Source organism: Ochotona curzoniae, unplaced genomic scaffold, assembly GCF_017591425.1.
Source record: "Ochotona curzoniae isolate NIBS_2020 unplaced genomic scaffold, NIBS_Ocur_1.0 contig_66, whole genome shotgun sequence".
Lineage (NCBI taxonomy): Eukaryota > Metazoa > Chordata > Mammalia > Lagomorpha > Ochotonidae > Ochotona > Ochotona curzoniae.
Genome location: NW_024466512.1, coordinates 18235628 through 19389060, shown reverse-complemented (window position 1 = coordinate 19389060; position 1153433 = coordinate 18235628). Strand labels below are relative to the sequence as shown.

General features: G+C 41.8%; 2 protein-coding genes, 1 non-coding gene and 1 pseudogene across 3 annotated transcripts in view; 2 read left to right on the top strand and 2 right to left on the bottom strand.

The window, feature by feature from the left end:
- Nucleotides 1–31991, top strand: part of CFAP58 (cilia and flagella associated protein 58) — a 115129-nt gene extending 83138 nt beyond the window's left edge. The window contains exons 16-20 of the mRNA XM_040992500.1: nucleotides 3995–4114; nucleotides 6297–6430; nucleotides 10853–10952; nucleotides 15221–15279; nucleotides 31850–31991. Coding sequence (XP_040848434.1) covers nucleotides 3995–4114; nucleotides 6297–6430; nucleotides 10853–10952; nucleotides 15221–15279; nucleotides 31850–31991 — 555 coding nt within the window. The remainder of the gene's footprint in view (nucleotides 1–3994; nucleotides 4115–6296; nucleotides 6431–10852; nucleotides 10953–15220; nucleotides 15280–31849) is intronic.
- A 155970-nt stretch (nucleotides 31992–187961) lies between these two features.
- SORCS3 (sortilin related VPS10 domain containing receptor 3) lies at nucleotides 187962–734033 on the top strand. Its single transcript, XM_040991786.1, has 27 exons — nucleotides 187962–188730; nucleotides 366958–367025; nucleotides 430002–430101; nucleotides 482416–482574; nucleotides 540646–540719; nucleotides 586819–586883; nucleotides 597277–597395; nucleotides 625015–625104; nucleotides 633332–633511; nucleotides 643779–643925; nucleotides 645346–645448; nucleotides 651252–651328; nucleotides 653402–653493; nucleotides 663590–663697; nucleotides 686042–686159; nucleotides 687128–687261; nucleotides 696091–696204; nucleotides 698172–698343; nucleotides 700756–700942; nucleotides 707638–707771; nucleotides 719035–719158; nucleotides 720485–720597; nucleotides 724446–724577; nucleotides 726565–726664; nucleotides 727831–727936; nucleotides 732697–732857; nucleotides 733956–734033. The coding sequence occupies exons 1-27, from the start codon at nucleotides 188098–188100 to the stop codon at nucleotides 734018–734020; spliced, it is 3675 nt and encodes a 1224-aa protein (XP_040847720.1). The 5' UTR covers nucleotides 187962–188097; the 3' UTR covers nucleotides 734021–734033.
- A 28442-nt stretch (nucleotides 734034–762475) lies between these two features.
- LOC121164413 lies at nucleotides 762476–762576 on the bottom strand (annotated as a pseudogene).
- A 287032-nt stretch (nucleotides 762577–1049608) lies between these two features.
- LOC121164405 lies at nucleotides 1049609–1049714 on the bottom strand. The gene has a single exon (XR_005885080.1). It is a non-coding gene; the product is annotated as a U6 spliceosomal RNA (small nuclear RNA).
- Between the last annotated feature and the right edge of the window lie 103719 nt (nucleotides 1049715–1153433).

Genomic DNA, 1153433 nt, shown 5'->3' with positions numbered 1-1153433 from the left:
TGTAGTTAGCATGGTTAGTGCTCTCAAGACATGCCCAGAAGAAGGCCAGTCTCTCAGTATTAATAATCTAGCTGTGTTCTGGCATAGCAAGGTAAAGAAAGAGACATTCTACAAAGTAATATTGATGGGCATTATGAACATGCTCTGAATAAGTAAGACATGCTAACCTGAAGATGCAATCTTCTGTTGGTGGGGAAGTAATAAACTCTTTATGATGTCCTTATGATGTTTCGTTGACATATGGCGCCTCTAACCAAGTGACAAATTAATTGTCTGGGTTTAACGAGAAATGGATGTGGCTTAATGAAGAAGGACAGGATATGTATTATAAGGCAGCTGGTTCTGCCACTGCTGGCTTATGGAGACAATATACATTGGGCAGCTAATGAGTCTCTGTTGCATAAGATAGATTCTCTTTATAATAGAATTGCATGCTTTGTCTCTAAATGGTGTTATTATACACACCATTGCACAATGTTTGAAGAGCTTGGTTGGCCCTTGTGGACGGTTAGAAGAGAAATAACTTGGAAGACAATCGTACTCAAGACCTTCAATCCATCAAACACTCCATATTTATCTAAATTTCTAGCACGTTTCCCCAAAATACAAATCTGTATGATACACATGATGGGAATGTTAATGCTGGCTACGCTTCACTTAGGTTTTTATCGTTTCAGGGTTTGCACTTTAGACCAAAAATCATGATTGTGGAAGCCTGGTGATATAATTTAACTCCTCTCCCCTAATCCTGTTGCCTCTATTCTTTGTGCATCTCATACTCTTTGTGCCTGAGTCCCTGAAGCTGCATTTGATACTCCTTGTGCCCAAAATTCATAAACACACAGACATCACTTGTCCTGGCTTATTTAACTTCCAGAACTTTTTGACTTTGAGTACTCAGACTGTTTTAATGGTAATGCATTCATTTTCTTCACTTTTCTCCACATTTGTGGGCCCTCGTTGTTCAATTTCTCAGTTATTCTTTAGAATAAATCCATTTCAATTCATTTTACAGCCTGGGGAAAATAACTGGAAGTGATAGAAGAAGACAGGATAAATGGCAACGTCGTTCACCATGTCAGTGAATTGTGCTTCCCATTAGAGGACGTGGGTAGGCTTGTTCAGGTGGTAGAGATCAGGAGGAGAGAGTCAAGGCATGCTCTTACTGTTAATATCCTTTATCCTAGCTTTTAAAATATTATTTATTTATTTGAAAATCAGTATTACAGCGAGTAAGTGAGCAAGAGATGGAGAGACAAAAAAATTTTTTCCCAACTGCTCATTCATCCCCTAAATGGCCACAACAGCCTGGGATTGGGCCATACCAAACCAGAATTCAGGAGCTTCTTTTCAGATCTCCCACATAGGTGTGGGGACCCAAGCATTTGGCCTATCCTCTGCTATTTTTCCAGGCATGTTAGATGGGAACTAGTTTAGAGGTAGAGCAGCTGGGATACAAACCCTTGCTCAAATGGGATGCTGGCACAGCAGACTGCTATTTAGCGCACTAGGCCACAATGCCTGCTCCCTCCCTAGCTTTGAATTCAATTTTACCTCTGTCTTAATTCTTATATTATGCTTATTAAATGTGTTCAGGAGTTTTGTAGTCCAATTTGGTTCAGATTTTTTCAGTGTGATAACAGGTCTTCAAGCCTCACAGGAAGTGTTGCATGGGAAAAAGTAATTCTTGGGGCTATCCTAATCAGATTCTTAGGTCATACCATTGATTCCTGTTGACCTTGGGATTCTTACCTATGAGATGGCAATATTTGCTTCTCCAGAACTTTTTACCCTGTATCTCTCTCCTCCTTCCCTAACAAGAGTAATCGAAAAGAACAGCACCTATGTCACATTTCCATGCTCTTGGTGTAAGGTGGTCTTTTCAGTTTAAGACATTATTATATCTCAGACCAGACTGCTTCCTCTTCATCACTGTGTTACTTTTCAAGTTGATCCCTACTCTGCTGTAGAGAAAGGTGAGTTGAAAGAAATGGACAGAACAGTTTCTGTGGGCTTCTCCACATATGTATTACCCTCTTCAAATTGAATCTTGAAGCCTGTCAGAGTGTTATTTCTCCAACAGCACAGGCGTTAAGTGGCTATAGAAAATAAACTCACCTCCTGAAATCCCTCTCATTGCTTGCTACATCCATTTACTGTCAAGATTATGTTGTATAGTATGACAGGAGGTGTTGTACAGCAAAGGAAAATCATCACTTTGTAATTCTATTTGTTCAGGCTTTTGGGTTTCTTTGTCATTTCTGGAATTATTTTTCTTAAGTGGGGAGCATTACTTTTCCATGTGTTTCTCCAGGTACTCATCCCATCTCACTCATGTGTAAGCTGCACACACTCCTCTGTAAGCGGAGATGTGTTATTTGTAATAAAGTTTCTATAATTTGACTAGGTGAAAGGAAGAATCTAAAACAAATGCCAACCATGACTAGTTAATGAATTTTCCTTTACAGATTTTTAAAAATGACTTTTTATGTTCTCTAATAAAAATAAATTATTTCCTGACAAGGCTAAGAATTCTTAGCTTCAGGTAAAATTTAGTTTCCTTTTTGCTGGCTGTTTCATCAAATGAGAGGGCTTATATTCATCCTTTTTTAAAACGTAATTTGCACAAGGAAATAAATATATAGAGAGATGAAGTAGACACCCAGTCTTTATCAGTGTTGGCACAAAGTATTGCACTTTAGAGACAGGGATATCTATAGTCTAGGTACACAGAGATAAATCTTTGCCTGTGGGTAGGATCTTTAGTTTAAGGATATGAGAAGACATTATAAGCAATTAGATGCTAGGATACAAGTGGAAATGCAAGTTATAGGATTTACTTTGCTTTGGATCCCTAGGGACTTCTCTACAAATTTATATATTACTGTTTCCCTGGATTTCCACCAGTTCTCTTAACTCACTTTCAGATCTCTTCCCCTGTCGTCATATGTCTTAGAAGACTCATTTTCTTCACTTTCTTCTGATTTCTTTTGCTGCTTGCCAGCTTCTATGACTTAGCTCACTGAAGCTGTCCTGATAGCCTAGTTTTTTCTTACCCCATTTGATGTCCCTGATCACTGCACTCATTCCTGCCCTTTCAAGTGCTTGCCTTTTCTTTATATCCTTATTCTCCCAAACATCTAGTTGTCCCAGCTCAAATTGCCCTTTGCTTCCTCACACTGAGCCCCCATTTTCAGCTCCTCTTCTGGATGATCCACAGGGCCTCAGGTTTAGGGTGACCGGCCCTCCCCATCCCTAGCACCTGCTCCTCTTTGAGCCTCTCCCATCTATCAGCATGACTCCTCCCTCTCTTCCCCCATCATTGCCCACATTAGACATCTTTGGCTCCTGATTCTGCCTCAGTGATGCCTTCCCCTCTCCCTGCCTTCCTCCTCAAGTGCCCTAGGTCTAACTTTTTCATCTCTTCCTTGTTCTAGGGCTTTAGGTGATTCTCTCTCTCTCTTTCTCTCTCAGTCTCTCTCTCTCCACTACTGCCAGTCGGTCCTCTAAACACAGACCTAGGAATGGCTCACTCCCAGCTCCCAACTGCCTATTGGAGATGATCCCATACCACAGCCTCTGTGACACATACATTCTAATTTCAGCCTAAGAGTCTGGCCTTACCTCTATACCTCTCTTCTTGCTTCCTGTGTTTCTGCTGGGCTGGACTCACTATGTCCATGTCCTATCATTGGAGTTTGGTCTGCAAAGCTCTTCTCTCTCTTTCCTTGGAGGAAACTCCTACGCTTTGTTGAGATCTCCATCACTGAACTTATCTCACACAGTCATATTCAGGGGAGAGGGACTTTCTCCCACTCATTTGTCTTGAGCAGGGGTCACATCCCTGCTCAGGGTTGGTTGGATGGGTGGTTGAGTGAATTCACAAATGAATGTGATGAGGTTGAAGTTAAACTCTCCTGGCCATGCTACTGAAGGCATTTTCCTTGCTTGGACTAGGCTATTGATCTCTGCTCCTGGGTTTTCTGTCCACCAGGAAAAGGAGAAACTGTATGTGGAACTAAAGCATATCTTGGCTCGGCAGCCTGGCCCAGAGGCCGCAGAACAGCTGCACATCTACCGGCACACGCTGCGGGAGAAGACCAAGCAGTTGAAAGTAAGTGGTGGCTTCTGCTCTCTCCTGTCCCAAAGGAGACCACACTTCGGTGCAATGTACTGGACAATTCTGCTGCCTTAAGCTGCTTTCCTAAATATTGCTCTCCAACCAGGTTAGCCTCCTTGGCACTTTGCTGTCAGAGGAATAAGCTGCAGCTCCAAGCTACGCTTCTCTCAGTAGACTTTTAGGCACCAAAGTTCCCCATGGTTAGAAAGGGGCAGGAGAACACATGAGGAAAGCATTGGCGAGAGGCTGATGGCAATAACATGGACATTTTGGGGATAAGATTTATGTGCAGGATTTCAAGATGCTCAGAGGATGTGGGTGGTAGAGAGGAACAGAGGAGATCTTTGAGCTCCCTGCCCCAGTGGAAGCAGAACACTGCCTAAACCGGTGTCTGCCAATCCGTTCCAGCTGAGATAAATGTACAGTCATCTCAAGCTACACACGCTCCAGTCCCCAGGGCTTGCCTCATGACCACATGTCAAATAAATGGCCAAGGAAGGGAAATAAGATCTTGCAAGAGTTTTGTAAGTTTAATACCCTTGTAAGTGATGTAAGAGCTTCAGTTGGGAAGATGGAGTGTTTTACTATTGTGTATAAAAAGTTTTCTCCAAAATTCTGTGTTCACTCTTTGTGCTTTGAACATTACCTCAGCAAATATTATATATTCTTGGCATGCATGGAAAGTTTTACACATGCATTTGACTACAAAATGCAGTACATGCCAGCTGAACTCTGGCATTTCCCTAGTCAATGAGAATAGCCATCACTGCCCCTCTCTTGCATAGCACTAACCCTTTTGAAAATGGGACATTGAAAAATCATATTCTTTGACTCCAGAGGAAATCTAATTAGAAAATTAATTTCCAACTTATCATTCTGAATGTTCATTTCATAGGAGAATCCTGAGATATAATTTGGGTTTTGCATAGACATAATCTTTTGATTAGTTTTCGCTCCCTTAGACAGTTGAATATTTCAAACAGAGGATTATTTTCTTGTTTTCAGGGATAGGAACTGAAGAGAAAACACATGTCTGCCTTAACCACACTTAACACTGGGCTGCTTTAATCGGTGCTCACAGGGGCCATTTATTTCTTTGACTTGAGGAAACTCAGATATTTTTCCTGGATTGAAATGTGAGACTTAAAGGAAGAGGGTCCAAGGTGGATGGCACTGAGTGTGCTCCCAGTTGGTCTTCAATGTCTGGGTGAAATTCCACTTAAACCCATTGTCTGAAAACAGGGTTTTTGTTCTTATTTAGACAGTTTCCCCCCAATATGAAAATCACATTCTTTAGCTATAATCACATACTCAGAATTATTTCCACAGCAATTAAAAGAGTTTGGAAGCAGATGAATGCTCAAAAGGCGAAGGTCTCTTTTTATGCAGATCTTCACAATGGAGAGCAAAAGGAAACAATGAACCAGGGCTATTGCAAGCCCCTTAGAACCAAAGGCTTCCTTGGCTCCTGTCCTTGGGTTGGATGGGGAGCATTCCCTGATATTGGCAAGCTTTATGTCTGATTTGCATAAGAAAATTCCTACTCTTATCCAGCCTGAGACCAAGAGCCTGGGAGAGTGGGAGCCTCAGGCTCTCCTGTGCGTATGTTACAGCTGCCTGCTTCTTCCCTGGAAGATGCCCAGGGCTGGGATAAAGAGTGAATCCATGAATAGTCTCAAAGAACACAACAAGAAAGTGATAGACGTTTAGCAGAACAACAACCTTGGCAAACACATCAATTGGAATGTCTGGTTAGTGGTGGCAGCAGGCTGTTTTCAGAATCATTTTTACCAAAATCCTCAGATGAATTCCACCTCTCGTGATGTTTTTCTTGAATGCTCTTTTTTTTTTTAAGGAAAAAAGGGGGGTGTTGAAAACAATTTGAGATGGTGTGTCTGGGAGTTTTCTTGGCTTTACTCAAAATATCTCTGGAAACACTTGACCATGTTCATCTGTTTGAGTGTTTCCTGAGAGAGTTCTTCTTTAGGTCATACTTGGTTATAAGCCCACATCCCTTCTTTAGCCAGGAAGCATGCAATGAATTGCCCAAGCTGGGCATAGTTTTGCACTCCAGGCCCCACGAACGTAAATAATAGCAGACTGAAAAAGATCTTTTGGGAAAGTATATTGTCTCGCTGCACATCTTTTGTTAGCACTGCCTTATTTTCCTCGCTAGGTTTTGTCTTCAGAATTGAATATGTATGAATCACAGAGCCAAGAATATAAGTACGAGATTGAGAAACTTACCAATGAACTCATGAATTTAAAGAAGAAGTATCTTGCTCAGAAACGGAAAGAGCTCATTCAAAAGTAAGACTTGGTCACATATTCTGACTTGCATATGCCTCTTACTTGCTCATGAGAAAATTGGATGAGCAGTTGGAGCATGGCAGTTTTCACAATGGTAAACTGAGTTACTAAGTGAGCAACAGATAGCCTGCCAGGTCACTAACTGGGTTTGAATCAGAGTGGGAGCCCATGTGTCATCTGACATTGAGGTACTCTTTAGGATACTAACAGGATCTCAGTGCTTGATAAGCATTGCCCCCAACAGCTGTCCTCATGAGTTGAAAATAGCCATGCGGTAACTATGTTTGCAAATTTGGATCAAGATTGGCCTTTCCAGGCTGAAGCATGTTCACACTGAGAACTCTGCAAGGGAGCCAGGGCTGAGTATGATTGTGCTCTATCAAGGTAGCTGTGCCCCAGGAATTATGCACAGACACCCGTGTTTTAGATACATTATCCCAGAACCATCTTTTATGTCTTGTGCCTGACTTCATGGCATCTGTGTGAAGGGTTGACAGGAGCTATCAGTATCCTGCGAGACGGTGACGTACACAGCAGGTTAACATTTGCAGTCTCAGGGTGTTGTCATATTGAAAAGCAAAAAGTGTGTTCACTTGGTGGGGGGTAAGGAGGCTGGAACGAATCAGCAGTTTTAAAACTTGGCTTGGTTGTGTGGTGGTGCCAAAACCATCTAGTTCTTTGTGCAGTGACTCACATCATAGATTGGAAGTCATTTCTGGTATTTCATCCACTCGGCCATCTCAGGGTTGGTAAACTATGACTTGAGTGTATCTGCTCATGATTCCTTGTGGCAAACAGCAGCATAAAGTAACTGGATGCAAATTCACTTGTCAGGAAAAATTTACCCTTCTTATAAATCAGAATATTCCCCTGTTCCACACTTAGAGAGATTCTCTTCTCGGTAGAGTAAAATATCACTCTAATTTAGGTAAGTCTATGTTAATGTGAACATCTAGCAACTGACTCAAAGTCATCAGTGAGATTTATCAAACATGCAGGTTGCCAGATGTCTGAAATTCAGGTGGCTCTGGATGGACCTTACAACTCTAATTTTTGTTAAATTTCTTTTTAATTGTTTGAGAGGCAAGAGAAAAAGAGCAAGAGAAAGCATACACTCCCATTTGCTGTTTCATGCCCCCAAAGAGGCCAAAGCTCTAAGTAGGATGCTGTAGTCAGGCTCTAGGCCTTGAGCCCTACGATTTCTTTTAAGATTTATTTGTTTTTATGGGAAAGTTAGATATAAAGAGAGGAGAAGAGACAGAGAGGAAGATCTTCCATCTGTTGATTCACTCCCGAAGCAGCTGCAATGGCCGGAGCTCAGCTGATCCGAAGCCAGGGTCCCAAGGCTTTGGGCTGTACTCCTCTGCTTTCCCAGGCCGCAAACAGGGAGCTGGATGGGAAGTGGAGCTGCTGGGATTAGAACCGGTAACCATATGGGATCCTGGCACATTCAAGGTGAGGATTTAAGCCACTAGGCTATGGCACTGGGCCCAAGCCCTAGTATTCTGATGTGGGATGCAGACATCTTACCTGCTAGACCAGGTACCTACCTCAGAAATCTATGGTTTAACAACTCTCTTGGCTGATTTTCATGTACATTAAAATTTGATAAAAAGTATTGTTAATGGTGTGAATTAAATGACTATTGGAATAAAAGCACTGTATGTGAGGTCCTCAAGCTGTTGATCATACTTGTTTACCAGTAATATGAGTTGAGCTTGTCACTTCCCCTTTCAGAAATACACATTTAGTTTCAAAGTAAAATTTTTTATTTTAGAATGGTTTAAAAAAATTTTTTTTTTACCAATATAGTTTTACAAGATTACTTGTACCTACTACTGTCAGTTTATAACTATTAGCAAAGCATAATTTATGCTTTTTAAAAAAGATTCACTTTAGTTTTTTTGGGAAAGTATATTTACAGAAAGGAAGACAGAGAAGAAAAGATCTTCTACTTACTGGTTCACTTCCCAAATGGTACGACGGTGGGAGATGAACTGAACAGAATCTGGGAGCCAGGAGCTTCCGATGGGCCTGCTACCTGGATGCTGCGTCCCAAGGACTTAGACCACCCTCTGCTACTTTCTCAGGCCAGAAGCAGGGAGGTGATGGAAAGTGCAACAGCCAGGATACAAATCTGATGCCCACATGGGATGCTGGTGCCAAGGCAGAGGCTTAGCTCAATATGCCGTGGTGCCAGCCACAATAATTTACATTTTTTAAAGATAAAAGTATAAGTAGAATTTCTAATGTCTTCTTCACCTTCAGCAGATCAGATTATACATCTAGAGGTGTTTGCTTGTTTGTTTTTCATTTTGAGACCAGTGGTATAATTTTCACAGCTCTAAACAGCTAGATTGGCTAAATAGTTAATCATCTTTCTGGAGCTGGTTGACTTTCTTGATTTGGCTATGGATTTGGCTCAATCTTCTTGGAACTCCTGGACAACACCATAGCTTTGTGAACACACAGAGTGTGAGGAGCTGCTGTTCTGTTGGTTAAACCCTTCTCTGTGGCCTCCACTAGCACTAGCACTGTGCTGCCCTGGCCACATGCCACTTGTGACTGTTCAAATTTAAACGAATTTCAATTAAATTCTACTTAGAAATTCAGCTCCCCAATTGTGCTAGCACATTTTAGTTGTATATTGGTCACACACAGAGAACTTTTTCAGTATCATAGCATTGAGTCCTCTTGGGTTGCACTGCAATATAGCCATTTTGGGGGGTGAACCAGCAGATGGAAGACCTCTGCAGCTCTTCCTCTCTCTGTGTTGGTCTTTCTTTCAAATAAATAAGTAATCCAAACATTAAACAGCTTCAGTTTAGATTACCAGCTTCAGTTTTACCCAGCCTCCTTTTGTTCTTAAATGCTCCTTACTTGCAGCCATTTTGACCTGGTTAGTCTTTTGTTGGTTCCATTTAATTAAGGATCTGTAAACTGGTAGAGAGATGAGTTCACAAGAGAACTGCAAAAAAAGATGCAGAGGCTCAAGGAAAATAAGCAGAGGCAAGAGCAAAAATGCTGAGGTATTAAGGGATGGAAGGAAGAAGGCTGTGGGGAGTCACTATAATGGTCTATAAATATATTAGGAAGATAATGTAAAGGATACAGTATTCCCATTAGTCAGCTTAGCCCAAGCCAGAAGCATTAAGCTGAAATTCCTTCAGAAGGCGAATTTTGGGTTATTTAAGGTGAGAGGGCTGAGGAAGGGAGAGCTCTGCCTGCCTTGTAGCAGTCCAGAGCCGGAGGAGTTGCCAAAGTGTGGAAGCAGCCCTGTTTGCTGATTCACTCAGGGATGAAGCTTCTGTCTTATTTATGGGGACAATTTCTCACATAATGAAATCAATTCTGCTAAGAGACAGCTGAGTTGGTTAACCAGTTCTCTACAGATTCTTTGCAAGTAGAATAATTTGGAATGCTTTCTGTGGATGTTCTTGTGAAACAGCCACTCCTATCATTTGGAATATTTTAGCCTCCTTTGTCTTCCTAAAACACTCGTTCCTCGTGCTTTAGTCCACACAAGCACTCTGCCTGCCCCTGCCTCCTCCCCCTTATTTGCCAGTCTTGGTTGGTCTAGAGTTTGTAGCACCTGTCAGCTTCTTTTCCAAAGGGCAAAATTCATTCCCTAGGGTAAATAATTCATTGTAGTTTAATCTGATTGGTTTTGGCCTCAGTAGTTTGCTTAGTTTTTAATTGTATAAAAGGAATTCTTCAGGTATTTTCTATAGAATCCTTAATTATACTATAGTACCCTATGTAAAACTAAGTTCTGTTGGAAACCTTAATGTCCTCATTTATGTGTGTTCGTTTGAAAGGGAATCTATATAGAAAATATGTTACAGATTTTAGGGTAGAATTCTCTTTATTTGTTGCCACAAATGCTATCTTATTTACTTCTACTAGTTTTTCTTGTATTTTAAACAATTTATAGTAATGACTGCAACTTACTAAGAGTCACAAGATTTGCCTATTATCCGTGTTTAAATGTGATGAAGATACCTCATGTGTAATAAATGTTTATAAGTTTCCACCCAAAGTTGGAAATGTGAAATTTATACATGATAAAATGAGTCATTGTAATTGAGCTAAGAGAGATTCTTTTGACTGACCTTGGGAATTAAGCAAATGTTTTTGAAAACAGAAAGATGATTATAGGTTGGAAGCTCAGTGTCTGAGCTATAATGAGGTCTTCTGATCATGTTTAGATCAGCATCAGGAGAACACGTGTTTAATTGTACCCCTGGTCCTATTTATTATTAATGGACACCTAATTAGATTTTAACAATCAGCTTGTTAAAGACTAGATGCTACAGTCAAAGTAGTTTGCAGTAACTCACTCACCCTAGCGACTTAGTGAACATCAGACTTAGAAGAGGCAAAGGATGCTAAGGTTGCTAACTGTCACCTCCTTTCTTACAGAAACAGAGACAGGATACACGCAGACAACACCTTCTCACTGGCCAAACCACCTGGCCCTCGCTTCACAGGGGGTGGATTTCCTCTCGACAAGTTTTCCAAGGTGAAATCTTAACTTGCAGCTGCTGGCTGAGTTTGGTTCAGCCGTTCATGAACTTGCTTTGGAACATTTTGGAGCAATCTCATAATTCTTTGGATCACAAATATCTAGGAAAATCAGGTGTTCAGATTCCAGGATGGAAAGAAATGCCAAACTACCATAGATGTGAACCTGTAAGAGAGATGATGTTTTACCCTGTCCACATGGATATCAATGGAGTGTAATTCTATTCATTAAGGCTGACCCATTGCATGAAGAAAATCTTCTATTTTCATTAAGTTGATTGATTTGAAAAGCACCAGTTCCAGACACTCCTTATGCATTTTAATTTGTCTATTATAGACATTGGTGAACTTGAAGATATCATCTTTAAATAATATTTTTTGAAATGCAATTCATTCCCTCACACTTTATTAATAATAATCTGTTTTAATTATTCTTCATTAACAAGTCATTGCATATGATGAGAAAGAAGGATGAACTCTCAAGTATTTTTTAATAAAATGTTATGAGAATAATTTCTATGTGGAATTTATATTTTAGGCCACAGGTAGGAAAATCCATCCCAAAGAAACATGAATACTTTATCATAAAAAATAAAAAAGGAATTTTTATAGAGATGCTTATCTTTGATACAGAATGTAATTAAAGTTTAAAAACTATGGTGAGAAATGTTTGAGAATTTGAGTGAGAGGAACCGTGGCAGTAAAATGTGTGGTTTGGGGTTGCAGCTTTCAAAAGATCCTCCTTTCTAAGACCTCATCCTTAACACGAGGTTAGGGAGTGCAAGGTTGGGCTCCCAGGCTGCCAGCCAGCCGTTTCAACCATGAAATCCATAATGTCTCCTTTTTGTTAAAGCCACAAGCATTTCAGCATTGGTACACTCTCTCCTCCTTAAAAGTTATCCGTTCGATAGTATTGTCTGAGGACTCTCTGGCCATCATTCTCACAATAACTTGACCTCTGTAGCTTTACAAGTTGTTGAGGAGTAAGTAGCTCAGAGATATACGAGAAGAATGGAAGTGAGTCACCAGAACATGCCCTTTGTGTAAAGATGTGAAGAGTCTCACGGTGGAGAGCACGAGTGTGGCTGACCCATTGTGTCTGTGCAGACTATAGAGGGATGTGTGACTGCAGTGGGCTGCTCTGGCCATCCCGTGGTACTCTTGAGTTGGCCATGTTCCAGTCTCCTCTTTGAGTAAGGGTTCTTCAGAAGTAGACCAAAGACAGTAACAGCCATGAACGTGATTTGTTAGGAAGTAATGTCAAGAAAACTATAAGAGGTGGGGGAGTGAGACAGTGAAGGGAAGGAGGCCAAGAAACATTGCAATACAAACATGATGGGACATTTTGGCTGCATCTTCCAGGGAAGCTTGAAAACCGTGTCATCACATCTGAGAACTGGGGGAGCTGGCCTGTTTACATCCCATGCTGGAAGCTGTTGGCCTGGGTCAGCTCTAGAGGGCTCCTTCAGGTTTTTCCATCAAGCCTAGGGACAAAGAGAATGCAGGTGTGACCATTAGGAGTGAAGTGGTTAAGGAACCGGGTGGGGGGGGGGGGTCGGGAAGTATTGTTCTCTGCTCCAGTGAGACAGTTTCCAGAGACGGAAATTCACCTCTTGTGTAGCAGGTGAGGTATGATTATCAGCTCTTCAGGCATGGTGGATGAAAAGGTACCCTAAAGTATTTACCAGGAGCACTTTAAAGAATCACAGGGAGTCTCATCCATCTTGGGAAATCATTCATAATATCCTAATCCAGAGGGAGTCATGTTGATTTAGACAAAAAAACTTGGGCAAGTTGTGGTACGTCTATAACAGCAGGGGTTTTCCCCATCCACTTAGAGATGTTTTGCAGTATAACCAATGGCCAATTTTATTCCATGTCCTTGGATGGCTTCATAAGAGGTTCACCTCTCTAAGGGAATGAAGTCTGTGGCTGTTGACCAATTTGATCAGGTCTCTGGAGACATGCTAGGTTTAAATCCTGGCTTATCTTGATGCTGGGTTGCTTTGAGGTTAAGATGAGTTCATGTATGCAGCTTAGAACAACATCAGACACATAGTAATTATTCACTAAGTATACCTTGAGGTATCATTATTACATAAGAGATGCTTAATATTTTTAAAGCAGAGAAGGAAAGTTGTACACGATACCTATCAACTGTAAAAGTGAGTTCAATCCTCGTTAAGAGGGTGGATCACATGGAAATGTCTGGATGAAGCTGTAATCCCATAATGTGATTTTCTAAATTATCTAAGTGTCTTCTAGAAATGCTGCATTGTATGCCTGACGATGTCTGTGCATTTTGCTTGTGGTTGTGATGTGGGGATAAGCTGACCTTCACCTGTGGAAGCCAGAGCTCTCAGCATTCCTACACTTACTGGAAAGAAAGGGGTGCTGCCCCCTTCCTGTTTCTCTCGGGTTGGCCTCTGCTGATGACGGAAGAGGCTGTGGAAGCCCACCCAGTGGCTCTTGTGGACACGCGGCACCTACATCCAAACGGAAGAGCAGTGAATTCAGGCTGGAACAGGTGGGAGACACTGTCATTTCCTCTCACCCCCTTCAGTTACTGACCGCTCAGGTATTGTAAGCAACAACTCTTCAGGTTCAGGTGTTGCCACTGCGGACTCAGCCCCAAAATGAGCTGCTACAAACACTGAGATTTGCAAATCATTAGAGAGAACTGTGAACTTGCATTGGGCTGAGGTGGTTTTTTGGTTTTGTTTTGTTTTGTTTTTAAGGTTTATTTATTTTCATCGGAAAGGCAGATATACAGAGAGGAGGAGAGATAGAGAGGAAGACCTCTGTCTGATGATTCACTCCCCAAGTGCCTGCAACGGCCGGAGCTGAGACGATCCGTAGCGAGAAGCCAGGAACTTCATCCGGGTCTCCTGCAAGGGTGCAGGGTCCCAAGGCTTTGGGCCATCCTATACCGCTTTTCCAGGCCATAAGTAGGGAGCTGAATAGGAAGTGGGGCTACCAGGATTAGAACTGGTGCCCTTATTGGGATCCTGGCACATGCAAGGTGAGGACTTCAGCCACTAGGCTACTGCACTGGGTCCCTGGGATGGTTTTTTAAATCACAAATTTGAGCTGCATTGTGAAGCAGCATGAAGAGATTGTATATAGCATAATATCACCCTGGTGGTTTCAGAGTTTTACAAAGGCATCCTGTTGCTGCTGAACTGTCCGTGGATTGTCAGCTGGGCTGGTGGAAGCTGGTATGGCTTCTCTGTTAACACAGAGAGATGTGATCAAGGAAACTTCTGGTCATTATTTACTGATCACAGCTTCGCAGGGACTGCTCTTAGAGCCAGGCTCTCATTGTGCTTGCCTCTGAAGAATTGCTCAGAGCAAAGGTTTGTTGCTGTGATAAGCTGAGTTGATGGTAGCAGTGCTAGGGAGAGGTGGCAGCAATTCTCTGTGTTACAGGCTGCAATTTTGCTATAAAAATGTATCCAGGGTTGATTATTCGATTCCTAGACTTGCTCAGCAGATTTCCAAGTTTGACCGAAGGCTTGATACCCATAGTAAAATGTTAGATAACAGATTTTAAGCCAAATGACGCTACAGATCTTGGACATTGGAGGAAAGGTACTATTTCTTAAACATAAGCAATTACATGGAGATTTAGCTAAGATGGGAGCAAAGGAGGGGATTTTAAAATATTAATATAGCAAAATAATTTAAAAATGTATTGCACTATTTTCTTTGCAGTAGATGGAAAATATAGCATTATCCATTTTTAACTTCTAATTCAATGCTGTTTTAGTACACCATTTCTCATATCCATTATTTAAAAGATCCATTAGGGTTTTGAAATCCATTAGAATTTTCTAACAGTATGAAATGTGATATCAACAAAGTGCCATTTTTCTTTCATTATAATTAAAATAGATTTTTTTAAACGTTAAAGTACCCAATTGTTATAGAAAATTCAGATAAACAAGAGAACAAAAGACATGAAGGGACCGCAGCAGTCATTGATGCCCATTGTTCTCGGGAAATAACCCTGGCCCCATTCACACACCTGGGCTGTTCTGATTGCTTGCGCCCACCATTTGTTCTCACAGGTCAGTGTTTATCTTTCCAATTGTTATGCATTTTGAGTTATCCTTTTTGAAATATTGTTTCACACTTTCAAATGTATGTTTCTGTACCATTAAAATAAGTATACATATATATTTTGAGATGTAATTTATACTTCAAATGATACATTGTAAGTGATAAGATTGGTTAAGGGTTTTTTTTTCTTTTTCTTTTTGACAGATGCACGTGGCTGAACAAGTGGCACCCTACAGTCTAGCAAAATGCCTTAATGCCCTTTGGTAAGTCAATATCCCTCTTTCCACATTCAGCCCAGGCAACAATGGATCTGTTTTCCATCAATATAGATTCATTTTATCTTGAAATTCATTATAAATGGAATCATATATTTTGTTCTTTTTGTGCGTGTTTTTTTCATGTTTTATGGAGTTTATAGAGATTCATTTGTATTGTATGCTTTAGTAATTCATTTCTATTGCAGCAATATTCTATTACATGGAATTAACACAATGTGTTACATGTTGGTGGGAATTCAAATTATTTCCAGTTTTCAGCTATTATGGAATAAATTGCTATGACCATTCACGTGCAAGCACTTACATAGACATTCACAATCCTTTCCCTTGGATAAATACCAAGGAATAGAATTGTTGGATTGAAGAGTAAATATAGGTTTAACTTGATAAACAAACCTGCCAAGCTGTTTCCTGATTGTACAATTTGACAATAATTTGGTGGCCTCAGCCTTTCCACACTCTTGTCAGTATTTAATTGTCAGTGCTTTTATTTTTACCCATTCTATTGCATCTCTAGATGATTAATAACGCTAAGCATCTTTTCATATTAATTTGGCCATTTGTAAGTATAATTTTACAAATAATCTCCAAGTTTTTAAGCTTTTTTTTTTGTAAGTTCCTTATTAGGTTGTGTAGAAGCTCTTTGTATACTGTGGACACAAACCTTTGTCAGATGTATGCCTTGTCAATATTTTTGTTCAAGTAAATATTTTTCTCAATCTCTGACTTACCTGTTTCTTAACAGTGTGTTTTTAAGAGCAGACCTTTTGAATGTTGACAAGGTATCTTTAATTGTCATACATAGCTTCTCCTCGTCTGTCCTAGGTCGTTTTTTGCCTATTTTAAGACTAATCTTAGGTTTGAATTTTTGTAGTTTTATGATAGTTTCAGCATTTACTTTTATATTTATGATCGTTTTAGAGTTAATTTGATGTGCAGAGGATGTTAGAGATTCATTTACATTTTTAAATTGAAAATATTGAGATATAGATTTTTATCGACTGTAGTCACCCTGCTGTGCAATGGCATGAACACTTTGTCTTTTTTGATAACTCCTGGTTCTCCTCCTGCTCTTCACCGCCATCCTCCAGCAGTGACAATTATTCTGCTCTGTAGAGAGGTTCACTTTTTTCCCTGTATGGATGATCTAGTTGTTCAGTATCATTTGCTGAAGAGACTGTGGTTTTCCTGGTGAACTACTTTTGAAACTTTGTAGAAAGTCAGCCAGCTACCATATTTTAATATTTATCTTTGTAACTTTTTTGTGATGTGGTGTGTTTTCTCTTTGTCTTAAAAGCAATAGCTTCATGGGTATACAATTTCCAACTTGGTCTTTCTTCTGCAGCATTTTATTTTTGGTTATGCTGCATTTTTGGCTATACACACAGTTCAGAATTGGCATGTCAGCTTATACTGCGAAGCCTTTTAGGAATTTGGGAGTCGTTTCGAATCTGTAGATCAGTTGAGACAGAACTGGTATTACCAATGTTGAGGATTTCATTCTAGAACCATGACATATATCCTCCTCTACTTAGATATTTTAAAATTTTGGCAACTTTCTACAGTTTTCAGTGTACAGATGATATACATAGATCTTGTTAAATTAGCATAGGTCATACAGTAGCATCATTTTCTTCAAGAAGGTTCTCGATTTTCTTTTTCATTTCTTCAGCGACACATTAATCATTCAGTAGCATGTTATTTAACTTTATGGTGTTGTTAATTTCTTTTTTCTCCCTGGTGTTGATTTTGTTTTGTGGCTTTTCATCTGAGGGGATGTATAATAGCTGTGTAATGGAGACTGTCATATCTAGTAACATGTCATTTAACTTCACGGCATTGTAAATTTCTATTTTTCTTCCTATTGTTGATTTGGTATTGTGACTTTTCACTTAAGGGATATACAGTAACTGTGAAATGGAGACTAACATATCCAGATGTGAGGATACAATGTAGTATGCATCTCTACTTTCAAAGATGGACTTACAATGAAACTGTTTACTATATCTTGGCAATAGGATGCTGGACTCTCTGCCATTGTCCATGCCCGCAATGATGGACGTATGATTGTGTGTGAAGAACTATACTTTGGTAATGATATAGAGGAACTAGGTAGAGGAGGGAAGTTGGGGAGGGAATAAGGGGATCTGAGGAGCCTATGGAACTATATCATAAAATGATAATAATAATAAAAATAGTAAAAAATTAGTACCTAAACATTTTTTTTAGTTTTTGATATTATCATAAATTACATTTCACATTTTATTTTTGGTTAGTGAATAGAAATACAATTGATATTTGAATTTTCATATCCCATGACATTAATAAATTCGGGTTTTACTTCTACTGTTGTGTTGATTCCTAAGGATTTTCTATGAACATTATCATATTTTATATAAAGACAACGTTTGCTTCTAATCAGTATGTTTCTTATTGCTGTTTGTTTCTTTGTTTATAATTACCTTATTTGTACCAGCCAGGGAAAAATATGAAATCTTCCATCATGAAATAAAATATTTGCTATAGGATTTCCATTGATGCTTTTTGTTGAGTTGAGAAATCCTCTCTATCTCTTGTCTGATGAGAGTGTTTAATCATATGTTGCTATTTAACTGTGATTAATGCAATTTCTGCTTGTGTTGGGATAATTGTATGCTTTTTCTATTTCATTTTGTTGACCTCATGAATTACTTCAATTTTAAAATACAAATCCATTCACATTATTTGTGTAAATTGCACTTTCTCATAATATATTACTACTCTCATATTATTGGATTTGATTTATTAATGTATCTGGCTAAGGATTTTTGAAAGCTATTTTCATATTGATCTGTAGTTTCCTCTTAATATTTCTGTTGGATTTGATATTAAGATTTTGCTGATCTAATAAATTGGGTTAGCAAATGCTTTTTTTTTCTCTTGGGATAATTTGTACAGAACTGACACTGCTTTCTTAATTTTTTGATGTATGTTTCTGGCAAACAATCAAATTACATTTTTTTCTAGCAGAAAAGTTTTAAATGGATTTAGAGCTCTTCAGATTTTTCATTTTATCTTTTGTGATTTTTGATCATGTGACTCTTTTAGTGCATTTGTCTTCTTAATGTTTATATTGTTGGATTTGTTGACATAAAGATGTTCAGAACATTATACTGTTTTAAGGCTTAACACTGATAGGATCTGAACAGATGGGTTCCCTTTTCTTTTGTATGAATACTGGTAGTTTCAATCTTCTCTCTCTTTTTTTTTAATGAATCCAGCCAGGGGGTTATCAATGTAATATTTATTAATATTTCTGAAGAACCAGGCTTTTGTTTCATTTTATTTATCTATTGTTTATCAGTTCTTTTCTTGTCCTTTCTGCTTTAAAACTCAATATTTTTCTTTTCCTATTTTTCTTGGTCTTTCATCTTTGTAAGGTAGTCGAATGCAGACCCCTTCCCTTCATACGAATTAAGCCTTTACAGATATACTTTCCTCTACCCATGCATTGAAATGTGTTTTTATCCAGTCTGTGGGTTACCTTTTTCAGTTTCTTAATAGTGTATTTGAACGAGCAGAAGCTTTACATTTGAAAAAAGGTATCCTGATTTTCTAGTGGGATTTGTACTTTTCTTGACCTGTTTAAGAAACTTTCGCCCACTCTAAGAGGTTAATGGTTAATGATTTCCACCCTTCCCCCCACTTTCTCTAGAAGTTATGTCACAGTTTTAGCTTTCATATTTATGATTCATTTAAAATGTTTTGGTCTTACGTATTTATTTAGTATAAGGAGAACAAATTTTCTATGTTTCCTAAGATAGGAAGATAACCATTATCTCCCTCCCACTGTACCTCCCTCATTCCCCGTTTCCTTCTTTTACCTTTTGTTTATTTTTTACAAAAACATTCTTTCAGTCTGTCATCACAGACTTAATTCACCACTGCTCATTATGGTCAAGAAGTGTAAATGGGAAGGCCGCAGTTCCATAGGAATATAAACAAGGGCTAAAAACTATCATATTAGAAGATGTCCATTTCATCTCTGTCTTTCTTTATTCTATAATAACTGTTACAAATCAAAGAAAATATACTTTCCCTTTTGGGATTGGCTTATTTCACTAAGCATAATGGTTTCCAGTTGTATCCATTTTGTTGCAAAAGACAAGATTTGATTCTTTTGTTTTTTAAAAGGATTTATTTTTATTGGAAAGTTAGATTTACAGAGAGAAGGAAGTCTAGAGAGAATCTTCCATCTGCTGGTTCACTCCTAAAGTGGCTGCAACAGCTGGAGCTGAGCCGATCTGAAGCCAGGAGCCAGGAACTTCTTCCAGGTCTCCTATGTGGGTACAGGGTCCCAAGGCTCTGGGCCATCCTCTAGTGCTTTCCCAGGTTAGAAGCAGGGAGCTGGATGGGAAGTGGTGCAGGGGGACATGATCCAGCACCCACATTGATTCCAGCCCATGCAAGACACTGAGCTGTTGTGCTGGGCCCAAAATTTGATTGTGTTAGCACATTCCATAGTGCATATTGATTTTTGCCATGGTTATTGGAGGAGTCAGGGGGAGCTTGCTTTGAGCTAAGTCACTCTGACCCCTCAGGCAATGGGAGTCATTGCTGTACCAATGATGGACACCAGCCATTATTCCCCACCAAATAAGGGCTAATGTGACCCCTGGTTCAGTTTCTGCATCAAGCGGGGGTTTAAAACTCCCTTGCACATTTCTTCCTAGTACTTCTTTCCTCTGTAGCTCTCTCCTTCATGTCTGTCTTTCTACTACATGGGAAAGGGAACCCTGTGACTGTGGTTCCCTGGATAAAGGCCATCTAAATTCTTTTCTTTACGTGGAAGATGTGTTCCTTTCCTGGTGGTTAGCAAATTTATACATATGCACCATATTTCCTTTATCCAGTCATCAGTTGGTGGGCATCAGGTTGATTAAATATCATAGCTGTTATGGATTGAGCTTCAGTAAACACAGGGATACAGATAACTCTTTGATATGCTGATTTCATTTCCTCTGGGTGAATTCCCAGAAATAGAATTTACCCAGGTGTGAATGGGTCGTATGTTAGGTCTATTTTCAGATTTCTGAAGGTTCTCCATGGTGGTTGTCCCATCAACAATGTGTTAAGGTACCATTCCCCCCTGTGTCCTTGGCACTATCTATTGTCTTAATTTAATGTATGGTGTGAAGTTAGAGGTATATTTAATTTTTTTTTAAGTTTGAGGCATATGTTATATTGACAGTGTTATATTATACAATAGGTCTTGAAAATATATTTTTCTATCAAGTTAAAACTGTGTACCAGGGATGTCCAACCACCAAGCCTTGTGATACCTACCATCCACTTCCCTACTTTCATAAGTTCAACTCTGTTAGATTCACATATGTTGAAACGATGCTGTATTTGCATTTTGGTACTTTGCTTATTAACACAGTGTCCTCCAAATTCATGTATGTTGTTGCAAATGGCAGAATTTCCTTTGAGACTGAATAATATCCAAAGCATATATCATATATTTCATTATTATATTCTCTTTATTCATTCATCTGTTGGTAAACACTTCAAACTGATTCTGTATCTTGGAATTGGAAATAACGCTGCAGCCAACACAGGGATATAGATTCTCTTTTCAGTTTTGACCCACTCCTTTTTGAGCTAGCCATTTGATCTCAGTAACTTTTCCAGCTTTCAGAATCTCTTTTGTAAAATGGGGGAAAATAATAATCTCCACTTCATAGAATTGTTATGAGGGTTACAGGAGAGTGCGTGTGATATTTGGGTAAAGCATGAAGCATAGTAAGTGCCCAATATAGGAAGTGCTTTATTATTGTCTAAAAGCTGTAGCCTGGGAAGTTCTGAATTCTCATTCTGGGTAATCAGATAAATGGCTAATAGGCATCAGAGAGATTGCTTAACTGCCATCTGAATGGAACTGGTCAAGGATCTTGTCTAGAGTATGAGGTCTTCTATTATGCTCTTTGAATTGATTTTAAAGACTGAATGGTTGTTAAAATATATTGTGTCAATTGTCTTTCACATAAATGAAAGTCTCTCTTTACACTTACTGTGAGACACGATGCCAGGAATTCTTACTTTTCATTCCAGCTATTACACTGTTTTATGTTGTGGCTTAAACAAAGACTGTGTCTTTTTTTTTTTTTTTCTGTTCCGCTGTGATGACATAGCAGAATTTATTAATATTTTTACATTTATTAGAGTGTTTTTTGATATTCCCTATATCTCCACTACCACCCTATCTGGGCTGGGCCAAAGCTGGTAGCTGAGAACTCAAGCCAGGTTTCCTACATGTTGGCAACAACTGATCTACTGGAGCCTTTGCTTGCTGTATCCTAGGGGTCTGCATTAGTGGGAAACTGAGTCAGCAGCTGGAACCAGAACTTTGAGCCCAGTTACTCCCATATGGGATACAAGCATCCAAACTGGTTTGGGTTAAGGATTTGGGGCAGGTGTCATCCCTACTCTAAGCTACTGCTTTCATTCTTACTCTTCTCTTGAAAATATCAGTGTCTTTGAATGTGACCATCCAGCCTTACTTCTCTCCTCAATTCTTTAGGTTTCATTCCTCTCCCTAACTACTTCCTAGATACTCTCCTCATGCCCCAAAGCCTTGCCTTTTGGCTCAGTGTACGCTTTTCCATGCCTGCTTCTCTCACTGCTTCTGGTGACTTCACCAACAACATGGCTGACTCATGCAATTCCCTGGGTTCTCCTTCAGTTCTTTAGTTTCAACAACCTTTCTCCCTTCTATTTCAGATAATCATCCAATTATTTCACTCATATTGATTTTGTTCTCCGACGGTGGCTGCCTATTTTTCCACATAGGTTCTAGAATACCTAATGCAGCCATTTTCCAATGTAGTTGAACCTATCACAATATTACCTTGGAGACTGATGTTTAGCAAGTAAGGCTACTGCTCCCTGTGATGCCAGCATCTCCTGTGGTCACTGGTTTATATCCAGGCTGCTCCACTTCTGATCAAGTTCTCTGTTAATGGCCTGGTAAAGCAATGGAAAATGGCTCAAGTGCTTGTGCCCCTGTATCCATGTTGGATAGCTGTGGCTTTGGTCTGGCCCAGCCTGAGTGTTGTGGCCATCAAGGGAGTAAATCAGTGCATAGAAGATGTTCTCTCTGTACACTTAATCTTAGCCAAAAGGCCAAGAACCAGTAAAATTATCTCTTTTTCTTATTCTCTAACTCTTTCAAATAAATAAATGAATCTTTGAGAAGCCCATTATTTTGTTCTTCTTTCCTTCCTTTATGTGGTTTACCTTTTAGTCCCCTATTGTGATTGTTTCCTGGCAAACAAGTTCACTCCTTTGACTTCCTACTGTAATGCCTTATAATGGCAAGACTTCGACTACCTTTTTTGTTCCACCCATTCTGACTTTTGACTTTTATTCTTTTTGGCTCTTGCCTGCTTCATACCTAGTTAAGAATGTGGAAGTCAAAATCCTCCCACCAACACATTTGTCGGTCTGCATGTATCTATGTCTGTCTTTTCTAATTTCTTCCCCTTAAGAAGAAGAATATAGGGGTGGGCACTGCTTGGGACACCAATTCCATTTTAGTGTGCCTGATTTGAGTCATTAGTTCCCCACCTTTGATCCATCTTCCTGCTCATGTGAAGTACTTGAGTCAACTGGGGTAGTTGACCAATTTGTTTTGTCCTCTGTCATGGTACCAGGTGTCCTCCACAGACTCCAGTGTACTGCCATACCCTTCATGTGCACTTGGATATGCTGTCCACTGCTCCAACTGAGCCACTGAGGAACAAAGTACTCTTTTCGAAAAGTATTTATTTATTTATTTGAAAGACAGAGATACAGAGAGAGGCAGTGAGGGTTGAAGGGAGAGAGACAGAGAATGAACTATTCATTGACTGGTTCATTTCCTGAATGGCCACAACAGCCAGGCTATAGCCTGGAGGAACATCCTTCAACTCTTCCACATAGGTAGCAGGGGTCCAAGTACCTGGGCTTTCTTTTATTGCTTTCCTAGGTGAACTTGCAGGAAGTTGGATTAGAAGTGGAGCAGCCAGGACACAAGCCAGGCTGTAGCTTAACCTGTGGTATGACAATGCTGGTCCCCTCGAAGTATATTTACTATTATTAGTTGATTCTTGAAGGGAGTGTTTGTAAGGTTTCCCCACCTACTCGCTTTACTCTATTCCTTAGAAATGAGTCATAATTCTAAAGCAGTCTCACCCCAGAAAGGAGGGGTAATGGTTAAATTCCACCAAATAAGATAATCCTATTTTCAAATGGGCGAAACTGAGAGGCTCTGAGAAATTAAATAAATTCCTTAAGTCCATATATAAGATATGACTAATGATGATGGGTTATTACCTAAACAGCATAGAAGCATCTAGCTTGTTATGTGAGCAACCTACATGACAGACAGGTTTAGTTGAAATGAAAAAGGAAAACCTTCAGGCAAATGTAAATGTATGTTGTCAGCAAAATACTCATTTCTGCAGGCCAGTGCATAATCCAATAAAAATAAAAAGGTATCCCAAGCAGCAAGTGTCATGTCACAGAAATCATTGCATTTCCAATTTGGAAAAGAGAAAGCATCCAAGAAGTGGATTTCAGTTTGTATTCTGTGTTTGGATCTGACTGGCACATGTGTTTCACTTGGCCTACATGGTGTTTAAAATTATTTTCTGATTTGGTTGTCAACTTTTCAAAAACTGAGAAATCTCAAAGAGAAATCCAGATTGAATATTCTTCTTGGAGACTAGAAAGTTCCAGCAGTTCTGGTCCTTCATTTACCTGTGACAGTTGTGCAGTGCCAATGCACTGCTGCTGGCTGCTCTCTGCTCTCCCTCAGTTGCCTGCCTGCTGTGATGTTTGGATCCTGTAGCTGTCTGAGTCAGACACTAGTGTGGAAAGGGACAAAACTGCTATTGGGTATGGGGTTACCAAATCTGAAGAGGAGCTGGTGTGAAGTGTAGAGTCTCTGAGAGTGGAACCAGCATCAGAGACTCAGGTCACAGGAGATAATCTCCAGTGGCTATCTTGTGGAATGTTCCACAGACATTTACAGTCTGACAATGCAGCAGGCTATCTCAAATATGGTGACCTGGTCACACAAAGTGATTGTGTGGAGGGAGAAGAAAACACACACACATCAGGGCCCTCAAAAAATGAGATTTGTGCATTGAAGAAGGCTCACAGCAGAGACATTGGAGGGAGTTTTGCAACGCCAAAATTATGTGTTGTCTTGCAGAATTAATAAAATTGATAGGGTATTAATTCTACACAGAAAGAAGATTTTATCTAAGAAATGATTATATGAAAGCTTCTGGTTTAAAATATTGTGGGGAACAATAAGTTCCAGAAGTTTGTATTGTCAGGAAGTGATATGAAATTAGAGACATGGGGTGGAAATTGGGCCTAGGGAGAAGGTAAGAGGAAGATACGCAGCTGTGTTTTGTTTTGGGTGGAGAGAGACATGGAGGAGCGACGAATGATGGTGTTAAAGAGGCACTGTGCGTACCATCAGGCAAACTGCATGGCTGGATTAGATTTTTAGATGAAACAACTTTGGCTTTCTTGCCCTAGAAGGAAAGAGTAGTCAAAGCAGTCTGCACAACTTGATGCAAACACAGGCTACTGGAGATGCGTCTTCATCTTTTTGTTCTGGTGTGTTGTGTAGGCTTGTGCCAGTGTGGTGTTTGACTTAGCTGGTCAACTACCTGAGTACTATCTTGTTGGTTGCAGTTGAGATTGCTCTGCCTTGCCCTGCAGGTCAGGTACAGCTTTTGGCCGTGTTTTTGGTACTACCCATATTCATGCTGTGTAACAGAAGGTGAAGTGATTTCTTAGAAGGCTGTTTACATTTACAGACTTTAGAGTTACCAAAGGAGGTCTTTTGCTTCTGTGACTCCTCTTATCTATGAAGACATTTGGGAAATCATTCAGAATTAATTTAGGACATCCTCTTATTACCACCTCAAGACAGGTGGAACACACCTATCCATCAGGTGGGCTTATTACTCAAACAGCAATAAAGATGTTAATCTCCTCTGCTTCAGTGATGCGTGAGACAAGAAAGGAATGCTTGTAGCAGCTAATTTTATCTCCCTGTATTAATTACCATGTTAAGTGACAGTTTTGTTCACACCTTGTTGTTTTTGTTAAAAGAAAAGGAAAGGAACAATTTTGTGCAGTCTTCAGAATATTTGGCACCGGAATCTTGGCTCTTGTCCTTAACAGATTTTAGGTCGAAAGGAAGAAAGCAGAGAACTATTCCACTTGTACTTGGTGGCTTAATAGAAAAAAAAAAAAATAATGACTTTCTTCTTGTTTGGACTCAGACGCCTACCTGAGATGTGATGTGAATTGAGTTTGCTATTCTCGACTCCTCTAGCTGAAGACCTGGAGATTTGTCAATATCTCACAAAGAGAGGGAACATTGCTCAGTGCAATTTGAGTCAGGTGCCGCTTGCTTCTCTAAAGAACCATCACCTGTCTTCTTAACATCTATAGATTTAAGCAAGATTTGTATTTCATAAACCCAGGTGTGTATCCAAATCCTCTTGTTATTGTAAAGAACAATAACAAAAAGCCACACTCTCGCTAAGTCAGCCTCATTTCCTATAAAATGCTGAAGAAAGATTTGTACTTTCCCCAGCCCAGACGTTAGAGGAAATAAACCTGGTTAGGTGAGTACCCTTCCCAGAAGGCAGAGTCTGTGGACGGGACCCTGGACCTGGACTTTTCCAGGCACTCACATGAGGGACTCGGCAAAGCAGTGGAACTGAACTTTGACATTACGGCTTCTGCTTTAAATTCGGCAACAGCTTCAGTTTCATTTGTCTTCCTGGAACATCAGTGCATCCTGCTGTCATCAGACAGGGATTTTTTTTTTTTTGAACATTTTTAAAATGAGATTTATAACCATGGGCTTTATTTCCCTGGTGACCCTTACTGTGCCGTTTGCCTTATGCCCCCAGATACTTTAGGACATTCCTTCTGGAGAGGTTGGGCTTAGACTAGAAAGGGCCATAATTGCTCCAAAGCTTATGTTCCAATTGTCACTTTCCTTCTTTTGAAAACTTTATTTTTAAAAAGTGAGAGAGAACAAGAGAGCGAGAGCATGCACGAGAGAGCAAGAGAGCACGTTCAACTGCTGATTTACTCGCTAGATGCCTGCGACAGACACACCAAAGTCAGGAGCCTGGAACTTAGTGTGGGTCTGCCAAGTGAGGGGCAGGAACTCAAGGCCTGGAGCCAGCATCCACTGCCTCCCAGGGTGTGCATCAGCAGGGAGCTGGAACTGGAAGCAGAACTTGGCCTTAAACGCAGGCTGTTCCAATGTAAGATGTGAGTGTCACAAATGGCATCTTAAACTGGTATGCCAAACACCTATCCCCCAGCTGCCACTTACTATGCAGTGGAAGAAGATAAAGTTAGATTGATTTGGTTTCTTTAGAATTAACTCTCTTTCTCATTTCCATTTAACATTCCTTTTCATTACCTGTGAATTAAAAGATGCGAGAAAATGTAGCACCCAGATGTTACCCGAAATTATCATCTATGAATCACCTATGGGTGTGTTTTCTTCATGCAGATATAGCTGGGATGCTGTTGACAGGGGCCTTTAGATGTCCTGAAGGGAAACATAGGACAGAATCAAGACAGGCTTGAAAGTAATCTGTTTCTCATTACTTATTTTGTTCATTAAATTTCTGTCTCAAAAACTTGTAGGGTTGGTTGTTGCAAGGGCCTAGATGAAATTATGTGTATGAATCACGGGAGAAGAATGGTAAACATTAGTTCATTTTCAGTAAATAGTTGTTTTCCTTGGGAAATAAATCCATTTTGGAGTCCATGTGAATGTTGTCTGTGTAACTTGTTCAGTCACTGAGCAGTTTCACATTTAAGCATCATCAGCGTTGTAATTTTATTCCTTAGTTAGCTGGCAATGTTCCATTTTCCCAGATGAGACTAAGGATAAAATTTGGGAGCTTTGGCTGACATGTGTGGATCTTTGTACTCATGTGTCCAGGGACCCTCTAGGAAGATCTGTGCCTAGTCAATATTCTTTCATTGAAAATCTTAGGATCCAGGTTTAAGCTATTTTTTCCCTCAGGATTTATTGACTTATTTGAAAAGTAGAATTACAAAGAGGGAAAGATAAAGAGAACTTCTACCCACTGATTTTACTTTCTTTTTTTTTTTAAATGTTATTTTTTAAATGATGCAAGTATTTCCTTTTTAAAAAGATTTATTCATTTATTTACTCATTGGAAAATCAAATATACAGAGAGGAGGAGAGACAGAGAGGAAGATCTTTCATCCGCTGATTCACTCTCCAAGTGACAGCAACGGCTGGAACTGTGCCGATCTGAAGCCAGGATCCAGGAGCCTCTGCTGGGTCTCCCACATGGGTGCAGGATTCCAAGGTCTTGAGCCATTCTAGACTGCCTTCCCAGGCCTCAAGCAGAGAGCTAGATGAGAAGTGAGGCCACTGGGATTAGAACTGACACCCATATGGGATCTTGGTGCATGCAAGGTGAGGACTTTAGCCGCTAGGCTATCATGTTGGGCCCTGATTTTGCTTTCCAAATGGCCCAAACAGGCAAAGTTGAACAAGCCCAAAGTCAGGACTCAGGATCTTCATCCAGTCTCTCATGTGGGTGCAGGGCCGAAGCACTTGAGTCATACTTTGTTGATTTTCCCAGGCAATTAGCAGAGAGCTTGATCAGAAGTGTAGCAGCCGGAGCTTGAATCAGAACCCATATGGGATGACAGCACTGAAGGAAGTGGCTCAACTCACTATACCATGACACTGGACCCTAGGCTATTTCTAAGGCCAAATAATTTCCACTTTTATTCTCAGCCCAGAAATGACTCTTGATGGCATCCCTGACCCTGACTAGAACTGGGTTATTGCAGAAAGTAAATTTCTTCATCCTCCATAGTCTTGTGATGCTCCATCAACTTGAGCCCAGAAGAGGTCATGGCTATTGGTCTGTTAGCTTGTGAACAGGCTGTTTCTATGTTGAAGATCCAAACAGACAGGATCAACTAGCTGGATAATTAATTTAATTCCCCAAAGGATTGTTTGGTGCTTATAGAATCACAGTAATGAGATTTCAGAGGTTTTTTTTTTTTCCAAATTACACAAGCAATAAATTTTCATTGCATAAAGTTTGGAAATTCAGATATGCAGCAATGAAAAAAGAAAAGCTACACATATGTCAGAAATAGCCATTGCTAATACTTTGGTGTATATTTCCTTTTTTTTTTCTTTTTTTTTTTTATTGTTGCTTACATTGTATTATGTAGTACAGTTTTATAGGCGCTGGGGATTCCCCCCACCCCTCCCATACCCCTCCCCCCATGGTGGATTCCTCCACCTTGTTGCATAACCATAGTTCAAGTTCAGTTGAGATTCATTGCTTGCAAACACATGCCTAGCATAAAGTTCAGCGTCTTATTGTCCAGATAAGTTCAGTGGCCTCTTGGGGAGACCTTCTATGGTCTGAAGATAGGTCTAACAGAGTAAAGATCCGGTCAGTTAAAAGCCCCAACAAGGCCTCAGTATCAATATACAACATTATGGAATTAATTGACATAGTATTGGGTAAACAATATGTTAAAAATAATGCAAGTTCCATTCTTCGAAACATCTGGGTTGAGACAGTATCAATGACAGGTTCAAAAAATAATAAACAACCAAACGAAAAATTACAGGTTAAATCAAGGCAAACATGTGGTATCTAACCTTTTGGGATTTGCTCATTTCCCTTAGTATTATAGTTTCCAGTTGTGCCCATTTAGCCACAAAGAACTGCTTTTTGTTTTTTTTAATAGCTGAGTAGTATTCCAAGGTGTATATTTCCATACATAAAAATATTTATTAGTTTATTTGAGAGGCAGACGGAAGAGAGAGACGGAGGGAGGAAAAGAGAGAGAGGAAAAGAAATTCCTTCTGCTTTTTCAATCTCCAAATAATTAATAGTCAGGGCTGGGTCAGGCCAGAGCCAGGAACCAGAAAGCAATTCAGTCCAAGTCTCCCATGTGGTGGTTGGGGCTCTAGTCCTGGAGCCATCATCTGCTGCCTCCCAAAGTGTACATTAACAGGGAGTTGAAACTGGACATGGAGCTGAACCTCGAACCCAAGTATTCCAATATGTGTTGCAGGTTTCCCAAGTTATTTCTTATTTGGTGTGCCAAATGTCCTCCCTCTTTCACATTTTTTTATGCGTGCTTATTGAAACTTACAAACTCTTAGACTTGTTGATGATTTATTCCTTTAGAAACTTAGGGTTCTGAAAAGAGCAATGATTTTTTTTCTCTTGAATATTTAAAATCAGAGCTACAGAGAGGGTGATGGGAAATGGAGAGAAAAGGAGGGAGAAGGGGAGGGGGAAGAGAGAGGAAGGGAGCCGGAGGAGGAAGTAACTGAAACTTGGAACAGTGAACTTATAAAATACTGACACTGGAGATAGTGGATTAACCTGCCAATGTGGGCCCCAGAATAGTTATTTTTCAAATTTTACTTTAAGCAAGGGCAAAAAAAAAAAAGGCAGAAAATCTTGCTTCTGAAACCAACTCTTTGGCTGAATATGTGGATGGATGGATGGGTGGGTAGATGGTTATATAAATGGGTGAATAGGTGGGTGGATGGATGGAAGAAAAAGGGAGTGACTGATAAATGGAATATTTGTAATCCAAACAAGCTGATAGGGTGTGTGTTGGAATAAGATAACTCTCATTAGGTGGGCAAGTATTGTTGGTCATCATGCAGTCTTTAGGGGAAACTTCTTTCTCCTTATTTGTTGTGGCCTTAGTTTTACTTGCCAGATTTCTTGTATACCTCCCCATACCTTCTCATATCAGAGTTATGCATGCCACTCAAACAGGGGACTCAGAGGCTTTGCTTGGGATGGATATATGAACACTAGAAGAAGAAGTCTCTCTTTGTACTGAGGTAGCTCAACGAAGAAGATGGGCCTTGGCATCTTGCCTGCCATTTGACACTTTAGAGCTGGTGTGAGATCAGAGCCCAGTAGTAGAGGGGCTAAAAGGGAGGTAGTGGACACGGTTTTAGCCCCTGGACTCATGCAGCCTTAATGTTCTCAGCTACTGATATGCTCTCATAGAGATGGAGTAGAAAAGTTGCCAAGAATGTCAAATCCAGATCCTGTCACACTATTTCAAATCCTGACTGTACCATTCATCAGCTGTGCTGTGTGGGTAAATGGTTTAGTATCTTTTTGTCTCAGTTACATCATCTGAAAATTGAGATGCTGAGGACTCACAGGGCTGCTGAACAACCTAAAGGAGTTAATACATATGTGTAACCCAGAGGAAACCCAACCAGCACTGCATTATGTACTGCTGTTTGGTGGCTGTTTAAATCCATATGGAGGTAGACAGGAAAACTTTTTAAAAGTCTTCCCATTAAGGGAAGCTCATATTATCTCATGCTTTCACTCTATAAAAGTGTTTCTTTTTTAAGTTTATATTAAAAACTCATATAAAGGGAATACATTTCATATGTACAGCTTTAAGATCGTGAAGCTGTTTCCTACCCTATCTCCCCTCCTTCCTTTTCACCATTTCTCCTCCTCTTTCCTTCCTTTAAATTTTTGCAATGCTATGCTTTCAATTTACTTTATGATCACAGGCTTAGTCCGCCAGCAAATAAGAATTCAACAAGTAGTAAGTAGCTAACCTACTGTTGCTCAGGAGTATAGACGAAAGTATAAACAACAATCTAATCTCAAAATGTCAATTGCACTCAGACATCATACCTCTTGTGCTCTGTATATCAGTTACCACAAATCAAGGAAAACCTCATATTTATCTTTTTTGGCTTATTTTACCAATAGTAATAATCTCTAATTGCAATCATTTTGTAGCAAAAGACAGGATTTCTCTTTTCTTTTCTTTCTTTCTTTCTTTCTTCCTTCCTTTCCTTCTTTCTTTCTTTCTTTCTTTCTTTCTTTCTTTCTTTCTTTCTTTCTTTCTTTCTTTCTTTCTAAGCAGTTGAGAAGTGTTTCCTGGTACCAATTTTTAAAAATTGAATCAGATTTTCACTTATGGTAGTCAACAAAACGTAACATTTGCTTAAAGCTAGTTTAAGTTGATTTGAGTGATGAGTAACTCAGCTTGGTGGCTACTGCACATCTCCAATCTTGGGAAACAGCTGTGTCCTACAGTCTCCCGGCATACACGGCTTGGCCTTGGGTTGCTTGACTCAGCCTCATCTCAGTACTCCAGTTGTAGCTTCTCTGCCTTTTAATTGGCCTAGGGGATTTCTGCCCCTGGCTGTGCATTCCTGTCAGTGACAATGGGTCCATCTTATCCTGGGAAAGAGGAGCCCAGAACACCTTCCCTGCCCTCGGTGGAAGGCTGGAGCCCTGGCTTACCTCCAATTGATGGGGTCAGATGGGGAGGGCAGGCCCAGTATTTTGATTAATATGCCTATAAAATGGAATTCTGGGACTGACCTCCACTCAACTCAAGCAACACAAAGATAATTGACCTTTGGAAACTGCCTCTGGCAGTCTTTTTATTATTTTTATAGGAAAGTCCTGCAAACCAATTACATCCCACAATGGGCCTTTTATGGTGCTATTAGTTTAATGCAGCTTTCAGAGAAATTAGCCCTCAGGGAGCCTGAAATTCTAGAGGAAGAAAAGCCCTCCGTGGACTTACTTGACTTCTAGACTAGCAGGAAAGATGGATGGGCAGCACCATATTCCCTATGGTAACTCCTGGTATTTTGAGCCATCTGACCAAGGTACCAAATGCCCATTTGGGGTCCATGGTGTCTGCCCCAGGCAATACGAAAAAATAAATTTGGAAAAGAACAAGCTGTGTCTTTAAAGAATTCAGTCTATAAATCCAAAAGCATTTATTCCCGCCTTGGTCTTAGAGTAAAGAAGAACGGGAGTGAGAAAATTGAAATAGCACTTCTCTTTAAAGGTTTACGCCTTTCTGAAGGTGAGATAACAAGTGTCTGTCTCTGATCCTCAAGTTGACTGGGACACCTCTCATCCTAGTCACAATTACTTGAAGAATGATGGCCCTAGGGCCACTGTCCCAAGTCAGACCAAGGGTTTGTGCTGGAGAGACAGGAGCCCTCATCTCAGCAATCACCCTGCCCTGGGTCAGGAAACAAGTGCATGGGCAGTCAGCAGAGTAGATGGAAGGCAACTGGAGACACTTGAGGTGCCCTGCCACTTCCTAGGATCCAATCCACAGGTTGCTTGGCCAGATCCACCATAGAACTGGGAAGGGACCACAGAGCAGATCCCGAAGGGGCAGAGAGCCCAACCATTTGTCCATAGGTCTGGCTTCCCCTTTAGCCCAGCCCCATTCTTAAACTTCAGCCCCACTGGTGCTCCTGTAGGATGTCAGTCCAGTTTCCTTTGCAGCAGAAAGGGCTTTCACTGTGACCTCACACTTTTTCCCTCCCATGACTGTGTGCTCTGGCTCTGACCTTGTCAGTTCCGGAGCATGCCCAACCAGGGCTTGTCTGAAAATGCCTAGGACTGTCTGCCTGTAGGCCTCCTCTGGCTGCCACAAGGCCTGGATTTGCTGAGCTGCTGAGGGGAGCTGAAACACTGAGTTGGGCAGCCCTCAACTATTCATGCAAAGAAGTTAGGTAGGGACATACCCCAAATACCCAGCTCCCTAATTAAGTAGGGAAACTTGAGCTATGTTCTACGAAGGCTCCTAGAGTCCCCACAGTGTGACAAGTCCCCAACTGTTCCAAATGGTCAAGTTATTATCAGTACCCCTGTATTCATTCCTGCTTTTCCCTATTCCTATTCCCTACTCCGCTATTGCTGGTTCTCAGAACCTTCCAAATCAACCAGTCACCCCAAGGCCTTATCTCTGAGCCTGTTTTAGGGCACCCAGTCCAACTTGCCAACCCACCCTGGACACATTGTGCCATGTTTCCTGATGGTGCCATGATACTCTCAAGCTTGGGTGCAAGTCTGTAGGTGCCTTGTTTTGTACTGTCATATGCTCTTTTAGTTCCCTTTCTTCCTTGAATTTTTCTGACTTCTGGGGTGACATCTGCCTTGGGATCCTCTGGGTTATGACCTGGTTACATTTTCAGGACCCTGCTCTGGCCCACATGGCTGAATTTCAGATAGTTTGGGCCTAGTTCTTGGTAGAAGAAATGGAATCTCATTTTTAAGGGAGAAAGCAAAGAGAGAGAAAGCCTCCTGCTGTGGTTTGGATCAGAGTTGGCTCTGAGCTCATGCCGATATTTTGTTCCCAAAGTCATAAATTAACAGTACTGAGAGTGTGGAAACTTACTCTGATTATGGGCCTGGTGGGAGGTCGTTGGGTCACTTGGGGTCCTCCTGCCAGAGGGTTATGCTCAAAGCTGAGTTGCACCCACTCTTTCCCTCCCTTTGTTCCATACAATCCTTCCTCTACATGGACTCTTGCTGCTGCCATCCACTTGATCTTGGACTATGAACCTCTGAAAGTATAAGCTGAACTAAGCCTCCTTTCTTCCGAAGTAGCCTGTGTCAGATGTTCTGTGATAATGCTGCAAAGCTGACAAATCCCTCTGGAGAGAAAGGAGAAGAGAATCCCAAAGGAGGATGTGTCCCTGGGCAGGTGGTGAGCCATGTCCTCCATGTGCTGCTGAGCATCCTCTTGCTGGTCCTGGCTTCTGGAAGGAGCAAGACATTGACTTTATCAGAGAGCCAGGCTCTATTCCCTTTCCATTTAGTAACTGCTCCCTCTGGCAGCAGCAGCATCTGGCTTACAAAGCAGAGTACTCCAGCCATGGATACTGTGTGTGTGCTGTCAGGCAGTTGTTTAATTTCCCCACAAGCTCAGTGCTCCTCCTCTGAAACATGAAGCTCATTGTGTACTGGCTCACAGCATAGTTAGGAAGAGTAAACAAACAAGTATTAAGAAGCACGTTATAGCATGTGTGGCACATAGTAAGAGCTCAGTAAATGCTGGCCGTTACTGTTAGCCTGGTGGGTCCTGTCTGGTTGTGCTCATAATATTTGATGTTTTATTTCCTTGTATGTAGGAAACATGCAAAAGCATCTTTCTTCCTTTCACGTCTAAGGGCAGGCCTGTAGTAAGTGCGTAGAGACACTCCTGTGGGAGAGATCAGGCAGGTTAATCTCCTGGCTGTCGGATCCTGCTCTCTTTCTTGACCTCTCAGGCATGCTGCAGCTTTGGTCATGGCAGAATAATTCCAGATGCAAAGCAGCCACCCTCGAACTGGAAGGTTGTTAACACAGCCTGCTAGGCCACAGAGGTCAGCACAGGGTCTGCAGGTATATGAAGGGACGGCTCTGATTAGAGCCACAGATTCCTCAACCAGCGCTGCAGCCTTCAGGAATGCAGCCTTGGTGAGACTGAACCATTTCATTGGCATCCCTCCCCCACCAACCTGTCACACTTAAACCCCCAGGGCAGTGGAATAGATGCCCCCCACCCCCCAGCAAAGACCTATGCAACAGTGGGGACATTTTCTGCTCAGGAGGTGCAAAAGTATTCAAGCTGAACAAGTCACTTAAATAACAGCATTATCTGCTGCTTCCCCTTCAGTGTTCCAGACAGATAAAGATAAAATAGCTGAGGTAATTGTGGAGATGGAGTGTGGCTGGCAAATGATCTGAGCACAAAGACCATTTCCAGAGACAGATGGAGTGGAGGCTCCGGTGATTTTTCTTGAATCATGTTTAAAGTGGCACAGTCGGAAAACCAATTTGGCAACAGTGCTGCCCAGGGGATGTGGGGCCACCTGAACTTGAAATGTTGAGGCCTAGGGGAGCTTACTGGTGACAAAAAAAAGGAAGTTATTTTTCCAAATAACTGACTAGCAATGGTTTGGAGAGTAGAGCCAGAAGATAGTTCCCCTGGAGAACACTGTCTTTGCAGTGCTGGGCACCCATTACCCATGTGCCATTCCGTATGAATTGCGCAAAACTGCCATCTGGGCTGGGTAGAATTCCATGGCCCCAGGATGGGATTTCATAAATAAGGATGGGCACAGCAGGTGCCTCTCTCTGAGACTTCCTCATTCATAATTGGATGTACTAGGGGTGCTGGGAACTGGGCACTTGGGATTTGGAATGTGCTGGTAGCATCCTTGGACACAGTGGTGGGAGGGAAAGTAGCTAGGGAACATCCCTGGGCTCACTCTCAAGCTGCTGCTGAAAGAGGTAGAAGGCTTTGAATGTGAAATAACAACGGCCTGTGGGGCACTTCGCAGCTATTGGAAGCCAGGTGGTAGGACAGTGAGCTAATGGAGAGGTTTGTGATACATTGTCAAGGGGACAAACAGATGACCAGACAGCAGGTATACTGGTATTTATTTTAAAAATTGCAAAATTATAGACACACATTCACATGTGAGGGTACTTTGAAAAGTTCATGGAAAAATTTGCAATTAAACGAAGTTTATTTTGGTGCAAAAAGGTTGAAATCCATACATATTTTCATAATACACATTTGCATGAATGTTTTGAAGATCTATCATATGCAAAAAAGATGACTGAAGATATAGCTAAAGTGTTATATACACATGCACACACTTTTGACTCTAAATTGTCTGGCTTCTGATTTTTCTACAATGGGCATGTGCTTCTTTTATAATGACAGTTATTATACAATATTGACAAATTTCATGACCTTTCATCTGGTGCTTGTACCATTTCTATGTTTCTTGTAGAACTGGTTGTCATTCTCCTTTTATGAATGGGGCAAATTCAGGTTCTGAGTCTATCGAGGGCTTAAATAACACCTGGCTTGGTTTGTAGACCTCAAGCTGGGCTAAAATCCAAATGTTACTTCCTTGGGTTAACACTTGCTCTCTTCTATGTGTTGGGGTGTTGAGATGAGCCCACAAAGAGGAGCTACCCTCTCATAACTGAAGTCCTAACTTGGGTCACTTCCCTCAGGAATACTTTTTCCCATCCCAGAGTTAAGGCACGCTTTCTTGGTTATGTGATCCTGGTGTTGTCCAATATGGTTGCTACAGGCTATTCAGATTGGAGTTTTAACTGATATGGATTAAACACAGTGAACATTTGGTTCTTCAATCACCTTGGTCCCATTTCAAGTACCCTCCAGCCCCATGTGTCTGTAGCGACAGTGCAGATGTGGGGCATTCTTGTCAGAAGCACTAGGCAAGGCTGTTTCAGAGGTTGTATCCCTATGTTGACTTGATCAGAGGTTGATTCTACATTGACTTGATCAGTTACTATTGAAGCATGCATGCTCCCTGCCCTAGACTGTGAAGCCTATAGGGCAAGAAGGGTTTATATGTCTTAGATGTCTTCCCAGTGCCTGTATCAGGTGGCATGGCCTCTCACCAAGCACCTGCCACCATTCTTCCTTGACTCCAACCATCCTGTTGTATTTCTGTTTCCCACTTTGTCTGGCCACTGAGCCTTTACATGTGTTTCCATCCTTCCGTAGTGCCCTTTCCCTATCAGGAGTCTCCTGGACAACTCATCTTTCATGTGTAAGAATTACCGGCTGCACCTCCCTTCTTCCAGGCAGCCTTCCCTGTTGCCCCAAGTCTGGGCCAGATGCTCCTCTTCTGTGCTCTCAGTACTCTGTACTTCCCCTGTCCTCTGCTTTGATACAGTGGTAAGTCATGGCCTCTTAAGGGCTTGTCCCTCCAACTAGATTGTCAGCCTGATCTTGCATGGCCCAGCAGTTTGAGATGATGCTAAGAATCCTGTATTCAGTCTTGGAGAACCTGAGCTAAATTTGCAGCTTTGGCTCTTTTCTGCCGCTTCCTACCAATGCACACATTGAGGGGCTGTGCCGATGGTTTGAGAAATTGAGTCCCTGCCACCCATGTGGGAGACCTGGTTTTATTTTCATTTCTCTTTTTGATTTCTCACTGTTCTTGCTGTTGGGGGGCATCTGGAGGATTAGCCAGTAGTTGGAAGCTCTCTGCCAGGCCCCTACCATGTGTTTTATCTATATATATGTCTACCTTTCCAATAGACAATTTAAAACATTTGGTGGGAACTCCCCAGGTAATGGGATCGCACAGGGCACTGGCTGATATTAGTAGACAGATTAGTGGACCTTGTTAGTGGTCCCTGACATTGAGAACTCTCTTGGTTTTCAGAGTCCCATAGAATGTTTGTTGAGTGAATAAAACACTGATGAGATAGACCTGTGCCAGGTAAGGTCATTTCCCTGACCCTCAGGCTGTAGGAGCAAAGCTGGGGAAGATGATGGTGAGCTCTCTGGACTGATGAGACCGGGGTCACTAGTGGAGTCCATGGTCACTAGTGTCCATGGTGATGTACAGCTGAGGCTGGGAGAATCCTCTCCTAGGACATGTGTGTTTGAATGCATTGGGGCTACTTAGAGTCCGTCCATCTGAGAGTGACCGCTGACATGTTCTAATGATCATCATCTGTCTTTACAGTATACCTCCTATGTGTTGGGTCCTATTTTAATGCTTGGTGCACAGTAACTTATCTGCTTAATGCCCTCAAGGATGATGCAGGTGTCCTCCTGAGTTTATAGATGTGGACTTTGAGAGGTAGAATTACTTACCTAAGACCACCCAGCAAATGAGAAATAGAGCCAGGACTTGAATACAGGCAATTTGTCTCGTGATACATGTCCCTCATCACGGAACCCTTAATCAGTGCCCTTAATCTGCAGGGAGGGAGGGTGCACATCTTAGGGGAGGTAAAAAGGCAATTGGGACCCACTCCAGCGAAGAGTCAGACTACCCTGGGGACTCCCCGGACCTCTGAGACTTGAGCTTTCATAATAGGGGAGACATGGTAGCTACTGCTTGAGTCTGGGACAGACAGAGCATAGGCCAATGGTGACTCAGACAGAAGGTACATGTGTGCTGGAAGAGCCCAGGATGGGATGGCAAGCAAGGAGCTCCAGATCAGAGCAGCACAGGGACCTAGAGTTGGGTCCAGAGCTGGGGAGTTGAGTATAACGTGAGTTTCTCTGCATATTCCCCAAATGGCTTGGGCCTGTTTTCAGTAAATGTTTGTGAGGTTGTTGGGCACCCACTGTATTCAGGCCCTAGCCCTTGTCCTCCCAGAGGTCACAGTCTGGTACAGGGAAACAGACAGCAATGAGATCATTGCACAACTAAATAATAAAGGATGTAAAAGCAAGGAACATATTTCTTTGGGAGCATGTAACAGAGGATCTTCTTGGAGCTGGCTGCTCCAGGACTTCCCAGGCAGAGGGTCTGGCATGTGCCAAGATCCTAAGGTGGGACATTGAGGAGCTGTGGGGAGCAAAAGAAATCCAGCCTGGCTGAAATGCAGAACATAGCAGGAAAGCAGTTCAGACAGCTGGAGAGAATTCACATTTGCCAGATCTCTCTAACTTCTGTTGATATCTCTCTCCCTCTGCCCCAAACCTCCCTCTCTCCCAAGCTTTCTCCCAGCATTAAGTCTGGGTTAAGGCCCTTGCTAAGAATCTCCTCTTTCTGTCCTCTCTGCCTCCTCTTCATTCTCTACTTAAAACCATGGAAGCAGGCTACCTTCTCACAGCATCGAGTTTCTTCTCCTCTTTGGTGAAGTACAAGCAGAATTATTCCAATGGAAGGAACACTGTATGAGATGCAATCTAAGAAAATGGCTTATGCAATCTAAGAAAATGGCTTACAGAAACCATGGCTTCTCAGGAGGTGGCCTGGACTGGCAGGGATAGTGAGCAAGATCACCCTCCCAGCAAGGCCTTGGTGGGCTTGGGTGGCTCCAGAACAAGCCACCACATGCATGGATAATGCTTTTTAATGTTTTCCACCCCCTGAGGTACATTCACTGCATTTGGGGCCAGAACCATGCAGCTCTCCAGTGAGGCACCTTTCTCTGTCATCTCTGTTCTTCCAGCCATTGACGGTTTCACTTTCTAAGGTGTATAACTTTCCCAGCTCCTATCTCCTCCTGAGAAGGGACAAAAATCATGCACCAGGTGACTGCTGTGGGGTTTCTGTCTTCAGAGTGCAGGCTATGTTTAATGCTAGTAGAGCTGTTAGCAGGCTGAAAGGAGAGATCTTGTGACAGGACCCAGTGGGACTCCCTATGTCCAGCTTAATATTTTTTATTTTCTTCAGCCCCAAATGCCCAACAGATGCTGGCTAGAAGAGAGGTTTTTATGAGTTTTATGTACAGCAAACTCAGCAGTGCACAGCTATCACTGCTTTATGCTGAGTTCTTTGCCGTTGGTAGCTCAGCAGTGCAAGCCACAGAGTTTGCACTGGGATATTGCCTCCCCAGTAGTGCCAGATCTTGTCCTGTTAGTGTAGTTGACCCTGATGGACTCAACCAGCTTAGCCAGAGTGCCTTTGTCTTCTAAGGTCAGTTGCATGAAGGCTATGGTGGTGCAGCTCTTCCTGGGGACCAGGTATCTGGCCTTCCACATACAGCAGGCAGGCAGATGGCCGCTGTGATGGGATCCACTGCAGGTGCAATTACCACCAGTTCCTTGTTCTCCCTGGAGGCAGTGATAGTACTGATCTTTGTGTCTATGTTCATCAGGGATATCGGTCTGTAATTCTCATTTTCTGTTGCATCTCTATCTGGCTTTAGTATTAAGGTGACATTGACTTCATAGAAAGAATTTGGAAGGATGTCTCCCTTCCTATTATTTGGAATACCGTGTGGAGGATTGAGGCAAGTTCTCCTTGAAACATTTGGTAGAATTCTGCAGTGAAGCCATCTGGTCCAGGGCTTTTCTTGGTTGAGAGGGATTTAATTACTGATCCAATCTCAGTCCCTATTATAGGTCTATCTAGATTATTTATATTATTAATTGCTTCATGATTTAGTTTTGGTAGGTTGTATGTGTCCAAAAGTCTATCCTTTTCTTCTAGGTCTTCTGATTTGTTTGCATGTAGTTGCTTGTAATAGTTTGCAATAATTCTATGTATGTCCGAGGTGTCTGTTGTTATATTTCCTTTTTCATCTCTGATCCTATTGATTTATATCTTATCCCTCCTTCTTTTGATTAGTTGGGCTAGTGGAATGTCTATTTTGTTGATTTCTCTAAGAGCCAGCTCTCTGATTCATTGATCTTATGTATTGTTCTTTTGGTCTCTATTTGGTCTATATTGTTATTTTGGTTATTTTTTTTTCCTGTTAATCTTTGGATCTGTTTGCTGTTATTTCCCTTGGTCCTTCAAATGTATGGTTATCTTATTTAATTGTCACTTTTCTAATTTCTTAATGTAAGCATTGATTGAGATGAACTTTCCTCTTAACACTGCCTTGATTGTGTGATTGTGTGTCCCATAAGTTTTGATATGTTGTGTTGATGCCTTCATTTGTTTTAAGCAAATTTTTATTTCCTCTTTTATTTCTTCCATAACCCATTATTCATTCAGTAGATATTATTCAGTCTCCAGGTATTTATGTTTTTTCTGGGGGTATTTTGACTTATTGGTCTCCAGTTTCACCCCATGATGTCCTGAGAAGATGCACGGTATAATGTCAATTTTTAAAAATTTGCCGAGAATTGTTTTGTGACCTATAATATGGTCAATCCTGGAGAAAGTTCCATATATTGATGAAAAAAGTGTATTCTCTGCAGGATAAAATGTTCTGTAGTTACCGATTAAATCCATTTGCTCTAGTGTCTGGGTGAACTGTGTTATTTCCTTGCTGAGTTTCTGTCCTGCCGATCTGTCCATTGATGTTAACAGGATATTAAGGTCCCCCACTATCATTGTATTGGAGTCTGTTTATCCCTTTAAGTCCATTAATATTTGTCTCATATAACTAGGTGACATGGCATTTTGTGTGTAGACGTTTATCATGGTGATCTCTTCTTACTGAATGGATCCTTTGATCACTATGTGGTGTCCTTCTTCATCTCTTTTAATGATTTTCATGTCAAAGTCTATAATTACCTGATATAAGAATGACTATGCCAGCTTATTTTTCCTTTCCATTAGCCTGGAAAATATTTTTCCATCCTTTAACTTCAGTTTGTTGATGAGATGTGTCTCCTATAGGTAACAGATAGATGGGTTTTGTTTTTTGATACAGTCCCCCATCTATGTTTGACTGATGAGTTTAGCCATTTACTTTCAAGGTTAATATGGATAGGTAGTAATTTGGTCCTGTCATTTTAGCAATGGGTTGTTCATTGTTTGATTTAGTCTTCTGTTGTCCTATTACTGGGATGTTCTCCATGTTTGCCTTTGGTTTTGGTAGGTGCTATTACTTTTCTCTGTCAAGAGAACATTTTTAAGCATCATTTGTAGGGCAGGTCTGGAAGAGGCTAATTCTTTGAGGTTTTCTTTACTGTGGAAGAATTTTATTTCATTTTCAAAGACAAAGGAAAGTTTTGCTGGGTAAGTTATTCTGGGTCTGCTGGCTGCTGGATCTGCCGGTCTCCCAGACCTATTTTGGTTGGGCCTCATAGGATGCCAAGTTGATTTCCCTATGGGATCAATGCAATGCCCTGAGCCAGAATTGATTTCACTCCTGGCTTAGTGCATGTGCAGCTCATTGTTGTCCCTCCAGTCCTGTAACCTTTGCCGCAGTGTACAAAATGGTGCCGAATGTGCAATATGGCACTGATAGGGGTGTGAAATCTACCCTGTTCCTGTACCACTGCTTGGGGTCTGAGACTGCATCTCTGCTTATGGTCAGATCAAATAAATCAGCAGGATGAAAAGTTATTTGCCTTGGTTTACCTCCCGATCTCCTGGTGAACTCCTCTTCCTACTTGGTTGTCGGCAGAGCTCCGATCACCAGTCGCCAATAGCTGACCCCCGCTGGCGTATCTGTTCACTACAACACCACACTGTTGTCTCTGCTGCTTCCCTGTGTCCATCAGTCTCTCAAACTCCCCTGCCACTGGCTGTTGGCCTGTCCTCTCCTATTTTCTGAAATCTGTTCTCTCTGCTTCACCCTGGCTAATGATTCTCCGTCAGTTTAAACTTGTTCTCTCACCTTATACCACCATGGCTTTTTTACTCCACATTATCTTCTTTAGTTGAAATGTACAGTTTTGAAAAGCTGCTCTGTCTTGGTACCTAAATCTTCTATAAAAAAGTGCTTTTCTTGTCGTTGACAGTTTCACAGTAGTGGCAACCATCTTTGGATGAGCTCACCTTTCTCACCTTGGCAGAGGTGTCAGTCGGTTTTCTGTGGCTTTATTCTCTTCCCAAGTTCCCAGAGAAGACTCAGCTCGGAAACCACCCAGGCCAACAGCACTTGATACTAACTGAGCTATCTGTATCCTGGTCTTGTGACCACCCAGGCTAGGTGTCTTTGTGGCAGCCGGAAGGCCGGCAGCAGGGATGGAATGAGCTTTGGATGACTGTCCGTGCCTTTTCCTTTCTGCCCTTGCGGTGTGAGCCAGGCTTTGTGTGCTCATCCCTCACCCTTCCTTCCACGATAGGAAGGAACTCTGCACCTTCTTCAGCCTCAGTCACAAGCCCTGACCCAGGGGCAGATATGTGTGAGGTAAGACATCTGTGCTCATCTGTTGGGGCATCTGATTATATATCTTATGTGATCTGGAACCCAGGAGAGAATGTTAATCATGTTTTTGCATAAAAAGTACATTTTAATTTTTCAAGCAAGATCAGTGGAGACCATTTATTTGCTAGGAGCAGAAGTCCCCTGGAGTTTTCCTCATGTAAACTAAGTGAGGAAGAATGAGGCTGTGGACTTACGGGAATGCAAGTAAACTCCTGACAGACCATAGCAAAGGTGGGAATTGGGCTACTCCCAGGCAATGGCAGTGGCAGGGTTCCTGACCTTGGCATTAGTGCTTTGCCCTTAACTTGGCAGCTAAATGCCACATGTCAGCGTTTGATCTGATCTGCTCCCAAATGGGTTTGCATCTCAAAGCTCTCATTTCTATTTCTTGGGAGAGGCCACCACGTTGGCCTAGATGGCCATTGTAATTGGATCAGTTGGGGACCTCATGTCTCAGTGTTCAATGTTCCCTATGATTTTGCTGTAATTTGATGACTACAGTTAAGATTAGCTCAGAATGTCCAGAAGAGGTGAAGTCACTCAGAAACATGAGGTATTTTCCCTTGATAAAGCCTGAATATCTTGGATTTTTCCTTTTCAATGTTGGACACAAATGCCTATGGACTTTTAAAATGTATTATAATTTAAATTCAACTTTATTTAACATCATTAATGTATTAATTAGCATTTTATTTGAAAGGTAAAGAGGCAGAGAGAGCCAGAGACAGAGAACTTCCATCCTCTGGGTTACTCCCTAAATGCTCGCAACAGCTGAAACCAGGAGCCTAGAACTCTGTCTGGTCTTCCACATGCATGATAGGAGCCTAGAAACTCTAGCCACCATCGCTGCCTCTTTGGTAGGAAACTGGATTGATTAGGAGTAGAAAATCAGAATGGAAATGAAGCTAATATTTGAACTCAGAAACTCAAATATGGAGTTACATCTCAATTACTGTCATAGTTGGTGTCCCATTTGTCTACCCATCAGCTTAAGTTTCAAAATTGTGATATTCTGGGGCTAGTATTGTGTTGCTGCAGGTTAAACTGCAGACGACAATGCCAGTATCATATAGGAGTGCTAATTTGAGTCCTGGCTACTCTGCTTCCACTTACTGATCCAGCTCTCTCCAATGCACCTGGGAAAGCAGTGGAAGATGGACCAGCACCTGGGCTCCTGGCTCCTGGCCTTTTTGCCAGACTCTTCCCTAGTTATTGCAGTAATCTGGGGGATGAACCAGCAATGGAAGGTTGTCTCTCTCTCATTTCCATTCCTCTTCCCTCTATCCTTCTCTCTGTAATATGATCTTTTAAATAAATACATACAATTTCAAAAATAATAATAACATGCCCTGATGGTGCTGAAACCAAGTGATATCAGCTCCATGGGACATTTTTTCTAATGAACTTAAGTGGCAATCAGGGGGCAGAGAGTGAGGTTCTTAGGCTGTGTAGAGGAGAAGAGACATCAGGGTTCAGATGATGATCATGAGGAGCTGGCGGTGCAGACATCTTTTTCTCTGGAACAGTAATGCCTACAAAGCCATAGTTGAGACCATGAAGGCAGTGACAGGCATGTGTCAGAGGCTCAGGAAATGTTGGTGGTGGGCACCAACTCCTAAAGGCAGGGATCACCACTCACCTAGAGATGCATGAAAAATAAAACTGCCCACTGGGAAAGCAGGCATTTGTGTGCAAGGGATGTGGTAAAAGAGGAATAGACATAACCTGGATGAGCAGAGAAGAGCTGGAAAGGAACAACTCGGCAGCTTTTGAAAGGCACCATGACCTTGTCACAACATAATTAAGAAGAATCTTGTGGTTTGGGCACCTGTCTGTTTTTTTTTCTAATGATCTTTAATGAATTTTAAAATACAGCCAGGCTTGAGAGCTTCTGTTTAAAAAAAAGAAAAAAAAATCCCATTCTGGAACTGCACTAATTATCTTCTGGTGCAAACCAGTGAATTTGCACAGGTCTGTGACTTTCTGGAACTTGGAGACTACTCTAATATGATTTACAGTGGATACTTTCTTACTGATTTTTCATAATGATCAATTATCAGAAGCTGTTTGGGGTGTGCCTGTCTGTGCCCCTTCTGCTTCTGAACCAGCTTCCTGCTAATTCATTCCCGGGGAAGTAGCATACCAAAAATAGTACATTCAATCACTGGCAACCCACTTACCCACAAGGAAACTCAGATTGAATTCTTGGCTCCTGGCTTTGGCCTGGTCCAGCTTCAGCTGTTGGAGACATTTTGGAGTGAACTGAAGTGGGTGGGAGATCTCTGCCTTTCAAATGAGGACCTGTGCTGAGTATCCAGGCTCTGTGGCCACTGTCTGCCTTGTGAGTGGGCTCCATGGCACAACGGAGATTATTTATAGCTGAAGACATGCAGGCTACAATGATAAAGTATACCGTGAGCATTGGTTAAGATCAGGTCATTAATCTGGCTTCTAGGAGGGGTGATTTGGGCAGTGTTTTGGAGTAATTTGTGAATTGAAAAAACTTCCACATGGCTCTAAGCTCAGAACTTGTGAACAGCCTCAGAAAGTGCAAAATGCCTTTTTTCTGCCCAGAAGTTCAAAATCACAGCTTCCTGGAAAACTTTCATGCTATACAGTTTTGTCTCTTAGGAAGGTAAATAATGTGTTTGTGAGGATTGAACAGGCTGGACAAGGATTCCAAGGCAGACCTAAGTATAGTTCAAAGTCGGGGGGAGAGGGTCAGAGACCTCCACAGATTTGCTCCCTATCCTAGGGGCTTGTAGCAGACGGATTCCTGTTGCAAGTCTTGCTGGGAATCCTGTGTCCTCCAGTTGCTAGGACTGCATTGGCAGGAGCCAGGGGCTGAAGCCCAAGGTTTTGCTTTATTCTCCACATGGAGCTTAGGGAACCAAAGATGGAAACAGGGCCATGCTGCTCCTTAGGCCTTCTTTGTGTTCTAAAACGATTTCCCTTGTTCTTGCATCCTCAGTAGGTTTATTAAAGACCTGTTGTGTGCCTAGGACTGTGGAATCTAAGAGGAGGGTGCAAGACATGCATGTCTCACGTCCCAAAAAGTGCTAAGCTCTGGTTTTCCCACTTGCTCATTTCTTGCCTTGCACAGTTATGGACTGAAGGGTGTCCTTGTAAGAGACGGTGTTGTTCTAGTGCCTAGCACCTACACTTGTGACCTTATCTACAAGTAAAGTCTTTGCAGATGATTAAGACACCATCAATAGGACAGGCCTTTTCCACTATGACTGTGTCCTTCTGCAAAGGAAATGTGGGTGCTATCACACAAAAGCCTGGAGTCCAAGAGAGTTCATGCATAACAACCATTAATTCCAAAGAAACCCACGCAAATCCACAGGACTGCTGGTGACCTGCACAGCAGTAAGTAGTACATACATAAACAGCACAATTGGTTCCTGATTAAAGTAGCTGCCATGTTCCCCTGTGTGTGCTGTAGGAGGCTTGCCTTCCCCCCGCCCACCAGTTTCTGCTTAAGATGTTTACTCTGGGGGGGGGGGTTGTGTGGTGAGACATCTGACCCAAGGGCCACCCTAAGAGCCTAGAATGCTCTTTCTCATGGAGGAAGGCAGCATGATGAGCCTCCTTATATGTATGCACACACTGCTGGTGGGAGAGATGGAGGAGTTGTAGCTATAGCTAGAGCAAAGGAACATGGAGGATTACTGGAAACTCATTGGCAGCTGAGGGAGGAATGGGGCAGATATCCCTCACGGCTGACAGAAGGATCCAATCCTGCTGATGTGCTTGGAATTCCAGCCTTTGACATGATGCCTTCCTGTTGTTTGAGTGGCCTGTTCAGTGGCACTTGCTGTAGCAGTCTCAGTGATTTCATGCTTGCTGGCAGGTGTATAACTTTTATGTGTTTAGGTTGCTTCTCCATCTAGGTGGTGAGCTCTTTGAAGACTGTGTCTTATATGCTAACAGTTTTCTCTTTCTTCCCCCACCCTCCTCTGGAGGTCAGTCTTCTAGCTACCTCATCCACTCAAAACAGTGCCTGCATGGGAGCAGTGTTTGACAAACGAATGTGATAATTAAACACAGAAGCCAACCTTATTAGACAGGCTTCTGTGGACAATCGATTTCATGTAGTGAAATGAGAGGGCTTAGTAAGTTGGATCTTGTCACTGCCTGTTCTTTCCTTTTGGTCTTAGCAGCATTGTCAACATCCCATAGCTGAATTTTCAAAGCTAAAATGGGATGCAAGTATTCATTCTGGGAGAGTAATTGTGGGGGTGACATAACAGAGAGGTATGAGGGCCTGAGCTGATTAGTTAAGGTGATACCCACATCTCACAGATGATTCAGAAGATGCCTTATACGTCCCATTGGGTAGTGACGTAGCCATGGCTGTGGTGGCAGTGGTGGGGAAGAAGTGATTAACTCTGGAGGTGGGAGATGGCTACATTATTGAGCAGTTATAAAAACCACCGAAACACAGTAGCCTGGTGGAAAAAAAAGTCCCAGTATGCCCAGGTAGCCCCAGGATGCAACACCACAGGTTCAGCGTGATAATTAGGCTTGAATTTTGATGAATACATATTCAATTACATTCTAAGTGCCCCTAAGAAGACAGGGAAATTATAAAATATTTTAGAACGAGTGCCATCAAAATACATGAACATATTGGCATTCAAACGAAGAGGAAGTACATGGGGAATGCTTATTATCTTCACATTTGATAGGTGACTGTGATGCTGTTCCACGGATTCAGTCTGAGCTTGTGCCCTGGAGGTGCCATTGGCATTTGATGGCCTTCTAGCAAGTTAACTCCTGGAAGGTTTCCCCATGCCATGGGCCAGTGAGGCTGAGGGATCCCAGGGCTCCTGTGACGTGTTTCTGAATCCATGCACCTGCTAGCAGAGAGGAAATCTGCCTGAATCTTAGAGCTCTTCCACACAAGCATGGGGCATCTTAAATATCTACAACCATAAATGTATTTAAATTCTCATTTTAAAAATGTATTAAAAGGCTGAATACATTTGATTTATTTAGATTTAAATATTTATTTGGATTGATAGCACATTTAAATATTTAGATATGATTGAGATTTAGATTGATTTAGATTTAAAATGTATTAAAAATACAATTCTATTAAATTCAAAGTAGCCATTTGCCCTAAAGTGTTTTTCTTAGTCAATGAACAAAGCAGTAAGGGGCTTATAAAGACCAGCTTAGAGGTTAGGAACTCTGTCTTGTATAAAATTCTCCGTGTTAATGATAGTAACGGAAATGTGAATTCCACCTGTGGGGGCAATTTGTGAAGCATTGGCCAAGTATTATGTTACCAGTTCCTATCATAGTCCTATAACATAGGAAATAAATTGTCCACTTTTTCCAGATGAGGAAAAACAGCCCTGAGAGGCTTAGAAGGGATCCTGAGGTCTTTCAGCTGGCCAGGGATGGGGCAGATGTACTCTCAAGCTTTTCAAAGTCTCCCTAATACCACACCAGGTAGATGTATGGGGACCAGCATTTCTGAGAGTACTTCAAAAGGTTCATAGAAGATGGCGCTAAAAGAAAAGTTTGTTTTGTTTTGTTTTTTGGTGCAACATTTGTTGAAATCCAAGCCTAGGAGGGGTTTTCCAAAAGCTCATGAAACATGCATATCAGAAAAAAAAATCTGTGCATAATTGTAGTTTTTGTCTGTACTTGACAATAAACCCATTTTTAATTGCATTTTCCTGCACATGTTTTTCATGAAGTGTTCTCAGAGATTGAGAACTAACAGGTTTGGGCTCTGTGCCAAGTGTTTTTACTTACTAAACTCTGTTAATCTCCCTGCCCTTCCCCTCTCACGACTACAGCTTGGTAGGGTCCCAAAGTGGCGGATAAGGTCCAGCATCTGGTGCTCTTGTTGGAAGGCTGGCTGCAGCCCTGAATCCCAAGCGAGGCCCACCAGCTGCCTAGTCTAAGTTCTTGCAGCTCGGGCAGAGCTGGAGAGCAGGGAGGGTCTGGAGGCACCTCGCAAGGGAGCCCAGGCGTGTGCTTGGGACTTCAGAATCCCATCCAGGTGTGAGGCAGCACAGTTGGCTCATTAAGCTGAAAGCAGCATTAAGGAGCCCAGGGAGGAAATCAAGACATCTGTTCCCCTCACATACTCCATTGGCCCCCTTGGTGTTGCTTCTGAATAAGAATGGGCCCCCTTCCTGCAGTTGAGGCCCAGTGGGAAGGCAGCTGTGAGAGCTGTGAGCCACAGCTTTCTCCTACCTTCCCCATCGTGATTTTCACTTCCTGTCTACATTAGGTATCCCCACCTAGTTCCGGTTCTGTTGGGGTATAGCATGCAGAAATTATTTTCTTTTCATCCAGTTGGCAAATAGACAGCATCCCCTGAACTGCTTCCTTTGCTTGTTTATCATGTTTAAATGCCCCAATCCAAGTGGGACTAAAGGCATGGTTTGGATTATTGAAGGAACAAAAAGAAAAATACATTTTTCACATTTAAAAAAATTTTATCTTTGGTGATGTTTTCATAGTTGGTTAGGATAGGAAGGGTCGAGGATTAGAGGAAAGTGGATGAGACCATTGTTTCCAAGTTTTCTTTTTCTTTCTCCTGTATCTGGGCAAAGGGAAGAGAAAAAGCGAGAAGCCACACTCAGCCTCCCAACCATCTTGGTACCCAGGGAATGGGAAATGGCTACCCAATGCCATCCCAGAGTCCTCGATGTGGAGCATGTTTTGAGGGTTCTGCTTAAGTGATTTTGGTAGTTCTGAAATGCTGTTGATCTTACTGATCCAAGGATGAGGAAATCCTTCCAAGGTCCATTGGCTGACATAGCCGGCCCAGGTATTTGCTGTCAATTCTTAGCTGAGGTAGTTTTCCAATTTATTCTGCTTTCCTTCCTCTGTGGTGGTACCAGATATTCTCTGCAGACCCCAATAGGCTGCCATATCCTTTCTGTACATCTGGTATTCCAGCCCCTGCTCCATTTTAGCCACTGAGGAGGCCCAATTCTGACACATGCACTCCACATGCAGTTCACAGGGCCTGCGATTTTCCCCATGGTTGGAGTTCTGAGTCCAGCAGTTCAGTTTGGGTTTTCACCAAAGAAATCTTGTCTGAGGTGATCCCAGACCTGACTCTTGGGTGTGCTTGCCAGTACAGGGTCTGTCTCTATCTGTCACCCACTTCAGCCTAAGCATACACTGGTAGTTGAAACTGCTGGGTAAGTTCTTTCTCTAGCCTCATCTCTTATGCAAACTAAGGGGTGCTATATGGCCCAGCCCAACCCAGCCCACTACATACGCGGCCTTCATGTACACCAACAGGAACTGCAGCCTAGTCAGAGGGACTCCCAGTAACCTCCACCAGGCCTGCTCCTAGCCGTGGTTTCTGTGCTTGCAATATGTGCTGGTCCAGTCTGTCCCACATTCTATTCAGCTGTCATGCACATCAATGGTCATTGAAGCCTAGCTCAATCTAACCAACCCCACTATCCAGCACACACTCATGCTGGCGGGTGCCACTGCCTATCTAGCCAGACTTATCCCCAGCCTTGGTTCTTAAGCTCACCTGTGGGAGCTGCAGCCCATCAGAGAGGTGCCCATAGTTTCCTTAATGAACCCACTCCCAGGCCCGGATCGTGTACTGTACAGTTGGCTCTGCAGTCTAGCTTGACAGGACTTACCCCCAGTCCCAGCACTTGCCAGCTGATGCTGCAGCAAAGCCCAACCAGCCTGCACTTATTCTGGCTCATGCATGTACCAGTGGATGCAGGTTAGCCCAGCATGACTCTTCCCCTATCCCAGTTCACATGCAGGCCAACAGGTATTATAGCCCTGCCTGATTTGGTCTGTCCCCAGTCCCAGTTTTCATGCTTACCAGTTGGTGCAGTGACCCAGTAAGGGAGTCCTTACTGCCCTGCTACCAGGCTTGCACCCCTCTACCCTGGGTTTCATGTGTGCTGGTGGGTGCTGCACCCCGATCTGGCATGGTCCGTCTCACCTTAGCCTTTGCCTGGTCTTTCCCTAGTTCCAGCTCATGCAGGTAAGTGCTGCAGCCTAGTCTAGCCTAGCCAGACCCTGGTCCTGGCCCTAATATGAACCAGCTGGTGGTTCGGCCCAACCAAGCCTGTCCTGCACTCTGTCCTGGTTCTCACATCTGCCAGTAGCTGTTATGAAATGGCCCAGCCTGGCCTACCACCAGAGCTGACCCACATGTATACCAGCAGGTACTGTAACTGGCCTCATCTGGGCTGCTCTTAACCTTGGTTCTTGTCCTAACCTGCAGGGACTGCTTCATGACATAGGAGTTCCCTAAGCTCTTCTATCAGGTCTCTTTCCAGTGGCTGATCTCATGTACTCTGGTGGGTCCTTGGCCTACACTGACTTAGTCTGCCTCCTGTGCTGGCAGGAAAGTGGCCTTATACCACCAGCTCATACCCATTCTGGTTATTATTGTTGGGTGTTACAGCCCTGCCACATCTGGTCCACTCCCAGACACAGATTTCATGTGGTTCAGTTAGTGCCAAGACCCATCCCAGCCTATTCTATACCAACTCTGGCTCTCAGGAGCACCACTGGGTGCTGGGGTCTAGCCCAGTCTGGCACACACCAGATCCAGTCCATATCCATGCTGAGGGACACTGCAGTCATGTCCAGCCTAGATTGCCAACCCTGTTCCAGCTCTTGCACTCACTAGTGGGAACCACAACCCAGCCAGAACATCCCCCTTAGTTCTCTAGCTGGGCGAGTTCCCAGCCACAGATCTTGCATGTGCCAGTGGTTGCTCCAGCCCTGCTTGGCATTAGCCCATCCCCTGTCTTGGCCTTTGACATTGGATCTTTCAGCCTGGCCTGTCCTGACCTGTCCCCAGTCTCAGCTCTCACTATTGGTTGCTACAGCCAAGCACCGTCTAGTCTGTTCCCATCCCTGGCTCATACAAACCAGTAGATGTGGTAGCTTAGTTTAGCATGACCTGCACTCCATCCTGGTTCCTGCATGTGCCAATGTACTAAGGTTTGGCCAGGCTCTGCCTGACCCTGCCAGGTCCAACCCCTTCTAGAATTAACCTACACACTTGCTGATGGTAGAGCTACCTTACCGATTCTAACCAACAGCCAGGCCTCACATGCTAACCACTGGGAGCTATGGTCCACCAGGGGAGTTTTCCAGGTTTCCCCAACAAGTCAACTCCCAGACCCAAATCTCACATCTCACACTTGCCAGCAGGTTCTAGGGCTTATCCATCATTGTCTTCCCTTCCATCCCAGGCTTTGTATGAGTTGGTGGATGTTTCAGTTTGGCCCATTCCACACCCTATACTTGTGTGTGCCTATAGGTGCTGCAGCCTAGACCAGCCAGATCTGTTCCTAACCCCAGCAGCCATGAGTGTTAGCAGGTTCCATGGTCATGCTTAGTTTAGCCTGTCACTACCCCAAGCTTTTAAGCAAACCAGCAGAAATTACAGTTCCACAGGGGTAGGCCTACATATCCCACACAGAATCTGCTCCCAGACCTGGTTCTTTTGCATGCTGGTTAGTGTTATGATGTAGTCGAACATTACCCATCCTCTGTTCTGACTCTTGCTGGTGGGTGCTGTGATCTAGTCCTACCAAGTAGGCCCCCAGGTTTAGCTTTAGTGAGTGGTGGTCAGTAGTGATCCAGGCCAACTAGCCCAGCTCAGGTCTTCCACATGGGATGGTATATCACTCTGACCCTTAAATGTCCTGCAGTTCCCCCCTCCAAACCACTTGGTCTCAGCCCCCATGCTTACAAGCAAGTACAGGGTCCTTGTTGATGGCAGTCCCTCAAAAGTCATTCCTCATCTGCAACATACTTCCTCAGTGGTCCTCCCCTCCCTCCCATACATCTCCTTACCCTCTTCCCTGGCCAACCCACAGTCCCTGTGCCTGGGAACATATGAGTTCCCCAGCCCAGTGTTCCAAACCCCAGTCTTCCGGTGAGGTGGTATGCTGGCCTGAAGCTCTGCCTGGCCATTAGGGTACCAAGCTCCTGGCATGTATGCTGGCCTGGGACCTTACCCCTCTGCCCACTCAAGATCCAAGCCCATTCAATGTTCCCCAAGCCTGTTCCACCAGCACACTATGCCAGAATTTCAACCTGGGCTTCTCCTTTCCCTTCCTCTGCCCCTCCCAGGAAATCCCCACGCTCAATTTGCCTGCCTTGGCATGAGCCCCAAGATCCCCACATGTCTTGCCAGTGCTATCCCTTAGGTTCCCTGCAAGCCTGCACCCTCAGGTCCCCACAAGCCAATGTGCCCATGGCAGTGGCTGGCTCTCGCTTTGGGCAGCAGGCACAATCAAACAGAACAACATTTTAGCAACACTCTTAAAATTAACCTCAGGTGCCTGGATAATTCACATCTGCATGATGCTGACGCAAACTTTACAGAGCACTACTTTGACCCCAGATTGAAGGAAACTCAAAATTATTTTTGTCTTTGGTTTATGGGGAAGCCTGAGATTGGTTGTACCTCTTCATTGCCATTCATCCTGGTCCCTCGTCGCCTGGATGGGGACAGGAAGGGGAGCTGGGAGGGAAGTCCAGGAGATTCATGCCCTGAGCACTTACTGGCTTCCTTCAGTAACTTGTCTGCTCTTTATCTTCTTTTTTAAAAACTATTTGTTGTGCAGAAGCTGATGTTTACAGAATGCATGTCCTGCCAGGCATTGTTCCAGGGACCTTTTAATTCTCCTTTACTTTTTTACTTTGTTCAGTTCACAGGCTAACTGATGTCAAGATCACATCCTCAAACTCTGTTCTGAATCCTGATCCCATGTCATTAAGACAGCACTCAATGCTGTGTCCTATGTTACATACTTTGTGCTAAACCCCATGATAGTCTACTCACTGCTCAGCCTCCAAACCTAACAGTATATTTTTTTCAATTTGGCAGATATGCAAGGAAATAAAGATATGCCAATGAAACAAAGATTCATCCAAGTTTTATATATTTTAGTTTTCAGAAATAGTTGGAAACCACTGTAATTTAATGTTTCCGCCAAGGTCTAGGAAGCGTGTGAATGCATTTATTAAATCGAAATCAGATTTTCACACCTGGTGTGCTCCTGTGATGTCCTGAGTCACAACACATCAGAAAGAAGGTGTGTTTCAAGGAATGAAAAATTAAGGAACATTTTATTCTCTGTGTAGCCTAGTGTCCACTGGTCCTGCTTTCCAAGGGTTTTCTTGTATTGTGTTAGTGGGATTGACTCACACTGCTCCCTGTGCCCTGGCTCTCGGGACACCAAGGTGACCTGACGCCCTGTGTGCCTGTGTGGGCCTTTCTCAAGACAGTGATCTCACCATCAGTGGGGGAAGCTTCTTTGTTCTCAGAAAAACCTGGGAAATGATCAAGGAGCCTAAATGCTTTCTCTCTCTCTCTCTCTCTCTCTCTCTCTGTGTGTTTTACAGATGTCTTAATTGACAAAAACTGTATCTATTGGGCCCAGTGTGATGGCTCAGTGGCTAAATCTTTGTCTTGCATGTGCCGGGATCCCATATGGGTATAAGTTCATGTCCAGGCTGCCCCACTTCTCATCCAGCTTTCTGCCTGTGGTCTAGAAAGGCAGTAGAAGATGGCTCAAAGTCTTGGGACCCTGTGCCTGTGTGGCAGACCCAGAAGAAGCTCTTGGCTCCTGGCTTTGGAAAAGTTTAGCTCTGGCCATTATTTCCAGCTGGGGAGTGAACCAGCAGACAGAAGATCTTTTTCTCTGCATCTGCTCTCTGTAAATCTGCCTCTCAAATGAAAAAAAAAATCTTTAAAAAATTATATATACTTGTGGTTTATAATATGGTTTAAAATACATGAAAAATGGTATTAAACTACTTAACATGCATATTATTTTGTAGTTATCTGTTTTGGTGACAAGAATATTTAAAAATCTAACTGTTTGTGGTTTTTAAACATAAAACATTCTGTCATTAATTGTAGGCACCATGTTGTACAGTTGATCTCTTGAATTTACTTCTCTTAACTAAAATATTGTGTCATTTGACCAAAATCTCCCAATCACTGCCCTTCTCCCCAACCCCTAGAAACTACAAGGCTTTTCCGTTTCTTAAATACTTTCAATGCAAGTGAGCTTATGTGGTCTGTGTCTTTCTGTGCCTAATTGCATTTTGCATCATGCTCATTCTCCTCCATGTTGTGGCAGGTGATAGGATTTCTTTATTATGGTTGTATAATATTCCATTGTGTTTATTGTTTTTTACATATTTTCTATATCTATTCATTTGTTGATGGACACTTGGGTTGATGCCATAGTTTGGCTGCTTTGAAGCTTCGGCTGCAATGGTAACAAGAGTACAGATGTTCCTCCCATATACCAATCTCATTTTCTTTGGATATGTGGCTAGTGGTGGGGTTGCCACATTATAGGAACAGGGCTTTAAGTTTTCCCAGTACCTTATTGGACAGGATGTTAGAATCAGATACACTTCATCTATGCTTCCTACTCCTTCGTGAGCTGAGAGTGAGTGGCCTTGAGCAAGTCATCATTTGCTGCTGATGTTGATAAGGAGTTGCCCTTGGAGTTGCCTATTGAAGATAAGGAGTACAGAGTACATTCTGCCCTTGCACTGCTGTCACCTTGATTTCAGGTGACAGTGGCAGGGTGCCTCAGGAGGGCCCGTGACACCTACTACCCATCACCTCCACCACACACCCATTTCTGGTTCCTTTGAGTAGCATGAGGCCCTAAGAAAATGTCAGCATAGTCCCTAGTCCTAGGGTTTCTCTAATGCCACCTTGCAATCACCCCAAGAATAAAAGTTGGAGAAGTCACCAGGTGAAGGGTTTTTCAGAGAATACCTGTTTGCACTTCTGCTGCCTCCAACCTGCTGCTCCTCTGCGTTGTGTGATGCCGGCTTTCCCTGTGAGATTATGCACTTGCTGCTCATTGAGTCTGTCAGCATTTCCCCCAGGCTCCCAGGCCGCCTAATTAGCCTTCCTGCCCAATTGCTGAAGCCACAGGGCACTGCCAGGCCAGCACTTTACCACATGGCATCTGTTAAATGAAAGTTAGGCCAGGTTTGTCAACTGTCAACTCTATGGTCCACAGGGAGTTTTGTCTACAAGTGAATGTTGAGGATACAGCTGCATGAGCCCGAGGGATGCATACACTGGGTTCTGCTCACAAGGGTGTGAGTAGTTATTTCCCTGGATGGTCAGACCTGATCAGGCACTTGGAATGCCTAAAGTTTAACCAGCTTATAAATATTGACCAAGGTTTAGGAATATGGGGTTAGGTAACTAAAACTTACCCTGATGAAAACAAAAAGTGCAAACATTTTTGGTTGTCTGATTTGGCCCTGGGAATTGAAAGAAATAAGGCTTACTCAAAAATTAGTTACACTTGGCATAAGGTTGTTCCTTCTGAGGTGTGAATATCAAGGTGTTATTGCCTGTTGATGGCAGTGGGCCATGACATCAGCAACTCCCATAAGCTTTCCTAGATCTCACCCCCTCCTGCTAGTACTATGCCCCCGGGATTGTACTTAAAGGCCCTTATTTGTTCTCAGGCAGTGCCTTGGGTGAGTTTGCATTCAAGCCTGGTTGGCTTCTGTGGGCTTCAGTTGGGCATTGCTGCCAGGGACTATACCAGATCAACTGGCATATTTCTACCTCTGCTGGGTATTACCACATCCACAGGACACCAGTCTTTCTCTCCAACTCCATTGCCATTTCCTTCCTTTCTGAGTACCATCCCTCCCACTGGGTCATCTCTAAGACTCTGGAACTTCCCAGCTGCTGGCTTTGTACTTCCCCCAAAGAGGCTTTGACTACACCTGCTGTCCTGAAGGATAGTTAAGTGGAGAGGATTTCCAGGATCAGTAGAGTGTGAGATTAAATCTGGGTGAGGAGTTGGAAATAATAGGGATTGAAGCCTGATTCTCCGTTACCTGTGTGTACTAAGGACAGTTTTGTTTTTAATTTATTTGGGTTTCAAAACATTCACTGTGAAATAAGACCAAACAGTGGCATCTAACTCAGGACTATTGGGGAGTTAAATGAACTAATGCCTGCAAAACTCAATGCATACGGTAAATTCTCTGAGCTCTTAACAGGTGTTAATTAATGGAGCCCAAATAATGTAGTATAGAGACTGGGCAAGGGCAGTGCCTTGGGTCAGATCCACATCACTGGCAGCATCAAACCTCTGTTCTCACTCTGGGAGTTTACTTTCTTCCTCTAGGGAATCAATTGCCAAGAGTCTCCTTGGGCTGTGGAACAAGTTCCTAAAGGGCATCATCCTGCAAAGGTTCTGAGTCCCTGAGTTCACACAATTAAATCTCAATATGGCACTTGTTCCTCCTGTTCTGTGCTCTATCCATCCATCCAAGAACAGCAGCTGTTTCTGTGTGTGTGTGTGCACATGCATGTGGGGGGCACTCCAAAAGTCCATGGGAAATACAGCTAAAATATATGTTTATTTTGATGCAAAAAATTCTTGAAATCTATGCATGCATCATTCCATGGCAGAAAACAAGCAAGTTGAGAGAAAGCAAGCGAGAGAGAAAGCAAGCGAGAGAGACCAGGAGAGGGCAGAACTCATTTTTATATCAAATCCATGTTAATCCATTCATGACGGCATGAATCTATTCCTGAGGATGGAACCCTCAGGACCTAATTGCTCCTGAAAGTCAACACTGCGGCTAAAGGGTTTAGCTTTCGAAGGTGTGAGCTTTGCAACATTCATGATAACAGCTTCTGAGTTCTTTGATATTTAATTAAAAATTCTCCCCACGTGAGCAGCCTTGTGTGGTAGGCTCCACAAGCAGGTGCGGATGAGGGACTTGGTACCTCAGGCTCCAGGGAATTTATCTGAACAAAACACCAAATCAAGCTTGCCTCTCAGAAGGCCTAGTCAGATAACAAAGTCATGGCCTTCTACATCTTGGAGGAGAGGGGAGATTCCTCCTAGGAATCTGGGAGAAGCACTGTGAATACACTGACTGCTCCAACTGACTCATTCAGAACCCTGACTTCCCTGGCAGTGAGCACACATTCTATTTCAGGCTGCCTCCCAGCACAGGGCAGAACTTTCCAACACTCAGTGACTCTGCTATCCGAGGCGATGCTTTCAGGGGAATAATGAACCCAGCATGGTAGGGCATGGGTTGGTGTAGGGAATGTGGGTGTGTCCTGAGGAAACCTTGTACTTTGATGTCTTAAGTAGCACTAAGGTGTGAATACTTCTTGGAGTGTTTTCCTGTATCCTATACTCAAACCATCCTTGCCTCAAGCCCAAAACTGTTCTGTTTGCAACAGCTGACAGACCTACTTGTGGTGGAGTGGCAGAAAGCTGCAGAGGAGGGATTACTTCTTCTCAAATGCCTTCCCATCCACTTCCCAACCCTTGATTGATGTTATGTGGGTGCCATGTACTCTGTTGCAATTGCCCCTACATTGCATAGACAATGATGTGTATGTAACTCCTTTGATGTTACCTGTAATTCTATGATTATAGTGTTATGAATCATCCCTGTGACAATTCTGTAAGGGTTTTAATAGCCCTGGCAATGGACGTTACAAATGAATTTTTTTCCTTCATTTCTTTGTTATCATCTAAAAATGTTTAACACATAAAATTGTGTATATTTATAGAATATTATGTGATACTGCATTATTAGTATTATAAACATGATCAAGGTAAATATATTTTCAAATATTTAAGATTTCTTCCTAGCAGTATTTTTTTCATTCTAAAGGGTACAGATAGCACTTAATAGGTACTTACATACTTTAATCTTTGTCCTTAAAAAGGTGGACCAAGGCCACAGCATTTGTAAGTTACATGAGCAAGAATTGAGAGCTTTTATACATTCATGCTTAGAGCCTCACTAATTAACCATATTTTAGGACACACACGTATGTATGCAGGTAAGGAAAAAATGGTCCCTATACTGAAATAGAGCAAGAGAGTTATCACATAATTTCCATTAAGGGGAAATTGATTCTTAAAACAACATTTAAAAGGTTTTTGATGAACATGTAATAGCTGTACATTTTATTAGGTACATGCAACATTTCAACCCACATATGCAGTACAGTAAGGTGACTGTATTATACACTGAGTAAGGAACCAGAAGAGAGGGGCTGGTAGGGCTCCAAATATAAAGAACAGGTAAGGAAATGGAGACTGATTTTTGCTAGGGGACAATATTCTTTTTCCAAAATGTCTAAATTGAGTTGGGCAGTTACGCCCTGTGGATTTGACTGTGGTAAGACACCAGGGGATGGTGGTGATGGTACATGTGCCACATTCAAGGTCAAATCAGTCCTTAGAAAGCTGCTGACAAACAGCTGTGGCTTCTTCCAAGAGCAAATTGCCAGGTTCTTGGACCCCCACCTTGCCCTGCTACATGGCCCCCTGGATTCTCCCTCTTCTTTTCACTTGGCCTTGGATGTCTGCAAAGATCCTTTGGTCCTCTGGCCTTTCTGGCCTTTTTATCTTGCATTGTCCCTAAGTTGTTCAGTTAAGCTTTGAGTTCTTTAAATGCTGGGGCAAAGCAGACTTGAACTTAAATTTCAGCACCAGCAAGCCTAGCCAGAATCTAGTTGTTGAAATTCTTGGAACTGTGGTTTCCTGATCTATAAACCTTCAGTAAAAGATCCCCTCTTCAGAGGTTCTATAAAGATAGCTATCACATAAGACCTAGCACATGACATATTTAGCAAGTGCTAACTATTGTTATTAATATTTACCATTGTTCATCCATCAGACATTATACTCTATGTTTGTGCATCCCAGATGATAGCCAGAGTAGGAGCTCAGCTTGTGTGAAGTCAAGTCAAAAAGGGAACAAATCCTCCCTTAGGCTGTGGGACAGCCCAGAGTCAGCACGCACTGTGTTTGGGAAGAAGTGGTCTACAGGCCTGATGATTCAAGAGGGAACTTGGTTGTGAGGAACAGGGGCCAGATAGGACTGACTAGCTGGTGTTAAAAGGGAATGCTCATGTCCTGGCCTAGAGTGAAGAGGGTCAGGTCGTCTCTGTACATCTCTGTGCCTGGGTAGAGCATCACCACGGACCCTAGGTGTAGGTGTGAGCAGGAAGTCAGCAGATATGATCCTGTGAACGCCTTGAACATTTCCAAACTTTGTCCTTTTCTTCTGGATCCTCTGGTTGTTAGAACTCTCCAGTACCCCTCAAACACCTGTGCTGACCCATAGGGCTTGTTCCGGCTCCAGTCCTGGCTGCCTTCAAGGCAGCTCAGTGTTTCCACCTTCATCTATTTTCTTTCTCTGATAATGCCTTTTGCAGTTAACGAGGCTCCCTTCTAGTCCTCTAGCTAGATATTTGAGTCAACTTTAATAACTGTGTGGTTATCTATTTATACACGACTGAGCTTCTCAGCGCTTCCTCTTAGAATTCTTTCATGACCCCCCCCCCCTTATTTTCCACCATGGCCGCAAACAAAGTGTGTCTCCAAGATGGTTATTTTCCTATAACCATCCTTCCTGTATGTGGAGAGATGCTACTGGTGAATGTGGATAATTAACAAAAACATGGCTGGGATATTTGGCCTGACGACCAAATGTTTGGCAGCTCAGTTAATGCTGAACTAGATTTCCTTAATATTCTGAAATTCATCTCTCTCAAAGAGTTATGTATTTGTTTGGGAGGCAGATAATAGAGAAAGAAAAGATTGTCCTCTGACTGGTTCATTCCCAAATGGTTGCAACAACAAGGGCTAGACCAGACTGAAGCTAGGAGCCACAGACTCACTCTGGATCATGTATTGGGCAATCATCCGCTGCTTCCCAGGCACACTAGCAGCAAGCTGGGTTAAAAGTGGAAGAAGAATAGCCAGGACTGAAACTTGTATTTTGATATGAATGCTTCAAGTGGCAGTTTAATCTGCAATAACACTACACTCCCATTCCCTTAAGGGTTTCCTCATCATTTAAAAAAGAAAAAGAGCCTAATGATGCTTGCAAGGAATAGTCCCTTCTTATGTATCACATAGGTCACAGGACTCTGCCTCTCAATTTAGTAAATCCTTCTTAAATATGTGTTGAATCCAGGACTGTGCTGTTTGCCAGAGGGACATGTATGAGGAGCTTTCAAAGAACCCAGGGTCAAACCCCACTCAGAATCTCTGGTTATTAAAGGCTGTCCTGTGTGGTAGACTTTAAGATACAGCCAGAGTTGAGAGCACTTCTGATGGGAAGGTGTAGCTTAAGCATGTGTTCACACAGCACCTGCCCACTACAGAGCCTTCTGATAGCCCTATCTGTCTTCATTCTGTTGCTTAGGATTTGGCTTTCAAGCTCATAGAGGGTTTTAAAGGTCAATGTCATAAGTTGGTAGTACTAAAGAGGAATGTAATTTATCTAATTACAATGTTCAGGAGGTGGACCTAGGGGAGGTCTCAGGTGATTTGGGTCATGTCCTAGGAAGGTAGCACTTCTCAGGTAATTGGTTGTAAGAGGCATGTCAGGCCTAGCTGTTCTCTCTGCTTCTTGGCTCCCCATACGATCCTTCCTATCATATGTCACTCTTCACCATGCCATCCTCTGGCCTCACCACATAGCTGATTCAGTGGGGGCATATCCAAATGCAAACTTTCAAAACCACGAGTCAAAGCAAACCTCTTTTCTTCATTAGGAGCTTGTCTTAGGTATTTTGTCAGAGTGATCTGAAAGCTGCCTAATATGGTTTCGTTGGCCAAGTTTCTTAAACCCTCTGAGCCTAGGGACAGATTGACCTGGAAATCCAACACATCATCAGGGAGTAGCAGAGCCAGCCAGCTTTGAGCTTCAGTCACCCTGGCTTTTCCACCCTGTTGAGCCAGTCATACCAGGAAGATGTGGGGCCATACATAGTTCAGTGCCAAATCCTGGATGCTGATTCTTCAATCATGTAGAAGGGGGAGATGAAACCAGTGGAGATTGGAGAATTTGGCCAACATTTTTTTGCTGAGGAGGTGATTAAAGTGGAACTTGATCGTTCGTGCGATGAGCTTGGAAATATAAGCAGAGAAAACTCTCATTGCTGGGAAGTATGAGTGTTGTGCCTGGGTTTGCCAGTTTTTTCACTGTAAACAGGTGTGTGTGGAGGGGAGGCAGCAGTGGTGTGGTCTTGTGTGTGGTGTGGTGTGGTGTGGTGTGTGTGGTGTGGGATGTTTGTGTGTGTGTTTGTGTGTATGTATGTATAATGTGTGTATGTGTGTGTGTGATGGAAGTGGGGCAGGTGCTTGGTAGATGAAGTTGCAGTTCACTTCCCAGGCTGGGCTTTCTGAAATTTGTGCTCCTCTAGGGACTCATTTGTATCTTCAGGTTTATAGATTTAGAACTCCAGTTTTTTCTATTGGCCAGGCACTGAGGTTCCCTGGAACAGATTCATTGTGAGCAAATAAGACGCTGCTCCCCAGGGAGGAGGTATGCAGTGGTGTGGAAATTTACAACAGAAGGCTTCTCCAGCTAGCAGTCAGAGGCCAGCCACAAGCACCTGCAGCAAAGTGCCACTCTTTTCCAGGGGTGGGTCCGAAAAAATACCCCTGTGCAGACTGGCATAGGAGCAAAGAAAGTGGGATATTTAGCTGTGATATTGCTTCCTCTTTATCCTGAAGACACTGCTGCCTCTTTCAGAAGATTGCATGATGAATACTTTATCAAGATAACTTGTGATTAATCAGATCCAACTTGTCTGATTCATTATACTTCTATATATTTAGGGGCCTTCCAACTTACTGCAATTATGTCTACAAAATCTTACATAGTTATATGTAGGAGTTTGTGATTGTCACTGGTTTTAAGGGCACAATTCAGTGGTATTGAGTACATTCACATCATTCAGTGACCATCATAATCTTACATCTTGACAGTCAAAATTTTTTTTCCAAACTGATTATTTTCCATCGATTTCCAAACAATTATCTTCTCATCCCTCTTTCCCCAGCCCCTTGTAACCTTGTTGGTACTTTGAGCCCCTTGAAAGGGTAAATAATAAGCTTTACCTGGGGATTATGTTGAACTGCAGAGTCCTGAATAATTCCTTAGTAGAATTTGTTCTGCGTATGTGGCCTGTGGTCTGGGAGCCCATGATTCTGATTCTAATGCAGGTGGTTCATAGATCTTCATTTTTTAAAGAAAATTTATTTATTTGTAAAGTAGAGTGTCATGTGACCTCAAGAGACATCTTCCATCCAATGGTTCTCATTCCAAAGGGCTGCAACAGCCAGTGTTGGGCCAGGCGTGAGCAGAAACCTGGAACTCTGTCGGAGTCTGTCAGTTGTTTGTCAGGGCCCCATGAAATCTGGCCATTATCTGCCTTCCCAGGCACATTAGCAAGGATCAGCAGCAGAGCAGCCAAACTCAAACTGGGACTTCAATATGGGATGTTGGCATGTAAGTGGTGCTCTAGCCCACTGCACCATAACACCAGCTACGGCCTATAGTGTGAACTTAGCAGTATTTACACTTCCCAATCCACCAAACACTCCTGCAGTCCTCCAAATCCACTTTGACCTAGAAATCCTTTTTGGCTGATGAATAGTGTCAGTAATTTTGAAGGTTCATGACTTTCCCCTCTCCCTTGCTGTCCTTCTCCTCTCCGTTCCCTCCTCTTCCTCTCTGCTCTAATCTCTGCATGCTTTATACTTTGCAACAAGGCTGTCTTTCTTGGACAGTCCCTTGAGAACTATAGTAAAGCCTGTTTAAAATGATTTGCATATCTCCATTAACTATTGCAAAAAAGCTGCGCTTTCTGAATCTGCATGCATACATGTAGTTGTTCATAGCTACTTGTGTGTTGTGTTATATCAGTGGACCTCATCATGTGGGCCAGCAACACCAGTGTTTCGGGGAATGTGTTAACCATGCAAACTCCTGGCCTGGAGCTTGGTCTACAGGAAATCTGGAGGTGGGACCCAGCGCCTGTATTCCAACAAGCATTCATTGCTTTTTAAATTTTATTTTAATTTTTGGAGAATCACCATTTGCTTTAAAGACAGATAAAAAATGTGGAGTGTATTACCTTAGAGAAGAGATAAAGAACCTTCTAGGAATGCCTGCCAGTGACTGCTGTGGAGGCTCTGGACAGCACTTGTTCACACTTCCTCCCTCATAGCAGCCCCTGCCGCCTGTAGGCAGAGACTGCTCCATGCCTGGCAAACCCCGCTCAGGACAGGAGGAAACAGGCTGCTGGGGCTTGGACACGGTATGGGGTTTCCCCCAGAGGCTCATTGGCTGAAGACTGGGTTCCCAATGCTGTGGAACCTTTAAGAGGTGGGGCCTAGTGGAGGGCAAGGGGAAAGGCTTAATGCAGTTTGGTGGGACAAGATTAGTTCCCTCCAGAATGAGTTGCTGCAAAGGCCCTGGCTTCTCCCCTAGTCCCTGTTCCACATGCCTTGCCTGCCACTCTTGTGTGTGTTTCTGACAGGCCACTGGAATGAGGCTTTCCTGGAGCTGAGCAGAAGCCAGTGCCATTCTCTTGAACCTGCAGAACAGTGACCTCACCACACTTCATTTCTCCTTAAGATGCCCAGCATCAGGTATTTTGTGACAGCATAAAAAAAAAAAACAGAAAAACACTAAAATGCATCTTCAAATAACACCAGGCAGATGCAAGTGCCTGGAAATCATCAAAGCGGAGCATAGCCCAGGTTTTGGCAGTAGGGATCCTTGGTGGAAAAAAAAAAAAAGTGAAAAAGAAGAACAAGGCATCCAGAGAGTGTCTTTTCATGCATTCCCCTTGTCCCTGATGTTGCCCAGCTTGCCTCAGAGGGGTTCCTGGCTTCCTTTGGGTTTAGCAGCGGGCTGTGCCCAGGAGGATGGGGCAGCCAGGACTCTGAGAGGTTTCACTAGTGGAGGAGGCCCTGCTTCATGTGTGCTTGGGATAAGCGGGAGTGCAGAGGCCAGCTGTTGGCTCTGGGAGTACGCAAGCATTGGCATCCATGCCATTTGGTCTCAGCTGTTGCATCCTGTGACCCCAGGGAACAGCAACACTTGCTGCTTGTAAGCCAGCTGTTGATGGTGCTTCAGAGCAAGCATAAAATCCCTCATGAGCTGTTTTTTGATCCTTTAAAGTTTGCTTTGATTAGTGTGGAGTTTGTTAATGGAAGAGCAACATAGCTTTCTGACGACTCTGGCTGTGGTTGAGGGCACTCTATTACTGTCTTAGGTTTTGTCCTCGCTCAGCCTGAGGCTCGGAAGAGGTGGTGGCAGACTCTTCCAGCCAAGACCCGGAAGCTCTGCTTGGTGCTAGGCCAGGATAGAGGCACAGGTGGTACAGAAAAGAATCCACAGTCCCTACTCAGGTGACTTGCCTTTTGGAGCTGGGAAAGTGATGATTTTTGAATATTCAACAGATCGTGTGAACAGAATGAAATAGAATGATATGGTATCAAATATCCATTGCTGTGTGCTTAATCATCTAGAAACTTAAAACAGTGATTATCAGTGTGCTCACAACCCCCCAGGCAGGTCAGGGCTCAGCAGGTGGTTCCTTGGTGATCTTTTCAGTGGTTAGCTGATGGGTGAGTCAGTGTCTGTGATTGATGGTCATCTTCTGGATCTCTCCCTCTTTCTCTCTCATGGAATCTTTTCTATTCCACATGGATTCTCCCTTTAGTCTCTCAAGGGAGGAGCCCAATTTCCTGCATTGGGATCCTTGGCTTTCACAAAGACAAAAATGAAAGCGACCAGCCTTTCTGAAGGCCCAGCATCATTTGTTACATAAATTTTTAAAGAAAAATTTATTTATTTTTATTTGAAAGGAAGATTTACACAGAGAGAGATCTTCCATCTGCTGGTACAGTCACCAAATAACCACAATGACCAGAGCTTAGCAGATCTAAAACCAGGATCCAGGAGCTGCTTCCAGGTCTCCCACATGGGTGCAGGAGCCCAAAGACTTGAACCACCGCCATTGCTTTCCCAGGCTTTTAAGCAGGGAGCTGGATCAAAACTGGAGCAATCGGTACTACAACTTGTACCCATATGGGATGCTGGCTCTGCAGAAGGGTTAGCTTGCTGTGTGACTGCATTGGCCCCAGCTACATTCTTTAATTAAAACAGTGAAAAGATCAGCTCAGATTAAAGGTCATGAAACTGTGTAAGATTGGATAACCAGAGGATCCAGGACCACCAGTTAATGGATTCTCCTAGGCTTGGCAGACTAGAGGCTGGTGGGACCAATGCTACGGACTGACTGGGAAATGCATCTCTGATCAGTGACGTGTGAGCTAAGTCTGAGTGGAGCTTGCAGCCTGTGGGGGATGGGCGTCCCAGCAATGGCAGTGGGACCGTCTCTCCTGAACTGCCCTCCTTACTTCCTGCTCAGTGCAGGAGCTAGAGGGAGCCCCCTCCTTGGTTGAAGCGAGAGAAGCAGAAGCAGGAGACTGGAGAGAAAGAATCCAGGTCCCTCAGGGGCAACAGGGGAGAGGGTGGGCTTCCATCCTGAGGAAAGTTTGTGTCCTCCTGGTGGAGGAGGGCTTCTTGGCTGCGGTAGCTGCTCCTGCTTTGCTTCTTGAGGGGTGGCACCTGTGTAGAAGGTTCTGGAATTGTTCTCAAATGTGAAGCCTTCCTGTTTGAAGACAGTCTTTAGAGTTTTGCGTGTATTTGTTGGTAAGGGAATCAGGAAGGCTTAAGACTAGTCACTTCTCAGGGTGTAGCTCACAGACCTGCTGCCTCTGAATCACCATGGAGCTTATTATAAATCACAGATTCATAAATCACAGGGCCCAGGATGTTAATTTGAACCTGTGAGAGAGGGACCCGGGAATGGGTGTTTTCGATGATTCCTGCATTCATGAGAGCTGAAAAAACATCTTCAGTGAGTCCAGTCGGGGTCACATGTGGATGGTCTGAAGATGAAGAATGGAATTGTTTTTCTAGACCTGGTTCAAATGTCACTTCCTTGAGAAAGCCTTCCAAGTTCCCCTGGGGCAAATCTGCTCAGGGCCCTGGAGCACCGAGCACACATCGTTACAGCACCACCATGTTCTGGGCAAGCTAGAGCTTCTATGAACAGAGGTGAGCTTGATGTGTTTCTGTGCTGTGCTTGGCATGGTGCCTGACACTTAGAAGGTAGACCAAGGGCCTTAGATGAATGAATGGAAGAACAGAAACATGTCTAAGGGACGCCTGTTGGGGCCTCTCGTTTTGGGAAGGATGACACTAGAATCCACAAGGCAAGGGAACTGGTTCAAGGTTGCATCACCCTAGAGCAGAGTAAGATATTTCTTCTGAGTCCCTGTTTGGGGCTCATTCCTCTCATCCAATCCCACTTCCTCCTTCAGGTGGTAGGATCATGGGTTCATGTTTCCTTTCCACCCCTACCTGGGTCTGAGCTGTGGGTGGAGGGCCGGATGGACTGTGGGTGGCTGCCTGGGAGCATCCTAAGGCCTGGACCCCCTGCCCAAGGCAGGCCCAGGCTTGCCCAGCTCCTCTCTGCTTTGTTTCCCTCAGCAGCAGCCCAGCCCCGTTTGGTGAGCTGCCAGGGCCGCCTCCAAGTGCATAGAAATGGCCACCGAGGGTGCCTCCCACTTCATTGTGGATCACAAAGGACTCCGGTGGGATTTGCATATTGCTAATTACAGCTGATTCTGACTTTGGAGAAAAATCATCGATCCGTTTATAACTTACAGTAATTTGCAAAGCAATTACCTTCTGGCATCTTCTTTCTTGCTAAAAATGTGTCATTATTTTCTTTTATTATTATTTTTTTTGAAACAAAAATGATCTGGGTATTTTTCATCAAAGACCAGCCTCCCCATGTGTCTCCACTAAATATGCAAAATGCTGGGGAGGGGGCTGCCGTGGGACCTAGACTGTAACTCAGTGCCTGCATGTAGTAGGTGTGACATGAGTATTTGGCACATCCTCGTGGGAACACAGCGTGATGAGTTCAGAGGCTGCAGCTCCTTCTTTCTTCTCTCTCCTGGTGCAGGGGTGGCTGGTACATCTCTCTCCTGGTACAGGGGTGGCTGGTGCAGCTCCGGAAACTGCCACCCACTGTGGAGTCTCTACCCCTCCCTTGCCGGCTTTGGGATTTTAGCCAGAGATGCCTTGTCATAGCCCATGTGGAAAATGGCAAGGCTGGCAGTACCCAGTTCTCCCGGTTCAGTGTCAGGAGGATTGAATGAGATGGTGCAGGAAAAGAACTGAGCACATGGTAAATGGTAAATTAATGTGAGCCATGATCTTGCCCTGGTTTTTGGGGTGGTTACAGTTTAGGGGAGGTGGGAAGTTTAACCATCCCAGCTGGCTGCCTCTGAGAGATGAGTGAGGGCTCCCTGGAGTAGTATGAGGGTGCTGGCACAGAGGTCAGGATAGTTCCTTGTGCATGCAGGGGTGGTGCTGAAGGCAGGCCTGCCTCCACTGACCTGTCCAACAGGGACCTGGGGTGGCGGGGAGGGGGACGCAGGTGTGCAAGGCACAGTCAGGCCTAAGGGGAACTATGGCTGAGTGGAAGGAGTCCTGGACTATGAGAATCAAAGGTCTCACATTTGATTGCTGCCCCACGCTTTCTGGGTGATCTTGGGCGAGTCACCTCTGTTTCTGAGCATTGACCAGAGAAGAGGGAGATCACTGGGTCCGTATTGCAACCAGGCTTGGGATTAGGTGGGGGAGTCTGAAGCACTAGCTTTGGACAGCACCAAAATCCTTGTCAGTAAGACAAAGAATATTTTGTTATTAATTGAAAAAAATTTAATGGACACATGTATGTGTATGTGGACACATGTATGTGGTACTGTGTGACACTTCAATATGTGATGCATGGTGTAATGTCCAAGGCTACATGTACTTATGTCTTCAAACCTCTTTATGGACCAAAGCAGACGAAATCATACTTGCTAGGTTTTTTTTTTTTTTTAAGATTTATCTATTTACTTGGGAGAGTTACACACACTCACACACACACATATAATCTTCCATTTGCTGGCTTGCTGGGGCTGGGCTAGGGCAAAGTCAGCAGCCAGAAGCTTCCTCTGGGTCTCCCATGTGGATACATAGGCTTAGGTACTTGGGCCGTCTTCCAGTGTTTTCCCAGGCATATTAGCAAGGAGATACATAACAAGTGGAACAGCCCAGGTGCAAACTGGTGCCCGTATGGGCTGCTGGCATTGCAGGTGGCAGCTTTACCTGCTGTGTCAAAACACAAGCCCCATTAGTCTCTATGTTTATAACAGAACTTTGCAGTATGCTAACATCTACAGTTTCCTCCATTTACACTAGAACCCCAGAATTAGTGCTCCCATGTAGTTGTGACTTAGTGCCAATTCATCAACTGCCTCCCTTTCCTTACCTTCCTGGATCCTCCCTAACCCCTGGTAACCACCATTATTATTTTTCAACTTTTTTTCTTTATGTAAAAGGCAGAAAGAGACACAATGAAAGAGACACAGGCAGAGAGATCTTGCATGCACTGATTCACTCCTCCATAGCCCACAACAGCTAGGACTGGGCCAGGGTGACACCTGGAGAATGGAACTCATTCTGGGTTACCTGTTTGGTCGGCAGAGACACAGGTCCATGCGCCGGCATCTGTTACCCCTGAGAGTGTGTTAGCAGGAAGCTGATGACTCAGACATGCAGGGTAAGGGTTCTAGTCAGTGTGCTATACCATGTCTCAACCACTGCATCCGACACCTGCCTCAGATGCTACGCTGTTCACTGCTCTGAGATTGCCTTTCAGTTATGTTTCACAGGAGACGTGATATGTACCTTTCCAGGTTAGGCTTATTTCACTTCATATAATGACCTCCACTTCCATCCGCATTGTTGTAAATGGCGAGGCTTTGTAATTTTTATGGCTCAGTAGTGTTCTACTGTGTTTGCACCACGTTTTCTTCCTTCTTCAGTTGGTGGACACTGAGGGTGTCTGTTTCTTGTATATTGTGAAGGGCACTGTTAATACCCATGAGAGTCAGATGTCTCTTCCTGACTGATTTCGTGTCAGTAACAGGATTGCTGGATCATATGGTGGTTCTGCTTTTTAGTTTTCTCTACACTGCTTTTTTTTTTTTCATATAAGACTTATTTTTTACTTGAAAGGCAGAGTTACAGAAAGGTGATAGGGAGGGAGAGAGGGAGCAAGGAAGAGAGAATCTTCCATCTACTGGTTCACTCCCCAAATGGCCACAATGGCCAGGACTGCGGAGCTTCTGGGTCTCTTGCATGAGTACAGAGGCCCAACCACTTGAGCCTTCCTCCACTGATTTTCCAGGCATATTAACAAAGAGCTGTATTGGATATGGAGTAGTGGACTCAACCAGCACGTCGGATGCTGGCATCACAGGTGGTGGCTTTACCGGTAAACCACAATACGAGTCCCATCCACACTCTTTTTGTCTGTGACAATTTATGTTCTCATCAACAGTGCTCCGGGGCTCATTTTTCTCTACACCCAACACTTGTCCTTTTTGTCTTTTTGATAATAGCCAGTCAAACTGGGTGAGATGATATCTCATTGTGGTTTGGTTTGTAGTTTCCTGATTGATAGGGATATTGAGCATTTTTAGAAAATGTTACTGTTAGGCATTTGTATATTTTCCTTTGAGCAGTGTCTGCTTAGCTCTCCCACCCACTTTTAAATTGGATCATTTGTTTCTGTACTATTGAACTGTTTGAGTTCTTACAGCACTCTGTTATTAACCCCATTTCTTTGTGTCCTGTTAAAATTTTTTCATCAATGACGTGTTGTTTCATCATAGCCATCCTTTATCTCTTTAGTTACTTCTATTCTTGAGTGTTTTACTTTTTAGAGTGGTTACTGTAAACGTGATTTTTTTTCTTCCAGATAATTGCTGTTGGTATGTGGTAATGCTAGTGTTTTTGTGCAATGGCCTGCATCCTTCTCCTTTGCTCTGTTTAGTAGTTTTAATATCTTCTCAGTGGCATCTCTGAGATTTTCTATGTTTAAGATGATGTCTTCTACAAATAGCGACTGACAATCTTCCTTTCCAATGTGAGTTTTCTTTATTACTTTCTCCTGCCTAATTACTTTATGACTTTTTGTACTGTGCTGAATAAAAATAGAAGTGGTTGTTCTTTCCCCTATTTATTGCGGTGTTAGCAGTTGGCTGGTTAAATATGGCATTTATTAGCTTGATGTATATTCCTTCTACATCTAATTTGTTTGGAGTTGGTTTTTTGACATGAAATCATGTTTAACACTTTAAAATTCCCTTTCTGCATTTATTGAGATGATCATATAATTTTTGTCCTTTGTTCTGTAAATGTGGTCTCTTCTTTCCTGATTTGTGGATGGTGAACCTTGCTTGGATCCCACTTGATGATGGTGACACAACTGGATGAGCTGTTGTCTTCAGTTTGCTCAGTATTTCTAGAGGATTTTTACATCTATGATCATCAAGGATATTGTAGCTTGGGTTTTTGCTGTTTCTTTGTATGATCTTGTTATCAAGATAATGCTGTCATCATGTAATGGGTTTAGAATAATCTCTAGGTTTTGTAGAATCTCTTCTTTATATTTAAACCTTAGAAAACTTAATTGTAATATGTCATGGGGTCTATTTGGTTGTATTGAATCTTATAGTTGCATTTGACGTATTGTATCTGTATAGTTGCATCTTTGGTGGCACTGGGAATTTTTCTGCTATTATTTCTTTGAATATGTTTTCTATCCCCTTGACATTCTCATCTCTCTCAAATCCCAATTAACTCAGATATTTTCTCTTTTCATACTGTCCCAAAGTTTTTGCAGATTTTCTCGATCTTAATTTTTTTCTTCTCCAACTGTATAATTTCAAACAGCCTGACTTCATGCTCACCACTTCTTTCATCTTTGATCTGTTCTGCTCTTAACTCTACTCTTAAACAGTCTACATTTCACTTAATGTGCTTCAAGAATTTCTGTTTGATTTATTTTTGTCATTTGTATCTCTCTGTTAAGAGTATTAGATTTTTAGATTTCTCTGGATTCTATTGAAGTTCAGCATTGAGTTTCTTTAAAGACACTCTTTAGAAATCTTCACCTGAGCATTTAACAATTTCAAGTTTCTAGCAGGCTGGTCTCTGACACCTTATGTCATGCGAGGTCATAGTTTTCTGAAAGTTCTTAACACTTGGTGTGTGGTGTCGTCTGTCCCTTGAAGCTCCATTACAGTCATCTGTCTTCATTTGTGGTTGCACTTCCAGAAATTCTTGGAATTCTGTTTATTTTCTACGAGCCTACAGATGCTTGTACTATTCAACACTAGACAGTGTCATAGATTGATGTTTGCTTCAGTTCTGTTGTTGGTGTGTTTTTACTGTTTCATTTCTACAATACTCCCTAAGCTCAGATTTTCCTCAAAACTGTATTTGGTATGTTGTTCAAAATGAATAGGGGATGTGCCTAAGAAAGAACAGTTCTTTCCTACAAGTCTGTTCCTGGGCCTGAGCCAAGCCCAGATTCACAACTCTGTGGCCATCAACACCTAGGCAAGTCCCCGGAGCGTCACGTCTGTGGCTCACAGTCATTAGGCCCTGTGAAATCTTGGCAGGTACTCGCCAAGCTCATGGTGGTGATAGATGAGCTTCTGTGGTACAAGTCTCTACCTGATACTGATGCCGTCAGGAGATTCTGTTGACAGCCATTAGACAAGGGCCACTAGCCTTTACCTGTGTTAGCCTTTACCTGTGTTAACCTTCACCAGGTTGACACTGAGGCCCCAGACACAGGCCTGTGATTCCCTACTGTCTTCTCCAGGTTGGCAGATGAACAATTGTTGCCTCCCCTGGGCTGTCCACACTGGCTCCAGCTTTAGCGTCAAAGTCGTTATGTCCTACGGAATCTCTCAGTGCACAGCAGGCCTCCTTGAGGGTGGTGGTGACACATGGTGAAATTAGTCTGTTGTGCTTACAGATATCTGCCTGCTGCCATGCAATGTCTCTGAGCACCAGCCTAGAGGTAGGATTCCTGGCTCTGGTTCCAAGGAAAGGAGGTGCTAAGCTTCATCTCCTACTAGCTCTACAGCCACAAGGTTCTTGCTCTATTGTTTGCTGGAGATTGGAGAAGAGGTGGAAGAGGACATCTGGCTATGAGGCTCCAAGTAAGTCTTCAGGTGTGAGCCTGGGTGTGGGGTAGGGGCCATGGGACTCTGTCTAACTGAATTTTATCACATTGGGCCTGATCATGGGATTCAAATCTGCAACCAGACTTCATTCCCTCCCATTCCCCTTCACCCCCTCTTACTCTTCTAGGCAGGAAGCCTCTCTCTCCACCCTATACTCTTTAGAGCCAAGTAAGGGGTGACATGAACAGCTCTTTCCTTATTGGTTTATCCAATGTGGCTTTTCTTATTGTTCTTCCAAAACTAGGCACTGCGATCTCTCACCTTGTTTCTGTAGCTATTGTGATGGCGCCTTGGTGTGTGAGTAGCTGCTCAAATTGGGGTCTCTGTGGGACGATGATCATAGAGTGTCTTTCAGTCATCATCTTGTTGTACCACGTTTTACCAAATCATAGTCAATGTGTGCCATTCCTTGCCAATCAGCCCTTCCTCCTGCGGCTTTCAGCAGAGCCCTGAGTGGACTGACAGAGCGCCCTCTGGCGGTCCTCCATGGAACTGCTCCCCGGAGAGGTGGTTCTGGAAGCAGCATTATCGATCAGACCGGTTACTGAAGTGCAAATTCTCCGATCATATCAAAAAGTTATTGAAATAGGACATGTGCACCCAGCAAACTGTCAGTGAGAACCAGTTCTGAGGGATGGGTTCTTCTTTATCCAGATCAGAGCTGCCTCTCGGTAACCGCTCCATCACTTTGGTATGTAATGAAAGCATCAATTTTTAAGGGTTAACAAACAACTCCTTTGTCCTCTGGTCCTCTGCCACTCAGCCCCATAAACAAGTTAGATTTGGAATGAGCCAGAAATAGAGCTGTTTCTTTCTAGCTAGGGGCTGCTCAGGGAGGGGGTATAATGGAAAGGAACCGTGTCTGTTTCTCCAAGTTTAATGCCCCGCTCAATTGTCTTTAATTTTCTTGTCAGAGCAGACAGGTTAAATATCTCATTTGCTCAGCGCCAGCATTCCTTTCAGAAACCTGGCCTTATGCCGTGTTAAAGACATTTTCAGAAGAGATGATCTTTTTTGTTTCATTTCCTCTAGAGAACCAAGTACAGAGTAAACATGTTGCTTCTTCACTTTTCCAGTCAAGTAAATATCTTTTTTATTTCGAAAAAGCTTCTGCTTTTGGTGGGTTTATGTGCTTACATTAATCCCACCAACTTCTTACACGTGCGGCTTTGGGAAGGACGTGAGAAAATCATCTCCCCACCTCTTCCACTCAGCTGAAACCTCCATCCTATTTTCAGCTAAAAGCCGTTTCTGCATAAAGCCCCAATCATCATGTGGTCTCATGCACACCGGGGAGAACATGCAGTTGTTACAATGTAATTGGTTAATCTGTACTGTACACGTTTACTTCTTTCTGTATTGACTAAGGCAGCTTTGTCTCAAAGAGCACTGCCCAACAAGACTTCTGTGATGGGGGAGATATTTTGGATTTGCTCCTTTCAATCTGGCAGCTACCAGCAGCAGCATGAGCTTTGGAGATGAGGTCTGTGCCACTGAAGCACCACATGTATTTAACAGCACCACGTGTGATTGATGGCCACCATTATGGACAACTGAGGTTCACTAACAAGGTCACTGTTGGTTGGCAGCAAACCACCACCAGTGCTGCTTTGAATTCAGACCCTTGGACACTTGGGCAGGCTTAGGAGTCTCCTTCAGTAGGAGTGGACTGGGGAAAAGACTGGCTTTCCTTGTAAGCTGCCCTGATTCTCTCAAAGCCTGCACTTCTGAATCTCTTTTCCTCTCTGGCCACTGGCTGGATTTTCTAGCCCTTAGTGAGCTCTCAGAATATCCAGCTATTGGGTGCTTGGTGGAAGGATGTTAGGGATGGGGAACTGTTGGCCTGGCAGTTCAAATCCCTAGACTAAAGAGAGGGTTGGGGTCCTCTCGTAGCTGTGTGGACTCCCCAGGTTACTCACTTGGAGCACACCTGTTGACAAGCCACATGGAGAATCATGGGACAAAGACAATTTGCCTCTTGGGCTTGTGATTGTAACACAATCAGGGAACTAGTGTCAGAGGCTGAGACAACCAGGTAGCAGGTGTCTCTGTGAGTTTTATATTGAACACTTACTGCACTGTGATCCAGAAGCTTCAGGCCAAGAGGAAGGGCAGCCTAGGGGGCACTGGTAACAGTAGGAATGCATGGTTGCTCCCAGCCTGGGGGGTCAGAAGGATGAGGCAGTGTACCAGAGCACAGGAATAGATAGTCACTTGATAGGAATCAGAGCCACAAGGCAGGTGTCTCAGTTGGGAGCTGCAGCCAGTCAGGAGCAGCATCTGTCAAACAAGGGAGAGATTCTCCAGCTTCACCTGCCCACCAGTCTCCACACTGCCGCCTATTGGGCTGACCAGCCAGCAGTCCTCTGCGACAGGAGTCCAGAAAAGACTGCCTGGAAGGTCTTCTGTGACAAAACAGAGCATTGAAGGTTGAAGGTTGACCCAGTGTGTGTGTGTGTGTGTGGTGGTGGTGGTGGTGGTGGTGGTATGCGTATGCCCCTGCTCTTTCCTCTGCACTAACCTAGAGGGGAGAGCCATACCCTTACTCCCCCTTTCCTCCATCCATCTCCCATGTTCCAAGTTTCAAGCCTTGCATTTCTAAAGGGTGTCAGTGATCCTGATGGAACAGACCCTCTTAGAAAGGAGGCTGTAGCCAAACGTCAGAAGTGCTGATGGCTTGGACTGAAAATCGTGCCAAACCAGAGGTCACATGCTACTGACCACTGTAACCATGAAGTGTGTTCACATAGTGGGGCCCCAGTCTCCAGGATTCTTACCCCCTTGCAAAATCCAAGCTCTCTGCTAGTTAGTTGCCCCGACCCCTCCCTCTGCACAGCCCTGGTAACACCATCCTACTCCCTCTCATAGACTATTTGGCTATTCTGGGTACCTCTGATTTATTTCTGAAGGAGATGCTTTCCTGAAGGTTCTATGACCCAATCTCTAGAGCATTTACTGTGGAATGTTCCTGTGAATTAATACAGAATAAGAAGGAACATCAGAGTAGAATTTCTGTGACTGGCTTTTCCTGTCTGGAAAGAGAAAGAGATGAAAGTTCAGGAAAGATCTGTACCCCAAGGGCTGGGCCCCTGATTCACCTGCTAAATGGCCCAGGCCCTATTCCTACAGGACTTAAGTCTGCTAGGTTGTTGCCTTTCCCACTGGCTGGCCAGGACTGCTGCACAAAGGCTATCTAAGCTGCCCCTATGATTTTTTCCAGAAGTCTCAGCCTTTGTCTGTCTTGTTCATGGCACCATGGCAGCCCTGTTTCTTTCTGGATATAGCACTTTTGCCCAGAGCAGTCCCCTGGCTAGTTCTCTCCTCTCCCTGTGTCTATATGGGGTTTCCTGGTGTGAGGAGCCCACATGGCTCAACTAGCATTTAGGACACCTGTGACTAAGGCTTACCATGGACAGGTAATTGTATTGTGAGTTGACCTGGTTAGCACGTGTGTGATGGGTGGTTTGTATTTATGTAACGTATTCTGCTTTTGGTGTATGTCAAAAGCTTTAGCTCATGTCCTGGCATAGAGTTAAAAGGGCTATTGTCTGTTATCTGGTTGAATTCACTTATCGCTAGTCTAGCACAGGCAATGATAAGATTAGCTATATGGGTTAAAATAATGAAGAGGAATTTGTGTCCTAGAGAGGATGGTCAGTGGCTCCAAAGGCTCACGGTTTATTACTAAAGCTAAAACTGAGTTTCTGTTCTCTTAAACTCCAGCCCGAGGCTCTGTCTATAATATTCCCATACTCCTTAGCATGTGTCTTGGAGTTTCAGGAGTTCTGGAGAAGGCAAAATGATCATGAACTGAAGATGTGGCTGAAGATGTTGGCATTTTTGAGGAGCCCTGAGCTTCTGTTTTGGAGAACATTCCTCAAGTAAGATTTGTCTAAGGTTTCCGTTATTAGCAATCTGGTGTTACGGGGTTTGGGCAGGAAGACAAAGTACTGTTTTCAGCACCTTGGTATCAAGGGTACAGGCTATTATCATGACCAATATCATATACATTGGTCACCTGGGTTGGGTAGTGTTTGGTTTCTCTATTGTCATTTACAGTTTTTTTGTCCACTGTCAATTACATGCTGTTCCTTGTTATATCTTTAGAATGGAAGTCACTATTCAGCCCACAGGTAGCATTAGGATGTTAACTTCCTGTCCTGAGGGATGAAATTACTTGGCATTCTTCAGTATGACAGAGTTGTCCTTTTTAAATCCATATATTGTCATTTTTCTTCAACTATTTTTATTGATATTGATTCGTGGCTTGTTAAAACTTTGTGTTTTTTTGTTGTTGTTGTTTTGTTTTTAAGAATCGTTTATTTGCAAGGCAGAGCAGCAGAGGATGGGTGATGGGCTTGATTAGCTCCCAGTAGCCTCCCTTTCTCCAGCTCTCAGACAAAGGATCCTCTTGTGTACTTGCTGCTTCTAGTTGCAGAGAGGCCTGCCTCCAGTTTAGGACTGGTCGTGCTATGGAAACATGCATTTCCTGCCTGCACCTAGCAAAGCCATCCTCCTGGCACGGGTGCCTTCCAGTCCTGGACCTTATTTTATATTTGAAATCTTGTGTTTTTTCCTTCATGTAGGCTTCCCAAATCACATAGTTTTAGACCTGTAACCTGGACCCATTCTATCTTCTTTTTAAATGAAAGAGGAAGTGGGACTTGGATTTGTGTCTTTAATAAAGTTCCAGTAGCTACCCCCAAATAAGACATGGTCCAGTGAACATTTTAGATTCTGCCCTGTAATTCTTTTTTGTTTGTGGGGAGAAACTAGTAAAGGACACCTTCTGTGAGGAGCTGGGGTTGAAAAAAGAGTTGAGACATGGAGTAGATGGAAATTTGTTGAGGTTGGAAGGAAACTGATTTGATGAAACATAAACAATCAGGGATGGCTTCCTGCAGTATGAGAGCTGGGCTGGGCAGAGGTGAGGCTGTAGAAGGAAGTCCTGGTGGTACTTCTTAAAGACAGACGTCGTTTCCTCACATATATGTTCTTGACCCATAATGCTGTGGACTGTGATGGCATTAGCTGCCTCTAACTGAAATTGTCTGAAATGTTTGTGACTTTGCAATGCAGGGGAAGTAGCTCACTAGCTGGGACTTGATGCAGGCTATACCAGGCCTGGCATGCCATTGTGGGGACCCACAGGCAGTTCGGCAGGGACAGGCTGCTGAGTGCCTGCTAGACAATGGTGTTAATTAGGAGGCTGACTGCTATACAAAATGTTTGAGATGTGACACTGAGTTATTTTTATATTACAACATCATAAACAACTGAGAAAATGAATTAGTCTGCCTCTAGAGACTTTGGGCACAGCCTAAATAAAAAAGACTGACCCTGTGGAGGAGGGAGGAAGATTTAGGGCAAGCTTGAAGTATATTGGACAAGAGAGATCTCTTAAGATTATCCCTATACCCATCCATTCATATACACACCCACCTGTCCATCGATCCATCCATCCATTGTTCCAGCCATCCACCCAGCCACACACTCACATATCTATCCACCCATCCATCCATCTATCCACTTCTCCCTCCATCCCTCCATCCATTCTTCCATTCATTCACCCACACATCCATTCATCTACCCATATCTATCCATCATCTATCCATTCATCCATCCATCTGTCATACATCTGTATTAGACAGTGGGGAAGCCATATCCTCAGGGTCCGTACAGCAAGTTTTACCTGATCAATTGCTCATCATTTCTGTTGTCCTCGGAGGCTAGAAAAGTCTAAAGTAATAGACAGGTCCTGATCACAGCCAAGTGCCTACGATTCTACCAAGTCTTTCTAGAGTGACTGTCAGTGTACAGGGCCCTGATCTCATAGGCAGCTGAATTGAATCATCCAAAATTTGGTTTACTGGCTGGCACAATGAGCCCAGAGTTTCTCTTAGCCTGGACCCATTGAGCCCAGTCCCTGGGGGAACTGAGGGATCCTTGTAGACCCTGGGGCAAAGTGCTATAAGTAGTCTTGCTGAGCCACACTGGCCTGGGGTGGGGACTCTTTTGGGATCTTCTGGACTTTTCTGGCCACACAGAAGCCTAGTCTGACTGCAGGAGGGAAAGGGTGCCTCTGCCATGTGTGACATAAAATAATGAGGCAGTTGTCTTAGTGCTGGGAGATGAATAAATCACTGGGAAGGGTTTTCCCAGGTCAGCAAGTTTGGGGCTCAGGTACATCATTATGAAGAATGACTTTCCTTTTGAGCAGAGGCTTGGAAGTGTGTGAAGGTGTGGGAGTTCAGAAGTCGGTCTGGGCCTTATTGAAGTTCCCAGAGCCTCTCTGTGGGTAGCACACAGCTCTCGACCCTGAAATCCAGGACACTCCTGTGGCCCCAAGACCTTATACCACACCTCATTGCCCACATAAGGGGCATTCCCTTCCTCCAAGCCCCCACTGGACATGTCTCCATCCCCCTGCTCTTTCTGAATGTGGCTCTATCTTCCTGCCAAGTCTTCTGCTCCAAGAAGTAAATCCCATCAACTCCCTCCCCTCTGAGTCCCTCGATAGCCCATTGGGATGCTCCTTCTGAAGTTCCCAGCACACCTGCCTCATCCTCACAGTGCTGCTTAGCTGGCACTGCTGGTAGCTCTATCCCTTCAACAAGGAGAGAGGCTGGTTTGCATGTCTATGAGGGTGGGCTTTGGGCTCTTCCACACCTGTCTTAAGGGGTCCCTGGGAGCAGGTCAGGCGCTGGATTCTGAATCTGGACATTGAGTTAAACTCCCAACTGTCACAGGTTAAAGAGAAACTTTACTTTTTCATTCTTACATTGGGAGCAGCTGGGGTGTTTGTCTCTACAGGGCTGTAAGGTCATAGTGCTGTACCACGTGTGGCATGCGCCGGACAGCACTGCAGAGAATGAGGTTTTAGTGTATGTGGTAACCAGGGATTGCTCACTGTGTGTATCATGGCTTAGGTATTCTGATCAGTGTATACCCACAGGCCTGGACAACATGTAATGAGGTTCCTTGTGGGGTGGAGCCTTCCCCTCCTGTATCAGATGGCCCACATGGAGCTGCTGCACATGAGGGCACCTGCTCGGCTCTGGACCTGGCACCAAGAGTGCTCCATCATCATAGCAACTTGCCTTCTGCTCGCGCTGCTCCCACTGAGACCCCTCCCTTGGCTTCTGATTAACTTCTTTAGGGATCACTCAGAGGATGTCTCTGCTTCCTGGCCCCTGGTGTGAAAGCTCCAGGCTTCCTGCTGGTCCCTCACGGCAGGGACCTGTCCTCGGGATGGCTGGCACCTGCCACCATGGGCAGTGTGGCCTTCTCTGGCGGTCCTCTCAGCCTAACCTCCCTTCATATTGCCACACGGTTTCCTCCCTCCCACACCCTCATTCATACTTTCATCCAGGCAGAGGAGCTGGGGTGGAGAGGAAGGAGAAGAGGGAAGGGGTGGGAATCCTTCTGTTAGGATGCCAACAGTTTCTCTTTCCATCTGGCAGCCCAGACAATGTCTGTGTGGAATAAAGGAATTAATTCCTAGGCTTTCTGAAAGAGCAGAGATTCCTCTTGCATGTTGCAGCTAAAGCAATGACAGGGCCCATTGCTGGGCGTCGTCATGGCCACACCTACTTCTGTGTGCTGCTCTGTGCATGCTTGCTCCTTGCTATAAGTACTACCACCATTTTTGGTTTCCCCTGATACTTGGAAAAGTTTTGCACCTTGCCCTGGGTTCCTAAACAACCAAATGGTGGTTCAGATATGCTCCCAGGAACCTGACCCCGGTGGATGGCAACCCATGGCATTGCTCTCATGATGGCTATCTGACCCTTGGCTTTACTGGAAGGGAAATGGGAGACCTGCCCCAGGACACACAGCTAAGAAGGAGCAGAGCTGGATAGGACTCTGGTTGTAGGGTCCTAGCTTGGGCTGGTCTGCTTGAGGCCACTGACCTCTAGGGAGGTCAAGCGGGTCAATTCTGTGGGCTCTGGGCTGGTTTCAGGATAGGGTCTGTGGGGACATATTGACCCTGGCAGCTTGGGCTACAACTGCGGCTACAGGAGATTGGAGAGATGAGATGTGAGGCCAGACCTGGGCCTGGGGATCCTGCCAGAGCTCCTATCATGAAGTTGCATTTTGTTGCCTGCTCCCTTTGCTTGATTTAAAACAACCTTAAATAATAATAGGGCTGGGTAAGTGGCAGGCGGGGGGTGGGGGAGAGAAACAACTCAACCAAGCTTCTGTATAGCAATCTCATCAAACCTTGTGTTTTCCTTTGCTATTTGAGAAGCAATTTCTCCTCCGATGTAAACATCTTTCTTTAAATGATGATTCTGGGTTGAGCGTCACCAGGAGCTGCTGTGCAGTGCTTTCCTGCAGCTCCCTCTGGCCCTCAGATGGAGGCAGAACAGGGCCTGTAACCATGGCAATTCTCATATGTTCTCCTTCCATCAACTGTAAACATGGGGAAAGCCTTCATCACTGCTTCTCCAAGGAAAAAATCTCCTGGCTGGGGTAGGGAGAAGGGAAACCAGGAGCAAGCCAGGAGACTCATCATGGCTTTCTCTGCTGTGGAGACACACCGTGTCATTGCAAAGCATGGCTTCAGTGTGTGAGCAAGGTGTGGCCTAGGGCCAGGCACCAGGGGGGAGTTCTCTAAGTATTCGTAAAAGACAGGTAAGAAGAGGCTGGTTGGGAGTGATGTAGAGAGGAAGGGACTTAGGGAATCCCAAGGAATATTGATGGGAGGCCAGAGGAGTCCCCCTTTTTTGTACAAGCTCAAAATTGTGTCCACCTATCTGGTAGGCCCTTTGGGAATACATGATGATGTGTCAGTTGCTCATCCGGAAGGCTGGGTACAGTCCCTGCTCCCGGAATCCACAGTGCCAGGCATGTGCTCTCCTAATTGTCAGCATTGATCATGATGGCAGAATAAATTGAACAGATGAAGGAACGAGTGGGACCTATGCTTTTGACTTCTTGAAGGGTGTGGGTCATGATTATGTTGAGAATGTAAACATAGCAAATGCAGTGTATTCTTACTACCCAACTGGACTCAAGAGAGCATGCATTTATGTGTCGTTGTATGGTGTTCACAAACGCAACCAAGCCTACCCTCCACATTGGGAATTCCTGGGTCAAATGGACCACAAAAAGTCCTTGAGCACTTGGTGGAGACTGTCAGTGACAGAGAAGGCTGCCATGTTGCCTGTTTTCCTGATGAAGCTGAGAACAGGTGGATCTGAAAAGGCTCCACCTGTTCTTGCTCCCTCATTTTGGAGTTCTAGAATGATAATCAGAGTTCACTTCTCTGCTGACTGGAAGCTTCCAGGGAAGTTCCAGTCCTGCATCCACAAGTGGAAAAATTCAAATCCTCTGGAGGGAAGAGGGACAGTGGGTGGGCTCCACCAGACACCTCCAAGCATTTCTGTTGCCCTTGGGGTTGCCACATGAGTCCTTTGTTTCATGTGGCTTTGTTGCTGCTACCTGGTGCGGTTGACTCCTCTCAGTCACAACCAGGTACTCACACACATGCAAATTCTTCTTGTCTGTTCTGACTCCTTTAAGTATTGCCTGATCTGAAGGCAAAGCTGTGCCCTATTCATCTTTGCATCCACAGAGCCCTGCAGAGCTTAGAGAACCTGAGTGGGGCTTGATTTCCGGTATCTTCTTCAGGATTCTCATGGACAGACTCCAGGCATCCTCTGTGTTCTTATTATCTAGTATTATTAAAGCAATTTACAATGCAAAAGAGCACATTAGTCATCATCATGGATCTTGGGTTTCTTGCGCTCAGCTTGTAAGCCAGGGTTCCTATCAAAATCATTTTTCTATCTAACCTGTTCCCTCCTTGACTTACAGAAAGAATGTGTCATTCCCTCACTATTCCCAAGATCTTTGCTTCATATTTGAATGTCAGTGCTTTATGGACCCATTTGTTTTCTTTATTGGATTGTGAATTCCTCAAGGGTGGAGAATAGATGTAATTCGGCATGGTATCCCATAATGCCTTGCACACAGTAGAAACTCAGCAAGTGTGGGGCTTGGTGAAGAGCAGATAGTCCAATTGCTGTGGGACTGTCACCTCTCCCTGTCCTCTTCTTGTGACATATCACCTTGCAGCTTTTCACAAAAGTCCATTCTACTTCTCCACTCTTTGAGATGGGATGTGGCCCTTGGGTTTGCCCTGACCAATGGGGCATAGCAGACCTGCTTCACATTGAAGCTTACATTGACTTGTCTTCTGTGCTTTTACCATAACTGCCTCTGACCTCAGGATGAGGAAGAGCAGGAGAAGCACCTGGGGCAGTGTTTCCCCAGCCAACCAGAAGACCCATGAGTGACAAATTCCTGCTGGTAGATGTCCCTGACGTTTGGGAGTTGTGTGCTACATGACTACCATTGCTTAGTTAACCTCACAGGTAGGCTGGAAACCTGGAAGGTCTTCCGGTGTACACTGTCTTCCTGGGTGGACTTGGACACCTTAGAAACAAGACAGCACTGAGGACTGACTTGAAGAAGTGATTGATAGCTCCCCAAATGAAAAACTCAAAATATATTCCTTAGTAAGTGTGTTGCTGTTAAAACCTGAAGGATGATGATTTTTGAAGGAGAAAAATAGAAACTGAGCTTCTTTGTAAGGCAACACTTCCCCCCATAGTTCCTAAGAGTGTTATTTTCCATTGCTGACTTCTGTGAGTAACTGCAGCTGAAAATAATGTTTGTGCGTGCATGTGAGGGTGTGTGCATTTCAGACAAAGAGTCTGACAGAGATGCCTTTTAGAAAATTGGACTTTTCCATCATTCTGTCATGGGGTTCTCTGGCCAACTCAGTGCATTACCTCTAGCTTAAGGGATGGGGAGGCAAAAGGTGAGGCGGTGGGGGGCGGTGTCTAATTGGGTTTCCATACTTGCCTGTGGCTTGTGAATTTTCACTCTTCTCCAAATCTGTAGGTGCCAGAGATGATAATGGTAAGCAGGCCATGGTCCTTCTGCAGGCCACAAGTCTCCTCCAGCTCTAACTAAAGGCAGATCACTGAGGAACTGGAGCCATATGCTGACAGCAAACAGAATGGAAGTCAGGAATCATGCTTCAGGACTTTGTGTGGCCCACAGCTGTGATGAAGGTTTCCATTTAACAAATCCTTGTGGAATATCTCTAAAACTCAGTCAAGCACCATGGTAGCCCCAAAGCTTCCTGTTCTCAGGAAGATATGGTCTAAGGAGAGGACCTAATTTGATAAATATACACCCAATAGAGGGAGCAGCAAAGGGCTATAGGAACTAATAACAGAGGGGTTGGTTTTGGTAATCAAGACGGGAAGCAGATTCCTGAAGCTTTATTCATGCCATACCAAGCCTTGGGCATTGCTACTTCATTGGGAAGCTTGTGCATGTTAGCAAAAGGAACTAAGCCTACAGCCCTCTGACCTGCAGGAACAGCCATTTGTCCTGCCGCTTGATCCCGCACCATTTCCTTCCAACTCAATTCTCAGGCATGTTCACACAGCTTAGAGATGTGGGGTCTGGATCTGCCTCCCTGACTAGCATGCCTCTGACATACTGAGTCACACATGGTGGGCTCCTAAAGTAGAGTCTGTTCCAAGTACAGGATAAAAGGCAGTGGAAAAGCTTCTGCCTGTACTGGAAATAGATCTTTAACTCCAGGAGTGCTGACATGCTGGCGAATGGGAACATGGACTTTATGGTGCTTGTACTGAGCTATTGCTTGCTTTCTCTTAGTTTTGCTTTACTCAGTTTGCTGTTGGGAGGAATAGGGGTCTTTTGTAAAGCAGCAAGCCATGGGAGTTTTTGTATCTGCCTGGTCTTCATCCCTTGCCCATCTGACTGCTGCTTACCTCAATAGCATTCAAGGAGGAGGGTGGGGACTTGTGTAGCTCCCAGACATTGGAGTCCAGTGGAAATTCCATGTTGGTCTCCTACTATCTCTTCCTACACTGGGCGACTGTGTTCTGCCTTATCCACCATAACAGCCCCATCCCAGCTGATGGTCCCCAAATCCTTTGTCAAAAAGAACAAATGGTTCTTACCTAGAATCTGTATCCCTGTAAAACCAAAGGGCATGAGAAAACAGCATGCTCTGGTTTCCTTCTACTGGGAGATGAGCGTGGGTGGTCTCCTGTCTCAGTACCAAATGCAGACCTGCTTTCTCTTTAGCATCACTTTAGAATATAGTATCTGTTGAACTTGCCATGGCTTCTCAACTCGGTTTCTTACTTCCTCTCTTCCTTCCTGATTCGTCCTTTGCACTGATGTTACTTTATCTTAAAATAAGTCTCTAATAATGACATCTCCTACTCCAGAACTTTGAGTGGCTTTGCAGTACCTCCTGAAATAAGCCCAAACATAACATTGACAACCAACAGTGCCTTCCTTCCATGGTCCTGACCCATCTCATCATCTCAGCTCCACTGTCCCTGCATTCATGGGACTGGCTTCCCCAAACACATCTCAAGCCAGGCCCTTGCTCTTGCTGGCTCCCTTATTTGGAGTTCCCTTTCTCAGGGCTGCTGGTGGATGTTCTTTTCACCCTTCCAGGCTCAACTCAGCTGCTGTCTTTCACGAATTCGCCTGTTGGAATTAGCATGTTGTTTTTTTGCCCTATTCACAGTGCTTACTTATCATCAGCTTTTCTTTCTTGATTGAAAAATCTTGATTTCTTGAGCTCCAGGAACAAGTTCTTGGCATCTTTGTTAATGTACTTACATTTTTGCTTTCGTAGTTTCCCCATAATTTTCAAAATCATTAGCATATGGAGATATGCTCCTTGCACTGGAGGTACTAGTTTTCTGGTTGAGGAGATAACATGTAGGCACAAAAAAGCCTGGAAACAGTGATGAAAGAATAAGCAAGCTGGGAATATAAAATAGTGAGACCATTCCAAAAAAAAAAAAAAGATCCCAACCATTTGGGAAATATCCCCCCTCCCCCTCCCCCCAAGAAACAATTGTTTTGAGAATTATCAAAGAATTCAGCAATCCCACTTCTAGGGTACCCAATAGAGTTGAAGTTAGACTCAAGCAGCTGTGTGTTCACTATGTTTACGCCTTAATCATGTGTGTAAACAGCCTGAAATGGATGCAGTGTTTTGATCTGCCTTAGAGTTATAGGTTGAAATCCTAACCCCAATGTGATGGTCTCAGGAGGTGGAATCTTTGGGAACTGAAAAGGGCGGAGTCCTCAGGAATGGGTAAGTAAGTGTCTTTAGGAAAGGGGTCCCAGAGAGCTCCTTGCTCCCATTCTGTGAAGGCACAATAAGAAGAGGGCTTCACCACAACCTGATCCTGCTGGCACCCTGACTTCCGACCTCCAAAACTGTCAGAAATAAACTAATGTTCATCATCCATCCAATCCAATCTGGGGTGCTCTGTTAGAGCAGCTTACACTGACCAAGACACAACACCAGTGTCTGCTAATGAAGGAATATGCAAACAGAATAGGGTCTACCAGATGGTGAACTGTTATCAGCCTTAAAAATAGTGGACTTCTGACACTTATTGTGACCTGGCTGAACCTTAAAGGCTGCAGTCTGTGAAACAAGACTAACCCCTCAACCTGAGATAGCAAGTGTGGTCAAACTCATCGAGACAGAGTAGTAGGGTGGCTGCCAGGGACAGTGGAGAGGAGGGAATGAGCAGAGAGTGCTTAATGAGAGAGCAGAATTTTAGTTGGGGAGGATGATAAATTTCTGGAGATGGATAGTGATGATGGTTACACAAAAACATTGCTGTGCTCCTGGACCATATACTTAAAAAATGTATAAGATAATTTTATCTTACATTCATTCTACTACAGTAAAACAGTTGAAAACAACAACAAATATGAATAATGCTCTCATACGAATTGGTCCAAGGGTCTTTGGTGGGGTTGCTGAAGTGGTTTTAGGGTAGGGAATGGGTAGTAGAAATGTCAGCAGCTTTTGGATTCTGCTGAAGGGGAAAGTGGGAGAAAGATTTGCTGGAGTCCTCAGTGGCTGAGCCCCCACACTCAGCACCATAGCTAGAGTCACCTCATCTCCTTCTTGGCCCTGGACTGTAGTATTCTTCAGGAGTCACTGACAGCTATACCAGACACCTGTAAATTAGTGCCTATGCTTCTCCAGATCTGTCTTTTTCCTTTGGGTCCTGCTCTGAGCTGCCAGAGGTGAATCTTGGAGAGAACCACCCAGCTCCCCTTTTCTCTGTCTTCCAAGGATATCTGACCTTTGGCAAGGGCTGGCAGGTGCCAGCAGGACAACTCATGAGCAAGAGTAGGGGCTCACAGACCTCACTGCTAGTTTGGCAGCGTTTCTGGCCCTCGACTGTAGTCATATCGGAATACCTAGCAGCAGAGAGGGAGCAGGGAAGGAAGAGGCGAATTTGCTCCCACCCCCTCTTTTTAATAGAAGACTTACTGGAAACTTCCCATCATCCCTCTGCTTGTATTTCATGTGGTCAGAACCTGACTGCTCAGGGAAGCCAGGAAATGCAGTCTTGATTCTTGGAGACAGGACGTTGGAATAAATCTCTGAGCTCTGTCCCTAAGGAAGAAGCTGGAGAGGATGCCAGTAGTCTGCTGGCTACCTCTGCTTTGGAGCTGACGAAGCTGTTTTGTGATGCACTCAGGCAGAGTCAGGTGTGCTGCCCTGCTTCTCCCACTGTTTGGTCTCTAGCCTTTGGATCCCACCTGGGGGCCTCACTTCCTCCCTGCCCCTGCCCAAGCTATAGTGATGGTGGTGAGGGACCCACACCCATTCACCAGGAGAAAGTAATGAAGCAGAGAGACACAGATATGAACTTTGTAGGTCAGAGAGCTCAAAGTCTTATTTGAAGGCTTGTGCTTCCCATGCCTCTTGTGGCTTACAACGGGATGTAAGTTGTGAGGGTGACAGAAAGGTGAGGGAACAGGTGTGGACACTAGGACTGCTTTAACCTACACATAGAGGTTTCCTCCAAGGAGCCAGACTTGAAATAAAGTATCTCAGAAGCCAGAAGACTTCAGAAATTTGAGGTCTGCCAGGTTTCCATCCACCCAAGAGGTCTTAAGCAGAGTCTATAAACGGTAGGAATCCAGTCACATCCAGGAAATGGAGCAGTTCTGTGCAAAGCACTGGAGTGAACCAGAACAGTCAGTCTGTTCTTCAGATGAGAATAGGGGTTGTGAGCAGTGCAGCCAGACAGCAACCTTTGTTCTCTCTGTAAGTAGACATCAGTGGCAGAGCATCGTACCAGGCGGGCCTGGCTCTCACTTCTCCTGGGTTTCTATCTTAACTCTGTCACTTTCTGTTGGGTGATTTGGGCAGATCTCTCACCCTCTCTGAACTCTGCATCCTTATCTGTAAATTGTGGGCAGTAACAGATCCTCACTTGCAGACTTGCAGTAGCATCAAACAAGGCGAGGCATACAAACTGCTTGGGCCAGTGTTGGGTTCTGCAGGCACTGGCAGGGATATTAACTGGTGTTCCCAGGTGATGGAGTACAGGGGCCTCACTATACAGAGCTGCAGTTATTTTGGGAAATTAAACACCCCAGGAGCAAGGCAGGGGTGGTAGTGGAGGAGGGGTATTGCGACACACAGGTAAGGAGTCCCAGTTTGGTGGCTCCTGAATTATTCATGGAAACAGCTTTTGACTAATTGGAGACCATTTTTTATTATCATTGTTTCCTGGAGAAATGACTCCATTGCTAAAATCTGAGGCGGGGAAGTACATTCTACTCTTCTGAGGTTGCTTTCTTAAAAATCACTCAGGGAAGGACCAAACCAGCACCAAATCTGGGGAGAAAGTAGGAGCAAAATGATCCCACCTTGTTCATTATTTCCCAAAGTGAAAGAGGCAAGAAGGTTCAGGAGAGCCAGCGGAGTTTGATCCTGGTCTGTCTCACTGGTGGCAGGGGTTTGAGTACTCAGGCTGTCTTGTGTTGCTTTCCCAGGCACATTAATAAGTAGCTGGATCAGAAGAGGAGCAGTTGGGATTCAAATGGCTGTTCTCATTCCAGCCTAAGTTTAACCCTCTGCAATACCATGCCAGTTCTACAACTTGGGCTTTTGCAACCCAGCCCCCAAGTCCCCTCCTGCCATTATCCTTACCTCAGGAAGCATTGTCTCTGGCAGGGGATCTCACCGTTTATCATTACACACTGGTCATATCTGATTATTTGAGTGTTTTAGATTCTATATATAAGTGAAGGGGGTGTTGGTGACAGGGAGATGTTGATCAGAGGCCATAACATTTCAATTAGGCAGCAGGAGAACTTAGTTAGAGGATTCTACTATATAGCACAATGGCTACAGTTAATATATTGTCTGCTTGAAACTTGCTGAGAATAGATTTTAAATATTCTCAACACAAAAGTACCATTGTAATGCATATGTTAATGAGCTTGATTCAGCCATTCTGCAATGTATGCATATATCGAGATGTACATTGCACATCATAATTTATGTCTAATTCTTATTTTTCAGTTTAAAAGGCCTATTAGGTGACTATATCTGGAGCAGGAGGGCACCCAAGGGTCCTACTTGGACTCTAGGGAAGAGACAAGGAGAGGCAGGGGAGGGAGGCAGGAGGTGCCAGGCACTAGGCAAGGAGGGTACCTGGACAGGAGGTAGGGGGAGAACTAGGGTGTGCCATGCTGACCACAGGCTGGTGTGAGCTACAAGCTCACACATGCACTCACAAGCAGCCACAGTGCAGGGAGTTGGTGGAGACCTCTGGGACCAACCATCCCACCCGCTGCCTCAGCCCAGCTGGCACAGCTCTAAGCCACTGCATTTATCTCACAGATGTAAGCAGCAGTGTCACATGTCCATTTCTGGGAACCCTTCTCAAGACAGCTGGCAAATGTCCTTGGCAGTAATTTAATTGTCATTAGGAGGCATGTGGGGAATACTTCTGTCTCTCCTGCAGCATGGAAACTCTCAGAACCAGGATGTCTTTTCCACCTCTTATCCCCTCTGTGACCTTCACGTCCGTTCAAGGTCAAGCACAGGTGCTGGGTGTCATCCATCTGCAACAACATTCAGGCCCTCTGTGGGTGGATGGATAGAAGTAGACTGCCCAGTGACAGGTATTGAACCTGGCTAAGGATTCCTCCTGGACACCATCTGTGCCAGGAGAGTCACTGTGCTGGGGAAAAGCAAACATATGCAGTTTAACAGAGAGGAGCAGAGGGCTCCCAGGCTCCCCTCACCCTGCAGGAGATCCTTCTCGAAGCCTCATAACACTCATGACTCATCATCTCCATCAACACAAAGGTGTAGAAGGTGCCCAGATCCTCAGTAACACCAGAATTTGTCCGGGTTTTTCCTTCCAGACACCTGTGCAGGGCATCACCTTGGCCCAGAGGAAGAGACACAGAAAGCACTCAGCATCAGGATGGCTTTCCTGCAGCCCCACACCTCAGGACAGTAGGCAAGAGCTGCGTCTTTCTCACATTCCAGCAGGGCACTGGGTGCCCTTGGCTCCAGGCAGAATATCACCCTCTCATCTCTCTATCAGGCAAGCATGACATCAGATTTTATGTGCAGCCACTTTATGTTGTGAGTCCTTCTCGGCCACCTCTGAGCCATTACACAGTCTCTCTGGGTGGGGTTTTGACTTGAGGTCCAAGGAATGATTTTCCTTGGGGAATTCTTTGTGATAGGTGAGGACTCCCTTTTGTCACTCTTTTCAAAACTGGTTTGGCGTCTTCACGATTACCTGTAGCCTGTGAGGATGCCTGGCAGGTGTGCACACACTGCTCACTTTCCTCACGGTGCTGTGGCTGAGGTACTGGTTGTTCCCACTGTATATTTTCCTGCCTTCTATAGCACATCATATTTTTGTCTGGGCACATGACCACCAGCCTTCTTGTGGCTGTATGACCATGAGACTAGATTTCTACTCAGTGAGATGTGTAGAATTGTCCTTGATTGGCTGGGAAGTATATCCCTTAAAAATGACAGCACATGCCCTTTGCCCTTTCTTTTTGCTTTCCCCTTTCTTGCTGCCTGGAGAATAGAGATGTTATGGATGGAGCTTTAACTGCCACCTTGGGTTATCAGGATGTGATACAGACTCTAGGGATGCTAGGGCTGCAAACTGGAAGGAGCTCTAGTTTCTGAGCATTTTATAGGGAGGGCCTCCACAATGGCCTCAGAGGGTCTAGTCCTGGTCTTTTGTGTGAAGGGTGAAGGCATTTTTATTTAAGTAGTTGCATCTTCACAGTTGAGGCTAGTCATAACAGACCCATTCAGTAATCAGGCTGTTAGCCCTAGATATATATTCTAACCACCCATAGCATATTACAGAAACAATGTCCCATCCCATGCCTCGAGTCCTGGCACCTTCAGCGGTGGAATCTGGACATCAGTACATTTTCAAAATTTCCCTAGAGATTCTAATGTGTAGCCAAGGACAAAAGCAATTGTCCTTGGATTATAGTACATTTGTTTCAATTCTCAATTCCTAGCTTCCCAAAGGAGTAAAGAAGGATGCTTTCAGGAGCTGCATAATTCTAAGCTAGTGGTAGAAGTAGTTTAAGATGGGAATTCTTTTTTTTTTTTTAAGATTTATTTATTTGGAAGACAGAGTAATAGAGGCAGAGGGAGAGACACAAAGCAAGATGGATCTTCCATCTGCTGGCTCATTCTCCAAATATTTGCCATGTCCAGGTCTGGGACTAGCTGAAGCCAGGAGCCAATAGTTTCTTCTGAGTCTCCCATGCAGGTGGCAGGGACCCAAGGACTCAGAAACCAAGGACTGTCTTCTGCTCCCTGCTGGATCAGAAATAGAGCAACCAGGACATGAACTGGAGCCCAAATAGGATGCTGCCATTACAGGCAACAACTTAACACTGTTTCCTGATGCTGGCTCCAGATGGCAATTCTTAGCTGCTATTTCTATGCATCATGACCCTGTGCAATGTTCTATGGTCACACAGGAGCATACTAAAGTCGGTAAAGTCCTACAGCAAAGGAACATAGATAACTTGGGTAAATCTGTCTACTTAGCACAGACTACCTCATAATGGAAACTGCAGTACTAATTTTATATGTCCACTGGACTAAACTAAGGTGTCCAGATAGCTGATATGCATTTCTGGGTATTTTTGAAAGGAGCAGCACTTGACCCATTGGACTAGTTGAAGATCTGCCCTTGATTAAGGTGTCATCAAGCTTACTCGGGGCCTGGAGAAAACAAAAAGGCAGAGGGACAGTGGCCCTCCTCTCTTTCCACCTGGAGTACACACTCACCTCTCTCCTCAGACGTCACAACCCCCCTGACCTTAAAGTGTTTGGACTTCAGGACTTGTAACATTGACTCTCCTGGGGTTCAGGCCATCAGGTGGGGACTAAACAACTCCACATGTCTCTCTGGTTCTCCATCTCGTGGAAGGCAAATGTGGGACTCCTCAGCCCTCCTATGCACTGTGTTGGTTCCCATAATAAATCCTCACATATCTTTCTGACTTGTTGCTTCCCTTCCCAGGAGAATTCTGGCAAGGTTGTGAGAGAGACCCTGGAGCTGTGCTCTGCTTCGTGTGTCCGCCCTCCCCAGCTAGGCGGCCTCTCCTATTACATGCCACACTCACAGTTTAATCTCACAGTTATTCCAGTTAATATTCATGAGGATCTGTCTTCTCCACTGGATTTGAGCTTCAGGGCATAGAAACACAAGTATCTTGCCTTGGCACCTAGCCCTATGACTGGTAGAGAGAAAATGCTATGCCAAGGTTTGTTGACTGACTCCAACAAAGGAATGAATGGATGAGAAGAACCAGTTATAGCACTCTGAGGAGCAGGTGTGCACGACACTCATACAATTAGCCATTGCCAGCCTCCAAGGAGAATTGTACTATCCTTACATTATGATGAAGGTTTCTAATGTGTCTGGTCCGTGTGTGTGTGTGTGTGTGTGTGTGTGTCTAAAGAGGGGTCAAAAGGAAAATAGTAAAATATTAACTAACAGAAGGAGAGAGGATAAGAATGCAGGATTGCTGTTTTCCTTAATGAACTTGTTCATCAGCTGGTGAGCACCTGCAATGTTCCAACGAATGTGTTTGCCAGTGAGAGGGAGTCACATATGAACAAGGCATTCTTGCATTTCAAAGAAACTCGCAGGTCAGGAAGAGAAGTAAAAGAACTATAGTAACAGAGTTATCCTACAGCTAGTGATTTTCAAACAGTTTCTATAAGCCAGATCTTGGGCCATACATGCTTCAAGCTATTGGCCCGTTTACTCTTCTGAGCAATTCTCTAAGACTACTACATCTATTTTATGGGTTAAAAAAGTCAAGACCGACAGTGGTTAAATTATTTTCTCACAATCCCACAGGAAAGTGCTTCTTTCTTAGGCTATCTGCTGTGCCTCTTTTTCCCTGGAAGTCAGAGAGACAGAGAGTGTCTGTCCACTGGTGTGTTTCCAGTGCCGTTGACAGCCAAGGCTGAGTCAGACCTGAGTCAGAGGTGAGGAACACAACCAGGTCAATCATGTGGCTGGCAGGAATTTAACTGCTTGAGCCACCAGGGTTTGCATTCGCAGGAAGCTAAAGTCAAGAGCCAGAGATAGGCATAGAGCCTTGATACTCCCATTTGTGACATGGGCATTTTAACCCTGGGGTCTTAATTGCTAGGCCCATCACCTGCCCTTATGCTATTCTCTGTATTCAAGAAGAGCAGGATGAAGGCTTATCACCATGTTACAGGAACTCAGAAGTAGAGTCACCTGTGAGCTCAGGAACATAGCAAGGTTATGTGGGTGAGCAGAATCTCAGTATGGGGGCCAGGGAGACTTCTGAGAGTCAAATCTTTATTGAGAGAGGCTACTGAGGCCTGGCTGGCTACATAGAAGCCTGAGAGTCAGCAAAGGCATGGAGATGAGCAAGGGTGCAGGGTGTTGAGGGGACATGGGTGACTCAGCTGGGCATGTGAGCAGATGACAGGCTAAGAAGGCTGGAAAAGCAGACAGTGGGCAGTCTGGGTAGGACTTCAGACATCATCACAAGCCTTATTACTGGCTATGAATAGGGTATAGGTAGGAAAATAACCAAAAGAAATTTGGGATCTGCTCTGCCCCTGGGCGTGGAGTCAGTCTGGCATGGGGATAGGAAAACTGCTCTGGCTTGGCCAGGTGAGTGCCCAGCCCTGGCATTGCAGCTGCTTCTTACAGTGGGGACACTACCAAGTATGGTAGATACACCTAGGTTATCTCAAGGTAGCCCTTGATAAGGCTCAAGACCACTCAGGACACTAAATGGTCCTATAGGCCCACTGGACCATGCCAGTCAACCCCTACCAGGCTGGGCAAACCCTGAGAACATTCCTTGAGAATCTATATTTTCCCTCCACTGAATTACTCCTGCCATTATGCTTTTCTTACTGGCTTTGGCTGGTATTTATAGGTATTTCTGGATCAGATTTGGTTAGAGATGGAAAGGGAGAGAGAGATGGGGCATTGTGTGACTGCATCAGCCTAGAGCAGCTGAGAGAACATACGCTTTCTGTCATTGTTAAGTGAAGATGAAATGGAAGAGAGGATGGGCTCTGTTGGCAGCCATTGGATGAGCAGCTTGTAGATTTCAATAATCAGTTTAGAGCTGAGTTTAACACACGGGCTAAGAGACCTGGCTCTTGGAGATGAGTTTAGCCATTGTTGCTGGAAATGGTTCAAGGTTGGAAGGGCAATTTACAGCCTGAAGATGTCACCCCTGAGAGAGGAATGCCCTGCCTGACTGTGGCAGGTTCAGAGACAGCCTGTAGGAGGAGGTTGTTTCTACAGTGAACTTGAGCAAACATACCCAGGGAGAGGCAGATGGTGTTTCTAGGTTAGGGATCCCACAGAACTGTCTCCAGAAGATACCACAACACTTCGATGCTAGTAGAATAAAGCTCAGAATCCTGTGCCCAGCAGCCTCAGCCTCCCCCAACCCAGAGTCTCTTGGGTCCCTGGAGGACTCCACTGTCTGGCCTCCACCCTCCCCTGTGCTCCATGGACCTGATCTTCTTACCCCACGCCATCTCCACAAGCACCTCTCTGCCCAAGAGTGAGACCCCTTTGTACCCATCCAGACATTCCTGCTCATCACCACCTGCACACAGAGTGACAGCTTCCCCATGATACAAATCATGCTGTTGAAACTTTAATCTGAATTTTTTGGGGGGCGGAAATCACTTGCACTTCCCTCTGAATTGGTTAACGAGGTGTCAGTCTGGAGCCACTAGGGGCTACCATGAGTGGTAAGAATCAAATCATCACTGTGGAAAGCAAATCCAGGAGCCAGAGAGCCAGAGATACCTGGTGATGCTGTTAAGCAGCCAGACCCAGTGATGGCTTCACTACCTCTGGAATTTCCAGTTACTGAGCTGAGTTCCATTTGCTGCATTAGCCAGGTTCTTTTGGATTTCTATACTATGCGACTATGAACGTGAAATTGAATACTTTGTCCTCTAGGCTGTTCTGAGTCCCATCCATCCTTCTCTTTCTTGCTGCTAGGAGTGTGGTGTCATCTAGGATTGCACTTTGGTTGGAGTCTCCTTTTGCTTCTCTTCCACAAGTCTCTGAGTCTATGGGATTCACAGCATAGATGTACAAATCCACTGACCAGCTCTGGGCCCTGGAAGGAAACTGATTCAGAGGCCACAGTTCAGCTTTGCTCCTGGTGCTTAATAATTTGTTGTCAGCCTCCCCCAGGATTTCAACAGGAACAGTTGGTTTTTTGTATGGCATATGTATTTTTGTCATTAATGCTGTTGTTTTTTTTTTCTTTGGGTCTTCCTTTGGCTGCTTTTCCTCTTCTGCCCCTGGAGATCTCCAGGTCCCATCATTGCCCCAGGGACTGTGAATGTTCCTGCACATTTAACGAATCCTGCAGCGGGTGTATTTTTAGTTGGCTTGTTTGCATCTGTTCTGTTGCTGTTCCTTGCCTGATTGACACCCGCTGGGTGAGAGGCACAGAGGCAGAACGTTGCAGTGGGAGATATTTGGCTACAGTGGCTGCCTCTGCAGCCCCTCCTCATTGTTTCTAGGCTGTGAGAAGCAACTCTCTCATTGCATCTTGATTCTGTTGCTTAAATAAGCTGCGAGGGGATGAGCAGGGTTTGTTTATCATCTCTCCACAGCAAGAGGTGAAGGAAGTAAGAAGGATCCCTGTGCCTGCTAACCACCTCCCAAGGTGGTGGCTGGAAACCCTACCACAGACAGCTGCTTCCAGGCCATGACTATGGCCAGAGAGGAGAGGGTTCTCAGAGCAGAAACAGCATTTGAAGGCCACCCACACTGTGCACTGGGGTGTCCCATGGCCTTTGGAGTGCTTCTCAGGGTCTGAGCAAGAAACAGAAGGAGGGACACTGTGGAGCAGCAGCACTGCTTGGGGCACCCACATTCCCATCAGAGGGTGTGGGATTGAATTTCACCTCTGCTTCTGATTCAGCTTCCTGTTATTGCACCTAGGAGGCAGCAGATGATAGTCCAAGTACTTGAGTTCCTGCCATCTATGTAGGAGAGACCTAGAAGGAATCCGTGGCTCCTGACTTTGGCCTAGTCTAGTACCAACTGCTGTGAACATATGGAGGGGGGAACCACAGATGTGAACTCTCCCCTGGTGCCCTCCCCTTGACCTCCATCTCTGTCACTGTTTCAAATATGTATGTATATGTATATGTGTATGTGTATTAGGAGAAGGTAGGGCTAGAGGACAGTTCAATTAGAGGGCAAGTCATAAGAATGTAAGACGATGTGAGAGGAGGAGCAGCTCAGGGCTAGTGAGACACATAGAAGATGGTTACTTCCCTGGGCCCCGCCTGGGAAGCATTTAAGACAGCACAAAAGTGGCTGCCAAGGCAATGGTGGTGGTCAGTAGAGGAACAGAGTTTTTGCCTAGCTGTCGCTGGGCTGGAAGAGAGCTGGGAGTGAGGACTCTGACCTTTCTCCTCTCCCACTCTTGCTTCTGTTGGAACCAGGGAATCTTACAGGACAGTCATGGATGCTTGCTGCAAGGGGCACCACTCAGGGTACAGGGATGTGGACACTGAGTATGTCCAGGTTCTCAGTATCATCTTGTTTCAGACAGGATTTGTTCAGGTGTGAGAAATAGAGATATACTCATGGTTTTGTCAAGAAGAGAATGTGATGGCACTGGAATCCAGCAGGGGAGAGTGCATGGGGTGTGGTGTTTACCAAAATCCTTTACAAAACTCCCCAGGGAGTTTTGTAGGTGCCATGGGGGTGGGGATGAACAGGCAGAACTGATGATTTACAAGCCCTCGAGTTTGATCTTCAGCTTCAAGTACAAGAGGTGGTACTCCCTGTTTACTGCAAAAGTTGTCAGAGCTTGGCAGTAAGCTTACTGAAGCTTACTGACTCTTCAAAGCATAAAACAATGTGTACCATTTTAACAAGTTGGTGATAAGGAGCCACATAAAGGGAAAGCCCCCTCCTTCCCCACTCCCTGTCCTCCAACTCAAGAAAGCCAACATCAGAAGTTTGGTAATCATCCTGCCCTATTTCTTTTCTCTGTGCTCACTCAAATATATTTCAATGTTAATAAGATATTTAGAAGGTGATTTTTTTTCAGAAATGAAATCATATAATGTGTATAACCCTACAATCAATTTTTTTTTACTTAAGTGAAATGGATGTCTTTCTAGGTCAATCAATATATACAGTTTTAACTCATTCTTTTTAATTACTTCCCAATATTTCATAGTACCCATATCTAAAAAATTTGCTGGAAAATCACACATACCTCAGAGTTCTTAGTGAATTAAAGTCATAGATATGACTCATGTTGGGTCTTCAACTCTTGGCCATCTAGGGCTGCAAGTCTTGAGTATGGGATGGAACTCATAGTTTAATAAGAAAGCTCACAAATGGCACATCAATGGCCCTTGGGTGCTTTAGGGAAACTTATGTGGGCCAAGAAGTCCCAAAGGTCTTGTGGTAGAATAATGATTTGAGGTGAAACTTGAAGAAAGGGAGAGGCACCGTTGCCATTTTAGGGAGGTGCAACAACACTGATTTGTGACTGATAAAGTGTTATGAGTGCTCTGCTTGATGTTCGCCAAAGTTAAACAGCAATCATCTGTAAGCAACTCCGTTGGAAGCAAAGAAGAAGGGGGCTGATGTTATTCAAAGTTCTTGAGATCAGTTGATTTGCCCTAAGTAGCTTAATTATCCCTCTTGCCCCTAATTCTTTCACATTCTTGATTTGTGTAGAAAACTCTAGTTTCACAAAAAGCTCATATGTCAAGTTTTATCTGTTGAAATGACCCCATGTTTGCAATCAGGCACGTCTCTGCTGAGTGTTGGCAGATGCCCACCAGTCGGTGAATACTCCCAGGGCTGCATCAGCTCACAGGGCATCTCAGCACAGGCTGCAGGGTTGAACAGCTCTGCAGAGCAGGTGCCTCTCTTGCTGGCCCTACCACGGTGGAGTGGCCCTTGTTCTGTCTGTCTGTCCTTATGCAGTCCCCTTGTATTGACTCCCACCTCCCTCCCTGGTCTCTTTGAGCTTTCTCCCTGACTCCAAGGGTCCTGCCATTCTCTTTGTGACTGTCCAATTGCACCCCTTCCACTTTCCTTGGGAGATTAACCACATTTTCTCCTAAGTTTCTAACCACTTCCTGGGGACATGACAGTCTTGTCCAAGACAACAACCCTCTACACTAGTCTTCCCTGCTTTCCCAAGGCCCATAACTTGAAGACATTCCTCCTCCCACTCCAGCCCTCAGCTCTGAATTCCAGAACCCCAGAATTGCTCAACTCCTTACTTCTAGATTCTTCCAAGGTTTGAAAACATAAACCTCCTCCACCCAGCTCGGTGACAAGTTATGCTTTATGTGCTTTTTTAATTCAGAAGATGTGAGGCATTGTTACAAATGATCAACAGTAAATGGGACATGACTTGATACTGTTGCCTTTAAAGGGGAACGTTCCCAGCTATGAACAGTGTGGAGGAGGCAGAGTCTCACCTTAATGACGTGGTTCTGGGAATTGCTTTTTTTCTCAAGGAGCTATTTGAACTGCTGAAATATCTCCTCTCAATATGGGGAACCTATATAAAAGCTGGTAAGCTTCAATTGCAGGCATATTACAGTCTTCCTTTCAAACAACCCCTCCTGCCCTGACTCAGCAACATGGAATGATGAATCTCATATGAAGTTGGCAGTGGCCAGTGAGAGCTTTTGGAGTGGAGAGATCTGTGGTTGATGAACTCTGGGAGCTCCTGGGTCCCCAGGCAGTGACATCAGCTCTGACCCCATTCCCCCCATAGGTTCTATTTTTCTATTTTTGCTTGGTCCAGAGAGCTGCTGGAAGGTCATGGGGCTTGTTTTCTGTAGGGAAGGAGGCAGGTCTTCAGTGGCAGAGTGGGTCTCCATGGTTCCCAAGTTGAATAGTTCACAGAGAAGGCTTTGTGAAAGAATGAGGAACTCTGTGTGTGTGTGTGTGTGTGTGTGTGTGTGTGTGTGTGTGTGTGTGTTTAAGATCTATTTATTTTCATTGGAAAAGCAGATTATAGAGAGAGAGAGAAAAAAAAATCTTCCATCCTCTGGTTCACTCCCCAGATGATCACAACGGCCGGAGCTGAGCTGATTTGAAGCCAGGAGCCAGGAACTTCTTCCAGGTCTCCCATATGGGTGTGGGTTCAAAGCCCTTGAACCATTTCCTACTGCTTTCCCAGGCCACAGGCAGGAAACTGAGTGAGAAGTGGAGCAGCTGGGACACAAACCACCAACCATATGAGATCCTGGCACTTGGAGGTGGAAGATTAGCCATTTGAGGCAACGCACCACCTCCCGGAAGGATGGAGAAATGTAGCGAATGGACAGGAGGGAAGGTAATGTTGTCGCAAGGCCTATGGACCTGGATGTCTGAGGAAACAAGTGCCTCAGCCTCCCTCAGAACTGAGCCCATCGATTCTGAAGACTGTCAGCAGGTAGAGACCGGAAGTCTGGACTCTTCTGTCACACTCTTTCTTTTCATCCTCATTCACCCACTCATCAGCTGCAGGTCCTTGGGCAAGTGGCTTCATCTTTCTGTTCCTTGCTATGTCATATGTAAACAGAAGACGTATCCCTTTGCAGGAGAGGATAGAGGATTCAGGAGAGGATAGAGGAAGCAGCTCTACCACTGATGATCCCAATGTGCAGGAGATGCTTCTTTGACGTGGAACTACTACTTGTATCTGATGGAAATTACTAACAGAGAGTGCTTCAGCCAGTTGATGCATGGTGTCTCTTCTAAGTCTACCTCTATAGTTCCACCTGTCTATGTATTCTCTTTTATGATGACTTCCATGGACTTCTGTTGACTACCATTTTGGGGAGCCTCTTCTACACTTTGTGAAATCTGTATTCACCTCTTGTTCACTGGACAGTCTCAGTTCTCCCCAATTTGCATCTAAAATACAGGCCAATATGAAGTTCAAGATAATGAAAAGGGGCTTTACATTGCTTAGACATCATAGCATGCCACCTAACTGGCTCATGCTCAGAAACTGAATGGTAAGCGCTAACTCAGGCCTCAAATAATCGACATAGGATCTTCTAGCCTGTAACGTTGTTTGTTATTGTAAACAAAACACTATTGGAACAAGACCAAACCTAATGGTTTAAAATGCACTATGGATGCATTGTGTTACAACAACCTTTGGTAGTCAAAGCAGAGACCCCGTAGCCTACAAGGTCTAAATGTCTGCTACCTAGGTATTTACAAAGGCTCCTGCTGGCTTTACTGAGGGTTACATCAGATGGTCTTCTGCGGATGATTTGAATATCCTTCTCAGTACTGAGGAACTGATTCTGTGCAGTCCATCAGGGAAGCTCCCCAGTTGGGTAACTAATATATTGAAAAAACATCATACTGGGACATGGTATTTAAGTTGGTCATCAGTTTCAAGCAATTTGGACCTTTCCTGGGAAAGGATGTTTCTTTTTAATCCCAAAAATCATTTTTGGATAACACCCATCCAGAAGACCCTTGAAGCTTAAGAAAGAATTTAAAAGCCATTAGCGTTGAACTTATCTGGACAATAAGATGCTGGACTCTATGCTTTGTAGATGCTTGCAAGGAAAGAATCTCATCTGAATTTGAACTGTGGTAATGCAACAAGAATCCACCATGGGAGGGGGAGGGAGTGGGCTTTGGGGAGGGGAGGGGGGAATCCCAGTGCCTATAGAACTGTGTCACATAATGCAATGTAATCAATAAAAAAAAAAAAAAAAAGCCATTAGCCCCCTATAGCAGCTGACCTCGACATTGACCTCAATCTCACAAACTGATAGCAGTATCTTAAATAGCCTGTTGGGGCTGACACAGTGGTGTGTCAGCCTAATCCTCTTCCTGCAGCACATATGGGCTCCAGTTTGTGTCTCGACATGGTTTGTTTCTGTCCCACTTCCCTTCCAGCTCTCTGTTTATGGACTGGGAAAGCAGCAGAGGATGGTTCAACTTCTTGGGACCCTGCACTCGTGTAAGAACCAGAGGAGGCTCCTGGCTTCAGATTGGCTCAGCTCTGGCCATTGTGAATGAACCAGTGAAGGGAATATCTCTCTCATTCTCTATAAATCTGCCTTTCAAGTAAAAATAAATCATTAAAAAATAGGAGCATGTTAAGTTTGTTAGGTGTTTAATTGCTTTCAAAGGACTCTAAAATGTACTTTCATTGATTTCATCATCATTGCTGATAATTACAAAAAACATAGGTTTGTATATGTTTGTTAGAGGTTTAATTGCTTTCGAAGGACTTTAAAACATGTTTTCATTTGATTCCATCATCATTTCTGAAATTAATAACGCAGTTCTGTGTATGTTACAACAGGAGCTGAAAGTAGTTCAGGACTTGTCTCCCATTGCAACCCTGCCTGCCCTGTCTGTATTGACAGCCTTCCTTTCAGCCTCTCATTAAGCCTTCTCCTTCTGCCCTGTCTGCAGATCCTGCCGGGAAGTCTTGCTGGAATGCCAAGTCTTTAGACTTTATTCTGGTGGTCATCTTGTCCACACACCTGACTCTTTGGACTCTTTCATGTTTGGCCAATAGAGAGCCTCTTCTCTCCCCTTTCTGCACCGGCTTGCTCAAGAATTTGCCATCCATGCCTCCTACTCAAGTCTCTTCTATTAATTCAACACAGGACCATTTTCTCCCCAGGTAATATGTTTCTAGACACTAACTAAAGTCTCCAAATCACAGGGAAGTGTTCATTTCCTTTCATAGTAGATGGGCCTGAGATTATGCATATTTGCTAATGAGAAGAAATGATGTGATATGTCTTTAAAAGCACATGGAACTACAGCTCCTGGATGGACTTCCGTTGCAGAGGATATCTTACTTGACTTAACATAGATATGTCCCTTTTTTATCTCTGCCTTACTCTGACCAAAATCCCCAGAGTCCTAGTGTTAGTCTCAGCATGACAGCTGCATGTTACAGTCTGCAGCTTGAAAGTGGTGAAATATGAGGGAAACACCTGATGATGCTCCTTCATTTAGAGGTGTCTTTGTGATGCACCAAAGCTATCTGATAGTTTGCTAAACATAATAGCTTGGGATAGGCATGAGAGAAGAGACAAAAATAAAACTCCAATAATCAGAACCAGTAACTAATATGCCTTGAGTCCTAGATATGAGACCACAATTAGTAATCCTATATCCCAAACTCTTCACTTTAAAAATGAGAATGCTAGCACTTGGGGAGGAGAAATGGCTTGTCTGAAGTCTCTCTGGGAGGCAGTAGCACACAGATATTAAAACATGGGTTTTCCAGTTCTATGTGAGAGGCTCACCCTCTGCCAACAGTATCCCAAGGGTGCAGCGGGCAGTGTCTGCGAGGACCCTTTGGAAGGAGTGAGGAATATAGAACCATTTAAGTTTTGATTTCATTTCTTTGATTGATTTTGAAGGAAAGATATTACTTCCTTATAAAGGTTTGACAGTCAGTGCGGCAAAACATGCTGATTCTTGCTTTGGAGAGATTAAAGATCCTTACGGGAAAACTGAAAAGACATTGTACAGCTGATTTTCATTTGACTAAGTATCTATTGTATTCCAGGTACTTGGCAGGCAGTGGCTCATGCAACCTTAATGACATTCTTATGAGTCACATTTTATTATTTTATTTTAAAAGAAGAGACTGAGTACTATGCACTTTACGAATGTTGTCCAAGTAAACACAGCAATTAAGTGGAGGCACTGGAATTCAAAGACTTTATTGTTTCTCTTTCAGCTTTCATGTCATTCAGACTTCCCACTTTAATAGCTAACCATTGAGTGACATTCCAGTCTTACTAAGCGATCAGTGCTAACATCTCACGCCTCTCATTTTGTTTCTTGGGTAAATGTTGTATCAGCTATTCCTTCTAGTAGCTCCCCACCCTCATCTCACTCTTTAGTACAAGACTCTTCTGCGATGTAGAAAATAAAATGAACAGGACATATGGTCTGTGACAGTTTGATGTACAGCTCTTCTACTTTATGAGAGTGCAAAATGATATGCATTCCAACGAAACTGTACTCAAAAGTCTGAATTTGGATCTTTCCCCCAGCTAGCAGTATGCAACATGTGCTTTTGGCGACAGTCCCAGCCTGCCTCATGATCATAAGTGTTAACCACTGATACTCTATGGTGTGCCATGTTGCTAAGCTATAGTGTTCAGTAGGGCAGGTGCTCAAACACATTTTTGACTTCCAGCTTACAATGGATTTATCAGAAATTATCTCTATCGAAGGTTGAGAGGCAACTGTGCACAGAAACAACAAATTCAACCAAAATGTAGAAGATACTAATAGAGGATGTCAATGAGGCAATGTTTTCAGATGAGAACCTATTGTTTTGCTTTCTTCGTTACTGATTCATTTCCTGCCACAGTTTTTTGTTGTTTTTGTTTTTGTTTTGTTGTGGTAGAACAGGAAGAGGAATGGATGTTTAAGCAGATGGAGACTTGCAGCCAGCTGGCTGCTGTCTGAGGTTGGGAGGTTGGCTGTGTTGGCTGAGAATCTCAAGATCTGGTCCCCTTCTATATCTACTACCTCTTCTCTTTAGTGACAGTTGTGACTACCACGAAGGCTTTCCCTGAGGACTGTCCTGCTTTACCCAGGGGGTTTCTGGTGACATTATTGACACTGGGGGTAGGAGCTCCTCAGCTGGGTACATTTCTGGGTGGCATGCAAGGCTCTGCCTTTGGGAAGAAGATGCACCCAAGACAGCTGTCCCCTTTGCCAGAGGGAGGGACACTAAGGCAGGAATCCTGTTGTATCAGCAGCCAGGGACTTCATTGCTCAGGATAAAGTCTAGAAGAGAGCAGCCCTTCCTTGGGGAGCCACTCAGGCAATAAAAACAAACTGGACTCTAATCCTGATGCAGCTACAGGCTCCCTCCCTGATGTAGAACAGGAGTTGTCCTGTGTCTAACCCCCAATGTGTCCTGTACACAGAGAGGAAGTTAGGCCAAGTCATCCATTCCTGCTCATCATTTTCATAGCTGAGGTAAAACCCCTACCACTTGGAGCCAGAGCTGTTGCCTTCTGCTGCGAATTTGCTGTGTCCATTTACAGTATGTGTGACGTGTGTTACAGGACACAAAAGTGATGCCAGAGCTTCCAAGAGCCAAATATGGAGGAGGAAGTAGACGAAACAGCTCCGTCTTGTTTTTTTTTCCTGGACTTCTGCAGGAAGTGTAAGACACTGCCAGGAGGCCTGTGCTACCGCACCATTCCTACATACCCTCTCTGCCCTCCCGGGTGTCCTCATACATTGGGTGCTGGCATGCACATCTTCCCCAGAGCAAGCATGCTGCTCTAAAACCTTCTTGTTAGCTCCAGGTATGTCTGTTGCTGGAGGGAAGATGTTTTCCTGACAGAGGTGAGAAAATGGTGGAGATCTCTGCAGGCTTATTCTCTGAAGGGTACCCAGAGAAGATCATCTCAGGGGTGCCACGTCCTCATGGGGATTGGATCCTGATGTTAACAGCTGTAGGAAGACTGTTTGTTGGTGGAGATCATGGCAATCCACATCTCCCTACGTACTCTGTTTAACATAGAGAAACATTAGTTGAGAGACTTGTAAATGGATGCATAGATAGATAAAACAATATTGATCCTACCTTCCGGGGCCAAAACTGAGGACCTGGCACTCAGGCCCATCTCCCACATGGATGGCAGGGGTGCAAGTACTTGAACCTTCACCTGTTGGTTCCCATTGTACATATTACCTTGGAGCTGAAATGAGAGGTGGAGCCTAGATTTGAACTCAGGAACTCCAATATGAGATTGTAGTATCTTAAGCATATATATAAATATATATATATATATTTTATTAATTACATTGCATTATGTGACACAGTTTCATAGGCTCTGGGATTCCCCCAACCCCTCCCAGGGCCCTCCCCCCATGGTGGATTCCTCCACCTTGTTGCTGTATTACATTTCAAATTCAGTCAAGATTTTTTCATTGCAAGAGTATACCAAGCATAGAGTCCAGCATCTTATTGTCCAGGTAAATTCAACAGTTTCTTGGGGAGACCATCTGTGGTCTGAAGGCAGAGCTGGCAGAATATCATCCTGATCAATTTAAAGTCACAACATAACATCAACGACAATTTACAACATTATGGAATTGACATGGTATTGAGTAACCACTATGTTAAAAAAAAATGCAAGTTCTTAACCACATCATGTGACTAATTCATTGACATTTCAATTTTAGTTTATACACAAAACCGGCTGCTATACACCTTAAAATGGCTATAGGGTACTATACAGCTGTCTCATGTCTATTTTCATTTTAGTATTTAGCAGTTTATAGTGTTGAAGCATAATTTTGCTGAACTTGGCAGATTTTAGGATAGTCTAAACTGGGTTATAACTCTAACAAGGCATATGTCAACAATTGAGGTGCATAACAGTTTTAGGAGGGGTGTGCAGAGAAATCTTCAATACCTTAGTGAGGAGTAATTAATATTTGTGTCCTACCTAGTAAAGTATGTGTGAGTCCATACTGACCATTTCCTGTCTGGTTCTAAGCTTTCCTTGTTGTTCTCTGCCTATCTATTCTAATGTGTGTATGTGTGTGTGTGTGTGTGTGTGTGTGTGTGTGTGTTTGGGGGGGCTCTGGAGTGACCCTGATGGTCATTGCATGAGAGGGTGGGGATCCAAAGTTGGAACTAAGTAAGGAACAGAGAAAGCTCCTCTCCCTAGTCCCAAAGGAAGTTTACTGTTCTGTTTTTGTGGACCGCTCAGGGTTCCTGGCTGTTGTTCTGATGACCTTGGATCCTGCGAGGAAGGATTTGGGCTTCTTCCATTCCGTGTGGTAGATCCAAAAGCGGGTGGGTGACCTCAGGGTTCTTGGCCTCTGAAGGCACTCCAGTTCCCCGTGGTCTCTTTGGCAGTTGGGATATAGTCCTTGGTGCCCGTACTGATAGTCCTTGGTGAGGATCCGGGAGTCTCCAGGGTTGGGATACAAGCCTCCTTCTGTCTGCCTTTAAGCAGTGTCTTAATTGACACCCACACTTCTTATATCACCTGAACACTCCATCCCCCCCAAACACAAAACAAAACATGGATCCAAATTCAAGAACAAACACAGTGAACTAACTGAATCATCTATCTCCTAGTAGTAACTTTTTTTTCTGGGACTGCATTAGGAAGAGGATTGTCCATGGAGACCAGCATTCAGATTTCTGTCATCACTCAACATGCCTTTCTGCTTGAGCAGGCAGTTCTGGTGCTAATGCTTAATGCTTTCTTGTGGGGACACTGCTATCTGTGTGTTCCTTCTTAAGAGGCACGTTCTGTACCTTTAAGAGAAGGTAGGTATCTCCATGCCAACCACATCTCCACATACTTTCCCTACAGTTAATAGAGAGAATTGCAGTGATTATGAAGACACCTATGTTAGAGGGCATTGCATTCCTGGAAGACTGAGATGCTGCTCCACACCAGGTTATGTGGTATCCACAGGGAGGTCTGAAGGACCAGTGAATGCCATTAACAGAATGTCAGAAAAGAGGTGTAGTGGGTTAGGCTCTGGAACCCAAGGTGGATGGATGCTGTTGACATTGACTGAATGTGTAGTGTGTCCCGGGAACTAAACCCCCCACACTTGGTATGAGCTTATTTAATCCTGGAGTACCCTGTGAGACAGATGTTACCACTATTCTTGCTGCTTCACAGATGAGAATCTTCAGACACGGAGAAGTGAAAAAACTTACTCAACGTCACACACCCTTTCTCAAGTATTATCCTGGCCTTTCCTCCCTCCGAAGAGGGTTAGCTGTGAACGTTTGGAACCACAAAGCCTGGAGTGTGAAGGATCCCAGCTGATAAGCAGCCCAGACACACTTGAATGGATTTGAGATTTGAAATTTTTTTATATCTTTTTTTTTTAATGAGTCGTAGTCAGAACTGAGGGCGCCTGTCTGTGTTCCATGGGTCAAGGTCGGGGTGAAGACAATGGGAGGGGCAAAGTAGAGTTGGGCTCTGTGTTTTTATGGACTTAACTCCAGTCCTTCCTTATTTATTCAGCCACTCCTACATTTATTCACAATTGCTGTGAGTGATTCTTCAGAGCCTTGTCGTGTGCAGACAGGTACAACAGACAGGGCAAGGAGAAGACATTGTGCATGACTTCAAGCAGCTCCCAGGCATGTAAGAGAGAGAAGGCACCCATCAGCAACAGCTCATCTGTATCCAGAGCTATGTAGGGGCCAACCAGAGAGACAGAAGGCTCTGGCAGGTGGCAGGTGCCTTTCTGGGTATTCACTTCTACAGACCATGCCCAAAGGTATCCTGCTCTCTGATGCCTTCTATCCTTTTCCATATGTGCACAACCAACCCCCACCCCTTTCTGAACTTACACAGCATTTCCATCTCTTGTTCTTGGATGTTATCCCTTGTAGTCCTCATCTGGACTGTGGTAGAGCACTCCATTTCTATCTTCTGTCTACTTTGTAGCAACACTTTTCAAAATTCATTGTAAAAAAGAATCACCCAGGGAACTTGTTAAGAATTTGATTTGGATTCAGAAAGCCTCGTGTAGAGCCAGAAATTCTGCATCTCTAATGGGTGTCTAGCAGATGCTGATCCTGACGGCCTGTGAAGCTCCTGTTGGGCTGCAGGGTCCTACAGTTCTAGACACAGACCAAATCTTTTTCAGCTAATTTGTTGATTTATTAAACTACCTGCTGGGCACTTTGCTTCCTTTCTCTGTATGTCTTCCTTTCTAGCTATAAGATAGATCAGGCCAGCCTTCGAGGCTTGGTAAACGCCAGGCTCCTGTACCTCTGTTGCTCTCTCCTGCTCCGATAGATGACTTGGTCAGTGAACAAGGCATTCTCTCCCGCTGCGCCTGAATGTTTTCTGCGGAGCACCGTCAATAGAGAGCTGCAGGAAGGGGCTTTTGGTCTAACAGATTTGGCTGAAACAGTGAAAATTCCATTTGCTACCATGCTTAAGACATGTCTTCTAATGGAATGATTTGGGGTATGTGAGGAAGCTACCCTGGGTGATGGGTAGAGACATCCCAAACTTTGGGCAGATCCGGAATTGGGAAGGCAATGCAGGCACCAGAGCCCTCATGACGTAGGAGCACCACAGAGTGGGTCTGAAAAGAGCAAAGGAAGGAAGACAGAGAACAGGTGTTGAATAGGAATGATTCAGACCTCTCAAACCTGGCTGCATTTTTGAATTCCTGGTAAGTTTGAACAAACAGTGACACCTGAAGCTAAAACCTAGCTACTATATCACATTACTCTAGAGAATGTCCTGGCGCCAACATTTAAGTCTCCCAGGTGTATCTAATGTGCAATCCTAGGTTAAGGAGCAGTTGCTGAAGCCCATCTGGATACACTAGCAACTGACAAGGAAGTGAGGAGTTGGTTAAGCTTTATTTCAGAACTCAGAGAGAAGCCGACCCTTTGCTTCGTTCCCCAAACTGGCCACCCAGGGATGAGCTGAACAAAAGTTTTTGAAGTGACTCCCACTGAAGAAACTTCCTGGTTGGAACTGTTCTTGTCTCTAGAGGTCAAGGCAAAGGTGAGTGATCTAAGATTTTTTTTTTCTGAAAATGAGTTTATCCTAGAGAAAACAAGGTAGTTGCTTCTCAGGCAGTCCTTTCTCAGAGGGATGTTTTTGTTGTTTTTGGCTCTATTCATCTGTGCTGGCTTTTTGCACTATCTGGATTTGGAGGGGTGTGGAGTGGGGGTCCTCTTTCCTTGTTGAAGGCTTTGAGGTGGGAGGCAGTCTGATTCACATTGGTCCTTCCTTAGTGCCTCAACAGTCAATGTTGCCCTTCTCACCCCATTTTCTTCCCTGATGTGCAACTCCCAAGTCCCATTCTACAGAGTTCAGCTTGTTCAAATGAGGTTGCTAAATCTAATCTCCGTAAGGTGTGAGGACTGGCACCACCACCCGTTCTAAGGGCATCTTGGATGTGAATGCTGATGCTTGCTCTGTCGCCTAGCTCTAGTTTGTAGGCGTCCAGGAGATAGAGGAAGAGTGTGGGGTGTTCTTCCAGTCCCTGCCAGGGTAGCTTGCTGAGGCTTCTTGGAGGGGGCAGGGGAAAAGAGACGGTGTTCCCCCACTTTTTGGAGCACGTCTTCTTGTCTAAGAACTAGCCTATGGAGAGTCTTCGGTGCCTCTTCCCTTGAAAAGAAACGAACAAAAAGACAAAGGGGGGCTGTTTCCGCACAGTTCTAATTATAGTGTCCATTTGTAACCAAGACTTTGGCCTTCCAAGAAGGCTTGATTACGACATTCATAATTCATTGGCAGTCAGTCTATTACTGATTCAATGATTTCTCCAGCCAGGGAGAGAATCTTGATCCTTTAAAAACTGATTTTTCATATTAGAATAGCGAAAGCAATTAGTTTTATTTTTAGCTCAGCTAAGCAAGAGCTCTAATGAAGCTGAAAGGAGCGTTTTCCTACTCCTTTCGTCCTCTGAGTCTTCCCCCTGCGGTGCCTTTAGGAGAATTCTGGATCTTTGCCTCCTGCGGTCCCTCGGTCTTTGTGGGCTGCCTGGGGCTCCTGGAGGAATCCCAGAATGAGGAGCTGTGGAGCCTGTGGGTGGCCTTCAGAACTTTGTACTCAGCCTTGTAGTTCCCGAGGCCTAGACTCCCACTTCAGGTCTTACCGCGAAGCAGGGGCGGATGTAGGTGCAGAGGTGAATTTGGCTACCTTGGTCCCTGCATCCTACACCATGGCTGGATTTTGCAGGGATGAAAAGCTGACATAGTTATGACTGAGCACTAGGTGCTGGCTCTCACTGCCTGGGCTCAGTGTTTCCATTCTTGACTTTGTATGGTCCTCAGTTTTCTGCACAGATGCTTGCTCTGGCCAGAGTGGTTTACTTCTGGGCCCCGTGCAGGACCACACATGTTCTCACTCAGTTCTTTGGCACCTGTTGATTATCCCAATCACCTAGCGTCCTCTTGACTTTTAGGTCCTTGGAATCCTGTTTTATCTAAGACTGTAAATTCCTAGATGGCGTTGAACATGGTCAGGGTTAGGAGCCCATCAGATACCTGTTGGGTGTCAGGTGCAGATGGGATGGGAACCGGTGACCCTGAGAGCAAAGGCTCAATCTAGCATGTGAATGCCTGTAGCTGTTGGTCTGGCATTTGCTTGGTTTGCTCGGCAGCAGCAGCACATTTCTAAAATCCATCAGGCCAGAAATCCAGACTTTCAAAGGTCAGGGGTTTTACTCTTTGAAGGCTGGAATGAGTTCAGATTCTTCAAAGCTCTGTAGGAACCCCAAACCCTACCTCTGGGGAGGGAGGGAGCTGGCATTTTTTTTCCTTGTAGGCTTTGATCCCAAGCCCAGCTGGGCCAGCAGCTTCCAGCCACACAATGACCTTCGCACAGGGCAGCATTCATTGTGGTCTCTGACCCAGGAATTCTTTCTGCCAAGACAACACTGGTCAGTGAGTGTCACTCAGTCCCCAGTACTCTGCTCAGCACGAACCAAAGAATTAATAAATGTTGCAAAGACATAGCAAGCACAAGAGAGACCAAAATGGAGGTCATACAGACCTTGTAGCTAAAGTATCTAAGCACTTTCTTCTTGATTTTAGGATTTTTTTTTCCTCCTATGAATCTGATCTTGCCTGGCATGGCATCATTTCTCTGTAGTGACACTGTAGTATCATGATCTAGTATTGAATAATATACTGTCTTTCAAGGTGATATTGCCTGGAAAAAGTGGTGTGGGGCTGTGGGAGAGAGAGGTGGAGCAACCACAGAAAGCAGGTGAGAAAGGTGGCAGCTAACACAGCCCTTTGGAATCCTTCTTTCCCATGGCTCCAAGCCCTAAGAAATCTGCTGGAAAAGTGCAGCATTGCTGTGCGCCTCCCCTTCTCTGGGACCAAGAGAGATTGCCTGCCACTCTCAGGGAGAGGATAGAAAAATGGACCCCCCAGCGGAGGCTGCCTCGGGATGTTGGATGCGCCTCTGACAGATGATCTGAATCCAGGTCCCAGATCGCCGTGAGGGATGGCGAGGCTGACAAGCCTACATCAAACATGCCTCGGTTCATCACTCACCCCCTGAACTCGAGCAGCACATGCTAACGAGGGTTTGGCTCATATACCATCCCTACCTGATACTGGGCGTTTGGTGTCTTAGCTGTTGGAGCCAGGGCAGCCCCTGGGAGAGACCGCTGCAGCGTCGGCACTTAGTTCTACTCCCTGCCCTACTTCCCAGTTCCCATTCCATGCAGCCTTCTCTTGTCTTCCTCTTTTTCATTTCCTGGTCCTCTATCCTCCCCTGAGGCTCTTTTCTCAAATAACTGACTGAATGCTCTGAAGAACTCTGTGTGATTCATTCCTCTTGGCGACTTTTATTTTTACAAGGGAACTTCAGGCCTACGACATGTTTCACCTAGGAGACAAATGGTTGACTGTCACATTCCAGGCACCTGCTAGGAGGTTGTGTGAAAGTGGCCTTGAGAATTCTTTTTGAAAATGGAGGCTTTTTTTTTAAAATAGCAGCGTATGAGTGCTGCTGGCTGTGATGCTGATGTTGATGATGACAAAAGTGATGATATGATGATGATGTTGATGATACGAACTGCTGAACAGTATGAGTTTTACATCCACAAGCTCATTTGTGCCTCAAACCAGCAATATGGCTGAGAACTGTAATTATAATTCATAAATTAGGCCACAGAGAGGTTAAAAAACTCATTTAGGTAGCCAAGTAGTAAGCATTGCTGGGAGCTAGTCTACAAATCCTGCCTTGTAATAATAATAAAAATAGAGCCTTGGATTGCTCACAAATGCCTCTTCTGTAGTTCTCTTAAATCCCACCCAATCCTCTGGTGATAGGATTTAAGAGCAATAATGGAAGACCCAGCTTTAATCGTGAGTTTGATCTTAATACCACTTAGAAGCTGTGGGGTTGAGGGTAAATTCATTGATTCTTGGGAATCCCTTCCCGTTTCATTGAATAGGGTTGCTTTATGGCAGCCTGTGAGGGTGAGACAGGCAAATGTGTGCAGGCAGGGTCCTTGGCACAGTTCCTTGCACTTGGCAGACATAAAGAGATTATCACTCCTCCTATTACAGAGCACAGCCCTCAGCACCCTTTCAATGTTCTATGCCCATGTTTATCTTCCCCATAATGCTGTGTGTGTATCCAGGAGCAGATTTATGATTTATTCAATTTTGAGGTGTATCTAGGAGCAAATTCCATGATTTATTCATTTTTGAGAATCCCTCACTTACAACTTTAAATATAGACAATTAAATTAGATGGCCAGAATTGGAGTAACAGTAACCACTGATGCTTATGGGATGTGTGTCGAGTACTACACATTAAGTCCTTCAAAATACTTTGCCGGGTAGGAACTCCTATGTTTGCTTTGCAGTGGAGAGAGTGGCAGCGCTGAGAGGTTAAATAACTTTCCTGAGATCCTATTGTCAAGTGATAGAATTGGGAGTGACCTTATGTGGGTTTAATCTCTCTATCCCAGAACACATCAAACCTTATATATTCTCTTCAACAACAGCTCCCATTGCCTTTTAAATGTTTCAAGCCCAGAGGATCCTGAGGCTGCCAGAGGGCAAGCCACTTGCTCTCCTCCACACTTCTCATTTAGTTGCAGGGCTGGGCTGGAGCAGAGCCCTGTGGACTGACTGCCAGTCCCGGTGCTTCTCACAGGAGGTGTGCCCTGTCAGATGGCATAGTGATTAATTGGGAGAGAAACAGTGGGAGGTTGACATTTTCCCAGTGTCATCTGTGTTTCCTGCCCACACACCGGGCCCTGAATGTCATCGCCCCCCACGCTGCTAGGCTGGCGGGAAGGAGGGAAGCCTACTCACTATTATTAAGCAATTAAAAATAAGGGCTGAGCAGATGTGGGGCAGCCTCACTTCCTGGACATGTTGGGCAACAAGGTAGCTAGCTGCATCTTACTCATGATGGGAGCCATTTAATGGGGAATAGTTCCTCTTAGCATCAAGCAAAGTGTGAAAGTCCTGCAGGTCCATACTCTCCCTATCTTAGCAGCCCAAGCCACTAGAGGCAAACAGGTGAGTGTGTTAGGGCCTCCGAAACTCCACAGTGCTATCCACAAAAGTGAGAGGATGTCTGTCAGTCTTCCCTAAAGTCTGTTGGTCTGTTTCCCAAACTGATGTACCCCATATTCTGCACCAGAACTTCCAAAGTCAAGTTCATGGACAGGTCCTTTTTTTCATTTCTACCTTTATGGATGAATCCAGGGGTTAAGCTACTACAGGAAGTAATAGGGACTGAGTTTCCTTGGCAAAAAAAAAAAAAAAAAAAAGGCCTTAAACCTAAGGCTTTTACTGGAATCTGGCATCAGATTTTCAAGAACAGGACCAATGCTGAACTCCATGATTCCTTTCTTTTCCCCACCAAACACCTTCATACCTGGCTACAACGCAGTGTCCTCCTCCATCCTTTAAAATGGCCGGCACATCAACTGTAACCACTGGGTGCTCTCTGTTCTGACACCAAAACTAGATGTTCTGCTGAGTCACAGGAAGAGTGAGTGCTCCTTGAAGGGGGTCCAGTTTTCCTGTACAAGGTCAGATTTGAGCCACCCCAATGTGGTTCTGCAGCAGCTAACACATAGGAGCTCTCCTTAGCGTCCCAGCTGCTCTACTTCTGATCCAACTCCCTGCTAATTGAGCCTGGAGAGGCAGCAGAAAATGGGCCAAGTCCTTGGGCATCTGACACCCATATGGGAGACCAGCAGCGAATTCCTGCCTGCTGGCTTCAGTCAGGCCAGGATGTGGTGGCCATGAATCAGTAGAGAAGATACCTCTTTCCCCAGCAGTCCCCACTCTTTTCCTCTCTTTTTTTCCTCTCTCTCCTCTCTGTCTCTGTTGCTGTCTGCCTTTTGAATATATATATTTTTCAAAAGAGAGATGATCAATGCCACTCTTTCATCCTTTATTTTGAATTAATTTTAAACATACACAGAAAGTTGATAAATAGTGTAGTCTTTCGCTCTCCCCCTGTTGTATAGTCATAGAAACCAATATTGGAGCAGCATTTTTAAACAGAACTACAGACTTTGACAGTTTATCTACTCAGGGTTTGGTCCTGGCATACTCTCTGGGATCCCACGTGGTGTTTCATTGTTACCCCCTTTACCTCCTGTCACCTCTAACGGCACCTTAGTTTCTCCTTGAGTTCTGTGGCCTTGACGTTTATAAAGAGTACATCACTGAGAACAGAATTTTGCTTCTGTCTGCCTCCCTTAGAAAGTACTACCTAGGCCCAATCCTAAGACATTAGACACACACACACAAGGGACCTTCAGCGGAGCAGCTGAAGACTCCAGACTTTGTGAATAGTGCTTGAGCCTCTACCTGGGAGTGGAAAGCTAGGAGACTGCTTCAGAGATTGAAGATGCACCCTTGTGAGAGAGAAATGATGCTTCTCTCTGGCTCTGGAAGTTTGTCCCTGGTAAGCAGCTGGAGATACAGACTCCAGTCACACCTGCTTCGTGTCACTTAGCACCTCCTGATGACCTCTCCCAAAGCAGCCTAGGGCCCTGGTGCGATTGCAGGGATGACACACAGGGAAAGTTTGACTATCTCCAAACTGCCCTGGGTACCCAAAAAGGTGAGGACCAGCCTGCCCACTGTCCATTTAGCTGTCTTTTTCTTGAGCAACAGGGGAAGGAGAGGAGAAAGGAAATGGTCCTAGGTCTCTACCCCTGTCTTTGTTGGAGGGGTGTGATCTTTTCAAGAGGCCCGCACAGAGGAAATCTTGTAGAATTTCATCAACAAGTATTTCTAACCATATTTTAGGTGCTGGACAACATTCTAGAGTTGGACATCTGTTACAGAAGAGAATGCGTTGAACTATCTGCTCCTTGGAGATCTGTGCCAGTGAGGACAGGAAAGGGTAAGCAAAAGAAATGTAAATATTTGAAGGTGACGAGATTCCATTTCCGAGTGCCAAAAGTTGCAGTGCTGTCACAGGACACTGATGCAGGGAGGCAGGTGTTCTCAGCTGATGAGTGGGGCTGGCTATAAAATAACAGATTGCATACTACAGGTGCAAGGAGTATGGTCTCATGTCTCACCACTGAAGCTTTCTCATCTTGAGTTTCCAAACAAACTCCTGTCTTGTGTCAGTAGCAGTTGAAATGCCATTCCTTTGACCTGGGACAATGACTCCTAAACATTCCCTCTTGGTCCCAGCATCTTGGGGGAAGAGACAGCCTCAGAAGGCTAACTCTGGGATAATAGGTGTGCGGTGGATGGTGTGCCTAATGCAGGGGACGTTTGAATAAGTGTGAGAACAGTGGAAAGATGCTTACCATGCCTGGTGACGTTAGAGTGTCAAGGCGAAGTGTTGGGTGGTGGATGCACAGGTGGTAGGAATTCTTTGTAGACCTGTCTGTGTCTGGTTTGTGACAACCAGTGAGCATTGCTTTTGTAGCTACAAAAAGAAAATCCAAAGAAACAAACAAAAAGGAAGAAAGAAAGGAAAGGAGGTCCTGCAGGATGTGTACATTTCCAAAGTCTATACAGCAGACTTCAAACAAAATCATAAGGAAGGGAAACTAAAGCATGTTATCTGGGTAGAATTTTTCCCCCTAAATCTCCTGTCCTCAAAATTTCTTTGAAATTTTGGGAGATTCCTTCAAGTAACAACTCCTTCGGAGGCAAGAACCACATAAGGCCCCACAAAATCATCTGGTCTGGCCCTGCCAAGGCAACTGCAAGCAGGACTTGAAATTCAATTAAATCTCCCGTAGGCCCATTTTCAAATTGCTAGTTTTGTATGGTCCACAACTGCTGTTCTGAATAAACAAATGACCCTTGCCAGAAAAAAAAAAGGTTTCCATCTCTGCTAGATGTTTTTTGTTTGTCTGACCAAATATTATGTATTATGGCTTTTGATACCAGCCTGTGTTAATGATCCTGTGGATGAGGGCACATCAGAATGAATGAGACTTGACTTCTATCTTCAGGTAACTTTGTATTTCAAGAAAATATTATTATCGTTCTGTCTGATTTTCGTGGAAATGAAATTCACATAACATAAAATCAACCATGTTAAAGTCATTAACTCATTGGCGCTTGGTACATACACAATGTTGTGCCACTATCGCCTCTGTCTTGTTCTAAATCCTTCTCATCCCCCTGAGTAGAAAGCAGTTATTTCCTCCTTCTTGCTCTCTCAGTCCCTGGCAGCGACCAACATGCTCTCTGTTGCTATGGATTTGTCTATTTTGGACATTTGGTATGAATGGAATCGTTACTATGGAACTTTTGTGTCTGATTTCTTTCATTGAGCATCATGTTTGCAGGGTCTGCCAGTGCTGTAGCATTGGAGTATTTCAGGCCTTCATCTGGCACAGTGACAGTCTGTCCCATGCGTATGCCACTGTTTGCTTACCCACTCGTTTGCTGAAGAACCCTTTGTATATTGTAAAACAATGCTGCTATGACCTTGTGTGGGTCTATATTTATTTTCAGTTATTCTGGATATATATGTAGAAGATGAATTTCTGGGTCATATGGCAATTCTATAAACTTTTTAACGAACCATCAAACTGTTTTTCCACTATTACTGAAAACTTCGCCTTCTCCATAGCAATGTTTTAGAGTACTAATGTCTCCTCAGCCTCAGAAGCATTACTAGTTTTCATTTTTAAAATAATCATATTGGTGAGAAAGAGGTAGTTTCGTTCTTATTTGCTTTTCCCTAATGCCTAATAATGTTGACCATCCTTTTGTGTAGTTATTGGTCATTTTCTTTAGATAAATGTCTATTCAAGTCTTTATTTTAAAAATTGGATTATCTCTTTGCTGTTAAACTGTAAGAATTCTTTTAAAATTCTGAATTCTAGCATCCTATCAGATATATGAAACAAATGTTTTATTCTTTTCTATTGACTGTCATTATATTTTCTTGATAAGGTTCTTTAAGGCAAAAATATAATTAAGTTTGATGACGTTCGACTTCTTGCTTTGGTTAATTATGATTTGGTGTCATACCTAGGTATCAGTTGTTAAATTTAATGACATGAAGATTTACTCTTCAGTTTCCTTCTGATTGATTTTTTGTTTTAGTTCATATTTAGGCTGTTGATATATTTTGAGATAAATTTTGCATATGGTGTGAGGGAGGGGCACAACTCCACTTTCTGTGTATGAATTCGGTATCCCAGCATCCTTTGTTGAATATATTATTTGTTCTTCCCAGAACTAAAATCCTTAATCCTTGTTGGGTCATTTGAGTGCCCTCGTTGAAAATTGAGTAGCTATAGATAATGGGGCTTTTTTTTTTTTGGCTATTTTATTGGTCTATATTTCTGTCCTAGAAAGTACCATAGTGTTTGATAATTGTGGTTTTATTAAGTTTGAGGAAACCGAATCTACCAATTTTGTTGATGTTTCCTTAAAATTATTGCGAGAAGTCTTTGAAGTTTCTTGAAAACTGTATATGTATGTGACATTTCCTTTTCAAAAAAAGCTACTAGAATTTTTATAAGGATTGCATTGACTCTGTATGATTTTTTTTGTTTTGTTTTAGAAACCACATTGAATCTGTACATTGTTTTATGGAATACTGCCATTTTATAATCCTAAGTCATCCAATCCATTGATATAGGATGTTTTAAACATATACTTAGTTCTTCTTAACTTTCTTTTAGCAATTTTGAAAAATATTTATTACTAAGTCAAAGTTACAGAGAGAGAGAGAGAGAGAGAATCTTTTATCCGCAGAAGGCTACAATGGCCAGGCTAGTATCATATGCCAGGTGCCTCGTCCAGGTATCCCATATGGGTGGCAGGGTTCCTGGTACTTGGGTCATTTGCTGCTGCTTTTCCCTGGCCGTTAATAGGGATCTGGATCAGACATAGAGCAGTCAGTACCCAAATTAGTGCCTGTATGGGATGCCAGCCTCACAGGTAGCAACTTTACATGCTATGCTGCAATACCAGCCCTGTCAACAGTATTTTATAGTTTCCAATATCCAAGCCTTCCATCTCATTGAATAAAGTTATTCCTAAGAATTTTATTCCTTTCTTGCTCCTGTTGCAGATAGAATTTTTTTTTCAATTGTTTATCACTTAGGTGTAACAGCACAGCTGATTTTTGTGTGTTGACCTTAAACCTTGAAATCTGTTTATGTTGGCTGATTAGCTCTTGTAGGTTGTGTTGTGGGTCCATGGGAGTTTCTACATGAAAAATCATGCCATTAGCAAAGACAGCCAGGCTTGCTTCTTTTTAATTTGTATGTCTTTCACTTTTTCTTCCTCGGATTCCCAATACGATGTTGAATAGCAGTCATAAAAATAGTTTTGTATATTTCCTGATCTTCTGGGTCAAGATAGCAAGCTTCCATCATGCAGTATGGCGATAGGCATGGATCTTCCTAAGTAACTGGAACATCTGAAAAAGTTCCTTTCTGCACCCCGTCATCTGTGTTGTTACCATGAAAGCTTGTTGGATTTTGACTTCTTTGTTCTGCATCAGCTGAGATGCATCTATGATTATTTTTTCTTATTCTGCTAATGTCTGTTACACTGATTCCTTTTATTCTCCAAATTTTGAATCACTTTTGCATTTGTAGAACAAAGCAAATTTTGTCATTATCTATAATGACTTTAATGTATTTGATTCAATTTCATACAATCTGAGTTTTTTTGTATCTATTTCTGTAAATGTTATTAGAAAGTAGTTTTATTTTCTTGTGATGCTTTTTTTCTGGTTTTGGTGTCAGAGTAATTTTGACCTCATAGGATGAGTTAGGAAGTAGTTCTCATATGTTTTGGAGAATTTGAGAATGGTTACTGTTAATTCTTTAAATGAATTGATAACTGCACTTACTTGATTCTATATTTTTATTCTTGGGATGTTTCACTTTATTATTTTAAAATATTATTGATTCAATCCAATTACTTGGTGGATCCTTTTGGATTTTATTTTTAGGTTTGGTTACTTGTATATGTCTAAGAATTTCTTTATTTAATTATCTAACATATTAGCACATATTTGTTCATAGTATTTTCTTCTACCCATTTTTATTTCCAAAGATCTATAATAAATGACACTTCTACTCTCATTTATGATTTTAGTTATTACTTCTTTTTTCCTGTCAGTTATCTGTTTAAAAGCTAATTTTTGTTTTCTAATATTTTTTCATTGTTTCATATTCTCTAATTTGTTTATCTCCACTTTAATCTTTATTTTCACTTCTTCTGCCTTTGGGTTTCGTTTTCTTTTTCAGGTCGCATAAGGTATAAAGTTAGAGATATAACTTTTTAAAATGTAAACACTTGGGTCCAGTGTAGTGGCTCACAGCTGCTACTCCTCATTCAAGCACTGGCATTCCACATGGGTGCCACTTCATGTCCTGGCTGCTCCCTTTCCAATCCCACACCCTATGTAAAGTCTGGAAAAGCATCAGAGGATGGGCCATGTCCTCGGATCCCTGCACACTCAAAGGAAACTCCTGGTTCCTGGCTTCAGGTCAGCAAAGCTTTGGTTGAGTTGCAGCCATGTGGGGAGTGACCCAGTGAAGCAAACGCATTCTCTGTCTGCCACTCAAATAAAAATAAATATCTTTTTAAAAATAAAATGTAAAAACTTGTAGCTATAAATTTCCTTCTGGGTACTGCTTTAATTGCATTCTCTAAGTATTGAGGTTGTGTTTTAGTTTTCATTTATCTCTAAGGTTTTTTAAAAAATAATTTTTAAAAATTTGCATATAGTGAACGAATTTCATAAATACAGATTTAGCAGCATAGTGATAGCACCCTCCCCGCCCATGCTTCCACCTTTCCAGTTTATTTTATGATTACAGGTTTAATTCTGTACTAGGTCAAGACTTCAAGAAGGCACAAAGTAGAAAGACACCGCTGTGTCTCAAGAGTAGAAACAAAGAGTGTAAGCCACAGTTAAGTCTCAGAATGTCAACTTTGCTCATATACATCATTTTAGACCCTGTATATTAGTTACTGCCAATCAAGAAAAACATGGCTTTTTTTGGGGGTGGGACTGGCTTATTTCACCAGACATAATGGTTTCTAGTTGCTTCCGTTTTCTCACAAAAGACCAAATTTTATTCTTTTTTGTGGATTGGTAGTATTCCATGGTTTGTGTATATGTATCATGTTTTCCTTATCTAGACACCAATTGAAGGATATCTGGGTTGATTCCGTATCTTGGCTCTTGTGAATTGAACTGCCATAAGCACAGGGATACAGGTAACTCTTTCACATGCTGATTTCATTTCCTGGTAAATTTCCAGAAGTAAAATGGTTGGCCTTATGGTAAATATGTTTCAGATTTCTGAAGTCTCTACAATCTCTCTTCTATTTAAGTGATTTCTAATATCCCATGTTAATTACTCTTGAATTAATTATTTAAAACTATAGTTCATTTAGTTTACACATAATTGTGAATTCTCTTGCTTTTATTAATTTATTTTATTGCATTGCTGTTAGAAAAAGTACTTTGAATTACTTCGATTTTTGTAAACGTGTCAATACTTGCTTTGTGACATATTATATAGTTTATCAATGAGAATTTTCCATATGTACTGGAGAAGAATGTGTGTTGCTGAATGGAGTTATATATATATACATACATATATATAATCCTTTAGCTTTAATTCTCTTTTGTTTTTTAGTTATTTTTATTAACTTTAATTCTTTACAATTTGTGGGAAATTTTTTTTTAAAGATTTATTTTTATTATTTTTTTATTGGAAAGGCGGATATACAGAGAGGAGAGACAGAGAGGAAGATCTTCCATCCGATGATTCACTCCCCAAGTGAGCGCAACAGCCGATACTATGCCGATCTGAAGCCAGGAGCCTCTTCCGGGTCTCCCACGCACGGGTGCAGGGTCCCAAAGCTTTGGGCTGTCCTCGACTGCTTTCCCAGGCCACAGGCAGGGAGCTGGAAGGGAAGCGGGGCTGCTGGGATAGAACCGGTGCACATATGGGATCCTGGGCGTGCAAGGCGAGGACCTTAACCACTGTGCCATCGCGCCAGGCCCGATTTGTGGGAAACTTTTATTATTGATTTTACACATAAATGTTCTATTAGTTTTTAGTCTATTGAACTGAAGTCTCCAATAATTATCAAACTATTTATTTCTCTCTTCAATTATGTCGATGCTTTCTTGATGCATTTCCTGGATCTGATGCTGGTGTTTATAATTGGTACATCTTTCTGATACATGGGTCCATTTATTAACATGTAATATCCTTGTCTCTTGGAACCATTTTGTAGCAAATATCTGTTTTTTTTTTTATATTGACGAAGTGTCCACACTTTCTTTTGGCTGTTATTTGTGCAGAATAATATTTTCCATCCTTTCATTTTAAGCCCATTTATATCTTTGGATCTAAACAAACCATCTTATAAGCAGTACTAAGTTATATGTTTTTATAATACTTTTGGTTGAACAGTTTAGTTGCACATAAAGTAATTATTTATAAGACAGGACTTAGCCTGGCATTAAGCATTTTTTTTTTGCATGGTTTATACCTTTAATACTACTTATTTCCTTTTACAGTTCTCTTTTGTTTCCCATCAATTTCTGTGGCACTTCAACTGCATTCTCATTTTTTGTTTGATAGGTTATATTCTCAGTGTAGATGTGTTATAGTTAACTTACTATAATAATAACAATGCATTAGAATTTATTTCAGTTTAGCTTCGATAGCTGTTGCTCCTATCCAGTTCTGTCCACCCCCCATATGGTCATTGTCACAAGTTACATTTTTTTAAATTAATGATTGAGTTTGTTTTAAAAATCGCATAGGACATGGGGAGAATGTTACTAACCACATTGAATAGCACACTGGCCTTTATTTCCATCCACGTTGTTAACTTTGCTTGCTCACCTTACTTCCTCACTTAACTTCACGTTACTATATGGTCCTTCCATGACAGAGGGACTTCCTTGATCACATCTTAAATATAAAGTTGGCTAGCAACAAATTGGCTCAATTCTTTTTGTTTTATGTATGTTTTTGTCATTCTGTGTAGTTTTCCCAGATGTAAAATTCTTGTTGACTTTTTTTTTAATTTCTTTTGGCAATTTTAAAATGTCATTTTTCTCCCTTCTGGCCTGTCTTGGTATCTTAGATGGGATGAGTTGCTTTGTTCTTTGTGCTTTTAGTAGGGAGGGACTTAGGAAGGAAATAAGGGAAATCCAAATATAAAATAATAATATAAAGTAAAATTAAAACACACACACACAAGATTCTTTTTCGTTTGTGAGTGTGTAGCTCAGGATGAAAAGCTTGGAGTTCCTGAACATTTTGAATATGTGGATTTGTATATTTATCAGTTTGAACATACTGGAAACAATTATTTCTTTGAATGCAATTACCATTCCCTTTCTTTCTCTCCTGGAATCTACATTCTTGTATATTTTCGCTCTTGGATGTGCCCTACAGATTCCTTAGGTCCTGCTCATTTGACCTGATCCTTGGACCGCACACTGCAAAGATACTTACACATTTCCTAATCTGCTGTTAAAACACTCATATGCTTTTCATTTCACTTATTGCACTTTTCAGTATCAACCGTTTTGGCTGATTCCATCTCTTTATTGCTATTTTTAATTTGTTCAGATATGTCCATCTAGTTTCACTTAGCCTAACTGTCTATGATTTTCCTTCAGTGCCGTGTGTGTATATTTAGAACATTTGATTTAGAAGTATTTTCTAGTAAGTCCAATGTCTCTTCTTCTTTAGGGGAAGTTTCTGTTCGCATCTTCAGTGAGTGGAGCATACTTTTTCTTTGTATGACTCCCAGTGGTTTATAAGAACTAGACACTTTGATATCTCAGTGTAGTCCCTCTGGGGACCAAATCTTCCTCCTGTTGAAGCTTTCCATAGGCTTTAGTTCTTTGATTAATTAGTGATTTTTCTGAACTATTTTTTTGTAAAGTTAGCATTCTTTGTCATTTTTGTTTTATGGAGTCTCTGTTCAGTAGTTGTGTTCAGCTGGGGGTGTGACAGATTTTTCTTAAACATCAGGAGGCAGAGAAGTAGGGGGTAGGAGAAAGACAGAGTACCATTAAAGAACCAAATAAAAACACTCTCCCAAGCTTTGCAGATTGGCTGTGTTCTGAAGCAATCCTTTGATATTCAGGCCATTTACAGTTTTGCCTTCAATTCAGTCTGCACTGAGCTTAAAGGTAAAAGCTGAGGGCTTCCTAGGTCTTCCAGGGGCATGTGTTCTGCTCAGTGTATGTAGAGGATGGAGGGCTTTCTCAAATTCAATTTTAAAAAAATATATTGTTTTTCTTGGTCCCAGTGTGATAGCCTAGTGGCTAAATCCTTGCCTTGCTTGTGCTGGGATCCCATATGGGCTCCAGTTCATGTACCAGCTACTTCACTTCACTTCTAGCTCTCTGCTTATAGTTTGGGAAAGCAGTAGAGGATAACCCCAAGCCTTGGAACCCATGTGGGAGACCTGGAAGAAGCACCTGGCTCCTGGCTTCAGATTGGCCCAGTTCTAGCCATTGTGGTTGCTTGGGGAGTGAACCAGAAGATGAAAGATCTTTTTTTCTGTCTCTCTTCTCTGTAAATCTACATTTCCAAGAAAAATAAATAAATCTTTAAATAAATTATTTGTTATTTGAAAGGCAGATTTACAGAAAGAGAAGAGATAGAAGAGATCTTTTATCAACTGACTCATTACCGATAGCTACAATGGCTGGAGCTGGGCTGATGCTAAGATGCCAGAGGTCAAGAGCTTCTTCTGGGTCTCCTATGTGGGTATAGGGGCCCAAGGACTTGAACCATCCTCCACTGCTTTCTCAGCGCATTATCATGGGGCTGGATCGGTGGTGGAGCAGCTAGGACTCGAACCAGCACACATATATGATGCTGGCATCGCAGTCAAAGGCTTAACCTACTGCGCCACAGCATCAGCTACATGTGGGATTTTGAATGCCAAAGTTTTTGAAGAAATTTTTACTTGAGATTTCAGCCACTCATTTGCATGCCTCCATTGTACTCTTCTGCACCAAGAAACTGAGGGTTTTGTATTTGTCTTACTACACTTTACCTTATTTTTGAAGAATGCTCACTGCCGTTTATACTCCTAAATACGTCTAGAACTAGGAACATGATACGTCTCCTAAATACGTGATACTCCTAAATACGTCTAGAACAGCATCGAACATGAGTCCTTCCGGATGTGTAGAGCAGACGAGGATGCTTCTTCATGATTAAGGTCTGCTCCCCTCCCTCGGGACCTGGGGCAAAAGGCCTGCTAGTTCTTCCAAACAACTGCCAGCCTGGAAATAGAGTGGGGCAGGGCCATATGAGAAGTCAGTGATTTTGAGGAAAGTCACAAAGATTTCGTCCCATTTTAAAATTGCCTACATATTCATTCGGCCTTCTTTGATCGGGTTGGCATTCTTGTAATTGCTATACACTTTGGACTGTGTTCTAATATCCTGACAAAATGATCCTGACAGCTTTTCCTGACTTTCTGGTATCTTCAGCAGAGGGATAACTCTTAGGGGTAAATACAACTTTTGTTTGCCTCTCAGTAAGTGTTTATATTGAAGCCACAAATACATTCTTAAAGGCATACAATTCATCATGCTGGTGATGGATGCATTTTTGCATTTTCATAAGCTATTGTCATGTGTATGATCTCCTTCCAAAGCTTTCTTTGTTTTAAAACATGATGTATTTCCTCTTGTATACAAATTACTTCTTGCTCTTTATGGAAATACGTATCCACGAGTGAAAAATAATTTTAAGTAAGGATAGTGGAGGGAAAGACAGGAAAGAAGAAAGACATAAAACAGTTTTCAGTTTTTATTATGAGGCAAATGCTTGGCAGAAGACCTGTACAATTTGCAGGATAGAAATTTATCCCTAAGTTCCTAGCTGCTAATGCAAACAAGGGCATACTATAAACTGTAGGTTTTGATGATAGGATAAAAGCTAAATAATTGTTCAGTAGACAGGCGGTTATGTCACATACAGAAACTGAAAAAAAAAACCATTCTTCCATAGTTACTGTAATGAAGGTATCATTGGAAGGAATGAGGGACTTTTGAACATTTCTTGTGATAAGCAAATCCCATGGCAGGGAACGCAGGCCTTCCTCTGTGTGCACATAGATTCTAGTGCCACCATGATCCACATGGAGAGCAGGGACAGCGTGTCCAAGGGGTCACAACTCTGCCACGTGGTGCCAAGGACAACTCTCAAAACTCGAGCTCAGTAGGAAAGAAAGCAAAAACATGGCAAGTGCCCAGGGAGGTTCCTCCCAATGGAGAAAGTTTGTGTCTGTTGTAAAGCAAGGACTTGATAAAGCCAGTGATTATGGATTGTAATCTTCAAGCTTGTTTAGAGAATGTGGCTAGGCTAGTGATTGGGTTACTCCACTTCCTTTTCCTGTTGTGACTAAGCCTGGGCCTTGGTACCACCAAGGGTTTATAAAGGTTAACGTGGGCCCTAAGTGGGATGAGACAGGATTTCCCAGGCTGGGGAACCCAGGCCTGTGAGAGATTACACCCAGAACTCAGTGAGTGAGTGATTCACCTGGGGTGGGGAAGAGGATGTGGTTATGGCACCTGCCCCACTCCACCCTGCCATCCCTGCTGGGTGCTGTCCCATATGCACCTGCTGCTTGAGGTGTACCACCTTCCTTGCACCCAGCGCAGACTGAAAGGGAATAGAAGGGCCAACCCTGGGCTGGGCACTGTGGCCATCAGGACTGCAGCTCCCCCATGCCAACAGCATAGTGCATGGGTGCTTGCAACTCTTGACAAGGACATATGACAGGTGTATTCTACCATGGCTGTGACCTTGTGTCCCTGGTGTGGGACATTGCCTGGAGGACAGCGAGTTGCCCCCCCAACATCTTGTGGGATCAGCCTCCCTCTGATTTCAGCCAAACCTTTGCTTGTATCTCAGGAAGAAACGCCATGAGCTCTTAATATATTACTCCAAAATCAGTTAAAACGGGGCTGGCTTGAGCCACAGTGAGGATGCCAGTGCAGCTGGGAGCAATCTCAGGTGGGCTGAGAGCTAGCCAAGGTGATCTAATAGGTCTTGCTTCATCTCTAAGAGTCCATCATCCTGCCTTTCTCCTTATTACACCAAAACTCCCCACTCACAGGAAATAAAACTGCTACCTGGTATTTATATCTCTTCGGAGAACAGTGTGATTCAGAAACCAAGGAGAGTGGTCTAAAACTATTTATTATAAAGAAGACTATTTCTGGCATCAAATAATCTCATTGCAAAAATTATTTCGTCCAGGGCACTTGGAACATCAAGAGCATCTGAAAAGCAGAGGGCAAAGCAGAAATTGATTTTGTAGGCACAAGGTTAGTTTTTGTGTTTTAATTAGTGGCTTGAAGCTAGTGAGTCATGTGACAGTCCTGGTGTTTGGGGCAGGGTATTCAGGCTGAGATCATAATAGCTATTTCTGACCTTGATTTTGGGCAGGACATTGCCGGAAATCTTATGTCACCCCAAGTCTCTAGCTGTTTACAACCTTTTAGTAATTCTCTGATATTCATTTTGCATTGAGCAGCTCCTTCTTTTCCATCTGGTGCCAATCCTGGACTGTACAGTTGTGAGTAGATTGGTAATGTCTACAGGGTACAGTTCACACTCGTTGCCCTAGCACTGAAGGCCCTCTGAGCTCTGCCCCAAACCGTCCTCACCTCTGGTTCAGCCTCCTTCCTGCTTGCACGAAGTGAACCCTCGGCTGCCTGTTGTCAGCACACATCTGGGCACATCTCAAGCCCGCCATGATCCATGCTTCTCGGTGCCTCTGTTTCCTCCATTAGGATACCCACTTGCTTCCTTGGATCCTGTCTATAAGTGCCCCCAGAAGCCACACCTCACATTTTGCTTCTTAGTGGGGGTCGCATGCCTTGAAACAGTTTGTGTTTACTGCTCCTGTCATTGCCTCTTGGAGTGAGAGCAAAGGGGAAGTTAGAAGGAAAGAGGGGAGAAATCATGCTTGTCACACCCAAGCTTGCTCATTGAAGCTCTACCCTGCACTCAAGATGAGTGCATTTAGAGATAGGGCCTTTAAGGTAATGATTCAGTTAAAATGTTAGCGTTAGGGCGTGCTGTAATCCAGTCTGACGGATATCCTTACAAGAAGAACATCTGGACACCCAGCAGAGATGCATGTGTGAGACTGCTGTTAGGAAGTCAACTGCCAGCAAAGGGGAAAAACCTCGGGAGAGGCAAGTCACTTTCGTTTTGGACTCCTAGCCTGGAAATGCAGAATGCATTGCTGTTGTTTAAGTCTTCCAGGGGTAAATGTTTTGTTCCTAGGAGTGCCCTGGGGTGGGCATGAACAGAAAGGCGGGAAGCAACAGGCTCCTGTTCTGGGCATGGGAGTCTCTCTCAGCTGGGAAGAGCTCAAGTGTCTGTGGATGATCTGTCTGGGTGGCCTGTCCCATCGGTCTCCTCTTGCATTGCCCTCATCACTGTGTCTGGGCCCTATCAAGCCAACAGGGCTCTAGCACCGTGCTGGTTGGTCTAGCCTGACTGGGAGATGTCACAGCCCTGACTTCTCTGGTTTCTTGAGAGATTTTTAGAAATATTTTTAAATTTATTTTTTTAATCTACTTGAAAGAAGGACAAATAGAGAGCTTATATGTGCTTATTCAGTTCTTAAATATCCACAATAGCCAAGGTTCAGCCGGGCCAACATCAGGTACCTGGAACTTACGGACATCGCCCACATGTGTGGCAGGAACCAAGTGCTTGAGCCATCACCACTACCTCCCAGAGTCTGCATTAGCAGGAACTGGAATCTGAAGTGGAGTCGAGATATAAATTCAAACACTGTTACATAGGAGGGGGTGTCCCAAGTATCTTAACCACTGGACCAAATGCAACCCCTAAATCATTTCTTAAATTGTGTTTCAGAGAGAGTAGATGTGCAAGAGCCTGTGCCCACTTCCACATTTTGGTTCACTCCCCAAATACCCGCAGTGGCTGGAACTGGGTCAGGGTCAGGGTCAGAGTCAGAAATCAGGTGCAATCCATATCCTCCCCACGTGGGGCTGGGGACAGGGACATACTTAATTGTGACACCACTGTTGCTTCCCAGGGTGTCCGTTACCAGAAGCTGGAGTCAGAAGCTGGGGCTGACAACTGAACCCAGCCACTGTAACTTGGGCCAAAGGTATCTTAACTCTAAGCTAACTACCCATTGGTGGAACCTTTGAGGATTAAGTTAATTACATGTAATTTTCCTCTTCAGTGATTACAAGAACAGCCAGCTCCCTGCTCTGCCCTATGTTGATGTAAATGCTCTCCTTTCTCAGTTTGCCCACGTTGCTGTGGCCTCTACAAACCATTCTGTGGGCAGCAAGTTCATCTGGTCTAAAAGCAGCCCTGATGAGGTCTTTGCTGTACCCTCTGCTTCCCAGCCTCCCCACCTCCTCAAGAAGTCTCCCATTTCACCCTTCTGGGCAAAGTCCCCAACTGTGTCTTCCAGGCCGAGGAGCTCCTTTAGGCTCTGGCTCTCACCAGCTTGTGGGTTCCCTGTCAGGACCCTCCCCTTTGTAGTCCCAACTCCAGCAACCCTAGCCTTTCTCTGAACCTCCTTGCTACTTGGCCCTAACTCACTCCCCTGCACCAGGAGTACCGTCTCACCATCTCTTCACCAACTTCTATCCCCTTTTCCCCTTGGTTCTAAGCCAAGTCCCACCTGCTGAGCTTCTGACAGCCTTATCCAGACCCCTTCTTCCCAACAAGGCCCTGAGAAGTTAGTGTCTGTTTTTACTCGGCAGTGTAACATTTGTCGATGTGATTATGTGATTTCCTCTGTGTCTTCTGGCATTTGACCTTCTATATGAACAGAGACCACACTAAATGAATAAATAGACACTGAGGTTGTCTCTCTCCTATTAATGCTTCCACAGCTCAGATCATCACCTATTCATCTTTGTACTCTTATTTCCTAGGATTCTGGTCACATGGAAGGGTCCTGTAGTCATGGTGGATGTGAGCCTCCAGAAAAGATGAAAGTACCACAGGGGAAGAAGGTTGGGGAAAGTTCTTTGGTGGGCAGCAGCTAAGTGATGAGAAAGCAGGGAGATTTAGAATGACCCAGGAAAAAGGTTTCAGAGACAGAGGAAAGAGTTTCAAGAAAGAAACAACAGCCAATGGCTCTCTGCATGGCATTCTGGTCAAGCTGGACAGAAAGTGGCAAGAGGTTTGAGGATACAAGCTAAGATGGTGAGTTGGAAGGAAGCAAAGCCTAAGTGGTCACCAGCGATGAGACCAAGAGGAAATGCCCAGGCCAGAGAAATGGCCACATATGTAGATTCCTGAGTGACTTGGTCCCTGATAGTTTGGACTCCACAAGCTTTGGTCGTGGTACCTGTCCTGGGCATGACTAGGTGTCTGGCAGTGCCCCTGGTTTACACTGTTAGATGGAAGTAGTATTGCCATCCATACCAAATGTGCCAACCACAGGTGTTTGCAAACAGCACTGGACTTTTCCTTCAGCTTAGAGCCACTGTTGTGTACCATCTATTCTTCCAGCTCAGTTCCTGGGATATCCCCGGAGTAGAGCCGCACAATTTTCGCAGGGTAGACACTACCTGGTGAAGTCCAGCCCTTGGCTGCTCTACATTCCTGAGAACTGTGCTGTCTGGGGTGGGGAGGCATGGTTTACCGGAATGCTTTCCCTGCAACTCCCTGTTACCAGGGATGTTCTGGTGGGGATGCTTTGGGGGATGGTGCTAAGGATGTTTTTATAAGGTGAGCCATCCTGTCTTGCCTGTTGTTATTCAGATGTGAGTGCTGAAAGGGGGAGGGACCTGAAGACCCCTCTGATCTCAACTAACAGGCCTTCTGCTCACTTTACATTTCCAGATGCACCCTTGCTCCTGCCTCCAGCCTCTAGCTGCCCTCTGCCTCCAGCCTCCACCATCTACCCTTTCATCTCTCACCAGTTGGGTCTGCTTGAAGTACAGGTTGATTGTGGGATTGTTTTCCTTGGGGAATGCCTTGGGTTCCCTGATTTCAGCATTACATTCAGGTTCATTCCATCTCTTTATCCCCTAAGCAAGGCTGAATGATACTGGCTTTGGCAGGTAGAAACTTCTAGGCGCAGTGACCCAGGTTCCTGGAGTAGGAAGGAGATTCAAGCTGAACCCTGTGGGGCAGAAGCCTGGAGTGAAGCTTGCATATCCATGTCCTGTTGATCAGGGCGGTCTATTCGATTGTTCGTGGAACCTTCTGTCCAAAAGATTTGTGAACATTCTGGCTTTCCATTTTATTTTTCTACCAAAAAAGGGGGTCTTGCTTAAGAAGCTGCCAAGTCTCTTGTAAGCAGCAGTTTTTTAAGGAGTTTGAGATTGCTTGATGGGCAGATACCTTGCTCAGTGGTTAAGATGTGTGTGGCCCATTTGGGAGTACCTGGGCCTGGTTCCTGGTTCTGCTTCGATTCTAGTTTCTTGCTACTCAGGTGAGAGACCAAGATTGAATTCATAGCTTATGGGCTTTGGTCTGGTCCTCGGGGTGGTGGGGTGGACCAACACATAGGAGCTCTGTCTGCAATTTCATCTCTAGAGTAACAATTTGAGAAGACCTCTGGTTTGTATGCCTCTAATGAATCAGAGTTCTAGGCAGGTATTCGTGAAAGAGGGGCCTATGTCCTGAGAATCTTTCTCTTCTGCAGTAACCTCCTTGAGGAGCATTGCTTATCTGGTCTTTTTGGCAGGCATTTGCTGCAAATGTGGGCTGAGAATCTTGTTTAAGGGTGAAGGAGGAAGTGGATGAGGAGCGGCTTTGAGCTTGATGCTAAAGCACCTTCAAGCTTCTTAAAAACACCAACAACTTTGCAGCAGGTCCTAAGGCTGAGCTCTCAGAAGGTCCTTGTGAGAAGGTATAGTTTTCTGCATGCCACTGAAATTCCTCTGAAGGCCATGCCCTATGTGGGCCACCGGACGGTATCCAGCTCAGAGCCTACAGCCTGGTTAGGCTGGTGTGAGATCAGCTCTCATCTGCGCTCTCTCCCTTTGACTCAGCACCTCCAGTTGCCCATGCCTGTGAGCTGGAACTGCCTTCAGCAAGCCCAGCAACACATCTCACTCTCCAGTATGTTTGCATCAGACCCAAAGGCCTTGTCTGCTGCTATTCCCATCCATCAGCGATGAGTGATTGGTGCCCAGGGCCTGGGGTGGGACTTCTGATCTCAGCTTGGGGCTTGTTGGTGAAGTGAGGACTGCTGTTCTCACCAAGAACCAGCAAGATGACATTCAAATTACTTTGATGAACACAGCACAGTGATGGATCCTGCTCATGTTTATTCTGTGGTTTCAAAGGCAGACTCTAATGGTTAAGAGCACTGAGACATTAAGTGAACAAATGGTTTGGTGGAGAACAGATGAGATGGACACAGCTGTAGTTTGTTACCCAGCCAACAGATGTTATTTTAGTTTGCATAGTGCAGGCGCGCAGCTTAGAAAGCTCCTAAAGCATAGGTACAATTTGGAAAGTCTCAATTGTGCTCCAGACTTGAGAAACAATGCCTTATGCTAATGACATTTGTTTGGTAAGACTATGGTCTTCTTTTTTGTCGCCCAGTTGTCCTTTAAATTAGTTGAAAGCAGAAGGCCTTGAGTTAAAAGCAAGGAATCACAATGAAGCAGATTGAATGTGGGTTCCTGTGCACAGTGTCTGAGGAATGAGTGGCTGTCGGAAGTGTAATTTAAGATGAGCAATGGGCTCCTTGTGCACAAGCAGAAGCCCCATGCTTGTCTGGCTGTTCTTGTCAAAAGTCTGGTTTCTACTCAGGGCCACAAAAGGGAGACACCCCCTCCTCCGCCTGCCCCATCACCATCATCCTGGCTCTCTGGAAAGCCCAGGCTATGCTCACAGGGCCACGCTAAAGTAATGCTGATGCCATTGTACCTGCTGGACCCTGCCCCAGAATTCCTGTGTTTGCCCAACTCTATCAGGTTGGATCCATCTTCTTGGGGTTTCATCCACTTCTTGACTGTTAACAAGCAAGGTGTCCAAGGAAGAGTAACAGTTGGAACTGCATCACCTCTGTGCTTGAGAGCTGTGCCTTCCTCCTGGCTTGGGTCTTAGGGTGCAAGGAAGGTAGGGTGGAGGCCTGATTTCATTTTATTCATGATTGGTGAGTCCTGACTCGCTGGGGCCAAGTCAGCTCAGCTCAGTTCAGTAGTTCTTAACCCTGAACATATGGTGGAATGAGCATCTGAGGAACTTTCAAATAATACTGAGGCCCAGGCCCTGATCTTTAGACCTTGGGTATTGGGGTGGGGCCTTGGATATTGGGGTGCATTTTAGCGTATGTCAGTATTCAGCTGTAGCTATGAACCATCAGTTCGGAGGATGATGCTGTCTACCTCCTCTGTTAGAATTTAGTATTTCTCTTTTGTTGGACTAAGATGATGTAATAGGCAGACAATGTGAAATTAGTGATGCAGAACAAAGGATTTAATGTATCTGGGAATTTATTTTAAAATGAGCTGCCTTTTTTCGCTTTATTCAAAAGGAGAGATGTAGACGTGTTAACGCTTACAGGCTATGGGAGGAGGACTTGGGTAGAAGCAGAAAATAAAAGCTTCAAAACTAGAGAGGGAAAGACATTATAATTTCTCTTCCACACCAAAGTAATTTTTTAACCTCTGCATTCATGCATCACCTGCTTACTAAGTACTTGTTTTAGGTCAGTTCATTATTTTTTAATTTAAAAATATATTTGTTTGAAAGGCAAAGGGGTAGAAACAGAGAGATCTCCTACTTGGTGGTTCACTTTCCAAATGTTCACAACAGCCAGGGCTTGGCTAGGTCAAAACTAGGAATCAGGAATGTTGCTCAGATCTCTCAAGTGAGTGGTTGAGAGAACCTGGGAGGCAGCAGGAACCTAGAATGGGGTACAGAACTGGTACTTGAACCTCGGTGCTTTGCTATGGGATGCGGGTGTCCCAAGGGGCAGTATAAGTGTTATGCCGAACACCCACCCTTGGAGTTCAAGGTCTTTGCTAGCTTCGGATGAATGCCTTTAAGGTGGAAACTCTGAAAGAGTTGGTTCTCAGGATATGGACACTGGACATTCTCCCTGGTTCCTGTTCCTCTGCAGATGCTGGCACTCAGGATCTGCCCTTGAACTTACCTGTGGGAAGGGACAATGCCTCCACATTCTGCCTCACTACCTGCACAATCTCGTCATTGACCTTTTCCCCGGTGTGTGATGCTGTGACTGTGAGTGGGTATGGGGACCTTGTTGTCAGCCACACTTTGGCTTGGATGCATCCTTAGCCCCAATCTGCAGGAATCCTCTGGAGATGGCAGAGAGTCCCTGTGAATAAACCAGGCTTTGGAGGAGGAGGGAGCATTACAGGACTTAGCAAGATGGAGGACTGAAAGAGGCACTTTCTAAAGTAATGAAGCCCCGCGTCCTGGCTAGCATGGTTGGGTGGCAATTATTATACAGGAATTTGAAACTTCGAGGAGTTGGCTGATGAGTGTTTTAACCTGGGATCTCTCCTTTGGTGGGAGTTGTGGTGGGCAGGTGTATCTCCCTGAGATTGGCACCTATGCACAGTATCCTTCAACCTGTAAAGCTCAAAGCAAAGTCAGTTCCCTCCACCAGTTCTGCTCAGCTGGCTGACTAGGCGTGACCACAAGGGGGCACCAAAGAGTTTCCATTACTTGTGCCTGCCTGTGTAGTTGAGTAGGTGGGAATATCATGGGCAGAAAACTGTGTGAACTGAGAACGGAGATGTTGGAATGCCAAGCTTCAGTTCCAGGTACAAAACTGTGACAAAACAATGGAGGTAATGCCCCTAATGTTTACCTTAGGTGGAGGAGGTGTGACTGCCCCAAGATTTTACAAATGTAGCAACCTGTCTGTAAGAAGCAAAGAAAGATGAGATTTGCATCAAGAAGGTAGACTGAAGCTTGGTGAGCCCTCCCCAGGGCTATGCAGATCATGGGAGGGAGTCTATCTTTTATCCCAGTTGCCCAGAGGATTGGGGAGAAGTGTCCCTGGAGACTTCCAAGAGGGTGGGAACTGACTGAGCAATAAGTGGCAGGAGCCAGTTTAGGCTACTTTGGCATCATAAAAGGCATCAGTGATGGAATGTGTGGCGTGTGGGTCTGGCTGGGAGAAAGATTCGTGTTCTTTTGACCGTGGGAAGCAGTTGGTACCACTGTCCCACCTAGAACTGCCCCATGGAGCAGCTGGCCCATGGGCAGCAGGTTGGAACTGGAGGGAGAGGCCAGAGTGGGAGATATAAATTTGACATTTCTACTTGTTTCCATTGAACACTTACATGTTTCAACAGTTGTTCCCATTTCACAGACAGGGGAAAAGGGTTTGAAAAGAGTGGTAACAGGATTAGTAGAGCTGGGAGTTAAACCAGGTCTGAGAGATTTGGAGTTTTCACTGCCAAGCTGTGTGCCTTTTCTGGGTCTTCTCTGAGCTGACCTTTGCAGGAACCAAGGTTCCGTCCCACACTGCTCTGGTAAGCATTCAATGGTGTGAGTCAGCCCCAGCGCCTGGGCCTCCTTAGCAACTTCACACTTTGTCCTGTGGTTGGGAAATATCAGCTTAAACATGTCTTGGGTTCCAACCCACCCTATTAAATAGCTGATTCTCTGATAGTGGGTGCTAACCAGCATGTAGTAGAGGCCCCACGTTGATGGCAGAGAGATCAGCCAGGTTGTATTGAATGCCAATTGAAGTTGTGAGGTCATGCTGAGGTCAAGGATGCTGAGCTGAGAGACTGTGCTGATATCCACCAGTGATGTCTTTCCTGGGCCCAGGAGGGGTGACAGGCAGCCTCTGGATCAGGTATCTGCTCTTCCTGAGACAGATCATTCCACTGAAGGTGGCAACAGGGCTCCATAAAGAACCTGACCTTTAATGACCCAGCTCACGGAGATGCCAACAGTAGAGTTGCAACATTCAGCATCACATCATTTTGGCTTTGATTCTCCTGGAAAAACTCAATATTACCAATGAGGTTTGTTGATTCCCTGAATCATACTCTGACCCCTTAGCCAACGTAAGGTAGCACATGTCAGGTACCCTCCCATGGCAGAGGAATACACACACTCACACGTAGCGCTGAGCCACAGAGCCTGCTTGCTGCAGGAGTGGCGCTGCCACTGTGTTCTCTTTAGCTGTTTCAATAATCAATCAGAGTTGTAGGTCTGAAAGCCAGGTGCTGCCATCTTCCAACCATATGCCAGGGGTTAGAAATGGGATGCCACACACCACTTAACGTGAAATACAATTTAACTATCTGGGCACAGATGAGAAGAAAGGCAAGAAAATCCCAAAGACACCCCTTCTGTTGAATTTTGAAATGTAAATGTTTGCAAATGCTGTGCCAAAGACAGCTTCACTGGGGCTGAGGGCTGTGTGTAAAGAAACATGAAAATGCATCCTTTGCTCAGGGTTCAGAGTCGTCAGCTTGTGATATTAATGCCCTTTAAAATAGAATGTGATGGCAGGAAGTCTGACTTGTGCAAAGGATTGGCTCCTGTCAGTTTTCCTCTGGCTCTTCTGAGCTATGATTACATTTAGATCTTTTCCACAATGAAAGTGTTCTTTCTTTCCCCCCATCTCTTTCATTTGCTGGGAGCAAGGCGAGCGGGTCACCTTTGATTTTGTCTGGTGTGAAGAGCCTGCACTTTGCAGGCTGTGGGTGTGCTGGTCAAGCAAGAAGGTCACAGGCTGCCACTTCTCCCGCCCTGGCTGTCTCTAGGCTTCCAGCAGGGCTTGTCTGGACAAGTGCTGGACAGCGGCAAAGGCTGAGCCACATCTACGAGCGTAAACACACTGCATGGACTATCTTTGGCTGCAAATGACCTCAGCTCCTCTCAAACGAACTTGAACAAAAGATGGGAAATGCTTAAGGATTCAGCAGGTGTTCTCGCCAGAGTCCTGGCATGGGCATGAGGCCGAAACAGCCCACCTGGAAGCCAGACTTGGGGCTGCCAAGGATCTTTGTGATTCTCCTGGGTGTGCCCAGGATGTGGCATGGCCACTGACTTCTCAGAATTGGAGCTGGGCAGAGGGCTGGGAGGCAGATGGAAAGGGCTGGGGTCTGCTGATTTCTCCTGCTGTGTATGGTTCTTTTTCCAGGGTAAACCCCATGGGAAACAGAGATCCTGCCAGAATAAAGAAGTAGAGAACAGGACCCAGCACGATGGCTCAATTGGCTCATCCCCCACCTACAAGCACCAGCATCCCATATGGGCATCAGTTCATATTCTGGCTGCTCCACTTTCCATTCAACTCCCTACTTATGGCCAGTAGGTGAGGGGGGAGGGTGCTGCATCCACATGAGAGACCCAAAAGAGGCTCTTGGATTCTGGCTGGTTCTGGCTCAGCTCAGCTGTGGCTGTTGGAGCCATTTGGGGAGTGAACCAGCGGAGGGAAGATGTTTCTCTCCTTCTCTCTGTAAATCTGCCTTTTCAATAAAAACAAACAAAACAAATAGAAGTAGAGAGTAACTAAGCTGGATTATTGTCTGGCCTCCTTATGAACACATAACTTTGATCATGGTGTGTTTCAAAAAACGTTCAGGGCTCTGGTTGGCTTTCCTGGTTCTGTTGCAAATCAGGGGAGCGAGAGACAGAGGGCAGACAGTGCTGCCCAGTCCTGCCTGGGTCTCCTGCGTACTTCTATTTTTTGCCTTATAGGCTTTGGGAGTGTCTTGTAGTTGGTTAATGGGGCAGGTGCATGGAATACAGAAAGAAGCAGGAGAGTGTTTTGTCATCTGAGGTCTGCCTCCTCTCCTAGGTGAGGCGGGGGAAGGAAGGGAGAAGCTTAATCCAGCAATTAAGAGCTGAATTTCTGGGCCCGGCGCGATGGCACAATGGTTAAGGTCCTCGCCTTGCACGCCCAGGATCTCATATGGGCACCGGTTCTATCCTGGCAGCCCCGCTTCCCTTCCAGCTCCCTGCCTGTGGCCCCGGGAAGGCAGTCGAGGACGGCCCAAAGCTTTGGGACCCTGCACCCATGTGGGAGACCCGGAAAGAGGCTCCTGGCTTCGAATCAGCATAGCATCGGTCGTTGCGCTCACTTGGGGAGTGAATCATCGGATGGAAGATCTTCCTCTTTGTCTCTCCTCTCTGTATATCCGCCTTTCCATTAAAAAAAAAAAAAAGAGCTGAATTTCTGGAATCAGAGAGGGATTTCAGCGTGGAACCTGTGCTCTGCTTACCTGAAGATGGCAATCTTTGGAAAGGGTCAGGTGGCAGAGACAGGTGAATGAGGCTGAGAAAGAGGCTGAGAGCAGAGCTGGGCAGGCCAGAGGTGTGACCACTGAAATGGACTCATTCCGTGGAACTGACTCTGATGCTCACCCTTGTCTTGCTTCCCGTGGGTCAGAGTGACAGGGAGATTTGGATGTGACTTCAGTATTGACTAATCTCTGCCTTTCCTACCTGCCATCTGTGAGAACTCCCCAGGCCAGGGTTGGATCCCTTTGGGTCATTAGTGAGCCTGGGGGAGACCTGCTGGTGACAGCTGCTGACCTTGGGGCCTGGGGGGATGGCAGATGTGGAGGATCACAGAAGAGTATCAGGCAGCCACCCCCTTTTTCTACCACAAAGAGGCAAAGGAAAAGTCAGAGAAGCAGGGGCCCCAAGGGCTTCATTTCCCTGGCACTTGGCAGAGGGCCTGGCAGGGTGAGTGACTGACAGCTGGACAAGTAGACAACTGGTTATAGCACACAGGGAGCCCCGTCATGTTCATGGGTCCTGCTTCTCTTGCCAGCTCGCTCACTCACTCTCTCTCTCACACCTACCCCTGCCAACCCTGACCTTCCAGTGAACACCACGTTGTCCTGAGAAGATGCTGGGCTAATGGCACTTCCTTGCTTGGATTTCAAAAGAATATAATGAAGTGGACAGTACTTGATCCTACCTGGAGTTTCTCTACTGCATTGTTCTCTATGTGCTTCCTCAAGATTTTGATTGATGGTCTGCAAAACATGTTTAAGTCCATTGTCAAGAGAATTCAGGGAAGATTGAACCTCATCTAAGAGATTTAAAATGCAGGATGATATATTAAGGGGCTCTGAAAAGTCCTGTGAGTTGTGTAAAGACCAGTTTTATTTTTAAAAGGAATCATATTGGGACTGACATGGAGGTACAATAGGCTAATCCTCTACCTATGAGCATCAGCATCTCACATGGGTGCCAGTTTGTGTCCTGGCTGTTCTACTTCCCATCCAGTTCTCTGTTTATTTCTTTGCTGGGAAATCAGCAGAGGATGGCCCAAAGCTTTGGGACTATGTACCTGCGTGGGAGACCCAAAGGAGGCTTTTGGCTCCCAGCCTTGAATTGACTCAGCTCTTATCTTTCTGGCCAGTTGGGGAATGAACCAGCAGAGGAAAGATCTGTCTGTCCTCCTCTCTATAAATCTGCCTTTCCAATGAAAAATGAATCTGTATAAAATATAAAATAAAAGTAATGCTCAAAGGGAGGTTTGGCTTATATGTGGCAACAATCATTCATTTTAAAGTTACAGCTGAATGAGTTTTGAGAAGAGTACCCTCACGGAACCAATGTGATGACTGGGATACAGCACACTTTTTTTTATTACCGCAAAGTTGCTTTTTGGCCCCTTGTACGCAATCCCTTCCTCAGCTCTCAACAGCGGGGAACCGTTGGTCTATTTCTGCGGCTACAATGTTGTGTTTTCTAGAAAATCACAGAACTAGAACATTCAGGGAGCAATCCTTTGTATCATTTGGTTTCCTTCCCTTCTTTGTATAGTGGTTGTTGAGATGGATGTGTGCGTATCAGGAGTTTGTTACTTCTTATCACCAAATAGTATTCCATTGTAACAGATGAGTTCCTGTCCACTTGCCAACTGAGGGAAGTTTGGGTGGGCTGGTTTTAAATGATCACAGATAAAAGTGCTAGAAATATTTGTGTGCAAGTGCCTGTGCAGTCATATATTTGTGTTTCTCTTGGGGAAAGACTGAAGAGTGGAATTGTTTAACTTTACGTGCTCGAGGGACACTTAGAGTGAACATGTGTTAATGAATATTCTGAAAACGCGACTTAGGAAACATGGCTCAGTGGTTGAGCCTGGAAACAGCAGCCAGGTAGCCATGCTTATTGGGCATGGCCAATGAAAGGACCAGGTCACGGCAACTGTAGGCAGGTATTTCAACAGATGGCTGGGGTGACCCTGGGGTGGCCAGGCAGAGCTTAGCTGGGAGGGTCAGGGAGGCAGCCTCAGGACCGTTGGAATTCTCTCCTCCCTAGCAGGGAATCCAGAGGTGCATAGCCCATCTGTGCCCTATGATCCCCCACATAGGCTGGAGACGGGCCTCACAGGTCCTTTCTCCTTGCTTCTTCCGAGGCGAGAGGAAAGGGAGGTTTTGTAGCTGCCTTTCGGCAATGCCATCCTCCTCTTGAGCAGATGGTAGGGGAGAGAGGCTAATTGAGATCTCCTGTAGCATATAAAACAAAACCCAGCCAAAGGAACCCGCAAGGTAAATGATATCATTATCGGGCTTGTAGAGGAAACAGCATCTGTCGCTGCTGTGGCAGGAATCGGGGGGCTGGGAGGCTGGAGTGGAGGTGCCCTGGCCTTACAGAGAAGTGGGTGCTCACACAGGTGTGGGGGTGGAAAGCCCCCTGAAGGCTCCTCATCACTCCCGCACCCCTAAGAGTTGCAATTATGGAGTTGGGAGCTCGGAGCTTTCTATTCTTTCTTGTGTGATGCTGGGCTGTCGGGACACGCTCCTTTGCAATTGCACAAGTTTGTTGCTTGTCCCATCTCCTGCCTGCTGATAGGGACTTGGGTGCACAAACTACATGGGCTGTGCTTGTCAGGGTGTCTGGCTTATCTGAATCAGGGCTTAAGCCACAGGAAACCTTTGCGTTTTTGCAGGCAGAAGAGACAAACTAAACCTTCCTGCCCCCTCCTGTGACTCCACACAGATCTTGGGCTCCACTCACAGCTGCAGAAGAGCAGGGAGGGTACAGCATGGTCCCACAGCTTAATTCTACAAGCACTCTGTGGCTTTGTGGTGAGAGCCAGGCTTCCATCCTTCAACAGACCCAGCTTCCAATCCTGACCCTGTCACTGTCTGTGCCTCAGTTTCCCCATTTGTAGAATGGAGTGCATATCTACTTCAGGAGGAGCATATGATATGAGTATGTTGATATCTGGCTCGTATTTAGCATATAATAAACAGGACCCAAGTTGTGGGTGCACTCCTGTGACTGTATCCCAGGAGACTGCCTGAACCAGAGGAAGGTAGAAGGACAATGAGGAGTGAGAGCATGGGGAAGGACCCTGGGTGGGACCTTCTTTTGCCACTACTCTTCAATCTGAAACTTAGCAGGCCTGGGGGGTTGGGGGGAGATCCCTAAAGGGCTTTTAGCCTGCAGTGCCCTTGGTGCAAAGAGTTTTGCAGAGTCCTTGCTGAATGGCCTCCCAACCTTCTCTGGGTCATCTTCCAAGTCATGTAGTGGGTGCAGACATGGTCTCCAGATTCCGCCCTCCCCCCATTGATCCACAGGCTTGGGCTTGTTCCTGTGTCTCCCTGCCTCAGGGTTCTTATCTTGAAAGGGCATCTACCTAGGGGCATCATTTAAGGGTGAGTTAATGTTTATAGTGTGGCTGAAGTGGTCCCTGGAAGGAGTGGCTCCCCAGTAAGCTGGAGCTTGAACAGCTATCATTGTTGCCCCAGTGACCCCTCAGCCACCAAGCACTTGACTTGCTGGTTATGCCACTCGGCCTGTCTGAGTGCAGCACAGTTCTCATCCCGGCTGAGGAATGCTCTCCATCGTCAGCATTTCCGCTTGGAGCTTATTTATCATTCTTTCCCTTATTTTTCCAACTCTCTCTTTTGGCAACTCTCATCTCCTTTCCAGGTGTTTTCCTCCTTTGCATTTAATGTTATATACTCCAAAGAATATTATTATATTGAACCATAGGAAATTGTGGTTTTATATGTTTCAAAACTGCCAAATGTCAGCAATTTCCTATGGTTCAGCCTGTTTTCTGGTTCCAGAGGCAGCACATCTTTGTATTCTTGGAGTCACAGTCCTCTGTCATTTGGGGCACCTGGTTTTGGGGTCCTGTCCCACCTCAGAGAGGACTAAGTAGAAATCTGTTTCTGTCACAATAGAAGCAGCAGAAAGAATGGCAGCTCAGAAATATGGAACCGCGGTTAGGGGATCAGCCCTGGGTGATTTTGGAAAAGATACCTCTTGTCTGGAGGTCTCAGATATCTTTATCTCCACCATAGGTGTTGCAAGAAAGGGGTGTCTAAAATCATTGTCAGCCCAGGGCATCTGTGGGCTGTGAACTGTTTCCTGAGTGCACACTAGGAGCTGCAGGACACACACAAAATACACCAAGGAGATTCCTTGCATTGGAGAGAACCCAACAAAAGCAGAGACACAGTAATATGGAAGGACATGTGACAGAGTGGAGTCAGGGAGAATGCACAGGGTAAACACTTCACTGTAAGTGTGAAACCCTGCCACGGGAAAGCAAAGTTCTTAGGAAAAGGGAAATGGCCTCTTTCGTTCTTTGGTATTTGCAGCCCAGTGGATTCTCAAATTTCAGTGGCCTAAGCTAACTCATGCTCATTGGTTCATTCATCTATCCACTCATGAATATGTATATACCAGGTGCTTATATATAGCCAAGGTGATGAAAATATTAGTCCCTGCTGTTATAGAACTTGTCATTGTAACACAGGCTCAAATAAAAATGGACCAAGCAAGAATACAAAGCAGAATGCGTGTTAGGAAGAGAACAGAAAAGCAGTGAAGTCCTGGTACCTTGCTGTTCCTTTGGTTTAAGGGCAGTGGTCAGAAAAGATATGTTTGAGGACATGATTGTGAGGCTGAGTCACAAGCAAGCCTTGCAGGAGTAGCTGGGGGAAGGGTTGCTTGCAGTCAAGGAAACTGCCAGTGCCAAGAATGGGTGGGAATGAATAGGAATCCAGAGAAGGCAGTGCAGGCGTGGGGCATACCAGATGCACTTGGTGACATGGGCAGGGGTCAGCTGCAAGGAGTTTTGTGAACCAGGATGAGAATTGTATGCTTTATATTAAGTGTGATAGGAAACCATTAAATGGCTTTAAGAAGATGAACAACATGATGTGATTTACACTTTTGGGCAATCTCTGTAGCTGCAGAATGAAAAGTGGTTGTAAAGAGGCAACACGGGGAGCTGGATGTCTTGTGAGGATATTACTGCAGGGACCTAGTGAGAGCTGATGGGGTGAAGGGAACAGATGGTGAAAGGTGCACTAACATTTAAATACCCAGAGTGGAGGGAGGAGTAGAAAGACACAGAAGATGGGAGAAGACCTCTATACAGAAGATTTTTATTTGAGAGGTTGAGAGACAAAGACAGGTTCTCTCTGCAAATGTCCACAGTGACTTCTGGCTAAGGAAGAATCCAGGAGTGGGGAATCCAACCTGGATCTCCCTGCAGGGAGGTAGACCCCAGTCAGTCGAGCTGTCACTGCTATCTCCCAGGATCTGCAGCAGCAGGAAGCTAGAGTGAGCAGTGGAGCTGGGCTTCGATCCCAGGCACTCCCACTTTGCAATCAAGCATCTTAACTGGAGTCTTCATCACTCAGCCGAATATCCATTCCTGATCTCAATAGTTCAGGTAGTTTTTGCTGAGCATTTTTTTTCCCAGTGTGCTAATGATAAAATGACATCCTCATGGGGACAGTACAAGGGTGTATCGGTTGAGCAGTGAGTCTCAGCTGGGGTTCTCCTGGAAGGTGTAGCTGCATACTGTTGTAGGAGGGGTGGGATGGGGGAGTCGAGCCCTACCCAGCATACCAGCAGACCCTCTAAGTGAGAGCCTGGGTAGCCACCTAAAATGATAAAGCATGTGTTTATGTACACAGCTCAGTCTGTATAAATAGACAACATTGAGAATTACGGCTCAGTCTCACTGGTTGAAAGCTTCGTCCATAATGTTTTCGCCCCCATGGGACACTTTAAAATAGCAATTCTAAGATCTTTCATTTTATTAGAATATTAAACACATGATTTTTTTTTGTCAAAAATTGTATGGAGATAAGTCCATTAATTAACTCCAGCTCAGTCATTTTTTTCTCAGTATGTATAGAGATTTCTACTCATTTTGGATTTTTTTTTTTAGAAATTTGATTCCATGTATATTTTATGACCAATAATGAATTCATCAAGCAGGTATCGAAAAGTTCTTTACTTTTAGTTGACAAAAATTCATTAGGGTTATCATGTGCAGCATATTGCTTTGAAATGCAATCTTTCAGAAAAATTCATGAAAAGATGGATTTCTAAGATAATGTATGTTGTCCACAAACTCTATCAGGATTCCCTCACACACATATTTCATGGAATAGTTACATGAAGCTAATTAACACATATTCTTAGGTGAGCTTATTATTTTATGTGGTGAGACCACTTAAAACCTACCCTGTTGGATTCCAGTGGTTTGTAGCCTGCAGGGATCATGTTGCACAAGAGAGCCCTGGGGCCTATTATTTCTAACTGAAATTTTGTGTCCCTTGATGTCTTCCTAGCCGCCCTCCTTTCTTCCCCACTCTATTCTCTGTGTCTATGAATTTGATATTTTTAAGTTTCACGTGTGAAATGAAGTGATGGAGTATTTTCTTTTTGCGTCTGGTTGGCTTCACTTTCATTTATGCTGTTGAAAAATGACAGGAACTCTGTTTTTAAGGTTGAATAAAATTCCTTTGCTTATGTTTATCACACTTTCTTTATCCATTCATCCATTGATGGACATTAAGTTGATTTCATTTCTTGCTACTGCGAACAGCACTGAAGCGACATACGTGCTCCAATACTTTTCAACAGACTTCACTTTACTTGGCCGTAGACTCACTAGGGAGATTACGAGGTCACATGGCAGTTCTTTTCTTAGTTTGCTAAGAATATCTGTATGGTTTTCCATAACATTGTATTTACATTCTTACTAAGGGTATACAGAGTTTTCCTTTTCTTCACATGTTCTTTTATCTTTTTATTAACGGACATTCTAATAGTTGTGAGGTGATACCTCATTATGGTTTTAATTTGCATTTCTCTGATTGCTAGTGATTTTGGACTTTTTTCGTAAACATATCAGCCATACCTATCTACGTCTTTGGAAGAAGACATGCAAATCTGTCATTCAACTTGTTTATTATCATTTGAGTTCCCTATGTTATACATATAAACCATTCTTCAGGTTCATGATTTGTAAATATTTTCCTTCCTTCCGTAAATTGTCCATTAATTGTGTCCTTTGCTATGTCTACATTTTTCAGTTTGCTATAATCCTCTATCTTTAATTTTACTTTTATTGCTTTTACTTTTGGGGTCGTATCTAAAAAAGTTGATTCTGAGACCAGTGTCATGGAGCATTTCCCCTCTGTATTCTTCTGATAGGTTCACAGTTCCAGGTGGTACATTTCATCCTTTGATCCATCTTAAGTGGTTTTTTTGTCTATGGTGTGAGGTAAGGATCTACTGCCATTCTTCTGGAGGTGGATGTGCAGTTGCTCCAGTATCACTTACTGATGAGCCCTTTCTCCAGTGTGTGTTCTTGGCTTCTTTGTCAGAAACCAATTGGTTGTAAATAAGTGGATTTATTTCTGCGCTCTGTCCTATGTTACCTTGATCTACATGCTATTTTCATAACAGTACTGTGGCATTGAATTATGGTGTCTTTGGAATCAGACTGTATGATGTCTCCAGCTTTGTTCTTTTTTTAAAAAAATTATTTATTGTTTTTTGGAAAGGCAGATTTAATGAGAGAAGGAGAAGGAGATACAGAGAAAGATCTTTCATCTGCTAGTTTGTTCCCGAAGTGGCCACAACAACAAGAGCTGAGATCTGAGTTCTAGAGCCAGGAGTTTCTTCCAGGTCACCCACATGGGTACAGGGACCCAAGGCTTTGAGCCATCCTCTGCTGCTTTCTCAGGCCACAAACAGAAAGCTGCAGGGGAAGTGGAGCAGCTAGTACATGAATCAGTGTCCATATGGGATCTTGGCGCATTCAAGGCAAGAACTTTAGCCACTAGGCCAATATTCACTGTTAGAGATGTGAAGAAATATTAAAATGGAAACAGACTTGGAGGAGTTACACATCGAGCCCTCCAGCATTATTGTTCAGATTCAGGATTATGTTTGCATTCAGGGTCTTTAGTGGTTCGATCTAAATACTAAAGTTATTGGTTTCAGATTATCGGTAATCTTACAAAAGGGACTTGGAAATATTTCCTACTAAGTTTCTGTTGGAAAACTTTAAAGTAGCATATATTAGCCCTTTAAATGGGCAACAGAATTCAGCAGTCATCACTTAGGTTTTTTGGGGTTTTTTTGTTTGTTTGTTTGTTTTTTGTTTTTTTATCATTTAAGCTATTGGTTTTGTAACTTCATTTTTAGACTTAATTTTCTCAGGCTTCATTCGCCAACCTGCATTCTTCTAGCAGCTACAATACAAGGTTTGGTTACAGTGACATTTGTTATGTGAAGTTTCAGCTATTGCTAATTTTATTTTCTCTTCCGTGTTTTCTACCAGTGATCATGTTTATAAACGGAATAAATACTGAAAAATGTGTTCATGGCCTACACAGTTTTAAGTCCTGCCTTCACACTCTTCACGCTGGGTGGCCTTCTTGGTATGTTTGTTTTCACACCCTCCCCAGGTGTTCCTGCCACCTCCTCAGGTGGTTGCCACTGTGAGCTTTGAGTCAGTAAATGCTCAGCAGGCAGGTGTTCTTCTCTGTCAATCAATGGACCTAATCTGATTTTTAAAAAATTATTTATCTGAAAGCAGAATGACAGAGAAAGAGAGCAGCAAAGTGGGAGTGAGAGTTACAGTGAAGAGGAGAGAGATCTAGCCGCTGGTTCACCCTTCAAATGGCCACAGTTGCTGGGTCTGGGTCAGGCAGAAGCCAGGAGCCAGGAACTCTATTTGGATGTTCCATGGAGGTGGTAGGGTCTCAGGCACTAGGACCATCTTCTGCTGGTTTCTGGGACATATTAGTGGGGAGTTAGAGCAGGTAGGGTTGGAATAGGGACCCATATGGGATACGTGCACTAAGATGACAGCTTAACCCACTACAACAAAATGCCAGTACCCTAATCCATGATTTCATTGAAGGCAAATACTTTTTAGGAAAGCCTGAGGGGTAGAGCATATGCCAGCCTCCCCTGCGACTCACTTGCATTCTCTTCTTCCATTTACTGTCTACCTCTGTCTCCCTTGGGTGCCTCTTGGGTTCTTACTGACACTGACAATGTGAGCTCTCAACATCTGGCCCATCACCTGGAATGAGTTAAATTTGGGAAGTTATTAAAATGTAGATTTGTGCTGCTAGAGTTGCTTAGAGTGGTACCCATATAAGTTCTTTTCCATGTGTGTTCATTTTGTTAGAATTGATTTGTATTCATTTGAAAGGCAGAGCAACAGCAGTGTTGGGGGAGGGCTGGGAGAGAGAGAAAGATGTCTTCTTTACCCCTGGTTTGTTCCCCAAATGCCCACCATGACCTGAGTAATGCCAAGCTGAAGCCAGGAGCCACAAACCAAATCCAGGCATTCCCTGTGGGCAGCAGGCACCCACGCACTTGAACAGTTACCTATGCATTCAAGGTGCTCGTTAGCAGGAAGCTGGTGGGAGGTACAAGAAATGCTCAGGCCTAGGCAATAACACAGAATGCGAGTGTCCCAAGCAGAAGCTTAACCCTCCTTGCCAACCACTTCCTTGTATTTCATTTTCACATCCTCCCCAGCTGTTCCTGCCACACACTGAAGTGTGGAAGAGCTCTAGATGCACCCAGAAGTGCTCCATGCGTGGAGAGCGACTCTGCTGTACCTGCTAGGACACCAGCATGCAGTGGAAACCCTGGACGGTCCTTCGTCCAAGATCTCATTAGTGAGCACCCACAGATGTCTGTGAGACCTGACCACCTTCCGGAGTCCCCAGGGTCATCCTAATAGGTCTAATCAGGCACGTAATTTTAATTGAGGCCGAGTAGAAATAATTATATATTATTTTTATCTTCCTGAGGTTAATCTCATTAAATTCTGTCATGATCAATGGGTGCTTTGATTTTTTTCATCAACTGGAAGATTCTGGAAGGTAAATCAGTTGACCCTTGTTCAGCATAACTATGTCTGTGGCTGCCGTCTCAGTTCTGCAGTCAGTATTCACATGCCTACAACATGCTAATTTCTGGTCCTGTGACGCATGAAGCAGAATGTGGGTGATGCAGCAGGTAAGAATTGCAGGCCAATACTTGACATGGGCTGTGGTCTCTTCTGCCCCCAGCCAAGGCTGACGCTACTCATCCAGTGCTGCCCTCTTTCTGTGGATCCCAGGGGACAGCTGGGACAGACCCTCAGTGTGGGATCGGATGGTCAGATATGGAACCACTTGGAACTAGCTGAGGCCCCTGGTGCACCTCCTTGTACCTCCCCATACTGACCCTAGCACTAAGGTGTTGCCTGGAAGAGTTCAAGGAGTGACAGTTAAGGTGAGGGTCGAGGTGGTAGGTAGCCTGGCAGAACCTGTTCCAGGGCTGCAGCTGGTACATATACTGATGGGTGGATTGTATCACCCTGGGGAGCAGTGTGGGACTTCTCCTCAGTGCAATGCACCCGACAGCCTTCCCAGGTGATCAGAGTTGGTGTTTTAAATAAAACCTATTTATCATCCCTGGATCAAGGCCTTCCCTCGCCCAGGGGTATCTGATTTTAAAAAGTGTGCATTGGACATTAAAAAATCGTCAAGGCCCCAAGGCCTGAGCTTATAACACTGCAACTTCAAGTCCTCTTTGTGAACAGAAATGGGGGGAAGTGCAAAGACTTCAACAAATCATTGTCCACTTTCTGACTGGCTCTGACCTTTGAACACAGGCGAGGGCAGTAGGGAGAAGCGATGGAAATGCACCCCTGCCCCTCCCCCATTAGCCAAGGTTTCCAGCAGGTGGAGGCAGTGCATCCAGACCTGCGTTCAGCCACAGCATTCTGCAGTGACTATTGTGCCACTCGTTTTCACTTTTTAATTAATTTATTATTTTTTAGGGATTTTTGTTTTAATTTGGCAGGCAGAACGAGAAGCAGAGATGTCGAGGGGCTCCAGTACTGGTTCCAGTCTCCAAATGGCTATACTGACCAGGGCTGGACCAGACTGAAGCATGGATCCTAAACAGGAGCATGAAACTCCATCTTGGCCTTTCTTGTTGGTAGCAGGGGGCCTAAGTTCTTGGACCATTGCCCACAGCCTTCTCGGGCACATTGGCAGGAAACTGGACCATCCATGAAGCAGCTAGGGCTTCAGCTGATGCTCTGTCATGGAATGCTGCTGTTGCAAGTGGTGCCTCAACCCACTGTGCCACAACCCTGGCCCCTTTCATGTTGTTAGAAACCTAGACACTTGTGCCATCCTGTTGTTGGCAAAAATATCTTGGCCCCAAAATAGCATGAGTTACATCCTTAAAAATGCTAAATAAAATCGTTTTGTCACATTGATCTATTTCTTTTCCTTTTTAGGAAACAGCAAGTGTCCTCTAATTTTAAAATGAATATGGTCATGATAACAACAGTGACAGAGGAGGTATGGTAAGGAAGCTTTTAGGGAAATGGAGTGGAGGGAGGAAGCATTAAGATATTTTACAAATAACCAACTATATATGAATCTGAGGGCCCAGAGGGAAGGATGTGGCTACCTCCCACAGAGCTGCTGGTGTGGTTGGAATGGGATGAGCAGGAATAATTTCTTTTGCAGGATCATTCTGCCTGCAACGAAGACTTTTAGGGTTTCCATAACTCTCATTTTACCAGTGACTTGACTGAGATTCAGAGAGGCTAATTGGTTTGTCCCAGATCACACAGCTAGCCCAGGACACACAGCGTCAGTAAGTGGAGTCCTCGTGGTGAAGTTAACGTTCCCAAGACAAGATACTGTGAGGATTGTTAGATTTGCCGACCACCAGGGAAAGAATAATTCAGCAGAATATACAAAAAGAATTTAGATGGCCTTTATTTCAGGGAACCACGGTCACAGGCTTCCCTTCCCTGTGTAGCAGAAAGACGGGAGTGAAGTTGAAGGCTACAGAGGAAGAAGAGTGCGGAAGGGACAGGAAGGGCCTTTTTAAACTCTCCTTGACACGGAAGCACAAACGGGGGTTGTCTCGGCCCTAATTTGGTGGGGGATATGGGTTTGTGCCCCTCTCTGGTGCAACGGTGGCTCCACAGCCTGAGGGGCCCGCCAGAATTCTGTCACCGGTTCTGGGTTTGGTTGGAAGCAAGCTCTGCCCCACTCTGGTTACTGTGGTAACCATCAAGGATGTGTCCATTTCCTGATTATCTAGAGATGCCATTAGAGACACTAATTCCTGGAACTTTGCAATGTAAGGCTGGTTGAAAACACTAACTGGCCCCATTTAGTATTTTTCTGGGGATCCTCCCTTGGTACTTCTGCCCCCACTGCTGTCAATAGCTCTTTGCATCTGCTTCAAGCACATCTTCCAAAGCCCACCACCCCACACATACTGACTCTCAGAGTATGCAATAATTCAGTTTTACATAGCAATTCTTCCAGCCTGGCTGTTAAAGAGTTCATCAATGCAGTCTTGCCTGAGGCCCTTGAGAAACCACCCTTTGTGTTCTCTATTCTTGGAGCCTTCTGCAGCTCTTTGGAACAATGCACTGTTCTAGAAGGAAACCATCTAACAGCATGGGAAGAGCAGGACCCAAATCCTGCTATGGACAAAAAAATGGTCATGGGCTGAGCCCTGAGCCGTTGTGATTCCGGGTTACCCCACAGGGAATTTAGGCCTCTAGAACAGAAGTCACAGGCTGCATGGAGCTGTCTTTTGGCAAACTGCTCAGAGGCACGTTCTACCTTCTGCCTGTGCCGCAGTGGTGGCAGACATGGTGATGCTCTTCATTAGGATTCAGAGTCCTTGAGCATCCTGGTTCCCAAGCCTGCATCCCCCATGCCAGCCGAGGCTTGCTGCAGACTCCCGGTTAATGCTTGTAGGATGAGTATAGCTGTAAGCCACTGAGCTCTGACCTGAGGCAGCTGTGAAAGGGCTAGTTCCCTCCTGTAAGCCCAGGAGCAGGAGCCCCCAGGGATGCTTTTTCTCTTCTGTGTCCACGGAGCTCTGACTTGCTCATAGCTGGGGTATCTCTGCCTTATAGAAAGTTACCTGCTTGTAGCCGATCTTTCTGTGAAGAAGGGGGTCACTTCAAACTCCTTGCAAAATGAGCTGTCCTGGCCTGCCAGTGCCAGCACAGCCAGGGGAGCAAAGATTCTGCAGTTTTTCTCCCCTTAGAAGCTGGCATTTTGAGCAGCCCTAGGTACGCCGTAGCAATTGGCCAGCTCCTGAATCCTTTGCCAACAGGGTTTGCTGAGAGATCAAGGATGTCAGGTGCCTCTAAATATGATCATGCTGTGTGGACACGGAGAGGGCTGGTGGAGGGAGAAAGAAGGAACTATAGAAGCCTGCAGAATTAAGAATGAGAGTGTGAGAAGAGCAGGGGTAAAGGAAAAAGGGATCAAAATCAGACTGTGCTCCCCCCAAAATCCCCTTTTCCGTTGGGTTAGTGGTGTGGACTTTGGTACCCACAAACCATTAGACTACAACCATTTTCTCCTTTAAATCCATGGGATTCACATGGGAAGTTTCCTGAGGTTGGGACCGCCTGTTTATTCTTCCTTTGCATTGAACATACAGTGCTGTCAGAGATGCTGATGGGTGTGTGTGTGTGTGTGTGTGTGTGTGTGTGTGTGTGTGTGTGTATGAGTCTGGTCACACAAATAAGTCCTAAGCTCTGTTTATAGTTTGTTCTGCAAGACCAGGGAAACCTATTTGAATTCAATATGCTCAGATAGCCCTGCTCATTCAATAATTGGAATTTATTATCCTCATCAATTATGCAAACTCTCGGTTTCCGGCTCTCTCTGAACCTCCTCCAGACCACTGTTGGGCAGATATCTGAGAAAAGCTGTAAATGTTCTTGCTGTATCTTTCTACCTAAGTATTTGCAGCAGGTTTTATGAGGCTTGTAAATATGAACTGATTTTCTTTTACGTACGTGAGTCAGCCTTATTTTTGTGTAACATGCACTTTATGAACCTGCACACATTAGAATAAACACTGAACCCAGCAATCACTTTCAGATTTAGTTTTTAAATAGCTAGGGGGTGTGTGTATGTGTGTGTGTATAGAATATGAAGACAAATTGAATGTGAGTGCTATTGTGATGTGTGAAGCTAGTTGGTTTGAAAATGTGGCCTGGGAGGATTCTTGCTCAGGTGGGACCAGAAGCAGATGTTGGGATCTTTTGTCTCCTAAAAGTCTCTATTTAACCACCCTCCCTTCCTTGGTTGTGCAAAGTCAAGGAAGTAGGCAGTGTGGAGGGCCTTTTATGGCACTTGCGTCTAACTGGAACCCAGTAGACACTTAGGTATTTCTGGAGTCTCAGCCCAGAACGGACAGTAAGCTTCTAGATAACTAAGGTGTGCAGTGCCAGGCATGGTCACTAGGAACCCCTGGGTCAAATTATTAATGATCAAATAAGAAATTATTCCATGGGATGTGATATTGGCCATGGAAGTCAATATTCTTTTTGGCCATCATAAATAATAGAGCAGAGAGGCTGAGAGATAGAAGAAGGATGGTGGAGAACAGGGCCTCCAGACTCAACTTCTTGGGTCCATGTCTCAATCCACTTGAAGAGCTGTGTGGCCTTGGACCTCTTGATAAGCTCCTCTGTGCTGTAGTCTCTTCATTTGTAAGAAATACTGACTTTCTCTATCCTGGTTGGAACGCTGAGAACTTGAAAGGCTTCTCTGGTGATCACAGAGGGGGGAGGCCAGAGAAAGTCTCTTTCCTGTTACTGGGGATGTTACGCTTACTTCTTCCTTTCTTGCTCCAGCTCAGTGCATATTATGGAAACTTTACCATCTTCTGAGGTTGGGAGAGAAAGAGAGTAGCTCTCTGCTAGGGGGAGAGCAGCACAGAGAGGCCAGGTTAAGATAACAATGACAAAAAAATTATTAAAAGCAAGCAGCCAGGCCCAGTGTGATGCTCAGCGGCTAAATCCTCACCTTGCATACATCAGGATCCTATATGGGTGCCAGTTCATGTCCCGGTTGCTCCACTTCCATCCAACTCCTGCCTTGTGAACTGAGAAAGCAGCAGAGGATGGTCCAAAGCCTTGGAACCCTGCACCTGCATGGGAGACCTGGAAGAAGTCTTCTGGCTCCTGGCTTCAGATCCATTCACCTCTGGCTGTTGCAGTCATTTGGGGAATGAACCAACAGATGGAAGATCTTTCTGTCTCTCCTTTTCTCTGTAAACCTACCTAGCTAATAAAAATAGATAAATCTTCTAAAAAAATTTTAAGAACAATCACAGCAAAACTTACATAATGATCACTGCATGCCAGATTTTGTCTAAAATGCCTCGTGTATAATAACTTCCTTAATCCTTTCAACAATCCTTTGAGTTGGAGAGTATATTATTCTCCTCAGTTTCCATATGTGAACACTGAGACAGAAATGTGTAATTAGCTTGTCCAAGTGTTGTAGGGTTTTTGACCCCGAATACGGCAGCAGCCTCAATTCTTGTCTCACAGGAAAGAAGAATTTTCGTGCAGACACAATTTAGTTTTAAAGCAAGATTTATTAGAAAAGCTGAGAGGAGAGGTTCCCATCCTAGTGACAGGAGGGGGCTCTGAGATAGAAAGTGGGAGGAGAAGTGGAGGAAAAAAAGGACCTGTATTAATGGTGGGGAAAGCACCTTTTAAAGGTTTACTTCAAAGGGGCTCTCCAAAGACAAGGAATTCCTGGTCCCCCTGGTATCTGGCTTTCAGGCAAAAGACCAGACAGGTGTCAGACATTGGACATTCCTGACCTTGGGAATATGAGTACTACACTTCCTCCAGTCCTCTTTGCAATGATAAGGAGATCAGCCTGAGGCCCTCCCACACAATGGCCGGAGATAATGGCTGATGCTTCAGGTGGGGAATTGGTATGCTAATATCACCCTTGTCCCTGGAAGAGAGAGCTCTGGTGAATCCAAGACAAGGTGGGGAAATACTCTTTTATATTTGAGGGAAAATGACATGGGGACTCAGAATACCCTAACTACCTACTACGCAGTCTTAACTCCTCTCACACAAGGTCAGATGACTGGCCAGGAAATCAGACACTCAAGTCCAAGCCCTTTTCTAAACCCCCTGTCACTGCTTGGAATAGTGTAGGCTTGGGCTGCTGTGGTGGCTCAGCAGGCTAATTCTCTGCTGCTAGCACCAGCATCCCATTGGGCCTGGGCATGTTCCAGCTGCTCCACTTCTCTTCCAGCTTCCTGCTTTTGGCCTGGGAAAGCATCAGAGGATGGCTCAAGTCCTTGGACCCTCACATCTACATGAGAGACCTAAAAGAAGTTCTGGCTCTTGGCTTCAGATCTTCTCAGTTCCAGCCGTGTGGCCATTTGGGCAGTGAAAACTAGTGAATGCAAGATCTTTCTATGTGTCTCTCCTTCTCACCATAAATTTTCTTCTCAAATAAAAATATATTAAACTTTTTTTTTTAACAAAAATGTATAGGTTAGTAAAACCTTCACATGACACATTCTGGTTGTTTCCAGAACAGAAAAGCCAAGAAAGCACCATCCAGTTGAATCTGTCCATCCTAGAATCATGAGAGCAAATACTGAATTCTACTTTAAGTTACTAGATTTTGGGATAGTTTGTTACACAGCAATAGAAAATCTTGATCTTAGCATAGCAAGAGATAGGGAGCTAATGAGGACTTTTGAGTAAGAGAATGACATTATGATTAGGACTCTGATCATGGGTAAGGGGGTGTGGACCTGAAACAAAGCCAAGGATAACAACTCAAAGCTTTGTAACAAGCTGTTATCTGCAAAGAAAAATCTAACCATGAAGAGAATTAAATTTTCCTCCACCCTAAGGGGTTCCGGCAAGGAATGAGACCAAGAGCAGGAACACCAAACAAAAGCAGATGGCAGATAGGTCTTTAGGAGGCGATGGAGATGCTTGTCCTCGGGCTAGTGCACCTGCTGAGCAGTATGACAAGCACTCATCCCTTCCTGGATATTGCATCCATCCTGGCTTTATGCTTCTTCTCTTGCTACCACTGCTGTTTATAATATCTCCATTTTCTTAAGTCCTACTTTCTCTTCTGATTCCCTCTTGTTTGCACCACCTGGGTGTTGGGTCTAAGACAAAGGGTCCAGAGTTTAAAGACATTTTCTACTCAACACCTTGAAACAAGTTTCAATAAACATTTGAGTTAGTATCTAGGAAGAGAGAGACAGCCACTCTTCTAAAGAAGCTTTGCTTCAGCAATTTGAACAAGAGGAGGGCTAGATGCTTTCTAGCATTTTCCCAGGAATGTGTGAACAACAATATATGTTCACACATCCTTAACATAAATCCGCTCAGAAAACTCGCCCCAGGAGGCTGGTATATTTCACTCCCAGATCTAATAATATGAGTTTATGATCTATTTTTTTTAAGATTTATTTATTTTTATTGGAAAGGTGGATATACAGAGAGGAGGAGAGACTGAGCGGAAGATCTTCCATCCGATGGTTCACTCCCCAAGCGACCTCAATGACTAGAGCTGAGCCAATCTGAAGCCAGGAGCCAGGAACTCTTCCAGGTCTCTGATGCAGATGCAGGATCCCAAGTCGTCCTCGACTGCTTTCCCAGGTCACAAGCAGGGAGCTGGATAGGAAACGGGGCTGCCAGTGTTAGAACCAGCGCCCATATAGGATCTCAGTGTATGCAAGGCGAGGACTTTAACCACTACACTATCATGCCAGGCCGAGATCTAACTGAGTGTTGGCCAGGAGCTATTTGGATAGGCCAGGGGAGTGACTCATGTATTCCCATCCACAGGTCTTTGGGATGAGTAAATAGGCTGCACTCCTTGATTCTTCCACAGTTTTCTCCTGCAGTATTCCTACCTTCACTCCAAGCATTTATTGTCACACATAAAATGTATGTCTTTATTGACTCTGATTGACCTTTCCCCTACCAACCCTTGAGTGTGTAAGGACAGAGCCTCAGCACTCAATTTCAGCACTTCAGACAGTGCCTGGCATGGCTAGGACACCCAGTATATGTTTGCTAAATAAATGAATAACAAAGACACTTATCTGCACTCTACCCATCTTTGAGTCGGGGATTCACTTACTGGAAATGTTTTTTGGGAAACTTTTCACACACCTCAAACTCAGAAGGGAAAGAGAAATGATGGAACCCTGAGAAACCAATGATCCAATTTTCAACATTGGGATTTGATAGATCCTTGCAAATGATCAAAGAAGAAGCACAAGGTAGTGGACTAAAAATAAATCACTTTCTCGTGATTAAAGTCGCTCTCTTTTCAGACACTGTCATTTCATCTCTTTTGACAGGGCATCAACAAGCCAGGAAGAATGATGTGACAACTGCAGTGGCTGGACAAAATATAACAAGTGTTACCTTTTGAGTGCTGGATAGTTGTGTTCTGTGAATTTGTATTTGAATCAGATTCTGAGCGGATGAAAGTGATGCACGCTAAGTCAGCCTAAGGAGAGAGGCAGGCAGTTTTGCCCCCATGGAAAACAACTGGGCCTTTGGCAGATGCAGATATTGAGGAAGGGGAAGTGAAACTGGGTGGGAAGGAGCTGTCAGCTTGGCACCAGTTCCAGATCTATAGTGTGAGTCTCCAGCCTTATTACAGCCCAGAGGAGCCGCAGAGCTCAAGATAAAGATCTCCATATGGTAATGCAAATTAGGACCCCTTCTGCCAAGGTGGATGCAAAGATCCAGTAACCTGGGGAAATGTTGGGAGGCAGCTTGAACATTTTGAGTTTGGTGAGAGGAAGGAGGCAGGAGCACTGCCGTACAAATAAAGCTGATGATGTTGCTTTACCAGCATTGGGCTCTGCCACTGCTGTTGCTCATGAGGTTTTATCTGCACTGGCTCCTCTGGACCACAGTCACTGTCCTTCCCATTGGCAGTAACATCCTGATGTTCCTTCGTATCTCAAATCTCTATGGTTTCACCTCTTTGCTCAAGCAGGTGGGTCTTCCTTCTGAGTCTCTCCCTGCTTTTCCCAAGTCCTAAGACATAGCACACAAAGGGGCCTCTTGTGTGGTACTCTCCAGTTGGCTGAAACACCTCCACGTCTCTTGTCTTGTAGGATCCTCACAGTAATCACTTAAGGAGCACCGTGAGAAAAGAGGAAAGGTGTCTGTAATAGCCAAGGTCATAGTTACTGGAGCTGAATGGAACTGAGTTGGAGTTTCTGCCCTTTTATATCTTAGCTATAGGACTTCAGCAAGTTACCTGATCCACCTCAGCTTTAAACATAGGGCCATTTTAGAATTAAAAATGATCCAGTTGATTTTAAAGCAAGTTTTGATAGCCTGTTCTAATATCTTAAGTCCTGAATTTATCAACCAACATCTCCCAGATTTATGCAATTTTAAAATTCGTAAGTATTATAATCACTGATATAAAATTTAGAGTAGGGTTGAGTCTTACAGCTTCCCCTGGAGACAACCCTCTGAGTTTCATTACTCCACTGATCAAACACTCTTTGGCTCTGATCAATTAATCATCTGAGCACTGCTGCCACACGACTTCTTCTATTTGAAAATAAGAACTTTCAAAAACAGGAAAAAAACTGCCAATCATCTTATTGTCTGGATATATTATGTCTGTCACAGTCCCTTGTATGCTTGTCATGTAATTTTATTACAGACGAAAGATTGGAATGGTTTGGTATAAATTGTTCTTTTTGAATCCATTCTGTTGCTTTTATCTGTTGTCTTAAAAAAAAAGTATTTAATTTTGCAAGAATTAAATACGATTTGTTGGGTGGTAAATTATAAAATTTGTTTTTAAAAATCCAGATGATGTTCTAATGCCTTGCGGTGCTTCGGGGAGTCCCCTCAGTGACCTGGCATTCTTGAGTTTAAGTCTTTTCAGGACATTTCAATGTGACTCCGTTGTTGGGACAGCAATTTCAGCTCACTCGAAGCAGCAGTGTGCTTTCTTCTCTCTCCTCATTTATCTCCAATTTCTGAACTTGAGAAAACACTTGTTCTACCTTCCTCCACGAGGAATATTTTCCCTGAGAAGTAGGAGGCAAAAGAGAAGTGGAGTAGTTGTGCTTTTTCTCATCTCCTGTTCCCATTATAACATCTGCTTCAAGTAATGGATCCATTTCTTTCCTGTCTAAACTACCTGAGAACCCGTTCCTCTGGAGATTCTCCATGGCGACTAACAATGTCTTGCTTGTTACAGGTGTATTAGTCAGAACTCTTGGTTGCAAGAATAAGAAATCCACATTCAGTTTGTCGAAGCCAAAATACATTTTTATAAAGGAATGTCTAATGTCACGTGATTGCACGTCTGACAGGCTTTCGAGCCAGCAGGCCTTGACAGTTGCCACCGTGCCCTCAGGACTTGGATTCTGTCTTCCCATCTCTGTGTAGGAATGTCTTTCATTTTTGCCCTGAGGCAGCCTGTCTCCATGTAGGGGTGCCAGAATTACAGCATCATAGCTCTAACCACTGAGGGGAGAAAAATGCGTTGTTCTTACTTGAATGCTCAGGATTGACTGAGTTTGACCTGATTGACTTTGTTTAGGTCATGTACTCATCCATTCTCATTCATGCATGTCATTTTTCACCTACCTGTCCCTGGTTCTGGGACTGGAAGTGACTTTACTCACCTGGGAAAATGGGCTTCCCAGGAGGTACAGAATCTGTAAGAAAGACAACCCAATGTGATAACAGTACTATAGACAAAGATGTCAATCAAAGAAAAGAAAAATGAGGAGAAATATCTTAATGATTTTTTTTTCTCTCTCCATCCTCTAATACTTCCACATTGCTTCTCGTTGCTGATGCAGAAGACAGCCGAAACCGAGGTTTGGAAATGTAGGCTTTGAGGCAAAGAAGGGGACTGCATCTGAGACCAGAGAGAATGAGTGATACAATGCTTTTGGCAAGATATGAATACTGAGGTTGTTTTCACTTGGAAAATTAATATCTTGGCTTTAACATTTTTCTTTGTGATCACAGGATTTGCAGCTTTTCTATTTGTTTGTTTTATGTGTCTTTTCTTTTTCGCAGAAGGTAAAAAAGTATTATTTGGTGGGGCAGGAATGAATGGGGTGCCTGTGAGGCCTAGTGGGTATTTGTGGGCCAGAGGTCTTTAAAGTTACTTCTGAGTGAGGTTTTAAGGTTTTGTTTCTTGGATTGGAAGGCCCGAGGGATGCTGGAGTAAAGGCTGGGGCAGCCGGGCGATGAGGTGAAGTGTGGGGTGCTCAGGATAAGGGCTGTTTACCTGTCAAGTGAGACATGCAGTAACCTGTCTGGCTCCGGGAGACGGCAGAAAGTGTTTTATGGTGAGGTCAGACAACAAAGGCCAAAGGAATTGTCTGCATCTTTTTTTTCCCCCCGAGTGAGAGAACCTGTCATTCCATTTGTTCACAACTTGCACAACCCACCTGGCATGGACTCAGCCCTGCCATGCTCCTTCCTCCTGTAGGAAGCCCTGGGACATCGGGGTGCCCTCAGGCACTCTGCCAGAACCAGGGGTGCACTGTGAGAGCAGATCCTGTATCAGGAGTTCAATTTGTGCTTTATACTGCTGTTGTAATGTAGAACACAGCATAGAAAGGCTACATCTGACAATGCAGGACACACATGTGAGGCCCGTGGCTGTGGGGACTTTTGTGTTACTAGATTAAAACAGAAGTTCTAACTTTTTGGAAACTCACACTCTAAAAGGAGAATGAGAGGCATGCTAGGTGCCTCACTGTGTCCCGTGGTGGAAATGATTGAAGAGAAATGTCTGGTTTGGGCTGAATAGTATTGACAGGTGAGTTTCAAGTCTGATTGTTGCCGACGTTCAAAAATGGAGACATTTTACAAATCAACCCAGGCATCACACTTTTCCTCGAAGCTGGGTGCTTAGTCACTGCTCGCTCCGTATCTACAGCACCAGCCATGATACTGTCCCCTGGCAAATGCAGGCGTTTCTGTTTGCCATCACCCCAACACTCCCTCTCATCCACCTGACCCACACAGGAGTTACTTGCGCTTCTGACACCTGACAGCTGGTGGCTACTGATCATGCCCAGTGCCTCCTAGGTCTCTCGGGTTTTTAGATTGCTTTCTCAGGCTAAGTAAGAGTTTTGGGGGTGGGGGACATAGGGCAGCAGCAGCTCGGGAAGTGGTAGAGCAGATGACTGGTGTTTGTGGGTCCTCAAAAGTGCCTGGGGAGAAGACATTTTGCTCCCAGTCTTTGTGATAGGCCTCAGGGCACAGGTGGAGATTGTCTTGGGCCACACCACCAGTTGTAATCAACAAGGAAGAAGTCATACAGGATTACAGAGCAAACTGAATATTCACCCAGCAATGAGACAACTTGGAACATGGCACTGATGAAGAGACATAACGTGTATAGTTATTTATTAGCTTTGGGATGTGTGTGCCTTCGGCTGTTAGGGTTCTTAGCAAAACAAACTAAATGAGATACGTAGCTCTGCTATGCGTAATGAGAAGATTCTTTTGTGAGTATGGATGTTGAAAGAGACTCAGCTTTTCATGTGGCAAGCTGGAGTCCCGAGAAAGGCAGTGAGGATTCCAGCTGTAGTCCAAGTCCAGGTTCATCCCAACTTTAAGAGCCAGCTGGCAGAGAGTAGATGCTCTCGCTTCACTTTTTGTTCCATTCAGCCCTTCAACAGATTGCATCAAGCCCACCTGCTCTGTGGAGAACGACCTACCAACTTTAATGTTTATTCTGTCCAGGGACATCTGGGCAAACACCCTCAGAGTGATGCTTAATTGGATCTGTGGACACCTCACAGCCAGCTAAATGGACATATCCATTTGACCATCACCCCATTCACAGTTCCTTGTATTGGGAAAGCTAAGGCGATTCCTTTTCACCTAGTTGCATTGCTGGATTGGGTGGGGTGTGATTGTGCATCCACCAAGGAGCTCTGTCTCTTTGTGTTTTCATTGTGTGAAGTTGCAAGCCCACAGTGATGCAATGAGCCTTCAGCACACAGAGCTTTTTTTTTCTTTTGTTTTGTTTGTTTGTTTCTTGTTAAGCACAGATGTTCTAATAGTCCTCTATTGCACTGAGAAATGGGTACAAAGAACAGTAAGGAGCTACCCTGCATTTCTGGTCTCAGCTGACATGCCTGAGGGATATTGCAGCAACTTAAGTGACCTCCTAAATTTTACTTTTCCAACCCATTCTATACACAACCCACAGGGTGCTTTTCCAGTTCCTGAGCTTACCAGGTCATCCTCATTCTTTTACAATCCATGCCCTGTGTCCCTACCTCTTCAGCTGAAGCCCAGTCTGTTGAATGGGGCATCTGGACTCCCACTGCATTGGCAGCCTCATGTCTCCACCCTGATGTGTTCTGCCCACCTTCCTGAATATTCTCTTCTTGCTCCTTTCCAGGCTGCGACTCACCACCCTGCCTGCTCCAGAACAGAGTGTTCCTTTCTTCTGTTCTGTTTGTTAAATGTTTGTCTAGCTCCTGTGCTAATCTCAGCACCCACCTTGGATGCTATCTCTATCCTCCCTGAATTACCATGTACAGTTCCTGTCTTGTGCCCACCCAATTAGACCCAGAATTCCTTCAGGGTGATAGCCACATCTTTCAAGTCTATTGGGAAAATTGGGATGCAAGATCATCTAAGAGATAAATTACAAAAGCAATTCAATGGGCCAAAAACTCACATATAAGAACAACTTTAGTAGCATGATTTCTGATTCAACTTGGTTGAAACTGTCTTATGAGCAGTGTTCATCACAATGTTGAGGTGAAGGAATTCTCATCCTATACTTTCTCCCTCTTGGGGATTTGCTTCATGAGTCAATCACACACAAGTCCATGAAAGGGCCTGTCATACTGAATTCCTTTTCACATTACTGAAAGTAGTATTTCCTGAATTTGTATGACTTTATGTTTCATAGATGACTGTCAATATCTGCTAACATCAAGAAATGCTATAGTAGTCAGAAAGGGAATTGAAATTTAGCATACTAAAGCTAGGAAAACAATTCTGCAAAGGCCAGGGCTCTCATTGTCTACCCAAGGGCAGTGTGGAAGGGGATGATGTCCTTAATGTCTCTCCTTAGGTCCCAGCAGCAGGTGGAACCCTTCCAGAGAGGTGAGCTTAGCTCCCTTGACTGGATACCATCAAATTACTTGAGTCAGATAACTCATTGGACTAATTCACACGTTATGCTTGCTAGACAAACCTATTACAGTTTAGTTTCCCAAGTAAATTTCTTGCATGAAGGAAATATTATGGTCGTAAGATAGGATGTTTAGCCCCCTTGCAGAGGGATTAGGGTGGTAAATTGGCATTCTGAACTACACATCCATTTCCCACGACCATGATTAGTGTGAGTCTACCCCTCAGATACTGATTCACTCCTGGTGGAATGAAACAAAATTGCATTTCACAGTCTGTAAGGTTGTGGATGATACCCTAGTTCTGTGGTGAATAGCAATGTCAATAGCCAGCATTCATGAAGCACAGCTTCAATGACGTGTTACTGTGTAGCAAATCGCCACTTAGTGGCTTAAATCAAGAAAAATCGTTTACTATTCTCCACTATTTCTGTGGGTCAAGTATTTGGAGAGGCCTTGGCTGAGCAGTTTTAGTTTGGACTGTGGTCAGGAAATGCCGGAAGCAGCCATGTGTGGGTGAGCTGATGCTTCTTGTTCGCTCTATTGAGGTGGTTTGGGATTCCTTGCAAAATGGTGGCCCCAGAATTCCTAAAGGAAAATTTCTCCCAGACCATGTGGAAAGTCTCTCCAGTGTTTCGATGATGATGCCACAGGGGACACATTACTTTCACTTCCTTCTGCCTGTGACCATTGAGTCACAGTGCTCCTCTAATTCTGAGGGAGAGGAAACAGGTGCCACCTCTTAGTGAGAAGATGCCAAGCTCCTAAAGAGCAGCTTAGGTGGGAAATCAATAACTAGCTGAAAACACTGCTTGTCTCCAATGCCTTTGAAACACACACACACACACACACACACACACACACACACACACACACGTGATTCGCGAGATAATTTTTAACGTTTGCATTTTGATAGACAATGACCCTGAAGCTCTGGTTAAAAATGTATCCAGGAACTTCACAGTCCTATAGTTGTGCAGTTGGATTTTGGATCCAATTTACATTTCTCAACAGAATGCTGCACTGTCCCATGGCGCACCAAGCTAGATGCCACCTTGGGAAGTTTCTGGAAGACTTCCAGTCAACGTTCCCATTGACTCACACATGCCCCTGAACACAACTAACTTGTGGTGAACATTTGAAGGTGCATATCAACTTGTCTTCTCCTTAAGCCGCCCCAGTTCTTTACTTGTGCTCTGGAAGGCTTTCTGTCGTGCAGATCCTGCCTGTTCCCCACCCCTTCCAGACACACATCATGGGTTCATGAAACCAGAGAGCTATGGCCATAAGCACTGGATTGTGCAGGTTCCAAACTTTATTTATTATATTTATTTTTTATTGATGTGAGGTGAACCCGTTTCTCATATTTCATATCTAGGGATTGAAGAGCAGAGCGATGCTTTCCGCCCTACCCTCCCTCCTGCCCATACTTCCACGTTCCTTTAAAAAATATATATATATATATATATGTTTTTTACAAATGACCTACTTCCAGTTCATTTTATAATCACAAGCTTCACCCTGCACTTAATAACGAATGTAAGCAGTAAATAGAAAACCACTGTTCCTCAAGAGTATAGGCAAGGGCTATAAACTACAATGAAATCTCAAAACGTCAGTTTCACTCATTCATTACATCTGTTTGCACTTGGTATATTAATTACCACAAATTGGGGAGAGCATAGGATGTCAGTGTTTTGGGGGAATGGCTTACTAATTTTGCTGTGACCCAGGAAGATAATGTCGGTTCTTTGTCCAGGTTTCTGCAGACCCCTTCGTCCTGTTTTGGCATCCCTTCCCCTTCAATGTGCTTACACTTCAAACAGTCAACAACCGTAGCTCCTTTCCTAAGGGTTTCCTTCAAGCTATTAAAACCCGCTCTACCCTAAAACATGAGAAGATAAAGAGCCTGGGAAGTCTCCCACATGGGTCCTCTTTGATGTCCCAGGATGGGACTCTGGTTGGAAAAACTGAGATCACCACTCACTACAGCCTAGAGCATCCTTGGGGGATCTGGTGATGATGCTACTTGCCTGTGGCACTCCGGGGAACTGGACCTTTGCTTTCTCCTTGTCTTTGGGCTGCTTCTTGGGTTCTGTGGCGGGTTGCTCTAGGCATGCCATCTTGAAGAACGACTTAAGAGTCAGCGGGAGCCTGAGCCCAGATGCCTGGGGTGAGAGGGAGAATGAGCTGGAGAGACTTCAGAACAAGCCCCTGTCCTGGGAGCCAGCCGGGCATTCTCGCTATCCTTCAGAGAGGGGGCCTTCTTCTCTCCTTGTCAGCCATGTGTGCATGCTCCTCGACCATCAGCATCTCCTCTCGCCTTCCTTCAGCCCCATTCCGCAGTCCCAGACTCCAGGAATGATTGTGTTTAGAATACTTCCGGCTGCAATTGTGGCTTAAGCAGAAGTTCTCCCTCGTGTGTCCATCCCCTCCCCTGGCTGACTGCAGAGACAGTTGGTAGAACTCTTCCAAAGTTCCCTCAGAGTTGGAGCGGGATGCAGCTCACAGTGGGTTCTTGAGCGCTAGTCCCAGATCTTCCAGCTGGCTGCCCTGTTTCTTCATCTGCAGTGTCACCTTTGTGAGCCTTCCACCTCTCACTGCCTGTGCTTTTAAATGACACACATGGAACCTCCAGAGACTTCATGATCTTGTTAGGGGGACACGGTGTGATTTGATGATAGACTACAGAACAAAGCTGGAATTGGTCCAATTAAGAGCAAAAATATATAGTGCCCCAAAGAGGTGGATTTCTGGGCCCTGTGTGGTAGCCTAGAGGCTAAAGTCCTTACCATGCAGGCATCAGGATTCCATATGGCTGCTGGTTCATATCCTGGCTGCCCCATTTCCCATCCAGCTCCCAACTTGTGGCCTGGGGAAGCAGTTGAGAATGACTCAAAGCCTAGAACCCTGCACAAATGTGGAGACCTGGAAGAAGCTCTTGGCTCCTGGCTTCGGATCAGTTCAGCTCCAGCCATTGCAGCCACGTGGGTAGTGAACCAATGGATGGAAGATCTTTCTCTGTGTGTCTCCTCTCTGTAAATCTAACTTTCCAATAAAAATAAATCTTTAAAAAAGAAGTGGATTTCTGTATGATGGAGAAAGTTCAAAGAACAACCCGAGAAAGCCTTTGGAGGATGACTGATTTCTTGAATGGGGAGCAGGAAAAGCATGAAATTGTTACAAGGTGTGAAATGAGTATGGAGCTGAGGGAGAGTGGAGAATGGAATACTGGTTATCATTTAATTGCTATTCTCACTATAAGTGAATACAACCTCACACAACACACACACACACACACACACACACACCCCTCTGGATATAATATGCCAGTTATTTACAAGGCTATGTGTCTATTCTACCAGACTTAGCAAACATCACTGGGAATCTGACATCCAGAACTGCCTTTTCCAACCCCCTAAATTTTAATTAAATATGTTACTAGCAAAAGCTGTAATTTATCTTCTTATATTCATAAAGAAAAAGGCAACTTGTGCCAAGGTTGTTTTTCCTGATCCTATTGCTTTTCTCTCTCTCTCTCTCTCTCTCTGTTTCAGTGGTAGATAGGGATTGGGTGAGACAGGGGCTCTGTGCTGTGCAAAGGAGTGTTGTTCAGGATGTTTGGAATAGCTATGATGTTTGAGACTCTGAAAATGAGTCTAGATCTTGCATTCAGAAACAGTCCGGAAGCTAAAGGGCAAGTCTTTTTAACAAAGTCCTTTTAGGTGTAAGGCACCTTGTGTGCAAGTGTATGTGTGTGTGTTTCTGTCCTTGGTGGGAATAAGCAACTGAGCAATTTAAGTAGGAACTTTCTGTGCAATTAGCTTCCTTCAAGCTAATGCAGGTGCTGAAGGGAACTACTGGACCAGTTGGCTTAGTGAACATCCATGGCCAGATGTAGTGCAATTCAATGGGAATAATTACACTGGGTCAATTAAGCAGAACCCAGGCCTCCTCCTTATGGCTGTTTGAATTTTTGATTTCTCTGAGCAGGGTTTGCTCAGGATCCAAACAACTTCATGATCTGGTAAGGGCATGCTTATGGAGCAATGCCATTGGTCTGTACAGAGATTGTTGTTGTTGCTACTGCAAAAAGCAGGTTCTATTCCCTGGCAAGACCCCTCATGCTGGATCTTAGACAGGTCTAGGTTAGAGTGCCCACTCCAATGCTTAGTGAATCTGTAACCTTAAGGCAAGGTACTGAGTTCTCTCAACTTAGTTTTCTCATTTGAAAAGCTGGAGTTAGTAACCATGTATAACCCGTTCTAGAAAATGCCGGTAAAGCTCTGAAAAAGAAGGGGGCTGGATATAATGCATTTTCCACAAGCAGATGATTTTGTTATTATGATGACGGTAGTTACCAACAGAAGAAAGGGTATTATTATATCTGTGCCACCTACAATGATCCAATGGAAAACCTCTATAAAGTGCAGTATGTGGATATAAAGGCTTATTATGCTAAGCTGCAAATATGCAGAATTAAAGAAACTAATATGTGAGTTTATAAAATGGAACAATTAGGGGGTGATGTAAGTGCTAAAAAAAGAAAGAACATCAGAATTCAATAAATTCTAAAGACCCTTAGCTGCACGACCAGTCCATTTGTAGATTACCAACAGCTTGTCACAAAGGGAAGGAGACTGAGAAACTGAGCGATGAGGTCCATTTTCAAGTTGTGAATGAATCAGCAACGAAATGACATCACTTCTGAAATAATAAAGGCAAATCAGTAACAGATGGAATCCGGTGGACAGAAATTCAGTTTTTCATACCATAGTTGTATTTATGGAGACTTCACAACTTAATAGAGGTGTTTCTAAATGCGTTAACATCTGTAATCTCTACCACAACCTGAGGAGTTGGTTCTACGATTGTCTCAATTTTATAGATACATAACTCTTCAGGACATCTTGTGCAGTTGTACCTGGGAAAGGCAGTGGAGGATGGCCCACGTGCTTGGGCCCCTCACTCCCAGGAGAGACCCTGAAGAACTAGTTCCTGGCTTTGGTCTGGCCCAGCTCTGGCCACTACAGAGAACAAAGAGGCACCTGTCTCCAGAAGAAGCCCCTTGGCAGTGTGGGATTGCAGAGGAGCACACATTGGAGGGGCTTCCTTGAACCCTTGGGGCATTAGGATTCCATGGTTTTGCAGCAATTAGTGGCTCATCCATTCATGGAATAGCTGCTGTATTTATAGAGTGTTCTAGTCCCTGCAAGGAGCTGAGTTTGAAGTTGAGGGTACAATAGTAAGCAACATAGCCATGATCAACTTCTGGAAAGATGGAGTACATGAGTTTTTCCTAGTCCTTCCACTCTGTATAACAAAAAGCCCTGGCATTGTGTCTAAAACAAGCATGAAAAGACTGAATGATAAAAAGAAGAGGAAAGATTGGTGCAGGATCTTACGGACCTGAGGAACGACACAGTGGTGAGTTTTCTGGATTATTTTTTGAGTCTTGTATCCCAGATGTGAGGAGGAAATATCATGCATCTGAGGACTAACACGCAGGAAGCAGCAACAAGGCACATTCCTATCCTGGGTCTTAGTGCAGATAGGAATCCCCCACACCAGGTCAGCCTTGCCTCTCCAATAGGCAGTGGAGGCCCTGTAGGAAAAGTGATGTCACATTCCCATCTAACTGTATCTATAGCCCTGCCAGAGTTGTATTAGAGGAGAAAGACAGCTAATGCAGAGGGCGTAAATAGGCCTCAGATTCTCATAACAATGTACCCTAAATATTTAGGATTCAGTGAAATGTATGCAATACCAAGAGTCAAGAAAACCTCAAATTCAATACAAGAGGACAAGCGTATGTCAGCATCAAGGTGACAGAGATGTCAGAGTTGTATGACAGATTTCATAGCAGTCGTTGTATAAATGAGTTAACATAATTAAAACCACCTCTGAACAAGTGAAAATGTGCAAAGCTCTGGCACTGGAATGATGATGCATAGAAGGACCCAAAGGAAAGGTTTAGGAATGAAAAATACAATAACCAAAAATGAAAATATCAAGGAACAAATAATAAATGACAGAAGAATGGAGAGCCATGGGAAATACTCATTGAACCTAAAGCTAGGAAAGTTGAAAATAGCCAAACAGAAAGAAAGTAGAATAAAAACCAAAAAGAAACTAAAAACAAACAAAAAATGAGTTTCACAGGTTTGTAGGACTATAACAAACATATATGACATTCGTTTCTAGAACCTCAGAAGAAGAAAAGGATAAGAGTGAAAAAATACTCAAAAAGTGGTAGAAAACTCCCTCAGTTTTCCTAAACTAGGCAAAAGACATGGCTATACATCTGAGAAAATAGATATATATTTAGCGGTATGATCATCTCGCATTATATATATATATGTGAAATAATCAAATTATATACTTTAAATAAATACCATCTTCATCAAATATAATTCAAAATATTAGGAATAGAAAATACTATTACATATTCAAGACTTATGTTAAAATCCAAATAAAGTCAAGAAAACCTATGCCAAGGCATGTCACAATCACATGACTGAAAAGTGAAGACATCTTGAAAGCAGCAAGAAATGACTCATTTCTATATACTTACATGTCTATATTTCTGTATGACCTATAGGATAAAATTAATCCGAATGCACCTGGAGTAGTAACCTAGTGGCTAAAGTTCTTGCCTTGCACTCATTGGGATCTCATATGGGCACCGGTTCTAATCCTGGTGGCCCTGCTTCCCATCCAGCTCCCTGGTTGTGGCAAGGGGAAAGCAGTCGAAGATGGCCCAAAAGCCTTGGGGCCCTGTACCCATATGGGAGACCTGGAAGAAGCTCCAGTTTGTTTCAAATCAGAAAAATACCATTGTTTGTTTGAAAGGAGGAGAGATCGGGAGCAAATTCAGTTTCCGTATGCTGGTACCTCACCTGATTGCCCACCTGAGCCATCACCTGCTGTCTGCAGGGGTGTGAGTCAGCAGGAGTCTGGAACAGAGACCAGAGGCAGGACTGAAACCCAAGCATCACAACATCAGAGCACAGGTGACTTATGAACTTTCATACCAAACAACCACCACGGAATATCAAAAAAATTCTCATCAGAAATTACTGAAGTCAGGAGTAAGAATGTTTACCAAATGCTGAAAGTGAAGAAAATAACAACTGAGAATTCCAATAAAACTATTAATCAGTGGGGAAATCAAGACATTCTCAGATAAAGGAAAGCTATCAGGATTTGCCACAAGAGAAACACTAAAGCTAGAGCTAGTGACCTACCTGGCAGGGCTAGATCACAGTCCCCATCAGTGAGAACCAGAACAGGGCACAGGTAATGTTAGCCTGGGCCACGTCACTAACCACATGAGAGAGTCAGGTCTTGGGGCACAATCTGTTGGGGAATATGTGGGCTCACCCCTGTGGAACAGCAATCTCTGTTGGCATATTCAAGATCTGTGGCTGGGAACATGCCTGGTTAGGGAGCCAAAGGAATGCCCCAGCTGGGTTGTGGCTCCCTCTGGTGAGAGCAAGAGCTGAAATGGAGGCAGCAGGCTGGGCATGGTGTGGACTGGGTCTAGGGAGCATCAGTCTGGGCTAGACACCAGCACCCACTTGTACTCATGAGAGCCAGGGTGAGTATAGACAGGCTGGGCTAGTTCTTGGCTTCTGATGAATCATGTGTGAGCTGTGTCAGGGTGTTGACCAGGTGTGGCTGGACTATAGTACCCAACAGTAAGAACTGGGATGGATGTGGGCCGGTTTGGCGAGGACACTGTTCCTGCCAGGACAGGAGATGGACAAAGTCAACCTGGGCCAAGGACTCACCCATGTGTGTGAGATCTGGAGTCCTGATAAAGGAGCTTGGGGAACTCCTTTGTCAGGATGCAGTCCCTGCAGGTGAGTGCAGGAACTAAGGCAAGGAACAGCCCAGATGAGGCCAGGCTATAGTACCCACTGGCACACATGTGGTTCAGGTCTGGGGGCTGGCCATGCTGGTCCAGTTCATAATATCCATGGGTAGATTTGAGAACCAGGACAGGTTGCAAGATGGACCAGGCTGGGTGACTACACCAGCCAGTTCACATTAGGGCTGGGACTGGGGGCTGGCTGGGCCAGGCTAGGCTGTAGCACCCAATGAGCAGGAGCTGTATCTGGGGCCAGACTGAGCCGAGCCAGGATGCAGCAACCACTGGTAGATACCAAGGTAAGGTCAGCCTTGCCAGTCTGGGTTCTGTGCCCTGGGATCAGGGGGTCCAGTGGGACCCCAGTTGCCTGACTTTGGTCCTTGGGCCTGCCTGTGGGAACTGGTCTTCCTCAGCGGAAAAGATACAGCAGTGGACAGCAGGCCCTGATGCACATGGAGAGTATGGCAGCCCACTGGGGCCTGCAGGGGACATCTGGTACCACAGCAGAGGAAAGGAAACAGAACAAACCGGTCAGCTACCCCAGCCAAACAAATATTTGGGCAAATGGAGACTCTAAGGTTCGTTGTATCAGCCAATGGATCTTGAGAGGATTTCCTCATCCTTGGATCGGCGAGATTGACAGCATTTCACAACTATGAAAACCATCTGGGCGGAACCCTCGGAGCATGCTCCACATCAGGGGTCCTGGATATCTAGTAGCCATTCCCCACCCTCGGAACTGGGTGGGTGAGAGGCTGGATACGGGTTCTTTCCTTCCCTCCCCCCTCCCCCAGAAATAGGAAGAAGAAATGGAAAATTTGGAAACAATGATCACAGCCACTTTTCCCTAACTCTTGATCTTTCTCACTCTGATCAACTATATATAGGGCCCGGTGCGGTAGCATAGCAGCTGAAGTTCTCACCTTGCATGTGCCGGGAAAAGTAACAGGAAAATCTCCAAATAATTGATAATAAAATATGTAGTCTAAAATAAGCCTTTACAAAGGATGGAATTCTCAAGGGATTTTTAAAACTCAAAAGTAGAACACAGCAAAATTTGTGGACTGTGGCAAAATAATGCTGAGTGAGGACTAGTTTATCAGTAAAAGTTGATATATTAGAAAAGATGAATGGTGTCAAGTCGCTAATTTAAATTCCCACCTTAAGAACTTAGGGGGGAAAAGGTCGAAATAAACCTAAAACAAGCAGAAGGGCTGAAATAAGGAAAAATAACCCAGGCATAAGTTAACAGGAAAAGAGAGAAAACTGCTGAAACAAAGCTCAAGCGTGTTGAAAAGAGGACTCACAGGTACACAGGTAGAGCAAGACTGGCAAAATGAAAAGCAGGGACTTAGCATCCCCGGGAAGGGGACCATCCCTGCAGAGGCACCAAGACCATGTGCAATTCCGTACTGACGAGCTGAGTGCAGCTAGCTGCTTGGGACTTGATCACTGATTACATTCCTTGTCTATGCTCACTGCTGCCGACCAGTGAGCTTTCCATTTTCTGATGGTTGAACTCTCTTGCTTAGTGGAGTATTAGTCACATGACTTCCAATTGAATTTTAAATATCACAAAAATTAAGAAAAGGGAAGGAAATTGAGAAGCGGAGGGAAAGTACTAGTATGATCTTGGAATTATTTTCATGAATTACATGACATCTGTTGTATCAATAAAAAAACAAAAGACAAATACTATCCAAAAGAAATGATTCCCCCCGAAATACAACTTACTCATTGAGAAATAACTTGAACATCCCTATAATCAATAAGGAAACTAGATTTATGATTTTAAAAATTAATTCCCGAGGAAATCTCAGGCATAGGTGTTTTCAAAGGAGAATTGCAATAATAAAAAAGATTTAAGCTCAGTTTGACGCAATCTTCCAGGAAGTAGAGAAGACATCCCAATTCACTTTTCAAGTTAGTATTACCCTGACACTAAACCCAGATAGGCAAAAGGAAGGAAGGAAGGAAGGAAGGAAGGAAGGAAGGAAGGAAGGAAGGAAGGAAGGAAGGAAGGAAGGAAGGAAGGAAGAAAGAAAGAAAGAAAATGCACAAATTGGAGAATCAAGATGGCAGAATAGGGTAAGGACACATTTAAACAGAGAAACATTAGCCAGGGTGAAGTAGAGAGAGCACATTTCAGGAGACAGGAGAGGACAGACCGAGAGCAGAAGGGCACCTGGACACTGATGGACTCAGGAAAGCAGCAGAGACAACAATGTGGTGCTGCAGTAACCCGATATGCCAGCAGCATTCAGCAAGTGGAGATCTGAAATCCACCAGCAACCAGGTGGGAAAGGAGCTCAGGAACTCAGGAGGTGAGCCCAGTCAAAGAACTGCCCACCCTGCTGCTTTGTTTGATTTGACCAGAAGCAGAAACAGAGCGGTAGATAACAAACAGGTGGTGCGGGAACTCAGTGGTGGTGGGGGGAGATAAGATGAGGGGTTAGGGGAAATTTCAGGGCCTATGGAACTGTATCATAAAATGATAATAATATGATAATAATAATAAAAAGAAAAATGAAAAAAGAAAACCAAAGATCAATATCCCTCATGAATATAGACACAGAAAATGTTAACAATGTTAACAAAATATTAGCAGATGAAATTCAGCAATTAAAGGAATTTTGCCCATAGCTCAAATGAGATGTACTGCTGGCTGAACATAACTAGCAGGTTAAAGAATAAAACTCAGCTAATCACATCAATTAATGGAGAAAAATAATTTGGTGAAAGTTAAGAGCTGTTTATGGTAAACATTCAGAAAATGGGAATAAAGATGAGTCGTCTTTATAAAGCATCTTAACCACGTGTTTCACACCACATGTGAAGAACTTACAGGTATCATTTATACTTGTTGCATGATCCCTTAGGCTCAGAAACAATGCAAAGATGCCCAATCTTACTAGCACAGTGCTGAAATTTCCAGCCAGTAGAAAAGGCAACGAAAGTCCTACAGATTGAAAAGGAAGACATAAAAAACACACCTAGTTGCATGTGACATAATCATTTCCATAGAATATGCTAAGATTCCTACAAAAACAGTCCTGAGATAAGTGAGTTCAGCAAGGTCACAGGATCCAAGGTCAGCAGTCCCAAGTCAGTTGCATGAGAAAAGAGTGAAGAGACATTTCACTGAAGAGGCATCTGCATGGCAAACAGGATAGGGAAGGATGTTTAATGTCACCAGTCATCAGGGAAGTACAAATTAAAGCCACAGTGAAGTTTTATCACACACCTACACGAATGACTGAAATTTAAAAAAATAGTGATAACACTAAATGCAGAAGTCAGAGAAAATCGATTCGGCATACATTGCTGGTAGGAATGTAAAATGGGACAGCTACTCAGAACAGTTTGATAATGTTAGAAAAAACAAAGCTAACACTATACATGTAACTACCATAAGATCCAGCAATTATACTCCTGGGCATTTAGCCCAGAGAAATTGAAATGTATAGTCCCAGGAAATCAAAGCATGAATGCTTAAGAGAGCTTTATTCTTAATAGACCCAAACTAGAAACATTTCAAATGTCCTCCACCAGATCCAACAAAGTATGATGCAACCATGCCATGGAATATAGTTGAGCAATGAAAAGAACAAATACACATGGTCATCTAAATGAAGCCCAGAGCATCCTTCTGAGAAAAGCCAGCCCCGACAGTTCTACCCTACGGGATCCTATTTGTATAACATCCCTTACTCAGCAGATTACAGAGATGGAGACCAGTTAACGTTGCCAGGGATTAAAGAGAAGACAGCGACAAACGTCAAATAGGTGTGGCTTGTGGCGATAGGAGCTTTCTGTAACTGCTCTGTCAGTGTCAGTACAATGGTTGTGATATTGATAACAATGTGATTTTGCAAGATGTTCCCACTAGAGGAAATTGGGCCCAATGCGCATATGTTCTCTGTGTATTTTTTCACACAACTGCATGTGAATCTGCAGTGATGTCAAAATAAATAGTTTAATTAAACCCAGGAATGCAGCAGGTGTTTAGTGGTTAACATGCTGTAATCCTGTTTTGGGGTGCAAGTGTTTCCTCATGCCAGCTTTCTGCTAATGCAGTTCCTGAGAGATAGCAGTGATGGGCCAAGGGATTGGGCTCCTGCCCCCCATGGCACTGAACTCCCAGTCCCTGGCTTTTGCATCCTGGCTATTAAAGCAGCAGACAAGAGCACTTGTATGTTTCTCTCTTTCAAATTATAAACACAAATTACTAGAGTGGTGTGGGTTTCTTTTTGCTGATACTTTATTAGCTATAGATGAAGGCACTACTGGTTAAATTCCTACAAAAACATACATAAACATACAACTTAACAAATCTTTGAAAAATTCCACGATACAGTCCCAGGAGCACATGTGAGCATCATGGAGGGAGCGTGACCACATCATTTATGGCTCCAGCCTGGACATTTTTGAGAGGGAAGGGATTCACATTAGTTAAGTATGCTAAGAAAAGAAACTGGAAAATATGAAGGTAATAAGAAGAAACTTCATAAAAAATGGAATAAAAAGATACATTTACTGTGGTGCAAAAATTTTGGAAAATGCTTAGTATAAGGAAGGATTTGTGAATTTCATGGCGATTCATCAGAAATCTGAACATAGATCTAACCTGGCCATCCCACTCCTGGGAATTTACCCAAAGGAAGCCAACATATGAAAGAGCTTTTTGTAATCCCATGTTTATTGCAGCTCAACTCACAATAGGTAAGATACGGAATCTGCCCAGATGTTCATCAACCGACTGGACAAAGAAATTGTGGACTATAGATACACAATGGAAGGATAAAATCCTGTATTTCACAACGAAACAGATGCAACTAGAGACCATTATGATTAGTGAAATAAAACAGCCTAAAAAGACTTCTCTGATTTGTAGTAACTAATATACAGAATACAAAAAAAAAAAAAAAAGTAGTATGAGGCCCGCATGGTGGTATATTGGGCTAATCTGCCTCAACCTGCAGTGCTGGCATCTCAAATGCGTGGTGGTTTGAGTCCCAGCTGCTCCATTGCTGATTTGGCTTTCTGCCAGCAAGGTGCCTGGAAAAGCAGTGATGGACGGCCCAGGTTTTTGGAACCCTATACTCAACATGGGAGGCCAGGATGAGGCTGCTGGCTCCTAGCTTCAGATTGGTTCAGCTCTGGCCATTGCAGCTATGTGAGGCAGGAACCAGTGGATTGAAGCTATCTTTCTCTGTTTCTCCTTCTCTCTGTAAATCTGACTTTCAAACAAAAATAAACAAATCTTTGAAAATGAAACTCAGTCATAAGTGAAATTGATATCTTGAGATTTGATTATTGCATATAACCCTTGTCTATACTTCTGAGGGACAGTGGTTTTTCTACTTACTGCTTGTTGAATTCCTTATGTAGTGGAAGGTTAATCTTGTGATTATAAATTATAGGCAAAGTATGTCATCACAATTTAAAAAGACAAGACAGGAAAGAATAGAGAGGGTGGGAAGTATCACTATGTTCTTAAAATTATATTTGAAACACATAAAATCTGTTCTCTTTATATAAAGATTATTTTTTGCATCAAAATAAACTTAACATTAAATTCCCATGGCTTTTTTTTGAAGTACTTGCATATGATCATCCAGGCATCTGGACCCTGTTGAGGGTGTCCATGATGGCTCTTGCAGCAGGTGAGCCCTGAGAGGAGGGGGAAGATTGTGAGTGCATCAGGCAGGGATGTCAGTGAGGAGTCCAGGCCTGTAAGGGGCCGAGTGGGAGCCACTTGCGGATCCTGACCAGCCCCACAGGCACAGCGAGGCCACTGAGCAGCAGGAGGAGGGGTCCTGTCTGGGGCCTGGCTCCTCAGAGCCACTGGGTCGCCTTCTCTCTGCCACCTGTTTCCTGCAGTTGTCTAATCCCTTTGTTAAGCTTGAACAGCCACCTGGTGACACAGATATTGTACTGCTGGGCAGAGTGCATTCAGGTGTCCACGCTGAGGTCTGAACCACATGCCCCCTGTGTCTGACATTCACAGGAGATTCAGAGAATTAGAAGTAGTCAAAAGAAGAAAAAGGAGCAGGCACACTGCAAAGATGCCTCTTTTGGATTCTGCAAATCGGAACCTCAGGTGGTTTGGATCAGGAAGATGTCACATCCGAAGGGACAAGAGCTGTAATTCTATGGATATCAACCAAAACAAGAGGCCCCTGCTTTTGCTGTTATGTGTCTAAGGTTTGCTTAGATTGTCCCCTTTAACCCTTGAGCCCATTTCTATCCCTGGTGTAGCCATGAGGCTTGGTTGGATCTCTCACTTAGAACAGGGCTTTACATCCTCTCATATCCTTACTTACACCTCTTCTTAGACAATCCTCCCCTTTACACCCCCCTGTGAAATATTCTAATTAATGGTCCTGTCTTCTCTCTGTCTCCTGTACAGGTTCATGATTCCATTAGCGTTTCTTTCACTTGACAAGCACTTACTGAAGCCCTGTCATTAGGTTAAATTTTTCATATATTCTTTTATCTATCTTTCAAAACAACACAGAGGGAAAGATGTTAGAATTCCTTCTTTGAAGAAGGGGGACACGGAAAGGAGTGTCTCTTCCTTGCTGGTTGTCACTCTTGACCTACAACCTTTGCTGTGAAGTTATAAAGCCCATCGTGTGATTTTGCAAAGCCACACTTTCCGCATGTTGCTCCCAGTCAGCCATGGTGTGCGCCTGATACCAAGGCAGGACCATTCCTGGAAGACAGGGCACTTCTTGCCCAGTGACTTTGATCACAGGATTTCTGCTAGTCTTTCCAAGCTTTCTTAGGACTACACGGTGATTCATAGTAACCTAAGACCCTTTTGCCCTGAACTTCCTCCTTTCCTTTTCTTCTTCACGGGAGCAGATGCGACTCCTGGTTTCACAGATCACTCAGCCATTCCTGGCTCCTCCTTAGTTTCCATAATAGGACATTTGCCTTTACCTGTCTTGTTATCTACTTCTTGGAGGACCTAGATTAGCATACCTGCCCTGGCTCTAACTTTTCTCCCCTCCTCCCTTACGTACCTAAGTCCTTTGTGAGTGATTCCAAACTTGAGTACAGAAGCCAAGATGGAAGAAAATGTCATCTTGGCCTTCTTGTCTGGGGATGGTGAACTCTCTCTTTTTTCAAAGATTTATTTCTTTTTTATTGGAAAGATAGAAGAAGAGACAAAGATCTTTCATCTGCTGGTTCACTCCTCAAATGACTACAAGAGCCAGAGCTGAGTTGATCTGAAGCCAGGAACCAGGAGATCCCTCTATGTGTTCCATGTAGGTACAGGGTCCCAAGGCTTTGGGCTGTCATCCTGTTTTCCCAGGTCACAGACAGGGAGCTGGATGGGAAGCGGAGCAGCTGGGACACTTGACTCCTAGTGGACACTATCATTTGCATGAGGGGATTAGCCAATTGAGCCTTTGCACCAGGCCCTGATAGCAGCAATCTCTTGAGCCTAGGAAATGGTGAGCAGTCTTTGACAATGCTACCTACTCATACTTCCTGAAAACCTTGTTTCTTTCCGGTTGCTTTTCTACATCTCGTGTTGTTCTTTGTCCATCTGACCTCCTGGCCCATCTCACCAATGCAGCACAAGACAACCTGTTTTTCCATTATGCTTCTCCATTGTGAGTTTTGGGGAACAGGGGATAGTAACCACCCACCCTCCTTTTTTGCTGCAAAAACTTCTTTCCCATCTGAAACTCCCTCCTTAGATCACTGCCTTCTTTTGCTTTTGGAGATGTGACTGGAGGGACCATGTCCACAAAGTCGCTGATGAGTTTGTTCTTTCCCAGAGATTACTTTTCCATTGTTGACTTCGTCAGCCTGAACTTGCGGTTCCAACACAAGCTGGAATCTGTCAACTACACATTTTTGCCTCCTTACTAGGGGAATGTCATTTATAAATAAGGATTGTAAGGCATGGTGTGGGAGTCAGATACCCCATTAAGGGTCAGTCACCAAAACTGGCCCTCACGGTGTGTGTCTGGTGGCAAGGACAGGTGGTGCAGCAGAAAGAATGTTGGCTTCAGAAGACAGATGGAACAAAACATAGACATTGCCTGGGCAATGTTGCGTGATGCAGGGTAGGATACCGTGTAAGGCCCTGGCTGTAACGTCAAGCCAGCTCCAGATGCAAACCTTGTGTGTTGTCACTCACATGCTGTGCAACCCAACTCTCAGAGCCAAGGTTTTCTCATCTGGGAAATGACAACGAAGCACCGACCTTGGCAGGGCTGGTTAGGACAAGAGCATTTACTTTTGCTGCATGCCCTGTTTATTTGAATTCATTGTATCTTCATCATGACTATCTACAGTAAATACTGTCACTATCTCCATCTATGGATATGGAATGGAAGCTCAGAGAGCAGAGGTCTCTTAAGCGCATGTGAATTGATAGGAATGGAATCTGAATAAAGATCATTTTGCTCCTATGTGTGAACTCTCAGGCACTCTGTCAGAATGCTGCCAGTATACATGCCATTCTCATCACTTGTTTGGCCCAGGCTTTATACATTACACAAGTTAACCCTCATAATTATCATCAGTATTATTTCTATCACTTTTGCTTCACCTGAGTATTAAGGATGCTCCAGAGAGTTCATGGGAAGTTCACATCACCCTTTCATACAATTTTCCATGTACCTTTTATTTTGACAATTTCCATATACTTTTTAAAACTCCTGCATAGATGAAATACATTGATTGGAGCCAAGAAAATGACTTTTCTATTAGTAAATGAAGCAATAGCCATAGAAGTCATTAACAAATAACTTGATAAAATCATTTGTTCATTGCCCATTTTTAGGTTCTTTATTTCTGCTCTTCTCTTCTTACCTCTGCTGTTTTCTCTTTTTCTTCCATGTTTCCTTGTTGGTGACTTTATGAGCAGGGCTTTAGCTATTTTCTGGTCATTGAGCAGGTGATTCCCTCCCTGCCAGCCTGCTCCCCTGCTCCCCACTCCCGCTCCTTCCCATCTCCCGCCACACTTGGCTGCTCCAAGTATGAAGGATGTTACTGGCTAAGCATGATTCACAAAGGTACTGATTGAAATGTGACCAAATCAGAATTCTGTTTTAGTTTGATCTTCTACAAGAAGTTCAGGATAAAGGAGAACAGACTCTCCTTTCAGCATTAAGAAATATTTCTTGCCCAGTAGGGGAGCTACAGGGAGTTCCCCTGCTTGGCCACTGCTCCCACTGGTGAATGTGGGAACTGGGACCAGGGGCAGACCAGGCTAGGTAGGGCTACAACACCTGCTGGCCTGCATGTCAACTGGGTTAAGGGGACAGCCAGGCTGGGCTGACTGTTCCCACTAGTCAATGCATAGAGCAGAGTGAGTTCAGGCTGGTTGAGCTTTGCTGCAGCATCAGCTAACAAGTGCTGGGATTGGAGGCAAATCCTGTCAAACTAGACTGCAGAACTGCCTGGGGAATGCAAGATCCAGAACTGGGAGTGGGCCCAGTAAGGAAACTGTGGGTACCTCTCTGACTGACTGCAACTCCCACCGGTAAGCATGAGAATCAGGGCTGGGGGAGGGCCTAACTAGACAGGCAGTGGCACCTGCCAGCATGAGTGTGGGCTGGATATTGGGGTTGAGCTAGGCTTCAATGCCCATTGATATATACGAAAGCTGAATGGGATGTAGGACAGACTGTACCAGTTTGCTGTACATACTGATAAGCACGGGACAGACTTAGTTGGGGGTAAATGGGGGTTGCTCTGACTAGGCTGCAGTTCCTGTAGGTGTACATGAGGGCCAAGTATGTGGTGGGCAGGGTTAAGCTAGGCTGCAGTATCCATTCGTTTACATAAGAGACAAGGCTGGGCTCATCTGGACAAAAAGATGCTGGACTTTATGCTTGGTAGATACTTGCAATGAAAGAATCTCAACTGAATTTGAACTGTGGTAAGGCAGCAAGGTGGAGAAATCCACCATAGGGAGAGGGTTCGGGGAGGGGTGGGGGGAATCCCAATGCCTTTAACATTGTGTCACATAATGCAATAAAATTAAAAAAAAAAGAGAGAGAGAGAGAGACAAGGCTGGAGACAGAACTGCGACTACTAGTGTGCTTAGGTTGAAGTGGATGATGTGACTACTAGTGTGTTTTGGTTGAAATGGGTGATGGACAGAGCTGGACCCTGTATTGGCAAGAACATATGAGGTCTGGGATCATTTCAGACAAAGTTTCTTTCATGATCCTCCCAATTGAACCACTGGATTTAATCATGGGGAGAAATCACAGGATCTGTGGTCTGACCATGGAGTACATGTGTCAAAAATGGGCCTTCTTAGTGGCTTAAAGATGGAGCAGCGGACAATATACCCACATGCACATGGAGGATATGGTAGTCCATTGGAGCCTGCAGAGGACACCTGGTACCATAGCAGAAGAAGGAACCAAATGACAACAGCAAGCATCTGGGCAAATGGAGATTATGAGGTGGACTGTGTCATTCACTGGACTTTGGAAGTATTTCCTTATCCTTGGATTGGCAAGATTGACAGCAGTTCAGAGCAATTAAAACCACTTGAGCAGAACCCTCAGAGCATGCTCCACATTGGGGACCCTGGGATGACATTGGGTAGTTGTTCCCCATCCCCAGGTAACAAGGTTGGGAGACTGAGTGAGGCTTCTCCCCTTCACTCTTCCCTTCCCCAAGATATAGGAAGAAAAAAAAAAAAAGAAAATGTGTAAACAATGGTCTCACCCACTTTCCCCTAAACCTTGCTCCTTCCCACTCTGAATCAACTATGTAAACATCATTAACAATAAAACTTAAAAGAAAAATTTCTTGGATATTTTTGGTGTTCTTTGGTGATGGGTGTGGTATATGTTTGTCCTTCCTGCCCAAGCTTTAACTGCATCTCTAAGACAGTTGACCCAGCCCTGGCTTGTCAACAATGGAGATGCAGAGTCATACATGGAAGGCTAGCTGGTGGCAGTGGAGGTGGCAGCCACAAACAGATTCTAGAAAGAGCAGGAGTATTTGTGCTGGTGGTAACAGATGGTAATCAACTCTGGAAGTGTTGGTTAAAGCTGTGGTATATTGGGGTTGGTATTACTGGCCATAGGGCCCTTGTAGAATCAGTACCAATGTGTGACTTCAGGAGTTTTCTGCCTGCAGAGTCCATGAACCTAATTCTTAAGCTCTCCCAGCAGGTTTGAGAGCATTCGATATCCTTTTAATGGAATAATTTTCTTCTTTTTTTTCTGATGATTTATTTATTAGAAAGTCATATATGCAGAAAGGAGGAGAGACAGAGAGGAAGAACTTCTGTGCACTGATTCACTTCCCAAGTGGCCATAATGGTCGAAGCTGAGTCGACCTGAAGCCAGGAGCCAGGAGCTTCTTTTGGGTCTCCCATGTGGGTGCAAGGGTCCCAAGGCATTGGGCCATCCTCTACTGCTATCTCAGGTCACAAGCAGGGAGCTGGATGGGAAGTGTAACTGCAAGGACAAGAACCGGTACCCATATGGGATTCCAGCGCATGCAAGGTGAGCCACTAGGCTACTGTGCTGGACCTGAAATAATTTTCTTCTTAAACCACAATTGTTTTCTGCTGTTTGGAATAGGAATGTTGAGTGACACCCTGTGATAAAGGATAGTGGATAGTACCAATCAAGGCCTAGAGATTTTGTCTTTAGAAAGAACATGTGACTAGTAGTTGCAACATAAGTAGTATTACTGGAATTCATTTATTTTGTGTTTTGCACATTTGCTGAGGTTCAGGCACTGGCCACATGCTGAGGAAATAGTTTTATGCAAAATACGCACTTGCTGCTTCCATGGACACGCAGTTGTAGGAAGTCCTGATTTTAGCAGTTGTCTGGCTGCTTTTGTCTACATTTCAGTTTTGCTTCATAATCCTTTGCCTCAGTGCAAATTCAGAGAGTTACAATGTGAAATGTTGTTTTGATAATAATCAATTAATTAATTTCCTATTATAAAAAGGATGTAAAGTGGCTTATCAAAGATGTGCAGTAAGATCAAAGAGTATCAAACAATAAATGAAAGAAGTTGTAATAAAAGGGAATCAAATGATAAAAATCTTGTCATAAAGATCATTAGAGCAAGTGAATCCTGTACTCGACTTTGAGACAAGAGAAAGAGAATGAGAGGCCAATGGTCTTTAAGAAGGTCTTTAAGAAGGTCTTTAAGAAAGAGTGTCAGTTTCATAGGAGAAAACCAAATTTTCTGGGATCCAGGTTTTATGACTAATTTGCCTTGGAGGTACTCATAGAGGGGATGCTGAGCATTTTGTAAAATATGATAAATAGGCAGACTGGAATGCTTCCCTCTGCAGGCCTGCTGAGTCCTGGAGGCAATATATCTATTAGGTTATGAAAGAGTTGGAAGTTTGTGTGTGTGTGTGTGTGTGTGTGTGTGTGTGTGAGAGAGAGAGAGAGAGAGAGAGAGAGAGAGAGAGGGAGGGAGAAAGAGAGAAACAAGAATAGTCTCCTGAAATGTTACTTTTCTGTATTGATTAAACATAAACCAATATTAGGTAGCTTAATGAAAGGCTAGGGTAAAGATGAAATAACTGGATGGGTGAACACTGTACTTTCTCCAGTTGTTTGTAAGAGGAACATCAACCCGGGTGAGAAAATGCCTTCTCTGTGTGGCCTCCTTGGCTCTCACCAGGGGAGATGAACGAGGACTAATCCTAGCTCAACCTGCCTTTCCCAGCAGAAGTAGGCATTTTGCCAGGAAGGGAAAGGGAAGCCTCATACAGCTTCAGTCATCTCCTTTCAATTCCAAGTTCATAAGGGACAGCTCCCATTTTCTAGCAGGAAGACCAAGAAGTGTGTGATGTTCATGATACGATGATGAGGATGGTGGGTACAATGTCAGATTCTATGGGGTTAGGATTTGCAGGACAGCAGCATTTAAGCCAAATCATGATGAAAATTGTGATAAAAGCGAGGAGAAACCAAGATGGCAGAATAGCGTAAGGACACGTTCAGACAGACAGAGAAACATTAACCCGGGTGAAGCAGAGGAGGCACATTTCAGGAAATAGGAGAGGACAGACCGAGAGCAGAGGGGTACCTGGAGACAGATGAACATGGGAAAGCAACAGAGACAATGATGTGGCGTCGCAGTGACCAGATACCCCAGCGGCAGTCAGTGAGTGTTGATCTGAAGTCCACAGGTGGCTGGAATTCAACCAGCAGCCAGGTGGGAAGGGGAGTTCATTGAGAGATCAATAGGTAATCCCAGGCAACGAACTGCATGTCCTGCTGGTTTGTTTGATTTGCCCAGGAGCAGAAACAGAGCAGCTAATACCAAAAATGTGGTGCAGGAACAGGGTTAGATTTCATAGCCTAGACCTTCAATAGAGCTGAATCAGGGGTCATTTGTCTAGGGAAGCAAAGGCTATGGGACAGGACCGCACACACACTTGGCTGGGAATGAACTCATTTCTGGCTCAGTGGATTGTAACGATGTGGCATCCTACAGGTTCCACCTAAAATAGGTTCAGAAAGCCCCCTGACATAATGGCCAGCAGAATAAGAACTCCAGTGGTGGTGCATCAGTACAGGTACATTCTGTACAGGGTGGCAATGGCTTTGAGATTGCAGGGACATCAGTAAGCTGTGCATGAACTGAGCTTGGAGCAAACTCATTTCCAGCTCAGTTCATTGCACTGGTCCCACATCAAAAATAATAACAATTTTTACATTCTACAGGTCAAAATAGGTCTGGGTGGCCCTCAGACCTAATGGCAAACAGGTTCCAGCAAGATCAGCACTAGCAACAACCTAGCCATTTAAGACACCTGGTGTCTCCCTAATCCTTTGAAGTGCTCATACAAGTAGGGGGAGAAAGGTTGTACAAGTGGTTTAGCCTCAGCATGGGATCACAGGAGGTGGCGAGTGGTGAGTAACTAGTTGGGGCTACAGAGACTGTGGTGTGGTGCAGGTGTAACCTAAGAGCCCAGACCTGAAACTTGCTGGAAGGAGGGGTACAAGTGACTGCAAACAAAGAACTGGGTACCAACTGCAGTAAGTAAAATCAAACTGCAGACCTGTGGGTGACACAGCTTAGAAACCTGCCCCAAGGAGAAGAATCTGATAACCAGAAGTACAGTGACCAAGACCAAAATAAGAGAAAGAAGCACGACGAATATGACTGAAGACTCCCTTGCAAAGGAGCAAAAGCTCTTGTCAACCTCAGAGTTAACTGAGGAATACATAGAAACAATGGTGGATACAGAATTCATAAAACATTATAAAACTTCTTACCAACTACAGGAAGCACCTACAAGAGTTCAAGGAATTTAAGGAGTCTGTCACACAGGAAATAGCAACACTGAAACAAAATCAAGTCAAATTATTGGAAATGAAGGACACAATAGAGCAAATTAAACACTGAAAAGTCCCAATAGTGGAATTAAGGAGGCAGAAGAAAGAATCTCAAAATTAGAAGATATTTCCTGTCACCAGGGGGAAATAAAAGCTGGGAGCAGAGCTGGGTCAAGCTAAAAAAAAAGTTCAAGAATTAATAAACATTATTAAAGGCCAAATATGAGTGATGGGAGTTCAAGAAGGTGCAGAAAGAGAAGCTGGGTTTGAAAATGTATTTAATGGAATAATAAAGAAAAATTTCCCTAATCTGGAGAAAGAACTGGGAAACAACATCCAAAAGTGGCACAGAATTCCCAATAGGTTTGACCAAATGCGATCTTCACCATGACACGTGATAATCAAGCTCTCTTCAATCAAACAGATGGAAAAGATCCTTAAATGTGCATGTGAAAAAAAATCAATTGACATATAGATGAATGGCAATTAAATTCACAGCTGATCTCTCACAAGAAACTCTACAGGCCAGAAGACAATGGAATGACATAGTCCAGATTCTAAAAGTAAAAAATTGTCCCAGAATAACCAGCACTGCTTTCCTTTGTTGTTGAAAATAAATAAATAAATAAATAAATAAATAGAAATAAAATTCATCCACAATAAAGAAAATTAGACTGTGTCTCTTCCAAGCCTGCCCTACAAATGATACTCAAAGAAGTTCTCTTGGCAGGGAAGAGGAATAGTATGCACAACCAAAGGCAAATGTGAACATCCCAGTAAAATAAAAACAGAAGACTAAATCAATGAGCAACCCATTGCTAAATGACAGGAACAAATTACCACCTATTTATATTAACCCTGAATGTAAAGACCTTAAACTCATTGATAAAATATCATAGATTAGGAAACTGGATTGAAAAAAATAAAGAATACATCAAGGAAGTCGAGGTGGATCAGTGCGTGAAACCTCACACACCATTCTAAGAAGTTTGGACTTTACGGTTTATTGTTCATGAATTTGAGGAAAACACTCCGTGGTGTAATCCTTTCTGTCAACAGCAGGAAGTTTTGCTGTTGGAAACTGTAGCTACTAGTCAGCCCTGATTCTGCACACTTGAAATGTGGGTAATTTGCAGTGAAAGTATTTAAACACACTAGCTTTTGAAGATTTGGCCCACAAATAAGTGAAAATGAGTTGTGTCACTGTCAAAACTTATGTTAAGGCTTCATCCTCCAAAATGGTGGCACTGAAGTGAGGGGGCCCTTTCCACTGCTATGGCAGAGTTCTAGTGCTAGAGTGTGTGGTTATGAAATTGGGGACCACCTCACTGGATCAAGCCCCTTTGCCCTGCCCCTTCAATGTGCCTCTTCATGTTCCACTTTCTGTGCTCACCTGCACGCCTACCACATGACCCAATGACCCAACGCACCATCCTGTGGCGCAGCAGGAGGCCCCTGCCAGATGCAGCCACCGCTCCTGACCTTCCCCGCCTTACCAAACTGCAAGCTAAATAAGTCTCTTTTGTTTCCGAGGAACCTATTCAGTCCCAGAGATTCTGTTGTATCAACAGAAAACCCACGAAGCCATATGTGTCTGGAACCTGGGGGGAATTCAGGAGTGGCTCCCTGGAGTAAGAACGTACTGTAGTTGCATGCCTGGGAGTCAACAACCAGAAAGCATCTGAAGGATGGAAATGTGTGAGGTCAGGTTAACAGGCTCATCCGGGAGTTAGACAAGAGTGAGCGCAACCACAGAAGACAGGCAATGACGTAGGGTGGGACCTGGCATATATCATGTGACTGAGAGAGGAGACACAGGGAAATGGATGGAGGCTGTCCACGAAGGACCCCGGAGACCTTGGATCAACATAGACCAAAGTTGACCTTTTCCGAGGGGTCAGGCTTCCAAAGGCAGAAGCAGGGAAGTGCTTGGGGCGGCTGTTAGCGAGCCCTGAGCGGTGTCTGTGAGCTTGGCAGATGTCAGCTTGAAAAGGGACCAGCACAGAGTGGCTGGTCAAGAAGGGGAGCCTGCATGGACCGGGGAGAATACATAAATGGACTTGGTCACTAGAAGAAGTTGGTGGGAACTAGGATGCTAGGGGTCAGGCAGTCACGGGTCGTGGGGCAGAGCAGGTAAAACAGAAGATGCAGGGAAATGTCACATGTCGACTTGCCGGAGCCTTTTACCTTTTTTTTCCCTTTTTCCTTTCAGTAAATACTTTGGGCACATTGCTTTAAGTCCATGCTAATGAGTCCACCCTTCCACAGCTGCCCACACTGCAGGGCCTCCCCTAGGTGGGACAGGGAGCCAGGAGACACTTCTTAGAGCTACAGCCTCTCCTTACGGAAAGCCTCTTGCGACTGGACCCTGCATTTCTCCGAGTGAAATATGGTGTGAGAGAGACCCTGACTGCTAGAGTCCTGGGGTCTCCCAGACACCCTGAGCCTCTTCGTTGAGTGGCTCAGAGACACTGTGCAACCTTCTGGAAGCCTGCGCCCCGGCTCGGGCTGCAGTGCAAGGCTCTCTCCGACAGGGGCACTGGGTATCCGCGGATGGCCGGCTCCTGTGCAGAGTGGGATCCCGTGCCTACCTGGGTTTGCGGCTCTGCAACTTTCCTTGCGGCTGGTCACTGCCCTTGGTCTTCAGAAAACGCGCCGGCGCCAGGACAGAGCTCGTTCTCGTTGTCATTGGATTCGTTCTCCGCCCCGGCCTCCCCTTCGCCCCGTTCCCATTTTGGTTTCGGGTGGGAAAGCAACCCCCCACCCCCACCCCCGGTGCCGGGGCTCCCGGGAGTCCCTGGCTGCTGCCATGCCTCTACCGGCTCTTCGGGGCATCTCCCCAGCTTCCGGGGTTCTCAGGGACCGGTCCAGATGCTCCTTTCTTGCCTCTTTCCATTTTAATTCCAAAGAGGAAGGAAAGAGCCTGTAGGGGCTCTCCTCCCTACACCCCACTTTCCTTTCCGTCTCGCACTTTCCAACCCCCCCCCCCCCAGTTAAATAAAAACAAAAATCCTGGGGTCTCTTGCACCGCCCGTCCTTAGGGTTAGTCCCTGTGCTTCAGTCACCTGGAGTCTCCATCTTCCTAGGGTCATGAAGGGTCTAGGCGCACCAGGCACCCGGACTGCTGGGTGGCTGGGTGGCTGGGCTGGGATACTTGGAAACAAGCCAGCCTGTTCAGAAACTGACTTGGGAATAAGGGAGGACACGACTCCGCAATCTAAGGAAGGAAGATGGGGTCTGGATTTCCCCGCTGGAAACAGACTGTCTCCACTCCTCTTCCCGTCTTACTTCTGGTCAGGGGTCCTGGGAAGGGGCGCCCCGGAGCCCTTGGTGGTGGTGGTGGTGGTGGTTGGCACGCCCCTGGACGCGTCCCGGCACCTGCTGGTTCTGAGTCAGGGTGCCTGCCGGGGAGGCTCAGTCAGGCTACATGGGCGGGTGGCCAGGAGGAGGGGGCTGCGGCGAGCCGCCTGCCTCACTCTCAGCACTGCCTTCCTGAAGACTCAGAGGCTCCAGCAAATGCAAACACTGCCCGTGCGTGATCCGGGAGCGCCCACGGCCCGCGCGCGCTCCCCGCCCCTCCGCTCACACACGCTCATGCCAACGCGCACGCTTCGAGCCGCCCCCCCCAGCTGGCTCGGCCCGGTCCCCAGCCCCGGGGGCACCCCTCTGCTCTCGCCCGCGCACGCACGCGCACGCACGCACTCCCCGCGCCCCCGCACGGGGCGGGGGCGCAGGCCTGGCGGAGTGGAGTGGGGGGCGGCCCGAAGCCGCGAGCCAAGCCCTGGTTCCATCCCGCGCCCGGCTTCAGCGCGCGCCGCCTGCCCGCTCGGGCTTCCTCTCCGCTCCGGAACGCGAACACTTGGCGCTGAAAACACCTAACTCCTCCTCTCCCGCCTCCCGCGGGACCCCCGTGCCCGCCCCGCGCCATCTCCTGAGCCCCCTCCCCGCCCCTCCCTCCGCACCCCCGCGCCGGGCCCGAAGAGTAAATCCCTGAGGCGGCAAAGCGGCTCCCAACTCTTCTCCGGGAGCAGGTTGGAGGTCGGTTTTCGAGGAGACTCAGGATTGGGGTCCGTGGCCAGCTCCACCCCCTGGATCCGGCTGGATTTTCCCATTTTAGAAGAGGATTTTCTTATTACCTTCAAACTCCTCTCTCTCTCTCTCTCTCTCTTTTTTATAAAAATCTCGGGAGGAGCTCAGTGGGGGAAGATTCGGAGAGAATCTTGTTTTCAGGACCAAAAAGCACGGAAGGAGCATTTGTTAATTTTCCTTGGGGTTTGGAAACACCCTCTGGACCAGAGAGCGAGCTAAGGAGCAAGGAGGCGAGCGGGAGAGGACCGGCCAGGCTTGCCAGCCGGAGCCACCTCCTTCCCGGCCGCCCCCTCCCCACTCCCCGGATTCACTGGCTCACTCGCCGGCGCGCGCACATAGCCCGCGTCCGACCCGCACCTCGGCGGGCGCCACACACTCGGCAGCCCGAGCCGTGGTAGTAGCCGCAGCGGGATGGAGGCGGCGCGCACCGAGCGCCCGGCAGGCTGGCCGGGAGCGCCCCTCGCCCGGACGGGACTCCTACTCCTCTCGACTTGGGTCCTAGCCGGCGCCGAGATCACTTGGGGCACGGCGGGCGGTCCTGGACGCCCTGCGGCCCCGGCTTCCCGGCCAGCCGCGTCGTCGTCGGCTCCTCTCACGCCGCGGGCAGTGGCGAGCCAGTGGCCGGAGGAACTGGCGACAGCGCCGACAGCTGCCGCCGCGCTGGGGCGCCGACCCAGACCGGGGCTGCTGTCCCAGCCGGGCGGCAGCGGCCGTGCGGTGCGGCTGGAAGCGGCGGGGACGTCGGCAGGCGCTCGGAGGGGCCAGCGCGTCCCGGCGCCCGACAAGCCTGGCGGCGCGAGGAGGAGGACTCGCCGGGCTCAGCCCCCCGGCAGCCTGGAGCGCGCGGACGCCTGGGCTACTGCTCCAGCCGACGGTTCCAAAGGAAGCCGCCCCACGGCCAAGGGTTCCCGGGAGGAGGTGAAGGCGCCGCGGGCCGGGGGGCCGACGGCTGAGGAGTTGCGGCTGCCGAGCACCTCTTTCGCGCTCACCGGGGATTCGGCACACAACCAAGCCATGGTGCACTGGTCGGGACACAACAGCAGCGTGAGTACCCACCTGGCAGCAGGGGACAGGAGCCAGGAACAGACCTGGCTAGCGGGGAGGGGGTCCTGGCCGACAGCTGGGGCGCCTAGGTGAACGAGGGGTTGAGGGGGAGAGGACGGGTTTGTGCTCGCCTCACACCCCTACCAGGTTAGCGGAGTTAGTTGGAGAGGCTGAGTGGATGGCTCGCTGGACACTCCGGGGCTTGGCCGCCGTCTCCTGTGCTCGGCTTGGACAAGTCGCTTTCCTGATTTGGGGACATAGACAGGAATGGGGAGAGAGCTGCCAGCTACCCCGATGGGCTCCCATGCAGGGCACCCCCTCACATCCCCGCCCCCAGCCCCCAGCACTGCGGGATGGAGGCACCCCTCTTTCCTGCCTGCCTCGGGGTTTCCACACCGGGATTCTCTCCAAGCGCGTAGTTCCCTAGCCCTGGCTGCAGGGTGGGGCAAGAGGGCTCAACACTTAGCCTTCAGATAGCCTCCGTTTGCCCTTCAGAGCGCTGGCCGTTGCCATGGAAAGCTGTGAGTGAGGCAGTGACAAAGTTTAAAGCGTGAGCGGGATACCACCCCACTCCACTCTCACGCCAGCACAAGCACTGGTAAGTGAGCGGAAAGCTGGCTCCCGCGCCACTGCGTCCTGTGCTACGCATGACTTGGAGTGGAGTTGGGTCCCTGTGCTTCCAGCGCACCTCACCACCCCCTGCGCCACCTCTCGCCGCTGTCCCGAGAGGTGGCGCCCTTGGGCTCATCCCAGGAACTTGGGTGCTTGGCACTGGGGTATCAGGCTTTGAGCCTTGCCCGCTGGGGCAGCTGCAGGGCCCACCCGCCTGCAGCCCGTACCCTCAGGGTCGGTCCCCAGTTCCCCAGAGCATCCGCCCCAAGAGGAGGCTTCTCCGACTCCCACAGTCCCCCCCCAACCCTACTTTCTTCCCTCAGGGCGCCACTTCGGCCACCCTGCCAAGATCCCCCCTTTCCCCCCTGAATCCAATAAAAAGCTGGTGTTGGGCAGAGCAGGGCTGCGAGCAGAGAATGGGGTGAGAGAGCGGCTTTGGGAAACTCATTCGACAGGAAGCACTGACCCCACCTCCCCACTCCTTCCTTCTCTCCACCTTGCCATTCTCACCATTAGTATTTGAAAGATTTCCCTGGGAAATTCTCACCGTAATATTCCAGAGCCTGGGGTATCCCAGTTTCCTTCACGAGTGACAAGAAAGCCAGCAGCTTAAATAGTCTGGTGCACATTTCCTGGGCTTTGAGGATCTGCCACACAGGGAGCCCAGCCTGGCTGGCATTTGCTGCCTTCCAAGATGTGGCGTTCAGCTCATGAGCAGCTCATTGGCATGGGTCCATCTACCTTGGAGGACCACCATGGTCTCCAGCTGGGCAGCTCTGGGCATCAGGGTGGCCAGGGTGAGGAGTTCCTAGCCCTCAGATCAATGTGTGTGTGTGTGTGTGTGTGTGTCTTCTACCAGCAGGGCTCGTGCGAATACCAACTTCATTTCCGTTGGCTAATTAGCAGTAGTGTGTGTGTGTGTGTTGCTGTCCTCAGTGAGGAGGATGGATAGGATGTGTGGCAGCAGTGCATCCTGGGAGGAGCGCTGTCCTCAGTACCTGTGGCTTTAGGACTGCCACATTTGCACAGCATAAATCCGCTCTGTGTGAAGAGTTTTCTTTTTGTTTCTGCTTTGATTTCCAAGATCGTTTGTGAGTACAGTTAGCCTGCTAGAGAATATGTTTCCTGCAAGTAAGAGCTAAATTCCCTTTGCCTATCCTTGGGACGGCTGAGCAGGAGAGGCAGTGAGGGGCTTGCCTGACCTGTGCCCCTTCTGGAAATGACTCCCGAGACAAACAGGGCCAGAGGGCAGGGGCACTGGCCCCGTTGGCTGTGGAGTCCGTGGTGGCAGCTGCCTGAGACTTTCTGGCTGTGCTTGTGGGTAGGTCAATGCAGGCAGGTGGGAAGGCGGGCAAGTCCAGTTTCCCTGTCCACAGCCTAGGGGAGGGACTGTCGCCTCTTAGACCCTGGGCTGCACCAACCTCTTTTGACCCTCCTTGGTCAGCAGGACTGGGGAATGAGGCACATTGGTGGTCAGGTCTGTGAAACTCTGTGAAGCCTCCATGTGAACTTGTCCATGTCTTCCAAGAGACTTCAGTTAAAGCAGCCCTGGCCATGTGTTCCTGTGGCCCTCCCCTTCCCTGTCAAAGTGGAGGGAGATGCCCCCCAGGCTGAGAACTTGGGGCCTACACCAGGCTTTTTGACCAGGGAAAAAGAATTTCCTCTTAACTCTGGCCTCTGAAGTGTTAAGCGCATCCATCAGAACGATTGCTAGTTGCTGCTTTAACCCAATGCCAGATTCCTTGTTCTCTCTTCGGAAGCCTTGGCAAACTTCGTTGCCTCAGCTCTTTTTTGAAAGAGTTTTCAGCCTTCCATAAAACCACAAACTGAATTATCATCAGGGGTTTGTAGCTGGACATGGGAGCCATGCTCCTTCATGTCGCCCCACTTGTGCAGCCTGTGTGCCGGGGATGCAGAGGGCAGGTATTTCCTGTGGTCTCTGAACCAGGGTGGGAGGGCTTGGGGCAGGGCGGCAGAAGGGGCAGTCAGCAGAGTTGAGGCTGAGGAAATCAGGAGTGGAGTGTCAAGTCTGGGTTCTGCCTCTGCCCACGTTGCTTTAACGGGTTTCTAGGGTGGGAGCGAGTGGACGTGGCCTTGGAAGCTGCATTTTGGAGGAGCGATCTGCTGTTTGCGTTTGCTCTCTACTTGTCTTCAGCTGGGATCCTGGTGATTAATGGGTTAGAGAGTGTTTTGCAAACACCCAGGGGGAGCCCAGTCCCCGTGGCTCACAGGGAAACAGAAAAACACATTATTCTGTCCTTTTCCTTCAGATGAAGGCAGAGCTCTGCTCGCTTGCTCAGTGAGATGGCAGGTGGCTCTGGAGAGGGAAAATTGGGCAGGCCCCACCTTGGATCAGCCCTTGAGCTCCCTCCTCACTCCCCACCGGTCCTGTGCCAAGGTGAGGATGCTGCATTCTCTCGTAGCTGCCCACCCCCTCCTTTTCAGCTGTCCAGTGATTCGTAGGCTGCTGCAGTATGCCTGCTTGGAGTGTCTTGCCAGGTAGTTTTCAATTAATGTGCCTGATGCTGCACTTGATGATGAAGGAAGATGCTAATGAGTCCAGGTTCCTGCCAGATCCCCCTCCCCGAGTACGTTCCAGGGTCTAACACTCAGATCCCCCAAGCAGGATTTCCCTACCCTGCATCAACACAGCTGGACTGTGCTCTAAAATATTTACTCTTAATGTGCAAAATAGTGACAGATTTGATCAGATTAATTGTATTTCACTCACTGGAGCATCTAATTGTGGCTCCCCCAACAGATTTTTCAAGCAGCTTTTGGCTGGATTGCCTAGCCTTCATCATCTCTCTTCTTAGTCTCGGTGTCACAATATCTTAATGCGTTTTGCCTTTTCAGAGGCTTAATAAAGAAGCCTGCCTGCGACAGGAGCCATTCTTAAGGGCTTTGCCAAAAAAAAAAGAGAGAGAGAATCTATTTTTAATTAATATTACAAGGAAGGCCATCTCAGTTGAGTTGTGCCTGTGAAATGCATAGGGATCTAACAGCACTAATTGCTCCTGGTCACTGTCAACTCATGTGGGGTGAGTTGAGGAGAGGAGGGGGTGCATATGGGCTATTTGTCTAGCTTGCCTTGCTCTGGTGGCTGGTTCACAGGGTGCAATTTGCATACCAGGGCCTGCAGTGATCTCCAAGGTGAACAGAAGTTGAAAACTCCTTAATTGGGAGATATGATTTAATGCAGTGGTAGGGACTTGCTTTGTGGTTGGCACAGGATACCCACTTCTGCAGCTGTGCCGGATTTCAGCAAAGTGGTGATTGGTAGCAATAGGAGCAAGAAGACTCAGGGGTGAGAATGGAGTTTTGCCTGTCTCCCAATCTGTGTCAGTCGCCTGTTGGCAGTGAGGAATTGTAGAACTGGAAGATCTCTGGGCATTGATCAAGAGGTGAGACTGAGCTGGGTGTGCTGAGATGGGAGTGTTTGTCTGGAGGAAGTGGTTTATCCTAGGCCTGGTGCTGGTCCTTTGGGTCTTCTGGGTTTGTGGCTTAGCCTGCCTGCTTCTTTGCTGATTGCTACCTTCTTTTGGTTTCTTGGCTGGGTTGAAATGCTTCTTTTACAGGGTGATCATGCTGCAAGTTTAGGGGAAAAAGATGTCTTGTGGAGAAAGGGTAGTATGTGAGGGCCCACTTTTGGGAAGCAGAACTGGCCCTGGAGGCTGATGGAATTTGGTGAACTGTGTTTATTTCTCTGGGTTGTGGATTATTGGGAGCCAGGCCTGGATGCAGCTAACTTTGTTGGCCGTTTGTGGAGGGGAGGGGCTCTACCTTAGGTGCTAGGTTCTGTTCATTTACATTTCATCTTGGCTGTATACATTCTGGCTTCTGTTTGTATGCATTTGGCTTCTTGAACTCAAATCCAAAGCCATTTAGCATTCAAGGCCTTTCTCTGTGTGTGTCTTGGGTCTGCTGCTCCAATCTTGGGTCTGACTGTTCCCTGAATAGCTCCCCTTCTCCAAGACAAGGAAGCCTCTTCATTGTCCCCAAGTCCTTTCTTGACTCTAAGTCATTGTTTTTGAGGTGGCCTCAGTTTGAAGACAACATACATGTCTTTCTGTATTTGGAAATGTACTCTTTGTTGATGGCTCAGTTCAAGGTTTAAACAGTGACTCTGGAATCTCCCCTGGAAGCACTGATTTCTCCTTTTCCTAGTTATTTATAGAATTTATAGAGTACATCACATGTTTGCTCATATTGAATTTAGCACTTGGTTATTTTACTCTTTTGTTGTTGAGTGTTTTGAGGATGAGGGATGAAATCATTAAAATGCCTCCACCACTCTGTGTTAGAGCATGAGATCTGCTTTTCTCAAGTGTGCTTTGCCATGTGCAGGATGCTGCTGTAATACTGAGCAGTCTGGAAAGTTGGACCAGGTCTTAAGTGCAGGGGGAGGGCAGGAAGGGAGTGATCATTTTAACTTTTACAATTTAAATTTTTAAGTGAAATTTGCTAGAGATATACAAAGCATGACCAGGAGGGAGAGCTAGACACACACACACACACACACACACACACACACACACACACACACACACACGCAGATTGATTGATTCATCCTTTGGGTTCACTCTCCAAGTACCTGCAACACCTGGGGCTAGGCCATGCCAAAACCAGGAGCTGGAAACTCAATCTTATCCTTCCATGTGGTTGGAAGTGACTCAAGGAATTGAACCATCACCTGTTACCTACCAGTTCATGTATTAGCAGGAAACTGGAATTTGGAGCAGAATCAGGATTCCAACCCAAATACAATATGAATGTTAGTGTTCCAAGTGGTGTCTTAAACTGCTATGCCAAGCATCTCCACTCATCACCTCTCCACAGATAATTTCTCAGTAGCATTGAATTATACGCCTGCGTTAATATTCCACATGTGGAGTTTAGCATGCGATTCAGATAGATTTCTACCTCCCTCAGTAAGAATATAGCCATGAAATGTAGTTAGTGGTCCTGACTTTGTGTGCAACACAGAGATCACATGGATCCTCACGTGATTTGTCCATGCGAAGTATTTCCTATTACATGACATTGTCCTGGCGCTGGGGGTTTGGAGGGGTATGATGGAGGGAGACAGGCAAGGGTAGGACAGTGCTGACCTTGGGCCTTTACAGTGGCTGTGACGCTGTTCTTCTATAAAGTTAAATCATACATGCCAGCAGGACAGGTGCCACAGGGTGATATGTGCTTAATTGTCGAGTGATTGTTCCAGGCTATGCGCTCTGGGAAGAGAGGCTCCCCGTGGGATCTCCCACAGGCATGTCAGCGCACACAGCGTCAAGGCTGGATGCACACTGGGGGAGTTGTCTTCATCAAATCCCTTATCCTGGAGACATGGAATGTGAGGCTCCCAGAGAAACATGGCAGCCTGTGGTGTGGATCCAAGTGCTCTCAGAATAGCTGGTTTCTGCTTGTACCCACATTTCTCCCTTTGTTTTTGGGGTAAACAGAGCATTTTCCTTTCAGGAGTAGCTATGTGTTTTCATTCCACAAGGAAGGGTGCTGCCCATTTTATAGGTCATGCAGACTGAAGCCAAGGATGGAAATGTATGGAATCAGCTGGGGAGACCTAGGAACTGATTCTTGCCTTTTTGTTCTGGGCTTGTGGCCCACATCTTCTTTGCCACCCACCTTGCGCTTCCGACAGTAAGAAACAAGCTCGTTGCTGTGGGGTGACCTGTGTCTTACTGTTATTTATGGAGGCCTCTTGTGCATCACCTCATTATTTGAAATACTAAATAAATCAAGTCAGATTGCATCACCAGGAACATTTTGCTCATTTATTTTGATCAGTGCAGTTTGGGTTTAATTATTTATGGAAATGAATTTCTTTATAGTACATTAATAAATGTGCTATAGTAAATTGAGAGAAAGAAATGAAGTCTGAGAATTTCAGGGTAGTGTAAATAGCTTTCTGTTATTATGCCCCTGCTGTGAGCAGAGGAAGTCATCTTTGCTTGGTTGAGATGAGAGGGATCCGCAGCACGGTGGGACCAGACTTTCAAGGCTGTTGGTCAGGAACCCTGTGCCTGTGGCTTTATGCACCCTGTCCTGTTGTGTGGCACATGCTGGCAAGAAAACCTAGTGTAACAGGAAAACATGGAATTGATGATGACTGTATTGAACATTTGTTTTAGGACTTTGTATGGGGGTTAAGGAATCCAGAAAAATGAGGAGTAGGTGATCTCACTTTGGGCATCTGTGGTCATACCTCACAGCTAATCATGGGAGACTTCCTGAAGGCAGCGAGTGAAGTATGTAGCTTTGTCTTAAAAAAAAAAATTACTGTTTTTTTATTGCAAAGTCAGATATACAGAGATGAGGAGAGACAGAAAGATCTTTCGTCCTGTGATTCACTCCCCAAGTGGCTGTAATAGCTAGAGCTGCGCTGATCCAAAGCCAGGAGCCTGGAGCCTCTTCCAGGTATCCCACATGTGTGCAGGGTTCCAAAGCTTTGGGCTGTCCTCGACTGCTTTCCCAGGCCACAAGCAGGGAGCTGGATGGGAAGCTGGGCCAGGATTAGAACTGGCGCCCACCTGGGATCCCGGCACAGGCAAGGTGAGGACTTCGGCTGCTGAGCTACCGTGTTGAGCCTGACGTGTGTAGCTTGAAGTCTACAGGAACGCTCTGGGATGCTGTGGCTACTGGAAAGTCAAACTCGGTGGCACTCAAGGCTCACCTACACTGACATCATAGGCTGGAGCTCGGCACTCTTTCCCTTCTCTCCAAATCCTAGCTCTGAGTTTGTGCCTGATGTGAAGTGGGAAGACTGTGGCCAGAAGTATCTATGGAACACGTGCGGTTTCTGCTCCAGGCTCATCACATTGGCCAGATCCATTAACTGTGTAGCTGGCATCGATACCTGCCGAGTTACAGGCTTGGGTTTTCTCTTTGCCTTAACCCTATGCACCAAGAATGGAACCTGAGATCCCTACACAGACACTAGAGGGAGTGTTGTCCTGAGAAAGAAGTGAAAATGAATAGGATGAAATTATAGGGGGGGGGGAGGGGAAGAGCTGCAGTAGGAATTATCCCAAGGGAGAGAAGAGGAGAAAAAGTAAGTAGCATGGAAATGCGTTGTGGGAGGGATTATTTGGCAATCCTTAGGTAAACAGCCAATTGACAACAGGGGTGGATCTGTTAACCTTCTCTTGCAGAAAAAAGGGAGTGCATTGAGAAAAAAAAGCATTTATCTTTATTTGAAAGGCAGATTTACAGAGAGGAGAGACAGATAAGAGAAAGAATCTTCATCCACTGGTTCACTTCCCAAATGGTGACAACAGCTGTAGCTAAGCTGCTGTGCAGTCAGGAGCTTCCTCGGGTCTCCCAAGTGGTTGCAGGATCCTGAGGACCATTCCCAGGCAACAAACCAGCATCTGGATGGGAAATGGAACATCCAGAACTAGAACTGGTGCCTATATTGGATGCTGCCACCTGCACGCGGAGGTTTAGCATGTTGAGCCACAGTGCTGGCCTCAATGAAGTAGATTAAAAAAAAAGTTGGAAAATGCAAAAGATACATGTCCACTTGGCTGTTGGAGTTCAGTAAGACTATCTGTAGATGCAGCTGGAAGGGATGATCAAGCTTAGTCCCCATCGCCTTTTTTAAAAAAATTGATTTTATTTTTAATGTTGTTCACATAGTTGACAAGGATGGATGCCATGGGGACCCTGACTAGGGTGGGTAGGGTCCAATCATGGAAGAAGGTGGGTGGGACAAATGCTCCACTTTGATCTGTGGGATGGGATGGGGTGGGGTGGGGTGGGGAGGGGGAGGAGTAAGGAGGGTGCTTTTTTCAGCTACCAGACTGCATCTAAGATGATACCCACTTGATGCCATCTTATAAACCTTGATATGGACAAGAGTGTTCCAAAGATATTGCCTGAGTATTTTTTTTTTAAGATTTATTTATTTATTGGAAAGTCAGATATACAGAGAGGAGGAGAGACAGAGAGGAAGATCTTCCATCCGATGATTCACTCCCCAAGTGAGCGCAACGGCCAATGCTATGCCGATCTGAAGCCAGGAGCCAGGAACTTCTTCCGGGTATCCCACACAGGTGCAGGGACCCAAGGCTTTGGGCTGTCCTCGACTGCTTTCCCAGGCCACAAGCAGGGAGCTGGATGGGAAGTGGAGCTGCCAGGATTAGAACCGGTGCCCATGTATGATCCCTGCACGTTCAAGGCGAGGACTTTGGCCGCTAGGCCACGCTGCAGGGCCCTGCCTGAGTAGTTTTGACAGTTCTGAGATGCTGTTGGTTTCATTGCCCCAAGGTTTAGAAAATTCCTCCAAGGTCTATTGGTTGGCAGAGTTTATCCTAGTGTATCTACTCACCTAGACACTTGCTGCCAAAACTTGGCCAGGAGAGTTGTCCAGTCTTCCAGGGTGGCACTTGACGTCCTCTTCAGGCTTAAATGAGCTGGGTGTTGTGTCTCCCATCTGCATTTGGGCATGTTTTCTACTGCATAGGCATCAGCAACTGAGGAGTCCCAGTCCTGACACGTACACTCCAAGGTCACCCACAAACCCTATGATTTTCCCTGTGGTCAGAGTTTTGAGATTAATCATCCAGTTGAGGGATCCCCCAAAAATCTCACCTGGGGTGATCTCAGACCTGACTCCTACATGTGCCGGCTGCTGTGGGGTCTAGTTTAATCTTTCACCTGAATCAGCCTACATACACAATGGTGGTTGCAGTTGCCTGCCCGGTTCTGTCCCCAGCTTCATCCATATCCTGTGCAAACAAATGTGAGCTGCAGCCCAGCCCAACCCAGTCTGCCACAAACCTAGCCCTTATCCACACCAGCAAGAATTGCAGCCTAGTTGGGGCAATCCCAAGAAACCCCCACTAGGCCCATCCACAGCCCCATTTCCTGCATGAACTGGGAAGTGCAGCAGACTAGTCTGATTGGTCCCACATCTGATCTGGCTTGTCTGTACACCTGTGGGTGCTGGGGTTTAGCTCAGCCCACCCCACCCCACTACGCAGCCCACATGTATGCTAGTGGGTGCTGCCACCTTGTCCAGACTGTCCTGCTCCCAGCCCTGGTTCTCAGGCTCACCTACAGGAACTGCAGTCCAGCAGAGCAGCTCTCACACTTTTCCTGCTAGGCCTGCTCTCAGCTCTAGGTCCTGCACTTTCCGGGGGATACTGTGGTCTAATGACACAACTTGCACCCAGCTGCCAGTTGCCAGTGGATCCTACAGTAGAGCCTGGCCAGCCTGTATTTTAGCTTTTACGTGTGCTGCCGGATGTATTTGTCTTGCTTAGCCTGGCTGCTCCCAAACCAGCTCACATACAGGTCAATGGTGTTATAGCCCTACCCTGCCTGGTCTGCTTCCAGTCCCAGCTCTCATGCTCACCAGTGGCAGCAGTTGCCCAGCAGGGGAGCCCCCCAACCCCCTACCAGGTCTTGGGTATTGCATGTGCCCGTGTGCACTGTGTCTTGTTCTGTCATGGCCTGTTTCTTCTTGGTATTCACCAGTGAGTGCTGCAGCCTAGCCCAGCCTGCACAGTCCCCAGTGTCAGCCCTAAGGCGAATTGGTGGGTATTTTGGCCCAAGCTGGCCTGGCCTGCGCCCTGTTCTGGCTTTCATACCTGCCAGCAGGTGCTGTGGACTGGCCTAGCCTGGCCTGCCCAGGGACCTGACACGTATGCTGATGGGTACTGCAGCCTGGCCTGTCCTGTCCTGACCCCAAATTCAGCTCTTGTGCCCACCAGCCAGGGCCAAATCTAAGCAGGAGAGTTCTCCAAACTTTCATAACAGACCAGCATGCTTTTAACTGGAAGATTTCTGGAAATTCTGAAATATCTTTCCTGTTATGAACAGTGATCTTGAACACATCTCTTTAAAGCCTGAGCTGGCTAAAAAATGGGAACAATACTGGATATATAGGGTTGTTGTGATAATGAGTGTTAAAGGGTCTACTATGAGACTGTTTTATTTATGAATAATAAATCTACTTAGATGAGAGAAGGACTAGGTTGCATGTCTCTGTTTGTAGCACAGGTACTGATGCCTTATCCATAGTTTTTGTTTCAAATGCTGGCTTGACCTCCAACCACCAATGCCAGGAACTCTGCTCAACAGCTCTCCAGCTGCCGGAGTTTGCTGTGACTGTAGATGCAGGCTAGAACAGTCAGGGCATGAATACCTGTCATGGAGTAGGGATAAATGGCTAATGGAAATAAAATAGATGAGATAAATAAAAATAAAATAGATGAGATCCCTGCTTCATTGTCCTAGGGGACTTGTTTCTTTAAGATTTATTTTTATTATTTTTTTTTTTTTGGAAAGGCGGATATACAGAGAGGAGAGACAGAGAGGAAGATCTTCCGTCTGATGATTCACTCCCCAAGTGAGCTCGACGGCCGATGCTATGCTGGTCCGAAGCCAGGAGCCTCTTCTGGGTCTCCCACGCGGGTGCAGTGTCCCAAAGCTTTGGGCCGTCCTCGACTGCTTTCCCGGGCCACAGGCAGGGAGCTGGAAGGGAAGTAGGGCTGCCAGGATTAGAACTGGCACCCATATGGGATCCCGGGCGTGCAAGGCGAGGACCTTAACCACTGTGCCACCGCGCCGGGCCCGGGACTTGTTTCTTACCACTCTTTTCCACAGTCCCCAAATCATTTAAGCTACAGGTATTCATAATGCCACCTTGCTTGCTTTACTCTCTGCCTTCCTTCTCAATTTCATTTTTCCTTTCTGGATTGGTATTTCCTGGGATCACTTTCCAAATAAATGGCTTGAAATGAAACCATTGTTTCACGACATGCCTTTGGAAGAACCCCAACGAAAACATTTTGGTTATTTCCAAGTGAATTTATTTGGGTTTTATGGAGAAATAGAACCAGTTGTGCATAGATTCAGATTTATTATCAAGAATGGTTCATGAGGTTATGGTGGCCAAGAATTCACAGATCTGTAGTTGGCAAGCTGGAGACCCGGGAGAGCCAGTGCTGTGGGCCTGAAGGCCTTAGAAGCCAACTGATGGCGTAGATTCCAGGCTGAGTCCATTTCCAGAGGCCGGGAAACATTGGTGCCCTAGTTTGAATGCAGGTGGAGAGATTTCTCTCTTATTCTGCCTCTTAATGCTATTCAGGTCTTCAATGGATTGGATGAGAGCCATCCATATTGGAGAGGGCAGTCTGCTTTGTTCAGTCTACTAACTCAGGTTTTAGTCACAAACATCTTCAGAGACACACATGGAATAAAACAAACATGTAGCCAAATATCTTGACATCCTGTATCCCAGTGAAATTGACACATAAAATTAATTGCTGTAAGTCTGGGATTTTTCTCATCCTCTTCTAAAATCCTGCATTGAACCTTGCCATTCTAGACACTAGGTTTGAAGAGGGAGATGAGATCCTTGGTTCTAGTTTGGAGATAGTCTTCTTTTGCAGTTGGCACCTTGAAAACAAAGGAGCTCAGACCAGGTGGTGTTGAATGGCAAGTAAGGAGCGTCAGCCCTTGGAAGAGGAGACACATAACTTCCTAATGATGTCTAACTGGCCAAGGAGCCCACTTTACTCTGGGGTATGTTGACATCTAAAGTCTGCTTAAAACTTGGACCTCCACCTTTGACGGATGATTTTTTAGCCAAAGAGAGGGTGTGTGAATCCTTTTTACTTCATCTTCAGGATTTTCCTAGGGGGCTCTGGGTAGGGGATAGCTGAGCTCACACTTGGTTTCTTGCCCAAGGGAACATCAGTGAAGAGTTTCATGATGTATTGGAAAGAATGTTGGCCTTGGAGTTGAAACTGTTTAGATCTGAGTTCCTGGTTTAACATGAACAGACTCTGGCAAGTCGCCTGCTTCTCAGGTGTAAGGAAATGAAGAGCTTATTAGTCTATGAGTAAGCATTGTGTGCGTGTATGCATTTCAAATGGTGCATTATGAGTAAGAAGAAGGTCTGGGAAATTGGAAAATGCTTTTTTAAGCATGCGTAAATTGGGTCATACCTCAAGCAGATGTATTTTCATTCATTCTTTCACACTTTCATTCCATAATTTGTTTGCTTAGTACGATGCTAATTAAGTTATTTAAATTTTCAGGGATTCAATTTACTTATCTATCAAGTGAGGGAGTTACATAAATGAATGTGGGTCCATCTCAGCACAAACTGGATGTAATATTAGGCCTGCCACTTTTTATGTGTAAAATGGGGACCATCCCATTTGCTCCTTTTATGTTATTCTTAAATAATGTGATGCTGTATCTGGGAGCATTTGGGAAGAATAGGAGGTGATACCAACTCAAGATGTTAGTTTATTTTAACCTCCTCTTTATTCTTTAAGAATCTGGGCATTCTTCCATTGCAAATCTGACTGTATACAGCCCCTACCGTCGTCGGCCTTTTCCTGGTATTTTTGCAACACTTCCGTTGGTACTTATGATGCCAGGATACTAAACTCAGATTCTTAATTCTAGGCATGATGCACAATTTATTTCCAGTCACATCTGATATGATAAGGTTCTCAGATTGGAGTATAATTTGGATATTAGAGCAATTTATTCTGGTACTTGATTTACACTGATTGTTCTTCCTTCCATGTATTATGCAGTGTTGGGGTTCTTCTATTATATGCATAGTGGTGCAGTGTGTGCAGAACCTGTACACTTCAAAAGCTTGAATGTTTGTGTGTAGGCAGCATATGTGGGGCAGATATTGCAGAGAGCCTTGTGAGATAACAAAAACCGTATGTGAGTTTCAGTACACTTAGGAAATGAATATAATCAAACTATAGAGAATAAAGAGTCATAAAAATGTTGTAAATATGCATTTTGTTATCTGCAACAACATCTGGTAGCATGATTGGAAGTAGTTGTTATTCTAATCTTCTATCTCTGGACCTATGGCACGTGATGAGATGTATTCTAAGCTTTAAGTCTGATAGATGATGTTGTGTTGTGACCAACCATTGCTCACAAATGATATGCTGGGATATACCTTCCATGTAGATACTTTGTTTTACTTTAAAAAAATTAAGAAGCATCAGGCCTGGCATGGTAGTCTAGTGGCTAAAGTCCTTGACCTGCATGCACCAGGATCCCATATGGGTGCCGGTTCTAATCCCGGCAGCTCCGCTTCCCATCCAGCTCCCCGCTTGTGGCCTGGGAAAGCAGTGGAGGATGGTTCAAAGCCTTGGGACCCTGCACCAGCATGGGAAACCCGGAAGAATCTCCTGGCTCCTGGCTCCTGGCTTTGGATCAGCTCAGCTTTGGCCATTGCAGGCACTTGGGGAGTGAACCAGCAGATGGAAGATCTTTCTCTGTCTTTCCTCTTCTCTATATCTGACTTTGCAATAAAAAAGCAAATAAATATTAAAATAGAAGAAACATCTGTTTTTTTTAACTATAGTTCTAAGATATTTCCATTTTTTAAAAATACTTTGACGGGAAATTCTACTTTGTGTTGTTTTGTTTATTGATTCCTATTTCTATTATCCTGCGATTTTGATTTATTTTACTCTTTGATTAGTGTCTAAATCTTAGATTCCACTCCTTGGATTCCATTCCTCATTTTCGGGTTGCTTTTCATCTTTCTATATTATATCCTACTGTCATTTTTTTCTTGGAATATGTGGGAATGTCCTGATATAATAATACTAGATTTCCTTTAACTCTTAGAGAGCTGTGGTTTAACAGAAATCATGTGGTTTTCTAGTACTTGGGGAGTAGATTAAAATTTTTTTGATATGTCCAAAATTTTATTTCATTTTCACATCAGCCTGATACTATATCTAGACATAGAGATAAAAAAAAATCGTGATTCACACATTCATGTGGACCTGTGAAATATGCATATTACTTGTTGATTTTGTATCCTTTAAACATTTTGGATTATATTCATCTTTCCTCACACGGGAACTGATGGATGTTGGCAAGGGACCTGCCTAGCATGGAGCACCTGTGATTTTGTTTAGGCTAGTGATGTGCAACCCTGTAAGGAAAGCTAACGAATTTAAAGAAGATTTAAACAAACTTGGTAGTATAATGGAAGGGATTAAGCACATCACAGAGAGATTTGCCATTGATTTTAATAAAAAAACTCAACCTAAAATTTAGTTTTATTTGTCTTTCATTAAATTATTTAGAAGTAGCTTTGTCAAACGACGTCAGTATTCAGTGTTCAACAGAGACTCCTGGGGTACCGTGTGAGTGCCAGATATGAATGGGCTCTGGGTCTGTACTGGTGAGCAGAGCCTTGAAGAGTACAGGATATGATCCGTGGTCTCACTAGGGACACTTAGTTGAGGGGAGGCAGGTGGGGGAAGTAGATAGATAAGCTGAGATAGGGCATGCATACCAAGAAGGGACATGCCAAGAGGGTTAAGGACACGTGACTAATGGCTGTGGCAGGAGAGAGCAAGAAGTCTGAGAGTGACAGAAGGAGGAACAGTGTGGTGGCTAGAGCAGCAGGACTGAGAGCTTATGGAGATGAAACCAGAAAGACAGATGTAGAGAGGACCAAGCAGCGCCCCAGGAGTCCAGGAAGGCATGGAAAGGCTCAAGGAGGAGGCTGATGCAGCTAAGTTCACATGGAAAATCTCTGGGAGTTGCAGTGAGAGAAGGTTGGGGGCTGAGAGAGAAGACTGTTGCTGTTGAGGGTGGTGGCAATGGGGATGGCTAAGAAGGAGGCCACTGAAGGGACACTTGGCAGGTTCCCCATGGACTCCTTGCAACTCCTTATGTATTGGGCCTTTGTGCTACCCTTTCTGTTGGTGGCGTGTGACTTTCTTCCTCCCATGGGTTTTGTCTTGGTGACTTGCTTTGGCCGAGAGAAGTGGTAGAAGTGACTATGTGCCAGTTCTCAATCTGTGATGGGTTTTTTTATCTGAGAGGCCAAGCCTCTTCGGTAGACATGAGATCTTCACCCAGAGCTTTCTGGAGGAGGATGAGAGTCAGGGAGTATACAGGTATTCCAATACATCAGCCAGGCCCAACTGTGGCCCGCAGAAATGCCAATCATCATTTATATCTGACTTATTTGAAAGACACACACACACACACACACACACACACACACATTGAGAGAAAGAGAGAGAGAGAATCTTCCATCCGTTGGTTCATTCCCAGATGACTGCGGCAGCTGGGGCTGGGCCCGGCTAGAGCCAGGAGCTCCTTCCAGGCCTCGCTTATGTGTGGCAGGAACGCAGGTACTTGAGGCACCATCTACTGTTTCCCAAGAACACAAGGAGCTCGACTGAACTTAGAGTAGCCAGGTCTTGAACCTGCTTTCTGATATTGAATGTGGGTGTCGCATGCAGTGACTTAATTTGCTGTGCCACCATGTCTGCTACTGCATGGTGTATTTGTGAGAATAATAACTGGCTGGGAGAACAAGTGAAAGAGTTTTGGGTGGTTTATTTTTCACTGTTTTTATAGGCAAAGCTAACTGATACAGCAGGTAAAATAAAAGAGAATTTGAGAGCTGGGATGCAGTAAACTTGGGGAAAGGTAATTACACCGTGACGTGAGCTCATCTGTGTTTTAAGATTCTTAGCCTCAGCTACCATGCTCAGGGTAGATGTCGGGGTGTTTTTTGGTGATTGCTTGTCAGTCACCTTGCTTTACAATTCATGGTTTCCTTTACTGGAACCACATGAGGGAGGTCGGATTCATGGTCCACAGGAAATACTCTTTCACTCTTTTCCCTTCTGATTCTCTTTGCAGCAGCCTAATCGGATTCCAGCAGAGAGTTCAAGCTGAGTAGTCCTCAGGTCTCTCAACAGGGGCCTTCAAGCCCTAAAGCTTGGTGTTTGCTTGTGAGAACTGAAGTCAATTTGTGTTCTGAGAAGATGGAATTTCACTTCGAGAGAGGAGAAGTGTGGAACCAGGGATTTTCTTGGTCTTGACTGATTATTTAAAAACATATTAGTTCTGATAAAATATTTAGCTGTTAAACAAATTTAATATAGGGGGTTGTGTTTTATTTATAAATGACAGTTGCAGGGAGATTGGTAGGAATTGTGCTAAAGTGCACTGTTGTGGTTTTGCAAAGTATAGTAATTACTGTAATATTTTGTTGAATTATTAATATCTACTGTGCCTGCAGGAACATACACTTCTGCAGTCGAATTCATTTCAAGATTGCCTTTTCTCCCTTCTGGTGTTGTTTTGTGTTTTCTTTCCTTTCTTGTGCACGTATGAATTTTTAAAGCAGTGGTATAGGGGAGTGGCAGAGTTGGCTATCATGTGTGAAACACCGTTGTCACTGCCCGTGTCTGAGCGTGGCTCAGTCGTGGAGGGAGACGCTCATTCTTGGCTACTTCCCCTGCTTCCGTGAAGGATGTTGCAGGCGCAGATTGTGGGATACTGGGAAGAACGAGCTCACCAGTGTTCCTTCCTCAGGAACTGAGATGGAGAAAGGTGAAAGAGATCACGTGTGTACAGGTGTGAGTGCTGTGTGTACCTGCCCCCAAGCAGAGCTGATGGATCTGCTGATGGGATTGGGGGAGTGTTCAGGTGTTTGCTTTGCTATAGAAGTAACCTATCTCATTGAATATGTCGCAAGTCATCAGGCAGTGTCTGTCATGTGCTGAAGTGAGATCCGTGTGGATGGTGCCTGCTGATGGCTTGCAATTGGTAACATCTTTGGCTTGTGCTGCTGGAGGATTCTGGGTCCAGTGCAGACTCCCAGGAAGGTAGTCAGAACTGCAATCACCAAACCAGGCTTCCTTTCATTATCTACCTTGTTTATGAAATGCCCCAGGTCAATCAACATCGGAGACTCAAGTCTTCTCATCTGTGCAATGGATGCAAGGATCAAAATGAAACCATGTACTTGAAGGGCTTTGCAAACTACACATGTGTGCATATGTTCAAGGGCTCGCTCGCTGTCAGCAAGTTGTATTTGTTCTTATACAGGTGCAATGATTTGGAAGGGAAGCAAGAAGGACTGTACATGGCTTTTATTTTTGTTTTTTGACTAAAAACACAATTAGAGTCTGTCTTTTGGTTCAAATGTCCTCTCAAGATATAGCTGAGAGAATGTATTTTAGAGACTTTAAAGGTGCAAAAAACACATAGTGATTTGGCTGCATCCTTTTCCTGATTACCCCCATCCCCCAAAAATGTGACCAGGAGAACTTGTGCAGTCCCAAATTCTTGTAAAAGGGTTTGCCCTGCGGCGAGGGTGTATATTTTAAGGGGAGAGGGCAACTGTATCTTGTGACACTGTGGTTCCCCATTGCCAGGGCTGCAAAGGAGACCTGCTGTGAAATACCTGTGTGGAGCTGTCCATGCAGGGAGAAAGGATCTTACACTGGCTGGAGACCCAAGTCAGGACCTGCAGCAGCTCCAGTTCTACTTTAACTTGCCTTAAAGGGGATGAGGATAGCATAAACATATTCAAAGAATAGCAGGTGACAGTAGAAATGAAATAAATGAGAGCACCTGCTCTTCCTCTTGTTTTAAGTAACTGAGGTAATTTCTGAATACCTAGTTTTAGATTTTTTAAAGTTCTATTCATTTGAAAGACAGAGCTACAGAAAGAGAGAGAGAGATCTTCCATCTGCTAGTTCCCTTCCTAATTGGGCACAACAACACAGACTGGGCCAGGCCAAAACCACTTGCCTGGGTGCAGTTGTCCCACTCAGCACCTTCACCTCTGTGCAAAACACCCACTCCTTCCTGCTAGAGTTTTTGATGAGACTTGTCTGCAAACATGAAACTTACACTTTATAGTTGAATTATTTCCTACATTCCTTATTGTCATTAAAGGCAGTGAATGATGAGCTATCCCTTAGGATTTGGGCGCTTTCTCTTTTATATATACAATGTGTGAGTGCGTGCGTGTGTGTGTGTGTGTGTGTAATGTTGCAGTAAACAGTTTTTAAAATGTTACGAGCAAATCCTAATTTTGCTTCAGTCTTGTGGGTAGATCGCGGACAAAGAACAGTTCAGACTTGATCTTGGCCTTTTGATTAACTTGAAATCTAAGTATTTGCAGATAGAAACAGAAAATCAAGACCACATTAGAACCAAAGAGCAGTTTTCCATAGGAGCTTTAATACTGACACTACGGTGTGCCCGTTGTGTCTTGGGTGCTTCCCACTGTGTTTTCTGGTTTTCCTCTTACAGCAAATTTATGATTAGGAGATTATTGCCAGCTCCATTCCACAGCTGATGAGAGTTCACATCACCAAGATCATGCAGCTTGTAAACCACTGAATACAGCAGAGTGTCAGAGATGGAAGTACTGAGTCTGTATTAATAACAGTGACCTTGGAACATCATGGAGTTTGAGAGGGCGATAGGTTGGGTGAACCAGAACAAAGTGCCGGGTAGAAGTGAAGAGGTCAACGCTTATTTCCTTCTAGAATAATATGTTTAGAAAGATTTATTTTAAAGTAGAGTTACAGAGGGAGAGAGGACCAGAAAGAGCGGGGAGAATCTCGCTTTTGCTGGTTCATTCTACCAATGGCCTCAACAGCCAAAGCTGGGCTAATCTTGAAGCCAGGAACCAGGAGCTTCTTCCTGGTTTCCCATGTGGGTACAGGGACCCATGTACTTGGGCCGTTTCTTACTGCCTTCTCAGGCACAGTAGCAGGGAGCTGGATTGAAAGTGGAACAACCAAGACTAGAATTGGCAACCATGTAAGTTGCTGGTGCTACAGAGATAACCTCTACCCACTATACCACAATGCCAACCCCAAGGTAACACAATTTTATAACAATAATGGATATTTAGTGAGCTCTTATGGTATGCTAGGTGCTGAGCCTTTAGAATGGTTGCTATTGCAGTCTTTCTAATGACCCCATGCAGTTACTGGTCAGTGTAAATGTAGGGAAATGAAGCCATGATTGAATGCCTGACCCAGGTCACAGCTGATGAGGGACTGAGCCAGAGGGCACCTGTGGGCCCACCGACCTGAGTCCTCCCAACCTGCAGAGATATGGATCCCACTTCTTTAACTTGTACCAGCAAGGCCAGCAAGGGGCCGGGACCATGAGGTTTGGCTGCCGTGCCACTAGGGCTAAGCCTCATTTTCTGCTTGGTAGCTTTTTCCGGTGAGACTGTCCAGTTCTTCCCCAGAAGCTGAAGCTGGGTATTAATTTGAACTTCAGTTTTGGTGCTTCTAGGGTTAGAGCAAGAGGGATAATGGCTGGGAGATGAGAAGTAATAGGATTTGTCTGGGAACTGGGAGAGCCAGACATGATGGGGGGTCACCAAGTTCCGTAGTTGTTGGGTGACTTGAAGGCAAATTGCATTTATTTTTGTAGACAATGGGCAATCCTTAGAATCTCAGAAATGGGAGAGATGTGGCATTGTTCTCAGACCACCACAATGCTCATTCTCTCTACTTTGTAAGAGGAAGAGAAAGACTCAGAGAGGTTCAGTGGCTTGCTTAGAGCTGTCCAGCACATTGCCACTGGCAGCGGAAGTGGAAGTCTGTACCTGTGTCTCTCCTGTGGCTCTGGCAGCTGGTGGCTGCCTTCCTCTTACTCTGCCTGTCCCCTTTCCCCTAGCAGTGCCTCTTGCAGGCTTCCTCCTCTCCCCACCCTGATCTGCACAGTGGTGGTCCTCTATCATGAGAGCAGCCAGTGGGGTTCAGCTGTAATTAAAGGAAGCCAATGGGGGAAGCAAAACAGCAAGGGAGAGAGGCAACCAACAGCAAATCATTTCCCGCACAGACTCGTAACAACTGCCAGCTCTTGGCTTTCTTGGAAATCTGCTTGCTAGCTTGCACACGGCAGAGGGACCCCCACCCCAGGAGGGTGTAGGACGGAGGTTATTAACTTACACTTCAGGGTACCAAAGTGGGGATTTACTCGTCTTTTTTTTTTTTTTTTTTTGGCTTCCCTTTCCTACAGTGCATGATTGATTGAATATTAAGAATTGCAAGGGATCTTAAAGGTTGTTCAGTTCAACTTCCCTTGCCAGGCAGAGGTCCCTCCATTACCTTCCTCTTCAAGTGTGGCATCTCTGGCACCTTGAATGTGGCTCGCACCCTCCTCAGTTTCCTAGATGTGCTGGACCACAGCTCAGGTAAAAATGACAAGACACTTTTGTTCCCCTGCAAACCACTGGCCACCCAAGTCTGTTGTCATTTAAGGCAGTGACTCCGGAAATGTCTAATTAGTTCATTTGTCCAATTAGCCCTTTGCTCTCTGAAAAGCTTTTTCTTCGTTGCTCAGCAACTGAGATAGGGCTGTCAGCACATGCATGCTGCTTCTGAATGAACTGACAATGTTTTTTTCCCTTCACCCTGGCAGCCCCACTCTTTCTCCTTAGTTTCTTGATGCACAGTAATGAAGAGCATCTCCACTGTTCCCCAGCCTTCTCACCTTCCCTAGGCCTCTCTGAATGTGCTGGGTGCTGGCCTTAACACATTTCTGAAGGTCGTTTTTATGCCAGGCATTTATCATGAACAAGGGAGTGACAGAATAGGCTGATATGCAGAGGTGCTTTGCAAACTAACAGAATGAGCTCCACTTAGGCAGGCCTTGGGAAGAGCTTTGCTGGGCTCAAGGGCCTGCCCGAAGGTTGGCTTAGGCGTGTTTGGGGGATAGACTGTGCTGGGCTCAGGTTGCTTTGACAGGTGCTGCTTGGTGAGGCAGTGATCCTGGGGTTCTTTACCAGGAGGGAATTGGCTTGTGGCCTGAGCCTGGAGCACACAGGAGGGAGGATTTCAAAGTGCGGCTCTGGGTGACAATACCAACCCAGGATGGCAGCAGAGTGCCTTGAGCAATCATCCTCCAGCTGTCCCATGCCCTTATTCGAGGAACTGAATGCCACAGTCTGCTTGAATGATGCAAGATGTGAGAATTGGCCTTTGAGCCCAAACTTCCACCCTTCTGCATTTTTGTAGATGAATAAATTATAGCGCAAAGAGGGTGTGTCACAGTCACACGTAGCATCTTCAAGGCCCCAGACTATCTCATCTCACTTCTTAGATCTCTTGAAAAGATCCTTGATCATAAAATTAGTCACTTGGGTCACCAAAGTGTGCTTTAAAATCCCAGTGTTAGGGGCTGCGGTTATGGTACATCGAGTTAAGCTGCCATTTGTGGCACCAACATCCCATACCAGATTGCCAATTCCAGTCTCCTTTGGGATCCTAGGAAAGAAACTGAAGGTGACCCAAATCTTTGGGACCTTGCCATCCACGTGGGAGATCTGAAAGAGGCTCCTGATCTGGGCCTGTCCCAGCTTAGGCCACTGCAGACATTTAGAGAGTGAGCCATCAGATGGAAGATCTTGCTGTGTCTCTCTGCCCCAATACTCTATCTCTTAAAGAAAATAAAGTCTCAATCTATCAACCATTCATTCTTATAAAAAAGCCTTAAATAACCCAGTTTTATTTTGGAATGGTTGAAGTTGATTTGCAGCACACTAAGCAGGAGCTTGCCTTCTGCCCTGCAATGCCCTTTGGCATGTATATGTTTTAAATGTGGGGACATGTGCTTGGGTGTAGTGTTCAGGTGTGAATAAGGAGCAGTCCCACTGTTTTATGTGGCGGATGGTGGGATTAGGCAAACATTCTGAGAAGAGCTGATGGGAAGGGGTTACAGGAAGGCCCAGAGCTGATGGGGAGGAGTTATGGAAGGGAGGATGTGGGTGGTTGGCTGAGGGGACAGCAAGGGGTTAGGTAACCTGGAAATGGAGCCTTGGGCTCTTGGGCTTTTTGCTGGTGTTTGAGGACACTATTCCTATGCACTTGATCTCCTCTGGTGAAGGACAGTAAGAAAGCATTCCTATCCCTATACACATGTGTCGTGGAAGAGCATATGTCAGACTTCCGGGGTGGAAATGACTTCCCTTTGAAGTCAGTTTGTCAGTAATGATGAAGGCAGTGCAAGTGTGCATGCACCAGTGCACAGTGCATTCAGACTGTATTTGCTGGAGATGGGCCTTTCTGGAAAACGAGTTATCTCTGCAAAGCCCTGGCTCCCTCCCAGTGCCTCCTGTGTGTGGGTCTAAGGGAGACCCTTTCCTGAGGGAGGCACATTTCTCAGGACTCAAAGCTGTGGCAGTCACTCTGCCCCAAGGGAGAAAGAGACAGCTTGCAACCATGAATGACCTGAGCAGACCCTTGCAGTGCAACAGGTGTGTCTTTACTTTCAAGCATTGCCAGGCGAGGTCAAGTGTTCCTCTACCAGCAGCCCAGCCAAGTCCTACTGGTTTCAAGTGCTGCTTTTTCAAAGCTGCGATTGCATTTCCAAGACCCCGACATGGGAAGCAGCATTGTTGGGTGCTCCTTAGTATCAATGCTTCAGATTTCCTCTGGGAATTTTCTTAACAAAGTGGTTTGAATTCCTCCAGGAAGTGAGCTGGAGGTAGATGCTATTTTTTCTGGAAAGATGTTCAGTTTCTAAGACGTGTTGGGCTGAAACTCCCAGTGGGCTGCTTTTGCTCTGGTGAGGAAGAGCCTGTGGGTGTCTCTGCAATAAATATTTGATGCTTTGGGCTTTGCTGGACGAAGTCTGTGTCTGCTTGGATCTTACTAGATCAGAAGGGGGAGTTTGTGGTAGTGTCTGCCTCTGGGTTGTGCACTTGATCTCTGGTGAAGAATGACTGTTATCTTGGCGAGGTCCACTAAAGCGATTCTTTTCTGAATGGGGTTGCTTATGTGTGGTGGAAGGGACTGGAACTTTCGCTGCCCTTGGCTAGTTCTTGCCATCGCTTTGGTGATTTGGTTTCCCATTTTCTGGGATGTGCCCAAGTGGGTTGTGTCCTGTCCCCTCTTATATAAGGAGGCAGGGGGAATCTGGTGCCAGATCTTATTCAGGCCTGTAACAATCCCCCCTTTATGACATCACTGCTCATCGCCATGGAAACATTTCCCCTGAGTCACAGAGACTGGATTGTGGCATCATAGCATCAGACAGCAGGAAGAGGAGAGGAGAGGAAAGGATTGAAACTGCCAGGATGGATGAAAGGCCAATAAAATCACATGTGAAGGCAGAAATATAGGATTTTTCTTTTTGGACCCTTGAATGGGGAAGTGTCACCACGGGCTGCTGAAATCAGTGTCATCCAGGATAAGGAAGAAGAGTGGGGCTGAATGTGGACCCTGAGCCCTTTGCTTTTGCTCAGTGCTGGCTGGGGGAAATGGAATCATTTTAACGAGACCTGCCTTGTGTTCTGTGTGCATTTCTTGATTAATGCTCACAAATCTAGAACTATTACAAATCTTGAACTATTATGTTAGAAGGGTTAAATGACCTGCCTAAGGTTCAAACAGCTGGACATTGTTGGCACAGCAGAGAATTGGGGGCGTAAGATGTGAACTGTGCTGTCTCACTCAGCTGAATGTTTCGTATGTGTGTTTTGGTGACAACTACTGTGAATGCAAAATCAAGCATATATGAAGGATCTTCAACAGTTCTTAGGATTTGAATATATGGAAAATGTTCCATAGATTTTGAGATATCTATATCTATTTTCATCAAAATGAAATCACTTCAGTTCCAGAGTGCCGTGAATTTTTGGATATCTGTTTGTGTGGTTAAGTTCTGTGTTAGGTCTCATGAAGACAAGCAACATGATGTCTCTTGGAGGAAGTACTGGTGACTAGGTGCTATTGTGTCTCTATATTGTTAAGTGGGAGACGCAACTGTACATTGAGAGGTGTGTGCTTGCAGAAGCAGCCACTGTGCTTATGCATACACAGTCTGAGCACATCTTCTGGGTCCCATCACACACACTCCTTTCCCAGTTGCCTTCCTCTGCCGGTCCCACATGTTGGGACTCCCTACTTCTTGCCTCTGTCCACTCTGTCTCCTGAGACCTTGCTCTTCTTCGCTCATGCCAGTTTCTTGCTCCCCACCCCACATCTTTTTCTAGGCTGTAAACTCCTCAGGAGAGAGAAGCAATTCTCTGTTTTATATCTTGATTTACTTCAGGATTGGATCAGAGGATCTACTGCAAAAATAATTCAACACTATTACCTTTTACAGAGGAAAAAAAGACTAGGACTTTTCATATCTAAAAACATACTGTCTTGTGGAGAAAAAAGTCAATAGAAACTTCCAAACTAAAAAAAAAGAAAGGAAAAACGAGTGTAAAAGATGAAACAATATATTTCCAAGAAGTGTGGAGCTATAGCAAGTACATTATGTTCTAATAGGAGTAAGGAAAGAAGAGATAAAAAAATATTTGAAGCATTGAATACTCAAAATTTCCCAAAGTTGATGGGCACCAAAATAGAGTTTGCTTAGGAAACTCAGAGAACACCATCTATACCTAAATAAATAGAAATAGCTAAATAAAAATACTGTCTTCTAGAATATTCTTTGCAAACTTTGGCCAGGAAAAAAAATGGAAAAAAGATTAATAAACTGTGAATAAATTATCTAGTCATATGTAGCACAACAGCTTGTTGGTTTTGTTTTGTGTGTGGTACTTGATTGTGATTTCATGTTTTATCCATGTTACTTAGCCCTGTTTTCTCATGGGACAGCTGGTCCAAGGGTGTAGAATGGTGTCAATCACTTACTGCTTCAAAGAGCCATGGGTACTTTTCATGGACTGCTAATGGAAGCTACTGATTGGATGCCCTGCCGGCACCTTGCCCAATAATAGTTGGGTCCTGGCAAACCTGCTACCCATCACTTGTATCACTTTGCTGAGCTTTCTCTGACTCTTTGAGTTTGAGAAGCATTTGTTGATTGAGTTCAAGGTTTCTCCGTTGCATCTCGAAGACTTAGAGTGAATGGCTCTCTCCTTGATCTCTAAAGTGCAGGCTACCTGATCTAGCTGAGCATGCTACTATTTGGAACTCTGGTTTTATAATTCACTCGTGTGTGTGTGTGTGTGTGTTTAAGCATATGTATATGTTTTAACTAGGCAATCCTGTTAAATGCACTTTCAATCCATGCCTCTTCTTTCTAGCACATAGAATAACACAGTTCAACTGCTAAGGAGGCACATCTGGACCTACTTTATTGATTCCTTCACAGCTACTTATGGCAGCTCATATAGAGATACTAAAGAATTGTTTTTTCTTTTTTTTAAATGATGCATGAAAAATCCTATGGTAAAGTAGTTAGAGATTTGAACTCTTTGAATCCTGGGTAGGCCTCTTACTAACTAGAGGGCAAGTTACTTATATTCTCTACATTTCAATATTTTCAGTTATAAAATGAGTGTGAGTATCAGTCTTCCTACCTATTCCATGATGTTGGTCTCCAGATCCATTCAGATACAACTGTCAAGTCTTATCATGTATGTCTTATAAAAATAAAATCAGGCCAGTGTCATTTGTTTTCCAAAAATGGAAACTCTTTGAACTCGGTACAAAGCTTTAATTACAACATAGATCATATTGAGACATTTTCAAATTTGAATTTGAAGCATCAGAATGATTGACCTTTTGGTTGCCATAGGTGAAGGGTTTTAGAAAAAAAATGATACTTAGTTTGAGACCTATTTCTGGAGTTTTGCCAGATATTAGAGCTATTTTCAAAATGTGATCATGACATTAGCAACGTAAGAGAAAATTAAATAAGGTAGCTTATGCACATGAGAATAACCAGTTCTCTTCGTGTGGACTGCCAGAGGAGAGCTTCAGCTGGATATGGCTGTGCCTGCATGCTGCTTGTGTAGTCAGGAGCTAGTGCTGTCCCTCAAAGCTGGCTCTGCCACCTCCGAGAAATAATTTGGCCAACTAGTCCCCCCATACCTTCAGACATTTTTATATATACACAATAGCCATGCACTTGGGGTGATGGTTTTTAAAACTTGCTGTTTTTTTTTTAAATTGTGACAAAATGTCTATAACATAGAATTTACTATTTTGACCATTTTAAAGTGTGCACTTCAGTGATGTTAAATACATTTGTTCATAATGTTGTACAATCATTACATTACCCATCTCTGAAGCTCATTTCATCTTGTCAGTGTGAGGCTCTGTGCCCCTTGAACAGTAGTACCTTGCCATTCTCCTCCCAGGAGTCATTGGCAATGACCACTCTACTTGCTGGTTTTATGATTTTGACTCCTCCTAAAACATCTCAAATCAGTGGAATTAAACAATATTTGTCTTTTTATGTTTGGATTGTATCACCTAGCCTAAATTCCTTCCTTCCTTTAAGATTTATTATTTATTGTTTTATTGGGATGGCAGAGAGAGACAGAGACAGAGAAAACAGCTCTCTGTCAGCTGATTTACTCTCCAAGTGGTCCCAATGACCAGAGCTGAGCTGATCCAAAGCCAGGAATCAGGAACTTCTTCCAGGGTTTCCACATATGTGCAGGGTCCCAAGGCTTTGGACCATTCTCTTCTACTTTCCCAGGCCACAAGCGCAGAGCTGGATGGGAAATGGAGCAGCTGGGACATGAACAGGTGCCCATATGGGATCCCGGCATATGCAAAGCAAGGTTTTAGCCACTAGGCTAAAGTGACTAAATGTTTTATGGGTTGTATATGTGTTCAGTTTTTGTTATTCTGTGTGGTAGTTTTTATATTCCCAGTAATTTGACTGTTTTATTCAGGTGACTCAATTTGTTAGTATACAATTGCTCATAAGCAATTTCTTATTACCATTTTTATTTTTGTAGAATTGGTAATGACATCCCCACTTTAATTCATTATTTTGGTAATTTGATTCCCCCCCCCCCCTTTTATCTAGCTAAGGCTTTGTCAATTGTTTTACCAATTTTGTTTTACCTCTCTCCTTTGCTTTGCTGTTCCTTATTTTGTTGATGTCTGCTGTAATTATTATTATTTCTATCCTTCTGCTGCCTTTAAGTTTCAATGATCAACTTTTTTTATTTCGTTATCTAGTAAAGTTACTGATGGAGGAGCTTTCTTGTTTGCAACGTAAGCATTTGCAGCTATGCATTTCTCTCTTGGGACCTTTTAATTCATCTTTTAATCCTGTTTTTATTTTCATTATTTTCAGTAGTTTATAATTTTCCTTTTGAGTTATTCTTTTTTTTAAAGATTTATTTTTTTTGAGTTATTCTTTGATATAATTGTTTTTCAGAGATGTTGGTGAATTGCCACACTCTTTAAAATTTTCTAGGTTTACTCCTATTTTTGAGTTCTGATTTCATCCTGTTAATTTTAAAGAAGATACTTTGTATGGATCTGTCTTTTAAAATCTGTCCTACTCAATTTGTGAACTAATGTGTGGTCTGTTTTAGAAAATGTCTTGCATGTACTTGTTTGATAAGGAAGTATATATATTGTAGCGTAGAATGTTTTGTGTAGGTCTGAGATGTCTAGTGTTGTTCATCTGTTTCCTAATTTCTGTGTAGCTTTTTCTATTTTTGAGAATGGAGTGTGATAGTCTCCAGGTATAATTATACATTGGTCTAGCCTTCCCTTTAATTTTGTTGTTTTTATAGACTTTGATATTTTTCTCTAAGTATGTGTTTGTAATTGTTAAATCTTCTTCGTAGTTTTTACCTTTTATTAATATATGATGCCTCTGTTTTCTCTTGTCAATTAAAAAAATTATTTACAGCCTGCTTTGTGAGATATGGCCATCTCTGCCGTCTTTTTGTTACTCTATGTGTGGAGGGACAGGGGCCTGGGACGGGGTAATTCTCCATGGAGGTGTGACTATCCTGCATAGGATGTCGGGGTTGTGGCCATGCTCTCCTTCCTATTCCTACTTCCTATTAAAGCACACCTGGGAGACAGCAGGTGATGGCACAAGTACTCAGGGCCTGCCACCCACGTGGGCGACTCAGATGGAGTTCCTGCCTCTTAGATTTGGCCTAACACCAGTCTTGCCTACTGTTGGCATCTGGGGAATGAACCAATGGATAGAAGATCTCTGTCACTGCTTTTGTCTTTCTCCTTCTATCTCTGCCTTTCAAATAAATAGAATATGTTTTAAGATTACATTATTGTCGGCCACTTGTATTTCTTCTTTTGAGAATTGTCTATTAGTGTCTTTTTCCATTTCTTAACTGGATTTTTGTGTATTTGTTGTTGAGATTTTTAAGTTGAAGATATATTCTGAATGTTAATCTTTTGTTGGATTATCTCCCATGCTGTCAGCGGTCTTCTTCACTGTATTGATTGTTTCCTTTGATGTGCAGAAGTTTCTGAGTTTGATATAATCCAATTTGTCTCTTTTCTTTTGTTACTTGTCCTTTGGGGGCCTTATTCACGAACCTATCAGTTACACCAGTGACTTGAAATGTTTTCCCCTACATTGTCTTTCAGCCGCTTCAGAGTCTCAGGTCTTAAATTGAAGTGTTTGATCTGTTATAGTAAGGTAGGGAACTTGTTTCATGCTTCTGCATTTGTAGGTCCCATCTACAATCAACTGATTTTTGAGAAATGAACAAAAATCAATCCAAGGGAAGGACAGTCTCTTCGATAAATGGTAGCAGGAAAATTGGATCTAAACTATCTTACAGGCAAAATTCGGTCAAGAATGAAGGTCTGCTTTCCAAAGCCGTATGAATGAGCTAGAAAAGATGTTTCCTCTGTTTGAGCCTTGGGATCACTATTGTCTGGCTGACATTTGAAGTCTTATGAGAAACGTTGGCCCACAGACCTTGTTAGACAATGCATGTCCTTTGTCTTAAGCCACCCAGTTTTGGAGTAATTTGTTACACAGCAACACATAACCAATATGTATAGTATACATATATTTTTTGTCCTTTCTTTGCACATCATGTTTATATCTGTGATGTTATTCCTGTCAGCCTATGTAGCTTCAGTTTGTCCTTCATATTTCCATATGGTAAGATAGTCTAGTAATACATTCAAATTATTAATCCATTCCATAATTGATGGACGTCTTGTTTCCTTTTTTTCTCTTGAATATGTGAACATCCATGTACGTTCCTTTTGACATTCCTTGCTGTTTCTCTTGAGTACATACATCCCCAGGGTTAGAGTTGCTGGATCATAAACTCTCATTAATAGATAACTACCAATATTTTCCAAAGTTCTTATACCAGTTACACTTACTCTGGTCATTTATAAGATATCCAATTTTGCTGCTTTCTTGCCAACACATGGTATTTTTGTGTTTTTTATTTTAGTCGTTTTGGCAGATATAGTTGTATATTCCATTATAGTTTTTAATTTGACTACTGACAGATGTTGGGCATTTTCCGTGTGCTTAACAGTTATTTGGATATTCTCTTCAGTAAAATTGTGGTTTAACTATTTTATCCATTTCATATTGCGTTGCCTGTTCGTCAGACTTATATGTGTTCTTTATATTCTGGATATAAGTTTGTCTGATATATACATTGTAGATACCTTACAGTCTGTGACTTGCTTTTTAATTCTATTGATGGTGTCTTTTTGTAGAGGGGTGTTTTAATTTTAGGAGATGCAATTCCTCTGATTTTTCTTTTAAAATTAAATTGTTCAAGGTTTGGAAGAGTATGTTTTATTTTAGATTTATTTTTTAACTTTCACATTTAGCCTCATCATCTATCTAGAATTTCTGTATACATGTTCTGAGTGTTTTCTGTAAGGAAGAGATTCAAAAATTTTTTTCTTTCTATATAACTTAAAGTGGCTTAATACCACTTATTGAGAGGATATCATTGTTGAAAATCTGGTATTGTTACTTGTGTGTATCTGTTAGGAATTCTCTGATTCAGTTAGCTTTTTCTCCTATGTTACTATGTTTTTCTTGGCTGCTTTTGACTCTGTTGATATATACACGATAGAATCAACTTGCCAATTTTCATTAAAAAATCTAAGATGTTCGATTGGATGTGTATTACATAAATCAGTGGTCATTAAAACTTTTTTCTTGGAAGCTTTTTGACTAGTGCAGGTGTGAAAGCAAAACATTTTAAAATTTTTTGCTTAATTTCTTTTAGAAGTGTTCCATATTCTTCAGTGGAAGATATTATGAACTTTTTGATAAGTCAATTCCCAGGAACTTGGTGCTCTTGGATTCCATTTCAACTTGACATTAAAAGTAATTTTCTAATTTTCGTTTCTACCATTATCTTCAGATTCTTTCAGGTTTCTTTGCATAGCACCACATCATCTGTGAGTAATGAATGGTGTTTGGTGTGTTTCTTTACTTTGTACCTTTTATTTCATTTTCTTGCCTCATTGCACAGGTTATTTCCTCCACAGAGTGTGTAATAGAATCAATGATATTGGTCCTGTTTATTGTACTCCCTAGCTCAGGCAGAAAGAATTGAGCATTTCGCTATGAACCATCACATTCTTGGTTGGCAGTTATAGGAGGATTTACCTTTTATAGGGTTAGGTAAAAAAGGCGCTTTCACGTCTGACTTCAGGTGATTTGTGTCTGTAGGGGACAAATAAAAGTTAATATATACAGAGGACAATTAGGATAACATGAATAAGAATTAGAGAAGCAAGAAAGAATTAGAGGCAGATGTTTGCTGAAAAGGAAGTAAAAAAAAAATGTATGTTGCCTGTGCATTAGTCTGTGAGCAGAGGTCACTTGTGGTGGGTCACCTGACCGGAGAGCACAGGCTGTGTGATTTCCAGGTCTGTTCGGGACCCAGTGCACTCAGAAGGGAGGAGTTGAGGGGAAAATCAATGCAAAAAACCCAGTCCACCTTGCGCCTCGAGTTTCTTTCTGGTTGTGTCACAGTTTGTTTCCATCCAGCTCTTGACCTTGTTCTCAGATCCAGCTCCATGTCATTCTGTCTCCTGTGGCAGAGTGGTGGTCTGTGCTATGCTTCTCCTGCCCAAATGAATTGGAGCTCCTGTTGACTGGGGCTGACTCTGTCTTAATTCAGCATTTGAGACACCCACTATATAATACAGTTGGTCAAGGCCACTAAGATCAAATGGCGGTGGCATGAGATTAATGATGGTGTCTGAGTCCTCCTCTTTGTCTTGATGGTGTCAGCTCTTTGCGAATCATGGTGGTCCAACAGTCACTGGTACCCTTGGGGTAGGAAGGGTGAGTTAACCTCAGGTTGGGTGACATACTCACCGTGGCTGACTTGATCTTTTGTGATGATGAGCCAAGTTCATCTCCCATGACTGGGAACTCTGTTTCAGACCAAACCTGAATGTATTCAGGAGGAAAGCTGCTCCATGCTGTCTGTTTGCTCCATCTGGGCAATCGCCCCTGTCATTTTGCTTTCTCTTTTTCAAAGTCTAGCCTGAGGCTATTGTTTGGTTTTCTAGACCTGACTGAATTAGGATGGTTCCATTTAAGATGAAAACAATACAAAATAATGACAAAAAAGGGACTGAAGAAGAAACAGAATATAGAAGGGTTTCTTCTCTTTGAAAGATGAATGCAAATGTGTTTTTACAGTGTTTTGATGTATTCTAGATGCTCTCCTGCCTTTAGCCAGTCTGTCATTGCCTGTCTCAGAAACCAATGCATTTGTCACATGGCAGAAGAGTATGTTGAGGAAGGGGCTGAAGTATGGGCTGAGAAGTCACCTGATGGAGGTTTTTTGTCTTCTTTATGGAAACATTCAAGCCCTCTGGTTTCTTGGACTGGCTCTCAGAGGCTTGGCACAGAGAGATAAGTGTGGGGGAATGAGGCTGCTTTATCCCACCTCGGGTCTATAGGCAGTACCCACACTGTGGCCAGCTCTCCCTGAGTATGGACACCTGAGAACGTGTAGATGACTAGCCATTCCAAGTCTGGAAATAAAGTGCTCAGACACACACACACACACACACACACACACACACTGAGAACGAACACATTCATATTTAGGGAAGAGATCCATTGAAATGTTTATGTTCGTGAGATTTTGGTTTTCTCCCTGTTAGGCAATACTTTATTATATGAGGGGTGGTGTGTGACTAAAACTTTATTTAAAGCAGTAACTACTCCCACTTCCCAGGAACTTGCATTCTAATGTAACACTGGTTCTAGTCCTGTCTGCTCTGCTTTTAATCTGGCTCCCTGATAATGCCCCTGGAAGGCAGTAGAAAATAGCCCAAGTGTGTGGGCCTGTGTTACCCAGATGGGAGACCTGGATGAAAAGACCTGGTTCCTGGCTTTGGTATGGCACAGCTTTGGATGCTATAGATGTTGACGAATGAACCAATGGATGGAAAATTATATTTCTGTCTGTCTCTCCATGTTTCTGTTCATTTCAAACAAACAAATAAATAACTGACTCTTTAACAAAATAAAGATATGGGAGGGAGGCTGGCTTGGTGGCATAGTGTGAAGCCACTGACTGAGATGCTGGCATTCCATGTGGGCACTTCATTCTGGGCTGTTCCACTTGATCCAGCTCCTTACTAATGTGCCTGAGAGATTAGTGGAGGATGGCGTAAGTCCTTGGGTCACTCACGTGAGAAACCCAGATGAAGCTTCTGGCTCCTGGCTTCAACGTGGCCCATCCCTGGCTGTGGTGGCCACTTGGGGAGTGAACCAGCAGATGGAAGAGGGTTCTCCCTCTGTGTCTCTCTGTCTCACTCTGTTTCAAATAAAAAGTCTTTATAATAAAAGAGATGGCTTCCCTTTTAAAAAGTAAGAAATTAAGAATCTTGCTGGGCAGAGAAATGGTTAGCATAGGCCAATAAGTCCACTTGGGTGGCTGATGAGGGATCAGCTTTTGGAATCTACCTTCACAGTACCTTTAATTAGTTAATTAGTTTTTACTGATCCCTTTCTTGAGGCCACAGGTAGAAACCGCTGGAATGGCCATGTAGCCTGGTTCAGGCTGCTGAGAACCTCAGCATTGTTGAAAGAGAAAGAAAAAAAAAAAGCCACCATATACTGAGCATGGACAACACACCAGGAATGGTGCCAGTGCTTCCTTTCTGTGGACTTCTTGTCTCAGAACGCTGGAAGGTGAATACCAGAGAAGTGAACCTGCTCAGGCAGGGAGTCACTTGGCTGAAACTCATCTGCTTTTTGGTTTTTGACCTTTATTTGAAAGGCAGAGTTATAAAGAGAGACAGAGAAAACAGAGAGAAAGAGTGAGGGAGGAGGAGGGAGGGAAGATAGAAACCAAAGAGAGAAATTGAGATGAAGACCTTCCATATGGCAAAGTCAAGCGTGAAACTCCAGCGGGGTGTCTCAGCGGGATGACAGAGAACCAAGCCTGGGGACCATGTGCTGCTGAAGTCTTAGGTGAATTAGCAGGGAGCAGAACTGGCTGTAGAACAGCAGGTACTGGAACTAGTGCTCATGTGGGATGCTGGCATCGATGGACTGTCTCTTAACTCACTGCCCCACAATGCAGATCCTGCTTTTTGCTTTCCTAATCCTCTCCCTGGAATCCTGAGCTATTGATTGGATGCTTTCTCCCACGAGGGTGATGACTTTGGCGTAGTATCCCTCCGGAGCCTTCTTCAGGGGCCTGAGGGTCCTCTAAGTCTGATTCTTGCCTCACCAGCCCAGACCTACTTGCTCTTCCTAAAGCGCCCTTGCCTGGGGCTCTCAATCACAGTGTCCCATTTCTCCACCTCCCATTAATGGAGAGCTCCAGAAAGCCTTTCACTGACCTTCTTTTAATTGCTAATAATTATTCAATTTTATACAGCCCAGAGTGATGCATATTCATGAATGACAGTGCCTTAGGATCCAACACTTAAGCTATTGTTTCTTTTTAAATTAAACTGAAACATAAAATCAAATGGAATAAAAGGTAAAAAGAGAGCACAGCAGCATACCAGTCTCTTACTTCAGTCACGCACAGGACTATGTAGGAGGCAAATGGAAATGTTGACATGAGTGTGAAGATACCCAAAATACTGGGATCAGATTGGATTCCTCATTCACTTTGTTAGTCACTAGTCCTCAGTACCTGTTTACTGAGTGATTCTGTGAGGCCTTGCAGAACCACCCTGGGGGAGTACATGTGGATTAAGGCAGAGGAGCTCCTAGTCATGGGTGTGGCATGCATGAAGCAACCCTTTACAGGTCAGTTAGTTAAGGCAGCACTTGCAGGGGGCCAGGAAGCAGCGGTCTGGGATGCTAGCTGTGCTGTTTTGTAGGAATGGGATCCACATCACAGTTGACCACTGCTGCCTTCCGTGTAGCTCTTCTCAGTCTAGTGACACACTGCTTGGGTACCGATTCCAGCTCTGGCACTTCCAGTTGCTTCACTTAGTGGATCCTTTAACCTTGCTATGCCTCAGTTTCTATACCTGTAGATGGGGAACCTTTGTAGAGCATGCCTCCTAGGATGATGGTGGAGGCTATAGTAGTTCACTCCTGTGACAGATAGAGGAGGGTTCCTGGCACATAGAAAGTGCTGACATGTGGACATAGGCGCTGAGGACATGGCGTCCTGTAGGTATTTTGGTTCCCCAGAAGGCTCTTTACAATCTGTCAAGAGGGAGGCAAAGGTAGTGCCTTAACACATGCCTTCCAGAAGGCCAGCCTCCTTTGTGCAGGGTACGAGGCCCTGTGAACACCCTAGAACAGTGAAGGGCAGGGGTGGGGGAAAAACTTTCCCTATCCTCCTGCTCTCTGCAGAAAAAGATTCACATGCCACGCTCTGTGAGTTGCATTTCCCAGTTTTAAATGAAGCTGTGAGCTGTTTATTAGTCATGCATATGTGGGGGAACCAGCATGGGCATCTTTCTCAGATCAACAGTTCTACTTTCTGGGGAGGTGGTGCTTCTATGGTTCAAATGATGAAGGAGAGCTGGAGAGAACCCTGCCCCCCGCTTGGCTCCTGGCACTGTGGCAGCATGGCTCCGTCATCCTCCCCGGGTGCTGGCTACAGTGTGGGGGCTGCTTGGAGAACTCAGATCCCAGCCCTCAGCCAAACACTGCCAAGCTTGCCTTTTGTATCGGCTCATTCTGCGGCTGCTTAAAGTCAGAAAGCCATAGCTCTGTGTGACTTTGAACCAAGGTCCTTCCCTGAACCAAGGTACCTCCGTCAGAGACAAAATCGGAAGTCCTCGTTGTCATCAGAATGTCTCTTTGAACAGCCTGAGCAACTGCTTATCTCTTGCTTCTCTGTTGGATCATTTGGTCTGGTCACTGACCATTCTGGCCCAGCACACCTACAAAAGCTCCTGCCACTGACCTTGGCACTGACCATTCTCTTTCCCTGGAATATTCTTGCCCCCAAATAGTGGTGGTTCCTTTTCTCATCTCTCTCTGATTTTTATTTAAATTTGCTTTCTTTGGGTGGCTGTTTGGGAAGTCTGTATCCAGTTTCAGGGTGCTTGGGTTCAAATCCTGATTTTGTTTCCAATTCTAGCTTTCTTCTGATAGTTGGCCTGGAAGGCAGCAGGCAGTGGCTCAGGAACTTGGCTCCCTGCTAGCCATGTGGCCAACCAGGTGGAGTCTCCTGTTTCTAGTTTTGAACTGGCCCACTCCTGGGTAATTTAGGCACCTGGGGAGTGAACCAGTTGATCAAAAGGTCTCTCTGTATCTCTCTCTCTCTCTGTATCTCTGTCTCTGTGTGACTGTGACTGTTCTTTCTTGCACTCACTCTGTTTGTCTTTGTACCGCTCAAATAAGTAAATGTGCCTTTTCAGAGAGGCCTGCTTTGGTCTTCCAGTCTAAAATTGTGCATTGCTCTACCCACTTCCTTTTCTGCTTCAGTTATAACTACTCTGTGTATTACACATTTTGCTAATTTATTGCCTTTATTGTCTGCTCACATGAGAAAGTAGGCCCATGGCTTAGGGGAATATGATGGAAGGGGGGAGGACTCTCTAGGCGAGGAGTTAGAAATATTTGGAAATTGACCTCTCCTGCTTCTGCTTGACCTCCAGAGCAGTGAAAAAATGCCCCAGCCCCTAGCATCTCTCCTTGAACACCTGTTTCTACATAGGTGCCTAATGGTCCCATAGTTGAGTAAAGCCAGGTCTATGGGGCTCTGGGCTTGGGCTCTTCCACATATCAGCTCTATGGAATGAAGCCAGTGCCTGAGCTCTTACCTTTAGATTCCCTTTCCTGTAAACAGGGGATAATGGTGTGTGTAACTACCATGTAAGTTGTTGATTGTAGGAGTCCACACACGTCTGAAGAAAGCTGGAATCTTGTAAGTGCTCTGCAGCTTAGCTCTTATTTTTTGAAGTGCTTTCAGCTCTTATGTTTGAATTTCAGGCCACAAGATGCCTCCTAAGGAAGCTGAGTCAAGCCCTTGAGAAATGACTCCTGCAGGCATGGCTCAGTGTGGCTAATGCAGCCTGTGTCCCAGGTTCTCCTGGAGGAGGGCAGTTCTGCTGGATGGAATGCAGGAGCTGTGACGTCATTTAGCATTTTTATGCTGCTAAAGTTTTTGTGAGGAGTCTTGGGTGCTGTGGTTTATTATCAAGAGGGAGGCTGGGATGGAGGAACTGATTTGGTCTGTGATGCAGGCTGTGAGATGCTCTTAGGCAAAGACGTAGCTATCCCTAGAGGCTTTCTGCTATGTTACACGTATTTGAATGATCAGTTGCAAGGGGTTGCTGGAATCAAGGGTGAAAACTAAAAGATGACATTGATAAGATGCTCTTGACCCATGCCCCAGACATGAGAGTGGATGTCCCTTGCCAAGTTGGGAAGGAGTCACAGAGATTGCAAAAGTTACCTCTGTGAGGGACCCTTGCACATTCTGAGCCATGCCATATCCCTTTGCTCTGTTTAAACGACAGCTCCTAATACCTTGAGTTCTATAGTGCCTATAATACTAGCTTGTTGAATTTCCTTAATGTGCTGGCCTCCCCTCCCCACCTGTAAGTCCTGATTAAGTTGTGTGTTCTTAGAAATAGGCATGCCTCCCTATAAGGTTTTTGAAAAAGGGCCAGATTGGCTTTTTGGATGGCAGAACATTCTTTAGTGATGCAGAACTGTCATATGCCATGGTGGGTCTCAGTGTCCTGGTTGTACCTGTTAATATTATAAGGTCCCCCGACTTCTGAATGTCCTCCTGGTTGGAGCAACTTCCAGTGAAACACAACAGTGCTGAGATGGGACAGGTGTCTTTTCTCTGTTCCTGTGATTCTTTGTAAACTTCTCTCCCTTTGGGGAGATTGGGTGAATCCTGCCTTGCCTCACCCTTTGTCTGCCCTTTATTGCCTGCAGCAGCACGGTCCTGAAACCTGGGATGAGAGGGAAGGAGTGTGGAGGAGGAACAGCGTGGCAGGGGAGCCAGGGAAATGAAATGATGGAATGGCAGTGGGCAAGGGCAGGTCCGAGGTGGCACAGGCATCTCCTGAGGGTCGAAGGTTCAGATTTCTCCTACATTCTCTCCCAAGCCCAAATCACCCTCTGTGTGTGCTGGCAGCTGCTGAGGTTGGAAAGCATGGCTGGTTATTTCTGGACATGAGTGGGGCTGTGGCTTCCCTGGAGGGTCTCAGTTTGGGGAGGATGGTATTTTGGGATTGGGGGAGATAGGAGCAGTGGGAGCCAGCTGGAGGTGGGAGTGCAGGCAGTGGTGGAGGGGAACCACAAACTGGTCATGTCTCAGACTACAATGACTTCAGCCTCCTGACTCACCCCTGCACCAGCCTCCTGAATAAATAAAGTGACAAATAACTGATTGTCGTGAGCTCTGGAACACCCACAAGCCAGGAATCACAGAGATGAAAGCTGAGGTTTCCATAGACCAACTCTACTCTGGTGAAAGAGCTAGGAATGTTCAGGAACCCAGGGGAGAGCAAATGAATTTACAAGACTACAGGGTATTTTCTTCCCCTCATGCAATCCTCCTTACCCATCTCTTCTATCTGTTTGTTTTCAGACCTTGCCATGGTCTTTAGTATAGAAAAGGCCCAGGGTGCTGAAGGGGCTCCATGTAGTCATTAGTCTTTCTTGGAGCTACAGACTCACTCCCTGTCTATCTCCTTCATCATGCATCACTGTGTGCACGTAACCCTCTGCATCCATCCATCTGTGCTGCTCTCATCCACACTGTATCACAGCCCTGTTCTGATCCTCCCTCCCACTGAGTAACCTCTGCTTCCCAGCCAGGCAGGAAGCTCCTTAGGTCAAAGCCATGGCTTAGACTCCCCCAGCCTCCCTGGCATAGGACCAGGGGCTGCGGAAGACTCTTGGGAGCCCTTTGAGTTCCTTGTCTGTCCCTGTTGCTGCTGGACATGGTGTGCCTGGCTGGGTGAATGCTTACAAGTGGGCAGGGGGATTTCCTTTAATGCTGCACACCATCTTTATTCTGTGAGAAACCCTGTCTTCCAGTACCTAGCAGAGGCCACCCCAAATACAAGCACACTCAGAGGGAAAAATGATCCATGTGCTATCCACCATGCCCTGTGATTGCGCACTGGGGGTAGGAGCCAGTTACAGTGTACAGTGGGAGCATCTGGGTGGTCCCACATGGGAGTGACAGGGTGGAACACCCTTCAGGGTTGAGACTCATAGGTGATTGCTTGAGTGTGAGAACACTGGCTCACATGGATAGCACTGGAAGCACTTCTATCTGCAGAAGTAGATGGGGAGCTTAGGGCACTGGCTCTGGAGTGTGACGCTGTTGGTCCCAGGCTCAACTTCCAGTTCCTAGCCATGCATCCTTGGTCACATCCTGTGCTTTGGCTTTCCATCTGTAAAATGGGGATGATGATATTGATGTCATGGAGTTGTCCTGAGAATTTGGTCAGAGAGGCTCTTTGTTCTACACAGTGCCTGGCACACATCAGCTTGAGAGTGTCAGTCACCATCGTGTTGTGGGCCTGTAGCTTCAGGAGAGGGATTTGTAGGGAAAGGATGAGGATTTTGCATACTGGCACCAACAGTCATAGCTGTGCCAGGTTAGGCAAATAAATTTACCATTAACTTTACCTTTTTATCAGAATTCCAAAGTCAACTGGATTTCTGCATCTTCCCTAGCTTGTTCCCTGTTAGGACAGTCATGGCCACAGACTTGAGTTAAGATCTCAGGGTAAGGGCCCGGCGCGGTGGCGCAAGTGGTTAAGGTCCTCGCCTTGCATGCCCGGGATCTCATATGGGCGCCGGTTCTAATCCTGGCAGTTCCACTTCCCATCCAGCTCCCTGCCTGTGGCCCGGGAAGGCAGTCGAGGACGGCCCAAAGCTTTGGGACCCTGTACCTGCGTGGGAGACCCGGAAGAAGCTCCTGGCTTTGGATTGGCATAGCATCAGCCGTTGCGCTCACTTGGGGAGTGAATCATCGGATGAAAGATCTTCCTCTCTGTCTCTCCTCTCTGTATATCCGCCTTTCCAATAAAAATAAAAATAAATCTTTAAAAAAAAGATCTCAGGGTGAGATGAGGGTAGCGTCTGCAGCCTGGTACCACACACTCCCTTCCTGCCCAGTAGCCTGCAGGAGGATGGGGTGAGTGGAGATGCCTGGGTGATGACTGTGTGTGTGTGTGTGTGTGTGTGTGAGATGTAGGATGGATGGCTCCGTATGTATGTGTGGTGTGTGTGTGTGGTGTGTGTGGTGTGTGATGGTGTGTGGTGTGTGTGTGTGGTATGTATGGTGTGTGTGGTGTGTGTTGTGTGTGTGGTATGTGTGGTGTGTGTGGTGTGTGTGGTGTGTGTGTGTGGTATGTGTGGTATGATGGTGTGTGTGATGGTGTGTGGTGTGTGTGGTGTGTGATGGTGTGTGGTGTGTGTGGTGTGTGTGTGTGTGTGTGGTATGTATGGTGTGTGGTGTGTGTGTGTGATGGTGTGTGTGATGGTGTGTGTGGTGTGTGTGGTGTGTGTGGTGTGTGTGTTGTGTGTGTGTGTGTGTGATGTAGGATGCATGGTCATGTATGTGTATGTGTATGTTGGGGGGCATTCAGCCCTGGCACAGAAGCTGTGAGTGTGCTGCATGCAGAGTGTGTTTTGAGTCACAGCACGCCACTGCTTGCACCTGCCAGCCGGCCGTGGGCAGGGACAGGAGCAGCGTGTGCGGCTGTGACAGTACAGCAGTCCTCAGCAGCAGGAGTGCCACAGCAGGCCTTCCTGTTCTCTTCTGGAAAGAACCGGCTGCAGGTCGTGAGCTCTGAGCCTTCTCAGCTGCAACAGATGTGTGGTTCAGCCTCCCCTCCAGCTTTCTTTCCTGCACTGTTTTTCCTCCTCTCTTTCCCCTTTGCTTCCTCCACCCCTCTGTTTTCTCCCTGTCCCTCCTTTCAAATTCACTATGGAGGGCTTTGTGTGTGTGTGTGTGATGAAGGACGGATGGCTTTCCTTCCATGGAGGGCTGTGTGTGTGTGTGTGTGTGTGTGTGAGAGAGAGAGAGAGAGAGAGAGAGAGAGAGAGAGAGGATTCCAATCATCTCTGGTTACCTGCTGGTCTATGCTGCAGATTTTTCTCTTTTACCTGGAATCTCACTAACATGGCCTCCCCTTGAGAGCAATTCAACTAATTTTCAGGGACAAGGAGAGCCTCAGGGCAGGTTGGATGCCCTGTGGGAGTGAGCCTGGCACCTCTAGATGCACACAGACTTGGGGGAGTGGGGGCCATGCCAGCCCAAGTGCCATCAGTTTGGTAGCTATGATATTTTCTCACCTGGTTCAGTTTCTGTGGCTGCACCTGCTTGGGGGATTCTAACTCTGGTTCACCAATCTTCTTGCCTTGGCAATTGGTTCCTCGTGGTTCTCTCTGTTGCCTGTCTCCACTTCCCATCGTCTCCTCTCCCTTTCACCTGCACCTCCGAGGAATGCCTGGGTCCCTTGTTTTTCCAGGCACCTGCATTTCCTGTGTACCTCCTGGCTGCCGGCGCTAATCCTGCATACGCAGCTCAGATACCTCTTGCTTGGGACAGTGTTCCTCACAGGCCCTGGGCATTTAGCCTTCAGGATTCCTTTCCCTGTTGGCCTCCCTCCTTGTTCTCATTGCCTTTCATGTGCTCTTCTATATCTTGCAGAATCATGGCTGTTTATTTGCCTGGCTGCACGTAGGCAGTGTCTGGATTTGTATCTTTCACAGTTGTTGTCTCAGGGCCTGTGCACTTGTCCCTGGTTTTTCATGGAACACCTTGCTCTTGGCACTGCTTGTAAGGTCTCAGCTTACATGTCACCTCTTTGGAGAAACCTGCCCTAATGTCCCTGAGCCTGGATAATTACTTTATTTATCACAGCATACTGTTTTACTTTTGATGCTTTGTCATGCTTTTAAGTTTATTTCTTTCCTGTCAATCATTTCCACTAGATCTGAGGACCTAAGAGGGTCGTAGCTCTCTGCTGGCTTAGCGAGGTGTCTTTAGTGCCCAGCTCAGTGTCACCTGCTGATGGGCTGCTTGGGGAGGTATGGAGACAGAACAACCCAGAAGGCCTGAGGGAAGAATCCTGAGGGACAAAGATTCCCTGGCTGTGGGTAGTGGTGGAGTAGGAAGATGAGGCCCAAGTTCTCTGTATTGTCCCGTCTTGTATATGGCTGCATTAGTTAATCTTGGAGCAGGTTGTCCCACTCTGTGGTATTGTTGCTCACTCCTGCACAAGCTTTATTTAATGCCTGTAGGTGTGTGGGACTGTTCCATTGGTGGTGCTGGCTAGGAAGCTGAAAACAGAGTATTTGAGGGCAGCTCTGGTCATGGCTGACATTTCCATTGTCTCTTGCTTACAGCCAGGAGAGGTCCTTCTAGGTCCCACCCAACTTCCTTTTGGGGGCCATGTGTTTCTCTGGGCTCTGAGGTTCCCCCAGACAAGGGTCTAGAGTGTGAGTTTGTGGAGCCAATGCTCAGGAGCCAATTTTTGCTGCTTTGGTTCTTTCAGAAGGGACAATTCAGACGTCTGTATCCCTGAAGTAACCACTGAGAGGTAAAGAGGGTTGGTTTGGACAAAGCCTGGGGGAGATCACATGTTTAGAAAGTGACGCTTTCCAGACAAGCAGACAGGCTCAAGGGGAGAATACTTTGCCTGGTGTCACAGGGTTGGACAGCAGTGTCCCCAGGCCACAGGGTTGGACAGCAGTGTCCCCAGGCCACAGGGTTGGACAGCAGTGTCCCCAGGTCACAGGATTGAGCAGCAGTGTCCCCAGGTCACAGGATTGGGTAGCAATGTCCACAGATCAGAACCAGATTCTGACGTGGTCCACAAAGTGGGATTTTGTGCCCTGGAACCTTGGTATTTGTTTTCAATGTGTGAGGTTAAGCCTGTTCTTTCCTGCTTTTCCTTCTCCTTGCTCCTTACTAGGAAAACATTGAGTGAATGACAAGCGAGGTCTTCGACTCCAGGGTGGTGAATAGCAGGTGTCTCCCACTGCATAATCCATGATTTAGGGAGGTGCCACTGACCTCTGCCTACACCTCCAGGGACCAGGCAAGACTCTGCCCAGGGCCCCCCTTTAGCACCAGCACCAACCAGTGATCCCCTCTGGAACGAGCACCCTGTGTGTCCAGGAACCTTGTGTTTCAGAGACAGACCTTAAAAGCAGTTGCTGTGTGTCTGACCTTTTGAGGGGCCACCTGGAAAACTCTCCTGCAGACTGGCTTGGGTCAGGTGTGTGACTGTAGCTGGTGGTGACCTTTGCATTCTTTAGGGCAGTGTCCAGGAGGATGGGCCTGGTAGCCCTCTACGGGCAGCTTGCCATACAATGCTGTTGCCCTCCTGAATTGTGGTGAGGGATGGGGAAGGAAGGATGCCATGGTAACACGGCTGGAGAGTCCTAGCACCATGGTGTCCTAGCAACCAAATGGAGGAATGCCATCTGCATGGTGACAGCAGGACCCCTGGACCTATCAGACTCAGGCTGGCCCGTGCATTAGCTACTAGCCTGTGTCTCCCTGTGCTGGGGCTGACTGTGGGAGGTGAATGAAAAGGACTGTAGTGGGAGGGTTGGAAGAATTTGTTTGTGTGGGCTTTGAAAATTAAAAAAAAACTATTAAAAGAAATAGAGAGGTCTTTGTTGGGTAGGAGAGAGAAGAGAGAGCTGAGTGAGAGAGAGAGAGAAGAGAGAATATCAGGCCTGGCTTTACTAACTTAAGCTTGGTACCACCTTCCCTGGGGAGTGTTTTCTGGTCTCTCCGTTCCTCTTCCCTGCCACTGAATTTGCCATTTAGTTTCCATGTTGCCTGTGCTGGAGCCTTTGACCTTAGCTTGGGGACACTCCTGGTTTTCCTCCTTTAGTTTTCTCTGTTCCTTTGACTAACTCAAGATGCACAAGCTGCTCTGACCCTCACCCTTGATGTCCTCATTGTGTGGTAATTTCTAGGTATGTCTGTTTTGGTTAGCTTAGTGGACTGTGGGATGCATTTGATTTGCCCTTTTTGCTTTAGTTTCCAACCCAGCCACGTGTCTGGTTGACTTATCCTGCAAAGCAGATATACTAACATATTTGTGAGTCAATCAGGATTTTGAGTTGAGGGCATCTGCTGTGTATAGACTCTTCTGGCATGGGTCTTTCAGAAACCTGGCAACCCAGTGGTCTTTCTGAGCTGGGCCCATGTCATCATGGGTCTGAGGGTCGTTCTGAGCTGGACCCATGTCATCATGGGTCTGAGGGAGGAACTGAGCTTTTATTATCCTTTCTCATCAACTGGACTGTGGGAAGGGAAATGGAGAGTATGGGAGGCCTTAGAGATAGATAGCAGGGGGGAGTGTGGACCTCTGCTGGAAGCATCAGGGAAAGGAGAGCTGACCCCCGGCCCCCCGGCTGTGCATGTAGGGCACAGATGCCTCAATGTCAAGGTGGATCAGATGCAAGGTGTCTCTGAGGGCTTTTATCAAAGGGGGAGTGTGTTTGCTGTGCACACACAGTTGTTTGTGTAAGGTTAGCCTGTGGCTTACGCATCTATTTCCTGTGCTTTCTCCTGTGAGTAGGCATCCAGTTGGTGTTTCCTCGTGGTTGAGTGAGTCAACATTCTTGGTCTTGTCCAACAAGTTCTGCAGGAAAATGGAACATTTCCTGATTTGTCAAGGAATTCCAGGGACATAAATATACTGCACATTTTCAAATGTAGAATAGGGGATTTACTGACCATTGAATCCTTAGAGCAGGTAGGGGTAGATTTGGAGTGAAGGGGAGAAATTCAGAAAAAAAGTGAAATCCAAGCCTGGTGGTCTAGGTGTGAAGAAGAGCAGGTCTCTGTGCTCCCTGCAACCCACTGGGAGACACTGTGTCCTGGGGCTTCATGTGTTTACTCCCAGAGGCAGAATCCTCATGGAATCTTTAAATGCATGACTTCTGAGGACCTCCAGTTGCCTGGGTGGAATTGGATGGGAACCACACACCTGGAAACACTTGCGCATGTTTACTCTCTTCAGTAATGTTCAGAATGATGTTCAGTGATGTTCAGAAATATGGTTACTCTCTTCAGTGATGCCTCCTTGAGCCACATCTTCAGAGCCTGCTGTTCTCATGGATTTCACTCAGGAGGGTAGGAGCGTCAGTCCAGTTCTTTATCCTTAACTGGTGAAACCAGGAGACAAAGGCAGGTTGGTTGCACACGTGTGTGTGTGGTTTGAGCTATGAGGATGCTCTTGCTAGGTGAGTGAGGTTTACGCAGAGATTAAGAGGATAAGCTGCTGCCATTTTAGTGGGATGTGCTGATTTTGTGTGAATTTTTAGTGGGAACTGAAATGCCAGAGAAATGGGGGAGTATTGGGGAGGACTTGCCATTTTAGCGGAGATTTTTAAAGATAGAAAAGCAGTGCCATGTTTCTCAGCTGCATGCTTCACAGAGCGTTCAAAAGCACCCACCTCATATATTGCCCTTTCTTTTGTCCTTTTTCTGCTGCAGTTCTTGGGCAGGAGCTGATGGTTATGATAACAACCCCGACAGTAATAACCAGCAGCTGACATTTATTAAGTCCTCGTTCTGTGCTGAGACTGAATGTTCATAACCTCTTGCAGTATTTGCAATGGCCCTCCGAGCTCCAGCACCATCACTCTCCGTTTCACCTTTGAAGAAACCGAGGCTGCATTGATGATATTGTCTGTTGATTTGCAGTTGGGGATCAGTGGTTCCTGGGCTGGAGACATTGTTCAGGAAACAGACCCTTCAGTTCACCTCCCTTCTCTCCTTCCTTGTTTTCTTCCTGTTGTGCCAAAATGTGCATTCTGCTTGCATCCAACTTATCCTATGCAGCTTCTATTTTTGGTAGTTTATTATAGGACATGGAGAGTGGAAATGGAATAGAATAGATTTTTTAAAGCACCCATTTGAAACTAGATCTCTCTTCAGCAAGACTTAAGGATGAGTACAAGTTTCTGTGCAGGATCGAGATAGCTGAGGTGATTATAAAATATTGGGACCTTGTTCACCCATGTGGTTGAGGACAGAGTCCCCCTCCTGTGGTTCTGACAGGTGGCTTCAGTGTGGCAGATGCTTTTTAGCATGAATGTGAGTGTTCTTCCTTCATCTTATTCTTGGTGGGAAAATAGATACATGTTACAACATTGGAAGCCCAAGATTTTTAAAAAGGTTTATGTATTTATTTGAAAGGCAGAGTTAGGGAAAGAAAGTGGAGGAGAGGGAGAAAGATCTTCCAACTGCTGCTTCATTCTTCATGTGACTGCAGCAACTGCAACTGGGCCAGGAGAAAGCTAGAGCCAGGATCCTGTAGTGGATATCCCATGTGGTGGCCAGGACCAAGCACTCACACCATCTTCCAGTGCTTTTCCAGGTGCATTAGCCGGAAGCTGAATTGGTAGTGGAACAGCTGGCATTTGAACTGGTGCCCTTGTGGATTGCCAGCCTTACAAGTCTTGAGTTTTTTTTTAAAGATTTATTTTTATTATTTTCTTATTGGAAAGGCAGATATACAGAGAGGAGAGACAGAGAGGAAGATCTTCCATCTGATGATTCACTCCCCAAGTGAGCCGCAATGGCCGATACTATGCCAGGAGACTATTCAGGGTCTCTCACGTGGGTGCAGGGTCCCAAAGCTTTGGGCCGACTGCTTTCCCGGGCCACAGGCAGGGAGCTGGAAGGGAAGTGGGGCCGCCAGGATAGAACCTGCGCCCATATGGGATCCCGGGCGTGCAAGGCGAGGACCTTAACCACTGTGCCACCGTGCCGGGCCCCAAGTCTTGAGTTTTAAGGATGAGTAATTTCCCTTCTGTCAGACAGGCTCCTTGAATGGACAGGTGGTTTGGGGAGGTAATGTTAGGAAATGGGGCTTTCGAAGTGAGTGATTCAAATTCTGCCTCTCTGGGTTACTTGGAGCTTGTTAGCTAATCTCTTCCAGTAGTGATCCCATTAACAGGGCCCCCACCTTCAGGATATGCTTTATCCTCCAGTTGATGGGAGTTCCGGCACCTGAGTCAGTCCCTGGGAATTGTCCTCTGCCTTGGAGAGCCCAGGGTTGTGCCCATACCCTATATATGAGCACCCTGTTTATGTGTCAGGAGTATAACGGCTTGCCTGTCTTAATGTAAGGCAAAGGTAACTCAGGAGATAAGACTCTGATAACACAGGCTGCATGATAGTTCTTCTGTACAGTCCTGCGGCTGTTATTTCCCAGAGATTGTTTGTCCTTGGGTACCTCACAGCAGTAAACCGCCTACATGAAAATCTTTGTCTCAGAATCTTGTGCACCTTCCTACGATCTCATTTGCAAGGCCTTGGGATGATTAAATGAGATCAGGGATGTAAGGGCCCACTATTTTGCTTGGAATAATAACAGGTCCACCATAACTGCTTCTTCTGTTTTATGAGCTTTAGAACGAAATAGCAATGCTTAGGCTTACCAGGTGTGTGTGTGTGTATGTGTGTGTGTGTGTGTGTGTGTGTGTGTGGTTTTGGAGGAAATATTGATTATACAGTCATGATCAGAGCTTGATAAATTCCAGTGAAAATAAAAATTCTTTGGAACTCTGAAGAAAGCCTCTTATGGACTCGTGTCAAACTTCATCATCAGAAGTGGTTGGAGGTGTTCAGATCAGCAGCGGGTGAGGGAGTTTTATCATGATTCCCCCCCTCTTTTCAAAGAAATCATATATTCTCTGGAGCAAGATTTTCTTCACTTATGGGAAGGGATTAAACAAACTCAATATTTTAGTGAGGAATTAATGAAGAAGAGAAGTACTGTGAATCTGGTGGGAGGAGAGAGGTGTTATCTTCCTCATTTACTCTTAATCTGTGTGTGTGTGTTGCCCTGGAGATGCTGCTGCTGTGGTTTGTTTTGTGATGGAACACTAAGGGAGCTTAGCTGATAGTTACTGGTGGGACTGGGTAGGATTATGGAGAGGCTCCAGTGGGGGAAAAGAGGATCTGGCCTGTTATTTACAGATAGTCTTTTTATGTGCTTATAGCAGAAATGAAAATGTAATGACAAGGGATACAATGTGACTGAAATGTATGGCATAAACAGGAAGGGCATTTCCATCCCTGCCTCTGAAAATAGATTCTATTGCTCAGAGCTAACCATCATGGCAAGTGTGGGTATGGGGTTCCCTTGGCTTTCCTATATATGCATAGACTCAGGCATAGAGGTTTATAGTGATTCTCTCTCTTTCTCTCTCTCTGTTAAGTAGCATACTATCAGCTTGCTTAATTTCATCTCCTCTAACTGGGCATCTTTCCAGATCTGTATATGCAAATCTGCTCCATTTTTAAATGTTTGTGCATAATATTCTATTGAATAGCTGCACTAAAGTTTATTTAAAACAGCAATCTGTGCATTATTCACAGTAGTCAAGATACTGCAGTAACATAAGTGTCCATTGACAGAGGAATGGACAAAGAAATAGTGGCAATATAGATGATGGAATATTACTCAGCCATAAAACAGAAGGAAATCTTGCTATTTGCAACAAAATGGATGAATCTTAAGGGCATCATGTGAAGTGAAATAAGCGAGACACAGGAAGATAAACACTGTAAATCTCACTTACAAATGAAATCTGAGGAAACCTGAACTCATATAAAATGAAAGTAGGATAGTGGCTACCAGGGGCTGGGCGATGGAAGCAGTGCAGAAATGTTGGTCAAAGGACAGGGCTTTCTTTTTTAAGATGCACATACTCTTGGGATCTAACATACAGCACAAGTGATGACAGATGTGTTAATTTGATTTTGGCAGTCATTACACAGCATATATCCAATCATCACTTTGAATACCTTGAAGATATACCATCTGTATTTGGCAATTATGTTTTAAAGTAAATAGACTGCCATTGATGTGTTCAGATGGCTCCAGGTTTTCAAGATAATTTTTGAAGAGTGAATATCCTGGTTCACACATATGAATTCCATTTAAACATTTGGCCTTTCACTTGCACAGGACTGGATATGTAGCAAGTGCTAAAGCAGTAGCTGTTGGATTGAGTTGAACGCCATGAGATGCTTGATGGAAGATCAGAGGGCCCCAGCTCTCCTGAGCACACAATGGGAGCAACACTGTTTTAAGAGATGAACCATCATGTACAGATGCAGACAAGGGAGGAGTCCAGTGCACGCAGCTCCAGTGGTGAGAATCTGCTCCAGCAAGATTGTCCAGTTACTGGTCCTTGTGGCCATTCTCTCCATCACAGAGAACCTTTCTTAGAGTGGGGTTTGCCTGCATCCTGATGCTAGGATGTGGGAGCTGCTTCCTTTGTTGTCTCCAGGTATGGGCTTTGATCTGAGTGCATTTATGAATGATCAGAGCGCTGTCACCCAAGCCTGTTAAAATGTTCCCAGGTGCTCCAGGCTTTACATGACAACGAATTCTATTCAAAGACAGCACTGCCAGGCGCTGAGCCTCCAACATGTAAATAAGCATTGAAGATGATCACCTATGAATAATTAATTTTAAAATGCATCCAGAACACTCTCTGTGACATAATAGCTGATCTACAGCCCCATTAATGCATCTAAGTGAAGGATCTGGTTTAATAATGCCATTTAGCACATTCATGCTTCTGCCTGTGATTGAATCCCATCACCCAGGAATCCAGACAAGCCTAGCACATTTTCAGTGCTGCCTTGATCCTGCTGCTGTTTATGAAAGTGTGACTTTTAAGGTTTTTGTGTTGTATTACTGCATGTAAGGAGGAGGAGTTTCTATGAGGACCATTAATTGTAGCAACTGTTTTTTTTAAAAGATTTATTTATTTGAAAGGAAGAGAGAGAGAGAGAAAGAGATATCTTCTATTTGGTCCTCTCCCTAAATGTCTGCAGTGGCTGGACTAGACCTGTCTCAAGCCAGGAGATAGGAATTTCATCTGGATGTGCCACATGGGTGCAAAGGCTCAAATACTTGGGCCATCTTCTGATGCTTTCCTAGGAGCATAATAGGGAGCTGGGTTGAAAGTGGAGCAGCTAGGATTTGGATGATGCCCTTGAAATATGAGCGCCATAAGCTTTGGCTTTATCCACCATGTCACAACGGTGTTCCTTGGAATAGCTCCTTCTGGTAGTCATGGGCTCTGTGAGTCCAATCCACTGCTATTGTTTTAGATATTGCTTCTTCCCTTTGTCCAGCACTCTTGGTGAAGCAAGGCAGACATCAGTAGTCCCATTTCACAGATGTGGGACCTAGGCATCGGAGTTTGTGGCTTGTATACTGCACCAGTAATAGGATGGAGACCCAGTCCCAGATTGCCTGTTCACACAGTCTTAGCATTCTTGCAAATAAGCTCCAATGGGGCACAATTGAGTGTATTACTCACAGGCTGGGACTGCCTACTATGGACACAAAACTTGTTAGATAGTTGAAAATCCATGGGTAAGGCCTTTGGATTTTGTGTCTGACATTCAGTAGCTGTTTCACTACACTCCCATGTTTTAGCTTACTCCTGATCTTTCCACTTAGCCAAGTAAAGTGTGCACAAGGGTTTACCAGCTCTCACAAGTGAACATAAAGGCATTTTAGAGGAGTTTAGAGGAGGAAGGAATTTATCATAAAAAGCATAAATTGGACCCTCACAGGACAAATAGCTATTGAATACTTGCTCTGTGTGCCTTGAATCTGGACACAACGAAGAACAAAACTATGCTAAAAATTGTCCCTAACTCTAGGTGTTGGATCTGTGTAGTTGGGGACATGAAAACACACTACTGAATAATACAAGGGCTTGTGTGATCAGTTTCCCACATTGGTCATGGAAATCCTTACTTTCTGGGATTTGCAAGAACACAAAACCACTATGGGATCAAAAAGTCAGGAAGAGCCAGTCCAGAGTTCAACGGGCTAATCCTCTGCCTGCAAGCACTGGCAACCCATATGGACACCAGTTCGTGTCCCGGCTGCTCAGCTTCCAGTCCAGCTCCATGCTTTTGGTCCAGGAAAGCAGCAGAGGATGATCCTAGTCCTCCCATCTGGAAGACTCAGAAGAAGCTCCTGGTTTCCAGTTTCAGATCAGATCAGATCAGATCAGCCCAGCTCTGGATATTGTGGCCATTTGGGGAGTGAACCAGTGGAAGAAATAACTCTCTGTATCTCTTTCTCTCTCAATAAAACCTGTCTTTTGAATAAAAATGCATGAATCTGTTCTAGAGGTCAGGTAGCATTTGGATGCAAGGACATGGGCAAAGAAGGATGTTGGAGCACACTCTTACCTCCAATGGGTTGAATTTCAATAAACAAGTATCAGGTAAGTGTAAGAAAAGTGGACTGTCATGTTGTTTCTGCTCATGTCTGTTAGCTTCCTACAGGCATTTAGCACTTGCTTCCTTGGTTCCTCGGACTCCTTTACACAGAAAAGGCCCTAAGGAGTAGATGTAAAAGGATGACAACCTGGACCATCAGCATTCATGCCGATATAATACTTTCAGGTTTAGATTGGGATGTTTCTGATAAAATCTGGTCAACATCACCATTGTCAGCCACCTCGTCATTGCTATATGATGTGTATGCAGAAATCTTTTTCGGTGAAATATTATTTTATTTGAAAGGGAGAGCTACAAAGATAGAGAGGAAGCCATCTTTTATCTACTGATTGATTCCTCAAATGGCCACAATGGCCATAGCTGGGTCAGGCCAAAACCGGAAGCTGCATCCTATTCTCCCAAGTGAGTACATGGTCCCAAGTAACTTATGCCATACTCTGCTGCTTTTCCTAGGTCATTAGCAGGGAACTCTATTGCAGGTAGAGTAGTCAGGACTCAAACCATATAGGATGCCCACATTGCAGGCAATGGGTTAATCCATTAGGCCACAACACTGACCAAGTGTGTACAGAATTCTTGAAGAGACATTGCAGTGGTATCGGGAAAACTTGTATCAGGAAGCCTTTCTAACCCCAAGTGTGGTTTACTGGTCTGCCAAGTAAAGCTCAGAGAGTAGCATTGGCTTTGGGCTGAGATGTCAAGAATCACTCAAAACTGAAAAGTTTTGATTCCCTGGTCCTTGAGTAGTTTTAGAATTGGGATTGCTTAGTTGAGGGAGTGAAGAAGCATGGGAAGACGCATGGTCAAGAGAACAGCTGGTTGGATATGATGCTTTATCTGGGGAACTGGGGAAGTGCAAGCCAGTTCTCCCGAGGGGTAGCTGGCCTTGGGCTGTTAGGTGGCAGCAGGGAGAGGCTATGTCATGGAGTGTTTAGAATTGATTTTGTGTTTCTAAGAATTTGGACATAAAGTTTTAAAAAGGCATAATCAGAAAATTCTTTCTAGAATTTTTATATTTTTTATTTTTGAACGGGAAGGAGGAGATAAAAGACAGCAAGTTGAGAGAGAGAGAGAGAGAGAGAGAGAGAGAGAGAGAGAGAAAGGAGATCCCCTCCCTCCCCGCCCATCTATCTGTTTACTTTCCAAATGCCTAGAATGGCTTGAGCTAAAGTAGGGCGAAGTCTGGAGCTGAGAACTCCGTGAGGGCCTCCCACGTGGGTGGCAGGTATTCAACTACTTGGGTTGTCATCTGCTGCTTCCCAAGGTGTGCATGACCAGTGTGCTGTAATGAGGAATAGAACCCAATTTGATCCAAGTCTTCTGATGTGGGATGTGGGCATCCCATGCAGTCTGTTCATTGTAATACCAAATGCTTATCCCATTAGGGCACTCTGGATTGTCAGAAAATAATAGGAGCTAATAGAGTTTTAAAAGTATGATGATTTTAAAGTATGGATGATTTATTGTCACCCATTAGGGTAATTGCATCTGGATGTGGCTTGAGCTTCGTACTAGTGGTAATACATTCTGAGATACTTACAACTTATTTTATCACCCCGTCTTAAATAAAAATGTAATAAATACCGTTCTACTTGCTGTTGACAAATTGCAAACATAACATGCTAACAGCAGAATTATGCCAATGCACTGTGTTACATTGTGCTTTGGATTCATGGGCGGCTATGCAGGTGCTGAGCTGTGACTTTTAGGTGCAGGTGCTCTGTCCTCGACCGCTCACAGTCTGTCTCTTGATCACGCTGTGGAGGTCGGTAAGATAGCTTTAGGTGTCTATTTGCTATACTTGTCAGGAAGTTTTGAGTAGCGAGTGAAATAAAAAAGAAAAAAAGAAAAGCAGGCAGGCCCAAGCCAAACCTTAGCTGGACTAAAAATCTAACTGGAAAGTGTAGAATGGAACTAGCTTCAGTTATGGCTGAATCCAGAATCTCTGTGTCATTGCTATCTACTGCTAGCCCTGTGTTCAGCATTCTTGGCTTTATTTTACAGTAGGCTTCATGTGGGTTAACCCTGGTTTAACCCAGCTGGTCCTGGTGATTTAAAGCTGGCACTGACTGAAGAGGTGTCAGTTTCTCTTCTCTTCCTCCTTCTCTGTCTTTTTTCTTTTTTATCGCTGATAACATTTTTCCTGTTGAGTTCATGTGCCTATTCACCCTGGGGAAATTACTGATTTGCATGTGGGGGCAGAAGTTTCTGATTGACAGCCTCATTGGAATAAAATGAAGCAAAGAGGACCAGTTTGCAGAGGAAGGGATGCAGGCCAGACTGAGGAAGAGAGAAGGGAAGGGAAGGAGAGAGGGAGAGGGAGGAAGGAGAAAAGCCCGGGAGGGATGAAGATGCAGGGAGAAGGAGAACAGATGACATACTAGGGGCAGGTTCAGACTCATCAAAATGATACCAACTGATGCTGGCATCCTGGGATGGGACTGGTACTCTGTGTCACACACAGCTATCATCCCCATCCTGAGAATAAAAGATACCACCTCAGCTTACTTTTGCCTGGACTGGAAGAAAGGATGTGCATATTAAAGACTCGATCTCATTGGCACTCATGGCTAACCATGCCCATGCTCTTAGAGCTGTAAGAAATGAATTTCCTTGGCAAACCCACAGATTCTAAATGAAGTCATTCACTCAGACAGAAGAAGACCATTGCTTCCCCTTCAGGAGAATAAGATGTTGGGATTCTTTCCTAGGAAGGTACCAGAATTTAATCCATAGAGACTTTTTTGTCTTGGACTGGCTTAGCCTGGAGTAAGGTTTTTGTAGGATATGAGCTAACTGGTCATTTCACCATGGGTCCCTGGATTCTGTTCTGCTTTGGCGTCTTGCTATTTCCAGTGGGTTCCACCTCTGTGGAAAACTGCTTGGGTGTGGAACAAATATTTGTAAACTTTTGAGTGGTTCTTAACTTGCAGTAGATGCTGCATACATATTCTTTCCAAACCATTGATTTGAAGGAAGGAGAGAACAGATAGGAGATGGATATGATTTTCTCCATTTGGTCAATTTAGGAAGTGAGATACATGCATTAAGAGATTTGCAAGGGAATATCGGTGGTAAAGCCCAGAGAGAAAAATCACTCTTAATTTTAAATGGGTTTCCTCTACAATTGGACCTTATCATTTCTGATTCCGATATGCTATTTCCTTTCAAAAGAGTAGAACCTTAAACATTCACTTTCACTGGAGAGTCCATTTAAATCCATCAGTGAGCCCAAAGAATAATAGCAAGGAAATCATTTAATGAGATCTAAGCCATTTTACAAGGCATGCTGAGTTTCCATTGTTGCACTGCATTCAACATGCACTTCTCTGAATTTGTTTTTTTGAAAAACAGAGTAAAAAAAGTTTATTTTCCATAGCTTTTCCACTGATTACTAATCTTAAATGCAGTGGTAATGAAGGAGTAGCTGTCTGGTTCAAGAGTTCAGGCTGTAGTGTATATGTACATGTGAATATATATGTGTGTGTATATATATGTATATTACTGCTAAGAGTTTTCTGAGCAGCTATCAAGCACTAAGGTAATTGATTTTGTGATTTTTTTTTGGCAGTGGATAGAAAAATGATCCTTCCAAACTCTTTGAACATCAGGAGTATTTATTTTGTTTCTGCTGCTGATGTTGATGTTTATTGTGATTACCAAGTGAGGCTATACCAGGAATTGGTGATTTTTTTTTTTAGAAATGTTCCAGACTGTAAATATTTTTGGTTTTGTGGGTCAGAGGATGAGCTGCTAGACACTTCTGCATGAAAGCAGTCATTCACAATATGTATTTGCACAGAAATGAATGAGCCTGTGTTCCAGTAAAACCTTATTTACTAACACAAGTGGAGGGCTAGATTTGGCCCACAGGCTCTACACAGTTCTCAGAGCTTTGGTATCTGCTGCCTACAGGAGTCTGTTTACATGAACTCCCCTGCATGTGCTCAGGGTACACTATGTACCGTGGCCTGAGCGGCTTCCATGTGCTCAGGGTACACTTTGTGCTCTGGACCGAGTAGCTTCCATGTGAGCAGGGAGCATTGTGTACCATGGCCCGAGTAGCTTCCATGTATGCAGAGCACATTGTGTACCACAGTCTAGGCAGCTTCTGTGCACGCTGGGCACACCGTGTCATGGTCTGAGCAGCTGTCATGTATGCTGGGCATAGTGTTTACCACAGCTTGAACAGCTTTCTTGTGTGCAGGGCACACTGTGTACTGTGACCTGAGCAGCTTCCATGCATGCAGGGCACACTGTGTACCATGGCCTGAGCAGCTTCTGTGCTGCTGCCTTTCTTTTTCTGCAGAACCCCATTACCAAATTCCACTTTAAGTGATGCTTCTACTTTCCAATGTCCGCATTTCCATGTAACGTGCTGTTGCCTCTGCGATTGAACTCAGAGACCTGATTATAGGGCAGTGGAAGCAAATGTTAGAAAGCTGTCCTTGTTCCAGATCTACAGTTCAGGTACATGGCCTGGTGAAATGACACTAGACAAACGATGAAAGAACCCTTGATGGAACAGCCCTGAAATAGCTACTTTGCCTACTGGGGCTACCCTCATCTGCAAGAATGTCTGCCTTGCTTAACTTGCAGAAATGTTATCAGCATCATTCATTCATTGAGTTTCTCCATTGAACTCCTGTTTCTTGCCATGGCTGTTGCTAGCACAAGGGATATAATGGTGAACAAAACAGGCCCGTGTCTATGAATTTTCCCTTCAAGCGATCAGATCAACTTATAGAAGGGAGAGGAAATGTTGATTAGTTCTATAGGTGAGTAGAGTTTCTTGACATGTTTAAACATGTTGTCCTTAAGTCCAAGAGAATTTTTGATTTATGAACATGTCAAACTCTTAAGCGAGTCTAGGAGATTATGACCAGGGTTGGGATGGTATAGGGAGGGAATAGATACAAAATTTGAATGGCCTGATGGAACTACACTCTACTTAAATACTTGCTTGAAAGAAACCAGAAGTTTATTTGACCTCTAAACCCAAGGAGATTACCCTTGAAGTCAGTCCAGGATAAAATAGGAGTATTGGATTCATTTTGAAGCACTGTCAGCAAACAGCTGTGAAAGGTAGTAGTTACTCTGATGACCAGGAAATTTCTTGGAGGACATAGAGGTGGATCAGGTAATCTGATCTATCACCATTTTCAGTGTTATTTGGGTGATTGGAGAAGTTTTTCAGTTTAGGAGGAACTATCACCCAACGGTTGAAGCATCAGGATTATTTTCAACTCTGAGGTCTTATGACCAGTTGTGGATTTGTTGTCAGATCCAAAAGCCCATATTAGTTTACTTCTTTGGTATTCACTGAGTTATAACTTCAGGTCCTGTGTATGTTTGGAAACTGGGAGTCAGGGACTTGCAAAGCATGAAGAACTGTTTTTCAAGATTTATTTATATATTTGAAAGGCTACAGAGAGAAAGGGGGAGAGGGAGAGAGAGAGAATTTTTCTAGGTGCTGGTTTATTCCCTCAATGGCCACAATGGCCAGTGCTGGGTCAGGTTGAAGCTGGGAGTTTCATCTGGACACCCAGTGTGGTACAGGGAGCCAAGCACTTGAACCATTGCCTGCTGCTTTTCCAGGCCAGTGGCAGGGATCTGCCTTGGAAAAGGAGCTGGTGAGAAAGTATGGGCATCCATATGGAATGCACATGTTGCAGCTAGTAGCTTTACCCACTGTGGCACGATGCTGGCACTAGGGAATAACATTTTCTGGACAAGGAACAACAAAGAACTTTGTGCAGTGCCCAATGGATCAACAACTCCAGAGAGTCCTTGGGAATGTCTGCTGCATGAGTGCAGATAGTTGCACAGTTCCTGGCAGACAAATGGGTGCGCACATCATCGTGAAGGAAATGGCTTTGTTGCCGTAGGTTTGGCATCCCAGCTGTCCCATCTCATCTGTGGATCCACTGTATTCCGTGACAGTGCTTAACATGTCTCTTAGACCTGGTTTCCCTTCTGGCTTTTGCTTCTTCTTAGATTGTGCAGATGTCTCTTTCTTTTTAAATGTATTTCCTCTCTTCTGTCCTCATAAGTCTTGTTCACATGTTCCCCTCACCCTCTCTTCTTCCAATCCCCCTCCCCCAAGTGGGTCTTGTTTGTCTCTTGTAATAGAGAGCAGTTGTTGGAATTAGAATATGTGTCTGAAAATTACAGGAATTATTACAAAATACATAATGCCGTGGATATATTATTTGGATATTATATTGTGCATTATTTGCTTATATTTTAATACAGGTGAGCCTTCTTTTTTTATATTGGACTGCTGAATAGAGTTCTAGACGATCTTGCTTGTTTACATCACACTTGTAACATATCAGATGTAATTTGCAGTTTTCTACTTTTTTGGTTTCATGGAGTAGAAAATGATGGCAGAGCAATTCACAGATTCTGGGTTCTTCTCCACTTCAAGTATTTAATCTTTTTTTCCATTCACACCTAATTCAATGGCTTTTGTGGTGTGTGTGTGTGTGTGTGTGTGTGTGTGTGTGTGTGTGAGACACTCACCTTTATCAAGTTTTTGCAAACATTTAACTAAACGTTTATAGAAATGTGGACTTTTTTGGTACTCATCTTCTGATGATTTACATATTGCTTAATTAAATAATGTAATTAGAATGACAAGTCTGACAACCACAGATAATCTTGAGAATAAACACAGTTCGCTCTTGTAAATACATAGCTCAGCTGGTGGGAGAAGCAATGCTTGAATATACATTGTAGAACAACAGGTGACTGGAAGGAGTCGCCTGATGTGTCATAAGAAGCAATGGAGGCTGGCAGCGAACTCAGTGGGTTGTTTGAACAACCTTCCATTGAGAAAGCACACAGTAGGCTGTGTTCCAATGGCCTGTTCAAGTAAATAGACATTCAACATTTTGTTAAGTGGATACATGAATGATGGAAGTAGTGAACGAGAGTCGACTTTTCGGACTATGAAAATTTGAACTCTTAATTGGCTATCACTTCTCTCTATAGGGGTGTTGGGCCCAAGTCAAAATGCTCATCCTTTTCCCGCCATCTGCTAAGTAAGACTGTGAAGAGGGAGCTGTTGCCAGCAAACAGTGCACAGATTTCTGGATGGGTTCACCAGCTGTTGCTGCTGAGCTAAGTTGCAGATGTCTCCCACTTTGCGATCTTGGTAACCTCTCTGCATCACTTCTCGTATCAGCCCCCTTTGCTTTTGCTTTGGCTCTGCACCCTGTGAGACATCCAGGGCCTAGGATTTCTGGAGAGACAGGCCACTGTAGGAAGTCATTTGTATTAAACTTCGGGTTGTGGAAAGCCCTTCAGTGGGTCTGCAGTGTATGGAATGTCGGGTGGGAGCCCTTCAGTAGTTGTGGTTCCACTGCAGCGTATGGAATGTCAGGTGGCAGGAAGTGTTCTGTGCATACCAGGACCCCCTTCCTGAGAGAGCGCTGCTTCCTTGTGGGTCATCTTACCTTACCTGTAAGGAGATATGGACAAGATGTTTTTACATGTGTATATACCTGTGTGTGCAGATGTGTATTTGATTTAAACCTGCATACAGATATGTAAATACAGTTATCTGAGAGGTATGTATCTGTCATGATTTTTTCCTCTGAACATGAGATAGAGGGTGGGCACACAGAATATTGCTATGGATATAGGGTCAACTCTTGCTAACTTGTGAGTTTTGATGTGTGTATGTGGTTTAAGTTACTGGGTTAATGGAGAGACTGGATATGTCTGTGCTGTGGCATACAAGTGACACTCAGGCGCTTGTCCAGAAAATGAAGCAGTGTGAAGCTGCTTCCAAGGGCAAAAAAAAAAAAAAGGCCTAATGATTTAGTGGCCAAGAGCACACATCCTAGTTTCAGATAGTTGTGGTTTCGAGTTCAGGCTGAGCTGTGTGAGTTAGGTATGTGTCAAGGCGACTTAATGCTTTCTGTTTTAGTCTGTAAAAAGGAGGAATAAGACTTGTTCACAGAGCTGGTGTGATGGTTACATTGTGTATATGTGAAGTCACCCAGTAAAGTAGTTAAAAACTCTACCATCCTAGACATACTAATGGGAGGTGGGGCAGGGGCAGCACAGGGAATCTGCAGTGAAAGCACTTATTGGAGCTGATTGGGCTCAGGAGACCTCCATTATGCCAGACTTTGACTGACCCTGTGTAGAAACTCCAGAGTGTATTGGGATGAAATGGGCAAGATGGGTAGATCAAATAAGTAGATTTAAAAAAAAATTATTTATTTTTATTGGAAAGTCAGATTTACAGAGTGAAGGAGAGACAAAGATCTTTCATCTGTTGGTTCACTCCCCAAATGGCCCCAACGGCCAAAGCTGAGCCAATCTGAAGCTAGGAGCGAGGAGCTTCTTTCGTGTCTCCCATGTGGGTGTAGGGTCCCAGGGCTCGAGCTGACCTCAATTGCTTTCCCAGGTCACAAGCAGGGAATTGGAAGGGAATTGGAGCAGCTGGAACATGAACTGCTGCCTGTGTGGAGTCCCAGTGCATGCAAGGCAAGGACTTTAGCCACTAGGCTACTACACTGGGCCCAAAGAAGTAGATCTTTTGATCACTATGATTCACTGTGATAGAGGCTTGCAGCATTGTAGGAAAGAGGCCAGCATATCTTGAGGAGTGGTCACCAATCACATTCGGAGAATGTGTACATTAGCATGACTGATAAACTCCTGTGTAGAAGTTGGGTTACCTTGGGCAGTTGGTTTCATCTGCATTTAATTACAGAGGCTCTTGACTCTCAGGGGCTGCCATACACCTGCTTCACGGCTGTGGTAGAACCCAGAGCAGGATGTCTGCTTCTTTCCCTCCCTGCCCCCAACCCAAGCCAAATCTATTCTTTATCCCTTGTGTTAAGAAGGACTGGCCCGTGCCAGTCTTGATATCTAATGTCAAATACACTTGGAATGCAGGTCTTTATTGTCAAAAGGTTGGGATGTGATGCATGAAAATGATTGAGTTTCCATTGTATTTATAGAAACTCAGTGCAATATCTCCCAAGGTATAAATAGAACAATGGAGTATTGACAAAGGGGCTGATTGTCTATAACTGTGGAAACCCTGCAATTATTCCTGGAGCTACACACATTGTTTATCTGCATCTGAATTTTAATAAACGGGACTCTAGCTGTTTATTCATGAAATTTCAAATGGAAATATATCTTCCATTATTATCCCCTTCTTGTGAGTCAGGCCCCATCTTGCAAATTTGCAGCTGAGTAAATACACGGAACATTAGCAGCAATTAGATAATTGGTGCCCTGAATCAACCCGCCTGCAGCTGTGAATGAATATGGACTGCACGAGTGTCACCTGGTGCAGCCTTCCCGCTGGCACTGCATGCCACTGCAGCCTTGCAATTAAACACACTTTACCAATGCATGGCCTGGTGCTTCTTCCTCCCAAGAGACCCAGAGTAGCAAAGGAACTGAGGTTCTTTCATGTCTATACTGCAACTTGTGCAATTAGAGAGGGCCAACAAAAAATTTAACAAAGAAGAGAGAGTCCATTTATCTTCTCCCAGTGGACTGCTAGACTGCCTATGGTAATTCTTTTGGTGCAGATAGCCAGCAACATTGAAGTATGGATTCAGGGCTGAGAGAAAGGGAGTTGGGTATAGAACATCAAAAACCCATTTTAAATACTCTAAATATTGTTTCTTATGGACTAGCCGCTTTCTGCTAACCCCTATCAGTTTATTGTGGGTCCTGGCTTTGGATTGGGCTCACTTTCGCCAGCCATAGTTTAATTTTTTTTCTCTTCAGTTTATACTTCTTCCAATTCCATGGCTGAATAGGATGCTGTTTCTAGGTCATTCTTTACTCCAGTTTTCAATGTATGGCATAGCCTTTATGAGGAATCAAATGTTTCCTTTTTTTTAAATTGATGATCTTTACATAATTGATTAGGGCTCAGAGGGTCAAGGGCTGGTGGAAAGTGGGTAAAACCACTGTTTCCACATTTTCTTTTTTCCTTCCTGTATCTGGGGGAAGGTTAGAGACAAAGGGAGAAGCCACACCCACCCTCCCAACCATCCTGGGGTCCCTGATGTAGGGTGTGCTCCAAGGGCACTGCTCAAATGGTTTCGACAATCCAACTGTTCTGAATTATTGCCAAAATTGTCACTCCAATCATGAAATTTCTTCAGAATTGACTAGCTGACATGGTGCACCTTAGCCTCTCCACTTGCCCAGATTTTCACTGCCAACACTTGGCTGGGGTAGTTGATCAATTTGTTCTGTCCTCTGTTGTGGTATCAGGTGTCCTATGCAGGCTCCAATGTACTACCATATCCTCCATGTGCACCTGGATATGCTGTCGAATGCTCCATCTGAGCCACTGAGGAAGGTCAGCTTTGACGAATGTACTCCACGGTCAGACTATGGAACCTGCAGTTCTCTCCATGGTTGGGGTTCTGAGTTCAGCAGTTTGATTGGGGTGATCCCCATAGAAACTTCATCTGAAGTGATTCCAGACCAGATTCTTGAGTGTGCTTGCCAGTACAGGGTCCGGCACAGTCTGTTGCCCATATCAGTTTATTCATATGCTGGTGGTTGTAATTGCTGGGTCAGTTTTGCCTCCAGCCTTGTCTTCTACACAAACCAATGGATGTTGGAGCCACAGCCTAGTTTGGGCTACTCCCAATAACCCTCACCAGTTCCACCCCCTGGTTCTTGTGCTTGCCAGTATGTACAACAGATTGGTCCAGTCTGTCCCACATCCCATTCAGCTCACATGCATGCCAATCGGCATTGAAGCCTAGTTTAATCTGACCAGCCCCACTGTCCAGTCCACACACCTGCCAATAGGTGCCACTCTCTGTCTAGCTATGCCCACCCCAGTCCTGGTTCTCATACTCACCAGATGGAGTGGCAACCCAGGAGGGAGGTACCCATTGTTTCCCTATTGGGTCTATTCCCACTCCTGGATCATGCACTGTCCAGGTGGTTCTGCAGTTTGGCTTGACAGAATTAGCCCTGGGCTAGCATCTGCTAACTAATGCTGTGGCAGAGCCCAACCAACCCACACCCACTCTGATTATACTTGTGCCAATAGGAACAAGCAACCCAGCTTGCCTTTTCTCTGGTCTAGCTCACATGAGGCCAATAGGAGTTGTAGCTTTGCTGGGTCTGGTCTGCACCCATCCCAACTCACGTTCTCCAGCGGGAGTGGTGGCCCAACAGGGGATCCTTCCACATCCCCCTACCAGCTTTGCCCTATCCCCTGACCCTCCACCCCCCAGGTCTGTTTGGGTGTCTTGGCCTGGTCTGGCATGGCCTGCCTCATCTCAGTTTTTGCCAGTGGGTGCTGTAGCCTGGCCTGGCCCTGCCCAGCTGGCCTGGCTGGTGACTTTTGTGGCAAAGATGGCTGTATTACAAAAGGGCAAGTGCCCAGAAGGCTTGACCCTCTTGTCCTCTGAGATGGAGGCTCCTTAGTGTGCAGTGGAGCTTGCCCTGTTTTCTTCCCTGTTTGTACTGTTGGTCAGGCTCATCCCTTTTGCTTTTGACTTGAATTCAATAATTCTATCTAGGCTTCCCATCTCTCATTCTCAATCTTAGCACCCTGTGGAGGCTTTCTTCAGAACCTTCTTTCCTCTTGTATATACTTTCTGTGTGTGGTCATGTTGGGACCAGCAGATTGGAGGGGAAATTTGGGTTGGGGGCTTTTGATCTATGAGTATGTGATGGAGTTCATTCACATCTTGGTGGTCATTTCCAGGCATCTGCACAGAATAGAAATGTTGTCTGGGATCTGAACAAAAAGGCTTCTAAGAAAGCTCTAGGCTGTACAGAAATCCTAGCAAGACTTTTGTCAATTCTCCTAATTTCTGTAAACATGCCACCCCTTTTATAAACATGTGCTGAATGACCTGTTAATATTGATTACTCACATTGTGTTTTTTTTTGCATGGCCATCATTAGTATAATATCTGCTATATTATCTGCTATGTTATATCATTAGTATAAAATCTATAGCATGGAGCATGGACTCTGTTCCAGGCCCAATTATATGCCCTTTCAATGCCTAAGATGAATATTACAAGGTCCATTTTACAGATAAACAACTCAGGTTCCGAGAACTTAGTAAATATCCCCAGGTCACCAGCTAGTAAATGGTGGAAATGGAGCCCAAATCCAGGTGCAAAGCCCAGTACTTCTACACTGAGCCAAATTCCAGGACTCCAGTCACTTGGTGTTAGGGTTCATGTCTGCAGTGTTCTTTGTTCGACAGTGAGATATTTTCCACTTGGCCTGCATTTTAGTCCCTGAAGTCATTTGTCCACTTTGGAGAAGATGTCAAAACACAGATCCAGACAGCAGTGTTTTATGTTATTTGTTTGTCTTCTTACCTTTGCTGGACTTTCTCCTTACAGCTAGAAACTAGTTTTCCTAGTATTTTCCTTGCTGTTCTTGCCGCTGACAATGCATCAGATGTAAAAACCACCTGAAATTGGGCTGCGAAGATAGAATTGATTTGTAGACATTGTAATTTCCCCAGTGATAAGCAAATTAATTGTATTGCAACTTTTTAACATTCAAATTGAATGGTAGAGAGTCGCAGAGTGTGTATTACAGATAAAAGGCAGCCGAAGTCTTACCACTCATCATAAGAACAGAACTGGAGCTGTGCTTGAAGTTTCCTCTTGTCCTGCAGCCTCCTGGGCTCCTGAAAAGTCATGTTGCAGGATGATGTTGGTCCTGTAGTCCAGCCAGACTGTTGGCAGTCACATCCCTGTGAGACCATGGATGTGTTCATTCATTAAGTATTTCTTGGGTACCTACCATGTATGTGCTAGGTGATGTTCTGACTTTATAGGGAAGCAGATGACAGGCTAATGAATAAGTGCACTGGAAAACCCTCTGAAGACAAGGCAGAATGACAGGAGCCTAACGATAGGGGTTGCTTTTCAGAGGGCTGCTGGGCAGGTGATGTTTGAGAGAAGAATGAAGGAAATGAGCCAGGGCATTGCAGCGAGAGAGAATGGTAGTTCCATCTGGAGCTATCTGTTCATGGGGCTCACGGGAGCCCCCTGGAGCCCACCTTCCCACCCTCCCCCGACTCGGAGAATGCATATTCCGTTATTGTACACGAAGAATACTATGGAAGTAGACAACATGCAAAGCTTATGGAAGAAGTGACGATGCTATGGGTCTGGCCTTGAAACCACATTTGTCAGTCATTGGAACATAAAAATGTGGGGAGGTTAGGTGGAGGTTCCAGGATCATTTATTGCAAATGTTGATCAATATTCCGTTGCACTAGAGACTGTGGGAAGGGATGGAAAGTAGGCTTGCTGTTTCCTTTAGCAGTAATTCAGTATTTTTATTTACTGTTATTAGAGAATTATTGGCTATCATTATTGTTGAGCACTTGCAATATCCCAGGTAGCTATTTGAAACACTACATGGATGAACTTTTACAAAAAGCCTAGGAAATTGGTTGTGATATTGCTCACATTTATGATTGAGAAAACAGAAACACAGAGGTTGCTAAGTAGCTCAGGGTGCACATCTAACCTGATATAAGCCAAAAGCTGAGCAGTCTGGACGAAAATGTCTGTAGCTTACTGTGGACCAAGATCTGGGCTAAAAGTGGTAGACTGAGAACTCATCTCCTTCTCCTTAAAAGAGGACTAAAACCCAGAGATGGAGATGTCATCCAGTAGGGTGGCCACTGAGTGGCAGATCCAGTGTGAAATTTGATGATTTTGACCAGAAGGCTCTATGTGTAGTAGTTTTACCAAGTTACTCTTTCTGTAGCAGCTCAGGTCAGACTGCATTCACTCAAGGTTGTAGAGAAGTCATTATGTCAGCAGTCCTGGAAGGTTCTCAAGCTCCAAGTTGTATGTGTTGACAGGGAGGGGTGGTTTGCCCTGCAAGGATTTTTGGAAGCATCTCAGGCTGTTGCACTCAGGGCACTGTGGTTCCCTAATTCCTCAGCCGTAGTTCAGAGACGGAGATTTTTTGAGATAAAGGTAGTTTCTCCTGAGTTCCATGTCTAGCATGGATGTGGAGGGAAGCAGGAGATAGCCAGTTTAATCACCACGGCTGTCCTGCTTGCCGTGCTTCTTGGGATATTTCTATGGTGCAGTTTAAATAGCCAAGTTACCAGTAATTATACTGCAGACTCAACTCGTAAGTTCCTCCCTTTTCCTACTCTTGTGATTCTTCCACATAATAACAATAACAAATAGATTCAAGGAGTTTGTATCACTTTACAAAGTAGGTTTGGTAGACGTCCAGACAACCTTGCCAGATATGTGCTTTTTAACCTGTATTATAAAGCCAAAAAGATGGAGGCTCAGAGAGGTATCTTGTCCTTCCCGATGCCACACATCTACTAAATCACTGTGCTGAACCTAGTCCTGGCTGCTTGACTCCTAGTCTCTGTATCAACCTTCTGTCAAGCTGGCTTTAGTTGTCCTAGCAAAGACAAGCTCAAGTGAAATCAATTGCTTTTGCCTCTGAATGAAAACATTTGCGTGATGTTACTTTCTAAGCCATTCTCCCATATGGGTCTCTTGGCTCAGGGAACCACTTTAGGTTTGGGGAGGGCTGCTGAAGCTGAGGATGGTCGAGGTTCCTTGCTAGTCACAGGAAAATGCTGACAGCAAAAGCAGAGCTATTTACCCACAATGCCCGACACCAGGACCATGTGTTTTTGAAGTTTTGACCCCTCATGACAGGATGAAGACCAACTAGGTCATTTAGTTGAGGGACATTAACGAACACCAACTGTGTAGTCGGGATCTAGCAGGGAGTACTCATAGACTCAAGGAGCTTACTTTCTGGTGAGTGATATTCAGGAAGCAAAGCGAATTACACAGAATGTAAGAAAGTGCTATGGAGAAGAGTTACAGGGCAGGGATTCGAAATGGGCTGGTTTGTAACTTAGTAGGATTTAATTTTATTTTTAAGATGTGTATTGAGTTATAAAAACAGCAATACACACACATGCTAAAACCAATACAGGAGTGGGCAGTGCAGCTCTCAAGTCTTCCTCAATTTGTGTGCATGGATATGTATGTGCATGTTAAGGCAAAACTTGAAAACCATAGGAAAGTGCTGCCAGCAAGTGTGATGTCACCTCCTCTGCCCCACGGAGTTACATACAAGGTGATGACACCATGGAAGGAGTCCCAGTGACATGCAAGGTGACAATGATATGGAAGGACTCCTGGTCTTTCTCATCCACTGGGGCCTTCTCCAGATCCAAGGAAATATCCAACTTTAATTTTTTGTCCTATTCCATGGTATGTGGTAGCTTGTAATACTGAACCAGCTTTATATACCTGGGAAAAGCCCCATTTGATTGCATTGAATAATTCTTACTATGTATTACTGGATTCAATTTGATGATTGACCTTGTTAAGGGTTTTTGTCTGTTTGTGAAATATGTTGTTCAGTAGTTTTTTGGTGTATTGTATGTGTCTGATTTTGGATATTAGGATGATTGGTTTTTCTTCTTGGAGTTTTTTATTTATTTGAAAGGCAGACACACATACACACACACACACACACACACAGAGAGAGAGAGAGAGAGAGAGAGAGAGAGAATCCTCCAACGGCTGTATCACTTTGCAAATGGTCACAACTGCCAGGGCTGGGCCTGGTCAAAGCCAGGATCCAGGAACTCCTGTGGATCTCCCTGTGGGTGGTAGTAACCTAGCTACTTGGGCCACCCTCAGCTGTTTCCCAGATGCATTAGCAGGAAGCTGAATCAAAACAGAGGATAGACTCAGTCTCAGGCGCTCTGAGATCGGTGTCCCAGTTAACCTGCTGTGCCATGACATCATCCCATAACTAATGTTTGTCTGAGATCTTTTTTTTTTGTTTGTTTTGTTTTTCTGGAAAAGGTATAGTAAATTACTGTGATTTTTCCTTAACTGATTGATGGAATTCACAATGAAAATCATCAGTAGAAATAGAGATAGCAGAGATAGAGGTGGTCAAGTTAATAAGTTCCCTGAGTATTTCTAGTTTGTGTGTTTGAAGAAATCAGTCCATTTTACATAAAGCATTAAATTGGAGGGCCTAGGGTTTTTGTGGTGTTTATGTAGTATCCTTTTAATATTGGTGAGATCTGTAATGGTGACTGCTCTCTCATTTCTGTGATTGGTAAGTTTCTGTTGTTGTTTTTGGGTGTCCTCATTAGGCATTCGCCATTTTTATTGATCTTTTTGGAGAACCAGCATTAAGCTTACTTAATTTTCTGTTGTTTCCCTGTTTTCAGGTTCATTGATTTCTACTTTAATTTTTCCTAATTCTCCTTTTTATCTGTCTACTTTAGGCTTATATTACTCTTCTTTTTCCTAGCTCCCTAAGGTAGAAGATTAGGTTATTGATTTTAGATCTTTCTTATTTTCTACCATATGCATTTAATGCTATACATTTTACCTTGAGCATTAGTTTTGTTGCACATGATAAATTTTGGTATCGCATCTTCATTTTAATTTAGGTAGAAATATTCAAACATTTCTTTCAAGTTTTCATTCTTGACTCAAGTAGAAACGCATGGCTTAGTCTCCAAAATCCTGGAAAATTCTGCATCTGTCTTTTATTTCCGATTTCTAATTTATTTGAGGTCTAAGAATATACTTTGTATGATTTCTATCCCCTTAAAATTGGTAAATGGTATTTTATTGCTTAAAACAATAATGTTCATCTTGGTGAACATTCTGTCCCCAGCTGAGAAGAATGTGTATGCATTGCTGTTGGATGGAGTATGTTGGTTTAAGACTTAGACTAAGACCACAAGGCGTTCTGTCTCCCCGCTCCCTGCTTGAAACTGGAGCTCTCTAATGATTGAGAGTCCCAGTAAGTTAGACCAGAGGCAGCAGTACAAATTTGGTGGATCATTGGCTAAATTATGTAAGGATGGGAGGTGAAAGGAGCCAATGCAATCAGGCCTGTCCTGTGTTCTCATATGTGTATTCAGTACAGATATTCCTCAATGTATGATGGTTTCATTTAGGACTGTTCAATGGGTTTATTGGGGGTGCAACCTCATCCTAAGAGTAGGAGCATCTGTGGACGTAATGGTTAATTTTCCGTGTCAAGTCGACAAGGCTAAAGGATGTCCAGGTTGCTAGTAAAACATCATTTCTGGATGTGAGTATTAGATTGTTTCTAAGAGATCAGTATTTAAGTCAGTAGATTGAGAAGATCCACTCTCAAAAAATGTGGCTGCCCTCACTCATCTGTTAAGGGCTCCTGGAAAATAAAGAGGCTGAAAGGACAATTTCACCCTCTTTTTGAACTGAAACATGTATTTTCTGATGCCAGTCATGGGAGCTCTTACTTTTCTGGCCTTCTTTGCTGACTGGGAATGACTCCCTTAGGTACTCCCTCCCTCCTTCCCTCCCTCCCTCCCTCCCTTCCCTCCCTTCCATCCATCCATCCATCCATCCATCCATCCATGCTTCCTTCCTCCCTCCCTCCTTTCCTCCCTCCCTCCCTCCCTCTTTTCCTCCCTTTCTTCCTTCCTTCCTTCCTTCCTTCCTTCCTTCCTTCCTTCCTTCCTTCCTTCCTTCCTTCTTTCTTCCCTTCCTCCCTTTCTTCCTCCCTCCCTGCTTCCACTTTCATTTCTCTGCATAACCCTGATTGATAAAACAGGGTGCACCCAAGGATACACACAACATTCCATTGAGTGGCCAGAACAAAATACTAAATCTCTTATTGTGTTTTTAAATATCTTCCCTTGTTTTGCTGTTTCTATTCTAGCAGTTATTTTTAAACATATGGAACATACAAACAAAGAAATAAAAACTAGAGATGATTTGTTTCCCCACCTCCACTGCCAAAGCCTTGGCCTTGATTGTTCACTAGGCTTTATTGCAGTAATCTCTCCCCCCATCCTTCTCTCTTCTATCTTCCTTCTCAAGTGTGGGCATATCTGATTACCTGATACATGTAGTCAGGCCATGTCACCACTCCTTTGACTTCCTGTCTCCGGCCAAGCAAAGGCAAAAACTATTACTGCTCGTTTTTTTCAGCTGAACACCCCTCACTCCTGACCATCCATTTTACAAGTCTTGATAATAACCCTGTATCCCTAGAGCCTTTGCATTGGAGTTCCCTCTTCCTGGCATTCTCTTTCCCAAAATCTAACCAACTTGCTTCCCTGGTTTTTCTAATTTCAGTAAATTTTTACTCCACTGTATTTCTTATTTCAGCTTTGTGCTTTATTTATCACTATCAGGTGAATATTTCTCTATTTTGTTTTTGGTTTATCTTCCCACAGCTAATGTGGGATACAGGATGCACAAGGACAAGGTTTTTGTATGTTTTAGTACTGCTATATTATTGACATGTGACACATGTAATTGAGGTCACTAGTACATATTGGTGAGTAAATGAAAATGAATACTGCAGGTGGTATTTTATTGTGCATGATGAAAGCATTGTATATCTTCAGACAAGTGGGGTTGAGTTGATGCCACTAGAGAGGCAAAGCTGAGCTTTGAATCTAGGGCTTCCTGATGGCAAAGGCCATGTTACCCCCAGTTACTTCTCAGAGTTGGAGAGAGGGAATAGGATGGGAGAGGAGAGGAGAAGAAGGAAGGGAGAGGAAGGGAAGGAAGGGAAGGGAAAAAGGGGAGATGGGAGTATGAATGACAATGAGAATTGACTTTAAATTGAATTTTAAACAAGATAAATGATCAGCACCGAGGAGAGCAGATTAGAGCCATGTCAAGTCACAAGTTTTTCCTTTTGGGGCAGGAAATCATCTTCATTTTGGCAGGAACAGTGCTCTCTGGAATGTTTGGAGTAGAGGTGTCTTTATCTCAAATTCTCCAACTTGCAGACATTTCCCCCTAGTTGTGGCTAGTGCAAACTAGTGTTTGACCTGGCACAGTGAAGTAGCTAGGTTACAGCCCTGGCTTGAGCTCCTGACCTGAGCCCCCTTCTCATGTAGATCCTGGGATGCAGTGCTGTTGGCTCATGTAACAACATTCCTGACACAGGGGAGACTTGGGTGACATTCCAAGGTCCTTGGTCCTGGTTTAAGACCAGCCCAGGCTACTGGGGACATTTAAGGAATAAACAAGAAAATAAGAGTGCTCACTCCTACATACCATCATCATCCCTCTGCCTTTCAAATTAAAAAAAAAAATCTTTTAGAAAAAGAAATATGGCAAGTTTGAATTGAGATGGGCTGTGTCAAATATATTCAGGACTTCAAAGACTCCAAGGGAAAAAAGAAAAACATCTTCACAATTTTAACATTGATTACATGTTGAGATGAGTATTTCTGAATAAATTTCATAAACTAAAACAATTAAAATGAATTTACTGGCTTCTTTTTTTAACTTGGCTGTTAGAAAAATTATGAATTTGTAATGTGACTTGTGATATTTCCATTGAGTGGTGCTATTCTAGAGTTTCCTTCTTTATTTTAACAAGATAAGAACAGAACTTCCTGCTCTTTCAACATTCCTAAAAACATTATGTAAACAGATATTTGCATAGGGCATACTCTGGGTATTTTTCCCAGGGTCCTGGACTTTCCCATGGTCCCTGTGGCTTACTTTGCTCATCATGTTGACCTCTTTCAGAGAAATAATTGAAGTTTCTTTTCATTATGGTCTTTAACAGCAGTCCTGCACACAGCATACCAGCTCCTCGAAGCAAAAGTAGAAGCCCTATTCCTCTGTTGGTGGGCTCCTGATTTCATTACAGAAAGGCCAGGATGGGATCAGCTGTTTCAGACTATTATTACACCTCAGCAGCACTTTCCAAACTTTTCTTCCATGGAAATGTATTTCAGTGTCCCGGAGCTCTGTGTATCTTAAATATTACCAGACTGCCCATCATCTCTGACCTTCTGTCCTGCTGAAATTGCTTCCACTTGATGATGCAGCCTTCACACAACTGCAATAACAGATAATGACCTCAAGAGCCTCCTAACTGTCACTGCCCCTGGGCTTTATATGTGGCATCAAGGAGAAGAGTTGCACAAGTTAAAACTGCAACTAAGAAAAGAGGAAGAATACACCCAGAACCCACCTCACCAAGAGTCTAGTTGGGGGCTTGGGACACAGACTGAACGCTGTGTCGGTCAGAGGGCAGTAGGGAGAAGTGGTGCTAGGGCAGGGGAAGAAACACAACTCTATTTTACTGTTTACTGCACACTCAGTGTTTGAGTTAGGAAGGCGACACCTGTCCCAAAGGCAGTGAGGCCCTTCAAGAGCTTTCTCCATGGCCCATCAACAACTTAGTTATTCACTCTTACAGACGACCGTGGTCCATATCATGGAGGCAGCTAGTTTATGTTTGTTTGCATATGTATATGTGCATGCAAACATAAATTTTAGATCAGTCCATTTATATATCCAATTCATTTCATGTTTGGCTACATCACCAGGTTTTTTTTTCTCTTTTGTAATACACTGTTGGTAAACATTTAAGTCTGTTTCACAAATTTTTCTCTAGATTTTAAGTTTGTTAGATTTTTATTCCTTTGATTTATTTGTTTAAAAGGTAACAGAGGGAGGAGGAAAGGCACAGAAAGAGAAATCTTAGCTCAGTTGGTTGATTCTCTAGATGGCTGCAATGGCTGGGGCTGGGCCAACTGAAGCTGGGAGCCTGGAGCTTATTCTAGGTCTTTCATATGGGTGATAGTGACCCACACACTTGTACCATCTTCTGCTGCTTTTCCCAGGTCTTGAATGGGGAGAGAGATCAGAAATGGAGCAGCTGGGACATAAATTAGCACCTGTAGAGGATACCAGCAACATAGCTGTTATACTACTGTGCTGGCCCTTTAATGGTTTCTTTAGATAAATTCTTAGAAACATGATTTCTGGGTTAACTTTCTGAGTGATCTTTAAGAAGCACTCTGCTTGTAGATTTCCTGGAACCCCAGGTAGAAGAAGGGAGCTGGAGAACGCAAACATTTGTTAGATCTCAGCTTTGATTATGACCTTGCATGTCTAATGCTGTTCTAAGATGTAAGAAGTAGCGATTTGGGGAGACTGTTCTGACACACAGCTGACAAAACTTAGGCGAGGGTGAGAATGGATGTGTGCTTGATCTGGATTCCAGGAGTCTGGGTAAAGCTGGGATGAGAAAAGGATGATCAGAACTAGGCAAGCAGTTGGGAACTAGGTTAGTGTGAGGGAGCAGACCAAGGAAATGCCAAGCCAAAGACCGTTGAGCTTGAGAAGGCACTCTCCTAAACATGGAGATGTTGAATTTCTCCTGTGGTAATCTGGCAGCAGGCACAAGACCTTCTGCTCCTGTCCTGTAAGAAAGCAAGTTCTGATTTCTGTTAGGTATACCCACTGGGCATCTTCTTATATGCTGTAATCTGGTCTTCTGTCTGGCTTATCTTTTGTTGATTCTGTCTAGCATGGGTTCAGCAAGGGATGGTGGGAGTCAGGGTAGGCAGGAAGCGGGTTCCACAGTTCATAAACCAGAGCTACATTAGCCAGGATGAATGCTGGTAACCACACTTAGTGGCTGGTTCTAAGAGAACTGTCTTCCTTAAACCAGCTGAAGTGCATTGAGCTCAACTGTTACATTCCGGGTCAAAGGTCACACTTTGTTGTAATCTCATATTGCTAGTAATAGTTGAGGAAATCATTGCAGAGAGGAAATGTTCTAGGAGCCTGAAGATAGGCAGTGATTTCTATTTTTAAAATACTTTTGTGAACTACAGATTCATATGCTGGTTTAAAATCCTCAGTCAGATGCTAAAATAGATGATTTAAATATGGTTTGTGAAACTAGGAAAAGTCAATATGGTCACTAGGAATCATCATTAACTACCATGTAATAGCTGCACACTTTAAGTGGCACGGTGTAGTGTTTCAACATACATAAATATAGCTTCATTGACTGCACCTAGCAGCCAGCTTTCCCTTTCCTTATCTTTGTTTGGAGCCTACCTGCTCCTCTCTCCAGGTTCTTTTTTCTTTTTTAATACAGACTACATTACATCACCATAGCACTATAAAACACCACAGCCTGTCACATTCATGACACTGCTTTGTAGTATCAATTGTCCAATTTTTTTTCTCCCCTAGTTCCTGTACTCCCAGAGCTTCTAGTAAGCACTCTTTTAAATTCAGATGGAATATATATGTATGGAACGTGTGTGTGTGTGTATGTTTGTTTAATTTTTAGCTTCCATGTATAAGATGGAACATGCAGTATTTGTCTTTCTGTGTGTGATGTATTTCACTTAGATAATGGCCCCTGTTTCCACCCACTTTCTTGCCACTGTCAGGATTTCATTTCTTTTTAATCACATTATAATACTCCGTGTGCCTATAAACCATGATGGTTAGGCTTATTCCATCGCTTGGCTATTATGACTACTGATGCAAGGAGCATGGAGTCCTGTTATCCTTCCCATATGCAGGTTTGATTTAGTAAGGGGCACATCTTGTCCAGCTAACCTCATGCCCTTTTGTTCATTGGACAAATATACTCCAATTTCAGCCAGGCATTGGAAAAGCCTTTCTTAGGAAAACCTCAGGCTTGAGGCAAAGGACTTTGGACTGGGTCAGTTATTCATAAAATGACAAGCCCAGAGTAGTTTTTAATGAAACATTTGTAAGTCAGAGCCAGATTTTTAAGTTGCAAGGTTCTATTCTTGATACTACGTTGTTAACATTTCCTTTAATCAATGACAAAGAATGAAATATGTCAGCGACTTGAAGATGGGAGAGATAATGGATATGCTGGATGAAAGAATTGAGATCCAAATGGATTAGCACAGGCTTGAAAAATATGAACTTAATTTATCAAATTGATGGTTAATAGGGTCATCTGCTAGGTTTTACCCTTGCATTAAAAGAGTAAAACAACTGTTCAAGTTCACCATGGACAGGTTTAGCTGGCTCGTATTTCAGAAGATAATAAATGTCCAGTGCAGTGCATGTCCTACTGCATGAAGACACGGGACCTGTGATGTCAGAGTCCTTTTCCACTCAACTCTGGTTCTGCTGCATCTCGAGGGAGGTAACACCTGAGTGAAGAACATTGAGGACAAACTAAACAGGTGTGGTGTCAGGGCAAGGACATGGTGACCTGTACATCTGCCAGGGTCACCTCTGTGTACCTTCAGGAGAGCACTTAACCTCAGTGTGCGCCTTGGCACCATGGGGTAGTAATAGTTACCTGCTCCTGTCTTATGAGCCAGGACTAATTGGTGAGCGGCACTTAGAACAGGGCCTTGCTAAGACTTGGCACTCAGCGTATCTCGGGTTTCTTTTTGTTCTCCCTGGTGATGGGAGTGAACAGTATTCTGAAAAGAGCTGAAATTCTGGGCAAGTGCGGATCTATAGCCTGGGGATGCATGGAACTGGGAGCTTGTTAGATGAGTACACACAACCTGCTAGCTGTTGTTTGGAGTTTACATGGATTATTTTATTCAGCCTTCTGAAGAGTCCTGTAAATGAATTCCTGTCTTATTGGACATATGATAGGTTAGGAAACTGAGTCTCACTGAAGATGAATTTAGGCTAAGGTTGATGAGCCAGCTAGATCTGAGTGGGAACTCCCACCAGTCTTCTGCTTCTCTGTCTGTGTTGCCTTGTTACATCTCTAAAATTCTAGAATACTGAAAATCAGCCAGATCTTAAGGGCATGTTATGGTAAAAGGAGAGATTCATCTGACGTGTGTGCCAGGAGGTGCTGATCAGTGTCCACTGTCAGCCACTGACAAGCCAGGGATTCTCTGACTCTTTCCTCCTCTGCTTCTTTCTACCAGATTTTTCTCAACTGGACTCCTATGGAGTTGGTCTGGACAATTGTTAATAATCTTCCCAGGTTGGCCAAAATTGTGAGGGCACTCTTTCTAGTGCCCCTCCTGGATATGTCAGGGCCAAGGTTGAGTTGGACATGGAGTATATTGCAGTTGAAGGTCAGGTATGGGTGGGATTTAGCTGTTGGGAGTGAGGTTGTTCCCAGTGACAGGCAGGATCTGCCTGGTTGACATGATCCCTCAGCCCCACTCTGTTTTCACTGTGTTGGTTCTCACAAAGTTGCCTACTAAGGAGCCCTGGAGGGAGTCTTTGAGAATCACTGTCACCCACTAGCATTTGTAGCTGTTTCTACGGAGTAGGGCGTAATAAATGATCCTCCTGGCGACCTTTCCAAGGATTTTCTTGGGTTTGAGCCAGAGGCAGAGATGCAAATGGATGTGTCTTTGTATCTTCATTTGCTGATTAATGTTCCTTATTTTGGGGGAGGGGGAGAGCAGGGCTTGGTGTCAGTCTCTCAGGTACTTCCATCCCAGGAGGTGCTTCTGGGGCTTCTTCCAGAAAGTGCTGCTTGGGAACCTCAGCTTCCAGACTCTAGGATCTGGCTCATGGGCCTGCATATATCCGGTACTTTTGTACTAAACTTTGAGTCATTTAAGGGCAGTGATGCTGAACCCGGTACCTAGAATGTGCCTGGTACTCCAAAGATGCTTAGTAGGTGCTGTTGATTGCATGAATGGGAACAGATGGGGGGATGGACACCAGTTGGTACCATTTAGCCCTTCATTCATTCCTGGCTGTTGCACATTAGTGACTAGCTGATCCCACCTTCAGGCTATGGTCGCCAGAGACCTAGGTTCAAATCTCTGCTCTTCCACATTCAGTATTTGAGCTCCAACATACACAACAAAAGCAAATAAGGGGCTTAGCAAAGGGTTGAATGCATTTATAATAAAACAGAATTGTGCAAGCTCAGAGGCTTAATAACAGACAGTTTGGGTCCAACCAGAGAGACAGAAGCATGAGGTCAGGGCCGTGGTTACATCAGTGTTCTCTGCTATCTCTGGACTGGATGTGCTTGTGTTTGAAAAGCGAGTCACTTTAGGACGACACTGCTTTTAAAGATTATAATAGATGATGGAACACTCAGAATCAGGCTATGCTGCAGGAAGTTAAAAATGCCAAATGCCAGGTGCCTTTGCTGTCCCTGTAAAGGGGTGGGGCAATATCGGATTACTAGAGATGGAGTCCCTTTTCAGTCTCCTTACCTGGGCTCAGACTTCCTTTTGCACACATGCCTGCTGCTGCTACTGTTCAAAAGCCTTTATCTTACCAAGCTGTGCAAAGCAGAACAGAGGTTTTTCTTCATTGGAGAAAAATAATAGTCTGGTGAAGAAGCAGGTTTGGAAAGAGGGTCTGTTGCCACAGTGCTTTGATGTCTAAAGGGGCTGCACTTGGTGGCATCCTGGGTTCAGCCTGGTGTGCCAGCATGGGGGTGGGAGGAGAGCCCTCAGGGCCCATTCTTTGGCACTGGAATCTGAAGGTCAAGGGGCTGAGCAAATAGGGGAGGAAGGGAGTCCAGAGCCAGAGTAGGGGCAAGTCGGGCTACAATCAGCCTGCAGTAAACAGGCTGATTAATCAGGAACGAATTCAATTTCCGTGCAAGAACCACTGCGGATTGTCACGAGTATCAGCTAAAGAATAATAACAACCCTTGAACTTGCAGAGTGCTTCATGCTTCTGAAAAGGCTGTGCTGTTTGTGAGCTCCAAGCATGCCGTCAGGAACACTGAGAGGGGGCCTCTGTAGAGGGTTCAGGGACATGCATGAGGCCATTGTGCTAGTTCCTTCAAAAGAGCAGGACCTGATAGCCACCTCCCACCCTGCCTTTATTTCCATGATGTTTTTTCATTCATTTATCCAGCAAATTTTTTTTAAGATTTTATTTATTTATTGGAAAGTCAGATATACAGAGAGGAGGGAGAGAAAGATCTTCCCTGCGATGATTCACTTCTCAAGTGAGCCACAATGGCTGATGCTATGCCGATCCAAAGGCAGGAGCCAGGAACTTCTTCCAGGTATCCCACATGGGTGCAGGGTCCCAAGGCTTTGGGTCATCCTCGACTGCTTTCCCAGGCCACAAGCAGGGAGCTGGATGGGAAGTGGAGCTGCTGGGATTAGAACCACCGTCCCAATGGGATCCCAGGGCGTTCAAGGCGAGGACTTTAGCTGTTAGGCCACGCCACCAGGCCCTATCCAGCACTTTTTTGATTGCTATTTTTTTTCTGGTGCCAGACATCAAGTCATGTTAAGAAATATAGAGAGCAGAGATGTATCTTCATAATAACCCCAAGAGTGTATGGGTTCAGGAAAGAATCTTCGGGGTATTTCTCCTTCAGTTTTTTTCTGTGATGCTTATGGGTTTCATATTCTGTTTCACCAGTCCCCATTTCCTGGTGGAGGAAGACGAAGGGCATTCTTTTGTAAGCAAACCTGCACACCTACCTCTGTTTATATGGACCTATGTTTCGTCAGCATCCCCTTGGAATCTAAAAGACTCTGGGCTGTTTTCTGTCATTTGTGGCTGTGTCCAAATGTCTGTGGGTTTAGGTCCCAGTTTCCTGTTTGTTTTGGCAACCTGGCCTCACCATAGAGGACACTCAGTGCACAGCAATGGCATCGAGCTGATTTGGATATTCCTGTTGTATGTTTGTGTCTCTACATCTCTATACTGCATCTGTGTGTGTGTGTGTGTGTGTGTGTGTGTGTGTGGTGGTGGTGGGGGCTTAATCTAAAACATGAACGAAATTTGTCTCCTTGCATTTTGTTATTAGAGGTACAGGAAAGATTTCTTCCCTAGAAATGTTTCCAATTTTCTACTCCAGTGTGCTCTAATTGTTACCATTAGAGATGCATTTCTTTATTGTAAAGATGGATGTCTGCAGTCCTACATACTTTAGTGTGAATTAGTCAATGATTTTTTCTTTTGCTCTGAGAGAGATTACAGTAGTAAAAAGGATCCTGGAGTTTCTAGAAATGAAAAAGACAACCAAAGGCAAAACGAACAACCACAACAATAGCAACAACAACAAAACTTGTTGCACCAAAGTCAGGCTGCTTCTTTTGTAATTTCCCAAGTAGACTGAAAGGACTGCCGGGACCAAGTGTGCATTTCTCTTTCGGAAGCCGGCCAACAGCCCTGCAAGCACAGAGGATGCTGGGCCTGTGCACAGGACCCCAGGAAGGGCTCTGCTTGTACTTGCCTCAGTCTGGGCATCTCAGCCTGCACTAATGCTCACCCTGGCCAGGAGCGGCTTCAATCCAGCAGCGGAAAGAACAGCCACAGGCTGTGGTTGGAGCTGGCCGCACTGGATGTGATCCCAGCTGAGGTGCTTGGCAGTTTGTGACCTCAAGTGAGTGGTTTAACCTTTCTGACCATCAGGGGTAGTAGAGAGAGCCCTGACCTTGTACATGGGATGGCTGTCTAAAAGGATATGACATATATGCACCTGTTACTTACATTAATACAGTTGGCAAGTTGGGATTCTTTTCCTTTTACATTACTTTTCTTTGTAGATAATTAAAAAAAAAGAATTTAACCTTTAGAGTATTTGGTTTGGAAATTCTTTGCACTGGACTTTTTCAAGAGTGGGTGAAGAATGTGGAGGAAAAGCAGGGTTCCCAGAGGGGCTGTCCCCTGCCGCTTGCCTTTCATGTGGCTCTCTTGCCTGGTGAATGTTGGCGGGCAGGGGGCCGGGCTGCGCTAGGGGAAGCCATGCCACTGCATTGTTCTTGGCACTTATGCCAGCCATTCAGGGCTCTCAAAATTGGCTTAGGAAATAGTTTGAAAGTTATTACTTGGGATTCAGGAAACTCCAGGTGGCTTTTGAGAGCTGCCCCCAAATGCAGCTGGAGATGTATCCTCAGCTGTTCACTTTCAGTTTTTTCATTATTTTTCATGTTTATTTCTGGCTGCAGCCAGACCTGGGGTATTCATGAGCTCTTACTGTCTGGGTTTTTTTTTTTTTTTAAACCAAACCCTTTGTTTCTTTGGAAGAGAAAGAAGCTTGCTCCTCAATGTCCTGTGCCCCTGGGGTGGGGGTCAAGGAGACTGGTCCTTGTAATTGTAAATTACCTATGAAAAAGACAAAGCCCTTGGCTCCCTTCCTGGCTAAAGCATCCAGATCAACAGTGATAGCAGAAATTAATGAAAGCTGCCGCTGAGCTTCTGGCCTGCTGGTGGCTGCTGAGATGAAAAGGCAGCAATGGAGTCAGCGTTGGGGACGAGCGTTCCAATAAGGATTTTTGTTTGGGATACAGTTATTACACACAATATGGGGTCCAGCCAAGCCGCAGGATTCTTGGAACTAGTTCTGATTTTGCTCACTAATAAACTGGTCTGCCTTTTCTTTCAGAATGTGACCTCTTTCCGTCTAATCTGACCACATCCTCCTCAAGGGAAAAATCCAGGCCCTCCCAACACAGTGCAGTAGCAAGTCAAGCTGAAGCCAAACACTAGAATCAATCGCTCTCACTCTCACTCACCCTCTCTCGTTCTACTCTTCCTTCTGTTTCAGAGCAGAGTGGAGCTCATTTCTCTTTCATTTTGGCTCATCCCCTTGGGCCGATGTTAAACAGCTGTCATACTTAGGCTGCCCAGGAATCCATTTAGGAAACAAACCAGCCAGGCTTCTTAATTGTGCTCCTTGTGACTAGAATACATTTGTCCCTAAGAGTCTCCTGCGCTTGAGTTCCTGGATCTTGGGCCTGTCAGTGCCTACCTTTTTGGCTCTCAGTCAGACCTTCAGGTGAAGTTACTGGATGGCACAGGAGCAGAGTGAGCTTGTTAACAACAAAGGGGAAGTTTTTCCCATAGTGTTTTGGTGCCTTCCTAAGAGAATGAAGCCATCTAATGGAAAGGACCCACTCTGCATGATGCTTGTACTCATGTGTTCTGTTACATGTCAGGGCTGTGTTCAAGCACCTGGGGGCATTTTATTATTCAGTCAAAATGTGGACACCAATGAATTGAACCTGCGTGGTTTTGAATATTATCTTTGCCATCCCTGACGATGTGTGTAGCTATAGTAATTTTTATTGCCTTAATCCTTTTGCAGTGTATTTGATTAAAGTGGTCATTTTGTTTCCTCATTGGGAATGAGCCCTTCTGAAGTATATTTCCCTTACATCCTTGGCAAGTGACCTTTTCCTTTTGCTTTCAAAATAGTTCAACCCCTGGCTCTCATTTAAGCTTCTGAAACAGAACCTTTGTTCAGTTGTCATGTTAGTTGTTTAATAGTTCAGAGTTTGAGTATTGGTGACGTTTTCTTTTTGCACCACACACACACACACACACACACACACACACACACACACACACACACACACACACACAACATTTCACACTGATCCTACCCAGGCAGTCTCTAGAAATAGGTTCTCCATTCATTTGGAGGTATGGCCACAGCTTCTTAGGAATGCCTGGTGATTACAGGGCACCTTGGGCATAAGTAAGCTGGTGGTTCTCCTATTTATTCTTTGGATCGGAACTGGGCTTGCCTCTCTTCCCCAGGAGACTGTGGCTGAATTGCTGCCTCCATAGCTTCCCTAGGAGAGATATGTGTGGGTTTCATGTTTTTATTCACCTGGGACCTTGGGGACAGAGAATGCAAAGTCTTGGAAGTGAGTGCAAAGAGATGAAAGCCGTTGGAGGCATTGCCAAATGAAATGGCATTCGGGCCACAGTACAGGAAAATCTGTATTTTGTGCTGATTTGGGTTCTTAGGGAGAATAGTCCTTGGTTCAGAACTGACAATAGTCCTTGGTTCAGAACTGACAGCAGGTTCAAATCTTTCCCTGGGGTTCACAGTCCAGAATTTAAGGCCCTGAAGACTCCTGACACATTAGCAGGGTCTGGAGTCCCTCATGGCCTTTCACTGAGACAGTGAGTCACACACTTTGCTCCTGTGTCTGTCCTGCCATTCCCATTTCACATGTCCTTCATTTTCTGGATTTCCACTAAATAGCCAGGCCAAGTAAGATAGGAAATTCAGTTTTGTATGTCGACACTAAGATTGTGGGATAGCAGCTTGCAGGTTCAAAGTTGATTCAATCATCAAACAAAATTTTACCTGGTGCCTTCTTTGTGTACAAAACAATATAAGGTGATGGGTTGATGTTTAATGGTGAAAAGGAAAGACTTGATCATGAAATGGTAATTAGTATTCTTTTAAGATGGAATATATTTCTTTTAATTTGTGTACATAGTTACTTTAATGTGATCAAAAATTACCAAAAAAGGGAGCCTGGTGTGGTAGGCTAGTGGCCAAAGTCCTCACCTTGTACGTGCCGGGTTCCCATATGGTCACCAGTTTGTGTCCCAGCTGCTCCACTTCCCATCTAGTTTCCTGTTTGTGGACTGGGAAAGCAGTAGAGAATGGTCTAAAGCTTTGAGACTCTGCACCCACATGGGAGACTCAGAAGAAACTCCTGATTTCTGGCTTTGGATTGGCTCAGCTCTGGTCATTGTGGCCACTCGGGAAGTGAACCAGCAGAGGGAAGATCTTTTTCTCTGTCTCTCCTTCTCTCTGTGAATGTGAAGTTGCAATAAAAAATAAATAAAAAAAATACAAAAAGGTACCTATTTAAACTTTTGTAGGATGCTCACTGGACTGGGAAAGTTGCCCGTATTTTTAAACTTCACTTCTGTGAATTTTTTGAAGCTTGTGCATAGTAGCAAACTAGGCAATATTTCCATTATGTAAAATAGAAGGAGTAAAAATTAATTATTTACAACATATTCTTTTAAAAGCATGCCTGTGCTATGTAGTCCTGGAATTTTTTGGTTCTTCACTCATATATGTTTAACTCATATATCATTGAGTTAAATAATAAATTTGAAGTTTCTATGTCATGATAGAAAGAAGACATCTCAAGATTAGAAAATTACCTGGATTGGAATCAGAGCTGCCCTGCTATTGTCTTGCCTACTCTTCTCTATTTTGCTGCTTCGATGCGACCAGCTCTGAAAAGCCTTCTGCAGCAGGCTAAGGATTCCCTTGTTAGCTCATAGTCGGATCCGGTCCTTCACAGCATATATGAAAGACTTGTTTTGTTGCTCTGCTAGGGGCTGTGTCCCAGGGAGCTTCAATAGTGGCATAGACTTCTTGTTTTATTCCCAGGAACCAATTCCAGGGATATGGCAGCACATAGTACAGGACTTGATAAAAGCTTCTGTGGCTGTGCATTGACAGAGGTTTCACGGAACACTGCTTACTTCCTTACTCCTGTGGTCTCAACACAAGGAAAGTATGGAGAAATTATGGTCTGAGTAGTCTGAGATTCTGACATTGGGGGGCTTAAATCTCTTCCAGATCTTGTCATCAAGATGGTCTTTTTAAGTGAGAATGAACATCTTTCTAACCACATAACAATAATTGTAGTGTCTCATCTTGGATGTCTTAATTTCAAGAGTGACTTAAATCCTTTCCCTTTTCAGTAAGTAGAAGACTATGCCAACTTTTTAATCCAGGCATCATGGCGATGCTCCCAACCTCTGTGATACTGGTGGGCATGTTTTTCTTATGAGTTATCTCTGTCACCAAGAGCTGAGAACTCCAAGGTCTAGAGCCAACATTTTCCCAACAGTCTTCACCTCTCTTTCCCTTCCATACATATTTAAGATGGAAGATCTAAGCTCATAAGAAGAAGTTTGCTTGATTTTAAGCCATGTGCTTCTTTTTATGACTTGGAGTATACACAGTGACATAGAACATGTGTCAAGTAGCACGGGAACCCAGTAACCAGGGAAGCTGGAGTTGCCTCACAATATCCAGAAATTTCTATTGCTGGTTCCCTCTCCTGTTCGTATGCCTCACAAGGCACAAGGGGAACCCTCAGTCACATTACCGAAAGCTTCTTTATACAGTTGAACTCAGCCTCTGACAACAGTCTGATGTGTGGATCATGGGGGAGATCATGCTTTGCATGGAGAGAAGGATGCTAGTCAGTGCTGACTTGATCACTTACTGCTGTTTTATAGGATTCACCTCATGCTGCTCCATCCCATTCTGTTCTCCTTCCTGATTTTGCTCAACTCATTGTATCGCATTTCTCTTTCAAGGATCCCCACAAGTCTTTCTTTTAGGATCGGTCTGTTGGTGCCAGATGGTTTTACTTCTGTTTTGACTTCTTTTCATTCCTGGAGGATATTTTTACTGGATATGGAAGTCTAGATTGATGATTCTTTAATTTTTTTTTTCAAAGATTTGTTGTATTTATTTAAAAGGCAGAGTTACGGAGAGCTAGAAAAGGAGAGCTATGAAGATCTTCATTTGCTGGCTCAGTTTTCAAATGACCATAACTCCCAGGGTTGGAGCAGCTGAGGCAGGGAGTCAGGAGTTTCACACTGGTCTCCCATGTGCAGGCAGGAGCCCAAGGACCTGGACCATTCTCTGCCGCCTTCCCAGGTGCAATAACAGGAAGCCGTGCCAGAAGTAGAGCAGCTGAGATACAAACCAGTGCCCACATGGGTTGCCAGCATTGTAGGCAATATCTAACACCCTATGCCACTATGCTACAATGCCAACCCCTCATGGTTCTTGTCTTCAAAAATGTTGTGCAGCATTTTTTTGCCCTCTCTAGTTCCTGATGAAAAATCTGTCATTCAATTTTTATTCCCCTTTATGTACGTGCTGTTTCTCTCTTGATTTTTTGTTTTACCTTGTCATTCAGTTTGTTTAACATGTTTTCAGTTTTAAGAATTTGATTGGAATATGGCTTGACATGAACTTTCTTTGGCTGAGGGTTTCAGGCTTCTCAATGGTTTAGCATTCTGTTACCAAATTTGAGAAAACTTCAGTGCCTAATTCTCAGCTAAATCCACTTTATTCTCCCCCCCTCCTTCTAGGTCTTTATTTAGTTCTACAAATCCTTGATGCTCTGTTAACTTTGTTTCTTTGCCAATCTATTTTCTCTCTGTTATTCAGAGAAATAATTTCTGTTTTCTATCTTTAAGTTCATTGTTTCTTTCCTTTTCCTTCCCCATTCTGTTGTGTGTCCTAAACTTGGAGATTTTAATTTTGGTTATTGTATGATGGTACTTCACAGAGTTCATGGTAATGTGTATTATGAGAACAAATGCATGAATTACAAAGCTATTTTGTGCCCAAACAAGCATCCTTTAATTCTATTTTTTCCCCAAACATTTTGAATTATCCTTCAGCTCTAAAATGACTGGCTGGTTCTTTTTTTATATCTCCCATTCCTTTGCTGAAATGTTCTATTTTTTGGTTTTGAGTGTATGCGTAGTTGCTCACTGAAGCATCTTTATGATGGCTGCTTTAAATTCCTTCTCAGAGGATTCCAACACCTGTGCCATCTCACTGTGGGGATAGGTTGTTTTTACTAACTTAAAGTGAGATGTTTTCTTTGTTCTTGGCATAATGGGTACTTTTAAAAGTTGCAACGTGGAAAGGGTGTTGTGGAGTAGTGGGTTAAGTCATTGATTGGGACCCGTGCAACCAAAGAAAGTGGTTTGAGACTTGGATGCTGTGTACGTCTGATCTAGTTTCTTGATAGTTTACCCAGATGGCAGAAGCTCATGACTCACATACGTGGTTTCCTGTTGCTCATATGGGAGATCTGGATAAAGATCTTGGCTGCTGGCTTGTCTTTTCAGCCTTGGCTGTTGTTTGCACTCATGGAGTAAACCAGAGGAAGGGATCTCTGCTTCTTTTTTTCTCCCTGCCTTTGAAATAAATCAAGCTTTAATCATAAATAAAGTCACATCTTGGGAGTAAACATTAGGTGAATTGGTTAAAATATCACGTAAGATATCCATTTCTTACATCCCAGCACCTGGGTCTATAATCCTGGAATGCAATCAATGAGGAGGTGGCCTAGAGAGTCTGGAATGGGCTCCATCTGGACTCAGGAATGAGGGCAGCACCCTGGACAGCCGACTCAGTGAAGCTTAGTGTGTGCAGCAAGTCATAGCAGAGACTTAGGATGGTCAGTGCTTCTGTTCACTGAATTGGACTCCTACCCAACCATCAGGACGGGCTGAGCGCTGAGACTTGAGAAGGCTATCTGCAAAGGCAGTAACAGGATGCTTATTAGTTTTGTCTTCACTACTATTCGAGGAATACCTTGATTAAGAGGGTTGGATATCAATATGTATTGATAATTCTTTAAATTCTTTGTCTCCTTCCCTCTTCTTCCTCTCAACACACTGAGTACAAGGCAGTTTTACATGTCTTAGAATTTTACAGTGATCCTGAGAAATGTGTGTAGCATGTGTCGTTATTCAGTTTATTAGGAATGAAGCTGGGGCTACATGCTGGATTGGAACATGGGTTTCAGACCCCCAAGTCCGGTGCTCTGGGTGTATGCTGGATGTTAGGGTGTCTGGCCACCAGCAAGTTTCTGGTGTTTTAGTCCCCAGGATCTGCATTTGTGTGTGGGGTTGCAGCAGCCAGAGCTGAGCAGATCCAAAGCCAGGATCCAGGAGCTTCTTCTACATCTCCCACACGGGGACAGGGTCCCAAAGCTTTGGGCCATCCTTGACTACTTTCGCAGGCCAAAAACAGGGAACTGGATGGGAAGTGGAGCAGCTGGGATAGGAACCAGTGCTCATATGGAATCCTGACTCTTACAAGGCAAGCACTTTAACCACTAGGCTAACGCATTGGGCCCAGTGATTGCATCTCAGTCCTTTTCTCACATGTGGGTAATGGGGATCTAACTGCTTCAGCTATCACCTGCTGCCTCACTGGTACTCAATAGCAAGTAACTGGAATTGTATGTGGAGATGGGACTCAAGACCTAGCAATCTGGTAAGGAGTGCAGGTATCTCAAGCAGTGTTTTAACTATTAGATTAAACACCTACTCTGTAATATCACTAGGAAACCAAGTATATGTTGGAATAATGAAGTGTATGCTTCTTCATTTAAGATTCTCACAACAGACCTATGAGGACTTTAAAGTATCTCCACTGGTACAGATGAAGGGTATGAGCCTTAGTGATATTAAACAACTTGCCAGGATTTGATATCAGAAGGAGCTAATGTGAAAACCCATGTTTTTAACTTTCAAATCTCGACTTCTCTGAACCCCAGAATGCTGTGTGTAGAATCTGGCCTCTGCACCCCTAGAACACATCACAAACATTGAGAATTGAAAGACTCTTTGCATCGTTTCCCTATCTTTCCTCTCGACTTTTTCATCTCTGCAGGTTGCTGGTTTGGTGTTCCATTGTCAGGCTGTACTGTCCAAGATGTGAGTGATGTATTGAAACTGAAGACTCCTTGTTCAGTTCATAGGCATTAATCAATAGCAGATTAGAACAAAATTGATATATGCATAAGACATGCACATTAATTCTAAATGTGTTTACCGTAATTAGTGCTATTACAATGAATACCAAAGGAATCAAGCAATGATTAGCTACACTTAGTATTTGTTATGGTTTGTTTAAAAAAAGTTAAACATAAAATTAGCTGAGATTTGAAGAGTGATGTTCTGTTCGCATGGGGAGTGTGGCAGCAAGCCTTGGGTCTTTGCAAATTGGGAGGTTTCGAAGAGGTTTGCCATGCAAGATTTTATAGAAAACTGAGTTAATGAGACATCATCCTCAATTAATACTGCAGTTTTCTTTTCTTAATCATTTTAATCTCATGGCTGTTACACCTACATTAAAAGGCCCATCACGTCAGACAAGAATGCAGGGGACAGAGAGATAGATCAGAAACATCTAAAAGGATCAGTATATACCTTTAAAGAAAATGCTTTGCTGAGAAGTGATTGACACACAACATACTGTACATTTTTAATGCCTGCTAAATATTTAATGATGAGTTTGGAAATAATATGACTTGTGGACCATCAATATAGTTTGTGCTAGAAATATCACTTCCCAAAGTTACCTCCTGCCACATTTGTTATTGTTGTTATTATTTTCCGATATGAGCACTTAACACATAATCTGCATCTGCCGTCTTAGCAGGTATTTCAGCCTTCAGCACAGCACTGTTGGCTGTGGGCACCATGAGATACAGTAGATCTGGGGCTGACACCTCTTGCGTAATTGAGTATTTCCTTCTGGTTTCCTCCTTATCTCTTCTCCTAACAACAAAATGTTGCTTTCAGCTGTGTTAAGACTATGTTAAGGTTTTCATAGAAGTTGGATCATGCCCGTATGGGATTTGTCTGGGGCCTTGATCATTTCCCTTAGTACGGTGTCCTCCAGCATCATCCGTGTTTCATAGAGGACCGATTTGCTTCTGTCTACAAGGCATTGTAGTAGAAATACAAATTCATTGTATTCTGTCACGCAGATGTAACACATTTACTTTATCCACCCACCCATCCATCCATCCATCCATCCATCCATCCATCCATCCATCCACCCACCCATCCATCCACTCATCCACCCACCCATCCACCCATCCACCCATCCATCCATCCACCCACCTACCCATCCATTCATCCATCCATCCATCCATTTATCCATCCATTCATCAGTAGACATTTGGGTTGCATGCATGTTGAAAGCATTTGTGCATATCTACTGCATTAGCCAAGGGGTAGGATGGTGACATTGATACTTACTAATTATTGACATCTATTTTGGTGTGGTCCTCGTTTCATCTTCAAAATGACTCTGAAACAAGCATTGCAATGAGCAGACTAAAACTCTGAGAACTATTTGCTAAAAACTGTACAACTAATAGGTGTACTCAGGGATTCAATGTAAGTCGATGAAATCAAGTCTACTTGATCCATTGAGAGTAGGGCACTTCTTCCTTTCTCTTTGTCTCTATCTCTGTAAATTTAGCTCTCCAAATGAAAATGAATACATCTTTTTTTTTTAAGGAAAAAAGAGAAGTTTGATTTAGGACACACTTAATTCTGCCATCAGATCATTTGCTTGAGGTGTGTTTCACCCATTTATTTGCAAATAGTTTCTGATGAGAGCACTGGTTCTATTGAGGAGTTGATTCAGTGAATGCTTGTTGAGCATCACATTCAGAATAGTCCCAAATGTAGTGAGATACAAAAAAGCACAGTCAAATGTACATGTACTGTATTTATAGAGCAGACTTACAGATACCTTCAGTAGACTGTGAGATGATAGATATGTCAGTTTCTGGAGTCAAAGAGAGGTGCTAACCTAATTTGCCGATTACAGAGAGAGGACAGATACTTCCTAGATGTGGTGCATAGGATGTTTTCTGTTCATGCAAGTTGAACACAGCTATGTTCTGCTTTGTGTGTATGTCCTGTAACTCTGGGGATTGGTGATCTCTTAGGTGACCCTGCTAGGACCTTATCAGCACCTAGAATGTTCATGACATGCAAGAGACTTCAGTAACTACCTATATAATGCAAGACTAAGTAAGTGGGAAATCCAAAACAAATTCTTCTTTCTGCTTTTACACGTCCATTCTGAGCATGCCAGCTTCTGATGGACCAAAATTTGCTTAAAGGAGGGTGAACTGTACCTTCTAATGGGCAGTGGGTGTGAAGCCTGGATCTGTTGCTTACCAGTCATGCCATCTTTTTTTTTTTAAGATTTATTTATTTTTATTGGAAAATCAGCTATACAGAGAGGAGGAGAGACAGAGAGAAAGATCTTCCATCTGATGATTCACTCCCCAAGTGAGCGTAACGGCCGGTGCTTATGCTGATCCAAAGCCAGGAGCCAGGAACTTCTTCTGGGTCTCCCATATGGGTCCCCAGGCTTTAGGCCGTCCTCGACTGCTTTCCCAGGGCACAAGCAGGGAGCTAGATGGGAAGTGGAGCCACCAGGATTAGAACCGGTACCCATATGGGATCCTGGCGCGTTCAAGGCGAGGACTTTGGCCGCTAGGCCATGCCGCAGGGCCCAGTCATGCCATCTTAAGAAAAGACTTCATCTCTTAGACTCTAAGTTTCCATGTTTTTAAAAAGATTTATTAATTTTATTGAAAGGAAGATTTACAGAGAATAAGAGATACAGAGAGAAAGATTTCCCTTCCACTGTCTCACTTCCCAAGTGGCCACAATGTTTGGAGCTGGGCTGATCTGAAACCAGAAGTCAGGAGCCTCTTCTTGGTCTCCCATGCTGGTGCAGGGTCCCCAGGCTCAGGACCATCCTCTACTGCTTTCCCAGGTCACAAGAAGGGAGCTGGATGGGAAAGGAGCAAACAGGGCACTAACTGGTGGCTATATAGGATATATATAGGATACCAGTACATACAAGGCAAGGACTTAGGCGCTAGTCCATTGCACTAGGCCCCCTGAATTTCCACATCTTTAACTGGGTACACAGCACAATCTTATGTAGTTACTGTGAGGATTATATGAGTGAATGTATGTGAAAATCCCTAAGGAAATAGCTAGCATAAGGTGAGTACTTAGTTAATGTTGTTTTCAGATTGCCAGGAAATCTTGGCTATCTCAAAATTTCTTGGAAAATTTGAACTTTTTCTGATTTTCGCATGAGCTGATTCGGAAGTCCATTCTCTTTGCACATCTTGATGATGATTCTGTAATATTCTTAAAGAGCTTCTTACGAAGTGCCCATTGAATTTGTCCTTACAAATGGTAAATGTTAGATATTGTTCTAGTGATTTCTGCTAGCCAAAAAATGTATATCCATCTTCAAGGCCAGGTTGATGAAATCCATATTCTTTCTCTTCATTTATCTCACGCTAACATTTCAGTTGTTTATATTCTTTCATAATTAAAAAGCAGCAGAAACCAGCTGGAATCAACTGAAGCAAGAGAAGAAAATTTTGGGGAAAATGCTGTGGGGATTTCAGAGAAAGGCTCTGCTTAAAAATAATAGAGATATGGGGATGTCCGGGTCTGAGGGGCAGGAATCATTAGACCTTCATTCAAGATCCCTACCAAGAGGGTACGATGATTTCTAACAGATTTCCCAAACAGTGAATACCTGGCCCCACTGTGGTCAGTTGTCCACCACTTTTGGCAATGGGATGCCAGCCCTTTACATTGGTCGCTGCTGCAACTTATGTCTGTGTGGCCTGGAGAGTTTGGAGTTTATTTCTTATCTTACAGCTCTAATGAGATCACTATTCAGACAAATTACATGTCATGTGCCTTGTTCTGCGCGAAGTGAATGTGTGTGTTTGTGAGAGAGAGAGAGAGTGAGAGAGAGAGTGAGAGAGAGAGTGAGCGAGAGAGCAAGTGTGTTTGTAAGTACGTGTGTGTATTTCATGGCTTCATGAACATTGATCTTACAAGGTTACATGGTATGGCCAGAACCAGACTAAGGGATGATGTATCACTGGGGATGTGATTCTAACTTAAGCATTTTGTTTGTTAATTACTTACACTTTTAAATATTTGTTTCTTCCCCGTATTATCTGCTCTTTAAAAATTGAAACATATTGAAGCGAAGTATTTCACATTAAAAGTGAACTTTGAATGGAGGCACATAAAATATTGTTGAGTTTAGGGAGTGCTTATGTTATTTTAAAAATTATACAAATTTATAAATAATGAAAGACTTCATGAATTTTTCTGGTTCAATCAGGAGTGGGCACTAGGTTTATCTAGGTCCCACAGTTTAGGGAGGTGCACCTTGGAGCGGGAGGTAGCCTTCTCAAGAGGATGTGATTGGTAGGAACCAAGCACAACATTTTAACTTGGCTTTCATAGCTCCATAGTTGGTGTGTATCATCACTCCACAATCCTGACTTTCATTGTAAAAATAAGATTTAGTAAATTATTTTGGCTTTTAAAAATTTATTTAAAATTCTCCATCTTTGTTCTTTGATTTCATCATTGAATGATTTTTATTTTTAAAGCCATAATCTCTTCATTGCTTCCTGAGCCTGCACTATCTAATTAGAGGTCCTTTGCAGAACGATGGAAATGAATATTATTCTTTAAAAACTGTCTAATGATAAAAATTAAATTACTACGTGACTATGTAGCTCTGTTTCTTCCTGATGAAAGTGAGTTACAGTTTTTAAGTTGTATTTTGCAAATGTGTGCAGAGGAAAGGGGTATACAGTATAAGGTAATGGGTGATGGCTGGGAAAACTGAGTTTAGAAGGCTACATTTTAGAATTTTTTAGTTTTAAATTAACCTGAAGGACATTAAGTAAGATTTCTGCAAATGTATGGAACAAGGAGATCAAGGGTAACGTGTTAGAGTGATGAATGACAGGGAGGTGTGGCATCCAGGTCTCTCATTTTGTCTTCAGTGTCAAGGAAAATGATCTTCAAGCTCAACAGGGTAGAAAGAACACGTGTAAATGAACATGGATAAATGAGAAAAGCCACATAAGGTGTGTGAAGGGACTTTGATAGAATATCATATTGATCTAAATAAATTCAGGTATGCCAAGGCTCTGAAAGACTTTGCAGAGGCAGTCACGTAGGGGAACTGAAGAACAGCAGGAATGAGTTGCTCAGATGTCAGGTGATGAATGTCATGACTCTGGAATAGTGTGCTTGAAAATAATTCTGGAAAAGATTTTGGAAGAGGATATTCAAATAATGAGGAGATGATGATTACTAAGATGCAGTGAGTGGTGCAAGTAATTTATGCCACCTTAAAGCTCGCAGCTTTTTGAAAGGTCAATAACCTGGCAGGTGAGAAAAATTAGCACAATCAGAAAGGCTCAAGCAACGTAATTGAACAATTTCCTCATGATATCCTTGTGGTTTACATGGAATACTATTTAGGGAAGCTAAAGAGATTAATAACTGGTCAAGCAGACATACGCAAAGGATATTGACAGTGGTAATGGAACCTTTATGCAGAATACAAGATCAAATAGATATATAGCTAAACATGAATATACATAGAAGAACTGTATAATGGAGAGCAAGATACCGAGAAGTGAAGATACATTGTAATATGACTCTCTACTCCCAAATGAAAGAAAGACTGTTAATGAAACTGTTCAATATGTCTTTACAATGGGACGCTGGACTTTCTGCCATTGTCTATACCAACAATGTCACGATAGATTTAAAATAGCAGAATGATGAACTTGTGACTGTTGTTGAAGTCCTATACTATGGTAATAATATAGAGGAATACAGTGGGGAATTGGGAGTGGAGAGGGTAGCATAGGAAATCCCTGAGCATATGGAAGTGTATCATAAAAATAAAAATAATAAAAAAAAGTCAGACTAGAGTTAATTTCCCAGTAGCCTACTCCAAGGAGCTGTCCTTGGTCCTGCCCTAAAAGATGCAGGCATTTCTTAGCTCAGGTTATGGAGGATATTGATGGTGAATTTATCCCATGTACAAATAATACAAAGACAGGAGGACATTGTATACTAAGATAGAAACAGGATATAAAATGATATTTATAGACTGGAGATCTGGGCCAAGTCTAACAGAACAAAATGTAGCAGGGATAAATGTAAAGTTCTATAAATCCCAAAATTAAACTACACAGAATTGGATGAGGGAGATGTTTTAGAGAATTAGAAGCAAGAGTAAAATATTATTAAATGGCTTGTGAAATAGAAAGCTCAGGGTTTGCTGTGAGTGGACTGTGTGATATAAGCCAAAATACTCACAAAGCATTAATCTGTGTTAATATATATTTTAGTCTAAAATGAGACTGGAAATAGTTTCTTTGTCATGCATTTTAAAAATTTTGTGTATTGTGCTTGTAAGATTTTAGTTTGGAATGATTATTCTGCTTTGATGCATGCATGGTGGGGCACAGACAAGTCAGAAGACAATCCGTGGGGTGGTGAAGGAGAGGCCAAGCAAGCAAAGGCAGACAAGGCACAAAAGCAGCCTGCGGAGAAGGAAGGGGTCAAGGGGCATTAGGCTAGCTCAGTGCTGTAGAAGGCTATAGAATGGATGTTCATTGGCAGCAGCCACATGGAGACATCTCTGGAGTTGTCATAAAAGAATAAATCTTTGCTAGGAGTGAAAATTCAAGCCTGGATGATGCTGAAATGACAACCCTCCCTGTTGCTGATGAATCCTGCAGGAAGGAATCTTGGATTCTTTTCAGCTGATGCAAATAGGGATCAGCTGTGTTCTCAGGACATACCCTAGCCCAGAATGAGGGAAACCTGTTGGAAGGCAATTGGTCTCTTCCAGGGAAAATACCATTTGGCTATTGATTAAATGTAAGGGGTTAACTAAATGCAGAAGAGTCCAGGAAAAGCCTCTTGCTCCAGCATGCTTGCCAGGCACGTAGGATGAATGAGAAAGGACAATGGTTTGCTGTGGGTCTCAGGCAGATTTTTAAATGACTGCGGAGTGCTCAAGCTGTGAAATGGGAGGCTGGAATTGGGATCCCTTTCATTCGTGACATTCTAGAATGAAAACAAATTATAGTAATTTCATCTTCAGAGAGATACCTGCTTAGCCCCATGTCTGTGCACCTGAATGCCGTGGTGTGAGGAGGGAGATTCAAGCAGCTCCTTCTGTGAGTTTCTCTCCTTCAGGTAACAGTGCTTGGGATTTCATCAATCAAGCTCTCTTAGAATTAATTAACTCATTACTGTAAAAATGCATATACTAACGGAGCTTGGTTTTACTCTAACATGACATGTTTTCTGCTGTTTCCCTTTAAAAGCTCTGGCCAAGGGACAGTTGTTTGCCACAGTGGTGAGGACGCCACGTGAGGTCCCTGTATCCCATAGCGGAGTGCCTGAGTTCAACTGCAGATTCTACTTTTGATGCCAGCTTCTTGCTGTTGCACATCCTGGAAGCAGCATGTGATAATTCAGTTGCTGCCACATGGGAGTCTCAGATTGAATTCCTAACTTTCAGCTTCAGCCTGGCCCAGCCAGATCTGTTGTGGGCATTTGGGGATTGAACCACCCTATAGGATATCTCACTATCTCTGTTTCTCTGCTTCTCTTTTCTAAAGGTCAATTAATATTTATTTGAAAGGCATATCTTATAGAGAGAAAAGAAGAGGCACACGGAGAAAGGTCTCCCATCTGCTGGTTCACTGCCCAAATGGGCACAGTGGCCAGAGCTGAGCTGATCCGAAGCTGGGGACCAGGAGCTTCTACCCTATCTCCCACATGGGGCCAGGGATTTGGGCCATTTTTTGCTTCTTTCATAGGACATAAGCAGAGACTTGAATCAGAAGTAGAGCAGGCATGGCATGAACCAATGCATGTCTGGGAGCCTGGTGTTGCAGGTAGAGAATTGTATGCTATGCCATTGTGCTGGCTCCTCTCTGCCTTTCTAAATAAGTTGACAAATAAAATGACACTCCAAGAAAACAAGCATACAATCTCAAGGAATTGCATTTGAAAGAAAGAAAAAGATTATTTTTAAGGCATGGTATAGTGTTTGAATTGCAATGTTGAGGAAAGTTCCACTCTTGATGAACTTGTATGAGAGGGGGGCAATTACCATTGACATTCAGTATTGTTTAAAAAAAGTGAAAGGACTTCAAGAGAAAATTTAAACCATTTCAGTGTTGCTGTTGGCTGGGCTTACTCTACGGCTGGATCAGAGATTGCTTTATCTTTTCTGTTCAGATCTTTGACATGTTTTAGTTATGTTCTATTGTGACAATCATTGTTATATTTGTTCAGTGAATAAATATAACTTCCTTTTATCAGCACATGATTCTTTTAAATGCAGTTGCTTATTTGCATATTTTGTGTTAATGATCAGAGCTTTAGAGTAATCTGAGGCTCTGTATAATGATGGAGTCAGTGTTAGGGTTCTGGTACTGAATACTGACTTAAGTTTCAATGTTTTCTAGGCATTCTGAATGGTTATACATTACTATTTTTCTTGTGTTATTCAGGAACCTTGGAATAAATTTGCTGGTGGAATTCAGAGGGTTCTGAAAACAAAATAAAAAAACCCTAAGAACCAAAAAACAAAACAAAACAAAACAAAAAGCCCGGAACTGTGGTTTCAAAAATAGCTTATTAAATTATTTCCCAGCAATTAACTACTCAAGTTAGGAGTGTGTCCACTCTATTGACTGACTTTCTTTTGATTAAATGTTGTACCTGGCTAGATATCTGAGATTGGCTTTGGACAACCATGGAGAATCTATCCAAATAAGATTTGCTTGGATCTTCCCTACAGAAAAAAAAGATTTAGGGCACATTTTAATTTTTTAAATTAAGAATGAGGAATTCTTTTGATGGATGGAACCAGGGCCACGTTCACTGTGTGAGAAAGGTTAAATGATATTTACCTGCAATTTTCTTGGCAAGAAATAGAAGAGGAAAAGTGATCGTTACATTCATGTGGAATGATTTGGCTTGATTATGACGGGAGGAGAACTTAAGCACTGAAACGTTACACTGAAGTCTGTTTATTTAAGGCTGGCTTCTGAAAGGGCACTTGAGTTCAAAATGTTAAAAAAAAAAAGGGATAGGAGAAAGAATGCAAGTATTTTCTATTAGTGACACTTACATTTTAATCAAAATTCCATTTCCTAAAACTATACGAATGATTAACTTTGGTAATGGAAACATAAGAAGGATGGTGAGTTGTGAATTTGTTGATGACTCTCCCCTGTCTCCGCTTTAATGCAGTTTTAAAAGATCCTGTATTTCATTACTTTACAGTAGACTTTCTGAAGGACTTTCTTATCCAAAGTCCTATTTTCTAGTGTGATGTTGTGCTTGCCATTTATGTTGTGGTACCAGGTTGTGAAGGAGGGAAGTTTTCCATGCCGTTCTTCACAGATTGATGGTCACAGGTCCTATGCTCTCCTGCAGATTACAATGATACTTCCAGAAGTTTATGACAAGGTGTATATTAGGTAAAAATCTATATGTGCATTTCATTTTTCCCTACCAAAGTAAACTTTAAAAATTTTATTTGAGAGGAAGTGAGAAAATGAGTACAGTTCCACTTCTAATGGCTGATTCACTCAGCAAATAGTCACAATGGTGAGGATTGGAGCTAGGAGACAAAACTATAATCCAGGTCTTTGATGTGAATGGCAGGGATCCAGTTATGCGAGCTATTGCCTGCTGCTTCCCAGGGCCTGCATTGGCAGGGGACTGAAATTGATGTGGGTATCTTAACCAGGCTAACTCTACACTTCTTAGACGTGTGTGTATGTGTATGTGTGTGTGCAATAGTAGTGGTGCTCCCCTCAGCTGGTTTATCTTAACAACCAGACTAAATCCACACTTGTGAAACGTGTGTGTGTGTGTGTGTGTGTGTGTGTGTGTGTGTATGTACATAGTAGTGGTGCTCCCATCAGCTGGCTTATCTTAACAACCAGACTAAATCCACACTTGTTAAACGTGTGTGTGTATGTGTGTGTGTGTGTACATAGTAGTGGTGTTCCCATCAGCTGGTTCACTTCTGAAATCCCAAGCAGCTGGGGCTGGATGGTTTGGAGCCAGAGATAGGAGGTGAGAACACAATCCTGTGTATCTGCCAGGAGACTAACGAGTGGAACCATCGCCAGTGCCTCCCGGGTTCTGCATTAACGCCAAGCTGGGCTCAGGAGCCAGAGGCAGATTTGAATCTGGGCATTTTGATGTGGAGCATGGACAGGAACGTTTTAATTGCCATCAAATGCCCACTCTCTAAACTTTTGATTTCCATTTCCACAAGCTTTGTGGTGTGCCCTCATATATATTTTTCCCTAATTCGGAATTTATGTATGTGAAATAATTAAATTATGCTTTATATCCTGACCAATAGTTTTAAATATGAGTTAGTGGGGTGAGTTCTGGGTAGGTCATCTAGGAGGTAGTCAGTTAAGGGACTCTTTCTGTTTACTGAAATCCTACTATGTGCCAGGCACTGTACTGTTAGTTTTGTGCACATTAAATATCCATAATTCAGTGAGGAAGCTGTGAATTAATAAAGCCGACCTAGCTTGCTGTAAGAGGTTGGGCTAGGATTTCAACCCTACCTTGCTTGTGTCAACAGCACATCCTGTTTCCTTTTCACTGAGTTCCCATGTTATCTGTCATGCAGTTCTGTTACACGTGAAAATTCTGAGGCCTCTGTTAAACATCAGACCAGTGGATCCTATCCTGCATCTATGGAATCTGAAGCTTGGCAGCTGTTCATTGAGATGCCAGGTTTGACAGTCCCGGGCTCCTTCCTGTGTTATTGTCAGCTTTAGTCTGTAGTTCTGTTGAGGAAAGGGCTTTTGCTGTGTACCTTTAGGTATCGATTGATGTTAAAGACCAAACTAGTATGGGAAATGAAGCTTTTATTTCCTGGCTTTATGTGCTTTGAAAAGAGAAGTCAAGTGGGGACGTGGAAAGATGGATCAGCTTTTGTGAGTCTTGTAGTTGAGAGTTTGAACTTGAAACCTTATTTCCCGTTTTAGGACATGGACATTTACTTAGGAAATGATTCCCATCTAGCCTGCTTGGAATGCGAGATGTTCGTAGAGATAAAAGCCGATTAGAGCAATCGGTCTCTACTGATGTCCTCCCAGGTTGGACCCTGACCTGTGTGCCCATATATCAGTGTCTTGTTTATAGCACCAATAAAGATTTATTCCACTCATTAGAGGACCATGCCCTATTCATGTCAGCTCTTTTACCTATTTTCTTTTTTCCCCCAAGCATTAAAATAGTCCAGATAGAGTCAGGGAAGGTTGGAGGGTGATGCCATGAAAAAATTAAGTTAGAAATGGTGCTGTTGAAACAATCTGGCCAATCTTAGAAAGGTCCATGGTTAATGCATTCCAGGTGAACTCATTCTGGTTGAATGAAAATAGTATTATGTGTCTGTGTAAAATAGGGAGGAGAAGAGACAGGCAGGAAGAGTTTTATCTGGAATTACTGGCCAGCTTGATACCTTATCAATAATGTGGCACATTCATTCCTTCACTCATTCACTCACTCATGTATTTGTTCTTAAAGGAGACAGGGTGTGTATCTGCTATATATGTGAAAGTTCTCCACATATAATTTTCCAAGGTGGATTTATCTATTTATTTGGAAGAGTGATAGAGGAGATGGAGGACAGGAGGGAGAAGTTTTTTTTTTTTATTCATAACTTACTCCCCAAGTGATTCTAGTGGTCAGATTTGAGCCGGGCTAAAGTCAGTAGCAGGAGCTTCATCCAGGTCTCCAACATGGATGGCAGGGGCCCAGACTCTTGGGCTTATCCTCTGCTGCTTTTCCAAGACCATTAGCATGGAGCAGGATTGGAAGTGAAGCAACTAGGACTCAAAGTAAGTGTCCGATGGGATGCTGGCATCACAGGTGGTACCACATCTCTACCTGCTATGCCACAATGTTGGTCCCCTTTTACGAGTTTTCTGTAGAAGAGAATTTGGGATTCATTGTTACGAAATTTAAAATATAGATCAATAATAATGTGCCATGAATATTAAATAAGGACATGATAATTGAGCAAGAAATCTTAGTAAGAGAGCAAGGAAGTGTTGCAGAAAGAAAATGGCAGAGTAGTTAAGTCTAGTTGGAAAGAAAAATTGTAAAGAATTTAAGACAAAGTTATGAAAGCTTTAGTTTTAAGGATGTGCTAGTTGTATAAGAGAATGAGGACATTTCGAGTGAAGAATGTGATGTAAACAAAGTCCTAGAAGCGGGGATGTGCGGGGTTTTAACAAAGGAATCAAGCCAGGCATGTTGTGTTTGCCGTGCACATGTTGGCTAGTCAAGGGAGATGTGGAATTTCATTTCATGCTGTAGAGTGACACCCCTTTGCCTTTTCTCTGTAACTGTTGTTGTCATACAGAATCTTCCTCACTGGATTGAAACTCCTTAAGTAAAAGGATTATATATGCTTTTTTAAATTTTCAAATTCCATTACTTACACAAAGCACAGAGTTGGTCAGTAAGGTGCAACCAGTTAGTGCATGGATTGTGTGGTAAAGTGTATTGATCAACGGGATGCAAAGCCAAGTCTTACTGCCTTTCCTGGCTGCCTGCTACAGGTCTGCCATCAGCCATCTTGGAACTGATCAACAGCTCAAATAATTCAGTAGGAGCCAATAATAGTGAAGGATAATAGTGGTTATTTGGTGCCTTCATCATGAATAGTGGTTCTTGGTAAGATTAGAGTGGCGTGAGTGGGAACTTAGACTACACCAGGTGGAGTCTGAATGGCAGACATGGAAAAGACACAAGTGATTGGGTAGTCACTGGAATAATCTTGTATAATGAAGGCTGCTTGCAAAATAAGGCCGGCCCAGTGCTCAGAGTCGTGCTTGAAAGACAGACTCCCTGGTGAGCTTAATACTAACCTTTGCAGACTGCTGGCAGCACACTGGGGTCCTCAATCTTCATTCTCTTTGTTGAGCATGGAGAAGCTGCCCAAACTTATAGACTAGTGGGTTTGGGGACTGAATGCTAAGGAGTTGGCCTTCTAACACATGACACCTGTTTTTAGCGATAGTCTCCTGCAGCAGAAAGGTCTGTACATTCTTAGGAGATCAACTGTTATTCTTGGACTCTGAACATCTGCTGTCATCCAAGTTAAGGATTTTTAGCCAATTAGAACTCACAGAAGTTTGTTCCTGCTGTGTCCAGGTGGGTCTGCCAGAGACCCCCTGACCCAAATGTTTTGTCCCCATATCATGTGGCAGTGCAGCCCAATTAGGAGTGACCAGGGCAGCAGCCCACTTAATTTTATGAGGTTAACATCTAACCTTTGATTTTCTTGGCAAAGCAAAGGCATTGGCCTTTTGGCCTCTGCTGGTCTGGTCAGCAATTACCCAGTTATTAAAACTAAATAATTGCCATTAGCTCTTGTCCTCAGTGCATCCTGAGCTTCAGTGCAAGCTGAAGTTTATTTTATGCACAGAGCTCTCCCGTACAGTACTGGGAATGCTTGTCCTTCAGACACCAGGCAGGTGGAACAGCAGAGCTGGTTCCCAAGGCAGGGTTGGGGGACACATGCTTGGGCCAGTTTTGCTGTTAGAGGTGGTACCAAGATTTGGTCCCCTTTGTTCTTCACACTTTCAGATACCAAGCAGGTGTGTGTGTGTGTGTGTATGTATGTCTGGAGGATTACAGTTTTGTTCTCAGGGGAATAGGTTTTCCATTTTTGTAGATGAATATTGCTCAACTATGGAGGTTTGAAATGCAATGTGTATGTGGGAGGTGGGGAAAGAACTTTCTTCCTTCCTTCCTTCCTTCTTTCCTTCCTTCCTTCCTTCCTTCCTTCCTTCCTTCCTTCCTTCCTTCCTTCCTTCCTTCCTTCCTTCCTTCCTTCCTTCCTCTCTTTGAGTTTCCTTTTGTGAAGATATTTATCTTCAATTCTGGCATTAAAAGGAGATGTTTCCATTTTCTCCGGGAGAAATCTCACCGCACAGGTGTGTGCTTGATTTCCCACTTGCTGTTCCCCGACCCCCCGCTGCCTTGATGTAGATCATGGCTGTCTGAAGTACAAAGGGAAAGTTAAGATTACAGGTTGTCTTTCACTTTGATTGTATTCTTGGCTGGAGCTTCTCAGTGTTGTTGCAAGAGAACTCACATCTGGCTGGAACATGGAAGCTGGAGAATTCTCAGCTGCAGAAATAATTGCTTCTTGGAGTAGATTGGAATGCATTTAGACAGATCCTGCAACTGGTAGGATTGGGTGAGGAGGAAGGGCCTGAGCACTGTGCTCTTGAGCAAGAGAAGTCCTGGCAGGGCCTGTATGCATTTGTGTTCAGAGACCTGATTAGGCCCTCGCTGTGCTTGCATGCCTCTTTTGTGATGCCGTGAAACTGTTCCATTTTGACTGCTTCCAAAGGGCAATGATGTTTAGCTCAGATTCACTCCTGACCCCATCTTTTCTGGGTGTAGCTATGATACATGTTACTGCATCTTCTCCTAATGGCTGTGGACTCCTTCATTTTGTCCTTTATTCATCTGTTTGAGATGTGCCAGTCAAGTGGCTGCCAGGTGTAAATAATAGCCCAATTTGGAACCACAGGTTATGATGACAGAGAATCCATAGTGGATGTTGAGTGACCTTCCTTTGCAGGTGAGGAATCTCAGTGTGTGGTCTAATCTGTGTAGTGTCTCTGCAGGCTGCAGGGCCCCTGCACATCATGGCTTTGGGAGATCTCATTTTCTGAATGCCTTGTGTCTCGATCCTTCTGGAGCAGCTGAGTTGGTGCTCTGCGGGATTTTGAGTTCTGCCTCCCAAATGGAAATGGGCTCTTATCTTCCTTCTAGCCCTTCCCTTGGGCTGCTTCTTCAATGCAGGGCCTTCTTCTCTTTAGGGGGATGACATAGTTCTTCTGCCTCTCCTGTGCTTGCAGGTGGATTCCAAATGGATTTTCATTCTGCAGAAGTGGATCCTGCTTAGGGAAACTGGTTTCCCTCCTGAGGCTCTGTCATAGCTTCAGTTGGGTCCCTCTAAAATCCATATGCTGAAGTCCTAACCTCCAGGAACTCTGAATATGACCCCCATATTTGGAAACAGGCTCTGTGCACATGCGGTTTTTGGGTTGCGCTAGATAGGATGTGTCTCTCATGCAACAGAGTGACAGGTGTCTGGAGCAAAGTGGAAATCTGTATCTGAGAGATACACCCAGGCAAGATGTGGACAGCATGGCAGAGATCAGGGTGCTTCATTCCCATGCTGCCAAACACCCAGGATTGCCAGCAAGTCCCAGGAACTGAAGAGAGACAGGGAGCGGTCACTTCACTGCAGCCTCATGAGGATAAAAACCTCATCCATACCTGCTTTGGTCTTGCAGTTTGTAGCATGGTAAGGCAGTGAGTGTGTGTTGTTAAGCCACATTTTGATGCTTTTATCATGACAGTGTTAAATGCGGCACATAAGTATTTGTGAGTGCTCCCTGGAATCAGCAGAGGGTGAAGTTATCTCCAGGGAAGGAAGGCTTGCTCAGTGCCTTTCCAACAGTGCAAGGAATTCTTGGACAGTATCTCACAACCACCAGGCTGAGATGTTGTGAAGTATTGTTTAATGTGTGTTTGAGTACATTTCTTATGTGTGACCTCTGGCCTCTTACCTGGAATACACTCAGACATGATTTTGTTTGTTTATCTTTTTAACAGGCCTTTGCCTCTTGAAATGTCCAGGCTCTGGTGGATGTCTTTGCTCCCTGTTGCTATAACTTACCTTGTTGGATTCTGTCTGTGCTGATTTGTTGCTCCAATAGTTCTGACTCAGAGGAGGCCCTCAGTTCAGGCAGTATTTCCAAGAATAGTAGCCATGTTAGTGTATGGTAAGAGTTTAGATCATGGAAGGTTCTATAAAGAAAACAAAATAATGTTCTAGAGAAGAAGTAGGGGCAGCTGGTTGGGATGCAGAGGTCTTGCAGAGGGAGCTGTTGTCAAGGTGAAATGAGAAAGAAGAATAGCTAGTGTCTTAGGGGATGGGAGGGGAAGAGTTCAAAACTTAGAGAATATCCCTAGCATGTCCAGGCTGCGGGGTTGGAGCAGGAGAGAGTGACTGAGTTGGGAGAGACTAGTGAGGTCACACAAGACTTTACTCAGTGCCTAGTTGTGAACTCACTGTGAAAGGAATTTGTAGCCTTTATCCCTGTGGCACTTTGCGTACAGGCTGTGCTTCCTGGTTCCTGAAATTCCATAACCACCTGTATGTACTCATGTTCATTAGACGGATTCCACGATAACACCCCTTCTATCTGAGCAGTGCTTTTCGGGCCCACTGTTCTCCAGACTGATGCATCAAGAAGTGGTACATAAACAAACACAAATCAGAGATAAGATGTCAAGGGTCTTAAGAGCCAGAATTTGTACAATTTTCTCTGAGTGTATGTACTGCTTCTGGCTCTCATTCAGAGCCTGTGTGTGGCCTCTTTCTTTATGTACTAGCATCATCATTTTGATTGTGAATTTTCTCAGTTCCTGGCAAATTGACAGCAAGAAGTTACCATGAGGAAGGAAGTCGGGACAGAGAAGTGACAACAGAGGCAAAACCTATAGAGTAAGCATGACATGCTGGCAGACAGACTGACCACAGGAAGTCAGTAGGTGAGGGAGAAAGAAACAGAGCTCAGCACTGAGAAAGCTCCTGCATGTGGGATAATTAATCCTAGACAAGCCAGGTTAATATCACAGTAATCTCGAGACATTGTGTGTTGTGCTGTGGTAAAAAAACTGGTGTTCCACAAAGACCCTGAATTGCCATGACAAAGGGTACATCTGGTACCATTTGTTTTCTCAAAGAAAGCAGGAAAGTGGATTCCCTTCTGGAGTAGTTTCCATTTGAAATAGTTAAATTTCAAAATCAAACCTGATAATTATAGAGCTCACTTAACTGGAAAGTGTACTTCTTTGTCATTCTGCCTCCTTCAATGATGCCCAATAAATGAATATGTGATTGGTTAGTCCTCTGATCTTCAAAAGCCTTGGTCCAACTGATGGATGACTTTCTGTGACCTCCCAATTAGAGCAAGGGATTATTATTTCTGGTATTTTTTTTTATCCCTAAGAGCCAGGTAGAAAATGACGAGCAAACAATGACATTATTACAGTGGCATTTTAATGGGTGCTCAGGAAATGAGAAAGTCAGCAAAGGTACAGCATGAAATATTCATGGATATTTTTCTTTATCTTACTGCTTCTCTCTTTCTCTAGATTCAATGGTGAAAAGCATTCAGGCCAAAAGTTCTCAGTGTAGAAAGCAGAGTGGGTGGAGATGGCTGTTTAAGAGGCCAGTCTGAGCTTTGGGGAGGGGGCAGACAGTGCTCGGCCCCTTCCCAAACCCCAACTTTGTTACTTTTTCCTTTTTCCTGACTCCTTGTTTTGCCAGTCACTGACACATCTGTTCGTCATAGAGTATTCAGGATCCTGGATGGGTGTTGGAGAGTTTCATCTACTCTTGGGAATAAGAGGAGGGTTCTGACAGTGCCTGTTTCCTCCCAAATCCCTCTGGGAGAAGGTGATGGGAGCAAACCAGTTGGTGAGAATGTGGGACCCGTGTGGACTTTTCCAGGGCATTTCTGGGGATCGGCCTGCAAACTGTTGACTTGCTACAAAGGCTGGAAATCCTTTGGAAACCCTAGTAGGGTTGCAGCAGGGTCCTAACAAGCTGCTGCTGTCCCATGGACCGCTGTTGTCTCCTAAAGATGCTGACAGGTAAGAGCTGGCCACTGCATGTCCCACAGTGCCTATGTGCACTTTTCTTAAGTCCTGTTATGTGAAACTCTCTGCTATGTTATGTGAAGCTGAATTTTAATAGAAACTCTTATATAAAAAGCAATTTTGCCTTAAATGTTTCAGCCCTCCTTGTAGTGAGAGGCTTTCTTTCCTGCTCCACTTCCAAACACTTCCAAATCTTGTCTTCCCCCAGGAGGATGACTTGTTTCTTTGCAGAACTTACCCACCCTTTGGGTCTGACTCTTCCCCCACATCCTGTATGAAGTCCTCTGTCTGCAATGGTTTGAATAAGACTTGGTCTCTAAATGCATGCAGGTTTTTCAAATTCAAAGTTTCAAGTTAATGGTGTGAGGAGGGTGGAAAGTTGAATTCAATTCTGTTGACTACAGCTGGGGCCCAAGTGAGAGGTTTTAAGTTAAGGGGCAGGACGTGGGAGATGGTCCTTGATAGAGGATTGGTAATACAGCCTGAGTCCTTGCCAGCCATTTCTGCTGCCTTCCCAGCTTGCCGTGTGGTCCTTCCTCATCTGCACTCCATGCCCCAGCAGAAGTCAGACCCACGAATGACCTGAACTTGGACTATCAGCCATGAAAAGTGCAAGCTTTTTCCTGATCAAATTACTGTTTTCAGGTATGCTGTTTTGCTGCTAGAAAGCTGACTCACGTGCTGTCTGCTGTGGTCCTGTGGGATTTCTTCTTATCTTTCCTCCCACTTGCTGCCCACCCATCTGGTACCTGTCAGCTCTCTGTTTAGTATGTGCTTTGCAACGTTTAATAACTGGCTCTCCAGGCGGTTGGGGAGAGCCCTGATTTGTAGCCTTTGCCATTTTCTTTAGTGTAAATATTCCTACTGTGGCTGATTTCAGCCTAACCCTGTGATGCCACTGAGCGCAGAGTTGGGAAGCAATATACACAATTGCCTTTGTCCAGATGGCTCCTGCAGGCTCCAGCACACCACTGTGTATATTGCTGCGGAACACTTTTTGAATATCTTCTTTTTAAAATCTCTGCTTCAAGGCTAGTCTACTGATTTTACCTTAAAACACCTGGGGGAACCTGTGAAAAATACCAACGCCCCATCTGCCCCGGACATTCTGATTCAGCCAGTTCCAGGAAAGGCTCAAGAAGCTGTATCTAAGAGCTTTGTCGTGTGAGTGCTGTGTTTAGTCTGTGGTCAGAAGCGTGGCCTCAGGTAGGGAGGCGTTTTATGTTTTTGCTGGAAAGCGTAGTTCCTCCATTGGCAGTATGGACTTCACTCTGAGTGTTTGTAGGAATGCTAATGTTGGGTCCACACCTGAAATCTACTGCGTGAGAAATGAGACCCATGATCTGGGATTTAATAAGCCCTCCAGGTGATTCTTAGACGTGCTAAATTTGAAAATGCCTATTTTTGTATCTTCTGATTCCTTATTAAAACTAAAAGCAGTTAAAGGCACACAGCTGAGTCTAATCAACACCTGTTGATTAAAATCTAGGCATTCTCATGAAACAAACTATTTTTCTTCTCTCCTTGTGAGAGAATTTACTTCAGAACTCCTTAAAATAGAGATTTCTTCTAGCACATTGTATCACGTGGCTGACAAGTTGTCAGGGATCAGAGTTATGTTCATTCAGCTATGTGGAAATGCCTATTAAGACAGTGGAATCCATTCATTGACTCAGCAGATTGCATTGATAGTTGGGAATAATTTGTCATTACCCGATGACCACTTAACACTGGGGTGGACTGGGCATGGACTTGTGTGTTTGATCATTATTTACAGACCAATGGTCTTGTGACTCATACTTTGATTTTTATAGTTATTCATAGTTGTATTATTTTCTGCCTTACAGCAATACATACTATATAAAATATTACAGTCAATGGCATGAATGATGATGAAAACAGACACTTTCATGATGTTCACAGAAAAAAAAAAAAAACCTGTGATACCTCTTACTACTTACTTCTCAATAGGTAGTGGTGCAGTGTGCAGATCCTGGTAAGATACGTATTCTGTTGAGAAGACCTGTGGTGGGGCCTAAGTGTCTACATTTCTGTCGGCTTCTGTAACTGTGTAGATCATGTACTGAATGGCAAGGCTCTAAGGTTCCAGTTTATACAATAAAATAGAACAAAAGAAGGGGCAAAAGAATACCAGAGGAAAGTATTTTTTTAAAAAAATAATTACTTATTGAAAATGTTTAGAAGTCTCTTGATCACCAATCACTTTTTTGCTTGGTTCGTGATAGGTTGCTGCTCTACTTAGTTAGGTCGATGTGCAGGTCATGTGATGATCATTTATCTATCACGAAGTAGTCTAGATGCTTCCATAAAGAATGTGCTGTGTTTTTAGCTTCTCAAAGCAGTCTTGTACTACATGGCCCCTCATTGTAGAGAGGTAATTTAAATAAGATTCACTCAGCAGGCTCAAGGAACGTATTTTTCACCCATTTCCTGTGTCCCGTGGTATAAATAATTTCTTTAAGTAGATTAGCCATCCTTTGAAGAGAGGGAGCTTCATAAGTGGTTGGCAGCAGGGAGAAGGGATTACAGATAGATTTGATCGAGCAGTCAGCTCTGATGGATTGGCCGGAGTCTAAATGCTGAGACTGCATAGAGGCATGAAGTCAGGGATCCTTTGACTGATCTGGAGTTCAGGCATCCAAGGTCAGGAACTGGGGGCCGATGGGTTACTCTAAGGACTGGTACAGCTTCAGTTCGAATTCACAGAGATCTTACTGAGTTTGGGACTTCTTTTCAGGGTCTTCACAACTCCTTGGTTTCACCTTTCCTTCTGAATGACACCACAGAACCTGATCTTTTCCATAACAAAAACTCCGGCATAAAAAGCTAAATGGATTGTGGACACTCAGCAACCTATAGCCAAGGAATTTTTCTTTGCTCCCTAAATAGTCCAGCAGGATTTCTGATTCTATGTCTCTTGTCTCTGTCTCTTGTAGGATAATCACTTTAGATTTTTAGAATCGTTTAGATTGTACGGTGGTCATGTCTATGAAATATGCACCTCTGGCAGGTGCATAGCAGGTGCATAGTCAGGTGCATAGCAATGCTGACTTCTTTGTCCTCTGTGCACATTTCCAACAATATAGACATACATGGGAGTTTGTGATATGACACCTGACTTGGTATACAATATAGATGACCTCTATAAATTCTGCTGGGTATAGGGAGAAATCAGAAAATTATTTAATAATATGTATATGTGTGTGTGTGTATGACTTTTACTCAGTTTGAAGTGCATTATCCGTGTAAGCTCAATTAAATTTCAGAATAACTTTACAACTCAAGTGCTATGTCAGAGCTGAGATAACTGAATCATTGGGAAATCTAAGTATTGTGCCTTGGGTTGCCAGTGAGATCAGGGCAAGTTCTGCCCAGGGGGCTGGCAGCAGAGTCTGTTCCATCAGCCTCTACACCATGTTGTCTCCTTGGATGGGGGAAATGTCCTGATATCCACAGCTGGTATCTTGCCTTTTGGAACCAGGGATGTTGTACGTTTGTTTCGTTTCCTGGGAGAATTCCTTGTGCTCTGGACTTCTTAGAAGCAGCAGAACTCTTTGACTGCAGCATTATTCTGTGACATTCAGCAGGCTCCCCCAGACCAACCTGGAGCAAGGCTGGGGACAGAAGGGTAGGGTTGAGTTTGAAACAGACTTACTGAAGCTTTGGGAACCAAGGGTGTGAGGATGTGGTCTCACTGCTGTGGAATTCAAGCAAGCCATGGGGCTGCTGGTAGAATGAGTGCATTCACTGGAGCAGGTCAACATTTATGTCCTTGGCCTAATGCTGGAGCCCCCACCTGGCAGCGGGATGAGCACTGGGGGGACCAGCGAGTGGCAACTCCTGGTGTCTATCCTGCTGCATTGCATTCACAGTGTAGTTTCCCTTCTTTGTGTCCCAGGTGAGTTTAGCAGGAGGAGCAAGGCCTTTGTTTTCACATTCTTCATTATCTCCTAAACACTGGCACAGTGCTGAGCACACAGCAGGTAAATGAGTCATGAATGTGTTACTCATTAGGCATGGTCCCTTGGGAGGTGTATATTTTGTGCAGCAGTTATGATGATCTGCGGAATGCCTATATCTTACGGATGCTGCTTTCATCTGAGTCCTGGCTCAGCTTCCAGCTTTCTGCTGATGTGCCCCTGGAAGCATCAGGTGATGGCTCAGGTACTTGGATCCCTGCCATGCATGCAGCAGGCCTGGATTGAGTTCTGAGTTCTTGGGCATTTAAAGAGTGCATCAGTAGAAGAAAGGTCTCTTTACCCATCTCTTATCCATCGAAGTAAATAAAGCAAATCATGAGAACAGACCTTTCATGCTGCTAACTGTTGGAGTCTTCCTCATCATGGGAAATTGGATACTCACATTGGTTGTCTGTTATACTGCTGCATGGGCTGTGATGGAGACAGGATTGGGGTAGAATAGATTGCATCCAGTGGGCTCCAGAAGCTTTGCAGCTCCAAAGCTGCAAAAACTTTGACTCTCCACTTGATGTTGTATTTGCCTGGTAAATGGCTCCTGTTTTTCTGCTTTCCCCAAAGGTGTGTATGGTCTCCTGTGATGTTTTATCACACTTCCTCCACCATGGTTACCAATAGAGTTTGATGTCACAGAAGTATTACCTGTATTCTGGTATTATGGGTGAGGATCATGGGCATGATATATCAGATTTCTAGGATTTCAGAGTTCAGGGGAATGATGCAAAAAGTGACCACTGTCAGACACACATTCCTTTGTACTTGCTATCCCCAAGTTTTCTTTGCTGTGTAATGAAATGTGGTGCTGAATCTCAACTGCTCATATTTCCTTAAAGGGTAAGCCTGAAAGCCAATTGTGTGACTTACACAGACATAGCCCAGATTTACTCTAGAGAAATGTCAGTAAATACTTGTTGAGTTAGTGGATAAAGTATGTACCTGTAGTATGTGCTGGAGCAGTTGAGAACATGACATTGCCAAGAGGGAGGCAAGATCTACGTTTTGAATTACTGAGTGAATGATAAGTTCCTGGGAGCTTTGGGATTTCTAGTCTACAAGTTCCATGATATTCCACCCAAAGCTGTCAAGTTGGAACTCTACCTTCCAGACCTGCATTGACAGCTTATTACAGAGGTAACTCCAGGGGACCTAACTGCGGTACCCTTTATAGTTCTGTGCAAGTTGGGTGTCACACTTCTCTTCACCATTGTGGTCCTTCTCCTTTCCTTACATGTTTTAATTTGCAAGTATATTAGAGCTCACTTGTGAGTAAAAGATGGCCAGTAGGTGCCACTCTCTGAACTGTTTTGTATGGCAGGAGAGGGCAGGCTCAAGGACATGGAATCAGAGGTTAACTGGACAAGCAGCCTTACCACTTGAGTCAAAAGCTTTGTGGAAATCAGTCTCTAGGTGTATTGCCCTTGACTGGGTCAAAACTGAGAGCAGAACTGATCAAGGTATGGTTCAAAGGACTTACCTGCACTCCTGGTGAAGATTGTGGTTTCCTGAACTGCAAGTAGTAGACGCACAGAGGCTGTGGCGAAGGCACCAGGAGTCTGCCTTATTTTATGAGATTCCTGGGCAAGTCTTACCTGCACTGAAGTGTGAACTCATCAAGAGTACTCATTCCTCCGCCTGCCTTCGGAGGGAAACGGGCACATGGGATGGGGTTCCAGCTACAAGGGGGTAGAGAATGGGCAGTTTTTGAGAAACCTGAGAGTTTGTTATGCTAGAAAGAAAACAAAGTTCTTACTTTTTTTTTGTACCTGAAAATTCCATTTTAAAATTCAAGGTGCATTTAAAAAGAAGTAGTGCTTAAGATGAGATGGTCGGGGCAGGGCAGCACACTAGCCTAGTGACTAAAGTCCTCGCCTTGCATGCACTGGGATCCTGTATGGGTGCTGGTTCATATCCTGGCTGTTCCACTTCCCATCGAGCTCCCTTCTTCTGGTCTGGGAAAGCAGTAGAGGATGGTTCTGAGCCTTGCAACCCTGTACCCGTGTGGTACACCTGAAAGAAGCTCCTGTCTTCTAGTTTCGAATTTGCTCAGCTCCCACTGTTGCAGTCACTTGGGGAGTGAACCAGTGGATGGAAAATCTTTTGCTGTCTCTTTTCTCTGTAAATTTGACTTTCCAATAACAATAAGTAAACCTTAGAACAAAAAAAGGAGGGAGGGATGGAGGTAGAGAGTGATATCAGGGAAGTGTAAGAAGAGAACACTTAGAGAAGAAAGACAAACTTTTTCTTACCTGATTTTTGTTCACCTTGGCACATAGTACCCACAGCCGCCACAGTCAGCATCTGAGATAACTGAGTTCCAGGGCTGTGAAAGGGGAACGCGTACTTTCATTCTGTACTCATTCACCATTCAGGATTTGTTCTGCTGTTTCTGCGGATGGAGAATGTGCTATTCAGGAGCTTCACAATCGGGGGTCACCCCTTGCTCCCTCAACTCAGTTTTCTATGCAAGAAGCATCTGGTTGTTCTGCCTAATTGGAGGCGCTCCTCCTCCTGACTGACACTGGGCTGACCTGCCATGGAGGCCCAAGGAGAATGCACAGTGTGGACAAGTGCTTTAAGGGCCAGGTGCAGAGGGAGGTGCGGGGGCCAGGGTGGCATGAGGAGCTGGTGATGCCTGGGGAATCTGTGATAAGCATACTGCCACTGCTGAAAACAGCTGCCACTGCTGGGGCCCCTAGGGTTCTCGCCTACTTCCACAGCTCTTCTCCTAAGGCTCTGTTCTTCCCACCTCTCACCTCTCCCGTTGGCATGAGTGGCAGAAGGGAAGAGCAAAGAACTGCCAGTTTATCTCTGCTTAAGAAAGTGGGTCTGACTCATGAGAGCCGAGTCACTTCACCAGGGTAAAGGAATCCCCTGACTGGACTCTTTATAACTTCATGTGGAGGGCTGCAAGAGGAAGAAACACACCCCTGTCCCCAGGGCTCAAACCTGCTGCTTCTTGGGTGCTTGCTGGTCCCATATGAGGGAAACCCAGGGTGTGAGGCCGGTTCTTAGGGGCTGGCTCTGGAGGCTGTGCCAGCTGCTGTGCCCACAGGGATGCAACCTGCTGTTTCTCCGTTTAGAAGCTTTTTCAAAACAGAGTGCTTGAGCAGACTGGAGCACCACAGTGAACATTCCTTCCCCTTGGAGCAAGGCTGGTAGTAAGGGCCCTAGTGCTGGACCGAGTGCTGCAGAGAGGACATTGGCAGGCTTCTCCAGGGTCTTGTCCTGCTAGCTACAGGGAGGGTTTCTGTAAGCCAACGGGTTAGAGCGGATGGAGGTATACCAGGACGTGACACCCAGCTTTGGGGATGTCTGGTGTTGTCAGAGCCAAGGGGCATTTGTGTGGTTGGCTGGCAGGGCCTGACTTTGAGTTTTTAGTCTGCTCTGTTTGCATGTGTGCCTCAGCTCCTTATCTGTAGGATGCAGGGTTTGGGATTGCTAAGCCTTAAATCCTGGCTCAGATGGTACTTCTTCTGGGGATTATTTAGACTAGTGACAGCGACCCTAACTGCTATGATTGTGCTGGCTGATCAGGAGTGAAACCGGTAGTGAGCTCCTTGTCAGCAGGGGGTATTTAAGTAGCTATTGAGAAACATATGAGTGAGTCTTGGTTAATTACATCAATATCACACAATTATTTAAAAATCTAATTGCTGGACTGGAAACCACCCCCAGAGACTAATTTGTCAGAGGCGGGCCAGGGCCTGGGGATTTCCCCCAAAATGAGTTTATATTAATTGTGCTGCTACAAGGGCAGGTAGGTTTTTGGGGACCCTGTGTGCTATCATTGGCTAGGCATTCATAAAGTGCAGTGCCAGATAGAAGCTTTGAGAAACGGAAGAGTGGACTCCACTCAGTGTTCTGTTAGTTGAGGGTGGGATTTTCTTGAACGAGTGAGGGGAGGGGAACACCTACTTTGAGGCTGCAGAAGCGGTTCTGGGGAACTCCAGATTGCTGTTTTGATGCAGTTCAGTGTGCTTCCTTGGAGGGTCTGTGTTAACACGTTCTAATATAAAGGTGAGCCACATAGGAGTGTAGAAGTTTCTAGTAATTACACTAAGAAAGCAAAACGGATGAAATTTCTATTTAATAATCTATTTTGTTTAACCCAATATGTCTAAAATATTATTCAACAAATAACCAAAATAAAATTATGAATGCAATATTTTGCATTATTTTTCTATTAAGATTTCAGTGCCTTAATAGAAACGTTGGTACTTGCATTTCGTACTTGGTGCCTGTCTCAGTTTGAACTGGCTGCCCAGGAGCTATAGGTGGCCAATAGGGTACCATATGGGACAGTGTAGAGCTGTGAGATACTGTGTGATGTGTGACCCAGATCCCAGCAGCACCTGACCATTAGCATTGATGCAGCTGTTCAAATCCTCCTCCTCACTATGTTTAGGATAGTCCCAGGAGACTTTGCCCTCCTTAAAATTGAGAAGCACCATGTGATGGCTTGTCTTCCAAATTCAAGATTTCTTCCCTTCCCTTACCTGCCGTGCCCTGTCCTGCCCTGCTGTGCCCTGCCTTTCCCTTCCCTTCTTATATTTTGTTAATTTGAAAGGCAGAGTTACAAAGAGAAAAGGCAAGACAAAGGGTAGGAGAGATCTCCCAGCCTCTGGTTCATTCTCCAGATGACCACAATAGCCAGGGTCGGGCCGGGCCAAGCCAGAAGCTTGGAACTGCATGTAAGTCTCCTGCGTGGCAGGTGGAAGGAACCCAAGCTCTCAGGCTATCTTCTGCCGTTTTCCCAGATCACATCAGCTGGGTCAGAAGTGGAGTAGCCAACACTGAAACTAGTGCCCACATGGGCTTAACTAGCTGTGCTACAGTGCTGGTCTTAATTGCAAGATTTCTTGTTTCTGGAGTTACATCCTGTGTGGATGCGATTAAGCAATGCAACTGCTGACATGAGAAGCAGCCCCACCCCCGCCACCTCTGCCAAGCATAGCAGCAGTAGGCTGGCTCATGGAATCAGTGCTTGGCCTCTGGTCCTGTAGAGGGACACTGGGATGTGTGGGTGGAAGGTGGATACCTCACGCTCTAATCAATACTGCAATTTGAATCTTGTCCAGTGTTACTCCCTGGGCCCTAACTACACTACTACGGGGCTGTACGCTGCTGTTGAGACACATCTTAGCTGGTCACAAGGAGGATTTTCAGTGTGAAATGCTGTCTGCATATGTGTGGCTTCTGTTGTCTCTGCTTGCTATGCCCTGAATGTAATATCTCGTAGTTCTCCCCACATAGAGGAAGGTGAGTGGGTGCCAGAGCTGACATTGCAGGAAGGAAAGGACTAGGCACCCTTCACCAGGGTTTCAGACAGGATTCTCATGCATGGGACAAGTGCTGGGCTCTCCGGTGCTGAGCACATGAATGAAGGGCTGAGCAAATGTCCTGCTTAAGAGAAACTGTCTCTGTGTCTGAGATCATATGTATCAACTGTATCCTCAGTATTGTCATTGTACTCTTTCTTTGGCTTCTAAGTTGGCTTTCCAGATGCCTCAGACTTAGTCCCTGGGGCAGGAAGGTGTGGGAGAAAAGGGACCAAGGCCTCAGTTGAGATTTGTATTCCCCAGGTGTGGGTGTCAGGATGTATGTGCCTCTGGCGTGGGTGTCTGCAGTCTTGCAACCCTCTTTGCAGAGTCTTCTGTTACTCAGGGAGCCACTTAGACTCTGTACCCCTTGAGAGTGGGGCTACTGCCATGTCTCAGCCCTGCAACAGGGGCAAGTGAGCAAGGATGGCACCTGCCAGCCCTCTCCCCACCTCACAACCCACCACCCTTGAGCCTTCATACTCCCTCCACTCTCTTAAAGACTGGGCCTTTTGGTGTCAAGTTTCAGCACAGGTCCTGGGATTCAGAATCCTTCTTGCTTCTTTACTGTCTTTGTGACTGAATTCTGGAAAATGTCTGAGCAGTTTCACTTGACTGCCTAGAGCCTCGAGTGCATCCGTTTTTTGGTCATCCTAACCCTGTGTATTGGTCACGTTGGAAACCCATGAAAGGCTTTTTCATGTTTTCTCTGATGCTTTAATTGCACTTGCTGGCACCACAAGCACATTCTCTTAGACACACTCTGTGTCCCTCTCCAATCTGTCCTTTCCTATCTTTCCTCTCCTGGTCTTCCCTCATTCACTTCATCTGCATGCCTTGTTCTCTGCCTGCCAAGTTCTCTTCCCTCTGTCTCCAAATCCTGCTTGCACTAGCTGGCTCAGCTCCACTACCACTCTTCCTGGAAGTCTTTCCTGATCATCCCAGGCCTTACAAATCCCCATATAATTAGACTTTTGTTGTGTGTCAGTCAATCAAGTAGTACACCTTACTACCAGTACATACCAAGATAGAGGGGCCAGAGAGGAACCTCATAAACTTGGCCTCTACTCTCTGCTTGGGGGCGAAGAGATGTTTTTCCTGAATTGTTGCCAATCATTGGGAAACTAATTATGAAATTCATTTTTTAGTCATTTGAAATCAAAGCGATATGAGTGGAGAGATCCATATTCCACCTGCTTGCTCATTTTCCAGTGGTTCAGTCTGGGTCTTCCACATTGGTGGCAGGGGCCCAAATAGTTAAGCCTATTAGTATGGTGGGAGGAATGCTGGGTGCAGTGAGGGGTGTCCTGCAGGGAGGAGAGGCCTAGGGAAGGCTTCCCTGAAGCAGCAGCCGGCAAGATGAGCCTTGCAGGAGTAGCATCCTAAGCAGAGGAACAGCATATGTGTCATTCCAAGGCAGGAGAAGTCCAGTGAGGCTGCAGAGGTGACAGAAGTCAAATCCTGTAGGACTGTGGAGTTGTGACCCTTGCCATTGCATGTCCTTCTCTTGCCTTCTATCTTTTATGTCACTATCTTTGCACTTCTAATTAGGCTATGAGCTCTTTGCAGGCAGAGCTGCACTAGGAAACCTCCAGGACCAAGTTCTCAGCAGCACTGGTGGAATTTGGTGAGGAACTTGGTGAGTGTGTGAATGCTCATCAGTTGCTCGAGTTGGTCATGATGAGACTAAGCTGCATGATGGCAATTGGCAAATGCTTTGGATGTGAGATCTTTTAATTTTTGTTCATGAGGTCATGCTAAGACTTTTACCAGCTCGTCATTGAGGGCTGCACTTGAATTAGCTAAAAGGCCAAGAAGTGATCACCCCTGCAGGCTGATGTGGCACTGGGCAGATGGGAGGTGACAGTAACTCAGAACCAGGGACTTGGTGTTGGGAAACAGACATGGGCTCTGTGTTGCTGGTGAAGCTGCTTGGCTTCTCTAAAGCTCAGTTTTATCGTTGGTCAAGTGGGGTATTGAGGCATGTTTGAAGGGATGGATCTGAGAAATCAGCAGTGAAAATTGTTCTAAGTGGAAGTCCCAGGTCAGGCTGGACAGTCTGATTCCACACTGGTTTCCTTCCTTTCTCGTGACTCAGGTATCATGGAGAACTGTAGAAACCTCTTCTCTTTTGCTTTTTAAACCAGTTTTCTACTTTGGCTTCTTTGCTGTCATCTTTTGGTGTGTCTAATTTCCCAAGCCATCTCCTATCCTCTCTGGATGCATGGAAGTTCCCCTTCCTACGAAGCATAAACCCCAAGGGTAATTGTTATGTTCACTAACAGTCATCCCTGCTGCCTGCTCTTTCCATTCCTTTACATGCAGTGGGATCGGCCTGTTCTGGTGGCCTTTCCTGCCCTTCCAGGAAGCTCCCTGAAGATTGTGACTTGGTGCTGCAAGGTAGCAGTGTCAGCCCTGTGCCTTCGAGACCATGTGATGGAGCAGTGGTTCTTTCTTCTCTGCAACCTATGCTGATAGCGCTGTAACCCAGGACAGGGGAAGCCCCAGTTGTCCCTTTTAGGGTGTCTGCCGTGTGTTGATCATTTAAGGATAACATTGCTGGCATGGGAGCAAACAAGGCAGGAAATGGCTTTTGCAGGTGATTAAATGCCAAGATGATGTGGCGGCTTCCAGCTGTGGTCACGCATCTCAAATACCTGACCTGAAAGTGAGATTTGACCAAGAACTCCTCTTTCAGCTTTGGCTTGTGGCACTGTCAGTAGTGAGCTGCAACCTCCAGGATGTGCAGACTTGGGGTCTTGGAACCATAGTGGGGGTAGGAGGCCATGCAAGTGAATTCAGGTCCTGTCACTGCTGAAACTTGATCTGTGATCTGCTTTCCTGCACCTGCACTTTTCTCAAAGGGTGGGATTCTTGGAGCTCGGCCTTTTGCTCCGTACTGAGATTCTATGGTTTTATACATTCTACAAACACAGACATCCTATTTTGGGTTGTTTTATGTTCTAATTCCCAAGGATATATTTCTATTAGACTGGACTCCAGAGACCCTAATTATTTCGTGTTAGCCAAGAACAATCTTAACAAGCAGGAGCAAGCTGTGAAGAGACTGTGCGTGCGTGTGTGTGTGTGTGTGTGTGTGTGTGTGCGCGCGCTGTGTGTTCTAGGACATCAGTTTAACCTAACTGGCATTAATTGAATATGCACTCTGGAGGTGAAGCAGGGAGGGTATTCTGGTTCAATATAAGACTTGGAGTTGGAAACTTGGTTTCCATCTGAGATTTACTGTTTACGAGTATCATAGTGAATTATGTTCTCTAAGGCTCAGTTTCATTGCCTGCAAAATGAAGTTATGAAGAGTTCCTTTCTTATCGGGGCATACGTGAAAGAATGTGTATAAAAGCACATGGTACCATGCTTAAGGCAGGGGGATGAGCAGTACCTGGCCTTGATTATTTCTTCAGAATGCAAAGTAAGTTGAGGGCCCCTGTGTGGAAGACACTTGCTGGCTCCATGCCGCCTCGCCTAACAAAACAGTCTGTGATGAGGTTATCAGCACTGCCGTGAGAAGGCAGCAATTTGGGGTACCAGAGAAAAGGGAGTCTCCCCTAGGGTCCTAAATCAGTGCTGCTGCTGGCAATCAGAAAGCGAATGTGCGCTGCTGCCACGGGCACCACAGTTCTGTCAAGATTTCAGTGTTGCTTTTGATCTGGGGGATGGTATTTGTGCAACGTTCCTCTTGTCTGGAATCTTCCAGACAATACCGTTGGGGTTTATGTTTCCAGTGCTGAATGAGCACTGCAGCAGTCCAACTGATGAAGAGCGAACAGCGCCTGAATCTGTGGGATTCTTGTTTTGCTGGGCAACACCATATATTCACTTGACCAGAAAGTGGTAGAAGCAGAGATGAGGAGTTTCCCTGGCCCCAAGCGTATGTCTGACACATGGTACCATCATACGTCCTCTCCCTTACTCCCCTTTGTTCTATCAAAGAAGCAAGCAGACATTTACCATTTTTTGGTATTGATGGTTAGGGTCTTTTTAAAAAAAAATTTATTTTATTTTTATTGCAAAGTCAGATACACAGAGAGGAGGAGAGACAAAGATCCGTCCATTGATTCACTCCCCAAGTGGCCACAATGGCCAGAGCTGCACCGATCCATGCAAGGCGAGGACTTTATCTGCTAGATTACTGCTATGGGCCCAATGGTTAGGGTCTCAAAGTGAACCTATAGTTGCCTCTAGAAGATTCCAAGCTGAATGGGAGATGGGCACAGCCAAGTATTTCAGGTGCCAAGACTATTGGGGCAGAGCTTGCATTAGGGTTGTGGGGCCCAAGGTAAGAGTCTAACCTGGAAGTGAAGAACATGTAACCACACAAAGGCTTGCACAAAAGGGGTAGTGATAGTGAACGGTGGCCTGGGGACATTGTCTGGGGGAAGTGAGCTCTGGAATGATTACTCGAGTCTTCCTTCAGGCCATGGAGCTGCCCTCTAGTATTCCCCAAGGCTTGGGAATTCTGATGTCTATTTTGAGATCTTTCTGCCAGACCTGCTTAAATACTGCCAGACGTTGCAAGGGTAGTTGAGGTTGGCAGGAAGCCCTTAGCTGAAAGTTAATTACATTTGCCTTTCCAAAATGGGACAAGACATTTATGTTTAATATTTGGATATTTTTGTTGTTGGCTTTTAAAAAACTTTTTTTAGGTCACACTCTGCTAGTGCAATATAATTAATTTCAAATGGAATTAAGTGTCCTGTGTCAGAAACCCTTGCCAAATAATTACATCAAATACAGTCTGCAAGGAAGGTTATCTTTTCTCCTTTTTTAAAACAGAATTCCAGAATCCAGACATATGCGGTACCTGCCTCTGAGAGTCACCCATAGCGTTTATTATTTTTTTTATATGAAAAACAGATACAGAGAGAAAAAGGGAGAGACAGAGGCCTTTGATCATTCATTCCTCCTCCCAAATGGTGGCAGTAGCTTGCTTCTAGCTGAAAGCTAAAGCCATTTGACCAGAATCCCATGAGTCTGTCACTTGAACGGCACTAGCCTAAGAACTTGGGCCATCACCTACTGCTTTCCCAGGCACATTAGCAAGGAGCAGGTTCGAAAATAGAGCAGCTGTGACTCAAGTTCCAATATGGGATATTGGTGTTGTCACAGCAGTTAAACTGCTTGTAGCTCTGGCTGTCACCTGCAGATTTTCCTGGGCCTTTCCTCCAGCTTGCTGTGTTAGCTCATCCCTCTCCAGAACCCTGAGTCAGGAAACCTTGTCATCATTGGTGCATCTCAGGCTTTGGACAATTTGTCTACACCATCTTCACTGAAGGTATCAGCTTTAGAGAGAACCTGAGTTTGTTCAGATGCAGGGTAGAAATAACACCTCACACACAGCTCTGCTTAGTAGCTCATTGTTCCACAACAGCAATGAGAGAGGCAGAGGGAGTGTGAAAGGTGCCAGCCAGCCCACCTCAAGATGCTCCTGCAGGTGGGGGCAGGAGAGAGACGTCTCACAAGCCCAGGGCACAATGGCACCCATGACTTAGCAAGTGTGCATGACTGTGTCCTGCTTCCAGAATGACAGGGATAACCGATCCTTGATCACACCTTCTCGTGACTGGGAGAGCTGATTGGAAATGGTTTCTGTTCTTTTGAGTTCTTGAGGAATTCAGAACTCGAGATCACCCTGAGGATATTCTTGTTTAACTTAATCTTTCTGTGAATGAGGGAATATGGGCACAGATGAGGGACATTCAAAAACTGCTCTCTGCCCACTGACTCTGGAACACATGATGGTCTGTGGCTGTCCTTGGAGCCCGGTACCCAGTAACACTGCAGGCAGGTGGTGTAAGACTGCTGCACTCCTGGTTCTTCCCATCTTGCTTAGGCACTGGGAGGGCTATGAACCAAGTGGACACTGGAACTTCTGTTGGCAGTGACTTGACTTTCACAACCTGCTCTGTTCCTGCCTTCTCCAGTCCCTCTGATTCTCTAACTCTGGGTGGCATCTTGCTTTCCCAGACACATTCAGAAGTGCTGGAGACAGAGCTGGTGGGCCATGGTACGTGTATCTGGTATGTAGAAATCAGAGATGCTGCTTGGTATCTTGGGATGCACAGGGCAGTTCCCCAACAAAACAGAGGTGTGCTGTACAGCCCCAGATGTTGAGAAATTTTGCCTTCCTAGTTTTGTGTTTGTGTCTACAATGATCCTATAGATATCATTTTGGGGTAGATTAGACTCCAGTGTGACAAAAGACAGATTTTCAGGCTCTGCAACCTGCACATCAAATTGTATTTCTAGTGCTGGACCCTGGAATCTGACTTGCTGCCTCACTCCAGAGGTGAGTCTAACACTGAGCCTATTGTGGGGTTCAGTACCAGTGTTTGTCTGTACTTTTGTTTATTCACATAAATGTGGGTTTAACCCTCAGCTCTGTTATTAAATGCCTGACCATCTCTCATTTTTGAACTCGTGTTATCCTCTCCTCAGCTAGATGACCACATGAACCTTATGATTAGCTGGAAGTGTACGGGGAGGTATCCAAGGGCCTGGCTTAGTCCCATGTCCACACCTCCACTCTGTGGATGCCTCTGTGCTTATTGATGATGAGATGTAAGACGTCTCAACCACGTTTATTCCAGGCTCCTTTTATCTTTCACTTCCCAGCAACCCTGATGGATATCACAGGTACCTTACAGGTGCTCTGTGATAGACTGAACAGTATCCCCTACTCTTCCTGGTCTGCATCCTGGTGCCTAGAACAGGCAAAAGAGACCTTACTAATGTAATCAAATTAAGGATCCTGAGATGTGGGAGGTCATCCTAGATTATACTCATGGGGTCCTTCAAAGAGGAAGGCAGGAGAACAGAGAACGTGGTAGATGTAACAATGGAAGCCAGTGATGAGGAGGGGTGTGGAAGAGGAGAGAGATCATGAGTCAAAGAACGTTGGCAGCCTCCAGAGCAATATTAGGCAGGAAAATGAATTTTCTTTTAGAGATTCTAGGAGGAGCTAGGCCTGTTGACAACTTGACGTGAGCCCTGTACAGCCTGTTTTGGACTTGCCGAACTGCGAGTTGATAAATTTTGTTTAGCCTCCTGGTTGTGTGTGTGTGTGTGTGTGTGTGTGTGTGTGTGTGTGTGTGTTATATGCTTACTATGGTCTCACATCCAGAGTCTGGGCTCTGTCAGGCATTGTAGAGTGGTAAAAGGGAATTCAGACATCTGATGCCTAATCAATTAGGGTAGGCATCAACCCAGTTCAAAAAAGTCATGTGAATTTTCATCGAGGAGCATTCAAAGTGTAAGAAGGAGACTGTCGAGGGTAGAGGGATGTTCCCCAGCTGGCATTTTTTTTTTATCCCAGGAGCTCCATGGTTGCTTCAGGGAGTTTTCCAGATCAGAAGCCTGCAGCTGATGTCTTGACAAAATGTCTTTGTATCCTGGAAACAGAGACTTCTGTCTTGGCTCAGTGATCCACTGGGCTCTTAGGTGTTTGTACCTTGGCTTGCTTTCGGAGTGTGCCTTTGCCTGCGAGGTATAGTGGCTCCTGTGCTGGTTGACATATTCCAGGGACAGCTGATGCCTCTCCTGAGACTCGGATGAAAGAGGATGGCAGGCAGCACCTCTCTGCCTTTCCCATCTCTGCCTGCCCTACTTGACACTCTGCTGCATCAGAGGATGAAGGCACTGTATGTGCTGAGTAATGTGCTTAATAAGAGTATGAGTTATTTCAGGAGCCGTGGGCATCATTAACCTGCCACTCATCCAAGGGAGGCTTGATGCTCGTGGTAACCCATGCATATTGCTTTTTGGTTTATAAGGAAGGTGATGAAAGTGGGGGTGGGGCAAGCATGAGGGTTGGTACCAAGAATCAAATTCACTGCATCGTGGAAGATTGGAAAGAATTGCCCTAAAAAAAGAGGCAGATTTAAAAAAACAAAAAGCAAAAAAATTAAAACAAACCCTAAGCAGAGAGTAATTTGTTTGAGTATTTTTGGCTCCAAGACACTGTGAATTGGAAATGCCGGAGAGGGAGCATATGACACGTTCAGAGGCATCTGCGAGCCAACATACCAGTGTGATCACTGTAATTACAATAATAAGAAGAGCTGTTCTCTCGAGGTGCGACTTGTGGAGGTCACCCTGGGATGAGAAGGTGAAGAGGAAGGGAGGTGAAGAGGGGAGCTAAGAATAAATGTCAGGCATACCCTGTTTCCTGCGTGAACTGCCCGTACTGGGCCCTGTGACCCTGACTTGGCTGACGTGAGCCCACCTGGATTGGTGCCCTTGAGCACAGGGTGGTTACTCTTATTTCTAATGGCCAGGTTTATAGTATAAGCAGGGCAGTGCTGGCTCCTGCCCATGTTTGACTCTAGCAGAGCCTGTAACCTATAGGCACATTTTTCTTCTGAGAAGTTACAAGATTTGAAGCCAGATCTTTGGGTGAGTTGGGAGACAGGACAGTTTCTTCTAGAATGTGCTGGGCCAAAGCTCTGAAATCTTAGGGGGAGGCTTGACTCAGGGCTGTGCATTACCTCGGAGCCACCCGTGTCTTCTGTTTGGTCATCAAGTCTTTGTTTAGTATCTGCTGGATGTTTCTCATCCTACGGGGGACACAGATATTTCAACTGAGATCTGTCCTCAGGAGCTTCCTGTCTTCTTAGGAAAAGACTGAGAACACATAGCGCTAGTCATGGAGTGTTTTAACTATTAGCAGCACTGCTAGGAAATATATCCTCTAATATCAGAGGGTAATGTTGTTATGAGTCCATTATCTTGCTTTATTCATTACTAGTAGTAATCACTGGGAAGCACTCTTGTACTGATATAGATGTATTTTATACAGAGAATGAATATCGCTGGAGATTACAGATGGTCGTTGTAATACTGATATGTGGTGTCTAACATCTGCAGTGTGCTTTGTGGCTTAGATCTCCCCTCTCAACTCAGCTGATCTTCACAACAGTGAAGTACAAGTCATCTGAAGCCCAGAGAAGTTAGGCCACTTGCTTTTATCACACAGCTGTCTGGTAGAGGGGTTGAGATTGGAACTCTTGGGGTGGATGCTGAGGCCAGGACTTGTAGCGTGCCTGTGTAGTATGTGTGTTTCGATGCTTTCTGTTTTCTGATTCCTTTCCCACTTTTCACATCAGTCTTGTGCTTTGATCCTCAGAGATGGAGTGCAGGAGGTAGAGTCCGTTCTATTCTGGGCACTCCAGAGGCAGCAGATTGGTGGGGGACATGGCCTTTGCAATATTTGGTGACTGATATGTTAGGACAGGCCTTTGACTCCTGGATAAAAACATACAATTATATACCCTCTCCCTCCTCCCTGTGAAATAAAGATGAGAAAAAGACACAAAGAGAAAGCGGTAATAGAAGGCTGTGCAGAGAAGAAGTCTTGGTCATGTTGCAGTTCCACCCTAGTTACCAAGCAGTAGGTGTCCTCTCCTGCTTTTCAGAAGAGTGACAGGAAGAAATGGACAGGGTCCTCCCAGTGTCCCCATTTCTTCCTACTGCTCGTCAGGCCTGCTTCAAGCTTTCACTGTTGTCCTGGTCCTTGCAATTCAAACAAAACAAAACAAAACAAAACAAAAAAAGTTCCTCTGGTTCCTCTGTTGTAGCTGCTTCTGCTTCTGCCCTGTTCTGCTGCCGTCATCTGTTCACTGGGTCTCCTTCAGAGGAAGGAGCTGAGCTGGGCTACAGGTGGAGATCTAGAGTTCTACAGATACACGGCTGCTTTTGTGTGTACATGTGTGATAGAGTGGTGAACATGTGTGTGTAGCCACAAGCATACAGACATGGCTGGGCTATACTTTTACTTCTCTGTGGTCAGAGCTGGAGCCAGGTGCTTGAATTGTTGGTATTACCAGTCTTGAGGTAGCTTTGTTTTTTCTAAATCTCCCTTATGATGTTTCCAGTGACTGAAATCACTGTCACATCTCTGCAGGTTACATTCTGAGCCTGGGGTTCTTGATTTGGCTTAGGGGTATGTCACAGGGTTGTCTAGCATTGCTCAGCCATGATGAATCTGCCGTTCATCATAGCTTCTCTGCTTCCATCGAGAAAAGGCAAAGAACTTGGGAACTAAGAGTTTGGGTGGTGGTCTGCTCTTTGTCTGGGTCAGGGGTGCTGGTGTAGTACAGACTGCTCTGAGCATCCTGTCACTGAAAACTAGAAGGGCACAGTAGTGCTGGGAGACTTTGAAGGTTGCAAACATGTCTAATTCATCTTTACCATCAGTGCAGTAGCTATGTCTTACACATGGTCATCAGCCTATTCTTGGGTACCTGCAGCATGAGATCAGCAAAGGGCTTTTCCTACTTATGTGTGATCTATAGGAGTGTGATAGGAAATACACTACCCAAAAGCTGAGTATTGGCCTGCGATATTTTTCTCATCTTGCAGGTAAATTATAGAATTTGAGCCAAGTCACATGATGTCTTTGAATGTCAGTTTCTTCTGACTGTGAAATGGGTGGATTGGGTTTCCAGTTACTGTCTGGGAATCCTGGGCGGTTTCTCAGGGGCTTCACAGAAGACTGATGGGAAATGTTAGGTGTTGTGTAGGAGCCTGATCATATTGAATAGTTATGATGTTTGTGTTTTCACATTGGGATGGTTGAGTCCTTGAGTTCTCACTGGGCTTTGAGTCATTGAGTTTTGCAGATCATCTAATTGAGGAATGACAAGATTTGATCATTCAAGCTTCTTTCCTACTCTAATTTTTTTTAGGATTTTTGAAACTGGAAATTTCATCAGTCTATATAGTAGGGTAGTTCTTTATACACTGATGATTCCAATTCCTGTTTTTAGGCAGCCTTCTTAACAGACTGGGTCTTCAACAAATTTGTGGTAAGCTAAGCTTATTTTGATGCAAAAGTAATTCTGAAATCCATGTGTGTTCTGTTCATAATACATGCTCCTCATGAATGCTTTGAAGACCTGCCATATCCTCAACTTTCCTGAAATTTGTCCTGGTAGATTGTGAATGTGAATATTGCACCAGAGGCAGTCCTGGTTAAAGTGGAAAATGAAGAGAAGTCTTCATTGGTGTCTTCTCTGCTCCAGGTTATTTGGCCATATTCCATTCTCAAAGGACCCTGGGGCCTGGCCAGGTCTCACAGTGGAGAGGTCATTTTACAGCCTAACTGTGAATGAAGCGTTAGCAGAGAGCAATTCTGTCTTAATCTTTTAAAATATTCTTGGGACTTCTGAAGCCAGAGGGTCTAAACCCATTCTCAAGAAGTGATTCTCTGATGATGAAATCCAACTTTGTAGATCAGTTGAGTGGCAGGGAGTTAAGGTAGGTGTGGGCTGTTTCCCACATCCTTCACCTGCTGCTGCTTCATCACTTCTGGGTATTTGCCTTAGAGGTATATTTATTTGTTTCACAGAAGTGTTTGCAAAACGAAATCCTTCAGAATACTAATCCTAAATTCTCTGAGATAAAAGGATTCTGTGGCCAAAGGCCTATGGGGAAATGCTGGCTGTTCTATTTCCCTCTTGGAGATTTGCCGTGCACCACGATCTGTTTCAGCCTCTGAGAAATCCATCAAGGAAGAGTCCTGTTTATCCTTGCCTAACCCAGACTTTTTCTTAACTCTTTGACCATAGTCTCCTATTTTCCTCCGAAAAGCATCCCACAGAGCTGGTGCTCCCCAGAGCATGGCTTTAGGAGAACAGAGCAGCAGTCTTCACTCAGTTCTGTTCCCCAGAAGACACCGGGCAAGGTCTGCAGACATCTTGAGTGATCACAGTTGCACAGGGGAAGGTATTCTTGGCATCTGATGAGTTGAGCCAGGAGGCTACTAAGTATCCTACAATGCACAGGACAGCCTTGCACCACAAAGAATGATTTGACACCGAACATCTCCAATGCTAAACTTGAGAAACTTTGTTCTAGAGTGGAAGAAAGTGTTGAAATGCAGCAGGATGTATTTAAGCACAACACCAAGTAGGTCATCAAGGCAGGTCTTTGAAGGGAAGGAATGTTTTCTGGGTGGTGCTGGGGGAGAGACACCTGGGTAGGTATCCTTGCACACAATTGTGACAAGCCCAGCTCAGCTGCACTTGTGCTCAGTGGCTTGGAACGCTTTCACAACTCTCCACCATGTGGCCCCTTCCCAGGCAGGGTCTGGGACTGGGCTGATGTGGCTCATTACCTTGGTCTTTTCCATCCTATGATTTATAGGAGAGACTTTACTGTTGTAGGAGGGGCTTCTAGACCCAGCTTGCAGGTACTGCTTTTTGTATTTCTTTCATCACGTGCTCAGTGGAATCTGTGGTCTTGGAGAACTTCCTGCTCAAGGACTTTGGAGAACTGTGACAGCGGAGCACCGATGAGGCCCTCACTGTTCTCCCTAGAGATGGAGCTGCTTGAATCGGGGAGACTGCAGGTTGAGTTCTGCTGACTCACAAGCATCACTGTTCTGCTTTATGGAAACATAAATCACCGAGACTTAAACAACCCCCTTCTCTGTGATTCTCTTGTACTTGACGCCAAGCACACTTTTTTTTTCCCTCCACCAAGTCAATGTTAGCTCCAGAATGAGCAACTGTCAGTCCAAAGAAAAAGGTGCTCAGGGCAAGATTCTGCAATGGAAGAATTGTGCAGGATTAGGAAAGTCTGCCTTGGTGTCTGGCACTGAATCTTGCATTTAAGCATGACTTGAGAAGCATTTTAAGGAACCATTTAGAACCTTCTACTGCCCCCAGGCAGTAAAGTCTAGTCTCCATTTTCAGTTTGCTCTATGGAGCACTACAGAACTCCCACCTACCCACTATTGTCCCTCAAATGATTGAGCTGGGCTCACAGCTAAGCCAGGTACTCACCAGCACAAATGGCAGACCTGCACAGTCATGACATCACTGATATCATCACTTGGACGGTCTCCCATGTTTCGTGGAGGTCAGGAACAGGAGGACACGGGACCGTAGGAACTGACTCATCAGTTGTTCACACTCCCCAAAGCTTTTGCTAAGGGAGGAGAAAATGAGGCAGTTGAGGCAGAAGCAAGAGTGTGGTCATGTTCAAGCCTTACTGCTGCCATAATGGGGGATAAAACTGACTTTCCTAATCCCTCCGTGCTCTTGGATGAGGATTCACTGATGCTAAAGTCTCCTTTGCTGGCAGCAGCATTGTACAGAATAATGAACACTTTTGCAATGGGCCATATTTATACCTTGCTTCTCTGCTGGATCTGCATGGTTGGGGCTTGCTAATGATTGGTAATGAATCCAATAAAATGAGCAAATCCCTTCTTTCTGGTAAGAGCACATATTGTTGGAGGGCCAGGAAAGTCTTAAACTGGTTTATTTGCTTGCGCCAGTAAGCATTTTGATTATGGCTATGAGTCTAACTTAACTATCTGATACTGCACCAGTGTGTGAAGCAAAATGGGCCAGTGAGATGTCTTGTTTCAGACACAATTTGCTTCTGTACAAGGTTGTGATAACCCCCACTGAAAAGGGACAGCGAAGTCCAGGACAGTTAGACTCGAAGAAATTGCTTTTCCATAATTGGTACCATTTCTTTTTCCTTTTAAAAATACCTAGGCCATTATTCCATCTCTGGATCCCCAATGAAATGCAGTGTGGGGAAAAAGATCACACTGAAATTAGAGTTGCAAGCAGGTAATGAGGATGAGGTATAAGCAAAGAGCTCCCTGCCTGTGACAGTGGAGCCTACAGTTCAGTGTGGCTGCATTCTGCCTTCAGAGAAACTTGTTGACAGCCTACAGCGAGGAACCCATTACTGTGACTGGGACAGCTTCTGCTATCTATAATGTCAGTGGAGATTTACTAAAAGACTGTGCGCATAGCAGCTCCCTCCAGATGAGTCTGGGGAGGCAAGCTCTTGGATTTTATATTGCTGAGGACCACAGCTCTGCTGAGACATTTGTTCTGTTTCTCAGGGTCGCTGCATCCAGGTAAGAAGATGAAGAAATTAAATTTAGTGGTGACTGTGTTAATAAAGAAACCAAAAATAGAGTCAAAAGACCATTTATCATTGAGCTATGGGACTGGAAGTCTGGAACTGTAACCTTGATGGCTGTGAGTTGGGGTGTGGTTAAACCACTTAAGGCCCACCCACAATGTGGAATAGTATGCAAGTGTTAAAAGGAATGGGGACATTCCACTGATAAAGACTGATCTGTATGATATAATGTAAAGTTCAGTGTTGCTCATATGCTTCCAGTGGTATAAAAGCAGAGTAATGTGTGGCTACATTCCTTGCATCTACAAGGAAGATCCCTGGGAGGGGTCCCCAAAATTTTATAGTAGGGTTTGCCTCTTGGGAGATCCTCATTGAGAGATAGCAGAGGCAGGAAAGCCTTTTTGTGGGAAAACCTTGTATGCATTTGGATTTCTTTTTGTGTGTGTTTTTTTTAAACAGTGTGATAGTATTTCTTAATCATAAATTTAGAAGATGAATTTCAAATGTGAAAAGGGCTAGCAAGGTTTGCTTTTGCACAGACAAGCAGGCTGTGGTTTGGGTGTGAGTAACTGAGGCTACCCAGAAATGAGAAGTTTTCTACAGGAACTTGCATTACTATATGGAATTTATCACTGCTAACAATGAGTAAGAACCAGCTCCTGTCAGGTGAGCTATAGTCCTAGCTTCATTTATGGGGATGGATTGAGTATATTATGGTCCATATAAATTGTATTTATACCACACTGATATGTCCTGGGCCATCTATTAGAAGCTCCAGCTTCCCTTTGATGACATCATTGTCTTCCACTGGCTTGCTCCCACCCCCTTGCCCATGTCGTGTTCTATATTTCAGCAGGGTAGGGTGGACACTCTATTTCTTGACTTAGAATCCCTGTCCTGTGAACCAGAGGTCAAAGAGGTGTCACAAGTATGTGAAATGGTTAAATGAGAAGCGATATGGAGCGGCGAGACCTTTGACAAATCGGTGTGTTATGTTTCTCTTGAAAACAAATTCATCTTAATAAATATCTTTAGGTTGTACCTTATTCAAGATCCACACTTGTACCATGCTTTTCCCAAACCTGTCTTTGATGTCCCCTCTTCTTCTGTCTATTATGCTCAGTCCTGCTGGTCTGATACAACATGTGCCTGGGTGTAGGGAGGTTGCCAGATGACCGGGGGGGTAGTCTTTGTATTTCTGCACATTCTACCTCAAGATGTTTTAAGGCGTTTGATCTGCTCTCTTGGGTGTCCGATTCCTGGAGGCCGGGAATTTGTTCCCGTCTGCACTTTGGGCAGAGGATCACTCATGTTGCCCTGGGCTGTTCTTTGAAAACCCAAGCCTTGCAGGGTATTCCTGCATTGTAGTATAGCACTGGATGCTTTCTTGCTAGGCGGGAATTGTACAAACACGATTTGCTAAGAAAATGCAACACTGGTGTGCAATCATTCTTCGCACCTTGAGTATTCAGAGAGAGAGAACCTGGTATGCATGGAGAAAGAAGCTTACATTTTGAAAGTGTGGCAGTTTGTCAGGGAACATGTATCTATTTGACCTGCTGCTATCACTCACTTCTAAAGAATCCCTGGCTGTAGGACTTTTGGGGTACCAATTCATCTTGCTGGCTCCCTCTGGCTCTCAGGCATGTTCCCTGTACCACAGGCCTTGACTTTGTTCAGTTCAGGACTTTTTATTCAGGCAGTTCAAGATTTTATCCCTATCCTGGTTGGTCTCAATGTGGTATAATGACTTCGGTGCCAGTGCCTATATAACTCTGCTTGGTACCTGCTATACAGGGATTTCTACCCCAGGATGGAGAAGGACAGCCCACCCAGGTTCTGTACCATGCTGCTTCTCTGCCCCATAGCAGTGCTGTTGTGCAGACTGTATCCAAAGCTACCTGAGTACTAAATCACATGATGCAGCAGAGAGTGGTTCCTGTAAATCACTGGAGACAGTGCTACAAAGACAATGGAGGGTGCATAAATTCAAGTATTTAGCCAGAAATCCATTAGCTAGGGCAGACAGAAAGAAATGAGGATCATAAACAAACCACTTCCTGGTAGAAGTTTTCAGTGATGTGATAGTAGGAGAAGGAGAATCAAAAGCAAACTGTGTCATAAAAATGGGTAGAGAAAAGCAGAAGGGCAAGACAAGCTCTTCCAGATGACAGAAGAGGAAACACTCTGTTCTTGAGTTAGAATTCCCAGGTGAACTGCCGACTGTTGGAAGGCCCTGTCTCTACGGCCAGATGGTTTGCTCATCGAGTGGCTCAAGTGCCACTTGCTCTCTGACACCTTCTCTTCGTGCTCCAGGTGAAAACAGATCCCTTGAAGGTTTAGTCTGTTACATTGCTTGTCTGTCTCTTGGCTCTGATTTTCTACAGAAGCAATGCATAAGTTCTTATTTTTTTCTCCTACAATTTTGTAAGATGTTTGAAGGTAGAGAGTATGTGTGATTGACAATTCAGTAGCTCTTTTGCTCATCAGTGTATGCAAAGTATAGTGCTCTTTGTGGAGACCAGGATGAGTAACACATGGTCCCAGAACTAAAGGCATTTACCTTGAGCTACATCAAGTACAGTTCTTTGCATAGTGTTTAAACAATTTCGTTTGAATAACCACAGCTTAGCCCTTTCTTCCCTGTTGGGAGAATGAAGAAATTGAGGTCTGTGGCTACTTGACCTCCAGAAGATGACAGTCTTACTTTGCATAAGGTTTGAAAGCCAGGCAACAGGCTTTTTTGGAGGTGTGTGTAGGTGGGGTCTGTTTTATAAGCAGCCAAAAATGCCGTTCTCTTGGCAATTTGCCTTGCACCTCAGGGATATGAGACTCCAGAATCAGCCCTGGCCTCAGTGTCTGGAATGGAATGCCCAGGGTACCACTGAGAGTTAAATAACAGTCAGGAACTGTCTGAAGCAAGGTCTTTGTATGGATGGGTGTGTGTGAGAAAGACATTAGAAGAGTTTTGTGAGATGAAGTGAAGTCTCTGCTGGAAGGAGGAGGCAGGATCTCAGGGCTAAGATGACTGGTCAGTGTCATGGACAGCTCCCTCTTTGCCCGATCACCTTGGAGATGCTGGTAGATTCCTGGGCAGTATGGTCTCAAACATGGCTTCATTTAGTCCATCGTCAAGCTAGGAAAACGATCTTTCCTCTTCCAGGCTGTTTTGCAGGGGAGTTGGAGTTGGGTAATAACGGAGGAAACTGTCTTGTCAAACCCCTGACTTCATGCAAGTACAATACTGCCTCTGTTGAACAGATGGATTTGGAGAGTCCTGGTGAAACTTTAGAATTCAAAACTGCCAGGGAGAGCTCTATAGTGACGGTGGTTAGTGGAGTGTAGACAACTGTTGTATGAATCTCAAGAAGGCTTCAGAGAAGCAGGCTGTCGTTTCAGGTAAAACCCAGGATTTTCTGAGCTGGAGTCTAAGACCACCCCGCCCTCAGCCTTGGAGCACATGGGGATGCTGGTGTCTTGAGTTTTTCCTGTTCTGGCTGCAGTGCTTGGGTGAGGCACCAAGAACAGAACAGGGAGCCCGTGTTTCTTCAAGGCTGTCTGTTAAAGATTTATTTTTATTATTTTTTAATTGGAAAGGCGGATATACAGAGAGGAGAGACAGAGAGGAAGATCTTCTGTCCGATGATTCACTCCCCAAGTGAGCGCAACGGGCCGATACTATGCCGATCCGAAGCCAGGAGCCTCTTCCGGGTCTCCCACACGGGTGCAGGTTCCCAAAGCTTTGGGCCGTCCTCGACTGCTTTCCCAGGCCACAGGCAGGGAGCTGGAAGGGAAGCGGGGCTGCCGGGATTAGAACCGGCGCCCATATGGGATCCCGGGCGTGCAAGGCGAGGACCTTTAACCACTTGCGCCACAGCGCCGGGCCCATCTTCAAGGCTGTCTGGAACTGGAGCAGCCACAGGTACACGGAATCCTGAACCAAGTGAGTAAATTGGCCCTGCTCTCCTGATTCATGAGTCAATTTAGTTTTTGCTGAAATGTGTATTTTTCAGATGACTGTGCTACTGTGGGACAATGGAGCACAGTCAAAGTCGGGATTCTTTAGGCAGTTGCAGTCAGATCAGACAATCAAATCAGAAAGAAAAGAAGGAAGCAAAACTAATGAGAAAATTCTGGACCTGTGTCTGCATTCTGTGCAGAGAGAAGCTCATGTTTAGGTGGTAGATCAGGTCTGAAATCAAACCTCAGGTTTCAGGAAAGCCAGGGTCATTTAAAAAAACACCTGCAACATCATGCACCTGTCCTGTTGAAAGTATCTCAGTTGTAGGACTTGGAGTGAAGGAGGTGGAGATGCTGTGATCCTCCCAAGACCTGCTCGCCGCCACCTACTTAGCCAGTGCAGCTTTGATGCCATTCAGAGTCATAGCCTCCTGTGGCACGTGGTTGGTTCCTCTTTTAGACGGCATTTCATTCTGCTTTGCTTCATTAGTTAAGCACGTTAATGACTTTATAAGACCATTTGGTCCTTCAAAGCAATGGATGTTTTATTCCCCTTGGATTGCTCATAGCACTTGCACTATTCCTGGCCATTAGAAGAAATGCAATGAATATTTATCCTTATGGCTGTTGGAACGTTTCCTGCTTGGGGAAGTGAAATTTTAACTGTTCTCGATGTCATAGTGGCTAAAATTCTTCTTGACAACTATTTTCTCCAAAAGCAACTTTGATCATAAAACTTCCGATAGCACTTATTTAAATGTCCCTACTTTCTTAAATTCCTATATTTTGATAATTTGTGCATCATTCTCTGTTTTGTCCAGATTGTGCTACTCTAGATGGATTCTGAGCTTCCTGGTCTTTCACAGTGGCTAGATCCTTGCTTAGGGCTGAGAGATTTCCCAAGTTTATACCTTGATGTGGAATTTTGTTATGTAATAGAAGAGGAAATCATTAGCATGTAAATCAGGTGATACGTTGTATTTTTCCCCCATTTTAATCGTCTTGACAAACCTAGAGCAAACATTGTTATTGCCCAAGTCCATTTTTGAGAAACAGATTCTTATCACTTAAAAATGAATTATTTTGAAAGTCAGATAACCCAACCTCATCCACGTGAGATTTTTTTAGCCTAGAGTGGCTGAATAGGAAGTTAGATTTTGTGTACAGTAAACATAGACTGTGCAGTTACTCTAATAAAATAATGAGTCTTTTTTTTTTTTGCCCAAGGTCTCACCGTAATTTGTGAACATATATTTCAATTCCAGGAATACCTATTCAGATGCCTCTAGTATTTCCTGATCAAGGGTTCAGCAAGGAAAGACTGCATACAATTTACTTCTGTGCCACAGGAGACCACTGAAAACATACTGGGGAGTTAAATAGGAGATCTGTAATATGTATTGCAATAGAGCTGTATTCTAGAAAATTGAAAGATGAATGGGATGCTTCAAGCAGAAAGAGAGTCAAGACAATGACACTTTGATTTTCCAAGGAGAAGGTGATGGAAATGTAGACTGAAGTTGCAGATAGTAGTCTAGGATAAATTATCCTAGAAAGAATTGGTAAGAGTTAGCAATAACTGAATGAGTTTAGAGAACAATGAGGTCAGTGTGGCTTTTCAGTCAAGTGCTGTGGATTCTGGAAAGGGAAATGATTGAATGATGGCTTTAGAGACAGAAGGTAGGGCGTCTTATGTATGAGAAGATACAGGAGAAGGAGATTGAGGAAGGTTTGATGCATGATTATGTGAACCTGTGTTTCCAGGGTTTTCCAGAAAACAGTTGAATTCCTAGGGTCAACGGAGGAGATCTGGATGAGAGAGAAGTTTGGATCCCTTTCATTTCGATGATAATGAAGCTGTCCAAGTGCTTGAAATTCCCCTGGAGCAGACTGTGGAGACAGAGGAAGGGCTGAAATTGGAATGAAATTTCAGTATTTGCTGAGGCAAGTTAGCCACATCCAAGAAGTGACCAGCCGATTGTTAGGACACAAAGGCTTGAGCTTTTTTCCCATCTTTTTTTTCCACTGCAGAGAAAACATGTGGCTGCCAAGGTCCTTAACAGCCTCTGTGAATTCTAAGTTTTCCCTATCCTAATCATTCATCCTTCAATTTCCGGAACTGTCGTGGTTCCAAATTGATCTACTTGCAGACTTCATGTTGCTATTTTTGTCAAATCTTGTATCCACGATTTAGATTTGGAAGATCTGGTATATGTGTGTCACTGATCAGCTCTGTGCTTTGAAATATGAGGCGTGATACTTCTTTTTTTTTAAGATTTGATGGTTGGGGTATTTTCTGTGATGAAGCCAGTGATGGACAACCAAATGGCTTATGCAAATGGGAAGCAGTACCAGTGATAAGGGGAGGACCGAGCTCATTACAGAAGATGGGCATGGAGCAGAGGGTAAGAGTTCAGAGGAACTTCTCCAGAGAAAGAAGAGCTACAGGAATTCCAGGGAAAAGGGACTAGAGACCCTCCAAGAGGACAGTTTCATCAAAAAGATCAACCAAGAGCCTGTGTGTGTGATGCACACAGCACACACACAAACATGTGCATGCACACACACAAGGAGTGGAGAGAAAGAGCAAAAGAGAGATTTTTTTTTATCTGATGTAGTTTAATTGTAGGAGATTTCAGAAGTTACTTTAGTAGATACCATAGGAGAGGAATTGATGGGGAGGAGAATGGAATTAGAGCATAAGTTTGTTTTGACATAACAATGTTTGAAATCACATCCCGTCCTCCCCCCCTCCCCTCCAAAAAAAACTCATGAAAAATGGAATTAGAAGACATGTTGATTTTGGTGCAAAGAAAGGAAATCCTTGTGTAGTTTTAAGTATGTATTTTCCATGAGCATTTGGAAGGTGCTTTATCTCAGTACTGCACTGCAGATTTTGCTGGCAAAAGTTGAGATTTCTGTGGTGTCAATGAGATATAGTAGAACTTAGATTTCAGGGCTTGGTGGCATGAGCTTTCCGTGCTTCTCCACCATTAGGAAGGCTGTAGATAGACTCCATGAGGGGTGTGAAGCTGAGTAAACTCCTCACAGCTGTTGGTCTTGGTAGATAAGCATTTGCAGAAGTATCAGATCCAAATTCCCCTTTTCATAATAAATACTCTGAAAGATTCATTTTACAGTACTAAAAATGACAAGTAACCTGCCCACACACATAATTAAATCAACATAATACTCAAACATAAAGCAGAAACAATAGAGTAATTCGTAACAAAATGCTGTGTTTAAGCAAATGCTCAGGTACGGTTATAGGAGAAGATACAATTACATCATCAAACATTTCTGTAAATAGAATCACCTCAAATAATATACTAACTAATACAAACTGATCAGGGTTGTTGTATTGGCAGTTCAAGCTCTGTGAGTGACATTGTCATTTACTGTGATTTTTTTTTAAATCCTGTGAATCACTTTTTATACAGTTCTTTATAAAACAAAAGTCGGTCTTTCCTGAACCTACCTTCTGTTTGCATTCCCAGGAAACTGTTAATTAAAATTGGAATAAAGTAGTTTTTTTATAAAATAAATTTATATTTTCAGTTTGGCTTATGAAAAGCATTCATGTAAGAATGTCTGATGGGACAATTCCAACCTGTGTACATTCAGAAATTTTTCATGATAAAGCATAGTCCAGAATGATCAGTATTCCTGTCTTTTAAATCCAGTATTGCTCATCTATCATGTTCCCAAAGGCCCCCTGAGCGGCTGCCATTTCCCTATTGATCTCTACTATTTTAGAATTGATGGTGGCCCAAAAAGACTTAAGACACTGGAAACTATGCTCATGTTAGTCCCCAGGTCCAGTTCCTGGGCCTATGGGGAGCTGTCCTTGGCCCTGCTTTGAGTTTGCTACCAGCTAATTTGATTTCTACAAACTTGACTAATCCGGAGTCCCACCTGCTTCCCTTGGGTTCCTTCGACCTATGTCTCTGACCTAGACGACTATTTCTGACGTTAGCCCTCTCCACTTTGTGAGTCGTGTGCCCGTCGGTCAGGTCATCTTAACTCTGCTTTGTATTAAGAACCTTCCTGAGCAATCCTCTGTCTTTGGCAACACATTCCTGCTGAGAGCACGAGGAGGAAAGGCTTACCAATACAAGGCTGTTTCACATGAAATGCTTTTCTTGAGTGGAACAGTTTCTCTTCTTGCCTTTGCATTTAGTGGTGCCTGAGAATCCCACAGTTTGTTGTATATTTGTCAAAAGCCAACCAGTGCTAAATACCTCTGTCATTAAAGCTCATAAAGATATTTTCCAAGGTACAAGACTTGTAGTTCATTGAGTGCATAGCAATAGTAACAGATAATACTGGCTCATTTTGTGTGTGAACTCCTTTCTTCCATTTGCTTTGTACCCTGTAGCACATCAAAAAGAATATCTCAGCTTAAGACTGGTGTGTCTTTAGCACCTTTTTAATATTTGACAGTCTCTTATTTTTTGAAAGAGAAGGCTACAGGCTCAGAGCCCACAGCAGGGAGCAGTATTGACTATAACAGCCTTGTTTACCCTACATTGCAATTATTTTTATGATTACTCTGCAGTTATGGCAGGTGATACTGATTTTTCCATTTTGGTAGTAATACCCAGTTTTCTTTCAGACTCAATTAATTTTAGTAAAAAGGAGAGTCAGTTGAAAGAAACACATAAAATTCAGTATAGATGTTACACAAATGTAGCCTGTAAAGAAGGTGATGTGGGAAGGATTGAGGTTTGGGAAACAGTGCTATTTGGCATCCTTCAAGGGGCAAGCACCTGTGTGTAACACAGTTTCCAGAGCAGAAGCAGGGCATACTGTCAGGGTGAGGATTGGCTGTCCATTAAATCATTGGTTTCTTTTACAGACCCACTGTGCTCTGTTTACCATTCTTGTTGCCTCTTTGTCCCTGGATAGGAAAGTTGCATGTTAATGACTCATATAATCGGTGATGAATGGCCCCAGCTTGTCAGTCTCTGACACTTTGAGTGTTCAGTAATTTCATTATCTGCCCATTTCTAATGTCCATGCCTAATGATATGGAATAGGCCAGGATTCTCAAGAATTATTCTGCCTTAAGGAAGGGTGACATTCCTTGAAAGGAGGCATTTTCCATTTTCCTCCCCAGTTTAGAACAAAGAAAGACCAGGGCTGAACATACTTTTTTTTTTTTTTTCAAAAAGCAGATTAAACAGCTTAGGTGAAGGTTCTGTACAAAGAAACCTTTGGTGACTAATAATGGTCCTTGTGCTAAATGTTTTCTAAATCAAAATGGACTTATTACTAATTTTTTTTCTCAATTTTTTTTCTCAAATGTATTTTTACAACAAGCATTGATGTAGATTGTGCATCAAATAAATGAGATCAAAGGAGTTATGTTTCCTGAAAGTTCCATAAAGCCGAGCTGTTTGCTAAACAAACCTTGGTCAGTTTTGCTTCTCTGAAGAAAAGTAGCATAACCTTGAGTCTGAAACAAGGCATATATATATATATTTTTTTTTAATAGAGAAGTAGTCTGTAAGTGTTCTTGGTGCCTACAATATTGTTTGCAATTGTCTCACTGACTCCTGTGTGGTTCACACATTTATTTCATTTAATTTTTATATTGTCACAATGTCACCTACGGTAGCTTCAGAGAGATTAAGTCAATTATACAGAACAGGAAAGAGATTAGGACTCAGATTGCACATGCTTTCCTGTTGTCAGTTTATCCAAAGTCCATACATTTTGGATTTGGTTGTCTTCTTAGAGTTCCTAGCTTCTGCTGAAATATTACTCCTACCACATTTACTTGCATGATGCTCCCAAAGACAGTAATCTTGGAGGACTGAAAAAAAGGGATCTTAAATACTTCATAAAACAAACCAAAAAAAAAAACCCTCACGTATACATATTCATGGATTCCAATCCAGATGTACTGAATCAGAATGAGACTTTGTCCTTTCTTTAAAAAGTCCAGTGTGTATTTGTAGTAAAAAGTGAAGTTTGGGAAATGGTACATAATCCTTTTCTGTAATTCCAGAGGTGTAAATAGAAACATTAAATAACCAGTAAGGGTCTAGGTGACCAGAAAGGAATGGATGTAGCTGGAGTAGGGCCTAAACCTCCATACCAAGGCTTCAGTTCAGACTATTAGGGACATTGGCAGATCTGAGCAGCAAATCTGGGACTTCTGGATATTGGTGCAACTTGTTGGGAGGCTGGTTACTAATAAAATGCATAGCATGTCAGCATTTCAACTTACATGTCTATACCATGGAGTCATAGTTGAGCATCAATTTTGAAAATCCCATTGTAAGAGACTTCAAGCTAGTTGAGAGGGTCTTTTTTTCCCCCATAACACTTGTATTTCTCTGAATCTGTTAGCTATCTACATAAGAATCGTGGGGAAGCTCTTTTTAAAAATGCAACTTAGATGACATCCCACATCTATTAGGATGGTGAAATTCTGAAATACCGATAACATCTACTGCTGGCAGAGGTGTGGAGCAACAGGAACTCTAAGTTATTGCTGGTAAGGAGTGCAAAATGGCACAGCCTGTTGGAAAGCAATTTGGCAGTTTCTTACACAACTAAATATATTCTCACCATATGATCCAATTATCACACTCTTTGGTCTTTACCCAAATGAGTTGGAAACGTATGTCCACACAAAAACTTGCACATGGATGTTTATAGCAACTTTATCCATAGTTGTCAAAACTTGGAGACAACTAAATTCTCTTCAGTAGGTGAATGGGTGAACTGTGGTAGATGCATACATTGGAATGTTATTCTGTATTAGGAATGAGCTATGAAGCCATGTTCAGATATGTGAAATAAGTCAATCTGAAGAGGCCACATTCCATATTCTGTATATGCAAATATTTTAGGAATGGAAGCACTGTGGAGATGTCCAGATTGTTGCTTGCCAGTAATTTGCAGAGTGGGAGAAATGAATGGGCAGACCCCCAGTGACTTAATGGAGCCAGAGAACTGTTCTGTATGATATGATAATGGTGAATACTTGGCATTGGACATTTTCGAGGCTCAAAGAATGCAACATCAAGAGTGAACCCTGCTGTGTTTAATAGACTTTGATGGTTTCACGTGTCACTGTTGGTCCCTCTCTGCTTCAGCAGCTGGACAGTAAGGATGCTTCTCCGAGGATAAAGGAGTACATAGGGACTGCCTGTGCTTTCTATTCAATGTTGGCAAGATTCTAAAACTACTCTAAAAATAAAGCCCACGAGAAAAAGCTCGGCATTTAGGGGCTAACTGAATCTAAATGAGGGTAGGTGGGAATTGGGTGGCGTGAACCTTCCTTTTTAACAAGTTCTTCAAAATATTTTAAGCACACCAATGGGTAAGAACTTGGGGATCAGTGACTGAAAGGATGAGAAAGCATGTTGTCTTCCCACCCCTTGTTCCTGGTTCCTCTGATGGTTGGATTAATCTTCCTCTTATGTCACTTCTTCCCAAAACTGCTACTTCTGTGACTTGTTCCATGATTCTTGCTAGAACTGACTCCTCCTTCTCCCACATTCGTAGATATGAGTCACTACTTTGTTGCTCTATTTCCATGCCTGTACTTCTTTAGATTTACAGAACTCACTTAAATGTAACATTAAGGAGCACAGCCAGATGCCCTGGGTTCAGATTACACGTCTGTCATTTATTGGTGTGACCTTGAGGATTTCATTTCTCTGTACACAGGCTTCCTCATTTTTAAAAGTGGAAGACTAAGACAACCAGTTTTCTCTGGGTTGGGGTTCCTAGGTTAGGGCAGATTGGGTGTTAGTAGTTCAGACTTCCTCTCTCTCTTAGAGACATATAATATATGGAAGTAGACGGGCTCTGCAGGTGGATAGATTTTTGATTATGACCTTGGAAAGATAGTTTCAACTTGATAAACTGCAGTTTTCTTCATTTGTAAAACAGGAACAAGAAGCATACCTCTCAGAATAACTGAATGGGGGTCAGTAATATCACCCTTATAAAAGTGTCAGCTCTGTGCTAGGTGAAGGGGAATGTATAAATATCCCCTTGTGCCTGGCACTCAGTTTTACACTCAACACAGCAGGGACCAAGTGAGTCTGTGAGTAAGTGAATTATATACTGCAGTCCCGTGCAAATGAAATCTCTGTAAGATATGAATCTGTCGCAAACAATTTCTAGACCTTAGAAGTTTTAGCTGTGCATGCTATGTTTTGAAGTGGGGCATGAATGGAGGAATTAAAACATCAAGAGATGCATTTAATTCTGATACAAGAATCTTACATGCATTTACAGATATGTTCATGTATAGTGTCATTGTAGTATGTGACAATGGCAAGCTTCAGGCTCAAAAAATTGGAAAGTTCTACCACTTTTGAAGGTCTTAAGTTTAAACACTGATAAGAATAGAACTTAAAATGATTTTGAAGCCCTCTGGCTTCTCTGATGTTAAAATGGGAATTGTATTCTCTGAGACCTACTTCCTATTGCCAGCTCACCGAGCATTTGCTCACATTTTCTCTTTTTTACTTTATTATACGTTAAGGCATTTAAAATATTTTGGTGAGTCATTTTTCTTGGTAATTAGATGTGGTGATTGGAATAGCTTTTATAGTACAAGGTATTACATTTCTTTTGTAAGTCTCCGTATCACCATTTTTAGTAATTTAACTGTAATTTTCAGAGACTTGACATCCCTGAAGTCAACAGAGGGTAACACTATCAGGTTAGGGAACCAGAACCTCTAAAACCCCCTGATCTCAGCTGTATTAGATAATGAAAATAGACATGAAGGAGAAAACGTAAAACAGATGCAAAACAGAGAAGTGGCCACAACAAAGGCAGAACCTGGAGTAGGTCATGGGGTTATTCAGACTTGCTCGTTGAGCATCCTATAGTAGTTCTTAGAGTTGAGATCACATGTTTTCAACTTGGTCTGGTGAATCTCTTTGGAATTTAAAGAACGAGATACCAAGCCATGGAGTTTGCTTGAAAGGAATGGCCTGGAAGTGGCAGTGCTGGGGACATGAGATATGTGCAGGATTATTATGAAGTGCTGGGTCCTGGCTGCACAGAGCAAAAGCAAATTCCCTCCTGCCACAGTCTAGCCAGTGGTTCCAGTTCAGATTCACTGATCACTTGAAGAACCTGATCACATCACCATGCAAGAACAGGATCTGTTACATTTCAAAGCTGTGGAACAATTCCAGAAGACTCATGGGGCTGCCATTCTCACCATTCTGGTTCGGAAGCCAGGAATTATCTTAGGGAAGATCTTAGAAAGAAGGTTGAAGGCACCAAGCTGAATTTTTCTACTATTCCTCTGTCCTGCTCACAGCCGTGGTCAGTTAGGGTTCCATTGTCTAGAGATCCAGCATACTGATTTCTGAAATAATTTTCTTTCTCTCACTTGCCCGGAGATAGATGGCAGGTCCCAGGAGTTTCTGCTCCACAGAGTCTTCCAGAGACTCGATTTCTTCCTCTTTGTTGCTCTACAGCCCACTAGGTCTGTCCTCTTACTATGGGTGCAGCTAGCTGTTGTCATGCTCTTGCTTGTCATGAGAGTGCAAGAACAATCAGGTGCTTTTGAAGGAAGTGACTGGGAATTTGCATGCATCACTAATACATGTGTTTCACTGGGAGAAATGAAACCCTTATTCTCATGTTCACTTCTCACTGAAGGAGAAGCTGGGGTATAAATCTCTGCCTGGGTGGACATTACAATGTGGTAGAGCTTGCTCTGTTTCTCAGAGGGGAGGGCATGGGTTTGGACGGGTGGATCATGAGGGAAAGTTGGAAGTCCATGTCGCAATTTCTAATAAGTCAGTGTCTTCTGGTTCTCATTTCAGGTCCCTAAAAATTGGTTAGATTTCTCTGAAGCTGCCTTGTAAGGGAAGCTGTGAAGCTGAGAAATGAACCTTCAAACCTCTTCTTGGATAGCTCACCTTGGTTTCACCTGTTTTGTGCATTGGGTTTCCATATGACTTTCCTTTAAAGCAAGTTTTCCTTGTCTGAACTATTTTTGAAAATCACCGCTCTAGGCGCTTTCTATAATCCTTTGTGTTACCCATCACCAACACTTTCTTCTTTCTACCTTATTGCCCCTCTCCCTTTCTGGGTGTCTCTGGCTGTTGTTTATAGGGAATGCATTTCATGCTTCTGTGCCAGGCCTCAGGCTCATTTACTCACTTGAGCTCATTCTGCAGGTGAGTGACCCCATTTTCATTTCTGGATTCTCATGAAAGGCAAGTTTTATCTGATCATTTCTCCTCCAGCTCCTCCTTGAGGGTTCCTCTGCTTTCACTAGGGCTCAAAGCTCCCTTCTTGGCCAAGTTTGCTGATGTCAGAGAGGTTTTGCCTAACTCCCCATGAAAAGCTGGTTTAAGCTCTGTAGAAAGTATGGTCATGTCCCTGGTTGCCACACAAAGCTTGGACTCAGATCAACCTAGGGGCATTCTTGGAATTTGCACTCTCAAAATGATGGGAATATCCACCCATTCACCTGCAGTCATCTAATGATCTTGTTGAAAACAAAGTTCTGCTATTTTAGTGAAAATGCCTAGAATTTGTTTAGGCTTAATAGCTTCCATGTCTGTTTTTATAGGAATCATCTTAGTTGAGTCTGACAATCACCTGGGAAATGAGTCCTCTGAAAACAAGAATTTTAAAGATAAGGAGACAAGTCCTCATCATCAAAGACTAAAGAATCTGGGTTAAGGCTTCATAATCACTAAGTGGCTGAGTTAGGATTTGAACTTGGTTTTAGACTTTGGTTATGGGTTTATAGTAAGACTGAGGCAAGTTGTTCAATGTTTCTTTCATAGTCTTTGCTTCCTGGGAGGAAGCTGAAGTAAGTGGAAGTCTCCATTTTCCAGAATAATGACAGATACTCTTACATTATCTCATACATCCTTTACAGGAACCCTACAAGGGGGCCAGCTGGCAGGGTAATCTGCATGATACAGGTAAGGATACGGATGCCAGGATGGATGAAACAGCTCTGCTGTTGTCATATATTATCGGCAATAAAGCCATCAATGGACATAAGTGCAGTGCTTTTCCATCAGCTAGGCTGTATCGTGGAAGAAGTGTCCTAATGCATTGACTGTCAAGTAGATTTTCAGCTTTCAGAAGGCAGCAACATTTGGAGAAGAGATAGGATAAGGTCTGGAGGATTGATATTCCAGAAATCAGAAAAGATGTAACATTATTTAAGTAGTTCACACTTATATTATTTGGTTTCTGTTGGGAAGGCTAACAGTGGACTGGCTCAGTGGGTATGAACCTCCTGTGTGTCTTTGCAAAGATTGGTTTTATAATCCTATTTTTAATGCTATATGTTCTCTTTGATATAAGGCAAATATCATGCAAAATACCAGATCAATAGGTATATAGATAAACATGTATATATACACGTATTCAACTAGAGGTACTGTATAAGGGAGACTAGTATACTAAGAAGTAAAAATACAGTGCAGTTTGCATCTTTACTTCTAAATAAAAGGAGGACTCCCAGTGAAATTGTTAAATATATATTGAAAATGGGATGCTGGAATTTCTACCATTGGCAATACCTACAATGAGGATACACTTGAATACATGAATGATGATCTTTGTTGCTGAAGGACTATACTATTATAACAATATAGAAGAAAACAGTGGGAAAAGGGGGAGAAAGGAGGGCAGAAGAGGAAATTCCTGAGCTTATGGAAGTGTATCATGAAAATTTAAAACTAAAAATTAATGGTTTGTTTAAAATGCTGAGTGTAAGAAAGGGAGAGGCAAATAGACAGACCTCTTCTATCTGCTGATTCAATTCCCAAATAATCAAAATAGCCTGATGTGCGCCATGTTGAAGCCAGGGGAAAGGATATCCCTGTGGCATGGCTCAGGCACTCTGGCCATCTACTCCACTACCTTACAGGCACATTAGCAGGAAGCTGGATTGAAAGTGGAGCAATAGGGAATCTGTGCTGATTACTGGATGTAGCATTGGACATGATACTGGCCACTCCCTCTCTTTTTCATAAAAACATCTCAGTCTTTTTATCTATCTATCTATCTATCTATCTATCTATCTATCTATCTATCTATCTATCTATCTATCTAGCCATCCATCCTGAAATCCTATTGGATACCCTGCTTTCTTTCTACAGGTGACCCCAGGCTGTATGGAGCATTGTTACTTTGTATCATTGTCATGTTTAGCTCCCTGATGAAGAAGCCTTGTGTGAAGTCCCCAGTGCCTGATGCCTGCAGCTGTAGACTTGTCCCTGGACTCTGCCTCACACCTGTGGTGTAGGGAACCCTTTCTGGGTGTGCTGCTCTTGCTGGTCTTCCATTTTTTGGGTAGGATGGAAGCTCCCCTCTCTGCCTGCTGTGCACGAGGTGAGACCCTGCACAGGCAGTCCTGCGTATGGCTCCCAGAGAGCATACATGTTGACATCCCTGCCATGATTCACATTAGAGCTCACATGACTGCTGCGTTGTTGAATCAGAGAACCTCAGACATTCCCAGAGCAGGTGACTTCTGCTCAGAAAACAGAGTGGTCCATGACCTCTGCTGAGTGGGGGACCTTGCTCCATCTTCACATGCCTGGAAGGCACTCAATGCTGGGGCTGGTGTGTTGCACTCAGATATCCTGACCCCAGCCAGCAGCTTTCCAGGGAATGAGTGATGCCACAATGACTGCCCTGAACTATGGGAAAACGGGCAAGTGTGGGGCCCTATTGCCATCTCCAATATGGCTGTGGCAATCTGAGAGAAGCCATGTGTACTCCGTAAGATCCCTAAGATTCCTAAGATTAGTGGATTAGGATTCCAGCCAGTGTGTTTATGACTAAGTGTCTATACGAAATGTTTCCATCATTCTAGACTGTCTCTTTTGAGTTTGTGGCTGTGCCCCAAGGGTCAGTCTAGGCAGGAGAGGCTTGGAGACTAGTTATGGGTGACACAACAAGGCTATGGGCAATGACCATAAATGACAGCACAGAACACCCGTGAATGTGACTAACAGTGCTGTAAGCTCCAGAACCTCTTTCAGATGGGTGAATCTGAAAGTGTCATACTAGTGGCATTGTAAATCAGAAAAACTGCTTTAGCAAACAAAGTGTTGAGATGTATCCCAAGCTAGGGTATTGTCTGTAACCTGTGCAATGTTTCACTTTGGAATCTACATCAAGAACCTGTGCATAAATGCAAATGCTAAATATACAAATTTTGTTTCAAATGGGTGAGGTCTGTATATAGAGAGACAGACACACAGAGAGACTTGAATCTTACATCTGCTGAGTAAGCACCTCTCTCCAGTTGTCCATAGTAGCTCAAGTTGAATCAGCCTGAAACTGAGAGCCAGGGACTCATCCCAGGTCTCACGTTGGTGGCAAGAACCAAAGTAATTGAGCCATCACCCATTGCCTCCTGGGATGTGCATGAAAGTAACGCTGGAATTAGAAGTGATCCAGACTTGAACCTGGGAGCTCAAAAATAGGATGCAGGCATCGCAAGTAGCACCCCAAGTAGCCCACCAAATGTTGGCCCCCAAACTTGCATTTTAGAAATAGACACACTAAGGTTCATTTGATGAAAATGATGATCATTATGAAGAATTTGTAGAAAACAAAGGTATTTATAGTTGGATTACCTGTAAACACCAAAATAGTTCAAGATCATTCATGAGCTTGTTTCTGTTTACAATAGTCTGTATATTGTACAGCCAGAAAGAAATCAGAAATATCAGCATGGTTCTAAGAGATTGGTGTGAAGCCTTCTACTGTTCTATGTTTTCCATAGGGAAACTATATGGAAGGGAGCTCGGTGATGTTGGCTAGGTTAGGGCTTGCTGTGAGCTGATGAGATCTCCTTTTTGTGCTAGACCCTGGGGACTTCGGGGCAGAGGCAGGTTCCGTAGAGCCTGTGATGCAACACAGCCGCAAACCTTCAGTCTTCTGGCCTTCTCCGTGCCTCTGGGAAGTTCTAAAATGGATAGTCATAGAAGGCACTTCCTGCTCTTTTTGTGCCGTTGCTCTTAAGAGGTTGTCTCCTGCTAGAAGTCTCCACCAAGTTCTTGGCAGTGTGTGTGTGTGTGTGTGTGTGTGTGTGTGTGTGTGTGTGTGTGTGTGTGTGTATTTTTATGTCAGTGCTCATTTATTGTGTACCACTGTTGGGATAGTCTTTAGAGAATGAAAGTAAGGTATTAGGGCAAGGGGGAAGAAGATGGTCATTAAATTGGGCGAGCTTGGAAGCAGAATCACGTGTCTGGTGCATTGTGGATTTGGGTGAGGGAAATCTCTGTTCTTCAAGTGCTTTCTCTGTCTTATATGTCCTTATTTTATTTTGTTTGTTTTTTAATGTGAGGTTGATCTTTACTGCTGAACTTTGGAACATAAGAATGTCGGCTCAAAAGTTAAATTGTGGTGAGAATCCTTCTGTGACTTCTAGCACTTGCTGTTCTTGTGGCTGGTAACAGATGGATTTATAGCTCTTATTCCATAGAATATGATGCATGATGGGGTCGTCCTCACACCAGAAAAAAAAAGAGGCTTCATAATTTACCTTCCAATCTGGGTTTGAGTGAGTGCTGGGAGGCCTGACTCTGCCATGGTGTGAAATGGATTTCTGAAAACGGGTACGGCTCAGTTGTCTGACCTTTACAGCATATTTAAATATATATTGCAGCCTTCATGGTAGAAAACAATCTTACCAGGCTTATGCATAGGGGAGGGATGAGGGGAACATTTGCAGTAAGTCGTGGGCTATCCTGGCAGGAAGACAGGCACTTGGCTTTGATAGGAATTTGGATACTGGGTAGGGGAGTGACAGCAAATATTTTCCAAATGGATGCCAGTTGCTTTGGCATCTGAGAGAAGTAAGATTTCTGAAGCAGAAGATGCTAGCTCTGCTGATTCATGATATGTTATGCTTTCATGAGTTGGAGAAGGATATCAGGGCAGAAGCCGTATATTTATCTCTTCATTTATCAAGCATTTATTTATTAGGCCCAGTACAAGATACCAGGCACTGTTCTAGAAGCTGAGAATGTAAATGCCTGTTCTCTATTTCAGTTAGATGTAAGTAAGTCACTTATGATAGCATGTGTAGCATTAGAATCATTCATACAGCACAGGAAGAAGGGGTAGTTAACTCTGTGTGGAGGACCACAAGGTACAATAGCAGTGAAAGTACAGAGAAAGGACAGGTAGGCGTTCACCTGCTAGGAATGGATGAGAAGCATATTACAGATGAAGGAAAAGGCATGTCTAAAGGCCTGCAGTCAAGAGAAAGAATGAGAATGAGACGCTGAGTGAAGGCAATTTACTGTTGCTTCCACGTGGCTGAGATGGTGAGATCTGTGAGTAGGTAAGAAGATGGGAATCCATGTTAAACAGGCTCTAGGCTTCATTTCCTTAAGGAGAAATAACTTATGCGTACTGAGTTCTTTACAGCAGAGCTTCTGAGCATTTTAGTTGCATCATGTCATTTAATCTGCTTAACTCTGTGTGACAGATGCTAGCAGTATCCTTATTTTATAGTCAATCAAGTGGAGGCTCAGGGAAGTAAAGGTGAAAGGCCACACAGCAGAAAAAATGGTGACTAAAAAAAAATGTGGGGCACAACGACAGAAAGGTAAGTGGCTTTGAGCAGTGATCAATGGGAAAAGCAATGGATGTCAATGGTAAATAGAAGGATGGAGTGGAGAGGGTAGGAGAAGGATATATGGATTTTTGTCCTAAGCTGTGGGAAGAAGAGTCATAACATTCATAGAATACTAGATGGAAGTTTGAGGGAGGAGAACGTGAGTTCAATTTTGAATGTGCTGAGTTATACATGGTTTACTAGTAGAACCTGAAAGGAAAGAGGGTTGGGTATAGTGTGGTTAAGATGCTACTTGAGGCACCCGCATCCAGTATCCAAGGGACTAAGTTTGAGTCCTGGCTCTGCTGCAGACCCTGGTTCTTGCCAGTATGCACCGTCAAAGGAAGCAGGTGAAGCTGAGGTAGCTGGGTCCCTACCACCCATGTGGGAGATCTGGATTGAATCCCTGACCCCTGGCTTTAATCTTTAGTTAAAGCCTTTTGTGCCTTTTGTGCCTGGTCACTTATACTGTGAACCGGTGGATAAGAGCTTTCTCTCTGTCTGACTTTCAGATAAACATATACAAATTAAAAGAGGCTATTTGAAGCCATGTGACTAAAAATTTAAAAAAAAAAAAACCTCTCTGCTGTACATAAAAGCAGACTTAAAACTGAGATAAAAGTCCACTCACCATTCAGCCCATGAGGGAGTGGCTTAAAATGAATGCTGTTGGGACAACTGGATAGCAACCTGAAGAATGAAGAAGCAAGACCCGCACGTGTCACATTATACAAAACTCAGCTTTAAATGGTTCAAGGATCTAAATCTACACCTACACCTAGAAACAATCAAATTATTAAAGGAAAACATAGAAAATACTATTTAAGAAGTAGGAACGGAGAAAGGCTTAGAAAGACTCCAAAAGTATACGCAAAGACAAAATAAACGAATAGGACTACACCAAACTGAAAAGCTTCTGTACAGCAAAGGAAACTGTTCACAAAGGGAGATAATTTTTACATACTGCACAAGTGATAAGGGACTCATATCCACGATTTACAGAGCTTTAAAAACTCAGGGACAAACAAAACAAAACAAAACAAAACAAAAAACCCTGTGGAAAAATGGGCAAAGGAAATGAACATTTTTCAAAAGAACAGATTCCAATGGTAACAGACATATGAAAAGGTGCTCAGGCTCCTTAGCCATCAGGGACATAAACATTGAAACCACGTTAAGGTACCACCTAACTCCAGTGAGATTGATCTGTATTCAAAACTCTGCCAGCAACACCTGCTGGCGTGGGTGTCGGGAGAAAAGTACCCTCCTTCACTGCTGGTGAGAGTGTAGGCTAGTACAACCACTATGGAAATTGGGATGGAGAGTGCTTAGAGAATTGCAAATAAACCTGCCATATGACCCAGCTATCCCACTCCTAGGAATATACCCAAAGGAAAAGCAAACTGCATACGAGAAAGGCATCTGTAATATTATATTTATAGTAGCACAATCTAGAATAGCAAAGACATGAAAACAAACCAGATACCTATCCAAAGAGGAGCAGTTAAAGAAACTTTGGTACATCTACTCCATGGAATATTACTCAGTCATTAAAAGGAATGGAATTATTTCATTTGCAACTAGATGATCCCAAATAGAGACCATTATGCTCAGTGAAATAAGTCAATTCCAAAGAGAAAAATACTATATATTCTTTCTAATACAAGTAAACCGTCATTCAAATTGGAATGGGTAGTGAGGGGTAATGGAAACTACCATATCCAGATGTGGGGACACAATGCAACATGCATCCCTACTTCGAAGTTGGGATCAACTCTTACTGAAACTGTTAGACATATCTAGACAATGGGATGTTGGACTGTCTGATATTGTCTGTATTAGCAATGTTGGGGCACACTTAAATAACAGACTGATGGAATTATAACTCCTTATAAAGGACTATGCTATTGTGATGATATGGAGAAAATCAGGGGTGAGAATTAGGGTTGGGGGGAATCTGAGACTCTACAGAATTGTACCATAAATTTCAAAATTTAAGAATTAAAATAAAAATGAACCATTTAACTGGCTTGGTATTCGGTGTCTCTGGTATTTGGATGGGGCTCAGCTGGTCAGTTGTGGTTGTGGTTGGATTCCGTCCTACGTCTGCATTCATGTACATGTTCTGTCATGGTTCTGGGGATAAACTATTTGTCTGTTGGGGTCCTGGAGGCAGCTCACCTGTGTATGTGTTATCTCCCGAAAGACAAGCTCAGGTGTGCTGTCATCATGGCTAGGCTGGGTTCTAAAACAGCAGATAGAAATATGCACTGTCTCTGGAAGCCTAAGACATTACTGTTTCTACCGTATTCTATTGGACACAACAAACCCAAGGTCAACTCAGATGCAAAACTGGCATAATACCCTGCTCCTTGATGGGAGAAATGTTGGCCACACCCTTTGTCCAAGCAAGTGTGATACCTGATCATCTCAGAGCACATCCTGCATCAGCTTCTAGCTCATAGTCATGCCTCCCCCATCCCCAGTTTACAGGTGTTGTGTGGTTGTCTGACACATGGGCTAGCCACTCTGCTGGGGACTTAGTGATACATCTGTAGTCCTAGCCTTTGAGGTTAAGGAAGCCATGTGGCCTTAACAGGCTGGTAATGAAGCTGAAGTGACTCTTGGAGCCCCAGATTTGACTCAGTATGGCTTCTGTGGTGTTTGCTCAATGCATCCCTGTTGGGGCACAGGCTGCTGCTGGAGGTTGCGTGAAATGTGTCACCCACCAGTGGGATGGATTATTTCTGAACATGCTTCTGATAGAAAGCACGTTCGTGTGGAGCACAGCCATATGCCACATCTCGGATGTGAAAATTTAGCCACGACTGAATCATCTAGAGATGAAATAAAGGTTGTGAGAAACCTTATAAAGCAGGAATAAGTGACTTTCTGGGATTTTTGCAGCATTCTTTTCTTGTGATAAAAGAATATGCGTATCTGTTATAAAAATTAGTCATTTCTGCTTTCCTCATTTCTATCATTCAGGATAATGTTAACACATACATTCTTTGACACATTTGTAACATTTTCAATGTGTTATAAATTCTGTTTAGCATTGTCATTTTATATTTACAGATACACATATTTTAAATGCTTGTTAATTCATTACATGTAGATTTATTGTACTATTAAAACTAATTATGCAGTCTATTCACCATTGTCAAACAAGAATGTAAAAAAAACTGATGTAAATCTCATCACATGCAATTAACTAGCAATTCCTTTATTATTGGGAATTAATGTTATTTCTGATAGCTGGCTAGTGTAAATCATGTTTCTGTGCGCTTCTGGAACACAAATCATTTTGAGCCCATGGTCTTGGAAGTAGAGATTTTAGTCAAAGGGTTGTTATTATTTTATTTAAAAAGATTTCTGGTAGATACAGATTTTTTTTTCCATAAAGAGTATAACAGTTATAATTCCAGAATGCATATTTTTAAAAAAGATTTATTTTATTTTTATTAGAAAATCAGATATACAGAGAAGAGGCAAGACAGAGAGGAAGATCTTTTGTCCGATGATTCACTCCTGAAGCGGCCTGCAATGGCCAGAGCTGTGCTAATCCGAAGCCAGGAGCAAGGAGGCTCCTCTGGGTCTACCACTGGATTGCTGGAGCCCAAGGCTTTGGGCTGTCCTCAGCTGCTTTCCCAGGACACCAGCAGGGAGCTGAATGGGAAGTGGGGCCACCAGGATTAGAACTGGCACACACAGGGGATCCCGGTGTGTGCAAGGTGAGGACTTTAGCTGCTAGCCCTAGCCTGCATATGTTCTTTTGGCTCACAAATATCTGTGTATCTGCTGTGGAAACTTTCCTGACAAGTATTTGTTCATGTTTTTATTCTATTATTCATTTTTTTGTTTAATAAACCTTTATAGAATGATAAAGCGTAGATGTTTGCACTGTGGCATAGTGGGTAAAGCTGAGCATACCAGATGAGCACCTGTTTGAGTGCCAGCTGCTCTGCTTCTGATCCTGGCTCTCTGTTAATGTGCCTGGGAAAGGAGCAGGTGGCTGCCTGGAGCTTGGGCTCTTGTACCTCCATGTGAGATTTGAAGGGAACCCCTGCTCCTGGCTTCAGGTCAGTGCAGGTCTGGCCATTGCAGCTACTCAAGAAGTGAACCAGCAGATCAAAGATCTGTATGTGGGTGTGAGTGTAACTACCTTTAAAATGGAAAAAAAAAAAAGGTAAAATACCTAAGGACAAATAAAAATGCTTATAACAGGTGATTATTTGATTTTATGTATTTATCAACAGAACTGTACACCAGAAGTAAATTCTACTTCATGGAAATTTTTAAAGTTTTATTTATTTTTATTACAATGTCAGATATACAGAGAGGAGGAGAGATAGAGAAGATCTTCCGTCCGATGATTCAATCCCCAAGTGAGCCACAATGGCCGGTGCTGTGCTGATCTGGAGACAGGAACCAGGAACTTCCTCCAGGTCTCCCATGTGGGTGTAGGGTCCCAAACCATCGGGCCGTCCTTGACTGCTTTCCCAAGCCACAAGCAGGAAGCTGGATGGGAAGCGGAGCTGCTTGGATTAGAACTGGCGCCCATATGGGATCCTGGTGTGTTCAAGCCAAGGACTTTAGCCATTAGGCCACGTCGCCGGACCCTACTTTATTGAAATTTTAAGAAAAAAATTTTAAATGACATAGGCAGGTTACTATCTCCAAGGAATTTATAACGAGCAGAGAAAAGACATGCAGAGCATACTTAGAATATCAGGCACCATATTAAAATACCATATAGGAAGAGAAAGCATTTACTGGTACATCTAGTATACCAGAAACTAGAACCAAGATTGTTATACGCATTCATTTGTTCAGTTCCTAGGAGTTCAAAGATGGATGAGTAGCCAACAGCCTGCTCCTAAGCAGTCCTGGCGTCATGACATCACACCTACAGATAGTTCCCACCATTATGATAATTGCTATAAATTGCACAAGACAGCAGTCTGCTCAGGGCACCTGAGCCCAGCTGCCGAGCACAGAGGACATTTGCCAGGAGTGTGGAGGAGAAGAAGGCTTTGCTTTACTTCCTGCTAACAATTGCCTTGCACAAAGGATCTCACAGTTATTTTCTATGGGGGAAAGTGAGGGCTGTGCAGGTTAAATAACAGCCCCAAAATGGCAGCGTTGTGATTCCATCTGGATCTGTGTTCCCCGTCCTTCCTGATTGCTGGGGGTTTGGGATGAGGATGGCATGGTGAGGAGGAATTGGAGCTGGGGATACGGAAATGCAGCATCATGGGAAAATGGTCAGAACAGTGAGGCAGAGGCTCATTTAGGGGAGCTGATGGTGGAGGCTGGATCTCACAGAGACTCCATTCTAAAGCAAGGACTCTGCACCCCAGGTGAGGGACAGAAAAGTTGCTGATAACCAAGAAGCATTTCCTGAGATTTATCCAGTGGTAGATCTGAAAGAATTAGGTGATGGCCTTGATAGAGATTTCCTGGGAGACCTGTCCTGGTTGTAGTGGTTTGCAATGTCAGTGTAAGGAGCCAGCATCTCTGAGTCCAATGATCTCTTCTTGACTAATCAAGCCATTTTTCATTATTACAGGATTTTATTTACTATAGAAATCTTTTCAAGAATTTATGAAATAGTTCAGAAACTCTGACCCAGATTTTGTAGTATATTTCACTTAAAACAAGACAGATGAACAGCATTTCTTCTATTCAAATATTGTTTCCTTCATTTTCCGTTTCTGCTCCCGGATTGCAATATCTAAAATCAAAGCAATAGTTTCCTTAAATAGTAACAGCATACAAGGTTGAAATACTCCAAGAGGTCATGCTGTGGTAGTTAGAGCATGGAGGGTAAATTTCGACCCAAAAGTCCCAGCTCCTGACAGAAATCCCTTGAGGACAAGCCTGCATTGTGCTCTGGTGATAGTGCGGGTGAAGTACCATTCTGTGCGCAGGGGCCAGAGTTGGGGGCAGAGCAGGGCCACGACGTGGTGTTCTTGTGGGCTCAGCTTGGAAAGGCCAAGAGTCAGGAGCCCAGAAGCAGATCTGAAAGGATAGCTGGGACAGGTTATCGCTGTGTGCTTGTTGAGGGGTGTTGTGGAAAGACCTGCAGCCTGCGGGTTTCAAGAATGTGCTTGGCACCAGCAGGTAGAATTCGTTTCTTTCTTTCTTAAAGCACCATGGTTTTCCCAGCTCTATTTTAAAAAGCATTTGGTCTTCGCTCCAGAATGGGATCACCAGGGGAAACAACCTGTGCTGTACAGCATGCCGTGTTGTTCATCTGGATGGTTTGGTCTATTTGGCACATTTTGACTCACTGCATTTTCAGCTTACAATGGGGTTGTCAGGATGTCACCCAATTATGAGTCTAGGAACATTTGAATGCATTTCTTTGTTTAGTTCCAAAGTCTCATCCCTATACTAGAGTGCATATTCCAAGAGGACAGCGATAGCCCATGATTTTATGCACTAAGATAGACTTACACAAGGTGACTCAGTGACAGAGAATAGAGGAGTTTCAGGAATATGTGGAATGAGTGAACGGAGTCCTTCATTTCTGGGGCCTCAGCTGGTCCCCATTAGGACAGGGCATGTGTGCCTAATCCATCCCTCTTCTCAGTGACCCATCCAGGACCCAATGGCCTTCTTATCTGAGTTGGGTGAAACTGATGGCCCCAAAGAGAAAGATTTAATTTAAGATGTTTTGGGGTCAGCAGGAAAAAAATAACAGATTTTTGTCATAAAACAAAAACGATGATCAAGATAACAATGTTGTGAATTTTTGTGGAATAAGCAAGGTAAATTTCTTCCACCACTGTCTTGATCATTTTGGAATGATCACTTGGAAGCCATTTCTTCAAGCAGGAGAATACATTCCCCTTTGGTAAAATATACTTGGAGGAGTCTCTTTTTCCCTCTTCTCTTTTCTTATTTCTCTGAACAATTTATAGAAACTCATGACTTTTTTTCACCCTCTTCCACAGCTGCTTTGAAACTTGCCAAGAAGAGGGGTCTGTGTTCTCTCTTCTTCCAGACATGCAGAATGTACTGGAGTGTCTCTCCTGTCTCCATGGAGGGGCAGCGTTTCTTGTCCCCAGATCTGAGGAGGGGGAATGAAACCAGCTCTCTTTATGTTGGAGTTCAGAGACCCACCTTCTGTCCTCCACCTTCCTCTTGGCCTTCCCATCTTCCTGCCTCCTCATCTCTTATACCAAGGTTACACAGCTCCCCAGACAACTGAGCTAGACTCCCAGCATTGATCCAGCCTCAGCCACCCTGAACTCAAGTCCTAGGTTTCCACTTTGCTTGCTTTCTCTAACCAGCATGTCTGTGCCTTTGTCTCTTTGTCCACAATGTCTTCCTTGTCTGGAGTTCTGCCTCTTTCCTGTCCCATCACCAACCTCTCCACTCCTATGACCCTAGCTAACCTCTAGCACTGAGCTCAGGTGGCACTTCCACCTCCTTGAAGCTTCCCTTGGTTTCTGTGCTGCTCACAGACAGCACTTGCTGTTTACCTATCCGGAAGAGACTCCTTTTCTGGTGCTATTATGTGTTTCTGTAACTTGCCGAATGTGAAGTGACCTGGAGGTCGTACAGGACTGGGTCTCATATTTATATCGTTAGGGCATACTAGACGCTTTTTATTAGTTTATCCCTAATGGATAGGGAGAGTATTTCAATTGCTTAAGACCTATGCAAAAACAAAGCACAGCAAGTCAGTTATTTGTAGTCTGCCTTCCATTTTTTAAGTCTCCTAGTGTTATTACACCTCACAAATATAAAAGTACTTGGGAAATTGACTTTAAAAGATAAGTTCATTTTTCTACAATAAACTGGAAATCCATGCATAAAAGCATCCTTCAAAAAGCTCCTGGACAATGTGTCTTATGAAAAAACTGTGAATTTCAAGATTTTTTTTTTTTTGTACTAAAATAGACTTATCTTTGAATGCCATTTTCACAAGAATGTTTCCAAGTGCCATTGTATAGCAGACAGTTAGCATTCTTCTTTGGCTCCTCTCCTTCACTCCCACATCCTATTTGAGGCCCAGTGTGTGACTGAAAACTTGAGATGCTCTCTGTGGATAGGATTAGAATGAGAGCAGAGATGCAGTCCCTGCTCTCAGGAAAGCTGGACGCAAGGGAGGAGGACATCTCGTAGGTCCAGAAGGGTGCTGGTGCCCGTTTGTGGTCGCGATCCCCCAGCTCAACCCCCTGTGTCGCATTTGCTAACCACAGCTGGGAGAAAGAGTTTCAAAGTCAGCCGCTGGGAGTCTGAGGACAGAATTCATGTGCACAATTACATATAAATAAAAATCTGAAATTGAGACAATACAAATTTGCCATTCCCCTAATTGTTTAAAACTATTGTATCAGTCACTTCTATATTTGATTCCCATAAAGATAAATGAAATACACTCACTTTTGTAGGTAGGCCTTACAGGCTAATTCAATGCATCAAACAAAAGCAATTTTTCCTTATGTATTTAACTTTATAAGCTCTAATCTCATGAATACCAGATGCTAATTTATTAAGTATGTATGCATGGGCAATCTTTAGAAAGTTCCCAGAAAATGGATATGATGAGAAAATTATGCATAATTTTCAAAAATTATTTGTACCAACAATACCTTGACTTCCAATCCCACGAGTGTTTTGAGGTCTATTTTTATAAGCACATATGAAATATATATTTACATATGGCTGTAATGAGTATAGTTCCGCCATAATTTGTAACCTAAGCATGTTTGATATTCTCCCTCTATTAATACAGACTCTGTATTTTCAGTTTTCAATTTGTAGTAACAATGTGGAATCCATCATAGAATGTGCCATTAATTGCTGGAATATGTCCGCGCTATTCGGTTTTTTGGATGTTTAATTGCTTCTCCTTTCCTGTGAGGGATAGCACTGTTCTAAACATTTCCATACAAATAGCTTGCTTGCTTTATTTTTGTGCTTCTGAATGATTTCCATGGAATGTAAGAATATGGAACCCAGCATGGAGTTAGCAGGTGAATGGGCACAAAAGCCTTGTCATCCTGCCAGCTGCCAGGCTTGTGGCAGCATATGGTCGCCCCAGGATGGGGAGATTCCTAGTTTCTTTATAATAGCCATACATTGCATAAGTTTGGAATTATTTTTCACTAATTCCAGTGGCATTTTGGCATTTCAGAAATGAGTTAATTTGCTTTTCTGTAATCTGCTGCAGGCAGAAATCCAGGTGCCTTTTCCAGCATCAGCTTGCTGTCTGCTTGTCTTTGTGTCTGAGCTACCTGTTGCTTTCTTGGAGGTGTCGCTGTCTTGTTCCAGTGCCTGTAGACATGGCTTAGAGTCTGAGCCTGCCAAAGCTTATTCTTTACAGGGCAAGAAAAAAGAGAACCGTGTCTTAACATTTTACTTGTTGCCGTTTTTCTATTTTCCCTTGAATATATAGCATGGTTTTATGTTACAAAATGACACCTGTCAGAGGTACACCGTGTGCCAGAAGTTTGTGAATCTAATGCATTATGGGACCAGCTTCTGTTTCTGCTCACCTTCCAGAACCATCAGAGACGTAAATGCGACTTGCAGTGCAGAGACATCGAAGGCTTTGAGGTTTTTTTCTGCTGTGAGACCCGGGGAGATTCCTTAGCCTCTCTGAGCCTATTTCCTCAGTTAGATAATGAGGATGACGGAACCTGGGTTCTCCTCCCCTGTAAGTGAAATGTAAGCTTCTGGAGGTGACTGTGACACGTGTAACGTTTGGTGACCTCTCTCTTTGTGCCCAGACATTGTGGTTGTGGTTTGTGGTAGTTTCTTTCTTGTGTGTCTTGGCAGCCTGAGGGCATCAGTGCACCTGCTTATGGAGGTGGAAGGGAGACACAGAAGGCTAAGTAACATACCCAAAGGCACAGAATAATGGTGCTCGAATGTGAGCCCCGACCTTATTGATCTGGATGGTTTTCTATTTTTTTTTAATGACTACTATAAATTTAGTCTCTAGGGCATTTCTCCCTTAATTAATATTTACACCAGAAGCTCATTAATTGTTGCCTTGCACTTGCATTCCTCAGCCAAATTGAGCAGAAACTGGGTGCTGCTGCTATAGCACCATAACCCAGCTAGGTCCTTCCTTGCTCCAGGAGTGCGCCGGAGCCTAGGAGGTTGCGGGTCCCTGGCAGTGCCCTTTGCATCCCGTTCTCAGCATATGGATTCCTGTCCTGTGCAGACATTGCTATCTGGGGTTAGAGTTAGGAGCTGTGTCCTGCTTGAACAGCAAGTGTGTCATCCATGGTATCTGTGGCCCATGTGGCTGTCATGAAAAATGGGGTGTCACTGGAATGCATCTCACCCAAGGGGAGGCCTTGTTCGTGCTGCACCTCTCACCACGACATGTTGGCTTAATTAGAGGAAAGAATTTAGGGAATCTTGAGTGCACAAAGGCGGCCTGGCCCTGCTGAGACACAGGTCTCCAATGCAGAGACCTCTCAGTGAGGGGTTTATCCTGCTCCTGCTGAGTCAGCTGGGTACTAATCTCTGGGATCCTTCAGAAGTGATGTGGCTCCCATCCCCTCGGTCCTGCCTGTGTGTTTCCGATGAGCCTTCTTCCTGGATGGGTGTCCAAGGCAATAACTTCCAGAAGGACTTTGCACAGTCTTAGATTGTCTAGAGTCACTGGATTTCTGAAAACAAGTGCAATTTTCCAAGAGGCAGACATACTCTCTGGTATTGGCTAGAGACTACAAGAGAATTCTGAGCTAAGGATGAGCACCCCCAGTGGAGTTACTGAGCAAAGTCAACTCTAGGCACTGGTCCACACTCCAGGGAATGCAGCTGTGATATGTGGAGAGTCCCTGCCTTCAGCCCAGGCATCCACAATTTTACATTCCTGCAGACTCTGGATCCCTGCATAGGGGACCCAGATCCTCATCTAGGGGAACAGGACACTTTCATTCCTGCCCATAATTGAAAGACATTTGTTGTGCTCCAAACCCTCAGCACCCAGGGTGCTTGTACCTCCCTGGGAGCAGTGGTTGCCCTGCTGCCAGAAACGGACCTGTGCAGCTTCTTGCTGTGTCTGGCCAGGGAGGAACATCTGCTGTTTGGCAGAACAGGGTCCTGGATCCCCAGGAAAAGGAGTGGAAACACATTAGTTGACCCAAGGATAGTATTATCTCTTTATTTTTTCTCCATAACTTCCTCTCCCTGCCCACACCCTGCAATCTTCCTGCTAAATTCATAGGGCAGGGAGGCCAAACCTCTTGCCCAGAGTCAGTCACAGAAAAGGAAGTGTGGAACTATGACCTGAATCAAACGTCTGTGTTCTTCGTGCCAAACCATGCTGTCTCCTAGATGTCTCCTGCGCCTTCTAGAAGTAAACCTTGAACTTTAAATACACATTGCCCTTGTTTCCCCACTTCTCCAGTTCTGAGATTTCCCATTTCACTGATTTAACCCTTCTGCTGTAATCTCCTGAGCCGCCAACATGAGCATGAGCATGCAGGTCTATCCACACAGGTAAGTTCTTCTGCACTCTTGGTTTCATACAGTGCATGCTGTGTCATCTGCCCCCAGATAGCCATTCTATGGGCTCTTCTGCCCGCATCTCTTTGTCACCCTTGCCTTGCTGAGCTGGGCACTGGTTTGTAAACCCTCTTGGCAGGAATTTATGTCTGCAATGGTGGGTGCCTGGTCTTCTTGGAGGGGATCACAGTCCTTTCCTGGAATTGGGGACTGGCACCAAGACAGCAAAGTTCTTTGCATGGGGTGCTGGAGAGGTGTGGGGAGCCTGACATGTGACCTGTGGCCTGGAATGGGTGAAGAGGAGTGGGGCCCTTTCTTCAAAGATGAGAGGCAAAGAGGAAACTGCAGCCCTCCAGTCCCTGCTCCAGTTCCTTTCTGAGACAGTTATAGCCATATCCTTGGCTGCCGCAGGAGCCTGCTCCCCATTCCCCTGCTTCTCTATCCTGTGTCCTCATCTTGGTGCCAGAAGGCCCTTGATTGTCTTCAGTAAGAATCAGACCTTTAATTTCCTTGGTTCTGTCAGTTTAATGTGGGGTGTTCTGGTTATTGTGAACCCACCCGATTGTAATGGTGTGTCCTCGTGTAGAGTTTCACTGAGGTGGGCACTGGAACCACCCTTGTGGGAACAAGTGAATTTGTCAGTAGGCTGATAAGTGTGATTCCCATGTGGTCTTGGTACTGTTTGGCTTTCTTCTGGGTGTCCTTTACCTGGAAGCTTCTTGCAATTTCATTGGGACATAGGAGAACTTAAACTCAGCATCTGTTGGAAATGTCCATCCAAGTTACAGACTGAGGAGTAAAAATCTTATACAGTGCAATAGCTGTATTGGGATTCCTGATGGAAATGTGGCTGGGGAGGAAGCCCATGTGGATTATGAGAGTCTCAGAGTATCACTTAAGACTTCCTAGAGGATGTTCTGTGTGTTTGAGAAATGTCTAGTACAGACTCTCAACGACCATGCTCAGTGCTGTCCTTGTTTGTGAAGGATAGAGACCAGAGTTTGCATTGTTTAGAAATATCTCAGATGAGTCTGGTTCAAGTTGTCCATGAGCTAAACTGGCAGAGTATTACTTGGTTCATATTAAATGTATCTCTATCAGTCTGCCTGCTTATCTATCCAGCAGTTCATTTCCATATGTGATGTGTCTATGCCACCCCACCCTCACACTTGCTCCCCTGTTCACTAAGCCTCTCATCTCTTCCTCTCATGCCCATAACACATAACAAGTTCTTACCACATTTTATGTGCCAGGTAAATGCTTTCTGGTTAAAGAATCCTGCTGTGACGCCGGAGGTCTTTTGCTTGCAGCAGAGCCGTGGCCTATGCGGTCCGCTGAGATCCTTAGTGAGCTGGATAATAGGAAGCAGGCGTGTCCCGTTTCTGCCCCAAGATAAACCTGTCATTCACATAGAACCTCCTTGGAGTCAAACTTCCAATTTCAGAATGAAAACAGCTTTCTAATCCCTGATGGGTGGAGGGGTTAGAGGAAGAGAAACATGTATGACTCAGTACCTGAGGAGAACTCAGAAGAGTGGAGAGGCAGGCGGGCAATGTAGAAGGAGATGGCATGGCCTTCACTCAAGTTGTTCTTGCTGGCATAGCATCAGTCTTACAGTTTTTTGTGCTCTCCCTGTCCCCTGAATCTAGGATAAGAAATTGCCTGGAGCTTGTTGAGCCTGTGATCCTATAGTGAGATTTTTTTTTTCTTGTTTTCTTGCTTTGGTTTATGTTAAATTTAACCTTGAAAAATTTCCAACAGTGCTCCTCATTTACACTAAACTGCCATGGTAACTTAAGTGGTGCTGAAATTACTGATTTAGTTGATGCCTTCTAATCAGGAAGGAGGTGGAATCTGAGACACCAGGAAGAAGCAGTCTGATGTTCTGGAGTGAGAATATGCGAGGCACGGCTGTCCACATATTGTAGGGCTTTTCTTGCTTGCTCTTTCTAGCAGTGTTTCCTCCCTAGAAAAAAGGGGAGATAATCACATTTCATTGTGTTACTGCGAGGAATAACTGAGATGATGGATTTCAGTGTTTATCAATGGCTAGTCATCGAGGAATAATTGCGGTGATGGATATCAAAGTTGACTGCTAGTCATCTTGCCATTATTGTTATTAACTGGAATGTCTAAATTAGCTGCTGTTCATCACATTAATATTTGCTTATTGACAGATGCTTATAAACAGCTATTATTCATCAGGTAACATATTTGTTTGTTCATTAGTTTACTAATAACCAAGAATATGAAGCTCAGAATTTTTCTCTCAAATATTCCACAGTGTAGTAAGAAGACAAAATATGATACACTGAACATTAGTTGTTGGGGGAGTGCATTGTGGCACATTGGATTAAACTACTGCTTGTGGTGTCAAATTGCTGTGTCAGCCTGCTGGTCCAAGTCTGGATGCTCTACTTCTCCAGCTGTCTGCTGTTGCACCTGGGAAAGAAACAGAAGATGGGACCTGGCACCGTGGCCTAGCGACTAAAGTCCTCGCCTTGAACACGCCGGGATACCATATGGGCAGTGGTTCTAATCCTGGCAGCTCTACTTCCCATCCAGCTCCCTGCTTGTGGCCTGGGAAAGCAGTTGAGGTTGGTCCAAAGTCTTGGGACCCTGCACCCACATGGGAGAAATTCCCGGTTCCCAGCTTTGGATCGGTGTAGCACTGGCTGTTGTGGTCACTTGGGGAGTGAATCATCAGACGGAAGATATTTCTCTCTATCTCTCCTTCTCTGTGTATATCTGACTTTGTAATAAGAATAAGTAAATCTTAAAAAAAAAAAAGAAACAGAAGATGGGCAGCCATACAGGAGACCTAGATGGTGTTCAGGTCTGTGTCCTATGAGTTGGCTCCTGAGAGCTTTGGCCCAGATCTGGTTATTTGTGGTCATCTGGGAAGTGAATCAGCAAATGGAAGATTTTATTCCCTTTGCCTTGGTGGTTGTGGTGGTGTGTTTCATTAAAACACACTAATGAATAAACAGATAAATAGGTAAATCTTTTAAAAGAGAAGTTGTTGTAATGTTAGGATGGACTTGGGTTATATTAAAGGGGCAATGGAATCTGTATGGAGAAATCAAACTAGGCCTTGTGGATTAAGTTGTTTTAATATAAAGCATAAGAGATAGCTTTCAGGCTGGAAAGAAATAGACTGAGATAAAAATGAGACTGTATTGGCTGACTTAATAGAAAAAAAATGAAGTTAATGGTTTTAGGTCAGACTTGATCCAGCACCTCAACACACTTGACCAGGGACTAAGATTCCTTAGTATTCCTTCTCTTCGCTTGTGTCCTGTTGAATGCATCCACAGGTTCTACATTGAGAGCCTTTAGTAACTTTAGGATCTCTCTGTATGAAGTTGGACAAAGGCAGTTAGAAGAACTATTCCAGTGAACCTGACCACGAAGTATACAGTTTGTTAAGGTGACATTGTAAGGTAAGCGTGGAGACCAGGAGCTGTTGAGAAATCTGGGGAGGCACAGTTGGGATATGGACTGGAGTCATGAGACAAGATTTCTTGTAAGGATGAGGCTTAGGCCAGTGCTTTGGTGCTGGGCAGTTGGACACTGCAGAAAAATGAGACCTGGAAAAAGACATAATGTCTGTGTTCTCGGAAACAGAGGACAGTTTATGTTCCTTTCTGAGACTTCTAGAATACTTTCCAATTGTCGAGGACTGCTAAATTGACTAAAAATTGAGTCTGTTGCTGCTGCATCTCTGTGTAACACCAAGACATTCAGCGATTTTGTAAGAAAATGGCTGTTTTCTTGTGTCATTTCAACACATTCTATCTCAACTTTCGAGTTCCCAGATCACATCCATGTTGAGCATGCTTGTGAATTTACAGTCATTTCCCTTGCCTTTTGTCTTTGTTTTAGGTTTTCTTCAGACTAGGAGGAGCCTCTGTATCAAGAGGCTGGAAAGGTCACCTGTGTCCTTTGAGTTGGTGCAGTAAGTGCCCTTGGTAGCACAGAAATCACATCAAATCTAAGAGGTGCTTATGTGCCTTTTTGCCCACCTGAGAGCCTTTAGAAGGAAGAAAACTTGTTTAACCTGTTCCATTCTTGGGACAGAGCCAGGTACATAGTAGCTGCTCAGTTCCAAGTGGTTTGAATGACTTTCAAGGTTGTTCATTTAGGCCACAGGAAAGCATTGCTGAGTACACCTGAACATTTTCATATGCCTTTCAGTCTAGCATAAGGTCCAAACTTGGCTTCTCAGCTTTATTTTTTATTCTTATTCTTTATTTCACCATCTTACCATCTCCTCTGTCCTTCTTATTCCTCCAGAGTGGGGCAGTGATCTGTCCTCCAGTTCTGTTTCCCTGTTTGACAGGTCAGGTCTCAGAAGGGAGGCTGTGCTTCCCAAGCTCTTCTTGTCTTTGTAGCAGGGAGAGATATTTTTTTTAGGGCTGAGTCAACACACAAGAAGGACTGCTCTGTCCCTTTCCCCTTTTCCTTGGCAGGTTTTCCTGTCCCAGACTGTTTGGCTGTAGCTACTATTTCTACAGAGATATTTTGCAAAGGATAAATTTCTCAAGACTATGGCCATGGATTTTTAGGGAAAGGAAGGGCGAGGAGATATGATCAATTGTGCACTGGTGAATCAATACAAATAAATTACATGTTCTTTGTTACAATGTCCTAAGCTATGCCAGAGAGGGCTCTTAAATCACCCACCATCAGGCACAGGAGGTTGTACTGCTTTCCAAGGAGTTATATGGACGCAAAGCCCAGGCTTACATTGCTTCAGCAGTCCACGTAACTTGCCAATGGGGATATTGGCTAGGCTGCTAGAGGAATGCTGACCTCTTTGAAAAACCAGAGGGGAGTAATTCTTCTCATGGTTTGGCATGACCCTGATTATACTCTGAATTTTTCTACCCTTTACATGTGGGATTTATGAGCACTTTCCTTCTCCGATGGATGGTCCTTCTACTGTGATAAATGGTGAATACCACCAGGAGTGTTTTGACCAAGCACCTGTCCAAGAGTTGAACAGATTAAAATTCCTTTCCCCTCCCCACTTTTCATCACAAGAGTGGGTCTCTCTTCAACCTTTATGTCTTGTAATACGGCTGCCATGGTCCACTTCTCCACTCTACTGGATTAAATCCCAAACCAAAAACCAATCAGGAAGGACTTGAAATCTGGTCAAGGTGAGAGCCAGGCTAGAAGTCTGTGAAAGGAGCTGAACAGGTGTCTACATGTGTGGGTAAGCCTCAGAGGACTAGGTGATTGGACAGTCATAAACATGCTCACCAGTTAAGTGGTCAGGAGTAAGATGGGCTGGTGGGTGTGGGTAGCATTGTGGCACAGCAAATTAAGCCATTGCCTGTGACTCCAGCATCACACGAGAGTGCTGGCTTGAATCCCAACTGCTCCACTTCTGCTAATGTGCCTGGGAAAACAGCAGAAGATGGCCGAGGTACTTGGATCCTTACTGACCATGTTAGCAGACCATTTGGAGAGCCATGCTCCTGTCTATTCAGCCTGGCCCAGCCCTAGCCATTGCAGCCAGCTCCTGATTTGATCAGCAAATGAAAGATCTTTCTGTTTGTATAACAATGCCTTTCAAATAAATGAAACAAATATCTAAAAACAGCAAGATGGGGCAGAGGGAGAACATATACCTTGTTCAAGAAGGCAAAGATGTGAAGATCAAGGAAAATAGGTTGAAAATTCATTGAGTCAGCTGGAGTATGAAATTGGGACTGTTAAAGCATTGGTAACATCTGGATGGCCCTTTCCTCAGAGATCTGCTGACATGGTTTCCAAGCCCAGCTTTTTGATTACAATGAATCGAATCACTGTTCCCTGAAAACCTAAGCATGTCTGTCTTTTTCTCTTTTGCCCCACTTGCAATGTTTAGCAACTACTGTTGTAGAATTTGTTGGTTTATTGCTTTTTCCACTGCTACTGCACAACCTCAGATCTCTTGCTTCCTATGATTGGATTATTGCAGATCCTTCTCAGTTGGCTCACTGCTTTTCATCTTCAGTGACCCATCCTCCATTGTCCTGGCTATCTCCAAAGCACAAATCCTTATCACATGCTCAAACCGTTAGATTTCTTCCTACTACTTGATGAATAGAATTACAGAGAGGGGGGAGAGGCAGAGAAGTATTCCATCCCTTGGTTCATTCTCCAAATAGCTGTAAAGGCTGGGGCTAGGCCATCCCCAAACCAGGATTCAGGAGGTAAGAGCTTCACTTGGATCTCCCACATGGGTGGCTGTGGCCCAAGTACTTGTGCTATCCTCTGTTGTTCTCAGTTCATTAACAGTAAGTTGGATTAGAAGTGGAAATCCAGGATACAGACTGGCACCTGTACAGGATGCCAGAACTGCAGGTAATGGCTTTATTTGCTATGTGACACACCAGCCCAGAATTGAAAGTCTTTCACCTAGTGTGGTATGCAGAGCAGTGGCTTCCTAAAGATAGCCCCACCCTGATCCTTGGAAACTGTGCTTATGGGAGGTCACATGGCTAGGAGAATTTAACATGGAACATAGACATGGGCTTGTGACCAGCTGAGTGTAATTTGAAGTGATTATCTTGGATTGTATGGCTAGACAATTGTGTTCATTGTGAACACAAGGATCCTTAACTATGGAATAGGGAGGTAATAAGGTTGATATTACAGTGACATCATGAAGGCAAGACTTGGCTAACCAATGTTGCCTTTGAAGATGGAAGGAGAAAATGAATAATACGCAGGGGCCACCTGTAGACACTAGAATCTCTGTTGGAGCTACTCGAGGGAATGCGGGAACAGAGTCATGCTGACACCCTGATTGTACTCAGTGAAGCTCATTTTTGATTTCTGGTCTTCAGGCCTATAAGAAAAGATCCATTGGTGTTATTTTTAATTTCTGGTCATCTGCTATAGCAGCAGTGGACAGTTCAGCCATCGCCTGATTCCAGCCTGGATCCACATCTCCTTTCTGTGCACCCAAAGCACATCACCCTCCAATCCTGGGCCATACAGGCAGTTTGTAGCCCCATCACTTATTCTTGGCACGAAAACACTTGTCCTCTTTCACTTACTGAAAGAAGCCAGTTCAAATCTTACCTCCTGTAAAAATCTTCATGAAGGACAAACGTCTGCTTCATTCTAATTAGAAAATGAGTCATTTCTGTTATGTGTCAACGTGGCAGGCTTACTGGGAGATTCGCATAAGATGATGGGTGCAATGTCTGACCAAATGCAGGTCAGACCAAAGCTAACTTTCACTTGTAGGAACTTGTATACATGCTGATCTCTTCCCTGGCACTGAAAGTGCTTAGGTCAAGAGCCTTGTCATCCCTGTATCCTATGACACTATCTGTCATAATGTGTGGCCCATAAAAAGACCCTGTAATAATTTGTAGGAATGAACAGGAAAGTGGTGGCAATAAATGCCAGATCATGGGTTGGGTGATAGGTCATTTGTTACACCATTATTTTATACCAGATTGACAATGTGCTAGCTATTCTACCAGGTGCTAGAGGTATAATAGAAATAGAACAGATGTGATGTTTTCCATGAGTCATCTGATAATTTAACCATGTTCCCTGACCTTGGTCCCATCTGAAGCACCTCAGGTGAATGATTACTTCCAGTCTGTGAAATTAGTGATATCCCCCAAATCCACTGGGATCCACAGCTAGTGTTGTTGGACCAAGGTGTCTTTCAGCTGCTGAGATCACAAAGGCGCCACGGCCATGACAGGGAGTGTTGGAAGGAATGGGCATGTGTATTCCTGAAACAGACAGCCCTTGAAATGAAAGCAGACACGTCAGTAGGATCATGCACCAGGCAAAATGGACTTGGATGGACCATTGATCTTGCTATCCTGGAGGCTGTCAGTGCACATCCACAACAAAGCAGTCATCCGCATGTGGGGAATGCCAAGCTTTCATCTCCACCTCAATGAGAGGCCTGGGGAGCTCTCCCTTTGTTTTTTGAGCTCCTAGTTGTCATCACAAAAGAGAAGATATATCCCCTGTTGAGGACCTGGCATCTGCTTGCTCAGATGGCAGATCACCTGGTGTGTTCAGAGGCAGGAGAAGGATGGGGCCTAATATATGCTGAGGGCTAATTGTGTGCTTAACAGTGCTTAGTGGCTTCTATTTTAGCCATATAATAACCCAGTGTAAGGCATGGTAACCACTCAGCTAAGAACAGTGTGGCTTGGTAGGGTAAACCCTTTGCCACAAGTCTCACCAAAGTTAGCAGAACCTGGCTTCCAGTTCAAGATTGGGCTCAAACTTGGGTTCATTCTCCAAGAATCAGGTGGCCTGTTTTGTTTTCTGTGTTGTTAATTCTGTCTGGAATCTTCCCTATAAGTGATATTGGAACTTGTATTGGCTTCTGCCTTTGGCTATATCCTCAGACAGGCACTGGTGGTGGTTTCTAGGTTGGAACGGTGGAAAGGTAGGATGGTCTGTGTTTAGATTCCTTGTTAGCAGTATACCTCTGGAGCTAGCCAGTGAGCTGTTGTCATGGTGCACAAAAATGGGAAGGGAATTCTGAAGTCATTCCCTCAAGAATGCTGGGCTGCATGTTACCTAAGGTATTTCTAAGAGATAGCCATCGTTCTCATTTTCAGTGTTCCTTGGGGACTGAGAGTGAATGGATTCTTAATGACTTGTTATATGAACTTGAATGACCTCCCCAGTAGTCAACAGCAATCTCTTCGTTTCAGTGACACTGCATTTTCTGTGTCAGTGGTCCATTTTAGCAACCAAATTCTACAAAATATTTTCTTGACAGTGGTTTGATTTTAAGGATGACTAATGCTTATTTATTTTAATATAATGTTACTCCTTTCCTGGGACATGGAGGAATAGACAAATCTGTATTTGGATGCTGCCTGGAGCCTTTTTCTAGCTACAGTGTGTAGAGTTTTCCCCTCTGGAGAATATGGCTAATGCTGTCTACTTTAGTTCCCTTGCCCCTTTGTTTCTTTGTTTCCATATTTCAGTGCATTTGTGGTAACCAGTGTCATGGGAATTAACAGGCCTACCTGCTTGGTTAGTTGTGTGCAAGTCTGTTAAGTAATGGTTTGACTTTGGGCCACTTTTGTCCATAAACTCATAAGCAACTGGAGAGGTATGGCAAGATGAGGCTGCTTGTGGATGTGTGGCTATATGTGGCTATGAGTGACTGTACATAGATGTGTGTGTGTGTGTGTGTGTGTGTGTGTGTGTGTGTGTGTGTGTGTGTAACTGCCATTGTGGACACAAAAGTGTGTGTGTGTGTAACTGCCATTATGGACACAAAAGTGGCTTCTCCTCTGTCATGGGTAAGTGGTTTGTTGTTGCTCATTTCAAATCACCACTGTGAATTAAGGGGACATAAGCCCGCAAAGGCCTTTGGCAAACCTCTCAGGATCTGGAATCACTTGCCCTGGAACATACATCCTGGGCATATGTGTGCCCACCCCTGGTCATCACACATATGGTGATGTTTCTAGTTTTGCCCAAACTCCTTTAGTCTATCAAATCATGCTTTTCTCTAGATATCTAGTGTTTGTTTTAACTTACATCCCATTGGATATCGACATATCTCTCTGTCCTTTTTATAAATCCTTAGAGAATAAACAACTCTTTGAAACAATATAGTTGTATTTTAGAAAATTGCTTTTGCTATTTTACCTTTCTACTCCATGTCCTTTTTCTCTTGCCATTTTGTGAACATTCTTGAGGTTCTTTTGCAAGCTACTTTGAACTCTGACTCATGGGAAATGACTGAAAATTTCCATTTTCTTTCCCTCATCTCCTGTGGCTCCATTTTAGCTTATTATGTTCTGTGAATTTGTCTTGACCAATCCAGACGCATGTTCTTTAAATGCCTATGGCAATGCTTACAGTTCAACAAATGTTTTGTGTCTATTAGTCAATACGAACCATGCCAAAGAATCAGACATTATAGTACTACGATGATGAGAACTGTGCCCTTGTCCTAAAGAAACACGTAGATGACAGTGCAATACAGATACACATAGAAAATTATAAGCTGAATAATAGTGTGACAGTAAGTGTGCACAGCAAATTAGGGATACCAAGGATGAGGATGAATCAGTTGTGTCTTGATGTCACTGGAGGACAGGTGAGACCTCATGGTATGGTGATACTGGAGCCGGGTCTTGTGAGTAGGAAAGCATCAGGTAAAGAATGGGGAACTGGCTTTCGAGGGAGAGAAAAGTGTGTGTGTGTGTGTGTGTGAACATGGTACAGGAGAAAAATGGGTATTTCACTATGGCTAGACATTAGAGAATCACTATGGGAAAGTGGCTGTGGAAGAGGTTTGAAGTATTAGCCACAGCCATGTGGAAAAGGATCTTCTATAACATTCTGAGAAATTTGTTTTTTTTTTAAAGATTTATTTTTTATTTTCTTTATTGGAAAGGCGGATATACAGAGAGGAGAGACAGAGAGGAAGATCTTCTGTCCGATGAGTCACTCCCCAAGTGAGCGCAACAGCCGATGCTATGCCGATCCGAAGCCAGGAGCTCTTCCGGGTCTCCCACGCGGGTGCAGGGTCCCAAAGCTTTGGGCTGTCCTCGACTGCTTTCCCAGGCCACAAGCAGGGAGCTGGATGGGAAGAGGGGCTGCCGGGATTAGAACTGGCGCCCATATGGGATCCTGGGCGTGCAAGGCAAGGACCTTAACCATTGCACCACTGCGCCACCACGCCGGGCCCAAAATTTGGTTTTATTCCTGAAGTCACTGAGCAGCCACAAGAGAATATTTGGCTGTATTTAAAAGGACTTGTCCTCTCCTTTAGCTAGAGAACTCTAAGGATTAAAGAAGGGTAAGGATCAGAAATTCAGTAATGAGTTATTTGGAGGTCCCTGCAGTTTCAATCCAGTTATCCATTCTCACCTGTGAACACCATTCCACACAGCTGCTCACTCCTTTCTCCTCAAAATACTTTCTTCATTTATCTTGTGGGATGTACAGTCTCCTTGGTTTTCTCCTAGACTCATTCAGCCAGAGTGTATAATGGCCAGGTATTTCTGAAAGAAGGAATTTAATGCAGGAATTGATTGCAAGAGTGCTGGGAAGCCTGGGTGAGCCAGCAAAAGAAAGGCAAAGTTGCTCAAACATTGATGCTAACCAGAACCATTAGATTCGTGTACACAAGGAAAGGAACAGCAATGGGGACCAAGGATCTCTCCCATCCCACTTTCTGCTGTGTGTGTTGAGGTACGTGGGAGGATTTCAGTGCACTTCCAGATCTTGAGCTGAGGACACTGCTCTTGTGTCCACCTGAAACTTGTTGGGCCTAAAACAATGAGAGGGAGCATTCTTTGTCTTGAGCTTTGATTTTCAGGCTTTTGTATTTTGGCCACATGTTGGTCTCTAATTCACATTCCAGAAAGCAACACCCCAACTTCACAAGGGTGTTGGCTCCCAGCGAGGGCTGTCAATGAATCTTCAAAAGTCCATTGTACCAGACCAGCTGCTTCTGGGCCATCAGGTTTCTGGATAGTCCAGTGAATTGCAGGATCATGCCCATCACTGCACGTCACTGGCTATGAAATGAGTTCCTTTGTTACAAGTGATATTATATGGGAAGCTATGCAATGAATAAGAGATTCTGAAATTGAACACTTTTGAATCTAGCATAATTGTTGCAGGCAGGGAAGGCAATTGCAATGAGAAGAAACTGTTCCGCTTCAGAGCTGGGAAGGGTGTAATGAAGGCAACCTGCCGCCAGGTGTGACACTGCGGCCTGTGCTGCTTTTTGATGTTGACAGATTGGGCACACTGCAGTAGTGGGCTGTGTCCCTGTCCTCCCGAGAGTCTTCGCCGGTATGCTGCTGGGTTGTGTCCCCATCCTCCTGAAAGAGAGTCTGTGCTGATGGCAGTGCTGGTCTGCCTGTCTTCCTGAGAGTGGCTGCTGATGCAATGGTGGGCTGATTTTTGAAGGTTTTCTCTACAGTTGATAGCATTTGGTGATTCTTCACAGAGGACACATACCCACTTCGTTGGTAGGTCCAAGTAGGCTGCTTTTCCTGTCTCTTCTCCCAGATCTGTAAATGCTGGAGTGCTTTCAGTCTTGCTGTCTCTATAGTAGCCATGTCCTGACTCTTGGTGAATCTGCTCTCATGTCTTCAGAAACCGTCTAATCACTGGCAACGCTGTGACAAATGTAACCTCAACTCTTTCTTCTGCACTGCTGACTCATAAATCCAACTCACTATTTGACATCTCTGTTTATCTTTTAGACACTTCACTTTTCCTGTCCTAAGATAAACTTCTGATTCCATTCAAGCTTTCTTTGCCTACAGTCTCCATCTCCTAAAACTGAGGCTGTATGCTGCCGATTGCTTATGCCCCAATGCTGAAGGTCATCCTCCACTCTTCTCTTATTTGCATGCTATTTCCATGTTGTTACTGATTTTCCTGTTGTTATTTCCCCTTCTTGTTCTCACTCCCCTTCCTCCACTATTGTTGTTGTGTCCATGATACTCTGGCTCCTGACTTACTCTCATCTCTTCTCCCCCTTTCTCAATGCGACAACCAAAGTAACCAGATAAACTTCAGTGTTAAACAACTTCCTCCAGTTGCTTCCCATCACACCCGCAGCAGGCACCAATCTCTTAGAGTTGACAAGGTCTGTGTCAACCCTTCCAGCATCCCTGGGCTTGATTTCCACAACTTTCCCCTTTGTGCAGCTCTGTATTTCCTAGTCTTTCTATTCCTTGAATATGTTAAGAGGACTTCTGCCTGCTGGCTTGTAATGTTAGAGAACCACATGACTCAGTCTTTCACATCATTCAAGAGTTTCTCCAAATGCCAGTTTCTCATAGGGGCCTTTGTGGGGTGGTCAGTACCACCAGCAATCTCTCTTCACTCTCTCTACCCAGTCCCAGGACCACTGGGAGCATCCTGCTTATTTTCTTTCCATCTGATATTCACCATCAAATTTCCTTGTCATTTACCTCTGGGTTGTATTTTATCTCCTTGGCTATAATAGAAGCCTCACCAGCGCAGATAAGGTGTCTTATATTCTTCAATGTTGAATTCATAAACTTGGAAAGAAGGAAGGACCATATGTTGGTTTGGGGAATGAATAAAAAAATATTGGAGGGCGTGAAACTGGCACTATAGTAGACAGCAACACATATTGGAAAACCTGGTGTTTGTGGTGCTCTATGTGTAATGAGGAAAGGAAGTCACAAGCCATGCTGAGGTTCTGACTGGAGCCACAGACACCCCTTGAGCACATTATGAGGCACACCGTGCATTGTATGCTTTTGAACTTGGCTATTCCTTATCTAATTCCTTGTCTTTATAACTCACCATACCATTTATTATGCTGAACACCCAGAGTGTGGCCAGATATTGTCATACTCTGAGCTAGTTGGATTCTGGACTGTTGAAATTCAGTTTCCATTCCGTGGAAAAGTAGGGTCTTACAAGGCTTGCAGAAACTTAAAATGCACTCTTATCACAGAAAATGCCTGAAGTGTATATTAGTGATAATCATGGTGCTCTTTCCATTGTTATCTTTATTTTGGAAAGTACTAGAATACTCCTATTCTAATTGGCAGGGAGTAGAGAGTTATAGGATTCGGGTAGAAGCAACATGGTAAGAAGTGAAGGGATGTGGTGGGAGGGCACAGCCACTGTAGAAAAAGCATGTGGATTTACAGGCACCGGGATTTCAGGAATGCTTAATGAACTAAAGTAATTTTCCTTCAGAGTAAAATTTTACAGGCTTTAAAGGTCCTCACTTCAGTGAATGTGCTCACGGGCGGTCGTCCTTGTGATTTATGGATTTGTAGATGATGCATTATCCTTCCAGAGGACAGGAATCCCTTGGAGCTAACTTGTGCATCTGACTGGAGCTGGGTGAACCACCTGAATATGATTAGTGGCCTCCAGTTGTGTTCCTGGGATCTAGAATGAATGGACATATTTTCAAAGATACTAAGCAACTCTAAATAAGGATTCCTAGAAACTCTTCCCTCTGGATGAAAGTTGTCTGTTACAACTTGTCTTTGCAGAGTACCTCTTACAGAGAAGATCTGCTCTGATTTGATCACAACAACCTGTGATCTGGCAGAAGGAAGTGTTTTATTATCCCCGTTTCAGGGAACTGGGGTCATTTCTGCAAACATCAGTTAACTTGCTCAGGCTCACACGGCAGCACACAATGAAGCTGGTTCTGGGGTATAGCCCTGTGGTTCCAAGTGCTGAGTTCTCTCTGTGCCACATGGAAGCTCCATGCAGGAGATTGAGGGATGGAATCAGTGAAGTCTGACATTAAGGAGTTTAAAGCTATCCTAGGATGGCGTAGATGCTGAAACACCTAAAACATGACTACTTTCTCCCATGCCAGAAGAAGGTATGAAGAGTGTAGTAAAAGCCTCCTGCCGCAAACATCACTCTGCAGACCTACCAGGGGCCTGGGGCTCCAGAGTTCAAATACAGATACTCTTTGGAGGCAATCAGTTGGGAAAGGCTGCATATTTTGTGATGACATGAATGATCACTCTTTTGATCATTTTATCACCAATAATTTGTACTATTCTTGGTAAGGAGCAGTAATAGATGAATCAGAAAAATAAGAACAAAACATACCAGAATTAATTTCTGGTCAGCAGCTGCCCCAAACATTTAGAAGCGACAGAAGACTCAAGGTACCAAGGGATAAGAGAATTGGAGATGAATGGGCAAGTCAGAGTGCCAACTGCTTCATCAAGAGGCCAGGCATGCCCCTACTGTTCCTTCACTTCCCTTACCTGGAATATAGATGCAGCCCTACTATGACAGTGCCTGTTGTCATGGCCTTCTTCACTGTGAGAATGCTCATCAGCCCATGCTTGATCATCTCAACTGGGAAACACTTCCATTGCTTGTTGTGCCTTATTTTCCACCATGAAGCGGCCTGACCAGATCTCAGAGTGGCTTGTGTGCACATGGTACAGTGCCCGACACATCATGCCCTGTCTGCTGGGGCCTGCACTGTTCCCACTTTCATGCTACTTCGGCCATTGGAATGTGGCCTTTTCCAGGCTCTTTTCTCCCTATCACATTGACGAAGAAAGATAAATATATCATACAAACAGTCTGTATTTCAAAACATTCAAGTTCTCGCTACACATGAAGTCCCGGCTCATGTTCACCTTTATTATTGAAGATCTCCTGATCATATGTTCTGGACTTAATTACGTCATTCTCATCTCCTGTAGTGCTTTATCCATACCTCTCTCATACCATCTCATGCCATCTGCATTCTTTTCTTAAAAATATTGTCACATTTCTATAATTTATTCAAGTTACTTACATAGTACCTGCCATGCATTAGGCATTGTGCAATACCTTGGAGATTCAGAATTGAATGACCTGATTTCTGGTCTCAAACAGGTCACTGTTATTCAGGAAAGAGAGACATACAATCATATCATACTAATGCAGTGTGACAAAAGCCTTAAGTGATGTGTGGACTTTGTGGTATTCTAGAGCGCACATCATATGCCGACTTAACATAAAATCATCTGTACTGTATGTGAGCATTTCAGCTCTATATGCCTACATTTAAATACACATGTCTACCTTCCCACCTGACTTCTTTAATATTCTTTGTGTCTACAGCTTATCAGAAGAGAGGAGTGTTGTTTATTCATGAATTATTCTAATTTATTTTCACTTTTCCTACTGTCTGTAATCTCCCTCAGGATTGCCACCAGTTAGGTCAAAAAGATAACTAGCAAAGACTCAATCTGAGTCTCCAAACAATTTGATTCTTCCTATTTCTTTCTGAAAGAACAAAGAAACACAAGTTATCCTTGCTCTTGGGTTTGGGGCTCCCTGATTCCCAGAGGTTAAAAGAAGCTGTTTTGACTCACATAAGTGTTTGGTAAATATTTGTGAAACTCATGAATGAGTGATAAACTCCTTGAGGGCAAGGGCATGTTTCTCTCCAGTTCATAGTTTTGCATTCAGCAGTCCACAGGCACTGGCTGAGTAGAGGAGCATTTCACTGGAACAGAACTGGTGTTGCCGAGTAACACAGGCTGGGTAGGGACCTTGGCTCTGTCTCTTGTGGACTGAATGCCAGGAGGGTGATTTGCTTGACGCTGGAACTTTTGTAAAGTTGTGAGTGATTACATACCAATTCCATTGAAAAGGTTTGCTGTGATAATTGAGAATTACACAGTGCGGTATTTGAAAGGGGTTCAAGTAGTGTTTGCTCTCTGCTTTTCCTTATTTGAACTTGACCCCCCCCCCCCCATTTCTGTGGTTATTATCTGTGGGGGAGTTAAAAGTCAAGTCAAACTTTCTGATACCTCCAGGGCAGGCATGTATACCTTTCCTGTGTACCAAATGCATCTTTGGTGGGTTATGGGCATCTGTTTCTGATCCGAGTGTTGCCCAGCAGCCTGAGGCTTATTGGATGAGTTTACTGTATCTCCGTTCAATTTTCTTCTCAATTCCTTCCTGCCATGATAATGTGAGGAACATTCTGGATTGTGAGAAAGGCTAGGAGTAGGCATGCTTTCTTTTGTTCTTGGTTTTGATTGTCTTAAGCATAAAGGTTACATTGTCATCTCTTCCTAACTCTGTTAATGTCCTTTTGGTGCTGGGTTGCAGGGAAAGGGAAGCTTCCAGACCTTCCCCAGGATCTAGTGAGTACAACTTGCCTTGGCTGGGGCCAGGGAATCTGCATTAAAGCACACTATCCAGTGACAGACACTCATCTTACTCTTGGAATGGAAAAAGAACTACTTTGGGGCAGTAATTCAAGTCCAGATAATGCTTGGATGTGGACTTGCGTCATAGGTCCTTTCCCTTACTGAGGTTTACTTTCCTTATGCATACAATGAGAGTAATGGTCTATCTTCCTGCTATTTCCTGCTGATGTCTCTGATTTACATCAAACATCAGTATTTTATTGGCTCAAAAATAAGGATTTTATAACAAGCTTTGATATATTAAGTGCTTGAAGGAGGCAGATTTGAAAACCAGATCCTCATTTCAAGTTGTTTGTAATCTGCTTGAGGAGACGATTTATGGAAAATCCAGGGTCTGTCAAACTGGTGTGTACCTAAGTGGTGAGTTGTGTACCTTGGTTATAAGCAAAATGGAACTTTAGCATTGAAGAAGAATTGACTATAATAATCTAGGGCCACTGCCTAAAGAGGTGGACTTTGGTTTGTGTCTCAGACAGTAGGCAGGAATATACAGGAATTAATAAAAGGTTTGGGCACAGATGATGATGCACCAATATGGTACGAAGATAGGAAAGGTATGTATTTGTCAACTCTGCAGAATCATATGTTTCTTAGGGAACAGGGCAGGTTTTTTTCAGATTAGAAGAATGGTTGTAAAATCTTGCATGAACCAAACTGTTCAGTACCTTTAATGTCAACACATCAAGTTTAGATTTCATCCTTAGGCAAAAGGAGACAGTAAAGGTTCATGGTCAAGAAAATACATGAATTAACAGATTAAAAATTGAAATAATCTACCATAATGCCATAATGTTCATGGAGGTATGGGAGGATGTGTTCTAAGAAATAGGCACCAATGTGAGATTGAATATCCAAGAATCTTATCAGAAAATATTTCTTTGGGAGAGAACAGGGAAGATATGACAAGAGATGGGGACAGCTGCTGCCCTGAGATACATCTCAGACCTTGAGGAAGGAAGCAAGGTTGGCTAGGGTCAACTCAGACTGTGGTGAAGTTCTGGGCAGGTTCAGCAAGATTGTTAGAAAGTCTTAAAGTTCGTGTTTCCCCTGAAATGAGTCCCATATCTCCTAGACATAGGTATTCTTTTGTGTCTCTTGTGATTGGCCATTGACTAAGAGTTAGAGATGTGGACTTGGTAAGATGATAACAGAGTTTTCAAGCCCAACAGTTGAGATCTGAATTCAATTGCGTTCCCAGAAATTAAATGTCTGAAAGGCAGTTCTTGTGCAAGTTACCAAGGAGGAGAAACTAAGGATACACTACTTCATACTACTTCAGCTGCTTTATTCTCTTAGGTATTATGTGGATTTTATCTTCAGGCAGTGTTTCCTGACCTTCTTTGTGCCTTTTTTAGATTTGATTCCCATTCCCAACATTCCCATTTAAATTTTTTTTTTTTTGCTGTATCTTCCACCATGACCACAATGACAACTTCTACTCCATGCAAGAAATTTCCTGATCATTTGTGGGATTTTCCTGTCAACAGATTGTGGACTCCTGAAAGGATCTGGATTTTTGTTTGTGTGTCCTTTACATGTGGTCTTATTATGGCCAGAGTATCATAATGATTCAGAAGAGGAAGAAAGAATGAAGGACAGATGTAAGGATGAAAGGAGAGACAAGCACAAAAACTAATTGTGGAAAGAATAAGCATGGTCCCAGAGCTTGATATGAAGGGTTTTACAAATCCAGTTACTAGAAACTTTAGTCAAATTAATACACTCAACATCTTTCCTCTTTCTAAATGGGGTGTGTGTGTTTTGAAAACTGATATTCCTTAAGACCTGATATGGAGATAAATAAAGTAGTTTGGTCTGTACATAGTGATCTCTGCTTTCACATGGTAAATATGAAAGTGCTAATAAAAGTTCAAATGAAAGGGGTAGTGCGTGCGTGCGTGTGTGTGTGTGTGTGTGTGTGTGTGTGTGAATTCAGACAGTAATGATCTGGTATATTGCTCGCATTCTGTTGGGACGGTGTGAATGACTCTCATGATAAGATTAGTCTGACTTTAACAAACTAGCCAACTAACCATGGGTGAGAGAGGTTAGTGCACCAAGTGACTATGGTAATTCTGTGATAATAAGACTGTTGCTTGGCATATTCTCCTGTTCTGCCGGAGAGGTTGTCCACTATTCTTCAGCAGCAATGCCATTGATGTGTGCTGTTGATGTACTCCCTGCTGTTGTGCTACAGTCAGAGGATAATAGCTTTAGGGGTTCCACCAGTCAACACATAGCCATTGTATGTGTTTCTCACTAGCCTGTCTCTTATCATTAGAGGAACATGATCTGAAGAAAACTTATCAGATACCCTCTGTCATTGTCTTTGCAGGAAAGTCGAATGTCCCAAGCCAACTTTGCCATGGTCTGTCTATCTTTGACCTTAATGGCTTGCATCCCCTGGCTTTAATTTTTTTATTCGTTTTTATAGAACAAATAGACATAGGTCTGGTTGACCCCCATGGAGTTGCTAAATGAGAATAAATTTTAAAATGAGCATTTTGTTGTTAGTTAAGTGCCATAAAAATGTTCAATATAATGGCTGATTATTTTTCTTTAATCTTAAATGGATACCTAGAATGGGAAAGTCCTATCCTGGTAGCAGAAATTCATTATCTCGGAAAGAGTTTAATGGCTGCTGTGCAAATGAACTGGAGGAAGTTAAATTGTGGAATAGGAAAGAGCTGAGAAAAGTGAAATGAGTTGTGCATTAAATTTAGATAAACACAATTATGTGTAACTGGATTATCATGCGTGCAGGCAGGTAATGTGTATTATGCACCTGCATTTTGATTAAAATCGATTCAGGTGCATGAGCCTAGCATTCTTTGAAATATGGAGTTGTGCCTGAGGCATTGTCCAGGCGCATGTGCGGCTGGCAAGGAAACATCTGATGTCCCAGTCCCTATTTAGAGGGGTGTAAATGACACAGTGCTAGACAGAAAAGCTCAAGAGCCATTCAGAAAACCACTAACCATGTCACACACAGCGCTGTGTCTGTGATGCTTGTAGCTTCCTTATGGGTTTCTGAACTTCAGCCAGAGTCAGAAAAGTGGTCTGAGTGTGCAGAAGTCCAGCGACCTGCTTGCTTCCTGGTGGAACAGATGCCACAGGTTGATGGTAGATGGCATTGGAGAATGTTGGGGATTAGACTGCATGCCATTCACATATTTATGTCTGCTAAGATCCCACCAGAGGAAACAGAAAATGTCTTTGAAGCTCCTGTGCAGACAGAAAGAGGCCCAGATCCCTCTGACCCTTTTAGATGCAGTTCTAGAAGCCAGAGTCATCTCTAGATCAAAAGGAAGTATGTGTTGTGATCTTTGGGTGGTCTTCGTGGTGAACAGAGCCAGCTAGTCTGTGCCTGACCTTGAAGGAGGACAGATGTAGATAAAAAACCGTGGATGCACGATTAATTCCTGTAGACATGTTTTATTTCAGATACAAAGCATTGATAGGATTAGAATAAATGCTACCAGTTATACAGATGCATTAAATTAGTAATTTTCCCCTTACTTGATCCTCTAATACCCCTCAACTCACAGGATAAATACTAAACCCTTCTGTGGGTGATTTAGGATGCATGTTACACTGATGCACAAACTAAAGTAGCTGTGTTTCTCCCTCCCTCTCTGTCCCTCTCCTCCTCCCTGCCTTCTCCCTCACACCCTGCCCCCTTGCAGGTCATTCTTATCCTGACGAAGCTGTATGACTTCAACCTGGGCAGTGTGACTGAGAGCTCACTTTGGAGGTAAGTGGGTTAGAGTCTCGGGTTGCTGCTGTGGCTGGGCTCACGTGCAGGAGGCGCCCTAAGAGGCAGCTGGGGAAACTGTTGCTTCTGCATTCACGATCTGGTGAATGATGCTGGAGGAACGTCCCTTACACTGTTGCAGACCCTTCCTGGCACCTGCTCTAGATGGCGTTCTTGCCTTGCCCCTGGACTGTCTCCACCCTTTGTGTCTGAATTGGCCGTGGCCTCAGTAGGATGCTGTCATTCCTGAGAAAAAAGTGCCTAGCAAAGAGGGGAACCTTTTTCATTCAGTCCATTTGGATTTTTATGGTGTCATTTATAGGGTCATACAAAATTATAAGATTCAAAGTTAGTCTGCTGCACTTTTAAAAAGAATGAAATTATATCATTTGCAACTAGATGGTCCCAACTAGAGACCATTATGCTCAGTGAAATAAGTCAGTCCCAAAAGGACAAATACCATATGTCCTCTCTAATATAAGGACACCATCATGCAAATTGTAAAATCGTAAGTTCAATAACCTTTTCCATACATTTTTTGACAGCATCCCATGTGTTTTGATGTTTTTGATTTCATTTTCATTTCTTCCAAATACTTTTCTTTTGTCGAATCCATTGCTGGCTCGTGGATTGCCTGGTGGCATCATTTTACCCAAGAGGCTTTTGTGTTTTCTTTTCATCACCCATGCATTGGTTATTCAGTGGCATGTTTCTTGGCTCCATGGTGCTGTAATTTTGTTGTAGTTGTTTTCACTTTATACCTGTTGTTGACCTTATTTCGTGGCTCTGATTTATGGGAATGTATAGTGATGGAGTAGTAGAGTTCTTCCCTCTTGCTGGAGCTCGGAAGGCAGGGCACAGGTGCCTCTCTCCCTTTCCCTGGGTCCTACTCACCTAACCTGTGAGGGCTTCCGCTGGGGTTTCATATCACTCAGCTCCATTTTCCTTCTGAGCAGTCATCACCATCTGCCATGTCAAATGTATACTTATTGATTTTTTTATTGTCTATCTATACCTACCAACATCTAACCTTGTAGAGAAGGGTTACATTTTTGGTCTTTACATTTTAATTCTCTGTTGTAGCTTAACCATCTAGAAGAGGATCTGGCACATAAGAGATGCTTAATAAATGTTTGCTTGATGAATAAATTAATGAATGGGTTGTAGTAAGCATTAAAGGAAATAGCAAATGTAAAATCACTTAGGACTGTAAAACTCACACATAGAAAGTGCTTATTTCACTGAAGTTATCAATGATTGCTATAATTCTGTGTGTTTGAAGATTCACTTTCGTATTGATTTTGTGTTTAAGTATCCTGGCTGCAGAGCTCTGGGTGAGAGAAATCCCAGGACACCTACAGGTTGTGTTATATGTTCCAAGGAATTATCAGAAATCTTTGGGGAAGAAGGCAGGGGGTTAGAGAGAGGAGGAGAATGCTTGAAAATGCTGTCTCCTGTGCCTGTTGGGCAGATTTAGAATATCAGTTTATATCTAGTCAAAATGTCTTCCTGGGAAAGCTGTGAGCTGGTTCCTGGAATAATGGGAAGGATACAATTTGGGCCAGTTGGGAAGGTACCCACAGTATAGAGCCAAGGCCAGGCAGTCTTGGTTTGTAGAAGAGAAAGGGGATACAGATTGAGCAGTGAGGTTTGGCTGAGTCCAGAAAGTGTGAGAGGCACAGGTTTAAGTTTGGACCAAGCTTAAAACAGTTCACAGCTGACAGAGTGTTTGGTGTGGCCTTTAACGGATTTACAAAGCTGGTGCATATTTCTCTCTGGATAAATGTCAGAAGAATTCATTTTTATATTGGGTTTCAGGAGCATCATAGATCTGTTTAGTCCCTAATTTGATTGAAGCAGGGGCCTGTGCTGCAATATTGTAGGGATTTTTCCAACATACAGGGGCCTCCGTGGAAGTCTTTGAACACTTCACTCTCTTCCTCATTTATTCCATGAAGCTCTGTATCTTCCATTGTCTTCTTGTGCAGTGATAATAATGATGTATTTTACAGTTAGAGCCTGGAGCAGTGTGATTGTCTTTCCTAATACAGTGAGCACAGAGAAAAAAAAAAAACTAAATTAAAAATGCAGTGTTTCAGCATCCTGATTTGGCCCAACATACTTAACCGAGTTGAAATTGGATTTGGTGATTCTTCTTCAATTTTCTGTGCAACATAGAAGTCGTGGAGCAGCATCTGTCATGGCAGGATGATACCCCCTGCCAGGTTCTCATATGATACAATTATTTCCCTCAGTGAATTAATAATTCAAAGGGAACATGACTGTTTAAAACTTGTAGATTGGGTAGCAGTCTCTTGCACTCTATGACTTCCTTTCTGGTGCTATTGTATATACTACTGCTAATAAAGGGGCCTGACCCAGGTGGAAATAAACCATGCTAGAAGAACTGCAGGGAGGAGACCTCCATGGGTGAGAGATGCTCACAGAGCTCAATGCATTTGAAATGATCCAGGCACAAGAAAGAACCAGGAAGGCCTTGTCACAAATGCCTTCTTCTACTGGTAGACCTTAGTTCGCCACCTCTCTCTGTGATGGGGGAACCTCTCTGTCATATGCGAGGGGAGATGACTATCTCAGTTCCTGTTTCCCTTGAAGGAAGAATTGGCATGTGGACAATGCAGAGAGCAAAAGCAAGATTTATTAAGGAAAGAAAACTGCTGCTGCAGCAATCAGGAGGGGGACTGCAAGAGAAGGAGATGTTACCAGAAAAACCCAGTGGGTTCTTTCCTCAGCCTAATACAGAAATGAAAAGCTGGGAGCTGGTTGTAGACAGATAAGTTTTATTTGCGAAGTGACTGGGTGAGGAGTGCAGAGGAGGTCATACAGAGGTCTGCAAGAGTCACTTTAAGGGTTCTGAAACCCAAGCAGCACATTCGTGGGGGTGCCTAGGCCACCAAGGGGGTACCCTCCTCCACCAAGGAGAGATCAGCAGGGAGCTTGGCACTTGGGTACACTGTCATGCAGCTGGCATTTGGAATCTACATGGGGAATTTCAAATCGTGCAGAAAAGTGACCTGTGCCAGAGAGTGCCAGTTGTCCAGCAGGTTTCTTCTGAACATATGCCCCATATGTTCAGCATATGACTTTGCTCCTGAAAGGAAAACGGAGGTGATAGGAAAGTTTGGGACTAGAGCCCCTGAAGGCCTAAGCTGCCGCCCTTCCTCCTAATAATACAGTCCTCCTGTAGGTTTGATCATAGCTAGGTTGTGCCCTGGGCCTCCATGTTTGTGCAGAGCCACAGGGTGCCAAGGTGCACTTGTGTGGGTTCAGTCTCACTTGAGAAAAGGGATACCGCTCTTGTGAAGTCTCTCAGTTGAGCTGGGCCATGTGGTTTTGGTCTAAGTTTTCTTTGAGCTCCATGTTGAGCACCAGGGAAAATATGGGAGAATACCAGAGCCTATGAAACTGTGTCCTAAAATGAAATAAAAAGGGTAAAAAAAGGTCATCAGAAGGGTATGATTGGTAACTTCATTCTATTCCCATGATAGGCTAAAAACACAGACACTGTCTCCTTGCTTTCTCCTGATAAAATTGGAAATGCAGAAGAATGGGGAATGGAACTCTGTTCTGGGGAGAGGTAGCTTTTTGGGAAACAGGTGCTTTGCATTCTCTTAGAAGAGCCTCTCTTGTGATTTCAAAGATTAACTAGGGAGTAGGATTCACAAAATTACCATGAGTTTTTACTCACGGAAAACTAGAAACTTACAGTGGGAACCCACTTTGATCTTGCCAAATGTGGATTTTGTGGAGAAGCAAGAAATTTGGATACTTTGAAAGACATCCTCCACTCCTTTTTTTCATTCCACCAGAAACCTAACCCTGTGTGACTATTAACTCATCTACCTTCTTACACTATCTTGTTTTAGTTTGATTGATCTGCAGCCAAGAAATAGCAGGAAACATTTTGGTCATTTAATGAGAGATAGAGATAGAGTAGGGGAGTGAGCATGCAGCATTACCATACCCTCCTCTCCTTTTCCACCAGCTCATTCCCCAGATGTCTATAATGGCAAGGAATGACTGAGCTTGAAGTCAGGAGCCAGGGACTCAGGCTGCGTCTTCCATGCAGGTGGCAGTGACTATCATCTGTTGCTCCGAGGGTGCGGATGAGCAGTAGGCATAAGAGAGGAGCTGGGGTTTGAGACAGATAATCCATGTGGGATACAGGCATACCAACTAGGAGTCTTAATTTCTGGGGCAAATGTGCTCCCCTACATCGTCCTCTTAGAAAAGCCAGCAGAATGCACAGCCGTCCATCTGAAGGGTCCAAGCAGCCAAAAGACTTCAGATGAAGAGATTCCTAGTTAGCATACGGAACAGACCTATACCCATACATATCTTGTGGGACGCTTTCCCTGGCCCTCCTCTCTGGGCAGGTACCCCCTTCTGTCCTTTGCTGGTGTCACATGATTATACTGTGCTACAGATTTGTTCCCTCCCTGGGGCTTCTCAAGGCAAGAGCTATGTGCCTTAGTTATTCCAGGTCTGTGCCACCAGGCACTTGAGCTGTGCTAAATATGGGGTGAAGATCAGAAATCTCAATGACTCTGAATCCATCTCGGCAGTCTCCCGCCTGGCCTTGTCCCTTGCCTTGTATTGAGTTACCTCATTCCCTGCCATTTGGGGATCCTGTGATTTTTCATCCGTTCACAAGCTGTTGTCTGTACCATATTTTTCCTTCCTAATTGTTCTGTTAGTGACCTTTCTTGGGGATGCTGCTTTTTAAATAGAAAATGGAGACCTTTTGGATTTATTAAGTTTTTGTTTGCCAAGAAAACTCATAATAATTGCTAAGACTTCCCAGAAGTTACTTGTTTACAAATTTTAATGACACATATGGGCTTACCTCTTTCTATAGCTGTTCATCCTGATTCCTTAGTGGAATTCTTGCTGCATCTGAGTGCGTTAGTAGCTTTTGGGGGGGGGTGGTGGAGAGAGACCATAAATTAAAGCTATATAAACCTTTTCTTGGTTCTTCATACATGAGGTCCTTAAGGTGAACCTAAGGCTAGGCTAGTGTAGGCTAGGAACACCTCCCTGGAGGAAGTGGACCTTCTGCTATTTGCCTTCGGTAGTAATAGATGTGATTGGAACTCCTGCATGGGCCACAAGCATTCAATTGAACAGATACTAATTGTGCATTCATTTTGCAAGCAACCCTGCGTGTGTCATAGTCGCTGTGCTCAAGAAATGTTAACTGTTCTTGGAAGATAAGATTGGTGTACACAGTTAGCAACAACCAGCCCTTGCGAGTTCTCTGAGTTTATGCGAACTTCAGTGCACTCTGCAGCGAATGGGCCTGCTGTAGGATAGCTTCACCTTACTGCATGAGAATGCAAAACAGTTTGATGAATGAACTAGAAATGACAATTGTATGACAAATTTTATTTTGCTGTTTAATACAACAGTTTTATTTCTCCATTTGGATGTGTGCCTCTTAAGAGAAATACGGTAGCCCTCTCTTGGGCTCCATGGGGAATTGTTTCCTAGAGCCTCCATGGATGCTAAAATCTTTGATGCTCAAGTTCCTTAAATAAATGGCATCATGTTTGCATATAATCTATACCCATCCTCTATACCTTTAAATCATCTCTGCATTACTTATGATGCTTAATACAATGTAAATTATATAAATAGTTGTTATGCTGCATTGTTTATACAATAATGTTGAGAATTAAAACTTGTGCTTGTTTAATTCAGACATAACTCTCTTTTAAATTCAGCGTTTTCTATTCACAGTTGGATAAATCCATGGATGCAGAACCCAAGCTATAGGGGCTGAATATAGTATTTTTTTTTTATATATATACGTGTTTTCTCAAGGTTCTCACAAACACTTGTAGACAGGTTTGGCTGGAGTGTGCATAGTGCTTAATTAGGATGGTACTGGATTCACATCAGTTGCTGGCTGTCCCATCTTGAATCATGCATTATTGTGTCTCAGCCTCGGTTTACTTAGTCTTACGATAGAATCTTAACAGTAGCCATCCCTCAGACATTTTGTGAGAATTCAATGAGATAATGCCTGGGAATGCCATACAGTAATAGTCTCTTCAGTACATAATACACTAATTGTTCATAGTCCCTGTCCTCGGTCCAGCTGCTTTGATCAGAAGACAGCCATGCTGATATCTTTGGCAGGCAGGTCTGCAGAACAAATGTAGATTTGTAAGCGGGCAATATCTGGTAAGCATACATTTTTTGCATTGGAGAGAGCATTCCTCGGTCTTGTCCATTAGGTAGCCATCTGTTTGGCAAAGGATGAATCATAATGTATTTCTTGGTTTCAGTATAGCAGAGGATGACGATGATAATGATGTTGGTTACAGGATTCAGACAATAGATAATTTTAATTTCCACTCACTAGAAGCTCTTCCTTTACTGAGTTCCTGTTTTTCTTCTTTTTTTGAAAGATTGATTTATTTTAAAGGTAGATTTACAGAGAGAAGGAGAGAAAGAGAGAAAGATCTTACATCTGCTGTTTCGCTTTCCCAAATGGTTGCACTGTCTGGAGCTGAGCAAATCTGAAGCTAGGATCCAGGAGCTTCCTTTGGATCTTCCATGCAGGTGCAGGGTACCAAAGCTTCTAAGATGTTGGACCACCCTCTGCTGCTTTCCCAGGTTACAAGCAGGGGGCTGAATGTAAGTGGAACAGCCATGACATGAACCAACACCCATAGGGGATCACAAGGCTTGGAGATGGAGGATTAGCTATTGGGCCGTCATGCTGGGCCCACTGTGTTGTCAGTGCAGCATTTGGAGCAATCTAAGCTCATTAAAAAGATTGTTACCTTCAAGTGATTAATGTGGGAGACAACATATGGTCATGTGTGCTTCTTAAACTTGGCTGTCGTCAGAATTAGTTGCAGAATGTGTTTAACAATATAATTTGGGGGGTTCTTCTCAAGAGTTATAATTTAGTGAGATTCAGCATTATTTGTGACTTCCTACATTTTAAAAGCTCTATGTTCTTCCTGTAGGCTTGAGAGCCTCTGTTACTATCAGTCATATTATTTGCACCACCCTTCTCTTTCCTGTTACTAGATGAGATTATCTCTCAGATATTTCAAATTTAATTCCACAGATTATAGTAACCTAGGAAGTCTAATAGGAAGCACACCAGGATCTGTGATGCCCAGTTTATAATATCTTTTTATGAACCAACAACATATCTCTTAAATGCAGTCAACCTCATTAAAATGTTTGTTGGTGAAGTTGCAAGATATGTGTGAATTACGCAATAGATTTTGTTAACTTGCTGTTCACAATTAGACATTAACCAGTTGACAAGCATTCGCCAGGACACCTTCCAAAGTATTTAAATTCTAAGTACAAAAAGGGCTATTCAACCTATGCAAGTGTTTGCTTTGAAAATGTTAAATAAAAAGGAGTTTTTTTCTAAATGTTGGGTCATCAGATGTCTTTTTTGCCAGAGGATAGAGAAATGAGAACACTGGAGAAGCAGATTTAGATTACAGATTTAATGTTCTTCTATTTATTATGGCGAAGAGAGGCTGCTTTTTATGGCCTCATATTTTTTTCTTCTACCAGGCAGGACCTCGAAATGCATAAATCTTGGGTTTTGTCCAGTGGCTGGGAGAACGTAACATTTTTGTATGGATTGTGTCTGTTGATTGTTATTTTATGTTGTTTTCCCTTTTCTCCAAATGCAATGCCATTTTATCACAGTCATAAATAACCCCACGTTCAGAGAAAGGGTGTGAAATTCTGCCCATCCCTTCCCTCAGCCTGAGCTCCCAGCTCATTTTTCCAGCAGCAGACTCGTAGGCCTTCTAATGATGTTAATAAGTGAACAGGATTGGACAGTCCCTTCTAAAACAGCATTTACAAATGGATGCATTTCCTTGTACTCTAGGCTGAATCTGGATTTATCTCCATGTCAGATGTTCCTAGGTGTAAAAAGGTATTAGGAATGGACCTTTGGCTTCCTGCTTTTGAAACTACGGGCAAAGAAAGAGGGGAATTTCAATTCCAGTAGGGCCCGCATATTTCCAAGTTTATAGACAATATATTTTACATACCCCTTTCCTGCATGTATATCTATAGCAGTTATAGAGATTGCATAGTCAAGCTTTTATAGTTACTTTTTCATCATTTGGTGGCCAGCTGCTTTACTGAACATGGACTGTCAATGTCACTAGGAAAGTTTGGGCAACTTCTCTGCAAAGACCTCTGTCCTAGACATTATGTAGAGAGCAATAAACTGGTAAGAAGGCCTGTCTTCTCTGTCCTATGTCTGTAAGATTTCTTTATTGAAATTACTAAACTTACAGAGAAAGCATTTCCTTTCTGTTTCTCCCAAATACTTGGTACCCGATTTAAAATTGAAGTCAAGTCTTCACATGCTATAGGTCAAGTTTATCTTCTCAATCATCTCCTCTTTTAATGATCCAGTTTCTTAAACTTGTGTGATATTTGTAGTCATTGCTTCTATGTATGCAAAACCACTTCTTATATTTCTGGGAGAAATGTGAAGTCAGTGTCATTAAAAACCCCCTTTCGCGGTTCTAGACTAGCTTAGTGGTCACTGAGTTTAGATCACAGACTTTTATCTTGGTATCCCAATTCTGCCAGTTCTTTGTCTTGATGTAACCAACAGAGATCACTCTTTCCTGGTCTTTCTTGCTTGGCAGCTGCTCAGATATCCTACCAAAGAACTGCTTCTGGGCCAGGACTGGATTGTTTGATATTTGTCCTAGTGAAATTAAAAAAAAAAATCAGTTCTCTGGGTCTTAATCCAGACACACTGAATCAATTTTGGAGGTTTGACTCTTGGAAATGAATAGTTTTAAAGACCTCTTGTCTTCATTGTAATGCAGTCATGAATCTAAGTGATTTTATGGCCATCTGTGCTTCCAAAAGCTCCATGAAAACTTTTTTGGGGGGAATCTTAACCCCCAGCATATTACCCTTCCCTCTATCCATTTCTTTGTGGCCAGCACAATGTGAGAAACACACATACTCATGCAAACATCTGTGGATATATCTTCCTCTTTGTAAATGACAACTCTAAAGATTCAAAAGTGGAATAAGCTCTGGCACTTACTGATTATCTCACATCCTGTCGGCATCAGGCCTGTTTAATTGGACAATTGATATTGGTCTCAGAGAATGCTGCCTCCAAAGAGTGGTCATGAGGTGTGATGTCCGTCTTCAGTGCCAGTGTCTGAATACTGTTGGCTGTGCTGTTGAGTGTGCTGACTGGCCTTGTTGAGTCTCACCTGGTGACATGGCCGGAAGTATCACGCTTCACTGATTTGCTGCACTCAAGTAAAGGTCAGTCTTCAACATTCTGAGGCATGGAGTGCCTTGGGGATGCTGGTAATGTTGGGGCAGAGGACATGGCTACTCAGTCTTGCTCCATTTACTTTCTCAGTATGTACTGTTTGTGGGGATATGCAGTGGGCAGTAATAATTGAGATTATGAATGATATGGAATGGACTCAAACACTGATTTACTTTGGTTCTTTATGTTGGCCTCCTCTTCAAACATAAGGTTTGGGGATTGAGTTGCTATTCAAAATTTTATCTGCCTAATAAGAAAGAAACATTAAGTTTTCTAAGCTTTACAGTTTTTTCTTATTTAAATTTTATTTAATAGTTTTGCTAATAAAATAATTTCCTAAGCCTAAAAAATGAAGACTACCATTAAAATTACCAACCATGTAAATCACATTTAAAGCCATTGTTAAGTTTTAGCATATGCAGACATATGCATTTTTCCTATTTATTTTTATGTACTTGAGTTCCTTTTGTATAGCCAATTTACTTCCTATTTTCACATAGCATTTGACTAAGCATTTTTCTGTTATTTAAAGCGTTTTGCAAACATACATTTAATGTTGACATAATGGGGTGTTACATTGCTTTTCCATCATTTCCTTAACTTTTTATTATCAACTTGATTATGAGAAAGAGTCTGAAACTCTTATGCTGGAAAAGCCAGGTTCTGAGATCAAAAGAGAAGAGTTAAAACTGTTTTCAGTGTGTATGTATTTATGCAAGATGTGTGTATATTACACACTTGTATTCACTTGGTTTGGGGTAGTTAGTATGCCTGAAGGTATTCTAGAATTATTGAAATAAACATTGAATAATGATGTCCCTGGAAATTATACATCTCTAGACCAGAAAGCGCATTCCACTCTGTCTCCTGCTGAGGAATATTATCCAGGCTCATCTGTTCTGCAAAAATGAAACAATGACAACATGAGCAGCACTTGCTCACACTTACTGAGCACAGATATGTGCCTGGCACTGATTGGGGAGCTCATTGTGTGTTAAACTCATCTTTATAATCAGCCAGTCAGGTCAACTCTGCCATCACCCCCATTTCACAGCTGAACAACCCAAGTGCTACTGTTTCAACCACACCCTGGAGGCTAAATGCTCGGCAGGTGGAAAAACTAGGAGTTATATTTAAACCCTCAGGTTCTTGAGTCTGAGCACATGACCCTGCTTAGGTAATCCTTGAGTTACACTTGACCAAGGTTGAATGATGTTATTGGGTTTACCAAAAGTTGAAGATTTACAATCCTTGAAGTATAGATGCAAAGGTCTCAGATGAAGGATGAGGGTTGGTATTCATCAGACACACATCTGTTGCAAAACAAGAAACTCTTTGCTTTTTTGTCATCAAGGGGACATGTGAAGGAGGATCCAATCTCTTTCTGAATGATTTGTAAAAGATTTCAATCTCCCCTTAGTTCCTTTAATGGACCCTGCTGCAATTGTTCAACAGGGGCTTACCTTTTGTCTTACCTGTTACCTCTGCTTATTTCTGTACACTATTAACATCAATGCCTGAACAGGTTAAAAAGTACATACTGCTGGGATTCAAATTCAAGCTCAGTCCCATCTTAGTAATGAGTTTCACACAGTGGTTCTTCTGGTCCCCATTTTGTGTTTTGTATGGATGCTGGCAGTATCTATCTGGGCAGCTGAGGCAGTGCATGGATTGAATCATGGTAGAGAGTTGGAACAGTGCCTATTTACACAAGTGCATGCTCTTGAATCCCATCAGGGTTGTTCTGCCCTTTGTCCTAATCCCCATAGAAGCATTGGCTGGAGTTTATCTTAACATTTTCCATCATAACGCACAGGCACTTTGAGCATTGGCTCAGTGCTTGTTTCTTTACTGTTCTCTGCAGCATGGGGCAGGCATTGATCAAGCATTCCTGGGCAGGCAGCAGGGAAAGGGCAAGCTCCACAGAGAGTGAAGGCAGGGCCCCACTCTGGGAAGGGCCAGGAATGATTCTTCTGAGAGTGTTAGGGTGCTCCCACCAGCTGCTGTAACATGGTCTCACAAGCCAGTGGCTTTAACCGCAGAATGGTGCAGAGAGTTCTGGAAGTCAAGCTGTCAGCAATTGCTTCCTTCTGAGGGTTGTTCCGTAGCTTTCTTAAAATCTGGTCATCTGTTGGCACTCCTTGGCTTGTTGAAACCATAACCTTGCGAAAGAGTCCAAATCAGCGCTGAGTTTCCCAAAGGTGAAATATTGGAGAAGTCAGTTCCAGGCAGGTCTTTGAAAACATCCTGTGGCAATGGGAATTTGCTTGTCTTTTTTCCCCTATTGTTTAATGATTTATTTATTTGAGAGGTTTACAGAGAGGGAGAGACACAGAGAGATCTTTACCTGCTGATTTACTCCCCAGATGGCCTCAATGGCCGGCAGTAGACCAGGTCAAAGCCAGGAGCCAGGAGCTTCACTTGGGTGACAGAAACCCAAACGCTTGGGTCATCCTCTGCAGTTTTTTGCAGGCCGGTAGAAGGGAGCTGGGTCAGAGGTGGAGCAGCCAGGATAGGAACTAGTGTCCAAATATGATGCCAGCAGCAATGCAGCTAGGGAGCCACAATACGTCAATGGGTGAATGAGAAATATTCCCCCAGAAAAGTGGGAGGTATCAGAAGGCAATCTCTATGATGTTTTTTTTTTTACTCATTTTAAGTGGTTTGGATTTTACTTTTGATATAATGAGAAACAATTACAGCATTTTAACAATAGAAGTGACATTGTTTAGTGAATATTTAAAAGGTTTATTGTTACTGAAGTTTTTATTGTTGAGAATGGAACATGTTTTCTGTTTTACTTCTTTTTTTCTTAAATTTTCTCTCTAAGCATTTCATAAATGTTTCTATTGATGCCTTGCTTTTCTTATCATGGTGTGCATGTTTTTAAATATAATACACAGACTGAAAATATTTTTCAATCAGATGCCAGTATTTCTCTTTTTCTCTTTTTTGTTATCATTATCCCTTAACTTAAAGTAAGGATTTTACATTTTGTCCATCTGCTAATCTTTATTTCTTAAAAAATACATTCCTTCTTAGTTTTACTATTTAAGATAGGAGACTTCCCACCGCTTCTTTGCAGCAGCAGGCCCATGCCTGGGGTGGGAAATGTGTGCAGAAGTTTGTGGACTAAGGTGTGACCGTCATTTGGGAAGCATCGCCATCTTTTGTGATGTAATTTCATCAGATCTGCCCGTACCTCATGGAGATTATGCAGACAGGAAAGCCAAGCTTTAGATGCCATGGCTAATCTGCCAAAGGAAATGGCGGTGGGTAGGGACTGCTGACCATCAGTACTTCCTCTGGCACTTCCCAGCTGGGTAGGCTTGGTGGTTTCCTCCAGAGGGTCCCTGCTATCCCTGGGGGCCTGCTGTTCACAAGGGAACTTGGGAATGTGCAGCAGGGGCGGGGCCTCCACAATGCCCTGCAGTCCCACTCCCCAGCACTTCTGCCTCCCTTGCTGGCACCACAGCCAGCTTTGGAGTCCTGCTGTGCCTGTCCGCAGGGAGCATGTGTTCCGCCTTCTTCCAGGGCCTTTGGAAGCAGTGCAGACCAGCAGCCTGTGTCTTCTGAGGTTTCAGTTCCTTAATCTGCTTTTCTACCATTTGGTCTTTGCTGTGGGCTCAAAGCTTGGGTGAAGGTCAGTTCACATCCCCTTGGTGGACAGAGCAGCAGGAACCCTTTGGTTGCCGTTGGCTTGGATCTGGCAGCCCCAAGCCCTGGGGTGCTGCATGTATTCACCAGCCTCCTGTGCACACTTGGTCTTGGTTCCCTGTCTGCTGCTGTCACCAGCTGTGCAGGGGCCATGTTTCTGCTCCATACTGTCTCCTCCATCACAGCTAGATGGCATAGGATGGGATAAATGAATACTTTTGCAGTGGCAGCATGTGTTAAGAACATCAGCCCATAACAACAACAAAAAAAAAATGGCACATTCTGAATGCCACGGTTATCAAAACTCAGTGGTCTTTTCGAGGCAGTTGCCAGAATGCTGATTGGGGAGGACAAAAGGGACATTTCCAAGAGATCAAAAGATAAGTAGGGTCAATGTGCGCTTAGGGGTAGTTATCATAATTGCTACCATGTAGTCAGTAGTTACCTGTGCCAGGAACAGGTACTTTCTGGTAATAGCTCTAATCTAACCATCCTAATGACAAGATGTTTAGAAAAGCGCTGGGCCTAGTAGCAACTGAACATGATATGGTGTATATTTGGGGGAGCAGGTAGTAAATGGTTTTCTGTTCTTGCCCCCAGTTGTCAGGAATTATGTTGTGAAATCTATAAGGGTTTTTTCCCCCTGAAGATCTCTCTTTGGTAGGAACACTTAGGATAAGGGAAGAGCTTGGTGTTTTTATACCACGTCTCCGGATCTCTAATGGAACATGGCCTCTCTGGGACTGGGTGAACATGGTCATAGGGGTGGTTTAGGAAGCCTCATTGACCATTTTGTGCACAGTGGCACGAATCTGTACACTTGGGGGTTCCCCCAAGGCCGCTACTATTAAACATCAGAAAATTTATCTCTATGGTTCTTTTTGGATAATACTGGCTTCCTTTCATGGTCTTTGGGTTGCTGGTGTTCTTTCAGTCGTAGTAGAAAGAGCCATGTTTTTCATGTCCAGGGGCTTCACACTTACCTGGAATGTTCTTCTTCCCATACCTCCTTTCTCCCACAAACTTGGTCCCGAGTTACCTGTGTGGGCCCATGTGTTTAATTTTTGCCTTTACTATCTAAGTACATCTTCCCCAGAGAATTATTACCTGGTAATTCCCTCTGGTTTTCCAGCTGGCAGGTCTCTGAGTGCCTTACTGAATAAACAATGATTTCTGTGCAACTTGAAGAGATTTTATCCTATGTCCTGGTAAGGGTTATTTATTTCACTGCTTCTTCACTTTCCCCACTACTTATAGAAGCATTAAAATCAAGGGCAAGTTTGCTTGATGCAGCATGACTCCTCACTGCCTAACACTTGGCATGGCACATGGTAGAGTCCATGTGATGATCAAGGAAGGAAAGGAGGAAAGTTTTCAGCGAGTAGGCAGGCAGGAATGCACAGCGGAAAGCCAGGACAGAAAGGAGGCTGCCAAGTCTTGACTTAACCCCTTACACATTGCTCCATTTTAACCTCTGTCTAGTAGGTAGGTAGTGAGTGAATTGCTAGAGGAATGTAGATGAGCTTTCCTAATTGGTTTTCAGAATAAAGAAAGTGAGACTTTCAGAGAAGGGCAATGACTTGTTCAGTATTCCTTGGCATAGTTGGACCAAAACTAAAATCAGCACAGTTTGTGACACCCCTGAAAGCTCTTGAGAGGCTAGCTTTTGGAATTTTCTGAATCTATTCTTTGCTTTTTAGAATAAGAATCGCAGTGGGAAACTTACTATGTGAAGCGGCTGGGCTTTCACCTGGGAAAAATCCACAAGTCGGAAAAAGCCTTTCTCCAACCAGGACCTTGGAGGAACATGGCTGGCTGGCTGGCTTGCTTGCTTGCTTGCTTGCTTGCTTTCTTTCTCTCTCTCTCTCTCTCTCTTTCTCTCTTTCTCTCTCTCTTTCTCTCTCTCTCTCTCTCTCTCTCCAGTTGGAGCCATAGGCTGAGAAAACCATACCTGACCATGAGAATTGAGTTAGGGTGAAGGATTCACTTATTTTGCCTTCTTTGGAGGGTGGAGCTTTGCTGCTAGAGGCCTACTATTTACAGCTGACTGTCCTTTCCACCTCCTGTTCATGAGGGTGAAATACACAGGACTCAGAATAGTTTTCTGTTCACACACTGCACTCATCAGTTTGTGCTTGATACATCATATATAAATAATCCCCAGAATTTGAAAAAAGAAGGGAAAAACAAAGGAACTCAGATGGTGCAGTAGCCTAGCAGCTAAAGTCTTTGCCTTGAACACGCTGGGATCCCATATGTGTGCTGGTTCTAATCCTGACAGTTCTGCTTCCCATCCAGTTCCCTCCTTGCACCTGAGAAAACAGGAGGAGGACGGCCCAAAGCCTTGGGAAAACCTGCACCCATGTGGGAGACCTGGAAGAGGCTCCTGGCTCCTGGCTTTGGATTGGCTCAGCTCCAGCCATTGTGGCCGCTTGGGGAGTGAATCATCAGAGTGAACATCTTCCTCTTTATCTCTCCTCCTCTCTGTATATCTGACTTTGCAACAAAACAAAATAAATCTTAAAAAAAAAAAAAGGAACTCAGAAAGCAGACCGAGGGAAACCTTGTGAGAAGATCAAGGGACACTATTGGGGTGGTTCCTTTGGAGAAAGTGTGCTAATGTTTGACTAAATTTTCAAATTCGGGCGTTTGAGAGTAGAGCTATAAACAAGAGGAAATGGACACAGAGTAATGGAAGAAATTGGGGTTTCTGCAACACAAGTTAATCATTGTTCAATGTAGCAGGAAGGACATATAAAAATGAGGTAAGATTGCAAGTTTCCCTTGCGGGTTCTTGGGGAGGAGATGTGACCTGAAGTGCTCTCTTTTGGCAACTGACAAAGTTTATTTCCAGGGTTTCAGTTTTTATATATTTCATGAAACAATAGTTCAAACATAACTCAGAATTAGATCATGTTTAAGAACACAGAGTACAAAGAAGCGAACAAGGCGACTTAGTCAAAGAGTTATTGCAATAGAGAATAGATAAAGACTACTCTCCATCTTGATTGACTACACAGAGCACAGATGTCTGCCTATCTTCAAGGAGAGCACAAAAGCACATGCCAGGACTCACTGGGGGCAAGAGTGCATGGTGGGTGAGAGGCCTTCTGCCTCTCTTTCCTGGAGCCTCTTCTCAACAGGGTCCCACAGGCCTCTGCTGTCCCAACTTTCCTACAGGCTTTGTTCTGACATAAGATAATTAAAATAAGAGATGTATTTCCTGAAAGATGGATTGTCTAATTATATTGATTGTTCTTGGGCTCAGTGCAGTAGCCTATTGGCTAAAGTTGTTGCCTTGCATATGGGCATTGGTTTATGTCCAGGCTGCCCACTTCTCATCCAGCTCCCTGCTTGTGACCTAGGAAAGCAGTTGATGCTGGACTACAACTTTGGGACCCTACATCCACGTGAGAGACCCGAAAGAGGCTCCTGGCTCTTGGCTTCAGATCAGCTCAGCTCTGGCTGTTATGGCCACTTGGGGAGTGAACCAGCGGATGGAAGGTGTTTTATTCTTTCCTTTTCTGTATATCTGCCTTTCCAGTAAAAATAAACAAATCTTAAAAAATATATATTGAATGTTCTTGAACAGACTTAGCAGATTTGTTGCTCACAAGACAGACTGAGAGAGAATGAGAGATCAAGATCCTATTTGTTGGTTCACTATCCAAATAGCAAGGATGGCCAGATGAAAGCGGAGAGCCAGGAACTCATTCTGGGTCTCTCACATAGGTGGCAAGCATCCACGTACCTGAGCCGTCAACCCACTGCCTCCTAGGGTTCACACTATCAGGAGCTTGGAATCAGAAGGACTTCTTTATGAGGTGTTGTCATCCCAAGTGAAGCCTTAACCCTGCCAAACACTTGACCCCAGAAATCCTTTTGAATAGCTAGAATTAGGAAAGAGTAGTGAGTAGCACCAGCAATTCCTGTATTTATACTTTTGTTAGTGAAAGGATAACTTTGATGTTTGAAGACATCTGAGTTTGTCACTGGATGCCTCAGATGTTAGCTGTACATTCATGTACACGTGTAGACCTTGTAGGCTTGTTAATTTTTGCATCATGAGCTCTTAGAATGTACATGTGGTCATTGCTTGAAAGTGTTTATTTGCTTTGATTTTTTTTCTCAGTAGTTTGGAAAAGATGGCTTTAGTATTTGTGGAGCTCATATTTTCTGGTTTACTCTTTTGAAAACCATTTGGTCATTTATTTATAAGTCAGATTTAAAAATGGAGAAATAGGGAAGTAAAAACAAGGAGTTACAGAGACAGATATCTTTCAACCACTGATTCATTGCCCATATGGAAGTGCTGGGACAGACTGAAACCAGGAGGCAGGAGCTTCATCCAGTCTTCTCTGTGGGTGGCAAGGGGCCATTTTCCATTGCTTTGTTCAGGCCATTAGCAGGGAGCTATATTGGAGGAGGACAAACCAGGACTTTAATTGGCATTTTTTTTTTAAAGATTTATTTTTATTATTTTTTCATTGGAAAGGCAGATATACAGAGAGGAGAGACAGAGAGGAAGATCTTCTGTCCGATGATTCACTCCCCAAGTGAGCGCAACAGCCGATGCTATGCCGATCCAAAGCCAGGAGCCTCTTCCGGGTCTCCCACGCGGGTGCAGGTTCCCAAAGCTTTGGGCCGTCCTCGACTGCTTTCCCAGGCCACAGGCAGGGAGCTGGAAGGGAAGCGGGGCTGCCGGGATTAGAACCGGCGCCCATATGGGATCCTGGGCGTGCTAGGCGAGGACCTTTAACCACTTGCGCCACCGCGCCGGGCCCCTTTAATTGGCATTTATATGGGATGCCAGCATCATAGGCTGTGAATTTACTTGCTACACACAATTTGCAACCCCTGATTTACTCTTTGCTAAGGTACTCCCTTTAGCCTTCAATGCTTTTATCTTAATTTTGAGCATTCACCTATAACACTATTTTTGTGTACTTTAATATGAGTAGCAAGAATTAGGATTTAGTAGAAGTTTCTTGTTGTCTTTGAGCCATTGAAAACTATTCCTGTAAGAATAGTTCATATTCTTATTTTAAGAATATTATATCCTTGCTTTATTCCCACCCACGAGATTCAAGTCTCATGTGTGTAAGACACAATGTGAAGAACTAGAGACTCCAGGGATGGGGACACCATGGGCCGTGTCTCTGCTTTCATGGAGCAGTAGACTGGTGGGATCCATAGACAATGGGAAAGTAGATTGAAGACCAGCCTATAGCTGAGTGTGGAGTTCTCCATTATGATGCTTTAGGAACTAGGTGGCTAAGGGAGTGGGGAGGAAGGTGCTATGGTGAGAATGGTCAGGGGAGACCTCATTGGCAGCAGGATATGGACTGTCGTGCTGCTAAGGGACACCCAGCCTACAATAACTAAGAAGGGCTCATTCTCACGGTCTTGCAAGTGCTTTCTTAAATTTTGTATCCTAGGTGTCATGTTATAGGGGTTTGTTCGAGCTCCTACCCAGAAGGCTAGGTTTGAGCCAAATCCTCAGAGAAAACGAGGAGACTTTCAGGCTTTCAAAGGGCCCAAAGCTAGTGAAGACTGTGCTTGCTGTGGCTCATTTAAATGTGGTGCTGAGATATCTGTGTACATCCTGTAATTGCCAAAATTGACCCATCAATGTTAAAGACCCCTTTTAAGTGGATCATTTTCTTCCTTTTACACAGCCATCAAATGCAGCACTAATGAGGGGTGGTATTCATCTTGTTTTACAACTGTGAGGCTGCTCTGTCTTCATTAGCATGCAGGAATTTAACTTCATGTGGTTCTTAGAAACAAAAGCCCCCAGATCCTTGCTTCATAGTTTCACATACACTTGCTTTGAATTATAGAGGGACCTTGTGGCTCAACCCCTTTTCTCCTATGTTGTGACTTAAAGAATGCTTAAGAGGTTTAAATGTCTCCTGGTATGAAATGTCTTTTTATAAATAATATGGGCAACAATGATAAACCACTAATTAAAAGCACATAAAAATATTACTATGTCATTGAGAAACAGCACATTAGTTTCCAAACTAAAAGCACAGTTTTGATTGCTGAGCAATGTATTGTTCTTCCTAATGGAATCTGTGGGATGCTTCCCAGAAATAACCTATTGCAGAACACTAGCCCCACAGCGTGGCCTACATTCCATGCTTCATGTGCTTCCTGGGGATGTCACATCTTCCATTTCAGGTAAAACTCCCCTCATTCTAGTTCATGATCATGGCTTGCTGACCAGCCATTGGTCCAGCCCATCCAATAGTAAAATAGTTTTCTGAATGGTGTCTTAACTGGTCAAAGTATACGATTCTGTGTTTGGTTTTCAGAAGGCTCAGCCCTGTGGTCTACCTCAACCTTAGATACCTTCAGATCAAGCTGTGCATGAGCTGGAAATTCAAGTCTTAGCTCATCCTTTCGTTTCCACCACTTTATACAGTAGCATTTTGAACAAGCAGCCAACCTAGGTGCAGCTATGTTTTCAAAAATGCTTGAAAGTATCATCCAGCTTCTTGCTTCTTGTAAGTGGTTGATTAGGAATATACAGTGCAGATATTATCTCTTACCAATTCATGTTAGGGATTGTGTTTTCTTTCCTGCAGGAAATGGTCATTAGTATCTTCAATCAGATTAGAGAACTGATCTCATAAATCTCAAAACCTATTCATAAAACTCATCGTCCAAAATTCCCTTTCTTTAGAATCACCATATGTCTCATACCAAAATATCTGTCAGGGTTCTCCAAGAAATTGAACCTATAGTGTAAGTATCAAATAAGGAACTGGCTTATGTGACTGTGGAAGCAAAGAAGTGCTACAGTGTGCAAATTCCAGCCTGTGCGTGAAAGCAAGAGAACCTGGAGTGCCAGTGGTATAAGTTTTATTTCAAAGGCAGGCAAAGCCAAAGTCTTAGCTCAATCAGTGAACGAGAGAGAAAAATCAGTCTTCCTCTTTGTGTTTATAGTAGTAAAATCTTCAGTAGTTGGGTGATGCCTACTCACATTAGCAACTGAATATCTACTCAGTCCACCAATTCAAATGTTAATCTTTTCTGGAAGTAACCTCAAAAACCCAGAAGTAGTGTTTAACCAGACATCTGTGCATCCTGTGACCTGTCATGTTGATATGAAACTATCATTGCCTCTCAGATGCCACCAACAGTATCTTCTTAACCAGAGCACATGTCTGTAACTGTGCTGGATTGTTTGAATCCAGCTGGAAAATGGCATACATGACTGCTGTGCACATCTGGTACCAACTACCTAGAATATGTTGTTGGTATCACCATGATGACTTCTGGCAACACACCATTGCTGCAGCATGGTTCCCTCCTCTTCAGAATGAACAGTGATCATATCTGTCACAGAGTTGGGTGGTATAAATAAGCCCATCCATAGAGAGTTCTTGTAATAATTCATGGCGTGTCGGAAGAACCCTAGAAATAGAGTATTGCTTTCATGTAGTCATCATCATTTTTATTGTCATAAAATTAACACATATTCTGAATGTTAACAGTGCTCACAAGATATTAATTTTATCCTGCTTTATAAATGTTTGTGTGTGTAAATATGACGTGTGTGTGTGTGTACTGAAAGTCAGTGTTAAGGAGAGAGAGAACGTCCATCTACTGGTTTACTCCAGATGGACCCAAAGGTCAAAGTCAGAGCAGGCTGAAGCTAGGAACCAGGAGCTTCATTCAGTCAGATCTCTCACAAAAGTACCAGGGACTCAAACACTTGGACCATTCCCTGCCTCTCGGATGCCATTAGTAGGGTGCTGGATCATCGGAAGTGGAGTAGCTGGGACACAAACTGGTCCCTGTGTGGAATGCTGGCATTGCAGTGGTGCCTTCACTCATTAGGCCACTATGACAGCCCATGTTTTTTTATCATGCAAATGAAATGTCTATAAACTACTATTAATTTAAACTACTATTTATTTTTAAACTACTATTTATTTTTTTCTCCCTCTTTAGGCTCATACTGGCACAGTACACATTGGCCAGTCTAAATTCTTAGGGAAGAGAAACATTGGGCTGCTTTTCAAAAGTGGAAATGGATGGGGAATCATTCATTCAGTTTGTCAGCCTTTGTGCCAGGCTTTGAGGTGGGACTGGGAAAGCATGAGGGGCTGATGGAGAGGTAGGAGGAGTGGGGTATCGCTTTGCCTTGGACTTGAGAAAAGCAGTGGGTAGGTGGCTGGGAGGTGGACTTCAGGGTGACTAGCGGACAGCAAGGGCTGAGAAATCACTTCACTTGAGTGACAGAGAGGCTGGCCATACGAAAGGTGCTTCCTTGCACTCAGTGATCCCCGTCTCCAGGTCCTATGATCTAGTTGGATTCAGATGGGCCAGGGTCAGGCTGCAGTTCCCCTTCACTGCCTCATCTCAGTGTCTTTCTTGGAAGGAATCTTGGGCTAGGCCCACCTCTGAACCATCTTGGCTCTATTGTCTTAGATGGATTTTACAGTGGGAGATTAAAGATTCAAAGTCTGCTGGTCTCCAAGGAGCTTGGAGGCCAGTGCAACTGAAAGTAGCAAGTGATCAGAAACATGGTGGGCGCCACAGCCCCCAATGCTCACAGCAGGCTGGAGTGACCCTTTGTTCTGCGCAATATGACTGGAAGGAGAAACAGCCAGCAAATGTTGGCCTCAGGGATCAGAAGCCACAGTGATAGTTTATACCCATTGAGAGGCTGTTGTGTATTTGTAAGTGAACTGTGGTTTAACTTAAAATTTTCACAATAATCCAGGGAGATGAGAACTGTTCATTTGCCCATTTTGCAGCTGGAGAGAGTCGTGCCCAGAGAAGAATCTAGAGAGGACCTCATTGTGAATTAGGCCTTGAAGGATAAATAGCATTGGATTATGCAGAAATAAAGAATGGAATTTCCTAGAAGGAAGTAAAGATGATGTTATGTGGTCCTTCCTAATCAAAAGCAGAGGAGGCAGATTGATTTTAAGAATCAGAATGCATCAATTGTGCAACATCCTTGTTATAATTCTATTTTTTTAAAGGAATTTTGAGCCTGTGGCTCTCAGCCCCACTGTGTGGACCAGCTTTGGTTGGTTGGCGGTACAGGTGGACCCTCAAATGCGAATTGCCAGAAAGATAAATGAGAATTGGCAGCTGTATTTAATTATGCAGCCTTCTGCAATGTGTCTACAACAGACATTTTTCTTACGGAGAATAATTATCCTGAGCGTGCCCATCTGAGTGAGATTATGCTTTGGTAATTGGTTTTGAATTCTCCATCCATTTTCATTTGAACCTCCTTGTTGGCATCCTTTCTGTCAGTGTGTGAGAAGTGAGATTGAGGTGCACCTGCTGCTGTGACAAAGCTTATGGCTCATCTTGTTTCTGTGCTTCTTGAAGACCCATTGGGATGAGGACAGGGGATCTCCAGGCTTCTGGGAACTGGGGAGTGCTTATTTGGAAATCTTGGACCTTGATAAGAGTTCATAATTTCACCTCTTTTTTTTTTTTTAAGATTTACCTATTTTTATTGGAAAGGCAGATATACAAAGAGGAGGAGAGACAGAGAGGAAGATCTTCTGTCTGTCGATTCACTCCCCAAGTGAGCGCAACTGCAAGGGCTGAAACTGCACCAAACCAAAGCCAGGAGCCTGGAACCTCTTCTGGGTCTTCCACAAGGGTATAGGGTTCCAAAGTTTTGGGCTGTCCTCTACTACTTTCCCGGGCTACAAACAGGGACCTGGATGGGAAACAGGGCTGCCTGGATTAGAACCAGAGCTCATATGGGATCCAGGTGCATACCAAGTGAGAATTTTAGCTACTAGGTTACTGCACCAGGCCCTATTTAGCCTTTTTAAATTTTATTGCTGAGTATAGTCTGGACTGATTAGAACACAGTTTACATATGGAGGTCACTACTACTTTGTCTCACATTCTAGGATGTTTTTGCTGAGTATCATCAATGGATTCACAAATACAGCCCAAGAGCTATTCAGTTAGTTAAAGTTTATATTATGTCAAGTAAATGTCACTCCAGGCTTCTAGCTCATGACTCTAAAATCTGTCCCATGAAGCTCATAATACAATGTGAGGAATATATGTGATGATATTTGGAAAATGCATTTAATATATAAGTAAAATCATAACTAGCATATACTATTATCATCCTGGATTAAATTGCCTTGGTGGCCCTGTCACCTCTGCCAAGTTGTTTTCCCTTGAGGTCAATATTGGTATGCGTGTTTGAGACTCGGAGTATGTGCTAGTCTCATTGGCTTGGGAAGAGCACAAAGGACTGAATCTTGATTTGAATGAGCGTCAGGATTACCTGGCTACTCCAGCCCACTGTCCTGCTAAATTGCTACATTCTGGAGCCCCATTCTCAGAGGACCTGTGGTCTAGAAAGTCGAGGGCTGGAACTTGGGATCCTCATTTGGTTTTGCAATCATACCAAGTGATTCTAATACAGTCAGTTGTGATTTAGGAATCCCTGAATAGTGAATGAAATACCAGTGGAAAGTAAATGGGCAAACTACTTGCCTTGACACTTTTCCGGGTGTCTAGATTTCTGATGAACTTCCTGTCTTTAGCTGAATTCCTCATGTGTGTCTTATATATTCCCAAATGTGCACATGCATGTCTACTCTCAGGTACTGTGGCAGAAAACATGAATTGAAAAATTTGTTTGCTGAAGAGCACAATATGCTGGAGTCTGGCAGAAGGAAAACTGCTAGGCGCTGAAAACACCATCATTTGCTATGCGTGAAAGCTTATGGCTGGAAGGCCTGGATCTCTACTTGCAGAAGGAGCTCTGAAACCCTGTGTGCATGCCCGCGCACACGCGCGCACACACACACACACACACACACACTGACTTACACATGCTTGAGCTTACTTGTGCACAGTGGAAAGATGAAATGGATAAGATGGAGACTCCCTCCATTGCTGCAACAGAGAGCAGAACACAACAGTGTGGCCAGTCATTTCATGAGAAGCGCTTGTTGTTGTTGTTGTTGTTAGAATTGATAGAGAACAGGAATATTGGCACTGGTGTCTAATGCAGAAATGCCATAATGGATGCAGAAGGCCAGATTTTAGTTTTTAGGACCTGTTTCCTGTTGCAGGGAGTGGGGCAGTAAGACCCTTGATTTCTGACTCTTCCTTCGTGGCTCTTTGGACTCCTTTTTCCAGGGAGTTCATTTGTTCCTCAAATGGCATTGATGGCTGCCTGTCCATCAGAGTTTGACGTCAGGAGAGTGTGCAGATCTGGAGCTGTGGGACTCTGTTCTGTGAGCTGAGTACAGGCAGTCAGCAGCTCCACTGAGCTCTTAGCTGACTCCCTTCAGAAGGAACGTTCAACTATCTGTTTTGAAGGGTAGTGTGCATGGAAGACAATGTCTTTCTCCCTTCAGGAAGACTTGCCTGTTTGGGGGGTAGAGCAGCAGTGTTCTCTTTTAGATGCAGTAATCATACAGTCACCATTTGGAGATGCACAATCTGTCATTTTTATTATAATTGTGGCATATCTTTAATTTGCTTGATGTAATTCACTTAATCCGTAATTATAAAATATGCAACTAGCCCTTGGCCTCATTCTGCTCTCCTACCACACAGACAGCTTGGTGGATTTTTTTATTATTATTATTAATTTAACTTTTCTTGTTGTTGTTAATTTAATAAGCTAACAGATTGCCATAAAGAAAAACAGAATTTCTGAACCAGTTCAGTTAATAGCTGTGTTTCAGCACAGGGCTCTGTGGAATGTGTTGGACATTAACTACTTCACTCCAACATGACTTGCAGTTTTTAATTGAATTTCTATCCCTTGGATATCATGTTGGAGCTATTCATCTGCTCCACTAAGTCTTCTGATATTAAACAAGTTCTTCCAGGTTGTTATTATAATACAAATACCAGTAGATGGTTGATTTCCATTAAAAACTCCCTGCCCGGGTGAGGCTAACACAGTTAAGGGAGCTTATCCTGAACATGGCTGCACAAAGAAATCACATGAATGGGGTGAAAATGCAATGTGCTTATCTTGTTTGCTTCTTTCACACCTGCCCAATCTTGCCCCTTCTTTGTGTGAGTGAAAGGTTTTGTAAATGGCAAAATGCTAAACATTGTGCATAGTCCTTGGTCTGGTGTTAGATATGGGCCATTCACATCAGCCAGCAAAAGGAGCAACAGATTCGGCCGTGTTTCTTTTTTTCCTCCACTATCGCCTCTAGCACACATTAAATTTCTGGATGATATTAGCAGTATCTGCTACTGGTAGTTATTCTCGCCAGTATGAGGAACATCTTTTAGGCTTATAGCCCTGGAGCCTGAATAGGCTCTTGACTGGTCCCTCTGAAAACTCTCAAGGGGCAGCTGTTTAAACAAATGGAAAGAAATTTTGTATCTAATCGGGATAGATGACACTAGGGATGGTGACTATATTCCAGTTCTGTGAAGGTGTCATAGTAAAGCACTTCCCTGCCTCCTGTTGCTCCTTTAGATCACAACACCTGACTTCAAGTACAGTTGCTGACTTACAGCATGCATCTACACCATGTCTTCTGATAGTTTCCTGGTGAATTCTCTTTCCGCATGAGCAGGCATCTCCGGTATTCTGACCCCATTTCGGCTACCCCTGCAGCCAGCTCCCAACATCACCAACTCTTGCTTCGCATTTTTGTTTGGTCCCCTTTAGCCATAAGAGCTTGAACTTTAAAACTCTTCTGATTATATTCCATAATTTATTTTTTTTTTCAAACTTAGTTTACTCAATTTGCTTTTTTTTTTTAAAGTTCAAGATGTCTTTCATTTTATCAGCAGTCCTTACTCTTAAGTTCTCTTGTCATCATGTGCTTTATCTTCCTTAAAATGTTCTTCAAAGGTGGGAATCAAAGCTTCTGTATACACATCGCTTTTCTTGAAATAAATGCCGAGTGTTTGTTTCCTAATGTTTTCCAAACAGCAGGTTTCCTTAGTGAGAGCATTTTTGGCCAATCAAAAAGAATGTTGAACTCTAGCTTCCGTTTTGGGAAAAACTTTGGTTTAGGTTACCATCTTTAGCCATATGCCATTATTCGCATCCTTGGTTTTATAGTGGTGGGTTGCATGAACAAGGATTCATGAGTCCAGGTCCTGGTTGTGCCGCTAACTAGCTGTGTGATCCTGGGCAAGTTGTTTCTCTTAGCTTGAATTTTCTCAACTGCATTGTGAGTGAAACTTATGAAATAACTAATACAGTTTAATTAGCTAGCATTTGTAAAATGTTGAGCATAGTCCCTAGAACTTAGTGAAGTCTTGAAAAATATCTGGTATGTATTATTTTTGTTTGGTATTCTCTAGAAACATTGGCTTGATCACAGCGTTTGCTCAGGATAAACCTGTAGAATTTGCTCTTTGGCTTTGAAGCATGGAAGACGTTTGAGTCGATGAATTGTGTGTGAGACTCAGCTGCTCTAATGAAATTCCTAATTAGTTATTGCCGCTGGCCTGCCCGTGTCTGTTAAAAAAAATAGTCTCATAGGCTCAATGGTGCATATTAGAAATGTTTCTAAATTGTAAAACCTGCATGGCTGTCTGAGTGAATAAGCACTGGGTTGACGGTCAGCGCAAAGCTTTGCAATGGATATAATTATTCATGTTTTCGAATCTCCAGATACCATAACATTGATGGGAAGGCCTTGGAACGGCTAAATAGATTCACATGGCAAGCAGAAAGTGGCTGCTTTTCACACAACAATGCCAAACATAAACTCACAGCTCTTAAAGTTTATTTGGGAATTTCTGAACCATGTCTTTTCTCCTCTGTTACAGTTACTGCATACATCAAGGTCAGATACCAATGAGTAGTAGCAAATCGTATTTCTTACCATGACATGGTTGTTAGAACTGACATTTCTTGAGAAAAACAGTACTGTCTACTGACAGAGGAGGACTGTAACTTCCACTGTTGTAAGTCACTAAAGGCAACAAATGTTCCTGAAAGGTATCCCAACCTAAGGACTGCAATCATCTCCGATTATAGCTGGTTTGTGTTGGGCAAACATGTCATCAGATGGTAATTACCTGCATGATTTTTCTGGCCCTTAAAGAGCAGTTCTTATGGTAATACCTTAATCTTGATCTTTGTGTTTGGGACATTTCTTTTAGCAAGGCAATTTATAGATATGCACCCTGCACATTAGCTTGTGGGAGTGTAGAGATTGTGTGGCACGTCTAAATCTGGTTCCATGAAGTGTCTACAGAGACCCTAAAAGAACATTCTGATCCTCTCAGAAAACATTAGTGTTTCAATATGATATAGACAGTAGAGTCTGGGCTGGAAGTTAGGTGCGTTAAATGGGGATTTCCATGGCTCTGGCCTCTTTGAAAAATGGAAAGGGGACCTACGGCTTCACACAGCTCCATGCCAGCTCATTGCACACATTGTGTATGGGTGCAGGTCTTCTTTTAATCACTGTGCCTACTTTCTTCACAAGCTCTAACCCCTATTTCATCTCTAACCCCTGTTTGCCCACCACCATTCAGTAAGCTCTGCAATCAACACATGTCATGGTTTCTTCAGTGTTTCTTATTCCGTCCTTTTTCACTTTCTTGGTCTTTCAGTGCTCAGCCTCATTTTCTTGCAATTCAGAAGGACTGATGTGACTTGGTGTGATTTTATTTACTTCTTTCAATGTGTTCCTTACTTGTTAAACGGGTATAATTACAACATCTCTCAGAAGGGTTCCACAGGCACCATGCTATTTGATCTATAACATATTTCAATACTGTAATCCCTCATAATATAATTAAACAGTCTTATATGTCTTCAAATGCTTGGGTTCTGAAAAAACTGGGAAAAACTAGACATTGACATAACCTCAAAAAAATTAGGATGAAATATGGAGAGATGTATATGAGTAAATTCAAGGCAAGGCCATTTAAAGTTAAGAAGGCAGTTCAGTGTACAGAACCACAACCAATGAGTAGAAAAATAAATGGACAGGGTGATAAGAGAAAAGTTTTCTGGGTAGGAATCAGATACCACAGAACACTTACATGCTCCACTGCTGTTTTTGAATTTCCCATTTCAAAACAAAGAAAATTGTGTCTTTAATGTTAAGACATTGAAAGGTTCCCCCCAATTTTGCATTATCCAGTTTGTTCTCTTAAGTCTTTTGGGAAATAACATTTGTGTTTTGAATTTTTTTCTGTCCATTTTCACATATGTACCTTAGCATTTTCTAAGCTCTTCTGAATTGTGATTCCAGTGCCCATGGTGAACCCCAGTGTTAGGAAATAGAGTCTGATACTTCAAATACATGTGCTCATGGTGTGATTTTGTCTTTTTGTTAAGCATTAACTCAGGAATAATAGAGATTTTGACAGTCAACCTGCACAAATCTGTTAGTCCCATCCTCCAGGCCAGGAATGGTATCATGGGGATAAGGCTGTGGACAAGACACTTTGTAGGACTGTGCTAAGCCTTTGGAGTTGGAGATGTGGACAAGGTGTTTCATGGTGGGTGAGCAGATTGCAATCAGATAAGTTATACGCAGAGTAATTACAGCTGTAATGGAAGTAAAAATTCTTGTGGCTGAAGAGACTTCCACTATATGAGCATTTTGGGAAGAGGAACCAGTTTGTTGCCGAGGCTTTTGATGTTCATGAATGTGTATTTTTAACTAAATTTTTTATTTTGAAATAATTATGGCTTTGCATGAAACCCCAAAAGCAATATAGCGGGAGGTCCTGTGTACCCTGAACGCAGCATTTTCTAACACAGGTAACATCTTGCATGGCTATAGTAGGTATTAAAACAAAGGAAATATATGTCATCCCAAAGCACAGAGCCAGTTCGGATTTCACAGTTATATTCATGTCTGTTTGTATATAGCTTTGTATCATGTGTAGAGTTGGATAATCCTCTCCACAAGCAATAAAGGTAAATATTGCATCATCAGAGGCTCTCTCCTCCCATTAAAGACAACAAACAAACAAACATTGAAATATGGTCTATATACCAAGGAATGCTCAAAAGTGTGAAGATAAGTGAGGTTTACATGGTTGTCTTAAATTAAGAACCCATACAAAAATCAAGAACAAAGCACATTAGTATGCAAAGAGTCCTTTCTATTGCCCCCCATTTTAAATGTGTTAAATAAGAGTATAGTATAATTTCCATGGTATGATCCAGTGAAGTTCTCTATATACTAAATGATAGGACATCTACATAATTTTATACTCTCTCTGTATATTAACTACTACTAGTAAGAGAAAAGACCTGGTATTGCCTTTCTGAATCTGGTTTATTTCACAGAGTGAAATGATCTCCAATTGCATTAATTTCATTGCAAATGCAAGCATTTTGTTCCTTGATTATATCACTGAACGCACATTTAATTCAGATTTAAAAGGCCAGCTGCAATGATACTGGTTCCTCTGATCATTACAGACACACAGTGGTTTAGCAGCTTCATGATGGCTGTGTGCACAATAGAATAAGAGACTCAAGTAGAGGTGAATGTGTATATATTATTGTTTAGTATCCTGAAGTATTTCACTGTTCGATTATGGTGACATCTTGGTGGGCAGTTGTGACTTGCCTATCTGTGCACCCAGCTTTGTGCTTTCTTGGGGGGCAAGGAGAGGTAGAAAAGAGAAGTATTAGTAATGCACAGAGCTGTACTTTGGCGTCAGAATACTAACATTTTGATTGAATTGGTGGAGTATTTAAATGGAAATATTCAATTGTGGAGACTAAGCTTGTGAGGGAACATACCACATGCACACAGAACCTGAGCCTTTTTCCTTGATTAAAAAATTATTTTAATAGAAAAAAGGAAGAACCTAAAAGACTTTTTATTGAGGGTGGAAGGGTAGGCAGCATTCATTTTTTAATTGCTAGTATTTAAATATAGATTAGTATTCATATTGGCAGCTATAGAGGCAGAAGCTTTGATCTGATAATTGAAGAAAAGCCAAGCAAAGTCACATAAAGGAAAGACTATGGGCTGTGAAGTGACATCACACATGGATTCTAGCACCAGCCACAACCTTAAGTAGCTTGTGACCTTGGCCAAGCTGCTTTACTCTCTGGGCCCAGTTTTTCACACGGATCGAGTAGAGACAATGAAAGTTACATTAAGAAGTCCAGTCTTGATGTTGTTTGGGATGAAGCCCTTTGCATCTTGCAGCAATGGTAAGCATGTCTGTTCTCCACAGAGCATAAGTAAACCTCTAAATAGAATCTGCAGAGTCAGTGGGCTATTCTGTGGATACATAGTATAATTTGAGAGGCTTTTTTTCCCCTCAAAGCGGCTTGAAAATTTGAACTGAAAACCTAAAATGAGTGGCAGAGAGACAGGCTCTCCTGAACAGATTACATCTGAGAATGACAGGGAATGACAATCTGGGGTATGCATGTCCGTATTGATCATGGGCTTATGTTGGGAAGCAAAATCAAAGAAAGGATTTTAAAGGCAAAGTAAGAGTTGCATTGCACAGGGTGTTTGGGGAAAATATGTTTGACTGTAAGAATGAATAATGAACTTGGTCATGTAGGTCATATAAGGTTGACCAAGCAGACAGTGGGTAGGCATCCTTACCAAAATTTTTAAAATTTTTGTTGGAAAGACAGATATGCAGAGAGAAGGAGAGGCAGAGAGAAAGATTTTTCCATCTGCTGGTTCACTACTCAAGTGGCTGTAATAGCCAGAGCTGTGCCAATCCAAAGCCAGTAGCCAGAGGTCTCTTCTGGGTTTCCCACACTGGTGCAGGGTCCCAAGACTTTGGCCACGCTTGATTGTTTTCCAAGACCGCAAGTGGGGAGCTGGAAAGGAAGTAGAACAGCCAGGACATGAACTGGCACCCATTTGGGTTCTCAGCGCATGCGAGTTGAGGACTTCCATCACTAGGCTATCGCTCCAGGTCCTATCAAATTATTCTACCTGATGCAAGGTCTATTCTTTCTGGCGGTGAGAGCCTCTGAGGTTTCAACGATGTAATGTTAAAATCCAGCTTGGTGTGACTTCATTTTCCTAGAGACACATGATTGATCTGGCTCTTGGTGAATGGAGACACTGGCTTCCTTCCATAGACGGCGCCATTAGATGCAAAGATGAAGAGTCTTTGCACAGACTATGAGGAGACTGTGACTGATTCACTGGGAATGGAAGAAAGATAAAGAAAACTCTGAAATATGTATTTTTAAAGTCAAAACCTTAGAGTTTACCTCATTTATTAGTGTCATAAAAAGCTTGGTGGAGAGTCTGAACTAAGAAAAATACCTTTTTTTTTTCCTAAAGTTAATTCTAAAGTTGGCAATGCACAAAGCAGTCCATAGGGGCTCATATCCCTGTGGAATATATATTTTTTTCTGACTTCTGGTCTTACTCTGTGCCCCTTCACAGCTTTCCCAGGCTCTGAAAGGAGGCATGGGTCCTTTGATTTAGGTGCAGGTGGGGACTGTTGGGTCTTTGAAACCAGGCTAAGCCAACTCAACTTCTTTTCCTCCTAGAAGGCTGGGAGATGGGCAAGGTGGGTTTGTTTGTTCCTTGTAGTTTCTTGTTCAGTACTCTCTCTGATACTTCTGTGGACTTACTGTAAGAGGCTTGATGCCTTCCTCAGACAGCCAATTAATATTCTTTCCATTCCTTCTGTGTGAAAACCACCGAGAGAATGCTTCTTTCCTGTCCTCCAGTTAGGTCAATAGTGACACTGTTGAACTAGTGCATGCAGAACACCAAGTTGTCACCACTGAGCATGAGCGTGCTAGCATGCAAAGTAACCGGAACAAGATCTGGCACAAAATCAACACTAAATCAAAGTTATCTATTATTATGATACAAATGTGTATTGAGTTGAGTCCGGGGACTGCAGAATCGCATATACAGAAGAGAGAGCGTGAGTAATGCGGGGTATGCACTAGGCAGAGAAAGGGCCTGTGGTAACAGAAACATTTGTTCCCCCTCTGAAAGGGTTCAGACTTACCTTCTGCAATAACTTCATGGTAGGACACATCAGACATTTCTGAAACTAAATCCATGAGTGTTCAGTGCACCACACTGCAAGTGATAGAGATCTTCAGGGGAGAGAGGAGGTACTTAGAGTACGTATGCTTTCACTTCAGTCATTTATCAGGCACAGGGATCACCACCTTGCAGGAGGCAGGACAGAATAAGGCCACCTGTAGGGGGATCAGTAGCTTAGATCAGTGGATCTAGCCTGTAAGGTAAAGCAATACAACTTCTAACAAAGGCAGTATAGAAATCAATATTTCTTTGTAAGAGACCTTTGAGCATGATACTGTCAAGTTTGGAGCCAAGACAGGTGATGAGGTTTAGATGGTGCTCATTGGATATAGTTTACAGTTCAGGGCAGACTGTTTTGAAGGTTATGAGCAGGTATACCAGGATTCCAAGTGAAATGAATAAAAGTAATTTGGATGTAGATGACTGTGGGAGTTAAGCCTTAGGAACTGGTTCCATTGGATATAGATAGGAGATGTGTTTTTGAATGAATGTGGGTACAAAATCCTGGGACATCATACAAAACAGAGACATTTCTGAAAGGAGGTTTTAAGTCTCCAAAGATTGCTATTTACATAAAAAGGCAGGTACCCACAACCGAAGGGGTCCCTAGTCTGGGCTTCTGTGCCTTTCTATTCTCCTGTGCTCTTTTGCAGATGATTCCTATTACTCCTCCAGGGCGTGTGTTGCATTTCTTGCTTCTGGGTTGCTTCCTGTTGCCATTTCTTCTGCTGTGTTGAAGCTGGTGAGAGGTCAGGATGGTGTAGGCAGACTGGTAGTAAATTTCCAAGGTTAGGATAGGGTGCTTCAGGATATTATCAGTGTCAGCCAGACACCACAGGAAGGGCAGAAAATGCAGTAGGCCACTTGCTCTGTGCCCTGGAGGGAGACTAAGCCACTGATCCCCCTACAGGTGGCCTTATTTTGTCAACATCTAAAGTACACCCATGGACAGAGCCAAGTGGAACTCTACCTCTTATGTCCACAGAATCTCTCCAGATGTTCTAGTATTACAAGGTTTGTCTATCAGGGTCCTGTCAACAGCCATCTCTAGGATGGTAGATTTCAATTTTGGCGCCCAGGCAGCCTGTAGATTTCAGAGCGCATTAACACTTGGGCTTCAAATGAGTGAGAAGTGCTTTAAAGATGTTTAAAATATTTCTTCCATTTCCAAGGCCCTGCTGTGTAGGGGGTCCTTGTGGCAATATGGCTTTGGTCTTCGTACTCAGCAGGACTTTTAAAGTATGTCATTATGTATTTTAATTTCATCCGGATTAGAATACTGTTAATGGTTATCATCTTTTGAAATGCTTGCAGATAATTAAGACTTAGAAGTAAAAGATTGCTTCTCAGATATAGAATGCATAACCATGACAGAATTGGAAATTTCTATTTTCTCATTCCCATGTCATTCTGCTTATATAAGGTGTATGACATTAAATTGGTGCCCGTATCAAACTACCCAGAACCTATCTATGAAGAATGTTTCATTATGCGTGCAAAGGCTAGGGTGTACTTCAGTACTATCTCAACATACTAGGATTTCTACTTTTCTCCTTAATATTTTCACGAATTTCTCCTAGGTCACACATTCTGAGGCTGAACAATAAAGCCGGTGATATAGAGCAGAATAATTGTAGAGGAGAGAAAGAGAGAATGTTGCTTTGCTGTTTCTGTGACTGATGATTTGAGATCAAATCCGGGAAAGACCATCTTACCTATGCCTCCTACTTCATGGCTTAGAAAACTGAAAGACCAGAATATCAGGTGATACCCAGCAAGGAGTTATGGGAGGATTAGAATTTTCCAACTTCAGACACCACAGTCTATCGTATTTAACAGCTTCATGCACAGTTTTTCTAGCAAGAGTAACTTGATTTGTGGTTTCATGAGAGGGGTGAAGGATGGTGGCTTTTTTTGGGGGGGGATTAGGATGCATAATGTTTGGTCATCCCTCTATGTATGGATCAAATTCTGTTTAGATTTCAGAAGCATTCTGAATTCTAGTATTCAAGTCATGTTCGTCTCTTTTCAAGATACTTGCAAATTGTATTTGAATATTTTTGTCATGTGAATAGTGATGAATTGCTCCATATACCTCATGGACCTAGTTTTATATTTGCTTGTTTATTCAGAAAATGAATATAATATGCCATGTTATAAGTAATATGTTTCTGTGCATAAATGCAATACACATTATGTGTAATAGTTTATGTTGTGTTTTATATATGTTAAATTTTAATACATACATGTGTTGAATTAATATTTACATAATGTGTTGTATTTATATTCTTGCATAATTTATGTGTGTTCACTTATAAATAGTTCTTCTCCCTTCAGTGTGGATATGGAATTCAAATTTTTCTTTAGGTGGGACCCCAAAAGAGTTGGTAACCATTGATGAGAAATGCTTTGCAAGGCAGTTGCATTTGACTTTTTAATTACTTGTTTAAGTTGATATCAATCATTGTTAGGATAGAGATGTTAGACAGAGAATAAATGAAAAGATGGGGTAGGAATTCACAGCCAAATCGATTTCATTATAGAAGAGAAATAAACTCACAAAATATGGCCAACTCCTGGTGTGCAGATGAAACAAAGACTTTATCCACAGTAGCCCAGTCCTTCAATGGAATAGGGCTTTTTAAACTTAAAGTTCTTGGCATGGGAGTCTTTGCAGGCATTGGGGGGTGGGATTTGAAGAGATGGACACGTGGTGAGGGGCAGAGCTTTCAGGGACATTTCAAACATGATATAGACCTTGCTCCCTGGAGATGCAGAGGATAGGGTGGGAAGGTATAAGGCAAAGGCTAGACTAGCCTTTTGGAATATAGCATGAGGGTTCCTGAAGGATTGCTTCTGTTGGCTGGGAGTTCTGATGGCTGCAGAACCTGGGTGGCTTGGGGCTGTGTCTTTGCTCCATGAATCAGTGATAAGAAAGTGAGGAAATTATTTGTCCCTGGGCCCTATGAATAAGATGTTGTTATTTGTAGCAATGATTTTCAGGCTGCTTAGAGTTTCCTTTCATTTGTATGGCTTAGTTCTTTTTAGCAGCTTACTTACCACTTTTTATTTCTATTTTTTTGAGGACCCTGGATTATATACTGGCTATCTGTATTTCTGTCTGAGAACTCAGCTGCACTGCTGGGTCCAGGAACGTTTTCTAAAAGGAATATTTATGTAGGAATGTTTAGTAATCCTAGTGATTCAAATGTCTCCATTCAGCAAGTAATTTAGTGAACACCTTGCTAAACACAGTAGGGAAAATAATTCATTTTACAGTGTCTTATTTATACGAATTTACAATTTAGTCGGGTAGACAAACTGTTCACATAAACAGTGATTATATCAAAATTTATGTGAACAAATGGCATAGACACTTTACAGTTCATAAATGCTAAAGGAGTTTGGAACACAGATATGGCAGTTGTGGACTATTGTTGTCTTAGGCAGCTAGTTCACGGTCACAAGCTTGAAAGCCGTACATCCTTCCCCCTGCCATGTGGTCCTTTCTGCCCACATGTGATGCTCACTTATCATTACCTGGATGCTGAGAAGGGGCGGTATTATGTTGTTGTGTAACCACACCCTCTGAAGCTGCCATAAAGGTCCATGATAGGGAGGAGGTCTCTCACTGGGTTGTGTGCTTCCATCGCTCTTGTACTCCAAGTCTTGGCCTCCCCAGCACCAGCTTGCTTTAGCTTCTTGTAGACAGGTAGCCCCTGAACATGGCCCCTGTGTGTCTGTATTCCTCACCTTCTGTTGACTGCTTGGGCAAGTCAGTGAAGATGTTAATGCTAAGATGCTTTGTATTGCATTTCAATTTTTGTGCACTTTCATAAGTCCAAGGGGAGGTGAAACCTGGCAGTAATGGAATATGGACAGAGAAGCCAGGAGCAAGTTAATGTTTGCAGCTTTGTAACTGTGTCCAGGTTGTTCACTGCATGTCTTTTAAGACAACTTCTATTGCTGGGAAAGCTGGGACATAGGTCTTTAGTTTAATGGACAGATTTCATGGTAATGACCCTTTGTTCATCTCAGAGTTTCCATTCAGACTGGGTTGCTCTGTGAACTTGTCATTTGCTAATGTATAGTGGCCCTGCCATCGCTGAGCTTGGTTAATAAAGACTCCTAGACGTGTCTATCATGACCTCTCTCATACCATACAACAGACTAAGTGGTTGGGAAAGCTCTTGCATAGGGATAACTCTAGGGAGACTAATAGGATAGGTAGGAAAGAACTGTGCAGAATGCAGGCATGGAGGATATTCTAGAAAGAGACCAGTGTTGTGGCACAGCTGTATAAAAACCAATCTTGCAACACCGTATCTCATGGCTGCTTCATTTCCCAGCCAGCTCTCTGCTAATGTGTATGGGAAAGCAACAAAGAATGACCCTTTATCCACACGGAAAGGGAGCTCCTGGCTGTGGTCTGGCCCAGCCTCAGTCATTGCAGACATCTGAAGAGTGCACTGATGAATGAAAGATGCATTCTCTCTCTCTCTCTCTCTCTCTGTTCTTACCTCTCTCCCTTTTTTTCTCCCTCCCTCCATCTCTCTCCCTCCCTGCCTCCCTGCCTCTGCTTCTCAAATAAAGTTTTTAAATCTAAAAAAAAAGAAAGAAAGTTGAACAACATGGGCAAAATCTTGAGGTCAAAAACAAGTAGATTTTTCTGGGTGACTTGGAATCATTCTGTCCTGTATGTATGAAAAGCAGGTGCAGAGGAATAACCAGGCATGGAAGCAGAGTTGTGTGTGTGTGGGGGGGGGGGGGGTGAGTAGCAGGTTAGAAATGACATAAGGCTCCAAAGAGGAGTCTACACTTAGTCCTTTGGGTTTATTAGAATGCAGCTCCAAACAAAAGGCTTATGTTACAAGAAAGGTTGGTATTTCCACTTTGAACTCCCTCTGTGCTCTCATGCAACATTTTATCTGAATCATGAACTGGATTGTTTTCAACTTCTGATAGTTGTGTTCCCTTGTTCCTCCTCTCCATAACTTTATTGTTTGGCTCATGCTTCTGTGATGTTTTCAGCTCTGTTGTATCTGAATGATTGACATTGGTCAGATGTAACATTGAGTACAGAGATTGGCTGCCGGTACTATCCTCTCTTATTGGCCGTCAACATGGGAAGAAGCCAGCCCTTAGAGAAGTGTGAAACGAGCGTCAGTACATCTGAGGGTTTGGGTTGAGAGCCTACATTTGGGAAGACAGTTGGGAGACTGCACTCTGTTCTTTCAGCCTCTTTCCCTCTTGCTTGCAGCATTGAGACATCATAGATTTCTTTTAGTGAGCATTGTAAAAACCGTTCCCCTTACTTTCACATTTTAAAGTCTCCCACTATTGTAGCAGTTAACCTCTTTTAAACGATTTTACCCTGACTTTTATTCCCCTGCTACTGAGAATAAAACTGAAAATTAAATGGTAAAATCAAATCCATAAATCCCGAGCTACCACTGGAGCAAAGTGTCTGCCTGACTGGTTGTTCCAAGAGACCCATTTACTGGCTGATCCCAAGAGTTGAGCTTAATTCTGGTTTTGTGCTAAGCAACAGACTTTTTGGTATTCAATACAAAATGCAAAGTGGGCCAGTGGAAGGGACTTTTGTTTCTCATGTTTCTACATACATGTGTTCTGCATGTATTTTCACTGTGAGATAAGGAGTTTGCTATTCTAGCACTCTTTAACCACTCTTGTACTCAGCATTGTCTCTGTGAGGAGCCAACTTGAATAAATGCAATGATATAGTATAGGCATTTGGAGGCAATTAAGAAATGATCTTCTTCTAAACCCAGAGGTTACATCCAAATAATATCCAATAGAAATGGCCAGGTGGGGCCCGGCACGGTGGCGCAAGTGGTTAAGGTCCTCGCCTTGCACGCCCGGGATCCCATATGGGCGCCGGTTCTATCCCGGCAGCCCCGCTTCCCTTCCAGCTCCCTGCCTGTGGCCCGGGAAAGCAGTCGAGGACAGCCCAAAGCTTTGGGACCCTGCACCCGCGTGGGAGACCCGGAAGAGGCTCCTGGCTTTGGATCGGCATAGCATCGGCCATTGTGCTCACTTGGGGAGTGAATCATCGGATGGAAGATCTTCCTCTCTGTCTCTCCTCTCTGTGTATCTGCCTTTCCAATAAAAAAAATAATAAAAGCAAATCTTAAAAAAAAAAAGAAATGGCCAGGTGCCAAACATTGTCGGGAAACATGGGGTTGGGAGGTTCTATGTGTTGTACAGATGTCGACCTTTGTCTTGTTGGATGATCTTACAGGAATGATAGGCTACATCTGAGCAGTGTTTCTGCAACAGTTTTATCCAGTTAAATTATTTAAGACTTATTTTGATTGAACTGTCACCCTGTTTTCTGCCTTTATTTATTAATGGATTTCGAAATTCTGTCAGAAGATAGATGTGTGGATGGTACGATTTGTATATCTTCAAGGCATATTGATCATTGTGAAATTTTCTTTTTTACCTGTGGTAAATTTTATTTATTTTTGGTCAAGAAATATGCCTTTCTTGATGTTAGTATGGCTACTCGGGCTATTTTTGTCTTGTTTTAGTATGGTACTTTCTCTTTTGCTGTATCCTTTCTATATATTTTATTTAAAGTGTGATTGTCACAGGTATCACATAGTTATGTCTTAGATTTTATATCCAAGCTGACAATCCTTGCACTTAAGTGTTTAAACCATTTACATTTAATATGATTGCTGGTATGTTGAGTTCAAGTTTATTGCCGTTCTTTTTATTTTCTGTTTGTCACATTTTCTTTCATTTGTTGTGTTTTTCCTTTTTCTGCCTTTTTTTTTTTGAATGGAATAGTTGTTATACTCCATTTTACTTTGCATTGTTGGTGCAGTTATTTGTTGTGTTAGCTCACGAGGCTGCTTTCCAGTGTGTGTACATCCCTTTAGGTTACCATGCTCTAGGTGCCCTTTGATACATCCCATACAACTCAAGAACCTGCCAACCACGCACTGTGCGTTCTCCCCTCCCAGTTCTTGGACCATTATGGCCATGCATTTCATTTCTCAGTATTTTACAAACATCATAACGCTTTGTCATTATTTTTGATTTAAGTAAACTTTTAGAGATATTTAAATGACAAGATAGACTTATTTTTCTCCATGTAGTTACCGCTTTTGGTGCTTTGCTTTCCTTTGTGTAGATCTGTATTTCCGTTTGCTGTCATTATTCCTGGAAGTTTTCCTTTAAATTCTTCTGCTGCGCAGGCATACAGATGCTAAATTCTCTGAACTGTTTTTGAGAAAGTCTTACTTGTGCCTTTTTGATCAAATAAATTTTTGGTAAGTATAGAACCTGACAATTTACTTTTTCTCTCAATATTTTAGAAATGCATTTTCTTTACGTTTGCATTACTTCCAGCAAAGTAATCGATCATCCATATCTTGGCTCCACTGCATGTAATACATTTTTCTCCTATTTTTGTGTCTTTATCAATGGTGTGTTCATTTAATTATAATGTGTTGTTTTATTCATGACTCTTATGCTTGGAGCTTTTGTATGTGTTTATGTGTGTGTGTGGGGGGGGGTGTGTATTTATGCACTGTCTGGTATCATTTTCACCAAATCTTAAAAATATTCAACCACTTCTTGAGTAATTTTTTCTGCCTCCATACCTTCCCACGCTCCTACTTTTGGAGACTGTGGGTGCACTTGATGTTATCCTGTAGTATCCCGATATTCTGTTCACTCTGTTCTGGTTTTCCCCTGTGTTTTATTTCATGAGGTTTGTATCACTATGCTTAATAATTTCCTGCACCTTTTCCTCTGCAGTGTCACTTGCCATTAATCCCATTTAATGTACTTTTCATGTCCTGTATTATGATTTTCTTCTCTGGAAGTTTGATTTGTATCCCTTTTACATCTTCCATGTCTCCTTTTAATTTGTATCATTTTTTTCTTTAGCTTCTGAACAGAAGAAAATTATCACTATTTTACTGTTCTTGTTTAATAATTCTGCCATGTGTCATTTCTGAATGGGCTTAGGTCAGATTTCTCAGCAGTGGTAGTGGTGATATTTTAGATAGACTATTAATTTCTAATGGTTTGTCTTTGTATTGTAGAATGTTTAAATTCTCTATCCACCAGTGATAATAGAGGCCAGTGATAATAGGACTATACTTAAGAATATACATTAAGAGATCTGCATGGTAGCCTAGTGGCTAAATCTTTGTCTTGCACTCTTTGGGAACCCATGTGGCTGCTCCACTTCCCATCCAGTTTCCTGCTTGTGGCCTGGGAAAGTAGTAGAGGATGGCCTTGGAATCCTGTACCTGTGTGGCAGACCTAGAAGAAGCTCCTGTCTCCTGGCTTTGGATTGGCCTGGCTCTGGACATTGTGGCCACTTGGCAAGTAAACTAGCTGAATCTCCTTCTCTCTTTAAATCTGACTTTCCAATGAAAATAAATAAATATATATTTTTTAAAATATACATGAAGCTAGTGGTAATTAAAAATTATTTTTGCTAGGGGTATAAAATGAAATTCTTACAAAACCAAGACCAATTTAAAAGTCTCGCACGTGACTGGATGTTTTATTTGTGTTTGTTGGGTTTGTCTTTAAGCCTCTACGAGTGAAGGAAGGCAGGGGCATGATTTCAACATGCCTCTTCCTAGGTCTCGGACACGGAAAGCATTTGATGCCTGGTCCTTCTCTTCAGTTTCTGTCCTTCCATTGTGAAATACAAGACTGTACCATTGAATGTGCTTTCATTTGATGCCTTTGTCCTCTTTTCTATTCACTACAGCTTTGCTGACTTCCTTAAGCTGGTCAGTGTGTGTGTGTCCTTCTTTCTAAAGAAGTATATCTCACAGTTCTCATGACTTTGTTCTTCAGGTCTAGCCTAAGTGACGTGCCCTTTTAGAAGAAACTGGCTTTCTAGTCTCCTTAGCTCTTCCTTCCTTTCTTTTTGTTTCATAATTTCAGACTTTGTATTCACTTATTGGAGTACAGGTTCTAATTGTGAGGTTAAAGACAGATGAGATTTGTTTTAGTTTATTGTTTCTGGATCCGTTGTTGACTTAGACTTTGGCCTTGATTGACTTTGGCTGCCTAGTCCGCTGGTATGAGCCCTGTAACTGGTGCACTTGTCAGTTCTGTTTCTGTGAACCAGGCCTGTTTCTTTCTAGTTGTTGGGCTCCTTGCCGTTTCCTCTCTGCATGTTGATAGGAATCCAGTCGTCTCAGTGGCAGAACGAGCAGTTCCTGGATTTTCCAATTACTACCTTCTTAGGCAAGCCCTGCTCTGCTTAACAGTCTGGTCAGCCTGCTGCTTTTCTTAGAGGCTTCTTCACCCATCCTGATAAGGACTTTGGGTTTACTCTTGTGACTAATTTATACCTTTCTCCAGCACCTGTGCTGCTCTTCCCTTTCTGCCACACTCTTAACTGACAATTTCATTCCATTGTTTACCTACATCTACTCCCCATTGATAAATTACTTTTGCTAGGCTCACCAGACCCTTTATTTTTTATTCATAACAATTTTGGGGTTCTTGTCCTTAACTATTCTGGCTGTTCACCAACCGGGCTTCCTTTCTGTTATTTATCATGAACTCTGGTCTAATTTGTCTTCTTTCTGCATTTTGCTTTCTTATCATGGCTATATATACTTGTAAGATCAGATCAGTCTTGTTGTATATATAAGTCCTCTCAACTGTGACATTTCTCTCAAATAGTCCTAAAGGAAAAATATAAAAGCATCACTCTCTTAAGTTTCTACCAACTATTCAGTCACTAAGCACTCACCAAGGGTAGAATGTGTGTGACTCACTGGATTGCTAATGAGCAGAAGGGATGGTGAGTAAAGACATGGTTTTAAATCCCAAACAGACATTTTGTAGAACATATGGAACCTTGGATATTCTTGAGATGGAAAGTAACTTTATGCTCTTAGCTGTGTTTATGAAGACCTGGGCTAAAGAGAATGTTTAAAGGTGAGGCAGAAAACATCCTAGGAGTCTGGTCAGGTAGTTGAGAATGGTGATCTTGGTTTGTGAAGGAGAGAGAGAGAGAGAAGGACCAAGGTATGAGATGCTGCTGAAACCTAGCTTCAACAATTGGAGGAGATGGAGGGCAGTGTTAGGGTCCAAAAATCACCCCTCCATTGAATAGCAAAGAACCAGACATGGATGTAATTAGCAAGCAAAGTTTATTGAGCTGGCTAGCCAGGGTCAAGCTCCTCACATGGACACACAGGACCGTTGGATGAAGCAAGACCCCGAGCCAGGGACGAGCCAGATTCTTATAGGCCAGTTTGGCCATTACAGCAAAGCCTGCGCCCACGAAAAACACTCCAATCATTTTAAAGCAAATATGAAACATTCCAATCAACTAAAAGCCCGCGAAATGCCTCAAGTCCCTATTCATCATGACAAGACAAAACTTTAAATTTAAGGGGTTACAGACGCAAGGCAATAGGTAACATATCTATGAAATACAGACCATGGGGCTATTTTATTTTTACCCTTATCAGGGCCACTGACCCTTACTTACATCCTAAGCCTGGGTGCGGGGGACAATGGGCTCTTGCTCTTACTCTTATTAGTGCCTGCAAAAAAACCCACTGACCCTCGCAGCCTAAGCCTGGGAGTGTGGCCCAAGTTATTTGTAGAAACTTCTTTTTTACTTTAAATTCAAGTTGCTTTTGACTTACTCAAGCCACTTCTAATATGTAGACCTTTTAACATTTTGGTTGCCTCTAACAGGCAAAATAATCAGGATAATACTAATGCTTGCATTCTTTTACCTGGGAGGATTTTTAGGGTTTGGACTGATTATTTCAGTTGGAATGGGAAAGGATGAGGGAGCATGTGGGGGCAGAGGTAGGTGTGTGTGTGGGGGGGGGCGGGGCGTTACAGTGAAGAAATGATAAGCTCAATTGTAGCATCCTGAAATTTTCACCTCCCTAGTTAATGCACAGCATTTGGAAGTGTGGAAATAAAGCTCATGTGAGAGGATGGAGCAGGGTACATTAGGGGGAATCATCTAGAAGTAAGAAGTGAACCACAGGAGCAGCCACGCACATACAAAGGGCAGTGAGCAGCAGGTGTGGGTTGTCCGTGTGGAATGGACAGGCCCCAGGGCTGTGGATGCCCAGGGGCAGGAGGAATGCATGGATATGAACCATACAGAAAAAACGTCCTTGAAGAGGGGGAATGGAGCTTGACTATTTATTTAACCTTTTCAGTCTTTCCCCAAATATGGGAACTATGCACTTTTTTGCTAAGAGTTTTTTGATTGATTTGAAAGGTAGAGTTGCAGACATAGACGGAGAGATGAATGCCATGCCCCTTTGCTGGTTCACTCCCCATCTGTCCACGATGATTAGCTTCAGGTCAGGAAGAAGACAGAAGGTCCATTCAGGTTTGCCATATGGGTGGTAGGGACCCCAAGAGCTTCTTTCCCAAATACAGTTAGCAGAGAGCTGGGTTAGAAACAGAGCAGCTGAGACTCAGACTGGTACGGTAGGTATCAGCTTAACATGCCGCCCCACAATGCCAGCTTTAAAAGTATGCATTTTCAAACATTACCTTCAACTGCAGTGCTTGTCTTCATGTCCAGTTCTCATTGCTTAAAAGAGAGAAGGCGGAGATCAGAGGAAAGAAACCCGCAGGTGCAAACATGTGTGTTTCCTTTGATAAGCCCTGAGTGATAACCTCTCTTTGCAAGACACACCAATCAGAATTTGTTATTTTCCATGGATACCAGTGAGGAAAAAAATTACGCAATAGCATTGCAGAGACCTGTATGATGGTCCTCTTGCCCAGAAAACTAACAGTTCTAGCATCTTATCCTTGCTGTTGTCATGTTGCAGCATGTCGATGGTGTGCAGGAAGGTGGGAGTGAGTGGAGCTTTCTCAGCTCATGTCATCTGTCTTTCTACCGCAGTGAGTGTCGGCTTCCCTGGCTAGGCTCTTGACGTGTGTGCTTCCGTGCCGGTACACATTCCCACATGTGTTGAGAGGAAGTGTTTGGGATGCTCTCCCTGCCTGCTAGCTTTGCCAAGTTCATTGAATTAAACAGGCAGTTTCCTCTCACTTTGTCTCTTTGTAAATTTCCCAGCCATATGGTATGAGGAGAGTTTATTGATTATAAATAAACAATGCTCATCATAAATCTTAAGGCTTTTGTTTTTCTCTCCAATGAGAATAAATAAAGTCAAAGATTTGTAGCTTCAGAAAATGTGTTAGAGAAGAAGATAATGTCTCTCTATATATACATATATATAGTAGTCTATATAGTTAAATATAAAAACATGTATGCATATACATATATTATAAAATTATATAGAAATTGTATCCAATAAAATATAATGAAATTGTATATAAAAAATATATGTGAATATAATTATATATAAATATATACACACACACACACACACACATATATATATATATAATTATAATCTTCCACTTCTCTTTAGACAGAGTCCATTTTTGTTGGGATTTATCTGTCTAGATTCCGTGGACTTTTAGTGCTGCTACTTTCCAACTTGGATATGAACTGTTGCTGTAGGAAATGTGGTTACAGCCACATGGGCCTGTGCAGATTACATTGACTAGCTGGGGTTTGGAAACCTCTTGTTTGAGGTTTCTTTTTAAATATTTATTTGAAAATTGAAATTAGAGAACTGTTTCTAAAGAGATCTTCTATCAGCTGGATTAAATTTGGGGGCTGGCTGGGCCAGACCACAGCCAGGAGCCAGGAACTTCTGGGATTCCTATGTGTGTCCAGGTGCTCAAACTCGTGGACCATCGTCTACTGCTTTCCAAGGTACATTAGCAGGGACCTGATTAGAAGTGGAGCAGGTGGGAGTCGAGCTAGTGCCCATATGGAATGCTGACATTGCAGACGGTGGGTTTACATGCTATGTCACAATTTCAGCCCCTCCATCTTAGTCTTACAGCAAAGGAAATAAAATGGTGGATGCTGCCCATGCCATTCTTGAAGAGACATAGCTTAGGCACCATGCATGTAGAGATCACTGAGTAAGCTGCAACATGACCACTCTTGAGTTTCAAGTGTTTTAAGCCAGGAGGAATATCACAGTTTAGCATTATTTTGTTGAGTTTCAGGTGAACAAGCCAGCCACCAAGGGCAAATGGTAACATGGGGACTGAGGCAATTGAAGTAAGAGGTAACTCAAGAAGAGATCGGTCAAAATGGCCTAAGGAGAAAGTTGATAGGTGACATTATGATTTCAGCAAGATCAGTTGTGTGGTCCAAGAGGCAATGAAGCCCATAGAATGAAGGGGGTAGAGACTGCATGTGGAATCAGTACATTGTGTGTCACAGGCCAAATCTTGCCAAGCTCTTGTTTATATACGACTTACTAGCTTAGAAGTTGTTTCACACTTTTAAATTATTGAATAGAACAAAAAGAGTAGTACATAACCACACCTCAAAATAAAAATGAATGTGAGAATTTAATTTTTTTAAGATATATTTTTATTGGAAAGGCAGAGTTAGAGAGAGAGAGATCTTTCATTCATTGGTTCGCTCTGCAAATGGCTACAATAGTCAGAGTTGAGGTGATCCAAAGGCAGGAACCAGGAGCTTCTACTGGATCTCCCATGTAGGTGCAGGGTCCCAAAGCTTTGGGCCGTCCTCGACTGCTTTCCCAGGCTACAAGCAGGGAGCTGGATGGGAAGTGGAGCCGCCAGGATGTGAACCAGTGCTCATCTGGGATGCTGGTGCTTTAAGGAGGATGATTAGCCTGTTGAGCCATCACACCAGTCCCAAATGTGCATAAATTTTAACTGGACCTTAGATATACTCATGTGTTTAGCTATTGGGGTCTTTTGCTGCATTTGTGCTCCATTGGTAGGGTTGACTAAAATAGTTGCTACCTGGCCCTGCACTGAAAAAGTTTGCTATCCCCTGGTTTAGAGCAGCTGAAAGAATGACTGGAATTATAGAGAGTAGTATTTGGAGGATGTGATAGGCTAAAACTAAAGTCTGAACTCTGGAATGCTGAGTTGCACACTATCAATATCCATAGAGTAATGTTGATTAAAAGCAGCTAAGTTTGTTTGAGGTGTAAAGCTGAGCTACTCGCTCACCCTTGAGAGCCTCACACCATGACACTCCAGTCTGGTTGTGATTTAGTCTTTTAGAGAGACTCTTGTAGAAGTGGAAGAAATTGTGTCTCTGTGACATTTTTCACCTCCTACGTCTCTGACCTTATAAAAATATTTGTCTAATAAATAATTTGCTCAAAGACATTGAACATGTAATACCTTACTCAGGGCCTAGGCTTTTGCAACAGTGATGTAGAAAAATGTATTTTGCTTAATACAAATAAGTTAATTCCAAGGAGAATGTTTGGCACTGACACTTGGGGGAAATATTTTTGAGGTGGGAAGCTACTCAAATCCCATCCCAGAGTATCCATCAGTTAAGAGCAGTTCTATGCAGATGTAAGATGCTTCCAAAGGCAATTCACAGATAGCTGAAGCTATCAGCATACCATGGTTAAGGAAAACATAGATGCCACTTTAATAGATGTTAGAATGGAAGAACAATTTTAGAGGTCGGTGACAGAGGCTAGAGAGAAAATTTTGCTTTGTTCTCTGTGGATGCAGAACTTAGTCCTCCTTGCAGGTGAAGCAGGTTTGGGTGCTCATGGGAATGGATATCTTGAAAACTTTCTGCTTGCTCCTTGTGGTTGAGCGGCAAATCATGCCCAAAGTCAGCTTCAGAGAACGCTTGATCAGACATCTGCATCCTGTACTGACAACTCACATTTAATCCAACTCATCCATTCTAGTGAAGATAGAAGATTGAGTACTAAATGTCCATGCTTGCTTATTTATGCCCTAATGCCTTAGCGAGACTGACTGGAGTTGGTTGAGATGGCTTGCCTGAAGGCCTGCGGTATCTCTGGTTTTTTGATGTGTTTCCTGCACACCAGCATGGCGTATGAGCTCTGTGGTCAAGAAGACCCTTCCAACACCCACTTTGCTGTGTGGAGATAGGTGGATTTTTGCAGTTCAGTTGGCTCTCTGAGCCTGTTTTCTTTATTCGAAATATCAGCAAAAAGTAAAAACAATTTGCTTAGTGTAAAGTGTCCAACACGTGGCTTATTTGTTTCCTTTGAGTGTGGTGTTCTGAACATTATCAGACAAGTTATGGACACTGTACACATTTGGCGAAAGAAAGAACAGTTGGTACTCAGGAAGGCACAGCTCCTTTGCTTTGCATGAGCCTCTCAACTTAGAATCTTCTCGGGGCCAGGAAGTCATTAGTTACTCTGCCTCTTATTGTTAAGGCAAAATGCTAGTTTCAGCTTCTGGAGCGTCAGTGTTACATTCCTGTGGCAGAGAGGGATTGGACAGTCACTAAACCTGCTTCCCGTGTATCCAGGCAAACAACTAGACTGCACTGGTCAGCCTGTGTTCCAATCCTGGTCCATGGAAAATGGCTGGAAATGATAGATGCCATTTCTATACCCAGCCATTCTTCATGCTCATATGTTTTCTCTTCCACTGATTTGCTTCAAATTTCCCAAGACCGTGAGGAGAGTAGAAACCTGGTGTGAAAGGGTTCCATGTCTTTGAGGCACTGCTGGGAATAGAGCCCTCCCTAAACCCCCTCAATTCCCTGTTTTCCCATATCGGACTAGGGCCACATGAGTGACAAATATGTTAGTATCATGTTGAGTCACTGAAATGTTGGTGCTTGATGCTATAGTTAGCTGCCCCCATGCACATAATCTCTAAAATGCCTACCTTCTCCTACATTCCCTGTGTTCTGCGGTCAGAATGTCTGTTTACTATTTCCAAGATTTGCTGTGTTTTCTAACATCAAGGATAGCACCATTCATGCCACAGGCATTTGCTAAACATCTGTTGATTGATTTCAGGGTTAAAGAATGAAACATCAGCCTTCTACAAATGTAAGCATGTTTTATGTTATACAAATGGAGTATTTCAGAAAAAAATATGCACTTGGGATATGATTCTTTTTTTTCCTAAAGATTTATTTTTATTATTTTTTCGTTGGAAAGGCAGATATACAGAGAGGAGAGACAGAGAGGAAGATCTTCCGTCCGATGATTCACTCCCCAAGTGAGCCGCAACGGGTCGATACTATGCTGATCCGAAGCCAGGAGCCTCTTCCGGGTCTCCCACGCGGGTGCAGGGTCCCAAAGCTTTGGGCTGTCCTCGACTGCTTTCCCCAGGCCACAGGCAGGGAGCTGGAAGGGAAGCGGGGCTGCCGGGATTAGAACCGGCGCCCATATGGGATCCTGGGAGTGCAAGGCGAGGACCTTAACCACTTGCGCCACCGCGCCGGGCCCGGGATATGATTCTTGACTGTGAGTTTAAGTATTAGCACATTAAAATAAACAGATTTGCCAGATAAAAGGGAAATCCAGTTTTACAGAATTCTAGGTTTGTTTCAGTAGCATTACAAATAGACCCTGTCCAGACCCGGCACAGAAGAGGTAGCAACAAATGTCAGGGACCCAAACTAGTGGAACATCCGTGCCAGCTTTTCCCATCTATATTCAAGCGCTTTATATAGAAACAGCCTAACATTTTTCATTTTTAGAAAGCCTCGTCTAACTTTTTTTTATGGTTTTGCACCTCTGATGAATTGCACGGCCAATGTCGATAACCCAGAAAATGACAAATATTTAGCTTTCTGCTGCTTTTGCAAAGTAGGTCAGATAATGGAGGAGAAGTGAATTACATTCCTAGATAGAGGTTACACAGGGGCAGAGAACTCTAGTTGTCCAAAGTCATTTCATTTCATCAACCAAATCTCTTGGACGTCTTACCATTATCCTAATGCTAACATTCAAAACACAAAGCATGTATGGGGTTTTCTAGTCTCAGCCTTCAGTTAGCATTCTCTTTATATTGTCTGTGATGTCCGTGACCTTGTCCAGACTTTGTTTACTGCTACTGGGATGGACAGTCCCTTGCTGGTGTGCAACATAGAAGCCTGGGCCGTTCTTCTTTCAGGGAGAGGAGGCTGTGCTGAGCTGTCTCCTCCAGAGCACCCCTGCAGGCCAGGGTTTGCTGTGCCCTTGGCAGTGCCCTTGTCTTCATCAATGGTAATGTTCTTTTAGGAATTCTGAGTTGGTATCTTTCAGTTGTTTCCTCTTCCTACTCTTTCCTCTCTGCCAGTGAAGTCATCGTGTTCCTTCTCTCTGCCGTCATCCTGCCTAGCAAGGTGGAATTTTCCCAAGTCTGTCTACCTGTGAGAGAGCACTTCTCACCAAACCCTCCTCTCTACATCGTTAACAGATTGCACTTTTCCAAACAGACTTCATATTCTTACCTTGGCCAAGAAACGTGGAGGCTCTGCTGCTTAGAAGGTGAACGGAAGCTCTTTAGCAAATATTCAAGAACCTCCTCATAGTCTAATGCTGCTTTCCACACTTGCTTTCTCTTTCGCCTGTGTAAGGGCGTTTTATTTGGATCGGCTAATTCCCCTGATTATAGTTTCAAAACACTGTCATTTTATTGGAGTTCAAACCTTTGGACTTGCATGTTGCCTTTTCTTTGGCTTTGGAATACTTAGCCTTGTCTTCAGGGTCTGCTTTCTCTATTAAGTCATCTCTCCTTTTCTCTGATCTCCTCGCTCACTAATAAATATTGTCATTGTCCTCATCACCATCTTTCTGCTAGTAATTTCCACCATTTATTAGAATCCCACAGTACGCCTGACAGTGTAAAAAATGCTTTATGTGCATTTCCTCCTGAAATTCTATACAACGCTGTTGAAGGACTTAGTTTTGCTCATTTTATAAATGACAAAACAAAAAGTATATTTTTATCGTATTTTGAGAGGTGCACAAACACATACACACATACACAGAATAAACGCTAGCTCCCATATACTAGCTTATTCTTCAGATACTTTCAGCATCTGGGGCCAATATAGGCTGAACAGTGGAGCTGGAAACTCAGTTGTGGAATTCTGTGTGAGTGACAGGCACTCAGCCCCTTGAGCCAGCACCTCCTGGCTCTGAGAGCACATCAGCTAGAAGCAGAACAGAGGCTTGAACCAGGGTACTCTGATATGGGATGCAAGAGTCTTGCCAGGCATCTTAACTGCTAGAGCAAACGCCTGTCCTTGAATGAGAAAAGTTCAAAGAGATCAAGTGACCCATCTTAGAACTCACAGCTAGTAAGGCGTGAAGCCAAGTTTGTCAGCATGCCCCTGACATCAAAGCTTAGGCACGTTACCACGCAATTATCTACTGAGTTTAATCAGTTGCTTCTTACTCATGTATTCCTTCTTCATTTATTTATTCATCATATGACAAACTTAAGTGCATCTCTTGGTGTGTACTGTATTAATTTTATTAAGGTACTGATGCATTGTTGTAATGTGCCAGGGAGCAGGCATTAGGAAAATAGTAGACTCTTTGTCCTCCCAGAGTTTTAGCTATTATTATTATTGAATCCCCTTTTCTAATCACTGTTCCTGTCTGCACACCTCTCCCTGTCCCGTCTCTAAGAGGACTGTGTCATAGTTCCACCTAGGTGTTTTCTCATCTTGCTCACCATTTGCTGGTGGCCCAGGTTTTGCGTTTAGTTGACATATCTCAATCTTGGTTTCTATCAGTTACTTATGAAGTTTTTTTTAATAATAACTATTCTTGCTTATCCAATATCCTATAATTCTTTTAGACAGTGTCATACTGACACCTGGATTCAGTCATCTGTAGGGTTGGCCACCTTCAGACCCTTCCAGAAACAACAGCTCCAGCTTAGGCAATTGCAAGACCTGAACAGCTCTTCAGTGGGGACAAATGTGTATCCTTGGAGCACAAACCTGCCTTTTGGAAGCAGTCAGCTACCTTTTGGAGCCTGATCAGAGGCACAGAATGTTGAACATGGCAGGGACTTGCAAGCTCTTTGCTTCCAAATCTCTCATTTTGCATAGGAAGAGAATAATCAAGCTGTTTTTGATTGGAAATAAGTGTCTGTAAAAACAAGATTTTGGAAATCCAGCAAGCCAAAACCCATAGGACTTCTTCAGTGCTTAAGTGTGAGCCCCTGGAGACAGTTGATGGGATCGTGTTGTGGATGGTCCCTGGGCTTGTTAACTGGGAGAGAGCTTTGTTCCAGCTGAGACTCTGGCTACTTAAGTGGCTTGCCAGGTAGAGCTCTCCCTGCTATTCCAGGATCGGTGCTGCATTCTGGTGACTTGGAGTACGTGGGCTTAAGGAATGGCACTGCATGTTTAGGATGGTAGGCTGTAGGGAATGAAGCCAAGGCCTGGGAGGATCTTGTAGGTGTTGGCAGCACATGCCCTTTGGTAAAAATGGCTATCCTGTCTATCTACTTATGGTTTTGCCCTGGGCTTCTGCAGCATTCATGTTCCAAAGACTCCAGATTCAGGCAACTGGGACAAAATGTTTTCCTGTTGAATAGATTGCTCAGACTATAGGAAGAGTCTGTGTTCATACTGTGAGGTCGGTTTTGTTTTCTGGGGTGGAAGGGGGGTGAAATAAAGGGAATGTAAAAAAACCTACATTGTTTCTGTTTTGGGTTAGTTTTCCACTGAACAGTTCCAATACCGCTTCCTGGTGGAAAGTATTCTACCCACTGGAGCTGGTGTTAAAGTAAGCAAAAGCTACTCGCAGCATTGGTGTCCTGTGTGGATGTCAGTTCAAGACCTGATTGTTCCACCTCTGATCCCTCTTAATGCACTCAGAAAATCAGTTTAAGATGGCCCAAGTTCCTGGGGGCCTTGAAGTCACATGGGAGATCTGGAAGCTCTGACCTCCTGGCTTCAGCCTGGTATAGTCCCAGCCACCGTGCCCATTTAGGGAGAGAACCAGTAGGTAGAAGACTCTCAATTTCTCCCTCTCTGTAACTCTGTTTTTCAAATAAATTAAAAAGAATAAATTATAATGCCCATGGTAGACATGGGGAAACTGAGGCAGAGGAATGGGTCAGGCAAGATTTCCTGGTGTCACTAATAAGAACAGGAATTCCAACTGAATTGTGACTTTCAAACACTCTCCTTTTAAATTCATTATTGCCTTCTCATGGGGAATGCCCTGGGAACTTCCCCAAACAGGAGTCAGTGAAACTGTCAGTCCGGGAGCTGAGGTGACTGTGGTATGAGAGTGCCAGGTGGTGAGCTGCAGTTAACTCTGTTTCCTCTTGACCTGGGAGGCATCAGAGATTGGAAAAACCTTAGTTTTCTCTTTCCCCTGGTGAACCAGTAAGGCAGCTGGTAGACCTGGCCCTCCCATAACAGGAGGACCTCTCCACACAGCACATTTTCATATTCAGAAAGGAAACTTGCCTCATTATGATTGAGTCCAGGATTCATTTCCTCTGTTTGAATAAATACCACATTCAGCGTGTTTGAAAGGTTAAAGTGATTCTGTGGTAGTTCCTCATCTTGGGGAAAATAAGCTCAAATAGAGAAACTTACATCATGGCACAAAAGAGCAGCAGACATGGTGTGTGCCAACATTCTGTGACAGTGACAAATGCTGTGTGCTAGGTATCCCGTGTGAAGGAAGATGAAAGGCTTCCTGGAGGAGGTGAGTGCTTCAAGGACTCCCTGCTCCAGGGAGAGAGAGCCTTACTAACCAGTAAAGGAGTTCAAGAACCGGGTGCTTCCTATGGGCACCAGGAAGGAATAACTTAAAAAATAAAGAGGATGCCAACTTTAGGGGAATGGTCTGGAAGCTCTGCATTCGTTCCCTCTCTTCACCAGACAGCTGCTCACTTCATCTTGGAAGTTTCTGCATGTGTGCAGAGGTCACATACGTCATTGGCACTATGTAATTTTAAGGAAGATGATAAACAGCTTCTCCCCAAGCAGAAATGCTTTGCTGAAAGTATCTGAAAGCTTCTCGTGTGAGTCTCATTATTTTTTTTCCCCAGGAAAAGTTACTGAGAAAAGTTGAGTCTGTTTTCCCTAGGCTTCAATTTGTAAGGGTTGACTACCTGCTGGAGGCTATTTTTGATTATGTGTAGAATCCTGTCATCCTCCCAGGCACCTTTTGGTGGCATCCCACTGGTGTGGTGAGGATAGGCTGGCGTTGGCCAACCCACTGGTGTTTGTACAACTCTAATGTGGCTGATGTTTGTCCAGAGAGCTGGATTTATTGTAAGAGTTTGCCAACAATGGGCAGTGAGGAGAGATTCCTGACATGAGGGCTACAGAAGGTTCAAATCTAACTGAAGCAAGGTCGATAACCACATCTGGTGGCTATGAAGCACAAGACTTTCGTGATGGACCTGGGGTTTCCTGGGTTGGATTTGAAACCAAATCTGCTGGACTCTGGAATGAATCCTCTTATGATTAGCTCAGTTGGCTCTTCTGAATGCAAATGCTTGTCTGAACTTGGGTTTCCTTACAGATGTGTTAAGTTACTTATCTGTGTTGAGACTACATGGTGACAGTCATTGTGTTGCTGTGATTTGTAACTACATATGTGATATGTGAATATGTTTCTTTTAAAATATGCCAAAATTACTCAGGACCATATACTCACCATACACCTACTCCAGTTCCCTGGCCAGGAGTAGCCTTTGTTCTTTCTATTTCCCTCTGGATTTTTAAAATGTACATTTATAAACTTAATGGAAATGCAACTATTTTTTTGCACCCTGAATATTCTTTAATGTATTACTATTCAGTAGGAATTATTATCATTTAATATTATGTGTAGGGAACTTTTGCAGGTCTTGATGTTTACCTTATTGTTTAAAGATGCTCAGAAGTTTGTGAGTGTGATCTGTGTGTATGTGGTTCTGATGATTTGTGAGGCGTCAGATGGGATAATAGGTGATTAGGGTATCTGTGCCCTGGTGAAGTTACCTTCTAAAAATATAAAATATTGCTGCTTTCCTATTTTTGCCTCCTCTGGCTTCTGGTTTTACCTTAAGAAACAGCTGCTAGGTGGAGCCACTATCAGGATGTGAATCTAACTACTGAGTACTACTTTTTTTTTAAAAAAAAAAAAAGATTTATTTATTTATTGGAAGGTCAGATATACAGAGAGGAGAGACAGAGAGGAAGATCTTCCGTCTGATGATTCACTCCCCAAGTGAGCGCAACGGCCAGTACTATGCCAATCCGAAGCCAGGATCCAGGAACTTCTTCCGGGTCTCCCACACGGGTGCAAGGTTCCAAGGCTTTGGGCCGTCCTCGACCGCTTTCCCAGGCCACAAGCAGGGAGCTGGATGGGAAGTGGAGCTGCCGGGATTAGAACTGGCACCCATGGAGGATCCCAGGGTGTTCAAGGCGAGGCCTTTAGGCACTAGGCCACCATGCTGGGCCCCTGAGTACCACTTTTATCAGGAAATTAGAAAAAGGTCTGGAAGACCAGATCAAAGTGTCAACTTTCATCTCTGATGTTTTATCATGAAGAAGCAAGGAGATTGGGCCTGAGATTTCAGCGGATGGTTGAGAACGGAAAGGACCTGCCAGACCTATCGTTCTGATGGCCTTGTTCTGAGACAATTGGGATTTGAATTCCGGCTTGTAAATATAACTGCTCTTCTAGTTTGTTTTCTCTCAAAATTGTGCTTAAAGGACCATTTTCTTCTGTCTTTCCTCCCTTGGGAACCCCCTTCTGTCACTGTGATAGGAGCTCTCTCTCTCTGAGATTAATCTTACTTTGCACACTCAAATTGTCCACATGAAAATTCTTATACATGAGACAAGATTTGAGGTTGCGGTCATCTTTTGTGTTGAATTGCCTGCAACAGTTTCGTTTTCTTCACACAACTGAAGCTACCGTGGATTTCACGATGCCATGCCTGCTCAGGGCCACCCCTTGCTGAGTTCCTTCCTTACTGTATGGCACATATGGGCCGCTTCATTGATAGGGTGGGCTCTTTTAACATTTTGAATCCAAACTGCAGCAATGCAACAATGCTGTGGTGCAAAACCGAGATTCTTCTGTGAACATGAATGTGCTCACAAGGTAAGGAGGGAAGAACAGCAGTTTCCTTCCTTGTCTACCCACACATGTCCTCCTCTGTCCTGTTTGACTTGGGTCCTGGGATGCTGCTACTGTTGGGCCCAAATTTTATCTGACCTAAACCGTGAATGTTGAATGACTCTACTCTCCAGAGTCAGTGAGCCTCCAATTTTCTGATTGAGAATCCTGGGATGGCTCTCATTCAGATAGCTGCGGGGAGAGAGGGGGATTGATGAATTAATTATTCTGTATCTTTGTGCCTCTCTTTATGAGTCTAGATAATACAGCTGAGTAGTAAGATAGCAAGAAGCCCCTGAGAGTCCCGGGAGCCTCTGTTTGAGCATTAGCCTGCCCATGGCTCCCCATCACCCTTTTCCTGAAGCAGAGAATGGGAATGGTTCCATTTGGAGCTTGAAACTATTTAAATCACTTGCTTTTGGCCTGAGGTCTGAAATTAGTTATATGACTGGTCATTTGTGGTCAGACTGGGCCTCTGCCATTGCAGAGAAGCAAATTAAAGTGGCTTTGGGCACTGGCCCTAGGATGAGCAGTGGAATGGGCCAGAGGGAATATCAATAATTTTCTATCACAAAGCTGTGCCTTGGAAACTCTGACCCTGACCTTGGAACAGGCTGTGGTTCACCACAAGCCAGAACCACTGCCTGCCCAAGGCTGTGATTGTTGACTCTCCTAGGAAAAGCACCGGGGTGGGGTGGGGGGAGGGGAGGTGTGTTGGTTCCTGAGTGTTAAGTCCTGAAACTTAGAAATGTTGTTATCTTGATTCCCCAGGAAGCTGGGCCGTGTGGTAGTTTCATGGTGACCATCGGGAAGAGTGGCAAAGGAGTCTCTAAGACTTTGTTGAGCATCTATGTGCCTAAAACCCCATTAAATATAAAGAGTATCAATCAAGGGACAGCAAACAAACCGACTCCCCTAAAGGACAATACAACTTAAGGCGTTTAGAAACGTGACAGCTGTAAGCATTTGTGGCGAAGGAGTTTTTATCAGATGTTAGGCTTGATGTCTTCTTACACTCCACCAACCCTGTTTTCTGAGCTGAGGTTCAGAGGTGGAAGGATAACTCAGCTTGTTCTGACCCTAATTGCCTTTGGACTACACCAGTGTTCGTGTTTCCTCCACTCACAGCCCTGCTTTTTACTTCTAGAGTTTTCTTTTTAAAGTTATTTTTCCCTTACAAAGCTTTTAGCGGTTGCTGAATAGAGCAAAAGCACATATGCATGTTTAGAGAATAAAGGGAAATTCCTAGGCGCTGCTGGAACAGATGCAAAGGAGGTGTGGGCTGGAGTTGTAGGGAGAGTCTTCACAGTGTAGGCAGTTCTGGAGCTCTGTGACAAAAACCATGCAATCTGGTCATCGGCCAGCCAGGAAAGAGTGGGAAAAAGAGAGGGTAAGTGGCAGAGTCTGAAGGGCTTGAGTGCTATGCTCAGGCAGGCATTTGGCTTGACGACGTGGTGGTCAGGAAGGGAGTGGTGAGTTAGGGTATCACAGATATTAGAGAAAACAGTGGGACTTGGAATGGGGAGGGTACGCTATTAGGGTGGGACAAAGAGGCGGATGTAGCAGTCACTAGAGTAGTGACCACAAAATTGCAAACCTCCTGCTCCTGCAATCACAGTAACACTTTGACCCAGCTATAGCTCTTCATGCTCATCTTTGTGGGTTGAAAATACTGTAATTCAAAATGCATTTCTTACACTAGGTCAGGAGACCCAGAAGGGGATTTTAATGACAGGATAGGATGGGAAATGGGAAACACCATGCCCAAGAACCAGTAGTGAGTCGGTTGTTTACCCTCGTAATTGTGAGGTTGACCTTGAACTGTGCTTACTGCTGCTGCCTAACTTTGCTAGAAAGTACCAGGCCTTTAGCTCAGGAAAAGATTCAAATTCAGAATTCCAACGATAGTGTCTACATCATTGTTGTGTTGCCTCTACAGCACTGATGGGTAGAGCTGTGTATATGTTGAGAATTCATCAAAACCCAACAAGTAAGAAATACAATGGGTAAGGACTCCTAAGTTTTGCAGAGCACTGCAGTGAGAGACAGAAAAAGGATAAGATGCTCAGGATAAATGAGGGACCGATGATGAGGACTGCAGTGTGGCCACCCGTCCGGAACATCTGGGGACCCCACAGGAGTGGGACAAGAGTCTTCCAGAGTATCTCGCCTGTGGCAGGAATGTGGCACTGGGAGTTGGGGTGCTGAGCTGTATCTTAACTCTAATGGGAGGCTGCCTTGGCTGGAGATTTTTCTTTTCCATTCTTATACTTTTAAAATAGCTGCCCATCTGCTGCTTGTCACCAGCCTATTATGTTCATGAGAGAAGTGGGAGGTTTCTGGGTGGATAAAAAAGTATGCCATACTCACCGTGTTCACACGTCGCCTCCTGCTATTGTCATGGCGAGAGTGCTCATCTAACAATGTACCAATCCTTTGGGCCCAGTGCGGTGGCCTAGTGCCTAAAGTCCTTGCCTTGAACACTCCAGGATCCCATATGGGTGCCGGTTCTAATCCTGACAACTCCACCTTCCATCCAGCTGCCTACTTGTGGCCTGGGAAGGCAGTTTGAGAATGGCCTAAAGCTTTGGGACCCTGCACCCATGTGGAAGACCTGGAGGAAGTTCCTGGCTCCTGGTTTCGGATCTGCACAGCACCAGCTGTTGCACTCACTTGGGTAGTGATTCATCAGATGGAAGATCTTCCTCTCAGTCTCTCCTCCTCTCTGTATATCTGACTTTGTAATAAAAATAAATCTTTAAAAAGAATGTACCAATCCACAATGGGGTCTCCCAAATGCCTGTGAAATGAGACCTAAGCTCAGCGGTCAGTGTACTAGACCAGATCCAGAACATTTGGGACAGTAAAGAGGTTTGCCAGTCTGCATGGAGAATGGTATGAGTGAGAAGAACTGGCAGACATGGGCTGGTGATGAGCAGGTCTGTGGGTAGCTGGTGGAGCCAACGGTTAGTGTACCTTTGGGAGTTGAGCCACTGAGAGGAAAATGCTGTCAGTAACCAGCAAAGGGGGAGTTGTGTTTAGGGCACAACAGAATAATTCCACATGAAAATGTTTTTGCCAGAAAAAACAAAACAAAAACAAACAAAAACTTCCCCCTAGATGCATGATAAGCTCTAAAAATAATTGTGCAAGTATTTAGAATGGTAGATTTTAGAAGAAAAAAAGGATCAAAAATATAAGTGGTTAAAAAGTAAAATAATGGTTTATTTATAAAAAGAAAAGCTGTACAGCAGTCAACATAAATGATTGGTGGCTTGGTGCATCAATATGGATAAAGCACAAAAGCTCAAAGCAGGGTAAAATATGTAGGTGCAGAATATATATGGGTTTCAAAAGCTCATGGAAAATGCAATTAAAAGGTAAATTTATTTTGTTTGCAAAAACTTTGAACAATGTGCATATGAGGAAGTCTCTGAAAAGTTCATGCACAACATATATTTTGAAAAATGGGTTTCCGTGTTTTTTGTAGCAATGTAAACATCTTTTATTTCCATCTTCCATAAGCTCTTTGTATATTTTGTGTGACAACATTTATGTAAATGCCTTAAATGTATTTTGTTAATAAACACAGGTAATCGCTAAATCTAGTAGTGATCATATGTTTGGCACCTCATTCTGTTATTTTTGGGAGGGGTGCTAGTGATAATTAATTTAAAAAGATAGAACGAAGCAGAAGTGTAAGCAGACACACACAGCAGCACATGGAGCTTCAGGTACTGAAGCCAAGGCACAGGAGCCAGAGCTCTGTAGCTGTGTACTGCTCACATGTCACCTTTCAGGTTAGCTATGTGCACTGGGCAATTCAGAATGGTTCCTGGCTTCCCTCCAGGCCCCTGGCAGGTGCTCAGGGCATGGCCCATGGTTCCAGCAAACTGAAGCTCAGTTTTACAAACCTAGCATCAAAGTTTCACAAAGTAGCTTCAAAATCGCTGAAATGTGCCTGCTTCCTCTAAATTAACTGCCTGGCAGATGTCCGGAGCCACAGGTAGACAATGATTTGCTTTCTTGTACAGGCGAGTTCTGCAGGCACAGCTGTCCTTGGCAGTGGGGCCAAGACCTCTCTGCCATCTGCCCCTCATTCCAGGCCAAGTTAGTCCTCAACACACAGTGGTCAGGGCGGTATGTGGTGTCGATGCCAGCAAGGACATGATCTATGACAGCTTTGGGTCTGGTTCCTTGGGGTGTCTTCAGTGAGCAAGAGTTGTTTCTGTCGAACTGGATGAGTGGAAAGTGCTAGAAGTGCAGAGGAGGCCAAAATGCAGAGCGTCCTTTGTTGGGAAGGCCCTGTTCTGAGCTGCTCCTTTTGGAAAACAGCAAATTCAGTGTGAATCGATCATGCAGCTTGCACAGAGGGGTCATACATGGTGCTAAGCACACTACCTTTGATGAGAGCTGTTTGGATTGTGGAAGGAAGTTTGTTGTAACATCAGTTATGCAGGGAACCCTGAGAATTGAGTTTTTATAAGATGTTTGTTATAGATAGTATGGGGAAGTTGCTAGTTAGGAAACAGGTTAGTGCTGTGTGGGTAGAAAAATAAACTTTAAGGTCCAGAAGGAGTCTTGTGATAATATGAATTAAACTTTTCCATGTTGATGAGAGAATGGTGGCTTGACAAAATTGTCTTCTTGACCAAATTTTAATTGGGCTCTGCTGTATCTTCTGGAATGGGCTCCAATCATAGGCATTCTTCGGATCCCCATTTTAGCAGAAACCCAGCTAAGTCAGACTCTTGCTAACTGATAGAAGTCCAACACTGTTGCCTAGGTGATACCTGATCACAATGGCACGAAGTTCTGCAAGAATCCTGACTGTTTAGCTAAGAAGTACACTCTACTCTCATTTTCCATATACTGAGCATGCTCTTTGACTCTAAGTCTGTGCTTCTCATGGTTTTATTTGCAGTTAATTCTTTCTTCCCTTCTGCAAAACTCCATGGCATCAGCCCTATGTTTATTGCAGCCATTGTGAGTAAAGTCTGTCTTACCATTTGCACAAGTGGCAAAATAAGTTTTATTTTTTTTCTCTAATAGACTGAGAGAAGTGATTTTTCCATGGTAACAGTTTTGAGTGCATTTCATCATCAGCCCAGTTTCTGGAATTTTGGACTCAAAGTTCAATGTTCTTTCCTCACACCAAGCTGTTTTCATGCCTTAGAGGGTCTAGAACCAATAAGTACATCATTCCATAAGATATTTAGTTTGTACTAATAAAAAGTATGTACCTCCTTTAGAGATCATGGTCTGTCTGTTCTCTGCGCCAGATAACACAGCTACTCAGGATGACAGGTCATTTGGCTTTAATTCTAATCTGAGCGTTACAGGTCCTTCTGTGGCATGAGACACTACTAAACCTTTTCAGTCTACATTAGTGCCAGAAACACCAAGTGTTTTCTGTATATAGCTATGTATTGTGTTGCCATGAGACATGAGCAGTTAGTTAAAAGTTGTGAATGGATTTAAACAATCTAATTCATTCATTCTCAGAAATAAAAACAGAAAACACAAAAATCATAGTGTGGGTTTAAGGCATTGGCCTATTTTAAGAAATTATGCTTTTTTTTTTCATAGAGAGGGTCAAAGAAGAGGAGTCAAGATTTAAGATGGCACAAACCTAACAGTAGGACAAATGCTAAAATAAAAATACCACTTTTAGAAACTGGTATAAAGCCACAACAGACGTGATGAGGTTGGAAGAAAGGTCCTACTGGATTAGATGTTAAAGGCTGGGAGGAATTTCCCTAGCAGAGGAACTGGGGGATGGATGGTTGAGACAAAGACAGTGTTGTGTTTAGGCATGGAGGGTAATGAAAATGGATGGGCCCATGAAATTTATGGAGTCTGATGAGAAAAAGGGCAGAGTGACAAGTGACTAGAAATGAATTAAAAGGCAGGTTGAAAAAAGATTTTGTAAGACAGAGTTGGAAGATACAGCGGAAGTGTTTGAAGATGTTAAGTAATTAGTACTACATGAAGTGAGGTGAATAAATATGGGAGTTGAAATATAACCAGATAAGAGCATGGCTGATGGGTAGATTTGGAGGGAAGCTTGCAAGAAGAGTTTCCAACTACAGGGCTATTGTAAAAGTTGTGATGTATAAGCCATAACATTTGCATGAAAGTGCAAAGGACCTAAGATAATAAGGAGGCAGAATCATGAAGACTTGGGGACTGAGCTGAGTGCGAGAGATAAAGGCAACTAGAAAGATTGGGGATGATTATAAGTGCTTCAGCATCAGGGGTGGATGGGAGTCAGAGGATCAGAACTCAGCTTTGGCAAGGGTGGGGGTGTGTTGGTTATTAAAATTATCTCACCCAATTCTGTGAGAAGCCAGTACCCCAGGGAGGGATTTCAAATACTGACATTTGCTTACATAGGAAACATGTGGAATTTGCATAGTAAGTAAAGCTTTATTCTGGGAATTTGGGGGAAAGGAAAGAGCTCTTGTTGATTCTTATCTTTTTTTTTTAATTGCGTTGCTATACCTGAATACTGTTAGGCTGTTTCCCATGGTTATGGTTTTGCTGCCTTACATATTTCTTGTGAGATTATTATCCCCATTTTTCAGATCAGAACCTTGAGGCACTCTCAGATAAAGTTACTTGCACTTGACTGTGGAACCACAGAACTGAAGCTCAGAATAAAGCACATTTTTCTACACCTAAAGTTCATATTATTTCCTTTTATTGCGGTGTATTGTGAAGCTCCTTGTGGACAAGGAGCTTTCATTGTATTTTGCAGGGCTGAGGGAGGACAAAACATGAAGAAATCCCTCAGGATGCTGTCAGGACACTCCCAGTGTATTTGGGGCATAAAGATGGGAAAAAATTGTCCTTATTGAGATGGGAGATGAGCAGCCCTAAGAAGGGGGCTACTGAAGTTGAACAGGGAAAATGAAAGTGAGTGATTCAGCTAGGCCTGGGGACAAGGAATTTAGTTGTTGTTGAAAATAACTCTAAAAGTCACTGTGTCATTTTACTACTATGCTTTTAAAGCTAAGATAGAGCACAGTGAAGAAGCAGATTAGGGTTAGAAGGTAGATGAAGGCTCAAGGGAAGGAAGATGCTCAAAGCCAAGGAGAGGCCAGAGCTAGAAGTGGAAACTGAGATTGAAATGGAATGTCACAAACTCAGTTGCTTTTGGTGAAAGTAATTTGACTTCTGCCCTTTCAGAATCTGAGCTAAAACAATGTTGTGAATCTAACTGAGGTGGGTGATAACAGGAAGAGGAGCTGAGAGTGATAATGTTGAACTGAAAAGGGAGGGAAGCATGTATGGGGCAGGAAGCTGAGGCTTGGTCACATGGAGTCGAAGTCTTAAACACTACTGGTTGGTGCATCTCTCTTACCGACCGTGGAAGAGCAGATGGAAAGGGAAAAAGCCAAGGGACAGGCTGCCTTTGTTCTCTGAGCCTTGACCATTCCTTCAGCATAAGGTCAGTCTATTGGAAACTGGAGTCAGAGGAACCGCAGGTAGCCAGCTCTGTAACTGGGATGATAAATCACTGGAAACAGTTCAGTGTTGATCTTTCGTCCTGGATGCACTTGATCATTGTTTCATGTCCAACATCCAAGTCTCTGCATGATTTGGCCTCTTTTGGCCAACAGGCCTCACAAGTTCTTGGTCACTTTTTCTCTGACCAAGAACCCTCTTGCCTTAAGCTTGGGGACTTCCAGAAACTGTGTCATATCTTTCCTGTAGAGAAGGACCTCTCACAGGCTTCTGTGCCCCTTTAAAGAGCCATACAACACAGGAGGGTTGGGTCCTGTGGGAAGCAGGCTGTCTCCAGCAGCTCCTTTCACTGTGCAACATCCCAAAGGGCAAAAAAGTAGGTCTCTAAGAAGGGCTAGGAGCAAAGGGCAGCAAGCTTAGGTAGTAAGAAGATGCATTAGTCTAATTGCTCTTCTAAAATTCATGGGGCTTTCTTATCTCCAAAGAACACTTTCAAGCTCTCCAGTGATTTGGGAATAAAGCTGCTGCTGGGGGAGAGCCTTGGTTTCCCCTCAATCAGTAAAACAATCTTTCCCCTTCTTTTCTCCCTCATCTGCAGGTCAACAGATTATGGTACCACCTATGAAAAGCTGAATGACAAAGTGGGTTTGAAGACTGTCCTCAGTTACCTCTACGTCAATCCTACCAACAAACGGAAGGTAAGTGGTAGAGATGTCCATTGAGTGTCAGTCTGGAATCATTCATCTGTACTATGATGTTTATTTCACAGCTAAGGAAACTGAGAACAAAATGTCTACATATTCAGGTAGAAAAAGGACCCAGGATGAGAACCCAGTAACTTTGCCTTGTCCTTGATCCAGTCATTAGATTCAACATTGCTGAATGATCTAAAATGAAAGCTCGTTGCTTGTCCATGGTGACCACATGATGAGATTTGATTGCGTTAGTAATGATCTGTATCATTTTTCCTTTTTTCTGCCTTCATCAAAGAAGAGCCAAGGCTCATGGAAGATAAATGTCCTACCCAGATCACTCAGTTGGCTGATGGTGGCATTGGCACTTCCTTTTACATTCAGTAGTGTAGTGCCCCTCCCTTTTGTACCAAGGACGTCTCTTCCATGCAGTCAGTTGGGAACAGAGTGGCAGGAATTAAATTTTTGGCATGTGAAAAAAGCTGTATGAGCACTGACCTCTGCTGTACCCAGATGGAATTAATCATATTTCCATGAAGGTGATAGATGAGTTGTCTTTCTGAAGATGCCCCTGGTAATATGTGAAGGGTTATCTATGTTTGCATCCATTTGGGCCTTTGTCACATGGGATTCCTGTTGGATCATGATCACATTTCTGTTGTTACTTTGATGTTTTTCTCTCTGTGTGATGGTTTGAACTCTCAGCATGATGTACGGGTTTTTAGACATGGAGGGAGAAGAAGGTGGGTTACGGTAGTTGTTGAGGCCAAGAGGACTTCTAACCTGTAATTTGGAGAGTATTGACACAAAACGATCGTTTCTGTTTGTTCTTCACAGAGGTGTCGTTCAGGCTGTGGGCTCTCTCTGGGTCCATTGATTTTCTCTCCCTTCCTTTCCCTCCTCTCCCCCCCCTCCCCTCCATTTCCCTTCCTTTCTCTTCCCTCCTCTTCCCTTCCCTTATTTACTTTCTTTCTTTCTTTTTGTTTTCTTTTGCTTGAAAGTCAGATTTACAGAGCGAGCGAGAGAGAGATCCTCCATCTGCTGGTTCACTGCCCAAATGGTTACAATGGCCAAAACTGGGCAAGTCCAAAGGCAGGAGCCTGGAGTCTCTTCCGTATAGGAGCAGGGTTCCAAGCATTTGGGCCATCTTCCACTGCCTTCCTAGGCACATCAACAAGGAGCTGGATTGGAAGTGGGGTAGCTGGAACTCTAACCAGCACCCATTTTTGATGCCAGTGCTGTAGGCAGAGGCTTAACCTACTGTGTCATGAGGATGATGAGCATAGGTTAGGTCAAAGGACCATTCATTGCCACCACAAGGCAGTACCTCCCAGCATGTTAAAATCTACCAGTATTTCTTTTTTACTCTGATTAGGGAAATGCAAATTGCAGGCTAGTGCCATGGATGTATTTATTTGGAAATAGCAATATAAATTAATGTTTATGGGGCTGGAATGGTGGCATAGAAGGCCAATCTTTCATCTACAATGCTAGCATCCTGAATGAGTGCTGATTTGTGTCTTGGCTGCTCCACTTCCAATCGAGCTTCTTACATATGAACTGGGAAAGCAGCAAAAGACAGTTAAATCCTTAGGCCCCTGCACCCATGTGGGAGACTTAGAGGAGACTCCTGGCCACAGATTGGCTCAGTTTGAGCTGTTGTGGCAGTTTGGGGAGTGAACCAGTGGGTAGAAGACCTCTCTATTTCTCCATCTCACTATAAAATCCTTCAAATAAAAATAAATAACTTTTAGAAAAGAGAAAAACAGAATCGAATATGCATACGAGGCCTGTGAGATCCTGAAGTACTCTCTGAATCATCCAAGGCAACATGCAGTTTCATTCTGTTTTCTTGTAGTCAGTGGGTTTGCTGTGTTCTGAATCTCTGGGAGGAAATGCACCCACATTCTCCATGACTTGATCTTGACCAGAATAGTTTAGTCGGACTCTGCCTTCTGCAGCCACTTAAGATGTTCAAAATAAATGACAGTGCATGCATTTGTTTCTTTATTAGTCTGGAGTTCTAGGTCATTATGACCTTGCTATGCAACCTTTTAAAGCTATTTAGACAGACCTGGAAGAAATGTAAGCCTGCGGCCTCCTGTATCCTTATCTCAGCTTGCCTTATTCCACTTTCTTTTGATTGTCTCAATACCCAAATTATCTGTAGTGCCTCCTGCTCATCAGCTAGCTAATGGCAGCCATCTTGTGGAAGCACTTGCTTTTCACCTGATGAGTTATTTATTTAACAGATGGCTGCTGAATTCCTCAGAGGATATGAATACATCAAACGCGATCTGTTGCCCCTGGCAAAACAGTAAATTATACTGAAATTTCTAGAGTGACTCGTAAAGATAATTGTTGCTTTCCTAAGCATTATCTTTGACAAAATCTCCAAATACAGGTAATATGCCCCTAAGTTGAAAAGTGTTAACGCATGTAGTGTTACTGTATGTATCTTTAACATGTACATTATACATTGATGATTTCAGCATTAATAGAGAACTTACTGTGTTTAACTCTTGTAGGAGTGCTGTCTACAGGATTTTCAATCCTCTCAAACTCTTCAAGATTAGGGAATAGAGTCCTGTAAATTATCCCCAATGTCCTATTATTTTAAATGGTGGATCTCCAGGAGCCTTCCTAGTGTGTTTACTTGGGAGACAAATGATTTATCAAATTATTGGGAAGTGATACTCTGAGCTGCTGCAGTGGAAGTCCTGGAGCTTCCTTTGGTATTGTGGCATCAGCATTATGCAAATAACCTTGACCTGGCCTGACTCTGTTTGATGTCAATTCTGCATCTCTGGCTGGTGGCTTTTGTCCCACCATCAGCCAATTAGCTCATCCTCTGGGTTTAGGCCTAGCATTGTTAAGGGAGCCCCACAATGCTGATTGTATCTGAGTCTGACCCTTGGAAGCTAAAAAGCAGGGTATTAGTTGTGGAAGCTTCCCTGAGGCAGGACATCACCGTGGTGGGAGCTGTCCAGCTCCAGCATGCCATTTCTCCTGCGCCTGCATGTGCTAACTATCCCTGGGTCTCTAGGACTCGTTATTCTCCATTGCTTCTTGTCCTCAGACCCATGCAGGATGCAAGTGCTATAATCAGTACTGCATTTTCCAGAGCTCTGTGTTGTATAACAGGCTGAAGGATTTCTGCCTCAACCAGAGAGGTGCTTGACTCCCAAGGGTGAATCTATTTGAGAATGAATCTGTGAGTGGATTTGGAAATGCAGGCCTGTTGTGGTCTAATTACTCTGGCTCAGAAGGGGCTACCACCTGCAGCTTTTGGAGACAGTGTGTTGGAAATGGCAGAGAACCCACAGGTTTGACTGCCAGGGATTTTGACCAAATGACTGCAGAGTAGAGGTGTTCTGTGTGTGTGTGTGTGTGTGTGTGTGTGTGTGTGTGTGAGAGAGAGAGAGAGAGAGAGAGAGCTGGGACAGAGAATATGAAGTCTGATATCAGAGCTGGACAGTTGCTTCTTTTTATTGAATAAGTTCCAAACACTAGGCTAAGTTCATTACTGTATTTGAAGTTTTACAGTACTTTTTCGTGCCTGGTAGCTTCATCCCCATTTGACAGGCAAAGAAATGAAGGCTCTAGCAGACGAGTCACTGTATTCCTGTGTAATAGCAAGTAGGTTTCCCCTGAACCTCTGGCCATAGGGCTGGTTTCCACTGCCATGAATACAAAGATCAGGTGAGTTGAAGTCATCGATTGATTAGTATTAATTCCATTACTTGTTTCTTGCTCATTAGTGTTAGAGGATTAGAGGTTTCTTAGAGGAGGAGGGGAGTGTTAGGTCCTCCATTCCTAATTGATTTACCAGTGAGAAAGATAATTACTTCCAGGCTACCCTGCAGAAATACGGTGGGATTTTTGCAGTGTGCAAGCCACCTCTGCCACACTGTGAGAGAGGCACTGTGGGGATGGTCAGATGCTGATTCTGCCTGTTCTTCCTTGGACAGAGCAGTACAATCCCAAACTCTTCATAACACCCTGGGAAACCCCTAAGCAAAACACAATGCAGAATTAAAAAAATGTAGAACCTCAGTTTTCACTGATCCATGCCTGCCAGCATTGTTGTAGGGTCTGGGAATGCATGTAGTTGGGTAATGAGCTTTCAGTGCACAGGCAATAAAGTGTCTTACAGGAAAACAAAGCAACAACAACAACAAATCTGGGAAGAAAATGCCATTCTCCTAAGCAATGTCTTCAGTGTCTGGCTCTGGGCAGAGCTTTTAAGGGGTGCAGTTTTCTGCTTGCTCCAATTCACCTGATCAGACAAGATGCACTCACAGAGTCAATTACAAATGTGGATCTGAGAATTCAAACTCACATGCTCACAGGGACCATCAGGTAATTCCAGTGAGGGAATGAGCCAGCTTGAGGCTTTAACAACCCCTTCTTTAAAAGGGATTTGGCAGATGACATTCTCATGAAAATGAGGGTCTAATAAAGCTAGTTGTTGTTAATGCCCTTGTTATTATTTTTTTTCCGGTTTTCCTAAGAGGTTCATTTATGCATATTTTATATGAAACATGCATATTTTGAAATGTTTAAAATTGACTAGGTATGGAATTTAGAGTGGTTGTCCCCCAGCCTACTTCCATCCTCTGTGTCCAGTTGGCATCGAATATCATATTCTGAGTGGTCTGTGGCTGAGACATTGATCTTTGCAAAGTGGTCTTTGGTGTGTCAGGACAATGCTGTGTAAACTCTTCCTGGGGACCCACACTGGTTGTTATTACCGCACTGGAGGTGACACTACAATCAGAAACCAGAACCCGAGCTCCCTGGAGTCCAGCTGCCAGCTGCCTGGATCTGCTTGTGGTACTGAGCAAAGGGGTTGTGGAGCCTCCCCTGCTGGGCTGCCTGTCTCCAGGCTGCCTTGGGGAACATGTAGCACCTGGTCTCTGGATTCCCTAAGAGCCCTTCCTCCTCTGGGAGGCATGCTGCCACTCCTCATTTCCCATCCCTGTCCAGGGCTTTTAAAAAACCAGACATGCTTACTGTCAAAGAGAGATGATTGTTCCGCTGGTGGAGAGAAATGGCCCCACTCTTGTTAACTCACAACCATCTCCATTTTCATGCCACATAAATTAACATAGTTACCAAGAGGCTAAAACAGTGTGGAGGGAGGTGCATTTGGGGGGAGCGGAGGAGGAGGAAATGTGTGAAAGAAAAGAGTAAAAAAGGGAAAAGAATGGAAGAAGCCAGGACCAAATCTTCCTTGCTAATGGATTTCAAGTCCAAACCACTTTCTTCTTTTCTGGAAAGTGAATAAGAAAATACCCCAGCCCTGAGAAGGAGTATCTGACCTCATCAGGCTGAGGCATGGGATGAAAAGAGGACCAATGAAGGGAAGACACTGGTTTGGAAGTTACCCTTGGCATGTGTGACCCTGTGATGGAGTAACTGCAATGTGTGGTTCAATTCAAACCAACCACTTAAAGGAAAGGCGTGTAGAGTCATTCTTGGAAATCCACTCTTCAGGTGCAAGTCCCTTTCTCAGCAAGTATATGAGAATGTGTGAATGCAGCAAACCATCTATACATATGGTTTGCTTTATAAATTACTCTAGTGTGCTTGTGCCAGGAATTTATTTAAAGGCTCATTAAAATGACGGCTAGTTTTTTCTTTTGCATTTTATTTGAAAAATGGGCAGACTATAAACCTATACCCTGGCTTCTCTCTAAGGTGCCCTTTCAAGTTTGTGTGGATTATATCATATTTTTTTGAGACTAAAGGTATGACTTGTAGTAAGATTACCTAGGCATTTAAATGGAATAATAAAAGATAGTCACTTTCTGCACTTTGCTGAGATTTGTATTTGCCTGGAATACTTTTTAAGTTTGATTTTTATTGGTGTGAATTTTATGTGTGAGGGAACATGAGCTTATGTGTGTATATAGAATATTTTCTACAGAAAGTGTTAATGGTAACTTTAGAGTTAAAACACCAGAAAAAATCTGTTCCTCTTCTTGTAAATATTGGTTTGGGCTGGAGGAAAAAATCCCAAGGAAACAGGGTTAGCATTGTGATACAGCAAATCGAGCCTACCTCCTGCAATGTTGAAATCCCATGAGCACTGGTTTGCGTTTTTGCTCTTCCATTTCTGGTCTAGTTCCCTGCTAATGTGTCTGGTAAAGCAGTGAAAAATACCCCAGTGCCTGGGGCCCTGCCATCCCCATGGTAGAGCCAGATAAAGTTCCAACCTGGGAGTTGTGGTCATTTGGAAAGTTAGCCAGTGGATAAAAGATCTCTGTTATCTCTCTCTTCTGTCGCTCTGCCTATTAAATAAATAGATAAATACATGAATACATCTCATTAAAAAATATGAGGAAGCTCATGTTCCTGAACAAGCATGCGAGATGCTGGTTTCCCCACTGCCTGGGTCGTTTGCTCATCACAGTGACTCCAATACAACAGTCCCTTTGGGAAGGGATTCCGTTTAGGGATAGATGCTAGCCAAGGACCCAAGAGTCAATGATTGGAACAGAAAGTCAAGGGCCAACCTCAAGGGAGGAGTTTGAGGGAGTCAGGCTGGGGAAGAGAAAATCCCATGCCCAGTATCAGTGAGGGCTTCTAAACCTGGCCAGATGACCAGTGGAGACTCTGGGGATTTCAAAGGATTGCATTTGAAAAGATGACCTTGTTCTCCGGGTGTCTTGTCTGAGCATCACAGGCCAAGTGCAATTTTAGCAAAGAGCCTGGGAAGGCAGGATGATGTGTTCTTCCTAATGTTCTGGCACACAGTCATATGGCAAATGGGTCTCACTGGCCCCGAGGTGGAGATATCTGTGACAGAGCAGCCTCCCCCACCAGTACAAGAAATGACTCTATTTTTCCTTCCTTGGTGAGCTCAATCAAGCAGAGAGATTGCTACTGGCATGCACAGCTCGCCCCCAGCCTGTCCTGCCATTACCGGCCCAAGGTCAGGGTGACAGACATCAATGCTCAGCATACACTCTGCTGGTTAACATGTCCTGGTAATGAGGAGTGAGTGTCCTGGGACCCTCAGGGCAGCCAAATGGCTCAGGGGCAGGTTTGGAGCCATTGCATCTCTGGCCAGTCGGGAGGAGGGAAATGAGCCAGCATGGGCAGAGGTATGAGAAATGGGGTGATTATCTCCCTGGTGGGGCTGCCCTAGGTAGGACAGGGCAGTGGTCAGTATAGAACTTGTTTGCCAGTTCTGCCTCCTCCCCAGAACTCAGGATGAGTATAAGGTGCAATAAGAGCTTCCCAGTGCCTCCCTCACTGTGTGACCTTTGCGTGTCAGGGATCCTTAGTTCATGTGTGCATCAGGCCTTATAACATTACTTTTCTACATAATGTGTATAGAATGCCTGATGCATAGTTAATGCCCAGCAATGTGGCTTGTTTTTCCAATTCAGTGCTTGTGTCTATGGCTCTTTCTGCCAAGTACCCAGTGTGTATAAGGGGTCTTCAGAAAGTTCATAGAAAAAAGCCTATGCATGCATTTCACATTTTTGGCAACAAAAATAAACTTTCCTGAATTCCTCTCTCATGAACTTTCTGAACTGCATAGCTGACTTTTCTTTATTAGGAGAAGGAACCCATTCCCATGAAAGGAGTGTTTGGTAAACCCCTTGCAGTTTCTAAAACAAAATGTTTTCTTCTGCATCCCCACTATAACCCGCCTCCACTCTCTCACTGACCCATTGATTGTTTATGTCTTACTTAATGCAATTTACATTTTGCATCAATGGTCGCTCAGCTATGGGCAGTGTGAGGAAAGCAGGTCTCTGGCAGTCTGTCTGTCTCTCTCTCTCTCTCTCTCTCTCAAGCTCTGAAGCAGAGAGAGCTGCTAGGACAGGTATGCCTACCCAGGTCTGCTCTCCAAAGCCCCTCCTGCTGCATACCTCCTCCAATGGCTGCTGTCACCGCTGCAGATTCATATCAGATCCTCCAGCCCTGACATGACATGTGCCCATTTTCCTTCTTTGCACCACAGATACGTGAACCTTCTTGCAGAGTAGAGTAGTTGCAGGGCCAGGAAGCCTGTAGGAGTTGAAGTCCTGAGTCCCCCACGGACAAATGTATTGAAGTGGAAGAATGCTAACTTGGGGGAGAGAGCTGTTGGCCAAGACCTGAGAGGACAGTCAGTTTGGGGCCAGCCTAGTTCCGTGTGGGTATTAGAACAGAAATTGCTAACATTTATTAAATGCTGTTCTTATAGAAGCAGTACATGTAATTTTATTCTCCTTTTGAGGAAAAGAGGGAAAAAAAAACCTCACTAGGCAAAGAGAATAAGGTCTCCTAGCTGGGCAGATAGAAAGCCAGGGTTTGAACCCAGTGCCCTGTGCTCTTAAAGCAAATCTTACTGGGTTCCCTCTGCTAAGGCAGGTGCCATCACCTTCATGAACTTCTCATTATGTGTCTATAAAAGGTACATAGATATAGAAATCATAGTGCTTCCTTCCAGTCCAAGCTAAGAAGTCTGAAAAATGTTTTTCTATTGACATAAACCAGAGATGTGAATGAGTTTTATTAAACACAGGACAAATATGCTTGGTTGGATGGGACACTTAACAGTCTGTGTAAAGCATCTTTCTCCAGTCACTCACAGACAAAGGTGACAGCAACTAACTCTGGTGTTCCCACCTGGAAGCCCCTACTGTGGCCCCTGAGAGACTTTCCAGAATGAGTAAAGAGGCTTGACCTCTTGAGGCTTGTGAATGGAGTGTGTTGTTAATATGTCTAAGCTTCTCTTTCCTCACCTGTACAATTAGGGTGATGCAGATGCCCTGCTCATAGGCTGTTGGGAAGATTTAATGAGTATCTACAAATACTGAGCCAATGACCCACTCAGAGTAACCAGTTAGTGAATACTGTTTATGATTGCTCTTACCATCATGGTATTCTCAGCACACATGGACCTCTAACAAGTGGTAGTGCCATATGGAATATGTCCGTGTATGGTGGATATTCAGGCTGCACATTCCTGGCCTGTCTTGGATGTGTAGTGATCAGTTTGGAAAAGTACAAATCAGGTGACAACAATGGTTCAAGGCTCCCCTAAAACTAATGAAACAACTGAGTTCCAATGCCAGGAACCACTTCTCTGGGATGCACAGCCATTTGAGTGAGGGAAGAGCTAATGTTTTGGAAGTCAGAGATGTCTGACATTAAGCCAAGTGCGTCTCCTCTTAAATGTCTTGGAAGATAATGAACAGTACAGCTGTTCATAGACAGGCGAGTACCAGGGGAAGATACAGGTAGCTAGGAGCTTTGAAATGCTCCTGGATTTATCTAGCAAACTGTGGTTTCCAGGGCATATTAGGAGAGGACAAACTGAGCTTTCAGATCAGTGTAATTCTGGTAGGGACCTGCCCCAGGATATATGCCAATGTGTTGGGGTCCTCAGTGCCATGCAGGACTAAAAAACGCCAAAGGTGACATACTCAGCGGGGAGTTTGAGTGAAGATCGGAGATGAGAAAAGACCCGAGTCGGAGGAGATCTGCATATGTCCCAAGGGTGATAAAAGACTCAAAACATAGTCATCTTAAGGTATGATACCTCAAATTCAAAGCCCAGTTAGGTCATAGTGTGCAAGGCAGACCTGCATATTGAGCTTAGAACAGAGATGGTGAAGCTATTGGCAGCCCATCTGTTATGGGGTACCATTTGCTTGTGGAAGGATGATAGCAGGAGAGGCACTTGACTGATTAAAACTGCCAGTCTGGACCAGACAAGGACAGTCACATAGGAAGAGTGGCAGAGAGATAGGATGCAATTAGCTGAAGTGGTCTTTGGCCTGAGCCTCAAGTCTTCAATCACCCTGGGGGAGGCAGTGGCAGCACAGATTTCCTGACTACATTCTGGACTTCTGCAGGGGAACGTGTTGATATCAGAGCAGAAACCGAGCACACTGGTTAGCTCTGCAGGCTCAGCTTGGGATAATGAACTTCTTGCTTCCTGGTCTAGCTGCCTTGCCTTGATCCCAAATCACAGAACATTGGCATTCAATACCTCAAAGGAAACCTGCTTTGAAGACACAGGTCGTAAGAAGTTATTTCTCTAGGAAAATTTGCTTGGCCTTCAATGGCTTCTTGATGTGGCTATCTGGGAGGGCTTGTCTTATTTCAGCTGAACGCTAAGCTAATTGTAAATGAATTAGAGCGCTTCATGTCACCACCTTCTCTTGAGGGGACATAAAATGCTTTGGTTGTGGTTTCACAGTTGCTTGTGTGTGAAATTATGCATGTTGAGTTTGCTCTGAAGTCTCAGGGTGGGTATTTGGGACCTGAACCATCCAACCCTGGAAGTGAGGCAGAAGGCAGTGGTGAACAAACAGGTGGCCACCCCACTTTTTAAAATTGGTAAGTCAAGCTTTACCATTTATCCTTGGGGAAAGACACTGTGAGCATGCCATTCATCACTCAGAAACCTGCAGCAACTCTCAAGTGGCCCTGGCAGAATATCTATTTCATTGTGTGACAGAGCATGTTGTGTTTAGGTTATCCATCCAGGAGTTCTTTTGTGCTGCTCATCGGTATCAGTCTGTGACCTTGGAAAGGTGTTGATCGCTCCAAATCTCAAGTGACTTTTCCATAAAATGAGAAACAACATTCCTCTCTGGATCCCTTAGGGTGTTGTAACTCCCAGCTACAGAAAGCCCTGCATCAACTGGCTGAAGCATAGAAAATATGTGAGTTCATGTGCAAAAGTGTGAAGGCTGGTAGCTACTCCAGGTTGTTAACTCGTTAATTCAGTGGTACTATCAAGGGCAAGGGTCTTACCATCTTTCTGCTCTTCTGCCTGGAGTCTTTGTCTTTGTGCTCAGTCTAGTCCCTTTATGATGGGTCATAGGGTGGTTTAATAGGTCCAAGCATCAAACCCAGACATGACAATGTCCGGAAGAAGAACAGGAGTCCATCCATTTTCATAGTGAGGGAATGGCTTCCAGAAGCCTTTGGCTCCCAGCACATGCTCTAGTAAAACAGAGTAAACCAGAGGAGCTAGTGTGAGGCTCAGCCTCCTCCAGACACATGCTGTGCTGGGAAAGAAGGTGAAAGGGCATGTATTAAAGTTGCACAGACAACCAGTGCTTGCTTCACTGCTTCCTGAGCGCTTTGGGGAATCAAAGATAAGCTTCGTAAGTAGTGTAAGTCAGTGAATGCTTATATTTTTCCTACTTGCCACCCTTTTCATTTTTAAAAAGATTTACTTCATGTATTTAAAAGGCAGAGTTAGAAAGAGATCTGGGTTTGCTTCCCACACCACTATAGTGGCTCAGTCTTCATGGACCAGGCTAAATCCAAGAGCCTGGAGCTTTGTGCAGGTCTCCCGGGGAGATGCAGGGGCCCCTAAGCTGGAGCTATCTGCTGCTACTTTCCCAGGTGCATAGCAGGGAGCTGGATTGGAAGTTGAACACCCAGGACTCAAACCAGTGCACTTGTGGGATGCCAGCGTCACACATACTGGGTTAACTTGTTATAACACAATGTTGGCCCCACCATTGCCATCTTTATGTCTTGGATCTCACTGACTAGTGACCAATCCCTGTATCAAAATCAATTTTTTTTTTCAGATGTTCAGCCTAAGTATTCCTTTCTCTATGAAGTTTAACCTGGTATCTCAGTGGCTCAACCCCATGTTTCATCCCACTTCCTGAAATTCTGTAACAGTCTATGGGCAGATCGCATCAATTGATCTCTGGGAACTTGCAGGATATTGAATCTAAGACCTTAATTACCCTTATATATTCTGATGTGTTAGCTTTGGAAAATACTGAGTGTGTGTATTAGACAAATGACCTCCTAGCCATACCTTGTTTCAAATAATAATTTTGCATAATTTATAATTATTTTGGAATCATTTATGGAGTTTGAATTTGGGCTTTGGGCCTGACACTGTAGCACAGTGGCTAACCTGTTGCTTGGGACTCCTGTGTTTCATTTTAGTTCCCCATCCATTTAAAATCTGGATTCCTGTGCCCTGGGAGGCAGAGATGATGGCTTATGTACTTGGACCCCATCACTGCTATGGGAGACCGTAGTGGAGTTCCAGCTCCTGGCTTGATCTTGACCCAGTCCTGGCTATTACAGGCATTGGGGGAGTAAATCAGTGGATGAAATATCTTTCTTTGCCTCTCCCTCCTGCCCCCTGCCACTGTGCATTTCAAATAAACAAATAAAACTTGAAAATCTGGACTTTATTACCCATTGCAAGAATGGTGCATAACTTTTCAAGTCTTGTGCATGTACAGCAAGGATAGAATCTCATAGAAATATGGGTTTTTTTTTTCCTCCTGAGTGTTGCCTAACGCATACCTTGGGAATATACATGATTTAAAGATTTTAAAAAGATTTTTAAAATAGGCTTCCTTTAAATTGGAAAGTCAGATATACAGAGAGGAGGAGACACAGAGAGATCTTCTGTCCATTGATTTACTCCCCAAATGGCCTCAGTGGTTGAAGCTGAGCTGTTCCAAAGCCAGGAACCAGCAGCTTCTTGCAAGTTCCCCATGTGGGTGCAGGGTCCCAAGGCCTTGGGCTGTCCTTGGCTGCTCTCCCAGGCCACAAACAGGGAGCTGGATGTGAAGCAGGGCTGCTGGGACACGAACCGATGCCTATATGGAATCTCGGATGTGCAAGGCGAGGACTTTAGCTGCTAGCCTACCATGCCAGGCCCCAAGATTTTATTTTTATTTGAAAGGCAAATTTGCAGAGAGGAGAGACAGAGAGAAAAAACTTCCATTCATTGGTTCACTCCATCAATGGCTGCAGTGGTCAGAGCTGAGCTCATCTGATGCCAGGAGCCAGAAGGTCTTCTGCATCTCCCAGGCAGCTGCAGGATCCCAAGCACCGCTGCTTTCCCACACAATAACCAGGAAGCTGGATTGGAAGTAGAGCAGCTGGAACACAAACAAACACCCATATGGAATGCTGGTGCCACAAGTGGGAGGATAAATCTGTTGAGCCCCAATAACAACATTGATTTCAATAATTCGGAAACTTAATGTGTTTTCTTTACATCTTTTAAGTGAGAGGAGTTTTAAAAGTTCCAGACTTGTGAATATGTGAGTTAGTGCACTCATCCCATGTGTATCTGTTTTTTTGTTGTTGTTCTTTGTTTTTTTTTGTTTGTTTGTTTTTTAAGATTCACAACCACAGTGTTTTACTGGCTTATTCCTCAGCCACTTTCTCTCCAAGAGGTAGATGGTATCCACCTGCTGTGCTCAGTCTGGTCTTGCAACTTGCTGTTCTCATGCTCCTTGCAGAGTTGCAACCAGTTTAGAAGATTTATGATTCTCTTTAAGATGGCAGAAGCAGAAATCAAACTCAACTTATTAGTATCCCTGAAAAGAGCCAGGGCTGGGAAGTGGCAATTTTTTTTTTTTTTAAACCAGTGATGATCCTAGCAGGAAGATATAGCCCTTCCAGCAAGAGTGACGGCAACATTTGGGGTTCTGAGTAGCTGAAAATTGGAAGGTGAATGGGTAATTGTTCTCCAAATGGCTGTGGTGAATGTCAGCTGGATTTGGAGATTGAGGGGGAACTTTCAAGGAATAGTAAATAATAGTCATTGCATGCTCCATGCCAGGGACACGGCCAGCCATATTGTGATTAATGCACAACTGTCCTTTGAGGCTTAAAAATGAAGTCCTGTTTTGATCCCATCTTGCTGTGAAAACGGACCGTGAGATGTCAAGGACTTACCACCTCAAGAATTTACAGCCTCATTTTGAACTCAGGTGTGTTCACGACACCTCATGCACAAAGCCGAGACCTTGGAAACATGTCTTACTCCACTCAGAGCATTTGGAGTTGATTTCAACTGTGCTTTGAAACCTGTGCACACCCAGGTGTCACCTAGGAAGCTAGTAAATACAGTAGAAACTATTTAAAAAGATTTAGCCCGGGGGCCTGGAATGCTACGTCCAGAAACGTTTTGGATTCTAGATTTATTTGAATTATGGGAAGTTTATGTACGGATAATAAGATATCTTGAGGGTGGGACCTGAACTAAACACAGAATTTATTTGTTTCATATATGTCTCACACACGTAGCCTGATAGTTATTATATATGACAGTTTTGTGCACTTGGGTTTTGACTGAAATCCGTTACGTGATTGCATGTGGAAATTTTCTACTTTTGGCATCCTGTGAATATTCAAAAATTTTGGATTCTGGAAAATTTTGTACTTTGGATTTTTGTGCTAAGGAATTCTCAAACTCTACTTGGTAGATCTTTCCAGATGATTTTTTTTTTGTGCTTCTAGTGTCATATGGGGACAAAGAAAAATTGATTCCTTAGTGAACTCTTGTATCTTTTGTGTCATGTTCCTTTTATTCTCATGAGGGAAGTGCTGGGGATCACAGAAGGAGACAATATCCAGCATGGTTAGAGTGAAGCTATAGGGGTGTGCTGAGGGTTAATAGGGAGGTGAGTTAGAGAAAAGTGTGGAAGCAAGGTGTGCTCAGAATCCTTAGCACCTTTGGCAGGTGTGGAGTGCTACCACCTTTAAGAGATGGTAGCAAGAGTGGTAGAGGGCAGATAAGGGGCTAGACAAGTTAGTGTCTGTTGGGTCAGGTACTGAACTAGGAAGGAATATTTTGGTTTTTTCTGCAACCACAGGGATATCTTGGGTCATGTCTGTATCCTAGGAAATTCCCTGCATGAACAGGGAGGAGGCAGAATTTAATGAAAAGTTGAAAGCAGAGTCCAGCATGACACTGCTTTGCAAAAGCAAAATATACTAGAAGCCTCCTGCGAGTCTTACCATGAATGATTAGTGAATTAAAGTACATTCTTACATTGAAATACTAAGTAGTGATTAAAAAATAAGTTATTCATTCTGTGTATGAATTAAACAGAAAAGCAGGTTGTAGACTGTATGAAATAAAGCCACCAAGAACATCAAGGCTGACGTTATGGTTCAGGCGAGAGATGTTGAGGGAATGGACTGATGTGATTTTGGAAGTGGGACAGTTGTGAAAACGGCAGAAAGGCAGAAACATCTCAGCTTAGTGCTGATATTGGGGCAAAATAAGAAGACACTGGGACAGGTCCCACGATACCCAGTAAGTGCCTGAGTGATTTGGGGTTGAAAGTGAGACATGTTGATAAGATGTGGCTGGGCTGTAGAGAGAAGTGTGAGAATCAGCTTGGTCAGGGTACAATGAGTTTGGTGCTAGAGCACTTCCAGACAAGAAGCCTGTTTGGCGGATGGATTGAAGAGTTTGGATCTTGGAAGACAGGCTTGAGTTGAAGAGCACACATGAGTCTCCTTGGCAAATAAAGACAAATTTAACAATGAAGGCTCTTTGGAGCTCTTGTTGTTGAACATAGGATCAAGCACAAATAAACCCAGCTTACTATCACTTCAGCAAATATTTGTTGGAAGTTTACTCTGTGATCAATATAGGGCCAGGCACTGGGATCACTAGGATGAACAAGACTTGGTGTCTTTCCAACAACACGTGTCCAGTGCCTTTATAACACTTAAGGAAGTAGAGTGATTAATTCCACCAAGAATGGTTAGAGGAAGAAACCAAGCAGAGCCCTCATTGGACTAGGCTTCCCATGCTGACTTAGACCTTGCCAAGTGTGTCAGTTTTTTTTTTTTAATGCATTGCTATTGCAATTGGACTTCATTTCAGAAATTAAACATTTCAGGAATCGTGTGTGTTGATTTGATTGTCAGGAAACTGAACATTAACCTCATTAGAAGACTTCACTATAATATCTAAGCAATTTTATTCTCAGAGCTAAGTGGTGCTGAGTACATGTTTGGTAACTCAGTTTAATAAACATTTTCTGTATCAATCTGAAGTCTCTTCTTGGATGACAGCTTGTATCACCTTCACTGGCTGTTTGGCAAGGCCATTGTCAGTATTTGAGCCAAGAAGGAAGAACTGTGTTTTTCTCCAGCCTGTCCTCTCCCAGTTGTGCATGGGTCTTGAAAGGACAACCTGTCCCCTACCTCCAGCAAATGCCCCGTCCCCTGTGGTGGTTTGGCCCACAGAAGTCAGGCGAGCCGGTTGTTGGTCACCTCAAGGGTGCTCGTGGAAGGTCACTCCACTCAGTGATGGCAGCTCCCTATAGCTTTATACACTCTGCTGTACGAATGGGCCCTTCCTAATGATGCTTACCCACATGTTTGGCCTCTCTGCTTTGGCCGTGCATGTGTGTAACCTTACCTTTAATTACCAGGCACAGCAGTGTATAGTGGTTCAGATGGAGGTGCCAGTAGGGATGGAAGCCAGCCAAGTGGTAGACGCTTGACCTGGCAGCGAGAGATGTCTGACGGATGGCATTTATACTCCTTTTGATTTTGCTGCAGTTTAACGTATTTTCTCTACGTCCAGGGCTCCCCATTCAACCTCAGCTTGCCTTTTTTCTCTACTGTTTTTAGTACCTTACATTTTTGACTGGGAAATAAATGCTGTAGAGAGGCTTAAAGCTTCTCCAGCTGATATGGCTCTCAGTGGTTGGCAGGTAAATTTATAACCCTGGACTGGGCGACGTTTTGACATCTTCCATTTGAATCACCTTCCTTGGCCTGGGAGGGGTGTTTTCTGGAAGTGTTATGTGAGACTATTTGCTCTTTTTTTTTTTCAGTCTATATCCAGCCTCACATCTTGCCAGCGACTCCTCGTGGCCAGCAGCGGTCAGTCCAGACTCCATGGCACGGGATTGACACTCCCCCCTAGAACCAAGGTTTTTTTTTTTTTAACTGCACTGCTATTTTTGCCTGTCGTGAATTCCGATTTTCTATATATTTTCTCATGTGTGGAACTCTGGTGCCTTTGCCACTAGTATCTTTCTAGAATGTTCTTCCTTGACCTCTCTCAACTTACTTGAATTCTAACCATCTTGAGAGTCTCATGCAAAAGTCACCTCCTCCAAGAAGCTCTTCCCAGTCATCTCAGCCGAGGAGTTTGTTCCACATTTACTGTCATTTCTTACATTCTATCTCATGCTTCTGTTGACACACACAAGACTAGCCCTTTGGTGGCAGGAACTGAGTTTTGCCCCTTCTCATACTTGTTACTGTGTCTGACACGATGTCGTGCATGCTGTCAGAGCCCAGTAGTCTTCCTGAACCCTTGAAACTGTGGAGGGAAGACCAGTGACACAGGCAGTTCCAAGCAGCGCTGGGGATCCTAGCCGTGAGTGGATGCTGCTCACCCTCTCTGGGCAAGTGCTGCAAAGATCTGAGTAACAAAGAGGGCTTTCACTTCCTGGTTTTTCCCCTGTCTACCTTCCTACTCCAGCTGGCACCTGAGCTTGGCTGCTCCATCCTGGCCTCTCCTGTGTCCATCCTTCTCCTTGCCTCGCATGTCACTGTGACAGGACTAATGGCTTCCAGCTGTGAGAGTTGAGCCTCTTCCTCTAGCATCCTCTGCCAGAATCCAGAGCGAGTGCAGTACCTTCTGCCTAAGGGGAGCAGAGGAGGAGGGAAGAATAAAGGGGACATCCATGCTTCAATTGATTGCTTTCTTCTTGGTTCTTTCAGTACACTCTGTTTCTCTTGTGCCCTAGCATGAATCTGCCTGCAGCTCAGCCATTTGTATCTCTGTCTCTCCAGCTAAAATAGTGAATGCCCCAGGGTAGCAACCATGCACTGTCTATCCTGGCTCCTCGGTATCAAACACGGTGCTTGGCCCTGGGTTGACATTCATTTTAACAAAGTGGAAATCAATAAGTAATTACGAAGCAAGAATAGCCCACCAAGTGCCTAGACTAAACAGGTGAATCATCTGGACTCCATAGTATGTCTCTGGCTTTTCTGCTTTAAGTCCTATAGAATGTCACATGGAGCCTCATCATCCTGCATTCTGGATCTTCTGGGATGGGGCATTTGCTGTCTTTTGGGTACAAGAACCACAGAGGAAGGAGGAGATCAAAGCAGGCCAATTGGCCCCTGTGATTTTGTCAGGTAATTGCCTCCAATAAGATGTACTCAGCAACTGTATTTCCTGGGGAGTTTTCTCACTGGCCCTCTTCCAGATAACCCCAAAGTAGGTTTAGACATGGGGGTATGGATTTCTTTTGCTCCACAACACTTCGAGGGAGAATTAAAGATAAGCCACATTTAAAAAGGATTTTACTCTCATTGCAAATGGAAATAAAGAAATCAGGATCTGGAGCCTTTAATCACTAGACTTATTGATCTATTTTGTATCTGTTAGGAAAGAAGCACGGAACAGAGAGCAAATGAGGCACGAACTCACAGCCAAAAACAAAATTATTGAAGAGAAATAAATTCCCCAGAGATGGCCACTGCTGCCCTGGAGATGGAGAAAACACAGTGGCAGGGGCCCAGTTCTTCTGCAGTCTTGACCTTACAGTGTTGGACACTTGTGGGATTCGGAGCTGAGGTAGCTTTTCAGACATAGTAGGACTTCCTCTCTGGGGGCCAGGTGATTGGAAATGATTGCAGAGGGTGGGGTGGGGAATAATGCAAGGCAAGGGTTAGACTGGTCTTTTGAAATACAGGGTAAGAGTCCCTGGGATGTGGGGTGGATTGACTGTGTACAATGCTAGGGCTGTAATGGCTGAGCAGCTGGGTTGTGTGTCCTAAGGTTTGTGTCCTTGCTCTATCAGTAAAATATAAGTATATGTATATATACACACATATATTATATGCATATATAATATATACATAAATTTTACACCCAGAAAGAGTTATAGAGAGAAGGCGACAGAGAGAGAGAGAGAGAGAGAGAGAGAGAGAGAAATCTTCCATCTTCCATCTAATGGTACACTCCAAAATGGCTGGGCCAGTCCGAAGCAGGGGGCTAGGGACTTCTTACAAGTCTCCCACAGGGTACAGAGCCCCAAGACTTGAGCCATCCTCTGCTGATTTTTCAGGCCATAAGTAGCAAGCTGGATGGGAAGTGGAGCAGCAGGGACTCAAACCAGCACCCATATGGGATCCTGGTGTTGCAAGTGGAAGCTTAGCCCGATGTGACATGTTGCTGGCCCCAGTGTCAGTAATTTTTTCTGGCTCTTTCCTGCATGTTTTTGGGATCCTATGAAAATGTTGAATTTTACATAATCCAGGGAAGAATTGAGATGTCTTTGACTTTATTTGAGGATGATCTTGGCTGCACTTAGCTCTTGCCAAATGTATGTCTGGTTCATTTGGAAGTGCCTGCCTGTACAGGCTTTCTCTACACCCTCCGTGTTCAATAGGCTGTGGGTGTCTTCTCCAAGGCTGTCAGGGCTGCCAGCCCAGCTCTGTTCACAGTCTGTAGACAGACTCCCGGGCACCTCCACTTGAGTTTCTGCCAGTTGGAGGTAGCTTATCAGGCCCACAGGGCTGCAACCCATGTTCCTGTTGCTGAAAACAACTTGCTGATTTGGACTCTTCAACCAGAGCCCCAGAACTCAGTCTGGCTTCATTCCCTAGGGGAGCCCAATCTGTGGGAAGCGAGGATGACGACAGCATAGGTTTCCAGATGCACGTCTCTGTCTCTCCCTGCTCTGGCCCTGAAGCAGAAGTAACAAAAAGCCTGAGCTGCCCACAGGGAAACCTAACAGGTCTTGGAAATAAAGGCCTACCTGTGTCTGGAAGGGTTTGCATAGAGAATTGGGACTTGGCTTTTGTTTTAGCCAGAGGAGTCTGGAGTGTGTAGCAAAAAGGCAGACTCTGATGTCTTAATTCCTTCTCCCCTGTGTTAAATTCTGAACAAATCCCCTTTCTACAAGGATGGTGATTGCCTCTCCTTTCCTAGTAACAATGTCCCTGCTCCTCGGACAGACTGCATAGATGGCTTGTGGGTCCCCGGAGTTGACCTTGAAAGAAAACATTTGTGAAAAAAAAAAAACCCAGGCGGAAGCTGACATGGCAATGGCAGTATTTTCTGAATATTTCTGGGAGTGAAACACTGAAATCTTTTGAAATACTGGCAATTTGAAGATCCAGCATTTATGGGTGTTTATCTGGGATTATAAATCTTCCCACAGGATATCACTAGGCCTGCATGGCCTCACCCTTGAATTCTTCCAAATGTTAAGAAAAAGTAACACGAGTCTTACAGAAATTCTTACAAAGAATGTAAGAAGAAACCTGAGGATGACATAAAAGGAATACAAATTACAGGTTAATCCCTTTCTTAAACATACATGACAAAATCCTAGACAAAGCACCGTTAGTTAAATTATCAAAAAGAGCATTAAAAGAGATTATTTTTATTTGGAAGAGAGAGGACGAGAGAGAGAGAGAGAGAGAGAGAGAGAGAGAGAGAGAGAGAATGTTCTATGCACTGATTGGCTCCAAGATGGCTGGACCCATATGGGATACTGACACTGTAGATGGAGGATTAGCTTGGTATGCCTCCTCCCCCGCCCCCACCAGCCCCCACAAAATTTAGCTTGAAAGGACAATATGTTGTAACCAACTGGGGTTTATCTTAGGAATGCGAGATTACTTTAACATTCAAGAATCAAATTTAATTTGCCACAATTACATTATAAAGGGAAAATAATACAGTAATCTCAACTGATGCAGAACAAATATTTGAAAACACTCAATACCCATTCATGATAATGACCTGAGACAACTAGAAAGGAGGAGAGCTTCTTTAATGAAATAAAATACATTTTTAAGTTCTGCAGAAGCCTTCGCACTCAGTGTTGAAGCCTTGAAAGTGTTTTCACCTAAGATTGAGAGTTAGATGAGGGTACACACTCTTACCTCTTTCTTCAGTATTATAATGGAAATTCTAATACAAAACTTTAAAAAGGAAAATATGTAAGTATTGGAGAAAAAGAAGTGATAAGTATCTATGAGGAAAATTCAATGAAGTCTGTAAAAAATAAAATCCCTGTGTAAGTGAAAAAGGCGTGGCCACTAGATATAGTGTCAGTTTATATGTATAAAAATTCTGTGTTATAGTAACACAGAGATGCAATATTAAAAGTAGTTTTATTTATGATAACACAAACCAGTATATAATAAATATAAAAACATAATAATGAACAATGAGCAACAAATGCCTCCTTGAATTTCATCATAGGACTTTGTAGGGTCGGCAGGAACACTCCCTTAAGTCAGTGAATCCCTGTTGATAAAGGGCAGGCAAGGACACCCCAGGTTAAGGGAGACAGACAAGAGACCGGGTCCTACTTTCACATTATAGGAGTTTGATTTCAAGACTGGTGGTTAGGATGCCTGTGGCCCATACTGCAGTGACTGTATTCTCTCTCTGTCTCCAGCTCCTTACCCCAGCTTCCTGCCAGTGCAGACCCCAGGAGACAGCGATGATGGCCTAAATGATCGGGTTCCTGTCTCCTACATGATGAACCCTTACTGAGTTCCCAGCTGCATATTTTAGCATGGGTTAGCTCAAGCTGGCACAGGCATATAATGGAATGGACCAGTGGATGGAACTCTAAGTCTGTCTTTCTTTGCCTCTGAAATTGATAAAAAAAATTCCTGATAAAGTATAGATAAAACATAAAAATCATAATCATAAGGTTTTTCAGCAAAAGCTTAACATTTTCATGACTTATGGCTGGACAAAGATTTCTTGTAAAAGCCAGAAAAAGGGCATGGCACAATAGCCTAGTGGCTAAAGTCCTCACCTTGAATGCTCTGCGATCTCATACGGGCACTGGTTCTAATCCCGGCTGCCCTGCTTCCCATCTAGCTCCTTGCTTGTGGCCTAGGAAAGCAGTTGAGGACGGCCCAAAGCCTTGGGACCTGCATCCATGTGGGAGACCCAGAAGAAGCTCCTGGTTTTGGATTAGCTCAGCTCCAGCTGTTGTGACTGCTTGGGGAATACCATTGGATGGAAGATCTTCCTCTTTGTGTCTCCTCCTCTCTGTATATCTGCCTTTACAATAAGGATAAATGCAACTTAAAAAATTAAAAGCCAGAAAAAGTTTTAATTATAAAGGAAAAGACTGACTACATTGGACATCAATGAAAGCAAGAATTGTTCAATAAAAATGTTTTGGAAGAGTGAGAAGATAAGTCGTGTAATAGGAAAAGCTAGTTGTAATGAGCATGTCTGGTAAGGACTTGTAACTAGAATGCATAAGTAACTTGTACAAATGTCTAAGATAAAGATTGGCAACTAAAATAAAACAGAAGATTAGAATATCTCAGACTTCACCATGGATGATATATAAGTGGCAAATTAACATGAAAAATAGCTCAGTTTTATTGGTTGTCAAGTAGTACAGTATTAACCTACCCTGTGCTGGCTTTATATAATCTACCTGTTAGCTAGAAAGAAGGGAGACAAGAACAAGCATTGACAGAAATACGAATTAGAACTTCTTTACACTGTGAAGGGTGTGAATTGGTGCAATTACTTTGAAAAATTGACAGCATCTATTAAAACTGATTATTCATTCATGGCACAATACAGGAATACTTCTCCTGGATACACATACAGAAATGCATGCAATTGTGCGCTAAAAGATATGTACAAAAGTATAAGAATTTCAATAGCAATAAAAGCCACAATCTGGAGAAACCTAAATTGCATCAACAATAAAATGGGCAAATGTGCAGAACATTTCTAGAATGGATTAGGATATAACAATGCGAAGGAAGCATCACTTCTCCAAGTGGTAAGACGAACGAGTCTCTTACTACATTGGACCTAAAATCATGGGGTGAGACGTGAAATAGAATTCACACTGAATGACCCTTTCACTTTCACATAGAAAAATATGGAAACCAATCAATGGTGATAGAAGAAATTGTAGTATTGGGCATGGCACAATAGCCTAGTGACTAAATCCTTGGCCTTGCACGCACCAGGATCCCATATGTGTGCTAGTTGATGTCCCAGTTGCTCCACTTTCCATCCAGCTCCCTGCTTGTGGCCTGGGAAAGCAGTAGAGGATGGCCCAAATCCTTGGGACCTTATACTCATGCAGGAAGCCCCTAAGTTCCTGGCTCCCAGCTTTGGATTGGCTCAGCTCCAGCCATTGCGGCCATCTGGTGAGGGAACCAGCAGATGGAAGATCTTTCTGTATCTTCTTCTTTGTATATTTGCCTTTCCATTTTTTTCAAGTGTAGTATCTGTCTATCTACATACCTACCTATTTTTTTCTACCTATTTATTTGAATGTAGGGAAATTACTGACCTGCTTTTTTTTTTTTTTTTTTTTTTTCTTGTTTCTGACAACTTTATTGAGAAAATACGTTATATAATCCAGCCATTTAAAGCATACAATCTAATGATTCAGTATATTCATATAGTTGTGCATCAGTAGCCACAATAGCTTTCTTTTTTTTTTTTTTTTTTTTTATTGTTGCTTACATTGTATTATGTAGTACAGTTTTATAGGCGCTGGGGATTCCCCCCACCCCTCCCATAACCCTCCCCCCATGGTGGATTCCTCCACCTTGTTGCATAACCATAGTTCAAGTTCAGTTGAGATTCATTGCTTGCAAACACATGCCTAGCATAAAGTTCAGCGTCTTATTGTCCAGATAAGTTCAGTGGCCTCTTGGGGAGACCTTCTATGGTCTGAAGATAGGTCTAACAGAGTAGAGATCCGGTCAGTTAAAAGCCCCAACAAGGCCTCAGTGTCAATATACAACATTATGGAATTAATTGACATAGTAATGGGTAGACAATATGTTAAAAATAATGCAAGTTCCATTCTTCGAAACATCTGGGTTGAGACAGTATCAGTGACAGGTTCAGAAAATAACCAACAACCAAACAAAAAATTACAGGTTAAATCAAGGCAAACATGTGGTATCTAATCTTTTGGGATTCACTCATTTCCCTTAGCATTATAGTTTCCAGTTGTGCCCATTTAGCCACAAAGAACACTCAAACAACTCAAAATCTGCATACCATATGACCCAGCAATAGCACTCCTAGGAATATATCCAAAACACCTGTTTTACGACAAACCAACATGCATCCCTATGTTCATTGCAGCACAATCAGTAATTGCAAAAACATGGAAGCAACCGAAATGCCCATCAGCAGAAGATTGGATAAGAAAGCTTTGGTTCATCTACTCCATGGAATACTACTCAGCTATTAAAAAAAACAAAATGCAGTTCTTTGTGGCTAAATGGGCACAACTGACCTGCTTTTGAGATCTTTATCACAGAAGTGAGTCACATGCGAATGTGCAATTGTGGAAAACTTCATCAAACATTGCCATGATACATGCCCTTTATGTGTGGATGTCAAATAGTTTTTACTCTTTTGAACTGTTTAAGGGACATCGTAATTCTTAAAGAAGGCCATGGATGCTCTGTTGAACAGTATGCATTTCTTTTCACAGATATAAGAACTCACCTTTTTAATTCTTTTACGAGTGTTTGCTGCATGACATGCTTTGTTGCTAGCAACTTTGAGGATGGTAAAGAGGCTTTCTGGACACGTGTGGATGGTGTAGAAGTAAAGCTTTGACTCATGTGGCTGCTGTTTTTCAGCCATTGAATGTGATTTTTTGAACTCCCTCTATGGTTGGGAAAGACTTGAGCTTTATCCTTGGTTTTACCAGTTACGTCTTGGCAATCCTGTTTTGGGTGAGGACCTTGAGTTCTGTAGACATCTATGTTAATTATTGCCTTCGTAAAATATTGTGGAGTATGAGCTTATTGTGTGAGATAATCTATGAAAATGGTTAGCACAGAGTCTGGCAACCGCTTGTTCCCAAATAGAGTCCGTTTGGCAGTGGTGTTGGCTACCATTTCTTGCCAGCTACAACAAGGAGGGTATGTGACTGTTTGAGGCACCTGTAGGGACTGAGTATGGAGTATCCCTTGCAACAATGGCCTTCTGGTTTCTTATTTGGATGCTTCATTTCCATTGGAATCCATTACTCTCCTCCTCTTCTGTCTTCCCAGTAAGTCTTTTCCTTTAGCCCTCTGCTACTTCATATTGTCTTTCTCCCTCTCATTCCCTGCATGCTGTGTGTGGACCTGCCAGAGGTAGCCTGTGTTCTCTTGATAAGCGGAAACAAAACTGGTTTGGTAAGTATTTTGCCAAAGACAGACTGTTGCATGAAATTCTTTTGGGGACAGAGCACTCAAAACCCTTTTTAAAGGCTGGACTATGAGGTCGCATGCAGGTGGCTAACTTTACTGACCTCACGATTTCACCAGAAACTAGAAACCCTGTGTCTGCTCCTTGGGAGTGTTGTTGTGTCCTAGAGTCACTCACCTTGGCATCTCTCCCCATCCAATGCCTGCACTTCTCTGTGGGTACAAAGTAACTGAGACACTATCTTCTCTCTGTGTATAAGAACCCATCACATGCTGCCTGAGGGAGTGAAGGCAATGGAGCATGCTTCTCTTTATTTGGCATTAATAGGTTTATGTTTCCTTTGTGGGATTTCTAAGTCCTAGAGAAACAAGAACCCTCTACTCACTTCTGAGCTCCCAGCCTGCCTCTGAGATGGCCATATGGATATGGGAAAGTACATTTGCCAGGAAGGGAGAGAGCCAGAAAGATGGATCTGTACTGGGGCTAAACTTCATTTTGGGAATGACAGCATGGGGTTGTTGTAGTCCCTGGCAGGGGAGGCTGAGACTTGTAGTTCATGTTCCAGGAAAAACAGGGGGTTGGCTTAGAAAAAGATGAGCTGATCTAATGTTACTCTCCCATCAGCCTTTTTCCCTCCACATAGATTGTAAAGAACTCCTACATTTATCGTTTAAGGAAAAAAAATATGTAATGATTCACGGAGGTATTCTGTTGGAAAGAGATTCCTTGTGTTAAAAAGCATAAGTTCTATGGTAGGAAGACAGTGGAGACCCTGCCTGCTGCTGTAGTCTACCCAGATTGGGGCAATTTTCTCTTGCTATGTAGGCCAATGAAGAGATGATATTATGAAACTTGTCCTTGAACTGGGGCAAAGGGAGCCTCAGGAAATGCTGGGATTTAGACAGAAGAATTTCGTTCCCTTTCCACTTGAGGGAGGCACAGATACAAAGCAGCAAGGGTGCTGAGCACAGAGGGGTGGTCCCCTCCTGGACATGTGGCAGACACAAATTGCAGAATACATCATTCACATCCATGTGGAGAAAGGCTGTGCTTCCAAGGACACATCTCATGACCCAGAGCTGGGTATTGTAGTTTGTAAACACTCTGGTCATAAGTATTTGAAAAAAAAAATATGTATCTGTCAGCACTGCGTTTGTCATTGGAGAAATGCATGAGAATGTTTGACGATTCCTTACAGAGGACTCATGGTAAGGCTGAGTGGGCTTGGGCTTGAGAACAAACAAGAGCACACCCAGCCTTTATGCTTCTCCCACCTTCTGACTGTGCACCTCTGTGCCTGACTCACATCCTTGGGCACTGGTCCATGAGTGGCCCTGTCTTGAGTATATCTTGGGTTCTGGTTATTTCCAAAAGAATGTTATCCTGTTAAGTCTCTCCAGCGGGTTAGTTTGTATGTGAGAGGTACCAAAGGGTAGCATGCAAAAACCTAGAAGTGAAGACCTAGCTGAAGTAGTGACCAACAAGGTCACGTGTAAATGAATCACACAGGATGGAGAAGTCAGCATTAAGGGATTTGCAAGCCAACCTGAGACATCATACAGGCATCCATAGGCACAGAAACTAAAGGTTGGGTGAATTCTGGAGTGACTTTAGAAAAATGGGCAGGTACTACAAGTGTTCACGTAAGTAGAATGACATGAGGAATGTATCAACCAAACAATGAGCTTGTAAATGAATTAATCAAATCCACAGTATCTTTGAGGGTACCAGACCCTGCAGACACAGTCACTAACCCAGATATGGCCTGTGCCTCATGGGGATGACACTGGCTTGTCTCCTTGGTCCGGAAGAGTCTTTCTAAAAATTATTAATTTGCTTATTTATTTTTAAATTTATCCATTATTTTATGGGATTTCCCTTCCCCTCTTCCCAGGCTCTACTCCCCTGCCACCCCACTGATTTACCCTTTATCTTTTACAGCCATACCACCCTAAAATGCCTGATCTCATTTGATCTCAGATGGTTAGTTCTTGCACGGGAGATTTGGCTATTTTTATTGGAAAGGAAGATCAGATTTACATAGAGGAGAGACAAAGATCTGCTGTTTGCTAGTTTGTTCCACAAGTGACCACAACAGCTGGAACTGAACCAATGCAAAGCCAAGACTAAGAGATTCTTCCAGGTCTCTCACTTGAGTGCAAGTGTCCCAAGGCTTTGGGCTGACCTCTACTTCTTTCTTAAGCAGAGAGTTGCATAGGAAGTGGGAACTGGGACACAAACCACCCCATTTGGGATCCCAGTGCTTCCAAGGTGAGTATTTAGTCATAGAGCTATTGCGTCAGGCCCAGAAGAAGAATCTTAAAGGAAAGGAACAATTTCAGAAGGAGGAACACGGAGAAAGTAAAGGTGGATGTTAGATTTGGCTTTTCCTGTGGATTTACAAGCAAGTCAGACCACTCCAAACCCAGCATGTCCTTCCTATGGTAGTATCGATTATTCACAGTGGGATCTCCACAGGAAGTACTTAATTGTGGCTCAATGTTCGCCCAGTCCCTCTTGCCATCACCCTCACTCCTCCCAGCCACTCATTAACTATGACTTTATCAAGCAATACAAATTCACGGTATGTAGCCTAAGCAAGTACAAGCTTATTTCTTTCTAAAAAAAAATCAATATTCAGACTATAAAAAAAACAAATGCTTTGATTGGTCACTATGTAGGATTACTCAGCTCCTCTCCATTGTAGAAATAACCCAACGTTGACAGAAACAACTAAGTCTGTTTTTTCTTCCATGTTTCAAAAATCAATAGGTGCCATAAGCACACATAATCCCTGGCCTTCTCCAGGGGCAGAAAATTGAGAGTTCTCTTTATTTAAAATTGCTATGTTTGCTTTGTCTTTAAATTGCTATGTTTTCCAGAGATACTGTGTTTGCTTTGGGGCAAAGTGAGGAGATGTGTGTGGTGGAAGGAGTTTTTGCTTATGTGCCATAGGGAAAGAAATTGTTTTGAAAGTAGCTGGAGTCTGGGAAGTCGGGCTTTCACTATGAATTGGCAGTTCAAGAGAATGATAGATGAACTGAATTATTTTTCCCAGTAGGAGAATGAAACACTTTAACACAGAAGGCATTCTCTGAGGGGTTCAAAAATCTGTAATATTCAGAGAAGACATTAAATGCGACTTCTATCTTCGGCTTTGTAGGAAACTTGATGCTGTCATATGGAACCCCTTGTAGCAGTGCTTAAGTATATTCTATTTACCTTAAGCCAAGATAACTACTAAAGACAATCTGAGAACAACTGTCTGGCTTATAATGTTTGTTCATTGTGGCCTTTGGAGTAGAACCAAGTGCATGCTTCTGTTACTGTTTCCTTTTAAAAATATCATTACATAAACATTTGATTTGTAAAATATATACGCTTAGAGTTTGTGTGTGCGTGTGTATAAAGAATGGAGGGGTGAGGAAAGTGGTAACTTATTGGTTAATTTGTTAGTGTACTCCACTGCTCAGTTGCAGATCATTAGCTACTTGGCAGAGAACTGCAAGAAGAGAAATTTTAAATTGCCCACTGAATATCAGTTTCAAGTGAAACAGTAACGAGTGAGTGGAAGAATCCGAGTCTGTTTATAGAAGTTTAGTTCGTGTGCAGTTTTTGTTGAAGTTGCGTAGCTCTGCCTCTATAGGTATCAGGTTAATCTCAGGCATTGTTAACCCAATGTCTAGAGGTAGAAACCAGGATAATAAGAGAGTGAAGTGGTACAAAAATAAAGTGTTGCAGTGAGTAGAGATCAGTATCCTTCTGCACTTCTCCATCTTGACACCCTTCTTTTTTAAGATTTATTTTCTATTTTGATTTGAAAGGCAGAGTTACAGAAAAAGGAGGGGAGAGACAGAAAGAAAATCTTCTATCTCTCGGTTCATTCTCTACATGGCTGCAATGGCAGGAGCTGGGCCAGAGCATAGTCAGGATCCCAGAGCTTCTGCTGGGTCTCCCGTGTGGGTGCAGTGGCCCAAGTATTTGAGCCATCCCCAACTGCGTTCCCAGGCAAATTAACAGGGAGATGCTTGATCAAAAGTGGGGCAGCCAGGCTGGAACTGGCACTCATGTGGTATGCCTGCCTATATCACAGAAGGAGGATTCTGTCACAAAGCAAGACCCATTCTTTTCCTTTTTAAAAAATGTATCCATTTGAAATACAGAATAGTAGAACAATGTATCTGTTAGTTCACTTTCCAAATAGCAGTAACAGCTGGTGCTAGACCTGCCGAAGCCAGGAGCTGAGAACTCCGTGTGGCTCTCCCACAGAAGCCTCAGTATTTCTGGTCTTACCATATTCTGCTGCCTTCCCAGCTGCCTTTGCAGGACACCAAGTCAAAGTGGAACTGTTGATGGAAGAAGAGGGATGTCACAGATGGCTGCTTACCCTTCTGTATCACATTGCTGGCCCTCAATCTTGATACTTCTGTTCACATCTTTGCAACATTCTTATGCTTTATTAACTTATACCCCAATGAAGTTTTTTTTTTTAATTTTAAATTTCCCCTCTGAAGTGAAGCCACTATCACAGTCAAAAAGATATTGCCTGTTTTGTAAAAAGCTGTATTACACATAAATATATATTTACATATTTATATATATTTACATATATATATTTATATATACTGGTTATGCCCTTGTACATTTGGAGGTTAGCATGATTGAATTCTAGCTGTTGTAACTACTATTGTGGGATCTTAGACATGTGAATTAGCCTCAACAATATTTCTCTCAAAATTTAACTAATAGTCCTAACCCCAAAAGAGCTCAGGAGGGTTAAATAAAGCAGAGCATAACTCCCAACCCCCACACAAATTCTTTTCCACAGCTAAGCCCAGAGCAAATGCAAGGAATACAATCCATTTTGAATGTGATTATGATTTTAAGGTTATTTTTATGGATCTGGTTTGTTTATAAAAACGAGTTCTGATTGTATAAATTGAATTTGGAAAAATAATGCTACAAATTTCTGAATAGGAGGTTAAACTCAAGTGGTTACATTTTGCCCCAACTCAGACTGGGAAAATTCTGTCTTCACAAAACAGAGGGAATTGTTTTCTGGTCTCACCTCGGACCTCTGGGATCAGCATCTGCGGAGCAAGTGTCAGGAACTTGAATGTTCTACCACGTTTCCAGGTGATTCTTAGGTATGCCAATGTTGAAACCCACATGCATATCCATAAATGATTCCTCAGTGCTTTCTAACTCAAAAACTAGGCTTTAAGTAGAAGCTACTTTGGCAGAGTACTTTTATAAGTAGGATCATGGTGAGTTTGAGTGTTCTGAAACAAGACTTCGTGTAGATCTGCCTGTCTGTGGAGGAATACTTTAGGCCTGTATTCTATACCCTGTAATGTTTTTAGCATATAACATGCACTTGAATGCTCACTGATTAGTAATGAAGCTGGCTTCCGAGATTTATTGTCAATTTCTGGTCATCAAAAACCATTTTCTCAATTCCTAATTCCAGCTGCACCTTCAGGCTGCTTTGTGCAAGAATGAATTAAATAGATTTTTGCCGGTCAGGTTTGCATAGCAATCTCTCGGTTCAGGGTAGATGGTCAGGAGTGAGTAAGTCCAAGTAGATCCAATGTGTAGATGTGGAACTGTCTTGATTCCTGGACAAAACTAGTTCTTGATTTGAAGGCTTTAATAGTGAATTCACAGCTCAGGGTGTTCCTGTAATTCACCCATTCTGTATCTAGATAATATTAGCCATAGGCAATTTTTGAGGGCTTAACAAATTGTGCTAAATGTCCTCTCTCCATCTCTCACCTGTCATCTCAAACTCGTGAACCAGCCAGCAGGTATCCCCATCTGGGTTCAGAATGCTGAAGTGACTTGTCAGAATCACTGAGCCAGTTAGCCCCAAGGTGAGGCTCTGAGTCGGTACAACCTGGTTCCATGTCTGGCAGCCTGGGTGAAATGTGATTCCTGGGCCAGCAGCATCAGCATCACATGCTAACTAGTTAGAAAAGCACTTTCTCAAATCCACCCGCACAGTTGCTGAATCCTAAACTTTGGGGCAGGACCTGGTAAGCTGTGGTTCAGCAGTTCCTCCATACGATTCTGATGCACAACAACAGTTAAGGATGACAGCTCCATGCCAGCTATTTCTAATAGTCTTTGGATCCTTGCTAGCCCAGTGTGATGCTCAAACCAGTAGTGTTGGCTTAACGGGAGCTTATTAGAAATTCAAAATCTCACCTCTTTTCCATACACACTCAGCATCAGAATTTTGTAATGATTTTTGTTGACTTACGAGAATATCAAAATTTGACAAACACTGCTCTAACCTAACTTTTCTACCCTTAGACTTAAATTGGCCTTTATATGGTATAGATATCTAGTATCCTTGGAGCTTCCACTGTCTCATGAAACCCTGAAGATCCTTCAGTTTTCTGTCTTGTGGCCATTTGAAACTGTGATTATTCAGTTTTGATCTGGTTTCAGTTTCTCTTTCTGATCCTCCAGCCTATTCAGTCAAGCATTGAGACCAAACACTTTAATGTTTTGCTTTCGTGTCCCTTTAAGCTAGGAACATCAACAGGGGAGTCCTGGAGGTGTGTTCACAGGCTGTAAACTAGCAGATATGGTAACTGTGTCCTGTTAACAAGGAGAGAGATGAACCAATTCCTGCTGATTTCTCTTCTGAAAAGGGCAGGTCATTGCTCCACAGTTGGTGTTAATTCCTTTCCATCCATGTGATTAGTAAATAAGTATGTTCAGAAAGCCTGAAATGTCACTCTTCGGGGCAAAGACATACACCTTCCCAGAGCTGATTTTATAGTGAGGTCAGAGATGGAACAATTGGGCACCTGAACTCAGATTAATGGAGACATGTAATTAAGCTAACAGGGCTTTGTTTCCTAAGAGATTACTTCAGCCCCACTGCCCAATCATATTCTTCTGCAGTTTTTGACTTCTCATTGGATCTGAGGAAACTAACTAGTTCTGCTGAGAACCAAATCTGTGTTTCAACACAACGTTTTAATGAACACGGGTCCTCAGTCACATTTTTGATAGGGGTGGAGTGGAAGTTGGGGGCTATCGGGCAGTGGGTGTTTATTTCATTTTGCAGAAAACTAGAAGCAAACATTTTATTTATTTATGTTGCCTGTGGACACCCTAAAATAGTTATATGCATACTTGTGTGCACATCAGAATAATTGGGACACTTATTCAAGATAAAATTGAGAGCCCTATTCCCCATCTCAGAATTTGCAGTGTAGGGATGTCTGTGGTAGGGTCCAGAAAAGTGTGATGTTGAATAAGCACTGCAAAGACACCCAGGGTCCTCTCCAGGCTGCTGCCTCTAGCTGTGGCTAACAGTCATACCATGGATAACTAGGCCATTTTAGGCAGGTGACCCAGTCTCGAATGGACCTTCAACCATAGCTTGAAGTAATTAGGTTAGATGATATTGGAGTTTTCTGTCTGCTATGTGGTGATTTTTCTCAGAGTAAGTTAAACATTATTACAGATATATCTGTTCACGTCTACAATGACCAGGCATTGTGTTGGAAGGAAGTGATATGAAAGTTAAGTCAGACTGTCACTATTTTTAGACATTCTGGTTTGCTGAAAATCTACACAAATGAAACAATCAGTAGCACACTGGCTGGTAGCGTAGCAGTAAGATATAGATGCCAGTAGGGATTTAGGGGTGGATACAGTGACATGGAGGGCAATTACACTGTTCTGGTTGATACGGTAGAAAACCTTGAGTGAAGGCGAACTAAGAATCTCAGAGAAATTTTAAAATTTTTTTTTTAATTAAAAATGCAGAATTAACAGGGAGAGGAGAGGCGGAGAGACAGGTCTTGAATCTGCTGGGTAACTCTCCAAATGGCCATAATGGCTGGGCCTGAGCTAGGAACTTTCGTTGGTCTTCCATTTGGGTGCAGGGGCCAAGGACTTCATCTGTCTTCCAGTGCTTTCCCAGGCCATAAGCACGGAGCTAGATTGAAAGTGGAGCACCTGGGACTAGTCTGGCTCCTATATGAGATGCTGGCACCTGCAGACAGATTTGCCTGCTACACCAGCCCTTTGGAGAATTCTTAATAAGATGAGTTCAAGGCTTTGCTAAGAAGTTTACAGTCTGATGGAGAAGGCAGATAAAAATACATAGGCCAAGTGATTTGTCTGTCTAGGGATAGGTTACTAAGAAGTGAAATTTCAAAGTTCATTATTTCAAGAGGGAATCTCAGAACAAACCTGGAGGGAGCCAGGTCTTTGTAATTTCCAGAAAGTAAGGTGGTCCTGTTATTAAAAGCTTATGAAAGTCCATTCCGTTGTCTGGGATTTTTGAATGCTATCTGTCCTATTGTTCATTATCCAACAATAAATATAGTGAAAGTCACCTTTAACACTTAATTATTGCTAGGATTTTATGGTATGGTATTGAACAGGCTGCCATGGTATTAAAAATCAGTATGGATGAGATACTTTTATATTACCTGCTTCATAAAAGCTGTATAATAATACAAGTACAACATACCATCCTGTAAAATGAGGTCCATCAAGCACAGTGTTTAGGCATGAGGGGACTTTCTTAATTAAGCCAGGTTGGTGATACTAATCGCTAAGAATTCAGAAGAGAAGGTTTGAGGCAACCAGTTTAGGATTTATTCCTGGAAAGAACATTTTTCCTGGCATTTTTGCTTCCATCAGCAGGATGCATCCACCTGGGTTGGCATTGCATATCGCAAGAATAAGTTAGGTTCATAAGAAGACTCACAGGAAGTACCTGACTGTGGGCTTGGTCCAGTTCTTCAGGCTGCGCTAATGGCAATGGTCTGCTCTGTTTAGAATGATTCTGTTACTGTCACTGTTACCCACTATATGATGGAATTTACCAGGAATCTAGTCACAAGTTATGTGGGAATGAGCTATGTGTTCACTAGTATTTTTAACTTAATGTTGTCTTAGTTTTTCAAGGGTGGCAAGAGAGACTGGAACCAAGCATTAGTAGCCATAGCTCTTTGTTTTTATTGAAATGAAATCTTCACAACATAAAATAATTTCTAAGGAGGCCAATTCAGGGACATCAGTGTGTGCACACTGGTAGGCAACTGCCAGCTCTGTCTAGTTCTGAAAACATAATTTCCTCAGATTGAACCTTGTAACCATCAAGTGCTTGCTTTCCATTTCTCCATGCTCAGGTTTGGCAATTTCCTCTCTCTGTTGTTTGTATGGACTTGTTTATTCTGGTTATTTCATTAAAATGACTCATATAACATGTGACCTGTCATTTCTGGGTTTTTTTCCGACTCTACATGATGCTTTGAGACTTATCTCTGGCACCATGTACCATTAGTTATTTTTTTTTATGGTGGAATAATACTCCAATATCTATGTATCCAAACTTATTTATCTCTGTATCTACTATTGAATTACTGGGCTGCTTCTATATGTTTTATCTACATTTCACGAAATAGTGCTTCTATGAACATGTCTGTATATGTACTTGTTTATGTGCTTTTGATTTGTTTGTTTCCCCAAGAGTGGAATTTGTGGGTATCATTTGTATAAGCTATTCCTTGCCACTGTTTGGGATGTTAATATACCTTACTCTCAATGAGAACAGGCTTGGCTGCCTGATCTGCTTTGGCCAACAAATGTAGTGGGTGAGATAGGCAATGTCCTTTGTGGATGGAAGCTGTGAGAGCCATCTTGAAATTTTACTATCACTCTTTTCCCCTTTACTCAGAGTCCTGCAGGGATAGCTGGCTATTTCTTCAGGCTGGGTTGGTTCTTGAATGCAAGTTTCATGGAACAAAGCCTCTGAAAGATACTAAAATCGTAGGTCCTGGATAGTGTCTGAAGATGGCAAAAGACAAACAAACAAAAACTACCTTTTCAATGAGAACTTTCTGTTTCATTGTAACATAAGCAAGTGGTTGTTAGCTCTGCGAAGTCCTGGGAGTGCTGAGGAACAATCCATAGGATATGAGTATGACTGGAGGGCCAGGTAGGGTTCAAGGGTGTGGTTTGCAAAGGAGAGCATTTTGAGAAATGGAAAGACCTCAGTGAAGGCACTGAGGTGGGAAGGCACAGTGTTTTGGGAACTTTGAATTAGGATGAGTCTGCTCAGGGACATAGGGATTCTGGGGCTGAGGGGTGTGAAGTTCTGTTAGAACCAGTGAACGAGGGACTGTGCCTATTACACCCAGCCAACAGTCTGCACCCTGACATTACAAATATGCGTTTTGGCTTGGAAGTGAGTTACTGCCATCCTGCTCCTTTCTTCTGCTCTGTGGATTGCATACATCTATCTTTCAACTACAGTTGTAACCTGTCTTTACCTTTTTTAAAATTATTTTTATTGGAAAGACATTTACAGAGAGGAGAGACAAAAGATCTTCCAGCTGCCAGTTCACTCCCCAGTGGTCAGAGTGGCCAGACCTGAGCCAATGCATGGCCAGGATCCTCCTCTGCTCTCCCATGTGAGTCTAGCCCTTCTCAAGGCCACAAGCAGGGAGATGAATGGGAAACAGAGCAGTGAGACACAAGCCGGCACCCATATAAAATCTTGGTGCTTGCAAGGGGAGAATTAGCCAATCAAGGTGTCATGCCAGGCCCACATTTTGGTTTTTACTTTGTACATCTCAACTATACAACCTGAGAGAAGCCTCCTTGCACAGACAATCTCAGGTAAGGCCATCTCCTTGCACAGATGTCCATCTCAGGTAAAAATAGCATCATGAAATACCCAGAGGTGCAGAATGGGACATTTGTGATTGCAGTGAGTGTCAAGAGCTTTCCAGATATACTTTCTTTTGCTGATTTCCTCTTGTGATAGGGGATGGGGAATCTATTCTCCTTTGTAATTGAGAGAAACTAAGCTGTGAAGTCAGAGAGCTAGCACATGAGAAAGTCAGAGATTTGAATGTTCTGCTCTTGATTCCCCAGAACCCTCATAGAGTCTGCCACAAGTTAGAGCCTTGATAAATGAGTGTGAGTCAGTCACAGATTTCAGAACTAAAGGAGCAAATGGAAGAGCATGATCTTATCTTTATATTTAAATGCAATTAAATGACTATAAGATTGGGGCTGCCTCAAGGCTTTCTTTACCATCAAGGGCACCAAAATAAATGTCTTGATACTATTTCCATGTGACTGATTTGGTGTAAAAGGATGCATTTCTGGTTGGAGGAATAAAATTCTAGTTCTTTGGGGTTCCTGAAAGGAATTGATACAGCTAGGAGAATATTTCCACTTATCTCTTCTCCAGCTCCTCTGGACAGACTGCTGGGTGCATGGAAGTCCTTTGGATGTTTCACCTCAAGCACATGGTTAAGGCTGATTTTTGGCTTACTGCTGTGGGATTAGCACTTTCTTAAAACCATCTCTAGGAAAGCAAAGAAAGCAAGGTGAAATGTAATTTCCTCTTTAATATAGACTGTCATTTAATCTAATATTATGGAAAATGATTAGATCTTAAAACCCCATAAATTACATTTGACAACTCTCTGGTGTGCCCTGCTCCTCCTTTCAGCAATTATACATGGCAACAGTGGACTGTGGCAGGATGTAGCACTCAGAATGCAGTTTGTTTATTGGCTCTTAATGAGAAGCAATTAATCTAAATCACCATAGGGGTGGATCCTTTGCGGAGCATTGGAATCAGAAGTGGCAGTTGGATCTTTTGACAAATGGGCTGCTGTGTGGTTAACAGCAACAAAAAGTTTACGAGGGTGTGTGTGATTGTGCCTTCTTTCTTCAAGCAATTAAGAAAGAAAACACCCACATTCCTCAGTCACAGGGAAAATGGAAATCGGCAACCTGGGGTGGGCATTCCGCCTAGTCATTAAGAAGCCCACGTGCCTCCCAGGAGTGCCTGGATTTGAATCCTGGCTGTAGTTCATGACTTTGGCTTCCTACTCATGCAGACTCTGGGAAGGTGGTGGTGATAGCTCAAGTACCTGCGTGGCTGTCACTTCCTTGCGAGACATGCATTGAGTTCCAAGCTTCAGTCCCAAGCATAACCTGTTGCAGGCATTCAGAAAATAAATCCTTTGCTAAACTACTACTCCTTTTCTCTCTCCCTCTCTCTCCTTTATAGTTAACTTGATCTGCTCTATACCTTAATCCTCCAGCCATTCCTCTCCTGCTTTATTCCACCCTCCCTTGGCTGAGACAGTGGGGGTTCCTCGTTATTCTTTTACCTGGAAGACCCTTTTTCTTGTTTATTACTGTTATTGCGGTTTTCTCTTCGCTGCCTGTCTAGAGACCTCCTGGCATGGGATGACAGATCATTACCCAGAGTACCTGCCTGGGTAAATTGCCACCTCTCTGTCCCCTCCCCTTCTGCTTCACGTGGAGAAGGAGAGGAAGCAAAATCAAACAACCAGAACACACTAAAAACTCACCAGGAAAAGAACAGACACAATCACGGGCTCTTTTGTTATGGGATAATGGGGACAAATTGCAGCATGGTGGAAGATCCCATAAACATGGGATGATGGTGGGTATGGTGAGACATGGAACACCCACGAAGAAGGAGCTATAGGGTCAAAGGCATCCCTATTTCCCCTCCTGCTTTCGGTTGGATACTTTTCTTGTTCTTTGTTTACACTGCCTCCTTGTCATCGCCTTGCTGTGTGCTTGCTTGCCTTCCCGTGCCACCAGTCCAGAACACAGCAAGAAGGACAAAGTATTCACCTTGGGAGAGAAAGTTCTGAGTTTGAGCCCGTTTTCACACTTGCTAACCAACTCTGACTTCCAGCAAGCCACTGATTCCTGGTGTTTGTAAAATGGGGCGGGGGGGTGCAATAGGCAGAATTATGACTCCCTAATTAGGTCCCAGTCCCCCAAATCTGCATATAGATTACATGCAAAGATGACAATGGGAAATTAATGTTTTGGGATGAATGAAAATGGCTGTCAGCTGACGTTGAAATATGGAGCTGTCAGTGGATTGTCGGTGGATCATTGTAAATACAGTATTTCTTAAAAATGGGAAGTGAAAGAGTCAGACATACAATAATGGCAAATACTGAACTGAACATTCCTGGCTAGGAACACAGGATAGACAGGTATCTGCAGCCGTGGAGTGCAGGAGGCTTTAATCTCTGGAAAAGGCAAGGAAGCAGACTTTTTCCCCCTGGATCCTCCAGGAGGTGTCTGGCCCTGGAGAGCCTTTGTTCTTAACTAAAAACGCTCTTTTTTGGCCTCTGACCTCCAGATAGATGTGACAATCATGTTGTTTAAGTCATGAAGTTTTTGGCCAACTAATCCAGGGGTGTGGTACACTAAATGATTATAGGCTTACCATGCGTATGTTGAGTTCCTAACCCCAAGGTGATGGTGTCAGGAGGTGGACCCTCTTGGAGGTGATTAGTTCATGAAAATAAGCCCTTCTCTCCATAGAAAGGACCCTCAGAGAGCTCTCTCAGCCTCTTTCCACCCTGTGATGGTACTATGAGAAGGTGCTGTTCATCGCCTGAAAAAGGCTCTCACCAGATACTGATTCTGCCAGGTTTCCAGGCCCCAGAATGAAGGAAAACAAAGGATTGTTGTTTGTAAGCCATTCATTCCATAATATTCTTACAGCAGCCAAAGCAGAATTAGTGAGGTGGGTGTGATGATACCTTCCTCCTTCTTCACAGGGCAGATTAAGAGAGGAGGAGAGAAGCACTGGGACAGGACCTGGTCAACTGTGCGACGTAATGCAGCTCAGATACACTGAGGACCTTTACACTGAAGCCTGCAGGTGTAGGTGTGTAGAACAGGTGCCTCGAGCAGGGATTGGAAAGTTCAAACCAGACACATGGTATAAGTCTCTGTATACTTCTCAACAGCCTGTTTTCTTTTCATTTTGCTATTTCTGGGAGCTAAATATTTCTCCCATTAGAGAGGAGGATCAACCCCTCCCCTGTCCTATCCTCTGTGCATTGCCTGTACCAGCCAAAGGACTGGAAGCTACCATTGGGTGTCACAGGCCCTTGTCTTAGGTGATTTACCTACGGGCCCTAAGAGTGGTTTTAACAGAATTTGCTTTTCCCCATGTTAATCATATACAGCAGTGAGAGGTATGGGGACCCATCCTTGTTCCTCAGATTTGCAGTCAACTGGGGATCATGGTTGAATTCTTTTTTTTTCTTTTTAATGTATTCTTTTATTGGGAAGTCAGGTTTACAGAGAGAGGGAGAAACAGAGAGAAAGATCTTACACCTGCTGGTTTACTTCCCAAGTGGCCACGGTGGCCATTCGGGTATCTTATGTGGCCATGCTCTACTGCTTTCCCAAATCACAAGCAGGGAGCTTGCAAGGGAAATGGAGCAGCCAGTCACGAACTGGCACTATTGTGGGATCGCAGAACATGCAAGGTGAGGGCTTTAGCCACTAGGCTACCACGCTGGGCCAGTTAAATTCTTTTATATATTCATTTAATAATTATCCCAACTGAGCAAGGCAGTGAGTCAAGCGTGTAGTGACCTTGTAACCAACACTTGAGAAATTTTCAGCTGTGTTGTCTTCTTCAACTAGGCCAAGATGTAGGGTGTTTCAAACATGTTTACTCCCCTCTGTTTGCTCTGTAATAACCTGAAGCTTATATTACATCTTATAAACATAATAATCCTTCCAAAATAGTTAGGGTGAGATTTCAGAAAATAGTCTTAAGTTGGTAGCTTCTCATAGAAAGAGGGTTAGCAGGTGAACTTATGAAAGCTCTTTTCTTTTTCGATATCCATAAGATGAACTTCTAAGGATAGCACACTAAATAAATGCTCTATCAGTGACAATCTGCAATTCTTAAATTAGTTGCAATGGGTACTGTGCAATTAATTTCCGTTTACCATCCGTTGTGCACAGACTCTTTTCAGGATTTTCCTCCCCTACAAATTCAACAAGATGCTTGTAAATTACATTTGTTTGTTGTAGATAATAGGCGTGCTGGTGAGTGCTTTTTTTTCTTTATCTCTCTGTACAGTCATTGCTTTTCTGACTTCAGGCTTTGAAATGGTAGCTCTCCACTCAGGAGTCCCACTGTGGTCCCAGATATGCACAGCAGTCACTTGGATGCTTGAAACAACAAACACCTTGGATGATCTTGATTCAACTGTTTAGTTATTTCTCAACATCAAACACCGCTGGTTGTATATATGTTGTGCCAAATCACATGACTTCAACCCAGATCTCAGCACCCTGCATCTGATGTCAAGAACACACATCTGGCCTTGTATCTTCCTGTAGGGATTCTAATGTGGAAGAAAAACAAAGCCCCAAAGCAAACTACAACACATGAAAAATAAGCGAATTTGTACCAGTCCAATCCTGTATCTTTTATTTTGACTGCAGTCATGAAGCTGCTTTTTGTTTCTCATAATTAGACTCATTTTTAAAAAATATTGAAAGTGAACATCTTTCTGGAAAATAATGTTGCCATCAATTTGTTAAATTTGTCGGCATTATGCTTTTACAAAAGAGTAATGGGAGGAGGCAAAGGAGCTATGACCTGATGATGATTACTGGGAGGGGGCACCTTGACTGGTAGAGGAGTATTGCTTCCAATTATTTTTATTGTGGTTTGTCTGTTGTAATAGAACTTGTTTGTCCAGAGTACTGCTAAGCCAAAAATATAGTGCATTGATTTTTAAAAAGATTTACTTTTTATTTAAAAACATATTTTACAGAGGAGAAAAAGTGAGACACAGAGAGAGGTCTTCCATCTATTTGTTCACTCCTCAAATGGCTACAATAGCTGGAACTGAGTCGATCTGGAGCCAGGGGCCAGGAGCCTCTTCTGGATCTTCCATGTGTTTGCTTGCAGGGTTCCAAGGACTTGAACCATAAACAGAGAGTTGGATCAGAAGTTGAATAGCCAGGGCAGGAACTGGCACCCATATTGGATTCTGGCATTGTAAGCTGAGGATTAGCACGTTAAACCATTGTACTGGTTGTAGTGAACTGATTTTTAATGATCATTTCTTAGAGAAAGAGAGAAATTTCTTCTACCTGTTGGTTCAATTCTAAGATGCTGTAATATCCAACAGCCAGGTTGGGCCAATAAAATCAGAAGCCAGAAGCTCAATCAAGGTCCATGCTGGTGATAGGGATCCACTCCTTGACTCCTTGAGCTTTCACCTGTTACCTCCCAAGGCAAGCATGAGCAGGAAGCTGGAATCCTAAACAGATCTGGGACTTGTACCCAGGCATTCCAGTGTAAGATGTATGGGTGTCCTAAGTGGCGTCCTCAACTGCTGAGTCAAATACCTGCTTCTGAACAGAGATTTGGTTAAGCACATTGAGAGCCCTGGGTGACTTTTGGCCTGACACATATGTGTTTATCGAAGGTGGCATAGAATACCAGATGTGATATAATCAAAGCCTCATGCCTTTAGGTGTCAAAAAGAAATTAATACAAATGAGGCCTAAAATAATTGATATTTTAAAATATATAAGTATGTGTATATACTTTCAAATACATTTAAACTTGAACTCCTTAAGCAAGTGAAAGCAAGTTTGCTGATAGAGTTTATGGAAGGCAAAGAGAATTATGTTGGAGCTCCTAGGAGGTGTCACAAGGGAGATGGGGTTAGGATGGGTCTTGTAGGGAGGCAGGGAAGATGCTGGGCTTTGCAGGCAGTAGGGTGACATTAACAAAGATCAGAATGTTAGACAAATTTAGTGGTTAAAACAAGCAGGCCAAAAGAATTCTTGGGTGCTGAACAGCTTTAAAAGAGGTCAAGCTCGAGAACCCTGAAGTCCACTGGTGAAGGGTCCAAGGTGCCAGGCTTGAACGTACTAATAGGGAGAAGGTTCCGGAGTTCCTTGTGATTGAAGGGCACCTTAATTTGATCTTGGCTGTGGCTGGGTCACTTAGTCTTGGATGGGTAGGGACGTTTGGAAAATCAGGGCTTGGCAGGAGGCTCCTCCTTCACAGGGGGAGTTGGTGATACCCTCCTTGACTTGGGAGGATGTCTTGTTGGTACCCACCCACACTTGGGTCCATTTATTATTCCACCCCCAAACTACTGCCTTCCTAAATTGGTGAGTGCCTGCAACATGGCAGGTATTTGTGACCTTGTAAGATTTTCCAGGAGCAGGTAGTGGGGTAGCATGGTCTTGCTGAAATTCCTGAAAGAATAGAGGACTCGTGTTGTAAAAGTGTATGTGAGTGTGCACATTTGTAGACATGGAGAATACCTTGATTTTCAAGGCAAAAAAAAATCTTATTTCAGGATATTTTGAAAAAAAAGTGAAAGAGATGAGAAACATATTCATGTCTTTTAGGAATAAACACTGTTAACCAGCAAGTTTTTTCTTCAAGTTGTTTTTCCTTACATCATTATCTACAGGAAATGCAAACAGTATTTTTTTAAACAAAATTAGGCTTATATTTCATGTGTGTGGATTGCTTTTTGTGCACCTTTTAAAATATTATATTTCATGTGTCATAAGATGATTTGAATTCATGTTTAATAGCTGCATAATATTCCATTAAATAGATTTAGTCTACTCTATTTAATCATTCTATCAGGCCTTTGGGTTATTTCCAACTTGGTATTATTATAAATAACATGATATGAACATATAGGTGCATAAACCTTTTATTGGGTCCCTGATGGTTTCCTTGGACAGATTCCTAGAACAGAATTTACAAGGTCAGATACTATGAATATTTATAAGGCTTATTCCATATTGCCATGGTGCCTTCCTGAGTGTTCATGTCAATTTATACTTGTGTCAACACTTAGTGCCCAGTTCTACTGCCTTTGCCATGGTCGCAAATAGACTCTCTATTGCCAAATTCAGTGATTGGTTTTCAGTAGTAAACCCCTTGTTTTCGGGAGTGCATGACTTAGAACTCTTTCAGATGCTGAAAATGTGGATAAAGTTGAGCTCTACATATATTGTCTTTCCCCATATCCACATACTTATGATAATGTTGAATTTATAAGTTGTACACAGTAAAAGATTTGCTACGATGACTAATGGTAACACAGATTACAATATACTCTCTAACAAAATTTTCCACATCACTACTTTCTCACTTTGGGGTGACTTGGGAACAAGCACCTTAATAGCTAGAAAAGGGATCCAGTAATCCATAAGGCTACTAGTGGTCCGGGGGTAGGTAGCATGGACATTGTCTAAATGCTGGATGAAAGGGCTGGCTTCTGTCCCAGGAAATGGTGTGGGATTTTATCTTGTTCAGAGTGGAGCCCAATTTAAAACCTGGAAATTGTTTATTTCTGAAACTTTCTTCTTTAGAGAAAAAGCATGTATGCTGGATTAACTGCAGGCAACTAAACCATGGAAAGGAAATTGAGGACAAAAGGAAATGATTATATTCCTTTCTGTTGACCATCAGGTGTGTTTACTATTCTCTTCCCTGCTACACCTTCATTGAGGACACCTCATTCTCTGGGTATTCTTGTCTGCTTCATTTCCAGCTTCCTGTGTATCCTTGAGAACCTTAGCTAGGACTCTGGAGTTCCCACCATTCTCTGGACCCTATGTTACCTTTATTTAAGTCATGGTGATCTCCAGATTCATATACTTAAAATAGATATTTGTGTATGTATGTATGCATGAATGTATGTATGTTTATTTAGAGCTATCTTCCACCCACTGGTTCTTTCTTCAAATACCCGAATTAAGTAGGGTGAGGCTGGAATTCCTTCTGGATCTCCCACATAGATGTCAGGGACGCAGTTACTGGGACATTATCCACTGCTTTCATAAGCAGGAAGCTGGAGTGCAAGTGGAGTGGTTGGAACTTAAACTGATGCTCTGATGTGGCATGCAAGAATCTGGGCAGTGACCCCCGTGTTTGCTCCCAGATTCCTATCTTCAGTTGCAATATAGATACTGGTGTCTCTTAAAGCTTTTCAGAAGGCCAGCTGCTCCTCTGAAAATAGATCTGGAGATCCATTGCCATTTGGAAGTGCACTAGGTGATTTAATACCAAGTTCTTTTTTCAAAGTCCCAATTCAGCTTCTTGTGAATTTTCCTATCTCAAACATACTAACACCATTTTTCTGAATTGTTTGTGCTGAAACTATCAACAGAATTATTTCTAAATTTTTACTATTGTAAGTAGCTGCAAGACAATTGTAGAATTACAATATTTTTCAGTGGATCCCTTCACTTTCCTGTGACATCCCCCAGTTAGTCCTTCTGCATGCCCTTTTATTTTTTCTTTCAAAGTGAAACTAGAGACTCACCACCTATGAACACCATAGCATTGTATCGGTGAAAGTGGTCACTTTGGCCCCTTTGTGTCACTGTGCCAGACTCCACCTGGTCCGCATTCCCCATCTTCCACAATGCTCTGTTCAATATGGCAGCCAGCAATAAAAGTTCAAATTGCAAGCCATGGCCTATCAGCATCCTCTTTGTGTGTATCTACAATGCTATCTGTCTCTTGGGATAAAGCTAAACTTCTTCTATCACCTAGGAAACTGACTTCCTTCTCTCTCCTTCCTTGTCTCCATTAGTCCCTTCCCTTATCTTTCATTTCTTCCTTCCTTCTGTCCTTCCGTCCATCTGCGCCTCTATCCATCTGTGTTTTGTCCTCTTGGAAGAAAGTTGGTATTTATTTGTAAAGCACAGAGCAAAGCCCCAAGAGGCTTGGCCAAATTCTTAGAGTCACTTAGGTGTTTAGGGTGGAAAGTATTTTCAAATTGAGTTTGGGGCCAAGAGACAAATGTTCAGTTCCTGTCTGAATTTCTGATTTGTTAGTGGTCTTTGTGGTCTTTGTTAGGTTGGTCAGTGGTGCTGTGTTCTTTAGGGAATTTCTTAGTGGTCAAGTGGCCAGACAATCTGGAAATTCTACATGCAGTTGATAGTAGCTTTCTGCCTTGAAATCCCCCTAAACAAACTCCCTCTCAAGACAGTATCTGATATCGGGGTGTTATGTATTGGAAAAATAAACGATTTCATGAGTCAGGTGATTAGAATCTTATAGGCTTGGTTGTACAACTCCTTCAACCCAGTGTGCTAATTTTACTGCTTTCAAAAGACAGTACTTTAGGATAATGGAGAGACTAGGTGACTGGGACATCCTGATACTAAGTATCTGCATTCAAGGTATTCTTAGGGGTTCAGTTGTAATTCCCTTCATTGGGCTTGTTATTCCTCCATCTACACGATTAGGGGCACCAGTTATTTTGGTTGCTTCATCTTGTTAAAGGGGTGTTATTTTTAATGTTCTGCATCATTTCCTTGGGTAGAGGCCTCTGCTTCCTTTTTCACATGCCACCGTATCATTGTATTTTTTCCCTGACTCCTCACCCACTCAGAAACTCTCAATCTCATTTTTGCTTTATTTCATCCAAGAAGGACTTACCATCCTGTGATGCAACATATTTTTTCTTATTTATTATTTATTCTGCCCTCATTGCAATGATAATTCTGTGGGAGGAAGGATATTCTACTCTGTTTTGAACACTATTGTGACATAATTACTCAGAATAGAACCTGGCTCATAATAAAGATTCAGTAAAAATGGGTTGGATGGATAAATATTGTTGATTTGATTAGTTAATTTTTTTCTCAGCATACTATTTTATCTCCAGCCTCATGTCTAATTTTATTTTTTGTGTTTATTTATTTTAAAGATTGTGGTGATAAACAACTAACATTAAAGTCATCTTCTTAGATACTAACATTAAGTTTACCATCTTAGGTACTTAGCAGTGTACATTCCAGCAGTATTGAGTAAGTTCACATTGTTGTGCAGCCAGTCTCTGGTAGGCTTTCGTTTGCAAAAGTGAAATGTGTACCAGTTATACCACAACTTCCTCTTGCTCTCTTTCTCAAGTCCTCATCACTGTCAGCTCTGTCGCTATGAATTTGACTACTCTAGGTTTCACGTGAGTGGAGTTATTACATTCTGTGTGCTTATGCCTGGCTTATTTCACTCAGCGTAACATTTTTGAGGTTCATCTATATTATGTGTCAGAATTTCCATCCCTTTTGAAGGCTGGAATAATACTCCATTATTATTGATTATATGCACATGTATATACCGTATTTTGTTTATCCACTTCTTCTCTGGTGTGTCCTTTTGTTTCTTTTACTTTTTGGCGTGTGTATGTTCCTTTCAGTCCTTCTGCAGATATACTCAAAAATATAAATTCTATTTTGGATTTTATGGTAAATCATCATATTGTTTTCCTGGGTGGCACCATTTTACGTTTCCATGAACAAAGCAAAAGGGTTCCCATGTCACCACATCCCTGCAGTTTTAGTTTGCGTTTGCCTAATGATCGTGATGTTGGCAATTTCTGCTTTTGTTGCTCATCTCTAAGTATCTTCTTCAGAAAAATATCAACTCAAGTCCTTTGCCATATTTTTAATACAATGTATACCTTCTTGCTATTGTGTGCTTTTTACATTCTTTTTGAATTGCCTCAGTAATCGTTACTCTGTTGACAATGATGCTTATGTTAAGTATTGCAGTACAAGTGAGTGTAAACTTACTGTAACAATTTGGGTGGAAGCATGTAGAGTCGAGCCTAGGTAAAGAGAACGAAATGTGTAAATTGTGGTTGATAAGAGATCGTATCTGCAAGCATGATGCTGCTGCTCTCTCTGCAAACTTTATATGCATTTTGCCTATTTTACCTATAATAGCAGGTACATATGTGAATGTAAATATAATGTGTGTGTACCATATTTCTTAACTGTGGCATTACTAACATTTTGTGTGATTATTCTCTGGGTGCATACCATCTGGGTATATACCATCCTGTGCATTGCCCCGTGTTAACCAGCTTCCCTGGATATCAATAACCACCTTGCCTACCTCCATATTAGAAAATTAAAATGTTTATATACATTTAAAAATGCCCTCTTGGGGCCATCTTGTTTTTCCCTAACATAAATAGGTGAATAGATGAAGGGTGCGGAAGACAGAGAACAGGACTGTGAGAATGTGCTAGGAGGTAGTCGTTAGAAGCCTCGCCTACAGGAATCTTTGTGTGGAAGTCAGTTTTCAAAAACATTGGTTATGTCAATGGGTTTAGGGGTCATGTCTTTTAAACCCTTGACAGGCTTATGTTAATATTACTGCTTTGTTCTCATTGAAAACTAAGTGTGGTAAGGATCTACTATTTAGACTCTATTATATAGTAACATAAGGCATTGCTATTTTTCTATTCAGAGAAATATCTCCCTGCTCCTAGTCTGGAACTAGACTTTGTTTCAAGGTCTTTTTCTGCAATGTCTGGCAGAGTGGGAGACTGGGAAACCTTTAGATTTCACCTCATTTTAAGAGACGGCACAAAGGAAGAACAGAGGATAGGCAATCGAATAAAGCAGTATATTCATCCGTGATAGCGTAAGACTCAAGCAGCAGGAAAGGGCATGCTGGGGAGGTTTCTGGGGAAGCTTTTTGACGTCTTCGTTGCTAAGTCTGCCTGGTTTAGATGAAAATGAGTATGCAGGTGTTTGAAAGCCTGCACCGAGGAAGAACGAGCCCTGCGTGATTCCTGACTTCCATGTGGGTCTTTGGGAATTTGCAGCACACCATTTAAAGTTAGGATTTAAAATTATTCAACTTCTCCAGGAATTCCCTGCAAAAAAATTATTATAAGTTAAAATGTGTCTAAATTCTAAAGCTTGTCTGACTCTAACCTGAGATTCAACAGTTCAATTACAGAGTGGCAGGATCTGTGGAGTCGGAGGCTGTGGCATGTTTTTATCCTGTGGCTGAAACCTCCCAGGAGAGCTATGAGTGGGCATTGAGGTAGTGATCATGGTTAGCAAACTCCCGGAAGGCTCCTGATTGGTGTTTACTGCTGCGGTGCTAATCTTTGCTAATATAGTATTTTCCTTAACTTATTGCCAGGAAGGCAAAAGTATGTAAATTGTAACATAATATTTTACTCCCTAACCGTGTGGGTGTGTGTTGGGGGATGGGGTGAAATACACGTGTTTAATTTTGGGGAAAACACAGAATATGAGATTTACTTCTTAGCAAACTTAACACCTAGATTTTTTTTTTAGCACTCTAAACTGTATACACGTTGTTGTGTGGCAGCTCTCTTGAACTCAGTGAATCCTGTTATTCATTAAATAGTGACTCCCCAAGGCCCCCACACCCTTTGAGTCTGGATGGGAGACAATCCCCACATCACCTCTGTTGGTCCTCATCCTCCTTGACATCCCTTCTGATTTCAGCTGTACTGTTATCCTGGTTAACATTTATTTAGCAGTTACATGTCTACCGCTTCACTAAGCCCTTGTAGCCATGCTCTCATTTCATACTTTGAAGCATCGTGGAACAAGTATGATTCTTTTCTCTTTCCTGTAGTTGAGATAACACACTTAGAGTAAAGAATGACACCTGCTGTGTACGCAGAAAGTAGTGGTCTGTAGGTTTGAACTCAGGCCATCTGCACCTAGCATCTGCAGCATTCCTCATCAGCTCACTCGTGTTTGCTTATCAGAACATTGTGGCTAAAGCATCCAGACAGAAAGGAGTAAAGTCAAACAAAAACCTCCCGTGGGGTCTCTGTGTCAAAGTCACTCAAACAGAATTCGCATCTAAACAGTCATCACTATAAGATTATGTACATACTATTGAACACTGAAAGCCAGATGTTTGTAAATTGGTAGAAATAAGATACTATAAATTTCCTGGGACTCACATGACTCGCTTGTAGATGCCTAGGCTGCAGATGTATTTAACTTAATATGGACACGAACTGTTTAAAAATCCGATTTTACATATCTAAGGGAACAATGTGCACTTTCCAGTTTGATGGCACCCATACCACTTCCTGTGTTCTCGATCTGCATCAGTCATGTCCTTTACACACTGTGAACCCACGGCCATGTGGATGCCCCACAATCATCTGGCATGACTGTGTGACAGTCAAAATTGGGGTGAATGCAGGACAGGATAGGTAAGGTGTGTTTTTATCTTTGGACTTAACTGATGACATAGCATTTGCTCTCAAGTTGCTGTTAGTATGGTACTCATCTTCTCTGTTGTTATATGAGCAGTAGGAACCAGTACTCCTTTCCCCAGTTGGGTGGGTAGTCATTTAACTCTTGTTATTCCCTTGATAAATAGTAGATATGTGTCCAAAGAGGGAAAGGGTTTTTTGTGAAGCTGCTTTTTTTATGTGTGTGAATTTCATAGAGTATTTAAAATAGCAGAGATTAAGACTTGCTTTTCGGATTTCTACTTGTCCCTTGGCAAAGATCGTAAAGTTTTATGATTGGAAGGTATCATAAAGCATTTGTGTGTGTATGAGTGTGTGTGTGTGTGTGTGTGTGTGTGTGTGTGTGTGTGTGTGTGTGTGTTTGCTTGTGTTTTGTGCTGATCGGAGGAGTCATAGGGAAGCTGCTTTCCTCCTGAGCCCATTTCTTTATTTGTAAAATGCCAACTTCATGTTATTTGCATGCGGTTTTATCGAAATATCAGGTAGAGTCCCTGACACAGCTTGTAAATCCAAATAATGCGGATTTCTATTTCTCTTCCTTCGATTCTTCTCAGAAAGTAGGATTGAATAGAGACATTGCCAGTGATATCAAAGAATATAAAAGGATTTCTGATGAGAATGCCAGAGAAAGGTCACAATAAAAATGCTCTCTTGCCAACAAAAGCCCTATAGAACTGCTGTTCATGGAGCACGTGAAGACTTTCTCTGCTTGCCAGCATGTGCCTCTCTACATATATGTTGTGTTTCCTGTGGAATTATTCATTTGTTGATACATGGAAAGAAACAGCATGGAGAACAATAGAGGTCCCATAGGAAAACCCTTTGTCCTATTTACTCAACAATAATTCTTATTCAGTGTATTGTAATTCATGGTATGTAAAAGAAAGTCCATTTATAATGTTAGTGTTATCTTCTAATTTAAAATCGTGGGCATGATGTTTATTATACCTGCATAAAATAAGTAGTTTAATTTCTCTGCACCAGGGGAAAAATGATTTCACTGCCTGTTAAGTAGCCTGATGGTCCATAGTGTAAAGCTTATGAGGCCAGGGATGAAGGTCCCATCCTTAACACTGTATTTGCCTCTTTAAACTCTGCAGTCTCTGTGGAAGTCTCCTGCAAAGCCTTCTCGAGGACAGCTGGGAGCTTTGACTTTTCCTGCAAACCTGGACAGAGGCTTACTTGGGATCTTGGACTTTGTCTATAGCTAACTTTCTCTGGGTTCTTCACTCATGGTTAAGAAAAATTATATTTCATATATTTTTATAATTTTTGTGGTAGCCACTGAGGGCTTATTTCAGTGAAGCCAAAGCAAATATTTGAGGAAATAAGTAAGCTTGTCTTGGAAGCTACAATGGAATAAGAGAGAGAATGGTTATGAATCTTGGCAGTGATAAGACCTAAATTTGTTTTAAAGCTTACATTATAGTAATTATATATGCTTTTGGTAACTTTTTTTTAGAAAAAATCTACTAGCTAATAGTTTTATAAGATATGGGAATTAGTTTTGGCTTTTTATTGTGGTTGTACTTTGTGCTCCATGGTTTAGACCATGCGATAGAAGGAGCTAAGATATGGTGGACATATACGTATGGTCAAGGAGAGCTATTACTGGAAATAAATGACTTCTTCATTTAGCCACTCAGCAAATATTAGAAACTCAGGTAGTTTAATCAAAGTGGATATTAAATTCTGTAAGGGCTGTGTGGCTTATGAAGTCAGAGGCATAATCAGGGGATGCAGGTTGTCAGGCTGTTGAAAGCATTTTGCAATACAGAAAGATAAAAAATAAACCATTAAGTGGCTTTCAGGAGGGTAACATCAGAGTCAGCTATTTTAAGATGAGTATAAGGAACAAGGCTGGCATGGTAAAAGTTACTGGATGTGCTCCACAGATCCCGTAGATAATTTTGTTCTATACTAAGGCCTTGATAATAGATAGAGAATGGTAGCACTAATTTTGAGGTTAAGGTACACAGGACTCAGAAACTAAGTGTAGGAAGTGAGTGATAAAGTAGTCAGGGATGAATGCCAACCTTGTGTTTCACCATGGTAAATGGTAGAAACAGTCATGGACTCATTGGACACCATGGAACCCATAGAGCTGGGGGATGATGCCATTTGGGGCCATCTTGAGTAGTAGGTGTTTGCTGAACATCTAAATAGAAGAATCTTAAAGGAAGATTCAATAAATCAGATCAGTTTGGTGTTGAAGATGCCTGGGAAGTGAATGCTCCAGAGGAGTGAAATTGTTAGTGACTGGCACAAAGGAAGGTCTCAGGGTCTCAGTGTCTATGGGGTTTAAATACTGAAAAGTCCACATGCCTTAAGTAAGAGCCATATCATTGAAGTGCTGTGGGCCAAAGGTTTATTGTGCTGTTTACGGGGGAAGTTTAAATGCGAATTTTAGCTATGGCTTGCATAGAATATATGTTATGCTATGTGCCAAAAGCCAGTTTGTGTATCATCAGACTCGAGTTATGTTGGGGGAACTGAGGTCTTCAGAAGTTAAATCAGTTTCTGAAGATGATGAAACATGACAGAGCATGGCCAACTCTGGTGCCAAAGTGCTACATGATTTTGTTCATTTGACTTAGGGATGACAAACCTTCTATGACAGCAGCATTTGTCCAGAGACCTTTGGGGACATGTGTTCTGGACAGTGTCACTAACAAAGGGATCAGAAACCTACTTAAATCAATTAAATTGACGAAACAGTTCAGAAAGAACAAAACAATGAGATCACAGGGGATCCCATCTCAAAACAAAAGAACAATAGAGTGACATGGAAAATTGAAAGAAAGAGGGCCAAGCATGATAGCCTAGTGACTAAAGTCCTTGCCTTAAATGCCCTGGGATCCCATACAGGTGCCAGTTCTGATCCTGACAGCCCCACTTCCATTCTGGCATCCTGCTTGTTTCCTGGGAAGATAGTAGAGGATGGCCCAAAGAATTGGGACCCTGCACCTGCATGGGAGACCCAGAGGAGGCTCCGGGCTCCTGGCTTCGGATTGGCTCAGCTCTAGCAGCTGCGGCTGCTTGGGGAGTGATCCAGCAGACGGAAGATCACCTTCTCTGTCTCTCTTCCTCTCTGTATATCTACCTTTCCAATAAAACCAAACAAAACCTCTTTCAAAAAATTGAATGAAAGACCAAACAGAGGAAGGAGGGAAATGGCAAGAGAGAGGCTAGTTTTGACTAACCTGAAGTTATAGGACTGAGGACCCTAAGGTTCTTCAAGTATGGCAGTCAAAATGAAGCTTTTTACATGCCAGGCTGGCTTTACACACTGCTTCAATTCAGAATGAAGAAAAGCATATGAGCCATATTTCGCATAGAGGCCCAAATGTCCCTTGAAGTGCTGTGATAACAGTCATGTATATGGTCCTATTAGAATGATTGAATACTGTGTGTTTGTTTCCTGTCATTAATTCTTTTCTGTCTTTTCAGATCATGCTTCTTAGTGATCCTGAAATGGAAAGCAGCATCTTGATCAGCTCAGATGAAGGAGCAACCTATCAAAAGTACCGGCTCACCTTTTACATCCAGAGCCTGCTCTTTCATCCCAAGCAAGAGGACTGGGTGCTGGCCTACAGCCTCGATCAAAAGGTGAAAAAATACTCTTTCTTTTCTTGTTACCCGTATCCCTCCCTTTGAAAAGCAATTGTTTTGGGGGGACTCACTGATGTATCATCTCTGCAACCCTATTCATTCTTTCTACAGTAACTAACTTTTCTTTCTAAAGTATCAAAACATAGGCAGAGTACCTATCTTTTTTTTTGACGGGACTATTGCATTATTCAGCTGTTTATTACCATAACAAAACACTTAAGACAGACTATTTAGGAAGGATGGAGTTCTATTTTAGCATACAATTTTGGAGGTTCAGAGTTGAAGGTTGGGCAGCCTCATTTGCTTGGCATCTGAGGATGGAGGTCTTTCTGGCAGTGTCCTGAGGTGGTAGAGAGCATCCTATGGCACAAGGAGGCACGCCTGTCTGTCTGTCCATGAATTTGCCATGATTTGGTCATGGGCCACATCCCCTTCACCTAATCTATGCTAATCAATTCTCAGAGGCCCTGTTTGTAAACACCATAATTGGATAAAGTCTTTGCCTTCTTGCTATCATGGGATTTTGAGAACCAGGACTGAAATGCAAGTGGCCACTGTGAGACACCCAAACTAATATCCAGACCACAACAGCTATTTATCATAGTGCATTTTTAAATGACTTACTGTTTTTTTGTTTTTTACTCATTTGAACTTGTTTAAATACCTCTGTGAGAGAAAGTAGGTCATAGGTAATCATAATAATTTATGTAGTGACTATAGTAAACAAAGCTGCAGGGAAGTTGAAGTGCTCTCCAAGCTGGAGGGGCCAGGATTTGTCAAATTCCAAGGCAAGGGTGGTACATTCCTTCTCTCCAAGCTGCCTTGATTGGATAATAATTGAATATACCATTGCTCTCTGTTTGGCAATGCAAGGGGAGCATCATCCAACTCTATGTACATGTTTTGCAAATGTACATTAAAGACATAGCAGCCTGGCAAGGCTTCCTTTCTGAGCTCCAGATCCATCTTTTTAGCTAAGCATGTGACATGTGATTCAGTAGCATCTTATTCAGTGTTTTCCAAAAATGAATGCTGAATCTCCGTGCAGCATTACTAGCTCTCTTCCATGATGCCCTAAGTTCTATCCATGTAATTGCAAAGTCAGAAACCGAGAAAGTATAATTAATACTTCCTTGTTCCTGCTAGACCATCTTTGATTTCATTTTTATGTTTTATCTCCAAATATCTCTTGATTACATTTACTCCTTTTATTTCTACCATCACCCAGATGTAAGTTACATTTCTCACCTGCACTAGTGCTGGAGTCTTGAAAGACTTCCAGCATAACCTGCCTGAAGAACGTTTTCCAGATGTCAGTCTTTCTAGGTCATACTGTTGCTTAAACCCCTTTGACATTTTCTCATTGCTAACAGACTGTAGGCCATAATATTGTAGATGGTCCACCAGCCCTTCCCTGATCTGGGCCCCACCCGGCCCTCCAAGTTCCCTTCCTTTGGCTGACTCTCAGTTATCACTTCCCTTTGAATGGTCTCCTTGTGTCAATTCCCAGAGCTGTCCACCTGCTCACTGTGGTTCCTTCCCATGATGTAAGCCTCACTATTGTTGGAGCTCACCCCAGCACTGCTTCCTAAGGATGCCTTGGCTAAACTCTGTGACAAAGCCAAGGCCTATTGCTGCTCTTGGTGCTGGTACTAGGTTCCTGTCCACTAGAGTACGTGTCCACACTTGAGATCTACATCGATGTGCATAAGTGTAAAATCATCTACACTTCTCATTAGATTTCATTCTGTGTGTGGGGGGGGTGGGGCATTATTTTACACACTACTATAGCATTAGTCTCTGGCATAATACCTGGTTCTTATCAGTTCTTAGCATAGATTGGTACCTGTTTCATAAGTGAATTAGTGAGTAAATGCTGCCAAACTTGCCCTCTGTATATGACCAAATTATAATTAAGAAAAGGGATGTTACATTACTCTTATTTTCATTCCCTGTCATCTCTGGAGCCTTAGAGCAGTGCTTGATGCCAAAGTATTATTTTATAATGTTGTGGGATCAGTCAATGAGAGGGAAGAGATAATTACAAGCTCTGCTCATATAGAGATATTGACAACGTAACCTTGATTATTAACAGCTTCTTTTCTTTTAAAAAGAACTCTCTTGAATCCTGAAACAGTTGCTCCACAGTATATAAAATTTGAATATGCTGTTGTGATTGTGTATATGATGTCAGTGCCTTTAAACAATATTTTCACCATAACCTTTATAGTTCTCGTTAATTAAGTTTCATGGTGGGTCCCGGGAGTTTAGTGCAATCCCCTAAGGACACCCACATGACATTTGCAGAGCAGAAGTCATCACCAGTACAGTTCTTTCATGGCATCAAATGGAGAGTGTATGAAAGATTTAGCCAAATGTCAGTCTGTTTATATACTTAGTAGAGTCAAAAATTTAAAACTGTATTGAAAAAAATGAATGATTTTAGTGTTCAGTGGTTGGATGGTGATTTAGCATGATGAAATTCAAAGTTCTGAAGACATTTATTTATACAGAGATGATCTAGATTAGGAACAATGGACTTCTGATACTAAGAGCTTGATGTAGCAGGTGCTGTTTGCCCCATGGGTATCCAGGAGCATCCCGGCTCATCACCATAGCTTTTGGAGAAACCTTTGGAATTTTGCTTGAAAGGAACCCTTGTGGATGGAAGACATTCAAAAACGCTTTCAGATTTGGCGATTTATTCTTTTACTTAGCAAACTGTTTGGGATTGTAACAGTGAGTATAGATGGATTTTCCTAATCACACTGCACATTTTTGGATACATTATTCCTTAGATGCTCCTTCGTGTTGACATCTTTTGCGAAAAGTGGCTGAACATTCTTTAGACCTGTGACGTTTCCAACCAATGTGAGGTCATTCTTCTTCTAAATAAATGATGTGATTAGGCAGGTGATGCCCATGGCAACACTGGCAGAGATGGCATTAAAACACGTAGTCCCAGTCATTCAGGTTGCAGAAGAATTTTTCTTTATTTGGGGGGGGGGGCAATTTGACAATTTAAAATCAAGGAGACTGATAGTATGTGGCAGAAAATGAAAATGCAAGTGCAGCAGAGATTGATATACTAATGTGTTATTTCAGACCGAAGCCTTCTCGTGTGCATGCATTGAGGCACCTGTTTTCTGCTTGAGAAAATGGAAAGTACTAGTATTAAGGTAACTGCTGCATTAAAGGGAGATGTTTGTGGTGAAGAGTGAATCGATGTTTCCATTATTGTACCTTTGATGAAATGCACTAGCAATTTCTTTAGAATTGCTAAAGCTGTCTCCTTATGTTGTATGTATTACAGAAGACCTAATTGAATGATATTTTAAAGGGACAATATCCAGTTGCTTTACTTTCCAAGCTACTGTCCCACAGCTCCAGGGAAGCTGTCATGGATCTCACTCAACAGGGGTATGATAGTGAATTAAGAAAATGTCTTCTGGAATAGACAGAATTGTGTGTAAAGCCCCAAGAAATGAATCCAGCGTTTGGTTCGTGGTGATGCTAGAAGGTGAGGTTCCATGTTAATAGAGAAGCACAGCTAGCTGATCCTGATCAAGTCCTGATTCATGGGAGAGATGATCCAAGTCTTCTAATTCCTGTAAATGGGTGGGGCTGGCAGGGAAAAGCTGCCAGACATTGGACCCCCTGATCCTAATTCCTCCAGGTCTTCTGAGTTCTTTTCCGTTTCCTCTTCAGTTTGGCCTGGGCTTGTGACCAATTCCTCTTATTCTTCCCTTTCCATGAGCTTCATTTCTGCTGATTCTCATTCCAACTTCTGCTCCACCTGATTAATCCTCTATGGTTGTTTTAACATAAGAAGATTCAGTTCATAGTTCAAACAAGAGTTCATTATTGGCTATGGTAATCTTCAGAGCTGTTTTTAAGAACCACTGAGATTTTAAAAAAATATATTTATTTTTATTGGAAAGACAGATTTACAGAGAGAAAGAGAGATGAAAAGATCTTGCATCTGCTAGCTCACTCCCCAGGTGATCACTACAGCAGAGCTGAGCCAATCTGAAATCAGAGGCCAGGAGCTTCTTCCAGGTCTGCCATGTGCTTGCAGGGTCCCAAGGCTTTGGGCCATCCTCTGCTGCCACAAGCAGGGAGCTGTATGCAAAGTGGAGCAGCTGGGACATGAACTCGTGCCTATATTGGATCCCAGTGCATGCAAGGTGAGGGTTTAGCCACTAAGCTATTGTGCCAGGTCCTCTTAGGTAGATTTTGAAGACAGTGCAGTCCTAAAAGTAGATTGCTAGTCTTCTCACTGTTGTAGAGAGATGGATGCTTAAGTGGGCACAGTTTACATAGTATTGAAGCCAAAGTCACATGCTCATGGATTTACAAATGTAGACAGAGGGCTTCAATGGATGGAGAGCTGGGTATTTCATACTCTGTTGTTTTCAGGCACTTCTGGAATAGAATGGTCTAGAACTTCCAGCTATTTCATTATGGAAAACACTTTCTGATATTCTAGTGCATGTATGTAACCTTTGGTCATTGTTATGGTTAACATTGGCATGAAGCTAAGGGTAATTTTTAATATGAAATTTATTTTTAATTATCACAATAACTGTATATGTACATGGCATATATTGTGATTTTTTGATACACACAATGAAACCACAACATTTAGCATATCATGACTTCAGCATTCAACATTTCCTTTTAGTGACCTAAGGGTTTCTGTTGATCACCTCCTGCCAGCCCGGTTCAATAGTGGCTAAAATATTGACAAGGTGGTTAAGGAGCTAGAGCAGTTTTAGACATGGTGACTAGCTATTTAGAGCGCAACAGGGAGGAAGTGGTAGTCCTATGCCAACTTTACTGATTGGACCATTCCTGGGCAGTCACAGCAGGAGCAGGGCTCAGGCAAATTAGGGTATATTTGGAGCATGCACAGTCTGAAATATCAAAAGGAAATTTAAACGTGTACCCCTGGATACAAATGAAGCTCTGCTTTTAATTTACATTCTCGTTCTAAACCCTCAGATTAAAAATGTAATTGTATTTAGATCCTCCAGGATTAGTGGATGATGATGACTTTGTTGGTTGCCAGAGGCCGAGGCAGACTTTGTGTCTTACTACCTGGGAGAGATAAAGCTGTTGGAGATTAGCTGGGGATGTCCATGGTTTTGAAGCTTTTCCTCTGCGGAATAGAAATAGCACTGAAGGGCACTTTTATTTAAAGGAAAGCATTGCATTTTCATTAGGTCGTCTCCCATTTCTATAAAACCATTTGTGTGTCATTTAGGAAAAAGAAAAATTCATAACCTCGCCAACCTATGACGAATGTCCGCTGTTCTCACAAATGTCTCATCAGTCCACTGGAAATGTGCTGTCTCCATTACCATAGAAACACCGGGGGATGGAGCAGCCTCTGTGTGAGTGAGGGACACAAGGAGAGATCTTTTATGCTATTCAGACACTGTTCCCCTGGGCTGAGTTCTAAATGCTGTAACTTGCATTTGAGGAGCACAATGACCATCCGACCACCCGTATCAAAATTGCTCATAGAAACATGAGCTCCAGGTGACAGCCTTCAGCAAAACTATGTATCTTATGGCCTTCCCAGACCTGCCCTTTCTGTATTATGTTCCAGATTTTCTGGCCTCCTGCTGTGACATCTTGGTATCCGTTTTGGTAACCTTAGGGGTTTCTTTGTGAGAAAAGAATGTGTCCTAGAATTAATGGAAGATGTGGTTTTAAGATGGATACGGGATGTATGCTTTAGGAAGAGTACTCCGCAGTTATACCTCCTTGGTGGAAATTCAGCTACAGAGGAGGTTTGATCCAGACAGAACGCAGCCTCACATGGCCTTCTCTGGGTTCTTGCACCTAGGTCCTCTGTGGGCTGATCTTTTGTGTATATTCACTGACCTTTGTTCCTCACTCCACTGCCCTATCTCCTGCTAGACTGAGGAGTCTTGCTGATTCCTTGCTCTGCAAGCATCCCTCTGCTTATGTTCTTACCAACTGGACCAGGCCCTGTCTTGTCTTCCTCCCCCGTTGTTTACCAACATCTTGACCACTCACCCTGGTACAACAGCACAGCCTTTTAAAGTCAGATAGTTCTTTAAGCTCTTTCAAGCCAAATGATAGTGTACATTTGCCCATTGTGAGCCCAGTTGATTTTCAGAAATGAAATGCATTTCTGAGACCTATTTTGGTCAAGGACCACAGAGCGCTTTTCAGAACAGCTTTTGTGCTGTTTTGGGTCCTTCCCTTCACTTTCATCAGGATCTTGAGGAAAGGAATAAAGGAATAGGTTCTGAGGAAGAACCACTTCAAGATTCTAAGTAAGGTATACAAAGGAGAAGTATTTTGAAGGTAAGTAAAGTGGCTGGCATTGTAACTTACTGGATAAAGTTGCTGCCTGTTGCACTGCCATCCTGTATGAGTGCCAGTTTGCATCCCTGCTGCTCCATTTCAATCCTCTAGCTCTGTTAATGTCTTGGGAAAGGAAGCAGAAGATGGCCACCTGTAACGGAGATCATTATGGCCATCTGTGGAATGAACTAGGGGATGGACTCTCTCTCTCTCTCTCTCTCTCTCTCTCTCTCTCTGTAAGTCTTACTTTCAAGTAAATAAATGAGTAAATCTGTCTCTTGAAAAAAGGTTAATAAAGAATTAAACTAAAACAAATCAGGAATTATTGAAAATGAGTAAGCTTAGCTAATCTAGTAAATTTTAAACATACTGCTTTTTGCGTCATCTTGATATTTCATGTTTGACAAAATTGTGGTAAAAATAATATGAAGTATAACTGATGGATATGCAAATGAGTTTTCCTTCCTGGGGGAAAAATTGTGCATCTTCATAACTTTTACCTAATGAGCCAGTTATGCCTTTTCTGAGATGTTTCTACTGGAATAATACCAATAGAATAGTCACTGCTTTTTCATTGATTATGAGACAATTGTATGAAAATGTAACAACTTTCCAAAATTAAGGAACTTTAAATTATGCTATTTATGTTTTCTGGGGTATTCTGCAGCCATTAAGTGGTGTATCCTATTGTCCATGTAGCAACATGGATGCATATTAATAACAACTAAATGTGTGCATGTATGGAAGATATATACAATAGCATAGATAAGATTTTAAATAAAGAAGTGCATTTTCAATTAAATTGTGTATAAGTAAGATGAAGTATGAAAGAGGAAAGAGGAAAGGAAGGAACTCAAGGAGGAAAGAGAGAAAGACAAGAAATATATGAAAGAGGAAACAAAGTTCCAAAATGCAATTGAGTTCATCAAGATGATGGAATTATGATTGTGTGTTTTTATCTGCCTTAATTGTTCTCAAAATTTTCTGTTAGGTTGGATTGATTTTATAATTAAACACTTGAGAATTATTTATAACATGAATAGTTGAGTTTATTCTGATTATTAGGTGGTACTTGCAATATAGGTTGTATATATGAAGGAGCCAACTTGGATCAAAGTGCTTTAACAAGCTATTTTAGTTCCCTTTTGAGGGCAGTGTGTTGTAGAAGAAAATATTACCGAAGGAGGGGATACTCAGAGTGTGAGAGTTTTCACATCAGCATTGTTTCTCACTATGATCCCTACAGGACCAAGAAATCACAGGAATGATTGTTTTCTCCTAGCAAAAAGTGTGTTCCTGATGGATATAACTTCAATCTATATTATTTACAACTCAGCAATAGATACAGGTTTTATTATTTAGAAGGCACCCGCTATAGATAGGTGTTCAAGGACTGATTTATTCTGGTCGTTTCTCAGATGAATTTTTCAACTGTATCCCAATGTTGAATTAGTATTTGTTTATTTGATTTGATAGCTGTAATGGATACCTCTGGAGCTGAAGGAGGCTAACATATCCAGTACGTTGAGGCTTGTGCCTGATGACTCTCCCACACCCATATTATATTACTCACAACATTGAACTACTCCTGGTAAATAGAAGAATGGGGTACCTGCTTCCTTCATAAAGTACATTATGGTATCTCATAGTTACCTGCCGGGGGTATTATGCTCAAGGTACGGTTGAGCCTATTACTCTTGGGCAAAATATTAACTTGGCTCAAGGTTGCACATCAAGTAAATGTTTGGCTTGCATCCTATCTTAGACCTGTTGTATGGTGGCTGTTGTAGGACCACCATACTTTGCTCTTTGAGAGACCCACTTTATGTTGCATTGAAACAAGCATCATCTGGACCTCTGTACATTAAACCCTAACAGAAAGCACAGTTCTGAAACGAGAAACCAACCGTGTGAAGCGCCAATGTTGAGGTGAATCCCATGGGTCCTCTGGCACATCTCTTGGTTAGTGGTACTTTATGGAGTGGGGTTAGGAGGAGAGAACCCATCAGACTGCTTACTGATGATCATTTATGGGATTAATTAATTTGCCTTAAGCACAATATAAACAAGGCGGTTGCGAAAAGGTTTTGTCCAGTTCTGCTTACTGTTATTGGTAATTTGTTCAAATATTTGGGTTAATGGACTAAACCAAAGTATCTCTCATTTAAATAGGTACTACTATGATCTGAAGTTTTTTTTAAAGGAAGCTTATGGAGACATCTTTAATATGGTAATGAAGATAGAAGTTGAAATCATTTAACTGCATTTGCAAATCATGAATATGTATTGTGCTTGAAATGAAAAGAAAGACTAAAACAGATATAGTGTTTGTTCAATTTGCTAAAAAGAAGACAATTTGTCAAGATTTTCCCCCAAAACCCAAGCAATATGCAAATGTAGGAAAATCAGACCCCCATGTTAATTCCATGGCGTGATGAATATTTTTATAATCCTAATTAGTACCAGTCATTTAGTCTAGCAATTTCCCCCAATCTAGCCAATTTGAAATTAAAATAGATGCCTTGATTACAAAACTCATTAGCAAAGAAGCACCCTTCTCACTAACCCGTTCATTTAAAATGCACAAACTGAATGAAGTGTGGAACACTAGTGCTGTCAATTGGCATAAAGTGAAGTGAGTCTTAATTGGAAGCATTGTGAAGTATTTGTATTGCTGCATGTTTCATTGCAGTATAATATATCATTCATTAAATGTAACAAAAGCAACTTTAAAATGGTTCAATTAAGTGGAGTTTGTGCACTTGGTAATTTTTATAAAGTCGAATGTCACAATTGTTTGCATTTGAAGTACTGATGGGTATTAATGTCAGGAAGACAGAGTCTGACTCTGCATTTATCACTCCCATTATGTGAAGAATGGCAGGTTTAATGTGAGAGGGGAAAATTAAATTATAGAACATTGACTTCTTACTTAAAAGTACCCATATGCATATTGTCCTCATGAATTTGGACTTGGCGTCTCACAAACCGGCTGACTTATGATAGAGAAGAGAAGGTAAGGGCCTGGCAGAGGAGGAGTGGAATGGAGGGAAATAACAGTCGGGGATTTTTCTTTTTATAATGCCTTTTTTTTAATCAAGGAAGGAAGTAGTAGGTGGAGAAAAAATCTATACAATGTATTTTCATTTATTCATAAGGGAAATAGGGGTTCGTAGCAGTACAGATTGATATCTTGTCGAAGCAAAATGTGGTGGGAATGGGCATGGAAGATCCTGGCTGCAGATCATGGAAATGCTACAACAGGCAGAAATGCTCTACATTAGTCACAAAGTGGAACCCAGCAGCAAGGGGTTCAAAACTGCCTTTTCAGAGGAAGAGGACCCAGAATGGGTAGCAACTGTGGCAGTTCTACAGACATAAGATGCAAGACAAATATAGAAACTGATGTTCCATTGATGTTTGCAATCCAGATGTCAGCTGTAGCCTCATGTTTATTTCAGCCAGCCCCACATCAATAAGAATGAAAAACTCTGGATGTTACTGGTTTCTGTGAGAAATCTAATTTTAACAGGTACTGGGGATATCCAGTTGGCATTTCCGTTTTGGTGTGCTCCCACTCACTTGGGACCTGCAGGATCTATCGTCCTTTGCCTGAGGGCATCCTTTTGAGGCTCTGGAGGCTGCTCCCTCACTCGGTACTGCAAGAGGTATAAGTGCCAAGGAGGACCTGTACAGACAGACGCCTTGCTCCCTCAGACCCATGTGAGCTCATTCTGAGGCTTGTTTTCTGTACATTTAGCCAGACTTCCCCAATAGTTTAAGCTCTAGTTGCTCACGTTAGCTAGATTTCTGATACACTCCCTTTTTGATTAACTGCTTCCTATTGGTTAGGTGATTATTTTCTGCTCAAATATCAGTATTTTGTTTTTGTCTTTTCATATTCCAAAAAAACCCAACTTACTCTTTAATCCTTGTCCCTAGACCAGCTTCTGGCGGAGGTTGGGGGGAACTCTTACCAATGGAGCCAACATATTGGTATACGATTTGGGGCATGGTAGTTGAATGGGGTAAGTGTTCAAGGATTGGAATTACAAAAGCCAGGTTTCTACTTAATTATCCTTTTTAAAAAATCCCTGTGTTCCTAGTATCTTTTAGGTTCTGTTGAAAGTTAAATGAACCCCTGCCTACCCGCTTCCCCCCCGCCCGACTGCCCCCTCATTTGAAAAACCTATGCCTATGTTAGCCTATAGGGGAAGGGGGACTTTACAGATGCAAGTAAGTTAATGATCTTTAGCTGGGTAGACATTCGTGCGTTATCTTGTGGTCCCAAGAGACAGAGCATTAAAAAGTCAAAAGGAAAAAAAAAAGGAGATATGATCTAATCAGAGGTTGAAGAGATGTTCTTTAAAGATGGGGTGTGATCTTCCTATGTAAGGAATGTTGGCAACTTCTAGAAGCAGGAGAAGGTAAGGAAATGGTTTTTCCTATGGAGCTTCCAGAATTAATACTATCCAATTGGCACCTTGGTTCTTTTCAAGATTTGCTGTATTTGTTGTTGATAGGCAGATTTATAGAGAGAAGGAGAAGTAAAAGGGGTGGGGGAGAAAGAGAGAGAGAATGCACCAGAACACACACTTGCAGTGGCAACAAGTAAACTGATCCAAAGCCAGTAGCCTGGACCTCCTTTCTGGGCTTCCCCAGTGAGTGCAAGGCCATCCTCGACTGCCCTCCCAGTTCATAAACTGCAAGCTGGATTGGAAGCAGAGCAGCTGGGATGCAAATCATGCCTGTATGAGATGCTGGTGCCTTAGGTTCAGAATTAGCCTGTTATGCCTCTGCTCTGGCCCCTTGACACTCTTTGCAATTGACAATGTTGATAGATTTCAGATGTAACAAAAGTTATAGAAAGGCATTTGGATGACCAGTATGTGTTACAGTTCTTAAAACTCATGATTTCCCTCCCCTTAGCTTGGAGGACAAATGAGAGCTTTTAGCCCCACACAGCTTGTAACCTGATGAGTTTTCTCTCTCTCCTTCCCAGACACTCCCATCATTCAAGCAGGAAATGCAATCCTCCTACTTCACAGCAAAAGCCCTGGCATCTATATCCCATGCCCTCCCTGCACCTCCTTCAGCTAATAAGTCCCATTATCTTCCAAAACTCCAAGCACATATGACTTTCTGGAAGGTTCCCTAGATAAATGTTATCTGCAGATCCCTAACTAAACCTCTATATATTTTTCAGAAAAATCCATAAAGATGCCTTTTTCTTTTCCATGTATGTGAAAGCTTTTCATTTTTCTGGTTCTACATTTTCCAAACATGATAGAGGAAACGAAAGATACCTCTTTGTTTTTGACACTTAAAGTCCTTTATGTTTCATGGACAAGAAATGAAGGGATGCAGGTAATTGCTGTGGCATTCAAGAGAAAGAGACAAGGTTGTAGAGTGATTAAAAGGTAGAATCAGATTTTGTAATGATGTAGAATCCAGTGGGCAGAGGGGTACCTGAGAATCCTGGCCGTGACAAAACAGAAAAGGACACAGCAGATCTGCTAGTCAGATTGTCTACGAGACTATCTAAGGCCACGGGCCGTGTCCATAGCATGTTTCTTTCCTGACCGGAGAGAGTCTTGTTTTCTGAATACACTGACTAGAAGGGACAGTCCCGGCAGGTGCTGTTGCCAAGGTGTGCGGAGGAGGAGGGAATGAGCTTCCTTTGTTCCTACTTTTCCTTTTCCTTGCTCTTCTTCTGACATTTTGCCCTGCACCTCCCTTGGCTGCTGTGAATGCCGGAGGCAGCAGCCAACAGTAGCTGTCTAAGTAAGTTATTGCAGCAGAGCTTTTTGAAAATGGAGGCTTTTTAATTTGAAGTGCTTGGTAGAGATACCAGGGTTGTAAGCTGGAAGCTTTGTAATAGGCGGCTGGGGAATAAGCGAGGCAAAAAAAAAAAAAAAGATATAGATATATTAACTTTTCTTTCTTCAAACACAGTTGTACTAATATTGGGTTTTAGTGTTTTCATAATGAAGATGCTGAAAGACAGCTGAGACACCTGATCTCTCTCGCATCTTTCTCAGGAGTAGGTGATCTCTGGAACCTTCTAGCCCAGAGGCTCTAGTCCCTTCAGGGAATGTTCACATTTCACTGTGGCAGCATCACCCTTGATACAATCCGCCTACAGTCTACCTGTTCAGTCTTGACATTACTTATATACTAATCAGTTACAAAGCTGTAACTAAGCCTAGCATTGTGGTATAGTGGGTCTAGCCACTGTTTGTGATGCTGGCATCCCAATGTGTCCTGGTTGCGCTGCTACTGATCCAGCTCCCTGCTAATGGCCTGGGGGAAACAAAGCAGCAGAAGGTACCCTGCATGCTTGGGCTATTGCCACCTGCACAGGAGAACTAGATGAAGTTCCTGGCTCCTGGCTTTGGCCTGACACAGACCTGACTGATGCAGCCAGCTAGGGTGTGAACCAGCAGATGAACTATCTTTGTATTTCCCTCTCTCTGCAACTATGCATTTCAAATAAATCAATCTTTAAAAGACCTATTAATTTAGTTTTCATTAAGCATATCACAATTTCATCATTAAAAAAAAAACTGCTGAACATTCATGTCAGGTTAAATAACCAAAGGAAAGAAAAGAACTCTTGATCTCCCTCATCTATTTTATCTAAACATGCTGATTTTATGGAGGTGCAGAGGACAGTCATGGTTGCCAGGGGTGTGGTGGTGAAGAGGAGTTGCAGAAAGAGAATGTGCAGTGGAAACAAAGTTCCACTTGGAACGAACAGAACGTTCTGGTGTTTTACATCCCAGCAGAGTGACTCTGACGAGCAGTTATCTGTCTCCTCTGACAAAATAGCTGAAGGAGTATTTTGAGTAATGGTGGCGTTTGAGGTGATGCAGCAGCAATGTAACCCTGATTCGGTCATTAAGCAATGTATAGAAACATCGCACTATAACCTGTAATATGTGTTATTTCTAAAGAAAATACAAGCATAAATAATAAAATCCAAAGAACTTTTTCTCAGTGTTGATATTAGTAAAACAGGCAATTAAAGCAGAAACGTACATAAAGCAAAAGCATCTCCAAGCTTTTAACTCAGCCCATTGTATCATCAACCTACACAAATATCAAGTCGGCATGATTGTACTAAGCAATTCATACTAGCATTTATTATGCACCAGGACCTAGAGATGCAGTAATAGATGCTGATATCATCTCTGATATCATAAGAAACACTGATCAAATGAGCATTTTAATAAATGCTATAAAGAGAAGCATAGATTGTTACAAAAGCATTTACAAGTTCAGTGGACTCACCTGTTTTCAGAAGTGTTTGCTGCAATTATGAGATTGAAGAGTGAAGGTATTCTTTTTGTTCTCTTGGAGTTAAACACTTTTAGTTTTTCATAAGCATTATTTAAAATGTTTCTAAAGACTACTAAATGCTACAAAGGCTGGGACAAACAAGGGAACATTCAAAGTGAAATGTAAAATGTGTATTGTTTTAAAACTTTTATTTTCATGAATATTTTGAAGCACCCTTGCAGAGCAGTGTGTTATTTCAAATTGCAAGAAAATGTTAAACCGTGAATCTTTCATGTTTGTTTACATTACATAGCATTACAGTAGCTATATATCCGCACCAACACATGGAATGGCCAGCATATTTTATTTTATCTTGTCTAATAAAGGTACTTCATTGTGCTTTTAGTTTTCATTGTTCTAATCTCTAAGGATGTTGGCCAACTTTCTGTAAATGTATTGGCTGTATGTATTTTTTTTTTCTTTTTCCGAATGTTTTGCTCATTTTAATGTTGAATGATTTGCGTTTCTATTAACATTGAAGTCTTTCTCTTTCTGGGTGGCTTGAAGAGTAGTCAACCACTTTGACCTAGTTGAGAATTCTAGAATTCCTCACCCAACCAGAGTGCATACTCTTCATCAGTACATATGGCATATGTACTAAGATAAACCATGTTTTGTTCCTTTGTGACTAAATGCAAATGTTTTAACTCTTGCACTGTAAAATTATTGTACTGATTTTAGAGATCCACGAATATTATCTAATGTGTGGGATGCCGTTAGGAGGATATTGGAAAATAAGAATTAAGGTAATAGGAAAAAATCTATAGGAACATAAAATATGTGATAGGAAGTAACAAGAAATTTGATCAGAATGTTAGTTGGCATTATCTGGTATTCTGACAATGGGATATTTTGGTGCTGATCCAGGGAATTTGTGCTATAATATATAGAGATAGGAAACTAGTCCTCTTATTTTAAAGTGATAAAGGGAGGAACATGAGGGATTGAGAGCAAAGATGGGGCAGTCACATGCTCCTTAGGCCTTACTCTGCAGCCTTTAAAATCGGGGGAACCCAGGTTAGCATTTCTAATGTTCATTCTTCAGTCTCTTCCAGCCATGTATCTTAGCTCCTTAATAAGACTGATTTCATCAGGGAGCCTTCCACAAAGGTTTAATGGGTTTAAATAATTGTATACAATATTGTGTGCATAATGAAACAAGGAGGTATTTGTTTCTGTGCATTTAATGAGTGAGTCAAATATTTCAGTCTGGTGGGACAGGAGAAAAAAGTAATGACGTATTAGCCACAAGTGCCATTGGAACCTGATGAACTTGGGAATTTCCTGAGACCAATGGAATGCTCTTTCTACTCTACTGAATGCCAACTAGGCTGAATACTAGAGACTGAGGGAGGATTTTACCAGTGAAAACAGCCTACAGAGTATTTAGTAGGTATTGAACAGATAATAGGGTAGCTGCCTTAAAGTCTCTGAATTTACATACAGTGAGGAAAATGATGGACAGCTGACGTGTGTTGTGAGGATATTATGGGAGACAGTGTATAGATGGACTGAACTCCTCCGTCTTGTGAGATCTTGCTGGATGTACAGAGTTCTTCTGGCCTCATAGCTGGATAGATGGAACTGTTTCATCAGATATTGCCTCTGAGTTGACTGAGCTAGTTCAGATTTTTCTTCTTCAGGGCAGGATTTTTTTTAAGGGATGGCAGTGGGGTGTAGGGAGGAAATCTCTTATTTTGCAAGTTTGAACTTTAAACTTCTGAGGCTTCAAGGGCATACTCTCTCGTGACTGATGGCACCTGCCAGGATTCTTTGAACCTGCAACTCCCTTAATTCCTGGTTGTTCAAGCCCAAGACTAGAAAGGCCTGGATCCCAGGCAAAAGAGGCCAACTGGATGATCACTGGTTAAGAGAACCATACATCGGGGAGGGCAGTTTCCCAGCAGAGAATCCTCAGCCCCTGATTAATACGGAGTATAGATGTCTGTGACAGGCCTATCTTGACTCATTAAGTCACGAGGTTGGCTACTGACTCCATTTGCAATTCATCAGGGCCCATGTTCTTGATTCACAGAGCTGAAGACAGCAATGCTCAAATTATCTAGCTTTTTCTCTTTGTCATGGAAATATACACAGAGGGGGACGTTATGACAATGTGTGAACTGTGACGTTGTTAGCATTTCAATAGTGCCAGTGTCATTTGGTGTTTTGTGGATAGCTCTGCTCCTGCTCCTTGGTAAAACTACAGAAAGGGGATGGAGAAGAATAATTTTCCCAGCCCTTCAATAAACTATTTTTTGCTTGTTTTTGTTAATAAGTCTTGGTATGGAAATCATTATATGTAGCCTCATTGGTAAATTCTTGGTAGTAGTTTTTGCTGCTATTTTTTTTAACCTGCACTTTTTTAAAATTCTCACAGAATGTCAAGCTAGGCAGATCTGAAGTTCAGCTCTGAGTCTGTCATGTCTATACTCCCGCTTTCAGGATCTGGGGATCTCTAGTTTTAGAGAACTCTAGTTGTTAGCTGAATCCTTATTACATGAAAATACATTCTGCCTCATTGAATTTATAACATGAAATAGATTCTGCTATTGGAATTTATTTTTATTTACCGCATTCCCTTCAATCCATAAACCACGTTCCTACAGTGAGCCTTTTGGGCACAGCAGTCTTTGGTAGAATGCTTATGCTCCTAAGCTAGGGGCTCACTTCCTGGTCCAGCCCTTGACCGTTTACCAGTGGGTAAAGGTGGTATCGTGAACTACACAGTGCACTATCATGTACTCCTTTGCTAAGCAGATGTGTGAATGAATAATGAAAATAGCAACTCTGAAGGCAGGAAAGACTTAAGAACACAATATTAGATCTAATTATTTAGGCAAGAGTGAAAGGTGGGAATGGAAACTATTGAGTCCCTCATACTAAGGAGTTTATTAAGGGGTTTTGCTTCACTGCCTGTTTTTAAATAATCTAGCCTTTATCTGTTCATTAATTCCAAAACTCACAGTTTATTATTATTATTATTATTATGTGTGTGTGAAGTTTTATATGTGTTTTTAGTATCTTCTAATCAGAGCATGGTTCTGATTTTATGTGATTTGGATTATATAATATCCATCATAGGTAGCTTTCCTTCTCTTCTGCGTGAACTCAAGGAGTATTATGGACTGACTCATGTTTTCTGTGTTGATTTTCAGGGAGTTCTGCTCCCATCAAGTGAGTTCAAATTGCAGGATCATAACTACAGTTAAGCTGGGGGTTGTGTTTCCTTTGTGTTAATAGTGCCCATCCTAACCCATATCCGAATCCAAGGTTCTAATCCGAGGATGACTTGTTGTCACTTACTCAAATTGTGGCCAATGTATGTCAAGGTACAATATCATGCATAAGCTAACTTCAAATTTTACATATCGGGCTTATTTCTGCCCGTTTACTGCATACAAATAAAAGCTGAAGTTTTTTTTTTAAACAAGCTGAAATTATTATTTTTTCCTTTGAATAGTGTTGCCAGTCAACTGTCACGTCCAAGAACATGTGTTTGGTTGCCTGAAAAACTAGCCATTAACACCAAGTCAGCTCCTGCATTACTTTTATTTTCAACTCTCACTTTGATTTTGACATATAGGAATTTAATTTCATGAGTAGTTATGATCTTGAATTGTATCAAAATGTCTGTTAGGTGATGGAGTCATTTCTGGTTGGAAATGTGCTGTTTGCTTTAACCTATCTGACCTTCAAAACAACCATATGAGGTAGGTATCCTTATCATAGTCTTAGAGATAATGATTTCAAATTTCAGGATGTATCTGAGTATATGGAGATCAGACAGCTGTTAGGCGACAGAATGAAGACATATAAGAGCCAGTGAAAAGAGAAGAAAGGCATTCCTGCAAGTAGGGAGTAGTGCCTTAGAATTCAGCGAAGGAGAACAGTTCGAAGTTTATATGAGAATGAAACGCAGTGAGGGGCTAGGATTGGGGCATCGCTGAAGTTGGCACTGTTCTGACGAGAACAGATTGTGTCTGAGTGATTCTGTGAAATGTTCCTGAGGGCAAGGATTGTGTTGGTACTGCCTGCTTCCTCCAGGACCACTTGCAAATATGCGTGTAAGTGCTTTTTGATGGCGAGGGTGATTATCCACACATTTTCTTTCAAAGAGCACTTCCCATTTGCAAAATTTATGCAATAATATGGGACCAGCTCCAGCTTTGCACTCCAGTTCTGAGTCCTGTTGCTTTTCTGGGAAGATGCCGGGAGGATACCCTTAGCGTCCAAAAGGAGGATCTGTAGAAGACAGGCCAGTTAAAAGGGGCTCTGGCTGTACCTGCAACCTGAAGGGAAAGGTGAAACAATTTACTGCGCATTGAGTTAAGCACCCCAAAGACTATCTCTTTTAATCCCTGGGAGAAAAAACACTATTTTCTCATTTCAGATATAAGGAAACTCAAATTTTAGAGCACTTAAGTAGCCCTAGTTATCAAAGCTAGAAATGACAGAGTTGAAATCACAGGCCTTGCTGAGTTCTTGTCAGGAATCCAGGAGAATCCAGGAATCCAGGGTACCTTGTTGCTCTTGTTGGTAGAGAATAATGTTACAGCAAGGGCTGCAGGGTAGGGAGGGAGCCCCTAGTCCTTGCTGTTCCCTGCCTTGGACTTAGCACTTCCTTTCCCCGCCTAGGTTTCCTTAGCTGTAATTTGGGGATTGAACTAGAAGGATCCCAAACTCCATTTCCTTTTCCAGATTCTCTGATTCCATGATAAATAGGACCTAATTTGCCTTGCACAATCTTAAGCCATGTATAAATATTAGCTTATGCAACTGGTATATCACTTAATGTCAGGAAAATGTGCAAAGCAAGGTGTTTAATATGTTTACATTAGCTGTGCAAACCACTTAGTCATTAATTGTGTTTACTCAGCATCTGTGTATGAGTGTGTTGAGGCAAGGGAAGTTGATGTAGGTCCCTGTCCCCTGATTTTTCTCTTAGATCAGAATTTGATTTATGCCAGGCGTTTTGTCTCACACATTATAGATCCCAAGTTCTTAAAAAAGTGTGTATGCAAACAGTGTGGCTCTGAGAATAGGAGGCACAGGAGGTCTTATCTCTGTCTCCAGAAAGGCTGAGATTCTCCTATGAGTACTTCATTTTTCATCCAGTCAGGGAAATAGACTCAAATTACCACAAGCTTACACCTTTTTCCTGTCCTCTGTTTTGAGTTTCAGCACAGGAGGTCCAGAACAGTTTCAGGGCAGTTAGGGGAAATTTCTCAGGTGTGATAAAGATGCTATGAGTTTTTGTTCCATTGGTTTTATGGGACTATGGATGGCTATAAAATCTGACTGGGCACAGCGCAGCTGTCTGCCTGCTGCTGTGAACTGTGCAGGAATCCAGGAGGTACAGGGGCCAGAGCTGGGAGACCATGGTGAAAGCATGAGCTTTAATAATTGTGGCAGTCAGACTTTGAGCAGGAGGAGGAGGTCAGCTTTAACTGGAATCCCCATGGGAACTGAATGAAGAAGACTCTTAAGTGACAGGTGTGCAGAGCTAAGGGAACCAACACAGCATGGTGAAGTGTTCAGGGACCAGCAGTTCTATGTGGGACCTGAGGCCTCATGGGATAAGGATAGGAAAGCAAGTGGCTGAGTTTCTGGAGAGAGCTGTAATAGTGGGAAGGAAAGATAGCCAGCAGCTGAAGGTACAGGGTTTGAAGACTTCTTAGGTTATCATATTCTGGAGGTAAATAAAAATGTTGAGGCACTTCCCAAGGGATGTTATGCTGTTTTGTCTCTGTCCTCAACAAGTTAATAATCTAGTTAGATAGGTAAGGTAATGAGGAGATTCAGGAATTTTATTTGAAGTGAAGGAGCAAGAAAGGAAAAAAGCAGGAAAGATCCTTGACAGAAAGTCTAGCTTTTTCTTTGCAACAAAGTAACCCCCTTTCCAGTGGCTCAGTTTATGGAGGTATCTAGAGATTTGTCCCCTGTGTTTTATAGAAGTTAGATCTAAAGCCACCAAAGAGGTTCTAAGATTTGTCCTGAAGTCAATCAAAACATGTAGTCTGATCCTAAAGGAAAGCAAACGTGCAGCTCTGGGGCGACACAAAGAACACAGAATGCAGATGGGGAATTTGAGAGTCAGGTGCATCTGCTACTTTCCATGCGTCTTGGTTACCTGAGTGATGCTCCATATCTAGGTCCTGATCCTGGTGAGCCTTCAGGATGAGCCTATGAATAAATGTAAAAATGCTTTGTAAACTGCAACAGTCCAAGACTGTTACTTCCCTACCCCACATTTTGGAGAAAGCTTTGATGCATTTCTTGTACTTGACATTCCTCTGTCTTCTGTTTCCTTTAGAGGTGAATGATGCAATCTGAGTTCTACAATAACTCAGAGCCAAACAAGCTATTTGGGGAGAGAATTTTTTTTCGACTAGAACTAGTTAAATTAGCATAGGACATCCCATCACACTTGGCCATTAACTAAAATCATCCAGTAGATGATCTACCCCTTAAAAGCTCAAAAGATCAGGAGAATACAGCTTTAAGTTGCACTCTAGCTATTATGCGAGTTTCCACTGCGTTGCCCCAGCTACTCTTGCATTTAGTAAACATGAGGAATTACACTGTAATAGCAACCAATGCACCCAGACACACACTTTAATTAAAGGAATACATCACACAATAAAGTGCATTTAAATGAAAAATCTTTCCAATGGAAGTAGAGTTCCTCCTCCCCACCCCTTTCTATGGTAGTTTTCTGATGTTTAAACACTTTTAGGAGAAAGGAAGGGCAGGCTAGGATCAGGGAAGGACTCTCCAGAGACATGGTCAGGGTTATAGCTGCCTTGACCCAGATGAAATGTTAGCTGAATCTTGCATCATAATCAGAGATGCGTACAGCTTGCAGTGCGACCATACAGTGAGGCTAATGCATGGAGCTGGTAGATGCAGAAGCTGTTGGAAGCTTTGTTGGTCTCAGGAGGAGAGGTAAAGCCTGAGAAACTCAGCTTGTGCTCGGATTGGTGTTACACTTTGTACCTGTCCAGCTTGATGATTTTGTGCAGATGATGTGACTGTGGCTGGTCACAGGGAAGGAAACCAGGCTAAGAGCATATCTTTCCCTCCCTATGCCTGTTAGGATATTCTCCCCCTTATGTGTCCGTTGAAAAATAATTTATGTACAACAAACTACATTCGGTTAAAGTCAGCAGTTCAGTGTGTTTTGACAGTTGTAACCACCATCACAATATACAACCTTAGCATCATTTTCATGCTGCTTTGCAGTCCGTCTCTTCATTCACCAGTATACCTTTTATCATTATAGATCAGTTTGCATTTGATACAAACAGAATCATAGCATATGCACTTATTTTGTACATCTAGACTTTCACGAGGTGCGGTGATTCTCATTTTGTACATGATTTTCCCATATTGTACATGATGGCAGCTCAGTATTTTTATTGTTGAGTAGGCCATGGTGTTTAGGGTGAACATAATTCTTATCCTGATGACATCGCTCCAACTTGTGCTTCCAGGACCTGAGGAACTTTAGTGGTAAAGGGGCTCTTGTAACCCACAGTGGTGCTCAGCATTGTCCAGGTTAAGCGGAACAGTGGCAGGTGGAATCTGGCCTCCCTGTTTCCCATCTATATCTTCCAAATTCTGTTGTTCTTTCCATTCACGTTTATTGAATACTGTGTTCCAAGCACTTCTCTGGGCATTTGGGTACATCTAGTAAAACAAAAAGAAAGAACAAAGCTGGGTGCGTGTTAAATAACCATACATGTTATAACATGCATTGTTGTTTACAGTTGATTGGTCTAATGCTAACGTTGTTAGCTTGTTATAAGTGCTATAAGGGAAATAAAGCAAGGAAGGGGAATTGTAGAAAGCAGGAAAAACTAACTACACCTTACGTGACCTTCAGGGAAGAACTCATCAAAACAGTGAATTTGAAAGAACTCAGTTTCTGGAGCATTCTTTTTAAAAAAAGTTTTTTATACCTTTTTGTGGTTTGTTGGCATTTTTGTAAACTTTTCTTACAAAGTAAAAATTTTCCACTTGAGTAGATATGAAGCAACCTAAAAACCTTTAAAGACATATTGAGAAAAACCAGGCTTTCTTAAAAAACACATTTATCATTAACCGAAATAATTCATCTTCAGGTAAAAATAATGAAAACTCCAAATTGCACGGAGAATGCAGATTCTTCTTGTAACCTGGTCATCGGGGAAGAAACACGCACCTGAGTGTTCCAGTCCAGGCTTGTTCATTTCTCGCTGCTGGAATTTCATGTGCATTTCTTCTTGCTGGATGATCCAACCAGATAATGTTGGAGATGCTGACCAGGTGTTCACAGCCTGGTCTACACAGTCCCTGCAGTTGGTGTTTTCCTCCTGCTGGACCCACTTTGCAATCATGGCATTAAAGATTCTCTGGGAGTCTCAGTTGATAACTAAAGTCTCAGTGGTCCCAACACTGAGGTGGTTACCTACTTTTGATCTTGTCTCTTTCATTTTCCTTTTGTGACTATCCCTGCCAGGCCATCTTTGTCGGTCTTGCTAGTCTACTCTGCTCTCCTGTATCCTGCTCATTGGCATCCTCCAACCCCCCTTCACACACTACTCCCCCTCCCCTACATAACCATACTTTACCCTGCACACAGAGTGGGAAGTATGTCCACGCCCTTAGGGTCTGTGCGTGGAGCCAGGTGGGAGCCTTTGCCAGCCTTATGGCGCATGGGCATGGATGGGGATGGCCTTTGGGAGCTCACTGGGATCCCAGCTTCAGCAGGACCCTTGTGGCATGCAGAGGGTATCTGTAATGGATGAGGTCTATAGCGATGGCTCTGTGGCATTGGCCATCTGGGCACCTTTCTCCATGGACAGCTTCGCTCTGCAATGTTGCTGTCTCCTGCAGTATGAAGGAACTTCCTCGGTTTGTTCTGGCAGTCTGGTGGACAAATGCATCCTCCTTGCTGTCCTTTCTGTTGATAGCATCGTATTCACTATGGCCACCTTTCCCTATGCAGCTGCTTGTGGTATGGGCTTGATTTCTGGGTCCAGGAGGGTGGGATAGCTGCAGTGGCACAACCTCGCTCCTCCTGATTGCCGTGACTATTTCTGGGCCTGTGGCTCTTCTTGGCTGAGAAAACTGGTTGAGAAAATTTGTTTATATGTGTTCAGAGGGAAGGAGAGCCATTTGGAGGGGGGAAATGTGCATGGACATTGTTCTTTCACCCTAAAATTCAACATTGAATGATTGATAGTAGTGAGGGTTTTGACAAGCATTTATGACATTATATAGAGAGGGGCTGTGCAGACAGATCAAACAGCAAATGGCTATAAATCTAATCGAAACATAGTATGGAGGCCTCTTCCCAATAAGAGAATAAACCGATTGCTTTTTCTGATCAACTCCCAGCAAGCCTAAAGGACCTTTCTAACTTCACTCACACCTCTCTCTCATCTTCAACTATTTTGATACCAGCAGCTGTATCCCTCAGTCCACTCACAACCTCCAGAACACATATACAGGGTTGATTTCCAAGACCCACCAGCCTTGATGTACTTAAATTGTTTGGACCTTATTGTTCCAAAGGCAAAGAATTGGACTAGTTGCTTTGTGAACACAATGAATATGTTACAAGTTGAAAACATTCTACTGAGTTGTTAACTTCAAAATAAAACACTCTGTGATGTTGGAAATTGTTTAAAACCTTGGGTTGTAGAGACAGTCAGGCCGGAGATCAAGGTTTTATTTTTCTATTCTGTTCCCCTACTAAAGGACAACCTATAAACAGATTTGTAAAGCAACTGCTTCTAATATGAATATTGAAGGAGATCGGGGGCTAGTGCTGTGGCATATTGGATTAAATTGCCCTCTGCAGTGCCAGCAAGTTCTGGTTGTTCCACGTCTGATCCAACTCCCTCCTAATATGCTTGGCAATGCAGCAGAGTGTGGCCCAAGTGCTTGGTACCCTGCATCCACCTGGAAGACCAGGAAGAAGCTTCTAGCTTCAGCCTTGCCTAGCCTCAACTATTGTGGCCGTTTGAGGGAATGAACCAGCAACCATTAGTATTAAGAGTAAAACATTTAAGAATATAATAAATATTATAAAATAAGTAAGATAAGTAAGATAAAGTAAAATAAGTAAGATAAAGATATAACTGTCGCTTTTCGAGTCAACATTGTACAGGGTGAGAGTCTTATTAAAATATGAATGAGGAAACATTTTCTTCAGGTAACATTCTTTGCATGGAAGACTCAAAAAACTACAGAAAAATCATTAAGCTTAATAATTTTTAAGTTATTTCAAGGAAAGCCAAGAGGATGTTTATTCCTTGGCAATAATGAGTCAGAAAACGCAATTAAAATGTAATTTACACAGTATATCATGTTCCAGTACTCCAAAAGACTAGGTAAAAAAGAAGTTGCACAGGAACTTCTTGGAGGAAATTTGTAAGATTGAATACAAAAGTAGGCCATACATACTAGAATTCATAGAATAAAATATCATGTCTAAGAAAGTCAGTTTCAAATTAGCTTATAGAAATTTATCAAAATAATTTTTAATGCATGAGAGATCTGTTTTCAAGAAAGATTGGTTTATTTTTTTTTTCTGAAAGAGCCATGAAGGGAGGGAAAAGAGAAGAGGAATGGAGATTGTGTCTGTGTGTGTGAGAGAAAGAGAGAGACACAGAATCTTCCCTCTAGAAATTTATTCCCCACATGACTGCGATAGCCAGATCTAGGGCAGACAAAAGCTAAGAGCCATTGTGGCCACCACATGAGTGTGTTGTGCCCAAGTAGTTGAATCCTCTTCAGCTTTCTAGGCTCATTAGTAAGAAGCGGTTTCTGATGCACAGTCATATGGGATGTTTGTATTACAATTAGTAGATTTACCCTCTGCATCATAGCACCTTGGTATGAGGGTATTTTCACAATAGCTATAAAAATGTAAATGCATTAGGGGTAAATTTAACCAAGAATCTGAGAGGACTCTGTGATGAAAACCGCAAAATATTAATGGGAGAAATAGAAGACACATGAAAATAGGAGCAATCTTGCATGATCGTGGGTTAGAAGAAATAATATGATCAAAATGCCTATACTAGCAAGTGCAATTTACAGAATCATTACAACCCAATCAAAACACCAAACACAGTTTTCTCTTGATCCTAAAATTCATATGGGATCTTAAGAGAGTCCAAAGAGCTAAAACACTCCTAAACAATAAAAATAAAGCTGGAGGTATCACAACTCCAGATTTCAAGACATAGGAGAGGGCAATTACAGCCTGGCACTTGCACAAGAGTTGATATGTGGAGCAGTGGAATGGACCCAGAAATTAATCCACACATCTACAACCAAGTAAACTTTGACAAATGAGCTAAAGGTACCCCCTAGGGAAAAGATAGTCTGTTAAAAAAAAACAGTGTTGGGAAAATTGCATCTCTGCATGCAAAATATAAAACAGGACCCTTACACCCTACACAGAAATCAACTCACAGTGAATCAGGGATCTGAATCTGAGACCTGGAACTTTGGATCCAGGAAACACTGGAAGAGCTGGTACAAAGACTTGCATATGACAGCACAGGCAATAAGGCAAAATGGACAAATGGGATTATGTCAAGGTAAGAAGCTTCTGCACACTGAATGAAACACTCATTAAAGTAAATAGGTACCTGGCAGGATGGGAGAAAATAATTGCCAATTATACATCTGATAAAGGATAAATATTCAGGCAATATAAGGAGCTAAAAACACAAGCAACACAACAGGCACTCCAGCTGAGAAATGGGTAAGGATGTAGCCAGGCATTTTTCAAAGATGAAGCAAACGCAAATGACCAACAGACTTGAAAATATGTTCAGGATCAGTAGCCATAAAAAAAGTGGCAATAAACACAATGAAGTTTCGCCTCACCACAGTTAGAATGACTTTTCATAAAGTAAATGTTAGCAGCTGGGACTATGGCATAATAGGTAAAGCTGCAGGCTATGGCGCCATCATCTTACATAGGCACTGGTTCGAATTCTGGCTACTCCAGCACCCTGGAAAATCACTAGAGGATGCTCTTAGTGCTTGGACCCCTGTGTTCATGTGAGAAGTCCAGAAGATCTGCCTGGCACACCTCCAGTCATTGAGGTCATTTGGGGAGTGAACCAACAGATGGATTTCTCTCTATCTCTCCCCCTCTCTCTATCAAATAAATAAGTAAATCTAAACAAATCTAAAAAGGACAAGTGCTATTAAAGATATGGAAAAAGACACCCTAAAACACTGTTTGTGGGAATATAAACTCAAACAACTATTATGGGGGAGAGTTGGGAGATTCTCAGAAACTTAAAAATAGATCTACCATGTGACCCAGCCATTCCACTCCTGGGGATATACCCAAAAATGAAATCATCATTTAAAAGAGTTATCTGCACCTCCATGTTTATAGTGGCTCAACTTATAGTATCTGAGATATGGAACCAACCAAGCTGTTCATGTACTGATGACTCCCTCAAGAAATTGTTCTGTGTATATGCAATAGAATATTATTCACCTTGAAAATCATGAAAGATGATCTTTCACAGCACATGTATGCTATTAGAGAATAATTCTGCTTAGTTAAGTAAGCCAGTTAATATAAAGACAAATGTTGTATTTTCCCTGATTGTTACAAATTGATTAATTGATTGATTGATTGATTGATTGGAAAGACAGATATACAGAGAGGAAGATCTTCTACTTGTTGACTCACTCCCCAAGAAGCTGAAATGGCTGGAGCTGCACCAATTTGAAACCAGGAACCGAGAGCCTTTTCTGGGTCTCCCACGCAGGTGCAGGATCCCAAGGCTTTGGGCTGCCCTCAGCTGCTTTCTCAGGCCACAAACGGGGAGCCAGATGGGAAGCAGGGCCTCCAGGATTAGATCCGATGCCCGTATGGGATCCTGGCCATGCAAGGTGAGGACTTAAGCCACTAGGCAACCACTCTGGGCCCTGTTGCAAATGGTTTACAGAAAATGGAAGGCATTTCAGTATAACATTGATAGAAGCAAAAGAAGAAAGAGAGAGAGTAAAAGTAAGGGAAAAGAAAGTATCATTATGCTTTTAGAACTGTATATGTGAAATACCTAAGATTTGTTTCCTTTATATGAATGAAAAAAAAAAATAAAATTAAACTTTTGAAAAGACTTCATGGAAGAGTGGAAACAAAAATTTAAAAGAGCTTTGAAGTATATTCATAGTTCTTATTCATAATTTACATTTCTCATGCACATTTAAAAGATGCCATGTATGCGTAGATTCCAGAAAATTTGACCAAAATAAACTTATCTCCTGTTTTCCATAAACTTTTTGAAGTCCCATTGTAGGTAAAAGTCCCAAGATCAAACCAGACTTACGCAAAAGGGAATAACCATGTGCTGTGGGGATAGCAGATATTGAAACTTATACCGTGTTCTGTTCTCCCATTCAATGTGTGCACACACACACGCACAGGGACATAGATAAAATGATAAGTGGCACTGATTCATACAGAAGATAATATGTCACCTTGATGTAACAAAGTTGGTTAGCAAAGCAATGAGTATATGATGACCTATTTAATGATTATGCTGGGACAAGTAGTTATGCATAGGGAAGAAATAAATTCGGTTGAACTTTTTAACAGCCACAAAGATAAAACCCAGGTGAGCTTGAGACTTAAAGTTACAATATAAATATTAACCTTTAAGGAGAAAGCTTTGGAATCTGTTGTTCATAATTCATGAGAGGAAAGGGATTCTGAATAGATACAAAAATGTTAAACAGAAGATTAATAAATACAAATTATAGTGATTAAAGTTCATAATCATGACAAATAGCTGTTCATTAAAAGGTATTATAAATGATACCCAAAGAGTAATCATAAACTTAAAGAAGATACTGGCAAAACATTTCCCCTGAAAGGGTAAGTATTTACTCAACATAAATAAATATTATAGGTCCCCAACAATGACATAATTGGTTAATCCTTCCCCCTACAAGCACTAGGATCCCATATTGGTGCCAGTTTGTGTCCTGGCTGCTCCATTTCCCATCTAGCTTCCTGCTTGTGATGTGGGAAAGCTTTGGGATCCTGCATCCATGAGGGAAATCCAGAAGAGGCTCCTGGTTCCTGGCTTCTGTTCAGTTCAGCTCTGGCCGCTCTGGTCATGTGGGGAGTGAGCCAGCAGATGGAAGCACTCTGTCTCTTCTCTCTGTGAATCTTCCTTTTGGATAATAATAGTAATTTTTTTTTCAAAAAAAAGAAAAAGAAACATTTGAAGTTTACAAGGAAAAGATGGAAAAATTAATAAATATATTATGTAAGAGGAACCACTAGTGAAATATACTATCATTGGAATGAATGTCACCCCAAAATTCATCTTGGGACCTGCTCCTTCATGCGATGTTCTTCAAGGTGGCAGGTCTTTAGAGGTGGTTAGGTCATGACAATGAGCGTCATCAGTGGCATCAATTCATGAAAGAGAACGGATTTCCTCTTTGACCATGTGAGGCTGTAACTAGAAGGAGCCATCTATGAACCAGGTGGCAGAGCTCTACCACGTACCAGAAAGACCCTAACCAGAATCCTGAATTATGAGAAATAAGTTTGTATTGTTTATAAGCTATGCAGCTGACAACATTTTATGGTAGCAATCTTATGACTGAAATGAGCAAATATAAAAAAAGTTGAACTTCATTAATAAGCAATACAATGTTAAGATACAGTGATAAGATACAGTTGTAAGATACCAGTTACTGCCCACCAGATGAACAAAGTTGTTAGTACTCTGCTTTCAGCAGGAGGGGAGTTCATGTTCAGTAGAAGCTTTAGTATGACCTGAGAAGCAGTGTACATTGGAACAATCTCTTTTCAAATTGGAAGCATCTTTAATATCACAGACATCCCCATCTTACAATTAAGGAATTTATTCCTGGATTTTAGTCCTATCAATAAATTCTCCAGGATATTTACACCCCACTAGTTGTGACAGCAGAAATGCGCAGGTCTCTCCAATGTCTTCTGAAAGGAAACTGGATAAATTAAATTGACGCAATGAAATGCTACTCAGCCATGGAAATTAACTAATTAAAACTTCTTTGGGTGGCCTCCATGATGGCCTAGTGAACAAAGCTCACAAGGAGACATCGGCACCCTCTATAGGCACCGCACTGAGCCCTGGCTGCTCCAGTACAGCTCCAGCTCTCTGTTGTGGCCTTGGACATGCAGCAGAAATGATCTGTCCTTCATGTGGAGCTCCCGGTGAAGTTCTGGCACCTGGTTTTGGCCTCGCCTGGCCCCAGCCCTCTGTCCATCTGAAGCATGAGTCAGTGGATGGAAGACCAGTCTCTCTCCTCCTTGTTCTGCGTGCGCATGTGTGTGTGTTTACTTCTGTAACTTTGACTCTCAAGTGAGTAAATAAATCTTTGAAAAGATGACATGAGACAACATGGGAAGTAACTCTAGAAGGAAACCAACAAACCAGATCATAGTAGGTTTTGCTCAAGCTGATATTTTGTAAATTTCAGAAACAAATGGATGCATTCTGTTAAACCTACACAGCGGAATATTATTTAGTAGCCCAAAATAAAAGTACATTGAAAAATATTGTTGAGTCTTAGAAAAATAATCCTGTATCCAAAAAAGTCACATTGACACTATGATGCCGTTTTTATGAATCCCAGAAGCAAGCAGGGCCTGACAATATTGTATTTAGGTATACCTATCTATGTGCTAGAAGTATTTTTAAGAGCAAGGCAGCAACGGGACTCAAATTAAGGATAATTCTTAACTTTAAGACTTAAAGGGAATTACACAGACATCTTCAATAGACATGATAAGGTTGCAGTTCTCACCTTATAGTGGCAGAGTGAGAGCTGTCTGTTTTGTGTGGTATAACCTACTTTTTGGTATCACTTCACTTTATAATTATTGTCCAATTGATGTTTTATAAGCATGAATACTGTGGATATTTAAACCCTGAATCATAGTACTGAAGAAACTGTGGAGCTAAAAGAGCTCAGTGTTATGCCTGTAGTCCAGTGTCTGAACCCCAACACATCATGTCACTGTAACCATTGTTTTCAAGTAGTCATAGCTTTTTGTACCTCCTCCTGTGTAAATTACTGTTAGAGAAGATGAAGGCTAAGGGGCTGTCATGTTAGCATGGCTCTGACTGCAGGCTGTGCTGCTCCAGTCTGCCACTCCAGTCTTGTTGTCCCTAGCAAAACTTGCTTTATGTCTCCATTCGTTGTGTCTGTGGGGGAACGGATGGCTGGCCTGGTCAAAACTCACAAAACAAATGTTATTCTGAGCTGCAGGAGGAAAGACAACTTTCCCAAACCAACGTATGTGTTATTATTAATCTTGAGAACTGCCTCAGGGGAGAATGTTTTTACACTGGTTTGACTCTCGAAATCAGGAGGGTAGTGTTCTCATTTGGAGGACAATGTTTTTAACAATGACATCGTTGCAGTGCAAGAAACTCCATTAGGTATCATTTAAAGATTAGATTTTGCTTGGTCTCTCATGCTAGTAATATTTTCTTCTGCTACTTTGGATAATTATGACTGTTTTGTTCTAATTAAGGGATTTTTCTTTTGAGGGAGCCGTTTGCTTCTCCTTCCCTCTCCTGAAATGATAGTACTGTTTGGGTATGTGTAGCTGGGCTGGGGCACAGTAGGGGCCTACTATACAGGCAGTTGTATGGGGATGGAAGAAAGGCCCCATCTTGGAGGGACATTTCTGTTTAACTGATGGCATGGGTCACTAGTAGGCAACCAGAAAATTAGAAAGATAGTTTACTACTTCTAACTGGTGGCAGGCAAAGTTTTCACTGATGGTTTAGAGTTGAGGAAGGTGACGAGTCTGTTGTGAAGTCTGGTGGATATGTTCATCTGTGAGAGGCTGTTAACACCATAGCCTGTGGTTAGAGGCTGAGATTTTGGGTTGCACAGTCTACTGTAAAAAAGTAGAAAAGCCTGTCATGAGCTTCATGGCTTTTCATTATCATTATTCTCATTATCATGAGATTACTTGGCAGGTGCTTCAGTGTGAAGTGCCACAGTCCTCCAGTTTCATTTATTTCACGTGAATGTGTCCTTCTGTGTTAGGGCCTACTCTTTACCTCCTTAAACTTTATTCAATCTTTTGTTAGGACTAAGCATGCATCTGTCTCCCACTTGAAATCATGAAGTGGTTAGCAAGAGTTACACTAGGATTGCCTTCCTTTTCTCTACAATGCCCAAGAAAAGCTTTACCAGACAGAACCCAATGTACCAACTCAAGATAGCTTCTTTCACAATGTGCTCACTGCTACTATAGCCAATGGAATGCATTCCTCTCTGTGAAGTTTGGTTTTATGTGATACAGTTTACACAAATAAGGGTAAGGAATCATTTGGTTGACAGCGACAGAAAACCAACTCAAATTGGTGTAAGGTAGAGGTGACTTGGTGGGCTGTGACATTCAAGGAAAGAACTGGCTTCAAGTGTGATTGGTTTAAGAGCTCGAACCATATTGGTAGTGTTCTTCTTGTGCATCTCTCATCATGTTGCTGCTTTGTCCTGGCATTCTTTGTGAACTTAGGTAGCTCTCCTTGGGTGACAAGATGGCTGCTACAGAACAGTAGTGACCGCCCCAGTTTCTAGAGCGTTGGCTCTGATTGCCTCTCACTGTACCACGTGCTCACCCTAACCCTGGTTGGTTGACAGAAGCCTAGAACCGTTTTTGATTCAGGTGTTAATACAGAGATGAATGAGACCTTCCATTCAAAATTCCTGAGATAGAAAAAGAATGAGGAAATTGGGGGTGACTGGAAGATGTAGAGTTAGGCAGAAAGCAGGAGAACAACAAGCATCAGAGATGTATTGTGTTTCTTTATATACAATCTTGGATTAACATTTTTCTGACCTAAAACGTAAGGTTATTAGATGGGAGGTGATGTTTTTCTTTTGGTTTATGTTTCTTTCCTGACTTTTGAAACAGAATATACAGTGATGATTCAATATAGACTCTACAAAGCTGTGTTGGACTCGTTCCCTCGGGAGAGTCAAGTAGGGACCATAGATGCCTCTTTTAACTCCCACTTGACATATGAATTATAGTTACATACTTTGAAGTCAGTCTCTTCCTCCTACCCATCTCCACTTTTCCCTGCCTTTTCCTTTTTCTCCCCTTTCCTCTTCTCCCTCTCCCTTTCTCCAACCTACGTATGCAGAGGAATAATGTGAAAATACTTACAGATATTTTCCACATCATCTGCCAAACTCCTACTTGATTCTTTTTCTTATCTTACATCAATGACTCACCTGTTCTTCCTATCACTCCAGCTTGAACTTTGTCCCCTTTGTCGTTCCCATGTTGAAATCATTATAGTTCTCCTGTCATTCTTGTCACCTCCTTTCCAGTCCCATTTTTATCCCTAAATAAATGAAGCATTTGTTCTTTAACTGTAACTACCGGTAGTAGCTTTCTAGTTCTTAAAAATTCTTCCTTGCCTCTTTGTGTCCTAGGCATGGATACCAGAAAATTATGTGAAGCAACACATAGCTTCCTGGCTCAGGCACATAATGTGTAGCTTTGTAGATTATTGAAAGCGGCACGCTCCTCTGAGACAGCGTGGGCCGCAGTGTGTAGGACATACGTTTTGGACATCCAAAGGCTCAAAGTGCATTATACAAAATCTTTCCTTCCAGATTCTCAGATAATATACACTGGTGGATCCTTGAGCCTCAAGCATGTCTGGATATTGTCTTAGTTGATTTGAGGTTGACGTGCTAGAACATTCAAGTCTAAACTATCTCTTTTAGTACCAGAAATAATTTATTACCTCAAGGTTCTGGAGGATGGATAGTCCAACGCTGAGGGTTCAGCATTTGTTTTTGGAATATTTTTTTTTTAAATTTTGCAACAACATCATGTGGAGAAGGGACAAGGAGAGCAAGGGATTAAACCTGCAACCTCGAATTCTTTGCTAATTGTCACGAATGTGCTCATGAGAATGCAGTCCTCATGAACCAATCGCTTCCCTTAGGCCTCTTGTTAGGTCCCACCTCCCAGCATCATTGCTTTGGGGATTAAGTTTCTGCCACATGTTTTGGAGGGACACTTTCAAACCATAGCATGAAATTTAACCAGTCAATTGAATGCATATCTCTTCTGCGCGATACAGTTCGTGCATTTTCTTTCTTTCCCCGACACACTCTTATTGTAACCACGAATCATTCCATTAACTAACAATTATGATAACACTATCTGAGATGGAATAATTTTGGTTAGCTCACTTGACCTGTGTATAAACGCACTGGAAGCCACAAGCATTTGTCTGATGTTTTTTCCCTAGTGTCCCCGTTGTGCTTTGGAGGCCAAATGTGAGGTGGGGGAAGTTGAGAGAGAGGTTTTACAGTTTCACCAGCAGCTACATCCAGCCCCATGATTCATAGGCTTCTCTGCTAGCTTGGCAGGCAAGCAGGTAGACAGGCAAACAGAAAGAAGCTCGTCCACAGAAAGACCTGGAAGAAGTTCGAAATGCTGCTTGCTAAGTAAAAGAAGCCAATCTGAAAAAGAATATAGTGTTTAATTGCATCCCAATTTAAAAAGACACAACTGTGGACAGAGGAACAAAATTAAAAAAAAAAAGCTTACTCATTTTCTGCTCATTCGTCTGTGAATCTAAAGCGTCTTCAGAAATGGCATCTATTTTTTTAATCAATAATTTTAATTAAAATAATTAAGATCCATCAGATCCTAGCCGTCAAGAGATGGTTTCTTAGAGATTCTAGCCAGGATGTCGTGGGAGGGAATGCTAGGAGGCTATAGAAAAGACACTGTGGGTATGACCTGGGTGAAGTTCATTGCTCACAGGTTGGATAAGCCCCAAATGACAGTTCTAATCATCCCAGCATGTCTTCCAAACGTTAGAAGTTATACCAATATTGGGCCCGGCACCATGGCCTAATGGCTAAAGTCCTCGCCTTGAACCTGCTGGGATCCAATCTTGGCGCCGGTTCTAATCTTGGCAGCTCCACTTTCCATCCAGCTTCCTGCTTATGGCCTGGGAAAGCAGTCGAGGACGGCCCAAAGCCTTGGGACTCTGCACCTGTGTGGGAGACCTGAAAGAAGTTCCTGGCTCCTGGCTTCGAACCAGCATGGCACTGGCCGTTGCGCTCACTTGGGGAGCTAATCATCGGACGGAAGATCTTGCTCGCGGTCTCTCCTCTTCTCTGTATATCTGACTTTCCAATAAAAATAAATAAATCTTCAAGAAAAAGAAGTTATAGCAATATTTTCTAAGGTGTCATGATGAGCTTTAACTGATTAAAAGGGCTGTAGAAGAAGCAGGACTTTGAAAACCATATGGGTGAAAAAGTGAATTCTTAACAAACTCAAATCAACAGAGTAAAAGTGAAACCAAAGCTGTTGTATAAATGGATATGTTTGTTTCCATTCTGGTTCTGCTTTTTTCTTTTTTAAATCACTGTGTGTAAACAGGGCCTAGAAATAGAAATACATATGCAGATTTATTTCTTTTTTATTCTTGTCTTCTCGCTGCTGTTTATGAATCGCTTGGCCTATAACAATGATTGCTTACAGTTCCCAGCCAGAACAGGAGAGCGGAGAGTTCCCAGTATCAGTTGCTGGGAACAGCACCATGGAGCGATCCTAACTTTTTGAGTTGAAAAGCAGCCCCTGGTCCTCCTTTTCTCGGCACTGATGGATTGAGCCATTGTTCTTGGCAGTACAACTCCTTCTGTGCCTGGGGCTGTCGGCAGAAAACGGTTTGATTTGGAGGCTGTGTGCCGTGCCATGTTGGCAATTCTGTATTTTCAGAATTTTATTCAATGCAAAGAGTAAGAGGAATTGCAATTGAGGCTGCCTTTTTATAAATCATGCCACCGAGTGAGCACATCCAAATGATGGATCCAGTAGGAACTTATGTTCCTTGCCTGGGGACAGAGGTGGAAGGTGTTGGGAAATCAGAAGGAGGCATCCCTGTGGTTGCGCAGTGATTCAGTAAGGGAGAACTGGAAAATAAATTCTAAGTTTCCTGGAAGAATTATGAACTCTGGTCAGGAATGGGATGGAGGAGAAATATGTAGCAATAAATTATCAAGTTGTATAATCTAGTGGAAACTCTGAGGGTAATCTTATTTGTAGGGTGTTCTGATTCCTTTATCCGTGCAGGCAGGGGAATGGAAAGGTGCTTGATTAAAGAGAAGCCAGGGTCCCCTTCTCAGCCTAATTGTTTCTATCTTTGTAATTTGACTCTGTTATGGAACCAGGATTCACTGCTCTTGGGATACACACTCCATATCCGACATGCAATACCCTCAAGTGAGCACAAATTGCAATGACCCTTCTGTGATTGCTGTGGTGTTCACCCAAAGGGTTGAGCACAGTTGTCTATTTTCATATCCATTGACATAGATAAAAACACATTTTTTTTTTGGCCTTTGTTGTCAGCACTCGAAGATTGTGGGCCCCTGTGTAGTCAGACTTGGATGCCAATTGTTGGCTTTAAAGCAGACTCCAGGATTGATCTCATGGGACCCTCCTGGCCCTGGCACACAAAGATCTCATGAAATAGGAATAGAAATGGAGATAAAGAGGTCAGGTCTGTGCCATGACCCATATGTCTTTACTGTTTTGTGTTTGGAGGAATGCAAGCTTGCTGTTGTTTGCCAAAGGAAGGGGCAATCCCGATCCCCTCTGATTTCCCTTCACCACCAGCTGAACAGCGCATGGTTGATGTTACTACAGCAGCCATCATCTGTGTAGTAGACAGCAGTGCCATGCATATAAATGTGTGTGCGTACACCCTGAGTGCCTGCTTACAAATGAGGCAGGTATTTTCTGAACATGCAACTTGCAGGCAGAGCGCAAAAGGATACCAGGGCTTTGTGCCTGGTAAGGAACTCTTTTAGCTGCTGCTGTAGGGTCAGAGGCCCCCTACTTAGTGAGTGCCACTGATTTTATCCTTTTTCTATTTTCTTTGTCTATTTCCCTCTTGGATTTTTGTAGTAAGTTCTTTGTGAAAATGCTGATCACTAACAACTGTACTGAGGGGATTAAGGAAATGAATTGTGTCTCATTTTTCGGCTTCATCTCCATCAGTGCTGGAACTGGAGAGAAAGGTAGAACAAACTCAGGAAAAACAACTGCGTTGCCTTCAACAGAGAGATTTCACAAGAGAGCTGTTTTTTTTTTTCCCCTGTTTGATTTTGCAAGAATTTGTCTTTTGTTTGTGGAGGTGATTCCCTTACATAAGGGATTTTTAGGCATGTTGACATCTCTCCCTAAGCCCTTGGTTATACTTTAAAAACCACAAGCACGTCTGGCAGTGAAATCTGCAGGTGGAATGGATGGATGTTGCAGGTGCCTGCCCTGATAGCTGTGGGCAGTGCTTTGAGCAAGGAGATGTGTACATGGCAGCTACTGTCCTGGTGGCTGGTGGCTGAACTGGTTAACTTTTCATAAGCCTTTCCCCAAGGAGACCTGGGAACTATTTAATCATCAGCTTCACTACCTGAGTGAAAGACATTTGTGTGTTTATAAGGCTTGCAAAAAAATACGCTTCTCAGATTCTGCTCTGGATAAACAGATTCTGTAGAGTAGAGGTTTTGGGTTTTAATCCGGTCTTCCTTCTACACAGCCTCGAGGGTGGCCTGGACATCTCTGGTTTGATAACCCATACTGAGATTTGTTTTCTTTAATAGTTACCTGTTCACTGTTCTGTATCCCTGAACAGGCAGTGAGTGCCTCCAGGGTGGCTGTGTTTTGCTTCTAGCTTGTTCCTAGCACTTAGCAAGCACATGCAATAGGTAACTTAGCAATTGTGAATGACTACCTGATTCTTATTCATCATTTTCTCTCATCTGAGTCAAACATGTGACACTCTCTCTCTCTCTCTCACACACACACACACACACACACACACAATCTAAATAAGTTAATGCATTCGACTCTTTTATACAATTAAATTGGAAAAAATGTACAGACATAAAATTGTGTGCATTAATAGACTTTCATATGATAGTTTGATACATGTGCTTGTTCTATAATATCCAACAAGGGTGAATATATCCTCACACATTTAACATTTCCTTACAATGAAAACAACTAATAAAGTTTTATAGTTTTTTTTTCAGTTTCTAGAGAAATACCATAGCATATACCAGAGCAGTATCCATTGTCACTCTTGATATGCTCGCAAATTCATTCCTTTCTCAGATTTAAATTGCAGTTAACACCAGTTTACCAGGCCTAGCCATCGTAGAGTCATCGTTGAGCTGTCTCATTCTCAGTGTAGTAGCGGACTTGTCACTTCTGTCTTCAAAAATAATTTCTCTTGTCGTCCTCCGTTACTCAATTGATGGGCCTGTAGTAGCACAGCTAACTGGGACTTGTGCAGACATCCTACAGCTGTTCTGTCATTGACTCCGACTGACGTCACTTGCAGTATATTGTACAGATCTCTTCACTCCCCACACCTCCCCTTACTCTGCAGCACCCAGATCAGTGCTGCCTTCTCAAATGTTTACAACATTTCCTTGATGTAGAGAAGGAAGTCCAAGTTCCTGCCTAGGGCAGCCATGGCTTCCACATCCGTTTGTCCCAATTTTCCCTCTAACCTCATCTCTGAATTTTCTCCCTCTTTCTCATTGCTGGCGACATGTGGTTTTCCTCATGCTCTTGGGGGCGTACTCACTCCCACGCCTCCCGCTGCTGTTCTTCTTTCCCTGCTGGCCCTTGCGGATGGGCACGTCATGTAATCCTTCAATTTGTTCAGATTTGTGCTCAAATGTGAGATCCTCAAAGTGATCTTCCCCGAGTATATTAACAAAATATTATCACTTAGATTGTTGCCTTATTCTCTGCTTTTTATTAAAAAAATATTTATTTATTTGAAAGGCATAGTTAGAGACAGAATATTTTTCATCCCCAAATGACTGCAGGGGCTGAGCCAGGCAGGATCCAGGAGTCTGGAACTCCATCTGGTTCTCCCATGTGGCTTTGAGAGGCCCAGGTACCTGGGTTATATTCTGCCGCTTTTCTAGACGCATTAGCAGGGAAGTGGATCAGAAGTAGAGCAGCTAAAACTTGACCTGGCACTCATATGGGATGTTGGCATCCACAGGCATCCTCAGTGCCAGCCCCCGCTTTAATTTTTTTTCTTAGCTATTTCTCTGTGTGATGTCATATAATTGATCCTCATTATTCACTCAGTCTTCACTTGTGTTTGCCTTCCAGTAATTATGGGTAACTCCAAATTAATAGTGTTTCTGTGGTCATTTATAGGCACAAGAAGAGTGGCAAAGACCTACGTGCACATTCTTAGCTGTTCAGTCAAATCTCAGTGCCTGTACAGCTAGACTCTGCAAAGTCATGGCTAGCACTGACCAATGAATTTGGAGACATTCAGAAGGGTTAGGTTTCTTTGAGTCTCTGGTTATAATATTTTCATGAAGCGGTCAACATAAAATCTTGTCTAGATGTGTTTCTATTTAAAGAATCTTCAGTTAATATTTTGATAATTCATTAACATTTATCTCTGTGAGTTCATGATCATGCCTCTAGGAAGTTTATCTAATATACATGTATTTTTTGCATAACTCACATCACAGCCTTCCTGAGAGGACCAGGCTTTCAGCACTGTGCTGGAGGCAGAAGTGCCAGCAGAACTACAACAACGTGGAAAATGGGCCACAGAATAGACCCTCAATATGATATTTGTTTATAGTGTAAAAGCTGAAACAAAAAGGTGGCGTGTCACCTGTACATTTATAAATACGTAAATATGTTTCCTTTTCCCATTTCCCCAGTGCGGAGCATATTCCGTGAAATCAGGGATTGCAATATGTGTTTTCCATGATTCTTACTTTTTACTGTATTCCCAGGCTGTCAGAGCATGTCTGGTTGGTGAAAGATACTCAGTAGGTTACCAAATGATTAAATGGATGAACAAATAAATAAAACTATAGTCAAGAATGATATCACAACACATTTGACAAAGAATGATATCGTAACAAATTTGACAAAGCTATTTGATCTCTCAAAACTTTATACTTTTTAAAATCATCACGCTAATCCCTACTGTTGCCATGGTTTGTTAAGATTGGCTTATTAGCAAGGATTCCCTCACCCATGGAAGTGGTCTGTTGAAGAGCAGACTGGCTCAGAAGCTTCCTGTGTCTGTGATGCAGCATTTCAACATTTGGGCCATGAAATCAGAAAGCCTGGTTTGAATCCAACTACTACACCTACCCTCTGTGTTCAGGCAGAGGACATGTCCTCTCCAAACTGTATTTCTTTCTTCTATAAGCAGAAAATAACTACAGGTCATCTACAGGGTGATTGTGGGGATTAAATGGAATGATACAAACCACTTAACCTAATGCCTGGCAATGGGAAGTACTCCTTTAATGTTCATTCTATTGTATTACATGCTTTGGGCTCCTGATGTTGGAGAAATGCATCGAGCGGGTGAAAAGCAACCCAGGAGGCACTCAAAGATAACATTCTTCAGTGCGGAACTCTTAGTTACTACTTAAGGTCAGATTCTGAGAACAGGGGTTGGCAAACATTTTCTGTAAAGGACAGGATGGTCACCATTTTAGGATTTACAGGCCATAAGATCTCTGCTGCAAGAACGCAATCTAAATGAACAAGTGTGATTATGTTCCAAAACAGCTTCACAAGCATAGGTGGGCTGTGGTTTCCTAACATCTGCTTTAGGCCAGTTGTACTTGGCCTATGTCTCCATGTTAGAATTCTCTCATTAAAAATGTTCAAATGCACTGGCCCGGTGCTGTGGCCTAGTGGCTAAAGTCCTTGTCTTGAACCCACCGGGATCCCATATGGGCGCCAATTCTAATCCCGGCAGCTCCACTTCCCATCCAGCTCCCTGCTTGTGGCCTGGGAAAGCAATGGAGGACAGCCCAAAGCCTTGAGACCCTGCACATATGTGGGAGACCTAGGAAAGGATCTGGCTCCTGGCCTCGGATTGGCACAGCACCAGCCGTTGTGCTCACTTGGGGAGTGAATTATTGGATGGAAGATATTTCTCTCTGTCACTCCTCCTCTCTGTGTATGTATATATATTTGACTCTGCAATAAAAATAAATAAATCTTTAAAAAAGTGTTCAGACACAACTCAAAGAAACCCAATTCTCTATTCCTTTGTAGCAATGATCCAGCTTTACTAACTCAATGTTGGTGTTGACTTTATAGCATATATGTATATGTATATATATATATATGTATATATATATAAAACTATTGCAAATAATGAGAACCAATTACACATGAATAGGTATTTATTTTCTTTGTATGTTTATAAAAATGTACATGTTTTACAGTGTGTATTTATTTATTTATATTTGCATAAATATCTTTTAGCTTATTGTCCATTTATTCCACTACCATGTCAACCCCATTAAGCCAGTAATCAGTAAGCTACGTCTTCCCAGAATCTATTCTCTGCCATATTTCCAGTCCCTAAAACTACAGATCCTCTGGGGAACTTTAAAAATGTGTTCAGGTGATATATCTTTAGTGATTCTGATTTAGGTTTTCTGGGATGGGGCCCAGGCAGCAATATCATTTAAAACTCTCAGGCGCCTCAGAGATGAGAACCAGGGATTTGGATCATTAAGCCATGAACAGAAGAGCCTCAGAGCAGATGCTCCCATAGCAGCCGCTTCCTCACCTCTTCAGAAAATCCTTGGATCAGCACCATTTGAGAGCTTCAGGCAGGGATTGACCAGGCTGTGGCAAGTGCCCTTTGCTTAATGCACAACCCATGTCACTTTTGTATCTAGAGAGAAGCCTAATTATCTGTGTAATAAATGAATCGTACTTTCAGGGTAAGCAGTCCAGCTGTTACTTTGCATTTTAGCTGAGGCTGTGCTTTCTGCTGTCTAATTGTGTTCTGAAATTGGCAGTTGGACAGAATGATTTTGAGTGGAAACAGTCTCTGCATTCCTTTGGTCAGTTACTCCAGCTTTGCTGGTGGAATCAAAAGCCTCTGGCTTAAGGTCAAGTCATTGGTCTGCAGTGGGGCTTAAAAGAAGCTAGTGACATTCTCATATTGGAAACTCCAGAATATTCAGTTGGACATCATGCGTCTCTGATAGAAATTGACTGAAGGCAGTGGAAGAGTATGGCCATGGGAATCTGAACTTTGTTGAGAATGCTGGAGAACAGAGTGTGGTGTTCCACTGGAATCCGTTAAGAGCTTGTCAAGATAGAGACACCTGACTTTCTGTCCTGACCAGCTGGGTAGTTTCTAAAGGAAACTGGAATATGAGTTTTGTTTTTTTTGACCTGTATTACTCTATCTGTCCATCTGTCTATTCGACAGGCCAAGTGGAAAGGAGAGAGAGGAGACAGAATAAGCAAGTACAAGCTTCCATCTTCCATCCATTGGCACTTTTTTTTTTACAATTGGAAAATCAGATATACAAAGAGGAGGTGATACAGAGAGGAAGATCCTCCAACCATTAAATCACTCCTCAAGTGGCTACAAATGATGCAGCTGCACTGATCCAAAGCTAGGAACCCAGAGCCTCTTCTGGTCTCCCATGCAGGCACATGGTCCCAAGGCTTTGGGCTATGTTTGACTGCTTTCCCAGGCCACAAGCAGGGAGCTGGATGGAAAGTGGGGCCACCAGAATTAGTAATGGCACCCATATGAGATCCTAGAGCATGCAAGTGAGGACTTTATCTGCTAGGCTACCATGCTGGGCCTCCAACTGATACTTTAATTTCCTTATAGTATCACCTTAATCAAAGTGTTCACCCATTTTCTGCTCAAATACATCAACCCTAGAGAACTCACTGCTGTGTGAAGCAGCCCTGCCAGCCTCAGAGAATTCTTATGAGAATATGATTTCTTGCATGCAGCCAGCAGTTGCTTCTGCCTGCATTTTGCCTTCTATGCTTGCTTCCGCCCTGTGACACAGGCCACAAGAAGTCTCGGAACAATGCCTCCAGAAGCCCCTGCCCAGCGTTTGAGACAGTGAGAAACCTCTTCACTCCTTGGTCAGTCTTTCTTCCAGGGCAGGATGTTGAGGTCTGTGACCATCCAGGCTATGTCCCTGAAGGGTTTCTTTCTTTGTGGCATCATTGTGTTTTTGGAATGGACAGTGCTTGGGGAATCAGATGCCCTGGATATTGCTTTTGGGACTTGAATGAGTTCATAAGACCCCTGGAGCCTCGAAGTCCTCCTTCAGGAAGTGTGGACAGAAGTCACCATCAAAGAGTATTTATTTTTGTGTTAGTGGATCTAGGTAGCATATACAGAAATGCCTGCCAAGGGCAAACTTTCTGTGCCTGTAAGCTCCTTTCCTTTCTCACTCTGTAGGCTTAGTCTTTGAAGTATTCACTGTTTTTCCTTTAAAATCCTGTATTGAGTGAACTAAGACTTTCTGACCTATTATTAATGCTAAAAACATGAGCATCTTTAATTGCCTGCCTGGAAATGTATTTCAAATGGCGTTTTGTTTGATAGGAATAGTAAAGTGTTCATTTCTTCCAAATGGAAGGTGCTTCTTAATATTTTACCTAGAGATGGTAATTTAAATTAAATAAATGAGCTAAAACTAAGAGATCTAAGTTCTCCTCACACATTTTTAGATTCAGGCTAATGAGGAGGAGAAACAAGTTTGAACTTGGAGAAGAGTTAAGGACAAATGGGGCACAGTGAAAAGGCCAGGAGAGTAGACAGTAAAGAGGATGTTAATAATACTGGGTGACAGGGAACCCAAAGCACTGAAGAAAGAGGAAACACAGGTAAGATTGGGAGGGGGAGGTGGATCAGAGCAAATAAAGTCATTTCATGGAGGAATAGCAGGTTTTTATTCAGAGGGTAAGGCTTAAGAGGCGATATTTCCGAATTGTAATGTCTAAAAGTGAATAGAGTCTGATTGCAAAGGACACAGTCAAAGGAATAGGACTGCAGAGACAGAAGAATGGCTTTTTAGTAAATACTATGTAAATTGTTCATAAGATTCTCTTACATGATGATTATCTCAGCAAATACTCTTGAGAATAAAAGAAGGTAAAATTCATGAAAAAATGATTTGTAAATAAAGGTGCTAGGCAAATTCAAGATATAGTTCCCAGTATTCAAGATTCATACGTGACATACCCAAATGAGCCATTACAGCTGTGAGGTTATATTAAACTGTTTTTCTTTTAAAACCAAGCTGCTACCAACAACAACAAAAAAAGAAAGATGACACTATATCTAAAAAATTTGAGTGGGCGTTGTGGCACCTGCATTTGAATTCTAGTTCTGCAACAACTTGCTGTGTGACACCTGTCAAGCCACTTAGCTTCTCTGAGCCTCATATACCCTAGATGGGTAAAGAACTGTCTAGCTTATTTCTTAATCCACTTATTTGCTATGGAAATCTGTGGCTATGTGATCATATACTGTGTAGCCTTGTGGCATTTTCTCTAGGGAGATGCTCAAGATTTGAGCTAGGATTCCTGCCATCTGGGGCCTTGTATCTATATATTTAAGAGATAATCTGAAACTCTGATACATGTGTGACTGCATGAATGTGTGAGCTATAAGAATATGTGAGCTGTAAGAGGACCTTATTGATAGAAGGTACTTAGACACTGGATGGGAAAATAGATAATTGTTTATGGGATACTTTCTCACTGCTTGCTTATAATAGCATTTTTTGGAAGATTTAATTATTTTTATTGGATAGGCATATCTACGTAGAGGAGAGACTGAAAACAGATCTTCATCTCTGGTTTACTTCCCATGTGGGTGTGATGACCAGAGCTCAGCCAATCATAAGCTTGGAGCCAGAAGCTTCTTCTGGATCTCTTGTGTGGATGCAGGGTCCCGAGGCTTTGGGCTGTGCTCTGCTTTCACAGGCCACCAGCTGGGAGCTGGATGGGAAGTAGAACAACCAGGACATGAACCAGCACTCAAGATCCCAGCATTTGAAGGTGGAGGATTAGCCAATGGAGTCATCGCACCGCTTTAGCCATTTTATGACTTTCCTTTGGAAGGTAGTTCTTAATCTCTAGTGTTGTGATCTTGCTTCTTTAGGTCCAGTGTAGACATGACTGACTTTACAAATAGGACAGAATAGAACTAATACTGAAAGCAGGGTAGAATTTAGACAAATTGGGGAAAGTTTGGGGAGACATTTAGGTAAAGAGAGAGTTTCTTTAAAAAAGGTATACAAAGGGATATTCCTGCGTTCATTTAGCAAATATTCATTTGACATCTACCCCCTGGGGTAGTTCTTTGCAAAGCACTTGAGACTGTTAACTAAGGAATTGCCACCATCTGTAAAGAAGCTAGACACTGATCATATATTATAAAAATAAGTATTTTTTTATCTTAATACACGTTATGAAGTAAAATAGCAGAGAACAGTGGGAGTTGATGGCTGTGGCCTTGGTACTATCTGGGGTAGGGCTATGACAGATGTGGGTTAGGGTGTAAGATGTAGGAGGACCATTGTGTAGCATTTGTTTCATTTGAAGATTTATGAAGAAATTATCATTTATTCTAAGCACAGATAGGTTATCGAGAGAAGGCTATGAAAATATTCATGAGGTTTTAAGGTAAGAGAGATTTGAAAATATTTTCCCTTGTGTCAAACAGCTTAAGATCAAATCCCCAGGTACCTGTTGGAATGCTGTGTTCCCTTCATCCATTAGCAATGCAGTGAATCTTAATCTGTTTTTATATTTTGAGATTCTGTTTTATAGAATACCGTAATCTTCTAGCCAGTATCTTATCGTACTGAATTTTATGAATCTACTTTAAAAAGCGTATCTCTCTTTCTGATTTTTGGTGTTGTAATTTTTCCTCTTTAAGTTTTAAGAGGGGAATGCTTGCACATTTGGTAAATAGGTGTACACTTTTACCTGTGTTTCTGTTTTTAAGAGTCTCTCTCCCCAAAGACAGTTTTTCAGGCATTGTTTTTTCCCCACCCCACACCTGTGCAATTGTCAGCTTCCCCTTCTCCTGAATCCTTCACATGGCCTTGTTTGGGTCCTGCACCATCCCTGCTCTTTTTTCTTCTTTTGGATGTGGCAGACCAATGTATACTAATCTTGGGCCAAATGGATTGTATTTTGTAGGAGGATGAGATAATGTTTCTGTTTTATTTCCAACATTTTTTGTCATGATCAGAATTTTTCACCTTCGTTAGCCACAGTTCTGGGGTGGAACTTAGCCTTCGGGCCATCCCCTGCCCATCCGTTATGATTCAGCGCATGGACTGGTGCCCAGCTGGCATAAATGACCCTGCCTGAATCCTCAGTATGGCTTCTCTACCTTCTTGTAATGAGAGCAATAATGTTTACCACCTAATAGTTTATATCAACTATTCTTTTTAAAAATTTGTTTATTTTATTATTCCATGATACAGTTCCCTAGGCTTTGGAATTTCTCATTCTTCCTCTGCAAATCCCCACCGCCCACCCCCTTTATTTCTCCCGTGTCATTATAATAATATAGTCCTAGACAGTCAGTCATAAGTCCAACATTCTGCTGTTTAACTGTATCCTGACAATGTAGGCATGGACAATTGCAGAGAGTCCAGCATCCTATTGTGAGATACATCCAACAGTTTTATTGGGAGTCCAACTTTCATTTGGAGAGCTGCACACTGCATTGTATCTTCACATCTGTATGTGATAGTCTCTACTACAAGTTATTATACATTCCTTAAATGAACAGCCATAAAACAAAATGAACAACAGAGATAAAACTAGAGAATTCACCACGCAAAGTTAAATAACATGCTACTGACTAACCAATGTGTTGCTGAAAAAATAAAGAAGAAAATAAAAAACCTTCCTGAAGCAAATGATGCTATTGTGTGACCTATAAGTCGGTGAGGAAATTAATAAGGAAGACCAAAACCATTTTTTGAATAAATTAAAATAAAAATAAAAATATCAAACCCCCTGAGAGGTAGCAAAAACAGTATTAAAAGAGCTATTACTCTTGTATTTTGCATGAAGGTTGCCTGATATCAGAGAGAACATATGATATTTGCCCTTTTAGGATTGACTTGTTTCACTGAGCATAATGGTCTCTGGTTGGGACTATTTGGTTGCAAATGGTAGAATTTCATTCTTTTTAATGACTCAGTAGTATTCCATGGAATCGATGTTACATAATTTCTTTATCCTCTCCCATTTGGACTGGCATGTGTGTTGTTTCCATGTCTTTGCTGTTGTAGATTGATTGGGTTCTTGTCAATATAGGACTATAGATCTGTTTCTCACCTGCAGATTTCATTTCCTTTGGATATATTCCAGGAGTGGGATAGCTGGGTCATACGGCAGGTCAATTTTCAGTTCTCTTAGCATTCTGCATACTTACTGCATAGAGGTAGTACTAGCCTGCACTCCCAGCAATAATGAAGGATGGCACCTTTGTCTCCACATCCATGCCAGCAAGTATTGTTAGTAGATTTCTGAGTGTAGGCCAGTCTCACTGGATTTAGGTAGAACCTCAATGTGGTTTTCATTTGTATTTCCCTGACAGCTAGGGAGGCTGAACATTTTTTCATGTATTTATTAGCACTTTGAATTTGTTCTTTTGAAAAATTCCTTCACCTGTTTTTTAACAGGCTTGTTTGTGTTGCTTTTGTTGAGTTTCTGAAGGTCTTTGTAAATCCTGGATATTAGTCTCCTGTCAGTTGTGTAGTGTGCAAAGATTTCCTCCCAATCTGTTGGTTGCTTCTTACTTTGTGAATCGTTTCCTTTGCTGCGCAGAAGCTGTTTAGTTTGATGTAGTCCCATTTGTTTATTTTGGCTTTGCCTGCCTGTGCTTTTGGTGACTTTTCTAAGATGTGTTTTTAGTTCCTATGTCTTGGAGAGTGCTTCCTCTGTTTTCCTCTAGTAGTTTGATGGTTTCTGGGTGAAGATTAGGTCCTTGATCTATTTAGAGCTGATTTTTTGTAAGGTGACAGGTAAGTGTCTTGCTTTTCACCTCTGCGGGCTGCTAAGCATTTGGGCCAACAGCATTTGTTGAAGAGAGCTGGCTTTTCCCCTGAATTGTTTTTAGTTTTATTGTTGAAGATTAATTGGCTGTACATATGTATGCTCTATTCTGTTCCATTGATCTTTTCTGTTTCTGTATCAGCACCTGACTGTTTCAATGACAACTTCTCTGTATTATGTCTTGAGGTCTGGAATTGTGATTTGTCCAGCTTGATTTTTATTCTTCAAGATATCTTTGGCTATTCATAGTCTCTTATGTTTCTATTCCTAAGAAGAATGTTGTTAGGATTTTGATTGGGATTCCCATCCATTGGTTTATTCTGTAGATGCTTGCAGTGGCAGGGGCCTGGTCTCTGACATGGGTGGCAGAGAACCTGCCATCTTACAGATTGACAGGAAACCTGAACCAGATACGAAGCTGTGGTTTGAATACAGGCACTCTAATGTAACATGTGGCCATCCCAAGAGGTGTCTTCCTCATGGCCTCAAATGCCCACCCAGCTGAACTCAATTTTCGATGGACCATAAACTCCATGGAGTCTCAGGTTTCCCCTATCATTGTGATGAAATGTCATTTGCCACGCATTGTTATGCTTGAATCTTGCTTGCCTTAGTGTTGGGAGGAAAGCAAAAGATTAAACTTGTGTCGCCATCAAAAGCAGAAAAAAAAAAAAGCTAGCCTTAAAGGGACAGAATTTCAATATAAAATAGGAAAGTTTTCTTAGTGTGGGTAACAAAAAGAAGCTTTCCACATTAAAATCCGGTGAATTAACCCGATTTTAAAGAAGATAAATACTGATAGTTTTCCCTCACGCCTCCCTCACATGCTCACACGATGGACTGGGAAGTAGTGAGTTCTTGGTGGACACTAACATGTAGGACCTTTGAAGACAGAGTCTTTGCACACTCTCTCTTGTCCAGTGCTGTATCCTGCATCCACAGAACGGCCTTGGCTCTTAGGAAACATTTCATCAATACTTGTTACAAGGAGGAGTGAGTGATGGAAGCAACCTAAAAGACGTGAAGCTTTCATGGCTGGAAATCTTCAAGAAGGAAAGAAAAATGTTGCCTTCTACGAAATAATGGCATAGCTAGGTGCATAACCTGTGTCTTTTTCATGAATAGCTTTGTGGCATGGGTGTCATATATATTCCCAGGGAAGAAGAATGCAGTAGCTGAGGGAAGGAGCTCTTTTCCTTGGTCCAGAGACTGGAGGAATATTGGGTCAGTTTATTCCCACTAGTTCTCAAGCGAAGGATATTCTGGGAAAATGTTTGAGGAAGAAACCAAAGCTATACATTGGACCTAGGTTTCTCTCCAATACTCACACTGTTCAGGACATTGTCCTCAGAGCCCAGTCCGATACTCCTGTCTTCCACCAAAGAGAGAAATGTAGAGACTGCTACTTTGAGAACACGACCAGTCCTCATTTTATTAGAAAAATAATAACCATTATGCACATAATTCAGCAAAATCCTCTCTGAATTCCATAGTTTTGTGTAAAACTTGGGGCAGTTAGATATTAAGATATAACTTTCCAATAAGGGCTTTTCTCTCCAAGTACTGTAGTTCATCCTCCACTGCTAAATGAGATCGGCTGGCTCCAGCTTCCTGAACTCCGGAAGATTCCCTATATAAAGCTTGCATTTGTCACCCTTTCTTACTGTAACTGATAATCATCTTTATTATGAATTTATATCGCTCAGAAACTTTTTTGGGCATGGTGGAATTGTCGAGGGCAGAGATGTGTAGACAAATGAGAGTTTGAGTTCCACCCACAGATTCAATGATCTGTCCTGAAACCAACCTCTGAGCTAATGTCTGCCTTCCTAGGTGGAAACAAGGAAATCCAGAGGAGTGTACCAAACTGGCTCATTTTCCACAATCCTTGGCTGCTCTTGGTGTATCTGTGGGATGATGTTGCTGGCTTTCCACGGCTACTGTAATAAAGTGACATGGGTGACCCAAGACAATGAAAGTGTGTTATCTTGCAGTTCTAGAAGCTGGCATTTCTCAATCAGAATGTTAGAGGAACCAAGTGCCCTCTGTACTCTGCTGGAGACCCTTCCTTGCTTCTTCCTGTCTTCCAGTGGATTGTTAGTAGTCCTGGCATCATGGATTTAGATGCATCACAGCAAACATGCCTTCTTACTTGTGGCACTTCCCTTGGAGTCTTCACATGTCCTCTTCCCTGGGGTTGATTGTCAGTGTGTCCAAATGTCCCCCGCCCATGGACTTAGATCAAATAGACCCCTACAACCCATTTTAATCGAATATGACTGTTAGAACTCTATATCCAAATGAGACCACATCCCAATAAGTTGGAAGCTAGAACCTTAATCTGTGGTTTTTTTTTTTTTTTGAGTATACAGATTCAACCAGTAAGCCTATCAGATGCTCCTCATATTCTCCCATTATATTTTGAACTTCAGCTCTCCTAATATACCCTGTCACTCTTCTTGCATAATATGCCATTAATTAAATTGCCTTTCTAGTCCTTTAGCTTTCAGATGCTTTTTCTTGCCAATGTGATGTAATTAGGAAACTAATAGCTGAATCAATCAGGAAAAGAGTGTGTTCTTTCATATTTCCCAGTTGTTCTGATGATGCATTTAGGACTTTGTGTGTGTGTTGCTACTAAGTTGTACTCATTAAGGCATATGAGGTCATGGCATATTGTGGAAAAAGAGAAATTAGATGGTCTTGATGTCTAAAGGTGTCTAGAAGGATGTTTTGCAGGGAGGAGGTGTGGCACCATGGGGTACAGAGCAAAACACGGCATACTGAATGCAACGCTATATAAACAAGACATCCTTTCAAAGAACTGCTTTTTCAGATAAGTGCATTAATGTTGTATGGAATACATTGTGCTGGTGTGGTCCAGGGCTGCATAAATGCTACCTGAGCTTTTATACTGCCAGCCCAAGGAAGGATTCACCACTATCCACAGTTTCTGGGAAATGACGGTGTATACTGCTTTGTCTAATTCCTGTTGCCTAATGAAAAAAAAAAGTAATTTCTTGGCCCTTTGAAAGGTAGTTTCAGAGATCAATGTAATATATACATTAGAATCTGGAAATTGCTATTCTACGTTGAATAAAATGTAGGCTTGTATTATGATTGAAATAAATCTAAGAACTGTAGAATGGTTTAATAATATGCAGTAGACATTTTGCCCAGTAGTGGAAATCCTGGCTAAGAGTCTCAGTACTTGGCGCTGCTGGTTTTGATTCTGTATCTGACTTCTCCTAACGCTGGAGTGGGCTTCGAGCATTTGGGGAGAACTGGAAGGGAGGGGGAGCAACCAGGATATAAACCAGTGCCCATATGGGATCCTGGCACATTTAAGGCAAGGACTTTAGTCACTAGGCTACCATGCAGGGCCCTGTGTAATGTATTTTTAAATAAGCAGTTTATGAGTATTTTTTAAATTATTAAATTTTCTAAAACTCACTCTTGAATGTCTACTCTGTGTTTCATTTCCACCTGAGTGTTAGAGATTGGATTGTTTAATTACAGTGGTAATGTATATTTATAATAATTTTTAAAATATGTGCATGACCCAACAAAGGAAATGTTGATTCCTGCAATCTTCCCATTGCAGAGATACATCCTGTTGAGACCATGTGACACATTGCATGCCAATGTGTTATGTATATTTTTGTCTTCCACCGATCATGGCGTTAAAAATATGTTTATTTTATTTTTTAACCTTACACAGATATTTACATTTTATTTTATTATTACTTTTTAAAGATTTATTTATTTTTATTACAAAGTCAGATATACAGAGAGGAGGAGAGATAGAGAGGAAGATCTTCTGTCCGATGATTCACTCCCCAAGTGGCCACAGTGGCTGGTGCTGCGCCGATCCGAAGCCGGGAACCAGGAACCTCCTCTGGATCTCCCACACGGGTGCAGGGTCCCAAAGCTTTGGGCCATCCTCAACTGCTTTCCCAGGCCACAAGCAGGGAGCTGGATGGGAAGTAGAGCTGCTGGGATTAGAACCGGCACCCATATAGGATCCCGGCGCATTCAAGGCAAGGACTTTAGCCTCTAGGCCACGCCACTGGGCCCGATATTTACACTTTATTAAATTCAGATAAAATATTAACAACATAAAGAAATAGCAAAGTCTGTACCTAGTATGGACAATATATGTTTTCAGTATGCTTAAAAATCATGGAAACGTTTGAATGTTAACACCAATTCCAGTGATTTAAGTCTAAGAAACTTAGTTGGGGGTTGCTAAAATTTAAACAAAGTGAAAAATACATAAGTGATACAGATTTAAGGAAGTCATAGGTAAATACCCAAGTTTTGAACAACTTAGGTAATGAGATATGGATGTGTCAAAAATGTAGGTAGAGGGAAATATAAGGGCACTTTAAAAAGTTCACAGAAAAAGAAAGCATAATTAAAAGTGAGAACTTGATTTTAAAAACAATACGCTAGTGGCCAAAGCTGTGGCATACTGTGTCAAGTTGCAGATTACAACGCGAAGTGCTTGTTTGGCTCCTAGCTGCTGCACTTTCATTTATTTGTTTTTATTGGAAATTTAGATTTACAGAGAGAAGGAGAGAAAGAGAAAAAGATCTTTCATCCAATGGTTCACTCCCCAAATAGCCACAATGGCCAGAGCTAAGTCGATTCAAAGCTGGGAGCCAGGCGCCTCCTCAGGGTCACCGATGTAGGTGTAGTGTCCCAAGGCTTTGGGCGGTCCTCCACTGCTTTCCCAGGCCACAAGCAAGAGAAGCTACATCACTTCCTTTCCTTTTTTTTCCCTTTCCTTTCCTTTCCTTTCCTTTCCTTTCCTTTCCTTTCCTTTCCTTTCCTTTCCTTTCCTTTCCTTCCCTTTCCTTCCTTTTCCTTTCCTTTCCTCAAAAATATGAAGCTCACCCATGCTGTCATGTGGACCTGCAGACTGTTCATGATTATTGCCATATTGTGTCAGAGTGTGAATTCTCCAGTTTTTCTGTTCTGTTATACACGGGCATGCAACTCCAAGCTTCAGTCTTTAAGGATGGCACTGTCATGTGTACTACCATTTTTTGTGACTTCATTTAAGGGGATGCACAGTAACTATGTAGTGTTAACATGTTACCAGTAACATGATGTTTAACTTCCTGGCATTGTAAATCTCTGTTTTTCTTCCTGCTGTTGATTTTGTATTGTGGCTTTTCATTTCATGGGATGTATAGTAATTGTATAATGGAGACTATCATATCCAGATGTGAGAATACAATGCAGCAGGCGTCTTTACTTCTAGATCATAGATGGATTCCCATTGAAACTGTTAACTGTATCTTGACAATAGGATGCTGGACTGTCTGCCATTGTCCGTACCTGCAATGATGGGCATATGAGTGTCTATGAAGAACTATGCCTTAGTAATAATATAGGGGGACTCAGTGAGAGGGGGAGGGAACTTGGGAAGAGAGTACAGGGAATCCCAGAGCCTAAGGAACTGTATCATGAAATGATAATGATAATAATAATAAATGCGTTTATTTAGTTAAAAGTCAGAAGTGCCAGTGGAGTGAGGGAGATGGAGAAGAGTGATAGCTTCCACTCTCTGGTTTACTTCCCAGAGGGCTGGGAGCATCATCTGGATCCCCCACGTGGGAGGTGGGTCCGCAGACACTGGTCCTATTCTGGTGCTTTCCCCAGGTATCTTAGCAGGGAGTATTGGTGGTGGAACAGATAGAACACGAACCAGTACCCATATGAGATGCAAGCAGCTTTACCTGCCATGCCACAACACCCACCCCAGATCATGGCTTTTTTTTTTAAGCATTTACAGTATTACTGCTGCCTTAGTGCCTACAGCATAATGACTGTTCAATCAACTTTTAGTGAATGAATGACTACTTGAAGAAAAAGGTAGAAAATATGTGAATGGAGAGATAGCAAAAATCCAGCTCATGGTAGAATAAAATATGGTTTTAGCTCAGCTCTGTGTAGATTGAGAGACAAGGTAGCTAACTCAAGGCTCTTAATGAATAGGAACCTGCCCCTTCTGTTCCTCTGGATCAGCCTGTAGGCAGAGAATTCAATTTAATTTTTTTCCCCATCCATCAAATTGAAGGTCTGAAAAAGCAAAACAGAAGCAGAGAAGGCAGAATGTGGACTAGGCTTGGATGAAGAGATTGGCAGCTGGCCTCTCTTTCTCTGTATGAAATGAGAAGAGCCACCCTTATTTTAAGGTAATTCCCTGGAGGTGTTCAGCCCCCATCAGAGTCCACCAGGATAAAATGACTGGTGATTCCCCTAAGAGGACCTAAGAACTCCAGCAGCCTGAGTGTGACCCTCAGAGTTTCCCCTGACTTTTCTCTAGCATTTGCAGCAAAGGGAGATGCAGTCATTCTGGATTCTATTTCAGGGAAACAGGGGGAGCCCTTTGTCATGGTTAGAAACAGTGATGTGTCCCAGCTGCCCCATTTTCCATCCAGCTCCCTGCTTATGACATGAGAAAGCAGCAGAGGATGGCTCAACTCCTTAGGAGCCTGGACCGGTATGGGAGACCTAGACGAAGCTCCTGGCTTCAGATAGACTCAGCTCTGATCGTTGTGGCTATTACAGGAACGAAGCATTGGATGGAAGAGCTTTCCCTTTGTCTCGTTTCTCTGTATATCTGCCTTTCCAATAAAAATAAATAAATATTTTAAAGGAATTACATGTGAAACCAGGCACAGAAAGACAAATATCACATTATCTCACTTATATACAGAAACAAAAAGAGAAAATTTATCTGATGAAGAATGAATTGTGCTTACTAGAGGCAAAGATATGCAGATTGATGGGGAAAGAGAGGATACTAAACACAGGATTCAACATTTTAGTTAGACAGAAAGGATAAGCTTGAATGGTCTATTTCACGTAATAATTACTACAATAAATAGATAAACATTCTATCTTCAAAACTTCTAAGAATAGATTTTAAATTTATTCACCATGAAAAGCAAGGTGTTTGCATGCTCTAATTGTTAATAAGCATGATTTAATCACTGTAATCATAAACATGCCACAATAGATCACATTGATCTTCAGAAATACATAGCAAATGAAATGATCATTTGTCATTTAAAAATAGGGTTTATCTATGTGGTTCTGTGTGAATGTAATTCAATGGATTTACAGTCAGTGTTACTGTATTCACCTGCTGAGTTAGGAAAGGGAATGGAGGGTGATAGGAAATGGTTTTGTGTGTGTTTCCCCTGTTTGGAGATGGCTGCAGGGTAGTTCAGATGCATTAATGGAGGGAGAACCCAGGCCGCATAGTACTAACAGCATTGATGTATAGCTGGTGTGGTGTTGAAGAAGTTGTCATCACGAAATCAGGACTGACATTCCAGTTTTTCAGATAGTGGTTGAAGTCACTTGCAGGGCTATGTTGATTATGTCATCCATAAGCTAGAAATGACTGTCCTCCAAAATTTAAAAAATCACAAATGCTGAATGAGGAAATGGGGAAAATAATAATGTGATACACTGCGGCTGGGAAGGTAAACTCGTGCACCAATTATGGAAGGCGATTTGGAGAGACTTCAGAAATCTGACAGTGTATGATGTAACACAGTTATCCCGCGGCTAGGAATTTACCCAAATGAAATGAAATCACCATATGGAAGAGTTGTCTGTATTGCCATGTTTAGAACTGTGCAATGAACAATATTTAAGATATGAAATCAGCCCCGTTGTCTATCAACCATTGACTGAGTGAAGACGTTTTGGTGAATATACCCAATGGAATACTATTCAGCCATAAAAATAATGAAATACTTTCTTTTGAAACAAAACAGATGCCATGAGAGATCATGCTTAGTGAAATAAGCTATCTACCCAAAAGAATATTGTATGTTTCCCCTGATGTGGAGGCATTAAATGCAGAGTACCAAAAAATGTATTGCGTAGGTACGAAATTGACATTTTGAGAACTGATTGTTTATAACTCTTGTATATAATGATTGAGGTGCAGTGTTTTTTTAATTGTTGAATTATTTATTTAATGGAGGATTAAACTTGTGATTATAAAAAATGAAAACATCATTGTAAAGAGTAAATGAGGGCCCGGCGCGATGGCACAGTGGTTAAAGGTCCTCACCTTGCCCGCGCCCAGGATCCCATATGGGTGCCGGTTTTAATTCCAGCAGCCCCGCTTCCCATCCAGCTCCCTGCCTGTGGCCTGGGAAAGCAGTTGAGGACGGCCCAAGGCTTTGGGACCCTGCACCCACGTGGGAGACCCAGAAGAGGCTCCTGGTTTCGCATCAGCTCAGCTCCAGCCATTGCTGCCGCTTGGGGATTGAATCATTGGATGGAAGATCTTCCTCTCTGTCTCTCCTCTCTGTATATCTGCCTTTCCAATAAAAAAAAAAAAAATCAAGGGCATTTAGAGTTTTAAAAAGAAAAAAAAGAGTAAATGATAATAAGAAAAAAAAAGGAAGGGTGGAAAGGAGAAAGAGAGAGTGATGGTTGGGAAAACTCTATTTAGGAAATGAATGAGATGGGTCCTATTGTATAACTTAAATTTTTAAAAATTAAAGTAAAATAGAAGTGCTGATAGCTACCTATGTGTTCTTCGTAGGCTATTTGAGGATCAAAAATTTATCTATCTAAACTGTCATTTACGAAACAGTTTTTTTTTATGTTACCTGTTTACAATTTATAGTTGTTGAATTAAATGTAAATGACTCCCAATTTTTCTAAGTTCTTTTTTTTTTTAAGATTTATTTATTTATTTATTTATTTATTTATTTATTTATTGCAAAGTCAGATGTACAGAGAGGAGGAGAGACAGAGAGGAAGATCTTCCCTCTGATGATTCACTCCCCAAGTGAGTGCAACGGCCAATGCTATCCTGATCCAAAGCCAGAATCCAGGAACTTCTTCTGGGTCTCCCACGCGGGTACAGGGTCCCAAAGCTTTGGGCCGTCCTCGACTGCTTTCTCAGGCCACAAGCAGGGAGCTGGATGGGAAGTGGAGCTGCTAGGATTAGAACCGGCGCCCATATGGGATCCCGGGCACATTCAAGGTGAGGGCTTTAGTCACTAGGCCACAGCGCCGGGCCCAATTTTTCTAAGTTCTAAATAGCTTCCTTGAGATACCTGAAGTTTGTTTAGAAAGTTGCTTATTTACTTTTTAAAGGTTTATAGTAGAGTTACAGAGACAGTGGAAGAAACAGAAAGAAATCTTGCATCCATTGGCTCACTCCGCACATCAGTACAATAGTACAGGCCAAGGCCAGGCTAGAGCAAGAAGACATGAGCTGCTTCTGGGTCTCCCATATGGACTAAGAGGCCCAAACACCTTGCATATCTTATGGTTGGATCTCCTAGGTCTTTAGTAGGGAGCTGGATTAGAAGTAGAGCAACTGGGACACAAATTAGCAACCATGTGGGGCGCCATTATCCCAGGCAGCGGCTTTATCCATTACAACATATTGCTGGCCCCCAGAAAGCTGCTTCTGTATGAGTTGTTACAACTGTGGATTTAGGACTTAATACAAGACCAGATTACTCCCGTGTGGTGCGATGGAGAGCACATTGCCACAGGTGGGCAACTGTTGGGGGTATCTTAATAGCGATATACTAAAATTGTTTTCATTTCTGTAAAATTGGAAGCTACCTACTTCCGGCTTTCTCAGTTTCCCCACCAGTAAAAGTTTGTGGAAAAAACAGGAATATGGTGAAAATTTTGTGATACATTAGGCATTGCAATTTCATGACAGGAGACATGAGCCAGATGCCAGAAAACTACAAACTACCTTTTCGTCTATTTGACAAAATTGTAAATTCTCCAAGATTGAATTGCTTTAACTGTGGCATACGTGGTTTGTGTGCTCCGCTTTAGATGCCAGACATCGTGTGATCACTGATTGACAAAGATGAATACAACATGAGCCCTGGCCTGCCTGCCCTCCTTTATCCTCTCTCTCTCTCTCTCTCTCTCTCTCATCTATCTCAGCCAAAAAGAAGTAGGTGTGCGTGTGCATACACACACACACACACACACACACACACACACACACACACACACACAAATGGAGAGCTATCGGCTGACATGTTACCTCCCTGCAGTGGTTAGGAGAAGGACTAGGCTATGGCAGGAGCTGAGGGCTGGGAGCTCAATCCAGATCTCCCTATGGATTACAGGGACCAAGTCACTTGAACCATCACTGGTACCTACAGCAGGACACTGCAAGCAGGACCTGGAACCAGAGATTGACCCCAGATACCCCAATGTGGGTTATGGGGTAAATTATTGTTTAGGTAGAGAAGTCCAATCTTCATTACCTTTTATTAATCACAGTCTAGAGGTCTGCCAACTTGTAAAGCTTATTGTGAACAACGTTTTAGAGGCAGGCAGTAAATGGTGGTGGCATCATGGAGGGAGTGATTATTGGCCTAGGTAGATCAGCAGATGCTTGAGGCCAGAAGCTTAAATTAGCAATAACTGCTTTTGTTTTCTTTTAGGGTTATCGTGAGACTCAAATATATGTGAAAGATCAACATGGTGCAATTAGTAGTAGTAGTAGTAGTATTCCATTATCAGATTCAGATTTTGTGTTTCATTTTGGGCTTTCAATTGAAAAGAACTCCTGCGTGGTTTTCCCAGGGATGCTGTGCATCCCTTAGGTGTCATAAAGGGGTGAGATGCTATGTATATAACACAAGTGACCTGGAGGGGCTTCTTCATTTCCCTAAGTCCTAGTGGCCTTTGGACGTTCACCTCACTCCATCGCTTGCTATCTGGCTGACCTATTTTAATTTTTGATTTATGAACAGATATTTTTAAAATTAGTTTGAAAGAAAGAAAGAGAGAGAGTGAGCCAGCACTGGCCCATCTGTTGGTTCATTCCCTAAATAGCTACAATAGCTGGGCTAGGTCAGAACTTGAGCCAGAACTGGGAGATGAAAATACGGTCCAGATCTCCTACATAGGTCACCAGGACCCAACTACTAGGTCCTCACCTGTTGCCTTCCAGGTTCTGCATTAGAAGGAAGCTGGATTCGGGATCCGGAACCAGGAACCAAACCATGAAATCTGGTGTGGGTCCCAGCTGTCTTAACATCCAGTCTAAGTGCTTGCTTCAATGGCAGATGACTAGTGACCACTTTGTATGTGTCCAACTTTACAAGTGTTTGTAGTTGAGTAGAAACACAAGTAAATTAACAAAGAAATCTGTAAAGACATAATCAAATACTTACTAGAAGCAAAGAGTGAGAAAGAAGGAAGGTGAGTTGGCTCAAGTGGTTGGAACAGGCTTTTTGCGGAGGTGACCCCATTCGTGCTGGTCCTGTGTAGGTGGGTAGATTTTACTTGGGAAGGTCCAGGCACAGATACCTATATTCATGTGCACAGTGGCCCACAAGACTCATGTTGTTTTCATTTCATTTTTTTTGCAGCTCTACAGCTCCATGGACTTTGGAAGACGGTGGCAGCTCATGCATGAACGCATCACACCCAACCGGTTTTACTGGTAAGCATTATCTGTCCACTCATTAGCTCATCGGATATAGAATTATGGATTAGTTTAGCGATCTGGATAGTATGGGACTTGGCACTTGAATACAAGTATGTTTTAGCCTCTTAGCCGTTCAGAAGTGGTTCGTGGGCCAGCTTTGGCATCTCCCAGGAACTCATTGAAGATGCAGAATATAGGAGCCTGTGTGATGTGTGGCACTGGGATTATTCATTCATGTGATCAGTAGTGTTTGGAAAGAACTGGGCTTGGGGGCTTTGAGGGAAGGGTCATGTTCAGGTGCTCTACCTCCTGATAATCTCCCTGCTTTTTAGAAAAGTGTGCATGTGGTTACTTTAAAAACTTAGGGAATTAAAAGATAAGTTTCAGAGTAGGTGTTCAGTTTGGTGGGTGAGAATGTCTATGTCTCTCATTGAGTTCACTTCCCACTCTGACTTACAGTACTAGTTACCTGCCATTGCAGATCTTGCGAGGAAACACTGAGGGCTCAAGTGATTGGGTTCCTACCTTCTACGTGGGAGACCCGGCTTTGGTTCCTGGCTCTTGGCTTTGACCGCAATGCAGCCATTGTGGGTGTTGGAGGGACAAAACAACTGGAAGGCTGGCTCACTTGTTTCTCTGTCTTTGCCTCTCAGATAAATAAGTAAATAATTTTCCTAAAAGTAGCTCATTTTGATTCAAAGCAAGTTTGAAATGCTTTTTCTTTTATTTTCACTAACTTTTTGAGAATCTTTTATGCACCTCTTCTATGAAGCAATATTTCTCAAATTGTATTCTGAAGAGCAATAGCTTCACTAAGTACTTTGCTTTCATAGGCAGTTCTGTAGTCACATAAATTTAGGTAACACTCATCCAGATCCATGCACATGGAACCTTAAGAATTCTGGTAGGGTTTTAAAGACTCTGAGGAGGCTGAGAGTGAAGAAATCTGCCAGTCTGGAAACCACTGATTCTAAACTTAATTCACTACAGAATCCATTGCTGCTGTCATACCTGAGAGATCCTTCAGCACCAACTCTGTGGTGCATGTCTTAAAATTTTTTTTTCTTTGTAAGTATGAATACACATTTCAAATAGAAAATCACCCTTTCCTACTCATCAGAAAGTTGATTTAATTAGCTGCATGTCCATCATGCATATTTCTACTATCATGAATGCTATTGTGCTTGTAGCAGGTTTAGTATTTATTTATCTTTATACCCTTCCTTGTTATAGTGTGGAAATACTGTTTGGATCTCGGTTTCATTTCTACAAGGGATAGACCAAAGGAATTCAGATGAGGAAATCAGATTATACTAAGGTGCTTCAAAAAATTCATGGGAAACTGTAACATGAAAATATTACAAATGGATTTTAAATTTGTTTGCACCAGTGTAAGCCTGTCTTTTACTTTTGCTGTTTCACAAACATTTTGAAGCACCCTTATATAGTATTATGGATTGTATGCTTAAATAAGGCAAAGATTCAGTGTTTGAAGGTAGTGCTTATTGTATGTATCTTTCTAAACATATTGCCTAAATTCCCTTAACTGTCATGGGGTAGTTATGTTGATTTTTGCCTTACACAACATGGAAGTGGAATGTGTGTGTGTGCACGTGCACACACACGCAAATGTGATTGTAGCAAGTACCGTGTGTACACAGTTTCACATAAGCACCCTTGGAAAAAGTACCTTTCTTAGTCCCTTCTGTATCAACAAACATGTCTGGAATTTATTAGAGATTGCCTAAGCACGCAGTGACAATCAACTGTGTTTTATTGTACAAACTCGAAGTAGATGGGAGAGAAAAAGAGAATTATAAGTATTGCTGTCTGCTCAACATCTGGTTTATTTCCACTCTTTTTGCCTCATGGTGATCAACTGTTATTTTATCTGTAACTGTTATTACAAATATTAATCAGATAATGCTTGGAACCATTAAGATTTTTTATTAGAGAAAGGTGAGATAAGAAATTATTTATGTCCCTGATATTCCAGTAATATAACTACAGCCGTTGCTTAGCTGACATGGGTCTCCTTTTCAGTGGGCCATTGTTCAGAAGGCCCTCGTCAAGAAAACATAAGGCCCTTTGCCGTTCTTGAAACAAACTCGTGAGACAGTAAGGCAGTCAGCCTGTGACAAAGTCAAGTTCATGAAGAAGCAAAGCACGGTAGGCTAGATGAGCCTTGTCATCATTTCTGAAGGAAATTGAATTGAGTGCATGAGGGGCAGCATTTTCCTATTTTTTGCAAGAGTAAGATGACAACGTTCCAGCTGCTTCCCTCCCCCCCCCCTTTTTTGTGAGTAGCAGAAAGAATAAATCCCAGTTCCTGATAATTATATTTCATCTCTCTTCCAATATGTGCTTCTTTCATATATGTTCCCATGGGGAAATATAAAAGTTAGTGGCCGTGCTGGCCAGCCAAGTGGTGGCTGAATATTCCATTTTCGTAATTATCACTTCTCCGTTTCTCATGTTTAATTGCTGTGATTAATCTTTTAGATGTCACAGGAGTCACAGAGGAAGAGTTCATTTTACACAGACCTTTTAGTACCCAAAGACAGAATGCAAGGTTCTCTAAAACACCAGCCTGCTTCTGCTGAACAGGCATGGCACCTGTATGTGAGGAGCGAAAAAGGTAACTTTGTACTTTCTTGAGAAAGCACAAAATGTGCATTTCTCCAGGTGTAGAGCAAACATTGGCCCAAATTGGGTTCCTTCAACATAAAATTTCCGTATCCATATTGCAAGAGCATTATTTTTCTTGTGTGTTGAACACATCCCTTGAACGGTCCAGATATGACCTGGTGGACACTGACAAACTCACTTCTCCATTTCATGTTTGTAATTTATACATTGCAAGTACTCTGTCCTCAGGTATTGTGCAGAGTAAGAGTCCTGAAGAGGATGACACACAAATGACTTGTTATGTCCCTGTAGCAAAAATGGGAAGCCAGGAATCTTACGAAACTGGAATGGGTCTAATTTACTGTAAAGATTCAAACTCCATGTTTTATGCTATTTGCTGTTTGTTGATGATCAAAACAAAACCTCAGAAAACTCCCAAACCTTTTCACCAAGAGGGATGGCACCGAGGAAGGTAATGCTTAGAGCAGTGATGGAATGTCAGGGCAACACAGGACACAAGACAGTGAGCAGATGTGTGATGTTAGGAGGCCTTGCAGTGTGTGTGGCATGGACACGAATAGAGTCAACAGGTGCTTCAGAAAAATATGTTGTCTGCCTATTGTCATGTCTGATTTGGACATTTGCCAATGTCTAAAGCATGTGCAGTGTCAAAGGCACTTCCCATTGAAAGCCTAGAGGGATTTATGTGGGGAGAAGCACTGTGCTCCGGCGTCACTTCTGCCAAGGGCACAGAAGTAGAACACAGCCATGCCTGTTCCTCTCTTGTCTGTGGCAGTGGATGTTGTAAAGGTTGCACAAGTGCATTGGCATTGTAAGGAGATATCATTGTCTCCATTGCCTTGTTAGAGCCCCACGATGCTTGTGTGTTAGAACATTCCAAATGTTCTAATCTCATCAGGGGACATCACCCAGGATGTAGTGACTCAGCCACAAAGCTGTGTCCCGACAAGTAGCACAGCTGACCCCAAAGCTTCTTCCTTATGTGTGGCCATTGCAGGTACTCAATATTTGGTTATTAAATGATCATCAGGCCTGTGTGATGCTGCTCATTCATCACCACGATTGCTTCGAACTGATCATTTGCAGGAGGAACACCCCATGGAAAAAGTGTCCTAACAGTTTCTCTGCATCTTTCTTCATCTTTGCTTGGGCAGAATTGTTGTCCTGGGGGGAATTTCTGTTTTCCTTTTTTTTTCAATATCCTACTGAGCTGCAAATGAGTAGTATTTTCACTCCTCCCTTAGGAGATATTTAACAGGCAGGCACATTCTGCAGTGGGAAGATTGCATTGCACACCCAGTGTGAATGTTGGTGGTTCACAGCTGTGCCCCTGTGGTCTTGCACTCTCCTTGGGTGTTCACTCTCATCAGGATTCTGCGTCAATGATATTTGAGGGATAATAGCCCTTCCTAAATTCTCTGGGTATCTGGACTTGCCTCTATATGCCTCAGGTCCCTGGTGACATTTGCTTGTGTAGTATTGCAAAAGAGAGAAAGGCCCTGAAGGGTGCCTCCTCTTTAATCATTTTTCCTCTTTCCCCAATAATTATTCTCTCTTCCTTATCATTGCTACAATAAAGTGTTCTGATAAAGTAAAGCACCATAAGGTGTCAGGGACTGCAACTCTTAACCCTTTGTGGAGCTTTGGATTGCAGCATGGACTGGTCTTGAGAGTTAGATGCCCTTTAAGATGTTGACACACAGAGTTGATCAGGCTGTACTGGGGAGACTACAGGGAAATAACAGCTTACAAACTCTTGCTTCCTCTGTTGTGACGCCTGGCTCAGACTGGAGAATGACTGACTTGCTCGATGGACAGGGTAGGTTTTATGGACTATCCTGAAGGCCAACCTGTGCAAAGTTGACTTTTTAAAAAAAAGATTTAATTATTTTTTATTGGAAAGGCGGATATACAGAGAGGAGAGACAGAGAGGAAGATCTTCCGTCCGATGACTCACTCCCCAAGTGAGCGCAACAGCCGATGCTATGCCAATCCGAAGCCAGGAACCTCTTCCAGGTCTCCCACGTGGGTGCAGGGTCCCAAAGCCCTGGGCCGTCCTCAACTACTTTCCCAGGCCACAGGCAGGGAGCTGGATGGGAAGCGGGGCTGCCGGGATTAGAACCGGTTCCCATGTGAGATCCTGGGCATGCAAGGCGAGGACCTAAACCACTGTGCCACCGTGCTGAGCTCCAAAGTAGACTTTTAATGGTGGTTGCATCACCTGCTTTTCACCTTCTTATTTTTTTTTTTAAGATTTAGTTATACTTACTGGAAAGCAAATCAGATTTACAAAGAGAAGGAGATACATAGAGAAAGATCCCTCTGCTGATTCACTCCCCAAATGGCTGCAATAGCTGGACCTAAATCCTTCTGAAGCCAGGAGCCAGAGCTGCTTCTGGGTCTCCCATATGGGTGCAGTGTCCAAAGGCTTTGGTCCACCCCTAACTGCTTTCACAGGCCATAAACAGGGAGCTAGAATGGAAGTGGAGCAGCTGGGACAGGAATTAGCAAACATATGGGATCCTAGCACTTGCAAGGTAAGAATTTAGCTATTGAGCTATCATACCCTGTTTTTCACCTTCTCGTCCAGGAAGGCCATGAGAGATGGCAGGAAGAATGAGGAAAAAAGAATTACCTTCTTGATATTTATTGATTAACAAAAAGGAAAATATTTTTTTTTAAAGAGAAAGAGTTGGCATGAAAAAGGAGAGACCCTGTGTATTACGTTCTTTAGTTTCAAATATTTCCTTGTTTTTGTTTTTCCTGATATCTTTTTGCAAGCATATGTTCTTTTATATGTAATCTAAATATGTTACATACAAATTTATGTACTCTGGATTTCTCCCCTTGATGCTCTATTCTAGCAATTTCTTTGTCATAAGTATTTATAACTATCTTTTCTAGTTATCTATTCTATGCTTTATTATGCAAAGATATATACCATATTACTCATTTACTTTTATTGCACATGGAAATTTTCATAGATTTCATTATCGTAAAGGTTTCATTGATATTTTTATACATGGCTCTTTGTCGTTGAGTATTGTTTTCTTGAATCAGTATCCTGGGCCACACAAATAAAAGTGTGATATTTCAATGAAATAATCCAAATTCAGCACTGAAAACATTCAGAGGATATTGTGTTGTATCTCCTAACACTCCGTTGTTTCTCCGAAATCCTAATCTTCACAGAAATTCCTTTCTCATTGTCTCATTCACTTTTCATGGGTTTTAACTGATTGTTACAAGAGTTTCTTGCCTATTTTCCATCATTGCCCAGAGCTCCCACTCCACTCACTTCCATTCCACACCTGCCACCCTCAGGTGCACATTTCTTAGAATATGGAGGAAGACGAGTTGTAACAGGGTTTAATATGTCAGGGTTGATGACCACTAGAAAAGGAATAATCAAATTAAAATATGTGTATTTTGAATGTCTAAACATGTCATTCCAAATACAACCCAAAGTATGTGCTGTTGTGTATTCTTACCTCTAATGACAGGATCAGTGTATTTATACCTCCTGTTTACTTACGGTTGGTAGCCTCCAGGATGCCCTCCTGGTGAGTCTCTGCCTCTGGAATGCATGTGAATGTGGGCTGGAGGTCGTGACTCACTTCTGGCACATCAAGTGTGGCAAATGAGATGAGATTTCACATTGGAGCATAGGGGACAGACAGTGGCTCATCTCAGGTGTCCTTCCTGGCTTCTGTGCTCTAACCTGTCTGCTAGGTTGTGAACATAGGAAGACCCTTGTGATGAGGAATTGAGTGAGGTCTTCAGCCAGAACATCAGTGAAGAACTTGGGACCTAAGGCTGACAGCTTAGCTCCCGTGAGCCACTGAATTGTGCCAGCGGTTGTGTGAGTGAGCTTGTAAGTACACTTTCTCCTGCTGAGCCTTCATATGAGACAAATGCTTTGAAAGAAGTCATGTGTCACAGGGGCAGAGGCACCTAGTTGACTTGTATCCTGATTCCTGACTAGCAGAAACTGTGAGATCGGTATTTTTGTTTTAGCTGCTACATTTTGCAGTAATTGGTTTCAAGAAATAGACCAATGAGTAGACCTTCTAAACTCTGTTTTCTGTTTCCATCTGCAGTCAACAATTTCTGTCTTACACCGTGGCCCTCACTTTCCATTCATTGATGTTAATCCTAGAGTTTGCATCTTGATGGTTATTTTGGATTTTCCTAGACACTTGGTGCTCAGATTCTGAGATTTGGTGCTTAACAGGCTTCAAAACCCTTGCCTTAGCCTGGGTGATCCCTCACTTAGTATTGAGCCTGTCTGGACTTGTTCTGTTTTGGTTTACGTTTTGATGACAGCATTACATTTCTGTGAATATTCTGTGTGTGTGTGTGTACACACATATGATGTGCATATTTGTGTCCGTCAGAAAGGTTCTAGTGAAACTAAAGGTGTAACAAACATCATATACCTTTGTGGTCCTAGACATCCACTCTACCTAGGACTTAGCTTTGGGATTAGCAAAGCTAGAACAACGAAGCAGGGAGCGAAAATTTTGAAAAATAATAAACTACTGTTGATAGAGTAAATATGTTTGTACCTCTTGCCTGACTTTCAGCTCTACAGATCTCATCTGTTTTTAAACTGTCCTGTATTTTGCTTCAAAAATGAGTTACTTTGGGCCAGTGTTCTGGGGCAGTGGGTTAAGCTGACAATTACGATGCTGACATTCTGTGTCAGAGTATTGGTTCCAATCCTGGCTGTTCTGCTTCCAGTCCAACTTCCTGCCAACAGCAGATGACGGCACATGTACTTGGAATCCTGCTGCCCCTATGGAGATTGGGATGGGATTCCTAGATTCTGGCTTTGGGTTGGCCCAGACCTAGAAATTCTGGTCACTTGGGTAGGGAACCAGTAGAACTATCTCCTTTTTTCTCTTTATTGTTCTGCATTTTAAATAAAAAGATAAATAGGAGTAAATACATTAAAAGGATATTTTGAAATAGTTTGTCTTCAGACAGAACTTGTTTGGGTGCTAGGCTATGGTTGCTGAAGAACCAGCTGCGGAATCATCCTTAAGCTATTAATGCCCTGGCATAGACAATGTTGGCTGGAGATGCTTCCTGGAAAAACAGGATCTTTTCAATGTTAGCATTATGGCTGAATTTTGGAAGCTGCCCCTGAATGTGCATGTACAATTTTGCAAACACAGTCATTTGTGATCTCAAGTAATGGGATTTAGAAATCGACCTGCTAGAAGGGATCAGATTCAGAGGCCTTTTGCAAACCAGGATATGCCACAGATGATATTTAATTCAGCTCTTCCTTACATTTTTAAAATGGTGCAGCAATTTAAAAATACATTGCATTAAAAAAAAATACATGCAAGGTCAGGAGGGGAGATGTGAAAGCTCAGCTCCCAGATGGAAGCCAGTTTCTGCTTTGCTGATGGAGGCCTCGCATGCTGTCTAGTCACAGGCACCTTGACAATGGAAGTTATCCCAAAGTTAAAAGCAAAATGCACTGTTGAACGCATGCTTGTGGTGGCCATCACTGCACCAAGGAAGTTAGGATTCTTAGCTTACTGGATGGAATCGGGATATTCTACAGTCCTGGGAAAGTTATGCTTAATGCCTATGAGTTCTATGATGTAGGAGAATTAAAGAGACATATATAGCTACATATCTAATGACATTTGGGCTATGAAAAAAGAGGGTCATATTTGACCTTGCCTTGGGATCTATGAAAATATCTCTAGGTGTCAAACATAGAGTTCAAAGAGTCACCTGTACTTACCTAATCTCATGTGGCAAAAATTCCCAGATATAAACATCATTTTCTTTTTCCCTAATTTTCTGATCGGTGGCTACAGTTTAAAGACATGTGTCCACTCAGATGATTATATTTGAGAATATTTATTCTGCTCACACAGTGGAATCTCACCAATGACAAGCTTTCAGAGGGATTCCCTCTCCATTGCTCTCACAACAGTTGAAACTGGGGACCATTCTTAGCCTGGAAGGGTGGGTATGGAGAAGGCTTCTGCATAGAGTGACCTTTACCTCAGCCCTTTTCCTGGAACTCAGACTGATGATTCAGTGTGGGTGGGCTGCATGACAGTGAATTGTTTGGCAGTGTCAGGGGTATGGGACGTCCTCAGCTTTAGAGTGGGAAGAGAAAGAGGGTGTTGAACTGAGCATCTTAAGGAGAAAGAACAAAACTGGGAGGTCGGAGGTCATTTACAAGTCAGGTTGGATTCTCCGTCTGCAGGCAGGAGTGGCTGCCATTATTCCCTCTATTCCAGCTTGGGCTGAGGCTGAGTATTAATCTGCTCACACTGTCAGAACCAGCTCCTGGAGGCTGCATGGCTTCCAGAGCTTTGTGTGCCCATGGTTTTGAAGTGTGAAGTGTTTCTAGTGAGAGCCATGAATGTGAAAAAGAGAGCAAGTGCAATCCTGATGCCTCTTTTGAAAGAATACTAATTTGGCAATTAGATTTTATTCTCATTAACATCAACTTATCTCCCAAAAATTCCATCTCTAGAGTTTTATCACTAAGAAGGTCAGGGCATCAATTTTGAGGGCATAAAATATGTGGGTACATAGAAGGATAGTTTCAGATGGAAGAAGTTGGGAAAGAATGCCAACTTTCTAGAAAAACATCCACTAAGAATCCTGGTGGAGCAATGGCTAGAGGCAATGCCAGAAACACCAGACTTATTTTTAAAAGATGTTATGTTCAGAATGAATGAAAATAAAAGCAGATATATCTTGCAAGGAGGTTGTGTAATATCAGAGACAACATATGATATTTGATTATTTTTAATCGACTTGTTTCACTCACTGTGCATAACGATGCCCATTTGGGATTATTTGGTTGCAAATGGTAGAAGTTCATTCTTTTTAATGACTCAGTAGTATTCCATGGAGTTGATGTATCTTAGTTTATTTATCCACTCCTCTTTGGACTGGCATGTGTGTTGTTTCCATGTCTTTGCTGTTGTAGATTGATTGGGTTCTTGTCAATATAGGACTATAGATCCGTTTCTCACCTGCAGATTTCATTTCCTTTGGCTATCCACCAGGAGTTGATCATATGACAGGTCAATTTTCAGTTCTCTCAGCATTCTGCATACTTGCTGCATAGAGGTAGTACTAGCCTGGACTCCCAGCAATAATGAAGGATGGCACCTTTGTCTCCACATCCATGCCAGCAAGTATTGTTAGTAGATTTCTGAATGTAGGCCAGTCTCACTGGATTTAGATGGAACCTCAGTGTGGTTTTTATATGTATTTCCCTGATGGCTAGGGAGCCTGAACAGTTTTTCATATGTCTCTTAGCACATTGATTTTGTTCTTTTGAAGTGTTTGTTCATTTCCTTCACCCGTTTCTTCACAGGGTTGTTTGTGTTGCTCTCGTGGAGTTTCTGAAGATCTTGTAAATCTTGGATATTAGTCTCCTGTCAGTTGTGTAGTGTGCAAAGATTTCCTCCCAATCTGTTGGTTGCTTCTTACTTTGTGAATCATTTCCTTTGCTGCACAGTAGCTTTTTATTTTGACGTAGTCCCATTTGTTTATTTTGGCTTTGACTTTCTTTGCTTTTGATAACTTTTGTAAGAACTTTTTCTGCAACCTTTCTCTCTCTCTCTCTCTCTCTCTCTCTCAAGTAAAATGAAAAGAAACAAAATTTGCAAGAGAGGGCCCAGCACAGTAGCCTTGCGGCTAAAGTCCTCACCTTGCATGTGCTGGAATCCCATATGGGTGCTACTTCACATTGTAACAGCCCCATCCAGCCCCTGCTTGTGCCCTGGGAAAGCAGCTGAGAACAGCCAAAAGCGTTGAGACTCTGCACCTGTGTGGGTGTCCCAGTAGAGCCTCCTGGCTTCAGATCAGCTTAGCTCCAACCATTGCAGCCGCTTGGTGAGTGAATCAGCAGACAGAACATCTTCTTCTCTGTCTCTCCTCCTCTCTGTGTATCTGACTTTCCAATAAAAAGAAATAAATCTTTTAAAAAAACTTGCAAGAGAGTGGGAGAGAGAAAAAATGGGGTCAGCTTTGTAGCATATCAAGTTAAGCCTCCCTTTGCAATATTAACATTCCCTATAGACACTTTTTGGAGACCCAGGTGCTCCATTTCTGGGTCAGCTCCCTGCTAGCAAACCTAGGAAAGCGTGGGAAGATGGCACAGTTGCTTGGGCCTTACACCCTCGTGGGATGCGCAGAGGAAGCCCCAGGCTCCTGGCTGTGTCCTGACCTACGTTCACGATTGCCATTTGGGGACTAAACCAGGAGATAGAAGATCCCTTTTATTCTCTGTGTCTCTTCTCCTTTCTTTCTCTGTAATTCTGCTTTTCAAATAAATGAAAGATAAATCTTTTTTGTTTAAAAAAGTATAGACATATATTTACTCTAAACATGTTTTTTCCCCTGGTTGGAGACATAATACAGCATATTGTAGATATTTAAGGAAGGTAGGGAAATAAAAGGAGAACGATTAGTTATAATTCCACTTCCCACAAAAAATACCCCCTTAAGAGAATGAAGTACTTCTTTGTTGCCTCTCTCCCTATCACAAATATAGGATAATTTCGAACATATATTAAAATTTTTCTCATAGTTTCTTTCATGCTGTTTGTGAGACTTCATGTATTGTTACATTGAGCATTTTTTAAAAAAAAACCATTATACATTCTTTGTAAACATCATTTAAAATTTACATTACTTGCATTGTGTTTTAATCAATGGGTATATAATGACCCTTTTTTTGTTATTTGACATTGATTTGCTTTTAAAGGTTTACTCTTAAAAAAGGCAACAAAATGTTGTTCTAAAAACCATTAAGTCTGTACTTGTCTCAGGTATGATTTATGTAACTTTTAAGGATCGAATATCAAACCAGTGCCTGTACAGGCCGTGCCAAATTGTTCTCTCGAAAGTTTGTATGTATTTCCACTCCAACTCAAATATCATTTCATTACACATCATAAAATTTTAATTTAAAGAAGTCATCTAATTTAGTATGCAAAAATAGATTATCCTTGTTTTAATTTGCATTTCTTACAGACCAGTATAAAGTTTGGGCATGTTTTAATGTATTTATTAACTATTGTTTGCTTTTATGTGACCATCTGTTTTTATCCGTGACTCATTATGTTTTTTTTACATAATCTATCACCATGTTTCAATATCATTCCAAGTTTATGCTTTGTCTTTTAATTGCATTCTGATCTTTAACATTTTATTTGAAAAAAATCAGACTAGCATATTTTTCTCCTTATGTTTTTGATCACATTATATTTTGAGACTCTAACCTATGATCATATAAATTCTGACTTTTGTATTTAGTGTTGCTTTCTAATAAATACTGTGTGTAATTTATCTAGTTAATAAGCTAACTGAAGATACCAAGCCTTCTCTTATTGCTTTAAAGATACAATAATTTTCTATTGTTTCTCACAGCTATATAATAATTCAGTAATTTTTAAAGCTTGGTGAATAGTGGAATTTCTATTTTTTAAAATAAGCATAAAATGTATTAAACAGCTTCCCACTTATTTCTGTGCCCGTATGTTGCACTGTGCCTGTATGTTGCCCTTATATAGGAAACCTCAGTATCTTGCGGGAGAAAATCCTTCCTGTGAAACCTAGTAAAACCAAGGAAGAACAGTTCTTTCTCAAAATATTTTTGACTTATTTATTTATTTGGTATCGCCTTGTCTTGTCCCCAAATCTCTCAGTTCTCCACATAAAGCAACTAATTAGGTTGTTTGTTAGAATTTCATCAAAAGTGTAAATTCATTTGGAAATATCTCAATCTTTTCCATGTTCTGTTTTCGTATTTCACCATATAGTATGTTTCTCTTTTTATTCCACGTTTTTGTGCTCCCCAGTACCATTGCACAATATTCTTCATATTGGCCCTACCCATTTTTTAATTAATGTTTTTTCTAAGCATTTCCATGTCCTTTTCTTTTGCAGTTTGAAGGTCTTTGCGCATGTCATCCCCGTTTACATTGCTGTGAGCATGCTGGGAGCCAGGAGATGTCTCTGAAATTTGACTAAGTGCATCCACTGTTGTCACCCTATGATTCTTACTTGAAGCGTTTAGAATGGTGTAATATGGCCAGTGATGTATTCTCATGGGAGTAGTTGGGAGCTAAGCAGGAGAGTTATGCTTTAGGAGCCTTGGACTTGAAAGAGTTGTACCCAACCTCTGTAACCAGGGTTCCATCAGCCAGAAAGGTGACTAACTGCCTAAACAGCACTCCTCTCTTTCTAACACTCAATCTATGCTTAATAAATATGAAATATAATAATAATAATAATTTATATTGCAACTATAATTAGAAGGAATAGCCATCCCCATTAATTTGGTAGCAAATGACACTTAGTGTCTCTTTGAAACTAAGCAAGTTGGAAACACCTGATACTCTCTTCCCTCACATTCGGTTCCTAATCACCTAATAGAGTTTTCAGTCCTGACCTGTTTTTCTAGCGATCAGCATATGGCTCATGAGAATACTTGTTAAAAACTACTATTTTTAGGAAAAATTATTTCTGGCATGGTGGTGTTAAATAAAATTGGAAAGAGCGTAAACCAGAGACTGTGTTGTATCAGCTCCTGTGTGCTTCAGCACATGTGATACAAATGTTGAGACAAATATTCAGGTTTGCCGAGGGACCCTGGCCAGACCTGGAGAGTACTAACAGAATATTAGAAGTATGACCGGAGAGTGGAGGACTTGGTCTATCCTGATGTGGCCAGGGTGGGCTTCTTGCAGAGAGTGGGACTTAAGGACATTAAATTGTTGATTGAATTGTCAAGTAAGAAACATTCATAGAAGGAAGAGTAGTTATAATAAAGCTGAGGTCATGGTAAGTTTGGCAAGCAGTCAGCAGGTCTGCTGAAGTAGGGATTCTCAGACTCTGCACTCTGGACATTTTGGATAATTGTCCTGTGCGTTGTGTAATGTCTAGCTGGACACTATAGACGTACCTGATCAGGACCTGCCCTACAGCCCCCACTTGTGGCAGCCCCACTGTGTCTGCAGATATTGCCAAATGTTCTCTTATGAACAAGCTATCTTGCACCTGTTGTCCTTGTAATTTGAGAACTGTTCTGTTAGGAAACAAAATAAAACAATTTGCCCTTGGAGACAGTGACATACAAAAGCAGGCTGGCAGACCAGACTGGCAGTGTGGGAGTGGCTGGAGGGACCTGTTTTGTGAAGATCTAGTAACATTTGGCACTTTTGTGATGCTTATGTGCACATCTGTGCCATACATAAGCTACTGCTTTTTTTTTTTTCAGGATGGATGTAAATCTTCTAAGGCATTCTGTTATTTTGTTTCTTTGTTTTAAAGATTTATTTATTTTTATTGGAAAGTCAGATTTATAGAGAGAAGGATATTGCAACTGCTAGTTCACTCCCACAATGGCTGGAGATGAGCCAATACAAAGCTTGGAGTCAGCTTGTTCCTGGTCTTCCACATGGGTGCAGGGTTCCAAGGCTTTGGGCCATCCTCCACTGCTTTCCTAGGCAAGAAGCAGGAAGCTGGATGGGAAGTGGAGCAGCTGGGGTACAAACTGGCACCTATATAGGATTCCGGCCCTTTTAAGCAAGGACTTCAGCCACTTAGGCTAAGGATCTGAGCCCTCCTGTGGCATTCTGACCAAGTCTGTTCTCCAATGAAGAAGTATGCAAATGTAAGTTTTGTAAGTATAGGCGTAATAAGCTAGCTGATGTTTGTTTTTTTTTTTACACGTTGATGCAGCCATGGTAAAGACAGCCGTTTGTCACCTAACGTTTTGTTTCTTGTCTTCTAGCTTTATTACCTGTGAAAGCAGTTTCTTACAAAATCACAGATTCTATGCCGATGTTATATATTATTTAAAAGCCTAGCTCTAGCCTGAACACGTGCATAGTATTCATGCATAGAATTCATATAGTTTGTATGCCTGTGTAGACCTGCCACGCTCATCTTGATGGAAGCAGAAAGTTTCACTGACTTTGTATATTCAAATTTATACTGAGAAATTAAGGAAGGGTGCTGATCCCCATTTGATCCCCATTTGAATTCTCCCACAGGGTTCTAGGAAGGTTTTTTTTTTTTTTTTTAGAGGAGGGGGCGAGCGATAAGGGAATAAATTGCCCCAGGAGACAACATGGAGGTAGAGAAGTGGAAATGCCTATGGGGCTTAGTAAGCAGGTCTCTGTTCTGACCTGGTCAGAAGTGCTCAGATTTTAAATTGCTTGTATTTATTGAGAATCTGTTTAACACATCTCTTCAAGACAGAGGATGGTTCCCTAAAGATGAAAATGAAAATCATTCATTTACACTGATGTCTATTGGTATAATAATTATTATTTTATAAGAGCCACATCTGGATCTCTCAGTCTCCAGGTGATCTTTCTGTTTTTTTTTTTTTTTTTTTTTACAGCCCTAAAATGTCTGATTTGTAATGTAGATTCTGCTTTAATAGTCATTGTCTTTGCTAGCCTGCCTAAACCTTCTAAGACTTAGTAAGGACATGGCCTGCTGACCCACTGCTCCAGCAACGGGCTCAGCATGATTTTGTCGGGACGTAACTGTCTCCATTCAGCTGGAAATGGCATTGATCTATCCAGAGCTAATTCACAGAGCCAGTGGTGAGAGTGGATGGAAAGCTGTGATGGTTGGATTTCACGAAATGAACCGTTCATTTTCCTGGTAGTAGCTGGCACTCGGGGTGATTGACTCACCCCATGCCTTGTTTTACTCTCCAGGGCATGGCTAACACAGGAGGTCCTTCTGGGCATCAGGCTTTTGGAGCGGTCAGCAGGTTACTTTCATACACAGTGATTTACTTTTCCTTAATGTATTTGTGTGCTTCTCAATCTAACCACCAGCAAAGTCGGCCATCCAGATCCCCGTTTGCTTAGATATAATCAGACATACCATTCTGATTTGGAAATCCTTGATGCTACTTCCCAGTGCAGGTCCCAGGCTCCCTTTGCTGCTTGAGGCATCTGCTCCTTGGACAGGCAGCCTGGATGCTGAGGGCTCTCCCCTCCTGTACCACCAGTTACATCATGCTGGCCAGCAGTATTGTGTTATATCTTCTTTCCCTAACTGTGGTAAGGGGCTGGGTTTGGGCATAACCGCCCAGGTGGAGGCAGAGAGAGTGACACAGTCTCTGGAGGACTTTTGCTCTGCCTAGTCAGCATTTTGGATGGAGAAAATGTGATAAAAGCAATGAAAATATCAGACAAGAGCCTTGTATACCATGAACCCTTCTGCTGTATAATCATATCAAAGTATGCAATAACTGTGAGGGAGTGGATCAGAAATTCTGAGGAGTTTAAAATAGGTTGACCATACATTTCTACAGGTATTGCTAAGAATGAGTGATCCATGATCCTTATTTATACCTTTGCCATGAATATTAATGAAACTTGATTATCCCCATTTTAACAAGTGTCATTAAAAGAAGTGACAGTTAAGTAGAGTACATGAAGCTAGACTTTATGACTTCTGTGGAAGAGAAGCTTAGATCTAATTCATTACTTCCTTATTCTTCTTTAAAGATGTTTGTTTTTATTTGAAAGACAGAGTTCCAGAAAGAAAGGGAGAGACACATAGGGAGATGGTCCATCTGCTGGTTCATGTTCCAAGTGGCAACCATGCCTGGGTCTGGCCCAAGCCCAAGTCAACAGCCTGAAGCTTCATCCATGTCTCCCACGTGGGTGCAGGGGACAAGCACTTGGGCAATCTTCGTCTGCTTTCCCAGGCACGTTAGCAGGGAGCTGGGTCGGAAGTGAAAAACTCAGGTCTTACCCTGTGCACATGTGAGATGCCAGCATAGAAGGGCTAGTGTTGCCCACTCTATCACAATGCCAGCTCTTCTTTTTTCACATGACTACTTAGTGTTTTTCCTAGAGCTAGAAGAAGTTATGAAGAGAAAATCCATGGCCTCGGAATTGTGGTAGAAAGAATAATATGAGGGCTTCTGGGTGCTGGTGTCGCTTCTTCCCCAGGAGTAGCAGCCGGGTCCTTGCTTGGGGAACTCATGATTTCTATTTCTATATCCTTATCTTTAAAAGCCCAGAATCTGTGTAGAAGCTTCTGGAAGTTTGATCCTCTGTGTTCTGATCCTCTGCAGCCTGGGTATTGGCCTCTAGTGCTTGAACATGGGAAATGACACCTGTTTTCTTCTCATCAGGAGAGCCTTAGTTTACAGTTGGTAGTAAAAGGAGAATGTGCGGTGCATCGGCCCACTGTGTAGATTCCTAGGTCCCCAAAAGCCCAATCTGGATCTCTGGATTTGATCTTCAGACATGTCCACCATTCTAACAGTCTCTTATTCAATCCCATTATATGTAAGAGTCCTTATTTTTATTTTTTATTTATTTGAAAAAGAAAGAGATAAATCAAAAGAAAAATCTTGCATCTATTGATCCACTTCATAACTTTGAAGCCAGGAGCCTGGAACTCAATCTGCTTCTCTTACATCAGTGGCAGGGCCTCAAGTACCTGGGCTACCACCTGCTATCTCCCAGGATCTTCATTAGTAGGAAGCTGGAATTGGATGCAAACTCAGGACTCAGGACTTAGGCATTCTAGTATGGAATCTGAACGGCCTAGGAAACATCTTACTGCTGTGTCAAAAGCCTGCCCCTGTACATTTCATTGCGAAAGCAGTGAAGGTGGGTTTGAATACTAGAAAGTAAAGTTAGTTATGTAACTGATGCTGTCCTTTGAATGGCGGATTTTTCTGCCAAACACCCCTGCTTCCTTCGAAGTCCATGAAATCACAGCGAAGGAATTGTTCCACCCAATGAAATCATTGCCTCCTCTAGGCATTTTCTTAAAATGAACACACTCCACTAAATGAGATAATATACTCATAATGCTTTTAAGATTGCAAAGAGTTATTAAAAGGCTCTGTAGCTGTAAAATGTATGGATAGAAATCATTATTGAGTTAGGGCATGTAGTTTTTATTAACATTTTAGCGTGAATGAGGTTATTGATTTTTGTCTGTCCTTTGAGAGGTTCTGATGGAGGAATTTCATTCAAGGGATGGTTATGATTCTCTAATTGGTTAACAGTACACACATACAATGTGATACAAAGGAAAGTAGGTCCCTGGTTGGTTTATTGTTTGGATTTTTCCTCTCTCTCTCTCTCTCTCTCTCTGGCCCTCTAAATAGTAGAATTTTATGTCCAAAGCCGTTGCCATGCCATCCTGTAGTGCATTCACATTACAAAGCAGGTCCTCCCATCCACACCAGCCTAAGGCTTCAGGCTTCATTCAGCCCCTAGACGTGTGACCAAAAGGAATAACTTGTTTCAAACCCCCTGGATTATAGGGTGTTTATTACACAACAAAAACGAAACTGATAGAGTAAGACAAAGAAAAATTGAGATAAATGGACACATTTTCTGAGGCAAAGAACAGCTGTGAAATTCCAGCAGGGAGGTGTGGCCTGCCACTTGAGGAGCTGGGGAATGGACATCAATAGAGCGATCAGATGGGGCGCGGGCGTTTGAGAGAATCCGGAAAAATGGTTCAATTTCAGTAGGCAGAGTATGTGCGTGTGCTTGAGGGCCCTCTGCTGTAACAGCTAATGGACCAAAGGAGAGATCCAAAAATAGGAGAGCGTGAAGCATGTTCAGGAAACTGTTAGTAGGTCAGTCTGTCGAGAAGGACAGGGTCAATGGCTATGGGGGAAAGAAAGGCTGATAAGGCCAGCAAAGAAGATTAAAATGACCATGTAGAGGCTTTAAATGCCAGGTTAAAGATTCTGCCATTAATTTAGTGTCCCTTTGAAGAGTTCTGCCCGGGGAGGAGTATGCACAGGACTGGCCTTTAGGAAAATCACTCTTGCAGTAGAGTGAGGCAAAACATTGAGGAGTGAGCTGACGATCAGGTGGGCAAGGCCAAGGGCATTACTGGAGACAGTGCATCCTGGAAAGAGGTGAGAGAGCTACAGGACATTCTAGAAGATGTGTTTCCCAGTTTGAGAATTGAAAAAATATATAAAAGGAATAGGACACAAATACAAGTACTTCTCGAGTTCTCATGTATTCTTCCTTGAGTGTATCATACTAAGAAACTTGAATTTTACCTATAATAAGTAAAATCAGGATGACCACCGATCTCCAGACTTACAGTTGTTTTTTTTTTTAAACAAGTTCTTCAATTGAATATGATATTTTTAGACCACTTGGGAAACTGGGCCCTAGGCTTAGATGTGATTCTCCCATGCAGTGTGAGTTGCACTTGGAGAAGGTTCCCACCCACTGGGTAGTTTGTGAGTGTGTGCTTGTCCTTAGGGCAGGGTGGGAGTTGTAAGCAGTGCTCCTTGGCAGATAGGTTTTGAAAGACGGAGTTGTATGTGGGAGGTTTAGTGTGGAACTCCCAGGAATAGCAGGACTTTGGGAGAATAAAGAAAACTACTTTTGCCTGTGACAGGTATTGGGTTGCAACTACTGATTTTACAGGAACCGTCTATCTGGGGTCACCCATCAGAGTTGTCAGGCCTTGAACCAAGGGGCTGGGTCTTTAAACTTCTACATTAACCGTCCATAGGGGTGGTCTGCCTCTTGGCTGTGACGTTGGTCCAATGACTGCCTTCAGCCATGAGGTAATGCTAATGAGACTCTTATGAATGCCATTAGGATTTATACCTTAACACTGAGGAGCTTCTAGACCTGGGTTCCCAGGTGGCACCTTGCTGTGGAGAAGAGTTTTTTTTTTTTCATTCCTGTCTTTATCTTAAGACACAGATGGATTTTGATAATAATAGGGATAAATAATACTATAATAATATGTAAATAACAGTGATCATAATCCTTTAAGATTTAAAAGGAGTTTAAGACAGTCTATACATGCATCACTGAAATGATCCCGTTTATGCAGACAGAGGTGAATATTGAGCCTAGCAGTTACACCACCTGCTTCTTATATGGCAGTATTAGATTTGACTCCCAGCTCCGCTCCCAACTCCAGCTTCCTGCTAATGCAGAGGAAGGCGGCAGGTGATGTCTCATTTATTCATCTCACGTGGATCATCGGGACTGCTTCTGGTTTCTGGGTTTGGCATGGAGTAGTCCCTGCCATTGTGAGCACTTAGGGAAAGAACCAGTGGATGAGATAGACTGACTCTCCCTCTCTTTCTCTCTCTAATTTGAAACAGAAAGAAATAAAGAAAGTAGGAAGATGGAAAGCTGTAAGTTGAATAAGGTAGTGGCCCAATGCAAGGGTTTGGCCACATCTCATCTAGATTTGAATCCTTGTGGCACTGCTTATTAACCTGTGATTTTTCCTTATACAGTTATGCTGATTTGGGATGCTGCATGAACTTGAAGACAGTAGATTGGACTTTCCAAGTTCATGTTATCAAGTTTAGTTGTGGCTGTTGTGAAAGTAAAGGGTACAACAAGTGGGGACATGCTCAATGAGAGTGTGATGGGTATTGTGAAAGTGGGGAATGTCAAGTCTAGAAGTGCAGGAGGGTCATAGGCCAGGGCATGTAGAAAACCATCAAGCTGGGCCTGGCATGATGTCTAAATTGTCACATTGCATGCATTGGGATCCCATAAGTGCCAGTTCATGTCCCAACTATTCCACTTCCCATCAGGATCCCTGCTTGTGGCATGGGATAACAGTAGAGGTTGGCCCAATTCCTTGGTACCCTGCACCCATGTAGTATCCAGAAGAATCTCCTGGCTCCTGGCTCCACATTAGCTCAGGTCTGGCTGTATCGGCCATTTGGGGAGTGAACGGAAGATTTTTGTCTCTCTTTCTCTTTGTAAATCTGCATTTCAAATAAAAATAAATAAAATCTTTAAAAAAAAAAGAAAGAAAAGAAAGAAAAATACAGCCAAGCTGGTATTTTGCACCTTCACCAGCAAGTGCTCTCCATAGTGCATCATTTCATTCCCTTGGTACTGAACACCACCAGTGGCAGTTTATCTGTGAAGTTCTGCTGATCATGCTCATCGCACTGCGTTGGCTTCACCCTTCACCTTAGGCTGGCATCCTCTGCCTTTAGGCAGAGCAGTGGTCTTTCAGGCTCAGAAACCCACTCTGGCTTTACAAAGCTTTTGCCACTGTCAGGTCTGATTACTCAACTAGGAAGCCAGTGAAACCAGAGAAACAGCAGCAGTGGGGAGGTGACCGTGGAGAAACGCTGTTGTATGACATTAATCACTAATTGCTGAATGATTTTATTATATGGCAGCCATAAAATATCACTTGAGGTTTTACAGCCAGTTCTAGCTTTAAGAAAACAATTCCTTATGTCAAAATGACTATTAAATTAAGTGATTCCATATTAAACATCCTATGGACTCCAGATGATTTATGAGGCTGTGTAATGAATAAGAACCTTTCCTTCCAGCTGCTCACAGGAATCAGCCATTTCTGGAACAGCCATTGACCTTGGGAGCCCAGCAGACATGCTGATTTCTAAGAGACACCTGGCCAATTCCTTAGGATAGTCTTCGAAAAAAATTCCCAGAATCTTCATTGATGGATAAAAGAAAAGTAAGACCTAGACAGTAATACTGACCTACCCCAATCCTGGCGTAGACAACAGGGGTGTCTGTCACATGTAATTATTGGTAATTATGTATTTCTCCTGTTATTCCCAGCCAGCCCCTGGTCCCTAATTAATAAAAAGAAGATTGAATCTTGTTTCATAAAGATTTATTTTTAATTATTTGAAAGAGTGATACAGAGAGAGAAGCAGGCAGAGAGAACTTCCAGCCACTATTTCTCCCCCACATGTGTGGGATGGTTGATGATGGGCTAGATAGAAGTCAGGAACCAAGAACTCCATTGAAATCTCCCACCTGGATGGCAGAGGTGCTCCTCCGCTACCTTACCTGGCACATTAGGAAAGAATAGGAGTGGAAAAAGGGCAGATGGGACTTTAAGCAAGGCTCTGATAGAGGATGCCAGCAGTGGAGGCAGCAGCTTAACTCGCCACACTACAACACATCCTCATGGATTCAATCTTGAAAAACCCTTGTGTGTAACCTTAAATCCACTGCTAAGAGAGGGCACAGTGTCATCCCGGCACCTGTTTGCTTCTATTTCCTGAATTAGCTTTTATGTGGTCTAGGTTGTGTCAAACCCCAAAAAGTGACTAACAAAAATTACGTATTTGTTTTGACCTTGCAGTCCACAAGGGCACTTGTAGAAGGCTGTACGAAATGGGACTGAAAGATAAATTTATCTTGGCACAGAAATTGTAGAAATCTAGCATAGTGTTTTTATGATATCCATTTCTAGGTTTTTTTTTTTTTCAGTCTCCTGGGACTCTGACCATCCTCCACTGCCTTCCCAGCCTTCAAGCAGGGAACTTGATGGGATGTGGAGCAACCTGGACACTAGTTAGCACTCCTGTGGGATACCAGCACCACAAGCAGAGGATCTGTCTACCGTGCCATCCCCCAAACTTAGGTTTTGATTCCATTTCCCAGGAACTTTTTGAAGAACTTTTGTCTTTCTATCAGAGCACTCAGCTTAACACTTAGTAGGGATAGTAGGCAGAGTGGGGGTACAGGAGGTAGACCAGTCAGGTTCCTTGCCGATCAAGAGCTTTTAATCCAACTGGAAGATGTAGTCTTCAACTGCCAAATTCCTCCATGTTCACCTGAGGGATTGCAGGTAATTTGTGCCACTGAAAACAAAGGGTGCCGCCCCTGATCCCAGAGTTGTCACAGTGGCTGAAGGTACTGAGATAGCAGTGAGTGTGAGTATCCAAGTTGCTGAGGATTTTCTGGTTTTTTGTTTATTTGTTTTGCTTTAATTAATTAACTTTATTATTCTGTGACACAGTTCCATAGGCTCTGGGATTTCCCTTCCTCCCTCTCCGAGTCCTTTCCCCCACTACTGATTTCTCCTACATTATTATAGTAAGATAGTCCTTCATAAGCAGCTGTAAGTCTATCATTCTGCTATTTTAAATTCATCCTAACCTTTTAGGCATGGACAATGGAAGAATGTCCAGCATCCTATTATCAAGATCTATTCAAGTTTCATGGGGATTCCATCTTTGGTTTGTGTCTTCACATCTGGATATGTTAGTCTCCATTACACAGTTACTCTGCATAAATGAAAATCCATAAAACAAAATAAACAGCAGGAAGAAAATTAGAAAAGTTACAACATTAAGTTAAATAGCATGATACTGCATGACCAATGAGTTGCTGAAAAAAATGAAAAAGAAAATCAATAACCTTCTTGTACATTGAAAAAAATTAATCAAAACCCCCTGTTTTTTGAAGGGAGGAGAATAAAACCAGAAATATCAAGGTATTGAGAAGGTTATACATAACATCAGGTACTTAGAAATGGAAATAGTTCAGATAAATGATCTGATGATGCATCTCTGTCAATAAAAATGATTAGGAAGCAAGAAATGGTAAAAATTCACAGCAAAATAAATGGAATTAAAACTAAAAAAAAAAGCTACAAATCACAACAAGAAAGCCATTTTTTAAGAAGACGAGCAAAACAAACTTTTCTTCAATTGTTTTTTAAAGATTTATTTATTTATTTGGAAAGTCACATAAGCAGAGAGGAGGAGAGACAGAGCACAAGATATTCTGTTTACTGATTCAATCCCCAAGAGGCTATAACAGCTGAAGCTAAACTCTGATCTGAAGCAAGGAGCCAGGAGCCTCTTCCAGGCCTCCCACATAGGTGCAGGGTCCCAAGGCTTGGGCCTGTCCTTGACTGCTTTCCCAAGCCACAGGCAGGGAGCTGGATGGGAAGCACAGCCGCCAGGATTAGATCCAGTGCCCATATGGAATCCTGGCACATCCAAGGCAAGGACTTTAGCCACTAGACTACTGTGCCAGGCCCTTAGCAAAACAAAGTTTTAGACTAGCAAAGAAAAGTAAAAGGGGAATAAAAGCACAAGTATAATTAGATGAAAATGAAAACATCCTCAAAAACTAGTAAGATGTTCTCTTGTTGAGTGGATCCTTTGCTTATTATGTGGTATCCTTCTTCATCTCTTTGAATATTTTCCATGTCAGAGTCTATATTTTCAGATATAAGCATGGCTATACCAGCTTGTTTTTCTTTTCTATTAGCCTGGAATGTATTTCTCCATCCTTTCATTTTTAGTTTCCATTTATCTTTGTTGGTAAGATGTGTCTCCTGTTTTGGGTTTTGATCCAGTCAACTCATCTATGATGCCTCATTGATAAGTTTAAGCCATTTATATTCAGGGTTAATATCAATAAGTAGTAATTTGATCCTGTCATTTTAGCAATGGGTTGTTCATTGTTTGATTTAGTCTTCTTTTATTGTTTTATTGGGACTTTTCCATATTTGCCTTTTGGCTTGGTAGGTGCTAGTTCTTTTCTCTGTCAACAGAACATCTTAATCATTTGTAGGGCAGGTCTGAAAGAGGTATATTCTTTGAGCTTTTCTTTACTATGAAAGAATTTTATTTCATTTTCAAAGACTAAGGAAAGCTTTGGTGGGTTTGTTATTCTGGGCTGACAATTTTTTTCCTTTATAAACTGGAATATGTCACTCCATTCTCTTTTAGCCTATGAAAGGTCAGTTGTGACTCTGATTGGGGTTGCTCTACTTGTTAACTGATTTTTTAAAAAAGATTTATTTATTTTTATTGGAAAGGCAGATTTACAGAGAGAAGGAGAGACAGGGAAGAAGGCCTTCCATCTGCTGGTTCACTCCCCAAGTGGCCACAGTGGCCGGAGCTGAGCCGTTCCAAAGACAGGAGTTTCTTCCAGGTCTCCCATGTGGATACAGGGTCCCAAGGCTTTGGGATCATCCTCCACTGCTTTCCCAGGCCACAAGCAGGGAGCTGGATGGGAAATAAAGCAGCTGGAACATGAACAGGCGCCCATTGAGGTCTCAGCAGATGCAGGGTGAAGGTTTAGCCACTATCCTATCATATTGGGTACCTGTTAATTAATTTTTTTTCATGTGTATATTTAAGGACCTTTTCTCTGTGTTCAACTCAACAGATCTTGATTGTCACTTGTCATGGCAAAGATCACTTTTAGTCAACTCATATAGGAGTTCTGTGCCCCTCCTGTGTTTTATTTCTCAATTCTTTCTCCAAATTAGTGAAATCTTCCTTTGTTACTTCATTGGATACATTTTTAAACCTAGCATTTCTTTCTGTGCCTTCTTGAACTCCCATAACTCTTATATTCAGTTTTTTCATAGTGTCCCTTAGTTCTCCAGTACTTTCCTTAGCTTGACTGCAGTGTTGATGAAAGGCTGCATGGGATAAGCCTGCAGAAGTCTCTAGTCTTGAGTTGCTGGGTTGCCCTGGCTAGCAAGTCAATCCGGGGTATGCTGATCCAGAGCAGGTTCTGCCTTGCTCCTGGAAGAATCCTTCTGGCTGTGGCTGGCCAGGACAGGCTGCTTGTTCTCTGTATGACCTGCAGATGGCCCCAGAGAGCTACCATCTCATTGCTTCACTGGTTAATTCCCTGAGAATTTGTTGAATGTATGTTGGGTGCCAGGTGCTGTACTAGGCCTCAGATTACAGTGGTAAACAGACAAGAGATGGTTTCTGTCCTCTTAGCATTTACAGTGAAATAGGGAAAGCAGAGAGTTTTCAAATAATTGACAAAATATCAGTGTAATTATTGAATGTGGTAAGAGCAATTTAAGATCTGTGGAGGCTGCCAAGTTTAATGTGAGACCGAGAGATCCAGTATAGCTTCAGAGTTGGAAATGCCTGCCTTGGAAGGGTGTACAAAGAATCCAGTCTAGGTAGATAGATAGTCTACAAAATTTGGACATTCAGGGTCCAGATAATGGGGAACTTTCATTTTGGGGTATCTTATAAGTGAAATTTAAGCTATTTCATAGTTTTGACTAGCATCAGTAGACCTGGTGCCTGACCACGTGTCCTGCTGTGGAACTGCCTCCTCTCTCCCTTGAAGAATGAAAATGTTGTTTAGCATCCTGTGTACACAGAGTGAAGTTAAGGATGGGTGCTGGGGTACAGACTGCTGCCAGTTGATAATAAAGATGTAGATAACTATATCTGTTCAGAGTGTTTAGATACCTCTACAGCAACTTGACATTGTGTATGATTTTGTTTTAAAAAATGCATCTGCAGTTGTTTGAGAAAGTTAATTCCTCCCAGGTAGTAAAAATCTACTGCGACGTGACATTTGAGGACAGTGCATAGAGCCTTTGATCCTAGTTAGATAGGGTAGAAACATCTAGACTGGAGTTGTGTTTTTCCAGTATGAGTTTTGGAGCCTAGAGTTGGCTGATTATGAATGAGACAATGTTATTCTCAAAAGAAATCTTTTCTGGCCTGGACCAGGAGTATAGAAGTCCTAATACTGACAAAGGCAGGAGTAGATAATTAGATGACCTAAACATGTTCTTTCCTGAATATACCTGACCCCCAGGCCAAAGCCAAAAGGACCATCCTCATAAAAAAGGAAGGAGAAAAATGAATTAAATTCAATAAGCTCAAATGACCAAATAGATGTATTTGATGTTTGCTCTTTTTTAATCCATTGCACTCTCATTAAATTGCTCAAAAGCTACTTTGATTTACAAAGGGAATTTAGGAACTGAGTAGTCTGAAATATAAACAATTTAAACTTTGAAAAGTAGTTCCCGTGAAGAAGAGTAAAGGTACTTAAAGGATTTCTTTTTCCCAAGACTCTGGAAACACAATGAATTGGAGCATCTCTGTTTAACTGTGATTATAGATGGTCCCCTGGGTAAACATTTTGCTTTATAAAAAGCTAATGCCCAGAAAAGGGTTTTAAAAATTAATATTCATTGCTGGGCTCATCCAGTGGAACAATCCATGGCTGGCATTTGGGGACCATGTTGCACAAAGACCTGCATTAATGCTAAGAAGTGGCCCTTCCCACAGCCCAGTCCTGATAAAATATTTCCTATGAACATCAGTCGTTTTCCTGTCCCTTCTTAAGCATCTCTTCCAGACATGTGGCATTGCTGGGAGTCTGTGGACCTGATGAGGTGGAGATGCATGGAAAGTGAAAGGATCTGGGCTTAGAAGGTTGAAAGATCAGGTTTTTAAGAACTAGAAGTGGGAGGGGAGCACCATGGCTCAACAGGCTAATGTCCTACCTTCAAGTACTAGCATCCTATATTGATACAGGTTCATGGCCTGGCTGTTCCACTTCCCATCCATCTCCTTGCTTAGGTCTGCAAATACAGTGGAGGATGGCCCAAGTCCTTGGGACCCTGTACCCACAGGGGAGACCTGAAAGAAACTCCTGGTTCCTGGCTTTGAATCAGCTCAGGTCCAGCCATTGTGGTCACTTGGGGAGTGAACCAGTGATGGAAAATCCTTCCTTCTCTGCCTCCCCTTCTCTCTGTAAACCTGCCTCCTAAATAAAAGTAAACAAATCTATTAAAAAAAAAAAAGAAAGAGCCAAAGCTGAATGAGAGGGCAGCTGGGGCTGCCTCCTTACTGGCTGCAGAGGTCTGCTTTCTGCTGGCTGGTAGTGGAGCTGGTGTGGGAAGTTGGGTTTGTTGCATCCCATTTGGGTCATTACATCTGGAGAGCTGCTTATAACACTTATATTCATTGCCTGCCATAATGTTTGACACCCACTGCTCATCATGTGACAGTCTGGAAGAAGGAGAAACAACATCCCAGCTCTAGCCACGACCTGTTCCCTTCCCCCTTGTTCTCATCTGATCAGCCAAACCTCTGCCCTTCCAGCAGAACACTTGTTTTCCTAGCTGGCTTCCCCCATATCCCTTACATGGGCTCCTCCCATCACCACACCTTGGCAGTCACCTGTGCTCCCAGCACTTACTTAACAATCCTGGAGCCTTCTGCTTCACCAGGAAAAAGGCTGCCAAGTGTAAACATATTCAACTTTCCTTTGTATCTCCCACCTCCAAGCTCACTCTCTCTCTCTGATTTTTCTTCTATGTTTGAAGAATAACTGTACCTACCTTTTGAGCATTGATTTCCAGTTACACCTTTAATCCTTTCTCTTACCATGTCTTAGGGATTCTGTTTAATCAGTTATATTCTCTAGTCTTAGTATTTTCCAATTCATAATTCCTTCCTATCTAAAAATCTCATTAGCTTTTTCCAGTCTAGAGAAAAGACAGAAAAAATGAAAACTGTCCTTTCCACTTAACGTGGCTTGCCAATTTGTGTCCATTTTATTTGCTGAATCTTATGACATGGTAGTGAATGTACTTTGTCTCCTTTGAACCAGCTCCTAAACCCAGTCCAACTTCAAGTCTACCTCACTGTCTTCAGGGGGTTCTGGTACTGCTTGGTTCCTCTGTTCTCCTTTTGTTCTTCCTCCCCCGTGACTTGAGCAGATGTCAACACTGTCCTCCTCCTTCCAGGCTCTTGGTCCTTCTTGACTGTTAGGATTTTCTTCTGTTTGTCTTGATTTGACACTGAGTGTCCCTCCACTGTACACTTCACTGGCTCGTCTTCATTTGGAGAGACTTATCTAAATGTCAGTGTTTCCAGGATTCTGTGTTCAATGCTTCGCTTGTTTGCAAAAGTCGCTTTTCCCCAGGAAAATACATTCATCCTCATCACAGCTTATAGTTCCTGTAAGAAAATCGCACTAGACTTCACCCCCAGCCTACTTCCTGTCATTTTGGACACCTTCCTGTTTTCTATTTGGCTTCTGGTATTGCCCACGTACTGTTCTGCTGTGATATTTCTTATATAGCTTCAAACCCAAGTCATCAACAACAGAGCACACTTCCATTCCCCAAATACATAAAAACTTTATTTATGTCTATCTTCAATTTCATTAAACAACTTCTCTAATAATCTCAACAGTGTTATACCTATCAACTTTTCTGACCTAGAAATAATGAATTATACTACACTGCCTCCGTTCTTTGCATCAGTCCTGCCACATCATGGCATCCAGCAGCCCGCAGTCCCCTGATCCCTGCGCTGCAGTTACTACATCCGTGAAATCATTCCGGTTAACCTTCTTGGTCTTTGTTGGCTCTTCCTTAGACTAGTCCTCTCATGTTTGCTTGGAATCTTCCTTGCTGCCTGCCTTTAGTTTCACTATACTTTACTCAGTTCTTTCTTATTACCTTGCTGTTTTTCTAAAAAAATAAACTATACAAGACTGTTCACTGGTTGCACACTTGTGCTGCTGCAAGCAAGAAAGAGGTATCAAACGTTTTAAATAAAAACACAGTGATGTCTCCTAGTTACACATGAAGTGTGTCACAAACATTTTGTAATCAATAGTAAAAGAATGATGTTGATAAGTTCTCTCTAACACTCTTCTTTTTTTGGTAGATTTGAGATAATTCAAGGATACTGGGAAATGTATGTCCTTCTTGCACACTTGCATTCCTAAATCAACATTAATCAATGGAACGACAGCTAATGTGTCCCCAGGTTCTTCTGTCTCTCTTACTGACGGAAGCCTGTTGGTTCTTTGGTAGACCAGAAAAATGTGATGAATGCACATCCTTACCATGTAGGATTTCACCAACGCTGGGCTTTTCTCACCTCTCATGTGAACAGTATCTCCCTTTGATACTTCCAGGAACAAAGACTGAGAAAATGTAGCCTGGAATTTAAAAGACAAATCCCTTAGCATGGCTGAGAGTTCCTTCTCACAGCAGATCCTGGAACATGTGTCCAAACAGACCAACTGACTTCATGTCTCCACCCACAAGCTACAACAGTCTCTGTCCTCTGTATGTGCTGTTAGATTGTGTAACTCCAGGTCCTCAGTCAAACCTTTATTTTGGCAGGCCATAGAAATGGGCTTTGAAATTCCAACTAATCCTAGGCAATTAACTTGACTATCCTTTAAATCATTTTTGCTGAAAAGTTACTATACTAGGGCCAGCATTATGTATGGCTCATCAGGTTAAGCCATAGCTTGTGACAACCACATGTAATATCAGAGTGTTTGTGTCCTGCTTACTTTATTTTTAGCCCAGCTTCTTTCAAGTGTGCCCAGGATGCAGCAAAGATACTGGGTAAGTACCTACATCTTTGCCAGCTGTGTCAGAGACCTTTCTGGGGTTCCCAGCTTAAAGTTGATCCAAAGCTGACTGCTGCAGCCATTTAGGGAGTTGACCAGTGCAAGGAAGATATCTTTTTCTCTCCCACCCTCTGTCCATATCCATTGCTTTACCTTCCAAGTAAATAAATCTGCGTATTTTAAAGTTATTTGAGAAGTTTCTGAACCCTCTCTCCCACTCTTCCAGAGTGGCTAAGAGATTGTTCCTGGAGACAGACCTCTTGGCTCCTCTATTGGAAGCTCTTATGTCTTGTACAGACTTTTTTTTCTAAGCCTTATGTTCCTCATAAACCTAATGGTGATAATGATGCTATCTAACTTAGAGAGCTGCTGAGATGATTCCATCAGATAATTAACCATGCCTAGGGGTGGGGGCAAGGGGGCTCATCTGCAGCCCTTCCGAGTATGTCTGCATCTCCTTCAGACAGTGCCTCGCCAAGCCATGCTCAGCTGGGATCAGCCTCACATTGCATGTCTCCAAAGCATCTCAACTGTGGATGAAATTAATTTTTGACAAGTTAGATGCTGTCCCAAGGTAATTCTCTTGATATTGCTCAGCAGGGAGGTGTTGAAATGCCATCCCTCTCATAATTAATGTGTTGGACTGAGCTGTCCTCATTGGCAGGTGGATCTATCACCGCATATTCAGACTTGACAGAGGTCAGCTGCCATCTCTGCCCATGGTCCTTGTGTATTCCCAGCAAGCTGACCTCTATCTTTGCCTAATTTTTTAGCCTTCCCCATTCCATCCTTCCTCCTTGTCTATCCAGATCCTAAGTTCTCTGGCTGAAAGTGAGGATGCTATCAGGCTGAAATATTTAAGCTTGGAAAGAATCCACTCTGCTCAGATTTCATTTCTGGTGAGCCATCACATCATCAAGCATGAAATATTCACTCCTTCCAAATACTAGAGAATAAAGGAATTGAGATATTCCCAATGCCCCTTCTCTCAGCTCCCAAGAGTCAGTCTTGGGTCAACTCCACTTCAAAGTTCATTAAATGTCATTAGGATTAAGTTTATGGGCATGGTCCACATCATCAATAGCTTTGCTTTTCACATCATTACTAGATCCATTCGTAGTAGAGCAAAGAAGACTGACAATGACTGCGTTACCAGCTCAAGTTCATAGAGTTAGTCAGCAGCAGAACCACTGCCAGCATCCAACCCAGGTTTACTTCGAAGTTGAGCTTCTCATCATGATTTTATGCCACCTTTGCATTTCAGATGGGTGTCTCCTCCAGGATATTTTCAGACCACCACCAAGGAAATTTCTCAGTCAGGTAGACATGAATCAGAAACATGTGCATGTGATGTTTTCAGACAGGGAATAATTCCCAATGCTTTATCTGAGAGCCTAGCGTGAAGGAGACTTTCATTATCTCTTTCAGTGGAACCAACATCTCAACCTTCTGAGAACCCTGCATAGAAGGAATTTAGCTCCAAGTTTCTCCATAAATCATAGGCCCCTCCCCTGGCAGTTATATAGGACGATCTCGACAAAGCTGACAAGATGTTTCCATGTTTGTTAAACAAGAACCATTTGTTTAGCTCAGGAGCATCTGTTGAATAAACAAGATATCTGATGTGCCATTTGCTCATTGGAAATTAACAAACCCTTTAAAAATGGCAATTTGTCAGGAGTTATATGAGGCAGAATTCATTCTCAGCAAGTGAACAAATTGAAGCCTCCTTCCAAGGCTCTCTAGAATTCCCCAGAGCCAGTTGTGCAGGAAAAAAAAGTTCAGTTTAATTCTGTCATTAAACAAACTATGCAGACAGCGATAGGGGCTGAGAAGCAAGTGTCCTGGTAGCGACAAGGAAAGGTCCTGGGACAGGTGTCATTCAGAGCAGTTGGGATGAACTCTCCTCCTTCTGAATACTGTTTTGCTTTGGAAAATATAGGTCTCTAGGATGGGAAGCAACTTTTTCTTCATATGTGCTATTTCCAGGAGTCAGTTGGTAAAATTATGATCTCCCAGCTTCGTTTGTGTCTGTGGCCTCCCTAAGAGGGTCGTGTGGTGGGGCAAGGGTTAACTTCAGGAATCAGGGAAAGAAGGAAAGGACTGAAATGTCACTCCTCTAAGGGCTGCAGCAACTATTAGGCATTGGCTGAAAAGGAGTCTGAGGATAATGCAGTGTCCCATCTTACGTGTGAAACCCCTGAAGCTTTATGGTGTTGGTGTATCTTGACTTTGTCCCTGAATGGGGCTGGGACCAGGGGACCTAGATGTAACTGGCAGTGAATGATAGTGACTTCCCAAGTACGGATGCCACACTGAGCATATTACTGATATGATTTCATGAAATACTCATGCAGCTGTTGCACACATATCTACAGAAGAGTCAACCGGATTTTAGGATTCCTGTGATTTGGCCTGAAGTCACACTGCTCAAATGAGGTGTAAGTGGGATTTAAGCCTGTGTAGCTTCAGAAGCCGTTGACTTCATCTTGATGTTGTACAGGTCCAGGTAGCCTTTGCAGATCAGCCTCCCTGGTCCTGTGGTTTGACTGCAAAGAGCTGGCTCTGAACTCATGAGCCCTATCTTGGGCAGAAGCTTAAGTATACTAAGCAATATAGAACTGAGGTTTCTGGCATGTGCTGGCTGGTCTGAGGTTAATATGCTATTCTTGCTGGGATGCACTTCAGATTCTTTATTTAGAGGGGGTTCAGGGTGGGAGGGGAGATTAAGCAAGGCAAGGAGCTCTCAAGCTTTATATAAGTGGGTCCCTTGGGCTCCAGTTAGAAACTAAAGAATTAGCTGACTCTGGGCCCAGAGCAACTTGCTGCCTCATCTCCTCACATTAGTCCTTTTAGCAATTGATCTTGTAAACTTTCTGATTCAGAGAAATTAAAGATGAAAAAGGGCCTATTAAGTGATCTTGCCCTGGCCCCAGACTAGGCGAAATGACTCTCCAGGGAGGATTCCAGAGTGTCTGGTTCGTTCCATTTTAATTGTCCCCAGGGGTCTGACTTCTTGTCCTTCCCCTGGGCGGCTCTTCCTAGGCTGATAGATACAGGTGTGAGCAGTATCCCTTAGGAGGCTGCCTCACTTGCCAGATCCGTGCACACTCATCTTGCATTCCATTTTCCAGGCCCTGGCCTTTTTCACATGTTGTCTCTGAAATGTGCTGGGATGCCTTTTTTTTTTTTTTTTTTTGAGGGGAGGATTCAACAGCTGTACCCTCAGATACAATCTCATGATGTTGCCTGTGTCTCTCCATGTGAATGAGCATTTACTTGTATAAGAAAATACCTCAGACTTCTAATAATGAAAAAAGGTGTACTTCACTCACGGCATAGTGCTGCTGTTGGCCCACATCTGGCAAGAGCTCTCTTAGTTGTGTAGTATCACAGCAGGTGTCAGTGGTGGTAGTTCATGCAGGGAACAGCAAGATAATACATCAGAGAGAGACTGAGTCGAGTCAGGTTCAGGCTTTTATAATAATCCACTAGAGAGAATGACCTTCACGTGCCTTGTAAGCCAGTTTGATTCCTTCTGAGGACAGTGTTCTGGATTTCTAGGCATCTTTCACTAAATCTTTTAAACATTGCATTGGCTCTCATTGTACCATGCTAGGGACAAACCTTGAATATATGGAACTATGGGTGGTGAACCACCCCAGAAGTACAGCCATCTCTATCACCAGGACATGTGTTTGCTACAGTGTGTAGGGAAAAAAAAAGCATAGGGTGGAAGGTATGTGACATTAGTGGACATCAGGACCTGGGAATACCTAGGGGACGGAGAAGCAGTAACGGATGACAGGTGAGTTGTCCCATGCCTGTGCTAGGGGTGTCTGTCTGTCTTCTGGGTTCCTCCTTTCAACGGTTCCATCAGGGAAGTATTGTGGTTACTCCCTTTTCAAAGATGAGGATTCTGGATCCCAGAAAGGTCAGAGCATGCCGGAGTCATGGAGATGTTGAGTGGCTGGATTGGGATTTGCAGCCAGGCCTCTGTGTACAGGAGTACATGTTTTACTCCTCTCGACTTTATTCTTAGTTAACAGTAAAATGCAGTGAGCACTGTGGAAGCAAGAATCTGGGAGAAGCCAGGCCCGGCTTTGAATGGAACTGGGTCATCATCAGATTAGCCAAGGTTTAGTCTTGTGAAACACAGATGTTGCGTTTGTGGCATAGACTTCGCACAGATCGTAGATGCTGAGGACTTAGGAGTGTCTGTCCGTCTCTGCACACACAGGCCTAGCAAAGGAAATATTTCACTCCTGTAAGCCCTGCTTAGAATGACACTGGCATGCAATGACTGGTATATACAGAGTAAGGATAAATGGTCCATGCTGGGTTTTTTTTTCTGCTGTTCCCATCAGGACATTTATGTTTGTTACTGAAGGAGATATTCCCATCTATTCACTGGTCTGTTCTTGGCTGATGGCCTAGGTATTGCCTGCTATGGGTGGTTCTAGAGTGTTGAAGGTTAGCCAGAAGGGACAGACCTCACTAGGGGTTGTATTGGATTCTGTGGCAGGGGGTGGGAGCATGAGGGTCAAAAGTGTGAAGCCCCTGGAAGTGGACCTAAGAGAAACAGGTGTTAGGTTTATCTTAGCAACGGGGTGGAAGAAGCACAGAGAATGTCTCGTGTCACAATTGGTTTCCTGCTTATCTGGAGACATTTGAGGGAGCAAGGAACCATCCACTTTCATTTTCATCCCCTCACCGCCTTGTGCTTTCAGGATAGAGTTTATTCCAGATGTGAAGTCCCTTGAGTGGAGTGAAGTAGGAAGAAGCTCCGTTGTGATCTCGGAAATCCTCCTGCTGCTGTTCTGTGCTTGGGGAATCTTGGGCTAGTCAAATTCTCCTGCAGTTAAGAATCCACTTTCTACATTTTTACTGATAGAAATGTATACTTCACAGGATCCTCCCTAGGGCGAAATAATGCCAAGAAAGCAGATGCCTGCTGACTAGCACATGTTGGTTGTTTTTCAAAATCACAACCCCATGCCTGTTTTTGTAGATAAAGGCAGTCTGTATTGTGCATCATGGGACACATTCCAGATCCTGGTCCCTCTGACCTGGGTTGAGTCAGGAGTTGTCATTTCTTAGCTGTGGTGCCTTAGGCAAGGCACCTAGCTTGTATGAACCCCCAGGTTTGTTTTTTTTTTTTAAGTGGTAAAATACAGACAAAAATTGCATATGTGTAGTAGGAGTTTTGACTATTTGTTTAACAGTATGGAATAATAATGTCAAATTCCAGTGCTCTGAAGTAGTTACTATGATGGGCACAGCAGGTAACGCTGCCCCTACAAGAAACTTGCAGACTGGAGATAGCCATTATTCAAATAATAACAGGAATTGTTGGGAGTATCAAATCATGTGCATAAGGCTATGTTATCACAGGGGTCAACCTATTATAAGAAAGTACACAAAATGGGGATACAGGGGCTATTGTCTTTTTCCTGGAAGTCACCTGTGGTTATAGCCTCTTTCCTCACAGCCTTGCCTGTTGCCTCCTGGGCTGGCATATAGCATTTACGGGTGAGTCCGAAAAGCAGATAAAGTATTAGGCGACTGCCAGGATCTCCTGTGAAGTGGGCTGGCACATGGAATCTGGGCAGGGATATCTACCCTGCTCTAATATACCAGAATGTGTGTCCCTACCAGTCCCCAGGCTAACACTAGGAAACTAACTTCATTCTCTCCAGAACTGAGATACAATTAAAAATGTTACCACAGTAATTGGCAACATCCATTAACTTGATGAGAATTGCCCAAGGCAGCATATCCCCCCCCCCTTTGCACATTATTAGTCTATAAATACACCTGGTCCTTTTTTCTTTCTTCTCTACAGCTTCCACAAAACATCCTCCCCATCCTCCCAGCTGTCTGCTTCATGCCCTTTGCCTTTTTAATTAACTCTGAATTCTTACAGCACTTCACTCTGTAGCACGTTGTCTTGCATCTGCTTACATGTGGCCTGGCAGTTTCTCTGAGCTATGCAGTCACTGACCATGAAACCACAGTAAGGAAGGATCCCTGTGCTGTGCCAGCATTGTTGGCCTCTTCAGTTTGCATGGGAAGAGAATGTGCCCAGAGAAGCCAATGACATTTTCAAAGTTACACAGCCGATGGGTTCACAGACCCTGACAGCATAAGGATCATGATCTGAGTCCAGTGCTCTCCCCATTACATCCCAACACAAATGACCTGGTGTGCATGTGTACCAAGTTCGTTTCATCCTCCCCAAGACCAAAGGTTGTCTTGGGTGTTTGGAGGATCAGAAAGGTTAACCTGTTTCCTGCTGATCACACAAGAATGGAGTCAAGATTAGAGAATAGGACACAGGACTCCAAAGTTTATCCATGAATGGAAATAAATGCTTGTTTAAAAATGCAGTGGGGATTCAAAGTAATACTCATAAAATAAGTGGAACCCCAGCAAGTATTGCACCATTCAGAAATTCAGTTTGAGAAATGGGACCAGTGGAAGTTTTGCTTCTTTGTTTAGAGTTTTAAAAAATAGTGTGCCAATACAAAATATACTAATGTGTAGATATTTGAACTGCATTAGTTGTTTTCTCTGTCTTGGTCCTGTACCTTTATGAACCTGTTTGTTTCTCTGATTACAACTTGCCCCCTTGCCAACCACTTGCTACTACTGACATCTTGACTCTTCTTACCTTGTGTCTGTCCTGGACGTACAGAAAGCTCTTGGGAAATACTTCCAATGGGAGCCATCAGCCTACATTCATGGGCCATTGTACTACTTCAGCCTTCATCTTTATATGCTTCTGCTTTCTAGCCACTCTTGGTGGACACCCATAGCACTCTGGAAAACTGCACTGCTAAAGCCTGTGCCACATTTTCTTACAAATGACTGCTTACAGTGAAGTATCCTGAACTACTGTGAGTGCTTAGGGAGCTGGACCCCTCTCTCACTTTGGCTGGTGTCCTCACCCCTTTTGGTATTGGAGACACAGTAAGTGCTCAGTCCCTGTGGTGACTAAGTGGGACAAACTGTCTACTTAGTGTGGTGGCAGTTCCTTTGTCGAACACTTAAGGGTTAGAATAAATGTATTTCTTTTTTATATAACAACAGCTTTCATGAAAAATGCTTATGCATGTTCAGTATATTCTGATATTTGCTGTTCCAATCTCCTCTACTTTATGGGAAAAATTGAATTGTAGTGCTCCAAATATATTTTGTGACCCATCAATGGATCACAAGCCACTAACTTGAGAAACATTGTTCTAATGAGTTGCCCTTGGGGAAAAGGGTTAACAGGACAGTTGCATCTAAGTGCCACCAGAAGGCCCTACATATGCTGAGAAAATATAGGAGATCTTTTGGTAACAAAGCCCCTGGCTGCAAGAAGTTAGCATAATTAGAGAGAGAGAGAGAAGAAAGGATTATTACCATCCAAGAGCATAAATGCAATTTGCCTCAGGAAAAACTCCATTGCCTAATCCACTAACATACTTCCTTTTTATCTCTCATCTGCTTCTCTCTTCTATCAGCTTCAGAGAGCTAAGAGGCAGGTTGTTCCAAGACTCCTGTTAAAAATTTCTGAAACCAATTTCACAATCTAAGAAGTAACTCAGCTCGGGCTGGAAGCTTAGCCCCAATGTACTCCACTGTGGACAGTGGCCAAGGATACATAACATAGACATCAGCATTCAGGACTGCACTGAAAATTTGTGATTTGGGAGAAATATCCCAGAGTGCTCACTGGAGGAACTGTGTTCATTTGGGCTGGAATGAGATGACACAGGTTTTGCTACCCTAGCATTTTCACGGGATGATCACATTTGTCAAGTGAATCACAGATGACTGTGTTTGACAGATCCAATATTGCTTTGAAGATAAATGGTAAAAATAGCAGCGTAATAGCACAAAATGAAAACTTTAGTCACTTAATTGCCTAGAGATTAATTAAATGAATGAAATTTATTTTATTATATTATAGAACTATTTTCTGTACTTGTAAATATACTGGTGGGGTTATTCTTCTCATTTGTGTATTTCTTCAGTCACTTTACAGATATGTGATAAATACAGAGCAAGGCATGATGCAAGTGCTAGCAGAAAAAAATTCGATCAGCTATAGAATCTGTCTTTACTCGGGGTATGATCAAGAGGGAAAAAAATCAGGTGTGTACAAATAATTGAACTTGAAGTAGAGCAGGTTATGCTTGAATCCAGGCTCCATTTCTTTCTTATTTTTTGTCAGTGGCTAAAAAATCTGATATATTGAAATCTCCATTTTCTTTTCTGAAAAAAAAAAAGAAGCAGTGATTATACTGATCACCCCAAATTTTTAGAGTTAAGTGAAATGCCTTTCCTATCTATGGCTTCTGCAGTCATGGATCTAATGAACTGTGGAGCAAAAATATTCAACAAATGTATTAATATTGAACATGCAGAGAATTTTTTTCTCTTCATCATTGCCTTAAAAAGATATGATAGTTATTTATACAGCATTAAACTGTGCTAGGTATCAGATGTGATTTAAAGGTAATTTAAAATGGGCAGGAAGATATGGATAGGTTGTATGCAAATTATATGCCATTTGATAGAAGCGTCCACAGATTTTAGCATCTTCAGAAAGTCCTTGAACTTTGCTACTGAGGAAGAATTGTGTATTTTACCTAATGGTAAAATTATTGCTATATTAGTGGTGTTCAATAAGCATTAGATACACTCAAGGTCAACCTTTTCATGGTAAACATTACATAGTCTGAAGTGTTAACCCATGCCTTCCTCTCTTCTACATATTTTGCATAGATTTGACTTTTTCTTTAAAGGGGTACTATCATTTCTTCATTGTGCAGTTGAAAAAAAATGAGGCCAAAGGAATTTACTTAATTCACTTTTAATACTATAGTTAGCCAGTGATCTTGCCAACACTCAAAGCCTTTGTGACCAGAATTTATGGGCTTACCGATCACACTGATGCACAGAAAGGGGAGGCTGACAGAGGCTGAGGTTATGCTTTGGGCTTTACTAAGTGGTTCTCTGACTGCACATTCTTATTACCTGGAAGCATTTAAGCTATCAATTCCTGGACTTGACCACAGGCTACTGGTCCTCAGAGAATGAGTCTTGACCATCATGATGCCGTACATGCATCTCCTAAGAACACAAATTCTTGAGAAACACTGAGATATGAAATCAGAAAGTAGGTTCCAGCTTTTGTGTTTTACCAAGCTCATCAAGAGGCTTCTGATGCTGCTACAATCAGAATGAGATCGAGCACACCATTGCCCCGGACCAATGAGAGCAGAATTTCTGGGGTAAGGCTTGACACTTGACACTTGGCACATTTAGAGAGTTCCCCCAAAGCACTCTGCTGCTCAGCTAGGGCCAGTAGCATTTAGGGGAAGCTGGTGTTGAGTTGGGTTACACAAAGAGAAGACGCACAGTTAACTAGAATGTAGATTCCAGGTGGAGAGGCAGCGTGAACAAAGAGATAAAAGGGAAGAAAGTTGAAAGGTTATAGTGTGAATTGGGGGAATTCGTGGAGATACAGCCACTTGACTATATTCAGTAATAGTGTATTTTTTTTCAAAAATAACAGTACATGTCAGATGTCTTATAACAAAAAAAAATGAGGCTGACGATGTACTAATTTGTATATAATCATCATGTGGCAGCCCATGGACGTGAATTCTGATTGGTAAACTTAATATTAATTTTGAAAGATTATCTTCTAAGTATCTCCAGGTATGTCCCAATATCCAGTTTTTATATTTCTAAGGAATGTTTTACCCTGGAATTATTTATACTTACAAGGACAGCAGAAAGCATAGGACCTTTCTGGTTCCTCATAGCAGCCGCATTTGCTGTGTAGAGCTGGGAATGAGGTTCTAGACTAACTTTTCGGCCACTTGGCACTAGCTGGCAGTGTCTGGACTGCTGTGAAAGCTTAGCTTTCTGATGTATGAAGAGCCGGATGAGATTGTGACATTTGAAACTGCTGCATCGAGCTCTCTTGGGGACTGTCATGTCCAGGGAGCGATGCAGCTCCTGAAAAGTTCCTGTTTGACCTATTTTGTAAGGTAGGACTTCTAGACTCTGCACAGAGGGTTCAGCTGCTAAAAATAAATTTGAAACCACTTGACCTTTTCCAGGTCTGCGTTGTCAGTAGCAGCTTTCTGTGTGTGATTCTAGGAGGTTTGGGTTTTTATCCTGGTCAGTGTGGACATGGCTTCCTATTTCTGTTTGTCCTTGTGTCCTTGGTTTTGTTCAGAGCTTACAAGGACTCCAAATTGAGAATTTTCCCTCAAAGTTTCATATGACTCCCATGCTATAAATGGGCTCACTTGATTGTTATTAAATCAATGTCAGCAAATATGCCCCTGCTGGAAACTATATCACTTGTTATTCAGGTCTACATTAATTATTGGTTTTCCCCTTTTCAGCACTGGAGGAATAATCCATAAGATAAACAATTGGGGCACCACAGGAAAGTGACAGATCTTTGGGACATGAGGGTTTGTCTTTGGAACCCAAGAGTACTTAAGATAGGGCCTTACAAAGTTTGAGTAAATATGTTGCAATCATTTATTCAACAAACACTTACTTAGGATATAGCATATTCCAAGCACTGTGGTTGAGTAAGTTGATACATTATGCAGTAAAAATCTGTGATGTCAATGGTAATAGGCTGTAGAGAGAGAAGTAATTTAAATTTAGTGCAAGTATTTCTTCACTGGGGAGGATGGTAGGATATTTTTGGAGCTCTTACCAAGAGCCGATTCCCAGGAACTGTGATGTGCAATCCATCTAGAAAGGAATAGAAAGCCTAGACTACAGTTTTTGAGAGCAGTCCTTCGTCATACTTAGCACCTTGAATAAAGCTTTCACCATCAGTGACTCAACAGACATGGAACTGGGGTATAAAATGGGGCAGAAGACAAGAAGGATGGCACATGGAAAAATTAGCTTTAATATAAAGAATCTTTATGTCAGGCACACATGTTCTGAATACACACAGCTTAACTTGCTGAATCCTTGTAATTATGAAATAGGTGCTGTGAGCTTCCTGTTTTATACATGTGGAAACTCCAAATTATCATTGACAGTCAGGTGCCAAATGTGATGGATAGTTTACACAAAAGAGCCTGAAACTAGGTCCCTTATAGAATCTGCTGGAAAAAGACCAGTTTTTCTCTAGACATGGGTGTAAGGTTTCAAAAAAAAATCCCCCAGTTACAGTAAATTATTATTTAGGAGTTTAAAATATTCCCGATGATTTTCATGGCCTCGTATCAGATTTTGACACTTTCTTCGTATTTTATCCTATTACATGTTTTGTCATCACTCAATTCAAGCTAAGATACAGCACAACAAAATGTAAGCATTATTGGTGACTTGTTTCCATTTTACATTACTAGTAATATGTATTGATGTAATTTTTCCTTACAATTTAATACTCTCAAGAAACGTTCTGGGAGAAATTTCAGTGGGATGCTTGCAAATTCATCTTTGCCTTTTGTAGATATTAAAAGGACAGGGAGTTGTATCTGTCCTTTGGCTGTTCTAAACGGGGTGTTATTCTTGGCCCTCTGCTCAAATCTGGCCTAATTTGAATGCTGAAACTATGGAGGGAATTGGATGCATGAGATGGAAGTGGCTCCAGGGAGGTATATCAGAGTAGGCATGGCTCTCACCCCACAGCCCTGCTTATACATCTTGGCTTATTCTATCCTTTCAGACATCAAAAGAGTCATAGCCAAGTCCCCATTCTCCTGACCCCTCTCCCCCCAGCGGTGCTTATCTTTCCTGAAGATTTTTTTGTGTGTGTGTGAAAATCTCCACTCACTGCTCTTCTAGCATCAGGCCAACCTCCTTTTTGTCATCTCAGCATTTCCTTCTTATTTATCACCACCAACATAAATGAGCCCGGTTCATCATATCACAGCAATATTTTGTGTGATATTGAAAATGTTTATATAATGTTTTCTGTAATACTGTCTTAAAGGGATTTATATGTGAGGGGTATGGAGGCCTTGAAGAATGGTAGCTAGGTCCCTCAACTGGGAGAGATGGTTGTGCAAGAATACCATTCCTTCTCTTAGAAGAGACAGCTAGCAGGAGATCTAAGCTCAAAACTCAAAGCTATCTTCTTTTCTTACTTTACATCCTACTTTTGCTGATCCATGAATGCATGTTTTTGATGAGTTTCTCAGTATTTGATTGTACCCTTTAAAAACAGGCACGGCTCATGTAGCTAGTGTGGGAAGTAAAGGAGTTCAGTGTTTATGCTTAGAACGATGAGTTCTATTAGTATTACTAATGAGTTCTATTAGTATTCTCTCAGGATCTATGAGTTAGTATTATCATGTGACTTTTTCCACCTGACTTCATTTCCCTTATGACCTCCATAATAGATGACTGCTGTCTTCCATAAACAATAATTTTGAAGATGAATCGAGATGACCCTTATAAACACCAAACACAATGCCTGAGACAGGAATGGTCTAGACATCCGTTAACATTTCCCTATCATGAATCTGTGCACTTCTCAAACATTTCTACAAATATGTCTGTATGACCTACAAGTTCCTTCTTTCAAAAAAATGTCAAATGTTTGCTTTTTATATTTCTTTGCATGTTATATTTGTTTGTACTTTCCTTAAGATCAGTTTCTAGAAGTAAAAACCTGGGACTTGAAGATGAGGGTGTAATAGCTCTCTTGTTGGAGAGCCGGCTAGCTTCCTGGTGAGATGGGTGACCTTCAGTTCACAGACTTCTGAGCAGTGTTGGGATTTGCACCTGGCAAGGATAGGCAGCTTCTTAACGTTTACTTTTGCTGCACTGAATCCAGACAGCAATTAAATGTGGGCGGTGAAGGCTGTACTCATGGTTCTGTCAGGAGTGGCTATGCCCTGCCACCCAAGGGAGTAAGTAGCAATGCCTAGAGACTGTTGTGGTTGCCATAACTACAGGGGCATAACTACCGCATCTAATAGAGAACGGGGAAGCTGTTAAGTGCAATGCAATACATACACAGGGCAGTCCCCAAAGCAGAGAATTTGCTGGTCCCAAGAGTCAACAGTGCCAGAAATGAGTAATCCTTGTCTAACACCAGCTGTTCTGCGGAATGGGAGCAGTGACATCTCTGAGCCCTGGATAGAGACCTGAGAACAGTTCACTCTGCAGTGGACAATATTTCCCTGGTCTGTGGCACTCACATTATTTTTGCTCAACCTCTGACCAACTGAGTGGTGTCATCGCTTTGCGTGTGTACTCAGGGGCAGACCAGCCTTGGGGGATGAACCTGATAGATCTGTTTTAATTCAGAGGTATGCCTAAACCTGAGTTTTGTATGGTGGCAAATCTTGGAGAAAGAGATCAGAATCTCAGCCTTGGAGAAGGTTACTATCAGATGAGTCATATGTTAATAGGAATCATCCTAGTTGTGCTTAGTGGATCAAGTAGGTAAATATACAGACAAAGGCACCAGGTGGGCTTCTGTGAGCAGGCTGAATAATCGGGATGGGGTGAGAAACAATTGATTGTGTAGCTATGTAACTATACATTTCTCTGTGTGAATCCCTGACTCTGGACTCGTGTGTGTGTGTGTGTGTGTGTGTGTGTGTGTGTGTGTGCATATATGATCTTCCTACTTATTCTTTCTGTTTCTCTCAATCACTGTCTTTTCTCTCTTGACCACTATCCTCCATCTTTCCCCGTCTCCCTGTCATGCTGTCACTTTTCTTTCTCTATAAGGACCTGCAACATTTAGAGTCGATTCCTGGGAAGCTGGAAATGATAATCTTAGATGCCAAAGACAAAAACAGTGCTTTTCTACCAGCCCCAGTTAAAGAAATTTTCTGTGGTCCTGGCGTGTCCTGGTCGCCCTAGCCATGATCTGTCATGACCATGCTGGATCACAAGGGAGGGGAGAGGAGGGGAGGAGAAGGAGAAGAAAAGGAGGAGGAGAGGATGAGTCAGTGTGAACATCAGTGACCAGGGTGTTTCCAGGAAGACTTGATTCTGAGTTTCAGCTGTGGTGGATGTGTGAGAGTTCAGATGGCTCAGGTATGTGAGAGTTTCAGAATGAAGGAAGAGAGCCTTTCTTCCTATATTCATAGAGTACAGCCTTTGAGGAGCAGAACCAAGCTTGATCATTTTTCTTCCGGGTTGTCTATGCTGCTCTGTGAGTAACCATGGAGAAGCCCTTTTGAAGCCTTTCATTCTGAGAATAGCAACTTGCTTCTAACACCACAGGGAAGTTACACAACTGGGAAGGCACCTTCTGGTGCTTTAGTTCATTGTATGTCTGACCTCAGATGTGTTTCACATTGAAGCTGTGACATTATCTCAGGTATACTGGATAGTTTATTAATTCCATAAACACAAAAATAGCACAAAATCTACACTAGGGCTATAGGTGTCAGTGGTTCAGAAATAACGAAGACATGGACCTTCTTCTTTTTAAGTCTATAGCCAATAGAAAATACACAAAAGTGAGTTGCAGTTTTGTCAGTGATGCAATTGAGTCCTACAAAACTATGATTGCCAAACTTCCCTACACACAGAAATCCTTAAGAGCTTAAGAATAACACTGATGCCTTCCTTGATTGCTTCCTCGGGGATGGTAGCTTTATTGGTTTCAGGAGGAGGACCCAGACATTTGTGCATTTCAAAGTTTTCCCAATGGGATGAGCAGCGAGTTTGAGAATCACTGAGGTAAAGAGTCTGAACAGAGAAGGGCACTTGAGTGGGATGAAAGAAGGAAGATTCTGCTGAAAGCTGTGGGAAAATGAGCTCGTGGCAGGGGTGAATAACCTTGATAAGGAGGGCCCCAGAGATAGCTGAATAAGCATATTGGAGCAGCTTAAGGCTGGGAGTCAGAACAATTCTATTTCTAGGCTTGTCCCTGTGTGGCTTTAGAAAAGCAATCGTTTCCGTGTGCCTCAGTTTCTCCCTAAGTGAGATATGAGTAATGATGCCTGTTCTTACTATAGGATTTTGCTGTTAGGATTAAATGAGGTGAAGCAAAACAAAAATTATATTAGTGATATGCTGGAGAAAAGTGACCCCTTTGAGTAAAGCCTCATTTATTGAGCCTCTTTGGAGAAGCTTTTATATAAATTAACATTTTAGATAACAGGTTTGACCTTTCAAGAAGAAATCATTTTACTTTAATAAAAATATCATTTTTTTCCCAAACTGTATTATTTGCAACTCCAGTTTCTTAAACAGAGTTCAATGGACGCCATTAGTCTATGCTTTTCTTTTCTATGCTTCTAGCTCTGCAATATAGATACCAAGCTATTACATAGGTATATCCCCAGGTCTGTTGAGAGTCATAGGGGTTTATAGTGTGGAAGATTGGGTTTTGAGCTTTTAGGCCTATTTTTCATGGGTTTTCTATTTTTCTTGCTGTATAGATATCAGCTGTTGGTTCTTACCGTTAATCAGCTTTCTCTTTATTACTTGCTGTTTCTTTCTATTGAAGATTGGAAAACCAGAAATCCAATCTTAAAATGGTATCTAAAGTTAGAATAAATAGACTATGAATAAGAGCTTTGGAGGGAGTGGATTTTGCATTCTCTATTGCATGAGCTTCCATCTTTTGAGCCACGGCTGCAATAGTCAGAACTGTGCTAGACCAAAACCAAGAGCCCTGAACTCCACCCAGGTCTACTAAGTGAGTTCAAGGGTATAAAGGCTTGGGGAATCCTCTGCAGCTTTCCTAGATGTGTTATCCAGGAACTTAATCAGAAGTGGAGGCAACAGAACTGGAAGTGGTGCCCATACGGGATGCTGGAATCATAGACAGTGGGCTAACTCAATGCACCAAACATTTAATGAACGTATTAGATCATTAGTTGACTTTCTGTATATTCTGTTCAAGAGACAACCAACTGAGTCTAACATGGATAGGGTCGTGGTCCACAAGGCAGGGATTATTAGCCATCCTCTTCCTACCCATTGCTCAGAGGCCTTCATGAATTCCCACCCCCAGTTACCATGAGGATTTTGCCCTTGCATGACCATCTTTTGGATGTTTGTTCACATTCAAAAGCAACAGGATGGAAAGGAGGATAACATGCTCAAAAGGACAAGAATGCCTTAATGTACATCCTACAGAGGGAGAAATAGTGTCTTCTTATTGAAAGGGCAAAGGGGGTCATGGTGGACTTTATTAATAGAGTTTCAGGGCTGTGGAGATCAGTGGGAGAGCATGGGGAAGCCAGAAGCGCTGGGAAAGTGAAAAATGGCAGAGAAGGGGCAAGAGCCAAAGTTTAGAATAGCACTTATTTCTGTTTCACATTGTTGTGTTTTTTTTGCTTGGTTTGGCTTGGCAGGGGCGGAAGGGTGAGAATTGCTGACTGACACTACTCCACTGCTCATGTTTTGTGAACCATCACAGGTGACAGTTCCTGAGGGAAGTCACACAGTGCAGGATGCCCATGTACCAGTTGGCCCTGAGTACTGTCCTTTGTGCTGTCTGCTGGCCATGTCCTCACTGAGCCTCTGTCTCTCCTTTCCTTCCCCAGGTCGGTGGCTGGATTGGATAAGGAGGCAGATCTGGTGCACATGGAGGTGCGGACGGCAGATGGATGTGAGTGCTGTGGCTAGGTCCAGGGAGATCTGCCTGCAGGTCTCTCTCCTCCTCCTCCCCATTTGCATTTTAATGGCTTTGAAAGATGAAAAGCCCTGAGCTCCATTGTGCCTTAGACATTTATATTTTCCTGAGCTGGGGGGAGGTGAGGGGAAAACTTCTGGTCCCAAGGGAGACATTTCATTGAAATAAACCCTCAGGAATGAAGTGTCTGGGGATGTGAGTTAATGTGACGAATTCTGAGGCTCCTGTTAGTAATGTCCTTGACATCTTAAGCGTAATTCAAATAAGGAGGTTCATTGCTCATCCTTGTCTTTCACATTTGTTTGGTGGATTGCAGGGGGCTGCCCGCTTTAAAGGATGGACCTGTTATAAAGACAGGCATACCAAAAATACTAACTGAGCATGGATTTGGAAAATTCCTTATCACCCACTTATGTGCTACTTAGGAATGTTGTACTATGCACTGGCCCCTGTTTAGGCCCTGGAGACAGAATGGTGAAGGAGGGGTTCTGCCCTGGGGTGGAAGCCCAGGGTCTTGAACATGGGACTGCCTTTGTACATTGTGTGGCTAAGTGCGTCTTGCACCGCATTTGACCCATTACTTAGTGTCTTGCATCAGACAATTTACCCATCCCAGAGTTGATTGTACTTAGCTGTTCTTCTCTGTGGGAAAACTTTTATTTGTGGTTAACCAGACACACATACCAGATACGTGCATTTTAGGGGGATACATTTTATTTGTCTGGGTTTTTTTATTTGTTGTTTGTTTGTTTTCCAAATAATTAGAAGGTAGGCAGTGCTTGTTACCCTGTATCTGAAACTCTGTGGGGTGCTCCTTCTCTCCCACACTCTGGTTCTGGTTCTCTGGTTTGATCTTGGGATGTTCATAAGTCTCTGAGGCATGCAGGGATGACCCACAGACTTTTTTGTTTTGTTTTATTCTTAGAAGAATAGCTATTTGACTTTTAGGAAAATCATGGTATATACCCCAAGTCAACGACCATCGGAGTGGTAAAGCTGGGAATCTGAATTCCATTGTTGATTCCCACTGCTGAGAAACTGGGAGAAGAATGGAATGCAGGATAGGAAGGGGTCTGATGAGACAGCAGGAGGACCCAGTGCCAGCCTTAGAAAGTGACTTGCAGACCAGTTTTTGGGACAACCGCTGTCTTGGCTTTGCTTTATGTCTATCTTTTCAAACCATGTATGACAACTGAGGTGATGAATGGTATTTCAGAGTTGGGGGAAACCTTTTGGATTGTCTAGCTCGTTGCATAGTGCAAGAATCATTTTTTCTAAACCTTCTGGTAATGCCTTTTCAGGTTCCATGATTTCCTGCTCAAAGCACATCCTTTTCTACTTGCTGGAAAGCTTCTTTCCTTTTCTCCTCAAGTAATTTCTTATATTGAGTTTCATTTTATTTTATCCAAGTTAAAAAGAAAAATACTGGTCCAAATCTGGGTATAGGACTGCTGTGAAATTTTATGAGATTAAAAATGCAAAAAAAAAATACAGAACAGTTCCTGGCCTATTGTCAGAATTCAAGAATTGAATAAAGGGAGGCAGAAATATAATAGGAACAAATGTCATGAACTGTACTTAGGTTAAAGTATAGGATATATTAGTTCTCTTTCACTTGCTGAGTTCTTCAAAATCTGGTTTTCTGTAGTTAAAACAATCTCTAAATCTAGTGATGAGCTTGTTACCTAGGCTTATTTAGAAAGTATCCATAGAAAATACCCTGAATGTGTGGATGTTTTGCTCTGTTTATCCTAGTGACATGCATGTCATCTTTCCTTCGTGAGATGTAGTGGAATCTTAATCACATACATGCACTCATACATGCAGATATGTTTATCCTTTGATAATTCAGAACATGCCAGTGTGGTTTTTTTATTTTTCTTTAAAAAAAGATTTATATATTCATTTGAAAGTTAGATTTCTACACACATAGAACGTGGTCTGTCTGTCCATTCGTCCATCTATCCATCTACAGGTTCCCTCTCCCAAATGGCTACAATGGCCTAGTCTTTGCCAACTTGAAACCAGGAGCTAGTAACTTCAGTTGGGTCTCTGACATGGCTTCCAGGGGTCCAAATAGGCCATAGTTTGCTGCTTTTCCCAGACCATCAACAGGGAACTGTACCAAGCAATCAGGACACAAACTGGCGTTCATGTGGAATGATGGTGTCACAGCTGGTGACTTAACCTGTTATTTGCCTTTCTGTCATGGAAGCAAAAATAGAGCATTGCCCAGTGCACACAGCTAGTCACCTGACAGGATGTAGGGAGAGGAGGGGATAGGAAAAAAATCAAACACACACAAAAAAATACTTCTCAGTGAACCAGAGGTAGAAGGGAACTTATGATAAAAGACCTACAAGGAACATCATACTTACTGATGAGGTATGAGGTACTGATGAGCTTTTCCTAAAGATAGGAAGCACAAGGATAGTTGCCATTAATATTGTTAATAAACGTCATACTAAAAGTACTAACCAATGCAATGAGGGCAAAATGAAGTAGAATTCAAACAGATTAAAATAAAAAGGAAAACTTGCTATTTCTGTTGATATTATCTCTGTGTAGAGAATCCCAAGGAATCAACACCACCACCACTGCCAAAACCCGATGAAGCTAAGTAGAATTAGCCAAGTTGCAGGATATAACAGATGCAGTAGTAAAAAGTAGTTTCAACAAATGGTATTGGAATGGTTGGACAGTCATCCATAGAGAAAATTGGCTTCAACCTATGAGTCACAACTTAACTCAAAATGAATTTAACTCAAAATGAATCATAGAGCTAAGTGTGAAGCAAAAAATGTTGAAACTTTTCAAAGAAAACATGTGAGAAAATCTGCATGACCTTATGTTGGAGAGAGCATTTATAGATAGGACATTGTGGGCAAAATCAATGAAACAAAAATGGATTGATTAGGTTTTGTGAAAATTAAAAACCTTGACTCTTCACAGACATCATCAAGAAAGTAGGAGAAAGTATTTGTAAATCATATATCCCAAGAAGAACTCAGAGAGCGAGCGCATAAATCGTTCTCAAAACTTAGCAACGAAAACAAATCCTACTTCTTCAAATAGGCTAAATTTGAACAGATCAGTAACAGACCAATGACAAAAAGTTTCAACTGAAATTGAACAGTCCAAGAACATGAAATCACTTGACATTAGGGAAGTGTACTCCATGCTTCTTGATATTACTACACTAATCAAAATGGGCGATGTCACTTGCTGGGAACGCAGAAGACACGGGTCAGGACGGCTTTAGAGGGCATAGACTGTGGCTCAGAATGTCACATGGGCAATTCCCTATGAAGTTACACTTTTATTATGATCCAGTAATCCCACTCCTACATGTTTTAATTTGGTCTAAATTAATGAAATTTATAGTCACTCCAAAACTATTATTGGTTGTCAAGCAGACACATTAATAATCAGCACAAAAGTGTAAATAGCCTGCATATTCTTCGTAGAAAAAAGGATTAACGAGCTGTGATTCGTCCACCTGAGTATTAGTGGCACTGCTATAACACAGCAGAATTTAGAAGGTTTCAAAAGGTCGTATGCCATATTCCGTTGATGTGATCTTATGGGTAAGACTAGCCATAGGGATGGAGCATCTGAGAGATCCTCAAAAATTATGAATGGTTTTTTTAAAAAAAAATTTTGCATGAAAACCATCACAAACTTAAAGATTACTGAGAATACCTCAAAAACTAAGTTCATACTAAAATAATATTAAAATTAAAATTCATGGTTAAATGTAACAGAAGGCATAATTTTTTAATATTTATTTATTTTTATTGAAAAGGCAGATTTACAGAGAGACTGAGAGAAAGCTCGACCATCCACTGGTTCACTCCCCAGGTGTCTGCAACAGCCAGAGCTGAGCAGATCCAAAGGCAAGAACCAGAAGCAAGGAGCTTCTTCTGGCTCGCCCACATACATGAAGGGTCCCTAGGCTTTGGGCAGTCCTCCACTGCTTTCCCAGGCCACAAGCAAGGAGCTGGATGGAAAGTGGACCAGCTGGGATACGAACCAGCATGCAAGACGAGGACTTTAGCTGCTAGGCCATTGTACCAGACCCAGAATTTCTATTTTTATATGCTCACTACCTTTTCTCATTAATTAATGAATTTATTTAGTTAGTTAGCTAGTTTTGTCCAGAATTTGGTTATCTTTTAAAATCGTGTTTATTTAATGTATTTGGGAAGGAAAGAGAAAGACATGGAGGTCTGGAGGGAGACACAGAAGGAGAGACAAACAGAAAATGCGTGATGGGGAGTGAGAGAGACAGAGAGAAAGAGAGAGAATCCAGTGATTTACTCCCTGAAATGTCCTAAACTATCTTGGCTGGACCAGGCTGAAGTCAGGAGCCACGAACTCTGGGTGGTTTATGTGGTTAGTAGGGCCCCAGCCACCTGTCTCTTATCTGCTGGCTTCCAGATTGCACAGAAACAGGAAACTGGAATTAAGAACAAGCCAGTGCTTGAACCAGGGTATCCCAGGCAGCACCTTAACTTTTAGACAAAGCACCTGCTCTAATGTGTGTATACTAATCTTTCTATTGTAGATTGAGGGGGACTTCCAGTGACTGTAGTTATCTTTCCTGCTGTCAAGACACTTGCACTCTGCTTGTTCTCTACCTGCTTTAGAGAGGGACCGATTTTTTTTTTTCAGATAGTTCCAGTGCAGTTTGATATAGTTTAGTGGAATTGGACACATACTATATTAAATCATGAGAGCTGCTGTGACTAATAGCCTTGTGTAAATTGAAGAAAACCTCTAAGAAAGAGGGTATGTTTGAGTTGGTCTTCTAGGGATAAACAGTAACCTACTGGCGCCTCCAGGTTGTGATATAGTAAAGCCTGTGGGGGAGGGGAAAGGGAAGCTGGCTGGTCAAGGTTGGGGAGAGAATCTGAAGAAATGAGCAGGCAGCTTGCTGAGCGTCAATTCATGCTAACCACCAAGCTATCTGAAGTCTTTTAATGTCTGTTTCTTAGGCAAAGCTTCACAATGTATCTTCAATTCCCTAGTTGTGGGCTCTGCTATGGATTGTACCAAGCAAGTCTCTGGTCTATTCAGGTTCCCTTCTAGGAACCTCTTTTATTTGCATTTATTATGTTTAAGATACAGTATATGATAGATGAAAAGAGAACCCTTTGCAACCAACCCATTCACACCCCAACCTCCATCTCTGGTTTCCAAGTCAGCTTTCACTACCCTCCATCCTCTCTTCTGACCAAGTTGACTAATAGCTTAGGAGGGTTTGCTGTGTGCTCTTCTGTCATTAGTTTTGGCAAGATTAGTGATTCCAGTAAGTATGGAATGTAAATCTATTCTGAGTAAGTTGACTGACGGCTTAGGATGGCTTGCATCGTGGGTCCTAGTGACTGTGCCAATGGACAGGAGTAGGGAAAGGCATCAGAAATGAGACTGGGCTTCTTCCACTTGGATTTCCAAAGATTGTTCTTTCTCTGTGTCCAGGCCTTCTCTTGCTTGATTTTACTGGACTTGCTGAGCATGCCTGCTGTATTTGTTTTAGAAGGTAGGTAGACATGGGAAGAATGTTGGGGTGAGCAAATTTCCCAGGTTCTGGTGGAAGGTAAGACCACGCGGGATGCAGGAGCCAAACCAAACCACACTTCTTGCTCTGATTCCACAGGAGTCACTTTGACAAGCGTGTGTTTATCATTCTGAGAGGCGCTGTGAGATGATCTTGTAGACATGCTGAAGGGAGGGTAGCACTCTAAACTCTAATTTCAGTTCATGCTTAAGGAGACTGAATATGGAAGCAATGAAACTTCTTGAGATTCCTTTTCCTTTGTTGAGAAATAAGCCAGTAGAATGACTGATTTATCCATTCATTCAGGGAACAGAAACAAAATATGCTAACAAAATAATAATGGTCTGTTGCTCTGTGCAGTTTCCCAAGAAGGAAAGCAATGTTGGTATCCCTGTGAATATTGGCATGGAAATCTGAGATTCTCTTGTATTTATTCACCTACTCAAAATTACTGCATTATAGTGAAATATCTCAGAGGTCTGGAAGGCAAGTCATTTTCAAGCCAGTCATCACCTAGGAAACTTCTCTACACGTACACGCACACACACACACACACACACACACACACACACTCAAGTCTCATGACAAACAGTGAAGGAAATCTCTAGGGGAAAGGCCCTATTCCTTGGCCTTTCATAAAATTGCCCATGTGTTTCTGAAGCACAAATGGAATTGAGAGCCACTAGAGCTGCTCAAACTTTAAAATGCATTTGTAGCATTTGAAAGCCCTGAGCAAACATTAGTCCATCATCCTGGCAGGTTCTCAGGTGCTAGGGCTGGTTCAGGACCTCCACTTTGATCTACACTGCCCTCTATTGAACTCTGAGTGATACTCAGATGAACGGTAATCCACAGACCAAGGCAGAGGCAGAAGCGCGCACAGATCTTTGTTGCAAGGCATTGTCCTGAAGGCCACCGAGCTCTCTGGTTCATGAGTTCTGAATACTTGCTAGGAGAGCACAAAGGCTGCTCAAAAGATGCTGTGGTTAACCTTTGTTTTTTCCTGGGATGAGTTGGATTTTCCTAGGGGAATGGCAGGAAGGAAGAGATGCTGGACAACACAGCAGGCATGGGGTCATTGAAATGGACTGCCAGATAGAGATGTGCATCAGGTTCCAAAGTTAAATGTAAGGAAATGAAGAGGGAACACAGCTCCTTAGTCAGTGTTATATTGATGGAATGTAGGAATGACAGTTTTGGGATATAGTGAGTTAAATAAAGTTATACTACGGTGAATTCTGCTTGTCAGTTTACTTTTGCAATACAGCTCCAAGAAAATCAGAAAGGTCACTTGTGGCTTCCACGGTATGTCTGCAGGTCAGCAGCACTGTGCGCTGAAGGAGCTGTGCTGGCAGCAACATGCGTCATGGCCTTTTCAGTCCTGCCTGTGGCATTGACAGTCTCCAGGTCTGACTTCCACAGTCTGGAGAAAACCCAGAACAAGAGGGTCCCTTTTTGTTTAGATGTAGGCATCTCCACTCTGCCCTAAGTCCTGTACCATCTTGTTGACTATCATACTTCGAAACTGGGATGTAAGCATTGAAACAATTTATTATTCAGACAGGATTACATAGGGCAAAGCATATAATTTTGATAGTAGTGTGAATTCTGTTTCTGCTGTGACGTTCAGGATTCAGTGGGAGCTGAGCCACTTACTGACATATCTCTATGTTTTAAAACATCAAATCGTTGAGGCTTCCAAGATGTGTATCCTGCCGAAAATGGCAAGACCTCTGAATTTTAAGTGCATCTCAAAAACTCAGTTTAGTGCTGCCTTCTTCTCATTAAATGGGACCTTTTGTTCCATGCTGGACAGTGGCATTCAGGAAAAGAGCCAAGTAGGATGCTTTTGGCATAAGTTCCTACCTGCTATGGGCCAAGGTTTAGCTAGGTTTTGTTTTTGTTTGGGGTGCCTTTGAATTCATTTTTCATTCTAGTGTGTCCAATGAATAGTATCTATCTGAGTGAAGAGAAGCCTTTATGAGGGAACATGCAGATGTACCTTTGATTTGACAATAAAGAGTTGCCCCAAACACTGCCTGACAAGGAAGAAGCAAGTTGTCCTGTTAACACTTAACATTCCTTTACTTGTATTTACTGCAGCTTTCCACTGTGTTCTGGTGCTTCACTGTAGAAGTGAATTACTAAGGCTGTAAGGGTCAACAGTATCTCTGGTGAACAGACAACTGTTTGAAAGCACATCTGGGTTCCTTGCCTTCCACTCTTAGTCAGAAATGAAAAGGCGGGCTTCTTTGGGCTCCCATTGTGAACAATCAAAGACAAATGGACATGCAGAATGTACTTGAAGCTATTCTTACTGTACAGTCTGGGCATGGGGAGTAAAAAGGTATGTCATTTTCTTAGGAAGGGATGACAGAACCAGTTTACAGAGCTGAGATGGGAAATGAGTGGCTTTCATATTTCTCTTGGACTATAGGCTGACTTGTTTGGACCCCAGTGTTTGGTCTGTAACATATCCTCAGTTTAAACTAACTTCATGTTTTTAAAAAATTAGGAGATTTTGTATGAAAACAGTAGAGACACTTGGCTTTGTATGGGAACTCAGAATGTCTTATTTCCCTATGTCCATGATGAACTTGAGGTAGGAGGCAGCCTCCTCCTCCCCCTTAATTGAGGTGTCCATTGTGATCCAGTTACTCTTAATCTTGAGACCAGGCAACCCTGATGATCTTACTCCAGCTGATTCTACCTGCCACGTGAGTTTATTAGGCTAGTCCGGAAAGGACTTCTATTCCAGCAAGGAAAAAATATGTTTGCTCAGTTCCCTTCATGCATTTGATGCTGGGAGGTATTAACTGAGGCTTAGGCTTAGAGGCTCTGGCATCTCGCCTTGCTTCTGCCCACATCCCAGCACAACATCCACATGAATCCTATTCATGAAAGGGGTGCATCGGCCAGCACAGATGTGAAGGAGGTTCCCAGGCCAGTGGTGTGGGTGACGGAGGAAAGAGGGGAGACTCTGGAAACACTTAATAGGGTTTTCCAGGTTCAGGAGCCAAAATGGATTGGATGGAATGCAGAAGAAAGAGAGATTAAGAGGCTTGAGCCCCTGGGAAGATGTTAGGACTGCTGAGGAAGAGAGGGGAATCAGGGTCAGGCCCCAACAGACTCTGCTTCTGCATGGATAGTCAAGAAGTTGGTGCGCACAATGTCCAGTGAGTTCATTTCCCACCAAAATGGATCTATTTGTTACATTAGCTTATTTTAAGGATTAACTTAAATTACTATGTAAAACTACCTACATTTGAAGAAGCCTCTTCCTATACAGGAGGTCTTAGAGAATCTGTTCTATTCATCACTGTGTTCCTAGGTCATAAATGACATCCACTAAATAGCATATGCACAAGAAGTACTAGTTGAAACAATGAATTAATAAGTTAAAGATAAGCGGCATTTGTGTGTCTTTATTTCAAATTCAACTGCTTCTAAAGATTTGCATCTTTAAACACGTTGCTTTTATCCATCTCTGCTGCTTGCCCCTCTTCTGCAGCCTCTACCAGTTGTGCACACATCAAGTGAACATTTACACTAGATCGATGCATGTAAGAAGGCTTGTGGTTTGAAATGATCCCGATTTTTCAGCTTTTAATATTCAAGTTGTCTCTACTTTTCATTTTGACACCCATTTGTAAGGTTCATGAAATGAAAAATAACTTTTTTAAAGCAAGTATACAGAGTGCTTTCTTCACAGAGCTTTACTGATGGTTTTTCTTTAAGGAACAAATGGCTTTTGGGTATGACCCTATGATGATTGTCAAAATGCCCTACCGAGTCAAGGATCTTGTGTATGCCTGTAGGTGCTGTTACATGTACTGGGGGCTGTTGCCATCTTTAGAAGACTTTGTAATCAATTATATAAGCTTTATACACATTATATGAGCGGTAAACAAATACATTCTTATAACAAGGATGCATATAATGTAAAATAAATGTCCCTGCGTCAATGATCTTTTTCAAAGCCCAAACCCTACCCCGAAGGTAATCCTAGTGAATTTTTAGCTGCATGGAATATTCAGAAAGTTCATAGAAAAAAATCTACATCTTGAGTTCATCTTTTTTGTATCAAAATGAGCTCCTTTTGAATTTTTTATTTTGGTGAACTTTCTGAAGTAACTTCGCATATCCTTTCAAACTTTTTTTCTGGATAGTTATGGCACAGATCTGTGTAGCTATGAAGATAAGCATTTCTTTGAACATAAACTGCATCCTACTATACATAATGCCAAATACATACTCAAAAAAATTGCAGAGTGGTGTGTCTTGGAAAAAGTATAAGACGATGCATATGTATCTACCTAAGTGTTTTTAATTACAACATGGCATGCTGAAATATGCATCTATTTTAGCTTTCTTAAAATGCTGCTTGCTTCATGGACATTAGCTTTGTTTTTCGCTTTTCACTGCTATCAACAATGCCACAATGGACAGCCATGGCCTTGCCCCTTAGTGAAAATACATGAGTCACTCTACAAAGCATCAGTTGCATTAGAATTGCTGCTGTAAAATATGTGCATTTAAAATTCTGATAGCTCCTTTACATTTGTTCTTCCAAAAAGCTATTCCAATTTACTCTTTTGCTAAGATGCACGATTCACTCTTTTTCTACTGCCCTGACTAAACCAAATATTACCATTTTTTTGTAATCATACATTTCATAGTTAAGAAAGTGAAATCTCATAGTTATTTCAGATTTCATGATGGATGCCCGTTGAGGTGGATCTGTGTGATGATGGGAGCCTGGTTTATGGTTTCCACGTGTCTAAATGTTTCCCTGCCCTTCCGTTTCAGATGCTCACTACCTCACCTGCAGGATCCAGGAATGTGCTGAGACGACCCGCAGTGGACCCTTTGCCCGCTCTATTGACATCAGTTCCCTGGTTGTTCAGGATGAATACATCTTCATTCAGGTGAGTAGAAATAGTACGATCAGCTGTCTGCTCAAAATGAGGTTTGCTTCCCTGAGATGGTGAGGATATGCACCTGTTCCTCCTTTGCTTGAAGAGCCAGTTCCCTAAGGAGATCCCAGACGTCTATTGAAAAATGAAGGTGTCGTCGCTCAGTCCTTGGCACAGGCAACATTAGTGGCCCACTGAATCCTTCAGGTGAATTGCTGTTTTATGATATCAGAGCTGACTTGAAGTGATTAGGTCTTAGGCTGGGGTTTGAGGTTATTTGAAGTCAAATGCCTAATGGGCTTTGGCTTTCAGTAATTTATCAAAGCCACCTTCTGTTTCTTTCCAAAGTGACTTGTCTCGCTTGGGAATGAAAGTTCCAAATAAATTAAGCATCTCCAGTGTTTTCTTTTTGGAAAAGCCTAGAATTCACTAAATCTTTTCTCTCCTTTCCCAGTGCTTACAACCTCTTCAAATATCCAAGTCCCCAATCCTTTTAGAGTCAGAATTCTGACTCTTCGAAGAGAGCTGATTGAAACTCGTATTTTTAGGCAGCCAAGGAAGTATTTTAGGTTTTTATTTCCTTCTAATACAGTGAATCCTGTGTGTTAGGAGGAGATGCAGAAATGAGGTTGAACAAAAAGATGAAGCTCTACTGAGTGGCTATGTATACGTGTTTACATACACGTGTGCGTGTGTGTATTTGTGTGTGCATGTATGTTTGTGTCCATGGAGACAAGTTTGACAATGGCCTTGATTTCCTCCTCTGCCTCTCCCCTCTTCTACTGTCAGCTGTTTTGTAAACTCTTTCCTACAGGAAATTAGAATTTTGAAACCTCCCTGGATTTGCTCTGTTCTTGGCAGATGAGTGTCTCTGTGTCACCATTCAGTCCCAAGGAATCTTCAAGCTGGGTGTCACTCACTCACCCTCTGGTGAACCCTATCGTCTATTCCATTCCTGTGGCACACAGGCCATTGCTAGCCAGGAATTATTAAATTAGAATGCATTCATCTTGTACGTTCAACATTTTATTCTACACAAAGGGGAAGGACCATTTTGTATGCACATACCCTGGCCCTAAGAAATGCTCTTTACAAAATATGGGTGCTATATGAGTTGTTGCATTGAGAGATTTTGTATGTAGTAGTTTTTTTTTATGTGGTAGTTACTTCCTTTTATAATTTGGTTGTGTGGATTTTTAAGGTCTAGTAAAATACAATCCCAACTCTACTGTTTCCTGTCCGCTCTCTGCTAATAAAACAATGAAAATGACCCCAGTGTTTGAGTCTCTGTCATTGCTGTAGGAGACCTAGGCAGAGCTCCAGGCTCTTGATTTTGGCTTGGCCCAGATTCAGTTGTTGTGGCCATTTGGAAAGTGAACCAGCAGGTGAAGTGTTTGTTCTAGCTCGCTCTCCCTCTAGCTCTCTCGCTCACCCTTTCTGTTCTTTTGTCTTACTCCCTCCATCCTCTTGGACACTCTGCCTTTCAAAGTAACCAACCAACCAGTCTTTTCAAAAGTATGAATTGGTTGGCCGTTAGTTTTTCATGAGTACTTTTCTGCTTTCAGGTAACTGACCATTTGTGCTGCCAGCTGTGACAGACATACCCTGGTTCTGGCAGTGTATGCTTAATGTGCAAATTATTACCTTAAAGAAATAAACTCTCAATTTCATAGGCTGTTTTCCTTGCTTCCCTTACTTTTCCTTTGCTGTGTTGGATACTAGAGTTCTATTTTGACTGCTTAGCTTTGTAGCTTTCACATACTGAATATTTTTAGCTTTATTTAACATACTGAATCGTCTATGTAGGGGCAGCATTGCTGATTCCATCTTAAAAGCTGCTTGAAAATTAGTGTATTTCCATGTATTTTTTTCTTCCTGCTTGGAATACTTCCTTAATTTAATCAAATACACCATTCCCTAGTGTTCGTTTTTCTATAATATATAATTCTGTTATCCTTAAATATTTTATAAAGCACAGCTGTAGCAGTGGGAAGAAATACAGCAAATGTTCATAATTTCCCATTATAGCCCCTGCTTTCTACCTCAGGTTTTGATAGCTGTATCCTTGCAGTGTGTTCATTGCGCTGGGGGCTTTTTTCCTGTATTTATTTTGATCTTCAACCAAGGATAATTCTAGAAATTGAAAACATACTTATCTGTTTACTTTACATTTCAGTTTCTCAAGCTGTAAAAATTACGGATCTTTTTTTTTTTCCATGAGCATTGACTCCATTAATGTCTTAGATGTTACATCAGATTTGTCTGATATTCTCTTTCAGATGTCTTGATTTATATTTTTATTTTGTGTGTGTGTGTGTTATCTTTGTTGTGCCTTAGGTACCTAAACTGCTTTTTGTTCACGGTTTGACATCAATTATTTTATTAGCATGTGCGTTGGGATTGGTCATGCTGGGTGGATTCTTTCCTGTGGATAAGGAAGTTATTCTGTCGAATAAAATGTGTTTTTTCTCTCTTTTTCATTTCTCCAAAGCTTATGTGACTCTTACCTTGAAAGATGTATTTTATTTCTGTTTCATTATTTTGACGGTCTTCCTCCAGGACACCTAGGGTGTGTTCAGAGACAGGGAGGACAAAAGAGAAACATCATTTCCTCCATCACGTAGTCCACTATGACCAACTGAGCAAACTGGGAAAAGTGGAACACTATAGCTTTGCTTACATTTCCCTTGAATATTTGTTCATGTTCTTTTGACCCTCTTCTCCCTTGCTACTTCTAACTTCTGAGTTTTGCCAACTAATGCTTTATCATTTTTGTTGTCTCAGAACTCTTGGTGTTTCAGAGTTAATTTTTTTTTCTGAGTTAAATTCTTTCCTTGAGGTGTGGGCACAAGTTTCATTGGCTCTGTGGAGGCATGCTTTGTTCTTTGCTGATGTTGTGCTTTTTCTGTCCCATTTCTTTTGCTTTGCTGCGTTTATTATTGTTGTTGTACAGTTTCTCTTTTGTCTTTGTGTTCTCAGCTACTGCTTCCTTCCTAAGGAATGGCATGAATTCTTGGACAGCTCTTTCAGTAGGATCATTTTGGTGGTAGATCAGGGCATCCTCTGAGTTGACAAGACCTACCCTGTCCCTTGGGCTGGGAGTGGGGTCTGCTGCAGAATTGCTGCCCCAGGGCTCTCCAGGCACTCGGGCCTCTCTAGCTTCTCCCTCCCACTGCCAGGCTCAGGGCCACATTCCCTTGGCTGCACAGAACAGAGGCCTGGCTTCCCCCCTTGGGTAGCATCATGTTTGAACAACCACGTTTTTCAGGCTTGGTGGGAGATTGGGGACTTTAGACATTTTTGCTATGCTGACTGTCCACGCTTTGGTTCTTTCTTACTGCATTTGGTTTCTTCCTACTCAGATTGTTTTTCAGGGTTAAATTTTTATTAAGTCTCGGGTTTTTATTTTTCTTTCTTGTTTTTTCTTGCTTTGGGGTGATTTATATGATGAACAGAGGGTAAAATACCATCATTAATTAGTTATTTAATATCATGTATAAACACTTATCATGTGTTTTCTGAAATGTTGCAAATGCTTGCCAACTGTTCGCCATGCTTGTAGACTAACTCTCCTTCCCAAATCCATCCACAACACCACTTTCAAGGTTGTGTATCTAAAAGAAAAATCCGTGTTCCTACCTTCAGTGGCTGCTCAAAACCTAGAGGTGGAAATCCAATTTCCTTACCATCACCCCTGGGGGCCTCTTTGGCATGGGTCCTGCAGATCCCATCAGCCTCGGGTGAATCCCATATATCAGCGTTTCCCATTCACCTTTCTTGATTTAACTTACCTTTCAACACACATAAGCCTTTTTTTTTTAATTCACACACACATGTGCTGTTTCCCATCCAATATACCTTTCTTATAATTTTTCCCCTTGCTTGGAGTAGTCCGTGATCAGGTCACCTCATACTTTCAGTATAGACAAATCTCCTATTAAAATATCATTGTTGATATTCTCAGTTGGGATCGGGCCAAGCTCCAGCACCTTTGCTATTCTGTTCATCTGATGTCTCCCCATCCAGGTTTGCAAGCTCCAAGAGGACCTAGTCTATGCCTTATTTATCTTTGTTTCTTCTGCGCTTAGCATAATGACTAGTATTCAATAAACGTTTGTTGAACTCGTAAGATAAGACGCCTTCCTTATTCACAGGGAGTGTGGCTCTGGTTATCTTTTTCAAGCAAGGAAATCTTGTTTCTGCACCGAACAATATAAGACAACTTGAGGTAATTGGCAATTGCTCACCGCATAAGAAATGTTCATATGTAGACCGTTTCTGCATTTGTATGAAACTGCTGTCCAGGAATTACCCAATATGTGATTCAACACCTTTTTTATATTCATTCATTTAAATATATTAAAATACATTCAGCCCAGAGGGGAGCATAGACAACTACACAATTATAATGTAGTGCTGTGAAATCTGTATTAGTGGAAAGTACATGTTGCTCTTGGAGAAATGAAGAAGAGACCCCCCCCCTGGGTCGAGGGTTAGTACAGGCCTTGTGGGACTATGAGTGCACGTGCAGGGGATGAAGGAGAGGGGCAGATGTTCGACCTAGCATGCTGCCACCCACATCCTATATTGGAAGTGCCGGGGCTCAGTCCTTGCTCTGCCTCTGATCCAGAACTCCTACTAGTGCCTACTTTGGGAGACAAGTAATGGCTTCAAGTCTTAGCTCCTTGCCAAAGTGGGAAACCTGGAATGGCTTCTGTATTCCTGACTTTGCCTGACCCAACTTAGGCAGTTGCAGGCATTTGAGGAGTTAACCAGTAGATGGAAGAGTTCTGTCAGCATCTCTGTTTCTTAAATGAAAAAAAAAATTAAAATAAAAACATAGATAGGTGAGAGGGTGGAGGGAAGGAGGTATGCTGTGCAGAGGGGAGCGCGTGGAGGAAAGTATGAGGGCAAACATGGCACGGCAGCACTTCTCCAGTAAGGACAAGTGTGGGCAGTGGATGGAAGGATGGTGGGGCAGGAAAATAACTTAGAGAATTTCTGGAGAGCTCAAGTTTTGTTTCTTTTGATCAAATCTGGATGATCTTAGGTCCATCTTTTTATCATTTTTAGAGAGCTCAGAATTCAGTTTTGAGTCGTCTTAGCAACTTCCTTGCCATATACCGTATGGTGGTGGCGTTCTTCCCGCCTCCTTTGCATTCCATCTTAAGTCATACCTGGACTCTTTTCTTCCAAACTTTTTTTTTGATGTTTTATTTTTCATACGTGCATTTAAATATCATCAGAAGTCATAAGGAATGGTTTTCTGAACCAAGTGTGGGGTTTTAATCCTTTAGGAAAAGCATGAATTTTTAAAAATTGGCGTGAGGCTCGGGACAGGTTTAGGGAGAAGGCGGCAGGATCTGGCCTGCAGTGATCGGTATCTGCTTCTAAAGCAGGGAACGGGCATGGTCCTTGATTCCTTCCTAGAAATACAGCTGCCTGGGAAGGCTTGGCCAAAAAGTAAAACCCACCATAGCAAGTAAGCAGCTGTTCCTTCGGAGTTCAAATCCACAGATCACTGCTGACCACATTACTGAGACATCGGCATAGCTGGTATTCTCCTGGCCCTGCCTTTCAGTCTACCAGAAAATGAGGTGGGGACAAGCTGTTGGGCAGCTCAGCCTGCAAGAGTGACTTGTTTGGGAAATGCCATGAGGCAGAGTGCCTGGTGCCTCCCACTGTAAGAGGCTGGTTGTGCATCAGTAGTGGGCACAGCATGCCTTGTAGAAGAGGATTCTGTCTCCATCTGCCTACAGCCTGAGCAGCTGGATAACAACAGGATGGACATCCAAGGCTTTGCCAAGTTTGCTTATTTATGAATTGAAGGAATTTACCCACTTACATCTTCTAGCTTTTTCAAATATTAATATCTCTTTTGAAAAGATGTATCTATTTTTATTGGAAAGTCAGATATACAGAGAGGAGAAGAGACAGAGAGGAAGATCTTCCATCTGCTGAATTACTCCCCAAGAGGCCACAATGGCCAGAGCTCAGCTGACTCAAAGACAGGAGCGAGCCAGGAGCCTCTTCTCGGTCTCCCACGCAAGTGCAGCATGCCAAGGCTTTTGGCCATCCTCATCTACTCTCCCAGTCCACAGGCAAGGAGCTGGATAGGAAGCAGAACCACTGGGACACAATATGGGATCCTGGTGTGTGCAAGGTGAGGACTTTAGCCACTAGGCTACTGCACCGGGTCTCTCATATTAATGTTTTAACGTTTACTATGAATGCTAACAGTGACCTGGAACTCTAAGATGAAATCACGGAAATGGAGACCAGTGTGTTCCTTCAGCCCAGACGGCCTTTGTGCACTCAGCGGCATTTCTAGGCCGAGTTTGCATTGGGTTTCAGGAAACTTGCCTCAGGAGCTGTCACGATGGAGGAAGGTGGCTCAGAGTAAGAGCTCCAGCTTGCTGACGACCTCCTTTAATGGAGCGATCCAGCTTTTGTTCGTCTTCTTCATTGGGTCCCTAATATCCTCTCGTTCAAGAGAGAATTCAGCTGCTAAGAGATACTTGGCCATCTGACATTTTGTAGTGCTTCTGGCTCTCTGTGTGGATAACCCGCCTGCTAGGGATCCAGGTGAGATCCAAGCACACATCTTCCCTGTGCCCAAGAATAAATGGCATGCCTGCATCTAGTGGTTATGATTTCCCCACAAATTTTATGCGTGAGTCGCCATGAAGTGTCCCAAGGCATGTGTGTTTGAGAGAATAAGCAAATGATGTAGTAACCTTGCAAAGATGATAGGCATTACTTAAATTTCTTCTCATGTTATTAATTTTGCACAATGATTTCACTCTCTCCACTTTCCCATCTAAAGAAAATGCTCCATGACCAATTGTCATTCTCTTCCCCTGATGTACTATTTTTAATCCTGTGACAGAAAGATCTGAAGACTACTCATTTGGTTCCTGCAAGTAGAGAGACCCCAAAGGTCCCACCCCACCTTTGACTGAACTATTAATGAGAAGATAAACTGGCCGTGCTGATGTTTTTGCTTGTGGGGACCCGGTGTTTGATCTCTCACTGTCAGCAGGCTGAGCTGCAGATGGACAGAGAGCTGTGGAATTTGCCCATGCGCCAGTGCCTTTGCTTTGTACAGGACCTGCAGTTGCGTAGTGAGATCAAAAGGAGCCGGTCCTTCCCAGAAGAGCCCTTGTTTTAATGGGGAGAAATGCCTCTGTTCCACGTGGATAACAGAAAAAGCAGCTTTCCTCTGCAGACTAGGCCAGGAAGAATGAAGGGAAGAATCTTGCTTTTTCTTTTTTTCTTCCTGGATTGACTGTCCCAGTGATGGTTGCGGAGAAAGGGGTTCAGCAGTAGTCCAGGTCATATTCCTCAAGGGATAGCATTTATAGTCTGCTTTCAGGGGCGTATGTTGAAGCAGCGAGGACAGGGGCCCTTAAGCCATCCCTGCAAACTCGTGTGTCTGTGCTAGGTTGAGTGAAGCTGTGTCCCATCGGCCCACAAGGACACCCGGTTAGTCTTCAATGAGAAAACGATTTATTCACTTACTGAATTTGCTTTCGTGCAGTGAGGTTTCTTTTAAAAGGGCATGCTATTGACATGTCTTCCAATATCTATAGTAGAAAAAAAAAGAGAAGGCCTAGATCCTTAATGCAGACACAAATAAATATCAAGAAGTTTGAGGAAAGTGGAAAATGTGCTGGAGGGTGGGGTAAGCTGACACTGCCGGATCTTGCTGCACATTCATGTCAGCATGAGTTTGCACTATTTTGTGGCTGCATCATGCCCTGGGAGGTGTCAGCAGCGGCAGCTTGGACAAGGGGCTGGACAAAGGAAGAGGACAAACATCCTCAAAACATGCTTGGCCACATGAGCCTGAGAGGGTTTGTGCGGGTTCAGGCCAGGAGGAGAGAGTGCCTCCAGATCCCATGGCATTCACTCAGGACAGGCTGAAACACCTGGTCACTCCCTGATCAGCTGGCATCGCATTGCGATGCCAGCTGAGCACGTCGTAACGTATAGATTGTGCTCCCGAGGGCTACTCACAACTGCTAGTGATGTAGTCCAGTGTAGCCGTGTGGAATTTTGTAGTGGAGCAACAGCGTACACAGCATGGTTCTGAGACGACTCCAGTGCTACAGTGAAGGTAATTCATAGCTCAGTAACACGTCACTGCTGTTATTAAGAATTCTGCATGTAAGTGTAAAAAAACAGTCCTGTTATAAAGTGGTGTGAAATGGTCCAGACTGAGTCAGTATGAGTAACCAGTTCACGGGTGTTTGTCGAGTTCCCAGAAGTACCCCAGGTACAATGGAACGTGACAGAGACCGAAAACGTTGCCACTGCTAGCAAGCCATTTCAGATGGAGGAGTTAGCGGTGGGATGTTGGAAAAGGAGTGCTGAATTTCATGGCCTAGGTTCTGATCAGGGACCTGCCACCCAGGGGCCAGGGAACGCTGGGCAGCTGGCCTGGACTTGCTGCGCACTCTGTTCCTCCTGTCTGTGGAATGGAATCGTACTACTTGTGCTGCTTCAGTTGGAAGGTTGTTGTGAGGATCAAGGGAGATAATAGTATCTTTTGGATGCTTTGAAAACCAGAAAGGTACAAAACACAAAATCGCAAGGCTAATCCACATGCAAAATTAGATGGCTGTATGCATGTCCTCTCTGAAGGCATTTTCTAGGCCTGTCGCATACAGGATTGTTGAATGTTTTCTCCACATTCATCTTTAAATTTTTCACAGATTCAATTTATGGATCAACATATGTACATGACAGAACTCTCCCTCTTACCTTCCTGTAGTGATGGTTCTCAGAGAAGCCAACTCTTTATGATATAAATGGCCCTGCATGCATGCTGTCTTTGAGTTATCACTCAAGACTCTTGTAGCACCGTGGTCCCCAGCTCATATCTTTGTATTCCTATTTTCTGTTTCAGCATGGGACATATTGAAGCACTTAGGATGTAGAAAGCCTTATCCCTAATAAATCATTATCTTTCTGCAAGAAAAAAAAAGGCCCTGAGGCAGAAACTAATGGAGTATAATTATTCAAATAAAAATTATTTGGTGATATTTTAAATGATGTTAATTTAAACTTAATGGGAAAGATTTTGAAAGTTAAATAAATAGTAATTTCAGCATTAGGAGCACATCTGCAACACAGGAGTTTAATGTGAGGGGTGGAGGTAGCATAACAGACTGAGCGATTACTGGCAAAATCTGAGTGCCATATGGGGAATGCCAGTGGGATCCTAGCTCCTCTGTTTCCAGTCTAGCTTCCTGTCAGGGTATCTTGGGAGGAAGGAGCTAATTACTGGATTAACTCCCATGGGAGACCCAGCTGGAGTTCCAGGCTCCTGGCTTTGACCTGGCCCACACCTGGCTGACTGGGCTTTTGAAGGAGTAAATCAACTGATAAAGAGTCTTTGTGTGTGTGTGTGTGTGTGTGTGTGTGTGTGTGTGTGTGTGTGTGTGTGCGCGCACGTGCTTTCCAAATAGATGGAAATAAGTAATTTTTAAGGATAAAGGAAAGGGTTCGGAAAAACTCAGCTTAAGGCTTCTTCACATAAATATTGAAGCACTTTCAGAATCTTAAATAAAAGTTATTACCAGCAGCCTGCACAAATGAAAGTTCTTGAAATAGCGTGTAGCTAGGATGTGTCTTCTGTTGATGTCATGATTTGACTGGCTTGATAGAAAGTTCCTGATAGTGTTTAAAGTAATTCCACGAATAGACACAGTGTCGTGATCTGATGGTGAAGTCACGAGCTTTGTGTGTCACGTCACATGCCCCATCCCACACCCCCTCACGCGTGATTCCTTCTGCAAACAGCTGTGCATAGATGTGACCTGCCGTGACTTTGCCACAGCTGCACTGTGGATTGCTTGCATTTTGTTCTCAGTCTGATTTCCCCCCATTAAAATACTTGGAAGAGATTCCTTTGACATTCTGTTGCAGACGTGACACCGACAAATTGTCGTGAACCTCTGGAAGCACTTCATCAATAGTAATCAAGAGCTATTTCATGTGTACACTTCTGCTCATGTGTCAGGTGGACAATTATAAGCCTCATTGCGCATGATTTGTTTTCTGGGATTGAGCCCCGGTTGTTCATAGTGGTCACCAGTTCAGTAATGCCACCTGGGATGGCTTTCTGTCTTCGTAATTCCTCCTCCCTGGTTTCGTCCCCGTTATTCCCGACTCATTAAAAGTAAACAAAGAGCTACCTGAGAGAAGTCCTAACTCCAGGCTGTATGTACCTTTGAGGGAAACCAATCTCAGGAGTCTTAAAAATCTTACAAATCCATGCTGTGTACTCTCTAGTGTAGGTAGAGTGAGGAAGCCAGGGAAAGTAGAGAGTATGTTCCTCCTCAATCCAAACACCTGTTCCACCCCTCCCGCCTTAGGTACCTGGTCCTAGTGATCATCCTCCTTCATCTTATTTTTTTTTAAACTTCAATCCCTATTTCAGACTTTCCATGGGACAGGCTATATGGCCCAGCATGGTAAGCTACCACCTGGGACGTCCCCACCCCATTTCAGAGTTCCAGGGATGCAACTTCATGCTAATGTGCCTGGAAGAATCAGATGATAGCCAAAGTATTCGATTTCCTGACACGCTCCTGGGAGACTCAGATGGAGTTCCTGATGCCTTTCTTCAGCTTGGCTAACCGCTGGCTCTTGCAGGCCTTGGAGGAATGAACCAGCAGATAAAAATCCATCCCTGTCTTTATTTCTCTTCCTTTGTAACTTTGTATTACAAATAACTAAATCTTTGTATCATTGACATTTTAAAAATCTGGACAGTAAGAAGCAAAACATTGTTTAAACACGCATACTTCTCTACACATGTTCTGTGTTTTATTCAAGAGGGTTTCCTGAGTGCTGTCTGTATTCATTATCTCATTTTCTCATCCCCTTCTCTCTCTAACCCCCTTGAGACTGACTTTTGCCTCTGACACTCCACTGCAACTGCTTCAGCCACGTTTATCAACAGTGTCTGTGAGTTGCATCTGGACTGTGCCTCTCAATAATTAACTGCGTTGACCTGTCTGTGGCACTTGAACCTCTTGGCTGATCCTTCTGTTTTGGAGCACTCTCTCCATCGTGTGTGTTCACCTTCTCCTGCATCTCCAGTCACCTTAGCCTTCTACACAGGTGCCTCTTCATCATCTCATGCTGCAGTCCTGACTTTTTTTTTTTTAGCTTTCTAACCTCTGCTCACATCATAGCCCCTCTCTGAGTTATCCCAACCCATCTGCACTCCTGCATCATCTATTGGCATCCGAGTTCCAGTGACTCCCCTTGTCTCCTGCTTCTTCAGCATAAGGTGCTGACAGAGAGGCACCTGAGAGTCCTTCCCCGGACATCTGTGATACATGGCAATCCCTTCACTCCATTTAGAGTTCCACTGTGCATGCTTCTAGTAAACTGCTAAGACTTGATTCTTGTCATGAGTTAAAATGAGTTTCCATGGATGTTGTAGTACCTGTTGCTTACCAGGCCGAGATTGTAAGCAATATTCTTGAATTTCAGAGAATTGTGTAATTCACTAGATGTTGTAAAGAATTGTGTTTGCAGTAGTACATGGATGGGATTTTTGTAGCTTGGAGGTATTATATGGTTTTCATTTTGAGTATCATCTCTGAGTAATTGGGAATAGCACCACAGAAAACTGTTGTTGTAGTTCAGGAAGAAAGCTACCGTCGTCACTTATTTAGCATCTCTCTGGCAATGAAAGGGATGAATAGTTGTAGGTATTGCTCTGCTGTTTATTTGTGGAAGGAAGGTGCTTTTGGCGTTGGATTATTAAGGAGTCACATAGGGTAAAATGCAGTGTGAGTCCTTTGTCCTAAGACTCAGGAAATAACAGAGTGAAGGCCATGATCACAGCATCGTCTGGATCCATGACAGATGACAAAAGACATCATTGACCCGTTTTTAATTTTCTTTTGCTTTGCATTAGCATCCAATAGTTTGTGGTCACAGAAACAATTCCAAATGACTATGCAATCGAAACCGGCAGATGTTTCCGCTACCTAGGAGGCTACCAGGAACCAGACTGCTGACTCCACTCTGTTCAGTGGATTCTTCCTTAGGATCTGTTGCAAGTTTGTTTCTTAAAAAAATATTTTCTGCAAAGATCCAGAGAGAATGTGAGAGGTTTCATGGGCTTCAGCATGAGGTAATGATGCCTGCACTGCTGAGAGCTGTCGCTCAGATAAACATAGAGCGTTTACTCGTGGGTCCACCATGGATGCCCCAAGGGGAGACTGAGCAGCAGTGAGGGGAACTGTCAGTACCTTGCACACCCAGCTCTTCTCCAGGCCTTCATCCTCGCCTCGGATCTCCTGCCAAGGAATGTGCAGTCTCCATGATGAGTGTTCTGGAGGAGTGGAGAACATTCTTGCACTCACAAGAGCTATCAAGTCACAAGCTTCTCGCCTCTCTGTATTCCTCTTCCTTACCACATCTCGGGAAGGCCTCGGCTCCATCGCTCTGCAGCCCAGTCCCAGGAAAAACCCCCTTCCAGGGCCTTCTGTGAAAGAGTTGGGTTGTGTATGTTCATTTCTCCCATTCCCATTTCAACTAGGATGTGTATGTTTGTGTGTGTGTGTGTGTGTGTGTGTGTGTGTGTGTATCTCGGAGTTCCAGCTTTTGAAAATATTAATTGCTTTGCTTTCAATTCTGTAATTAGCAGCTTTAAGAACTGATTCTGCACCCCCGCTTCATCAGCCGGAATAGGACTTTTGAAGTTTCACAGTGGCAGAGCCAGCGATTAATAAGTCAGCTTTGATTGACTGAATGCCTGCTATGGAAGGACACTTCAGAAGTTCATGTTACAGTGGAATTAAGAGATAAGTTTGTTATTTTGGTGCAAAATATCTTTGAAAGGTACATATGCAGATGTTTTCGTAGTAACCATTTTCCAAAAATGCACTGAAAACTCACATATGTGTGGATTTTAATTTTCTTGCACCAAAATTATCTTTTAATTTCTTTTTTCTAAATCTGCTATTATACTATCACATCCTAGAGACAGACTTATTGATTGATTGATTGACTCATGCATTCATTTAATAATCTACCCTTAAGAGGCTCCCTTTATGTTTTCAATGAGGGATTTAGGAGAATACGCAAGATTGGCAAGAGATGACTCTCGCTGTGCAGTCAGTTCTGGTCACGAGGCAGCCCCACGTGTTCTGACATTCTCCAGGAACAATACAATCAGAAGCATTTCAGAACAGACTAGGCTCCAGGAATGTCTGCTTCCTAGAATGGGTGTGGTCCACGATACAGGATGTGATCCAGGAAAGTGGCCTGGAGAAAGCCTCTCCCAGACTAATCCCAAGGTATTTGCATGAGGGGTACACTTTGAGGAGTAGCTGGGGCTTTGAGGAAAAGCAGGCCCTTGCTGGCAGGAGGCAGTGTGTGCGATGGGCAGGCTGGGCCTCAGTCTGGCCTCACCACAACTCAGCTGTAATCATGCACTATCTCTCCTGCTTGATGCTCAGTTGTTTTATCACAAAATGAAGGGATTGCGTTAAAGAAGCACTCTGAGGCTTTATGCTGTTGTTGCTGTTCCAGAACAGCTTTCCAGACAAAACTGTCGAAGGAATTCAATTGTATGAAACAGGTGCAGGTAGAACTGGTCCAGTGTAGAGAGGCTGAGGACACGTGGAAGCTGCTGCATTCATTCAGCGTCTTCATTCTCCTGTTTGTAGACACCTGCAGGATACCTCTATAACACTTAGGATTCATGGAGCCCTCCTTGCACAGCAGTGGACTGTGTCCAACAGTTCCCTTCTGAGAATTTCCACCTGCCAAATGGCACGAGTCTGCCCACTCTACAGTTCACCCATTTAATCAGACTGGGAGAAGTGGTGATTATTTCTGTTTCTCCAATGTGGGAGTTTCTTTTTATCAGAAAGGTATTTTGAATGTAGCTACTTTTTCAGGAGTAGCTGATTCTGTCTTTCCTTCCTTCTTTTCTTATGCTTCTTCTAGGAGTGCAATATGGAGATAATTCCATAAATACAAAATAAAAGAGCTAAGTAAAATGGATTTGATCCCTGGTGATTATGCAATGTGTAGTAAATACATATGCAAGTAATAAAAATGCAATTCCTGCCTGATTTGATTGTCTAGGAAAGGAGAGAGATAATACGCATATAAAACAATACCTAAGAATTATAATACATAATATACCAAGTCTATCTTTAAAAAAAGACATGATCAAGAGACACAATCACAGAATGGGAGGCACTTCATTTGTTCATTATTCAGTCAGCATTTTTGGAGTTATACCACCAAAAAATGTGAGTTGCCACATTGGAGATCTCATAATCAGTAGACAAATCCATTTCATTCTCCTGGGAGCTTGCTTTTCAAATGGACCTTTATCTCTGATAGTGACTAGGAGGCAAAAATAATATAAAATTAGCTGGCATAAAATTATACATAAGCGGAAGTTAGGTGTGTATGTGTGGCTGTACCAGTTGTCCTCAGATTTTGCTTCTGAGACCTGAACATGTGAAATGATTTCTGGCAGAACCATATAGACTCTTCCTCCCCGCCCCTCTCCTGAACTGGGAGTCAGAAGGTCTGAACAGAAATCAATCCCTGCAATTTATTTTTAACTTCTTTCTCCTTAGCCACAATTGATTTTTGTCTTTGTGATCAATGGTACAGAGAAGAGCTCCATGGCCCAAGCAACTGTTCAAGTGCTTGGGCTGGTCAGCCCCACGCCTATCGAATAGAACATTAGAAGCTGATTATGGAAGTAATAGAATGAAGATGTTTAAAGGATGGGCCCGATTACTCCTGCTTTCCTGGTGAGGAATGTTCACAGATAAAAGCTTGCTGTATGGAAGAACTGAGAGCAGGAGGGAAGGCAAGGTGCCAGGGCACACAGCCTGCCTTGGCGGGCAGACTTAGCCCTGTGCCACAGGGAGGGAGAGAGAGCTTGGGGATTAGCTGCTTGTTTGCCAATCTTTCCTTTCCTTTTCAGCGTTCTCTTTCTCTTCCTTTTACTATTTCATCTTTGCTGCACCAACTGCTGTTAGATTTGAAACAGCAAACTAAGCATCTGTTGCTCCCCAAAATTAATTAAATAAAAACGAGGGAGACAGATCAAGTCTTTTCTTTGCGTGCTTCTTGGGCTTTGAAACTGTCTAATTTCTTTCATCTCTGTTCTCTCCTCTTCCCTTCTAGTTATGCTCTGATCCAGCTTGTTTTTAATGAGAACAGGAAATTAGCCACTTCCCACATCTCCCACTAGCCTTGTCACCCCTCAAGGCCAAGCAAGATTGTTTCCACTTTGTATGAAAAACGTTTTTTGAATGGATGCACACCTTGTATATAATGTGCAATGGTAATTCCATGGAACACAATTAGAACAATGCAAGTGTGCTGTACACGAGGTGTTCTGTCTGCCTCTCCTGAACAAGAGCGTGCATTTTTACTGCTTGCCGCAGGTGGTGATTGCTTCCAGATTGTAGCATGGAGAAATAATCAGAGGGTTGTTAATATGTTTGTGTTTATTATTTCACAGTGCTGGATAATTGCTTCAGAGTTGTACTTTGTGGTTGGAAAGGGAAGGGATTGAAATCAAAATTTACTTCTTCCTCTGAAATATCTGAGACAAGGCCTCAGGAAGCAGATTGAATGTAATTCCTATACATAAGAAACACTATAGTTCTCAGCATTTTATGTGTTAAAACTTGTCCTCAACTTTTTTCTGTAGTTTTTATGGTTTGGCTAATTCTCTTTGTTGTTTGAGTAATCTATGATATTCTTGGGGAACCAACTACAAATAGTGCTAACAGCCAACAGTCAGCATGATCTAGGCTGATGTATTAATGGATTTAATTGTTCTTACACACTGTGGGGTAAATTCTACCCTACCATTTCTCAGAACAGGCACAGAGAGCTTAAGCCATTCTCCAAGGTAACATTGCCAGTAGACAACAGAGTGGAGATTTTGATCCAGGCAGCCTGACCCTAGGCCTTGCTTCTCAAGCCAATGTTCAATTCTGCTTTTTAAATGAGAAACCAACACCTTCTCACTTGCCTGGGGCTGTGGAATTCTAAGTTAATAAGCACCATACAGCTTCACTAAAGTAGTTTCTTAAACATGTTTGTACAGTCAGTGAGTGAACACAAAAGGAACTGACATTCTGAAGTCTTAAGACCATGCAGTAGAAGACTTTCCCACGGGGAAAGTCAAGAGCCAGTGAATGGAAGGGTGCAGAATGCAGAGATCTGACATGGCCACGTCCCTACTTTGCACCAGCCGCATTTTGGCCTTCATACTGGAAGGCCAAACTGAGACCATGAAGTGTTTATGTGCTTTATTCTTAAAGACACATCCTAGCTGATAGGGGTCCCAGGGTCTAGAAGCACCTGAAGCATTCATACCAAAGCTTTTGGTTCAGTCTCACAGCAGAGAATCAAAGAAGTAAAACCTAAAGTGTGTAAGCATAAAATTTTTATAACCCAGTTTCATTATCTTGAAGCAGAGCTGCTTCTTTGGATAGGAACTACTTCTGCAAAAACAAACAGAAAAATAAATAAAAGTATAGGGAGATTATTGAGCCATGTACTGTGGGTCTCTTATTAAAGATGTCAGGCAGAAATGTAGCAGTGTTTGTGTCATGCATGCACTGTAAATAAAAAAGTACAATTTACATATACACATGCCTTGGTTATCTTCCTAAGCAACTCTCCTCCAGCCAAGATCTTAAGACTCGTTGTCTGGGCTCTCCCTTCCCACCACTTCTACAGCTTTGCTGAAGGTCTGTTTCCCTGCTTCCAGATCCAGCTCCACATTTTCTCTTCATCTACCCTTATGGGCAGTTTGGCCATGTCCTCACTTTTGTCATCTTCTACACTCAAATCTATCCTGCCCTCTTTGGCAAAAAAAAAAAAAAAAAAAAAAGGAAAGCATCCTTCAATGTTGAGAACCCACTCTTCCCTGAAATCTCACCTGTCTGTATGTTGCATGTGACACTATGTGTGTGCAAACATGGGTACACCTTGTACACACACATCACTCTGGAGGGAACACAGGAGAACGGCTAGGTGCATCACTCTGTGTATATGTGTACAGGTATGTAACACTCTGGTGTCAGATGGACTAGAATATGTATTCTGGTTCCGCCCTCTTCTAGCTGTGCAACTTGGCCATCCTGTGCCTTTGTTGACATGCAAAATGCAGATAGGATGGATAGAGATTCCACAAGACCTTGCCCTGCTTTTATGGTAATTCAAGAAGTGTGAGAATTGCTTGAGTCAACTGTGGTGATTTTAAACAGGGAATTTTTATGATACCTAGCCTTCGCTGTGCTTAGGAACCATGGTGGTGTCCCTAATTTCATGTTGTTTTTGTTTGTATTTCTTACATGTTACACTTGGTTGCTTTGCCATGAGTTCAATCGTATGTAGCTCTGCCTGGGCACAAAAATGCTGAACAAGCACTTGCTGATTGATAAATGGAATACAAGGTGGAATTGGGCCCAGTCTTCTTAAAGAAGTCTTTGCAGATGATTTAATGTTCGGGAAAGTTCTGAATTTGGCCTGGCCTTTGATTAATATGGGAATTCAGTGGTGGGTAGGCAAGAACATCTCGTGATCTACTTTTGTGTTTCCCACAGGAGAGTGAGCTGTCTTGTAGACACTGGTTTTCCATGTTGTGGTGTTGTCAATAGCTCAAAAGAGTATTTGATGTAAAATTAACGTTCGTTTGCGGAAATATATGCTGTTATCTTTCATGTGTGTGACTCAGCACAGATTTGAAAAACCTTACAAAAGTGAAAACAACATGAAGTTACAAATCAGAAGTTCTCAGACTGGCTTTGAATCCAACTTTTTAGTACAAGGTGACCTACCGTGGCCTATATAGGCCTCAGGTCCCTTAATTCTAAAATGAAGATGTAGTTAATCTTTACATGCAGAGTGGTGTTTAGATCAAATGAGATTTACTGCAATAATAAAACTTGATAGAGTACTCCACAGTACAGACATTGCTTTCACATTGTGGCGTATGATACTAACCAAGTATTAAAGAAGAATAAAATTTGTCATCTATGCTTAAAATACTATAGTACAGCAGGAGACGCAAGATGAATACATTGCCTAAACTGAGGACAGTACCTAGTAAGTAGAACAAGAGGACCAAACCCAGGAGTTCTGAAGATAAAAAGGAGGAAGAACAAATGAATTCTTGGTGTTGGGTACGGTTTAATTAAGGAGGCAGCTGCTTTACTTGCTCCTGTGAAATTCTCCAATAACTGGATCTGGGTCATGATATTTCCTGTTGATAGCTTGTCCTCAACTAGCGATTCTTTGAGAAGTGTCTGGAGCAGATACTTTAGACGTACTCAGGAATGAGCAGTTTAATGGACATTGCTTAGAGACCCGAGTTCAAATCTGTGTTCTGCTACCTGGAACTTAATGCCTTGTGCAAATTAGCCTATTTATCAATGAGTACTTAGCACTGAACAGCAGCTCCTCGGGATCACCATGAATGAGGGTATTTGATGCCTATTATGTGAGCACAGATCCTCGCTCTGCCACAATAATGCCTGTGCTGATGGCTGAGTGGAGAGATGGGACGCGGGGGGCACAATGGAGACACTCCAAGAGGTGGCAGTTGGCATTTCACAAATATTCATGGCTTTCTTGAGGGGGGGTTGACAGCATTGTCTAACAAACATCTTGACAGATGGTTCAAATGGACATACTGCCGTCCCAAAACTCACTCACGAGATGGGAAAGTCCCACATCAGGGAAGCTTTCCTATGGTATCTAGCAACCCACATGTAACCAAGCTGTGTGGATAGCCCATGTCCCGAGAAGGAAGCCCTACATCTGTAGAAAATTAAGGATTATGTTTGTCTAACTCTTTCAATATGTTTAAAATATCTTGAGTATATCAGTGAAATATTTGTTTTCTAATCAGTTAAATGCACCTGCCAGGCATCCCACGTGGCCAAGGATATTTCTGTTTCACAGCTATACCCTTCCATTTGCTTCTTTCCTTTCTCATGGGTCTTGTTTCCTCTCAACTTTCATTCTGTGCTTTGGAAAAACCTCACCAGCAAATTTTCATGCCCCGTGCTGTATGCAGAAAGGACAGCTCGAGATCATCAACTTGACTTGTCAGTGAAGATGTTTCTGAAAGCTTTGGGTTCCTGAGTGTGTACCACAGGGCTATCATTACACATTAATCATTTTATTTGTGGAACATCTTACATAAAGACATTGTATTACTTTTTCTAATTTGTAACCATAAGATTATGTGGGAGATGATCAAATATTAGTTCCATTTTTATAGAAAATATCATATAAACTCTATGACCAGGTCTAAGAAAGAGCTGTCCTGAAAATAAACTGACACATGTTTTAGTTCCTTAGACTTTCTTTTTTTTCTTCTCTCTTACTCTAGGTTTTTTATTTTAGGAAGTTCTGGATTAGTATAGAAAAGACAGAAACTAATGTCTAGCTTGGAAAGGTCTTAGCCAAATAATTGACCTCATAATGTCCACTCATAAAAAGAAAATAGTCTGTGAGAAACATCAAGTTGGGTAGAAACCTTTTGTAGCTATGGGAAGACTCTAGAAGCTAAACTCCTTGTGTTAACCCGCTCTGTTTCATCTTTTAGAAAACCACATGACTGCACAGCCCACGGGGAACAGAACCATCACTGAGAGTGGGAGGAGGAGAAAGGGCTTTGAAAGATTTCACATTCCTCTTCAGGGCTTCCATGGCAGTACTACCATCTTATTTGAAGCTCTGTAATTCTTATTTATAAAACTAGAAACAGACTCTCCAGGTTTTAGTTATTATTACATTATTTGGACACATTCACGTCTACCAAAGTTTGGATTCCAGAATGGCAGTGGGAATTTGCATGTAGTCTTTGTATTTCTTCATTTAGCTGTGCCTTTTTCTCAGGAAAAAAAAATCCAGAACAGGAAAGATTAAACACACACACAGAAAAAAAAAAGTCCCTTCCAAAATGTCAGGAGGGCATCCTAAAACCTCTTCCTATCGAAGTCATGGGAGAGAGTCACGAAGACCAGGCTTGCAAATGTCAGTGTTTCAATCTCTGCCTCTAAACACTCCCTTTTTGGGTTTCTCTATGTGGTCTCCTCCAGGACGAGTTCCTGGGTGAGGACAATGTTTTTTATCCATGGTCTTTTATGGTACCCAGTATCCCCTGATGCCTCCGGCTTTCCTACATAAACTTCCACCCTATCTCCATAATGTCTTCCAAGTAGCAGCAGACTGGTGCAGGCACTGTTTGCAGAAACAGATGATAATAGAGAGTGTTCACTGTATGTCAGCTGTAGGGACAAAGCTCCTTTCTGCTGTGTATTTCATTTCTTTGGTGAATGGTGCGAAGGAGGCACTGACATCTCCGTTTTCCATATAAGGTGATTAGGAAAGCTGGGCTAGTTAACTAAGGTCACCAAATGCACAAATAGAAGAAACAGGATTCAAACACAGCTATAACATCCCAACTAATAATAATGCTCTCATTCTGCTTTTTTATTTTTATTTTGAGTTTTTAATTCCATGGTACAATCCCATAGAGTCCGGGAGTTCCCTTCCAACTTCCAAATTCCCATCCCCCAATTGATTTTCCCCATATTGTTATAATAGTATAGTGCTTCATAAGGAGTAATAATCCCTCAGTCTGTTATTTAAGTGTGCCCCGACATTGCTGTTACAGACAATGTCAGACGGTCCAGTAACTCATTGTCTACATATGTCCAACAGTTTCATTGGGAGTCCATCTTTGATTTGGAAGTAGGGATGCGTATTTTAATATATCTTCACATATGGATATGGTAGTCTCTAATACTCCAACACTATACATTCCCTTAAATGAGAAGCCATGAAAAAAGGCCAACAACAGGTATAAAGTTAAAACAACAACAAATTAGAGTACCATGGACTCGCAAAAATGCACTACTTCTTAAAAAAAATCAAAGGAAAGGCTTCTCTGCAAATATGAAATCTGAACTTCATCAAGTCCAGACCCTTTAATATGTTTGAAGAAATAAAGAGAAAAGTATGCTAATTCTTCTAGTCTTCTGTAAAACCCAAGCACATACACTTTGCCCCATGGATCTCTAACCCGACCACGTTTTCTCTGTCTCACCAACATTCTCAGCATGGAGCAAAAGCTCTAAAACTGTTTATGGAGAAAATTAAGGAAATTTAGACCTCTTTAATATTTTTCTTCAGTGAGTGCATTCGCAACCCCAGTAGGCATCTTTGCAGCAACACCTCCCCTGCACACAGTGGGCATTTTTGTGGCAACACCTCCCCTGCACACATGTACACAACACTCATGGCTTGTGATATTGACTTGAGTATCGATTATCTTATCCCAGATCTATTCTTGGTGAAGCTACTCGAAGGCTATTATATTAGAGAGCCAATAAAACATTTTATGTGCAAATCTGTTTTAAAAGTGGTCCAGCTATAGCTCTATGTCCATGCTTTGAGTAATAGATACACTTTTTCTAGACCCAAACAGATAAAACTGCATATTATATTAATGTCACAGAGCCTCCAGGACATAAAATGAAGAAATGCCAGTTGGAAAAGTACTAAGTTCAATGTCGAATAGTCTAGCTGAGAACACAGCTTCCTTGCAGGATGCAATATTGTTCCAAGTGCTCTATCTCAGGTTTCATTCTGAAACCTGGTATGGCACCTCAGGAAAGTATTTTGGGGAAATGAGTTTAGGGTGGCTGGGGCAGCATAACCTGTGGAGAAGGCCCCTGAGCCATTCTGACCCTATAGAGCCCTGATGAGGTGAGACCCTGAGGTACCTGTTGATGTTTGTCTCCGCAGAAGGCAGAAGCCCAGTTCTTTGTTCTTGAAAGAGGAATTTGATCTTTGAAGGAATTATGTAAGTAGAGAAAAGAGAAAAACCTAACAATACCAGGATTTATTTTAAATAATCTCAATGGAATTAATGACCAAAGAAATTGGAAAAGTTAATTGTGCATCCTAGCAGCCTGGCTGTTCATTTTCTTTCTTTAAGGAGAGGGAAACAATGCAAAAGGTGTATGAGAGCCGCTCAGCGATGCCTGTCAAGGTGGTCGTTTCTTTGGGCTTAGATGGGATATTCGCATCATATTATACCCAGCATGATCTTCGAACTGGAAAAGCTTCTAAATGTCATTTTCCATGAAGGCAACAGCTCTCGTGTAAGCTGAATTTATTCCATTATAGTCCCTCTTATTCACAAATTCCAATAGCAGCACCATTCACTCTTGTGCAACAATACAGCATTGATTTCTTGGGGCTGAGAAATTGACAGGAACTCTCGCTTAGAAAGAGCTGCCTTGCTGGTGGGCATCTTATCTGGGAAATTGGAAGTTGAACGGCACGTGATCCATTCTCTTCCACAGAGAGGTTTGGAAACCTCCTGCAGCCAGAGGGCCTGGCATAAGTTTTGATTTGATTTTCAAAAATCAGATAAGCCAGTTCACATTCCAGCTCCACCATTTGTTTGTGTTTCTTTGAGTGTGTGTGTCTCTCTATCCATCAATTTCTGCACCTGAATATAAAATAGAAAACTAATATATACATAGAAACAGTGCTAGAACTATCATCTGTGATTTATATTTTTATGTAAAGCTAGGGTACAAGTCATGTTACTAGCAATAATATTAAAAATGATAGTTTCTAGTGTAGATATCAAATAATGTCTTGAGCACCAGGCACCCAACTTTGAAGCACTCACAAATGTGACTTTCTGCCTCCTTCCTGTCATACCTACACGTTCCTCCTGTCAATGGAAGAAGGAGGCTCATGTTCTAGAGGTCCAAAGGAGAATAAGAAATGTCTCCAGGCCTTTTGCTTCTGCTTTTTTAGGAAATGGGTGAGCAGATGTCCCTCTTCCTACAGGGAAAACCATGACTCATAAATGAGAGCATATTTAAAATGTAAAGGATCTGTCAGGTGAGGCTTGGTCACAGCAAGAGTGGGATTAATTCAGAAGAAACAGATGTGTTTAATGGCCACTGCATTTGTCCAGAGAACTCATTTTCCCTGGCCAGGAGCCCAATTAAACCTGTAAAATGGAAATCCAGAAAATCAGATTAACGAGCCAGTCATTAGTAAGGAAAAGATCCAGCTAATTCTGTATTTAGCATGACGGATAGGCTAGGAACAAATAACTGGATGACATTCATCAAATGTAAAATAAAAGGTGCCATGAAAAGGAAAGTGGTAATAATCTCTGGAATTTACAGTGCCAGCAAATTTGCTGGTTAGGAAGGGAAAAGTTCATCAAAAGAGATTAATTGTCACTAAACTTTATTCCTTCCTTGTGTGTTTGCCAGAATGTCACACAAATAATCCTGGAGAGGCAGCAAATGCATCAGCCTGGTGTCATCCTAACACGGTGAGGTCTCTGCTCCTGGGATGCTAAAACTTCTAGGGGAAAATGTCTTCCTTCCCCACACAGGGACTAGGCAGAAAGGGAGAGTTCTTCAGGGTGTCCGCGACTTTGGCCCCAATCAGTGACAGCAATCAAACTCACAATCTCCTTGAGTAAAACAAATTAATCCAAACAGCCAATGATTCATTTAGTCAAGAACTATCCCTTGCTTTGGACATGCTCCTGTGTGGCTATGGTTGCACATTCCTGGTAAAGCTAGAGCTGCAAAGCCCAGGTTCACATTCTGGATTTAACAGCAAAGTGTTGCACGACTTTCTGAGCTGTAAGGCAGGGGCGTGTATCCCCCAAAAGGACCCTGTCTCCCTGGCCATCTCCTGATTTGGAGTGCAGTGTCTGTAGCTTTGCCTGATTGGGCATTCATTTTGGTAACTGCAGAAAAAAAGCTCCTGCTGAAACGGAGTTAGTCCCAGGACAAGTATGTAAATACAGGGTGGGAGGGGGATGGGTGGTGCAGCGGGGGACAGGAAAGGCTTTACATCCACGAGGGCTTTTATTTTCCATTTGGGACTTGGAACCAACGAGCGATGCCATTTGTAAGTCTTGCTAAGGGAAGAGCCGTTCACTGTTTTGAGGGGGTGAATGAGCTGATGGACACTACTGCAGGCTTGCAGAAGCAGAGCGGCTCCCTGGACCACTTCTGAACACACACACAAACACATTCCCATCAGAGATGGACCTGGGGGCAATTCTTCGGTGAGCATAAGCTCAGGGGTCTTGTGAGTGGCGTCCTCAGCACCCTGAGGTTCACAGGGTCAGCCTCCAGTGGACCACAGCCGAGTCTGTTGCCGTCTTGACACTTGTTATATTCTTATATAAGACATTATGCAGAACAATTTTTGTGCAAATTGTTTCAAAGTTGTTTATGCAGGGTTTGAATGCACACCCGTGTTTTCATTGTTTCGAGTGACCAGTTTTCCCAGTGTGCTTAAGGTAGAACTTGGCCTGTACTTTATCAACACAAGAACCCGTCCACCAATGTGCCCAGATCTGACAGTGGGCCGAGACCTTCCAGGTCAAAGCACGTGGAGCTGGAAGCGGAGAGCCTCCTGTGTACGTTATCACCCGAGCATGTTGTGGATTCATGTAAATTATAGTCAGAGGGGGCCACTGTGCCGAGTTTCCTCCGTGGAACTCCCGACATGTCCCTGTGCTTGCGGGAGGGTGTGCCCCGCTAGTGAATATAGACATTAAGGTCACATCACCTCCCCAGACTGTCCCCCACAAGTCGGGGGTGGGTCCTCATGTAGGACCTTACAGCTGCTCCTAGTTGTAAAGTCTTGCTCTTGTAAGTGCCATTGTTGTACGGTGGAGGTTCCTAGACCTTCCTTGGTGTGGTTTTACCTTTGTTGAATTTGTATAAGCAATTGTCCAAAAAAAAATTTAGCACCACATGAGTATTTCCTATGCACACCTGTGATTCTGAGATGTCAAAAGTACTTGAAGAACCTCTGGATTCTGTAACCCTCATGTGACCCCTTCATACTGTGGACCATTCCATGATACATCGGACAGAATTTTTGTGTCTGTCACTCAAGCAAATCTCTCCCAGCCTGTATGTGTGCACGAGTGAGCCTGTGTTTATGTGTGTGAGAAAGAGAGAGAAAGGGGAGGGAGGGAGGAAATGAGGGAGAGAGAAGTGAGGCATTGGCTGTGCAATGCAAGGCTGGTCTGAATTCCATGACTGTGACCCTGTAAAGGGCACCATTCTTCCCTGGAGCGTGGGGTGACTTGGAGACCCCACTGGGCTTCTTGCAGTTTCTGAGTTCTGATCAGTGTTCAGTGATGAAACTCGCCCTCTTTGATGCTGATCTAATTACCCGAGGGAGTATTTGGCAGGGCTCAGGATATTGGGGGATGGGCTGGTTTGTTGATGACTTTTTTTTTAAATTTTGAGGTATCTTTAAGCTTTACAATAGTTATATGAGTCTCCTTTAAGAGTAATGAAAAGGTTTTAGAACCAAAGAGAACTGTTGGTTGAACCACATTGTCGATATTGCGGACATATGGTATTAGATGGCATTCTGTTGCATATTTTATAATGCCTTGTGGATTTTGTAATGATAATTATAATAGAGATGATAAAGATTGCCATAACTATGCACACAGAGTTGCGGAGTTCAATACTCCTAGGAAGAAGGCAAAGGGTCAGGATGGATGAAGAATCAGAGGTGTCTGGAAATTCTTAAATTCCCATTTGTGTGATGGTTCATATATGTTGCTTAGGTGTACAGCAGCAACAAAATCTAGGAACTTATTACGAAAGAAAATTCTTGAACTCAAAGCCCATAGATTGCACCCAGCAGTCTGACTTGTAAGAGATTAAAATTTTAAAACAATGGATTTAGTTGTTGAGTAAGTAAGTGTGTGTTTGCATGTGCTGGTTTTATAATTAACAATAAAACTAAATTAAAAATAAATAGGTTTGTGTAAGGACAATGGGGAATGACTGGGAGTCCAGACTCAAGAATTATATTTTGGGCCCAGCATGGTATCCTAGCAGCTAAAGTCCTTGCCTTGTATGTGCTGGGATCCCAAATGGGTACTGGTTTATGTCCCAGCAGCCCTGCTTCCCATCCAACTCCCTGTTTGTGTCCTGGAAAAGCAGTTGCAGATGGCCCAAAGCCTGGGGACCCTGCACCCACATAGGAGACGCGAAAGGGTTTGGACTCCTGGCTTTGAATCAGCACAGCTCTAGCCATTGCGGATGCTCAGGGAATGAATCAACAGACACAAGATCTTCCTCTCTGTCTCTCTCCTCTCTTTACATCTGACTTTCTAATAAAAATAAAATAAATCTTTACAAAAATATCTGTTAAAAAAGGAATTTTAATATGATTCTGTGCTCTTCAAAAAGAAAAAAAAAAACTACTTCTCAGCCAACTCATTGACTTCAGTGTTTAACAGCTACCTTTAAGCCGACACAGAACAATACAGATTCTGAAGAATAAATAAAGCCCTGGAATGTAAGACAAGGGTAATTCTTGTTTGAAAGTAGAGACCTAAGAGTAGTGCCAAACATTAGTCAAAAACCAGGGAATGTCTCCTCTGTGTTCACAGCCTAAGATTTCATACCAAGCTTTCCCCAAACCTTCATTTTCATTTCTATCCTAGCATCTGCTCTACCCATCAGCTGCTTTGTGGGTTTCCAATCTGGGTGGGGTTGGGGGGAGCCATGGAAGATACAGTCCTCCAAGTGAGGGGTGCAGGGTGGCTGTTTGTAGAGATGCCCCTCTTTTTCTGCTCCTAGCAGTTGTTGTGAATAGGTGCCAGGCTTGGACTGGAGTGGACAGACTGGCCCGTCTCCAGCATGTGCTTGGGTCTTAGTGAGAACAGAGTCTGGGCCTCAAGTAATTGCCTCCTCAGCACATCAGCCCAACTGCTATTGTTGTCCTGCTATTTTCTCTGAACAGGCCATATTATCTTCTCCTGTGAATATTAATTTCCCCGTGAGTTAAGATAATTGGGCTGAGAGCAGCCATCTGCAGAGCTGGGTTTGTTGGCAGGACACTCTAGCAAGTCCATGCCAGAAGATGGTTTCTTGGAATGGTTTCCAAGTCATGCAATTGGGAATCCATCATTTCCCAAGTGAGGTTATAGGACTTGTCCCTAGCCTGTCAGTCATGAGAGAGCAGAGGTGGAACTCAAACCAGTTCAGACTAGAGTTCTTCCTCCTAACCCTTTAAGTAACTTGCACAAGGGGAGAATCAATTATCTCCTCAATGCTTAGATTTGTATATAAAAGCAAAACATCCATACTTAGATGTGAAGTAATGAAAACTTTGAACAATAGCAGTTTTTCATATCTAGAAAAAAATTCCTTTGACAATTATGCCAAAAATGTTTGTGAAGAACAGAATAAATGGATTGTGGGTGTAATCCCCATCAATAGTTTCTGTTTTTGGCTGAAAATATTTAACAGGTGCACTATACCATATTCAAAGAACAGAGACCAAACAGACACAGAGCCCATCCCTGCTCTCCCAGAGAATTCAGACAAGGAAGGTTGTTGGAATTAGCCATGTGTCATCGAGCCATGTGTCAACTGGACATGGGTGAAGCGACTTTGGGTGAAGACTCAAAGCCAGTGAAGGAGAGTCTCTAAATGGTAATGACAAACTTACAGTCATGCTAAAGTTCCCATCTCTTGATGTTTCCCTTTTGATCCAGGTCACCACTAGTGGAAGAGCCAGCTACTACGTGTCCTACCGAAGAGAGGCCTTTGCTCAAATAAAGCTGCCCAAGTACTCCTTGCCAAAGGTAATGTATGCAGCACCTGCTGCCGGACAAATTGTTGGGCCATGGGGATATTAGATGCCTGGCTGAGAGGACTACTGGCATTAACCTGACTTACCACTGGGCGTTTTAGCCTCTGTAAATGTCGTTGAACCTGGGCTGCATATTCCCTTCCCAGCAGGGCACCAGACAAGAGCTTTGATTTCCTGCAGCTAAAATATCTGGTATGGCATTGGGTCACTTCCCAGGGGCGGTAGTGAAAGAAGCACTGGCTTTAAAAATTTGTTCTGCGGGTCCCACTGTTTTACATAGACCGTATTGCTAAATAGGAAGCCAGGTTCAGGCAGGAACAATTGTGTGTGTGTGTGTGTGTGTGTGTGTGTGTGTGTGTGTGTGTGTGTGTGTGTGTAGTCTGTTGCTATGTGCTTCTCTTAATGTTTTAATGCTAAGTCTAAATACACTACTTATCTTTCTGCTCCCCTCTGCCAGTATAATTAAAAAGGACTGACAGAGTGTTAATATCAAATTTTGCCATTCAAACTCTTGGATGAAAAAAAAAACATAAAATGTACCCTATAGATTTCCATTCTTTCCAAACATTGGATTCTGGGCTAAGGGGAATCTTAGAATCCAGGTGGGAGCACGAGGGTACAGAAAAGCACAGTTTCATACTGGAAACATACCTAGTATAGTGACGCAAAGATGACTGCCTCTAAACTGGTGCTAGGGCGTATAGTGGTAATGAGAGAAGCTTTCTCTGGTCCTTACTTAGTTCCAGCTTTGGATCCCCACCCTCTCTTGCAATGACCATCAGGGTCACTCTGGAGCACCCCCCCAAAAAAACCAAACAAACAAAAATTAGAATAGATAGACAGAGAGCAGCAAGGAAAGCTTAGAACCAGGAAACAATGAGTATGGATTCACATATACCTTACTAGTTAGGACACAAAGATTAGTTACTCCTCACTAAGGTATTGAAGATCTCTCTACACTCCGCTCCTAAAACAGTTCTGCATCTCAACTGTTGACATATGCCTTGTTAGAGTTATAAGCTAGTTTAGACTACCCTAAAATCTGCCAAATTCAGCAAAATTATGCTTCAACACTATAAACTGCTAAATACTAAAATGAAAATAGACACAAGACAGCTGAATAGTATCCTGCAGCCATTTTAAGGTGTATAGCAGCTGGTTCTGTATACAAACTAAAATTGAAATGTCAATGAAGTAGTCACAGGATGTCATTAAGAACTTGCATTTTTTTAAACATATTGGATACTCAATACCATGTCAATTCCATAATGTTGTAAATTGTTGTTGATGTTATGTTGGAGCTTTTAATTGATTGGGATGATATTCTGCCAGCTCTGCCTTCAGACCAGAGTTGGTTTCCCCAAGTAACATTGAATTTATCTGGACAATAAGAGGCTGGACTCTATGCTTGGTATATACTTGCAATGAAAGAATCTTGACTAAATTTGAACTGTAATACTGCAACAAGGTGGAGGAATCCACCATTTGTGGTGGCAAAGGGAGGGGTTGGGGAATCCCAGAGGTTATGAAACTGTGTCACATAATGCAATGTAATTAATAATAATAAAATGCAATGCAAAAAAAGAGAAACAAACGTAGGCAATTTACTGTCCCATGGTTGTTTTTATACATTAATTTCTCATGTATTCATTCATTCATTCATATGTTCTTTCTGTTTTGTTTCTTTTTTCTATGCCAGATATTGAATTAAACTCATGAACAGAATATTGAATAAGAGATAAACGTTCCTTGTGATAGTCTCATAGTGAACCGAGAAGCAGTTGTGGGTGGTAGGTTTAGGCAGTGTTAGAGCAGTTCAGTAGCCACCTTGGAATAGAAGTAGCGCTAACCTAGTAAGGTTGGTGAGGGCAGTTCTCTAAAGAAACTGGTACAACAGGGCTAAGGCATTAATCCTAAAAACAAAGATGGGGAGAAGCCAGCAGAAAATTGCCTACGATTGGTATCATTGGGAAATCTGCTTCATGAACTGCTCAGATTGCAAAATGACCAGTTGCTTAAGTCCCTTGTATAAATGGTGTAGTATTTTTATATGATCTACGCATTTAATATGCTTTAACTATAGTTTACGTATGATACCTAATACATTTTAAGTGCTGAGTAAGCAGTGCTTAAGCGGTGTTGTTTATGTCACAATGACAAGAAAAGAAGGCTGTATGTATATCATGCAGATGTATCTATCATAGGCCTAATTTATTTTTTATTAGCAAAAATCCATGGATACAGAACTCGTCTGGGGAGGCTGGGGTCATTTAACAGCCAAACTGAGAGACTAGGTTGCAGAGAGAGCAGAGGTGAGGCTGGTGAGGCAAGCAGGGCCGGGCCCATGTCTTAGGGACCGAAGGGACTGATTTCTCATTTGCTCTGTCTTCTCTATGATTGGCTTTTATGGGGCCATTGTAGAGAATTGTGGCTGCAGTGGGTACTCATTGCGCATTCTACACCCAAATAGAAAAGAGGAATTCCAGCTTGGAGCTGATTAGTAAAGGGACATTTATTACCGTGCTCTTGCTGCAGAATTCCACTTCACAAGAAGCTCCAGATTTTTATGTATTGTACTAGAAAATGAGGTTCTGAAACTTTCCAAAACTTCTTCCTGGGATAAGGTTTATAAACCTTCCAGGAAGGTTTATTATTATTGTATAAGGTTTATTATTATTTCCGCAGCATGTGCATATTTTATAGACTTTTAACTTTCTCAGGGAAACAAATAGTTCCCTCCCCTGGGCAGTGTGACTGCAGGTGGGAACCAGTGAGGCCTCAGATTGATGACATCCCTAGAGCATCCCATTAATGATCAGCAGCACTGTGACCATTTATTGTGGTGGCACACCTTCCTGTGCAGGCAGCCCCTTTACAGAATTCCATCCTGAGCGCCTTCTCAGGAGTGTGAGGGCTGCTGTGAAAATAGCTGGATGGCTATCGATCCCCATTATTTACCAGGGCTGGTCTGGAATTTTCATAGTCAAGGTTGAGGAAAGTGGGGGTAGAGAAGGTAGAGGGAGATTGGTTCTTTCCACTATTTGAGAGTGGAATTGGCTTTTAAGGTGGTTGTTGGTGGTGTTCCGTACAGTGCTGTGGCTGCTGTTGGGTGTCATGCTTATGAACGAAAACAGACAAAAGCCACCTGTTATCATTTGCTTTGCACCTCTGTGCCCAGCCTATGAGCTCAGAATACGCTCTCTTGGGGAACTCAGTGGCTTGGAGTGTTCTGCAGAAAAAGAAATGAGCACCATTAATAATGAACAGCATGACTACGTGCCAGGCCCTCCATAGCTCAGTCTCCAGGCAGTGGTTTGCATTCTCTGCCCAATGGGCATGAAAAGCATGCAGCAGCACAGTGCCTGGCAGCCAATGATAGGGCACAATTCTAGTCAGAGGAGGGGACATTTGGGCATGTGAGCAGATATCCTGAACTTTCCCTGTGGCTCTGAAACTTTCTTATCCATGGGTCCAAGTCTTCTCATCTGGGAAACAGCAATGGTAATACTATTTGACAAAGTTGTAAGGATTCAATGAATGGCTCATTGTTGGTCTAGTGTGCAGTTGTATGCAAATCTAAGGCATGATTATGACTTATTCTGATCCTTGAGGGAATAACAATGAGGTTGTTAAGACATGGGCATGGGAATCAGTGCTCACTTTGGGATCATGTCCCTGCTGAAGTGGGACTCAGTATTGCCTAAGACATTCATTTTATCACCCTGAGTGATGTGCCTTCCCTTCTCCATTACATTCTGCACATATTCTTAACCTGCCACTCTAATAATCATTTCTACAGGAGAAAATATATTTTTAATGTGTTTCTATGTGGATTTTGGATTGGCATGACAGTGGTGGACTATGCATGAGCTCTGGGCTTCTGGAAATTGGCCAGGTTTGAGAAATCCCCTTGTTTTATGTTTGGCAAATGGCTTATTGCAAAGAATTTTACGACCTGATAAGACTCAGATGTCTGCCTTGTTTACGTGTAATAAGATCAGATTCCCATTCTTCGTCTCATAAATGCCTTGCTGCTCTGTCATCCTGCTGAGTAATCTCGACAAAATGCCTACAAATTTGACTTGACCAACATTAAGTCTGACTTTTCTCTTAGCAAAGTCGCTTCAACCCACTCATGACCTTATGTGAGAATTGGGTTCTTAGTAAGCTTTTCAAGGAGGAAGAGCATCCCAACAGCCTTATGAAAAGCAGCTGATCTCCAAGTAAAAGAATTTCTTGTCCCACTGTGTCTGCTTCCCCTATTCTACACACTGAGTTCCTTCCAACTTTGATTTACATTTCCCTGAGAAGGAATTAATTTCCATTCTAACTCTGTTGTAGTCACGGTTATGGTGGTCAAAATGTGTCCTTGTGATCGTCATTTGAAGTAAAGCCTAACTTTACCTAAGTCTTATGTTGTTTTAATTTGACGGTAGACTGCAGTCCATCCCACCTTGAATCATAAGAAATATGACTTAGAACACTTCTTATAATGACAATGAAAAAAGGTACTAACCATTTGCTTTCTTAGTTTTGTATTTCAATATATTCTAGGTTATTCTGTTCTGTTGTGTCATAGTCACACTTCTGAAAGGATTATTTGTAATTCTAAATTCTTTTCTTTCATCCTTGTGGCTCTTCAAAGCAGTACTGTTATCCTCTGCCATCACATTCTGCTCATTATTTTGGTAAACATCTTTAGCCAATGTTACTGCTGACAAGTTAGGTGCTAAATCCACGGGCCACATCACTAATTCTTTATTTCCATTCACCCTTTTAGAGCTTTTCATGCTGATGAGAAGATCTATACTTTGTAATCTTGCCCATTGGCAATATCCTATTCTGATTTCCTATTCTGGAGCACCTCCCTCTTTGCCACTATTCTGATGTGTTATTCCTAAGTTCTTCTGGCCATCTGCGTTTTCCTTGGCTTATCTTATCCTCTCTGATTTTGTCATATTGGTGAATCCTGTATCTATAGTCCTTGCCCATCACTCTGCATTGACTCCCAGGGCATATTCTCAGCTGCCTCACTGAACCACATTCTCTTAAAGACTCCGCTGGACTAGAGCTGGGCTCTTTCTCTGCATCCCATATGTCACCCTACTTCCATGTTTGCTTATTCTAGTAAATACTAGATGTAGAGTGATACAGTGATTATGTTTGAAGCTCCTTGCATTCCCAGGTTAGCAAAGTCACAATCTGACCTTACCCTTACTGTATGTCTCCTTCTTCAGCTTCTCAGTCTGTCATTATATCTCACCCTGCCTCTTCTCAGCAAATAAGCAAGTGGGTCATTCTTTAGAGTTAGATTGTGACTGCCGGATTCAAGAAAAATAATTTCATAATTGTTCAGATCCTTAGTGGACCTATGTTAGCTGAAAATTTTGTCATTCTTTAAGTCTTTCTGGTTATTATTGATTGAACCTGATTCGACCAGAATGCCTGTTTAGGGAGAGATTCTCCAAACCAAAATTATTTTTCCAGACTTTCATGTGACAGAATTTTTAGGATGGCTTGTTCAAATGGTAGAATCTGAAACTCTATATAACAGACATACTGAATCTTAATATTAGGCAGTGAGGCTTATGTGAGTCTACCTGTTATTAAACTCTCCAGGCCATTTTGATAAACATTAGTGGTAATGCTCCATTGATAGAGTCTGTAAAAGTTAGCTAGCTTCTTAAAAATTGTTGACTAATGTGTTTGAAAGTCATAGATATAGAGAGCTTCCAGCCACAGTTGATGACCCAAATTTATAAAGGTCAGGATTAGGCTATCATCAAAATGGAAGTGGAAACACCTCCCCTGTCTATATGGGTCACTGGGATCTATCATTTGCTGCCTTCAAGACTGTACATTAGTTGGACACTGGAGCTGGGACTGAGAGCAGGGGATTTAATCCTGGTCCCCTAAGTGAGATGGGAATCGCCACTAAACACCTACTCTAAAAGGTTAGCTTTTTACTTAAGACAGGCTTGGATTTAAATCATAGTGGTGCTCTCTATTAGCTAACTAACCTTGGAAAATGAAAGACTTTTCAAGAAGACATGCCAGAATCGTAGATTCTACTGTAGTATTTTAACCCAGAGCCTGGAGTACCTGTTCACCAGGTGGCACAGCCCCAGGGCAGCTATTAACGCAATACAAATTCACAGCAAACCTGGCTTCTTGAATCCTGACTATGCCCTGGTATTTTAAGCTGTGTTTTTCCACTTCTTTTACATTAGTTTAGTCTAAAATAACTTAGCTCATTCATTTTTATGACCAAAACATCTGGGAAAAACCAGGCATTTTCATTGCATTTTTAACAGGGTAAGTGAATTTAATCCGTGTTTCCTGCAGCTGCCATTTCCCCTCCTACTGGGTTCGCGGGCTTTCATTCTACACCAGCACAACACAATTTCATCACATGGTTTTTAAGAGTAAGGCTTCTTTCCATTTTCAAGAGCTCAGCAGGAACCTGCAATTCTACAAGATTTCTAAGCATAAATGAGCAAGTGAGGTCTCAGTCAAGGTGACCTAGAGGGTTCAAGGCCAGAGGCTGAGAACTGATACAGAATTTCCAATTAAAAACAAACATTATTTACTCTTCTCCTTCCTCCCAGTTGTCCAAATTAAACGATTGTGGCCCTTTATGTACCATCTTGAAGGATCTCTCCATGGCTCTTAACATTTTATGTATAAATGTCTTTTTTATTTGAAGCATTTTCTTGGAAAGGTTGGTCTAAAAAAAAAACAATAAATTAAAAATAGCTAAAGGTTAAACCTGCCTGATTATTAACATACTGTCAGATTCAGTTGACCATGCTTCTTCTTTTACCTTTGCTTTCCCCATTCGTGACAGAGGTGCCTGTTCTTCTGCTATGCAAGACCCCTTTGCATAAACACTTGTATATTTATACATTTCAGACAGCAAGCCATTTTGGCAAATGTTTATTCATGCTTCAGTGTCCTCTTTTGACATGTTCTCTATATAACATTTGGATCTGTGATGATCTGTGTGTAGTACTTAGCCACCTATGCGACCTGTCTTGCGAATTACTTGGAACTGTGAAATATTGATTTTGTTTTGGAAATAATCCTTTTTTGGCACTGGAAACTAACGTGACTTTAGGGGACTAGAAGTTTCCATCGTTATGCCAATGATAGGAAGCAAGAAAATATAAATTAAAAGACCGGGACCCCAATCATTCACACTCTATTGAAAAACTAGACACATGGGTGTTTGTGCTGAATATGGGTAAACTAAATCTTTGTTTCATGGACCATGAGCTTGAGATGCCTGATCTAGAAGCCATATGCTCAAATACTTGAAAGATAAAGATGTTAAAGTAAAAACAATGCAGTTAAAAAATGTTCTTCCCTTTACCAGGTATGTGACTAAAGCAAGTGAACTTCTGTATTCCTCTTTAATCTTGCAAAACTCAGCAAAGAATTATTTAGCCTTGCAGTAAGTAAAGCACATACAAATGGCCCAGAATAATGCTCAAATAGTATTTGTATCAGCAGCCCAAACTCTTCACTGGTTAGTTTCAAAGGTTGGGGAAGCTGACATATTCAGCTTCAAGTGTTGCTTAAATTATGATCCAGACCACTAAATTATGATCATGACCATTGAGTATATTTTCCCCTGTATCCATGATTTTCAAGTGTCATTTCATTAGCAAGAGAACTTCCCTTACCTTTTACTGCTCACAGGGCTTGAGTATGTGCAGTGTCCAATCAATTCAGAGTGAGAGTATGCCATACTACGCCCTACCCATTGGCTGTCTTCATGCCGCCCTTCTTGGAATGCCTTGACACCCAAGATCCTAAAGAAGGGTCTGTAAACCATCATACAGCAAACACTCTAAAATGATAATGAAGGTGAAAAGAAAGCATAGGCCTTAACATGCTTGCAGGTAAGCTTCCTCTTGCAGGCTTGCATTTCTCTGTTAGCACAAACACTGGCTTTCAGATATAAATGTAAAAATCAAAGTGGATGAATCTTCAAATCCATGGAAAATGATACCCACCAAAGCCCCTTACACCTATAAGAAACAGAAACCATGAAGTTTGTGATTTACAGCTTTGGTCCAACACGATTTGTCTAACGTTGCATGCAACTGAAGTTATTTTTTGTTCTCATCCGTTTCCTAAGCCATGGTAATTCCCGTGAGTGCCAGGGTGGAGAACATGGCGATGTGCTGCTTTATGGGCCTTCTGTCTTCTCACAGGACATGCACATCATCAGCACAGATGAGAACCAAGTGTTTGCAGCAGTTCAAGAGTGGAACCAGAATGACACGTACAACCTCTACATCTCAGACACGCGGGGGATCTACTTCACCCTGGCCATGGAGAACATTAAGAGCAGCCGAGGGCTCATGGGAAACATCATTATTGAACTGTATGAGGTATGTAGCCAGAAGTCTTCCTGGGATCTCCTGCTTGTTTTAAATGAGTTTTAAGGGCATAAACACAAGTATTGGAGCCCCTGTCTCAGATCCTAGCTGTGCCACTTGGTAATTTATAACTGGAGACAAAGAGCTTGGCTCCTCCCAATTCTGGAATGATGGCAATAAAATGGTTACTTGATTGAACCATTTTGAGAGGTTGTACAGTGTTTGTAACTCGTCTGGTATGGGGCTGCCTCGATAAAGTTGACCATCCTGTATGTTCAAGAACACTTCTACAAGGCTTGGAGAAATTAATCACATTATTTTTGTATAAAGGTTTTCAAATCTAGGTGTGTGGGTGAGCTCCAAACAGTTCATAGGCATTACCTGTTGTGTAAAAACTGCGGATTTAAAAAATTCCTACAACAAAATAAATGCGTCATATAATTTCACTTTTCACAGACATTTTGTTGTACTACCACACGAACATGATGATAATCCAGAAGTGAAATTGTTTGACCAGTTGGTGATCCCTTAAGTAGCTCTGTAAACCTGGCTGTGTTTTCTTGTGAATCCTGGATAGAAGAACCCGTAGAGTTGTGTATATGCCTCAAATTATTTGGAAAATCATACTATTTGAATACACCTTTTGCAGGGAAAATAGTGGCCCTCAGTGGTGACTGAGGATTCCCATACAGAGACTTGATGCCAGCGTCTGTGCAGCTGTTCTTTTTCATGTGGTCATCACTTAAAGGAAACATTACCTGAGACGCCAAATGACTCCAGGCAGGAACCACAAAAACAAATGCTAGTTTCTGTAATAGTAAATATGTGGTATTAAAAGAATAAGATTAATTTCTTTATTTGAAATAATTTTACAGAGAGAGAGATTGAGAGAAACAGAGAGACAAACTAAGAAAGAAGGAAAGGCCTTGCACCTGTGTGTGCACTCTCTATTGGCTGCCGCAGTGCGGGGCTGAGCAGGCTCAAGCCAGCAACCAGGAGCTTTAGCTCTATCCCCTTCATGGTTGCTTCAAGCCAAACATTTGGGCCATCTGCTGCTGCTTTTCCCAGGCCACTGGCAGGGAGCTGGATTGGAAAAGGAGCTGCTGGATATAAACCGGTGCCCATATGGGATGCTGACACTGCAGATGGTGGCTTTATCCACTGTGTGTGCTGCTTTTTTATGTCTAGTGATGGTATATGATGTTTTCCACAAAACTCTGGCCATGGTTAAAGGGCCTGACTGACCGACTGGAGATGATGGATTGATGTGAGCATAGAAGCTTCTCATTATCCAGCATTCACTTGGGACTGGTGCTCAAACCCCACTGACTGTGCTAGCTGAGCTCATTGCTGAGTTGTCTCTTGCAGGTGGCCTAAGTGAGTTGTATCCTTGAGGTCTCTTCCTTCTGGAGTGATGATGACTTTTAGATCACAGGGGTTGGTGCACACACTTCTACTTAATTATGGCTTCTACTGAGCAGGGCCTGCCCAAATCCCCTCATTTCATACTGTAGCCTAAGGTACCTGCTCAGAAGTATTTAAGGTTGTAGTTATCCACTAGAGAGAAGGATGAATGCACAAAGATACGGAGTGACGTACCAAGAGAAAAGGGTGAAGAAGAGTAAATGTCATTAGATAGAAAACAAAATCAGTGATAGTACCAACCTGATTCCTAGAAGGTCCCGAGCAGTGCTGAAAGCTTTCCCTTTGACAAGGTCCCATTTGAGAAATGTTTTCAATTTCTTTCTCAAGTCTTGTAGGCCAACAGAGATGACAAAGTGTTGCACACAGCTTTGGGAAACTTCCATGCATACCCCAAATCATAGTGGGAGGCAGAAATGCACCTTTGCTTTGCAGTAATAAGTCACATGTGTGAGAAAGTTTGGATTCTTCTCCAGGACTGAAGCCATTCCAATTCCTGTTTGTATAAGTAAGGTTATAAGAGATAAGATGGTTATTTATAGGGTTGGTATTGTGGTATAGCAGGTTAAGCTGACAGCTGTAGTACCATCATCCCATATGTGCACCAATCAAGACCAGCTGCTCCACTTCCAATCAAGTTTTCTGCAAATTTACATGGAAAAGCAGCAGAGGACAGCCCAAGCCCTTGGGCCCCTGAACCCATGTGGGGGACCAGGAAGAAGCTCCTGACTCCTGGCTTCTGCCTAGCCCTGCTTGTTGCAGCCTTCTACGGAGCGAACTGGTGTATAGATTTCCCTCATTCTCTGTATGTCTCTTCTTCTCTGTATAACTTCCTTTCAAATAGATAAAACAAATCAGTTTTTAAATGTATTTATTTGTTTGAGAAGCACAGTTACACAGAGACACAGAGAGATCTTCCATCTGTTGGTTCATTCTCCAAACTGACACACTGGTCAGAGCTGAGCTGGTCCTGCGCTGGAAGTCAGGAGCTTCTTCCAGGTCTCCCCCATGGGTGCAGGGGCCCAAGGACTCAGGCCATCCTCCACTGCTTTCCCAGACCTTTATGAAGGAGTTGGATCAGAAATGGATGCCGGCACTACTTAACCTACAACTCGGAGGCACCGGCCCTCGTGAGATAAATTGTAAACAACAACAAGAAAGATGATTTTTCATTTCCTTGAGGTCATACTCAAATAGGAAAGGGCGAGCGATGCTATAAGAGGATGTTGCAGTCAGGAAATATTTGTCTGTGACTGTTGACAGAGGGGGATTTTCCACGTGTGCCGTTGTTTCTCTGAGCAAGGTAGTGTGGAACGCTCTGGTCATTTAGAACACGAGACAGTGCCCTCTGAAGTAGACCATGAATCAAAATGAGGAATACCCTGATCTCCGTCATTGCTTTTTTCTTCCTGTTGAAGTTGGTCTTGTGTTTTAAGTCTTGTTGAGCGATAAACACTTAATGTCTTTGCATTTATAGAAAGAAAAATGTACTGGGCCCAGCGGTGTGGCCTAGTGGCTAAGGTCCTTGCCTTGAACATGCCAGGATCCCATATGGGCACCAGTTCTAATCCCGTCAGCTCCACTTCCCATCCAGCTCCCTGCTTGTGGCCTGGAAGGACAGTCCAGGACTGCACAAAGCCTTGGGACCCTGCACCTGTGTGGGAGACCTGGAGGAGGATCTGGGCTCCTGGCTCCTGGCTCCGGATCGGCGCAGCGCTGGCCGTTGCTCTCACTTGGGGAGTGAATCATCGGATGGAGGATCTTCCTCTCTGTCTCTCCTCCTCTCTGTATATCTGACTTTGTAGTAGAAATAAATAAATCTTTAAAGAAAGAGAAAGAAAGAAAGAGAGAGAGAGAGAGAGAGAGAGAGAGAGAGAGAAAGAAAGAAGAAAGAAAGGAAGAAAGAAAGAAAGAAAGAAAGAAAGAAAGAAAGAAAGAAAGAAAGAAAGAAAGAAAGAAAGAAAGAAAGAAAGAAAGAAAGAAAAGAAAGAAAAATGTACCATCCAGGGAAAGTTTTTAAAAACCAAGTCTGTTGAACTCGTTCTGCATTCAGTTGCACCGGGAATTATTTTGCTTCTCTTTTATGCTCAAGCATCTGAGAGAGGCAGGGCTATAGTTGATGCCATTCCTTCCCACAGGATCCTACTGACTGCTTTTTTTTTTGCACTGGAGAGGTGTGGGATGGGAGGGTCAGAAATAAGGATTTATCTGCAGGAGGTTGAAGTCAGTTGAGATGGAATCAAGAGATGAGATACTTGGAAATCAAACACGGCTTTACTGTTGAACAATATTACATAGGTGAGAGCGGAGTGGTAGTACTGTCTGTTAGGACTGGACTGGAGACAGTCGGTGAGGACTGGACTAACCCAGTCATGAACTGCAGACAGCTAAGTGAGAGGCGCTTCTCCAGGATCCTGTTCCTATAACAGGGCAGGGCTGAGGTGTGAGGTATCAGAGCTTGGAGTAAGAACCCACCAAACAAAAAATGGCAGGGAGCTGTACTGGCCCAGTTGTTTTTTCAAAGTTATTAGCTCTAGGGATGAAGCAGTGGAGAAGTGGGAGATATTTCAAATGTTAACGATGGCATGAAGCAAGGGTTGGACAGATGGTGTGGATTTGTGAGAAAGTAACTAACCAGTCTAATTGTATAGAATAGATGCTTATCGGGGATAAGGATGAGGGTTGATAAGTAGTTGAATTTCAGATTTCATTTGACATTTAATACCAAGTGAACAGATTGGAACTTGATGGTATCCAGCCCACGATCATACTGAAGAGTTTTAGAGGGCAGTTCTGCTTTGCACCTGCAGAAGTTTCAGTGGCTTAGAGATAAAGCTCCACTTAATTGGTCTCAGGGCTCATTAGAATTTCACCTTCTTTTCTGAAGATTTGCGTGGAAACTGAGATCATGTGCCATATGGGCCAGTGAGGAAAGAGATTGCAATTCTTCTAGATTCCAAGTGTCCTTGAGTAATACAACTGGGAAAACCAGTCAATGTTTGTATTCAAGTGAGTTAAATTAGCACACTTGCATGAAGTGTTTCATTTGATGATATGAAAACTTATGCATGAGGAACCCAGTCTACCAAGAGGAGGCAAGTGACCCAATTAAGGTGCTGGACGCAGTCTAGATTGTTTTGAAGGTGCTGCTGCACCATCCTGTGCAGTCGGCGAAGATGAGCTTAATTTTTATTTGGGAAATTTGGGGAGACACAAAGGTGCTTTAAGTAATAAACCATTCGAACTATGGAGAAGTCTGAAGAGCAGAGGTTCATGGTTGTGGAAGGTTGGCTGTCTTGTAGCACAGTGAGAATGAGAATCGTGAAGAGCTTGATTAGAGTTGTGCATTTGTTCTGTGTGCTGGAATTTCTGTTTCATGCTTCTTACCTGTCCATGGTGTAACCCTCTGCCCCAGTGTAGCACATCATTTTGTAATATAACAGGACATTCCTTACACATGTCTTTCTTTATCTGAGTTCAGAGATGCTTTGAGGTAATTATCCAGCGTCAGGTGCTTTGAGCTAATCTTGACCACTCCATCTTCTGTGTGGGCCTATCCAATGTCTTTGTAACAACACAGAGAAAAACAATAAAACAGGAAAAGGTCTGGGAATTCATGTTGCACATCTTGGCCCTGAAAGTCCATGGAGATCAGTGGAGTTCAGTCCCACAGAATAGCTCAGCACTTAATTACAATGAGACCATTTTGGTTTCTAATCTGCTGATTTGGTCTCATGCTGTATGGATATTCTTTTGTTTGATCTTTCTGTAATCCCTGACACAAAGTACAGTATTGGCATCGCTACAGATACATAATTAGGTGGAACTGAATAACACCGAAAGGCCAAGTAAGAACCAGTCTGTTCTTGAAGATGTTAAAATCTCATACCTTGGAAACAAAGACTAGTGTCGGCAATGAGTGCTATTCATTGTATGTGCTTACTGAATTCTCATGACATCTTGTCCACATAGTGTTCTATTTTGTTATTCCTGACCATACGCTATGTCTTTTTAGCTAATAACTAAAGAAACAAATATTATTTCCAATATCCACAGTTATACTATGGAAACCCCCTCTGAATGGGTGTTATGATACATTTTCCGTCAGTACATTCTGCAGTATTGATACTTAGTTTATAACTCTTTATAATAATAGCATCATGCTGGCAATTCCTTAGCCAATATTGTCAAACACAGTAAATCAATAAATCTGTTCATGTAACATGATATATATGTATATATATATGAATATATATATACATATATATGTCTAAGTTGTTACCACTCATACTTTAAAAATATGTAGATGAAATTAATTGTAATAATGTATTTTAGGTGAGGTACCTATCATTTCAGAATATGCTTTATATGAAAGAGTGACTAATGATGAACATTTATATTTTCACATACTAAGTCTACAACATGCTGAATATATTTTTACTCTTACAAAGTGTCTGAATTCATACCCAAATCTTCACCAGAAATGTTTGATTAGTATCTCTATCTCATAAATTTACAATAAAAAAGAAGATTCACATATGCAAGTTATTCCACGCCTACCTCAAAGTTTTTGAATAACTAAAATAAGTATTAGTTTTTAAATTTCAATTTATATGTGCTACAACTTGAATACATTTTCTCCTCTTTCATAGTGTCTATTTCTTTGAAAAAGTATTTTTATTGGATAAACAGATATGCAGAGAAAAGGAGATACAGAGAAAAAGATCTCTTTGCCCCTTCACTGCTGAAGTGACTGCAACAGCCAGAGCTGAGCAGATCTGAAACCAGGAGGCAGGAGTTTCTTTTGCGTCTCCCATGTGGGTGCACGGTCCCCAGGCTTTGGACCATCCTCAACTGCTTTCCCAGGCCACAAACAGGAAGTTGGATGGGAAAGTGGAGCAGCTAGGACACGAATCAATACCTATATGGGATCCCAGTGCATGCAAGGCAACTAGTCAGCCACTGAGCAGGGGTACCAGGGCCTCATCATTGTACTTTTTACAAGTATCATTTCCTGTTGCACCTGTGAGACTGCAGGGAGCTGAGTGTGACTCAGCTCGGATTACACAGCCAGGAATGGTGGTCCTGCCTTTGAAGGAATCCATGTCCATCTGAAGGAAGATAGAGGGTCTTCCCAAGATACATTTTTACTTTTTTTTTTAAATTGATATATATAAAATAACATGCACCCTCCTTTAGGAAAAATTTATATTTTATGAGAATCTTTAAAAATGCATCCAGTTATATGGCCAATGCCATGTTAGAGCTAGACCTTGATGACCTAGTTTTCTGCAAAAAAAATTCTTCTTCGAGCACTTTGGTAGTTAATCTTCTCTCTTACCTTAATCACTCAGAGACACCAATTTGACATCTTCTATCTAGTTTTGCCTTCTTCTATGTATCGGGAAGTAGAATTTTATAGTAGGTGACCTTTTGTGTCTGCCTTTTGTTTTTTTGCAATAATGCATTTGTGATTCACTTATGTTCCTAGAGGTAATAATGGATGTTAATTTTTAATGCCAGGTGTAATGGTCCATAGTGTGGATGTATCTGAGTTTGTCATTAATTCCCAAGAAGAAAACTGAGGTTGTTTCCAGTTTTCTGAAAGAATAAAACTTTTGAAAATACTCACATGAATGTAAGATATTGTTTCCATCAGGTTGTTACCCAGGGTGGGACTACTGTGTTAATTATCAGGTGTATTTCATATGAAGTCACCCCTCTATACAGTCGTTGTGGCATTTTCATCCTCACTTGCAAGGCATGGCAGCTGCATTCCTTTTTCACAATTTGATTGTGCCTGTGATATATATATATTCTGATAGGGGATTCATAGTCTCTTATTGTGAGTTTAATTTGGATTTCTCTGGTGACTAATTATAATAAGGAATCACCCCTTGATGGATAAATGACACTGACCCAGCCTCGTCGTGCCTGCCTCTGTTCGTATTCCTGGTGTTCCCTTGCTTTCCTTGTCTGTAGTGTCTGCCCTCCCCACTCTGCTTTATCACGACCTTTAATTTTCCTTCTTGGGCCAGATGGACAGCTACTCCTAGACTCCACAGCAACCTTTTCCCTGACCTGACCTTCTCTGGACTCCCACCCCTAGATCCAGCTCTGGGGACAGCCCAAGGCAGATAACAGTAATTGCTTTTCTCAGCAGGTGACCCAGATTCTTTGTCCTGAGGTTACAGGGAGATGACCAACAGATGACCATGCCACCTGTACTCTGTGCTCTGCCAAGGGGCCTGCCATCAGTTTCACTCTGGGACCTCACATTGATTCCCAGAGAGAAAGTGGGTCATTCAGTCTTGACAGCTTATACCACCATTTTCTACAGGTATTATTGAAAGTTGGCATCCTTCCCACTCCAAACCACAGCAGCAGGGAGTATGTTTCAAGTTTATTGCATGCTAAGTTCCTCCATGAACAAAATGTAGAATTGCATCTCATCCTCCAAATTCATGTAGTAAGAGTAAGTCATGTTTCAACATATGTTTCTGTGCAAAATATGTATATACATACATGTATGTGCATACTTGTATATATGGGTGAGTCCAGTAGGTTGCAAAATTATTTTATCTGTTACATTACATTAAAAAGTGAAAGCTATTGACTGAGGATATACGAAAACAAAACTCCAAACTCAATCCATGCTTCAAAAATGTGGAGCCAAGAAACACTGCAATGGTGACATATAGGCTTTGAACTTCACATACAAGTGGGAAGCATTGGTGATTCAGATACGAGGAAGATTTCTATGATTATGTTCAACTGGAGGAAAATGCCCTCACAGTGGCACAAGGGTTCACTGGAACTTGATCATTCCTCAACTTTTCAGTTCTCATGTTCCCGATTTTACTGTCATGTTATATGAATACACCAAAAATGTCACTCTAAATGGTAGAGCTGTGTTTGGAAACTGTGATAATGATTGTTCCATTCACTAAACAAGCTCATCTTGCAAATGTGGTAGAGGTGAGGTAACTGAGTGGCTAGTAATGTGTGCTCTGATGCATCTGGCCGGGAGGCTGGGGACAGGGCTATCAAGCCTCATAGGAATACTTGGGTCATGGGCCCAAGAGTTACTTATGAACTTTCTTCCAGGAAGAGATGGCAAGGCCATGGCGCTGTGTTGAAGGGGCCAGCCAATTCAGGAGACAAGGTTCTCTGGTGGTTCGCCAGAAAAGGCATCTTCTTTGTGATCTAAGAGTGCTGAGAGGCCCTTGTCAGTCTCATGATTCTAGACAATCCCAGAATCCAGAATCCATTGTCTGTATGTGTGTGTAATGGTGGTTAATCAAGCTTAAAGGAGGCATCTTTGTAGTTGACTTTAGACAGGCACATGAGATACCATCCTGCCTGAAGTGGCACAGACTCTGAACTCTTAGGACAGACTGAGACAGAGATGACTCCCACAACGTTGTCCTCCTCACCTTGGCTTCTCTCTCTGCTCACCCAACCTTCCAGGTGAGGATCTAAGCGATCCCATTGTTGGCCGCATATCAAATTCCCCTTCTAGTGTCCTTCTGGGGTAATGCCTCCTGACATTTTCTGACCATTTGTTTGAGATTTATTTTGTTCGCTCTTATTTAGGTTGACATTCTCTCTCAAAGCCAATCAAGTTGCTAAAACGGCAAACAAAAGAAAAGACTTGTGTCATCAACTAAGCTATGTAATTTAGAAAAGAAACAGAGTCTTCTGGGGAGTACTGCTTCCTTTCCTCGCCCTGGTGTTAGAATAACAAACTACTTCACTTAACCACAATTTCCCAAGAACGAGAGATATGTAGAATGACAGCTCTGCAATATCTGAGTTTTATACAGAAACATTACCCATCAATTGCTCATTTGTCTTGGTTTAAATTCCTTGAGTTTTCTTCTGGCTTTGGAACAGGTTGAACTGTCTCTAGAGAATCATGAACGTCTTTCTTTGATTCAGTGTTGTCATTCAAACTATCTGTTCCCTTTGCCCAGCACTGAATAAGCTCCTATGAAACCCATGCATATGACAGACCTGCCAAAATTGACAAAAAATGCAGTGAGGAAAAAAAAGCAAGCGTTTTTTAAAATATAGTTTTATGACAAGAAGTGGGCATTGTTAATTCCATTTTCGTAAAGTATCATCATAGAACAGAAGAGATAAAAGTGAGGGTCAAATTTATAATTACTCTAGAATCCTTCAGGAAAACAAATTTGCCTTAATCTTCTCACAATTATTTTTGTAGTGATGCTCTTTTCCATTCAAAATGTTGAGTCCCAGTCCATCAGGAGCCCCGGCCAGAGCATTCTGTGTTAGCTCAAGCAACCTTGATGGGCCAGCTGGAGAAAAGGAAAGGAATGGGATCTTTCAACCCAATTGGAAGTGTGAACACCCACAGATGAGGTGTGAGTTGGCCAAAGCTGCACAGTGATAGATCTGCAGGCTGGCACGTCTGCCCCAAATAGCACTCTTACCACTCATTGAGAAACCTGGATGCCTCTGCTTAACTAAAAGGGGGATTACTCCTTCCATGGTCATTAGTTACTCTCATTGCTGCAGGAATGTTCATAGTTCATCAAAGAGAAGAGTGTTTACAGCGAAGTAGAGAGAGAAAAAGCAGATGAGTAAGAGGGTCTGGGTATCCGGAGAGGTAATGTCGGAAGTAGAGATAATCTTAAACTTTTTTCCTGGACCATATGACAGTTCTCACCATATTGATACTCTTTTTGGAGTCAGATGCGCTACCATTGCACCATGAGGTCAGTCTGTACCCTCAGCACTATTAAAAAAAAAAAAAAGTGGGGGAAAGGAGCTTTTCCAGAACTGCAGGCATTTTGACCCAACAAGGTTCTCCATCTCTCACCTTTTTTCCTAGGTAGCAGGTATCAAAGGGATATTTCTGGCAAACAAGAAGGTGGATGACCAGGTGAAGACATACATCACTTACAACAAAGGCAGAGATTGGCGCCTCCTGCAAGCTCCCGACGTGGACCTCCGAGGAAGCCCTGTGCACTGCCTGTTGGTCAGTTGCCCAGTTACATCCCATGAGCACACTTGTTACCTAGGGGTGCTGCATCTTCCATCCAGGGGTTCTAGGAACTTGGCTGGTGTTTAGCAACAGATTTCTGCAGTTTCCAAGGTGGTGGTTTATAGGTTCAGGTTGTTGTACTAATTGCATGCAAGGTTCCGTTGAGCAGCACAGGCTTTTCCTGGTAATCCACGGTGTGTTCTGGTACATAGCATGGTCAGCACATAAGTGGATAACTGCTAGTTCTATGTCAAGGTAAATAGTGGGTGCCATGGAAACCCAGAAGAGGCCATGGAATGATATGTCCATAGGGGGTAGTTTTTTTCCATGTAGAATATTACTGTAGACACTATGGGGGGACATGATGTGCAAAATATTTTCCTCTATCTGGGTGACAAAACTGCTGGGAAGGAAAGGCAGTTAATTCAAAATAAAATTCTCAGTTTTGAGTGTCTTGTGATGAAGTGTGAAGAACTATTCTGAAATCCCAGAAATGAGTATTTCTCCTGAGAAGTCTGTTACCACTTATCTTCTATACTTTGATGAGAAAAACAGTTGATACAATCATAAACAGAACAAAGAAGGCCCTTTGCTTTTTGCAGTTTTCAGTCTTAATTCTGTTTGGGGTGTGTGTGTGTGTGTGTGTGTGTGTGGTGCGTGTTAGACACCAGGAAGGTAAGCCTTGTTGCCTCTCTCTAGGAAGAGATTACAGCACCATTGGGCTGTCCCAAACCTCAGCCATGACATTGTCTTATGTTCATAACCTCATTTCCTCTCTTCCACAATTTCACCATCTTATTCTTCCTTATGGTATAGGATTATGTCCACAAGTCCCTAGACCCTTTTAAGAATGTCCCAGTGGAGTAGCAAGCAAATGAATAGAGACTAGAAATTATATTTGGTTTTAGGTAAGGCCTTCAAATCCTAAATAAACTTATAAGCTGGGACAAACTACAAACAATGGAGTGACAATCTAATTACAGAAAATAATAAAGACCTTTGAGCATTTCATCAGTCTTGCTCTCTTAACTCCTCTCAGGGATCCTTGGAGTTCCAGGCAGCAGTTGGATGATTAAGATCAGGTTTGGAAGGTCATTGTGCTCTTCTTGGAAGAAGCCATGAAAGAGGCTACCTAAACCCAGCTTTGAACTTGACAGATGATAAGGGTTAAGGAAGAGAATGAAAGATGCATGATTGTTGGTGAGACCCATAATGATGCTTACAGCTTCCAGTGTTGACACATCAGTTATGTCAAAGAGGTGACTTCTGCTCCAAAAACACTGTTGCATCTCCTGATTTGATACCTTCCAATTTGAGAAGGTGAACATCTGGAAGCCCAGCTGTAACGGGGTGGGTGTGCATTTGTCAGAATTTTGGGGGGAATAAAAATGTTTTCTTCTTCTTCTCCTTGTAGCCCTTCTGTTCTTTACACCTGCACTTGCAGCTCTCTGAAAATCCATATTCCTCAGGAAGAATCTCTAGCAAACAGACAGCGCCAGGATTGGTGGTGGCCACAGGTAAGAAAAACATTCCCTTCGTAGTTTTTCCCAAGGCTTCTGCAATAACTGGCACCTGTTTGGATTATAGACTTATTGGAAAATCATTTGACACTCGTGGTGGTCCTTCACAAAAAAAACACCCAGTGGTCTTCAATCCCCAAAGCCCATCCTAGGATGGAGGTGCAAAGAATGCTGGACCTTGGCTGCCTCTGGGTGGATGCATCTCCCAGCTGACATCATGAAGCAGCTCCCATGGCTTAGCAAGAGGCCAGAGTTCCTCTCAAAGCAAACTGAATGATCAGAAAGATTGTTTGTCCTGGAGAATTCTCACTTTAAGAAAGCATGGTATAGGAACTTCCAGCTCTCTAAAATATAAGTTCTTTTTTTTTTTTTCTTTACACAAAGGATATTGTACAAAAGCTTTTGCCCCGGAGCTCTTTTTAATCAGGAGGTCTCTGGTGCATGTAAAGGTTTGTTTACACATGATTAACCACTTGGCTCAGAGCCTGGGGGAAAGGGCAGACAAACTTCAGGTTGCATTGTTGGAACCACTGTCCACTGAACATCAATCAGAAAAGAAGATAAAATAACTCTGAAATGAAAATGAAAGTCTCCAGGGGACTGTGCTCTGATTAGCATGCATTTGATTTACATACACCTTTTCAGGAATACATTGATGGCATAAAGGAAGGCTTGCTTCTAATCATCCAAGTTAGAGCTCTGGCATTAGGCAGCCTATTTTCTAATGAAAGCAGATAAATTCACGGTGACTTCCCAAGATGGTACATTCTGTTTTCTTTCATCTATCTAAATCTTTGCCCTCCCTCCCCCACCTCCCAGGGTTCCAACTCTCCTAGACCTCTCTGTAAGCCTCAAGCTTTATAGCCTCAAGCTTTATTTGAAAGACACGAAGAGCAAGATTTCTCATCCTCTGATTTACTACTCCCCAAATGCTTGTAACAGCCAGGGATTGAGCCCAGCTTGGAATCTAGACACTAGGAACTCCATCTGAGTGGCAGGGACCCAGGGATGGGTGTGCGTCAGCTGGACATACAGGACATGTACCAGCAGAAAGGCAGAATCAGGAGTGGAACTGGAGCTTCAAATCCAGTGGCCCAGTATGGGATGCAGATATCGCTGTTGGCATCCTAGCTGCTGCACCAAACGCTCCTCCGCTGCTGTTCACCTTTTCACTACCCCAGTGTCCAGGCGTGCTCGCCGTCGCCTTCTGAACCCCACTTGGGTGGGATCCAGCATGTTAACCTCATCACTCACTTGAGGGATCTCTTGGCTGAAGATGAGTGCAGATCCCGCAGCTGAGTCTGTTTTTTTGTTTGTTTTTCATAGAATTGTTTCACCATCAAATGATGGCTATGGATCTTTCTCCAGAAAATGTGCAGGGTTCTTGTTTTCCCAAAGCCCATCCAAAGGGCTGGGATGCAAAGAACACTTACTTGACAGTGGTAACCTTTAGGTCGGTGTGCACCCCTCCTACAATCACAGAACAATCCCCTGGCATTGGAGAGTCACCCCTATATTCTGTAATCCCTGTGAGCTGGTCCATGCAGCTCAGGGACTGCTATACCGACAGCTTCCCTCGCAGTATGCAGGATGCCCATGGCTGGAGTAGAAGAGCCGCTGATGGAAACCAGTGAGCAGCGATAACAGTGAATAATTTTGAATACTTACTATGTAGCCAGGCATTGTTAAATGTGGTTTAACCACTCTGGACTTAAATGTTTTCATTGGCAAAGTGGGAATAATAATACTATCATAATAGAATTGCAGGATTAAATGAAGCAATGAATTTAAAATGCTTAGAACAGCGCCCTGGACATATTGAATGCTCAACACATGCTACCTTTCATCATCACTAATATTGTAGAAGTTAATGCTGTTCTTCTTGCATCAGGAAGATATAATCTGCTCAGCTTTCAGTGGAATACATAAATCATTAACATATGTTAAGCACACAGTGAAAGTCAGAAGCTCTGTCCTCCCGATATCTAAGCTGAGCCCTGACACTTGCCTTGCAAACTTGTCTTAGATTTTTGTCTCTGAACTTCATTTTTCCTACCTGTAAAACCTTGCAGGGGTGTTGTAAGAATCAGACAGAGGGCCCACTGACTAACTGGTTGGGATTAGCACTAGTTATTATTACCTGGGGAATACCTGGTATTTTCCTTTACAATGACCTAATATCAAGACTTTGTTATAAATTAACAAGCATGCAAACAAGACTCATTCCTTTGTTCTTCCCCTGTGGCATTCCCGAGGCTTGTCCCCGGGCCCTGGAACACTGGAAGGGCTCGGACCTAGCGTGATGCGCTCCTGGTGACAAGTCAGGCCTATAAGGCACTGGTGTGTGCCTCCTCCTTTCTAGATTTTCTTGTACTGTTTGCTTGGCCTCTGGAAAATTTTTTTGCTACTAAGGAAGTAATTGTGAAGCTGGTCAAATGCACCTTTTTTAAAATAAACATTTATTTTTTATTGGAAAGGCAGATATACAGAGAGGAGGAGAGACAGAGAGGAAGATTTTCCATCTGAGGGTTCATTCCCCAAGTGAGTCGCAATGGCTGGAACTGAGCCAGTCCGAAGCCAGGAGCCTCTTCTGGGTCTCCCACGCGGGAGCAGGGTCCCAAAGCATTGGGCCGTCCTCGACTGCTTTCCCAGGCCACAAGCAGGGAGCTGGATGGGAAGTGGAGCTGCCGGGATTAGAACCGGCGACCATATGGGATCCTGGCACATTGAAAGCGATGACTTTAACCGCTATGCTATCACGCCAGACCCTCAGCTGCACCTTTTATGGAGCCTGTCTTTCCCATCTCCATGTTCCCAAGCTGATTTTGGGGTTCTGTGATCATGGGCTCTCTCACTTCCACTCCCACCATTTACTCCCCTTTCCAAACTTGCTTTTAGATGTGACCTCATGGAAACTGTGTGGATAAATGACGTGCAGAGATATGTCTAGCCTCTGTTGAGCACATCCCAGAAGGCATAGGAATTCCTGTCTGGAGAGTTGGGAAATTGCTCTTAGCAGATGGAAACTAGGATTTGCTCTGTAGCTAACGCTTTGAATGTAAGCTTGGAGTAAAGACCACAGATCCTCATAGTGCTCCACAGTGTGCAAAATAGTTTCTTTGCCTTAGTTGCAGAGTTCTCCTGTTATGTAGAAAGGGCCATCACTATCCTCCCCAATAAACATGTAACAATGCCAAGAGTGAGTATGGGAACAGTGGTAGCACCCTGACCCCAATTCTAGCGCTCCATGCTCTAAACATTCAACCAGATTCATCCACAAGTTCTTTAACATGCCTCCTCCCCATCTCCCCCCGACTTCCTGCCACGTGTCAGTGTTTTCGCCTCATGTTCCCTCCTTGGAGGCCCTTTCCACCCTGCAGTTGGCTGTGTATCAACTGCTTGCTTGTCCACAGAACCCTCAGCTACTCCACTTGGGCAGCACCCCATTCTGGTGGCAGTGGAAGAGAAGACCCCAAAATTCCCATTGTCCAAAATTAGACTTGGACAAAACCCTGTGAGCCTTTGGCTCTCAAACTAATTGAGCTTCGAAAGAGAGCCAAACGATGTCAGAACGAACTTCTGAAGAGGAGAGCCATGCCAGGGATGGCAGGTACCTAGCTCTAGGTCAGGTCTGCTCTAGCTGCCCTCTCTTCCCCCTCCCACCCTTGGCACTCATTTGTGCAATACTACTATGAAATACGCCAATGCCTTGCTGATAAAGAAAGTTAAATTTAGTTCATAATTTTGGACTTTCAGTGTCCCAGTGACATTACACAGGCTCAATGGTAAGGGCCATCCCTCTGCTGCTCCACCTCATGGTGAGTAGCAAAGCCAGAAATACATATGTGAGCAGGTGGTTGAATCTCAAATCAGGAACAGAGAGAGCTGTGTGGGTTTAAACTCAGATTGTATATAACAGCATTGTTATGAGAATCAACCAAGGAGTTCCCTGTGAGCTACCTTCTAACGGTGCCTTCCCACTGACCATGAGGCCCCTTCTCCAAAGCTATTTTCCCCAAAGATTTATTTATTATTCTTAATCTGAAAGGCAAAGTTACAGAAAACAAGAGAAAGAGATCTTAAATCTGCTCATACACATTCCAGAGATCTCTGTGGCTCAGACTGGTTTAGATGGAAGCCACGAGCTTGCTCTGGGTCTGCCATGTGGGTGCAGTGACCCAAGCACTTGGCCAATCCTTGGCTGCTCCCCCAGGCACATTAGCAGGGTGATGGATCAGAAAAGGAGCTCTCACGTTTGGAACCAGAGTTCATGTTGGATAGAGCTGGTAGCTTAACTCTGTCACAACACAAGGCCCTTTTCTAAAGCTTTTACCATTCTCCTACAGTGCTACCCTGCAGATCTAGGGTTGACTTGCAATGGACATTAGAGGGTGTAAACCAATCATTAAACGACATCTAACTCAGAACACCAGTCACCACATATATTCATATATACTCACATACTGATTCTGAGTTCTTTTGAGTGCAACGCTAACCACTCTTTGCGTAGCCCCATTCACTGTATTCGTCTGCACCTTCTAACACCTGTATCCCGATGATGGAATATCAGCTTCCAGACAGATTGCCATGGGCTGCTTGCCACACCTCTCTGCTCCTCTCACTGCCTAAGCCCCGAACCTTGGGGTTATTTTTGGAAGCCTGTGTGTCAAAACACATTGGCTAGCTGTGTGCTCTCTGGTGCTGATGGGAGCTTGACAAGCTGGAGCCTGGCTTTAATTTCTCATTTTGAGGCATTAAATGTCAGGAGCTCAATTAACATTTTCATTATTGCATTTTTATTGTGCTCTTGTTTAGGCTACAGATGTGTGAGAGCTAACATTCCCTTCCTGCTATTTTTAAAGAAAAAATATCAACCCATAGGATAAACTCTTCCGTGTTTAGAATGCCTTGCTGGTTTTCAGTGTGTCCCTAAATGCACATCAGCATTGGAACAGAATTCAATCAAATGTCTATTCATTTATCATTCATTCCATAATTTTTCTTTTCATTAGGCATTAACTGTGGAGTTTGGGACACTATTCTAAGAGGAGAGAGCTATCCACTGGGAAAACTAAAGCAGAAAAAATCCTGAACATTTTCTGCTTAATAAACATAACTACAAAGTGATAGACATGCAAGAGAAAAAGTGGGCAAAGAGAAGAGGACGTGATGAGATTAAAGCAGTACATGTGCTCAGCCTATGCATCAAATGAGTGTCTTTCCTGTCTCCAATTAAACATGATGTGTTTAATTCAATCATCTTTTTGTGTGCTTGATAACTTAAGTTTCATAGTCAGTTTCAAAGGGTCATTGAACCACCTTGTGATCAAAGGGCATGTTGCCAAGCTCATATGAACACACACACCTACACATGCCATGGATATGAACATACACATACACACCAGTTTTTCAAGGTTCACATTGTATGTGAGAGAAGGGAACCCAGGCGCTCTATGCGTGTGTATTCTATCACTCTTCACCACCTTCATGGGGTACCTGTCAAGAGCAACTTACGAGATTATTGGTGTAGCGTGAATAATTCAAGAGAACCAACTGAATCGATATTCGGTCTTTGAATCTTAACTATTTGATGGTGTATTCTTGTCATACAGTTTACCTCGTATCCCATATTGAATTTGTCTTCCTGCTGAGTTTTTGATCTGACATCAAGAAAGACTTTACAAATAAAATATAGGCATCACTTGAAAAACCTTTACTTTTTTATTACCCCCTCTGCCAGCCATAAGCATGCTTGTCTTTAAAATGCCTAACAATTTGAGGTCATCTGCTTATGTTTCAGGCAACATTGGCTCGGAGCTCTCATATACTGAGATTGGTGTGTTCATCTCCTCTGACGGGGGCAACGCATGGAGACAGGTAACTGGTATGATTCAGAAACATGGAAGAAATATGTAGATTATGTTACATCTCCACTTCCTGTAGACTCAGGTTCCTTATGATTTTTTTGTTGCCAGATTTGACATAGCCATTCAGAGGTGTGTGCCTGGAAGGCAAGAGGTGAAAGAGCAAAAGCACTGGGTAGGAAACAAGAAGAACTGGAAATTGTCCAAGTTTGTTCATTCTTTCCCTTAGCAATATGTATGTGTAACACTGGTGCTGAGATTCGACCTGGTTACAGGAGATACAACTGATTAAACTGTTTCTGTTGTGAAAGTTCCACAAATTGTAAGGGTTAGAATAACAAAACTGGCAAAACCGTAGCATCCAGTGGTTGTTTAATATTGTGTAGGCTCATCCTTAAATACATATGAGACAAGTTAACACATGATGACTATATGAAATATAAACTCGGTTTTACAGCTGCTTGGAACAGTACTGCCCAACAGAACTTTTAAGGATGATGGAAATTTTTAATCCATGGTGTCCCATGAAGCTGTTAAGCACTTGAAGTGTGACAGAGGAATTAAATTTTATTCATTTATTTTAATTAATTTAAATTCAAGTAGTCAAAAATGTACTGCATTATACAAGAGGTCTATCCAATGCCAACTAGATGTCAGACTCAAAGCTACAATAAAAATGGAAAATCATTGAGTCCCTGTCTCATGGAGCTCAAAAATAATAGAGTAAACACGTTCATAAGTAACTGTGGTTCAAAGTGATTGTGTTATTTTTAGTTGCATTGTTAGCATGCAAAGGAAAGGGGGGGGATGGGTGCTCCTGGGGAAAGGTTGACAAAGTGATATTTTACTAATTTCAAAGAAGATTTCAATGAAGGTGAAGTCACCCTCTGACTTGTCCAGTTAGACAAGTTTTTCTTGGTTCCCTTAGTGTGAAGACTGTCATCACCATAACCAATCTCATTATTACCATCATCCTCACCGTCATTGTCACCAGTGTGACCGTTTAAAAAATTATCGAACACTAGCAACCATTTTAAGTATTAAAAGGCACAGGTTAAAGGTTAAGTCAGGTTTCCTATCCACAAACCATAATCAGGTAAAGGGGAAATAAACATCTGAATGAAACCAGAACTTCAGAATAACATCTTCCAAGTGCCAGAGGAGGGTGGAAGCTGATACACAGACCCATATGGAAGAAAAATCCCAATAGGCAAACCGTTGTTGCTTAGCCTAAAGGATCAGCTTACCTGCCCAGGTTGCCACTGCAATTGCTTCTCAATATTGTGACAACTTTTCTTTTTTTGCCAAGCATCCATTCACTCCAGGGCTGGGCAGAGCAAGAGTTAGCTGTAGCTGGGCTCAGAGTATCATAAGGCAGATCCAGGGATAATGTGTCCCTCCTCCTCATTGCCAGGACTCTTCCTGTACTCCTCCCGCTTCATTCCAGCATCGCCATTCTGTGGTTGATCCCAGATATATTGCTAAAGATCTGGAAGGGGAAGCAGGGTCCTGCAGGCTCAGGTCTGTGGTTGTGTCTGAAATAGAAGTGGATTGCCTTTAGACCCTTAGAAAGACTTAATTTCCTTAAAATGTGACCATGATAAAGGGAAAATGATTAGGGACTCTAGGGCTGAGAATTTATTTTTTTTCTTTCATATTTGTTGCAGCAAATCCGTGAGACCCTTTTAGTCATTGTCATTGTCCCTGTAAATCTGTTTGTACCTTCTCTTCTGGCGGCTGTCACCTAATCTATTACCAGACATCTTCATCTTGACTACAAGAGCTGCCATCCGGAAAAGGTCTTACAGCCTGCTATCCTATGGAAGGTTTTAAAGTGTAATTTACTTCTTATAGGAGAAGTGGTTCTTCTGTTCAAGTTGTCAGTGTAAAGTCGTGGCCAGCAAAGGCACTGATGGATGTTGTTTTTCCCCAAGAGAGTTATTTGTTGTCTGTGAGCTTCTTTTCTCTATGAAATGGGGATAACACTCATATAGAAGAGACAATGTACATTAAAGATTGTAACTGTCAAGCACTGTGCCAATGTAAGGTGTTGCTATGATTGTTGCTGTTGTTATTGTTGTTCCAGATCTTTGATGAAGAGTACAATGTCTGGTTCCTAGACTGGGGTGGCGCCCTCGTGGCCATGAAGCACACACCTCTGCCAGTCAGGCATTTGTGGTAAGGACAGCTCCCGACTGTTAATGAGCAGCGTCAGTGGAGAGGGTTGGGACAAGTTATTCTGCATGGTGTTGTACTCATGTATGCATTTCTTCATTCATTTATTCATCCTCCATTTAATAGCCTTTACATCCTCTAGTTCAAAGGCAGTGAAAACAGGCCAGATAATTCAGGGGGAACAGTGTGATGGATGGGGTGGGGTTATAGGAATGGGTGATCACATGAGGCAGAAGAGAGCGTGCGGAACCTGCAAGCTCAGGCAGGCGTGATGAAGATATTTCATCAGAGCTGAGGGTTGTCAGGTATATTCATCTGAGGCTCAGGCAGATCTATGCTGATACCTAGTTTGGAGTCACTGGGCACTTATGGGGTCAATAAAGCCGTAGGAGTAGGTTCAGTGTCTCCGGTGGTACAAGGGGGAAAAGTCAAAGACTCCTGTAGTTCTTTAATGAAAACCATTATGCAGAGCAGGAGACAAAGTTACTGGACAGACAAAAGGAAGCTGACAAAAAGCTAAAGGCACATGGAAAATGTTCTCATGTGTCCTGAGGAATGAATGTTCAAAAGCATCAGATGCCATCTGACGAAGGCAATCCATGCTGAAGCAGTATAAGAAATGGTTGGTGATGATTACCAAAGTGGATTTAAAAGAGAAATGGGTTTTAAGTTAGATCATAATACATTTGTGGATGTATAAATAAAATAATGGTAAACAACTGAATGGAGACAGTATAGATTATTGCTCTCAATAAAGTGAATTATGGAATGAAGCGGAGAATATGTGTGCAAAACCTTTAATTAGATGAAAGTGCTGAGTTAGACATCATGATGATGATGATGATGCATTGATGCTCTTATTATTTGGTTTGTTTTTGGCCGGGGAGTATGTGAGTCTGTGTGTGTTGACCAAAGTAAACATTAGAAAATACTTGTAGATGGAGGCCACGCAGTCTAGAGTTGGTGGGATTTGCCATGGCCCTTAATTTGAAAAGACCAATACTTTTAGAGTAACAGTTTTATTAGGAGATATAATACTATAATCAGAAAAAAATTCAGGGTTTTTGAGCACCCTATCCCATCTTAAATTGCTTTCACAAAGCACTGAAAGTGTCTCTTGGTAAACCATATGAAATTGTACTCATGGCTAGAAATGGTCACATATTTTCCATTTCATGGAGAATCTAGCATAAAGTTAGTTATACCTATATTATGTTATGCTACAAAGAAAAATGCATATAATATTTTTCAATATATATGATGCGATTTTAAAGAACAGTGTTCGGCTAGCCCAATGAGCTTATTAAAATTTTCAAAGTAGTTGTTTATCATTTTTTTTAAGATTTATTTATTTGTTATTGGAAAGGCAGATATACAGAGAGAAGGAGAGACAGAGAGGAAGTTCTTCCATCTGATGATTCACTCCCCAAGTGGCTGCAGTGGCTGGAGCTGAGCCAGTCTGAAGCCAGGAGCCAGGAGCCTCTTGCGGGTCTCCCACACGGGAGCAGGGTCCCAAAGCTTTAGGCTGTCTTCGACTGCCTTCCCAGGCCACAAGCAGAGAGCTGGATGGGAGGTGGGGCTGCCGGGATTAGAACTAGCACACATATGGAATCCTGGCACATTCAAGGAGAGGACATTAACCGCTATGCTATTATGCCAGGCCCTGTTTATCATATTTTAAATACTGACTTAATACTTCATAGTATCAGAAGACTTAAGTCATTTCATATTGTTTTAAGATGTATTTATTTTAGTTAGAGTCTTATTTATTTTAGTTGCACAGATGTGTGCATATGCATACACACACATCCTTCTCAGCATTCATAAGAACTTGAATGGGCCAGATAAACTCAGAATTTTGAGACTCCTTCCAGGTGTCTCACATGTGTAGCAGTGGCCCAAGCACTTTGTCTTTTGTTGCTTTCCCTGATTGTATTGGCATGGAGGTGAATCTGAAGTGGAGCAACTAGAACTTGAACCAGAGCTCATATTGGAATGTGACCATCTCAGGCAGCACCTTAACCCATTGTACCACAGTGCTGCCCCTGCAATCACTTGATATTAATGATAATCAGCATGCATTTAGAGATTGCTGCATTCCAGGTACTATTCCAAACAATGTACATGAACTATTTGACTTAATTCTTGAGCCAACTCTATGTGGGTAGTTTTTGTTAGCTATTTATGATGACGTATTTATTTGTTTGAGACTATACATAGCTAACACCTGGCATTGTTAAGTTTGGTCTCTGGTCTGGATGTTCTTCTCTTCTGACTGCTAATTTTCCAGCCACTGTAACAAGTACACAGAGGCTGTGATGTGGTCTCTGCCCTCTATCAAGATAAGGAATTAAAACAACCATTCATCACCAGAGATGAAAACACTGTCTGTTAAAGGACTCGGGCTGCGTGTGTTAATACTGAGGCTGAGTGCAATCCTGCCTGTTGATGGGGGCTTCCTGTAGCAGGTGGCTTGGGGACTAATGCCTGATGGGGAGTTGCTGGGAATTGCTGGTAGGGGGAGATGGGACGTGGAGACAAATTAAATCCTACAATTTAGGAAAATTGAGATTGTTCAGAAAACTACATTTCACTGGAGTCAAGGATGTAAGAAGAGATGGGTAGGACTCAAAAAAACTTAAAAGTCAGTTGAAGAGGAAAATTTGAGTCAATAGGAAATTTACTCCATAATGAAGAAACATCTCTGTCTATGAAAACATGATTTTTTTTTCTATTGAGTACTGCGTAGTCTTGTTCTTTCAAAGAGACAGCGTGTTTATAACTAAGAAGAATGTTTCTTAACCTTTGTCATTGCGTTCTGAGACCCTCCATTTAAATCCCAACAAAAGAATTGATCAGTGTCCTGTAGGCACAGATAGCTGAGCAGGCTTCTGCCCCTGAAGTCCTAAGAGAAGAGGTTAGCAACATCACCTTGCACTTGCACTTGACAGTCTCCCTTTTGATTTTTCATTATGGATGTGGTAAACACCCAGCACTTACTCAGTTGTTGAGTTGCAGACAAATTACCTTTTTACTGAAGAAAGGGAGAACTCATTTTTTTTTTCTTTTTGCTCTTTCTTGTGCTGGAAGAGGAGAATATATTTGCTGTGGAAGGAGTACATGGGACAGAGGGGTAGAGAGGAGTTTGGCCCTGTGAGTCCTAAGTGATCATCCAGTTTAACTCCAGTAGTTTCTGTTCAGAGCCCTCTGTTACAAATGGAACACTTTTCTGGGAAAATCAAGAAGAAAGCCATTGAGGTTGGGAAAAGTCTCTGTCCACTTAGAGAACTGTAACTAGGATCAGACTCATCAATACGAAGCTTCAGTTTTCCATTCTTCATGTAATTAATCTTTTATTTGTTACAATTGTAGAACTCAGAAAAACTCATGGTGTTCCGATTGAATTTCTTATTTCAATAATCATGTTACCTTCTATTTATCTACTCTAATTTATGAAACAGTAAAAATGATTTTTCAAAGTAAGCTTAGGAGAGATCGTTTTCTTTGCTGCTGGTGCCATTGTCGTCCTAATGTCAATATTATGGCAAATGCTAGAAAAGATTCTCAGAATTTGGGCAAGGATTATAATTTCTGTTTACTTGACTATCTGTCACTGCTATTCTTTAAAATATTCCTTTCATATGGTTAAAAATCAGCTATTGAGTTGAATGTTCAAAAATCAAAATAATTATTTTATAAGGGTCTGACATATTAGTGACCCTATCATTTTCATGAAGGTTTTCTTATGAAATAGATGCCTGAGTTTTGCTTCCTACTCATGAGATGCAAGCTTCAAAAAATCTAAACACCATTTATTTTTCCCCTGTGGTTTCTAATTAAGTCACAACCTTCTTAGTAAAATTGTAGCTCACTACAAGTGGATGAAAGGTTAAATATTCAGTTCTTTGTTATTTTCTTTTGTATAGTTCAGGCTCATGTTTTGTATACATATGTAGAGTATACATATTTGTGTAGGGAAATGGCACAAGCCTTTTCTCTTTTTCACAAGAATATTAGTAGCTCTTAGACTTAAATGATAGCTACATTGCCTTGCACAGAAAATAGGAATCATAATTGAAAAGCTGGGTAAACTTTAGCTCGGCTAACAAAGCATGCTATTTCCTACAAATTGAAATAATAGGTGGCTAGATAGGCAAGAAGATAATACAGCATACAAATGAACTCATCTATTTGTGACCATGTACATTTGGATGCACAGAGATTAGATGCTAAACACTCTTGCACTGAAATCTCCCTTCAGTATTCTCAGTGCACCTTAAAGCATCAGAATTAGATGAACACTGAATACCAGACCCTGGTGAAAACTCAACATAGAGTGCTTAAATGGCAAGAAGGCTGGGGTGTGACTATTCACTTAGCTGTGACAAGCTGTCTGTGTCTCTTTTCAATGGAATGGTCTTGGAAACAGAAAGCATCACCTGGCATTTGGGGATTCTTTTTTCTATAAGTTCTTGCAGGCAGGAGCATTTTATTCAGAGCAAAATTCCCATGAAAACAATAGTTCCAAACCAGTGCTTTCCTCTGAGATGCAGAAGGACGGATGCTATATGGTTTCTGGGTGGCTCAAATGCTACCACCTTATGTGTTTGGTATAAAGTGAAGGGAAGAAGATTGGTTGGCCATGACCACTATTAGCTCTATTTCTGTACTAGAGATTCCAAGGAGGGCTCTGCATGTCATTGCAAGATATTACTTCTTTTGGTTCCTCTTCTCTTCATATTTCACTCTGAAACATACAAAGTATAAAAGGATCCTAGAACTCATATATATGGGTGTTGTACTCCCTGAATACTTTTGTGACATCCCAACAAATCACAGTACTTTATCAGAGGACTACAACATAAACCGGCTTGCAAGTATACATTATGGGGGGTTTCTATGCTGTATAATGGCTTTTAATTATTTTCAAGTGTAGCAATATTGAATCGACTTTGAATTTCTATTCATTGACTCACATTCTGGTTCCCCACTCATTTTTGTTCTAACCTTCCTACATTCTTAGAAATGATGAAATAGGCAACTCAACATAGTTTTTATCCATTTCTCTATTTATCCTGTACATTTACATTGAACATATACTGTTTACCCAGGATTAGTTTAGAGGTTAGGGTGCCACTGAGTGAGGCTGTGGACTGGGGAGCTTAGGCTGTTGTGTACAAACATTGGTGTATTTTCTTTAAAAGAGTCACAAGAGTGAAATTATTTTCTCCTTCATTAAGTCTGTATTTTTAAAATTAGTCTATGTATCTTACCACTTTCCCTTTAATTTCGCTCATGGACATGACCCGTGCTGATATTCAAGAAATAGTTCCTTTATTTAACATTTGGAAACTTTCTCATTAAAAAAGGGTACTGATAATTCAGTTCTTCATTCTTCATTTCTCTAAGCTGTATACCTAACCTGTCTCTTGCACTTTTTTTTAAAGTCATATTTGTGGCAGAGTCCCAAGTACTTTGGTCATCTTCTGCTGCCTTCCCAGAGGCATCAGCTGGAAGCTGGATCAGAAACAAGGAGGCTGGGACTCTGACCTGTATTCTGAGATGCATGCCCGTGTCCAAAGCACCAGCTGCACCATTGCACCACAATGTCAGCCCCACGACTTGTTCTTTATCTTTCATCACATTGTTAACTTTTATGTAGCATTTAGAACTGAACATAATGTTTAGTATCTGTTAAAGTGATCATCTTATGTTGTATGCATATAATCTCTGGGAGTATATACTCACAGCGTCTTGATTATGCTTCATGCAAGTATAACTACTAGAACATAATGAACTTATAATCGACGAGACTGAAGTTTTGTTTTGGCTTGGATTTGTATTAGCAGCTCTGTTTTCTTCAACTGTGGTTTTTAAAATTCTATTTAATGTTTTGCTTTACGAAGATCCTGCCTTAAAGTGATTTCCAAGTCTAAATCTTTAATTATAGCTAGAAATCTAGATCTACATATGCAAATGTTTCCTTCAGTGCCATAATATGGAAGTCCAAAGCGAATCTAAAATCTTTATATGGACTGAAACAGTGGAAAGCGTTGCTTTCTACTTTCCTACCTACTTCCCTCCCTTAATTACTTAGTCCCTGATGCCTCACTCTTCATCATAGTTTCCATGATTTTTTTTTTTGGTGTTGTGTAACCCATATAGTGATGCTTTAGAAAGTTCATGGATTCATAAAGTTCAATTTACTTTTGTTCTAAAAACCCTCAAATCTACTCATACAAGTGATGCCTGGAAACTCTATGAAAATTGCATGCCCCGATAAACTGTGCATGGATTTTGAAACTTTTGCACAAAAATACTTTTATCTTTAATACTATTTTTTTGAAATTTAAATTCCTTCATATCTTGCATCACCAAATCCTGTTGATATCACCTATAAAATATCCTAAACCTCTCCTGTCTTTTCCCCCATCTCTATAACCTCTCTCCAAACCGCATCTCCTGTTTGATCTCATGATGATGGTTCCCTCCTCAAACTCATCACCTTGTATCCACTTCGGGCCTTGAAACCCCACTTGCCATAAAGCTTTGTAAGTTATCTTTTGAAGTTTAGGTGGAGTTTTATCTCTCATTTGTTAGAAACAATGCCCTTCATGATCTGCCTTCTGATTTATTCTCCGATCCCATTTCCTGTGTTAATTACTGAGCTATAATCCTTGGCCATCTTCCTTTTCTTTCCAGAGCACAGCTGTCTTTCACATCAGCTCTTTCCTCTGTAGAAGCCATCCCCTAAACTTCTACAAATGTCACCTCTTTGGAGAAGGCTTTCTTCAATGACCAATCCAAAGCAGTTATTTGATTGATAGTAAATTACTCCTATTTTTGTGTCACTTTATTTGCATGCTTTTCCTTTCATCAAAGTGTATTATAAGTTCCACTGATGTTTGTTCACCTGTCTTATTTCCCTGAGACTGAGGCCACTGCTTTCCCAAGCCCATCATGATGTCATTAACTACTTGGCAAATGAATTTGATTTGATTTGAGTTTGATTGTATATTGCCACAATTTGAAGTGCAGTTGACATTTCATTCCTGTCTCCTTGAATAATAGCAGTGTTACTGATTTCAGTTTCACCTATAAATCTAATAAGGAATTCTGAATCCTTCTGTCTTTGCCAATAATGAGCTATTGATCTGAGCAATAGCATGTGGATCCGTTAGGGATGTCATTCAGTATGGTTACCTCAGGCCACTTCGAAAGAACTAATCATCAAAAAAGAATTGCTCTGAGGCCAGCGTTGTGACATGGTGAGTTAGGCAACAGGTGCCTAGGACCATGGCCTCCACCATCAGCGGGGGTTTGAATTTCAACAAGTTCACTTCTGATCCACCTGTCAGAATTACTCTTACAAATGACAATTTCTAAAAATAAAGTTTCCTAATATTGTAATTATTTTGGAGTTGCTTTAAAGAGTTTGGCTTTTCTTTTTCTTTTTTTTTTTTCTGTGCTTAATAACTGTTTTAACCTGTAGGTGTCAAGTGTTAGACATGATTGGTGTCAGAAAATCATACTAGTGGCACAGTCCTGGGTTTCTGAGTGACACCTTTGCTATCAAAGAGAGCCACTCAGGATTTGTCCCTCGGCCTGGCTCTGGAGACGTGAGCAGGGCTTTTGATTATGTCTGTCATCCTTGGACTAGAGTTGTTGTACATGGACCTTGCCTATCTAGACATTGGGTTTTCTCCTATTTTTCTTTCAAGAGACAGAGCTCTTCCATCTGCTGGTTGACTCCTCAAATGGCCACAGTGGCCAAGCCATGTCAGGCCTAAGCCAGGAGCAAGGAACTCAATCCAGGTCTCCCAGTGGTGGCAGGGGTCTAAGTATGTGAACCGTCTTTGGCTACTTTCCCAAGCACATAAGCAGGGTGCTGGATCAAAAGTGGTACAGCCAGGACTCAGATGATTTCTTGAAATCACTGTGGTGGCTTAAGTCAATGGGCAACAACACTGGTCTCTATTTTCTTACCCTAGTCATATGCTAATCCCATTTTCTCTCTATCCCTTGAGTCCCTGCTTCCTGTGTGAAACAACTTCATAATGCTGGCAGCTGCTCTTCTAGAACTGGGCTTGGTGTTACTCTGTAGTTTCTGCTTATTCCTGGAAGGCTGGAAATGTTTTCTGTGTCTGCTCTATGGTGTCTGATCATCCCTTTAGGCAGTAGGGGTGACTATCAAGTGCCCTGCTGATAATGACAGTGGCAGGAAAGCTCCTTTTCCGCACGGTGCAGGTGGAACTCACTATAATTTGCTGATGAAGCTCATAGCTGACTTGTGTTGATGAGATCTGGAGGGAGCGAGATCTTCAACTCACTTTACCTTGTATCTATCCATTCACCCATTTGCCAGTGACACACACACACTGAACGCTAATGCTTCCTTACTTGTTGGACGTAGCAGAGTTGACCTGTTACCAGTCATGGTGTGCTCTGAAAAAGTGATAGTTATTTTAGGAAGATAAGGGAGATGTGTTTTGCTTTCACTCTTGGAATGAAAAATCTTTTGTACAAATATTAATTCATGTCTGTTCAGCTAATTTAGCTTTTAGCCTACTAAAAGGCTGAAACGACCGGATGCTTAGACAATAAAAGCTTTCTTGGTAACTACTTGTTATTTGGACATGGATCTAAATACATCATATCTACAAAATTGTTATCTGAGAGAATGGCTAACTAGGTAAAGAGATTCATATTTTTATCATTGTTTTTAATCTGTGTATTGAGGAAGAGGGGATTAGGAAGACAGGATAACAGAAACAGAGACATAGAGACAAAAAAATGAGAAACAGTGCAGATTGGCTAGTTACAGTCAGCTCACACAGGCAAGCTTATAGTTGCCAATATAAATTATGCTTGAAAGCATCATTGGATTAAGTGAAGATTCTTCATTACTTTGTACTTTTGTCGTCCCTTTTTTATTTAGCATTATGTACTGCCAATCATGTGCCAAGTTTTTGCTAAGGATTGGGAAAATAAATGTAAGTGGTATGAATGTTGGACTCTAGAAGTTCAGTTTCGTGTTAGAGCAACCTTACATTCATAAGAAAAAGTTATCATTTTCCAATAAAGGGGTGTATAGGGTGTGAAGGAGGCATTCCAAGAATAAAACATGTATTTTCCCTAAACCTTTAGAGTTAATCAAGTTGAATTAAGGTATTCAAGATTATTTAAGAAGTCATTAGTCAGAACTATGATAGGAAAATGCCTAGATATGGCGGGAATTTATAAAAGGGATTTCTAATTCTAAACCGTGATGATACAGAAGAATTAAGAATCACCCAGGAAAAGGATCACAGAGCAGGAGAAACCTAAAGTTGATTTAGGGGAAAGGAGACCTCAGAGAAAACTTGTGAGAACTTGGAGTTTGGGCTGTTGCCCTCCTAAACCAAGGGGCTCATAGGTACCTGATTATCTCAAGAAAAAGGAAGAAAGTAGGCACTCAGATTTGCTCAAATCACCTATGCTGTAAGCATTTATTGTAGGAGTTACAGCTTCTGTAACCGCAAGGGACCAGGCCTTCCTCTTACCCTTGGACAAAAGATGGAACAGTACTGCTCAGAATGTCTCACACACCCCATGATCATCCCTAAGGGCCTCTTAAAGTGGCAGTAGCAAGGGGAAATGATCCCAACATCCATTCTGAACAAATAGGAAATTGCTTTTTCTGAGGCTTGATCTGAAAGAGACAAACATAGCCCTGTGCACAGGGCACACCCTGCACTACTCAATTTGGCTGCATCAAAAACTCCAAAGGCCCCATTGATTGTGCTGTAAATTGGATCTCAGGTTCCATTCTGAGTACTTGAAACCTGATACTCCACCCTCTAAGCCCTCCTTCTTAGGTTGTTGATTCTGATATGTGGAAATAGCTCTGCAGTTCTGGTGCTGCCTCTGCCTGTGCCAGGAAATGCCGTTTTGATCAGGTCTCATAAGAAGATGGAGAGATGGTAAAGATCAATGCTTATTGATAATCCAAACTGCCAGAGAGGAAGATACAGAGGAGAAATTAATAACCTGAAAAGTGGTTGCAAAACTGTGGCTTTATTTTTCAGCTGTCTCTTCCATGTATTTGCTTCCAACCCAGGGTGAGTTTTGATGAAGGCCACTCATGGGACAAGTATGCTTTCACCTCGGTTCCTCTCTTTGTCGACGGGGCGCTGGTGGAAGCAGGAATGGAAACCCACATCATGACGTGAGTACTTCCCCGAATGAACAGAGGCCTGTGGTCTATATCACTGAGGTCTCACATCCCCACACCACACAACCCAGGAACTCGATTCCAGACCATTTCTTTGAGTCAAAATCCCTTAATCTAGAAATTGCGAATGTTTATGCTTGTACCCCCCAGCTCAAAAGCCCCTGGCAGATTAGAGGTGGTAGGCTCCTAACTGAACACTGAAGGTTTCTAATGGAATTGACGGTGTCATAGTAAATTACTGTTTATCTGAAATCCAGAGAATCTGAGAGCTGCAGGCTGTAGATGTGTTTTTTTCTCTTTCCACACCAGACCAGTAAGAGGAAAAGGGATAGAATACAGGGATAAAACAACTAATACGTGCATACTATAAGAAATGTTTTAATAGGAGATGGTAGGTTTAGTCTCTCTCTCTCTCTCTCTTTCTCTCTTTCTCTCTCAAACATGCATTCTATAGGAAATGTTTTAATAGGAAATTGTGGGTTCAATCTCTATTCTCATTCTCTCTGCTTCTTCCACCCTCCCTCCCTCCCTTCTCACGCACATATGCATATACTCTCTCTCAGTGTTATTGCACTTCAGATTAAAATACTATGAAAAAGTTTCCACACTTCTGTACAATGAGTTTAGATTGATACAGATCTTCAGGTTTTCAAAAACCTTGAAGTACTTTCTGAAAAGGAAAGAAAAATAACATGATACTATTTCCAGAAAACATTTCAACTTTTGATCCCTTAACACATGTGTCTGCATGTCCACATAGGATGGGGTGATGGTAGTCCTGTGAACCCAGAAACCACCCCTCCCTTCTCAATTGACAGGAACGCCTTGGCCTGTAAGTCTTTCCTGGAGTGACGGGACAATTGGGCAAGATTAAGGAGTGTTTGCACACTGTGGGATTGTCAGAATTGCTCAGGGCATGTCTTATCGGCTCAGGATAAGGATACGATCTGCTTGTTCTTAGGGACACTGCTCTTCTCTCAGCCTTTGTGCTAATTGATTTCTTGACAATTTGAACAAGCCCTATCCTAATCCACAACGATGGACTTGGAAGAGGGCCCGATCGTTGGGAAAATGTCTACTTCTATGCTTTCCCTTCTCTGCAGTTGTACCTATGGAATTTTGGTCAAACTGTTGATCTTGCTCCAGACTGAACTGCTTTACTGCAGTCCTGCCCCTGTTCTGTGCTCACAGCCACAGAGCTGACTGACTGTTCTTCTTCCTGTTCAGAATGACAAAAGGAACACCCTGCTATAAGGAGAAAAGTTGAGGGTGAAGAGGAAAGCCAATCTGATTACAGAACTGGGCACCTAGACTTGCAAAATGGCTCCCTACACTACAGTCCCTTGTGAAAGCCTCTTCAGGAACTAGCCATTCTGGACTTCCTTCATTCGTCAAGCTGTATCTTCTTTCTTCTAGAATGCTTTAATTCTAAGTCCTTGCCTTTTTAAGAAGCACAGTAGAAATGCTGTAAAATCGAACCTCCTAGGGCCTTGTCAATAGGATTTCTACAAAGCTTGAAGATTCCCTGTGTCCTTGCTAATGCAAAGTTCCTTACAGAAAAATGTGGGAGGCTCTATTGAACGTATGTCTTTAAAATCACTTGGGACAAGTGTTGAAATTCCTTTCATTCCCCGTCATTCTTCCAAATTGCTAGTGGATTCTTTCTTACCCCAAGGAGGGTGGTAGACTGTGGTTTTTTAAAAAAATGCATATTGTTTGATTTGAAAGGCAGAGATGGAGTTTCAGAGATAGTCCATGCACTGGCTTATACCTCAAGTGCCACAACAGTTAGGACTGGGTCACACCCAAGTCAGCACTCAGCATTCTAGCCACGTTTCCCTTGGAGGGGACAGGGAACACTCATCTGCTGCCTCTCAGGGTATACCTTAGCAGGAAGCTGGGTCTGATGCAGCGCAGCCAGGACTAGGACTAGGCTGTGCATTATAGGACATGGGAGTCCTGGCTGGTGACTTAACTGCTCTGCCAAATACCCACCCCTGACTTAAGCATCTCCATTATGTATGGCAAGATAGCAAACCCAAGAATGAGAACTATAAGCTACCAAAGGAGTATATGAGATTGGTAACCGATGTGTTATGTAAAAACTTGTGTTGTAGCTATATTTCCTAAGTTCTTTCTTCAAATGACAGCCAGGATTTCCCTTAAAATTGTTGCTCAATAAAGTAATACTTTAAATTCTGCCCAGTAATTTCTTCAGCCCTCTAAAATATGCCCCTAAGGTATCAGATCATTTTGTTAATTAAGGATTAACCACACATTAGTAAATCTACGGGCACACACCATACCCATCTCATAACCTGATTTATCCCAGATCTCTGCAGGCAGCCTGTTTATTCTACTGGAAGCTTCAGCCTGGCCTCACTTTGAACAATACCACATGTGTACCAGTCTCTGTGTAACCAGGTATTCTCTAGCAAATTTAAGACTGCAGTTTATTTGCTGTGTTCATCTACTCTTAAATGGTTATAATTTTTTCTCTGCTTCAGATGGAGGTTAGCTAATCACGTGGACTTGAGTGAGCCTGACCTCAGGGCCAAACCAGTTATAGAAAAGATGAGATAGAACCAACTGACTCCACAAGGGCTCCGCAGTTTCCCTACCTCCTCTCGCTTCTCATCAGATCTTCCAAAGAACAGAGCATACTGAGTTTCTCATAGGGGTCTGGGAAAAGAAGTTTTTGTCTTATAAAGAAAGTAAAGTGACTCTAGGAAACATTTATGAGAACAAGTATCAATGATTCAGGTTACCTTAAGTTTTTATAAAAGTTGGGGCCTGTCTTGTGGGAAACCGGCATGGGGCTTGTGAAAAGTTGCATAGACAGTAAAAGGGAAAACCCAAAAGGGCTGCCAGGGTGTGATTTCTGCCTCTGTCCAAGGTTTGAAAAGACGTTGAAGCCAAGTGGCCTATCAGGACTGACCAGTGTTTGTCCCTATTAGAATAGTAACGGCAACAATTGTAGCAAGAGTTCAAATATTTACGTATTACATAGGAAATACGGAAGGAAGGGGAGTTAATTGAAGAACAAGAATGTGTAGTCTTGGCATGGGTCTGAAAATTTAGTAAGTATGCTGCTGGAATTCTAGACATTACCATTCATTCTGACTCTTGAGCTTAGCTACCATCAGGAGGAAAGAGAGATTGCATTAAGGTTCTACTACCCTATCTTGATCCCTTGACTTCTTTGAACAGGTCATCCAATTAAACATATGTGATAAGCTTCTCTGTATCAGTAAATCTTTGTGGTGTTATAAAGGTAAAGAGAATTCATTCTGCTGAAGTAGCTCTCAGGAGAGCTAGGTGGGGGTGGTGAGGATATCGAGGAACTCCAGTCAAATAGCCGGAGGGAAAAAGCAGGGAAGTGAAGTCTTCACACCTGCAGTGGGTGACAATTGAGTTGATCTGGAAGTTTGAATAGCAGTTCGCCAGTGGAAAAACAACTTATAAGCAGCATGATGTAAGTTCCAAGAAAGAAGCAGAGCTGTTTGGCTGTTACATTCACTAATGCAAACTCAGTTCCTGAAGTGGGAGTTGATGTGATGGAGGAAGGAAATAATTAGCTGTTGAATGAAGAGTGAATCAAGGTAAAGCAGAAAACAGAACCAGGCAAGAGGTGCCTGCGAACATCTCTGGGTATGATGGTGATGCTATAAAGAGTGTCGGTATGCTTAGGAATTTGGTCTGTTTGATGTTTGACATCAAATCATTGAAGGTTTTTCATTGTCATTGGCATAGACTTAAAACCCACTGAATGACTCACAAGTGTCTATACTGACCACCCGTCTCAGACCTGGATGCTGACTCCCTCCATCTAACCACCCTTCTCCGTTACAATGGTTCTGTCCAGACCCAGCATCTTTACCTTCGTGTTCCATCCCCATTTCCAAGAAACAAACTCATAAGTGATCTTCAGGTCTCAGCCCAAGGATCAGCTCTTAGAGCCAACCTTCCTGCAGGTAACCTGTTAGATTGGATTCACAAATTTCTTACTGCCTCAGCCCTGTAGTGTTTTCCTAGACAACCTTTTAGATAATAAACATTCATGGAAATGGCACTCATTATTTCAAACCATTTTCCTCCATGCTCATGAAGAAAGGCGATAGATACACATACATGCTTGCACACATACATACAAAAATTAGGGAGGCTCTTGGTGTATCCTCTTTGCTACATATCTACCGGGACTGTGCTAACATGGAGGATTTAACGCTATATAAGCATTAGAATGAATTGTTGGACGTTTGATTAAGTGAATGAATTGCAAGAGTCTTAGCTGTGTTGTGATTGTTATGATTTCTTTGCTCTCCTGACTCCCGATTGTAGTGTTTTAGTGAGCTCATAATGGATCCCCAGAGATTCTGAAGTGCAGTTATCAGAATCCAGGAAGTTGGGGAGTTGGGTGAGAATGGGAGTAGGCTATGTTTCCACGCAGAGATCTGCATACAGTACGTCCGCAGCACAGGGGCAGAACAGCCTCTGGGCAAGAAAATGAAGCTAGACAGTGAGGGCCCTCCTGGGAGTGCTTTATGATTTCCTCCTCCCAGGGGATCAGCCCAGCTTCACGCTGCGGCTCTGAGTGGGTGCGTGTGTCACACGTGAGCACAAGCACAGCTGGGACAAAGAGATCCCAGCTTGGAGACCAGAGATTTGCTTACTTTTATTGCTCTTTTTTCTTCTGTCTTTTCAAATGTTATTATTTCAGCATCTCCCTGGTAACCTTGACAGAAGCTATCTAGTGTAGCCCAATTCAGAATGAAATGTGACTCGTATTATTACTTAAGGCTGGGGACAGGACTGGATGACTGACAAGCTGATGGTCCTATGCAGTCTTAACCCCTGGCTTTCCTGCCGATGAGATGCCTGCAGCTATTAGAACACTGGGGCTTTTGGTTCACAGTTTCTTAAAAGGTTATTTACCCCCAGAATAGCACTGTAAGAAGAGTCTCCTCCTCTGTTTAACTGGCTCGCTTCAAGTGTGTAATCAAATGGAAAACCTTGATTTTCTTTATCTTCAATTCTACATCAGAAATTATTTTCTAGTAAGAAATATTGGGACCAATTGACTGTGATTTAACTGATCTTTTACAAGAGCTAGGGAGACCCTAACAATGTCCCAAGTGACAAAAAGGAAAATCCCAGAGTAGGGAGGCTCAGCTTTTCCTGAAGCAAACAAATACTCCTTACTAGGATTAAGCCAGAAAGAAAACAACCTAGGGAGTTCTTCTGAGAATCCAGCAGGGACTTTACAGCCAGTCTGGGTCTATCTGATAATTCCTTTGTCCCCATGTATCACCCTGAGCACTTACTCAAACTCTCAGCTACTGCATGGCATAGATAGATTGATGACCATTGGGTGGATGAGGGCACTGAGCAGTGCAGAGAAATTAAGTGTTCAGCTCACCTGTTCGGAAAGAAACAAAATAAGAGCAAGGAATGTGAATTTCAAATTCAGGCTTGAAGGTAAAATTTGAGGGACGGTTCTAGAATTCCCTAAAGTTCATTCAATAAAGACCATCAAGGTATATGTAGGAAAGAATGGCAGGGTATTAGTTATTCAGTAAGTATTGATGAGTGCCCGCTGTGCTGCCTGAAGCTAAGTCACAGCAGAACCATTCCTGCATCTAAAATCATAGTCTTTTTTTTAAAAAAAAAAAATAAAATATGATAAAACATGAAAGAATTAGGGAACAATTAAATAGCAAGATCTGGGGGCAAATTGTAGTAGCTATTGAATATCAAAGAAGTGATTAAAAACAGAGTGAATTCAAAGGGCTTTCTGCTCCATAGAGAAGATGACAAGAGCACTGCAGGTAAGCAGACACAGTGTGCCTGGCCTATCTAGAGGAGAGTGGAGGTGGTAAGAGCTAGAGACGACTTTAGCAACTTGGCTAAGGCTACTTGCCTTGCTAACTCATTTTGCAAATCCATTTCTAATAGGCAGAATATCCCTGATCCTTTGTTGTATCAACAGAATAGCCAAAGTGAAGGAAAGAAATCATGTGTTGTCTAAAAAAAAAAAAAGTTTGGAATCCTGAGGTCTGCAGAGGTTTAAAAATGCGCAGCCCTTCTTTCTGCCTGTGACCACCTGCTTACAGGGAGCGTGCTGTTTAATACAGCCTCTGCACCTCACCGAGGCCCAGCCTGGAGCTCCAGTGCATTGTTTAGCTTCTAGTAACTGAATCCGACAAAGTCATTGGAAATGAACCAGCGCTGCTTCCATTGATCTGTTTTTCAATTCTCTCTTGTTTGCTGGAAGAACCTGATTTGACTTTGCCCAAAGTAAGTCATTCGAGTAATCAGTAAATCCAGTGGTGCTGCCAAGCCATCAGCTCTCAGGCTACTTGATCCAGGACCCTCTGCTTGTCACTGGGCTTGCCATTAACTCAGGGGACCACTCTTGTTTGTGCTGCAGCCTGCCTGCCTGCCAGGGTGGGTGGGATAGGGGTGAGGAGGCTTCTAGATGATGCTGGAGTGATCCCCTGGCACCAGCCTAGGGAAAGACTTTTATTTGGATGAGCCGATTACTGGTGAATTCAGGACATGGCAGGGGATGGCGGTGTTGGTCATGTAGACAAAGCGGGCATCAGTGTTCTTCCATGATGCCTCTACTTCATAGGCAGGGCAATTTGTGTTCTTTTATAATTTTCTCACAGGATTTTATCAGTTGCTTTTCACCCTATTTCAAATTTAAGAACAATTTTTAGCTTGTGAAAATCAATTTGTAGCTTTGGGGCTGACTAAAATAGGCAGTAGGTCAGATATTAACTCTTGGGTATAATTTGAGCACAAATAGGAATGTGCGTGAGACATGATCACTTGGGGCCATTTGCTGCTGCCACACAGTTTGTCTCTCCTTCCCCTACTTAGAGATCACTTCCTTCTCCAATTGCTCCCACTCAGCGAATCACAAATGAGAACTCACACTCTGGGTGAACTGGCTTAGGATTTCCTGAATTTCTAATAAAGCATTATTGAATTATAATTTCCAAACTAACATGACGCAGGTTGCGTGTACACGTTTTGATGAGTTTGCTTATGGACGAATACCTTCTACCATGACCACAGTTAAGATTTAAACATATGCATTACTTCGAAGATTTCTTTTATGAGTATTTTGGTTAGAACATTTCCTATGAGATCCAGCTTCTTAACATGCTAACATGTTTTCAACGACGTAATATCTTCTTGTTAACAGTAGGCACTAAGTTATACAGGAGATCTCTAGAACTTATTTTTCATCTTATGTAACTGGAACTTTATACTTGTTAAACTGATCATTTTCATCCCCTGGTCCCTAAAAATTCCAGTTGCTCTCTGATCTGTTCCCCTTTCAGTTACTTTTTTTACCCTTAAATAGGCTCTAGTTTCATCAGCATTGTTACTAATGTGAAGTGTAGCCCCATAAAAGGAAATCATCTCATTTCTTATCCAGTCCCCACATCCAATGTTGATTTCGTTCAGGTGGATCCCCAACAATTTCTCCGTTAACTCGTTTCCTTTCTTTAAATTGCTTTTTCCTCATTATTTGACTTACAAAACACACACACACACACACACACACACACACACACCACACAACACACTCTTTGCCTGAACCTACACTGCCTTAGTTTTACTTTTTTTTAAGAGCCAATGTGTGCAAAACCAGACAGCTTTGGCAGGCTTCAGCCCAAACACCTTTCGTCCAACAGTCTGCTAGAAGTACAACTGCCCACGTCCGACGACGTGCTGTCTCCTGCCCCGCTTCTCACGGGGAGTGTACATATCTGCCCTACGCTCCGTTACTTCACTTCCATCCATGTTCATTTAGATTGCCCTCTTGACTTTGTGACCCCGAGTTACAGCCTTCACCTACAATATTACGACTGTATTATTTCTGGACAGTTTCTGTGGAAGTTTGACGATGCAAAGAAGGACAAAGAAGGACATCACAAGCACCTGTCTACCTGCTGCATGTCATCTATTTTCAGTGTTAAATGGAATTTACAGGAAGCTGCAGCTGTTGCTGATATCCGCATTGCCCATCACCTACCCATTTTCCTCAGTGCATCCCCAGACTGTCCCACAAGTCTTGAGGCTTTTAGTACTTGTATACGTAGCTGTAGATATATGTGTTGCATTTTTCATTCATTTTTAAAATGTAAGCTTTGTATAAGGTACTGTCCTCACATACGCTTATTCCACCTGCTATTCTGTAACTTGGGTCACATCTGTCATGTCTAGGCACTTGGAATTCTGCCGTGATATCAATGTGTACCACTTATTTTTCCATCTTTTATCAGGGACCATTTAGGTGGATTTTAATGTTATACTGTTTCTAAAAGTTATTATTCTGCCTTTGCACATTATCTGGGACATACACGGAAGATACTCTCAGCACTCTTTACCTGGAAGTAGAATTGCTAAGTCATGGTATATTGGTGTTCTTACCAATAATGTACTGTTAGCATTTATCATAATCCATCATCATTATACTGTTTTCTGATTATTTTTACAGAATTTTAAGAATTCTTTTAAAAAGAATGTATTCGTTTATTTGAGAGTTAGAGGAACCGAAAGTAAAAAATGGATAGAATGGGAGTTATCTTGCATATCCCATCTCATTCCTCAAATGACCACCACAGCTAGATCCAGGATCAGCCCACACCTGAAGCAGGGAGATCCATGCTGGTGTCCACACGTGTGGTAGGCTCCCCAGTACTTGAACCTTGTGCTGGCTTCCTGGTTGGTACCTTATCAGGAAGGTAGATCAGGAGTAGAATAGCCAGACCTTGAAATACCACTCTGTTGTGAAGCAAAGGCATCATAAGGCACCGATGAGCTTGCTGTGCCGCAACCTTGGCCTCCTGCATATGAATAATCATTGTAGTCAGGCTTGTGGTCTTTTTTGGTCTACAGGATTCAGGAGGTTTAAGCCCATTTTTCTTCAACCTCCCCCACAGTGCTGAAGATGATTGTGGCTGTGAGTAACTGGTGCTCAGCAAATAACTTAGTTACAAATGCTGTCGAACTTGAGTGTAAACTGCTCAAGAGCAGATGCTGATTTTGTAGTATTTCTGGTTCTGTTTATTTATTGGTCCGGGATTTGACATAAATAGAGATGGAAGATGACAGTATCATAATGACAGAGAAAACAAAGTGTCACCTCTTCCTTCCCCTCTTAATGGCTTCTTGACTTAACCTCTTTTCTCCTCTTTTCAATCCCATTTGAATGTCCATCTTCTTCCTGTCTCTCCTTTTGTCCCTTTGAGTTTTCGACGTCATTAGTTCCTAACCTATCTTTTGCAGGTTCACTGACCACATTTACTGGTTCATTATTAGGGACTTTAAATTTCAAACCCATAAAAAGAGCTTAATTCATTTTGGAAAAAAAAAATACAGCACTCTGGGCATGAGATTATTTCTTTCTATTCTTTTTGTTTTTAAATCAACTTTCTTTTGCCTTTTAAATTTCAATGTTTTCTCATCCTTTTTCTATCGTTCTTTTAATCCTCTTCCCCTCCCCACATGTATTTTCTTGCCTGTTTAATCTTTCCCTCTTGCCACCATCTCTCTGAACATTGATCCATGTAACTAACACAAACTTTGCTTTCAGCATTCTTGCTGTTGATCCCCTGCTTATTTCTATTAAGATCTAGTTCTTGTCTCGCTTTAATTCAATGAAATTTCTCCTGTAGCTGATCTCCTATATCGCTAATCCCATCTACACCCTAATGGGGAAATAATCAGATGGTGTGGATACAGAGCGACATTCAGGGCTGTGGCCTGGGTTTCTGGAGACCAGCTGCTATGTGCTGGTGACTGGACACTGCTCTTTCAGCCTGGGCCTCCACGGCTTCCTCCTCCTTCCACAGGAGCTTTCAAATCAATAAAACTTTAAAACACACACACACATGTAATCAGATGTGCGTGTCCCTCGGTGATTTAATTTTGGATCAAATGCTCACCCCTGATGTTAAGCTTTTTGATGTTAGTAACGGCTGTGTGAGTGTGTGTGTCCGAGAGATTCAGGTGCAGGGGTGAGAGAGAGAGAGAGAGAGAGAGAGAGAGAGAGAGAGAGAGATTGCCTTTCAGAGCACCTCTAATGTCTAAAGATCCTGACTCCTGCTGTGCCTTCAGATTATTGTTTCCCAGTCTGAGAAGGAAAAACAACCTCAGTGAAGAAAAGGGGCTGTGACTTTATTCAAAACAGTGCTTCCAGTACTGTTGCTTTGAATTTTCTATAGTGAGAATGCATCCTTTTTACAATAAGAAAAAAGAAAATCATTTATAAAAATATATACATACCAAGATCATTCCTCAGATAATGGGAAGGAAGAACTGCCTGTCAGTTTGTGCTGGTGACATTGTGGGTCACACTTACTCTGCCTTTTAGCTTGTCGGCTACAGAAGGGAGATCTTTACTACCCACCCTCACTTCCCCATGCTGCGTTATCTCAAGTAAACTTATACTGGGAACCACAAAATGGTAAGATTGGAAAATAGACCAATCCTACTCATAAAATCAAAAATCAGGAAATTGCTGGATAGCAGCTTCTGTTGAAGCAGTGCTCTAAATAATTTCTTCAAGGTCATGTGGTTAATTTATGCTGCATTTGTAAGTTATTGTGTATTTTAAAAATTAATGAAAGATTTAATTATAGTAGGGTTGCCTGTGACCTTTTGTGAAATGACTTCATCATGAATCTGCAGGCATTTCAGAACTATTTTTCCAGGTTTCTAATAGTTTGTTCTCACATTAACAACATCCAGCCAGTGAAAGGAGTCGAGGCTGGGTAAAAGAATTGAGTTGGGATTTGTGGTTTCCTAGCAATGGACAGAAGTGACAGAGAAGACCGTGTGTGAGTCATTGGGATCCCGAGCAGGTTTAACTGTTGACTTAGAGGAATGAGAAATAAATCCAAAGTGTCAATATAGAGAAATTGCAAGCAGCCAGGCTGGGTCATTGCAGAACAGTTTCTTCTGGGCACATTTATCTGCATGTAAATCTGCATGGATCTCCCTGAACCATTGGGAGAATTTCTCTTCTTTCCTATTATCACAGAGATTCTCTTTGAAATTGTTCAGTTGTTTTTAAATTGTTTATTTGAAAGGCTGGTTTATTCCAGCCTTTAACAGCCAGGCTGGGACATGCTGAAGCAATGGGTCTGAAACTCTAAGAGGGTCTCGCATATGTTAAGTACTTGACTCAAGTACTTGAGTCATGCCTGCTGTCCCCCCAGGGAGTGCCTAAGCAGGAAGTTAGAACTGAAAGCATAGCTCAGCTGGGATTTGAACCCAGGCATATGGACATCCTGGCACAGAGGCCCACGTGTGTTGTGTCTTACTTGTCGATTCAGAAAGAGTGCCTACCCTCCAGACGATGGTCACCTTTCTGTCCCAAATTAGACTCCATCATCCTGCTGTGTCTCGCTTGCAACCACATTAGGGGCTCAATGGGAACAGCAGCTTTGCCTGTGTAAGGGAGAAGGCTCACCTTACTAGAGCCTGCATGCCCCCATGTATGGTGTCTTTCTGATAGAGCAGGCTGGGGAAATTGCTGGGCAGAGGAGTGCTGCACCACAGCACATCTAAGAGCTTAGTCTTAGGAGAAACTAGCATTGTATGTCTATGGATACAGAGTGGGTAAATCACTCGATAAATGCCAGAAATCTCTGGAAAGTAGATCTTGATGAAGACCCTGGATGTGATCGTTTCTCTGGATGTGATCATTGCTCAACCCGCAGGTGTTGTAGTGACTTCTGGCAGCACAGTGTGGGCTGACCTGGAAGCTGAGTGAGTCTTCCATGAAAAGCTGCCAGAATAGGTGAAAGACTTGGGTGTCCAGAGACTAAGGTTCTCATTCCACTTGCTCTTCCTTATCAGAGGCTTCATTTGCTCAGCTATGCTATGAGCAGATTTCATTAAAGCATCATTCCTGGAAACCCTTCCAGCAGTAAGACTTTATGCTTCTGTTTGTCCCTTTTCATGGTTTAGGAATTTCCAACTGGAAGTCAAGCCAGCGAAAACTGGCGTAGTTCAAGGTCATTCACACAACTCTACAGATCTTGACGATAGGACTGTAACTGGAGCCATATTTCTCTTTTCTTCACCCCCCCCACCCCCAGTTGTGCTTTCAGTTTTATATATGCCATGGTGTTTTAGCTTTTTGTGCAAACAGGTTATTTAGAGCTGGAGGTAAAAGGCTCCCTATGCCCGTACTTCAGTTCAAAATGGCGTAGCCAAACACTTGTTAGTGAGTCATGAAGCACTTAAACAAGAATATGTGCCTTACTGAAAGTACAGTGCCGAGAATAATGTTACAACAGTCGCTGAAAATGCCCGAGCTCCTGACGCTGTCATTTCCTTGTTACACAACCTTGGCTGATGAGTTCCTTCACTTGTTTCAGTTAATTTCTGCATCCATGAAGTAGGAGTGTTAAATGAAAGGAGATAATCCATGCAATGTGGTTAGCAGACTCAGTGTTCAACAAATTCTGTTGTTGAATTTAATAATTATTATTGGGGTACTAGATTTACTTCCTCTGAGCACCTGCTGTGTATAGATACTATAGAAGGCATCACAGGGATATTAAAGCACAAGGAATGTTATCTTAACCCCTGAATTCTCAGGCACCTGGGGCCTGTGTTTGTGTGGTAGTGGATTCAGTCCACTGTATCAGAGTGCCAGTTCTTGTTCCGGCTTTGCCACTTCTGATGTGTACCTGGGAAATCAGTAGAAGATGGCTCAGTTATTGGGACCCTGTCATCCTGTGGGAGACCTGGCTGGATTTCCAGACTTCCTGTCCCAGCCATTTGAACAGTAAGGCAGTGGATGGAAAACATTTTTCTTCCTCTCCCTCTCCCTCTCTCACGCTGTCATCACTCCTTCAGATGAATAAAAACAAATTTTAAAAATTATCTGCCATCTATTAATAGAGGGAGTAAGTACTAAGTTAGTTAGCATTGAATATGATACTACTAGCTTAAAAATATTAATTTCTTTAACTCCCATCACTTTAATTATAACACCTATTTGAATCTCAGAACTCTGCTAGCTACTGCTGTTATCAACATTTTGCAGTGAGGAAACAAAAATGGGCTATCTGAGGAACTCTCCCCAGCTCCGGGTGGCCTCACCTGTTCGTGCTGAGCTGCTTCCCTCTGCTTCCTCTGCAAACACGTGACAAGCAGTTATTTGTAAGTCCCAGCCCGTGTGAGTTGCAAGCTTTCAGAAATTTGAAATCTGGAAAAGAGGAGACTTATATTTGTGTATTTGAAGAATTTTGATACCCTTTGGAAGTACTAAGGATCATACCCAACACACAGATTAAGTGCTATAACAATTCAGAGGAGACATTGTTATTTGTAGAAAGGAAAGGGAAAATCATGGAGGACATAATGGAAAATCTATCATTGGGGTAAAACTAGATAGAATAATGCACAAAGAATTTTGACGACCACCAGATTTTTGTGATTTTATTTCTCAAAAACAACACAAAAGTGGAAAATTTTTAACCGTAGAGAAATATTTTGATGCACATCTCTTAGAAATCAATTGACTAATTATAAAATTAGTATAACTATGGGGTTTAAATCAAATTATTGGAATGCTTGATTTAGAAGACCTGTACAGAATCACCCACTCAACAAAAGGGGAATACGTAGTCTTTGCATGCAAACATTTAACATTAACTGGGCCATATCAAAAATCTACAGTTCTTCCAGAAAGTTGATACATTGAGATCATATTCTGTCTTTTAAAAATTAAATACAAAATTTAAAATGGAATGAAAGTGAAGAAAACACTTCATGTGTTTGGAAAGAAATGCTCTAAGTTCTTTAGGAGTCGTTCTTCATCCTCGAAACAGAAATCATACCAAGAGGAAATATTTAGACTTGCAATCTTTCCTCCTCTTCTTCTCTGCCATTCACAGGGCACTTTGTGTGACCTGACACTTGGAGAATGATCATGAGTTGGGTAAGGCAAGGTATGTGGGAAGCCGACTCTTGTAGAGAAAAAGCAGACATAAAGAAGTCAAGCTTCTGGGAGCAGATAAGCATACAACTCAATTCTAGCAGGAGACAATCAGATCAAGACCGCGTGAAGGCACTTGACCGTCAGTGTGTAGGAGTGTAGGTTCAAAGTTCTTAGCGTCACAGACTGGAGCACGGCAGAATTCAGGAGAAAGAAAAAGCTACCTTCAACATCTTTTTTTTTTATAGAATTTCAATTTTAATGAATATATTTTATTTTAGATGTAGAATTAGAACTAAAAAGGGACACAGTTCACATGTATGTTTACGAGTCAAGTAGCTGGAATTTCCAAAAACTAGTTCCATTACAGTGTTAATATGAATTTGTAAGAAAATGATTGCTAAATGAGCCTTATTTTTTCCATATATTCTTATTCATTTTTACAGTCTTTGAGTGATGCTTTCTTCCTTTTTAAAAATGTTTTTAATGTTTGTCATGATACAGTTTTGTAGGTATAGCCTTTTGTCTCCCCTCTCCCTCCTCTATTTCCCTCCCACCATTCCCCTCCCGTGTCATTACTATAGCAGTGTAGGGAGTTAGGAATTGCACAATAAGTAAGGTTGGTAGCCAATGGTATTGGCAGAGTTTGGAAGCTGGATTCAAATGCCGTGGTCGAGTGAGAGGTTTTGCAGACACGTAATGTAAAGGTTAGGGAGACAGAGGAGGGAGAGAAGGCCAAACTAAAGACTGGGTTTCTGCTGATTAAGCACTTTCTGGCCTGATGCCATGAAGTTCATTCTCAGAAATAATAGAAGAAAGTTAGGCTAGAGATAACAGAGTCAGCTTTGGCCTTGCTCTTTTTTGAAGATTTTATTTGGAAAAAGTAAAAAACAGGAGTTGGTGTTTGAAGATCAAGTGCTGAAGTCACCAGTGAAGGAAGAGGGGAAGCGTCCTGGTCGCACATGAGTGGCCACACTTCATCCTACATGAGTTCAGTTAGGTTCCCTTAGAAGTCAGTCTTCAGTGATTTCTGTCTATTCCAACGCCCAAGAGCCTGCTTCTTGTTCTCTTATGACATTGCCAGTGGCTTCTTAGCAACCCATCCATAGCCTTTCTCTCTTGGAAAAAAAAAAAGTGTGGCTAACCAGTCTGCTCTTGCAACCACTCTCAGCTTTGATCACTGTAAAAAAAATTGGATGTAATTGGAGATTGGAAAAAGAATCAAATGACTTTGTGGGGAGAGTCAGGTGACCCAGAGCTGCTCTCCAGCAAAGAGGTAATCTTTACAGCACCAGCTTCTCTAATTACATTTAGTGTGGCATTGTTTCCACCTAAATTACAGCAATTATATGTCGAGATCCCATTTGAAATCATTTAATTAATGAGGAGCTAACCCACTCTGTGTACAGAATTCTAATGAAGCCTTTTATTTTTGAGAACCATCTCCCTCCCTGAAATTAATCACTCCCCTTGCAGAAAGGCTTCCGCAATTCAGGAGGGTGGATTAGAAAAGAGGTGTTATTTAGGGTCCCAGGCAATTAGGCTGGTTTGTAGGAATCCTAGCACAGACCCAGGGGACAAGGGACAGGGCAGTCCCTGCCACTTCTCCCATGAAGTTGTATTTAGTTTTCTAAATTCTGAAAGTACTCAATTCAGCCATGTTCTTTTGTCCAAAACTAAGAGTATCTGAAGCCACTACCCTAATTTGGGAAGACTTAAATGATTGCTAGATTAATTCTATCTCTTAATCAACCCAGATTTTTATTAAGTATCTGTTATATGAAAAAGGGCTGTTAGAGACAAAGATAAATAACTATATTTCACACATAGTGTTACTCGAAGATGCATAGGTTTTTTATCTCTACAGGTGGGCATGAGGATTGAAAGAAAATAAATTTCTGGAAAATTGTCTTGAAGAAGCAACATTCCATCTAGACTATTTTTGTATTCCATTCTTTAATGCATCTATGAATAAAGGCCACCATCTTGTACATGAAACTCGAAACCTTAAGAAATGAGGTTGTTTTCAGTCAAGGCCATGGCAGCCTGGGACCAGGCAAAGACAAATCTGTTTCCTTGCCTGGTGCTTCTGCTAGCAGGCCCAGACCACTGGAATGTGAACCAAACTCCCAGGAGCACAGGAAGCCATCTGGGAGTTTCCTTAGTTGCATCAACACTTAACACTGGAAGATTTTTTTAAGATAAAATACCTTTTTGGTTTGTAGAATCCAATTAGAAGACAAATATTGAGTAAAGGCAAAAACTTAAAATGAAAAAAGAAAATCCATGTGGCTAAGTAAAAGAAAAACTGAAGTAATAAATTATAATTGATTTGTTCCCCCCCCCCCAAGACCACATTTAGTGAGAAATGGTTTAGAGAATACATTCATTCTGTTTCTGTGGTTGGGAGCGGCTTCCTCAGGGAAACAAAGGGTGGGCTGCAGGTTTCCATGAGGCCATTTCCATATGGAAGAGGTGTCGCTTGTCTCCAGGCTCAATAGCAAGAGAGCCAAACAGAGTAATGGATGAATACAGAGACAGCGCTGTGTGGGAGGATGTATGTACTTTGATGCAGGAGTTTTGAGCTAGTCTGTTGAAAGCCTTTGATGAAAAGGTGATTGGAGAGACTATGAGGGTTACCGCAATGAGGATGGCGATGATGATGATGGTTCTGAATAACTCTCACAGGGGCGTTTTCATCACTTTGGTAAAAATATACTTAAGAAAGGAGAGAAAAACAAGAGAGTTGGAAACAGAACTTGATCATGCTTGGAATTAGATTCTCTTTGCCAAAGAATTGAAAATAAAATCGCTATCCTTTAGTTTTCCATTTCTTTAAATTGTCCCTTAGGATCAGTTAGCTATTCTTTATCAAACAGCCTCGGTTGTTAATATTCAGTTCTTCTTGCGGTACAAAGGATGAGGGTTATTCCAAGACCTAAGAAACTTTCTAATTGGTTGACAAAAATTCAGTGACAGGTGTAAGAAACTGGGAAAAAACTAAGTACAGCAGTGTTTGTCACAGTGAGGCCCCGGGGGACAACAGAGTGATGGCTCCGGGAGCTGGGTTCCTGCCACTCAGGTAGGAGACCCAAACTGAATTCTGAACTCGTCGCTCAGGCCTGATCTTTGAGGGCATTTCAGGAGTAAACCAAAATTCAGGATTTCTTTATGAACATCTCTCTGCTTCTCAGGTAAATATCTAAATACATTTTTACAAATGTAAATGCTTAGGCATCACACATGTACCGATCAGAAACTGTGGAGGTGGGACAAGCTATGCTAAACAGCCCTCCAGGTGATTCTAATGAACATTGGGAAAACTTTGAGAAAAGCACCATTTCAACTTTTGCAGAAAGAATGCTCCAGTGCTGCAAAGAATCCTTGTTTTCTCAAAGAAACAGAAGATGATGTGCTAATGTGGATGTCATATTATCTTTTCAAAGATGTTCTAGGCTTTTCGTTCCTCCCCTTCACCTCATCTCTCAGATTTCCATCTTTGCTCTCTTGCCTCCCCTTCCCTCCCCCCACCCGCGCCCCCCCATACCCCCCGCAACCCCTGGAAAAGGTGCCACAATTAGAGCAGTATGCTCTGCCTACTTTGTGGGCAACAGGCTCTTTCTTCTAGAAATTGTTTTCTGAAAATGTGCATATTTTTTAAAATTAAATTTTATTTTGATAATGTCTACGTAGATTATTAGGATGGGAGGAGTCAAGAATGAGAGGAAAGTGGATGAAACCATAATTTCCACATTTTTTTTTTTTTTTGCTTCTTCCCAGATTTGGGGAAGGAGGAGATAAGAGGAGGAGCCACGCTTAGCCTCCCAACCACCTCAGTACCCAGGGATGGGGAGGGCCACCTCGCATCATCTCAGGGTCCTCAATGTGGAGCTTGTTCTGAGGGTTCTGCTCAGGTGGTCTGAGAAGTTCTGACGTGCTGTTCATCTCTCAGATCCAAGGATGAGCACATCCTTCTAAGGTCCCTTGGCTGACTTAGTCCACGTTTGAGCTTCTGTTTACCCAGAAATTTGCTGTCAAGCTTTGCTAGGGTTAGTTAACCAATTTGTTCTGCCCTGTTCCTTCTGCTATGGTACTAGATGTCCTCCATAGGCTCCAATGAGCTGCCAAATCTGGGGACTTGATACTAATTATTATTATTAGATAGTATTAATCTGAGATTTCTGTTTTCCCAGTTTAGGATCAAGTGAAGCTTCTCGGTGTTTCTTACTTTATAGGAATGGATGGATATGCTCTCTGTTGATGGTCATCCTGATTTCTCTGTTGGGACCTCACTTCACCAGCTCTTCTTGAGAATTTTAGCAAATGCCCCATGGATATTTGAAAAGAGAAGGAAGTCAGTTGACTGTGAATGATTCTTTATCTCCTCATTTTTCTGTGTGGTTTCTTCTGCTTCCATAGCTCCGGTTGGAAGAACAAAGTGTGAGTGTGATATTGAGCAGCATTACAGAAGCCAGATGTATACACTAGATACACCATGTGTCTGAATCATGAATGCTCAGGGACCAACAAAGAACTTTGGTCTTTACAGAACTGAAAGTGGATGTAAATATGGGAGAACATTTATGCCTAAAAATTAGCAAGGGGTTTCAGTCCTCAGACCTTTGTTGGAGTCCATTGAGGAACTGAACAAAGCTCATAATCGTAGCAGCATGTGAATGATTAAAATTTAGTGTGTGACATAGGAAAGTCGACTAGCTCATTCCTGAGTGAAAATATTTGTGTATCGATTTATAATAGTTCAGGAAAATCCTTGGGAAACACAAGATAAGAAAATCTGGAATAGAAACTAAAGAAATGTAAGTAAAAGAGGTACACCTGCCAATGTTGCAAAACAGAATATGATGGAGTTCACGTGTACTGACCGGGAACCTACTTTTCTGTTCAGTCTAAAATGACACAGAACAAAATATTCAGAAACAGATATCTCAAAGCATTGGGAAGACCAACAGCCAAGATAACCCTTAGAGACATAGAGGTCGATGAGGCTGTGTACCTGAAATGGTGCTTGCTTCCTGTTCAGAATCAGCCCTGGGAAATGATGGCATCTCAACCTGAAGTTCTGTACTTCTAACTCTTGAACATTTCTTGCTTCTCTACCACAATCTGTTAGGAAGTTATCTTGTACTTTGTAAACTTTTATTTTTTTGTTCTGTTTTTACAGTCAAGAAAACACTCCAACTCTTGCCTTCCTAGTGCTTCCTAAATCATATCCAGTTGAACAGCCATAGCTCTTGTCCTGTTCCTTGGGTAGATGAAAAGTGCTGTTGTCATCCATGGTGGTTTCTGCAACTACTGCAACAAATTAGGTGACTTAAAAGAACGTTTAATTCCTTACCGCTTTGGAGGCCACAGACCAAAATAAATGGTCTCATGGGGCTGTGCGCCCTCTGCATCTCAGGAGGGGGTTTGCTGCTTTCTGGGGGGAGTTGCTGCTTTCATTTTCCAGAACTGCCAAGTATTCTTCAACTTGTGGCTGTATCTTTCTAACTTTGCCTGTCTTCACATGATCTTCTCATCAACGCAAACCTCACTTTGTGTGACTAAGAAGGATACTTAGAATTGGGTTTAGGACTCAGCCTGTTAAGCCAGAATGATCTCACCTTGAGATCCTTATTTGCATCTACAAAATCCCTTCCCCCAAATATAGTCGCCTTCATGGATCCAGGGAATGGGATGTAATCACCATATCTTATTGGAGGCCACCATTCCACCTGGTGTACCATCTGAGTCACTCTTTTTAATGGTTCAAAAACTTTGGGAAACTTTTTTGTGAAAATTTCAGATATGAAAATACATGCTCCAGTGAGCACATGTTTTTTGTTTAAAATTGCATGGACTCCATAATCTACCACCCACATCAAAGCCTACCCTGTACTGTTAGATAGAAAAACTTAATACCTTCTTGGATGGTAGCATCCATAACTAGCCACAACTTTGTGATCTGGATGATGTAAAATAGACCAAATAGGGCCCTGTCCAGTAGCCTAGTGGCTAATCCTCAACTTGCGTGCACCAGGATTCCATATGGGCATCGCTTCCTATCCCAGATGCTCTACTTCCCATCCAGCTCCATGCTTGTGCCCCGGGAAAGCAGAGAACAGGCCCAAAGCTTGGAACCTTGATCCCTCGGAGACCTGGTAGCATCTCCTGACTTTGGATCAGCTCAACTCTAGCCTTCGCAACCACTAGGAGTGTGAATCAGTGGATGGAAGATCTTTCTCTCTGTATCGCCTCACCGTCAACCTGACTTTAAAAAAAAAATGTTTTTTAATCTTAAAAAAATAGATCAGGCTAGTGCCTCCTTGGTTCTAGATGATGTGTACAATCCTGCTCATGTATTTAAAGATCATCTTAAATATTTTAAATTTATGGGAAGTATTTACTTATATTGAGCATATTACATAGACACTTTTTAAAAGTATTTATTTTATTTTTATTTGAAAGGCAGAGTCATGCAGGGGGAAGGAAAGACAGAGAGAGCTCTTCTATGTGCTGGTTCATTCCCTAAATGACCACAGGAGCCAGAACTGACCCTATCCAAAGTTGGGAGCCAGGAACTTCTTTCAGGTCTCCCTCTTGGGTGCAAGGAGATACCCTCAACATTTGTTTAATATTCTTTTAGAAGGTTCTACAAAATTGTATTTTGCCTAACAGCATATTCCAAATTGTTTCCTAAGGAATTCTTTAAGTTGTGTGATCTATTCAAACAATCTTGTTTATTTACCATTGCACACGTTTTGTCAGTCTCCTTCCCACCCCCTCATGGGCATACTCTCTTTCTAAAGGCACAAGGAAATGTCCCGTGGAGAAAGCTACTGTTTTCAGCGTCACAGTAAAATACGCAGACTCAGGCCAAGGGGCATCCAGGGTTGGTAGAGTGATTTAAATAGTGTTATCATGGAGCCGTCCAATTCCTTGCAAGACTCCAGTTGTTTTAAGCTCCCTGCATGGTCAGTCCCTCTTTCCCATCAGCGTGATAGATGTCCTGCATCGTAATTGCAAGACCTGCTGCTGCCTGAGTGGAGTATGGATGATCAGTGGGGTTTTTTTCTATTTTTCTAGAAGCAATGGATCATTCATATTTATAGGGCTATCAATTGCTGGGCTTTGAAAAGGTCAGCATTGATTATCTAAGTCATGCAGATGGTGTGCTTCTTGAGTACACAGAAGTATGACTTTCCTTTATGAAACTTCTGATTTTTTTTTTCAAGAAAGCAGAGAAAAGGTTGGATATTCTTATGAATTAAGTAGTGGGAATTGCAAAGAAAACACATTTAGATTCCGTCGGAATTGGCTGACTCATAGACCAGCTGACCCACCTTCCCTCCCACAACACACACATATACAGTCTACTTTATGGATGAGGACGTGAAGTCTGTGTCAGGATACAGACAGATAGAACGCCAGTATTGGCATTAAGGAGATACAGGGAGGCTGTGCGTCCAACTATTAACACAGGTTTTATTAGGGTGGCAGATTTTCTCTGTTGAGTGATTTCTTTTTCTGGGCTTTGTGTATTTTAAATATTTTCTGTAAAATGCGTGTGAAGATATTTCAGGAAATCACATTTGGAATGCAGTTGATTAGTCTATAATGCAATTAATTGGCTGGAAGTTGGGCGGGGGGGGGTGATATTTGGTCTATGTGGGTGACATGCCCACATCATATATTGGGGTACCTAGTTTTAAATCTTGCCTCTAGCTCCTGACTCCACTGCTTTCAAATGCAGACCTGGGAAAGCAGGAGTAATGGCTGAAGCAGTTGAGCCCCACTGCCACCTGTATGGGAAGCTTCAGTGGAAATCTGGAACCTGTCTTTGCCTGCAATCAGGGGCTGTTGAGGACACTCATTGGGAAGTGAAGCATTAAAACTTTCTGTGTCTGTCTGTCTGTCTTTTCTATTTCATTGCCTTTCACACAACCAAGAAAAACACGGGGTTTTTTTTGGTTTAAACTTTTGAAAGTTCATACCAGTTAGGGATCTTCAAAGAATTCATAAAAATTGCATAGTATGAAAAAAAAAACTAGTGATGAATGTTTGCAACAAAACGAACTTATTTTTTAAACGTATGTTCCATGAACTTTTTTGGAATACCATCTAAAATTTTACAGTGTAAAAAAAAGGTTGATTTAAAGCAAACTGTGTCCTGCCATTTACCTGGAGTAGCGTGAACAACAGGCTTTCTCCTTCATGGTCTTCAAGGAACTCTTACATGGAAGAACAGGTGAAATCCAAACTACACTGAAATCCTCGTCTCCTCCTCCCCCACCGTGTTTGAATATGGGTAACTGACTCTGGGGTCTTCTCCACTTTTCTCTCTCACCCCTTCCCTAATCACTTAGAGTTTTTGGCCACTTCAGCCTGCGCTCTGAATGGCAGTTGGTAAAAGTGGACTACAAATCTATCTTCAGCCGTCGCTGCACCAAGGAGGACTATCAAACCTGGCACCTGCTCAATCAGGTACAGTCCAGAGTGGAGAAGGGAAAAACATTCACAGCCCAATTTATTCTCATCGAGATCTTCCCGTCTTAGGGAGAGGAAGATGGTGGGCCATGTAGATTTGGATTTGGAATGAAGGTCTTGACACACCCAGGTCCAGTAGGTAATATTCTGGGACCATTTTGCACTCTGGGATCCTATAGACTCTTTGAGGTTAATGACATGCCTGGGATAGAGTTGATGCCAATACTTTGGGCATTTAACTCTGTCCATGCTACATGAACATCAGGTAGCTAGGATCCTCTTCAATGATGTGTGCATCTTAACCTTCCTGTGTGAAAGTTAAAGTGTAACTCAGGCCAGTGTGCAATAAGGGCCCCAGGGCCTCAAGAATATGACCCACAATAAAGAAGGAAGGGATGAATTGGGTCTCATAATGACAAGTAGCTGTTTCTTTGAAACCTAGGAAACCTGCACTCTTCAGGTCCATTGGGGCCTTGTGAGTTGCGTGCGTTTTCCTCCTATTTGTCCTTGACTGGAGATTAGGAGGAGGTGAACATGAGTCTTTGCCATAGAGGTAGAACTTTGTGGCTGAAATTCAGTTTTGACTCTGAAGATGATGTGGAAACCGTTACAGTACTGGGCTTATTTCTGTAAGAGTTGCAGCTGGAGCTACTCGGGCAGTTTCCTGGTAACCTGGAGAAAAGGTGGAGCCTTTGCATTTTCTGTGAAGGAGAAGAAACAAGAGTATCTGAACATCAGTGGCCTGGCAGGGTAGAGGATGACAGCGGGCCAGTGTCCCTTTCATGTGGTAGTGAAAGCTGAATGCCTTTATTCTCAAATCCCCCAGTTGTTTCTGGGAGTGAGATTGCCACAGAGACTGACTACAAGAGGATGGGTTGGCTAACGCACCCTGCCGAGAAAGCAGCTCCCTGGGTCTCCTTTGTGTTTTTTTTCTGCCTCACTCACAATGGATTTTTCTCTCAAAGGGAGAGCCCTGTGTTATGGGAGAGAGGAAAATATTCAAGAAACGCAAGCCAGGAGCTCAGTGTGCCTTGGGCCGGGAGAGCTCGGGGTCTGTGGTCTCAGAACCCTGCGTCTGTGCCGACTGGGACTTCGAGTGGTGAGTCCTTTAGCATTTTGTCATCATTTCTGACCAAATGTGGACCTGTTGATGGTGGGGAGGAGGGTAAGGGTAGAGGAGGAAGGCAGGACCCAGAGGTGGGAGGTATGTGTGCTGTCCCAGGAGGGCCCAGCCATCCGATTACAGGAAAGGCGGATGTCTGCATTGCTAGAAGGAGGACCTCCACCCTGTCATGACAGCATTTCCAAGAGGGCTTCTGCTTGTCTTCAGAAAGAGTTTGTGTTGGACACTGGCAGAACGGAGAGGGTTTCTGCCCGAGCAGTAAATTTCCTGAAGGCTGCGCTCAAGTAGGGCTTCCACGTGAACCCTGTTACCATTGCTTTCTTTAAAACTTCCCACTCCAACATTCAAAGACAAATCTCAACTAGAGACATGAACTCCCCACTTTCCCAATAATTATTTCATATAAGATTTATTTATTTGTGAGGCAATGAGAGAGAGAGAGAGAGAGAGAGGTCTTTCATCTGCTGGTTCATTCCCCAAATGGCTGCAATGGCCAGGACTGGGCCAAGCTGAAGCCAGGAGCCAGAAACTCTATCCAGGTCTCCCACATGGGTGGCAGGAGTCCAGGCACTTGGGCATCCTCTGCTGGCTTCTAAGGCTCATTGGTAGGAGGCTGGATGGAAAGCAGAGCAGCCAAACTGGAGCCAGCACTGATATATGAGAGGCTCGCAGAACCTTTTGGACCCTAACCTCAACCTCCACATTTCCAATATTTATTCCCTTTTTCCATTGAATTGAAACATGCGTGTCCATCCAATAGCATGCAGTGGTTTGTGTGTAGAAGTTTTAGTTCCAAAGCATTTCTGAATTTTATTCCCCTTAGGAAGGTCCAAAGCCTTCTGAATTCTGGGAATGGATACATGCCACTTTGATCCCATCTGGCTCAGTTCTTACTCTGCATATCTGTTGAGAACTCAGGTTCAATTTGATTCTTTTCATAGTCCATCTCAAACATGGACCATAAGCATGGGAGGGGCTGGGCACTCGCAGACTTGTGCGGGCTTGTGTGGGGTTTAGTAGCAGAGGTAAGTTCAGACAGAATCACAGCAGCTACCCCTGGGCTGCAGCCTTACTCCTTCCACCTGCATTTCATGCAGCTCATTTCTTGCATTTGATTAGCTCTGGAAGCCATCTCTGGTTTCTCACTCTGTAGTAGTGATATCATTTGTTTCGATAACAGCAAACTGGCTGAGGCAGGCCAAAACCATGAGCCAGGAGCTTCGTTCAAGTGTCCCACATGCCTGGCAGGAACCCAAGCACCTTAGCTATCTCCACGACTTTACCCAGGCAGAAAGGAAGTAGAGCAGTCAGGACTTGAACCACCACCCACATATGATGGTCTTGTCAAAGACAGTGACTTCACCCAATGCTCAAAAATGCCAGCTCCTTTCTGCACTTGAGAACACATTTCAATTATTAACCACAACGCAACAAAACAGTCATACAATATGCACAGCAGGCCACTCAGAATTACGGCTTGTGACATTTCTGTGTCAACCTGAATATTCATAATGTGAATGCCAGCCTGCGTGCGTTCTTCTGCAGTGTGGTGGCATCGGGGCACACACCTCTTGAACATGCCATGCCCCATATTCTCGTGTCCCTCACCCAAAGTCAAGAGGCCTCACAAGTGAGGAGAAACAAAAAGTGTACTGTAAATATTTTTTCTTCAGCAATTCCGTTAGCATACCCTGATCAGGACAAAACTTTTGTCCTCTCAGAGGGTCCTAGGGAGGAATGCATGAATTAATAAATGAATGAATAGGCATCATTAATATGCATAAGGCATTTATCCTAGTGGTATACAGAGCAGACAGATAGCATATGGTAGCTGTTAACTGCTGCTCTTGCGATTGTTAATCTTGTACCCAAGGGTTAGATGGGATACAAGGTTAGGTTAGGTCCCTGTCATGTTTTTAGCAAGCTTACAATCCCAATAAGCAGTGTCTCCAAGTAGCGCCTTTGGGTGTTTTCCATTTACTTCATGAAGCTGGCATTGCTTAACCTATTTCTAAACCCTGCTTTGGGAACTGTTACCAGAGTTACTCTGTAAAGGTGGGGTAGGAAGACCTTGCAAACACCCTGTTATTCTCACACTTGCACTGTTAGAGGTGCCACCTGTGATGTTGAAAGCATTACTGTTCCATTCTAATGAGAAGAAAATGAACCTTTTAGATCCAAATTACTTGACCAAGATTGTAAAACAGAGAGGGGTTGGTTCAAATGTAGGTCTAACCTCTTTCTTTGCTCTTTCTTGTATCTTGCCATGTCTCAGAAATCAAGCAAGATGTTATGATTTTAGATTCACTGTACATTTCAAAAAATAGTCTCCAAATTTAGATGATCCTAAAGTTAGAACCCATCCCCGGATGACCTAGGTTTACTGTCTAATGATGAAATTTAACATGGAATGTCTTATGAATTGTGAAATAATATCAGATGAAGTCGTTTTGACCGTTGTAGTGGAATTGCAGTAGTGGTGTGATCATTAAAGTTTTGTGGACTTTTTGTTGATTGGTGAATACTGAATTTCGATGGCCAGTCACACTTTGTATTAAAAAGCAGGTAGACTACTTCCTTGAGTGTGAAGTAGAGCAGCACAGAGACAAAGCTAGATGCTTATGATCATAACCCGAGAGCCACAACAAAAAACCCACATGACTGAAAAACATTTTTTTTCACTATTTTTAAGTTGAAAATCTGAATTAAACACAGAGAGGGAGAGGCAGAGAGAGAACTCTTCTATTCATTTGTTCTCTCCCCATATGGCTGCCATGACCAGAGCTGGGCTGGTTCAAACAGCCAAGAATCAGAAGCTTTTCCAGATCTTGCACATTGGTTCAGGTGCCCAAGGACTTGAATCATGCTCATAACCGCATTCAGGAGTAGTGATGCAGGTTGCTGGATCAGGAGTGGGGCAGCCTGGGCATGAACTGCTGCTCATAGGGATGCCAGTGCCTAAGGCAGAGAACCAGACTACTGTTTCACCCTGCTGGCTCCTTTTCACTACTGCTAAGTATGAATGAAGCAATTGTTGATTTCTGAAATTTCTAGACTATTTGCCATGGTTTTGCAGGACAGTGGAACAACTTGAGAAACTTTGAAGTCAGCTTCCAGGAACATAGGTATTATTTGAGAAGTGCAAATTTCCAGAAGATTGATGTGGTCTTCTAATGCTCAAGTTAGAAGTCAGTATGTGGCAAGTTTCATAGCTTTGTCCCCTTCCCAGTGGTCTTCCCTACCAGGGAGCACTATAACCAAGGAATCGAGAATGCCAGCTTAGTCAGTGCCAGCAGTTATCACGCACATTCTACTTAATAGTTTCCCTAAACCACATCAGAGTGTGCTCATTTGATTGGTCCAGGCCAAGTTTATGTCTCAGAGACAGCGGGGAGAGGTTATAACCTAGTTTAATCTGTTTGTACTGGAGGAAATGGCAATTGGGAATACCTCCTCTTTGGTGGAGGAATTGAGAAATGTAACCTGACTTTTCAAAGGAAGGATATTTCCACCCATCTCTCTCCAACACTTGAAAAAATTGAGCTTTTATAGATTCCCAGAAGCATTTACTGGTAGAATGCTTTTGGCTTTCTCTACTTTTCACTGGAGTATCTGTCATAAGTATGAATTTTGCATAAATATCGATGTTTCCACTTAAGAGCTTCATAAATCCCCTAGCCCCAAGCTTACAGTAGAGAGAGACCTGTGTAGTAACGTCTATCCTGGCCCTGGTGAGGAGGCCAGGGATGGATTCTTGCTGCAGTCGGATGTTGTCAGAGACGAGCGGATTGTCAGAAACAGAGACCATAAGATTGGAGTCACATGAGGGCTTCTGGAAGGGGTCACCTTCTGGGAGACCCAAATGCATTTGTAGCTGAGAAAGCAGGTCAGGGCAGAAGTTAAACTCTTACCCATCCAACCGCTGTTCACTCATGTATGACTTCTACTGGGAACCTGCTCTATACCAGATATTACACTAAGCCTAAAGGAGATTATTTTGCCTTCTCGATAACTGCCTGAAGGACAGTCATTTATCAGAAGCATTTTATAGATGAATAAAAGGAGATGATATGTTGATCATTCAAGATGATAGTAATTTGAGACTGGAGTCCTTAGACTTAGCTCTTAGTTCTTACCAACCATGTCCAGCATGGTGCCAGAACCACTGAACAAATCCTTCCGTGAGTTTGAAGACAGGAAGAGATTTCAGCGTGCTGTGGCACGTGAATTCACGTAGGTTTGAAGTCCATTAAGTTTTTAGCATTAGGCCAACAAGAATGTCTTCCTTTTTTCTATAGTGGACAAGTCAATGATGTGTAAACTAGAGTTATTGCACTCAAAGAAGCGATAACAAAAATAATAGAATATAATTAAGTGCTGAACTTTATGGTCCAGAACTATACTGTCTATTATAGGAGGCAGTAGTGGCATGTGGTTATTGGCATTAAAATGAAAGAAACTTGAAGTGTCTGTCCCTCAGTGTCAGTGGTGGGAAGTTACCGCATTAACCAGCATAGACAGAAACCATTTCCATCATCATGGGACGTTACTGAGCAGTGCTGGTCCTGGCAGGAAACCCTGGAAATAGAGCAGAGAGCACAGAGAGCTGTGGCACTCAAGGAAGGCTTCCTGTAGGCAGTACTGATGGAGCAACACAGACTTGATACTAAGTACATGGATGGGTAGGCGGTCCTTCAGAGTAATTGCCATGGGACTAACAGATAGATGAGAAGATTGTTGGTTGCTAGGGGCGTCAGGCAAATGAGTACAAGGAGTTAGGAGAAATATTCAAAGGATGATTGCTGAGTTTAGTTTTCGCAACAATTTCTGACATGGGTTGGATTTAATTTTCTGTGTGGATTTCTGTGTGTGTGGATTTAATTTTCTCCATAGCTGTATGCATAAGCCAAAGTATTGAACACATGAATCGTTAATCCCTTGCTTTGGTTGTCAACAGCAAAGCTGTGTGTTCTTTGAGGCTCCATCAGCTGACCCCAGCCTCACCATCATGTTGTACTGTCCGTACAGAACTAGTCTTAGAATCTGAACTGCCAGATGACAAGATAGAGGCATGCGATCCGTGAGGCTAGAAGAGGTCTGTGCATAGCTTGAGATTTGGACAGCCCTTCAGGATGTCCAGACGAAATATGCGTCTTCTTTGCTCCAAGAAATGTCAAATGTCATCCCTGGCAGCCAGGGGCCCATCCCTGATGGCTGCTGTGTGTCCTGTGTGATGCACGCGTGCTGTACAGTAGTTCTTACCACAGAGAGCTGTGTAGTCCTTGGAAAGTCACATCTGCTCTTTCGGCTTTTTGTTTTTAGTCTACCACGTGAGCAGATTAGACCTGAGGAATGTATGTATTCTTTCCTTTTCTGGTATTCAAAGGGATTTGGATTTGCAGACCATCCTGCCTGCTGCTCTTTTAGGGTCTAAGACTTTTGCCTGTATGGGGCCAGGTCCTGGGAAACGACCAAATTTTCAGCTAAACTTTTAGAAGCTTGGAAGCTTTATAGCCAAGAAAGCCACAGAGGTGACTTTTTTCTTTCTTTTTGCAAGAAACTGCCTGTGGGTTTGCAGACTCTGTGGCAGTACACTTTCCTGAGGCAGATCAGACCTTCTGGTATGTTCTATCCATTCCTCACAATTCATGATAAATCCCATTCCTGGGAAGCTGGGTCAGCAGCTGGATCTGCTGGCTTCTCTCAACCATGCGGACTTTGGAGTGGGGAAGAATGTTGATGGTTTTAATATACATTCAGCAGAAATTAATGAATGAGACCGCACATTAGGGCAGCCTGTTTCTGTAAATACTGTTAAATACTAATAAGGTGATCTTACTCGTTGGGGGCACAACAGTATTCCTGATTCACCTTTATTACAGCGGGTAGCAGGGCCAAGTAGAGCTGCTAAATATGGTTGCCTTTAGTGGAGAACATGAAAATATCTCTCTCCCTCCCAATGCTGTCTCAGAGAAAATGTGTCTTTCACAAATATCTGTGTTTCTGAGAGCACAGGACATTCATCAGGCTCACCTCGTAAAGCAATGAGGAATTTTCTGTAACTTGTGCAGACACACCAGGGCTTAGGGTTTCTGAGGACAAATAATCCTTAGAAAGAAAATGTTTGAGGAGGTGGAAGTGTGCTGGCAATAGTTAACTATCTGTTCTCTAAGAACAAACAAATAAATGCTGATTGCTGGACATGTACCCCATCTAGAAAAATTGAAGTTACCAGCCTAACCTCAGGAAATGCAGAATTGGGAAGGCACAGGTGGTAGCACATTCTATGTTGTTATTATTCTAATAACATCTAATAATCTATACTATGTATGATTCTCACTATCCAGGTACATAGATGTATGTAATCTCAAGAGCATAAAAATATCAAAATTTAATATTTATGTGTAATATAGGCTATATTATATAGTAATAATAAAATCCAGCAATTATGAATTAATGTGTTTGGGATAGTCATTGCCCATTTAACATAATTTTTATAATTAAATTTTCATGTGATTTAATTGTGATACCAATTTCAACAATTGCTAATTAACATGCAGAATTTCTGAAATTGTACCAGTCAGCTCACAAAAGCTGTTCAGGCTGGCGCAGCAGAGTCCTTAGGAACTGTCAGACTGGGAGATCTGTAGTTGATTAAGAGGCTTGGGAAAATATTTGCTTGGCCAACATGTCTCTGTCTCTCCTTCCTTCCACTTTCATTTAAGCACATTCGTGTCAAAGCTGGTCTCTTTGTAGTCCATCAGAGCTAGTATTCACTCCATAGGTTTCTGATGAGCTCCAGGGGGTATACTCTCTGTGGTCCTCATTATTGTACCAATGAATTGTGGGCTCCCAGTCTTCCTAAAGAGACATAACCAATGCAATGGATCATTTAGTATGACTGTTTTCTGATGCAATTGGAATGTTCACTCTTTAAATCATTATTAACATCCCTGTCCTGCCACTGTTGTAGATTTGTATAGTGTTGTAATACTAAGATTCCTACTCTTTAGTAGCCACCACTTTATAATTTCCAATTCAGGGTGGTCTCAAAAGTTTGTATGAGAAATCAGGAATAGCATTGTATGACCTTGATGTTAAAGAAGAATGAATAGGAGATTATCAAATACAAAAGGGAGAGTGTTTTAAGCCCAGAACATAACATAAAAATAAAGAAGCTGGAAGTGTTGGCCAGGAGCTCTCAGATGGGAGATTTGTTGGAAGAAAGATGAGAAAGTGGGGTAGGAGTCAAACTGGGTAGAAAGTGTATGTATTCCACTTGGCATTTCTTTACTGTACTGTTAATGTGCTACCTCTTGCATGATTCTTCTTGGTAGATGAATTTGTGGTATGTCATCCTTGTCTCCCCCCAAAACAGAAAATTCCCTTGAGGAAAGGACTTGTCATATCACTTCTATCTGAAAGAGTGTATATTGAGTGAAAAATAAATGCAGAATTAAATTTTTATCTCCATCTCTCCTGCATTCATATCCTAGATATAGATCTAAATAATTTGCCTGTGTTTTTATTTGACTGTCACAAAATCTTGGTTCAGCAGATGTGGCAGCAGAAAGAGAAAGGAGGGTGCGTGCTGAATCAGTGGTTTCCCCTGCTGTCTTGTACGTCATTAACATTCCGTGGATCAAAATCCAAACATTAGACCATTCTTCCTAGTCTGTGGCTTTCAGGGGATGCTTGCACAGGCTTGACTTGGAAGCATGCATTCTCTTGCCAGAGAAGCCACCCTCGGTGACCTCTGGCAGGTTACAAGATCAACAATCCCTCTTATACTCTTTATTGGTTTTTTTTTTTCTACCTCGACATTACACACCTGGAAGTCTGTAAGATTCCAAGAAGTAGGAAGCACTGCTTGGACTTGGAATGGGGGCATCCTCTCCAACATTGCTCTGTGATCTTTTCTTTTTTCAGTAGAGAACGATGGACAAGGGAATCATATCTGCCTTTTTTTTTTTTTCGCTTCATTTTATTATGGCTTGAATTTGCAGAAATACAGGAAAGAGCTGCAGTTAGTTTAGTTTCCTTTTAGTTTTAGAGATCTAAAACCTTTAGTTTTAGAGTGTTTAGAGAAATAGCGGTCCGTGTTGTGTAAAGAAACCTTTGAATGGCTGTGTGTATGTGAAAGCACATGCATATTTATGTTTGAGTTTGTAGGGAAAATGTCAATCTTTAAAATCAATTCTGAAACAACATATATTGAATATGTTGTTCAATCTCTTGACCTTTAAGATGTCATCTCAGTTGTCATTTACTCGTTTCAGAAACATTGTTATGATCCAAAATAAGCTTTTAAACATTGAGCACACATGACACCTACCTGAATGTGATGCACCTGTCACATTTTAACATGTACCCTTTTAAGCCTAGAATTTTCACCATTTTTTCTCTGTAGGCTGGAATATGGATGATTTTATGTCATTTCTACTTTAAAAATACAGAGGCAAATGAGTTTGACCTAGTAATAAAGACAGAGGTTAACATGCCTGCATCCTATGTTGGACTACCTGGATGTGCCACTTGACTCCTGCACATAATTTTTGTCTCTTGACAATGCACTCGTTCTCTTCTATCTCTTGCTTTCACTCTTACTCATGTACTCTCTCTAAAATACACAAATAAATACAGAAGAAAAATCCATTTTTGAGTAAGATGAATTGCCACCTTAAGGGTATTTCAATCAATGTGTGTTGTAACCCTTCAGATAGCAATAGGAACAAGTGAATTTCTCTGTGTTTCTGGATGTTTTAGCATTGGCACATGGAAATCATTATTTCTCTTTCCTGACAGTGACTATGGCTATGAGAGACATGGAGAAAGCCAGTGTGTCCCGGCTTTCTGGTATAATCCAGCGTCCCCATCAAAGGATTGCAGCCTTGGCCAAAGCTACCTTAACAGCACTGGGTAAGTGAAATACCTGAGCAAACTCACAGTTTTTCCACTGCCCTGTAGTTGAATTTAAGGAGGGCAGTATTGTAGACGGAGATAAATAGATATATAGAGAAATATATTTAGAGAATAACAATATTGAAGAATATGGAGAATACAGTGTGTTTGTGGCAGGTGACTTCTGGGGAACACATGAGCTCTTTATTGAAAATACTCATTTTGAGGAACATCCGAAGATTTTCCAGTTGCCAGATTTCAGTGCTTCTGCCATTTGCCTCTAATAGACATTATCATTATTTGATTAGGAAGCTTTGTCTTAAAATAGGTGCTTCCTAGTTTATTGGGCCTCAAGCACAGGAAACTATTATGAGTGATATGCACACATGAGGCTCTCTAGTGATGTGTGCCCTGATGCCCTAAGATACCGATGCTGGAAATCGAACAATTTGCATGTAAGAAACTCCCAGGATAATGCGCATTTCTAATAATTCTCCAATCACATGTATACTTCTTTCTTTGTCCATTTAACCATCATTCACAAATGCTTGATAAGGGTTCCCAAGAGATGTGGTGTCAGCTCTTCTCTGCAGCCCTCATGACCTACAAGAGAATTGCCAAGTGGATGGGTGGCTTAAGAAAGAACTTCTCAAATTTGAATAGTCCCATGTATCACCCGGTGCTGTTGTTCCAGTGCAGCTTCTGACTGGGGAGATCTGGGATTGGGATGACTTCATTTTTTGGAAGACCTTACGCATGGTGTCATTCTTGTTAGAATCTGTCAATGTAGAAGGCTGTGTATCATCAAGAGGATACATGGTAATTTCATCTGAGCAGTAACTACGGGTAGTAACTACAGTTATCATATTAACTTTATAGGCCTTTAAGATCTCTAAATGGGGGTACTGTGGGCACCCCAGGAGACATTGTCAGGTGTACTGTAGGACCAATATCGTTCTAGAGGAATTCGGCTATCTCTGTCCTCAAGTCCTTTGAGACAAAGGCAACATGCTTCGCTTGGATAATTATTCCTGACATAGAGAATGAAAGAAAGCGTGATGTGATGGTGATGATGAGGGTGGTCTTAGTGGTGATGTTCTATTTACTAACTGTAATTTTAGCAGAGCATTGATTACTATAGGCTATCAGATGGAAATTAAGTTGATCACGCAGGCCGGGACTGCAGGCAGACTCTTGGCTTGAATTCCCATGCTGGGATTGGTAAGCAAGAAGGTGAAATGAAATCATTCTACACAATGATGCTATTGTCACAGCTCCTGGCATTTTGTAGAAAAGTATTTCCATGCCCACCTCCTCAATCCTCTTCAATTGGATTGAATGAATATCAAGCTTGTGCTTCTGCACTGGTGTTTGAATTGAGTAGGAAACGAAATATTATTAAGAAGAGAAAATATCCTATGAGATAGCTCAGTGGCTCCAACAGCCCAGTTAGATTTTGGAGAAGGACTAATGTCCTGGGGGTGGAGAAAAGACAGAAAGAAAGCCTCTTAGCTAGTGAGACTTGAAAGTTTGATATTCTACCTGCCTTCTGATACTGAAAAAGTTGGGGGTAGCTCTAGGGAAACAGATCAAGACCTTGCTTACATACAAAAGCACTTCTCTTCCTGCTTACCACCGCCTGGCAATCCCCCAAGTAGTCTGCCATCTCCTCTGTTGCGTGTGAGTCAGACATTGATTTTTCTTGGCTGCTTTAGACACTGATCTGATCTGTGGCTCCCCAGGTAGGATCAATAATGATGTGTAAGGAATGGCTCTTCTGAACGGGGCGAGGAAGGGGGGGAGGGATTACAGCTCTTCAGCATTTGTCTAGATTCACAGATGAAAGTCTTCTTTTAGATTTGGCTTTTGGGGGCAGCTGGATGTAGTGTCAGTCTTATTCTTGCTGTCTTGTACTCTTCACACACACACACACACACACACACACAGTACAAAAAACACCACTGTTGATTGTCAATTCTCTTCAGGTACAGGAGGATCGTATCCAACAATTGCACAGATGGACTCCGGGACAAATATACTGCCAAGGCCCAGCTGTGCCCTGGAAAAGCTCCTCGGGGCCTCCATGTGGTGACGACTGATGGGCGCCTGGTGGCAGAGCAGGGACACAATGCAACTTTCATCATTCTCATGGAAGAGGTAGGTGCTCATGTGGGTCTCTGAGGTCAGAATTCACAACAAGCCAGCCACCTCCTTTTTCTACACAGGGAAGACAAGAAAGATCTTGTGTTCCCACAGAGCACTACAGGAATGGCAATGGCAAGAAACTTGGACTTTGGGACAGTAGACAGCCAGGGATGAGAAAGCCAAGGGCATTTAGGGACTATGATCCATTCATCCCAGTCCGCAATGGGGACCATATTTGTCTCTGGGCATGAAGTTATGGATATATTTAAGGTTTTCTTTAAGTTCTGTGAAAGCTTATCCAAAAAAAATAAATCCATATTTCATCGGTTGTGTTTTTACAACCTCATTTGGTTTAACCTAACCCTAATCCCACTATTTTGACGATCCCCACAAAGCTGAAAAGGTCTTGAAAGTAAGAACAGAGGGAAGGGGGAAATTATGAAATGTTTTAAACTTTGTAAAGAATATTTTATTAGTTGCTTTTCCATCAGCTACCTGCTTCATTAGTTCACTTTTTAGTGTCTTTTCAGTGTCTTCTGCAATTTGGACAGTAAAATCAGACTGTGTCCATGCATTTTAGGATGGAAATAGCTCTCATGTCTGCTTCTGCTCCTTGCTTCCCCAACCAGGAATATTTCAGAGCCTCCTGACTGACTGAAGTCCTGGAGCTGCGAGGCTTGCCTGATGGACAAATTTGTATGCAAATTGCTCTGTGCTCTTAAAATTCCCCCAGGAACAAAGCTGGCCAGGAGGCTTTTATTTTTTTCCACTAGTATGAGCATTTCAGAAACCTTTCAAGTCAAGACCACACCGGACAGGACAGTGAAGGTTCCTTATCCTGGGTTGACAGATTCCTCAGCCTTCACTGACACCAGGTGTTTGAATTACACAACTTAAAGATTCCGGGGGGTCATTATCACATTTCCACTTAGGGAGTTTCAAGGACCAAGGCTCTAAAAGCCTTCTCCTGAATGGATATGAAGAACCATGATCTTATCCATTTGAATTACATCTAGTTCATTTCCACTTTAATTTATATTCATAAACTCAAGGGTAGTTGACATTGTGTGGGGGGCAAGAAAACACCTATCAATATTTCACTCACAGCAGGGTTGCCATGGAGAAGGAGATGAAAAGTGAAACTGTGATTGGTACACTTCACGGTGCAGAAGGATTGGCTCATAATTCCAAAGGGATGTCTTTCTCTCTAATCTATTCTCCATCTTTGTCCGTGAGCAGGGAGTGCTTATTCTTCGTCCAGTGTCTTTGTTTCAAGATCAAGTTCATTGCATTAATCTAAATTGTTGGCCCAATAGAATGGGAAGAGGGACAGGGAGGATGGAGTTTATCTAACAATGGCTGTTAAGACACTTCGGTGTGAAGTATTAAGGTGTGTTCAGCTGAACCATTCACGTCCTTCCACCAGGCAAAGCCTAAGGAGCTCCGTGACTTTCAAAAGGCAGAGTTATCTGTCAGTTGGGATGATCAAAAGAGGCTTCAAGGAAGAAGGGGATAGACCAAGGAAGCTCTTAACAAGACAACAGAGATGAAATTTAGATGCATGCATGCGATATATATCTGTGGAATAGGAATAATCCTACAATCATGTATTACTATTTGGAGGTGGCATTATGCAATATAGGCAGACTTCAGAAGGTCCATGGAAAATGGAATTAAGATGTAAATTTTAATTTGGAGAATACATGTTTGGCAATGGATATACAATGTTTTTGTTGTACACAATGTTCATGGACCTGTTTGAAGATCTTTGAAGGATTTCAAAAATGTTGGTCCCCAAAACAAACTTGTCTTCTAATTCCATTTTCCACAAGTCGTTTTAAAGTGCTCTGATTTGTGTTAGGTGGTTAGCATAGTTCTTGGGACGTTGTAATAAATACTCTAAGACAGGGGCCACCACAACCATAGCACTGAGGTCAGAAACCCCAGTGGAAAATCACCTTGTGTCTGAAAGTTGTCTTCTGCTGCTAGCTACTGCAGTGGCCTACTGCTGTTTTTTTCTCATTTGTAAAGTGAGAATAATATTATCCTCTGTAATTCTGAACTGTGAAGATACTGCTTGATTCTGAACTATCGCTGTTATGACTCTTATATCAACCATAAAGAGTAAGGATTTAACCAGATATGAGGGAGACAGTGAAGCTCATGACTTTTCCTATCAATAACTTTGCTTTTGCTGGAGTCACAGTGACTCGGGTTGTTCCAGTTTGGGCATACAGGGAAGACAACAGCCCCTTGTGCCTGCCGTAGTATGTGATGGGTGTCAGGTAAAAACTTTAAGTTTGTATGTAAGGTATTTTAGCCCTCTGGGTGAACTTGTAAGTCCAGAGGAGAGGATCCTGAAGCACCAGGAATCAGACTGGACCATGTGAATAACCCCAGGCCAACTGCTGCTTCCTGTTGCAGGGTGATCTGCAAAGGACGAACATCCAGCTTGACTTTGGGGATGGGATTGCCGTGTCCTATGCCAACTTCAGTCCCATTGAGGATGGCATCAAGCATGTGTATAAGAGTGCAGGCATCTTCCAAGTGACAGCCTATGCAGAGAACAACCTGGGCTCAGACACAGCTGTCCTCTTCCTGCATGTGGTTTGTAAGTAGTGTGAACCATTCCATCTTCACTTCCTCGCACTTCTTTATACCCTCTGTCCAGGCTTACTGGAATTGGACACAGAGGTCAAGTTCAGTATGACCACTCTAGTATCCCAACTCGAAAAACTCATCTGTGTCTCAGAGTTTACTGATGCTAAAATAGATGGATTATTGGAAAGTTTGCCTAACACATTACTGATCAAGCTGTTTTTAGCACTGTTCTATTGCAACGGGTATGCAGACACCTGATCAGGCAGACACCTCTCCTATTTGCTTTGGAGAATCCTAAAATTGTAACAAGTAGAAACTCTTGTAGTTGGTGGTCCTAGTCTTGTTTTCATAACACAAATCAAAGAATCATTATCACTGTTGGAAGATCTGAGGAAGGATTAAATAACCACATATTTAGAATGTTTTACATGTGGAACTGAAAGCACACAAAATAACCTAATACCTGTAACCAAGGTTACAGCAAGTGCATTGTGTTGTAAACAATGGCAAGAACTCTTCAAATTTATTGGTTGTAATTAGAACCATCATTTTTGGACAATCCTTGGCACAAACTGAAACAAGAGCTAAAATTCTGAAATAGTATGCTGTTGCCAGCCGCATTTGCATGTACTGGCCACATGCCGTACCCAAAATGGCGCCGGCCGGAAAAGCCACACCTTGGTTTCGCGGTACTGCGCAGGCACCTAGCGCATGCGCGGTGAGCTGAGGCGTGGCCGGTGCATGAACACTGGGACTGACGAATCCAGTCGCCCAGGACCCTGCGTAATCATGACGCCGACCTATCATCGGCAGAGGCGGGGCCAGTCAGCACATAACAGCAGACAGCCTGCCGGGGTCGGAGCCCTTTCCCTCCTCATCTTGGTGCGCGCAATAAAGATTACCGCAGAAGACTTCACTCGCGTCTGCCTCTTATCGCTGGACGATAAGAAACGTGGGCGCGACAGTATGCTTATGTGGACTGTATATTTTAAATGTTTATTTCTATCGACATGAAAGAGAAAGAAACAAATTAAGAGACAGATCTTCCATCTATTAGTTCAATCCCTGTATGTCTGGGATGGCTAGGACTGGACCAGGCCAAATGCAGGAGCCCAGCGATCCATCACTGTCTCCCACATGGGACGAAGGAACACAAGCTTGAGCCGTCATCTGCTATGTCCCAGAATGCACCCTGGGAGTCCCCCACTGTACCAGAAGCCCTACCCCTCATTTTGTATGTTCACCATCCTGAAACTTGACACATGACAATTGAAACTAAAATTTTGTGCCTTTGGGATACGGAATATCAATAACATGTCATTAAATGGCTGAACTGCGTTCTCATCTTTATTGGTGATATTCGAGGGACTAACGACTTAATGTTCTTACATGTACAGTTTTTACCCTTGTCCTGTGGTGGCATTAATATATATAAAGACCTGTAGCAGTTATGTGAGCTCAGGGATAGTACTAAGTCATGTTATTTTTTACTGCTATAAAGTAATGGGCAGGTAACATATGCATTATGGATACACTGGACAAAGTGTTCAAGGTAGTATAGCATGAGATCTTACAACACAACTAAGAACAGCATGCAGTAAACTTAATGGATTGTTTGTTACTGAGATTTTCTATTTTCTAGTTTGTAAGCTATGGTTGACTGTGGGTTAATGAAATCATGGAAAGCAAAACTAACAAAAAGGAGTGCCAATACTCTATGATGATTTTTGAATAATATGCTCTATGTGGTGAGAATGATCACTTTTTAGGAAGTCTCTGTGAAGGCAAGGAGCATCTTTGCTCTTAACGATAGAGTGATGGCTTAACCTGCACTGGGAAACAACCCACACCTAAGAGGGCCTTGACAAGCTCTTGGCAATCTCCTAGCTTGGAGCCAGTACAGGGCCCAACCGTGAAGGCCAAGTATGGGAGGAGACCTGGAGTCTATCAACACATCATTTGCCTAAAGTGCCAGTCTGTAACCCAGAGGTGAATTATTCTTTGTTGTGTTCTGTGTTTAAGACTCTGTGATTTTGCCTTAGTGAACTGTTACAGAAAAGAAAAATGACCCCCCCAAAAAAATGACTGTTCCATAATTTATTCAACAAATATATGATGGTTTCTTTTTTTTTTTTTAAGATTTATTTGTTTTTACTGAAATGCCAGATATACAGAGAAGAGGAGAGACAGAGAGGAAGATCTTCATCTGCCGATTCATTCCCCAAGTGGCCACTACGGCCAGAACTGAGCTGATTTGAAGCCAGGAGCTGGGAGCCTCTTCCAGGTCTCCCATGTGGATGCAGGGTCCCAAGGTTTTGGGCCATCCTTGATTGCTTTCCCACATCACAAGCAGGGAACTGGATGGGAAATGGAGGTGCGGGATTAGAACTTGTACCCATAAGATATCTCAGTGTGTGAAAGACGAGGACCTTAGCCGCTAGGCTACCCTGCCATGCTCATGATGATTTTTTAAATGTGTGAGGGGACAAGGTAACTGTAGTCCTGCCATTATAAAGTTTACCTTCTGAGGGGGAATGGCCATAAGTGGGCTATAAGTAGGCAAAATGGTGAACCATGTTCACCAAATACAATCATTGCATGCCCAAAGCATCAGGTCGCCAGCCCACTTGGGCAGCATGCCAGGCCTTCACAAGCCAAGACATGTGCTCGGATGCTGATCACATCCTTATTTTAAATATCTGGCATTGATCAGTTTCCTTATCAACGTATCAACTTCAAGGTTTCTATTGTTAAGATAATAATTGGGGATCTTTGAGTGTCAAATTAGATACATGTTTCAGAGAGTTCCTAAAACCAACCCCCTGGGACATTGAATTCACCATAAGGATTCACAAGGCTTAGCGTATAGTTGCCTAAATGCCTATGAAAGCATGAAGAGCAAAATGTGCCAAGGGAAAAGATTTACACTGTGAAAACTGGGGTAGGTAGACAAACTTTCTAGAATTTTCAGCACAAACATACATGAGACAAGCGCACTTGTGGGTTAGCTGCTGACAGCAAGCACTCCCTGAGTCAACGTCCCAGGGGTCAATCCAAGTGCAGCCTCACACACAGCCCTTCCTGTGGATGGCAACTTCAGCCCTGTGGTAGCACTCCTCTGCACCGCATGCACCTGCCTGGCTTGTGATGAATGGTACCTGTTGTTATAGTAATTAGTCGGACTTTCTGCTTGACACTTCCACTTCATTTAAAAATGAAGACAGAGAAAGAAAAAGGGCTTCCCATTACTCCATCCCAAGGACTTTCCCCAGGCGTGTTCCCCATTTATACTGGGGAGTGGGTCTTTGCTGCAAGGCATGAAGACCAATGAAACACAGTGGCCAAAAAAAAAAAAAAACCCCACAATAGCCAGGGACGGGTTTATATGGTGGGTTATATGCATGAAGGAGGAAATGTTCCTTGAAACTTTTATTGTACTCATAATTCTCCCCGAATCCATCATGTCTGTGTATGCTAGACAGTTACAATAGAAACTGCTCTTGGCTTCTTCACCTTGGGCCATTAGCTAACCAAAGTAGTTGTTAGCCACTTATGACAACCAATATCACACAGATTATTAGATTTTTATCAAAAAGACTGGTATCTGCCAGAGAGGCTATTAGGGCTTCGCTGTGTGTCTTCCTGAGTCTCTTCAGCTCTCTCTCTCTTGGTCACCCACAGCTCATCTCCAGGTGGAAGTGTGAAGTTTCCTGCTCAGAGTATTCCCCTAAAAAGTTGCTGCATGATGTTGTTGATCAAGATTGTTGTTCCCCTGACATGCTTGCCCTGAAGCGGAGTAGATGTGACTGTGTCTGCAGGTGCTTCAGTTCCTGGGCATCCTCTGTATTTGCTGTTGTCTGGGGAAAGGTTTTCTATGACTTTCATGGGTAGCAGAGCACCTGGCAAGGTCAGCTCCGGCTGTGATGAGGAAGGACCTTGGGCATGGAGAAAAGAATCTGTAATTTGTGGAAAAAACAAGGCCCTCTCATCTCCCTTCTGGGACACGGGTTAATGAGAAGCCCTTTCCCCAAAGCCTCATTCTCTTGCTCATCGATCAGTGAAACACAATGATGATTAATAAATCTGGTGACCTTGTAAATAAATGAGATCATCTACTATTTGCCTTTTTTTCTGTGCCTCGCTAATTTCACTTCACATAACATATATATATATACACACATAAATATACATACATATATACAAATATGTATATATATATACACACACACACACATTCTTGAACCTACTTTATTGTTTTGGAAAATGTAGTCTGTTCTAGTTAGAATTGCTACCTAAATAGCAATCCTTGCCCAAGCATCTTGCCTAATAGGAAGTTTCCTGTTATGCAGATATGCCCATTGAGACTCAAAAAATGTGAACTCTCTTCAGAAGGAATTATATCCATTAAAAAAGGCAGTAGATTTGTGTGCATATTGTGGGGATGGTTAAGTGATAGAAAAGTACCTGTAATTAATAAGATGATTCTTTACTCATCTATAATGAGTAAATTATAGATTCACTAGTGGCTATAATGAAGGCAGAACACTTATTTATTTTTTTGTTTTTAGAGCAGAATAATATGTGTAGGGTCCTAGCACGGTGGCCTAGTGGCTAAGGTCCTTGTCTTGAACATGCTGGGATTCCATATGGGCGCCAGTATTAATCCCAGCAGCCCCACTTCCCATTAGCTCCCTGCTTGTGGCCTGGGAAAGCAGTTGAGGATGGCCCGAAGCCTTGCGACCCTGTATCCGTGTGGGTGACCTGGAAGAGGCTCCCGGCTCCTGGCTTTGGATTGGCTCAGCTTTGGCCACTGCAGTCACTTGGGGAGTGAATCAGTGGATAAAGATCTTCCTCTCTGTCTATCCTCCTCTTTGTATATCTGACTTTGCAATAAAAATAGACAAATCTTTAATAATAATAATAATAATGTGTGGAACTGAGGTTCTACATGACAAAATATCATAAACCGTGGCAGGCATTTGACCTACTGGTCTATATCTCACCCGGGGCCCTTCTGTACCCCATGTTGCAGTAGCTGAGTTCACATCATGGCCCCACTTGTGTTTTTGGGTTCTGCTAACACATTTGAGAGTCAGAGATGGTGACTGAAGTGCTGAGTTGCTCCCCTCGATATGGTAGATCTAGATTGGGTTCCAAGCTGCTGGCTCCCAGCTGCCCCATCCCCAAATGTTTTAACCCATTTGGGGAGTAAAATAGGGATGGAAGATTGCTTTCTGTCTCTGTCTCTCTCTTTCAAATAAATAAATGGAAATACATAAAATCTTGAAAATGCTGTAGAGACAAAATTGTGCTGGAATTGAAATATGGAATGTCCGTCTGTTTTCCTCCCTTCACTTTTTATTATTGGCATTTTAAAATTGTATGTAGTTCGGGAGTGTAGTGTGATAATTACATGTATATTGTATGTAATGATCAACAAGGGGTAATAAGAATTTTTATTTTCTTAAACATGTGCCATTTCTTTGCGTTGGAGCCTGTACATTCCTCTTGCCTGGTTCTACGTAAGCTAGCAGGTAAACCATGAAGGACAGGCACTCTACTTTGCACACTGAGCTGTCTCCAGAACCAGCAAGGGAGTGCAATGAAGGCTGAGTAACCTGAAAGCTGCCCCGCTCTCACGTCCCAAAGTCAGGACCCCCAGGAGAGAGGGGCCTTGGCTTCCGCTGTGGCTTTAGACCTTCAGGCAGAGGCTCTTCAGACCCCCTGCACCTGTCAAAGTCATCATGGTGAAGACAAGAAAGGGTCAGCTAACAGTGTCAACCAAAGATTTTTTGATTGTACTTTGTTAATTAAGAAGGACTTAAGGAAGGGAAGTAAGGAAGGAAGATGAGAAGGAAAAGAACTAAGCAAGAAAGGGAGAAATTAAGAAGTAGCAAGAGAGTAGAAAAATCCCACAGAGTTTCACTGTCTGCTTCCCAAATGCAGCTCTGAAACAGTAACGGATTCCCTCCAGTTTTTTTCTCCTCTCATTTAATTTTGGAGATGAAACGGACCAGCATTCTTATTATGCATATGATGTGTCCATGCAAATAGTTTTACTTGTTAGTTTATAACTTGATTTTACCCATACCTGTTATTCCAAGGAAGGAAAAGAGAAACAGCTTTTTTTTTTTTAATTAGTTAGGAAACTGGCATTTGTTTCTCCTTTCCCCTCCTCTCCTTTTTTAAGATGGACTTTTCAGAGTCTGCCTGACCCCCCCCGCAGTGTAGCTGCAGGTGACAGAACACAATGGAACATCCTTAAAGAGGATGGAAGCCAATTAACAGCTGAGAGGACTGCAAGAGCCCTGCCTACAATGCCTTGACCTGACTCTCAATACTGGCTAATTACCAGAATGGCAAAAAAACTGCTGCTTATCTTGCTGTTTGTTCCCTAAGTGTCTAGTAAACTCATTTTGTGCTTGGTCTGAAAGTGCATAAATATTCCCATTGGGACTTTCCAAGTGTAGGTTAAGTTCAGACAGATGTCACTCAAAGAATCTAGAATCTGGTTTGAGCTCCTTACCTGGTGCTTAAGTCACACACACACACACAGACAGTAGTAGTTGTTGTGACTTTGTGACCTGTGCTTTAGCATGGTAGTTGGTAACAAGGATCCAAATCAAGATTCTGGAAGTGTGATGCAGTTTGATTAAGTTATGATCTAGGGCTGTCAGTATTAACATTGATTTTCTATCCTTCTAGGTCCTGTGGAACATGTGCATCTCCGAGTTCCGTTTGTTGCCATCAGAAATAAAGAAGTCAACATCAGCGCCATTGTGTGGCCCAGTCAGCTGGGGACCCTGACCTATTTCTGGTGGTTTGGCAACAGCACAAAGGTTCGGTTCTTTCTTTAGCTCTCTGTGGAGTTCTGTGCTCCAGCTTTGATGTAGTTGTTGAGGCAATGAGGAGTGAAGCTGTGAACCACGGGATGGAACTCAGACCGCGTTCATTCCTTTATTAGTGAAAGTTTAGATAATGCTACGGGAGGACTTTGAGACAGTATGCAAACCTACATGTACTTGCTCCTCTAATCAAAATTTGAACTGCTCCATTTGTGTTCATCTTGGCTTTCCACTCATTAGTTACATAATATTAAGGAAATTACTTAGCAGCTCTGAGATGAAATGCCTCCATCTGTCAAATGTAAACTAGATATCGGAATGTGGAGTTGCAAAAATTAAATAGGAGAACACGTGTAAATGGAATGAGGAGATGTAATGAGATTACACGTGTAAAGAATGCTTAGCAACACTTGGTGCTCTTCTACAAATGTTAATGTCCTTCTTAAACAAGATACTGAAGGGAAAAGACCTGAGCGGTCCAACTCTCCACTTTGTACCTACTCCCAGCCCCTGGTGATGCTGAGCTGGTGTTGGCAATGACAAAGCTATAGGAGACTGGGGAAAATTTGAGTTTTTCAACTTAACTGATGTTAATACTCTTTTCCATTCTTTTTTAAAAAGCTTTTTTTTTTAATTCAAAATACAAAATTGGGTGTATCTTTTAGAAGAAGAGGGAAAGGTTTTCCGTATGTTTCCTGCTCCGGCACATGGCATTACCCCACCTATATGAATGCCTCAACAGAGGAGCACATTTCTTATAACTGAAGAATCTGCATTTATAAATCAATATTGCTGCACAGTTTAATAGAGTCCACACTTCGGACAAGTGGATAAAGGGATCTGACTACCATGATAACATCAGCCAGGGGTTTCACTGGCTTGAGAAGCCCCCGCACTCATCTGTTCATCCTCTCCGCACACCAAGTCCCAGGACACCACTGATCTTTGGGCTTTCCGTAGTTCTGCCTTCTCTGGGATGCCATACATGTCATTGAAACCATACAGTATGTTGGTTTTTCAGATTGGATTCCTTCACTTAGAAATTTCCATGCAAGTATAAGTTGTATACTTTCATGGCTTGATAGCTAATTTATTTGTAGTGCTGAATAATCATCTGATGTTTGGATTATCATAGTTCGTAACATTCAGTTACCAAAAAAAGACATCTTGGTTGCTTCCAAGTTTAGGCAGTTATGAATAAATCTGTTGTAAGCCTATAGATTCAGATATCTGTATAAATTATGTTGTACTTTTTTCTCATAAACAGACTGAAATTGTTTACTTGTGTGAAACAATATGATGTGTTGTATAAAATAGCACTACACTGTTCCCAAATGGGATAGACCATTTTGCATTTCCACCAGCAAGGTTCATGTTAGTCCATGCATTTCATAGTTTCATATTCTAGATTTTGATCATTCTAATAGGCATATAGTAATATCATATTGTGGTTACATTTGCAATTGGCACATCTGTTTTTTTTTAAGATTTATTTATTTTTATTGGAAAGGCAGGTATACAGAGAAGAGAGATAAAAAGAAAGATCTTCCATTTGCTGGTTCACTCTCCAAGTGGCCACATTGGCCAGAGCTGAAATGATTGAAAACCAGGAGCCAGGAACTTGGTCTGCGTCTCCCATGCAGGTGCAGGGTTCCAAAGCTTTGGACCATCCTTCACTGCTTTCCCAGGCCACAAGCAGGGAGATGGATGGGAAGTAGAGTGGCCAGAACAAGAACCAGTGCCCATATAGAATCCCGGAGCACACAAGATGAGGATGAGGCACTAGGCTACTGTGCCAGGCTCCAGCACATCATCTGTGTTCTAATTTGCCAACTGTTTATCACCTTTGATGAGATCTCCTTAAGATCTTTTGTTTATTTGTTAATTTGTTCCTTTTCTTATTGTTGAGTTCTAAGTGTTCTTTGAGTATTTTAGATAATCCTGGCATTTTGCTAATTTTCTCGAATTTTGGGGTTTTTTTTTTTCATTCTCTTAACACTATCTTTCACATTTTTAATTTTAACAAAATAGAACTTATCCATTATTTCTTTTATGATTCACACCAGTGGTGTTTTATCTAAGATGCCATAGCCATCACAATGTCATCTAAATTTTTTTTCTAAATTTTCTTCTAGGAATTTTAAAATTATGTGTTTAGATCTATAATTTGCTTTTGGTTTCAGATCCTGAAAGGTATATCTATACCTAGACTTATTTTATTTTTGTGACTGAAAATCCAATTATTCCCGCACCATTTGTAGAAACGAGTGTTTTAGTGATGTAGTATTGCCTTTGTTCTTTCTCTAATATCATGTGGATCTATTTCTGGCTGTTGATTAAGATGCACTGATTATCGGTACTGTACTTGTTCATGAAGTCAGAATCAGTCATTCAACTTTCTCTTCTTCAATATTATATCAACTAATTTGGCACTGTTTCCCTTCATGTAAACCTGAACATCATTTTCTTGATAACTATAAAAATAACTTTCTTGGAATTTGATTGCGATGACATTGAATTCTGTACATCAAGTTGGTAAGAACTGACATTTTGACAGTTTGGGATCTTTCTATGCATAAGTATGGAATATATGAGAGCTTTTAAGAGTTCATGAAAAATTCATTTTATCCTTTAATTCCATTTTCCACCATCTTTTTGGAAACTGTCTTATATCTTTTCGTTTATTTAGATATTTTATTTCTTGAGTTCAGTTTTGTAGGGTTTTTTTTATGTACAGGGATACTTCAAAAAGCTCAAAGAAAGTGAAACTAAAAGATGTTTATTTTGTAAAAAAAAAATCATTAACATCCATATATGATTTTTAGAATATGTGTTTTCCATGAAATTTGTGTAGACCAGGCACATATGCTATTAGATTCATCATGATTATTTCATCTTAGTAGTTCCCTTTCCTAAAATGGTATTTTATTTTTATTTTAGTGCTCATTACTGGTAGATAGAGAAGTAACCATTTTTACATATTTATTTTATATTCTGTAACTTTGCTATAATAATTTTTTTAGTTCTAGTAGTTTATTTTTTATTGTTAATAATTTTGGAATTTTTTTTTTAAGAAATGTTGAGGGTTGATATAACTTCTCCCTCCTTCAGTGTTTTGTCGAATTCACTAGTATAACACAGGCCTGGTGCTTTTCCTCTGTTAAGATTCTTAATTACTGGGCCCAGCGGCGTGGCCTAGTGGCTAAAGTCCTCACCTTGAACGCACAGGGATCCCACATGGGGATCCCACATGGGCTCCGGTTCTATCCCGGCAGCCCCACTTCCCATCCCGCTCCCTGCTTGTGGCCTTGGAAAGCAGTGGAGGATGGCCCAATGTTTTGGGACCCTGCACCCGTGTGGGATACCCAGAAGGAGTTCCTGGATCCTGGCTTCAGACCGTTGCAGCACCGGCCGTTGCGCTCACTTGGGGAGTGAATCATAGGATGGAAGATCTTCCTCTCTGTCTCTCCTCCTCTCTGTATATCTGACTTTGTAATAAAATAAATAAATAAATCTTAAAAAAAAAAGATTCTTAATTACTGATCCAAGTTCCTAAAGTTATAGGCCCACTAACTTTAAGATTTTTTTAGGTGAAATATGGCAGTTTTATCTTTCAAGGAATTGATCAATTTCATCTAGGTTATCAAATTTGTGGGCATAGACTTTTCTATTGTTTTTATTTATAATCTGTTTAGTATGGATAAACTCTGTTATGATACCCTCATTGATTTCTGATATTAGTAAATTATGTTTCCTCTCATTTTTTAAATTAACCTGGCAAGAGTCTTGCATAACTCGTATTGATATATTCACAAAATCAGTATTTGGTTTTGTTCATTTGCTCTGTTGATTTCCTGTTTTCAGTTTCATTGCCTTATGCTTTATTTTTTAAAATTATTTCTTATGCTTTTTTCGGAATTTAATTTGCTTTCTTTTTTTCAGTTTCCCCAGGTAGCATCTTAGATGCTTGTTTTAGATTTTTCATACATATGAACCCAATGCTGTAAAGTTCTCTCCAAGCTCTAACTTTTACTGCATCCTACAAATTACGATAGGTAGTGGTCCCAATTGTAGTTAAAATATTTTTTTTAACTCCTCTTGTTATATATTCTTCTTGAATGATCCGTGTGCTATTTGGAAGTAGAACATCTAATGTCCATATGTTTTGATGTTTTTTCCCATTACCTTTCTGTCAGTCATTTAAAGTTTAAATCGGTTGTGGTCTAAGAACAAGCATAATTTGATTTCTCTCCTTTTAAACTTGTTAAATATATTTTAGGGTTAGAATCTGTTCCATTTTGGTATACACATGTATGAGTTTGAGAATAATGTCACTCTGTGGTTATTGATGACACAATCTACAGGTGTCAGTTACATCCAGCTCTAATTGGTGGTACAGATTCTGTCTGTTTTGAGTTTTTTTTTCTGTGATTGTCCATTCATCTGGTGAACTCTTCTGAGGACTAGTTCTTAGCCATTTCAACACAAGAGTTTACTCAGCAGCCTGCCAGGACTGAGCAAATAATTTCTCTACAGTATTTTCTTTTCGAGATCTGAAATGCCATACAGTATCTAATAAGTAATTAGTTTAAGAAAACTATTGAATCACTCATTCATTTAAAAGCAAGAGCAATAGAAAGAGAGAAGGATGAGAGAGTTATCTTTCATCCTCTGCTTCATCCCCCACATGACCACAACAGCCACATTTGTGTCAGGCCAAAGCCAGGCAGGCACCAAGGCACTTGGGTCATCATCTTCTGCTTTGCCAGGCAGTAGTGAAGAAACTGGCTTTCAAGCCAACACGCCAAGATGGAATACCAGTATCATGCAATGGGCCCCATCCACTGGGCCACAGTGCTGGCTCCGGTAATTGGAGTTTAAAAAAGAAAAGAAAGAAATGGACAGAGAGATTGGGAATTTGAGTTTGTATTTATTCCAGAATTGTCTGTTTTAGCTTCAACAAATAATTGTATCTGAATCTTTTGTCGGAAACAGCAATACTGATATGTAGTACATGGACAGAGCAGCAGAGTTACTGTTTGCCATCTGCCCTGTAGCTCTCTGTCTCTACTTATCGCATCTGTATTATGCCAATGTATGGACATTGTATTTTACATTATGGGCATTACTTTAGAGTTTTAGCTTTTGAATTGGCTATAAGCAGGAATTGTTCCATGTTATGAATTTCTCTAGAGCATGAAGTGTGGCACCCTTGCCATATAATAAAGGTCTGGCTTGATGGTTGCTGTCTTCAGTGAATCTAGAGGATGATGTGTGAGAAGCAGTGACTTCATTCCAGAAGAAAACTATTGAGGTTGAAGCCCTCACCTGGTCACTTCTGTCTCCAGCCTCATCTCTTATGCAAACCAGTGGTTGCTGCAGCCCAGTCCATCCTTGCCTCTTGTACACTCAGCCCTCTTGTACACCAGCGATGCTGAGAAAGCCCCGCTAAACCTGCCCCAACTTTGGAACTTGTGCATGCTGGTATGTACAGCAAACTGGTCCAGTCCATCCTACATCCCACTCAGCTCTCACACATTGTGGGCATTGGAGTCTAGCTCAGCCTGACCAACACCATTATCCAGCCCACACTCATGCTGGCAGGGGTGACTGCCTGTCCAGCCAGGCCTGTCTCCCAGCCCTGGTTCCCTTGCTTACCAGTGGGATCTGCCACCCATCAGAGGGCTGCCCACAATTTCCCTACTAGGCTCACTCCCAGCCCCGGATCTTGTGCTTTCTAAGTGGCTCTATGGTCTAGCCTGAAAGGATTTGCCCCAGTCCTAGCACCTGCTAGATGATGCTGCGACAAAGCCCAATCAGTCTTCACTTACTCTGGCTGATGCACACCAGAGTAGATACTTAACCCAGCCTGGCTCTCCCCCTAACCCAGCTCAGGTCTCCCACATGTGTGGGTGTATCGGTGTAGCCCTGAAAGTTCCTCCAGTTTCCCTCCTCCAAACCATCTGGTCTCAGTTCCCTCATTTACCTGCAAGTGCAGTAGGCTGGTTGGTAGAAGTCCCCTAGAAGTCACTCTTGACCTCTCACATTCTCCCTCAGCATCCCTCCCTCCCACACATCCCCAGACTCCTTTCCCTGGGTAATCCATAGCCCCTCATGCCCATGAGAGCGCAGAGCCCCAAGCCCAGTCCTTTGGTGGTGTGTTATGCCATCCTTGGGCTCTGCCGGACTGTTTTGGACTCCAGACCTCATCTGGTTGAGCACAGGCATCTTTCCCCCATGTATCTTAAAAACAAATAGGATAGGCAACTGTGCTGGCATACTGGTATAGTTCACACAAATTTAGCGTTAATCAATTCCAGGATGCCCTCCAGCTTTAAGCTGCTCTTCTCCCAGCAGTGTAACACTTGCCTAGGTACAGGGCAACTTAGGCAGCTGCCTGCAGCTGGGGTATAGGAATATAGCATTATTGACCAAATTAAGCAGCTTAGCAGGTGGTGAATGCAGGCTATGTTATGGAGTGAAAGTTAGTCTGGTGCTGGCATTGAAGGAGTGGTTGAACAGAGAGAGGAGAGGAAGGGACCTGTGTCTGAAATTGAAGCTGTGGGAATGTTTGTGTGATGTAAAGACAGATGCAGCCAAACTAAGAAGTTCGTTTGGACAGGAGCTGGAGAAAAAGCTGAAAGTTGGAGAGGATGGTTGATGGATGATGGTGAATGATAGAAGTGCAAGACTATTTCTTCATGGAAACTCAAATTTAGGATAAGGTGATTGATAATAGAAACAGATAAATAGGTGCTTTCATTGGATTTATATGTGCGCTTATGTGCGTATTTGCATACATTTAAGGGAAGTTATTTGTTTTTCCTGTGAATTTTCACATTAATCCCATTGTCAAAAAAAAGAGCTATAGGTACTACTTTGCTTTCTTCCTTTCTTGTCTTTGGGTGTCTTTGGTACTTTGCGGTGTTCTGAACACTACATCTACAATGACATATTCTGTCTTTCTATTTCGTGTGGTAGAAACCTTTCACGTCTTACTACATAATCTGCCGAAGGTTTTAAATAAGGCAAGCACAGTGATTGCATAGTTGGTTCCATTTGGAAATGGCAGCTTTTATCAAGATATGCATTTTAAATTGTGGAGATTTTCTAATTTGCAATGTTAACTCCCCGTGTCTGGGAAGCCACTGTGGTCTGCATCCTGAGATTGCCGTGCAGCTCCCTGTACTATTAGTCAAGCGGAAATCTCCTAACTAAATACTCACGCAGAGCTCTGTTGCTTTCCTGCTGTGCTCAGTGGATAATAGGGGCCTGTCTCACTTGAGAGCTGCTCAGCATGGAGAGATGTAACCCACCGCCCAAGCAGGGCGTACAGCCTTTTTCCCGGGAGCCTACTGTGGGCTGGCCCTACAGCTTGGAAGAAGCACGGAGACGGAAAAGTAATCGGCCGCCTGTTGGATTTGTGGGGCTGTGAATGGCCAATTTGCAGGGATTAACAGAGGTCTGGCTTAATAAATGTGTCTGCTTGCCTAATAGATTTGAGTAAATGAACCTTAAAATACTTGATTTAATTTCACATTGGGCACCAGATATCAGTGACCAATGAAGAACTCAAGCATCCTGGTGAGCGTTCCAGCTTTGCAAAGAAGTGAAATCAGCCATGATGCCATAACAGCTGATAGAGAACAAAAGCCATTTGGAAAACAAAATTAGCTTCTGCTGTTTCCCTCGCAGGGACGTCTGTGGCCTGACATCAGGGGAGCGAGTGTTTTCATTCAGCACAGTTTGTTGTGGCTCGGTGCCCTGACCGGCTGGAAGGGAGCCCTTGCTCTCCCACCTTCGATGGCATGCCTTGTCCTGTAGCCTTGTGCTATTACGTGGTCCTGGATCTCCTAGGCAAGTGGCTAGATGGAGAAAAGATCAAAACTGCTTGGATAGGGAGATATACCATCACTCAGCAGGGCAGCAGTCGCCTGAGCCTTGACATAAGAGGTGCAGAAGATGACACAGAAGCAATAAAAGTTTCCTGAAAAGACTCATAAGGGAGAAAAATGCTTAGCAGAAAGAGGTTAGACATTGCTGAGGGCGGTAACAAAATAAAAGGGCAAAGAAATATTACTAGTAATTAGTGGAAGCAGAAAACTTAAAAGCACATGTGTATTTTTTCGTGTTTAGTGTTTGCTAAGGTTTCATCCACAAAAGCAGCAAGAATTTCTCAGTGAGCAGCCCTATAGGAACCACCTGTCCTTTATCATTAACATCTTCCTGTGCTTATTGTGTAGCATCCCTCTCTACCTACCCGCCTGAGGCAGGCTACCGTGTAAAGAAGGTAGGCTTGTTGTGGTTCATCATTCTGGAGGTACAAGAACTGGAGGCTTCATCAGCTGAGTGGAGCATCACAGACAGGACACAGTTGGGACACGGCATGAGTGTGCACACCCGTCCGATCTCTCTCAAAGGCCACCAGGCTTCAATCATGGGAGCTGTACCTCAATAACTTTAATGCTGATCATGTCCCAAAGCCTCACCTCTGATCACCACAAGTTCACGTTCTACTCCTTTAATGCCTCACAGTAGGGGTTCTGTTTCTGTGTGTGACTCCGTGGGAACCTTCAGGCTCTCTCGGCCACAGCATGCTGTCCATCAGTGTGTGTCGCAGACTCACATCCTTAGTGCTAAATGATTAGCTGCAGTTCAACATTGCTCTCTACTCTCTGGGGTTATAAAATGTATCAACAATGAAAGATTTGAGTCTAGAGTGTTCCCTTACTCAAGTTTTGATGAAAGCATTCACTGTGTAACCCAAACTCCAAACAAAACGTAAAGTATTATCGTCAAGTCAGAGAGGACTCTGGCACCACTTGTTGGGCAGTTCCCACACCCAGAATTAACCTCCATATTACTTTGTTTCTTTATGTTAGAACTTCCTAAAATGTGGTCACACAGTAGGAATTTTTTTTTACCACTTGAAGTTTGGTATTTATCCATACAGAAGTCTATATGAGGATATATCATAAAAATGCAGGAGAAAGTAAGATTTTAAAAAAATACTTTTATTTTGGTGCAAACAACTTTTAAAATCTGTGTCTAGTTTTTTCATTATATGTAATTTTCTAGAACCCTTTAAAGACCCTTTGCCTATCAGTATTAGTTCTTTTCTATTTATTGTATGAATATACTATGATTCATTTATTAATTCGCCTGTTGCTGAATTGTTGTGCTATTTCCAGCTTCTATTATGAGTCAGCTGTTATGAATTATTTTTGTTAATGCACTTGCATTTTATTTTCTTTTGACTAAATTGCTTAGATTGTAATCGTCAAGTTTAAAAAAAAATGTGAAATGGTACAATCACTTTGAAAAAAGTTCTTGCAATTTCTTGCAAAACTAAATTTTCCAACCTGGTATACTGTTTAACACTTTCCCAGAAATTATAGAGCTCCAGTTGCTCTATGTAAACAACATTATTTGATGTTGCCATTTTCTAAATGGTTTATATTGAAGTGTCTTATTTGTTTCCAAAGAATGTGACTAAGGCAGTAAAATTGTTGGGCTTTTTCTGGTAAATAAATCCAAGTGGACTAACCAGTAAGAATTAGACATTTTCCCTGAAGTTATTCAACAATCTATAGATTCTGGTTACTGAGTGATTTCTCATAGATTTTCTAGCCCAATTTCTTCATTTCAAATATAAAGAACTAAGACTCAGAATGTGGAAAGATTCTACCTAGGGTCATTCATTAAAGTGGCACCACAGCCACAGTGGCAAGAATGTGGTAGATGTATTATGACTCTCTTGTGTCATGGCCAATATCACGGTTGAGCCCCATTTCAGATGTCTTCTCCAGATGGGACACTAAGCGATCACAGTTAATTCATTGGATTCAGTGTTCAGGGCAGGACCTGTTTGTACCTCAGCACTTGATAAATTCAGAAGCCCTGTGGGCACCATCACCAAACCATCACTTTTGGGAAGGGATGCGTCAATCTGAGGGTTTGCCTTCAGCTAAGGGAAAAGGTGCATCTTTTTATATATATGTTTCCCTCTTTGATTTAGCAGAGGAGAAGGAGTGTCTGAGGCTCAGAGCAAGATCTCTAATTCTGCCAAGCTCTAGCCATCAGTCGCATCATAAGACAGAGCTATAGAATTTTAAAGCAGAGGAAATAAAATTAATTTTTCAGAATCCAATTTGCAGATTGTTTTTGAGAAAGAAATTTTGAGCCTGTTGTGGGTGCTGTCTGAAAGCTGCATCCTGGGGTGTGTGCAGGGTTCCTTGGCATGCACCTGCCCATGCCTACACATCTGTGTGAGTGCTGGTCCATGCCCGCTCTATAAGTGCCAGTATATGCTCCCACACCTGGTTCATTATGACTCTTGTCCTGACTCAAAGAGGAGAAGGAATCTACTATGTGTGGTTGCAAAATCTATCAGCTGCCTGGGATAAGCCTTGCTATTACATCAAACCTTTCAAACCACAGAGACATTGAGAGGAAATAAATTCAATAATGACTATTCAGTGTTAACATTGGCACTCTCTTCTTTCTGATAAAGACCAGGTTTTTCCAAATCCTAATTCCTGGCAGGGGAGAGGATTTCTCTTACTTCTGGATAGATATAATTATTCTGTTTTTCTTTTATTTTCTTTATTTTTGAGATTCTATCTGTTATGATGGCCAGGGATGAAAAAAAAAAAACCAGAAGGTTAAGAAGTAGTCACGGAGACATATGTTTTTATTTTCCAAATATTAAAAATGATAAACATGCCTTGCAATGGAAAACACAGCTAAAATATAATAAGAAGTGAGTAGTGTGACCATGCATCTGATTTATGCATATTTTCAGTTATTTAAAAAGCAGTCTGCCTAGGACGGGTGATACAGAAACAAATAGAATGTGACCAGTTTTCTAAAAGGTCTGACAGTGCAGTGAACATCTAAGCAGTCCATGTATTAGAGAACAGAAATCTTCTGTTTCCAAAGCCAGGAAACTACCCACAAAAGCTGCTTCGACCTGGCTGTAAAGGAAGGGACAGAATGACATAACCAGCTTAGGTTGTATCATCTTACCCCAGTTGTTTGGAATTAACACAGTCTAGCATGTTTCAACCATATTAATATTCTTCCTAGATACTGGCAAAGAAAGCATAGTCTTAAATGCTGTTTTTCCCCTTTTTGAGGTAGAGCCCTAGTGTTCTTATCTGCTGTGTGGATTTGTGACATTTTGAGACTCAGAGGAGAACAGGAGAATCTGGTGTCCCACAGAAGACTCAGTGGGTGTCGTTATTTCTTCTTGTAGCCCCTCATCACCTTGGACAGCAGTGTCTCCTTCACCTTCCTCGCTGAAGGAACCAACACGATCACAGTGCAAGTGGCTGCCGGGAATGCCCTTATCCAGGACACGAAAGATATTGCAGTTCATGGTAAGCTCTGAAAATTGTCCTAAGATGCGCCCCCGCCGGCCCAGCCAAAGTCTCTCACGTGCTCCCATGCAGTGACAGGTCATCTGTAAGTTCTCCAGGCCATTTGGAATTGATGAAGGTTTTTTGGAGGGACCCACACCCACCTCCTCTCTTACTCCTGGCTAGACAGGTTGTGGCTAGAAGAGAACCATATCACACGCACCTGTTGTCCCCTTGGTGTGTCTGCATCATTGTCTGTCTGGGGGTTCTCATTAAACAGTCATATATCTCAGGTTGAAGAAAGGTTAAGCAAGAACAATTTTCATAGAAATAGCTAGAACTTTTGTCCAGTTGAGATATTCGCAACACTCTTTGATAGGAACCAAGGATTTCAAAAGCTGAAGAAATTGTGGCCCCTCCCCTTTCAGGGCACATGGTTCAGGTGAAGACAAGGCTTACACAGAACAGATGCATTTTTGTATTTCTCAGAATTTCTGATATCATTGTCTACAAATGCTTGATAATGAGCTGAAAATACAAGCTTGGAGATGGGCAGAAGCCTGGTCCACAAGATACCCCTTCTGATATCTATTATGGGTTGTAATTTATTTTCATGAAATCCGCTGTATCTGACACAGGCTGCCAGGACCCTAGACCTACCCCCTATCATTCTGGTTTTTGAAGGGTTGAACTGAGCTACTATTTCTTCATCATCACCCTTTCTTTATAACTATGTAAACCCTCTACTCATGTTCTACGTTGGATACCTGGAAAGGGCTTTTGTAAGTAAATATTTTTTTGAAGTATACATTTTACACAGAAGAATTCAGCTTTTTATATGTCCTCCTAATGAATAGACATGGTGACCTCATCAGCCAGATCAAGAAAATGAACATTACCAATAACCCAGAGCCAATATTTCAGCATCTGTTCTGTTTTTCCAATGTAGTTTCTAGCAGGATGGGCTCAGGCACTGAGGGCAGAAGTGAAAAGATTCCATTCCAACCTTACCCCAAATTGTGAACACTCTGGTTGTTCTGCACAGCCCCACTGACAGCAGCAGAAATCTGCTTCTGAGGTTTCGTCTGTGTCTTTCACTGCAGACAATATTATTCAAAGAAGAAAAGGTTAAGATCTTAGGAACTAGCAAAAAGAGTACAAGCACATTCAATCATGAAATTCTACTTCCAGAAGCCAAGAAATGGACTGAAAATGAGGAGTTAACGTTGCAGGCTTATAAAAGAGCACACTCCCCAAGAGACACAGCAATTATGGGTCTCCTCAAAGAACACTCCCTGTTTAATCTCACTCTCCCAGATTCACTGGCTGACTCTCTCCCTCCTGCAGAATACTTCCAGTCACAGCTCTTGTCGTTTTCTCCTAATCTGGATTACCATAATCCTGATATTCCCGAATGGAGGCAAGATATTGGCAATGTCATCAAGAAAGCTCTTATTAAAGTAAGTTCACTTTATCTTTGCCTAAGTCTTTGTGGATAGAGGAAGAACTTGATAATATCATGTGCAGTGTATTTTTGTGATTTTTAAAAACCAGAATTCTGTAGTTAGATGAAAGGGATTTCTCCATAAAATTAAAATGGCAAGGAAAGAATAGAGACTGGGAAGGAAGGAAGAAAGGAAAGAAGGAAGGAGGGAAGGAGGGAAGGAGGGAAGGAAGGAAGGAAGGAAGGAAGGAAGGAAGGAAGGAAGGAAGGAAGGAAGAGAAGGAGTGTGAGGGGAGAGAGGGAACATGTGGAGAAGGAGGGGGAATAGAGAAGGGAGGGAGGGTAAGAGAGGGAACAGTCTAGAGTTTGAAGATAGAAATAGATCCAATGTTTATCCTTTTTTTTTTTTTCGAGAAAGAGGCTTTATTCCCTAAATAAACCGAACCATTAGTTTTAGCCATTCATTCATTTCTTAAAATATAATATACATATCTGACCCTTTATCCATCAGGAAGATCTTATTAACCAGAAGACTGTTAGCCAGGAAACAGAACGTTCTAGCAGGATCATAGAGTTATTGAGTTAACCCAAGGTCAGATTTGCCTTACAGAAAGTAAAAAGGTTTTGTTATCCATTTTCTCACAGCAAAATACTAGCATATAATGATGAATAAAACACTGCATTTTTGGAAGTGTCTAGTGTACTATTAAATATATGATAGAGATGTGGCCAGCTTCCCCAAGGAAGGAATGTAGGAAAAATTGTTGTTCTATCCAAGGAAGGATAGAATTAGCAAAAACTTATGATTCAATAAATACTCACTGAACTTATCAAAATGATTTTTGAGGGGGATTTGAACTACTGTATTGAAAAGGATGAATTCTGATTAACAAGTAAGGGAAGTATCTTTTGGGTATGTGATGAGCCACATGTTGAGATAGTACATTATATTTGGAAAGTGGCAAAAGCGTCGTGTAGCAGTGTATACACTATAAAGGCAAGTGTGGCTCAAGTTTAGCTGGGATGGTTAGGACACACTACTAAAGATCTGAGAAACTAAGTGATATTTGGCATATGTCCTTTGGGAGTGGAGAATGTAAAAGCCTTATTTATTTGATAAAGTGGTAACTGTTCATGGTCCACCTGTAACAGTAGTAATTTAGAGGCCTGGATTGGGAAGAGGAGAAGTTTTTGAAAAAAGAATGAAAGTAAAGAAATGACTAGTCTAAACACTACTGCGGGGGCAGGTCATCCTTCTAGGGGCTGAGATGCCACTGTCCTACAGTGGAGTACCTGGCACTGTCCTACCTGCTAACCCCACCCTCTTGCTTATGCAAGCCCCAGGAGGCAGCACCTGATGGTGCAAGCAACTAGGCTCCTGTCAGTTGAATTCTTGGTTTCCAGTTTTGGCCCAGGCCCAGTCCCAGCTGTGGCAGGAATTTGGGTAGCGACTCAGTGAATGCCCTCTCTCTTGCTCCCTCTGTCTTCTCTCTCATCCCCTCACTTCCCCTTCCCTCTTGCTCTGTGTCTTCCCACCTCATTTCTTTTCCTGCCTCTCAAACAAATATTAAACAGCTTAAAGTTTTAAGAAATAGATCGCTGTAGTAGTCTGTGAGACATAATATCCTGTAAAGAATAGCAAAGTCTACGTCCCATGTTAAACAGAATTGCTGACTTTACAAAATGTAGTATGGGAAGGAGGGAAGGAGTGCCTGCCTGCCGAAAACAGCAGGCGTTGCCATTAGTCAAAGTGGACACTGTGAAGGAGAAACTTCAGGAGCAGTCATGGTTTGATCTGTTCTCTATGAGTTTGGAGCACATGAAAAATGATTGAGTGAAAGTGACCAGGATTGTGAAATGGTCTGGATGTCAAGCAGAGGGTCCTACTGGAGGAAGAGATTGGAGAGTTGAGGCTGTGGTGGTCACCACGCTTACTCCCCAAGATGTAGGGGCAGGGCAAGCAGGACCACTGATAACTCACAACACAGAGGAGCAAGACCCAGGACAGACGTAGCGTAAAGTGCTAATGGAAAGGAAGCAGAATGAATAAGGAAATGTGAGACCTAGAAGAACATTTGTGGGTGGGGATGGGGAGGAAGGTAGTAACACAGCAGTTAGTTGTATAAAAGAAACCTCACTTCCAAACTTTTTGTAAAGGGGATTGTTGGTGGAAGATGAAAATGAAAGTGTCTTCATACACCCTGAGAGTTAAATCTAGTCTGTTAGTTGAGGTCCAGGTAGAATTAGAGCTGAGCAAATGGAAAATCGTCAACCCACTGCTTCTCTTCAAGGCAGCACCTACTTAGGGAGTTTCCAGTGTGTGGAGCATCATGGGGAACACCAGGGTAGCTAAAAGATGCTCAGGAGTGCTTTGGCAACTGCACAGGAGGAACCTGTCAGAGAAAGGATTTCACAGTACTAGACAAATGTTCCTGTAATGTAGTGGACATGGTCAGTCTGCAGGAGCTTGGGTAAGAAACGGAAGTAGAGTCACTGAAGGCAGAGAGAGTCAAGGTGGGTGTCTTGGAGGAGGCCGATATTTCAGCTGAATCACAAATTACACGTAACAGTGGAATGGGCAAGAGAGCTGTTGTGGATAAAAAGACCTGCAGGAGGGACACGCGGAAACAAATAAGGCTGCTGCAGGATGGAACCTCAAAGCGTGTCTTTGTCCGAAATCTGCTTTCTGAGGGCATCTGACTTTGAAGTTTTGATCACAAAAGCAATATAGCCCTTTTATTCATCACTCAGGAATAGAAAAATTCACTGATAATCTCAGCTTTCTAGCAGTGGCTGCTCTTCCTTGTTTTATTCTAGGCCATTGTATTTTTATAGAGTTATCACAAGAGGAGTGTAAGGAGATTGGTCACAATGCGGCTATCATGTTACTGCTTGTCATTCCTGCTCGTGTTAATGGTTGAGCAGTCCTCTATCTGCTGTTGATAATCAGTTGATTTTTGTTGAATGTTTTGCATTTTCTTCCACTTACTTGCTATCTTGTAATACTGTTGCATTTTTTCCCCCCTCTCATGATTTCTCCTGTAGTTTGATTTTTTTTTGTCTTGGGGACAAAGGTACCACAATATAATGACTGAATGAAAGGCATCAATATTTGTCTGGCCTTTTGAAGACCAAATTGACAATGTGCATTGACTTTGAGTGCTGCCAGGAATAGAGGAGAGGACTTCCTCACTTCAGCCTCTTTAAAAGAAAACAAACAAACAAACAAAAACACTAAAAGTTAACATTGTTCTGCCTTTTATGCCCTTTGCATTTCCCATGTTTGCTTATAGCTGTTTGTTCCTTATTATTCACCAGTTTGCTTAACTAGCACTGACAAGATCTCATTCTCTTAGTGCAGAAAGATAGGAAATATGGGAGGAATTTTTGCAAGTGTTCCCAACAAGCAATGTTTCAAAACTAAGTTGGGGTGCCATTTTAATTTCAGTCAAGCGTATGTAAGAGAAGAGGCAAGAGTGAAATTTACCTGACTTCTCAAACAAGAAAAAAGCCTGAATGTATATGATGGAACTTCAAAGAGTTAATGGGATATATAACAGATAATATTCATTTCCTACCAAAAATCTCTTCAATCCATGCATATAAGCATCATGTGATTTATGGAAATTATGTATTATGAAAAAAAAACTGTGCATATATTTGAAAATCTTTTTGCATCAAAATAGACATTTTAAAAATTCAATTTTCCACCAACTTTAAAAACACATGCATTGAGGAACTCAAAAGTGTTGCCTTTTAAGAAGCTTCCAGGAGACTTGTAGCTAAGCATGATCTGCTGCCTGCTACTGAGCTGGCGGAGCCCAGCTCTCCGGATCTTCTCTCATGCATCTAAACATTTCTTAGGTCACCAGTGTCCCAGAAGACCAGATCCTCGTTGCTGTGTTCCCTGGCCTCCCCACGTCAGCAGAGCTTTTCATCCTTCCACCTAAGAACTTGACAGAGAGGAGGAAAGGCAATGAAGCAGACCTGGAACAAGTAAGTGAAAGAAAACGTGATGCTCATTCACAGTGGACAGTCACTGATAACTAGTAAGAGGGACAAGCTCTCTCCCCATTGGCCCATTGGCCTGTCACTCCACACCGTACCCATGGTTACGAAGAACAACCAGCTGTGGCCCACGGCGACTTCGCAGCTAAAGCCATTGGCTGCATGCAACGCTGACGTCTCATATGGGTGCTGGATTGAATCCCTGCTAATGTGCGTAATGTCAATTGGAAAGCAGTAGATAGAAGACCCAAGTCATTGAGCCCCTGCATCCACGTGGGAGACCCAGAAAAAGCTCCTGGCTTTATGGCCACTGGGGAAGTGAACCAGTAGAGGAAGTCTCTCTGTGTGTAACTGCCTTTCAAATAGAAATGTCTTATTTGTTTGTTTGTTTGTTTGTTTTTACAAAAAGGACAACCATCTTTCCCCAAAGTCAGCACACATGCAGGTCAACTCTTATGTTCAGCAGAGGTGGGCCCAGCAGTCCTACCCCGTTCATTCCACAGGATGGTGTTCTTGTATCTTTTGCTCTGAGAGATGAAAGGGAAGCAGATTTGTTTTCCTATCCATGTCTGGGAATCTGTGCTTCTTGTTTTTTTTAAACTGTGCCAGCCCTAGAGAGCCTGGTCAATTTAAGTTCTGCTCCTGGGGAGAAAATGAACTGCATTTAAACATGTTTCCCTGGAGAGAGATGAATTGCTTCATCTTGGTTTGACTAAGGAGCCAGTATATCTAAAAGAGATTGTGATTTACTGTCCTTATGAAATGAGCGTAGAGCTCCTGAGAGCTGCTCGCCATCCTGGTACAGCAGGAGGCGGCCAGCCACTGCTCACCCACTTGCTCCTGCCAGTGTGGGGTAACGCCAGCTGCGCTGCCTCACTCCTTCCTGTCTTCCCAGGATGCTGCTTCAGGACTGGTAGAAATAAGTGAACGAATCTACCGGAATCGGGCACGAATCAGATACACTTGAATTATTGTAAGAGATTATCACTGCACAGAGAAGCATTTCTGTGTCCCCTTAGGAGTCACCCAGCCGTCACCCTGTCCCTGTGTCCATCCTTAGTCCAGAAGCAGTATAGATGCCACAGCAATCAGCTTTTCTGAAAAGAAAAAAAAAATGAAAGAGTTTCATGGAACTACAAATATGCATCTTCCGTGTGGCCAGGTATAAACTGAGCTCTTTAACACACACATCCGTTTTACAAGACCTCTTTATTCTGACAAATCACGTGGCGTGTGTGAACTATATTTGGAAGCTACAATACCCATCCATTTAGATAAATAGGCAATTAGAGTGATGAATAGCAGCTGTGATATTAAGGCCCATACATGAGATAAGAATTAGGGACAACAGCCTAAGTCGGCCTCAGCTTTCATGTGGGAATTACAGCATGATTAAATCGATGTTATGTGTGCTCAGACTTGCTGGGCAAAAGTAAAGAGGAAAAATTAGTGCATAAAAGGAGCCAGCTTCTGCTTTGATGTTTGCCTCCCATTGTCTCTAAGATAAGAAAAGCAGAGGAGTGGGCTGGGGGAAATCTGTGCCTGCTTTCATCCTGGTAGGGGCCTCCATATCCTGTGTGTTACCTGATCAGATTGAAGAGCTAATGATGGGCTGGCTTTCTGTCATTGGTACCTACAACAATCTGTCTCCAGTAGCGATCAAGACATGGATGAAAGAGCCCTGGACTAGGAGTTGAATAGAACAGTTCCCCAGGTGATTGTAGACACACCTCCTTCCATCTCACTCTTCTCTGTAGTATAAGTAAGCAATATTAACTACAGGCTTGGTTTCACAGAGTGCCTAGGGCTGTGAGAACCAAATTAATAAAGTTATTCCAGTCTCCTGTCCCCTAAATGAACATGGTCAGTTTTTGGTTACTGCTCTCCTAGGGTTCTTAGTACATGAAGGACTATTATCATATGAGTTGTTTCCATGCAGTCAGTCTCTCTCACTCTTCTCTCTCTCTCTCTTCAGATTGTGGAGACACTATTTAATGCTCTAAACCAAAACCTGGTCCAGTTTGAGCTGAAGCCAGGAGTCCAAGTCATTGTGTACGTCACACAGCTAACTCTAGGTGAGTGCCTGTTGGGCATGGACAGTGAGTGCCTTAGTCCGTCTGTTACTCTGGGGAGAAGAGGGCGGTGATGTGGGGAAGTACTTCTCCATCAGTGTGTGAAAATGGCTTCTAACAAGGCCCTTTTTATGTGGTGGTGGCTCCCAGAGTTTGATCAAATCCCTGTGGAGATATCTGCTGCACGTGGCACCAAGACTCTGTAACAAGTGGCTTGGCCGTTGATCCTTGGATAGTTTGGAGAAAAGCTAGACTTCCTGAAACTAGTCTGTCCGTCCTTCCTTCCTTCCTTCCACCAAACTATCCATTCATCCTGCTTCCCTCTCTCCCTTTTCCGTCTTTCTTTTTTCTGCCCTTTTTAAACTTCAAAGAAGAGTTATCAGGTTCTCGTAATCTCTATGATTCACTAATCATTGTATGAACCTAAGTAAAAACTGGGATCCCATATGGGTGCCGGTTCTAATCCTGGCAGCTCTGCTTCCTGTCCAGCTCCCTGCTTGTGGCCTGGGAAAGCAATGGAGGACAGCCCAGGGCCTTGGGATCCTGTACCCACTGGGGAGACCTGGAGGAGGTTCCTGGCTCCTGGCTTTGGATCAACACAGCACTGGCTGTTGTGGTTACTTGGGGAGTGAATCATTGGATGGTGGATCTTCCTCTCTGTTTCCCTCCTTTCTGTTTATCTGATTTTGCAAGTTTTAAAAAGAGGGTATCATACAGGGCAATGCCCTCTCGCTCTCTGTAACAGCCTACTTTAATGGTTGTTACTAAAGGTGCACTTTCCATGTGTGGAAGATCCAAATGTGCCTGCCCAGTGATCTTTTACCAGAACGGCATAGAGCAAGAGAAGGAAACAGGGCATTAATGTTTACCGTAAAATTCACCGCGGGTTCCATCTCATGCTGCCAGGCATGAAGGTATCCATGAGAAACAGCATCCGAGCCCTCCCTCAATTCCCATTCCTGGAATGGACACTTTTATCTCTACACCAAGAGCCACGTTTCCCCACGTGGCACAGAGCTGCTTATTCCCCCTGAGGAGTTGTGACGGAAGCTGTCATTCTCATCACAGAAGCCCATCTCCCCCTGCCCAGAGAGTCAGGAGCCTCCCTTGCTCCAATGCGTACTCTCCCCAACTGACATCACCCAGTGAACACGGCTGTTCCTCCCCAGCTCCCCTGGTGGACTCCAGCGCCGGGCACAGCAGCTCGGCGATGCTCATGCTCCTGTCCGTGGTGTTTGTTGGCCTGGCAGTGTTTCTGATCTACAAGTTTAAGAGGTATGTGCTATAATCAGATTTGTTATGTCATATGATTGGACTTTTATGACACATATCCAGAATATGCAGCTCTGTGGAGACAGAAAGTTCAGTGTTCATTATCAAGGGCTGGGGAAAAGAAGAATCGAAACCATGATTGAGTGTGAATTAGTTGTAAGTGGTGATAGAACCTAGAAAATGATGATGGTTGCAGAACTTTGCGAATCTACTGAAAATAATGGTTTGTATACTTTATAAGCTTTTTAGGTCCAAAATTGAGCAGTGTTTCATATTTTACCACACTCAGTTCGTATGTAGACTTTAATGTCTACGTACAAGCTAATTTTTCTTGAGAAAATAGAGATATTAATATCACAAATGAGTTTGATGATAAAGAGCATAACATGGGAAAAGAAGGCCCTATTGTCTATATGTGGTGTGCTCAGTAAAGCAATTCTATGGGTATCATACTGTTTGGTAGGGCTAGATTGTACACAGATGGATCTCCCAAGGAGCATCCCTGACCCCTTCCCAAGAGGGACAAGCTCATTCCTGGATGCTCTCTGGGCCCTGGGGGCAAGCTGAAATGGTGAAGTGTCCTGGAAACAAGTGAATGTAAGAATCAGAACGCCAAATATATGGATAAGAAATGAAGTCAGTCGGAGCTAGCTTGTGAGGCCCATTATTTTCTCTCCCTCAAGGGAAACACAAGTTTTTCCAGCTCACCCAGATTTCTAAAGTCTCAAGCCTTCAGGAGAATTAGTTTTGGTAGATTAGTACACGGTTGGTATTCTGGATGGTTAAATAGAGAAAATGTAGCTGAAATCGGGTGAATTAGATCCATGCATTATCTTATGTTGCAGCTAGCTAAGATCTGTTTAAATGGGCATGCCACATATAGTCAAGCTTTTTGCCTCTACTTTCCACTTTTTCCTGTTTCTAAAGGGAAGCTGGCCAGGAAAATGGAAGTCCACATATATTCAGAAATTATTATTGAAACTGGCAGAAGGGGTGATGTAAAATGACCATTACTAAACACAAGAAACTAAAACAGCAATTCTGCACCCATGTTAAAATTGTGTAATCCTTCCTTTAGAAAGTGTGCTGATTAAATGTGTTCACTCTTCAGTAAGACAAGTCTAGTTTTAATGTTCAGGATTTGTAAGTTTGGGCAATTCCGTTTCCCCATGTGGAACATAAGAATGTTTTGCATGATTGCTGAGTGCTTTGAATGTTTTAGTTGGAACATACTAAAGTCGTATAATCATGCCTTAGAAATGTACTTCTTAGGAAGCTTACATAAGATGAAAATGCTAATTAATTCATTCATGCCAGGTACTTTGCAGTAGCCTCAGCTTGTTCCCAGTGCCCTCCTAGACCCTGAAGGTAGCACTTTTGGGTTCTGAAAGCGATTCATGGTAAAGGGTCTTTGCTCCTCCATGCTCACTCTGTTCCCAGCTGGCCACTTCACTTGTTGAAAATTCCAGTTGGTGCAGTTTCTGCACTAACGAAAGGCCTCCAGTATCTGCACTAATGCTGGCGACGGTAGTGTGAGTGTGGAACTGAATTTTTGTTTTAATTTACATGCAATTTGAATAGCCACACTTGGCTTGTGATCGCTTTCTTGGATGACACAGGCTAAGTTGGCAGTTCATTGTCCACCTGCATTTTTAGAGCCCGAAGTGCTATCTTAACTCACTAGCATTACTTAACATTCATTCATTCAAAAAAGCCCTTAATTGAGTCCTTACTGTGTGCCAGATACTGGGACTCTTCTCCATACTCCGAGCAGTCGTTTGGCACAGAGTGCCCAAAGCCCAGGACCCTCCCCAGGCCATCAGGCTCCTGAACGCTCACTGCCATTTGCTGATGTTTCTGGCAGTGCATTTGGGACGTGCCTTTTAATTTCTGAAAACTGCCCTTAAAAGTTCTTTATATGTTTTAGATCTGCTTCTCTTGAGTATTCAGGAAAACATTTGAGCTTTCATATATCTCCTGTTTTGTTGTTTTGTTGTTGTTTTTTTTTTTTCAGTAAAACTTTGATGAAAGCCCATTTTGTTCTCTCTAAATTTCTTCCCATGAGTTTCTGGTATTCATCAGAGCTAGGGAAAAGAAACATAAACTGCACTTGTTTGTTTTGGTTTTGGTTGTTTGCTTGCTTGCATATGTTTTAGGAGAAGGCCGTGTCTCTTTCTTCACTGCTCTCATTTCAACCTGTGTGATTATGTGGCCCAAGACATATCCCCTGATTTCATTGCTTCCCTCCATTCCCTTCTGAAAAAGTGGAGTCCAGATTTGATTTCAACACCTCTGCAAGCATACGTGTTAAGAAAGGAAAAGCAACTTGGCAGTTTCTTCAAATGCTGTAGATTATGGTGTAAAACTCCCTTCTAACTATCTGTTTTAAAAGAGGGAAAAAAATATGCCTGCGGTGAGATGTTTTTCTTAGAGATTGAAATAAAATGAATAATCTTCATAAGAGCAAATTCATCCCGGTCCTCGCAGGCATCAGGGGCAAATCTGGCAAAGGAAAGTGATGGACTCTGATGTAACTCCTGAATAGACAGTCGACTGTGATTAAAGAGTGGCTTGATCACCCCAGCACCATACCATAGGTGTACAGATCACACACACACACACACACACACACAACACAACACACACAGCTAGAGGAAATCTAAGTCATTAGGCTGCATTGCTATTTAGATAAGAAGAAATTAATAAGTAGCATACTCATTCATGAACTGAGTGGATCACTACCTTACAAAGGCTTAATTCATTCAGGATTTTTAGAAATTATGAGAACATGGTTTCACACAGTAGAAGTGATGGGGAGTGCCTTTTGAAATGAATCGAAACATGTAAGCACCTGACCAGATAGAAACACTGCATGTTTTTTTTTTTATCTTGATTATTCAGGAAAACATTGGAGCTTTCATATATCTCTTGCTTCTGAATTAGCTATAGGAAAAGGTTATTCAATGTCATCCTATTTGGTCTTATTGGGATTGGAATACAAGGAGCAATGCTGAAGCTTGAACACATCACTGATGTGCCCTAGTACAGTGAAGTGATTCTCATTTGAAAATGCATTGAATGCACTGGATTGCAGTGGGCGGCAGATGACCCAAATGTTCATGTTATCTGTGTCAGTTTTAATCTGTGAAATGTCTGAACTTCACGCCAATTTCCCCATCATTGTTGAGGAGGGAGGAGTGTCTTCTAGATGGGATGTTCATGATCGGAATAGTCTTTCTATTGAAGAATGTAGTACAGAATAATCCTAAAGAGAATAGGCTTTGAACTCATTGATTCACTCCACAAATGCCCAGTGAATGACGTCATGTGTCCCCCACTCTGCTAAGTCAGGAGCAGAAAACCTAGGCCTTGATCACTAAGGGCTTTTAAAATAGTGAAAGAGAAAGAAAACACATCAGTAAGCATCATATATTCTATCACTCAAGGCCAATACCTTATTTCTTTCTTTCACAGATATTGTATATTCATTAAAGGGGGAAAAAAAAAGAGGAGATATGTCATAGAGGGAACAATTGGTTCAATGTCCCGAAGACAGGAAATAACTTGATGGTGTTACTAGAGTCTAGCAGCTCCCACTGGCCAGCAACACCAGCAGTGTTGGGGAGCTTGACCACAGGGCAGACTCTCCGTCTACCCGGTCCAAACCATTGAGTCACAATCTGCAGTTTTACAAGGGCCCTGAGTGATGCTGAAGCCCATTAAAATTTGAGAAGCCCAGGGCCCAGCAGCATGGCCTCGCAGCTAAAGTCCTCGCTTTGAATGCTCTGGGATCCCATATGGACACCGGTTCTAATCCTGACAGCTCCACTTCCCATCCAGCTCCCTGCTTGTGCCCTGGAAAAGCAGTCAAGGATGGCCCAAAGCTTTGGGACCCTGAACCCGTGTGGGAAACCTGGAGGAAGTTCCTGGCTCCTGGCTTTGGATTGGCTCAGCTCCAGTCGTTGTGCTCACTTGGGGAGTGAATCATCAGATGGAAGATCTTTCTGTCTCTCCTCCTCTCTGTATATCTGACTTTCCAATAAAAATAAAAATAAAAATAAATCTTTTTAAAAAAAAGTTTGAGAAGCCCTGGTAAAAGGAGGTTACAAAGGCTGGACTAATCAGAAGATAATCAAGATGATATGATTGCCCCAAAGAGATTTCAATGAAAACCTATCCTCTGCTTCTACCTCAAGCGTTTAGCTTCTCTTAATCTTCTTCACAATCTTAAAGGGAGGATAGTATTATTCCCCCACTGAACAGATGAGGAAACTGGTTATAAAGCATTTAAGCAGTTGACCTGTGAAGGGTGTTGTAGAGTTTGTGAGAGTGGCTGAGTTTGTTGTCATTTTGTTATATTTTTATATAAAAGAAGTCAACGTGATGCAAGTTGATGCAAGTTCAAAATAAGGTATCTTCTCAGTGGGTAAAGTCTTATGAATCTCAGTGTCTGGCTCTCTGAAAAAGTTCATCACATGCACATATTTTAAGGGTGTTTGTGAATCAATAAGCAACATTGATATCTTTATTTACACCTGTGTTGTTTTCTATCCCAGTGCAAGGTGCATTCTCTAGGCTGTTCTGTGGTTTGCATTCATCTTGTGCTCTTCATGGGGCTATGTCCTTGTGATCCTGGAGTCCCTGGGTGGGCATTATCTTTCCCTGATATTGGCACTGCCTGGTAGCAGCTTTTTCTCTCCTGATCACCTAGCATTGCTAAGTTTCCTGTGACCTTCATCTGATTTTGCTCCTACCCCATGTAGGAAAATCCCCTGGATTAACATCTATGCCCAAGTCCAACATGACAAGGAGCAGGAGATGATTGGGTCAGTGAGCCAAAATGAGAATGCCCCCAAAATCACGCTCAGTGATTTCACCGAGCCTGAGGAACTGCTGGACAAAGAGCTGGACACACGGATTGTAGGTATGTATGTGTCTGTGCTACCAGGCTGCATCCTCTTCCTGCAAACAGATGGGCAACCATCCAACTCTGCTTGATTTTCACACAGCACTGGATAAGAAAAGCAATTGGCTTCAGTGATGTATTCATGTTTGAAGATGTGCCAGCTCACTCTGACCATGTGCAATGAACAACCTTCCTGTTAGAATACAATCAAGACGGGAAGCACTGGGATTGAAGTGGGGGAGGAATGAAACCAGTTATCTTTAACTACTGGGATTTAAAAATTTCTTTTCCTATAAAGCAAAAGCATTCTAAGTCTATTCATAATAACATGGTGGCAAGTATTTAGCCTGGCAATTCTGACTCCCAAATCAGACTGCTTGGCTTCACTTCCCTGAGCCCACCCTTGGCTCCAGCGTCTAGCCAACATAGGCCCGAAGAAGTAACAGGCACCAATAGTTGGGTTCCTGCTACCCATCTGGGAGGCCTGGATGGAGTTCCTGACTCCAAGCTTTGGCTGGGGCTGGCTCTGGGCTGCTGTCACAGCATTTAAAGGGCAAATCAGCTGCTAGATCAATAGATCAGAACTCTGTTTCTGTCTGTTTTTCTCTCCACCCTGTCCCACCCCACCTGTCTTTTTGTCTGCTTCTCTAGTTATTTTTTAAGTCACACCAATGTGACATTGCATTAGATAGTCTTGAATCTGCCTTCTTGCTTTCCAATTTGCTAACCTTGTGCTTTCTCTGCACCTCGTATTTCTCATCTGCGAAAGGGAAGAATAATACCTGAGATTCTATTCTCAATCTGTATTGTGCCTGGGGCTGCATTGTGGACTGGCTTTAATAATCAGATGCTATGCTGTTAGCAATGTGCCTGCCACATCGTAAGAGTTCAGGGCGTGTTGGCTTTGCTGCTGTTGACAGCAGAGCATCCAAGGACAGTGTCCTTTATGCTGGTTTGCTGAGAGTTGAGACGTTTCCGATACACTTTTCAGCAAGTCTCTAAGTTGTGTAGCTGTTGTTCTGGGTGGCTTGATGTTTTGCCATGAAGAAAGCACTTGCCCTGGTGGAATTTGCATCATTTTTCTCCCCCGTGTCTTGTGTCTTCTCCACTCTGCAGGGGGGATCGCCACCATCGCCAACAGTGAAAGCACAAAGGAGATTCCCAACTGCACCAGTGTTTAATACCAGCAAGCCACGTGCTCAACCACCTTTCTGACGTTTTATTTTTGATGACTCTTATTGCTCTTATGGAGGAACAGAAAAATGTCTTTTTTTACATTTTGTTTACCAAGGGCCCCTTCATAAGGACCAGGCAGATGTTTGGTTTTGAAAGCAAAAGGCAATCTGAAAAGATTTAAGAGGCAAAGGGAATGAATGGCTGTACTTGTGCTAAAGGACAAGGATGTATCTTTCCACAGCCTCCTTGCTTTATTTTGTCATTGGCAGTGCAAAGACTATTTGCTTGTGGTCCCCTCCCTTTTATTTAAGCTGCATTAGCTACCCCGTAGTCTCCCATGCCCACCCCATGTACACATGTACACATACAGCGCAAACCATTTCCCACTCAGATCCCCAGGAGGCAGGTTAGTGCGGAGTGGCCGTCGGTACAGTGTGTGCACCTTTATGAAAGAGGCCCTGCCTCGTGCATGAAAATAGCGAGGCCGCAGGTAGTTTATTGTATATAATTACAATGTAAATAGCTTTTTATTTCCTGAGAAATAATTTAATGTTTAGTAAAAAAGAAAACAGAAAAAAGAAAGATGCGTGTGTTGGCTTACGCACTCACCCTCAGCGCTGCTTGATGTGATAGCTTCTGGATGCTCTCCAACCGTCTGTCACACTCTCACCGCTGGCGTCTCTGTCCACTCCACAGCTGGTTTCTGCTTGTGTATCCAGAGGGATGGGGAACAGCTTATTTGGGGCAACTGATGAAGGAAGGACTCTAGTGACATCACACAACATGAGGTCCATTTTAGTTCTGACACTATGGGAGAACCTATCAAATGAAACACACTGGAGATTTCAAACTGAGATGGGGAGAATCTTCTCTACTAAGAAAACATGGAAGATATTTATCAGCCCAAGAACGTTGTTTTGTCTGAAGAAACCATGCGGTATTGTTACAGATCCTGTTCAGTGGATTTCATGGAAATATGTCACGCCTGTGGTGAATTCTTGGGCTGTTCTTAGCTCAGAAATGTCTCTTGGACACCAGGTACAGGCCTGCAAGTGCCAACTGGCATGAGAAGAGAGAGAGGTTGGAAGGGAGATGACATCCATGGAATCTTGAGTCCATGCACACTCTACAGGCCAAATAGAAGTCCGGCTTTTCATGATGTTAGTCCAAGATGATTTTAGCAAAGCTGTGCTATTTGCTTGTCAGATATACACAACTTCCTTAAAGTTAAATGTCTGCCTTTGCTTCTCTTAAGGTAGTCTCTGCCCCTGGGGTGACTGGCTTTCAAAGCCAGGGTTTGCTTTCCTAGCACCTCCGCCCTTCATACTACTCAACCAGTTGTTTTTGATAGGGTCACGGTAAGCCATGCTCTAAGCATTGTTTTTATTTTTAGGCTCAGCCTGAGTACACTTGTTTTAAAGAATGATATAGTGTATATATATATATATATGGGAGGAAATGCCACATTTTGTACTTGTTAATTTTTGTGGGATGTTGTTCACATTCTTCCTTGTGAGACACAGAAAGAATGTGTTATTGAGAAATCTGGCTGGCTACAGCATAGATCAGTATTAGGAATATTTCTGAAGATTCTAATTTCTTTTTTGTTTGTTTCAAGGGTTATTGGGGCAGACAACTGCAATACTTGTATTGAACCCTGGAATACAAATGCATGAGTCATATCTATATACACAGTATATGTACATATACTGTTCTTGGTTTTATTGTTCCATTTGAATATTTCTACTGTAAAAAAAAAGACAGTGGTTTTGAAATTGTTGAAAATAAATGTATTTTTGTACATCAAAGCTGCCATCTTGGCTGGGCTTTCACTGTTTGGGCAATTTTTCTTACCTATTTTATTGGTCAACTATTGTGGCAATAATGCCATATGGTAAAAAAGAATGGTTTATAACAGGGGTTTATCTTTGCTCATGGCTCTTCAGATTGGTGGTAGTTTGTCTCAACATCACTGGAATTGTCCGGGTCCCGCTGGGCTAGTCTGAATCATGGCTCCCAGTACATTTGAATCTGCTCAGTGAGCCATTATCATCTAGGAGCAGCAGCTACTCAGGGCATGTAATTTCCAAGTGAGAACAGCAGAATACACTATGTCTCTAAGGCTTGGCTCAAAATGGTCACTCTGTTAACCTTCACACAGATTCCAGTGTCCGTAAACAAAAACAAAGTCACAATGCAAAGTAATACAACAATAGGTAAGGACATAGGCTCTACTGATCATCCCCGGAAACGTGTGAAGGAATAACCTCAGTATTTGGAAAGCCTGGAGACCTGAGAATAACATCCCAGTTTGCTATCCACAGACGTCCTTTGGAGACTCCCGAGGAGCTTTTTGTTAACTGACTCATTTGAATTTCCAAGTTTCCTATCCACGTGTATGAATATGTCTAGGACTTCGGAGCAGAAGTCCCTCCGTGGCCTTTGAATGTAACAGCAGTTTCCAGGAGTGGGACAATGTGGAGATTTAAGTCAGGTTTGGAAGACTTAAGTGGGAGAGATGAAAATGGGAGAGCAAAGCCAAGGAATCGGTGTTCTTTTCCCACTTCTGCCTGCCATGTGCTGCCTGACACCAACAGACGCTCGCCTGCCTTGGCCCTGCACTCAATGGGCGATTGTTCATCATGCTAGGTCAGTAAGGCGTTGTGGACCAAGTAGCCAGGGTAAGGAATATGAGCTGGACGGATTTGCTTTTTCATTGTTTGAAATATGTAATAACTTTTCTTGGGTCCAAAACACCCAGAAATCTTAACCAAAGGTGAACTTTCATTTGAGGAATTTCTGTTTTAAATTATGTATGAATCTTCCAATAACTTTTCATCAGTTATACTCACTTCTAGAAAAATTCATTGTTACACATCAGCTCTTCACAAGGTTATTAGAAAAGGTATGTTATGAAAAGCCTACTTGTACTTCAAAGAATTTTTATACTGAGGTAACTTTTCTCTTCATTCCATTTTTCCCTGGCCTGCTGGAAATATTCCTGAAATATTGAGACTGTCATTTAGGTATCTTTAAAGAATTAGTTTTTTTTTTTCAAACTAATAGCTCAAAATCTAAAGTGTTTTTGATTCTTTGAGGGATTGTTAATGATTGGGAGATTCTTAAATAATCAAAAGCATCTATAATATTAGTACTCCAACACAAAGGTAAGTTTTCTAAATGCAGCTTTGCTTTCTAATGAAGATGTAGCTTTTTTTAAAAAAAAAGATTTATTTATTTTTATTGAAAATCCAGATATACAGAGAGACGGAGAGACAGCAAGGAAGATTTTCCATCTGATGATTCACTCCCCAACTGAACACCATGGCTAGTGCTGCGCCGATCCAAAGCCAGGAGCCAGGAACTTCCTCCAGATCTCCAACGTGGGTACAGGATCCCAAGGCTTTGGGCCATCCTTGACTGCTTCCCAGGCCACAGGCAGGGAGCTGGATGGGAAGCAGATCTGCTGGGATTAGAACCGGTGCCCATATGGGATCCCAGTGCATCCAAGGCAACGACTTTAGCCATTAGGCCATCACACTGGGCCCGAGAATGTGGTTTTTCTCATGCTAGTTTTGTGTCCTGTCCAGGTAAGCATAGTCTCTCCACTGAATTAAAAAGTTAAAGTTGAAATAAATCTGAATGAGCCTGTGAGTCATGTGAACTAAGCCAGGGGGAAGAAGATAACCCCTGTGTTCCCACCAACACAAGGATTCTCCATCATAGATCGCAGCACAGAGAGATGGCAGAGTTGGATTGCCTTTGTGTTTTCTTTTTCTAAACAGTTCCTCATTTGTGGTGAGAGAACTCTGTACCAGAATTGTCTTCTCTAAGGTAGTTCTAGACCCGGGAACTCAGCTCTGTGGGACTGGCTGGAACCCAGCTGTGAGTCCATTATGCTGTCCATAGTCCAATGTCCTGATGTCCATTGCAGTCTAAGAATAATTGTGTTATCTGCAACTAAATCGCCAGAGGTAGAAGTTTTGAGTAGAAGTCACTCCCCAGGCTCCTGATGCCATAATACAAGGCGCCTCCATCTACACGATGGGTTTTTGGTTTGGTTTTATCCTGGTAAGCAACTATAACTTGGAGAATCACTGGACGGGGTGACTTAAGACAAAAACACAGCAGGTTAAGACAGCAACCTGCTGTGTTTGGGAAAGAGTAATAGTCTGGGAGTCAGAAGATTTCAGAGTTTGAGAAGTCATTCTGGACAACAGTCCGTGTTTGTAAAAGGGAAACACTGCATGCCCTGCTTTGCTGTCTTCTTTTTTTGATTTGCAGAGATGTAAGATGTAGGAAGCGCATTTTCAATTATAAAAGTATTGAGACATTCCTGGTATGGGCAATTCTATAAGAGCTCCATTTGTCTTAGAGGGAAATACTGAGGCCTGGTGGAAAGTGACTTTGCTGACATGCTACAGCACATAAGAGCAGCAGTAATGGGAAAATCCACTTATTTATCATAAGGTGAGATTGTTCTGCCATAAAACCCCAAAATTTCAAGAGTGCTTGAACTGCAGACCACCACCAAATCAGTAAAGGGCCAGTGGCTGCTAACAGTGTGGCTCCTGTGTCCCTAATGTCCAGCACGGCTTGCAATCTAGTTTCCCTAGCAGTCTCGTAGTTCAGTACCTCGGTGGTCTCTCCATGTCTTTGCCCTATTGACCCACTTGTTCAGTCATCCATGGCCTGAGGTTCTTTCTTCTTCCACTGGGCTGAAATGAGGTTGCTTAACAGACAGCTGTTCAGCCCCAGCCTCCCACGCTGCGACACTCATCCTGTGAAGTGGCTGTCTGTGTGCAGAGGAAACAAGGCCAGAGAGCAAACATAAGCAATGGGCATGCCTCAACCCACTGCGCCAGCTCCTGCCAAGTGCCCTTGTCTGCTTCAGCAGAGCCAGCGGGAGCACATCCATTATCTCCCAAACCTCCTCTGCATCTTGATGTCTTTCAGTGTTTGATAGAATTTTCTCTACAGCAGTAGAGCACCTTATGCCTTTTGCTTTTATATTTTCAGAACACACGTCATGATGAGGTAGAGGTTCATCTGGAGAAGGACCAGTGGAACATTCTCACTTAAAGAAGCCTGCCAACTGCAGCTCAACCTGTTTGGAGCCGAGAAGTCTCAGTAACACTTTGCGTCATCACTTTAACTATATGAGTCCCTGAAGGGCAAAATGACATCAAATGTATGCACTTTCCCATCTATAAATTGAAGATGAGCTCTACCTCGCAAGAGTGGACACAGATTTAATGAGATAATTTAGGTAAACACAAATAATGAATTGATTCTGAGAATAACTAGTCCTATTATGCTGGGTCCTTGTTCCTATAGCTCTGTATCTGACCTCAAATTATAAAAATTGCTCAATCAGTCTTCCATTGAGGGATGCACCCTCATGGGGAAAAAATATCAGAATTACCTGGAAACAGATCCTCGTTTCCATAGCCACTGCTTGAAAGCGAAAGAATTTTAGTTAAAATTTCCTGTACAGTGGTATCCAAAGTCATTGATTTTGCAAGTTCTCCCCACCCCCAAATAACTAGTTTTGTTTGGGTCATATGTAAGAAACAAGAGAATGGATCTCCTTCCTAGAAGTGCCAGGAATGCCTCGTGAATGGAAAGACCAGTGTGTTGGGGTTGGAACTCCCACTCTTCTCAACTGCAGCCACGTGGAGATAGCCGGGGAGTGGGACAAAACAGTTGGGACCTGTTTGTTTATGTTTTGTGCTGCAGGCATTAATGTCATAGCTGGTTTCTTGTTTACATTCCCTGGTTGTACATGCTGTGCTTTTAAATATATATATATATATTTATTTATTTTTTATTGGAAAGGCAGATTCTGAAAACGTGCAGTTACGGGTGCTCTCTGAGGGTCACTGATATAGGTAGTTGCCTTCATCCACACACTGAAATGAGTAATCAGTAAACTATTTGTAAAAATATACCTGTTAGATACACAGAAGGGCTGAGTCCTGGTTTCACTGTACCTTTTTGCTCTTGCCTCAATGAGAGCTGTCCCTAAGAGGGTATGCAAGATGCAGATTCTTCTCAAAGTGTCAGTGGGGACAGAGGAAAATGGATCGTGACAGCACACATTCCGTCTGTCATTGCAGCTTAGTCTCTGGGGAGTGACAGCTATTAGAAAGGAAACAGATAAAGTGGGGGCCCTCCAGGATTTGCTCCGGAGAAAGGACTGGGGTCTGGGTGCCCAAGGATGGACTTGCTCAGCTGGAAAACCTGTGCCCAAGCATCCCCCTTCCCTCTGTGGAAGGCTGCAGGGCTATAGGGACTTCTTACACTAGGAAGACCCTGTGTCTCCCTGGGCTTCTCCCCCAGGAATTTTCTCACAAGGCAGCCTCTTTTGTTGTTTACCATCATTAAGGATGATGGCTGTGGCTGTCCCAGGCAGGAAACTACAGAAAATTATAGTCTGATCTGTTCAACCAGCGCATTTGAAAAGAGAAAGGGGACACCCATGGCAGCAAACAGGGAGGGAATTGGACTGTTTTTCTTGTCACCAATATGCCTTTCTTAGTTCCTAGGTAGAATCAGTTGGGCAGATGTAGTTGTCTCTAAAAACAATATACTGGCTGTTGGAGTCCAAGAATGATTTTGTTTCATTATCCTTCCCGAAAACCTATGGTTCAATGAAACAATTGCTGGGTTTCTTTCATTGTCAGCTGGGAATTTTTGAGGGAGGGGCAGCAAGAGAAGAAGGGAGAAAGGAGCCAGGAGAATAAAGTTAATCTGGGACAATTACAAAGCTTTACTTGACACATTCTCATTTCAACATGTCAATTTCAGATGCAGATGCTCCCCAGACTTCTAATCTATTTATAATGGTAACAAGGCAACTCGAGGCAGCATGTGCTCTCATGAGCTAATCATCTTCTGCTATGCCTTGTGCCTCCTAATTAGTGGCATGTTGGTTGCCTGCTGATTGAGTTGGAGCCGCATCTAGGCAAAAGGCCTGGGCAGGGCAGGTAGCAGAGAAAGAACTCTGAGGCCAGTGGAGCCAAGATATTGGCAGAATTTGTAACAACAGGTGGGTTTCACACCTTACCTGCAAATGCATCCTTTTTAAAGAGCCAGCCATCACTACCTTGGGTGCTAAAAGGAATATGGCCAGTCTCCAAGCACAGCTCTCCTGTCTGTCCAGTTCTCCATAACAAGATGCTGTCCTTCCGAAACTGTTTGACCCAATGATACAGACTAGCAGAAGGCATCAGGTAGGAGAAAAAGAAGTACATTGCATCTGTTGCAAGGTCCTTTTCATTCACTGGGCTATTTGTTATTTGAGCAAACAGCTGTTGAATAAACATAGATTGTGAGGCTCTGTTTCTCGGCATGAGATACCTTGGTGGTCAAGGCGCACTTAAAATAAGGCAAACTTAAAATTTATGTTCCAAATCTGGAGATACTTGGAGGTATATGGGACACTATAAATGAGTATTCCAGGAAAATTAGCCTGAGATCAGACTGTCTGAAGCAAACCATTAAGAACACTGAGTTTAAAATCCAGAGGAAGTGTTTGTTCAGTCAGACATTGGGTTACTCTTCTAGTTTTGGTTGAATTATTTTTTCCCTTTAGATCATGATCCATGGATGTAAATCCAATTCTCTGAACCCAAAGGCTGTATTTGTAGAAATCCCCATCAGCTTTGACTACTTCTCAGGGACTTCCGTCGGAGTGATGAATTTCTATCTAGATGTCAGTGAGTATTTTCAAAATGTATTTAAAATTTTGTGTCAGTTTGAGCTCTTGTAGAAAACAGACACTGATCCTGGCTAACTTAGCAAAATAGAGTTTCTTAGAAGGGTAGCCAGAGCTGATTGAGTTAAATTAGAACAATTTGAAGAGAAGTCAGCCTTAGGGAAATGGGAATCCAGAAGATGGGAAAGTCAGTGGTTGCGCAGATAGCATGGATATTGGACAGAAAAACTAACGTTCATTGCAATAATGTGTTGATTCTTGAGATGATTATTCTTTGATGATTTACTGAATGATAACTTAAAAAAAAAACTGTGCATGGTATTTTGTTAGGTACTAAAAGTTCCGTTAAGTATGGGGAATTACTTCAAGTAATTATTCAGAATTCTGTCGGTTGGACTTTTTCAGGAGTCAAAGTGATTTGACGGTAAAGGGAAAGTTAACAGAGTAGAGCTGGATTATTTCCAAGAGGAGGTATAGTGATTAAGTTTGGGAGAATTCTCAGAGAAGATAAATAACAACAACCATTTAGAAATGTTGGCATTTTCCCCACACTTCTCTTTCCATCTAGCATATCATGATCTTATCTCTAGCAAAATGATGCAGTTTTGAAAACTAGGAATGTGGCGGAACTGGAGCTAGAAAGACAAATATGAAATAAATAAAACATCAGTGACTGGTATGTATAAAAGTGTGGACCAAGTAATCTAGAATGATAGAATTTGTATTTTCTATATTAATGTGTTAATAATAAGCAATATTATTCGCTTTAAAATTGTTTATTTTAAAAAGTAAAATTTACATCAACTGTCCATTATGGTGTAGTGAACTTGGGGTTATTATCTTACAGTCTTAAACAAAACATGATGACAGGGCCTGGCATGGTGGCAAATCTGGTGAATCCTGAGCACTGGCACACCTTCTGAGTGCTGTTCATGTCCCAGCCAACTTCTGATTCAACTCCCTGCTACTGTGCCTGGAAAGTCAGAGCATGACCCAGGTACTGGAGCCCCTGAACCACCTGGGAGACCTGGAAGAGGCTCCTGGATCCTGTCTTTAGACCTACCAAGCTCTTGCCAATGTGTCCATTTGGCGAGTAAACCATTAGATGGAAGATTTCTTTCTATCTCTCTCTCTCTAACTCTGCCTTTCAAACAAAACAAAAATGAGTCTTTCAAAAAATTAGTGAGACTGCAGTGCATTACGGAGCATTAACCATAGCTAAAATAAGAGCATCATAGGTAAAATAGTGACAATAACTTCAAAAGAGACTTCGGGTAGCATATTATCTGCTGGAAAAATGCCTTATTGGTCTCTAAAAATAGAAAAAGAAATTGTAATTACTTAGGTGCTGCACAGTGCGTATTAAGGATACAGGAAATCATTATTCAAGATTCTTGGCAAAGAAGGTGGCTCTTATGTGGCTCGCTGCTGCTCTTTTATTCCTTTCATAGGAGTAGAGAAACTTTTGTTTAGAAATTTTGCTGGCAATGTCTCACGCATAAAAAATTTGCCTTGGCAAACAACTGTTGGAACAGAGCAACTCAATTAGGGCTTTAAGTGGTTATTAAACATGGCGAAAGATGCTGCATGAACTGTGAGGTGAAGAACCCAGCCTGGGAAAACATTCCCTGGTGCTGAGTGAGGAGTTTCAACAGAAAGGACATCTGGGGTCATGTTTCTTCCCAGAGCCTTGGGCTCTAGCTGGTGTTCTGCACGGCCAGAGTTTGAGATTTGGAGCCTGGAAGTCACTGTCCTGGATGACGTCAGTCGGGGAAGACATCGCAGTGGAAGATCAGTGAGCTCCAACTAGTGCCATCCACCTGGGCAAAGGATCTGCTCTGCGGACTACTTTGCCTGCAGTGTGTGTTTTCTGTGAGTGTATCTCAATGCATCCTAATTTCTGATGAAGTCTCCCACTGCGAGTGGCAGTCATCAGTCTCAGCTCCAAATTCATCCAGGCCATTTCTTCTGCATTTGGATCAGGAGGATGATGCTCTCATAGGAATTTAACCAGTGGCAATCCCTGCACTTAATAGCTTTGTGGTCTTATGTTAATCTCCCAAGGCTCAACTTGGTGTCTTGATTTAGTAAAGGAAATAGAGTAATAGGCATCAAGCATCTGTGACAGGTTCAGTCTGATGTGTTATTAAGGGCACCCTTCCTGTGTGCCTTTCAGGGCACTGTGTGACTGGACACATGTTCTTGGGAGGGGAGGAGCCCAAATTCTGAGTCTCTGTCTGCTGGCTGAGCTCTCCTGCACCCCATCAGCAAAACCAGTTGGGCCTCCCCTCCCTTCTGTACGATGAAGCACATTTAGGACACAGCCCTGAATCAACCCCACCATCCCAATAATGCTTACACCTGTTCCTTTGTCAAGCCTCAGAAAAGCAGCACAATACCGGACTGCTTTGTGAGGCCACATGAGGGCTGGGGCTGTGGGAGAAGAGGCCAATCCCAGGACGTGACATGACTGGTGGGTTGCTGGAGGACAAATGCCTGGTCGCTAAAAGCAGCACGTCTTGCCAGCTCAAGATCTCCTTTCTTTGCAGCAGACATGCCAGCAGGCAAGGCCCTCCCTCTTTGCAAACTGTCATTAGCTCTGTGATTGTGGTTATTATCAACAGTGTCCAATTTCCTTGCCTCTTTGAGGATCTTTGAACCAGTGCATGCAGGAGGCATTTTTTTCCTCCCCTTCTGTCTTTCTGGTGTCTTCCACCCCACCCTCTTCCATTCCTCCTTCCTCCTACCATGCAATGCTATTTTTTTTTCCTCCTCCCAGATTTTTCTCCATAAGAAAGAATGGCAGTGGCCAGGACTGAAACCTAGCAGGATTTGGAATCTCTGATTGAGGGGAAAGAAATATTTGTATTTTGTTTCACACTCCACAGAAGTTTCTTTTTTTCACTAAAACCTTTTCCTTAACTTAAGCCACTGACACAAATATATATCTTGAAGTTTAAAAAGATTGCATTACATTTTATTGCAGAGCTGCAAAGATTCATGGAGGCCTCAAAGCCCCAGTTAGTCCCTGTGTATACCAAACATCTGTGTTTCACTTCTCATCTTTTCTTTTTGTGGCAAACACACACTAATAGGGTTTGTCTCTTCATTGTGGCATGGGGATGATTGAACACATACTCTGTATTGCTTGATAAAAGACCCTTGCCAAAATGGAGAGCGGTTCTGTCATTTGAGCACATTTCCCAGGGGGCTCTGAGATGCGATTGAGTCGGATTTAATGGGATGTTTTTGAGCAGGAATATTGCCAGTGGGGCCCAGGATGGGAGATTATGTGTGGGGTCCCAGTCCTCAGGAGGCTCTGCAAACTCCAACTTTGAACACAAATTAGAACACTGCTTGGTAGCTGTGGTCCGTGACAGCTGAGCTCCACGGGCAGGGAGGGAGGCACAGCGGTGCGGCCCATCAGTCCTCACTGTTGCTTGCTAACAAGCTTTGTTAGCATCCCGGGGCTGTTGAAACAAGCTGGGTAGTTGAAGCACAACAAGAGTGTTCTCCTGCTGTTCGCAATCCGAAGCCCCACATCAAGGAGATGTGGGGTTGCTTCCTTCACAGGGGCTCAGAGCTGTGCTCCTTCCTGCCTTGCTCCTGGATCCTGGTGATGGCCAGCAGCTTTTGACATCTCTTGGCTCGCGTGCCTCCATCTCGGCATCACTCTCTCCAGATCACTCACCTTCTCTCTTGTAATGGGGTCATGGTCACTGGATTTAAGCTCCATCCAATTAGCCCGAGATGATCCCATCTCAGAATCACTGACTCATTCTGCATTATCCCTTTTCAAGATAAGAAACCTGTCCGGGCAACAATCCTAGATGAAGGATCACCATTCAACCCACCACACAGGCCTAGTCCTTAAGAAATAAAGATGCAAGCAAAGGAGTAAGCATTAATAAACCTGAAAACAAACAAACAGCATGCGTGTGAGAGCCCACATCACATGGTGTTATGGTGATCCCCACACTTGAGCTACCGGCATATGGGTCAAGGCTACAATCCATTTCTTCCCAAGTCTTCTTTTCCTACTGGAACTTACCAGGCCACTGTCCCAGTCCCCTCGCCCTCTAGTGTGACCCTTGGGTGCTAGTTGTGGCATGGTTTTCCTGGTCTGTATTTTTTAGTCTATCATTAGGTACCTTTCCTGGTATAAGCCATTTTGATCACCAGGTTTTGGTGCCTGGTTAATAGTTCCCACTTCTGTGTGAAGGAAATGAGTTATCTGTGCCAGAGTCCCATGTTCGAAGTCACTGAGCTGCTGGGATGTGACCGTCTTGCAGGCAAGCAGGTAGTTTTCTTTCATCCGCACTCCTGCAAGGTTCCAAGGTTTTGTGAGATTTTCTTGCAGTGTCTAGGAGAGGGGAAGTCAGTGCAAACGCCTCATAAATAGCTAGTAGAGTCCACGTGCATTGTCAGGGTTTCCCCCATTAGGACACGTGATCAACTGTTTCCTCTTACATTGCCTTGAGGCTCTTCAGGCTGTCATGGGGAGGGATGTTTGAGGCAAGAGTGGTGCATGTTTGAATATCAGACTTTGCTAAGCCATCTTAACCTCTGCGAGACTGCTGGTGTTTATAGAAAGTGCATTTGGAGTTTAAAGATTGTTCTTTGTCTTTATCAGATGGAGGTGCTGTCTCAACCTATACCCTTTATAGGATCTAGCCAGGAACAGAGGGTGGGTTCAGGAAGACCACAGAAGGAAGGAGAGGTGTGCTGGGTAAAAGTGACTGAGCACTGCCTCCTGAGCACAACAGGTCGTCCGTTTAAGTGAAACTGCCCCTCTGCAGGGTGGCCCCCATGTGGAACTCCCGAGTCACTCTTATCTGCTCTCTGTGCCCAGAAAGCCATTATTTCTTCTTCCATCCAAACCCTAAGGACCAGAGTACACTTCCAGCTCATATGTGGCTTGCCGTTATTATCATTTCTTAAATATTTACTTTGCTTAAAAGGTAGAATTACACAGAGAGATGGGGAGAGAGAGAGAAATCTTGCATCTGCTGCTTTGTTCTCCAAATGGCTGCAGTGGTCTGCGTGGGCCAGGCTGACACCGTACGCCAGGAGCTTCGTCTGACTCTCTTACATGGGTGCAGAGTCCCAAGGGCTTGAGGCATCCTTCGTGTTCTAGGCATGCTAGCGGCAAGCTGGGTAAGTGGAGGAACTGAGACTCTAACAGGTGCTCACATGGAATGCTGGCAATGAAAGCAGCAACCATATCAATAGCATATGAGCCCAGTTGAACTCTACTCATCCTGCTTCATAACAGTACATCTTTACTGCATGAAATGTGTGTTTGCCATCAGCATTTAGTCTTCTGGTCTTTATCATGTTGAATAATGTGGTAGAAAGAACGAAGAGCTGGACATCAGATGTCCAGGGTTCCCATTCCAAATCTTCCCTACAGTCGAGCTTATGGAGTCTGTAATTTAGTCTATCTGAGCACATATCCTTTCCCATAAAATAAGAGTCAGTATGGAAGAGAAATTATGTCTGCCCTGCCTATCTTATCGGGTTATTATGCATATCATATGAGATACCCTTTTCTGTTAAAAAAAAAAATTAGACTGGCTTAAAGCTATCATCACACTGAGCTGAATATGAAGGGGATTTCCTGGCTTCTGCCTTCATCTCACTCTGCATGTCTTTGCAGTGGGGCACCACTGTTAAGTGCTGGTTGCTAAGGTCTCACAGCTCCAGGCCTGGAGGAATCTTCATCTTTCCCAACATTCCTTGTTGAAGCAAGTCTGTAACTCCCAGGCCTCCCACAAATCAAGTTAAAACAAACAGCCTGTGCTCAACCATCTCTTCTCCCCTTTCATCTTTCTTCCCACTCCTCCTTAGAGCACGCCACGAATAAATGCCCAAATCCTTGAATCAGACTCCCCCTTTTAGGAAATCCTACTTAAGATACCACCCCATGGTTGTCAGGACACAAAACCAGTATTATATCCATCACTGTGATTCAAATATAAGGGGTGTTCACACAGGTTATTGAATTTGCCATTATTGCTATGAATTTCAGTAGTGCTTTACACCAAAATCATATTCCATGTCAATTTTTCATCATTTTTAAAATCAGATTTATTTATTTGAAAAGTATTGATTTTAAAAAAAAGCAGGTCTGGCATGGTAGCCTAGTGGCTAAGGTCCTCGCCTTGCATACGCCAGGATCCAATATGGGTGCCAGTTCTAATCTCAGCAGCCCTACTTCCCATTCAGCTCCCTGCTTGTGGCCTGGGAAAGCAGTCGAGGATTGCCCAAAGCCTTGGGACCCTGATTCCGTGTGGAAGACCCAGAAGAAGCTCCTGGCTCCTGGCTTCGGATTGGCTCACCTCCAGCCGTTACGTTCACTTGGGGAGTGAACCATCGGATGGAAGATCATCTTCTCCTTCTCTCCTTCTCTCTGTATACCTGACTTTGCAATAAAATTAAATAAATCTAAAAAAGAGAGAGAAAAGAATTGTCCAAGTGTGGTTCACTCCCCAAAAGACTTAACATGCAGGGCTGGGCTGAACTGAAGCAAGGAGCCAGGAATTCTATCCATCTCCGATGTGAGTGGAAGGTACCAAGTACTTGAATCATCATCTATCCCTCCAAGCTTCATTAGCCAGGGATGGGATTTGAACTCATTACTCTTATGGGAGATATGGAGTGCCCCATATGATGGCATAACCTCACTCACCACCATGCCTACACTCATCAGCTTGTTGAAGAGCCAGAAGACCAGCATCCCTGAAAAACACCAATAGCTCCTTTCCATAGGTCCAGGGTACAAGCAGTGAGCCAGGGCAAAGGGTTCCTGGAAGGGAGGACACTGAGGGATCATGTGACCCATAAGATAGACAGTACATGGAATCTTTCCCTGCTCGACTCTAACCTTATAGCTATAATACTAGGACCATCATAACCATGGGCCATTCTGCCCCCAAATTCAGCAATGACTATCGTCTACACAGGTGAGCTTTCTTGAAAATGACTATTTCATGGGAACATCTGGTGTGTTGAATGGAAGCCCCTGGCCTTTCTTCTGCTTCCTCCCTCCATCAACACTCAGTGCGTGCTTTCCACCCAGCGACTGCAAAACTGCTTCATTATTTAACTCTGTATTTTCATTACTGCACACACTGTGTTTATTGAAGCCCTTGCCAGGTGGGAGTGGGCATGGGCCATCACTTGTGAGATTTGCTTGCTAATTAAAAGTTGCCATGAGCTCTGCTCGCTGAAGAAAATGCTGACACGTGACCTTTTCAGCTACTACTAATTAAGTAGGATCAGCCCACCATTTGCAACAATTACTCTAAGTCCTGCAGATCGTTTCTTCTGTTTTTCTTTGCATTATTAAAATCTGAATATATATTCTCATGCACACGTATGTACCCACCACATTTGGATGTGTGTGTTTGCACAATATTGTTTGGTACTTTCATGTTATAGAGATGAGGTGATTGAATAGTCATTCCTTATATTTTAGTTAAAATCTGTCCTCTTCTAGATTTTTCTTTAAAAACAATCCATCCTACTATAGCTACTCTGTGAGTGATTGGTGAAGGTGTAACTTAGACTGTCAATTATCTTGTTAGAAATTTGGATAAAATAGCTTCTGTATGATGACTTCTACATTATAAAATGAAGACTATGGAAAGAGACCTGGGATATATCTGCTAATACTGGATCTTGACCTTGACAAGTGACATAACTTTACTAATTCTTATTTTCTTTTCATGTCAAAATGCAAATGCTAATACTAGGTACTTCATAGTACTATTGGAAGCTGGAATGGGATCATTCTTGCATTCCACAGGCCTCCCATTCATCAGATACCAACCTTTAGTTGCCCCTGATACGTACATTATTTTTGTGACTTGCTTTAGGACTCTGAATAAAGGAAATTATGTAAAGTTTTTCTAGGAATTAGCCAACCCATGATATTTCTCTTGGCTAAACAAAAATGCAACAAGATACAGCCTTGTAGCAATACATCAACCTGACTCTCCAATGGACTAGAAGACTTACCTTGTCTGAAACAATGAACAAATGATTCCAAACACAATTAAGTTGCAGGTACACTAGGGCCAGCTATTCAGGACCAGCTACCCTGGATTGGTTGACAGATAACACAGTCCTTTAGTTATTATAGAAATGTCCTACTGCATATGGTCATTTTCACACTTGTTTCCAATTTTATTTACTTTTTTTTTTTTAAACAAATGCTTAGTACCAAAGTGATTTTTATTTCCATTTTGGTATTGTTGGAGGACAGGGAAGATTGGTCCTCATAATCCCCTATACATCTGGTATACAGTATGTTTATCAAATAATTGCCAAAGGCATAAAGTTAGAATCATGAAAAGATAGTGTCTTGGATAAAAATCCATTTCTCTGTTAATTAATGCTCTTACATTGTAATGAACTGGGACTTGACGTCAGTTGTCTTTGGATTTTACTTTGTCCTTAGTTTATGATTTTTCATTTCCTAAGCTCATGTTCCCGTGAGAATCAGTAGCAGCCTCAAGCTTTCCCAGTTGCCTCGAGAACTACATGGTTCTCTCACCTCTCTTCCTCTATGCAACTATTATTTCTCCAATCTCACATGTTTTGCAGCCCATGCTCCTATGACTAGAAGTATTCAAGCTGAGTGTTCTAGAGGGGAAGTTTAAGAGGCATAACTCTGATTATTTCAGATTGTCTTTCTGAGCCAGGAAGTTACTGTGTCCATATGTTGATATAACCATCCATTGAGTAGCATCCTTTCTCAGTCCAGTTAGCTGTGATCTGTATCATAGAATATCATATACTTGACAGTCTTCTCTAAGCAGGGCAAGTATGATCCCTACCAAACAGGCAGCTTAAAATGTTTTCTCTTCCTCATCTCCCACAAGCCTGCTGCATCTTCTATGAATTAAAAATGAGCAGGGAAAATATTCCCTCTCGGAGCATATGTTCATGGGGTGCAGAGCAAGGCACTTCCTTAAGCATGAAATTTAGATTATCCTCTGAGCAGATAGTTAGAAAAAAATTCAACATGCGGGATATGAAATTAGCCATCTGAAGAGAAATCTCTCCTAAGCAATAAGGAGTGGAACTTCCAGGTTCAATGATTTGGGTGCCATCCATTTCAAGAGAGCATGGCTGCTCAGCAGAGCTAAACTCTTGCAGCCTTCATCCCCCATGTGAAGAAGTGTATACTCTGCACGAAGGAAAGATCGTAGGGACTCCAAGGTGTGTTGCTTGGAGAAAGAATAGCTGAATCTCCCCTTCTCTGAGGAAAGAAGATTTGGGTCACCAGTCATGAGTCCTGCGGTGCCAAATCCGTGTTCTCTCCACTTCCCTTCCACTCTACATCCTTCCTGGTCACTCCTGGAAAATGGTCTGTCCAGGTTTACCAACAATTCATTGCACTTCAACCAAGAAAATTCTCTAAACCTCAGGGAATAATTTTGAAATATTAAGGAGGTATGAAAGGTGGCTAGATAAATGGCCAAAACACAGAGAGAAGTAGTAAGTTCCAGTGTTTCATAGCACATTGAGACAACTATAGTTAACAATAATGCATTACATACTGTGTAAATAAAAAGAGAACAGCTGGTAGGTTCTATACAGAAAGAAAAAGTAGGGAAATAAAAAGGCTGATTGGCTGGGTTAATTGGCTCACACTATATATATTCTTTGAAATACTTTGCTGTGCCCCATAAAATTTTACAATTACAAGTGAATCAAAAGCTGAAAACATAATAAATAATTAACAGAAATTTATTATGTTTCATATGAAGCTTCTTTTTAATACTTCAAACCCGATTCTGTCAAATCTTTCAAGGCTGGGTTTTTCTTTCCTGCCAACCATTAGGTTTTATTATTATTGGAAAGTTTTCTTAATCCTTTGCCTTTGTCACCCTTAGCAGCAGTAGCATAGCTATCCCAAGATTTTGATTACCATTTGTATTATTACAACCTCTAAACATGACTATATGTTTTAGAAGTCAAGAAAGGCAAAATCTGTCTGATATTCTGCATGTATCTGGTCTTCTCTACCAGTCATGTGTTGGTAAATCTTTAGCAACCCACTCTCAAGGAAGGGAGAAAGACAATTTGGGATTTAAAGTTTGCCAGTTTCCATTGTGTAAATACACTGATTTTCACTTACAAAATCCCTGAAAATTTAGCAATGAGCTCTTCAGAGCTGGTTGAGCCAGCTCTGGCATGCTGCCTCTTCTAGAAACATCCTCTTTCCTAACCACACAATTCTGTGTAGTCAAAGTTGCACTTGGCTTGTGCATCGGTTGTGTCCCTGTTAGCAGTAGCACCGATGGTGAGCCATCACAACGGCAGCGGGACCCTTGCAGCTCTTCTTCACTATTGCATCCTTGATTCCTGGAAACACCCCAGCACCTGGTGTGCCATAAATTTTTGTGAAATAAATAAAACATTATGCCCAGCATGCTACTCTATTTTCTGGGCTTCCTTTGTCTAAATTTCAATAAATGAGCTAGAATTCTTACTTACATATCAGGTTGCTGAGCATTTAGTAAATTAGCTTCAGATAATGAAGAAAATTGATTTCTGAACCTTATGGCTGAGAACTCCAAAGCAGACTGTGTAGCGATGTCCCAGGAAGCCGCAGGTCATCTGCTAGTGCAGGTGTCTATAGAATGTGCCACAAATGTGAGATGTGAGCACATTTGTTGAAGTGTTCAAATACAGCAACTCTTGCCCATACTGAACTCACTAAAAAGGCTCAGCTGCCTCTGAGATGTTGTTAAGGATGGAACAGGGCTTGTTTCCCAAGCACCTGCAGGTGTTTCAACTTTGGTCAAGGGCTGAAGACAATCAGACTAATTATGGTCAGAAGTGTGTGTCTGATGGGAGAGCTTTAAGTCCCTGGGCTCCTGCCGTCCCAAGGTAGTTCTCGCGAGAGCTTTGGTTTGTTGAGCAGAGTTTGGCTGCACTTCTCTCTCTGCTTCTGGGCTGCGTTTGCTGTATGGTTGTTCCTCCACGCTTCAGTTTCCACCAGATGCCGGACTAATGGGGGCTGCCTGATCATACACTATCAACCTCCAAACTGTAAGTCAAAATAAACTTTCTTAAGAAGCTCTCCCTGCTATTTTAGTTGAACTAACGAAAAGCTGACTGCGACTCTTACGGGGTAGAAAGCACGGGTGTTTGAGGTATGACTGTGTTCAAATCCCAGCTTGAGCAAATTTAGAAGCTGATGGCCTTGGGTGAATTGCATGTTTGTTTCTTCCACTAGAAAAGGCTGTTATTATATCTGCCTTTTATTGTGAGGCAAGAAAAGGATACATGAACCACAGTTTGTGTTTAACAGTGGTTTGGGAAATGGTAGATAATATTGTTAACAGCACAGGGAAAAGAGAATTGTTCTGGTTTCCAGTAGATCTAGAGTTTGGTCTTGATAGAACCAATAATGCATGAGTGACCCAGACATCGTAAATATGTATGATCCATTTGTTGGATAAATGAATGGGTAACTAAGTGGAAAAGGAAGTATCAAGAGCTAAATGAGTTGTCTTACTCAAAATGCAATGAAAAGCTTTTTCGAATGAATAAAGATTGGCAGAACGCTGTCTTGAGGCTAATGGGAATGTTGTCCTGCGGGGTCACTGGAGCTACCTGTTGCTCTGGCTGCCAGTCAGAGGAGACTCGGCCGCCTCTGCTCCCCTGACTGGCATGGGTGTGCTGCTGGGAAGTGGTGGGCGCCCCTGTAGCTGCACGTTCGCCTCCCCAGGGGATGGATGTCAGCTGAGCTGTGTTACTGCGCCGCGTCTACCCGTTTCTGGAGAAAATAGCGTCTTCTCTATGTTAGCAACTCAAAAGTTTCTGTGCTTCTTGGGAGCCCTGGGCGGGGGGAGCTCACCCTGCAAGGCAAGGACACCAGAAAGGAGCTGGAAAGAGCTCGACCAGGTTCCTGGAATAAAACAATTAAAAGATGTAATTAGAGCCATTTTCCTTCGGCACAGCGGAGGTAGTCATCTTGCTACTTATGGGCTGCCGAGAAAATTACTTAGGGAGTTTATCTTTCAACCAAGGGAGTTTTGAGATTTCTCTGTAGGTAATCCTCTTGGCTACCAGTAACAAAGTCAAATATAGTGAAAGATAACAGCAGGAATCCAGATAAGAAGTCTCCTGGAGTTCTGAGGTTTTTTAGTCCTGAAACCTGAGACATGCCCTCTGCTTTACAGGGCACAGTTGTTGGAAAACTAATTATACCTCAATGACTCAAGAGCGCCAAGGTTAAACAGCCCGCACAGCTCTGTGCGAGACTGACTTTCCGCGGTCTGAGGACAGCGAAGCTAAGCCCACCAGCCTTTCCTAGGCACCCCAGCTTGGACCATTCTGTGATGGAGTACTAATTATTTCAAACGTCCTTTTGGCTTTTGAAATGATCATGACATCTGAGAGTTCAAACAGTTGGACAGCAGCCAGGCCTCTGGCTGGGAGATCTGCTTTGTGGGGCATATAATTGTTTAAACAACTTTATGGAGCCATAATTGAAATACAGTCAACTGTACATATTTAAAGTGTGCAATTTGATACATTTCAATATAGCCAGCCGCATAGGAAGCCTTCATTACAATTAAGATAATATTTTCATCTTCATGCCCATTTCTAACCCATTTCCCTCTAACCCCCTCACTAGGCAAGCATTGAGCTGCTACTGTCACTAGATTTGCTTGGATCTCAGGAATTTATTTGTTTAATCTTACAATAAGCACTTTTTGATATGATTTCTTTCGTCTAGCATCATGCTTTTGAGATAAGTCATTTTCTGATATGTTATTGAGTAGTATTTCATTGTATAGATGCACCGTGTGTCAAGCAAATGGGTACCAAACTGTACATCACGGAGATCTTCATAAAGTCTGTGAAATTGGAATTAAATAATAAAATTATTATGTTGCTTCTCCACATACGATCAAGCAACTTCAAGACACTTCGGTGAGCGATGCTGTCAGCATAGCAGCCCTTCCCCCAAACCTGTGTGCCTGGGAATTTAGTCACATCACCAGTCTTTTTTTTTACAGTTTTAGTTAAAGAAACATGAGTGCTCTTTAAGACTGTTTTAAGGTTTGCAAAAATTTAAAAAGAAAGGCAAAGCAGCATTTGAAGGAGCCGAATCACAACCTTAAATTTGACAGTGAAAGTTTTCCTATTGAAGTTCTTACAAAATTGCCCCAGTCTGATGAAAGAAAGAAATGACAGCATTATCATGTTGGAAAGAATTCTCTTGTGAAGATCCTTCATGTTTTTTTTATTGTTCTTTGTTTTTCTAAGATTTATTTTATTTTGTAATTAGAAAAGCAGACTTACAGAGAAAAGGAGAAACAGAAAGAACTTCTGTTCATTGGCTCACTCCCTAAGTGGCTGCGATGGCCAGAGCTGAGCCAATCTGAAGCCAGGATCCTGGAATCTCTTCAGGGTCTCCAACGCGGGTGTGGGGTCCCAAGGCTTTGGGCTGTCCTTGACTGCTTTCCCAGGCCACAGGCAGGGAACTGGATGGGAAGTGGGGCTCCGAGGATAGGAACCAGTAACCATATGGGATCCTGGCAAGTTCAAGGCAAGGACTTCAACCACTAAGCTATTGTGTTGGGCCCTGTTCAGTGGTTTTTTAATGTATTGTTGATATTTGACCTAAAAGTAGTAAGCATTTTCTGTTGCTTTGCAGTTTGCTTTTTCATTATCTTAATCATTTCTTTGTTCAGTTTATATTACTTCTAACAACTCACGAAAGGAGTGGCTTAAAACAGCTTCCTAGGAGTTTGTCACATTCCTGTTGGGAATGAGGCTGGGGTCTCAGGACTGATTGTGGTGTTTAGTCCCCAGAGCCCTAACTCCAGACCTCAGCAGGGTGCTACTCCTTCTGGGAGGTTCTGGGGGAAGAGTCGCACATTGCAGCTCATTAAGGTGCTGGCATAGTTCCTTGCAGTCGTAAGATGAAGGCCCCCATTCCTTGACAAACAGCCCTCTCTTAGGTGGCAATGTTCAATCTTTGTGTTTGGAATTCCTCCAGCTTTGCCTTCTGTCTTCCTTTCCAGAATTTAGAACTCATTTAAATTGCTTTGAAATGACTCAGATAATCCAGAGTAATTGGCCTATTTTAAGGTCAGGTGATTTAAATAGCATATGCAAAGTCTATTTGTCCTGTAAAGTGTTCACAATCCAGCTTGGGGTTCGGGCATGGAATCCTTGGGAGCCTGAGAGACTTCTTGACTCCGCCTACAGATGTGGCTTTCAAACAGAAAAGGAGATTCATTTTTGTCCTTTCTTAGGCATCTTTATCTGCAATGATTTTTTTCCCCCATTCTTAATTCTAGAAGCTTTAGTTTTAGGCTTTGCTTTTGACTATGATTTAAGGTAAGTTAGTGTTTGCAGGTGGTGTGGGGGTAGGAACCAGTCCCTGTTTTTGAATATGTGGCCGATCTAGCACCTTTTGTGAAAATACGTACCTTTTCCTCTCGGACTGAGTTAGGTTATTTGTTTATAATTGAGTTGTGATAGTCTCCAATGCATTGTGTAAAATGGATGTTTACCAGATGTGTTTCTGAAATATTGTTCTGCCAGTCTGTGACTTTTCATTTTATTCATAGCATTCTCAAGGAGCATTGATGAAGGATAATATATCCATTTATTCTCTTATTTTTGCTTTGTGTGCATTACCTACGAGATTTTTATCTAACATAAGTTAATAAAGATTTTTGTCTATGTTCTTGTGAAAATTTTCTGGTTTTGTATATCACGCATGTCATTCACTTTGAGTTAAATTTTCTATTAAGGTATGTGACAGCCCAGACAATAAAAAAATGGCAATAGTAAGGCTCGATCTGAAACATTTCTGGGATGCGTCCATGACTTCAGGTGTTTGGAAAGACCTTGGGTTCTCAGAAAGTCCCCAAAGGAGTGACAGTATTTATGCAAGAAAATATCTCATTCCAGGATGAGCTCTTGCTTTCACGGCTCACAGAGGGGGCTGATTCTGTACACAGAATTGGAAGGATCTGCTTGCCTGGGTCAGTTGTTCACTACTGGACAGGATGTAGCTCTTAGGGGAGTACAGGATGCCTAAGCTGATGGATGTCTGTGTTTTGCCCTATTCCAGCCGACTGGATCGTTTGTATTGTGCAATGTTGTAAACTTAGTTCATTGACTAAGTTCGTGTGTCAGCATTCTCTAAGTTGGTTGATATGGTTCCGTCCCAAGTCTTGTTTTTCCTTCTTTGTTGCATATGTATATAAAATTGTTGTGGCATCATTTGTTAAAGATTTATCATTTGTGGTTGAGTTTCCTTAATCCCTTTGCCAGAGGTACATTTGTGTATTGGGAAGGCCTGATCCTAGGCTGTGTCCTGTCTATAAATTTCTCTTGATAACTGTGTTTTGGTATCAATCTCAGAACCAGCATGTGTGATTTTCAACTAAATGTATTTGAGTTAGTTTAGTTGCTTTCCTATTCCATATAAAGTTTAACATTCCCACGTGTATGTAATAATTGATGTCTTATCAATACAATCTTCTAAGTCTGGTGAATCATTTTTTTTAAAGATGTATTTATCTTTATTGGAAAGTCAGATATACATACAGAGAATATAGAGAGGAAGATCTTCTGTCTGCTGATTCACTCCCCAAGTGGCTGCAATGGCAGGGTGAGCTGATCTGAAGCCGAAAGCCAGGAGCCAGGAGCCTCCTCCGGGTCTCCATGTTGGTGCAGGGTCCCAAGGTTTTGGATCATCCTCCACTGCTTTTCCAGACCACAAGCAGGGAGCTGGATGGTAATTAAGCTGCTGGGACAAACGTTGGTGCCCATATGGGATCCCAGCGTGTGCAAGGTGAGGACTCTAGCCACTAGGCTACTGCACTGAGTCCCATGGTGAATGTTTTTAGTTAGTTAAATATTATGTGGTCTGAACAACATTATACAGTTTCAAGCTTAAAATATATATTCAAGCTGTTACTTTTATCTCTTGTGATTTTATAAATGGTGCTCAGCTCACAGCATTTTATGCGTAATGGTTTTATGATGAGTTATTCTTGGTTTTCAGTGTCTTTGTAAACACTGCTGTCCTCAATTCCATCTCTCACTTGCTCTTTGCTAATGTGGATGTCACTTGTGGTGGCTGGTTGGAGGTTCCCTCCTTTCATAGTTCTGCATTTGTCTCCCCTCCACACACTGCCGATTCCAGCCGTTGCAGGCACTCCAACTCTGACCACTGTCCTCTGTAAACTCCCAGAACTGCCGTCATCCGTTTTGATTCCAACTGTTTGTGCTAGGGCAATGCATTCACCTCCAGGTAGGAGGCTGAGCAGATGTGGCCCAGTCCTTTTCAGCTTTCCTGTCTCGGGGATCACAACAATGGTAACCGCTGTCCAGTGCTGAAAAGCTATTGCCTCATGTTTTTTGGCCAGTCTTCAGAATGTTTATGGAAGAAGAAATAGTTCATTGTCATTACTCCATCTGGTCTCGAATTGTGCACGTCTCCCCCGTAGTTTGCTTCTCTAAGCACCTATTAAATATATTTGTGTTTCTTCTTATTTTTTTTTTTTGCCTAAACTGTTGCAGTGAAGGTCTTAGAAGTATGCCATGTTGTGCAAACCTAACTATAAGACTAACACACAGCAGTGAAATTTCTGTGAATGAAGCATTTGGAATTGTAAAGGATATTGCAAAGTTTGAATTCAATCACCAGCGTGTGTCGACATGTTTCATAGCTCACCACATGACTCTGTGCCTCTTTGCTTCACAGAGTGATCATTTATGGGAAAGAAAATATAAATGACTTACCACCTTTAAAGATACCATTTCTCACTTATCAGATTAATCATATCCTATAAAGATTAATGGTAAATGTGAGGCTGCACACAGAGGAAGATCAAGCCAAAAAAAAAAAAAAAAGCAAAAAAAAGGTGGACAGAAGCAAAAGTCTGGGCAGACCAGGGGAATGGCAGCCCCATTTTCCCCTGTCCGTCACTACTCAGTCATGTGAGAGGCAGGCTAATGAAAGGCAGAGCACCCCAGAAGCTTTTTTTGGTCACTGCCAAACCTTGGTTACTCGTATGGCACCCTTGGCCCTTGCTGCCTTCCAAGAACGGGCTTTGTCATTGGCATTGCCAAGCACAAATGATGGATTGCCTGAAAGGCTTCCACAAACACACAGTCTGCAGAGCAAAAACAAAATGAAGACCAGGGCCAGGTTCCCAGCACACTTCTTAATTACCACATTAAATCTTGTGCAGGACCGCCATGAGCTCTCTCCATTCCTGGAAGCCAGCTGCAAAGAGCAGAAAACCTGTGGGGATTTAGAAACTGAACCTCATTTCAGATTAGAGAATTTGGATGTTTTCCACCTACAATTTTCAAGTTCCATTTTTGTCTTTTAACTTGTTAAACTTGACTGTTCTGAGCTTAAACTCATGATTTGCAATGCTGGCAGTTCCTAACATATTCTAAATAGAGAAAGCATTGCTGATTGTGCGTACTTAGTTTAGAGCATTCATATTCGTTAATGACTTATTTATTTTTATTGTAAAAGTAGATTTTACCAAGAGAGAGAATGAATGAAAATGAATGAATCTTTCCCCTGCTTGTTCAGTCCCCAAATGGCTGGAGTGATCAGAGCGGAGCCCACGTGGAGCCAGGAGCCTTAAAGAATCGAGCTAATCTCCACTGCATTCCCAGTCCATAAGCAGGGAGCTGAATTGAAAGACAAGAACTGGCAGTCATACGGTGTGCCGGCACCCTGGGTGAAAGCTTAGCTTACTCTGCCATGGTGCTGGCTCCAGGGCATTTGTATTTTTGCAAGCATATATGTATCTTTTTTTTTTCTGGAGCCCCATTAGCGCAAAGACCTCTTATAGCATAGAAACTCAAGCACTAAGAATTGAAGGCAAATTTTGGAGGTGAGTAATTAAAAATATCTGGTCCTCAAGGCTATGTGTAAATCCCATATTTGTCCTACACAAAAAAAGCTGTAAGGACTCAGCAGTAGTTCTTTTGTGTATCTTCTAGAATATATAACATATATGATTTTATTTGAAATATTTAGTACATGGTTATATGTTAGGGATAGCTTATTTTATTAGAAAGTATGAATGGTATTCTGTGATACTCATACTTTTATGACTGAGGCATCTCATGGACTTGATAGTGAAGGGAGAGCAATGAGGAATTAGCCAACTGATCAAGCATTTTATTTAGCACCTCGTTTCTCATTATGGTGTTAGCCTGTAATCTTCAACTTGCTAAGTCCTTCTTAAAATGCAATGGATAACATATGTGAAGGCTTTCAACATAGGACAAGTACCAGGAGAGTTGTCAGTTACTATTTTCATTATGAATAGTTGTCAGTTCAGGCACCAGGCTCTTAAAAACCATCTACCAGCAAATTAAAATTATGTACACACAATAAGATTGGGTTGCCATTTCCGGGTGTTAGTTGGCCATTTACAATAGAGTTGCAATTGCTTTCAGAGAGAGGAGAGAGAAAGTCCCAGCCCACATCCCTGATGTTCTACTCTAGGCCAGGTAACAGAGTGCTCCTCCAACAGCTCTGCTCTGATTTGTCAGCCTGTGCAAAGTATTTTCAAAAATACAGCAATGACTGCATGGTAAATGCAAACTTGCCAGCACATTTCTCAAGTGTTTATCCCTGCACATTCTTAATCATTGTATTCTGCACTTTGCATAGACCTTACTGTAGAAATACTAAGTAGTTAGGTTTAACAGACAACAAGCCTTAAATGAAATTACTTTGTTCCTGTCTGAGATTGCATAGCACTTTATGACTAAAGTGACACATGACATATCTAAAGATTAACTTTCTTTTAATTATGCCTTCCAAATATAAGAATCTTCTATCCTGTGGTACCAGCTTCTCTTATGAGCACTGGTTCAAGTCCCAGCTGCTACACTTCCAATCTAACGCTCTACTAGTGACCTAAGAAAAGTAGCAAAATGTGATGCAAGTGTTTGGGTGCCTGTCAACCATATGGAACAACCAAGCAAAATACCAGGCTTTTGTAGCCATTTGAGGGTTGAATCCAGGAAGGGAAGATCTTTGTTTCCCCACTCTCCTCTCATTTTGCCTTTCAAATAAATAAATCTTTAGAAAAAGTTAGTTTCCTTTTTGTTTTTTAAGAGCTGGACCTACTACATTCCTTTTGCATCTTGGCCGGCCCATGACTGCTGTAATGAAAAAAAAGTGGAATTAAAGTGACACAGTGTCTTTTCCAGGTCTAGGCAGTAGGCAAACTGGTGGCTTCTGGTGTAGACTCTTGAAGTTCTGAGTCTCTATGAAAGAGCTCATGTGCCTGCCGGAGAGACAAAGAGGCCCACAGTGCTCGGCAGTCTGTCCTTGCACCTGATTCTGCTAAGGCACTGGGTCTGTAGGGAGAACCATTTTCGCCCTTCCAGACCAGTATATTTGCTAGGTGAATGCTACGAACTATTCAGTTGGCAGGAGGTGGGAAAGAAGATTCTCCCAGCTAGTCCCCATTTCCTGACAAACAGAATCATAAGATGTAATAATGTGACAGTTGTTTAAAGCCATTAGATTTGGGAATAGTTTTTTTCTGAAGCATATTTAGTATAGTAAAGTGCATGCATAAAAATTCATGTGGCAATATTGGGGAATACTGGACAATAAAGATCAGCATCTGTTGGATTTAAAAGTTAGGGATATAAATCCATCAACGAGAAATTTGCTAATGAAGTTCTATGTCAAAGATGAATTCATTAGTGCTGAATATTATTTGAAGTGGCAAAGATAGCAGTCATTGTGTAATTCTAAATTCAGCTGATATCGGGTTCTAAGAATGTTAACTTTAAATGCCATGTATCATAGCATTCAGGGCTCTTTTAAGAAAACTTGAATAGATGGTTAATATTGTGGCAAAACGCTGCTGCCTTTTACACTGCCATTGCCTGGCAATTCCTGGCAGCTCCACTTTACAAATTGGTTCCTGGAATGTGCCAGAGAAAGCAGAAGATGCCTCAAGTTCTGGGGGCCCTAACACTCCCACCCAAGTGGAGGACCCAGAGGAAGCTCCTGGCTTCAGTCAGCTCAGCCCTGGGTGTTTCAACCACTTGGGCAGTGAACCAGCAGATGGAAGACCTCTGTAACTCTTTCAATCTTTTTTTTTTAAAAAGGTTAATAGTTAATGTCTTCTATCTTCATTACAACTTGAAGCTCAGAAATTATACACATCTTAATTAAGCCTTACAATACCTCTGTGATTGGGGAAAAAAAAAGAATAACAAGAACTCATTTTTATCCGCTATTGAGACCTCATCACCTCTTGGGTTGAACACGGCAGCTGTTTAGCAGCTGTAAGGGAAGCCTACACTGTCATTCTGGGCAGCCAGGCTAAGGAGGATAACATAACTGATTGAAATTGCAGAGGAAATTTGAGCAGACAGGATGCAATTACCTGAACTGGAGCCCAGCCAGCTCACTGGGGCTAAGTGGCAAGCTTGATCTGGTCTGCATATTTCATAGATTGCCAGGGCGCGCAGTGCCCTGAGTGGACAATAATCAGGTTGTGTAAACCGATGTGCTCTGACCTGCACTGTGTTTCTGCAGAGAGGGCCTCTTCTAGGATGCTAATGGTATTTTATCACACCTGCTTGGAAATAAAATCTCAGGTGGACTCAGTCCATGAATGTGGACTAGCAAGTGGAAGAAAGTTGACATTGAGTCTTCAAACCATCCGTCCTAACACAGGAGGTGGGCGAGTGTGTGTGTGTGTGTGTGTCTGCCTGTCATTCTTGTGCAGGGGCCATGCTAGTCTCTGTATCGTTCCAATTTTAGTATATGTGCTGCCAAAGCAAAATATTAAAGAAATTCTCAAGTAAGGGCTTTCTTGAAACTTGTGTATTCTACGTTGGTAATTTAATTAAGTCAGAGGTAAATGAAATAAGCAACCATTGAATTTAAATTTAAGGCATTGAGGCTAATCCCCTCCTTAAAGTTAGTAAGTATTAAAGTAGGGCAGGGCAGCACAATGGCTTAACTGGCTAATGTTCCACCTGCAAGCTCTGGCATCTCCTATGGGAGCTGGTTTGTGTCCTGGCTGTTTCACTTCTCATCCAGTTCCCTGACATCATCTGGAATAGCAGCGGAGGATGGCCTAAAACCTTAGGACCCTGTGCCCTCTTGCATTCCAGAAGAAGCTCTTGGCTCCTGGCGTGGGATAAGCTCAGCTCTAGCCATTGTGTTTATTTGGGGGAGTGAACCATTGGATGAAAGTCTCTGTCTCTCCTAACCTCTGTAAATCCGCCTTTCCAATAAAAATGAGTCTTAAAAATATTAAATCTGTGGGTACTTGAATCAGGTGCTTGGTGTAGCAGATAAGTCCCTGGTTAGCATGCCCACTTCACGTATTGGAGTGCCCAAGTTCAGGTTGTGGCTCCCATCCGGACCCCTGCTTCCCACTCCTGCAGATTCTGGGGGCGGCAGAGATGGCTGAAGATATTTGGCTCCTGCTAGTCCTGTAGGGAGCCTGGGTAAAGTGCTAGCTCTCAACTTGAACTTGTTCCAACCTTGGCTGTCTATATAGCATTTATGGAGTTAAAATGGCAGATAGCAAGTCTTTCTCATTCCCTCCCCCTCCTCCACGACTAGCAAAATAAAGACAGGGCATTAATCCTGATGTTCTGACCCTACCAGATGCTCCGCGTGAGGTGTGCCTTTGGACGTACAGCATCACCAGTGCCTCTCATTGCAGACCTGAAAACCAGGGACAGATGATATCACCGTGCACTAATCTGTTTGAGCCACCATTTTATGAGTTTATGAACTGGATGAGCAATTTCTGGCTTTCTTCCCTCTTTTGCTTGTTTTTAAAACTCGTGCAATTATTGGGATTCCAAGTATCTAGAGATTTTTATGTTGATTACAAAGGGAAGGGAGTTCACCAAAGTCACACTGTGCCATCCTTTCCTTTTGTGTAGAAGCCACTCACCTTGTGGAAAGGTGTGGGCAGTCACTAACTACCAATACATTTCACACACCAAAAAAAAAAAATTCACTCAGAAAAACAATTCATAAACACAGATACTTTGCCACCATCGGAGCATTTGTGTTGCAGAATTTATGCTCATTTCCTTGTAATACATGTACAATTCTAGAATGAAACCCCTTTCCTAAGTGCTCAGGGGACGTATGGATGAGCATCCAAGAGGGTGAAATGAAGGGCTCCTCCTACAGAGTAAAGGTAAATCATAAGCCAGAGTCGTGAGATTTTCCTCCCTCTTTGTGCAGTTACTGATGCTGCACTCTGTGTACTGGACCTGCTCGTGCAAACTCTGCTTGTACGTTAGCACTTCCCTCCCAGCACGGTCCCTGGACGTGTGGCGGTGGTGCTAGGTGGGCAGTGCCAGACCACAGCTCCTGCCCTCGGCCCTGGGAATAGAATCTTTATTCTAACGTAACTGTTAGATGATGTGTACTCACTCTCAAGTATGAGATGCTCTGATTTAGATTATTTAAAAAGTTTTAGGATTTGTTTATTTGAAAGACAGACTTATAGGGAGAAGGAGACAGAGAGGGAGAAAGAGAGCTCTTTCATTTCTTTCCCAGATCACAAGCAGGGAGTTGAATCAGAAGTGGAGCAGCAAGGGCATGAACTGGTGCCCATTAGTGTTGCCAGCACTTAAAGGTGGAGGGTTTGTTTGTTGAGCCACTGGCCCATAAAGTCTTAAAATTTTGAGAGGCTCTAAACCTATATAAGTTATCTGCACAGAGTTAAGTTAGTATCTTTCAGTTTTACATTTATGCCCTGTGTTAGAAAATGATCAAATGGGTCCAGTTCCCTGCTAACGCATGGAGGAGATCTCAGAGTAGCTAGACCCCTGCCACCCACATGTGAATGGAGTTCCAGCTTCCTGGCTTCAGCTGGCCAGACCTGGCAATAAATCTTAAAGAAAAAATAAAGAATATTGATAAAGGAGCCAGATGTAAGTATAAAAACATCTTTTATTATCTCCCACGTTTTAAGCAGAGTATTAATAATTGAGCACACTTTGTTTTCCAAATATTTTTTGTTGTTTTCCAAATAAATGTTGAAATAATTTCTATACCTTTAGTTTTTCTAGGCCCTGTATTTAACAGAGGTTTCAACTACAAGTAATAGCTTTGAAAACCAAGGACTCAATAAATCAAGGGTCCTTTAATTTCTGCCTTCAATTTCTCAACCACAGCAATTATTTCTCTTATGCTCAAGGATTTACATGTTTGTGATACATCATTGTGCTGTGTAGGTCTATTGTGAGTTGTAATTTTGCATAAACTTATTCCATTTAGCTTAATACCCATTTATTGCTGAGTTTATAATACATTCTCAACTTGAGAATAATAAAATTACATTTTGTTAACAAAATGTCTGTAATTTTGTTTGGTTACTGAATCATATTAACCTCATTATTCAAAATCAGTGAGGTTTTCCCACATGCCATGGCTGTAGACTTAGCCAGAATGGTGTAAATAACATCAGTGCTGAATATGTGGTGTGGAATTCATATAGAGATCGCACTGTGCATGGGTGTGGGAAGTGTGCCTCGTCTGCCTCCCAGAGGGTCTGAGACGTTTACCTTCAGATCTTAAACCTGAGATGTAAGAGTGAGTGGGCTTTGTGTCCTTTGTATTGGGCATTTACGCCAGCTATTCTTTAAAGAAATGTTACAGCTCAATACCAGACGCTCATTCCGTGGTCTCCGCTACGGACATGCCTCAGAAAAAGGAATTGCCCTCAACACCAGACCCGCTCCCATGATGCCACCTCACAGCCATATAAGAGGTCAGTCTGGGTTGGAGGGCTTTGGTACCCTGGTAGTCCTCCTGTTTTCTGAGCTTCCAGACTCAGTGGATGTTCAGCTTGACCTGGTTTCAATCCTCCACACCAGGTGTCCAGAGCTAAGCTGATCATGTGTCACATCTATGTTCTCTTGGTCCTCGTCATATCCAAACTATTGTCTCTGCATGAGTCGGTGTGGTTATTAGTTGTTAGCTATCTGCAGGAGACAGGGATGGTTTTCCACGTGAGAACAGTAACTACACCTCCTTCAAAACCATTGTTTCTGTGAAACTCAGGCCATCGGATCTTGGCCACTTGGGTGCTGTCAACTTACTCACCATGAATTCCTGAATGCCTGGATCACTGCTCTCATTTCCATCTGTATTCATTATCTCATTGATTTTTAAGCAAATTCTTCACGTCTTGATTACCAATGGTCTTTTTCAATGCTGGCTCAGTCATGTTTTTGCATTTCTTGTTCCTTTTAGAGCTTCAACATAACTGACATTATACTTTCTTGGTCTCAAAACTTCATTGTCTATCTTCACCCAAAACTTCCTGACACCAGTTCCTCGGTTCTATCATCTGCCATCCTTGGCGATCAGAGAGAACCCCTTGGTTCAACTTTCCTTTTCCATGAAGCCTCATCTGTGCTCCGTGAAAAGCCGATCTTCTAGTATGAGTTATGCATATTTGGTTAATTATTTTTTTCTGCTGTTATTTTCAAGATGGATTCCTCTTTGTTACCATTCCACACATGCTTTGGTTTTCTGTGTTTTTCTAGTTTTTTTTCTTGCACATGCCTTGTTTGGATTTGGTCCTCTTTATTATTGCACTGTAATTGCATCTTCTAGACTCTTGAGTCAGCTGGCTCCAAACTTGGCTCAACTTGGCAAGGCATTAGAGGGAGTGGAGAAGGGGGAAGGGGAGAATGTGTTCTTTTTTTCTGTGTCTGTTTTATGTTGTATCGCTGACAGTAACTGCATGCATCCCCTCTTGTAGTTATTTTTTAAAGTCTGCTGTCCATTGATTCCCACTTGGTAACTCTATTCCTGGTGTAGAACACTGCTCCCTCTTTGTGTGTGTGTCCCAGGAGTGGTCACTTTCCCCCTGTGGCTGAAATGAAGGTTGCTCTGTCATTCCAAGTGTTTTTAGTTTCTCAGAAAGTTTTTCATCAACTGCCTGTATTAAAGATCTAAACCTACAGATTGACTTCTGCTTTCACAGAGGGGCTCTATTTGCTTCACAAGAATAACAACATATTGCAAACTCCTTATGTATTGGTAAATGCCTTTCATTTTAGGCTACTGATAGAGCTTTCACATTAAATTATTGGATCACTGTAGGTAAAACTTTAGTTATACATGTCATGAATTATTGAGCTCCAAATGGATGTTGCAGATATAAAGAGCTTTAACACTGATCACTCCCTTCAATAAGCCTATTAGGGCTACATTGGACAGAAGGTGGGAATGGTAGAACACCAAGGCAGATACTTAAAAGAAAATGAACTGAGTCAGAGGGAAAAGAAGAAATATTTCTTTTTCGAGGAACAAAGTCAATGATTTTTAAAGTACGTGCTACAGGCCTGGGGGCCAGAGCTAAAAGCCTATGTTACAGCAAGTCTCCATGTGATTTTAATGCTGCTGGCCTATAGACAACACACTTCAGGATTTCCAGGTAATTGAAGCGACTCAATGTTTCCCAATTTTGTTCAGTTTGTAAGAATCACCAGGAATCTTTATGAATCTAACTCACTAGATTCCCCCCACCCCTGCAACACCTTGGGATTGTGACCCAGGTGATCTTGGTAGGAAATTTAGAGATTCTGTTTAACAAATACATTTTTATGACTATGTAAATTTGGAAAACACTAAATGATCCATAAGCTTGCTCTTTTGTATCTGCCATAGGTCTAGCTATTGGTAACGTGCCTTTTCCCCTAATATGTTGTTGGCTTTTAACTTGTTAGATTTTTAAAAAGCCCTGTGACAGTAAGATTGAAATTGGAAACAGTGACTTGTTTTCAGTTAGAATAAACACTCACTATGTGAACCTGCGACTATCAGTTGCTAGTTCAGTGATTTGGTAAAATGGTATAATTTTGTTTGTACAGCAACTTATAAAACTTTGCATTGGTTTCCTCATTGTGAGGGTTAGAAAGCTGAGGTTGATAATGCTGAAATAACTTGCTCTAGGTCACACAGACAGAGGATGTTGTGCAGTCAGGATTTTGGTTCAGTTGAAATTTGGGTTTCTCAGCGACTAACAGCTCATTCAACCTCAGTGTAATATTTCCTATCTGTTGATGAGACACCATGCCTGCACATTGTTAACATCTTCTGCTGTCCTCTCCTTTACTTGGTCCACTCATCAGGACTTCACATCTCTTACTCTGCACTCTGGACTTTGAATTTTGCCCTGGCTGCCCCTGGGCCTTCTGACACTGAACCTCAGCCCTCATTCTGAGCAGCAGCAGGCTCACAGTTGCTTTGTCCTATATCTCTGGCCTTTCTGAACATCCACATTCTTTAGTCTGGAGAAAAAGTCAAATCGTGCTACAGCAATGTTTCTAACTTTACAGTTTTCAGAATGGCAGTGAAATATATTCTCCTCTTCCATCAGAGCCAGCTGTTTAGTAGAGGGACATGTGGTCAGAGCGGTGGAGTGGGGGAAATTAGTCTTCTTTAATGGTTTAGTAATGCTTTTCGCTGATACTTCTAGTATCTGAGTAATTACTCATACACATTTCTGGGAGACAATTTGTTCAGTTATTTAACAAATATGCCTTGAATCCCTGTTTAATGCTCTGTGTTGTCCTGGAAATGCAGTGTTGAACAAAAATCTACAGGGATTCCATAGATCTGTGAAGCTTGTGATTCAGTGAAAGAGGCAATTAAATCAGATAAGCCTAACAATGAATGTATGGTTACAAATAGAGGTCAGAGCCACAAAGGGAAGGTGCCCCGATGGTGGGGGGAAAATAGCAAGCATGTGACAAAAATCAATCTCACTTTTTTCTAATCATATTTTACAGTTGAAATATTTGTTGATGTTCCTGAAGTTAATATTTATGAAACCCTTTTATGTACAGTCAGTTTCTTGTGAGCATTTAATATGCTTTGTAACACTCACGTCTTGTCTACACAAGAGGTCAAACTAGACGTAAAAACAACCCTTCACGTTATAGTTGAGTTTCTTCATTTGTGAATTCTGAGCAGTGTGTGGACCTATCTGCCCATATGGCAAGTGGGACACAGGTTTAACTGTTCCAAGTCCTAAGGTCTATAACAGCTACGGATGCTGTCTTAAGTAAGCATGGTGGGCATGGTGCATTAAGAGTCCATACGATCTAAAATAAATCATGGTTGGGACTCTAGGATGGAGAAATAGTAGCAACACAAAAGAACAATTAGATAGGCTGGCAGCTGGATTGTTGGGTGGGTCAAGTGTCAGCAATGCTTTCAGCAGCAAGGCAAAGTGCTCTGTCCATGGTCCTGTTTATACTGCTCTGTTAGGGGACCTGGATAAATGTCTGAAGAAGATTCATCCCGTTTATGAATGTAAATACTGAAAGGTAGAGACAATAAGCTGACTGAAAAAAAAAACCATTATTCATTAGAGAAATCAAGGTATCTACCTTGCTGTGTGCCAGCCACTCTATTACATGATTTGTACACCAAGTCTTAGTTATACTATGGTGATCTTTTTCTCATTTGTAAAATGAGACTAAGGTTAGGGGAAATTATGTAACTTGTTCTTAGCAGAACTGAAAATCAACCATGTTGGGATTAGACTCGAGCCCATGCTGGAGCCAGCCTTCTCTTGCAGAGTAGCATGCAGCAGACAAAAAGCAAGAGATTGGGTAGGGATGGTATGACGACAGACTCTTGGGCTGGAAAAACAGTGGGATTTGTCGAAGGAGAAATATTGACAGTGTCTAGTAAATCATTGGGCTGTGGAGGCAAGTGGTCTGGAGGAAATCATTAAGAGTCATCAAGAGGTTAGGCAGCTGCTGGAAGCAGTGGCTGCAACCAAGCCACCTAATATCAACTTTTCTTGGCAGTAGTCTTAAACCAGGTCATCTTCACATGAACATCCTCTCAGTGCAGTAAACCTGTTTGGGCGCTGCTTTTACATTATTTTGCCCATATAAGTTGTCTGCTCTTAGCATTTAATGAAGAAAAAAAGTGTGCAGAATGAACAGGACACAAGGCATTAGGACGGCAGGGTTACTGTACCGATACTGTAACTTGTATTAATGTAGTATCTTCTTGTCCAAGCTCTACATATTTCCTCTCTTGTAGCCTTGATGCATGCAAAAGAAGAGAACCTTGACTTTCTTTCCAGATGCTTGGACAAGAAGACATCATGCAGTCTGATGTACAACTTAGTTCTGGAGAATCGAGGCTGATTGGATATTACCAGAGTCCAAAGTCAAAGACCAGACCACAGAGACAAACCTGGGCTAGAGTATTTTTTCACAATCCCTTCTCCCCAACATTTATTGCTGCTTCTTAAATGAAATAGCTCATTTTGCTTCAAGTCTTCTTCTGGAATATTATATGTCCACTGTGGAACAGGACAGGGACCTGCTGCTGGGAAAGTATCTTGTTTACCTTGGTTTGGTTTTGCTGCTAGAGATGTCTCTTGCTTCTAAGCAACAACTGCTTCATGATAATTCCTGTTCTTGGCATCTTGCTGTGTACTGCTTTAATAAGGGAAATTTTCTCTTCAGCTTCTTGAATGCTTTCAAATTCCCAAGGTTATTTCAGTGCCTTACTTTATAGAAACAATTGAATGTCACTCCCTAAGGTTATAAAGGATTTGGAAATACATTCTGAGTGGAACCTTTTGGATGGTAGATGACATCAGCTTGAAACAACATTAACTCCCTCATTGGAAACTTTTCTGTAGGTGCTTAAGGTGGAGGTGGAGATGGAGCTCAAAGAGACCTAGGAGAAGGTCTTCTGAGTGTCCTGTTCCCCCCTCAAACCTCAGGGAGTACATAGAGAGGGGCTCACAGAGAGGGCAATGGCTGAGTTTTCTCTCGCAAAGGGCAGATTTGTATTTGCAGGGGATCGTGTTTCTGTCCTCCAGCCTTTATTCATGTAGTTGCTTGGCTCTCATCCAAGACTGGTTATTTTTAAATGTATAATGTCTTCAAGGCAAGTTGCAGCTTCAGAGCCAGGTAGGAGTGTGCGTTGGTCTTATTTGATTGGACTCTGGCAAGTGGGCCCGGTGTGATAGTGTAGTGGTTAAAGTCCTTGCTCCTGGCTTTGGATTGACTCATCTTCAGCTGTTGCACTCACTTGGGGAGTAAACCATCAGATGGAAGATCTTCCTCTCTCTCTCCTCCTCTCTCTATATCCACCTTTCCAATAAAAATAAAAAAATCTTTAATAAAAAGAACAGCATCTGGAAGGATTACCTACTTCCAAATATAGGCCAGGAAGATGGTTTAGAACATCAAATACCATCTGTGCATCTATAAAAGAGGAAAATTGAGGACCAGGAAGTTAATTTAGCTAACTTATCACATTGCTGAAAATCAAGGGATACCTTCAGGATTTCTTTTAGTTGCCTACTATTCCCATATTTATCATTGAGAGCAAAATGAGGTACTGATTCAGCCATAGCATTTTTGTTTTTCTTTTCAATTTGGTATTTACTTCAATTCAGTTTGCCTTTCTAACAATCCAAATTTGGGGAGGGCAGAGGGAAAACAGTAAATCAGAAATGAACAGGCCTGGTTCTTGATCTAGCTGCTCAATGTTAAAACAAGATGGGCAGTCCTTGACTAAGGTAACTGGGAGAGGGCCACGGTTTTCTGCTGGGCTCCTAAGCACTAGCTCCAATAAGCGTGAGAGGGGGGAAGTTGTACCCTGAACCTCTAGCCTTCCCTGTGCTTCTGGCAGGAGGTGGAAGAACACATTGGTCCCTCTGGATGGACTGGGCCCACACCCCTATGCCTGTATGTCTCTTTTCGTGTCCTCAATCTCCAGCCCAGTTATGTTGTGAAAATAGTATATTGGTAGATGAGTAAGTTCGTATTCATTCAAATACTTTATAAAGACAGCATGAGGGTACTTCAAAGACTTCAAAAATATGTGGGAACACATTTTATGCATATTTTGAAGACGTCTATCTGAACAGAATTCACAATTTTTGGTCTCCACATGCTACTTTCGAATTCCACTTTTTCCAGGAACTTTTGAAAGCACTGACATACGATGTGTGGGTTTCTCCTCCTTACTATGCAGGAAGAGGGCACGTGCACCCAGGTGGCATACATTCAGGAGGATGCACTAGTAATCCTTGTTTGGAAAACGTGGCTTCTGAATTAGCAGACACCGGGGGGTAGTTGAAATCTACATCCTAATCAGAAACCTAGCTCTAAGACTCATGCTATCCTTTCGTGAAGTTGTGTTAGAGAACTACTAGATGCAAAATATGTGTCTGTTGTGTTTAGATGGGAAATGCAGAGCTCTGATTGAGACAGTAAAGGGGATTCAGACTCAGGAGGAACTTCTGGAATGGAACTTTAGGAGAGGAGAGAGAACTTCCTGTCTTCTGAACCTCTTCTCAGTCTCAAGCAAGATGCTGGGTGCCTTCTTAGCATCACAGAATTTCCACTCATAAAAACAATTAAAACTGCAGGTCTGTGATGGAGAAGCCTAACCATGTCAAGTGACTTTCTTATGGTCTTACTGGGTTTGCAATAGGACTTCACGTCTTCTTTTTAAAATATTTTTCATTTTTTTAAAACATTTATTTCTTTTGGAAAGGCAGATTTATCAAGAGCAGAAGAGACAAAGATCTTCTGCCTGCTGGTTCACTCCCCAAGTAGCCACAGTGGCTGGAGCTAAGCTGTTCTGAAGCCAGGAACCTGGGCTTCTTCCAGGTCTCCCATACAGGTACAGGATCCCAAGGCTTTGGGTTGCCCTTGATTGCTTTCCCAGGCCACAAGCAAGGTGCTAAATGGGAAGTGGAACAGCCAGTTACAAATGAGTGCTCATATAGGATCCGGGTAAATGCAAGACAAGGATTTAGCTACTAGGTTACCGGGCCTCCATGTTTATCCAATTGCAAAGCTCAGCATGTTCTGTTAGGCTGTGCTAATTACTTGGTTCAGGACTTACACATAGGTGGGGTCTAATGCAATCCCTTGACATACAGTGTCTTGTCAGATAGCCTGATAGAGCTGATGTGATTTCAAGCTAATCCAGTATCAAGTTGTCATTGTTTTTGTAAGACCACACAGCAGACGTGTTAGCAGCTTAGTGTCTGAAATCATCCCGCGTGTTGAATCCGACGCTTTCCTGCTGCGTGTTGTGAGCCTGGCTTTTCTTCACTCTGTTTTTTTAACTCCTTATATCACTCCAGTCTACAAACTTCTCTTGCAAATGAGAATCTACCTTGTAAACCTCCAGGACCAGTAAGCAAAAAGTGAGGACCCTCTAGTACAGATTCAAGCATTCGAGGGCAGAACATTTTTGGCCCAAGGTAATCACATCAAAAGTAGGAAGTACAGCCAGAAGTTTTAGAAAGCTGCTTCCCCCTGTAAAAAAAAAACATCAGTACTGCCTAGGGAACATCAAGGTGCTTTAGGACAACACAGCAAATAATGCAGTCCAGGTCGGTTTGCCTCACATGGAACTGGTCAGGCCACAGCCGCCTGGCTCTGCTGCCCAGAAGAGACTAGGAGGCCCGACTACCCAAGACCATTGACACAGTGCAACCCAAGGACTAGCCCTAAGTTTAGTTGTGTGATGCTTCGCTGGGGCCTTCCGGGCTTTGACATTGGCTTCCAAGAAGTCATCAGTGTTCAGTAATCCTGACACATGTGCATTAATACTTGAAGAACTGACTACAAAGTTAGAAACAAAACTTGAGCAGCAGCCCAAATAGAACAGCAGTCAGAGGAAACAGCTACCAGCCATTACTTAGGGTTCCAAATTCCTATAAGAGAGTACTCTAAGCACAAATAGATTGAGTGAACAAAAACTGCCATCGTAGCCACTGAAAGTTGTGATGGGAAACAGAGGGTCTCAGTGCCACTGCTGGGGAGGGTCAGGGACAGCCGGGATGAGGCATGGCAACTCCAGGCGTTCCATGGAGTGTCTTAGAACTTGGGCTTACTATGTTATGTATTGCTTTACTGGAGAATTTGTGAGTGAACGATGAGATAGAAGCTCAGAAGCTACAAACTATGGAGGAGGATTTTCAAGATTATTATGTCTATAAAGTTCTGCATTTGGATATAAATAAGCTTTCTGAGCCAGCTTTCTTGCACCAGGTTCCCCTGGAGAGCCATGTCCAGGGCCTTGTCTCATTGGTAATGCATCAGGTAGAGCTGTGTGAACCATCAGCCTTGGGTGTGCTACACACATCATTTTATTTGTGCTGGGTAAAAATGAAATCCAATCTGTGATAATCTAGCCTTTATTCTTCCCTGAATTAAGTGATCTGGCTTTCTTAGCCTTTGATTTTTTTTTTTTTAATTTGAGCCTTGGAGAGAAAATTCTGTTAAACCAGATCAATTCTTGAGACTTTTGTGGTGGAAAATTAGGCAAAATGGTAAGAGTCACTTATGTGGATGAAGGTAATGGATGGAAATAAGTTTTCACAGGCATAAATGGTACTGTAATTCACTTCCATGCTATTTTGTAAATGTAATTATGATAAATTTTATTGCACAAACTATGCTGCTTTAAACATGATACAATTGTGAGAAAGAGATGCATGGATCGTGAGTGTGTAGGTTTAATATCTTCCATGATATTAATTTTCACTGCTGATATATTATTTTGACATTTCAAAATCAATCCATAATAGTGACTCTATCAGTAAATATGACATACCCTGTTACATATTTAGATCTGCATAACAACATGTAGTACTTGACTGACATTCCACCATCTAAGATTTTATAGTAATTGTATTGTTGAGTAACGTTGTAGTATAAGCAAGTTCAGATTTCTAAAAAGTCTCATTTAAAGCTAATTATAGCAACTCTGTGTGGAGAAACTACGTAAGATCAGAAATTCGAAAGGTTGGGTTATCTCTGATCTGAATTCCTTATTTGCTCTGAATTTAGGAATTTCGATCAACTGTTTTAAGGCTCCATGAAGTCAGTTTATACAATTATGTAGTCATGTGTAAATTTGGGGATCAATCTTGATCTATGCAAATCCATTAAGAAATCTAAGTTGCAGATAAATGAAAGATGACTACAGCATTCATTACAAGGATGCTAAGTTTCTTAGGGATTAGGACACAAAAAGTATAGTAAGTGGACTTGACTTTTAAGCTTCCTGAAGTAACTCACAAAGGAATAAGGCAAAACATGACCTATAAGCCAGAGAAGGTGATTTGGTTCAATGGAAGGACTCCCCTTTCCATCTGGTCCCTCATGCTTTAAACATTTATAATTTGCATTTGCTTCCTTAAAGTTTGCCCTATCCTAATTCAGGGGACATTTCCAAACCCATCACAGGACCCCTGCACACGCTTGTCTGACTTCACTAGTTTCTGAAAGCATTTAGCATTTGCTAACGTAACAACCATTGCCCATGGCATCAAGCCAGGCGAGCCTTAGCCCCTTGCTTTTACCATTGGTCATCATGTCTACCAGCACTGGTGTGTCCTGGTAGAGAACTCCAGCTGGTGACAGGATGGAGCAATCTCTTCCATTCTTAGCTGTATTTTCAAGATGTGTGTTTAACACTCAACAGCATAAGTTAAACACAGATTTTACTGAGGAACAACTAATGCTACAGACCTCACTGAGGAATAATGAATGCTACAACTACTAAATGATAGATAATAATTGTTAAGATTGTCATTGGCGAGAGTGCCAGCGGATTCTTCTAACCAGAAGAAACTGGTATGCATTGCATAGTTATCTCAAATTTTACTTCAAATATGTTTAAGCTCTTGCTTTTCAAAGTTTGGACAGAATTATTAACATCGTTTGGAAGACTTACAACTATAGAATCATACTTCCAAGCCCAGGCTTACTACATTCAGACTTGCAGTTTAACAAGACCTTGTGTGATTCTTGCCGTATTAAATCGTGAGGAGCGCCCATCTGAGCCAATTCAGCTGTTGTTCGACACCATCCGTCACAGCAAAGTCAGTTTCCCAGAAAAACATACTCTACCTGCTTGCACTTCTAATAACTTAAAATATAGCAACACTAAAATATATCAGTATTATATGACTGCACTCCTGATTGTGACAGAGACTGAGTTCTAAGATTTATAGCATGCCTGGTAACTGTTGATCTTTATTTCTATAACAAAAATCTTCAAAAGGAGTTTGTGTTCTTTGTGTTCTCTCTCTCTCTCTCTCTCTTTTTTTTTTTTTTTTTGTTAAGCAGATAAGGCCCTGAGCTGTGACCTAGGAGATGTGAGATCCAGCGATGGGTTATTGCTTCTATTTCTGTGTTTTTTTTATGGAACACTTCTGTTTTCTGTTCATTTTCATGTGATTGCACAGGAATTACTTCATTATATCTGTAACATGGTGAGTCAAATACTTTGAATTTTCAGTTAGAAATTTACATTGCTAGAACTATAAGAAGTCTGATGCCCTGTGAGTCTACCTCCTCTGTTGCATGAGTCTTTGTTTTAGAAACAGATAAAACACATGCACTTGCTTTTGTGCTGGGACCTTACAAAATATTGTTTGTATACCTGCATGTACACACCGAAAGTTGCAGTTTGTTTCCACAAAGACCTCTGTTCTCCCACTTCTTTTGAAATCCATGGTCATTGCGTGCTGCTTTGACTGACTTTCAAGAGTGTAGAACAAGAGAAATAACATTTCCTGTTAGTGGTAAACATCTGATATGGAGTTATGCCTGGTTTGCTGTCTGAGTGTCTTGAGGCAGTGAAGGCGTAAGAGACCATGGAACACGGGCACACTCCAGGGAACTTAGAAAATCGTCACATGGATTGTACACATCTTAAAACTTTAAAGTAAATCTGGAACTCCCCAAACCAATGTGAAGAGACTGAACTGATAGTTAAAATTCCATTTAAACATTTTATTTTTCGAATCTGAAATATTAATTTGTTATTAATTAGAAACATTTAGAAAATTAAAAAAGATATGGAGAGAAATCATTAGAAGGAATTCTTCAACTTTGAAATGAACAAAACTTAGTTTTTAAAAAGCAGAGTGATGAACTTTTCAAAAACTATCAAAGAGAGCCACACGGAACATTGTACATCACCCAGGGCTAATGAGCCGGGTGTTGGTTTTAGTTTGCAGTGATCTGTTTATTTCTGTGATCAACACGTCCAAAAGTCAGTTAACTCTCCATCCTGGAGCAGAGCTCTGTCTTCTTATTTTCCAGCTCTCGGTGAAGGGAACCAATACATACACTCTGCCTCAAAAGAAACAAAGGGAAATGTGTCTCTGCGGACTCTACGTCTTGATAAACTATGAGTTCTTCAATTTCTTTCTTCTGAGAGATAATCTGGCCGATTAGGGAGCAAGGTTTTATTCAGTTTTTAAACTTTAATGTTGGTTAAAAAATAATAATGCGTCTTGAAGGCATGGATTATGGTAGTAAATATTTAAAGTCTCATCAATCTGATATGACAGAAATCCAGCAGTCAGTGAAAAAGGCAGCAAACTACAAAGTGCAACTCTTCCCTCTGGAGGCATGATTTAAGAGAGGACGACTCCCTCGTCATATCTTTCTTCCTCTTCTGCTTTAGCTAAGCATTCTTCAATTTCCAAGATGGAAGAAATCATGGGTTTTCATAGGGGATTTCCAGGCTTCTTAAATTCTACCCAGTCTAAATATATTTTTTTTTCCCCATGGTGAAATATAGTAGATGGGGTTCTCACACAGGGTTCATAGGCAAGATTGATGGTCATCAATTGTGTTTTCCCTCAACGTTTTTACCTGGCCCAAGGATATTCCATCAACCTTTCTGACTCTTTCCAAAATATTAATCAAATGATTCATAATTTACCATCTTTCAGGTTTCAGCTTAAGAATATACACAAACTAATGAAAAATTCATTCATGAAGTTAAAGTTATTTGATATAAAATGTTACAAACATGATTAGTTTTGTATGATTCTGTCTGTTTCTTCTTTACACCCATTTTTATTGAAGCAGCTACTATTCCTCACGTGTGTTGTTGTGGGTGTTGGATATGTATATTTAAGATACGTTCCTGATCGACTTATTGACTAGTTACATTTGGTGCTATGTAATCTTCCAGTTTCCCTGAGAGTTGGATTCCTTATAATTTTTGAGGTATTTACATCCCTTAAGTTAACAACCCCCAGCCCCCAGAAACATCCCCCCTACCTCAAACGCAGCCCACTATGGGCAAAGCTGGACACAGGCAGTTACAGGAATGGCACAAGGATGGTAATCTGACCTGAGCCAGCTGGAATTTCTCTCCTTAGCACTCAGAAGTGGGCTTGCTTTACCTGTGGTTAGATGCATTTGAGAACTGTAAAGCATTAACTTCCAGCATAGGTACACAGCAAAGAACGAAACATATTTGCGGAGAGAAGCAGTGGCCAGAGATCCACGAGTGAAGCTGTGAAGCCGTAGATGTAACGGCTGAACTTTCTTCCTTCCTCTTTCAGTCTTTTGCCCTGCTGTTCTCACTGACCTTGGCTGCACAAGGTACTCATTTGATCTTCAGCACATGGATACACAAACACATATTTATTTGCTTCAACTCTTATGAATGTTTTTTTCTTTTTTGCTTCCCAAGCAGACTAAGTAAGGCAAGAATTATGTATTGCTTTTTATTTTTCACCCGCATTCTACCTCTGAGGGTTCCAAATAGTTGTTCCCATTTTAAGGAGAAGATTGGCTCAAGAATATTAAGGGAATCTCCTTTCAACAAAAGCATTGTGCTCAGGGCCCATACAAGGATTCAACACAAATGAATGTATTGTACTTTGTATAATAGTGGAATACATTGCTTCTTTATGTAAAGCAATCAAATTTTCAGAGAGTCAATAGAAAGTAAGATGGAAAAATATCTGTGTTGTCAAGTCTTTCGGTCATATCTGTGCAGAGAGCAAATGTCAATTTGCACACACATACTCAGAAACTCTATGGGCAGCATGGAAATACTAAGTAAGTAACATACTTAGAGACGAGCTTAAAACATAACCTAGTCAGACAGCAATGTATGTTTAAATGCACATAGTTGTAAGAATGAACAGCAAAACTTTTCAAAATGACATGACCATCTGTGATAGCATCAACCAGCAAGCATTTGCATACATGCTGGGAACCCAAATGTTTACTCGTTTATTCACCTTGTTTTTTCATAATGGACAAATAAATATGTGTGTATGACAGAAAGCAGGTGGGTCTTCTCTGGCAATGTGGCATTGACTCCAAGCCCCTGTACGAGCTTTGTAGAAGTCTCCTTTCTGTTGACTGCACTCCCAGCATCACTTACTTATTCATTCATTGAAGAAACTGGAGCAGACTCTCCAGTGTGTCTGCTTATGTTTTACCAAAACTGGGCACACAGGATGTTTGTAAGTCATCAGTGAGAGAGAGTTTAAAGGTAACAGGAAAAGCAGAAGGACGGATAAGTTACACAGAGATAAATGGGTGAGGAATACAAGTAGTACTATGTGGGCTAAATGCTAAACATAAACCGAAAGCCCAGTAATTAGTGCTCACTACTCCTCAAAGAATACAAACAGCAGCAAAGCCTTACTAGAAACGTGTGTGTGTGTGTGTGTGTGTGTGTGTGTGTGTGTGTTTATTTGTGCTTTTTGAAAAAAAGCACCACAAATTTGCAGAGAGAGCCTTTGTGGGAAACCTATTACCATACTACTTCCCAAAGATCCTACATTGCTGGCAAGGTATGTCTGAGACGTGGAACAAGGCAGAGAATATTACAGAATGCTGTGTGAGAGAAACTATTTACTTGGTAAGCAGTTGCTGCTCTGATGTCATAATGTCTAAATTGAAAATTTTATTTTCCTTCAAAAATATTTCCTTAAAACCAAAAACATGTTCAAGCAACACAGCAACATTTTGCTCAGGTTTGGACTACATACGTGCTGCTGGTGTTCCTGTGAGAGCCTGTGAAGTGATGTTACAGCTGTCTTTTATGTTTACTCCATGGCAATGGAACTATCTGCTCATGTACTTCTCGAGTGTGTCCCAATCACTGAACTACATACAAGTGTAAATGAAACTGGGAGGTTAGTAGACACTACAAAAAATAAAATTAACTGATCTTCAAAAGAAGAAGCAGATGAGAGTCCTAAGAAACATTTGATATGGTCTACTACAGTTTAAAGCTAATCTTTTTCATTTAGGCCTGTCGTTTTCAATTATACTGTGAAACTACCACACTCTGCAGTACATTGTTGCTACAAAGGGAACTTGTGTTTGTTGAAAGAGCATGATACGTCATGCACTTTCTCATTTGTGTTTTAAAGATACACAAAAAATAGGATATCTGGATTAAACTCAACATTCTCATTTTATAGAGAAACCAGATCAAGTTCAAGTTGGGAATGAGATTTGGTGCCAAGATTTGAGCTGAGATTTGTTCATAGGCAATTCTCCATGTGTATGCATGAACAACATGTAGAGGGGGGCTGATACCTTCCTTAGACTAAGTGAGCTTTTTACCTCTGTAAATGCTTGGTAAAGTCTTTTGAACTGGACTGTAGCACCTATAGCAATGTGAAGATACAATAAATTTTATGTCTGTTACAATAGAGAATTGAACTTCAGTCTGCGATCAACTTATTTTGCAGACTATCCTTGAAATCCCAAGGGAAATAATTGTCTGGAACTTTTCAATCTTTACACCATTAATATCATTAATACTGATTTCTTAGGAAATAGTAGGATAGCCATTACATGTTTTCCATTTTTTCTTATGAATGCAGAAATGTGTTCATCTTAAACTATTCATGTAGTTCCTAACATCAATGATATGTCCTAAATTCCCACTCGAGGAGCTCATTTACTGTACGTTTTTTGCTACCTCTGCCAGAGTACTGGACTTGGCAACTCTCGGGCCTGAAGGCTCACTGGGTCCCTAAGTTATCTTTGGGCTAAGTCTATTGAGAAATAAAGTGTTGTTGACCTAAGGCCCATGGGTAGGAGTGTTGTATTCAAAAAGTTGGCTGAGTAGCTGATGTTCTGATAAAGGCTTCAGCAAAGAAAAATGGTGAAGGTTGTGTGAGAGGGGGAAAAAGACAGGGATCAAGTGGTCTTTTGAAAATCATTCAGTTATGGGGTGTGTGCGTGTGTGTGTGTGTGTGTCAGAGAGAGAGAGATGTAGGAAGGAACATAATGAATGAGAGATGGAGAATATCAGGACAGTGTCAGAAAGTTGTAAAGTTTTTTCATTGAACCTTAGAAATCAGAAATTCAATAAAACATCTTTCATAGGACACCAGATGCAGAGAAGTTGTTACTCCAAGTGAAGCAGAAAGTGACATCATAAAACGAACATTCTTTTCCTGGGCTCATGTTTTCAAGTGGGTTATGCTCTCTGCTGCTTAGGAATCTAGAATGCAGACAATTATGTAGTTTAGGTTCTATGTTATGTCATATGGAATAGAGAAAGCACTTGTATAATCAAGGGCGGCTTTCTGGAAGATAAGAGATTTGGAGTGATCTGCACCACTTCGCAGACATGCAACTTAGATGTGTAAAATGCTGGTGACTGTTGTATGCATCAGTGGGTTAAGGTTTGTAAAGCACATGGTGCAAGAAATTCCTGGAAATCTTACTCTCTCAATAATTTAAAGCATCCTTGTGAAGTCCTAAGGGAAGGTCAGCTCCAGGAGGAAGGTGTTTATCTAGCTCCCCAATTTCTGCCATTTATTGACAGTCCCCAGAAAGACTGTGGGAGCACTGTCCATGGTATTTCAAAAGGACATATTCCAGGTTCTGCATGGAAACCACAGGCAAATGCATAGACACAGTGTCACCATCTGAACCCAGTGATTCATCTCAGTATCACTAGAAGCAACATAGGCACCGTGAGCTTCCTGGTGTGGTGGTATTTAATCTACACAGAACAACATGTGAAGTGTACATGTCTACCTGGTTTAACCTGAACCTTCTGGTTAATAATCTTCAGGTATAATTTATGACCTGTAATATGTGTATTCAGTACAATGGACAGAGGGAAAGTAAACAGCACCATAAGGAAAAAAAAATGGCCAATATAGCATGTGGATCCTTCTACAAGATATTAAGTCCGGTGCATTCAACAAATAAAATGTCTGAAGCAATAAAGGGAATAGCTATTATATTCAAGCAGCTGAAAATCTTGAGAGAGCAGTTGATCAAATCAAACTATGGATAATCACAAACATTAAGCAATATTTTATAAAAGCTACTAATGCTATTAGTTTTAAAAATGACCAGGCATTTAAGCAACATAATATTTTTTTCAAAAAAAAAAAAAGGAAAGAAAGCATCTAGAATAGCAAATGGTTTTGTTCTTTATTTTTTGGCTCTTGAGACTGAACTTACAAAAGTTAAATTGAGTGGCACAGGATTTGAGAAGCAGTTGGAGCTGTTTTAGAGTTAAGCTTCCCCTGCCCTTTCCTCAAGACCCCAGATACCCCGTAGAGAATCCTGGGTCTTTATGGGTCCCAGTGTCTTATCTGTAAACACAATTTATTTCAGAATCCTAAATGCTTTTACTGCCAAGAAGAGCTTATCTCCACATAGGAGCTAGAAGATAAAATGAAAGCCTAGAGGGTGATAGGACGACTGGAAAGCATGAGTGGGAGAAGTAAGGAGTCTAAAAGTAAATCAAGAAAAATATGAATGTAGGGGAAGATGGGTGGAAATCGAGGGACTGTGTAAGGAGACGAGATGAGGAGAAATGGAGGCAAATTCAAGGCAATGGCAAGGAAACAGAGAATTCCAGGATAGAGGTTACCAACATTTACTCTTTTCTGGATAAAAAAAGAACAGAATTTGTCAAGAAGGGAATCATAACAAAAGCACGGCTGGAAAGCAGATTATGGGAAAGACCAGGTACAGCTCTAGGCACTTTGTGTATTTGACACAGGCAGTACCATGAATTGTGCATTATCCTTGCAACAAGCATAGCGTGGTTAAGCAACCTGAGGCCCTGTAGGGAAAGTTGGCATTGAAACCCAGAAGCAGTCCTCCTAGATTATGGCACTGTGACTGCAGCAAGGCCCTAAGGACAGAGTCTCTCCCTAGCCAGACTATCCGCATGCTGTGATTTACATGTATTCATTTGAATGCTGTGGTTTAAGAGGCAGAGGACAGAAGAGAGGAAGGAGAAAGAGCGTGCTCTTATCCATGGGACCACTCTGCAAATGCCCACCTTGAAGCTGGGAGCCAGAACCTGAAGTCTCCCTCAGGTGACAGCAACCCTGGTGTTTGGGTCATCACCACTACCTTTGCAAGTCTGTGTAAGTAGGAAGTCAGTGTGGAATGCTCATGCTGAATTGGATCCATGTCTTTTTTTAGCCAAATTTATCCTTTCATCAAAAGAGGAAACTTGAATCTAAAGAGGAAAAGTGACTAATTCAAATGTGTATGACAAGTTGATGAGACAAATTGGAAGATATTTTCTGAATTAGAGCACAAAGACTCTTCTTTTCAGTAGAGCAGATTTAGGTTTAGCCTCAACCTGAGCTTGATTTCTAACTCCCCTACACATACACACATATAATCTAGTATTTCCATCGTCTTGGTATAATGGCAAATAATTGAAAACAAGATCTTTGAGATGTTTGTACAATTATGTTCATAGAAGTACCATTCACAATAGCCAGGAGGTGGGAGCCAGCATGTGTTTTCGGTGGATAAGCATTAACACAATGTGGTTTACATCCATGCAGTGGAAAGACATTCAGTCTTAGAGAAGGAGTTTTGACACGTGCTAGAGTGTGGGTGGACCTTGAGGATATCCTGTGAAGAAAAAAAGAGCTATTTCCAAAAGAGCAAATGTTGTATGATTCCATTTATTGGAAATAACTAAAACTGCTAACTTCATAGAGAAAGAAAATAGAATGGTAATGACCAGGAACTGATTGAGGGAGGGTGGGGGATCGTGTTTAATGGGTGTGGACCGTCGGCTTTGCAAGATGAAGAGTTCTGTGGAAGGATGGCAAGGATGGTTGTAGAGCAGTATGATGGATTTAATGCCCTGAAGCTCTTATTTAAAAATGAACAAACTGGTAAAATTTAGGTTAGGGATAGTTTTCCAGAACCAAGAATATAAGGAATTTAAGAAAAACAAAGAAAGGATTCACATTTTTTAAAAAAATGTTTTTAGATTCTAAGCAGAGTCATCCACTAGAAACTTTCCTTTGTCTTGGGATCCTTTTTTTTTAAACAAATGTTTTTTATATAAAGTGAACACATTTCATGTACATTTTGGTATGTTTAATGCACATTTCAATGCTGATTTAGGAGTATAGTGCTGCATCCCACCAACCCCCTAATATGCCCATGTTCCCATCCTCCCTTTTGCTTTCTTTTTAAAAGTTTTCACAACATACTCTCAGTCCACTTTACAATCACAGGCTTAACCCTCTGTGGTTAGGTTAAGAATTTGACAACTGCAAGTAAAAAAAAAAATCACTGTTCTCCAAAAGTGTAGAGAAAGGGTATAAACAATAAAACTCAAAAGCCAAGTTTGATAACATAGAATGCATTTACTGTAGTCTATCATAAATCAGGGAAAGCATGATATCTGTTTTTTTAGAGATTGGCTTATTTCACTAAGCATAATGGTTTCCAGTTGTATGGCAGTCCATCAAACAAAGCTTCCACGCAGGCAGAGTTATGGAAAATGACTTCAAATGTCTTTAATGCATTTGCAATTTGTCATCCCTACTATGAGAAGTGTAATCTTACCTCTTTACAGATGTCTATAGGTTTTTGTAGGTATTTTTTCCCTTTAACAGAAATTACCTTTTCCTCCACCATTCTCTTCTAAAGTATCCATGGGAATATGAAGAAAGACACACACACACACACACACACACACACACACACACCTGCCTGCTTTCCAAATTCCTATTTACGCATCAATAGTTTCTTTTGGATATTTTCTGGGAATCCAAAAACCATCATGGTTACTTGCCCCGGATCAAAATGATCTCAACTCACCCCATATTTTTGCTGTGATTGCTCTTGTCATGGTGTAGTTGAGTTAATTATTGACATGATTGCTTCAGTAGCTACTCTGGGAACTTCATCCCAGAAGACACTGGTACATCTAGATTTCTAACACTTAGGATGTTTTCTGAGGTATAATATTCTAAGAAGTTAAATTGAGTGAACAAATGAAAGATAACTTTTCTGAGACTGGGCACTCCTGGTCTCCTGCGTGTCTGATCTCATACTCTTAAAAAGGTTTCTACAGCTTGAATCAACCCATTGGTGTCAGTTGAGATTCTGTATGACTTCTTATAAACCAAACATCTTATCTGGTGCTGCGTAGTGCTGCCTTCGAACGTGCTAAAATATCACAAAAGACCATCTCCCTTCTGCAAAAGGGTGATTAGGTGTGTAATCAACAGTTGATGCAGTTTTCTTGATGTAATAGTGTGTTTTTTGTTTCATCTCCTACAAGCGTATGAGTAGAGGTGAACATGAGAAATAGATTGGAGACGAAGCTGAGGGCATCTTCTGCCTTCTCTCCGGGATAGAAAAAGAGCAAAGACTCGTTTCCTAATCCACATGGAAGGACAGAGCCTTTCAGTTCCTGCTGTGCAGGCTTATGTTTGCATATGTACCTGTGCATTGTTCTAGGCAAACATTACGCCTATATATATAATGCAGCATTTATAAATGTTTATATATTAAAATATATTTATAGGTCCTACAGAGATAGGCAAGAACTTAGGTTGTTTAGCCCAGGCATGCTTTGCTATGTATATACTTTTATAACTTGAAATTGGTAGGTCAAACTTTGGAAATTCAAATCATACAAAGATATGATAAAGAACTTAGAAAACACTCCTATGGTCACTCATTGTGTACCAATTTCTTAGAAGAAATTGGGGTATTTTTCTTTTAGAATGCTATTATCTAGATAATAGGGAAGGAGAAATAAAGATTGGGCAAAATATTTCAATTTTGATAAGATTATACCACATTAATTTAAAAAATATTTTGCCTCATCTATAGAATTCTGACAATGAGTAGTTTATTTATTGCCGTGGTGTGGTTTCCCTCTTTTCCTTTTTTTTTAATGTAGGAAATTTATGGGATCTAGATTAGTCCATTGCATACTGTTCATATAAGAATTTAAATGAAGGCGGGGAAAGTTGCCCATTCAGTTCCACAGTAGAATTGAGGTCTTTGAATTTTGTGATGCTTAGCGTGACTATAGACATTGCTTGTCATCTCTTGGATCCTGTGTTTTCTTTGTCAACTGTTGAATGACATCTTCACACCCACTGCATGCTCCAGTGAGAATCTGCTTCTGAGAGACATACATGCCAAGGAGGCTATGCCAAGACAGATGACTGTGACCAGGGGATGGGGTGCCACTTGTAGGCTCCCATAGACCACGGTCTCAAGAAATGCTTCATGGGAAACACAGTGGGGGCTTCGGACTTCCTTAGGTGGATCATGTCTAGCAGAATGATGGGAGGACTCAGGCAGGAGGAGGCACATTTCTGGAACTGTAAGAGTTAATGCAGAGCACCAGCAAAAACAGGCAAGCTGTGAATGTTGGTGTCAGGGAAAGTTTGTTTAAAAAAAAAAACTAAAGAGTGATGCTCTATTTACATTAAGGTTTTCTCCTCATCTGTGAAAAAAAAATTAAAGCTCATCTTAAATGAAAGACTATCAGGCAGTCTTGCTCTCAATTTATAAGGGGAGAAATAAATGCAATTAGACTGTCAATAGAGCTCTGGTTACATTTGGCCTTTCAATACCTACCTCTCTGGGCAGCATCTCTCGGCAGCATTGATTGGGTATTGTTAACCTTTATCTACCTCTTGTTTACGTTTCTCTATGAGGGCCAAACATCAATATGAAGCTTTTAGAAAGGACAGAGGCAACCTGCAAGGAGACACCGAGAAAAGGTCAACAATTTCTGAGATGAGGTGTGCTGTTCTCAGCCAGGACTGGGAAAACACCCCAGCTGAGAAAGCAAGGTCAGGCTCTGGGGCTGGCATCCCTGGCGTCCCTGGCATTCCTGGAGCCTGCCTTTGGGAAGAATTGATACAGGTAGCCGTTAGCCTCCTCTGCACAGTCTGGCTAAAGGTGAGACAGGCAGAGAGACATGGCACTGGGTGGGTGGGAAGACAGCCTGAGGTGCTGAACCCAGCGTGGGATGGGCAGTCAGGCCTGGGAGGAGGGACAGGTGGCAGCCCTAGGGCTGCCTGGCTCCTCATCTCTGACACCCTCCTTCCTTTGCCTTGTTCTGTTCTGTAAGGCTGGGGTGCACATTTGCATTTCAGATGCATTGTGCAAGCCACCTGCTGATGGTAATGCTGCTCTTGAGCACCTTGGTTTTGAAATCCCACATCTGCATTGGGCAGACAGGGAACTCCTTTCTATTTTCTAACATCAGATATGTGCATACATTTCCCCAAGCCAGAAACTTTGGCAGAATCTTTCCTTCTGTTGTGCATTCAAAAAATAATTCTATTTTATCCAAACACCAAGCTGTGATAACATTTAGTAATAATTTCAAAACTGAAAATACTCCCTATCAAATTCTCCTGATCCCTCTAGTCAAGCTTGCTGTGCTATAGTCCTGATATCTTCAACAATAGTTCCTTGGCTATTGCTTAGCTGTGATGAGCAGTCAGTCACCCCATTTCCCAATTCTGATTCCTAATACTAGTAAGACTGTAAGACCGCGTTATTTTTTTTAGTTCATTTTATTTTTGATGATACAGAATTGCGAGGAATGCATAACCATGGGGAGCACCAGTTAGAGTGGGGAGTGTCAAGGAATGAGGGAAAGTGGATGAGACAACTGCCTCCAATATCCTTTTCTCTTACTCTATCTAGGGAAAAAAGGAGAGGACTGCTCCCAGCAGCCCAACTGCATCAGTACCCAGGAGTGGGGGATGAGGATCCATTGTCATCCTAGAGTCCTTGATGGGAAGCATGCTCTGAGGGCACTGTGAAAATGGTTTCAATAGTCCTGAAATGCTGTGGATTTCATTGCTCCAAGTTTGAGGAAATCCTTTCAAGGTTCATTGGTTGACATAGTCCACCTTAGTCTCAATTCACCCAGATACTCACTGTCAAAGTTGAGCGAGAGAACTGTATAATTTGCTCTGCCCTCCATTGTCCAAAATGTCTTTTGCAGGCCTGAATGAACTGGTTGCCATGTCCACCATGAATATCTGGGCATGCCCTCCATTGCTCAGGCTTCAGCAACCAAAGACCCAGCTATGGTTTGGTCAGACCACAGATCCTGTGGCTTTCCCTATGGTTGGAATTCTCAGTCCAGTGGTCCAGTCAGGAGAGTCCCAAAAAGAACCTTGCCAGAGGTGACCTCAGACCTGATTCCTGTGTGTGCCAGCCAGTGTAAGGTCTAGCTCAGTCCATCACCCACATCAGCCTATAGTCACACTGGTAGTTGCAGTCACCTGGTCAGTTCTGTCTCCAGCCCTGTCTCTTATGCAAATCAATGGATGATGTGGCCCAGCCTAACCATGACCACCACAATACTTAGTCCTCACACAAACTAACAGGATCTCTAACCTAGTCAGAGCAACTTCCAGAAATTCCCACCAGGCCTGTTCCAAGCTCCAATTTCTGTGCATGCTAGTATGTGCAGCAGACTAGTCCAGTCTGTCCAGCATCCCATTTGGCTCTCATGTAACACCAATGGGTGTTAGAACCTATCTCAGCCCAACTGACCCTACTATCCAGCCCACATTCATGCCAGTGGGTACCACCACCTGTTTAGTAGGCCTGTTCTCAGTCCTGGTTCTCATACTCACTGGTGGGAGCTACAGCATATTAGTCTTGCCCATAATTTTCCTACTAGACCCAATCCAAGCCCTGGATCTTACATTTTCCAGGTAGTTCTATGGTCTAGCCTGACATGACTTTCCTCCAGTTCCAGCACCTGCTAGATGATGCTGTGGTAAAGCCCAACTGGCCTGCACCCACTCTTGCTCATGCATACCCGAATGGATATAGTCACTTAGCCCAGCCTGGCTCTCCCCAACCCAGCTTACATGCAGGCCGATGAGATTTCTAGTACTGCCCAACCTGATCTGCCTGTTCTAGCTCTCACTTTCACCAGCAGGAGCAGTGGCCCAGCAGGAAAGTCCTTGTAGTCCCCCTCTTGGGTTATGCCCCATCCTGGGTCTTATGTATACTGGTGGGTGCTCCAGACAAGACTGCCATGGCTTACCTCACCTTGACGTTTACCAGCCGGTGCTGCAGATTGACTCAGCACAGTCTGCCCCCTCATTCCGACTTACACTGGTGGGTGCTGCAGCCTGGCCCAGCTTGGGCTGCCCCCAGTCCCAGCCCAAATGTGACCTGGTTGCTGTTGTACCCAACTTGGCCTTTCCTACACTCCATCCTGGTTCTCATATCTGCCAGTGGGTGCAATGGACTGGTCTAGCCTGGCTTGCCTCAAGACCTGAACCACACATATGCTGATGGGTACCCCAAGCTGGGCTGGTCTGAGCTGCTCCCAGCCTTGGTTCTTGTACTCATATGCAAGGATTGTGTCCTGACAGAGCTGTTTCCAAAGCTCCTCTATCAGAACACTTCCCAGTGGCAGATCTTGTACATACTGGTTTTTCCTTGACCAGGCCTGACTTGGCCCACCTCCTCCTGTCCAGGCACATATAGTGGACTTACCTAACCAGACCATACCAATTCTGGCTCTTACTGTTGGGTGCTACAGTTCAGCTCTGCCTGGCCAATGCCCAGACCCAGATCTTGCATCCTACATCCACCCTGGTTCTTGTGAGCAGCAGCTGTTTGAGCCAAGTCCAGTTTGGCACATTACAGACCTATTCCACACACATGCTGAGGGGTACTGCAACCATGTCCATTGCAGTTCACTGCTCCCATTCTGGCTTTTGCACTCACCAGTGGGAATCACAGCCCAGCAGGGGCATCCCCGTAGCTCTCAGATCAGGCTTGCTCTCAGCCACAGATCTTGGCTTGTGCCAGTGGTTGCTCCAACCCAGCTGACATAACCCATCACCTTGCTTGGCCTTTGCCAATAGATGCCAATAGTCCACCAGGGAAGTTCAAGTTCCCCTCCAGGCTCATTCAGACCCAGATCTCACGCATGTCAGTGGCTTCTAGGCCCTTACCCAGCACAGTGTGCTCCACAGCGTTGGCCTTTGAGTGTGCTGGTAGATATTGTGGTCTTGCCTTCCCCACACCCAGTTCTGGGATGCATCTGTGGGAGCTGTGGCATGAAACAGTCCAGCCTGTTCCTGAACTCTATACCCATGAGTAATGGTGAGTTCCAGGTCATGCCTAGCTTGGCCCATCAGCAGCCCCAGCTCCTTGAGCAAACCAGCTAGTATGGGATTCCCACAGATGTGAGCCCATGATCCCCCACAGACTCTGATTCCAGACCCAGTTCCTCACATGTTGGCTAGTGTAATGGCCCACTAACTAACATGTTTACTCCTAGCCATGACACTCACTAGCAGGTACTTGGTCAGGCTCTGCCAGGCGGGCCCACCAGCCAGAGTGTGTGTGTGTGTGTGTGTGTGTGTGTGTGTGTGTGTTTCCAGATTTATTTAGTTTTATTGAAAAGTCAGATATACAGAGAGGAGAAGAGACGGGAAGAGCTCCCGTTTGCTGATTCACTCCCCAAGTGGCTGCAATGGCTGCATCTGAGTTGATCTGAAGCCAGGAGCCTGGAGCTTCTTCTGGGTCTCTCATGTGGGTGCAGGATCCCAAGGCTTTGGGCTGTTCTTGAGTGCTTTCCCAGGACACAGACAGGAAGCTGGATGGGAATCGGGGCTGCCAGGACATGAACCGGTGCCATATGGTATCATGGCTTGTGCAAGGTGAGGACTTTAGTTGCTCGGCTACTGTGCTAGTCCTCCCACCATAGCTTTTGTGTTTACTGGTAGGCAGTGGTGGATACCAACGATTCCAACTCAGATCTCCCACATGGGCGAGTATATTGGTTCGACCTTGAAAAGTCTTCCAGTTTCCTTTCTTCCAAACCATCTGGTCTCAGTCTCCCCTTGCCCAAGCCTCTTTACTAGTAAGTCTAGTAGCCTGGTTGGTAGAAATCCCCCATGCATCATTCCGCACCTGTCATATTCTACCTCAACATGCCATTCTCTCATACATCTCCAGAGTTGCTTTCCTGAGCAATCTACAGCCCCCCATGCCCACATGCCCACAGCACACAGATCCCCAAGCCTGGTCCTCTGGCAGTGTGCCATGCCACCATGGGGCCCTGTCTGCCTACCCAGGGGCCCATGCACACTCATGAGAGGGTCCCCAGACCTTGTCTGCTAATGTGTCATTGTTGCATAGGCAACTCTGCTGATACACTAGTGTAGTTACCACAAATTTAGCATTAACTAGGTCCAGGATGCCCACTAGCTGTTGGCTGCTTTTTCTGCCAGCAGTGAAACACTTACTTAGGTACAAGGCAACCTAGGCAGTTGTCTGTAGCTGGCCAGTTACTATTATTTTTTAATTTACTTTTCTTGTTTGTTTGTTTATTTGAAAGGTGTTAGGAGTTACAGAAGAGAGATGTAAAAGGTAAATCTTCTATCCACTGGTTTACTCCCCAAATTTCTGTAGTGGCTAGTCTGAAGCTCAGAGCCAGAAACCTACTGTGGGTCTTCCATGTAAATGCAGGGGTCCAAAAATGTGGCTCATTCTCTTCCACTGCTTTCCCATGCCATTAGCAAGGAGCTGGATTGGAAGTGGAGCACTTTGAATTAGACTTGAATTGGTGCCCATAAGAGATGTTCACTCTACAGGTGGAGGATTAGCTGGCTATGCCACTGAGCTGGTCCTTCTAAAATTGTCTTAATTCTTGGAGGCCACCCAGTTCTTGGTGCAACTTGGATTCCACTCTAGACTATCTAATAATTTTGCTGAAACACCTGCAAATTTACACAGTGATATTAGTGCTGCCTTCTTGATGGTATATTTTTCTGAGTCTCATATTAGCACAAAGGAAAACAAATGTTGGGCAATTTCGGTTGTGGTGGAGTCATTTTCCTCTTCACTGAGATCTTTAAGAAAAAGGCTTTGGTGCCATTAAAGGACTGTGAACGGATTTGACTGCCAGGATCCTGCCTGGTGAGAAACATGAGCAAAGATTTGTGACAGCTCTTCAAAGAGAGCTGGGAGGCTTCTGAGAGGCAGCCCTCACGGCCCCCCTTACTTCCTGGAATGCACAGGGCCATCCCACTGCAGTGGAGAGCAGGCTCTGCTGAGTCAGCTCCTGACTCACTGATGCTCGGTCTAGCCTTCAAAAACCATAGAGAGTAGGTTTTATGTGTAGTCATGTTCTGAAATGCTCAACCAAACAACCAACAACAGTTCCCCCCCGAAACCCCAAATACAAAAGCACATCACGTGAGGTGCTGGAGTCAGTCGTGCATTAGGTCTACTGGCAGGTGCTGTGTGACAGAGGCACTCTGATCTTCACCTTGCTTGCCTATGAAGGAGGGGTGATGACTTTGCTGAGTGCTGCACAGTATTTTAAAAACAATCCTTGTAATAAGCAACATTTTTTAAACTAAAAGGTGAAGTGCTGTATACAATGTTTTAAAGATTTCTCTGCTCCTTCTACGTGGGTGACCTTGAGCAAATCACTTTACCAGCTAGCAAAATCAAATCCCACTAGGAGGTTTCCAAACTGGCTTTCATGGTCCAACTGGCCTTCCTTTTCAACATCTCTTTTCTTTATTCAGCCTCAATGGGGAAAGAACATGTGTCTGTCACGTGACCTTTGTGAAGGTATTTTCTGACACCAGCGGGTTGTGCCTGTGTCCTTAATGTCAGGCCTCTCTATAGAAACACATGGACAGATGTGTCTGCATGGAAGCTATACAGATAGGGCTAAGGCAGCTTCCTTATGTATGCACAAATGCAGAAGTCCATGTTTACATTTTCTAGGCAAATCAGAATTTCGTGTTTCTCACCCCTGCGTCCCCTGAGTTTGAACCTACTTGTCGCACCACAAAGCCTGACCTGGATCTGGCCGTACTCATGGTTGTATTGAGAGCAGTAGGCTGAGAAGGTCTAGGCATTTAGCTATAGGAATATAGAAACAGGATAGGCTCTCTCTCTTTGGCACTCATGTTATATGGGATAAAATCCGAAGACGTGTCATAGTTGCATAGAACAAGACCTCAGAGCTCTGTTACAGCTTGCTGGCAGATTGGTCATGGGAGCAACAAGCGAGAGTTTTGTGGTTGTTCTTATTCAAAGCTAGCTTTGTGCTTAAATGTCTTAGGGCTGGGTGGCTGGTGCGTGATGGCTGCGAGTGCTGCACACAACAGGGAGATTGAGTTTCTAAATGCTCCCTGAGTCTGGAAGAACCCCATCTATACACCCTTCCTTTGATTAAGGCATTGTCACTGATTAAAATGTGTCTCTAAATGGGGAAATACATAAAACTGTGTTTGTCAGTAGCAATTTAGGGCTAATGAGGCTATGAGATTGCTTTTTTCTTTCTAGTAAGACAGCTAGCTGCCATTAGCTTTCTGTTACATGGAAGATGTGATGACTGGAATAATGAAAGAGAGGACAGAAATACAGTGTTTCTGAACAGTACTGGCAGAGTCACGTGGACGGAGTGTCTTGAGGCTACATTGTAAGAAAAGACAGTGATGCTTCTTTCTCTAAATTTTCCTCGATGTCTCAAACTTTATCAGTTCCACTTCCCTCCCCATCTCTCCATCCATCCATCCATCCATCCGTCCATCTGTCTGTCCTGTAAGTATATCTTAGTGCTTATTAATTACTGTGCTGATCCCTGCAAGTTCAGCTGAGAAGGGCCAATTTCCTGGCTCCCAAGCAGTTAATTTCATGACTGAGATCATCAATACAAGTATACAGCCAACAAGAGTGGAAGCTGGGAATTCCCGTCACCAGAATAAGGGGCTCCCTGAAGCTACACAGGTGGGTGACTTGGGATGTTGGGAAGAGTAATAAGATTTCACTTAGTCTTCACATCAGTCTTGCTCTTAAAATTTCTAATTCTCATAGATGAAAAAAAACAAAGGCCCAGGAACCCTAGGACCCATAAATATCATAAGAACAGGCAACCAACATTTAGGAATCAGCAAACCTCTTACAGGTATCAAGAAGGTGTCTCCAAAAGTCATCAACTAGAAGACCACCTTGGAATTAGTGATATGTTCTCAACATGGACTTGAACCCCTATTCTGGAGAGTAAAATGGAAGAAGTATATGTATATATGTATATGTATATATATGTGCACGCATGCATGCATGTATACACACACATACATATGACTACTGGGGTTTGAATCAAGAGAGCATGTGCCTGGCCATTCTTTATTCTAATTAAAGTCATGTTAGAAAACATGTACAGAGAGGACTTAGCATCAGGCAGCTTTTGTGGGATATTTTTAAGCAAAGAGCACAGCAAAACCACATTTTCAAAATGTCACAGATTCCCTGACCACACTCTCTGACAAGAGGCTTGCCATTTTCCTGAATTTACAAACTTGATTGCTCCTGCATCATCTCAAATGAAGAAGCCATGAAAACTGTCCTTTTAAAATCCTTGAGTGAAGGATGGGAAGAGGGAGTAGACCCTTTATCCTTGCCACACAGGACATTGACTCAATAAAGAATTCAAGAATAACCAATGTGCCACCCTGGACTGGGCACAGGAAGGCTGGAACACCCAAGGCTGTCCTGAGCTTTAGTGGTTTTTCCCCCCAGACATCCTGAGAATAGAAATTCTCTCTGGGCTGTCAAGAATTAAGAAGTCTCAGGAGGACAAAGCAGACAGAATTGCTGTAAGAGGATTTGGGAGTGTTAGGAGAAGAAAAGCTGACCTCCACTTCTCTGGGTTGAGAGGAAGTTCTGTCTTTGTAAACAGCCCTCCCCTGATTGGTGTGAAGGGAGTAGGTCAGTTCCTGCTGGCGGTGGCAGCTGCCTACTGTCCTGGTCGTTCTTGGTATGGCTGGCTGGCTGGTTTTAGTTGTATAAATACAAGTATATAAACACAGGATTTGTATTCAGGAGGCTCAACAGGCAGAGTTCAAGCTTTGGGCACTAGAGGGACAGCAGGGTTTGCTGTTTATAGAGCTCTGACCTGCCATCTGTCCACCCTACAGTAGCACAAGCACTGCAGGATGGGACTGTGGTGGCTTCTCAGGTTCCACCCCCCAGTTTCTTACAGATCTTCCGTGGTTGTTATTGCTCAGTACTGAAGTACTGCAAGAATGAGGCTTGATTTCGTGCTCCTTTGAACCTGATAAAATTCCTTTGTTTGGGGCATGTTAATCGTTGTTATTAAACCTTGGGAGGGAAATCTGAGAGCTGGGAAACAAACTAAAGGGCAGGATTGAGAGCACTGCATGGGATTGTGGGTGATGAGGTTCTCACTGCCCCTGTGTGGCTGATGCAGCTGAAGCGCTTTGCACCTCGGCCTGGCCCTCTCATTAAATGTAACATAATGAACAGCAGCACATACAAATCAGGAATCTAGGATGAGGAGCCAGTGTGTACATTCATGAGGCAAATGGCAGGAAAGGAATCATGTTATTTGATTTCTATGGGGTGTGTCCCTCCTAACTTATGAAATCAGTAGGCAGTTAACCGAGCCAAAGCTGGCTGTTAGGCAGAATTGTAGGAAGAGAAAAAGCAGTGAGTAAGAAATGTGCAATCATTGTGTGAAGCCTTTGAGAGGGAGGGCTGTGTCTGCTGGAGATGAGAGACTGACAACTTGGTAAAAGAGTAAGGAACGGCAGAAGGCTGCCTGCCTCTCCTTGCTCCTATCTCCTCATCAAAGACGTTGCACTGTGAGTTTAGTACTGGATTCCTCTCCTGATGCAGAATTAAAAAGCAAGGAGTTTCAGGGACCAAATCAATATTTGTAAAAGTTAAGAATACAAATACAGATTCATGATGCATCATCATCTCTGTATATATGATATTATATATATTTATTTGATATAAAGTCATCCAGGCATCTCCTTGATTCATATTATTTCTATTGTGAGAGGTAGCAATTAGGAGAAAGAGGGCAAAGAATTGATGCTCAAGCCAGTTAGATATCTGAGGAACCACCACTTTCTTGCCTTGTCTGGGTGGGGTACTATATGAGTGACCCTTCTGAGGTTTGAAATTGACTCTTGCATTCATCCTTCAAATGAGATGCATTTTCAGACATTTTCTATTGAGTCCAGTATATTTCTTTATAGGCAACGATGTCCTAGAATCTTAGGAATAGTATTAAATACATGCAGTGTTTCTACAAGGAAAAAATCCCATGCATGTTGTTTGCCTAACAGAGGAATTACACATACACTGTCACCATTTAAAGCTTTGGGACCTTCCTTCTCCCATCCTCTGAAACAATTACTATTTTTTAACAACAGTTAAATAGAATTATTTGAACTGATACACTCTTAGAGTTAATATAGAAGGAAATACAATGACAAACTGTGAGAAATTTTATAACGTCAGTCAAATGTAGAGAGATCTTACTGCCTTGAAGATGACCAGTAACCCCTTCTCCTCCTGCAGCAAGGGGCAGAAGTCTCTTCAGCAACAGGGATTTCATGGGCAGAATGCGGCCATCCTAAGCTATTGAGATTCTCCCAGTTTGCCATTATCACTGCTGAAAATCCAAGAAAAAATCAGCTCTCTCCTGGACTGTTTTAACAGGTTAACTGGCCTCTAGATCTCTGTTCTAGTTTTCAATGTTCTCTCTTACCAGTTGCTGAAGTTGATATGAGAAGGAAAACATGATATATATATTTTTAAAATTTTCACACATGTGCTTTCTTTTTCAATATTTGGGCAAGAAAATGTTGAATTAGAAAAGAACCGTAAGGGACCAGGGACGTGATGTAGTAGGTGAGCCTGCCACCTGCAGTACTGGGATCTCATATAGATGCCAGTTAGTGTCCCAGCTGCTCCACTTTCTATCTGGCTCCCTGCTTGTTGCCTGGGAAAGCGGTGTAGGATGGCTTAAGTATTTGGGACCCTGCATCCATAAGGGAGACCTGGAGGAAGCTCCTGCTTCCTGTATTCAGATTGGCTTATTTCCAGCTATTGCAACCATTGGGGTAACAAAGCAGTGGAGGGAAAATTTTTTTCTCTCTCCTTCCTCCTGCCTTTCAAATAAACATATGTCTAAAGAAAAAAAACCCAATATCTGAACATGTGAATATTCATAATGCACACTTTTTTTCTCAGTGTTCTTTGCTACATTTCTGGTTTTTTCCCCCAAATTCCTCAAGTACTTCAACTGCCTTCCTTTTTTATCTTCTTGTTATTTAATGTTTTCTGGTTATATGATACTTCCACATCACCTTCCTGCTATGCAATATCCTTCCGATTTCCATTATATAATCCAATGATACCATGGCTGTATCTTGTCTGACGATAATCACTTGTTCGGTACTCCGTGCTACTGTAAACAGAAGCTCCCTAAGGGTGTATTTGTTTTAATTTATGTGTGTGTGATCTTAGAACCTTGTTAGTACCCTGTTTCCTATTCAGCCTCAATTAATTATTGAATTGACAGGTGATTCTATTAGTTCTTTAATTTATGCACTTATTCTACAAATGATCAAAGTGCTATTAGCAAGCAAAGAAATCACAAATATGACATCAATTGGAAGTACTTCAAGTATGTGAACTTGAGCTTTCTCTACCTGATTCTTACAGTTTTTAAAATTTTGTCTCAAATTAAATGTAGTGCATAAGAGTATAATGGATAAACATGATAAAAGTTGGCAAATAAATTTATAATAAAACTGAGGGTTTTTTTTTTTTAATGACTCATTCAAACTTTATGATCTCAAGCTTGTCAACATTTGTCCAGGGAAGGTTTCTTGAGAGATGTGGTCAATTGAGCGCTTTAATACAGGGTGATAAAAGAAAAATACATGGAGTAGGGAATCTTGATGTGTGCCACCTTCTTGGAAAAGAGATTGGGAATATCAGTAGCCTTAAAACAGGGGGACTAGGATCCTGTCTTGAAGACACTTGTAGACAGAAATGATGCTATATTACTGCATTTCCTCATTTTTACAATGAGTGAAAAATCAAAATCATTGAAATGTCAAACAATAGTGGGCTGTTTGAGTAAATTATGGCACGTCCATATTGTGAATGTCAATGAAATGATATGTGTAAATAAGACAGGAAAAGCACGAGTACAAACATGAAATGAAAAGCAAAGAATGTAGCATTGTACATCACAAAGTATTTGGGAGGAAATCAGTCAACCATCTATTGATATGTGTGTGGAGACTCTTAGTGGTGATTTTGACTCCTTTCTGTTACGTTTCCTGTGATTTCACTTGCCAGTTCCCCCATCAATCATGCCCTAGCATTACCTAAAGGAAACCACGAAGACAAAAATCTAGCAGGCACTTAAAATATCGTCTCTTGTAGCAAATCACACAGAAAGAATAGTTTTGGAAACAGGCGAATGGAAGCATGTTTTAAAAATTTTGCATTCCTTTATTTATCTAACAATTCACAGAAGACAATGCTGGTGACCACTTGACTCTGTATGCTGTCCACACTGCTGTCCCTCCGGGAATTCAGGAGAATGAAATTATTAGAGTTGGTATCTGATCCTTCCCGAGGCCCTCTGTCCATGAGGTCTGGTGCATCCATTGTTTAAATTCTAACCTGAATTAGCAGCTTAGCTTCCACTGATCAGTTCTGCACAGTGAGTTCTCCAAGTTTTAGAGCAGGTCTTGCAGAAGTCCAAGGTACAGACTTACTGTCCCAGGGAGTTGCCTCCAGTGCTTCTCCAAGTGAGGATTATTCCTGTGCACCAGTTAGTCGCTGTCAAGATGGGCATCTAATATCCACCATATTTCTTCACAGCGGTTCCTGGCATGGGCTAAGAACCCCACTTCATGGCTGAGTTAGTGAGCTAATGTGACTTTACTGCAGTCTGAGGCATACAGAGGGGCAGAGTAAAATTCTAATTCAATCTTTGAACTATATATCCTGCCAAGTGAGCAAAATGACAAATATCTCTCCTGCCCAAATTTGAAACTATGGTTGCTGCAAAAGATTATAAATATAGATGTTTGTTCTATGATCTCTAAAAGACTGGTATATTGATGTTAACCAATATTCCCTATGTATTAGAAACCCACGTTATGTGTTGGTACCCTACATTCTGACCACAGCTATATAGACACACAGCAAGAATTCAAATGTGGGTATTGAATAACACAATCGTGTAAGGTAAGTAACTGTCAGTGAAACACACATGTGCATTTGTAGGTCAGTAGTAAAGTTCGAGAAGCCGGGCTTGTTAACATGTGGTTGCTGGAGTGGATACAGGCCGAGCCATGTGTCATTGTGGTTTTGAGAGTCTGTTACTGTTTGTCATGGGTCTGAAACACGGAACTGAAAAGGAGTGTGACAGTCTGAGTGTTCAGAAATGTCCTCAAGTGCTTGGAAGGCAGCCAGCTCCTAAGACTAATATTTGAAACCACAGGTTGAAAGTGTTGGCTTGGATCACAGACCAATACAGATTTGAGCTCTACTAAATCATTGTGTGTTGGAGAACACTATGAAAGTCTTCCAACCTTAAATTTCTCATCTGTGAAATGGCCGTAATAACAGATCCTCTCAGAAGGAAGGTTTGAGGAACCAAGGAATAAACTGTCTTAGTGCAGAGCTTTGTAAATGGTAGTTGCTTCTTAGATGATTTATAAAAGAAGGTTATCATTAGCGATAAAAACTATTTGCTTGTTAATTAGTATTAAGGATAAGTAAGAGATAAACACCAGTATAGTAACAACATTGCAGATTTATTATAGTAATTTATCATGATGGTTATTATTATTGTGGCTTTTATCATTATAAAAACTGCTTATTATATCCAAATCTGCTACTGAGTGGGATGCGTGCAGTAGTGACTTGACCCAGCTTGACTCTCAGAGAGCATCCCAGGAAACTCAGCTGCTACAGAGACAGAGACAGACACCTCTTGCTTACCGACAGCTCGTACAGCAGGCAGCCAGGACGAAGTCAACATTATCAATATGGATCTTAAAATCACCCACGGCTAATAGCTCAAATTAATAGCCTTGGGGTGACTCCAAAGCAATTGAGAACGAAAATCCATAACTTCACTAAAGATGCCAGCGGCTGTTTAAGGGAGAGAGGTCTACATTAATTAACAGCTGTGCACGTTGTTAAGAACTGCATGAAGGAATGAGAGAGACAATGAAAAGGAACCCCACACCAGACTGGCATAAGACTCCCCTGATGAGGTGGAGGGGTCCCTTCAGACAGAGGGACCATTAAAGCCTGCCTGGCTAACATGGGCACTGGGTTTTTTTGTGTGCTCCAACAAGCTGGGTGGCACGTTGCTCGCAGCAGTCTCTAGGGCAAGTCTGTCTGTTTGGCATCAGCTACTGACTTCAGGAACTTCAAAGTTTGGGGGTGTGTATCAAACTTTGTGGTCCCTTTGTTCTTCAGCCTCCTTTTTTGAAGTCCCTTCTGGATACTTTGCCTGGCAGGAGGCTTGATATGAAGACCATTCTGCCAATAATGCGAGCTGAGGGTGTTAAAACAGTAGTCATTACCCTTCAGCGACTCTCCCGAGTGCTTTGTACACGTGGGGCTTGCTGTTGAAACATTGCCAATCTCTTGGAGAGGAAAAGACATTCATTCTGTAAAACCTGGGTGGCTGCAGCAGAAGTCATCGAGGTATCCTGTAAAGCCAGGTGTGCCTTTGGTTTGAGACTGGCTCTGTTATTTGCTACTTGAATTAATTCACCTAAGTCACTTAACCTTCATGTAGTTCTGAGATTAGGTTAACATGACCTACGTTGCAGACGTAACAGAAGGACATCTGAAGTTAATAGGTACCATATGTATCATATATGATTCTCATTTGGATTATAAATTCTTTCTCTGAGATCTCCATGAGCTCTCATCCAGGCATTAAATATTATTGATATGCAAAATACTACAAGTGTTTTTTTAAAATAATTTTTAAGCATTTTATTTGGAAGGCAGAGAAGAACAAAGGCTGGGAGTGACAGAGAGATCTCCTGTCTGCTGCTCACTGTCCAAATGTGCGCAAAAACCAGGGGGAGAGGGCCCGGCGCAGTGGCGCAAGTGGTTAAGGTCCTCGCCTTGCACGCCTGGGATCCCATATGGGCGCCGGTTCTATCCTGGCAGTCCCACTTCCCTTCCAGCTCCCTACCTGTGGCCCGGGAAGGCAGTCAAGGATGGCCCAAGCTTTGGGACCCTGCAACCTGCGTGGGAGACCCGGAAGAGGCTCCTGGCTTCGGATCGGCATAGCATCGGCTGTTGCGCTCACTTGGGGAGTGAATCATCAGATGGAAGATCTTCCTCTCTCTCTCCTCTCTGTATATCCGCCTTTTCAATAAAAAAATAATAAAAATAAATCTTAAAAAAAAAAAAACCAGGGGGAGAACTGGCTGAGGTACAGAGGTTGCGATTCGACTTTGGGTCTCCTATTAAGGTGACAGGGTTTCAAGTATTTATGCTGTAACCTATTGTCCCTCCCACTGTGTATTGGCAGAAAGGTAGAATTGAAGGTGGATCCAGTTCTCAAAGCATCTCAAATGAAAGCTTCACTCTATCATCAAATGCCTGTACAAACAATAGAAAATTTTGTGTCTACCGAGGACCTTTCTCCTGAACCCAAACTATATATAAAGCTGTTGTGTGATATTTCCTTTACATTATGTGATGGTCAGCTCAAACTTAATATGTCCCAACAGGAGATCCTAGCCTTCCATTCCCAGCTTGCTCATTTGATGTCTCTCCATCACTGTTGATGGTCCAGGCTCAAATGCATGCAGTCATCTTCAATCTCATGGCCCTCACACTTAGTCTTTCAGCAAGTCCTATTGGTTCTGTCTTCAAAAATATATCCATTGGTGCCTTTTTACCACCCCAACCTCAGCATTCGGAGCCAAGCCATCATCGCTTCTTACATGCACCACCATCACCATCATTTTTTTTTTTTTTGGCCTGGCTATCCGGCTCCCATCTAACACATTGCCATTTCCATTTGGTCCATACCCAGCCAGCAGCTAGAGTGAGCCTGTTAAAATGGAAGTCAAACCATGTGATGGTTCTCACTGTTCTGATGAGTTTCCATCTCATATGGAATCCTTACATTGAGTCTGATATGACTTTCTTCCTGTCCTACCATCGCCTCTCTGTCTCTAACTCAGCTTCAGCCATGCTGGTTCCTTGGTGCTGCTTGTACATGACAAGCAGGTTTGTGCCCAGGTTTTCCTGAAGCATCCTATTCTCGGTAAAGCATGTGGCTGACTCTATCCCTTTTACTTCTTCCAAAACTTTCTGCTAACCCTTATCAAAGAGACGGGTGGCTTCCTATCAAAGGAGCATCTTGCCTTGCTCCCCTGTTACATCTCCCTGCAGCAAAAAATCACCATTAAGTATATTACATATTTAATTATTATGTCACTTCCAAACCAGAATATATGAGACCTTATAAAAACTACAATAGCATTTTCTTGTATGTTTTATTTTCAGCTGTAATCCTAGGTCCTCAGAACAAGATATGGTACCTACTAGAAAGTCAACAAATATGTTCAAACTGATTAGATGCAAGCATCAGATTATTATGAACCGATGAGCAGGCCTTTAGATTTCTCTTTGAAGAACAATTTGTAGTTTTTAAAAAAATTATTTTTACTTGATAGACATATTTACAGAGAGGAAGATCTTTCATCCTCTGATTCATTTCCCACAAGACTACAGTCACTAGAACTCAGCTGATGCAAAGCCAGGAGCTTCTTCTGGGCCATCCTTTGCTGCTTTCCAGGCCATAAGCCAAGAAGCAGATTGGAAGTGGAACAGCTGACACATAAACCGACGCCAAGAGGGGACGCCAGTGCTTGCTGGCTACCACATTGGCCCACAATTTGTATTTGTTGCTAATGCTCTCTTAATATTGTAGATAGATAAAATTTTAAATCTAAATTGTATTCTTCAAGAAAGAATATTTTAGAAATACGTGCTGTGTGCTGACATGCATATGCATATACATATGTATGCACACACGTTATAAACATCCTTTTCTACCACCTACTTTCCATCTGTGTATCCATCTATCTACTGCTCTGCTCTTCGCTACCATTTAGCCACCTCAGAGGCACCTTGGGTAAATTTATGCGAGGCTACATCCTTCCTAGAAAGGGACTTGAGCATGTGTGTGAGTCTGAACCCTAAGAACCTAACCAAACTTCTCAGTGTCACAATAGTTATGAACAATAGCTTCCATCTCTCTAAAAACGAAGCAGCAGGAACAAGCAGAATGAGATTTTTAACGTTAGCAATCAGGTATAATTGAACTTCCAAGTCCCTCGTTCAAAATGCAGCACAGAAGGGCCACGAGATGGGTAAGACACATAATTTAATGGGCTTGGGGTTATTTTTGAAAAAGTAATGTCACGTTCCCTCAGGTGTGGGAATACTTTCACAAGGCACAAGGGTGTTGCCCTGTGGCAGGAGATGGCAGATGGTCCATCAGACAGCAGGCCAAGTTGTCATGCCCCAACTGAGTCATTGAAGTTGATTTCCCTGGCTTGGGGATGGCTGTTCTACCTGGTGACCAACCTGTGTTTTAGAAGGGCCACATAAAGGCAGAGGAGAGGTTGTCCCTGACAGGTCACCTGCCAACACACTGTCATGTGGCCAGCTCTGGGCAAGCGCTGCCACTCCCATGAACTTGACCTCCAGACTCTACTCAAATGTGCAGAAGTCCATGTGGGGACCAAGGTGGGTACTGAAATGCAGGTCTTGCTCAGGTGAGAGCAGGCACAGATGCAGAGGGCTGTTGGATCTTAGGGGCTAGGAAGCAAGACGCAGGCATCTGAGAACCCGTCCCAGCAAGGAGGAAGGGCTATGAGGCAGGAACCTGGCTGAGCTGAGGCTCCAAGCCCCCTAAGCACCTGCTAGTGCCCTAACTAAGCTCGCAAGGCACTGGCAAAGGCAACAGTATGAGAAAGAGCCTTGGGCTGTCAGTTCAGAGCTCGCTGAGTACTGCTACTTTGCCACTGAGCTTGTAGCATCCTGCCCTTCAAACCCACCTTGATCGTGCTATGCACAGCAGAGACGAAGGTAATGGGGAGTTAGTGAGGTGCTGTGCCTGTCCCAGGGAGGCTCTTTATGAAAGTTCTCTGCTGCAGTTCTGACATTGACCCTGAAGCCTGTTCTTCTACCAGTGTCTGAATGTCAAAGACATCTTGAGGAAATATTCATCTGTGACACTGCTTTGGGCACCCACATCCCAGGTCGGAGGGCTGAGGTTCAGCTCCTGCTTCGGTCCCATTGATGCCGCCTGGGAGGCAGTGGTGATGACAAAGATAAATGAGTCACTGTCATCCGCATGCGCGTTCAGCACTGAGTTCCAGGCACCTGACTTCCATCCGGCCCCTCTTTCTGTTTCAAATAAAAACAAAATCAGATGCTTTTAAAAATGCAAATCCAATCCCGTAATTGCCCTTCTTAAAATGTTTACATGTTTCACTGTTTGGAAAATAGAATTCAAAGTCTCTGTGAGGTCTCTGAGCCCTTTTCACAACCTTTCTCAGCCCTGCCCACCCTCTTAGCCCTGTGCACCATTTTCCCATTTTTGAGTTAGTAATTATTACTTCTCTATGAAAGTTTTCTATGAACTCTCTTTTCTTAAGCTTACTCTTTGATTTCTAATATAATATTTATAATTAGGTTTTTGACAAAATCTTAATGTCTTACTACATAAATACTTCAACAAATAAAAATGTGGAAGTCCAGAGTTCAACAGAAAGTTAGGCATGGCTATAAGCTAATAATCAAAGGAAAAGATATTTAACATCTGGCCCAATGCAGAAACCTAGTTTGTAAAGTCCTCAACTGGCACACTCTGGGATCTCATATGGGCACCAGTTTGTGTCCCAAAGCCCCGCTTCCCATCCCGCTCCCTGCCTGTGGCCTGGGAAAGCAGTCTAGGACGGCCCAAAGCCTTGAGACCCTGCACCCACGTGGGAGACCTGGAAGAGATTCATGGCTATTGGCTTCAGATTGGCTCAGCTCTGGCTGTTGGAGTCACTTGGGGAGTGAATCACTTAACCGAAGATCTTCCTCTCTGTCTTTCCTCCTCTCTGTATATCTGCCTTTCCAATTTAAAGAAAAATAGCATGCCTCTTATCGAGTACAGTTTAAAAGTCACAAAATCATCGCAATTATTCTGACTGCTTCAACAACTCTCAATGTATTTAGGACTGTTACAATACCCTGTAGTATTTCTTTACAGAAATTCTAAGTACGATAAACTGCTGTGGTCGTTTATTACGTATCTGTCCAATGTGTCTATCAGTGCTGCCTGGAGCGATTCCACGTCCTCCTGGTTCAATTCTGTCTTTCTGGGCTCAGTGGATGGCCTGACACATGGTAGATTCGTACTGAATATCTGAGTGGCATGTGTGTGCCTAGTGACAGGAGGCTAAATGTTTGGCAGAGTGCACTTTCATAAAGGTGGATCCTTGTAAGGTTTTCCAAGGAGACTCATTGAGGTTGCTTTGTGACCCTACTGGCAGATCAGAGCATTCTCATCTTCTGCTTTGCATTGCAAACCAGCTCCTCATGTCCCACCATCTTTTCCCTCCCTCCCTCTGTTGTGTCCACTCTATCACCTGGTCCTTGCATTTCCATTTTTCACCGACATGTCATTCTGCATCTTTTTATTGACTCAGTTCAGGGTGCCCTTACATCACCATCCTCTACATTTTACTCTAAGCGGTCTCATTGAAAGGTGTGAGAGGCTCCATGATACACTTTGCATAAGAATATCTTCAGAGAAAACGATCTTTTACATGTAGAAAGATGCTTGTGTGTTTAAATAGCCTTGTCCCAGAAGCAGAGCTGTGTTTCCCTTTGAGTTCCACTGCTTGTATCCCTTAGTCTGGTGATCCTGAAATGGACTTGTATACCACAGAACCCAGGACACACAGCTACTGAGATTCAGCCACATTTGGGGTTGGCCAGTTTATTCATCAGTGTATTACAGCCTAATATGATGATACTTCCTTTTTTCCTTTGGTTTTTATCACTGTCTACAATAAAGGGATATATTAATTTAATCCATCAGTGCAGATAGATGATTTTATCCTGTGGCTGTGAATGGTGTTTTAAAATTAAAGAATCAAAATGATAAACCAGTGTTGTAATTAGCCGTAATTACAGCAATGAAATACTACTTTGAATTATTCATGGCAGTAATGCATGGACCAGAAACTTCCAGTAAAAGCTTCCAAGAGAGTGAGAACAAAAGGAGTGAGAAAACACTTGTGAGATGATGCACAGGGTTCCTGGCCACTCATCCAGACAGTTGGGACAAATCGATGCAGGGTGGAGGGCTCTGGAAAATTCTGCCCTGGGAGGAGGTGGCCTTGTTTAGGCTGGAAAGTCCGCCAAGTTTAGGAGATTTGCCACAGTTTAATTAAAGTCTGCAGCTGGTGTGAAAGCAAAGGAGAAAAAGAAATTAGGGCAGCACAAAAACTAATGAAAACCTAGGATCTCATTTTAAGCTTTTCTCTCTATTACGAAAGAACTAAGCCTTGTCAGATGTGCCCCTGTTCACTGTGATAAAAGCCTCAGGGATGGAATGTTCTGGACTGGGAAGAAGGACCTATAGTCAGGTCTCATTCTACTTGATTGTCACTGTCTTTCTCAGTGAAAACTTTCGTTTGTCTAATCAAATGGTGAAAGAGAACAGCACAGATTGAGCAGTTCTAAGCATTTACGTCCAGGGAAATCTATCCACTGAAATGTCACGTTTGTAATGGGAGGAGCTGATGTTGGCAACCCCAAATAGGATGTGCATTCAAACTCTACCTTCTGTCCCAATCAGAGTCTCCAAGGATAGGAAGGAGAGGGGTGTGGACCCCAACATCCACAGGCAAAGCACAGAGTAAGCTCAAGTTAGAGCCACTGTTTTGTTCTTTTTTTTTTTTTTTTCATTTTAAATGTACTGATTTGTTTCAAAGGCAGAACCCTGGATAAAAGGGAAGAGGGAGGAAATATCGAGATGGAGACCAAATGATTCAACTGATCTTCCATTTGTTTGTTTACCATTCAAATGACTGCAACAGCCAGGTTTGGACTAAGCTAAAGCCAGGAACCAGCAATTACATCCTTGTTTTCCGCATGGGCAAGGGCCCAAGTGCCTGGGCCGTCTGCTGCTGCCTTCCCAGGCACACTAGCGGGGAGCTAGACAAGAAGCAGAGCAGCTGGGACTCAATGCCGTCTCTGATAGGGAGTGCTGACGTTACAGACTGCCATGCTACAGCGCTGGTTTCGCTGCTATTAGGTCTGAATTTCATGGTGTTGGTGAGATTGGCTGGACTCTCAGTCTCTCTGTTGTAATTCTGAAGCTACATTTCTTCTTTGGGAAACTTCAGTGCATTCATTATTTTTGCAAATTATTCTCTCCGTCTCCTGATGATATGTAAGATTCACTTAGGCCAGAATGTGCATTTTAGGCTGTTTCTCAGCACTCAACTCTTGCCGTGTGGCTCTCAGTTCCTGAAGTGCGTCAGTGGATACATTTCAAACTAAGTTGTTTTTAATCCTCACTTGAAAGATGGGAAACTAAGGCACAGCATGGTTAAATGGCTTACCCTCGGTGTGCACATTTCATGGGTAAGGGTTCTCCACAATTCCAACTGTTTTTTTTTTTTTCTTCCAGAAAGCAGAGTGGGATGTCAGCAGGGGCATATGCAGTCTGAATATTCTATCAATTTCTGTGCTCAGCTTGAGAATCACTAAATACAATTCCAGTTCTGAGTGACTTGGTCCTACATGATTGGATTCCATCATGGGGCTCTATTCATTTCCAAAGAGCTGTTGAACTAGACCCGTAGTGGGCTTTTGGCCAGCTAGACGAGGAGCCTTGAAGACCTGTAATTAAGGGAGCATGGATTCTTACAGGGGTTTTACACACACCCTTTAACACACACACACCTCTCTCTCTCTCTCTCCCTTCCTTTCCTTGCTGTACCCCAAAAGGGCAAGGAAGAAAGCCCACATATTTTTCTCCAGCTTTCATTCCTCTGTCTCCTTTTCCTTGCAACTGATGAGAAGTACCTCTGTAATTGAAGCCTAATGACGATTAAAGTGTAAAGTCATTACCCACTTTTATTGAATTGTCTTCTGTGTTACGGACTAATTGAAGGAATGACACATTGTGACAGAAATTAATGTGCTCTTCCCCGGGTAGTTCAGCCTCCTGCTTCTGCCAGAGCTGTGCTGCCTTGGCAATAAGATGTATTTAGAGATGCAATATGCAGGCCAGTTCCGTCCTAGCCGCTCATGCCCTGTGTGACAGTGGACAAAGAACCAATCCGCTCTTCCTCACCTTCCTGACATTTAAAAAGTGGGTAATAATCTCTACCCAAATCCCTTCAAAGAAAAATGAAAATTTAATGAGTTGGTCTAGACAAAATTTGTTAGGAAAAGACAATAAAACATATTTGAGAAAAAGTAAATATAAACTATTAGATAATATTATCGCTAATAATTTTAATATATATTAGATAAATGTATAATTATATATTATATATAATTACATGTGAAATAGACACAATAATTATATAATAAGGAAATGTATATGAATTTGAAAGGCAGTTGCAGAGAGGGTGAGACAAACACTCACAGAGAGAGCGAGAGAGATTGAGAGAGAGAGATTGGCTGAGAATCTTCATCAGCAAATTCACTCCCCAAAGGCCCACAGTGGCTGGGGCTGGGATAGGGATGGTCCACAGTGGGACGCCAGGAGCTTCTTTCAGGGATCCCTTATGTCTGGGTGGGCAGCACTTGCGTCATCCTCCACTGCTCTTCCAGGCACGTTAGCAGGGAGATGGATCAGCAGTTGAGTGACCAGGGATTCAAAATGGTGCCCATTTAGGAAGCCAGCACCGCGGACAGCAGCTTTAGGTATTACTGCATAGTGCTGATGCTTAGAATTGTTTTTTTTTTTTTTCTTTTTCTTAATAAAGGAAATTGTAGTGTTACTGCATCTCTTTTACACTTCAAAATTCAAAATGTAGACTTTATGGATAAGTGAATAATAGTTGTAACTCTCAAACTTTTAAGATCATTTTCTTCTGGTCATTTTGCCTTGTATCTGAATGTTAAAGTTCCTATCAGTCACCTTGTAACTCAATTTCCGGGTTCCAGTGTTTTATGCATTCATTTACATTTCTGTGACCACCAAGTAATTTGCAAATCTAATCATTTGCAAATGGATTTCTAACTCTTTTCTAAAGAATTTTGAAAGTTCTAATACTTTTTTTAACCAGTAAAAAAAAGACCAACCGTTAATTTTTAACTCAATAGTGATTACTGTGTGCCTGTCTTCGCCCTCTACAATGGCTTTCTAAAACCTCGGGAGAATTCCAAATCACTGAGCTCTACGCGATTTTGACCTATGAAGGCATTGCTGCTTTATGATTGTAGTTTCTACAAAACAAAACCAAACAAACAAACAAACAAAAAAACCCCAATAAAACAAAACCTTTTGCTGTAGAAAGCTTGATAGTTCTATTATTTCTATAAAGTAAGTTGCTTGGTTTTGTCTATATATCATTCCTTTAAGCTCTACTGAATGACGTGTTTTTCCATTCTGCACTTAAAATATATTTTTTTAAATCTTGGAAGCTTCCTCCATTACCCAACGACAATGATTTTTTGTGGACTATGCTGAATTAATTATATGACACTACATTTATTAATGTAGTAAGCAATCAAGGCTCATATTTTCCACACCGTTACGTGCAGTAAGCCAGCAAAGTTACCGTATATACTTGATATTTAATTTATGTTTGCTGTTGGCATTAATTTGCTTTAATTTTCGATCTCTTCATTTTTGGAAAATCAAGAGTAACTTGCGTTAAACACATGAAAGGCACTCTAGCCAATACATGCTCAATTATTTATTTTGTAACTTTTACTAACATATATGATAAAATTCATGTTTCTAAAGAGACCAATCGCAGCCATTTTGACAAATGCATACAATTTTATATTAGTTATTGTAATTTAGTAATAAAACATTTACATATCCCTTCAGTCAGTATTCCTTGGCAGTTACTGATTTTATTTGCTAATTAGGATTCCATTGCATGGACATTCTACAAGTTGCTAATCCATTCACCAGTTGATGAGCTTTTGGGTTCTTATTATTTCTTGGCTATTGTGAATATGAGTAGCTGCTATGAATATTCATGGCCAGGCCTTTGTGTGGAAATATGTTTTCATTAGTCTTGTGTAAATACTAGTATTATAATTGCTGAGTCACATAATCAGTTTAACTTTTAAATAAATAACGAGTGTGAAAGTAAAATGCAGTGGCCATAAAAAGGAAATCTCTCTGGATGGGTGGACAGGCTTTCTGGTTGCTCAGCAGTCCAGTAAACATTTCAACTGTTTGGTCTTTTTCATCTTAGCCATTCGAGTTCGTATGAAGAAGTGTCTTATGGTAATTCTAACTTTCATCTCCCTGATGATTAAATGTTTAGTCTGTTTTCTAGTATTCCTTTGCCCTCTGAATATTTTATTTACTAAAGCTATTTGTCCATTTTATATTTGATTATTTTATTGAAGTCTTGAGAATTCTTTACAGTTTTCATGTCTTTTTTCTCCGTAATATATTTTTAATATTTTTTATTCTATGAGTATATTATCCCTGATTTGTAACTTGCTGTTTGATTTCCCAATATTTTCTTATGATGAGCTGAATTATTTTAGAAAGAATCCAATTTATCATTTTTATCATTTTTTTTTCTTTTTTGGTCATGTTCTCCACGTACCAAGACATTTTTGTAAAATTGAAGGTCTACTTTCCTCTCCTCCCTTTTCTACTTCCTTTCTTTTGTTGTTCTCTTCTCTTCCTTTCTTTGCTCTTTTCTGATAAACTCCAGCGGAGTTTTAACAGGGATTGCCCTGGATATTTAGACCAATTTTGGAACAGCTAACATTTAGCAACACTGAGACTTTCCATCCATTCATTTGGATATTCAGCTTTTCTCAGCGTTTTTGCAATGTCCATATCACAAGTTCAGTGTATACTCTTAAAATTTCCCCAATGTACTTAGTGATTTGTGACACTTTATGACATTGTATTTTTAAAATTTCATTTTCTTAAATTCATTGCTGGTGTATAAAAAGGCAATTGATTGTAAAAGTAATTCTGAATATCTTTTCACTTTTTAAGATTTTATTCTAGTATCTACTTAATATGTCCTTTGAGAATTGCGATTTAGTTAGCTAGATTTTCATTTGTTAAAGACCATCTTAAAAAATTAAAATACCCATTTACTTAGTATGAAAGTCAGGTTATAAACTGGGAGAAACGAGAGGGATCTTCTCTCAGTTGGTTCACTCCCCAGGGCAAGGTGAAGCTGGGAACTTTATCCAGAACTCTCATTTGGGTGGCATGGGCCCAACTTCAGTTGGTCCACCTGCTGCTTTTCTATGCCACTAACAGGAAGCTAGAAGTGGAACTGGAAGTGGCACAGCCAGGACAGAAACTGGCATCGGTATGGGATACTGATGTCTTAGAGGGTTTACTGTTCTGCCACATGTTTTTAACTGTTCCAGGCTGTGATATCTTTTTGTTGTTGTTATATAACTACCTACTAATAATTAATTTATTGAAGTTTCCTTTCCTTTTTTTTTAAAGATGTATTTATTTTTATTACAAAGTCAGATATACAGAGAGGAGGAGAGACAGGAAAATCTTCGGTCCAATGATTCACTTCCCAAGTGAACCAGGAACATCTTCCAGGTCTCCCACACAGATGAAGGGTCCCAAGGCTTTGGGCTGTCCTCCACTGCTTTCCCAGGCCACAAGCAGGGAGCTGGATGGGAAGGGGAGCTGCTGGGACTAGAACCGGTGCTCATATGGGATCCCAGTACGTTCAAGGCGAGGACTCTAGCCGCTAGGCCATGGTGCCAGGCCCTCCTTTCACTTCTTATAAACAGAACCCACATATTTAAATCCAAACAGCTTCATGAATTGGGCGGAAATATTTCACATAGATGTAATATAAAAGTAACTTTCTAATTACAATTTGTTTATTTTAAAAGACATGAGAGTTAAAGAGAAAGACAGAAAAGGGATTTTTACAGCTGCTGGTTCACTCCCCATGTGACCAAGCCATCTACAATGGCCAGAAACAGGTCAGATGGTTGCCAGGAGCCAGGATCTTCATCCGGGTCTCCCTTGTGAGCCCAGAGATCCAAACACTTTTGGACATCTTTTGATGTTTTTCCCAGGCCATGACCAGGGAGATGGATCAGAAGAGGAGCTGCCAGTACTGAACTGGCACCCTCATGAGATGGCAGTGTTGAAGGAAGTTCTTGGCTGTTGTGCCACAATGCCAGCCCAGTAACCCAATGTGTACTTTGGTGTCATTCCCATGAAATTGCACTTTCCCATCTGTTCCCATCCTCAGGTCATCAATTACATAATAAACTATCTCGAATCAACCAAGGTGTCCATCGTCACATGAATGGATAAATAAAATGAAATCCCATTCACCTGTAACAAAGTAAAATTCTACCTTTTGCAGCAAAGTATCACGTGTTCTCTTTTATACACAGGAACTAAAATTTAAACAGAAGAAATTAAAAAAAATTTCTGAATGTAATAGTATTGCTCAAAATATAGTTTTGTAAAACTCTGTCTCATACCTTTCTCAAACCAGTAGTTAAGAATATTACATTATTATAATTTTAATTATCTCTGATTACTCTAAAATCAACAATATATCGATGAAGTGGTTATTTTTCCATTCAATTATTATTTATAGTCATTGTGTTGTCACAAACCTGGGTCTTTTTTTACTTGTTAAGTTTCTTAGTAGATGAAGTATTAAGTCATTTTACTATAACATAAACTTAAAACATGCTATCTCAAAAACCAAAGAAGAGAGACAAAGGTATAAATAAGGAGGATAGGAAGAGGGAAGGGAATATCACCATGTTCATAGAATAATGTACTGATGCTGCCACTGTAGCGGTATAGGTTAAGCCACCACGTGTCAACATCTGATACGGGTGCTGGTTTGTGTCCTGGCTGCTCTACTTTCTAACCTGGTCATGGAAAATATGCCTAGGAACATAGTGGAGAATGGTCCATGTGCTTGGACCCCTGCATCAATGCGGGAGACCCAGCAGAAGCTCCTAGCTCCTGGTCTCACAGGCTGTGATATCTTAAAATGTATTGATTAGGACAGTGAAAGTAGATGTCTTTGCCTTGTTTGCAATCCTAATGAGAAAGCACTGACAATGCTTTTTCTTCATTGAGGTCATTATTCTGGTGTTTCAATTCATCTAGTTCATGGTAGGATTATCTGTGCATATGTGTACAGAAACCTGCCATAAATTCCTCTAACATTTTTTTTCCAGAATGTTTTCTGTGCTTTTGTAGCCTGCAATAATATTAATTCTGCTCAAGTTCAGAGGTAGTTATGGGGAACCCAGATTCCTGAGGTTTCTAATACTCAAAAAATTTTAATTCTAAACAATCTGTAAACATACTTTTTGTGTTCTTACTGAGACAAATTTTGCAAAAGCATTTGGTTTTGTTTGTTTCAGATGTCTAGACTCTTGGAACTTATAAGAGAACTTTTAAAAATGTTTTAAACATTTATTGTACATCCTCTTGCTGCCTTAATTGAAACACTTTAGTAGAGCTTCCAGGTCTTCCTTCTGCGTGATAAGACGGCTGTAGTGGACTCTCCCATCATCTATCCTCTTTGTTGCTGATTCCATTTACATTTGTTCCTCATTTACTTTTCCATGCTCCTTCACAAAGCTCCAATCCAATTTCTCCAAATGTCCATCCACGTTAACTTTGAGGATGCTGCCCTTACTCCAAGCACAGTAATCTCAAATTAACCATCTTACACCTGTCAAGCTTTCTGTTGACTAGTTGATTCCAATGTATCTGTTATTGGCTGAAGTGTGTAACCCAAGGTTCACGGAGTTAGGGTATTTTAAGAGAAAACTAAGTTAAAATGAGAATGTTAGAGTTTAACCTTATCTGATGCTTCTGGTATCTTTCTTTTTCTTTCTTTTTTTGTTTAATAGGCACTGAGATTTGTTACCCTCTCCCCAAGTTTCCTCCCCTCTCTACTGGTTACCTCTTTGGTTTTACAATGGGTGTATTTCATAAGTCCATCATGCTGCCAATGAAGTGTCTTCTGACAATGTAGAAATGGACAAAGCCAGAGAGTCCAGTGTCCTACTGTCAGGACATATTCAGCTATTTCACTGGGAGTCCATCCTTGTTCTGTATGTACAGAGACATACTTCTCTTTATCTCCACCTCTGAACATGTCAGTTTCCACTACACTTTCATATGCATCCCCTTGAATAGAGTCAGTGTGCACAGTCAACAACAGGGAGACAAAACAGTAAACTTTCATCTCAATCCCAACATGCTTCCCCGCGGCTCTGACTCTTCTTTGAAGCCCTAAGTGTTTCTCTTCCTGTCCTTCCCTGCATAAATACATCCCAGAAGTATTTTTTGGAAAGCAGTTCATATAAATTTTGTCCATGCAGCTTTCTTAGTTATTGAAATTGTCCTTCCCTGCCAGAATATGGAAGATGTCCTAAGACTATATGGCATTGTAGAAATAGTGTTCCATTTGGAATCCCACAGTCATGGCCTTAGAATCCCACTCTGGCATTTAGTTATCATTGATTCCGTAGGAAAAACCACACATTTCATTAAGCCTCTTTGTCCTTACCTGTAAAATAGGGATATTAATTATAACATTACATAGACTGTACTAATTGAATGAAGCACTTCAAATAAAAAATACCCGTTACATCTTAGGCATTCAGTAAGCAGTACTATCATGAGTACTACTTCTGTTCCTCGTTTGGCGTGCAGACATACCATTTTGTGTTCCTAGTTAACTACTGCTTCCACTGGAGTCTGCTTCCCTGAATATACTAGGTAATACTGCAATGTCCTTGGGTAGTAAGCATGGTGATAGCGCCTTGGCATGTATTGAAAAACTTGAGAAGCTCATTCCTTAAAAATTACCTTTATAAACTATATTTTGCCACCACTACTGAACTATTGCTAGGTAGAAATACTGGATTAGACTGAAACATTCATTGGGTATCACTTTATGATTCTACCCTGTCACTTTATGTCATCATTGAAACTTAAGGAACATAGAACACCTCTTTGGGTGATAAAAGATTCTTTAATCCTCCATCCCATTTCAGTCACACTGAATCAAAACATTTCATAAATTATGCCTATGAGGTGTTGATTCATAATCTCTTTAGCATCTGAAAGCCCTCGATGCAGAAAACATTCATCCTTGAGTCATAAACTTAATTTTTCAGTTTTAAGATACACCCGTCACCACTATGAATCTCAGTTTATTTTTGAAAAATTATAGTTGTTCTTCATCATTCTCAGAGAAAGCTCTCAGCCCATTGCCTGGTATATGATTACTGTCTATGTAATTGAACAGTAGTCATGATTCTTACTGAATCTGAGCATGTAAAGATAAGACTTGGAGCATAACCCACTTCTGCTCTAAGACAATCCTTCAGTACTAGCTGGATCCTTCTAACTCAAAAAGGAGTCTTTGGATCAAGGATGAGTCAGCTGCTGTATACGACTCCACAGCTTGGTAACTGAATCTGAATGTGCATTTTGACCAAGCCTGTAGTTCTTTGAAGGGTGGGAAGTTCTAGTCTAGAGAGTTAGTACAGTTCTGATCATGTCCCAGATAGGACCTATAATGGTGCTTATGTGAGCTATATTATGAATAGCCAGTTTATATTCCAAACTAGGCAAGCCACTAGAATGAACTTGGCATTGACCATCAGGAAAAGTGAAGGCTGAGTTTCTGTATCAGGGTTTTCATTGAACTGAGGGTGCAGCATCAGCATCAGAGCTTCAGACTGAGTTGTTTATTCCCGTACAGAAAGCATTGAGAACTCAGGATGGTTTGGGTTGGCTTTTCCTTCAGCCAAATACAAAGTATCATTTCAATGAAGACACTATATAACTCACATTTTTAAACCATTATTGTGCTTCCACTAGCAGTATTTTGACAGAGAAATGTAAGCACATGTATGAATAAGCACAGTTACAAGCTTGTCCAGAGTCTTTTTAAGCCCTGATTTGACTTTTCACAACTATGACACAGCAGAGTTGAAAGTCAGTGAAAGATAATTCCAAGATGGAATTCTAGCACAGATTGAACTTGAAATAGTCTGGAAGAAGCATTTGGAACATGAGGGAATCTGCACACACGCTGTTTCTGCGTGGTTTGAGTTTCGCTTGTCAGTATATCAGCATTAAGGGTGAGTCAGATAGGCTGTTAACAATGTCAGATTTGATTGCTGCAATATGTTCCAAATCATGGCTGCCAGGGATAGATCTTGCTGACTCTGGCATATTTCTCCCTGATTCTCAAAAGATAATAGATGAACATATTCTTCTCAAAATGTAAACAAGCAATTTATTTAGAAAAAAGTGACACTTTAGTGGGTAGACATGTGTGAAAATATTCCACCTACTGGAAAGACCTGTGAACAATCTTATCGGAAGTTTCATAATAGAAAATGATTGTAGCACCTCATAAGGGTGGATTGTTTTTTTCCTAGTATTACATGAAAACAGTTTTCAACAAAGAATCGGATGATACATCATTGCTGTAAGAAATTCAGTGATTGACAATATCACAGATGCATCTCGCATATGAAAGAAAACCTGAATTTAGAAATACGTTCTAGAATTTTGTTTATTCACACTATTAATGTACCATTGCCTAGTTCTTTATTTTTACTTTCTAAAAGTGGAATTCATTCTCACTTCTATAGAAAATACAATTGTAAAATAAAATTTACTCATACACTCAAATTATTCATCAAATGCCTAATGTGCTATTTTACCAAAAGCCATGGAAGTAAATTTCTCTCATTCACAATTTGTCTTAAGCTACTTTCATGCAAAATGATTCAAATGAGGGCAAAGGATGGAGTTAATAAAAGGGGTGAACATGTTGAGAACTTCAGTGTGCAAGGCACTGTGCAGGAACTCGATGAAGCTAGATTCTCGATCATCATAGCAACACTGTGTGGAAGCCCGGAGCACAATCCAAGTTTTAGGATAAGGTAACTAAGTGTCTTGGAAATTCAGTACCTTGGGTATTTGTAGGCAGTAGACCCAGCACGTGAAGGTGGACAATCTGAATCCCAAATCTAAGTGTTAGAACATATTGGAATGAATGGATGTATTTTAGCTGTGTTGTCCACGGTGTGTGTGTGTGTGTGTGTGTGTGTGTGTTGAAGTGTTCTTTATTCAAGTTGTATTTATTATAGGAGAAAAGTTATCTTTATTCACAAGGAAACTTTACTGAGCTTGGGAAATTTCCATATAGAAAACTCCGTAAGATCAATGAACTCCAGCCAAATCCACACTGTTGGTGGACATTTGGTTATTATTCACTTCCTGGAGAGAATGGACACGTTGAAAACCACGGGCTTTCAGTAAGACGGTATTGGAAAGAACACAGAGATGTGTGCTTTGCATGGGTGATTCTGGAAAGTATATTTTAAAAAGAGAATTATGGATTTGATGTTTTCAGAAACTGTTGGCGTTTCTCTGATCTACTATCAATAGATTTATTCTTCTGAGGAAAGCAAGCCAGATCAAGGATAAACCTGTTATCGGTTTAAAAAGCAGCTGTCACTTTTCTCCTATAAGCTAAGAGATGAAAACGGCTGTCATTGGTGGATCGCATTGTGACTTTGTGCCTTGGATTATCAAGTGACTTTGCTTGGTTTCGCTTTATCTTGGTCTCAGTGGCTTTGCATGATGTCAGGGTTTTGGGAGACTGATTCTTTTGCATAGAAGAATAATATGGGCTGACTGAGGTATCAGATGAGTTTGTAAAATTAGCCAGGCTCAACCTTAAGTGTTGGACCAGGTCCTGGACATCAAGGGCTGGTTTTTAATACACTTCTCAGTTGTCAGGGTAATGAATTGAACTGGAGTGCATGTGTGTGTGTGTGTGTGTGTGTGTGTGTGTGTGTGACTCTCTCTGCCTGGAGGGGGCTGGAGAAGCAGAAACATTTTAAGTGGCATCTGTGTGTTGAACCTACTTGTATGAATAACTAAAAGGAAATGATAAGCTCTAAATTCAGACACAGACAAGGAGGGGCTTTATATTTTAAGAAGGATCCAGTGTTGTGGACTAGTATGGTTAGAGTGAATTGTTGGTCAGGTGTAAAAGACCAGAAATTTTGAGGTGGAAGGAAACTTTAGGAAAACAAGTTCCCAGCTCTGGTCTCTGATTCCAGCTTATCTGTTATGTGCATTGCAGGTGTCCTACATGGTAAGCTCAAAGCCAGTTTCTGACAAGTTTATTCCAAAACAGCACCATGAGTGCCTACCCTTTCTAGAAGCCGTTCTTTTCAAGGCATAACTCTTGCATTAATCATAAAAATTCTAACAAAGAAAATAACATAGGGAATAAACTTTTGGCCAGCACAAATGTATTTTATGTTCAGTTCATCATGAACATATGTGAATTTTTAGGACATAAAGGTGTCCCAGTTTCATCCCTATATAAAAATCCTCCCCTCAAATTATTCACAAACTAGAACATACAAACTGTCTAATATTAGTATAAAGCATCTGGTCCCTTTAAACCTTGAATATCACTCCCTAAAATCCATAGCTATGTACCTGTGTGCCTACCTACTTATCTCTTTTAGCATCCATGTGTTCATGAATGGACTTACACATCTCTAGATACGATGCTACTATTAACATTTGTAGATGTATGCTGTTGGGCATTACCGGATATTGGTGTATTAGTTTCTTATTCTCCCAACTTGGCTCAGCCTTCCTTGCACACTCTTTTTCTTCTCTGTATTTATACACTATAGTGGCCATCCATTTTTGGTTTAATTTGTATTTGCTTGTTGGATTAGATGAATACTCATATATTGTTCAGGCATTCTCTTTCTGAAATAAGTTAATAATTGCCATTGCATAAATGTTGTTTTGGTTTAACTATATTACCATTTCATTCAAATTCTATAAAAATTATGGAATTCTTTAGAATATGTATTTCTATCCTGATGGGCTGTCATATTAATTTCATGAATAATAAAATGAATAATAAAGTAGTCCTGCCTCCTAATGCCTTTAATTCTCTCTGTCTGCTCTCGGCTGGCTGCCTTCTGAACTGTGTATTCCATGTGTTGGTGTTTTTCTTCATTTTTCCCCATGAATGATTCGGTGGCTCCTGAATGAAGCTCCTTTGTATTTCTTGGTCTAAGCCCTCATTTCAGAGAGCCATCTGTGCAAGTGATTTGCTGAGAGTGACACACGAGACAGCATCTTAAGGCCTTACTTTTCTGAAATGTTAGTTTTTAATCTCACATATGATGGGTCATTTCTTCAAGTATTGCATGGTGTGTGAGAAGTAAATTTTCATTTACAGTCTTATAAGTATTGCTTCATTTCATTTAACTTCTGTTGCTATGGAAAATTCCTGTTATTTTAATATTCTCTTGTAAATGACCTTGTGTACTGGTCTGTTTGTTTAATTTTGAGAATCTTTTAAGAACATGTTTTTACTCTAATGTCAGAAAATTTACATTAGAGAACAGACATTAAGCCTCTGATTGAAAGATGTACATGTGTGGAAATTACTGATTGATTGTTATGGCAATCGGAACTGTGGAATCCTCATTTCCTTGTTGATGATTCTGTGGGTATCATGTGTTCTTCCAGAATTGTCCATCACCTTAGGGTTTGGGGCAAGGCATGATTGCTAGTGGAGTCAAGCTCAGAATTTCTTGGTAAACATTTGTGGCTGGTAGCTGGGATAGTTTCTTCTGGACTTTTTGTGTTCTTGTCTCTCTGACTTGAGATTCCTAGAATGAATCCTCAATGATTTAAATTCTGTACTCATACATTCCATGCTGGGGTAGATAAAGTGAGGTTAAGTTAGTGAGTGAGTGGAAGATAGTGGACTAAGTTACTAAATCTTCTTTCAACAACCTCACTTTCTTCTTGGATTTGATGCCCTGCCATGAACTGGAATCCTCACTGCCTTCTTCTTACTTTGGGAGCCTTATGCAAGCTTTCAGAATTAAGGTTTCTTTGAAAAGGGAATCCATTTATTTCCCTCCACAGCTGCAAAAGCTTAAAATCTCCTCCCTTCTGACTCTTATAATTTAGAATTTAAGATTTTTTTTTTTAATTCTAGTAGGTTTTTATGATGAGGCTTATATCATACATGTTACTGGCAGTGGACAGTCAGAATTCTTTCAATGTCTCATTTCCAAATTGTCAACTCTTACATGATTAGCAAGCAGCATACACACTGAATTTATACATAGCGCTTACTGTACCACATATAACATCAGCTGGTTGAAAAATGTTCACATCACTACCAAAACAGTGATAATCAATTAACTACTGATTCTTATTTTTTTTTTCACTTTGCTGAGAAATTCTAGTAAGCTTTTAAAATAATAGTCTAACAAGAACTCCAATTCTTTTGTGGGCTGTGTACTAGAGTCTTTATAAATGAATGAGTGAATAGCAAATTAATATCTCTTTTTGTAATATACAATAGCAGTAAGAAAAAAAATCACCAATCCAATATATTATGGTCTCTGGAAATTCATCTGGACACTCAGATGTTTCGACTTTAAGAACTTTGTGGAAACTATATCATTAGAATGTCAAGCAGTTTAAAAACTGAAGAGTGAATGATCCATTGTTTTTCACAGTTAGCCCATGAAATTCATACAGCTATTCGAGACATGAGGCTGAATTTCTCAGTCTGAACACTGCTGAGTTTTGACGGTTGTACGCAAGACAATGAGAAACAGCATGAAAAATTCCTGTCCTTTTGGCAGACATTCATCCTGCTCTAATCTGCCACTGTACCTCTGGTCTTCTCCAAAATTGATAGCCCTCTTTACCCGAGTGAATTCTGAAAGCTCTCTCATTAATGCACGAAATGAATAGTGGTGTTTAACCAATGCCATTTTCCAGGTCTCCCTTATCAAGGTGTAATAATCCATCATGGAAGTCAATTTCATTCCTAGGCATTTCTCATGGCAGGATGTTTCTTCTAGAAACCAAAGCTGCCCTTTATTTATCATCACTCTTTCCCTCTCTCACTGAAGAGGCACACCTGTCTGTCCTTTCTCTGTGTGTAGTCCACTCCACCCCATCACCCCACCAACACACGTTGCTCTGAATGAAGGCCCTCTGGGCCCATCTTTACATGGGTTATGATGTGTTTGACAGTCATTGATGCCTAGCTGGGGTTCAGCTCATGGAGTAATCAGTGTAAGGCATGCACTTTCTTGACAGATTAGAAGGTGCTTTGTAACAAGGAGAAAATCAAATCAAATGCTTGTCACAGGGAATTCCAAGCTGTGTTCAAAGGCAGAAAGAGCATGAGAGAAAAAAAAAATCTCCAGAAGGTAAAAATACAGTCTAATAAATAAGATGCAAATACCCGGAAAACACCATCAACTGTGGAAAGGACAGACACCACCTAGGGATTTGAAAGATGCCCCCTGCTTCTTTGTAAACCTCTGAATTTGAATAAGAACATTAAGCAAATTTAGGAAACACCAGGAAGTGTGGGGAAGTGGTTAACCGAGGCACAATATTACCAATCTAAAGGAGGTTTATGCAGCCATTAACAACAGTGCTTATTAAAAAAAATGTAATGGTATAAAGCATATTTATTAAGTCATTGTAATGGGAAAATGATATAGAATTACAAAGGCAGTGTGATTAGAACTAGGTAAAATTTATGCTTGGGAAAACGGATAACTCTATACCAACAAATTCAGTCAAGGGGTAATTAAGGAGTAGAGCTACATATACAGTGCTTTAAAAAAAATTCCCACAGTTTTCACACTTTAAGTTTTCAGATACCTTACTTTTGCTAAAACACACACACACACACACACACACACACACAACCAAAAAACAAAGTAGCATTAGCCATGGTTAATTTTCAACAGAAAAATATATATATAAACAAGCTTCAAGCCCTAGACCGAAGGCTGAAACTGCAAAGGTATAAGGAATATAATCAAGTGAATTAGATAACCTGCACCTTGGGTCTGATGGAAATGGAACTAGAGAAAGAACCAAGGTGAATGAGAAAGGTAGACATAGTGGGGTGTTTTTGTTTGTGTAATAAAGTGAGAAGATCTAATAGAGTAAGAGTGTTTTTTGTTTGTTTTTAGTCTTTTGGAAGGTCAGGAATATACAAGCATTTTAGAAGATAATTTTCCCTTAGTTTCATTTTTATTTTAATGGGTCACTGCATGGGTTGCATTGCGGTGCATTTTGTTAAGATGCCTCTCAGATGACATACCCTGTATCAGCGCACCTGAAGTCAAGTCCCATCTCTGCTTTGGTGCAGTCCCCTCCAAAAGCTGAGCCCCGCAAGCCGCAGGTGGTGTCCTGAATGCTGGGTTTCCTACCATTCCCAGAGGCTGACATGGAGTGCCTGGTTTCCAACTTTGGCTTGATGCAGTCCTGGCTGTTGCTGGAATTTGGTGAGTGAACCATCAAAAGGAAATAGACACATGCTTTCTCTCACTCACTCTCTGATTCTGCCTTGCAAGTAAATGAAAGTTAATGAACAAGCAGTGTTTAAAAAGACATAGGAAATTCTAGACTCATGGAAATAAAAAGGCATAAAGAAAGGCCTGGGAACAAATTTAGAATAATGTATCTATAATGCATATATATAAATATACACATATTTCTTTACAAAGAATTAACCATGATTTACATACCTGTTACAAATACAAGTGTAGAAATGATAAATATCCAAACTACAAAAGCATGAAAAATACCTATGAATTATGCAAATAAAAATGCCTTCCAACTATGTGTAAACGTTGATGACAACTATGTGCAATTATATTTGTGAACAGAGAAATGTAAATAATTATGCTAAGGAGGAAGGCTCTTCATAAAGATTTCTCTGTACCACTGGCTAATATTTAACAGTTTTATTTTACAAGAAAGATTGCTAGTAGGTAGGTTAAATGCATCCCAGCCTTGTGGTTCAAATTATTGGTAATGTTAGACTAGGAAAAGGATCCGAAAATGGCATTGTTAGGGATTGTTTTGAGAATTTTCTAGTTGAAGGAGAACAGAAAAATGAAGTAGGATCCCAGGCCTTAGATGAGAACACCCAGAGAAACCCTGAAAAAACTTGCCTTGTTAGGGGAAGGCTGGAAGAAGGGAGAAGAGGGAAAGCAGGCCAGGGAGGAGGTAGCAGAAGGGCAGGAGAATACTGGAAAGAATCTGTATAAGCCTAGCATCTCCCAAGCGCCAGCTGACATGTCAGACACGATTTCATTGAACTCTCAGCCAGCACTGGCTTTTCATGACTATGACAAGCATTTTCACTTATTATATTTAGCCTTCATCAACAGGGAAAACTTACCCACTTTTCAGAGCACAGCAAATACCTATCAAGCAAAGAGATGAAATCCTTATCTTTTCCACATCCCAGCTCTCCAGTGGTGCTTTAGCTGCCTGGCTGCTCTCCTGCGTGCAGGCAGCTTGCACTCTATCACTGTCTTCTACACTCATGCCACTTGGCTGCACAACACTACAACCTATAATTTCTTTGATTTTGTCGTGGTCCCTGTGGACCCACCTTTGAACTTCTTTCATTGCTCCTGGGTTTTGTTCTCTTGAGAAACACCAGTTTAAATTCCTTTTATCCTTTGAAGTATTTATTTTCTTTGCCAGGGTGCTGGAAGTCCCTCTGTGTCTCTTACATAGATGGCAGCTGCTGACATGCCTGGGGCATTTTTCACTGTACCTAGAGTGGAAGCAGAGCAGCCGGGACTTGAACCAGCGTTCTGAGATGGGAGCTGGCGGCTGTGGTAACAACCTTCCCTGCTGTGCACTGGCCTCTAAATTCATTTTAGACCACAGTGGCTTTCCATGGCTCTTAGAATGAAAAATCATACTTCACACCTGCTGCCTGCAACCCGTATGATTGTCTTTCTGGTTCATTCGATGCTCCCTCCCAGTGGTTCAGCCTCTTGCAGGGTTTTCTCCTGTTTCTTCTGCAGGTTCGATTTCCCCAGCTCTTTAAGGTTGCCTGGCTCTTTATCCTCCAACTCTGCTTAAATGTCACCTCATCAGAGAGGTCTCTACTGTTACTCTCTCTAAAGTATGGCTTTAATTGTTGAGCAAATAAACTATTCATGTTGGTGACACATTTGGGACATCTTCATTTGTCCTCACATCCCCAGTGTACCCAAGATGCCACTTATCTTATTTTTTTTTTTACTGTTTAGTTTTTATTTTTAGTTTTAAAATGGCATCTTCTTTTAAGACAGGGATGTCATCTGCAGTCATCATCTTTTTAAATGTCTAGCCTAGTCCTAGATGGAGTTCACATTCAATGAATGCTTGCAGAGGTGACTCTGTATTCACGGGTATATGAAGGAACTAAATGCTTTCTCCCTTCCCCACATGTTCACAAACTCTTTGAGATCATTATGTCTTCTGAAATCATAGAAGTGATATCTCTTCACTCCATAAGCTATTTGCATTGTTTTTCTGTATTTCTGAGTGCCAGTCTAAGATAGAATGACTATTCTAGTTCAAACAAGCTGGTGTTCCAAGTCTTTGTGTGTATGAATTAGTTACTGAAACATCATCTGGTCTCATTTTCTTGATAAATGAATGATGTTTAATGAGTAAGCTTAAGATTTTATAATAATTACACTGTATGATTTTTTTAAACATGAAAAACCACAAAACTTGGGAATTCCTTTTTTCTTAGATTTCTCTTTATTAGAAAGGCAAGTTTACAGAGAGAAGGAGAGACAGAGAAAAGATATTCCATTTATAACTTCATTCCCCAATTGGTTGCAATGGCTAGAGCTGAGCCCATCCAAAGCCAGGAGCCTCTTCTGAATCTCCCACGTGGATGTTCAGGGTCCCAAGGACTTGGGCCATCCTCTGCTGTTTTCTCAGGCCATATGCAAAGAGATGGATTGGATGTGGAGCAGCTGAGACATGAACTGACACCCATTTGGGATGCTGGTGCTTGAACTTGGAGGAACAGTCTGTTGAACCATAGCACTGGCTCCTATGTTATATGATTCATATTGCTGTTACAACATCCATTTCAAAATTATTTCCGATGATGGTGACATAATTAATCTACATAGGTTCATTTTTTTATTTACACAATCTATGTAAGCTATAATTAAATTTTATTTTAACTGTATGGATTCATGGCCACTATTGTGGCAGTTGTGAGTTAAGCCAACAACTGCAGCGTCGATAATGCCAAAGGAGCACTAGTTCAAGTTCTGAATGCTTTGTTTTTGATTCACTTCCCTGTTTATGTTCATGTTCTGGGAAAGCAACTGAAGATGGTCAAAGTCTTTGGAGGCCTGCACCCATGTGGGAGAACTGCATGAAGCTCCTAGCTTCCGCCAGCCCCAGCCCCAGCCCCAGCCCCAGCTTTTGTGTCCTTTTGGGAATGATCAGCAGGTGTAAGACCTCTCATTCTCTCTCTCTCTCTCTCTCTCTCTCCCAGTAACTCTTTCCAAATAAATACAAGTTGGAAAACTATGAAATTTATTATAAAACATTAAACTTTAAATCAATTCAATTCATAGTCTTTAAAAATTTTGTTCCCATAGCACTATACGCAGTAACATCTTTGTAGAAACATCAAAAATGGAAAAAAGAAAATAAATCAATACAACTTACCCTAGAATATTCTTGAGTTTATATAGTTCATGAAACAATAAATCCCACATCACAAGTGTTGGCTTAATCCACTGCCTCACATCACTAAATCCCTGAATCAGTATTTTAAATATCTTTTAAACAAAATTTTCATCTTAAGTCTTTATAAAATCTACTTTGTTGGGCCTGGTGCGATAGCTCAATGGCTAAATCCTTGCTTTGCATGCACCAGAATCCCACACACTTACTGGTACATGTCCCAGCTGCCCCACTTCCCATCCAGCTTCCTGCTTGTGGCCTTGGAAAACAGTTGGGATTGGCACAAAATCTTGGGCCCCTGTACCTGCCTGGGAGACCTGGCAGAAACTCCTGGCTCCTGGCTTTGGTTTGGCTGAGCTCTGGTCATTGTGGCCACTTGGGTAATAAACCACTGTATGGAAGATCTTTTTCTCTGTGTCACCTACTCTCTGTATATCTGCTTTTCCAGTAAAAATAAATTTTAAGAAAAGTATTTTGCTGTAAAATATTTGAGTGCTGAATTTGATCATTGTTTTTGTTATCCCAGTATCTAAAACACGAGGCCCGTGGGGTTGTGAGCTGTGGTGTCTCTCAAGTGATCAGACATCATGGTTTTATGAACTTAGTTTTCAGCACCTCTCAACACAGTTTAAGCAGCGTGCTCAGGGGAGCCACTACTAACAGCTGCTCCGGCTTTGAAGCTCTCATACGTAACACATTGGAACAACCAAACAAGTGTAACAGGGAGGAGTAAGTAGGACAACTGCAAAGTGTTCTCTGGAGAAAGCTGAGTGGAAAGTGCTGCCACATTACTGGTTCTCACAGCAGTCTTTAGCTGACAGTCTCCAGGTCCTTCTGGAACTATCCTTTGTGCAATGAATTTTGCAAATGCAACTTACGTTAACAACCTTGTATTTATCTGCAGATGACAAACTGGGCTTTTGAAAAAAAAAAATGTTGTCTCCTGTGATGTGCTGTATGATAATTGACCAGCTAGGGTTAAAGCTTTCTAGTAAAGAAACCATGTTTACTGCTATATTTCAGTCTAGCTCATCTTGCTTTTTGTATTTCTGCTGCAGCTGGAGAGAGGTTGTATAGGACATTAGAGACGCAACAGGCTTCTGCCTAGTCGCCTTATGCTTGAATAGTGTGCATGGAGTGTAACAGCAGTGAATCCAGTCATCTTAGATGACGTGGGTCACGTAACACATGAAGCAAAAGGAGGCAAAGTGATAGCAAGAGTGAAAATGTCATGAAAGCTAATAGGTTGACTGAGCACGCATGTGCCTTGAGCTCCTGGACGTGCGCCACGTTCTGGGTTGTAGGTATTTAGGTACCAGTGAAAAGAGGGACACACTCCCATTTTCACAACACACAGGGACTGAAATCTCAAAACTCAAACAACAAGTTGGAGTCAAATGATATCTAATCAAGAAAACCCTGAAGACTCTCTTGACACCAAAACCTCATGTGGTGGTTACAAGTGTGAGCCTGGGCATGTAGTTTGAGTCCAAGTACTACAGTGTATTCCTTCTTTTGTTTGTTTGTTTTTGATGTTGTTTGTTTGTTGATTGTTTTTTTTTCTGGGCAAGACTACTTTTACTCCTCTGCCCTCATCATTAATTTAGGATAGTATTCCTAAATCCCCAAATTTTGGGATTTTTTTTTTTGAGAATTCTCTTTCTATAAAAGGAAGAAGGAATTCCTATAGAAAGGAATCATTATGCCTGTTTATAGTCATTGATAAAACTTAGTCACATTGTTTTTTAATACAGGTAAAATATTTCCCCATTAATCAAAATTACACTTCAAAGTACATATAAAAAGGTAGCACAAAAATGAATTTATGTTTAATAGAGTTCTGAGTAGAAAGTAAAATGGATAAAGAGTTGGGTTAGACTAGTTTTATGTATTTTAAATTAGAGCACACACATGAGATTGAGCAAATACTTCACTAGTTCACTGTTCAGGTTCCTCTGAGGGCATTATCTAGGTCTCCTAGTTGCTGGTAGACACGGAGTTGCTTGAGCCATCAGTGCTGCTCCCTAGGGACTGCATTTCCAGGAGTTGGAGCTGCAGTGGGAGCTGCAGCAGGGATTGGGAATGGGAGCCAAGCACTGTGCCATTGGCCATGGATGTCCTAACCAGCACCTTTATTGCTGGGCCAAACACCTGTTTGAGGTAGATGTTCTTTAGAGATAAACTAGAAAATCATTTAGGAATAGTGAGAGTGATGTTTCCTGAATTTGTTTCATAAGACTACATAGAATGGATTTTTATAAAGTAGATTTAGAAAATTGTAGATGTAGTGAATGATTCTTCCTTCATGAATTTTTAGATTTCTGAAGTTCTAGAGGTGGGAAGGAGGGCTTAGAATGTACAATATTGGCTCAACTTATTTAGCCAGTAAATGTTTTGTTCATTAAACATCTCATGGAATTCACGTTTTAAAGACACACTTAGAAATGCTGATTGAAGAAGGTGGTCCATTCACCATTGCTTCCTGCAGACAGGCATAAATAGTGTTTCTTTTTTTTTATTTTTATTATGTTTTTATTGGAAAGGCGGATATACAGAGGGGAGAGACAGAGAGGAAGATCTTCCGTCCGATGATTCACTTCCCAAGTGAGCGCAATGGCCAATACTATGCCAATCCGAAGCCAGGAGCCTCTTCTGGGTCTCCCACGCAGGTGCAGGGTCCCAAAGCTTTGGGCCGTCCTCGACTGCCTTCCCAGGCCACAGGCAGGGAGCTGGAAGGGAAGCAGGGCTGCTGGGATTAGAACCGGCGCCCATATGGGATCCCGGGCGTGCAAGGCGAGGACCTTTAACCACTTGCGCCACTGTGCCGGGCCCATAAATAGTGTTTCTAACGACTTAATGTTTGCATCTGGATTTAGGAGTTATAGGGCTGCTGTGTTTTGACTCCAGTTAAATATGTCATCACTCAGTGCTTGGGTAAATGATAAACACTGGCCTGTAAATATTGAAGGAGCTAAGCAAGACATGCCATTCAACAGTCTACTTCTTTTTAAAAACAACAGATGAGGTGGGATATGTAAATTTCCTTTGTAGGATTAGTTCTCTAGGATTTTGCTAGAGTCTTACAAATTTGGTGGTGGTTTCTTATATAGGATACATCCAGCATTTTCACTCTGTTCAATTTGTTTGTCAACACCTTGGATGTATTTCATGAGTCCTAGGAGCAGAAGAAATGCTGAGTCCCTATGGACCCTCCGACGTTTCATTACTACTCCTTGAATTCCCTTTGCTGTGGAAATACTTCTATATGATAATGTATATATCATCAATATGTGCAGGCAGATGCAAATTACAAAACATTTCAAATTCAGAAGTCTACAAAAGATCAAAGTCCCTCTTTGAGCATCGTTTTCCCCATTAGCAAATATTAGCTCTCTTTCTGTCTATAGATAGAGATTATCTATTCATGTACCTTAAGATACCTCCTGAGGATCTTTCTTTGTCCTCATAATATATTTAAAGGGACATCAAAAAAAGTTTATAGAAAATGGAATGGAAAAACCTGTTTATTATGGTGCAAAAATTCATGAAATGTGCGTATTTTTTTATAGTCAATATTTTCCACGAACCACTTGAAAACACTCTCATTAAAAAATATGTAGCTGTCGATTTGATTTAAAAATGCATAAAATTTTCTTGAAGATCTCATTGTTGACCAACAGTGGAGCCCTAAGTACAAGACACCAGAATTCGGATCTTGCAGGAAATGAGAGGTACCAACAGTTCCCAAGCCTGGAAAGAGCCTCAAGTAGCAGAGTTGTGGGTCAGCTCTGCAGTCTAGGGCACTGCCCTTTGAAGCTTTTACACATGGAGGCTCCTGACCTAATCAGATGGGTGCAGCTACAAACGTGCACATTCTCCAGAGGTCAGCTAAGGTTTTGGTCATCTGCGCGGGAGAAGACAGCCCGGCTTAGCGACTCTCCTGGGAGGTGTCTCTCTCCTTGTGTCTGCATGCTCCGAGGCAAGGACAGGTTTAAATTCTGCCTGCTCGTTAGGTGTTCTAAACATCCACAAGTTTCTTCGTTCCTGATGCTGTTTATGGCCCGGCTTACTTTCCGCCTCTCCCACTCTGCCCGTAACTCACCAGCTGTCAGGCCTGACATGTGTTAATGAAGGCAGTGGCTCGTATTCCACTTGTCATGTTGGAAGAGGAGCATGACACTCTACGCTTACCGCTAACTGGGGAAAGAGATGGCTTTTGTGAACACTGGCTAATTGGCGTCAAGTTGCACCACCTTGCTTTGTCGTGATAGGCACAACCCGGAAGGGCCACGGGTTGTTCCAGTCACTCTTCCCCCTGGGTCCATTGATGTTTCAAAGGGGCCTGCATCCCTGATCTTTACCTGCTCCCCATCCAAGAACCACAACAAATTGTGTTCTAAATTGCCTTAATCTCCAGGTCAAAAAAATTTCAAGCACTCAAAATAACTGAGTCCCTGTAATTTCTGTAGATGACAGATTGCCTTTCTCTTTCTGTAGGAGAAATTGTACTGAGTGGAGAACTTAACAGGAGAGTTGATGATGGCAAGGGAATTCTCTGTTCCTGCCGATTCCTCTTTGAATAGCATTGTATGGGAACCTTGATCTTCATACACTGACATTACTCAGTTCTGAAACTTGCAAGGGAGAAGCTGAGTGATTCTCTTAAAAGTAATCTCTTCATTTCAGAGATCCCCTTGCACAACCCTGTGAACCTTCCGCTGGGACTCTAAACAAACGTGATTTCCCATTGAAAAGGAATGGCAAGAAATGACAAATAAATTCCGCTCAGAATTTCAAATCACGTGCATACCACAAATGATGCATGCCAGGAGCCTTCTCTAGACAGGACCACTCCTCCTACAGCTTAAAATGCCAAGTCTAAGGTCAAACATCTTCCTCATCACCTCCACCCTCAAGTTCTTCTCTTATCCTTCACGACATTCTACTTTGCTACTTTATAAAATGTGTCCCTGGTTGTTGTATTGTTCTTTTGATGTTCTAACTCTGCATATGATCTGTTTTTTTTCTCCACTTGCATTCATTTTTAAAATTTTATTTATTATGCTTAAAGATGTATTTTTTTATTCATAAGTCAGGCTTATAGAGAGAGAAGGAGATATAGCAAAAAAGGTCTTCTACCTGCTGCTAAACTCCCCAAGTGGCCACAATGGCCGGAGCTGAGCCCATCTGAAGCTCAGAGCTTCTTCCAGGTCTCCCATGCAGGTGTTGTAGGGCCCCAAGACTTTGGGCCAATCTCTACTACTTTCCCAGGCAACAAGTAGGGAGCTGGATAGGAACTGCTGCAGCCTGGATTAGAACTAGCATCTGTATGGGATCCTGGTTGCTGCAAAGTGAGGACTTAGCCACTAGGCTATCTTACCGGGCCATCCATCTGCATTCTTAGAGGCTCAAGCTTAAGATTGGGACAGGGCTAGGGAGATGGTGGGATTTTGCTCATTGCTGATCATATAGTATTGGTGCCTAGCACAGAGTTAGTATGTAATGAAAATGTAAGTTGACAAAAAAGAAATTTAAAAAAAAACAGGGAAAGAGGAGAGGAGACAGTGAGACAAAAAGGAAAGAAGGCAGAAGCAGAAGAAAAGGGGACTGGATTTCAGCACATGCACTTTGGTTTAACGTCTTGATTTGATGGAATCTCATTAAGCACCTGCACTTGCGCTCTCTGCTGTCATTGGCCTGAGCCATTGATCTTGATCCTGACTTTGGTTGCAGGACCAGCAAGTGCCGCTGTTTAGCTGGTGAGTGGAGCTTCTGTTGCTGTCTTCATGCACTTGTCTTGTTTTACCTAGACAAGAACAAATGAGTGAGAGGTGGGACTCAGGGCTGAAGCGTTCAACAGAGTTCTGAGGAGCCGGCTGTGGGCCTCTTGTGGAGTAACCAGGCCAAGCAATGGAAAAGCACATCAGCCCCTCCCTAGCAGCAGATCCATACGTTTGTTGTAATTTCTCTGTGGACACCCTGCTTTGCTGCATGGCCTCCTGGGTCAGAATGGCTGCCAGTTTCCAACACCCGCTTAATTAATTTAGTCAGGGATTAACAAGAAGAAAAATGAAGGAGAACTAAGCCAAGTGCTTAACTTTAATTCAAAACGAATTACCTGATTTCTTTTTAGTGAAAAGCTCGCTAAGCCTTACAGAAGCGTTGGCAGCTTTTTTTTTTCCAAACTACATCTTAATATGTGGTTATTTCCATGTAACTTTTACGATAGGCCTAGAAAGTGTTCAGGTCAGGATTTTGCTTTGTTTTTGCTTTATAACTGCTATGGGCGATACTAATATACTGATGGAATATTATGACAAAGGATTTCTAATGATAATGCAGAAATTCCGTCTCTGAAATGCCAGAAAGCAGTCAACATGGAGCACAGCATGGCTGTGTGAGAGGCTTGTCTCCAAGGTACCAATCGGTACCCTCGATGATGTCCTGAAGACACTTGGTAGATAAACTTCTTAAGCACAGATCACAGGCTTTCTCCCCAGCAATTGTGGCATGCAAGGATCTGGAACAATTTTATTTTTCGATTTTCCAGGTCATTGTAATGCGATGCCACTTATAATTGTTTCTCAGGGCAATTCAAATAATTGACAAGACAGAATTTCTTCAGCAGGTAAGTGTAATGAGCGACTCTCTGAAATTGCGTTCTGAACAATCTCCAGTGTGGTTCTACTCACTGTTGATTTCTGCTCAACAAATGGGTTTTGTTGTTTGTTAGACACCTCAAAGACTTCCCTACCCTTGAAGGTTGTGTATGGATGTCTTTGCCTGGTCCTCTAGTAACTTCACAATGCATGATGATATTCATAGAGAACGCGTTGAAAGTATAGACTACAGGTTGGATGTTTGGCATATTGGTTAGGACACCACTTGAGATGCCCACTCCTCATGTGGGAGTTACTTGATGTAAATTCTGGCTGTGTTTCTTGCTATTGTGCACCTAGGAAGCCAACAGGCTATGGCTCGAGTAGTGGAGTCCATGACATCCACCAGTAGGTGCTAGTTGAGGTCTTCTCTCCTGTCTGATGTGATCCAGTTGTGGCTGTTGCAGGCATCGAGGACTGAACTGATAGATTGTAGATCTCTCCGCATTTGTGTTTCAAATGAATCAATAAATCCTGAAAAGAAATAGAGTAGAATTTCAACATTGGACTTGTGTAGGTTTTTCATTTTAAGAAATGTGAAATTTTGGTGTGCTTAAAAGTTTGAGATCTACTTGAATTTGTCTGGCTTATTGCTCACCATTGAATGTAGACTTTTTTTTTTTGGTTTTCCATTGCAACGATGCCAAACTACCTAAATTTTTCTCAATTTTTCAGGTTGAAAGCATTTGAAGCGCCCCACACTTTCCTTTCACCCAAGCAACTCATCCACTCATAAACTGAGTTGAGTTACCATATCCCCCAGGAAGCCTCTCTTAACCCCCAAGCATGAAACCAATGTGTCTTTTCTGTGATACCATCCTCTCCATATCCCCAGAGAGAATTTTGCTTAGTATAGAGAGGATGATTGGTTCTGTGACTCTGCCATGGGGCTAGGTCAGCCTATGGGTGAAGGAATCAAGGAGCTGGAGGGAGATATTTTTGGATGATTGGGGCTGAAGATGTGGGCGTGCCTTGGGATTCCTTGCTTTAGCTGAGAATGGCATCTGAAGATTAGGATGATCTTATTCTTGCTGCCTTTATGGTGATGTATCATATAAGTGGTATGGCCCCCTGTTTCGTACAGAGGAGTTGGTAGTGACAATAGTCCATCATCGACTAAATGTTTCCTTTTAAATTTACTCACCTATGAGAAGTAACTCACATAACTGTACACATGATTTACAGCCTGCCTCATCTGCAGAATATCAGCTAGAAAGGTGTCAGGTATGAGAACTCGGTTGTTTATTCTTTAAAGAAAGCAAACCTTTCTATGGTTTGGATGTAACGTGTCTACCCAGTATTCATGTTCTGAAACCTTGGTTCCCAGTGAAATAGCACTGAGTTTGTAGGGCCTCTACCAGATGCTTAGATCAAAGAGATTGCTACCTTTTGCTGCAGGACTGAGTTCCTCTGAGAGCTGCTGTTGTATGGGTTAGTGTTACCCTTCCCTGCTCTCAGATTTCTTTGCTCACACACGTGACCCTCTGCATGTGGACCCGTTACCTTGTCCTGTGACACAGTTGGCTGGTCCCTCATCAGATACTAAAGCATGCTGTGTAGACTTTCCAGTCACCAGAATCAAGATCCCAGTGTACTCCTTTTCTCAGTTTTCATCAGAGTCAGGATTAAATCCACCTGAAGTCCACAGCATTTTTGATGGCGCTGACTTTCGAGCCTAATGGCGGCCTTCGTTGTATATTGAATCAGGAGATGCCAGGCTTTGTTTTCTGTGGCCCAAGAGCACTGAATTTCAGTAAATTCAGAAGAAAAAATAAAAAATAGAAAAGGGAAATCAACTACCTTAAACAAGTGACCTTTGAAATGCTATGATGTTTAAAGGTCAGCAGTCTAGTATCTCTTAAGCAGCCTTTTATCACTCGAGTCCATTCTGACATCCCTCAACTCATCCAGGTCACAGGCCCAGAAGTTGTTTTAGGCGTTCCTTTGCCCGGTCCAATTATGAGCACCACAACAGGTCTTTAATTCAGGTCCCTCTCCTCCTGCTGGTTCTCTCCCCCCCGCCCCCCGCCGAGGTGCTCATTCGGATCAGTGAAGCTGACTTCCAACAGCTCTCTCTGTCCTTTTCCAACCACATCTGGTTGCATTTTCACCTTTTACTGACACCTAAGCACAATGATGAAATAGGTTTCAGTGCCTTCCTATCAAATGCTGTGATTTTGGCCTGTTAGTTTGAGTCTTGAGGATTTCACTTCAGTCTCCGCTCCAGGACTTTCTCTTCTGCCACCTCAAACTCCTACCTCCTTCATCCTCAGAATGACCTACAGGCCTGAGAAAGCATCAGGCTCTCAGCTTTAAATGGTTTCCTCATGTTCTCACAATGATGTGCGAATTGCACAGCTTTCTTTGCTGGGTGAATCCCTGAGCATTCAGCCAGATTGAGCTCCTCCTGGAATCCCTTGGTAACACTCTCCCTCTTTGCTTTCATCTGTTTTCCTGAATATCAAGAACATACAAATGTTAAGTAATTACATCAAATGGGAGACATTGTTATGTGCTTCCTAATAGACACGATGTGCCTTTTACCTCTGCATGCTCAATGTTTGATAGTAATGTTTTGCTTAGAACTCTTTCTTTTAAAATCCACAGAGGGCTCATTTTACACTTTTTTTTTTTTTACAATTTATCTGGCCTTGGGCCATATCATCTAGTGATGGACATAAGACCAGGTGAGGTGATCAGAAACCTCCCTAAGACATTCTTGGAGGACAACTGGAAAGATGTTCTCTTACAGAGTCCAAAGTTTTAAGGGAACAAAAGAAGAATTTGCCCTCTTGCATATAGGATATAATTTTTAGTAAGTTATTGAGGCCAATATGTCAAACAAGCAAAATTTATAATTACAGAAAGGAATATGAAAGGAGAATAAGACCACTATAGCAAGACAAGGAGAACATGGAAAATAATTTTAATCCCTTGGGTTATCTATGCATGAGTCTACTACAGACTTCTCTACTTTTGAGGGATCTGTAATCCTTCCTTTACAGCAGCTCAATCTACAATCGCAAAAACATGGAAACATCCCAGATGCCTGTCCAAAGAAGAGTGGATAAAGAAACTGTGGTACATCTACTCCATGGAATACTACTGAGCCATTAAAAGAATGAAATTCTACCATTTGCAACCAACTGGAGACTGTTACGCTCAGTGAAATAAGTCTATTCCAAAAGCACAAAATACCATATGTTCTTTCTGACATAAAGCAAACTTCATGCAAATTTTAAGATACATAGCTCTTTCAATACTTTTTTTTTTTTGCTTCAACTCATGGATTTTGATATTTTGGTTTTAATCTTAATTTTTTAAGATTATTTTCTCTTATTAAATTCTTCACTGAATTATCAATCATACAGTAGCATCATTTGCTTCAGGAAGGTTTTTTATTTTTTTTTCATTTCTTCATCAACTCATTGGTTATTCAATAGTGTGTTATTTAACTCTGATGTTGTCAAATTTTTTTTAAACTTTATTCCCGTTGTTGATTTTGTCTTACTGGCTTTTCATTAATGAGAATGTATATTAACTGTGTAATAGAGATGCTCATATCCAGATGTGAAGGTACAATTCAGTGTGCATCTCTGCTTATAAATCAAAGACGGACTCCCAATTCAACTGTTGGGTGGATATATCTTGACAATAGGATGCCACACTGTCTGCCATTGCCTATAACCACAATGTTAGGATGCACTTAAATAGCAGGATGATGGACTTATGAGTGCTTTTGAAGAACTATACTATTGTAATAATATGGGGGAAGTCAGCTGGGGGAAGATAATTTGGGGAGGGCTAAGGGAAATCCCAGAGCCTATGAAATTGTATCATAAAATAAATAAAAAAACAAATATAAAATAATAAAATAAAATATAAAGAACAAAGTTAAAGAAGTGAAATACTGTTACGTAAACAAAAGATGTTATGTAATCAATTGAAATAGGAAACGAGATATTTTCTGAGATGAAGGAAGATGGGGAGAGAGAGGGAAAGCTGAAAACTATGAGGGAAGGCTGGCATTGGTGTACAGTGTGTTAAACCTTCACTTGTGAGGTCAACATTCCATGTGGGCACTAGTTTGAGGCCCATTATGCATAATTGGGGTGTGGACAGGAACTTAATTGTTGATGTGAGTCTGAGATACAAGATGCACTGCTCGTATATGGACCAGTCAGTGATTTATTTGAATGGGGAAATCAGAATTTAACATCAAAAAATGCATTTTGTGAGCCCAAAACATGCCTACCTAGGGTTAACTGTTTAGTGTCTCTGCTGGCATTTATTCTGATATACATTTTCAGAATTGTACTTTTGACCAAAGAATACGATGGTGAAATTCACCAGGAAGGGCTAGGCATGAGGGGCTATCCAGTGAGGCTGCCTGTTTGTCATAATGTTGTCAGCAGAGCACAGATGCTGCATTGAGAAGTTAACTTGGATGCTCTGGAGATGGCCAACAGTCACAGAGAAGTGACGGGCAGGATGAATGGGGGTGACGTGGGAGGCGGGCAGTAAGCCATCTGTCTGTCCTGTACCAGGGAATTCAGGGGACTCAGATCTGCTCTTGCTTCCCTCCGCTGATGCATTGCCCCCACAGAGAATCAAAACCTTTGACCCCTTTTAACAAGAGCGATGATAGAGAATGACAACTCTCTGCAGCTACCTACTCTGGCTCTGTGTGTGGAAGAGTGGATTTCTATCTTAAGAATGGATGTGAAATTTGCTTAACAAACATGTGGGAAGCAAGTGTCTAAGAATGATTCATTTGCTTAAAGAGCTAATTACTAGAGAAGAAGATGTAAATATCTTTCCTACTATGAACGAAGAAGCAATTCTCTGTTGAGGGTGAAAGTATTGTGGAGAAAATTGGAGTCACCAATAAATGTACTTTCTGAGATCATAAAATATTAACCACTCAGTCATTGAAATACTCTGGCCTGTTTAGCAAATGATACTAGAAAAGCTAGACATGACATGCAAAATACTTATGTATAGATTTTACATGCTTTTTTTTTTTTACAAAATACATTTATTTATTTTTATTGAAAAGGCAGATTTATAAGGAGAAAGAGAGACAGAAAGATCACCCACCTGCTGCTTTACTCCTAAAATGGCTGCAACAGCCAGAGCTGAGCTGATCCAAAGCCACGAGCCAGGAACTTCCTCTGGGTCTCCCACACAGTAGCAAGGTTCCCAAGGCTGCATTCCCAGGCCCTAAGCAGGGAGCAGGATGGAAAATAGAACAACCAGGACACAAACTGGTGTCCGTATGGAATGCCAGCACTGTAGGTGGAGGATTAACAAATTGAACTATCATGCCAGCCTGATTTAACACCCTTTTAAAAGGTGAGGTCAAAATTTATATATAGCAAAATACAAAACTCAAAACTCTAAGCCTCCTTTGAGACAATTTGGAAAGAAACCTTGGTGACCTTGGATATGGCAATCACATTTTCAATACTACAACACAAATGGAAGGATCCTTGAAAGAAATACTGGAAAGGCTTGGCTTCATTAAAATGAAAAGCATCTCTATCAAGGACAGTATCAAGGGAAGGGAGCTACAGGTCTGATGGAGAGGTTATATTTGCATAAAACATAGCTGATAAAGGATTGCTATTCCAGATAAGGCAGACACTCACAAAACTAAATATATATATTTAGTTTAAAAATAGACCTAGCAATGAACAAATCCATCAACAAAGGAGAGATACAAATGGAAAATAAGCGTAGGAAATGATGTTCCCTATGGTTTGAAAACAAGGACATACCAATTGAAACAGCAACAAGATGAAAAGAATGTCCCAAATAGAGAATGTGGGCAATAACAAATGCTGGACAGGATGTGGAACCACAAACAGTTATTGCTGGTAGGAATGCAAGATGGGATATTCACTTTGGAAGGCAAGTTGACAGCTTCTTGGGAAGCCAGGAATGCTCTTCCCAAGTAAAAATGACCAGCAAGTGAATGCCTCCATATTTGTCCCCAAAGTTTTCAAATCTTGTAACCACACAAAAACATGCAGTTCACATGGCCGTTTTACTCATGAGCATCAAAACTAGGAAACAGCTAAGACGTTCTTTACTGGTTGAATGGATAAAACAATAGTGTACCTAGAGAACAGACTAGCCACTAAATATGAAGTTAAATCATGTATTGAGGTGCTGAAGAAATTAGGTGTGTATTACCAAATGAAATCATTTTGAAAAGCCGACATACAGAATGATTCCAAGAATATGACATTCTAGACTATTCAGTAGTATCAAGAAATAGATATGTGCTTGCTAGCAGTTGGGGAGGATGTATATGGTGGGTAAACAGGATTTTTAGGACAGAACAAATACCGCAAAGATGGGTACATACAATGCATGCATTATAGCAGAATGTGTGTACAATGGCAGAATGCGCGTACAATGGCAAAATCGAATCCCTGGACTTTAAGTGATTATGCAGTGTCAGCTGTAACTAACTTAACAATGGTTAAGGAAAAGGGGACGGATTGGGTGAATTAGGGAGAGTAAGATAAGAGGGAAAGCTCTGATTTTCTCTCAAATTTGTGTCCTCTAAAATAATATATTCTTCTAAAGTATGTTTTATTTTTAAAATGTAAATCTTAGTTTATAATGTTAGCAAATTATATTAACTTATTGTAATATATATATAGTTCTTCCTTGAATTAGAATTTCTAGAAATATGCAAATTTTTCTTCCAAAGCAGAAAAATAAAATGTTTTCCTGCTCTTTTAACAGTTCTTAAGTGTATCCAGGTGTGGAAATAAATTTTGTCTATAATCATCTCATCTTTTACTATTTTTAGAAACTTTGTCCAAAAAAATTTTTCAGTATTAGCATCCATAAACATAAATGCTTTCATGAGATTGGCTATTATCCAAATGTTAAATTGTAGGAGCTTTGATGGTGACACTTGGCATTTGATAGCAATGGGGGTGATGTGATGTGATGGTGGAAGTGCCCTAATGTCATCCAAGTACCAATCCAGATCATTCCACATTCCTTCTAGTTTAATTACCTGGAATCATTGGATCCTCTCATAAGCATCTTAATTTTGTGGAAGTCAGGTACAGTCTATGCTATTTTCCTTTAGGGAAATTAGGGTTGGAAATTCACTCCTTGACTTCTTGAAATCTTGCCTTAACAAATCTCAGTAACTGGAAAGCTCAGTCTGTCTTAGCAAGAACTTGCCTCTATTAAAGGTTCATTTTGGGAAGTGGCCATGCCTGTGGATTACATGGTCTTTTATGAATACATACAGATTAAAAAAAAATAAAAGGAAGGAAGATTGAGGGTAGGGGCATGTGGTGATAGTATGAGAATTATCATTACGGTCTTAAAATTGTTTATATGAAATGTTCATGAATATAATGGTGATAATAAACTATGAGAAAGAATATTAGATTCACAGAGCTCAATCACAGCAAAGATCAAATCATTAGTGATAAATATTTCATCCCAATGAGAATGTAGTTTCATGTTGACAAAAATGTTTCTGAAATAGAATGAAAACTCAATAATAAATCAAACATAATTCCTTACATTAGTATGACTCAGCATGCATATATTTAGGCAGACAAATGTATATCAATAAGCTTGTCAGTAAAATAAAATTATGTATAAATCAAAGAAAATTGAAAAATACGTATACAAAAGATGACCATTGCCTATTGATCGTGCCATTCCGCCACCAAGCTCTGCACCATATCCTCCGATCTTGTCACTCCCCCAATGGAGATCTGTTTCTAGTTAATGTTCCACAACACATCCAGGTCCCCTCTACCTCTTCTATACTTCCCATCTCTCAACATTCTTCCATTTCTCTGCCTATAGAATTTCCATACCTACCTACCGTTTAATTCTTCACTGACAACTTCCCAAACTGAAATCATCTCTCATTATGGAAATGTTTACTATGTAACTATTTCCAGGTAATGTATGCAGGCATCAAGAGCAGGGGCAAAATCATGGGGTTCTTCCTTATCTCCCCAAGGTTTGTTCATGTGTTGGCAAATACTACCGTGTACTGTAGAAGAAAGTTTTTGTCAACCACAGAGTGAGTGTGGTACCAAGGCCCATTCCAGCCCAGGTGTGTAACAGGCTATGCCATCTAAGTGCTGAGGGTACACTGATGCTAGCACAATGATGTATTGTCTAATGATGAATTCCTCAGAATATATCCCGATTATGATACAGCAACATGTGACTTTGTTTGCACAGTGGTTAAATAGGAGAATGGTTAAGTGGCACACAGACTATGCCGTTCAATCTGCATTGTGGCTACATGTGTTGCAGGGAACACTAGACGGGGTAAGGACTGAATTACATCACTCTGCTGGGAGAGTTATGAGGTCATCACAAGCGTTAGCAGTCACCGTGATGTGTGAATGTTCTTGTGTACCAGGAACACTAACGCATGTTTATCATTGAGGGGAGTTTGTATTTTGCTGCTTCCCATTGATATGTACATTTTGCTTTTCCAGGAATGCTGCGGGGAAATAAATTTACTAACATTATGATGACTTACGTTGAAATATAGAGAGAATTATTCAGAGTGTTAAAAAAAAAACTTCAACACATATGTAACTGCTGTTTTAGCAATGAGAAGTGTCCAATTTTAAATGCATAGAGGCATAATAAACATTTTGGAAGTACTTTATTTTTTTTATATAAAGTCTTTCCCTCACCACATAAATAGCCACTTAATCCTAGCCAAGAATTCTTCCCAACTCACCGGCACTTGACCGCTGTGAAGCAGTGTGGCTGGGTTATGCTCCAGAAGTCCCTGTTTGTCCTGTTACGATACTGCCTATATGAATAATCACAGTAAATATGCCATAATAATTAGTTTGAATCCACTTAACATAAAACCATACCATTAAAACAAAATTACATGTTTTGCCTCAGATATTGACGGATATTATTACTCCAAAATGCAAAAATCCCCTTTCAATTAAAACTCTTCGGAGCAATGATTACTGTAATAATTGCACCAACTCAATTCAATTTCTCTGGTCCTCCTGAGCAAGTCTCTTATCTTGGCACTGTAGGAGATCTTTGTGTTGGCAAGATAGCAATGAAGCAAGTTGTAGTCAACACTAATTAATTCATGTTCGTTTCCTCTGAATCTAATGAAACAAAATTAAACCTGTGCTTTGCTCATTTGGTTCATATTTTCCAAATAAGATATCTAATGGATACTTTAGGAAGGGCATATCAATTCTTTATGGTTAGTCTCATTTCAATTTATTTAAGTTTTCCAAAAGGAAAACCCTGAATAGCGTGCCAGTAATAATCAGGATGATGTTATACTAAAGAAGTAAACGAGTGCTGAAATGTAGCTGCAGATTTTTAGAAACTGATTTCTAGACTTCAATGGATCATCTCCTCAGAAATTACACTGAAGGAATGAAATCCAATCATCAGAATCCTCATTGTGTTGTCACACATGAGGGCTTAGATCTGTACTGTCAAAATGATTTTGAAAATATAGTAAATATTCAGGTAATTGAAAATGCTTTTGACAGCTAGAAGTAAAGATTTTGAATAATTTAACCATAAAGAAATGCTACATGTTTTAGAAGATGCATATGATTTGCCTGCATTTGTGCAGCAGGTAAATATTTGAATATTGTGCAGATATACTTGTATCCCGACACCCCATGGAGCCTTGGGATATGTCATCTTAGATTTCAACTTTGAAATATTTGTGTTTGGCTTTTGAGAATCTGCAAGGTTAATTACACTGGTTTTCCAGCTATACTGACCTTATTTTTTAACTTTTAATCTTTTGCTTGTTTTTCATTTGTATTTGATTAGGAAAGGACTTAAAAAAAAAACTAGAAATAGCGAACAAATTGGCTATAATTTCAGGAACCAATGAATTAGGTCCAGTAAAATTTGTTGAAAGAAGATACTTTTTAGAAGTTTCCATTTTTTTTTTCTAGGTTTATTTGCAGTAACATCAGTGTGTATATGTGTATGAATTACTCAAAAAAATTAGCCAAATTTCTCTTTGACGTTGACTTTATGGATTTTTTTTTTCTACTTACAAAATAAGGGTGTTGAGCCATATGTTCTTTCAAGCTAATATTCTTAAATGATATGATTTAAAATGAAACATTAACAGCCAAAACATTTTAGAGGAATATTCATAGTTTAAAATGCTAGTGTTTGCTACTAACAGAATAGCCAACACTTTTACATCACTTACTGTGAGACACTGCTGCAGTTGTTGTACAGAAGCTGCTTTTTGTCCTTTGCTAATTACAGCTGTCCTCCATGTAAACCAACAGTACACGTTTCCTATGAAACAAATCAATTACGAAGGCAGAAGGGCAAAAGCAGATATTTGGTTTTCCTGTTTTACTGTTGGCTTAGGCAGAGGCTTGCTTATATGGCTGAGTACACACTGGTCTTTTTGAATTGATACCATTTTCCATATGAGAATATGATATATAAATATGTATCTTATAGACAGTTATATAATCATTCCTCAATATCTATAGGGATTTAGTTCCAAAATCCACAGATTCTCATGTTCTTTGTATCAAAAGCATATTGTTCGCATATGTAACATATATGTATCTGTGTGTACTTTAACTCATCTCTAACTCACATAATATGTAAAACATTGCAAATGCTAGGCAAATATGTGATAGTGTATTATTTAAAATTGGTTATATTAACAAAGTCTGTGTCTGCTTATAAGAGCATTTTTAAAAGATATTTTGAAATTTGATGAATTGCATCCTCAGACCTTGAACACATGAATGGTTGGGCTGAGAGTTTATGGGACTGTAATTTTGCTTTTTGTGCCTCTATCTGTCTGTTGGTGTTTCTTAGATGAGGGTATTTGAAAACGTTTGTGGAAAAGTACAATTGGAGGGCCTGGCAGGGTAGTTGAGTGGTAAATCCTTGGCTTCTAATTGCTAGGGTCCCATATGCGAGCCGCTTCGTATCCTGGCTGCTCCACTTCCCATCCAGCTCCCTGCTTGTGGCTTGGAGAAACAGTGGAGGACGGCCCAAAGCCTTGGGGTCCAGTACCAGTATGCGAGATGCAGAAGAAGCTCCTGGCTTCGGATTGGCTCTGCTCTGGCTGTTCTCGCCACTTGGGGAATGAACCAGTGAACAGAGTTGTTTTTTTGTTTTGTTTTGTTTTTTTCTGTTGTTCCTTCTCTCTATAAATCTGCTTTTCTAGTAAAAATAAAACTTTTTTTGAAAAAAGTACAATTGAAGAATACATTTTGTTGCAAACAAGTTGAAATCCACGCATAGTTTTTCACAGAAGGTATTTCCATGGATTTTTTTTGAAGAGTCTTCACGCATAAGCACATGCTGTTTATCCAGTGTGTTTTATGAGATTTTCACATAGCATTTTCAAAGCCACCGAGCTACTCTATCATTGCTTGTTAGATCTGTTCAGAAAGAGTACTCCGTCCCCAGGGAAGGAAACCTCAGGCATTCTGGCTTTCCTAAAGAGAAAAGTTCCTTTTGAGGTTGTTCTAATTCAATTTTTCAGATAACATTTTCTAGAAGGCTTGCATTTTCCATTACAGGTTCAAAAAAAAAAAAGTTTGGAGACTTCAGTCTCCATTGCGTTGTCAACTATTTGCTACTAATTTTCAGAAGGAAGAAAATGACCCACTTGTCCATCACAGCAGTTCTTCCCTGATTCCCTGCCTGCCTAGCACTTAGCAGAGCACTTTGATGGATGGCTCTGCTGCACCGGGGGATTCTAATCCAGAGCACAAGAAAATAACAAGCAACAGTGAGATATAATAAATATATCATGGTGATCAAGTACTGCATTTTTAAATGTTGGGCCTAGTTCAGCAGTGTGATTTCAGAGAAAGAAGAGAACACCAGGAAGTTACAATAAAAGAGACTTGCAGGAGAGCGTTTTCATGGTAGCCATACTCACTCCTGCTCCCGGATGATTCATGGATCCACTTGTGCAAGACCTTTGGCCACCATCATTGCAAAATCAATATTGCATTGTCCCATAGCACAAATGCCAACTGAGGAAAACTTAAAAGCAATTCTCAATCCAACAATAGAACAGGTAATCATGCTCCCGAGGTCAGGTTGTGCTCCTTACATCACCACACTGGTGCTCTTCCATGGGTCTCTGTCGAGGAGTTCTGCTCTACCAGCAGCCAGCCAGCTTCTTAGACTGTATGCAGTTCACCTGTGGGAAAATCCCAGCTAATTATGCATTGTGCACTGGACTCAGCCTCCCCCAGGGTCTAGGGCAGCCAGGAAGACTCAGTAGACTCTGAAATGGGGTGGGAGAATCTACCTCACAGAGGAATTCAAGATGCTGTTCTGTGTCTGGCACTGCCTTTACCTATCTGTGGAGCCCATTTTAGGAGAAGAAATAAACATGCCAGGAGCATCCTCATCTTCTTCAACTAGGATGTTGATTGGAACAATAGGAAGGCTCATACCATTTCATTTTTACTTACCTGCTTTGATTTCTAACGTTGTTAATACAACTGAATGGACAATGCACTACCTAGCATCTTGTTAGAAGTTCAGAAAATTCAGGAAGCAGGGACACCGACTAAAAAGATCCTAAGAGCATTTCTGTGCATGCTGGAGGTAGAGTAGCCCTTTGCTAATGAATAAACAGACCTTTCTTTGTGTTGCTATTTGTCTAATGGGGAACACGAACACAGGAGTCATCTCTGTCTGTACACAATCTTGACAAAAATATTTTTAGGATATGTAGGAGTAAGCAGGTGCTATAATATGCAGTTGGGACTAAAGAGAAAGAAGATTTTTGTCAAGAATAACTTGCTAAGATATGAAATAATGTTATAGTGAGAGAACCTTTATCTCCAGTGAGATTCATTGATGTTGAACTTGTCTAACACCGATATTCTGTTTGAAACAGTGTCCCGCTATAGGTCACCGATTTTTAAAGGAGGACAGGTTGTGAATTTTCCAGTTGTTGGAGGTATACAGTGTTTTCCCACTTAAGGGGAACATTTTCTTCCCGGGCAGATTTAAAGACTTCCATGACCTTAGACTTGTAAGCTGTGTGAGGTCAAATTTGTCATAATTAATTTTAGTGTCAGAGAATCATTTTTACTGCTTTCCGTTCTCTCTCTGAAATTGCCCCCGTGCCTGACACCATGGCATAGGGAAGTCGCTCAGTGCTTCAAGAGGTTCCTGTGACAGCGTCTGCGTGTAGGATACTGCTACGCTTTTGACTGGATATTTTGTAATATGTTTTTCTCAAAGACAGAGTACAGAATTTTCTCCTTTTTGGCTCTGTTTGCTACTTTCAAAATGTCATGCTCATATCTGCATAACCAACTGTGTCTTCTTCACTCAGGGTTAGAAGGAAAGCTGTAGCTGATTCCTTCATGCTGTCAGATAATTCATTCACTAAATGCCCCCACTGTGTCTTTGCACCTTTCAGGCCGATAATAGATGAGCCTAGAAATCTAGACTGAGATATGAGCTAAATACATGAAACCAGTACTGTACATACAATAAATGCTATCTGCACATTATTACTTGAGATAAATAAACATATAAAGGGGATCTTATATAGTTTACAAAACTTAGAGGGTGGCCAGCATGGCATAGCAGCTTAAGCTGTTATGCATTTTTATTTTGTTTTATTGTAACAACATGTTAGGTGAGACCTATTTGTACAATATGGAGTTGATACCCTTAGATAGAGCCTTGCACAGCAGATCTTTAGCAATCTCTCTTCTTGCCATGCTTAGGAGCAATTCCCCATTTCTCCCTTCTCCAAGCCCAAGCAGCCAGCACTCTTCTCTGCTCCTATAAGCTTCATTACTTGGAAACCCTAAGCAGATCATCAAGTAAACTCAGGAAAATTAGAGAAAAGGTATTTCCAAAGAAACATATCCCACGCAAATTCAGAATGGCAGAAATACACATTTTCTGTGTCATTTGAATTTTAACCATATTGGTAAGGATTGGAAAGATGTCACCTTTTTAATTTTGTAGTTTAAGCAAGTCATGTGACATTATGACTTATACTTTTAATTTTTGAAATGTTTTGATTTTTCCCTTATCATGGGTGTGTCCTATTTCAGTATAAGCTCAACAGTCTCATTAGTTTGCTTGGTCTTGACTGCCTTTGTTTTGGTGATTCTTCTAGGAGGTCTTGCCTGTGCCTGTACCTTGTAGAGTGTTTCTTCTAATAGTCTGATGGTTCTTGGGTGCAGGTTTGGATCCTTTACCATTTCCATTTGATCTATGTGTACGGTGAATGGTGGTGGTGGTGGAGGGGGTCCTGTTTCTTACTTCTGCAAGCTGCTATCCATTCGTCCCAACAGCATTTGTTGAAGAGACCTTTCTTCCCTGGGTTGTTTTCTGTTCTGTTTTTGAAGATTAGATGGCTGCACATGTGTGGATTCCCTTCTGATGTTTCTATTCTGCTCTGTTGCACTTCTCCTCTGTTTCTGTACCAGTACCAGGCTGTTTTGATTACTACTGCCTTGTATCTGCCCTAAGGCCTAGGATTGTGATCCCTCCAGCAAATTTCTTATTCTTCAGGACAGTTTTGCTATTTGCAGTCTCTTGTATTTCCAAATGAAGTTTTGTATCATTTTTTCCAGCTCTGTAAAAAAGTATTCTTGGTATTTTGATTGGGATAATATTGAATTCATATACTGCTCTTGGAAATATGTACATTTTGATGGTATTGATTCTGCCCATCCAGGAACACGGTATATTTCTTCAATTTAAAAAAATCTTCTCTCTTTTTTTTTTTTTGTAATTTTCTTCATGTCTTTAATTAGGTTTATTCCAAGGTATTTCATTATCTTCTCTGTTAGTTTGAAAGGTACCATACTGATTAGTTCATTTTCAACCTCAGAGTTGTTTGTATAGGCTAGGGTCAATGGTTTGCATTCATTTATTTATACCCTGCCACTTTACCAAACTCTCATGTAAGTTCTAGTAGTCTCTATATTGAGTCTTTTGGTTCTCCCATGTATAGAATCACATCACCTGCAAACAGAGATAATTTCTTTTCCTCTTTTCCAATTTAAATTCCTTTCATTTCTTTTCCTTGTGTAATAAGTCTTACGAGTACTTCAAGTACTATGTTAAACAGCTGCGGCAGTAGTGGGCATTCCTTGTCTGGTTCCAGATCTTGGTAGGAAAACTTCCAATCTTTCCCCATTCAGTAGGATGCTGACATTGGGCTTTTCTTAGCTTATGTTTGCAGAATGTTCTTCCTATGCCTATCTTACTTAGAGTTTTTAGCATGAAGGAGTGTTGGATTTTATCAAATGCTTTCTTTGCATCTATTGAGACTGTCAAATTATTTTTGTTCTTCAGTTTCTTGATGTGGTATATATTTATAGATTTGCATATGTTAGCCATCCCTGCATGCCAGGGATAAATCCCACCTGGTCTGAGTGAATGATGCGTCTGTTGTGTTGTATTCTGTTGGCTAGTATTTTGTTGAGGATTTCAGTGCCTATATTCATCATGAATATCAGTCTATGGCTTTCTTTCTTTCTCGGCTGTGTCTCTGGTTTGGGCGTTATGGTGATACTGACTTCACAGAAAGAGTTTGGAAGGATTGCCTCCCTTTGAATAGTTTATAAAGAATGTGGGTCAGTTCTACTTGGAACGCTTTGCAGAATTTAGCAGTGAAGCCATCTGGGCTTTGCTTGTAGTAATTTCTGATTATTCTCTGTATGGCTGAGGTATCTGTTATGTTTCCCTTTTTATCTCTGATACTATTAATTCTTGTGTTCTCAAGTTGGGTTTTTTTTTTTTTTTTTTGTTCAGTTGGGCCAGCGGGGGTGTGTCGATTCTGTTTATTTTCTCGAAGAGCCAAATCTTTGATTCATTGATTTTGTGTATTGTTCTTTTGGTCTCTATTTGGTTTATTTCTTATTTTGATTCTCTCTCTCTTTTTTTCTGTTGTTCTTGGGATTATTTTGCTGTTGTTTTTCTAGCTCCTTCAGGTATCTACTTAGCTCATTTATCAGGTGTCATTCTTGTTTCCTAAGGTAGGCACCAATTGCAATAAACTTACCTGTTAATATTGTCTTGGCAGTATCCCACAGATTTGGTTATGTTGTGATTCAGTTTTGTTGGTTTCAAGGATTTAAAACATTTTCTTCTTTAATTTCTTCTCTAACCCATTGTTCCGTAGTGTGTTGTTCAATTTCCAAGAGTTTACAACTTTCCTGGGGGTATTTTGATTTACTGTACTCTAATTTTACTCCGTGGTGGTCTGAGAAGATGCTTGATATGGTTTCAGTTTTTTAAACCTTTATTTATTTTTATTGGAAAGTCAGGCATGCAGAGAGAAGGAGAGACAGAAAGGAAGATCTTCTGTCTGTTGATTCACTCTCCAATTAGCCACAATGGCTGGAGCTGAGCTGATTCGAAGCCAGGAGTCTGGAGTCTCTTCTGAGTCTCCTACATGGGTGCAGGGTCCCAAGGCTTTGGACTATCCTCAACTGCCCTCCTAGGTGGATGGGAAGCAGGTCATAGTGATTAGAATCGGCTCCCATATGGAATCCAGGTATATTCAAAGCAAAGACTTTAGCCACTAGGCTATTGTGCTGGGCCCTCAATTTTTTTTTGAAGTTGGTAAGACTTGTTTTGTGACACATCATATGGGCAATCCTGGAGAAGATTCCATGTACAGTTGAAAAAAATGTATATTGGTGTTTGTGGACTGCAAGGTTTATATCTATATATCTATATCAATATACACAGATATATCCATTTGTTCCATTGTTGGTGTGCGATATGTTGCTTCTTTGCTGAGTTTCTGTTTCATCTGTCTGTTGATGTTAATGGGGTGTAGAGGTCCCCCATTATTTTTGCATTGGCATCTATCTCTCTTGTTACGTCTGTCAATAACTGCTTCGGGTAGCTAGGTGCTCTTGTATTTGGTGTGATACATTTCTTATTATTTCTTCTTGGTGGATAATTCCATTATAACCTCAAACAATTTTGGTAGAGAACTATTCCTATAATATTCCCATGAAATAGTTGAGGACTATTTAGGTGACCTTTATGCTACCTATCAAGATTTCTTGCAAATCAGGAATATATATAGTAAGATTTGTCTGTATCCTAAATTTACCTCTGCTATATGGATCAACAGATATGTCTTATATTTTTTTTAGCCACAATTGTAAAAATTACAAAATACCTGCCAATGTCTCTATTGCATTAAAATCCCACAAGAATATTTGCATATTATTACTTGAGATAAATAAATATATTAGGGGGAATGTAAGAAACTTAGAGGGCGGCCACTGCAGCATAGCACTTCAGCTAATCCAAATTGGAGTGACAAGTCAGATCCTGGCTTTCTGTTTCTGATCCAGCTCCCTGGCAAAGTGTCTACAAGTGAGAGATGATGGCACAAGTACTTGAATCCCTACTTCCTGTCTAATAGACCTAGACGAAGCTCCTGGCTGGTCCAGTCTCTCTGCTGCAGTCATTTGGGGTAGTTAATAAATAAATGGAAGGCTTCTCTCTTTCTGTCACCATGCCTTTCAGATAAGCAAAATATGCTTAAAAAAAACTTCCTAGTATAGATATTAGCTATTCGTCTCCTATATATTTGATAAATAGAACATTTAGAAAAAATAGACATAAGGATCCAAAATGAAAAAAATAGGAAAAGTCAGTGGATCTAAACAGATAAGAAAAGTGGAAAGTCAGAAGAAATTTTCTTAGTACAATACGCCTTGATACATTTAATCAAATGTAAAACCAAACTTTTCAGAGATATTTTGAGTACAGTATGTTAAAGCATTTAGTTCTTCTGTAGCCAGTAGGGCCAATTGGAGCCACTTGGTTTGCCCATTTACAGTAGAATTTTACTAATATTTTCACCTTTAAATAGAGTAGTACTTAATGCTATTAAAGGATCTAAAAATAAGGGGTAGAGATGCATTTAAGTAAATTGTAATAGCACTGGTGTACAGGCTGTACTATTTTAGAAATGTGTTTTTTTAATTTTTATGAATCTTTTTCTTCACATATATTATTTAAAAATCTTTCTGTGCTTTCAAAGTATTAAAATTTCTAGCTCCCAAGTCATTTGGAGGAGTTCTTTATTATCCATTTTTAAAAGATTTACTTTTATTGCAAAGTCAGATATATAGAGAGGATGAGAGACAGGAAGATCTTCCGTTCTGTAGATTCATTCCCCAGTGGCTGCAATGCCTGGAGCTAAGTTGATGTGAAGCCAGGAGCCCGGAGCCTCTTCCAGATTGCCCACACGGTGGAGCGTCTCAAGGTCTTGGGCCATCCTTGACTGCCCTCCCAGGCCACAATCAGGGAGCTGGATGGGAATCAAGGCTACCAGGGCTAGAACCGGCTCCCATATGTGATCCTGGTGTGCATAAGGTGAGGACTTGAGCTGCTAGGCTACTGTACCGGGCCGTTATGATCCATATTTTTTGACAGCCATCCTCAAGCTGCTAGGATTGAAGGGACTAAAAGTCAAAAATTTCAGAGTAGCAAAGAGCTGGGTAACACGTCACCTTTTAAAGCTTACTCAGAAAGGATCAATTGTAAGCTGAACTAGGTATGAAAGCCTGCCAGAGAAGCAAGATTTATCTTCAAAACCAATCTTCCAACTCAACCAACCCTTCCTGAGTATTATACATTTTTGTGAGTATCAGTCATTCTAATTTTTGGTTCAGTGTAACAATAGAATGTTACAGGGTTACCAACTCTATGAACGTCAACAAATAACCAGAACTATATTGAGGAAAGAGCAATATAGAAACGATGCCTTAAATTTCACCTAATGAACATTGCTGTATGCATAGAAGCCAACAAAAGGTTAAATAAAGGGAACAAAGATGGGGCATCTGTTTCTTCCCAGCTGATAATATCTATCATAAAGAAGAAACCACTTCACATTAACATGAATGAAATTTTACAGTCATGTTTCTCTCTGACTCTTCTGCCAACATTTGTTTGGTCGCCAAATTCAATGAACACTCCCTGTCCATGGTGGTTCAATCAGCATTTCTGAAGTGTGTTCTGAGGACTCCAGGGTCCTTTCTTAGGGTACATCTAGGGCCCTCTCAAGAGTAATTACTTATTGTGTGAAAACATATTTATGTATACTTAAGAGAAAACAGCACATCAAAACCAATTGAATGCATAAGCAAATATGAGGATCCAGCTGTTTTCCATTAAACCTGGCATAGAATTCTTTCACAAATAAAGGAATGCCACAGTTGTCACAGAGACTGTTTTTGTTGTAGGAAATAATTATCTTTCGTTAAAAATAGTTTAACATAACATCTGAATAACGTAAGATAAGGTCTACAGTGCTGACTCACCTGTACCTTCGGAACTAATGTTTCAGGTTTTCTTCTAGAGATTTCTCTGGGTAAAACCTCTCCTTAACTACGTGCATAGTTAATGTTCAGGTGCAGATATTGAATCCAAACTGCACAATAAATATCATATGAACTGATGTGGCTTATAAATCTATTCTATAGGGAAACTTTTCTGAAATTCGGCATTATTTCAGCAAAGCATGGATCCCAGTGTGATTCTATGGGTGTACTGTGAACTAACTTGGAAAAATAATTCCTCACAAAATGCCACACTTCTTGGTTCTATAAGGAAAGTCTTCAGAGGTAATGGTCGACCAGAGATAATGGTAGACAGAAATGTTGTGTGCTTGTGTCATTATTTCAGAAACGTTAGGGCAACTCTGGGTCTCTAAGAGTGGGCAGTATGGTGACGTTCTGATGTTACCTGCATTGAGTAGAACTGTAGGATGTCTTGCTAGGAGGCTTGTTTTCTGACACATGTGTTGGAAGTTTTGGTAAAGGGTTGGTGGCCAATACATTAACTAAACTTGAAGGCTGGTGTCTACACAGTGTCTCTTCAGCTCAAATACATAGAGCCATACAGAAGCTAGAGTTACAGAATGTCTGAAATAAATGCCACCTGTCCCTCAGCTTGATTTTTAATTATTATTAGTTTATTCCTCTGTCCTGTATGCCTACTCAAAGTGAAAGAACTCATGTGCTAGCTAGTGTTTTTGGTGACTCCTTCACATCTCAGCTGGTGACCTGTGGTCAACCATTTCAAGGGGTCTCACTTGCCTTTGCTTGTGGAGTGCTGCCAGTGCTGTTCATGCATACAATGAATTATTCCAGTGTTTGGATGCTAAGAACAGAAAGGTCAAAAGATTTCTGCCTGTGACATCCAAGCTTCCATGACCTGATGGACTTGAGTTGACTTTAGACCCTCTTCACCTGTACTGAGGAAGTCTAACTCTTCAGCCACAAGACCATCTTCTTAGTACTGCTATCTGCTCTTTCCTATCAGAAACATCCTATCATGCTTATTAGCCTGGGAAGTTTCTACTTTTAGTTCTCAGGTTAGGTATAGTGTCCTGTACGGACTGATTTTGATCGTCACTGGAATAGGTGATGTGTTTTTGCCTCTAGGGTAGCATGTATCACATTTTAGTACTATTGATTATCTAATTGACTTCATTAGTTTTTAGTCTTTAAGATCCTGAAGGCAACCATATATCTACATTATTTGCTAATCCTTTAGTAATTAGAGCCTCTTCTTTAACCCTTAATGGATACTGAGCAAATAAATGGTTAAATAGATGACTAGATAAATGCTAGACCCAAGCCATTTTCACTCATTAGAGAATATGAAAAAGGTAAAAATAATGCATTCATCTGAGGTCCTGATTTTATAGTGTGTACTGGTGAGCTTGCCAATGGTTTAATATCTGCACAGTGGAGATTTTGAGTATTTGGCCTTCTTTGTTTTGATTACACAGATCTTAAATTCATTGCTCTGTGTTTACCAGGCATTGCTGGTTACTGGATTGTTTAACCACCATTACATTTTCTTGGCCCTACTGCCCCATATATTCAAATAAGATAACATATGCATATATTTTTCTAAAACCTGAAACATATAGATGCTCTGTGCTCTTCTGCTTTCACAAACTAGTCATTTAACTTTTTCTGTGGTTTTTATTCAGTCTGTATTGATTTCCTATAATCTATCAGTCACTGTATTAAGACTATATCATCCTGGAGTAGGCGATTGTTCCAGGAGTCAAGATACCCCTTGAGGCACCCCTATCAGAGTCCCTGGGTTCAGGGCCGACCTTTACATCATTTTACAACCTGATGTCACGGCCACTCACATGACCTGCCCAGCGACCTGGCTTAAGTTCCAGTTCTACCCCAGGTGTTTGGAGAAGTAAAACAGCATATGGGACATTTCTGTCTTTTTTCTCTCACCGTGTGTCTCTCTTCCTTTCGGGTAAGCTCCTGGCTCCTGGCTTCGGCTTGGTCCCAGCCCCATCTGTTGTGGCCATTTGAGGAGTATAGCAGCAGATGGAAGATCTCTTTCTAGTTACCGCTTTATCTACCTTCCTTTTCAAATGAAAACACAGGTGGCTAGATCCGTATTAAAAAAAAAAAAGAATTTGTATTCTTGACCCTATTGAAACTTAAATAATGTCCAAGGCACAACAAATATATACAAGCACAAATGCTTATTAATTCTTTGGAGTTGTTTTTAAACCTAATTTCTCAAGTATAATGCCATTTGGAAGTGGTTGACTTTATACATGCACAGCTAGGACAATAACAGCAAATGTTGACATTGTAGGTAAGAAATAAGCAAGTCCTCTGAATTCATTCTAAGTGGTTTAATGCAATGGAAGCCTACATTCTGAACCCTAAAACACCCTAAAAACCAAACATTATATAAAACAATATCATTACATAAACAGTTAACTCTATAGATTATTAATCTTCAATAATATAAATAATATGAAAAATTTAGAATTTATTATAAATTATAATATAAATATAGTTTAATACTATTTAAAAGCATAAGCAAATAGTATCTAAAACAATATCATATAAACTAACACTGGATTTCCATAATCATTTCCATTTCTTCTTGTAATCTTTTGGGAGTGTTTCGAACTCTGCAGTGCAAATATGAATGAGGAATTTTTCTCTGCAACCGTGAGTGTTGAGTTGATCTCATCACTTGTTAATCTATATCCCTTTTTCTCTATCACTGACACAGTTCACTAATGTTTGCTGGGAACAATACGTGTTAAGCACCCAAAAGCACAAGCATACTTACTGGTTCATAAATATCTCACGTGTTGTCTGTGTTCCAGGCACTGTGCTAAACACTAATAGTGTAGTGCAAAACAACTTGGACAAAATGTATGTTCTCAGGCAACGGTAGGAAGGACAGTAACTCTGCCCGAAACGCAAATGTGCAAGTGAATCTCAGAATAAGTTTTGACTGTCATTATTTGGACAAAGTTCAATGCGACTATAAACTAGGGCTTAGTTTTGTGTCATTGGTGCACAGGAAATGGAGAATGGTTAGAGGTGAGACTACAAAATAAACTTTGGAGATCAGAGTCAAGAAGTATATTAACTACCAAGTAGATGAAAGTCATGGAAATACAGCCCATTAGAACTCTTCCAACTTCTATTCCAAGTGTCTTCTGTATGAATTTTCTTTCTGACCCTGTATAAAAAAAATTATACCAATTACTTCAGATTTTTTCTGATTGATATTTTAGTATAAAATCTAATATTTAATGAGAATTTTCTGTGCTTTAAAATCTGATGAGCTTTTGACTTAACTGGTATACCCATTATAGGATGGGAATCAAATTTAGCAAATTTTCATTTTATAAGTATAAAAATTGAATAGTAAGAGAGCTGTCTACACATTCAGGGCTATATGATTAGCAAGTATTAAAATAAGGATTTGAATTTTTTCCTGATTCTTGGGCCAGGATGATCTCCCTTGAATAATCATTTTCAGGATTTTGGATAACATTTTAGAGTTACCCTCACAATTTACTGGGCAGTGTATTCTGAAGCTCTTTTTTTGTTTCTGTTAATAGGATTATTTTACTGTCATCTATTTAAAGTCACCGATTTTGAGAAACTGTTCAATAACCTTTCAAGTTAGAATCCTACCAAATTTTAGGAATATTTGTGGGATTTATGCACATTTCTGATCCTGGAGATAAACGAAGAAATAGGTTTAGGTTTTAATGCTGTAGCCACTGAAAATCAATAGAAATTATTGCAGTCAAAGTGACATTTCGTACAAATGGAAATTGAAGGCACTTTGACAATTATGTAATGAGACTGAATTTGTAACCTACATTGGGAGGCAATGTTAGTGTTAGATCTGTGTTATGTGAACAGTTGATTGGGTATCACTTACGTATACACACATCCTTTTGTGTTCTTCATTTTTTTTAAGACTATATAATTTCTCTCAATTTCAAAAGATTCAAAATAAAATTTGATAAAACTGCTTGTAGCAGAAATGACATTTCTTTCTCTTTTCATTTTGCTCTTTTTTCTCTATCAGTCCCTAATGTCCTCTCTACATTTCAGGGACAGCATGCAGTATTTGACTTTCTGTGTCTGGATTATTTCTTTCAACATGGCATCTCCCATTTCTAGTCATTTTGATGCCAATGATATGATTTCATTTTTATCTAGCAGAATGAGATTCCATTGTATATGCGTGTGTATGTGTGCATCCATTCATCCAGTGATGGACCTTGTTAATTTCTTATTTTAGCCATTGTGGGCTGTGGTACTTACTACACACATGGCAGAGCAAGTCTCTTTAAAACAGCGATTCATGTGTTTTTCATATATACTCAGGAGTGAGATTGTTATATCATATAGCAAGTCTGTTTCTAGATTCCCACCAAGAACATTTCTCTACATCTCTGCTAACATTGTGAGCTATTTTTTGAATAACAGCCTTTATGGCAGAGGTAACACTCGATCGTGGTTTTGATTTGCATATCCCTGCTGCCTAGAGATGTTCATCATCTTTTACGTGTTATTATTATTATTACCATTTTTATTTTTTTTTTTTTTTGAGAACTATGTAGGTCCTTTTCTATTTCCTAGCTGGATTGTTTATTTTTGTTGTCATTGAGTTCGGTGCTGCTATAGTCCAGCTTTAATCCTTGGTTGCATAAGTAGCTTGTAAATATTTTCCATTTCTTTGTGTGGTCTCTTCACTCTATTCATTGTTTCCTTTGAGGTACAGAAGCTCCTGTGTCTGATACGATCCATTTGTTTAGCTCTGCTTTAATTGCCTGACCTTGGGAGGTCACGTCCAAATACATTTTCATCTGTATTAATAACTTATAGTGTTTCTCATATATTTTCCTCTAGCAAATTCAGAGTCTCAGATCTTAAGTCTAGGTCTTTGAACCATCTTGGGTTGATTTTTGTGCATGGTGAGAGGTAAAGCTATAATTTTATTTATATATATATATATATACACACACACATATATACACATATACAGTTTGGTATCTGTGTATACAGCATGCACATATACAACAAATACGTACATACATCTCTCTCTCTCTCTATATATATGTATATGTATATGTGTGTGTGTGTCTGTCTGTCTATCTATCTATCTATAGTTTTGCCTATACCATTTACAGAAGAGTTCAGCCTTTCTCCACTCTTTGTGGAGAAACATATGTTGGCTATATTTCTGTGGAATCTAGAGTCTCCTCTACTGTGCTCCATTGGTGTTTGTTTTGGTATCAGTATTATGCCACTTTAATTATTATAGCTTTGTGGTATGCTTTGAAGCCAAGTATTGTGCTGCTTCTGACTTGATTTTTTTTTTCTCACCAGCACTTTGGCTATTTTGGGTCTTGTGGGATTCCATATGTGTAATTTGGATTGTTGTCTGAATTTTGTAACTAATGTCATGGCTTTTGATAGGGATTGCATTGAATCTATGGATTACATACACAGTTAATCATTTCTTCTATATTTTTCTAATCCTTGAACAAGAAGTATCTAAATATCCTTTTGTGGGCGTCTTCTTTGACTTAAATTTATTTCTAAATGTTTGATTTTCTTATTACTATTGTAAATGGGATTATGTTCCAATTTCTCATCATTGTTAGTGTGTTATAAATTACTAATTTTGCATGTTCATTTTGCAACTTGTTTTGCTGAATTGGTTTACCAGTTCTAATGATGGAGTGTTCAGGTCTATTCACGTATAGCATTATGTCATCTGCAAACGTGGGTATTTTGACTACCTCTGTTCCAATTTCAATTCTCCTCCTTTTCCTTTTATTTTTCTTATTTCTGTTCTAGTCTCCTTTTTGTGTTTTGCTAATTTAAGTGTTGGTTGTTCTTATTTCCTCCTGAGGTGCATTATTAGATCACATATTTTAATGTAAACACTGCTAAAAACTTTCCTCTTGATATTACTTTGATGTATCCTCAAGGTTTTGATATATTGTGTTTTCATGTACATTATTTCAGATAAGTTTTTTATTTAATTGTTGAATTCTTCAATGGCCCATTGGTCATTCAGTCTCGGGATGTTTACATTTAATGTATTTGTGAATATTCTATTGCTATTGTGGTTGGGTTCCAGCTTTTTTTTTTTTGTGGTTTGAGATGATATGTGATATGATTCCAGTTTTGTCTATAATTTACTGAGACTAGGTTTGTGGAATAATATTTCGTTTATCCTAGAGAGTCTTCCATGTGTTGTTGGGAAGAGTGTGCTCTGTTGCTGTTGGATGAAATGTTGTATAAATGTCTGGTTGATCTGTTTGCTCAATGTTAAGTTTCAACTGCTGTATCTTTTTGAATTTTCTGTCTAGATGATCTGTCCTTTCATGGCAATGATGCTCACTTTTGTATTCACACTGTGTTGGGGTTTATCTCTTTCTTTAGGGCTATCAGCATTTACTGATTCTGAGTGGTCTTATGTTGGGACATATATATTTATGACTACTATAATGTTACTGAGTTTATTCTGTCCTGAATAATGTCCTTCTTTATCTCTTTTTACAGATTTTATTTAAAGTATGTGTTATCTGAGTACAGCTGTTCCAGGTCTACTAGGGTTCTTTTTATCTGTTATGTCATTTCCCAGCCCTTCACTTCCAATCTTTGTGTTATCTTTGTATCTTTATTTGTGAAATGGCTTTCTTGCGGGCAGCAGTACGCATTGTGTCTTGGATGTTTTATCCATTATGCAATGAAGTCTTTTGACTGGGGAATTTAATTTGTTCACATTCAAGGTTAGTATTGATAGATAAGAACTAGAACCTACCATTTTGTTGATGGATGCTGATTATATTTGCTTTATTAGTGAATATCTTGTGTTATGTGTTTTCATTATGTTTACCTCTCATGTAGGATACACTTTAGAATCTCTTGTAAGCTGGTCTGTCTGTGATTAATTTTCTGTTTTTGCTCATGTGTGAATTTATTTCTTGCTCCAGTAGATTCAGTATTCTTGGCTTGAAGGTTTTTTACTTGAAGACCTTGAATAGATCATCCTACCCGCTCCTGGCCTGCAGTGTTTTCTGCTGAGAAGTCTGTTGGGCTAATTGGTGCTCCTTTAACAGTTTCTACATCTTGATGCTTTTGTGTTTGCTGTTTAGGATCCTTTCTTTGTCCTGACTTTTGCTGACATGACTGCAATATGCCTTTGAGAAGATACGTTTTTGTTTTGTTTTTTGAGTTTGTTTAGGGTTCTACATCTGAACATCCATTTCTCTTTGACATGGTAGTTTTCAGATATTACATCATTTAGTAGGTTTTGAACATCCTTTTTATTCTCTTCTCCTTTAGGAATCACTACAATTAGAATATTTAGTCACTTAATCATATCTCATATTCCATGCTCTTTGTTGAATAATTCGTGTTTATTTCTTTATGATTGAATTATTTCAAGACTTATCCTCCAGATCAGAATTAGTTTCCATCAGTATCCCTATTCTGCTTTTGAAGTGCCAAATTGTGTTATTTATTTTACTAATTGAAGATTTTATCTCAAACCATCGCACTTCGTTCTTTTCTAGGGTGTCTATGCCCTTTGTGGGTATTTCATCTATGTCACCTATGATTTTTACAATTTGTTTAAAATGTCTACCTGTGTTCTCTTTCATCACTTTAATTTTCTCCTAATAATTATTGTTACTTATATTTCCGGCATATAATATATTTTTTCAGATGAGGGTCTATGCCGGAAGAACGACTTTGTTGGATTCATCTTTCTACCTTGGTTGTTCTTGTTCCCTGTGTCCCTACATTGACATCTTCATGTCTGATAAAATAGTTCATTCTTTATGGGATAGATTTTATTGGAAAAATGTATGGTGCAGATGGAATGCAGACCATTACTTGGTTTGTTACTTTATCTTTGGTTTAGATGAGCCCAGAAGTATAACCTTGAGATGATTTTTTTCCCTTTAATTAATGTCAGCTGTGTTTGTAGGGGATCCAGTGACCCAGTCTATGGCATTACATAGTGGTAGAAGGGTGAGTTTGAGGTGAACGTGGACATGCTCAGATGTGTGTCTTTAGTCCCTAGAGAGTTGAGTGTCAGTTACACTAGGGATTGTGTTAGCCAGGGAGTTGTTCCGCATGCTAAGAGATACAAAGGCCATCTCCTTGTCCCACTGAAAAGACTGAGTGTTTGGGGACTTGTGACACCAATAGTTGTGCTTCTAAGACTGTGTTATGTGAACAGGACTTTCTCCACGTCCTGCTGGAGGAGTGTGAGTGATGTTGGGGCTCATTTCAGGACTGTGGGACGTGAACTCTGAATTCCACCCCAGTACTACAGCCTGACTACAGGCATGCAGCAATTTTGGCTGGGAGGTGTGACTTAAAGAGGTGGAATTCAGGAAAGTTTTCCTTAGTTTGTGCCAGGTGGATTCGACAGGGATCCACTGAGATTAATACAGTCTCAGTTGTAGCATCCATGGGATGATTACTTAGATCTCTTGGGGTAGAAGCCAGTTGTTGGGAATAGTGGCAGCCACCTGCCTGAAACAGTGATGCCTAAAACATTCCAGATACTGTGAATGAGTGCAGTTACACCAAAGGTTGTGATACCAACATCAGTAGTCTTGGTATCACAAGACACAGATACGGAACTTCTTCCTGTTCTCACTTGGATTCAAAGATGTTTCTGGGTCCGATGCTCAGATATCCCAGCACCATGAAGCAGGAGACACAAAGGGAGCTTCCTTAAGTGAGGACCAGCAGAATGGGCTGTGGTTCTTTCTAGTTAAAGGAAGCTGACGACTGCCCTGGATCACACATCGTGAGTGAACACAGTAGCAACACTTACTCCCCAAGCTCCCACAGGTGCAGAATACATTGATCTGCCCTTCACCATGTAACCTGCCCTGATAATGGCTCTGGTTGTTTCTGTTGTCAGTAAATTAGAGCAGAAATCCACATTCCTTACACAGCCCACTAAGTCTGATACTTTCTGTGGAGGGTAGGGGATGGATACAGTGTGACTTTCCTTTTCAAAGCCAAGCATTCTCTGAAACTGCTGTGTACTCTCCAAGGTTGGACTTAAAGTTCATGGGCAGATTGCAGAATTTCCCTTTAATTAAAGTTGCCAGGAGTGAGCAACTGCACCCAAATCCTCCTATCTTAGGATGGTATTTCCCAGGGGCTCACCAGATGCATAGATGTGGTGATTGTTGGCAAGATGACCAGCCAGCCAGACGATATGCCTGTCCTCTTTCGTTGCTGTCCTGTGTGGTCTCTGTTCTGTTGCGTTGCTTCTCCACTGAACATTTCTCTAATTACTTAGTCATCTTGGATGTCCTCACAATCACCTTCCTATCTTCATTTGGTGGGCCAGAATTTATTGTGTTGAACCCACACTGCCAAAATACTCTGAAGACTCCTATTTATAAGAATGCAAAAGACTGGAAATTCCCTTTTGCCATTTCTGATGAAGATGAATGGTACATACGTGTGTATACTTGTGTGTAGAAATGGATGCATGTAAGCCATTAATGCTAAACAGGCATGAACTGGTTAGAGCCAAGACCCTCTTCTTACCAGCATGGAAGCAAGTCCTGAAAGGTCACATTCCTTGCTTACAGATTACATTACTGGTGTTTGCTGCTCTTTGTTTACGATAATAACAAAGCAATGTATCTTGAGTCTATTTCAGGTGACACACACCATACAACTATTAATCACAGGTTAACGTATTTCCCCCACTTCTTGTCGCTCTGTAGTGTAATGACGTTACATCATCAGTCTAGGCTGGGCTATCTACTGAGAAGCAAGACACTCTCCAGAGTCTGTGCTGATACAACAATACCTTGCTGCTCCTTTTGGTTTTTTTTTTTTTTTGTCATTGTGAGGGAAATTAATGCAAGAGTGATGATCACAGAAGACACGAAAGAAATTGCAAAATACATTATAAGCTAAGTGTATTGGCATTGCTTATAGTCCAGCTTAGCCTTCAGGTGTGGATATTGAATTGTGATTCAGTCCTCTCAAACTCCCAACACATAATGTGCATAATGACCTTGCCTAATATCGAGAATTTTTAGGCCTTTTTAAAAGGTCCACCTTCTTGCCTACTCCCTCATGACAGGTCTACAAATTAAAATTTAATTTTATTTATTTGCTTAGCACTCAGCTCAAATCTTTATTGAATGGTTTCTCATGCCAAAAATCGTGGTGGGTTGAAGAAATAAATGAGAGAAGGTTGACAAAGATGAATAAACTTGCTTACTGCTTAAGTATTTCTGTAAGTATATTAGGAGGCATAAAATATAAAAATGCTTGGAGGTCTAAGCAAAGAGCCATCAAATATTATAGCACTTGGAGAGGGAGAGATGATGTCTGACTCAGGAAATCTGGAGATGGGCAGCGTAACAGGGAGTGGCTGCATAAAAAATGTGTCATTTGAGAGGGAAGTAGAATGTGGATAACTGGGTAGAGAAAGGAATGAAAGGAAACTCGTAAGATAATGAAGGGCACGATGGTGAGAAATACATGTAAGCACAAAGCTGAACAGGAGTAAGCATTTCATTTAGCCATAAGACGAGGTCCTACAATGAATCTTGAGATTCTGGGATGTTTGATGCAAACTACACAGAGATTTGACCATCAGGGTAAGGCATTATTCCTAATGCTCAATCAAAATAAAAATTATGTTTCCATTATCACTAAGCTTTTCAAGAGTGTACGGATATTTGGGACTTTAGTTTGAAATGCCCTAATGAGTGTGGAGGGCTTATTTTTTTTTTCATTTTTCCTGCTGTTTTATAGAAGTCTTTTATGTATGCTAAGAATAAGCTCTACTAGCTAAACGCCGAGCTGTCTTCCACCAGACTGCAGCTTAGCGTTCCCACAGTTATGGCTGTTTTTGCTGCCTAACAGGCATGACTAAATGAAACAAAGTCCAATTAATCAAAGTCTTCACTTACTGTTAGTGTTTTTGATGTCCTGCTTAAGAAATAGTTAGAAATATTCAGAAGGCAAATGAATGTCTTCTCATTTGTTATCTTATGGAAGCTTTGTTCTTGTGCATTTCATTTTGAGACACATAACTCCATTGGAATTAATTTTTTGTTTACATTGCAAGTAGAAGTCAAAATTCATTTTTCTAAAATGTGGCTGTTCAATTGGGACAAAAACAGCTTATTGAAAGGATTGCTTTGTCACAATGTTGTATAGTTTTATTTTTGGCCTTTATAATAAGTTGGTTGTTGATATTTATGCAAACAACTTTTTCTTCTTTTTCTTTCCTTTTTTTTTTTGTTCCATTGGTCCATTTGTATGTATATGTTACTGGACCAATACTCCATTATCTATTCCAAAAGCTTAAATTGTCAGATTTTATTGTTTATCTTCAATAGTGTGGACCATTCTTCATCTTTGATACTTCTGTATTAAAAAAAAAAAAACAAAAACGTAAAAAAAAAAATCCTCTTGGAATCTTTTTTAAGTTTTGATTTGAGAAACAGGAAGGGAGAAAGAACAACCATCAGCTGTTTGTTCTCCAGGTGCTAGTAATGGCAGGGCTGGGCAAGAGCCAGTAACACCAGCCAAGGCTCCCAGGTGGTGGTGGGACTCAGTCACCCGAGTTACCACTGCTGGCTCTAGGATGTGCATGAGCAGAAAAGAGGGGTCAGGTTCTGGGTCCAGCAATGGAACCAGGAATGCAGCTCAGACTCTGCATTACAAAACGTAGGACCTTGAGCACTGGGACAGTCACATATACACAGGAGTGTTGGTGTTGGTAAGCTATCTCCACTGAAATACGTAGGGTTCCACCACACTTTGTTTCAGGTTCAGAGTTCAGTAGTTATACTAAATTGTGTAGCTTAGAAGTTGTGCTTTTTGATTTTGCTTTTAATCCTAGTAATGATATTGCTAGTAGAGGCTCTTGGAATCAAATTACTCTTCTAGCTGGTTTAGAGTTGATGTTGAGTCTTGGTTATCATTTAATTTCATTTATGAGAAAGAGCTGATTGTAAAGTTCATTTTTATACGCTGACAGGTAAGGTCTACAATATTTTCAGTTTCAAGTTGATGCTCAAATCTTGCAGCATCTTGGTGTCTGCTTTCATTGATTGATTGGTTGATTTGCTTACTTACTTACTGGTAGAAGTAAGGGCAGTAAGATCCCATCTTCTCAAGGGCATGAAGCAGCTAGGGCAGGAACAGGGATCTGGTACTCAATCCAGGTATTTTATACAGATGTCAGGTACCCAGTCCTTGAGCAATACCGTCCCTCAGGATCTGTATCAACAGGAATGCTACATCAGAATCAGAACCCCAGCAAAGAGCCCTGGAGATCTGATAAGGGATGTGAGCATTTTAACCAGCATCTTTGCTGATAGACCAGGCACCCATCCATGAGCTGCCAATTTCAAATCAGCAAATGCCTTGAAGAGAAAGTCAGTATCAAATGATGGGCTCATCATTTTTTGGCTTCACTCCTTTCTGAAATGTTGGTGTTAAAAAGTTTGTGTTCCTTAGTAGGTCTTTGGTATGCTTCAAGATTTTTGAAAAATGTCCATATGATCTAATTTTCTCATTTGGGAAGGAAGCAAGTCAACACTCCTCTTGCCTGGTCAGTGTGAAAGGAAATCTAGTGGGCCTTGTTTTCTTTCCGTCATTCCACCTTACACTTAGAACCACATTTCCTAGTGATGTAAAATGAAGCTTAGGGAGTCTACAGTCACCTCCAGATCCCATCATGATTTCCTAATTCTTTGTTTCTGATTATACTCCCTTTAAAGAACCTGAATGGAAAGCTCAATATACGTATCACGTATTCAAATAGGCTTCTGGAATGTGAGTTGATTTAACATCTCCATTGTCTGTCCCTGGGCTGAGTGCTCCTATCAGGCAGTGTTATGAGAGTCAGGGACCCTTCATTATCTGGTTGCTTTACATTTAGTATAACAAGTAAGGAATTTTATTATCCTCATAACTTTCAAGTGCAAATGCAATGATGATGTTGAGATTAACAATCCAATATTATCCATATATTGTAAAAAAAAAAAAAAAGGTGGACTTAGAAGATTATGTTGGAGGAAAAGGTTTAAATTATACGGGATCAATTTTGCAACATACATTGGGCAAATTATAGAAAATAGAGTACACAATGAAGTTTCAAATTCACAATTGCAGAAGAGGTAATTTGCCTCTAATTAAGAAAGACTGCATGAAATTATGTTAATTGTACTTTTCTAATATTTCCCAATAACAGTAGTAATATGTTTAACTAGTTAAAAAATAAATCTACATATCCAAAAATAACATGTTGCCTACCCTAAACAATTCATAATAAAGAGAATAAGAGAAATTAGATCTTTCTCCATGTTAACTTATCATGTATTCAACCCATCCAGTGTGCAGCAACTTCACTAGCAATACTGATGTCCTTCCTGTGTTCTGTTCCAGTGTCTTCTCCCTGATTCATAACAATGCGAGTGCCTGTTGCATTTATTAGAGTCAGTAGTCTGAGTGTCTCCTTGAGAGAAATTCACAACCAGCCAACAGTGAATGCGATGCTTGTTGGCCAAACGCAGAGGTTGTGTAGTTCACTGGGGTGCAGGTGCATTGTAGCCATTCTAGAGAGCAGCATGGCTGTCCACAGTCTGATTGAAGTGTGCAGATGCCCTGTGGCCTCATGCTTAGAGACAGGCAATCCACGATCAACAGGACAACAGAAGGTGGCGACTGCAAACAATATTCTATTGCTGGCAGAAGCCAAAAATCACATACACACAATAAAAACAAGTAATTTAAAAGAAAAGATAGTCCTCAGAATCTAAAAAAATGGTCTACCCCCCTCTCTCTATGTATACACATATACTCATTATATAAAATAGTTATATTTATAATATATAATATATGATATATAATATATAATATAACATGTTTATACTGTATTAATACTAAAACTGTATTTTTATTATATATCAATATACAAAGTATATTAAATATATAAAACTATTAAAATGATATACTATATGCTATAATACACACACCCACACACATATATACACAAGCACTTATAAGCTTACAAAGATCTGTAAGGGACGGGCATTCGGCACAGGAGTATAAGAGACCTGGTGAAATGCCCATATCTCATGCTGGGTTTTGGCTCTGCTCCCCAAATTGCCATTTATTCTTGCTGTGCCCTGGAGGCAGCCAGTGACAGCCGGAGTGTTTGGATCTCCTGTACTTGTGTGGGAGAACTGGATTGTGTTGACCTGGTCATTACAGGAATTTAGGGTGAACCAGCAGGTAGGTTATACCTCCCTGTGCCCCTCTATCAAACAAAAAAGTAAATACATTTTTTAAAGAAAATTAAATTATATAAACCTTTAAAATACACAGTTGAAATTCAAATCTTAAAATTATTCTCTAATGAATACATTTCACAAGAATATATAATAATTCACAAATATCGTTTTGACCCCTTAAAAGAGGATTTTGCAGCTAGAAAGAGTTCAGGTCAAAATAAGGGAACCAATGAAAAGTTTACATTGAACTAAAAAATATGAATAGTTTCTATCTGCAATGACTAAAAACAAAAGGAAAACACCTTTAAAGAATAAAAGATAAAGAAACAACAACAAAAAGAAATTAAGGGATGCGGTTGTATCCCAATTCTCAAGAGTGGGAAAAAAACCCACTCTTTCTCTTCATGATTTTCTGAAGGTATTTAATATTTGGTTCCAGTGTTTGCTTCTCTTAATTAAAATATGTTCCTGCTGTTTTGAATGTGTTAGGCAAAGATAACATAGTTTAACCTTAAAATACAGTTTTTTAGGCGCCCAGTTCCCCTCAATTATTGTAAGCAATAGTCCCCTTTCAAATTGACTTTAGACATGACTTGACAATGGCTTCTCAAGCAGACATTTAAGTCACAGAGCTCCGTGTCACTGGCGTGCCATGTTTATCCAGAATGAAGCTGGGTGGAAATTAACCTTTGCCTTCTCACTTTGATGGCGTAGCTGGCACAGAACTAGTGCCAGTTGAGATCAGACCGTGTTCTTTAGTATTTATTAAGCAGTTGCCAAAGCAGCCTGAGTGTCTCTGATTACCGTTGCCAGGTCAGGACCACAGCCCTGTGGTTAATCTGTGTGAATTGGTTGTTGTCCAAATATGTAAAACAAGAGTCAAAGGAGGACGAAATTGCTGTCTGTACAACCTGAACTTAGCTAGGTACACATGGACTACATCCTTCCAGCGGAGAAATGCTTTCTCTAGTTTATTAAAAGAGGTTCTATAGTTTAGCAGCACCTCCACTAATGCTCCATTCTTTTTTAAAGTTGCCCCATTACTTTATCATCTTATCTTCGCCCGTACCAGCTGCCAGATCAGGGACAAGAGAGATAGTTTGTAGGACTTTCCCTGGGAGGGTTTGCACATTTCCTTTGATCCATAGTTGTGTGAGTGGGGACTCCAAACCATACATGAGTGGACCTGGGAGTATGTGAAGAAAAATTGCATACTATATATTATACATATTATACATATTTGTATAAGTTTATATACATATTTAATATATAAAAATATATGTAAGCACTTACAAATTTACCTGCTATTGTCTTAGTCTCTTTCTGTTAGATTACTGAGGCAGAGAATGAAGTAAAAATGAATCTTATGTTCTTGGCAGAGCCTGATCATTTTTCTCTGGAATTTGTGGCAAGTTCCCAAAGAGACCAAGGCCTACTTCTTGCCTGAAGGTGCTTGAAAACCGAACTGCCCAGGTGAGTGGAAAGTTGGATTCACTGAGTTCAATAATTTGGAAAAAGAGAATGAGAACTCACGGCCAACCCAGTTCTCATGGGTTTTCTTCGCTACTGCTAGATCTGTAAGGTTGGATGATATACTCTGTGAGGCAATGGCAAAACTGGATAGGTTGGGGTCATAAAATGATACACCTGTGCTCAGGGATTTGCTGATAACTAGTCAAGTAAAGTGTCGATTTTCTCTTTGACCCAGTGAGTCCAGTTTTAGGAAGATATTCCAATATATGTGTAAACATATAAACACTATTTATGGAAGAATCATTAGAAACAGCTAAGGTTCAGACAGAAGATTGGAGTTGTTGTTAACTAAACTGGTAGTGCAAGAGTTTTGGAAAGTACACATCAGGTGTCATTTCTGAAGTAGTGTTTCATTGTTTAGGTAAGGTGACCAAATATTGGCAAAAAGTTCTGGATGAGAAAGCAGAAGTCTATTTTATGGATTTTTTTTTTTTTGGCCTGCTACCAGCTACACGTGGGGAGAATGTGTCCACGTTAAAGCCCAAGAGAGCCTCTGCATCTCTCCCTACTCAACCAGTCAATTTAACGTATAACAAAGTGGGAAATGCAGGTTTCATGCTCAGTGTCCATTCATGTTTTCGTCACATGTGCACAATCAAATCCAATGTTCCAGCTAAATAAGCCCATATCCATGCAGGAAAATTATTCAGATATTAAAGTTACATATGAGGTGTTATATAACTAAGGTTACGAACTCATTGATTTTACAAAAGTGAAAAATGGAGCCTAGAAAAATTGAAATGTCGTTATCACTAACTGTGTAGCAAGGGCTGCAATCCCACAGATTTGGATAGGATCCATAGTCCATGAAGATTTTAACAACTGTGTTGTTTGTTACTAGTCTGTTTGTTTTGTTTGACTTAGGCTTGGTTGGTTGCAATTTTATAGGAATTTACCATTTCCTCTAAGTTATCCATTTGTTGGAACTTAATTTTTTTGTAATAGCTCCATATGATTCTTTTTATTCTGGCAACATCAGTCATCATGTCCTCATTTTCTTTTATATTTTGTTTATTTGAATAATTTCCCCCTGAAGCTAGTTAAGGTTCGCCATGGTTTATTTTCTCCAAAGTCAATGCTTAGTTTAATTAACTGTTTTTAGAGTTTTCTCATCTGTCTTATTTCTCTTGTGATTTTTTTTTTTACTTCCTCTTCTAACTTTAGATTTAGTTTACTTTTGTCTATTTTATGGTATAGTATTAAACTACATATTTTGAATCTCCTTATTTATTTTTGAAAGTTGGGATACAAATGCATTCCCACTCTCCACCCGTCTGACTTATTTCTCCCTACCTTCACACACACACACGTATACACACTACTACAAGCCACATCTGTACATCAGCCAGGGCTGGGCCAAAATGAAGCCTGGAGCTGGAAAATTAATGCAAACACCTCAGCTCATTGGAAGGAAACCAGTTGCTAGAATCATTACTAATGCCTCGCAGGATCTGCATTAGTCAGAAGTTTGGGCCAAATATTAAATCCAGGCACAAAATTATTGGACAGTGGCATCTTAATTGACTTTCTAACTCCCAGGCTAAATACCCACACCTCTTCTCCTGCCTTTGTATTAATATTTTTTGTAATAATCTTCCCTGTTAGAATAGCTTTTCCTGTATGTGTAGGTTTTGGCATGTCAAGTATCCATTCTCAATTCTCCAGGTACTTTTGTTTTTCTTTTAGCCATTGGTAGTTTAAGAATGTGCTTAGTTTACACGGAGTTGTGAACTTCCTAAAACATAGCCTGTTTTTTACTACTTACCTGGGCTAAATTAGTCAAAGGTGGGTGTTCAGGGTACTGGTTTAGCCTTGGCTTGAGATGTCTGCATCAAACATGGGAGTGTGTGGGTTTTGCGTCCTGGATCCACATTCCAACCCAGCTCCTCTCAGCACATCCCCAGCAGTGCAGCCCATGGATCCTGGGCCAGATACATGGATCCATGCGGCCTGGAGGGCTGATACAGACTGCTCCCTGAGTTTCTGGTTTTGGGCCTTGCCCAGTCCCTGCTAGTGAGGACATGTGGGTCATGAACCAGCAGCTGTCTGTGTCGGCGTTTCTATGTCCTTTCCTTTAAAATAAAATGGAAACCAAAGAATACATTTTGAAAGAACTGTGAGAGACCAAACAATACTGTTTCCTAGAAAAAAAAATTTTTAAAGCCTGTAATTGATATGATTTCAGTTTCCTTAAATTTGTTAGTATATTTTTTTGCAACTAAGCATATTTTCCATTTTAGATAAAGTATCACATGCATTGGAGAAAAATGTGGGATCTATTGTAAGATTCTGTGTATATCTTTCAGAACCACTGAGTCAAAAGTGCGATCTCTGTCCAATACTTTCTTATTGATTTTCTTTAGCTTATTCCTTATTGGAGGTATGATATTGATACCGCCTACTATTTTTGTATTCCTGGGTATTTTCCTCTTCATCTCCATTAATACAGGCCTTATATATTTAGATATCCCAATCCTGGATACATATGTATTCAGAATGATTATGTCCTCTTGACATAATCATTTATGTTTTTATCACTAGTAATTTTGTGTCTTGCCACAGGCAATGAGTTTGTCTGTTTTTATTAAATATAGATCTAGGCTATCTTCATTCTTTCATTTTCAGCTGATGCACGTTTTTAAAGCTTACGTGAATCTCAAATAGGCGTGACTTACTGGTGCCTTTAATTGGAGAATTAAGTCCATTTACATTCTAAGTTGCTGTTGATTAAAAAAATGACTTAAAATTATCATTTTGTTATTTCAGGTTGCTTTGTAGTTTATTTTTTTCCTTCTGGTCTTGTCTTTCCTTGTGATTTGTTAATTTTCAGTAGAGCTGGTGTGATTCCTTCGTCCTCATTTTTTATAACTGCGATATATTTTTGAAACATTTTGTGATTACCGTAAAGCTTACATAAAACCTTTTATGGTTATAGTCCATTTTAAATGGACAACAGCTTCAAAGACATGCAAAAACTGAATTTGTATAGTCTCCCTCCACAAATTATTGTATACCTATATATATATATGTCTTAATAAATGATTATAGCTATGGTTATCTTAGTGTAATCTCAAGAACTTACAATTGCTGATTTATTGTAGACCTTATTTTGCACCTTATGATAATAGAAACATTTACTATTTATATAATCTATTGCAGATTTGGAATATTTTGGTTTTGACCAGGTATTTAGCTGTATAATTAGATTTTATATTTTCTTTTGTGCTGATAGTAGTAAATTAACTTACTTTTCCACCTGAAAAATTATCGTAAAAAATTTTTTTGGCAAGGAAAGTGTAGTGGTGGGCTGAGCATGATGGCTCAGTGGCAAAATCCTCACATTGTACACCCTAAGATCCCATACGGGCATCAGTTCATATTCTGCTGCTCTACTTCCCATCCGGTTCTCTGTTTGTGACCTGTGAAAGCAGTTGAGGATGACCCAAAGCCCTGGGACCCTGCACCCACATGGGAGACCCAGAACAAGATCCTGGTTCTTGGCTTCAGATTGGCTCAGTTCCAATGTTAGGGACATTAGGGGGGTTAAGCAGCAGACAGAAGATTTTCTTTCTCTAACTCCTTCTTTCTGTAGATCTGCCTTTCCAATAAAAAATACTTTTTTGTTTCTTAGAAAAGAAAAAAAAATGTAGTGATGACCAGTTCTCTAAGATTTACTTGTCTCTGACTTTATTTCTCCTTCACGACTGAAGAACTTTTCTTAGCATGTAATTCTTTGTTGCTGGATTTTTTTTTCTCTTTCAGCATTTTGAATGTGTCATCCCACTCTTGTGGTTTGCAAGGTTTCTGCTGAGTAATCGCTGCCGATCTAAAGGGGATTCTGTTATATGCTGATCTCCCTGCTTTTAAAATCCTTTTTTGCTTTCAACTTTAGACAGTTTGGTTAAAACATGCCTTGGAGGTTGAATCTGTTCAAATCTGGAGTTAGAAGGTTCATGAGTCTGGCTGTCCATGGCACTCCCAGGGCTTGAGTAGTTTTCAGCAAGTATTAATTGCATAACTTTTCCCATCCCTTTCTCATCTATCCTGCTTTTATTATTCCAGCAATAAAAAGGTTTGTTTGCTTAATTGTTTCATAAATCAAGTTGGCTGTCTTCACACTTTTTCATTTTTTTCTTCTCCGTGATTGCAAAAGATCTACTTGAAGGTCACCAGTTCCTTAACTTGCTTGACCTAGTCTGTTGTTGGTAATCTCAATTTTATTTTCTACTTCTTCAAATTGTTCAGCTCAAATATTTGTCCCACCTTTTTAAAATGGCATCCGTTCATTGACTTTCTCCTTTGATATCATGAATGATTTTCCTGATTTCATGGAGTTGTCTATTCGCTTGTAAGTTGCTGAGCTTCCCTTCAGTTGTTTTTCCAGACAGTGTGTAAATTCCCATTTCGTGGTGGCCAATCACTACCCAATGATTGTAGCCCTTTGGTGGTGTCACGTTACCCTGCTTTTTCCTGTTTGTTTTCCTATTGGTGTTTGGTAGCTCATTGCAGCATCTCTTCCCAAGTTTACAGAGTGACTTTCGTAAGGGGTGAGTTTCATCTGCCTGTTGGCCTGAAGATGCTGACAGTGCAGGGCGCTGTGACTCTGGCTCCATGTGGATGCAAAAAGAGAATTTTTTGTGCAACTCCTTCCATTGTCATCAATTTCAGCGATAACTGCAGGGCTCATATAGTGGCTTCAGGAGTGGCAGCGGTGGTAGCTACACAGATTTTAAGGCAAGGACTTTAGGGTTCCTCCTATTCTTGCGTTCCGCACAGTAGGGATTCCTAATTAAGAGTATTGTCTATCTTGGGGATGGACTTGACATGTTTTGTAGACATTCCTAGCAGCACTGGGACCTAGAGTCCAGGTGTTCAGAATGACCATGTTGTTCCATCACCTGGGATTGAGGTGCAGGTTCACTCTGAAGTATGACTGGGTGCAGGTCTCCCTTTAAGGTGGCATTTGTTTCTTTGAGGTGTGTCCCAGTAGCTGAAGCTCAGATATTGGATGTTGGTGTTTCACACCCTGGATATTACTGCTGTCTTTCTCTCCCTGAAGTTTTGATAATTAAGCTGTGATAGAATGAGCAGTATTTAAGATTCAGAGGGTGCACTACAGAAAATGAAAAAGAAACAAAGCAATTAGGTCTTTGTTCGTGTTATGAACTACAGATCAGGCCAAGTAGCACATTTGCCTACTTAAATTTGGACTTAACAATTACAGAAACCAATAAATTATATTACTGTTCAAATACATTAGAGCTCAATCTTCATTTATGTGAAACTAAAAACACTGAAGTGGATGCTAGACTGAATATGCTTTGGAAGAAGGAATTTCCATTATTGCAAAGAAGCAAAGCCAGATTCCACTTCTGCAGCGGATTGTACTGGCATGATTTTGTTGTTATGCTCTACCATATTACATTTCCTTAACTTATAATTTTGCAATAGAAATTGCTTTGTTTCATATTATGTGGTGGTATGTCACATGAAATAATGATTCTGAGTGGAAGCAGTCTGGAAACATCAGGCAATTGAGTTGTAGGTGATATTATTACCATCCAAAGATCCTGCAACGATCAGCCTGCTTATTATAACACATAACTTCTCTTTCCTGCCTTGCAAATGACAGGAATAATTCATCAAGATTTTTACTTCCACAAAACACTTCATGAAAATAAGAGTGGAAGTTTCTAAAGCAAATCAGATTTCATTAGGCTGTTTAATATGAGTATTTATAACCAAATTGTTTCCCAATTGACTTTGCAATCCTCATTTGTGATTCATAATTCTTGGTGAATAATTGCAATTATCATCTGCTTAATGAGACAATAATTCCCTCTCTCTTTCCTTATCTTTTTCTTTTTAGTCTTAAAAAAAAAAAAAACTTGTGTTCAATGATGCGTCTGTCATACAAAGTCAGTGCACCAGAGAGCTGAATCCCCATAAAAGACCCAGAAATCGAGACCTTGAGATGGAAAGAAAGCTTTCATGTGTGAAACGGAACAATAGATGTAACAGACTACTCTGTAAATCAGCTTCCTTCGTTCAGAGAGAAGCATAAAGTAGAGTCTTATGATTGAGCCGGATATACGTGGCGGTGTATATGTTTACAAAGCTCTAAGAAAGCTTTACATAATACCAATAAGTAGACTCAACCCACGTACTAACATGACAGTTGTGTTTTTGTGTCTTTGCTTGAAGCAATCTTCTTTATCCTGAGTCAGATCCTGTGGTTATCTGCTGGACTCTGAGTTCAGTCTGTGCCAGAGATCCCCATAAATCCTAACTGCGCACACTCAGTCATTGAGCTTGCGCAGCCCTGTGGATGGATTCAGTCATGTTTGCATTCGGATCCCGGTCCTGCCCAGTGTTCCAGAGCTGCAGGTGTTAAAGCACTCTTCAACACAACTCTTCCCATGTAAAATATCAGTGATTCGGCTATTGCCTTCACTGTCTGGAAGAAGCAATGAGATGCAGGCGATGAAGTACTTGGCCCACCCTTGTACAGAAGTTGAGTACATTGGTGATGAACACCAATTATCATTGTACTCCCTGTGTTTCCAGCTCCTCCTTCCACACAGGAGAGAGAATCTGTGAGTCTCATTCTACCCTCCAACTTGGAATGGGATGCATTGGAACCATCGCTCCCCATATGTCTCTGATGCATTTTCTGCTCCTCTTGGAGGGTGAGTGGCTCATCTCATAAATTCGATTGCTGGCAAATACCTCACACTGTGAAACACTTTCCTTTGTCTCCTTCATGCAGTTTATTAGTTCTGACTGTAGCAAACCTGTATTTTTCCTTCTAGCTTCTCTGTAAGGGAGAAACTCAATCAGCTTCATGCTGCACGTCTGACTGAAGGAAGATTGAAGAAGTTCCTTTCAGCCTCGGCACAAAGCTATGTTCTCCAAATGCAGAATTACATTTATTAAAATTTGTATTTTCATCACTTTTTTCACTCAGACATAAATAAATAAGGGTTTATGGGAAAAAAAATAAAATCAACAGATAAATTTGCTTTGGAGCCAAAAACTTTGAAATTGACAAATAGTGTTTTTGTAACATATATATTTTATGACCTTTTTGGTGTACTTCATATATACTGTGTTGGCCTTGACCCTGAAGAGGATGAGGATCTTTGAAGTTCATCCCAAATCCTAGAAAACCATTAAGAGAGATGTGGGCTAAGTTTGATATGAAGTTACACGTTAAGTGAAAAATAATAGATTATGAATAATTGGCCACACGCGAAGGAGAGGCGATTCTCCTTCCTTCTGTGTTCTTTCTAAACTTCCCCAATGTGCAAACTGCTCAGAAAGCACTGAATAAAATAAAATAAAATAAAATAATACCTTGAGGGAAATACAAAACCGAAAATCCAACCATGACAAATTTTCTGCAGCCAGGGCTGTGAAGATCCACGAAAGTCAGGAGCGGTACAACCCTGATGATTAGGCAAGAACTGAATCCTGGAACTTGTAATAGAGTGTGATCGTGGGGGGTAGGCACTGCAGGTGATGGTCTAAGCTGCTTGTTGAGGCACCCATGTCCCATGTAAATGTGACAGTTTGTGTCCCAGAAACTTGGTTCTGGCACAGCTGCAGTGTTAATCCTTGGGGGCAGTAGATGATAGTTCAAGGTTTTTGATCCCTCACACCCATGTGGGAGACCCAGATTGAGACACAGACTTGGCGCTTCAGCATAAGCCATCCGTGATGGTTTCAGATGTTTGTGCAGTATAGCAGCAGAGAGAAAAATCTCTCTCAAACTCTCACTTTCAAATAAAAATTTAAAAAATTAAGATCATAAATATTAACAAAGAACTTGAGCTAAATTCCTGTGAAGTCACTCTAGTCTGTGATAAAGAACAGAGAAGGGCTGGTTGCCTGCTATGATTGGCTTGCACTGTGTAAGTCTGTAAACTATTGTACCATGGTCCATAAACTATACAGATACTTCATGTTAATGCAAAATTTAAAAATAAGATAAATACAACCTGCAGTTACTGAAAATGTGTTCAATATCTCTCAATGTCAGGGAAATACCGAGCAAAACCAGAATACCTCATAACTTTGGGGATGGATGTCATGAAAATTAAAGACAACATGGGTTGGTAAAAATGTGGGCAATTTGAAAGCCTTCCATGTTGCTGGTGTGGACACAAACGGCTTCAAAAACTAAGTTTTAAAGCTCTTTTCTACAAGGGAACTCAAAAATTTAAGGGAAAACGGAAGTATATTTATGTAAAAGCTTTTTAAATACATACACACTTTTTCATTATCTCTTCCGTTAGTATTTTGCATATTCCTGGTGTTTATTTTTTGTTTTAACATTTTAAAAATTTTATTTCAAAGGCAGAGTTATAGAGAAAGGAAAGACAAATCTTCTGTCTGCTGGTTCACTTCACAAATTTCTCCCACAGGGGTTGATATGGTGCACATGGCAGGCTAATCCTCTGCCTGCAGTGCTGGTTCATGTCTCGGCTGCTCTGCTTCCAACCCAGCACCTTGCTTAGGATCTTTGAAAGCAGAGGAGGGCTGATCAATTCCTTGGGCATTTGTACCCATGTAGGGGGCATAAGGGAAACTGCGGGCTCTTAGCTTCAGATTGATTCAACTCTGGCTACTGTGGTCAGTTGTGGAGTGAACCAGGGAATGGAATACCCTGACTCTAACAGTCGGGGATGGGTATAGCCGAAAGCTCAAATCCAGGTACTCTACCTGGGTCACCACTTTGCTTAACAGGGGCCCAAACACTTGGGCCATTTTTTGCTGCCTTGCATAGTGGATTAACATGGAGCTGGATAGGAAGTGCATCAGCCAGGACTTGAATGGAAATGCATATAGGATACTGATATCAGTGGTTGCGGCTTGACACAATATGTTATGATCCACCTGTATTTTTCTATAACTCCCTTTTTAAAAATATTATATGATTTCTTTTTATATGTTCAGTACAATTCAGTGAAGCCATTTGAAAAACTCCTCAAGGAATTAAATTTCCTGAATAGTTATAAAGTATTCAGCATATATGCACACATATATTATACTTTTATTGAAAGCCTTGCATTTTACACATTTTTCAGAAATTGTTCTATTCAAGATGTCAAGACTGGCGGTGTTCACTGACGAGCCCCCGAATTGCAGTTCTGAAGCAATAATCCCAGTTTATTACCAATTTTGTTCATTTTTGTCTTTTAATCTCATGAACTTTTTAGTTATTTGTGTATTTATGTGCTTTAATGAAAAATTGTCCTCCAAACACATGCAAACAATAAGCAACCAGGAAAATATTGCCATTGTTTGTGTATTAAAATCTTATCCCGTCTGCATAAAAAACTTAAAAAAACCCACTGATTAACTAAAGTTGTTTGTAATATTTATCAGTAGCAAACATTAATATGCATTTTACAAAAAGTGAACATAAATAATCATTGAGTATATGAAAATATTTTCCTTAGTTAACCAGAAAAATGCAAATTGAATCCACAGGGATAAGCAATTTGCAAGCAACAGATGAGAAGCTATTTTTTTAAAGATTTATTTCCTTAAAAGGCAAAATTACAGAGACAGTGAGGAGAGAGAGAGATACTTTTCATCCACCAGCTCACGCTCTAAATGGCTACAACTGCCTGGATTGTGTCAGGGTGAGGCTGGGAGCCAGGAGTTCCCAGTCTCCCACGTGAATGCAGGGCCACACACTTCTGTTCTCCTCTCGAACTTTCCCGGGTGCATTGGCAGGAAGCTGTATCAGAAGTGGAGCAGTCAGAACCTGAATCAGTGCGCAGAGGGGATGCTTTTGCTACATGCAGTGGCTCTGCTTGCTACGCGATAGCCCTGGCCCTGAGAAAATATCTGAGTGTTATCTTTTATTTAATGATTTATTTTTGTATCGGTATATTTTTTGAAAGGGAAAGAGGGGTCTTTCATCTGTTGAGTTACATCCCAAGCTCTATTGGCAATACTAACCAGGCTAACCTGTGTTGCATGAATTCCAATGATGAAGAATTTTATTTTATTTATTTAAAAAAAGCCCATATACTTTTTTTCTTTAACTTGATATGTTTTTTATTTAATTGGTATTTTTTTCTTTTGCTTGAATTCTTAAAGCTGTTTGATTTTGTAACTTTATAATCTTCAACTATTTTATAAAACTTTTGCTTAGTTTGTCCTTTGATTCCCTTTCTTCTCTGGTTGCCCTCAGGGATATCAATTACATACGTTGGATTGCTTTAAATTGTCTCACAGTTCATTGACGCTCTGCTAATTTGTTCAAAGTCTTTTTCTCCTCCGTTTTACTTTGGTTAGTCTCTTGCTGCTGGGTATTTAAATTCATTAATCTCTTCTTCTGTAATGTCTAGTGTGATTTTAATTTATTCCAGTGTATTTTTCATTTTTGACATTGTATTTTTCATCTCTAGAAGTTCAATTCAGTCCTTTGTTACATCATTCATTACTGCTCATAACATATTCATAAATGCCCTTAGCTTCTTGTGCGGATGGAAAGTAGTCAGATTGTTTTACCGTGATTGTTCACTGGTTCTATCCTTTCAGTAAGTTCTGAAGCAGTTTTGATTAATAGATTTTTTTTTCTCCTTACTATGTTTTGAATTCTAGAACGTTTTTCCAGAAGTTTTTAATGGGTCATATTGTGACTGTTACCGTATGGATGTGGAAATTTTGTTTACTCAAATATTTTTGAGGTTTGTTCTGTGATCTAGTTAATTAACTTGGGCAATTATGCTTTTTTTTTTTTTAAGTTTTCTGGAATGAGACCAGGAAAGTTTATAATTCGGTGTAAGTTTTGCTTTCAGACTGCGGAAACATTCTGAGTGTGGCCGGGCATGGTAGGCGGTATTTCATCCTCAATGACTGGCGCGTTCCTTAGCCTCTGACCTGTGTGAACTTGCAGATTTCTCTCCCTGCTCATCACTCGTCATTCTTTGCCCAGTCATGGGTGTCTGATCATTGCTCACCTGAAGACGAGGGAGTGGGACACAAGGGCATCTTGGGAATCCAAAAATCCATAATGAACTCAAGGAGACAAATCTCAGCTGGCCCTTTCTCTTTGTATCTTGGTCTTGTTCAACTTTTCACGGTTAAGCTGGGGGAGCGATGCTCAGTCATGTCATTTCCGTTCTTGGTGATCCTTGTCCTAAATTGCTCATTTCTCAATACTTGGGCTGCCTTATTTTATATATTGTCCAGTTCTTATTGTTTAAAATAACGAAGTTTGGTAAATTCTGGTCCCAGTTACTTTATCTTGGTATAAAACAGAATTACTGGCTATTATTTTCTTTTAAATAGCCTTGAGTGGATTTTTTGGAGCTGTTAATTATTTTATGGCACTTGTTTTACTGTGAAGCAGCTCTGTTTTTATCATGTCCCTTAATTTGTTATTTCTGGCATAAAGACGAACAATTAATTTTCAGTTGTTACCTTTATTATTGCACAGAATTGTCCAGTGATCTTGGACTTTCTAGGGAGGTAGTTAATAACCTTTGCAAAACACGAATATTATTACTTAAGTTCCAAAGACATTATTTTTCCCTTTTCCATTATTTCCTTTACAAAATCCTTACTGTTGAATCATAATGGTTTGGGGCAATTAAAATGTTCTTGACTTAATTTATCTTTATTTCATGATTAAATATATTCTAGATTTATGGAGAAAACACTTTACTAAGTTTTTCTATTTCTAACTTACTTTTTTTTTATTAATTACACTGCATTATGTGACACAGTTTCATAGGCACTGGGATTCCCCCAACCCCTCCCCATACCATCCCCCCATGGTGGATTCCTCCACCTTGTTGCATTACCACAGTTTAAGTTCAGTTGAGACTCTTTCATTGCAAGCATATACCAAGCATAGAGTCCAGCATCTTATTGTCCACATAAGTTCAGCAGCTTCTTGGGGAGACTATCTCTGGTCTGAAGATAGAGCCGGCAGAGTATCATCCCGATTAATTGAAAGCCCCAACACAACATCAACAACAATTTACAACATTATGGAATTAATTGACATGGTATTGAGTAATCGATATGTTAAAACAGTGAAGGTTCTTAACCACATCCTATGACTACTTCATTGACATTTCAATTTTTGTTTATATACAGAACAGGCTGCTATGCACCTTACAGTGGCTATAGGGTACTATTCAGCTGTCTTCTATTTTAATTTTAGTATTTAGGAATTTATTGTGTTGAAGCATATTTTTGCTGAACTTGGCAGATTTGGGGATAGTCTAAACTGGTTTATAAATCTAACAAGGCGTTTGTCAACAGTCGAGGTGCAGAACAGTTTTAGGAGGGGTGTGCAGAGAAGTCTTCAATACCCTAGTGAGGAGTAACTAATCTTTGTGTCCTACCTAGTAAGGTACATGTGGATCCACGCTGACCATATTTCTAGCTTACTTATAATGAGCCATTGTCATCAGAACACTTACAATGCTGCTTACCTTAAGTTGTTTCTCATTTATCATAATGCTGTTGATTTTATTACTAGATTTCTTCATGGCAAGCTATATTTACTTTCATGGTAAAATTTTATTTATAAAACATCATTGGTTTATAACTGGTTTCAATTTTAGTCACCTAGAATAACCACAGACATTTAAGGTTAAGTTGATTTGTAAATATATTTGTCACGGTGAGAATGGTAGATTCAAAATACCTGTAAATTTATTTTCATTGTAAATATTTCTGCATTGTATTTTGCTTTTTTTGTTATATTTCAAAATTACACACCTCTTTTCCTAATCTTGAAATTATACATCTCCCCTGCCCCACAGCTGGGAACTTGTATCTATGTTCAGTGTCCTGGCTTGTCTTTGCATTTAAAATAATATTGTCGTCAACAGCTAAAAAGTGACAAGATGTGCAGACAACAAGAAAAGCATTGCCAAGAGCTGAGTCATGCAAGGGATGCATTAATACAGGCAGATCAAGCTTCTACGAACTAACATTTAGTAATGGCTCTAATAATGCATTAAAGCTACATGTTGATGCATAAATGGATCAGAAGTTACGCTTCACGTACATTTTTGGTCCCGGCATAAATCATGATCATAATGTTGGGACTCTATTTTCAATATTTTAAGAAATGTTTATAAGTAGTTCTCATAATCAACCGTGAATAAAAAACACATATGTCAGCAGCTTACCTCCACATACACTAATTTTTATAAATATATGTAGTTATAAGTAAGGAATGAAGATCTTGTCTGCTCTTCCAGCAATAAAAGTTAAAATCGATATTTAACATACTTTCATGGAATTACAATGCTAACTAATTTTCAAGTGAACTAGATGTTATCTACAGAATTATGATATGGCACCTGAATAAAATTGATGTTTGAGGAGCACACGATTATTCATTAGCAGAGCTTTTGGGAAACTATGGCTTCTGATGATTTGTAATTAGCAGACCTGGAAATTATTAGGAACGCTTTGAATGTAATTTTGTGAATAGACATGCTCATTTGTTTTATTGAAATAAAAATAGAAGTTACTTCTATCAAATATTACAGTACTTACCTAATATAATATTGTGGTAGAAATGTTGTGGCTAAAATACATTATGATACAGTTTCATTTTTATTAAGTAACATTCAACTTGTGTCAATGTGTAATTGATAAGGGATTTTAAAACATCTTATACATAGATAAGCAATATGTTTCATATGTAAATCAAAATGGGAACCTGCAAGAATAGTTTTCCTTAATAGGAACTCACGTCATTCAATCTTTCTTTATATTTATTAGTGTGTGCATTCCTGTTTATTTGTTTATTTTTTTAGGCTTACTTTTGATTGAGATGCTTCCTGAGTTTTATTCAGTACTTTTTAAATTCATTTAATTTAAATTTATTTATGAAATAATGAGTCTCTTGCAAAACAATCTGGGCCTGGTTTCTTTTAGGGGAATGCGCTTAAAACAGATGTGTCTTCCTAGTGTCCATACGCGAGGTCACTCTATCGTCTCATTCCTGGTGAATATCGACCAGAGTTTCTAATTTATATATATTTTATAATTCTTGGAGTTATCACTTTATGTCATTTTCAAGTTTTTTTCTCTGTTAAGCATTTATGACGGTCGTCAGATTTACTGATTACCTTTATTAACAGAGAGAGAAGTGAGACAGGATGTGCTAGAGACATCACTTCCTCCCCCTGGTTCAGTCTCCATCTCCTGAATCCAGCAGGTGGTGTCAGGCTGGAGCCAGGAGACAGGAACTCAGTGCAGGTCTCTCCCGTGGTTGTCAGGGACCCAAGGTCTTGACTTTCTGCCTCTCAGGGTCTGCAAGAGCAGGAAACTGAAATTGGGATCAAAAGCAAGACTCAAACCCAGGTAGAAAAGGAGATGTGACCTCCCAGGGGCTATTGCACCACCTGTCCTTTCCTGGTTTTGTTTTTGATTATAATCCATGTAACCAACTTTTTCATTTTTGTGAATTTTAATAGCCATTATATGCACATGTTGTTATGTATAGACTACAAATACCCAGTGAATCCTAAGTAGTATTTATTTTCTCTTGTTCTAAACAAAAATTCATTCCATCATTAACTGTCCAGTGTCAATCATTTAAAATTATAGCATTTATAGTCTTGGATATTCATATCGATAGAGAAGGAAATGGTGGTGACAGAAGTAGATAGGATAGTATTACTGATTAGGAGCATTTAGGTCTAGATACACACAGAGAGTCCATAAACGTTGATAGTCTAAAATGTTGGGTTTATTCATCTAGTTGTTTCAAATTATCATCTTAACTATTGGTTAATTGCAAACCCTGCAATTATATTCACCAGGTTGTATAAAAATGTCGATAGGTCAATGTATATGAGAATAAGGAATTTATGAAGTGGCAATTGAAGATATTTTTGGCATAACACAATACAATTTGGAGAATTAAAAAGAGTTTTGTAATCAGAAGTAGTGACCCAGTCTGATCAAAAATCGTTGTAATTTTAATTGTTTTACAAACAGGTAATATATATTTATTCATGTTTAAAGGAAAGAGCAGGATGCAGCATAATTTAAACGCCTAATATCTATGGTTTTTATTCAATGCATTAGAGTGATTTACAAATTATAGATGCCACAAGAATACTAAACAAACCTAAATATGGAGTAGGAATAAAAGTTAGTATTACAGGCATTGTGTGACGTAAAATATTCACATATCCTGGAAACTTAGGTAACATTTTTGTGGTCCAAATAATCCCACTGGACAAGTTAAAATTCATATGTGTAGATATACAATTGTTTCTGACCAGGCAGAAACAGAATCAGCTTGTAATTATCCCACAAATACTTGTACCTGTAAATAATCCTACTGTAACAGTGAAAATCCCCATTTTAATTGGGACCGTTAATCACAGAGGGAGTGAAGTTCAGACCACTGCAAGGGTCAACTGTGCTTCTAATTGTTTCCCTGTAGAGAGTAATGTGCAACAATTCCTAGGAGACTTTGAATCTGGCTTGAATAAATTGATAGGATTTGATCCCTCTATGCTGGGAAAGTCAACTCCTAAAACTAAACCTTCATGAAATATGCTCTTCATGGGTGTTTACTAACGGATCAGCTTATTGATGCAGCAGTAGGAGGCTCCTGAGTTTTATTAATAAGACTTGCACTGAAAGGGCTACAATTGCAAAGGTTTTCTGCTGAACCTCTTTGCCGCTGATGAAATTCGCTTAGAAAATTACTTGAGATGTGATGTTGGATCTGTTTTCTGGGTGAGGAAGTCAGAGATGCAGAGAGTTTGCTTTCAAATGCCTCGTGCCCTCTGGGTGCTTACATTCTGTGTTGTTAAAAAGGAGGTTTGTTTAGAGCTTCACGGGCCCTTCAAATGGCTGTGATTTTTACAGTTAAGGAAATTGTAACCAATAACTGGTGACTTGGCCAAGGGCCATTGGTACCAGAATTACACCCATGGTTATTTCCACTTACGTGTAGGATGGTGTTTCCCTTCTGGACAGAAACCCAGCACTTTTATCCCTGCCTAGCATAAATGTTTTCAGCATGATAAAAGTATAATCTCAGAATGTCCTTTGAAAGTAGAAACCTTAGGATAAGGACACTAGTATATTCTACATATATAAGAATATGTAACATTTTATAACACAGCTGTCAATGCAAAATGATTATGATTAACTCCATTCTTTACTAAGGCACACATATGGTAACATGTTTAAACTTTCCGTGAGCTATGTATTTAATGGTTTTTTTGTGTTTTGTAAAAATCTATTCATTTTTCCTCTTTCTATACTTATATAACAAATGATAGACTAATTAGCTAAATACAGTGAGAAAAAATGGAACACATAAATCCTTCAGAAAGATTTACCTACTTGGAAGGCAAAGTTACAAAAAGAGAAAGGAAGAATCATTAAAAGAAAGAACTCTTGCATCTATTGGCTCACTCTAAAATAGCTGTGATGACCAAGACTGAGCCCACACCAAAGCCTGGAGCGGGGAACTGTTTCTGGGTCCCCCACATGGTTGAGGGGCCTAAGTTGTTGAACAGTCTTCTGATGATTTCTCAGGTGTGTAGGCAAGGAGTTGGATGGAAAGTTAGGGCTTGAACAGGTGTTGACTTGGAACAAGTATTCATAGTGGATAATGGCATAGCAGATAGAACCTTAACCTGCTGTGTCACACCAGGCCACAATTTTTTCAGAGATTTTTTTTTTTTATTAATTACATTGTGTTATGTGACACAGTTTTATAGGCACTGGGATTCCCCCCACCCCTTCCACAACCCTACTCCCATGGTGGATTCCTCCACCTTGCTGCATAATCACAGTTTAAGTTCAATTGGGAGTCCTTCATTGCAAGCATATACCTTGCATAGAGTCCAGCATCTTATTGTCCAGATAAGTTCAGCGGCTTCTTGGGGAGACCTTCTCTGGTCTGAAGGTAGTTCTAACAGAGTGAAGTCCCAGTCAGTTAAAAGCCCCAACAAAACATCAGCAACAATATACAATGTTATGGAATTGATTGACATAGTATTGAGTATGTTAAAAGAAGAAGAAAAAAATGCAAGTTCTTAACTACATCCTATGACTTCTTCATTGACATTTTAATTTTAGTTTATAAACAACCAGGTTCTATACACCTTAAAAAGATTATAGATTATTAGTCAGCTGTCTCGTGTCTATTTTCATTATAGTAATTAGCATTTTATAGCGTTGAAGCATAATTTTGCTGAACCTGGCTGTTTTTTGGGTAGTCTAGACTGGCTTATAAATCTAACAAGACATGTCAACAGTTTAGATGCAGAACATATTTAGGAGGGGTGTGCAGAGAAATCTTTAATACCCTAGTGGGGAGTAACTAATCTTTGTGTCCCACCTAGTAAGGTATAATTGAGTCCACATTGACTGTTTCCTGTCTGGTTCTAAGCTTTCCTTGTTGTTCTCTGTCTATTCTAGATTTTTTGTTTGTTTTGGGGGGTTTCTGGAGCGATCCTGATCGTCATTGCTAGAGAGGGTAGGGACCCAAAGTTGGAACCAAGCAAGGACCAGAGAAAGCTCCCTTCCCTAGTCCCAAAGGAACTTTACTGTTCTGATTCTGCAGACCACTCAGGGCTCCTGGCTGTAGTTCCGATGTCTTTGGACCCTACAAGGAAGGATTTGGACTTCTTCCAACCCATGTGGTAGATCCAGATGGGGATGGGTATCCTCAGAGTTCTTGGCCTCCAAAGGCACTCCAATTCCCCATGGTCTCCTCATGGACTCTCCCTTATTGTCAGGGAACTTGAGCATTTTTTCATGTTTGTTTGCCATTTGGGCTTGTTCCTTTGTGAAATGTCTGCCCATTTCCCACGCCCATTTCTTGAGTGGTTTGTTTGTTTTGGTGTTTTGGTTACTCTGGAGATCTTTGTATATCCTGGAGATTAGCCCCTTATCCCATTCTGTGGTTTGTTTTTTTTACTTTGTTGATTGTTTCCATTGCTGTGCAGAAGCTTCTTAGTTTGATGTGCTCCCATTTGTTTATTTTGGTCTTGATTGCTATTGTTTTTGGTGTTCTATTTAGAAAGTCAGGGCCTACACCTAAATCTTGCAGGATGTTTCCAACATTTTCTTCCAAAAGTTTGAAGGTTTCTGGATGATTTTTAAAATTATTATTTTAAAGATGGAGTTACAAAGAGAGAGAGATTATCCATCTGCTGGTTCACTCCCCATATGGCTGCAGATTTGGGAGCTAAGAGACTCTAGTGGGTACAGGGAAGATGAGGTAGGTTCAGGGCCCAAGCACTTAGGCCAGCCTCTTCTGGTTGGAGTAACAATTGCACCCATGCACATCCATGTTTTTAACCAGTGAACTGCTTACAGCTTTGACAAACTGGCCACATTTCCTCTGCATGTGGCTACCATGCCAACCTGATGGTCTTTTTGCAACTTTTGTTTTCAACTTAATTCCTCAAAATGGCTTAATCTCTTCAACAGTATCTTTTAGCTTTCTGACTGCTGTTCTTGGCTGTTCAAGAACATCACTGCCTAAATCCCTCATGTCTTAACACTATAGTTTTCTTAGATAGAGCCTCCTTTCTGCTCACTATTGCCAATTCACCATCAATAGGAAAGATACGGTAGGACAGAAATGGACACAGAAGATATTTGCTGTTCTCATTAGCTGAAAATATAGTTAGGTAAGTATGCAAAACGTAAAATAAAAAAGAATAAATGACTTCATGCCAAGTCATCATTCCTAAGTAAGCATCACTGAGCTCTACATAGTGCCAAGAGATGCTCTATTAAAACCTTTTTATAGTCAAACTCATTTTGAAAGGGCTACATTATTATAGTTCAGTGTTTCATTGTGGATTCACAGCATACATTACTAGTGTACTGAGACTTGAGACACGCTGTTGTATAAACAGAGTTTTAACTTACAAAGAGTCAGTACAACCTCAAATTATGTGACCATAGGGTCCTTAATGGCTGATAATATTCCAGAGAGGAGTTGTCCAAGAGAGCTTTAGGGAAATACTCTAAGTAATTTATCATATATACTTACTCTAGAGCTGTAAAAATCTAACATGTCTTCCTGAAAATAAGCAGGTAACTCCCTTTCTTGCAATAAAGTATCTTCTCTGTCCTGGCTACACCCTCTCCTTTTTCATTTTTATCTCCCAATCTACCCACTACACATCTGCACGGTAAATTTAGTTTGTTCCTGGGCATCTATGTCTTGACTGCCCTGCTTTGGGTTGCAGGAGGAATCTGATTTCTCTGACAACATCTACCAACCAGCTAGGTTATCCAATCAGCAGCCAAGAAAAATACTAGCAAAATGACTGGAGTCAGGGTGGAACTGTCCCTTGACCACTTCTCTGGACAGACTGAAGGGTCCCAGTGGGTCCACTCTTACACAAAACGCTTGCTTCAACAGCTCTCTCTGGGATTTGTTGATTGACTCTTCCCATTCCTCTTTGTGTCTTGATTTCTTGCTATACTGGATTCAACTGATGTCTCCTGGTGCTTGTAACCATCACTGTTAATTTCCCTAGAATCACCTTTTGAACCAATCTGTCATGTATTTCCTGCCAAGGCCAGTCATGTACGCTGTGGAACCATTTACATACCATTGTTCTAGCAAACAGACAACTCCTAACCTGTGGATTCTTCTCTGAGGCCAAATGTCAAATCAGTAATTTTATAACATCAACCAGTCAAGATTCATCCCAGGTTTTGCCTTTCCATCTTCCCCAATACTCCTACATTCATATACTAGAGTGACTCTTTGATCTAGATGAATCAGAATGTTTCTTGCTTGTGTATTCACCATTGTTCAGCACAGTATGTTGTAATTACCAATATAATATATTATACAATGTATATATGGTTGAGTTGAACGGATGGTAAGCTTTTCCACATAGGCGGAAGAAGGATGCACACGATCAAATCTTCTTTTGGGACTTAACAACTTTTTCAGCTCCTCTGTGGATTTACACTTTTTTCAGTAAATTATTTGATGGTAACAAAAGTCAAAAGTGAAACTGCCTGCCACTTTGTATGCTCTTCAGAAAGAGCATCATGCTGCTCTTCCAAGAACAAGGTTATGATAGCATAATCACCTCAGTTGAACAGAGATGGGTCCTGGCAAACGAGTAGTGTTCCCCACAGGAACAGCATGCTTGAGGAACAAGTTCTGTTACTCTGTAACAGTCTGTTTCATTTCAGGTAATTTCGATGGGTTCATTCTACTCCGCTTTCCCTCTCTTGGGATGTGTCATGACTTTGGACCAAATGATCAGATGTGTCAGAGCACTCGCAGCGATGATTCAGACATCACCATGGTACTCCAATGGGCGTGTAACAGGCCCATCCAAGATATTGTCCAGATCATTGGGAGAAGCCTTTGCCTTCTTTAGGTCTTGTAAACAATCAGGTGTGATTCTGTCCATTTAGGATAGACTAGGTTATTGTAACAAAGACCCCAAATTGCTAGATTAACACATAAAGTTGACTATAAAGTTGACTATAGTTCCAAGCAATTCTTCACATGCTACCTCTGTATCCCTAACTTCCCATCCAAGAGCTGCACCATTTAGAGCAAATGGCCTGCTTGTTACTGTTGCTGGCAGAATGATGCTGAGCCAGAGTTTCAGGTGGCAGTTTACCGGAGTGGTGGAGAGAGTACTGAGTGGAGCTGTTTATTACTTGAGCCTGAGAATTGTATGCCTGTGTAGGTAGCTTCTTGCAACACATGGTCCATAACTGGTGGCATCTAAATTTGAGAAAAATGTAAATGAGTGTTAGTCTGCCCATCACAGCTTCTGATTATGTATAATCACCTCATATCTATGTGGAAACAATCTAATTGTAAACCAAGTAGCAGCCAGCAAATCCAAGAGTTATAATGGAAGATTTATGATGAAAATAATAAAGCCTGAACTCGACTACACCGAAGCTGTGACATGTTACAGTTCTCACAGACTTCCAAAAATGAAGAAATCATGGTTCTGTTTAGGTATATGAGTGATATGCAATAAACATGAGATACAGAAAGCACTCCGTTGCATATGAAATGCAAAAAATATGGTGAGAAATCCAATTTAACATTGTCATAAATTTATTGTGACTGTTATAGAAACTTATCTACATGTAGCTTTCTATTGTCTGCTTTGTGGGTAGGAAGGTAAGCAGAAGATGAAGTAGACATTTATTTAGTTTGGATTTATTTTCAAAAGATTTATTTATTTTTATTGCAAAGGCAGATTTACAGAGAGAAGAGACAAAGATCTTCCATCTGCTGGTTCATTACCAAAATGGGTACAACAGCTGGAGCTGAATTGATCTGAAGCCAGAAAAAAGGAGATTTTGGGGGGGGGTCTCCTAAAGCTTCTGGCCATCCTCCATTGCTTTCCTGGGTCACAAGCAGGAACTGGATTGATCGTGGAGCAGTCAGGAGACACAAACTGGTGCCCATATTGGATCCTGGCACTTGGCAGTGAAAGATTAGCCAATTGAACTAATGCACTAGGTCTGGAAGCCGACTTGTATAACTGATTAGAAACTAGTGAAGCAAAGCCTGATTTAGCCTTTATTTAAGCGTACAGATCTTCAAAGCAGATATTGTTATATGATATCCTGTATACCTGCATTCCACATCAGGGTGAGTGGTTTGAGTGCCAGCTACTCCACTGCCATTCAAGCTTCCTCTAAAGTGTACCCTGGGAGGCAGCTTTGGGGCTCTGCTACCCACGTGAAACTCTCATGTTGAACTGGCTAGCTCCTGGCCTTGATCTGTCCTAGTCCTAAATCTTTGGCATGATTGGAGAGGAAACTAATGGATAGATGACTCTCATAATCCATGTCTCCATTTCATATATACCATGTGAAAATATATACATATATAAATATATTTACATATATTTCAAGTACTTAACAGTAAAATAGAAGTAAACAAAAAAAAAAAAACACGTCTTTGGAGAATTTCAATATGGCTTATTGAAATGTATTATAAGCTGCCAAAAAGATTTATAGCTAACTGTTCTTTAATTTTTCTCCACCATCTAATTTTTGTTACTTTGAAAGCCAAAGTTATACATAGGGAGGGAAAGAGGGAGAGGGTAGGAGACAGTGTGATGCTGCAGTGAATAAGGGAAGATATATATAATTTTTGCATTTTGATGTAAGTTCCACTCAACATGTACCCAGGGGTGAGAATGTAATGTTGAATCATATGGTAAATTCAAGTTTAAATATTTTGAGGAACCTGGTAGTGTTGTCCAAAGTGGCTTTATTAATTTACATTTTCACAAACAGTATGTTACAGTTTCTTTTCTCCAAATCTTCACCAACACCTGTTATCATGATCTTACTAGTCTTTTCACCTATAAATGAAAATGGTCACATCAGTAATAGACCTACTTCGAGTTCATTACAATTATTAAATAAGATGATAGTATAAAGGCTTGTCAACCTGCCTACCTATTATACACACTTAAATACTCTTCTTCTTCTTCATCATCATCATCATCATCAAGTATTTGTTACCATCACAGAATTGTTTTTAATACTCATGAAGCCTTTTCCACTCAGGCCCACTGAAGCAATAGACTTGGATCAGTAATTGTATTTTTCAGGATCTTTTTTGTTTATTGGAGGTTGGCTGATGACCATTTTTTGTTATTGTCAGTTTTTTGTAAATGTACCCTCCCTCAATTTTGTAATTAGAGGATGAAAAAACAACTGATTCGATGTTAGACACTTAAGCTAATAAGATATCATTGCAATTTATCACGAGTTAATGTTTTCGAGACATAAGCACAGGGTAATGTGGTTCTGAAAGTGCTGTCGTGTTGAGTAACCCACCAAGAAACTCAAATGTCGTGCTTGGAAAGGCTATTTTGTATGAACAAAGAGGAATATAATTTTGCTTACACATATGCTTGTAGTTTTAACTTTATTCAACTACAAAATAGCTTATTTGTTTGGAGATAAGTTGGAAGGCAATTAAATCCAAGCAGGAAAACATAAAAAAACATAGCAATGATAGCGTAAACCAAGCAGCAGTGAATTTTTAGGCATTCTGGTCAATGATTTCTTCAGAGTCATTGCATGCTTTCAGCAAGTAGGAGTATCCTTCCCTTCATGCCATGGGTGTTATTAGATTGTTTCTGCTGCCACTGCCCACCCTTCCCTCATTTTTTCCCCCTATTTTTCTTCTTTACCAAGAAGAAATCAACCACAATGCAGGATGGCTCAAAATCCAGGGACATGTTTATTCTCTTGCTGCCCATGAGTAATTCTTTCTGCATTTATTATTATGATTTCCTGTGTTAGAGTCTTGTAGGTGTAAGGATTCCTTGCTCTACCTCACCTCCCTCCCCATTTATTTATGTTGTGTGTGAAAGGGAAAAACACAGCAAGTCGGTTGACAGGTGTTCATGCGTGTTTTCATGCGGAATGTCAGCGAGCACTTAGAGGGTTAGTTACCAGACACAGCTTAGGTGTCTGTGGCAGGTTTCATGGAGACAGAAAAACTTCCCCAGTGAAACACACAGCATGAGAAGTGGTCATGTTGTATATTCTGTTGTATCACAAAGGGAGATTTTGGTAAAGAAAAAATAGCATGCATAGGAAAAACGATTGTGTAGCAACTGGAGCCTGAACCATCGACCGGATTGGTTAAAGTGTGGACTTGGGGTATGATGCTAGATAAAGGCCTGAAGGGGTAGGAGGATTATCAGGTCTCAAATCATGGTCTGACATTCATGAAAAATGATTTTATTAAAATGTGTGAAATAAAATTTCAGGTTAAATGTTAAATAACTATCACAATGATTCAGGCAAGAGGTGGTAATTTTTATGGATATAAATAGAATATTGTGTATTGAATATGTACAATATTAAGGTGATGATAATAATTCCCACAACCTTTCTTCCTCTTTTATTTCTTTTAATTTTTGCAATAATATGCTTTCAATTTACTTTGTACTCATGGAATTAATTCTCCATTTGCTAAAGTATTCAACAGCTAGAAAGTAGAAAGACAACTCCTGCTCTACAGGATTATAGACATGGGTTATGAAGATAATCAAATTTCCAGATGTGGATTCCACTCGTATGCATCACTGCCTTTTTGTACTCTATATTAGCTGCTGCAAATTAAAGATAGCATATGATATTTTTCTTGTTGTGTCTTAATTCACCAAACATAATGGCTTTTGGTTGCATCTATTTTATGGTCTGTGCTAAGGTCATAGGTTAAAGAAATATGTGTGAATTTAAGAAATAACAGGAGAGGGCCCGACGTGGTGGCCTAGTAGCTAAAGTCTTTGTCATGAATACGCTGGGATCCCATAAGGGCACTGGTTCTAATCCAGGCAACCCTACTTCCCATCCAGCTCCCTGCTTGTGACCTGGGAAAGCAGTTGAGGATGGCCCAAAGCCTTGGGACCCTGCACCTGTGCGGGAGACCTGGATGAAGTTCCTGGTTCCTGGCTTTGGATTGGTGCAGCACCAGCCATTGTGGTCACTTGGGAAGTGATTCATTGGACGAAAGATCTTCCTTTCTGTCTCTCCTCCTCTCTGTATATCTGACTTTGCAATAAAAATTAATAAATCTTATAAAGAAAGAAATAACGGGAGAGCAAAATCAATGGAACATCATGATTTGTTATATGGAATTCATTTCTTATTAAGAAGAGTAAGAGTTTAAGGACTGAGTCAAGATTACTGCCTTGAGAAAATGGGTAGGTCCGTTCATGGAGATAAGGAGCCCAGAATGACCAATGTATATTAAAAAGGTGATCTTCAGGAAATCTCACACAGAGATGAAAGAAGGACCTTTCCAACGTGATTAAGAAAGAATAGCCAAGAGCAAGAAGTAAAGCAGAAGGGAACGTGTGGTCATCACCTCTAGGGGAGGAGGACTCTGGGAAAAGAACATGGATTACATGCAGACATACATATTGGGGTTAGGGTGATGAGGTAGATGTTTGCTTGTTAATAAAAAAAAAAAGTAGAAAATACACTGGGCTAGAACCTAGACCGTTGCCCAGTTTGGTTAGAGCATGCAGTTTGGGTATGATGTAGAGACCGGTTATAGAGGTACAAAGATTGGCAGGTCTTAAATAGCACTGCAATATGATCACACTTGCATTCCAAAGGGTGTGAATCCAAACGTCTCTCTCCCGTGCAATTCTAAAGTGGCAGATCACAAGCAGATGCACCACAATACTGAATTGTTGTGGGCACCTGTTCTCCCCAGCAGACTTCAAGTAGCCAGAGAAATCTGAAGAAGCTATAATCTCTTTCAAAGAAAGACAAAAGGAGGTGGTTCAGATTTAAGCTCAATTTTCAGTTATTCACAAGCAACAAATACCAGTGTAGTTGATTAGTGAGAATAAGAACAGGTGGAAAGATAATTCCCAGGAAAAGCAAGAACCATTGTGGGTTTCCATGCAATATTACTCTGCCAAATGGCTGTCACTTTGCTGATGCACTGGCCAAACAATGCCACCTGGTTTGCCGCTTCATGAGTTTCGCATTTGAGTTGGCTGAAACCACTTGGATATTTAGGGAATGCCAGAGGGAGATGCTGTAGCGAAATCTTCTCTTATTCCAAAAAGTACACAATTAGCTGATAGTGATGATAATGATCTTGATAGCCTACTGAATTTTTAATAGTATTTATTAAATTCATTACTTGAGTTAGACCTTGCTAAGGATTTGACATACATTAGTACTGAAGGCTCACAACCACCCAATGAAGCAATTGCTATTATTAGCCTAATTTTGCAAATGACAAGCTAAGGCTGAGGTTCCAAGAAACTAGGGGACGTGCCTAAGCTCACACATCTGATACTTGGTTCAACGAAGAGTTGATCTGTAGGAATCATTTCCTTCAATCCTTATAACATCTAGGAAGTTGGGTTAGTTGTCTGATGTAGTTAACTCACTGCACAGCTAGGGTTTTACACGAGTTTTCTGAATCCACCAAGCCATATCATTACTGCTTATGAGTCTATGATATTTGGCACTTAAGGATGCGTTGGTCCCGATTGCACAGATACAGTGTACTGTCTCTTGAAGGTGGCGTGTATTCAGTGCACTTCTTTATTTGTTTAAGAGAAAAGTGTGGCTGCCTTTGTTTGCTAAAGATAAAAGTGTGGCCACACCTAGTCTGAGAACCCAGTATGGGTTAAGTGAAATACTATTTCTTTAAGAATGTATTTATTTAAGTAATTGAGTGACAGAGGGAGGGAGAGAGACGAGAAGAGGTATTTCATCTACTGCTTCACTCCTGAAATGACTGCTATAATCACGCTGGGACCAATTGGAAACAAGAGTCTGGTAATCAGTGGTGATCAATTCTGTGGGTGGCAGAGGTCCAGGTAGTTGGCCATCTGATACTGCTTTCCCAGGAATATTAGCACTAAACTTAATTGGAAGCAGGGCTACCAGGACTTGAACTGGCATTCCTATATGGTATAATGTTATAGTGAGAGGTAGCTTATCCCACTGTGCTGAAATTCTAGCCACTGTTAGAGGAGTTCTGAAGAGTTAGAGGAGTCTTGGAAATTACAAGATGGAGGCGAAATGGCGGCATAGTGTGTGGACAGGTTTAAAATGACAGACTCGTGAGCCATTGTCCACACCAACAATGTCAGGATACACTTAAATAGCAGAATGGACTTGTGACTGTTTATGATGGACTACACTATTGCAATAATATAGGGCAAGCCTTTGGGAAGGGGGGAGTGAAATCCCAGAACCTACAGAAATGTATCATAAAATAATTTAAAAAAAGAAAATAATTTAAACAAACGTTAATCATTTCTCTCTGAGATGGGATGTTCATCTAGAAGTAAGAATGAGAAAATACTTATTTACAGTGATAAAATATATAAAATAATGGAAGATAAATATAAACAGGTCTATGTGGAAATAACTTATAAAAACTGTACTATATGAATAAGATTTAATGTCATGTAATTAGAGACAAATTAATATTGCAAAATTCATTCACCCACCCCCCCCAAATAGAAATGCAATACAACCCTAATTAAAATTCCAGCAGCTTAAAGAAAAAGGATTGGGAAAAGTGAGGAAATATCTTAGAAAAAAATTTTACCAGTGCTCCTAGCTGTATGATGTTTGGGAATAAATCTAGCATCCAAACAAGATACGGTTAGGTGAGCTCTGCATCTGGGTTGGAATATGAATTTTTCTGAATTTGTAATTTAGATGAAGAAAAGGCGTCTGCCATTCTTTCAGTGATGTGTTGTCCTCTGCTTTGGGAAGAGCGGGCACTAATCTTCCAATTCTGCACCTGGAAGTGCTTTGATGATGCAAACCCTTTCTGTAAGTCCTGCCGGAAGAAGAGTGAAGGATGCAAAATTCCCCTACCCCCCCAGCCCTGAGTGAGAGCGACTGGAACTGGGGCTGCAATGATCACATTTTTAATCTAAAAGCTGAAGCCAAGGTGAGAAAGCTTAAAATCATTGTCATGCATTTGGCACGAGATGATACATATGCAGATGTGGTCAGGCCTGCACATTACAAAAGCCTTTGTCTTTTCCGGAGAGGTCTATGCGTTCACCCTGCAGTGATTTTAGGAAGTATATTTTCTTTTTTTCTTTGCTGCATAAACTAGGAACTGTGACTTTATGTACTCACTTGTGATTTTTTGTTGTTTAGGTTTTTTGTTTGTTTTGCTATTTTATACTGGAGTACTATTCACAAGACGCAGAATAATTGGTATTCAGTGTGAATTTAACCTGATGTAATTTCATTTCCCCTCGTATACATGGGTGAATTTTGCACACACAGATGCGGAGGTGAAAAAGAAAAAAAATTAAAAGCAAAAGCTTCAGGATGTTTTATCACACTTCCCCCTAGTCTGTTCTCTGTAATTCAGGTGCAGTTTTTGAGTGCATTATTCTTATCAGGGATTCAGTAGATGCTGTGGGTGAAAACATGATAAATAAGACATCGTCCTTAAACTCAAGGAGTTTATAATTTATTGAGGCAGACTGTGCCGTGTACACTTCACCACAGTGCAAAGCAGACTGAGCCAGTTGCTGTTATTATAATAAAGGCACAAGCAAACTTCTCCAGGGTGTGCAGGAAAAGCAACACATTTTTAATGAATGAGATGATGGTTAAGAGCTTTGGCCTCGTGTCTCTTCCCCTTTACTAATTCGGTGACTTTGAATAAGTTATCGTCTGTTTTCAATGTCTGCTTTTTCCTTTGTAACTCGAAGATACAAGAATAAGCAGTTGTATTGGACACGGTGTGAGGACAGGCAGTTAGTTAATATGGGTGTTGGAGAAGGCTTCTTGGCAGTGATGTTATCTTTGATGCTCTTTAAAGGAGAGTTGTGTTTCTGTTAGAAAACTGTGGGTTGCCTTTCAAAGATCAACTGTGCTCCCTGGGCAGCACAGCACGAGATGGTACAACTTCAACTGCAGCTGAAAGATGGCACAGCCTCTACTTCCTCTTCCTCTCTCCCATTAGCCTGGTGTTTCTATTAGCACAATTTCTTTAGCTTTGTGCCGAACAAGTACTTTTAGTGAACAAAATCAAGCTGAGTCATAGGATTTAAAAGAGTTAACTCTTCCTGAGTCTTTTACTAGTCAATATTCTAATCATTTTATTAATTTGACAGCTGGGGTTTTCGAATGAAGGGTGAAGGTATGCATGCAACTTTGCGACAGACAGGCTTGGCTGCATTTCTCATCAACAGGTGGAAAAACACAAGAATGTGGGACGTTGCATTGAGGGACCCTTCAAGATGCACGCAGCAGGAAGTGAAGGGCACTGCAAACATGGTGGACCTGGTAGAAGGCCCAATAACAAATGGAGCTACTTGAAGATTCTCCTGGCAGCAAATCACAGTGGTTAGCTTGACCTACGTGGAGCTGGAAAGAAAGGTGTAGGAAGAGCGCCTGCTTCATACTCAGGGCTCACTCACCTTAGCAATAACCACAGAGACTCCTTTGACTTCAGGAGTCAAAATCAGCTGTAAATTCACTAATACTCATCTTTAATCTCATGGCCTGTTGCTATATAAAAAGAAGTTTTCAATGCAGGTATAGCTAGACTTAAGTTATTTCTCACTTGGAATATACTTGCCTCTTTATATCAATGGACACATTGAGTTATGTTTACCTTCCTTCAAGGATGAGTTTCTCTCAGACTTTCCGTCTTGTCACTCTATCTCCTACACGTGAATTCAATGTCTGTGCCACTTCTCAGGTTTAAGAACATGTTGCCTAACAAAGAATATGATTGACTATGGCCATTCTGTCACATCTGCCCAATCCTCAAGTTAGAATCTGTGTCACTTCAGCAGAGAAATGGACAGAAATCTGTCCATCCCCTTACAACACACACCCTAGAGCCCTGACATCCCTTTAACATCTGCCAGTTGAATGAACTGCAGATGGAATTAAAAAAATCAATACAAAAGCACTATCTCCAATCGTCTACCAATCCTTTACTTGCCCCGCAATTTCCTGATCCATACAAGAATTTCATACCAAGCTAAACATCTCTCTTTTAATTTGTAAACCCTTTCCTTCCTTCTCTACCCAGAAACATAGAAAAAGGCAATTAGGAAGACAACACTGGTGTATACACATGTGGAGGTTCTGCCTTTAATCTACTTGTAAGAATATCCTGATTTACTGTTGCGGTGGCATTAGCTTTTTCAACCAGCACAGATCAGGTTCAAGCTTCTTCAATTTTGAAAGGGGAAAAAAAAAATGGTTCCTAAAGATGCCTAATGAATTTTCCAAGTAACACAGAACTGAACTTGAAATTTAGCCCTCTTTAAATACCACGTCACGATTCAACTGATGCTCCATTGATAGATGCAGCAGAATTGGGAGTGATAGCAGCGCCACGGCAGGCAAAGCAGTTCGCCTGTCGTGTGAACACATACCTGTCCTTTCAGTAGGTGGACAGTAACTCTAACAAATTCCCCAGCATTAGATTCGCAGAGGAAATTCTCTGTGATCACAGTGTCTCCAGAGTGGACGGTCATGTGCAGCCCAGTCTTGCTCTCCTGAATGACTTTACACGCACTGATCGCCCATTAAAGCTTTTGTTGCCAAAAGAATAGTCAAGACCTGAAATGACTCTCTTACTTCTTATGAAGGCACACAGCCAAAGTGCTATTGATAACTGATAGAGATCCATGAAATACAGATGGTCACGACACAAAAATGAGTCAGAACTGTACTGTATACCAGGACACCAAAGCGAAGTGAATGCTCTTGAAAAACATGCTGAGGCTTGACATGCAGCCACTATCTTCCAATGTTCAAGGATTAAAAGAAATACAAATATAAAGACTGGAAAGAGTAGTTATTGAGCCTGTCATGTCTCCAGGATTCTCATAGAGGGTCCTATAACTCTCTAATAGCACCTAGAAGGTATTTGATATTTATCATTAAGTGATTACAAAAACAAAATGTGGAGGATTGTATATATATTTTTTCTATTTTTATGATAGTCCTCCCCCCCTAAAAATGTTAGAGGTTTGGGGCCCAGTGCGGTAGCCTAGAGGTTAAAGCCCTCGCCTTGTACCCACCAGGATCACATATGGGCACCGATTCTAATCCCAGCAACCCTACTTCCCGTCCAGCTCCCTGCTTGTATCCTTGGAAAGCAGTCGAGGATGGCCCAGAGCCTTGGGACCCTGCACCTGTGTGGGAGACCTGGATGAAGTTCCTGGCTCCTGGCTTTGGATCGGTGTAGCACCAACCACTGTGGTCACTTGGGAAGTGAATCATTGAACAGAAGATGTTCCTCTCTGTCTCTCTTCCTTTCCGTATATCTGACTTTGCAATAAAAATAAAATAAATCTTAAAAAAAATTCAGAGGTTGAAAAATTGATAATAATAATCATAAATTGCTGGTGGTAGGATGGAGGCGAGGACAGTTTTCTGTCTCCAAATATTATGATTTTCTTGCCCTTTAAAAAAACTAGCTGATGTGACTCCATTTTATAAATTTACATGGAGCGTGGTCAAATCCTACAGTAGAAAACTTATTGCTTCTTATTTTAATATTTTCTTTACATAGCTGCTTTCATCTTAAATACTGGGACCCCCAACTTCTGGCTATATTCCTTTTGAATTTTATAAATGTTATCAAATCAATTGGAAATTCTATAATCCATTTTTTCCATCTGAAGAACAGAGGAATATTATAGTTTTCACATCACTTTTATGATTCAGTGAGATGTATGCACAGCCTACTACTCAGTAATTAGCAATTCAGTTGTTTCTGTCATCTAGGGTTCTAATGATAGGGTATCAAATGATGTTTAACCATCTCACTGAGGGTAAAAACGATACCTAGCTTGTGTATCACTAGCATCATATTTAGCCAACAGTGAACAGCGTAGGAATATGTGAGCTTAAGTAAAGAGCCACAGATAGTCCCGATGATCTGTGGTCCAGGAAGATGGCAGCTCTCTTCTAAGAGGTGTATAAAACAGCATGTGCTGATGAAAGCGGTGGGCCTAACTAGTGTCCAAAGCAATCAGGCTGGTTAGAGAACCAAAGTTAAAGTTGGTTCCACTAGGCAAACTGGACTTGTAAAGCCAGGAACAACCAGGTATCTGTGTTGGCTCTTCTACTGCCTGAGGTTGTTTGCACATTTTGTGTTTTTCTTACAGATGGAGCACATGCATTGAATCAGGTTTGAACAATACAAACTTTGTGCATTTTTCAGTCATATTGAAATCCTTGAAAACCTGGTAATAGACTCGGCTGTTGCTTGAGGAGGGAGTGCAATATGTCCCTGTATTCACTGTTACCGATATACAGGGAGAAGCAAATGATGGATTTATTCATCTTTCTTACCAATAATGACCTTAAAGGTTATAATTAAAAAAATTATTTATGCACAATCAGATTTACAGAGGGCAGCATCTTCCACCTTAACATTTTCTTCCAAAAGTAGCCACAACAGCCAAAGCTGAGCCGATCCAAAGCCCGGACTCAGGAGTGTCTTCCTGGTCTCCCATGTGGGTGCAGGGTCCCAACACTGGGCAGTCCTTGACTGCTTTCCCAGGTCACAAGCAAAAAACCGGATGTGAAAGTGGAACAGCTGGGACACAAACCAGCACCCATATGGGATCCCGGTGTGTGCAATGTAAGAATTTAGCCACTGAGCTACCACGCTGGGCCCAAAGTTTACACTTCTTAACATGCAGTCTATGTTGTGTTGGTCATGATTTGTATTCCTTGTGTCTGACTGATATTTCCCTGGTAACAGAAGAGGTTTATTGAATGGTCATGTTGCTTGAGTAACAGTTACAGAGCATCTTAATAGCACGGCTCCCGCTGACTTGGGCCTCTGTGGCTCGCATTTTGTTCCTAGGTTCACAACACATTGATGTACTAACTTTTGTAAAACTGTGGATACATATTCTCATAGTTTCTGAAATACATATTTATTTAAACATATGTAGCTGCTGCCATAACTATTATAGGATTTATGTATGAAAAAAATTTTTTTTTTAAATTGTATTTATTTATTGGAAAGTCAGATATACAGAGAGGAGGAGAGACAGAGAGAAAGATCTTCCGTCTGCTGGTTCACTCCCCATGTGGCCTCCATGGACTGGAACTGAGTCCAAAGCTGGGAGCCAGGATCTTCTTCTGGGTCTTTGACACAGGTGTAGGGTCCCAAGACTTTGGGCTGTCCTTAGCTGCTCTCCCAGGCTGTAAGCAGGGAGATGAATGGGAAGAAGGGTTGCTCGGACACAAACTGGCGCCCATTTGGGATCCTGGAGCACAAAGCTAGGACTTTAACCACTAGGCTGCTGCACTGGACCTATGTATGAACTTTTGAAAACCAAAGCAAAATGGAGCATAGAGATAAAATGTTGCAAGCACTATCGTAAGTATCTTGCAAGCAGTATCGTAAGTATCGTATTTTTATTTTGAATAAAAATCACCACCGCTTTCATACTGTAACCCAATGGAATGTGACTATGAGTTCTGATTGTTTGCCATGACAAATACTACAGGTTTTCATTTAAACACAGAGTTCACAGAGTCATCTTGATTTCTGCTTACGCAGGCTTTATTTGCTCCAATTCTATAAACTAAATGGAAGGAGAGAAAATTACCCAGAAATTGAGAAATCCTGAAAAATCATCATGAGTCAATAAATATTCAAAATTCCAAATAGCTTTCTAGAAGCTGACTTGATTTTAGTTCTATTAATCATGTTTGCAGCTTGATTCTTGTGTTCCTATTTTTCCTGATGGAGCAGCTAATATGATCTAGCAACTATTCCAGACACCATGGACACAGTCGTGAAAAAAAAAAAAGAACGCATAGACCTCTGTCACTGTTGTTATAATACTTACACACAGGCATGGGAAATCTAAAACTGTAAGATGAAATTAAATAATGCAGTATGTTGAATGAATCCGTAAGAGAAAAAGAAAACATGGCAGGAAGTAGCACTCACACATAGAGTGCCTGTTTTAGGGGGCTGGTTAAGGCCCCGTGGAAAAGATGATATTACAGTGAAGTGAGAGGAATGCTATGATGATATCTGAGTGAGTGCAATGAGAAAATGAGTTTCCAGAGATGAAACGGGGCTTGCCAGGCAAAGGGGAGAGTTAGTTCACTGGTTCATGTGTAAGATCTTGCCTCTAGGGCTAGAGTAGAGTATGTGTGGATGTGGAGTTACTAGGTGTGGGGGTCAGAAGGATAGCAAGCTAAATTATTTCCAGTTTTGCAGGCATGATTTGTGCTCGCATGTGTCAACCTGAAAGTATTAAAGAACCATGGGATCATTTTCAGCAAAGGAATGACACAGAAAAAGTTTCAGCAGGCTCATCCTAAATATTGATCCTATTTAATGTGTGCTGGTCTTTTCTACTTCGAGTGCATGAAAAAGAAATGCTTAACTAAGGTGCCTTCTGTATGGTTTTGGATCAGAAACTGTATAATTGGCAAAGAGAATGTACCTCTGTGTGTTCAGCAATTCCGTAGCCCTCTCTTTGATTGGTATGTTTCAGAGTCTGTGTGTGTCTGAACAACATTCAGCAGCACAGGCTTTGGTCCTGTGAATCCAAAGAGAGAAACAAACGAAATCACATGTAATAACAGTGGGAAATGAGACTTTTCAGTAATGTTCAGAGTTCATCCATCTTACGCTCCTTTCTACAGTGATTACTCCCGGTAAAGCACAAACAGCAACAAAAACAACATCATGTACAAGAGAATGCGCTTAAACAGCTGCACATTTTTCTGTGGGTTGAATCTCTACACATGTTCTCATCAAGTTGTATTGCAGAACATCATCACCATGAAAAAATATGTTTTAAGGGAGAGCAGAATTTATGGAAATGTACACAGTTACTTCTCCGTGGAGAACAAAATTCCAGAGACAGTTTTTTTTTTTTCTGAAAAGTAATGACTCGTTTGGGTTGGACAAGTTTTCAAACTGGAAAAAATCTTAAATACTATACATTTAGGATGTTGGGTGATATGTTAACTGACAAAAAAACTATTCTGTCTTATTTTTAGCAAATTCTTTTGAAGCATCCGTGAACACGAACACAAGCAATTTGTTCTCGTGACGTGCTTACTCGCTGACTTTGGGAATAGGTGGCTGAAATAATTCTGTATAAAGATATAGACTCTCTGGAATTAAGACCAATAATTGCTACAGTGTGGCATGCATGTTGAGCTGAACTGGTTTAGGGAACATCAGATGTTTCTGCTTTGTAGAGAGATAACTAAGTGAAAACTACCGTAGGAAGGCAGCTGGGGAAGAACGGAGTTGTGACTTCAGTTGCTTTATTATTGTATCCAATTCAATCCCTGTTTTCTTTCTTCTCACCTGGGGCCCTCCACTGTGACGTGTGCAATTTTAAAGAAAACTGGAGGGTAAAATGAATCAAACTAGGCTTTTGCTCCCAGTACCCCAGTCCTCGCCAAGTGACAGTCACAAAGGGAACGTAGTCTTATTAAAGGGCAATGGGTCAGACCACAGAATCCACAAAGCTGCTCTTAAGGCTCGGTGTTCTTGCTGGGTATCATTATCCTTGAAACCAACAGTCAAGTGACTGCACAGCAGATCTGATGCCAGAGAAAGGTAGTAAATTAGGTTGCTGGGATGTGAAAAGCTTAAAACACACAAATAGAATCATTGCAAAAATCAGACCTCTTTGTCATCAGGGACCTCTTGGCTTTTCTCTGTCATCCTTTCTTTTCACTTTTTGTAAGTCTCTTCATCCCATGTGTTGTATTACCCCAAGCTGAGCTGGCACACAGGTGTTTCAAATGCATGTCATTTCTTTAAACCATTGTGCATCAGTAGCTTGGCTCTAGCACAGTTTCTGCTGATATTTTGGATAGCATACTGTTTGTTCTGCACAAGTAGCCGTTTGGTAGCCACCCCCTGTCCATTAGATGCCTACAGCATTCAGCAGCTATGACAACCACATTTGTCTTCAGACATTGCCAAATGACCCCCGATACGAAAAACATCATTCCAGGCTGAGAACCATTAACTTAGAGATGGAAGCTCATGGCCTGATTGGGGCTACTTGCATCTTCTGCTAGCCACTGCTGCAAGCATTTATCCAGCAATAAGCAGAAAAATATAATCTGTGTTGTGTCTCAGGCTAAGAGAGATTTTGCTTATTAATTTAGAAAGGTGAAATTGATGCTATGATTATACCTGCTTGGGAAACATATACTTTAACCTTTAGTACCTACTGTGCAAAGCTAATTCCTTAGCAGAGAAATTAGGTGGAGCGATCCGGAGGCTGGTTTGGGCTGATTCATTGATTTATCATGGGACAATGACTATAAGATGCTAAGGTTATGAAATTGATTAGAGACAATGTCATAAGAGGCTTTAAGGGACAAGAATAGGAGTTTTACTTGAAAATCTGGTGTCAGAGAGACATTCAGGGATAGCCTTTTGCCCTAACACATAAGCTCGCCAGCACACTGGTACATATTCCATGGAAAACCACGTAGGGAAGAAGGATGTTGTCAGTTTCACTAATAGTGAAAGTATTAGGGTGTATTCATTAAAGACTAATAATGCACAACTCTCCTGTACATTCTGAATGCGTTACATTATTTTGCCTTCCTTCAGTACTGATGATATTTATTCTCTTCCGAGTATTATTTGGAAATGGTTGCTTTTTCTTGTTTTGTTGGTAAGGAAACTAAGAAAGATTAGATACTTTTACCAGTTTTGCAGGTATCAAATTGTAGAGTCAGGATACTTAATCAGTTTCATTCTTACCCACTACAGTTCAGACCTTAAGTCAAGATACATGAATTATGGGGACTTTTCATATAGCAGGTTTGCTTAGCATTGGACAAAGATGAGTAAGTCATATTTTCTGTTACCAGGTGTATCACAATCCAATGTAAGCTCGTTAATATATGTCAATCATCTCTGCAAATGAGATGGCCACATTATACTTGAAGTAACAGTTACAGGTTAAGTAAAGGAAAAATGAAAGGAGTAAGGGAGAAAGCAGACTTTCTGAGGAGCCTGAACCAGAGCACTATTTCAGGGCATACGGAATAGTTTATGCGGAGGATCCAATGTGAGAAAAGCCCATGGGGAAGAACATTATTCAAGCTGTTGATCTACTCTGCGTTCTCTATGCCCGTTGGTAAGGCCTCCATTTTACAAGGCCCAACACATCTGCTCTCTCTCTCTCAGAGAAGACTTTTTGGAATGCATTTAGGCTTATTGTCATTGCCACCTTGGATTGGACACACGTTAGTTTCTGCCTTGTGTTAGTCACACATGCATCATTTGCTCTGGCTGGATTCTGAGCTTGCTGAGGGACATGGGTCTCTTTGTAGTTACTGAAAGGTAATAACGGTTAGGTGAGACAGGTGGTGAAGTAATTAAAACCTATCTGGACACAGAACAATGTAGGTGCCATATCAAGTCATTTATTGAAATGTATAGATTCTTAAAGATGCCATTATAAGTCCAACATAATTTGGGGTATATATTTAGTTCATGGATTCATGATGTAAGACAGCTTGAAGAAAGAAAATAAAAATCCTTATCAGATCAGCTTCTAGTCCTGGTTGGCCTGTCCTTGGATTCTGCCAGGCCAGGAGATGATTTGTTCTTCAACTGGAATGTGTTTCCATCTCAACAATTGGTTCAAATAGATTTCTACACATTTTAATCGAAGTTTTGGAATGACATCTGGGAAGGCACCCTTGTCCTGAACTTTCTCTTTGGAATGAACTAATTCAGAAAATGGTCTGGTAAAAGGAGATATACATTCAGATTTTGATTTTACTTATTTTGTCTCCTAATAGTCTAAAAATTCAACCGCATTGCCAGTTGAATGACAACAATATATTTTCTCTTTATACCTTGCTATTGATTCTTTAAATTGCAATAGCGCCCCATTAATTTTTAAATATTTATTCTATGTTTCATTGAGAGTCACTTCTATAGAGAGCAGGAGATATGGAGAGAAAGATCTGCTGTTTGCTGGTTCTCTCCCCAAATGGCCGCAAATGAAGCCAGGAGCTTCTTCCAGGTACCCATGTAGATGCAAGGGTCCCAAGGCTTTGTACCATTCCCAAATGCTTTCCCAGGCCACAAGCAGGGAGCTGAATGGGAAGTACAGCAGCCTGGACACAAACCAGTACCTATATGGGATCTTGGGCCCAGGTGCCATTTCTTAGGCTTCTGCAAATTACTTTTATTTTTCTTTCTTTTGAGAAACTTTGACTGTAGGCTGAGGCATTCACTGCGAGTTTTTCAAAGGCTTCTGAGATGTAATAAGGAGAAGGCATGACTTGGGCTTTGAGGCCTGCAAAGCCGAACCTCTGCAAAATGAGCAAGACTTGAACAAGCTGGTGCTCAGCCACTCTGATTATGTGAGGATAGATTAATTCTTCAGTTTTCCGTAGGGGAGGCTGGATCTCAAAGGGTGTGAGATGCACAATCAGTCATTTATTGGGAGATACCAAGCTGGACAACCTGGCAATGCCAAGGGTGTGTTAGCCATGCTGAGGGCACCACGATGAACAAACAGGAAATAGCCAGAACTGTGTGCTTCTCCAAAGAGAGAGCCGGAGGTCTGAGAAGCAGTGAGTGTGGGTCACTCTGTGACATGAGGCCCTGAGACCACTTCTTGGAGGAAATGAGCGAGGACTACGTGGAAAGCTCTTGGTAACAAACTCAACTCCCTCCCTGGTACTTTTTATGTCTCCAACAAGGAGGTGGATGTAGGAAGGGCTACTGATTCCTTTCTGGCTGAGAGAGAAATTGAGGCGGTGTTTAAGGGAGGGTGTGAAGTGTCTTGAGAGAGGAAGGTGTGTTGGGAAGGTGAGGCACTGTGGAGATAATTATAGCTAGGGTTGCAGCTACCAACTGGCTTGTTGTTAACTGCCATTTGTGGCTAATCACTTCCAAATAACAAATGAATAGCACAGTAAATGTTAGCAGGATAATTTTCTATTAATCAAGAATAATGAGTGAGTAGACTAATTCCCTCTTCAAACATTCCTAATTTTAATGCTGTTGCATGTTGCTGCTTCAGATTGATTACACAGCGATTTAGAAGGAGCGAGACAGTAGGGAGGCTCAAAATAAAAGGCAGGATATGACCACTTCCTGCCGCATTTGAGTAGAATATCAACTTCTCTCACATAAATCCTTGTAGAAGATGAGCTTTGTGTCTTCACAACATATCTCGGGGGGGGGGGGGGGGGGGCAGATAATGGGTCAATTAGGAGGAGAGAGGAAGCAGGCTGTGATTGTCACTGCCCATGAAGGGGAGTTGGGGAAGAAGGCAGGGAAGGCATATTGGATGAAAGTCCTAGTTATAAACTGAAGACACAAAACCTAGTGTGTAAACTCTGAAATAACTCTTTTCTTAGCGGCATCCACTTCTAAGAATGTGAGCAATTTAACCAAAGTCCATCCATTGGCACGTCATCCCTAACCTCGTGGTAAGGAAGCATCATATTACATTAGACTGAGTTTAACTGCCTGGGGCTTGAACCTAGGCAACACTAGAGTTTCTGGGAGATTAGGTACGGTCACAGCCCCTCCAAGAGTGGACAACCTAATTGGAAAATCAGCCACATATAAACCAAAAGCAATGGTTGAGAACATTTGTAATCATTTTGGGAAGGAGTCTGTATGGGGATGAGGGGAGCAGGCATTTGTTTTTGTGTAGTTCATACAGGAGGACCTACTGTGGGAATAAGGATTGTTAGCATGCAGCTGGGGTTGCTGGGTACAGCTGGCAGTCATGTTTACTTCTCTTGTATCCTGTTTACTTGTCTACATTGGAGTATTTATTCTCCAACTTCTTTTTATCTATTTTGTTTTTATTGGAAAGGCAGATATACTAAGAGGAGAAAGAGAGAGGATGATCTTCGATCCATGGATTCACTCCCCAAGTGCCCGCAATGGCTGGAGCTGTGCTGATACGATGCCAGTAGCCTAGAGACTCTTCTGGGTCTCCCAAACAAATGCAGGGTCTCAAGGCTTTGGGACATCCTTGACTATTTTCCCAGGCCACAAGCAGGTAGCTGGATGGGAATTGGGGCTGCCAGGATTAGAACCGGTGCCCATATGGGATCCTGGAGCATTCAAGGTGAGGACTTCAGCTGCTAGGCTAATGCACTGGGCCCTATTCTCCAATTTCTTATGAGATCATGCTTCATGCTTTCTAGCATTCCTTTCTCAAATGCACTTCACTGTCCTGAAGCTACTCTTTACTCTTTCATATTCACTGGCAATATCACACCCTTTCTCCACTGTGGACCAAAAGGAGAAGACAGAGGCAGGGACATGGGTCCTTACCACATGTAGTCCTCCTAAATGTTTCCTGTATAATTGCAGATAGTAATGCGAGTATGTGACCTGTTTTGTCCTATGTTCCTAGCGAAGACACATCACTGGGATGTAAACAGGTGGACATACCAGACTCAAGAAATAACCTTGAAGATATATTTAATTTGTAGTAATCATATTTAGTCTGGGGATTCAGCTTAATGCTTTATAGAAAGTTAAGGGTCATGCTGAGAGCAAATGAGTGTGATGTAAAAATCATGTGAAATGAATTTTTTTAAAGACTGATTTATTTTTATTGGAAAGACAGATTTACAGAGAGAATTAGAGACAGACATCTTCCACCCACTGATTCATCCCCCAAATGGCCAAACCAACCAGAGCTGAGCCAATCTGAAGCCAGGAGCCAGGATTGGTTCTGGGTCTCCAACTTGGGTGTAAGGTCCTTAGGTCTTAGGGCCTCCCTGCACCACTTTCTCAGACCATGAGCAGGAAGCTGGATAAGAAATGGACCAACTGAGATATGAACTGGTGCTCATATTAGATGCCAGCCCTTACAAGAGGAGGATTATTCAACTGAGCCATCATACCAGCCCCAAAATGAATTCTTCAAGATGTTTGTGATGCACAGTTTTGGTACATTTGAACCAACCTTCCTTTTTTTTTTGTTTCAAATCACTTGTGAGACTTAAGATGTCTTGGTCCAGAACTTTTGGGTTGAAAGATGAAGGTGGCGAAAATATTGCAAGAGACTCAGGCGACTGACACGTAGTCATGTCCACTTCGGCTTTCCCATTCTCTACTGATCGGATGGACACAAGTTCCAGGTGTGTCGCGTCAGCTCCCCTATTCTGTCCTGGCAGCAAGGAAACCAGGTTGAAGTTTTTCTGGAAGACATTTAGGTTCAGTTTGCTTTGGCTCTCTTCCATTGCATGTAATGAAAAGGCAGGAACTCTTCTGAGAGTGTGATTATCTACTTTGTTCATTTATGCATTGACATATGTATGTATTCAGAGGTATTTAAGAAAGGAAGAGCATTTGCATGTGACAATGATACATGTGCTCTCAAACAATAGGCAGATCATAAGGCTGTGGGGATAGCCAAGTCGGTTATTGTCCTCCGACACCTCTAACCAAGTTGTTCAGCTTGATGGACAGATGCAGGGTGATAGTGCCCTGCTTTATTTCCCATTAGAGAAAGAGAAACCTTGACAAGCTGAGGAATGAAAGAAAGAGGAGCGCTCGTGGATAACGAAGGAATAGAAAACTGTGTCCGGCTGATTGCACACAGGCAAACAAGGCCGGCTCCGCATTATCAGCCTTGGAGTGAACTTGTACAGGGTGCTGTTGTGAGTGAGGTAAATCCCTCACCTGAAAAGGGTTGATGTTTTCCTGTTGTAAGAATGTTTCCCTGCAGTCTTGAGGTCTCTGATATTGTGTTCAAAGTGGAGATGTCGCCTGTGCATTAGAGAGGCAGATTAGAGTGCTGGTTCTAAACTATACCACCTGTAGAACCTCAAGCGGTGATCTTTTTCTGACATGAACGTTCTTCACCTGAAAAGTGGGAGCAACCAAACAGCCTTTCAGGTTATTGCTAGCTAGCAAGTGTGGTGAGACTTACAAAGAGTCTGGCAAGTGACCTGAGACAAAGGGGAGACACACCTATTGCCCTTGCAGCCATTTTACACAAGGTGTGCATGGAGCCTGCAGCCATCTGCCACAATAGTGGCCATAATGCAAGACAGACAAATGCAGAACTACCACTATCATGAGGGCTAAAAGCATCTGTCGGTAAAAAGAAATTCAAAGATAAGTAGATTTTAGTGCAAAATTTTGAAATTGTTGCAGTTTTTCATAATAATGATTTTCTATAACTGTTTTGAAGACTCCTCACATGCATGGATTTTCAAAAGAAATGTTTGTGGCTGGAGTCCTCATCTTGCATGCTCCAGGATCTCATATGGGCACCAGTTTGTATGCTAGCGGCCCCGCTTCCCATCCAGCTCCCTGCTTGTGGCCTGGAAAAGCAGTCAAGGATGACCCAAAGCCTTGGGACCCTGCAGACATTTGGGAGACTTGGAAGAGGCTCCAGGCTCCTGGCTTCAGACTGGCGCAGCTCTGGCCATTGTGGACACTTGGGGAGTAAATCAACGGATGAAAGATCCTTAATAAACCAACCCTCCGGGATCTCTACATCTGTAGCTGGGGTTAGGCCAGCTTATTACCATTTAGTCATTGATGAGCTTTTCAGTAGCTTTGGGTATGAGAGTATGCTCAGGGGTTATGGAGATATGATGTTGAGTCTGATGGTCAGTGGTCAACATGGATGCAGATCTCCATGAAGTTCACTCACCTGAGTGGCCTCAACAAACTGGAAACATCCCTGGTCAACTTTGCTCCAAATGTAAAAGGGCAACTGTTCACAAATCATAGGTTCTTTGTATTTTTACTTTGCTTCCTTCTTCTTTTTGTTGAGGTAAAAAACCATCTTTTTGTAGTTACACCATTTATTCTCCCTTTATCTTTGGATCCAGATGGGTCAAGTTGAGTTCCTCTCTCATGTCAGATACTTACTCTTTTCTTTCATCTCTCAATAAGAGTAAGTAACCCTCTTGGTTCTAGCCCATTCCTGTAGGACATGACTTCCAGGCAGCTAAGGGACAGAGATGCGGTGTTTTTATATGATTAAGGAATATAAATTGTCTTGATGTAATATTCAGATAACACAGCTGGGCAGGCGAAGAACCTTCCAGAAAGTACACTTTGAATGATACATCTCTATGACTGGCATTCCCGGGCTAGCAGGCATCGCATTAAGAAGGAAGAGAATAAATGTCTTATTCTTACAATATATCTTGCTTACATAACAAAAGCCCCTTGAAACACAGGCACTAAGAGACAACACGCTGTAATATTATCTGCCTCACAAACAGCACAGGCTAATTTTAGTGACCCATTTCGTCTGTTTTCATCCTTCATCTCTATCCTTGGCCTTGCAAATAGAGTAGTTTGAATAAACATTATAGCCATATTTATGGCTATTCTGCTAAGTGCTTCTCTTGGAGATGCATTATCAGGCATTCAACATAAACCATGGGGACAGACTCATTCATCCTTGTTAGAAGCAGGCAAACAGAGGCAAGTTGCTCTTACCTTCTACCCCCTGAGCCTGCTAGAGCTTTTATCTAAATCTTCTGCGATACAGAGAGAGGAATCCTCCACTGATGAACTAAGGTGCTATTGATATTAAGAACATAGTAATTTAGGAACCTGCATTCTGACTATTACAAAGCTGAGAGGGAAAGCTTGGGATGCCAGGGAGCTGATCATGTCTGATGAGCTTACCATGTGCCAGAGCCTGCAAAGGCATAGTTCCTCATTTATATGCTGTCATGTAGAGATTTGTCAAGCAGCAGCCTACCGAGGGGTGGGCAATGTTACCTCCTTGTTGTTTAGAAAGAAGTGAAACTTCCAAGATTCAGGAATTTGTCTAAAGATTGTGAATCCTCCATGGAGTTGGGACATGTCTCGAGTTGCATGAGATACATCTCATTTCCTTTCTGCCTGTGTAGCACCAGGCAGGCAGAAGGGGGCAAAACTGGGTTTAAACGAAGATGCTCTCTGATCTGGCAGGCAGATCAGCTGCAAGCAGTAGTTATGATGGGGAAAGACCTAGTTTGTGAGGCTTGAGAAATTACATACAGAAGATTTACCCAAAGAGGCAAAAAAATTTTTTTTCTTACTGACAATTGGTGAGAGGAAACAGGATCTGCATATCACTGTCATGTGAACTATGACAAGAAGGGGAAACACACGTAGAAACTACTGAAGTGCTGCCGAGGAAGGGAAGGGATAGAAAAGATGACTGCCAAGGAAAATGAGCAAAGCCAAGCAGTCTGCTTCCCCCAGTATCCAGGTGTGCCGTTGTTTGCTTACACATGGAACTCTAGAATGTAGTTTTATCTTCATAAAAGAAGATACACTGCTTCTGAACATTTGAGCTGCTTTGAAGAGCAACTGCAAAGTGTTTCCTATCTACTAAGGGGCGAGAATGAATAGAAAGTAAGGAGAAAAGGAAAGAGGGAGGGAGAAGGAATGAAGAAGGGAAAAAGAAATGAATGAAATCCCCAACTGTCATCCGTCATGTCAGGACACTTTGTAAAACCCCACATAGAGCCACTAGTCCTTTAGTGATGACATCCAACCTGGCTGATCACTCGTGGAGCTAGAACTTCAGATCTCTGTTTCTTCTCTGCCATTTGTTCCCAGTTACCTACTGTTCCCATCTGTAGTCAGCCCCAAATTCTGTCTGGTAGGAAGAATTCATCCAGTCTTGTCAGTAAAATCAAATAGTCCCAACATAGTCAATGGATCTCAACAAACTCCTGGTTAAAAAAAACCTATCTTATGGGTGGCATTTTTCCCTTTTACAAGTACAGGTTGATTTCTCTAATGACACTAATTCTAATGTAGTTCATATCTTAATTCCATCTGATTACTCATCCTGGGAAATAATCAGGCAAGGAGTTCAGGAATAGATTTCTCATTAGGGTATTAATGCATGTTGTGAACCACGCTAGCCTACTGCCTCCATCTCTCAGTAACACACTCAGCTCACACAGCCCTCTTCATAGCCTCGCACGTCTGTTCCCTGCTGTTTGCATTGTTGCTAGCTTCCTGACCTGCTGCACAATTTCAGTTGCACTTGGCATTTGGAGAGCTGGTGTGAGACCTAGTTGCCCTCATTAGTAATTTTTCTGTTCAAACATGTTCTGTAACAACTGCCATTTAACATGGCAGTATTTTTTTTTTTCTTTGTCATGTTCATAATATACTTGCTACAAATTGGTAGGAATAAGGGTCAACTAATGTTTTTCTGATGTTAGTAATTTTCTCTTATTCTTAATTCAGTTAAATCACTATAATTCATCATGTGCTTACAGGGAAAAATGAATACGAACTTTGGGTGTCTGTGTGTGCAGTTTCAGATGTACCTTTTTTGCTAAAGCTTTCACAAAGTTCCTTTTCTATGTGTTTCCAGTGATGTAAGGAATCTTCTTTCTTGGGATTAATGACTTGGTTAACTGTCCATATACCAAGTGATTTATTTAGGCAACTTTGGAAAATTTGGTAATCCTGGGGACATTTTCCTAAAAGGTTATTGCTGTTGCTTGGTCCTTGAGAAGTATGGGTCAGCATAGATAACCCTAGTTACCTCAGCAACAAATAAGCCCTAATGTTTCTTGACTTAACCAATACAAAGTATTATTTGATACTCTCATAAAATCCAATAGGAATATCCTAACATGGGCAAGTTTTCCTGGTTGTGCCATCCGGACTCCTCTCACTGAATCTGGTATTTCTGGGTTCTCCTAAACCTTGATAGGGTTCTTCACTACCCTTCATTTATTTGGCAAAAGCAGAGAGAAAGAGACAGAGGTTTTGTGGGAGAGAGGAACTTTGTCAGAGTTTTTGTAAGAGCTTTTTAGAAGCCATTGCTGAATCATGTCTAAATTTCCCTGATCTTCCTTAAGCCAAAACTGACTCCATGTGTCTCCTGGGCTATGCACAAAGGTGCAAAATATCCTCACAAAGTTCATGGAAAATACACATTGTGGAAAAATTATTCATGAACCACAGAATTTGCACCAGAATATGTGTGTTTTTTTAAAATTCCCTTTCCCATGAAATCTGTGAAGGTCCCCTGGTATGCAACAGCAACTCAAGACGAAGCACCCCAGGACCTACGAAGTCACAGTGTACAGCAGGGTGCCTAGGTGATGAGCTTTCTTCTCCGTGCTACTAAAGGGGACATTTCTTGGTCTTTTCTCCTAGCCTAAAGTCACAGGAAGTTCCCTTCCTTGCCGCACACCTAATGGAGAATGGCAGAGCAGAGATATAATTATCAGAGTGATTCCATCACTTGGCAAATGGAAGCGAGCACAGAGGGTTCCCTGGCTTGTTTGGCTATCATCCCTTTGTATACTTACAAAGTATTCCCTTTGTACCAGGATGTGTCTGAATTTCTACAAGCACATTTATCTTTTGGGATTCAGACACATTCTAATTGATCTTAGTCTAATTTCTTCTCTAAATTATCTCCAAATAAAATTATATTCTATGGGTATCACAGGTTAAGAATGAACACAGGCTTTTGGGGAAGAAACACAATTTAAATACACATTATGTGTATTACACATCTTTTAATTAATTGATTGATTAACTAATGCATTACAAAAAAAAGGGTGGAATGAGCTCTTCCATTTATGAGTTTATTACTGAAGCGTCTGCAACCGTCAGGACTGGGCTAGGCTGAAGCGAAATGAGGCCCCAAACTCAATCCTGGTGTCTTAACTGGTGGCTGGGAAATCAATTTCTTAAGTAGTTCTTCCCTCACTCCTCTCAGGATGATCAATAACAGGAAACTGGATCAGAAATGAAATATCCAGGATCCAGCAAGGCACTCCAACTTGGGACGTGAATGTTCCAACGGGCAGCTAAATCATGGCACACATACCAACTATGCATGTAACCGTTAGATTACAATCATTTCCAAGTGATAATATTCACACTCCTTCCTTGTTTACAAATATTACATTTATATATTATAAATTCTATGTTTGTATAACTCATGATGACAATGGCTTTCATTGAAAGACACACTTTTGATAATTGCTTTTAGAGTTTTACTAGGCCAGTGGCATTCACAATATTTTTAAATCCCATTTGCAGGGTAGGTGTTTGGCTTTGCAGAAAGATGTTGGCTCAGATACCTGTCTCCTTACTAGAAAGGCAGCGTTTAGTACCTGCTTCTGGCCCTTGGATTCAGAGTCTGGTTAATGCAGACCCTGGAAGATAGAAGCCATGGTTCAAGTATTTGGAATACCAGAACTGAGTCCCCACCTTTTCCAGCTTTGGATACTTGGGCCTTCGGGGAGTGGACAGGAGTATGGGAGCTTTCTCCATAATCTCTCTTTTAATCTCTCTCTTCCCTTCCCCCTCTCCTTCCCTCCTTATTTCCTTTGCCTCTTAAAGGAATATCTGCCTCAAAAAGAAATATCTATTTCTTGTTGGTTGTGTCTGTTGCTTACTGTGTATTCCATACTTTAATAGAAATAAGGCCCCTTGTTTCTGACTCTCTCTAGTCACTTTCATGCCCGCTCAGAAACCAGCCAGGATTTTCCTGTGCTCATCTCTTTCTTACATTGCCCTGTCAAAGTAGTCAACAGTATCTGATACACACTGGAAGAATCTTTCTTCTAATGATTTCCATTGGAGCTGCTGACTCAGTGGCCGTGTTGTTTGCCTTGCACATTATGGCAGTTCATAGCTTCTAACTGTTCAGTGAGCATGAGCCCCTCTCTTTTTAACTCCAGTGTAATGTTTTTCACTGCCCATCACTTGGAAATATACCCTATTTTCAAGCTTTGTGTTATAGGAATATCCTTTTTTATACTTACTAGATCCTGTGTTAGGCATAGTACATATTAACTATGAAAAATGGCAGGAAATGCCAGTATCCAAGCATTAGATTATATTATTAATCATGGAAATAAATGATAAGTAATGGCCATCATTGAGTGCAGTGGTTCTCGCGCATGGGACCCAGGCATATGGTGGTCCTCTTGGCACCTGAGAAGCTTTGCTTAATCCTTTCTATCCAGCCAGTCAATGGGGGATGGAGGAGAGGCAATGTGAAGGGTGAAGGAGGAGGAGAGGAAGAGAATATCAGTATAGAAGAAAAGGGCAAGCTCTGAAAATGGCCTGTAATATCCTGGTACACATTTTATTGACCACAACTTAATCCCATGATACCATTGAACCTGAAGGGGACTCAAATATATATTTCCCTGGAGGGCAGGGATTTGATGAGCACATAATTCTAGGACACAGGAGAATAAAAAAAAAATAACCTAAAGAGTTGGCATAGTGTCTGACAAACATAGGCAGCGTTTCATAAATATTAGTTACTGGAGAGAAAGCATTTTATGTACTGACTACTCTCAATAAAGTCTTGAAGAATTTCTATTAGTCCACATGGCCTAATCAAATATATCATTAGAATTAGGATGGCATTTTTACTTATTGAAATTTTGACAGTGCATAAATCCTAAAATTCAGCATCCACTGTGAAAAGCAAAAATGTTAATCACATATATATTTCTTGGCACTTAGCCTTGCATGCAGCTGTTCACGTGTGTGCACAGGCTGAGAGGCCAGCTAAGAGGTGACTCTCCTATGAATTCTCTTCTTTGTGTTTATGGATCTTAAAACATCTGTGGTTGTATAATGCTGCATCTCACTTTGAGGAAGGGTCAACACAACATTCAGGAAATAGCTCTTTGTTGGTCCTCCGAAGGAGAAACACCATGCACAGAAAGAACGTTTCCTTCTTTCCAACCTGTGAGCAGTAAGCTTTCAATATTCACATTTCCCTTGAGAACTTGGCATGCGCTCCATGTGTAGCTGTGTCCCGGAAGAGTGTTCTAGCTTGGTGAATATCTGAGAAGGGAAATAACACTACAATCTTTCCTGGATGGGGAAGGAAGAAAAGGTACTAAGATAAATAATTGTAGTGAAACTAATGGCTTGGGAGAGATTTTTGGTATCAGCTGTGAGAAACAATGTCAGGAAAAGCTAACGTTGTCCTCTTACAGAAGAAGCTTCTGCCGAAAAGGGCATATGAACCAGCTCTTAGCAAAGGGCAGGGTTTTTGTTGTTGTTGTTGTTTGTTTGTTTGTTTGTTTGTTTGTTTTTAATGACAAGTTCCATTCAAGCCTGAACTACTTTGGTCACAGTTCAACTGGATCTTCTACTGTTTCCAAAACTGGTGATTGTAGGGTAAGTTGGTTTCAAACATATAGCAATTTGGTCTAAATCCAGAAAAATGATAGATAGATGAGAGAGAGAGAGACAGAGATATCAAGCTCATTTATCTGAGCCAGTATCTACCTCTTCATCTAATTGTATTTTTTCTCCTTTATTAAAAACAATACTTTTGGCTCCAGTTCTATTTTTTCACTCCACCTTATCTCCTTCAAGCCAATTTACTGTTAAATATTTCTCACAATTTTGACATGAAGCCACGACATGAAGGCAGTTCCCTGTGAGGAAATAGATTGAAAAATGTTTAACCCCACCATGACCAGAGCAATTCCTTTCATTTTGTTCTTCATACTAATTATTTATTATTTTCTATGGACTCTGTTTTGGCTGTGTGAGTTTTCTTTATCTGATTTGACACAATTGCCACTGTCAATTTATTCACAATTTTCAATTCTTAGTGTGTTTTTTTCAAGTTGCTTAGTTTTTTGATTTTTAAAATTTCGTCATCTTCTCTGTCCCAAGCATCATTTTAGATGGTGACCCTGTTGTCCAATAGCTGGGTCCAGGTTCTCATCTCTGAAGCGAGAAAGAATCTACAAATAGGACATAAATAAAATTAGTGGAAGAAAGAGATCAATTACTAGGGAAGGAAAAGCATAGTCAGGAGGGAGCACCAACATGCTCTGGAGTGAGCTGTGTTAAAGGAGGGTCACAGGTTACCTCTTCCTATGATCTCTAAAGTGGGGAGGAATTAAATCTTCATGGAGGTGGAGTTTATGTATCTCCTACATTGCTTGCTTTTTAGAAAGTCTTAGGAGTGTCATGACATCAGGCGTATGATTAGCATTGGAGAGTCGACTATGATGTTTTATTGTCATTTTGTTATAACTGGCTATAAGTCATTATGTAGACACAGCAGTCATTCTGGGCATGTTCAGCCAGCTTCACTTCTGGACAGTGGCCTTGTGGAGTAACTGTAAGAGAACAATTGATTAGATCTATTGGAAGATACTTCATTAAGAAAGGACATTGGGAAGCCTTGCCAGTGTGGAGCCAAGGTTTGATATGGACATGCACAGGCCAGGAACTCCTTAACCCTCAGGTTTAGATAACAGATCAAAGACAGGTGCTTCCACTCACAGGCAGTGGTGCTGGAACTCCCATAGTCTAGGTCAACTCGCACTTGCTGCCGATATGTAAATGATTTACCTCAAACCCTCCTCCCTCTAGCTACATAACCCTCAGTCTTTAAAAGCCTGATGTTGTTAATGAACTTTGGCTATGAACCATCAGTCAGTAGTCCATGGTTGTTATTATCAGCTCTGTGCATCAAGTCCATGATTGCAGGACAGCGAACAGGTAACCTCAGCTGAAGCACAGGCTGAGGGTGGGTGGGATAGGCTGGGACTGGTGGCCACAGCACTCTCCTGGTTATCTGTTTGCTGTTTGTATCACCCTCATGGCTACAATTTGTTTGGCTTTACATGATAAGCTTTTCACTCCTATAGACAGCGACAGTAAAGTTAATACTCTATGTAACTGGGCATTCCCTCTGCGTGCAGTCAATGCAGAAATTCTGATATCTTCCCAGAAACATAGCTCATGTGAGACTCATCAAGTCCCAGTCACAACTGCTTTTCCTTTGATATATATGTCCACTTTAATTTGGAGCCAGAGATAACCATGTGGCCTGTTTTGTCAATAGGCGTTTCCCTAATGAAAAGATGTAACACTGACTGAAAAATAGGGATGGAATGTTAGTGTTCTGTAGAGCTGTGTTGGTCTTTTTTACCCCAGGATTTGATAGTTGGTCCCACTATGTAACAATGACAACTCAGTCTGTGAGCCTATACCGAGTTGGCTAAGGAATTCGGTACATTCTCCCTGTATTCCTTTGTTCTGCGTCCCTGGTCTTACTCTCTGCTTGTGTCTCTTACTCACTCTGTGGGCATTTGCATCCAATAGTTTTCTTGTAGATTTTCATCAACGTGTGTAGAGCATCTACCTCCCTTTTTAAGTCTTATAGCCCAGCTTTACTTGCTTGGAGGCCAATGTCCCTTTGGAGCCATGCTGATTTTTGCATTAGCATTATTATTTGTTTCTGTGCTTTTTTTTTTTATTAGAAGGTTGCATAGGTTGTGAGTGAAATGTCCCATCATAAACTCTCCTTAAAATCTGTAATGACAGTTGAATGTGCAGAAATTGGGGAAATATTTTCAGAAATGTTCTTATCTCTTTACCTACAGAAATGCCCAAGCCTAGGAAAGACCTTAAATGTGTTTCCATCAGACTCTCATTTTCACATCCATTTTATGAGAGAGCGAGCTGAGACCCAGGGATGATACAGGCAATGTTTTATTGTGCCAGGAGACTCGAGACAGCTTTTTCTGCTCTGTTCTAGTGAATTCCCTGAGATTTGCTGCTCTAACTATCTTTCTTTTTTATATTTGGATATTATCCTGCAAAAAGAGTTCTGATACATGAGTGGCTTTTATGGAAAGCCACTTCCAATCTGCTTTGGGAATTGGCAAGGTACAACTAGTAAATAAATAATGAACTGAGAAGCCGAGAGATCTTACAGCTTGCTTACTGTACAGTACTTTCTAATTTCCAATTCCCTCTCTATAACATCCTGTCTCTCCCATGTGTTTGTGGGTTTCCTTTTTCTTTTTAAAGAATAAAAACTTAAGTTTTTATTTTATTTGAAAGGTGGATATGTAGACACTAAAGCATTTTCCATCTCCTGGTTTACTCTGTTAATGCTCGCAACTGCCAAACTGCAGTCCAGAGTCCAGATCCCAATCCAGGTCTTCCATATGAATGGCAGTAACCCAAGTACATGAGCCATCATTGGCTGCCTCCCAGGTTGGTCATCCTTTAGAAGTAGAGGAGCTGGGGCTCAAGCCTGGGACTCCAGAATGGCATGCAGGCATTCCAAGTAGCAAATAAACCACTGTAGCACATGCTGGCTCCTCATACCCCAGTCATAGCTCCTTTTAAAAATATTTGTGGCTTTGAAATCTTCATAAAGCAATAGCAAGGCAATGCCAGATTTACTATCTTCTATTTGCTTAAATATGCAGTGGGGCAAAATTTAAGATGAGAACTGTCTATCTTATGTTATATAAATACAGCCTCATTAGCTAAACAATGGAAGAGTCACAATTAAAAAAAGAAAATCTGGTGTTGTCCAGAAGTATGCTAGACACAGTGATCAGCAATTTCTTCAATAGTTAGAGAAACATCTCATGTATTGTTTACTCTTTGAAGGCTCAGATGACAACAGAAATTGATCTGGGTTTCATTAGCAGCACAGTTTTAATCAGTACAAAAAAAGGCATTGGTTATAGATTGGACCACCGTTTCTCCCTGCTAACTCTTTCCCCATGATTTCATTTTCATTCTTTTATGTGACAGGGAGGACTCAGAAGCAGCATGTTTGAAAAACTCTGCAGCACCAGTAAAGGATTAAATGTGATGAAATGTGATACTAAGGTCTAAGACAATCAACTGAATGGGGAAAATACACGGCAGCTTGTTCTAAGCCAAATGAACTATCAAAAATAAACGGAAGGAAAGGCCAAGGAATTGGCGCACCTGGATCGGAGTTTGCAAACATGTGACCCTCATAAAATGCAGCCTCTAGCTGAGCTCTGCTTGGATTGTACAAATGCTCATGTACTGACAGCATCGCAACATTAGATTTTCCAATAATCATCTAGATTCCAGTGTGCTCCTAAACTATGAAGAACTGCACAGGAAGTCTTGTTTCAGCACAGCTGTGGTGGCGGCAGGGCAGAGCGGGCGTGGAGAGGGACACCTTCTTGGAACAGCACATGTTTTGTGGCAGTTCCCTTCACTGATTTTTGTCCCAGCTGGCACCCCAGTTTTATGGCCCTGATGTAGTTCCTATGGATGTTGGCATGTACCTGCTGGATGTGGTCTTCTTAGAGACATAGGCTTTAGTACCGTACTCTCTTCTGCCTACAGAGCATGTCAAGTGTCAATCTGTAATTATACCAGGAAGTCCAACTTTCAGAGGTGAAATCGAAAGTTTTAAGATTTATTCTGGTTTATAACAGCTTTTAAAACTAGTACCTGTATTTCTACACATCTTGCTTTTTTTCCTTTGATAAATCTCTTCCTGGCCCTGAACGGAGATTCACAGCACAACACAGCGAGGCTATAAATTTTTACTCAAGTGATGGGCTTCCTTTGAACCTGTCCTGACATCATTGCTGCCAGCTCCAATTCCGCATCCTGGCTTTCGTTTCTGAGGACAACGGGTGAAATTCGAGGCTTGTTTAACAAAGTCACAAAGGGAAGAAAGCTGCAGAGAATACTTTTAATGAAGTATGAAAGATGGATAGCTTCTTATGAAATAATGTAAAATACAAGCCTTGAAATGTATGGTTAACTTCCAAATTCGCTTCTCAGTCCTGACGATAAGAGGATACTTAGTGATTCTCAGTGTAGTTTCTTGGAACTTTTCCTGATCACCTCTGATTCTCAAAACTCTCCCCTTTCCCGCAATGACCGCTTCTGTGTTAGATCACAACACTAATGTACTGTTTGCTTCTTTTATTGTTGATACATAATAATTGCTGGAATCCAACCTAACCAGCCTTGGAGCATGCAAATTAGTCTGTAAGGAGCTGGTTAAGTCAGCAACTTACTGCTGATTTTTACCCCCTGTGTTCATATTTTTTTTCCTGGAAATTATGCTTGTTTTCTTTAACTGTCTATGATGGAAATTTTCAAAAGAATGTCAAAGTAGAGAGATTAAACGTGCAAATCTCTATGTATCGAGCTGCCATAATTAGCACGTGCAACTGGTCGAATTCTTTGATATGGATTTTATTCATCATACAGTTAAGATTTTTATTTTGTATTTCTAAGATTAAATAACTACTGTCATCCTTTCTATTATTATAACTAAAAATCATTACTTTAAATTTAATACGTAGTAACTGTGAATACTGACTTAGTATTACTGATTTTACTAGAGTGAATTGCGACTGTTATCCACACTGTGTTCAGATTTTCCAATCAGCCTGTGAACATCTTACAGTTGAGTTTTTGCGTGAGGATGGACACGTTACTTCCAGCTAGTGGTCTTTGCTTCGTCTGCTCCATCAGAACCCTTTTTCCTTTTTGTTTTCTCTGCTTTGCCTGCCCTCCCTTCCCCCAATTCTTTTAGTTTCTATTTATTCTTTTTCATCCTGGAAAGTTATGCATGAGGAAACTGAGTTGTGTAGAATTTCCCGTAGAAAATCCTGTAGAGTTTTTTCCACTATAGATTTAATTGATTATATTCCTCTGAGATGATCAATGAATTCTTCCAGCCTCTGTGTTCCCTATAAATTATTGAGTCGATTCAGTGCCTTGATCAGACTAAAGCTTCATTTTTTTTATAAGGTTCTTTCACAAGTGAGGCTGGCTACTTCCTCTGGCATGGTCCTATAAAAACAGCATCAGTATCCAGGGATTTCTTATCTGTATGATGTGAAATAATAACACCATAGACGGTATCTGCCTAATCTTTCCATTATGAACATTCATTCTAACTTTGACCTAGAAAAAATCCTTCTAGTATTCTTTCCAAGACTGTAGGATTAATATTATAACAAAGAAATAGAACAAATACTAAAAAAGTAAACAGAATACGGAACCTTCTCTTCAGCTCGGGTTACGTTGGTTTAGGATTTCTCCTTCTGTTGAATTCCCTCCTCTCTCTCTATGATCATTATCTCTGTAGCAAGTTTTCCCCAACTCTCCTCTGTAGAAACCATTTGGTTTGAGACAGTCATCCAGGCTGTGAACCTAACCACATTTGGAATCATGGTCCCTGAGCTTCATTTCGTGTAAGGACGGATCTATGTTTGCTGATCTCCCTTTTCTGAGGTGTTGGGGAGGTCGGCATCGTTTCCTGTTGGCCTGTGACTCAAAAAAACAAAAAACAAAAAACAAGAAAATACTAATTAGATGAAGTGCTCATGAAGATCTTTTCATCCCTTTCAGACCAATGTAAAAGAGAAAATTCAAAGGTAGACAGTGGGCTTACACACACACACACACACACACACACACACACACACGATCAGGAATGAACTGAAAAGATAGCCTTAGCCTAGAGCAGGACAGGCACAGATTAATCGAGTAGATTCACTCAGGGAACATGGGCAATAATATGCTGAACTGATGGCTGGAAGATGTCTTAAAATGAGTATTATTGTTGCTGTTTGGGTTGATACTTTGGGCTACAGCATTATGTCTCCTGAATTCATCTGTTGCTTCCAGAACAGTTCTCTGTGGTAAAGTACCAATGGATGCATGCCAAAGAAACAGCTATGGCCTGTTTCTCTCTTGCTTTTCTAATATGCATCACAACTATCCTCTCATTGTGAAAACCCAAATTTCTCAAAATGCAGGGAGAAGGAAATGCAGGAAGGGCACGCAGGAGAAGGTGTGGCCAAGCAAGAGGCAGAGGCAAAGTGAAGTCAGAGCGGTTTCTGTTAAAGGGAGAGGTGGGAAAGAGAAGGTGACTGTTCATGCCTATTTAAAAAAAACAAGACACCACTTTAAATTCTTATCATCATCACTGTCAGTAAATGCCTCCTTTCATTCATCCAGTTAGCCTTTCTTTAAGGGCCTCCTATGAGCCTGGCATGGGAATTACTTGGGGTAAAATTTGACAAGGTCTCTACTACCATAGCACTATTCCACCATGCCAGTGAATGCAAATTTAGGACTACTAAAAAGTCCTTGAAGAAGTACCCCTGCTTCACAGCAGGAAGGCTCTAATCCGTAGCATCAAGATTGATCCTTTGAGTAACATCTGATCAGAAAGTTCAAGAATGAAAAAGGTACCTAGAGAGAGAACATGAGTGGCAAGCAGGAGTCAGCAGTATTTAGGGCAAAGGCCTTGTGTCAAGAAGCACACACTCCCACGAAAGGAGTGAAATAATAAAATAATGAATTCATATTGAATCAATTAGGTATGCAGGAACATGTGGGCAGAAAATGCAAGAGTTTCCTAAAATTAAAGTTAAATAAATAAATAATCTAATATAAAGGGAAGTCAGGGAGACATTTCTACCGTGATTCAGTTACGGAAGTGACATAAAGAACACTGAGAGAGAAGAGTAGGTTCAATCACCCACAATGAGTATTGGTCAAGAGATCACTTAGACTTCTGGACAAACAGAAATTTTCTGAAAATCTGAGGGGAACCATTTTTGGACAAAAAGAAGGATTCATACAAGCAATAATGAGGATGATTTTTTTTTCAGATTAGTGAGGATTTATTACAAGAAGTATTAGGTCCAATTCTGTTGTGTCCTTCTGAGCTTCTGCGAGTGAAGCGTGCATGTGCATGTGTGTTTGCGCAGCACATTGGAGTCCACAGAGGATACCTGCTGGGTAGAGAGGATACATTCCCCAGAGCTTATTCTTCTTGAGCCCCAGTGTGGCCAAGGGCTCAATCTTTCAGCATGTATCTAAAACATTTATAGGCCCCAATTAAGAAGCAGTGCCCAGTGTTATTGGACCAGAGATGTGGAAGGAGTGGCGAAGTTGGTCTACTTCCAACGTTCTCATAAGATGTTCTCTGACAAGCACTCTGCAAAACTTCATAAGGCTGCTGCCTTGTTCTGTAATGTCTTAGTTAGCAGTATTGTTCTCATCTATTCCACAGAAGTGGCCATCTTCAAAATAGTAGACTGAAAAAATGCTTGGATTTCAAAAAGTCCTTACAACATAATTAATGTTTTTAATTCCAATTTTTTGCACTTGTGCAAGTACTCTCACGCTTTGAGTCAATGTCAGGTTTTATGAAAATGTGAGGAAAGATAGATACGTGACAGGACTGGAAGCGTTGACTCCTAAAGACATTAACCCATCATCTTTTCGGTCTGGGGTTTCTCTATAGGTTTGGGGGACATATATATATATATATATTCCTGCATATCTTACAGGATGATTAGAAGAGTTCAGAAGTGTGACAGTTTGAAAGAGTTTTGTTTGCCATAATATAAAAACAAGGCTTTTAAAAAACCTAAATATTACAGCATGGAAGATTTTATGGCATCAAAAAGCACTTAGCTGTGGTGAAAGCATTATTAGCAGAGAAGCTGACATTAGACATGTTTAAAAAGCGACCATGGAAAACAACTCACTCTGCAGGCATGAAACACGGTAGGCCCACCTCTGAGGACATCTGTGTGTTCGGCTGAAATCATTTCCAGTGACCCAAGGACAGGATAAGCCTTTCTCGTCAGGATGATGCAGCCATTGTGCTTGGGACGAGAATAGGGAGAGCAGTGAAGTGTTCTAAATCCATGCGCCTGCTGTTCTGGCCACGTGATTTCAGTAATCACTGGAATATGAAAAGTCTGGGAGGAGACCAACTAGGAGCTTGTTTTTCTGTAGGCTGTTGGGAATCTGGGCATTCTAACACTGTGTCAGGTAACCAAAATCCTTTGATCTCTCTGAGCCCTTGCACTTCAATATGATCCCCTTTACATCGAGCTGTCCAAAGAGACAAGTAAGTGATCAACTTCCTTCCATAACTAACTTCCACAAGAGTGGAAAACAGCTATTTAGGATGTCATTACCTGGACAAATACCTATCTTTGTATCTTAATGGTTCTGTAAGCTAAAGTACCTATTTTGCTCATCTGTTTTTCCTTCTGTAAAATTGGTAGAAATAGTTATTACAGTAAAATGCATAGAAAGCATCATTATTATAAGCATTCCCATCATCATCTACCTAGATATTCATACAATTAAATGAAGACAAAAGACCATACACTGTTTTATATTGAGGCTGTTCCCATATTATATTGCCCAGTATGAAACATCCTAGAATGCAATATAAGAGAGTCTGTTCTTTTGTTTAGTTCCATATAAAATGATTTTTATATGAGCATATATGATTTTATTTTGACTATCTCATTTTCAGGAAAGAAATTCACACTCTCAGATGAACAGACAAAGGAGGTGGAAAACGCATCATCAAGGAACCCCTAGAGATGTAGTTTGCAATTTGCAGGAGCGCACACAGGATGTGTTTTGCTCTTTGAATTCAAGGAATACCTCGAAGTGGACCTTGGTCTCTTTCTGTCTAGTACTTGAACATTTTCTGGGAAATTTCTTACCCCTATGCCAAGGATGTGATTGCTGAAGCTCCCAGTTCCAGTTCCCAAACTTGCTGGTGCTTATAAGCACAAGCCTTGATCTGACATAAGCCACACCCAAGCCACAGACCTAAGGTGGGAGGGAACACGGATGGCAAGTCTGCATTCAGTACTGTCCAGGGTGTTTTTGTTGTGGGCTTTCTAGAAGGCACCACACTTTTTGTATTACGTTGTTAGGAGTATGTAAATAAAGGATCAGCTATGTGTTAGTAGTTGGCATTGGGTTTGGTGTACACACACACACCCCCACACATACACACACACACCTCCCCACACACACACGAGGAAAAAAGGTCTGCCCAGAGTTCCCACACCCAGATCTTACATTTCCTGGTTATGAAGAAAAGAATGCTCTCACTTTTGTCTTTTTCTTAGTTGAGCCTCTATTTTATAACTAATGGCTTCGAATAATGAACCTCTTAAGAGATTTTGTGTTGCAATGCCAGTGGGATATGGTTGTATAATTCTTTCACAATGATCCTTTTTAAATATTTCGTGTGTACATATTTCTCTTGACTCCCAACATTAAACTTTCCTGCTGTTCTGTATTGGAGAGTATGGCAGGGGGCAGCGGGGGGGGGGCGGTACAGTTCTGCAAGAAAAAATAACTAAAGATAGCCATTTTGTTTTATAAAATCACTTGGAGGTACTTTGGTGAGAATTTTAATCTAAAATCTATGCAGAAATAAAAGACCTTATCTTTGAAACACCTGTGTGGAGGCATAGAAAAGAGTTAAACGTCAAGTAATCCGATTCTGCTGGTTAAATTTAAGACATAAATGTCATTATATTTTGCAATAAATAAATTGCAGCATGATTCGTTCTTCTAAACACAACTAATGTGCCTGTATCAATTTTAATAGTTATTAGTTACAGTCTTGGGGATCTTATTTTCAGTTCTGAAAATTCCCATAAGTTCAAACAAGAAGGGATTTGTTAGGTGGTATTAAGTAGCTTATAACAATTTTTAGGAAGATTAAGGTATTACATGTGAGTGATATACAGAAAAGAAAAAAATAGAGACATATAAAACTGTAGAGAAAACCCAGTGTCAACCGCGTTTCTAAATGGGGACTGTGATGTGAATGCCATATAGTGAGTCATTTCCCCACATGTGCCATTAAAAGCAAGTGTCGGTGCCTCTTTCTTGCAATAGAAAATCTCTCCTTCTGTGTGGTTAATGATGCCCATTATCACTTCCTCTTTCCAAATCTCAGGAAGTATGCTATGTGGAAGAACAGGTCTCATTTACAAGCTTAGCCACAAGACGAGTGATAGAATGGCTTTGGATTTTCCAGCTCGGGGATGTAGGGAGTCTGCCAGAAAACATTCAGAATAGGTGCCGAATGTGCCAGTCCACGGTATCCTCTGCATATTTCATCTGATTGTGTTCCTACAGAAACTCTGAAAGTTGAGTGTCATGACTCTTAAAGATGAGATGATAGTGATTATACAATGATAGTCTCCTAGTCGGCAACCTGTGTGCCACATTTTAGATAGGATGTGAGTGTATCTACTAAGATCTGTGTTTTGGAAGTTGGTCCTCAGGGAGGCCATGTGAACATGTGGTGGGACTTTGGCAAGGTGGAACCTAGTAGGAGGTCATTGGTGGTGTCGCCCTTTGATGAGATAAAGGCAGTGCCCCTGCAATATGTCCTGCCACCTGCCGTATACCCTATTTCTGGCTTCCTATATTGTAATGTGATCTCTTCTCTGTCTTTCAGGTGTTCCGGCCATCATCCTGTTTACCATGAGGTGACACAGCCAAAAGAGGCCAGCCACAGTTGATACCATGCTGTTTCTACTTTTATTCTTCCAAGTTGTGAGTTAAAATCTTTCCTAAGTACCTGGTCTCAGGTATTTTATTATAGTAAGAGAAAACATGCGAATACACTGTTTCTTTTGATGTGCCCTCTGCAAATAATTTTTGAAACTTAAAGTTGAAGGTCTATTAATAAGTTCTTCCCACTACCATTTCAACATAGAATACTTGTCAAATTGTCACCCTTATAACTACATTAGCTGCTATTCAGAGACTAACATTTCAATAATTGAATCAACAAATGGGGTAGATCTGTTCCTACTCTGAGTTTAGGATTTTTTTAGATGACAGGTTCAAAAAACGTGTGTCATACACATGCACACGTGCAAGCCGTTGTTCACGGCTGTCCCTTGACTGAACCCAACTTGACACGTTCAACAGGACTTTTGTCAGAATGGTTAATATTGGCCATTGTCTTCCAAGACACAATGATCGTAAGTATACAGATAATGTCTTTGCAAAATGTCTTATAAATGGATACCATAATTTGGTATTTGAAAAAGAGACACATTTTAAAAAGATAAGTGGGGGACTCTCAATGTGGAAAAAATAAGTGATTTACATTATTTAAAGTGGATTTCTCATACATTTCTTCATGGATTTCTTACTAGAAATGGTGGTGTGGAAGTATTTCAGCAAAAATCAGACCTTGAACTAATTCCCTAGGATTTTATGGAGAGAGAAAGAAACAAAAGCCTACAGCTAACGATCTGGGACACACACGTCTAATGGCAGAGTTTAGTTTACCTAACCTTATAAATACAGCTGTGAACACTTGTCTTTATTTGAATTTTTAGTCTAAGAGTAAAAGGTTACTTACTAAAGTTTCAATCAAAGAGCTGTGTAGAAATCTCATATTTAGCTTGAATCTGCAAAACACCATCTGGTGGTAGAAATCAAAAGGAAGAGGGCACAAGTTTTTTTTTTTTTGCAAATTATATCAATTTTTCTTCGAAATGTCAGGATACCAGCCATGATTGCTGAAAAGATAACCCATCATCCTGAACAGAGTGCATTTAAGATTCTGGATGATATACAAGGTTCATGCTATCCGCACCGGGTACAATGGGGTAAGTCAGACAGGGACTATTGGCGATCCTTGCCAAGTCATGATGGTTGCTTAATTATCTTGAATGGGTGTCAATGACTAAACTACGGTTCCGACTGAGTTATGGAGATTTATACTTTATGACTTATGTGCTCATCCTCTGCATGTTGGCTATGATCTAAACTACTAAGCATTGTTCACATTAGAGAGCCTGGTTAAGCCAATTTGCTCTTGAACCAATGTCATATGCATTTATGGCTAAACTCTAGTTGTGAGATATTGACTGGAAGGATTGCCATTTGTCAGTCTCATTTGTCAGTGTGTGTATTATATTAAGGAAAACATATAAAACTAATTCCAGGCACACAAAGACCATTCCTAAACTGGCAAAAAATATGACCTGTTCTGAAGACCACTTGCATAAATAGTTTGTCATCTAGTGTGTGCTGTAAATGATGACAAGATCAACTAACAGTGCAATTGAGCCAAGAGACAGAGTTGTAGAAGGATGTGTGGCCAAGAAGGCTTGGAGTACAAATGCTGCTTTGATGTTACTGGGTTGCCAAGTTTGCTAGGTTCTCAAACTCCTTAAAAGTTAGTAGAATACACACACTGCTTACAACCAAATTTGAATTTATAGTACCAAAAGACTACTTTAAAAATTATGTTATATAGGGACTGGTGCAATAGCCTAGTGGCTAAATCCTTGCCTGACATGCTCCAGGATCCCCTATGGGTGCCAGTTCATATTCTGGCTGCTCCACTTCCCATGCAGCCCTCTGCTTGTAGCCTGGAAAAGCAGTAGAGGTGGCCCAAAGCCTTGGGACTCTGCACCCGTGTGGGAGATCAAGAGGAATTTCCTGGCTCCTGGCTTTGGATTGGCTCCGCTATAGCCGTTATGGTCACTTGGGGAGTGAACCAGCAGATGGAGGATGTTTCTCTTTGTATCTCCTTCTCTCTGTAACTCTGCCTTTGCAATAAAAAGAAATATATATATTTTTAAAGAAAATATATCATGTGAACAGGAAATGTTAAACAAGCATATTTGAACACATCTGTTCCATCTTGGGGTAGTGAATTTTCTAATTGCTCTTGATACACATTGGAGCATCTATTTCTGATGTCAGTTGTTCATGCGTATTTATCTAACCAATCCTGGGGTAACACTAGAGTTACACAATGCCCATACATGCCTCACTGTCCTATGCACATTTAAAGTAAATTACCTTCCAGATAATATAGCAAAGATCTATGTACTTTTCCAAATCATTTCTGGAGCTATTCCTGTGCTCCCAGAATACTATCTTTATTTTCTTTCCAAGTCAAATGTAGTGGAATTGATTTTTCCCACCCATTCTTCCCTCAGCCTGGGAACCCATAGAAAGCCCTCCCTGGGGTTTTGACCACTCGCTTCCATGTATGGTCACATAACTCTTTCCATGTTGATACTTGTTCATTTTCCAAGGTGCAAAGTAAGAAATATGGCTCCGTACCTCTTTGTTCACTTAATACCCAGGTCTTAAATCTCGTTAGGTACTAAATAAATTTCTATTGAATAAAAGGATGAAGGGATGACAAGAAAGAATCATTAAGGAGAGCTTCAGTAGGTTTTACTACTGTTTCTTTACAGAACAGATGTAATGCTTTTCGAAAAGTTTTCATTATTTGCATTATTTGAATGGGTGACGGAGAGAAGGGACAAGGAGAGATCTCTTTGCTGTTGATTCACTGCTTAACTGCAGCAGCCAGGGCTGGTCTAGGGTGAAACCAGAAGTGCATGCAGGTTTCCCAAGTAGGGACCACTAAGCCAAGCACTTAGTCTGCAACCTGCTACCTTCCCGGCAAATCAGCAGCAGGCTGGACTGGAAGAGAAGGCCAGATGCGATCCCTGATTCTCAAGTACTGGATGTGATTTTCCCAGTGGGTGGCTACCTTCACAGCATCACTCTGATGTACAATCCTTTTTACTTTGGGATTTAGACTTCCAAGCCTGAAGACTTATATTCTAATTGATTCTAAAAGCTACTTATTTTAAGGTGTCCATTTTGACAGCCAGAGGCAAATGCCGCAGCGTTTCTGAGCTGTAGCCTGCAACAAAGGTGAGTGTAGTGCTACGTAACTGCTTAGTGACTGCTGTATTCTCTGCGTCGGTTGACCATGATCCCAACACACACACACACACACACACAGACACACACACTTGCAGCTCTGCCATTTACCTCGCAGCTTGGCATTTACACAGCAACAGATGTGCTGCAAACAGACATGCATCCACAGGGCTGGAATAACAGAGGGCCCAGAGGTGAGACATCTGGCAAAACAGATGCAGCGTGGCGGGGCACCCATAGCCCAGAAAGCACTGATCCCCCACAGTCAGCCTCAGTATCTGACCGGTGCCTGGCTGGGCACCATGCCTTCCAAGCAGATGGGAAGAAAGTTAACAAAGAGTACACGGAGCAGGTAGTGAGACTGCTTGTGAAATAGAAATGTCTGTGCCAGGGAAGTTGAATCTTCCCTGTCATTTTTCAAAAGCTGCTTTCATTGTCACTTGAAACCACACATTCATTAAACATTTTTAAACAGTGTTTTTTTTTTTTTTTTTTTTTTTTTTGCTTCAAGTTTCAAGGCGGTAGAGTGAGCTTTTACAGAAGTGTCTAACCTTTTTTATGGCGATGACAGGAGGAATAATTAGTTAATGTTAGCAGTGCTCCCACCAGATCAATGGCTAAAAGAAGCCGCACAAAGCACATTATTAATAATGGAATGAGATCACGGCCCCCTAAAAGCCCAGCTGAAAGTTCCATTTTCCATATAGAGCAGTCATTTTTGTATTAGAGTCCCACTTTTTATTAAAATGTTTTACAAGCATAACACAGTGTAATTTGTGTTAACTGGCAAAAAAAAAAATCATGCCTAAAGGACAAACGTAAGCAGGTACAACACCAAGTCAGTAAGCCTTTCATTTCTGGGCGGTCGAGAAGTAGCCCTTCTCTTGGAAGGGAAAACCTACTGATTCAGGGTTCCAATATTCTCCTTTCATTCATTTCTTTTATTCAATTAAGCATTACACCACAAGGAACAAAAGCTGAATCTACCAGACAAGTGAATCTTCTGGTATACAAAAACAAGGTATTAGGTGCATTGGGATAGAATGAATTCCTTGAGTAAAAACAACTATCTAATTCTCAGGGACCAGAATGAAGCTCACAAAGTGTTTCCAAAGGAGAACTCTCTAGGGGGCTCGTATTCCATAGAAACAGGAAGAGAAACAGCAATGATGCCGGGTCATTAAGCTTGACATAAGTATAATTTCTTTCCCAGAAGATGGTCTTAACTTCCATATCTAGCTGTTAAAATCTTCAATTTCTATGATTCCTCTTAGGCTAAATGTGTCCTCTTTACCCCCCATCTGTTCACACATTTAAAAATGTATATATTTACAGGTTTCAGGAAATGTGTGTTGTTGGGGGAACGTGGACTCCTCCATCAAGTGGTAATAACCCTGTGGAAGACAGAGGCGATGTTTCATCTCCTAGCAGTCTGAATGACACTATGTCAATGCAGGATGCACCTCCACAAACCCCAGTGTTTCAAATATTAAAGCAATAGAAGAGAGTAGTAGATAAGGCAGAGAAAGCTGCCCTCACAGGGCAGCTAGTCTACCAGTTGCTATAATGCATCATCCTATAGTCATCATAGTATGCATGAACCAGGGTTCATATCACAATTTTAAAGACAAGCACAAATGAATGTGTAACAAAGTCACTAAAATTCCTCTAAATGTATAATTAGAATAGTGCTAGGCATGAATACTTCCTGTTGATTCCAGTGATCTACCAAGCAGTATTACTCAGTTCCCTAGAGAATTTCCCATGCCTGTTAGAACATAATGGACTATTCATTTTGAAAACTTTCTGAATCCTTTCACTTCTTATATGTAAACTGTAACTCACTAAATTAGGTAAAAAGTACAAGTAGGGAGCCCAGCACAGTAGCCTAGTGGCTAAAGTCCTCATTTTGAATGCATCAGGATCCATATGGACACTGGTTCATGTCCCAGAGGCGCCGCTTCACCTCCAGCTCCCTGCCTGTGGCCTGGGAAAGCAGTCAAGGACAGCCCAAAGCCTTGGGACCCAGCATGCATGTGGGAGATTTGGAAGACGCTGCCCTCCTCCTCTCTGTATATCTCCCCTTCCAATAAAAATAAAGCAATCTTTTTTTTTTTTTTAACAAGTACAAGCAGACATGAATTTTATATACTGGTCAGGATGTATAGTGAGACATAGATCTAAAAGAGGAAAAGCAAGTTGGATCTTTGAAAACACTCTCCATCACGCACTAAAGTCAGTTGCTGATGATGTCTTCCTCCAAGCCTTTCCCGCTGAATCTGCTCCCAACCATGGATGCAGGGGCCCTGATTAGATATTGCCTACAGCTTATAATGTAATAATAAAATTAACAGGAGACCATGGAGGAGATTTTCTGCTATTATGAGATCATTTAAACACAGCTAGTTCCATGGTCCAAAAGCTGTAAATATCTTGCCACCACATAGCCTTGTCATTCAGCTTCAAAGCGTTCTAATGGACAGGATCACACAGTGTGTTCTAATGCTTGCAACTGCAGACTTGGTTTCTGTAATGGTGTACTATTTTGTTAACATGACACCTGTTGGGGAATGGCGAATAAAATCACCATGGCACATGTTTGCAGACTGACTGTTTCTTCGACTTATTGCCTCCTGCAGTCTCCTGCTCAAGAAACATTTATTCTTCACCATTTTAAAACAAGGCATTGTATTCTGGGCTGTAGAGAATGAGATGAGTACCTGTTCAATCATTTCATAGAAATAATAGCATAGTGAGCATGGAAACAAGATGTATATATTTAACATGTGCAAATTCTAAGTTTAAAGAAAGTGTACCTATGAAAGGACAGGTTGGAAGAAAGAGCTGTTACATGGTGTGTGGACTTGACTGGTCGGGTATGCTCAGGTCTGCTCTGGTCTCATCTGCCCTGGTGTGGTCTGGTGTGGTCTGGTCTGCCTTGGTCAGGTCTGGTCTGGACTGGTCTCGTCTTGTCTGCCCTGATGCGGTCTCATCTGGTCTGGTCTGGTCTGGTCTGGTCTGGTCTGGTCTGGTCTGGTCTGGTCTGGACTCCTCTTCCCTGTGTGGTCGGTCTGGTCTCGTCTTTCCTGGTCTGGTCTGGTCTGGTCTGGACTCCTCTTCCCTGTGTGGTCAGTCTGGTCTCGTCTTTCCTGGTCTGGTCTGGTCTGGTCTGGTCTGGTCTGGTCTACCCTAGTCTGGTCTGGTCTGGTCTGGACTCCTCTTCCCTGTGTGGTCGGTCTGGTCTCGTCTTCCCTGGTCTGGTCTGGTCTGCCCTGCCTTGCCTTTTGAGCATCAAGCTTCAGTCATGAGATTAAGGGCATTTTATTTTATGTGCAGCAACTTTGTGTACACACCTGCTGATGCAGTACTGCATGCTATGTCGGCATGCATCCATTTCTGTGATCTTATAAGGTTGTTCTTGTTACATTATTACAATGTTAAAATCTTATAAGCAGGGCACAGATCACAAACTCAGTGGATTATGGAAAATGACTGTGTATGATCAACACATATTTAGCCATTCTTTTATCCAAATAAAAATTAGGGACGCATTACAAGAGAAAATTTGAAATAGCATCATTAAGATAAAATCATTTACACTATCTCAGTAAAAACCATTGTAAAATTAGACATATGTCTTTGATGTGTTTCTGTATAGTAAGACGAACCTCAGCAAATATGGGTGAGAAGGACTTGTCTAGCAGAGTGAAGGAAATAGGAGAGATGGAAAGAAGAAAATGGGTGGAAAGGAGTGGGTGGAAGAGCAACCTTTGAATGATTGAGTATCATCACCCTGCAACAGGGGTTATATATGCATTAAAAAATACAAGGTCATGTAATTTCAGCACTTATTTGCTTATTACGTTTTAATAGTACCAATAGGCAGTGGAAAGATAGTAGTAGTGTTTCATAACATTATGTTTTACATGGGGATGACATATGATGTTAAAATAACTATTCCAGGTTATGATGAATTCTATGGGGAACATAAATGAAGGTAATGTGCTATGCATGTGTTTGGGTTGGCCTGCTAAACGTTGTGGGAGAGTTGACATGAAGTATAGCAAATTACTAGCAAGGGAGAGTTACATACACAGCTAGGACAGGAGGCACAGGAGGCTCGGAAAGAGAAGGCCTGCGTGGCTGGTGGAGGATGCCTGAAAGAAAACCACTGTTAAGTGTGAGAGGTTAGCAGGGATCAGCACCTTTAAAGTGGAGTGTGGTTGAATGTTATTTAAGTGAAGTTAAAGTAAGTGGAAGTTTTTTAAGTCCCCCATTTTCTCATTTAACTTACTTTCAACTGTTCATGTAGCATTTATATTTAATGACCATATATTAGGCCCAACATAGACCTCATTAAGTTCCAAATACCATAAATTATACAAGCCACTTTCTTTTCTCACGACATAAAAATAGCAATTAATAAACACGCAAAAAATCTATCATCTAGAGAATGAAGGAAAATCTTTTATGAGACGGTTGGGGGGATAAAAAGTATAATTTTAGATTACTTCGAGATGAATTAGAAAGCAAATACACTTTTCATGTTCAGTTACAGGTCAGACTAGGTACTCTGACCTACTGTGCTACTGGAAATATCTGAAACTCTGGCTTAAAACGCGTTCCAGACTGGCTAGATGACTATCATCCTGTTTCCTCACATGACTAGCCTTGCCTGTGCCTTGCATCCAGGGCGGGTGACAGGTGGGTCATGCCTGGGGAACCTTGGAACAAGAATTGCAGTGGCTCTTTGCTGGCCAGTCAAGGCAGTTACGGGCAGCTTTAGCATCTTCAGCTATTCCACAGAATCAACCCTCACACTTAGATGTGCAATGCAAAGTATGCCAGGAAAGAACAAATTGAAACGGGCAAACTTTCAGTTCCAAGGATTCTAGAGTCCTAAATGGTTTCAGTGATGCAGTTTTTACTTGCCTCCTGGCTGATAACTGATTTTCATGTAAGGGAGAATGCACCTGTTATGTCCAGCAGTAAGAATCAGGGTTATTTATTTCATCATGGGATTTTAAAGTGAGATGTTGGCCTAATTGTTTAGTAGCAGACACAAAGTATACATTATAAGCCTTAAAGAGGGCATCATCATCTACAGTGATACACATGGAATAAAATTGAGGCTTTGGCATCTGGGAAGGCAATCGTAAAGTGAATTGGAGGCCCCCCAAAAGATGTGGGGTTGAATAATAGTATGTACTGACAACCCAGGAAAGAAAAGGATAATTTACAAGAAAAGTAAAAGAATGTGCAGGAATTGAGGATTGCTACCATTTGAAAAACTTGCATTACTTCTAAACTACAAAATATCAGAAAATAGTATTGAGGAAACCCTTGTGAAATAAATGTGAATTCAGACTCAGACTTCCCAGCAAATGTCAGATGAAGCATGTGGCCTGACAATGTCAGCTATTCAGCATGGTTATGGGTAGCTTCCAAAACAAGGGGATGGCAGAGCAAAGTGGGACAGCCTACGTGATAACTCCTGAAGACTTTCCGATTGAGTTGTTGACACAGAATATTGAGTAGGAAAAGAGAAAATGAAGCCAAGTGAGAGAAGGAAAAAAATGAGCCAGGCAAGACTGCACAATATTTTGACTGCTCAAATGTGTAAACCAAAATACCACCGTAATTTCATTAGTAATAAGAAGGTTCCCAGAATCTAGACATCCTCCCGCAAAGTCATCCCAGATGAGATCATGAAAAAGTCTTCTCAGGACATGGTGTGATGGCCCAGTGGCTACATCCATGCCTTGAACGCGCTGGGATCCCATATTGGCACTGATTTGTGTCCCAGCTGTTTCACGTCCCTTCCAGCTCCCTGTTTGTGGTCTGGGAAAGCAGTTGAGGATGGTCCAATGTCTTGGGATCCTTTACCCATGGGGATACTAGGGAAAGATTTTGGTTTGGGTTGTGGCCATTTTCTTGCAAATCTTTAGAGCATTGGCATTTATTTGAAAGAGCAAAGAAGATGGCAGTGGTGATAATATTCCATCTGCTTAGTCTCTATCGGAATGTCTTCAAAAACCAGGAATGAGTCAGACCAAGCTAGGAGCTTGATCCTGGTCTTCTATATGGAGAGCAAGGACCCAACCCCTTGGGTCAACATTCACTGCTTTCCCACAGCCATTAGCAGAAAATTGGATTGAGAGTTAAACAGCCAGACTTTAACACATTGTACCACCATGCCAGTCCCTGACTGTCTGACTTATGTATGTATGTATGTATGTATGTATTTTTAGTTTATTGGTCACAACAAAATCAAAACCCAAGTCTGCATCTGCTGACATGGAAGGTACATCACTGGGAGCCCTTGAAGCTTGAGATAGAATGAAATAATGGGGTTTTCCTGCATTTGATGGAACTAGGGTGACCATGTGTGGTTTATAATTTCTCATACTGAGTGGTTGAGTTTATTCTTCCATTCTTGGAATTTGGGTCGCCCTTAGTGATATTCTTAATGAAGAGCAGTTGGCTAGAACTCATATACTTGAACCCCTTAGACTAAGCCATAAAATGCCTTGTATGTACTATTCAGCACCATGAGCTTCCTTATGACAAGTCCAGTCACACAGACACTGTACAAAGTAAGTTCATTATAGCTTGGTAGTGTGTCCAGAAGACCCTCTGCATTACTTGGAAAAATAAGATAGGCTTAGATTACCATGTCAAACACTAACTTTAAGAAGTTAAAAAAAAAAGGAACAAAATGACTTACCTGAAAAAAAGTAAAAAGAAACGAGTAACAATAACAGCAATTAATAAACTAGAAAAAAAAGCTTAGAAAAATGTCAAACTGTTTTTTGTCTTTTCAGGGAGTGGTCCCTTGTAAGATTGAATAATCAAAAAGGAGAACGCACAGCAATACTGTATGAAATAGTAAAAAAAAAAATGAATATGGTGGGAATGATTTTGTTTTCCCATTTAGAAACTTAGAAAATAGCTAAGTACTGGAAAATATGTTACCAGTGTGTCAAACTTGGCTTACACAGTAATTTAAAAAAATTACTTACATGTAGATGTGTAAAGTGAAATACTTGAGATTTATAGAGACCACACCTCCCAATTTCCCTGGAGCAGTTCCAATTTATAACTACTGCTTAAGGCCAGTTATGGATAATGTCCCATTTTTTAATGTAACTGTGTTGAAATTCTGATGTTTATCCTATGGCCTGGCACTATTACTCCAGGTCAGTGTCCTGGAGAAAATTTTGCACTGTTGCACTAACAAACATATGTCAGGAATATTAATAACTGCATCACCTATAGTATAGAAGAAAAATACTAGTGAATTGAAGTATTAATGTGAACTTTCTATGTGGAATAATTTAGGATGTCACATTGCAGAGGTAATGAATGAACTAAAACTATGAGTAGGCACAGACATATTTTAGAGTAACAGTACTGTGAGTAAACTAAACCTGCTTACTGTTCAGGAATACACAGACAGTTGGTTTAAAAAGGGCGCTAAGGAACATGACAAAGGCATAAACATGAAATCACGTAGTAGTTATTCCTAGGATATCGGGCTAAAAAGTTTAGATCAAGGAGAAGCAAGAGGTCAATGAATGCTTCAACTTCTCCAACTGCATTGTTCTCTGTTACACCTTATACATGTAACAAGAATTAAGTCATAGAGTAAAATGATAATGGCAAGAAGGGTTATTGAGTGCTACGAACCAGCAGTTAGTCTGAAGAACTTTACAGCTCACAACAGAGGCTTAAATATCTCACCACAACTTGCAGGAGCAAGCGTTGTTATTTTCTTCTTTTAAAGATCCAACTAGTCCATGTGCAGAGTCGTTCCATGAAATATACAGCTCACCTGGTCATAAACGGCAAAGCCAAGTGTTATTTAACCACTATGCTTTCTTTACTACTTCTCGTAAGGTGGCTCAGCCTTAGATTTTTTTTTTTCAAAACTGTACATAATGTTTATATGCAGAACAAAGCAAGCATTATAAATTAATCTTCAGCCTAGCTTCTGCTCAAATTCTTGCAAAGCTTGAACTCATTTATCCTAAATTAAGGATGCTATAATGTGTGTTGAAAGATCTTTGGAGCACGTTAGCAACTTCCAGTGCAATGCTATTTACACTGAGCTTTCAATTTTAAAAGTATGTTGCCATAAGCCTTCATAAACGCCTAGTAAAGCAGGTTTATGTCATCATTTGCATTTTATGGATAAGGAAATAGGTCACATGACTGCGTCTAGTTCACTCAGAAAGGAGACATCATCATCATGGGTACAAGCATTTTATCTGTCTCTTAGTTATACTGATCCAGGAAGTATGTGTCACACTGGTCCTGGAATTGTTTTTCATTTCTAAATTTCAATCATGGTTTTAGGGTAGGGCCTATGGAACATATGCTCTGAGAAGGTTTCACTGGATTCAGTTTGTGGTGCTTGGAGAAGATTTAAAAAAAAAAATAGTAAAAAGGTAGATCTGTTAGGTCTCAAAGAAAAGCTATTTTGTTAAAGATTTTCCATATATGTATTTGTTCCCACAAGCTCAAGTGATTTTTCTGATAGCTCAGTGGCTTATCCTGGCAAAACTGTGAAGTTGGCCAAGCATATTTTCCATTAATTACTTCTTTCTTTTCATTATTTCTCCTGATTCCATTTACTAAAGTTCCTGCTTCCTTCTGTCCTCTAGTTGGCATCTAGACCTAAGGGACTGGGTTGTCTGCATTTTGGAAAGGAGGTGGATCAGAATCTGAAAGATATCAATTTTGGTGTTAATTATTAACTGATAGGCCATCCATTCAATTTGTACCTCACTTTCCTTCTCTGTAATGCAAGTGCTAAATTTAGTGATTTGGTTGAAGGGATGACTTTTTAAATTAACATTGACATCTCTATAGTTGCAGTATGTAAATAAAAAAAGTTGGTTAAGCTATTATGCCCTCGAATAATATGTTATGATAAATAACAGGCTTTGTGATATCATGGCTTTATTCAGACATGTCTCATATTTGATTGAAATTCTCCCTTTCCCTTAATTAATTCAGCCTTTTTCTCCAGTCTGTTCTATATACTGATAAAAATGACATGACTTTTCTTTTTAAAGATTTATTTATTGGAAAGTCAGATATATAGAGAGGAGGAAAGACAGAGAGGAAGATCTTCCGTCCGATGATTCACTCCCCAAATGAGCGCAACGGCTGATGCTATGCCGATCCGAGGCCAGGATCCAGGAACTTCTTCTGGGTATCCCACACAGGTGCAGGGTCCCAAAGCTTTGGGCCGTCCTCAACTGCTTTCCCAGGCCACAAGCAGGGAGCGGGATGGGAAGTGGAGCTGCTGGGATTAGAACTGGTGCCCATAGGGGACATTATATGGACAAGTGTAAGTAGCATGAAAACACGGAAGTATGACTTATAGTATGTCCAGAGAAAGGTAATTAAGAGATAAATTCACTTGGATACAAATCACTTTTTAAAAATATGAGTACCTTTTTTTTTCCATAATATAATTTTGGAAGTGCTGTCATATAAACTCACCATCACCAAGTCAGTCATAGAAATGCCTTGCCTGCAATACTAACAATTTCTTGAAAAAACGATAGGTATTTGTTGTTAAAACAAATCCAAAAGTCATTTCTCATCCTTTTTGAAAAATTCAGAATAATTTTATCTTTATAAAACAAACTTATGAAATAGTTAAAAGGATTTCAATATATCCCACAGCCAGCTTCCCATATTATTGACATTTATTAATGTGCCCATACATTCTAACTACGTCCAGGATTTCCTCTAAGGTGTAGTCAGTTGGGATTACATGACTTTTCTCCCCTTCGTGTTGTGTCTGTTACAATAACACAAGTGGAACACCTTGACTCAAAGGAGGGTCTGAAACCTGGAATGTTTAGGCTCTCTGGACCACTTACTTTATCTGCTTAAATGTGGTGTATTGGCTTCATTTCACTCTTAAGATTATAGTGTGCAAAGCATTTTACCATTTCCCTTTTCATGTCCCTGTAAATTTGTTTCACTCATAGTCCTCCATCAGCACTCTGATTTGTTCATAGAACACACTTAGAACATATCAAGTGACCTCTTATTTTGAATGGTCGTTTACTATCCTCCAACCCAAACCCTGATAACCGTTAAATATAAGTCACATGCTATTCTTCATTCTCTGATTTGTCTCCTTCTCTATAATCCTATAATCAAAATTGAATTAAACAGGTTACATTTTTTGATTATTCATAAAGGGGTTTATTTTATGAAGAATAAGAGTTCAGAATCCCTCAGACTTATTGATGATGATCACATAATTAAGCCTGGCACATTTTAGAACACTTTGAACTTCTCTCAATAGGTGCTGTCTAGTTCATTGTGTTCAAATTAGTCTGATCCATGTCTATGCTTAAGTTGTTTCAATGGGATTGGATTCTTTTCACTTCTCTCTCTACTTGTTATAATTTTGCTTGTTTCTCAAAGGTCAGCTGGAATGCTAAAAGTCTATAAAATCTTCCATGATAATCGTGGTCATAATTAACTGTTCCTTTCTACACATTATTTAAAACCTTGAGTTCTACTTCATGTTAACTCAGAGTTATTTATGTCTGTCTCCATAAGTAGATGGTAAGATTAATGAGGGCAGGGAGCAAGGACCATTTGTTACTCACACTCGTGATCCCTAGAGTGTGCATGACTGATTATTTAGCCAAGAAAGGCCTGTAGACGCAAACCTGGAAGCTGAATATGAAAATTATTCAGGAAACTAGGGAGATAAATTATAATGATGGCATATAGAGCCTTCTAACAATTATTTTGGAGCTGTGGTCCTCAAATCAGATTATGTCAATTACTGTGGTCTCCTCTCCAAAGTCAGCAATGAAAGTCTATTTTCTGAAGCCACACAAAGCCGAAGAGAATGATTCTGGAAAAGAATTTAATAAGTAAGCATAAGCCCATGTCTATTTCTATTTAACTGAGCATCCACTTTGACAAGACTATAGTATTATGGAAATGTTCTTGTATTAGGGAAACATAAAGATGGATGTATGTATCCTCAAGAAACCACCATATCAAAGAGAGGAGAAACAGGCAACTGTATTACAATAGCAGGCAAAGGTTTCCAAGAGTTTTCATAATGATAATAATGCTAGTGATTGTTTATAAAATGATTACTGCATACTAGTAATTATTCCTATGGTTTTTCAAAACTTAACCTGAACCTTTGCATCAATTTTGTGAATAGGTTGGTCATATGGTGTTTTATAGTTTAAAAAGTGGGTCACCACAAAGCTGACAGAAAGATCTCCTTTCAAGCGATTGTAAGGTATGTATGGGTAGTGACTTCCTTCGAAAGAGTATGGTATGGAAAGCAAGAATGTGACGTATTTGGAAATGGAGCCTTTTCAAATGTGATTGTTAAGGTGAGATCATAGCAGATTAGGATGGGCCCTAACTAGAATGACCTACATCCTTTTAAAAATGCCTGGTGAAACAAGGACATGCACAGAGGGAATGAAGCTCTACAACAGAGGTAGAAAAATGTGTTGATGTAATTGTGAGCCAAGGAGTACCAAGGATTATTAACAAGTGGCAAAAGCTCTGGACCTACAATGCCACGGCACACTTAAATAGCAGAACGGTGCTGAAGGACTATCCCATTGTGATAATATGGGAGGAAACAGTGAAGAGTGGAGGCATGGGGGAGGAGGCGAGCCCTGTGCCTATGGAACCCTATCATGAAAAATCATCATAAAAAATCAAGAAGTGAGAAAGGATTGTCCCCTAGAATTTTGAAGTGATTTATAGCCATGCTAGCACCTTCTTTCAGACTACAGCTGTGAGGGAATGGATTTCTGTCACTTCTGTCATTTTGAGTCACTTAATGTCTGGTAGGTTACAGCAACTCTAGGAAATTAATACAGTATGGTTTTGCTATAATAAGATGTTTATAGAGGAAGAGTGAGTGTGTGTGTGTGTATGTATTGAGAGAAAGTGACATATGGATCTGTTCATGCTATCTTCTCTTTTTTTTTCTATAAATTCTTCACTTTATCCCTGTAATTCTTCACTTTAAAAATAATTGGGTCACAGAGGGCCCAGTGTGGTGGCTTAGCGGCTAAAGTCCTCACCTTGAACGTGCTGGGATCCCATATGGGCATTGGTTCTAATCCCTGTGGTCCCGCTTTCCATTTTGCTCCCTTCTTGTGGCCCGGGAAAGCAGTTGAGGATGACCCAAGGCTGTGGGATCCTGCACCTACTTGGGAGACCTGGAAGAAGCATGGTGAGCCTCACTTTCCTCGCTTAGAAATGCTCCTGGTAATAAATAAATAAGGACAAGGTCTAAACGGAAAATGTCATTAAAGCTCTGATTACTCTCCCAGTCTCCTGTAGGGAAGGAGGCTTGTTTTTTTCCCTTTGCAATTCTAAGAAGGGTTATATTTAGGGGAGCAAAAGAAAATATATCCTAAGCAATATGATAAACATATTCCTGGGATCCACTTATGTGATTTAGATGCATGACAAAGCATCATTTAAAACCAAACTGAAAATTAACTCTAATGAGGCAGCATTGCCTTTCATTTCACAGCGTGTCACACACTTGCTTTTCCTGCATGATAGGTGCTACATATCTGTTAAACAGAACCAAGATGATTTTCCTTGGTTGCTGAAAAGTTTGTGCATAGGTATTGTCAGGGTATGTTTTGTTTAGTTTTTATTATTTTTTTCTTTAAATAATAAGGGTCAGACTGAGTGAGCTGTATGCTTGAGATAGTCTCCTTAAGGTTTATGTGCAAGATTAGTGCTGGGGAGCTGGCCCAACACTGAAGCATACAGACAGAATTGTATGGCGCATTCAGAGTAGGACTGGTTGAATCCCTGATGTCATTAGACATGCAGACTCCATGTCAGATGGGCCTAATGGGTTATGCTAAGGCATTAAAACATTACCCAGCTGGCCATGGGGAATCCCCAAAGGGAGAAAAATATTTAAGTTCTAAATATCGTTTATGATCATATGATGGACTGCTCATGTGTGGGGGAAAGACATGGATGGCATCACCTAATTGGAAAACCAAGCATACTCATGCATTTTCTATCATCTTGTCTGTTAGCTAGGTATACAAAGGTTAGGTTACAAAATGCTAAATTCAAATCAGATTCTGCCTTTGACAAATTATGACTTTGAATAACTTACACTTTTTTTTTCAGGGCATCACAGTTTACTTTTCTTGCCGTAAAGTAAGGATAAGATGATGTCTTCCTGCTGGGGCTTGAATGAAAGCAAAGATAATATGAAGTCTATATAAAAGCATTCATTCCATAATGTTACGTTTTTATTGAACAGAATTCATCAGTGCTGAACACTGTTGCTCGTTTCTACTCCTATCTAAAGCTTACTGATATGAAGTACAAGAATTTATAAGCCCAAGCAATAGTAGCATTATGTTCATTTTAGTGGCCTTCATGGTATAACTGAAGATGTGGTCAATTGTTGAAAGCGGTTACAGCATTCTAGTCCTTTACATAGTCAGCAAATGAACTGGAGATTCAAGAATCTCAAGAAGTTTCACAAGTTCATAGGACATTGTGTTGAAAAAAGTGATAACTTATTTTCTCTTGAATTTTTTTAAACATTCATTGAACATCATATAGTTAGAGACCATGGTAGAACTAACTAGTGACTAATTAGTGACAGAACTAGTATCCTTACATGGAGCAGAGTTGCCAGAAACTAGCATGATCAAGGAGAACTGACAATGACTAGAATCATGGGATTCTGCTCGGTGAGATAAATTTGAGCAAAGACTAATGTCAGAAACTGACTATGAGATACAGAAAATAGAAATGTCTGACCAGTAATGAAACCCAAGTCTAGGAAAAGAAAGTGTGACCCAAAGGCCAATTTTGGACTTCACATACAATACAGGGTCTAGAAAAAAAAATGTTACAAAACTTGGGTTCTCAATAGAAGAGCTATTTTAATTTACACTGACTTTTCAAAAATCTATGGAATTTGAAATAGCAATAAGCAGAGTTAGGAGGTCAAGCAGCTGTCATAGTTTCCCAGTAGCCAACCTTTTGGGGAGCTGAATCATTACAATCACAGTGAAAAAAAAATGAAAAAGAAAACATGTGAAACTGAATATAGAGGCAATGCAAATTTATTATTAGAGAAGCGATGGCAGAAAGATGGGAACTTTACCCTGTATCATTAAGTGATGAAAATTGTTTATAAACCATGAAGAGTTATATGAATGTAAAACTGAAATTATGCACATTTTTTTTCATGTCGTTCTACTAGAGCAAGCCATAGCCAAAGTAAGAGAAAATGAGAGGGAAACAACTATTCTATCATCAAAATAACAGCAAAACTCGAGGAGACCAGGTGCTTGTCCAAGGTTGTATCGTAAAACATCGGAGTGGGAATCGACCTTACGTCAGCAGTTCTGCCAACCACAGCACAGCTCTCTAAAGGCTGGTGTGCTCACAGCTTGTGTGGCTGTCACACAACCTCACAGTGAGGATCACTGGACACCGTTGAGTGTGCCTGTACTATTAACTATTTCATTGCACTGGTTGAAACCATCTCTTGTATGTGTTATGAATCCCTATTTGCAAAGTGCTTGTAGATACTCTGTTGGCCCAGATACCTGAGTGACACAGGCATTTAGGAATCTGGGAACATAGTATACTTTCCCTATGCTCTGACGGCAAACTCTGAAGGTAAGAGGACTCCCATCTGACTGCCCATCTCTCTGAGATTATGAACATCTTATAGAACAGATTCTTTGGATATAGACATTTTTCTTTTAATTCAATGATCTACCACAAGTGCTATAGCGACAACTGGCTCAGTTGACACTCTATACATTTTTGTTTAATATATGAACTAACTACTTCATTCTGAATAACGAATAGGGCAATATTTGATTGAAAATAGCCATGGAAACAGAGAAACCTGATTTGGCCATTCTACGTTGTATGTATGTACCAAAAATATCTCACTGGGCAAATACTGTGAGTTATTTAAAAATTTTAGACATAGCATCTGGCAATTAAATGCCACTTTGGCTGGCCACGTTGGAGTGCCTAAAATTCAACTCTCAGCTTCACTTCCAGTTCTAGCTTCCTGCTAATGATGGTTTCAGTTTGGGTCCTAATTATATGGCAAATCCACACTGAACTCTGTTCCTGGCTGCAGTGTGGCTCAGCCATAGTCATTGCATTGGGGGAGTTGCTGAGAAGATGCAAAATCTCTCTTGCCCTCTTTTACATACAATAAATAAACAGATGAATATTTTAAAATTAACTGCATGCAATATCAAAGATAGAGTGCTTATAGTTTTTGCAGAAGAGTCCAGGTCAGACAATTTCGTTATTAAATTTCTCTGAATGACATCATAACCAAAGTAGTGCTGCAAGACCTTCCAAAGCATAATCCTACTCAATGCTTTAGCTTAATATTGTTCTTTTTTTTAAAAAAAAGATTTATTCATTTTTATTGGAAAGGCAGATATACAGAGAGAATGAGAGACAGAGAGGAAGATCTTTCATGTGCTGATTCACTCCCCAACTGGCTGCAATGGCCAGAACCAAGCCTACCTGAAGCCAGGAGCCAGGAGCTTCTCTTGGGTCTTCCAGGACTATTTTCTTAGGCCAGAAGCAGACAGCTGGATGGGAAGTGGGGTGTCTGGGACATGAACTGGTGCCCATATTAGATCTCAGCGCATGCAAGGCAAGGTGCACTAGGCTATTGCACTGGGCCATGCTGTGCTGTTCTTAGAGAGTCATATACAGAATCAGTTGTTCTAGATTTGAACAGGACAGAAAGAGTCGATGTACTTTGCAAATGAACGCTATTCTCTCTTTCCTGCATCAATGGGAATGATTTCCAGGGAACAGAGACACACTGTGATGGGAAGAATGTGGGCCTGGAGTCTAAGTACAACATCTAGTGAATCCCAGCCAAATGTTTTGCAGCTGTGTGGCTTCAGGCGCATTACTAGGCATCTGAGTCTATTTACAGCATGATCTGCATAACCAGCAGCAGAGTATGCCAGTGTTGCTGTTGTGAAAATTAGACAAAGCCTATAAGAAAGGTCTTGGCAAAAGGCTGATACTTAGCAAATATCTATTGTTCGTATTTCTACAAATGTTGTTATTCTTTGCACCTACATCCTGGGATTTATAACCCAACAGTGTAATCGTCTAGGACTTGATTTCAACTTTTTGGCCTCTACTCAGGTATATTTGAGGAGGCCTGTGTGGCAGCCCTGAGGGCTGGCTGTGTTTGTTCATCAAAGCCCAATGGTATATGGAATTTGAAGAAGAGGTAAACAGAAAGTCACCATTTTTAAAAATAAGGTCTACTGTGATTCCCTCAAAGGGCTGTGGCCAGGGCAATAAGTTTCAAGTCTCCAAGTTGCCTGCTGTGTGGAGGCAGGCACTGACTTGGAGCTTGTCAAATACATTGTGTAGGCATCAAGATTGACTCCTTGGGGAGCCAGCCATGGGAGTATCAATACAGAGAGGAGTTAAATAGCCCATGCTGGTTTTGTATCACCAGAACTCACGCAGTCCTGGTGGGAGGCGCTTCCATTCTGGCTTTCACAGGTGGTGTTCCATGCTTCTCGCTGCTTCCTCAGCTTTCTTTGCTTTAAAATCCATTGGATTTACCTAACGCTTCGCGAGTGACTGCTTGATGGCCCACGTTGTACACCCCATCAATTGCCCCTAGAGCTATTCAGGGAGAAGCAGATGAGTAATTTTAAGTTAAAGATAAACCAGGTACTACAAAATTAAATAACTTTCTTACCACTACTACACAGATAGTTTTGCATATGGGGATTTAAAGGTGCATTTGTTTCCCAGAGAAGCAGGTGTGAATTTTGTGATCTCTGGCCTCTTTGATATATTTAGAAGCCCTTCTTTGTGTGCTATTGTCCTTTATTAAATGTGTCTCTTATCTAATCTTTCATTCTCTTAAATGTTTAGTTGTTTAAGACATGTGGCTCTCATTCGCCTACCTTCGTGGTGAAAGTGAAGAGTTTATGAACCACCTGTTCCAAACCTGCAAGGATTCAAAGTTTTTCTAGACACGAACTCATTAAATCCTCAAGACAACTCCCCATATGCATGGTTGGCTGAAACTTAGAGTTTCAAAAAGTCAGAGATACAGAGGTTAAATAACTTGTCTAAGATTATTCAGCTAATAGGTAACCAACTGAAGATTTGACCTATAGAATCAAATTCCAGGTTATATAACTCTGGAATTAATTTGTATTCTATCTTTGTAGTAATATCAGAAGGGGAATACAAATAAAGGATTAATAGTCCTTGTACTTTACTTTTCCCCTTTAAATTTTTTTTATTTATTGTCAGCAGTTTAAAAGGAAAAGTGAAATAAATAGGTAAGACAGAGAAGCTGATTTTCCATCTCCTGGATCATTCCCTCTAATCTTCACCCTACCCAGGGCGGGGCCAAACTGAAGCCAGGAGCCCAGAACTCAATCTAGGTCTCATGCACTGGACTCACCATTGCCTGTCCCCAGAATGAATGAACAGGAAACAGCTCAAAAGCAGAGTAGCCAGAACTCAAACTGTCACTCCAGTGTGGTGCAGGGATATGCCAATAGCAGATTAACACCCTGCATCACAACATCCATTCCTCTCCCACTCCTTAAAGTCAGGACAGAGTGAGCCAGGATATGAGCAAGGAGGAAGATGCCTGTGGAGTCCATTTAGACAATGAAATGCCTGCCAAGGAAAGGCTATGGAGGCAACATGGCAGAAACATAGTTTTTCTTTTTTTAGGATTAGTTAACCATATTAGAGGAAAAGACAGAGAAAGGGTCTGAAAAAGCTGCCTCAAGTCATGATTGACTAGTTCTACAGACTTGTATTTTAAAGGGTTAAGATACACTGCATGGTTTTCCTCTATCTTTGGCATTGCAGGCCTCCCAGGGGAGACAGACAAAATGACTGAAATCAGAGAACTGGCATGCAACAGAGACCCTAAATTTAAAAATGTTTCATTGTCAAAGAATCTCCCCGAAAGGCAAGTCCTTCCTGTCCGCCATGTGGCCAGAGGTCACTGAATCCAGACCCAGATGCTCAGCACAGGTGGATAACAGCAGCTCCAGATGCTCCTGTGTTTGTTCACATCTGCATGTTGTCCAGCCTCAGAAGGTGAGTGGCTGGGAAGGAAGGTCGTGATTCGGAATCTCCTTACTATTTGAAAAAAAGCAAGTATGTTTCTGAAAGTTTGAGACAAGTGTTAGTAGTTTCAGACAGCAGTATGCCTATCTAGAGCCCTGGGAACTTGTTGAAGTATGGATCTGTGCCTCATCTCCAGAAATTGTAGGGTACAGCCCAGGAATCTCCATTTAGTGAACTCTGTTAAGGTGGTTGAGTCGAAAGGTTCCTTCTTTCACATTGTTAACTCATTAGAGGTCCTTAAAAGGCAGACACGAACACTGCAAGTGGAGCTTTCCAAAAGCAGCCATACCTGTACTGTTGGACCTGCAGGAGTCGGCCAGCAATCATCAGCTGCTTTTACCAGGAAGCTGGTTACACGGAGATCAGCATTCCAACCTGTGATGAGAAATAGCAATAAAAACGCTGAGAAAGACAAGATATGGCACAATGGAGTCAAAGGCGTTCTGATCCTGAGATGGGTGAAGGAACTGGGGCTTCATAACCCAATCTTGAGCAGTCTTTAGGTATTGCCTGTCATAGGAATGGAATGACATCTTAACCTTCAGCCTTCGTAACTACACAGGGGCTCAGCACAGAGAACTGCCTGCCCAGGGACAGATCTGAGCAGTACATCATGGAAACCAAGCATACAGACATGTCGTGCTGCTGAGGAGCAAGGAACTTGGAAAGCTTTTCCAATAGGGCCCATGCTACTGATATTTCCAAGAGAGTTCCCATCCATATTGTTTGTCATCATCTTTTAGCAAACTACACTATCAGGCAGAGTTTATCACTGTAACCTTGGAGTCATCACTTACCAAAAAGCGTGTGAATATTGCATGTTATGAAATAACCACACGGGTTTCAAAACATTTTGTATGACTTTACAGTTGTCTTTAAAAAAAAAGATTATTTATTTGAATGACAGAGTTGTAGAGGAAGAGATAGGGGAGCGGGAAATATTTATTTTCCATTTATAGGGTCAATTTTCAAATAGCTGAAATGCACAGAGTTTGGGCAGCCTAAGGTCTGGGGCACAGAACGGGGCCTCCCATGTGGGTGGTAGTGTCTCATTCAGGGAGCAAGAGCAGAAGTGATGCCAACAGGACTGGCCTTAATTGTCTCTGATATGAAAAGCCAGCATCATAGGCAGCTATTTAACATGCTTCACCACAACACTAGCCCCAAAAGTTCTCATGTAATTTCACTTTTCACTAACTTTCACTATTAACTTTTTAATTGACTTGCATTATTACATGTCTGTTTTCTCTAGTTTCCATATTTCAGTGAGTCCAGATTCACTTCCGTATCCCTAGCATTTCGGAAAGGTCTACACATAGTAGATTCTATATGAATGAATGAATGTGTTTGTGAAGATTTATTTATTTCCAAGAGTAGCAGAGAGGGAGTGAGTCAGACAGGATAAGATAGGTAACAACATTCTGGTTCACTTTCTGAGTGGTCATAGCTGTCATGGTGGGCCAGGCTGAAGCCAGGAGCCTCATCTGGGTCCCCCACATAGGCAGCAGTGGCCCAAGCACTTGGGTCATTCTCTACTGCTTTCCTGTGTGCATCAAGCAGAGTGCTGGTTCAAAGAGGAACAGCCAAGATTTGAACCAGAAACCATCTATGATGCTGGGTCATAGGTGGTAGCTTCACACACTCTGCCACAATGCTGACTCCTAAATAAATGCTTTTTATTAGTTACTGAAGGATTAGGAAGGGAGGCTAATACTGTTAACTGCCTTTTGCTGTTCTACATACAGATGGGACACAAAATGGGTGTTTCCACCTCTCCTTGTAGCGGAACTGCCTTATAAAGACTTAACTGGAGACTCCTTATCCCTCTCCAAGTCACTTGATCTGTAAGTAATGAAAGTGAAAATTTGGAATTTAGCTTCCCTGGGAATTTTCCCCTTGAAGTACTTCTATGACACCTATTAGCACAGATAAAATAACTCATAGAATGATTTTAATAAAAATAAAAAAACTGATTCAAACTCTACGTAATATGCTCGCTCTCTCATTGCAAGCCTCATATTAGCCATGCCACCTTCTTTCCTGTTAAAAGTCTGTGTCAAATGACTGATGTGAAACACTGAACAAGCAAGCTGGTAGCACATTTCACAAAATCCCTGTTCAGTGATTTAAGAAAACTAAATCCTTCCCTCTTGTCCCTAATATTCCAAATCCTCGCCCTAATGTCCCTGAGCTGTGTAATGAGTCTGTAATACATATCACAAAGCTCCACCACACAAGCAAATGACCCTCGTCATGACTAGGTTACAGCCAGTGCCCTGAGCCTGATCGCTTGCATGAGCAGCCCTGAAGTGAAATTGCCAGTGATCGGTCACAGAATCAGTTCTCTGAGGGCTCAGAGGAGAAGCGGGACGCAATGAGTTTTGCAAGCTCCATAATCCATCCCAGTAAATGCCCAGTGAGGATTCCAGTTGTTTGAGTCTGGTACCGTGACAGGGACCTGGCCATTTGTTTCTGGTGTGTCCTGAGGGATAGAGTATCAACATTTCCTCCTGCTAGCTTGTACAGGTGAGTGATACTTGTTCAAAGTAGGAAAGAGGAGCCTAGGAGCATAATAGGAACTTGGGTTTCCCCTCTGTGTCTGTAAAGCTGTAAGTGTTCAAAATTTTAGGTAACATCTGCTGTGCTGGGAACCTCTGGGAGGGAATACAGGAGAAGGGGTGCTCACTCATCCTGCATCCCCCCGTGCCACTGACTTCATCCTAAATGATTGTTTCAGTACAACACAGCATTTTAGTTTAGGTGATTTACTGAGAAGCAGCTTTTAATCCCTCCAGCAAGCCTCTTAATGCCTTTTAAATAAATCTATAAGGGCCCAATTGTTTATTGGCAAAAATGACTATAAAGAATCTAAAAGTGAAACTTGTCGAGAATGAGGAAGATGGCTTAGATATACAGTGCACACTGAGGATTAAAGACAGGTGACAGGAGAAAGAGAGCTGGTGTTTCCCAAATGTCAAGTCCCACACACACACACACATCACCACCTCTTCCCCATGAGAGATTGTTGTCATATGAACTTCAGAAAAGTGAGGAGGAAGTTCATGGACTTAAGTGAAGAAACTGAGGGAAAACTTTAAATTCCTGCTCAACTTTCTCTGGAAGTTGAAAAGAAGATTTAGATAAGAAAGAGAAAACAGCAAAAGGTGGTATTCAGAGTAAAGTGGTTGAGTACATGGTTTAAAAAAAAAAGTGCTGCCCCAGTTACCATGGGAACAATAAACTGGGGATTTATTCATTACACACCCATTCCAAGAAAATAGGCCAGGTCTCCCACCTGCCATGATTATTGAGCTTATCAGACAGTTGTATCTCAGGTGTATCTCAGACATCCGAAATAGCCCCATTTTCTGTTTATACTTTATAATAGCTGTATGCTCAGTTGGGGCTCCCTACTCTCACTCTGGGTATCTCCACTTGGCCACCCCCCACTTCCTGAAAACTGATGGCTGGCTTCCAAGAAAGAACATTCTCAGATGAAAAGCCCCCGTAGGTAGGAACTTGTCTAGCCATTGCCTGATTCTCACAGATGTCCCATTTGCTCATGCCAATTAAGTGGGCAAGTTCAGAGCTGATGTGTTAGAACACTTCCAGGGCATGAACTCTGGAGACAAATATTGAAGTCCATTCCTCCAGGGCTGGGGCTCCATTACCCTAGTCTAAGCCCACTGCACAGGAATCCTCAGAAGTTAGAAGGAAGGTATTTATAATTTTAACTAACATCATATATTACTTCTATAGTTTGTTTGCATTCCTTATCTGATTCTTATCTTCTCCATGTAAAACTTATTTCATGCTGAAATTCTTGGTTAATTCATTAATCAGCAAGGCAATAGGCTTATTGATTTGAGAGCGATTCAGTGATCTGGAGAGAAAACAATATCAACAACCACTGGAATTTCACTGAAAAAGCTCTTTGTAGTTACCAGTGACCTCATGTCGCTATTCCATGAACATTTTTTAATCCTCATCTCCCTTGATTTCTTACCAACATTCAATATTGTTGATCACTTGATCCTTCTAGAAATACTTTTCCCCCTTGTCTCCTGTGATGTCTCACACATACATCCTGACTTCTGACCCTCTGTCTGCTCTGTGTTCCAGTCTCTTTGTGGCTGAGTTTCTTTCTCCTAATCTCTAAACTGTTCATTTGAAGAACTCTCCTACCCTTGTACTTTTTCTTTAGGTGACTTGAAAAATATCAAAATCTTCTATCATCATCTTATTTGCAAATAACTCCCAAATTTATGGGACTTGCCCAGATATCTGCTATCTACATACCCAAATTTTTTTCTCCATACCCCTCTTAGACTGTCTCAAAGGAATGAAGACTTCAAGTTCTAAAATCGGACTGAGCATTTCTTTCTATGCAGTCTGATATCAGTGGTTGTTATAACTTATCATACCATTCATGCACCCCCAGAAATGAGAATTCTGTCACTTCCCTCTCCATCAACTTCATGAGAACTCACTCAATCCATTGCCACTTTATTTTTTTCTTCTTAACCAACTGATTCATCTATATGAAAGAGAGTAGAGAGAAGAGGAGAGGAGACAGGAGGAGAGGAGATGGAAGATAGAGGAAACAAATGAGAGAAATCTTCATCTGTTCATTAACTCCTCAAATGGCGTCTATATCCATGATTTGTTCAGGCCAAATCCAGCATTTTCTTCCAAGTCTCCTATGTGGGTACAGGGGCCGAAGGACCTGGGCCAGCTTCCATGGCATTCCCAGGCATATTAACAGGGATCAGTCAGGACATGAACTGGCACGCATATGTGATAACAGAATTGCAGGCAGCAGCTTAGACAGTTATTAGAAAATGCCAGCCCATCCCTGTTCCTGTAGACCCTACCCTACTTAACAAACCACATATACTCCTAATCTTTTGCAGTCTCCTAATCTAGGCTGCTATCATTTGTCATTTAGAAAACAAGCACATAATTCTTCCCTAATGGTCCTCCAGCCTGATCTTTCTCTATCTCTCTTCAATTCCATAACATAATATTTTCTCTAGGTTTCAGAATACTGTATGAAAACACACCCAATTTTGTCATCATTTCATTCAAAACATTCAATATCTTTCTACTTCTTTTAAAGATAAAATCCTCATGAGGATTCCTGCAGGTCCTGAGCTTGGCTTCCTCTGTAGTCCTTTAGTCTACCTTCTTTTTGTTTCATGTGATCCACCTGCTTAGGCCTCCTTTTCAATATGGTCAGGCACAACTGTCTCCTGCTCGAGCCCTCTGAGGGTCCCTTAGGAATCCCTCCTCACACCTGTGTCATTGCTAGCCCTTTCTAAGGGAAGACTTTAGCACACTCACCAGGCTGCCCCGACATGGCTTGTTTTCACATTCATAGTCCTGGGCACTTCCCCGACATGGCTTGTTTTCACATTCATAGTCCTGGGCACTTCTAATGCAGAGACTGACCAAAGTTTACAAGAACTACTGCCTGCTCATTACAGCAAGAGTGTCTGCCCCCTAGGCAGTAAGATATACGGGGGCTAACACCACATTTATCCAACCTATATTCATAGTGTTTATTTCATAACAGGTGCTCAAGAATATTTTGAGGGAGAACAGAAGCAGCAAAGAATAAAACTGTTAGGACGGTTGTCTTGCCCAAGACCATTACTACTAATGTCTGTTGTCCTTTTCTTTGTGTCTGATTAGCTAGTCACAGTGATGCCTGCCTCAGTACTAACATCTGGAACCATTTTCCCCAGCGTGAGCATCTCCTGGACATAATGTAATCTCTGGCTGAGTCTGTGTTTGACAGAGTGGCATAGTCCCAAGATTGGGTAACACCTCTGATTTGGTACCACGTGCTTTAACAACAGAAATAGCAATTGATTTCCACTGTTAAGTAAGAGAAGTGCACTTATGACCAATAACAATAATTTGCAGAGTAGGTGCTATGTTAGATAATTGTATGAAAGTAAATTGCCAACATAAATATGAAGGCATGTCATGTATGTTGCTGGAGAACTAGAAGCAGCTGCCTTGAAGATTTCAAACAGAACTTGCCCTTGAGAAGTGTAGTCTGTTTGGTTTCTTCCCTTATGTGAATTGAGTTTCTGACAAGACAACCCTTGACACAACAATCGCAGCAGGCTGCTTTGACACTTGGGGATGTCTGAAGCCTATGGGGGGCGATTGATCAGACCCATTATTTCCCATTCACCATCAGCTAATCCTTTCTGACCTGACCTGCTCAGGGGAGGATTACTCAGGCATCTGGCTGCAGCGTTTGTGAGGCTTCAGTTGGTAGAGACTCTAATTATAAGGCATCTGCCTTTCTTCTCCTTTGCTTACCACGTGGATAGATTTGTGTGTAGACTAGCTTTACATGTTGATGGTTGAAAAAACAGGGCTCAGCAGTTCTGCATTTGAGAAGTTATCTGAGTTTTGTAAAGAATAAAAATGGCTATTTCAAGGTGAGAGAGTCTGTAGAATAATTTCACAGGCCCCTAGCTAGTATGACCAGTACATTTGGTAATGTAATCCTTAACCGGCCGCTAGAAAGGCCGCTCATTTGGTTAGCATTGACTAGCATCTGAATGGCTACACTGTCCAAAAAAAAAAAGATTTTGAAGCTATACTGGTTTCTGCAGATTTGGGGATAAAAGTTTTATCTCCACTTTAGTTTGGCAAAAGAAAAAATTCCTCAAATATGCTAATTTTAACGTGCATCAAATTCAGATGGTTAATGATTAAAATTTAACATCTCTGCATCTAACCATCCATATACTATCTTTCCATCCAGTTGATCAAGGAAGCCATGTTGAGCCTGTACTATGTTCTAGGCACCAATTCAGAGCAGAAATATAAATGACAAATACACACTAAATCCCTGTGTTATTGAGCTCACACGTAGGAAGAGACAGACATAAACCATATAAACACACACAATGAATGTGACGGTATAGCTGTGATGACTACCTAGCGTGAGACCTATATTATTTCTAAGAGAGTTTAACGGAGACATCTAGCCTATACATGAAATACCATGGGAATTGTTCAATGATCTGCCTGGCCTCTCACTGTACTCTGCCAGTTACCACAGAAGTGATACAGGAAGTGTAAAGCAATGCCCACAATGCAAGGTTCACATAAGGTTTTATCACATTAGTTCTACTTTGATAGTTGAGCAAAACTTCCAACTGCCTCGATCTTAGTCTCTCCTCCTCTGCCCCCAACCCTTTCCACCCAGAATAAGGTACACTGTTTCTCAAAGTCCACAATGTGTCCTCTAATCTCCCAGGACTTCTTGTAAGAATCCCACAGGGGAAACAGTACTATGCTTCCCTGACTGTTGAGAATGGCATACGCCCCCACCTGTTCCAATTGTGAGCACCAGCTACAGGCACATCTCCCATTATCCCTTCCTTTGTGTTGGGTTTCTCTCCTATCTGGAAAGATGAGAACAGAAATCTAGTGGGAATGGAGAACTCTGACATCGTTTGCATAGAAGCAGGATCCCAAGAGGCATGTACCTCAGTCACACTGTTTCTGGAAAGGTAAGAATTATTAATAAATGGATTCAGGTTCACCACTGAATGCACATACTAAGTTAAATCTATTAATATCAGCTATACTTGAGTCATTGAGAGAGACGCAGAGACATATAAAGACAAAGAGAGCGAGTCCATCCATTCATTCACTCCTCAAATGGCTACAGTGGCTGGGGTTGGACGAGGCTGGAGCTCCCAGGGGGATTGCAGAGCCCCAAAATACTTGGCATTACTCTGCTGCTTTCCCAAGCACACTCTCAGGGAAGCAGAGCAGCCAATATCTGGGCTGACAGTTGATGTGATGCCAGCATTAGAAGAAACAGTTTAACTCACCGTGCCACAACACTGAATCCAAAGTTATATATTAAGAATGACATTGTGGACAAAATGTCATTGGGGATAAAAATTAACATTCAGTAGGAAAGCTCTGATAACAAGATCTCATGAGTTACCATATGTTGGTTACTTCAAAATAGTGTTCTAGTCATGTTGTACTAAGAAATTTATTTATTTGCAAGTCACATAAGATCAACGTCAAGCATGAAAATTTGAGGAGTTTCCCTAAGCTGCTTCCCAACAAAGGTGAAAAAATTATATAAGTTTGGCTCTATGTGGTAACCTAGTAGCTAAAGTCCTTGTCTTGCATGTGCCAGGATCTCATACGTATGCCAGTTCCAATTTTAGCAGCCCCTTTTCCCACCCAGCTCCCAGCTTGTGGCCTGAGAAAGCAGTAGAGGATGGCCCAAAGCCTTGGGACCCATGTAGGAGAACCTGAAGAATCTCCTGGCTCCTGGCTTTCGATTGGCTCAGCTCTGGCCATTGTGGTCACTTGGGGAGTGAATCAGTGGAGGGAAGATCTTCCTCTCTGTCTCTCTTCTTCTTTGTATATCTGATTTTCCAATAAAAATAAAACCTTTTAAAAAATTATATAATCTTGAAAACTTGTGATTTAGTTGCCACAAACCAGGGCAACCAGTTGTCATTTTGTGACAGTCTTATTCCACCGAGCATAGCTGTAGATGATTCCTCTGAGGAGACTGGGATCCCGAGGCAGGTTACCTAGACAACCAGGAAAAGCCCCTCTAAAGATAGCAAACAAGGAAACAAAGTAACAATCACCCATAGCATCAAAGGAGTATGCATGTTTTTCAGGAATGGATTCTGAGGGTCAAACCTGAGAAAGGGGACGTGTTCAGCTACAAGCAACTGAGGAAGGAGGCAAAGGGATGCCCTGCTCTTCCCAGTAATGCTTGGCCAGTGAGGCAGCCACAAGGCCCACGCAGGAAGTCAGCTTCCTGCTAGAACTGTCAGACAGCTGAGAATGTATGAGTTTTGGGGTCCTCTGGCATCTGATGGACTGGTTCAAGGGTGCACTTTTACACACACTGATTTCAAGTTGTAAGTATTTTGTTGCAAAAGGCAGTATTTCATTCTTTACAGCTCAGTATTCCTTTGTGTGTATCTGTATGCATGCCAGAGAGCGAGCTTTTATAGTCCTTTGTCTATATTGAGGAACAGTACTTTCTCCACTTGTTAAATTTTTTTATTTAGTGGAGGATTAAGCTGTGATTATAAAGGAAATTAAAAGTATGTCTTTGTAAAAATTAGAAGAAAAACAGAAGAAGGGACACTGGGAGTTTAGGAGGAAGCAAAGTTAGGGTGGGATGTGTCCATATGCACTTAAAACTACATGTGAAATTTGCTCCCTTTGTAGAAATAAACAAAAATGTACATGAAACTTTCGAGTATAATCAATGTTACTGATAATGATTTTGAAAATCATAAATACTTTACTCATCTAAATCTAATCTTAAACACAGCAAGGTGCACACATGGTTTTTTCCTTTTGAGCATTGTAGAAAATGTATGCATTGAGATTTTAAAAATTTAAGAGTGATTTTGTGAAAATGCATTGTTATACTATCAATGCCTAATCTTATTATGTATGTGCGATAAAATGTTGGCTCCCAAAATTTAAAAAGTTAAACATTATAGAAATCTTTAACAAATTTTAGCGAACACCAAAAATAGGGGAAAAATATTCAACAAAAATCTATGAAATTCTGTGAGCAAGGAACATTTTCTGTATTCAAATCCAGACTGACTAGGCCCCTCCTGTCCTCCAGCTTAGCGGGACAGGACCCTGTCACACACTGCTGCAGCCAACAGCCAGGACACCTTCACCCTAGGAGCCCGGGGGAGGCATATCTCTCCAGGAGAAGCAAGTCCTGAGTATTTCTTATGGCGATACAAGCATCCTGTTGTCAGCTAGAGCACTTGGGAGGAGAGGTTTCCCAAGGTCACTTTGAGATGAGGGGAAACTGCATGTCCATCTTCTGGTTTGAGATGCTGTGTTTTCATAGAAGGGCTCACAAGCCAAGAGGCCCTCAGGCTGCTGCCCCCTGTTCTTCAGGCCACGGGTAGACCCTCCTTCCCCCATCACACCCCTGCCCCGAGTTCTGGAGCAGAGACTTTTTTCCCTGAGTACAGAGAAATAGGTAATGAAGGAGACTTTTCCCAATCTCCAAAGAGGATCATTTCATTTCAACAGAATGTAGAGAAAGCCAAACTCGAGGATGGGCTTAAGAACAAGGGAAGCTGTAACGCAAGGCAAATGCAACTCACGTGTCTGCACATTAAAATCTATGTCACTACTTAAAGTAACACGTTTAATCTCCCAGCAATAGATTCCCAAGTTTGTGTTTATCTGAGAAAGTCTACTTTGCCTTCATTTTTGAAAAATAACTTTGCTACATATTAAGTCATTGACCAGTAGAAAATTGCCCAGATTTACTAGAAAGTCAGCGAATTATGTGTCCTGGGATCTCAATGAACCACACACATGAACAATCACATTCAGAAAAAATCTAAGAGAAAAATGTTAAAAATCAAAAGTGAGAAAATCATGAAAGCAGTTCAGAAAAATCAGCACATCACTTACAAGAGGACTCCTCTAAAATTAAAGTTCCTTCTCTGCAGAAAAATTGAGTCTTAAGGAAGAATGATAACAGTCACAATGATCCAAAAGAAAAACTACATCACAGAAACATCTGGAAGGTGACGCCAGTGGATACAAGCTGCACTGCCATCAGCAAATAATGACAGTGTAGAATAATGACAAAGTACTGCTGCGTTTGTAATATTCATAGATACTGTGTTAGTCAGCAACAGCCTGCCATAACAAGATACCACAGTCTAGGCAGTTCAAAACACTGAAATTCCCTGTCTCCCAGGTCTGGTAGGAAGCAGTGCAAGATCAAGCAGGGACGTGTTCTAGTGAGGACTCTTTCTAGTTTGTAAACAATCTGTTCCCTCCGAGCTTTGTTTTGTGTACACACGCACATACACACATCCATGGGCATCATGGGTGCCTCTCCCTTACCTTATCTTGCAAGGGCATTCTTACTATTGGATCAGAAGCCCACCCTTATAATCTCATTTAATCTTACATACCATCAAGGGTGCAATATGTAAATACAGTCACGTGGGAAATCTGGCATTTCCAACTAAAAATCTAGTACTTTCCAGCCTTCTGTGAGGTTTTTTTTCTTTTTTTTTTTTTTTTTTTCTGGATAATTAACCTGAGAAGGTAGTGGGAACTCTCAAATTTGTCACAAGTTGGTTAGGTGAAGGGGTGGCCTATATAACTTATGGCTGGTGTCTAAAGTAATGTGTTTTGTGGAGGACTGTGCTTTTACCCCTGGAATCAGTACTAACTCCATGTGATTTGTGGTAGATTTGCACCAAATGCATGTACAGACTTTACAACTGCACGGGCTTTGTGATTGCGCGATTTCACAATGATTATGTGAACCTGTGTCAGGGTTCACTGTACATGGCAACTTGACCAAGTCACCATTCCCAGATACATGCTTGAGTGTCTCTGTTGTCAACGTGCACTGAGATGAAGGCCTGAGGGGAACACTGCATTCCTTCTTCATATTCTTGAACCAACGTACTGGTTCCTTCTGTCTTTGGATCTGGCTCCAGAATTAAACCTGCACCAGTAACTCTTGTCTCTCAGGCCTTTGGACTTTGACTAGAAAATTTCACATTCCATAATACTGTGAAATAATTCCTATTGATATACACACAAGTGGGTGTCATCTAGTACTCTAACCGTCCAAGTTTTATGAGTCTCGGGGAACACTATCCGGTGTTTTAAATCCTAAAGCACCGGCACCTTTAAAATTACCGGCAAAAACAAGGTGTTAGTTTCTATTTTTCAATATTTATCTACACATCTGATTCGTTAATGGCAGTTAAGAATAAGGCATTAAAAGTGAGCTGTGTCTGAATTTACTACTCAATATTTCTAGCATCCAGTGTTGTACACTATCAGTATCTAACTCTAAAAATGTAAAAGGTACAAAAGTAAAGAACAGAATGCAGTACATTCTTTGGTGATCTGCTACTAATTTTAACATCAAGGAATTTTCAAAGAGAAGACACACTGCTAAGTTGACAAATTCAGGTTGTGCTTTTCTCAGCCCTTAAGAAAAATTCTCTTTAGCAAGTCTCAGATTCACAGAAACTATTTTCTAATTGTAGACTCCGTGAATCTTGATTTTCTCTAGCATCAGTGGCAAGACACCTTTCATTAAGTATTTAGAATTAAATCATAATGGGTAAAGTGTTATACAAAACACAGTAACATTCTACTAGGAAGTAAATGTATGGAGACATTTAGCACCACAGTTCTGGAGAACAGAAGAATCATATTTGATAAAGATCACAAAAATATCCTCCAAAGAATATCTATTTATTTTAGCATATCAGTTCTTGAAAGAATAATATTGTCTTTATGAAATAGACTTTTTTTGCATTGAGACACTCTAGGTTCTCTGTTAAATTTTATAATGGAAGCTTTTATTAAACTTGTATAATGCTTCCATTAGGTATTCTACAATAAATATATTTTATAAATGTGTCTGTACCCTAATCTCTATAGTGATGTGACCCCTCACTATATGGACACAATTCTTTGTTCATACCAAGATCTATTTATTTGAAAGGCAGAGATGGGGGTTGGGGAGAGAGGTCATACATCATGTACTGATTTACTCCCCAAATGCTTTAAGCAGATGGCAGTTGACCAGGCTAAAGCCAGGTAGCTGTACTCTGTCTGAATTCCCAGTCTGGGTGGTAGAGGTGCGAGTACTTGGGCTGCCTTCTGCTGGTTTTCTAGTTGCATTAGCAAGCGGTTGGATCAACAGCGGGGCAACCAAGAATAGAATCAAGGGCTAAAGGGGATGTTGGCATCACAGGCCTCAGCTAGACCCTTTACACATGCTGGTCCCCTAGATATACTTCCTATTTAACTTCTTATTAGTATTTCACTTGTATACACATATACATATAAATGTAAATTGTTATATATCTGTGTATACACTTATTATACCTGTATACAATTTAAATTGTTTATGATAGAATTTGTGTATGTGGTCAAACAAATTTAATTGTATGCAATCAAAATCATGTTCCTTCTTAAACAATCTTTTCGTTGGCTTCTATCACAGCCCTTCATTTGAATATCCTCTATCTTCATGCATTGTTTCTAACGTCATCTTACGAAGGGCACTGGTGCTAACCAAGGTTCCCTCTGTGAACCTTGAGATGTGGAGCCAGTGCTGCCAACACCCGGTTGAGTTCAGTGACCTGCACACAGAGATATCATTTCAGCATTTCATTTTTCCCGCTTTCATCTTTATGCTCTGTGTAGCATCCCTAGCGGTTACCAGACAGGGCAATCTGTAAGACTAGACTATCTCACCTTAGAGTCATTTGCTATGAATATCAGAGTGCAGTTTTAGGTCACTGTCACAGAAGTTCCTTTCAAAACTTCCTTAACTTTGCCTAAGTAAACTTGTGATTATGTAGCATATATGTTTAGTTATGCCTTCACCATAGGATTACACATTGATTAAACACCAAAAGGGCTCTTGCAAATCACATTAAATTATTTGCTGGAAAAATTTTCCATGGATTTAATTATTTTAAAGTGTATTTGCCATTTGACAATTTACCAGATTGCTTGTTTCTGCCAATGGGTCATGACCTCATATATACAAATAAATTACTGGAATATCCAAGTGTCTCACTGGATACGAGCACAGAATTTCTTTTAAACCAAACCCACCCATTCTATGCAAGACTCATGCCACCCTACTCATTTGGCATTGCTGGAAAAGGGCAGTAAAAGCTGTGCAATGAGGTAATCTCTTGTTTAAAAATATAAAAATAAAATTTGTTGCCTAATGTAGATACCTGCCTCCTTTTTACAGCAAATCCCAAATTTACCCTTTTCATGGAGAGTTCTCAAAAGATTTTCAATTGTGGTTTCCATTTTTCTGTTCATCTTTCCCCTGAGATTCAGTACTCGGTTTTCCAGGCATCTGGAAAAAAAATTTGTAGATCCTTCCTAAACCAGCTAACCTACTCACAACTTTTCCACTTGTTTATTTTGATAAGTTCTCAATATCATCTATCTCTTCGGCTTCAGCAAACACTTATGAGTGAAACAAGAACAACTCAAATAATATTCCATTAAATTTGAATATATGAAGATGAAAGCATCAGTTGGAAATTCTAGTATGATAGTATATAAAATAGCTGAACATTGTGGCATGCTGTATAGCAACTGTAATCAAATATATTTACTGTTGATAATTTTAATTAAGGAAGTTGTTAATAGAGTTGTGTATATTCAGGAAGGATTTCATGACTTTATTTTTAGAAGCACAGATTCTCAAATTTACAAGTCATATGAATTAAATGAATTCAATGATCTACATGTAATTGAGAGCCGTCCTTCTAAGAGTGAAAAATAATTTTAATTGAAAGTTGTTTTTATACCGTCCTTGCAAACTTATTTATGTGAATAAATTTCCTATGGAAATATTATCGTTTTATTATTTCAGTGCATTTCAGACAGCTATTATGGATCTCCAGAGATAATAAAAAAAAAAGCTTTTCCTGTTTAGTTATTTCTAAAATCAGTCACTTCAAATTAATTCTCTGAAAGCTGCACTGTGGATTGGTTGCTTTTGAGCAACACCAATATTTATGTAAAGATCTCACCTCTTCAACCCATAAGAACCTTTGATTCAGAAGAGAAAATTCAACTAAAATTCCATCAGACCTATATATAATCCGAGCGGAGGGCTTTTGACTTTTAGCTGCAGACGTATCCCTAAAATGATGTCTGATATGCTCTACACTCTTCCCTTCCTAAAATCATTTGTTAATTTTCAGAGCGGTTAGAGAAGACATCAACCAAGTTTGTGATTCAGAGTTGCAGCAGCCATTTATTCACTTACTCATTCAGAAGCCATGCATTACATGGCTGTATGAATCTTGTTTTTAATTCATATACCATGCCCTCTCCCAACCAACTTCTTTATTAAGCTCTCATATGCTACACTAATATTTCATTGCTCTAAAATGCATCACTGTAGAACTAGGTATTAGGCAACCTGGAACAGTTCTGTCACAGAAAGTGAGGTTTCACAAGCTGGAATGTTTGTCTTGACTTGCCATTCCTTTCCATAAAAAGAAGAAGAAGAAGAAGAAGAAGGAAGAAGGAAGAAGGAAGAAGGAAGAAGAAAGCAGGAGGAAGGAGGAAGAAGGAAGGAGGAAGGAGGAAGGAGGAAGGAAGAAGGAGGAAGGAGGAAGGAGGAAGGAGGAGGAAGGAGGAAGGAGGAAGGAGGAAGGAGGAAGGAAGAAGGAAGAAGGAAGAAGGAAGAAGGAAGAAGGAAGAAGGAGGAAGGAGGAAGGAGGAAGGAGGAAAGAGGAAGGAAGAAGGAAGAAGGAAGAAGAAAGCAGGAAGCAGGAAGAAGGAGGAAGGAGGAAGGAAGAAGGAGGAAGGAGGAAGGAGGAAGGAAGAAGGAAGAAGGAAGAAGGAGGAAGGAGGAAAGAGGAAGGAAGAAGAAAGCAGGAAGAAGGAAGAAGGAAGAAGGAGGAAGGAGGAACGAGGAAGGAGGAAGGAGGAAGGAAGAAGGAAGAAGGAAGAAGGAAGAAGAAAGCAGGAGGAAGGAGGAAGGAGGAAGGAGGAAGGAGGAAGGAAGAAGGAAGAAGGAGGAAGGAGGAAGGAGGAACGAGGAAGGAGGAGGAAGGAGGAAGGAGGAAGGAAGAAGGAAGAAGGAAGAAGGAAGAAGGAGGAAGGAGGAAGGAGGAAGGAGGAAGGAGGAAGGAAGAAGGAAGAAGGAGGAAGGAGGAAAGAGGAAGGAAGAAGGAAGAAGGAAGAAGAAAGCAGGAAGCAGGAAGCAGGAAGAAGGAGGAAGGAGGAAGGAAGAAGGAGGAAGGAGGAAGGAGGAAGGAGGAAGGAAGAAGGAAGAAGGAAGAAGGAGGAAGGAGGAAAGAGGAAGGAAGAAGAAAGCAGGAAGAAGGAAGAAGGAAGAAGGAGGAAGGAGGAACGAGGAAGGAGGAAGGAGGAAGGAAGAAGGAAGGAGGAAGGAGGAAGGAGGAAGAAAGCAGGAAGAAGGAAGAAAGAAGAAGGAGGAAGGAGGAAGGAGGAAGGAGGAAGGAGGAAGGAAGAAGGAAGAAGGAGGAAGGAGGAAGGAGGAAGGAGGAAGGAGGAAGAAAGCAGGAAGAAGGAAGAAGGAGGAAGGAGGAAGGAGGAAGGAAGAAGGAGGAAGGAGGAAAGAGGAAGGAAGAAGGAAGAAGGAAGAAGGAAGCAGGAAGAAGGAAGAAGGAGGAAGGAGGAAGGAGGAAGGAGGAAGGAAGGAGGAAGGAGGAAGGAGGAAGGAGGAAGGAGGAAGAAGGAAGAAGGAAGAAGGAGGAAGGAGGAAGGAAGGAAGAAGGAGGAAGGAGGAAGAAGGAAGAAGGAAGAAGGAGGAAAGAGGGAGGAAGGAGGAAGGAGGATAGAGGAAGGAAGAAGGAGGAAAGAGGAAGGAAGAAGGAGGAATGAGGAAGGAGGAAGGAGGAAGAAGGAAGAAGGAAAGAGGAAGGAAGAAGGAAGAAGGAGGAAGGAGGAAGGAGGAAAGAGGAAGGAAGAAGGAAGAAGGAAGAAGGAGGAAGGAGGAAGAAGGAAGAAGAAGAGTCTCCTATACTTTGCTTTAACTTCCTCCGACTCCCAACCAATCCAGGTATTTCCTGGTATCCCAGGCATCACAGGTATCCCAGTGTGACAAGGCATACCCACTGCTGTTACCAACTATGAGTAACAAAGTATTCAGTGGTGCTATCTTCTGACCCATTGACTTCATCCATGTATAGATTATAAAATGAACATTGTGAAACAAAGACTATCTCCTAGATAACAACACGGATATCTGATATTCTGTTAGAGGGGTCCCAGTCTGATGGAGGCACAATCAAAGACATGCTCTGCCCATGGAGTGAGAGGCCGATCCACCCGTCTGTGGGTTGTTCTAATTGTAGCACTGTGTCCAGTGATCATTGTTCCAGGCAATGGAAGACTGAGAGTTGGAGATAGATTCCATCAGAATCCCCAAGGTTACATGACCTGTGGTAACTGCCAGCTGCACAGATACAGTTATCCTAGTAACATTTGCAAATTCTGAAGAGCTATTTTCAGAAGCCAGCTGTCTTTTAAAATAGGCAGGCTACAAGGAAACTGGGAGGGCTCTCTATCTGATGATTTCATGAGAATGATCAAAGGGTGCTAAGCATGAGACAGGTTTTCTTACGAAGGTTTAGAGGACTCGCTGCATCTACAGAACACATCGTGTACTGTAGATATCAAAATGTAAAACTTCAAACATGCATTTCACACACACTGAGACGGACTCGTGTCTTCCACATTAGAATTCATAGTTTTCTTCTTTGCACATTGGGGGATTGAGAGTGGTTAAAAAGAAAACACACTCATGCATACAGTTAGGTTTGCTTTGGACAGTTTATGGTAACCAAGGCATAAATAAAAATGTATAGTACTATAAATAGTCCTCCTCTCTCGGAAAGCAGAAGACTTCTCTGCCGTCTCAGTTTATGTAATATAAACAGCTCACCTGTACCCAAAAAGCCTTTTTCTAAGCAAACATACCCCAGGGAAGGCATAAAAATCAATGGTCCAGTGTTGCAGCGGCACATATTTTAGAAGCCTTAGCTCCCCTTATTAAAAATACCTTTACACAAAGCAGTATTCCTAATGGTGTGAATTAATAACTGCATCTTCTGAACTTTCTTGCTGTTCTTGTTTCACTCTGGGTTCACTGGCTCTGGAGCCTGTTTTTTTGTACAGCGCTATTTACATAGTCCCTGGATGATTGTCTGCCTCCTACATTAACAATCAAAACGGGGTGCTTCTAGGAGGAGTGGGAAGATGGCTTGCATGGGAAGAATATATGTTTTCAGAACAAGCATCCAATCTAAACTTGGTTGAGAGGGAACAACAAGCTAGAAAAATGAAAGATGGGGATATGTAACATACTTTTTAAACCAGTAGGTATTATTTGCTTAAATTGCACAGGTTTTTAAATTCTCAAGTGGGAACGGCATTCGATAAAATGTAAGCACAAGTGCACCCTTGGAGTACTTTCCAAGCGCTCACTGGCTGCTTGAAACTAAACTGTTGATTGGACCAAGCACTGTGTACCCTGCTTTCCCATGTATTTATTGTCAGGTTTAATTTACATGTTAGCACAGTAAGACATGCAAATTCCATATTAAGGATGGAACACTTAATATTACACTTAAAAAAACCAAAAATGCTTCATGGCTTTTTTTGTGTGGCGGAGGGGGGAATGACTCGAATTGCCAATATTAGTCTCTAGTACTTTAGAACTAATGTTAAGTAAAGTAGCAGTCACTTGAACTTTTATTCTGGGGCATTAAATCTGATCATTGAGCCAAAGTAGCATAACCAGTGTGGATTCATTGAACAATTACATGAGAGTATAAGATTTCTTCATCTTACTTAGAACAGTGTAATTAAAAACCATGTTGTTTAATCCTGGAATGTTCCATTTAATATTTTCAAACTCAAGTTGACCACATATAACTAACACCATTAAAAATAAAATCATGAATAAAACAGAATTGCTGTGTTTGCAGAAGAAATGCTAGGGGGCAAAATGGAAGGTGACTCAGGTGAGTGCTATAGTGCCTGTCCATGCTGCCACACACTCTTAGCCAATCATTTCCTTCCATTTTTTCATGTGTAACATAACGATAGTAGTAACTACTAAAATGAATAGCTATTCCAATTGAGAGGGCCCACTGCGGTGGCCTAGTAGCTAAAGTGTTCACCTGGAATGTGCCAGGATTCCACATGGGCACCGGTTCAAATCCATGCTACCCGCACTTCCCGTCTTGCTCCCTGCTTGTGGCCTAGGAAAGCATTTGAGGACAAAACAAAGCCTTGGGACCCTGCACCCGTGTGGGAGACCTGGAAGAAGTTCCTGTCTCCTGGCTTTAGATTGGCTCAGCACTGGCCATTGCAGTCACTTGGGGAGTGGATCATCTGATGGAAGATCTTCCTCTCTGTCTTTCCTCCTCTCTGTATATCTGATTTTGAAACAAAAATAAAATAAATCTTTCAAAAAAAGAAAAAAATCAGAGTTGGATGCATGTGAGGAGCTTCAGCAGTAGCAGGGAATGAAGACACACCCTTCGTTCAGAAATGGTATGGGATCCATCACTGCATTTGAAAAAATTCCTGATTTTATCAAACATTGTCATTATGTCAGTAACAAATTGCAGAAGTCTGGCTGTGACTTTTCTGGAGACTTTCCTTTTTCAAGGAGGTCTTCTCTCAAATGGTATAGAAAATCTAGGTATATAATTAATTTAAAATAAGTTGGGCATTTAGTCTCCTAGTTAAGAGACTACAGAAGACCTCAATATCTCCAGATAGATAACTTGGGTTCAAGTCTACACCTAGTGCTTTTTTTCAACTCTCTCAATGTGTACCCTGGAAGGCAGCAGATGATGACACAAGGGGTTGAATCCCTGTCACTCTCATGAAATACCTGGATTTAATTTTCTGAGTCTTGGTTTTGGCTTGACCCAGTCCTAATGTTTTGGCCTTTGGGAAGTCAGACAGTGGATGAAATACACACACACACACACACACACACACACACACACACACACACACACAGCTTCTCTTGTTACCCCATATTTTCTGTCTCTCTATGTAGTAAAACAAGTGACTTTTTTTTTTAACAAAGACTAGAAAAACAGAACCTTGAGAAAGTAGAAAGCAAGTTTCCGACTCATTCTCTTTGGAAGTTGGGAATTGTGTATTTGACTTTTGGGTGTTTTCAACACTGAGGGATTTTTCCTTTGTTATCTTTGGAAAGGCCATCTTAAGACAAAAATGAGAAAGGTTGCTGAAACATTCTAAAGACTTTGTACACTTCACTTTTGAGTTGCTAAAAACGTGAAGATGCTTTGCCATTTTCTTCGGTGCGAATGTCTTACCACAATTCAGACCCCACTGTGTTTAGAAGCTTTCTCTTTTTCTCTCTGAGAGGACAACACTCTGTGATATTCATAAAAGCCTTGGAGAATGATTCTGTGAGCTCATCTCATCTACTTTTGTCTAAGATAGGTCAGTTGAAATTCTAGCTTGTACAAGATTTCTTTTAGCTACTGGAAATTGCACTTCATTGCAATTTTGCAGTTTCATGAATTATAAGTTATTTAGAGGCAGTAAGACTACAATTTTCAAATGTGGAATCACCCATGCAATAAATATTTTGAGATTAAAAATGAACTCATGTGTATCTGTATATGTGGATATATCCACATCCGTATATATAAACATATATGTGTTTGTTACTTGACACGCACACGCACAAATTCTAATAGCACATAGTCATGGTTTTTTTTTCTTGAAACAACAATTTGGTGTTAGTCATTTCTTCGCTCATATTTATACTGCTGAGAATGGTGTATTGAAAGGAATAGAGAAAACAGCAGCTCAGGTTTGGAAGAATCAGTCACAGCTTTGAAAATAAATGACAGACTCTGTCCCTCATTCCAAATTCAAGATGTGAGAGGAAAAAAATCCCTTGGGTTTCCAGAGTTGGTTTTAGCTTACCGTTCTTCCAGCTGGGAAAGACATCAAATAGCAAATGTGAGGTTAGTTAAGGGACCATGTAACTGGTCTCTGAGTTCTGTTCAATGTAATGTTCCTGACCCGGGTCATACAAATTTCTAGTTCTTGCATTAATAGCTATAAAATACACCTTACTAACTTGCAAACATTCTGGCCTGTAAAGCAAATGGTCTCTTATTCCAAGAGAAGAATGAAGACAAAGAGTATCACTGTCAGCCAACTCAGCCTTCCAGGTTCCTTGGTCATTGAAAATAGAACCAATCAGCTTGCTAAGGCACTCTTAAAGCTGTGTCTGTTTTGTGATACCTAATGTGCACTTAAAACATTCCTGGTTTACAAAACTTTCCTCATGAATGGGGGGTCTTCTTAGTCCATTATGATTGCTTCATAAAACTCAGATTAAATACTGAATGTGTTTCTCTAAGAAGAATCCTACAGAGTGTGCACAAGCCCAACATCAGCCCACCTCAGTGTTGGGCCTTGGTGCTGCCCATCTGGGTGGCCTTGGTTTGTTCTGCTAAGTTTCTGCTTTCTTGTATGGGATACAGGAGTGAAAACCAGAACTACCTAATCAAAACACTGTGATAACTACATGAAGTGTAGCTTCTAAAGACCTCCACAGAGATCCTGAGCTGTAGGCTGGGCTTAATAAGTAATCACTGCATTTTTGGTGTTAGTGATCTTATAGCAAAGGTAATGCATAATTACCATAGGATTGCTTTGAAAAAGGAGCAAGTTTTCTTACCTCAAATTTCAACGCCCTGAATTAGTTTATACTTCAATATCTCAAGCAATCTATCTTCTCCTTTTGTATCTCTTTTATTCTCATTCTCTCTCCTTCCTTACACACAACTATTACTTTTTAATTGCATTCATTGTGTTATTAAGGGGGGGAGAAAGAGGTAGGCAGAGAGAAAGAGAGAGAAATGGAGGGAGGGAAAGAGGGAGAGAAAGAAAGAACAAGAATGTGAGAGAAACCAAGACAGATTTTCCTTCTGTATTCAGTTCCCCAAATACCCACAGAAGCCAGGACAGGACTGGGCTGAATCTGGGATTTAGGAACTCAATCCAGAGCTCCCTGGCTTGGCAGAAAGTCAGTTACTCAAGCTGTTAGCTGCTGCCTCCCATTAGCAGGAAGCTGGAATCAAGAGGCAGACAAGCCTTGAATCCAGGAATTCCTATAATGTGACATGGGCATATGAACTGGTGTTTTCATTTTGTAAGTCTTATCTAACAGATACAAAATAAATGAAATTATTACATCTACTACTAATTATCAAATGAGGAAATGAAACTGAATCCTTTCACAAAGCTGGTTATTTGCATTCTGCAAACAGGATTTGAATGCCACGTTACCTAACTCAAAAGCTGGTTCAATTTTCAGCATCATTCAGGTTCATGCAGACATCTGTTTGTACGGCAGGTGGAAGGTGAATATGTTGAGCTGGGCTCTCTCACATGTTTAGGGTTGCTTCATTGTAGACTGTTCTGGGATGGGCTTTGATGGTACAAGTTGATCATCAGCCACAGCATCTCTCCTAGTCTTACAGATTACAGATGCTTCGCTCACATGGGTTTAGCAGTCCTGCTCATAAACCTAGTGACCTTGGGGTTCCTAAGTAGCATGCTGTTTGCCTGCTTCCTTCTACTGGCCACAGCCAGGACAAAGACCAAATTCAGAGTAGAATCATCATCTATACCTTTTAATGGGAGAAGTAGTGGAATTCACATTGCAAAGAGCAATAGTATAGGGAAAGTTAGAAGAATAAGAATGTTCTAGCAGTCAATTTCCACACTAAGCATCTTGACACCTTGGCTTGCTTCTTGCATTTTAAGTGCCTGGCTCACATTCATTTCTCTCAAATTTTGTAAAGCCTAAAGGAGTGTCAAAGTGTTTACGCACTTGTCCTTGTTAGAGCAAGGGACTGCAACTGGTTTTAAGGGAAGTATAAAACTAATGGCAAATCCTGTCATCAAAAATGATTACAGTTGAGTGTCTTTAATAGTTGCTTTGTAATGAAAAGCAGCTTCTGAATGATTTCCCTGCCATCTGTCGTTATTTTGCTAACCAACTCTATTGACATTCCACGAAAAGCCTTGCAGAAGCTAGCAAAAGGAAAACAAAGTCCACAAAAAATTTGCAAACACATATTTCTATTCTTGAATGCACTAAGGAGGAATATAATATGAGCTATATTCCCAGTGGCAACACAGTGAAAACTATATCCACTTCCAAATTTATCTTTGACCAAAGCCCTATCTAATATTGTTAAAATGTAATTTAGCAAGACAACAAAAGCCAAAATGTTAGTTTGGGGGCTAGAAGTTTAACATACTGCATCAATTTCTCCAAAAAGAAGGGAGTCTCAGAAATCAATTGTTATAAAAGCAGGAAACTACAGCTCCTGATTTACTTATTCACAACCTTCTTTCTTCTAGAAAAGGACTTAAGGTAGCTTATGCCATTGGCTGCAAGTTAAGTCACGTGTGCAGGGAAATGGGAAATCAATCCTTTTGTAACCATCCTACTTTGATTGAGCAGCTGCTGTATGTTTAGGGAGAAGGAGAAAGATTCAGCAGGTATTGATTGTAAAGTCATTATCGCTCATGTTCAGTGATAACAAACAGCTCTTTGTTTCTAACTCAACATTTGTTTGAATTAACCGAAGAGTATAGAGTGCAAAGCACAGCAGTTTGCCTCTATGGGGAATGTGAGCTTGGACCATTGGATCCAGATTATCCAGGAATCAATTTATTCTCTGAATTTCCTTGGGACACACTTACAAACACATCTGACCAAGGACATTCTCTTCATCATTGTCAAGTGGCTAGGTTACTTGCTAAGGAAATTCTTTGTCATGTCAGTGATAAGTCAGAAACTTCAAAAGGCTTCCTCTAGACACCAGACTCTTTAAATTGCCCATCTGATATGTTCTTGGATTTGTTTTCTATAAAAATTGTACAGAAATAAGTGCGGCTGCTTTACACACTTCATTCTGATGTACTGAGCAGCAGTTGCTAATGTGAGCTCAATCCATATTGAAGAACTGAATGCCTCAGACACGTGCCTAGGCACTGTGCATCCTCTCAAAACGTAAAGTCAGGTATTGCTGCTGAACTAAGAGTTTTTATAGTGTGCAAAAGATAAGTTTTGAGACACAGGAGGATAAATATTGCTGAAGAATCACGATCAATACAAGTGAGCTCACAAGAAGGAATGTGCATTTGACCCGGACCTTGACTGGCCACACAGCTTATATCAATACTATTTACAAAGTTGGCTCCACTTGCCTACTGATTAAGATAACTGTTTTAATTTCATCTTGTGATGAACCTCTTTCTATACATATCTAAGCCTCTCTATATAGTACGGATGCTATTATAGTCTATTTCCCTCCGAAACGCCCCTTAACTATGCATTCTTCCTGTGTCCTTATGAAGAAATCTTCAGCACAAATATGCTCAAGTTTTACATACCTAAAAACCGGTGCAGCTTAGAGCACAGGGAGTAAAATAAAGATTCTCTACTTTTGGGTCAGTCACTCGATGTGGAATCCCACCTCTCTTTTCTTAAGTCACTAGATAGAGCTCTGTCTAGGCTTGTCTTCTCTACTGTTTGCTAAAGGACATATTTGAATTTTTAAGGTATAAAGCATGCTCGGTGTGGGTTTTTTAAATGACAGTAGATAGTTTGAGCAGAACAACACTCTTTAGTTCACAACTGAAGTAAGAGACTTATAGAGTGGAAAATAGCCATATTCCTATTGTGAAGTCTGCCCCCGGGAATGTAATTGAAATGGTTCCTATACATGGCCCCATATTTCTCTCTCCTTACTCAATATACAAACCCTGTTTCGAACCTACTTTTCATACACAGATCTAAAATATGCACACTAAGCAAGATCTGTGTTACAACCTCATTGCTGATCACACTATGCCAGACTAGTGAAAAACTCCTTCTTGGCTTCCTTGGCAGGTGACAAAAGGTAGTTGCATTATCAGTAGATTGTTCTCATTTTATCCAGAGAATCAACTTTTAAGTTTTTTAACTTTAAAGGATGAGAGAGAGAGATAAAGATCTTCCATCTGTTATTCCACTCCCTGGATTCCTAAAAAGCCAGGGCTAAGCCAGGTAATCACCTAGAATTCAATCAGGGTATACTATGGGGGTAGCAGACACCCGTGGACTTGAGCTGCCATCTATTGTATCTCTCAGGGAGAAAATCAGCAGGTGTTGGAACTACAAGAGGAACTAAGACTCAGTCCCAGGTGCTTTGATATGAGTTGCAGGTTTCTCATGTGGCATCTCAACAATTGCTGTGCCCAAAACATGCCACATTCAGTTTCTCAGTAGGGGATCATTCCATAATTTTCAACTTACTATCACTGATTGTCTGCAATCTGGCAGATTTTTTGTTGAAAACTGAGATACCCCAAAATGGTTAATATATGAAACCTTCCCCTAGTGAATTCATTGGCTTGGGAATTTCCTAAACATGTATAATAAACATGTGATAACATTTTCATGATTATCCACACTGGGAAATTGCTGATAGATTGAGAGAACCTTTAGGAAAGTAGGATGGGAAATATAAAAGTGATACCATTACATTGAAGGCTAGAAATGAATATTGTAGAGCAATTTGTGATCTATAGGAATACACATGATATGGAACAGAGAATAACAACAAAAAAATAACCTAGTTGCAATACTTAAAAGTAGGTAAGCTTTGGGTGAACTGCGGGAGCAGATGTTGAAAGAAGAATGAAGGAGCACTTTGTCTCACACAGTCATTCACGAATGCTAGGTCCCTCTAGTGTCTGGCTCTGAAGCTGTGGCAAAGCAGGAATAGAGGGATTCAGTGGACAATTTTCTAGGGGCAAGTGCCAAAAAAATGGTATTCTCCCTATCACTTACACCCCACTAGCCAGATCTTACACCCCACTAGCCATTACCAGCCCCTGGCACCACTTGATCGAGCATCCAGGAGAAATGCAGAAGGTAAGGTAGCTGCACCCATAAGAATAAGCAGACACAGAAGTAGTCAACATAGAGCCATGTCAGTCACAGCTGCTTTTCCTTGTTCTTTTATAGAATTACAGAAAAGGAGTAGCAAAAATAGCTGCTAAGCAAAGGGAGAATTTTCAGCCTTTGCTCGCCTTTGCTTCCTGATTGCAGTTTATCTCCTGGGAGAGACACAAAACTCTTTCTTCTACGGAACAGCAGAATAATAGCTACAGTGTTTTGATCCCATTTGCTTTCAAGTCTGAGGGGAAAATCTTTACAAGCCGCTGTCGGGATGCTCAAGCCCCCACATGTGTTACAGTATTTGGATGTGGTTAAAAGTAGGAAAAGCAGGGCACAGTGCAATAGCCTAGCAGCTCAAGTCTTCACCTTGCACGTGCCAGGATCCCATATGGTTGCTGGTTCTAATCCTGGCTACCCCCGCTTCCCATCTAGCTCTCTTCTTATGGCCTGGGAAAGCAGTTGAGGATTATCTAAAGCCTTGGGACCCTGCACCTCCATGGGAGACCTGGAAGAGGATCCTGGTTTCTGGCTTTGGATTACTGCAGCTCTGGCTGTTGCGGCCACTTGGGGAACAAATCATTGGATGGAAGATCTTCTCTGTCTCGCCTCCTCTCTGTATATCTCACTTTCTAATAATAAATAAATAATCTTTTAATAAGTAGGAGAAGCAAAATTAAAGGAAAGCACAAATGATGATTACTAAGGGACATTCTGCGGTCTACCACCCCCATAATGGTCTGAATATTGCCAACTATTGTGGTGCTATAGATCAAGTTGTTCATATACAGGCAATTACATCCTTAGCTAGCATCTGACAATGTCCATGGTACAAAGGGCAGAGCCTGTGTATACCCCTTGAAAAATAGTTATGGCCAACAAAATAGGATGTATTCAACTCTGCAGGTCATGAGAACCTTGGGATAAAGTGACCAAGTCAGGGAGGATTTTAAAATAGGCCACAGGAGACCGAAGAACAGATTTCAAGAACTCCACAGATGAGAATGAAGGATTTTCTAACCAGTGGCTTTGGTAGGATATGGCTCAAATGGAATAGTTTATTAAAACCCTGACAATCTGACCACAGAATCCTCCTCAATGATTGTAGATGGGAAGCAAGAGTCAGATAAGGAAAGCAGTGTCACATCTTGAGCACTCTAAGTAGATTCCATAAAAACAAGAAGCTTGTAGGATGCAAGAATGGGCTAACCAAAGAAAAGGTATATTCAGTAAAGAATTGGAATGGGGAATAACTAAACTGAAACTTCACAATGTACAGAGAAATATAAGCATTTTCAACAAAATAAAAAGGATGAAGAGGGGTGGGTGTCTTGTTGAGCAATTGAGATGCTTCTGTTCCATATAAGAATGCCTACTTTGGAATCTCACCTTTGATGCCTGTCTCAAAGTTCCTACACACACAGACCCTGGACGGCAGTGATGATGGCTTGTCCCTGGACCCCTGTCACCCACATGGGAAACGGGATGAGATCCCAGATCCCAGGATCTCATTCAGTCCTGGCTCTTATAAACGTTGAAAAGTGAACTACAGAGGGCAGTACTGTATCTCCCCCTCCCATTACTTTCCTCTCATTTTTAAATATAAGTATTAGGAAGGAAGAGGCTACGCAGTACATTTACCTGTAAAAGAGAAGAGACCAACCTGCAAGTTCTATATTTTTGTCTTAAATCGATAAATCTAGAAGCATTGCTTCTCATGATGAAAAAACAAACAAAAATCCAATTTTAAAGGAAAATTTTGCTTTCATCCACAAAAAAAAAATGAACTTAGGTCTCAAATCCAAGTAGAATTAATTCAAAGGTTTGGAGAAATATGAATAGAAGTTTTCACATTGAAACCATCAATAATCTTTGCAAGTTGGAAGCAGAACTCTAAAATTCAAGGGAGGAAAAAAAAATTCTCATTTTTAAGGGGGCAGAAAAATAGATTACAAGGAAGCAATACTCATCCATCAGTTTGCTAACAGCCCACTGCCAAATTTCAGAACACATAAACAGATGTTTATATGCACTTAGAAAAGCAAGCTCCATTCATTTCAATTCAGCCTGAATTTATTCAGGATAATTTGTGCCAAACTGTCTTTATTTAGTTAAGTGGTATTGATAAGATAACGGTTATATATACATATTTCTGTCTACTCTGCATAGAGAATTTGAAGGCAGTACACTCCATGTGGAAATGTGTTGACTGTTTATCATTTGGAATAATTGATCAATAAAACCAGATATTTTCTCCTTATTAAAACAAAAAAACAAACAAACAAGCATTACCAGTAAGTCTAGGGACTGTTTCTGACTTCCTCAACCGATTCTGGGCTTCTTTGCTCCTTAGCATTGAACATTTTTGAGTAATTCTTTCTTATCTTCCCCTGTTTGTTTATACCTCTGCATGCACATGCCAGTAACAGGAGAAAATTAATATTAATATTTTGAAGAAAATGCATTATGAAAGATAGAGCCTAGTCTCTAACTAGTTTGAATCTTTTATTCAATAATGCTCACATATTTCTGACATCATATATTATTAAGCTCTAACTTTTTATTATGCTGAGTTCTGTAGACTATCATATTGTCTAAAATTCTGGTTTATTTATTCACAATTCTCTAAGGCTTGAAGGAATAGATCATCTTTTCAGACAAGCCAGCCCTGCACAACCCAGCGTTTATGTGTGTATTCCGGTATTACATGCTTCCCTTTGAGCAACACTGAGTTGCTTACGATATGTTTGTTAATTTCTTACTTCCTACTTTTCTTATTCATTAGGTGGCTGGCCCTCAGTTATCAAAGTAATCTATTTCGGCTTCTCTCTCCCGATGAGATGTGAAAGTTCTGAGGCGTGTGCAGACCAGATTTAGGAACCCAGAAATGGGAGATGACTTCAAGCCTCACATGGCTATGAGGTGCCAAAATTAAAAATGTTAACAACGTGTGTGACCTTTCTCTATGACAAGAAATGTTGGAGATCTGCTACTTCTCTGGAGGAGATTGTCCTTCATTCATGTGTGCATTTATGCATTCATGTGTGTGGAGTGGCAGGTGCCATTTTGATTGATGGAGCTGCAATGATGCAAAGATAATTGGGCTCTAGGGGCACTTGCCTGGCAGGTTGAATATTATCTGGAGTCAACAAGTAGGCAATGGGAAGACATTTTCATATAGTAAGAAGGCTTTCAAAAAAAAAAAAAAAAACAAACAGAAAAATGCATCTGAGTGACTATGAGGAGGGCAACCAGGTATTGCAAAACCATAATGCCTGCAAGAAGAATAGTATTCAACATGCAATGTTTATGTTGTGGAGAATGCATTGATTAAATAATCTGCTCCTCACTTGACCTCAATGATACAGGCGGTATTTTCACCTTTGTATTATAGAGGAAGTAACACAGGGTGGGAGATATCAAGTAACCTGTCAATATCCTACAATACCCTATGGAACAGTGGCAGTAGTTACTTGAGCTAGTATCATGAGATGAAGCCCAAATAAAAAGCCAGTCATGGAAGCCAAAGGAAAGGCAAAACAGAGGTTTCCTAGTGTAGTAAAGGTATTTGATCCATGGAAAGACCAGGGGAAGGAGTCTCTAGGGATTTCTTCATCAACATGTATTCTGTGGATGCAAGATGGAACATCACATTTTTTACAGCAGATACTGCTAGAAATCAAGGTCCTAGAACTCAAAGATTAGTGCATTGACCTCTGATGTTGTCCAGGTTGGGTTCTGTGGAACCAGAGGTAGACAGAAATGAATAATGCCTTGGAACGATCACATTTTCTAAGGTACAGTTTCTGGAATATTACCACATACATCATGAGTGCTTGGATTTTGGCAAAGTGTGATTTCCTGAAGAAGAGCCAGAGATGTCAGGATGACTTGAAGTGGTTGTATTATTATAACTTGAACTCGTCTCTGTGATAACACAGTAACAACCAGCAGGGCATGCATTAACCTTCGTCTGCCTTTGTCCTTGCATGAGGCCATGGTCAACTCTGAAAAGTTCCTTTTATGAAGAAATAGAAATGGGTCACTCACTTGTGGTTAGCCTAAATTATCGGATGTAGTGATGAATGAAATAGACCTAACAGAAAGATGTGGTCTAACAGTTAAAAATATGAGAAACTGAATGAAGTTGACATACCTGAAAACCTGCGTGTCCTGAGAATATGTGTGTGTCTGTGTTGGTGTGCATGTGTTTGTAAATGCATACCCAGAGAGAGTGAAGGTGTTCCTGATTTCATAAATATGTTCTTAAGATGTCCTGTAGGATCTTTGGTGAGGAACATTTCATGTTAAATCCCTCATGAGTACCAAGTCCGTCCGGGCTTATTTAAAAACAAAAAGAAAAAAATGTCCAATAAGAGGAAGACTAAAAGGGACCAGAGTAAAAATAAATGTTCTAGATATTAAATCAAATGTGGCTAAACTGAAGAAGCAGAAATTAACTTTGGGAGGAAAATTAGGATGTATAAACTCTTTCCAAATATTTGAAAGCTATTGGATAATAAAAAGATGTAAAGATCAGGGCAAAGGGCAAAAGTTAAATTTAGTCATCAGTTCATGCTGTTTGGTAATGTAGCTTGCACATTTGAAAGCATTTTTAATATTCAAAAATAGGTTTTCATGTGAATCAAATTTTCTGGTCTTTCCTGAAGAAGTGGGAAACATCCAATGAGTTGGGCTATGATTTTCCAGAATAATTATTGGGGCTCATATCCTTTAGAAAGTACGTACACATATACAGAGGTTGCTGGTATTCCTTTTTTATAAGGATTTATTTTTATTGGAAAGGCAGATATACAGAGAGGAGGAGAAACAGAGGGGAAGATCTTCCATCCACTGATTCACTCTCCAAGTGGCCTCAACAGCTGGAACTGAGCTGAGCTGAAGCCAGGAGCCCCTTCCGGGTCTCCCAAGCAGGTGAGGGTCCCAAGGCTTTGGGCTGTCCTCCACTGCTTCCTCAAGTCACAGGCAGGGAGCTGGATGTAAAGCAGGGGTATCTGAGATTAGAATCAGCACCCATAGGGATCCCAGCACATGCAAGGTGAGGACTTCAGTCACTAGGCTACTGCACTGGGCCCTGGCATTGCTTTTTCACTGACTCTTCATGCTACATCTAAACCAAGTGTGTATTTCATTGGTTATATTAATCTCTACTGTCCACAGATAGAATATTCAGAAGCAATGTTAGATTTGGTTAGCAGTGGAGTTAGATCTCTTAGGAGTTCATATACCAAGAGAGATCATGGAAGCAATGTGATATCTAGACTGAATTAAATGACTCAGGCACAACTTTCCTTATTGCTCTTCATATGCAAAATCATATGAATGGCTGGAGAGAATAGAAAAACTATTTAAAGGGGTAATGGAGAGGAGGGAGGGGAGCTAGGACAGGAAGAGAAAAATAAGCATCTCAAGATTGCCAAGAGAAAGAGCAAATGAGACTCTAAGTGATGGCTCTATATTTCTGATAGAATCGTAAACTTTCCTGCAACAACTGAAATTAAATGAGGTGTATCCTGGACAGCTGTCTTCATGCATTAGCCAGCCAATTGGAACGGTGAACAAGTAGAATTCCCTTCTATTTAAAGCACTAGCGCTAACTCTTTAAAACTTGGTTTCCAATCCGTCTAGGGAATGGTATTTATAAAAACACCCTTACCAAGTCATTTGTGGCTGAGAAAGGATTAAGACTGATCCATTTTTGAATATTAGAATTACGAAAAAGTTTTGTGAATTGGTTGTTTTCTTTAATTACAAATAAAATAAAATAAAATAAAATAAAATAAAATAAAATAAAATAAAATAAAATAAAATAAAATAAAATAAAATAACCAAAGAGCTAGGCTAACAGTTGTGTGTGCCTTCTTTATTCCTTCAATTTCATTTCCTTAGAGGATTCAACTATTTCCATTCAGTACCACTAGCCCTCACCAAACTGTGTCAGTGGCGGATGGTTAGAAAACCAAGTGCAGCTCCAGTTAGAAGCTGGAAGATTAGAATCCCGTGCACATTTACAAAGAGTGGGAGGAAGCGATGATTCTCTAAGATGGCTGTTCATTTCTTTCTTCCAGTCTTCTGCAACGTGTGCATTGTGGATGCATCCAGGGCTCAGAAACCATGCCTAGTCACCCTGCTCACTCTCATCTCTCTAAGAAAACAAGGTAATAAGAAAATACACAGCCATGTTGCTTTGTGTGACCTTTCCCCAAATTATAGCCAAATGTCTTCACATTTTCATCACCTCCTTATATAAAGCATCATCAGATGGATTTTTATAAGTATTTATATATATGTACTTATATGTATGAGTATATATTCTATATATTTATAAAATATATTTATATAGAGATAAACACATATATAAATTGTATAATAATGTGTATTATATATATTTTATATCTATATAAATAAATTGCTGAGTCACTCCTCAGATTTGCAAAGGCAGAACCTCAGTAAAACAATGGCCTGAGATTGCATGGTTTTAAAATGACACAGAAGATCCAGATGCACATCAACTGTGGCAATTACTGATTCAAGAACCATCCTCTGTTTAGAAAATGTTTTAATCTGCTGCTAATGGCATTGAAATGATAAGAAGTAGCAACATAGAGTGGTTGTAACAGCTGGGAATTTTCAAAGGAAGGGATTCTCAGCTTGTTTTTTGGGAAATTGATTGCCATTTGATATAAGGTGAAGGTAATAATGTAGAGATTTGTTTTGTATTTATAATGTACCTTGGTGCCAGGATACTTCACCTGACAGCCAGTATGTACCCTATGCTTATCCTGAAAATCACCTGAGGAGAGCTGAACACATTTCTAGTTAAAGAGAGTCAAGGCATAAGAAAGAACTTGAGATTTTTCTGGGCAGAGATTTTTTTTTAACTGAAAACAATAAATAATTATAACATAGGTAGCAAAGTGTGATGGACAGTTTGAGAAAGACATTTTGACTTATTCTTTCTCGTAATTGAACAAGAGGGTACTCATTCAGTTGGGGGAAAAATCAAAATAAAAACAAATAAAAGGAAACTACATTGCCATTATGAAGTTCATGCACTGGCTATAGATTGCCAAGGAAACTTATTGAAACAAGTCAACATTTGTGAGTGACTAATGATATAGCATTTTACAATCTCAATAAGTAGAAGCATAAATTCTGTACTTCTGGAAAAACTTCGTTTCTTTTTCTTTAAGCAGTATCTATCTTCTTATTTGGAAAAAAGAAAAACCAATTTCCAACTGGATACAAGACATTCTCTTTCTCACTCAAGCAAATGAAAGAATATTTTTTTCCTAGGATCATTAAATCTGAGAAGAACAGGACTGAGTTGCAGGTCTCCAAATCCAGCCTACCCACAGAGTTGGGGGTTGGCTGTCAAGGGCTCTTGGGACTAGTTTATTGTTGCATTTACAGCTAGGATTTAATACAGCATCACAGTAGTGAGAAGATACAGCTGCAGCCGAAGGAGAAAGGGCCTGGGAAGTCAAGTGAGCATGTTGAGACTTCCCTGTAATTGTTCTCTCCATTGAAGGCTCATACAGTGTACTCTAGATGAAAACCAGTGTGATGTTTCTGCATAAGAGAGTCCATTAGAGAACGGTACTGTACATTTTTATTGGGCTGGTCTCAAAGGTACTATCTGCCTCGCATGTGCCTCAGGATTAAAGCAGGCATTCAGCATAAACCTTATTGTTTGCACAGACAGTGGTAACCTTAGTAGTTACTGCTCTAAGAGCCTAGTTCTCAGATGCCAGTCAAAGACCAAGATGCAAACTGGTCTAACAGTAGCTTTCTCAAACCTCCTGATATCCATCAGCTATAAAAGAAACCAGTGCTAGGTATATAAATTTCACACCCTGGCAAAATGATTCCCGGAGAAATCCAAGAGAGTGTATTGTTTTAACATCTGAAGAAACAGTCATCCATGTCTGTAAGACTTTATCTTGCATTTTATCAATGAGTCTAATCACCTTTCTTCACTAAGCATTTGTAGCAAGTGCCCAACATTAATTACATAAGAGTTGGAGTGATTCAGAAATCCAAAAACTCAAGACTAACATTTGTCCACTTGTTTGTTGTGTCCCCATCCTGTCTCAGAAAGGTCACTTTTAACATGATGTGATATACTACCACAAGCACAGGAACAAAAACGCTGGATGAATTTCCTGTTTCGAAATGTATCTCAAGGCTGTAGGTCTTGATATTAAAGTATGGCCTTGGCTCAACTTCAAGGTTGGAGAATGGATGCCGGGAATTGAACATGGGATGCTAATGCGTTTACCTCTGCACATAATTTAAATAGTGGTTTTGCACAGTGAGGAATAAAGGCTACCTAGACAGTTTTCAGAAAATAATCACCTCCTGATAAAACCATTACCTATTTAAATTCATTTATCTGAGCAAAATCAGAAGCACAACTTAGAAACAACTTATATTATCTTAACCATGGTTATAACTCAAGGAAAAGCAGTTTGTCTGAAATTATGCATAATCTTTGAAATCTTTCACACATCCAGTTCTAATTCAGGATCCGGATGCCTCAAGCCTGGACTATTCCAAAGCCAACTTCATAATCTCCCTATTTCTAAGGTCTATCCATCCAAAATGTATTATTGCCAAATGAATCTTCTTGAACATTATGCTAATGTTACTCCATTTCCAAAACCTTTGATGGCTTCCTTTCAGCTTGAGAATACATCTCTGAATCCTACCCACTACCCTAATTTGTTCCAAATTTAATTCTCCAATTGAAGAATGAATTGACTGCCTTGATGATGACAATGACACTAGAATTCTAAGTACACATTTTCTTTGCTGTGCTTCTAAGCAAAAGAGAAGAAACAGACATTACTTGTGATAGCCATTTATTCAATCTTATCCATCCTGTTGCAGTCTCCCATACTGGAAGCTGGTGTTCTTCCACTTCTGTCTTCCCTGTCTTGATGAAGGGAGGCGATCTTAGGGTTCCTTCCAGTAATTTATTCAGGTCTATTCTAACATAATCCCTCTAATATTCCTTCCCGCCTTAGTTTTCTGACTCTGTGTTCACACATGGGAAACTTTTAGTTTCTGCCTACTAACTGCAAGTTAAGCATATGACATCAACTCACTGGCACAGTTTCCATATGTATTTTCTATAACATCAAATCTTGAGTCATGGAAGAAAGCTTCATGTAATCCTCTCTCCTTTTCACTCTCATAATTCATTCCCACTGTTACATCTGGCACCTTCCTGAACGCTTCAGGTCTAGTCCTTCAGTTATTTTGCAGTGAACTGAGACTACATTGTCATAGTCAGGTTATGTTGGCACCTGACCATATGGCACAGCACTGTAGAATTAGCAGTATTTTGAGACTATGTACTTCAGCTGTGATGTTTTATGTGCCATCTAAGGCAGATTAAAGCAATTTTAATATGGCAAAGACATGAAGGCTACTTCTGCCAGACCCCAGTGCTTGGGAAGATCAAGTTACCCAGCCTTGTCAATCGTATGTCATCGGCTCACATCACAGTCCCAATTCCCATGTTATCTGCTCTGTCTCACATAGGAGAGTCCTGCTGAAGCTGTGCACAGCTCCTTTGTGTTACTACCACACGAATATTAGATTCTGGGTAGAACTTTCAACCCAATTTTACAACCACATTAAGGATTGTCATAAATGCCTTCTGATTTTCATAGGTTGCCCTTTTCTATAGAGAAACTATAAAGTTTCTATAAAGTTTTTAAAGAAACTTCTTTATCTAATTCAAAGTCATTGATAGTCACAAACTTCGTCATTATTGCTTCCCTTACAATGTTTACATTTTGAGTTACTATTTAAACTCATACTACAACTTGCGCGGGTACAACATGCCAATCCATCACAGGTAAGAGTGTCAGTACTTTTGTTGCAACACACAGGAAGGTATTAGATAATTAAGAAGCATGTTGTAGCTATAGAAGAGTGAGGGATCCAGCACAGAATTAAATGGTTTTTATAAAAAAAAAGCAACATATCTAAAGACTTTAAAGGATATTCTGTAATCTCGAATTATGGAATCTTTCTGCCAATATCATCATTCATTCTCTCTCTCGCTCGCTCTGTCTCTCTTTCTCTCTTACATAGTGGATCCTACATAAAATTTTAATACGAATCAGCACTGTTCTAGTCTTTCTTGTATACTGCCCACTTTGTGCTGGGGGAAATCACACAGTGAGCTTAAATAATAATGACCTTAAGTGACAAACAATTTACAAAGTAAATACAAATAAAATATGTATGATTTTCCATTTTAGAAAATATATGCAGAACCCTTCCTCCTGTCAATTTTGTAGTAGATTTGCTTTTCAAACTTGTGCTTAACAGCTGAATGAACTCTGAAAAACAACCAAAGTTGCTTACTCAGCTCCACGAAACTGGGGCTGTGTCCTATAGGAGGCCTGCCTTATTTCACTAAGAGTCATTCTGGAGTTACTTAAGACACCTTGCCTTCCACCTTCCTTGAACCCCCCCCCCCCCCCCCCCCCCGCCGCCCCGGCTGCTGTATCAAGGGTAACTTCTTCCACAGATTACAGTCAAATCTGAGGTTATAGAAGTGGCACTCCAGGGTGAGAGTTAAACGTATTGAGAAGCTGGAGTGCCGAGATCTTTCCTTTGATGCTTCATTCCTCCAATAGCCACAAAGACCAGGGCGGAGCCAAGCTGAAGACAGAAGCCAGGGCATTACCCGGCTCTCCTGTGGAGCTGAGAGAGGCCCAGGCACTTGGCTTTTCCACTGCTGTTTTAGCAGGCACACTAGCAGGGAGCTAGCTTTCCGATATGAGTGCCTTGTTATATGTAAGTACACAAATATTTTCTCCCTATTTGTTGCTTGCCTTTCCATTTCCTTAATGGTGTCTTTTGATGAGTGCAAGCTTATAAGAGAAGTCTAAATGTAATTTAAGATTCGGCATTCTTTTCTATTGCTGAAGAAAATAACTGAAAAAGATACTTTTTTCCCCCCAAATAAAGCTAATTTAAAATGTTCTGAAAATATGTTCAATGAGGTAATTTCCTTTTGGCTGATGTTTTCTGTGTCAGAAATGATTCTTTAGGGATTGCTGTGATTATAGACTTACAGCACAGTTACAGCAGTGGTAGAAAATGCCACACTGGTGTCCTCGTGGCTGTTGACAGAAGCAGCCTGAAACATGGCAGACAAACACGAGTTGAGAGGAGCTGGCTTGTTTTAATGCCTGAGATGTGTGTGCTAGGTAGTTGCCCTTTCCAAAGCTGCAGCCAGGAAACATGTGCCCAGTGCCCAAGAACATTGCGTACTGCTTGTTAGTATGGTGCTGGGGTAATCAGACAATAATTTTTTGTGAATCTAAAGCAGCATAAGCATCAAAATCTTTGACCCCTTCCAAGTTCCAAGAAGGAGAACTGGCCACAGATTTACATGGTCAAATTCTTCATTTCTTAACATTTCAAAAATAGGGTATTTAGGGCCAGGTGGCGTGGCCTAGCGGCTAAAGTCCTCACCTTAAATACACCGCCAGGATTCCGGCTGCTCCACTTCCCATCCAGTTCCCTGCTTGTGACCTGGGAAAGCAGTTGAGGACTGCCCAAAGCCATGGGACGCTGCACCCATGTGGGAGACCCGGAAGAAGTTCCTGGCTCCTGACTTCGGATTGGCGCAGCACTGGCTGTTGCAGCTCACTTGAAGAGTGAATTATTGGATGGAAGATCTTCCTCTCTGTCTTTCCTCCTCTCTGTATATTTGACTTTGTAATAAAAAATAAATAAATCTTAAAAAAAAAGGCAGTAAAGAAAATTGGTAACACGTTCTTGCTTAGCTAGATATGAAACCAGAATTTTTGTTATATCTGGCAAGGTACAACAGTTACCACAGGTCAAAACACATGCATGAGATAATTTATCCAACACTTGCCATGGAGAAGTTTGTTTGCAAGTCTTTCTCAAAAAAAGTTATTTTATATATTTTCCTAGTTTCATTACAGGAAGGAAACAATAAAGCTTTAATTACAGGAAGTATCTACGACTAGCTACCTAGCCATTTTATTTGGGGGCCTTAGTTCATTTTTTCATGGCTCTTGCCCTGTTTTACAGCACTCAGTGCAACACTGGTGATTCAGTGCCCTCTCCTGCCCCCAGTTCTTTTCAAGGTGGTGACAACTAAAAGAACAGGATAGAGTGTGTTAGTAAGACTAGGGCATCTCAACACTTCACTTTTACCTGAAGACTGAGCCCCATGCTTGATACAATGCAAAGAGAATGAATTGGAGGAAGATTACAGAGTAAGGGCACAGTGACCTGGCATAAAGAATGGACAATGATCTAGACTGAAGAGCTATTCAGACAAAGCAGGACACAATAAGGTGTAAAGCCCAGGACATGAGAAATCCCCTGGAAGTTTAAACTTGTTAAGCAACTGTAACTTGTGTCTCTGAACACCACGCACTCATCTTGGCTCAGGGAGAACGGGACTGTGTTTGCACCTGTGCCTGCATTTGCAAAGACTGAGCTCAGTTCACTCTCTAGCATCTACTGCCCATGATGCTGAAGTTACACTTCACTGTATATTAACATTCTCATTCTCTATATTTTCAGAGAGGACAAATACTTTTAATATGAATGGGGTAGTTTCAAGGAGATATCATGCCTGGCCCAAAGAACTACCACAATCAAATCTTCCATGACAAAATATTAACTTTAATACTAAACCATAAACTATCATTTCTCCCTTGCTTCCTAAAGCAGTTTGAATATGGACGAGTTTCTGCCTGTGATTGAATTATCGTAGAAATGATCCTTTGCTATAGATAACTTGAATCCTGTTCAAATGAAGCCCATCAGCAACACATTTCAGTGAGCTTCTTTGGTGTTAAGAACACTTTCCTTCAAAGCTACTAGAGCTAGAACTTTCCAGAAAGCAGTTGCAAGGTTTGTTAAGTAAATAGAGCCCAATCTTCCGTGGTTCTTCTGAGCATTCATTTGACAGAGCAAGGCACCAGGAGGCAGAATAGCAACACTGAGAGTTTGGGATGACATCTTCCTTCCAAAGTTAAAATAGAGACAAATACTTCTCAGCTTTTTTCATAATTTTTCAGGATACCAAAATATTTTAAAACACCACCAAAAGCTAATAAGGCCTAAAATATAATTCCAGTATTTACAAAATGACTAGTATGATAATTTCAGTGTAAGATGAATATAAATGATAAAATAAGTATTCTTGATAGACCAACATGATTTTCCAGAATATATGATGCCTTTTAAAACTATAGTTATTCTAAAAGTATATTAATACATTTCTTCAACCCTCGTTAAAACTAAGCATTCTGAAGAACACAGAAGGTGCTGTAAATGTTAACTGTGAGTTCCCCGAAATCTCATATAGGAAAAGTATGCTTGGGATTATAGAATTAACTGGTGTAACTGGTGTCAGATTGGAGGTTCTCACAAATTTCCTGTCATTGTTTGAATGCAAATTTTAGCTCTGAGCAAGTCCTGTAAACTGCAATTTTTAAGTGACACTCTTTCATATGGTTCTTCAAATCCTAGTTTATGCATGAGGAGATTAGCTGTGTACAGTCTACAAATAAAAATCTATGAATGCATGGACACAGATGAAAAAAATGGATAGGGGGAGAACATATGTGCAAGCACAAAACCAATTAGAGCCAACGTTGCTCTGCCCTGGAATGGTGTGTGCGAGCAAAGATGCATACGTCTATTAGCAGCAGTACATCTCCACGGACAATCGGTAAGTCAGATATCATATCTATTTTCTAAATTATGACTGTGCCCCTAGTAATCTTGGCAACTAGTCAACTCTAACGATTTCATTAATTAATGGCCCATATATGCGCTATTTCTAATCCAACCCCAAAACTGATAGCATCAAGCATGCCTGATTGCAAATATTAGTTTAGGAATTCTAACGATGGTCATGATTTATTAATGCACTGGCCTAGATCTGATGCAGCGAGCTTTCTGCATGGCTCATTGGGAATCTCCTTGATTTGCTAGCTGTGAGTGAAGATGGAGCTGGCATGTTAACTACTGCTGCCCTGTGTGTCATCTTTCTATCTTGGGTGTGGGTGGGGATTGTGGTTTGTTGGCCTTAAATTAATTCGGCCTTTTGATGTAACTTAATTAGTCACCAAACACTTGTGATATGATTTAGTTGGGTGAAAGCCAAGGCTTGTCATTTGTGTGACAACAGCCTTGACAAATTTATGGAAGGTTTTTTTTTTTTTCTTTGGTAATAGCACCATCATGGAAAAGGTATACCAGACTTATTTATGTCTCTTATTGCATGCACAGTGAGCAAAAACTGTGGCCTAGGGCTCTGCCCATGCTAATTATGTTTCTAAATTCACTTGGCTTCCTCTCCTTCTCTTTTTCATTCTAGTAGAAGTTAAATAAGTTACAGTGCATATACCATAGAGATTACTTGAAAGTAAATTCATTAGGCAATGGAGTTTCTAAATTGCATATTGTAACATTTGCAGCCTGTGAAAAATGATGTACTTCATGCTTTCCCAAATGAGGACACAAACTTTCCTAACAAGTTCAGAAATTTTCGTACACGAAACCATATAATAAAATAGCTCTGTTAAAAAAGATTTTAAAAAAATATTTTACAATGAAACTGGGATTTTCATTCAGGAAGAACAGATGTTCTATCCCCAGTAACAGCAGGGTGAGTTCCTGAGGTCCATTTACAAATAGAACCACCAAATTATTTTATTAATGTCTTTGATATGTTAAGTATTATGTAATATCTATGAAAACAGAAATGTTTGCATGATTTAGGTGCTATTCAGTAGTTAGTGAAGCACCCAGAACTCCACTATAAAATGAATCCTAGATATGTAATATTTCAGATATCTATGGCTTGAAAACATTTGTCATTTTGATAAATCAAATTTTCTTGGTGGGGCTGGCAGGGTGGTGCAGTGGGGAGTGAAGACACCACCTGCAATCCCAGCATCCCATGTGGGTATTGGGTCAAGTCCCAGTCACTCTGCTTCTGCGCCAGCTCCTTTACAGTACACCAGGATAAGCAACAGAAGTTAGGCCAAGCTTTTTGGCCCCATCCACTCATGTGGGAGACTCAAAGTGTGTTGCTGGATCCAGATTTCTGCTTGGCCCAGTCCTGGCCATTGTTGCCATTTGGAGAGTGAACCAGTGGATAGAAGGCCTATCTCTCCCCCTTGTTTAGTAAATCTAGTTAAACCAAAAAAATCTCAAAAAGTCAGGGGGGTGTGGGTGGAAACCAAAGCTTAGTAGTGGTTTTCATGAAACATTAAGAAATGGTCATATGTTGTGGTGGTGGATATTATAACATAGTACCCAGATCTTGCTTTAGGAAAGAAGAATTTGCATCTCCAACTCTTGGTACCTTAGAGAGATGGTCTCTAGCGAACAGAGTGTCCCTTTCAAAATTTCAACCTACTTCCTGGAGTTGGATGACACCCAGTATAAAATGGCATGGAAGTCAGAGATGATTCCTTTTGCTCCACTTGGAAGAACTTTGAAGAAACTCTAGAACTTTTATATGAGCTGTTGGAAGCTATTCTTAACACTGGAAGCTCCACCTGTTCCTCTGCCAAACATAAAAACTCCCAAGGAAAACCAGCAAGTAGAAAAAGTTATAGCAAACTAATATCTGTTGTTACTTAATGATGATAATTTTTTAGACAATACAATTTGTTGCACATTTAATAATTCATCCTTTATAATAAATATTTGTTAGTTAATAATCTGAAAAATTCTAGTAATTAATTATTTTAAGGAGAATATACAAAGTGAGATGTGGGCCTAAGATAAGCCTTAGAAAACCTCACTATTGGGCCCGGCGCGGTGGCGCAAGTGGTTAAAGGTCCTCGCCTTGCACGCCCGGGATCCCATATGGGCGCCGGTTCTAATCCCGGCAGCCCCGCTTCCCTTCCAGCTCCCTGCCTGTGGCCCGGGAAGGCAGTCGAGGACGGCCCAAAGCTTTGGGACCCTGCACCCGCGTGGGAGACCCGGAAAGAGGCTCCTGGCTTCGGATCGGCATAGTATCGGCCCGTTGCACTCACTTGGGGAGTGAATCATTGGACGGAAGATCTTCCTCTCTGTCTCTCCTCTCTGTATATCTGCCTTTCCAATAAAAAAATAATAAAAATAAATCTTTAAAAAAAAAAAAAGAAAACCTCACTATTTGAAGGCAGAATTTACATAGAAGAGAAAGAGTGGCTCAGGAAAGAGGCACTCTAAGAACATTCAGATTTAACATAATTTGTAAACAGGAATACAAGTGTGCCAAGGGTTTCAGGGAAATCATTTTTTTATACAAGAGCAGTTCCAATAAAGTAGACTGGAACAGAAGACAAACTGCCTTTGACCAAGGTTTGAGTAAGAGGTAAGGAGGAAGTGGAAGTACAAATCATGTTCCCAAGCTTCTTGGGAATGAAGTTAATGGAAAAAATGAGAGGTGGAGCTAGAAAGAGCAATAGAAGCAAGGCGTATGTTATTAGATTGGCTTGAACTTTTTTGCAGGGCAATGGAGTTATAAATAATAAAACACTGAGAATGTTGTAGGAATCACAATTACTGATGAAGATAGATCTGAAAGTGGGAATAAATCTAGTTTTCCCGTGGAGAGATTTATCTGGAAATGAAAGAGGAACACCATCTCATGTATGACTAAATGGTAGTTTAAATAGAAGGAACTTTTAATATAGTGGCTTTGGTATCTCAATCAAGCATATTATCTGTTGTCTCAATCATTCTTCATTTTGTGGTAAGAGTGACAGAACCAAGTCTTGATTCAGAAATTGAGTGTGGAGAATATTTTGTAAGACACTTAATTGGAAAGGCAGAGTTGCAAAAATAGAGGAAGATATGATAAATAGGTCATATGTCCACTGGTTCACTTCCCATTCAGCAACCTGCTTGTGGCTTGGAAAAGCAGTATAGGATGGCCTAACGCCTTGGAGCCTGCACCCACGTAGGAGACCTAAAAGAAGTTCCTGGCTTCAGATCAGCTCATTTCTGGGCATTGGAGCCCCTTGAGGCATGAACCAGCAGCTGGAAGGTCTTTCTCTCTGTATCCCCTTCTCTCTGTTAATCTGCCTTTCTAATACAAATAAATAAATCTTAAAAAAAAAAAAGATTCTTTGTGGCCATCCCTTTGAGTGTGATGGTGATTTTTCTGCATCGGATGGATCTGAGAATACAAACTAGCCAGCAGTCAATTGTCTCTATGAGGCTCAACACAATCAGGCACTGTGTCCCACAAAGAAGGAATTAGTGTCTCTTAAGGAAAGGAACTGGAATTTCTAAGGTGGTACCGTCCTCAGTGAAGACAGATTTGATTACTGACACAAGCAGAGACCAGAGACCAGAGACCAGGCTGAGAAAATAAAGATATTGTGAGGCCAATCCTGTCATTCAGGTTTAGAAGTTACAAACAATTGCTGGGGAGATTTTAGAAGAAGCAGAAAATTGAAGAATGCCTACCCTGACACCTAGGACTTGACCAGCCAAAGAATTAAACCACTACCTTCATTCCTCAATTAATGTGGCTGTGACACCAACAGAGACATGTTTAGGCTAAATCAAGTACGGGTGTATGCAGTGTGCTCATTAGGGGAATATGTAAAGTTATGGATAATTTATTAAATTAGAAATGCAATGCTAAAAAAATTCAGTGGTTGGTCAGCAACGTTTTTGCTTCTCTCACATGATGCTCTGAGAGTTCTAGCAAGAGTTGGGGGGTAAAATGAATCTTACAGAGGAACCCTGTAGAAAACAATCAAAATGAGCAGACAACAAAATTGAGGGGAACCCTAGTAGCTCAACGGAGTCTTCCTTAGACTTACCAAAAGAGGATTTGGAATGCTTATTTATGTCAAGTGCAAATTATAGATGTGCATATAAAACCAAAGCAACTCATGCATATATCCCCAAAAATGTTCTCATACATAAAAATGTACTATTTAGTAGTAGCCAAAATCTTGAAAGTTATTCACATGTCTAACGGGTGTGGCTAAAGAAAGTGTGGTATAAACATACAATACTACATAATGAGAACGAATCACTGCACTACAAATATCATAAGTGAGGGCCATGCATGTAATATTAAATAAAAGAGGAAAAATATACATGTTGTAGTTTCATTTGCCCAAGTTTAAAAAATTGGAAAAGCTAATCATTGGGATTAGAATAAGAGTAATAGCACTTAGATGGAGTTTGTGGCCACAAAGCATAAGGTTTTGTTTTTGTTTTTATTGCATTTTGTACTGTTTCATTTTTTAAATCCATGTACTGGATACACAGTTTGAAAAATTAACATAAGTCGTCCACTTCGGAACTGTAGTTTTCTGAATATAGATTTTGCAGTAAAAACGTGTGGTACACTACTGGAGATTAGCTTGTAGCTGAGCACTTCTGCCAACATTAGCTGTATAAGCAACATAGAATTCTCTTTAAAAATACTTATCGTTTGTTTTTTTCATCTCTTCAAAATACTTCCTTTCTCATTAAATTCTTCACCTCTCATTTTTTCCATTAACTTCATTCCCAAGAAGCTTGGGAACATGATTTGTACTTCCACTTCCTCCTTACCTCTTACTCAAACCTTGGTCAAAGGCAGTTTGTCTTCTGTTCCAGTCTACTTTATTGGAACTGCTCTTGTATAAAAAAATGATTTCCCTGAAACCCTTGGCACACTTGTATTCCTGTTTACAAATTATGTTAAATCTGAATGTTCTTAGAGTGCCTCTTTCCTGAGCCACTCTTTCTCTTCTATGTAAATTCTGCCTTCAAATAGTGAGGTTTTCTAAGGCTTATCATAGGCCCACATCTCACTTTGTATATTCTCCTTAAAATAATTAATTACTAGAATTTTTCAGATTATTAACTAACAAATATTTATTATAACGGATGAATTATTAAATGTGCAACAAATTGTATTGTCTAAAACATTATCATCATTAAGTAACAACAGATATTAGTTTGCTATAACTTTTTCTACTTGCTGGTTTTCCTTGGGGTGTTTTTATTCCATTTTATTTGATGTCAAATTTTATTTAAAAGGCAGATTAACAGAGAATGAGAAAGACAGATCTTCCATCATTTATTTGGTTCACTCATGATGGCTGAATGAGGCTGAAGCCAGGAGCCTGGAACACCATGAGTCTCCCATGTGGATGGCAGGAGCCCAAGTAATGGGGCCATCAGGTGCTTTCCCGGATGCTTTAACAGAGCTGAATCAGAAGGTGAGGAGGCCGGTTCAAACTCAATTCTGGCATCATGGGCTACAGCTTAACTAACTGCACTACAACACCAGCCCCGGGTTTTATAATTTTGGTATGGTTTCATTTTTTTTTTTTTATTCAAGGCAAGTTTTGAATTCTCCTTTTGGTTTCATAGGCTAATGATCACCTACAGGTTTTAGGATTCTCTTTGTACTGTGAGGAGTTAGATACTTTTTTTTAAAATTTTTATTGGAAAGGTGGATATACAGAGAGGAGAGACAGAGAGGAAGATCTTCCGTCCAATGATTCACTCCCCAAGTGAGCGCAATGGCCGATGCTATGCCGATCTGAAGCCAGGACCCTCTTCCGGGTCTCCCACACAGGTGCAGGGTCCCAAAGCTTTGGGCCATCCTCGACTGCTTTCCCGGGCCACAGGCAGGGAGCTGGAAGGGAAGCGGGGCTGCTGGGATAGAACCGGCGCCCATGTGGGATCCTGGGCATGCAAGGTGAGGACCTTCACCACTGCACCATCGCACTGGGCCCGAGGAGTGAGATTCTTACACATCATAGTGAGGACCTTTTCCCTTGTCTTTTGGGAATCCTACGGTTCTACTATATTTGGATATCCATTTAGTCTTCTGGTTTGGAAAGGTTTTCAATTATTATTTCATTGATTAAACTTTCTTCCACTTGTTCCTCTACTGTCCATCAGGAATTTCCATAATGAAAATATAAGTTAATGGAGTCTCAGGTAATCATTTTGGGGGGGATGGGGAAATCTCAAATTATGATATTCTTTCTTCTGTTTCACAATGTTTTTGAATTTCTGAGTTGTTCAAGATTTCTGGCTAGTTCTTTTTTATAAAGATCTGTATCTCTTCCTTCCTTATTTTTCATTCATATCATATACATTCGTCTGAGTTTTATTTAGCTTTCTATTTCTATATTCTTATATCTCTTTGATTAATCTTTTAATCACACTTAATTTTGTATCATGCATTTCATCAATGTTTTCTGCTACTTAAAGGTAATTGTATTCTTTGGGGACAGCCTATGGACTTGTTTCTTCAGAATTGTGCTTCTACATTGATATTTGCATCACAACTTGATCACCTGTTTCTTGCATATAAGCATGTCATGCATGAACGCAAAATTTACCTAACTATTCATCTTCAGGTGTCAGTGTGGCTGGCTTCACTGGCTTTAGTCGACCTCTAGAATAGAGTTCTTCTACTTTGTTTCACACTGGTTAAAGAGGCTAGGGGACTCCTAGATCCATTGGGGATTACTTGCAAACATGCTTCGTAATCCTCTTGTTCCTATGAAGAGCTAGTGCTGGTACAAGGAAGGGCAGTGTATGCAGGCACCTCTTGACCATTCTTAGTGTGACGGGCTAAAGATTCCAGAAGGATGCTGATGATGCCATCACACTGGGCACACAAACAGGACTAAGGACAGGTCCAAGCACACACACAGCTCTAACAAATGGAGGACCCGGTTGTAGTCACTGGAACACCATCTAGTATGTGTGGGTCCCTTGATCTTAAAACTAAACAGGAACGGGCCCAGCACAATAGCATAATGGTTAAGTTCCTCACCTTGAACATACTGGGATCTCATCTGGGCACCAGTTCTAATCCCCAGCGGCTCCACTTCTCATCCAGCTCCCTGCTTGTGACCTGGGAAAGAAGTCGAGGAAACCCCAAAGCGTTGGGACCCTGTACCCACGTGGGAGAACTGGAAAGAACTTCCTGGCTCTTGGCTTCGGAATGGTGCAGCATCGGCCGTTGCAGCTCACTTGCAGAGTGAATCATTGGACAGAAGATCTTCCTCTCTGTCTCTCCTCCTCTATGTATATCTGCCTTTCCAATAAAATAAAGAAATCTTTAAAAAACAGGAACACAGACAAAAAAAGTAAATGGTATATTAATATTCCTGACAGATAAAGATGCAATCATACTGAAAATATTTAAAAATTAAGTCTAACAAAACATCAAAAATATAACTTATCTTGATAAACTGAGATTCATTCCAGGGATGCAAGGAAGGTTCACATACAAAAATCAATGTATGCCACATCAACACAAAGAAAGTAGTTCTATGACTACTTCAATGGATGGAAGAAAAGCATCTGATATATTTGGGCACCCATTAACGATTTAAAAAGAAAAGAAACCTTGAGCAAATTAAGTAGAGAAATAACATACCTCAACGTATAAGTGCTGTATCTACAACCAACATCATAATCAATAGGAATAAGCTGAAAGCATTCCCTGTAAGGTCTGGTGCTGGACAAACATGTCCATTCTGCCTGTTTCTATTCAATATACCACAGGAAATTTTAGCTAGAACAATGAGGCAGGAGGAATAAATAAAAGATACAGAAAAAGGGAAGAAAGAACTGTGACTATCTCTGCTTGCAAATGACATGATTCTATAGAGATAGACTTCAAGACTGCAAAATTGACTATTGGAACTGATAGAGAAATCCAGTGATGCAAAAAACAAGATATTTATACACCTATCGCCCACTCACTGAAAAAGACCATGAGAGAGTAATTCCATTCACAATAGCTACTGAAAATACTTTGGAAGATACTAAAGAAAATAAAATATCTCTACAATGAGAACTATAAAACACTTAAGAAATTAATTGAACAAGACACACAAAAATGGGAAGACTTCCTGTGTTTATGGATTAGAAGAATTAACACTATTAAAATGTCTGTATAACTGAAAGTGATTTATGGATTCAATGTGATTATCACAAAATACCAAAGACATTCTTCACAGACCTCAAAAATATCTTGCAATTATAAAAACAGGAGAGCCCAAGTAACTGAAGCCATCTTGAATAAAAACAATGAAGCTGGAAGCATTGCAATGCTGTATCCTCAGTCATATTACAGAGCTGCTGCTATCAAAATATCAAAGTACTAGCATCAAGCAGACACATAGCACAATGGAACAGAAGAGAAGCCCAAGAAATGAGTCCATGAATCTATGACTAACTTTTTGATAAAGGGGCTAAAAACCTGTCCTAGAGAAAAATAATCTCCAAGACTTCATGCTGGAAATACTGACTATGGAAGATTAAAAGAAACACCTGTCTCCCAGCCCTACATACAGATCCAATCCAATAGAATCAAAGATTTTTTAAAAAGATTTATTTATTTTTACTGCAAAGACAGATATACTGAGAGGAGGAGAGACAGAAAGGAAGATCTCCCGTTCGATAATTCACTCCCCAAGTGGCCTCAACAGCAGGTGCTGCGCCAATCCAAAGCCTAGAGTCAGGAACTTCATCCAGGTCTCCCACACGGGTGCAGGTTCCCAAGGCTTTGGGGTATCCTCCACTGCTTTCCCAGGCCACAAGCAGGGAGCTGTATGCAAAGTGGGGCCACCGGGATTAAAACCGGTGCCCATATGGGATCCTGGCACATTCAAGGTGAGGACTTTAGTTGGCAGGTCACCAGGTTGGGCTGAATCAAAGATCTTAATGTAAGACCTGAAAACTCTGAAGCCATTATAAGCAAACTTAGGGGTAAACACTTTAAGATAATGCCATAGCCACGATTTTTCCCATTTGTCTCTGAAAGTACAGACAGCAAAAGCAGAAGATATAAGTGAGATGATGTCAAATTAAGATGATTCCGCACAGAGGGAAGAGTGAAGAGATAAGTGACTGCACAGGAGGTACTGGTTAACTATTCATCTGACAGATGACTCATGTTGAATATGCAAAACACGCAAAAAATTCAGTGAAAACACAACCAACTCAGCTGAGAAATGTACAAAGGATCTCAACACCTTGCTGTCAACAGAAATATGAACGCCCAACAGGTACATTAAAAATGATGCTTAAAATCACTATCCATCAGGGAAATGCAAATCAAAACGCTATGAGATACCATCTCAGTTTAGCTGAACATGTCTCTACATCGGCCTTTCAAGCAGAAATAAACAAATCTTTCTAAGTATAGCTTTTACCAAAAAAGACGAAAGATAACAAATAAGGGTATGGGCGTGGAGAAGAGGGAAGCCTTACACACCATTTGTGTAAATGCAAATTAGAACATCCCATACGGGAAACAGTATGGAGTTTACACACACACACACAAACTAAAATTGGATCTATCATATAACCTAGCTATGCCACTTCTGGGTATGTAACTGTGGGAAATGAAATCAGAACATGGATGAGATAGTTTTATTTCCATGCTCACTGAAGCGTTCACTATTCATGAAAGCTGAGAATCCACCTAGGTGCCCACTGATAGATCAATGTATAAAAAATGTGTTACACACACACACCTGTATTATTTGGTCATAAAAATGATTGACATCCTGTCATTTGCAACCAACTTGGTGGAACTAGAAATCATTACATTAAATAAGCCAGACACAGAAAGACAGAAACGAATGTCCTCTCTCGTGTGTGAATGCACATAAAGAGATTTTAAAATAGTGATTATTAGAAGTTGACTAGGATGGGCGGAAAATGCAGGCAGGGAGAAGGTGACTGCAATGCTGCTACTACAACACAGAAAAGCCAACAAATGTGTTATGTGCTGATGTTATTCAACGCTGTTAACTAGAACTCACAGTACAGTGTAAGGTAAGAAGTAGATGGCAGAAACTAGTAAACTTCATACACATAAAAGGAAGGAAGTAGATTGCCTGGCATGACTGATTCACTGTGTGTGTGTGTTGTAGTACCACACCTTACCTCTTAAATCTGTACAAATATTATATGTTAGTCCAAAATTTAAAAGTAAAAGCTATAGTTCAAATGCTGGTTTTGGCATTAAGATAAGTAAACCCATGGGACATACAAAAAGATACAGAAGTAGATCATATCCAAAATACTGGAAAAAATTGACCTTTAACATAAATGAAATGGGTCAACAGGATCCCTGTATGGGAAATATATTGCTTGATAGTATCTCATATGACACAGAAAATCAATTTCAACTGGATTGTAGGTATAAATAAAATAGTACAGCTCCTAGAAGGTGATATAAGTGAATATTTTCAGACTTGACTAAGCCAAAGATTACTCATATGTGAGTCAAAAGCACTACACATTAGAAGAATGATAAATTATATAGATTAAAATGAAAATGTTCTTGTCCACTCAAAAACACCATTAACAGAGTGCAAAAAGCCACAGGTAAAGATATTTGTAACCATAAATATTCAGAAAGGGTTTATAAACAAACTATATAGGGAAATCCTACCAGTCAGAAATTCAATAAAGAACTGAAAAAGACCTTAACAGAAATTACATAAAAAGAAGGCTCTAAAACTTTCTCTTTCCAGGTCCCAGCTTCATTCTTTATTTTCTCCTCTCTGACATATAAATGTGCACACATCTCTCTATATCTTTGTATCATTAATAACCAGAGTATTCCAAAGAGAAAATCATACTGAGCTTAAAAAACACATGCCAAAAAAGTAAAGTTTTAAACACTGTCACAGTTCAATGCCAGTTTTTATTATTTTTTAAGCACGTGATGTGCATGATTATGCTGGTGAGAGTATTCGTTGAAAAGCTCAGACTACCTTTCCAAATCTAACAAATCCATAGCCTTTGTTTCAGTTACATTCCCATAAGAATTCTATTGCAGCGATTTGTTTTGGAGAAATAACATGGTATAGAAGAAAGCCAAAGAACAGTGTGTGAATTATCAAACTGACCATGTATGCAACTGCAGTTTACCAAAGAACAAGTCAAGGATGTAACAGGATTCGAGTCAATCACTATTTCAGGGCTACTATGAGGATATTAATCCACTGGTTTAATGCAGCCTGCTGTACATCAGTGAATGTGTGATCAACCAAGTATGTGTGTATTTTGCGGGAGAAGGACATTGTCCCAATTCCAGTGATCAGAGAAAGCCTTCATGCAAAGCATAGAAACAATAGGAATTCTAGATGGAGTGTTATGAGCATAAGTCTATCGCATGGTCCAGATAAACCGTTTCTAGGTATGTGTCTAACCTAAATGCAAACAGGTGCATTAAAAGACACATACAAGTATATTCATAGCAATGTCAATTTAATATTTTAAACTGTCATCCAATATATATTTTGACAAATGCAGACATGATCCATTTATGGACTAATCAATACTGACTTTCACTTTCCCTCAAAAGGAGGAATTCTGTTTTATTCAGAATTGAATGCCTGTATTTTTAATTACATACAAAGCAACTTTGTGGGGTACTGAAAAATCAGCACCTCTATGATTAGATGTCAATATTCTGGAGAAATGGCTAGGACATACCAAATGTTAAATCTTTATTATCATATGTTCTCACTTACAGGTTCCTAGCTTCAGCTCTATTTTTATATTTCCTTTTAACAGTTCTACAGTTCTGAACAACTCTGGCTGGTTTTTGTGAAATTCATTTCATTATAAAACCAAAGGAAACAGCCTTTGTTTCTTGCGATCAGTTCAAGTCTTAGGAATGCTTTGTGTAAATAGCACCTGTCCCATGCCTTTTCTAACCCTTTCCTCAGACACTGATCTCTAGGCAGGCACAGGTATACCTTTGTATGCTTTCACAAAAGCATAGTATGTTTTGTCCAGTTTCTTGTTAAAGGCTATGGCCTTCATTATCTCCCTGAGTGCTATGCTAGACAGGGTAAGAAAAGTCATCCGAGTTCAAATACACATGGAGACAGAGCTTATGAATTTTGAAATGTAGTCAGAGTCAATAAGAGTTGCTTTAGAAATGCAAATGGGAATTGCATTGCCACAAGGCAGCTGTTGCAAGAAAGCAAGCATGGGTATTTAGCAGGGTATCCTGCCAAAGGTTACATTTGTGATTTTCCTCTTTTCTGAGAGATTATGGAAAAATCTCTTTAGCACCAGTATATGTATCCTTCCACCACAATCTCTAACCCCTTGAATTCACAGGGAAAATTTGTAATTTCTCAGTCAGTCATGCTTGGGTCAAGTACAAAATTCCATACTCGTTTTAGAACAGAATACACCAGGACCAGACATAAGCAGAGAAAGTAACATACATAAAGACACAGGTGTCAGGTAAGTTAAAATCAACCAGTCTGTTGTGTAGAAATACGTTAAGGAAGAAATAAGAGCTCTGCAGGAATTCATTGTCCTTAGTCCAGAACAAAATTAGGCATTTCAAAAAAAAACAGAAACTGACATGAAATCACTTAGTATTCCATCTTGCACATATCTTCCTGAAGTACATGAATGCTTGTGTCTCTTTAGCATTACTGTTTGTATCCCAACATGCACTAATGATGGAATTGTTGCAGGATTCCACTGAAGACGCATGGCAGGAGAGGGATACAAAGAAACGGCTGGCTTCAGGAGGTGAAATTAAATGGAGTTTCTTTGGATTTCCTACTTATGTTTTCATCTACTTGGGGATACTAAATACACAATAATAAAATCTTCCTTTTTCAACTTCTGGATTATAGAAAAATTAAAATTTTGACTTGTGCAAAAGATGATTTTTAAAAAATTGATTAAAGATCAAGTTTTCAAAGCAATCTGGGGCATGTAGCCTAAGAGGAAAGGTAATTTTTAGGTCCTCTATTATGTTGCCATGGTCACTCCAAGTCTAGTGATGAGAAATCAGTCTGACCACCTCTAAGCTTTATGGTCCCCTCTGATGGACTAAAGTTCTGAAAACAGTTTTCCTGCTACCCTGTTTCTTAAAACATTTATTTTAGAAAAGAGGCAAAATTGTTTCTCTGTCCCTTTGAGATATGTATAATTTTTTAAAAAATTGTCTTTATTAAGGACTCAAAATGGATGCATTTGACAGATGATCAAGAAGATACCATGCCAGTCTCCTAGACTCTGTGGTCTTTTAGGAGTCTAAATTTTTGGTGGTGGTATGATGGTTCAGTTGACTAATCCTTCACCTACAAATGTCAGCATCCTATAAGGATGTTGATTCATGTCCTGGCTTCTCCACTTCCCATCCAACTTCCTACCTGTCACCTGGGAAAACAGTAGAGGATAGACCGCCCACAACCTTGGGATCCTGCACTGGGGTGGGAGACCCAGAGGAGATACCTGGCTTTGGATCGACTCAGCTCTTGTAGTTTGTGGCCACTTGGGAAGTGACTAAGCAGATGGAAGATCTTTCTGTCTCCACTTCTCTCTGTAAAATTTACCTTTCTAATAAAAATAAGAAAGTCTTAAATAAAAAGTGCTTAACTTTGGCAGTTACCTATTAGGAAACACAAATGTCCTAGCCACACAGGTCATCTTCCCTCTAACACTTCTCAGTACCTTAACATGACCTTATTTTATAGAATGGGGTTTATCCTTTCTCCTCTGTTGCAATAGTCTTAAGTTTTCCTTGAATTTTGAACTGATTTAATATAATTATGTTTAAACAAAAATTTAGAAATAAAATGTTTTTAATCCTAAATGCTTTTCTTTTAAATAAATCTTGCAAAATCTTGCTTCTATTATGAGTAATTTTGGAGAAGGCAAAGGTAGTCTACTTGATGTTGGCAGGCTGTGACTGCCCCCTAACCTGCCCCCATCTGTACCCAGACAATGGTACTTTGCAATGGAAGGTGATTCCTGTGCTTTCCAGGTGGGAATTACTTCAGGATTTAGCCAGTGAATAGACTGGAATTGAAATGGATATTTATACTCTCAAAAAGTACAAACAGAAGGAAGGAATGTATATCCCACATCAAGTGAGGAACTAGTTTGAAAAAGGCCTTTGATTCTGTAAATTAAGCCATTTCAGAAGTTGCTTCAGACTAGAAATCAAACTTCTCCTCTTCCGTTGTCACAAATAATAACAGGCTATATTCTAATCATGTATATCATACATTTGGAAAGAAGCTAGTTTCTAAACTCTGGCTTTTTTGCAATTTAAGACCTAATATATCTCCTTTAAGACACTAAGCCCACAATGATGGGGTTTGCTCATTTACAGAACTCTGCATTTTATACGTACTTCATGAACATTCAGTCCACAAGTTTATGAATTACAAAATGGGATGTTGGCTTCATGATTTGTCACTGACCAACATAAAAGTCAATTCCCTAAATTCTCTCTTATTTGCATATTTTCCTTTGGAAACATACTTCCTGGAGTCCAAGTGAGCTGTTATTTATATATTTAAAAAGTCATTTGTTGGATTTATCTTTTGAGTACAGGATTGGGATCTGTTCCAAGTCATGTATTTTCTCCTCCTTCCAAGTTCACTGTTTCTTAAGGCCAAGGGAAAGAAAAGAATCTTTGAAGACTGATGAGATAACTTTTATCTGTAGCAGAAACAAAGTTACCAGACACATGTAGGTCCTGGATTTATGGTGTCCCATAGACCTAAAGCAGAATATGTAAATCATAATGTCTACTCCTGTTGCTTATTAAACCTCAGTCATTGAGAATACAATTATGAAAAATACTTATGTCTTATAGAAACCCAAATTCACAAGATATGTTGCATTGCATCATTGGATTATACTTAGTAACTATATCAGAAAGCTCCATTATGTGATAAAAGAATATCAAATGTCATCATAGGACCTTGAGCAGTGTGCTAGTGGTTAAATCCTTGCCTTACATTTGCTAGGATCCTTTATAGGTGCCAGTTTGTATCTCGGCTGCTACACTTTCCATTCAGCTCCCTGCTTGTGGCCTGAAAAATCTGTTGAGGATGGCCCAAAGCCTTGGGGCCCTGCACCCACATGGGAGACCCAGAAGATACTCTTGGCTCCTGGCTTCAGACCCACTCAGCTCCAGCCATTGCAGTCACTTGGGGATTGAATAAACAGATGGAAGATCTTTCTGTCTCTCCTTCTCTCTGTAAATCTCCTTACCAATGAAAACAAATAACATAAATCTTAAAAATATATCATTATAGGTGACATGAAATCAAGTGGTAGGTAATCTTGTTTGGTTGTAGTTTTATTAGTAACATCATATATTTAGACCCTTTCTGTGTCTCATTCCTTCTTTTTATGATGATTTTTGTCCTTCTTGCCTCTTACTAGCCACTAGATTATTGTTTCCCATGATGGTACAGTAGGAAAAAAGGGAAGGAGACAACAAAAAAGAGAGAAGACTAACGCAATCTTATCTATCCATTTTGATGACCAGGAGAAAGCTCTTTTAGGTGCCCATCCAGAGCCTCCACTTGCCCTATTGTTACTCCTACACTACTGACAGACCACATCAGGGGAATAACATGGGTGTGTTATAGCATTCTGGCTTGTTGTCCTGAGCTATGAGAAAATCATAATACTCTACACCAGAGCTCTGTCACTACCACAAATCTGTTTTGAGAAGGAAAACAGGGGAGTCTGGAAATTTGGCAGTTGATACTGTCTGCCATATTTCTTTTTCTTTAAAAATCAGTCATTTGGTTTGTATCAGATGCTCTAAATGTTACATGACTTAAATATTGCCTGTGACCTTAGGAAACTCAACTTCAGTTTCCATTTACAGCTAAAGACACTGAGGAGTAACATGTTAGTAATTAGCTCAGGTCTTACAGTTAAAAAGAAGGGCTTGAGCTTGGACCCTGCGTGTAGCCTACCCCTTTCTGTATTGAATAATCTTACTCTTGATGCAATTTCAGACTTCACGAAACAGCTATGGTCCTGTAGTGGTTTTCTCTCTCACGATTTAGGAGAAGGACTATTTATCACAGAAAAACTGACATGCTGTCTGACTGATTTTGAATTTTGAAACATCTAATGGGGATTTTTTAACAAAATTTTTTTTTCGAGTTTCAAGCAGTGAAATACAGAAAATGATTACAGACAAGCTCCACACATTTCCATTAATTTGAATTAAATTCTCCAAACCTTAATTGACCTTCCACAACATGTAGGCAATGGACCCCTCAAATTCAAGAATAATTATGATAAAGGAAAAGTATTATCAGAAAGTCCCTTTAGTTAATAGACTTGGGCTAAACTCTGAGTCTGACAACATGAACTGCAGAAGGGACAACTGAATTGAGCTTCAAAAACAAACATGAAGCCCACTGGAATGGTTAAAACAATCAAATGTGGACATAGAACCTTGAGAAATTAAAACTATGGTGGAGGGAATCAAGATGGTTGAATAGGCTAAGCACACTTTTAAACAGGTGGATAACTATTAGGATGAAGTGGAAAGGACAGATTCCAGGAAATAGGAGAGGACAGCTTGACGCCAGAGAGGCACATGGAGACTGACAGATAAGGGGAAGCAGCAGAGACAATGGAGTGGTATTGTAGTGACCAGATATCCCAGTGGCAGTCAGCAAGTGGCAATCCAAGCTGCACAGGCAGACAGAGCTCCAGTAGAAGCCAGGTGGGAAGGGGAGTTCACTGAGAGCTCAGGAGGTGAACCCCATTAAAGAACAGCCTATCCTGATAATTCGTATCATTCTACTAGGAGCAGAGATGGAGTGGCACAACCCAGGCAGATGAGTTGCACAGCCCAGACCCCTATCAGTGCAACATTGGGTGCCATTTTGTGAGGCAAAGACTTTGGGACTAGAAAGACAACAAGTTATGCATGTAACCAGCCAGCAGCAAACTCATTTCTGGTTAAGTGCATTGCATTGGTCCCACAGGAAAAACAATACTGATTTGGCATCCTACAGGTTCCACCCAAAATAGCTATGGGTAGTCCCCAGATCTAATGGCCAGCAGGTCCAGAGTTTTACAAGTGCAACATCAGGTACCATTTTGTACAGTGTGGCAAAGGCTGTGGGACTGGAAGGACAACAGTGAGCTACACATGCGAAAATTTTGAAACAAACCCACTTCCAGTTCAGTGCATTGCATGGTTCCATAGGGAAAATAGTACCAACCTTGGCATCTTAAGGCTTCTACCCAGAATAGGTTCTGCTGGCCCTCAAACCAAATGGTCAGCAGGTGCCAGCAAGATCAGCAACACCAACAACCCAGTTATTTAGGATTCCTGGTGGCTCCCTAATCCTAGGAACTGCTCCAACTAGAAGTGGGAGAAAGGCAACAATGGAACCCCTGCACGGAACCACAGGAAGTAGACAGTGGTGAACCAGGAACTGGGGCTACAGAGACAGTGGTGGAAGTCTAACACGAGAGCCCAGGCCTGACACACACTGGAGGGATTGGCACAAGTAATAACAAATGAAGAGCCAGGAAGTAAATGCAATCAGTAACACTGAACTATAGACTTATGGATGACACAGCTTAGAAACCTGTCCTTGGGAGAGGAGACTGCTAGCAAGAAATACAATAAGAACAAAAGAGAGAGAGAGAGATACAATGAATATTACTGAAAACACTCTTCCAAAGGAGGAAAAGCTTTTCAAAACTCAGAGTTAACTGAGGAATACATCAAAAAATCTGAAAGTTATGACGTTTATTATCAACAATGAGAAGCACATATAGGGATTTAAGAAATATGTCACGCAGGAATGAGTAACACTGAAACAAAATCAAGCAGAATTATTGGAAAGGAAGGATACAATGGAGTAAATTAAAAAATCAATGGAAAGCCTCAACAATAGAATGAATGAGGCAGAACAAAGAATCACAGAATTGGAAGATATTTCTTATCTCAAGGGGAAACAATCAAAAAGCTAGAAGTAGAACTGGGTCAAGCTAAAACAAGTGTCAAGAATTAAGAGACACTATTTGGTGCTGAAATCTACTTCCTTAAGAGGGTTAAAATTCCATGTTTGGAATACATAACATGCAGTTTGGTGATTTCCTCTTAATTTATGAATGGAGTTTGAGAATGCATTATAATCTCATGCAAATACAATTGATTCTAGAAATCTGATATCTGGAAGCATTACCACCATTAAGTATTTATCAATACCTATTGCAAAGGATGTTTTTCAGACTTGCAGTTAAGCAAATCCAATAAAGCATTGTATCATACTTATGGAGTTAATTTTATAATTCTTTCCAAACTTTCATCTTTTTTCTTAAACATTTTCTGAAAGGGACACTGTGTCCTCAGTCACTGGCTCACTCCTCCAATGCCACAATTGCTATGATTTGGTCAATTAAAATCAGGAAAGAGGACCTCATCCAGTCTCCCACTTGGGTTCCAGTTACTTGGGACATCACTGCTTGCTTCCAGAAGCTACCCTCTGTCTGAAGCTGAAAGCATGAGAATACTCAGGCATCAAAACTAGCCATGCTAGTATGAGATGTGAGAGCCTCAACCAGTCTTTTCACCAAACACCTTCCCTACAGACTTCATTTACTTTGTCAAAACTTTAACACAAACATAATTCAGCAGGTCTCCTTAGGAAGGAGATAAGACGGATAGGTTTGCACAATGCAAGAACAACATTTATAATACTAATGAATTTTCTAGGCCTAGGACTGTAGGTCAAGGCACCTAACTCAGATTTAAACTAAAATATCACAGATTATAACAAAATAGAAGCCACTTTTTCTAAATTCTGGATAGGGTAAGTACATGATCAAGGTGCTAAAAGGTTGATTTCTTGGGAAGTCTCTCTTTCAAGCTTGCAGACTAACTCCCTTGTCACCAACTCCACAAACTTCTCTGAGCATGGTAGGAGGAGGCTTTCGTGAACTTCTCTTCCAATGAGTCTTCCTGGAGTGAAGCCTTAACCACAGGATTCCATTTCACCTTAAATATACCCTTGAAAGCCACATTTTAAAGTATTATCACACTGGGTGTTAGAATTTTAATGTGAATTTGAAGGGGATGTATTTCCATCTATAACTAAAGGCACAAAGCCACTTGCCTCTTTACCTTGGTGCACGTGTGACCTTTGAGCTGCAAAGACTGTGAAAGATGTAAAGTGTGCAGATGTCAGACCTCCCTGTGTTCCTGCTGCACAACCGTCCACCATCCACAGCCACGGCAGGCAAATACTTAATGGGAATAATTACAATCATAACACAGATTGGTTTGCAGATTGAACAAGAAAAATGTGATGCAATTTAGATTTTATCTTCAGGTAAAGATTGCAAAGGATATACCAAAACACTTTTGTTATTCTTCTAAATTTTCATGTTAGTGAGAGTTTTGCAACCTGGCAACTCTAATGACAGATTGAGGATTTTTTTGTTGTACTTGCCTGAAGGAGTGAGATACTATGTTTATGCTCAGAATTAAGTGTGATTTTCATTCTGCTCAACTCTTCTATGTTATATACCCTGGTTGTGGTTGAAACTGAGAGTTTATCGCATTACATTCCTACTTCATGTTTTATTTCATCAATGTCAAATGATATTTTCTATGTGGCTCCAGATGGGTTGTTGTGTGACAGAATGTGAGCACAATGCAAGATAAAGCACTGGTTCTGCCTGCAATAAGTATAATGTTACTGAACCATTTTGACAACACATGCTCAGTGCACAGTCCTCTCCAAGGACCCTATCTCTATGCTACAATGGAAGTTAATGTGCCTGCATGATTTTTTTTCAATGAAGATTGTGATACAGTTGAATGGTTTCCTTGAAAAACAAATAGCCATCTTGAGATACCAATGCCTGATAGCTTAGAATACAAGCTTGTTAGGCAGTAGGGTCTCTGCAAATATGACACAATAGCTTGAGAAGTCATATTCTGAGAGGGTGGGATCCTAATCCCATGTGACAGGTGCATGTATAAGAAGACAGTGACGTGAAGACAGAGGCACAAGGGGGGAGAGCTTTTGACAGCAATGGTAAAGACCAGAGTCACACAGCGAACCAACGAGTCCCAAAGATTGCTGGCAAACTGCCACAGCTAGGGATTGCTCAGGAGGTTTTGCGCTCCCTTCAGAGGAAGCATGGCTGTAATGCCACCTTGACTTTGAGCTTGTGGCTTCTTGAACTCAGGGAAAATAAATTTCTAGGGTTTGAGCTACCCAGGTGCTTGCTTTCTAGCAGTCCTGACACTCTAATACAGATTGTGGCAATATTTTATTGCTATTATCAGAAGAAGATAATATAGGCATTAAAAGATGAATATGGTTCAGGCAATATCGTGGCACGCACTTACAAATGCTGAGATGACAAGTGTAGTTCTACAAAAAAGGAGACTCCAACTCCTAAAATTTTAGTAATTCTTAAAGAAAGGAAGGTTTAGATAAGAGGAAAAAAAGTTCATTTCCTTGATGATACTCTATTTCATTTTACTGCCGCAATTCCAATGAGAAGTGAAAAAAAGATTTTTATTGTCATATCAGATTTACACGGTGAAATTTAATGCACTTCTTGTCAGTTTTAAACACTGAGAATATCAATAAAATGTCAAATTATATTTGACTTCAAACCCAAGTGGTTATAAAAAGGTAATACCAATTTATAATCATTTAGTCTTCCCTTCCTCCCCCCGCCCTGCAAAACCCTGTATTATTCTTTATGGGAAGCTAACCTCATTTTGCTCAAAGCTGGTAATTTATTATGACTTCCATCAGATCTGAAATATGTTTCTTTTAGAAATCAACGGTGGGCCCGGAAGTAGAACCAAACTTTTTAATTATGTCTTTGAAGTTATGTGTGGTTTTTAATGCCTCATACATCTGCTGGAAGGATTATAAGAGTCTGTTGAAAGTTCTTGAAGTAATAGAAATTAATTTTTTGGACAGTGGGCTAGCAGAAGGACAGCAGTGATGTTAATTGAACTGTATGGCACAATCTCTCTTAATGCTTTGTGTGATCTATCATACACAATGAGTGCCTCGCCCAGCATGCCGCCAGGAACAGCATCAAAGGGACCTTGGTCAACTTTCTCTTCAAATCCTTCTTTCTTCTTTCCTTTGCCCTTGCTCTGATTATCGGAACAGTTTATTGTCTCTTGGATGGCCAAGTCCCTGGCAACATCTGGGGAAAGCAAGGCAGAAGAGACCCTGGCGAAGCCTCAAGGTTGTGCCCTTGTGTTAGGCTCTCAGCAAAGGTGACAAATTGCTCACACAGGGACAACATTGGAAAATGAGCCAGAATCATCCCCTTCACCACATTTTCACATCGTGCAAAAAAAAAAAAAAAATTGCATCTATTTCTTCCATTTACGCATTTCTATAATTATGTGGTATTACTTCTGTCCCTTACTTTCCAACAGACATCTTATGCATTTTCTTGCTCTAGAAGGATAACTATTTAGATTCTCTGGTAATACTGACTTTCTACTTAGTAATCCATTTCCATTATAATAGCCCCTGTACTGACATGTTTTGTTTACTCAATAGGTCATAAAATTAATGGGATCACTGTTTCATGGTCATTTTAAATGATCAAGGAAAATGGAATTGAAAATGTTGCCTAGTTTTTTCATGGCATACATTTTTTTTTTTTACATTCTTGACTCCTTAGCTTAGTCCTTGCTAACATGCCCCTTAAAATGAGGGATTTTTAAAAAAAGATTTATGCATATGAAAGGCTGACTTAGAGAGCAAGAGAAAATGAGAGAGAGAGACAGACAGAGAATGAACACCATCTTCTATCTGCTGGTTCGTTCCCAAATCCAGCCAGGCCAAAGCCAGCAGCCCCTGGGATTCTTCCCTTGTCTCCCCGATGTACACTAGGGCCATCTTCTGCTTTCCCAGGGAATGCTGGATTCCCAGGTGGAAGCTTACCGTGCTGATCCCAAAGGGAGTTTGTAGCAATATTGTTCTATTTGTGATGTCTAGTTGACATCAGCTCTTGGTCCTAAGCCACGATTTGGTGTGCTGTTGCCCTCTTAGGCTGCTCCTCACTGACTTCTCCCTCCTCAGATATCTCGAGCCCTCCTGCACTGTCCATCTTCCATCACTCGATTGTTGATTGTTTTCTTTCGTCAAGTAACCAGCTGCCATCAGATGAGAATGCTTCCCCTGGTTCCTGTGAATTATACTCCAGATCATTTTGTTTTTCTAGGACAAAAGAGATTTTAATCCTTTCTCGTGAATCTAAATTCTTTTTTCCCAATGTTTTAGGCATTTGTATTTTCACATGTACTGCATAAAATGTCTTGTCTGAGGCATAGTATTTTCACTCACAAGCTGCCGAACATCTGCTTCCCCCTCTTGAAGCAAAGCAGGTTCAGCTAGAGACTTGGAGCTGTAAGGGGGCTGAGGTTGCTCATCCCCTCACCTAGTAGTGGAAGAGGAGGGCATACTGATTTTCCCTTTGGGTCAAATGTGGTCCAAATAGATCTTCATGATGGATGAGGAGAAAAGGGTGGGACCAGGGTGACACACTGGTTCAATGGCTCAGCTGGGATTTGCTGGCTTTGAAGATGGTAGGGAGGTATTTGAGCCATAAGATATTTGGGAAAGCAGTAACGGGAAATTAACCAACCAACAAAACATGCTAATTAAAGCAAACCAAACTAATACTTCTAAAAGAACCCTCCCCAGATATAACACATTGCTTGTTCTTCCTCTCTGGTTCCCTCACCTCTCCTATAATCTCGGCATCTCACTGTGAGTCACAGAATCTCTCCTTCTGCATTTCTCAATCCCTTTTTAGGGAAAAACTACTGAAAGAATGATTGTCTGAACATAGCCTCTATAAGCTCTTTTCCATGCTAAAGCTTTCTTCTTGGCTCTCAATTATGCTGCATCTACAAGGGCTAAGATCACTAATGATACTCAATTTACCAAATTTTGGATATTTTTCATCCCCATTAACATTTGCCTCTTCCTTTATTGGAATCACATTCCCAATGTCATTGCTAAGCCCAGCCCACTTAATGTTTTTCTGGGGGAGACCTCTGTGGTCACACATTACTTCTTCCAGGGTCCAAACAGGAGATCAGAAGGCATTACAGATTAGATAAAGAAGGGTTGAAATATTGATTTGGTTTCACAGAGGTGAAAATATCACCAAACCATACAAAACATTAGATTTTTCTATTCTTTGCAAAAATTTTGCATTTAAATGCAGATACAAAGATGCATACTCTATTCTCCAATCACAAATTATGTTTAGTCTTAAAAGACACAGGGGCAATTCTTATTAGGAGCCAACAGTGACCTGATCTTGGTCCCTACTTGCATTCCCAGCTATCATTCACCCTTCATACACTGAGCAAACCCGAACTTCCCAAGCAAGTCTTCTCTTCCTTGCCCTCTCTTCACTTTCTGTTTCAGAGGAATGTTTTTTGTTTTATTCTCTGTTGCCTAACTCAGCTTGTTCTAACAGAAGAGACTGTGGTTATCTAGTTGGTGAAGTTGGAAGAAAAAAAAATGTACATGTGTGGCTCCATCGTTTTTTCTCCCTGTACATTTTGCAGACTTACTTCACTGATGAAGCCACATAGCCATTTTCCATCATAATCTCAAACTGGAAATATATTTGTTAGGTCTGCAGCCTTACAGTTATTTTTTATTAGTAAATTTTTAAAAACATTCTTCATCTATTTTTTTTTTCTGGTCTCTTCATCACATTCAATATCAGAAAAGAGAGACTGTAACAAAACCCAGCCTAATGATATTCACTCTGGTATAGTGTCCCAAAGGTGTCCATAGGACCTGCCCAAGCACTGTGTTTGTCATAAGCAGGCTTTACTCTCTCCTGGCCTCATGCTTCTGAGTTGTGTCTTTGCCCTACCAGAAGCTGTACTCTCAGGGAGAAGCTGTGTGCTTTTTGCTATTTTATATCCAGCACCTAACATGAAGCCTGGCACAGACTGGGTAGTCAGAAAAATGACTGCTGATGGATTTCACAGAAAAGGTTACTTTTTTCTTTTTTTTTTTTTTGCAGGAAAGGCTGGAGAGTTCTCATTACAGTAGCCACTTTATACAGGCAGTGTTCCTAAAGAAACCCTGGATGAGTTTGGAATGAAATAAAATTGGTTTCTTGGCAGAAAAAGAGAATAGAAAAGCACTATTGGGGGAAGGATAATTGATTTTTAATATGGCAGAAAAGAGACTAAATGTTTGAGAGAGAAAGAAGTCCAAGGAAATCAAAGAATGAAGTTGCTCAAATAAAGCAGGGACTCTGCAGATTTTCCTTTGGATTTTGGTTCACAGATTTCTGTCTTTGGTTTGCTGATTATGCTGAGCTAACAGACACATTTAATTATCTCCGATATGGAATAAATGCTACAGATGTTATCAAAGCTGTAAGCTACCATCCACATGTCTGGGCTTTATGTTTCAGCACAAAACCTCATAGGTACTGTGCTTTAAAATCTCAGATTTGTTTTAAATGTTTACTTCTTTTGCAAATGACCATAGCTGAGCTTTCCCAGGTCTTCATACGTAGCCATTTCTAAAATTTAATAAATGCCTTTTAACACCGAAAATACTTGGAGCAGTTTACAGTGGCTTATCCAGTGAGGACTCAGGCAATTTCATTAGAACTTACCCTAACTCTCAAGTGGAATTCTTATAAAAATACATGCATCACCGATGTGAACTTAATCATAGTTCTGGCCTTACATGCTGTTTTAGCTGGATAGAGTTAAATAACAGTCAAACAGTACATCAATTTAATGAAATAGATGTCTAATTCTTACACTTTTTTGTACTCTACCACATGTAACAAAAAATATGATATTTGTCTTTTTTGGAACTGGTTTAACTCACCAAATGGAATTGTTTCCAGTTGTGCCCATTTTGTTGTAATGCTAGAATTTCATTATTTCATGGCTGAATAGCATTCCATAGTGTGTATATATCACATTTTCTTTTCCAGCCACCAGCTAAACCAGCTAATAGTCTTTGGGTCCATTCTACATCTTAACTATTATGAATTAAACTGCAGTAAATAACTTTTTGATATACTGATTTCATTGTTCATGTAAATTCCCAGGAGTTACATGGCAGGGTTATATAGCTAGATCTATTTTCAAATCTCTGAGGAATCTCCATACAGTTTTCCATAATGAATGTATGGAATTTGCAGTCCCACCAACTACATTTTAAGGTACATCCTCATCAGTATTGATACTTTTTAGATTTTTGCATGATAACTATCTTAACTGGAATGAGGTGAAACCTCGCTGTGATTTTTAATTACTTTGCATTTCACTTATTGGAAGTGATCTTGAACTTCTTACCATGTGTGTTGGCCATTTGTACATCCTCCTTTGAAAAATGCCTGTTCCTATCTTTTGTCTATGTTGCAACTGGATTGTGTTGTTGCTGATCAGTCATTTGAGCTGTTACAGATTCTGAATATTAATCATCTGTTAGCTGCGTAGCTGACAATCTGTCAGTTGCCTCTTTAAGTGTTTCTTTGGTAAGACACATGCTTCTTAGCTTGGCACAGTCCCATACGTGTTCTTTAACTAAACATCTTGCATGTTGTTAATAAAAATCCTGGTATCTGAAAATGACATTCAGCATCACCTGGAGGAGGACAACTGCCTACCAGGCCAAGGCAATAGATTTTGTTACAGTTGGAAAATTCTGTCCTCCTTTCTGCCGGAATCAGAGCCTAATTATCGCAAAGAGTCATAACAGTTAATGATACATGTCTGGTTGCTGCTACTGACTCAACTAACCATCTCCTTGTTTTTTCATGGACTGCAATGAAGATTAATTAACAACAAAATTAACAACAAATGTTAGCCTCTCGTGTGCACTTAGATTCTAAGAGTATTCAGAGCAGTTTAATAAAGAAAAACAGTACAAACTGTGAGAAAAAAGTGATTGTGTACTGGGAAGAAATGAAATTTTTCTCTATCTTGATTATGGTGGTGGTCACATGACTATATTTGCTGCAACCCATAGTTTTTGGGGCGGGAAAGGTTGGTCTAGAAGACAAGACTCTAGTTAGGCTGGTCTCACCTCAGAATACTTGGGGCTAAGTCCTGGCACCCAATCCTAATATAAAACAGGTGATGGATCAAGTTGTTCAGGCTCTACCCTCCAGGGGGAGACCCAGATCTAGTCCTTGTGTTTGCAAGGATTATCATCAAGAAAAGTGAGTGCCAATACATTTTTGTGACAATGTAAAGAAGAGTTAGATGGGCATATAAAGTGGCTAAAGTGTATTTCAACTAGAGCTAAGCTTTGAATGCCAAGTAGGATTGAGTAGAGAGAAACAGAATGGCAAACCAAGTAGATCACACAGCACAGGCAAAGACTTGATGAGGCAGAGAAAGATTTCTCTGGTGCCAAATGCTTGTTGAAGCCAACAGGACGAAAGTTTGTGAAAGTTGGGAGCCACTTCACAAATAACCTTAAATAATTTAAAGTAAAGAGCTTGTATTCAATTTGTCATGTTCAGAAAAAAAAGAACTGCTGACAGGAGTTGATACAACAAAAACTACAGTCACATGGTATCTCCAACTCGTGTCTACTTTTCCAGATGCAAGGCTGGCTCCTCAAACTTAGCAGTACTCTGGAACCTCAGCATTGTGTGCACTGAAGGGACTAGTTGTGAATCAAATTATTCATCAGGTTTGGAAGGATTTATGGAGGAATCCTGAAGGAAAAATCTCCTGTCACCAAAGCAAAATTTAAACCTCTTAAGTGCACATAAGTCAACAGAAATTATGGTAATTGGACTTAAACCTGCTTCTCTCTCTGCATACTGTAAATAAAAGAAGACAGTTTAAACAAAGGAACAAGATGTAAATACAAGGGTGAGATAAAAGCAAACCTGGAATTTAATTCTACATAGAGAAAACAAAATCCATGATATATGACCAGCACTTTGCAATGCATTTTGCATCACTGAAAACTGGCAGCCTAAAATATGATTTGCTCAACATGTCTATGGAGTTTGCAAAACCATTTAGAATTCACCCTTTTTTGGTATTACCCAATTATCTTGCATTTAACGAAGTCATTGACCAATTGCTCACTAAAATACACACAATGGCATACACATTTGCATACATATTTACATACAAATGAACTAGTCATCCTCCTCAACTTTTCTTTATCATCCAAACCATCCTCAATGGTAGTATCATTGTATTTTTTTTTAGTACTATTGTAATGATATTTTTCCAGATGATTAAATAAATGAATGTTTTGTAGGCAGAATTGGACCAGTGACATAAAATTACTTAGGAAACTACTAAGTTAAAATTATTTAAGAATAATTTGAGAGTCAGTTTTGAAGTAGATAAGTCTAAGGGCAAAGTTTTCAACTAAGTAAGCAAGAAGGTTGAACAGACTTAAGAATTAAACACTCCAAATTAGGACAGTTTCAGACGTTTAAAAGTAAGATTCACCTACTCTCCTCGTAGATAATGAACTTCAACTCCTCCTCTAGTCCCTTCCTTGAATGACCCAAAAGTTTCATAAATCTATTTCGTTTTCATAGTGTTAGCCACAGGGACTATATGGTATGCTGTATGACGTATCAGTAATGCCTTTTTTCCCACTAGAGTGTAGAAGCCAATCACGCCCATCTTGACCTATTGTGTTATCCTCTGTGAAAAGCACTTTGCCTAGCATCATGCCCAATAAATATTTCCAAAGAACCAAAGCAATATTAATTTGGAAAATCCCAGAATTCATTCGATACAAATATCTCAGGTGTGTGATCAAGATGAAAAAAAAAAGTCATTAATTTCAGTGAATAGAAACAGTTATTTCTAGCCAATTAGTCCCCTAGGAGCCACCTGGAAATGAGATCAGAGAGTTGTAATTGAGAAATTGCTTTGTGCCAAATGCTGTACCAGACCTATATTTACTCAGCATTTCAGGGAACACTGGAAGCTGCCCATGTGTTAGTTGGTATAGCACGAAATTCAGTTAAACAGGGGAATGACTGAAACTTGAACTTTCTGATAAGAGGGGTAGGGGAGGAAGGAGATATGTTTTCCATGATCTGGAGTCAGAAGGGCAAGGTTAGAACACATAGCTTAACATGTGATGATGAAAATATTGATGAATATTTCCTTTTTATGAATACTTCTTACTCATTCATGTTCAATCCTTAGTAATTCTGTGAGATGCATATTACGTATGGTTACTTCCATCTTAAAAAGGAGGAACTTTTGGTTCAGAGTGATGATATGACCCTCTTATGCTGTAAAGTGTAAAAGGAAATCTCTCACTGATGCCATGGTCTGAATGCTTCTGTCCCCCCAGATTCACACTGTGCTGGGGTTAATCTGAGGATACGAGTTTCCCACAGCTAGCCTGATTGATTTCCAGACATGCTAAACCCAGGGCCACTTCGAAATGGGACTCCAAGATACAATTCTGTATCTGCTCCTGCTGTCACTCTCCAATTTCTGACATCAGATCTATGGCATGGCGCTTTTTTGATGTTGGATCGATGATATAAACAACAATTTTGAAAGACAGCTTAATCAAGTTAAAACACCAACAACTGTACTTCAGAGGCACAGAAACATCAGCTGGAGATCTACTGAGAATCAAAGGATGCATCTGAAAGAACTTAATGTTATAAAAGAGACTTCCTACAGGCCTTCTCTCCAAAGGGTTTCTTTTCCATTAGAGAAGATTGATGACAAGTCAGCAAAAGGAAAGCCTTTCTCTTTGAACCAGGCAAGTTCAAGGCCAGGGAGATTCTGGAATAAAGCTTTGAAATCATCTCTTTCTGCTGCACCCATCAAAGTTGCCTGGGCACCATAAATAGATATAATCAATCATTTTACTTAACCATACTTAGAAATACACTTAGTTGCTTAAAGCTACTGCAATATCTATTGCAAAGGAACTCCATTTTTCTAGAGAGATGCCAGCAAGCACAGCTAAAACACGTTTTCATTGGTTATTACGTGTACTTACTGTCATGTGTTAATTTCTCTGAAATCAGGATGGGTCTTAAAAATCAATAGTGTTTTATATCATTTCCCTGGATTGAAACTGTTGTTTATTTCAGAGAATATTTATCTTGACTGCTGGAGGTCTTCTGGTGGCACTACCCACATGAGATAAGTTTAAATGGAACAAAGGTTTATGAAAATCAACAGTCTGCTTTCAGATATTAAACCTGCATGAGTATGTGCTTGATGAAAAAAAAATACTTGAATGCAATTTTTCTTATCTCACACCTCTACCTGGTGTCAAATTGAAGGTATGCTTATTTCCTTTGCCACTTTCCCACTGGTTTTATCATACTGAGCAGCTGGATCAGGACTTTATAGGAAATCTTTGCAACTTGGGTCTGAATCTTCAATGATAAGGACTATTATAAAAATTTTGATTTCCTGTTCTGTTTTTTTCCAGATGCAAAGTTGAGGCAGACCACTTCAAAGAACCTTCCAAGTTAAAGAACTTATTGTTTTCTCTGCTCATATGCTGGAGTTAATCTGAGGATATGAGCCTCCCACAGCTAGCTGGATTCACTTCCTGAGGTGCAAACCTCAGAGCCACTTAGAAATGGAATCCATTGGATTCCTTCCTAAAAAAATAAGAGATAAAACTACACCTTGTGCTAAATCAGTGAAATGCAAAAAACATCAAGTTTGAGTACTTATTCTTACTAAACATTATGTTAAATATTCATATGCATTGCACACATTTTTGCATTAGAATTTCTGGATTATGGGCCCTGTGTGATAGCTCAATTAACGAGTCCTCTACCTGCAAGTCCCAGCATCTCATAGATGCTCTGGTTCATGTCCCAACTGCTCCACTTCCCATCCAGCTCCCTGTTTATGGACTGGGAAAGCAGCAGAGGATGATTCTGAGCCTTGGGACCCTTCATCTCTGTGGGAGACCCAGATAAAGCTTGAAGCCCCAGCCATGTGGCCACCTGGGGAGTTAACCAATGGATAGCATATCTCCCCCTCTCTCTCTCTTTCTCTCTCTCTGTAAATCTACTTTTCCAATAAAAATAACATATTTTTGAAAGAGAACTATAAGTTATTTCCTTTTTCTGTACTCTGTTCTTTTGTGTGACAATGCATTATATGTTCATGGCTGTTTATCGGTTGTATTATTTTATTATTTCAAAATTTTTTTGCTCACAGCTGAATCTTCAACCTGTACATAAAAGCCACAAATTTAAGGTACATTGGCTTTGTGGAATATTATTCATTCAGTAACGTATCTATGAGAACATCGTAACATGGAAATACGTGTTGTGCCAGTAGGAGAGAAGCTGGGTTGTACCTGTGCTGTAACTAAAGCTGTAAAGATTATTTTAAGATCTGTGTTCAAAGTCTAGCAAGAGACTGAAAATAGACACATTGGGAATGTTTAGGCTCTAGATTTACTAATCTTGATTTTTAAATTTATACTGAAACCAGACTTTAAATGAACATGTAAGGTTACCCTGTGATTCCTAAATCAAAGACTTTGTCCAAACTTCCAGTTATCTTGTGACAACTGTCCTGAAGTCCATAGAACCCAAGTTATCCCTTACCGGCTGAAGTTCACTACCAGCACTCACAGCTATTTGTTGAAAGTCTTATGGAATGGTGTGTGTTACAGGTATGGAGATTCTGGGGTTACATACTGTGGCGCAGCCATCCCAAGCAGTGAATGTTTGGGATTGAGACCTGCCTCCATTTCTAATCTAACTTGCCTAATGCACAAGCAAGGAGGTAAAAGATGGTGGTCCCCGTACTTGGGTTCCTGGGACTCCAGTAGTGTACCCAAGTAGAGTTCCACCTTCGATATGGCCCAGTCCCAGCTGTTGCACACATACCTAAGGAGTGAACTAGTGCTTGCACAATCTCTCTCTTGCTCTCTTTATTTTGAAATAAAGTAAAATAGAGCAGCAGAAAACTTGAAGCTTCTGATTTTATACATTTAAAGGCAGTAATACTGACTTTTAAAGAAACATCTGCAACATAATCATGCTGACTACAACAGCTCATTCTTGACTGCCCCTGTATTTCTGAACCCCCCTAAAAAATCACTCAACATTGAACTGTAGCTATATTACTATTTAAGATAGCAGAAGTAGAATGTGCAAAATAAAAGTCATTTAATGTAGTGAAGATAAATCAAACATCAGCTCAGAAGGCATAGTACAGCACATAAAATCTAAAGAAAGTTTAGGAAAAACAATTTCCACTTAGCAGGATCATAGAATTTCACAATTGGAACATTCCCCAACAATACTCAGTCTAACTTCTTGCCTACAGAATCCTCTAGTTTCTGGGACATGTGGGTTTCATGTTTTCCACAGCTGCCTTTGTTTCCTGCTGCGCAGCTCAGGCGTTAGAAAGTTCATTTTTAGCCCGTGTTTATATTCCTGTGGGGCTTTGCCTTTCCTTTTTGCTTGTATATTATCATTTGTGGTTAATTAAGCCTGTGAACGTAGAGTGGGTTAAAATTAAATCATGTCTTTGTAAGAAACAGATCAAAAGAGAAAATGAAGAGATGAACATTGCTGGAGAGCAAGAGACTGGTTTGTCTTCCTGGAGCTGTACCTGTGGATTGTGTAATGTCTGTTCCTTTTTTGTGAATAAAATAAACATTAAAAACTTGAGTTTTATGTCACATTAATCATCCCACTCTAAAAACTTTTTTTTATGGTAAAAGGGAGCAAAAACTAACCTCTAAGAAGCATTATGTTTTTCAAAACCTGTTACCTAAAAATCTATTTCTTTCACACCACTTTGTGTGCTATTTAGTTAGGTGCTGTCCAAAAAGTAGATGCCTAAGTACTGTAGGGAAATATGGGGGGGGCTAAAATCAGCTGAGCCAGCTTTGGGTATCCTTGACCCATTTTACACCACTGTGTGAGAAGTCGATACAGCACCTCATGTGTCTTACATATTAAAGAAATGCAAAGTGGAGTTATTTTTAATTCACTCCCCCTCATCTCACTTTTAGGGTGAGATTACTTATTCCTTGTCCTACATTCTATATTTTGGGGAAGACAAAAGTTAAATCATGTGCTTTTCATCTCATTTTTCAAGTCAATTGAGAATTCTCAGTGAAAAAAAAAAAACAACCCTATCTTTTGGTTGGTTTTGAGAGTGGGAAAAGACCATTCATTATACTTCTCTTTCTGATACTTTGCTAGAAACTTGTCCAATGGAAAATTCCATAGCAGAATCTTCTACAACTTCTCCAAGATGGTCTTTTATAAGCAACACAAAAGTAACAAAGAATTACAAGCTTACTTCCCCACCAGTGAAGCAAATTTCAGCTTGACCATAAAAAGTAGGGTGAGCATTGATTCCATTCAGTAATCTTTCTTCACATGTGCCCCCCATTTTCTATTGAACCCAAAAACTTATGACAGCTGATGTCCCAGAAAGAATAACATTTGAAATAGTCATGGTAATACTTGGTAAAATTCATCTGTATAAATGAAAGAACTCTGTTTCATTGGCTAGTTTTTGTTTTGCCCAGGAAGTAATAGGGAGTTAGGTGAGGCTGAAGGATAGTACCTGTTGACTTTGATAAAGCTAAGAAATCTTGCTATCAAAGGTAGATGCAATTCTTGTGCAAGCTGAATGATGTGGACAAGACTTTCATGCCTCCCGTGTGTGTGTTTCTATGTCATACATTCAGGATGTTTGTACACTGAGACCGTAATTGAGATGGGAAGTAGGATGGAATGTGAAAGATTCAAGAAAAGGAGGAGACTAACAATACTTTCTTGAGCGATCTCACTAAGTCACTAGAGTCGTTCCTTAACTACTGCAGCCACCCATCCCACCCCTCTAATTTACACAATGTTCTATGTGTTTTCCTGTGAGGAAAATGAAGGCAACCCTTTGTAAGAGGGGCAGTTGTATGCACTCTGTAAGAAAAGATACGAGTAGTTACACAAGAGGATTGTTCCATGGCACAAGGAAGTTTTCAACGTGCATCGGATGTATGTGTCTTTACTTCTACATTAATGGGTTAAAACACACTTGCCACTGAAATAATCCATCTGGGTCCTGTCTGTAAAGTAAATCATCTATTAAGCACAACCCAAATGCTCAGGGACATACCAAGACTGATGGCCACAGGAAATTTTTGATAAAGCCATTGCACAAAGAAGGGAACAGCTAGAAGGGGAGATAGCACCTTAACTGCATCCTTTTGCCTATTCAGAGTTTGTTTTCCACTTGGGAATTTGGTATTTACAGTTCACTTGTCCACAGATTGACAAAAGGTGCTAACAAATCCGACAGAAATGCAAAGGCAAGTCAGGAACTTGAGGCAGAAGGTGGAAAATGACTTACTACCTTGGGTGCCGGTATGGTCGCCCAAGCCTCATCACAGGATGAACTTACTGCCCCCTAGAGGTGCCATTGCAGCTCAGGAAGCCTAACTGGTGGACAAGGATCACAACAGGCTGAGCTGGTTACTCTGCTGTGACTTGTGCATTCTGGCCCACCTGGCTGCAATCCACCAATACAGGATGGTAGTTCACTTCAACTCAGTGTTCCAATTCAAGACAGCAAGTTCTGGGAAATGCGATCTGATTCAACTTCTGTGCTTCGTTGTCTCTTGGAGTAAACATTTGATATTGATTCTGCATATAGGGTCTATGCAGGTCATACTATTTATGGCAGACCTCTGGGAGAGTCATGGATATCATGAATTAGATTTCTGATTATTTGATCCTTCAAATTTTAAGATTTATGAAGTTTTCAACTGCTCCCTTTCTTTAGTAGATAGGATCAGCTGAATATTGTTTCCCCTCATTCCTGTAATTCATGATCCTTCTTATAAATATGAAACAAAAGGCCTTGGGTATATTTCCCTCTCCCCCACCCCCCGATGCAGATTACTTATTTTTTGGACTTAATGAGACACGGATGGAGTACATGATTATTGTGGATGCACGGAGCTCCATATTTCTGATTCTCATGTTGACGCAAGTGCAAATCACATTTTTCTCTATAGCAATATACAAACTCTATTGTGCTGCATTCTCTCAGAAATGCAATGGAAAACTTACTAAACATAATCTCTCAAAAGCCTAAGGCCAATACTGCCACTTCGTTGGGTCCTCCCCAAGAAAGCTATTTAATTTGATCCGTATTATTTGTCAAAACCCTACTGTTTATTCAGATTAATTAAAAGCAATTGCTCCAGCTGCTGTGTGGTCAAACTGCTTGTAAGGAAAATGTCTGAAATCTCAGATTCATCAACCTACATCTGATCCCATTCAAAAGTCTTTAACCTTACTCTGCAAGGCAATATAGCAACTCAACCTGCCTCAGATCTGTGTCAGTAGATGGGAAATTGAATCCTTAAAAGCAGGCCTTTTATTATTGAAATTTCATGGCATAAAATTGTGAGGTCTTCCCCAAATGGGTATTACCTAAGCGATGGGTCTGGATTTGGCCTAAATTAGACAGCAGGAAGTGAAACTCAGCTGTTAAATCTTAAACTCATTTAAAACATCATCTTCTGGCAAATGATATTTTTAAGTGTTTTGCTCTTCTGATTATCAAGAGTCCTTATGTGTTATGGATTAGTAGATGGTATCATTTCCCAATAAATAAAAAATGGCTAATAAGAAATAAATAGCTATTTCATGAAGTAAACCTAATTTATTCTATTTCCAAAATCTGCCAAGACCAAGTACTATTACCAAGTCAAGTTTTTCATATCCAAAATAATCTCCATATAATTGAAAGTCCCAAGTTTAAAAGCTGAAATCATGCACATTCATAATATTAAACATTGGTTTCTAAGATACAGGGAACTGCTGAAGAGAAATGTGAAAGAATATATTTTCCACCTATATATTAAATTGAAAATACATCTTAGTCGCTACAGCAGTTCATTGCATACGATGAAATCAGAATAAGCCACACAAACATGTTTGTCTTTGCATTTCCAGATGTTCACAGAATTGCACCTTTGCATTAAAGTGCGAAGCAGTTTGCTAATTAATGGGCTGGTGACTTGATGTCTTCTCCATCGTCACTTCTTTGACAAGGCAGTCCTGTCCTTTTCTGAACCCATAGTGCAATTTGGAAGATATTCATTCATCAAAGACAAGCATGCGTTCACTTTCCTGTTGTTCCTTCCCAGCTTACCCATGCTTCTCAGCACTTGCTCCCGGTCTCAGCTTGACTCCCAGAATAAGTGTGTTAATGGTTCTTATTAAAAAAAAAAAAGCATAGGCACAGTTTTGTTAGGTCACTACTCGGGCAAAAACATTTCATCCAAGACACTTCTGTGCTGCTCAGACCCAGGGAGACAAACAGACTTGTGTGATCCCTTCACTGTCAAGCTCCTTGCTTCTTCCAGTCTATGAGTGTGTTTGTTTTCTTATCAATGCTGTATTTTTAATTGTTATCTTGTTTCCTTTATTACCTTGTTTCCTTGTCTCCCATTCCCCATCATAATGTTTACCTTTGATCTGCCCTGTCTAGCTCTTGTCACAGTTCTACTTATGAAATCCTTTAGAAAATTGATCCAAAAACAAAACCAAAAAAAAATCGCAGACATTTATTCATATATAGGAACTGTTACAGGGCCCCCACACACTCGGCTCCTTCTAAGAAACACTCTGACAAACCATCCCACCCTTTCAGAAGGGTGGAGGCACTCAGGGCTGTAATCCACTCACTGGTAATTCTTCCAGGGTTGCTTTGTTGTGGTAGCATCTTTCATGTTCTCTGGTTTCATGTCATAAACCAGTGGCCCTTGTCACTCTGTGCTCTCAGAACAGGGCAGGGCTTCCAGCCCCAGGTATCTGCCTTCTCATTACATGTAGGGAGTCGACTGCAGTTGGCGATGCTGCAATGGGAAGGATGACCAAACATGGGCCCCTTGCACTTGAAAATAGAAAATGTGGACAGCATCAATTTTATTTTATTTTATTCCTTGGCTCCTATTTATCTGTCAGGGGTCCTCCCACCTTGCACAGCATGGGAGACCCATAACAAGTATCTGATCAGTTCAAGACACAATTGCTTCACACCAGGCAGCTTTGCACAAGAAAATCACTGAAGCACATCAACCCTGGCAGTTGTGTGGATCCCCGGAGTGCTGTGCTGCAGAAGCCCACCTCCGTGTGTCTGCTGGCTTTTCAGGGGCTGGTGGGACTGCCTGTCCAGACGGAACTGGGATTTCAGATAATGAAGTAGTGGCATGGTGGAGAGGGATGCGAGATGAGGATAGGTTTTATATCAATACAAAGTGACTTGTTCATAGTTTGAGAGCCTTAATCTGAAAAAATTAATATGTCTTATTATGAAATAGGCCATTTTGTAGCATCAAGCCCGCTTACGGGAATGAACCCATCTGTCTGCCAAAATCCAGAATAGAATCTGTTTACCAGGACAACAACGCTTACAACTGAGTGGCCACGTGTGGCGAGGTAAGAAGCAATGCAGGGCATCCCAACTCTGGAGAGGTGAGTGGGTGAGAAGATCACGTGATCAAGTAAAGCAATTGCATTAAGCACATATTTCAAACTGCTTTAATCCTTACTCTTCCTTTCCAACCCCAAAACAAATAAAATGACAACCACAGGGTCCATATGGGTTTCAAGGGACTATGTCTGCTTTGCCTTCTGAAGGCCTGCTGAGACGAACTGACACAAAAGAATGAGAGAAAAAGCACAGGTTCACTGTTGACAGAGACAATCACAGAAGTGGAGCACCTGCTAACGCCAACATACTTCTTACACAAAGCAGAAGGAGGTGGAATGCAGACCCTAAGGCCGATCAAATTTAAGGGGAATCTTATCAACATATGTAACAAACAGTAGTCTGAGACAATCTGTTTTGCTTTACAGAACTTCATATTCAGCACTGGTGAGCATTTCAGGGCATCACAGCTACTATGGCCTATGTATTTCTGGATATCACAGTGGGAAATCCAGCACACAGGGAAAGACTGTATTACTGACGATGTAAACTGAGAAAAATGCACAATGGTTAGACTTTCTAACTATGCTTGGAAAATTCCCAGGAAAACAATAGAATATGGTACATCTCCAAGGCCCCATGAGGAGCATTGCACAGAAATTGCCCAACACAGTTCATATGCATTATTCTTTCTATTGTTATAACAATAGCATTCTCCTTGTATATAGATATAATTTATATGTACAGGCGTAATTTGTATGTACATATATCCCCACTTTATCCTTCACAATACTATAAATTCCTAGCATTATTTCTCCACTCCACAGAGCAGGTATTGCCATACTACTCACAGACCAAAATCTAAACACAACCTTTTTTGATCCTGCTGCGGGTAGAGACCCTGTTTTCTATCAACACCTGTTCTAATTTTTTGTTCACCATGAAGTTTATATTCTAATCCTCCCTGGCTTTGGTATAATCTCACACATCATAACTTACTATTCAGGTAAAAAAGAACCTTTTGGTAAAATAAGAATAATTCGGGCTGTAATATCTATCAGTTTCCTCTCTGTCTAAAAGGGATGGAATAGCTTCTAGCCACATAAAGTGGTATGGCATAGGAGTATGAAGCAGTCTCCCACATTACCTCTGATCCTTGATTTTATTCACTATGAACTATGAGAGAATCCTCTGCTATAAAATAAACTTTGGAGTCTTACATTAATGTATATTTATTAGGCTGAGTGAGGGGGCCAAAATCGAAAAGTAATTTTAATCTTAGATTAGGTAAAACGTTTAGAAGACACAAAGGAAAGAGTGTTCCAGCTTTTCTTTTAAGAGCAGGTGGTTTTTACAGCAACTGAACTCCACAGAATCCAAGAGGTTTATCCAAGTTCACGCAGCTAGAATACTTTATGTCTAACTTACAGATCAGAATTCCCAAGTATTTTGGTGTTCTTTCTGCATTATCACCAACTTGGCCTCCACTAATGGAATGTCCAGTGCTAAAGTCGGAAAGGAATTGTCCAACATGTTTTATTGAACAAAGCATTTAGGATAAATTTCTGTTATTGGGAAAGTGGAGTTAGATGCTTTGACTCTGTAGGAGAATGGCAGTAGCCCTACTTTCAAGGAGAGCAGGCTTAGGAGCTCAGCAGGCAGGGAGATAGGAAGGAAGAATTCTTCGAAGTTTTCAGTGCTCTGTCATCAGGAGTCACAAGATCCCTAAGCCCACACTCCCACTGAAAGAGGCCAGAGGAAGCAGGTCACAGTGCAAGCACCAAATCTTAATCATGGGTCCTCTGTAACAGTTATCTGACAACATGACTTAGACTTACCACAGCCACATCATTTATTTTCCCTGCTGAGACAACTACAGTGAAGACATTTGTCTAATTCTAGGAAAATAAAACAGGACAGTACAGGGCTTAAAAAAGTGTTCACACTCAAGACACACACACCTATACATAACACCTTTTCTTTGCACAATTTGTCTGACTGACACCTAGGTCAAATAGGTTGTAATCGGGAATATTTTATCAGATTTCTGACGTGACATCCATCTTAGCATAGAATGAGGCTAGATCTTAAATCACCTAAGACAGTTTCACTTCTAAATTAGGACACTAGGAGATTTGTGTTATATTTGGTGTCTACGATTCTGAGAAGGTTGAGAATAACCCAAAGTTGACTCAGGTCCAATTAATTCCCTTGATAGTTTACTGTCTCTCCAGCGATGTTTGACAACTGACACAGCACACTGATATAAATTTTAAATGATGCTGTAGCAATATTTAACTGAAATAGTACTGTTCATAGCCTAAACCAAGCATTTGGTTAAAACTGCATTGTACTGGCATATATTCAGATACACCATAAGAAGAGACACAGTAAGGTCAACAGATCCATTTCTTCTTGAAGATTCAAAGTTCTCATTGTATTTTATCTATAAATTTTATTTTTTTAAAAAACGAGTACATGGTTAATCGGGGCAGGAAGGATCAAGGTTCAGGGAAAATTAGGTGAACCCATTGCTTCCAAATTTGCTATTTCTTCTTGTTGTTCCTGGGAGAAAGGGAGAGACAAAGGCAAACTACTCACAACTTTCCACATGTTCCAGTACCCAGGGATGAGGAACTACCACCTCACATCAACCCAGATTCTCAATGTGTACGTATTTCAGTGGTTCTGTCCAAGTGGTTTGGATAGTTCTGAAATGCTGCTGGTTTCACTGATCTGAGGATGACGTCACCTTCCCAGTGCCCATTGGTTCCATTCACCAGATTTTTGCTGTCATCGTTTGACTGGAGTAGTTGTCCAGTTTGTTCTGTTCCTCTACAGCATCAAATGAGCTGCCATATGCTCCTTTTACAACAGGGTCTGTGTCTATGGCTCCACCTATTTTTATTAAATTGGACATGTTCTTGCAGGCAAGTCCAAGTACCAGGGCCAGGTGACCTAAGCCTCGCTGGATCCCCCACCTCTGGGGCTCAAGAACCTGACACCCATGAAGAAGGTGAGCTTCCAGACTCAGGTCAGGTGACCCATCAGAATTGTTATCTGTCACCAAATTCTTAACTGGACCCCAAAACATTAAGTTGGATGTTAATGTCTTACAAACCATGGAGAATAGCTAACCACTAATTGTGTGTCAGTTGATACAGCAACACCTAGGTTCATAAAGGCTTGCAATTAAAATTTTTGTATTTTTCTTAAACAGCATTTTGACTGCAGCAAGACATATATTGTACTGAATTATTTGGGTCAATAAGTATACCAAGGATTCTACTCTATTTTCCAGAGAAGATACCATTATTTTAAATAATTGTGAAGAATAAGTGGGGTTACAGGACATTGAAAAAAAATGTGTTAGAGCTTAGATCTTTAAATACTAAATGACTCAGACAAGTACAAGCAAAGACGGAATATGTTAATTTCTAATGCACTGACAGAAGAAAAAAGTGGCTCAATTATGTGCTATAACTCTGGTTGGAAATAGTACTTTTATCTCATTAATGTACTCACAATTTAAAATGTAAATATACAAACTCAAGAACATGTACAAAGTAAGAATCAGAAAAACATGAAGAGATTTGAAGGTGAAAATGACTCATTTTGAAGGGTAGAGATGCCGACAAAGAGGAACAATTTTGTAATTATGGGAAATGAAATGAAATGCCCTGGCTTATCCCATAGAACCCGGAGAAGGGCAGACTCAGACTCTCCAAGATTCACAGAAAATTGGAGCTAGGAATAAGACTGACACATTTGAATTACCTTGAAATGTATTTCCCCTACACTCATTTACCATGCTTTCTAGTCAACAATTATCCCCTGTGTAATGGCTCAAACTTACAACGTTCATTCTTTCCCAAAGAAACTACATCAGGCCTTGCAGGAGACAGACAGTATACTTGTTTGGTTCAGCTTCACGAGTGTAAAAACCTACATTGTTGTTTAACGTCTCAAACTCAGAAAGGCTTTAAGATGTTCTGCTATCAGTATCTTCAAATTATTAAGTCTGGAGGGAACTCCCATTTTTTTTTTTTAAATTTTGAATTGGGTTCTGTAAAATACAGAGCTGGTCCTACTGTCTGTGTGAAGGAGGTTCCACAGAGGACCCAGAGAGAAAATATACAAGCGTTAAGGAAATTATGAAAAGTGAACCAAAGCCATCCAACCCTGAGCCAACCCTATTCCCAGAGTAAGACTGGTGCGATCTAATAGCTCATACATTCTACCAAGGTACAAGATGCACCCTGTGGGCAAACTGGAGACATGTTTTAAGGGGAACTTGGGTAATCATAAAGCATGTAGTGTTAGCAATGGAATGGCTCTAAGCATGCCATCATCCTTAAAGACTCAAGTAAAGTGAACATTCACTATGTCTACAGTCTCTGCTAGCTATTGGATGCTGCCCAAAACAAAAATACTCAAATACATTGAAAAGAAACTCAACAGGTAAAAACAGATTAAAAGAAAAAATGTCTGGAAAACTGTATTCAACACAAGGAAAATGGGTTTCAAAGGCAACCTTCTGTTTGTTTTTTCTTGTAAAAGCAAGACAAGAGGCTACAGTCATGACATACAACAAGGGGGTCAGGGTGGTACTGGTTTTGTGGTTGATGCCTATACCAGCATCCCATTAGGGCACCAGTGCATGTGTAGGCTGCTCCACTTCTGATCCAGCTCCCTGCTATGGCCTGTTAAAAGCAGCAGATGGGCCAAGTGCTTGGACTCACTGCGACCCGTGTAGAGACCTGGAAGGAGCTCCTTGCCCTGGCCTGGCCGTGCCCTAGTCATTGCAGTCATGTGGGGAATGAACCAGCAAATGGAAGATCCCTGACTTTTTCCCTTCTTCCTGACTCTTTCAGAATGAAGCTTTTTTTACATTTAAAATATTTTATTTCGTTTTATGATATAGCTGTATAGGCTCTGGGGTTGCCCATGTCCTTCCTCAAGGTCCCTCTTCCTGTCCCCATCATTAATTTCCCCTCTAGTTTTACAATGGATGTCCTTCATGAACAGTCATGAAAACAAAAAGACCAGAAAACATTTAGAGGAAAACTTCAATAACAGAATAAATCTTAAACAATCACCAGCACCAGCACCAGTAGGGGCAGGTGTTTTGTTACATCAGGTGAAGCCATTGTCTGAAATCTCTGCATTTGAGATAAGAGTCCTGGATGCTCCACTTCTAACCAATCTCCCTGTTACAGCATTGGGAAAATAGAGGAAGATGGCCAAAGTGCTTGCCCCCTGCCACACATGTGAGGGATCTGGGTGGAGCCTTTGGTTCCTGGCTTCTGTCTGATCCACTCTGGGCTACTGCAGCTATTTTAGAATGAACCATCAGATGGAAGACCTGTCTCCATCTCTGCTCCTCTGTAACTTTGCCTTTCAAATAAATAAATTATATATATATATGTGTATATATATATATATGCATACATATATGTGTGTGTGTGTGTGTGTGTGTGTGTATACACACATATATATATGGAGAGAGAGAGAGAGAGAGAGAGAGAGAGAGAGAGATTGATTGAATATAAGAGTATTTGGCCCTGCAGTTAAGGCATTGCTTGTGATTCCATATGTATATGTATGCAAACCTGGTTTTAAGCCCTACCACCACTTCCCATTGTGGTTTAACTTTGATGTGAACTTTGGCAAGCAGCAGATGATGGTTCAAATACTTGATGCTCTCTGCTCATTTGGCACAGCTGTACTAACTGTCCAGCTCCTGCCTTTGGCCTGGGCCAGCCCTGACTATTTGTGGGATTTTGGAAACCAATCCAGGGATAGTAGTTCTTTACCTCTTTCTCTGACTTGTCCAAGAACAAAATGAAAAATAAGAAGAGAACACTAACAATGGAAAGCAGTACTGACCAATCAAGGCAAGCCCTTAAAAACTAAAAAGTTGATACCCTATGAATAATAAAAGGAGTTGGCAGAGTCAAAGCAATCCTCCAAAAGAGAGGGAACAGGAAAAATAAACTTTGAGTATTAACAAGTCAGAGATAGCATTTCCCAGAAGAGCATGATATGTATGCTCTTGATTGAAAGAAGCCAGGAAAGCAAATAAAAACTCTAGCGTAATATCACGTCCCACTGCAATGCTAGAAGAGGCTGAATGAAATCTGCTGTGGACCAGCAAGATGTGTGGATCACAGTTAACACTGCCCACCAGAAGATGCAGAAGTCCACATTTTGAATATGACAGTGATTTCCAAGCTCGAATGCTTCCCTCGGTGATGGCTATACAATAAATACATTTCTGTCGGTAAAAGAACCTTAACAATGTGCTTTCCTGGGATGGTCCCAGATAGTATTTTCAGCAAAACATAGTAAACATGCTGGGATGTAGAATTCAGGAAATAGGTAGTCTCATGCAGCTAAAAATGGATGGAAAATTTCAGGACCACTGTTCTGCAGGCAGAACTACAAGAGTGTTGAGTTCAAGGATAAATTAAGTTAGCACAGTGCTTTCAAAAATATTTGAGCATCGGGAAATAATTATATAGAAGTGCTTCATAAGTCAGAACAGTTAAAAGAAACATCTTTTAAAAACTTTAAGAGAATGTAGAAAGTTAAAAGGGGAAAATCATTATTACCCAAAGGAAAAATAAAGAATAAAAATGCAATTACATATATTCTAGCTGTGCAGAACAGCAAGCAAGTAATTAAAATAATGCAAAAACCTAGTAATTGGCTAAGTTTCTCCCAAAGGTGATGTAAATTATATTAGGAGAATTTCAGGAGCAGTGATAAAAGGAGATTCACAAATCGTATGAGGGGTACATGGAGTAGAGCTAAACATCGCTAACCATTTTAATGAGAATGCAATATAGGATAATAGTTGGAAAATATAAGCAGAGTTACAAAAACGGAACAGAGTGACATGATAAAGAGTAAAAAGCATTTTCACAAAAGAGATGGCAGTTTGAGTTAAACATTAACTTCAAATGGTAGAACAATGTGTCATTCGTTTCCCTTTAATATTAACACAGTAGTTGTAGAGTAAGAGTGCATTAAGATTTTAAAAATGTATGTTCTCATGATTGTTCGCTAGCTGGATGCCGTCCACAGGCCCTAAAAGACAATGAGGCATCTGCATTAATGACACCAGCGAGATCTATGACCACATCCGAGCCCCATCATCCTAAGGAGAGTGGAACAGAAAGCAAGTCTCTCTCTGCACCTTTTCACTTGGTTAATGCGTAATTTGTTATTATAGGAGTAAAGTGAAGCTTTCCAAAAGCCTAAGACCATTGGCTCTTTCTCAGAAAAGGTCAACTCAGGAAGCCGTATTTGCCATTGTGTAAGCTGTGGCTGCCTCAAATCTGAAAGTGAACTTTGTAAGAAAGATACTTTTGTCACCTTCAGGGCCATGATCATAGAATTGTGTGTTACAGCAAGACAATGGTCTCCTATATCCCTATGGTGCTAAACCTTAACCCCAGGCACAATTACATAGAAATAGGATTGCTCTGTACAGTGGTATCCAACACATACTGCTAAGCTGTACATGATACACTTCTCCAAAAAATTCACTTAGGAATGGATAATTTTAATCTAGAACTGATCTTTGGATGGGAGACAAGACTGGTATTTTTTATTGTTTGCATTTTATATGCTAATGTTAAGCTATAACTAATATATTAATCTGTGTAGTTATTACTCTATAGCTTGGTTTTGAAATATTCAGTCCCATTTCGAACCAGGGATTTGAAGCTGAGACATTTGCCTCTAAGCAACCTGTCAAGTGTTATCAGAACAAAAACATTTTATGACTAAGGAATTCTAATGTTAGTTTTTTTTTTTTTTCTGGGAAAGCTCCAACTGCCTTTTAAAATCTTTGTGTAAGCTAATCTATACAATAGAAATAATGATGGTTTGCCTTTAACTCTCACAACTTAGTGTGATTAGTAAGTAAAATGATGTGGATGGAAAGGCTCTATACACCCAAAGTACTTTTTGTTTATTGATAGGTAGCAAACAGGTCTGCCCCATTTGATGTCCTATATATTTTATATATTATACATTTCAAGTTTAAGGGCTATTGAGTATGAGCTAATTATTTTCAACTGCAGTACTCCTGCACTGAGTATCATTGGCGTCATGCCAAGGGAGTTGAAGGAACTTGCCTAGTTACCCACTCAGCAGTGGAGGTGACACCCAACACCACACAATCCATAACACTTGTTATGAGTTGTTACACAACAGCCCCAAATGAAAGAAGCTGCAAAACTGACCAAGACTGAGTGACCAGTCAAGATTTCTGTATTTTGTGGTTGTACAACATTTTGTTCAGATCTTTCATTCAGGTTTTTTTCTGTCTCCTTAGCACATTTCGTGAAGACCAGAAGGTCTTCCTACTTCCTTTTACATTCTATTTCTCCCTATAACCACCACTGCTCCTTATCACCCCTAGGGAATAAATCACAACACTGTGAATGCCTAAGACAGCAGCACCTGACTCAGCAGCTGCCAACATCTATTTTCGTTGAGCTTCTGCTTTAGCACATGGCTTTCAAATCTATTCATGCAAGTGAACATGAACTACAGGATCCCAATATTTGGGGTCTGGAAGGGACCAATGTTATAACTATTTAATCAAAGTGAGAAAAAAAATGATTTGCAAGAAGAGCACAAAAATAGGATTTTAAATTTGGAATACTGGATGACATTCCTAAAAATGACTTCTGATGGCAGCACTGAGGGTGCCAAGTGCTGGAGTAGGCACAGCTCTCCTAGGCTGGACCTCTTATCCACACCTCGTAATCTTAGAAAAGCCATGTATTCCCTGCGAAAAACACTTTTCAACACCAAGAAAGTAAAATGAAAGGAGGTGCTTTTTCACTATATGTTTTTTTCTTTCAGATTTGAGCACTGTTGTTTTGAGTCTCCACCTGAGTTCTGATCGCGTGTGTGTGTGTGTGTAGGGGATATAGTTGAAAACCAGGGCTGTTACTTGCACCATTAGGAAGGAATGTTCCTATAATGTTTCAGCCTGAAGAAGTCTCACAGTCATGGTATACAGGCAAGCCCTAGCATCCTACATGTGAACAGTGATTTGAACATCAATCACTGTTAATAAGACCCCCCACCATTTTGAATTTGGCGCCATTTTCCTTGCAACCCTGTTCTCCACCAATCTGCTGTAAATTCATAACCTTATTCCCACCAGTCCGCTGTAACCTCAAGGTGCCAGACCTCATAGCCCAATTCACCAGCCCCCCACGGACCCGCCCCCTAGTACCTGTCTACTGCCCCATCTACCATTCTTCTGTGATCTGTGCATGGTCCTGTCTACCAATCCCTCACGGCCTCACATTACCCACTCCTGACCATAAAAGCACAATCTTGCATGTGTCCTTGCCCTCCTTGTTCTCTGTTTCTCTCTCTTCTTCTTCCTCAATTATAGCCCCCTTCTGTCCCTATGGCAGAAGACCTCTTTCTCTCTCTGCCTTCCTTGCCTTCCAGCAGGCAACTTCCTCTGCCCCAATTTCTTCCCCATTCCTTGTGGCTGCCTTTCTTGCTGGGATAAAAAATTTCCTGTGTGGCTCTCTGTGTCTGGCTCAAAGATCTCTGTTTCTCTTCTCTATAATTTTCCCTTTCAAATAAAAATATATACTTTAAATAAACCTGCTGTATATGAGGCGTACTTCCTTACATGCTTCTGATTTCAGAGACATGGAGGGGAACACAAAATCACAGCCTCCTTCTTGAAGGAAATTCAGTTTCTGCACTATATTTGTATATTTCATGTTTTTGCTTCTTAAGTCATATGCACTTTAAAATGATGTTCTGGGATGCTCCAGTGACTTCTGGAGGAAAAAAATGCAAATAAATGTAGATTTCCATTATTATCAGCTTCATCAAAGCAAACAGGCAGAAGCAACAACATTATTAGAGTTTGATAAGAGTGTGTATTTGAATGATTTCCCTAGAGGACGGGGTGGGGGGAACTCATCACTTTTCATTCCATATTCTACAGGAACATCAGTTGTTTCAAGTGGAATTACCTGCATATAGCATCTGTCAAACACACACACACACCCCCTCCATCACCCTCCCCATAGCAAAAGCTGCTCTCTTGATTTCTGAAACAGTTTGAGCATCTTGTTGGAATCAAGACATTCGGGCATAAATGAGTAGAAGTCATGAACAACACAATGGAGCATTACTTCAAAAGACAACCTAGATGCGATGAAATAAAAAAAGGAAAACAGATTGTTAATTTTCCAATTAAATCTAATGAAAATAAGAACTCTTAGAATATCCTGTTAGATTTGCAGGGCGGACCACATCAGTTTCTCTTGGATATGATTTGGTGTATCTTGTAGTTTCCCTGTAAGTAAATCTGAATTTTTTTGAGCCTAGGTATCTCGTGCTTGGCTGTTTAAAGTCTAGTAAATTTCTGCACAAGGTAACTAAATATTATTGAGGGACTCCTGATGTATGTCAAAATCAAAATTGGAAATAGTCATTTGATGGCAGTCCAGTTTTCTTCTGAATATCCAATATTCCGCTCCGCAAAAAAATATATATCCTTTGCTGAGACACACACAAAAAAATCACTTAGATGGACAAGCATGTCTCTAAAAACGCATCGAAGGCCACAACATTCTTAAGAGCATTTTATTAATACACACAATGACTAAAATGAAATCCCTAACTGTATTTCAAAACAAAATGAGATTTCAGGAGCAGCTCCAAAATAAAATGGGAAAGACCTATATCTTTCCCTATGGACCACATGGGTAGGTTTTGAATTAGCATAATTTAAAATACTGACTTGCACAAATGATGGGTTAGATTCATTCAGCCATTATAAAAACATCACCAGACAGGAACTAGGAGTCTTGGAATTTGGTTATAGCTTTACAGTTCATTGGGTTCATTATCTTGGCTAAGGTTCAGAAGTTCCCTGCGCAGAAATTAAAAGCTATTTTGGAGCTGAGTTTATTCCTTAGGACCAGCTAGGTTCTTAAGTTTAAGTCATCATGAGAATTCCCTGGATGTTTTGTTGAGTTGGAATGTGGGGTCCCCATCCCCACAGTTCCAGAATAAGTAGATGTGACATGGGGTAATATGCCTTTGTGAGTTTCTGGGTGGTGCTAATTTGGAGGACTCTGGGTTGAGATCCAACACTACCCCGGGGGGCGGGGTAAGGGATGGGCAGGGACACCACTGATTAGAATAATCACAAGCTTCTATGTTTTCTTTCATTCCTTCTAATGAAAGCTTCCCATTTCCAGAATCAACTTCAACTGTCCTCAGTCATTTCACTGAATCAGTGCTCAAAGTAAACTGACTTCAGCAAACAAAGACTGATAAGCAATCCCAGAGCTGATTCTTTGCCTTGGGGATCCCCATCTTTCACCCAAGCCTTTTTAGGGCCTTTCTGCCTGGAGGGAGGGAGAGTAACAAGTCTTATTAGTTGTGTGACACACTCACCCTTTTAAATGTAAACAAAGAAAACTATTTTGTTTTATGATATAGTTCCATAGGCTCTGGGGTTGCCTGTGCCCTTCCCCAAGGTCCCTTCCCCGCCCATTGAGCATTCCTCTAGTTTTACAATGGATGTCCTTCATGAACAGTCATGCTGTTATTTAAGTATTACCTGACAATATAGGCATAGACATTGTCAGAGTTCATCATCTTACTGCTGGGATGTATTCAAGTCTTTCACTGGGAGTCCATCTCTGGCTTGTATGCATTGAGGCATACACTTTGTCTCCATATCTGAATATCTCAGTCCCCTCTACACTTTCACTATATATCCCCTAAAATACAGAACCAGTGAGCTGAGAACAGACCACAACTGGGTGAAAATAATAAATTTCCATCAACATGAGGTTAACAATTCACTCTTAGAGCTTTTAAAAGGCGCATATACAAGAACTCTGGGATCAGAACAAGTTGAAAGGTTGCAGAGAAAGAAAAGAGTAAATTTTTATGTAGGAGAATTTTCAAAGAATGAATGATTTTTATTAGGGATTCAAGAACTTGTCTCTCCAATAATTTACACTAATCATTCAGCTCATAAGCCATTGTACACAATGCTTTGCCAATGACTTGCATGGATGTACCTCTTCCGAAGTCAAACAGTAATACAAGGATGGATCCAGTTCGGTTTCCTGGCTTCCCTCCCTTCCTGCTGTACCTTGCCCCTCCAAGGCGGTTTCCTTTGTCTGATCACCATCTTTAAAAGAGATCACATATCCTGGGCCTGGCGTAATAGCGTAGCAGTTAAAGTTCTCACCTTGTAAGCACAGGGATCCCATATGGGCGCCAGTTCTAATCCTGGCAGCTCCATTTCCCATCCAGCTCTCTGCTTTGTGGCCTGGGAAAGCAGTCGAGGATGGCCCAAAGCTCTGAGACCCTGCACGCATGTAGGAGACCCAGAAGAAGTTCCTGGCTCCTGGCTTCGGATATGCTCAGCTCCAGCCGTTGCAGCTGCTTAGGGGGTGACTCATCGGACAGAAAACCTTCCTCTCTGTCTCTCCTCCTCTCTGTATATTTGCCGTTCCAATAAAAATAAATAAATCTTTAAAAACCAAAAGAAGAGATCACATATCTTATTGTTTCCAACTACAATCTTTACCACAATCAGAATAAACATGATTTGTAGTGACTCCAGATCTCATTTGCTCAAAGACCTTATGTTAGCCCATAATTTATGAAGTTACCAGCCCCAGTTGTTTGGCGTTCTTCTACTGGTCACTAACAAAGGCTGTAACCTAGCTGAACCTGAACCCCTCTACACTGCCCCAACCTTCACTTCATACTGTCAGTCTGCACAGTTCTTCTTGGCTTTTTCCTAGGCCTTCTTCCTCCCCCCACCCCTTTTTTAAGATTTATTTTATTTTCATTACAAAGTCAGGTATACAGAGAGGAGGAAAGATAGAGAGGAAGATCTTCCTTCTGATGATTCACCCCCTAAGCAGCTGCAACGGCTGGAGCTGAGCATATCCAAAGCCAGGAGCCAGGAACTTCTTCTGGGTCTCCCACATGGGCAGGGTCTCAGAGCTTTGGTCTATCCTCGACTGCTTTCCCAGGCCACAGGCAGGGAGCTGGATGGGAAATGGAGCTGCCGGGATTAGAACTGGTGCCCATATGGGATCCCAGCGCATTCAAGGGGAGGGCTTTAATCACTAGGCCATGGCACCGGGCCCTTTCTTCTTCTCCTAAAGGTGGGTATGTGACTGCTGCTTCCCAGTGATCCATGTGTATTTGATAGACATTGTGTAGAGGATGTCAACAATATATGTTTATCATTTTGTTGAGTGCATTATACTTAGTATTCTTAAAAGTAGAAACTTCGACCTCATACCATTTATACTTTGACTAAGGCTCACCAGCCTTTTTCTACGTGGAGTTTTCTTTTCCAAATCCACAGTCTTCCTTTGCTTCTACCTATGTGTGTGACACACATATTTTAGCCACTCAACCTCTTTCTATGGTTGTCATCAATAAGCATGACTCATATTTCCCCATTCAACCAGCTCACCTATTATGGAAGACCTCTAACTAGAGATCCAGAAAAACTAGGCAGATGCCATAAATGAGCAAATCTATGTTTTGGTGGTGGGGTATCAGAACTTGACTCCTTCTGATTTCAAAGGGTATTTCTTCATACTAGCTCCATTTCAGTCCTAGATGCTGGAAAGGATGGACTTTCAAAACAACCCATGTTATGATGATAATTGCACTATAAGTTACTTACTGGGCAGATAAGTAAAAGTTCATCCAAACATTCTTTTATATTGTTACGAAGAAGCTGGCACTAAGGATGGAGGCTCCCTTGGTTTTTGGCTCACATGAAAGAATTTCCATTCAGATAATCGCACAAAGTGACATTTATTACAGACACAAACCTCTGGCTGCAGCACCAGGAAAGAGGATGACACAAAAATCTGGCCAAAGAAGAAGCTTTTAAGCACAACAATTTTGGGGAAATAGAATAAACCTGAAGCTAACAATTAGAGGCTGGGAGCAAAATTCAAAGGGCCTAGGCTGCTCAAAACAAAAGCCCTCGGAAAGTGCGATTGATAACTTCTGTTCATTTTCATGCTAAGCTAAAAGCTCATAAAGATGCGATCACTACTGCCTTGCTATTCTCATGATAAAATGAATGCTTTTGGGCAGATGCAAGCATCATTTATACTTTTAGAATGACCCTCTGCCTCCTTTTCTCATTCCTGCAGGGATCTGGCCCTATCTGCCAGTGACTGTCAATCCTACTTTCATAAAATCTCTGTCCTCTTAAATTCCAGTTCTACATCAAGAGCTCCAGATAACTATTGGCCAATGCTGCTTCCTTGCACCAAGCCATGTCTATCCTAGAGGGCCTGGGCAATGATGACAGCTTAGATTTTTCAGTGACCGATAATAAACCTATTTTAAATGAACAGGCATTTTTATAATACTGATTCCTCCTGGGCTTTCTCCTGCATGAGAGAAATTGCCAGAAACATACTGTCTGATCCTCTCACGGGAGCCCTGATTACGTGTAAGGAATTTCTAATAACAATTTTAATGTGTTTTTGTATTTCCATATTTATTGTGTTCCAATCATGCTTTATGAGAATGTGAGCAAGGAAGTCTAATGTAACTCATTTGGTGCGTAAGTGCAGTGGGCTTTCTTCAAGAGGTTCCCCTGCTGAGCTCAAATGCAGAACAAATACAAATGCAGTACCTTCTTTGGAAGGCCTCTACAGTGCCCCAAGCCAGATGATCAGGTTGACCCTCCCACCATTGAAATACTTCTCCTCAGAAAGAATCAACTCGTTAGAATCAAACCCCCTTGGGAGTGCTAATTTTTTATACTTCAGAATCCAGATCTACTCAGAGTCATGTTAAACTCTAAGCAGACCATAGGATGACTCCAATTTTGCTGTTCCCTTGCCCACAAAAGAGACTAAGAAGGAAGGAAAGTGAGAAAAATTCACATAGTCTCCTACACCTTTTGCTTGGCACCAGCAGGAATGCTTAGCATCCGGTGTTGATGTCACACAGGGACCATTACAGAGATGGAAGGAAAATGCATCCACCAAGCTGTAGGCAACAGCCTAGTTACATGGTACACTGGCAAGTGTTACACTGCTGAGAGAAAAGCAGCTAATAGCCGATGCATATCATGGTCCTGAATAATGCCAAATCCGTGTTAACTATACCAGTGTGGCAGTATAGTCTCACACACATGTACATATTTCAAAACATATGTAGGGAAAGATGCCACCATGCCAACAAACAGGGTCTAGGGACTCCCCACATGAATATGTGGGTTCTGGGTAGGCAGGCAGGGTCCGGACTGGCACAGTACACTGTCAGAGGAGCAGGCTTGGAGATCTGTGGACATAGGGGCTGTGGATTACTCAAGAAAGTGGGTCTAGAGATGTGTGGGAAGGAAGACTGCTGAGGAAGAATGTGACTAGTGAGAAATGACTTTTGAAGGAAACCCAGTAACCTGGGTACTGCACTTGCCTGTACATGAGGGGGCTGACTGTGTGGTTTAGAGGAGGGAAACCAGAGGATCTTCAAGGGCCAAACTCAAGCATATTTGGCGCCACAAGCTCGTGTTCTTTCTACTTCACCATAGAGTATTCCAGAAAAGAAATTTCTTAGGGTAGAGAAATAAAAGATACCAAGAGAAAAAGTGGAGCTTTGTTTGAGCTTGAGGACCACTTGATATTCTGGCAATTCAAAGACCAGAGCAGACAGTATGGTAAGGAACCAAGATGTTGGTGAACATATACGTGAGGGATTGACTTAAAAAGTCAGTCAGTGTAGACTTGATCACTTCATCAGAACTGGTCAGGTAAGAGAAACTAGTCTGAATTTTTTTTTTCTTTTGTTATTTGATTTTCTTGATTTTAGAACTGTAAGGGAACTCTTAAAATCCATAGAAAAAGATGACAGATCTATCTATTTTGGTACAATGTTAAAAAAAAATTACACATGGATTAGGTCACACATACTTAGCTCTGTGAGACCCTCTTGCACATGTAAGTCTCAAGGTCACTTAGTGTTTGTTTTCAAGGTTTCTGTCACTGGAACAAGTAAAGGCTGTGGCAGATTGGGAGGCCCACTTTGGGTAAGGGCAGTGGAAGAGGCAGAGCAGAAAACCGGTATGATGGGCAATAGAATATAGTGGTTAAAAAATGCTTAGTAAAATTAGTTGGATTCATAGCTCCGAGTGAGAAACTTGCTCCAAGTATTGCCTGGAAAACCAGCATGGGGGTTAGTTTGTAAAAACCAAGGCAGAATGGCATCGTGGCACAGTAGCTTAAGCCAGATGCCTGTGAAGCTGGCATCCTTGTTTCAGAGTGCTAGTCAGAGTCTGAGATCGAAGCAAAATGAGGGCCAAGTGCATGGACCTGTGCCACCCGTGTGGTAGTGAAGCAGCTATCTGGCTTATCCTCTCTATCGTTTGGCCTTTTGGATAAACAGGTCTTTAAAGATATGTCAAGATCATCAATGCGTTACCTGTCTCATCCAAATACAGCAGACCATGCTTATGAAGCAAAATTGTGTACTACTGTAGATCCAAGTATTAAATGTCATTTGTACTCACTGAATGCTGTTACTCAGCCATAAACACAGATAAAATCTTATCATTTGCATCATGGATGAAACTTGGTCAATACGGTAACTGAAATAAGCCAACAAATTGTCTTTGAAAGCAGTGGTCAAAGAAATGGTCAGAGTAAAATGTGAGTTTAGAAGCAGCACCCCACTGGTCATGTCAGGAGGACATCCCTTCTATTTTTAATATGGTGAAGGCAGCAAGTCTCAACGTGGTCTTTGAGAACATTTCTGTTCATCTAAGTCCTCCACGTGGGTAGCCCTTTCCCCAAACAGAATGACCCGTCGTAGCCCATTCTTACAACACCAAGAGAACCAAAATCAAGAAGAGTATCGCTATGTCCTTTACTGCTGTCTTCCGTGAGTGAGACTTAGACCCTTATGTCGCACACCTTCATGACCTTCGTTGAGACCTGGCAGTTGAGTTGGCACTCACCGATAGGCATGACTTGGCTTTGGCCAACTAGTTTGTTGCTTTTATGTCAACAGAGTTAGGAAAATAAATAGCGAGGGAATGGTGTTTTCTTTTTTGTTAATTTGTTCAATGTTTTACTATTGTATTTTCTGCAGTTGTCACATACGTAATAGTTTGATAAAGTATAAAATTAAAAGCATTATATTTCACTAAAACCTAAAAAAAAGTAGTGATCATATCATTTGGCATTCACGGCAGAGATCAAACAATTTTGTGCTCCTTCAATTGGCATGATCACATATTTTTAGCCATTCTAATATATGTGTTCAGTATCTTTTGTCTTACTGTGCAAATCTGTAATGACAAACACTACTGAACCTCACTTGATGCTTACTGGCCATTGTGTGTTTTTCTCATTAAATCTTTGGTGAGGTTTTGTTCTGATCTTTTGTTCCTTCATAAAAATGAGTTGAGCCATTTTATTAAGTTTCATAAATTCCTAGGAATTTTATAAATGCTTGCTCACAGTCTGTGACATATCTTTTCATTGTCTATTACAAAGCATAGATTATGGTCTTAATGAAGTCGGACTTTTTGTTTTATCAGTTATGTTTTTGAGATTGTATCTACAAATTCACTACTGCCAGACTCTAGGCAAACTTGTTGCCCAGAAAAGAAAGCTTGATGATTTTATGTTTCCTTGCTCGATGCATTTCAGTCAATTTTATGGTAGAATTCTATGTTTTAATTATTGATGTTACATGTAGATAGCCAGTGTTTCTAGTACTTTTTTTTTTCAAATTTACTTATTTTTATTTGAAAGACAAATTTTACAGAGAAAGGAGAGAGATCTTTCATCCACTGGCTCACTCACCAAATGGCGGGAATAACCAGAGCTGAGATGAGCCAGGAGCTTCTTTCAGTCTCCCACATGGTTACAGCTGCCCAAGGACATGGACCTTCCTGCACTGCTTTCCTAGACCACAGGCAGAGAGCTGGACCACAAGCAGAGCCACCAGGATGTGAAGAAGTACCCATATGGGATGCCCTCCATGACTACTTTGCAGAAAGCCCTAATCACATATAGAATTTTCTCAAATGTCTTCTCTTTCAGTTACTATCAGCCAGTAACAATTTATTTTCAGCTTGTTAATATGTCTCTTTACATTGGTTGATTTTTTTCTAGTCTTGAGCCAGTCTTGGATATATAGATTTTTCTTAGAATACATATAATATTATATATTACATATACATAGATTGTTATATATATTCTTGGAGGTAATTTACAAATGGCTCCAGTTCCTGCTGTTTTAAGCAAGCAGATCTTAGCCAGGACTCAGGCTTTCCATTTCTCCAGATGAAGTTAGTGGTCCCTCCTGTCCCTGTAATCTCAACTCCTCACTAAGTCCAACAACAGTTGTTGGCACTTGGTTTGTTCAACCTTTACCTTGTATTAAGGATGTGAGTCATGACTTCCAAACCATACTTGTTGAAGCTTAAGCTGAAGGTCTTGAATTTTCATTGTTATAATTGTAACTTATTTATCCTAAGTAATCTTTTAGTGCAGGTAATGCATTATTTTCAAGAATGGTCAAGTCCTAAGATCAGCATGATAGCTCAACTCTGCTTTGCAGCATTATTCCATATGAGTACTGATTCATGTCCCGGCTGCTCCACTTCTGATCCAGTTCCCTCCTGTGGCATGGGAAAGCAGTGAAGGATGGCCTAAAGCTTTAGGACCCTGTATCCACATAGAAGACCTGACAGAGGCTCCTGGCTCCTTGCTTCAGATCTATCCAGCTCTGGGCATTGTGGTCATTTGAGGAGTGAGCTAAAAAATGGAAGATCCCTCTGTCTCTACTTCCCTCTGTAAATCTGCCTTTCTAATAGAAATAAATAAATCTTCAAAAGAATGTTCAAGTCTCAAAGTAAGTGATAGGAACATGTAAAATGTATTTTAAGTTTTTCCATTTGCTGAGGAAGTTGTGTTACTGATTCTCTTGATATGCCTGGTTACATTTGTAGGCCAGTCTGGGCTGCTGACACCCGCTTCTGGCATCTCAGAGTTTGGTTGGATATGCTGCAGAAAGGTTAGGCCTCCCAATTTGTATTTGGGGGAAAGAATCTTTGTTTACTCCGGCACAATGAGCCTCCTGCCATTTTCCCTCAATTCGCCAATGGAGAGTAGTATTTCTAATTAGTAAAACCAGGATGTAGAAGGTTCCAGCCACCCTGGGGCTCTAACAGAACCTACTCGGCTAAGTAGCCTGAGGATTTCACCAGAGCCCCTCCCCTCAGATCCAGTAACTTCTCAGCTCCTATTATTTTTCTTAGTGTTATGGTTTACATTTTTGGTTTCCCCTCATCTGATTTCTTTTCTGTTCTACCTTTTAGAAAACCTAGAGCATCTTTATTTCAGAAAACAGAAAAATGATGCTGTAGTTCTTACAAATTAAAAACATTATCTATAGCCAAGTCATTTTTTTGAGCCCCTCTCATATGTTATAAGCACTCATCTTTAACTTCCTAATGAAAGTTCTAATTTCAAACAATGCAATACAGTCAACCTGTCTCCATGTGATCTGTCAAGGAGCACCGCCTTAGAGTTTCCTGTGTTCTAAATCTAACACACAAGTTTGAGGGTGCATACATAACAGCCACACTGCATATTGTTCTCAGCTTAGAATTATTCATGATTCATGTTTACATAACCAATGGATATAGCCTTGTTTTAGTAAGTGGGTTGACGGAAATAAACAAATCCAGAAAAAGAAACAGGCTTCTTTTTCCACCATAATTGGAAGATGTGGCCTTTAGTCCTGGTCTGCTCCTGACCACAGCTTTCTGGTTGTGTGTACTCCAAGAGGCAACATTAATGACTCAAGTCATCTGGTCTCTCCTGACCTGCGGGAGACTTGGCCTGAGCTCTCAGCCTCCACCCTGGGACCGGCCAAGTCCTGGCTGCTGCAGCAATTTGGAGAACGAAACGAGTTGGGAGTCCTTCCTCATTGTCAATCTCTCAAAAACAAGTAAATTTATTTTATTGTTCACATACAGTTATTTTGTTCCATATATTTAAGGGATTGGAGGTTTCAGATAATACACATTTACATTGCTAAATGCTGGCTATTTGTTTCAGTGAGTACAATTAAATCTGTTGGTAGGTTATGGGCAATAGCAAGGAAAGCATTGGTGTCACCTAGGTGAAAACAGTGACATTGCATCAGATGGCTTGTTTCCAGGTTTGCTAGCTGGACAATTGAACAAATCTCATAAAGGCAAATAAAAAATTCTTCTCAGCCCCACCATCCTGTCTTTTGTAACAAAGTTGATGCAACTGGATACCAGTGTGCTTAGTTAAAGACGCCAGTACCACAAAGACAAATACGTTTTCTCTGATGTGTGGTAGTTAATACAGGTCACCAAAAAGAGAAAGCAAAAACAGAACTGGCATGGTTTAATTGTTTTTAGCCCACATCGAAACTCCTTTGGAACAGCGGGCTTTTTATTTTCTTAACTGAACATTGTTAGTGGTGAATTAGGCCTGTGAGTATAAATTAAGCTTATGTTATTGCAAAAACTGAGAAAAAGTGGATATTTGCATCTGTGAAATATATCAAATTTGTCCTTTATGTTAATTAAACATTTTTAAAATGTAGATTAAAAGCCATTGCAAGTCTCAAAATTCTCCCACCCCCTGCTACTACGAGTAATGCACTCAACATAATGTGGAATACACTCTGGGGGAACTTTACAGGGTAAACTGGTAAGAAGTCTCCACTGGCAAAGTCAGCTCCTGAACCAACAGCAACCCAATTAATCATCAGAAAATTTCTGAAAAATTACATTTAATCTTGGCAAGGTTTGTTTCTAAAAGTTCTACGAACTAACACTGAAGATGATTACAAAGTGGCTCTGGACTGCTATCAGTGGAATGACCAGAACTTTAACACACTCATTCTGAGAGCAGCTAGGGCAGAAACTGAGTGGTATGGCATATTAAGGCGCTGCTTGGAGTTGTCACATCTCATACTGATCAGTCTCAGACGCTCTGCTTCCAGTCCAGCTTGCTGCCAACGTGCCTTGGGAAGCAGCAGACAGTGCCCCCATAGTATCATTGCTGACACTTGCAACTTTGCAACTTGACACTGGATGGAGTTTTGTCTCCTGCCTTCCATCTATCTACAGCCGTATCTGCAACTGTTATAGACATTTAACATGTGAGCAAGCAGATAGAAGACTGACCTTCAAACCCATCTTACGTACCGCTTCTGCCCATACCCCAACCCCCCGCATTGCTCTTTCAAATAGATGCAACAGGAACGTAAGAAACAAAATTCTTTGGCCCTGGCACAGTAGCCAAATGGCTAAATTCCTCGCCTTGCATGCCTGGGATACCATATTGCCACTGGCTTGTGAACTGGCAGTCTCACTTCCTATTCAGCTCCCTGCTTGTGGCCTGAGAAAAGCAGTCGAAGATGGGCCAAAACCTTGGGACCCTGCACCCACGTGGGAGACCTGGAAAAAGCTTTTGGCTCCTGGCTTCAGACTGGCACAGTTCTGGTTACTGTGGCCATGTGGGGAATGAACCGTGGATGGAAGATCTTCCTCTCTGTCTCTTCTCCTCTCTGTATATCTGACTTTCCAATAAAAAAAAAATCTTTACAACAAAACATAATTCTCTCTTGCAGAAGACTGCTACACCTTACACACTCATTTTGATGATCGCTAACACATCCAATCACAATTGGCTCATCAGTCCCAGTGGTGACACCTCCTGGTTTTAATCCTTACTGTAAAGTATGTTCTTGGTATTTTAATTGGAATTGAGTTGAGTCTATATATTGCTTTTCGTAATATGACCATTTTGATGATGTTTACTCTGCCCATCCAGGAACAAGGTATTTTTCTCCATTTTTGAAGTCTTTTTCTATTTCTTGTTTAACGTTTTATAGTTTTCCTCATATAGGTTTTCCACATCCTTTGTTAGGTTTTTTCCTAGGTATTATATTTTCTGCTCTGAGCTGGAAAAAATGATGCAAAGGTTCATCTGGGAACACAAAAAACCATGACTAGCCAGAACTATCCTGAAGAATAAGAATCTAGCAAGAAGAATCAATCCCAGATCTCTAGACATATTATAGGGTAGTGGTGATCAAAACAGCCTAGTACTGGTACAGAAAGAGGGAGGTAGATCCATGCATTAAAATAGAAAATCCAGAAGGGAACCCACACATCTACAATTACCTAATCTTTGACAAGAAAACAGAAAACAACGTGGGAAAAAAGATGTCCCAACATCTATTGATGTTGGGACAACTGGCTAATAGCTTGTAGAAATAAGAAGCAAGAACCATACCTTTTACCATACACAAAGATCAAATCTAAATGGATTAAAGTTCCAAATCTACACCCAAAGACCTTCAAATTTTTGGAAGAAAAAGTTGGACATACTCTGTGAGACAGGAGTGGGCAAAAACTTCCTAGAAAAAACAACAAAAGCAAAAGAAGGCCAAAATAAACAAATGAACTGCTTTAAGCCAAGAAGCTTCTGCACAGCAAAGGAAACAATCAACAAAATAAAAAAGAAACCAACAGAATAGGAGAAGATCTTTTCACACTACACAGAAAACAAAGGGTAATTTCCAGAATATACAGAGAGCTCCAGAACAACAGTAACATCAAAACAAACAAACCAGTCAAGAAATGGGTACAGGAAATGGGCAGACATTTTACCAAGGAACAAATTCAAATGGCTAACAAACACATGAAAAAAATGCTCATGCTCTCTGGCAATAAGGGAAATTCAAATAAAAACAACACTGAGGTTCCATCTAACGCCTGGAAGAATCGCCCATATACAAAAAAATATGAACACCACCTGCTGGTGAGGTTGTGGAGAAAAGGGAACCCTACTCCACTGCTGGTGGGAATGCAGGCTAGTACAGCCACTACGGAAATCAGTATGGAGAACACTTAGGCAATTAAAAATTCACCTACCATACGACCCAGCAATACCACTTCTAGGAATATATCCGAAAGCCTTGTTGTACGACAAAGCAACATGCACCCCAATGTTTATTGCAGCACAACCGATAATTGCAAGAACTTGAAAGCAACCTAAATGCCCATCAATGGAAGACTAGATAAAGAAACTGTGGTTTGTCTGCACTATGAATACTACTTGGCAATTTAAAAAATGAAATGCATTGCTTTGTGGCCAAATGGGCCAAACTAGAGAACATAATGCTAAGGGAAATGAGCCAATCCCAAAAGGTCTAATATCATATATTTGCTCAAATATAACATGATATGATGTCAAATCTAGAAATATCATGTGAATCTTACTCTGTTAATCAATGTTACTTCCTACTTACTTTAACCTAATGTAACAAGAACTTGTGATGTAATTTATTAATTAACCATCCAAAAGAGGTGGATTGTTTATAACCACCTGAGATAGTCAGTGTCCATATATAACTTAGTAGTATGGCCCATAAAAAAAATGAAGGTCTAATCCTCACTGTACCTACATTAGGGCCCAAGGATACAAGAATTAACCTACAACGAAAAGTTATTCCCCTAAATGGCTGGGAGACACTCCAGTGGAAGCATGATGGACACTGGGAAAATTCACGATGGACATACATTATGAACCTAGAGGGAAGAACAGAGAGGGGAGGGGAGTAAGTTTGGGGAGGGGAAGGGGAGAGCCCACTGCCAACTAAATTTTACCAAAAAACACTAAAAAAAATCCTTACTGCATCTCAGTTTTTGCAGCAGAATTTTATCTTGTCTCTAACCTCTCCTCATGTTGATTTCACTGGTTGCAGCCTCTTACGTTCTTGATGGGAAATGGAAGTCGTATTTCCCAACACTGCTGTAACTACGCACATCTTTCCTATGAACAAGCGTTCACATTTTGGTCTTCTGCCTCTTTGGTGAACTATGATTGATGGCACCATTGTATGTGTATCAGAAGACAGTTGATTCTTACAATGAAAGATATCTTTATCACTACAGATCAACTTCCACAATGGGCTCCAGGGATCCTGTCAATCACTTTGAAGGATTTGTTCTGTCTCCTTATTTGATCAGAGTCTTGGTCTCTGCATTCTGAGTATTTCATCATGAGCCTCAACAGTTTCCTTAGAAATTCTTTGAATTACCTTCAGAAGAACCTGAAGAGCACTCCCTAGTGCTTGGTTTTGTTCAGGTTAGCCATCACTCCATTCCATTGCATCCCTGGGAACCACACTGCACCTTACAGCAGAATGTTCATACCAGATTTTAAGGTTTTGCTAACTTTTTTGCAGAGACCGAGAAGAAGACAGACCCTCACTAATGTTTTTTGAGCTTCCTGGGATGAAATATTTTTCTTTAAAACTATCTTAGAAAATTCTATCAAACATTTCCAGTTTCTTCTCTTTCTCCCATATTGGTTCCTAGATTTCAATACAACTTTCCTTTTATTTATTTTCCATGTCCAAGAACCTAATTTTTCTATTATAATGATAATTACACATAAGTTAACTTGATTTAATTCCTTTTGTCAAAGTAAAGGGAAAATATGTATTTTCAAATTGTACATGTGATGAAGGTTTCATGTATGAGATATAAGAAGGTCATGAAACTGAATGACAAAACAAAAAACCCAGTTAAGAAATTCCCTTAGGGAATGATATGCCTTTCTTTTTCGTTTTTTCCCTCTATCTTATTTTTACTTTTATGATATAATTCCATAGGCTCTGGGGTTTCCTCTATCCCCTCTTCATATTCCATCCGCTCAACTATTTCTGCCATATTACTACAATAGTATTCATAAGCATCCATAAGTCCATCATTCTGTTATTTAAGTGTATCCTGACACTGCTGGGACAGACAATGGCAGACAGTCCAGCATCCTATTGTTAAGATACATCCAACAGTTTCACTGACAGTCCATCTTTGATTTAGAAGTAGAGATACCTACTGCATTGTTTCTTCACAACTGGATATGATGGTTTCTATTGTGCCATTACTGTACATTTCCTTAAATGAGAAGCCATGAAACAAAATCAACAACATGAATGAAAATAAAAGATGTACAGCACCATGTAGTTAAATAACACGCTACCGAATAACCAATGTGTCGATGAAGAAATAAGAAAGAAAACACAAAAGCTTCTTGGAGAAAATACTATGGTGTGATCGACGAGTCAGTGAAGAATTTAATAACAGAAAAACTATTCTGAAGAAATCAAAATAAACATGACATCAAAAACATGGAACACTTCACAAATTTGCGCGTCATCCTTGCACAGGGGTCATGATAGTCTTCTCTGTATTGTTCCAACTTAGTGTATGTGCTGCCACGGCGAGCACAGACACGCCTTTTCCAAAGGATGAAATTCAAATGGCCGAGAGGACATATGAAAGGAAACTCAAGAGCACTTAAAACAGGGAATGCAAATAAAACCACAAGGAGTTTTTACCTCAACCCAGGTAGAATGGATATTATCCAAAATTCAAATGATAAGCGCTGGCAAGGTTCTTGGGAAAAGGGTATCCCAACATACTGTTGGTGATGGGAATGTAAAGTAATGTCATCTTTTTTTTGCAAAGCAGAATGGAAATTCCTCAGACATCTAAACATAGATCTACCATATGACCCAGCCACTCCACCCAAAACAAATGAAATCAGCAGATGAAGGAGTTATGTAACAGCCAAGTTGACAGCAGCTCAACTCACAAATGTTAAGATGTAGAATAAATCCCGATGTCCATTAGTGGAGTAGCAAAGAGACTGTGCTTACACAATAAACCACTACTCAGTCATAAAAAAAAAAAAAAGAATGAAACCCTATCTTTTGCAATATAATCGATGCAACTGGAGACTGCTTACAAAAAAAAACCAGTTCTGAAGATGACAAATATGTTTCTCCTGATTTGTGGTAATATGCAAAGTACAAAAAATGCAATGTATAGGAATGTACTGGACCATGTGAAATGCGATGATTGCTTTCAGCCTCTCAGACTCCTGACGCACAGTGGCTTTCCTTCCACAGTGGCTGTCTTTATTTAGAAGAAGGTAAAGCTTGCAAACATTAAGATTGAAAAGCATGCCACTGCAAAAAATTAAAATAAGAAAAGAAGAGACCATGGAAGTGGGAGTGGTAGGAAGGTAGGATGGAAAGTATCAGGCTCTTAAGACTGTATATAGGAAATAAATGAAGTTCCCTTTAAAATAAAAAAAAAAACCAGAAGAATACATAATGAAAGAAATAGTTGCATTTAGTGCATTTCTTGCCATAGCAAACATTTTCTACAAATATTCCTATAAATGAATCTTGACATCTACCCCAGTTACACAGCAGGGCAGATAGAGATCTTAAGCTTATAGCCCCCTCTACTGGGTAGATTTCCCTAGATCACTCTCCTACACACCTTAAGCAGGAGATTTCTGTCTACAAACCAGTACTTTTGTTCATGAACTCAAATCCCCTCTCAGTTCTGACTCACAGAGCCCTACTGGGGTGTACTGCTGTACTACACTAGTTTGGCTTCCCAACTCCAACTTCATTTTGTTTGAGCACTTGGTAATAGGTTCAAAGTTTATACTCTATATAACACACACATACAACCCTTTTACTTATTCTTCCTTATCCAATCTGACAATTGATGTCACCTGCTCCAGAGACTTTTTAGGGTTAGAAGTTCAGTAATGATTATTAAACCATGCATCCAATGCCAACACATGCACTAGGATGTGCAGACACAGAGAAAGCTCTGAGGTCTTGCATCTGATGTATTGCCCTGCTTGACCCCTGCTACCTTTGAAAAAGATAGAAGAAATTAGATGAGTTTATGAATTTATGATTTGTTTTCTGAAAATACTTCATATAAAGCACCATATCACCAGGTTCCTCCGGACTACTGTCAGCTACATCAGGCAACATAATCTGACCCAAGCTAAGTAATGAGCATGCTGTTCTCTGCAATTCAGACCTGCTACCACAACAATGGTTTCTGATCATTTTCCCAGGAGAAAAGGCTAACTGCTCACGCAAACCTCATAGGTAAATGGGCTTCTCAAACATAAGGCACTGCCATGCAGGGTGGTCCTGGCCAGTAGACTGGGGAGGCCTCACTGAATCTCAAGAAGGGTGAAAATCACAAACAAACATTTAATAAGATAATCAGTGTTCAGTAAACTGAATAATAGTAAACTGGCAAAAAACAAAACAAAACAAAACTGTAGAGTGTGCCCACCCAAATGCACAATTGTTCAAGGACTTAAAGTAGGACAAAATATAGACATGGAAATTATGAGTCAGATGATGCCAACTACATTTTCTGAAAACTCAGTAGGAATAACTTTCCATCATTATCATTACTGACATTGTTTTAGTCATTCATTTTATTTACTGCTTCTCTCATAATTATTCCTTTGCAGGAAATAGCCATCTTGGAAATGATTTCTCAGTATTGGGGGTCCTGCAGAGAAAAACCCAGTTGCTTTAGGTCTTGGGGAGTCAGTTTGGGTTATTCAGGTGATAAATGTGTGTAAGGTAACAGGAGCTCTGGTCTCCAAGGTCTGTGTCAAGTGTATTGTTTGAAGCCCCTGGAAATGGAAAAGCCGATCTACTGAAGGACTGTGAACCAAGCTTTACTTCTTTCCCTTTCTTCTTCTGCTACTTTCTTCCTTTAACTCTTTAACCCTGCCCCCTACACCCCCCACACACATCCAAGAGACAGCTTATTACAGCTTTGTGGCTTATAATAAATTCTTTAGTTGATACGTTGCTTGGTTGAAGTGAGAACTCCTTCTAACTCCATAGCATTAATCTGCTTGCTGTTAGATTGCTAAGGATTAGGAATCCTATGTGAAGGCACCAAATCCCCCTGTTAATAATTGGTAAGAAATCTAATATACACAAAGAGGTCAAAAATAAGCTATTGTGAATGTGGCTATGCAGGCTGAATGAAAGAGACTGAAGAAGTGTTTATGAGCTAGTGAAGGACTGGAATTAAAATATACACCAAGAGAGAAGTATTTCAGTCTTTACACTTACTTATTCAAATTATTTGCTCTTAAGTTGAAACCATTTTCTTAGGAATGGTCAGGACCAAGGTACCAAAATAGCTCCTTGCCTCCCCACAATGCCCAGGACCCTTCGTACAGTATAGAAATTCCTCGGTATACTTTTCCCACCCACCAAGTCAATTTTTGGAAAGTCGATTCAAAGATAACTGTGAAGATGACAATGGCAGAACTGATAAACTCTACCCCCATATTTGCATTATAATAAGTGGTTTGGGAAGAAGAACTTTTCAAGCATGTTTGTAGGACTTTGATCAATTTATGCAAGTACAATAAGGATTATTTTGGCTTCTTTTCTTCCCCATCCATCCTGAATGTATATTGCATGAACAGCAGGAACACAGACAATGAATCTGGTTCAAGCATTCGCTAGAAATATACTCAGGTTATTTAACCCATCTTGAAATTTTACTTCACTCATATGTAAAAGCATGAAAGAATGAAATATAATATATTCATTTAACTGGCCCCTGGTTTTAAGTATACATCATGAACTGCAAATGTTTCTTTCTAGAGATGAACTGAGAAAAATTCTCATCTCTATTATGCAGTTATACTGAAGCCAAATTATATTAAATTGAAATAATCACTTATCATAATACTGATAAGGTGGCGTGATAGGAGTAAACAAAAAATGAAAAGTCAGTAGTGGAAGATTAAAGCAGATAAAGTTAAAAAAGCATCAAGGAGAATTAAAGAAACCCGAGGATCCTGTGAGGTAGTGGATGGTTTTGATAGAAACAAGGAAGACTAATGCAAAGGTTAAAATGAGGTTATCTGGGGATGAGTTTGAGTGCAGTCCAGGAAAGCAAATGTGTAGTGCTTTTCAGAAAACCAAATATTCCGAAGTAGTAGAATGCTAGACTACAAAGTACGTACTAAACATACCATGACTTGAAAGGTCTGGCTTTAAATAAGGGAACAATTTTGTTACTAGTTGGCAACTAGAATAATTGATTAGAAACACTTTGGGAGATGAGGAAGGTATTGTTTCAGAAAAGAGGCAAATGAAAAGAAAATTGCTGATTACTTTTAAGGAGGGCATTTCTAAAGATGGGTAAATAGTGCAGAGATAAAGAAAGGAGTGGTCAAGGTTGCTCCAGAGGCTATGACAAAATAAAACTTCTACGTACATCACTCATGTCAAGTTAACCTAATGAGAAAAACAACTCCTGATATGCCTCAATGAAGTCTCAATAGGCATTTTCTTTATTTCTGTACAAGACTTTCAGGCAGTCCATTTTCAGCACGATGGAGAGAGCAGATCCCCCTACTGTATCCCTGATTCCACTTGGGCTTTAAGGGGGTAGCAACTGCATCCTGGAAGCCTATGTTTGCACTGAAGATAGATTTTCATCACTGAGGGCATTGTGAAGAATGGGAAAGGCCAGATGGCTTTTTCCCAATAGCGTGGGCCATTTTTCAGATTGGTCTTCCAGCACCTCTGTCTCTAGATGTACAACGGCAAAACCAACTGACAATGACAGTGACACTTACCAGCCTAACATCACACTTCCGCCAACGAGCATCCACTAGATTCAATCCAGAGTCCTGCCTCTACCTCCACGGACCTCACCCAGTTCATAGTGACACCTCTCTCCTTTGAGAAAGCCAGACAACAGGCAAAACCACAATCTCCATATTCCCTCTATTTGCAAACTCCATATTTCCCATATTTCTAAGCCTCTCATTAGTCAATATTCAAAGTCACATCATTTGGTGTTTCTTGCATTAAATATTCAGAAGGGGGGGTCTTTGTGATGGGGTTCTTGTCTGCTTTCTCTTACTGTTTGCTTTGTGGTATGCTGGGGAGACAGTTGACAAAATTATCAGTAATTTGTACTCTATGTAACACAACTAGTCCATCTTTTATTTTCTAATCTTTGGCACACAGAGGAAGAAGATAGTGTGAAACAAGCTCTTTTATCATCACTAAATTTGCTTGGCTTGCATTATCCTGTGCAACTAATTACGTATTCCACAGAGAATTGCTGGGGTATGCTGCTACTTCAAGGTTGGATCAGAAGATAGTCTGCAGTGTCGCTGTGAACTTTTTGATAAATGAAAAGTAGAAAGGGGGATGAATCATTTCCTTAGGATGTGTTATTCACAAAAGCAAAAACACAATAATTGGCACCAGCCATTTGGCAGACTTTGTTCCAAATTACTCCAGGTCACTGTGTGTACCACACACTGAACAGCATTGGGACAAAGTATATGACTCACCATGGAGACTAGGGTTGCAATCGTCATTTTAATAGTCTCATTTTCAATAGGAAAAAAAAAAAGAAAACTTTTCCAGAAGGCCGATCTTATCCCATGTGTGCTAGATAGAATCAATTGTGTTTCTTGTGACAGGAACGCCCCAGGAAAGCACACAGACAGAAGGGTGGATCTCCAGAGGTTTGGACCTACCTACTGATCGGGACAAATAACTAGGAATGAAGTTCAATGGTGACAGTTTCTATAGCGAGTCTTGTGTCCACTGAGACTTTCACTTGGTGATTTTCTGGAGCCTTAGGTAGTCCTTAAGAGTGAGACGCAGAAATGTACTGTCTGGGAGCCATTGTTTCAGCACCAGACGGTAAGCTGCATCCTTTATCAGTTCATCGCTCAGGTCTTGGCTGCTGTTAATAAATGCACCTGAGGACACAGCAGAATAAGGCCCAAGCATCTGGGACTCTGCATCCAAGCGAAACACCTGCTGGAATCCCAGGCTCCGGGTTCTGTGCGGCAGTTGCTGGCCTTGGTGCTCATTTCAAGGGTGAACAATCCTATAATGTTTTCTCCTCCTGCTTCCCTCAGTCACACTACCTCTCAAAGAAGCGTGGTAACATCTTGATAATGACCTTATTTTTTTAATTTCCTGACTTTCTTATACATACTTGACAGAACATGTTTTCATTTTGGGGGATCCTGGCTCTTCCGGCTCCTCTCTAATGTTCTGTGGAGTTTGACAGTAGAAAGCTTACCTCCCTCCAGCGGCCTAGTCATGTTAGTGGCAAGCTTTGTGCTTATGAGCGAATGCTAAAATCCATCACTGTAAAAATGCCCAGTGCAATGGCCTGGTTGGCTAATCCTTCTACTATAAGCAGAAGAATCCCATAAGGCCCCAATTCATGTCCTGGCTGCTTCACTTCCCATCCAGCCTCCTTGTGTCCTGGGATGTCAGTGGAGGACAGCAAAGCCTTGGGACCCTACATCCTCATGGGAGACCCAAAAGACACTCCTGGCTCCTGGCTTTGGATCTGTTCATCTGTGGCTGTTGTGGCCACTTGGAGTGTGAATCAACAGAAGGGAGATCTTTCTCTCTCCTTCTCTCTGTAAATCTGACTTTCCACTGAAAATGAATAAATTAAAAAAAGCATACTAACTGAATTTCTTTAATTGAAATGAGACGAATCCTGTAGAATCAGCGAATACCTCTTGTCTTACTATTTCTTCATTCATCAGACCTTAGATGCGAGGAAGAATATGAAAGCTTGAAATCAAACATCTATAATGTAAAGACTAGTCCAGACCCAAGCCCTTTCCCTTAGCCCCAGGTGTCCTTGTATGTCTTATTTATCACAAAGTGCCCTTGCCTGTCCTTTTTCAAAAGGAATTCACTAAACTGAGACAAAGACCTCAAGATTTAATCACAAGAAGCCTCCTGTTTGTAGATAAACCTCTATGACTAGTATACTCTTACTGGGAAATCCTGGAGGAAATGTAACCACATTCAAGTGACTTCTGAGATGGGCTGAAGCACACCAAACTATCATAAATTCCCTAGAGACCATGGCCTAACTCACCCCTTAGGAACCTTATTCATACACATCTCTCAGCCCCCAATTTCTTTCTAGAAGAACCTTCACCTCTGACTACTCCGTGGGTAGTGCAGGAATGAAGCAGCAGATACTGGGGCCCTTGCTCTGCACTGTGCGATGAAGATCTTCCTTCCACTATCCCAATGTCAGTGATCAACTTCCTGCATGCTGGGCGAGTATACCCAGTTTGGCAGTGATAAAACAACGCCTCCAACCACTTTGGAGTATTGTTCAGCAAAAAGTACACACACACACACACACACACACACACACACACCCCACAATTATATATGACACACATGATAAGGACTTAGCATTATGCTAATGAAGAATAAATGATGAACTTTGCTTTTATACGTCTATGGTCCAGGGAACTATACTAACACATAATTGTATTAATTAAGGGCAAAGCTGGTGGCTAAGAAGCCTGGGATACCCACATCACAAATCCCAGGGATGGGGTGGAGTACTAGCTCCACCACCAAGTTCTGCTTGCTAAGATATACTCTCGGAGGGAACAGGTGATGGCTCAGGTCTGATGGGTCTACCACCATGTGGCAGGTCTCAGTTGTACTGTGGGCTTCTGACTTTGATCTGGCTCAGCCCTGGTTGTTGCATGTATTTGGGGAATTAATGGATGCAAGAGCTTTGCCTTTCAATTAAAATTTGTTTTAAAAATTAAAAAAAAATCAAAGAGCTAATTGTTTTAACAGAATTTGTCTGTTTATCTATGAAAGGATAGAATTAACACAATCCAGAATGTTTGGCTGGGTACTGAGAGGCGGCAAAACTGAGCTTTATTTTTGATCTTCAAAGGGGAATAACTCGAGCCTAGATGGTTTGTGGCAAGGGAGCAAAATGGGCAGATGGCAAGGCACGAGAGACCTGCTGTTCAGTCCTACGCCTTACACTATACTAACTGAATGAATGAATGAGTATCTGCTTTGCATAGCACATTAACCTCCCAATGAGTGCCTGCTGCATATTCAAAGGCATTAGAGAGTTCTTTTCAGGGGGTTTCCCTATTACAGCCATTTGGGGATGTGCAGAATTATATTCAATAGCCCAGAAAACTACCCCCAGAGCCTTCATTAGTATCTCTGTATCATCTCCTTGGGCTGATAAATATCTAGATTTGTATCTCTAAGTTATTCTGCCCTAGTTTTAGTGCTAGCAAATAAAATCCAATCACTCACAAGAAAATAAAAATATTTACCCTGCACAATACCATAAACAAAGCTATTGGAATGGTGTACCATTTTAATAACTATTGCACACATGAATTTAATGGGACAAGTGATGTATTTTATGCAGTGCATAAAGACAGACTAGTGGTAATCAGAGTGAGTAGGGGCAGCGGCTCCTCCAGCCAACATCTCTTCCGTAGGCAGGCATTTAGCACTGCCTATTGCTAGACAATCTTGCAGGAGCTTACAGTAGGCCAGGGGTGCTTCAGGAGGGGGCGGAGAGCAATGGGTCCTCTGTGATTTTGGTAGTCTACCACCTGCTGCTTCAGAAACCAGAGCCAATATTGAAGAATAGCATTGTGCTTAGTTCAGATTGGGCCTCAATCTAGAACTAAATAAGAGAGGCTATGGCAGATCTGCGTCCATTCCATTACTGAGATTCTAATGTCCACTGAGCTGGAACACTTACTCTCCATGGAAAAGACCCGGCCACCCTGGTTTCCACTTCTGTCTTTGAACCACAGAACAAATACATGTTATTTGGGGACCTTGTAGTTTATTCACAGCTTGCTCTGTGCATGCTTTTCCCCTTTGCCAAACTCTTACTCACCCTGCAAAACACTTCTCAAGTCCCAGATCTTACAGGTGAACTCTTTGCTCAGGGAATCAGTTGCAGACAGAGTAGTTTTATTTGTAAAGTGACCAGGTGACTGTAGAAAGAAGAGGGCAGGGAAAAGCACTTTCTGGGAGAGAGCCAGGAGTTGGGGTGTCTCTTGAAAGACGAAAGGGTCTTTGGATTTTAAGCTTTCTCTGATGCCTCCTTATTTGGCCGTGAACCTACGGGGAAAAAAATTTCCCCATTGGTGGTCTCTCAATCAATTAGGAAATGGCTGGGCAATTCTTGTGTCACCCACTTGAAGGTGTGGCCAAGACTTTAGCTGGCTTGGAGAGTCTCAGAATAGTTACAAAGTTTCTGGAGTAGATGGAACGGGGATGGATAGAAACCTCCTTGCTAGGCCTGAGACTCTCTCTACCAACAGTACAGGCAGGTGTGCTCACAGGGTCTCAGCTGCAGAGGAAGACTAGATAGAGCCAGGTCCTTAGCGCCAAACCAGGAGGCCCAGGACCCAGACACATATAGACGAGACTTCACTGAGTAACAACCATACTCCATTCGGTTTTGTTCTGCTAAGCCCCCAGTCCCTCAATCAGACCCTGTCATTCTGGAAATTGTTTCAAGATAGAGACTGAACATTTTCAGTTGCTTTTCTCCCTAGTCCTTTGTGGCAGGTTGGTGTCTTGAGTAACTCAAGAGACAGACCCAAGTACCTGTTCTTGGCTATCGCTTCCTGTTGCTCAGCAAAGCCTGTTGTTGAGCCCCAGAGCCATGGTTCAGAGAAGGCCACAGGGGTTAAGGCCTGAATTCTGAGAAAGGTGGCAATTTTTGACTCAAGAGACAAAGAATAGGCTTTACTCATTCTGAAGTTGTTAATAAGAAAACCTCTCTGGCTCCACACTGATACTGCATCTACAAAATCCCCATATGCTAATTCACGGTGGAGCTGACAAGTGCATATTTTAAAATGTTCAGACCTTTGTTGTTGTGTGAAACATGATTAAGTGTGTATTATTACCTCAGTAGCCATCTGTGGCAGTTTAAGCATCTGAAAATTTCACAGCATATATAATGTTATCAAAATGAATCAATACCTGAACCTTGAGGCTGATTCCTCAATTACCATAACTACCAGCTGCTAATTGGAATGCTTTTCACACCCTGCTTGCCCGTAGACTGTCCACACTACCCACATGAATGCAACCGTGGAGAACAAATAAATTGAGCATGAACAATTAGACTATTTAGCTTTGGGTGATCTAAAAAGAGATGTGAAATACCATTAGATGGCATGGCAATTTTTGAATCTCCGGATTGAGGCGTAACTCCAGTTTACTGAATTTCTTAGTCCTGCTAAGAACCAAAGGAGGGATTGTTAAAGATCTAAAGCAATTCTTGAGCACTAGGTATTTTCAAAAGGTAATGAAGAGTTTAGCTAAGGCATTTTACCTAACACCTCCCAGAGCCGTGGAGCAGCTTCAAGTGTAGCTCACTGGGGCTGCCACTTAAAGCTGCTTTCCTTGGGCAGAGGGGATCTCATTTTGAATGGTGACTGAGGATGTTAAGCTTCTGTCCCCCGGGAGGAGTCTCCCTTTACACTCCCCTGTAGGTAAGTGGCTGTAGCCTGAGGACCTTTCTGATTAAAGTTGGTAGGTGTAGAGAGGCAAAGCAACCTCCTCATCTTTCTCTCACGTTGGCTTTAGGCTAGGATCTGCATGTTGCCCATTGGGGAGGAGATAAAAATAACCGAGTGACAAAATAACTGAGCTCCAGAGAACAAAGGAAAACATGTGGCACTTTACTAATCCTCTCAAGCAAAATCCATCGGGGATATATCATTGACTAAGCACTAAATGTGTCAATGGCTTTTACTCTGTGTGGGGCACAACACCAAGCAACAGCATGCTTACTTACACCACAATGCAGGTGGTGTGTGTGTGTGTGGGGGGGGAACAGATAAATTTGAATCAATCAGGACATCCATATGCAGGGGAAACTAGATCCTCACCGCCAACCAAAGACCTCAATGTAACATCTGAGATTAGTAGACTGCCATAAGCAAACAGAGAAATTGCTTCAGAACATTCGGCAAGTCAGGAATTACTTGGATTAGTTCTTGAAGCAAAGAAAACAAAAGCAAAAATATTCAAATGAGATTTCAAATGAAAAAGTCCTCTGCATAATGAAGAGACAACTTACAGAATGGGAGAAATTATTTGTCAAAGCTATGCATCGACAAAGTTTATTAACACAATAAAGCAACTTACCATCAAAAAGAACCCAATTTAGAAATAGGTTATAGATCTAAACTAGACATGTTTCAGAGGAAGAAACACTAATGTCCCAAGCACATGCAGAAACGCTCAATACTAATCAGTGAAATGCAAATCACACCCACAGAGACACAACCTTCTCTAGTTAGATCGTCCATCACAAGGACAGAGAATAACAAATGCTGGCAAGCATGTGGGACAATGGGGACTCCTAACACATTGTTAGTTGGACACAAATTCATATAGGTATATTTTTTAATTTATTTATTTTTATTGGAAAAGTGGATACACAGAAAGGAGAAGAGACAGAGAGGAAGATCTTCCATTTTATGGTTCACTTCCCAAGTGAACACAATGGCTGGAGCCGAGCCAGTCCGAAGCCAGGAGCCTCTTCCAGGTCTCCCACATGGGTGCAGGGTCCCAAGGCTTTGGGCCGTCCTTGACTGCTTTCCCAGGCCACAGGCATGGAGCTGGATGGGAAGTGGGGCTGCTGGGATTAGAACTGGCACCCATGTGGGATCCTGGCATGTTCAAGGCAAGGACTTTAGCCACTATGCTATCACACAGGGCCCTAATATTGGTATTTTTGATTACAATGTGGATTCTTAAAATTAACAATACACCTATCACTTGATCCCTTTTTCCCATTTCTGGATATACAAGAGAAATTAAATGTGTTTGTCAGAGATCACTCTACTTTTCTTTGTCTAAACTAGTGATGGAATTGGGTGCAGGTAGCTCACTTAAAAGCTAGTGGAATGGGAAAGCCCCTGCCTCCCAGGCATTCTAAACCATTTAGCCAAGGCTCTGTCAACCAAGGCGCCTCTGCATATCCCCCACCCAGCTTATCAGGGTCTCTGTGTTAGGGATTCTCACCATTAACCCCAGATGCCAGATGCAGTGCAGTGAATCACAGCAGGTGTTTGTTCAGCAAGAAGGGGAAGGGAGAGAAAGCTGAGTAGAGGAAGATGGCTTTGAGGAAGGAGAGAAAACAGAGCAGAGGGAGCGCTCGCTCCTGCTACATTGACAGGAGGGGGCTCGAAGGGAGGAGGGGAGAAAGACATTTGAGAGAAAGACAGAGAGAGAGAAAGAGAAAGAGAGAGAGAGAGGATTGTGGCTTTATGGCTGGGAGTGGATAACATGGGCTGTGAGGGCTTGATGGATAGGACCCTTAGGCAAGGTGCCATGAGATTACAGCAGATTGGGGGGAACAGGATTATGAAGTTACAGCAGATCAGTGAAGAACAGGGTTGCAAGGTTACAGCAGATTGGTGAACAACAAAATCTGAACCTAAAGGGCATGAAAGTTAAAGATAACGGAGACCTAGTGGAAGCAGATGTTTAAAATAATCTGGGTCCTGTGTGATAGCCTAACGTCTAAAGCCCTTGCTTTACACACACCAAGATCCCACATGGACGTGGGTTCGTGTTTCAGCCGCTCCATTTCCCATCCAGCTCCCTGCTTGTTGCCTGGGAAAGCAATCGAGGACAGCCCAAAGCCTTGACACCCTGTGCCAGTGTGAGAGACCCGGAGGAGCCTTCTGGCTTCTGGCTTCAGATCAGTTTAGCACTGCCATTTCAGCCATTTGAGGAATGAACCAGTGGATGGAAGGTCTGTCTCTGCTTTGATCTGTGGAGCTGATTTTCCAAGAAAAGTAAATAAATCTAAATAAATAAGTAGCATCAAGTCCAAAATGGTAGGGGTCTTCTCCCCTATTCTGTCTACCCCCCCAAAAAAAACTTCTTACCCAACTATTCAACTCTTCATTTTCAAACCCTAAAATCCTAGAAGCTAACAAAAATCTAACAGGTATTTTTCTCTGGGGCTTAGGAATTCTCCCAAAATGCTGACACAAACAAGAAAATGATACAATTTAACCATCAAAAAAGACAAAATACCATCACATTTGTGACAACATACATAGAACTGGAGGTCCTCATGCCATGTGTAATGAGCTAAGTAGAGTAAATCTTACGAACTCATGTGTGGAATCTAGAAGTTGACTTCATAGGAGCCTTGTGTAGTGGGTAATGGTGCCAACTGCCACAGTGGCATCTCACATAGACTGGTTCATGTTCCAGCTGCTTCACTTCAGATCCAACTCCTTGCAGATTCATCTCCCAAGTACCGGGGAGGCTTGGATGAAGCTTCTGGTTTAGACTGGTCAGTCCTAGCCATTGTGACCACTTGGGGAGTAAACCAGAATATGGGACAATCTGTTTCATTCTTTAATTTTCAAATAAGTAAATACTCGGGAAAAACACATACATATACAAATCGCTCTCACATAAATTAAACAGAATGTTGCCGTCAGAGCTAGGGAGAACAGAAAGAGAGAAGGGTGGGCAGTGGTGGCTGAATAGGCACTAATTATATTGAAGAGAGGAATCTAGTATTATATTGTACAACACGTTTAGATTATACTGTATTGCAGAGCAAATGTAAAACTCCAAAGAACTGCATTGGTAATGATTAATACACTGAAGGAAAAGACCAGTACTGCTGCTTTTCATAATATATTCCTAAGGTAACAAAAGCTCAGTGAAATGACCTTATTTGCTGGTACAGATTAGCGACACAAATTAAGTGCCAAAGTTAGACAGATACAATAATTTCTGTTTTGCTGAATTTCAAACTCCAATGTGCATATCCTGTGGGTTTTTTGTAACTGATTGCTGAATCTTTTTCTCCTATCAACTCTGCTTGGATGGCTCAGGATGGGGCCAGCAAGCTGTGTTTTTTGCAGATATGCAGATGCTACTGATCTGGTCTATGAACCACACCAAACAGTGTAGGACAAGGCTGGAGCATGGGACAACTGTAAGCTCTGTTTCACTACAAGTGGAAATTATTTAATTCCATCTGGTTTCTTTGCAGGAATGGGAGCCTACTATTTCCCAATCATCTAAAATTTGGCTGCCTTCTCTAGCAAGTAGCTACCTTTTTTTTCTTAGAAGTCTGCTAAAGAGAGGTAAGACTAGCCATCAGATCCATGAGGTCATGTCTCAACAGTTTGCAACTCTTGGTCTTATGTGTAGTATTTAGCAGAATACTGCCAGGGTCAGGTACAAGAAGCAATAAAACTATCGCATTCTCCAAGTACAGAATAAAATGTAAACCCTCACCTCCATAAAATTATCATACCTTGATCTGTATGTGTCCCTATGGAAACCTCAAGTGAGACTAGAGGCACAGGATCCTTGCCCAGGGTACGAACACAGCCATTCACACAACATGCTAAGAAGGAAATGATGTTGCTGGGAATTCGATACAAAAGACAACAGCAACCACAAAAGAACTCTCATGCAGATAATTTCCATGTGCAAAGCAAGATTTACTTAAGAGAGAAGGGACTCCAAGGGAGGAAAAAACAGATGAAATGGTGGCAGTGCCATCTCTGGGGGCAATGAGGGAGAACAAAATTAGCCACCCAGAGAGCAGGAAAGAAAAAAAAGAGGCAGGAGGAACTCACTCGTCTTGGGCAACAATGTCTGGCACTTTGCTTAGTATCGATTGGACATCACAAAGGGGTATCTGGTGGCTTTCTCATCCCATCCTGATAAGCTGAGATCGCAGGTACCATTTGCCTGACAGTGACTCGGAGATGGGAGCTGCTTTAGGTTATGTCTTTATAGCCAACCACTCTAAGAGATGGGAAATGATACATTAATTAAAGGGGACTAAGGAATGAAGCTAAGGAGAACATGCTCTAGAAGAGTAGCAAACAGGGAGAAGCAAGCTTTTCTATTGGACAAGGTACCTACACCCAGGAAGTTACACTAACTGCCTTTTAACCCACCTGACTCCTCACAGTGGTGCTTTGGGAAATTCAACTAGGTACATTGTTTACACTGGATTGAGACTTAGGCTCATTCGGGGCATGGTTGCCTTGAGAGGGGATGTTGGTCAGTGATATTTTGTATTATTTTCTTGCCAACAGCAAGGTCAATTAGTACATTTGGACTGCACCAAGGAAAGTTGTGCTGACTGAAAGAAGACACCGAGGAAAAATTTTTTTCAAGCTCTATGTCTTTAGGGATTTTCTGTGCCAAGACCTTATTCTTGGTATTTGGCTTTTAGCAGGTATATGCAGCACTAAAGGTGACAGGGAAAGTAAAAGTCTCTTCCAAAGACCGTATTTGCCTTTGGCAAAGGTGATAGATGTGACGTCTTTGAACATCCTTCCTCGTGATGGCTCTGCCACTGGAAATGGGCCCAGACCACATCTGCAGTGAACCCAAACTGTTTTCATGATAACAACTGTCAAATCTCTTGAAAGCAGAGCGAGGGTGGGTTTCATATTTACCTGTAGACATCCAGTTCTTTTACAATGTAGGTCCCTGCCTCTCTTAGATCTACAATGATTTAACAGGCCAACATAAAAAGGAGGAATAGCATTTTTTATATAATAAAATCTACATGGGTACTTTTTGGCCCACCAGTTAAGGTGTACACAACCCTCTCTATCCAAGTGCCTGGTTTCCAGACCCAGCTCTGCTCCAGACACAGTTTCCATGGTATTCATGCGCACCATAGGAGCAACCAGGGAGAGCTCCAGTGACCAGATCGCTGTCAACCACATGAGGTCTGCACTGAATTCCTGGCTGCTAGATTCAACTCGGTACAGTCCCAGCTGTTTTGGGGACTGCATTTGGGGAGTGAAGAAGCAGATCAAAATTTCTCACCTGTGAATAGATAAAACAGGAAAAAAAAAAACCCTCTAGCACAGGATTCCTCAGCTCTAATCTAAATTAGTGATGTTTGAGATTAAAAGTAATCATTGACTTTTAATGATCCTGGACTTTGTCCACAGCCGAACTTGCTTTTAGTCTGGAATGGCAGAAGGCATGGCAGCATGTGCCTTTGTCCAGCCCACTGGCGCTCCCTGAAGAGGCCCAGATGCACTAACCAAGGCTGACTGCAGGTCATTGTCATTCCTTTCAGCACTTATCGACCCACTACTCACAGTTTGCTGAGAACTGAAGGGGAGAACAAACATTGCCAAGAAAGTACATACGAGATTGACAGTTCTTCAAATGGACGTGCTGCGCACTACAGTTCTTTCTGATGTTTCAGGCCAGTGCAAGCATCTGCAGCTTTCACAGCACTTCAATCTACCCATCAGAACACTACTGGCCAAGTCAAATCACACCTTCAGGGAGCCTAGGTTAACATTCTCAGCACTACGTCAATAACAGAACACATCCCAGAAAAGAACACCCTGAGCTCCACTTCTGCTCCCAAGCTACGGGTCTCTGAGCAAGTCTCGGATTCGTGAGTGTATTTCTGATGCTCTAGTGTGAACTTGGCATCATTAGGAGTCTATTTTACATTGGTCTTTGAATTTTAGGGGCAAAGTCTGGGGCAACATATCCAGAAGCTTTTCTCTTTGATGGGTTTAAGACTGATTTCACTATGTGTATGATCATTGACCTTGGGATGAAGAGGAAAGGGATGATACCAATGGCAGTTGCAGACAGAATCCAGTGCGGACCTCATGGTTGTAGGGGAGCCTCTGGCTGCTTGGAAAACCACCTGGCGAGAGGATGCAGCCCGTGTCCGTGTGCCGCAGCCTCTCCCTTACAATTTTAATATCAACAGCTGCTTCCGTGTGAAATGCTGTCAGTCCCCTGCTCGGGTGTACCAGCTATTGAGCTGTTACGCATTGGTTCACTTATTCTGGAATTCTACTAGTGACACGCCTAATTTTTCATTTCCTTTCTTCTAAAAATCATCCAATAGATGTTCAAGAGTTGAGTGCTTGCGCGTAAAATATTTTTTTCTCTAATAATTTGAAAGAGCTTTTCTTTTTCCTAACTAAACCCTGAAGATGTCTCCATCACTTGTCAGTGAATTGGATGTTGAAAACATACCCCCAACAATGTTAAGGTAATGCAAGGAAAAGAAGGAAGTACCTGGCATGACACCTAGAAGCACATGATAAACTCCAGTTTAGGATCCAATATGTAGTTCAAGTGTTATCCCAGGGGCAGGCTCAATTTATTAAGAAAGGGTGTCACCCAATTCCATCAGGGCCTCAGTGAGTACTTGATAGAGTGGCCCTCAAGTATGGGAAAGTTAAGTGTGAGCACTTCTACCATAATTCTTCCAGACTTCCGGGAAGTCCTCCAAGCTCTCATTTGGAAGCACCTTGATAATTTTCGGATTTGAGGTTGAATCATCCCCAATCAATACCGGTAATAATATACTTACAATATCCTTCCTTAAACAAACATCCATTACTTTGTGCTGCCTAACACTTCTGCTAAAATGAAGCAGTAATCATGACTGTGGAAAAAGCTGTTTACATATGAAGGCAACAGATTCCTGGGGCAGTCTCAAGGTAGAAGGTGGCCCTTTGACACCTACAGCCATCATCCCACTGATCAGTCAATATAATAACAATGACGTTTGTTTCCTTTTGTTTCTATGAAAGTGTACAGATGTGCTTAGGAAGAGCATAAAACTAACATCTGTGTTTTGAATAACTTGTGTTAGCTCTACATTCAGGGTTATTCATGGAGCACATTCTGTCCTTTGTGGTATGAATTAGGAATGTCAGAAAAGTGCAGCTTACTAATGAAGACAGCACCTCCTGGAAGAGAAGCCTGCGTGGCCTGTTTACCTACTAACCTAAGGTCAACGTTATCCAAGATTAAGGCCTATGAAAGGAAGACATTCTTGCTTTTCCAATGTATGTATGTTGTTTGACCCTGAGAAATTACCAGATGGTCAATCTGCTGTTGTCTGCAATATTCTATTTAGATTGTCCTTCAAGATAACATGGTGGCTAAAACAAAGCCTCTAGGATTAGATGCATTACTTGAACCAAGTCAGCCTGTGAGCTAATATCATGTGACTTTGGGAAAATAAATTGTCTTGTATCTGGATTTCACTTCTTTGAATAAAGATAATTTAAGTATTATAGTAACTGAATACTGTTAGGGAGATGGATATAGGTGCTGTTTGTATGGTATCTCTAGCAACAGCTACTTACTAAACTCTCAAAGAGTCTTAGCTTTACATTCACCATCTAAAGACTACACTAGTCACTTGACAAGATGTAAATTAGATGTCATATTTCATTCTTGTCTCAGGGGGAGCAAATCTAGTGGAAGGATATGATCACATATAAAAATACATAAAGTTTAAAATATCAAGTGCTCAGAGTTTTAGGAAGATGGCAGAAATGTCAGGAAAAGACAGAGGAAAGTCAACGGAAGACTTCAAAGTTAGCAGGAGTTTCTAGTGAGGTCAAGACTCAGAATTTCCCCAAAGAAAAGGCAGATGGAGGAGGAAGAGGTGACCAAAGGTAGAAATGGTGATAAAGGGCTAAAAAAAGTAAGGATTAGCTGAAGAAATACTATGCGTGAGACAAGCTGAAGTTTTCATGAAAGGTTTCCTTCAATGGCAGGATTGAAAATCAAGTGCTTTAAGTGCTTAAGAATGAAGACATCTAATTGTCATTACAAGGTCTTACTACATAACTGTCAAGATACACAATACGAAAGACTCGATCCCAGCTTTCTTTTCATTCTTTCCCATGAATAATTATTTCCCTCCTCATTCTGGAATAACCCTGATAGGAATCAAATATTACAGGGAAGCTATGTGAAAATAAAAAGTGAATAAACAGAAACTGAACAAGGGACTATTCCAATCACTCAATGGCCAGAGGGCAAACAGAGGGATAATTCAGTAAGGGTGGGCGGAGAAATGCTCTATGTCTGAAGAAAAAAAAACAGTGAAAATATTACTGTCCATGAACTGTGTGGTCTACAATGTCTACGTGACAAACCAGGGGAGCAAAAGAAACAAGAATGAGAAAGAGTTTCTCATTCAACCTGAAGCTAATGCCCACCAATTGCACTGGTGGCAAATGAGCACCATTTTACTTCTTCATTTTATCATCTTTGCTAACTATAACATTATCTCTTTTATATTCTCCAGAATAATCTCTAAAGAAGGTACTCTACTAGTCTGTATTACACATGAAGTGAAAAGTCTACAGTCAATAACTTGCTCAGAAGTGTGCAGCAGCTGACTGAATCTTTGAACCCAATGCTTAGGTCTCCATGATGTTCTACAACTGGCATGCTGGTGTCTTTGTACTGTAGAGTAACAGTAGTGGAGAAGACACAGGGAATGTGTTCTGTGCTTGGTTTAAGAGTCGTAATGAAGGCACGTAGGTGGGTCTGTTCCAGATTACAGGGAGAAAGCTTAGGCTTCAGAAGAAAGTGAAAAAGACTTTTAAGAAGTAGCCAGGCACAACTGCACCACAGCCCTGGAAAGCCCTCAGGAACTGTGCATGTCAGAGAGGAATACGCTACGAGGACAAATAAAAAGATCAGGAGCATATGCTCACACACCCTTGCTAAAGGTCTCAATCTGCATCTTTCAGAATATCAATGAGGGGCGGCACTGTGGTGCAGCTCTGGACTGCACCACTTCTGCTCCGGCTCCCCGACAGCTTGCCTGGGAATGTGTGCTTCTCCCTCGTTTACCTCCTCCTTTACAATACATTAATCCTAAAAATGGACATGATTTTATGTTCCTGATTTCACTGCTAACTGCAAAAGAGTAAAAAAATCCACAGAAATGGTTATATGATATCTGTTTACAGTATGCTTTGGATATATTTTTCCAGTGGTACAGAATGATCACAAGTATTTTGGGGGTACCATGCAATGCTTCCGTGCATACCAACTTTGAATAGTATTCACAGCATGGGCAAACATAGCTTCTCAAACATCCATCATTTCTTTGATGTAATAACTTCTACAATTTTTCAGCTTTACTATATCTACTAACTCATTAGCAACCCTCTGAAATGAAACATCCAAACTTCTTCGTCCTACCTAATGGTAATTTAGTACTTTTAACGACCTTTCTCCATTTGCCCTGCACCTGTTTCTCCCAGTCTTTGGTAATGACCATTGTCAATTCAAATAAACTTTTTACATTTCACACATTGATAATATGCCTTTCTGTACTTCACTTATCTTCACTTTAACACAAGCATCTCTCCTTGTATTCCTGTGGTTGCTAACGACAGAATTTCATCCTTATAATATGTGGACAGTATTCACTTGTGCTGCTCTGAAGCAATGAAAAATATGAATTTAAATATTCAACAACAGACAATATAATACGGACATTTAAGGTGAAGATGGATGCAAACTCACAACAGACCATTACATAGCAGATAGATAATCTCATTTAAATAAAATTGTGTACAAAAATGCGTTTATAGAAAAGATCTGGAAGCAATTGTCCACAGCTGTAAGAGCGCTTAGCTCCAGGTACTTACATTTGGATGCTTATTTCTTCCTTTATATCTGTTGAATGGTTTGCATTTTGCCATTGGACATGTATCCCTCAAGATTCAAGTTCTAAAAACAAAACCAAACAATAAACTTGATTGGAGGCAACTTAAATATTAATCAAAAGAATTACAGTTGGTCTGTGGGGATGAGGCATACAAAGAGGAACAAACAAAAAATGAAAACAGATGAAACCCTCCTGAAAATAACTGTATACCTCGTATGTTTCTATGACTGATGACTTTCATGACAATGTGGTTAAAGAAACGGACAGGTTTAAAGTTAAGAAGGACCATTTGCTCATTCAGGAAATTCCCCGGCTACAATATCCTTTGTGTGACAATTCACATTTGAAGCTCACGATTTTTAAGCCTACAGGCTCTAAGGCTTTGGAAAAGTATAGGCCCTGGGCAAGCAGCTACCTGGCCCAGATCACTTCATCTGTTTATTCCAATGTGCCACTAAAATATTCCATGTGTGTTAAGAAGTGAATAAAGGTGGAAACTAAAGCCCGTGGTCCACATTTTTGTGCAAGGGGCACACAGAGAAGTATAAAGACAAGGCCCAAGTCTTATCACCTTACAGAAGCAAGCCACTTAGTGAAGTACAAGTGAGAATATTTACAAAACAGCAGCAAACTCTAAAGAAGGACACGCTCTGGCAAGGAAAGCCAGCCTATGAGCAAGATCCCTTTCTGTCTGTGTATGTAATGACAGTTGCATGTGTGCAGTGAATAAGTCAGCATGGAACTCATACCATAATTCATCCATCGTAGTTGTTACTGATTCTTTTCATCATCTACTTTTTTTTTTTCATTGGCTGCTCACAGAGTCTGAGTCTTCACGGTATTGTTATCTGCTAGAGAGGTCAATTTCAACTATTGATTGCTAATGACATAACTGTCCCCATTAGTCTTGAGGGCAGTTCTAAGTCATGATCCTCTCAGAGGCCTTACTGGGAGTGTAGCTGCCAGTCACTGATACAGATTAAATCACTCAGAGATGGGTCATTTGGGCGATGAAGTGCTTGCTGGAAGTAGCTGCTGGTTTATGATGCAGAGGCAAATGCTCATTCTCTATTTTATCATCTATCCAACCTGTATATTGTAGGCTGTTCACACCCAGGCTCCACAAAGACCACATTAAAGTGCCTATTGGCCTTACATGCCCCTCCTCATCCCATAATTTGCGTCTTTTTATGTGTGTACCCTGGATTACTGGCCTAAGTGATTGCTTGGCATTCTTTGACTAGACATGTAAAGAAACTTGGAGACACACACCCACCTGAGATCCCCTCCCTGCAGTCTCTGAATGATACCTTAGATTACTAAAGGGTCAGAAAGAAGTGAATAAACCAGGGATTTTTGGATAGCAGAACTCTGGATTATTTGGGTGAACACTAAATGTAGCCATTGTCCTCCAGCGAGTCACACATAAGGAAATTTAATTATGTAACATGAGAAGAGCTTTAATGATGCAAATACAAGGATAGAATGACACACAGTAGGGTCACAGTAGAGAAGGCAGGCTGTTTGGGGAATTTAGAGGCAAACAAACACATCTTTTCCCCTCCTTCACTGAACCTAGCCCGTGAGCTTCCAGGGAAAAATTGCCCTTACAACATTTTGGCTTGACCCACTGAACCCAATGTCAGACTTTGCACCTGCAGAATTGTAAGAATAATTTTTTGCTGTTACAATGATTTTTGCAGCAGTGTCAGAGACTGAAACAGCTCTTATGTGGAAACATCCTTCCTTTCCTATCTCCATGGAACTCTATCTCCTGAAAGAGTAGATTTACAGTTGAGTTCAACTGTATTTTTCTCTTTCATCACCTTCAGTTTTACAGATGAGGAATCTGGGCCAGTACATTTCAATATAATTTTCTCAAGGAGACATTAGAATAAATTGAGCTGATAGAATTCCATTTTGATTCCAAAGCTGATTATCTTTCTAATGCACTCAGTTTCATCTGAATTTTAGCTTCCTGTGCTGCCTTTTCATTGAATGGAAGGCTGGCAGCCTCCATGCTTTAAAATAAATTTGAAAGAATTAGAAATTGAGATCCACTTGTTGGTTCACTCCCTAGTTGGTCACAACAGCCAGGCTGAAGCAAGGATTTAGACACTCCATCCAGGTCTCCCATGTGGGTGGCCATCCCCAAGGGGCTGGATTGGAAGTGGAACAGCTGGGGTTGAGACAGAAACCCACATGGGATACAGGAGACAGGTCCTTGCTCTGTCACAACATCATTCTCACTTAAAATTTGAGAGATTTAAACTTCAGTTGCAGAGAGATAAAGAAGCATATATTTTACTGCATAAACTATAACTGACTCATGATGAAGAGGGGTTGACTTACAAACACTGAAGATTGAAACTTCCGGGAATCTTTCACGGCTGTATTCCCTATCATCTTTGATGGACATATAGAGAATAAAAAGAGATAAACACCTTAAGGAAATATCTTCAAAAAATTCTTTCACTGTATGACCTCTGTGGTTCCCAGAATCTGGATGAGAAAAGTCTTAAGATATTTGGATTGTTACTACATCTTTAATACAGTGGAGTTGTTTTCCTCTTTTAAGATTTTGTCTAATTTTAGGAGGAGTTGTCTTCCCTGTTTTCTTGCCACCATGACCATGCAAAACTAATGACTAGGAGCCTATAAATGTTGCTGCTGTAATCTGACATTTATCAAATGCTAACGATGTATGAAACCCAGGGTTAAGTATTTTTACATGGATACTTTATTGGAATCAAGACAGTTTTACACCGCAGCACTTTCACCACTGGTCAAAATTTTGAAACTCAGCTTAATTTGCTTGCATGCTGTAGAACCAGTTGTTGTCCAGTCTGTCTCATCTTGGAACTCAAAATTGCCTTTTTTGGAAATATTTCTCCTCCTCTACTCTTGCAAATCTTGCCTTCCTGCCCTTCTTGGTTGGTGTCACTCGTGTGTTTTTTTCTCCATCTAGAAACTCCACTGTGGCTTCCCAGGTTGGTTCATCCCTTTGGCCATAGTCAGATACTTCCTCATCATTACAAGTTGTGCTTCCTGGTTCTAAATCTATCAGCACCATTCACTCCAACCTACCAGCCAACCAGACATTACTGATAAAGAAGTGATGCCCCTCAAGCCTCTGTATGAATGATTTTTGCCCAATGTAAATTATAGTCACTGTAGCAGGATGAGGGGCATGGATTTCATGTGAATTGAGTGAATTATGATAGTTTTAACTTAGAAGTAGTTCCTCCACTTTACACACAGCTGTGTATGATAGAGTCCTGCTCTGTTCCCTGTCCAAAGGGTGGGACACTAAGCAAAAACATTCTTAGTGGCAGTGACACATGATGGCTGATGCTGGGGTTTGCCCTGTCTCAGGAGTGCTCCGAAGAGTGATGCAGAGAAGTGTAAGAGAACCTCAGAGGAATTTTCCAGTAAGATTACATCGCCCACTCTTGGCTTGTTTACGGAGATCTTCAAGATCCCACTGTCTTCTCCAATACATAATAATGCTCTTCTAATTGGGCACTATACTCATTTTCAAGAAGTAACTGAGAAGATGAGACGTCTTCACATTAAATGTGTCCATCCTTTCCCACTGGCTAGTCCCTCAGTGAGGACACTAAATACATGTGGCGTTAGGTAGAACTGGGAGGAAGAAAGAGGAAAGAAGAAACAAAAAGTGACTTCAGGGAATAGATCCCCATTTTTACATGTGAATTCATTGTGGGATGGAGCCATTTGGTTTTGTGGTGGTTTTTCAATAGCATTCATGTGCTGGTTGAATGGCAACAGCTCTGCTGCACAAAGCAGTGAAATTGGAGACTTTGTTCATATAGGTCACTAATATGGAGCCCTCTAGCAGGTTGTCACTGGGAACAGTCATTTCCTCCTAAATCTGCTCTGAAAAGCCTAAGATCAATTTCTGTGCTTGAAGAACCTCAGAGCAAAGGGAAGAAAGACAGTGCCAGATGAAGACAAGGTGAACAAATAGAATCTGTCTTGCCCGAATGTGCACACTGTCCAAATGCTATTTCTGGAATCTGAAAGCCACCGCTCTCTGCATTGCTCTGTTCATGCTCACACTAAGCTGATGCATGAGGCTTCTGCTAAACCCTGTTACTGAGACAGGAGCAGAAATAAGGAAAACGCTGCCATTCTTACCCAAGAATGGGGGAATGTAAAATGGCTTCTCCAGCTTAGCCAAGAACAGAGATTCCAAGGCTTTAATTCATGGTGAGAATTCTTTTTGCCTCTCTAAGGCTTTTAAACTACAATTACCTTTACCCTGAATCTTAAGGAGAGAAAGTAGAATTTTACATCCTTCCAGTGTCTCTTCTCCCATTTGCTTTTTAATTCTAAACAAAGCTTTGTTAGTAATTCTCAGTTTTACATCACTCTTTCTCTCTGAAGGAACGTGGTCAGTATCCTTTCATGGCCTCTACCATTACATGTTGTAGCTGCAAGAGGTCTGGCTGACGAGCCTGAAGTCCCAGGAATGGATTCACAATTCTACTTCTAAAATTGTCAATCAGGGTCTCAAACCTCAGAGTGGTCTTCATGCTTCTTTCGGTACAATTCCTTGTCCATCCCTCTGGCAAATCCTGCTATTTCTCACCATCTGCCTCTACCTGGGGACATTTAACACACATGAAAAGTTGGTGCAAATCAGAGAGTCTGTCAGGGGCCAAAGTCTTGGAATCATTAGTAGACACTGAAGGAATTCTGGTGAGGAAAGTGACATAGAATGAAATTGTCAGTTTGACTCAAGCTGCTGCAGATCTGCAGGATCCACACCACCCACTCTACCCGTCCTGGCAAACTTCCTGCGTGCCACAGCCCAGCCATACCAACTTCCCTATATTTTCGTTCATGCTCTTCCTTCTAAGTGGAGTATTGTTCCTTGTTTTAGGAATCATGCTAAATGACACTTTCTCCAAGAAGCCTCCCCTGGTATCTGTTTCGGGATCTTTCCTCTCTTCAGCCTTAGAATGCCTCCATCATTGTTAATTGCTTTCTTACCAATGCCTTTCAAATGTATTTCCACATGCAGAGTTTACTGTTCTTTTAGCTCCCTTCTTTCCCCAACACAAGGTACAATGCCTGCTGTGAGCCATGGGCTAAATTTGTTGAATGTCTGACTCTGGATTGGCTACTCATTCAGAAGAGCTGTTCATCTTAGTGCACAAGTATGTGTTAAGGAGGATAACAAATCATTTTTTTAGATATATATATATATATATATAAGAACTATCTCTAATTTCCAACAAAACATTGCTCAGAAGACAATCCCAATGCCTAGGATGGACGGAGAACACTGCATTCTGTATTTTGTTATCTTTGACGTTCTCTTCCTGAAGCTCACATAGCTGGGTCATATTTCATACATTGTAGAAGAAGTGCATACTTTCTGGTTGAACTATCCATGGAGTGTGTGAGCCTGTCTGGGTACCATGTTGTTATATGCCTCTTGATATACAGATAACCTACCTGTTCATTTTGTGAGAGTTACTTAGAGAACTGGAATTTGCCTATATCTTTCTATAATTAAAAAAAAATTGTATTCCATGAACAAGAATAGGAAGTATGGTACATAGGTGAGGTGGGCTGGCTGTAACTCCATCTGGCCTGTCTTATCCAAATGAACTCTAACCTTCAGGGCCTGGGTCCTGCCGGGTAGCTTTCAGCAGACCTTGGAGGAACTCAACTCTGGCACTTCCATGATCTCTAATTTACAGCTTCTCACGCTTCAATATTCCTTGCGGCATGCCTTTCAAGTTCTGGCACTGTCTCAGTGGTGGGCTGGCATGATTATGTTTTTACCTGACCTCAGTCTTTCAATTACAGGGTCTCAGAAGGCTGCCATTTCCAGACTACTCTGATTCACATTATAGCTAATTTCATCACAAATTCCCTGCCCCACATAATATCAGAGTTCTGTGTCTGTAGTAATTTTGCTTTTTTTCTGGGGAAATTTCTATCATAACTAGACAATACAATGGTCTTATTTCTGCTAATCCCCATATCACAAAACAATACCAAACACAGATAACTGTGTATATATAAGCAAGAGCGTAAGGAATGCAGGATGATAGATCTTAGTTTATGCTTCTGTAATAAATTACCAGACAGTGCGGTTTACAAAATAAACACTTCTCCCTGTTCTCGAGGCTCAGAAATACAAGACTCTATTGCAGCAAGTGCAGTATCTAGTGAAGGCTTGCCCTCTATCTGATCATGGCTGTCATCTCATATCCTCCACAGCAGACATATGAGAATAGAAAGAAAAGCAGATATTTTATGTCTATGTTTTAAGGAAATGGGTTCCATTCACTAAGACGTCATCCTCATCACTTGAGACCTATTTCCAAAACGTTTCACCTCTGAATATCACACTGGGTGTTGGGACTGCAGCCTGTGAGCTCTGAGACCACAAATATCCAGGTTATCATAGTTAGCAAAAACAAAATTTCCAATACATGTTCTATCTAGGCCAATGTATTTTGGTGTGCAAATAAAATTCATGTAACTAGGGTAACTTGTCAGGATGTTAAGAATTCTCCCTTTGGAAACTCTGAAAGTGACAAAGCCATCCTTTTCATTCCAATATTTGAAGCCAGGCCTTAATTTTTCTCTGGCAGGTATACCTCTGACAAGAGTTGATTCCATCCTTAGTGGCAGAATTCTTTCCTCACATGTTAATTTCTGCCAGCACTTGTGTGGGCATATGTGAGAGCCAGATTCGATTCTGATACATACAGACACCTTACAGAGGCCGCTAGGTCCACACCTGGGAAGTGAGCACTAGCCTGAGATTGACTTCAGGGATATGAATCGGTTCAATATCAAAACCAAACATGATACTCAGGGAACAATACGCTGCCAGTGGCAGAGAATACATTTATTAATGTTTAATTTTCTTCAGTTGTGACTCCTTATTGACAGTTCCTTTGCGTTGGCTCTGCTGGCATTGTTTGGAGGTAGGAAAGCATTCTTGCACTGATTACTTTTACACATTATGTACTCCTATTTCTGAGACTCTATTGAGAATCCCAATTATTCCCAACTGCAGCTTCTGCAACCCTGCTGTTCTTTCCAGTCATAGCTCTAGCTCCTGAGGCCTTAATGCTGCTTTCTACTTGACTCCTGAATCAAGAGCTCACCCCCCAGATTGCCTCGTTTCTGAGAATATGTTGACTATGTATTGATTTTGATTTAGGCATTGTGACAGGAAGCAGATCAATAAGACACAGTCTCAAAATAGAGATCAAATAATCTGAGTATGTACAAGTTTAGTGTTGTTCAAATTGAGTCTTTTCAGCTGACTTCTCCAATTATATGAAAGGCAGCATCACAGGGAAAAAAGGTTAGACCCTAACTTTGCAACTGCAGGTTGATTACTTCAATAGCTTCAACCGCAAGGCAGTGCCAGGCCACAATGAAACCACATGCCTGGAACCCCAGTCAGATCTTCCAGATGTGTGACAGGAATCCAAGTACTCAGGCTATTCTCTGATTCCTTCCCATGCTTATAAACATGTAGCAGAATAAAAAAAAAATGGAACAGCTGGGACTTCAACTGATTTGGAAGACCAGATTTTCAAGAGGGGGCTTAACTCAATATGCTAAGTCAGCCCCAATACGTTTCTTCAAAAACTAAACATATGAAAACTTATTCCATTCAGATGGTGCTGTAGCTTCTTTGCATGACTCAGGAAATTTAGGAAAATTCCAAATTTGTAGAGATAAAATTCTTAATTATAAAGAGAACTAGATATTTTAAAAATATCTAGAAAGTAATTTGAGATAATGATGAGTATTATTAAAGATAATGAAGTATATTCAAAGAGGGCATCTGAGACTATTGGGCACAAGCAACAAGATTAGCTTTGGATGAGAGCAAATTTGATTTGACTGCAATGGGAGAAGAGGAAAATATTTGCAAATAGACACAGGTAGGCAATACAGTATGTAGCAGGGACAGTTTCTCTTGTTTTTTGGGAGTTTGAAGCTATGTCACCTAAAATTGCCAAAGGGACAAGAACAAAGCAAGTTTATGAAGACCGAGAGTATAAAATAATCACTCCAAAGAGTAGGATCAAGCACATCATTGATTTATAAGCTGGTCACCATTAAGAGTCCATTTCAACATTCAACACTATGAGACAGATTTCACGCCCCATCTTGTGCTGGAGGTGATTTTAGTGTGATAAGTAAGGACCCAGGAAGTTATGGTTGTTTGAAAGTGGTTGTGACTATGACTGGGGAATGTAAGCTGAGTAAGGCACAGCTAAGCAGAGGAGAATGGAAGTCAAGAAAGGATGGGGAACGAATAGATGCAGCAGAATTGTTGTCTGGGGCGTGCTGGGTCATGCCATCCTCTTCAACAAAAAGTACTACATCACCCAGGATTTTATCAATTAGTCACTAAAAATACTAGTATTTTTTCTCTCATGCCTACTTTACCTATATCTGCCCTTGTTAGCTAATACATTAGTAAGAAATCTACCTGTGACCTTGTTCTCAAGCACTCAACACATTTTTAAACTCTACACCAAAGTTTCTTCTCAGTAGTAGTGACATTTGGGTCCAATGATTCTTGAATGTGCCCATGGAGGGGGTGACGTGATTTCAGAATGATGTGATTTCATTCCTGCCTTCAGTTCACCAGATGCCACTGGTAGACTCCTACCCTGCCCCTGCGATAACCAACTATGTCTCCAGAAGTACCTACTGGGAACAAAACCACCTCTGGCTGAGAGCCACTGTTCCGTACTAGCCATCTTCAGGATTTCTCCATGTACTCATCCCCAAATGCTGTCATTTGGCTTACATATCATTAACAATAATAGTTCTTCTGAGGCTTGATCGCCAACAAAATGTAATGACTTTTTCCTCATCCTCCTGTTTTGTTTTCTATTCAGCTTTCTGAAAAACCCTATGAAATGTGCATCTTACATTAATTTCTATGGCAGTCTATCTTTTGCTGGTCATGGTTACCTGTAAATTACTCACATCTTCCTTCCTGTATTTCAAATGTGATGCTCTATGGACATACCCTCAACTTGATTATTTCTTTTATTTTGATCGATATGTACACGGGCACATGGGCTAGCTTTTGGAACATCAGCTTCTCTTTCATTCTGAAGCATGTTTATCCCTGCTGTACTTATGATTTTTTATGTCTGCAATTTAGAAGTTCAACGTCGACTTTTTTTCTTCATTCTTAACAGGATATTTGTAATGGAAGTGTTAAGTAAACAAGCTTATTGTCAAAATGTCACTGTAAAATCTTCCACCCTTCCACACCATTCTTCTGGACGACTACTATCTACTGGCCTAATCACCTCATCTACAAACTGATTGCTGAAATTTAGTATTTTAATAGTTCTCCCTGGATTGTTGCCTTGATTGCAATTATGTTTTGCCTCTCTTAATTTTCTGATACTCCTTTTCTACCATTTTTTTTTAATGCACATTTATGGTAATTCCATCATGACATTCCACATCCAATCAATAGCATTCTGGGATCCTAACATATACCTGAATATTTCCAAGCTCTTTAGCTTATTCCCAGGGCCTCCCTTATATGATTTCTTTTTAATAGAAAGGCAGATATATAGAGAGGAAGATCACCTGTCTGTTGATTCACTCTCCAGGTAACTGCAATGTCTAAAACTGAGCTTATCTTAATCTAGAAATCTCTTCTAGATCTCCCACATGGGTGCAGGGTCCCAAGGCTTTGGGCCATTTTTGACTGCTTTCCCAGGCCACAAGCAGCGAGCTGGATGGGAATCAGGGTTGCCAGGACAGAAATAGGCATTCATATGGGATCATCCCAGCATGTGCAAAGCAAAGACTTTAGCCATTAGGCTACCATGCTGGACCCCTCCCTTATATTATTTTAAACCATTTCCAGATTGCTATCCCTTTGTAATCATCAAATTTAAGTCTCTCACACATAGAATTCATTTCATTGCTTCTTGGCATATGTTCACTCTGAAAGTAAGCAACATCAGGGAAAGGGTGGGCAGCATGTTTTTGGAGTAATCATGTATACGCAGATTATAGGCCAAGAGGAGTCACAGGGTCAGATTGCAGGGCAAAAATATTAGCGAGACACGAGCCACCAACCATAAAGGCCACTGCCACAGCAAATGACTTATGTGAAGCCATGTTTCACAGATAATCAGAGCCTTGTTTCCTTATCAGAGTAGTGGAAATAATGCAACATTACAGTGTGGTTGCAGCAGAAACCAAACAGGTTCCTGGATGCGCCATGTAAGTCTTTTCATTGACACTTGACCTTAGCAGATTGCTCTTAGAATTTTCAAACAGTTAGCGATCTTTCTGTGGAAACCAACACTCAGATAAGCTCACTTCCTGTAACCTGGAATTTTTCTTTGCTGTATCAACAGCATTTGATTTCTCTATCAGCAGGTAGTCCTAATTGCCTCTTAGGTTCTTCTAAGTTGGGCAGGAGAGTCCAGTCTTTTACCTCATTGTGCGATTAATCCTTTGGCAAAGATATTTTTTTAGTAAGGATAGAGGACATAAGTCAGGAGCCTGAAAGTAGATGCCAATGTTTGTGATATTTTCTAGAAAGTCAAAGGAATGAATAAAGTCTCCCTGAGTTTTCCTTTGTTTCTTTCAATGTGGAGGATGCATTTTAGAAAGCAAAACTTATCTCCCCTCCCCTCTATTTTTGAGTCCTGTTCATTGGATAAAAATATTAATCAGCAAGAAGGAATATATGTCTAGACAAAAATGAATGCTTTTAAGTATTTATTTGACAAGTATTTATTTTGTGCCTACGGTATTATGGGCTCTGATCGTCATAGTTGCTGGGGTAGGGGGAAAGTGCAGGTGAGAGAGGAAAAAACAGGTTCATAGAGACTAAAGAGCATGTGCTAAAGCATGGAGAATTTGAATAATACAGAAAGGGAGATCAAAACAAGTAAAACATTGAACCCACGTGGATGAGTTTCAATGGAATATTGAACAGGAAGTTTAAGATAGATTGGTAAGAGCTAAGACAACTCATTTGTATAACTAGCTTCCCATCTGTCGCAGGTGTTTTGAGAAAGGTTATGATCACTGATGAACACCATAAATATAAGAGGGGCCTGATAGGGCAGAAAGATACAAGTCATTTGAACTTTACCTTAAAAGCAAGGGGTGAAGCAGAATTGAGAATATTATGGTTAGGCATGTGACCCTGGATATAAAACAAAACAAAAACCACAAAGCTGGGTTTGGAAGATGAGGCATCATCCCTAGGAATTTACCGTGGAAAGAGACGGTTGAGGCTTGACCTAATAGGACTATTTAGGAAGTATGATTTGAACATAAATTGTTTCCATTTTTGTCCTGGGTATTAGACAATAACTGTGACCATCACCACATTAAAGGCGCTGTATTTGCTATGTAGTCATGGTTATCTCAAAATGCTGAGAAAGTCAATGAAACAAGAGTCTTAAGTGTTGGCAAATTAAAATCCGAAGTTAAAATGTATGGCTGACTTCATTCAAGATTATTATAATAGAAGGGAGAAACTAATAGAAGGGAGAAACTTCTACATTTACATGGAAAAAGTTGGGGAACTTGTAGCAAGTAGGGAGGATCTTTGCTAATCTGTTTTTGCAAAATTGGATTTAACCATGAAGATCCAGTCATGGTACAGTGAGTTAACCTCTGCTTGAATGCCCATATGCCTTACTATAACATCACTTCTAGAGTCTGCTACTCCACTTCTGATCCAGCTTTCTGCTAATGTGCCAGGGAAAGCAGGTGGTGATGGCCCAAGTACCTGACATTGTGTTACTCACATTGAAAACTTGAATACACTTCTGGGCTCCTGTTTTAGTCTGCCTGTGCGCTGGCTCTTAGTGGCAACAGACAAACAGATGGAGGCTACTGTTCCTCTGTCATTCTGCCTTTCAGTTGGTTAAAGCATTAGCATTAACGACAGGGGAAAATTCTCTCCATGAACATAGGTAGCTTCATAAATTTTAGGCTTCTGCTATCCTATAGCTATACAGGAAAAAATACATCATTTCTCTTGAGTATTAGATTTCAAATGTATACTTTTCAGATTTGTAATACTCACTGATTCTGTGACAAGCAAGTATATACAGGGCATTAGCAACTCTAGGTATTTTTAAGATTACTTATAAAAGCTGAGGGGGAGACACAGGCAGAAGAAACCTCATCTACTGTTTTATTGTCCAAATGCCTGCAAGAGCTGGTGCTAGGCCAGGCTCAAGGTGGAAGTCAGAAATTAAGTCCAGATCTTTCCTATGGGTGGCACAAATAAACTATGCGAACACTATTGTCTTTGAGGGTATGCCTTAGCAGGACCTGAAATTTCAGGAAAAGGCTGGAAAATAATCCTAGGTACTTGCATGTGATTTGGGCTTTCCAAGCATCACCTCAACCACTATGCCAAAGCATCTGCAACAACAACTATGATATTGTGAAGCAAGGTAAGCTGGGACTCTTCAAGGTAGGGGAGATGTTTCTAAAGGGAAATATCAATGCTGGATCACTCAGAGTAGACAGACACAGCCCATCAGATGCCAAGTATATTTTTCCAAATAGACACTTTTGTTTGAAATAACTGAATGTACATATGTCTGTGTCTGTGTACACTACATTTCAAAAAACAATTTTAAAAGTGTAGAGATAGTGGATGTTTGAATTCTGCTGAGAATTCTGCTAAATTCTGCTGAAATTAAGGCTTGATTTGAAGGTGTGTTTTTGGAATAATAATTCCAGGAATCACCAGTGGATATGAGAAATGAGCCAAGAAAGAGAAAATTTAACAACTGCATGTAACAAAGATAACCTTTGAGTTGGCAGTTTGGTAATGATAGTTGAACTTGGCATGGCCCTTTCAGAGGATAAAAAAATATTAAAATACTGAGTTTAATAAGAGATAAGCTTTCCTGCCTCAATTAGTTCCCAGAATGAAAATGATACGTTACATTCTACTTTGACTATATGCTCTAAATTTTCTTCAACTACAGGAAGAATTCAACCTTTAGCTTACCTAAGGGTAACTCATTCATTCAACCCTGAACTATAATTCCTCAATTTTCATGCCAACTATTTGCTCATACTTTCAGCTGTTAACAACAGAAGAAAGCCAAAGTTACATTCTACTTAGTTCTCATAGGCTTTCTAATATTCCATTGCATCTCCATGATAAAAAGCTGAAGATTGTCATGCTACCCAGCGCAGACAGACTTAACATTGGATGTTATAACATACCAAAGGTTGAATTGTTTTCACAAATGGAAGAAATAAAATTCTGAGTTCACTGTTGTATCAAACTTGCTTTAATGCAGGCTTCTTGATTTTAAAGCGATATATGACCCATGCAATTAAGTTAAGCTAATCATACACTTGCAAAAGCTCTTATGCCTGGTAAACTGGGATAGCTTGGTAGGAAGGGGTAGAAATGGCATATTTAAAGTATTTGTCATTTTAATAAGAAAAAAGCACTCCTTCAAAGTTGGAAGAGAATAAAGATACATTAGATTGGTAGACGGTAGCTTGCTTGTCCTTCTTTGAGGATAGTCCCATACTGTATGTTCTGTTACTGCTGCTGCTGCTCCATGTGTCGTTGGAAGCAATGGCTAGATCAGTCTAGTGAGTGTTAATGCAGAGCTTTCATCCCTGCTAATGTGACTGATTCCCCTCATAGCCACACTATCCCAGTGCTGTAATGACCAAGAATAGAAATTGGCTGATATCCACCAAACAAGTCTTCAGTTTTGCAAATTATGTTGGGGTCTTGTTCACAGTTGATACTTTCTCTAGCAGGCACTGAATTAGGATCCAAATATCAACACCTTTGGCCATTCCCTTAGACCCATCTACATGCTCCCTAGACTTTTATTCATCTTTTAGAGTTATCTATTCTTGTCTTCTGAACCAGACATGAATTTCCTAAATCTAGATTTTCCTCCAAACTAAATTGATAAAATCAACCAGGAAGATATTGACCCGATTAGTCCATATAGTCACTGGACTAACTTGACAAGACTTAAACCTGGACTACAGTTACCACTTGATGCAATTTTCAGCACAGGCCCTCCTCTAAAGTCTAAGAAATAGGTGTCTCTTTTAGCATTGCCAAGAAACTTCAACAGGGTGCCAGCACCAAGGCTGTCTGAATTCTGCCATTTTATTTCTTCAAAATGACAAGCCAGCCAAATTATCCAAGAGCTAAAGCTATATGTGCTTATGATTGCCCTCGTAACTGTAGGACGTTTTACCAATGGTGAGGTTGCAACACCATTCCACTACTCACCAGCAATCACATCTAAACTGATTTGACTTTTCTCCCTGTTTGATAACTAGACGATCTATGCAATCCAACACCAGAGTTCCTGCCCGAGGATCCGTTTCCTATGACTTTTTCTACTGTCTAGTTTCCCCTGAAGCCAATAGTTGGGTACAGGTATTTAAGGTGGAAAGGGATCCTTCAAAGCAGTAGTAAAGCAACAGATGAAGAAATATGAAATAGTGAGACATTGTTTATCAGGATGATTGTAAGAAATGGCCCAATCCTTTAGAAACCTCTGAGAGGCATACAGCATTATCTTTTTGTACCCAAGTGAGCCAACAGAGAGGTGTCCTGCACACTGATACTCTCTGAAAGTCCTTTACTGCTGATGGTGGAGAAGGGGTTTATGCCTCAAAGGCCTCTATACTCAAAACTGCAGAAGAGCAGCATTTATAAAGTCAAAAACCACGAACTGGGAAGGGTTTAGAAAGACTGAGCTAATACACTGAGCTAATGCAAAACTATCTTAGGGATGACAAACCATTAATCACTAACTTTGTAGGTTTCTGTTACTGCACCCTTTTTGTTGTTGAGCCAACTGAAACTCATTTTTCTCTTAGTCATGATTGAACAGCTTAACCAGGGGTTTGGATGTTTTTGCCAATCAGGATGTAGTTTTCTCAGCAGGGTTACAGAGGTGTGTGTGTGTGTGTGTGTGCGTGTGTGCGCGCACGCGCGTGCCTGTGTGTGTGTTCAAGGATATTTTACTTAAAATGGTTGCCAGCTCAAAATGGGGTCCCTTACATTAAGCCTGTTATTTCATTCTGACAAGGAACAAACATCTATCCTTTGTCCCTTGTCCCATTATTGTTTGAGGGTTGTCCCCAAAGTTTTCTAATCTGTAATTGTATGTTTTATCTTGAACACAAAAAGAACTGTAGCCATTAAAGAAGCAAACATGGAAATGCATAATATATCCTGGAAAATCAGCCTGTAGACAACTGTTGCTAAATTTAAATGAAATCAGAAGTGGGCCAATAAGCTGTGCTATTGGAGACCAAGAACTCACTGCCATGCTTTCTTCTTAGTACTACAAAAATGCAGCCCATAAAACCAACAGAAAGTATCCTCAAGTGATGAGTCATATACATCACATAGATCTTGCAAATTCTTCTTTTTCCTCCCTCTGTGCATAACCAATCTTGGGAAACCTGACATTAGGAAGACAACCTCCCAACAACAGAAGTGAATGAAACAGTTGACACTTACCATATGGTAACAAGGTAGTGCATGAGAGGCTTTCCAGGCAAAGGGAGAAGCTTCTGCCAGTAGGCAAAATGAATAGGACTTGGCCTAAAGAAAGTAAAGAGAGCGTTACAGGAGTTCACTAAAGGTGAAAAGCTATTTTCACCTTTATTTTTAGGTGATAAAATCAATGTTGCTTTCCAGGATGAGAGGCAGTTTGTTTGGGTTTTGATGGATAAAACAATATAACTTTTGAAAGAGGATGAGATTCGAGACCGGCACTTTAATTGGAGGAGACAGGATAAGCAAAGAGGGAGCTGTCACCACATACAGTCAATGAATACCCAGCCATTCTTCCTGGGTCAGATCAGAGAAGACAGCCTTACCCCTCAACCCCCGACACAAGTAGTGCAGGAATACTATCCTAACTTGAAGTCAAGTTACTCTGTGGGATCCCTTAAGTCCTAACGTGATTCACAGTGAGGGCATCATCCATTGAAAAGTGGATTTCGAACCATGAGTTTCTAAAGTTACAAGGTGCAAACACCAGACTCAGCAGTCTGAGTGTCACAGCCACGCACACGTGTCCACATCTTGAATTTATGCCATTTCAAAAGAAGAGAACACACCACTGTTTCCAATAATGCCAAGGTCTTGCCAAGGAGAACATAGAAATGGAAAAGCAGTAAGGCAGAACTGTGATTTCCTCTAATTATTCACTTTCAAAACCTGAGATCTTTCTCCGCGTAGAACACAACTGCACTTTTTAATTTCTTTCTTTCCCAAGGGCTGGGCTGAGGTTTCAACTTTAAAGTGCAGGTGGGCTTTCAAGTGATAGCACAGCAGGTCTCCCTGTTACCAACAACACAATTTCTTTCATCAGCCTTCCACTTTCAAAGGAAGGAAAAGCTTCAAATGCATATGTTTTCAAAGGAACTAAAGGCACTGATCATCTGCAGAGCCAGTAATACCTGTGAGCCTATGCCAGCCAGCCAGTCTACAAATACGCTTGGAAATAAGTCTCTGCAAGGGCAAATATACTGTGATTTGGGAGACTAAAGTCCTTTCTGGCACTCATCTCCAAGGTGTTGATGAGAACCAGGCCCACAAAATCTTTGTTTCTGCCTCCTGTAAGTTTCATTATTAATATTTGTGTTGAAGAGGACAGCAGTGAGGAAGTACAGAGGACTCTTTTAATTACAGCTGGTGCTGCTATTGTCAGACTCATCCCTGGAGCGGAGCCAGTGAACAAAGTTCTCTCAATTTACTGGATAGATCACATGGAAGCTGACACTGGACTCCATCCCAGAAGCGAGTGCAGGTTCAATTTTTAGCCAATTGGGTCCCAGCCTGATGGATAACAAATTGTCCTCATTAAAACTTTTCAATTAAGTATGTTGCTACCCAACAGAAGAGAGTGCACAGGACAGATTCCGAGGGGCCGTCTGGAATACTGCATTGTCTGGATTTGCTTAAGCATTCCTACAACACAGGTTATTTCTTTGCTACCATCACATAGTTACACTTTGAAATAATCCTAGATTCCTCTGAAAACTATTTCTAAGGGGAAATGATAAAAAAATATTCTGATATGAAAAAATGACTGCATTAGTGCAGCAATTAATATACCAGGTGGCAACAACATTTTTTTCCACTTGGGGAAGTCTATATTTACTGGGTTGAAGGGGATCATGTCGAAGAAAGATTTAATCAGTGGTTGACAGTTATTTCAATGCATGCCAGTATAATTTTAAGTGACACACAAATTATTCAGATTGATTAATCAGAATACTTGTTTTTGCTAAATTTAAGTGTCATTTTACAGGTTAGCTTTATAAGGATTCTATAGTGTTTTAATAGCAAAGTTATATATACTCAGGCATACTATGATAAAAGCACATGTTTATGTCAAATTGAAATCTATCCACCTATTCAAGGATAAAAGCAAACTGTATTTTATACTCAACATTGAAGTTTTAGTGGATTCTGTTCTGATTTCTGTGGGTCTAATTTTTCCTCTAGCCAATGAGCACCTTGAAGTTTGAAAGCAGGATTTTCATGTTTTTAAACTGACCCTTTACTGTCACAATGACAACATTCTTGTGTGATACGTACTTATTGCCACTTGGTATGCTAAGTGGGTTTGCCAGGCGTTTTTCCATTTGAGGATCACAGCAGGTGCATAAACAGAAGCAAAGAATGCAAAGCTGTTTTCCAGGATTGCACAGTTTACATTTTGTCAACAAATTTGAAAACTGATATTTAAATCTCAAAATCCTTGTTTCTATCCCTATCATATAGAATAGTTCCCAAGAAGGGAAGCCTGACACCAGAATTTCAGTGCAAACAGTTCATTTGAAAAGCCATTCAAGGATCAGCGGTAGGACAATAAGAGGAGGAGACACGAAAGGGAAAGGCATCCGTGACAAGTTGTTTTAGTGAACAGATAACTATTATGAGGGAGCTTCTCCTCCTGGTGGTTTGGGAGATGGTACAGGACTTGCCCAGAATCCTAATCTTTCCATCAGCACCTGTTTGTTGAAGGCTGATCTGTACTGTCTTGTCTCCAGCATCCTTAGCCTGCACTGAATGAGAAACTAGGTACCATCTGACAGCCAGGTGGGAAAGAACCCCATCTGATGCTTCAACATGAACACACATTTGGAGAGGGAAAAGGTGGAGACCAGTTATACCTATTTCCGACCTTTTAAACAACCAACTTAAAAGGCAGACATTCATAATGCCTATCCATGATAGATACCCATAATGATTTCATACATTCCATCCTGTTGTGAGAAATTCTTTAAGTGGCATTTCAAAGCTGTTTGCACAATGACTACATGGATATTTTCCTTTGCCAGAGATACTGGGTCTAGCCTTCCTTGACACCAATTAAGAAAAAAAAATGGAAGGAAAAAATTTAGAGTTTTCTGTACTGCTTCATTGCTTTACTTAATTGACTTGTTTGAATATGTGCCAGAACTGGATGTATCTTGTTAGAATGGCAAAGTTTAAAAATCAACTTAAATTTCAATTGCATGTAGCTTTCAATGTAGGGAAATTTATAGTTGTCGAGGGGGGAGGCTGGTGCTGGGAACAAGGCGCTGAGATGGAGAACGTATGTTTATGAATAAGAAACAAATTAGTAGCTCCATGCTCCAAAATATTTAATAATATAATAATCTAGGCCTGACATTATGGATCCTGAGTAAGAATTGTCTGCTGTTTAGAATTTCCCATGGCTTGCTGTCAAACATATTAACATGGATTTGGAAAGTCTGTAAGCCTTCTAATCATGGATAAAATATGTCCTTTTATAGGAGTCTAAATTTGTGGTAATTATGTGCCATTTAGTTAATCTTGCTATATTATTTACCAAGCGTATTTTGTAGTCGAATGCTTTAGAAGAGTTGACAGGGTAATGTGTAACATGCACGGTGTGCAAAAATGCAAGAAAGAAGTTAGGAAAAAACTGAGTTTAAAAGTGATTTGTTTTCATGTTATTTATTAGACCAGGGAGATAGTCAAGTGAGCGACAAGTGAGCGACCTATGTTTTTTTTTTTAAACACCAGAGTTAATGTAATACCTGTCTTGAAAAAAAAATCTAAAATATATCCCCCCAAACAAAGCTGATAGAGCAAATTCATATTAAGGACCTGATTGTCATGCCTGTAGTATCAGATACTGGCAAATGAGGTATGCAGGGATGCTGTAGCTACCTACATACCCTAGAGACCAGAATAATTGGTTACAGTTTTTCTTAAACTTTGTAGAATTGGAAGGGGATTTGCTTTCCTAAGTAGTATTTGACAGGCACCAAGAATTATGTTATATTGTGGCTCTGGCCACCTAATTAGTTCCAGATCCTTCTTTGCTCAGACATGGTAGCTGAAAATGCATTGATATTTGTCAACTGTCTTGCTGATGCACCGTATATTCAGTGTTGTGCTGCGTGAGTGGTAGATTTACCAGATCAGAAGACAAAATTGGATGAGCTTGGAGAACAGTACATGAAATTAATTGGAAAGAAATAGGTTGGGGGGAGGCTGAATGATAGAATAAGGCAAGACCATGTGGAGGGTAAGAATGTGCTATGTGCCCGAGTCCTGCTCACCCTGTGACAGTCATTTGTCCACACACTCTCTTCCATGACCACCTTCCATCAGATTCTAGATTAAATCCTGAACTGTTAACCTGTAGCTGCAAGATAATATAACACCACTTTCCTCCCAGATCGCTCCATTCAGGTCAACTGACTAATGCACATGGCTTCCCCCTAACCCCTAGCAGCTAATATTTTGTAACTTCTGTCATTCTAGATACCCCATGGAAGTAGAATCATCCAGCATTTACTACTCAGTGATTGGTCAGTTCATTTACTGTCATATTCCCCCAGGCTCCTTGGTGTTGTGATTTCTTCTTTGTTTAGATGAGTATTAAAAATCTAAGACAGCAATAAATGCTGAGCAGGTGGGGGAAATGGCAACCCACTTTTCAACGGACAGCAAAACTGAAATCATTGTGCAGGTTGTTCCAAAAGCTAAAGACAGAATTAAGGGGATTTAATAATCATTTGCCATAACAGAGTCAAACTGTGGTTTCAAAGAAGTAGTAGGACTCCATTGACCGTCATAGCATTAGCTACTCATAGGCGTAGAAATACCCTAAATGTTCATTAAACGAATAAAAAGAAAAAAGTGGTATATGCCAAGATTCCACAGGTCTCAAGTAAAAGCAGTGGAATGCATGGAGATTCAAACTTGTCACTGAGATGGCCTGGTCTGTGGGGAAAGCAAAACTCCGTCACTTGCTGTGACTGAATGCTGAATAAACCAACCACCCAAACTCAGGATGACTATACTGCATTGTAATAATTTGTAGGAAATTACTTAAAGGTACACAGTCAGCCCCTGTTGGCAACGCCCGCATCGCCACGTACTTCAAGCCCCGAGTCAAGCGGAGGGACTAGGGTTATGAGACAGACAAGACAGACAACACACACAACACACAGAGGCTCATTCTTGTGAAGTGAAGCCTTTATTCAAAGTCGAACTCTCTTATATAGTCTGCTTGGCCCCTCCCAGGATCTTCCCAATGGTTAAACAACAGCTAAGCTCCCCCAAGGACGTGCAAAAAGGGGAAGCAGGAAGGAGGGAAATTGCAGTCAAACCATGGGGGCTAAATGTATCAGGCCATGAATGCCCTTCCTGTTACACCTTTGAGAAACAAGCTATGCTGTGGAGTTAACCCTTGGGAGACCGGGGCCTACAAGTCCCTGAAATGATGCTCTTGCATTTCTTTTCTTTACACAGTAAGAAGTCCAAATATTTTTCCTGTTTCTTCATATTTGAAAGCTAATAGGCCATAATGATTTGTGAGCATTGGCAAGTTTGTTGTTCCAAGGGGTTTTGCGTCATTCTCCATGCTGGGTTTATTTGTCAACATGGTCCTCAGAATCCCTTTCATTGAAGAGACTAGGGAGCTGAACTGCCATTCCTACATTTTCATCTCACGGCAATTCATTGCAAGCACATAGGCATCTCATTAGACAGGTTCACCACGTCCGGGTACTTTTTAAAATTCATTTTGGAACAGGCTAATGATGTCAAAAGCCATTAAAACTATTCTATAAACATTCATTTTATTTTTGGCACCTACCCAACAAGATCGAAAGTGTGAATTTATAGCTCCATGAATTATTTTTGGGAGGAGATTACCAAGATTCACTGCAATAGACTGGAAACTCCTGAAGACAAAGACCTACTTGATTTCTTCAGCACTTACGATCAAGCTTTGGTACAGCGTGGCAGGAGTGAGTACTCACAGAAATGAATGAAACGGACAGAAAACCTGTCTTTGACTCCTAAATGTCTGAAGCTTTGAACCAAACATGAAAGGTTAGAACGGTCCTGTGTTTGAGGAGCTGCCCGTTACTATCATAGGACACATTTGTAAGTCTGTGAAGATATGTTTAGAATACAAACTCCCTGATTTAGAGCCAGTAACAGAAATGCTACAGCAGATTCTTCAGGCAGGTGGAAAAGATAAACACATTTATTTAACTAGAAGCTAACAGAAGCAATCTTTGAATCACAGCTTCAGCATGGTCAAGTTCATCTCATTTTATTTGTTTGCCAAACAGATATATAGAAGAATTGAATCCATTATATACAGCAAGAGAAAAAGACAGGCCTGCACTTTTCCATCCAATGGAGGGATGAAATGGAAATCTCCCCCACTACAAACAGAGTTCAGGGGGTTTCCCTTCTGTGATTACATTGTCTTTTCTACTTTCATCCTCTAGACAAAATGTGTTCTACTGTAGCCATACATAAAGTATGTACACACATCTGAACTGAGCTATAGAACAAATGAGCTCATTTTGAAATGATAGTCTGAAAATTGGTTTCATTTCATATATATGATATCAAATACAAAGGGGACTTTTTAATGTTTGGGTATGTGGACATCTAACAAGCCAGCCTTATAAAGCTTACTAGCTTGTAGACTGCTTTGTAATAGGGGCAAATTCAGAGGCTGTGATAGCTTTCTCTCGCTTTAGCTCTGTCTCTCTATATATACTTATGATTATATATATATAGATATGTGTTTGTGTGTATGTATATGTGTACACACACATATATAATTTAAAGGCCGTGTTCTATAGAACACTGTCATCAGCACCTAGATATGGGTTGCTAGAGTCATGACCCTGAGTGGGACTTTACCCTCTGTCATGATACTAGCCCCAATGTGTAACATTTGAAAATCCCCTGTGATAATCAGCAGGTCAGCAATGTTCATGGATTCTGCTTGATGCATGTGTTAAGGAAAATGTTTTCTTTTAAACATTTTTTATTTTTTTATTTTTCATGATACAGTTCCTTAGACTAAGGGATTTCCCCTCCCACCCTCTCCCACTTCTGTTTTCAGCTATAAAACGTTTGCCTTTAAACTAAGCTCAATCAACAGGTAACATTTGCCACTCTGATAGTCAATGGTCTGGATGTTGTCTTATTCTTGTTTTCACCTTCTCTTCATCCTTTTCCAGCAAAGCCATATTTATGAGTGTATCAGCAGGCTTACTTGCCTTTCAGCTTCCAGCTGGAAACAGCCAATGGGAGAATGTCCTAGCAAAGCAGAGGGTTAAGGGGATGACTCCCTGTGGTCCCAATTTCCTACCTGCCAGGCTAAAGTTGCCCAGACTTATGTCCTCCCACTAAAGGCTGAGCTGCTAGTACCATGTTCTATGCTATTTAGTTCCAAAGACTCTTCTTGCTTTCCTCAGCGTTCACAAGCATATTGAGCTTCCGCTACTGCAGCTGCAGCATAGTCTCTCCCAACATTGTCCATAGGTTAAGGAACTACACGCACCTATCCTCCTGATTTTATCATCTGCTTCCTGTAATAATCTGAACTGCGATAGAGTTCTTATTCATAAGCAACCAAAAGATAACCTATGAAGCTTGAAGCAAAGAAGAAAGTATTAAATTCCTACAAATGGCAATCACTAGAAATCCAGAAACATCAGTTACTCAGCAACAGAAAGACACATTCTGGTGGCTGACCAACTGCTCCCTGAATACTTTTACTGGATTGGTAAGTACTGCGAGTAATTGATATCACAGACACTGTCAGAGTAAACTGACCATGAACTAGCACCTCAGGAAGAAAGCTTAAGATGCTAAGTACCTGTAAACTTGAACCATTCAGAGTTCTTCCTTCCCTCTTAAAGGAATGAAAGTTCTAACCTGATTTATCCAGTTCTCATGTATCTTACTCTCTGACAAAGAAAAAAAAGTTTAGGACATGGCACATCCGCCTAGTGGCTTAAGTCCTCACCTTGCACGCGCAAGGATCCCATGGGGAGTGGTTTGTGTCCCAGCTGTTGCACTTTCCATCCAGCTTTCTGCTTGTGGCCTGGGAAAGCAGTGGATGGTGGCCCAAAGCCTTGTGGCCCTGCACCAGAGTGGGAGGCCCAGAAGTTCCTGACTCCTGGCTTTAAATTGGCTCAACTGCAGCAGTTGTGGCCACTTTAGGAAAAACCAACAGATGGAAGATCTTCCTCTCTGTCTCTCCTCTTTCTCTGTTATATCTGCCTTTCCAATAAAAATAAATCTTGAAAAAATGTTTAGCTCAGAAGTTTATCAGCATTCAAATCTCAGTATGAGATGGTTTTTCCTATTTTTTTTTAAGTCTAGGGAGAGAAAAACTCTATGGTTTTAGATATGCAATGGGTTTATGCATATGAAAGCAGCAAAAGGTTAAATATGCAAGGGGTTTATCAGGCAGTCCCTGTAAAGGAAAATGAACAGGGTAAGCTAAGAGAGGAGAAGAGCTGTGCCAAGAAATATTTGATCAGATGTCACCCCCAGTCTCCTACAATGGGGAGCAGGAAGAAATACTTAGCGGATGCACCTTGAACTGCTGACAGGCAATGGAGAGTTTGGCCAGGCTCTGCGCACTTTCTGAGCCAAAGCTCTGCAGTGGTGGAGACAGCCATCTTTTGGAGAACACTGTTTCATGTCCTTGCTCCATTTGGTCATTTGTTGGAAGCAGCTATTGGCTCAGCCAAGTGCAGTTTTGTATTTCAGGGGACAACAGCTGAGCATGTTGATCATTGACATTCCCTATGGCAATCTGAGGATTCTTCCTAAGTCCTCTTCAATGGTCCTGTGTTCTTTGTGACCCTTGGTGCATTTAACCCATGATATACTATTGCATAACAATCAATAGCGCAAAGGAGCAAGGAGTAAGTCAGTTGACAGAGGTGACCCATGTTAGTTGATGTATATGTACCCAGATACATGGCAAAAAAATAGATTAACAGGTGGATGCCACAGTTCTCATTTTTGTAACCATTTTACAACTGGTATTTATGGTAAACGCTCCATGTTTTTGATTCCATATCAGAATTATGCTCAGCATCACTTATCAACTGTAAATTTTCCTAAGTGATGAGAGATTTTACATATTTGCACGCATGAGATATCCATGTTTCATTGCAAGTTACCTCTTAATGTTGTGAGCTTAATATATAAAGGGATCCATTAAGGTCCTTACTGTTGCTTGTACCTTGCAACCGTAACCCCTAAGCCCCAGGCTTCAGAGAATCATATATAGTACTCTTTCTCCTTGCTATTATTTTTGTTCAATTTAACCAAGTATTTATAACTAATTTGGTGTCAGGGCTGCATTTCACACATTTGCTTTCTTTTCATGGTAAGTAAGGCATTTGACAGTGGAATTAAGTGGAGTCATCTGAAAACACACAAGATGACTTGCCCAACATTTTTTGCCTGATAATGTTCAACTTATCAGGATTGTAAGAAACAGTAGTTTAAAGCCTTCAGCTCTTTTCTGTGTGATAAAATCAAGCGCAAGATATGGGAATAGGTTTCAGAGAAGGCCACCCCATGCAAACAAACAAAAACAGAGGATAATCAACAAAGGGAACATAAGACTGGTCTTTCTCAGAACCAGTTCACATAGAAGCATGCTTTTATTCATCACAATTACTGAAATTAGAGGACACTGAAGTAGTGCTGAAGTATTTGCTCATGGATATCGATTTTTAAAGTCTGGCTGTGTTATCAGGTGCATTAGCTTAGCTGATTAGCTTTTCCACATCTCAGTTTTCTTAAGTCGGCAACACTACACATTTTCTGTCTTACGATGTTGAGATATTTCATACAGTACTTAGAACATGATGTATTCTAAGTGTTCAATATCAGTACCTTTAAGAAGCAAGAGATTCTCAACAAAATGAAATTTTCATAAGTGAAAAGAACAGGGGAATGCCGAAGTACAATTTAGAGGAAAAGTTACCTACAGGGCTCACCATGGACTTTTCCTGTATAGGTTTGTCAATCCATAGAAATGTGGGTATCCTTGAAAAGACTACTTTACCAGGATCTTCCATAATTAAGACAACATTCCCCAAAAAGAGCCAAGCTTTTGTTTGTGTTCTATATGATATTCTACTGGTCAACATCTTCTGAATTAAAATACCCTCTCTTAATAGTTTCCTTGATGTTTGTTTGGTTGTTAAATCTTGGTTCTATCTCCCCTGCCAGAGGTCAGGGAATGTGTTAAGGGATCTAGAATGGGGCTGCAAAACCTTCTGAAGATGGGAAACTTCTGAATTCCATAGTGTATTTCCTATCAAAGGTCTGAAATGAACAAAGTGACCCTTCTAGGGTTTACGGTGTTGGGGTGGAGCATGATGGAAAGTCAAGTGGACTAGGACAGACACACAGCCATTGCCCTTTTTTAAAATGAAATTTTGACGTATTGAGCAACAGAAATTTGCATTTGTGGTTCTGCCGAATTGATAGCCTTCACTTTCAATTATTCATCACTCACAGGTTATTCCCATTTGAGCAGCCACCTCTCTGCCACCAAGCCTTATCCCCCACTTGCACTCTCCAGGCATCTGCCTCAGTTTTTCAGCTCCCTCAGTAGTGACACAGGTCTGTAGGTGGCGTCTGAAATAACCAACAGAAGCTCCATTTGAGAGTCTACTGCTGATGGTCTTATATCACTGTCAAGATTCATTTGGTTCTGTGTTGGCTTTCTTTTCTCCTTAACTGAGAAAGCCAAAGTAATTTCCTAATTCTACAATTCCAGACCAACATTGTAAACTTTCAGACTATCGACTGGAATTTAAAGCACATACATACTCATGCAAAATCAAGTTTTAAAAGATGGATTTAATTTAAAAGGCAAAATTAAACAGGGAGAGAGAAACAGAGATGGAGATCTTCCAATCACATTCCTCAAATGGAATTCCCAACAGTCAGGCCCAAGTCAGGAGTTTATCTGGGTATCCCACAAGGGTGCAGGGACACAAGTGCTTGAGGCACCCTCCCCTGCTTATAAGTCATGTTAGCAGGAAGCTGGATCAGATGTGGAGTAGCTGGGATCTAATCAGTGCCCACAGGGATACAGGTACCACTGGTGGCAGTTTAATCCGTTATGCCACAGTGATGGTCCCCTCAAATCAAGATTTTAGAAACACTTTCCAAGTGCTTTGAATAGAAGGACAAAGAAAATTAAGTAATCATGAAAGTGGGCATATGGTGGTGCAGACAGCAGCAAGCACAGCAGCACAGCAGGAACCGTGGCAGATACTGTGCATAGCGCTTTACCCATGGCACTGATGTTATCTCAGCTATTTTACCTATGATAATACAGTATCTTAGGAATATACTTAGATTTCAGTGGTGAAACTATGTTTTGAAAAATTGATTCTTAGAATACAGCTGGTGTTCTGCCTGCTTTTCATCCTGGTTTATCTTCACACCATGTTATGGGACTGTACTTTTGTATTCAGTTTTGTCCTCAATTCCTGCCCTCCTAGGATGGCACAGCAAGCTAATCCTCCTCCCTGTGACACTGGCATCCTGTAGGATACAGGTTTATGTTCCAACGTCTCTACTTCTGTTCTAGTTCTTTGCTTATGGCCTAGGAAAACAGTGGAGGATGGCTCAAGTCTTTCAGAACCTGTACCCATGTGGGAAACCCAAAAGAAGCTCCTGGCTCCCAGACTCAGGTCAGATCAACTCTGACCATTGCAGTCATTTGGGAAATGAACTGAATGAATAGAAGACCTTCTCTACTTCTTTCTCGGTAAAATCTGCCCTTTAAATAAAAACAAATAAAATTTCTTTTTAAGAAACCAGTAAACACTTCTGCTTTCTTTTTATTACCTCCTTATCCATTTTTTTTAAAACACAGGGGACTGAGAACAGCAGTTGTTAGGTAAATATTAACTAACTTTCACTTCTTTATTCATGGAAAACATTCCCTCACAGTGTTCAGTATCATGCCAATTACCTTGTTTCAAGTGTCAAACTCACTCCATAAATTAGAGCTTAACATCGGCTGACAGTCTACAAAAGCTGTTCATTTTCTCAACTAAAATTGCTAGAAAGCACCAGTGAAGTTCTTAAGGCACAATGCTAATAATAATGGTAATAATAATAATAAAGCAGCTAAGATTCCGGGGGCTAGGTAATAAACAGAAAATTCCATGCTGGCAGTAGTCTAAGTAGAGAAGAAAGAATAGCAAATAAGTAACAGATTTGTAAATTAAAATATGTGATGAGGCAATAGAACAGTTTGACATTTCTCAAAGTGAAAAAAACTGTTGGCCTATTTCACCAAAGGAAGAAGGTAAACACACTTGCTTCATTTCTACTTCGCAGTTAATGCTGTGGAATAAAATTATATTTGCTAGGAACTCATTTTGCTGCTGATTTTTCACTTGGGTTAACCAAAAATACTTCTTCAGTAAGAGTTTGCCACTGCTAAGGTTCTTTGCAGGAAAGTGTCGCCTTTTGAAAATAAAGTTCAACACATGCATTTCAAGTTTGAAATTAAGTTTTAAAGTTGTGCAATTTTAAAGGTGTGCTGACTGATATGTTCCTCTCTGAATGTGTTATTAAAAGGCTTTACTGGACAAATAACAAATGCCTCCCTGGAAGAGGCAACGCTGCTGCAGAAGGAAAACAACATACTGTGGCTTTTCTAGTCCCAAAGTAGAAAAAGGAAGACGTGGAAGTCAGATTTGGGGCTCATCAATCCAAGCTCTTCATAAATTAAGGCCACCCCAAGTTCTACTGCTCTAACCGGTCACTGTGTCACTCTTCCAAATCAACAGAACACAAGCAGAAGGCACTCCACCTGAGTGGACAGGTGGACAGGAAGAAAGTACAACAATTGTGCTGTTTTCCAATCATGGCACGCTATTCCCAGGGGTAAAAATATTATCCCATACTAAATTCTAGGCCTGTGTGTGAACAAGCAATCATTGCTTGCTTTGGTTGCATCAATCCTTCCATTTTCACACACAAGTAGCCAGGGATAAGGAAATCACACTGTTTCCTTGAAGTCAGAAGATAGTGGTTTTTATACCAACCTCTGAACTGGCCAGATGAAACACACTTTGAAAATGTGGAAATTCAGGCTATGAACAGCTGAGTGTCCAAGTATGTCAATATAGCTTGCAAAGTAGGATAACATGAAATACAGTGGTGCAGATTTACTATTAAGCAAAATGGACAAGATTACACCAGATAGCCTCCAAAGTGTATCATGAAGCCTTAAGCATATTATAGGAATGTGCAGAACACAATTCCAAATAGGCAGCGGTGTACATGTCTTGCCCAAAGAGGCCCAACATTTGTTGAATACAACAGGCAGACTGTTCAACTAAACTTACTCAATTCTATTCTATCATCTTTCTATTGCATAGGAGATGAGAGCTGATTTAAATTAGATATCAGTTTATTGAAACAGTATTGAAAGAAACTGAATGGAGAGGAAACCTTATCTTTGTGACATGAATCTTTTTCCAGGTTGCTTTCATGGCTTGAAAAGTTGAGTAACCTATTATTTGAGAGGCAAAGAGAGGGAGAGTGAGAATAAGAGGCCTTATATTTTCTGGCTCAATTCCCAATTCTCTACAATGCTTATACCTGGGCAAGGCCAAAGCAGGGAGCCCTAAATGCAATCTGTGCCACGTGGGAGTCAAGAAGCCAGGCACCCTAGCCCCCAGTATTCCTCAAAGCACATACAGATCAGTAGGAAGCTAAAATCTGGAGCTAAAGCCAGGTACTAGATGCAGACATTGAAATGCATGCCTCAGTTGCCATGCCTTGATCATCAGTTAGCATAGCAACACACAGCCTTTGTGGATTTTCACAAACCAGGAGTATACCTTAAGGATAGATCAAGGCTCTGAAACTTTAATCACATATAACACTCAAAAATACTAAAGTGGTGAGGCAACTAAAGCTCAGAAAGTTAGATATGAAGACATCCCTTAGTTAATAGCACTTTACAGTTGACAAAGATTCAAAGACAGAACACTTTGCATTTCCTTTAGCCTGTGTTTACTTTTTAAAGTTTTAAGGTACAAAAATCTTTGGGCTTTCATTAGTGGCTGGAATAACATTTTTCACTGCCAAAGAATCTCATCAGTATGAAGTTCATGAGAACAGAAACAATTTAGCCATGAAGATAGCAAGGAGAGACTCAAGACAGTCTTAACCCCCAATGTCAACATGGTTTTAGGTGGCAGGCTCGTGTCCAAAGTCAATGACAATGACTGCAGTCACATATTTAGAGACCTAAGATGGTCAGCCTAGCTTGCAGTCTGCGGTGTAATCTTTCATTCTTAGAATCTGCTCTAATCATCTCACGTGTCACTTGTAAGAAGCAAATAAACCAATCCTCACAATAACCCTTTTTTTAAAGTGTACAATTGTATGCAGGTTACAGTGCCAGAGCACAGGAACCCATAAGGATCTTGCCAAATGAAACCAATGATGTGGTTTGGGCAGTGATTCATGACAGGGGGGCAATTTTGTTCATCTATTCTATATGCAAGGGGAGGAAATGTTGCTGTTGAAACTTGTACGGAAGGGTGCTTTTCCCTAGGCACCTACAAACACAGGATATACACCATACAAACACATACAGCACCACACAAACACAGCACAGCACCAAGAGAGACTATGCAGTCCAAACGTCAAATGTCATCTGATTAGGAAATGCTAGGCTAGAATCAAGTCCTAATGGGCTGTGAAGACAAGCAAGGGGAAACCTGTACAACCAAATTTCTCATCTGCATAGCTCCCTTCTAAGTAACAAACACGGTGCCAACATTTCAAAGGCTAACACATCCAGATTCAGGAAAATTCTTCAAGCACCTGAAACAAATCCAGGGCATGTGCAGTTCTACTCAGATCAATTTTTCTTCCCAGAATACCTTCCCCCACAAACTCTGCAGTCCTCTAGCCTTTAGTTCTAGAGGTCTAGAGAAAAGAACTTCTCTTAGCATCCTTTCAACTCCATGATTTTCTTGTTTGGTTAATTATCCACAGGCGCAGACAAGGCATTTCTCACCACGGTTAAATGATTTAAAAAGACCAGTTCAGACACACTGAGCAAGGGAGATGAGAAATAATGAGGAGCTATACTGGGGAAAGCAAGACAAAGGGGGTACTATGGGTGTAGGTAATTACTCTGCTGTGAAGTGCTGTCTGCAGTCAAGACCCAGTGCCACAACAAACCACTATTTTCAGCAGTGAAATAATAAGACTTGTTGATTAATTCAGCCAAATTTGACTTGAGGTGCCTCTCCCGTACACAGCAATTAGCCAAAGACCTTTGCTGCTGGCAGGGTATGAACGCATACTGTAGGAGGTGCCATACTCAGTACATTACACAGCAGGAACCTATGTCCTTGCCTGACTTCTGTCAGATCCTTCCATGAGCTAGATTCCGACCCTTCCATGGAAGTGCTGCAAAGGGGGAAGCGAGATGTGGGGACAGATGTACAAGATGTGTCCTCTAGTTCAAACATAAGTACATCTCTCTACACTGCCCTTACACAATGTACCACACGGAGGTTTCTGTTTAGCAGATATCTCACCTATGTCTTAGACATTAGGACATTCACTAAAGAACGTGAAGTCGAAATTCAAATTAAGTGCCAGGGCTTCTTACAAATTCAAGAAACAAGATAAGAACCAGTTCAGCAGTAAGGTTTACTCACCTAGTCCCACGAGATGCAATTTGGAGACCTGCTAGATGTCAGAAAACCCCACGAAGCTTTTGAGGACAACACTGCCAAAGTAGCCAGTTGGAACAAGGTTTAGTTGACTCAAGGCAGGACCGAGTCAGCCATTGCTTTTCAATGTTCTCGAAGTAGTTCTAACACACATGTTTGTTATTAGCTTGATTGTAGGCCCCAGACCAGGAGGATAGCCAACACCTGAGAACTTTCTGAACTGCTGAAATGGGAAGCACTAGCTCCAGTGATAGCAGACCCTCTAGGTTATACCAGTTTATGGACAAGAACCCCTGCCTTAGGATAAGTTGCTTTGTTTCTTTACTTGATTGCCCTTCGCATTTAACAGTATTCATATTTATGGGGTACTGGTCTTGGTGCTTTATATCTATGCCCACTGGGGTTGCAACCCATTGCTCTAACATTTACAATTAACATCATAAAAATTCAACTTGCATGTTGTTAACCCTGACTTCTTGTTTGAGCAAGCCCCTCCCCTACACCCTGCTTTAAGTAGTTCAAGATGTGGCTACTAAATCTTACTTGGGACTCTTCAACTAAGAACACCACAGCCAGGTAAAAAACTGTCATCCAATTGTACCCCACCTCCTTTCCTGATGCATCCATCTTTGATGCCTTTTGGAGAGGATAAAAATATATCGTTTCTTATTCATTAAAAGTCAGAATCTGATCAGCAGGGCCCTATGATATTTAATTGCTCACCTATGCCTGAATCATAGATGAATATAAACACAAGCCACTCTCTTAACATTATGTGCTTATGGATGATTGGAAGTAAAAGAGGCTTAGATCTGGGTGTAGAAGGAATTTTCTTGAAAAGTGTAACATCATTAAAAAAAAAAAAACAAAGAAAGAAAATAAACCGGTAAAAATGTCTTCCTTTTCACCCAAGGCAAATAATTATGAAATTCAGCCAGAGGCTGTTGGACTGGATATAAACTTGAAAACTCACCACGGGACTCGGCTGGGGGTGGAGGCTGTTAGTGAGGTGGTGGATCCAAAGGCAGTTTTCCTGGGCTCCAAATCTGAGAACGCACAGAAAGCAATGCCATGGTGCTTTGCCTTGGTTGAGTAATAAAAAGTTACTGTTTCAGAAGAGGAGTACTCCAGCTCCTAGTTTTTGCCGAGCAGTAAAGTTCCATGGTCAACTGTAGTATCTTAGCAAGGATCCAGTTGTTTTGTGTTGATGGCTCATTACTAAACAGTTCCTTGGGGAGAGAACACATGGTATTTAAACTGGTATTTAACACATGATTTCTCATACATGGTATTTAAACATACATGTATTTCTCATACATGGTATTTAAATTTCAGAAAATACTCTGAAATGTTTGGAAAGCACATTGCAAATCTGATTTCTGACAACAGATTAAGAATGAGGCTAAACAAGCCAGCGTGGGTTGCTTGTCTGGCATGAGGCTTTCATTAGAGAAGGTGAGTGAGCACAGTTTCTTAGAGGAACTCATCCAGCCCGAAACACTCTCTTCAGGTGGCAGGTGTAGACATTTCAAGAGCCTTCCAGGTTTCCTTTTGAAGCACAGAAGGAAAAAAAAAAAACCCTAACAGAACCGCATTGGACATGATTTCTCATACATGGTATTTAAACTGCTCCGCTGAGAGAAAACACGTAGATAGAGCATGCAGATGTCTGAGCCTTTCACTCAAGATCAAAACTCTATTAAGAGAACCCTAGAAATTCAAGGACCTAACGGTTTCAAGTGGTATGATTACACTATGACGAGATCAGTGATAGATTTGAGGAATGGTTTCAGGTAGGAGAGGGGAGTGTATGTAAGTATATTGCATAGTGAGCAAAGTTAGAGATGTATTAACATAGTCATAGTAACAGACAACACCTGTGAATGGTGCTGCAACTCTACAGAGGCAGCCTGCAGCAGATCATCAAGTGTTGGCAGGTTTGGGGCAGCCAAAGTCAGGGAATTGTTGAAGTCACTTGAAATTTTCAAACCTCACGTCAGCCCCATAGGAAACAGGGGCGCTGATTGTGAAATGCCTCTAACCCTAACCCCTCTCATCCCTCCCGTGTACTCATGCAGGAGAAACTTGGACCTGTAAGAAAAATCTTCAGAATTACATTGCTCAACAAAAACAGCAGTTGATGTGCTGGGTGAGAGCTCCAGTGCGGATGCGGTCCCTGAGTCTGGACCTTTATATGTGGCCATGGTGAAAGGAGAAATTTGGTGAACAATGGGGCTGTTCACTATAAGCAAGAATAAAGTAAGCACCCTATCAACCAGACCAAACAACTTACACTACAAGGATATAGGCACCTGACTGTGCTTTCCTACAGGGAACCCAACAGGGAATATCAGCGTTATTCTTGTTACTTATAAAGAGCAAAAACAGTGCTAGTTCATTAAATCCCAAATCAGCTGTGGCAAAGTTAGCACCAACAGAATGAAGGGGGTGGGGCATGAAGAAGATGAGGGTAGCCAGGGAAGTTCAACATGGGGGCAAACGGAGAAACTTCTAACCACACGTGGCTGTATTCAGTGTGCAGCAGTACCAACCACAGGGCTTTGCAAAAAGCGCCGTTGTGCACATGCAGAAACTCTTGTTCTGAGGGGCCAATGTTAGAACCCAAACACTCCAATTTCTACACAGCCTTGGGTAATGATGCTGATCTACATAAAACAAGCATCAACAGTATTCCAACGTGAATATAAAGGAGAATTGCCCATCTACAGCTTGGTTTAAGGCCAGAAAAAAAAAAAAGCAAAACAAAACTAGCAAGTAAAGTCTCAAGATAGGGCGTCTATGAACATCTGCTCATTTCCCAGTCATGCTGTCAATGGCCATGCCAAGGTTGACGGGTTCAGACAGTGTAGGTTTCTCCTTTTCTGGAGGTCTTGAGTGTAAAAGCACTTTTACTGTGAAGCCAGCAGGACTAGCTTCTTCAAGATAGACTGGGTACAAAATTCAATATGTTTTTCAGGTTCCTGCAGTCACCTACAAATGTTCTTCTCCAACCAAAACTCCTCACTTTAAACTCTACTTATTACCACCATATATTTCCACAGTTCCACTTTATCCACCCTCCACTCACTGTCCCCTTTTATTTCTTGAGGAAAATAGGATTTGAAAAAGCAACATAAAAATGAAGAGCCAGACCTTTCATTTGTTGGTTTGCTTTCTAAATGGCCCTAACAGCCAAGTTTGGGTCAGGCTGAAGCCAGGAGACAAGAATGATGCTTGGATCTTCCACAAGACTGACAGGGACCCTAAAATTTGAGCCTTGTCCCACTGCCTTCCATAGCGCCTTAGCAGAGAGATGAGTAAGAAGTGAATTCCTTACCCCAAGAGGTCAGACCCCTTTCCCATTTGCACACAAACATACACACACACACATTTTGAAAGGCAGAAGAACAGAGGAGAGATTGTTCTTTTGAAGATCCACTCCCTAAGTTTTAACAAAAGCTATGTGAGCTAGGCTGAAAGGGGAAACTAGATCCTCCCTCATTAGCCTCCTGCCTGGTGAGCAGAAAACCAAGTACCTGGGCGATCTTCTGATGCCTTCATGCCTTCCCAGGCATACCAGCTAGAAACTGATTAAAGGACTGACTGGCTGGGACCCCAATCGTTACAATGGAAACCAAATTCAAGTTTCCCAAGAAACAGCCTTAGGACCTGAGCTGTGACTCCAGCCCCTTTCCGCCCCCTCTCACAAGGATTGCTTTGATTACATTGGAACACTGGGATGATCTCACTTCTGATTCTTTCACTCCATCACATGGTAAAGTTTCTTTTTACCATAAAAGACAATATCCACTCTTTTTGAAGTCGGAGATGGCTACAAACAATATGATTTAACTCCCTCCCTAAGCGTTCTTTGCTTTGTACAACACCACCCTGCCTTGAGAAGTGAAATGAAATCATGTCACGCTCTGAATGTCTAGTTCTCTCCCGCCTTGGCTACAGTCTGTTCTTAAACTCAAGTACCTTTGGGTGAGCTTCACCCCTAAAGAACCACACACATCTCAGGTGATGCCAGTGCAAAGCAACTGATATCATCTAGGACTCTACCTATTGGTACTCATTTTACAAAATTTTCCTTTCTTGAGTAAAAGGACAGCTATCAATAAGTCATCCTCTTGTTTGGATAAATTCCCCCCAAGCCTTCATTCCAGAACTACCATGTATATTGTATCTACATTAGTCATTATGAAACAGGACCATAAACAAAGTGGGGATGTTTAAAGTTCTTTCAGTTGCATTTGTTAAGACAAGAGGCTGCACCTCGCACAGGTGTCAGCCACAATCCTTCTCCCCATTGAATGGTTATATTTCAAAGTTTTTGCCTTATGGTCACCTTAAACCGATTTCTATTTTTCAGGGAGGTATTCATTTGTTGTTCTTTTTTTTTTTTCTCTTTAGGTCTTGATTTATTTTTATTTCAAGGTTGGTTAATCTTACACAGCCTTTCCCTGATATTCCAAGTAATAAACATTATTGGTTATTGGTCTGTCCCTGTTATTTTTACCTTTGCCTTCCTCTGAAGAAGGAATGCATGCCTGTTTAAATGCTGTGTGTATAACTTAGCCCTGCAGATATGAGACCAGTCCCCACACTGTCTGCTTGCAGACGCTGATGGCTCCTTGCGGCTGGGAGCTCTGCGGTGTCACACTGCGTGGCTTCAGTTCCCACTCATGCCCAAGCTGGCAGCATGCCTTTCCACAGTGGATGACCGAGACCTACTTTCCTAGATGTCATGTTCTTTCGCTTTATAGGGTTGCCACAGGACTCAAATGAGATTAGACCATGAAATCTGTCAGATCGTAAGTGTTCAATAAACATTATCTTTTAAAATAAATTTTTATGTTGGGAGTGCTATTTTGGAAACAGCCTAATATCTCCCCTCTTCTATCTGACACAGACACGAAGTACTAGTTGCTCACTCTGTGTTTGTAACCAGAGCTCCTCCATTCAATATAGTAAATTTACTCATGTCAACAGAAGGCACTTTTTAACATTTTGAAATAGGTTTGGATCCCTCAAAGCAAATTACTGAGAGTTACCACTATTTTAAACAATGTGATGAGTTCATGCCCTAACAATACATCTATTCTTCAGAATGATGAAATATGATTTTTAAAAAGATTTGTTTATTTTTATTGGAAAGGCAGATATACAGAGAGGAGGAGAGACAGACAGAAAGATTTTCCATCTGATGATTCACTCCCCAAGTAGCTGCAATGGCTGGAGCTGAGCCAGTCCGAAGCCAGGAGCCTCTTCTAGGTCTCCCACGTGGGTGCAGGGTCCCAAAGCTCTGGGAGTCCTCAACTGCTTTCCCAGGCCACACGCAGGGAGCTGGATGGGAGGTGGAGCTGCCGGGATTAGAACCAACACCCACATGGGATCCTGGAGTGCTCAAGGCGAGGACTTTAACTGCTACGCTATCACACTGGGCCCAAAAATATGATTTTTTTCTAACATAAAATTCTTAATTGCTTCTTTTTACATGTAAAACAGAGGCACATTCTATAATCTACTACATGAGAAATATATTTTCCCTACAATAATATAAAGATGTAGAAAATCTATGAGGGAAAATTAGTATTTAAACAGTTGCTGCCATCCAACAGAACATACCATAATTCCTCGCGAGTGTTTATTATCTTAAAGTTATGAAAATATTTTACAGCTTAAAATGAAACTTTGAAAGATGAGTCTGTCTCTCAGTAGATTTAAGAAAGAAACAAACTAATCAGAGTTGATTTTCTCCATTTCCCTGACAGGAAAACCAGACACAGTGCAAAGTCATCCAACTTAAAACATTGAAAAGATTGTTTTTCAATTATTTAAAAGGCAGAGTAAGAAACAAGGAAACTCCATCCTTGGGTTCACTCCCGAAATGGCCACAGTGGCTGAGCCTGGGCCAGACTGAACCCAAGAGCCTACATCTGCATCTGGGTCTCTCATATAGAGGACAGGGGCCCAAGCACTTGGTCATCTTGCATTGCTTCTACAGCAGGGGCTGCAATAGATGCAGAGGAGGGAAGATACAAGCCAACACCTATAGGGTGGTGCCATTGCAGGTAGTATCTTAGCCCTCAGCGCCTTACTGATCACTCCCAAAATTGAAACTTTTCACAGATCCTCCATACACCCATAAAATTAGAAATGCTGTTAGTCTGTGGGTATGCAGAAATAAATGGGTTTGAGTGTCACATTCTATGGACATTTGAGATACATTCCTATTGAACTATTCAGGGGCAGACTAGACTAGGCCAGGCTGTGCAATAAGATTGCAGACACTGAGGTTAGGTGAGTCATGCCAGCCCGGGGCCAGAGGTGCACCATACATGAGTTCCAGGGAGAGGGGATCTGACAGGGCTCAGGTAGCTTGGCTCAGGTCCTGAGGCCCATTTTTGTGGTGGGGGCTGGGTTCCTGAGTTCCAGGAATGGGGAAACTGCTGTGGTTTGGGTTGTTTGGCCCAGATCCTTTTAGGTAAGGTTGTTGCTTTCGTGAACCCCAGGGGTCGAAGATATAGCGGGGCTTGGGTTCCCTGGCCCAGGTTCTGGAGCCTACCTACTTGATTCATGGGGTTCCAGAGCCCCATGAATGGGGAATGCAGTGGGGCTTGGGTCTCCTGTCTTGGGTCCTGGGGCCCACCTACTAGGTGGATGTTGGGTTCTTGAGCCCCATAGGTGGGGATTCATTGGGGCTTGGGATACCTGGGTACTTGGGCTTGCCTGCAAGAACATGTCCAATTTAATAAAAATAGGCGGAACCATAGACACAAACCCTGTTGTAAAAGGAGCATATGGCAGCTCATTTGATGCTGTAGCAGAAGAAGGAAAACAGAACAAACTGGAAAACTACTCCAGTCAAACGATGACAGCAAAAATCTCGGTGAATGGAACCAATGGACATTGGGAAGGTGACGTCATCCTCAGATCAGTGAAACCAGCAGCATTTCAGAACTATCCAAACCACTTGGACAGAACCATTGAAATACGTACACATTGAGAATCTGGGTTGATATGAGGTGGTGGTTCCTCATCCCTGGGTACTGGGACATGTGGAAAGTCGTGAGTAGTTTTTGCCTTTGTCTCTCCCTGTCCCCCAGGAAAAGAAGAAGAAATAGCAAATTTGGAAGCAATGGGTTCACCCAATTTTCCCTAAACTTTGATCCTTCCCCCGATCAACCATGTAATTATTATTAATAAAAACATGTAAGTATCAGTAAGATTTTGAGACTTCAAAGATTATACTTCATATAAACTATACTTTATGGAGTTAAGCCCCAAGATAAATTATCATTTAATGGCTTTGATAATAAGCAATTACCTATTCTGTGGATGCAGCGGATGGTAGTTTAGTAGTCAGAAGTCTCAGAGAGACGCAAAGAAGATGATCAGGGGTTACTTATTCTTCCACATTCCCAGAAAGACCAGAGTGACTTCAAAAATTTTGGAAAAATGGACATTAAAGATACATTTATTTTAGAACAAAAATTTTGAAGCCTGTGCACATTGTTTTATAACATACTTTCATGGATGTTTGGGAAAAGTATAGCTAATACAAATATCCCATATGAATGACAGCAGCCCAGTTATGGGAGCCATCATTGTTGCCTCCCAAGGTCTGCATTAGCAGGAAGTTAGAGTCAGGGTGTGCGCTAGGTATAGAACCAAAGCACTCCAATAGGAGATGTAAGTTCATACCTAAATCTATCTTTCATTCCATTTTCCATGAAAATTTAGAAGTATGCATGTGTATACACATGGAGTGTATTAGTTGATTTCCTGGTCTGACCAACTGTTTAATGCATATGGAAATAAGAAATTATTTTTGTGCTTTTGTTTGCCACAGTAATGGCTATATTATTTGGTGCTTGAGCTAGGTAGATTAAAAATGGGTAGGTAGTGTTCTTTATAAGATTCCAAATTGGGTATGCTCTCAATTGATTTCTAGATAAATATGACCTCTTTATTTAGGCTTCTGACAAGTTTCTCTTACATAATACCATTTTAGCTTAAGTTCAAATGACCTGCAAAAGGATTTAGACTTTAATTCCCAGGCTTTCATTTTCCAGTGTTTAAGAGGTAGGAAAATAATAAGAAAATAAATTGATACTGTTTGAGTCCATTTCTTCATCTCTAATGAATTTTCCAATGGCCTGACATCTCAAATTACCAAACTCATTCCTGACTATACTTTCTAAAATTGAAATAATCTTGAATAAGAACAAAACTGAAATGTTTCCCAATTAAATATCTGAAACCCATGCAACATCCTGGGGAAGAAAACATTGCCTTGAAACTCCCATGCTTATCTTTTAACTCTTTTAATTTGGTTGACTTAGGTGGTTGTGGTTACAGCTGACATTTGGAGCTATCAGTCTGTTTCTTTTTTTTTCCTATTATTCTCTCTCTAAAATAAAGTTAAACAACTCAACACAGGGAGAGCTGAAAACAAGCTCATGAAATTAATAAGATGAGTCCTCATGCAACTAAACAGACATCAAAAGCGCAAACAAATGCAATGTAACGTAGAAGCATGCAGCAGATTCTGCCCTTTGTCCAATAGACTGAAACCTGGGACTGCACCTGATGTCTGCTGACATTTCCCTTACACTATCTTCTGTCTCAATGAAACAAGTATGCTCAGACATACCTGCAACCTCTATTCTTTAGAGGAACAACAATTTATTTACATTTTCATGTTGGTAGCACAATGTGTTACCCAATCGGGGCCTCTTTATATGACAGAGAACCATCAGAACATAGTGTCATCCCAAAGTTGTGAACGACAGGTGACTAGTTTAAGATTCAGCTCCAGGACAATGTGGAGTAGTGGGAACTGCAGTACATTCAGGAATGATCTTAGATTTATCTAGTCCTGCTTTGCTTCTTAACATCCCTGGATCTTGGGACAATCAATGAATTTGTTAGAATCATTGGTTTTCAGTACCCCTCCCCAAACCTATGATATAATCACTATTAACAAATATAATACATTTTTAGACATAGAATGGTTAAAAATTTTTAAGCACATACTTCTATGGTGTTGCCATACTTCTGCTATTGAATATCAGAAAGGACAACAGACAAAAAGCAAGTGAAGTGTTTAGGTGAGTGACTAAGAGGCTTGCTTCCTATGTCAACACACTTGAGTCTGGTTTCCATTTCTGCATCTTGTCTCTAGCTTCCTCCTAAGGCAGACCATCGTAGGCAGTGAAGATGGCTTGAGGAATTGGTTCCTGTTACCCACAAAGACCTGGATTGAATTCCAAGTTCTCAGCTTCATACTGTCTCCAATCACAGGCATAGTAGGCAGCTGGGCTGTTGACTAGCAAATGGGATCGATTTCATTCTATCTGCCTCTGTTTCCACGTCTTGCGAAAAATTGAAAACATTTTTGTTGCTTTCAAAAGAGAATGTTTTCTGCTTACAAAGTATTGAAACTCATGCCTGGGAAACAATTAAAGAGTAAGAGATTGGCAATGCAGTTGGGTGCGGAAGGTAGGAAAAGCTCTTGGAAATCTTCAAACCCAGGGGCTGCTGCCTGCACTTGCCCATAGAGGGAATCAACCATCTAGAGTACTGTTTGAATTGTTTTAATGACTACCCTGGTAGTACCCAGATGTGTGAGGATGGGGAGTTCCACCCAACATTATAAATGTAATACTCCAGGGAGTTCTGACCTACCAAGGAGACCAGAAAGTCAACTTGGAAGGCATTTCTGGATCTCCACTACAGCAGACAGAAGAGCCCTCTGGGTGTCTTTTAAAGAGAAGCCAGTGGAGGACTAAAAAGAACCTAGAGACCAGCAAACAGATGTACAGAAATAGTTGGAAGGGAGTGTTTCCTTGGCATAGGTGTGGGGGTGGTCATAGGATTATTTTTCTCTTTAATATTTACGTGAACTTCCAATTTCAATCCCACTACTTCTTTTTTGTTTTCTTTTTCCAATTTGAGAGCATTGCACTGTTTATTAACAATTTGTTAACGCCTCATGCACGCTGTCTGCCTGCAGTCCTGGGATAATGCCTGCCCTTTCAGCTTGCTACCTCTTTTCCCTTCAAAGCATCTTTTGGGCAAGTGTCTTTCTCAGGTGTGGAAACTTCCAGCTTGCAGAGTTCCTGCTTTTTCTCAAGAGTTTCTGGCACAGCATGGGTCCTGCTTCTTTCTTTTTTTCTCTCTCTCTGTTCAACACCCATTATGATTCAAAGAGCCCCTTTATTTTCTTATCTGAGAATCTAAAACCCAGAATGTGGAGACCCCAGACTTTTCCAAGATAGCCATTACCTATTTTGCCCTTCCAGCAAGGAGTGTTAAGATTTAATCCTGCATCACAGAAAATAATTAGCTCTTTAAAGCCTATAAATTATATTTGTCAGGAGCAGAGAAAACAAATGGAGTTTCTGGTTTTCTACTGGCAATGATGAATGGCAACACCAAGCTTTTGCTGTAAGGACCTTGTGTGGACCAAGGAGCTTTTTTTATTGACTTCTAACAAAAAGCCCATCAATCCAAACCATTTTAGAAGGTGGTGGTGGCCACCTTCTGTGTATAATGAGGTTGAGGAATCCTACTAGCTTGGGAAGGCCTATGTGGCTAACAAACTCCAATGCTGCTTGGGAACAAGGTTAGAGGAGAATATGTGACAAAAAGTTGCAATCAGACAACCTATTAACTGAGATTTATATGTTGCTAATAGGTATCAATGAGGCACATTGATTCCTAACACGCATGATGTGGACCCCTTAGCTTGACCACATGGCAGTATAGAAGGAGAATTTCAGAGTTGAAAGTAAATTGGAATTGATGAAAAAGGCTTTCAAAGGTATAGAGTATGTAAGCTGAGAAGCACAGTGAGATTTGCCCTAGTGAGTGTTCACAGGGCGTTACAAGGAGCCTGGTCTATGTGGCAGTCCCTGAGGGATGCAGTGCCTGGGAAAGCCCTGCCTGCTCAGGGAGTGGCTAAGAGAAGCAGTCGGGGACACAGTTAAAGCACACCAGTATGCTGTGTTTTGTGAAACTGCTGAAACCAGAACTCCCCTCCACCACAGTCCTGCTTCCCCGGTGGTTATCACATCACCGTGTTGTTAGATACTGAGGTTGGGATGAACCAAATACATATTGGCCACTTTTCTCCAGTCTCTAGGAAGGTGCTTGCAGCAAATGATTTTATTTAAGCCAATATGCATCTGTAAGAGTTTCGATCAAAGCTGGTTTGCATCCCCTAATATCCTGAGCAGGGATTACAGTTCTGACATGCTGATGAAACAAAAACATAGACAAATACAACAAATCAGGGAAACAGAAAAAAGCAGCAAGTCAGGGAGGTGCACCCAGCACCTCAGCTTGTGTATTTGTCATACACACCAGCAATCAGAAAAAACTTGATTCCAAAGGATGCCGTTCTCCTGGTTTAACACTTGTAGCAAAAACACAGGGGAATCCATTGAAGGTCCCTGTTCAATACGATTCAGAGAAAGAACTGTGCAGAATCCAAGCTTCCATAAAATGCAGTTTTGTGTCACCATTTGTATTCATGTGTTAGGAATATTACAGTAACATACAAGAGCAGTTTGTGAGTCTATGGGCCCTGGGAAAGAAAAGGAATTCATAGCTCTAAGTAAAAAGCACTTTAAGGTTTCACATATTCCCACATATTTTTTCATCACTTCTTTTCACTCCAAGGAGAGAAAGTGTGGATATTTCTAGCACTTTTTTAGATGCACAGTTCGGATGGCCCAGGGCTACATCCCTCAGAGGCTGCAGACATACATGAGGCTTATCCGCATTTCTCCACCGGATGGGTTACCCTTGAGTTTGGGTCTCCAGACAGGTAGAGAAGCTGTCATTGGAAGCATCCTGGTTACAGTGATTGAACAACTGGAAGAGAGTCCGTGTATTTGGGAACCAGGGAAATGAAACACAAGTGGCAGTTAAAATATGCCAGTAATACATCCTGAATAAAGCCGGTCAAGACGTGGGAATTCCAAAAAAGCCAAGAATAGAACTACTTTACAAACTAACACTTCTTAATTTTTCTTTCTATATATATATAGATGATGAGATGGATTAGCTAATTTGACAATCCATGAAAATTCCAAAAAATCCACATTCACAAATCATATGGCTATTCATGATTATCTTGTCTTATTTCTCAATTATGACTTCAAATTACACTTATCATCATGTATTCTTAAAGCCAGAAATATTCTCATGTTTTAATTTTGAGCCAAGGTTGTCTATGACAGCAGCAAATTTGAAATTCTCATGAAAATAAACCATCACCATCTAGCATTCCAACATATCAAGAACAGACATTGGACTTTTAACATTTCAAGGGTTCATTTTGTAAAAATATTTATTTATGTTAAAGGCAGAGCCAAAGAGACAAGGAAAGACAGAGAAAAAGATCTTCCACCCACATTTCATTCCCGAAATGGCTTTAACAGTTAAACCCCAGAAGCTAGGGGTTTCTCTTTACTCTCCCATGTGGGTGCAGGGGCCTAAGCATTGCCATCTTTCAATGCTTCTCAAGGCACATTAGCAGAGAGCTGGAGTGGAAGTGAAGCAACTGGAGTTCGAACCAGTGTTCATACGGATTGCTGGCTCCATAGCCTTAGCCTACTACACCACAGTGCCAGGGTCTCAAGAGTTTCTTAGGGAAATTATGCTGCATCTCAGAAGTTGAGCAAGAGAAAATGCACTTCACAGATTATAGTCGGTACATATATTTCTACCTTTTGAATTTCTCTTCAGTCAACTCCATAGCCACATTCAAAGTAGTATGATAGAACAAACAGAGGCAGGCACTGGGGGTGGCACATACACTACCACTTGGTGTGCCTACATCCTTCGAGGAGTGGCTGCAGTTGATCCTGTCTGTACATGCAATGGCAGCTTCCTGGTATGTGCACACCTTGGGGCAGCTGGTGCAGGCTCCGGTACCTGCTGCCTTCATGAGAGTTCCCAGCCTCTGGCTTCAACCCTGCCCAGCTTTGTGTGGCAGTTGGGAGCGCTTGTAGAGAGAATCATTGGTGAGATCCTTCTCTCCTTAAACTAAATAAAATAAAAAAAACAACAGAATATTTTCCATTTCTCCAGCCAACTATGTTTTCTGTTGAGAAATATTATCCCTCGGAACAGGAAGGAAAACCAATGCTTCCAATGCCCAAGTGTATATAAACAATAAATGAAGGAGACTGAATTTAGATGTGGACTGTTGTGACTTCATTTTTTTTTAATTGACAAATTTCAATCCTATGCGTTCAATGATAATGTCAAGGTCTCCTTGAGAGGAAAGCCTAACTCCATTGCTGACTCTCAGCTTTCACACAGTATGAGCCACTGAGGAGGCAGGGACATGCAAGTCCCGCTTTCCCCTCTGACGGCTCACAAATTCCCATTGCCTCCTGAAACTGTGTTAAAGCACTTAGAACACAATTAGTTTTCTGGGCCGCTCCTGCCGTTCAGACCCATCCTTTTCATTAGACAGTTCCTGCTGGGTACCAAGCAATCTGGAACTGGTTTAATAGAACACTAAGAATAATCACTTCCTGGAAACCTCAAAGCATAAACATATGAGTTTTATTTGAATAAAATTCCTGCCAGCCTTGGAATTTTTATGGTTGCAGAGTCCCTGAAAGATAAATTGTCCCTATTTCCACATACCCAGGAGATGGCAAAGTTGGGACAAGCCCAAAGTCTTATTTGCTTTTCATGAAGATTTACTCTACTTTTATAAAATTGCGTGACTGAGGTCTATTAAATACCTCCTGTGGCATGCTGCAAGTGTAGATGGTGGTGGATAAAGTGTCCATCCAATTGTCACAAAGTTAGGCTTCTACCATGTGATTATCAAATTCAACTTGTTCTCCTAGTGCAGGAATAAATCATGTAACATACTAATAGTTAAAATATTAAATATACTAATACAGAAAGATTTATTTAAAATGCGTCTCCATTGCTCTGGCATTATTTCTCCCTGCATCTTCAAATCGAGAGTGCTAGCTTACAGGATTCAGGATTTGTGTATTTGCTCCAAGATGACATCAGTGATACTATTTCATGGATAGGGCAGACAGGTTAAAACAGGTGAATCCATACAATTTGGCCAAAATTTAAACCTTTATTAGTCTATAAAACACTATTTCAACTCAACAGAAAGAGGATCCAAGTGTAAGATAATCAATGAGTTGCAAATGAACTATCTCTCGGTTACTGAAGTGACTCATCCTTTTATAATTTACTATCTCATACGTTTGCTCACCTGAGGTTTGTAGTAACCTCTTTGGAAACAAAAGAGTCTTTTCATTTATAAGATATGGTCCTAGTACCTCTCAGGGGGTTGAATTGAATTACTCCAGGTCCTCCAGAGTGGTAGAGGAGTATGGGGGCGGGGGACAGTGTTGGTTGAGCTGGGCCAATCCCAAAAATCTTACTTGTCTTTCATAAGGCTTTCCTGCAAAGTTCTTTTCATTAATCATTAGTGCATTTCAAGTAGGTTTGATATGCAAGGGTTTAATATACCTACCATGTTTTCCTGGCTCTTCTTTTATCTAGCGCTAAACAGACACCGCAGCAAGCATGAAACTCATTCCTAGTCTCCGGAAATATCAGCCAGGTGCTTCCTGCCCATAGCAGAAGCTAGGCTTCTGAAGATAATGTGGAGACAATAGCACATCCAGCTTTGATCTTCCTCCATGAGTGACCTCATGGTCTTTAGAACTCAGCCTGGAAAAACAGTCCATCAGTAGTCAGACCAAAGTAGTCAGTCTGCAAAGAACTCAGGCCCTTCTGCTTCCTTGTCAAGATTCTCTTTTGGCATTGTCTTGCCACATTTTCCTGGCAGAGACAAGTGAAGGTTCAGTGCCTGTCTCTCTTTTTCTCCCTCCCTCCCTCCCCCTCTCTCATGTTCTCTTTATGTCACTGTTATTTCTCTGGAAGTTTCCCTCCTAGTCCAGAAGCAGTTTCCCATCACTCAATCCAGTAGTATAAAATTCATTGACTTTATTAACGTTACCTGTTATTTATCATGATTTTTACCTGCTGTATTATTCATAGTCAGATAACATCAGAAATATGTGTCTGTAATGCTTAGTGTCCATGTCTTAGCTAGCCTGAATAGGGTCTCACTGATCAGAAATTCTAGATAAATATCCACAAAATTCTTGATATTCTTGCTGAACTCAGCATCACCAATGAGGATACAACCATCGTTTCCTTGGTAGATAATAATGTTAATCATCATCTAACATAAAAATGCACAATGAGCAATATTTGCAAGGTTTTCTGTCTAGAGTTTTTCAAAGAAAGCCATTGGGAAGCCACAATCTGTTGACACATTTTAAGTATAACAATAGCCAACATTTATTTAGAACTGACTATGTGTAAGTATTCTAGAAATCTTACACTTAGTAATTCATGTAATCCTCAGAGAAAACCACCTTTGGAGAAGTAGAATAGTGATGGGTTTGAATGTGTAGATCCTTCCACATAGCTGTGTTCATTACCATGTATATATCAAAGCCAGAACGTCCTTGAACATGGGGATTTTGCTTGGTTAACCAGTCCATTTTGGATATTCACTGCTTAATAAATATTTAATTAGTAGAGATGGTAAATGCATGCCACTACTGCTCAAAACTTTTGGACTTCATGCTGGAATTTCATATACATAAAAATCTATCTCACCAGTCTCATTACTCCAAATTCTGCATTTCAGTCCACTATTGGGGTTATCCAAATGAAAGAGTTACTTCCATCTAAAAACCTAGCTCCACTGACCTTGGAAAACCACAAAATCAACCATTTTTTTCTTAAAAAACATCAATGTAAACTGGAATTGCTTAACTGTGACACTACCGGCACTACTGACATGTGGAACTGGTGAAATACTTGCTGTGGGAGTTGTTCTATACCATGCTTAAGTGGCATCCTCAGTCTCTACCCACCAAATGTCAAAGCTCCTTCCCATCAGGTCCCAGTTGTGACAACCAGAAATGTCTCTGGGGACTGCCAAATATCTGCAGTGGGGACAAAACGATCCTTGAGTAAGAACCACTGCTATATATTATCAAGATTTTTAAAAAGGCACTCCAAGGGTTTGTTTTTCTGATGATTTTCTAAATAGATGTAAAGACACGACTTGAAAAAGAAGCCATCTTTGCAACAAACTGCACCTTTCCAAGAGGGTTGCTTCAGAAGAAATAGCACCAGCTCCCATGGCAGAGTTCCTAAGTAACTAACTTTAAAAAAGGAAAAAATCAGATTTATTTCATTGTCATATAGTGCCCTGCGCTCTGTCCAGGGTAGCAGGGCCCCCTCCATGACCCTCCTTTCTATTATCTAGTGACTATTGAACCTCTGTTGTCCTGCCTGAAGGATTCCTGCTCTTTCTCTGAAGCCCCTCCTACATTCAATGGTTCCTTCCTCATTGCTCCAGCCCTTCTCTTTGCCCTTCAAAGAGAAGGGCCTCCAAGGATTCCCACACAGCTTCTCCAGGGTGGTACAGCTGCCTCCCTGCCTGTCAGCAAGGGTGAGACTTTCCGAACATAGCAACCTCTTGCCTGTCTAGAGTCGCTGCGTCACAAGCAGTCTCAGAGTTGCTGGGAAATGCACTGACCGTGTAGTGCTGGGGTGTTGATGGGCCAGCCATGGCAGACTGGTGGAAATGGACAGCAAACACTCCTCTTCCTCAGCCTCTAAGCCCCAAGTGAGAAGAAAACACTGCTAAACAGCTCACGGCCATTAGCTATCAACTTGATTTAGCAACTTCACTGCCACTCTGACAGCCCAGCAGCCAATTAGTGGCCACAAGTCATCAGCATTAATTTGTTCACATTTTCCCCTACAAACTGCTAATTGGTTGAACTGAGTAGCAGTTGGCCGGGTTGCAGAGGAGGAAGGAAAGGTTGAGCTGTATCATTTTCTTTCTGCGTATATAGAGATGAGAAGGGATGCTAACCAACACAACGCTCCCTATAGCAACTTGGACTGATTGCCCTTTGCAGCTAGATGTTATTAATTTCTAAATTATTTCTGCCTTTATATTTCTTTCAGGTTAACCAACATCCTATTTGTTGGAGTTGCTTAAATGATGAAAAGACTAAGCATTGTTCTACATTCATGTATTTATATTTTGTTCTAATAAATATGAAGATATCAACAATGTCACTGTTCATTAACTCTCATAGTCAAACTGCCCCGTTTCCTAGATCTTGGCTTTTCTATGCCTGCTTTGGTACTTTTGGAGACTCAGTACTATGGGCTATGTCATTTACTGCGGTCTTACTTGTCGCTGTTTTTGGCTAGTGATATACAGAGGGAAATTAGAGTGCAGGAGAGAAAGAAACAGGTTTTCCCCCACCCATTTCCCTCCTCAATGCTTTTGGTTCACATTTCCAATATTGTTTGTAGCCAGGCATAGCTGCATTCCCTCAGCAATGGCTCTTCTTGTCATCAGGCTTCAACAATGCTGCTTGATTTTCTTGCTTGTTTAGGTCTCAGTATAGTAATGACTTCCTATGGCTGATGTTTCTAGATGCCTTTGCATACTTTCGATGGTTCTCTAAACCTGTTCATATATCTGTTTATTGTTTACTTATTAAATCCACTTAAAAATGGCATCCATCTGACTAGTATGAGGGCTCAGCCACGTCAAGTGCTGGCATCCCACACATGGACACCATCTCAAGCTCCTGTGGCTCCACTTCCCATCCAACTGTCTGCTGGTGGATTGGGAAAGCAGTGGAGGATGGCACAAAGCTTTGGGACCCTGAACTTGCATGAGAGACCTGGATGAAGCTCCTGGCTCCTGGAAGTTAGCTTCAGTTTGGCTTAGCTGTTGTGACCACTTAGGGAGTGAGTCAACAAATGAAAGATCTTTCTTCTTGTCTCTCCTTCTCTCTGTAAATCTGCCTTTCCAATAAAAATAAGTAAATCTTAAAAAATGCCACCCAACTAGAGAATTATAGACTTTACATACCTACTCCTATTTATATGCTTTCACTCAATAAGTATTTATTCTGCTTATGCTGTTTAAGGAACAGTGGATTGAGCTGTGAATGCTGTAAGTAGGGATTCTATGCTCACGAAATTTCTAGCTTAGGCATTAGGAATTAAAAGGAAAATTGGAGAGGGGATCTACCACAGTAAGTATGCCGGAATCAAGGTGCCCAGCTTCACTACTTCCCGAGTATATTAACTTAAGCAAATTACTCAATCTTGAAGTACTTTAATTTTGTTTATCTATTTAATCTCTAAGATGGAAATAACAATTACACGCGTTTGAATGACAAGGTGTTTGTAGATTTGGTTCTTTTAAGACCTTGCTCCTTGCTTTGCAGATGGCCTTCCTTGTTCTGTGTGTTCATGTATCTCTCTGTGTGCACACAGCAGACTTGCTATTCAGTCTCTTGATCTTTTGTTTTATAAGGGTATGAATCCTGCTGGATTACGACACATGATAATGACCCAATTTTAAGCCAGTTACCTCACTAACATTCCTTTCTCCAAATGTGATCACATATTAAGTCACTAGAGGTCAAAATTTCAGATAAAATTCTGAAGGAACATATTTCACTCCCTCACACTCTTTTGAATGGCATCGTGAGGAAATGATTTATACTATGGTTGACACATTCATGCCCCCTTTTCAGTGACTGAAAAGCATCTAACGCTTGTTTCTTACTTGCATTATATGTTATCATTATACCTTGTCATTCTATCTTTTCAAGAAACTAGATTAAGGGAGAAGCTGCCATTCCAAAAATGGCTGATAGATGTGCTGGAGGAGAAGAAAGAGGAAGAACTCTTGTATAGGTGCGGAAGCCTTCTACAGCTTGCAGTTCATTAGTGGAGCTGACACAGGGGCAAGGAAGACTTCAGATCAACCATGCACCTATATGGTAACAGGCACAAATACACAGTGCACAGAACTAAAGGGCAGTGCAACATCATCTTCCTCGATAAGGATGCTTTTCTTGGTGAAGCATCTCACATTACCCAAGGTCTCAGAGTGAGCAAATGGTGGCATGGGCTTCACCTCCAGCATTGTCCCAGGACTAGGGATTTTAGTCACTAACATTTATGAAAATGCATTCTTTCATAGACCTGGGTTTAGCTCAGTAGCTTGAGTTGTAGGAGCATGTTACATTCATTTTAAACAACTCTGAAATAAACGTATGCTGATGAAATGACCTGTTCTAAAGTTCTGTTGAGGCATACAAGACAAGCCTGATTTTCACTCAATCCCATGTGTAAATCATTCACAATGAAGAAAAAAAAATGTTATTATTGTCTTTGCCCCTCCTCATCATCGTTCAGTTTTCTGTGTCTTCCTTGATTTCCCTCCCGTCCCTCTTCCTCCTGCTCACCAAAATATTTGGGGGTCCAGCATATCTGTAATCTGAACTCTGAAAGACCATCCTTCGAAAACAGTTGCTGAAATTTCACCTGTTCAGATCCAGTGTGCTGAAGCCAAATGATTCCTCTTGTGAGGGTTCAGAAATGCATCTTCATCATCTACATCATGATGCTCAAGCCAGAGAGAGGGGCGTAACACTAAGCATCTCATCACCTAACAGGATCTCTTTGATAGCGTAGGAAGAGAACTTGACGGAGAGTCAGGAAGCATATTCTAATACTACTTCCTACCAATGGCCACTAGCCTCATTGCTGAAAACTTTGGGGCCTGACATGAGTAAGTCAGCGTCCTTCCCAGGTGCAAGGCTTTGTGATGCCGGTGTAGTCTAACAGCACTCACCGTTGTTCCCATCTAAAACAGAGCTCTCTCATCTCAGCTGGAGCCTCATGCCTCCTGAGAGCCAAATCTGAGGCGAGGGAGAGACGATCGTGTGTAATGCATTTTACTTCTGTTGATTGTGCTTTTCCTAGATTGACTTCCTCCCTCATTAGGAAGTAGTCAGTTTAGAGCGAGCCCAAGGGAATAGAAACTGATAAGACCTTCCGTCTGCCACGGTTTCTATAGTCAGAAAATAAACACTCGTTAAAGACAGAAATGAGCCACTGCAGTATGTTTCTGTCCTTTAACTGTGTGAGGGCCTCAGGGGGCTACATCCTGTTGTCCTGGCGGTTTTCTAGATCTCCTTAGTGGAATAAAAGTTAGCACTCCCGATGTTGAGGACCAAGGGAAGGAGTGTGTAAGGAGCAGCAGTGAACTAGAAGCTGGAGTATGTGTTCCGTGGCAACTCTCATCACTGCTTGGAACTATTTTATCTGTAAGGATAAGAGGTGCACTCATAGGAAGTTGCCTGGACACTCGTGCTTTCTATCTTCCCACAGACCGACAAGGCTGCTGGAAATTACTGCCTTCCATGTCCTTTTATTTTGCAACACACTTAGAGGACTTATCTCCTCTTGCTCCCCCAGGACCTCCTTCCTCATCCTCAACTGCTGCTGGGGACCTTGCTCTTTATTCTGACAGAAAATAGAATTGGATTTTCACTCATTTGTGACCAATTTTTAAAATTGGTACTCATATAAGCAGATTTCGTTATTTTTGTAGATACAGATCTAAGAAAATATTTCTCTCCTCCCTCTAGAGATTATTGAAGTTCATTTATTTGAAAGGAGTAGAAGAGAGTCAGAAAGGGAGCAGAGGCAGAGAGAGAGAGAGAGAGAGGGATTGAGATTTGTTGGTTCACCCCCCAAATGTTCTCAACCTCTGTGAATGGGCTAGGCCAAAGCCAGGAGCCTGAAACTTAATCAGAACCTACCCCACGTGTAAGAGACACCCACGAGGTACAACCTACTACATCCCGTCACACACATTAGCAGGAAGCTGGAACTGGAAATGTAGTCAGACCCAAGTCCGCATAGTCTAGTCCTGAACACAGATGTTGCGATCGGCATCTTAACCACTGCGTCATAGGCCTCGCCCAGAGATCCTCATCTTATTTCCTGTCACCTATTTGAGTTTCCCACTTTAGAAGAATTCATTCTTCTCTCCACACTGTCCCTTGCCCTGTTGTTCCTTTTTTTTCTTCCCTTTTCCTCCCTTAATTGTATTTTTTTCTGGGTTCAAAAGCATATCACATATTTATTTTCTAAGATGAGATATGGGTGGGAATATTTTTTTTTCCTCTCACCTGCTTAGTTAATTCAACTACTCTACTGTTTATCAATTTATAGAAAGCCTCCACTTGGATTATGCCAGAGATCAGTTCTTAGACATTGTTGCTTTCCTTTGTAAAACCATCTAATATAGCAGTTATATCTATCAATTGAGGAAATCAAGATTTATATCTCCAAATTGAACGTAACTCACAAACTCTGCCATTTTATATATGTTCTTTCACAGATTCATGTACCTTTTGAACAATAGTGCTCTCTAAATGGTGTCTCAAACATACTGTGTAACAAACTCCAATCATTGCATTGATTCAATTCAATGATGATTCAACCATTCATTCACTCCTTGGAAACCACCATTTCATATGCTCATTACGCCAGAAACCCTGGCGTAATCCTTAATTATCATTCTTTAAATTTGTTTTTATTGTTTTTGATTTTGAAATGTATTTTATGGAGAGAATGTATTTTATATATTTCATACATACACCTTGAGCACACAATGGCCCTTCACACCCTCCTCTTCCTTCCTTCTTTTCTTCTTTTAAAACTTGTGACAACATACTTTCCATTTGCTTTATAGTCACAGCCCTAATCCTGCACCAAATAAAGACTGCAACAAGTAGGAACAAGAAAGACCACTGTGCCACGGGCGCAAGCATGGGCTGTAAACAATAATCAGATCTCAAGATAGGAATTTCACTCACACGCATTATGCTTTTGCACTCACAAATGCAAATCCAAGGAAGCGCATTGGTCTTTTTTGTCTGGACTACTTTAAGAAGCATCATGATCTCCAGCTAAATCCACTCTACAATGTTTTCTTAGACCCCACACGTCAGCAAACTGCCTTTGCTACCCTCAGAATGCATCGGCCATCCGTTGATAAAGCTCCCTTAGTTCATCACCTTGTTTCACATTGTGAGGACAGTGCTCTTCACTTAGCAGAATAGCTTTCCCTGATTCCTCCTTTTGCCTCTTCCATGTGTTCTAGGCACAGTAGACAAGCCATTCTATGATAATATAATAATAATAATAATAATATTGTCAATAATAATATTGTCTCAGCTGCAAACCCTCCATTTTTATAAACTGTTTCAAAATTAATGTTCAGGTTCTGACAGCAGTCCATAAGGCCATGGCTGTTTTAACACTCCAGTAGCTTTCTGACCTCAGCCATGAAGCGTCCTTACTCATCCCTAAACACATCAAGAAGGCTTCCGCCTTAGAATCTTTGCAATCATTCCTTCTTCTGCCCAGAGCTCTGTGTTTTAGACTGTCGGGTGTCTCATCCCCTTATTGCTCTTGAATGTGTTGAGTGCTTCCTTGTTGAGTAGAACATTTGTCATCTGAATTGTGAAGAGTGCCTGACGCCTTCCCTCCACCTCACACACACTTTCCATACTTTCCAGTCCATCACTTCAATCACAGCTATAAGTAAGATCGAGAGAAGAAGGTTATTCTATGTTCTACTTCTATACAGAGAGGAAGAACTATTGGCTCTGTCGCCGACTCCCTTTCCCGAAATTAGGTACACTGGAAAATTCCGACCCAAAGGATGAGGGATGTTATATAATTTTTCAGGAAGGCAAAAAAAAACCTTCAATATCCATTACAACATGTTTTGTACCTAAGAATTTCCAAGCAGAAGCTCACCGAGCAAATGCTATACTGAGAAAGAAGTTAGAAGACTCTTCCCTACAAACCACTTGTCTAATTATTGGATTCTGTAACACTTAGAAGATAGTGAAGACCCGCCAATGCCATTGCTAAATACCACACAAGCAGAGTTGGGCCATCAGGTACTTTCTGCTAGGAAGTTCCCCATTACTTTTCAATTTTCTCAACACATTCCCATCTCCACTCATTAAAGCTAGATCTTAATTGAACCTTGCAGATTTGGTTTATTACCACTAGAGGTCATTCTTTTACATATGTCACTCAAAATCATGCATGAGGAACCTGTTTTGAGACAAATTTAGAGGTTTGCTTTCACCTACAAGTTTTAGCTAGCGCTATAAATTGTATTTGCTTTATCTGTTGTTCCAGTGGCTGGGTTCAGAATTAATTGCTGCAGTACCCATGTGTCCATTCAGAGATAAATAGCAAACTGGTGAATGAAAACTGGTTAATTTTACTACGTTCAGTGTACACAATTTTTGGTGTAGATTTTTTTTCTCGCTTTAACACCCACTTGTTGTTCTGTACTACATGAACGTGCACACACACACTCACAGTTTCAATTATAGGGTGAAGTCTGGGCTATTTACAATACTGACACTTTAAGAAAATATAAGGAAATAGATCTATAATTAAGACTTACATAGTGCTAAAACTAAAAGGCAACAGAAACATCGTACAGAGTAATAATAATAATTAAGAAATGAAGATAACTGCGTGTGTAACCCCCTTTGGATAGATGATAAACAGTCCTTGCATTATGTCCCCTTGTTTCTATGGAATCACACATCCTCAGCACCCTATTCCTTCCATCCAGGATATGCAGATGCTGTGAACTGCTCCACTGTGAGCGTCCACGGAGCCAGTCTCACACACCAAACTTCATGTCAAATCCTGATGGACAGAAGCATTTGTAAGAATAAATGATTCAAGTGACTTTTCTTTTATATACATTATCAATGATCATATTCGCAGTGCAGTCCCTCATTCTGTGCAATGAAACGCCCTGAACTTTGATGTGGTTTCTGCAACAGGTGCTTTTATTTATTTCCTTCAAGTGTGTGTAGGGGGAGTCTGTCCTGAAGCTTGATTGTGCAATGGCTCACTGGGCTTGATCACAGCAGAGACATTTTTGGAAATGCCAGGGGACACTTCAGGAAACACACTTTGGAGTCTCAGGAGGACAAAAACCCAGTGTGGTCACTGGTATTCACTGGGGCTGCCCTGCTGCGATAAGTCTTGATCATTTCCCTGACACACAGCCTCAAACCCTTCATTTCTTCTCTGTCTCCCTTTCACATTCTCATGCCTCTGCAGGCATTACATTTTTTTCTTTTGCGGTGGAGAAGAGCTGAATACTCCTTCCACTCTCTCCTTGTCATGGGACTGGTAGTGGAGGACAATGGCAAAGCAACAACACATAGTGCCACTCGATTGGACATTTAGGAGCACAACACAGAGAGGCTCTTTTAAGCATTTTAATGGGCTCTATTTTCCAGGAATGGCAGTGAAAAGAAATCAAAGATCCTATGTGGAGCTTCTTTTTGTTTCTTACTGCTGCCATGGGGATAAAGATCAAAGTCTTTATCTGTGATTCTCCATCAGACAAATGCAATAAAATGCCCACTTTGCAGTCAAGGCTAACCGTGTGCTGTCTTTCAGAACATATTCATCTCCTAATCTTCTCTCCTTGCAGCCACGGGGCCTGTGAGGCAGCATCCTTGCCACCAGCAGCTTCACGATCTATAAATTGTTATTAAATAATAGTTTCCCTGACGGCAGAGACCTAGCTCCTGGGTATAGGCAGAAATGCGGTATATGAGCCAGCAGAGCAAGCACTGGGGGAACCCCTAGGGTGTGCTGCCATGGACTGTTACTGGACTCCTCTAGGAGGAAGTACCCAGCAGGTAGCCAGCGTTTTGTGTCTCTTTTACTACCTCGCTCTAAAGTTCGGGCCCAGGGGGAGGGTGGGTCATAGAGTTGGTAGTGCTAAATAATGACAGCAGTGCAGGGTAGCGTAAGGGAAAGTGATCTACAAGACTTCCGGCGTTTCTGAACTTCTCAAATGGAGTCTAAGAGATGGAACTTGTTCTTCTTGGCGTGCTCTTTAAATGCTCTCTCTTACATGGACAGCTTTGGGCAGACATGGCAATGCTCTGATGCACACAGAAGAAGGTGGGTCGCTGCTACAATGGAAAAAACCTGTGTTTCCCGACACTGAGTGTTTAAGGTTTCTGCTGTGCATCTGAAAGGCCACAGGAAAGCAAGGTTAGGAATTGTTTCTGCTGCAGGTACATCCTTATTTTCGGTGCTCCTTCAGTCCCTCTGTGTGTTCTTGCTCATTGGGCGCAGGGTCATGGGGCTTTCCGTGTGATTGCTGAGTCCGGGGAGAACCTGACATCTCTGAGGCGTTAATGGAAAGGCTGGCACAGTGGTACCCGAAGCCCAGACAGCAGAGGTCGTCTTCCCCTTTGACTCTTGCTCCTTTTGTCTCTGGGCCTCTTGAAACTTCAACTCCCACAATCAGAGTTTTCCTGACTTTGTGTGAAAGACAAATTAATATCCTGCTGCTGGGGAGCCAACAAGTTGCTTTTCTCTTAGTTCTAAATTCTGTGCCTACAAGTTAAGCCTACATTATACTCAAGTTTAGAATGAAAATGAAGGCGGAATGCTTTCTGGGCTTGTGGACCAGGTTCACCCACATATGATTTTTTAGGTCTTTCCCAATGGCTGTAATTTATGGAGGAGAGTTAGATTCTCCTGGATATTAACTTCACGGATTATTTAAATAATATTTAAAGTATTTTATTTGGGCCCGGTATGGTGGCCTAGCAACTGACATCCTTGCCTTGAACACTCCAGGAAACCATATGGGCGCCGGTTCTAATCCCATCCAGCTCCCTGCTTGTGGCCTGGAAAAGCAGTTGAGGACGGCCCAAGGCTTTGGGACCCTGCACCTGTGTGGGAGACCTGGAAGAGGCTCGTAGCTTAGGATTGGCTCAGCTCTGGCCATTGCAGCCACTTGGAGAGTGAATCAGCAGATGGAAGATTTCCCCCTCTGTGTTTTCTCATCTCTGTATATCTGCCTTTCCAGGAAAAACAAATATTTATAAAATAGTATTTTATTGGTACAGTTCAGTGACATTAAATGCATTTGCAATGCTTTGTAAGTATCATCATCATACATCTCTAGTTCCCCCCCACCCCAAGGAACTCTGCTTAATTAAGCAATTCTTCCCTCTGTCCTTGACAATTACCAGTATTTTCTTCCACTATGAATTTTGCTAATTGAGTCTCTTCATGTATGGGAAAGCATATAGTAGTTTTGTTTTATGACTGTCTTATTGCACTTATCATAATGTCTTTGACAGGTTGTAGCATGTATCACATACTCCTTCAACATGGTAACATTGTCTATTGATGTATAAGCCATGCTTTGTTTATCTATTAATCCAGAGATGGACAGAGAGAGCTGCACAGTTCTTGAATGCCACATTTTCTTCTGATTCAGAGTGCTAATTATGACCATTTTCTCATCATCCCTGTTAACATCACTTCTCACTCTCTAGTTTCTCATGTTAGGGCAACAACTTACATAGTTTCCGACTGAAGGAAACTCTGATGCATCTCCATGGTCTCTGTAATTGATCTCTCATCAACACAAGCTTAACAGTCTTTTTACAAGCACACTCATTCATAAACCTAATACCAACTAAGCACATGGCATGGAAGTGTAAGGGGAGCTAGTCAGTGGATAGTGTTTTTCTGAATGAAGGAAACAGAGTTGACTTGTGATTTTCAGGCAAATGGATGAATATTTTACAGTCACAGCAGTGCAGGGGTAAAGACTGGCCTATGTCTATTGAAACAGCAGAACATACTAGCCAGTTCTTGGAAGGTGCCAGAAAATGTGCCTCTCTGACAGGTAAAAGAAAAGGATGGGGAGTCATAGAAGGAATGTACCCAAATCTGCCCTTTCATACTGGTCTGAAACATCCCTCACATTGCGGAAAGGGAAAGGTTGTGTGATTCCTGAATCATAGGCATTTTTCAAAAATTTCACCTTTTGTTGATTCCTAGAGTAGTAGACCCCGTATGATTACACAGGGGCAGAGAGTAAATATTAGTGCAACAGATGATTCATGATAAGTAAAAATTGTAGTAGCTGGAAACACCTTCATAAACTACCAGGATCTCAGCAGTCCCACACTGGCACCCTTCACTGGCACAGTGGAGCCTCCTAGGATGACAGCTTTGTATGAATGGAGAATGTGCTTGGACTGTTCCCACTATGCCACCTGCACAGAGATGGTGACTGGCCCAGGGGGTTGCTGCAAAGCTGTCTGCACATAGACTACAACTGGTCCATGGCAGAAGCTCTAACACATACCAGAGGAACTAATACGTAAACAGCTATTCTTTTCTTCTTATTATTATCATAATTATTTTATGATACAGTTCTATAGGCCCTGGGATTTCCCTTACTCCCTCCCCAAGTATCCCCACCCCATTGAGTTCCCCTATATTATTAGTATAGTATACTTCTTCATAAACAGTCATATGTCCATCATTGTGGACATGGACAATGGCAGAGAGTTCAGCATCCTATTGTTAAGATATAGTTAATAGTTTCATTGGGACTCCATCTTTGATCTGAAAGTAGAGATGACTACTGCATTGTATCCTCACATCTGGATATGATAGTCTCTATTACACAGTTACTATACACCCCTTAAATTAAAAGCCACAACACAAAATCAATAACAGAAAGAAAAATAGAAATTTACAACACCATGAAGTTAAATAGCATGCTACTGGATTTGATAGAATTGAAAGACACTATTAAAAGGTCAAATATAAGAGTTATGGGAGTCACAGAAGGTGCAGAAAGAGAAACTCGGATTTAAAAATGTATTTCATGGAATAATAAAAGAAAATTTCCCTAACCTAGAGAAATAATTAATTGGAAGACAACATCCAGGAGGGGCACAGAACTCCCAACAGGGTTGACCAAAAGAGATCTTCACCAAAACACATGATCATCAAGCTCTCTTCAATTGAACAAAAGGAAAAGATCATTAAATGTACACATGAAGAAATCAATTGACATATAAAGCAGTGCCAATTAAAATCACAGGGGACCTCTCACAGGGGACCTCTCACAGGAAACTCTACAAGCAAGAAGAGAATGCAGCGACATATTCCAGATTTTAAAAGCCAAAAATTGTCAGCCCAGAATAACGTGCTCAGTAGTTTTCATTTGCCTTTGAAAATGAAATAAAATTCTCCCACAGTGAAGAAAAGTTGAAGGAATATGCCTCTTCCAAACCTGCTCTACACATGATACGGAAAGATGTTATCTTGACAGAGAAGAGGAACAGCGCCTACAAAACCAAAGGCAAATGTGAAGAACATGCCAGTAAAATAACAACAGAAGACTAAATCAATTAACAGCCCTTCTAAAATGACAGGACCAAATACCACTCATTCATATCAACTCCCTTGTGTCTTGATTTACCGTCTGCATGTTTCTAATAGCGAAAATTGCACCTCCCTTTCTGTCTACACAATTTGTGAATTACACAATAAACAGTAAAATCCTAAATGGCATAAATGGCATAAACTCATCAATAAAACATCATACATAAGTAGACTGAATTTAAAAAAAACTAAACCCATTTATTTGCTGCCTTGAGGACACACATCTCACCAACAAAGATCGGTGGAAACTCTAGCTCATGCATTTTCCTATTTTTTCTTTTTTTTTCTTTTCTTAGTTTCATATCTTCAAAACAACTATTTTTGTGTCTGTGAGTTAATTATTGGAAATCCCTGTAGTTTTGTTTGTTAAAAAGAATAACGCCACCTCATGGCCACTATTTTAGGTTTTTATTGTTTATTTTGCAATTTGTAAATTGTGTAGACAGGAAGGGCAGGGGGACTTTCACTGTTAGAATGATGAAGAAGGTGAACCAAGACTCAATGCATACAGAACTTTGAATTGACATTTATAGCTTAAAAATACCACTAAAATTCTATTATAATCTAATTGCTCTTGAATTTAAGCATACCCCACTTTTATGTTCCTACTTATTTTACAAAAAGATTAAGTTATAGAAAAAGTTAATATGTACTTCGTTAAACTCTGATTGCTTACTGTCATTTGTGCCAACCTGTCTTCCCGTGATCCACTGTCACGCTGCATTCAGTGTGTGTGGCTCTTTGAAATGGTTGCTAGCCTGAGCTATGTACATTGCTTAAGGCTAAACTGATGCAACTCTCAGTCTTGGCCCTGAGAACTTCCCATTTGCAGTTGGTTCACATGACAAGCCTGGCGACTTTAGATGTCAAGTTGAGCAGTTTCTTCCCCGTTAACCACAAGGAAAAGCGCCATGTCCACCACATAGACATTCACTTTGGGTTACTGAGTGAGAAAAAAATCTGAAATCATGTTTGAGACCTTCACGATTTTGGCAAGTTTGCTTATTATAGCAGTTATAGTGTTACCCTGATAAGTCTATAAGTTTAAACCTGTAATGGTCGGATTTCAGTGGCAAGTGCTTTGTTCTTTCAATTGGCTTGCTTTGGTATTTACGTCACAACATGTAGAGAGCGAGCCCACATTTTTTATTCTTTTGCAGGGAATGGCAGGGTTAGCTCCTGACTTCTCATTCTGGAAAATAAAAGCGCAGTATTCCTTCCCTGTCATTCTATCTATAACTATTTCTCCCATTTATGCCATCCTTTAAACGTGGAGTTGTTTAGGTCAAAATGGATGGTTTAAATGATGCTTAGTGAGAATTTTCCTCTTGATATTAATAATATGCTTCCTTCTCCTTTGTTCTCTTCCCTTTGCTTCACTGAGTTCTCCAAACTCTCACCAAGAAAAAAATATATATATACCCCAGACTCTCAAGCAAATTAAGTGTTTACCAATTTCAATCTCAATCACACCCAGTCATGAAAGTAGCCCTCTAACTCTGCTGAATGTCTGCTCTTGTTCAAACTTCCTCTGATGGATCCCCTGGCACAGCCTGGTGGCTCTCCCTCCCTATGGAAACAACACACCTTGCACTACCTTCCAGAGATAGAGGATGTGGCCTTCTGCCCCCGTCCCCACTGCATAATCTGGCTATTAAAAAAACAATAATTCTATTTAGTAATAGGTTTCTTCAAAATCATGAAAATGTGCTTTTTTGTTTTAGCTTCTAGAATTATTATCATGCAGAGAAATCTCAAGCTGTTTTGATTCCTAATTATTAAATGACCTTTCTTCTGCACATTTGGATGCTTCTAGAACTTTATTTGTATGACCTATGTTTTCAAATTCTGAGGAATGCACTTGTGTCATGATTTGTGTTTATCTACTGTGTGGGGCACATAATGGACTCAAAATATATAATATCTCTGAATTCTGGAAAAGAGTTTTAACTCAACATTTGATGGTTCTTTAATTTTCCCTTGTCTTTTTTTTCTAGACCAATTATTATTCATATAATATGTTTCCTGAAATAGTCCTTTGATTCTTTTTCTGATTTTTATTTACTCTATCACTTGTTTTTTTCTGTATAAGATTCCAATTTCATATTCTAACTACTGTGTTATTTTTTTTATAATTTTCTACCACAAGAAATTCATTTACTCTGCCTGTTTTTTCAGATAGATCTCTCTTGTTTTGTGTATGTTATCTATCTTTTTGAGAATGTTAATGATAGAACCTATTCAGATATACTGAAGAAACTAAAAATAAGTAATGTTATTATTTTTTTGTGTGTGTTTTCCATACTCAATATCTGCCTAAACTATTTGAAAATCCTTGTTTCTGCTTAAATTAAACATTGAGCCATAAACATTGAGTATAAATTGCAGAGATTTGTTTGGAATTACTGGTTAAGCTAATTTTAACATTCTCTCTATAATTTACATCTTCTGGCAATATTTTTATGTCAGTACCTTTAAGTGTTTTAGCTTTGGTTGGTCACATATCTCAGAAGAGAACTGCTTACAAGCACTACTTGGAGGAGACAAGCTGGCTGTCAGTTTTCTGGGAGACTGGAGTAGGGCAAATGTCATAATTATGGTGAGACATTTTACTTGATTGTCTCTGTTAGGCACACATTCTTGCCCTCAACTACCCCTTGACTCTTCAATATGGACACAATCTAGTTCTCTCTTTACACAATAATTCCTCCTCACCAGCCCAGTTGAGAAGAGTTCATTGTGTGTTCCTAGGAGCTAAGTTACCTGTATGACTCCCTCCGTAACAGGCTTTGAAACAACCTGTCAGGCTCAGATTATTTCCCACTTCCAAATTGTCTGTTTTCCCTATGTCTTAATCCTTTAAGGAATCCATCTCTACACCTAAAGTTTTCCTGGGATTTCTCATGTTAAGCCCACAATTCAGTTTTCTTGATCCTTTGAATTTTCACCAATATGGCACTGAATCATGGACTTAAAATGCAGAACCATTTCTTGGAGCTAGTATGAGCTCTAAACCATCACCTAGTCCAGGGAACTCACCCTGATCATAGCAAAGCCTGTTGTGAGAAGACAACTATTTGAACCTTTGTGGGACTGTGAAAAGTCATTCAGCATTCATGCAACAGATAACTAGTGACTGTGAAGGCCTTGGTATACAACAGAGGATGGAACATAGTCCTTCCCTCAGCAGTCCTATAAAATAACGAGGAACTCTATCACATGTGAATAGAGCATTGGAGGAATTTCAATAAGGTTGAACAGGGACGTCTAGAAGAAGGAAATGCACTGTGATTTGAATGGATGAGAATTGAAGGCTTATTAGGAGTTAAAATTTCCAAAAGGTGTAAAGAGAATATTTCAGCCAGGTAAAATAAAATTAACAAAATCTTGGAGATATAAAAGACTATGGTAAATCTGGGGAGCTAAGTATAGTCTAGACTAGACAGAAATTTTGACATAAACCAGATCAAAAAGGGTTTATATATGGCCTGTTAGGTAGCTCAAGTATCTACCAATGGGTAGTAATTGACTACAGAAAAGTCATCAGCCAAGGCATGACATAAATGGAACCATACAATGAAAAACCACATATGAATGTTCCACAGTACATGGGCCTATTCTGTCCTTCACTTCCAACTCACTCCCTTGTTTTTCAGGACCCGTAAGCTAATTGTGTTGCAATTAGCATGCCTTTTTTGCAGACTCCCTTAGAGCAGCAGCCCTCATACACTGATGCTTAGTGTGCTGACACTCTTTGAAGCTGTGATTTGAAATTCCATCTCACCTTCACTCATAAGAGGTGAGGGGCCATGATGAAGGCTTTGTTCAGTCCTTTTCTAGGCAGCAGGATGTGCTAGTTTTGATTCAGTGTTAAGTCACTAGAACCTGCAGATAATGAATTCAATCTTATTGGAAGCCATTATCTCTTCTGTTCTGTGGCTGCAGAACATATTTTAAATAATTTCCACTTACCTAACAAATGAATGGCCCTGTCAAAGCATCAGTACCTTTCCTTATATAATTCAGAACTGTGAAACATGGGACAGTCGTAGTATCTCCTTTTTACTTACAAACTCCCTATACAAAATGAGATGATAATGATTGAGGCATTCAGGAATGATGACCTTAACTGAACGTTCCATGAGGAGGATGGTACATTGTAACAAACAAGAGTGGATTGGTAATAATCAGCAAGATTAAAATTGAAACTATAGCTTCATAATTTGTATGTGACCTGACTGTGTATTGGGGAATACTAATCCCTTTCTGGAAAAAGGTTAAGTGTTGGAGTGGGCATTGTGACATAATGGATCAAATTCAAACTAGGGTGCCTATAACCCAAATTAGAGTGCTGCTTTGAGTTCCAGCTACTTAACTTCCAATTCTACTTCCTGCTAATGCAACAGGAAGGTGGTGTAATAGATGATGGCTCAAGTCTGGCTTCCTGTCACCCATGTGGGACAAGAGAAGAGCTATTGGCTTCTGGTTCAACTTGGCCCAGCCCTAGCTGTTGGGAGGCATTTGAGGAATGAATCAGCAAACAGATAATTTTTCTCTGTTCTAACTCTCCTCCTCTCTTTCTCTGTCACTCTGCCTTTTGCACAAATTCATCTGTAAAAACTGTGAAATATGTATATGCCTGCAAGATTATTCTAAGGATTAAATGAGATAAATGGAAGGAGCTATTAAATGTTCAATATTATTATAGACAGAAATAGCTTGATGGCAGAATGTATATCCTGTTTATACCATTGGCTAAGTAAGGATGAAGAATGTAAAATAATTATTGGATTAACAAAGCAGCCTTCGTGTCTAGCATTAGCCAGGTACAACAGGGCTCTTGTGTCACTGTGAAGACATTAAAGTTTTCTCTGGGCTTGTGTGCTTTCTGTGACCTTCTGATTCTCCTCTCCCTGTGCTACTTTGGGCCACCGGAGTTCTTAGATATTCTTTCATATTGTCTTCTTCATGTTAAAATTTGACTACAGAAAATAAGACATAGTTTCCTAATACTTAAATACCCTTTTCCCCTCAGTTTAAGTAGATTTTGGCTGCAAGATTGACAGAAGCTTTCCCTAAGTGCCTTAAATACTATGAAACAGATTTTAAAATATAAGCCCTCTACAAAGTGAGATTCAAGTGAGATGCCACAGTTGAGCAGTGTTATCAGGGGTCTGTTTTTTGTTCCTCCGGTTATAGCATTTGCTGTATCCTTAGCTCCTTGCTCTTATGGAAAGATGGATACGTGCAATATTTTGTCATTATCTATTTCTCCATTCACATCAAACAACCACTATCACAGACTAGTTGAGCTTCATCCTCGCCTATTGGGCCAAATAAATGCCCAAATCCAGATGGAACACTTTCTTTCCTGGTTGTTATTATTTTTGAGAAGCATAGCGATAGAGAGACACTTAGAAAGAAAGAGCTCTCAACACTCATACACTCCACCAAATGCATGCCATAGTTGAAGCTAAGCCAGGCCAAAGAGAGGAACTTGATCAAAGTCACATGTGGGTGACAGGGGCTAACATTGCTGCCCTGCCTCCCAGAGCCTGCCCAGGCAAAAGGTTGGAACCAGAAACTAGAAATGGGTATGAATCCCAGGCACTCTGAGATGGAATGTGGGCATGTTGGCTGTCCTCTTAAATACTAGGTTGAATACTCACCCTGCAACTGTTTTAAGAACACCATGTTCCCCTTTGCCAGTCAGTCCCCTTGGAATTTTGAAGATATCTGTTGAAGACTCTTTGTCAGCAAAGGAAAACTGAGGATGCAGTGCTATTTAGACAACTAACCATGCCCATAGCTGCTATAATTGTATAAGATAGACAGTGTTATCCTACTTTGCTGAAAGTAGGCCCAGCTGAAAGTCTCATAGTGACTACCAAGGTGTAGGTTTAAGTTCAGGCGGTATGACTTCAATCCCTGTATTTTTACACAATGACCACTTCTAGAGAGAGATATTCTCATGCATCAAGGCTCTTTATACTTGTTGACCTTGATTTCCAGGTCTTTGTTCTGTTGACAAGGAGAACAGAAGCTGAAAGCTCCAGACTTCGAAAATATTTCAGACTGAATTTTGAAAAGTCCTAATGAATGTCTCAACTGACCTAACACGGTCATGACTCTTCCTGGGAATCTATAAATACGGCCAAAGGGTAGAGACTGTCCAGTTGGCTCAGATCTGATTCAGACCCACTCTTTACCCCAGGCCAACTGGGTCTGCTATCAGAAAGAAGAGGAAGGACTATAAGGCAGATAAGCAAACACAGAGGTCAGAAACAATGGGCATGCAACCCAACTGGTCAGCTTACTGTCTGAGTCCACTCTCCTTCTCTTTTCCAGGGAACAGCTTACATATCTTGGTTTTCAACAGACCTCATTGCCTCCCAAGGAAGTCTATTACCATTGAAAAGATTTCAGGCTTCAGAGAGCACTTGAAGGAAGTATTGTTGAAGTGTGAAGCCTCTCTGTGTTTGTATTAGAACTGTGCCACAAAGACTCCTCAAGAGAGTATCTAGTCGACTTAAGCCTCTATGTTTTCCCTGTGGTGTCCTCCAAGTTCAGCACCACTGGAAGGATGGGTGAACAAACCTGGGTCAATGTAATTTAACAAGCATTTATTGAACCATCAGGTTGATTGATTATCTCCCCAGAAAGGCTGATAATTCTGGTGCTGGGGATAATCACAGACTCAAGAGTTGTGAGGATCCTTAGGGGGTTGTGGTCCACTGAACAACAATGCATAAAATCTCCAAAGGAAGGGAAGGTCTGTACAGAAAAATCTTCCTTTGTGCACTCCAAGTTCCTGTGGGTAACTGATCAGTTTTCTATAAAACAAAAACTTTCAGATTGATTTCCATGTGGAAGAAGCAGTCTGTACTATTGGGCACTTCACTCCCTTTAGCACTTCCAAGATGCTAGAATTTAAGTTCTGTGATCAATAAGGTGTCTTGTATGAAACCGTCTATGATTTATAATTTGGGTGCTGAAAAGAACCATTTCCTGGAATATTCTGTATGATTTTTCAAAATTAAGTTATATTGTAAATGTACTTGGCATAATGCAATTTAAAGGGACTTTATCATGAAATTCACAAAATGAAGAATTAACTCTACCATGAGATTCACAAAATGAAGAATTATTTTCCATAATATATCCATTATTCAGTATTTGTTCAAACCTGGGTTTTCACAGGTCAAATTGGCCTGAGCTGCCACTGTATGGCTCTGTTTCCAGCAAGGAAAGCTTATCTTAAATTCTGCCCAGTACAATGAAAGCAATGAGGATGATGCTTGCTGCTGATCCAAAACACCACCTCTGCTAGCTGGTATGCACTTCATCAAAGGAAATCCATTACCTTGAAGTACTGGATAGATTCAGAACCAAGACCCAAAGCCCAAAGGAGCTGACTGACTTTCCAACTGCCCCCGCAGATGGCATGATCTGAGCGACATATTTCAAGTACAAATGAGACTTGACATCCTCATGGTCAAGAAATAAGGTAGCAGAGATCACATCACTGTTGCTTTTTGTCAGTGTGATCAATATACCCTGGATGAATCAAGATGTACTTTTCTAAAGTCAAACACGGAATCCCAAGCAAGTCTGCCTTCTATTGCTAAAAATAGGCAGGATCTTCATTGTCTGAGACTATTAATATTCATAAATAAAATCATTATGTAAAATAAGCTCATAAATGAGTTGGCATATTCACAGATACACATATATATTCATGTGAACATAGTACATAAATACATATATATTTTTAACAGGTGCATGACAGACATCAGCTTTCTTCTGTATTTTTTCTTTTCTGACACAACAATGTGTCTGGAGGGGAGGTAGAGAGAGAAGATATGGCAACCACTTTCCTCAGGAAAATATTGGTTACTCAGAAAGAAAAGTTGACTTGAGCGTCAAGTGTCTCCTATAACCACTTTCTGCACGTGCTACGACCAAGTCTGAGCAGATTTTTTACTCCCAAGTTACAGCACTTCAATAAAATTCTATTGCCAGTGCAATTCAAATTTGGGGTGACATAATATAGCTAAAATACTCGGCAGGCACATTCTCTCTCTCTCTCTCTCTCACACACACACACACACACATTCAGATATGCACATACATACAGATGCGATAAAGAAGCTAGCTCTGTATCATTATTTTTCTACACCAGCACTATGGATATTTGGTGGTTCCTTGTGTGGGAGAGGCATCTCCCATGCATTGCTGAATATTCAGCAACATCCCTCATGTCTCTGCGCAAAATTCCAGCAGCATCTGTTCCTGTCCCACACTTGGCACCACCAGAACTGTCTCCAGACATTGCCAAATGTCTTTTTAGGCAAAATTTCTCCTGACTGAGAAACCTTGGTCTCGAGTCAAGAGCCCAGGTACCTCTTCATTATGTCAATTCTAAATGTTCTCATCTGCTGGGGATATTATTTTCACATATTTGTTTTCAAGGTACTTATCTTCATTCTTTCACTCTGATGTTAAGGTGAGCTGTCTTAAGTTTTATTTCTTGAAAGGAGAGGCTGAGCTAGGGATTTGTGTGCCAGTGATCTGTCAAAAGAATGGTGCATGAAGAAATCTGTGAGTGAAAGAAGCAGATGAAGGGAGAGGAAAAAGCAGCAAATATGTGGATTCAGAGGCGCTCCCTCCCCTGGCTGGTCCCTGAAGAAGTCCTGAAGTGCAAATTGCTCAGTGGAATTTATCCATGAGGCAACAGAACTGAGCTTTTGTGCCTCACGCTGGGCAGTAATCATCTACTGGCCACCAGGGAGAAGGTTGAAAGTTGCCTAGAGTGAGCAGCTCCAGCAACATCTGCTCTATTATTTTTCAGAAAAAAAATGCATGGCTTTGGTTGGCCCAATGTATTTTCCTCACAAATGAATATTTGCACCAAGTAGCATCAATATTGGCATTACCATGCTCTAGCACAAAACCCCTTCACTTAAGATACAAATTTCAGCAATGGCTGTTTTAATAGAAAGAAAATTAATGACATTTTCATTGATTTGCTTACAACTATGTCCACTAAGCATAAATTCATAAAACATCATGTCCTAAATTTGTAATTTATCCACAGTGGGAATACACATTAATATATTCAGGATGGCAACAACATGGATCTCCAATAAACACTTAAAGCATTTCTTTCGTCCTTGTTTCTCATCACTTTGAACTCAGGCAAAGTAAAGATGATAATAAAAAGGACAGGTGAATATTATCTTAAAGTGAGTGGTTCACTTTGAAAGCTGCAAGATAATAATAGAAAGGAACATGCTATGTTTTAAAAGCCAATACAAATTACCATCTAATTATTGTGGGGTTATTGTATCATTATTTCTCTGGACACACACAGACACATGAAGACACACACACACTGCTAAAAAATATAAACATCAAATTCTTTTTCTGAAAAAAAAATTACATGTGAGTACACTTTATGATGTGGTTTGAATGCATTTATCATTTAGGTATTGTTTGGAATGAATGAGATCTGGAATACCATAGCAATGAACAAAAATGAAGCTGGCAGGGAGACCTGTTGTCTTCACGAAGGGCATTGTACCCACCACAGGCATTTAAATCACATATGTACAAGCCCATTAAGTGCTCTTCTACTTTCAGCCACAGAATATGTTACTTTACCTTTTTCAAAGCTTACAGTTGAGTAGGTAGAAGAAATGCATAGGACTGGAGGACAAGTAATCCCAGGTCAGAAGCAGTTAACACGTGGTAGCTATAGGATTGCTATAAGGAATTCCAGAGGGAGCAATACTGCTTTTTTGAGATAGCCAGCACACATTTAATGGAGAAGGTGGCATTGAAATTAGATTTTAAATCAGTGTTAGGTATTTCATCTCTTCAGAGGAAACACGTACTGATTGAAAAAACCATTAAGAGTCTAGTTTCAAATTCCAAGTCCAAGTAGTAGTGTACACCAAAGGAAGCAGTGTGAGTTTTTTTTCAATATGTGCTGCTTCTTTCTCACTCAGATATTATATTTACATATTTTAAAACATTATAAAATTCTAGACAAGAAATTAAGATAATCCATAATCCAACAATAGTTCAAGGAAATCTTAACACAGCTGAAAGGATTTCATTTTGGAGTTTGAAAGACATAAAATTCCATTCCACTCTTACAGATAGTCTAGAAATGACCTAAGAAGGTTTATATGTCTGCCATATAAAAGCTTCCACACCTGTCATTTACAAATAACCATCCAGGGATTTCTTGAGCATCTGGTAAGAAACTCCTAAAACCCTAAGAAAACTTTGATTTTCTCTGATATTTGATATAGCTTATCAATGCTTCAATCTATTAAATCAAACAACTCTAAAGTACCATATATTTCCTTAAGTTCATGCAGGTAGTCCCTGAAAGAACTAAATCTTGGTTGCCTGGATATAGTTATTTGTGGGTGAAAGCTAGTACTTTTTTTTTTAATGTGAAAACACATACCAGGATTACAATTGCAAGACATATTTTCATTACCTATCCATTTCATATGTGCTTCCTTTCCCTCTCTAAGCAGCACCAACAAAATCTCCTGGACTTTTTTTATTTGATATCTAACAGGAAATAATTATGTATGTCAGCTTTCAGCTGTCAAATAATGAAAGAGGATGATTTATAACAGAAAATTGAAATCCCAAGAGTTGACCATTTTCATGAATTTCTGTATTTTTAGGGAAGCATATGTTGTTAAGCAATAACTTGAAGCCTTTTGAAATTTCTCTTTGATGGATCTTTCATGTTATCTCAATGGCCACCAAGAATGTATGAATTTCTGTATAAGAAAGATGGAGAAAAGGAATTCTTTTAATTTATGCCTCATCAAAAAGGTTAAGAAGAAAATGAAAGATGATTTTACAGTGGAGGAGTACATAGTGAACACGTTTCCTCATTCAGAGGGGTAATTGACTTTCACTCCTCCCAACCTTGGCTCTATGGCAGTCTCAAACTTGCACTCTGATAGGGGCTGAGCAAGGAACACAGCCCGACAATGAAGGCAAGCGAGGATGACGGTGGCTGGAGAGGTCCTGGACCATTTAATGAAGACAGGTACAACTCTGCATCGAGTTACTATTGTTCTGTGGCAGAATGATTTCACTTTCACCATCTCCTAATGTTTTCTAAGAGGTTGTCCTAAACAACAACCCCACCCCACACCCAACGTTCTGTTGTGCAAGTATGGCTGCTTTTCTAGTAATTGATAGCTAATCCATGTTAAAAAGCACACTGTAGGTACCATAAATCATTTCTGTAGGTGGAATATGGAAAATGGTAATACTGTTCAGGTTTCCACAGAGGATCTCCTGATGCCAAATAGATAGAATTCTCAGTTTAAATGACTTAAGAAAATTCAGAACACTCCTTGAAGAGTGGGTGGGGTTGGAATTGAAGGATGAGAATAGAACATGTACAAGGAAGAATCATTTCTGAAGTTAGGAAATGGAAATACTGATTGTGATGGTGAGGAACACTGATGTTTGACTATGTGGCACCAATTGAAAAGAAAAAGAGAACTGATAGTAAATTAGCTACTGGGTTGTGATCAAGGAGCAAAATCATTGGAATTCTGGAATTCTGGAGCAGGACACCAGCATAATACAAGCAAGTTTACTAGAGGTGTCTGGGAAGATGCCCAGTGTGGTGATATGGCTAATTCTGGAGAAAGTGTCCTCGGCTTGTTTGACCACCCACTTCTGATACCGTGGAGCAAGTTCAGTCCAGGAAGGCTGTGGGATGCCTTCAGAGCTCAGAGTACAGAGAGACCCATTTTGAATTAATAAATTTTGCAAGTATCTTCTATTTTCTTTTGAGTTTTTCCCTTCCTTTTTTTATGTTCAAAACACTTACTGAGCAACGGTTTTATGTTCCATAGTACACTGAGAATGAAAGCATGTAACAGAAAATACATACAAATCCATGCAGGTAATGCCTGTATTGGGCAGGTAGGGAGGGCGAGTGGGTAAAGACTGTGAGAAAGAATGCAGGGAGCAGCTGCAGCATGCAAGAAAAAGCACCAGGATGTTTCTGGGGTGTTAGGGATGCAGGAAATGCTGAAGAACACACCATCGTGTGAGAGGTGGATGAACTTCAGAGGCCCGAAAGGCCAGTTCTCAGGAAGAGGAGGTTCTTGTGTCGAAGCAAAGGTAGCAGGCTGGGGCTAACATGGGGATTGAACATCTAATCTGACTGAAATATGAAAGGAAAGGGTGCAATAGGTGAGTGATGTTGTTGAGGAATTTGGACTGCCTGCACATATCCAAAAAAAAAAAAAAAGTTTCTAAAGCATGAGAAACGTAAGATCTAAATTTGTTTAAAAACATGTATTGATACATATGGAAGCAAAAAGTCAAATTACAAATCCGTTACCCAGATGATTGGCTCTATTAAGCAACTGCCATACACTTCCGTTGTTTGGTCACAGAGGGAAGTAGACACAAGTTGATGAGTTACACACTCCCGATTTGGTGTCAAAAACTGTGCAAATGTTCTGATGTCTTAGGGTTGACAACCATGGACTGTCCAAGGTGGAAGTGATAAAAAAAAAAAAAAAACCAAAAGACACAAACAAACATACAAAAAACCAGTATCTATCATCTCACTCTTTAAAGAGAAAATGAAGCTGGAAGAAGCTCAGGTTCTCACCTAGAATTACACAGTAAGTTGCTGGTGAAACACATGATGCCAGGATCCAAACAGCAAATTTTAAAATTTAGTACAAATGCTAAGCAAGCTATTCATTAAGCTAGAAAATACTCAAAGAATATAAGATTTTAGTTGTTGGATTCCATATCATTGATAAAAATAGAGGACTAACAACGGTAGGCACGTCAAGATAAGTACCACAGTAGACATTTTACCACTCTGTTGAGAAAATTTTTATTATGCTTTTTTTTTCCAATCAAGCAGACTTAAGGAGGAAAACTCTTACGTTATATTTTGACAGTTGTGATATTTTTTATTTGCTAAAATCAGAAATTATACAGCCTTAGAAGAAAATAATATTTTTTATCTCAGAGAAAATTCTTCCTGAGGATTTAAAAGGTGTTCCTGAGGGGGTCAGCTCTGTCTCTTCATTGTTCACGTACAGAAACAGAGGGCTGAATTTGAGGGTCCCTAGGGCTCTTCAACTTCAAAGAGTCAGTGAATAGAGATAAAAAAAATAAGCAGATATTTGCTCATTTTTTTTTTACTACACCTGATATTTCAAGCAAACAAGCTATTTGTAAAGATGAATTTTTTATATATATCACTGAGTAGGAATTGATATTAATCATTTTGGTAAATAGATTTGAGTTTACTTCCCAAACACAGAGCTGAAGCAGCATGCAAATTATTTATAAATGAACCAAGGGAAACATGGAGGAAAGTTCATGGAACTACCAGCTGTTAAAAGAATTCATGAATTGTGTTTAAATAAGGCCTGCTCTGTTGCTACAGCAGAGTAAGTTGGTGCATATAAGGTGTGCATATGGCTCCTTCTGCAATGACAAAATGAGCAGAATGTTTGCAGATAAAAAAGTATGCACATACCAATACTAGTGCTGGTTTTACCACTCAATGTTGGACATGCCATAAGCATAGTAACAATAAGCATGACCAATGTTAGAGGGCAGGATACCTTCTTACCACATTGATGTGCCTGAGATCAAATTGCACCTTCAGTTCCAATCTAGCTTCCTACTAATGCCCGTGCTGGAAGGCATAATAGCACAGCTCAAACACTTAGGGCAAGCCAGCTACATCTGCTACCTAGATGGAGTTCCTGGCTTTTTGGCTTCTGCCTTGTCCAGATTCAACTACGGCAGATATCTGGGAAGCGAAACAGTAGATGGAAATTCTTTCTCTCTCTCTCTTCCCCACGACCATGTGTTTGTGTGTGTGTGTGTGTGTGTGTGTGTGTGTGTGTGTGTGTGTGTGTGTGTGTTTAATCTATCTTCCAAATCTTCCAAATAAATACAATTTTTGAAGCAAAAATGATGTTGTTAGTAATGTCCAACCCCTTTGTCAACTCATATTTTGTGAGTTGGAACAGACCATCAAATAAACCCACCATAATTTAATGACTTTTAGGTCACATTTATGTAAAGTTTTAAAATAGGCCTATTTCTATTGCTGTTTTCAGGGAACACTAATAAAAAAAAAAAAAAAACGAATCAGAAAGAAAAAATCAGCAACTGTGCTTCGTATATTGTATTGTATTTCCTGAGAAATTTTATCCCCAAGACAGTTTCGATGCATATAGGAAAAACACCCTGGAGGACCAAGAATTTGAAAAGAGCTTGGCACAAATCTGGAAGATAGTGAAAACACAGGTGCTTAGGGTGAAGAAATAACATCTCCTGACTCATCTTCTCACTCTCCATCTACCACGCTTCCAAACATAAACTCAGGTCATGTGAATTGTACAGAATCCTTTACGCTCGTCAACTCTGAGAAGTAGAAATGTTAGGGAACAAATCTAATACTTTTCAGTAAACAGTTTTAAGAATAAAGACCCTGGGTGTGGCACGTTGGCCTAGTGGTTGAATCCTCTCCTTGTAGGCATTGGGATCCCATGTGGGTGCTGGTTCATGTGCTGGCTATTCCACTTCCTGTTTGGCTCCCTGCTTGTGGCCTGGGACGGCAGTGGAGGATGGCCTGAGGTTTTGAGACCCTGCAATCACGTTGGAGACTCAGGGCAGGCTCCCAGCTTCGGATAGGCTTCGGATAGGCTATTGCATGCCCTTGGGGGATTTTTCTGCATCTCCCTCTCTCTATAAAGATCTGTCTTTCCAACAAAAACAGAGTAAATTTTTTTAAAAGAATAAAGATCCATATTAAAACATTTTGGGTATCTATGTGAGAAATATTGTAGGTTCTGCCAGGTATACCAAAACTCAAGGATGATCAAGTCTCATTTATGAAACAGCCCAGTAGTTGCATGAAAGGGGTACAAGCCTCTTTCATAATCAAATGGTCTCTAGATTACCTGTCATTCCCAATGCAATGACAGTCCTGTGTGAGCTGCTGCTATACTGCGTTGTTTATGTAACACTGAAAAGGAAAAATGTGGACACACATTTAGACATAATTATTTTTCCCAGATATTCTAGCCACTGTTGGTTGGATCTTCAGAGATGGAACCTATGGGTACACAGAGCCTACCTATAAATGTTTTCAAACTTGGGCTTGCAATGTTGCCTGCATATAATGAAATCCTGAAGGGTCCTAAGTGACAACTTAGTGACTAAATCCTCATCTTGCATATACCATGATCCCAAATGGGCACTGGTTGGTGTCCTGGCTGTTCCACTTCTCATATCCAACTCCTTGCTTGTGGCCTGGGTAAGTGGTAGTGGATAGCCCAAATCCTGCATCCATGAGGGAGATCCAGAGGAAGATCCTGGTTCCTGGATCAGCTCAGCTCAAACCATTGAGGCCACTTAGGGAGTGAACCAGCAGACAAAGATCTTTCTCTGTGTCTCCTTTTCTTTGGCAATTTGCCTTTACAATAAAAATAAATCTTGAAAAAAAGAAATTAATCCTGAAGGGATTGACTTCCCCTTCATGAAAGTAATATTTCAAATTTTGTACAAGTCTGAATTATATTAACACGAAAAGACCGTTACCTACCTAAGACTGAGATATAATTGCTTTCCCTTGATTGAGAGAGCATAGCACTTACACAGAACCATCACTGCAGATTTTAAATGTATGTCATATTGAATCTGGCAAGCACCCAGAACAATGACAGCTTAAGACTACACCTGGAGCAACATTGCTGACAGACAGATACGAGAATGTGGAAAGACTTTCTATTTTTAGTTACTTCACCATCTATCATTGAGAAAATGCCCAATGGCTATCTATTGCATTTTAAACCTATAGGAACATGTTTTCTGATGAGTTTTGATGCAAAAACACTACAGAGAGTGATAGAAATTTTAAACACGTCTACAAATTGTTTCTTCTCACTAGAGTGACCATCACAAACAAGAGCCTAACATAAGAATTAACTCAAGATTTTCTTGACCATAGAAATATAAAATGTTTTGACAGCACTAGTCCACAACTTTATGCCTATGTATTCTAAAGTTGTGTGAGCCTGTAACTTGATGTAGAGAAACAGTGAAGCATCAGGTTACTCATTTTCTGTAAGACTTTCTGCTAGTTTTCTCTTGACTTCAGTTTGCAATGGGAACAGGGCCCATTAATGGGGGGAAATAATGCAAAAGTTCCTGAACGGACATGGTTAATAGAGAGCAGATAGAGGGGTTAGAAGAAACCTAAAAGGTCCAAGGCTCAATCGGCTTTCCAGATTCTTCTATTTGACCTTGGAGGGTACTCTAGATTTTCTGGGGTGCAGATCAAGTCAGAGTGCTCTCAGCAGATCTGAGAGTATGTTTCAACAACACTGTGCAATGTCAAGTACGCTGTCCTGAAGCAATGGCCTTTTAGCATAGCTGAACTTCCATTGGACTCACAGAAACAGCTTTAACATGGAGTTAAGTTATCAGCATTTCATGAAGCTATCCAAATAGGAGAGTGTAGGCTGATCCTCAAGGTCTGTGCACTCATAGGTGAAACCTTAGAGTTTGGATTTTTATACTACTTAATCTAACAGTTTCACATGTACAAAAAGGAAAATGATGTTTAGAAACTTAGTAGATGCTCATGCAATGTGAAGTACTTATTTAATTCTCTACAAAGTAGCTGCTATCAGTGTCCTATTTATAGCAAAAGTAACTGAAACCAAAATGCTCAGGTATTTGCTAAAGGTCAGCTAAGGTATGATTAGAATTTGAACAAATTCGCAGTGAGATTCGTGGTCTCTGTCGTCAAGCACTCTGCTCAACTACTGCATTGTCTATCTCCAGCTCCTTTCCTTTTTTAGCCTTTCTTTTTCTATAGGAGATTTAGAAACTAAATTTTTATAAAGTTGCTAATTGCTACTTAGGAAAAAGATTTTTTTCAACTGTTTATCAGTAAAAAAATCTTTCAAAATAGAAGATAATTAGCTCTTAATTTTCTATAGTACAAGCCTTACCTATATTTACCCTGGCAGTCAAGACCCATAGCAAATAGGCATTGCGTAGGACTGGCTCAGTGAAGGGAGATGATGGAGTTTGAGAAGTGGGCCCCCGTCTCCTCAGAAGCCCCAAAGAGGGGCCATCCAATGCAGATGAAGCCCCCCCAAGCCCCGGTTGGGCACGGGATAGTATTTTTAAGATGAGGCTCCTCTCTCACAAGAAGGGTAGTAGGTTAACTTGCTAACTCAGTAATTTACAAGGAGAATAATGGCTAGCTTGAAATACTTGCATCAGCATGACCTGCACATTTTACCTTGCAGGCACACCAATGCGGGAAACCAAATTATAATCAAAAGTTTGCTTGATTGATACGGAATTAGAGCTAGGAGAGTGAATTTGATGATTTTAGGCTTAGTGGAGTGAGACAGAAACAGCCTGATTTGTCCATCTCCGCAGCAGGGTCAGCCATTCATTCAAAAGGCAACAGAGTAGTCAGATTTCACTGCCCGGATTTTCTCTGCCCTGGTGGAGCCTGGGGGGAGGCACAGCCAACCTGATTTCTTATGATTATTGTTGCTGTATTTTCTTGTCTATCTCTGGCCGAGTTTTCTATTGGACAGAGTGTTTCTCCCTCTTTCCCTGGCATGTTGAGTGTGTTCAGTTTAATTTTATTCCAGCCAAAACCAGACCCTAATCTTTTTTTTTTTTTTCAAAGAACTTTCTATGTACTCATCTAATTCAAATGTCGATTCCTGATCTGAAAGAAGATCAAGTTCCAGGTATTCAGCCAAACAAGACCTCACAGAACAAGAACATGAAAAGTATGGCTCCTCACACATCCTTAGCTACGTCTAAGTGCTTTGCCTATGAAATGCATTGTTCAAAGTCAATCATTTAAGACTTGCTAAAAACTGTAAGTCTGAGTGTACATCTCAGAATTCATATTCAGTTAGTCCTACCCACACTTTTCTGTTCTTAAGTCTTTAGACTGAGAGAATTGATCTGCAACAAGATGATCTTAATTCCTTGCAAGATCTTAAATATGAAGCAATTATTTAATCACATCTACTGTATTCTTCCTAAAATAGATGAAAGAACGTTGACTGTAGAATTATATTTTCAGTAACTGTTAAAATCAGAGATTTTAATTTAACATGTTTTATAATTTGAAAATTTAAAAAAAAGAATCTTTCATCCCCAAGTTCTTGGCTTCACTGCTGTGTTCATATATATTCATACATACATACATGTATATATGAATATATTAAATAGGTGAATTATACATGAATATATTATGCCTGAATATTATATATGTGAATATATATATATGCATAGATATTCAATCTGCAACACAGTAGCTATTTCACTTTTTACCACAATGCAATGAACAGAACTCGATTATTTTGTGGCAAATTCCTAGAGGAAGCTGCCATATTCTGATTCCTCCTTCCTTTGGATTATACACCATGAGGACTCTTCATTAAGTACATATATATTATGAAAAGCCATGCACAGAATTCAAAAAATTCTGCATCAAAATATTTTTAACATTCTTTTCAAATACTATTGTGTTGAAACAGGCTGTTATTCCACGTATACCAAATGTGGCACATCCACTTTCTTTTTTCTTAAGAATTAGTTATTTTTAGTGCAAAGTCAGATATACAGAGAGGAAGAAAGACAGAGAGGAAGATCCTCTGTCCAATGACTCATTCCCCAAGCAACCGCAACAGTCGGCACAGTGGGGATCCAAAAACAAGAGTCGGGAACCTCCTCCAGGTCTCCCACAAGGGAGCAGGGTCCCAAGGCCCTGTGCAGTCCTCCACTGCCCTCCCAGGCCATAAGCAGGGAGCTGGACGGGAAGTGGAGCTGGGTGCATATCCACTTTCCCTCTGCTGAGTTCATCTAGATTTTGGTAAACACTGCCAAGCACTTTTGTAGCTACTCATTACACAGACCTGTAACTTATTTCTCCTTCTGACACATTTGTTTTGTCTTTTTCTAGGAGACAGTCTTCAGGACCCACTGATATTTGACATAGCCAGGGCAACTTGATTGAAGCAAGTACTGACTGCACCAACTTCTCTGAGAGGAGATATTGACGAACAAAGAATCCCAGAATGATTGGCCTTGGTTTCCAAAGCATGATTCTACTCATCAAAGCATTCTTATTGGCTTTCTCATTTCCTCATCTTCCCTTCACTGCTCCTTTACTTGCCATACAGGATCACATCTCAAGTACCTTGTACCTAAATCAGGGCTTTCTCTTTGTTTTTATGGGAACGCAAGAAGACATCACAACTATTATGCATTAAAGCAAAGCTCCCTCCTGAATTTCTTTCCTGATGAAAGCACAGTATCAAGTCTATTAACCTCATTCCACCATTAAAGATAACAACTAAATCTCAAGTGAGAAGCCTTAAGTGACATAGAATAACATCCTCCTTGTACTTCCATAAGTGACAGAAAGATAACTGCAGTTCCTGTTTCTCAAGGTCCCCATGAACTTCCGGTGGCTTTTAACTTTTGCTGATGGTCAAGTCTGCACCATGAGATTCCAAACTTTTGAATTATTATACTGCTTTTATAAAGTCATTTGATAATTTATGAAAGAGAAAGAACAATCCTCACTGCCTTTGACATGTTAATTTTGCTTCTGGGAATTTACTTAAAGCAATGCACATTATCAAACACATCTGTGCTGTGGAAAAGATGTTTCAGGGTTCTTACAGTTACAGATTAAAAGAATTTGAAAAGAATGTAAATGTTTAGCAACAGAGACACTTCTTTAAATGATAACATAATATGCTGCAAAAATAAAATTACTAGAAGAGATTGCACTACCAACCATGGTTGTTTTATGGTGGTAAATTAAACGAAGCTAGTGAAAGTTGCATTTGTGTGGTGAGTATCATGTATGTTCATATATGTTAAAGGACTACAAAAGGACCAGGTGAAAATGAGCATTTTCTTCTTGTATCGCATTAAAATCAAACATCCGAAGCAAACAATGCAGTTAAGCCTCTAACTACAAATTTCACCTTTAGCACTTGAACTTACTAGTTCATAAATCCTTTCTTAGTATTAAATAAAGTGGAAAAACAAACGTCACAACCTAATTTTCAGCTTGGGAAAGGAGTGAAATGCCCAACATTTATTGTGTATGGACAATGACTCAATGTTTAAGTGAAGGTCAAACAACGCTAAACATTACAAGACATTTTCTGTTACTTCTCTGATTCAGTAAGAACAGAGAGAATGGTTAAAAATCCAATGACTCTACCATCAATTTAGGAATCATAGGTTCATAGTGGTAGAATATTATTATACAAAGAAACAGAGAAACTGACTATGATTTGCCAGTTTTTAACTGGTGGTGGAACTAAAACCACCTTGGTCCTCCAACCTTCTGTTCTAGGGTTAAGCCAGTTGTTTTCTTTGTGAATGGCAAAAACAGACTGCCATACTGTAAGTCACATATCAGTTCTTGTAAGACTCAAGTGAAAGATATCCATAAAGAGATTCTAAACATTGCAAACCCAGTGCATAATAAAGTACTGTAGAATTTAAAGGAAAAGTCAATGACAGTGGTTGTTACCTGATTTACAATCTGTGGAGGTCATGGACATACACGTTTGGAAAGAGGGTGATTATCTGGTACAGGGGACACAGGCTGTCGGCTGCTCCTGTGATGGATCCTGGGCATTGGTTATTTGGGCGCAAGATGCTGCTGATGTATTGTGCTTTTTCCTCAGATGTGACAGGACCAGTTCTTTGTTCTCGCTCCTCCTGGGAGTGATTCAGACAGGGATGAGGTAGAGCTGCTAACTTGAGCTCTATCTCATCCCATCCTCATTTTTCAGCCACATCGTGCACACTGTCTCCCTTGATACTTAACTATCTTTCTTCCTGCTAGGTCCAGTCTCTTGGGCCCTACCAGAGGCAGATCAAGAAGCTTTTAGAAGCATCTATACTGAGGTCCCTAATCCACTGCAGGCACTTTAGGAGCAAGAAGTTTGAGAAGAGTTTTTTTTTTTTTTAATTTTTTTATTTTTGGTTAGGGATATGACAAAACAAAACAAGCTCTGCACGTAGCAGATGGCCAATAAAAGCTTTAACTAGCATATTGGCTAATAAATAAACCTATTTATTAACATATCAAAAGGCTGTATAACGGTAAAGCAAAATATCTTAGAAGACATATAACCCCAAAGTAGATAAAATATAGAATATGTATCAGTGTTGATTTCAACAAATATGGTCAAATTTGGTTGCAGAAAAACAGAGTGAAATGGCTAACATACTTCTGCCAGCTTTTCCTTGAGAAATGTTCTTTCTGCCTTTCCCTCCTTTCTACAACATAGTATAGATTTTAAGGATAATCAGCCATATTGATTTCAAAATCAAGGTCTGCACCTATCTAGCTGTATTGCCTTGGGGGACTCATTTAACATTTCTGTGTCTCATTAGAGATAATTATAAGGATAGTATATGTTTTTACTATTTACCTATCTTAAATGGGAGTTTCAAGAATTAAACTGAATTATATTTAAAACTGTGAGAACCCAGGATAAGTTAGCATGAATAGATCTTAAGAGTATAAATATTAGGGGATGGATATTTGGCCCACTGGTTAAGATGTTTGATCCACATGGGATGTATGCATCTCATATCTATTTTGAGTCCTGGCTTTGTTTTCATGTTCAGCTTCCTGTTAATGTGCACCCCGAAGGGAAACAGATGATGATACAGGCACTTAGGGCCATGTTATCTGTACAGAAGACTTGGATTAAGTTATGAAACTCTCTGTCTCTCTCTCTCTCTCTCTCTCTCTCTCTGTCTCTCTGTGCCTGTCTCCATCTCTCTCCCCTGTCTTTCAAGTAAAATAAATAACCTAAAAAGGGTGCAATTAATAAATAACTTAAAATGAGCACAATTAATATATTACATATTCATGCCTATTTATACCTTATAGGTAAAGGATCACATATGAAGGCCAAAATAAGATCATGGCCCATTGAATAGTCAGCTAGTGATGCTCGTTGGACAGCTTAAAATTTCACCTGTGGTTAAGCGAGAGAGCTGTTGAAATGATTCCTGTTTGTCAGGCTACACACATAGGTTCTATACCCAGAAATGGCTGAGGTTAGTCATAAACAAAAAGTGTGTTATGTGAGAAGAGAAGAGGTCAAGGAACAGGGCTTCTTTCTGACATTTATTTCTGCAGCTTTAGTGAACTATGGCTGACAAAAATTGCACATGTCTAAGTCACACAATATAATGATTTGATACAAGTATATACTCTGGCCTGAATCCTACCACCAAGCAAAAGTGTATTTATTCTCTGATACAGTTACTCCTTTTGGTTAGAATTCTTCTGCCATATGCTCTTAGCAAAGTTCACTATTGCATGATGTGACACATTATCATTAAGTACAGTTCTCATTGTTGTACATTGTAGCCCTAAGAATTCATCTCAGAAAAATTACATTATTTGATGAATATTTGTTCATTTCCCTCGTATTCTAGTACCAGAAAACCACTGCTTAACTTTCCGTTTTTCTATAGTTGCTTTTTATAGACTATACTTCCAAGTGATATCACTTCATATTTATTTTTCTGTTGATACTTACTCTTCAGGAGCAGCTCAAGGTAAATAAACTGGCAAAAGATCCTGAAAATGATTTATAGAACAAGTAGAAGAAGATAAGGGGGAGAGTTATTCCAGGAAGGCCAATGTGCAAAGTTTGAAAACGGCAGTACTCTAAAGAATCAGGTTATATAGACTTGAAACCAGATAAAGGCTTGGAAAAGTCACTGCACCTGAGAACCCAGATCAGATTGTACCTTTGAGGCAGTAGTTTTAGAGGAATGAGAAGCAAAAAGACCGTATTTCAGTTGGCCCAGGGGCAACTAGAGGTAAACATATGACACAGGGTATATTAGTATCTTTTTCTATCTGATCTCAAGTTGATGGAGTTCAGAGCCTGGTCAACCTAAGAATACAAACCCAGTAATTATCTTTGACATATATGAAGGAAGTCCATGAGTTTTTAGGTTATAAGTTTACTTTTTTTTCATATTTCATATTAATTAAGTGTTTAAAACTATGATATAAAGTTTTCACTGAAAAAATATCTTAAAACTATTGAACTAATGTATAGAATGGCAAGGGATTAACACTAAAGTATCTAAGCAGGAAATGTCAGAAAGACTACTCTTTTAGTTTGTTGCTAAGGGATGCAGCCTGGATGATACTCAAATAGCTACAAGTGAAAAAAAATAACATAATCATCCCATCATTTTTCATCTCTGTGTGGTGTCAAATATCTACTTGGACTGTTTTTTTTTTTTTTTTTTTTTACTAAATTGATTCAATTGAGCAGTTCTGGTAATAACACTAGAGAAGCTTACAAGTATTTTAGTGAGGATACTGCTTGCTTAAGCTGTACTAAGTGCCTACACTGTGCATGAACTAAGGGCTTGTGTACAAGTGTGAGCGTGTATGTGTGCGTGCATGCGTGCACACACACACACATGAGGGAGATAACTTGGAAAATCCATGGAGATGGAATTAAATGGGAAACTAATTTTGTGACCCATGTGTTTGTTTTCCATATACGAAATTTCCCATGAGTTTTTTTTTAATAATAAAATTTATTTATGAACTTTTATTTATTTGAAAGATAGGACAACACAAGAGAGATCTTTCAGCCACTGGCTCTTTCCCATAGTCCCTGCAATGATCAGAGTCGAGCCCAGGTGAATATAGCAGCCAGGAAATTCATCTGGTTTTTTCCCATGGGGCTGGCAGAGACCCAAGAATTTTACATTACCATCTGTTGCCTCCCATGGTGTGTAGTAGCAAGGAACCAAATTGAAAGTGGAGTAAGATTTGATTCCAGGTAGTCCAGAATGGGAAGTGGACATTGCCAGGGGAGGTTAACCTACACAACCAACTCAGCCCTCATGCAACCATTGGTGATACGTATATGTTCATATGCTTGTGTCTGAGTGTACACATGTACAACCTTCTACAGTATGAGTTGCCAGCTAGTTGATAAGGTGATTTGTTTTTCTTCTTTAACTTTTAAAACTTTCAGTTATTTGAAAAGGAGACAAAGAGAATGTTCCACCTGCTGGTCCATTTCTCAAATGCAATATCCAGGGCTACTCAGGATAAAGACAAGAGATTGGGATTCCCATGTGGGCATTAGGAACCAAAGATTTTCAGCCATTGCCCTCTGTTCGCATGTTGTACATTAGCAGGGAGAGGGTAACAACAGAGAAGCTAGGGCTCAAACTCAGATACTTCAGAATTGGATGCAGGTGTTGCAAACACTGAGCCAAAAGCCCACATCAAGG

Coding starts and splice junctions, on each gene's coding strand:
- SORCS3 (XM_040991786.1), top strand. CDS start 188,098: ATGGAGGCGGCGCGCACCGAGCGCCCGGCAGGCTGGCCGGGAGCGCCC. Junction 625,105..633,331: donor CCAAGTACTCCTTGCCAAAG/GTAATGTATGCA, acceptor GTCTTCTCACAG/GACATGCACATCATCAGCAC. Junction 696,205..698,171: donor AGCTACCTTAACAGCACTGG/GTAAGTGAAATA, acceptor AATTCTCTTCAG/GTACAGGAGGATCGTATCCA.